General features: G+C 43.8%; 15 protein-coding genes, 7 long non-coding RNA genes, 6 other non-coding genes and 6 pseudogenes across 161 annotated transcripts in view, besides 126 other annotated features; 20 read left to right on the forward strand and 14 right to left on the reverse strand.

Moving 5' to 3' along the window:
* Positions 5470 to 5971: an enhancer, noted in NCBI's record as "NANOG hESC enhancer chr11:8625413-8625914 (GRCh37/hg19 assembly coordinates)". NCBI's record gives its function as "activates a minimal SCP1, AML or CMV promoter by ChIP-STARR-seq in naive H9 embryonic stem cells {active_cell/tissue: H9 hESC(naive)}" and the evidence as "EXISTENCE:reporter gene assay evidence [ECO:0000049][PMID:30033119]".
* TRIM66 (tripartite motif containing 66) lies at positions 13644 to 84835 on the reverse strand. 36 transcript variants are annotated; one of them, NM_001388024.1, is made up of 26 exons: positions 84371 to 84835; positions 81505 to 81667; positions 81224 to 81418; positions 79738 to 79773; positions 76410 to 76487; positions 73852 to 73989; positions 73390 to 73702; positions 53404 to 53507; positions 51344 to 51491; positions 50020 to 50152; positions 49574 to 49690; positions 48051 to 48165; positions 47345 to 47491; positions 44613 to 44730; positions 41831 to 42756; positions 40258 to 40419; positions 26317 to 26832; positions 25963 to 26155; positions 24420 to 24480; positions 23249 to 23423; positions 22636 to 22841; positions 22050 to 22176; positions 21654 to 21728; positions 20987 to 21139; positions 20354 to 20572; positions 13644 to 19607 (listed from the first exon to the last, which is right to left on the reverse strand). In NM_001388024.1, exons 6-26 carry the CDS (start codon positions 73876 to 73878, stop codon positions 19548 to 19550), a joined length of 4095 nt encoding a protein of 1364 aa, NP_001374953.1. In that variant the 5' UTR covers positions 73879 to 73989; positions 76410 to 76487; positions 79738 to 79773; positions 81224 to 81418; positions 81505 to 81667; positions 84371 to 84835; the 3' UTR covers positions 13644 to 19547. The 36 variants fall into 36 exon arrangements, 33 of the variants coding, with proteins under 33 accessions (NP_001374953.1, XP_047283900.1, XP_047283898.1 ...); XM_047427944.1 differs by lacking the exon at positions 84371 to 84835 and adding an exon at positions 84205 to 84269 and having other exon boundaries at positions 73501 to 73702; XM_047427942.1 differs by lacking the exon at positions 84371 to 84835 and adding an exon at positions 84205 to 84269 and having other exon boundaries at positions 22636 to 22925; positions 73501 to 73702.
* Positions 72446 to 73053: an enhancer, noted in NCBI's record as "OCT4-NANOG-H3K27ac hESC enhancer chr11:8692389-8692996 (GRCh37/hg19 assembly coordinates)". NCBI's record gives its function as "activates a minimal SCP1, AML or CMV promoter by ChIP-STARR-seq in naive H9 embryonic stem cells {active_cell/tissue: H9 hESC(naive)}" and the evidence as "EXISTENCE:reporter gene assay evidence [ECO:0000049][PMID:30033119]".
* Positions 83826 to 85025: an enhancer, noted in NCBI's record as "MED14-independent group 3 enhancer chr11:8703769-8704968 (GRCh37/hg19 assembly coordinates)". NCBI's record gives its function as "activates an origin of replication core promoter dependent on BRD2, BRD4, P300/CBP and CDK7 cofactors, and independent of MED14, by STARR-seq in HCT116 cells {active_cell/tissue: HCT116}" and the evidence as "EXISTENCE:reporter gene assay evidence [ECO:0000049][PMID:35650434]".
* Positions 83826 to 85317: a biological region, named in NCBI's record as "MED14-independent group 3 enhancer GRCh37_chr11:8703769-8704968".
* Positions 83889 to 83958: an enhancer, noted in NCBI's record as "active region_4387". NCBI's record gives its function as "activates an Ori minimal core promoter by ATAC-STARR-seq in GM12878 lymphoblastoid cells {active_cell/tissue: GM12878}" and the evidence as "EXISTENCE:reporter gene assay evidence [ECO:0000049][PMID:35858748]".
* Positions 84159 to 84348: an enhancer, noted in NCBI's record as "active region_4388". NCBI's record gives its function as "activates an Ori minimal core promoter by ATAC-STARR-seq in GM12878 lymphoblastoid cells {active_cell/tissue: GM12878}" and the evidence as "EXISTENCE:reporter gene assay evidence [ECO:0000049][PMID:35858748]".
* Positions 84396 to 91476, forward strand: RPL27A (ribosomal protein L27a). The gene is made up of 5 exons (NM_000990.5): positions 84396 to 84420; positions 84806 to 84869; positions 85610 to 85685; positions 86322 to 86496; positions 87282 to 91476. Exons 1-5 carry the CDS (start codon positions 84418 to 84420, stop codon positions 87408 to 87410), a joined length of 447 nt encoding a protein of 148 aa, NP_000981.1. The 5' UTR covers positions 84396 to 84417; the 3' UTR covers positions 87411 to 91476.
* Positions 84469 to 84668: a silencer, noted in NCBI's record as "silent region_3115". NCBI's record gives its function as "represses an Ori minimal core promoter by ATAC-STARR-seq in GM12878 lymphoblastoid cells {active_cell/tissue: GM12878}" and the evidence as "EXISTENCE:reporter gene assay evidence [ECO:0000049][PMID:35858748]".
* Positions 84675 to 85317: an enhancer, noted in NCBI's record as "NANOG-H3K27ac-H3K4me1 hESC enhancer chr11:8704618-8705260 (GRCh37/hg19 assembly coordinates)". NCBI's record gives its function as "activates a minimal SCP1, AML or CMV promoter by ChIP-STARR-seq in primed H9 embryonic stem cells {active_cell/tissue: H9 hESC(primed)}" and the evidence as "EXISTENCE:reporter gene assay evidence [ECO:0000049][PMID:30033119]".
* SNORA3A (small nucleolar RNA, H/ACA box 3A) lies at positions 85831 to 85960 on the forward strand. The gene has a single exon (NR_002580.1). It is a non-coding gene; the product is annotated as a small nucleolar RNA, H/ACA box 3A (small nucleolar RNA).
* Positions 87043 to 87173, forward strand: SNORA3B (small nucleolar RNA, H/ACA box 3B). The gene has a single exon (NR_002977.1). It is a non-coding gene; the product is annotated as a small nucleolar RNA, H/ACA box 3B (small nucleolar RNA).
* Positions 90111 to 90160: an enhancer, noted in NCBI's record as "active region_4389". NCBI's record gives its function as "activates an Ori minimal core promoter by ATAC-STARR-seq in GM12878 lymphoblastoid cells {active_cell/tissue: GM12878}" and the evidence as "EXISTENCE:reporter gene assay evidence [ECO:0000049][PMID:35858748]".
* Positions 90341 to 90460: an enhancer, noted in NCBI's record as "active region_4390". NCBI's record gives its function as "activates an Ori minimal core promoter by ATAC-STARR-seq in GM12878 lymphoblastoid cells {active_cell/tissue: GM12878}" and the evidence as "EXISTENCE:reporter gene assay evidence [ECO:0000049][PMID:35858748]".
* Positions 90466 to 90760: an enhancer, noted in NCBI's record as "tiled region #3983; HepG2 Activating DNase unmatched - State 1:Tss, and K562 Activating DNase matched - State 1:Tss". NCBI's record gives its function as "activates a minimal TATA promoter and a strong SV40 promoter by Sharpr-MPRA in HepG2 and K562 cells {active_cell/tissue: HepG2 | K562}" and the evidence as "EXISTENCE:reporter gene assay evidence [ECO:0000049][PMID:27701403]".
* Positions 90481 to 90670: an enhancer, noted in NCBI's record as "active region_4391". NCBI's record gives its function as "activates an Ori minimal core promoter by ATAC-STARR-seq in GM12878 lymphoblastoid cells {active_cell/tissue: GM12878}" and the evidence as "EXISTENCE:reporter gene assay evidence [ECO:0000049][PMID:35858748]".
* DENND2B (DENN domain containing 2B) lies at positions 94956 to 312555 on the reverse strand. 24 transcript variants are annotated; one of them, NM_001376495.1, is made up of 24 exons: positions 272938 to 272973; positions 272558 to 272692; positions 240914 to 240954; positions 233160 to 233292; positions 212851 to 212939; positions 152225 to 152329; positions 131554 to 132813; positions 127677 to 127813; positions 119345 to 119496; positions 117207 to 117422; positions 116214 to 116310; positions 115602 to 115646; positions 114155 to 114339; positions 112726 to 112835; positions 112449 to 112518; positions 109381 to 109458; positions 108689 to 108829; positions 104176 to 104324; positions 100817 to 100994; positions 100537 to 100578; positions 99129 to 99240; positions 98031 to 98270; positions 97067 to 97153; positions 94956 to 95734 (listed from the first exon to the last, which is right to left on the reverse strand). In NM_001376495.1, the coding sequence occupies exons 6-24, from the start codon at positions 152302 to 152304 to the stop codon at positions 95700 to 95702; spliced, it is 3414 nt and encodes a 1137-aa protein (NP_001363424.1). In that variant the 5' UTR covers positions 152305 to 152329; positions 212851 to 212939; positions 233160 to 233292; positions 240914 to 240954; positions 272558 to 272692; positions 272938 to 272973; the 3' UTR covers positions 94956 to 95699. The 24 variants fall into 24 exon arrangements, 15 of the variants coding, with proteins under 15 accessions (NP_001363424.1, NP_005409.3, NP_001363425.1 ...); NR_164822.1 differs by lacking the exons at positions 233160 to 233292; positions 240914 to 240954 and adding an exon at positions 101203 to 101307; NM_005418.4 differs by lacking the exons at positions 233160 to 233292; positions 272558 to 272692; positions 272938 to 272973 and adding exons at positions 282614 to 282713; positions 312425 to 312555.
* Positions 99786 to 100573: an enhancer, noted in NCBI's record as "NANOG-H3K27ac-H3K4me1 hESC enhancer chr11:8719729-8720516 (GRCh37/hg19 assembly coordinates)". NCBI's record gives its function as "activates a minimal SCP1, AML or CMV promoter by ChIP-STARR-seq in naive H9 embryonic stem cells {active_cell/tissue: H9 hESC(naive)}" and the evidence as "EXISTENCE:reporter gene assay evidence [ECO:0000049][PMID:30033119]".
* Positions 100566 to 100860: a silencer, noted in NCBI's record as "tiled region #704; HepG2 Repressive non-DNase unmatched - State 5:Enh, and K562 Repressive non-DNase unmatched - State 18:Pol2". NCBI's record gives its function as "represses a minimal TATA promoter and a strong SV40 promoter by Sharpr-MPRA in HepG2 and K562 cells {active_cell/tissue: HepG2 | K562}" and the evidence as "EXISTENCE:reporter gene assay evidence [ECO:0000049][PMID:27701403]".
* Positions 100566 to 101359: a biological region, named in NCBI's record as "NANOG-H3K27ac-H3K4me1 hESC enhancer GRCh37_chr11:8720517-8721302".
* Positions 100574 to 101359: an enhancer, noted in NCBI's record as "NANOG-H3K27ac-H3K4me1 hESC enhancer chr11:8720517-8721302 (GRCh37/hg19 assembly coordinates)". NCBI's record gives its function as "activates a minimal SCP1, AML or CMV promoter by ChIP-STARR-seq in naive H9 embryonic stem cells {active_cell/tissue: H9 hESC(naive)}" and the evidence as "EXISTENCE:reporter gene assay evidence [ECO:0000049][PMID:30033119]".
* Positions 103722 to 104507: an enhancer, noted in NCBI's record as "H3K27ac-H3K4me1 hESC enhancer chr11:8723665-8724450 (GRCh37/hg19 assembly coordinates)". NCBI's record gives its function as "activates a minimal SCP1, AML or CMV promoter by ChIP-STARR-seq in naive H9 embryonic stem cells {active_cell/tissue: H9 hESC(naive)}" and the evidence as "EXISTENCE:reporter gene assay evidence [ECO:0000049][PMID:30033119]".
* Positions 111754 to 112255: an enhancer, noted in NCBI's record as "H3K27ac hESC enhancer chr11:8731697-8732198 (GRCh37/hg19 assembly coordinates)". NCBI's record gives its function as "activates a minimal SCP1, AML or CMV promoter by ChIP-STARR-seq in primed H9 embryonic stem cells {active_cell/tissue: H9 hESC(primed)}" and the evidence as "EXISTENCE:reporter gene assay evidence [ECO:0000049][PMID:30033119]".
* On the forward strand, positions 119788 to 121136 carry LOC107984308 (uncharacterized). The gene is made up of 2 exons (XR_001748118.2): positions 119788 to 119892; positions 120685 to 121136. It is a non-coding gene; the product is annotated as an uncharacterized LOC107984308 (long non-coding RNA).
* Positions 160450 to 160950: an enhancer, noted in NCBI's record as "H3K4me1 hESC enhancer chr11:8780393-8780893 (GRCh37/hg19 assembly coordinates)". NCBI's record gives its function as "activates a minimal SCP1, AML or CMV promoter by ChIP-STARR-seq in naive H9 embryonic stem cells {active_cell/tissue: H9 hESC(naive)}" and the evidence as "EXISTENCE:reporter gene assay evidence [ECO:0000049][PMID:30033119]".
* On the forward strand, positions 170382 to 211880 carry DENND2B-AS1 (DENND2B antisense RNA 1). The gene is made up of 5 exons (NR_120590.1): positions 170382 to 170425; positions 185623 to 185812; positions 186760 to 187066; positions 188658 to 188890; positions 211681 to 211880. It is a non-coding gene; the product is annotated as a DENND2B antisense RNA 1 (long non-coding RNA).
* Positions 176036 to 176215: an enhancer, noted in NCBI's record as "active region_4392". NCBI's record gives its function as "activates an Ori minimal core promoter by ATAC-STARR-seq in GM12878 lymphoblastoid cells {active_cell/tissue: GM12878}" and the evidence as "EXISTENCE:reporter gene assay evidence [ECO:0000049][PMID:35858748]".
* Positions 207200 to 207701: an enhancer, noted in NCBI's record as "H3K4me1 hESC enhancer chr11:8827143-8827644 (GRCh37/hg19 assembly coordinates)". NCBI's record gives its function as "activates a minimal SCP1, AML or CMV promoter by ChIP-STARR-seq in naive H9 embryonic stem cells {active_cell/tissue: H9 hESC(naive)}" and the evidence as "EXISTENCE:reporter gene assay evidence [ECO:0000049][PMID:30033119]".
* Positions 207702 to 208201: an enhancer, noted in NCBI's record as "H3K4me1 hESC enhancer chr11:8827645-8828144 (GRCh37/hg19 assembly coordinates)". NCBI's record gives its function as "activates a minimal SCP1, AML or CMV promoter by ChIP-STARR-seq in naive H9 embryonic stem cells {active_cell/tissue: H9 hESC(naive)}" and the evidence as "EXISTENCE:reporter gene assay evidence [ECO:0000049][PMID:30033119]".
* Positions 230164 to 230663: an enhancer, noted in NCBI's record as "H3K27ac hESC enhancer chr11:8850107-8850606 (GRCh37/hg19 assembly coordinates)". NCBI's record gives its function as "activates a minimal SCP1, AML or CMV promoter by ChIP-STARR-seq in primed H9 embryonic stem cells {active_cell/tissue: H9 hESC(primed)}" and the evidence as "EXISTENCE:reporter gene assay evidence [ECO:0000049][PMID:30033119]".
* Positions 233444 to 234245: an enhancer, noted in NCBI's record as "H3K27ac-H3K4me1 hESC enhancer chr11:8853387-8854188 (GRCh37/hg19 assembly coordinates)". NCBI's record gives its function as "activates a minimal SCP1, AML or CMV promoter by ChIP-STARR-seq in primed H9 embryonic stem cells {active_cell/tissue: H9 hESC(primed)}" and the evidence as "EXISTENCE:reporter gene assay evidence [ECO:0000049][PMID:30033119]".
* Positions 234195 to 234514: an enhancer, noted in NCBI's record as "active region_4393". NCBI's record gives its function as "activates an Ori minimal core promoter by ATAC-STARR-seq in GM12878 lymphoblastoid cells {active_cell/tissue: GM12878}" and the evidence as "EXISTENCE:reporter gene assay evidence [ECO:0000049][PMID:35858748]".
* Positions 234195 to 235046: a biological region, named in NCBI's record as "H3K27ac-H3K4me1 hESC enhancer GRCh37_chr11:8854189-8854989".
* Positions 234246 to 235046: an enhancer, noted in NCBI's record as "H3K27ac-H3K4me1 hESC enhancer chr11:8854189-8854989 (GRCh37/hg19 assembly coordinates)". NCBI's record gives its function as "activates a minimal SCP1, AML or CMV promoter by ChIP-STARR-seq in naive and primed H9 embryonic stem cells {active_cell/tissue: H9 hESC(naive and primed)}" and the evidence as "EXISTENCE:reporter gene assay evidence [ECO:0000049][PMID:30033119]".
* Positions 246867 to 246962, forward strand: RNA5SP330 (RNA, 5S ribosomal pseudogene 330; annotated as a pseudogene).
* Positions 264537 to 265037: an enhancer, noted in NCBI's record as "H3K4me1 hESC enhancer chr11:8884480-8884980 (GRCh37/hg19 assembly coordinates)". NCBI's record gives its function as "activates a minimal SCP1, AML or CMV promoter by ChIP-STARR-seq in naive H9 embryonic stem cells {active_cell/tissue: H9 hESC(naive)}" and the evidence as "EXISTENCE:reporter gene assay evidence [ECO:0000049][PMID:30033119]".
* Positions 265038 to 265538: an enhancer, noted in NCBI's record as "H3K4me1 hESC enhancer chr11:8884981-8885481 (GRCh37/hg19 assembly coordinates)". NCBI's record gives its function as "activates a minimal SCP1, AML or CMV promoter by ChIP-STARR-seq in naive H9 embryonic stem cells {active_cell/tissue: H9 hESC(naive)}" and the evidence as "EXISTENCE:reporter gene assay evidence [ECO:0000049][PMID:30033119]".
* Positions 312558 to 312837: a silencer, noted in NCBI's record as "silent region_3116". NCBI's record gives its function as "represses an Ori minimal core promoter by ATAC-STARR-seq in GM12878 lymphoblastoid cells {active_cell/tissue: GM12878}" and the evidence as "EXISTENCE:reporter gene assay evidence [ECO:0000049][PMID:35858748]".
* Positions 312793 to 321683, forward strand: AKIP1 (A-kinase interacting protein 1). Of its 8 annotated transcripts, none has more exons than NM_020642.4 (6): positions 312793 to 312827; positions 313048 to 313275; positions 314057 to 314137; positions 316430 to 316534; positions 318891 to 318971; positions 320941 to 321683. In NM_020642.4, exons 2-6 carry the CDS (start codon positions 313054 to 313056, stop codon positions 321082 to 321084), a joined length of 633 nt encoding a protein of 210 aa, NP_065693.2. In that variant the 5' UTR covers positions 312793 to 312827; positions 313048 to 313053; the 3' UTR covers positions 321085 to 321683. The 8 variants fall into 8 exon arrangements, 6 of the variants coding, with proteins under 6 accessions (NP_065693.2, XP_016873500.1, NP_001193576.1 ...); XM_017018011.2 differs by having other exon boundaries at positions 312793 to 312818; NR_045417.2 differs by having other exon boundaries at positions 312793 to 313275.
* Positions 312928 to 312997: an enhancer, noted in NCBI's record as "active region_4394". NCBI's record gives its function as "activates an Ori minimal core promoter by ATAC-STARR-seq in GM12878 lymphoblastoid cells {active_cell/tissue: GM12878}" and the evidence as "EXISTENCE:reporter gene assay evidence [ECO:0000049][PMID:35858748]".
* Positions 313008 to 313097: an enhancer, noted in NCBI's record as "active region_4395". NCBI's record gives its function as "activates an Ori minimal core promoter by ATAC-STARR-seq in GM12878 lymphoblastoid cells {active_cell/tissue: GM12878}" and the evidence as "EXISTENCE:reporter gene assay evidence [ECO:0000049][PMID:35858748]".
* On the reverse strand, positions 321680 to 334551 carry C11orf16 (chromosome 11 open reading frame 16). Its single transcript, NM_020643.3, has 7 exons — positions 334505 to 334551; positions 333746 to 333930; positions 330981 to 331137; positions 328544 to 328778; positions 327067 to 327711; positions 322898 to 323119; positions 321680 to 322054 (listed from the first exon to the last, which is right to left on the reverse strand). The coding sequence occupies exons 2-6, from the start codon at positions 333910 to 333912 to the stop codon at positions 322920 to 322922; spliced, it is 1404 nt and encodes a 467-aa protein (NP_065694.2). The 5' UTR covers positions 333913 to 333930; positions 334505 to 334551; the 3' UTR covers positions 321680 to 322054; positions 322898 to 322919.
* Positions 326914 to 327698: an enhancer, noted in NCBI's record as "H3K4me1 hESC enhancer chr11:8946857-8947641 (GRCh37/hg19 assembly coordinates)". NCBI's record gives its function as "activates a minimal SCP1, AML or CMV promoter by ChIP-STARR-seq in naive and primed H9 embryonic stem cells {active_cell/tissue: H9 hESC(naive and primed)}" and the evidence as "EXISTENCE:reporter gene assay evidence [ECO:0000049][PMID:30033119]".
* Positions 327699 to 328482: an enhancer, noted in NCBI's record as "H3K4me1 hESC enhancer chr11:8947642-8948425 (GRCh37/hg19 assembly coordinates)". NCBI's record gives its function as "activates a minimal SCP1, AML or CMV promoter by ChIP-STARR-seq in naive H9 embryonic stem cells {active_cell/tissue: H9 hESC(naive)}" and the evidence as "EXISTENCE:reporter gene assay evidence [ECO:0000049][PMID:30033119]".
* Positions 334170 to 335008: an enhancer, noted in NCBI's record as "H3K27ac-H3K4me1 hESC enhancer chr11:8954113-8954951 (GRCh37/hg19 assembly coordinates)". NCBI's record gives its function as "activates a minimal SCP1, AML or CMV promoter by ChIP-STARR-seq in naive H9 embryonic stem cells {active_cell/tissue: H9 hESC(naive)}" and the evidence as "EXISTENCE:reporter gene assay evidence [ECO:0000049][PMID:30033119]".
* Positions 338641 to 338740: an enhancer, noted in NCBI's record as "active region_4396". NCBI's record gives its function as "activates an Ori minimal core promoter by ATAC-STARR-seq in GM12878 lymphoblastoid cells {active_cell/tissue: GM12878}" and the evidence as "EXISTENCE:reporter gene assay evidence [ECO:0000049][PMID:35858748]".
* Positions 338811 to 338950: an enhancer, noted in NCBI's record as "active region_4397". NCBI's record gives its function as "activates an Ori minimal core promoter by ATAC-STARR-seq in GM12878 lymphoblastoid cells {active_cell/tissue: GM12878}" and the evidence as "EXISTENCE:reporter gene assay evidence [ECO:0000049][PMID:35858748]".
* Positions 339182 to 344620, reverse strand: ASCL3 (achaete-scute family bHLH transcription factor 3). The gene is made up of 2 exons (NM_020646.3): positions 344590 to 344620; positions 339182 to 339777 (listed from the first exon to the last, which is right to left on the reverse strand). Exon 2 carries the CDS (start codon positions 339763 to 339765, stop codon positions 339220 to 339222), a length of 546 nt encoding a protein of 181 aa, NP_065697.1. The 5' UTR covers positions 339766 to 339777; positions 344590 to 344620; the 3' UTR covers positions 339182 to 339219.
* Positions 344621 to 348805: 4185 nt separating this feature from the next.
* Positions 348806 to 366551, reverse strand: TMEM9B (TMEM9 domain family member B). Of its 3 annotated transcripts, none has more exons than NM_001286095.2 (5): positions 366494 to 366551; positions 363696 to 363787; positions 357794 to 357902; positions 354807 to 354941; positions 348806 to 350079 (listed from the first exon to the last, which is right to left on the reverse strand). In NM_001286095.2, exons 3-5 carry the CDS (start codon positions 357875 to 357877, stop codon positions 349924 to 349926), a joined length of 375 nt encoding a protein of 124 aa, NP_001273024.1. In that variant the 5' UTR covers positions 357878 to 357902; positions 363696 to 363787; positions 366494 to 366551; the 3' UTR covers positions 348806 to 349923. The 3 variants fall into 3 exon arrangements, with proteins under 3 accessions (NP_001273024.1, NP_065695.1, NP_001273023.1); NM_020644.3 differs by lacking the exon at positions 366494 to 366551 and adding an exon at positions 365813 to 366046; NM_001286094.2 differs by lacking the exons at positions 363696 to 363787; positions 366494 to 366551 and adding an exon at positions 365813 to 366046.
* Positions 365510 to 365699: a silencer, noted in NCBI's record as "silent region_3117". NCBI's record gives its function as "represses an Ori minimal core promoter by ATAC-STARR-seq in GM12878 lymphoblastoid cells {active_cell/tissue: GM12878}" and the evidence as "EXISTENCE:reporter gene assay evidence [ECO:0000049][PMID:35858748]".
* Positions 365740 to 366239: a silencer, noted in NCBI's record as "silent region_3118". NCBI's record gives its function as "represses an Ori minimal core promoter by ATAC-STARR-seq in GM12878 lymphoblastoid cells {active_cell/tissue: GM12878}" and the evidence as "EXISTENCE:reporter gene assay evidence [ECO:0000049][PMID:35858748]".
* On the forward strand, positions 366279 to 377887 carry TMEM9B-AS1 (TMEM9B antisense RNA 1). Its single transcript, NR_073431.1, has 5 exons — positions 366279 to 366752; positions 367508 to 367648; positions 368145 to 368260; positions 369443 to 369645; positions 377769 to 377887. It is a non-coding gene; the product is annotated as a TMEM9B antisense RNA 1 (long non-coding RNA).
* Positions 380314 to 381123: an enhancer, noted in NCBI's record as "OCT4-NANOG-H3K27ac-H3K4me1 hESC enhancer chr11:9000257-9001066 (GRCh37/hg19 assembly coordinates)". NCBI's record gives its function as "activates a minimal SCP1, AML or CMV promoter by ChIP-STARR-seq in primed H9 embryonic stem cells {active_cell/tissue: H9 hESC(primed)}" and the evidence as "EXISTENCE:reporter gene assay evidence [ECO:0000049][PMID:30033119]".
* On the reverse strand, positions 382180 to 406109 carry NRIP3 (nuclear receptor interacting protein 3). 4 transcript variants are annotated; one of them, XM_024448608.2, is made up of 7 exons: positions 405953 to 406109; positions 389722 to 389886; positions 389152 to 389234; positions 387315 to 387454; positions 385676 to 385728; positions 385479 to 385573; positions 382180 to 385164 (listed from the first exon to the last, which is right to left on the reverse strand). In XM_024448608.2, exons 2-7 carry the CDS (start codon positions 389854 to 389856, stop codon positions 385149 to 385151), a joined length of 522 nt encoding a protein of 173 aa, XP_024304376.1. In that variant the 5' UTR covers positions 389857 to 389886; positions 405953 to 406109; the 3' UTR covers positions 382180 to 385148. The 4 variants fall into 4 exon arrangements, with proteins under 4 accessions (XP_024304376.1, NP_065696.1, XP_024304377.1 ...); NM_020645.3 differs by lacking the exon at positions 405953 to 406109 and adding an exon at positions 405366 to 405605; XM_024448609.2 differs by lacking the exon at positions 405953 to 406109 and adding an exon at positions 403519 to 404199.
* Positions 404782 to 405701: an enhancer, noted in NCBI's record as "H3K27ac-H3K4me1 hESC enhancer chr11:9024725-9025644 (GRCh37/hg19 assembly coordinates)". NCBI's record gives its function as "activates a minimal SCP1, AML or CMV promoter by ChIP-STARR-seq in naive H9 embryonic stem cells {active_cell/tissue: H9 hESC(naive)}" and the evidence as "EXISTENCE:reporter gene assay evidence [ECO:0000049][PMID:30033119]".
* On the forward strand, positions 405692 to 469395 carry NRIP3-DT (NRIP3 divergent transcript). The gene is made up of 3 exons (NR_183663.1): positions 405692 to 406147; positions 461212 to 461343; positions 466136 to 469395. It is a non-coding gene; the product is annotated as an NRIP3 divergent transcript (long non-coding RNA).
* Positions 421080 to 493203, reverse strand: SCUBE2 (signal peptide, CUB domain and EGF like domain containing 2). 33 transcript variants are annotated; one of them, NM_001367977.2, is made up of 23 exons: positions 493000 to 493203; positions 491311 to 491433; positions 480988 to 481113; positions 476085 to 476219; positions 470974 to 471099; positions 468301 to 468417; positions 467495 to 467584; positions 462012 to 462128; positions 460907 to 461029; positions 457397 to 457513; positions 455241 to 455363; positions 454703 to 454819; positions 454350 to 454436; positions 452210 to 452314; positions 449547 to 449702; positions 448960 to 449166; positions 435230 to 435400; positions 432362 to 432529; positions 431488 to 431649; positions 428968 to 429165; positions 427306 to 427458; positions 423480 to 423559; positions 421080 to 422801 (listed from the first exon to the last, which is right to left on the reverse strand). In NM_001367977.2, the coding sequence occupies exons 1-23, from the start codon at positions 493130 to 493132 to the stop codon at positions 422649 to 422651; spliced, it is 3087 nt and encodes a 1028-aa protein (NP_001354906.1). In that variant the 5' UTR covers positions 493133 to 493203; the 3' UTR covers positions 421080 to 422648. The 33 variants fall into 33 exon arrangements, with proteins under 33 accessions (NP_001354906.1, XP_005253091.2, NP_001317128.1 ...); XM_005253034.5 differs by lacking the exon at positions 455241 to 455363; NM_001330199.3 differs by lacking the exon at positions 454350 to 454436.
* Positions 440850 to 440899: a silencer, noted in NCBI's record as "silent region_3119". NCBI's record gives its function as "represses an Ori minimal core promoter by ATAC-STARR-seq in GM12878 lymphoblastoid cells {active_cell/tissue: GM12878}" and the evidence as "EXISTENCE:reporter gene assay evidence [ECO:0000049][PMID:35858748]".
* Positions 448642 to 449143: an enhancer, noted in NCBI's record as "H3K4me1 hESC enhancer chr11:9068585-9069086 (GRCh37/hg19 assembly coordinates)". NCBI's record gives its function as "activates a minimal SCP1, AML or CMV promoter by ChIP-STARR-seq in naive H9 embryonic stem cells {active_cell/tissue: H9 hESC(naive)}" and the evidence as "EXISTENCE:reporter gene assay evidence [ECO:0000049][PMID:30033119]".
* Positions 462496 to 462545: a silencer, noted in NCBI's record as "silent region_3120". NCBI's record gives its function as "represses an Ori minimal core promoter by ATAC-STARR-seq in GM12878 lymphoblastoid cells {active_cell/tissue: GM12878}" and the evidence as "EXISTENCE:reporter gene assay evidence [ECO:0000049][PMID:35858748]".
* Positions 462636 to 462685: an enhancer, noted in NCBI's record as "active region_4398". NCBI's record gives its function as "activates an Ori minimal core promoter by ATAC-STARR-seq in GM12878 lymphoblastoid cells {active_cell/tissue: GM12878}" and the evidence as "EXISTENCE:reporter gene assay evidence [ECO:0000049][PMID:35858748]".
* Positions 462706 to 462755: an enhancer, noted in NCBI's record as "active region_4399". NCBI's record gives its function as "activates an Ori minimal core promoter by ATAC-STARR-seq in GM12878 lymphoblastoid cells {active_cell/tissue: GM12878}" and the evidence as "EXISTENCE:reporter gene assay evidence [ECO:0000049][PMID:35858748]".
* Positions 467706 to 468207: an enhancer, noted in NCBI's record as "H3K4me1 hESC enhancer chr11:9087649-9088150 (GRCh37/hg19 assembly coordinates)". NCBI's record gives its function as "activates a minimal SCP1, AML or CMV promoter by ChIP-STARR-seq in naive H9 embryonic stem cells {active_cell/tissue: H9 hESC(naive)}" and the evidence as "EXISTENCE:reporter gene assay evidence [ECO:0000049][PMID:30033119]".
* Positions 468208 to 468707: an enhancer, noted in NCBI's record as "H3K4me1 hESC enhancer chr11:9088151-9088650 (GRCh37/hg19 assembly coordinates)". NCBI's record gives its function as "activates a minimal SCP1, AML or CMV promoter by ChIP-STARR-seq in naive H9 embryonic stem cells {active_cell/tissue: H9 hESC(naive)}" and the evidence as "EXISTENCE:reporter gene assay evidence [ECO:0000049][PMID:30033119]".
* Positions 473024 to 473113: an enhancer, noted in NCBI's record as "active region_4400". NCBI's record gives its function as "activates an Ori minimal core promoter by ATAC-STARR-seq in GM12878 lymphoblastoid cells {active_cell/tissue: GM12878}" and the evidence as "EXISTENCE:reporter gene assay evidence [ECO:0000049][PMID:35858748]".
* MIR5691 (microRNA 5691) lies at positions 491916 to 491983 on the reverse strand. Its single transcript, NR_049874.1, has one exon. It is a non-coding gene; the product is annotated as a microRNA 5691 (primary transcript).
* Positions 493204 to 495966: 2763 nt separating the features above from the next.
* KRT8P41 (keratin 8 pseudogene 41) lies at positions 495967 to 497794 on the forward strand (annotated as a pseudogene). Its single transcript, NR_027713.1, has one exon. The product of NR_027713.1 is annotated as a keratin 8 pseudogene 41 (transcript).
* Positions 496918 to 497419: an enhancer, noted in NCBI's record as "H3K4me1 hESC enhancer chr11:9116861-9117362 (GRCh37/hg19 assembly coordinates)". NCBI's record gives its function as "activates a minimal SCP1, AML or CMV promoter by ChIP-STARR-seq in naive H9 embryonic stem cells {active_cell/tissue: H9 hESC(naive)}" and the evidence as "EXISTENCE:reporter gene assay evidence [ECO:0000049][PMID:30033119]".
* Positions 497011 to 497216: a silencer, noted in NCBI's record as "fragment chr11:9116954-9117159 (GRCh37/hg19 assembly coordinates)". NCBI's record gives its function as "represses an EF-1alpha promoter that drives an FKBP-Casp9 reporter gene in an ReSE screen in phorbol 12-myristate 13-acetate-treated (for megakaryocytic differentiation) K562 erythroleukemia cells {active_cell/tissue: K562(+PMA)}" and the evidence as "EXISTENCE:reporter gene assay evidence [ECO:0000049][PMID:32094911]".
* Positions 497420 to 497919: an enhancer, noted in NCBI's record as "H3K4me1 hESC enhancer chr11:9117363-9117862 (GRCh37/hg19 assembly coordinates)". NCBI's record gives its function as "activates a minimal SCP1, AML or CMV promoter by ChIP-STARR-seq in primed H9 embryonic stem cells {active_cell/tissue: H9 hESC(primed)}" and the evidence as "EXISTENCE:reporter gene assay evidence [ECO:0000049][PMID:30033119]".
* LOC105376542 (uncharacterized) lies at positions 513442 to 524017 on the reverse strand. Its single transcript, XR_007062585.1, has 4 exons — positions 522198 to 524017; positions 517952 to 518135; positions 515003 to 515090; positions 513442 to 513861 (listed from the first exon to the last, which is right to left on the reverse strand). It is a non-coding gene; the product is annotated as an uncharacterized LOC105376542 (long non-coding RNA).
* Positions 522532 to 523195: an enhancer, noted in NCBI's record as "OCT4-NANOG-H3K27ac-H3K4me1 hESC enhancer chr11:9142475-9143138 (GRCh37/hg19 assembly coordinates)". NCBI's record gives its function as "activates a minimal SCP1, AML or CMV promoter by ChIP-STARR-seq in naive H9 embryonic stem cells {active_cell/tissue: H9 hESC(naive)}" and the evidence as "EXISTENCE:reporter gene assay evidence [ECO:0000049][PMID:30033119]".
* Positions 539623 to 539812: an enhancer, noted in NCBI's record as "active region_4401". NCBI's record gives its function as "activates an Ori minimal core promoter by ATAC-STARR-seq in GM12878 lymphoblastoid cells {active_cell/tissue: GM12878}" and the evidence as "EXISTENCE:reporter gene assay evidence [ECO:0000049][PMID:35858748]".
* DENND5A (DENN domain containing 5A) lies at positions 540429 to 666954 on the reverse strand. Of its 5 annotated transcripts, NM_001348750.2 has the most exons (24): positions 666565 to 666954; positions 609165 to 609236; positions 608777 to 608812; positions 608277 to 608386; positions 605264 to 605921; positions 595098 to 595285; positions 582371 to 582688; positions 580462 to 580677; positions 579736 to 579970; positions 572231 to 572381; positions 571460 to 571553; positions 567440 to 567571; positions 562317 to 562469; positions 553962 to 554046; positions 552284 to 552368; positions 551685 to 551813; positions 548634 to 548755; positions 547274 to 547419; positions 546599 to 546717; positions 545701 to 545882; positions 545007 to 545089; positions 544326 to 544449; positions 543544 to 543712; positions 540429 to 541458 (listed from the first exon to the last, which is right to left on the reverse strand). In NM_001348750.2, exons 4-24 carry the CDS (start codon positions 608277 to 608279, stop codon positions 541275 to 541277), a joined length of 3576 nt encoding a protein of 1191 aa, NP_001335679.1. In that variant the 5' UTR covers positions 608280 to 608386; positions 608777 to 608812; positions 609165 to 609236; positions 666565 to 666954; the 3' UTR covers positions 540429 to 541274. The 5 variants fall into 5 exon arrangements, 4 of the variants coding, with proteins under 4 accessions (NP_001335679.1, NP_001230183.1, NP_056028.2 ...); NM_001243254.2 differs by lacking the exon at positions 608777 to 608812 and having other exon boundaries at positions 543578 to 543712; NM_015213.4 differs by lacking the exon at positions 608777 to 608812.
* Positions 540626 to 540920: an enhancer, noted in NCBI's record as "tiled region #9656; HepG2 Activating non-DNase unmatched - State 17:Gen3'". NCBI's record gives its function as "activates a minimal TATA promoter and a strong SV40 promoter by Sharpr-MPRA in HepG2 cells {active_cell/tissue: HepG2}" and the evidence as "EXISTENCE:reporter gene assay evidence [ECO:0000049][PMID:27701403]".
* Positions 570750 to 571949: an enhancer, noted in NCBI's record as "CDK7 strongly-dependent group 2 enhancer chr11:9190693-9191892 (GRCh37/hg19 assembly coordinates)". NCBI's record gives its function as "activates an origin of replication core promoter dependent on BRD2, BRD4, P300/CBP, MED14 and CDK7 cofactors, with strong dependence on CDK7, by STARR-seq in HCT116 cells {active_cell/tissue: HCT116}" and the evidence as "EXISTENCE:reporter gene assay evidence [ECO:0000049][PMID:35650434]".
* Positions 630836 to 631436: an enhancer, noted in NCBI's record as "H3K27ac hESC enhancer chr11:9250779-9251379 (GRCh37/hg19 assembly coordinates)". NCBI's record gives its function as "activates a minimal SCP1, AML or CMV promoter by ChIP-STARR-seq in naive H9 embryonic stem cells {active_cell/tissue: H9 hESC(naive)}" and the evidence as "EXISTENCE:reporter gene assay evidence [ECO:0000049][PMID:30033119]".
* Positions 632039 to 632639: an enhancer, noted in NCBI's record as "NANOG-H3K27ac hESC enhancer chr11:9251982-9252582 (GRCh37/hg19 assembly coordinates)". NCBI's record gives its function as "activates a minimal SCP1, AML or CMV promoter by ChIP-STARR-seq in naive and primed H9 embryonic stem cells {active_cell/tissue: H9 hESC(naive and primed)}" and the evidence as "EXISTENCE:reporter gene assay evidence [ECO:0000049][PMID:30033119]".
* Positions 652065 to 652174: an enhancer, noted in NCBI's record as "active region_4402". NCBI's record gives its function as "activates an Ori minimal core promoter by ATAC-STARR-seq in GM12878 lymphoblastoid cells {active_cell/tissue: GM12878}" and the evidence as "EXISTENCE:reporter gene assay evidence [ECO:0000049][PMID:35858748]".
* Positions 653869 to 654568: an enhancer, noted in NCBI's record as "H3K4me1 hESC enhancer chr11:9273812-9274511 (GRCh37/hg19 assembly coordinates)". NCBI's record gives its function as "activates a minimal SCP1, AML or CMV promoter by ChIP-STARR-seq in primed H9 embryonic stem cells {active_cell/tissue: H9 hESC(primed)}" and the evidence as "EXISTENCE:reporter gene assay evidence [ECO:0000049][PMID:30033119]".
* Positions 662467 to 662526: a silencer, noted in NCBI's record as "silent region_3121". NCBI's record gives its function as "represses an Ori minimal core promoter by ATAC-STARR-seq in GM12878 lymphoblastoid cells {active_cell/tissue: GM12878}" and the evidence as "EXISTENCE:reporter gene assay evidence [ECO:0000049][PMID:35858748]".
* Positions 665486 to 665825: an enhancer, noted in NCBI's record as "active region_4403". NCBI's record gives its function as "activates an Ori minimal core promoter by ATAC-STARR-seq in GM12878 lymphoblastoid cells {active_cell/tissue: GM12878}" and the evidence as "EXISTENCE:reporter gene assay evidence [ECO:0000049][PMID:35858748]".
* Positions 665986 to 666105: an enhancer, noted in NCBI's record as "active region_4404". NCBI's record gives its function as "activates an Ori minimal core promoter by ATAC-STARR-seq in GM12878 lymphoblastoid cells {active_cell/tissue: GM12878}" and the evidence as "EXISTENCE:reporter gene assay evidence [ECO:0000049][PMID:35858748]".
* Positions 666396 to 666755: a silencer, noted in NCBI's record as "silent region_3122". NCBI's record gives its function as "represses an Ori minimal core promoter by ATAC-STARR-seq in GM12878 lymphoblastoid cells {active_cell/tissue: GM12878}" and the evidence as "EXISTENCE:reporter gene assay evidence [ECO:0000049][PMID:35858748]".
* Positions 666806 to 666905: a silencer, noted in NCBI's record as "silent region_3123". NCBI's record gives its function as "represses an Ori minimal core promoter by ATAC-STARR-seq in GM12878 lymphoblastoid cells {active_cell/tissue: GM12878}" and the evidence as "EXISTENCE:reporter gene assay evidence [ECO:0000049][PMID:35858748]".
* Positions 667186 to 667255: an enhancer, noted in NCBI's record as "active region_4405". NCBI's record gives its function as "activates an Ori minimal core promoter by ATAC-STARR-seq in GM12878 lymphoblastoid cells {active_cell/tissue: GM12878}" and the evidence as "EXISTENCE:reporter gene assay evidence [ECO:0000049][PMID:35858748]".
* Positions 675313 to 675513: a silencer, noted in NCBI's record as "peak1192 fragment used in MPRA reporter construct". NCBI's record gives its function as "represses an SCP1 promoter by STARR-seq MPRAs in K562 erythroleukemia cells {active_cell/tissue: K562}" and the evidence as "EXISTENCE:reporter gene assay evidence [ECO:0000049][PMID:32103011]".
* TRL-CAA5-1 (tRNA-Leu (CAA) 5-1) lies at positions 676847 to 676920 on the forward strand. The gene has a single exon. It is a non-coding gene; the product is annotated as a tRNA-Leu (tRNA).
* A 5337-nt stretch (positions 676921 to 682257) lies between these two features.
* TMEM41B (transmembrane protein 41B) lies at positions 682258 to 716197 on the reverse strand. Of its 4 annotated transcripts, NR_028491.3 has the most exons (8): positions 715925 to 716197; positions 701188 to 701305; positions 696863 to 696991; positions 690046 to 690139; positions 689306 to 689410; positions 688059 to 688197; positions 684975 to 685197; positions 682258 to 682645 (listed from the first exon to the last, which is right to left on the reverse strand). NR_028491.3 is itself a non-coding variant. In NM_015012.4 (7 exons), exons 1-7 carry the CDS (start codon positions 716043 to 716045, stop codon positions 685028 to 685030), a joined length of 876 nt encoding a protein of 291 aa, NP_055827.1. In that variant the 5' UTR covers positions 716046 to 716197; the 3' UTR covers positions 682258 to 685027. The 4 variants fall into 4 exon arrangements, 3 of the variants coding, with proteins under 3 accessions (NP_055827.1, XP_047282925.1, NP_001158502.1); NM_015012.4 differs by having other exon boundaries at positions 682258 to 685197; XM_047426969.1 differs by lacking the exons at positions 682258 to 682645; positions 684975 to 685197 and having other exon boundaries at positions 690046 to 690146.
* PRR13P2 (proline rich 13 pseudogene 2) lies at positions 712688 to 713346 on the reverse strand (annotated as a pseudogene).
* Positions 715388 to 715905: an enhancer, noted in NCBI's record as "H3K27ac hESC enhancer chr11:9335331-9335848 (GRCh37/hg19 assembly coordinates)". NCBI's record gives its function as "activates a minimal SCP1, AML or CMV promoter by ChIP-STARR-seq in naive H9 embryonic stem cells {active_cell/tissue: H9 hESC(naive)}" and the evidence as "EXISTENCE:reporter gene assay evidence [ECO:0000049][PMID:30033119]".
* Positions 715906 to 716421: an enhancer, noted in NCBI's record as "NANOG-H3K27ac hESC enhancer chr11:9335849-9336364 (GRCh37/hg19 assembly coordinates)". NCBI's record gives its function as "activates a minimal SCP1, AML or CMV promoter by ChIP-STARR-seq in primed H9 embryonic stem cells {active_cell/tissue: H9 hESC(primed)}" and the evidence as "EXISTENCE:reporter gene assay evidence [ECO:0000049][PMID:30033119]".
* Positions 715906 to 716536: a biological region, named in NCBI's record as "NANOG-H3K27ac hESC enhancer GRCh37_chr11:9335849-9336364".
* Positions 716187 to 716536: a silencer, noted in NCBI's record as "silent region_3124". NCBI's record gives its function as "represses an Ori minimal core promoter by ATAC-STARR-seq in GM12878 lymphoblastoid cells {active_cell/tissue: GM12878}" and the evidence as "EXISTENCE:reporter gene assay evidence [ECO:0000049][PMID:35858748]".
* Positions 720051 to 721027: an enhancer, noted in NCBI's record as "OCT4-NANOG-H3K27ac-H3K4me1 hESC enhancer chr11:9339994-9340970 (GRCh37/hg19 assembly coordinates)". NCBI's record gives its function as "activates a minimal SCP1, AML or CMV promoter by ChIP-STARR-seq in naive and primed H9 embryonic stem cells {active_cell/tissue: H9 hESC(naive and primed)}" and the evidence as "EXISTENCE:reporter gene assay evidence [ECO:0000049][PMID:30033119]".
* Positions 721028 to 722004: an enhancer, noted in NCBI's record as "OCT4-NANOG-H3K27ac hESC enhancer chr11:9340971-9341947 (GRCh37/hg19 assembly coordinates)". NCBI's record gives its function as "activates a minimal SCP1, AML or CMV promoter by ChIP-STARR-seq in primed H9 embryonic stem cells {active_cell/tissue: H9 hESC(primed)}" and the evidence as "EXISTENCE:reporter gene assay evidence [ECO:0000049][PMID:30033119]".
* Positions 752448 to 752949: an enhancer, noted in NCBI's record as "H3K4me1 hESC enhancer chr11:9372391-9372892 (GRCh37/hg19 assembly coordinates)". NCBI's record gives its function as "activates a minimal SCP1, AML or CMV promoter by ChIP-STARR-seq in primed H9 embryonic stem cells {active_cell/tissue: H9 hESC(primed)}" and the evidence as "EXISTENCE:reporter gene assay evidence [ECO:0000049][PMID:30033119]".
* Positions 756550 to 757050: an enhancer, noted in NCBI's record as "H3K4me1 hESC enhancer chr11:9376493-9376993 (GRCh37/hg19 assembly coordinates)". NCBI's record gives its function as "activates a minimal SCP1, AML or CMV promoter by ChIP-STARR-seq in naive H9 embryonic stem cells {active_cell/tissue: H9 hESC(naive)}" and the evidence as "EXISTENCE:reporter gene assay evidence [ECO:0000049][PMID:30033119]".
* Positions 757145 to 757703: an enhancer, noted in NCBI's record as "H3K27ac-H3K4me1 hESC enhancer chr11:9377088-9377646 (GRCh37/hg19 assembly coordinates)". NCBI's record gives its function as "activates a minimal SCP1, AML or CMV promoter by ChIP-STARR-seq in naive H9 embryonic stem cells {active_cell/tissue: H9 hESC(naive)}" and the evidence as "EXISTENCE:reporter gene assay evidence [ECO:0000049][PMID:30033119]".
* Positions 757704 to 758260: an enhancer, noted in NCBI's record as "H3K27ac-H3K4me1 hESC enhancer chr11:9377647-9378203 (GRCh37/hg19 assembly coordinates)". NCBI's record gives its function as "activates a minimal SCP1, AML or CMV promoter by ChIP-STARR-seq in naive H9 embryonic stem cells {active_cell/tissue: H9 hESC(naive)}" and the evidence as "EXISTENCE:reporter gene assay evidence [ECO:0000049][PMID:30033119]".
* Positions 757850 to 758030: a silencer, noted in NCBI's record as "fragment chr11:9377793-9377973 (GRCh37/hg19 assembly coordinates)". NCBI's record gives its function as "represses an EF-1alpha promoter that drives an FKBP-Casp9 reporter gene in an ReSE screen in phorbol 12-myristate 13-acetate-treated (for megakaryocytic differentiation) K562 erythroleukemia cells {active_cell/tissue: K562(+PMA)}" and the evidence as "EXISTENCE:reporter gene assay evidence [ECO:0000049][PMID:32094911]".
* Positions 765315 to 766514: an enhancer, noted in NCBI's record as "P300/CBP strongly-dependent group 1 enhancer chr11:9385258-9386457 (GRCh37/hg19 assembly coordinates)". NCBI's record gives its function as "activates an origin of replication core promoter dependent on BRD2, BRD4, P300/CBP, MED14 and CDK7 cofactors, with strong dependence on P300/CBP, by STARR-seq in HCT116 cells {active_cell/tissue: HCT116}" and the evidence as "EXISTENCE:reporter gene assay evidence [ECO:0000049][PMID:35650434]".
* Positions 765315 to 766851: a biological region, named in NCBI's record as "P300/CBP strongly-dependent group 1 enhancer GRCh37_chr11:9385258-9386457".
* Positions 766145 to 766324: a silencer, noted in NCBI's record as "silent region_3125". NCBI's record gives its function as "represses an Ori minimal core promoter by ATAC-STARR-seq in GM12878 lymphoblastoid cells {active_cell/tissue: GM12878}" and the evidence as "EXISTENCE:reporter gene assay evidence [ECO:0000049][PMID:35858748]".
* Positions 766150 to 766851: an enhancer, noted in NCBI's record as "H3K27ac-H3K4me1 hESC enhancer chr11:9386093-9386794 (GRCh37/hg19 assembly coordinates)". NCBI's record gives its function as "activates a minimal SCP1, AML or CMV promoter by ChIP-STARR-seq in primed H9 embryonic stem cells {active_cell/tissue: H9 hESC(primed)}" and the evidence as "EXISTENCE:reporter gene assay evidence [ECO:0000049][PMID:30033119]".
* Positions 786256 to 849731, forward strand: IPO7 (importin 7). The gene is made up of 25 exons (NM_006391.3): positions 786256 to 786451; positions 804894 to 804975; positions 810090 to 810243; positions 811532 to 811690; positions 815859 to 816015; positions 818663 to 818752; positions 822015 to 822109; positions 822218 to 822302; positions 824610 to 824744; positions 825381 to 825480; positions 826518 to 826594; positions 826750 to 826866; positions 830144 to 830233; positions 830635 to 830800; positions 831278 to 831438; positions 832479 to 832607; positions 835174 to 835240; positions 835325 to 835450; positions 836538 to 836635; positions 837875 to 837970; positions 839358 to 839578; positions 839684 to 839889; positions 842059 to 842265; positions 843685 to 843801; positions 846701 to 849731. The coding sequence occupies exons 1-25, from the start codon at positions 786368 to 786370 to the stop codon at positions 846796 to 846798; spliced, it is 3117 nt and encodes a 1038-aa protein (NP_006382.1). The 5' UTR covers positions 786256 to 786367; the 3' UTR covers positions 846799 to 849731.
* Positions 786258 to 786773: an enhancer, noted in NCBI's record as "NANOG-H3K27ac-H3K4me1 hESC enhancer chr11:9406201-9406716 (GRCh37/hg19 assembly coordinates)". NCBI's record gives its function as "activates a minimal SCP1, AML or CMV promoter by ChIP-STARR-seq in naive H9 embryonic stem cells {active_cell/tissue: H9 hESC(naive)}" and the evidence as "EXISTENCE:reporter gene assay evidence [ECO:0000049][PMID:30033119]".
* Positions 800957 to 801122: a silencer, noted in NCBI's record as "fragment chr11:9420900-9421065 (GRCh37/hg19 assembly coordinates)". NCBI's record gives its function as "represses an EF-1alpha promoter that drives an FKBP-Casp9 reporter gene in an ReSE screen in K562 erythroleukemia cells {active_cell/tissue: K562}" and the evidence as "EXISTENCE:reporter gene assay evidence [ECO:0000049][PMID:32094911]".
* Positions 830326 to 830620: a silencer, noted in NCBI's record as "tiled region #11606; HepG2 Repressive DNase matched - State 15:Elon". NCBI's record gives its function as "represses a minimal TATA promoter and a strong SV40 promoter by Sharpr-MPRA in HepG2 cells {active_cell/tissue: HepG2}" and the evidence as "EXISTENCE:reporter gene assay evidence [ECO:0000049][PMID:27701403]".
* On the forward strand, positions 830370 to 830558 carry SNORA23 (small nucleolar RNA, H/ACA box 23). The gene has a single exon (NR_002962.2). It is a non-coding gene; the product is annotated as a small nucleolar RNA, H/ACA box 23 (small nucleolar RNA).
* Positions 860985 to 861620: an enhancer, noted in NCBI's record as "NANOG-H3K27ac-H3K4me1 hESC enhancer chr11:9480928-9481563 (GRCh37/hg19 assembly coordinates)". NCBI's record gives its function as "activates a minimal SCP1, AML or CMV promoter by ChIP-STARR-seq in naive H9 embryonic stem cells {active_cell/tissue: H9 hESC(naive)}" and the evidence as "EXISTENCE:reporter gene assay evidence [ECO:0000049][PMID:30033119]".
* Positions 861160 to 862302, reverse strand: ZNF143-AS1 (ZNF143 antisense RNA 1). The gene has a single exon (NR_036539.1). It is a non-coding gene; the product is annotated as a ZNF143 antisense RNA 1 (long non-coding RNA).
* Positions 861820 to 861899: an enhancer, noted in NCBI's record as "active region_4406". NCBI's record gives its function as "activates an Ori minimal core promoter by ATAC-STARR-seq in GM12878 lymphoblastoid cells {active_cell/tissue: GM12878}" and the evidence as "EXISTENCE:reporter gene assay evidence [ECO:0000049][PMID:35858748]".
* Positions 861990 to 862089: an enhancer, noted in NCBI's record as "active region_4407". NCBI's record gives its function as "activates an Ori minimal core promoter by ATAC-STARR-seq in GM12878 lymphoblastoid cells {active_cell/tissue: GM12878}" and the evidence as "EXISTENCE:reporter gene assay evidence [ECO:0000049][PMID:35858748]".
* Positions 862150 to 862229: an enhancer, noted in NCBI's record as "active region_4408". NCBI's record gives its function as "activates an Ori minimal core promoter by ATAC-STARR-seq in GM12878 lymphoblastoid cells {active_cell/tissue: GM12878}" and the evidence as "EXISTENCE:reporter gene assay evidence [ECO:0000049][PMID:35858748]".
* On the forward strand, positions 862616 to 930128 carry ZNF143 (zinc finger protein 143). 21 transcript variants are annotated; one of them, XM_047427552.1, is made up of 17 exons: positions 862616 to 863544; positions 872147 to 872242; positions 872906 to 873024; positions 874281 to 874373; positions 875545 to 875628; positions 876154 to 876237; positions 879994 to 880190; positions 881076 to 881150; positions 896250 to 896369; positions 897907 to 897982; positions 899279 to 899404; positions 902695 to 902874; positions 910223 to 910450; positions 914052 to 914200; positions 917805 to 917966; positions 926844 to 926990; positions 929134 to 930128. In XM_047427552.1, exons 3-17 carry the CDS (start codon positions 872913 to 872915, stop codon positions 929215 to 929217), a joined length of 1917 nt encoding a protein of 638 aa, XP_047283508.1. In that variant the 5' UTR covers positions 862616 to 863544; positions 872147 to 872242; positions 872906 to 872912; the 3' UTR covers positions 929218 to 930128. The 21 variants fall into 21 exon arrangements, with proteins under 21 accessions (XP_047283508.1, XP_047283509.1, XP_047283513.1 ...); XM_047427553.1 differs by lacking the exon at positions 872147 to 872242 and having other exon boundaries at positions 862616 to 863644; XM_047427557.1 differs by lacking the exon at positions 872147 to 872242 and having other exon boundaries at positions 862616 to 863644; positions 876157 to 876237.
* Positions 863000 to 863209: a silencer, noted in NCBI's record as "silent region_3126". NCBI's record gives its function as "represses an Ori minimal core promoter by ATAC-STARR-seq in GM12878 lymphoblastoid cells {active_cell/tissue: GM12878}" and the evidence as "EXISTENCE:reporter gene assay evidence [ECO:0000049][PMID:35858748]".
* Positions 908457 to 908576: a silencer, noted in NCBI's record as "silent region_3127". NCBI's record gives its function as "represses an Ori minimal core promoter by ATAC-STARR-seq in GM12878 lymphoblastoid cells {active_cell/tissue: GM12878}" and the evidence as "EXISTENCE:reporter gene assay evidence [ECO:0000049][PMID:35858748]".
* Positions 917316 to 917856: an enhancer, noted in NCBI's record as "H3K27ac-H3K4me1 hESC enhancer chr11:9537259-9537799 (GRCh37/hg19 assembly coordinates)". NCBI's record gives its function as "activates a minimal SCP1, AML or CMV promoter by ChIP-STARR-seq in primed H9 embryonic stem cells {active_cell/tissue: H9 hESC(primed)}" and the evidence as "EXISTENCE:reporter gene assay evidence [ECO:0000049][PMID:30033119]".
* Positions 931260 to 931986: an enhancer, noted in NCBI's record as "H3K27ac-H3K4me1 hESC enhancer chr11:9551203-9551929 (GRCh37/hg19 assembly coordinates)". NCBI's record gives its function as "activates a minimal SCP1, AML or CMV promoter by ChIP-STARR-seq in naive H9 embryonic stem cells {active_cell/tissue: H9 hESC(naive)}" and the evidence as "EXISTENCE:reporter gene assay evidence [ECO:0000049][PMID:30033119]".
* Positions 953402 to 954030: a transcriptional cis regulatory region, noted in NCBI's record as "candidate enhancer chr11.1006 targeted for multiplex CRISPR interference". NCBI's record gives its function as "positively regulates ADM gene expression with high confidence in K562 cells {active_cell/tissue: K562}" and the evidence as "EXISTENCE:mutant phenotype evidence [ECO:0000015][PMID:30612741]".
* Positions 964958 to 965457: an enhancer, noted in NCBI's record as "H3K27ac hESC enhancer chr11:9584901-9585400 (GRCh37/hg19 assembly coordinates)". NCBI's record gives its function as "activates a minimal SCP1, AML or CMV promoter by ChIP-STARR-seq in naive H9 embryonic stem cells {active_cell/tissue: H9 hESC(naive)}" and the evidence as "EXISTENCE:reporter gene assay evidence [ECO:0000049][PMID:30033119]".
* Positions 967607 to 967716: an enhancer, noted in NCBI's record as "active region_4409". NCBI's record gives its function as "activates an Ori minimal core promoter by ATAC-STARR-seq in GM12878 lymphoblastoid cells {active_cell/tissue: GM12878}" and the evidence as "EXISTENCE:reporter gene assay evidence [ECO:0000049][PMID:35858748]".
* Positions 970601 to 970670: a silencer, noted in NCBI's record as "silent region_3128". NCBI's record gives its function as "represses an Ori minimal core promoter by ATAC-STARR-seq in GM12878 lymphoblastoid cells {active_cell/tissue: GM12878}" and the evidence as "EXISTENCE:reporter gene assay evidence [ECO:0000049][PMID:35858748]".
* Positions 974500 to 975352: an enhancer, noted in NCBI's record as "NANOG-H3K27ac-H3K4me1 hESC enhancer chr11:9594443-9595295 (GRCh37/hg19 assembly coordinates)". NCBI's record gives its function as "activates a minimal SCP1, AML or CMV promoter by ChIP-STARR-seq in primed H9 embryonic stem cells {active_cell/tissue: H9 hESC(primed)}" and the evidence as "EXISTENCE:reporter gene assay evidence [ECO:0000049][PMID:30033119]".
* Positions 974500 to 975506: a biological region, named in NCBI's record as "NANOG-H3K27ac-H3K4me1 hESC enhancer GRCh37_chr11:9594443-9595295".
* Positions 974927 to 975276: a silencer, noted in NCBI's record as "silent region_3129". NCBI's record gives its function as "represses an Ori minimal core promoter by ATAC-STARR-seq in GM12878 lymphoblastoid cells {active_cell/tissue: GM12878}" and the evidence as "EXISTENCE:reporter gene assay evidence [ECO:0000049][PMID:35858748]".
* Positions 975274 to 991589, forward strand: WEE1 (WEE1 G2 checkpoint kinase). 3 transcript variants are annotated; one of them, NM_003390.4, is made up of 11 exons: positions 975274 to 976113; positions 977492 to 977697; positions 977834 to 977897; positions 978091 to 978263; positions 978746 to 978867; positions 983136 to 983282; positions 986862 to 986957; positions 987046 to 987131; positions 988053 to 988223; positions 988315 to 988460; positions 990053 to 991589. In NM_003390.4, exons 1-11 carry the CDS (start codon positions 975538 to 975540, stop codon positions 990204 to 990206), a joined length of 1941 nt encoding a protein of 646 aa, NP_003381.1. In that variant the 5' UTR covers positions 975274 to 975537; the 3' UTR covers positions 990207 to 991589. The 3 variants fall into 3 exon arrangements, with proteins under 3 accessions (NP_003381.1, NP_001137448.1, XP_047283495.1); NM_001143976.2 differs by lacking the exon at positions 975274 to 976113 and adding an exon at positions 976291 to 976979; XM_047427539.1 differs by lacking the exon at positions 975274 to 976113 and adding an exon at positions 977097 to 977113.
* Positions 975297 to 975506: a silencer, noted in NCBI's record as "silent region_3130". NCBI's record gives its function as "represses an Ori minimal core promoter by ATAC-STARR-seq in GM12878 lymphoblastoid cells {active_cell/tissue: GM12878}" and the evidence as "EXISTENCE:reporter gene assay evidence [ECO:0000049][PMID:35858748]".
* Positions 975797 to 975896: a silencer, noted in NCBI's record as "silent region_3131". NCBI's record gives its function as "represses an Ori minimal core promoter by ATAC-STARR-seq in GM12878 lymphoblastoid cells {active_cell/tissue: GM12878}" and the evidence as "EXISTENCE:reporter gene assay evidence [ECO:0000049][PMID:35858748]".
* LOC124902827 (small nucleolar RNA U13) lies at positions 979632 to 979735 on the forward strand. Its single transcript, XR_007063012.1, has one exon. It is a non-coding gene; the product is annotated as a small nucleolar RNA U13 (small nucleolar RNA).
* Positions 998065 to 998114: a silencer, noted in NCBI's record as "silent region_3132". NCBI's record gives its function as "represses an Ori minimal core promoter by ATAC-STARR-seq in GM12878 lymphoblastoid cells {active_cell/tissue: GM12878}" and the evidence as "EXISTENCE:reporter gene assay evidence [ECO:0000049][PMID:35858748]".
* Positions 998275 to 998344: a silencer, noted in NCBI's record as "silent region_3133". NCBI's record gives its function as "represses an Ori minimal core promoter by ATAC-STARR-seq in GM12878 lymphoblastoid cells {active_cell/tissue: GM12878}" and the evidence as "EXISTENCE:reporter gene assay evidence [ECO:0000049][PMID:35858748]".
* Positions 998585 to 998664: an enhancer, noted in NCBI's record as "active region_4410". NCBI's record gives its function as "activates an Ori minimal core promoter by ATAC-STARR-seq in GM12878 lymphoblastoid cells {active_cell/tissue: GM12878}" and the evidence as "EXISTENCE:reporter gene assay evidence [ECO:0000049][PMID:35858748]".
* Positions 998775 to 998834: an enhancer, noted in NCBI's record as "active region_4411". NCBI's record gives its function as "activates an Ori minimal core promoter by ATAC-STARR-seq in GM12878 lymphoblastoid cells {active_cell/tissue: GM12878}" and the evidence as "EXISTENCE:reporter gene assay evidence [ECO:0000049][PMID:35858748]".
* Positions 1002219 to 1002298: an enhancer, noted in NCBI's record as "active region_4412". NCBI's record gives its function as "activates an Ori minimal core promoter by ATAC-STARR-seq in GM12878 lymphoblastoid cells {active_cell/tissue: GM12878}" and the evidence as "EXISTENCE:reporter gene assay evidence [ECO:0000049][PMID:35858748]".
* Positions 1002346 to 1002899: an enhancer, noted in NCBI's record as "H3K27ac-H3K4me1 hESC enhancer chr11:9622289-9622842 (GRCh37/hg19 assembly coordinates)". NCBI's record gives its function as "activates a minimal SCP1, AML or CMV promoter by ChIP-STARR-seq in primed H9 embryonic stem cells {active_cell/tissue: H9 hESC(primed)}" and the evidence as "EXISTENCE:reporter gene assay evidence [ECO:0000049][PMID:30033119]".
* Positions 1002346 to 1003018: a biological region, named in NCBI's record as "H3K27ac-H3K4me1 hESC enhancer GRCh37_chr11:9622289-9622842".
* Positions 1002559 to 1002728: an enhancer, noted in NCBI's record as "active region_4413". NCBI's record gives its function as "activates an Ori minimal core promoter by ATAC-STARR-seq in GM12878 lymphoblastoid cells {active_cell/tissue: GM12878}" and the evidence as "EXISTENCE:reporter gene assay evidence [ECO:0000049][PMID:35858748]".
* Positions 1002789 to 1003018: an enhancer, noted in NCBI's record as "active region_4414". NCBI's record gives its function as "activates an Ori minimal core promoter by ATAC-STARR-seq in GM12878 lymphoblastoid cells {active_cell/tissue: GM12878}" and the evidence as "EXISTENCE:reporter gene assay evidence [ECO:0000049][PMID:35858748]".
* Positions 1007727 to 1008266, forward strand: RPL23AP65 (ribosomal protein L23a pseudogene 65; annotated as a pseudogene).
* Positions 1011754 to 1012281: an enhancer, noted in NCBI's record as "H3K27ac hESC enhancer chr11:9631697-9632224 (GRCh37/hg19 assembly coordinates)". NCBI's record gives its function as "activates a minimal SCP1, AML or CMV promoter by ChIP-STARR-seq in naive H9 embryonic stem cells {active_cell/tissue: H9 hESC(naive)}" and the evidence as "EXISTENCE:reporter gene assay evidence [ECO:0000049][PMID:30033119]".
* Positions 1014826 to 1015515: an enhancer, noted in NCBI's record as "active region_4415". NCBI's record gives its function as "activates an Ori minimal core promoter by ATAC-STARR-seq in GM12878 lymphoblastoid cells {active_cell/tissue: GM12878}" and the evidence as "EXISTENCE:reporter gene assay evidence [ECO:0000049][PMID:35858748]".
* Positions 1015616 to 1015995: a silencer, noted in NCBI's record as "silent region_3134". NCBI's record gives its function as "represses an Ori minimal core promoter by ATAC-STARR-seq in GM12878 lymphoblastoid cells {active_cell/tissue: GM12878}" and the evidence as "EXISTENCE:reporter gene assay evidence [ECO:0000049][PMID:35858748]".
* Positions 1016716 to 1016805: an enhancer, noted in NCBI's record as "active region_4416". NCBI's record gives its function as "activates an Ori minimal core promoter by ATAC-STARR-seq in GM12878 lymphoblastoid cells {active_cell/tissue: GM12878}" and the evidence as "EXISTENCE:reporter gene assay evidence [ECO:0000049][PMID:35858748]".
* Positions 1017076 to 1017225: an enhancer, noted in NCBI's record as "active region_4417". NCBI's record gives its function as "activates an Ori minimal core promoter by ATAC-STARR-seq in GM12878 lymphoblastoid cells {active_cell/tissue: GM12878}" and the evidence as "EXISTENCE:reporter gene assay evidence [ECO:0000049][PMID:35858748]".
* Positions 1028667 to 1028716: an enhancer, noted in NCBI's record as "active region_4418". NCBI's record gives its function as "activates an Ori minimal core promoter by ATAC-STARR-seq in GM12878 lymphoblastoid cells {active_cell/tissue: GM12878}" and the evidence as "EXISTENCE:reporter gene assay evidence [ECO:0000049][PMID:35858748]".
* Positions 1054529 to 1061718, reverse strand: LOC124902628 (uncharacterized). Its single transcript, XR_007062586.1, has 2 exons — positions 1060987 to 1061718; positions 1054529 to 1054750 (listed from the first exon to the last, which is right to left on the reverse strand). It is a non-coding gene; the product is annotated as an uncharacterized LOC124902628 (long non-coding RNA).
* RPL21P97 (ribosomal protein L21 pseudogene 97) lies at positions 1061999 to 1062560 on the forward strand (annotated as a pseudogene).
* Positions 1064859 to 1065058: an enhancer, noted in NCBI's record as "active region_4419". NCBI's record gives its function as "activates an Ori minimal core promoter by ATAC-STARR-seq in GM12878 lymphoblastoid cells {active_cell/tissue: GM12878}" and the evidence as "EXISTENCE:reporter gene assay evidence [ECO:0000049][PMID:35858748]".
* Positions 1065529 to 1066028: a silencer, noted in NCBI's record as "silent region_3135". NCBI's record gives its function as "represses an Ori minimal core promoter by ATAC-STARR-seq in GM12878 lymphoblastoid cells {active_cell/tissue: GM12878}" and the evidence as "EXISTENCE:reporter gene assay evidence [ECO:0000049][PMID:35858748]".
* Positions 1065681 to 1134647, forward strand: part of SWAP70 (switching B cell complex subunit SWAP70) — an 88917-nt gene continuing 19950 nt past the window's right edge. Inside the window, exons 1-7 of one of the 2 annotated variants that reach the window (NM_015055.4) lie at positions 1065681 to 1065882; positions 1095750 to 1095890; positions 1115070 to 1115243; positions 1126262 to 1126489; positions 1129657 to 1129803; positions 1130947 to 1131055; positions 1134133 to 1134314. In NM_015055.4, coding sequence (NP_055870.2) covers positions 1065784 to 1065882; positions 1095750 to 1095890; positions 1115070 to 1115243; positions 1126262 to 1126489; positions 1129657 to 1129803; positions 1130947 to 1131055; positions 1134133 to 1134314 — 1080 coding nt within the window. In that variant the 5' untranslated portion in view covers positions 1065681 to 1065783. The remainder of the gene's footprint in view (positions 1065883 to 1095749; positions 1095891 to 1115069; positions 1115244 to 1126261; positions 1126490 to 1129656; positions 1129804 to 1130946; positions 1131056 to 1134132; positions 1134315 to 1134647) is intronic. The other variant, NM_001297714.2, reaches the window with a different exon arrangement.
* Positions 1066169 to 1066288: an enhancer, noted in NCBI's record as "active region_4420". NCBI's record gives its function as "activates an Ori minimal core promoter by ATAC-STARR-seq in GM12878 lymphoblastoid cells {active_cell/tissue: GM12878}" and the evidence as "EXISTENCE:reporter gene assay evidence [ECO:0000049][PMID:35858748]".
* Positions 1077410 to 1077944: an enhancer, noted in NCBI's record as "OCT4-NANOG-H3K27ac hESC enhancer chr11:9697353-9697887 (GRCh37/hg19 assembly coordinates)". NCBI's record gives its function as "activates a minimal SCP1, AML or CMV promoter by ChIP-STARR-seq in naive H9 embryonic stem cells {active_cell/tissue: H9 hESC(naive)}" and the evidence as "EXISTENCE:reporter gene assay evidence [ECO:0000049][PMID:30033119]".
* Positions 1080116 to 1080655: an enhancer, noted in NCBI's record as "NANOG hESC enhancer chr11:9700059-9700598 (GRCh37/hg19 assembly coordinates)". NCBI's record gives its function as "activates a minimal SCP1, AML or CMV promoter by ChIP-STARR-seq in primed H9 embryonic stem cells {active_cell/tissue: H9 hESC(primed)}" and the evidence as "EXISTENCE:reporter gene assay evidence [ECO:0000049][PMID:30033119]".
* RN7SKP50 (RN7SK pseudogene 50) lies at positions 1082528 to 1082842 on the forward strand (annotated as a pseudogene).
* Positions 1103825 to 1103884: an enhancer, noted in NCBI's record as "active region_4421". NCBI's record gives its function as "activates an Ori minimal core promoter by ATAC-STARR-seq in GM12878 lymphoblastoid cells {active_cell/tissue: GM12878}" and the evidence as "EXISTENCE:reporter gene assay evidence [ECO:0000049][PMID:35858748]".
* Positions 1106330 to 1106429: an enhancer, noted in NCBI's record as "active region_4422". NCBI's record gives its function as "activates an Ori minimal core promoter by ATAC-STARR-seq in GM12878 lymphoblastoid cells {active_cell/tissue: GM12878}" and the evidence as "EXISTENCE:reporter gene assay evidence [ECO:0000049][PMID:35858748]".
* Positions 1113288 to 1113788: an enhancer, noted in NCBI's record as "H3K4me1 hESC enhancer chr11:9733231-9733731 (GRCh37/hg19 assembly coordinates)". NCBI's record gives its function as "activates a minimal SCP1, AML or CMV promoter by ChIP-STARR-seq in naive H9 embryonic stem cells {active_cell/tissue: H9 hESC(naive)}" and the evidence as "EXISTENCE:reporter gene assay evidence [ECO:0000049][PMID:30033119]".
* Positions 1120830 to 1121330: an enhancer, noted in NCBI's record as "H3K27ac hESC enhancer chr11:9740773-9741273 (GRCh37/hg19 assembly coordinates)". NCBI's record gives its function as "activates a minimal SCP1, AML or CMV promoter by ChIP-STARR-seq in primed H9 embryonic stem cells {active_cell/tissue: H9 hESC(primed)}" and the evidence as "EXISTENCE:reporter gene assay evidence [ECO:0000049][PMID:30033119]".

The following is a 1134647-nucleotide window of genomic DNA, read 5'->3' on the forward strand; positions in this document are numbered from 1 at the left end:
TCATCAATTTTGGATATCTGGACTAGCTTTCTTGTCAGATAATAATTAGAGTTCAAGTTAGTGCATGCCAAACATTCATGGATTGGAAGACTTATATTGTTAAGACAGCAGTGCTCCCCAAACTGATCCACAAGTTCATTACAATCCTTATCAAAATGTCAGTGGTCTTTTTTGCAGAAATTGACAATCTGATCTTAAAATGTATAAAGAAATGAAAGGGACCCAGAACAGGCAAAACAATCTTAAAAACAGAAACAAAGTTGGAAGATTCACACTTCCTGATTTCAAAACTTACTACAGAGCTAAAGTCATCAAGACTAGATCATTCAGCACTGTAAGACAGGGCAAGAAAAAAAAAAAACTGGGTCATACCAGTATAAGAATAGACATAAAGATCAATGAAGTAGAATTCAGATTCCAGAAATAAACCCACTTACCTATGGTCAATTGGCAAAGATACCAAGACAATTCAATGAGGGAAAGAATAGTCTTCTCAATAAACGGTGCTGGGAAAACTGGATATCCACATGCAAAGAAATAAATTTAGACTGTACCTCACATCAAATATAGAAGTTAACTCAAAGTGAGTCAAAGACCTGAATATAAGAGCTAAAACTATAAAACTGTTAGAAGAAACATAAGTATAAATTTTCATGACCTTGGATTAGGCAACGGTTTCTTAGATACAGAACCTAAAGCAAAAGCAACCAAAAGAAAAAACAGATACATTGAACTTCATCAAAATTAAAATTTTCATGTTTCAAAGAACACTATCAAGAGAGTTAGAAGACGATCCACAGAAAAGGAGAAAATATTTGCAAGTCATATATCTGATAATGGTCTAGTATCTAAATTATATTTTTTTAAAATACTCCTACAGCTTAGCAGTAAAAAAGACAACCCAATGTTAAAATGGGCAAAGGATCTGAATAGACATTTTTCCAAAGAAGATTTACCAATGGATGGCCAATAAGCACATGAAAAGATGCTCAACAACATTAATCATCAGAGAAATGCAAATCAAACCATAATGAGATACCAGCTGGCATACTGATATGTGCTAGCCCAGCTACTTGGGAGGCTGAGACAGAAGGATCGATCAAGCCCAGGAGTTGGAGTCCAGCCTGGACAACATAGCAAGACTCCCATCTCTAAAAATATAAATAAATAAAATTAAAACCATAATGAGATATCACATCGCACCCACTAGGAGGGCTATAATAAAAAATCTGGACAATAACAAGTGTTGGTGAGAATGTGCAGAAATTGGAACCTTCATACATTGCTGATGGGAATGTAAAACAGTACAGCTGCTTTGGAAAACACTCTGGCAGTTCATTAAATGATTAAACATAGAGTTATTATATGACCGCTCCTGGGTATGTGACCAAAAGAATAAAAAACATATGTCCACACAAAAACTTATACATGAATGTTCACAGCAGCATTATTCATAATAATCAAAAAGAGGAAATGACCCAATGTCCAACAAATAATGAATAAAATAAGCAAAGACAGTATATCCATACAATGGAATGTTATTTGGCCATAAAAAAAATGAAGTACTGACACATACTACAATATGGATGCCCCTGATAACATTATGCTAAATGAAAGAAGCCAGATGCAAAGAGCCATATACGGTATGATTCCATTTATATGCAGTGTCCACAACAGGCAAATTTATACATATAAAAAATAAATTAGCAGTTGCCAGGACAGGGAAAATGGGGAAAACTGCTAACAGTTACGTAGTTTCTTTTTGGGGTGATGAAAATATTCTAAAATTAGACCGTGTTGATGGCTGTGCACCTTGTGAATATTCTAGAAGCCACTGAATCGTGCTCTTTAAAAAGGTAAATTCTGGTCAGGTGCAATGGCTCACACCTGTAATCCCAGAGCTTTGGGAGATCAAGGTGGGAGGATTGCTTGAGGCCAGGAGTTTCCGACCAGCCTGGGCAACATAGCAAGACTCCATCTCTACAAAAAAAATTTTACATTAGCTGATGCACATGCAGATCATGGTGTGCATCTGTAGGCCCAGCTACCTGAGAGGCTGAGGTGGGAGGATCATTTGAGCTCAGGAGTTTGAGGCTGCAGTGAGCTATGATGGCGCCACTGCACTCCAGCCTGAGCAACAGAGCAAGATCCTGTCTCTCTAAAAAAAAAAAAAAAAGGTGAAGTGTATATCTCAATTTAAAAAGTAAAAACAACTAAATAATGCTTCATATTTTACAGATTCTAAAACCACTTTTTTTTTCACTTTTTAACTTCTTAGAAATTGGGCTGCCTCTCACTGATTACATATTACTATTGCTGTTAGCCAGGTAGCAGTCCTGATATTGTGGCATAAAAACCTTTTGTTGGCACCTTCCTGAAGAACCAAGAAATTACCTACATTTATGTGCCTTCGTTTTAATAAAATACAGGTACTACTAACCCACCTAATAATATCACCAATTCCATGCCAGGCACTGTCCCAAATGCTTTATGTATTTTAATTTAATTCTCACAATAACTCCGTGAGGTGGGTACTGATGAAGAAACAGAAGTACAGTCTACAGGATTGACTTGTCCAAGACCACATGGCTAGTATGTGTGAGTCCCATCCGGGCTGTCTGGTCCAGGGGCTGCGCTCCTGACCATTGGCATCACTGCCTCCCTTACCTGTAACATGCTGTGAGTGCAAGTCAGCCTTAAACAGCCTTTAAGGTTCCCGGAGCAAAGTGGGCCAAGAGAGTAACTAAAGCTAATAGTCTTGCGACGGTTTCATGATAAAAACACTATTCACTTGGAAGTTTGATTCATATGTCGAAACATTGTTTGGCTATGTCTAAGGAATTTCACGGTGGAGAACTTCGTTTACTGAGCACAGATAAAAGGGAGTAATCTTTTTCTGCTTTGCTTACACATGAGTAAAGGGAGCTGGAGCCTTAGTCTAGACCCTCATCATTTTTCCACCAGTTGACAGCAGAGACTACCTCCCTGTCCTGTGAGAAGAGCTGAGTGAGGGGCAAGCCCAGCCAGGCTCAAGCATGGGAATAGATGGACGAAGTCCCTTTTACTCACATGTGAAGGATATAGACACAGAGGGAAAGCCACCAGAAGTCATCCCAGGAAAGAATGCAGGGCCACATCTGGGGCAAACGTTCTACCGCCCTGTCACTGACATCCAATGTTGATAATTTAATGCAAAGTAGATCACAGGAAGATTGGAAGGACTCCTGAAGTTTCGTGGTGTCTGGCATGCCCAGGCTCATGAGAGAAGATGGATTGTGCCACCTCCAAGAAACTGTAAGCAGAGGGAAAAGATAGTGAAGCCCTTCCTGTCCCCATACCGCCAAGGCTCTTAACACACCCAGTCCTGCTGAGTCCCCTCAGATACCAGGTGCCTGTTCAGAATGGTCGGGGAAACCCAGCTGGAGCCTGACTGCTTCCAGTGGCCTCAGTTCCTTGAGGGCAGAGTGGGGGTGAAGTCTGGACTCAGAGGCCTCCACTGCCTCTGCACATCCTCTTATGAAACCTTCAGTGGCATTTTCCAGCCATAGACAATAGTGGCTCCTCCCCTCCAGCTTAGGCCTCTAAGCCAAACACAATCCTATCAGAAGAGAAATGATGGAAGCAAAGGAGACAGCGGAAGACACACTCTAACGAGGCAGGACGCTGGCTCTGAATTGTGTAACAGAAAGGGGTGGGCAGAGGAGCTACCTGGGATCACTATTGTTTAATTCTTTTATTCTTCTTAAATTTTTGTTTGGAAATAACTTCAAACTTTTATAGAAAAGTTATGAAAATTAAAATAGTTTTTAAAATGCCCATATATCCTTTGTTTTTTGTTTTATTTTGAGATGGAGTCTCACTGTCGCCCAGGCTGGAGTGCAGTGGTGCGATCTCGGCTCACTGCAACCTCCGCCTCCCGGGTTCACGCCATTTTCCTGCCTCAGCCTGGGACTACAGGCGCCCGCCACTATGCCCAGCCAATTTTTTGTATTTTTAGTAGAGACGGGGGATCACCATGATGGCCAGGCTGGTCTCAAACTCCTGACTTCGTGATTCACCCGCCTCGGCCTCCCAAAGTGCTGGGATTACAGGTGTGAGCCACCATGCCCAGCCTGTTTTTTTGTTTTTTTAAATAGAGACAGAATCTTGCTCTGTCTTTCAGGCTGGAGTACAGTGGCATGATCATGGCTCACTGCAGCCTCAACCTCCTGGGTTCAAGCATGGAGTCCTGTTTTGTTGCCCATGCTGGTCTCAAACTCCTGGGCTAGAGTGAGCCTCCTACCTTGGCCTCCCAAAGCTGTGGAATTAAAAGTGTGAGCCACCCAGGTGGGAGCTAAACATGTGTACACATGGACATATACTGAGTGAAATAATAGATATTAGGGAATACAAAAGGTGGGAGGGGGTGAGGGTTGAAAAACCTATTGGGTACAATGTTCACTATTCAGGTGATGGATACACCAAAGCCCAGACTTCAGCACCACACAATAAATGCATGTAAGAAACCTGCACTTGAGTCCCCTCAATATATTTGAATAAATAATTTAACTTTAAAAGAAAAAAATGTGAGCCACCGTGTCTGCCCCCATATGTCCTTCACCCAGATTCACCTATTAAGATTTTACATCAGCCAGGCACGGTGGCTCACGCCTGTAATCCCAGCACTTTGGGAGGCCGAGGTGGGCAGATCACAAGGTGAAGAGATCGAGACCATCCTGGCCAACATGGTGAAACCCCGTCTTTGCTAAAAATTAGCTGGGTGTGGTGGTGCACACCTGTAGTCCCAGCTACTCAGGAGGCTGAGGCAGGAGAATCACTTGAACCTAGGAGGCAGAGGTTGCAGTGAGCCAAGATCGCGCCACTGCACTCCAGCCTGGCCACAGAGCGAGACTCCATCTCAAAAAAAAAAAAAAGATTTTACACCATTTGCTTTATTAATAGCACTCTCTCTATATATGTGTGTGTGTGTGTATGCATGTTTAATTAAAAAAAGATATACATCTACAGCTTTGTTCTGTACCATTTGTGGGTGAGTTACATACACTAAGGACCTTGACTTCTAAATACTCCAGTGCATATTTTCTAAAAACGAGAATATTCAATTATATAACCACAGTTCAGTTATCAACTTTAGTACATTTAACATTGATACAATAATCTCATCTACTCTCCATATCCCCATTTTGTCAGTTGACCCAAGAATGTCCTTTCTATTACATTTTCCTCACTCCACTACAGGACCCAATATAGGGTCAGGAATTGCATTTAGCTGTCATGTCTCTTTAGCCTCCTTGAACCTGGACATTTTCCTAGCTTTTCTTTGTCTTTAACGACAGGGACATTTTTAAAGAATCCAGTCCCCTATCCCCTGCCTTTACTTAATATAACGTCTTTCATTGTGGGTTTGCCTGATGTTTCTCTGTAATGAGATTCAGGTTCTGCATCCTTGGCAGCAATACTGTATCATGGGTGACATCATGTCCTTCTCACAGCATTACATCTGGGTGCACAGTATGTCCACCTGCCCCTTATTGGTGATGTTATTTTGAGCACATGATCAAGATGTTATGTGATTTCTCCACTGTATAATACTCCAATTGCTGTATATTTTTTCCTCCCTCACAACTTTTCCTGCACAACAATGAGCAGTCAGTGGAGAGACAATTTAGGACTATGCAAATATCCTGCTCCTCATCAAAATTTCCCCCTAGGGTTAGCCCTTAACAAGTTTTCTGACGATCCCTGGGGCTAAATGAGTGCCCCGGCGCCACCTATGGGGCTTGCAGCACACTGCAACACCGGGAATGAACCTCGGACCTCTCTCACTCTGCCACTTGTCTGGAGTCCAGGAACTACTTCAGCCCTAGACATTTTGAAAGATCCTATAGAGACCTGAGTTGCAAGCCTGAGTTCTAGTCCAGACACCGCCAATGACTCATGAGGAATCTTGGACAAGTCTTCTTAAGACTTATGTTCCTAGTGAAATGTAGGGTTGGCTGACAGAGATCTGAGTTATACATTCAAGTAATACTTATTGAGCAACTACAGGCACTGTTCCAGGATCCAAGCAAGACTTCTGCTCTCAGGGAAGCTTACACCCTCTGTGACTCAGACAGTGAGCAAGAACACAAGACGAAGAAAAAGATAAACATACCTCATAGTAAGTGCCATGATGACGATGAAACAGGGCTGTGAGAGAGTGCCTGGGTCCACTTCAGATTGTGTGGTTAGGAAAAGCTCTCTGAGGAGGGGTGCGAGCTAAGATCTAAAGGGTGATTGGAGCCAACCCTGACCTTGAGAAGTTTTGGAGGTAGAGCCTTCCAAGCAGAGGGAAGAGTCAAGGATGACTAGGGGTTTGGTACTTCTTCCATATCTATGGCTCTTTGGGGGTGTGGGGGCAGGGTCAGGAGACTCCCAGGTGTCCCTGAAGCAGAGCAAGAGACGGATAAGAGAGAGGTGTGTTCTCCAGAATAACAGGGAGAAATTCTAGAGGTGTTGACAAATGAAGTGGCTTTTAAAAGATGAGTAAAGATTTTGAAAGGTAGATTATAGAACAGAGAAAGACATTCCACGTAGGAAAGGGGAAGAATGGGAGGCACACAGGAGTCATTGGCTATGGCAATTCTGAAATCCAAGTGGGCAAATATTTTGAGGGCCTCCTAGTCTGGTCGGGAATTATTCATTATTTTCTGATTCAGGTCCCTGGAAGTAGCTCCCTTGCCTGTTGTTCTCCTTATCCCTTGCTTCTGCCCTCAAAGAGGTTCTTCACATTTTAGTGTCCCTGCTGATGTGGGGCTTGAGGCATAAACCTCTTTGGGGGCTGAGCAGCCTTCTCAACTCTTAGGTGTGTTAAGAGCCTGAGCATTCTCTACCATAGATTATTGAAAGCCCAAGAGCCATTTAATGTCTTCAACAGTTATTGTTTTCTGTTAGTCTAGGCTCATCATTCCCCTGGCAATAAAACACTCTAAAAACCTCATTATGGGCCGGGCACAGTGGCTCACACCTGTAATCCCAGCACTTTGGGAGGCCAAGGCAGGCGGATCACCTGAGGTCAGGAGTTTGAGACCAGCCTGGCCAACATGGTGAAAACCCATCTCTACTAAAAATAGAAAAATTAGCCGGGCATGGTGGCAGGCGCCTGTAATCTCAGCTACTCAGGAGGATGAGGCAGGAGAATCGCTTGCGCCCAGGAGGCAGAGGCTGCAGTGAACTGACAGCTTGCCACTGCACTCCAGCCTGGGCGACAGATCAAGACTCCGTCTCAAAACAAACAAACACACCTCAAAACAAACAAACACACCTCATTATGTGTCTATCTATTGGAATGCAGGCAGCATCACTGGCTGAAAGCTATACCTGCAATTATTTTTGAGAACTACAGTAGTTCCACCTTATCCACGGGGGATATGTGCCAAGATCTTCAGTGGATGCCTGAAATCATGGATGGTTCTGAACCCAACATACTGTATACTGTTGTTTCCTATACAAACATACCTATGATGAAGTTTAATACACAAATTAGGCACAGCCAGAAATTAACAGTAACTAATAATAAAATAGAAAAAAACATAACTTGTATACTGTAACACAAGTTATGTGAATGTGATCTCTCTCTCAAAAATCTTACTGTACTGTGCTCACCCTTCTTCTTATGATCTGTTGACCTAATAACCAAGAAGGCTACTAGGGACTAAGGGTGGGTAGTATATATAGTGGATACACCAGACAAAAGTGATGATTCATGTCCCTGGCAGGACAGGGTGGGATAGAGTGGGGTGGTAAGAGATCTCATCACACTACTCAGAATAGTGTGCAATTTAAACCTCATGAATTATTTCTGGAATTTTCTATTTAATATTTTCAGATTGCCATTGACCAGAGGCAACTGAAATCACAGAAAGCAAAGCCAAGGATAAGGGGAGTTCACATGCCCATGCCTTGCTCTCTCTCTCTCTCTCTCTCTCTGTCTGTCTCTCTCTCTGTCTCTCTCTATCCCTCTCCTCCTCCTCCCTCCGCACAGGCTTTGGTGGAAAAGCCACATCCTTAGAATTTTTTCACTGAATCTTATCCAGCTAAAAGATTTTACTGGGCACTATATTCTTAATTTGATATTTTCCCTGAAGTACCTTAATCCATTCAAAGGTTTTAACAATGAATATTATGCCCATATTTTTAATATGATCCTTACCTCAAGGCTGAATTTTAATGGGCCTTCAATTCTAAATTTTATCTTAGTCTTCAGCGTCAAGAAGCAATTACCTCTTCAAAACCCTAAGTCCTTGGATTTTTGTATACTATGTATTTTCTTTCACTCCTTAAAAACAGGGCAATTCTTTTCTGAACTCATGTCTTTCTTGAAATAGCTTGATAAACAGAATATCAACCAATGTAGGCTACCAATGTTGTTTTCCAATATCTTCCCCTCTATTGAAATTCATTAAGTACATGATGTGACTCCAAAGTTATCTCAGACTATAGTTTTGCCAAATGTTTTTCCACTGCATAACCTGAATCACTATCCTTCTAGTCACCAATGTCGGTTTCCTTGCTACCTGCTTGCTAGGCCAGTGCCTTGGATCTTAGTGTTTTGTTATTGATTTTTTTTTCTCCAGAGAAACCCAAGCTTCTTTGTACTATAGGCCAGCCTATGCTGCAGTAATAAATAACACACAATTCTCACTGACTTACAACAAAAGTCCTCATTCATGCAAAATTTGCTGCAGATATGGAAAATATTGCAAAGCTTATATTATCCATGTATTAGCACAGCACACCAGACTGGTTCAGACTTAAGCATCTTCATATCAGTGCATGCTCTCAGAATCACCTCAGTAAGGGAAGAGAGAAAATAAACAGAGAATCAAGCACTGGCTCTTATTCAACCTAGCAATGACCTACATCACTGCCACTCTCATTGGCCAATTCAAGTCTCATAAACACACCTGAAATAAGTAAGTGGCGTGCAGTAGTGCAATCTTCCCATGCACTCAGGAGAGGAGCACTAGAATCATTGGAAGGTAACATTTACGTCTTCCCTTCTGCTGTTGGTAGGATCTTCTCTGTCTTGGGTGTTCTGAAGTTTCACTGCAATACGTTTCAAGTTTCTTTTTATTTTTCAAGTGTATTTTGTTCAACATCTTATAGCTATGAATTCATGTCATTCATCACTTCTGGACAGTTCTCAGCCATTATCTCTTCAAATGTTCTCAATGTCTCATGATGTTTTTAGTGTGTTTAAACCAAGACGCAAGTAAGTTCTATATAGTGCAATTGGTTTATATGCTTTTTAAGACTCTTTAAGGTTTCCCCTCCATCTCCCTTTTTTCCCTTTGTAATGTAAACCAAGTTGTTTGTTCCATCGGTCCTTGGAGACTGGATTTTGCTGACTGGATCCTTGTGAAGTCATTTAAGGTGTTCCTCTATTCTCTGCATTTCCTGTCAATTGGGAATTAATCTTTAAATTGGTAGATGTAGAGACTTGTTTAGGTTCAGATTCTATTTGTTTACAAACAAATGCACACAATGTCTGATCGTCTCTTTTTTGGTGATGTGAGCAGCCACAGATGGTCATTGCCTAGATTCATTCATTGAGGGCTAAAAAATGATATTCTAAATCTATCAGTCCTTCTTCAATTACTGTGGAAAACTTTTTAAAAAGAAACTTCCCTCATCAATTATTTGGTTACCAGAGATTCAGTTTATGTAGGAGAAAGAGGACGAATCCTTTATTAAGCTAATTAATAAAATTTACTTTTTATGTTTTCATTGAGACAGGGTCTCTCTCTGTCACCCAGGATGTATAGTACAGTGGCACAATCATGGCTCCCTGCAGCCTCAACCTCTTAGGCTCAAACGATCCTCCCACCTCAGACTCCCAAAGTGCTAAGATTACAGGTGTGAGCCACCATGCCTAGCCCTAATTAATAAATTTCAAAAGTCACAGAGGCACTGCCTTGGCAGAATCTTTACCATAAAGCAACATTGTCAGTGGGCCACACCACAAATGGGAACCACTGGAACAAATGAGGAGTCCTAGATACAAACAACTGCTTCCTCCAGCATCAGGCCTTAGCCCTTAGGCTGGGGCAAGACCGAGGCTGTGGTGTTCCTGTTTACAAGCATGAAGGAGATACTTATTTTCTCCACGAATGTGGAGCTTGGCCTCCGCAGGTCTTACATCTCTGACATAGCTGGAAATCAAGGGTACATCAATTTCCAAAAAAGCTTAGGAATATCGTCCCAGCCCAGTGAGCAAATAAAGCACTGTTTTTGGAATACTGGTTATAATATAGTTAGTTGCTGTAAAAAACAAAACTAAAAGAAACAAAAAACACCCCAGACTGGGTGCCCACACCTATAATCACAGCACTTTGGGAAGCCAAGGCAGGAGGATCGCTTAAGCCCAGGAGTTCATGGCTGCAGTGAGTCATGATCATGCCACTGCACTCCAGCCTGGGTGACAGAGCAAGAGCTTGTCAAAAAAAAAAAGGGAAAACAGATACTGGCTACAACTGCAGAGCTGTCTCTAAGGATTGGTTACACCCTCTCATTTCTCAAAGCATATTCTGTGCAAGGCCTTCAGGAGTGATGTCTATAGGACAAGGGGTCCCCCTCTCCAACCTGGGCATAACTCCAGGGCCCATGGATAAGAGTGCTTCCCAGAGAACAGGCATTCTTATTCTAGGAAGCCCTACATAAAACATGAAGCTGCACCTACAGTCTGTGGTAAATATAGCTTTTATTGCAAATTTTTGAAATTGTTTTTTATAATTTTGCTTTTTAAATTATTTGGCTAGGAGTAATTCATTTAATTTACATTGGGCTCAGGTTTCTTGGCAATTATCTTGTGTATATAGAATTTCTTATGAAGCGTGAAACTCTAACTTACAAATTGTTTTCAGGTATAACAGAATTTTTATGAAACTTTATGAAATTGTTATAAAATTAACAATTATAGGTTTAACATGATATATAGACGTTTAATAAGACATTTATGTATAATTTGCCATTTTTCATTTTATATTGTTTCAGGACTTTTTTTTTCTTCTTGAGATGGAGTTTTGCTCATGTTCCCCAGGCTGGAGTGCAATGGCGCAATCTCAGCTCATGCAACCTCCACCTCCCGGGTTCAAGCGATTCTCCTGCCTCAGCCTTCCGAGTAGCTGGGATTACAGGCATGCACCACCAGGTGCGGCTAATTTTGTATTTTTAGTAGAGACGGGGTTTCTCCATGTTGGCCAGGCTGGTCTTGAACTCCCGACCTCAGGTGTTCTGCCCGCCTCAGCCCCTCAAAGTGCTGGGATTACAGGCGTTAGCCACTGCACATGGCCAGGAGTTTTTTTTTTTTTTTTTTTTTGAGACAGGGTCTCACTCTGTTACCCAGGCTGGAGTACAGTGGCACGATCATGGCTCACTTCAGCCTCAACCCCCAGGCTCAAAGTGATCCTCCCACTTCAGCCTCCTGAATAGCTGGGTCTACAGGTGTGTGCTACCACACCTGGCTAATTTTTTTTTTAAGAGACAGGGTCTTGCTATGTTGCCCAGGCTGGTCTTGAACTCCTAGGCTCAAACAATCTTCCCACCTTGGCCTCCCAAAGTGCCAGGGTTATAGGTGTGAGCCACAGTGCCTGGCCAGGACTTATTTTTATAGGCCTTTGAAAGATCCTAGACCCTGGATACTATGCCTCTACTCTCTAGTGGATAAAATAATCCATAGGCCAGGTGGGGAGGAAGAGGAGGTCAAATACTGCCCTACCTATGAGAGCAAGACTTGCTCCAGGGAGCTGGCCTGACTAGCAGCTTGCCATGGAACCCAAGGAGTCGGGGGAGTAGAAGGGCTGTGTCCCTAGAACCTAGAGAAGGACTAGTACTAATAAAATTAGTAAGGCAAGTCAGTGTGGTGGTACATGCCTGTATCTCAGCTACCCAGGAGGCTGAGGCAGGAAGATCACAGAGTAAGCAGGGAAACGGTTCACGTACTTGGGCCAGTCTGGAGAGGGGTGAGAGGTCAGAGAAAATTTTTCAGGTCTCATCTTAAGCATTAAAACTGATGATTATCCTTCCTTGAAACACAAACTCCCTTGGCTTCTCTGATACCACATCCCTCTAGTTTTCTTCCCACGTCCTGGCTGCTGAGATGGAGAATATGAGAGGAAGAATCTGTTAAGGGGGTGGCTAGTGTGTCAGGTAACACTGAGACTTCCAAGGGGAGGTGTCCAATAGACCACAGGATCGGTGAGTCTGGAGCTCAGAAGAGTGGGTCCATGACTTTTATCACCAAACATCAGTTAGAGTGTTGAGTTGCAAGTACCAGAAACCATTTCTGGCTGATGTAAGCAAAAAAAATGAATTTATTATAAGGTTTTTTACGTGGTTCACAGAATTGTCAGGAAGGCTAGAGAATTATACTCAGAGCTGTGCAGCCAGGAACAATTCCTGAAATCATGTGCAAAACTGGTCTGCTGAAGAAACTGGCAATGACATCGAGCCCCACGTGCTTCACCTTGTACCGCTGCTGCTGCTACTGCTGCCATGGAAACCCCACCTGCCTGCAACCAACACTGTCACCGGAAAGGAGGCTCTGGGCTTTTTTTTTTTTTTTTCCATAAATCACTACCACTAGGCCTGTAACCTGACTTCAACGGATGCCAGGAAATCAAGATTCTAGTATATTTAGCTTCTGTAGGGAGGAATGAGCTGTGTCTCCCAAGACTCCTGAGGTGGGAAATTCACCAAAAATAGGAAAGGGGTTCAGACTTTATGCAGCCTAATTGAACGACAAATATTCGTAACAATGTCCTTGACCCCCCCCAAAAAAAAAAAAAATGGCTAGAAACCACTAGCATGGAGGAAGCAGAGAGGACAGCGAGGGATAGGTAACCATCCTTATAAAGAACTATATAAAGAACATTCTTGAAGTGTTTAGCACTTGGAAGTGTTAGGCATTCATATGATGCCTTTTCCCTAACTCCACCACAGACTTGTTGCCTGTGTTTTGAGAAACAGGCTGTGTTAACACAGTAAGAAGCCGAGACATGCTGGCATGTCCCCGTAGTCTCAGCTACTCAGGAGGCTGAGGTGGGAGTAGCACTGGAGCCCAGGAGTTTGACACCAGCCTGGGCAACGCAGCAAGACCTTGTCTCTGAAGAAAACTAAAAATAATAAAAATAAGAAGCAGGCTGGGCGTGGTGGCTCACGCCTGTAATTCCAGCACTTTGGGAGGCTGAGGCGGGCAGATCACAAGGTCAAGAGATTGAGACCATCCTGGCCAACATGGTGAAACTCCACCTCTACTAAAAATACAAAAAATTAGCTGGGCGTGGTGGTGCGCACCTGTAGTCCCAGCTACTTGGGAGCCTGAGGCAGGAGGATCGCTTGAACCTGGAAGGCGGAGGTTGCAGTGAGCCGAGATCGCGCCACTGCACTCCAGCCTGGCGACAGGGTGAGACTCCCGTCTCAAAAAACAAAACAAAAAATAATAAGAAGAAGAAAAAGCAGAGAGGTGAGTTCTTCCCTAGAGAGAAAGGCTTCCCAGGCTATTCTTCCCCACCTTGAGTTCTTATGATGTAGAGATCTAGGGGCAAGAAGACCATGTGATAGGTTCAACTATCTTCGCTGAAAAACACTCCAGGACGCAATTCTTGGTAAAGAAAAGTGCTGTTTTTTATTTGTTCTTGAATGTATAGGTTCTTTTAAAATCAGCTATACTTCCCTTTAAAATATCCTCCCTCATGCCCCAACCGCTTAGAATCCAATAGCCACTCCTAACAAGGGCCTAGGAGGAACTCATCCTACATAGCCAAGAAAGGGGTACAGCTTGAGGAATGGGCATATGGCTCAGGAAGCAGCACCAGCTGATAAGAACTTTCCCCAAAGCAGCTCTGTTTGGCTTGTGAGTCTCCTTTCCCTGCCCTGGTCTGGACTCCCCCAGCTGTGTCCCACCCCTGGAATTCCCCTGTTCCTTATGTGGCCTGATCTTGAGAGTTAAAATCATAATTAACATCTTTACAGCTGGAGAGCTGAGAGATCACTGTTCTCAGCCATTCTCCCACCACAACTTTATAGATGAGGAAACTGTATCCAAGGTTACACAGCTCATAATGGAAAGAGCCAAAAATTTTGGTGTTCAGACTCTCAAATCAGATATCTTTCTAGTATATACCTCCTTACCTCCAAGAAAGCAACCAATAGCTGCCTCCAACTCCAGAAACAACTGGAGCAAGCAGGTGGTGGTGATCAGCACAGGTGGGAAAGGCCCTGATATAAGGAGTCATGCTGACTCCAGCTGAGCCCCAGCAAGGGAGCAGCCACCGCGCTCCCTAGTCTCCCTCCATCCGAATGTTATCAGCAGCAGGCACCCACCCTGCCAGGTTCTCCTCCTGGTTAGCAGCACTGACATGCACGGAAACACATCTTACCACAATCCCAGGCTCCTTCCCAACTACAGCAGGCTCTAACTGGTGCAGGATCATGGTGAGGAGCTGCCCACCAGCCTGGTAATCCAGTTTAGCCAGACTGCGGCCTGGATGCTGTAAAACCTAATCCACACCCTTGGGCTGACTTAGATGGGGTCTCTTAGCAAACAGGCTAAAACCTCTGTGTTGTCTGGGAGAGACAGAGGGAAGGACTCACAGATGCTGTCCTCCCAGCAGGAGCTCATAAACATGGTTGGCATGAGGAGAACTGAGTTCAGGAAAAGGAAGGGACTCAGGAAATAGAGAGACAGACAGAGGAAGCAGGAGCAGCTGTGATTCTTCCTCCCTACCCAACTCCTGAAAAGAAGAGACCACAGACAGCCACAGACATTTCCCCCATCTAGGTTTCAAGGACAGCTCAGCCTGTGTGGGCTGAGAGGTAAGAGGAGAGAATCCAGAGACTTGTTTTTCTGGATTCTCTGAGAATCCAGAGACTTGTGGTGTCATAAAAGCTAAGGGAGGAGGTTGTTTCACTGAGGGTTGGTGGGTGGTGTGAAATGCTGCGGAGAGGTCAAGACAGCTGAGCACTGAAAGGTATTCATTCTATTTGGCAACTGGGCAGTCACTGGTGACTTTTATGAAAAAGTATAGAGGGCTGAAGAACAGCTGAGGAAGAATCAGTTTAAAAAGGATCTTTTTAAAAGTAACTTGGTTAACAAGGAAAATGTGTAAGGGGTAACAGACTCTGAGAAATGCTGTTTTAATCTTGTGGAGAACTTGTTTGCAGGCTGTGTGGAGGTAACCAGTGGAGACAGAGGCTGGAGACTCCAGGGAGTGGGAGCAGTGGAGTAAGCGAGGGAGCAGTCTTGGAGGACATACAACAGGATTCAAGATATAGAGAATTAAATAGGAGCAAGAATGGAGGGGTTGGGGAGAGTTACAGACACAGATGAATGAGAGGGGAGAGAGGAACAGCAGGCAAGGAAGCTCTTGCTTTAGGGGCTGTCTTCTGTGAAGTAGACAGTGAGCTCAGTCATTTGTGGAGGACAAAGATGGAGGCATGGGTGGGGAAAAAAAAAGGGATCACAACAAGTTAAAGAATTTCCAGTCAACACTGAGAGCTCAACTGAGGCTGCCAACTGTGAATCTGTCATGCATAGCAGCCCAGGAGGTGGAAGCAGCAAATATGATGATGCCGAAAATGGAGAATGGCTGATAGTTTCAGCAAAATTGAAGGGGATACGCCTGGCGCAGTGGCTCACGCCTGTAATCCCAGCACTTTGGGAGGCCAAGGGAAGCAGACTGCTTGAGCCCAGGAGTGTTGATACCAGCTTGAGCAACATGGCGAAACTCCATCTCTACCTAAAGTAGAAAAATTAGCCAGGCATGGTGGCATGCACCTGTAGTCCCAGCTACTCAGGAGGCTGAGATGGGAGGATCACCTGAGCCCAGAAGGCAGAGGTTGCAATGAGCCGACATCATACCACTGCACTCCAGCCTGCATGACAGAGTGAGACTCTCTCTCTCAAAAAATAAAAAATAAATAAATAAATAAATAAATAAAGTTGAAGGGCATGAGAAAGTTCAGGATGCTGACAAAAACATCAGTGTGTGATAGGCTCTGGGTTCATGCTGGGGAGAGGAAGAAGTCCAGGAGAAAGTTAAAAGACAAGGAGAGGAGAGAGAGGGCTGAGGTCATGGAAATGGACTAAAGGAGCAGGGCAATTTTAGCAGTACTGAGGGATGGAGAAGAAGCCCAGGAAGGGGTGATCCAGAAGGAGCAAAGGCTCAATTCTGGCGTTCAGAAAGGAAGACTATAAGTGACTCCATGGAGTGAGAGAGGGAGCAGAACAGAGCCCAGGAACAAACAAGGAGGCGCCTCCGTCTTAGCAGCCAGGCAAGGAGCTGTTGCTAGAAATGGGTACAGGGAGGGAGCCAGAGTCCGCTGGTGGGGGATGGCAGGGACTGCCATGGAACAGAGCATATGGAAGGTATGGTTGCCACTCAGGTAGGGGTCCTAGAGGCAGGCAAGGTGTATAGTTAGCAATTGCTAGAAGTCAGGCAGGGCTAACCTAACCATGTTCTGTGGAAGAGTGCTCTGCAAGTTCATCCTGAACCAATTTTTTTTTTTTTGAGACGGAGTCTCGTTCTGTTGCCCAGGCTGGAATGCAATGGCATGATCTCAGCTCACTGCAACCTCCACCTCCCGGATTCAAGCAATTCTCCTGCCTCAGCCTCCCAAGTAGCTGGGATTACAGGCATGTGCCATCACACCTGGCTGATATTTGTATTTTTAGTAGAGACAGGGTTTCACTATGTTGGCCAGGCTGGTCTCGAACTGCTGTCCTTAGGTGATCCACCCACCTCAGCCTCCCAAAGTGCTGGGATTACAGGCGTGAGCCACCGCGCCCAGCCAAAAAATAAAATAAAATTTAAAAATCCTGAACCAATTTTTAACTAAAATCCCCTTGCATCAACTGAAGCCATTTTACTGTCTTATTTCTCAGCATACCCAAGAAGTCAATTTTTCCTCTAGGGCTGCATGCTGTCCCATAAGAATCTAGAACTCACCGTATTTCCACTGCATGATGTTGTCAAGGACAAAAGGACTTGGCTGACTTCAAAACTGGGCCATTATGGGAATAAGTCAAAAGCAGGATCAGCCCAAATGTTAATGAAGAGCCTCTGCAGGCAGTCACTTGGCTAGTAGGATTTTTTTTTTTTTAATTTCTAAGTCATGTTCTGGTTTTTGCATGCAAAAACAAAACAAAACCATGATTCAAAACACTGGTGGCTAGGTCTAAAGGAAAAGCCAGCGAGAGGCAGGTGTGTAAAGGGAGCCTCTCAGCATGCAGGCTCTCTACGATGAGAAGGGAGCATGTGTCTCTCTAGCACATTACTAAGACCCCCTCTGGCCCAGCAAGCTGATCCGTGAGCCCAGGAGGCCACACCCAAGCTGGGAGCCTCACTCATATAAGGAAAGCCAAGCTTTTAACAGGTATTTCTGCTTTAAATTTGTGGTCTCCAATTGCTCCTGAGGAAGGATCAGGTCTGAGCCTGTCACAACACTCACCAGTTGCCCAACACCAAGTACAACAAAGTTCACAGGATGGTGGGAATGTGGGCTGCACAAAGGAAAGATGACCTAGAGCAGGAATTAGTGACATGAGAACAGAGGGTACTTTGCCAAGCCAACTGAACAGAGAAGGAGATTCAAAAATTGAAAGGGAAATGACCAGACCCCAAACCAGAAAGTCATGTGAGTCTCAAAGGGCAGAAGCCTAAGTCCAAAGATTGCCGGACTAGTAAAGCATTCAAGACTCAGTTACCCCAAACTAGAAAACGGGATCACGGAAGCCCATCTGCTTAGAACGTGGCATGTGCTGCTGAAAGAATGGCAAGCCAAGGGGCATGGTTTGCTTTAAAGTGAAGATGATCTCTCAGGTTGGGTAGAGAAGGAAATGAGCAATACCATCAACTCACAAAGAGAGAAGAAATGTTTTCTAATTAAAAAACTGCTCATTAGCAAAGGCCCTACAAACAAGAACATCCTTGAACTTCATCTGTTAGCAAAAATAAAGCCATGACCTCAGACTCCCCTGAAATTAGCCATGCAATGACAGGACCAGGGAGAGCTGTCTCAGTCCTGGCCACTGACATGTCAGGTTCATAGCTCCCCCAACAATATGAGCAATGGGTTCCTTCTCAACCAAGCCCTTGCTTGGGAGGTAGCCTGACCTCCAGTATCCTCACAAACACCCTGCGAGGGCCATGCAGATGCATTCAGGATGCAGCCTCGAGCTCCTGTTCCCATGGCTTCCAGAATGCTTCTCTCTGCATTCTAGGAGAACTAAGGCTCTGAGGTTGCTTCATGGTCACCAAAGGACACTGGCTTTTTGCCTCTTGATTTTTCCCCCTGTCCACCTTAGACAAACTTCCCCCAGGAATGTCTAGATCTGGCCCCTGTTGGTCCCTGAGGCCTTCTCTAACCTCCAACAAAAAGGGCTGCCAGAAAAGTGTTGGCTTTTTTGGGGCTGTAGACAGCCTGGAGGCGGGCTGGTCAGAAGACTCACTTCTGATCTTTGGCTCATGAACTTGGAGAGGTTGAGAACTAGAATCTTTAAGCAGGAGGAGAGGCCCAGAGGAGTGAGCTGGTTGTGGGTTACTCTCTCCACCCATGGAACTCTGGACCTGAAGCAGACAGCAGCTGTCTCACAGTATTCACAAGCAGAACTCACGATCCATACCTCTGAATGAGGATGATGAAGGGTATGGCCACTGACAAGCACCAACAGTCACTTCTAGGAAGGCAGGTTCTCACCCTAAAGAAGTGTGATTAGCCCAGAGTAAGTAGCACAGAGGGCGGGCTCTGAAGTGGACATCTTACTAAGTCTGTAAGTGAAATCTGAACCAGAAGATTTAAGTGGTCTCTCCACAGCCACCCAGCTCAGTCAAGAATGTCACACCATCCACAGCATTTTCACAGCAGCCACCTATGTCAACATCAGGAAAGTGACTATGCAAAACAAATACCCTGAAAACCGTTAGAACCCAAATAGGCACAAATTGAGACCTATGGCCTCTAGAAGCCTCCACTAGTCTGCACATGGCAGGTGCCTCTATCCAGACAGGACAAGCAAAGGCAAACAGTGACAGTCTTTGGCTGTGCTGGGCCAGGGATCACAGTCCTGCCATATGTCTAAACCTCTCTCCCTTCTTTTACCCACTTCTGAGCCCAGGAGGAGTTCAGATGTATACATGGCTCCTGAGCCCTGGACACTAAAAGGTTAGACGGGTCTGCTTTCCCAGGCAGAAAAAAATTCACCAAGGAAAGTAGGTTTTCCCGAGCCTAACCAGGTGTGGTCTTGTCAAGTGGAGCCTATACATCTGATTACTCTGGTAATAATAAATACCTTCCTCTTTCCTGTTTATTACTGAAATCTTCTCTGTAGTGGATGTACTACGGCTCCCAAATAAATGCTGTAGATGCAAATGGCAAAGAAGAGCACTACACAGTTCAACAAGACTCATCTACCATCCACACTCTGAAGAGGATAAGCTGCAAGATGGGGAGGAATGGTCGACAGTATGGGACAACAGCTGCCAGAGTGCCCAGTCTCCTTTTGGCTCTCACACCTGAGAGATGCTGTTGGCCAGGCGAAATGACATTCTTTTTGCTCTTTCATTCTCCTGAAAGAAAAATATATATTTGGAATTAAAATAGCCAAATGTAGGATTTATTAACATGAAAAGGCTATGTCAAGATTGCAGTTCTGCCAAGTCAACGTATTTTATTCTACCCTAGGAATGCAGCAGTAAAACTTACTGAAGCCACTAAACATTGTATGCTAAGTATGGTAAACAACTGGGGATGGCTGGCCAGACCCTGGCACACAGTAGGCAGGCAAAATATTTCAGTGGAATTAAACAGCCCTGAATGGACATTTCTGGTCTACACAGGTGGGACCAGCCCAAAGATCAGAGGAGCTCTCTCTGCTGCAAGCAATACCTCTCCTTCCTTACCTACACCAAGGGGCTAAGAAAGATCCCTTCCTTTCTCTCTCAAACCCAAATAGAAACCAGGCACTAAGACCAGGTAATTCCCTTCTTAGGGGCATCACAATCACAGTGTGGAGTAACCAGCACCAAACTGGGAATCAGGACAACTGGTTTCTCAGCCCAGGTCTGCTGCTAAATGCTGGGTTACCCTGGGCAGGGACAGGCACCTTTCTGAGTTTCAAGTCTCGTGAGTAACTGGCATTGATGGGCCCTGTACTGCCCTGCCTTCCCTGGGGGCTAAGGGGCTGGAAGTGAGGGTTCGTTGTCACCACCATCTTTTTGCACCACCCGAACAGCTTCACCTTAGGTTCTGCTTGGGTGCCCCTCTGCTTGCCTGATCACCGCCCACCTGCTGCTGGCTGGCAGTAACTCTTTACCATATGTCGTCGCCGCCTCTTGGGTTGGATGCCCTCCTGCATGTAGGGAGGCCACGGGAAGCCCTGGGGAGTGGAACATCCACTCTCACTAGACACCTCCTCGGAGTCTGAGTCCTCCTGCCTTGGCTGGGCAAACCGTTTCTCCGGGTAGATCTCCTTCAACCAGCCCTCAAAGAACACTTCCAGGCAGCGGCCAGCCTCTGCAACCTCGGAGTCAGGCTGATGGGGGAGGAGAGCAGTGATGGTCTAGCCTGTTTCTACCAGTCCATCTCTTTCGGGTCCCTCAAGAGCTACACAGAGCACAAAGCCTAGCGGGGTGTCCTGAGGTGTCTGGAACTTGACATTTTTCTCCTAGGACTCAGGAAAACTAGTTTGGTAGCAGCTCTTATAGCAGAAGTGACCCCAACAGGTATCCACAGATGGCCACTCACTAGTACCTCCCCTTTTTCCTGAGTCCATGCTAAGGCCTGAGTGTGGGAGAGAGCTTTTAAACACTCACCACAGCAGGCCCCCAGAATCTGCTCCCCAGTCCTCATGGCAGCCCAGACCAAACCTAACCTCCCAACCCTACCCACCCATGACAGTCCTGGGGATGCAGGGAAATAGGAGAGAGGGAAAACAGGCAAGACATACATAATTGAACTTAGCACAGTTCCAGAACATGAGGCGCACATCTGATACCACCTCCTCTGGGGTGGTATAGTGAGCTGGGTCCTTCTTTTGCAGCTTCCTCCGGATGATTGACAGGTCCATGGGCCTCTTGATAATCTGGTAATAATGCCGGGCCTTGGGGGAGGAGACATGAGGAGAAGGAGGCAAAGGGAGTGAGAGAAGAAATGGAGGTGTGGATAAGAAGGAAGAAGAAATGGAAAATGAGGTGAAATATAAGTGAAAGAATAGGAAGAGGAATGATGAGGAGCAGCAGGAAGAAAAGGATGGAGAAAGAAGACAAAGAGCAAGGGAAAAGGAGGAATGTGTCACCTGTCAAGTAGGATCTGATACAGTAGCAGTTGTGGTGGGGGAGGCTGGAATGGCCATGGCCCTACGGTCCCCTGGACTATCCATAAGTTAATATTGTCACTACTCCCAGTGGCCATGCTCTGAGCCCAACCTGGGAACCACCACGCTCCTGCCCCATGGCCTGGGCCCTCTGAGCAGAAAAGACAGTAGCAGGCACAAAATTCAATAACTCAGAATTTTGTGACTCTAGAAAAACAGGGGTTAGGGGAGGCTGGGGTAGCAGTATAGGCACAAATCCACATGCAAGGAGAAGGTGAGAGAACAGCGTGGCCTTCCTTACCAGGGGGCTGACAGGTTCATGGAAGGGCAGGCTGAGGTTATTGCAGCACAAGGACAATACCAGCTTCTCACACTTCTGCAAAATCAGAATTGGCAACAGAGTCACTTTGTTCTGGTCTCACCTCAGTATGAACTAAAGATGTTGACCCTGATAACTCCCTGGCTCTGTCCCACAGGATGCCAGCTGCCATACTAAGGCACAATTCAGGTTCCCAAGCCAGAGGAAAACTGCTAGGAGAAGGAAAATTATCCAAACACCCCTGGGCCAAGTTGTCAGGCATAGGACGAAGAAATGTATCCAGAAAAGCCCCTCATCCCCTCTCAAAGGCCTCAGACCCTGTAGGCAGAAGGGGGCTGCCAAAGGCAGGGAACCTTGTTTCCAAAGACTCCTCCCTACCTTCTGGTCATACATGCTTAGGCCAGGAGATGCCCGCATTCCAGGCTGGTTATAGCAGGCATTCTCACAGTCGTACTCCATCTCGGGCTGGGTCAGGCTGCGGCACAAGGTACACACCCACTCTCCCCTGCAGGGGCAGGTGAGGCCATGTTAGGCCTCAGCACATTGCCCAGAGCACCCTTCCCTCTCCCTCTGCCCTATGGCAGGCGTGAGAAACTGAGTCTCCGGCTTTGCCGTGTAAGAAATGGCTTTCTAGCCACAGGCTTGGAAGAAATTCAATAACTCAGAATTTTGTGAATCTAGAAAAACAGGGGTTAGGGGAGGCTGGGGTAGTAGTATAGGCACAAATCCACATGCAAGAAGAAGGTGAGAAAAGAGGTAGAAATGAAGTCAACCAAATGTCAAGCATCCACCTGTCTGTGTGCAGAAGATACCCAGGCCCATTAACTCACAGACCTGCAATTCAAGCAGGTCCAGAAGAGGGGAGTAAGCCCATCCTGGGAGCTCTGTGGGCCTGGCCTGGAATAATCATCCCTGGAAGGTAACCCTACTAGCCAGGTGATGGTCCTGGACTGGCATGACTCACCCTGGGAAGCTGAGCAAGGCTGGCACATGGCAGGAGAGGTGGAACACTTTGGGGCAGCGGTCACAGCACAGTAACTCTCCGCCATTGAGGCAAACAGCACAGAAGTCCTCATTCTCTATTGGGGCTGGGGGGCCCTTCTTGGCTCCTGGGGTTCGAGGAATGAGTCTGTGTTCTTCAGGAGATGTGCCCTCCACTTCTGGTGGCCGCTGCCCAGCCAAAGAAGTGACAGTGACCTTTCTTCCCTCCAGACCTGGGGCCTGGGTGGCCTCAGACAGTCTGTCCTGGCTGACCTTGGGGAAGAAGTAAGTCTGGGCAGCCAGAGCACAGAACCAACAAGCTCTCGAGGGAGGGGAGGGAGAGACTGGCAGGCCCTGCATGCCTACATGAGAGCCACTTATTCCAGGACCCCAAGCCAGCAAGCCCCATGAATGCTGGGACACCTCACTCCTAATATGCATCTCACAGGACCTTGCAGCAGGGGACAACGTCTGGCCAAGCTGCAGCCCCATCAGAGACTCAGGAAAGGTCCCAGAGTCAGAATTCGGGCAGTAGCAGAAAGAATAAGCTCTTAGGCTGGGCCAGGGTTTAAGGCCAAGGCAAAGCAAAGTGGTACCTTAATGGACATGCTGGAGGACTCAGTGCCACACTCGATGATCAGCAGGAAGCTCCCATCCTGATCATTCTTCTGTGGCTTCAGTTTGAACACAGGCATCTCTCCTGAGGAGGCAGCACAGATCTTGAGTCGCTCCAGTCGCACATAGGGAATCTTATGCTCACTATTGAAGGCTCTGCAGCAAGACAGACACCCCGGGGTCTTGGTGGGATCCTCCTCTGGTCCCAACCTCTAAGTCAGAAACATCCATGATCCCTGTGATGATTAATATTGAGTGTCAACTTGATTGGATTGAAGGATACAAAGTATTTATCCTGGGTGTGTCTGTGATGGCACTGCCAAAGGAGATTAACATTTGAGTCAGTGGGCTGCGAAAGGCAGGCCCACCCTTAATTGGGTGGGCACCATCTAATCAGCTGCCAGCAAATATAAAGCAGGCAGGAAAACATGAAAAGGAGAGACTGGCCTAGCCTCCTGGCTATATCTTTCTCCTGTGCTAGACGCGTCCTACCCTTGAACATCGGACTCCAAGTTCTTCAGTTTTGAGACTCAGACTGGGTCTCCTTGCTCCTCAAGCTTGCAGACAACCTATTGTGGGACCCTGTGATCACGTAAATTAATACTTAATAAACTTCCATATATATATGTATATATATATGTGTGTGTGTATATATATGGAAGTACACACACACACAACACACACACACACACACACACACACATATATATATATATATATCTCCTACTTGTTCTGTGCCTCTAGAGAACCCTGACTAATACAATCCCCAGCTGAATTGTTACTCCAGATCCTCTTGGATTTGGACTCTGAATGTGGACTCTACAGGTCCACCACATTCTGTCCTCCTGGCCCACCTCTGCATGGCCAGGCCCTGTCAGCCACTGGGAAGCCCTATGGTGTAGTCCTGGTCAAAGACAGGAGCTCCCTGAAGTGCAAGGGCGGCACCCAGAGCGCATGCCTCGTGGTGCAGGAGCCAGGACATCCTCCCACAACCATCCCAGACATCCACTTGAAGGTTGAGGGGTTGAGGAAGGCAGTTGCAGGCAAATTTCTTCCACTTGTAGTTAATTCATCAAGGATGCTTCATCCCTGTGCCAGCATCTCAGGACGTGAAGTCATGGGTGGGAGGGAGATTAGCCAGAAGGCTGTTACCTGATGCTCTGGTTCTCTTTTGCATCCAGCTCTAGGGCTCCTTGTTCAAAATTCTCACACTCTAAGGCAAAAGACAAACAAATACCTGTGACACACATTTGTGGCAACAAACCCCGTCATGCATATCTTCTACTTATATCTGCTATTCATACCTTTGGCCACACATCTGTCATACAGTAGTTACCTACACTATAGTCATTCATACATAGTGGTGACAAGTCTGCCGTGGATCTCCTTCTTGAGAGGAGGAAGCCCACCTTCTTTTAAAAAGATGAACACAAGTAACACTCAAGAGGCTGCCTATGGGTAAGTGTTGGGTCAGGCACTGATGGGCCAGTTTCTCACCTTCAAGATGAGCTCAGAAATCACTTGTTCTCAGTACACCAGTGTTGCCTCCTCTGAGGAGTCTTTTTGTCCAGCCTCTGCCATGTCAGCCAAGTGCTGGGATTCCAGCAGTGCTTGAGAATCCAGCTCACACTCCATGGAAAAGAGGCTCCCAGGGAGTTCTCCCCTGAGTATGCAGTCTATGGAGATGGGCAGGAGGCAGTGATGGGGCAAAAGGATGAAACTAGCATCCATTCAGCACCAGGCAAGGTCCTAGGCACTGTACATGCGCAAGCAGGGTCTAAAAAGTTTAACTGCATAAAATGCAGAGTTACATTATTGTGTGTAATAAGAACCAACGATTTTTCAGTTGGCCTTTCAGTCAGTGTGAAAAAAAAGGAGAAAAATTATTTCTTTCGTTTTCATTTATTACACATATAGGAAACAGACTAATCATTACAAATTAAACACGCATCATACATTGAACGAAAAAAGTCCCAAATGATCATCAGGAAGTCGCTTCCTGACTTCCCAACTAGCCCTCACCTTCCACAGAAGAACAAACTTAGCCTAGCCTGGTTGGAGAAGGGGCATGGGAAGCTGAGAAGCGAATCAGAACCAATCTCCAATGGTCCAAATTGCCTTCACTATGAGGCACAACACAAATCCACATTAGTGTCAGGTACCAGGAAAATCCTTACTACTCAGAGGAAGTTATCAAATGATTTCACTATAGTTACTGGTCCCAGTAGCCTAAGAAGTAGGTGCGATTGGCCCCATTTAGAGAGAAAGAAATCAGTTGAGGGAGGTTAGGTATCTTACCCGGGATCACAGGGAGAGAGAACTGGTTTACCAAATTCCATCTATCGGACTCCAAAGTCAGACATGCTCTTTTCCCTATAACATTTTGTCAAGGCTAGCCCTCCTGGGCTGAGTTCTGTTTCCCCCTAGGTATAATGCAGACCCCCAGGACTCTTTGCATGGGGAGTGTTACAAAAAGAGTAAGTCCTGGCCATGCCTAGATCAGCCATGGCCACAGTGAGGGAAGCAGAACAGGTGTCACTAAGACAGTTCCGGAGGAGAGAAGTAAATTCAGCCTCAGAGAGATGCACTGCTTCCCCAGCTTAGAGCTTGTCTGCTGGCCTCTCTTACCTAGAAGTGCTGAGTCCATCTGCTCAAGTCTGTGGCCAACATGAAGGGCAGGCTGCTTGAGTCTCACCTTTTGGGTTCTGGTACTGCTGCAGAGCTGTAGACGTGCTGACCACTGGCGCCAGTGGAGGTTTCTTCACAGAGAGGTTAATTGGCTCCTCCAGTTCTGAGGGGATGGCCAAGTCCTTGGGAGCATCCAGACCGGGGACTATGGGACCTTGTCCCAGTAAGTCAGTGAAGCGAGTGGAATCCTCACTTTCCATCTTTCAAAAGTGAAATGTCGACAAGAATCAAAGAACTCAGACATGGTTGTCATTAGTGGTCTCAGAACTGTTAAGCTAAGGTCAGAATAAGGGTCCCAGTGGCCAATCTTTTGCCCAATGATGAACAAAGGAAGTTTGGATAGCATTTCCCCAGGACTTACCTTACACAGAGCATTCTCCAGGGAGGGATCAGCCCCATCTCTGGGACACAGGCTCCCTGAAGTTCGGCCAGAACTGGAGCTGGACCCAGTTTCTGGCTGCATGTCAGAAACTGGAGGGATGCTCTGCAGAGGACAAGTTGCCAGACTCGGCACAGCCTGGGTGTGACCAGACATTAGGCTGGGCCCAGCCTGAGGGTGATCACTTGCCAGGCTTGCCATAGCCTGAGGGGAGTCACTTATCAGGTTGGGCATGGACTGGAATGTGCTATGCACAAGGCTGGGCACAGTCTGTAGGTGACTGGTTGTCAGGCTGGGCATGGCCTGGTTTTGAACACTTGTCAGGCTGGACACCATTTTGGGGGGAGCACTCAGCAGGCTTGGTACTGCCTGGGGGGCACCAGCTGTCAGGTTGCTCACACTCTGGATCTGTGGCTCTAGGGGCCTCTCCAACCTGGTAGATGACAACTCCATCTCCAGAGTGTTGGAAAAGCCCATGATGCTCAGCGAGGTGGAGTGCTGCAGGAACAGAGACAAGGGGTAGAGTCAGGCTGCTAGCTGGGAATGGAGGGAGGGAGAGGAGGGACCCAACCCACAGGAACTCCCATGCTCCAATTCCACTCTGGCTTCAGAGTCTGGTAGCTGCTGGTAGCTGCCAGGAACTCAGGCAATGCATGAAGCCCTGTTCCTCTTCCTGAAACCAAGGAGGCTGCTAGGCTATGACATAGAGAGAGAGGCACAAGCGGAGAACTATTGTGTGTGTGTGTGTGTGTGTGTGTGTGTGTCACAGCAAGAGTGAGAAGGAGAACTTATTGCCTGACCTGAGGCATGTACACACACACACAGACACACACACAGACACACACACACACAGCCATATCCCTCACCCCAGTCTTGTACCTAAGCAAAGGGTCCGGCTGTGGGACTGCCCTCTAACTTCAAATTCCCCTCTGACTATACCACCAGTGGCTTCTCTTCCCGTCAAGGGGTGCTATAGAATAGTTTCTGCTATACAAAAGTAGCAGGGGGTTGAGAAGGCTCAAACTCTTATCTGCCTCAGACCTTCTTTGAGAGAATGCCAAGGCTCAGAAAGTTCCAATCAGTCCTGGGGAACCTGGGTCAACTGCAGGGCCTTCTTATGGGGTTGTTCAGATCAACTCCAAGCACTACTAGCATTTGATGTAGGCTTTAACCAAGATATTTGAAGGTCTTTTCTGGCCCTAGTATACCTGCCAAAGATATTCCAAACCAGAGGCAGAGAACATCAAAGCAGCTAAATCTTAATATCACCCAATCCGTACAATCATTGGATAAGGCAGTAATGTTCTGACTCCAAAATTATTTTCTTACATCTGAGGAGAAGAGATGTAAAAGGTTTATAAAAAGAAGTTGAAGATACAGATTTCTGTACTGAATCCATTCCATTTTTCAGATTGAAGAGACAGATTTAGGGAAAAGGAGGGAGACTGGCTCTAAATATAATCTTCAGGAATGTGTAAGTTTCATATCCCTGCCCTTTAAAAAAAAGACTAAATATATAACAATTTCACATCTTTTGAAAAACAAAGAGAAAATGGGAATTAGGCATATCTATCTAAGTTTCCAAAATCAGTGTCTTGAACCTGTCATTTCTTCCCCATTCACATTTTCACAGGAAAATAAATACTTCAAATACATTCTCAAGTTTCAATATAAAGTTACTAAAGCTATTTTGCCATGAACACTGTCCTCATCTCAGTGAAAGTCACTCCTAGTCATTCAGTTCTGCAAGTCAGATCCTAGGAAGGAGGCATCAGTGAAGCATCCCTCCTGCCACACCCAAGCTAATACCAAGCCCCATCAATTCTACCCCTTAAACATCTCTCAAATATACCCACTAATTCTTCCCTCTGCTAATGGTGCCCTAGCCTAACCTACTTTCACATCTCCCTAGACAACAGTAGTAGCCTCTTCAATGGAGAAGTATTTTCAAAACACGGATCCGATCACATCATTTCTTTTCATAAAACCCCGCAGTGCGCTACATTCTTCTTAGAATAACTGCAAAAATCCTTAACAAGACTCCCGAGGCCCTGATGACCTGTCCTCTGTCCTCCTTTGTAGCCATAGCTCATTCAATAACCCTCTCCTCATTCACTGAACTCTAGTCACTCATTTTTTCCAGTTCCTGAAACATACCAAGCTCTCCCTCCACCCACTATCCTCACCCCCTTCAGATGGACTGCTTTCTCTGCACAGAGAATTCTCCTACCCCTGCCCTGTTCCACTTATCCTTCAGAACTCAGCTCAACTGACATTTTTTGCCAGAAAGCCTTCTTTCATTCTCTAGTCCAGACTAGGTTCCTGCTTTTATGCTCTCATATGCCTTGTACTTGTACTTTCAGCTTCATACCACAATCCGTGATATCATTTGATTAATGTCTGTTTCCCCTACTAAAGTGTAAACTCCATTAGGGTACGGATTTTTATCTATTTTGCTTACCCACCATATTCCTAGACCCAAGAGCAGTGTCTGGATGAATAAATGAATTAATGAGCTGTTTAAAAATTCAAAACAACACTAATACAGGACTGTTTATTCTACAAATCTTTAGCCAAATGAACAGCAGCTTAGGTCTACTGACAACTTAGTCTATGAGTCTCTCTAAAATAATGATTATTTTTATACAGCTAAAGTTTATTGAGAATTTATTATATGCAAGGCAATTTGCTAAATGTTTTACATATATTACTTTATTTAATCCTCACAATAACCATTAAAGGTTAAAAGAAACAATCCATGTGAACATTTAGAACAATATCTGGCATACTGTAGATGCTCAGTAAACCCCAGTTGTTTCTACTGCTGCTTCTATTATTTTTATTGTTATTATTGTTGCTGCAGACCTAGTTTTACACTTGACAAAGATGAGGCTCAGAAGGGCATCTTAAGTTTTTTCATGTTATTATAAAACATAATTTTGTAGATTTCCATTTCTCTTTATTGTTTGTGTACTGTATATAGAAATACAATTGATTTTTGAATACTGACTTTGTATAGACCTTGCTAAAGTCACTCTGGGATTTTCCTTTGGATTTTCTGTGCACACAAATCATGTGCATCCATGAATAGTAAGTTTTTGTTTTGTTTTTCTGAACAGGGTCTTGCTCTGTCACCCTGGCTGGAATGCAGTGGCACAACCACAGCTCACTGCAGCCTTGACCTCCCAGGCTCAAGCAAGCAATCCTCCCACCTCAGCCGCCAGAGTAGCTGGGACTACAGGCGCATAACATCACATTGGCTAACTTTTATTTTTTATTTTTGTAGAGACAAGGTCTTGCTATGTTGCCCAGGCTGGTCTTGAACTCCTAGGCTCAAGCCATCTTTCCACCTTAGATTCCCAAAGTGCTGGGATTACAGGCATGAACCACCACGCCCATCCTGAATGGTAAATCTATTTTTTTTTCTTTACATTTGTTTTTCTTGCCTCACTCCACTAGCTAAGACCTCCAGTACAATATTGAATAGAAGTAGTGATAGTAGCCATCCTAGTCTCATTTCTGAACTCAGAGGATCCTTTCAATATTTCATCACTAAGTAGATTTGATGTAGATTTTTTTATAGATTTAGATCCAGATCTTGGTTGGGCATGGTGGCTCACACCTGTAATCCCAGCACTTTGGGAGACCGAGGCGGGAAGATCGCTTGAGCCCAAGAGTTCAAGACCACCCTAGGCAATATGGTGAAACCCCGTCTCCACAAATGATAGAAAAATTAGCCAGGCATGGTGGCATGGGCCTGTGGTCCCAGATTCTCTGGAGGCTAAGGTGGGAGGATTGCTTGAGCCCGGAAGGTTGAGACTGCAGTGAGCCAAGATCGTGCCACTACACTCCAGCCTAGGCAACAGAGGAAGACCCTGTCTCAAAAAAAAAAAAAAAAAAAAAAAAAGAGAGAGAATCCAGATCTTTGGTACCAAAGCTACAACTTAATTTTGACTTGTCTCCCTCCATACCTCTCTGGGCTTACTCCCCTTCACTATCTCTCATATTCTGTTCTATTTCTTTTCCTTCCCCCTCTTCTCCTCTCTCCCTCCTCTCTCATGAGCTCCTTCTCTCTCTTCCTGTCCTGCTTTCTTTTATCATCTCTTTCTCTTCTTTCCCTACCTCTTTCCCTTATAATTTAACTGCTTTAGTAAGGCTTATATTTTCTATTCTTAATTTTAAACACAGATGAGTTAAATATCTTTTATCTCTCCAAAGAAAAGTATGCTTTTTATATTTTCCTTAGTAGTTTAATAGTGTTCAGTTTTTTAAAAAGCTTCCATTTCCTCCACAGTCTGAGTGCCAAGACAAGAAGGGTTGAAGAGAAGCAAGGTGGAAAGAATATTTAAACCAAATTGGGTAAGCTAGGAATGAAGCCCAGCTTAAGGGACCAAGGCCAAAAATCAATGGCTATCTCAAACATGCCCAGGCCTGCATTCCTTAATGTCTCCTTGTTGTCCTGGTTATGCACTACCATAGCTTTCTAATATTCTATATTTCCTTATCTATGAACAAGAACACCCAGTGACTATTTCATTCCGTTTTGCAATATATGACAGTCTAATCCTTTGCACTGGATTCTTTCTCCTTTCCCCTATTTGACATGTATGTTTAGTGTGGTTTTGGCGCTCATTTAATCTACCCATGCTGGACATTGAGAATTATATAGATGTCTCTTCTTAGTGAGATCCTTGTTGCCAAGCATTAAGAGCACTAAAATCCACGTGAGACCACCCAAATAATAATGGTCAGGTGCCATACGTCACAAGATATGCACAAGATAAAATCCCCAAGGACAAAACTTCCCAGATTAGGGGTAGAGATCATATTCGTGGGAAATTGGCTCTCCTGTCCTAATTACCTATTGCACATGTGAGTTAACATAATGATAGGGGAGAGGAAGACATGCAGACTGAGCTGTGGAAAAATTGCGGAAACTCCATGGCAGTTTATTTTGAGGTGAACCTGATGAACCTGGTCCCGTAATGCCCAGAAGACAATACGAGGTCAGCAATACATCCCAAGATATTGCATACTTGACTGATTTATTTCCTTTTCACAGCCACAGCCAATCTCAAGGAGGCCAATGCTATCAGGAGAGGGGGTGAAGCTCTGGTAGTATTAACAAGAATGTGGAAAATTTCCACGGAGGAAGGGACTCAGAGAAAGTGCTGTGAGAAAGCCAGCCCAACCCCATTTTTACAGGCTATGCAGACACAATGGCATTTCTGAAACCTATATATGCTATGTGTTAGTTATTTTTATACTATATCGGCTCTCTAGAGTGAAGGGTTGTAAAATATTAAAACAAAAGGTACTTATTTCATGTACAAAAAGAAAAAGAAGATTTGAGAACCTTCATCCTAGTCTGTTGCTAGTGCTACAAGATGGGTGGGGGCAAGGGTAGGGCCAACCTTCAGAGCAAGGAAAGCAGGCTGAGTCTCCAGGGCCTGGGAGGAGAGGAAGCACTTCTCAAGAGCATGATGGGATTGGAAAAGGGCTTGAGAGCGTGGCCAGGTTGTCTGACACTTGGTGCCACCCATGCAGAAGGGAGCTCACTTGTCAATGGAGATGATACCACCCACCCTCTAGACCCCAGGATTGTTCAGAGGTCAAATGACAGGAGGTGAATGTGTATTTCTAGCTATAAAGTACGTAGAGGGTTATCACTGAGGTTTCTAGGCTGTCAACTGTGTAACTGACACCTTGACTTCATCTTTACATACAAAACCTCTAGATTTCATGAAGGAAAAGGTATATTTTGAGATTCACTACTGAAAATAAACTATTTTCTAGTTCAGAGAGGAAGAGTCAAAATGCCAAAACACATTCACTCTGATAATCAGCTCAGGTCATCTTTGGGAGATGGAGAGAGACAACCCTGAGCCTACAGAGCCCCCTCTTACCTCCCTTAACTAGCATCTCCTCTCGATCCTCGTTTCCCTTCCCCCAAACTGTGTGTCCCCGTCCCTGTCCCTTTCCTCTTGCCTCTTTTTTGTCTCCTTATCTTTGTCTGCCACCTGTCTGACTTATCTGAAATTACCTCACCTATTAATTTAATGGATTCAGTTAACCTATTTAACCTACCTGTCTTTACCATCTAACTTGACAACTTGCCTGACCTACGACTTCCCTGAATTGTCTGACTTTCAACCTCTGCTACTAGTCACCTATGTGACCCTGCACCCATCTAACCTGAATTCTGCTTGACCTGTGCTCTGTCACCTGCTGCCCTCTCTCTCTCCTCACTCTTACCACCCAGATGTGTTTCTAGAGTTCAGTGTGTTGACATTATTATTCTAATGATTGCCACATGGTATTGTCAAAATTCAGATAAAACATTGCTCTTTCATTTTAACAGGAAGGGAAATTGAGACACAGAGTGATTACCTAGATTTCCCAAGCTCATACAGGTCCAAGACTAGGAATCTGGGACCAGCCTTGAAAACAGGCTGGCTAGTCTTGATTCTGTGCCAGAAGCTAGAAAGCTAGTGCCCTAGTAAGAAATGATTGAGAAATCAATAAACAGACACTTAGTGCACATGCCCTGAGTTTAATATAAATTTCAGGTTCTTACAGCAAGATAATATTGCTGGGGATAAAGTAATGCAGATAGGGTGGTGTTCCACATAAATTAACTTTCCAGTTATCTGAAACATACCTCTTTCAATAACAAAATGCAATTGGCTTAAAAACATTATTTCAAATGGGAGTACTTCTAAAACACTTTACACACTCTTCTGTCTTATTAAGCAGAGCATAAGGAGGCTAAGGAGACCATTTCTTAGTGATATCAAGGAATTTGGATGAACCAATAAGTAATTCAGTGATGCTTTCGGGAACTTCTAAGAATGCAGGGCTTAGCTTGTTCTTTCAGTGAATGACCTCATACCGTGGCACTTTTCCAAGTGATGTTTCTTGTCTTCTCCCTTGTTAGCTGCCCTTATAGAAATCTTGACTCCCTGCCTCTACTCTGCTTACTACTATAATGTAGCTAAACTAAAACTTTCCCAAGAAAACCATATATTTAAGCTTGCTAGATCAAGAACACCGGCTAGATACCCACATATGAGTTTATGATTTCCTACAGAATATAATGCATGAGTTTTGTGATGGCTGTTTTTGCTGCTGTTCCAAAGCTTTGCCTCATCACTTCTAGTTTCAGATTTCTGTTCTAGTGGTTAAAGTAATCAGAAACTGACCACTGTGTAAATATGCAATAGAAAAAGGGACCACAGATTTGGGAGTTGTGTCTAGGAAACACACTGAAGGCCTTCAGTCTAGCTAAGGAAACAAGAGAGAGGAAAACAGATTGGTGAATTAAATCCTCAAAATATGTGAATGCGCCGGGCATATCACCTGAGGTCAGGAGTTCGAGACCAGCCTGACCAACATGGCAAAACCCTGTCTCTACTAAAAATACAAAAATTAGCTGGGTGTGGTGGCATGCGCCTGCAGTCTCAGCTACTCAGGAGGCTGAGGCAGGAGAATTGCTTGAACCCAGGAGGCAGAGGTTGCAGTGAGCTGAGATCATGCCACTGCACTCCAACCTGGGTGGCAGAGTGAGATTTCATCTCAAAAAATAAATAAATAAATAAATAAAGTGAATGCTTCAACAGCTTCAAGATTAAGTAGACTGGTTTAACAGTAGCAGATCTTGAAACAGAATCAGATGGCTGAGGAAGGGACTAACTTTTCTAGTAAGCAGTTTCACATGTTGATTTTTTTTTTTTTTTTTTTTTTGAGATGGATTCTTACTCTGTGGGCCAGGCTGGGGTGCAGTCAGACGATCTCAGCTCACTGTAACCTCTCCACCTCCTAAGTTCAAGTGATTCTCCTGCCTCAGCCTCCCAAGTAGCTGGGATTATAGGTGTCCACCACCATGCCCAGCTAATTTTTGTATTTTTACTAGAGATGGGGTTTCACCATGTTGGCCAGGCTGCTGGTCTTGAAATCCTGACCTCCAGTGACCCACTTGCCTCGGCCTTCCAAAGTGTGGGATTACAGGTGTAAGCCACTGTGCCTGGCCCTCACATGTTGATTTTTAATGGCAAAGTTGTTGCTCTTATTGACAATGAGTGTTCCTCCATCTCAAGAGAAAGCTCTTGTACTTATTAAGGCTGTCACTATGGATGTAACTATGCAGATATATGATAACTTAGTAAAGCCAAATGAGAAAAGGTTCATGGGTGGTGAAGGGAGAAGTGAAAAGTGCCCAGTGCCCTGATAATCCAGGGAGGACAGAAAAAGTAAAGAGGATCTCAGAATCTGAGGTAGAAGAAAGAGGAAAGGAGTAAGTGGATTCTAGTAAGTCTGAAGTGAAAGCCTGATGAGTGGAACCCTCAAACCCCAAGGCTTGGAGACTCAGGAGAATTTGGTCAAAGGTATTTTGCCCAGGCCAGTGTAGGAAACTGACTTAAAAACGTTATTTTGAATACAAAATTAGCCAGGCATGGTGGAACATGCCTGTAATCCCAGCTACTCAGGAGGCTGAGACAGGAGAATCGCTTGAATCTGGGAGGCAGAGGTTGCGGTGAGCCGAGATCGTGCCATTGCACTCCAGCCTGGGCAACAAGAGTGAAACTCCATCTCAAAAAAAAAAAATTATTTTGAATAGGAGTACTTCTAAAACACTTTACACACTATTCTGTCTTATTAAACAGATAGGAGCAAGGACCTGTTTTCTCATGGGCCAGGAGACCTAGACAAAAATCTTAGGTTTGGATGGTGAATGAAATCAGGATAGAACTAAGGAGACAGGCTTCTTAGAGTGTGCTAAGTTCAGGAGCCAGACTTGGGGAGTGTTTGGCCTGACTCTTGAGTAGAAAGAGTGTATAATTCTGCAGATGCTGACCAGGACGCAGGCTGTGCCTTAAGAAAGCTTCAGCAGGCCCCGGGAACATTCTGAGCAAATGCTGCTGTCAGGGCTAGGCTATGAGGAAAAGATTGTCCCTGAGGTTGAGGACCCACAATCTGATCCATAGCAGTAGCTTTGGAGACTATGGAAGCAGGATGCCTAGTATTTACTCACAGTTACCAGGGTTTAATGAGTTTAAGCAAGTCATTGTCCAGCTTTGGGTTTTAATTTCCTCCTACACAGCTTAATGTAAATCTCACTGAGTTTTTATAAGACTCAAATTAAGAGATCGGGCATCAAAATGCTTTGATAATGGTATAAATACTATCTGCCTGGGTCATTATCCTTTACTCCTCTGTATCACTCTTAATAATCTGCATCACAGGAATGCCTACCGCTTCTGTATCATTTACTGGAAATACATCTCAGGCTCCTAAGCCATGAGCCGCATGCTGGTGGCCTCGAAGTCCTCTCTTGAAGATCTGGGGCTATGTTATGAGCAGCAGAAGAAAGGTCCCTCTTGCAGGTGAACTGGGACCCGGATAGGGCTTTCTGTGATGCCTACAGCTTTGACTCCATGAGAGCTTTTCATTTTCTTAAGACAATCTCGCTCTGTTGCCCAAGTTGGAGTGCAGTGGCGCAATCTCGGCTCACTACAACTTCCGCCTCCCAGGCTCAAGCAATTCTCATGCCTTAACCTCCTGAGTAGCTGGGACCACAGGCATGCACCACCACGCCTGGCTAATTTTCTTGTGTTTTTTTGTAGAGACTGGGTTTCACCATGTTGCCCAGGCTGGTCTCGAGCTGTTGAGCTCAAACAATCTGCCTGTCTTAGCCTCCCAAAGTGCTGGGATTATAGGCGTGAGCCACCACACCCGGCCAACTCCTTTGAGGAAAGGATTGTGTGTATTTTTCGGCAGTTGACTGGTTCAGAAGCATGAAATGAATGCATCAAAATGTCTCCCAGTTTCACTTGAGATGTAAGGGTTGCTGTGGTAGGGTTGTAGCCATGGTCTTTCTTTCAGAGTGGCTGAATCAAGATTAGGAAGCTTAGGCAACAGCTGGTGCCAGGCAAATACCAAAATTCATTCAAAAGGGGTTGCAGAGCTCAAGCCACTAGAAAATCCATTCTAGAACTTTCACATCTCATTTTCAGCCGCAACCTGTTTCCACCATCGGCTCACATAGCACCAACTCCAAGGTACTTGTACGCAGATGTTCTGCTTCACCAAAAGTCCTCTTTTGGTGAAATACAGTCAGTGTGGAACTCGCAGAAAGGTGCGTGGTGCCACAGGTTCTTCTGGTCCATGACCTTCAGATAGATTCTTTTGACTTTCCTGGCACTCACAGGCCAGCACAGGCTGGGAGTGGGATGGAGGACAAAACACCTTTACCAGATAAAACAACCAATACCAAACTAGGCTGGGTCCTAAGACCTCTCCCCAGCAAAGCCTCGGGCTACTTCAAGGATTGTAAAGACAGGAAAATCCAGCAGGTAAGAGGCCAAATGGAGTCCTATTTCTCCCATTGCAGTGCAGAAAGAGAAGCAATTTAACCTAGTCATTGAACACAGAGCTGTCAAGGACCCGTGGTCTGGTCCTAACATTGCCCAATGGGTTGGCTGCATAACTCTTAGGTGGGTCACTTAACCTCTCTGTGTCTCAGTTTCCACATCTTTCAAAGGGGAATAAGAAAGTGGCTTCCTCATAGTATTGCTAGGATAAAGAGATAAAATGAAATAATCCATGTAAAAACCTATGAAAAAATTAGAACGATACTATACAAAGTATTATCACTCAATGGTAAAAGGCTCAGAATGTTGTTTGCTATCCTTGAGCTTCACACCCTCCACCCTGCCCAACCCCAGCTCCAAGGCAACAAATTTCCTCAAAAAGAAAGCCCTTTTCCTCATTGCAGTAGTTTTGTGGACAACCAGTGGCTCTCACTGTCAGGGTTGATCTCTCTCTGCCAATCCAAAGCTTCCTCTAAGCCAGGATGACAAACTTGAGGGTCCTTTTTCTGGGAGTTCAAGCCATCAAAAGCCTATGAAACACATGAAGAATGCCAGGCCATCTGCCCCTCCAAACCTCTACAGGAGTCCCTTTTAATAAGGGGCAGAAGCAGCTCAAAATGAGAAGATAGAATTCCTAGGACCTTTGCTAACCCCATTGCCAACTTGCAGCCACACAAAAGGGCAGCACCCCTTGCTGCTCAGGGAACCCTGTTGGCCATTCACACAAGCAGCACTGACTCCATGCATGTATGTCGCTCAGCTCCTTTCCTCTGCTCTGTGTATAGGAACAGAACTGAACCTCATCAAATGAGAAGCAGCATTTTCTGCATGGCTTCCACTACAACTGAGCACTGGCAATGAAACCACCTTTGCAAAAATTATATCAATGAGCAAATTATGACAGTGAAAAAGATCTGATCTAACTTACCCACTCCCACCCCTTGCCTTTCCCGTAATCATTCCTGGGCCTATTGTAGACTGGCCTTTTGAGATATCTTCTCAACTTTTCTGCATGTCTGACATCCATGGCTTCACCCAGATCCATCAATCCCACTCCTGTGGCCCCACCCAGAAGCAACTCAGCTCAAATGGACAGCTTTAACGCATGATTTCATCTCCATCCCAACCAATCAGCAGCAAGCACCTATTTCTAGCCACCCCCACCCCTTCCCCAAACTGCCTTTGAAAAATCCCAGCCTCTCATCAACTAAACTCTTTCTCTACTGCAATGCCATGGTCTTCACTTGTGCAGCAGGCAAGAAGAACCCATCAGGCGGTTACAGCAACTCTCATGCTTGCTTCTGAACTACTGACATCTAGAGCTAGCTGCCTTCAGGTCATCTTCTAATGTGTATTCCACAAAAGAATAGCAATAATTCAAAACTTAACTTCTTCCCCTAAATATGCTCTTTTTCCCATGCTCCCATTCCAGTGGGTCAAGACAGATCCACTGGGATGGGAGCATGGGAAAACACCTGGGTGTTAAGCCAAAGGGCTTTCTCTGCCTTACCTATCATCAATTAGACACTGAGGCCAAAACTCCTGTGATCTGATATCTCTTGAAATCTTTGCTTCCTCTCCATTCCTATTGCTATTGATTTCATTCATCCTCCTGTTTCTCCTCTGTACTATTCTGGTCTCCCTTACCACAGCTAAAGTGGTCTTTCAAACTTAATTCAAACCATATCCCTCCTTTCTGGAAGTCCTTCACTTACTCCTCACATCCCCCAAGACTGAATCCCAGTTCCAAAGCATAATTTAGAAGGCCTTACAGCCCCTCTGGTTTCAATCCATCCCATTCCCCAGTGCATCTCGTGATCCTATCAAGCCAAATTACAAATTATCTGAAGCCCCCCTAACTGCCCCAGGCTTTCTCTCACTTCTGAAGCTCCCTAGTTGCCATTCCTTTTGACTATTTGTTCTACCCCTCTACCCTTCACTAGCCCAACTTCTCCTTTTCAAAATTTCAGCTTAAAATAATGTCCCCTAAGAAGTCTTCTGTCAACAGCCCCCTCTCCCAGAGCTAGGTGCTCCAATGGGGTGTACCCCAATGACTATTATAGCACTTTACCACAATTTATTATTGTTGATTAACTGTCTCTTCCACCAGACTGTACTCTCCAGCATGGGACCGACTATCTTATTCACCAATGTATGCCTGGCACCTAGTAGAATATGGGGCACATACTCAGATATAGATATAGATATAATCATTTAATGCATATATATATATATATATATGCATTATATATATGCATTAAATGATTAAATAAATGGATGAATGGTTAGGTGGCTGGCCCAAATACAAGAAGTTAAACATCTAAGAGCCACAAAGGGCCAATATACAGTACCTCAAGGGCCTCTATGCCAAGTCATTTTCAACAGGGTAGGACAGGCACAGACAAAAAGCCTCAAAAGTCACCAGCAATTTCCAAGCTGACATTTCATTTTTGCCATCCCTTCTTTTTTCTAAACTCTCCTCAAGTGTCACGGAGACTGACTGTTCTAAGACATGCATTGCAATGGTACAGAGCTAGGGAAACTTGGTGAGGGGCAGGTACACTGAGCAACCAGCATAGCTGGGCTGCAGGGCCAGAGGGATGCTACAGGGCCAAGGGTACAGGCTGGGAGAGTTCAGAACACCTGACAGAGCTTCAAGTCCAGGGCTGGGTGGAGGCACTGGAGAGCTGAGGGCACCAGGCCAGAGAAGACAATAGCGTAAGTGAAACAGGGCCAAGGGACACTAGGAGGAATGGGTGGAGGACAGGCACAGCACTGAGGCTCCAGCTAGATGTATGACAGGGGTTGGGGGTGAAGGGGCAGAGGTGAGAATAGATAGTTGAGGATTTGTGGGGTTCTGGGTTATGTCCAGGGTAAGCGAACACTTTCAGTAAGCTAGTAGGTGGGTGGACAGAAAGGCCTCCAAGAGCTCATCTTCAAGAGATCTCTGTGTCTCAGCTGCTCATCTACCTCTGTAGAACATCCCTGCAGATCACTCACCCAACAAATTCCATTGATTCAAATCCTAAGGTATCCAACTCTGGGTTGTGGAGGCCACAAAAAATATTTTCCCCATCTTCACTGTGGACAGAAAAGTTCAAGCTTTGGATTCTAACTGATCTCATTTTAAATAAACCTCAGCTCTCTCGTCTACTAGCTGTAAGGCCCTGGACTTCAGTTTCCTTAGCTGTACAATGGGGATGCTCACTTCCACAAATGTTGGAGGTGAGGTGAGATAATGCTGGTGAAGCAGCACACACGGTTCCAAGCACAGAGTACATGTTCAATAAATTGGCTCTCTTTCCCTTCCTCCTTCCACTCTGCATGAAGCCCAGGAGGTCCCATTTTAAGTGTGCGTGGGGGAGTGGAAATGGGGAGGAGGAAGATCTAGGTTGCTGACTCACTACGGCAGAAGGCATGAATCAGGGCTGTGTAGCGTCCAGGGATGGAACAGGGACGCTCCTCCCCCCACCCTATCCTCCTCCTCCAAGTGCCTGGGGTCTTGGCTGGCAGTGGGTCCCATGTAGTTAGGGAAAACAGGCTCCTTCAGTACCTTTCTCACCACATTTGGAGAGGAGTGCTGGATGGTGCTGTCCACTGGGGGGACACTGAGAGGGGTTTCTTCCCCAGACGCCTGGGGCAAGGCAGCAGCAGTATTCTTGTCAAGAGGGAGAGCCGGCTTTGAGCCCTGAGATGCTGGGGGCTCATCTGTAGCCTGGAGAAGAAAATAAGAACTTGGGTGGGTTTTACTGCAGACAGCGTAGCAGCAGCAGCAGTGGCAGCAAAGGCTAGTGCTCACCCTGCCATGTGCATCATCACCACTTGCACATTGTGGACTGCTTAAACGTTTTCCAAAAAGAAAAATACTCTTATCCCAACTCTTCCAAAGACTACACGCTAATGGGAATGTCTTAGGATGAAACCCAAACCAAGAATTCTGAGCTAATTTTGTGATATTCACTTTAGCAATCATAACCTAGTTTTGACTTACATTTTAGCTTGTGGCCCTCTATGAACCCTAGACCCTTCTCTGCCATCACATGGATTATTCTATATCTCCTCAAAAGAACTGGGCCTCAGGGGAAGACATTGAAGCATGATCTGAAGTTGTCAGTACTGAAGCGTAAATGTGAGGCCTTATATTCTATAATAAAGTAAAAATCTGTAAAGCTGCTTTGAAGATATAACTGTGATTACAGATTTAAAGGGGATACCACTATAGAAAAAGTGAGAGAAGGGTAGAGAAAAGAGGATAGAACAGGAGGTTCTGGGGGGAAGAAAAAGAAAATCAAGAGCTAAGAATGAAGATGTGAAATGTAGCAAAGATCCCAGGGGTACAAACTGCACCTCTTCAACTGTTTCAACTGTCTTTTAGCTGAGAAAAAAGAGGTGCACCATCCAATATCCTCCTGTGGAAAGAAGACTTCTGTGGCATTACAGAAATGTCAGCAGACCTGAATCCAAGTCTTAGCTCTATCTCTCAATGTTGTATGATATGGAGACAAACTGCTAGCCTTCTCTAGCTCCCACTTATATACCTATAAAGCAGAGATGGTAATGCCTACCAAACAACATTGTTGGTAGGATAAATGATATGGTGCATATAAAACATACCCAGCTTAGTAGAAGTAAAAAAGTTTAAGTCTATATCTGTGCAGTATTATAAAAGTGCTGCCTGCCAGCATCTAACATGGACCCTCACTCTGCTCCTTAAGCTCTGCCCTCCCCCTGTCTGGGATTCATAAGGTCCGGCAAGGGAGCTAGGGAGATGACAAGATAAGAGACAGCCTCTCTTCTGCTCTGGCACTGGCAGGAGTTCAGCACAGCTCAGAAGGTACCATCGGTGGGCAGGGTCCCTACTGTCATCCAGGAAGACAGGGCTAAGCCAAGCTACTCCGGAGTATACTGAGCCTAAATCTAATTTGGGACTGGGTACTATGCTCTCTGGAGCTTTTCTGAGGTGGGAGGTTGAGCCCAGCATAGTTTTGAAATGTGAGGGCTGAGCTCAAGGCAGCCCTAAGGTGCAGAAACTGTATTCCTGTGCTGCCTTGTTTTTGGGGAGGCTGTGTTCCCTGAGTGATCCTACGATGGGCAGAATATGCACGCCAAGCCACCCTGACGCTTACCTGCAGGGTCTCCTCCTGGCTCTGGGACTGGACAGGTGCTGGCTGCCTCACGATGTAGTTGATCTGCCCCACAATGGTTTGCTGAAGATGCTGAGGAGATTTGGTCTGACTCAGTTGCAGGCTGGGCTGTTGAGCCTGGAGAAGAAGCTCCAAGTCCTTCTGCATTTCCTCCAGCTCAAACTTGTGATGCATTATGTCCATGTTCTGAGAACAGGCAGGGCCAGGAGGGCTCTCGTGCTGACTAGAAGCCAGATGCTGGGATGGAGGAAGAGGTGGGTGTGGCTGCTGTGGGGGAGGGGGAAGGGGAGGTGGGGGATGGGGGAGGGGTGGTGGTGGAGGTGGTAGCTGCTGCTGTGGCTGCTGCTGAAAGTGACTGAGCTTCAGCTTCTGGTGGTGGCCAAACTGGACTTGGATAGAGGGTGTCTGTAAGGTGGGCTGGGCATGGGCTCCTTGCTGAACATCCTGTGGGGGGACAATGCACACGGGCTGGGAAGTCAGCTGCTGCCCCAGCCGCTGGGATGTGCTCTCCTGCTCCACGGGGGGCTGGGTTTCCAGCCAGGGCTGCAGCAGCTTTGGTGGATGAGGGCTGCAGGCCAGCTCTTTCTCCCTGGGCAGCAGGGCAGAGCACTGCAGAGACCCCAGCTGCTGGGGCACCATCTCAGGGGGCTGCCTGAAGCTGTGGGCTGGGTGTATGCTGGGTGGGGGGACCTGGCCTTTGAGGGAAGGCGAGACTGGGGAGCAGTGGGAGCAGCACACAGATGAGGAGCACACTGCTGGAGACTGGAACTTGTGTGAGGGGTGGCTAAGAGCCTCTTGCTGAGCCACTGGAGACTGGTGGCTTTGATAAAAGGGTGATGACCCCTGTAAGCCTCCATAAGCAGGAGCATCTGCCCTGGACATTTGTCCACCTTCAGTAGTTATGCAGCCTGAAAATGCAGAATAGAGAGTTTTTCAAAAGTTTTTCAAGTTGCTCCCACCTTGCTACTTCCTGCTCCTGGGACAAAAGAACCTCATTCAACAATCCTGTACCAGGAACAGAGATTAAGAAACTCAACCCTTGATCTCCTAGACTCGGTCTAGAATGCTGCCAGTAATAGCACCTGTATGCACCTGCTTTGGGGGCCTAGGATATTTGAGAAATTAGTTCAGCTTTTACCAGATGCTCAGCCCTGACTCTGTTTCTGTCCCACTAGGGAAACCACAAGCTCTCTCAAATAGCACCCACTCATTTTTTTCCAACAGAACAGCCCAATCAGACTCTCACAAAAAGAATCAACTTTGGGGTTGGGAGGGAGTATGCTAGAAAGTAGCAAAGGGTAGAGAGCCATGCCTGGGACCAATGAACAAGTTCCCAGATACAGGTGTGGGGAACTGTGTGTTGAGCAAGTAGGACGGAAGAGAGTGGGGAAGCTCTAATACCAGGTGATACAGTTTGGAGCTGTGTCCCCGCCCAAATCTCATGTTGAATTGTAATCCCCAGTGTTGGAGGTGGGGCCTGGTGGGAGGTGACTGGATCGTGGGGGCGGATCCCTCATGAGTGGTTTAGCACCGTCCCTTTGGTGCTGTTCTTGTGATAGAGGTCTCGTGAGACCTGATTTCTTTAAAGTGTGTAACACCTCCCCCTTGCTCTGTTTCTTGCTGCTCTGTCCATGTGATGTGCGTCTTCACCTTCTGTCATGATTGTAAGTTTCCTGAGGCCTCCCCAGAAGCCGAGCAGGTTCCAGGATCATGCTTCCTGTACATCCTGCAGAATCATGAGCCAATTAAACCTCTTTTCTTTATAAATTACCCAGTCTCAGGTATTTCTTCACAATAATGCGAGAATGGACTAATACACCAGGTCAGTGCCAGGCACCGGCACTGCCCCCTGAGGCCTCTAGGTCCCTTGTGCACAAGTAGATCTATGGCTAACTCAGTCTAATGACTCCTTCCTCTCATTATTTTGGTGAGACTTACTTAGAAGAAGTCTGAGCTCCTTAAGGAAAATGTGTTTTATTCACCATTGGTTCTTTGGTGCTCAGCATGGGGCCTAAACAAGAGTAGGTGGCCATCAAAGGTCTGCTGAGTTAAATCAAAGGAAAGAGGGAAGAAAAGAAATAAACCTACATATCATTTGTCACTTTGCCAAGTTCAACAAATTTTCAATAAGATTAACAGCCTCAAATGAAGGCAGCAGCTGGCCATCAGTTTAACACTCGTTAGGCTGTCAACACAGGCACAACTTCAAGCTGTCTACATTCTGCCTAAAGACTGAATGCCAGCAAATGATTGCAGCAGGGAAGAAAAATGCACAAGGCCATGAATTATCTGCTTACATCTCAACTCGAAAGGATATGTCTGTGTGACACAAACATGCACACGCAGTCTCACTGTTGCTGAGATACCCCTGCTTGTGCCCACACGTGTATACCTTTGTGTGACCACAGAGACACACATTCATCTGTACTGCCATACAGCATTCCGGAGAGCAGGGTGACTGTCTTGTCTCCTCCTCAGCAATAAAACCAATGTAACAGGACATTTACACAGAATGGTAAACTCAGATTTCAACTCATCCTGATACAAAGTCCTATATTGCCACTGTTATTTAATTCCTCATCCTCTCCTCTTCCCCCTCAAAAAAAAAAAAAAAAAAAAAAAAAGGTTTGCTGAATGATTCCATGACCACTGGCAGTCCCAGAGAGTGCTTTCTCTTGGGCATATGCTGACCTACCCAGTAAGGTAAGCAATTAAGTCAAAGCCCACAGGGTGGGTAGGCCTGGGTGGGTGGGTCCAAGCTCACCAAGAGAAGCTAGCTGCTTGGTCCAGAAGTTAGGCTCCCAGGTGAATCTGATACTCCAAGGGGAGCCAGGATCTGTGTTACAACTTGTCTCCAGCAATCGCTGCATCTGAAACACAATCTGACAACAGCACCAAAGGTCATTTATTTGGGCATCTTGCACCTAAATGACAACTCCCCTTCCCTTACTCTTTGGACAAGCTGAAAGGCTCAAAGTCATGGCCCTTTAACCTCTGGTCATCCTCCATATTCTCATTCTCTTGCACCTTAGCACCTGTCCATCCTCCCAGCTGATCCCTTTCCTCTTATCAAGGCTCCTGGAACCTACATTCTTTTTTTTTTTTTTTTAATTGAGACGGGGTCTCACTCTGTTGCCCAGGCTGGAGTGCAGTGGCGCGATCTTAGCTCACTGCAAGCTTTGCCTCCCAGGTTCACGCCATTCTCCTGCCTCAGCCTCCTGAGTAGCTAGGACTACAGGTGCCCGCCACCACGCCCAGCTAATTTTTTGTATTTTGTTTAGTAGAGACGGGGTTTCACTGTGTTAGCCAGGATGGTCTCGATCTCCTGACCTCGTGATCTGCCCACCTCGGCCTCCCAAAGTGCTGGAATTACAGGCGTGAGCCACCGCACCTGGCCTGGAACCCCTACATTCTTATCTTTTCAGGCCTTAAGTGATTTGTCATTCTCCCTCACTACATCGTTGACTGGCAGCTCCATTCATTCTACCATCACCTCAATTTAAAAGCCTAGTGGGGGCAGGCATTGTCTGAGCTCCCCATTGCTGTACTTCCACTTGCAGGTAAAACACCCTTCTGTCCTACTCAATAGCCCTCTTCCTCTCCCAACACTTTCATCTATTTCTCATCACTAACTCTCCTATTTATCCAGGGCTTTGGCAAGTGTCCAACTTACCCTGCTATCCTCTAGTTAACTAATGTCCCAACGAACATCTTAGCCTCTCATTTCATTGATCTCTTGCATGGCAACCACCTTGTTTTCAGTTTAGTCACCATACCTAGACCCTATTCATCATTTACAACCATTCTACCTATGAGACCTTTAAACTCCAACAACCCACCCTGGTCATAACAAGTTCATGCTCTTTCAGAGTATGTTGTTCAACCTCTCCAAGCCCTGCTCCTTCAGTCCACAGGACTTCCCAGCTTCCTTTCATTTACAGTCATGATATCACTAGTGTCCTAATTCCCTCCCCATCGCCAACTCCTACTCTTAGGTAATCCAGCCATACCAAAGCCATGTTATCTGGGGCCACTTCAGTGATTATGAATTTCAGCAGCACCCCTCAGCCCTTTCTCTTGTCACTTCTTTTCTTGTCATCTTTCTCTTCCACTGCACTCAATGACCATTTAAAATCTTTACTTTGGTGCTACTTACCAATGTTTTAACCCTCTTATTATCACCTCCTATTTCACAGAGAAAAAAAAGACACCATAAAGGATAAATTACCCCAACTTGTATCCCTTCTACCCTCAAACTTAACTACAGCATTGTCCCCTTCCTGTCCTCCCATCTCAGACGAAGGGACTGTCCTTGTGTTTAAGGTCAACCAGTTCACTCTATATCCTTCCTCCTGCTTTCTCAGTGTACTTACCCCACCACACACCCCTCCTCTCTATCTTCAACCTCTTCTCCCATATACATGTGTGCAAATGTTTTCCAAGCTTAAAAAAAAGTTTCCCCCAACTCTGCCATCTTCTCAGGCTATGTTTTTATTTTTCTTCTTTTCACTTCTGTCTCTACTTCGTCACCACCCATCCTCAGTCTCCTCATTCTAGCTTTTGACCCTTCTACTTCACTGGAGCTTCTTTCAGAAGATAGCCTGATTCCCAGATCCAGAGGCTGCTCGTCACTATTCATCTTCTTTCACCCATGCAGCATTGTCAAATGGACCACTTAAAATTGGAAACTGTTCATTTCTGTGTACCACACTCTGTTTTGCTTCTAACCTCTGACCATTGCTTCTCACCTCTGACCACTGCTTCTCACTCTCCTCCAGTCATCATCTTCCTCTGTCTATGCTGAAAATGACGGTATTCCCTGGGTTCCTGACTTTCTCTCTTCTTGCTCCACACACTCTTCCAAGGTGATACCACTGATTTCCTGGTGACTCCTACATCTCCTTCTCCAAAACCAACTTTTCTTCTGACTTCCACACCCATATATTAAAACGGCTTTTTAATGGTAGGTAGCTTGGAGTTGGTTTTGGATGCACTACAGGCACCTTAGATTCAAAGTATTCAAATATAAACTCCATCGACTTCTCTCAAAATTCTTGCTCCCTCTCCTGGGTGCTGCCGTCCTCTCAAGCCTAATACTTCAACCTTATCTCCAACTCCTTTTCTCTCAGACCCCCGTGTAAACCCCAGTAACTTTCTATGAGATGCCCAGCACACTGCTCATGTCCAGGGTAATGTCTGAATCAATTACCTATGACAAAGAACTACAGACTTTCCCAACTGAGCTACCTTTGGGAGGGCAGGACCATTTCAGCACCTGTGTCCTCTTTGCACTATGGGATTTGGTAAAAGATGGTGTTTACTTACTAACCCAAAAGCAGTGATTGAATTTGAAGGATGGATGGAGCTGCTATGTTATTCCTCCTTCCATCCTAAAAAGAAAAGGCACTTCCAAGGACTGCCTCATTGCCCCTCTGACAAAGGGGATGCTCTGATAAGCTTCAAGGACAGGCTGAGGAGTTGGGAGATTCCTCTTACCAGCTCTTTGCTGAAAAGAAAAGGGACACTGGTTTTGCTGCAGACAGCCCAGTTGATGAAATTCTGCACATGCTCAAACTGACGGTTGAGAACCATGATGCTCTGTAACTGCTGTTCCAGCTTCCGCTTTCTCTCATTAGTAATCCCCTGGGTACAGAGAGAAGACAGAGTCCTTGATCCTGTTACTGGACTGTAATCCACCTGCTTGGGAAGTCTGGTGGCTTGTGTGTGTCACTGATGGAATCAGATGAGACTACACCCCTGAGAGGACAGCAGGGCAGAGTGTTGCCATGGGATGCTGGCTGATGGAAAAGGGGAGGGGGAGATGGTGGGAGATTTTATAGTGCAAATATGGAATGGGTAATAAATGAAAGAGGAAATGAATAAATGTCTACATCTCTTGGGCATAAATTGGTGAAGAAGGTGGTTTGTTTCATGACTTTCTCTTCCAAGACTATAACCCTGAGCAGTTAAGGATGGAAGCTGCCTAAGAGACATAGCATCAAAAATCAGTTTGAACTGATTTTCTAGCCCTTAATGAGCCACCCTCCCAAAATTAGGCTGACATTTTAAAATACAGGGAGCAGCACAGAGCTATGGAAGCTGCATATCTGAATTACAGCCTAGGCTTCCCTAGGTCCTGGGACTAGCTTGATATATGGATGGTTTCTGAACCCAACCATCTGATCCATCTGTCTATACATACCTCTAATTCCTCTATTAGCCCATTGGCCTGTTTGTTCAGCTCATTCATCAGAACCATCTTGGCCATTTTGATCTGGTTTTCCACCTTCCTATGCTGATGCTTCACTTCAAAAATCCTGTAAACACAATGGGACAAACCATGGTAAGCTTTCCTCATGGACTATATGAAGACGAAGAGACAGCAAACATAAGAACCAACTTGGAGGCTGCCTACTGAGATCAGGGCCTAGCAGACACCAAATACAAAAAAAAGAGAGCCTTCCTCCACCATCCCACCTTTTGTACAAAGCCCCACTTGATCAAAGTTCAGCTTGGTTTTCTCTAGGTAAACCTCAAGTCTACACCAAGGTCAACCCAGTAGCCCACCAGTTGACACAGCACTAGAGGTAGGACCAAAAGAGAAAGTATGGGAATAATTTACTGTAATTTGTTGTGTTTAAAAGGAGGATGCTCCAATAAATGTCGCCATGAGGTAAAAAGAGGCAGAATGCATACTGCCTCAGTAGTTTCTGAGGGCCGGGGGGTGTTGGGGGAATGGAGAGTGACTAATAATGTTTATATTATTGGCATAATAACATATTATATAATAAACATATTATATAATAAACAATAATAAACATATAATTATATAATAAACAATAAACATATAATATAATGTTTATTATAAACATATAATAATGTTTATATTAATGTGGCTTCTTTTTGGGGGGATGAAAATGTTTTAAACGTAGACAGTAATTATGTACAGTTGCACAATTCTGTGAATATACTAAAGGCCACTGAATTATACATTTAAAAAGAATAATTTTATGATACGTAGATTATATCTCAGTAAAGCTATTTTTAAAAATTTAAAAAGCATGGGCATTGAAGTCACCACAGACCTACCATCTAAACCCAGCACAGTCACTGGCTAGTTGTGTGATCTCAGATGAGTTACCAAACCTCTATGAACCTCAGTCTCCTCATCAGTAAAATGGAGAAAATCGCTAACTGAAAGAATGGCAAGAACTGAACAAAATAATGCATATATGATACCCAACCCAGTGCCTGACACATGAGGTGCTCTCAGCACCTACCACTTCCTCTTCCTATGTAAAATACCAATGATTTCATGTGACTTGTAGATTTACAGAGAACACACAGGGAAAGGGGTGATAAAGCACAGATTGCCCCTGGTTTGTTCCACCCTCATAATAAGCAGCACTCTCTTCCCTAGTGTCTGCTTGGTACCCTTGTTCTCAAGCACCGACTTCTGGCTAGTTCATAAGGCATATTCTTTGACCCAGACTCACTCTGATCATCCTGACCTAGCTTGGTCTCAGCCACCAAGGGATGACTTAATGACCCCTCCCTGGCCCTGAGACCTCAAAGGCCAAGACATATGCCTTCTAGGACATATGCCCACATCTGCTTAACCACAGTTCCTCTTCACAGGCACTACATCTGACGGCCTGGTGTTGGAACCCTGGGTGTGCGGGAACAGAGCATTTCCAGCACTGGCAAGGCACTAGCCTGTGCTACCTGTCCTCAATTTGCTTTGCAGATGTCTGTAGACTGGATTTCTTATGTGCCACCTGTGTAGTCACACCTTCCAGAAGCATCCTCTGGTTTTGCAAAACTTCTTCAACATGTCTGCACCTAGGGGATGAGGCAGAGAAAAAGCTGAGAAGGGCTGAGTCCTACTTTGAGCATGCCAACCAAGCGGGAATCTCCACAGGGAACTGTCTCAGCCAGACCCATGGAAGCTGTGATGACTTCTAGGGAAAGTCTAAGGCACCACAGGCTCTTGGCCCATTAGGCCTTTTCCAGGGAAGTCCTACAACAGGAGCAGAGAAAAACTTCAGCCCAGGGGCTGCAGGTTGGCTTGGGCAGGGAGAAGATTCTGATGCACGGGGATTCCCAGAGCTCTCACAAGTAAGAAATCCAGAGCCCTCCCCAGCCCATTTCAGGCAGTCTGTCAGCCCCACCTGTGTTCTTTGTGTTCCACCACTAGGCAGCTATGGCAAGTGAGCATATCACATGTCTCACAGAATAGCTTGAGTACTTCCTGTGTGTGTAGAGGACAATACAAGGTGAAGTCTCCGGGACCACCATTCACTCCTGCCAGAGAAGACAGAGAAAGTGAGCTTCTCTTGCTCAGGTAGACAAACCTCTCAGTTAAGCTTTGCTGCACAGCTCTCAGCCTTCAGAGGACACTGCAGAAATACAGAGCTCGGGGGAAGTGTTATAAACAGGAGATGACTCTCCAGGGGCACAAGGAGGATTTTGGGCTGAGCTTGGCTGGATTTGCCCAGTTGTCCAGAAATAGCACACCATCAAGCCCAAGCATCCCACTACCTGCCAGAGGCTGAGGAAGGCGCTTGCTACTACTCCACATAGATCTCCTGCAAAATAATGAATCCTTCACAATTAACCTTAACCTGTTCATTAATCAGGATTCTGTTTTTAATGGAGCTGAAACCAGCTATCCAGCCTTGCCAGGCTCCAGGCTAGATCACGTGGATCATGAACTCTGGTTCCTGTGGATTTGACAGTTGTAGAACCCCTCCCACAATTCAAGGGCCTTGAGAAAAGACTTTCAAGAAGATTGTCATTTAAAACAGATGGTGGCTGGGCGCAGTGGCTCACGCCTGTAATCGCAGCACTTTGGGAGGCCAAGGTGGGCGGATCACCTGAGGTCAGGGGTTCAAGACCAGCCTGGCCAACATGGCGAAACCCCATCTCTACTAAAACTACAAACATTAGCTGGGCGCGGTGGCGCATGCCTGTAATCCCAGCTACTTGGGAGGCTGAAGCAGGAGAATCGCTTGAACCCAGGAGGTGGAGGTTGTAGTGAGCCGAGATCATGCCACCGCACCCCAGCCTGGGTGACAGAGTGAGACTCCATCTCAAAAAAAAATAAAAATAAAAATAAAAATAAAACAGATGGTGCTGGGTAGACAAACAAACAAGCCCTAATCCAGACTAAGTTAATCAAGTAAATAAATTAGAAGGGTAACATGATTACTCTAGAGGGGAAAGGCAGGGAGCTCAGCCAGCTTCCACAATAATTCAACACTTTCCTCTCTATACCATTTCATCCACACTCATCCACCCCCACCATCAACAGGGAGGGACGAGAGTGAGTCACCCCTTTGACTCTGAAGGAGACTTCCTTTGGGAAAGGCTCTGAGACTGTCCCTACCTTCTCCCCCAGCAAGAAAACAAGATCGGAGAGCTATTCTCCAGGGATCTTAGGGTTCAGCCCTGCTTTAGGGCATGGGAGTGGGCAGGGAGAGGTGGGATTGGTACCTGGAGATCCCTTCTGGGCCCGAGGAAAGAATGGGCCCCCGGGGACAGGGCTGTGTCGGTGTTCCTCTGTGCAAGAGCTGCACAGCCAGCGATTGCAGTAGGTGCAGAGGATATGTGCTGCCCTCTTCTCCTTGCACTCAGAGCAGTTCTGGAAGCAGAGAGTTCTGGAGTTACTGATGTTATCCTCATTTGTGTCTGCCTCCACAAGTGGTAAATGCTCTAAAGACAGGGGTCCTGCAGGCCTATTCCTCCACCAGTTTGGAGTGTAACCTATTCTGCAGAGCTGTCTGGGAGTAACATGCCGGGGCTTGTGGAAGGAAGCATCCTTTGTAACCAAAAGAACAGTGGCTACTTCAGGTATGGTGGCTCACACCTGTAACCCCAGTACTTTGGGAGGCCAAGGCAGGAGGAGTGCTTGAGCCCAGGAGTTTCAGACTAGCCTGGGCAACATAGTGAGACCCCATCTCTACAAAAAATACAAAAATTAGCCGGGAGTGGTGGCACATGCCTGTAGTCCCAGCTACTAGGGAGACTGAGGTGGGAAGATCGCTTGAGCTCAGGAGGTCAAGGCTGCAGTGAGCCAAGATCGTACCACTACACTCCAGCCTGGGCAACAGAGGAAGACCCTGTCTCAAAAAAGGATGAGGAAGAAGGCAAAGGAGAAGGAAGAAGAAGGAGGAGGAGGAAGAGGAGGAGAGGAGGAGGGGAAGGAGCAGAAGGAAAAGGAGGAAGGGAAGGAGGAAGGGAAGGAGGGAGGGAGGGAGGGAGGAGGAGGAGGAGCAGCAGCAGCAGCTGTCTCAGGGGCTGTTCACACAAGTCCTGTGCTGAAGCTAAGGACACCCAGATGCGTAAGCCAAGGATCTGATCTCATGCTATCCACAGCACACAGGATGGTACACATTAACTGAGTAATGCTGTAATTAAAAGGATGCAACACATGCTAAGGAAGCAAAGGAAGCCTTCCTGGAACTCAGTCTAGGAGTGGCTAGGAAAGGTTTTACAAAAAGGAAACACTTGAGCTGGATACTGAATGACAAGTAGGTTCACCAGGCAGATAAGGGAGGAAAATGTTGTAACAGAGGGAAAGCACTGGCAAAAGCAGGAAATTCAATGTGCTTCAGAGAGGAGAAAGCCCACATATGGGAGTACACAGCAAGATGGTCAAATGCAACCAAGGAAGGGCAAGTATAGACCAGCGTTCAGAGTTGTGCTCCCACACCTGGGCTCTGCCTGATCTGAGGGTACCTAGGCCTCTCCTAGTCCAAATGTTCATTCATTTCGTAAGCAAATATCTTGCCCGGGCTATTATAAAACATCAAGAGAAGGGGAGATTTGGAAAAGTTGGCCTATCTGTGTCTGAATCACAGAGGCCACCAAACTGATGTGAATTCTGAAAGTTCTACTAATTAAACTATGAATTCCTTGAATGTAGAGTATATGGGTCGATCTCCCTAATATCCAGCACAGGGTCTGGCACATGTGAGACATTCAACACAAATCAGATACAGGAACAAGTAAGTAAATTAGTAAATTACTAATTTACTAATTTACCCTAGTGGAAAGAGGAACAGAAGGGCTGCCGGCCAATAAGTGATAAAAATTTCCTTAAGAAACTCAGGAAAAAGGTGATAGTTGTTAAATACAGGCAAGGTTAATAAACCCATTTAATCCAGGCTGGTACATGAATTTCAACTCAGGATGATTAAAAAAATAAAACAAAAGCCCAGTACTGGTATTTTTCAGCAAGAGCTGTAAGAGAGAGAAAAATAATTATATAGACAGTAAGCAACTCTTAATATATCTTAACTTACATTCACCTTCTGCTAAAGGGATTGACACAAAAAAAAGTCAATAATTTTCACTTAATAGAAAACCCCCTCATTGTTTCCCCCAACTCATGCATTTTTATTTTCTTCTAGATGGATGGATGGATGATTAGGAAAACTGATGGAGAAGTAACAAATCAGATGATAGAGTGATGGATGGATAGAAGACTTATGGACAGGGGCCTCACAGATTTCTGAAAAAGATCAGCTGCTTCTTTCCTTGTCCTGACTTACCCTGGCCATCTTGGGTTGCTCAGTAGGAACACAATGCAGAAAAAAATGTTCAGTTACATCCCTGGTAAGATATACTCGTTCACACCCAGGACAGGAGATGAGCTCTGTGCAAGAAAGAAAGATAGCAGAGTCAGGGCAACATGGCTGATTATAACTAAGGCCTGGACATAAGGCTTTCTAATACACAACACCAAGATACATGGCAATACCCATGTGTGCCAAAATGAACTACACTTGATGCCATAGCCTGCATTTAGTATGTGGGTACCCTGAACATGACCATCCCATTGGGGCCTTCCCTACAGACCATCTGGTCTCCTCACATTCTTGTCTTTACCTGGTCCTACCTTCCTCCCTGCCCCATAAACCATGCTACTACAGGCCCAACGCTGCTTTGGTTCTGACAATCAGGTGCCTTCTTGCTGCTCCCATTCCTCATTCCACATCCCTGAGAGCACAGCTCCCATCACTAGCCAAGATCCAGAGTCAGTTTAGTCTGGGCACAGTTCCAGGTCATTAAGGTTACCACATAGCAGGATGACTTGGAAGATCTCGAAGCTAAAGCCTCCAGAAGGCTTTAGTCAGAGAAAGGCAAGGCCTCCCTGCCCGCTCATCTAGGAGGTATTTTTCTCTTAGTACAGCATATACCAGTCAGTCTGCCTCTGAGGCTCAGAGGTCTTTTGGAGGGCTCTCTCCCCATAGACCAAGTTAGATGCATCATATATATGTATATTTTACCTATGAACAGCTTGACCTACAATCTCTCCCCAGAGAAATACATCAGTCTCTAACATATTCTTCAGCATAGTGGGCTTCTGGACTATAAAAGCAGCAGAAGACTCCCACCCTGGAGACCACAGTGATTCTGCCGGCCCACCGCAAGGGCAGTCAACCTACTAGGAACAAGAAAATGAGCCTCTGGAGTAGGGCAAGGTACCTGTGTCCAGGGATGAGGGTGATCTGGAAAGGGGTTGGCTATGGCAGTGAATGCAGCAGTACCGCTACAATCTCCTCTGTCTCATCTCTTCAAAATACGAAAGAATGATATGATGGCAGTTGCTCCAGACTTATAGTCAGACAAATGTAAGTCCAAAATACCAGGCCTACCAGCCAATGACCTTGGGCAAAACACTTAATCTCACTTAATTGCCCTGTACCCCAGTTTCTTCATATGTAAAATAGGGAAAATAAGAGTTGCTGTGCACATTAAATTAGATAAGACTTCAGAAATCACATGGTCCTCCATGAATGTCAACTTTGGAGTTCAAAAGATTCCTCATATCCTATTCACAGTAATGCAATAAACTCAATTACCAACTCTCTGGTGACGAAAGTTAGTTTGAGTGGTAGATTCAAAAAATGGCCACAAATTCTTCCCCTCCCTGCATCCATACCCTTGCAATCCTACCATCAAAAGGTAAGACTCTCCACGAGCTTCAGGTCAGTGATGAGTTTTTAATTTTTAAAAGAGGTAGGACCCTTTGCCCTTTGAATCTAAGCTCACCTTGTGACTTTCTTTGGCCAACAGAATGCAGCAAAAGTGACAAGTTTTCCAAGCCTAGACCTCAGTGGCCTTATATAATTCTGCTCTTGTTCTTAGAACTTTAAGAGTGCCATGTGAAAAATCTAACCTGGCATTGAGACTGCTGGAAGATGAGAGATCATGCAGAGAAAGTTCTCAGTTGTCTCAGGCATCCCACCTGAGGCCATCATAGACCAGCCAGCCCCAACTAACCCACTAGCTGAATACAGTGCAAGAGTGAACACAGTTATAATTAGCTAAGCCCAGGCCAAACCAGAAGAATTACCCAGAGAATCCCAGCCCAAACAGCCAAACTGTAGAATCATAAAATAAATAAAGTTTAGTTGTTTTAAGCACAAAGTTTAGAGGTGGCTTGTTATGCAGTAAAAGCTAACTGATACATCCCAGGAAAATAGAAATCCACAAAATCATGAAAAATAATAGTTTAATACTCCCTCACCCCACCAAAAAAAAAAAGAAAAGAAAAGAAAAGAAAAACTTTCTGAGTTTTTGCAGAGCCATGGGTGTTAATGACAGGACTGTATCTGGAATGTCCTGCATATTCTCCTGCCTGTCAAGAACAATGGCCAGAGGTGGAGAAGGATGCTCTCCACAGGTGACATCATCCAGGGGAATAAGGCTACTGTCCCTCTCTTCCACTTGGCTCACCCTGAGGTGACCTCCTCATCTACAGCAGGACAGAAATGCTGCTCTAATTGTTGAAAACGACTTCCACAAGACATCCCGGGTACCAGATGCCCAAACATCAGTCATTGTAACATGGCCTCACGAGCAGAATGAAAAAAGAGAAAGAACTGAATAGGTCAAACAAGGCCTCATCACACATCCTCTGCTCCCTTGGCCTTAAAGCCAAAGTCCTCAGCTTGGCATTCAATGCCCCTTGTAAATTGACCTTATCTCTCTCTAATCTCATCTTTAGCTTTGCCTAACATACAACCTGTGTTTTTGCCATGCCCAACATCTCTGCTATCTCTTGAATACACCAGACTTTTGCATGACTCTGTGTCTGTGAAAAATGCTGTTTCCTCTTCCTGAAATACTCTTTCTTGCCCCTCTCCTTTTCAGATAAACTCCTATTCATCCTTTCATACCTGTTCAAATGTTCCACCTTTGAGCAGCAAGATCAATTTCCCCCGGGATGAGTTAATTAGTCCCTCTTCTGGGTTCCCGCAGCACCCTGAACATCCTTCCAGTACAACGAATATCACATTGCATTTTAAATACCTGTTCATATGTCTGCACACAAAAATAAACCACAGTTGGTATTAAAGGATATTACCTGGTTTTTAGCAGATTGAACAATTATAGAGTAAGTCCTCACTTAACATCAGTGGTAGGTTCTTGGAAACGGCAACTTTAAGTATGATGACATATAATGAAACCAGTTTTCTTCATCAATGTTATAACAAAAGGATGTTTACTTAAGGAACTGCTGTACATTGTTTTGCTTAAAATCACAGTTTTTAAGAATCTAGTTGATGATGGTAAATGAGGACTGCATTTCTGTTTTGTTTTTGTTTGTTTTTGTTTTTTTTTGACGTGGAGTCTTGCTCTGTCACCCAGGGTGGACTGCAGCGGCACAATCTCGGCTCACTGCAACCTCCGCCTCCTGGGTTCAAGCAATTATCCCGCCTCAGCCTCCTGAGTAGCTGGGATTACAGGCACCTGCCACTACGCCTGGCTATTTTTGTATTTTTAGTAGAGACAGGGTTTCACCATGTTGGCCAGGCTGATCTCGAACTCCTGACCTCAAGTGATCCACCCACCTCAGCCTCCTAAAGTGCTGGGATTACAGGCATGAGCCACTGTGCCTGGCAGAGGACTGCATTTTTCGGGAGTTTGTGTGTTCCATGTGTACTCCTTGCACTCACAGCACTGAAAGTAGTAAGAAGCCACCTGGAAGTTTTCTGGAAAAAAAGCCAGTGCAGGTTTATAAGGAAAGCAGAGGTGTGGGGCTTGGGAAAAGCTTTTAATTAAAAAATATGAGTTCTAGGCCCAGGGCTGGCAGTATCTAACTATGTAACCTTGGGTAAGTCACCCCCTTTCACTCAACCTTACTTTCTACACCATTAAAATGAGGGAATAGGAATGCAGGGGAGTACAAATTATCCAACCCATTTACTCTGCCTACAGCAGCCAGACGTTTTTTTTTCCTGGAGGCCAGGCACGGTGGCTCATGCCTGTAATCCCAACATTTTGGAATGCCAAGGCAGGAGGATCACCTGAGGTCAGGAGTTCGAGACCAGCTTGGTCAACATAGAAAAACCCAGTATCTACTAAAAATACAAAAATTAGTCAGGCGTGGTGGTGGGCACCCTGTAATCCCAGCCTCGGGAGGCCAAGGCAGGAGAATTGCTTGAAGCTAGGAGGCGGAACTTGCAGTGAGCTGAGATTATGCCACTGCACTCCAGCCTGGCCAACAGAGTGAGACTCTGTCTCCAAAAAAAATTAAAATAAAAATAAAAAATTAAAAAAAAAATATTCTCTTGGGCAAGATAGGAAGGAACAGACAGCCAAATGGCACCCTGGCTATCAGCCTTGTCAGAAAGTCAGGGAACAAGCTCGTAGTTGAAAGGAATCCTGGATTTAAGAGATTAGCCCTCTAAGAGGGGCTGTGCAGCAAAGAGCAGAGGTGGAGAACCATCACAGTGGTGCAGGCACTGTCCCAGGGAGGCTGCGGGCCCCAGAGTGGATCCAAAGGACATGCACTCCCTTTGTGTCACAACACCTTTGTCCAGAAATTCTTCTCTTCCCTCACAAAGTCCCTAACCCCATCAAGCTGTGTCAACCTTGACTTTTTATTATTTTTAAAGAGATTCTCCATCTTTTAATGAGGATATCAAAACAAAGTTTTACTTTAGACAAGGCATATATCAACTCTTAGAGCTATGTATAATCAAACATCTACTTAACAATATTTAATATTAGTTTAGTTATAAATACATATTTAAATCACACTGCACATAAAATATTATTTAGATATCATGCTTTTTTCTATTTTATTCAGTTAATTATTATTCAAATGACAGCCCTACTCTTGTGTTTCACATATAAGAACACTGATTCTGAGAAATATAGAGACAGGGCCCCAAGTCCACATGATTATCCTCAGGAGATGTGGGGCTTCTGCCTCCAGAATGAGGAAGTCACAGACACCAGAGGTGTTCCTGAGAACTTAGGAGCCTAGCAGAGCAGCTCTGAAAACGGAGGACATTTAGTCCATCTGTCACAAGTGCAAACACTTCTGGTCCTTGAGAGGTGTGGGATAAATTTTCATGTGTACACCACCACTCTCTGAACCAGGCACTTTACATGTGTAAAAAATTCCCCAGGCGAATACAATGTACAACCAAGTTTGAGACCCAGCACCTTAGAGAGAGCATCCCCTTCCCCTGTGGCTGAGCCTGATAGCTGTCTCCTGTATCATGCAGCTGAGAAAGGCAGGCTCACCCCGCTTTAAAAAGAGACTCTAAGAAGTTAGGAAAGACTCTGAATTCAGCTGTGATGTAGCTCCCCTCTGGCAGAGAAAAGGGCAGATTCCCAACAGACAGGTAGTGACCTGATATCCCTGTACCCGGGGATTGGCACTGAGCTGGGAGCCAGACTCCCACAGCTCAACTGCAGGACCCATGAGCAGGCCTAGAGTGCAGCCTGAGGTTTGGCACTACCAAGACCGCTGCTGGGACCTAGAACATGTGCTGAGCCTAAGACTTAGTGAGGCAGCAAGGAAGTGGGGCCCACACATGTCTGTTTCAGACATGAACAGCAGGGCCAAGGCAACACGGACACCAGAGAGGTAGGGGAGGAGAGAAATCCCAAAGAGGTCTCAGAAAGCTGGTATCGGGTCAGCTTAGGCCACCAAGTGAGGACACACTCGTTGCATAAGCCTGAGGCCAATGCTAAGCAATCCTCTGAGGGTTAGGAAGACTTCATTCCACAGCTCTTGTCCAGGGCTCCAGGCAACTTGAAGCTGGGGTCCGAGCTCTGATCCCAACAGAGCAATAGCATCCACTGGAGGAGCCTGATGCTCCTCCGCTAGTTCCAACCCGTAGACCCAAAGCTGGACAGAGCTTCACTGTTCATCCAGCCAATTCCCCACCACACAGATGATGACATGGAGGCCCTGGGACAGGGAGGAGCTTAGCTAAAATCACATGGCCCTTGTATAACATAGGTGATACCGTGAACTACTAAGCAGTCCCTGATTACCTCTGTAGCCACAGGTAAGATGCTCTACCTCCCTATGCCTCTGTCAGACACTAAGCAACGAGAAAAAACACTCTAGTTGTATCCTCTGGCAGGCTGGACATCCTCACCAACAGTCCTGCCCTCCCACCCCCGGGCAGCCCCAGTCTACTGAGCACCAGGAGCACCAGCTAAGGCCCCCACCACACAGCCCCTGAAGGCTTCCTCCAACCCACCACTCAGAGCAGCACCACCTTCAAGAAACATGTTGCACCCAATCCCCAAATACCCAGACCCTGCTAGAAAGACAAATTTTTGTCCAAGTCACCCCTAAAGTGACTGCTGCTTCTGCCCCAGCTGCCAGCAGGCTTATCTGTGGCCCTGCTGCCGTGATTAGGGCAACACTGGGAGAGAAGTCAGAGAAGCGACAGGTGAGACCACCACAGGTCCCAGAGGATGGCGCTTACCAAGCGCCCAGGAACACCCACCCTGCATGCTGCAGCCAGGCGGGCTGCAAGGCCTAAGCCTCGGGGAATGGATACTGGATAGGGTAAGGGGAGCAGCCTGGATCCTCTCCTCCTTTCTCTGATGCATCCTCAGCCAGGGCTGCATTTCTCTAGCTCACCTGAGATACTCCTGCAAGAAAGAGCTTGGTTGACTCCTCCTGTTTCTGTTTATCTCGAAGGCTCTGCAGCAATTTTCCCAAACTGAACAGCAAGAGGGAGACCTCAAAGAGGCGACTCTCTTCCTAGCTGCATCTCCTTCCTAATCCTCTGGGTGCCTTGGAATAGAAGCTCAGAAGGAAGAAAACGACATTTTCAACTTTCAGGAACTAGCTCTGTCGCCCTCTGCACAGCTCGGGAGACAGCACTCTCAGCCTTTTAGGACTCCATCCAAAAATCCTTCAGCCCTCCATGTTCCCCAAAATGACAGTGCTCATGTGTGGCTGGAACCTGCCCCGATCCGGCAGCTCATTTAAATAGAGCTCATCACAACAACAGTGTTGGTGGTGAAGTGAGTAGCTGCAGGACCCTGGGGACCCCCTGTTTATACGTAGGAAGAATGATGCAATCTGGGTATCAAAATAGCAATCCAGAATGGAATAACAGGCTCACGCAGCAGCGGTGCCTGCACAGCCAGAGCTCAAGTTGACACACTCTGTCAGCCCCACACTGCTGCAGCACGCAGATGCCAGGCACACACTCTCACCGCATCATTTTAAAAAACAGCAGGAGCCCAAGATATCCCTCCATGCCCCCGGCACTGAAGGAGGGTGTGGGGGGGCCTTCAACAGACATTGAAATCTGTCTCCTACATACTCACCTGCTCCTGCCACTTCACCTGAAGTCCTTATCCTGTGACGTCACAGTCAGTTGCCATAGTGACCAATTGTCCGTCACAAGCAGAGGATTAGGACTTCGGATGGAGAAGACACACATTTACGATGCACAAAGGTCCTGGGAGGTCTCCCTTGGCAGTTAACTCTACCCACCAGGAAGATCCAGTCACACACAAGCAGGGAGGGAAAAAGGGAAGAATGAACAGGGTTGACTGGAGGAGACATTAGGATGGGGCAAGACTACAAGTACAGCATAATTTCAAAAGCACAGAGCAACCAGATGAGGGGGAGTGGCAGGGATGTGCTTGGAAAGACCGGAAGGAGAGTAAGCTCCTGAAGGGACCTGAATGCTAAGCTCAGGAGCTTGACCTTCATCCTAAAATAAAAGGCAGCCCAAAAAGTTTCTGGAGAGTGACTGAGCTGGGCTTTATGATTATCTTGATGGACTGAACACAGGGAGGTCAGGGTAGTTGAGCATTAATGGGACCCTAAATAAGGGTAAAAATGGAAAAAAGCAAAAGAAGACTCATTTCAAAGAGAACTGACAGGACACAAGCAAATTAGGATGTTGGGGCTAGTGGTGGTGTGTGAAGAACAAGGAATCAAGTGGAGGGGCTGTCATGAACAGAGGTAGGTAACAGGAGGAAGAGAGCAGTGGCCAAATCTCATGTTATCTATACCTTCCTTTCTCTGGCATCCTTGCCCTCTTAATATCAGGCCTCATTCTGCCTTGCCTGGACCAGTGATGCCCCAATCTGGAGAGCTTGTTAGAAATCCTGAATCTACCAAACCCAAATCTCTTGTGTGTGGGTGTGGGACTGGGAATCTGTATTTTTAGCAAGCATCACAAACAATTCTTAGGCATTCAGACCAGCACTGGTTCAAGGCCCAGCAATCAGGAACCAATGGCCTGGACAGCTGCGGTTGTCCAGCAGGTCTTCCTGTATCCAGTCCTGTCTCCTCCAATCATTCTTCTCACTGGGCCAACTGAATTTGTTTTTTTCTTGTTTGTTTGTCTTTGTTTGTTTTGAGACAGTGTTTCATTCTGTCACCCAGGCTGGAGTGTGGTGGCATGATCATGGCTCACTGCAGCCTCAACCTCCTGGGCTCAAGTGATCCTCCTGCCTCGGCCTCCCAAGCAGCTGGGACTACAGGCGTGCAACCAGCTAATTTATTTTTTATTTTCTATTTTTTGTAGAGACAGGGCCTTACTATGTTGCCCAGGCTGGTGTTGAACTCCTGACCTCAGGATATGTGACCATATTCCACTGATCAAAAACCTTCAATGGCTCCCCACTGTCCACAGAATAGCTTAATCAAGATCCTTCACAATTTGGCCCTAAATTTCCTTTCTGAACAGAATCCCCACTTCTCTCCTTCAAGCATCCCATACTCCAGCCAAAATTAACTCCCTCCTGTTTCTAATATTTGCCTTCCCCTCCCCTGCGTGTGCCTCATCCTAACACTATTCCCTACCTGGGAGTCCCTTGCACATTTTTCTGACTCTGCCTGGTTCCTCTACAGCTATTCCTACTTGGTGTCACCTACAGATTCAAACCACCCAATTTCCCCAGACAGAACCTAAAACAGGGGTCAGAAAACCACAGACTGCCTGTTCTTGTAAATAAAGAATACAGTAATGCCCATTCATTTCCATATTGTCTATGGCTGCCTTCTGCTTTTCTGCTACAATGGTAGAGCTAAGTAGTTGTAACAGAGACTGTATGACCCACAAAGCCTAAAATATTTACTATCTAGCCTTGTGCAGAAAGTTTATGACATCTGGCCTAAAGCAACAGCTCCTTAAATTGTGCTAGCCTCACCCTTTGGAGTTTAATTCTGATTACGGGGATTTTGCTTGTTCCAAGCCCACGTCCATCTTTGTGAACTCTAATTCTGATAACTGGGTCACATCTGAGCTGGACCTTCAAGTTTGTGTAGGATGTTTCAAGCAAGAAAAGGCATTTCAGGAGGAAAGAACATCATAAATGGAGAATTATAGATATGAAAGTGTGAGGTCTCTTTGGAAAGTCTTGTAAGGCTACAACATATAGAGAAATGACAGGAGGTGAGGCTACAGCATTAGTTTGGGACCAGATTATGAAAAGACTTGGAGGCCATGCTAAGTGTCTGTTCTAAACTGCAAGCAATTGGAAGCCTTTAGAGAGCTAGAAGTGTAGTCCCGGAGTCAGAGGGAGTGATCAGGGTCAAAGCTAGAGGATTTGGAAGCATAATCACAGTAGCAATAAGTGAAGTGACGTCAGGAAAAATATCACTGTAGGAAAGAATAGGGAATAAACTGAGGTCAGGCAGATATCCAGGGCCTGTGAGGAAGAGCCAGACAGCCGGCCTGAGCCAAGAGTCAGAATCTGGCTATGAAAGCCAGGTGACTGGCTGGGGCTGGAGATGGATGCACGATCCACAGCCTTCAGAGCCCATGCTCCTAGGAACCACCTGGCTGTGAAACAGGCTTTCTGTGCCAAGAAAGTACCCACAGTATAATGCAAAAAGTACAGGTAGGATGAGTCTGGGCTCATTTCATCTGACAGACCCTCACTGACCGAGGTAGCACCTCTGTCTCTTTTCATCCCAAATCTTAAAGTCAATCCAAAAACTGATGCACTGACACACTCCATGCAAAACCACTGATCCCTTTTCCAGCTGGGCCTGGAGACAGAGAGTCATTTGGGGAACCAAGGGCAGCATCCTATTCTGGGTCTGTAGTTTCTACTGGCCCTCAAGCCCAGGAAAGCCCTGGACTGTCAGGCAAAGGAGCTGGATTTTTTTCCTGGCTCTGCAAGTGACCGATTATGTGGTTTTCAGCAGGATCCTAGCCCTTCCTGGACTCCTGATGCTTCATCTATGCAGGAGGGATTGGAGATTAAGGGCCTTCCCTGCCTTTTGGCCTCCACAGCACTCAACCCTAACCACTCCCCCTTAAATCAGAAAGTTCCAGCAGACAAGAGGCCCCTCAAAGATCCCATCCATCAATCACAGCCATCTCGAGCTCCCTCCCTCAGCAAATCTGTTCTAGCTATAGCCTTCCAAGCAGCACTGGCAGCAGCAAGCACCTCCCCCAAAACACAGCCTGCCTCCTTTCCATTACCGGGGGAATTGCTCTCCCAGTAATGGGTCCTGTTCTGGGGTGCCAGTGCTATTCCCAGGGCCCTAGAGAGCCAATTAAGGCGAGGAAACTGTTCGTGAACTAAAAAGCCACTCCACTGACAGGGCTCCAGGCTCCAGCTTCTGCACCTGCTGCACACCCAGCTCACCAGCCTGCCCTTCACCTGGGAGACTTGAGTTACTGCCCACAACAGACCCCACAAGGCTGGACACACTGCAGCACCTGGAATGAGCAAAGAGTAGTCACCCACCTCCCAGGCTCCTACAGCTGAGATCTCACCTCTGGCCTCCCATTCCCACCCAAGACCATTAGAACCCCTGCAGCTGAGCTGCTCATTAAGATAAGTGTCATTTCCCTCTCTGATTCTAAGGTTGTAGCATCTTGCATCAGTTCCCCCTCTTTGGATATTCCTAAAGTCCCAAGGCCTGCCCACCGAGGGACCGTGATTGCTCCTCCTTTCAGCATTAGTAGTGTTCGGGGATGCTGTCACTCTTCACTAGCTTCAAGAAGCATCGGGCTATGGTAGTTATTTGGTGTTCTTAAATCTCATTAAGTCTAGCCCTGAAAGCCAGAAAGGGCTTAGAATTGCCCAGTCAATTAGTGCTAGTGTCCAGGTGAGCTCTAGGGTCTGTGACTTCCAGCTACATCCTCAACTTTGAAAATGGGAAAAATAAGATACTAAACAAGTAGATTCTGAAATCTGTATCTAAGTATCAAAGTCTTCCAGCCATGATTTGTCTTTTAATTGATTTGAAGAGAAACAATAAGTAATGTTCCTTTTCCTCACATGGGGAAGGAAATATCCAATCAATTCCCTCTTCCCTTTCCTAAAATGACAAATAAAACCACAGCAACTCTGAGAACCTTGAAGACAGAGCCAGCATATGGTAAGAGTCAGTTTCAGGGATGTTAGCTCCCTTCAGAGCTTGCTACATTTACTTAAAGTATAATTTTGGTACTCAGTGGCCAACTTTCCAGACAGAATTTGACCTGGGACCATTCTTAATTAGCCAAAAAAGCAAATAGCCCCAAGTAGATATTCTCATTGGCTGAGAAAATCCAATTCCAATAGCTAGCATTTGTGTACCCAGCCATCCCACTGCATGGCTAGGCCACTGTATTCTCACCACACTCCTACCTTTGCTCTGGTCCCCATCATTAGCTTTTGAAGATCTTGCCCAGCTGGTCTCCTCAGTACCTGAGAGGTGACGCAGACCCATCTTCCTAGTTGCTGGGGAGAATCTCAGCTAGGCTGTGGCTGTATTAATTAAAGATTTGCACTTGATCCAGCAATTCAAATACTGAGTATACAATAGTCCCCCCCTTATTCATGGGGGCTACTTTCCAAGATGCCTGAAACAGTGGATAGTACCAAACCCTATATATACTATATTTTTCCTATGCATACATACCTATGATAAAGTTTAATTTGTAAATTAGGCACAGTAGGAGATTAACAATAACTAATAATAAAATAGAACAACTATAAGAATATACTGTAATAAAAGCAACATGAATGCAGCCTCTACTGTCTCGCTCTCTCTCTCTTCCCCCTGCCCCCCCACAAAATCTCTTAATATTTTCAGGCTGTGAGTAACTAAAAACTTGAAAAGCAAAACCTTGGATGCGGGGGGAGGGGACTACTGTATTTCCAAAGAAAATGAAATCAGCATGTCAGAGACATACCTGCACTCCCATGTTCATTGCTGTATTATTCACAATAGCCAGGACAGGGAATCAACCTAAGTGTCTACTGATGAATGGATAAAGAAAATGTGATATATATACACAATACTATTCAACCATTAAAAAAAAGGAAAACCTGTCATTTGTGACAACATGGTTGTACTTACAGCACATTGTAAGTGAAATAAGCCAGGTACGGAAAGACAAATACTGTATAAGCTCACTCACGTAGAATCTAAAAAAACTGATCTCATAAAAGCGGAGAGTAAAAGAGCAGCTACCAGGGGCTAGAGTGGTTGGCAGGGGGCAAGGGTAGTTAGGGAGATGTTGGTGAAAGAATACAAAATCCAAGTTAGATAGCAGGAGTCAGTTCAAGAGATCCATTGTACAGCATGATAAGTATGGTTAATAATATATTGTATTCTTGAAAGATGCCAAGAGAGTAGATGTAAAGTGTTCTCACCACCAAAATGATAACTATGTGAGGTGTTGTATATGTTAACTGGCTAGATTTAGTCATTCTGCAACGTATCTATACTTCAAAACATCATGTTGTACACTGTAAATACATACAGTTTTACATGTCAGTTAAAAATTTTTTTAATTAAAAAATATTTATATTTGCTGGCTCAGGCTGCAGGATTTGTTCTTTCTTCAAAGATTTTCCATGGACTCTCCTCATCAGTTTGGTATTCTAAGTGAGCGTGGACTCTCCCCGTGAGCAAAGTGCCACAATGTCGATCGCAAGCTTTGAAGACAGGTGAACCTGAATTTGACCTTACCGGGCAGTAGTTGTTAACCTTAGTCTATAAATATCCCAATCCTCATATTTTTCATCTATAAAATGGGAATACTAATACCTACTTTATAAGGCTGCTGTGAAGTTTACAAAAGATAATGCCTGTACAGTGTCTGCCAACCAGTAAGTGCTTGATAAATGCATTTTGTAACTCCCACTTGAAGAACAAAAAGGGACAGATCACAAGTGAAAAAAGCCTTCTACCCAGGCTTTATTGATTAAGTCATTTATTCTATAAATATTCACTTAAGACCTCCTCTCCTGTATCATGTTCTGTGTTGGGCTGCGGGGTTACAAACATGAAAGGCACCGTCTGGTTGAATGAGAAGATGCCTACCTCATGACATCCCCTCAGTTCCAAGCCCCAGAGCAGGAGTACAGCCCTGGGGAGGCTCTGTTGAAGAATTAGAGTTGAAAACAAGCTGGACAGACCCTGAGCCCAGGCACAGCCCCTCTTCCATTCAACACAGCAACTGCTCGGCTCTGCCCAGCAAGTAGGAGAAACAGGTTTATAGAAATGAACTCAGCCCCATGTAGCGTGGCTCCATCTGGTTGGAGGCATTGAAGCTAGGAACTTGTTTATTCCTCAGCCTCTATCCGCCTCCCCTGCCATCCCTCTACCGGCTCCCACATTTTACTTTAAAAAAAAAAAAACAGATTTCTGCCCAGATTCACAGAAAGAGGATAAACGTTCCAGAAAGCCTGTGTTCCTACTCTGCTGGACAAACTGACTGCACTAAAAACTCTCTCCAAACATGGCTTCTCAAACTACAGACCAGAAATCTAAGTTCAGGTATTAGGTATTTCACTAGGCTAGCCAGAGACAGGTGACAGCTCTGCCTTTCATCAGACAGCTGATTTGGGAGCCATTCTTTTGACCCTTCAGAAAATATTCAGTGGGCAACTGATATCTGCCAGTCCTAGTACGTGGACAACTTACCTGAGTTATTGATCCTTTGCTTGAACTTTAAACAATCTTCTCTTCACTGTATTATTATCACCTGTTTATTTGGCTGTCATTCATTAGACTATGAGCTCTTTGAAGTCAAGGGCTCTGTCTTTTCATCTCTGTACCCTAAATGCCATACAGCCTGGTACACAGTAGTCAATAAATATCCATGGGGGAGAGACAGACACACAAACCAACAAATACCACACCACATAGGGTCCTAATAGTTCCAAGTAATAAAGAGGAAGTTAAGCCAGGCACGGTGGCTCATGCCTGTAATCCCAGCACTTTGGGAGGCCGAGGCGGGCAGATCAGGAGATCGAGACCATCCTGGCTAACACGGTGAAATCCTGTCTCTACTAAAAATACAAAAAATTAGCCGGGCGTGGTGGTGGGCGCCTGTAGTCCCAGCTACTCAGGAGGCTGAGGCAGGAGAATGGTGTGAACCCGGGAGGTGGAGTTTGCAGTGAGCCGAGATCTCACCACTGCACTCCAGCCTGGGTGACAGAGTGAGACTCCATCTCAAAAAATAAAAAAAGAGGAAGTTTATTCAACTTTTTACCCATAAACGTAAATGTGGAAGGTAACCATGACCCAGCCAGACTGTAAGACCTACTAAAGAATATAAGAAGCTGGGCGCAGTGGCTCACTCCTGTAATTCTGGTACTTTGGGAGGCCGAGGTGGGCAGATCACCAGAGGTCAGGAGTTTGAGACCAGCCTGGCCAATATGGCGAAACCCCATCTCTACTAAAAATACAAAAAAATTAGCTGGGCATGGTGGTGGGCACCTGTAATTCTAGCTACTCGGGAGGCTGAGAGAGGAGAATCGCTTGAACCCGGGAGGCAGAGGTTCCAGTGAGCCAAGATCGCGCCATTGCAATCCAGCCTGGGCAACAAGAGCAAAACTCCGCCTCAGAAAAAAAAAAAAAAAAAAAAAAAAAAAAGAATATAAGATGCCACATATTATACATATTATATGAGAAATTGACTCTCTGGTTCCAAATTAAGCATGTTTCCATCTAACAGGCTTTTTTCCCCTATTTCACATGTTCTCAAGTTCTAAATAACAGCACTTTTTGTTTTTTTACCTTTCTTACCTTCTTTCTATAAACGAGGCATAGTACAGAAGGCTTTATGTATATGTCCTCATTTCATCTTCACAACAGTCCTATGAGTTAGTAACTACCACCATTAACCCCATTTTACAGGCAAAAAAAACCTCTTGGGCAGAGAGATGAAGTAACTTGCCTAAATTACACAGCTAGTAATGGCAGGCAGATCAGGAATGACACTCAGATGGCCAAATATACTGACACCAAAGCTTTTGTTTTTATTCTTCATTGCAATTAGAATAACTTGGCAACAAATACTATGATTCAGGTAATTGTCATACATATAGACAGAGATGGAGTCTCACTTTGTCGCCCAGGCTGGAGTGCAGTGGCGCGATCTCAGCTCACTGCAACCTCCACTTCCTGGGTTCAAGTGGTTCTCCTGCCTGAGCCTCCCGAGTAGCTGGTGTCTGCCACCACTGGTACCTGCCAACACACCCGGCAACTTTTTTTTTGTATTTTTAGTAGAGACAGGGTTTCGCCATGTTAACCAGGCTGGTCTTCTCCTGACCTCAGGTGATCCACCTGCCTTGGCCTCTCAAAGTGCTGGGATTACAGGCATGAGCCACCAAAGCACCCAGACCATTAATATGAATTTAATGTTCTCCTTTTAGAGTCAAACACAGCCTTGACACATGCATAATTCATTCACATTAAAAACCTTAAATGAGATCAAAGACCTGAACTTAAGAGCTAAAACTATAAAACTCCTAGAAGAAAACAGAGGGGAAAATATTTATGACATTGGATTTGGCAATGATTTCTTGAATGTGACACCAAAAGCACAGACAACAACAACAAAAAACATAGATAAGTTGGACTTCATGAAAATTTAAAACTTTGTGCATCCCAGGACACTATCAACAGAATGAAAAAGCAACTCACAGAATGGGAGAAAATATTTGCAAATCATATATCTAATAAGAGATTGGTATCCAGAATGTGTAAGGAACTTCTACAGTTCAACACTAACAATGACAACCCCATTAAAAAATGGGCAAACTGAAACTCTGTACCCATCAAATAACAACTCACCATTCCCCCAGCCCCTAGAAATCACCTTTCTAGTTTCTATCTCTACGAAGCTGACTACTCTGAACATCTCATGTAACCAGAATCATACAGTACTTGCCCTGTTATGACAGGCTTACCTCATTTAGCATAATGTCCTAAAGCTTCATCCATGTTGTAGCATGTGTCAGAACTTCCTTCCTTATTAAGGCTGAATAATATTCCATTATATGTATATACCACATTTTGTTTATCCATTCATCTGTTGATTAACACTTGGGTTACTTCCACCTTTTGGCTACTGCAAATAATGCTGCTAGAAACATGGGTGTACAAATATCTCTTCAAGTCCCTACTTTAAATTCTTTTAAGCATATATCCAGAATGGAATTGCTGGATCATAGGATAATTTGATTTTCAATTTTCTGAGGAACTGCCATATTTTCCACAGCAGCCACACTGTATTATATTCCCTCCAACAGTGCACAAATATTCCAATTTCTCTACATTCTTGTCAACATTTATTATTTTCTGGGATTTTTTTGGTTTGTTTGATAGCCATCCTAATGTACTTGAGGTGGTTTCTCATCATGGTTTTGATTTGCATTTCCCTAGTGATTAGTGATGTTGAGCATTTTTTCTTGGGCTTATTGGTTATTTGTACTTCATCTTTGGAGAAATGTATATTCAAGTCTTTTGCCCATTTTAAAATCAGGTTTTTTTTTTTATTGTTGAGTTGTAGGAGTTCTTTATATATTCTAGATATTAACCCAACAATGCTGGAACTTTTTTTTTCATGGCTTAAAACATCAGAAGTTTATTACTTTCAATGATTCCATGGGTTGACTGAGTAGTTCTTCTGCTTCAGTGATGTCATCTGGGATACTGAGATGGCCCAGTCCAAAACAGCCTCACTCATGGCTGGCAACTGGTACTGGTTGTCAGGCAGAAACCTCAGTTCTACTCTCCATGTGACTGCCTGGGCTTGCTCATAGCATGGAGATTGGATTCCAAGATGGCATATTCCTTTTATTTTTATTTATTTTTTTTTTTTTGAGATGGAGTCTCGCTCTGTCGCCCAGGCTGGAGTGCAGTGGTGCCATCTCGGCTCACTGCAATCTCCGCCTCCCGGGTTCACACCATTGTCCTGCCTCAGCCTCCCGAGTAGCTGGGATTACAGGCGCACGCTGCCACGCCCAGCCAACTTTTTGTATTTTAGTAGAGACGGGGTTTCACCATGTTGCCCAGGCTGGTCTCGAACTCCTGAGCTCAGGTAATCCGCCCACCTCGGCCTCCCAAAGTGCTGGGATTACAGGCATGAGCCACCGCGCCCAGTCCCAAGATGGCATATTCCAAGCAGCAAACTTAGACATTGCAGATCTCCTGAGGTCCAGCCTTTGAAGTTACACAGTAACATTTCTGCCACATTCCAGTGGTTAAAGTAAGTCATAGAACAATACAGATTCAAAGGAAACAAATAGACTTCACCTCTTGGTGGGATGGGTGGCAGAAAAGAATTGTGGCCATCTTTAAATCCCCATAGTGATGAAGGGCACCATCATCAAAGCTGACAAAAGGTGCCACCACTGCTGCAGAGGCCCAATATCATTTGGTCCAAAGCATAGACTGCCTTATGTTGATGCATTGAGACTGCCATCTCCTATTGCTGCTAATACCAACAGTGCTATTTACCATTACTGAAGAATTACGGTAAAGTCACAGGCACCATCCTTCATACTGTCAATACTGCTGAAATCAATGGTAATACCTTGCATCCTCATTGTCCAACATGATTTTAATAAAACTCCTTTAGGGCCAGGTGCAGTGGCTCACGCCTGTAATCCCAGCACTTTGGGAGGCCGAGGCAGGCAGGTCACTTGAGGTCAGGAGTTCAAAACCAGCCTGGCCAACATGGCGAAACCCTGTCTCTACTAAAAATACAAAAATTAGCTGGGTGTGGTGGCACATGCTGTAGTCCCAGGTATTTGGGAGGTTGACGCAGGAGAATCACTTGAACCCAGGAGGCAGAGGCTGCAGTGAGCCGAGATCGCACCACTGCACTCCAGCCTGGGCGACAGAGTGAGACCCTGTCTCAAAAAAAAAAAAAAAAACTCCTTTTGGGATTTTATTCACAACCCCTAGTGGCAGCCACCTATCACTCAGGCCTCAGGTCTGTCCAAGGGCTGTGGGGCCAGGGTCAGAGATTGTTAAGCAACACTGCATTAAGCCTGAGGGACTAACAGTAATCAGCCCTCTCCTCTGCCCTTAGGCACTGGAATTGAACCAAACCTGACCATCTCATTTATTTCTTTTAAGTTTTATTTTAGGTTCAGGGGTACATATTTAGGTTTGTTATATAGGTACATTGTGTGTCATGGGGGTTTGGTGTACAGATTATTTCATCACCCAGGTAATAATCACAGTACCTGATGGGTAGTTTTTTGTTTTGTCTTGTTTTGTTTTTATTTATTTTTTTTTTTTTGAGACAGAGTCTCACTCTGTCACCCAGGCTGGCATGCAGTGGTGCGATCTTGGCTCACTGCAACTTCCACCTCCTGGGTTCAAGTGATTCTCATGCCTCAGCCTCCCGAGTAGCTGGGACTATAGGCACGCAACACCATGCCCGGCTAATTTTTGTATTTTTAGTAGAGATAGGGTTTCACCATGTTGCCCAGGCTGGTCTCGAACTCCTGACCTCAGATGATTCGCTGCCTTGGCCTCCCAAAGTGCTGGGATTATAGGCGTGAGCCACTGCACCAGGCCTGATAGGTAGTTTTTTGACCCTCACTCTCCTTCCACCCTCCACCCTCAAGCAGGTCCCAGTATCTGCTGATGCCATCTTTGTGTCCACATGTACTCAATCTTTAGTTTCCACTTATAAGTGAGAACATTAAGTATTTGGTTTTCTATAATGCTGGAACTTTCAAGATATATTTATGATTCACCATATTTATAAATTTAACTCACTGGATTTTCAAGAGTTCTTTAAGTAATCAGGAATGCCTATTTGCTAGATAATTGGAGTACTTACAAAGAAAATAAATTACATTTTATTTTATAAAAGCCAATATTAACAAAATTTGTAACTAAGTTTGCATATTAATCAAAGGCCCTTTAAATGGCATTGTTAAAATTTATGCCACTTATAAAGACAGTAAGATTTGTTAATTAAAATTAAGATTAAGGAAAAACTAAGTTTATGTTTAAAAATCATATATTAATGTAAAAAAATCAAAATAGATCGTATCTTTCCTGTACTCCAAACTCTCAGCAGACTCTGAGAGGCAAGGTAGCTTGCCCATGGGTTCAGAGGGCTTAAATATGTAGATAATCCAGACTATAGTTTTTAAAACTCTATTATCACAATGAAACACTAATTTTAAAAAATTATTGGACAGGACTCATGAAAATATGTGTGTGGACCTCAGCTTGAGAACATTTCACTAATTAAGAGTGTGGGCCGGGTGCAACGGCTCACGCCTGTAATCCCAGCACTTTGAAGTCCCCATTTTTAACCAGTGCTATAATGCCTCACAGAGAGCCTAGATTTGTGCTTCAAATCACTTGGGAAATACTGCAGAGAACAAAACAAACAGAAAAGATCAACAACGGTATTTCTAAGTGTTGCCAACTTATTTGACTTTCTCACTGCATAATTTCATTCAATGGATATTCACTGTACCTCTGTGACATGTCCTGTGCTAGAATAATAAAATGAAGTGACCCGGTTCCCGTCTCCAGTGACTGCACAGTTCCCAGTGAGACCGTTTCCTAGGAAACCTGACATTCTGGAGGAAGACACAGGCTCCTCCCTGCTGGGCAGCAGCTTAAATACTGAATAGTTCACTAGTCAGTGTGATTCTATTCAAAATCTGTTCCTGACTAACCCTAGGAGGCCAGCCATTCTCTCTCTGCCTTGGAGATTTAGTGAGTCAGAACACATCCTCTCCGTCTGGGGAGGCAGCCAAACTTTGAATCAAAACCTTTCCAGGCTTCTTAGTCTGCCACCAATTTAAGGAAATCCCAAACATGAAAAGTTCCAGCTTACAAAACAGATATATTAGGCATCAAGAGGATTCACTCTGTCTCACAGATTCCCCCAAAGATTGCTTTCAGCAATGAGTGTCCCTTGGGCATTTAAATTCTGATTCTTTCTACACCCAAAATTCAGTTCCTATGAAACAGGAAGAGACCTGTTATGTAGTGGGAGGTGAACTTGTGGTGCCTTTGTACTTACCATCTGCAACAGTCTCATGAGCCTTGGCAATCTGCCCTAGCTCCTGTATCAAGCCCTGGAAGCAGTCCTTACGGAGCAAATGCTGGCAGGATAGGAGATGAGAGCCCATACCTGGCAGGTCCTGATGGCACAATGAGCAGGTCATTACCATGGCCTCCATCTGTCCACTCTTAGGGCAGTGTTTCTGGCCAGCTAGTGGCAGCCCCATAAAGCTCATGCCCATGTCCACAGCCATGCCTGTGCCCAGGACTGGGGCTTTTCCACTGATATCCTCAGGTGAGAAGCAGCGTGTAGAGCGAGCCAGCTCCACTCCCTGTAAGTGAAGCACAAAGCAGAGTGATCTACTTATTTTGAGCAGAAAAAAATCTTAGGCCAGAGGGGCCTTCGAGAACAAGGCCTCAAAAGTCCAGGCCATGTTCCTCTCCAGAGCTGGAGGCTCATGCCTCAGCCTCAGTTCCTCACCTGGGACCAAAAAGAGAGTCTAGCCATCTCTGCCGTGGAAAACAAAGCGTGGAGGTGTCTGCTGTTTGTCTGAAGGCGAACAAACCCTTCAAAAGTGTCCCGTACCTGTGCCTCTCCTTATTGGTAGACAAGCTTGACCTAAGTTTCAATTTTGGAAAAAGGAAGAAAATTGCATTATTGACAAGTTTATGACAGGCACTTTACATACTGTATTTCAAAGGGGTTGAGACACTTTTACAAATTAAATAAAACCAAGAGGGACAGGCTGAGGAAACAGTGTTAGAGAGGCTGGGTCACGCACAAAGACAGATGGCAAATGGCAGAGTCCAAATTCAAATCCAGGTCAGTCTTCTGATTCTGGACTCCAGTCTCTTTTTTTTTTTTTTTTTTTGAGACAGGATCTCACTCTGTGGCCCAGGCTGGAGTGCAGTGGCACAATCACAGCTCACTGCAGCCTTGACCTCCCTAGGCTCAGGTGATCCTCCCACCTCATCCCACCTCAGCCTCACAGGTAACTGGGATGACAGGTGTATGCCACCACATGCGGCTAATTTTTTGTATTTTTAGTAGACAGAGTTTCACCATGTTGCCCAGGCTGGTCTCAAACTCCTGGGCTCAAGTGATCTGCCTGCCTTGGCCTCCCAAAGTGCTGGGATTACAAGCATGAGCCACCACACCTGGCCCATACTCTTTTTTTTTTTTTTTTTTTTAAGATGGAGTCTTGCTCTGTTGCCCAGGCTGGAGTGCAGTGGCGCGATCTCTGCTCACTGCAAGCTCCACCTCCCAGGTTCACGCCATTCTTCTGCCTCAGCCTCCCGAGTAGCTGGGACTACAGGCACCCACCACCGCCCTGGCTAATTTTTTTTGTATTTTTAGTAGAGACGGGGTTTCACCGTGGTCTCGATCTCCTGACCTCATGATCCACCCGCCTCGGCCTCCCAAAGTGCTGGGATTACAGGCATGAGCCACCGAGCCCGGCCCACACTCTTAATTAGTGAAATGTTCTTAAGCTGAGGTCCACACACATATTTTCATGAGTTCTGTCCACTAATTTTTTAAAATTAGTGTTTCATTGTGATAATAAAGTTTTAAAAAGTATAGTCTGGATTATCTACATATCTACCACAATATGATTTTGGGGGTAGTGTTAAGAGTCTAGGATTTAGTACACACTAGGCAGTATTACTTGTCTCAGGTTAATGAGCTGAGAGAGGGGCAGACTTAATACACAAATAATGTATTCTTGCCACTTGAAGTCTAAACAACATTGTGGCACAAAATGATGCATGTTTTACAGTACTTGGAACAGAGAAAGGAAGTGGGAAAACTGAGCCATCATCATTGTGGCATATGTTTGCTGAACTTAGCTACAAGAGTGAGCACCACATTTAAGTCATAATGATAGTTTAGTTTAGAAAAACATCACATACATGTGAAATTAATATTATTAATTTGATGGCTTTGTAGTTTTTTACAATTTGTAAACTATATTCAGTTTTATAGTTGTATAACAGCTAAAAGCCAAAGGAAGTTGTAGCTAGTTTTATATTTGTACTTATTTAAGAAACAAAATACAAATCATTTAATTCAAATCTGGGTCTTGGTAATTATGCAAGTTTGAGAAAAATTTCACTCCAGTCTGAAGTCTTTAGGAGCCAAGCCTTCAGGAAGGAGGAAGGGTGATGGGGCTGGGAGAGGCCAGGCTGCCTGGGGTCCAGAAAGATGCCACTACATAAAGCTATAGATAGACCTGCACTTCTAATTCCTTCTGGGCATTATTTAGCAGAAAACAGCCATAGCAGCAGCATGATTAGAGACGAGGACAGTCTCTATTAGAAGGTTCAAGCATGCCTGAGTTTATTTCACTGGGCCAGTAGTTCTCAAACTTTTTGGTCTTGGGAATCCCTTTACATATGTTTACTCATTGAAGACCCCAAAGAGAGTTCATTTATGTGAACTATTGCTATTTACCACACTAGAAGTTAAAGCTGAGAAAATCTATTGCTATTTACCACATTAGAAGTTAAAGCTGAGAAAATTTTAAAACATTAATTTTCATAAAATAATAAACTTGTTATATGTTAACACGAATAACATACTTTTTGGAAAAAATAACTATTTCCTTTTTTCCATTTATTTATTTATTTATTTTTTGAGACAGGGTCTTGCTCTGTTGCCTAGGCTGGAGGGCAGTCGTGCGAAGTTCACTGCAGCCTCAAACTTCTGAGCTCAACCAAACTTCTTGCTTCAGCCTCCTAGGCAGCTAGCACTATAGGCATGTGCCACCACACCCGACTATTTTATTTTCATTTTTATTTTTGTAGAGACCAGGTCTTGCTATGTAGCCCAAGCTGGTCTCAAATTCCTGGACTCAAGCGATCCTCCATTTTGGCCGCCCGAAGTGCTGGGATTATAGGCGTGAGCCACTGCACCCAGCCTAAAAAAAAAAAATCAACTACTTTCAAAAAAATTAATTTAATGAGAAGAGTCACATTGTTTCTCATATGTGCCAAACCCTTTAACATCTGGCTTAATAAAAGACGGCTGGACTCCCATACCTGTTTCTGCAGTCAATCTGTTATATGTTGTTTTGTTCACAGTATATGAGGAAAATCCAGTCTCACACAGACATACAGCTGGAAAAGATAGGAGTACTTTAATAGCCTTATCAGGTAATTGTGGATATTCTTTGATACCACACCAAAATTCAACAGTGGTAGTAGTTTCTTAAATGTTATTTATAAGGTAGACTCTGAACCAAACTTTTCTTATTCTGTTATATTAAAATCTGCTGATCTTGCTCTTTGAACTAGTCTTTTCCCCAGGCACAGTTTTTTAACACCAAGCATTGGTCATTTGGAAAATACCAGTTCAATGACTTATGCAGATGTTCCAAATATCGACACATTTCATTACACAATAACAAAAAATCACATTCTTTAGAATCACCTCGAATCTCATCAGAAAATTCTTTTAAGCATTGAGAAGCTGCCAAATTCATGGAGGCAGCAAAAACTACCAGAATTCTAACTTTTGCTTGAACGCTTGAATTTTATCATTGGCAACAAATACTGTCAATTCACTTTTGAGAAAATATCGGACAAATTCCCAAGCCTGAATAACCACAGTTTGTCTGCCAGTTATTCTTTTTTTAGATGCAGTTTTGCCCTTGTTAACCAGGCTGGAGTACAATGGCGTGATCTTGGCTCATAGAAACCTCCACCTCCCAGGTTCAAGTGATTCTCCTGCCTCAGCCTCCCGAGCAGCTGGGATTACAAGCATGCACCACCACACCCAGCTAATTTTGTATTTTTAGTAGAGACAGGGTTTCTCCATGTTGGTTAGGGTGATCTCAAACTCCCGACCTCAGATGATCCACCTGCCTTGGCCTCCCAAAGTGCTGGGATTACAGGCATGAGCCATCGCACCCGGCCTGCCAGTTGTCCTTTCGTGTAATACTGATGTTTCACTTTTTATTTTTTTAATTATTATTTATTTATTTATTAATTTTTGAGAGAGTCTCGCTCTGTCGTCAGGCTGGAGTGCAGTGGCGTGATCTTGATTCACTGCAACCTCCGACTCCCTGGTTCAAGCGATTCTCCTGCCTCAGCCTCTCAAGTAGCTGGGATTACAGGCATGCACCACTACGCCCAGCTAATTTTTGTATTTTTAGTAGAGACGGGGTTTCACCATGTTGGCCAGGATGGTCTCAATCTCCAGACCTCGTGATCCACCCGCCTCAGCTTCCCAAAGATTACAGGCGTGAGCCACCACATCGTCCATTATGTTTCATTTTTTAAAAGGCTAGTTTAACTTGCAACTCAATAGCACAAGCACAGTTTCTCACTTTGATATGTAGTAGGAATACTTTTTCTTCACACAGAACATCAAAAAGAAATCTAAAAAAGTACTTAAGAATTTCAGGATTGAGATTTAATAAAAATTGTTACCACTTCATCATGGATGGACATTCTTAAGGTAAACTTCTTTTTTTTTTTTTTAACCGGCAGATGCTTAGTGGTAAAGAATATAAGGTTTTGTTCCAGTTTGGTGCCCAAAACATCAGCAGTTTTACATAACATTGCTTTGGCACCATCAGTGCAAATGTCAACCCAGTGAAAAGATCAAATAACACGTTAGCTTTATTATTAAAATTGTTTGACCTGTGAACTCCCTGAAACGGTCTCAGGGACCCCCCACCCCATAAGGTCTACAGACCACACTTGGAGAACTACTGCATTAGACCTTGCATCACAATCCTGGGAATTCAGGGAGGTAGCATGGCTTTCCACCACCAGCAAGTACTACACAGGGTAAGAATATAAAGAAACAGGCATCTCATTTATGTCTTAGAAGAGCAATTGAAGTAACTCCATGAAAGTAAATGGTTAATTTAAAGGCACAGCCACACAATGAGTTTCTGATTTGAGAAGACGAAGGGTCAAATGACCCCATTTCTGCCCCCTTCTTATGGCTGCTTTCATCATAACTTAGTTCTTCCCTCTCCTTCTTATCTCCCCTGACCTAGAAGAGTGTAGGGGACAGAGTTTGCAAGACTGTACTTAAGCCAAGGTAGTAAATTCAAATGCCTACAGGGGCTGGGCAATCTATATGAACGAAGTGCTTTACTTAAAAGAATGTGGGTCTAATGTCTCCAAATCTTAGTTTTCCAAAACCCAGGAAATTATTTTTATTTACATTTTAAAATGTTAACAAAAAGTTAAATTTTAAAACATTGCCTTGCCACAAACCACCTCCTTTTAACATCTTACCACATCTATATCTAAGAAAAGGAAAATATTTACTGGAGTACCTTAACCTTGCTAAGGAATGATGGAACAAGTCATTCCACATCACATTGGGAATAAGAATTTCAAAGATTGTTTGCATGAAGGGTACAGAACAAATTATCATAAAAATAACACTCATTTTAGGGAGAAAATGTGAGCGAGAAATAGTAGGTAATGAGAGTACCTACTCTTTGCTAGGCTGTGTTATATGTGATATATTATTTGTTTGCTTGTTTAATGTATGTCTTAGACATAGTCTTAGGGAAGGACTTTTGTTCACAATTGTACCTGCCCCTCACTTGCCTGGCACCTAGCATAGGAACATAGTACACACTCAATTAATATTTATAAAACGAATGAATGAATCTCATTATTTTTTCATTATACAGACAAGAAAACAGATTCAAAGAGAACATGCTATTTGTTCAATATAATTCAGTGAGTAAAAACAGAACTAGGAGGCTGGGCGTGATGGTCATGCCTGTAATCCCAGTGCTTTGGGAGGGCGAGGTAGGAGGGCTGCTTGAGGCTAGCAGTTTGAGACCAGCCTGGGCAACATACAAGACCTTATCTTTAAAAACAACAACAAAAAAAACAGAACTAGGAAATGAACCCAACTTTCTGTGTTCTTTCCATTAATTTTATCCTCTGAAATTAAAGTAAAACCCAAATATGTAACTCCTTTTTTCTGCTATTGTATAAGCTGTTCTCAAAGACTCTAGAATTTCTCTTTTCACGTTTTGTTACTCTGAGTTTAATGGCAACAAGGTTTTCCACCCTAGTTTCCAATAAAGCTTTAGGAATGTAATTGCCATGTAGAACACTCTATCCAACACAGGAAAGAAAGACTCCTAAAAATTCCTAATCTTCCAATTAGATTATTTTTACTTTGTGCTGAAGAAAACCTCGCCTGATCCTATGGATTTCCCCTAAATGCCATATATCAAAAACTACCGATAAAGGCAAACAAAAACCCCCAAGGCTAGGGAGGTTAAAATGAAACTGGAAACTGTACATATTGCTGGTGAATAAATTGGTACGATCCTTTTGGAAAAAATACATAGTAACATAAAATGAATCACAAAAATGTTCATACCATATAATCCAGCAGTCTCACTTCTGGGAATTTATCCTAGACAAGTTATTCAACAGGAGAAGAAAAAATTATATACAAATGCTCATTCCATCATTGTCTCTAACAGCAAAGAATACAATAAGAATTTTTTAAAAAAACAAAATACACAAGAAAGTGGCTTAATAAAAGATAGCACATGCTGAAAATAAATTATTCTTCAGCTGTTAAAAATAATCATGAAGACTGGGTAGTGATACGAAAAACTGCCATGGTATTAAATAAAAAGAATACAAAAGGATTTGTATACTATGATCACTAACTTTGCAGACAGCTATGTCTCCATGTATACAAGGGTTGAAAGGTAATACTCAGAAAAGAAAATGGCATCACAGGGTGGAATGATTTGAGTTGCTTATACTTATATTTTTTTCAGAATTTTCTTTACTGTTGTACTGTCTATTACGTATAATTTTTCAAGTCTTTCTGAAGTAAATTGGGATTTCTGAGCTTTTCTCTAATTCTCACTTGGAAAAAAAGCAGAAACACTGCTTCTTCCCATCTTGATTAACAGTGCTCTACTTAAAAAAGAAAACGAACATATTTCCAAATGTCCACATCTAAAGATGGAGAGCAAGAAAACAGAGCTGGATTCATTCAGGATGTTGCTGCTATCTGAAGGACTGATGTCGAATTCAGGAACCCAGTGAGGAGAGAAAGGAAGAGGGATCACCAGGGCCTTCTTCAGGGTGATGATGTGTTCCCAAGGCCACCTGGAGAGAGGCCTGGGGCAGCAAAAAATCAGCACACTTGCCTGCCTCACCAGGCTGCTGTCTGGTATCATCTCTTCCGTTCATTTCTGAGGTATTTTCTGAGGCCCTCACACTCTGAGGAAGCCCAGATGCCTGAGATGTCACAAAGCCATGCTGTACTTCAGAAGAGATGTCACAGAGAAGGACACCCCTCAGGAGTCATGGCCAAAGGTCATGTCCCATGTGCCTAGCTGGGAGGGACAGGTCCCCTAATGCCAAATATCTGGCTGCTACTCCACTTTGCAGACAGAAAACTCAGCTTTGTCTGCTCTCTCAGACCTCTGTCAACCTAGGAAAAGTGACACACACTGAACAAACACCACATGAGCTGTGTGTTTAAGTCATGTGGTTGCCTTTTGAAGGAGAGGGAGCTGGATAGAAAACTGGATTGAGCCAGACAACTACCCAGGGTACTCCCTCTACAACCAGATCAAGCCATTGATGAGAAGAATGTTAGGTGAACACAGAACCCAACGGGTAGTGCTGGGTCCACTCTGGGAGGCCTTCTGTTCAGCCGCGTGACCTGAGGGACAGAACGTAGCTCCTCTATAACCAAGGAACCTGGCAAACTATCCAAGAGGAGTGTCTTAGCACCCAGAACCCTACCTCAACCCCTTGCAGTGGTGGTCCTTATTGTAGGCCCCAGCTCTAATACCACTGATGGTTCCCTTTCATTCCCAAGGCCCTGCCCAGCTTACCTCCATTGACAGATCATCTTCCCAAGGTTAGGTTCCAGGTAACCCAGCTCATTTCTTGTGCACTTACTGGCCAGTTTTGATGTCAAATAGACGACGATGTCTTCTTTGATCTCCCCTCCTATTCTCAAGACCCCTCTTCCTGCTGGTCACATGCAGTATGTGATTAAGGTTGATGGAGGGATGAAGACCATAATGCTGTAAGGTCAGAGAGGGACTGGTCACTGAGGTAAAAGCAGGGGATCTGGAGAGAGAAGACTAAAGGCTAGGCCCAGGCTCTGTACCTGACCACCTATGCAGCGTCTGACAAGTCACCCAATTCTTCTGTGCTTCAGTTTTCACACACGTAAAATGAGGCTGGTAGTGCTGTACCTTCAGGCAGATGTATTTTGTAAATTGCCAAGTGCTCTGAAAATGTTGGTTGTTATCCTTGTGGACTGAAGTGTTCTGGGAAGAAGCAGAATATAAAGTTGGCCTTAAAGGTTGAGGAAGATTCAGGACATGTGGTCAGGAAGAGGATGGGCACTCCGGGATGGGAAACAGCATGAGCAAAGGCAAAAATGCAAATGGGATATACCAGGCACGGCTGCAGTAGAAAGCTTGTGTAAGGGAGAGGCTGGGGTAAGGCTGGAAAGGCAAGTGGGCTATATTCTGTTGGTCATAAGGAGCTACCGAACTTTTTGATCAAGTAAAAGAATGAAAGTCATGTTTTCGGAATACTAACGTGGTGGAGGTGTGAAGGATACAGAAATTGGAGGAGGGTTAGAATGCAGGCAGAGTGAACAAAGGAAGGTGTTGTAAACTCCAGTTAAGAGATATGATGGGGGCCTGAATGAAGGCAGGGCACTAAGGCTTAAACAGAGGAAGCACATTGGGGAGATACAGAAACAAAAGGATAGGGTGACAGTGTAGTAGAAGAAGAGAAGGCTTGGGGACAATTTTCATTATCTAGGTGGACAATGGTGCCACTCACCAAGACAGAGAATAAAGGAGAAGGCACCAGTGAGCAGTGCAGATTGAGTTCTTTGGATATGTTTACTTTGTCTGTAGAATGTCCAAGGAATACTAACCAGTAATTAAGTGACCATATGGGTGTGGAGCTCAGCAATAAGGATGTGAATTGAAGCCACCCAAGAAGACCATGTACTGTGAAAAGATAAGGACAAGGACAGAAGGCTGAGGAACATCAACATTCAAATGGTGGACAACGCTGGATGGAAGAACCTGAAAAGAAGACTGAAAAGTGACCAAAGAGTAGGAGGAAGGCAAGACTTTTTCTAGAAAAAGACGCCAACAGATTAAAGTACAACAGAAAGAACAAGTGATATGAAGAATAGGAAGAGTCCAATTTGGCAATTCGTTCATTAATGACATTAGTAAGAGCAATTTCACTGAAGTCACAGGCTGTGAGCTAGACCGCAGTGAACAATGGATGGGAAGGTGCAAATGGGCAGGATTTGTAGACTACTCTTTTGGGGAGCTTGGCTGTAAGGGCAAGGACATGGGAGAATTTTGGAATTTTTTTTTTTTTTTTTGAGACGGAGTCTCGTTCTGTCGCCCAGGCTGCAGTGCAGTGGCGCGATCTCGGTTCACTACAAGCTCCGCCTCCCGGGTTCACGCCATTCTCCTGCCTCAGCCTCCCGAGTAGCTGGGACTACAGGCGCCCACCACCACGCCCATCTAATTTTTTGTATTTTTAGTAGAGACGGGGTTTCACCGTGTTAGCCAGGATGGTCTCGATCTCCTGACCTCGTGATCCGCCCGCCTCGGCCTTCCAAAGTGCTGGGATTACAGAAGTAAGCCACCACGCCCGGCCAGAATTTTGGATATTTTAGCTAAAATATATTTTAGCTGAAGGGGGCAAGACAAAGAAAAATAAATAAATACACGCTCACACATACACACAGAGAATAACTGAGGGGATGGGATTTTAAAAATTTATTTCATTTTTCCCATGGGATCTATTAATAGACTAGCGAGGGGATGGGATCTTGAACACTGGTTGAAGGAACCGACTTAAGAGCGAAGACATGCTGCTATTAGCGAAGACAGGGAGGTGAGGGTAAGTTCATTTATTCACTCAACAATCACTAGTTGAGTGTGGATTAAAAAAAACAGTCCTTGACCACATAAGGAATTAGGTCTAGTAGGGAAGACAAACGTAGGTCAATAAATTACATAAGGGTTATACTAGATTGTGTGGTGGTACAGGTGGGGAAGCGAGCAACTGTCTGCATTGTGTCCAGGAAAGGGTCACAGGCGTGTTATGTAGATTCTGGAGAAAATTCAAAAATAGCATTTATTTTTACTTATTTACTTTTGTATGTGGAGACGAGGGTCTCACTATGTTGCCCAGGCTGGTGTTGAACTACTCGCCTCAAGAAATCCTCCCGCCTCGACCTCCCAAAGTGTTGGGACTACAGGTGTGAGCCACCGCGCCTGGCCTAAATGTGGCATTTAGAAAAAGTATTTACAACATCTGCATTAAAAGGACCATAAAGCAACCAGGCATCTAAGTCCCTGAAGCAATTTAAGTTGCTCAAACTTGAGAGGACAACCAAATGATAGCAAAAGGGCAAAAGAGAAAGGAAGCTGCAGTGCCCACTCAGAAGTGTGAGAGCGGGAGAAGGCATTTCGGGAGCCGCCCGAGCTTCAGGAAACCGAGCGAGACACCAGGTGGGCACACTGAGGATTAAAGAGGGCCTCGCGGTTCCGCACTGCGGCCGGGAGACAAACCAGTAGCCACTATCACCAGCCCCGGGCAGACCACTAAGAACTGTGGAGGTGCGCGGGGCGGCTCAGGGCTGGCGCATTTGGTGAGGAGCTCAGACAACGAGGCCCTTAGGGTCGGCTTAGGCGGTTCCCTGACCAAGGCGCCAGAAAAGGGCCTGGCTCAAGCAAGCACGGGCGGCGTGCAGTACAGCACACCTAGCCCCGATTCTTCAACAGTTCTCGCCCTCCGAGCCTAGCACAACGAGCCTCACCGAAACCGTACACCGCCACCAGGACACTCCGTGATGGGGGATCACCACCCTCAGAAAGAGGAAGCGACTAGCAGGCGCGCAATCCCGCGAGACCAGGAGGCCCCGCCCGAAGCCCGGCCTCTGTGACCGGAAGTGAGGCGTTTTGCCCCGCCCCCGTGGCCGATACCTCGCGAGACTTGGCGAAGGCCTTCCTTTTTCGTCTGGGCTGCCAACATGGTAGGTGTTTCGTTTCTTGCCTCCTCTTCCTTGCCGGCGGAGACCCCTAAGCTGTATTCCCATTGCCCCTAGTCATCCACTCCCTACCATGGTCGGGGCTTCCAGGCTGCGCATGGCCGCCTGCGGGGCAGGGTGGCCGGCGCGGGCCCGGGGCGGGGCTCCCGGAGCCGTGTGTTAGGCCCGCGGTTCGGATCTCTAGGACACGCGGGCCCCTGCGCTACCGTGGTGAGACCTCACGGCCCTGAGCGGATCGGTACCCTCAGCTTTCCCAAACGCTCCAGAAGTTAGGTCTTTGACCCACAGGCTTACAGGACCATCTCGGCTGGCGGGCATCGCCCCCTGCCCCTAATTCCTTAGGCCTTACCACCAAGCTTTTTCCACACAGCCATCCAGACTGAGGAAGACCCGGAAACTTAGGGGCCACGTGAGCCACGGCCACGGCCGCATAGGTAAGTGCCGGCTTCCCCTCGGGGTGGGCCTTGGGCTCTCTTCGGGTGCTTAGCTAGTCTGGAGATCGGTAGCCTATAAGTGGGTTAGAATAAGACCTTTTTGTGGTCAAGTTGCACAGCTGTTGATTTTTTTCTGACGATCCTCTAGTATTCCAGTTCTAAGGAATTTCACATCAGTGGGGTAATAGGAATTGAGCAGGCACGGTATTGGGTTAGTTGAAGACATGGAGTACTGTGGGAATGCTGTGATGTGGAACCTGAAAAGATGTTTCACCCGGAATCCTAAAGTAATCGCATTGCTGAAAACCGGCATCGGTAGGGTGGGAACAGCGTAAGCGGGACACAGAAGTCTGGGAAACACTCTGCTTTTGTGCGAGGAAGTATTGAGATGCATGAGAAGGCTGTGTGGTGCATGTAGCTTTTTTGTGTGTGTGTGAGACTGATCACTGTCGCCCAGGCTGGAGTGCAGTGGCGAAATCTCGGCTCACTGCAACCCCTGCCTGCCGGGCTCAAGCGATTCTCCTGCCTCAGCCTCCCGAGTAGCTGATATTACAGGTGTGCGCCACGACGCCCGGCTAATTCTTTTTCTATTTTTAGTAGAGTCGGGGGTTTCTCCGTGTTGGCCAGGCTGGTCTCGAACTCCTGACCTCAGGTGATCTACCCCCCCTCGTCCTCCTAAAATGCTGGGATTACAGGCATGAGCCATCACACCGGCCCCACGTAGCTTTGTATTCCTGCAGGCAAGCACCGGAAGCACCCCGGCGGCCGCGGTAATGCTGGTGGTCTGCATCACCACCGGATCAACTTCGACAAATAGTAAGTGTCCTTGGACTGCTTTTATTGACACAGCTTGGGAGGTAGGGGCAGAGAGAGGGCTGGCTTAAACAAAAAGTTTAGAAGCAAGCCTTGCCTATTGCTGTTTTTTACCAAGTTAACACTTGGTGTGAACTGAGAACCTGTCATCGAGGCTAGAGTCACGCTTGGGTATCGGCTATTGCCTGAGTGTGCTAGAGTCCTCGAAGAGTAACTGCTGACCTTATTCACTGGCTGTGGGCCTTATGGCACAGTCAGTCACCAGGTTAGAGACATGCTTCACATTCACCTACCCACAAACTAGTGGATGATAAATTTTGGCTATTCAGAAGACGTTTATTATAGGAGTATGTAGATTTTCCATAGAGTGCTGTTATGTGACTTGAATTTTAGTCTCGGCCCTGCCTCTGACATTGTCGGTGGTTTATCCTGGTTCCAGGAAATAAGACTAGCCTTTTCCTCATGATAGTCTTTGGTGGTTTTTAAAACAGTTGTTTAAGTCAACAGATGTATCATATGCCTGACACTGCTCTACACCAGTGAATAATTTACACTCTAATAGGGGGTGGTAACTATAAAGATGATAAACATAGCATCTTAATTGGAGTGTGTATGAAGGTGGTTGTTACCTCTTCCTAGCCACCCAGGCTACTTTGGGAAAGTTGGTATGAAGCATTACCACTTAAAGAGGAACCAGAGCTTCTGCCCAACTGTCAACCTTGACAAATTGTGGACTTTGGTCAGTGAACAGACACGGGTGAATGCTGCTAAAAACAAGACTGGGGCTGCTCCCATCATTGATGTGGTGCGATCGGTAAGTTAATTGGATGTTTTTCTGTACTTCCATACCTTCCCTTACAAAACTCTGGCTTAATCTAATCCACTTATATAATCTGTACTTCCCAGTTACCTACCAGACATTGATATTCTTCCTGTGGTAGAATTATCATAGGTAGTTCCCTATCCGTAGCAGTGCCTACTGTCACTGCCCAGGTTGTATCAGGTTTGCATTTCGTGCTTGAACTATAGCTGGTTTTCACTGAGCACAGCTCTTGGCCCTTCATGTTCTCCAGATAATAGAATCCTAATATGTTCCATTGATACTCAGTGCCATGCATTATCTGAAGAGATTTTCCCCCAAAACAGATGTATTATGTCTGTCCTTGCGGGGGTTCTGGTCCCTGTGTCAGTCTTAACTCTCATGAATATAGAGGTAGTGTTAAGAGGCCAGAACCCTAGGGACGCTTTAAATTCACTTCCCAGCCTATTTAATGTCCATTGAGTAGTTCTGGTGGTCAGGAAGGTGGTTGTCTTCTTTTGCTTAGCAGGGGGTATTTGAGCAGGAGGAGGCTTATGCTTTGCCGAGACTAGAGTCACATCCTGACACAACTCTTGTCCTGGTGTGCTAGAGTACTCGAAGAGAATCTACTGGTCTTGATTCACTGGTGGGGGCAGTCGGTGCCCCCGTTAGTGCCCAGATCAGAAACATACATACCCTGCCTAGGGATTTAGAAAGTGGGTTGGCAGTCTTTCCTCACGCCCATCACGCAGTTGGTACCTACTACAGTGTATTGTAAACTTTTTTCTCTGTTCTTCTAGGGCTACTACAAAGTTCTGGGAAAGGGAAAGCTCCCAAAGCAGCCTGTCATCGTGAAGGCCAAATTCTTCAGCAGAAGAGCTGAGGAGAAGATTAAGAGTGTTGGGGGGGCCTGTGTCCTGGTGGCTTGAAGCCACATGGAGGGAGTTTCATTAAATGCTAACTACTTTTTCCTTGTGGTGTGAGTGTAGGTTCTTCAGTGGCACCTCTACATCCTGTGTGCATTGGGAGCCCAGGTTCTAGTACTTAGGGTATGAAGACATGGGGTCCTCTCCTGACTTCCCTCAAATATATGGTAAACGTAAGACCAACACAGACGTTGGCCAGTTAAACATTTCTGTTTATAAAGTCAGAATAATACCTGTTGATCACTGAAAGGCCTGCATGTATTGTACTCTGAATTTTACAGTGAATGAGAGAATGTACCCTAATTGTTCAACAGGGCTCAAAAGGAAAGATTCCATTTTGATGGGTCACATTCTAAAGAGGGGCAGTGTGATAGGAATGAGATGGTCCTTTAGGACTTAAGTTCTCAGCCCAAGGTTTTTCCACGTGGCCCCCTCATCTTTTTTTTTTTTTTAAACGGAGTCTCTCTTGCCAGGCTGGAGTGCAGTGGCACGATCTCGGCTCACTGCAGCCTCCGCCTCCCAGGTTAAGCGATTCTCCTGCCTCAGCTTCCTGACTAACTGGGATTACAGGCGCCCACCACCATGCCCAGCTAATTTTTGTATTTTCAGTAGAGATGGGGTTTCACCATGTTGGCCATGCTGGTCTCTAACTCCTAACCTCAAGTGATCTGCCCACATCGGCCTCCAAAAGTTCTGGGATTATAGTGTGAGCCACTGCGCCCGGCCATGGCTCCTTAATCTTGATCCAAATTATTGTTACATCCAGAATGTGATGAATCAAAATCTCGAGATGGGGGTCCAGCAATCTGAAATTTCAGTATGCCAGGGCTTTTCTGTATGTCAAAGTGGGTTTGAAATAGTTAATTTTTCTTCTAGTCTGAAATGTATCGGGAAAATTTGGAAATCCTGAAGGCTGGAAATTGAAATAAGTTTTTCTAGGATTTGTGTCTCTTGCTATTGGAAAACTGATGGTGACCAATTCATGTTTACAAATAAGATCCTCATAGATCTCGGTAAATTATAATTTGCTACAGTTTTATGGTTCTTCCTGTGATTTTGAGCTTTTTTTGACCCAAAATAATACAGTCTAAAACTATAGACAAATAAGATGGCACTTAGACTCCTGGGTTTTAGTTAGTGGAGGTTTCCTTAGTGCACTGTGGGGTCATAATAAGCCGAGAACCATGGCTGTCTATGGGACACATCTGTCAGGACAACCTTTAGAGGATGTTGGGGATCAAATAGAAGGCACAGAGAAGCACTGAATTGGCTTACATAAGAATAGGCTAGAATTACAAGTAGTGAAACCTCGATTCAGCTGGACAATTTTAAACAAATGTATCATTTGGCTTGTATCTTCTGTTGTGCTGGAGAAGTTAGAAATAAGGGCTCTCCAGACCAGCCTGACCAACCTGGAGAAACCTTGTCTCTACTAAATACACAAAATTAGCCAGGCGTGGTGGCACATGCCTGTAATCCCAGCTACTTTGGAGGCTGAGCCAGGAGAATCTCCAGGAGGCGGAGGTTGCTGTGAGCCGAGATCGTGCCATTGCACTCCAGCTTGGGCAACAAGAGTGAAACTCTGTCCACCCCCCCCAAAAAAAGTAAGGGCTCTCCATTAGGGCCCATAGAGGACTTGTAATATGGAACCTGAATCCAAGGATCCCACAATAAGTGGTCAGTAGTTCATGATGAATTAAAAGACTCAATATTTGGTCTTCACCCAATACCTGTGTGACTTTTAGTCCTAATTTCCTCATCTTTAAAATTTCAGTGAAAGTGCCTACCTGAGGATTGTGTAGATTAAAATGGAAACCGTGCACTTAATTTTTTGTTTTGTTTTGAGACGGAGTCTCGCTCTGTCGCCCAGGCTGGAGTGCAGTGGTGCGATCTCAGATCACTGCAAGCTCCGCCTCCTAGGTTCAGACCATTCTCCTGCCTCAGCTTCCCAAGTAGCTGGGACTACAGGCGCCCGCCACTGCGCCCGGCTAATTTTTTGCATTTTTAGTAGAGACAGGGTTTCACCGTGTTAGCCAGGATGGTCTCGATCTCCTGATCTGCCCGCCTCAGCCTCCCAAAGTGCTGGGATTACAGGCATGAGCCACCGCGCCCGGCCCAGGCACTTAATTTTTGTGTTTGACTTAGTAACTTAAGTGCAAACTATTACGGGAGCAGATGGAGTCAATTGGCCTTCATGTGATTGTCAGTGGGAAATTGGTCCAAGCAGAGGGAATACTGGTTCAGGAAACTGGTTTGGGAAGGTTAGGCAAACGGGAAGTGCTATGGTGGAGAGAAAGATTACTCTGGCCGGGCTGTAAAGGACGGCTACAATGGGAGGCTGAAGGCAGAACCAAGAAAATGGGAGTGAGTATGGAAAAGGTACGATTCAGACGGCATAATGGACGGGACTTGGAGACTGAATTGTAGTGGGCCGACCACAAAATGATAAGGCATGGAAGGAAGTAGAGTTTGGGGGGAAGGATCCCTAGTCCCTTAATGGCTACCTTCTTCCCCAGGAGTTGTTAGGCCATCCGATCCCCTGGCCTGGGAAAGAAACACTGATTTCGTTGCTGGCTTGTTCACTCACCAGAAGCTACAGCTACTAACAGTTCTAAAAACTGTTTCATGTGATGAGGAACAGACGAAAATAGTTTTGAGCCCTAAGTCCGCCGATTCCAGTGCTTTCTTGAACCCGCATTTACTAAAATATTTTCATGACTGCCAAGCTTTGAATAGCCTGCTGTGTTCATGGAGGCTCATACTGGCGATCTCTAGTGGCTGGCTAAAGCTTGAATTGCAAAAGATCTAATTTCTGGTCTAATGTATATATGCCTTAAATATAGTTGCGTTCAAACGTGGGAGCTGCAGGTGCAACTTGATTTTATGACAAATGGCTGCCACATAATTTGCACAAGCAGTGCTCGTCAAGGGCAGCTAAATCAGGCGAGCTTTCAATCAAAATAAATGTACTACTAAACCCTACTTAGCGGCTAACTAGCCCAAGAGCAGACAGCCCACGGACGGACTGCAAGTCGGAAGCGCGGGCGGAAGCTGTGCAGCGCCCACCTGGTGGCTCCATCGGCCGCGTTCATCAGTCAGCACGACCCGACCTCAGTGGCGTCCTCACAACACAGACCGGACCTTGGGTCTTACCCCGGCACCTGAGAACCACTTCCGGTGAGTAGCTTCTACTTCCGGAGACGATGACTCCCCCGCGTCCCAGACCGGAAGAAGCCCGGCGGAGACCGGCCTCGCTCGGCCACTTCCGGCAAGGGCGGAGCCGGCCAGTGGTGCGCGAGCGCAGATAACTCCCCTGGAGAGGCGGGATGTTCAACTCCACCCCTGGTCCTTGGGCGGCCGTGGGTCCCCTTCGAAGCGGAGGAATGGCCAACCTCGCCGCACTTCGAGCCCCTTTAGGGTGCGTTTAAGAACAGTGGGCGTGGCCTTTACGTAAATCTTCGAGATGGGAACCTCCAGAATTTGTCTCAATTGTCTAAAAGGTAATGAGCGTCAGCGACATTCAAGGGCACTTTGGGCTAAAAAAGAAAGTGCTTGTACACGGATGGAAATATTCTAGAAGAACATAAAAGGAATTTCCTCTTAGGAGGTTAGGGAAATGAGCACGAAGTATGTTTTGGTGCAGTTTTTTGTTCAACCCAATGCGTATTTTCATATTGAGAGGCAATATAAATGGAGCGAAAGTATCTTGAGAAAAAAAAAAAAACTACCAGAACTTGCCGTTGCTGAAAAGTAATATTTTCTCTTTCGAGAGTTTTCATGGCCTTTTAAATTACACCCCCACCTCCACAGGCAAATAAATTTGTTTTGGAATGCATACCACATCATCTGGCTCTAGAAACGTATTTTGTGTAGCTCCCCTAGCAAGAATATAGGTTAAAGCGTAAATTTAATTCCTGGCTCTATTTTACATCCCAATTTTTATTTTCCTCTCATTCCCACTTTACGTTGTTTCAAATAACCTAGTTTGTGTATCCCTGTAAGTCATTTTGGTATAAAGTAGGTTATAAGTGTACATGCGAAAAGATGTTTTTAACAAAAATGTAACTGAGCTGTGACTAATCCCACTTATTTTCTTGGGTCGTGCTATGGTTTGGATGTGGTTTGAAACTTGGCCCGCAGTATGGCAGTGTTGGAAGGTGGAGCCTATTGGGAGGTGTTTGGATCATGGAGGTAGATCTCTTACAAATAGATTAATGTTCTCCTGTGGGGATGAGTGAGTTCTCACTCTGCTGGGAATGGAGAGCAGGTTGTTTAAAAGGCGTCTGGCTTCCTCAGTTTCTCTCTCTTGCTTCCTCTCTTACTACCCGATCTCTTTGCACACGCCCAGCTCCCCTTCTGCTTTCTGCCGTGAGCTGAAACAGCCTGAGGCCCTCCCCAGGTATTGCTGCCCAATCTTTAACTTTTCAGCCATCAGAACCATAAGCCAAATAAGTCTTTTTTCTTTATCAATTACCCAGTCCCAGGTATTCTGTTATAGCAACACAAAATGGACTAAGATGGGCCCTAATTCCACCGATTCCAATGTCAACCAGAGTTTGACTAATGCTGTTTAAGGGCAATTCTTCAAAATATTGCTTTTTAAAAAGCCCAGAATACTTATTTCAAGACTACAGTTTATCAGAGCATTTAGAACCGTGTAATGAAGTGGCCTGCCCTGCATTAAAAGAACTAACTTAATTACAGAATAGAGGAGAACTGACACTCCTATAGGTGAGGGGACTTCCCTGGTAGAGGAGATAGCACTGTTATCCCTGAGCAACTGCCCCAGTGTTGTCAGAAAGCCACTGTTTAAGGATACTCCCTCTCAATGGCCACAATACCATCTTTTACAGGAGTGTTTTGGAAACAGTGGGGTTTTTTTGTTTGTTTTTTTAATTAATAGAAATGGGGTCTTTACTATGTTGCCCAGGCTGGTCTCAAACTCCTGAGCTCAAATGATCCTCCTGCCTTGGCCTCCCAAAGTGCTGGTATTATAAGCATGAGCCACCACGCCTGGCCATGTTGGGTCATTTTTGTTGTCACAGTCATGGAGGGGAAGGGACCAGGGATGCTAAATATCTTGGAATGGATGAGCTGGTCCTACACAACAAAGAGAAATCTAACTTAAAATCTAACTTCATTTACACATAACCCAAAAGTTGGTTTGTTTTTTGTTTTTGCAGTTTTCATATACTTCTGTTTCCTAGGATTCTAACTACTGTTTAAATCAGGGGAAGCTCATACTTTGTTTTGTTGAGAACGTTACCAAAAATTGTTCATTTCAGAAAACTCACCAATAACTACTCAGTAGGATCTGAGATGCTGATACAACACTTTTCTCCATCTGCATATGTAGCTGTTGCATTCACAGTAATTCTGTGTACAGTATAGGCATCTGATTATCTCTTCTAGTACAGTTGTACACAAGCATTTACATATTTAAATATTATAACAAAATATTTCTGTTTTATTTCTCCCCTTTTATATTACAGTTAAGGTATATTTCGGTAGCTTATATTATCTTTGAATTTCATTTCAGGGTAGTGAAGGAGGGAATTAAAGTATTTGCTATTAAAAAAAAAACTGTTGGATCTGATAGGGATGAAAATCATTGGTTTAGAGGTCCAGAGATCATGTGAAAGAACGTGGAAAGAAGCCCTGAGATCATGTGAAAGAACGTGGAAAGAAGCCCTGAATATTTTTTGTAAACCTCAAGCCAGGCCCACTGTCCACACCCTCCTCTCCCCATAAGGCTGCTGTGCCTTGGCCATGGCAATCACTCTATGGGCCCTTGCAGCCTATTCTAAGCCATTATATGCCAGTACTGATTTTCTGGATTGGGACCAGAGCTGCAGCCACAGTAGCGGGGAGACATACCGCTCTGGTATTCACGGAAGGGCATACTAGATTTTAAAGACACATAAAAGTGGCAAAATTTATGAATAAGGCTGGATGTGGTGGCTCATGCCTGTAATCCCAGCACTTTAGGAGGACTGTTTGAGCCCAGGAGTTCAAGACTAGCCTGGGCAACATAGTGAGACCCCGTTAATGCAAATTTAAAAAAAAAATTTACACATACACATCTTGTGATCGGATCACATGTCTAAAGTGGTTCTTTGGAGCCATGCTGAAAAAGGAGGGGTGGAGAATTGGGGAGGAAGGGAGAGAGAGCGCATGTACCTTTTAGCCTTTTAGGAATTAAATCTGGTTTTTTGGGTTTTTTTTGAGATGGAGTCTCACCCTGCGCCCAGGCTGGAGTGCAATGGCGCGATCTCGGCTCACTGCAACCTCTGCCTTCCGGGTTCAAGCGATTCTCCTGCCTCAGTCTCCCAGTAGCTGGGATTACAGGCACCCCACCACACCTGGCAAATTTTTTGTATCTTTAGTAGAGACGAGGCTTCACCATGTTGGCCATTGCTGGTCTTGAACTCCTGACCTCGTGATCCACCCGCCTCGGCCTCTCAAAGTGCTGGGATTACAGGCATGAACCACCGCGCATGGCCTGTATTTTTCTTATTAAGGAATCTGGTTCTATGACTGTCCTAAGCCCAGGCTGAGTTAAGAGCGACGAGTTCTGGAGGGAACTACTTCCCACTCTGAGTCTTCTGGTTGTAATCCTTGTCTTTTCTCTTGATCTGAACTGAAGACTCATGAGGCTTCAATCTCTGTCCTAGTCCTGGCAAATGGCAGAGCCAGAAAATGACTTTGCCTTCCCAGAAGACAAACCCTCCACTTTATTCTGTGAGGCTGACGGCAGGCCCAAACCATGGACAGGTTGGGGCCTGTGCAGGCCTCAGTGGAGATGGGGAGGAGGAAGAGGGGAAGGAAACTTAGGATGGGATCATCTCTCAACAGGGTGGAAGGACAGGAAAACTTTACTCATGGTTCAAATCCTGTCAGACCCAAACACAATACCAAAGAAAATAGTTGCAGCTTAATGCCTCACTTGGGAGTTTGCAAAGTCTCTGCTCTCCGAAGGCCTTGGTGGGTGAAAAGCCTAAATCGTCCTTATTTCCCACCTTGCTTCTCTCCTTCCTCTTCCATGGAATGTAACCGTACTTTCTGTATGAAAACCTAGGGTTCCAATGGAAAAACGATTCACAGAGTGACATGCAAGAGTCACAGGGAGTAGGTCAGGGCTATGCCCAAGCCTGGGTTGGCATTAGCTGGGCTTTACTCTACCAATGTTAGGACACTCAATGACATCTTAGGGGCTTCAGGCAGAAGAGGAAAATGTTAAGATTTACCTAATAATGGGGCCGAAGGGCAAAGAGCATTCTTTCCATCACTGGAAACACTTAAGCACAGGCTGAACAGTTGAGGGAAGCTGAACTACTGCAATGACTGGGTATCTTCTAACTCTTAAGACCGGTCATGCAACTTAGGCTGGAGAACTCCATTTCAGGGGAGGTCAGTGACTCACACTGAAGCTAACCCCTTAATCTAGTACTCAGTTCCCTGTGTGATGGTGTTTCATCCCTGACTGGCCAGTCCCAGCCCATTCCCAGGAGAGAGAACTAGATAACAAAGCCAAGGAACACATGAGGCTCTGGGCCCAAACAACTGTACATTGTTTATTGAGAACACCCGTAGATGGGAAGGAGGGATGCCCTGTACCGCATCGTGGCCACCACTGACTGGGAGCCAGGCCCAGAGAGCACTGGCAGAGCTGGGGGTGGGCTTCCCATGACACACTGACCATCTCGGAGGGTGGGAGGAATGAGAGGACTAGGCCTAAGACCCTGGTGCCATGCTACAAATGGGGACTGATTGGCCTTTGCCTTTCAAAAACAGAGGGTATGGGTATGCGGACTACCAGCAAAAAATAGAAACTTGATTTTTTTAAAAGGTCCTCCTGTACATAACAAGACAGCATCTGCTCTCCAGGGCCCGGGACTGGCAGCGGGGACCTCAGGCAGGCAGGCAGGCCGAAGGCCTCCAGGGAAGATCAGTGGTTTGGCTGAGACAGTCAGCTGCACAAAACTGGCCAGTCACGAGCACCCAGCGAAACTTCATCCATGCTCTGGCAGGACAGGAAAGCACCCGGCCCCTTGGGAATATACAAATATTTGCCATATTCTCTTTGCTTGTTACAAAAAACAGTTAAGAAAGCTTACAGCAGATTATTTACAAACAGTATCCTGGGATATGATGAAGGCAGAGGTGGGCTGGCTTGGAGGATAGGATCTGTGGGGGCAGAGGAGCCACAGCAGCCCAGAGGGTCCCAGGCTGGGCCTTCTCCCCAGGCTTCAGGCTCTGCAAGGCACTGGACTCTGCTACTGAGAAGGAGGCTTAATTCTTCTTGTGGAGAAACTTCATTTTGTTGCCTGTGGGCCAGAGAGGACAAGAGAGAATGTTCAGTGTTATCCCTTCCAACCTCCACTCCCTCTCCTCCTTGTAGCCCTAACCCTGTCAGTGGGAGAGGAAGGATTAGGAAGACTGGATTATAACTGTGATCTGATCCAGGGTAGTGAAAACACGTGAGAGCTCTAATTAGGGCACCGGTATTAATCACTGTGTGGTTTTACGCAAGCCACTTAACCTCTTTGGTCTCAATTTCTCTTTAAACAGAAACATGCTATGATTCTCTGATCTGGCGGGCTGAGCACCCTGCAGGGAGGGGTGCATTTTGCAGGAAGGGCACTCGCACTGCTGTGTCTGCAGACCTGTTATGGTCTAGAGGAAAGCTCACTGGCTCTAATGGCCTTCATATTCACTCAGGAAGGAGTGCAAACAGAAAGACCTGATGTATGTGGGAACCTGGGATTCCTCTTTGTAATGCAATATGGTAAATACAGCCTGTCCTCCATATCCATGAGTTCTGCGTCCATGGGTTCCATGTTTATAGATTCAACCAACTGGAGATCAAGAATATTTGGGGGAAAAAATGGATGGTGGTGTCTGTACTGAACATATATAGACTTTTTTTTTCTCGTCATTATTCCCTAAACAATACAGTATAATATCTATTTACAGCTGGGCATGGTGGCTAACGCCTATAATCCCAACACTTTGGGAGGTCAATATGGGAGTATTACTTGAGCCCAGGAGTTTGAGACCAGCCTGGGCAACATAGCAAGACATCATCTCTACAAAACAAATTTTAAAAATAGCCAGGTGTAATGGCATATGCCTGTAGTCCCAGCTACTCAGGAGGTGGAGGAGGGAGGATCACGTGAGGCCAGAAGTTTGAGGCTGCGGTGAGCTAGGATTGCACCACTGCACTCCAGCCTGAGTGACAGAGCCAGACCTTGCCTCTAAAATAAAATAAATAAAATATAAAATAAAATAACAAAATTTATATTATATTAGGTATTATAAGTAATCTAAAGATGATCTAAAGTATATGGGAAGATGTGCACAGGTTATATGCAAATACTATGCCATTTTATAGAAGGGACTTGAGCATCTGTGGATTTTGGTATCCTTGGGTATCCAGGAACCAATCCCCCACAGATATTGAAGGACCACTACTGTGCAAAATGCCCTTGGAATTCTGGCTGAGAACCTTCTAGTCACTATGGGATGTCTACATCCTGTTCTGTCTACAGCCCCAGTATAACACCTGTTGACATTGATTTAGAGTATTCGGGAACACAAATCTCCCAGCCCCTTCCTTCTTGCTGAACATCTATCTCATCAGTAACAAGGCCACTTACCCAAACCTCGGAGAAACTTATTCATTCCACTCTGCTCAGTGTCTGGGAGTTCTTCTAAGTACTGCTCCACTCGCTGCTCAAAAAGGCCTGGGTAAAAGAAACAGGCACAGGGAAGAGAACAGTCATTGGAGGAAGGGAAGGAGAGGCCTACATGAAGGGAACCATGGAGCACAGATGCCAAAAAAGGAGAAAGAAAACATCTGGGATGATAATTTGCAGGAGCATCTTACTAGAATTCGGGCTGGCTCATCAAGGCGATCATTAGTGACATCTTGCCGGGGTTTGCTGCTGCCACCCTGCCTCCCCATGCACATTCCCAAGCTGCACTAGGTGAGGAGGCTGCTTCTCAGTTCAGAGCTGCCCCAAGTGGACATCTCTAGCTTCCTTCAGACAACTCTACCATGTTGTTCCAAAAAGGTTGTTATACTAAATGGATAGTATTAGAGGACAGAAGAAGTACTAACCCTGAGGTTAGACAGAAAAATTGTGATGAGATGAAAAAGCCCTCGAATGAGCTGATGAAATAGCAAAAAACAAGATAACCATCTGCCTTAAATGAAGACTGCCACCAACCTACGACAGCTGGCCCAATGCTCTGTAAGGGAATTCCCAACCACTGGGTTCTCAGAACCCCCGAAATTGCTCAGTCTGCTCCTTTTCTCTGGATAGAAGGGCTTTCTCCTATCTTTCTCTTTGAGGAGGGGGTGGGCAACCAATGGCATGCTGCTCCTAGGTGGAGATGAGTCCTACCTCTAGCCATGTGGCTTAGCTTGTGCATAGCCTTGTGAAGGCATTTACTGGGGCCGGAGGAGAAGAATGCTACCTTGAAGTTTCTAACAGAGGTAAAGGGATGTTAAGAGGCCTGGCCCTAGCTGATGTCCAAGAGCTTCCATCATAGTGCCTGGTTCTTCAGCCCTGCTGTGGGTGAAAAAATTAGAGAAGAGAGCTGATAACCAAGACTTACCCTTTGCCCGACACTTTCTTAGCTCCCTGTCTTGGATGAAGCCAGCAAACATCTGAGACTCCATAAAAACCTCAAGAAAGCGGCGGATGCTTTTGGAGGCCACAGATTTGCGGAAGGCCTCTCGCTGAAAGGCCCTCTCTCCCTTCTCACTCTGTGTCAGAAAGAGGGAGTAGTGCCCAACGGTCTCCACAAAGAACCGGATAAACACCTCCGACACCAGCCCATTGAGGGTATTACATTCTGGAAGGGAAAAGACAATCTTTGAGGTTCAGGTCAAGAGCCTGCAAAGCCTTCCTCAATCTTCCTGGTGTAGTCTTCCTCTCCCCAACAAGACTTCCAGCCAGTACCACTCTTCTGTTCTGGAAGCTCTTTTTGAGACCGAGTTTCACTCTTGTTGCCCAAGTTAGAGTGCAATGGCGCCATCTCAGCTCATTGCAACCTCCGCCTCCTGGGTTCAAGCAATTCTCCTGCCTCAGCCTCCCAAGTAGCTGGGATTACAGGTGCACTTTTTGTATTTTTAGTAGAGATGGGGTTTCACCATGTTAGCCAGGCTGGTCTCGAACTCCTGACCTCAGGTGATCCACCCGCCTTGGCCTCCCCAAGTGCTGAGATTACAGGCGTGAGCCACCACACCCGGCCTCTGGAAGCTTGCTTTCTTGTGCTCATAGCCTTGTAACTAGCCTACGAGCTGCAGAAGGCCAGAAACTATGTTCTGAACATGGAAGTTGAAACATAATTGCTGGATGAATTAAAGTAGAAACCAGAGCACCACTTTCATCATATCCCTCACCCTAAGTGATTTTTCTGGCTTCCAAGGAAGAGGAAGTGCCTTTCATCTCCTGCAATGGCTTGAGGCAAGGCCTCAGAAGGAGGAATAATTAGTTTTCTGTCAGCAGAAAGTATCTTTGGGGTTGCCACATGTCTTTGGGTTTTCCTTCCTAAACTACCTGGGGTAGAAAAGACGCTAGAGTGAGACCAAGGTCCTCATCAGCCAGAAAGGGTTTGGTGTGCAGAGGCAGAGTTCTGGCCCTATGGGGCCCTGACCCAGAGCAGAGGGAGCCTGGAGCAGAGCTGACCGTGCCCGGGCACTATTCTCACCATCGTCGGAGTCGCTGTCAGAGTCCTGGGAGATCAGCTCATTCTTCCTCTCCAGAGCCTGCTCCAGAGCTGCCTGTAACTTCCTAGGTAACAACGTGTCTTCGTCGTCCATCTGCAGGAGAAAGAAAGCACAGTGACAATCATAGCTGACACTGAGCACTTACTATGTGCTAAGACCTGTTAGAAGAGCGTGAGTAGATAATCTCATTTATCTCTCCCAGTAACCCTCATAACTATCATCAACCTCATTTTAAGATGAGGAACTGAAGCACAGAAAGGTTAAGAAACTTGCCCAAGATTACAGAGATTAAAAGTGGTAGAGGGTCAGGCGCAGTGGCTCACGCCAGTAATCCCAACACTTTGGAAGGCTGAGCGGGAGGATCGCTTGAGCCCAGGAGGGAGTTCGAGACCAGCCTGGGCAACTTAGCAGGTCCCTCTATCTGCAAAACACACACAAAAAAACAATTAGTCAAGTATGGTGGCATGCACCTGTACTCCCAGCTACTTAGGAGGCTGACATGGGGAGGATCACCTGAGCCCAGGCAGGTCGAGGCTGCAGTGTCATGACTGTACCACTGCACTCCAGCCTGGATGACAGTGAGACCCTGTCTCCAAAAAAAAAAAAAAAAAAAAAAAAAAAAAGGGGGTAGAGCCAGTGTGGCATTCACTGGCCTCTGTGACCAGGACCAGCCAGGGGTTCCTGATTAGGTCTCCCCAATTCCTCCATCTTCAGCTCCAGGCAGGAGGCACAGTTGGCTTGGGGCAGGGGGACTGTGGCCAGCCTGTGTCTCAGGAATGAAGTTAGACTGTTGTTTCGTCTCTATACTCTGTTTCTGTGTCCACATCACTATGCCTGGTACCCAGGGAGTCCTCAGCTCCGTCATTGGTGTGTAACAGACAATAAGTACATTTCCATAGGGGAGAGCACTGGGTTGTGCTCCTTTGTAGAGAGCCAGGAGGATTTCCACGACTAACAAAGGCTTTTTGTAGTTGACAACAATGATTGCAAACCTGTACGTTACATAACAATCTATAGTTATTTGTGTAACCCCCAGCAAACATTTCAAGGCAGGTGTTGTCACCACCTCTCCTTTAGAGCTCAGAAGAATTTAGAGGCCTAAGACCATGTGGCTCAAAGGGGGCAAAGTCCAGTGGCCAAGTCTGTGGACTCCCAGGCCGTGTTCTTCAAATTCCCACACTGCCTTCTAGAAGCTCATGATGTCACTGGAAAGGCGGACCCTGCTAAGGTCAAGGATTCCAAGACCAGCTTCTCCCCACCCTTGACTAGTCTGTGAGTAGTACTGAACCCAGAGAGAGAGCTCAACAAACAGGTTGTGAAGGTTGAGTAGTGTGTGTGATGGTGCAGGGTGCTCAGGAGCCCAACTCTAGCAAGCACCCACCCTCTTACCTGTCGGATGAATCGGTCAGATCCCAGATTCACCATCAGCGCCTGAGAAAAGGAGTCATTAGCAGAGTGGCTCAGGGCATGAGTCCCGCAATGCCCTCTGCCAGGCCTCCAGACCTCCCAGGTTCCCAGGGTCAGCTAACAGGAAGTACTCCAGCCGGGGATAGACCTCCCAGGGAGAAAGGATAAGAGCCTGGTAAAGAGGCCGAGGGGCCACAAGTAAGATCCCAGCACCTGCTTCCCCCTCCACCCTTCCCCCCAGCTGGTTCCCCCGGTGGCCCACCTCCTCCACAGGCAGCTCCTTCAGTTTGGGGAGGGAGCTGGAGAGCAGGCCAACCAGGAAGGGGGTGGGACAGCAGACGATGTCAATCATGGAGGCCGGGAGGACAGGAATGAAGGTGTGCTGCCAGGAGAAGGGGTAGAGCAAGGCCACCACCGCGTGGGAGCAGCTGGAGAGGGTACTGATGGGCAGACAGAGAGACAGAGTACCTGAGCCCAGGCCCAGGAACTTAGAGCTCGCTGGAGGCTCAGGACAGCCTTTGATCGTAAACCTCCCAGTGCAACAAAAATGCTAATGGGGTTCAGGGACCCTGCAGACTGGTAAAGTCCCCGCTTTCCCACTGCGTAGCGCCTCAAGGACAACAATGCTACTCTCTTAGGGAAATGTACCTGCAAACAGCCAGGAAGGTATGCAGCAACCCGCAGGACAGTCATCTGACAAAGATCTGGAAAAGGGCTGTCTCGGGTTTGGGGGGCACATCAGTGGGCCCGTGGCTGAGGAGGCAGTAGGTTTTGTAAACCCCTAGGGCCAGTGAATGCAGATCGTGGGTACCCTCTCCCACCCCACATCAGAACTAGGCAAGAGGGACAAAGAACTTGTGGAAAACCTAAAACATCAGCAACGGATCATGAGCTGGCTGGACCTACCCCTCCCCTCTCCAGCCAGAGGCAGACCCCAGGCAGAACAGGAAGGACATCTTTTCCAAGACCCCAGATTGGCAGAACTTGAATACCCGGCCAGGCCAAGAACAAGACCTTGGGATCGTCCCTCCCAGAATGGTCCTGGAATGTGCTCAGAGGCAGCTGCAACCACAGGAAACAATAGCTGTATTCACAGCCCCACGGGAGCTGGCCTGGGGGGGGGCAGGGTGGCAAAGAGGAAGCTCAGCCCTGAATTAGAGGGTAGAACCTTCAGGAAAAGAAACCTCATGGTCCAGGCTCTCTTAGGGGCCACTAAGGTCAGGCCAGGCCAGGGCACCAAAGCTGGGCAGTCAGGGGCTTTGTTGGCTGACAATGACCATGGCTGGTACACAGGAGGGGCCTCTTGGAACTGCTGTACCCAGCTCATTCCAGCTGTTGGGCTAGATTTCTTCACAAGGGCCTGATGGGCCCACAGAACACCTAGAAGTGTGAGACACAGAAGCATTGAGGCTGTGATGGGAACAAGTGAGGGGCAGTTTTCCTTTCTAAACCCTGGTGCTCTATGGAAAAGTCAGCAGCTCTGGTTTTTCTTCCTCCTTTCTTCTCCTGGGCTGAGGATGGGCCTGCGTTCCTGTCCCTCTGAAGGCAATCGGGAGTTCATTTCTCGGTTTCCTCTCAACTGCTTCCTCATACATACGGAAGGAAATACCCCAGGGATTCAGGACTTATTGGAGGACAAACCAGAACGGGGATTTTCCTTCACTGCCCTCCTGTGAGCACCTGACATTTAAGGTGGCTTAATCAATGTCCAAATGACCACTCTAGAGAAACCACTGCTTGGGATGGATTCTTTGACCAAAACAATATGTAACATGTTGCCAATAACCCATCCTGTTGTTGTAGGACTTACTAAGAAATTATTTTATGGAGAGAGGAAAAGTTTTTGTTTCCTTTTTTTAAAAAAATTTTTAAATTTTTATTTATTTATTTATTTTGAGACAGAGTGTCACTCCCAGGCTGGAGTGCAGTGGCACAATCTCCGCTCACTGCAACCTCCACCTCCTGGATTCAAGCAATTCTCCTGCCTCAGCCTCCTGAGTAGCTGGGACTACAGGCCCAGCTAATACAGGGTTTCACCATGTTGGCCAGGAGAGTCTCGATCTCTTGACCTTGTGATCTGCCCACCTCGGCCTCCCAAAGTGCTGGGATTACAGGCGTGAGCCACTGTACCTCATTTCCTTTAAAGCAGCTCAAAAATGTTTCTTGTCTGGAAAGAAAGCCCCGGCTCTTAGAGCCAGGCAGGCAACCTTTGATATGCAAATGAAGACCATTAGAAATTGGGTCCACCCAACATGGCAATTCCCACCGTTGTCCTCTTGCCCTTGCCCCTACAGGTGCCTAGCAGCATGGCTGCCCCGCATATTCCCACGTGTGTAGAACATCAGGCGCCCTACATTCGCATATTAAAAGGCTAGGATGGGAAGGCCAGCTTCCGGGGGGGGGGGGGGGAGGGGCTACATGAATGACATGCCTGGTCAAACCAATCCCCTAAGCCCTATGCAAATCAAACACCGCCTCCTCCAGCCTTCTTATCAAACTGGCTGGTATCCACAACACTTGGGGTTCCCTCTCTCGGCTTTGGAGCCTCTCTCCCTCTGTCTCTGTACTTTCTTCTTTCTGCCTTTCTCCTTCCCTTCTTGCCTATTAAACTCTCCGCTCCTTAAAACCACTCCACGTGTGTCGGTGTCGTTTTATCTAAACCAGCATAAGAACCAAAAACCCTAGTGTTCCTGCACTCATCGGAGCCGTATCACTTGTGCCTTGCCTGTGTCACCCCCTAACCACCACTGACATAAAACTTTTTTCTTTTTTAAACCTTGGCTGTCTAGAAGAGCTCCGACTTCTTACTTCCTAAACTGCCTCACGTCCAGTGACCATCACTTCTGCCACCCCTCCCATGGCCACCACCAGACCTTCTCGACACCTCTACCTCTAAAATCATAAATGCCAGCATTTCAGACCAAGACCTGTGACCCATCCAGCTCTTTTCTTACTCCTCCTAAACCAGCTCCCCGACTTCCCTGGCACCTCCAGGCCCTGCACATCATCTGTTTCCCGGTGTGGGCTGGCCAGCCTTCCTCACCCACTCTCCTCTCTGCACCTCAGTGCCCCCATCACATCCTTCTCCCCAGCCCTCCCATTGCCCAGCCCTGGGCCACTGCAGTTGCCTTCTCCAGGGGACACCCTCCACAGGACCCTCGCTGGCTGGCTCAGCATTCCTCACACTGTCCCCGGTCAGTGCTCTTGCCCCTTCCTCACAGCAGCTCTTTCCTCAAACTCAGCATCCCATTGAGATGGCTTTGCCTCCCCCTCCAGAAGAAATGCAACCATCCACCAAAAATCTCAATTTCTTAACCTTTCCCCTTTACATATCCCGGCACCTGCACAGTCTTGGCTGTTGCAAAGGAAGAAATATCCCTCCCTCTCCCCTCAGGCCAAGCCCTCCACAGGGTTCTCAATCCTGCCATCTGTGTGCTCCCAAACCCTGCTCCCTCACCCACACAGGGGTGCTACCTTTCCACCTAGTCTTCCATCTCCCTACGCACAGCCCCACTCCAGCACTGGTCTCCGGCGCCTGCTTAGGCTCCTGAACACTTGCTGATTCGCTTGTGGGTGTGCCTTCCCCCCTCCCTTCTGCTTTCTTGCCCGGCTGGGCCCTACCTGAGCTTATCTGCCACAAAAATGACCCGGCGCTCCAGCAGCAGTGAGGCAAAGATTCGGATGAGCTGGCGCACACTGAGGCAGGTAAAAAGGCACTCAAAGTCCACGTGCTCCAGCCTTGAGTCCATGGGCCGCCGCAGCTCTAACACCTGCAGGAGAGCGATGGGAAAGTGGGCCGGGGCCAGCCAAGTGGGTGCTGCCCTCTGGCCCTCCACGAAGCAACTGGAGCTGCTTTCCCCTTCCAACCTGCTCTTTTCCAGGTCTCTCGTCTACCCTGCTATGCAGTAAACCCCTCTTCTCCATCCCTCGGACTACAGCTCTGCTCTCGTAGCACTCGAACACCCAGCCTGTGGGCAAGAGGGCTGCCTGTGAAAGCGGGGAAGGCTCCAGAAGGAAGGAGTTGAGGGGCCATCCATCGGGACCTCAGGAAGAGAGGAGAGCTGACTGCTCTTAGAGATAGGGAGAAGAAGGGAACCACACAGCCACATCTCTAGGGTCCTCCTGCCCACCTCCCCAGACAAAGGTCTAAGCCCCCAGTGCTGACTAGACCCCACTGCTCTCCAGGCATCTCCGCATCCCAGGACTCTAATCCCAGCCATTGCCTCTGGAAGGGCAATGCTGGGGTCCTTGTTGCCCTGTCCCCCTCCCTTTCCTGCAGAAAGAGTTTCCTTCCAGAGGCTGTTTGTCCTGCTATCCTGGCCTTTATCTCCATCACCCTAAGTCCCATGCCAGTCACAAGGAAAACATAAGCAAAGGGCTGGCCATTCTGCAGCCTTGCCAGGAAGCAGGACTGTCTTATCAGGGCCAGGCCTGGCCCTCTTTCCTCCAAAGGCTGCTCCCAAGGTGAGTGCCACAGCTCAGAGAGCCACTTCTCTGGGGGAGTCACAGGGGTGGAAGGTAGTGAGTGACTCCAGCGGTGAGGGCAGGAGGAACTGCTGACGCTCAGGCCGTGCCAAAGCAGCTGTCCCTGGGGTCTGCCTGGCCTCCTCCTTGGTCCCGCAGCATGTGTGTGCAGCATAGATGTGCAGGCCTCCTGAAAACTAGGGTGAGAAACCAGTTCTCTCTCATTGCCCCATGGCATCAAAGGTAATGCTTTACAAGGAGTTTTTATACCCACGTCATCTCATTTGTTCCTCAGAGTCTAAGCAAATGAAGGAGTTCTAACTCCTAACTCAGCATCCATCCTTCTGGGCCCCAGAGAAGCAGCAAAATGGGCACAGGGCATGGTAACGGTCTGTGTCCACTGTCTCTCCCGCCTGATGGTGTACTCCCAGAAGGCCCAGTGATCCGCCAGATGCTGGGTACACCCCAAATGGTCAGTGAACGTGGACTCACAGAAAGAAGTAGCACAATGATGCCAGAGCCCTTTATACCTGCTCCAGGCCCTGTCCCCGCCCCAAAATTCGCAAGCTCCCTGCATGCAGCCCAACAGGCTCTGCTCTCTAGCACCCAGCTCCAGTCCCTACTGTCCCTGGGGCCCAACCCTCCCCCTTCCCCCAGGGATTGAGAATTCACACAGGCTGCTCCCACTCCCGGCCTTGTTCCCTGCATCCCTGCCTTCAAGGAGATCAAGCCCAGGGGGCTGAAGGAGCTGAGTAGTTACAGCCTGGGAGTCCAGTGTCAGGACAGAGGCAGATGTGACCAACATCTGCACAGGGACAGGCAGGACATCTAGAAGGGCAGCCAAGCTCATGTGGGTGGGGAGAGGTCAGGGAAGCCTCTCAGAGCACAAGGTACTTGACTCCCCAAAGAGAAAAGAAGAGAAGTGTCTTCTAGGCAAAAGGAAGTAGGGTTGAGGCAACACTAAGTATCAAGTCAGAAGACGAGAGCCCAGTGAGGTGGCCAGGGCCAGACCATGAAGAGCTCCCAGGCATGATGCTGCGCTATAAGGGAAGGGTCCCCTATCCTGTGCCCCACAGCCACCATGAAGCCTAAAGTTCCTCTAAATGAAGGGGAGAAAAGAGGCGAGGAGAAAGCCCTCAAGCTAGGATTTGCCACTGCTCAGCAAGCCTGGTATGCTTTTTTGGTCAGTCCCTCTCCCACTCTCTACAACTAATTTATTTATTCTTCCCTCTCCTAGAACCCAACATCCACCTCTTACTCTCAAAGGATGACCTTTTCTATTTTGACATATGTATTTTTTTGAGATGGAGTCTCGCTTTGTCGCCCAGGCTGGAGTGCAGTGGCGCAATCTTGACTCACTACAATCTTCACCTCCCGAGTTCAAGAGATTCTCCTGCCTCAGCCTCCCGAGTGGCTGGGATTACAGGCATGCGCCACCACACCTGGCAATTTTTTTTTTGTATTTTTGGAAGAGACAGAGTTTCAACATGTTGGCCAGGCTGGTCTCGAACTCCTGACCTCAAGTGATCCCCCCGCCTCAGCCTCCCAACGTGCTGGGATTACAAGCACATGAGCCACGGTGCCCGGTCTGACCTTTTCTACTTTGAGAAAATCAAAGCCATCAGATGAGAATCCAAAATCTACTAAGCCACTCCCTCCTCTCCTAATAAACACCAAGCCCTCCATGGAGCCTAACACCCACATCTTCTCAGTACTCTCTGCTAGCCCCTCCTGCTCCTGCAGCTCAAACCTCTTCCTCTGGCAGCCATTCCCACCAGCATACAAACTACCATCCCTAACAAGCTTCCCTAGTTCCACATTTCAATTGCTGCCCTCTTCCCTATTTCTCTCCACAGCCATGCAATCTTGAGAAGATGTCTACACAGGCTGTTTCCACTTCCTCACACCCATCACTTCTCAACTCACTCCAGCCCAACTTCTGGGCCCCTGCACTTGTCAAGATCTTGCCACGCCTCATCCTGACCTCTTGGTGGTTCCTGATCCGGATCACGGCTTCCTTTTTGAGGTGCTCCTGAGCCGCAGCCCTCTCCTGAGTGTTCCTCTCCTGCAGGGCCTCTGCACGTTGGGGTTCCCCAGGACTGAGGAGGACCCCATACTGGGCTCTCTTCTCTTCCCTATTTACACTCTTTGCTACTAAATACCTTCTCTTGGGGGTCTCATGGGCATCTCAAACTTGACATGTACACATTTGGACTCTTGCTCTTCCTCCTCATTACCTGCTTCTCCTTCACGAGCTCCCATCTCAGTACATGGCTCCATCATCTACCCTGGGGCTCCAGCCAGAAAACTGGGAGTCAGCCTTACAGTCTCTGTAACAACTACTCCCTATTTCCAATCAAACGCAAAGTGCTATTGGTCCTAATTCTAAAATCCATCTACTTCCCTTCCCCTGTTCTACCACATCTTAATCCAAAGCTGCCATCATCTCTTACCCATAGTGCCACAACAGTATCCCTGCTGGTCTCCCCGTTTTCACTCCGACCATTATCTACATGGCAGCCACAGTGGGCTTTGAATACATGTATCAGCTGGCCACAGGTGGCTCACGCCTGTAGTCCCTACAGTTTGGGAGGGGGAGGTGGGAGGATTGCTTGAGTCCAGGAGTTCAAGACCAGCCTGGGCAACAGGGTGAAACCCTGTCTCTATAGAAAATACAAAAGTCAGCTGGGTTTGGTGGTGCACGCCTGTAGTCCCAGCTACTCAGGAGGCTGAAGCGGGAGGATCGCTTGAGCCCGGGAGGGTGAGGCTGCAGTGAGCCATGATAGCACCACTGCACTCCAGCACCACTGCACAATATGGGTGGCAGAGTGAGACCCTGTCTCAAAAAAATAAAATGAAATGAAAATATACGTCAGATCTTATCATACCCCTGCTTTAGATAAAACCCCAAATCCTTAACTTGGCCTAGCAGGGACATCGTGATTGGGTTCTTGCCTGCCAACCCACCCCTCTACCCCCACCCCATCAACCCTCTGACCAGCATTTGCACTTGCCCAACTTTTGCCTTTGCAGATGCTGGTTCCTCTACTTGGAATAATCTTCTCCCGTTCATATCCTTCTCTTTCCATCTCCCTCCTCCTGCTTCATTTAGTTGCCCCCACTCACCACTTAGGTCTCTGATAAAGTGTTACTTTCTCAGAGGAGACCTTCCCTGGCCCCTTATTTAAAGCAGACTCCCCTGTTTCACACTCTCATAAGGTCCTGTGCTTTCACTTGGCTTGTAACACATTTAGGAATTATCTATTTATATGTAAAAGTGTTTATAATAGCAGTATCTCCCACTAGACTACAAACTTCATGAGGACAGAGCCACGTCCCTCTACCTCTGACTCTGCTCTGAGGTCTGGCGCAATCCCTGATTGTGAGATGGCACACATTCAGTAACTGTTCAATGAATGAACAAAAGGAAGGCAGATGGAATGCAGTTTAGTCCAAATGGGTCAGGGAAGGCCCCTGGGAGGAACAGAGGGCTGGACAACATGTACATTCCTATTGTTTGCTCTTTTGGTCCCTAGTGATGGGGTACACAGACATGGTTGAGCAAGGAGGGACCGTGCTCTGCAACCCCCAAAGACTACGACCTTGGCCAGCATGGTCCTCCTGCCACCCCAGCCCGTAGCCCGAGAGAAGAGGGTGCAGAAATCCCTACCTCATTGCCAGCACCTGGCAGGAATGTCTTCACTTTGATGGTCTTCCCTGGGGCTGGGAAGGGCGACTCCATGAGACTTCTCATGAAAGGATAGACCAATGCAGCGGAGATCCCACGCCGGCGCTCCACCTCATCTAGGACCTGTGCCCACCGCCAGCAGCCCAAAGAGGAAGGGTGTCAGGGCACTGCCCTTCCCCCTCCTGGCAGAGAAGAGGGCAGCCAAGCATCTGACCAGGCTAGCCCAGAAGCTGGGAGACGGGAAGGTGGTCTTGCCATGATCTGCACACTCTACCCTTCCCGTTTTCCTTGGCACTCAGTGACTCCTCTGTTCCCTAACTGGCCTTGCTTCAGTCCCCAAGAGCGGAGTAGCTGGGCAAAGGAAATACCACCCAAGAGTCAGCTCCCTGGGCGCTCCTGCTTCCCCAAGGACTCTGGCTCTGCCTAGGGCCCAGGGTGGGCTGTGACAGGGGCAGACACTGCCAGCACAGGAGCTGGGGAAATGCCAGCCAGCTGGGTAGAGAACCAGGCCGGGGAATGGGAGGGTGTCAGAGAGCTCACTGGTACTTGTTCCTGCATTCTGTCTCCCGCTCGCTCACAGTCACAGGTGGTTTTCTCATCTAAGCTGGCTGCAGATACTCCTGTGGGAGCTGTCAGCTGGGGGACGGGGAGGGAAGCCTGCCAGAGCCTCTTACCTTGGAAAACAAGCCGAAGCAGCCAAGGCGGCTGATGACACAGTACACCTCTGGCAACCGGGGCCCTTTCCCACTTGGCTGGGCCAGGACAAGGAGGAGGAGGAGAGAGACAGACACAGAGAATGCATGATTACCATTTCTGGCTCCTTTTCCTTGGGAACGGAGGAGTAAGGACTGCCCTTCTAGTGGAGGAAGACTTTAAGCCTCCTCTAAACCTCTCTGCAACCAGAGCCCTGAAGGAACAGCCACCACTCTCAGGACAGGCCTCAGCTCTGCAGGGTCTCCCAGCACCAGGTACCAGGCTCCTGCCAGGCTCCACACAGGCTCCACCCTTCCTCCCAGGAGGACGCTGACGGGGGCTGGCAAAGGGCAAAGCAGTTTGGCAGAGGCTACAGGGTGTCTGTGGATTCATAGCCCTGAGGCTGGGACCCCAGCAGATGGGAAGGACTAGGGTACATCCTTAGGACAAGCCATTGTAGCTTTTTAGCCCCATAGGGCACATTCGGCATACCATTCCTTTTTTTGCTTCTTTTCTCCCTTTCTTGATCCACCTCCATTCTAAGAGAGCAAACTGAAAACAAGAGATGGGAGCTACTGTTTATGGAACATTTGCTATACCTGACTCCTGGGCTTGGGACTTTACAAGAGATTTGTGAGAGAGGGATTATTATCCCCTTTATAGATGAGGCAACTGAGTTCAAAAAGATAAAGCCATTGCCTAAGGCCACCTATCTAGAAGCTGTGGAGCCAGGAGTTTGCTTTGGCCCTGTTTGGCTGTCTTACCCCTAAAGCCTGCTGCTTTCTGACAGGAAGGAAAGAAAACAAAGACACTGGGTAGAGGTTTGCTATGGAGTAAAGGAGCAAAAGAAGAATGGGACTTAAAAGGTAGGCATGGCCAGGCGCGGTGGCTCACGCCTGTAATTCCAGCACTTTGGGAGGCCAAGGGAGGTGGATCACCTGAGGTTGGGAGTTCGAGACCAGCCTGACCAACATGGAGAAACCCCATCTCCACTAAAAATACAAAATTAGCCGGTCATAGTGGCATGCGCCTGTAATCCCAGCTACTTAGGAGGCTAAGGCAGGAGAATCGCTTGAACCCGGGAGGTGGAGGTTGCAGTGAGCCGAGATCACACCATTGTACTTCCAGCCTGGGCAACAAGAATGAAACTCTGTCTCAAAAAAAAAAAAAAAAGGTGGGTAGCTAAAGGGGAGACATGCACTGAGAGCTCCCAGGCCCGGAGCCCCCATGCAGGCTGCAGTGCCTTCTCCAGCAGGACTCAGAGGCCTGGAGGGCCTGGCAAGTCCGAGTGGGGAGGGAGCAGAGCAGCAGGTGCTGGCCCCTCGTGCAGGCTGCTAAGCAAATGCAGATGGGGCTATTTCAGTCTCCAAACCTGCTGGCCACACGTCACAGATCTAAAGAGAAGGCAGAATCTGTTTTTGTCCATATTAGGCCTGAAACTCACTCCTGTCTCTTTCCCTCTCCCCCGCCTCCCCTAAAGCCCCAAGTGATTAAATCAAGTATGTGGGATTTGGATCAGAATCATTGTGTCCAATCTGCAGGAATGCCGAGCTAGTGCCAGCCCCCTTGGCAGAGACCCAGCCCAGGCCCTCTCTGAGCACGCCAGGACAAACACGCTCTTCCCTGGGGGCAGCAGCCCCACTACAAAGGAGCAGCTCTGCTCCATCTATGTTCCAGCAAAGGCAGCCTTCGCAACACTCCTTCCAAGCCTGGGAGGCCCAGGCGGCCAGAGGCATGCTGGCCTCTGCCTGGCTCACCACCTGGCATCACTCCTGTGCATACGCCCTTTGCCCCTCCATGGGCATTCTACCTCCCCACGCCCCCTCTCCCCAGTCCATCCTCTGGGGGTGATCCAAGAGTACAAATTGGTGACAAACGACTTCCCTTCTGGTTCTGTATGACCTTGGGCAAGTCATTCTACCTCTGAGTTTTGACTTTCCAATCTATGGATCAGGGATAATAATAACCCATGGGCTATTGTGATCATTTTCTTTTAAAAGACATACTTGAAGCATCTAGCTTGGAATGTGACAGGTTCTAAACAACATTTATTCCCTCTTATTCCCTTGGCCCTTCCCTCCTGTGTTGAAAGTCCAATCTCCTGTAACAGGCCATCTAAAGTTCCTCGAGAGGGAGATCCATGTTAAACTCATCTTTATATGAGCACGTGCCTGACTCTCAATAGCACGTGCCTGACTCTCAATAGGTCAGGGCTTCTGATAAGGGATGATAAGTGTTTCTGAATGAATGAATGGCCGGCCCCAAATCCTTCCTTCAGGGCTCCTGCCCCCTTCATCTACCCCTAGACTGGTATCTGGGGAGGCTTTCTCTTGCTAAGGCCTGGAAACCCCAAAACATTGTCAACAACCCAGTAGCTCCAAGCTGGGAGTGCAGCAGGGGCCAGGCTCTGAGCCTCTACCCAATCTATTTCCCAGGACTAATGGGAAGGGAAATGGTGAGGGACTTCTCTTTACAAAATGGCTAACATTTTCAAAACCTAATCCCTTTCCCCTAGATTCAAGGTATCTCTCTCAGATTCCCAGAGAAGGTATGTCTCTGTCCCTGCCCAATCTCCAGCCCCACCACACCACAGAAAGGCCTCCTCCCCACTACAGGCTGGCCAGGTATGGGGGTGAGGAAGGTTGTCCCTCACCTAATCTGATGCATATACACATACTGCTGGGGGCGATTCGATCCTGCAACCAGAGACCAGCAATCAGAGCCCATGATCCCAAGGGAAATGACGAAAAAGTAGAGAAAAACTAAAAAGACATGAAAACCCACTCCCTCCCCTTACTCCAGATAACCTCCGATCCTAAGGCCCCCTCAGAAGCACCACTCTGAGCCCTGCTCTCCCAGGGTAGCCTCACCTGTGAAAGTGTGTGTGTTGGCAGGGGGTTCGGGGTGGCCTCAGGAAGCATAACATAGGATTTCATACAAGCTAAAATTGCAGAAGGGCACACACACACACACACACACACACACACACACACACACACCCTGGCCTATCCCCTGCCTGCTGGCCTGAGGACCGAATGGCCTCACTCACCAGTAAGCGCCTGCAGTAGCCAAAGCGTCTGCTGCCATCTTCCCCAGTCAGCATGAAAGAAAAGGTCTCACTGGAACAAAGAGAGGTCTGGCATCAGGGAGGTGTGAGAGGACCTAGGAAACAGCCCCCAAGAATAGGGACCGTCATTTTCACGTGGGGTGAAGGGCCAGGTTGCTGTAGGAGAGGATGAGACTAGAGCAGGCCCCACTCAGGTGCCCACGCTATGGGGGTAAAGAAGGCTATGCTCCTTCCTCCCTCAGGCCAGGCCAGGCCTCACCTGCTATACTCTGACACAGGAAGCCAGTCCTTGGCATCAGGGAAGCAAAACTGGGGAATGGCTTTGAGCCTTTCCTCTGCCTCTCGCATCTGCTTGGTGGGTCGGTCCAGCTGCAGGGAAGAAGGAACCAGGAGATGACATGGAACCTGAGGGCGGGTGGTGGTGGCTGAGAAGCCCCTCCTCCCCTGAGGGCCCTAGATGCCACTGACTAGCGGGCATGATCTCAGCAACCCTTGTCCCACTCCGAATTCTTACAGAGCCCAGAGTCATCATTCATTCATTCAATAAATGCCAGCGGAGTGCTTTCTATATGGCATCTGACACGGTGCTATGCGCCAGGGCTCTTGGCTCTCAATGGAAAACAAAGGGGACAAGGTCCCCGACCTTACACATTCTCGTCAGCAGAGTGAGATGGTCAACCACAACATCTCAGAGCGGGGCTTAAAAAAAAAATAAGCAGGGTGGCCGGGCGCGGTGGTTCATGCCTGTTAATCCCAGCGCTTTGGGAGGCCGAGACTGGCGGATCACCTGAGGTTGGGAGTTCGAGACCAGCCTGACCAACATGGAGAAACCCCATCGCTACTAAAAATACAAAATTAGCCAGGAGTGGTGGCGCATGCCTGTAATCCCAGCTACTTGGGAGGCTGAGGCAGGAGAATCGCTTGAACCCAGGAGGCGGAGGTTGCAGTGAGCCGAGATAGCGCCATTGCACTCCAGCCTCTGTAACAAGAGCGAAACTCCGTCTCGAATAAAAAAATAAAATAATAAGCAGGGTTATGTACCAGAGCAAGCTGGGCAGGGGAGGGGCTCCATGCAGGTGTCTGGACAGACCTCCTGAAAGAGGTCCTACTTGAGCAGAGCCTGAGAAATGAGAAGGAGCCAGCAGCCACGTGAAGAGCTGGAGAAAGCACATTCCTGGCAGAGGCAATGGCAGAGAGAGAGGGGTTGAGTGTGAGAGGAAGAAGAGGGAGGCCAGGCTGGCTGGCGACAAGCAGGGAAGGCGGAGTGAGAGACAGGCTGGTGGGAGAAGTGCGGAGTGACAGCTAGTGGGTGCAGAGTTTCTCTTTGGGGTGATAAAAATGTTCTAAAATTGACTGTGGTGATGATTGCACAATTCTGTGAATACACCCAAACACTGAACTGTATACATTAAGTGGGTGAACTGTATGGTATTCAATTGTTCTGGATTTTATTATAAGCACATTGAGAGGTTCTTTCTTAGTCCTCATCCTTTGAACAAGCACTGGCCCAAACCCACCCCCGCTGCAGCCCTGTCTTCCCTCCTGGCTGAGAGGAGGCAGGTTCAGGGCTGTGGCAGCTCGGTGAGGACGTATGACGAACAAGATCTCTCTCCTTCCCCAGATAGGCCTGGCGGATAGAGGATGGAAGAGGGGGAATATGGGCAAGGTGGGGAGAGAGAAGGCCTCACCTTGGGAAACTGGTAGGAGACTTCGGGGAGGTAGGTGTTTCGCGATGGCTTCTTCTTGAGGGACACCACCACAAAGTACTCAAAAAGCTCCCGCTCCTGCCACTCCAGCAGCTCCAGCTCCAGCGTGCGATAGCTGGGGGCGCGCTTCAGCATCGACTGGATGTGGACCAGGCGCTGTGTGTGGGCTGGAGGCAGGTTGCACATCAGGGAATGGACCCTCACAGGCCTCATGTTAACTCCTCTACCCCTGGCTCAGGGCTCCATTGCTGTGGAGCACTTTTAAGTACGTGAGCCTAGTCTGATACCATCCCCAGCTCACAGTGCAGGAGGACCGGCAGGCACAAGGTGCTGACCCCTGCACAAAGACTCTGCCCTGACACAGGAAGCTGCGGGCCTGGTCCTCCTGGAGCCTCTGGAGACTGAGCTGGGGCAGGAGGACTGCCGAGGCCAGGCAAACCCAGGGATGTATCTTGGCACCCACTCTGTCCCTGTACCAAAAGGACTAGAATACACGAACATCCACGAAGGCTTCATCCTTGGGCCCCTAGCAGGACATGCTCCTACATCCAAAGTCCACTTGCCCATTTGCCTGGGGATGAGAGGATAATCATCCAGGAAGGCCTAGGCAGGGTTTCCCAGTAGAGAAAGCACAAAGATTTATCCAAGGACCCTGGAATGTGAAGGTTCCAGAACCTTTTCAAGCTCCTCTCTGGGGACAGGGGAGATGGGGGACTGCAGGGCCTCCAGAGAAACAGTTTCCTCAGTCTACGGCACATTTCTTGCCAGAAGAGGTCCTTGTAATCTTCTGTACCCCTCTCTGACCCTCCAGATCTACAATTTTTTTTTTGAGACAGAGTCTTGCTCTGTCGCCCAGGCTAGAGTGCAGTGGCATGATCTCAGCTCACTACAACCTCCGCCTCCCGGGTTCAAGTGATTCTCCTGCCTCAGCCTCCCAAGTAGCTGGTATTACACGCGCCCGCCACCGTGCCTGGCTAATTTTTGTATTATTTTAGTAGAGATGGGGTTTCACCATCTTAGCCAGGCTGGTCTCGAACTCCTGACCTCGTGATCTGCCCGCCTTGGCCTCCCAAAGTGCTGGGATTACAGGCATGAGCCACCGCGCCCGGCTGAGATCTACAACATTTACCAGGCAAATCTAGCACCCAACTCCCATGGACAATGGCTTGGGACAGTTTGGGCAGGTCACCACCCTTACATTTGGCAAAGGGAGACATCTGGATTTAACCTTGCAGGGCTGAGCTCACATGTCTATAAGGACAGACTTCCCTGTGGCTCCCTGCTCTATTGTTCTGGTATCTGGCCTGTCTGTCACCTCTCCACATCAGGCCGGTTAGGGACACTGGAACCACACATGCATCGGAAGGGAAGGCTGATTCCCTGCAGCCCTGCTGGGAGAGCTTCCGTACTCATGGGAGCTGTGCCTCACCTTTGAACCTGTCATCAGAGTCGCTCTCGCTCTCACTGTTTTCATCTGGAAAAGGAACAGCAGAGTACATACTTGCTGGACCTCACAGCCAATGTTTTTTGCTCCCCCACCACCCCAGCTTTTCTCACAGGGGATGGATCTCTACCTTCTCTGGGCTACTCTGGGCCCATGGTCAGGCATCTGCAGGCAGGGAGCTGAGTGGCCTGGGGCCAGGCTCCTTCAGAGCTCACACTGCGAATCCTATATTCAAACCCATGAGGGAAGCTGAGGGCCTGAGTTGGAGGCTGAGCCAGAAGAGGGGCCTACAGGCCTGGAAAAGATGGACCCTGCCTCCAGGAGGTCAAGATTTGAAATGGGAAACAGACCGCAATGCTCAGTGAGTCTGGCCTTTCCTTTTGCAGAAGCCGATTCCCACACCCACCTCCCTGCTCAGGGCCTCACAGCCCAAAGTCTGAAGGAACCCATCCCAGACCTTTCTTCCCTGTCTGCTCCTCCCTCCTACGTGGCCATTTCCTGGCAGGGCTCTACCCTCCACAGGTAAATTGATGCCTCTCCCGTTCCTAATGCCCAAGGGCCCCAAACAGCTGAACCAGCTCTGGCACCAAAGCCTACCTCTCAGTGATGCTGTTTCAATGCTGGACATAGACAACTTTTTTAATCTCTTCTTTCCTCTCTTGGCATTGTAGATGGAGTTAATTCTTTGGACAAGCTGGGTGAGAAAAGCAGGATGGGTGAGGTAACCTTAACACCAGCTGCCCTACTTCCAAGAAGGCTGAGTAGGAGCCCATCCCTGCCCTTAATGGTACAAGCTTTCTGCATTGCACCCGCTGGGTCCAGGACTGGTCTAACTGCAGAACCGACCTCAAGTGGTGACTCACCAGCCATGCATGGTAGCTCTCCATATACCTAGTCCCCCAGGAGTGGTCTCCTGCCCCAAGACAAGGACACTAAACTTAGCTCCCCAGAGGAAGGAACTGTGATCAAACTAGACAGGATGGTAGCTCCTGGGTCCCAAGAGTCATTGAACCAACTGAGACAAAGAGCCTCTGAGATGCAATAACAGGAACAAGGATTCTAGCCTTTCCCCTCTGGGCCATAACCTGGGGCCCCGACAGGAAGAAGCTAAATTCCCAATATACCCAAGCATTGTTTGCAGGTTAAAAATACCATCTGGCTAAATCCTGCTGCGTTGGGCTGGGGATTTGGGCCTGGCTGCCTATGTGTGAAAATCATTGCTGAAAATTCTTCAATGCTGAGAGTTATAGGAAGAACCCTTGTTTGAGTCCTAGGTCCTTGAAAGCCTGGAAATGCTTATGTGTGCGGATACCCCAAAATTCATACACCACACTTACTAATGGGGAACCTCGGCTAGACTTTCCTTCCTCTAACATCTGAGCACCAAGGTCAGTTAATGCATCTTTATTGATAAGAAAGGGGAATTAATCAGATGAAAAAGAGGCCAGTGCACGGACCCAGAATTTATTCAAAGGGAATCGAGGAAGCAGTCCAGATTAGGGAAGGAAGGAAGCCAGGAAAGAGAGAGAAAGGCTGGCTGCCTGCCCGCCCACCTGCCCGGCTCCAGTGGGCTGCCTCTGGGGAGGGTACCTTGGGAATGCGGCGGGCCCGGCGGCTGGACAGCAGCTCGCTGGTGGTGCTGAGGCTGTCTTCATTGAGGCTGGAGGGTGAGGACGGCAGACTCAGCTGAGCCAGCAGCAGCATGTCGTCATGGCTGTGCCTCTTGGGTAATCGTGGCAGCCGGTGGCTCTTCCTTTCTGACCAGTTCCCACTGCGCAGGGACTGGCTGTTGGGTTTCAGGGAAAGCTGGCGTGGGGGAGAGGACGTGCGAGAGGGGCTTGCCACAGAGGCCTTGGCCAGTGTCTGTCTGCTGGGATGGGGACACAGAGGCCAAGGGCCGGCATCCCTGGATCCCCGCCATCTTGCCCTGGAACTTCCATCCCTCTCTTAAGACTTTAGCTGCTAATCAGCCAGGTCAGGGATAGATTAGATACTTGCCTTCCCTAAAGGAAGCTTCACTACTGCCAGCAAAAAACGAAAGCAGAGGCTAAAAACACCTGTGCTCTCATCTGAGTGGAAAAAGAAGACTAAGTGGGAATTTTGCGGGGGTCCTCCTGAGCTATGGGACAAGAATTACTGGGCCTGGGTGATGGAACCAGTCTTCCGGACCTCTGCTCCCGAGCCAATCCTAAAAGGTTTCTGACAGCAGAGGCCATAACCTACTGGCCAGCCTGCTGGGCTGGGAGATCCTGCAGCCTGGCCCTCCTAACTGCTCCCATGGAGAACACAGGGGCTCTGGGCTCTGACCACCAAAGCTGGGCCAGGCAGGCCTCACACTGAATTGGATCCCATACCCACAAGGCCCTGGCTGCCCTCTCCCCAGCCCTGATCTACTCTCTGCCTCTCTCCATATGCGCTGACCTCTCATCCCAGGGCACCATCCTTGTCGCGGACCCTGTCAGGAGGCAAGTATCCCACAGACACCCAACCACTGTCTGGTTCTGGAATTGCCTCTCCTCACTCCTCAGCAAATCCTCCTTCCTCCACAGCCCCCAATTTCCTGTTCTCACCCAATCAATCTGGCAATGCAAACTCAGGGGAAGCCTGTTTGAAAAGAGTCCTAATTAGAGGGTAAATCTTTTTTTTTTTTTTTGAGACGGAGTCTCGCTGTGTCGCCCAGGTAGGAGTGCAGTGGAGCGATCTTGGCTTACTGCAACCTCCGTCTTCCGAGTTCAAGCAATTATCCTGCCTCAGCCTCCCAAGCAGCTGGGACTACAGGCGTGCGCCATCATGCCCAGCTAATGTTTGTATTTTTAGTAGAGATGAGGTTTCACTGGCCAGGCTGGTCTTGAACTCCTGACCTCAGATGATCTGCCCACCTTGGCCTCCCAAAGTGCTAGGATTACATGCGTGAGCCACCACTCCCAGCTATGGGGTAAATCTTTTATAAAAACAAACACCTTATTCCAAAGGCAGAAGAAATCATTTTTATATTATCATTTTATATTATCTGGCCAATGCTATATAATATCCAGGTCCTTCCATTTGCAAAGAGAATTAGAGTTACCTGGGGAGGTCAGAGAAGCCTCTCCACCTGCCTCCTGACATCCTGGACAAGGACAGAAGGAGCTGAAGTCCAAGAGCTTCCTTTGGCTTTTCACCTTTCCTGTCATTCTGCCTTCTCCCCATCCATTCCTTAAAGATTCATGCTTACTCTCTCCCACAGGACTGGCTCCAGGTGTCACAGACACCTGTCTGGCTCTCCAAATGTGGTTTGGGGACCTACACCTAGCCCCCTAATGCCAGTACTGAGATGACTTCTGGCAGAGTTGCAGAATGCCAAGACTCCCACTAGGGCCCTGTCTTCCTGTTTCCCACAGGGTGATAAATAATCAGAGAGGAGACTGCAAGGGCTCCTGGCTGAGTTTTGCAGCTCAGAGCTTGTGTAGGAAGGGAAAGAAGATAGGACAGGATGCCCCTCAGAGCAGGTGCCAATTGTCCACAGAGGTTTCAACATGGTGGACATCCTTGAGTGCACAGTCCTTTGCTGAGGAGACCTCCTTTATCAGACGAGATCGGGCACGTTCAGGGTGGTATGGCCGTAGACCCTTTATCAAGTACTAGTGAGGGTAAAAGCCTGAGTGGAAGCTGGGCCCAAGTCTTGGAAGAGCAGGCCCCCACTGTGGCCCTCACGCTAACCCTACAGGCCGATGTCAGGGCTGAGTTACCTGTGTGGGCGGGCTGTTGTACTTCCTGTCCTGAGGACTCCACATCCTGTGCAAAGAGTCCAAGGAGTTCTCAGACAGTTGCTGGGATTTTCGTCCTGCTCTTCGGCTCTTTAAGTCCACATCCTCATATGGATTCTCCTTGGGCAGATCTCCTGCAGAGGAGGAAGAGTTAGAGAAGGGGGAGAAGGGAAGAAGGAAACACACGAACTCACACACACACAAATAAACAAGCAGAATTCCTGTGAACCAAAGAGAATGGCTTCTGCCTGGCCCCTCAGCTCATGAGTCATGCAGCTGCCCGTCTGCAGTGGGGAGGCTACAAACAGATCCTGGCTCCAAGTCCAGAAGCAGACCCACCCCCCCACCCCCCCCAACCCCCCACCCCCAGCCCAGCTCAGCCTGGCCTCTGCTTTATAAATTCAGGGATTGCACAAGACTGGCTCAGCCACCCCTGCCTGTGCCCAGCCAGAGGACAAAGCCAGCAACAAGAGTCTTTCCTTGGCTCCCTTCCCTCTGCTGCAAACACCCCAGAGATAACACAGTTCAAGGTAGGAAGGGTTTTCAGGTCACATGGCTGTCCCTTCACCCAACTCTCAGGGGATCTCCCTGGGGACCTACTTTGGAGGGTGGGCATGGAGGAACTCACAGAACCGTAGGGAGCAGGGCTTCGCCAGGCCCCCTTCTCACCTACGATGCCGTTCAACAAGTCTTTTAGGGCAGGGTTTTGTGTTGTTCACTGAGGCAACCTCGGAACGGAACAGTGATTAGCAAGGAGGAAGTGTTCAGTAATGATCTGTTCGATGACTCTCCTACTGTAGTGTCTATTCCCTCTACCGCTGATCTCAGCAAAAAGAGAACCATCAACACTCCCCTTTTGGAACAAACTCTCCTGCTGTGACACAGGGGAGGTGTGAAAGGCTTGGAAGGAGTCTGGGCCAAAGGGTGGGGGTGAGGGGAGTTCTTGCTTCTCAGGACTAGTTCTAAAATCTCTGGCAGCGGGCATTGTATTGGCATTACCAGAAAATCTCAGAAAAGTCCAAAACAGAATCCCTGCCCTTGAAGATGTTGAGTGGCACTCCTTTCCACAAGCTGTATCTCCTGCCCCCACCCCTCCAACACACACATTTTCTAAAATAGAGTAACACCATGGGCCGGGTCAGTCCTAGCTCAATCCTGGTGGCAGAATCCGTGGGGTGAACAGGTCCCTGGGGAACTCAGAACACAGCCCTCTCTGCACCCCTTTCCCTATTTTCCTGCTGCAGAGCAGGACTCACTCCAGCACCTCTGCTCAGCAGCAGGATTGAGCCTGGGTGCCACTGAGTCCCACACTTGTTCTACAGATGTCTGAATGTGCCTTACGCCCCAGAGGAACTCAGACCCCACTCCTCAGGAAGCAGGCAGAAGAAGGAGCTGGAGGACGAGGAACAAAGGCTGCTGAGAGTGAAGCTTTCCTAGAGAGGACACGGGAGAAGAGCCAATCCCTATATGCTTGCAGATTCCTCCATTTCCAAAGTGGAGCTCCCTCCACATTGTGGCATCTACTTATGCAGAACCACAACGAATTTAGGAAATGCTCTAACAGAGTTAGGGTGTGGGTGTGAAGGAGGGATTTCAGTGACAGCTAAATAGACTGCAGTGGGAGCAATATAAATCTCTGTAAACTTATGAGTCAAAGATGGGTCACTGGGATTTGGGACTGGATTAAGTGATTCCCAACTCCAAGCAGAGTCCCCAGCAATGGAACAGACCTTTTCCTGTAACACAGTCATGCTATTAAAATGACTTGTCTCCATTCCAGAGCCCTGACTAAGCGGAGCTGGCCCAGCAGCCCTGTCGCAAGAAGCCAAATAGCAAACCCGGCACCCCCTGCATGTTTTCTCCAGCCTACCCCACTGTGGGGCACTTAGGGAGGTGTTGGGGATGGATTCTCTACTTCTTGATCCTTCCCCAACATATGCCCTGCAGGAGTGAGGAGGTGGGGGAACTAAGAAGGGAGAATGCCAGGACACAGTCTTCTGATCCCCTAAAACAGGACCAGAGCATCACTGTCCACATCACGGCAGGGAGAACATTTATGCCAAGCTCAACAAATCGAAACTGCCTTGGACTGCATGATCAGCCAGGGCCTTTATTGTCATCCCCAACCTATAGGAAGCCTTGTCCCAATCCCAGGGGTTTCTCCAAGCCACTGACATTTGGGGTTGAATAATTCTTGTTGTGGTAGACTGTCCTGTCCATTTTTAGGATGTTTAGTGGCAACCTTGGCTTCTATCCACCAGGAGACATTAGCATCTCCTTAGCTATAACAGCCAAAAATGTCTCCAGACACTGCCAGATGCTCTCTGGGACGGACAGAGGGAAGGAGGGAGAGAGAGGGAGGGAGGCAGGAATGGAGGGAGGGAAGAGTGAAGTTGTCCCCCAACTGAGAACCACTGCTTTAGATAGAGCTTTCTAAACTTCCAATGGCTTCTGAGTGTGACATGAGTCCCAAGACTAGCCCTCTTTTTTTTCCATCCTTCCCTCCTTCACCTCACTCCCTCCTTCCTTCCTTCTTTTCCCTACAGTAAGAGCTTTGAATATTGATACAAAATCCAAAGCTCCAAGAAAAAGACATAGGATACTGAGGCCCAGGGAAGTAATAGATGTACAAGCCTGGTGCACATCACTGACAACCCAGGGGAAAACAGCCAGCAACATCAGGTTCTCAAGATAGGTCCTGTCTCTGGAAACTCAATTTCAGGAAGGCCTGCTCCTCCCCAGCCCCTTGTGCCAGCCTCTCTTCTCCAGCAATGTTTAACATCCTGTCTAATGTAACAAAGCCACTAATCAGTTCTCCAGCAAATAGACGGCTGGCTGCAGCCCACACGCTGCCTCCCCAGCCTCAGCTTGGTCCCTTCACTGCCCTAACTCATCTCTCAGCTTCCTGGACCATTCCTGACTGCCCCGGAGGAGCTGTCTCAAATAGATTCTCCCAGTCATCTCTCCAGGTGGACAGGGGACCAGGGGATGGAGATGTACAGAGACAAGTGGACCCTGAGTCCTGGACCACTAAACTGAACCAGCTGAGAGCAAATAAGTATCAAAGGAATGGCTCAGAGTTGGAGGAGACGGTAGGCTGGGAAATGGTGTGCAGAACATCCTAGGGAGGACAGAGCTAAAGGAGCTAAGGCTGAATGGGAGATTCAGCAGGGGCATGAATGGGAGACAGGGAGCCTGGCAGACTGCAAATTTCTACCTGCATTCCTGCCCACACAGCTTTCTTGGGACAGTCCACATGACCCTTGGAGAGGGACGAAGAGGTGGACCCTCTTCCCTGAAGGCCTGGCCCTCAGCAAGCCCAGCTGGAGAAGCCAGAGGTCTCAACCTTTCCCAGCTTGGATGATGAAATAAGGGACAAAAGGCATCACCGAGAATTTCTGCTTTGCACTCTTCTAAAAGGGGATTATCAGAGCCCAAAGGTGTCACACAAATCCTCTTAAAGGAAGAATCCAGCCCCTCTGGGCCCTGCTCCCACTCCTCCCCACAACCTCCCACTCCTCCCTACAACCTCCCACTCCTCTCCACAACCTTTCACTCCTCCCCATAACTCCTTTGGTCTTAACCACACATACAGCACTCCCCCAGCCCCAACCTAACTGGAAAAACCAGTTAGGAAAGGGGTGTGTGTATACGCACAGGCACTGAGAATTTCTCCAAACACAGTCCTAAGCTTCCTGGACCACACCCATTACTAGGGTCCTGGGTCTGCAGCTTCCCTCCCCAACAACCTCCGTCCGGTTCCAACCAGCTGTTTCTCCTGGTTCTCAGCCTTTTTCCCTCTCTCACACAGGACAGAAAGGGCCAGGATAAGAGCCCAACTCCCTGGCAACAGATCAGACTGGGGCCTCTAAGGGGCTGGCTGTTGCCCACCCTCCAAGCCTTGACACCATTTCTCGACAGCCCCGGCACCTTCCCTGGGCTGCACCTCTTGGCTGTTTTGTTTCCCACTGCAACCTCCATCCCAGTGGGTGCCCTCTGCTCCTTACTGTTTCCCAGCCTGGGGGCAAATAAGGGAAGCAACCAGAGAGAGTGGAGGCTCAAAAGACTTTGCAGTCCAGGCTGACTGGCCCGGTCCCCGGCTTGCATCCCACTGAAGTTCCTGGAAACGCTCCCTCAGCCCAGGCTAGCTGATGGGAGTGGGAATCTGCAGGAATGCAGCTCAGGCGCCGAGGCCACTCCACATAATTCCTTAACAAGCTGCTTCCTTGGGTGCATTTTTAAGTGTCAGGCTCAGAATGCAAACATAAGGCCTGGTAGAATAGCAGCATCTTCCAGGGGCAGATGTGAGATGGGACAGGCGGGAAATAGCAGCCCTGGAAGCAGCAAGGCAGTAACTTTCTTTCCGAACTCCTTTTCTGCAAGTTAGCAAGGTAAACCTCAGTATGTTTGGGAGTACCCCACCCCAGCTCCTCAGGCATCATGCCTAGTGTAGGCAGGAGGCCAGCAAACCCTCCACAACCCCCATTCGAGTCCACTGTTCACAGACAGACATGTTTGTCTTGGGGCCAACTGGCCCTCCACCTATGACAGACAGGACTCCAGTCCAATCACCAGGACCCAAGATGGAGATGAGCACTAGGCTCTCTGCCTCCCAACAGCTCCATTCCTGCATGCCTGCAGGAGCCTGATCCAGCGGGGTCAGAGTCATCCTTCACCCCACAGAGCACAGGCTGGGCCAAGACCAGAGAGACGGCTCCCAGGAAGTCCGAGCCACTGATCAGTCCTAAGCAAGACGGGAAACTGCCATTCTGAGTTCAGCAATAAGACACCCCCTGAAGCCTTGTGGGGAGCTCCAAACTCTCGGGCCTGTCCCCAGGGAAGGAAAAGGAAACCCACCAGAATCTAACAGAAAGAGAGTATTTTCCTCTGTATTTCCCTCTGGCCTCCCTAGTCAGGTCCCAGAAATTCAGATTGGGCTGCTATGGGGACATAAAAAGGGAAAACACGCACAGGGCACTGTCCTAACTGCAGACTCCGGAAACCACCCCCACCACCCCACGAGGCCAAAGCAAAACCTAAACATCCGATGCAGTATATTCCCAAACTGGTGCCTGGGTCGCTCCCCTCCCTTTCTCCTGCATCCTCCCCCTCTCTTCTTTCCCTGTTCTCTAAGTGCTCCAAAGATCCAGAAGCCAGGTGAGCAGCTACCTCTACCTTCTGCCCACACAGCGCTGACCCCTAGCTGTACTCAGCCACCCAAGAGGCAGCCAAGGTGCTCCCATATTTTTTTTAACTCCTCATGCAACACCCAGAGTGGAAGAGAGTCCTCCCTAATGAGTGGGGAGGCAGCTCTGTTGCCCCACCCCCTCCCTACCTCCTGTTGCAGGGTACATTCTAGTTTGGCAGAAACTGCAATGTGTCAGTTTGCTGCCCAGGACCCTGGGAGCACCCAGTGTGGCTGCTGCCGTGGGCAGAGAGGGCTGTGTTTTTCTGATGTCCCTTGACTATGCTGGGTGCTGGCAATCCTGTGGTCCTCCCATTCTCTATTATCTGACAAGGATTTCCTGTGGGGATACGTTCTTGGATCATCTGAACTGAAATAATTTGAGAAAGGGACGGCTTCAACCATTTCTCTCTGTCCAGAGTTCCACCATCCAGGGCTCTGTTCAGGATTTTTTGGGGCAATGTTTGGGGGGCAGAATTTTGGAAGAACTGTTCTGGGCAACACAGCTGTTCCCCAGGCCTTCTTAGGTCAGGTTTGAGAGAAGGGAAAGAGGAGGGCAAGTGTGTCTAGGCCTCTGCCTACTCACTCATTCGGGAGGACTTTCTTCCACTCTGGGATGTTAGTCTTGCATAAGGAGGTGAGAAATACAGGAACAGCACTGGCTGCCTCTTGGGTGGCTGAGTAGAACTGGGGTATGGGCTGCAGTTGGGGCATCTTCCTTAACTGCCCACCTGGCTTCTGGATCTTTTGTTCTGATGCCCCTAGCTCTTGACCTCTGCTCTGGGTGGCCTATAGGTACAAAGCTGTCTTTTCCCCAGTGGTAAGGGAAAGGGCCTCCCTCCCCAAACTCTTTTGCGGTTCTAGGGACCTCATTCCCACAGTCTTCCTGCTGTGACCCAGTTTTGCATGGCTACATACTATACGCTCTGTTCCTGGGAAAGCAGTGTCCCTGCACATCCCAGCATGGCTGCTGTCTCCCCAGAAACAATGGCCCAGCAAGTGGTAAGGAAACGGCTGTGAAACCAATGGCTCAGATCAAATGAGGGAACAGATGGCCCTCTCTTCATAAGATTCCAGGCTTCTGGCTCACGCCTATAATCCCAGAACTTTGGGAGACCGAGGCAGGCGGATCATGAAGCCAGGAGATCGAGACCATCCTGGCTAACACGGTGAAACCCTGTCTCTACTAAAAATACAAAAAAATTAGCCAGGTGTGGTGGCGGGCACCTGTAGTCCCAGCTGCTGGGAAGGCTGAGGCAGAAGAATGGCATGAACCCGGGATGCGGAGCTTGCAGTGAGCCGAGATCGCACCACTGCACTCCAGCCTGGGTGACAGAGCGAGACTCCGTCTCAAAAAAAAAAAAAAGATTCCAGGCTTCTGATAATCTGGAGGTTTCCCTCTACCCTGGGCCACTTCTCTCTCTCATGTATTAACTAACACCACATTCTTCAGATTCAAGGCCCAAGACAGAGGCAAGACAGGGACATAGAGAGGGAGCCAGCAAGCAGGCAGCACACAGCCTCTCTCCTCCTCACTGACCTACACTGACACGCACACTTCACTTGGGCAGAATCAAAGCCCCTTACTGATGAGGATGCTAATAGAATTGAAATGAACGCCAAAAAACAAAACAAATGCAACCCAGGCTAGAGCATTCTATCTTTCATCTGATCTGTGAACACAAGTTTGCCAATACCATGTCTTCCCACCTGTTGGAAGACAAATCCCAATGGAGTCTCGCATTTCTGCCCTTCTTCTGAACAAGAGGAACTGACAGTTCCAGACTGTATTTTAAAGGGTATTTATACAGCAAACAGCCTTGGAAGACAGAGATAGTGTCTCCCTTCAGGGCAGAGGCAGATTTGTTTCCTGACCAGAGTGATAAAGATAATGTCTCCTCCAAGGACAAAGGTTAGGCAGGTTTGCCAGCAGTCTCTGAAAAGACTGGGGTTTCCTACGCTTGGGCTCCCCAGCTGGGACATGGACCTGCAGTGTGTGCAGCTTCCACCTGGGCCTTCTCCACACCGCCCCATGGGACTTAGGCACAAGGGGAAACCCGTGTGAACACGAAGCTCATGCTGCCTACTGTGCCATAAGTAATAAAGTCCTTTGCGACCCAGGGGTCTCGTGTCTTCTGCCAGCACCATGAAACTGGGGCAATGAAATGTGTTAGCTTGTACAATAGACTGAATGTTTCTGTCCCCCAAAATTCCTATGTGGAAACACAGGTGAGGCCTCTGGGAGGTGATTAGGTCATGAGTGCAGGGCCTTCACCAATTAGGGCCCTTTTAAAAGAGACCCCAGAGAACTCCCTCCGCCCCTTCCACCATGTAAGAACACAGAAAGAAGATGGCCATCTCTGACCAGGTAGCAGGCCTGCACCAGACACTCAATCTTATTTAATTCTAACAATAACCTTATGAAATATTACTTTTTTTTTTTTTTTTGAGACGGAGTTTCACTCATGTTGCCCAGGCAGGAGTGCAATGGCACGATCTCAGCTCACTGCAACCTCTGCCTCCCGGGTTCAAGCAATTCTCCTGCCTCAGCCTCCCTAGTAGCTGGGATTACAGGTGCCTGCCACCATGCTCAGCTAATTTTTTGTATTTTTAGTAGAGATGGAGGCTGGTCTCGAACTCCTGACCTTAGGTGATCCACCAGCCTCGGCCTCCCAAAGTGCTGGAATTACAGGCACGAGCCACCATGCCCGGCTCGAAATATTATTACTATTATTGTTGTTGTTAATATAGTCACATCATCATGTTATAAGAGAAAAACAGAGTCTTCACAAAAGTTAAGTGATTTGCCTTAAGGGCACACAGCTAAGGAAGAGGGCCTGTTGGACTTCAAAGCCTTCCAAAAATAAAGGAAAGGAATGATGTTGTTTTCTCCTTCTCGTGTCCCCAAAGGTCCTTTGGATTTCAGTTCATTCAAGAGCCAGGCTTTTAATCACAAAGCCACTCTGTCTAAGCTAAGGTGCTTCCCCTGATGTCCCATTCCAGGAGGAGTTCCAGAAGGTGGGACCATGCCTGCCCACAGTGAAGGAGGTCAATCTAGGTGTCTCCTCCTGTTCCTGTTCTTCTGCAGCCCCCTGAGATGACCCAGGTGCCACCTCTGCCATTGCTTACCCACAATATCTTCATAGGCATTTTCTTCTAAAGTGCTTTTGGATCCAAACTTGGGTTGGTTCTCAGTACCATTCTCAGTGGGAGAAGAGGGGTACAGGGACTGGAGACTGGATGCATCCTCAAACTCAAAGGATTTTCTGTGGATAACAAGAGCAAGAGTCATTCCTGCTGAATCAGATCTCTGCTGCCTTGCTGGGGAATGTCCATGGCAACAGCAAAGACCATAGGCCCTCCTTACAAAGGCAGCTTCTGAAAGAGCATCAAGGTGGGTCCAAACTTACCATCCAAATGAAGAGACAGATGGTCTGAAAGGCCCCAGCCTGGGTGCCTGCAATGTGCCTTATCCTGAATAATACCGCTATTAGATAACAACTACCCCAGCTTAAAAGCATGCTGTTCCAGGTGCTGCGTCAAATCCACCTTTACATGTGTTATCTCATTAATCTTCACAACAGTGCCACCAGTATTGGGACATCTTGTGAAAGAGGAGATGGAAGTGACAGAGGCATGATTCTCCCAGGCGACGTCTCACTCCAGGGCCTGAGCTCTTAACTATAATTTTGGCCTTGAGCCCTAGAGAATATCCTCCTTGAGAAGTGTCTGTGATTCCACTGGAATTGAGTGCCTGGTCTGCCTCTGGAGTCTCACATCCTCATCTGCATCCTAGCTGGGGACTCCTGCCACTGCACTAAGCAGGTAGGAAGGCTCAACACTGGGAGGGTCCCACTCAGGGCTGTCAGGGGGTTGGAAAAGCAGTTGTTGCTGGGTGGTTTGTTGAAGCAGGAAGGGCTGAGCCCTTAAAACAAATAAGACCACTGCCAAGGTGGAGCTGGGAGGACAATTTGCAGCCAGAAGCTGCTTCCAAGACCAGGCTTCCCTTCAGCTAGCTTGCTCCTTTCCATCCTTTGGACAACCTTCCTCTCTACTGTATAATTTCAAGACCACAGCTTGTTGTCTCCTAAGACACCCTGAGCCTACAGCACTCTCTGCCCCTCTCCTTCATGAGAGAGGTACGTCCCTCATCTGAGACCCCAACTGTACCCTCTCCCTCTCCAAGGCAAGTCCCCGCAGGCTCCTGGGGAGGGAAAGAAGGAAAGGCACTGACTGGATCCCTCCTCCCACCCATGAACACCTCCCTCTTCTTTGGGGCACCATCAGACCTTTCAGCCAATAAAGCCCTTTTTCTCTTGTTTACTAACAGCTTCTCCTGAGAGTCCTAGGGTGTAGGTAAAGGGCTAAAAGTGTCCTGAAGGCTACAGCTTGTTCTTAGCTTGCCTGCCCCTGCCCCGCCCCAAGCACTCAACACAACCGAACACTCTTTATATTGACATCTCCTCCGTGTGCCTCTGTGACACATTCCCTCCTGGCTTTCAACTAACTCTCTGGCCACTACTTTTCAGACTCTTGTGAGGGGTTCTCCTTTTCCATTTGCCTTTTAAGTGTCCGGGTCTCTCAGAGTTCTGTCTTAAAAACTCTTTCTCACTCTGCACTTTCTAGGGACCAAATATCCATGGGCCATTGCCATATCTACCATCTCTATCTTGATGACTCCCAGATTTCTGTCTTTGGCCCAGAGATTCTCAACTAGTTAAACATCCAATGGCTGAGCACAGTGGTTCGCAAATGTTGGCCCAGGACCAGAGTTAGTGTGAGAGCAAGTTTTCTTTGGCATATACAGTAGACTCAGCATCGTATGCAGGTAGCCCTCAAGTCAGTAAATAAGACACAAATCATGTTCAGTCAAATTATCCTTGAAAATCCCCCAGGAAGGTGTCACACTGAGGACCAACATGCTGTCTCTCATTAAAACTAATAGTTTCTCCCCAGGTTTTTTTTTTTTTTTTTGGCTGAATGCCAGAAGAAACATTTGGCTTGGCTTGCATTTTACACAAACACACACACACACACACACACACACACACACACACACACACACGCAAATTTTTTTGAGAGACAAGGTCTTGTGCTGTTGCCCAGGCTAGAGTGCAGTGGTGTGATCATACTCGCTGTACCCTCAACCTCCTGGGCTCAAGCTATCCTCCCTCCTCAGCCTCCCAAGTAGCTGAGACTGCAGGCACATGCCAACACTCCAGCTAATTTTTTAAATTTTTTGTAGAGATGAGGTCTCATTATGTTGCCCAGGCTGTCTCGAACTCCTGGTCTTAAATGATCCTCCCACTTTAGCCTCCCAAAGTGCTGGAATTACAGGTGTAAGCCACCTCACCTGGACTGCATTTTTTTTAAAATAAAAAAGTATATTAAATATAAGAATCACACTTGGTATAACAGACACAAACTTACCATCTCTACTCCTCATGGAACATGTTCACTGTGTGAAATGGCATACAGAACAGACTGCACTTCTGGAACTGTTTCTCTTTTTCCAAGAGCACAGATTTAAGTTTGCTAAGTTAATTCTTACATGAAGGGACTCCTCCATATATGGTATACGTGTGTATATATTATATATAAATGCAGTGTGGGGTGGAATATGTGTAAAACCTTCAGGCTGATGAACTCTCCCCCCCACTCCCTTTGGTCACCTAGCCAACTGCTTTTGGCTCTTCTAAATTTAGCTCAGCAACTCCCTCTATGAGGAGCCTCCCTTCTCTCCCCCATCTAACTCAGATGCCCCTTCTCTGGGTCTCTGCGGCCTCCTGCACTGCCATGAGTCATGGCACGTATGACATTATCTATGATTTATCTGTGCACCAGACCACGAAGTCCTTGAATGGAAGAACCATGTCCTATTTGCCTCTGCATCCTCTTGACCAGCACAATCTTGGTGCACAGCAGGCTCTAGAAGAATGTTTATAGAAATGGATGAACAAGGACAAAGCAAACACTCTTGGCAGGCCGTTTAAGAATTAAAGAGCCAGTGAGCATTCTGGGGTGGACTCAAACACGGGATTACCCTTAGCCACGGGCTGTTCCGGCTCGGGGGTCTGAATCTTTGAAATTTCTTCCTTTCTGCACATGGCAGGAAAGTTTATATATGAGATGGGATATGTTAGATGAAGCCTGAAGTGTGGGGACAAACTAAAGAATCCCCAGAAGTGAAACAAACCTGAATACCCATCAGTCGTGGGGTTAGATGAGAATGGCAGTAAGGTGTAGGAGGATAAGTATTCCCAAGGAAGCTCACTCCCAGCCTACCCTGATTCAGAGAACAAGACGCCTGCCAGCTTTCACCAATTCCAATAGCTCCAGCTCCAAGTTACCGGGGAGACAGCCCTTGGTAATCTGGGGTTAGAAATCCTGAGACTGACCAGGAAACCAACGTGAGCCTCGGAACAGGCTCATTCCTGTTTTACTCCTTTTTTCATCAATCTTCCCAATAATCCCCTCTTGATATAGGCCCAGGGTTCGTATATGGCCAGGAGGCCTTCAGGAGAGAAGGAATTGTGTTAAATTTGCCGACACTACCATGTTAATGATAAAATGCAGTATTCAGATAATGCTTCATTCAAAGAAATTAATTTCTAATGCTGGTACTTCAGGTGGTAGGGAGGCTAAGATCCTACTACTCCGCAAAGGACTGCCTGCTTTACCTACTCCCAACAGAAGACTGAGGAAGCTACAACAGGGGCAGGACACAGCCCAGCTCTACCCCAAAGGCCAAACCCAGCCAATACCTTCAGTGACCAGCACTCAGGTCCCAAGTATCCTGTAAGCATTCCCACTCATGTCCAAGTATCTTGTAAGAGCAGAACAATCTCATTTTTCACTACCACAACTACCACCTAACAATTATTCAGCACTTCAGAGCTTACGAAGCACTAATGACTGCGACCCATCCTACAATCTGTGTTTGCACTGTCCATTTAAAAGAAAGCCACGGTATTCAGCTACAACACACCGGAGGGGCATGCATTACCTGCTCTGGGACTTGCGGTGACCACGCATGTCCTTCTTGGGTCTCCGGGTGACTGGCGGGGCTGGGGTGGAGGGCAAGGGAGGTGGAGCAGCAGGTGTGGGTGAAGGAGGTAGACCATTACTGGGCTTACTCTTGGGGTTCTTGTCAGCCTCGTATTCAAAGGTGCGCTTGGGTTTGGGGACAGGGTTCACAGCGGGATCGAGGGAACTCTTCGATGGCAGCCGCTGGGAGCTAGGGCTATTTCCAGGGGTCCCGGGCTTAGTGGAACCACTGCCTTCCCTCTCTGGGGGTGGGCCCGCCTCCCCCGCAACACCAGCCACTCCGACTGCCCGGCTGCCAGCGCTCACACTCGCGCCCCCTGCCGGCTCCTCCAAGGAGCCCAAGGTTCCAGTCTTCCTTTTCCCCCGGTCCACGCTGTAGCAGCTGCTGGGGAGCTGGGGGAGCCCCCGGCCCGGCTGCTCCTTCAGGACCTGTTCAATTTTCTGGATCCGGCTCAGCACTGCTGAGCTCTCCTTCCTGCTGCCATGCCCCCTGAGGAAGGCGCTGGGCTCACTCCGGCCCAGCCGTTTCTCCAGCCGGTAGAAAGAGTCCCGGACAGGGAGCGCCTCTCCCTCCTCCTCAGTCTCTGGGTAGGAACACTCGGAGAAGGTCCTGCTCATCCTCCGGAGGCCCTTGAAATCAAAGGTCTTTTCAGAGCTGCAGGGGGACGGCACCACGCTGGGACAGCCCAGGCTGGGGCAGCCCTCACTGGCCGCCCACTCGCTCCCAGAGCCCTCCCGCTTCTCTCCACACATGCTCATCCTGGGCGACGCCTCTCGGCGACCTTCCCATGCTGATATCTTCTCCCGGATGCCCAGGCTGTGGGCGCGGGTACCGGTACGGGTCAGCAAGACGCCCCGGGGGCCAGCTGCTGGCCCCGGGAATGGCGTGCTCTGGGCAAGGGGGAGGCAGGCAGCGACCCCTGCTACATCCTGGGCTGCGCCTTGGACACTTTCCTTTTGGGCGTCTCTCTTGCACGCCGAAGGGCTTCTGTCCAAATAACCGAAGCTGGCGGTCTTGAAGGGACAGGTGGGTGGGGAAGTATCTGGGGAGGGATCTTGAGGATTCTGGGGTGAAGGAGCTGGGGGGTGCCGGTCCTTGAGGAGCACCCGGGAGCTGGAGTGGCTGGGGTACCTGCAGGCTGAGGTTTCACTATCACTGAGCGGGTAGATGGGACTCCTTGGTGGGGAGAGAACTGGAGGTGGAGAGACTGACTGAGACCTGGGGGCAAAACAAAACAAAGGAAAAGAAAAGAAAATGGCAGTGAGTGGCTGACCAACCAGTGGCATCCTGTTTTATTCTTACAGAACTCAGCATCTTTTTCCTGGAGGACTCTCAAAGAGTATTCTATTCAAGTAATATACCTTGAAGGCTGTCTTCAAGGAGAGCAATAGCTCCTTAATCACAGCAGGCCAAACTCAACAGGCCTCTCTGCCCAAACCATCCCCAGGCACCCTGAGTAATGTCTGAAACAGACACCTGTTCTGTGCCAAGCGAGAGCATCCCAAGAGTCTAACATCTGCCAGTAAGAGGACAGAAAGCCCAGTGGTGTGCTGCCACATGCTTAACAACCAGTTCTCAGAAGGTGTGGTGGCTCATGCCTGTAATCCCAGCACTTAGAGAGGCAGAGGCAAGAGGATCGCTTGAGCCCAGCAGTTCAAGACCAGCCTGGGCAACATAGTGAGACTCTGTGTATGGTAAAAAGAGGGAAAAAGGGACCAAAAACCCCAAAACCAAACAAGTCTGAACAACCGGCTCTCTAGGGGCAACAGCAGATTGGTAGCACTTGCCAACTTTGGTAGTATAAATATTCCAACTATGGCTGAGCTACCAATGTGACGTCACTGGCTGTGGAGTTGAGAAGAGATGCCACTAATCAGCTCTTGTGAACTGGTGCAAGGTGGTTCTTGAACACTACTCCCTGAAGTGGCCCCCAAATACACTCAGACCCTTTGATCTTTCCCTTTAACAAGCCTCTGTCTCCCCTGGGACTTCTGCTACTAGACATAACATCTCACTTCTTCATGTTGGGTTCTGACCAGAATTAGAATCCCTGAGGGCCTCAGACAGGTCAGAAGCGCCCCTCAGGAAAGAGTCTTTTCCACTCTATCATTGAGGAAGCCAATGGGGTGGGGAGGCCAACTCCTTAGGCAGCTCCACCCTCCAGCAGTGGCATCACATCCAATAATTGGCATCTACCATGTCCCAGCTCCAAATCCATATGCAGATCTTGGCAACTACAAGGAACACTTCTGAATAAATGTTTTTACATATGTTAACTCATTTAATCTTCCTGAAAAGTCTATGAGGTTATCATGTTTATTATCTTCATTTTACAAATAAAAAACACTAAGGCACAGAAAGGTTTAATATCTCATCCGAGGTCACTCAGCTGGTAAGTGAAACCAGGACGTGAACTTCCACTACACTGGGCTGACTCTCTGAAGAGGAAGCAGTGCCTCTGCCACTTTCTGAACTGCCAGGGCCCTGAGGCAACTCAAGAGAAATCCCCACAGCACTCAGCACACCCCTGCCACAGCACTTGTAAGTATCAAGGGACTTCTTGGTCTTCCCTACTAGACCATGGTTTCTTCTAGGCCCAGGGACAAACAAATAGTGTCTGGAAGGTGCTCGGTGAATGATGAAGAGCAAAAGGAAGGGAAAGGTGAGCTTATTGAAGAGCACCATGAGCATACTTCCTCTTGGGCACACTTTTCTACTTGTCTACTAGAGTAACCACTGTCAACTTTCAGAATTCTTTCCAAACAGTTTCAGTTCAAAAACAGCAGGATTTGCCAACACTGCACAGCACAAGGCCTACCTGACCCTAAGGCCGTGGCCCTCAGCTCTGGGCTGCCCAGCCTCTCAGGCTCCGGAATGCCATGCTATCCACAGGAAGGCAGCCAGCTGCCCCTGAGCCAGGCTGCTGTCACTGCTCGCTCACACACAGAAAACTGGAGTTTGGGTGAGTCAGGGATTGGCTGACAATTCCCTGCTGGGTCACAGGCCTCTGGCTGCCCCCAATCAACAGGAAACCTCAACATGCTTAAGTTGTTTTTCAAAGGGCAAGTCAAACAAGAGCCATCCCATGTGTATATGGGCACAGATGAGAGAAATTCAGTGCCAAGCCAAGCCAATGACCAAAGAGGCTCTGCTCAGTGAGGAGGTGTGAACAGAGTAAGCCTCCGCACTCCCTGGGGTAGGGAGCGGCAGGGCAAGTCGCCAGGCTTGAGGCGGGGGGAGATCCCAACTTCCTCACAGTTCATGGAGGCCTTAGGTCTCTCTTATTTTATAGAACCATAAATACAAAAGGTCATCAGTCTAGCCCCTAAGTGAATGAGTGTCTGTGCTACACAAAGGACTCTGTTTTAGTTCTCAACTGAAGATGCATTTGACAGAGGACAATTTCATTTGTTTATTCATTCGACAAATACTTAGTGAGCACCTACTCTGTGCTAGGCCTGTTCTAGGTGCTAGATACAAGAATAAACAACACAGACATAAATTCATGTCCTCGTGAAGCTTATATTCTACTGGGAGATGGCAGGCACCTAATGAGACTCACAATCTCTTGGGAAGCCTTTTTAAACTATACATGCCTCACCTGCTCAGGCACTTTGATATGTGGTTCCCTAGGGCTGTGTCTCCCCAGCGGCCCAGGAGAGAATTCACCAGTCCATGGAACCACTGTTACTTATGGTAGTGTGGGGCATGGCTCCTTGGGATAGGAAAATGATTCAGGTCCTCTGGTCCATCTGATCCCAGCATGCTTTCAGAAAGAGTGATTCTATAACTTCCCTTAGTGGCTCCAGCACGAATAAATCCTCACAGGTTAAGAACTTTCTCTCAATGCCTACCCTGCTTCAACTGAGGTTTCATTTCTCCCCTCTCATGCAGCATAAAATAGAGAGTAGACTGGCCCTTTCCTCTGAAGGTCCTGTCTTTGGTGTCACTGCTGACCTGGGACCCACGGCTTCACGTGCTACCCTTGCCCCAGCCTCCCCACACAGGCCAGGCCCAGTGCACTGTACCACAGAGGAACCTGCCTGTGCTGACCTGAAGCCCCATATCACAGAGAAGGCACCAGTCACTCATTCCAAGGTCTGGTAAACAATAAAGATAAGGCCCTGCCCTCCTGGGGTGACATTCTCACTTGAGGGTAGAATTCTCTGTTATCTGTCTGCATGTTTCTGATTCTACCTCTTATTAGCAATGGACTCACACTCTGAACATCCAGTTTCATTTCTTCAAAACTGTTCCATTTTACATCGCAGGGTTGTCATATTGAGCCAATGAGACCATGGATGCAAAATGCTCATTATCATTAGTACTGTTTTTTTTTTTTATCAGGTTATGGCTAGCCAGTCAGTCTCAAGAGAGGGTAAGAACATCACAGCCTTGGGGTTCAAGTTTCAGTGTAGCCACTTATAAGCTTCATGACTTTGAGCAAGTAATCTTCTCTCCCTAAGCCTCAGTTTCCTTAACTCTAAAATGGGTGTTGGAAGATCACGTATCTCGGCCAGGTGCAGTGGCTCACGCCTGTAATCCCGGCACTTTGGGAGGCTGAGACAGATGGATGACCTGAGGTCAGGAGTTCAAGACCAGCCTGGCCAACATGGCGAAACCCAGTCTCTACTAAAAATAACAAAAATTAGCTGGGCGTGGTGGCAGGCAACTGTAATTGCAGTGACTCGGGAGGCTGAGGCAGGAGAATCACTTGAACCCAGGAGGCGGAGGTTGCAGTGAGCCGAGATCACGCCATTGCACTCCGGCCTGGGCAGCAAGAGTGAAAACAAGAGTCTCAAAAAAAAAAAAAAAAAAAAGAAAGATCACATATCTCAGAGAATCCCTGTGAGAAATAGTACCTGTCGCGCATTGAGCTTGGGGCCTAACACACAGTGTTCCATCTTAGCTTGATAATTACTCATATTCACAAGGGGCTGGCTCTTCAGAGTAATCACCTGGGAAATTTGGTCAGTTTGCCACTGTCAATGGATCCTGAACGCTGTCGGGGCAGGGGGGCGGGAGGGCGGGGAGTAAATCAAATATGACCATGAATTCTCAGCAGCTCAGGCTATGGAAAGGTGGAGTCTATTGCTCCGTCACTCGAATCTTGGTTGATCTCGGTGATTTGCTTTGAGTATAATACAATGTGGCAGTGGAAATTGAAATTGTTCAAATTCTAAACTTGAGGCCTCAAGAGGCCTTGTAGTTTCTCCCTTTACCCACCTGGAATGCTGCCCTGACACCGTCACATAAGGAAGCCAGTCTAGTCTTTTAGAGGACGAGAGGTCCCATGGAATGTGACCGAGGCACCTCTGTCAATAGCCAGCCTACAACTGCCTGACTCATGAATGAGGCCACCTTGGACCCAGACCCAGCCGGACACAGCTACATGAGTGCGCCCAGGGGAAACCAGCAGAGAACCACCAGAAAACCCACAGAAATGTGAGAAACAATCAACTGTGTTAAGCCACTAAGTTTTGGGGTGATTTGCTCCACGGCAGCAGTAAAAAGATGCAGGTGGGAAAGGCCACGCCTGCGTATCATTGGCCCATCCCATCCCAATGCAGAGCCACTGCCCTGGCCTTCCTTCCCCACTTCCCCACAGGCCAGCTTAGCTTCCATGATGTCTGGATTGGATCTCTCTCTCACTACTACAGGCTCTGATGCTCTTATGGGGGCACCCCCTGGAAGTGGAGCTAGTTCAGCCACCCTAAGAATCAGCTTCCACCAGTCTTTGCTCCCAGGCTGAAGGAGGGTCAGGAGAGTCTCACCTAGAGAGGGAACACTAGGGAGGCTTCAGGAGGGACACAATGGGAGCCAGGTGTCAGGATGTCTAGATCCTCGTGACAAAGAGTTTGCACAGCAGGTGTCATCCCCTGGCATGGATGGGAGAGAGTGCTCATTCCTGGGCTTCAGTTCCTCTCTGTCTAGTTGTTTCCTAGTTCCTCAAACTGAGACTCGGAGGGAAAGTAAGATCATTCTCCCCTGTTGGACAAGAGGAGACCACGGCCAAGAGAAGGGCAGGGCCTGCCTTCGGATGCCACCATGGGAGCAAAGCCACTGACAGTCTCTAGCTTCACTTCTTCATGGTTCCTAGGCCAGCTCCTTGCTAGCCTTCTCTGCATCTGAACGAAGGAAGCCACCTATCACCAAGACCACAGTGTGCAACCCCACCAGGCCGGAGATACATTTTGGCTCTCCATCCATTCAACCAGATATATTGAGCACCAAGTCTATTCCAGGCACTATTTTAGGCTGAGGTGGGAGGACTGCTAGAGCCTGGGAGGTCAAGGCTGCAGCAAGCCACAATCATACCACTGCACTCCAGCCTGGGCAACAGAGTGAGACCAGAGTGAGACCTTGTCTCAAAAGAAAAAAAAAAGGATCAGCAGAGACTAAAAACAGACAAAGTCTCTTTTTCTATAGGTTACATTCTGGTAGACACACATCAAGTTGCCTTATTTGTTTAGAGTGAGCAGGTAACATATCAACTCTGTGAGACGGTTTGGGGGCCAATAAAGAAGAATAAAGAAGGGGAAAGGGATCAGAGATGAGCAGTAGAGATGAGTTGCTGTTTTACATAGGGAGGTCAGGGAAGCCCCTCTTGCCAGGGGACACATGAACACAACCCAAAGGAAGTGAGCAATGTGTCTATCCAGGGGAGGAATGTTCCAGACAGAAAGTGCAGTAGGGCAAAGATAACCGCATGCCTACTGTATTCCAGGGGCAACAAGGAGGCCAGTGTGGCCAGAGTGGAGGGAAACAATGAAGTGTGGGCTGGAGATGAGCCTGAGAGACACCAGAAGCCACATTATGGAAGGCCCCATGGGCCACTGATAAGACTTGGGCTTACACTCTCAAGAGAAGGAAGCTCTTGAGTGGATGTGAGCAGGACAGTGACAGAATCTGACTTCACATCAGAGGATGACAGGCAGGGGTACAAAGGTGGCAACAAGGAGACTATTTAGAATGCCACTGCAGCAATCCAGACAAACGATTATTATGATGACTCGGATCAGAAGGGTACTGGTAGAGACGGATCTACTTTGAGGGCTGGGCCAATGCAATTTGCTGATGGGTTAGATGAGCAGTGAGACACAAACGGGAAGTCTAGGACAGCATCAGGATATTTGGCCTGAGCACTGGTAGAATAGAGTCTGGGTTATAAATTTCAATATGGGAGTCATTAGTGGTATATAGAAATATTTAAAACCATGTGGCCAAATAAGATCCTCTAGAGCGTAAGTGTAGCTAGAGAAGTCCAAGTGCTGGGACGTTCCAGTGTGTTGGGGTCTGGACAAGGAAGAAGAACTAGCCAAGGAGACCGATTGAGAAGAGGATTTAGTGAGAAAAGAAGAAAACATGAAGAGCAATGTCCTGAGACACTTAAGAAACAGGGAGTGATCAACTGAGTCAAACCTGCCAACAACTAAGTAAGAGAAGGACTGAGAAATGATTTGAAACATGGAGGTCACTGTGACCTGACGAAGAGAGGTTTTGGTAGAGAGGTAGGAAGGGAAGCACGACTGGAAAAATTCAAGAAAAGGGAGGAGAAGCAGTGGAGACAGAGTACAGACAACTCTTTTAGAGTTTTCCTAAAAAAGGAACAAAGAAATGGGATGGTAGCTGGAGAAGAATATGGCATAATGGAAGCATCTTTCTCTCTCTTTTTCTTTCTTTCTCTTTCTCTCTCTCTCCTTCCTTCCTCCCTCCCTCCTTTCTTTTCTTTCTTTCATTCTTTCTTCTCTTCCTCTCCTTCCTCTTCTTCCTCTCCTTCCTCTCTCTCACAGGGTCTTGCTCTGTCGCTCAGGCTGGAGTACATAGCTCACTGTAACCCAAAAATCCTGGGCTCAAGCCATCTTCCCACCTTAGCCTCATGAATAGCTGGGACTACAGGTTCATGCCACCAGGTCCAGCTAATTTTTTTTTTTTTTTCACAGATGGGGGTCTCACTATGTTGCCCAGATAGGTCTTGAAGTCCTGGCCTCCAGTGATCCTCCTGCCTTGGCCTCCCAAAGTGCTGGGATTGCAGGCATGAACCACCATGCCAACCTTGTGACTGTAATTGGAATGATCCAGTAGAGAGGGAAAGGTTGTCAGTGCAGATACAGAGGGCACAAATGCAGGAATAACACGCTTGAGTAGGCAACGAAGAGGTGGGGACCCAACGCCCGTCTAAAAGGGCTGGCCTTATACTAGCACCCACTTTCCCATGTGCCTGCACTGGACGTCTGCTCTCACAGTCTCGTCCCTATGCTGCTTTACGCTTCAGTTGATCACTCCCTGTTTCTTGAGCGTCTCAGGACATCACTCTTCATGGTTTTCTTCTTTTCTCACTAAATGCTCTTCTCAGTCGGTTTCCTTGGCTAGTTCTTCTTCCTCGTCCAGACCTCAAAACACTGGAACGTCCCAGCGCTTGGACTTCTCTAGCTACACTTAACGCTCTAGAGAAACTCATTCCAGAGGGGGGAGAAAAGGTCAGAGTTTGTTCCCCTCCTGCTTCAAGCATCTGGATCCAGCCCTCTCCCCAAACACATTGATCTACTTGATGACTATGTCCTATCAATTCTACTTCCTAACATCTCTCAGATGTGTCCCCCTCCTCCCCATCCCTGCTGCTACTGCTACTTCTTTGGTCTCTTAACTCCTCTTTCTGCCTTCAGTGTTAAAGCAGTTTTGATCCATCCTCTCATCTTCTGACATTTTCCCAAAATGAAAAACTGATCATGCTTGAAACTCCTCATATCTACAGAATAAAATGCAAATTCACTGGCATTGTTGATGAGGACCCCATGAGCTGGTCCCTGCCTACTTTCCCCTTCATTATCCCACATTGTTTTCCCTCCTTATCAATCCTGTATCCCACCCTTAGGCACATCCAACTCTTAGCTCTTTCACACCCTACCCCCTTTCAGGTAGAGATGGCCTATGCAGAGGCCTCCACTGGGGAGACATCTGTGATGGCATGTATAACACTGCATTGCACCAGACTGTTTCCTCTCCCTTACTAGACTATGAGTGAGCCCACCTGAAGGTGGTAACAGTATCTTGTTAATCTTGATAGCCCCCTGCAAAGTGCCTAGAACTTAAAAGGAATTATTATTTGTGTTGAATGACTAAATGAATGAAAATGTAAATAGTTAAAAACCTAGGCCTCTTGTATGCCTGCTCACAACATTGTCTGCAGACTTCCTCGCCTTTCTCTTTGTGGTGTATGAGCTGAAGAACAACAGAGAAAGGTACACGAAGCACTCGGTGCAGCCCAGTATCGCCGTCAGCCCCCGAAGCCCTCTCCCACTAGGCACGAAAGCTACACACTGGCTGGGTCCTGGTCCCATCACTTTCTGGGTGTGCTCATGGGCAAGCCCTCTAAGTTCTCTGTGCCTCAGGTTCTTTAAACACAGACAACACTTACTCTGAGTGTCCTCACACACCAGCTGTGTGGCTAAGATGACGCAAATCTCTAACAGTGTTTGAACACTATAAATCATTCCATAAAGGTAAAATAAATAATTTTTAAAAGTAAATACAAAGCAGCCATCAGACACCCAAGACTGCTCTTATCATCTCTCTGTTATTCTACAATCCCAGAGTATGCCCCTGGGAGGCAGACACTGTAGAACTGGGCACTTGTGCCGTGGCCTTGTCAGCAGGCAGCCAGTTCTGCTGCTCAACACAGGCATGGATGCCAACACTGCAGCATGCAACTGGCCAAAACCAACATTTTAAGGAGAGATGAAGTAAGATGAACAGATAAAAGAAAGCAGGGGAGAATGCAAAGGACATTTAAAAGAAACAGAGCACCATAAATGCACACACACACACAAATATGTAAGACACATAATTAGGATGGAAAGAATATGAGCTAAGGTATGGAAAGAGAAATAAATTTAAAGAAAAAGTATTGTGGGCCAGACATGGTGGCTCATGCCTCTAATTCCAACAATTTGAGAGGCCAAGGTGGGAAGATCACTTGAGCCCAGGAGTTGGAGACCAGCCTAGGCAACATGGTAAAACTCTATCTCTACAAAAAAAAAATTTAAAAATTAGCTGGGTGTGATGGCATGCCCCCGTGGTCCCAGCTACTCAAGAGGCTGAGGCAGGAGGATCCTTGAGCCCAGGAGGTCAAGGCTACAGTGAGCCATGGTTACACCATGGCACTCTAGCCTGGGCAACAAAGTGAGATCCTGTCTCAAAAATTAAAAAAAAAAAAAAAAGAAACAAGAAAAGAAAAAGCATCATGTGTATGTGTGCGCATGCACATAGACAGAAAGTGAGAGTTAAAGTGCATAATAAATATTCCCTCTGGCACTGTCTCACAGGAACACGCCCCAATCCCTGGGCTAGTGACACAGGCCCCTCTTCAGTAACACAGGCCCCTCTTCAGTAACACAAGAAGCATTTGTGCTAAGGAATGCCTCATATATTGTCAGGTGCCCCGAGGAACTTTTCTGGAGGGAAGGCTGTCTTTAGTCCTTGATGAACTTGGCATGCTCCAAGTTGCTCTGCTTTTTCTGGTTATAGGGCTACTACAAGTGTTAGTAACAAGAAGGGACTAAGCTGGAGCTAGTTGGGAAAAAGTCCTAGTAGTCCTGGAAACAGCCTGAGAGGTACCATGAGTGCCATGAGTGTTATGAGTGCCATGAAGTGAGCCTGTCTGCAGGTGAAGGTTATACAGGGCTCAGTGTCCAAAATGCTTCCATCCCTACTAAGCAATGTCTAGCCTGCTTCAAATGAAACTGCCTGGAAGGTGGCCGGCCATTCAGCATTCTCGGGCTTCTCTACTAAGGGCCCTGTTGGCTTGGTGGCATCACCATCCTCCTGCCACTCAGTGACTGCCCCAATTCTGGGGATGGCATTCTCACTGCGCTACCCTAAAGCCATACTCTTGAGCGTGGAGGAGAAAAAGGAGGAAGAGTGCCTCAGTCAGCAAGTCCAAGAGTTTGTTCCCCAGCCTAGAGCAGAAACTTGCCCAGTAACAAGACATAGACATCCCATTCCAGAAAAGTCCTGAGAAAAAGCCAAAGGACAGGGTGATACTCACAACTTGGCTTTCTTGCTCCCAAAGCAAGCATCTCAAACAGTTGTGAGCCCTCAACAGGGTCCAGGGCAGCCTCAGCCCCCAACTGGGGCTATATCTAGGCCACCATCTATAGAGATTTTCCAGGTCCCTACAGCTTGTCAGAGTTACGTGAAAGGTAGTGAGAGTCACAGCATAAATTGAGTTGCCTTTTCAATTCCAGAAAGCACATCTAAGAATCTATGGAAGCCACACCTGTCTGCCCCCAAGCTGATTTCTAAGGAAGCACCAAGTGGACCGCTGAGCTCTTCTCCGGGAGGGAATGATGAACTCTCTAAGGAGCAGTGGCAAGTGAACACAGAGAGAATACTGACACTGCAGAAGCCCCCTCTGAGGTTACTGATCCCTGACAGGAACATCCCCAGTGCCCTAGTCCAGTAAAGACTGGGCTGCTGTATAAAGCAGAGCCAGGCATTAGACAAAGCCAAGAGGGAGGCAAATCCGATTCCAGGAAACCATGCCAATGGCACTTGTGGTAGTTTTAAAACGTGGTCCCCAAATTCTTTGACATGCCTCCAGTCAAAATAACCCCTCCTCTTAAATCTGGGCTCTGTTACTGCTTGATTGATAGCATACAATACAAGTGATGTGGTGCTACTTTTCAGGCCCAGGCCTAAAAAAATCAGCAGCTCCTAATTCCTGTCTACCATGCTAGGAGCAAGCCCAGGCCACGTGGAAAGGGTACATGTAGGTGTTCTGGCTGCCAGTCCCAGGTAAAGCCCCAGCAACAGCTAGAATCCCCCAGACGTGGGGTTAAGACATCTCCAGGTGATACCAGCCCCTAGCTACTGAGCCCCACCACAAGCCTTGAAGTCTTTTACTTTTTTCTTTTTGAGAGACAGTGTCTCACTCTGTTGCCAGGCTGCAGTGCAGTGGCAAGATCTCAGCTCACTGAAGCCTGGAATTCTTGGGCTCAAGCGAGCCTCCCGCCTCAGCCTCGTGAGTAGCTGGGAGCACAGGTGCATTCCAGCACACTGGGCTAATTTTATTATTATTACTAGTTTTTGTAGAGACAGGGTCTTGCTATGTTGCCCAGCCTGGTCTTGAACTCCTGGGCTCAAGTGATCCTTATGCCTCAGCCTCCCAAAGTGCTGGGATTACAAGCGTGAGCCACTGCGCCCAGCCAGCCTTGAAGTCTTTTTAGCCAAGGCAGACATCATGGAGCAGGGGCAAGCCATCCCTGCAGTGCTCTGTCTGAATTCCTAATCCATGGAGTCTGGGAGCATAAGAACATGTTGTTTTATGCCATTAAATTTTTTTTTTGAGGTGGGTGGTTGGCAGTAGATGTCTGGAATATATTTTGGCGCCTGCAAGAGAGGTGCTACTGAAACAAAATCTTAAAACAGTGACTTTTGGGCTGTCAGTAGGGGCATAAAGGAGAGTAAGGAAATGCTATTAGAAGCTAGAAAAGAAGGAACCCTTATAGTGTTGAAAAGCTTGTCAGCTGTGGTAACATAGATAATAGGAAATACAGCTAATAAATCTGATGAACTACCTAAGGAGATTTGCAGGCAAAGTGCTGAAGGTGCCATCTGACTTGCTCTAGCTGCCTACAGTAAAAAAGAGAAAAGAGGTAAACTAAGAAGGAGCTGTTTCGTTGTTAAAATTTAAAGGAATCACAAATGAGAAAGGGCTTGCTGGTTTTCACTTCCAGTACCTCTAGGCAGGAAAACATTCTCAAATTAAGAAATGGCTTCCAGATTGTGGTGGCTGGGCACGGTGGCTCACGCCTGTAATCCCAGCACTTTGGGAGGCTGAGATGGGCGGATCACCTGAGGTCAGGAGTTTGAGACCAGCCTGACCAACATGGAGAAACCCTGTCTCTACTAAAAATACAAAATTAGCCAGGCATGGTGGTGCATGGCTGTAATCCCAGCTACTTGGGAGGCTGAGGCAGGAGAATCACTTGAACCCGGGAGGCGGAGGTTGCAGTGAGATGAGATCGCGCCATTGCGCTCCAGCCTGGGCAACAAGAGCGAAACTCCATCTCAGAAAAAGAAAAGAAGAGAAATGGCTTCCAGATTGTGGTGATGGTTTTATTGAGTATGTGTGTGTGTGTGAGTGTGTGTGTGAAAACTCAAACTGTATACTTTAAATTATATAATTTATTGTACTTTAATTGTCCCTCAATAAATCTGTTTAAAAAAAATCTAAAGTGAGACTGAAAAACCCTTTGTTAAGCCCCCAAAAACTGGCCAGGTACGGTGGCTCATGCCTATAATTCCAGCACTTTGGGAGGCTGAGGCGGGTGGATCACCTGAGGTCAGGAGTTTGAGACCAGCCTGGTCAACATGGCAAAACCCCGTCTCTACTAAAAATGCAAAAATTAGCCAGATGTAGTGGCTTATGCCTGTAATCCCAGCTACTTGGGAGGCTGAGGCAGGAGAATCACTTGAACCTGGTTGGCAGAGGCTGCAGTGAGCCGAGATCACACCACTGCACTCCAGCCTGGGTGACAGAGTGAGACCCTGTCTCAAAAAAAAAAATTTTTTTTTTAAATTACTTAAAGTGTTGCCTCATAGAACAGACAGACAGACAAAAGGCCTCCTAAGAATCTTATGAGTGGGTCCTGTAAATCCTCTCTGAAGACAGTAAGGCTCCTAAGAATCTTAAAAACCTTTGTCCCATAGCAATCTCCCAAGAAATCCAAATCGAAGTGGAGAGGGGCTTATCTCTTCCTTTTTTTTTTTTTCTTTGAAACAAAGTCTGGCCCCCAGGCTGGAGTGTAGTGGCTCCATCATGGCTCACTGCAGCCTTGACCTCCCAGGCTCAAGCGATCCTCCCACCTCAGCCTCCAGAGGAGCTGGGACTACAGGTATGCACTACCATGCCTGATTAATTTTTTTTTTGTAGAGATGGGGGCGGGGTCTCACTATGTCGCCCAGGCTGGTATCGAACTCCTGAGTGCAAGCAATCCTCCCACCTCAGCCTCCCAAAGTGCTTGCATTACAGGTATGAGCTACTGCACCTGGCCAAGGGGCTTATCTTGAAGTGATTTGTATGTGTGCCTTTTGCTATTATAATGGATTATAAAATGATTCATAAGAAACCCATGAAGTTTTTTTTTTTTTTTTGGGGGACAGAGTTTTGCTCTTGTTGCCCAGGCTGGAGTGCAATGGCGTGATCTCGGCTCACCACAACCTCCGCCTCCTGGGTTCAAGGGATTCTCCTGCCTCAGGCTCCCAAGTAGCTGGGATTACAGGTGTGCACCACCATGCCCGGCTAATTTTTGTATTTTTAGTAGAGATGGGGTTTCTCCATGTTGGTCAGGCTGGTCTCGAACTCCTGATCTCAGGTGATCCACCCGCCTCGGCCTCCCAAAGTGCTGGGATTACAGGCATCAGCCACCGCACCCAGCCAACCCATGAAGTTTTTAAAGGAAATGTATCAGCTTGGAGTAAAAAGAGCAGAGATAGTACAAAATGAAGAAAAGACTTTGGGCCCTTAACATATTATGGGCATGAAGCAGATGGAGAAACTACTCACCTGCAATAATGAGCTACTTCTATGGAAAAGAAAAGATGAGTCAGAGAGCAGAACCAAAAGCCCAGAGGGTGCAGCTAGAGACAAGGTAAATGAGTCAACACCTAGTCAAAGAATTAGCAACAGCTGTCCCACTGAATATAAGAAATACATCAAACCAGTGACTGCTGGGTACCTCTTATTTTCCCCTTTTTGAAAAGAAGCCTATTCAGTGGTTACCCTAAGCCTGTCCCACCAGTGTCTTTTGGGTAGCAGATATACATTCTCTTTAAGTTACAGGTCTTCACAGCAAGAGAAACAGTACTTAAGGAGCTGCACACAAGGAATGAACCTGCGCCCCAAAAGTCTCATCTACATCCAGACCTGATTTTTTTTTTTTTTTAAGACAGGGTTTCAGTCTATGCCCAAGCTGAAGTGCAGTACAATCTTGGCTCACTGCTACCTCCATCTCCCAGGCTCAAGAATCCTCCTGCCTTAGCTTCTAGAGGAGCTGGGGCTACAGGCATGCACCACCACACCCAGCCAACTTTTTTATTTTTGGTAGAGAGGGGGTTTCACTATGTTGTTGCCCAGGCTGGTCTTGAATTCCCAGGCTCAAGTGATCCTCCCACCCCAATCTCCAGAGTAGCTGGGACTACAGGTGTGCACCACCACATCCAGCTAATTTTTGTACTTTTTGTAGAGATGGGTTTTTTCCATGTTGCCCAGGCTGGTCTCAAACTCCTGGGCTCAAGCGATCTGCCTGCCTCAGCCTCCCCAAGTGCTGGCATTAGAGGCATGAGCCACCGCACCCGGCCCTATCTGTACCTGATTTTGGTGACAAGATTCCATTGTAATAGACTTCAAGCTGATGCCATGAATAAGAGAAGACCTGAGATTTTAGGGGAGAGAGTGAGTGTATTTTGCATCTGGGAAAGATGTGAATTGTTGCAATCAGAGGGCAGACTGTATTTTCCAAAGACAGGAACCACAACCTATCCCATTCCACATACCTTCTTATAAAGAGATGTTGAGATTCCTCTCAGCAGGTGGTGGAAATTATCTTCCTTTCTCTTGAACTTGGGCAGCCCTTTGTTACTGTCTTAATCAATACAGCACAATAGAAGACAAACTATCTGACTTTTGAGGCTAGCTCATTAAAATGCCACGCATTTTTGCCTTGTTCTCTTGGGATTCTTACTCTTGGAACCCAGATATCATGCTATGAAGGCATGCTGCCAAGTGTGGAGGTGACGTGCAGGTGTTCCCTAGCTTTAGTCCCAACTGACCGCCAGCATCAACTGTCATACATGTAAGCCTTCAGATGATTTCAGCCCCTAGCCATTGAGTCACCCATAACTTTCAAGCTACCCCCAGCTGATGCTGCAAGGAACAGACACAAGCTTTCCTTGCTGAGCCCTACCCAAATTGCAATTGGTGGGCAAAATAAATATTATTCTAAGCCACTAAGTTTGGGGTCATTTGTTATGTAGCAATAAATAACCAGACCAGTACTGACAGCATCATGGTTGGATTCTAGGAAGCATCTCGAGTAACAGGGGCTGAGGCCACAGGGCCTCCTAAGGGGGGCCTGCCACGGCCAGGACAGGCCCTGCAGCACTATCTTTTACCCACAGCTACTCAGGAGATTTTTCTTCTCTTTAGGCTCTTAGCTTCCCCCGATCTAAGGCACAGGGTCCAAATCTGTGCCTACATTGGCCATGGAACCTCAAGACATCTCTGGATTTCACTGTATCACAAACTGAGGCCACCCTCTGCATAAAAACCTGCAAATATGAGTTGAAATTAGGGCTCCACTGCCAATTAGCTGTGTGGGCTTACAGGTTCCTCATTTGTAATGTAAGTTACTGAGCCAGATATATCTCAAGATCCCTTCCAACTCTAACATCCCAACAGAGAATGTATCGGGCCTCCAAAGAGTTCCAGCTGAGTAGGGGAAATAAGACCCACACAAATATCCACTTTATGAGATACTATATGATAAGTGCCATTTGGCCGTTTTGAACCAAAGATTCTGAGTGAATGCAGAGGAGGGAGGGATTTGTCTTAGTTGGGTGGTCAAGAAAAACACTGGGAGAGAAGTGAATAATTGTATCCAGATTGGCAGAAATGTAAGGTTTGCATTAGAGAACAGTGAACTATTAGGGCAGAAAGAAAGACCAGGGCCAGATCATGAAAAGCCCTGCAAACCAGGCTAAGTTTGACTTTATCATGGATAGCAGTACTTTGGGGGCAGGAAGATCCCAGGAGTGCTCATAGGAAGGGAATGTGTTGGGATAATAAAATAACAGAAGGATGAAGAGAGGCAGGCTTGAGTACCTCTTCCTACTAGTTTTGTATCCTTAAGGAGTACCTCCTCTTTTCTGTGCCTCAGTTTCCCAATCTGTAAATCAAATGGGTTGGACTGAATGAGCTACAAAGCCCCCTTTCAGCTCTACCTTTCTAAGAAACTACAGACTAGATGAAAACAGAGTCCAAAGCTAAGATGACCCATTAGGAAGGTACTATAAGGACTCAAGTAGTACAACAGCCTATGCTCTAAGAGGCTGCTCTCCCATCTATCTAGTTGACTAATCAACAAATAGCTAATGGCTTCTACGTGCCAGGCATTGTTCCAGGCTCTAGGCACACAGAAAGACATCAAAGTCCTTGCCCTCAAGAATTATATATTCTCACACACTCAGATTTTCAGCACCCACCACAAGCAAAAGTTCTCAAACTCAAGGCTGATACAGTCTGTTATTTCCAAGTTGCAATGACCCAGGTGCTGGAGTTTCATAGTGAAGAAGCTGTGGAGGAAATCAGCAGGTCTTCAGAGAAGAGCCCCTGCTGCCTGCCAGGTCTTACTGCAAAAGTGAAATCTCCTGAGAGCAGTAAGTGGCAAAGTTCACCCTATCTACACAGCTGAATTAGCTCTAAACATAATACTTCCTTTTTTGCAAGTTACCAACCTGCTTCCAGTCCCACCCCAGGTCATCAACACCAACACAGTAAAGGCTGACCTCTAGAATTCAGAAGAGGTTTGAGAATCCCACCCCAGACCCCCAGAGTGGGATGCAGCCATATCTTGTGAGCTGAAATGGGAACAGCCTGTGGGGAGAGTGTATCTGGCAGGTAAGGATGAACAGTATGCTCATTCGGCCTCATCAACAAAAGCGAAGACAAGGAAACCTGCTCCAGGAGACCAAGATACAGCAAAGAACAAAACTGAGGCAGTCACATGAAAGGCTTAGATTTTCCCCTCCTACACATTCCTGCCAAATCAAGACTAAGCTGCAAAGGAAAAGGAAGGGAATAAATTAGCAACACACCTGTGAAAACCTAGGGACTGGAATCCAGGGTCTTTAACCCAGACAGGCTTGGTGGTAGCACCAGGTGAAGTCTTACACAAATTAAGGGTACAGTCCTTCAAATACACACCTTGACAGTTACACAGGGTCCCATCTGCCCACCCCCGCCAGTTTTCCTTGACCAGACCTCCCTCTTCCACCAAAGCTGGATACAAATGCGTCTTAGAACCACTGGGTTCCTCTGCCTTCATGTGGATGATGTGGAAGTCCCCGACGTAGCCAAAGTGTCAAAGGCCCAGCTTTCCAAGGCCCCAACACCCTCCCCTCCCCAACTAAAGCTCTGGTCACACCGAGGAGTCTCCTCCTTGGATTCATGTGCTGGCAATGATAAAAGGGCCCCAGGTCACTACCAAACACCTATTGAAAGGTCAAACTAAGAAACTCAGGTGCCAAGATCATCAATCCAAGTTGTAAATACCTTGGAGAAAGAGAATGGATCATCCCTCTTTGCCCTCCAGTGCCCAGCACAGAGCCTGGCACCCAGGAGAACCCTCTGAGTTCACCGACAATGCCTTCCTAAATGAACTGGTGATTTACTGCCTTAGCCCAAAGAACACACCCAGATGTGGCCAGGGGTGAAGGCAGCCAAAGAAACCACCAGATCACAATGTCTAAATAATACCTACACCCCAGGGGTAGTCTCTGAGAGAAGGGTGTCACTAGCCACAGAGGCCTGCAACTTCACACCAAAAGCCAGGCTCCCAGGAAAGAAAGGGGGGAGGGAAGGAAGGAGAGAAGCGGAAATGTGGTAGGAAGGAAGAGAAGACTTAGAAGGGAGGCAGGAAAGGTGCTTTTTTTAGGCACATCTGAGGCTCAGATATTTACAAACACCATCTAGCATGTTATGATGGCAAGCATGCTGAGAAGCTAAAGGAAGAGCAATTTCTGAAAACACTTAGAAGTAAGTAGGCATTTACTCCAAATAGAAACTGCAGCACCTGTCAGCAGTCTCGAGTCTGCTTTGAAACTTGATGTAAATACTGCCCCTCCCACCCCTCTACCCCATTCCTGTATGGTGGAAATTAGAAGGAAAAAAAAAGAATATTTAAAGGAGTTGAGGGTTGCTGGGAATGGTAATCTCCATTTCAGGTCCTAAATATACAATTTCTTTAAAATTACAAATAAAATGACACAATCACATATATTTGTTTCACTCCTACAGTAGTGTGATATTCTAAAAAACTGGAACCTTAGTTTTCAGCCCCATCTGCCAGCTCAATCATGGTAAGAATGCCACTAGGCTGACAAGAGCCCAACAACATGGTTCCCAGGAGCAGGCAATGGGAGATAAAGACTCTGAGACCTTGACTTGTTTCTACCTTGGACACCAACATGTTCTGGAGGAGGTCAGTTTCTCCACCTGCTTTGCCCAAGAAGCTGTTCCTTGCCACTCCCAGCCTCACTCAGTACAGGGAAGCTGGTATGCCACCAAGCCCAGTCTAAATGAGAGGGATTGCCTGGGCAAGGGGTGTTCCTATCAGTCTTGCTGCTGCAAGTGGATAGTCAGTTTGCTTGGCTAAGTCCCAGGATCTTACGTACTTAACAAGTCAGAGTCCATCAAACCCTGTTTGGCATAGTCCATCCAGACTGTTTCTATTGGGACAAAGTCCTGTATGTATGGTGTGGGGAACCCCTGCCTCCTTCATGACAGTCACTCCCCAGGGGCTACATCCCGTGCACTATTCTACCAACTATATCTGGACTCCAGTTCTGAATGAACCAAATGTTTACCACCAACTCTGACCAGACCCTATTGGACTCAGCCTAGCACTGCACAGCCAGATATCCAGGAATGAACTAGCCCTATCCAAACCAAAGCTAAGCATCCTTCTCATAGCTATCCATCTTAGAGGCAGAGGCCCCAAAAGCCAAATTTGTCCACCTGACATTCAGCAGAAAGGGCTATGAGAGGTACACAGCTTTAATAAAAAAGACTAAAGGTTCTTTTAAGATATCAGTGTCCAGCCTTGGCCAAGACCAGAGAAGCCCTGGTGAGAGTACTGTGCATCTATCTGTGCATCTGTGAGTTCTGGAAGCTTTGATCTCATCCTCAAAAGGGGGTTAAAATTTATTGAGTAGCTTTATGTCAGCCATAATGCTAAGCACTGACATATATTATCTCATTTAGTCCTCAGAGAAACTCTGTAAGATAACTACTATTATTATTTTATAGATGAAATAATGAAGATTTTATAGGGCACAGGGAAACGTTCTGAGAGCTCGCTATTTGGTAAGTGGTTAGAACCTGGATTTGAACCAAATCCATGATTCCAAAATCCACGGTTTCTCTAAACTCCTATAAAGCCTAGGCTGCTGCTTGGAGTTTGTGCTAATATGCGTAACTGCCTCTCTACCCTTAGCCCAATGTGGTCAGCCTCCCTCACTACAGTGCAGCTTAGCTCAGGCACAGGCCCCAAGCTCTCCCCACCATGGGAAAAGGTTACAAGCCAGAAGAACATCAGCTGCTTCTTGCTGGCCCCATCCTTAGAATGCTAGACACAAAGCAAGGCTTGTTTTAGGGTTACTGTTTGCTATATCACATAGAAACTTACAGAACTAGAAAATATCTTCTGCCTAATGGTCAGCATGAGCTGGCCTAGACCAGTCACCTGGATGACTGTCAGTCAAGATGATGACTATTTACATTTTGGAGGGATCCCACCCAGGACCTAGGTCCCTTGATGCCACCTCCCACAAGTGCTCCCTTACCCACCTGCTCAGAGTCCCCCGAGGGGCTTTAGTGCCACCAGCTCCGTGGGTGATGCTGGAATTCTTGTTGGCAGTCATGGTCATTTCGGCTCTCTGCAAACCCAGAGCCCTGCAAAGACGACAATGCCGGTAAGCCAAGTTTCTATAGGCAGCCAAAAGCACCTTGAACATCTTCCAGATGACCTCCAAAAGTGCCAAGAGGGTGTCTGTGGCAGGTAGTAGAAACTGCTTTCCCACTTAATGTTTAACTCCATGTGTTACAGCTTAAGAGACCCCAAGAAACCCCTGGCCTGGAATACGGAGGAGTGTGAGCTAATTTGATTGTGAGTGCACCAATCAGCACTCTGTGTCTAGCTCAAGGTTTGTGAACACACCAATCAGCACCCTATGTCTAGCTCAGGGTTTGTGGATGCACCAATCGGCACTCTGTATCTAGCTAATCTGCTGGGGACTTGGAGAATCTTTATGTCTAGCTAAGGGATTGTAAATACACCAATCAGCACTCTGCATCTAGCTCAAGGTTTGTAAACGCACCAATCAGCACTCTGTGTCTAGCTCAGGGTTTGTAAATACATCAGTCCACAGGCTGTATCTAGCTAATCTAGTGGGGAGGTGGAGAACTTTTCTGTCTAGCTCAGGGTTTGTAAATGCACCAATCAGCACCCTGTCAAAAAGGACCAATCAGCTCTCTGTAAAACAGACCAATCGACTCTCCGTAAAATGGACCAATCAGCATGATGTGGGTGGGGCCAGATAAGGGAATAAAAGCAGGCTGCCCAAGCCAGCAGTGGCAACCCACTCGGGTCCCCTTCCACACTGTGGAAGCTTTGTCCTTTCGCCCTGCAATAAATCTTGCTACTGCTCACTCTTTGGGTCCACACTGCCTTTATGAGCTGTAACACTCACTGCGAAGGTCTGCAGCTTCACTCCTGAGCCAGCGAGACCACGAACCTACCAGAAGGAAAAAACTCCGAACACATCCGAACATCAGAAGGAACAAACTACAGACATGCGGCCTTTAAGAACTGTAACACTCACTGCGAGGGTCCACGGCTTCATTCTTGAAGTCAGTGAGACCAAGAACCCACCAATTCCGGACACAATTTCACAGAAAACAAAATAAACAAAGAAGCCCAAGAAACTCCATCTCCATCCATCTCTCCTCATTCCTTAAGTTAGAGTTTCCTTAAACTTCTATCATTCTATACAGTCCATGGTTTTTGCCATATTTGCATATCTCCTGACATACTATTTATTCAATATTTTTCTTGAATATACTTGAAACTGACTTCCTTTTCTTAAAAAGAAAAAAGTCACCTCATTCTAAACAATAAACTATTCATTCAACAAATATTTACTGAGCACCCATGTCCACGGCAAATGTGATCCAGTGAAGAGTAATACAAAGTCTCTGACCTCATGCAGCTTACATCCCAGTGGGGAAAAACAGACAATGAGCACACATGAATTATCACGTGTGTGATAATAAGTGTACCTTCGTGTATAATATGTAAGGTGATGGTAAGTGGAATAAAAAAAAATTAAGCAAGGTTGAGCCGGGCGTGGTGGCTCACGCCTGTAATCCCAGCACTTTGGGAGGCCAAGGCAGGCAGTTCACTTGAGGTCAGGAGTTCAGACCAGCCTGGGCAACATGGTGAAACCCCTTCTCTACTAAAAATACAAAAATCAGCCAGGTGTGGTGGCAGGCAGCTGTAATCTCAGCTACTTGGGAGGCTGAGGCAGGAGAATTGCTTGAACCTGGGAGGAGGAGGTTGCAGTGAGCCAAGATTGCACCACTGCACTCCAGCCTGGGTGACAGGGCAAGATTCTGTCTCAAAAAAAAAAGAGAGAAAAAAACTTAAGCAAGGTAGAGGGAAAGAGAGTGGTGAAGAGGGTATCTTATTTTAAATAAGATGTTCAGGGAAAACCATTACGATAAAGTAACATTTGAGTACACATCATGAAATTGAGAGCTAGAAGTGCTCATCATTTTTTCTAATACCCATTAAAATAAAAGTAATATACATTAAGGTATTTAAATATTTAAAAGTAAAAAATGTCTGTTCATGTACCATATATTCTTAGCTAATATATCACCATGGTAAATGCACTACCCTTTCAGGAACACTATTTTATGCCAAGTAATAAAAGGAATATGAAGATTAAAATTTAAGGGTACATTTGGGTTGGAAAGAAGGAAGTAAAATTATTTCCATTTGCAAATGGCATGATTTTGTATGTAGAAAATCCTAAGGATTCCACTAAAAAACCTATTAAACTGCTGAGTGACTTCAAGTAAATGTGCAGGATACAAAATCAATATTAAAGATCAATTTTGGGCCAGGTGTGGTGGCTCACACTTGTAATTCCAGCACTTTGGGAAGCCAAGGCAGGCAGATCCCTTGAGCCCAGGAGTTCAAGACCAGCCTGGCCAACATGGCAAAACCCCATCTCTACTAAAGATACAAAAATTAGCCAAGTGTGGTGGTGCATGCCTGTAATCCCAGTTACTCAGGAGGCTGAGGCATGAAAGTAACTTGAACCTGGGAGGCAGAGGTTGCAGCAAGCCAAGATTGCACCACTGCACTCCAGCCTGGGTAACAGAGCAAGACTCTGCCTCCAAAAAGAAAAAAAAATCAATTTTATTTCTATATACTAACAACGAACAATCTGAAAATGAAATTAAGAAAATAATTCTATTAACAATAGCAGCAAAAATAATAAATCACTTAGAAATAAATAAAAGGAATGCAAGACATGTATACTGTAAATTATAAAACATCATTGAAAGAAATTAGACATAAAAAATGAAAAGACATACCATATTCATGGATCAGAAAATTTAATATTGTTAAGATGGCAATTCTCCCTAAATTGATTTACAGACTCAACAGAATACCCATCAAAATGCCAGCTAGCTTCTTTTCAGAAATTGACAAGCTGATCCTAAAATTTTATGGAAATGCAAGGGATACAGGACAGCCAAAACAATCTTGAAAAAGATGAACAAAGTTAGAAGACTCTGAGTTGCCAATTAAAAAAAAATACTAAAAAGTAACCAAGACAGTGCAGTACTGACATAAGAACAGAAACAGAGATCAACACAACAGAATCCAGAGTCCAGAAATAATCCCTTACATTTATGGTCAACAGATTTTCAATAAGGATGCCAAGACAATTCATGGGGAAAGAAGAGTCTTTTCAACAAACTGTGCTGAGAAAACTGGATATCCATATACAAAAGAATAAAGTAGGGCCCCACCTCATACCATATTTAAAAATAAAGTAAAAAATGTAGTATAGCCCTAAATGTAAGAGCTACAATTACAAAAGCAACGCTGGAAGAAAACAGAAGTAAATCTTTATGACATTGGATTAGGCAATGGTTTCTTAGATATAACACCAAAAGCGCGCACACACACACACACACACACACACACACACACAAAGGACATGAATTGTACTATGTCAAAGAAAAGAACTTTTGTGCTGTAAGCAATACCATCAAGAAAGTGAAAAGACAGCCTAAATAATGGGAGAAATTTTTTGCAAATCATGTATCTCCTAAGAAAATTGTATCCAGAATATATAAAGAATTCTTTCAACTCAATAATAAAAAAGTAACCCAATTAAAAATTAGACAAAGGATTTGGAACAGAAATTCTCCAAAGGTATAAACTTGGCCAATAAGCATACGAAACAATGCTCAATATCATTAGTCATTAGGGAAATACAAATCAAAACCACATGAGATATTACTTCACATCCACTAGGATTTCTATAACAAAAAAAGACAGATAAAAACAAATGCTAGTGAGACTGTAGAGAAATTGGAACTTTCATTCCCTGCTGGTAGAAATGTAAAATGGCACAGCCACTCTGGAAAACAATTTGGTAGTTCCTCAAAAAGTTATACTCAGAGTTACCATATAAACCAGGATGACCCACTCCTAGGTATCTGTTCAGAAGAAATGAAAATATATGTCCACACAATCACTTGTACATAAATGTTCATAACAGAATTACTCATAGTAGCCAAAAAGTGGAACTAACCCAAATGTCCATCAACTGATGATAAACAAAATGTGGTATATATCAACACAATGGAATATTATTCAGACATAAAAAGGAGTAAAGTACTGATACATTCTACAACATGAATAAACCTTGATTCCACTTTTGTGAAATGTCCAGAACAGGCAAACCTACAGAGACAGAAAGTAAACTAGGAGCTGCCTAGCACTGGTTGAGGGTGGCAGAATGGGACATGGCTGATAGGAGTACGGGGTTTCTTTTTGGGGTGACAAAAATGTTCTAGAATTAGATAGTGGTAATGGTTGTACAACTCTTGTGAATATATTAGAAATCATTACATTATATCAATGAATTTTACAGCATGTTAATTACATCTCAATATAGACGTTAAAACTTAAGAGCTAAATAAATCTTTTTAAGTGCCTTGGAGAGTGGGTGTGAGTGACAACACAAACGACACATCAAGCATATTTCCAATGTCAAGGTGCACCACAGCCTAGGCGAACACCACCATCACGGAAGCTGAACAGTTTACAAACAGTAGTTCTCTCCCTCTGATTGGTATCCTCCATCACATTGGCCAAAATGAAGTATATCTGGATGTGAAAGTTAAACATATTTATTTATGGCCACTGATGACCTTAATCCTGGAGACCATCTTACTTATTACTTTGGTGCAAATAAGTGATTGGTTTTGATGATAAAAATAAGTCAAGTCCTAATTCTTGATAGCATTTATACTTCCTTCCTAATCTCAAGATGAAATGTACTAGCTCTAATTTTAACTTCGCATAAGCTCTCAGGGTTGTGGTTTTAGTGATGGTGATAGGGAGTGGTATGTTAACTGGAAAGAGAGGAAGCAGCCAGTAGGCAGGGGATGATTAGCTGATGGTGACAGCAATGAAACATCCCTCCAAGGTGAATACGGCAGATGCTTCTGGAAAAAGGAAACCAACTCTAAGCCTCACTTTTACCCTTCATAAAATGGAGTTGGTCCAGCTAACTTTTTTCTTTTTGGTAGAGATGGGGTTTCTTTATGTTGCCCAGGCTGGTCTCGAACTGCTGGTCTCAAGTGATCCTCCCGCCTCAGCCTCCCAAAGTGCTGGGATTACAGGCATGAGCCACCATGCTTGGCCCTATAAATTTAAGTCTATATTAATAGCATAACATTAGTGATGGTGATGATGATGATGATGATAAAGTCAATCTTGCCCCCAGGGCATCTACGCACACTGGCTCTAGTGAGATACTCTCTACCTGTATCAGCCCAGTGCCAAGTAAAGTGCTTGGCATATCATATTGCTATATGTACAACAGAGAAGGGAGAGAAAAGGCAACCTCTGGACATTTTCTCAGGCCAGTTTTCAGGGTCCTCAGGAAGCACAGTGCTATAGGAATCAACTTGCTAAGCATCAGTTTTCAACTGTAGCAATGATCACAGTAACCATCACCATCCATGAAAACAACATTTGACCTGCTCTATCAGTTCCAGGGCAGGCCCTTGGAGAAAAGGCAAAAGATTTGTGGCATGACCAGAAACTGAAACATGTTAAAAAAACATGATGAAAAACATATTCTTTCTTTCCCTGAATTTCTGCTTTCAGGAGGGTAGACTCACTGCTCTGAAATGCTATCATGCAGTTGTATATGAGAACACAGAGCCAACTTACTAAGAAAGAGAAATGTAGTTGACTCTGACATCTGGGTGGCTAAGAAGAAAAATCCTGTGAAGATGTAACCAAGAAAGAAGCAGAACAAAATTGCTTCCAGGCCCATGACAGGGACCCTTAGTCACATTTCTCCAAGAGTGCAGCTGCCATTCTCAGAAGTGGCCTGGGAATTCAGGCATCTTGAGCTGGCACTGCTGAGAACCTCACAGGGGCGCACTAGGTTAGAAACACAGATGCCTACTCACCAGCCTCCCCACCAACTGCTCTCTCTGGGCCAGGTCTATCAGGATCAGAGAATAATTTGGGACTTGAGGAGCTGAAGGCCAGGTTAACCCTTTACACCTGAAGCTCAGGCTTGAGGACTCTCAGCATTCTGGCTTCCTGGGCTACACCATTTCTCCCCACCTCCTACAAGCAGCCCCAGGCCCTCATCTATGCTTTTAGCCTGATATCCTGGCTAGTCAGACTGCAGGGAGAGAAGACACTCCTAAAGCAGAGGAAATGCCCATGGGAATGGAGCAGAGACTCAAGCATGATGAGAGGCTTCTTTGCTAGTTCCCAGGCCCTCAATGGCAAAGTCTAGGCAGAAACTGCATGTTTAGAAAAGGAAATTGTTCAATTAGCATATACCATCCATCCAAAGTTCCTCAAAAACACAGCTCTGACAAATTATAGACAACTATCTGAAGAGTAACAATCCAGAGAAAGGAATAGAATAAGGTACCTCTGGAACTTTTCTACAAACTGCATCCAGACAAACAGGCACAGTCGCAGGCCCCGAGGGGCAGTGGAAAAACACCTGCCTTGAGTCCAGCCCTGCCTCTGACAACTGCTAGTTATGTGACCTTGCTCCAGTGAGTGTCAAAGACTCACTTTGTCACTATAACAGCCATAATAGCAATATGACCTACCTCCCATGATTGCCCTGTCTGGCAATAGAAGCTTAAAAAATGTTTGTTCTTCCAGATCACACTTCCCTAGGTATTTGGAAGACAACCTCTCCATTCCCAAGTCTGAGTCATCTTTCAGACTCCCTAGTACTATCATTCCATTCACTGACCCTATGTGAGGCACTGTGCAAGGTGCTAGGATATTAACATGGAAGACACAGTCCCTGCCCTGGAGAAGCTAACTGTGAAGGGAGACAAGAAAGTAAAAAGTGGACTCCAGGAAGGCCTCATCAGAAGGTGACATTTGGATTAAGCTTTAATCTGTTACCCACAGTAAGGGGACCTAAGGAAAAGCAAAGGAGCATTTATTATGAGACACGCTGCTAGACTTTTAAACATGTAATTATAACAGCTAAAGTTACAAGCACTTCATGTGTATTAAGTCATTTAACCCTTTAACAACCCTGTGAGGTGGGTACTATTAATATTTCACAGGGTTAGTTACACTTTACCAAGGAAACCAAGATAGAGAGCAGTTAATTAGCTTGCTCCAAGTCACACGGCTAGAAAGGGGCAGGGATTTATGACCAGGTGGCCTGCACCAGCTCTGGGCCAGGACCCTGTACTGCCTCCAACTGTCTTCTAATTTAGTTCTCACCATTCTACAAGGTAGTGATAATACAGTCTCCTTTTTTCTGATTAGGAAATTTAAATTCAGAGAAATTAAATGACTGGACCAAGATCACTCACCTAGTGAAGGAACAGAGCAGGAATGTAGACCCAGCTCTGTCTCACTCCATTGTCCACTTATTTTCTTTAACATTGATGGGGTGCTTTAAAATGCAGAGTCCCAGGCCCCACCTACTGAACGGGAATCTGTGGGGATGGGGCCTAGGAATCTGCATTTTAGTAAGCGCTTTAAATCAAGCTTATATGCCCTTAAGTGCAAAAACTTGTGTCCCACAGCATGTTCTCTAGGGACTTAATGGAGTCACGACTCACCATCTTCCCAAGAATCTGCCTAGCTATGTGCAACTAAAAGATGGCACTCAGCCCCTCTTCCTCCTACCCCCATCCCATTAGCTTCTTCCACCACACAGAGAACCACTGGCCCTCAACCACAAAGGAACGCACACACCACGGGATCCAGTGAAAGCATTACCAATGGCTCATCTAAGCCATTTCGTCAGTCTCCAGGTGTGCTCCGTCTTCCTGTATTTTGAAATTACTCTTCCTGCCACCCACCCTGATCCCTTTGCTTGCTTTCTCCTCATTTCTAAGCTCCTGGGAAAAAGAGTTTATATCAGTCATACACTGGTGGTCTGCAGAAGCAAAAACATGTCTCACTTGGCCTTCCTTTTATTTTTAAATAATTTGAATTAGTTGTCAAGCTTAAGAAAGCAGGTGAATAGAAAGAAAAATTCAGATTCTAGCTTCTTTTGAAAAATGAGAAAATTTACCATCACTGTGTGCACTCCTATATGACAACAGTGGGCCAGAGCTGAGCACAAGTGGCCCAGTTAGATGCCGCGGCTCCCTCCACCGCAGCGCTGTGCCTCCTCATCCATGGCCTCCACCTGGTCCACTCGGCTCTAACCTGACCTCCCAACCAGCAGGTAAGTGTCGCAGCTCTCTAGCCTGCATCCCAGCAGGAAGGGTTAGGAGGCACGGCATTGGCAACAGCCACACAAAACCTCCTGGACGGCTGGGCAGGAGCAGTGCAGGGCACAGCCTCCTGGCTGCTTGAAACCCCCATCAATTCCCCTCACTGCCACAGGAGGACAGACCTCCCGGAAGGCTGACAGCTTTTGCTCAGTCCAGCCTTCACCAGACAACTCTCTACCATCCTGAGTGCCCTTTCTCCCTCTGACCCGATCCCATCACCTGATCCACAGAGGCTCTCTCAAAGGTCCAAGAAGGGACCGATGAGAGGTCAGTCTCTGAAGGGAGCTCTTTCTGAGGGGTGCCCCACCTCTAAGAATGGACCTTCCTATCCTAGAGCAAAAAACCTGTCTGTCCTTGTTTAGGTGACATTTCTAAATGTCTGTCTGATACTTTTCTGCAGGCATAAATGTGGATGTGACAGTATGCCTTGCTCTTGAAGCAGGAGACAGCTGAGCCCTGAGTGAAGAGGAAGAAATGCAAGCATTTGGAGGAAAGCCTCCCATTCTGCTGAGGTTAATGTCACCACTGAGAGGAAACGTAAACATTGCCCAGCACTCTGCTTTATAGCCGAGGTAAGAAGTCAAGATGCCCGAAAATAGGAAACCTCTCAACCACATGAGAGAATTTCTGCTACATCTATGTTCCACTACTCTCCTAAGCAATTCTGCTCACGTGGAAGTCAAAGTTTAGGCAGCAGCCTAAAGGGACAGAGAAGGTGGGAATGGGAACAGAGCTCTTGTGTGTGTTCTGAGAACATGGTGAGAGCCAGGAAAGGGCCAGCAATACAGTGACAGTATAGTGACCCAACAGTGTGCAGCTGTGGCCTGATTGCCCTGGGACCAACCTGCCTACTCATCCTGCCCAGCAAACATCTCCTCAGACCCTCTTTACCTTCTTGCCAACTCCTTCCTGCACCTCTCCTCATCCATGGGCCCTGGCCAAGGACATGAGGAACAGACTGGCAGCTCCCCAGAGGAGGGCTGCCAAGAGTCTCAGCAACCAATACTGGCCCTCAGATTCTAAGGAGCTTAACAAATGCAACTAAATCAGGATGATCCTTCTCCGCATGGGACTTCAACCTCACCCTCAGCACTTGTGTCTTCTGGATCCTCCCATCAGCCCCTGTTCTTCCTGAAGCAGCAAGGCCTCCTGCTAAATTCCTGTGGAAAAGCTCCCCTGCTTCCTAGAAAGAGCTAAGCTCACCAATGCTATAAGCAAAAGGCACAGCCCCTCTCTGCCTAACCTCCCGACAGATCGACGACTTGCCTGGTTCTCTAAGGGATAAAAGGGCTCCTAGAAACATACTAAGAACCTGAGCCCCTTTCCTTCTATCTTCTCAGTGCTGCCTCCATTCTCTCCCTGCCATACCTCCCTTCCCCTGACCTGCCCACACAACCCAGAGCCGCTGCAAGCTTCAGTAACCTTAGATTAAGTTCCTTGTAAGTACCCAAACCAAGATTCTCAAAAATGTGAGCTTTCGCCTGTAATCCCAGCACTTTGGGAGGCAGAGGCAGGAGGATTGTTTGAGCCCAGGAGTTTGAGACCAGCCTAGGCAACAGAGCGAGACCCTGTCTTTACTAAAAATAAAAAATTAGCAGGAGGTTGGTGATGCACACCTGTAGCCCCAGCTACTTGGGAGCCTGAGGTGGGAGGATCACTTGAGCCCAGAAGTCCAAGGCTGCAGTGAGCTATAATCATGACACTGCACTCCAGCCTGGGTGACAGAGTCAGACCCTGTGAGAAGAAAAAAAGAGAAGAGAAGAGAAAAGAAATACCAGGAAGGATTTTCTCAAGACTGTCCCATTCCCTACAAAACAGTAAACCCTTTTCTCCTTCACTACTTCTATACACATTGTAAATCTTAGATCTTCTCCATTCCAGCCCCAGGTCCAGAAAGCCCTTCAAGGAAAAATGTAATGGGGATAGTGAGCCTGGTCAAGTGGAGAGGAACCAACATTTGTTTTGCTGGGAGGTCAGAGGATAGGTGGGTGTTTTTACAGGCCCCCGTGAGGCTGAAATCTCCCTCAATCAGCCACAGGAAAGACAATTTTTTTGTTGTTGCATAATAATCAGAAAAAAAAGTAAGAACTTTTTCCATCTCTTCACTGTCCACTTATCATTCCCACATCCTCCTTCCCAACCCTCCTCCTCAAAGAAAGCCCTTTAAGTCTGCTTTTTCAACCTCAACCATTTTTCAATCCCTTTTCCTGCCAGATGGTCCTTCTCCACTTCAGTGCAGATCCTGCAGAGGTTTAAAGCTGGGTTTACACACTTCCTGAAAGCCTGAATTGGAGTGAGGTCTTGTTAGGCAATTTCAGGCCAAAGGAAATCTAGTTGTTTCTCACATAGTTTTAAAAACCTAGACATGGCTGTTTCTGCCATTCTGGAAACTCAGCCTCTCAGCAAGTGGCTTATCCTAGCTCTGTCAAGACTATGGCACCTACTCTGCCCAATATCTTGTCACCACTTGGAAAAAGGAGGCAGATTGGAAGCCTGATCCATAAAAAACCCTGCTCCTGGGGACCAACCACTGCCCTCTTTCGCTCTGGCAAGGAGAACATGGTGGGTCCTGCAATTTCGATGATCCAGAGGCCATAGTCCTATCTTAGAGCAGCACCTTCACTCTGGCCAGCCACATCTCACTGGATGACATTTCCTGCACATGCCAGGAATGTTCATGCCGCCAAGCTTTTGTTCAACCAATTCCTTTGATTTTCAGTGTCCCTTGCCCCCCATTCTTTCTTAAATATCCAGTTCAAGTGTCAACTTCTTCCTGACTCTAAGTCCTGACCTCCTTCTCACCCTTCCCACGCTCTCTGGTCTAGCTGAGCTCAACCTGACTGATGGCAAGCTGCCTCCTCTGCTCTAGAAGAAACTTATCATCCACAAGCTGCACCTTCTCCGAGTAAGACTAGGAAATAATAAAGGCTAAAGGGACTGGGCAAAATCCTAATACCTCCGTTTTACCACAGATAGCTTACGGAGACTACTCCACCTCTATAATGAGAACACAAAGAACAATGAGAAGCCATCTACAAAGAACAGTGGGTACTCAGAGCCCAGTGCTACTGGAAGTCTCCGGGCTGGGGTTTAGCTTTCCCTCCAGCTCTCAACTTCAACACCTCCTCCCTCATCCTCACTCTTTTAGCTGCCTCTGCTTCCGATTCCACTAAGAACAGATCCTCAATGAGCTACACTCATCACATGTACTCCCCACCAGCATCATGGCTCCTGTCACCCCATCTATTCAAAACTCTCAAAACCATAGCTCCCATTACTCAAAGTAAAAACCAAAATCTTTACAATGACTTATAAGGCCCTCCATTGTCTGGGTCCCTTTTATAACTCTGGCCCCATTTCAACTACTCTTTCTCCTTCACTGTCTCCACTCCAGCCACACTGTCCGATACCATGTGCTCAAACACACCAGGTGTGTTCCTACCCCAGGGCCTTCACACCTGCTGTACCCTGTAAGTAGAACTGCCCTCCCTAGATAGGGTGAACAGCAGTTGGGCTCCACAGTCCAGGCCCATCTCTAGTTACCTCTGGCCTTCCCAGTGAAGGGTCTGACCCACTTACAGCAACCACAACCACTCAGAAAATTCAAAAGGGGGCCTCCCCCTGTGAAAACCCAAACGATTCTGGGCAGGAGTAGCTTCAGCCCAAGAACTCAACTAAAATTGCTCTCTGAAAAGCTTATAAGACCAGGCCCAGTGGCTCATGCCTGTAATCCCAGCACTTTGGGAGGCCGAGGCAGGTGGATCACCTGAGGTCGGGAGTTTGAGACCAGCCTGACCAACATGGAGAAATCTCATCTCTACTAAAAATACAAAATTAGCCAGGCGTGGTGGCGCATGCCTGTAATCCTAACTACTCGGGAGGCTGAGGCAGGAGAATCGCTTGAACCCGGGAGGCAGAGGTTGCGGTGAGCCAAGATCGCGCCATTACACTCCAGCCTGGGCAACAAGAGCGAAACTGCATCTCAAACAAAAAGTGATAACCATAATGAAAAACACTGACAAATTAGACTACATTAAATAAGAACTTTGTTCATTTAACAAATGCCATACAGACAGTGAAAAGCAAACCAACAGAGTATAAGACAATGTACTCAGTAGACCATCCAACCAAGAACTCATATCCAGAATATATGAGGAACTTCTACAAATAAATAAAAAACAACTCAAAAGAAGAATGGCACAAGTAGAACAGATACTTCACCAGAGAGGATACCCAAACAGTGAAGAGATATATGAAAAGGTATCCAACTTTATTAGTCATCAACAAAATGCAAATTATAACTGAGATGTGATACCCATTAACATACCCACTGGAATGGATAAAATGAAAAAGAAAATACCTACTGTTGGCAAGGATGTGAAGCAACTGGAATTCTCAAACACTGACAGAGGAAGTGTAAATCAATACTACCACTTTGGAATAACGTTGGGTATTATATACTAAAGCTAAATATAGGTATAACCCATGACCCAGCAATTCCTTTCTTAGTTTTATACCCATCAGAAATGCATACACATGCATACTAAAAGACAAGTATGAGAATGTGCATAACAACACTATTCATAATGGCTATAAACTAAAAATTCAAATGCTCATAATCAGAAGAAGAGAAGGCAAATTTTGGTATTTTACATAATGATTACTATACAGCAATGAGAATGAACATCTGCAGCTACACACAACATGGATAAATCTCTCCATTATTCTGAATAAAAGAGCCAGAAACCAAGAATACATACTAGATGAGCCTATTTATAGAAAACAATAAAACCCAAAAATAAATCAATGCTATTAGAAGTCAGGAGAGTGGTTACCCATAGGAAGACTAGAGGGAGATTCTGGGATATTGATAATAGACTGTTTCTTGATCTGAGTGTTGGTTACATGGGTTCAGTTGTAAAAATTTGTTGACTTGGATACATATATACATTCATGTTGTATGATATACTTCATTAAAAAGTTTAATATAGCAAGCAGGATACAGAGCTCAGCAGATTTGGGAACACTGGATCCACAGAGCAAAGTTATTAAGAAGCAGTAGAGAGGCCAGGTGTGGTGGCTCAAGCCTGGAATCCCAGCACTTTGGGAGGCCGAGGTGGGTGGATCACTTGAGGTCAGGAGTTTGAGACCAGCCTGGCCAACATGGTGAAACCCCGTCTCTACTAAAAATACAAAAATTAGCTAGGCATGAAGGCAGGTGCCTGTAATCCTACTCAGGAGGCTGGGGCATGAGAATCACTTGAACCCGGGAGGCGGAGGTTGCAGTGAGCCAAGATCGCGCCACTGCACTCCAGCCTGGGCAATAGAGCGAGAATCAATCTCAAAAAAAAAACAAAAGAAAAGAAAAGAAAAAAGAAGCAGTAGAGGGTAGAGGGTAACACTGGAACTACAGATCTTAGATCATTAGGGCTCAATTTCCCTTTGGAGGAAAACCCTTTTTTCCTCAAATTTGGAAGTAGGAGAAGAAAGCACACCTATATAGCCAGGCTCTGCTGGTTCTATGCATGTATTTATATTTAGCTTGTGTAATCTTAGTTACAACTATGTGAAATAGATGCCATTATCTCCATTTTATGGATGAAGAAGCTGAGGCTGAAAGGTTAAGTAATTTGCCTAGCGTTTCATAAGCAGCAGACCCCAGAGTCTGGAGAGGTTGGCATGAGGCTCTAGAAGTGATACCAGAGCACATTAGTCCTTTGGTCTCTGTCATATCTTGTGGCAGGAAGCCACCCTCCATCCCAAGTACACCCCTGCAGCCCCACTCTATCTGGATAAAGAATTAGAAAAGGGGCTGGGCATGGTGGCTCACGCCTGTAATTCCAGCACTTTGGGAGGTCAGGAGTTCAAGACCAGCCTGACCAACATGGTGAAGTCCTGTCTCTACTAAAAATACAAAAATTAGCTGGGCGTTGTGGTGGGTGCCTGTAATCCCAGCTACTCTGGAGGCTGAGGCAGGAGAATCGCTTGAACCCGGGAGGCAGAGGTTGCAGTGAGCTGAGATCGCGCCATTGCACTCCAGCCTGGGTGACAGAGTGAGACTGTCTCAAAAAAAAAAAAAAAAAAAAAAAGAATTAGAAAAGGATATTAGCAGAAGGTCCAACGCCTGGCCCCTAAATTCTGGTTGTCAAAATCCCATTTTTCTTTAAGCCATCTAGTTCAGAAGGCTCTGAGTCAACAACAAATAAGCGTAAGAGATGCCTATCATCATTCTTCCCCATCTAGGGAAAGGGGCTCACACACACAGACCCTGGTCAAACAAAGACCTTCCCCCTAACAATGCAGTCTGCTGGAGCTGAGACTGCAGAGAAAGAGTCTGTCCATCCACCTGCCCAACTCCTTTAAGGGCCATGATGATGACCGAACTTGCCTCTTCTTCCTCCTTTAAACAGAGCAAGTGCTACTTGGCAGTTTCAGGTCTGTGCTTCTCAGACTGTGTGCTGAGGTGCCCCAAAGCCCCATGATGAACTCACAGGGATACTGCTAAATATTTTAAATCTTTGAGGGAAACAGAGCAACACTCAACATTTGTTGAACACCCCATGAGTTCACAGCTTCAACAACAGACTGCATTACATTCTTTTCGATGATGTCATTTCTTTCTGAGGCTGGGTTTTCAGCAGTTGCTGTGATAAAAAGCAAATACCATGTGAAAAGCAATGTGGAACAGGAAATAAGCATGGCACTAATCAATCTGGTTCCAAGGTCTGATATGCTATGCAGTACCTAGTACATCCCATTAGTAAGTGTGGTTAAGAATGGAATATAAATATTTTTCCTTTCAATTTCTTGTATCATTTTTTTTTCAGATGGCTACTCAGTTGTTAGGATATAAATACTCAATTGTTTAAACCTACTTAAGGCCAGGCACAGTGGCTCACCCCTGTAATCCTAGTACTTTGGGAGGCCAAGGCGGGTAGATTACCTGAGGTCAGGAGTTCGAGACCAGCCTGGCCAACATGGTGAAACCCTAATTTTACTAAAAATACAAAAAATTAGCCAGAAGTGGTGGTGCCTGCCTGTAGTCCCAGCTACTAGGGAGGCTGAGGCAGGAGGATCACTTGAACCTGGGAGGCGGAGGATACAGTGACACAACTGCACTCCAGCCTGGGTGACAGAGTGAGACTTCATATAAAAACAAACAAAAAACCTACTTATAAAAGAAAACTTAGGTATTTATTTTGGGCTATGGACACTGTAAAAAAAAAAATTACTGAAACACTAAGGCCCATGAACTAAGAAAGTTTGGGAGTCTCTGCAGCAGGTGTTTTTAAGTCTCTGTTCATGGAGCCAAGAGGAGTTCCCAGGGCAGGCCCAACCCAGCCCCAGAAGTGGGCAGGAGTCAACATTCAGGCCTGTGGCAGCACACTCAGGCTTCCCAGAGTGGCTGGTAGAATAACCCCTCTGCCTGAACAGAAGTGCCTGCACACCAGTTATCCCTCAGCCCAGGCGCCTGCACATCCACATCAGCCTCACCCTAGGCTCCCAGGCACCCCTCTGAACTCCCTCCCTGAAAAGCTCTATTCAGCTCCAACCTCATGAATAAAACCCAAAGACAGCCCAGAAGCCTGCCGGCCAGCAGGGGTCTTCCACACACGCTCAGACTTGGGCAATGTCCACAAGCCAAATCATTAATCCAAAGAGACAGGGAGCAATGGGAACCAAGGAGAGGGCTTCCACTGACAGACCATCCACTGAAAGGCCAACTCAGGCTTTCTGGGTGAAGATCTGCACGAAAATACCTTCTTTGTTCCCACGGGGTTTCTTGCCAGCTATGCGCCCCACCTCCATTCTTCCTTGAAGTCATAATCCTCTGTTGGTGACATCACAGCTGTTGATACAATAGTCAACTGTTGTGATGTCACAGGACTCAACTTTTGTCATTTTAGGTGGGGGTGCTGGGTTGGAGAATGTGACAGAGGACAAGAATAGAATACAGTTATAGAACTGGAATTCGCTTTTTCATGCTAATTTCCCTGGTAATGAAGGGCAGTGACTCAGAAAAGGAAAGGCAAGCCTCTGGCAGCAAGGCTGTGTGTAGATTCGTCTATACCAAGGGAAGGATGGTGGGGAGGCAGGGAGGAGACAAAAGAAAAGAATTTCGAATTCCAGGATTGGCCAAATATGAAGATGATCTCAGTCTGGCCAAGTCCAGGACCTTCTCTTTCCCTCACCTATCGCCTGAGCCCAGAGTAAGGAGAGGCTCCAGGCTGGAACACTCCCTGGAAATTAATGCGTGGGAGGTGGTATTCTGTTGTGGACTCCCAACTGGCAGAGGGACAGACTATCAGTTTGGACTGAGTCCTAAGGACAGTGACCAGGATGGAGAGGGCACTCAGAAGCATGTCACAGGAGAAATGACGGAAGGAACTGAGAATGTTTACCCTGGAGAAGAGAAGGCTGTGGAGCGGGGAGGGTGATCATTGGCTTGGGAATTCGGAAAGGCTCTCGTGTGAAAAAGGGATTAGATGTGTTTTCTAGGGTCCCCCAAGGAGACCTCAGAAAATGAGAGACCCTGAGAGGCCAAAATGAAGAAGAAGTTTTAATTCTTAAATTCCATTTGGAGACTATCAATTCTTTTTAATTCCTTATTTCTCAATTACAGAATACGTTCCAGAGGACAAGGACTGTGTTGTTCATCACAGTATTCCAGAACTTAAAAGGAACTGGCACATAATTGGAGCTTACTAATATTCGTCAAAAAAATGAACAAATGAGGCAATGACAGTGGTCTTGTGAAGCTGCTGCTATTTACAGGGACTCACTCATTCCGCAAGTATTTTTTGCACCTCCTACCACACTCCACTCAGTTACATGCTGGGAATACCACAGTAAAGGTAGATAAGATTAGTCTACCCCCTCGCCTTTGAGATGGGCATGGGTGGCACCTAAGGTCGCTTTCAATACTGAGATTCCTAGATTCTTAGAGTTGACTAAAAAGTTTAAAACTGAGAGGAAAGAGTACCCCAAGGGCCACAGATTAACCCTCCCTTCTACTATCACCACTAGAGATCTGGTAATGAAGGGCAGTGACTCAGAAAAGGAATGGCAAGCCACTGGCAGCAAGGGTGTGTATAGACTCATCTATACCAAGGGGAGTTGGGAGAACAGGGAGGGACAAAAGAAAGAGATCTAGATCGAGCTGTTCCTTCTTTCTGAGCTGGGAGAGGCCTCTCGGTGAGAAAGCACTGCCAGACCGGACGAGAGCAACCAGGCTGGGCACTTATCCAAGTACCCCTCCCCACCCTGAGACAGAGTGGGCTCCCTCAACCCAGCAATAAAATCTGTATGGCCCAGTTAGGTAATATAAGGTATTACATATGACCTCACTTCCCTCAAGGATCTTTAATTTATTTATTTATTTATTATTTAGAGATTAGGTCTTGCTCTGTCTCCCAGGCTGGAGTACAGTGATATAGTAATAGCTCACTGCAGCCTAAAACTTGGGCTCAAGTGATCCTCTTGCCTCAGCCTCCAGAGTGGCTGGGACTACAGGTGCATGTAACCATAGCCAGCTAAGTTTTTAAATTTTTTGTAGAGATACGGGTTTTGCTATTTTGCCCAGGCTGGTCTCAAACTCCTGGCCTTAAGTGATCCTCCTGCCTCCCAAAACACTGGCATTACAGGTATGAGCAACCGTGCCTGGCCAAATGTGCTATTTTCTAATGTGGTTTGTAAACTGGTCAGGAAACAATTCCCAAAGAGGAATCAAATCTACCATCAGGTGAGCAGACCCCTTTAGTAGATGTGACTAGCAGGCTATGGTCACAGCTTATACTTTCTCCCTTTTCCCAAAGTCCTCAATCTCCCTGTAGGAAGCTTGGGGAATGTGCCTCCTGCCCTCTTCTGGACTAGTCAGCATGCTCACCAAGCACACTAAAGCCACCCAAGTCACAGCTGACTCATGCCATTGCTCTTTGTAATGAGGTATGACATGTTTCTAAGCTCTTGTATATTTTCATATTTGTAGCCTACAATTAGGCATTTTTGAGGGATGTAGCTGACTAGGGGTTCTGTTCAGTGACCTATAATTATACACTCAGGCATCATGGTCAATCCAGGCAACTCTCAGGCCTGCAGGAACCTCATGGAAGAAGCCACTTGGCTCTAAGAAGCTCCAGAGAATACTGTAGTAATGTGGCTTAGAAGGGCCACACTGCCCCTCCTTGCTGCTCTTGGAGGCACTCCCCCTATGTCCCCTTCATCTCCCTTATCACTCACTGCCTGACTCAGCAATGCCTGCCAAGCCCAAGTGCTGACACATTTGTGTATCTAGTGCCAGCAGAGAACCACTTTGAGGGACACAGTCTCCACTGCCAAGGTAACAGCAACGTAAAGCAACTTCTTTTTTTTTTTTTTTGAGACAAGAGTCTCACTTTGTCACCTAGGCTGGAGTGCAGTGGTGCGATCTCAGCTCCCCGCAACCTCTGCTTCCCAGGTTCAAGTGATTCTCGTGCCTCAGCCTCCTGAGTAGCTGGGATGACAGGCTCCCATGCCTCAGGTATGGGAGGCATACCACCACTCCCAGACAATTTTTGTATTTTTAGTAGAGACGGAGTTTCACTATGTTGGCCAGGCTGGTATCGAACTCCTGACCTCAACTGATCCACCCGCCTCGGCCTCCCAAAGTGCTGGGATTACAGGTGTGAACCACTGCGCCTGGTCATAAAGCAACTTCTAAAAACTCCCATAAGCGTCTCGTCTTAGAAAAAAGGGGTCACACACCTGCTGCTCATGGGACCCTGCAGTCAGCTGCTGTGCCTCCGCTCTGAGCCAGCCTTTTTGCCACCTGTTGCAGTGGCCACACTGATCCTAATCCTCCCCCATGCAAATGCCTACCACCCAGCTTTACCACTGTTCCCCTGGCTGGGAAAGAAGGACTGGTTTAGCACAAAAAATCTGTCCCTTATGACATTTCACATATACATTTGGCCCCAATAAAACTCATTTCTTGGGCCAAGTGCGGTGGCTCATGACTGTAGTCTCAGCACTGTGGGAGGCCAAGGCAGGCAGATCACCTGAACCCAGGAGTTCAAGACCAGCCTGGGTAACATAGTGAGGCTCCATCTCTACAAAACATAAAAAAGAAAGAAAGGGGCAAAAAAAGATTTCTTGATTTTTTTAACAGCAGCTCAAATCCTGGCATTTAATCAAAGAGACTGCCAGTAGCCCACCTTGTGTAGCTGTGAAGGGCAACTGTGGCCCATGCTCAGAGCAGCATCTGCATTAAGTATGAGCCCAGTATCTAAACTACAATTACTTTGCAAGTTTCCCTTCTTCCCCAATGCAAAGTACTTTAGAGTACTTTATACTTTTCAAAAACACTTTCACGTATTATCTCATTTGAGTCTACCAATAAGCCCAATAGGATTAAATGCAAAAGGTATCTTCTCCATTTCACAAAGGAGGAGGCTGGGGCTCAGGAAGGCTAAGCATCTTGCCCTCGGTTCACTCAATTAGTAAGAGTAGAACCAAGTCCAGAATTGCTCTGCAATCTTCATAAATCAACAATTAGTAGTCACTACTTCATAGAGACATTATAAGGATAAATGAATTAACATATGTAAAGTGCCTGGAATAGTGTCTGGCTCATAGTTAGGACTATGTTATCATTATTAACAGTATAATCACCACCACCCAGAATCCTCAATTCCAAAGCTACAGCTCTTTTCCTTCTATCCTGCTGCATTTTGCTCAGAAAATAGTTTCATCTCACCTTGAGTGAGTCCAGACCTAATCCCTATAGTCAGTCTATGGAACCCAGAACTCACTGGGCTTTTTTTCTTTTTTCTAATTTATTTAAAAAATCTTTTTATGAGCAGGGTCTTGCTCTGTCACCCAGGCTGAAGTGCAGGGGCATCATTATAGCTACTGCAGCCCTGAACTCCTGGCTAAAATGATCCTCCTGCCTCAGCCTTCCCAAGTAGCTGGGATGATAGGTGTGCACCACTGCACAGACTCTATCTTGCCACTCCACGAACGACTCCATACTTGTGTGCACAGGGAAGTACGCACACCCCACCTTTTCTGCCAGTCTGACACTCATCTCCTAGCCTCTCTGATAGCACTTATGCCATGTTAGACACCTTTCTGTGGTTTGCCCTGCCTGCAGTACATGACCTTCACTTAGATCCAATTCTTCATTCATTTAGTTTCTTTCTTCAACAATCATTTCACAAGCACCTACCCTTTACTAAGCCCCATACTAGAGGCTTTTCCTCGAAAACATATCAAATGAAATGTGCAAGAGCAGCGGGATGCACAAGGAGCTGTGGCAGCACAAAGACGCCAGAAAGTAACCGTCAGCAGGCAGCACAAAAGATTTCAGAGGAGGCAAAGCTAAAATGGGTTTTAGAGCAACTAGAGTGCTCTCAGCAGACAAGGGGAGAAAAGGACATTCCACGCTATGGGGAACAGTATATACAAAGGAATACAAAGCAGAATCATATAGAGTATGGGGTATACAATCTCACACTACCAGCATGCAGGGGCTGTGAGTGTGTGTGTGTGTGCGTGTGTGCACATGTGTGTTACTGTGAGATAAATATATCTATGTATTCCATATATAAAATAATGAATATATATAGATATCTCTCTACATATAATAAGGAATATATATATGTGTATATATATACAGAGAGAGAGAGAGAGAGAGAGAGAGAGAGAGAGAGAGCCTTCTTCCCAGTTCTGGGCACAGCTTCAAAAACCCTTGGCATTTCCTGAGGGATGGGGGTGAGAGGAGCCTACTTTGTGATTCATAACAAGTCCCTCTACCATACCTGAATTTATGCTAATGAAGTGAGGATTTATTTCTTACGGTTCCAGAGGCTTGGAAGTCTTAAGATTGATGGCTGAATCTGGTGCGGGCCTTCTTCCTGCATCATCCCATAGCAGAAAGGCAGAAGGGCACAACAGTACACACAAAAGAGAGAGAGGGCAGGAGGGGGCCGGACTTGTTTTTATCAGAAACAAACTCTAGCAATGACAGCATTAATCCATTCATGAGGGTGGAGCCCTCATGGCCCAATCACTCTGAAGGGTCCTACCTCTTAATACCATCACAATGACAATCAGATTTCAACATGAGTCTTGGAGGGGACATTCAAAATATGGCATGCCGACATAGTGAAACTTCCATAAAAACCCAAAACTTCTGAGTTCAGAGAGCTCCCGGGTTGGTGAACACATCAAGGTGCCGGGAGGGTGGTGCACCCTGAGAGGGAATGGAAGCTCTACACACACACACACACACACACACACACACACCAAAATTTTGCCCTATGCATCTCTTCCATTTGGCTGTTCCTGAGTTGTATCCTTAATAAACTAATAGTAATATAATACTAATAGTAGGGTTAATAGTAAGTCAACTGTTTTTCTGAGTTCTGTGAGCCATTCTAGCAAATTACCAAACCTGAGGAGGGGGTTGTGGGAACCGATCCCTCCAACTTTATAGTGAGTTGGTCAAAAGTATGGGTGGCCCTGACTTGTGATTAGCATCTGAAGTGGGGACAGTCTTGTCCCCACTTAATCTATGGAGATTATGCTAGCTCCAGGTAGTGTCAAAATTGAATTAAATTGTAAGAAACCCCAGTTGGTGTCCAGAAAGTTTGGCAAATTGGCAAATGTGAGAGAAAAAACCCCACACATTTGGTGTCAGGAGTGTTGTGAGTAGCAATATATCATACTAATAGTAGAGTGAGTGTGAGAGTGTGGGTGTGTGTGAGAGAGAAGGAAACAGAGACAGGGAAAGAAATTAGATATGGGATGGTGCAAAATGAGGCTAGAAAGGCAGGGATAGGCCTAGAGTGCCATGACCAGGGGACACCTGGGCGGCTCCAGCGTTCCAGCAACCTTACACACTGAAGCCTCAAGGGCATCTCCCTCCAAACTGCCTGGGGGTGGCAGGCAGCTGGGACAACAAACATCAAGCCTGCCTTTCCAGGGGTGAGTGGCAATCCCAACTCCTTGGGTATGCTTACAGCGCACCAATTTTCAATGCAAAATCCTTTAACAACTGTTTTCTCTCTCTTTCTGTCTTTCCTTCCCCTCCTCCTAAAGAAGAGCTGTTTATCCCTCTTCTCATTTCTGCCCCGCTCTGAGCCCTGAGTTTTAGTGCCAGTGCTTTTACACAAATCCAGCTTTACATCTTGAGTGAAATATAATTTCATAGGAATGTAATTCTGGAATGATCTCATTGAAAAAGCACATCCAGCAAAGGCCATGAGCAGACTTCAGGCCAGCCCATTCACACCCAGAGCCAAGAAGACTGCAGACCCCTTTCCCTTAAATGGAGAATGTGCCTGGGACCCAAAGCAAAGCACACCAGCTACCTAGGGATATTCTCCTGCCTACAGCCAGCCAGCCTGCCTGCCTGCAGACCACGGCCAGGGCCCACAGCAGCGACCACCATGAGCCACTCTGGCACCATACAAGGACAGACTCGAGGGCATCCAAGCAAACAGGCCTCACCCCAGAGACGCTGCCTCTGACCCTCGGGAGGGCTCTGGCTCCATGCCATCAAACATGAGCTGAAAATATTAACACTCCCCTGTCATAGCCCCATCAGAGACAGAAGAGTATCCAGAAGCCCAGCTGCTAAAGATCCTCCCCACACCTACCTGCCTTCCTAACTCTCGGAAACCCAATTACCATCTGACCCTATTGAGACAGAGTCAGAAAGTGGGGCATTTGACTCTGAAACTAGATGTCAAAGCCAGGCCCAGCCCAGTCCAGCAGAGCTGAGGCAGAGCAGAACTGGGGAAGAAATAATGTAGTCTGATGGACGCTCAAAAAATCCTACTGAAAAAAATTACCAAGTTGGAATCTCTGGAAAAAATGTCCTCATTCCAAATCTGTTCCCCACCCCCAATGAATTCTCATAAAATGGACCAGAAAAGGAGGAAAAAAAAAATTAATGGCTTGCAGGGTCTATGGGAACTCTCTGTCTCTCTGTACTATCTTTGCAACTGTTCTGTAAATCTGAAACTATTCTAAAATGTAACATTTATAAAAAATAATGGCTTATCACAGTTTCCTCTGTAAGAAACAATGGGAAAAGGGTGATCTTTGGGTATGAAACTCTGCCTCTACCAGCTATGAAGCTTTGGATGTGTTGCCTACCCTCTGTAAGCTTCAGTTTTCTCATCTGTAAAATGGAGAGAACAGTTCCAACCACGAAGTGCTGTTGTACAGATTGAGTAAGATAGTGCATGCAAAGGACTTACCACTGCTAAAAGTGCTTTCTTTCTGGGCAGCAGCAGTTTCTCTGCTCAGTCAGCCTTCACGTTGGGTTCTTGACAACTGCAGCTGGAGACCCTACCTCCACCCTTCAGCCCTACCTGTCTTTATGACTAGCAGTCTCTTCCAGAAACGGCAGGACACTTTAATCCCAAAGCACAGTAATCACCTGAAAGGCTGAAGGCTGCCTTATAGCAAGTTCTGACTAGTGAAAGCACACCTTTGTTGACAGAAACATGTTCTCCTTCCTGCTTTCCCTTCCTCCATTAGAATCTAGTGTCACTGCCATTAGCTGAATGACTTTCCTAAGGGTTACAGGGATCCATCAGAAGGAAAGCCAGAAGCTGACAGAGTTGCGCTTCTGACAGAGAGGAAGTGTGCTCTCAAAATCGCCACAGAAGATTCTTCCCCTTCAGTAGCACCACTACCATCCACCATCTCATCACCACCACCCCAACTCCTGGCTGTGCCCTGCTCCCATCCTGGCCCCACATGAAGCTGGGCTGATAAACTACAAATCCACAAGTCAAGGGGCACAGCAAGTTCCCCAAAACCAAGACATATGTCTCAAGGCTGGGCAGGAAGTTGCCCCCAGGCCCTGAAGCCCAACCCCGGGGCCTCAGACACCTTGCCTCTTGTCTATAGGATGATGTTACTTGCTTCTCCCCTGGGGAGACTGAGATGAGTGGGCAGTCTAGGAACCCTATCTAGGTCTTCTTATTTTTTTCGTTTTTTTTTTTTAATTATTATTTTCACTTTTTTTTGAGACAGAGTCTCTCTCTGTTGCCTAGGCTGCAGTGCAATGGCGTGATCTTGGCTCACTGCAACTTCCACCTCCCAGGTTCATGAGATTCTCCCACCTCAGCCTCCTGAGTAGCCGGGATTACAGGGGCCCACCAACACACCTGGCTAATTTTTGTATTTTCAATAGAGACGGGGTTTCACCATGTTGGCCAGGGTGGTCTCGAACTCCTGACCTCAAGTGACCCGCCCGCCTTGACCTCCCAAAGGGCTGAGATTACAGACGTGGGCCACTGTGCCTGGCCCCCATCTGGGTCTTATAAGTGGATGGACTAGAGACCAAGGAAAGAATCAGGTGAAGAAAGGTATAGCTCTGATGTCGTGTTATCTCCTTGAAAATCACTCACAAGAATGTCAAATACTTAAAAAAACAAAAAACTCTCCCAAGACAAAAGAGAAGTCCAATCTCACCCTGAAAATTTACTGTCCAAATAAGGGAGCAGTCAGTGCTAGAACAGTCAGGCTGTTCCAACTCCAAAAAGCCCTGGGAGAGAGGCAGTTCCCGGGCTTCAGATTCCACTGACAGGTTGTAACCCCTCAAAGCCACTAATGGGCACATTCTAGTGGCTAATTCCTCTGACCTTCCAGATGGCTGGGGTGGGGACACACCCCAGCTGAGACCCAAGGACACTGGTTCCTGGCAGGGAGCATGCAAAATCTCAGCAGCTCCAACCAGGCCAGATTAACAGCCCCATGCTCAAGGACACGCTGCCGGAAGCAGGACCCAGGAGGAAGACGTCCTTGGAGCCATTTCTTCTTTAACCAAATAAGAGCCAAATATAGCCAAATATGAAGAAACAATGTCATCTTCTTTGAAATTTTTCTCCACTTTATCACCTCATACCTAGTTTACTGCAATGGTCTCTGGTTATACAGAGAGCACTTTATCCAGTGCCAGCCCATAGGAGGCACTAAATAAATGTTAAACAGTATTATTGTATGACAAGCTCCCCTTTATTCTTCTACCTCCAGTCCTCTCTGCTCATAAGTGACAGACTAAGCATCCTGGAATGTCAGTATCATCATGTCATTCTTCTGGGCTCCTTAACCGCCAATCACACCAGACTCAGGTTCCCTTAATTGGTTCCAACCAATCTCACTTTCCAATTCTTCCTTCCCTCTTCAGCCAGCCCTGGCCCTACCACCCTCCCCAGACCTGCCCACACAGAGATACACAGACTTGCACATGCACACAGACACGCACGTGCGCGCACGCGCGCGCGCGCACACACACACACACACACACACACACCTACCTCTCTCCAGGCAGGACACCTTCTGCTCCAAACATGTCCACGTGTCCATTTCTGCCCCATGTTTCTGGGCTCAAATCACTGGCAGCCTGGAGTGCTCTCCTTCTTCCTCTCTGCTTATCCAACTCCTAGTATGCTCCAAGGCCCAGGCCAAGGTCCCCTGAAGCTCAGGCTGAGAAGCCATTCAATCCACAAACAATGACCAAGCACCTGCCTTGTGCAAGACACTAGCCCAGTCACTGAGGACACAGGAAGGAAAACAACACAGTCCTACAGGCTCCTGACCGGTGGGAGGGGCTTCAACATGAACTGCTCTGCTCACCTGAACCATGCAGGCAGCAGAGTCAACCACCAGACATCGCAGGCAGCTTGCTGTGCCACTTGTAGGGGTAAGGTGAGGGCAGCACATGAAACCCAGCTAGATGGGGTCTTCTTACCTTTCAAGACTTCAACCTTTCAAAGAAGCCACCACGGCCTAGTGGCTTAGAATATATTCTATTATAAGAACCTTCATTCTCTGTGACCACCTTGGGTAGCACTGCCCCATCTTGCTTTAGAATTTTATCAGCTAGGCTGGGTCCAACCTCATTCAATAATAGCCATGGTCAACTACCTCTCCTTAGTGCCAGGCAAAAGCCTCACATCCCTGCCCTAAGCCAGGGAACAGAGAGAGAATGATCTCCTTAGGGGTTCCTAGGCCTGATGCTACTTGACTACAGAGATGATGGGGGTCACATGGGAGCCAACCCTTAGGCCTCTTTAGGGAAAAAGGGTAATCTGCAATTCTGACCATAGGAGTAACTCCACCCTTCCCTCTCTTATTTAAGAAAGCTTATGAGAGAGTGAATGGGCTTGCTATTATTATAGGTATAATCTTGCATACCTTCTAAATTATAAGAATAGGTAACCCATTTAAGATTACTTTGGTCCTTTAACTCCTGTAGTAACAAATGCCACGTGATACATGCCTCACATCTAGTCCTAAGCTGCTAGTGAGTTACAGTGCCTGGAGAGAAGCAGCTGCTATGAGCTTCCAGTGTGCCACCCCCACCCAGGCACCCCACCTTGGATAGCCAAGAGGGCTACCTCGGTAAAAAAGAGATCCTAAGACAGACTTGTAAGCTCAACCCAGAGGGTAATCCTAATTCATTTCCCCCTGCCCAGGGGAGACAAATGTTGCTATATCAATGACTGGGGAAAAGGCCCACATATTTTTCATGTCTCACCCTCAGACTGGAGTGGCGTCTCACTGCTTCTAGAAGATTGGAACTATTACTGACTTGGTATTCATATGGACCAAAGGTACCTCCTGTTGGACATTCCTTAGGCCTGTCACATATGGTCCAAGAAAGCAGTAAGATGGAAAAGAGAGACCAGCTAAGAGCTACTCCAAATGCCCACACCATCAGATGATCATCCCAAGTGTCAGAGATATCTGTGAATCAAGTGCTCAAAGCTACACACATTGGGAGTGCTCTAAAATTCCTATCAATACAGTTATTCTTTTTCCCAGAACCAGAAGAGGCTCTCTTGATGTAATCTTAGATACCAGGGAATATAATGTTCAACCCAGGGAAAAAAAAGAGAGAACACCTAACCCATCCCTACTTATATTTCCAGCAGTGGAGACTCACAGTCTTCCTCATCATCCATCCTCCCTGTAATCTACCTGAACCTCAAGTCTCTGAATAAGCTTATCTCACATGTGACTTAGCTGTTGCTTTTTATAGCATGAACTATTCAGCCTCCTACTAAGACCATCTTTTCCAGAGAGGCTGAATGGGTCTCAGTCTCTACTAAGGAAGCTCACATCCTTCAGGAGCTTACCCAAAACAACAGTCACATATTTAGGCATGCTGGCTTGTACAGCTCAGGTCAGCCAGAAAGGCCACAGCAGCTGCTGACCATTATACCACATGTGAGCACTAACGGGGATCAATGAGTCAAGCCTTGAAAGGGCAGAACAGAAGGAAAGAAGTTACCATTGGCCCTTGGATCACCAGCAACTAGCTCGAAAGAGTCTGCCTAATGAGGACTGCATCCAGCCATAACGAGCACCTAGTCTTTGAAGCCTGTGGCATCCAGACAGTATCACTTCCTACTTGACTGCTTTCAGGGGGCCTTCCACACAGCCACCCCTTACACTACACCCATCTCCAAGGCTGAAGAGAAGACCTAGTGCACACTATCTTGAGAGGCTTAGCCACACATTTCAGTCCCCGTCCACATCCACCCTCCCCCTGCCCCTGACAGCTCAAATATTCAGTCTCCACATGTGTCTATGTGCCTGTGTGTCTGTGTTTTATTTATACTACCCATGTCTGTTGTTAGCAACAGAAACAAAGTACTTTAAGGCAGAAAAGGCAAGTCTGCCAATTGGCTTGCTGCTCCCCGCCTGCTTCCAGCTCAGGGAAGGGCTGGTAAATGATCCCTCCAGCTCCAATCTACCATGTGTGCCTACAGCTCCCACGTACCCGGGGGCTGGGAGGCATGGTGCCAGTTTGGCCCACATTAGTCACTGCTGCATGGGGTGCCGGCCATCACCTCTCTCTCTTCTTCCCTGGAGGGCACACCCTGAACACCTGATTCTGTCACCTGCCTAAATGCTGATTACTGTCGAAAGGCAGAGCTTCAGAAGCCAGAATTCAAGAAACCCATGGTAAAGATGAAAGGGCAGTTCCTCCCCAGACTCAAGACTCTGGAGAACTAGCCCAGGCTAAGTTCTACTTTCACGTCTTTCCATTCCCACTTCAGTTTTTCTGCTACTGATAATCTTCCAAGTTCCAATAGCAGGCTCCCTAATAACATTGACAGTAATTATTGATCACCACTTTGTTTTAGCTGAGAGAACAAAACATGAGATGTGATTCTTACATGTGGGGAGCTCACAGACGAATGTAGGGCACTGAGACACAACAGCAAACGATGCAAGTGTGGGACACAAACTAGAAAGACAGGACAATGGAGTGGTGGAGGGGACAGAGCAGCTCTGGACGGGGCTTCTGTGGGAGAGGAAATGTGAGCCAGACTGTAAAGGACAAACAGTAGCTGGACAGAATGAGACAGAAGACTGTTTGAGATGAAGAATGAGACTATGACTCAAGGTCCCAAGGCAGAGAGAGTGGCAAATATCACACCCATAGCGTTTTTCTCACATTCAACTGAGGCTCAGCCCTAGCAGGTATGGAGGAAGGAAAGTGGTGTGACTTGGTAAAAACAGAACCCTCCCCTCTGGGTTACCATGCTCTCCAGCCTCTCTGCACCTACCTCTGCCAAAAGCATGCTCGGGGTTTCCTTTTTCTTTCTTTTCTTTCTTTCTTTCTTTCTTTTTTTTTTTTTTTGAGACGAAGTTTCATTCTTGTTGCCCAGGCTGCAGTACAATGGTGGAATCTCGGCTCACCACAACCTCTTACCTCCCGGGTTCAAGTGATTTTCTTGCCTCAGCCTCCTGAGTAGCTGGGATTATAAGCATGCACCACCACACCGGCTAATATTTTGTATTTTCAGTAGAGACAGGGTTTCTCCATGTTGGTCAGGCTGGTCTCGAACTCCTGACCTCAGGTGATCCGCCCCGCCTCAGCCTCCCGAAGTGCTCGGATTACAGGCGTGAGCCACCACGCCCGGCCAAGGTTTCCATTTTCTGTGCTACTCCAAAATCCTCTCCCTTGCATGTCATGGAATGCAGCCAGCCTAACTTCCTAAACTCAAAAACATCCCATTGAAATTCCTGGTACTCAAGGCTCCTGCTCCCACGGTAGGACAAGCTTCAGGCTCCCCCAGGTGCAGTGTGGGCCAGGAGCTTGAACTATTCCTGTGTTGGCCTGGGTCAAGCTGTGAGTCTGATTCTTTTCTCGCTAGAGCAGGAGAAGGGGGGCAGTATGAAATTGTAACTATGGTTCCTGGAAGCCAGGACAACCATCTTTCCTCCTTCCATTCATACTTACAGTCATGCATCCATTCAGCTAATATACACCAAACACCAACCATGCATAAGCCAATATGTTTAGTGCTGTTTGGACACCAAATGCATCAGGTATGGGTCCATCCTCAAGGAGCTTCCACTCTGTAGGGTGAATACAATAGACATATAAATCTCATAAATACCAGGAAGACTATTTTAAGTGCCATTAGAAAGATGAAATTAAGTGCCACTAGAGAGATGCCATTAGAGAGATACAATGTTGAAGCTTAGGTAGAAGGAGATTACTTCCAAATAAAGGATCAAGAACACTTTACAGAGAGGGTGACCCTTGTGCTAGGCCTGGAAGATCAAATGGCAAAAGAATACAGGGGTATTCCTACACAGATAGAACTACATGCACAAGGGCTTGGAAGCAGGAAAGCAGAAGACGTATGAAGGACAACAAAGTGTTTGTCAGTCTGATGGGAGTTTAATTGAAAGTAGACCAGGGAGAAAGAGAGTTGGAAAGACAGAGACATGTCGGCTCTTAGAGGCCTCTGAGAGCCAAATCAGGGATCTTAGTTTTTCTCTGGGGAATCACAGAAGTTTTCTGAGAAAAGAATGATGGGTCAGAGATTATGCTTCTGAAAGATGAAGCAATACTCAGAGGTCTAGGGGCTACGGCAGAAAAATCTGTTCAAGTGGTCCACGAGGGCTAATGATCACAGGAGGGACAAGGGAGAGAGAGAACTGAGGTAAGCAGCAAGTGCAGGATGAGAATTTCTACCTTTGAAGCTCAGGCTGAACAGAAAAATCAGTAGGCAGTGGCCAGGGTGGCTAAGAGGCTACACAGGCAGAGAAGAGCTGGAGAGCCAGCTCTTGGGAGGGGACAGCGAAGGAGTGGGAGGTGGAAACAGACAGGAGACCAGGGAAGGGAAGGGAATCTCCGAGTTCAGCATCCTAAAAGTGAAACTGCTCCAAGTGATAAAGCCAAAGGTACCCGAAGAGGAATAAAGACGAAGTCCTTAGAGTTGGAAGGATGGAGGGACTGTGAGGCCGGAGCATTGATGGATTCTCAGTATGAATCCTCAAATCCTAATTATGCCAAAAAGAGGACATATGAAGAAGGTTGTTAACAGTTAGCCTGAAGTCAATAGGCAGGTAAGGGCACCAAGAGTGAGCAGAGGAGGGACTAACTTCTCATGGGAAAGGTTGCCAGCCCGGGCTTGGAAGCAACGTGGGGAGTTCAGAGCGAGAGTTGGGAGGAGGTGAGGTGGCTTCATTGGAGAGGGTCACAAGGAAAGTAAGATCTTCAGGGAAAAGCCAGCTTTTGGCTATAACAAAGAGGTAGGAATGTTCTAGGAAAAGCCACCAAAGAAGGGGCAATACCACTTTTTGTCTATTACACTGGGCAAGATGATAAAACTATTCCCAGAGTCAGGCAGGGTGTGGCAAGCTGGGCACTCTCATATACTGTTGGATGTTCTGTAAACCAGTATAATTTTTCTGGAAAACAATTTAGGAATACACACACACACACACACACACACACATAACCTCACAAGGATAACCTATACAAAGTTAAAAGATAAGCCACAGACAGGAAGAAAATAATTACAGAGCACATAACTGACAAGTGATTAAAAATCAGAACATATTAAGAACTTCTAAAGGAAAAAGACGAAAACCCAACTGAAAAATAAGTAAAAGATATGAACAGAGAATTCAAAGAAAATAAAATATTGCTCAATCTCTTTGATAAATTGGGAAAATGCAAATTAAAGTGATGAGATATTATATCATACTTAGACTGGAAAATACTGAGAAGCATGGGATCTCCAAGTGTTAGCAAAAATAAGGGGAAATGAACACTTATATACATTGGTGGTAAACACATAACAACTACTATAGAGAACAATCTGGAATTACCTAGTAAAGCTAAAGAATCATACTCCCCACCACATCACTTCCATTCCTAGGTAGCTGGCGTACACAAACTCTTGCACAGTCATTACAATAGTGTCTGTAATACACAAAAATTAGACTTTAACCATTTCTCACTGCCATATAATGGTGCATTATACACCAATTAAACCAAATGATTTTACACATGAAAACTTTTTAGAAATGACTTTGAATGAAAAAAAATCAACCTGCAAAAGGTTTGCCTGCAAGAATAGTATCATGTGTATAACATTTTAAAACACAATACTATACATTATTTATGGACACATGTATGTAAAAGGATAAGATATGCACAGTAATGAGGCTTTTATCAGTATCAGGAGGAGGAAAGGACTGCAGAAAGCTTTAGTCATATTTGTCCAATTTTTTTTCCTGAGCCTCCAAGCATGAGTACATATTTGTCAAACTTAAAAAAAATTTATGTTAACAGATCTGAAGCCAATATGGTACAGTGTTACATTTATGAAATTTGGATGATGGGTACATAGATTTTTATTATATTAACCTTTCACTTTTCCATATACTTTTCCAAGTTTTAAAAGATATTGTTGGCCGGGCGCAGTGGCTCACGCCTGTAATCCCAGCACTTTGGGAGGCCAAGGCAGGCAGATCACGAGGTCAGGAGATCAAGATCATCCTGGCTAACACGGTGAAACCCCATGTCTACTAAAAATACAAAAAAATTAGGCGGGCGTGGGGGTGGGTGCCTGTAGTCCCAGCTACTCGGGAGGCTGAGGCAGGAGAATGGCATGAACCCAGGAAGCAGAGCTTGCAGTGAGCCGAGATCACGCCACTGCACTCCAGCCTGGGCAACAGTGTGAGACTCTGTCTCAAAAAAAAAAAAAAAAAAAAGATATTGTTAAATAATTTAAGTATATTACATAGCTTTCGAACCAGTAATTCCATTTTTAGAAACTTCTAGCAATAACTATCCTGAAGTTATACAAGTAGGCACAGCTATACAGATATGTAGATATTTGCCACCACTTACCTTTTTTTTTTTTTTTTTTTTCCCAAAGAGATGGGGTCTCGCTCTATTGCCCAGATTGGAGTGCAGTGGCACAATCACAGCTCAACATAGCCTCCAACTCCTGGGTTCAAGTGATCCTCCCACCTTAGCCTCTTGAAAAGCTGGGACTACAGGCATGTAGCACCACACCAGCTAATTTTTTACTTTTTTCTAGAAATAGCATCTCACTACGTTGCCCAGGCTGGTCTCAAACTCTTAGCCTCAAGCAATCCTCCTGCTTTGGCCCACATAGCTATTAATAACAGAAACAACCCAAAAGTCCATCGTCAGGTTAACTAAATAACAATTCATCCATACAATGTAATTCTATGCAGCATTAAACATTATAGAGTAGCTCTGTATGTACTGTCTGTGGAATATATCCAAGTAATATTAGTCAGAAAAGTAGGTTACAAAATATAAGTGAAAAATGATGGCACTTTGGGGGAAAAAGCAATATATGTTAACACATATGAAGAAGATCCCAAAGGACAAGATACACCACAAATTAACAATAATTATGCTATAGGGGATTATGTGACTTTTACTTTCTTCCTAATATTTTTTGTTATTGTCCAAATATTCCTCAATGAGCATGTATTTCTTTTATTAGAAAAATCAATAAAGCTAGTTAATTTCACGCAAAAAGAAAATAAGGACAATCTGGTAATAGCAGATGAGTTTTACTTGAAATAACGGAAAAGGTAAGCAGAAAAAGAGGGAGATATCATAGACAGAAGTATAACAAAAGCTCTACCGAAACGAAGAGCCAGGAGGAAGAGCAAGGCTTAGAGGTTTTCATCCAGGTTGGGCATTTTCAGCAACAAGAACAAAGAAGGCAAGAGTGAGGAGGACAGCTGGGAGAGCTGTTTGTGACTGAAGAGCAGAGAGTACAGACAGAACTACACAGTTCTCAAATTCCATACAAAATTTTAATACGTTTTTCACTTCACAGATTCTGAACCTGCCACAGGACCAGCTCCTTTGGTGAGCGAAGTGTGTGAGCGAAGGAAAGATTCTTGGGTAGAACTTCATAAAGTCTGTCATAAGATCAGCCCCAGAGGAGGAGACTTTTCAGATCCCATCCCTCATACACATTCAGAAGGCCAAGGAAACACCCTCAGGATTGAACTATGATAAAGAAGGTAACCAATAGCCTGGACAACACAGGGAGACCCCATCTCTACCGAAAAAAAAAAAAAAAAACATTAGCCAGGCATGGACAGGGAGGTGCATGCCTGTGGTCCCTGCTATTTGGGAGTCTGAGGTAGGAGGATCACTTGAGCCCAAGAGGTCGAGGCTGCAGTGAGTGGTGACTGTGCCACTGTACTCCAGCCTTGGCAATAGAACAAGACCCAGTAACAAAAAAAAAAAAAAAGGGTGTCAAAGGAGACAAAAGCAATGACATCACAGTGGCCTTAGTTTAGCCTACACAACCAGCAACTCTGTTTCTCTAGAATTGGTGAGATAATGAGAAGCTGAAGAAACAGATGGGTAGGTGCAGTGGCTCATGCCTGTAATCCCAGCACTTACGGAGGCCGAGGCGGGTGGGTCACCTGAGGTCAGGAGTTCGAGACCAGCCTGGCCAACATGGTGAAACCCTGTTTCTACTAAAAATACAAAAATTAGCTGGGCGTGGTGGCGCACGCCTGTAATCCCAGCTACTTGGGAGACTGAGGCAGGAGAATGGCTTGAACCTGGGAGGTGGAGGCTGCAGTGAGCCGAGATTGTGCCACTGCACTTCAGCCTGGGTGACAAAGTAAGACTCCTTCTCAAAAAAAAAAAAAGAAAAGAAACAGAGTGAGAAAAAAAGTGGGCTGGTAAGCCAGCGGGTAATCATAAGCCGATCTTGTGTTTAGGCAAATACGAAACATCTACAACTTGAAACTAAACAGGGAAGTAATGGCTCTGTGGCCACCTATGATGCAGCATGGAAGTTCTACTGGCACGTGTCTTCTTTCTGGATGTAGTACCCCCTCTAACACAGCCGCCACATGGTAGAGTAGTTGCTAAGAAGCCACAGGAAGGTACAACATCTAAGATGCCACGGGTGTCCATTGAAATTAAGCCATCCTTTTACTTTTACCCCTAGGCTTTTGGACTTGGACCTCATCCAAGGAGCTGGCTGCCTGCACTTTCACAGACCGTCAGCTTCATCCCCAGGCCCCAAATCCTGAATTTGCCGTGTCAATGAAAAACCATCATCAGCTTTTCTTTACATTAAAAACTGATTGTGATCATAGCAGTTTTTCCTGTTTTCTGGGATCACTGCTGCGAAGAGGAAAAGTCACCAGAGGATAAAATGACACACACGCAAACTCTTCTGTGGCTGAAATTCCCCTCACTCTTCCTGCCTCTAACCGAAAAGGAGGATACAGACCAAGGAGCACTTCATGAAGGTAGTCGCCTCCCTGCCCTGCTGTTTTTCACCTTCAGGAAGAATCACTCCCTCCCAAGTAGGACCTCTCCCTGGTCACTATAATCCCATGATTTGTAATGTGGGCTTCATTCCGCAAAAGCCCAGGGCTGGTGTTATCTAGGAGTGATGGCAGTCATTTCCAGATCATGAGCAGTCGCACAGATAAGGCAAAGGGCAACTCCTGCCTAGCATGTGTGACCCAAGAGATGACAGAGAAGAGAAGGGAGGAATGCACTCCTTCACCTGGTCCCTCAGCACTGAGCCAGCCTCCCATTTGTACATGGAAGGAAAGGCCAATACCTGATACTTAAGAAAGAATTAACTGTTAGGTCAGCCCCCTTCCCTCCCAGGCTAGTATAAGGATTAAACAAAATAATGTTCTAATAGAAGCAAGAATACAAGTTACATGGCTCTAACTTGGCTCCAATTTCTAGCTGGTAGGAAGTCAATCCTTTTACCTGTTTTCCAAAGTCTATGGGTCTGCCTTTAGTTGGAAATACAGAATATAGAAGCTATTACAGAACTCGGGGTCTTGAATTACTGTCCAACTCTTCACAAAATTCCATCTGAAAGAAGTGATATTTAAGGAAGACTGTCTAAGGGGTATGATATAAATCCATGCCCCTGCATATTTTAGGCTCCATTTTCTAGCAGATCACCTGAAAGCTACACAGATGTCATTAGCTCAGCTCCTCACAGAGTGGTTTTCACTAAGTTGCAATTTCATGTAAAACATCTGCATTTTGTCTGCAGTCTCTGTGAGAGCTATAGAAAACCAAGACTGCATAAGCACTGGTTATAAAAATAGCAAGGAAACTGTCGCTGTAGTGGTAAAAACAAGAAAAAAATAAATAAATAAAACATACTTCTTGGTTTAAAAAAAGTAAAAATTACTATTATATCATTCAATATTGCCTTACATATCCATATAAATTTCATTAAAACATGAAACTCATTTAAATAACTTTGTCCTTTGAGAAAGTGGTATGTTGACTGCCAAGGAGAAGGCCATTCACAGCAATCACGTTAATGAACAGGATTAGGAAGGCCAGGCATGGTGGCTCATGCCTGTAATCCCAGCACTTTGGGAGGCCAAGGCGGGAGGTCTCTTGAAACCAGGACTTTGACATCAGGCTGGGCAACATGGCAAGAACCCATCTCTACAAAAAGTTTAAAAATTAGCTGGGCATGGTGGTGCACCTCTGGAGTCCTAGCTACTCAGGAGGCTGAGGCGGAAGGATCACTTGAGCCCAGGAGGTCGAGGCTTCAAGGCTGCAGTGATCTTGACTGCGCCACTGCACTCCAGCCTGGGCGACAGACCAAGACAATGTCTCAAAGAAAACAAACAAACAAACAACAAAAAAAAACAAGATTAGAACAGCTGCATGCTCTCCTTTTCTTCGGTGCTGATGTTATTTCTGTTTCTATGTTATTAACATGACTATGGCCTCTCTTTACCAGTTATCTACTGTGTGCCAAGCATTGTTCCCAGGTGTTAATTATGTTAATTCATTTAATACTGTAACACAATCCTATGAGGTAAATGTTACCAATTCTATTTTACCAAACAGGAAAACCAAGGCCCAAGTCATACAGCTAGTAAAAGGAGGAGCCACAATTCAAACCAGGACTGATTTCAAAATTCGCATTCCTTCCACTATGCCATGGAAAGTACAGTAGGGTGTTTTTATGTCAACTGCAGCCAGACACATCAATTTTCTCCTCTGAGAGGACAGGATATAAATCTGAAGAAACAATGTATATGAAAATATGCTCTATGCTATAAGGCAAGATTTATATGTAAGTAAGTATCATCATCCTCAAGGAGAAGATGCATAAAGCAGAGCTGACAGTTTTCTTTTTCATTTTTTTTTTTAAGAGACAGGGACACGTTTCCCAGCCTAGGCTGGACTTGAACTCCTGGGCCAAGCGATCCTCCCGCCTCAGCCTGCTGAGTAGCTGGGACTACAGGCACATGCCATCATGCCAGGCCAGAACTGGCATTTCTGCTGCACACACACCAGTAAACTCAGCAGGAAGTGAACTCTAAACATAGCCTAAGAGGAGAACTTTTCTCTCAACACTAAAACTCATAAAAACACGTAAGCAAGTGTGTCGGTCAGTCACTCCCTTAAACACAGGTGTCTGGCAAGATAGTGAGAAATCATCCCACGTCTAACGTCCATGGGCACAGACTCCTGTTTGCTTCAGAATCCAGGAGATGCTGGCATTTGGCCAGGTAGGCCTTCTTTTCTCTCAACTCCCTTTTAATCTCATCTCCTTCAGTGATGATCATTCTCAAAGAATTATTTCAAGAGACACTATCTTTGAGAAGAAGAATTATTTCAAGTTTTAATTTCTAGCTCATCTACAAATCCACGACTTTTTGAAATCAAAGCTCTCCAAAACTCTGACACCTACAATGTGCTTCTTTCCTCTAAGTTTGATGGCTATTACCTAGGAGACATGCATGCCTTCCCTGGTAGTTTAGAGACAAAGTTTGGAATATGATGTGCTCAGAAAAGGGGTCACTCTACCTTTAGTCCTGGGCATCAAGGGCTTTCTAGATGTTTAAGAGGGAAGTGGTCGCCAGCAGCAAGAAAATGCTGGGGTGGGTTCTCTGGACCACTGCTTCACTCAGGGACGGCCACCCCTTCTCTACTCAACCCATCCAAACCCTGTAAGTGAAGTGTAAAGAATGCAACACAGATCTTCACAAAGACTACCTACCAAAACAAACCCCAACCAGAAAAGCATTGGGGTTACTATGCAAAGGGATCCCTCAGGGATAAAACAGGAAGAGGGGCTCACTGCATTTCCTCTCAAGGGCTCCTGCTTCAACCCCACCTATGTATCACAATTCTTTTCCTCTTCAGTATTAACCCCCTACCTCATTAATTTCCTCCACTCCAACCAGTGGGCAGCAATGTCCAACAGAGCACAATACATTTAAAACTGTTTAGAATGGTTGTCTTGCACTTTTCTCACCTTGTCTTCTTCCACCACTGGCTAAGCTTTCAACCGATTCCACAGTGCCCCAGCTCTGCAGTAAAGCAACTACCCCACATCTTCAAACTCTTCACAGAATTGTGCACCATCTCCTGCCCTCACACACACCAGGCTCTCCCTGAGGGCGCTCTCTCCACCCTGGCAACTTCAATAGCTATGTGGATGGATCCACTCAAAACTCTTAGCTCACAACTGATTCCCTGACATCAATTCCACTTCCACTTGAGTCACCCACACTTTTGCACAAACCCTGAACCTGGCGTACCCATCTCAAAACCTTGCCCTCTACTGTCTGACCACAATTTCCCTTCCTGTCTATCTTTTGACCATTCACTACCTGACAGCTGCTCTCTGAACTTGGCCAGGCCTCTGTTCCCTTAGGCCTTTTTCCTAGAGTATATCAGCCACCTCTTGGCCTTTCCTTCTGCCAATCCAGGCTGAAATCCATGATTCATCACAAATGGATCCATCTCAAATCCACAGCTCCTTTCTCTTTCCACTGTACCTACCTAAAAAGCTCTAACTATGGTATTCTCCATTCCTTTGTAAGCACACCTAAAAATTGCTAGTCAGATACCACACATCCAATACACTTCTGAAAGGCCTTTTGGAGATACATTCTGAAGCATTTATGGAGGAAATGGTATGATGCCTGGAGTTTGCTTCACAAAATTCAGTGGTAAAAAAGGAAGAGTACTGGACAAGAATAGAAATAAAACAAGCTAGTTCATGTGTTAATAGTCATAGTTATTAGTTAATAGTTACAGATAATGGTTGAAGCTGGATGGTGGACACAGCAGTAGTCATCTATTCTCTCTACTTTGGTTATGCTTGGTATTTTCCATAACAAAAAGTTTAACAATAAAACAACTTACGTGCAAGATTAATGGGGAACAATGCCAAAGGTCACACACAGATTACCTGCTAGTCACAAAATGAAAACTATAATTTCACGATGGAGAAATTTAGCTGATCCTACCTTAACCAGTAATCAAACTTAGCATCAATAATAATGGGCCAGCCAAACATCATGTGCCTCTGATCTGCTGCATCATTCATAAAGGGTTGTTTTCTCCCTAAAATGCTTAACCTAAATCTAATCAGGTCTCTAGATCTAAGTTACAGTTTATAGAATACACAGGGCAGAGAGGAAGAACCTGAACAATACCCCAAAGAAACAATCAGACAAATCCATAATGTGAAAAGTGAATTCATGTTAAGAAATAAGAAGTGTCTAAAACTGAACTCCCAGCCTGGGCAACACAACAAGAGCCCCATCTCTACAAAAAATAAAAAAATAAAAAAATAGCAGATTTAGCAGAGTGTGGTGGCACATGCCTGTAGTCCCAGCTACTCAGGAGGCTGAGGCCCCCACCATCTAACTAAAACTATCCAAGAAGACCCCGAGCAACAACCCCAGAACCAGGCAAGTATTGTGGTTTTAAGCCACTATGTTTTGGGGTGGTCTGGTAGGCAGGACACTGGTAAATCCAGCCTTTCAAGAGCCAGCCCTGAGACCTGTCTCTGGAGTCTTATCTTGACACTCCTCAATCTACCCTGCCAAGGACAACAAACACGACCAACTGGGACTTCCCTGCACACTCTACACTTACAGCTTCACTCCTGTCTTTGTGCATGCAAATCCTTCTACCTGGAATGCCCCTCCCTGCCCTGTCTCCTTATAAAGGAACTATGCCTCCTTCAAAATCTGTACCAGCACCATTTCCTCTGTGAAACCATGCCCTCCTTTTCCCCACTCTCCTCCCACCAGTAACTCAATTAATCCTTTCCTCCCAGTGAAACATCTAGGGTGGCATAAACTGCAATGCAGTATACTGGCTTTTCATATGTCTTGTCCATTAAACTATTAAGTTCCAAGAAGGTAAGTGCTATATGTCTGTGCGCTGGTCCTGCAGGGGCCTAACGAATGTATGCTGATTGGAAGTGGTTTCTCCTGCTTCCTTACTTAGCCTATTTCTACTAAAAACATTTCTGGGCCAGGCACAGTGGCTCACACCTGTAATCCCAGCACTTTGGGAGGCTGAGGTAAGAGGATCACTTGAGCCCAAGAGTTCGAGACCAACCTCGGCAACACGGCAAGGCCCCATCTCTACAAAATTTTTAAAAATTAGCCAAGCATGGTGGTTCGTGCCCATGATCTCAGCTTCTCCAGAGGCTGCAGTGGGAGGATCACTTGAGTCCAGGAGGTAGAGGCTGCAGTGAGGTGTGATAGCATCACTGCACTCCAGCCCGTGCAACAGAGCAAAGAAAGAGAGCAGTCTCAAAGAAAAATTCTGTTTAAGCCCCTGGCTGATGGAGCAGAAATGATGCTCGCTAAATCCTGCTTTTCTCGGTCTCCTAAACTCTAACTTTTCTTTTCTGAGTTCGCAAGTTCACAACCCTTGGAAAAACAACCCCAGGTTGATCCAGCACTAAAAGCTGCCTTTTAAAATACAGTTAGGTGGGACCTGACTAGCTTAGTGTCTGGGACATAAGTAGGTACTAAATAAACATTATTTCTTTTCCTTCTCTCACTTCAAAAACCTTCCTGAATCTGTTCCCAAAGCAGCTCCATTTCCTCACACCTTTCAAGCTGCTCTTCTCCAAAAGCCACACCCTTTCTGGGTCTTAATACCTGCTTAGACTTTGGCCTACTGCCTCTCCTCAGTACCAGCTGCCCACCTGCTGCCACCTCAGCCAGGGTGAGCTCATCAAAGCAGGTAAAATTTTTAAGGGAGAAGCTTCTACGTCACAAGATCTAGGTCCAGCATGTCAATACAATTGCACATAGGAAGCACTGGAAAGTTTTGCAAAGGGGATTCATGCAACTATCCCCAAACATTAACAAAAGAAATCTGGTTGTATCGTATATAGGATAAGAGAAAACAAACAAAAAACAGGATTAGGAATCAGAAGACTTGGGTGAAATTTTTAATCTGCCTCTCTCACTAAAGGCTTTTTTTTTGTAAACTTAATCAGAAATATTCTTTTAAGCCAGGCACAGTGGCTCACACCTTGTAATCCCAGCAATTTGGGAGGCCGAGGCAGGCGGATCGCTCAAGGTCAGGAGTTCAAGACCAGCCTGGGCAACTAGTGAAACCCCATCTCTACTAAAAATACAAAAAATTAGCCGGGTATGGTGGCATGTGCCTGTAGTCCCACCTACTTGGGAGGCTGAGGCATGAGAATCATTTGAACCTGGGAGGAGGAGGTTGCATGAGCTGAGATCATGCCACTGCACTCCAGCCTGGGCTACAGAGCAAGACCCTATCTCAAAAAAAAAAAGGAATATTTCTTTAATGTCACAGAAAATGTTTTTAATTGTTATGGTACATCCTTAAGTGAAAAGAAGTTCACAAATTTTTAGTAAAGAAAAAATTTAATAGAAAAAAAGGTTATCTTAGGTTTTCTTATCAACAAAATGTAATTCCTGCTGGGCATGGTGGCTCATGCCTGTAATCCCAGCACTTTGGGAGGCCAAGGCGCGTGGATCACCTGAGGTCAAGGAGTTCAAGACCAGCCTGGCAAACATGGTGAAACCCCGTCTCTACAAAAATACAAAAATTAGCTGGGCATGATGGTGGGTGCCTGTAATCCCAGCTACTTGGGAGGCTGAGGCAGGAGAATTGCTTGAATCCGGGAGGCAGAGGTTGCAGTAAGCTGAGATCGTACCATTGCACTCCAGCCTGGGCAACAGAGTGAGACGCTATCTCACACACACACACACAAATAAAGAAAATTTAGTTACTACTTCTCTCCTTACAGCAAAATTAATTACAGTTTAAATGTAAAAACTGGAACCAAGAAAACACTAAAAGAAAACATGAATAAATTTTTTTTTGTGATTCTGACAAGTGAAGAAGATTTTTCCAAGTATGACAGAAAATTCAACTCCACAGCCGAGAAGCGAGATGAGGGGAAGCACCTTGAAGGAAAATATTTGCCTAAATAAAAATGTAAAACATGTGAAAGGCAAATAATTAGCATAAACAAAGTCAAAAAAAATTTTTATTGGGGGAAAAATTATCAGCAACACATATGGCAAAGAGTCCTAATGCCGTATGTATGTAAAAGCTCTCACAAGTCTACAAGATAAAATAGTGACCAAAGAGAAAAATTAACAATGTATTTGAGCAGAAAATTTACAAAGGAATAAAATCAACTACCAGAAAGATAAAAAGATGCTAATTTCATTAATAACTGAAGACATCCTAAATAAAGTAACAATAAGAAATCCTTTTTCACCTATCAGATTGGCGAAGAGTAAAAAAATGTATAACACCTGTGTTGGGCCAGGGCGCAGTGGAAAGAGGCACCTCCATACCCTGCTGATGAGAAGTACACTGATGCAACCTCTTTGGAAGGCAGTTTGGCAATTTAACATTTATAATGAGCACACCCTTTGATCAGCAAATCTTTCCTTCTAGGAATTCTGCCTAAGGAAATAAAATACAAGTACTAGGACACATGGGCAAAGACAGCTGGATACTGCTGTTCATTACAGTACTGCATATAACAGGAACAACTGAGAAACAATTCAATTGTCCGTCAAAAGGGGCTTGGTTAAATAAATTATGATACATCCCTCTGAAGAAATGCAATGCTGCTCCTTAAAAGCACATACTGAGGTAGAAAAATATCCTAGGTAAATTACAAGTGATATGTTTTTCAGTACAGTATAATCTTTTCTTTCCATTTTTTAATTGCAGTAAAGTATATAAAATTCCCCATTTAAAAGTGTACAATTCAGTGGCATTAACTATGTTCACAATGTTGTGCAACCATTACCACTATTTCCCAAACTTCTCCAAACAGTAACTCCGCAATGATTAAGCAATAACTCCCCATTCTCCCCTCTCCCCAAGCTCCTGGTTTACCTCTAATCTATTTTCCTGTCTCTATGAATTTGCCTTTTCTAGATATTTTATATAAGCAGAATCACAAAATATTTGTGCTTTTATATACGGCTTATTTCAGTTAGGGCAGCATTTTCAAGGTTTATCTACATTGTAGTATGCATCAGAACTTCCTTCCTTTCACAGCTGAAGAATAGTCCACAGTCTGTATTACTGTGTTTATACATTTTCTTTGCACATTGTTTGTACATTTTGTTTATTCGTCAGTCAGTGAACATTTGGGTTGTTTCCACCTTCTCGCTGCTGTGAATAATGCTGCAATGAACACTGGCATGCAAGAATCTGAGTCCTTGTTTTCAATTATTTTGGGCATATACCTAGGAGTGGAATTGCTGGGTCATATGGCAATTTGGGGCTTTTTGGGGAATAATCAAACTTTCCCACAGCAGCTGCACCGCTAACACTCCCACTAACAATGTATGAGGATTCTAACTTCTCTACATTCTCACCAACACTTCTTACTTTCCATTTTTTTAAATTAAGAGCATAAACTTTTCGTGTAAAACTAAATGTACATAAAAATGCATCATTTAAAGAATCTTTATGGCTCAAGGATGTTAGTTTAAATATATAAATAAAAAATATAAATAAATAAAAAACCCAGTGCTACCCAACTGTTAACAATAACTATTTTTCTGGGGCATGGGTTTATAGAAGATGCTCATATTCTGCCTTACGTATTCCCCATTTTGCAAAAGTTTTTAGAACACCTGGTGTTGCTTTTGTTATTTTAAAAAATGTCTTAAACAAAAGTTAGCCAGATAGACGGTTTGATGCCTGCCTGCTAATGTGAAACACAGTTTCAGTGTTACATACACAGCAAGGCCCTAAATGGGCAGAGGTGAGAAGACCTGAGTCCCAGTCCCCACTCTGCCACCCTGAGCACTCTGTATTCTCACCTCTCAACTCCCAGGCACCTAGGACTGAATCCAAGTTCCCAGTGAGCATCCGCAAAATAGACGACAGCTGTGTGGACCCACCCACGTGGTCCTTCCACCCCGGGGACAGCACTGAGGCTACAGGAGCCCCAGGTGGGTTGTCTCAGGCTATGTATGGGTAGCCGTCTCCCTTCCTACATTGAAACAGAATTCTACAGTTGTACTGAACTAATGAAGGAAGGTAAGAAAAGGAGAGCTCGGGGAAAACCTGCGAGTCATGGACTATGAAGGAAAATGAAGGCCTTCCCCGCAAAGAAAGAAGCAAGCCCAGAAAAGAATTCAAGAAATGATGATGCCAAGGAGGACAGGGCAGCTGACATTGACTAATGCAAGTGTCTCACCTGAAGCCACAGGTGCTGAAGTAGACAGCAAAGGGCAGTGCCTGGAGCCACACTGCTCTGTGGGAACCATCCCAAGGTCACCTGCTCAGGCAGCAACAAGGAGAAAACCCAGCCTCTGTGGGAAGAGGCACTGAGGCCTGGGGAAGTGAAAGTCAAGTGAAATCCTTCCCCTCTTCCAGGTGTTCTCAGCCTTTCGGCTGCCAACTGTGGACTTTGCCCTTGAAATTCAACTCCTGGCCTAAAGAGATAATCTCCCAGGCATGTCCTGTGTAAATTTGGCTAATCAACAGAACACATTCTGTGCAGCCCCTGCTGGCTGTCCCTGAAACAGCCCTGCCAGCCAGTAGTAGTGCTGACTGGCGGGGGGAAGCTTTTCCTGGCAGAAATGCCACCAATCCTAATGAAATCAAGTGCCCAGGATGGGCATTTTCCAAAAATCAGACAAGCATCTGTTTAAAGACGAGCACATACCTGGAAATCTCATCCAGAAGTGATACGGATTTGGTGAGAAGAGTCATTGAGAGCATGGACCTTTACCAGGCTTTGTTGATGTTTTAGAGTAAGCCACCTAAGAACATCTAAAGTAAAGCTTTGTAGACATGAAATTCTGGGTCAGTAAAAGAAAGCAAGCCAATTAACATCTGGCCCTCATACCCTTATTGGCATCTCAGCTGCCAAGCCTCTTAAGCAGTGGTTCTCAAAGTGGGGTTCCCAGCCAACAGTAGCAGCATCACTTCCAAACTTGTTAAAAATGCAAATTTTTACTAAAAAATTTCTACTAAATTGGTTAACAAGCTCTCCAGGTGAGTTTGGTGCACAGTCAAGTCTGAAAACCACTGCTCTACGGGCTCTAGAAAGCTCTGCAATCTGGAGTTCTGATCCCGCCCACCCTGAGACTTCCCTTACTTTCTGCTCTAAATGAATTTTGAGGGACTGGAATATCATCCTCCAGTTACAGCCAATAAAATAGGCAAGTTTCCTCCCACTCCATTTCCATCTTCTACATGGTCTCCTAGGTTTCTTTTCTACAAATCATATTCAAATGTGTTTCCTTCCTGCTTCCTGGGGAAAGTGATTCCCCGCTTTCTGGATGGTTCAATCCCTTAAAGATCTGACCTCAGCCAGTCTTTCCAGCCTCATCTTCCAACCCATCTGTGTGTCCCTGCTCATGGCAGATGACCATTCAATGTCTGCTCATTGTGAATCAGTGATGAAGACCATCTGAACAACACCCTGTAAAGGAACCTTTCCCAACTACATTATCTTTCCTTCAGAAGCAAGTCTGTTACTGAAACAGACTGGGAAGGGGAGACAGGAAAGCAAAATCCAGTGACTTACCAAAGAAATTCCTCTGTTTTCTAGCAATCTATGCTAAATCTGAAATTCAGTCTCACCCTGCTCTGCCCTTCACAAACTATTCCATCTAAGCAGGCTGATTGGGCTGACCACAGATCTCATGAACACCAAGGAATGAGAGTTTATAAACACTGCATACATTTTCATTTCAGAATCCCGGGCCTTCACTACTGATAGAATCCAAACAGGATCAAACCTTTAAAAAAAAAGAAGTATGGACCGGACACAGTGGCTCACGCCTGTAATCCCAGCACTTTGGGAGGCCAAGGTGGGCAGATCACCTGAGGTCAGGAGTTCAAGACCAGCCTGGCCAACATGGTGAAACCCTCTCTACAAAAATACAAAAATTAGCCAAGCATGGTGGCGTGTGCCTGTAATCCCAGCTACATGGGAGGCTGAGGCAGGAGAATGGCTTTAACCAGGCAGGCAACGGTTGCAGTGAGCCAAGACCATGCCACTGCACTCCAGCTTGGGTGACAGAGAATCCATCTCGAAAAAGAAAAAGAAGTATCAACCCATAGAAACTAGTCAATGTTCAATTTCCAAGAAGTGAAATTTGTGGCCTGATACATTTCTTTTCTCAAACATTTCCAACAAACTTGAAGACTCTAGAAGAGATCTGTACGCTAGGAAATCAGGGTTTATTTACAAACACTAGTTTACTGACAAATTACTTACTTTTTCCAAAAGTAAATTCCATCTTCTTATACAATAGGGGGAATTGCAATCTAAGACATCTAACTACTTATGGAGCGTTAAGGAGAAAGGCCATTTTTTTCCTGCCCAGAGGGAGAGATGTAAGTCAGGTTAACTGCTTCCAAGTCTTGCCACAGCCCCACCCTCCCCAGTTGTTTATATGGACTCGCATTCTCAGTATTTAACCAGGTACCCCTTTCAGAGAAAGCTAAAAAAAACTCATTCAATTCTGCAAACATTCAAAATGTGACCATAAATAACACATAGTGATACAAAGGAAAAAACTCATTAGATGTTCTAGATAACCAAAGAAGAGCTGCATTTGATATACCAACCAGAGTGGAAGTGTGGCAAGAACACATGCTTGGAATCAAACAGCCTTAGATTTAGATTTTAAGCAAGTTAGCTACTCCACATCCCTGCAGATGTTACAACATCAACAAATTAACTCACAGATCATTGTAAGGATTTACTAAAACAATGAAATAAAAATGCCTAGTATAACACAATGCTTAGAACAGAGTAAACATTACACTAATGTCTTACCGCTAACCTAAAATCTGCAGAAAATTTAAAAATACATAGTGCTTGATCCCAAGAAGTATGCAGACTATATTAATTCGACTTCCTTAGCTAAGCAGGTATGTCTATGCCCACTTCAGATCCCTTCTGTTTCCTCATATTCTTATCCCCTTCCCCCTTCTTCCCCCTTCTTCCTCCTTCTTCCCCTTTCTTCCCCTTCTTCCCTCTTCTTTCTTCCCCCTTCTTCCCACTTCCCTCTTCCCCCTTCCCCCTTTCCCCCTTTCCTCTTCTCTTCTCTTCTCTGAGACAGAGTCTTGCTCTGTCTCTTCTCTTCTATTCTTTTCTCTGAGAAAGAGTCTTGCTCTGTTGCCCAGGCTGGAGTGCCATGATCATAGCTCACTGAAGCTTCAAACTCTTGGGTTCCAGCGATCCTCCCGCTTCAGCCTCCCAAAGTGTGGGGGTTACAGGCATGAGCCACCATGCCCAGCACCCTACTCTTTTTCCTGATTCTTCTCCATCAGATTCAATGTTCCTCTCTCTCCCTCTCAAATTTCCATACCTTATCCCAAGTTGTGCCACCATCCTCCACCCCGACACCCCCTTGCTCCCTACATTCTAACAATGATGACTTCCTAGGTGTCCTTTCTGCATGTCAAGCTCTTTCCTACCTCAGGAGCTTTGACAGCTGTTCCCTTTTCCAGAAAGGAACTTTCCCCAAATCTGCACATTAACGGCTTCTTCTCATCCTTGAGCTCACAGTTCAAACGTCATTCTCAGAGGCCTTCTCTAACCTCTCAGGTCCCTGTTACTCTCTCTTTTACATCACCATTATATCCTTCCGAGCTCACAGCACTATCTTGATCTCATCTATTGATTTGTTTACTTGTTTACTGAAATGCTTCCCCACTCACTACACGTCAAGCTCCATGACAACAAGGACTTCAATGTCTTAGTTATCTCTACCTCCTCGGCATACAGAACAAAACCTAGAACAGAAGGAATGCTCCATAAATATTTATTGGATGAATAAATACATTCAGTTTCCGAAGCAAGAGAGGCAGAGTTAGATTCCCCCTCACTCCTTCGCTTTCTCTAACTGGTGACAGTAGAAGATGGAATCCCAGGGAAAGATTGTAAATTAAAAAGAGAACAGACTGAGGATTAACTTTTGGGGAACACCAAAAAATAAAAGCCATCCCAACCCCCCCAATGACAAAACATTAAGGGCTATCAGGGACCCAGGAGGATGGCACAGGTGTTGCAGTCTCCACCGCCTTTTTTTGTTTCTACAGCTTTCCAGAAGAAGCTCAGCTTCTTCCTGCAAGGCCATGTAGACATCTGGCCTTCGGTGTTTTTCAGATGAAAAGAAGTCTGGATATCACTGCTTTGAAAACCCATCTGGGCACATAAGCAGAATAGGCACCTACATCTAAATGGAGGGAAAAAAAACCCACCTGGGTTTACCAAACAGTTGTGGGTCCTGCAACTGGAGGGGGTAGGAAAGAAAATAAAAAGGCTTTTCTATTTCCACTTAATGAGATTTAAATAAAACAACAATTTCCGGTTGCTTTTTTTTTTTTTTTTTAGACGGAGTTTCACTCTTGTTGCCCAGGCTGGAGTGAAACAGCACAATCTCAGCTCACTGCAAACTCCGCCTCCCAGGTTCAAGTAATTCTCCTGTCTCAGCCTCCCAAGTAGCTGGGATTACAGGCACCGGCCACCACACCCGGCTAATTTTGTATTTAGAGACAAGGTTTCACCATGTTGGCCAGGCTGGTCTTGAACTCCTGACCTCAAGTAATCCACCCACTTCAGCCTCCTAAAGTGCTGGGATTACAGGCCTGAGCCATTGCACCCTGCCCTGGTTGCTTTCTTTTTAACCTGGATCCCTGCCACTTCCCCCTGGGTACTTATTAGAGTTCAGTTGACAAAACCAATAGCCCTTCTTACCTCCAATATCTTCACAACTGGCTCTCCCAGCACAGCCAAGCCAAGAGCAAACCCTGAGCATCAGTGATGACTCAAATGCAGAGAGGCAGGGACTCGGAAAGGACAGTGCTACCTGTTCCATTTATGTTTCAACCCAAAGGGATAAGTCAATCAGGAGGTTGGAGAGAGGCAGAGAACATAAGAAACTTCAGTATTTTCTTTCCTTTCTAGATTCAAAAGCCTCAATTCTCAGAACATACCAGCCAGAGTCCAAGCCACAGACTGCAAACCAAGGTCACTGCCATTGCCAAGCTTGTCTCACATGTCCTAGCTATTTTCTTCTCACACTCATGTACCATCCTCCTTTTTCTCTTTTTTTTTTTTTTTTTTTTTTAAGAGACAGTGTCTTGCTATGTTGCTCAGGCTGGAGTGCAGTGTGTATTCACAGGTGTGATCATTGCGCAGGACAGCCTCAAACTCATGGGCTCAAGCAGTCCTCCTGCCTCAGCTTCCTAAGCAGATGGGACTACAGGTGCCCAAAACCAGAGCACACTCCTTTATAGTTGCTGGGGTCATTCAAGTTCCTTAATTTCCTTTCCCTACTGGCATTCCTTTTTGCTAAGTGGCAAAGTATATACACACAAGTCAGACCTTTTTGTCCTAAGGTCTTTGCAAATGAGTACAAAGTTCCACGTGTAGTGTCTACAGTCCTCAGTCTTCACCATGTATTTATTATTATTATTATTATTATTATTATTATTATTATTATTATTATTATTTTAGAGACAGGATCTTGCTCTGTCACCCAGGCTAGAGTGCAGTGGCACAATCATAGCTCACTATAACCCTGAACTCCAGGGCTCAAGCAATCATTCCACCTCAGCCTCCCAAGTAGCTGGGACTACAGGCATGTGTTACCATGCTTGGTTAATTTCATTTATTTTGTAGAGATGGGGGTCTCATTATGTTGCCCAGGCTGGTTTCAAACTCCTGGCCTCAAACAATCCTCCTGCCCTGGCCTCCCAAAGTGTTAGGATTATAAGTGTGAGCCATTGCATTGTGTCCGGCCTTTACCATCTTTTAATTACTCCATCAGAACACATATTAGGTCACAAATTGCTAATAAACTAAATGGGAGGGAGATTCCAGCATAACTCTGCAAGGAAACTTACCTCCACTAAGGAGTACGGGGCACAGTTTTGGGAGCTCTATGCACCATCGAGGCTAAGCTTCTCCTGGTTCTACAAGGAGCTACTGTCGAATCTGAGCCCCTGCCTGTGGAAGCCTGCAGAAGTAAAAAAGCTGAAGAACAGGATGTTTGACCATCATCTAGAGTTTGGTCTTCTAAAGCAAAAATAACCTTACATTGTAAACACCCTCACTCAAAGAGAAAATTTGTGAAGCCTCTACTCTTAGGAACTCCCTATTCTGCCCTAGGCCTGTCTGGGCTCAGCAGGCCCATAAATTGGCACTGTTGATATGACCTTTCCAGGCTGTATTTCAACAAGAGATAACAACAAAGCTCAGAGCTTTGGTAGCACTCAAAGAAGATTTGAGGGACTTAAAACACATTGCTAAATTTGGCAGCAAAAGTTCCTGTTCCCTGAAGTTGCAAAAGAAAATCTCTTTATAATTTACACTTGTAGATAAGGAGCTATTCATTCTCTTTAGAAACAGATTAGAACCTCCTCATCCCAATCCACCACTCCTCTGAAAGAGGAGTGAGACTGCTGGGGCAAGTCTCACCTGGGGCTGGGATCAGGCTATCTCTTGGGAAGATGAAGTACCAGGAACTTACCTTGATGCCTCTTACTGCCTTAGCCACAAATGCCCAGAGACATTTGCCACTTCACTATCTAGAGCCGTCTATCTCCCTCACCCTCCCATCAGCCTTCCCAATTCCCATTCTGCTCTTTGACACTGGGTCTGCCATGTCCCTATCCCTGTTGTTCATACAACACATATTACTCCTCAGAGAGGGGCCCGCTCAGCCTAGAGGCTCTTTTGATTCAGCCAGACTCCCCTTCTGGTTTATAATTTCTTTACAAAAGCAAGGTACAGGAGCTCCGATCTATATGCTGACTGGGGGACGCTTATCACTGCTCTGCTGATACCGTCTGCCCAAGACACAGAAGAAGGGGATAGGGCCTTGCATTTCTCAGCAGAACAAACCCAACAGACAAGCCACAAAGAAATAAACACAGCTGCCTGGCGTGGTGGCTCACGCCTATAATCCTAGCACTTTGGGAGGCCGAGGCAGATGGAATGCCTGAGCTCAGGAGTTCGAGACCAGCCTGAGTAACATGGTGAAACCCCGTCTCTACTAAAATACAAAAAATTAGCTGGGCATGGCAGCATGCACCTATAATCTCAGCTACTCGGTAGGCTGAGACAGGAGAATTACTTGAATCCGGAAGGTAGAGGTTGCAGTGAGCCGAGATCGTGCCATTTCACTCCAGCCTAGGTGACAGGGCAAGACTTTGTCTCAAAAAAAAAAAAAAAAGAAAGAAAGAAACAAACAAACACTCCTGAGGCTGGGTGCAGTGGCTCACGTCTGTAATCCCAACACCTTGGAAAGCCGAGGTGGGCGGATCACTTGAGCTCAGTTCGAGACCAGCCTGGGCAACATGAAGAAACCCCATCTCTATAAAAAAAATTATAAAAATCAGCCAGGTGTGGTGCACATTTGTTACTCCAGAGGCTGAGGTGGGAGGATCGCTTGAGCCAGGGAGGCAGAAGTTGCAGTGAGCCAATATCGCACCACTGCACTCTAGCCTGTGTGACACAGTAAGGCCCTCTCTTGGGGAAAAAAAAAAAAAAAAAAAAAAGGGCCGGGTGCAGTGGCTCACACCTATAATCCCAGCACTTTGGGAGGCCTAGGCAGGTGTATCACCTGAGATCAGGAGTTCAAGACCAGCGTGGCTAATATGGCGAAACCCCATCGATACTAAAAATACAAAAATTAGCTGGGTGTGGTGGTACACACCTGTAGTCCCAGCTACTTGGAAGGCTGAGGCAGGAGAATCACTTGAACCCAGGAGATGGAAGTTGCAGTGAGCCGAGATCGTGCCACTGCACTCCAGCCTGGGCGACAGTGAGACTCTGTCTGGAAAAAAAAAAAAGGAACTAAACACTACTTGGTTTACAAGAGAATAATAAACAAAACAATAACTGCAAACATTTTGTTCAGCAAGGAGGCAGGAAGTACTATTCTAGGCACTTTACATTTGGCATTTAGGCTTTGTTACAGCCCCATGAGATAATGCTACCACTGCCTCAATTTTACGGAAGAGGAACCAGGGCACGGACAAGTAACTTGTCCAAGGTTACAGAGCTATTAGGTGGCAGAGGCAGAATTTGAACCCAATCTGACCCCAGAGCCCAGGCTCTAAACATTACTCTCCTATTGGATGGCTCTTCCCCTAAGACACAGATTTGCGTCTGGGCACTAACTGGCTCACCCTAAACTCTAAAGGAGAGGGGATTGCTCAGAAAACACTGGCATTTTTCGCCACTGAGAAAAGGAAACAGTGATGGAAATATTTATTCAAAGACCTGGTCTAAGGCTACAGAGCCAAACAAATAAGTACCCCAAACATCTGTTAACCAAAATTTTCCCAGGGCACCAAGAGAAACCTACCTTCTTACTTACTAAAGGCTGAGGCCTCCTTGTACTGCCCTACGCATTGGAGAACAAGCTTCCAGCCTCCGAGTTCTGAGAACCAAGTCAAAATGCTTCCTAGAATCTGGTTGATGGGGTTAAAGAAAAGTTACTCAAATATTTTTTAAGCACCAACTATATATGTTAGCCATTTGGGGAAATAAAAAGTATAAAATATTATACTTGATTTCATACAACTTCAAGGAATCTAGTTGAAAACACAAGATATACACATTTGAAAAGTCAAGTCAGGGCCAGGTGTGGTGGCTCACATCTGTACTCCCAGCACTTTGGAAGGCCAAGGCAAGCAGATCACTTGAGGGCAGGAGTTGGCCACCAGCCTGGCCAACATGGTGAAACCCCGTCTCTACTAAAAATACAAAAATTAGCCAGGTGTGGTGGCGCACATCTGTAATCCCAGCTACTGGGGAGGCTGAGGCAGGAGAATCGCTAGAACCCGGGAGGTGGAGGCTGCAGTGAGCCAAGATCATGCCACTGCACTCCAGCCTGGGCGACCGAGCGAGACTCTGTCTCAAAAAAAATGTCAAGTCAGGATGTCAATGAGAACACTGAATCCATGCCTTCTACTTTCTGGAAGAGGAGACTGAACCCTAGAGAAGTCAAGTTACTTCCCCAAGATCACCCAGCAAATTAGAGACAGAACCAGAACTAACATCCAGACCTGCTGACTACCTGGCTGGGACTTTCTACCGCTATATGTAGGCAGAGAAATTCACAGGAAGGATGGATTATTAACAACAGCAGCAGCTAACATTTATTGAGAGCATATTTGTGTCTACAACTAAGTCGAGTGCCTTACATAAATTAACACATTGAAACCTTACAATAACCCTTTGAGGTGGGTAATATTATCACTCCCAACTTACAGATGAAAACAGAGGTTTACAGAGATGAACTCACCAGAGGTCCACAGATAGAGGAAAAACCAGACTATGGACCCTCAGAGCTGGCTGCAAAGCCTATTCTATGCTCTAAGCTGCATCTGGAAGGGTACAAGGGCAGTATTTGTGGAAGCAGGGGTAAGGAGGGCTGAGGCAGAGGCCGGGGTCTGGAGCACTGAGAGCAGCTTGTGAAGGGCCTCCAATACCACACTGAGAAAGACCTCAGGGGCTCCACCTAGGCTGGCCAGCAGGAAAGGGGCAGGCGAGAAGCAGTTCTGGATGGACGGGTCTCCCCGTCTGTGAGGAGTGAGCATCCCACAGCAGGAGGAAAGAGCTGAACCTGTGAAGCTGGGTTGACAAGGACTACCTCAGACTCAGGACTTCTGGCCTCTCCAGTGTGGGCGGCTGCCGTGTCCTCAAAATCTCATTGGCCCCTACTCCTTCCTCTTAAAGGACACTCTCAAGTACCTTCCTAACGTGTAGGCCAGGTCTGAAAGGGCAGTCCTCCTTGGCTGCTGGTGACTTTCCAAAGCAATTGTCTTTCTCTCCCTACCTTGTCCATGGCTCCCTGTGCCCTTTCTTTGATCATTCTGCCTGATGCAGCAGCCATAAGACATGGGGAGCTGTCTGTCAAGTGGCAGGAACTGAACACAAGCAGCTTTGAGAGGTGGGGAGGAAATCCTGTGTTATTAGGAAATCTTGTATTATTACACACCCAGGACTGCACAGACCCCAGACCAGACTACCTGGGGTCTTGACAGAAAGATGAACGAGATGCAAAATAGCAGCTACTTCTTTTTTTTTTTTTTTGAGACGAAGTCTTGCTCTGTCGCCCAGGCTGGAGTGCAGTGGTGCGATCTCAGCTCACTGCAACCTCCGCCTCCCAGGTTCAAGCTGTTCTCCTACCTCAGCCTCCCGAGTAGCTGGGATTACTGATACACACCACTATGCCCGGCCAGTTTTTGTATTTTTAGTAGAGACAGGGTTTTACCATATTGGCCAGGCTGGTCTCAAACACCGACCTCAAGTGATCCACCCACCTCGGCCTCCCAAAGCGCTGGGATTACAGACGTGAGCCACTGCGCCCAACCAGCAGCTACTTCTAAAAGAAGAATCTGGTTTGTTCCCAGCGTAGTAACATCAACCTGTTTGAGAGACACCAGCCCACTCTCTTCAAAATGCTGCTGTAAGTTGATAATAATATACTGGAAAGCATTGGACATTTACTATGTACCAGGCACTGGCCTATTTACAGGTATCATTTCATTTAATCCTTACCACAACTCTATCAAGTCAAGTACTATTACATCCATTCTACAGATGCCTCAAAGAAGGCTGATGCACAGAGAGATTAAATAACCTGCCCAAGGTCACACAGCAAGGTCAGGCTCTAAAGCTAGGCCTCTAAGACCCCTGAGCTATAGCTGTTCATCACTGCAGTGCACTGCAATGCATGTCAGATACTCATATTAAATGCAAATGGTTCCATCAGAATTGCTCTAAGGCAGCACCACGCACTCACTGAGTACCTAAGAGTCACTGAGAGTTGAACAAACACACCACAGGCTAGTTCATTTTAAAACCATCTACAATACTCAGTTGTCAGAACTCCATAAGGTAGCCTGTGTTCCAAGTCACAAGCACACCAAAAGTCAGTTCCTCGAACAAAACTAGAGTTTTAAAAATAGCTGACTTGATAGTTTTTTTCCAACTTTCCCATTTCCCCTTTCCTATGACTCCCTCCCACATACACCATCCTTTGACACTGTCAAGAGAAGCTTCAACACAGGCCTAGAATCCTCACCCTCCTACTTCCAGTCCTTCAGTTGGCTCTCTTCCTTCATTCGAATCGTGCTTGAAATCAGTCTGTTGGACCCTCCTCCTTTTTCCCAGCCTAAGAGCATGAGATGGTCATTAACCCTACCATCAAAACTCAGAACTGCAGCAGGTCTATGCTGCTTCTCTCTTAATCACACAGACAGAGTGGGGGAGAGAGGGGAAGAAATAACTACAACACAACGTCTATTATAACATGACATAGATGGGAGTAAGGCCCATACTTGATACTTCTGCGTTCCTCCCCAGCTCTTGGCCCAGACACTCCGTATTCACTGACTAAATGGGTGAACAGACCAATACTGCATAGATGGGCACCAGAGACACCTCTGAGCCAAGAACAAACAAACAGAGGTGTTAACCCTAATGCCAGCCACCCCTACCCCCTCCAGTGCTTCTGAGGGCCTGCACGACACTGTCACCCTGAGCTCCCTGGGGGCAGTCTGGCCTTCTGCTAAATTGTGTAGGCCTCCGAGGTCAGCCCTTCTCTCGATTACCACCTGCTGCTCCTGAGAACTGCCTCCGCCCAGGGCCCCTTGCCCAGTGCCTCACTCCTGCTTCCTTCCAGTAGTCTTCCTCCTGCCTCAGATCTTGTCTCCCGTAACCCTCAGTTTATCTCATTTTTTCCCAGTTCCAAATAATCCTCCATCCACTATGTGATTTCCAACAGTCCATCTCCAGCTCACACACAACCCCTTTGGTGATGACAGGTCACACAGAGGAAGAGTCTGGAGCTTTGAGAAACTGTGGTGGTTTCGTGACAAGCCTGTAGGAATAGGTCTGCTTTGGTTAAGAAGGCTTCATACGCTAACTGCATATAATTCACTCTTTTATAAGGACAGTGAAATCTAACATTCAGGCAGTTTTAGATGAGAAGAGTATAGTGATAGTTTCAACACCCTCCCCAACAACAGTACATTCATGACATCAGAGCCAAAAAAATAAGAGAAGGGGTCTTTGGAGAAATTCTTCAATAAGGTAATCTAGACTCATTTAACACCCTCCTCTCCCTTCAAAACACACACACACACACACACACACACACACACACCCAGGAGAGCTTTCTGGGGCCTATGGCTAGAAATAGAGAGCTCAGGTGTTTCTATCAGCACAATATTACGTGGCATATTCCTCTAAGACAGATGCACCCAGTAGTTCCTCCGACCCACCTACTGAGACAGACACACATAGCACCTCCCCTCCAGGATGAAACAAATGCCTAGCCTCCCCAGCCCCTGCCTCCCCAGGAGAAGGCACACACTAATGCAAGTTTTCCCATAGGCTTTAAAGACAAATCTCTGCAGACTATGCCAGATGGTCTTTTTTTTTTTTCTTTTTCTTTTTTCGCTCTATGCCCTCCTGGCCCCTTCTCCACTTTCCATGGTCCCTCCAACTCAAAGAACTCAATTATCTGCCTGCAGATTTCCCCTTCCCCTCCTCGCAGCCTGCCCTAAACACACCCTCCTCCCAAGCCCATGCAGAGGCACAGAAGGAAGGCCAAGCCAGGGCTCGGAAGGGCTGCTGCCAGGCCTCCTCCAGCCTCAACTATGTGTTCCCCGGGCTTGGCTGCCTCGGCCGACTCTCTTAGGCCCAACGATGGAAATGGGGACGTTTCCAGGGCAATGACAGTTAACAGCTAAGAGGAGTGACAGGAAGGAAGATGTATTCTTCAATCCTTCAGTCCCAACTGCCCCACAGGGAGGTGCTTCAGAAGGCCCAGGCCTCAGAGCCTCCCATCTCCCTGAGGTGCCAGGTGGACCTCCCGTAATGCAGTTCTTAGAATCAGATGCGGTGGGGAGTGGGGCACAGCCTCTCTTAGGTCTAGGCTACCAGTGGGGCCATGATACTTGGATTGCCCTCCTGAATCTGTACACCCCGCCCTTCATTCCAGGGAAAGAGGCTGAACCAGCAGAACCAAGGGTGTCCTTGGCCTGTTCTCCAGTGTATTTCAAAGTTTCATCTTCCCGGGGTGACTGATATCTAATTTGAGAGAGAGAGAGCCCAAGGGGAGAAGGTACAGGAAGCGGAGTAGAAGGAGGAAAGAGGGAGTGAGAACAGGAATGTTACTTTTTAATCCTTAAGGAACATAGACAGATCCAATTTGTGACTCAGCTCTGGGAAGCCGGACTGATGGGAGTCGGGGAACAGCTGCAGCCCCAATCTAAGCTGTGGGCAGCTTCTCCTTCAGGCCTTAGAGGCTGTTGTGACATGACTCAACTAGAAGGGGAGCTGCTTGTTTTGTTTCATTTTTTTAATCTGCCTACTATGGGTCTGCTCAAGGGCTTCTTCCCAGACACCACTCCGGGATATGGCTGGCAGGTCTTCCCCATCCTACAGTAAAGCTGGGGCTGTGGGTGACGCGCTCTAGTATGCCATACGCCCTTTCGACTCAATGAGGACAGACCTGGGACTCTCCTTGCCTGGAGTCTCCCTTCCCCTGCTCTTCCATTCCTTGGCACAGTCCCATGGCATATCAAGAATCTCTGCCCTTGGAATTCCCACTTCCTTGTTTCTTTTTCTTTCCCCATAAGCTGTGGCCTTATGAGTTCCTGAAAGACCTGCCCAGCCCCCAAGAAGCCTTTCGGAGCAATAACACTTTCTCCCAGTTAGAACCCTGCCTTCTAAACCCAGAATGAAGGAGAAAGACCCCTTTGCCCACTGCAGAGTGTGCCCAGCAGGACCCAGCAGGATGAGGGAACCAGGCCTGGCCTCTTTTCCAGCTGCTAAAGTTTATGGTGCCACAACTCTACAGGCAGCTGTGGGACACAGGAAAAGCGACGGGTCTTTTGGAATACCTCTCCTCTATACTATATATAAACACATGAGTCAGGTGACCAAGGAAAGCTTCCTCCCTGCAGGATCGTCTATGAGGCTCCAGTTTTATGGCAAACATCACTCTTATGAAACGACCCAACCCAAGGAAAGCAACATTTGTTTCCTTAAACATCCTGAAGAAGTCTTTTCAGATTTTTCTCATGTTTACTTATAAATGCAGAAAGGAAGAAGGCACTTTATAAAATGAGAGAACCAGAACAGAGAGGCAAAGTGACTTTCCAGAGAGAGTTGGGTCATTCCTCAAGCTTCAATTCACAACACGGTTCGTTAGATAGGACGTGACTTGTTTCAAACTACTTTCATGGAAGTTATCCCACTGGCTCCTCCCAACAGTCCTGTGAAGTTGTTCTTATTACCTCCATCTCACAGGTAAGAATCTGAAGCTCCTATTAGTTAAGATACTTGCCCGTGGCCGCCCTATGGGAACAGAATCTAGCCGTCGACTCAAGTCTAGCAACCCAAATCCATTATTCTTTCTGCTATACCAACAGAAGGAGCAGCAGCTCCTGAAACTGGGTCTCTGCTAGCCCTCTTCACAGATGTGGGGATGGTAAAATTGAAGAGCTCCAACTACACACACAAGTAGAAAAGAAGGCTGAGGTTCTGGATTTACACTGCCAACTGAAGGGGCCACTGGCTCAGTGTTATGCCACATCCCTCCAGCAAAATGTAGGTTTCAACTAAGCAAAGGATCCCTGGAGTGTATGTAGCAAGAGGAATAACTTCAGAAGTGGACCGTCTGAGGTCCAGGGCCATGGAGTTCACCCTTGTGGACCCTCAGGCCACAACCACGATGTATACATGTACTCATTTTAGGGAGCCGGAACTGGGGACATGGCCAGTGCTTGCATTGGCAAGCTGATCCGAAGTTAATCAGAATGCCCCCTCATTGTTTGCCAGAATACAAAAGACATTCTGTTCAGAAAGTTCAAGAAGAAAAACTGAAGAACCAGGACAGCAGCTGTTCCCTCATCCCACAGAGAAACCAAAGGCATTTGCAAAGTTCCCTGAGGCCAAGAAGTGAATTTAAGACATAACATGGCTCAAGTGGAAGCACAACCCCTGATGGGTCTCCGTTGCAGGAAGTGTTTGCTGCATTCATCCTCCTCATAATATTACTGACAACCCCACTACCCTATCACCTATAAAACTGCCTTTCTGGGAGGGTCTCCTTTCCAAGGCCACACAGCTCACCATGTACCACTCCTCTAGGTCAGAACAAGTTTTACCAAAACTTAGGACAATCAGTGTAGGAGTGCACAGCGTGGACACTGCGTGCCCTGAGATTTGGTCAAAATGTAACCAAAGGAATCCACCCGGCACAACTACAGTGCCTCATGTTCCCCAGCTCTTAGCAGCTGCTGCTGAGAGCTCACTCTGGGACATCTGGATGAGAAACCTGTTTGCAGGCCCCCCAACCCCAAGCCAGCCCCCTCCTCCACCTCTTAGGAAAGTCTGTGATCGACCTTTTGATGTGGGAGGACAGCTTGATTCTTACCAAGCTGCCTGGAAGAGAGAGAGTGCAAAACCCCAGCTCAGGCATCCCTGTGACAGTCCCTCTGTCCTAATAAATGCTCTAGAGGGACTTGGAACTCACCACAGGCTCCTGGCTGAGCTTAATTAGCCTTTTTTTTTTTTTTTTTTCCATTACAGGTCAGACATAGCAGCACCAAGAGACAAAACAGACAGTGTTCACTAGGACGAACAAGCGGCTCAAAAGGCACTGGAGTTTCCCTGTAAGAACTACAAACACCACGGGAGTGATGTTAACTCAGATTTTTCCATATAAAAGATTCTTCCTGTAAAAATATCCTGTGCCTTTGTGCTAAATAAAAGTAAAATGATGCTTTTTAGAGTGAAGTCTAAACACCTCAGATTCAGCAAGAGTGAGATCAGCTAGATTTGCAAAGTCAAGAAAATTGGCTGTTTCCCTCCTCCTTAAGCTAATAGAATCCAACTGTTGGAGCATGACATCATTCCTGAGCCCCAAACCCCGAGCAGAGACTACAGACACTCGCCTGACTCCCAGAAAACAGCCGGAGAGAAGGGCCAGGAAAGGAGGCCAAATGATCCCAGCCCGGAGCTGCCCTTACCTGAAAGTCCCGCTGCTTTCCTGCCCACTCCATTCTCACACCGCAGCCGGCTAGGGAGCCCAGGGCCCCCAAATCCACTGGCTTAAGCTCCGATACCTGCTGCGAGCTTCCCACAGCTCCTTCCTCTGACCTTTCGTGGCGCTCCTCGCAGCCAAGTGAGCAGAGCACTGCTAGCCGGCCAGGCCGGTTGTCATGGAGACCCTGTCCTCGCTAGGCGGGCGCGCGCACAGCGGCGCGCTCTTGGCCTAGCGCGTGCACAAGGGCGCTCTCTTTTTCTTTCTTTCTCACTGTCTCTCTCTCTCTCTCTCTCTCTCTCTCTCTCTCAGTTCTGGGAGGCTTCCATGAAACAGCACTGTCTTTTGATCAGCTCGGTTTTTGCATGCATTCCACTCCTCCTACCTCCCTTCCAGTCCAACAGGGGCTCTGAACTGCTCCTGGGAACTTGCTTGAACAGCTCAGAGGGGAGAAGGGAGAAGACAGTGAGTGGACTTGTTTTCTTCCCCTCCAGTGTCTCATTTTTTATAACTTGGAAGAATCCCTGCCAGGGGGGAGGGAGCTAGCTGAAGCGCTTGAAGGGGACCCAGCTTCCTCTGGGTCCTGGAGCTCGGGTAGGAGGGACCCTGATGCGCTGCCTTGACTTGTTTGTGCACTTGGGATTTTTCCGGGCAGCAGTTGGGGCGGAAATGCACTCACATCCCAGGAGCTCGCCTGGACTGGCCTCTCTGCTTACCTTGCTGCCTGTCCAGGTTGTGGCGATGGCTTTAACCAGTGCAGGGACTCATGGTACTAGTGGTGGCGCCTAAGCAGTCTCTCATCTTCCTGAAATGGAGAGCAAAGACAACTCGGTCAGGACCAGGAAGAATCCTGGGCAAGTCGAGAGTCACAACCCAGACGACAAACCTGATACAAATACAGCCTTGTCTCTCTGCCCTGCTAAGGATCTGCAGCTAAGGTGCAGGCTTAGTGGGAGCTGCTGTCACAGTCGGTAATAATATTGCTCCTGTCAGAAAATGAGCACAGTCCCTGGGACACGGCAGACCCCCTAAGTTTAGTCCCATCCCCATCCCCATCCTGTCCCTTCCTCTCCCCCCTACCCAGCATACATTTCTGCTTTGTAACATTCTTTTTACATGTATCATTTTGTTTGATCCTCATAACCTTTTGAAATACACTGCACAGATATTTTTATGACCATTTTTTCAAGTTTATTTATTATTCTTCTTAAATTTCTTTTAGAGACAGGATCTTGCTCCATTGCCCAAGCTGGAATGCATTGGTGCAATCATAGCTCACTACATCATCAAACTCCTGGGCTCAAACAACCCTCCTGCCTCAGCCTCTGAAGTAGCTGGGACTACAGGCATGCACCACCACGCCTGGCTACTTTTTTAATTTTTATTTTTATAGAGACAGGGTCTCACTATGTTGCCCAGGCTGGTTTTGAACTCCTGGCTTCACGCAATCCTCCTGCCTCAGCCTCTCAAAGTGCTGGGATTACAGGCGTGAGCCAGCATACTGGCCTTATGACCATTTTATAGATGGAAAAACTGAGACTCAGAGAGATTAAACATTTGATCTGCACTTATACAGTTAGGCAGTCAAAGAACTAAGAGATCAGCCAAGTTCGCCCTAGTCCAGCACACTTTCAACTAAAGTATATTGCCACCTGATTTCAAAAACTGTCAACTTTTTGATAACTGGTTATGAGATAACGCTGGGCTCCCAAGGGAAGGTGGAGAATCCTTGTAAGTTGTGGCGAGATAGGCTGACTACCATCCTTTCAGCCTAAAGACCTTAAGACAGCATCTCTAAGATGTAAAACGTCCTGATGCACAGCTCGGAGAAAAAGCCCTACCCTACAGCTATATGTGACCTTGCACTTTTCTAAACGACTCTCAAAATCTTGGCTCGTCTGTTCAACATGACAGGTCTGAAAGTTAGGATTGGCATTATTATACTAATTTAACAGATTTTTTTTTTTTAATTCTACAACAGAAGTAAAATTACTTGCCCCAGGTCATGGAACCAGGAAATAAAATCTAGAAACAATCCCCAAGCCTTTCAAGTCTCTTGAGTACATTAAGCACAGTGGTTGCAACAGCACCAGGGGTCAGAAGACCTTGGCAGTGCCTGACTCCACCACTAACGGGCCATGTGCCATTGGGCAAGTCCCATGACTTCCCCCTTTCCACCTACAGAGCCTACTGACAGGGCTGGGACTGAGCATCGGAAGAGATGCTGTCCGTGAAAGCACTCTCAAGTCAGGAACTGAACTAAGAACTTTACTCCTCTTGACAACTCCTCACCAAAAACAAACAAAAAACACTGGGACAGTTAATACCCTCCCCAGGATGAGGACACTGAGGCTTAAGGAGGATATTTTCCAATGCTGCTCCCAAAAACAGTGCTCCCAAAAAAAAGGTCCTGATGTTATTTATTTATTTATTTATTGACACGAGGTCTTATTATGTTGCCCAGGCTGGTCTTGAACTCCTGAGCTCAAGCAATCCTCCCACCTCAGACTCCTGAGTAGCTGGGATTATAGGTGTGTACTACCACACCCAGCCTGATAGAATCTTTAATGCAACATCCTATGCAGAATCTAGTGGGTTTTTTTCATTAATTTCCAGCATATCACAACATTCTCAAAACAAGATTCTGATTGACTTGAGTTTAAAAGGTAAATATATACCAGAAGTTAAGGTAGGAAAGTGTTATAAAATCCAACAGGAAATGACAGAATGGCACAAATCCTAAATGGGGGGCACTACTGCTTTAGTGAAGCAATCAGAGCTTGAAAGGGAGTGAACCTAATCACCCACTATAAATCCCCAACCCCACCCAAGCCCCAGCTGAAGAATCCCAAGTCTACAAAGAAAGACAAAGAAAGACAAGACAGAAGGGCAAATGCAGTATCATCAAATCACTAAATTTCCGCCTCTTCCTTGTCCAAAAGGCATCCCTCTGCTCTCCTCCTGATCCTCAAAATGCACATTCCACTTGCCCAGTCTCCATCCTGAGAAAGAAGGGGTGATCCCACCCCTTTCTATAATAAGATAATATTAATAATACAGTAGTAACATCAGTTAACACTTGTTGAGCACCTACCATATGCCAGGCATTCTTTTAAGCAGTATGAGGGGCCAGGGGTCAGGACTGAGTACTAGAACTGATACAAGTCAGTTCCTGAAGTAATCCAAACTTAAGAAGCCCTCCAAACCAGACCCAGAATGCGGGCCATGCTCCCCCTAGTGGCATGCTGGAGTTATGGAGGTTCCTTAGGGCCTTGTCCTGGGGGAAGGGACAAAGGAAGGGCCCCATTACTGAGAGAACTGGAATCCCTGCTTGGGTAATGCTACTGTGTACACACTCCTTGAACTGGGCAGAGTCAGGGACAGCTGAATCCCACCACTGCCTCTGCAAGGCTGGATTTAGACCAATCCTACCTGACCCTTCTGAAGGATAAGGATTTGACAACCTTATATAAGCTCTCTGCTGTCTACTGAGAGGCCTGCAAGCATACATGTGCCAGAAACCTGGGAGACATCCTCAACTCTCCCTTCTTATTTCTGCCCACATCCAACCCATTTCCCAACTGCAAACAATTCTACTTCCAAAATATATCTTTTATCTGTCCACTTTTCTCCACCTCTGATGCTACCCATCTCTCACCTTAATTATTGCAAAAACCTCCTAATTGCCCCAGCTTCCACTCTCCCCTCACAAAGTCATTAGAGCTGTCTGAATCACCTTTTTTTTTTTTTTTTTTAACACCAGATCAGGTCATTTCCTGCTTAACACACTTCATTGACTTCCCACTACACTTAAGATAAAATCTAACTTCTTACCAGGACCTACAAGGCCCAGCATGATTCTCCTCCTGCCTTCTTTCAGCACACTTCCTGCCCTTCCCTGTCTGTGCATCAGCCACATACAACTGCTTTTAGTTCCCCTGAGGTGTCATATTTTTTCCAGGTTGTTTCCCGTTGCTGGGACACTCCCCTACCAAGCAGTCTTTGCCTGGATAGCTCTTACTCACCTTGCCTCACCTTGACTCTCCTGTCTCTTGACTTTCACAATCCTCCAATCTAAATGAGGCTCCCCACACTTATCCTTCAGAGCACTCACCATGCTGTGTAATTATGCATTTATACAGTTATCTGCTTAATCTCAGTCTTCCCTCAGAAGAGTTCCTTAGGATACGAACCTTGACTATTTTGCTAACCACCAATATTCCCTGCACTTTGTGCAGGGCCCAGCTCACAGCTGGCACTCAATAAATATCTGCTGAATGAAATGCATAAAACCCCATTTCTTCCTGTCCGACAGGAAGAAGAAACTTAGAGCAGCTATTTCATGTCACTCATTGCCTCTTTTCATCGACTTACAAACTATAATTACATTTCTTTTCCTCATGTGCCTTGCCTGTGGGCACAACCAAAAATTCCTGTAAAGCCTCCCTGTGGTTTGTTTCCCAGAACTTTCCTGGTAAGGTCACTCTCCTGGGGCTGCCCTCCAGGGTTTTACAGCTGCTCCCATTACCAGTGCCCACTCACAGGCCTCCACCACCACCGGGTCATTGCCAGACCACTGTGTAGGAATGGCCCAGCTCCCACGATGACAAGGTTCTCTCAGGCCAGCAGCTCCAAGGACAAAACACCTCCTCTCCCCTCCATGGTGCAAGACACTGTGCTTGTAAAAAAATACATTTTTACTAAAAAAAAAAGTCTTATGTTTCATAATTTGGAGATGGTTGTAAAAAGTTCAGAAAAAAAGGGTTCTCTTACTAAAAAGAATTTTGAACACTACAGTCTGGTGGAAAAATGAAGGTCTAAGTAACACCAACAGCAGTGTGACTACATCCAACGTTCCCTCTTCTGGCCTACGCTCCCACCCAAATCTGAAATCCTCTGGCTTCATCTCTTGCCCACACCTCCCCTGCTACCAACCACCCGATTACAGGCACAACCACAGTGCACTGCCTGGTTCTTTGAACACTGCCTGCATTTTCCTCTCCCTCCCTCTATGGCTCATGCTGTTACCTTTATCTGAATGCCTCTCCTTCCCCCACTAACAAAATCTTACTGCCTTCAAGGTCCAACTCATTTATCACCTCCTCTGTAAAATATTTTTCAATCTCCTGATAGAATCTGTTTGTCTCTTCTGCAAATCAACAGCAGTTTAAAGATGCCTTTACTATAGCGTTGATATCACTTTATCACTGTTACTTGCACACCTGTCTCCCCCACAGACCTGAGCTCCTCGAGGTGTATCCACTTTAGTATTTCATTCAATGTATGCAATAAGTGTGTGTGAGATAAACGAATCATTGAAAAGACTCTCCAAACAAACAAACAGAAACAGCTATTTCCTCTCTTAAGGTGAGGGAATTTGAGTGGATGGACCTACATTGTACAAGAAAATACATATATGTAAATCGGATTTTGGATTAGGTCACTAGAGGGGTTTATAGTACTTTCTTGTCTCTTTAAAGACAACTGAAATTCTGAACCTGAAAACACAGGAACAGAGTAAATCTTTTCAAGTCATTCCTTACTTTGGGATCAAAGAAATTCAAGTAAAATGGGCTGTTCTTTCAATATTATTGGTTGGATCTTAGAATGCCTAAGAAATGGCAGTCTAATTTCAAATGCCTCTGGGAAGCCTAGTTTCTAATGCCCCCCAGACTGGGGTCCAGTGGTATTCCCACTGAAAACATCCAGTTCTACCAAATTAATGGGTGATCAGGTCAAGTGCAGTGGCTCACACCTGTAATCCCAGCACTCTGGGAGGCTGGGGTGGGAGAATTGCTTGAGCCCAGGAGTTCAAGACTAGCCTGGGCAACATAAGGAAACCCTATCTTTACAAATAATAATTTTAAAAAATTGGCTGGGCATAGTGGCACACGCTTGTGGTCTCAGTTACTTGGGAGGCTGAAATGGGAGGATCGCTTGAGCCTGGGAGGTTAAGGCTGCAGAGAGACATCATCGCATCACTGCACTACAGCCTGGGTGACAGAGCAAAACTGTGTCTCAAAAAAAAAAAAAAAAGGTGGGGGGAATCAAACATATTCCTCTCCACCAATTCTCCTACACTGGGTTCTAGCTGCCATTTATAGAAGAGCCCTTAAGGGCTTTACAGTTTTCCTCTTCTGCCTGTGAATGGCAATGTGGTCAAGAGGGAAGCTTTTAAAATTCAAGAGTAGACAGCTAGCAGGCTGGAGCCCAGTCCTGGCTTCCAGCTTTCTGGAATGGTAAAATCCTAGGCAAGTCCCTGTCTCCCTTAGGGGCCTTTGCTTTTTCCTCCACATGAGAGGGCTGGACTAGCTGTTCAAGCATCCTTCGGCTTGACTGTCCTACTGCATCATTCTACGCAGTCACCCAGTCCTACTGCTTTCTAAGTCCAAAGCAGCAGAAAGACTCCTTTCAGCAGAGCCCCGGGCTTGGGGCTTTGGGATCAGACAGAGGTCCATCACCAATGAACAGTAGCCTTTTTTAGAAGAAAAAAAATGGAAGACTCAGGCTTCCTGCCTAAGGAGGGCTGGACAGAGAAGAAAGGTGCTAAATTACAGAATGGGGAAATTAGGAAATGGCCTGGAAGAGGACTAAGGCTCCTGCTGAGGTCCTTGCTCAGACTCACCCCTATCCATAAGTCTGAGACAAAGTTGCCTTTACAAAGCAGACATTGAACAGCTGACAATACCTAAGTTCTCTTGGAAGACAATCTGTCTACTGCAAATCAAGCATTCTCTACCTGGGTGCTATGAGGGCCTTCAGATCAACAAAACAAATGTCTTCCTCAAGATGGCAATCCTGGGCCCCCTCCACCTGGAAGCCACATCTGGCAGGACCTGCACAGTGTTGACCACTGCCACACAAACTTTGCTTGCACAGCCTTCCTAGGAAGGCAGAGAAATACCCATTCTGTGGTCAAGTCCTAGTGTTTTATGATAGGAAGTTTTCCCAGGTCCTTACTCCTGACCTAATTCCCCCTGCCTCTCCTACCACCAGCACCCCACCCCTGACCTTAAGGCTCTGAACTAGGGAAGTGTGGAATTCAGTCTATAATTCTTCTAGACCCCACAGCCCTGCAGTGAAGCAGCTACCACACACCTTCATGCTAGGTTGCGCCCCCTCTCCTTCAGTCTGCCAGTCATCCAGCCCTAGTTCACCTCCGCTCAGCTCACAACCCTCCGTATAAAGCTCAATGTCCAGATACTCACAACATAGGTACTCACAGCTTGCTTCAGTTTCTTGGAGTCTCTGTGATAACGTTAATATATAAGCCAATTTTCTGAAATCTCTCAAATCCACAGGCCCCTGACCACTGTCCCTTATTAAGTCGGAGCATGTTAACACTGGGCCACATAAACATAGGCTTCCAGCCAGGAAAGACTGGATCAAGGAAGCAATACCCTAGATCCCCATGAAAGCACCATTTTACCCTTCTAAAATAGGCTTTCTGGCCGGGCGTGGTGGCTCACACCTGTAATCCCAGCACTTTGGGAGGCCAAGGCTGGCAGATCACTTGAGGTCAGGAGTTTGAGACCAGCCTGGCCAACACGGCAAAACTCCGTCTCTACTAAAAATACACAAACTAGCCAGGCATGGTGGCAGGCGCCTGTAATCCCAGCTACTCAGGAGGCTAAGGTGGGAGAATCAGTTGAAACCTGGGAGGTGGGGGTTGCAGTGAGCTGAGATCACACCACCGTACTCCAGCCTGGGCAACACAGTGAGACTCTGTCTCTAATAATAATAATAATAATAATAGGCTTTCCAAGCTTAGCTAGCTCAGAACTCTGAGTTCAACAATGACCTTAACCTACCATGATTAAAATCTTCAGGATTGCGGAGGCAAGGTGCAAAGTGGAGGGAAAGGGAAGAGGTAGGGTATTAAGAGGAATGTGGACTCAAGCTGCTTTTCTATGATCTACCCAAGAAAATACCTTCAGCCTGGGAAAGAAGTACCCCTAAGAGTAAGATCTGGGCAAGGCTGTAGGAAGTGTGAGCCCAGACTGTGCCAACCTCCTCAATCCTAGCTCCCCTCATTCTCCCCGGCTAGACTGATTCTCTAGCCCTACCCCCCAGTACTCCTCAGAACAGGCTGCCACTCCAATGCCAGCCATGCCCCACTGCCTTGTGTGACTGCACCAAAGCTCATTCAGCTTAATTCTCCTGCTAGCTGTAATATTCTTTAGAGAAAGAACTATGTCTTAACTCTGAATTCTAGCTTAGGGCTGTGTACCACGTACAATTAATAAATTTTTAAATGAATGAACTAATAAAACCAACCAACTAATCAATCCAACTAAAAAGGGTATTAATAATGTCACCACAGAACCTAGACCATTTGATGCTTAACACCTCACAGTAGTCCAGAGTGTCCAAGATGGGGTGTGTATACAAGATGATTATAAGTGGTATATGGACAAACTTTTTTTAAGTTTTTAATACTTTTATATTACTTAATGTATAGAAGAACAAAGCCAGCTACTAACCTCATTATTACCAATCTCACTGATTAGATCAATACTAAAGAAGTTACGTTTTTTGTATGCTTTTAGTATTGTTTTATAGCAGGTAGAAGTTTAAGGAGAGGCGGGGCTTGGTGGCTCATGCCTGTAATTCCAACAATCTGAGAGGCCAAGACAGGAAGATCGCTTGAGCTCAGGAGTTTGAGACCAGCCTGGGCAACATGGCAAAACCCCCATCTCTACAAAAAATAAAAAACAGCCAGGCGTGGTGGCACACAGCTGTAGGCCTGGCTACTTTCGACACTGAGGTGGGAAGCTCACTTGAGCCTAGCAGGAGGTCAAGGCTGCAGTGGGCCATGATCATGCCACTGCACGCCACAGCCTGGGTGACAGAGTGAGACCTTGTCTCAAAAAAAAAAAAGTTTAAGATAAAATGGGATATTTGTGTAACCTCAAAGTATCTCTCCCAGAGTATTTATTAATTACAAAGGTAGAAATAACCTCACGGTGGAGAAATGGACACATATCACCTTAATCAAGTGATCAACGTTAACACCACAGGCAATAAAGACATAATGACACCACGTACCCCGATACCATGTGCTGAGAAGGGCATTTCACCTCTGTGGTGCTCTTCCCAAATCCATGACCTTGATCTAATTATGAGAAAACATGAAGTAAACCCAACCTAAGGGATATTCTACAAAATACCTGACCAGTACTCCTGAAAAGGGCCAGGGTCATGAAAGACAAGGACAGACTGAGGAATTGTCACAGATTAGAGGAGACTAAGGAGACGCAGCAACTAAATGCAACATGGGATCCTGGATTTGATCCTGGAATAGAAAAAGGAGTTTCGTAAGAAAAACTGGTGAAATCCCAGTAAGTCTATATCAATATCAATTTTAGTTTTGATCATTGTACTGTAGTTACACAAGATTAGGAGAATTTGTACTGCCATTGCAACTTTTCTCTAAGTCTAAAATTATTTAAAAGTAAAAAGTTTTTAAAAGCCAAATTTAAAGATAAGTAAATAAAAGTATATACAATACATGGTTACAGGAAAAAATCATAAAGGTAGGTAAGACTGACTCAAGTTTGGGAAGCACTAAAGTATTTACCCTACACCCAAGAAAAGTCGCCCCCAGAATGAGAATCACTGCTGTTGAAGAATATTTAGTAAAATAGGGAAATGTTCACTTTATATTACTTGGGGGTAAAATTAATAAATCATCCCTTTCTGTTAAAAAATATATATATCACATATATTACCCATAGAAAACAGTCTGTGTTAAAATAAAAATAACCTATGCTAAACAAAGCACAGATGACATTTATTAAATAGTAAATGGGATATGGCTTTTGGAAAGTAACTTATCAATTAAAATGCTCACAGACTTTGACTCAGTAGCCTCACTCAGGGAGAATATCCTAAGAGAAAATTCCTAAGTATGCAGAATAAATGTCTGTTTCCAGCACTATTTTTAATAATTTTAAGAATTAGAAACAATCTCCATATCAGTCATTCCTAGATTAGTATTTTTTTAAACCGCAACCCAATAAAGAATGTTTTACATTGTAATCTAGCATATGCATGTGTGAGAGGGTGTGTGTGTATGTGCATGTGTGTAAAAAACTGAACCAAAAAGGTTTCTCAAAACAACACTATCTTTACTGTATGTGATGCTCTCTGCTATTTTCAATCCTAATCTATGTTATTAAGAAATTAAGAAAACGAAGTACATAGAGCCCCACTAAACTGATTTCCTGACCCAATAATGGATTATGGCCCTTGGTCTGAAAAACTGCACTAGATGGACTATTGTGCAGCCATTGTAAGAGATGACTATGGCTGGGTGCAGCGGCTCACATCTGTAATCCCAGCACTTTGGGAGGCCAAGGTAGGTGGATCACTTGAGGTCAGGAGTTCGAGACCAGCCTGGCCAACACGGTGAAACCCCATCTATACCAAAAATACAAAAATTAGCCAGGCATGATGGCGCATGCCTTAATTCCAGCTACTTAGGAGGCCGAGGCATGAGAACTGCTTGAACCAGGAGGCAGAGGTTGCAGTGAGCTGAGATCGTGTTACTGCATTCCAGCCTGGGCAACAGAGCGAGACTCTGCCTCAAAAAAAAAAAAAAATTAATTAATTAATTTAATTTAATTTAAATTTAAAAAATTTAAAAGAAACTACTATAAACCACAAACTGGTAGCAGCAATTTGTTCTAAGGAGAAAAGAGGGTGGGAGGAAAACTTGCTTTTCACTGTATATCTTTTTGTACCTTTTGAATTTATAACACGTTTTTTATTTAAAAATTAACTAGCTGGCTCACACCAGTAATCCCAGCACTTTGGAAGGCCAAGGTGGGAGGATCTCTTGAGACCAGGAGTTCAAGACCAGCCTGGGCAACATAGAGACCTTGTCTCTACCAAAAATAAAAAAAAAAAATTAGCACAAGCCTGTAGTCCCCGCTACACAGGAGGTTGAAGTAGGAGGATCACATTAGCCTAGGAGATAGAGGCTGCAGTGAACAGTGATCACGTCACTGCACTCTAGCCCAGGAGACAGAGAGAGATCCTGTCTCAAAAAAAAAAAGAACTAACTTTAAATGGCAATTACGAAGACTTTATTAGCATGGGAGACAACGCTAATTATGCATAATAAAGCTATAACTACATTAAAATGTAAAGACATATGCAAGTGAAAAAAATTTATACCAAGCAATAATCATGTTAGCAATTTTTTTCCTTTTTACTAAATTCTACATATTCTACACTGCTGCTATTGTAGATTTGTTTTGTTTTGTTTTGTTTTTGAAACAAGGTCTGGCTCTATCGCCCAGGCTGGAGTGGAGTGGCAAGATCTTGGCTCACTGCAACCTCTGCCTCCCAGGCTCAAGCAATTCTCCCACCTCAGCTTCCCGAGTAGCTGGGACTACAAGTGTGCACCACCACACCCTGCTAATTTTTTTATTTTTTGTAGACAGGGGGTTTTGCCATGTTGCCCAGGCTGGTCTCAAACTTGTGAACTATTTTCTACCATTCAACATACATTTATTTTCTTAAATTAAATCAATTACTGGTAAGGACACAGGAGATTTTAAAGTTAATAGTAGCATTTTCTTTCTTAAGCTAGGTGGTGGGTCACTTAAACTATACATATAAAAATAGACATTCTACATATTTTAAATAATTTCTCAATTTTTTCCAACTTTACTGAGTTATGATTGACAAAAGTTCTATATACTAAAGATGTACAGCATGATAATTAGATATACTAATACACTGTGAAACAACTATCACAAACAAATTAACACATTCATTACCATACACAGTTACCATTTTGTGTATGTGGTGGGGAGAGGTGAGGACACTTAAGACTTACTCTCTTGGCAAATTTCAAGTAAACAATACAGTATTAACTATAGTCACTATGCTGTACATTAGATTCCCAGGATTTATCTTATAACTGAACGTTTAGCAACATTTTTTTAAAGAAAAGATTTCAAAAGTGGACTCTTTCCTGCAACCTTCCGCTTTGACCTCGGACTCACGGAGCCACTCCAACAAGGTACTGAGATAGGATTTAAAACTGTCAGTCAACTGGATACTTTCCACCTCTGTGAAGAGAATCTAACGTGGACTGTACCATCCCCATGGCTTCTAAAGGTTTCCCTTTCGAACTCTGCAGGTGGGCTAGTTTCGGCATTCCATTCACACTCAGGACTGTTCTTTTGTTTTTCCTCCTTTCCCTACCAAGCTATTGTTCATTCCCTTACATTTTTAATTACATATAATCTCTTCTAGCATATTCATCTTTGAATTTCCAGCAGGCTGTAATGCAGTACTTTCTTTGTACATAGCAAGTGCTCAAAAAATATTTCTTAATCAATATCATAGGCAAAACTCCAGAAAAGAATATATAAAAAGTGGCAAGGACTCAGAGAAGGAAGTATTGATCCCTGGAGATTAAGTACAAATCGCATCAAGAGACATCATTACTTTTAGTTAATGAGGTTACTATATAATTATTGTAGGGAATAAAATAGATAATACATGTAAAACACTCAGCAATAGCTAGTAAGTGATCCATAAATAACAGATTGGGGACTTAAAAAGTAATATCCATACATATTTACACAATATATATTTGTATATAATATATATATCATAAATGAATACACACATATGCACATACATATGGCAAAGAATGTCAGGGACATAATTTATCTGGACTTCAGAAAAATCTCTCTTGATCTTTAAAGAAAAAAAAATCAGAGATGCACCGGCAGCTGGATGGACTGGTAACTCAGGACAGCTGGGTCCAAACAGTGCTATGAAATGAATCTGCATCAACCAGGAAGAGGAGCTCTGGAACTCCTAGAAGTTTAGGCACATCCCATCTGTTTTTATCACATTTATTGATTTGCATATGTTGAGCCATCTGATATGGTTTGGCTGTGTCACCACCCAAATCTCATCTTGAATTGTAGTTCCCATAATCCCCAGGTGTCATGGGAAGGATCCAATGGGAAGTGATTAGGTCATGGGGGCCATTTCCCCCACGCTGTTTTCATGATAGTGAGTGAGGCTCATGAGATCTGATAGTTTTATAAGCTCCTGGCATTTCCCCTGCTTACACTCATTCTCTCTCCTGCCACCCTGTGAAGAGGTGCCTTCCACCATGATTCTAAGTTTCCTGAGGCCTCCCAGACATGTGGAACTGTGAGTCAATTAAACTTCTTTCTCATATAAATTACCCAGTCTTGGGCAGTTCTTTATAGCAGCATGAGAATGGACTAATACACAATCCTTGCATCCCAGGGATAAATCCCACTTGATCATGGTACATGAACCCTTTTTTTCCTTTTTTTGTGACTTGAGGCCACTGCTCATTCTTCTTCTTCTTCTTTTTTTTTTTTTTTTTGAGATGGAGTCTTGCTTTGTCGCCCAGGCTGGAGTGCAGTGGCGTGATCTCAGCTCACTGCAACCTCCGCCTCCCGGGTTCAAGCGATTCTCCTGCTTCAGGCTCCCCAGTAGCTGGGACTACAGGTGCCCACCACCACGCCCGGCTAATTTTTTGTATTTTCAGTAGAGGTGGGGTTTCACCGTGTTAGCCAGGATGGTCTCGATCTCCTGACCTTGTGATCTGCCCAACTAGGCCTCCCAAAGTGCTGGGATTACAGGCGTGAGCCACCATGCCTGGCCTCTTTTTTTTTTTTTAAGTTCAGGGGTGCATATGCAGGTTTGTTATACAGGTAGACTTGTGTCATGGGGGCTTGTTGTACAGATTATTTGATCACCCAGGTATTAAGCCTAGTACTCATTAGTATTTTTCCTGATCCTCTCCCTCCTCCCACCCTTCACCCTCAAGTAGGCCTTGGTGCCTGTTCTTCTCCTCTATGTGTCCATGTGTACTCAATGTTTAGCTCCCATTTATAAGTGAGAACATGCGGTATTTGGTTTTCTGCTCCTGCATTAGTTTGCTAAGGATAGTGGCCTCCAGCTCCATCCATGTTCCTGCAAAGGACATGATTTCATTCTTTTTTTATGGCTGCATAGTATTCCATGCTGTATATGTACATTTTCTTTAACCAGTCTACTGCGATGGGCATTTAGGTTGATTCCATGTCTTTGCTATTGTGAATAGTGTTGCAATGAACATACATGTGCTTGTATCTTTATAATCAAACAAAATTTTTTTTTTTTTTTGGAGACAGAGTCTTACTCTGTCACCCAGTCTGGAATGCAGTGGCACAATCTCGGCTTGCTGCAGCCACCACCTCTCAGATTCAAGCAATTCTCCTGCCTCAGCCTCCGAGTAGCTAGGACTACAGGCGCACACCTCCACACCCAGCTATTTTTTTTTTTTTTTTTGTATTTTTAGTAGAGACACGGTTTCGCCATGTTGGCCAGGCTGGTCTCGAACTCCTGACCTCAAGTGATCTGCCTGCCTCGGCCTCCTGAAGTGCTGGAATTACAGGCATGAGCCACTGCACCCAGCATCTTATAATCAAATCATTTATATTCCTTTGGGTATATACCCAGTAATGGGATTGCTGGGTGGAATGGTATTTCTGTTTTTAGGTCTTTGAGGTATCGCAACACTGTCTTCCACAATGGTTGAACTAATTTACACTCCCACCAACACTACATAAACATTCCTTTTTCTCCACAACCTTACCAGCACCTATACTTTTTTGGCTTTTTAATAACAGCCATTCTGACTGGTGTGAGATGGTATCTCATTGTGGTTTTGATTTGCATTTCTCTAATGATCAGTGATGTTGAGCTTTTTTTCATATGCTTGTTGGCCACATGTATGTCTTCTTTTGAAAAGTGTCTGTTCATGTCCTTTGCCCACTTTTTAAAAATGGGTTTTTTTTTTCTTGTAAATTTGTTTAAGTTACTTATAGATGCTGGATACTGGACCTTTGTCTTATTAGACTCAGTGTGCTGTTGAATTCTATTTGCTAGTATTCTGTTAAGGATTTTTGCATCTATGTTCATCAGGGATGTTGCCCTGTAATATTCCTTTCTCTTCCCATTTATTCTAGATCTCATCATGGTTACCCTTTTTATCAATGACTTGGATAAGACACAATTATCAAATATGTTTATGATAAATTAATTGGGAGGGATAATGAATATACTAGATATAATCAGAGAGAAAAGCCTCCACAAACTGGAACCATAGGTTAAATACGGCAAGATGAAATTTTTAAAGGGTAAAATATGTAATTTTACACTGAAGCTTAGAAAAATACTGCAAGACAACAGGATAAAGATGGTTATTAGTGAAAAAGACCTGAGGAAAGGTTCAATATGAGTCAACTGATGAGCAAATGTGATTTTGAGTTTAGCTGACAAAACACAGGGCCCAGATCAAATGAGATTCATGTCCTACTCTGCTCCATTCTGGTTAGAACAAAAGTGTTTCCAGGGGACATATATTATATTTGCAGTCCCGGGGTAAATGGAGTCTTGAATAACATTTCAGACAAATATATTGAAAGAAAAAAAGGAAATCAAGTCTTTTGGAGCCCCTTAAACTGAGAAGATAACACGTCTGATTCATGAGGTTGTAAGTTCTCCTGCAGAACAAGAAGATAGAAAACTACCGCTTTTATCCCCACGGAGTCATCTCTGGGGAATAAAGAACGCTCACAGAAAGAAGAGACAGCTGGGCCCTGCCTGACCTGCCCTTTGTCCCTCCTGCTAGTCACATCAAAACCTCCCAGCTGGGGCTCTGACCATCCGAGCTTTATCAAGGATATAGAGCAGCTCAGGAATCCAAACAATTCTGACCCATCATCTCCCCAAACCATGGTTCACTACAAGCAGAATCACAGTGATATTTTTAACTATCAGAGTGAATTCTTGTGGATCTTTAACCTCCTATACTAAGCTGTCATCTGATAGCTGTTGTGAGCAAGGACTCAGGCTTAAATGCTGTAACCGAAACATTAGATGGTAGGAATGCAGCATTTCAGCTTCTTCAGGGATTGCTGGGATATAGACATACCAGCTTATCTCCTGTAAAGGAACCCTATGATGCTTCTTCTAAGGATCTGGGGAGAGAGAAGAGCAGTGGCCATTCAACATCCGGTTCTTATCCTAGGAACATGGAAGGCGGCCCTGATCTACAGATGAGTCATACTAAATAAACGTCAACATCCTACAGGAGAAGATGCCATTTTTTAAACTATCTTCTTTTTCCCCAAGGTTAAGAACTTAGAAGTTCCTAATCTATGCAATGATTAGCTCCTTATCTAACAAGACATGCACTGGGCCCATCCTATGTTTCTGCGGAAGAGAGCTAGTTTGCCTTTGTGTAAAAAGAGGTCCTTATGAATGTTCATTCACTTAGAGATCAACATTGAACAACCTGTGTGATAGAGAAATCAATTAGACCCCACGATTCAAGGAAGGGAAGATGAGGGAGATGATGAAAGGAAAAGCAGAGGAATGTGGAGGGAACGGGGAGAGTAGAAAGCAATTTAAGATCTTGAAGGACAGAAACAGGAGGAAGCTTGTTTGGAAGTCTCAGAGTGGCAAATTTGGGGGAATTCCTGAGCATTACTCCCAGGGATGTCAGGGAACATACTTGAGCACCACTTAGCCTTTTGAATTTGCAGGAAAGAAAGAATTCAGAAAGCCTTTATTCCCTCCCTGTCTGGGGCTCCTTACCCTGGGGTGATACATCTGCCTACACCCCACTTAGCTGGTTGGCTGAGCTGTGAACGACTGAGAGGAGGAAGGCAGAGTGAAAAGAACAAAGGGTCAAGGACTACTGTCCCCCGCACAGCTAGTGCCAGCAGAACACTCCCTTCTTACAAGGCCATGGGACTCCAGAGGCTAAAACTGGTAGATGCTAGCTCATCTCAAACCCGAGCAGATAAAGGAAGTCAACGATTTCACAGTTCTCCTGAAGGTGATGAAAGATTATAGCCACTCATCTCCAATGCAGACAGCCTCTGCCATCAGTAATGCATGACACAGCTCTTCTAAGGTAAAGGCCCAGAGGAGATGAAGAAGGGGTGCATACTCTGGGAAAATTTGGCAAGATGAGGCTTGACTCTCTCTGCGTGCTCCCAAGACAGTTACCAAGTTACCACTGCTTTGTCACAGAGGGTCCAAGACCCAGAGAGATGCGAGAGTTGTCAGAGGCTTAGAGACTTATGTGGTTGGGATTTGGGGGCTTGAAGTGTTTTTTGTTTTGTTGTTGTTTTAGTAAATAAGACTGTCTCAGCAAGCTTCTGAAGGGTGAACCCTGTACCTCTGTTTTATCCAAGATGGCTAGGAAGAGAGACAGCTCAACGACATCTGACTTCACCTTATGCTCTGAGGGTTGGGAGAGAATGGGATAGACTTTCCAAATAAAATAACAATTTGCCAGCCACAAACTTCCTTCCTCTACTATCCAGGTAATCCATTTCCTCCTTAAATCCCTATTGCACCAGACTGGAGGTGGGGAGGGGGAACGGGGGTGGACTGTGGCAATGTTGTGTGGAGGAGACAGGGACAAAAATGTGAGACATGGACCCAACTGCTGGCTATGGAACTTGGGATGGACCCCAAGGCCAAGGCCATTCAGACTAAACTAAGAGCACCATGAAGTTTACTACCTTGAGAACCTCTTGAGTTCTCAAGGAAGAGAGCTGTTCCTGCCTACAGTGGCTGGGGCAGAGATCTAAAGCAAGTAAAGGACCAGACAGACGCTGAGAACCTAGAAGGAGCACACAAAGCCTAATTCAGCCTCATGACCTTGACTTCCTCTTCCAGAAGTGCCTGGACACAGAGCAGTGCACCTTCAACAGCACAACTCGGCCGTTAAGGCTGCACCAAAATTCATTCAGGAGCCCAGCCCTGGGCAAAGCAAAGCCTCCTGCCCCCCAGGATGCAGCACTTCTCTGGTTTGTCTTCAGGGGCTCCAATGCAGCTGTATCTGCGGGGAAGCTGGGGGTCAGGACGCAGACCACAAGAACCCACTCTGTGAGGGGTCACTGCTTTCAAGGACACCAAAGGGGACCCTCATCTCTGCGTTCCTTTCTTCCACCATGATCCCTCTCTGCTTCCTCTCCTGCCATGTGGGGTGGTGAGAATGGGGACAAGCAGGGCGGACCGAGCACTCTTTTAATAGGAAACAAGGACTCGGAGGTGACCAGCTGCAGAGGTGAGCAAAGCTCCAGAAGGACTCCAGCTTCTGACCCGGATGGCTGAGTGCCACCACCATTTCAGGGAACACTGACCAAACAGAAGATTCCACGCTGCTTTGCTGCGGTCATGTCTGAGTTTACCCAAGAGGGGAAGCTGCTCCAACAGAGGAAGTTAATTAGACCAGACAAGAGCGGGGAGCAGAGGTGGAAGACAGGGATGAGACAAGAAACTGTGGAGGACAAAAAGTAAGATGAAAGGAAGGAGGGAGGCAGGGAAGGGAGGAGAAAGTGTGTGTGTGTGGGGTGTGTGTGTGGGTGTGTGTGTGGTGTGCATGTGTGTGGTGTGTGTGTAGTATGTGTGGAGTGTGTTGTGCGTGTGTGTGTATGGTGTGTTTGTGTGTGGTGTGTGTGGTGTGGTGTGTATGGTGTGTTTGTGTGTGTGGTGTGGGTATGTGGTGTGCTTTTGTGCATGTGGTGTGTGTGCATATGTGTGGTGTGTGTGTGGTGTGTAGTATGTGTGGTGTGTGTGGTGTTTGTGTGTGTGGTATGTGTGTGCATGTGCATGTGCAGCATATGTTGTAAGAGGAGGTGGGAGAGGAGTGGGTGACACATCAGAGCCGTCACTGCAATGCTGAGCCCCTGGCTGTGGTGATGACTGGCCACAGCGCAATTCAGCAGTGGTGTCTTTGCAGTCAGCTTCCGTGGTCAGCACAAGGCAAAAATCATGTGGAGTCAAGTTATCTTGAAAATTCCCTTAGAAAGGCACCACACTGGAGACCCGCCAGTCTCCGGGGAGCCCCATTCAGTACTATTCATATACATTATTTTTGTGCACTCCTATGAATCTGAGAACTAGAAGGACCCAAGGAGTCCATCTTCCTTCTCTGTGGTTCTCAAAAACAATTCTGAGGAGCTGAACCATTGATATGGTCTGAATGCTTCTGAGTAAGTTTCTCTCAGCTCTCAGAGATTGGTTTATCACCTAATGTTATCCAGCCAGACGGACTTCCTGCGAAGCCCACACTCTCTTCCATGCTGCTGTTGTCTTAAAATTGTCTTAGGAGGGAGAGGCCTATATCACGGGTCCCGCCCCACCACTAAATAGCTGTGTGTGCTGGGAACAGTCGCTTCCCCTTTCGTCCCCAATCTCCCCTTCTATAAAACAGAGCCAGACTAGATGAACTCTAAGAGCCCAGACAATGCTCTGCTGAATGAAAAAGTGCTTTGAAAAGTCCAAGTACTTCACAAACAGAACGTGTCAGTATTGGTTAGCTCTCACAGGTCAGAAACGTTGGTGTCTTCCGTCTTGCCCCTCAAGTTCATCCTTCATGTCAGTCCTGCCTCATCTACTCTGGAATATTCTCTAGGACTCGCCCCCTTCCTCTCTCCTGTTGCTGACCTGCCAGGTCCTTTAGCAGGCCTCCTCACTGCCTTTCTCTGGCCTCTCCAAAATTATCCTATTTTCATCGATCTACAGGAGAGATTTCCACAAAACTCCACCTTCACTGCATCACTTCACATCACCTATGTAATGGCAGGACTTCCAGAGCTCAGGTCCCTGGCTCTGCTCTGCCACACCTACCCCTCCAAGGTAGATCATCGCCGTGACACTGGAGTGAACATCTCTCCTTTCCTTATAAAGTTGACCCAACTTTAAAGACCAGAAAAATCCTGCCTCCTCCAAGGAAAGTTTTCTGTGGTTTTAAGATACAACTTTCTTGTTCTGAACTATAAATGTATCCATGGTTCGTAAACCAACACAGTTAAGATCTTGGATATTCTCTACTTGTTTAACAAACACTGTCTCTCCCAATAGCTTATAAATTCCCTCAGGTCAGAAAATAAGCTTTATTTAATATTTGCATCACAATGTCAGTGGAGCTGAAAATTCAGCGAGGGCTGCATTGCCTTACTGCCTGATGGTGGAAAGAAAGATCTTTGTTATCTCTCCAGCCCTTGACAACTCACAGGGAATGTTGGGGTACAGAGGAAGGAGAGAAGAGGTGGAATTAATACCCTCCCAACTCCTAAAGTATCTTCCCGCCTGTTCCTCCCTGCTTTCACCCACTCTGGTGGGGGAAAGAGCCCCCATCACAGGCTCCAATCCACCTATTCTCTGAGGCTGAGCCTGAGCCCATCAGAACAGCATGCAGACAGCTCTATTTAGCTCCATTCTTCATGTTCTGATCCGCCCGTGTGATAGCAACAGCTGCTCACAGTGCCTGACAGTAGTGGGAAGATAAAAGGAAGAAAGAGACACATAAGAAAGAAAAGCCAAGACCAGTAGTCATCTTCTAATATATATTTCATACCTGGGCCCTGGAGGGAAATCTGCTTCAAATTAAGCCCCATCTGTTCTCAAGCCCCCAAAGAGGCAGAGCACCCATGAGAAGGGCTCTATACCCTGCCAGGGCACAGACACCAGTGAAGATTGGCAGCTGCAAAGAAGGATGGCATCCTTGAGGAAGCCAACAAACTGGGAGGTGGAGCCCCTGGCTGACCAGCCCATTCTTAGACTCAGAGCCTCTGCCCCACAACACATGACCCCAAGACCTCCCTGATAGGTAAGAATCACATAAGTATGTAATGGGTGTAAAATGGGGAGGATTGTCAGGAGATCGGCCCAATTCCCAGAGGAAAGCATTCCTGGCCATCACACCCAAGGTACTCAGCAATGCAAGCATAACCTAGCATGCCTAAACCCACCTTCCCCACTACTCCTGGCTTCTGGCCACTCGGGAGCAAATACACCTCTGCAAAAGTCCCAGCTTTTGTGCTCCCCACAGCCAGCCCCCACCATCGTCTCTCCAGATCTTCTCCTGTTTATAAGATGCATTCACTCCTAATCTCCACTTCCAGACACACACACACACCCTTGGGTAGACACAGGGCAATAAGCCTACCTCTCAGGCTCAACTTCTGGGCTGCACACAGTGGGGTGGCTTGCTCCCGTAATCCCAGCACGTTGGGAGGCTGAGGCAAGAGGACTGTTTGAGCCCAGGAGTTCAAGAGCAGCCCGAGCAACACAGCAAGACCCTGTCTCCATAAAAAAAAGATGGAAAAATTAAATTCTGTAGGATTCACTCCCTAAATAATTAAAAATTTAAACTTAAATTTTAAAAAACCAGGCTTAACTTCTACCCAGTGTGTGTTCATGCTCCCTTGGGCCCTTTCTGCTTGCAGGAGCTGATGATGCTGGGTGCACTCTGAAAGATTTTAAACCTGGTAAGGATGGTAATGCCTTCAGGGGCCAGAGGATGCCTTCACAAACCATTCAGAGTGTCAACAGAGCCAGACTGGGGAGACGTCCAGTTATACCAAGACCAAGAGGCAGATTCTCTCATCTGCCTCTAAGCTCCTTCCTCACAAAAGGTATCTGCCACACCCATCTCCAGTGCCAAAGATGGATCACAGCCGACTGAGCCGACTGTCTCTCCTCCTACCCCTCACCCCCGCCTTCCAGAGTGACAGCGAGACAGGAAAGCAAGTTGGAAAATTTTTAAAAGAACCAACACCTCGGCCAGGCACAGTGGCTCACGCCTGTAATCCCAGCACTATTGGAAGCCGAGGTGGGCGGATCACAAGGTCAAGAGATCAAGACCATCCTGGCCAACACGGTGAAACCCCGTCTCTAGTACAAAATACAAAAATTAGCTGGGCATGGTGGTGCACACTTGTAGTCCCAGCTACTCGGGAGGTTGAGGCAGGAGAATTGCTTGGACCGGGGAGGCGGAGGTTGCTGTGGGCCGAGATTGTGCCATTGCACTCCAGCCTGGCAACAGAGCGAGACTCTGTCTCCAAAAAAAAAAAAAAAAAAAAGAACCAACACCTCATCACAATCCATGAAAAGCTAGCTCCTGGCTCTAGGACTGCAAGAAAAGGGAATTCCACCTTCAAACTCCTGGTTACCTTCCATGGCTGGTCTCAGTGGAACTAGCATTCCTCCTCACAGAGGCATGAGGCAGCCACACCCCACACAGCCCCAGAGCCCAGAGGCAGAGTTGGGCAGAAAGGAATGCAGATAGTTTCCCAGAAGTGTCTGGCCGAGAAGGAAACCAAGAGCTTACCCACAGCTTCCTGGGCCCTGACTGGGAGGCACTGGGTTCTCACAACAAGGATTCTGGCAATTCAGGGATGGTGAGGCCCTTGTATGTGAAAGCCCACAGGAGGCGAGGACACAGTGGTGGGAAGAGGCCCTGACAGAACAAGCCTGGGCTGGCCCCAGACGGCTTCCAGTAAGCAGCGGCTGCACTTGAATGTCAGCAAGGGTCTTAGGGAGACCCGAAGCAATCCAGTCACAGGGGAGCCCAAGGCAGGCACGCAGATGTGAGGTCGGATCCTCTTAGCATAGGCTTTGGCGTCACCTGCTTTCCAGGAAGCAGGCTTCATTTTCTAACACATCTTGAGGGAGGAGGGCAAACCGGAGGGGAAGCCCAACATCTGACAGGCCAGCAAAGCTGGTGAGCAGATGGGCTCTAATGCCTCCCAGCTTGATTCTCTCAGTCATGCTTCAGAGGTCATAAGGCTTTTTTTAGTCCTACTGTTAGTACCACAGCTCCCAGAAGCCTGTGCTTCCTCCAAATTATGACCCTGTAAGGCTCTGTTCTAGGATAAGCACAGGAGAAGGAGCAGAACACAGAAAGAGTTATTAAAGATGCCTTCCTGTTATATACTAAGTGTCCACGTGAAGGATATCAAAATAAAATAATAAAATAATTTTAATTTAAAAGTGGATTACATCATTAACTGTTTCCTTTGCAAGGAAAGGGCAATTCCTAATACAGATTCCATAAAATCCAGATGACACTTCCCCTTCTCATATACGACCTGGACTCTGAAAACCTTAATCAGTTGCTAGCATTAATACAAAATACACACAGAGACACATATAGACACACGTCTGTTCTTCAAAGCTTTGTTCGGGAAGCCAAAGATACAAGAACCCTTCCAACTTCATGTCCCTATGGGGATAACAGGAGGCACAGAGTTAAATATGGTTTTTCCCAAGCAAAGACCTTGGCTGCGAATAGGATTAAGGGTGGCTCTGGACACCCCCACATGCAGGAAGAAGGCTAAGCACCTGGAATCTCCCCTTCCTCCACAGCACCAGTAAATGAACTGATGTCATCTCTCTGGTAGCCAAACATGTCTGTCTCCCAGCCCCTAGGATTTCACCCATCCTTACCTCAAAATTGCATAATAAGGGTCTGCAGCTGGTTAGTTCAGTTACTCACAGCCTGGTGCCAGTGAAGCAAAGGTAAAAAGTTGGCTACTTAGAGCCATTAGTTTCACCTTACCCTGTGGCCACAGATTTTAACTGTTTAAACCTAGATCAAAATGCATGCTGCTTTTTTCAGAGAGACAAGACCAAAGATGAACTCAAAAAGAGCATCCCTGGGCACCACAGAAAGAAGGACAAAGATAAAATCAGCTGTGACTGTACTTCTTTGGAACGGGATGACACATGCTGATCCCCAAGCAAGAACATCTGGATAAGCTTTCCCACCCTCACAGGAAATTTTCAGTCACCTGGAACCTAGTACAGTTTGGAAAGTCATTCTATTTTCCTGAACTGTTCATTCCACAAGGAGATGCTGCAGTTTACACACAGTGCACTGGGACATCTTCAGTTTTCATAGATTAGCAGCATATGCGTCCTACAGGAAAGGTCTGTAGCTTTAAATTAGACGCTTTCCATCCTAAGACCTGATACAGCATTGCAACAAGAATGTATTATTTCCTTGTCAAAAATCAGAGGAGATAACTCCACTAACCCCACTAAACAGTAAGTTTAAAGAATGCGATCCTGTCATAATTACATCATGATTTTCAAAGTGGGAGAATTTCATTGGGTTTTAAGCTCAAGTTTTTCCCAGTGTGACACACAGTGCGAAAAAGAAAAGAGCTTAGGCAAAGTTAGGCATGGCACATTCCAGCTCCTCTAGCCGAGACTGAAGAAAACAGACCTAGCTTTCCTGACCTGCTCCCGGAAGCCCTTGGAAGCACTTTTCTTCCTCTTCATGCAATGGGAACAGAGTCAGTCTCTTCTAGAGCAACTTCACCAGCAGGGGCCAGAGGGTGAACAGACTGTGTTTTCACTAAAAGCTCCTTTTTCAGGCAGTCGCCCTTTATAGGTTGAAGACAGTTTTCCACAGAAACAACACCAGACATGGTAGCCAGATGCGCAGACAAGCTCATTAATGAACAACATGGCTGAAATACTGTTTATACATAATAAAGACACAAAACAATACCTCTGTAAATACTAGCAATAAAACAAAATGTAAGAGGAATAAAATTATATCATTTTTGGCCAGGCACGGTGGCTCACACCTGTAATCTCATCACTTTGGGAGGCCAAGGTGGGCGGATCAATTGAGCCCAGGAATTCAAGACCAGCCTGGGCAACATGGCAAAACCTATCTCTACAAAAATACAAAAATTAGCCGGGCATGGCGGTGTGTGCCTGTGGTCCCAGCTACTCGGGAGGCTGAAGTGGGAGAATTGCTTGAGCCCAGAGGGTGGAGGCTGCAGTGAGCTGAGATCGCGCCACCACACTCTAGCCTGGGCAACACAGCAAGACTCTGTCTCCAAACAAACAAATAAATAATAATTTTTACGTGTTTCAAATTGTGGTCCTGGAAGAAGGGCAGGTTAATTAAAAGATGGATATCTGGGGGGAATCTTTAAAAGCATTCTCAAGAACAATAGTGATGGCACTGATACTTCAAACCGTCTACTTTCATTCCCAAATGTCTGACTGTCCTTTCAGAAGTATTCTTGGTTTCACACTTTACCAGCTATGATCAAAGCTAGCTTTTATCCCACAGGCAAAAAGGAAAGGGGATAAGGAGGGTTTTTTGGGAGGCAATTAAGCAAAATCATAAGGACAGAAAGAGAAGGAAAGATGGGGATTAAAGAGGATGTGAGTAGGATCTGAAGAACACTTACCTGAGGGAGACCTAAATTACCTGTGATTGGTGAGAGATATAGAAGCCAGCTGGTTCATGACTACTGAGAATCGGAGTGCCAGGGAGGACGCACTGGATATTATGTGACAGATACCAGTTGGATCACCTGCCTAGGACAACTTAAGATCAAAGAATGGGGGAAAATACCAAATGCCAGACACAGGCTCACAACTCTTATCCAGCCCCAGATCAAACTATTACTTCAACCAGACATCGTTGGCATTCGCAAGGAACACGTCTACAGAGCCTACGGGGAATGCTCACTGCCTGTTCTCCTGAGCTGGCTGGCTGAGTACCGATCTATCTAAAGAAAATAAACTACCCCAGAGTTCTATGTCACCTAGCTCTAACAGTCTCAGGAAAGTAGGAGGCATCCTCATCGGGGATGTAGGTCACAGTGGAGTTAGGGCTTATGGAATACATAAAAACATGGTGAATATAGGGCCGGGGATGGTGACTCATGCCTGTAATCCCAGCACTTTGGGAGGCCGAGGTTGGTGGATCAGGAGGTCAGAATTTGGAGACCAGCCTGGCTAACACAGTGAAACCCCGTCTCTACTAAAAATACAAAAAAAAAAAAAAAATTGCAAAATAACAGAGAAGTCCTACTTGAAAGTATACAGAATCAATTATGGAGCTCTTCTGCCCAGAAATATTCTACTTAGCTCCACAACTTTCTCTAGCAAGTTTCAGCAGCCTGAGAGCCTCCCAGGGTTGGGCACAGCAACAGTGAGCATGGGTCCTCATCCTCATCACTAACCCTGCAAAGACAAGCATCCTTCTGTACTTCTTTTTTTTTTTTTTTTTTTTTTTTCTGAGACGGAGTCTTGCTCTGTCGCCCAGGCTGGAGTGCAGTGGTGCAATCTCAGCTCACTGCAACCTCCGCCTGCCAGGTTCAAACGATTCTCCTGTCTCAGCCTCCCAAGTAGCTGTGATTACAGGCATTCGCCACCATACCCGGCTAATTTTTGTATTTTTAGTTGAGATGAAGTTTCACCATGTTGGCCAGCCTGGTCTCAAACTCCTGACCTCATGATCCACCCGCCTCAGCCTCCCAAAGTGCTGGATTATAGGTGTGACCCACCGCGCCCGGCTACTTTGTTGTTTTTGAGACAGGGTCTCACTCTGTCACCCAGGCTGGAGTGCAGTGGCACGATCTCAGCTCACTGCAGTCTCGACCTCCCTGGGCTCAGGTGGTCCTCCCACTTCAGCCTCCCGAGTGGATGGGACTACAGGCACACACCACCACACCTGGCTAATTTTCGTATTTCTTATAGAGCTGGGGTTTCACCATGTTGCCCAGACTGGTCTGGAACTCCTGGGATCAAGTGATCTGTCTGTCTTAGCCTCCCGAAGTGCTGGGATTACAGGCGTGGGCCACCATGCCCGGCCCTCAGTACTTCTTTAGGAGAATTTCTGCCCGACAAAGGACCACAGAACAGCAAAATACTTTGGAGATTGTCTTTGTCCAACTCATTCTGTACTGGAAGAAGCCAATGCAAATCTTTAACTGGAACAAAAAAAAAAGTCTAAACTATGCAAGATCTGATTAAATCTCAGTCATTTCAGAAGGGTACAGGGATAAGGAAGAAATGTAGCTCTGTCTGAGTAAGTGTATTTGGGGAGGAGGGATGGGGATTACATAGGCAGAAGTTAAACCATTTTGTTTCTTCTTCAAAGGCCTGCCTCTCAGGAACACCAAGAGGACACCTACTCAGTTGTTTCCCTTTATTTTTCTTTTTGAGATGGAGTCTCGCTCTGTTGTCCAGGCTGGAGTGCAGTGGCACGACCTGGGCTCACCACAACCTCCACCTCCCAGGTTCAAGTGATTCTCCTGCCTCAGCCTCCTGAGTAGCTGGGAATACAGGCGCCCGCCACCATGCCCGGCTAATTTTTGTATTTTTAGTAGAGATGGGGTGTCATTCTGTTGGCCAGGCTGGTCTCGAACTCCTGACCTTGTGATCTGCCCACCTCAGCCTCCGAAAGTGCTGGGATTACAGGCGTGAGTCACCACATCCAGCCGTTTCCCTTTATTTCTTAGTTCTTGATGATAGGGTCCCCCAAATACCCTCCCCTTCCTTGCTGGAACCAAATCATACCACCCTCAGGGTACAAGAATTTGAACATAGCCATGAACAGAACCAACAATCAATAAATGTAGAGCTTGGACATGTTAGCAAACATCGAAGGTCTCTGGAAGCTACAACTTCCAAGGACCAATCTCCGCATGATGGAGAAATCAAAGCCAGGTGAAGATCTGGGCTGAGTTTCAAATATTCCTGAGTTTATGAAGGAGGTGGAAGGTGGGAAGAAGAATTCTGGAACTGAACCCGCAGAAGGCTAAGCCTCCCACATCCCAAGGGTGACAGCAAACACGTGTGGACCCACAGCAAGCCGAGGCATGGACAGGCAGTTATCTCCTTAAGTTATCCTCGTCAGAGAATTTCCATCAGTTTTTCTTACCACGTTTTATACTTTTTCAAAGTGACTACATATATTACTTTTATCTGTTTGGAGTCATCTGAGTTCCCTTCCAGTTCCACTAAGGATGCTCACACTAATGGTTCTCTGCCTCTTGCCTGTCTAGTCTTTCCTGGATCTCCCAGGCTTACTCTTTAGATTCCTATCTCATACCCACAGAGTCCTGTCTTCTTCACCATGAAATAAGTTCCCCTCTAACAAAAGGAAATTCAGACATACAAATGTGCCTTGCGCAAGATCCCACCACAAACTAGTAACACTGCAGGGATTAGAATCCAATTCTCCGAACTCACGTCCACCGCTCCTTCCAACTGACCACAACACCTCCGTTATAGGAGAAACATCTGCCCTACAGCACCACGACCAAGAATCAAAACAGTTTACTGCATGTCTTTTTAAGCAAAACAACACAGCCAGAATGTTTGGCAGGGACTAACTAAATATTTCCTCTGTGACCTATGCCAGAGAGGAAAACTGTGGGAGTTGGGTAGGCACAGCACAGAGGGAAATCGAAGAGACCACTGCAAAGGCCAGCAGATGGGTGACAAAAGAGGAAAAATGCAATCCTAAACTGAGGACAAGCTGGGAACAAAGGAATCCGAGTTTTAAAAGTGGTTGAGATCTAAAGATAGGATTGTAGGTCTAAATGGGAATGTTATCTAAGAGGGAAAGCATTTACGGAAAACTTAGGAGGACTATCTTCATGACCTTGGGGCGGGAAAGGAATTCTTAAAGGACACAAAAAGTGCTCACCAACACAAAGCTTGATCAAAAGGATATGGAGCTAAAATCTCAGAGCAACATAGAAGCAATGACCATTCTTAGGCCTACAACACAGATGTATGCTGAAGCAACATAACACAGGAATCCAAGCCTACTCCCAGCACCAAGGTCTGAACTGAAACCTGGCTTAGAAAAAAAGCCCAAAGGCAAAACATTAACTTTCCAGTGAAGAAAAAAGGAGGAAGAGAGAAAGAGAATGGATACTAATTTGGCCTAACAGAAGCTAGAATAAAGCTTGCAACATGATAAGGTACACAGGAATCTATGAGAATGAGATGGAAGCCCTGGGAAACCAGGAGCATCATCAGTGGAATCAGAAGGAAATTCAAGGGACCCGAACAAGGATCTTTGCCGGGGGAACTGAAGAAGTCACTGTATGGAACTAGATCCACTGATTTAAAAAACAAAAGGTAAAAACCTACCTGAATTATCCAAGAAAGAAACTCTCCAAAGGGTGTGAAATCTGTGAAAAGAGTGGAAAGGTTGTTACCACCAAGTAAAATTCACTTACACTTTCCAATAACCTTTAAGAAAGGGCTTCAAATAGGATCCCTTAATTGTATTAGAGGCTCTGATATTGACACTGTTCAACTGAACAAGAAAGGTGGGCGGGGAGTTCCACAGAAGAGCAAAGGGGTCTGAGGCCAGCTTTCTACCCATGCTCAGGGCAACAGGCTTTCCCTCACTTCTGAGGTGACCACACCAGCAAACTGGGCCACCAGTGGTCCCCCTCCCCAGTGACCCCTCCTGTCCTCTCACAAGCATTACATACAGAGTGGGGAAGAGGGAAGGAAAAAACCTGGAGCTCTTAACCTCAAAGGGTTTCCATTCTACTCAAAGTGCCAGGACACACATTCCTAAGGTCCAGAACCCTTGCATCAACACCTCAGCTCAAGAAGCACCCAGGAGCAGACCAGACTCTGGGTTGGGAACACTGTTTTGTTAGGAAGGAGTGCTGATAACTACAGCAGAGACAGGAGAATGAGAAAAGGACTAAGAGAACCCAGGGGAAGGGAATTTCAGGAGACAGATGAATTGCTTCCTGATTATGAACTGATCCACTTACTGGACAGTCTATGAGACAAGGAGTTAAGCTAAGGGGAGTTTTGGGGTTTTTTTTCAAGGCAGCTCTTCCCCAGGTGGAAAAATTGAGAGCACAGACAAAAGGAAGGAGTGACCTCCCTGGAAGCAGGGAAATCCCCCGCCCAATGCCTCATTTGTAATCAAGGGCAGCGAGAATGAGACTAATGTAAACAGGCCAGGGAAGCCAGCATGCCCTTCTCCAGAGAGGCCAACACACACACTTCCCCCAGCACAGCCCCTGGAAAGGCAGAAGTAGGTATTCTCTTGGACAAAAGAGAGGGGACTTGGGGAGTTCCCAAGGTGCTTTCAGGCTTTTCTGTTCCCAGGCACTCAGCATTCACCAAAATTCCAGGGCACCAAGACCACAAAAAAGGTGAAGCTAAGATTCTGCTGCTTGGAGGAAAATGCAGTTTGCAAAAAGACCCCACAAGAAAGGCTCAGAAGAAAATAATAGGGCTGAACGGCAGGACCACTCCCACATCTGAGCACCTAGGCCTGAGTCGGGCAAGCTTCCCACACCCCTCCCAGCACCAACGCAATGAACAGCTGCCCTGGAGAAAACAATGGGGCCTTTGTCTGTGCCTTCTCCTGTAGATCTCTTTTTGGAGAACCAAACAGGATAATTCCTTTACAAGAGGGGCTCTCCTAAATATCAGTCCCGGCCAAGATGAAAGTTTTTACCATCCACAGCATCCCTCTCAAGTAAGACTCCTACCCGTTCCATATTGGGCAGGAAGGGTGCTGTGCAGTATCCAGCCCCACCCCACATAGGAAGCACTGGCAGACAGGTCCTTGCAGCCCCTTCCTGCAGCCCTCACCAGTCACACACAGGAGCTGCTACTCCTGCTTTCTTCCTGGCCTGGCCACGGAACTGAAAGCCTAAGAACTGTTCTCACTCCCCTTTTGCCATCCACCAGAATATTCCATATTGAGTGAAATTACAATGCTTGTTGATACTGTTTTCATCAAAATCTGTCAAAATGGACTCCCAACAGTAACTGTGATTTTAAAAGAAAAAGGCATGAAACAAGCTGGACAGTCAAACTTCTCTTAATGTTGCACTACTAAATAAAAATTCCCAAACTGACAAATATCAAGAAACTTACGCTGTCATTTTCCATGATTCAAACATCTTAAATCTAACCTAACTATATAATAGACAAGTGGAAGGTTCTTTCTTTGCTGTCTTATTAGCCCATTTTCTTGACTTGTTTTTAATTTATTTATTATTTTGATTTGCAAATGTCTCTTCTTATATGTTGTGAAGATGATAATAGATTTGAGGTTTTTGTTTTTAGTCCCTTTGCCTAAAAAAAAAATTTAAAATTTTTCCTATATTGGTCCAAATTAAGAAACAAACAAACAAACAAACAAAACGTGTGTTTTTGTGAAGCCAGGTGCCTCACGCCTGTAATCCCAGCACTCTGGGAGACCAAGCTTGGAGGATCGCTTGAGCTCAGGAGTTCGAGACCAGCCTGAGCAGCATAGTGGGACCTCATCTCTACAAAAAAAATCTAAATATTTAAAAAACTATCCAGGCATGGTGGCACACACCTGTATTCCCAGCTACTCAGGAGGCTGAGGCAGGAGGATTGCTTGAGCCTGGGCGGTCGAGGCTGCAGTGAGTTATGACTGTACCACTGCACTCCAGCCTAGGTGACAGAGTAAGGCCATGTCTCAAAATAAAAGAAAAACGTGTTTTGTAAAATCCCATATGCCACATTTCTCCCATTTTCCTTCATTGGGTAACTGGTAGCAGATGAATTCAGGACCCACTTCTTCCGAACCACCACCATGGACTACATGACATGGCACAAAATTCCCTTTCCATGAAACGGAAACAGTCTGAGCAACTCCTGATGTCTCTCTCCTCGATTCCTCTATTCTAACCATCATTCTTCCTCTCCCCAAACACCTCCAGATCAAGGGTACTTGGGTTTTCAGGCCAGTTAGCTGGATACCATGAGTTCCCCAGTTCAATCCAGAGTATCCCCCATTCTCCACGATTTCAGCACAAGGCGGCATCACAAAGTAGTAGAAAGAAATCTGCAATCAAATGAACCAAAGTTCAAATCCTGGATCTTCAGTGATTTACATAATTTCTCTGAGTCATGATTTCCTCCTCTCTGAGACAATCCGTTCACGAAAGTATCAAGTTGTGAACGGCACATAGTAGGTCCCCGGTGCTGACTCATTACTTCCTTGACAGGTTTCTCTCCTGTCCTCCCAAAAAAGATAGGCTTTTTAGAGACTTTTTTAAAAACAGGGAGCTGGAAATACTGATATTAAGAAGACATTGTTCCACAAGGAATCAAAGTCGTGCAGTGTCCCTTACCTTGCTGTGCTGGTCACATTCCGATGACTGCCCTCAATTTCTTTCCAGCCTCTCTTAGGAAAGGCCCAGAACATCTATTTAATGGTATAAACCTCCATTTCTCCCTCTCAAGAGTCTGGAGTTATGAATTATTAGGTGGCTCAGGGTTCTCTAAGGGTAAGGCTTTCAGTGTCATCCTGGAAAATATTAAAATGTGGAAAAACCACTCATCCCACCACCTCGTGTTTCTGTGTGGTATCGACTCGACCCTTTATGGTTTCCTTTTGGAGTGCATTCAATCTGCCCTGCGCAAACACCACATCAGGTCTCTATCACTGTGCTAAACAAATGTTCCAAATGGGAAAAAAATTGTCATAAATATTTTTTGGGACTGCTCACAGTCTTATTTCACTGCACTTATTTCAAGTCTTTCACTTATTTAAAGTCTTATTTCACTTATTTCATGATGGAGACATCATGAAAGACAAAGAATTCCCTGTAATTCCCTGTACCAGAAAAGTGTCACACGTGCTACCTTTCCTGAGACCAAAGAGTTTATACAGTTAAATTCTTTACAGTAAGGGTGATTTCGTAAATGCATACATTCAGTTTGATTTAATGTTTAGGACTCTGTAAAGGCTTCTCATGTAAGCAAATTCAAAAATCAGGACAAAAATCCTGTACTGGCCTAAGGATCTCAAATTTTGGCTCCAAAATTAGAGTTGCTCTTCTTTTCTCTCTTTTTTTTTTGAAATGCAGTCTCACTCTGTCACCCAGGCTGGAGTGCAGTGGCGCGATCTCGGCTCACTGCAACATCCGCCTCCCGGGTTCAAGCAATTCTCCTGCCTCAGCCTCCTGAGGGGCTGGGATTACAGGCAAGTGCCACCACGCCTGGCTAATTTTTGTATTTTTTGTAGAGACGGGGTTTCACCATGTTGGTCTCGAACTCCTGACCTCAGGTGATTCGCCCACCTCGGCCTCCCAAAGTGCAGGGATTACAGGCGCGAGCCACCGTGCCCGGCCGGAGTCACTCGTCTTAATAACAAGCTAAAGGCCCTAATTGAGCATGTGGCCAATGTGGAACCTTAGGCTGCAGCACTAAGCCCAATCAGCCCATTGCTACTAAGTACAAAACCTGCAAGAGGAACAGACTCTCAGTGGGCCTCAATTTCTTCCTCTAGCAGAATGTAAATAAGAATCTCTGCATTTGTAAAAATGTCCAGAAGATTACTAAGATGGAAAACAGTCACTGGGAAGGAAGCACCCCTTCAGGGGTCATTCTTGGCCTCACTTGCTCATGCCTGGCCCTTGGCAACAGCTACCTCCACAGATCTCCAGCCCCACCACCGCCTCTCCTTTCCAAGCCCTCCTCTCATACGGAATACACAAATCCTGTCACAAATAATACGCTGTCTGGCTGCCGTAAATCACCATCCTGCTCATGCCACCCCTGTGCTTTCCCCCAAGGTTGATCCTGATATTCTCTACCTCCAGACCCTTTGCACACACCACTCCCTCTTCCCAGAATGGCTTCCCTCCTCTGTTTGCTAAGCCAACTCCAACAGTCCCTCAAGATGCCGCTCCCACGGCACCTCCTTTGGTTGCTTTCTCTGGCCATGGGCTTCCCTTGCATCTTCTCCTCAACATTCTTTGCTTTCCTCTGGTCAAACATCTGTATCATACTCCATTGTAAATGTCTGTTTATCTTATGTGCCCTAAAAGAATGTTATATTACCCTCCTTACATTTAATATTTAAATTTTTGCATCACAACCAGTAGTAAAGACGTACTTTCTGCCATATTCTAAATATTGGCATTTTATAAATATTTACAGGCCTGGCACAGTGGTGCATGCCTGTAATCCCAGCACTTGAGGAGGCTGAGGTGGGAGAATGGCTTGAGCTCAGGAGTTCAAGACCAGCCTAGGCAACATAGTGAAACCTCAGCTCCACAAAAAAATCGAAAAGTTAGCCAAGTGTGGTGGTGCATGCCTACAGTCCCAGCTACTTGGGAGGCTAGGTGGGAGGATGGCTTGAGCCCGGGAGATCGAGGCTGCAGTGAGCCATGATTGCACCACTGTATTCCAGCCTGGGTGACAGAGCAGAACTCTGTCTCGACAAAAATGTTTTATTAAAAATAAATAAATATTTACATTTTTAAATTAAATACAACATTACTCTCTTAAATGAATCTAAATGATCCAATGGACTCTAAATGCCATAGTGGATCATCTATTTAAAAGAACATACATTTTATACTATGCCTTTTTGTTAACTCTTACTTCCTTTTATTTCGTTTTCAGAATTTTATCCTAATATTTATGCTTCAAAATCTTTTACTGATCAACCTATACTTCTCTGCAATATATATATTAGTATTATACATATATACATATAAATGCATAAATTTTTAAATTCTGCTATGATTATAACCTCAATTTTTTATTCTATTTATTTTATTTTTTTTTAGAGACAGGGTCTTGCTGTATCACCCAAGCTGGAGTGCAGTGGCATAATCATAGCTCACTGCAGCCTCAAACTCCTGAGCTCAAGCAATCCTCCTGCTTCAGCCTCCCAAGCAGCTAGAACTACAGATGCCCACCACATTGCTCAGCTAATTCTTTCTATTTTTTATTTTTGTAGGAACAGAGTCTTGCTTTGTTGCCCAGGCTGGTTTCGAATTACTGGCCTCAAGTGATCCTCCTGCCTCGGCTTTCCAAAGTGTTCAGATTACAGGTGTGAGCCACCACATCCAGGCTATAACTTGTAAATGTTAAAAAAAAAATTCTTCTTCTGGATTGGGTTTTCATTATCTTTATTGTTTGAATATGCAAATGATCAAAACATAATTGGTTTAGAAATTGGTACTATTATTAAACATAAAAAGTAAAATTTTATTCAAAATGCATTAATTTTTCATTTTTATAGTGGTAAGCACCAAGAAACCTTGTTCACATAAATAACTAAACAGAAGTGACAGTCTACAGCCATACTACCCTGAATGTGCCATCTCGTCTGATCTCAAAAGCTAAGCAGGGTCAGGCCCCGTTAGTACTTGAATGGGAGAAGTAAAATAAATTTTGCTATAGCAATATCAGTATCTTTAGAATCACAAGTCAAAATCATGTCATGACCTATAATCAAAAATTATTTTTAATTATCTACCAACTGACAATGCCTTCAATTTTGTTGAAAGCAAGAATTGGAAACCATCTGACTTAGAAAAGGATTTGCTACTCACAGTCATTCACTTTCCTAATAATAGTCCTAATTGTTCCTTTGCTTGTTAATCTGGAGGCTTTCACACATCAGGCACACAAACAGCAAGACTCCAGATTAATAATGACTATGTCTTCCTTTTGTAAAGTGGGAGAAGAGTGATTGAGAAAGGAAACACCTTGAGTGCAACTGAATTCTCAGACAGATCAGCCTTTGGAAAGGGGACATAGAAAGTCAAGGATCTAGAAAATATACCCTGTCTGAAGACTACTAGCTTATCTGCCTCTCCCACCAAAACAGTGGCATTATCAAAATTAACATTAAATTATGTTTATTCGTGGATAATTACTGTTATATTTTAACAGAAAGAGACTGAAGACAGCCTAAATGTGCTCAATAAAGGTCTGATTAAATAAATTACAGAGTGTCTAGAAACCAAAAATACACGGTTTCTCTTCAGGACTGAATCAAGTCCCTTCAGAATCAGGGCCCACACTTTATTCCCACAGCCTCAGCTCCTACAAGCCCTTCGAAGGTCCTCATGTGCATCATTCCCCACTGCAAGTAATGGTTTCTAGATGGGAAACCATGGTCCACAGAGCAACACAGACAGGGACGTGCCAGAGGACATAAGGACAGTAAGACCTAAAGTGTACTGCTGAGGCTTGTTATGAACACTCATGGAATTGCAACCTGGAAGCCTATGTCTGGGGAAAGGGAGAGGGGACAGTGTCTATGCTAAGAGAACAAGTAGCAAGGAGCCAGAAGAAGGCTGAGTGTGGTATGAAGGAATAAATACTCAAGAAGCTGGTAAGGCTGGTGACATTGGAAGGAAGATCCCCCAACAGGCTGCTGGCCCTAGAGGTCAGGGCGCTATCTATCCTTGGAAGAAGACAAGTGGAGGACAGTATCATCCGAACCAAAGCAGCGCCCAGGCTGAAGGGCCCACTGGGCAGACACTCCAAGAGAAGGCTCATGGTCATCACAATGGGGAGGAGGGGAGAAGAGGAGTGAGCCAAGACGCGGCTGCTTGCGGACAGGGCAGAACCTACAGATGGGAACAAATGAACCTGGTTTCATAAAACAGCTTCCCTCCTCTGTGCCCCAGAGTAGTCCTCCCAGTTAAAGTCCCCTTTCTCGTTCTCTTCACCAAGTCAAATCCTGCCAACCTGCCAAGGGCCAAGATGATGCCCCTTGTTCTCCATGCAGCCTCCTCAAACACTTCTGCTTATAGTCAGTTCTTCTACCTCTAAACCCTCATCATTCTCTGTTTATACCAGAGGCGGCCTGCAATATTTCTAAACCGCTCCATGATCCATTTGTATTTTGATATTAATCCTTAGCTCTTTGCTGTAGGTGTTTGATGCCTCTCTGAAGATAAGGCTTGTGACTTAGACATGTTCCTGTCCCACAGGGTGACCCCTCAATGCTTTACTGTGCGGGACACCTACTTGCTTACAGTTCCAATGGACACACACTGTCTCCTGCCACTCATCCAAATGTCTATCTCTTTCACAAAATTAAAGGTTCATTATATACATGTGGATTCTGAATTCTTGGGTCTTTCATAGTCTTTGGCTTAGGGCTTCACACTTGCTAACCACTCAGTGAAACTTCTCCAGAGTCAGTCATTCAGCTGCTGCTCTACCTGAGGCTGTAGCACCAATGAGCCAGCTCTCCAGAGACACGCCCACATGGTACAAACCACGTTCTAGTGGAGAGCATTCTCCCATCATGGGAGGCTCTCCCTTCAAGCTAATCTTAACAAGAATGAAATGGGAATTTGGAATTTCGTTTCCCTTATACAAAGTCACTTCCTAAAATGGGGGGATTATAATTAGGTGATCATTAATTACACTCGCCATTACAAAATTCAAAATACCTCAATTCCTTTACCTTTTATAACGAACATAAAGTGGGATCTCAATAGTATATTTAAAAGAATTTCTCACAAATCTCAGTAAATACAATACAAATAAAATAGTTTGAAACTATGAAAGAAAGATCAGTAAACAGAGAAGAATGAATATATAGGAAAAGGGTATAAGCAGTCAAAGAAAACAAAGCTTAACGATAGAAAAGAAAAGAAAAGCTAATCCCTGTAATGGAATGCCTTCCTCACAGCAAGCTCTCAATATTTGTCATCAAATTTACAGAATGGCTGATATTGATTCTCAAGGCAATGAAACAGACTACGCAAGTGCTGGCTGCAAAAGAAACAGAAACGTAAGGTCCATACTAAATGAACTGATGAATGCAATAAAAACAGAAGTGATGCTACAGAAAAAACTAATCAGAAAAAGATATAAAATACAAAAATATATTTTTCAATAAAAGATTCAAAGCATGCACAAGATGACAAGCACAAGAAGGAATGCAGCTCAGAGAACTATCCCGCAAATGATCAAAGTCTTTGAACAAATGGCCTCAAATCTATAAAGTTTAATAGAAAAAAATGCTATCTAAAAACAACAGAAGGATTTGCTCTGAGTACAAAAGATGTACAAAATCATCAACCAGAGACTACCACTATGACATTCTCATATTTTTAAGCATAAGAAAAAGAAAAAACTCAGCAGGCTGAGAAGACCCAAATCCAAATTTCTTCCAATTTTGCAAAGGATACAATTAAAGTCCAGAGATGCATATAAAACTCTCAGAGAAAGTATTTTTACCTCCAGTGTAACAAGGTGAGTAGACTCTTTGAGCAAGTGAAAAAGAAATATCTCTTAGAGCTTTGATCATACCTGAAGAAATTTACCCATCACACACTTCACTTTAAATTATGTCCAAGAACAACTGTAAATGAGACTTAAATGTTTTAAGTTTTACAAATAAGACCAAAGAACCCAAATCAATAATTTCCCATTAAAAATAATAATAAAATGTTAAATAGGGAAAGAGCAATTGTCAAAAACACATTATTAATAAAATAGGACTGCAGGCACGTGCCACCATGCCCAGCATTTAAATACCAGACAACATTGAGACAACTGAGGACATTTAAATATGACCTGAATAACAGATGATATTAAGGAATTATTGTTAGTTTGGTTAAATGTGAGAGAGTGGTTATAGATTTTTAAAGTTCTTATCAAATATGCTTCCCGAAATATTATTGGGTAAATAACATAATGTCCAGGAATGGAGGAGAAAGATAAAATTGGCAAAATGTTAATAATATTTGAAGCAGATTAAGAATATATGGAGTTCATTATACAGATGGGAACAATGGCTATCATTATTCATAATAGCCAAGATACTGAATCAGTTCTCCTGACTTTTGTGCATATTTTGAAATAAGAAGTTTTTTAAATTAATATTTATTGGGTATCTACTGAGTACCAGGTATTGCTTAGGTATTTGACACAAAAATAAAATGGCCTCAAGAAAAAAAAAACAGTAAAGCAGATTCTTAACCCAGGGTTTATCCAGGGAAATATCCATGATTTCTATGGGTGGCTAAATCACAGGTACTGCCATTACTGCTGTTTTATTGCCTATATTCATAATAAAAAAGAAATACTAAATTTCAATCGGGGTGGATGAAAATGATGTAATTTTTTTTTTCCTATCCAAGTTGCAGACCCTTCAAATTCTACCCATGGACCCCCAAGGGTTGCACCATTCTGCAAATATTCACTGAACACTTAAAATAAGACAGTCACTGCTAAGCACTAGGGATACAAAGGTGAAGAGAATACTACAGGCCGGGCGCGGTGGCTCACACCTGTAATCCCAGCACTTTGGGAGGCCAAGGTGGGTGGATAGCCTGAGGTAAGGAGTTCAACACCAGCCTGACCAACGTGGTGAAACCCCGTCTCTACTAAAAACACAAAAATTTGCCAGGTGTGGTGGCAGATGGCTGTAATCCCAGCTACTCAGGAGGCTGAGGCATGAGAATCACCTGAACCTGGGAGGTGGAGGTTGCCATGAGCCGAGATCACACCATTGCATTCCAGCCTGGGCGACAGAGCTAGACTGTCTCAAAAAAAAAAAAAAAAAAAAAAACAGACAGAAAGACTGAAGAGACTGATAAGGCCAGGCATGGTGGCTCATATCTGTAATCCCAGCACTTTGGGAGGCCAAGGTGGGCAGATCACTTGAGGTCAGGAGTTTGAAACCAGTCTGGCCACATGGTGAAACTCCATCACTACTAAAGATACAAAAATTAGCCAGGTGTGGTGGCAGGCACCTGTAATCCCAGCTACTCAGGCGGCTGAGGCAGGAGAATTGCTTGAATCCAAGAGGCAGAGGTTGCAGTGAGCTGAGATCGCCCCACTGTACTCCAGCCTGGGTGACAGAGGGAGTCTCCATCTCAAAAAAAAAAAGAAAAGAAAAGACCAATAAGGCTGGGTGCTGTGGTTCATGCCTGTAATTCCAACACTTTGGGAGGCCAAGGCAGGTGGATCACTTGAGCCCAGGAGTTCAAGACCAGCCTGGGCAACAAGGTGAAACCCCGTCTCTAGAAAAAATACAAAAATTAGCCAGGTGTGGTGGTACATGCCCATAATCCCAGCTACTCAGGAGGCTGAGGTGGGAGGATCACTTGAGCCAAGGAGGTCAAGGCTGCAGTGAGCTGTGATCGTGCCACCTCACTCTGGCTTGGAGGACAGAGGGATACCCAGTCACACACACACACACAAAAACTGATAAATTTCACATTAAATTACTAAAAATTTTTGTATGTGGAAAACAAAGTTAAAAGACAAACTGTGAAAAACATATGTAGTATATATGAGTTGTTCTTAATATTTTAAAAGTTGGTAAAATGCATTAAATAAAATATAAAACTGCTTGATCTGATAAGGGGTTAATACCCAAAATATATAAGGAATCAACACAATAGTAAGAAAACAACTTATTTAAAAATGGGCAAAGGACCTGAACAGACGTTTTTCAGAAGAAGATATACAAATGGCCAACAGGTATATGAAAAAATGTTCAACATCACTAATCATCAGGGAAATGCAAATTAAAACTACACCGAGATAACACCTCACACCTATTAGAATGGCTACCACCAAAACGACAAAAGATAATAAGTGTTGGAGAGGATGTGGAGGTTGACGGGAATATAAAGTGGTACAGCCATTCTGGAAAACAGCATGGAGATTTCTCAACAAATTAAAAATAGAACTATCATATGATCCAGCAATCTCACTACTGAGCATATATCCAAAGGATATGAAATCAGTATGTCAAAGAGCTATCTGCACTTCCATGTTCATTGCAGCATTATTCATAATAGCCAAGATATGGAGTCAACCTGAGTGTCTATCAACAGATAAATAAAAAAAGAAAATGTGGTTTATATACACACAATGGAATACTATTCAGCTATAAAAAAAGAAGGAAATCTTGTCACTTCCTACAACATGGATGAACCTGAGGACACTATGTTAAATGAAACAAGCCAGGCACAGAAAGAGAAACACCACATGATCTCACTTATATGCCGAATCTAGAAAAGTTGAACTCATAGAAACAGAGGGTAAAATAACCATTTTACCAGAGGCTAGGGGATGAAGGGATTGGGGTGATGTTGGTCAAAGAACACAAAATTTCAGAGAGATAGGAGGAATAAATAAGTTCAAGAGATCTACTGCACATCATGGCAACTATAGTTAATAACAATACATCACATACTTGAAAATTACTAATAGTGTAGATTTTAACTGTTCTCACCCTCAAAAAAACATAGGTATGTAAGGTAATGTATGTTAATGAGCATGACTTAGTCATTCTAAATATATATATATATAAATCAAAACAGCACATTGTACATCATAAATATATACAATTATTTGTCAATTTAAAAATAAAATAACAAAAACATGTAAATCATAAAAGAAATAGAAATTAAACGGCCATTAAATATATGAGAAAATATTCAAGCTCCATAGCAATCCAAGAAATGGAAATTAAAACAGAAATGCAATACCATTTTTATCTTATCAGATTTGCAAATACCGATTATCTTCATTCTTTTTAGTTTGGCAAGAATGGCTGGAAACAGGCACTCTCGCTCACGCTAGTAGAAGTGTACAGTGTACACAGGTTAAAGACTTTCTGGAGGGCAATTTGGCTAAGCACATCAAAAGTCCTTAAAAATGTTCATCCCTTTTACTTCTAGGAATCCCCAAAATAATCAAGGAACTGCACTAAAATATGGGTATAAGGATATTCACCATAGCATTTCTGTAATAGTTTAAATACATAGGGGGGGACAAACTAAACAATAACAGGAGATTAAAGTAGATCAAATATTTAGTATTTTGTGAATATTTTTTAATTCGTTTTAAAGTATTCATATATATTTTGGTATATATATAAACACTAATTATCTCTGTGTAGTAGGATTGTGGGTGATCTTTTTCCTATTTTCCAATTTTTCTAGAAAGACCATGAATTACTTGTATGAAATTCAACTAACTAATTAGGGGGGAAATGCCCCATTATCCCTGGGCTCCTGAAAGCCCAAAGCCACCAGTAGAGGAGAAAAACGTTATAGGTATAAAAGCAACTCCCTATAACAGTTGTTGCTTCTGGAGAGCAGAGAAGGCCTTGATTCTGCCTGGAGCTGAGTTTTGAAGGATGAATTTGCCAAAGAATAAAGTGAGGAGGGCAAGAGACTATCAAGTGCAAAAAATGAAAGCGCCTACTATGTTGACAAGCTACATGCAATTTCGGCGTGGCAGAAGGGCAGGGTGCAAGTGGAGGACTGAAGTAAAAGCCAGATCACAAAGACTTCTGAATGTCACATTAAAGGGTGGAATTATCCTGTCAAAGAAGAATCAATAAAGAGCTTTCGTGGTTCATTAATATGGGGATCAAAAAAAGGTAAAACAGGCCAGGTTCAGTGGCCTATAATCCCAACACTTTGGGAGGCCAAGGCACAGGAAGATGGCTTGAGACCAAGAGATTGAGACCAGCCTGGGAAACATAGCAAGACTTTGTCTTTACAAAAATAGTAAATAAACAAGTAAATAAGAGAAAAGAAAAAACAAATGATAACAGAAGAGTAATTGGGATAGGAATGTGGATACTGTCTGGGAAGAGGCATCAGGTGACCTTCTGAGATGCCAGAAATGCTCCACATCTTGATCGGAGTGGTAGTTATAACAATGTATGCAAACGTTGAAATCCATTAAGCTATACATTTAAAATTTGCGTACTTTACTGTGTTACTCCTCAATAAGAAAGCAAAGAGCTTTTAGCAAAGAAGTATCACAATTAAACTATTCTAGAAAGCTCATTTGTTCAGCAGCCTAGAAGACTGAACACCCTGAGGCAGCACTCTGAGAAATGAAAGCTGCATTCTGGCAAAAGAGGGTCAAGACTTTGGCTGGATTGGAGGCAGCAAGACAGTAAGGAGAAGGACGATTCATGACACATTTGGGAGGTGGGCCTGATAAGCTTTTATGAGTGTGACTGCTAATTAAACTTCGTGATTAAAATTCATGTGAAAATCTAACCCCAAGGTGATGGTATTAAGAGGTGGGGCCTTTGGGAGGTGATTAGATCACCAGGGCTCTGTCCTCATAAGCAAGATTGCTGTCTTTATGAAAGAAGCTTCGGCCAGGCGCGGTGGCTCACGCCTGTAATCCCAGCACTTAGGGAGGATGAGGCGGGTGGATCACCTGAGGTCAGAAGTTCGAGACCGGCCTGGCCAACATGGTAAACCCCGTCCCTACTAAAAATACAAAAATTAGCCGGGCGTGGTGGCACACACCTGTAATCCCAGCTACTCGGGAGGCTGAGGCAGGAGAATCTCTTGAACTCGGGAGGTGGAGGTTGCAGTGAGCTGAGATCGCACCATTGCACTACAGCCTGGGCGACAAGAGCACAAAACTCCATCTCAAAAAACAAAAAGAAAAGAAAAGAAAGACGCTTGAGGGAGCCTGTTAGCCTCCGCTGCCAAGTGAGGACACAGCCAGAAGGTCCTACCTATGAAGAGCAGGCCCTCTCCAAACACCAAATCTTGGGCTTTCCAGGTTCCAGAACTGTGAGCAATACATTTTTGTTGTTCACAAATTACCTGGCCTAAAGTATTTTGTTATAGCATCCTGAATGGACTAAGACTATGGGGAAATCTGAATATGGTCTGAGTATTAGTTAAAATAAAAAGTTACTGAATTAGAAAAGTGAACGTAATTGAAAAATAAGATAGAATAAAAAACAGTATATATAGTATAATCTTACTTTGGTAGAAAAAGAATATAAATATGTACATCTGTATGCGTAGAGAAAGACCTAGAAAGGAGAGGACTAAGATTTTTCTCTGGGTGTTGGGAAAGTGAGGTTTTTATTTTTTTAGAATGTACTGCAAAGCAAACACTATATTTTTAATTTTTTTTTTTAGAGACAAGGTCTCACTCTGTCGCTCAGGCTCAAGTGCAATGGCACAATCACAGCTCACTGCAGCCTTGAACTCCTGGGCTCAAGCAATCCTCCCCCCTCAGCCTCCTAAAGTGCTGGGATTACAGGTGAATGCCACCATGCCCCAGTTAATTTTTTTTTTTTTTTTTTTTTTTTTTTTTTTGTAGAGACAGGATCTCACTTTGTTGCCTAGGCTGGTATTGAAGTCCTGGCCTCAAGCAATCCTCCTGCCTTGGCCTCCCAAAGTGCTGGGATTACAGGTGTGAACCACCATGTCTGGCCATATATTACATTTTTAAAAGAACCTATTTATTTATGTATTTATTTATTTATTTGAGACAGGGTCTTGCTCTGTTACCCAGGCTAGAGTGCAACAGCACAATCTCAGCTCACTGCAACCTCCACCTCCTGGGTTCAAGCAATTCTCCTGCCTCAGCCTCCCAAGTAGCTGAGATTACAGGCGTGCACCACCACGACCAGCTAATTTTTGTATTTTCACTAGAGACAGGGTTTCACCATGTTGGCCAGGCTGATCTCAAACTCCTGACCTCAAGTGATCCACCTGCGTCGGCCTCCCAAAGTGTTGAGATTACAGACATGAGCCACAGTGCCTGGCCTAAAAGAACCAATTTAAAGTTGAAAGTTGGAAATAATTTCTATTCTGTAGTTTTCTATTAAAGGAGCTCACAGACACAAAAAAAGCAGCAGCCACTGGGTATGATGGCTCATGCCTGTAATTCCAACACTTTGAGAGGGCAAGGTGGGAGGATCACTTGAGCCCAGGAGTTCAAGACCAGCCTGGGTAACATGACAAGACTCTATCTCTATAAATTATTTTTCTTTTTCCAGACAGAGTCTCACTCTGCCACCCAGGCTGGAGTGCAAAGGCATGATCTCGACTCACTGCAACCTCTTCCACCCAGGTTCAACCGATTCTCATGCCTTAGCCTCCTGGGTAGCTGGGATTACAGGCCTGTGCCACCACGCCCAGCTAATTTTTGTATTTTTAGTAGAGATGGGTTTTGCCATGTTGGTCAGACTAGTCTCAAACTCCTGGCCTCAAGTGATCCGCCTGCCTCGGCTTCTCTACAAAAAAATTTTTTTGAAAAAATTAGCCAGGCATAGTGGCCCACATAGTGGTCCTAGCTACTCAAGAGGCTGAGGTGGAAAAGATCACTTGAGCCCAGAAGGTCAAGGCTACAGTGAGCTGTGTTCACACCACTGCATTCCAGCCTGGGCAACAGAGGGAGACTCTGTCTCAAAAGAAGAAAAAGAAAGAAAAGAAAAAAGAAAAGAAAAGGGAAGGGAGGGGGAGGGAAGAGTAGAGAAGAGAGAAAAGAAAAGAAGAGAACAGCAAACCTCAAACGTGTAGTGTACAAGCTGGCTCCAGATGCCAAGCAAGGAGGGGAAGACTATCTCGCTCAGGCTGGCAATCTAAAGGCTCAATAAAGCACTCCTCTTGGGCGCCCATCTTATGTTCCTCTCTTTTATTCTGAGCAGCAGCCTCTCTAGATGACGGGAAAATTTAGCCTGATGGATCATGATGGATCATGCTAAATTTTCCCATCATCTAGAGAGGCTGCTCATCTGCATCATTCATTCTAAGAAAACAAGACACCAAGCCCCTGCCAGCATCCCCACAGTGAGCCAACGGAGCAGGCAGATGCAAAGAGCCCGAGAAATACCAAGTGCTGTGCACCCTGTATCCACACAGTAGGCAAAAGCAACTTTCATAGGAAGGAGGAAACAGCACGCCGAGAAGGCTCTTCTTTGGGATTACATGGCAACAGAGATTCTCCTGGAAGGGTTTCTAACTTTAGGGCATCATCAGGGAAGTGCTGTCCTGATGGAGCTGCCCAAACTTAATACAAAGGAGCTAATTTTCGTTTGTCTCAAATTTAAAGACAGGGATTAGGGAGAAGGTGTAAAGGGCAAAGGGAAGGGCCCAATCCAAACAGAATAAGGAAAGGGGATACATTGCTGCTGACTATACTCTCCTCTGGGAGGAATCCCAGCAAACTAGACAGCTGCCAGATCTACCTGGTAAATTCCAGTCAACCAGCTAGAGAATTGGAGAACTCTCTCCAATTCTTGTTCATCTTCAAAACTGTCTGAGCACCCAACATATGTTGCCTGTTACACATAAACATTCAACAACTGAACACAAACATAAGTGAACAGGCTGAACCAACTGAAGGTTTATGGACCAAGCTGTATAACGTTTGGGGCTAAAAGAGCTTAACATGAAATAGAATCAAATGTTAATGTTCCATTAATAACATTTGATGCAATATGATCAAAAGACTGAAGCTCTAGTACCCAGCACAGTATCTGGTGTTTAAGAAGTGCTCCTCAATAAATATCCATTGAATGTTAAATGATCCAGGATTTTTTTCTTGCATCCAAAACTTTCAGATCCAGTAGAAGATATTATTTAAAAGTCTGTGTTCTCACTTTTATGCTGACTTTCAAAGTGTTTTGTTAGAGATGGAAAAAGATTTCTGGGTATGGAAAAATTTTTAAAGTATCATACACTGCCAATTCACTGGCCTGGTACAGGCTGTATCAATCTGTTCTCATCAGCTCTGGTTGAAAACATATGTGGACTACCTGAATGGGCCTAGGCTTGAGCACAACTTATCCGTCCAAAGCATTTGTGGGCCCAGGAGACAGGTTTTACTTCCACTGGTCACACGTGTCCAAAAAAAAATGTGCAAGGTTGGTTGGAAGTCCCTGGATGCCTGACTCCCCAACCACTATATTGGGCAGCTCCCCTGATGGAAAGGCAGGCCCAGGCCCTCTCTGGGCAGCTGCTCCCATTCATTTCCGTCTGTTCCTTCAGTCTCTCCTCACTCTATCACTATTTTCTTTTTTTTTTTTTTCTTTCTTCAGACAGGTCTTGACTGTCACCCAGGCTAGAGTGCAGTGGTGCAATAATGGCTCCCTGCAGCCTTGAACTCCTGGTCTCAAGCAATCCTCCCACCTCAGCCTCCCGAGTAGCTAGGACTACAGATGTGTGCCACCATGCCCAGCTAATTTTTTACTTTTTGCAGAGACAGGGTCTCACCATGTCACCCAGGCTGGTCTAGAACTCCTGGGCTCAAGCAATTCTCCTGCCTCAGTCTGCCAAAGCACTGGGATTACAGGTATGAGCCACTGCACTTAGCCCCATCACTATTTTCACATCAGTATAATGTTATCTTGTATCCCTCCTGTCCTAACCTGGCCCAGGTTTCTTAGAAGAATTATCATCTGGATACTAAAATGTCATTTATAGCCGCATACAGAATTAAGGCAAAATACCAGGTCTCCTCCTTCTTATCCCCAAACTCTATTAGAAAGCTGAGTATACACATATTGCCTGATAATTTCATGTCATCTTCTCCAAAAACCACCACAAATCTCTAAAAACAGAAACAGAAATAACTAAAATGATACTAGGCCCTTAGCAATAATACCTGGATTGTTACAAGGGCCTCCTAACTCCTCTTAGCTTCTAGTTTCCTCCTCAATTCCAATCCATTTTCTATACTATCCATTCTGTCACCATCCCTGTAGAGAAAGACAGAACAATAGTCAAAGCATTTTCACATGCCTCCCACTCATTCCAAACTCAAAGTCTTCAAGATGACATTCAAGATCCCAGAGGATCTGATTCAGCCTGGTCTGTCTCCGATGGGCTCCTTTATAAACCTGCTGATTCCAATAGACCACCTATTTCCAGCCCATACAAGCCAACATCTTTTCTGCCTCTGGGCCTTTGCTCATGCTGCCCCTGGTTACTCCCCAACCCCCAGAGTCCTCCTGGATTCTGAAGGCAGCACTGTGTAGAAGAAAGGGAACTAAATTAGGAGTCAAAACACCTGGATGCCAGACGTGGTTCTGACATCAACTGGTTGTGTGCCTTTGGGCAGGTCCTACACCTCTCTGGGCTCAGTTTCCTGTCTATAAACAGAAAGATTGGACTAGTTCACCCTATAGCCCTTCCACCTTTAAAAAAAAGTATTCTTCGATTCCTATATGCTCGACCAAATCCAATCTCTCCTTCAAAGTCTGCAGGTCCTCCAAGAAATTTCTCTGAGCACTTCAGCCCACACTATTCTGTCCCCTCTGTGTGGAATCCAGAACAAATTACACAGTGCATTCATTCAACCAAGATTTCTGAGCATTTTCTTGGCCATGTTATGATAGCAAAGCCTTGGTAATAAACATAAAACCAGTTAGGACCCAGGCTGTAGTTATCACCTGTACCTCCCTTTCCTCTCCACTATTTTTACCCAAGTGAAGTCATGAACAGCAAATGAATGCAAAAGATACCATTTAGTCATTTATTTAACAAATATTTAAAGAAAACCTTCCATGTCCTATTCTAAAAAGTAAAGATATCAGTAAACAAATGGATCAAGTCCCTAACTTCATGGAGTTTATTTATTTGGGAAAGCAGACAGGAAAAACACAGAAATATGTAATATAATTTTAGGAAGAAAAAGAAAGGAGGGGATTAAAGAGTGACTCGGAGCAGTTTTACATAGGATGGGCAGAGAAGGCCTCCCTGAGGTGGCACACTCGAGCCCACACTCAAATGAACTGGGTGACAAACCAGCAATATTCAAGGAGAAGAGCATCCTAGGAGCAGGCAAAGGCCATGAGACAGAAGAGATGGGAGGAAGGCAGGAGCAGATGGGAGAGCTGGGGCTTAGACCACACAAGAACTTGGTAGTAAATGTGCATTGTACTTCTAAGTGTGATAGCATTCCATATGAGGGTAAAAAATATATATATTCTCATTGCTATGTGGAGAAGAGACTGCAAAGACAGGAGCAGAGGAGCCAGGACCAGCTGAGGATGGCTATTCTGAACCAGTCGAGGGCTTGGCTGGTCACCCAAACTAGGTCATTTCCTGGCTCTCCAGCTTATAAGCTGTGTGAGCTCAAGAAAGTCCATCTCTTGTCTCAGTTTCTACACCTTTAAGCAAGGATAATAAAAATACCTATATTATAAGGTTGTCTGGAAGGCTAGATTAGTGCACATAAAACCCTTACAACAGCCTCTGGCAGCCAGTAAACATTCCATAAATGCTAGTACTTCAAAGCCAGGGAATCACCTAAGAAAAGTGAAGACAGAGACAAGAAACAGGCTGAAGACTGAGCCCTTGGGCGCTCCAAAAGCTCCAAAGGCCTCCATTTGGCCCAAGATTTGCCATAAGCCTGCACGTCCTAAACCTTGTCTGGGGCTCCAAACCCCCTGTATGTATCAATAACTCAAAATTTAGAGCTTGATGATGTACTGCTTTATATCATTCTTTAGGTAACAATTATATGTTCTAAGTTCAGGTTATCACTTTCCCTCAGTTGTATTGTATATCTACTACCAGGCTTGGCATAGGGTTAGATAAACACTAACGTGTTTTTTTGTTTGTTTGTTTGTTTGTTTGTTTTTTTGAGACAGAGTCTCCCTCTCTCGCCCAGGCTGGAGTGCAGTGGCGCGATCTCGGCTCACTGCAAGCTCCGCCTCCCGGGTTCACGCCATTCTCCTGCCTCAGCCTCCCGAGTAGCTGGGACTACAGGCGCCCGCCATCGCGCCCGGCTAATTTTTTGTATTTTTTAGTAGAGACGGGGTTTCACCATGTTAGCCAGGATGGTCTCAATCTCCTGACCTCGTGATCCACCCGCCTCGGCCTCCCAAAGTGCTGGGATTACAGGCGTGAGCCACCGCGCCCGGCCACGTGTTTTGCAAATACTCATTCATGGATTATATCATGTATATTTCAAAGAAATCAATGTAAGGCACTATACTTCCTTTTAAAACAAAGAACCATCTTCTCTTCAAGGAATAATGTGAATTATAAGTTATATCCTCAGCACTGCCCCACTACCCCCACTACCCTATCAGTCCCATCTTGGCAGAGACAGGCATGCTGACCAAAGAAGTTACACCATCTGCCATGCCATTTTCCCACCTGACTTCCTGTCCACATGCTTTGTGAACAAAGTTTTCTGTCTCTTCTTTCCTGGAAATTTCTCAAGCTGTAAAAACCTCCCATACCTAGCAACATGTCACACCTGCCCCTGTCCCCAGAATTCCCCATGGCCCTTAAAAAAGCCTAAACAATGAAGCCAAAATATTCCCAGAAAAACAGGAGCATCAAAACTTAGGAAGAAAAGAGGGAAAGAAAATGGGCATAACCCAAATAAACACCTAGAGAATCATCCAGCAGGGTTCTTCCCGCCAAGGTACAGGAATCTCAGTGCCTTCAACTAGTTACTATGAATATTTATAAAATGACCTTAGGAAGTCCTAGCCAGAACAATCAAGCAAGAGAAAGAAATAAAGGGCATCCAAATTGGAAAACAGGAAGTCAAACTATCTCTGTTTGCTAATGATATGATTGTACACTTAGAAAACCCTAAAAGATGCCTAGATCCTCCAAAAGACTCCTAGATTTGATAAATTCAGTAAAGTCTCAGGTTACAAAATCAACGTACACAAATCAGTAGCACTGCTATATACCAACAACCACCAAGATGAGAATCAAATCAATAACTCAATCCTTTTTAATACCTTCAAAAACAAATAAAATACCTAGTAATATACTTAACTAAGAAGGTGAAAGAGCACTACAAGGAGAACTACAAAACGCTGCTGAAAGAAACCACAGGTGACACAAACAAATAGAAATACACCCCATGCTCATGAAATCAAAGAATCAATATCATGAAAATGAGCATACTACCCAAAGCAATCTACAGATTCAATGCAATTCCTATCCAAATACTAACATCATTTTCGAAAATATTAGAAAAAACAATTCTAAAATTCATATGGAACCAAAAAGGAGCCCAAATAGCCAAAGCAATCCTGAGCAAAAAGAAGAAATCTGTAGACATCACGTTACCTGACTTATACTGCAAGGCTATAGTAACAAAACAGCAATGGTACTGGTATAAATGTAGATACACAGACCAGTGAAACAGAATAGAGAACCCAGAAATAAGCCAAATACTTACAACCAACTAACCTTCAACAAAGCAAACAAAAACATAAACTGGGAAAAGATACCCTATTCAATAAATGGTGCTGGGAAAACTGGCTAGCCACACGCAGAAGAATGAAACTGGATCCCTATCACTCACCATATACAAAAATTAACTCGAGATGGATCAAAGATTTAGATCTAAGACATGAAACCATAAAAATTCTAAAAGAAAACTTAGGAAAAACTCTTCTGGACATTGGGTGAGACAAAGAATTTATGACTAAGACCCCAAAAGCGAATGTAACAACAAAAATAAATAAATAAATGGGAACTAATTAAACTAAAAGGCTTCTGCACAGCAAAAGAAATAACCATTAAACAGACAACCCGCAGAATGGGAGAAAATATTTGCAAATTATGCATCTGACAAACAACAAATACCTAGAATCTGCAAGGAACTCAAATAATTCAGCAAGAAAAAAACACTCCCATCAAAAACCGAGCAAATGATATGAATAAACATTTCTGAAAAGAAGATATACAAATAGCCACGAAATATATGAAAAAAATGCTCAACATAACAAATCATCAGGGAGATGCAAATTAAAACCACAATGAAATACTCTACCTTACTCCAGCCAGACTAGCCATTACTAAAAAGTCAAAAAACAATAGATCTTGACATGGATGTGGTGAAAAGCAAATGCTTATACACTGCTGGTGGGAATATAAATTAGTACAACCTCTATGGAAAACAGTATGGAGATTTCTCAAATAACTAAAAATAGATCTACCATTCAATCCAGCAATTGCACTACTGGGTATCTACTCAAAGGATGAGTCATTATATCAAAAAGATACTTGCACAAATATGTTTATCGCAGCACAATTCACAACAGTAAAGATACGGAACCAACCTAAGTGCCCATCAACCAATGAGTGATTAAAAAATGTGGTATGTATACACCATGGAATACTACTCAGCCATAAAAAAAGAATGAAATAATGTCTTTTGCAGCAACTTGGATGGAGCTGGAGGCCATTATTCTAAGTGAAGTAACACAGGAATGCAAAACCAAATACTGTATGTTCTCACTTATAGGTGGGAGCTAAGCTATGGGTATGCAAAGGCATATCGAGTGGTATAATGGATTATGGAGACACAGAAGGGGGAGGAAGGGAGGGAGGGAGGGGAGATGAAGGGTTACAAAGACTACATATTGGGTACCATGTACACTACTCAGGTGACTGGCACACTAAAATTTCAGACACAATTCATCCATATAATCAAAAACCACTTGTACCACAAAAGCTATTGAAATAAAAAATACATATTTTTAAAATATAATAATAATGAAACATTTAAAAATAAATACATAAATAAAATGACCTCAAGTGATAAGGGTTTCCAACAGAACAAAGGTCCAAGTCAGTGAGGGGAAAAAGATTAACTTTTTCACTCTTTTTTTTTTTTTTTTTTTTTTTTTGAGACAGGGTCTCACTCTGTCATCCAGGCTGGAGGTCAGTGCCACAGTCTCGACTCACTGCAATCTCAACCTCGGGTGATCACCTCAGGTGATCCTCCCATCTCAGCCTCCTGAGTAGCTAGGACCACAGGTGTGTGCCACTGTGCCTGGCTAATTTTTCTAATTTTTGTAGAGATAGGGGTTTACCATGTTGCCCAGGCTGGTCTCAAACTCCTGAGCTCAAGAGATCCACCTGCCATGGGCTCCCAGAGTGCTGGGATTACAGGTGAGTGCCACAGTGCCTGGCCAACTTTTTCACTTATTTATTCAGTTTCCACAGAACTATCTGGTCTTCTGTTTTTCTTCCCTGTCCTACCCACCCATGCTCCCACACGCCTAGCCTGGGTGATAAGCCGCAGAAAATAACGCTGACCCACCAGGACCACAGCTCTTGATGTGGCTTCAACCAAGTCTGAGCCTCATATCCTGAGATCTACCCCAGCCCTCCAGGGACCAGAAATAGTGACAAATACATGGGAACTATGTAGGCGACTCAAATGTAGACAGAGCTGGGCACATCATACTGCTCCCAAATTGGTTTTCTTGAACAAACCTAACCTGAAATAGACAAAGGCTGCTAGATGTTATTTTGCCAATACCTTTTGGCAGAGCTATTTCTAGCTAATTCTGATCACTGAGCTACTCATGGAGGTTTTAAAAATGGTCCATCTTTAAACCTACCATTTTGGGAGGCAAAAGTGGGAGGATTGCTTGAGCCTGGGAGTTCGAGACCTGTCTGGGCAACATAGGGGGACCCCGTCTCTAAAAATAAGTAAGTAAATTAATTAATTAAAAAAAATTTTAAATGGCCCTCTGAAACAAGATATAAAGTGGCCTCTACCCACGCCCCATGACTCTTAACGCCACTTTCTTTTTTTTTTTTTTTTTGAGACCGAGTCTTGCTCTGTCACCCAGGCTGGAGTGCAGTGGCACGATCTCGGCTCACTGCAAGCTCCACCTCTCAGCCTCCCCAGCAGCTGGGACTACAGGCACACGCTGCCACGCCTGGCTAATTTTTTTGTATTTTTAGTAGAGAAGGGGTTTCACCATATTAGCCAGGATGGTCTCTATCTCCTGACCTTGAGATCCGCTCGCCTCGGCCTCCTAAAGTGCTGGGATTACAGGCGTCAGCCACTGCGCCCGGCCTGCCTCTTACGCCACTTCCTATGCAAACACTGTGGTCCTGAGTGCTATTCTAATTCAAAAGAGTGACCTGTCAATGTACAAATGGGGGAAAAATAGCAAAACGGAATCCTCACAACTGATATTGCTGATTAACTGGACAAGAAGGATTCAATTAATATACTTTGACCTTAAGTGCCATTTTTCCATGTTAACCCACAGCACCAAATACTCATTTGCAAGTTGGGTTTTCTTTATCTCCAGGTATCTATGTACAGATTCGAGTGACTACTGAAAAGTACAAAGCTTTGATTCCCCTCCCATACAATTATACTATTTTCAAGAGAATTTCCATTCCCCTGGGACTTGGACCCAGTAGAAGAAGCCTTTTGGGTCTAAGTACTTAGAATGCACTCATCCCTGGCTCAAGAGGCAAGACCAGACTTTCAAGAAAAGCTTCTCCAGGCAGTCCTGGAGAAAGACAGCTATTGAGTGGCACTTCCTAATTCAAGGGGATATTATGCTAACTAGAGTTCCCGGCAACAGTAAATGTAATCCAACATGACTAATAGAAAAAATAACTGACTAGGCCCTGTTTACTCACTAGAAAATATATCCCCACATGATGAGCCTTAACAGAGGTCATCTCAGCTTCCAGAGACCAGAGTGTTGTAAAAACAGTTGCTTCCCAACAGCAATATTTGGATCAGGAGGTACCCAACACTCATATCCAAAACTAATTTCCCATCCAATTTCTTTTGTTGTTGTTGTTATTTTCACTCAGGGGCTCACTCTGTTGCTCAGGCTGGAGTGTAGTGACACAATCTCGGCTCCCTACAGCCTTGACCTCCCAGGATCAAGCAATCCTCCCATCTCAGCCCACCGTTTAGCTGGGACCACAGACACGCACCGCCACGCTCGGCTAATTTTTGTATTTTTTTCATAAGGACAGAGTCTCACTGTGTTGCCCAGGCAGGTCTCAAACTCCTGGCTTCAAGCAATCCTCCCAATTTGGCCTCCCAAAGTGCTGGGATTACAGGTGTTAGCCACCAGGCCTGGCCTCCATCTAATTTCTTAACTTCATCCACTCATTGATTCATCAAACCCCTAACATTAAGCATATTCACTGAAGAAAGGTAATAAGAGAATAAACAGATGCCCGTACACACCCCAGTGCTTTTTCCGCAGGAGATATTCAAAAACTATAGGACACAAGAAAGGAAAAGTATATAAATGATAGTGATACAGAGCACTTCCCAGAGACCAGTGTCTGACAGTCTCAGGACACTGACTCTGATTAAAGGCACTTTTTACCCCACTCTAGTTAGCCGCCTCCAAAAGGAAGAATGGAACAAGACGGAAAAAATTTAAAAAATCTAAATTCAAACTTGTCCTTGGCTAAATTTACATCCAAGATCCCAACTTCACATCAAAGAAAGAAAAAAGCCACCCAAAGTGACCCCTGCCTACTCAAAGGAGTTTCCAAAACATTAACAAACAGGGACAAATTCCCAGCATATTCTAATTACTATGACCTTTTATCATTAAGAGTCCCATAAAAAGGGGCTTATTTCTAATGCTACTAACAAAGGGTTAAGCAGATTATTTCTATCATATTTGCATGGAGATCCTAAATTCCAGTTTAAACAAATGATTCCCAGACTTCTAGATAGGCCTTAATTGGGCTAATCTGTTACTTTTAGTGCAATCTCGCAAAGGCTGGATTCTTCTTAAGCCCTTAAAGGACTTGAGTAAAATTCTTTTGATGGTAATTTTTTTAAAAGATCATCTCCAGAGTTTACATATATTCCACAATTACTTATGCTGATAGAAAAAAATATATATATTTTACTCCAAAAGGCTCCTTCCAGTTTGAAAGCTCTAATTGCCAACATATCTGATATGAACTTCCTGCATAAAACAAAACACAAAGCAACAAGTATAATCATAGGTCTAAAAAGAGAGACTTGTTAAGGAAAACAGAGAAAGCTCAGCTTGTTTAGCCAGAGGAAGGGAAGGAAAGGATGGGTACAGATGGGACAGTCTGTACATTTGGTAGCTGCCTTTGGAGTCCAGGAAAGACAATTTGTTCACTCTGTGAACATGTGTGCATTGAAGAGGGACAGGAAAACAGTAAAAGTAGGAAACATTAAAAGAAAAGCTAACTACAAGGAGATAATCTGTGATCATCAATCTGGAAACCTTCCTTAGAAAGTGTTTCCCAGGGAAATTGTGAGATCTCTTTAAGAGAGATTAAATCTCTTCAGAAAGATTTAAGGATATTTGGAGGTGGAGGAGGTCAAAATAGTCAAAGTTCTACCATACTAGGAGATTACATCTGAGTATCAAAGGGATATTCCAGTCCTGGGGAATTGTCCAAATGCCATCCCCACTAAAAAATAATTTAGACTATTTTTAAAGAGGATATTGCAGCCCTATTTTTCTTTTTCTTTTTTTTTCTTTTATTTTGAGACGGAGTCTCGCTCTGTCGCCCAGGCTGGAGTGCAGTGGCGCGATCTCGGCTCACTGCAACCTCCGCCTCCCGGGTTCACGCCATTCTCCTGCCTCAGCCTCCCCAGCAGCTGGGACTACAGGTGCCCGCCACCACGCCCAGCTAATTTTTTGTATTTTTAGTAGAGACGGGGTTTCACCGTGTTAGCCAGGATGGTCTCGACCTCCTGACCTTGTGATCCGCCTGCCTCGGCCTCCCAAAGTGCTGGGATTACAGGCGTGAGCCACCGCACCCGACCTGCAGTCCTATTTTTCTAAGCTCTTAGCTATCTTAGAAAACCTAAATCACCTGTTTAATAAATTATTAAAATGACAAGTACCAAATACAAAAACATTAACTATGTAAGCAATGCATCAAAAATGCAACCAAACATTTCTAACATTTAAATAAGGGCATTGCCAAAGTCTCTTCTTGAGGCCCCAACTCTCAAAACTAGGTTCAAGAGCATTCTCCCGGGAAGACATACCAAATGATCCCCAACCAACAATGAGCTTTGCCATTCTCTGGAGGAATGACCACATAACCTATAACCAGAGGCTACAGAGAAAATAAAATGACTTTCAGGTGACACAAAATACAAACTGGGAGAAGGAACCAAGGTGCTAATCAGGGTGTGACCACCTCTATCTGGCCCTAAGGGATTACCCTGATCTAGAAGAACTAGGAAAACTGAGCTCAGAGATCTCTCAAACATCAAATTCCAGGAACTTCTGAATAAATGGCAAAGCTGGAACTTTAACCCAGGTTTTTGTACTCCAAATCCCCTACACTAAGAGGGGTCACATTCCTCAGAGGTCCAAAACCCAAACTGAGTCATATCCTGACCCATGTAGAGGTCCTGGTGATAATTTCACCTATCAAAACCCCATTCAGTAAGGCAAGCTCTCCAAGGTGTGAGAGGCTCTTAAAGGTAAAAATGGGTGTGGAGAACCGAGATCATATTTTGATTTCGCATTTTTTATTTGACAAAAAACCATGGGTGACTCTAACATTAATTAAAAGAAAACTTCTTTAGTTGACAAACATCACTTTTCTGCCTGTCAAGCTGCCCCTCCTTAGTGAGCCCTCCTGCTAGGGGATATTCCTTGGCCAAACAACCAAGTCTCCAGAGCACTAGCAAGTTCAGAGGAAACGGCGTACAGGTTGCACAAGAAATAGCAAGAAATCCAGATTGTATTCAAAGCGGCAGACTAATTCTAGTAAAATGTCTCCACCCACTGCTGCCCTTCCTGAGCCCATTATCTGCCGAGAATCAAAGGGCCTGGCTATAAATGTGGGTGTCCAATGTCCTTATAAGCTCCATAAGCTGTATACATGAACAATACGATTAACTGGTAAGAAATGTGGAGGGGTAGGAAGACCTTTGCACATCTCTAAATCCTGGCTTTCCTATCCCTTCTAAATCCCCACGCAGGAACTCTACAAAGGCCTCCTGTTTTTCCTCCATAACACAAAGTGAAATAAATGTATATTTTATGTTAATCTTTCTCATAATTAAGAAAGGTAATCTAAATTCACTTTTACCTTACTAGTACCAAGTTTTAAAATTCAGCTTTTTTTTTTTTTTTTTTTTTTTGAGACAGGGTCTCACTCTGTCACTCAGGCTGCAGTGCAGTGGCATGATCATGGCTTACTGCAGCCTCAACCTCCTGGGCTCAAGTGATCGATCCTCCCACCTTAGCCTCCTGAATAGTTGGGACCACAGGCACATGCCAACATGCATGATTAATTTTTGTATTTTTTGTAGAGACAGGGTTTCACCATGTTGCCCAGGCTGGTCTCCAACTCCTGAGCTCAAGCAATCTGCCTGCCTCTGCCTCCCAAAATGCTGGGATTACAGGTGTGAGCCACAGCACCTGGCCAAAATTCAGCATTTTTAAGAAATAAGAGAATATGAGAGGAAAAGGCACATCAACTTACCTAAGATGTTTAGGGCGAGGAAAAGCTTTTAAACAAATTACAACATTGATCTACCTCTCAGGGTAGTCATGAAAGAAAAAACCAAAGCATTGCGAAACATGGGGGAACATAAAGGACAAACCAGCAGTGGCATTGATCCACATACACATTCCATTTCAGCGTATGCCTGGTAAGATTCAGCTCTTTTCTGATCCAGAGCAGCCCCGTGGTCACTCCAACTAGCTCTTTACCCAGTGAACCAAGCTACTCGCTGCAGGGTACAGTAAGTGAGACAGGAATTGAAACACCCAGATATCCTGGCTACATTTCCTTTTTGAACCTCCTCATTAGGAATTATGACTTGCACATGACTTGTGATGAGCATGTCACATTCCTGTACATAGATGTCACCTTAATCTTCTAAAATCACTGCTTTACCCATAGCTCCTTTTCTCAAAAATCTTTAAAACCTAAACAATGTCTACAGGATAAAGTTCCAGCCCTTGAGCCAGAATTCAACCTGACCACAGTTCGGCTTCCACTGGACCTCCCACTGCTCTTTGGAGAAGGCAGCTGTGAAAGCACCCATGTTAGTCTGAGAGCCAGGCATTGGAATTCCAGCTCTGCCACTTTACCACTTGTGTCATCCCAAGCCAGTTACGTATCTTTTTGATCTTGTCTTTTTAAAAACAAGAATTCCCTCATCTTTAAAACAAGAGCAACAATACCTATGTCACAACACTGAAGGATGAAAGAGAGAGCTGGCAGGTGGCATAGAGCAGATGCTATTACTTTTCTCTCTAGGTCCAGTCCAAATGGTCTGCTCTCCATTCTCTTGAAAGCTTTCCCCAGCAACTCTCCACCAGTTTCAGAAGCATACTTTGCTTCAAGGCTCTCCCCTCTTCTATGAAACCGCCCTGCCTCAGAATCATTTTCTCCTTGAGCTTTATAATTCTTAGATTCTAAGCCAAGTTTGTCCAACCTGCGGCCCATGGGCCGCCCAGGACGGCTCTGAGTGTGGCCCAACACAAATTCGTAAACTTTTAAAAATATTATGATTTTTTATGCGATTTATTTTAAGCTCATCAGCTATCCTTAGAGTCAGTGTATTTTACATGCGGCCCCAGGCGATTCTTCTTCCAGTGTGACCCCGGGAAGCCAAAAGATTGGACATTCCTGTTCTAAGCCAATTGATCTGAAATTATCCTTCACTCAAATGTCACTTCTCTTTCCCCAAGGAGTCCACAAACTCAAGACCAAGGATTTCCCTAATTACCAAGCCAATCCAATCTAAGCGTTCAGTAAAAAAATACTTTTAAGGTAAGAGTTGCCTTGGAGTTGTCTACCAAAATGGGTGCCCTTCTGGCCCAATTAGGGGATAACATTTCCCATACATACACTTGAACAATTTTTCTTCCCCCTATCTTGGGGAGTTTTTCCAAAGGTAATATTTGCCAGATAGCCTGGGCCCAGTGGCTCACGCCTGTAATTCCAGCACTTTGGGAGGCCCAGGCGGGTGGATCACCTCAAATCAGGACTTTGAGACCAGCCTGGCCAACATGGGGAACCCCATCTCTACTAAAAATACAAAAATTAGCCAGACGTAGTGGCAGGCGCCTATAATCCCAGCTACTCGGGAGGCTGAGGCAGGAGAATTGCTTGAACCCAGGAGGCGGGGGTTGCAGTGAGCCGAGATTGCGCCACTGCACTCCAGGGACAGAGAGAGACTCCGTCTCGAAAAAAAAAAAGAAAAAAATTTTTTAAATAAAAAATATATGCCAGATAAATAAAAAGGAGGGTTACATCTATGTTAGTCACCTAGGAACTCTCTGCCAGACCAGCAGAATTTAAGAAGCCTTCACTTCATGCATTCAACAGGCTCTTCTTGAGTTCTGGCCTTGTGCGGTCCTTAATTCAGCAAGGGAGATAGGCTGTGAACAATTCAGTCTCTATCTTGGATTAGCTTTCTGGACCCCAGATTACGTCTAACCTTTTAGAAACCCCTAATTCTGGCAAAAAAAAATCAATTAAGGGATTCACCTTCTGAAAAATATTAAAACAAAACAATGCAGCCCTTTGGGTTTTAACCCTGTGGCCCCATCCCAAAATGGCCAGTTGCAGTGTGTGCAGCTAAGAGGTAGCTGAAAACAGTCTTGCAGATGGGATAATGACCTCTTTGCCATTCCCAAGACCCTGCTATCCAAACAGCAGAAACACCTGGTTGGTAATAAAAGCAAGAGCTGGACTAAGGCTGTACTAAGGCAAATTTTCTCACTTAATGAAGAAGTTATTTTATTCATATTAATCATCAACTACTTTCATATAAAGATCCCAGGAAAATGCAATAAGCCCTCTTTAGAAACACTTGAAAACATTGTCTCTTGAACTCTACTCAGTTACTAAATTATTGGATAACGTGCCATAAACGTTGACTAGAGTGTGGACCCTTTAATACTTAGTGCGTGTCTGCACAAGGGCAAAAAGTGAACCATCCACAAATAAACATAGTTTAACTTGTTGCAGTAATAGCATGCAAAGTTAATTTTCCTTTGTTTGAGTTCCGTGTGTCTGTGTGTGTTGTGCGTGTGTATGTGTGTGTGTGTGTGCGCGCGCGCGCGCGCGTTCTTCAAGGAGCCTGCATACAAGCTGCAACAGCTCCAGGTAGGAGCTCGAATGCCGCCACCGAGAGGCAAGGCGGTGCGCAGAGCCAGCTCCCAGGACGTCCCGAGATCGGGTCTCCGCTCGGCACCAGGCAGCTCTTCACCGCCGGACTCTGGCCGCGAGGTTCCCCACCCCCAACCGCGCGGCCCCCGCCGGGCCGGAAAGCAGAGCCGGCGGCTACTGACCGCCCGGGAGGGCGGACCCCACCAGCCCCGCTCCTCTGCGCCTGCGGCGGCCCCCACGCGCGTACTCACGGAGCTGGACACCGCTGCCGGGGCCGGGAGTCGGGAGCAGAGGGAAAAGGGCTGGGAGGGCAGGGGCGGGACCGGGCGCGCACGCGGGAACCGGGGCCACCCGGCCCGGAGGCGCTTACCTCTGCGTTCCCCAGCCGGGCCGGGCGCGGCGCCTGGATGGGGTCTCGCCGGGAGCCGCGCGGCCCGGAGGAGGAGCCGCTCCTGCAGAGAGGGCGGGCGGCGGGCAGGCATCCGCGCCCCGGGCTGCGGCCGGGCTGCAGGGAGAGAGAGGGGAGGGAGCGCAGATTTGAGTGGAGGGGGCGTGGAGGATGTGCGCCTCCACCCAAGACAGAGAGGGTGGGCTGCTGGAGCCCGGCGGAGGGGAGCGCTCGGAGGCGCCGGAGGCAGCGAGAAAGCCGCGCCGAGAGTGTGCGAGGGAGGGTGGGGGACAGGGGTGAGGGAGGCGGGGGCCGGGGGCAGCAGGGAGGAGAAGTTGGCCCCCAAACTGGACGGCCCTCACCTCCTCACCATCCGACCAAGAGTTGTCTGGGTCTGGAGCAAAGCACAACGGGGTCTGAAACTTTATGTCATTTTCTCATACACACGTGACCCCCCTGGAGTCCAGATGGTTTCAATCACTGGAGGAAAAAAGCGGCTCTTCTGGTATGCGTGAAAAGCCGGAGCTGGGAGAGTCTGGGAAAAGCTGCCTGCACCGCCCGCCGGCCTTCAAACAAACCGATGAGCTCTTTCCCTTCTCCCAGTTCTCGGGCCTCGGGGGAGCCCTACAAAACCCAAATGAAATTCAAAGAAGCTACTTTTGGTACTGCAGCAGCAGCAGAACTCCCAAAGCACTAGGGTTCCAAGGAGCCTGGTCTCAACCGAAAGCTCCAAAAGGGATTCTGAAATTTTACTTTAAATACTCCACTGGTTTGCAAAAACAAAAACTAGAAAAGGGTGCCATTTAATAATAAAGCAATGGAATAACAGCACTGAGAATCTGTGATTTATTAGTGGAATTTGAAGGAAATCATTAGCCCAGTATAACAATCAACTTGGAAAAGAAAAATGTAAATTACTTAAGATCCAAACCCATACTTAGTGAGATGTTAGGAAATCGTGTAATCCATTTTTTACTCACGTAAATCACTGTAAATAAAATTTGATAATAGAAATGCACAACAGCAGCAATGAAAATTGACTTTTGAAGTTTCAGTTTTACATTGACTTTACAAATTTACATTTCTAAGGAACCAGTGTGTATGAACATAAGCAGGCTCCAAGGCCAGGACATGTTCCAAAATCCAAGCCAGTTCAATTGTCACATATCCTAAAGAGGTATTTACTCAGCTGCAGGGCAAGCATCAAAAATAATGAGTTTAAGATACATCCTGAGGCCGGGCGCGGTGGCTCAGGCCTGTAATCCCAGCACTTTGGAGGCCAAGGTGGGCGGATCACTTCAGGTCAAGAGTTCAAGACCAGCCTGGCCAACATGGTGAAACCCCATCTCTACTAAAAATACGAAAGTTAGCAGGAGTGGTGGCAGGCGCCTGTAATCTCAGCTACTAGGGAGCCTTGAGGCAGGAGAATCCCTTGAACCCAGGAGGCAGAGATTGCAGTAAGCCAAGATCGCACCACTGCATTCCAGCCTGGGCAACAGAGTGAGACTCCGTCTAAAAAAAAAAAAAAAAAGAAAAAAAAAGATACATCCTGGAAATAATTTAACTTGGTCAAGATCGAACACAAGTAATGGCAAGAACCAAACTGATAAAGTCTACTGTTCCTTTGCCAAAAAAGGATATTACACAGGAATTACTAGTATTAACTCTTTGTCTCCAAAATACTGAGGCCAAAGGACAGTTTGGCCTTTCTAGCAGAAGGCCTTATATGCGGTGTGATGCAGTCTGCGCATGAAAAATAAATCAATTCCTCGTTGAGTTGCTTCTACATTAGGAAAGCCCAAGATTTCAGCTGTTGTTGAGGCACATTGAAAACACAAAGGCCAAAAATCAGCACAGGTTTTACTCCAAAAATCAGAACAGTTTTACTTTAATCAGAACAAGTTTTTCTCCAAACTCACAATCTAAGTGAGTTTCTACTCTAGTTCACTGAAGTGCTTGAACACCTCAGGAGACCTGGGCCATATTTGGATGAACTTAGCCCTCTCCAGTCTTTTCCAATCTCTCCAATCTCAAATTAGGATGGTTCTGCCCCAAACGTGGAACAAGAGAACTCATGAATGTAAAGGCAAGCCACAGAATTTAGCCAGCCTCCAGGTAAATTCTACCTGCAGCTCTCTGAGCTCTGTAAGGAGGTTCTTAAGTCTCCCACTTTCAAAACTATTAGAACCTCTACTACTAAAGTCCCGTTTTTCTTGTAACATCTCTAAGGAAAGACAACTCAACAGACAGCATCAAGATTTTCTCTAATCAGACCCAGGACAATAATTATTTTCATCATTGGCAGCTGCTGCTGCTGCCTCTTATATGTGCTGAAGCAATGTAAGAGGGCAATAATTAGATATAAATACTTGTTCTTTTTGTTGGCCAATTCCATTGTAAGTTATGCATGGAACTGTTTTAATTCTTAGGAAAAAAACTTCATTAGATCTGCTCTCTCAGAAAGAAAAGTTAACATCCCTTAAATTGTCTAAATATAGTCTAAATATAGCCTTGAGTCTAAACTTCATATATGTGACTATTAGTTCATCTTAATACTGGCCAAATATTTATTAGAGACACTGACATCAGAAATGGTGTTAATGCTATATTTTAAATAGTAGTAATTTAGTAATTTGCGTTAACGTAATGTTCACATCACTTGACAAACAAGGTCGACTATGTATAAGAGATGGCAAGCTCTTTGAGGACAGCAACCTAGCCTGTCTTGCTAATAATTACATCCTATCTGCCTAGCACAGTGCCCAGCATGAAATAAGCGCACAGTAAATATATGCTGTCTGAATAAATGAAAGATAAATAAAAACACTCCTCATAAGGTTACAATCCTGTTGTAGAGACATGTGACTTATAAACAACAGAATGAAATCGCCATGGAAGGATACTAGCAACAAAAAAGAGGAAGGGATCATTAGCATTAGCCAGCTTTGGACTTTAATCACAGCATATATTGAGAAATGTGCAGAGACTGCTGAAAATAGGAAGCGCTTGTAGGAGGAATTTGGTAAATTTACTGCCTAATTTAGGGGTCTGAGATATACTTTCCCATGTTCCATTATTCAGTCCCATCAACACAGAGCCAAGACAAGATTTGAGCATAAACATCCTGGCTCTAATTTGGATAGTTATGAATACTGTTCCTTTCATCCTCTCTCATACGTCTCCTCCACCCGCAAGCCATTTCCTCTGTACGGTCTTCTGTCAGTCTAATGAAAGTTTCCTAATCTTTAGAAGCAGTAGCTTTGGTTCTCTTTGTGCAGAGAAGTACAATATGCCCTGATTACATGGTTATATTCCATACAGATGCCTGGCAACACATCTTGTAGCTAAGGGTCTGTTTAATATTTTAACCTTGAGAGCCTTATAATTCAACTACTTTGTTATATACCAAAATAGAACTTGACATCACAAAGATGAGCTTTACTTCCTTTTGCTATTTTAAATCCTGCACTTAAGCATGGTGAGTTGTCTGGGTTTTCTGGTTCATGGATTTTGCTTTGGCATGTTTTGTTTTTTCCTTTGAAGGACAGAAGGGTTAAGATTTTCTAGGAAGATTTTCAGGTTTGCAGGTCTAGCACTCACGAAACAATGATTTCTTCCTAGGTACTCTGCCTGTAATATTATATGTATTCATTAAAGGGGCAGTGAGGGTTGGGTTCAGTGGCTCATTCCTATAATGCCATTATTTTGGGAAGTCAAGGCAGGAGGACCTCTTGAGCTCACGAGTTTGAGACCAGCCTGAGCAACATAGTGAGACCCCAGTCTTTAAAAAAAAAAAAAAATTAGCTGAGCATGGTGGTTTATGTACACCTCTAGTCCCAGCTACTCAAGACATTGAGGTGGGAGGATTGCTTGAGCCCAGGAGGTCCTGGCTCCAGTGAATTATGATTGCACCACTGCACTTCAGCCTGGGCGGCAAAGTGAGACCCTGTCTCAAAGAAAAGGTATTGGGGCTGTGGGGCCTTATTTATGCTTCATGATCCAAACAACCAGTTTTCTCTAAAGCAGACAACTGGGAAAGGTGGTTAGCCTAGATGACTTTAAGTGTTCTAGGCCGGGCGCCGTGGCTCATGCCAGTAATCCCAGCACTTTGGGAGGCCGAGGAGGGCAGATCACAAGGTCAGGAGATGGAGACCATCCTGGCTAAGACGGTGAAACCTCGTCTCTACTAAAGATACAAAAAATTAGCCGGGCGTGGTGGTGGGCACCTGTAGTCCCAGCTACTTGGGAGGCTGAGGCAGGAGAATGGCGTGAATCCAGGAGGCAGAGCTTGCAGTGAGCCCAGATCGCGCCACTGCACTCCAGCCTGGGCTACAGAGTGAGACTCAGTCTCAAAGAAAAAAAAAAAAAACTACTAAATTTTCTAAATTGCACTGAGTAGGAAGCCCAGAAACCAAAATTTGCATGCAAAAATTTTTGACACTGTGATTTTTTTTTTTAATTTTACTATTCTTATTTTTTTTGAGAAAGAGTCTCTGTTGCCCAGGCTGGAGTGCAGTGGCACAATCAGAGCTCACTGCAGCCTCCCACCTTAGCCTCCCCAGTGGCTGGGACTACAAGCACATACCACAACACATGGCTAATCTTTTAAAATAGAGATTTTTAAAAATCTCTATTCTATAGAGATAGGAGTCTCACTGTGTTGCCCAGGCTGGTCTCAAACTCCTGGCTTCAAGTGATCCTCCCACTTCAGCCTCCCAAAGTGCTGGGATTATAGACATAAGCCACCACACCTAGCTGACATTTTGACCTAAAAAAAATTTTTTATATGTAGGTAAGATATACACCAGGTAAAAACTTCAGAAACAGTTTAAAAATATATAAATGATCCCCAATATATGGTGGTTCAACTTACAATCTTTTGACTTTACCATGGTGCAAAACCAATATTCCTTCAGTAGAAAGCATACGTTGAGTCCCCATACAGCATTCTGTTTTTCAGTTTCGGTACAGTATTCAATAAATTACATGAGATATTCAACACTTTATTATTTTATTTAGATCTACACAGAATTAAAGGAGAAAAATAAATGTAGTACTCCTGGTTAATATCATTAACATAAGTTACAGGGTTATTAATCAAGATCTTAAGAGAAGAATTAAGATATACTATAGGCCGGGCATGGTGGCTCATACCTGTAATCCTAGCACTTTGATAGGCTGAGACAGGAGGATCGTTTGAGCCCAAGAGTTCAAGACCAGCCTGGGCAACATAGCAAGACCCCATCTCTATATTATACTAAAGTACATATATATACTTTAATCTTGTCAAGCTGGTAAATCTCATTTGGATTTCAAGTATTACTGAGGTTTTAATATAAAATTAAAAATAAATTATTCATTTTCTTAAAATATATAAGGAATAAGTAAACTGAATTGTGTTACTTATGTCTTTTTTATAGTAGATTATATTTCCTGCCTTGGATACCATGCAGTGCCTTTTGTTCCCTCCCTACTAAGTGTACAGAAGACAGGATACATCCAATCAAAGTTCTCTTTCTATATCAGCTCACAAAAAGGTTCACTCCAATCCATTTATTTGATTTTATCCTGCTATGTTGTTTGGGGTTTTGTTCCAGATAGCAAGCTGTCTAATACTCATTTAGATAAAGTACAGGGGCTCATGCCTGTAATCCCAGCACTTTGGGAGGCCAAGGTGGGCCTATCACCTGAGGTCAGGAGTTCAAGACCAGCCTGGCCAACATGGTGAAACCCCGTCTCTTCTAAAAAATACAAAAATTAGCCAAGCATGGTAGCGAGCACCTGTAATCCCAGCTACTTGGGAAGCTAAGACAGGGAGAATTGCTTGAACTCCGGAGGCAGAGGTTGCAGTGAGCCAAGATTGTGCCACTGCACATCAGCCTGGGCGACAGAGCAAGATTCCGTCTCAAAAAAAAAAAAAAAGAAAGAAAGAAAAGAAAAGAAAGTAATAAGGCAGCTTGACTGCTGATGCTGGGCAGGCTGGATCTGAGAGTAAATGAGAGGAGATGTCAGGTGGCCTTTAGACGGACAGGAGACAAGCTCAGAAAGGCTCATCCAACCTGGATGGTCCCCTCACTCCTCTGTCTTGCTAAGTCATCCTTCTTCCTTCTCTCATGGGCTTGAAGATACTTTTTTTTTTTTTTTTTTTTTGAGACGGACTCTCACTCTGTTGCCCAGGCTGGAGTGCAGTGGTGCGATCTCGGCTCACTGCAAGCTCCACCTCCCGGGTTCATGCCATTCTCCTGCCTTAGCCTCCCGAGTAGCTGGGACTACAGGTGCCCACCACCATGCCCAGCTAATTTTTTTTGTATTTTTAGTAGAAACAGGGTTTCACCATGTTAGCCAGGATGGTCTCAATCTCCTGACCTTGTGATCCACCCGCCTTGGCCTCCCAAAGTGCTGGGATTACAGGCGTGAGCCATCGTGCCCGGCCTTTTTTTTTTTTTAAACACTAGTCAAATGAAGCAGTGGGAGCAGAGAAGGAACAAAGAAATCTGTAACTGGTTGTCATCAATTAGTTGTAAACATCACTGCACTTGAACCAGCCTGAAGATAATTTTTTATTGGAAGAAATTAAAGTCTAAAAATTTACTCATTTGAAACACTAGTTACCAATCTTTGTTCTAATGGTATCAGTCTTAGATTTAATGAATTATCTCCAGATAAAATAATGATCTATATTTGTCACTGAATTCACTGAATTTTACCCAACATGCATCCCTGAAACCAGACTTGTGAAATTTAATATCATTTTGTCATTCTCCATCTTACTGGCAAAACAGAAATCCATAGTTCCCCCCCAAAAAAATCACGATTGTATCTGTAGCTCCTTATTCATTTGTTTATTCATTCAATAAGCATTTATTAAACATCACAAAACTATTTTTGACACTGGGGGGAATAAAAGTAATAAGTTGTGTAAGCAAATTTAAAATCTAGTGATAAAGGCATTAATAAACAACTACTCAAAAATAATAGCATACAAGAGATAAAGAGGAGGAAATATGGGAATTTGCAGAACTAGTAGAGATTCTTACTAGAATTTAGAGAAAGAGGGTTGGAACTGAACCTTCAATGATTGTCAGAATTTCTATTTCAGTCATTAGAAAAGAAGGGGAGAAAATTTTAAGCCAAAGGAATTGCCTAAGCCATGAAAATGAGAAACCAGCTGTAAGAACAGTGACTGGTCCTCATTTGACTGAAGTAGGAAGTTAAAAAGGTAAATTAAGTGGGAATCAGTTTGGTGGTTCCTCAAAAAGTTAAACATAGAATTACCATGTGACCAGCAATTCCACTCCTGGGTATATACCCAAAAGAACTGAAAACAATTGTTCAACTACTTGTACACAAAAGTTCATAGCAGCACTATATACAGGACCAAAAGGTAGAAATAATCATGTCCATCAACAATTGAATGAATTTTTTTTTTTTTTTTGGAGACAGAGTCTCGCTCAGTCGTCCAGGCTGGAGTGCAATGGCGCGATCTCAGCTCACTGCAACCTCCACCTCCTGGGTTCAAGCAGTTCTCCTGTCTCAGCCTCCCAAATAGCTGGGATTATAGGCACCTGCCATCATGACCAACTAATTTTTGTATTTTTGTAGAGATGGGGTTTCACCATGTTGGCCAAGCTGGTCTTGAAATCCTGACCTCAGGTGGCCTCAGCCTCCCAAAGTGCTGGGATTACAGGTGTGAGCCACCGTGCCCAGCCATGAATGGATTTTTTAAATGTGGTGTATCTATACAGTGGAATATTATTTGACCATAAAAAGGAATAACATTCTGATACATGCAATGTGAGTGAGACTTGAAAACATTATGCTAAGTGAAAGAAGCCAGACCCAGAAAGTCACATATTGTATGATTCCATCAATCCACAGAGACAGAAGATAAATGGTTGCCAGGGCTCCGGGGGAGAAAGAAATGGGAGGTAACTGCTTAGTGGGTATGGGAGCTCCTTGAGAGTGGTGAAAATGTTTTGGAACTAGAAGTGATGATTGCACAATATTGTGACTATAATTAATGTCACTGAATTATACACTTTAAAATGGTTTTTATGTTGTGTAAATTTCACCTCAAACATTTTTTAAAAAGGTAGACTCACTAATGCTCACTGTTATACTTCCCAGTCCACAGAAGTCTACCGTTCCAGTCACTGTGCAGTTAGGCAGGGCCATGTGACTGTCCAACCCTTGTCTAGCCAACAGGCTGTGAGCAGAAGTGACACATGTCACTTCCAGGCCAAAGCATTGAAGAAGGGGTAAGAGATGTCCATGCCTCTCTTCTCTGCCACATAAACCCAAAGCCATGTGAGACTGTAGCGGACCGGATCCCTGAATAAACCAATACCTCCCTACTGATCCATGCTGGCCATGCTGGATATGTATGAAATATCCTCATTGTCTTAAGCCACTGAAATGTGAGAAGCTGTTATTGCAGCATAAGCTTAGCTCCTCCTGACTGATACAGGATCAGATCTAGGAAGGATATGAAGGCAATATGAAGGAATTTGAATTTGATTCTGAAGGATGTGGAGAGACAATATTTTTGAGAAGAGTGACATGATGTGCATTTGAGGAAAATAACTCTAGAAACAAAAGTAGCTCTTAACCTTTGGTGCATGTCAAAAATCACCCAAAGAGAACTGTAGTCATCTTCCAATTCCTTTATAAATTCTTTAAAGAATAAAATATTTGTCCTCTGGAGAAAAAAAAATCACCCGAGAAGCTTTTCAAAATGCAATGCTCTGGTCCAAGACATCTCCAGATATCCTGAATCAGAGTCTCTATGCTAGGTACATATGATTGAAAAAAAAATTATGGGAAATTCTAGACTAGAGGTTAGAGGCAAGGAGGAGATACCAACTTCAGTCAGAGATGACCAAATTCACATGCTTAGTGAATTCAAATAAGCATTCTAATAAAATAATGGAACGATAAATGCTTAGGGAGTTTCGATTGAAATAGTAAGTTATGAAAAGGTTAGTCACATTAACATTTGTACAGTCAGAGTTATTACTTTGAACATTTAGGTACCAATAGAATGGTGGTGGTAGTTTTCATGCATCTACTCTATTGCTAACTAAGCAGCAGCCTACCCCAACATTTCCATTATGCTGGGGAACATGGTTGACATACCACAGACAAAGGACAGAGCCATCTTCAGTCTCCTAGAAGGTCAAACTCTTACATCTCCTTTCCTTCTTTGCTTCCTTTTTCCTTTTCTTTTAGGATAATTGGCATTCTATGCTCTTCTTAATTCCTTCCTCCTAGGTACTCATCAGTCAACTTTCAACTAATCAAGACTTGAAGAGCCAAAATATTTAAGAGCTCAAAAAGCCTAGGTTACAGATGCACTGGAAGCTGTCACTTTGAACTGTGTGTGTGTGTGTGTGTGTGTGTGTGTGTGTGTGTGTAGTTTTTACTACCAAATGTGATTTATTATATGTAATTGCTAAGAGCCTCAGCTTTCCAGAATAGAGATTTCAATACTGTGAAGAAATAAATCATTTTCTGACAATAATTCAGTTTGTGTTGCAAAATGCATCTTCAGAGCATCTCAAGATAAAGTGATCTCCAATAAACAGCACTAAAGCTGCCTGACAGAAAAACTATCTTCATTTCTAAAATTGACAAGCCTTGAAGCAGGAGGATAGCTTGAAGCTAGGAGTTCGAGGTCACAGTGGCTATGGTCACGCATGTTATCTCCTAGAGGTAGCAAGACTTCGTCTCTAAAAAATAATAAATAAAACTGACAGGCTTCACTACAAACCTCCTCCTAATACTGAATACTGCTCAACAATCCTTTTATTCCTAGTGATTTCGATCCTCTTCTTGTTCCCCACAGCAACTGTCCCAAGCCTGTCTCTTCCCAAAACTTCCAACTACTCACTCTCAGGAGGTAACCTTGCCTTCACCACTGAGAAAGGAGAAATGTAAATTCCCTCAACTTTCCCTTACCATGTCCAAATGTATCTTCATTCCCCCATCTCCTGTCTCAGAAGCATGCTTACTCTACTTATTTTGAAGAACGACCCTTACCCATGTTGAATCTCCTGTTTCCTTCATCTCATGTCTTCCTGTTTCCTGTTCTTCCCCTTCATTTTTGTGAGTATCTCCTCCAGTGGTTTTCTGTGAAAGGCTGCAGAGGAGGTAAATTTTTTTTTACCAGCTGGGAAATATAATGTATATATTTTTATGTCTTTGGAAGCTTGTAGGATATTTTCCTGAAAATTCATAGTGATGTGCCTTAGTATGGGTACTTTTTCAAACATCGTTCTAAGGCACTTGTGGGCCTTTTTAATCTGGAGGCTCATGTTCTATAGTTCCAGTAAATGTTCCTGTACTGTTCCTTTAATAATTTCATCCCATATATTTTCTCAAATTTCTCTTTCTACAACTCCTGTGACTTCTATGTTGGACCTCTTTGGTTGATCTCCTAATTGTCCATCTTACTGTCTTTTTGTTCTACTGTATGGGAAATTTTGTAAATTTTTTCTTCTGATTCTTCTATCAATTTTTAAAATTTCAACTATGATTTTTTAATTTCCAAATGCTCTGTCTTGTTCTTTTTGTTTGTTTGTTTTTGAGACAGTCTCACTCTGTCACCCAGGCTGGAGTGTAGTGGCATGATCTCGGCCCACTGCAACCTCTGCCTCCTGGGTTCAAGTGATTCTTGTGCCTCAGCCTCCTGAGTAGCTGGGATTAACAAGCGCCTGCCATCACAGTTGGCTGGCTACTTTTTGTATTTTTAGTAGAGACAGGATTTCACCACGTTGGCCAGGCTGGTCTTGCACTTCTGACCTCAAGTGACCGATCCACCCACCTCAGCCTCCCAAAGCGCTGGGATTACAGGCGTGAGCCAGCATGCCCGGCCAGTCTTGTTCTTGTTGTTCCTTTTCTCTAGAGCATCTTGAGCTTCTTACTTAACTTCTCTATTCTCTTAATATCTCTATCAACTCCTGTCTCTATGACCACTCTTTTTCACTGGCCTTCATTTACTATCTCCTTCTCTGTATACTCTTTAATTGGATTTTTTTTTCTTGGCTCTCTTCTACACAGCCCATCCTGGACATCTTATCTACTTGCATGGTTTCAATTCAATTTAGCTGATATTGCCAAACTATTATCTCTAGCTCCGACTTCTCTCTTTTAATTTCTAGACCTGAACTTCCAACTACCTTGTGGATATCTGCACCTAGATGTTCCAGACACCTCAAACTTTACATTACATTGCTGGCTTCTGGCATCCTATGCTCCAATCTCATAAACAACTTGTTATTTCCCAGAAAATATTATGAAAGGTAACATCTCTGATAGGCCCAACTCAAATGTCACCTTTTTAATAAAGCCTTCTCCGACTTCTTCCTACTCCTTGGGAGAATGGATTACTCTCTCCCTTGGCACCCAAGGCTCACTTCATAGCCCATAACCATTGTTCATAAGTATTGCTCACCATGAGCCAATCTGCTGACTGCCAGATTGTGAGCCTCTTGAAAGCATGGGTTATTTATCTATCAGTATAAGTTCCATCTTTAACCTCTAGCAAATGGCTGTTACTCAATAAATAGCTGTTGAATTACAATAATTTCAGGTGAACATACAGTATAAATATTTGACTATGTAATAATTAATTAATCATAGAATGTAACCAGAAACCTAACCCACTAGAAAAATATTATGTAAGTTTCAAAATGCATCTATGGTTATTTTTAATTTTAAAAGATTATCATTTTTTGGTTGGGCACTGTGGTTCATGCCTGTGATCCCAGCACTTTGGGAGGCCAAGGTGAGTGGACTGCTTGAGCCCAGCAGTTGGAGATCAGCCTAGGCAACACAGCAGGGCCCTGTCTCTAGAAAAAATACAAAAATTAGCCAGGAATAGTGGTGCATGCCTGTGATCCCAGCTACTTGGGAGGCTGAGGTGGAAGGATCTCTTGAGCCTAGAAGGTTGAGACTGTAGTAAGCTGTGATTGCACCACTGCACTCCAGCCTGGACGACAGAGTGAGAGTCTGTCTCAATCAATCAAATAATTTTTAAATATTATTTTTAAAATAAACATTCCCAAGCTTATACAAAGGCGCATTCTTCATAGTAACTTGCACAGAGTTACTTGCACAGAATTCAAAAAGCTAATTCAGTTTTAAATCATCTGCTCACCCAGATGGGTACCTGAACAGCTCTTAGAATACAGAACACATTTTGTTGTTGTTTTCATTTGGGATAACTACAAATAAAACCAAAGAAAAGGCAAAAAGAGATCTCTTTAGAATATATGACCCATATAAAAATATTAATAGTGGTTAGCCAACAAGCATTCTGATAAATTTCTTTTCCAAAAATGTCAAGTGATTAAAGAGTGAAGAAAAGAAAGACACTTCTGAACTCTTAACTAGAGCACTGCTACTAAGGGCATTATGAAGCTGAATGAAGAATGTTCATTCCTATGCAGGGATTAAGTGTCATTAGGGGCTTTTTGTTTTCTTTAGTTTGGTTTGATTTTCTTTTTCAAACTAAGCCCTAATGCCAAATCTTACATTTTCTTTTTCTTTTTCTTGTTGAACTGATGCTATGTTAAGATATAAGCACAAACATCTCATAAGTGTTTTAAAACCATCCAATTGTTTGAGAAGGCATACGTGCTGGGCCTATGAAGCCAAAACATTAGAGCTAGGAAATTTGATGAAGATAATAATTGCTTACAGACCAGCTTGTTTTAACTTGCTGAACAAAGAATACAATTTTATACCACATTTTCATCAGAAGCTTTTTCTCTACATAATCACTACTGTAATGAGCACTTTAAAAAGGGAGATTATCTACAGGTTAAGGAGTAAGGAAGTTATCAATTAGATACCATCGTCTTCAAAATTTCACTTACTCAAACTTTAGATTAATAGAAAAACATTTTTGGCTGACTTAAGCGATGTTTTGAATCTTTACAAACCATTTGTTTAGTGTGCACAGCATGAAATCTAGAAATGAAGACACCCCATTCTTTCCAGTACTGCCCTCAATGGTTCTATAGCCTTGGCTAGGTCAGTAATTTCTTTGTATCTTAGTTGACTTCTTAGATTTTCCTCTATAGAGATACAGTTCCATCTCTCTCACATCTTCAAAATGCATTCAGGCTCTATGCCTGTGTCAGAAGTTGCTCTCTCACTCCTTTCATTCAGTTACTTTGATCACTTGAAGACCCTCTAATTCACGATTCAACCAACATTTATTAAGGGCTTTCTCCATGACAGGCAATTCAGTGAAGGTGGGGATGGGGTCAGTCCCTAAAAGGATACTAATACTAGTCTACTAACAGAAAAAAAAAAAAAAATCCTCTTCGGACTTCCTTTGTTTTTTTGTTGTTGTTGTTGTTTTTTGTTTTTTTGAGACAGGATCTGTCATCCAAGCTGGAGTTCAGTGGTGCAAGCATAGCTCACTGCAGCCTCAAACTCCTGGGCTCAAGCAATCTTCCCACCTCTGCCTCCCAAGTAGCTGAGAGTGTAGGCACGAGCCACCACATCTGATTTAGATTTCCTATTCTTTATTTCCTCTAGTATATTCAGCTAGAAATTCTAAGAATTAAGTTGTGGTAGGTTTACAGGATTGGGTTAAGGCAGTCATTCAGTGATCGATGGTTACAGGACCAGGCAGCCTAGGAGTTAATATGGTTTCAAAACAGAGATAAGTCACAGAATGGAGCAAAGTCACCAATTTCACAAGATGAAGATAACTCTTCATGCATGGTACCAATGATGACCCTTGGTTTGCTGAATCCTTTGGCTTTATTACTCCACCCTTTAAGGCAGAACTCTCTAGACCTACTCTGCAAGCTATGTTGACTTCTGATTCTCTTAAACAGGGAGCCATTCATCTCAGCCCATAAGTCTTCAATATCAGTGTGTTAAAGCCAGAGTCATGTCTTCCAACTAAGTCTGAAACCTTGTAAAGAGAGGAAAGGAAGATGGGAAGAGATCTATGTTGTCCAGAAGTACTAAGGGGCCATTTTCTAACGGCAGAACTTAACTTTGAGACTCCCAACTCTGGATATTTGCTCATTCTTCCCCATCTACCAATCCCATTGGTACCTGTGTGACAACCTCCTCCGCTTTGTCTCTGACCTGTTGCTTGCCATGATCCTTGCCATTCAGAGGCCATTTGGCTCTGATCCATGGCCTTGTTGTAATCTTGGGTCACAGATATGCTACCAATCTGAAATGCTTATCTGGTTCCTGACCCCAGGCCTAGGCCTGATCACAAACTAAATTATTCTCTTGCCACCTGTCCCATGCCATGCATATCAGTCTCATCACAGTTTCTTATCCTGCTTCCCCACCCACGGCTGCCTATAGTTCTAGTGCTGGCTAAAATTATAGAATCTTTTTTAATTCATTCTGGAAGGACAAAGTAATTAAGAGATGATTAGTTTATGTGACAACAATATGCAGAAAGGATATAAATTTGCTCACAATTAACTGTAGTATGTGCATTGTTATTATATCTTTCCACACCTCAAGCTTTCAATCTCTAAATTAATACATTTGCCACCACATTCTCTCAAAGATATATTTATGCATACTTAATTAACATGTACTCTGGGAGTGCAATAAAGCTATAATACATTCCTGCATTTCTAACTACATAATGAGTATTTAAAACATTTAGAAACAAATTGGCTCCCAATAAGGAATAAAAATGTTGAGTAACTTATTTTTCAAATATAATGTCTATGCCACTTAACTGAATATTTCTGAAATGTTATATAAAAAGAAAAATATTATAATTGAATCAAGAAAAGCATACCATTCTGAAGAAATTCAGTGGTGGGTTCTTTTTCATAGTAAAGAAGGATTTTGGAAATGGTGACAACTATCCCATAATTAATAAGTTTTGTATGTTCAGCTATAATTACATTGAATTTTCTGAAAGAGAGACTAATGTGAACAATATTCCAGGAAAGGAATATTCTTTTTTTTTCTAACTTTTTTCGGGGGGAGAACAGAGTTTCAGCTCTGTCACCCAGGCTGGAGTGCAGTGGTACAATCATGGTTCATTGCAGCCTCGACCTCCCAGGTTCAAGTGATCCTCCTGCCTCAGCCTCCCATGTAGCTAAGACTACAGGTCCACATCAGGCTAATTTTTAAAATTTTTTTGTAGAGACAAGGTCTCACCATGTTGTCCAGGCTGGTGTCAAACTCCTGGGGTCAAGCAATCCTCCCACCTCAGCCTCCCAAAGTGCTGGGATTACAGGCGTGAGCCACCACGCCCAGCCTAGAAATATTCTTCTGAGTACATCTTATTAGGTTAACTTGCTTTAAGGCTTTGCCTTTTCTACTAGTGAAGCACTAAAACATATCCTTTTTAATTTAAAGACACAAAGATTTTCATTGCTCTTACATGAAGAGCATTCTAAAGTGTTAGAATAAAGTATACTTCTAAAATGTAAAAAAGTTAAAGGAGATTCCTCACCTCAATTCTTAGGAGATGCTGTATCTGGAAAGGGTAAACAGAAGCAAACAGTTTCCTGAAATTGTGCCAAGGCTACATGTCAACTGCCTGGCAGGAAATGCTTTGGAGAACCTAGATAAACAGACTATCATCTTTCTCTGGCTTTTTATAAAGCAAATGTACTGAGTTAAACTAGCATCATAGACACAACAAGCAGAAAAGGGCACCGAGAAATTTTAGATGATAGTACCTGTAGGATTTATGACAATTAAATCAGTGGTCTGTCCGTCACTTTTAACATACATGAACATCACGGCTCAACAAACATGTACTCAATACATGTCTGTTGGATTTTTGCAGTAAATTAAATCTTACCGTTCCATTAATTTTCATCATGATTTTGGTGAAGATTTATCTTTTTTTTTGGCAGGGGTGTAGACAGAGTTTCACTCTTGTTGCCCAGGCTGGAGTGCAATGGTGCAATCTTGGCTCACTGCAACCTCCACCTACCGGGTTCAAGCGATTCTCCTGCCTCAGCCTCCCAAGTAGCTGGGACTACAGGCATGTGCCACCACACCCGGCTAATTTTGTATTTTTAGTAGAGATGGGGTTTCTCCATGTTGGTCAGGCTGGTTTTGAACTCCCAACCTCAGGTGATCCATCTACCTCGGCCTCCCAAAGTGCTGGGATTACAGCACGGTGAGCCACCACGCCCGGCCTGTGAAGATTTATCTTACAATAAATTTTCATTTTGCAGCAGCTCTTAATATTTTGGCATTATAGAATGATAAAGCTTTCTTACATTTATATAGCAAATAATTTTTCAAAATATTTTGCATTATCTTCATTTTTTTCTAACTTCTCATTTCACAAGTGCTAGCAATAATGCTTAGGCAGGTTAAACAATTTGGTTGTAGTCAAAGATTAAGTTAGTCAGAGAACCAGGTTTAGAATCAATTTGCCTGAAACATTTGCTAGTATTTTCCCTCTCTCCCCACTGTATAACAGAAAATGGATTTGAAAATCCCTCTACTATCTTTACTAAAATAATCCTCCTACCTCACCTTATTTTACTTTACTTAACTGCAAAAAGGATGATAATATATGTGTTAACTGATAATATCTACTGTCAACCAAATAAATCTGTCTTGCATAAAGTCTACTCAGCCCTTCCATACCTTTTCTCTCTCCACCAGCCACATGTTCTATTCAGCTCCAATCCTAACCACACATCTTCTCTTTCTTCTTTCTCATACTAGAAGGATCCTCTGCCCCACATACCTTATGCCCAGTCTTGCCTGGTCACAAAGGGGAGCAAAACTTCCCTAATCAAAGGAATAAAGTAATATAAAAGGTGACATACCTCTCTACCTGCTATAATATCCTTTAGCCAAGGCACCTCAGATAACAATTTGAGCCACCTCAACCCTGAGGTCCCTCCCCATGATCCACAACCACCATCTGTGACTTCCAGTATACACCCAATCTGCCCCTCCCTCCCAAATGGAACATCTTAGCCTTCGTTACTACTGGGGATGGGGAGAAAAAAATAAACTTTGTGTGGAGGCCAGTTATGTTCTCTGCACAAAATGTGGAGAAGGAGACAGCATTCTGGTGGAGTAGGAAGCTGCTGGAATGTCTCTCCCCAGCTAGACAACATTTGCACAGCAGCATCTGTCTGATGTAATTATTTTGGAACTCTAGAGTCTATTGAAGGTTTGTGACTTCCAGGAAAAGGCTTGGACCTAAATTGTGGTTAATTTTGGTCAATTTCGGCTCTTAGTGTAGTGGACGCTACCCATGACCACCCCCATGGCAGGCAGCTGTACACATTTCCTGAAACAGCTTGCTGGAGCCAGGATGGGCAAAAAGGATCTTGTCCTTCAAATGTCAGTGATCTGTGCTCTGTCTGCTGATTGCTGCTTCTGATCATAGATGTGCAGAGAAAGAGGCTGGTGGCCATTGTTGCAAGAATGAACTTGGACCCTTACCTAACGCCTATACAAAAATTAACTCAAAATGAATCAAAGACTTAAATGCAAGACCTAAAACAATAAAATTCTTAGAAGAAAACATAAGGCCAAAGCTTCAAAACGTTGAATTGGCAATCATTTCTGGGATATGACACAAAGGCACAGGCAGCAAAAGAAAAAATTGATATATTGCACTGCATTAAAATTAAAAATTTGGGGGCACCAAAGGAAACTGTCAACAGAGTAAAAATGCAACCCACAGAATGAGAGATATTTCCAAATCATATATCTGATAAGGGATTAACATCCAGAATATGTAGAGAACTCCTAAAACTCGACAACAAAAAACAACATAATTCGAAAATGGGCAGAGAACTTGAATAGACATTTCTCAAAATAAGATACAAAAACAGCCAATAACAATATGAAAAGATGCTCAACATCACTAATCATTACGGAAATGCAAATCAAAGCTACAATGAGATGCCACCTCATACCTATTAGGATGGCTACCATTAAGGAAAACAAAGGCAAAATAAAAGTAACAAATGTTGGTGAGGATATGGAGAAACTGGAACACTTGTACACTCTTGGTGGGAATATAAAGTGGTATAGTCATTGTGGAAAACAGTATGGTGATTCTGCAAAAAGTTATAAATAGAATTACCATATGTTCCAGCAATTCAACCATGGGTATATACCCAAAAAATTGAAACCAGGGTCTCAAAGAGATATTTATAAACCCATGTTCATAGCAGCATTATTTGCAATAGCTAAAATGTGGAAGCAACAAAAATGTCCATCAATGGATGAATGGATAAGCAAATGTGGTATGTGCATACAACAGAATATTATTCAGCCTTAAAAAGGATGGACAGGTGGTTCCAAGATGGCCGAATAGGAACAGCTCCAGTCTACAGCTCCCAGCATGAGGGACACAGAAGACGGGTGATTTCTGCATTTCCAACTGAGGTACCGGGTTCATCTCAATGGGGCTTGTCAGACAGTGGGTGCAGTACAGTGGGTGCAGCCCAATGAACATGAGCCAAAGCAGGGCGAGGCATCGCCTCACCCGGGAAACGCAAGGGTCAGGGAATTCCCTTTCCTAGCCAAGGGAAGCTGTGACAGACAGCACCTGGAAAATCAGGTCACTCCCACCCTAATACTGCACTTTTCCAATGGTCTTAGCAAACGGCACAACAGGAGATTATATCCCGCACATGGCTCGGAGGGTCCCATGTCCATGGAGCCTGGCTCATTGCTAGCACAGCAGTCTGAGATCAAACTGCAAGGTGGCAGCGAGGCTCAGGGAGGGGCACCTGCCATTGCTGAGGCTTGAGTAGGTAAACAAAGCGGCCAGGAAGCTCAAACTGGGTGGAGTCCACCGCAGCTCAAGGAGGCCTGCCTGCCTCTGTAGACTCCACCTCTGGGGGCAAGGCATAGCCAAACAAAAGGCAGCAGAAACCTCTGCAGACTTAAATGTCCCTGTCTGGCAGCTTTGAAGAGAGTAGTGGTTCTCCAAGCACGGAATTTGAGATCTGACAATGGACAGACTGCCTCCTCAAGTGGATCCCTGACCCCCGAGTAGCCTAACTGGGAGGCACCCCCCAGTAGGGGCGGACTGACACCTCACACGGCTGGGTACTCCTCTGAGACAAAACTTCCAGGGGAACGATCAGGCAGCAACATTTGCTGTTCAGCAATATTCACTGTTCTGCAGCCTCCACTGCTGATACCCAGGCAAACAGGGTCTGGAGTGGACCTCCAGCAAACTCCAACAGACCTGCAGCTGAGGGTCCTGACTGTTAGAAGGAAAACTAACAAACAGAAAGGACATCCACACCAAAACCCCATATGTACGTCACCATCATCAAAGACCAAAGGTAGATAAAACCACAAAGATGGGGAAAAAACAGAGCAGAAAAGCTGAAAATTCTAAAAATCAGAGCACATCTCCCCCTCCAAAGGAACGAAGCTCCTCGCCAGCAACAGAACAAGCTGGATGGAGAATGACTTTGACAAGTTGAGAGAAGAAGGCTTCAGATGATCAAACTTCTCTGAGCTAAAGGAGGAAGTTTGAACCCATCGAGAAGAAGCTAAAAACCTTGAAAAAAGATTAGACGAATGGCTAACTAGAATAACCAGTGTAGAGAAGTCCTTAAATGACCTGATGGAGCTGAAAACCATGGCATGAGAACTACGTGATGAATGCACAAGCTTCAGTAGCCAATTCAGTCAACTGGAAGAAAGGGTATCAGTGATTGAAGATCAAATTAATGAAATGAAGTGAGAAGAGAAGTTTAGAGAAAAAAGAGTAAAAAGAAATGAACAAAGCCTTCAAGAAATATAAGACTACATGAAAAGACCAAATCTACATCTGAGTGGTGTACCTGAAAGTGACAGGGAGAATGGAACCAAGTTGGAAAACACTCTGCAGGATATTATCCAGGAGAACTTCCCCAACCTAGCAAGGCAGGCCAACATTCAAATTCAGGAAATACAGAGAACACCACAAAGATACTCCTCGAGAAGAGCAACTCCAAGACACATAATTGTCAGATTCACCAAAGTTGAAATGAAGGAAAAAATGTTAAGGGCAGCCAGAAAGAAAGGTCAGGTTACCCTCAAAGTGAAGCCCATCAGACTAACAGTGGATCTCTTGGTAGAAACTATACAAGCCAGAAAAGAGTGGGGGCCAATATTCAACATTCTTAAAGAAAAGAATTTTCAACCCAGAATTTCATATCCAGCCAACTAAGCTTCATAAGTGAAGGAGAAATAAAATTCTTTACAGACAAGCAAATGCTAAGACATTTTGTCACCACCAGGCCTGCCCTACAAGAGCTCCTGAAGGAAGCAATAAACATGGAAAGGAACAACCGGTACCAGCCACTGCAAAAACATGCCAAATTGTAAAGACCATCAATGCTACGAGGAAACTGCATCAACTAACAGGCAAAATAACCAGCTAACATCATAATGGCAGGATCAAATTCACACATAACAATATTAACTTTAAATGTAAATGGGCTAAATGTGCCAATTAAAAGACACAGACTAGTAAATTGGATAAAGAGTCAAGACCCATCAGTGTGCTGTATTCAGGAGACCCATCTCACATGCAGAGACACACATAGGCTCAACATAAAGGGATGGAGGAAGATCTACCAAGCAAATGGAGAACAAAAAAAGGCAGGGGTTGCAATCCTAGTCTCTGATAAAACATACTTTAAACCAACAAAGATCAAAAGAGACAAAGAAGGCCATTACATAATGGTAAAGGGATCAATTCAACAAGAAGAGCTAACTATCCTAAATATATATGCACCCAATACAGAAGCACCCAGATTCATAAAACAAGTCCTTAGAGACCTACAAAGAAATTTAGACTCCCACACAATAATAATGGGAGACTTTAACACCCCACTATCAACATTAGACAGATCAACGGGACAGAAAGTTAACAAGGATATCCAGGAATTGAACTCAGCTCTGCACCAAGCGGACCTAATAGACATCTACAGAACTCTCCACCCCAAATCAACAGAATATACTTTCTTCTCAGCACCACACCGCACTTATTCGAAAATTGACCACATAGTTGGAAGTAAAGCACTCCTCAGCAAATGTAAAAGAACAGAAATTGTAACAAACTGTCTCTCAGACGACAGAGCAATCAAACTACAACTCAGGATTAAGAAACTCACTCAAAACTGTTCAACTACATGGAAACTGAACAACCTGCTCCTGAAGGACTACTGGGTACATAATGAAATGAAGGCAGAAATAAAGATGTTCTTTGAAACCAATGAGAACAAAGACACAACATACCAGAGTCTCTGGGACACATTTAAAGCAGTGTGCAGAGGGAAACTTATAGCACTAAATGCCCACAAGAGAAAGCAGGAAAGATCTAAAATTGATCTAAAACCCTAACATCACAATTAAAAGAACTAGAAAAGCAAGAGCAAACACATTCAAAAGCTAGCAGAAGGCAAGAAATAACTAAGATCAGAGCAGAACTGAAGGCGACAGAGACACAAAAAAACCTTCAAAAAATCAATGAATCCAGGAGCTGGTTTTTTGAAAAGATCAACAAAATTGATAGACCACTAGCAAGACTAATAAAGAAGACAAGAGAGAAGAATCAAATAGACACAATAAAAAATGATAAAGGGGATATCACCACCGATCCCACAGAAATACAAACTACCATCAGAGAATACTATAAACACCTCTACGCAAATAAACTAGAAAATCTAGAAGAAATGGATAAATTTCTGGACACATACACCCTCCCAAGACTAAACTAGGAAGAAGTTGAATCCCTGAATAGACCAATAACAGGCTCTGAAATTGAGGCAATAATTAATAGCTTACCAACCAAAAAAAGTCCAGGACCAAATGGATTCACAGTCGAATTCTACCAGAGGTACAAGGAGGAGCTGGTACCATTCCTTCTGAAACTATTCCAATCAATAGAAAAAGAGGGAATCCTCCCTAACCCATTTTATGAGGCCAGCATCATTCTGATACCAAAGCCTGGCAGAGACACAACAAAAAAAGAGAATTTTAGACCAATATCCCTAGTGAACATCAATGCAAAAATCCTCAGTAAAATACTGGCAAACCGAATCCAGCAGCACATCGAAAAGCTTATCCACCATGATCAAGTGGGCTTCATCCCTGGGATGCAAGGCTGGTTCAACATACGCAAATCAATAAACATAATCCAGCATATAAACAGAACCAAAGACAAAAACCACATGACTATCTCAATAGATGCAGAAAAGGCCTTTGACAAAATTCAACAGCCTTTCATGCTAAAAACTCTCAATAAATTAGGTATTGATGGGACGTATCTCAAAATAATAAGAGCTACTTATGACAAACCCACAGCCAATATCATACTGAATGGGCAAAAACTGGAAGCATTCCCTTTGAAAACCGGCACAAGACAGGGATGCCCTCTCTCACCACTCCTATTCAACATAGTGTTGAAAGTTCTGGCCAGGGCAATCAGGCAGGAGAAAGAAATAAATGGTATTCAATTAGGAAAAGAAGAAGTCAAATTGTCCCTGTTTGCAGATGACATGATTGTATGTTTAGAAAACCCCATCGTCTCAGCCCAAAATCTCCTTAAGCTGATAAGCAACTTCAGCAAAGTCTCAGGATACAAAATCAATGTGCAAAAATCACAGCATTCTTATACACCAATAACAGACAAACAGAGAGCCAAATCATGAGTGAACTCCCATTCACAACTGCTTCAAAGAGAATAAAATACCTAGTAATCCAACTTACAAGGGATGTGAAGGACCTCTTCAAGGAGAACTACAAACCGTTGCTCAACGAAACAAAAGAGGACACAAACAAATGGAAGAACATTCCATGCTCATGGATAGGAAGAATCAATATTGTGAAAATGGCCATACTACCCAAGGTAATTTATAGATTCAATGCCATCCCCATGAAGCTACCAACGACTTTCTTCACAGAATTGGAAAAAACTACTGTAAAGTTCATATGGAACCAAAAAAGAGCCCACATTGCCAAGTCAATCCTAAGCCAAAAGAACAAAGCTGGAGGCATCATGCTACCTGACTTCAAACTATACTACAAGGCTACAGTAACCAAAACAGCATGGTACTGGTACCAAAACAGAGATCTAGACCAATGGAACAGAACAGAGCCCTCAGAAATAATACCAGACATCTACAACCATCTGATCTTTGACGAACCTGACAAAAACAAGAAATGGGGAAAGGATTCCCTATTTAATAAATGGTGCTGGGAAAACTTGCTAGCCATATGTAGAAAGCTGAAACTGGATCCCTTCCTTACACCTTATACAAAAATTAATTCAAGATGGATTAAAGACTTAAATGTTCGACCTAAAACCATAAAAACCCTAGAAGAAAACTTAGGCAATACCATTCAGGACATAGGCATAGGCAAGGACTTCATATCTAAAACACCAAAAGCAATGGCAACAAAAGCGAAAATTGACAAATGGGATCTAATTAAACTAAAGAGCTTCTGCACAGCAAAAGAAACTACCATCAGAGTGAACAGGCAACCTACAAAATGGGAGAAAATTTTTGCAACCTACTCATCTGACAAAGGGCTAATATCCAGAATCTACAATGAACTCCAACAAATTTACAAGAAAAAAACAAACAACCCCATCAAAAAGTGGGCAAAGGATATGAACAGACACTTCTCAAAAGAAGACATTTATGCAGCCAACAGACACATCAAAAAATGCTCACCATCACTGGCCATCAGAGAAATGCAAATCAAAACCACAATGAGATACCATCTCACACCAATTAGAATGGCGGTCATTAAAAAGTCAGGAAACAACAGGTGCTGGAGAGGATGTGGAGAAATAGGAACACTTTTACACTGTTGGTGGGACTGTAAACTAGTTCAAACATTGTGGAAGAGAGTGTGGCAATTCCTCAAGGATCCAGAACTAGAAATACCATTTGACCCAGTGATCCCATTTCTGGGTATATACCCAAAGGATTATAAATCATGCTGCTATAAAGACACATGCACACGTATGTTTATTGCGGCACTATTCACAATAGCAAAGACTTGGAACCAACCCAAATGTCCATCAATGATAGACTGGATTAAGAAAATGTGGCACATATATACCATGGAATACTATGCAGCCATAAAAAAGGATGAGTTCATGTCCTTTGTAGGGACACGGATGAAGCTGGAAACCATCATTCTCAGCAAACTATCACAAAGACAAAAAACCAAACACCGCATGTTCTCACTCATAGGTGGGAAGTGAACAATGAGAACACTTGGACACAGGAAGGGGAACATCACACACCAGGGCCTGTTGTGGGGTAGGGGGGTGGGAGGGATAGCATTAGGAGATATACCTAATGTAAATGACGAGTTAATGGGTGCAGCACACCAACATGGCACATGTATACATATGTAACAAACCTGCACGTTGTGCACATGTACCCTAGAACTTAAAGTATAAAAAAAATTTTAAAAAAAATGGATGGACATTCCGCAATATACTACAACATGGATGAAACTTTACGACATTATACTAAATGAAATAAGCCAGTCACGAGAAGAAAAATACTGTATGAGTCCACTTATATGAGGTACTTACAGTAGTCAAAATAATAGAGACAGAAGACAGATTGGTGGCTTCCAGGGGCTGGGAGTAGGGAAGAATAGACAATTATTGTTTAACGAATACAGAGTTTCAGTTTTACAAGATGAAAAGAAGTATAGAGATGGATGGTGGTGATAGTTGCACATTTTGAATATATTTAATACCACTGAAGTATACACTTAAAAATGCTTAGAAAACTATATTTTATTTTGTGTGTTTTTTTATTTTTTATTTTTATTTTTTGTTAAAGAAAGGTTTATTCTTTTAGAGATGGGGGTTCCGCTATGTTGACCAGGCTGGTCTTGAACTTCTGGCCTCAAGAGATCCTCCCATCTCTGGCTCCCAAGGTGCTCGAATTACAGGTATGAACCACCATGACCGGCCTATTTTATGTGTATTTTACCACAATTTTAGAAATTGGAAAAAAAATGTGGAGGGTATGGTATATGACTGGAAAAAGAAGTCACAAAACTGAGGGATATAAATACTTGAATGCAAACAGTAATATAATCACAGTATAACTTACATTTATTAAATAGAGTATACCCATAATTATAATTAGGTAAACTTAGTATAAGCTAGGAGATATAAAATTTTCTCTAGAACTGGTATAATACTAACCCTGGAGATCTGGCTACCTACTCTACTTGCTAGAGCTTCCTGGAGTGGAAATACATTCCAGTATCAATGCACAGAAGAGGTTTAATAAATGTCCATGGAACAAATAAATAAATATTGATGGAAGGAATAAATATAAGCTTTATCCTAAAAGAATATATAAAAGTAAGCCTTAAGAGAGTCCAGAATTATATCACAAAAAAGGTTAGGAGGAATATAAAATTGGAAGGGAACAGGAATTGGAATATATTAATTTTTGAAAACTGCTGGATCTGTCGGGAAATACTGTGACCTTTTTTAGGTCACTAAAACTCTACACAAGGAACACTTCCAGAATGGCATAGTGAGGAGGCTGGCAAATCGTTTAACATAAAGCCGCAATAAAACTGTACAGGTAGTCTCTGACTTATAAAGATTTGACTTCGGTTTTTTCAACTTTATGATGGTGCAAAAGCAATATACATTCAGTGGAAACCATATGTTGAATACCCACACAACCATTCTGTTTTTCACTTTCAGTACAGCATTCAATAAATTACATGAGATATTCAACACTTTATTATAAAATAGGCTTTGTGTTAGATGATTTTGCCCAACTTTAGGCTAATGTGAGTGTTCTGAACATGTTTAAGGTAGGCTATGCTAAGATACGATGTTTTCAGATAGGTGTATTAAATGCATTTTTGACTTACAATATTTTCAACTTAAAATGAGTTTATCAGGATATAACTCCTTCCTAGGTCAAAGAACATCTGTACAAAACTGTTAAAACAATCATTTCAGGATTTTGAAAACTGAGACTGGGCTCGGTGGCTCATGCCTTGTAATCCCAGCACTTTGGGAGGCCAAGGCGGGTGGATCACCTGAGGTCAGCAGTTCAAGACCAGCCTGGCCAACATGGCGAAGCCCATCTCTACAAAAAATACAAAAAAAATTTTTTTTTTTAAAAACTAGCCAGGTGTGGTGGTGCATGCCTGTAATCCCAGCTACTCTGGAGGCTGAGGCAGGAGAATCACTTGAACCCGGGAGGCAGAGGTTACAGTAAGCAGAGATTGCGCCACTGCACTCCAGCCTGGGCAACAGAGCACGACACCATCTCAAACAAACAAACTAACTAACTAACCAGAGGCACATGACAAATTAAAAAGCATTTATAAAGGAAAAAAATCAAACTATTGAACCTTGGTAAGAAAAATATGAATCTATGGTATTTTGAGTTTTTGCAATCCCTACACTCCCTACCCCCAGCTCCAACATAGTAGTTCTATCAGGACAGTAAAATCCATGAAAATCAGCAGCTCTGCAATGTAATTTGGTGCATAGGACATTGTCAGAAACATGTGATCTTGGTAGTAAATGATCAGGGAAAGTCAATATCATTGCTGGCTGAAACTGTAGTTTTGGTTGGGAAAAGTAACAGACCAGCCAGAAATTTAATAGGCAGATCTAGGGAAAAAGACAGCCATAGTGGAACCTGATACCCTTGGTGGTCTGGAAGGCTGTGTACAAGGGCACGGTTATGCACATGCCCAGGAGAGACCACAGTGGGCTACAGATTTCAATGGCTGAATGTGAAGCCTTGCATACATAGAAATAAAATTGGGGCAGACTTGACTGAACTCTATTTCTTTGTTCTTGTTTTTTTAGAGGTAGGGTCTCACATGGTTGCTCAGGCTGGAGCACAGTGGCACAATTACAGCTCACTATAACCTTGAACTCCTAGGCTCCAGCAATCCTCCCACAGTTAGGACCACAGGCATGCACCACCATGCCCAGCTAATTTTTTAAAAATTTCTTGCGAAGACAGGGCCTTGCTGTGTTACCTGGGCTGGCCTCAAGCTGTTGGTATCATGCAGTCTTCCTGTCATGGCCTCCTAAAGCACTGGGATTATAGGCATAAGCCATAGCCACATGGCCTTGACTGAACTTTAAAGGTGTTCCCCAAACTATACACAGATTAATTAGCAAACAGTAGAGCCTTACTAGGCTCAAGATGTTTAAGTACAATCTCTTCCCAGTTATTAGCTGACCACTAGCTATGTTGACCCAGGGGCAATTCCTAGGAAAGAGATTTAAAAATAAAACCAAATTGGGCACAGCAGCACACATCTGTAGTCCCAGCTACTCAAGAGGCTGAGGAGGGACAACTGCTTCAGCGCAGAAATTCAAGTCCAGCCTGCACAACATAGTGAGACCCCATCTCATAAAAAATAAAATAAAATGAAGTAAAATAAAATAAAAACAAGAATTAGAAAGGAAAAAATTAAGAAAAGATGTCAGTAGCTACACACTACAGGAAAGAAAGACTACAGAATCAACCCCGTTAACTCACTAAACAAATAAACCAACAAACAGCAGCAATATCAAAAATCCTTAGGTAGGGATGGAAATCAGAATCTGGAGTTGCCATCATACATTATTTAAAACAGCGATCAGCAAACTACAACTCATGGCCCAATTATGGCCTACTGCTTGTTTTTTAAATAAAGGTTTATTGGAAGACATCTACTTTCATTCATTTACATATTGTCTATGGCTACTTTCACATTACAATAGAGACCACATTGACTACAAAGCCTAAAATATTTTCTATCCAGTCATTTATAGAAATAAATTGTTGACCTCTGATCTAAAATGTTCAGTTTTCAACAAAAAATTGCAAGACATACAAACAAAAAGTGGGGCCCATATATAGAAAAAGGTGCAGTTAATGGAAACTTTTTCTGTAGGGGCCCAAATGTTAGACTTAGCAGACAGACTTCAAGGCAGCTGTTGTAAATATGTTCAAAGAACTAAAGAAAACAAAATTTTAAAAATTAAAGTATGGCAACAGTGACAATATAGAATATCAATAAAAATAAATTATAAAACAAAACAAATTATGGAGTGAAAAGAAAATAATTGAAATGAAAATTCACTAGAGGGGCTCAAGAGCAAATTTCAGATTACAGAAAAAGAATCAGTAAACTGGAAGATAGATAGATCAATAGAGATTATACAATTTGAAGAAAAGAAAAGAAAAAGAATGAAGAAAAATGAACAAGCCTCAGAGATTTGAGAGATACCACCAAACATACTAACATATGTATAAGGAGAGTCCCAGAAAAAGAAGAGAAAGAGAAAGGGACAGAAAAAAATGGCTGAAAACTTTATAAATTTGAGGAAAAACAAATCTACACATCCAAGAAGATCAAAAGAACTCCAAGTACCATAAACACAAAGAGGTCCATACCTAGAAACACCAAGGTTAAACTGTTGAAAGGCAAACACAAAGAGAAAATCTTGTAAGCAGCAGAGAAAAGTGGATCATCATTTACAAAGAAACCACAATCAAATTAACAGATGACTTTTTATCAGAAACAACAGAGACTAAGAAAGCAGGGATCAAAGTGTTTAAAGGAAAAAAAAAATCTGCCAACTAAAAATTTTATATCCAGCAAAAATAGCCTTATAGCCTTTAAATGTGAAGGTGAAATAAAGACAGTTGATAAACAAAGACTGAAAAAATTTGTTGTTGCCAGCTTGCCTTACAAGAAATACTGAAGGAAGTTTTTCAGGCTGATGGAAAGTGATTTTAGAGTTACTCAAATCTACAGAGAGGAATGTAGAACATCAGAAATAGTAAATATATTGGTTAATATAAAGGACTCTATACATATGTTTCTCACTTTTTCTCATAACTTCTTTAAAAGCCATAAGAGCATATAAAGCAATAATTGTAACACTGTCTTGTTGGATCTGTAACATATATGAATGTAATATAACAGCATGAGAAGGGGGGATATGGAGTTATATTGGACAGAAGTGTCTATATTTCACCTAAATTAAGTTTATATCAATCAGTAGATTGTGGCCAGGCATGGTGGCTCACACCTGTAATCTCAGCACTTTAGGAGGCCGAGATGGGTGGACTGTTTGAGCCCAGGAGTTAGAGGCCAGCCTGGGCAACATGATGAGACACCATCTCTATAAAAAATGTAAAAATTGGCCCAGCACAGTGGCTCACGCCTATAATCCCAACACTTTGGGAGGCCGAGGCGGGTAGATCACAAGGTCAGGAGTTCGAGACTGTCCTGGCTAACACGGTGAAACCCCGTCTCTACTAAAAATACAAAAAAAAAAAAAATTAGCTGGGTGTGGTGGTGGTGCCTGTAGTCCCAGCTACTCAGGAGGCTGAGGCAGGAGAATGACATGAACCCGGGAGGTGGAGCTTGCAGTGCCCAAGGTCGTGCCACTGCACTCCAGCCTGGGCGACAGAGTGAGACTCCATCTCAAAAAAAAAAAAAAAAAAATTAGCCAGGTGTGTTGGCGTGTGCCTGTGGTCCCAGCTACTCAGGAGGTTGAGTTGGGGGGATCACTTGAGCCTAGGAGGTGGAGGCAACAGTGAGCCACACTTGCGCCATTGCAGTCCAGCCTGGGTGGCAGAGCAAGACCCTGTCTCAAAAAAAAAAAAAGAAAGAAGTAGATCGTGACAAATAAAGATGCATATTCTAATTCCTAGAACAATCACTAAAAAATTTTTTTAAAGGCCGGGTGCGGTGGCTCATGCCTGTAATCCCAGCACTTTGGGAGGCCGAGGTGGGTAGATCACCTGAGGTCAGGAGTTCAAGACCAGCATGGCCAATATGGTGAAACCCTCTCTCTACTAAAAATACAAAAAAATTAGCCAGGCATAGTGGTGGGCACCTGTAACCCCAGCTACTTGAGCAGCTGAGGCAGGAGAATCACTTGAATCTGGGAGGCAGAGGTTGCAGTGAGCCGAGATCATGCCATTGCACTCCAGCCTAGGCAACAAGAGTGAAACCTTGGTCTTGAACTCCTGACCTTAACTGATCTGCCCACCTTGGCCTCCCAAAGTGCTGGAATTACAGGCGTGAGCCACCACACCTGGCCCAAATTTTAATATCTTTTCAAAGAACCAACTGTTGGTTTCATTGATTTTTCTCTATTTTTCTACTTTGTATTTTATTGATTTCTACCTAATCATCATTATACCCTTCCTCCTGCTTCCTTTGGGTTTAGTTTGTTCTTCTTTTCCTAGTTTTTCTTTTTCTTTCTTTTCTTTTCTTTTCTTTTTTTTTTTTTTTTTTGAGATGGAGTCTTGCTCTATTGCCCAGGCTGGAGTGCAGTGGTGCAATCTCAGCTCACTGCAACCTCCACCTCCCAGGTTCAAGTGATTCTCCTGCCTCAGCCTCCCGAGTAGCTGGGATTACAGGTGCATGCCACCACATCTGGCTAATTTTTGTATTTTTAGTAGAGACGGGGTTTCACCATGTTGGCCAGGCTGGTCTCGAACTCCTGACCTCAACTGATCTGCCCACCTCAGCCTCCCAAAGTGCTGGGATTACAAGCATGAGCCAGCATGCCCGGCTCCTAGTTTCTTAAGGTAGAAACTTAGGTTATTGATTTGACCTATATTCTTTTCTAATATAGACATCTAAAGCTTGGCACTTCCCTCTAATCACAGTTTTAGCTGCCTCTCATACATTTTGATATATCACATCTTTGTTTCCTTTCAGTTCAAAACATTTCCTAGTTTCCCTTGTGATTTAGTCTATGACCCATGGATTATTTACCTATGCGTTGTTTAATTTGCAAATATTTGTAGATTCCCCAAATTGTCTATTGTTGATTTCTAATTTAATTCTATTGTGGGTAGAGAACATACCTGGTATGATTTCAGTCCTTTTAAATTCATTGAGACTTGTTTTATGACCTAATAATGGTCTGTTTTGGAGAATGTTCTGGGAGTATTTGACAAGAATGTGTATTGTGCTATTGTTGGATGGAGTTTCCTATAGGTGTCAAGGTGGCTGACAGTATCGTTTAGCCTTCTATATCTTTGCTGATTTTCTGTTTGTTCTATCAGTTATTAAGACTGAGGATTGGGCTGGGCACGGTGGCTCATGCCTGTAATCCCAGCATTTTGGGAGGCTGAGGTGGGCGAATCATGAGGTCAGGAGTTCAAGACCAGCCTGACCAACACGGTGAAACCCTGTCTCTATTAAAAATACAAAAAGTAGCCGGGTGTGGTGGCACGCGCCTGTAATCCCAGCTACTCAGGAGGCTGAGGTAGGAGAATCACTTGAACCCAGGAGGCAGAGGCTGCAGTGAGCTGAGATCACACCACTGCACTCCAGTGTAGGTGACAGAGTGAGACTCCATCTCAAAAAAAAAAAAAAAAGAGTGAGGTGTTGAAGTCCCCAACTACCACTGTTGAATTGTCTATTTCTTGCTTGAATTTTGTCAGTTTTTGCTTTGGTATTTTGAGGCTGTGTTGTTAGGGTCATGTACATTTGCAAGTGCTATATCTTCCAGATGTAATGATTTGTCATTTTTGTGATTCTGATATGCCCCACTTTGTCTAGTGATATTTCTTGTCTTCAAGTCTATTTTGTCTGATGTTAATACATTTACTTCAGCAATCTTTTTTTGGCAAGGGGAGTCGCTTAAAGCAACACAAGTTTATTATCTTAAGGTTCTGGAAGTCAGATGTCTGAAATGGTTTTCACTGGACTACAATCAAGGTATCTGCAGGATTCTGTTTCTTTACTCCAGCAATATTATGCTTATAGTTTACATGGTATATCTTTTTCTTTAACTTTCAACTTATTTGTGTGTTTGACTATAAGTTGTGTTTCTTGTAGACAGACAGTTGGATCTAAGCCAGTCTGACAATCTCTGCTTATAGAATGGGCTGTTGAGACCATTCACATTTAACATTATTATCGAGATGGCTGAATTTACATTTGATCACAGTGGTGCAATCTCGGCTCACTGCAACCTCCACCTCCCAGGTTCAAGCAATTCTCCTGCCTCAGCCTCCTGAGTAGCTGAGACTACAGGCATGCGCCACCACACCCAGCTAATTTTTGTATTTTTAGTAGAGATGGGGCTTCACCATGTTGGACAGGATGGTCTCGATCTCTTGACCTCATGATCCACCCACCTTGGCTTCCCAAAGTGCTGGGATTACAGGCATGAGCCACCACACCTGGCCATCTGTATTTTTTAAAGTTTTATTTATTTATTTATTTTTTGAGACAGAGTTTCACTCCAGCATAGGCCAACATGGTGAAACCCTGTCTCTACTAAATATACAAAAATTAGTCGGGTGTGGTGGCATGCACCTGTAATCCCTGTTACTTGGGTGGATTAGGCAGAAGAATCAATCACTTGAACCTGGGAGGCGGAGATTGTAGTGAGCTGAGATTGCACTACTGCATTCCAGCCTGGGTGACAGAGTGAGACTGTCTCAAAAGAAAAAAAAAGGATATTACAAGTTGACAAAACTTTAACTAGACTGACCAAGATGTTAAAAAAAAAAAAAAAAAAGCAAGAGAGAGAAGGCACAGATTACCATAATCAGATCTTAAAGAAATAAAAAAGATTGTGAGGGAATATTACCAATAGCTTTTTGTCAACAAATTAGACAACTTAAGTGACTGGGCAAATTCTTAGACACCAAGTATTGAAACTGACTCAAGATGGAATAGAAGATCACTTGAGTTCAGGAGTTCAAGACCAGCCTGGGCAACATGGCAAAACCACATCTCTACTACAAAAAGTACCAAAAAAATTAGGTGGGCCTAGTGGTGATGCATGCCTGTAGTCCCAGCTACTCGAGTGGCTAAGGTGGGAGAATCACCTGAGCCCAGGGAGTTGAGGCTGTAGTGAGCTGTGATTATGCCACGGCACTCCAGCCTTGGCAACAGGAGTGAGACCTTGTCTCAAAAAAAAAAAAAAAAAAAAAAGAAGGAATAGAAAATATAAGTAGACCTAAAACAAGGAAAAAAGTTGAATTAGTAATTAAAAATCTTCCCACAAAGTAAAGCCCAGGCCCAGATGGTTTTAATCAAATGCTTAAGAATAATACCAATTCTACACACTCTTCCAAGAAATAGAACATTCCTAAATCATTCTATAAGGCCAATATTATCCTAATACCAAAAGACACAAAGACCAGAAACAAGAAAACTAGAGATCAATATCCCTCATGAATATACACAGAAAAATCCTCAGTAAAATACTAGCAAACCAAATTCAACAACGAAAGATTGGCTTAATATCCAAAAATCAATTCATTCAACACATGTTAATAGAATAAAAAATAAAAACCACATGATCACATCAATGGACATACAAAAAACGTCTGAAAAACTTCAAAAATCATTCATGATAAAAACTTTCACTAAACCAGGAATAGAAGGAAACTTCTTCTCAACCTGAAGAAGCTAATTAAAAATAATTTTTAAAGATAGATGAGAACTTCCTTAACCTAATAAAGAGTATCTACAAAAAAACAAATATCATACTTAATGGTAAAAGGCTGAATGTTCTGCCTCTAAAATTGGGAACAAGGCAAAGATGTTCCCCTTGCCACTTCTATTCAACATTGTACTACAGGTTCAAGCCAGTGCGATTAGGCAAGAAAAAGAAGTCCTGATTGAAAAGAAAAAAGTTAGCCTTTCTTTATTCACAGAAGATCTGATCCAGTATACAGAAAATCCTAAAGAATCCACAAAAAAATTCTTAGAACAAGTAAATGAGTTTAACAAGGTTACAGGATACAATATCAATATGAAAAAGTCAACTATATTTCTATACACTAGTAATAATTTCATCTGAAAATGAAATTGAGAAAACAATTTCATTCACAACAGCATAAAAATACTTAATAAATTTGTTAAAAGAAGTGCAATATGTACACTAATCACTACACAATATTAGTAAAAAAAATAAAGAAAACTGAAATAAATGGACAGACATTCCATGTTCATAAATTCAAAAACCCAATATTGTTAAGATTGCAATTCTTCCTCAATTAATCTGTGAATTCAATATAATCTCTATCAAAACATCAACAGTTGTTACACAGAAGTTGACAAACTGAATTTAAATTTTATGGAAATAATGACTGTACTAGAATATAAAAATAATTTTGAAAATGAAGAACATAGTTGATATACTTCCCAATTTCCAAACTTACTACAAAACTACAATAATCAATACAGTATAATATGGCATAAGGACAGACATATAGATCAATAGAACATAATTTAAAGTCTAAAAGCTAACTCTTACATTTATGGTGAATTGATTTTTGACAAAGTTGCCAAGGGAATTTAATGAGAAAAGGATAGTCTTTTATACAAATGATACTGAGAAAATTGAACATCTGCATGAAAAGAAATGAATCTAGACCCTTACCTCATAATGCACATAAAAATTAATGCAAAATGGCATAGAGTTAAATGTAAAAACTAAAATATACAACTATTAGGAGGAAACATAGAAAAAATCTTCAAAAAAAATTTTCATGACCTTAGGTTAGGCAAAGATTTCTTAGATATAACACCAAAAGCACAATTTATAAAGGAAAAAAATTAATAAGTTGGAGTTCATCAAAACTTTAAATGTTAGTACTTCAAATTACACCACTAAGAAAATGAAATACATGACACAGCCTGGGAGAAAATACTTATGAATCATACATCTGGTGTGGGTGCGGCGGCTCAAGTCTGTATTCCCAAGAGAAATGAAAACATGTGTCCACACAAAGTCTTACTATGCATTATCAGTCAAAATAGCCCCAAACCAGAAACATTTCAGATGACCATCAACCAGTAAATGGATAAACAAAATGTAATATATTCATATAACGGGATAGTATTCAGTCATAAAAAAGAATGAAGTATTGATACATGCTACGACATGTGTGAGCCTCAAAAACATTATGCTAATTAAAAGAAGCCAGGCAAAAAAAGGTCACATATTATCAGATTCCATCTATATGAATTGTCCAGAAAAGGCGAATTCATAAGACAGCAAGCAGAAGACTGGTCACCTAGGACCAGAGGCAGGAGCTGAGAACTGACTGCATATGGTATACACTAGGGATTTTTCTCAGGTAATGACAGTGTTCCAAAACTGCACTTTGGTGATGTTGACAACTCTGTAAATTTACAAAAAATACTGAAATATACACTTAAGACAGGTAAATTTTATCATATGTACATTATACCTCAATAAAGAAGTCTTTTTTTTCTTTTTTTTTTTTTTTTTTGAGATGGAGTCTCGCTCTGTCACCCAGGCTGGGGTGCAGTGGCGCGACCTTGGCTCACTGCAAGCTCTGCCTCTCAGGTTCACGCCGTTCTCCTGCCTCAGCCTCCCCTGGGACTACAGGCTCCTGCCACCACGCCCAGCTAATTTTTTGTATTTTTAATAGAGATGGGGTTTCACCGTGTTAGCCAGGATGGTCTCAATCTCCTGGCCTCGTGATCTGCCCATCTCAGCCTCCCAAAGTGCTGGGATTACAGGTGTGAGCCACCGCGCCCAGCCAAGAAGTCTTCAAAAAAAAAAAAAAAAAAACTCTACATAAATTTCAACTGTTTATATTAAATATCTTCCAAATACTATTCCTTTGATCTCTGACTTTTAAAAATGACAAGATTTCAATCATTCCTGCTCTGCAACCAATTTTTTTAACTCCCAGTCAATTTTAAACAGATTGTGAAAGTTAATTCTCAGAAGTTTGATTCATTTTCTTTAATCTACATCATCAAGATGACAATTTTGATAATGAGTTTCTTTCATTCCCCCAATAACCCAGTGAGATGATGTAATCAGGCAAAATGAATGATCTAATGACTCAGTCTGTAATACTACCTTACAAAGCTGTGATGATTCCAAAGCTCTTAAGTCTGCTGGAGAAATAACAATACCATTTGTCAAATAAAATGATTTATACAGTTTCTGGTATGTACAGTATAAATCACTGTCTAACTCTGGCACAGTACCCACTTTTGCATCCTGGGTTTTTAACCCTTTTTGGCCCCCTTCACATAAAGAAAAGGAATTTACATTGCTCTTCACTGGACTTGTTTTTTCTCCTCAAAAAGTCCCAAATACAGCACCAGTCTCTTTCCCCATTTCACAATTAAAGACCTCTTCCAACGCATCTCCTCCAAAACATAGAACCCTGACAACTAACTTTCATCTGTTCTCATTAGTGAATTTACCCTTGTGAAGATAGAAGTCATTAAAAACTCATATCAATAGTTTATTTTTCTGTCAATACTGACAGTCTATTTCCCTGTTGACCAGGCACATTCCTAATTAGTTGCCCTCTCTCCATTTACAATTCCATTTTCAGTTCTCACCAGTGGCTTTCATTTGGCGTGGGCTATATTTGATCCACAAGGGGCCTGATGGTAGGTCATGTTCTATCATTATTCCCAGCCAATCTTAAAAAAGATAAAAAGGAATCTCTCAAGTCTCTCAATCTGTGGTTTACAGGATGAATCTTTAAAATTATAAATATGCACATATAAAAATATATTTACAAATATATTTACAAATAGAAAAATAAAAACAAATGCAAAGATTTAATTTAGAGTCTTTTGGTTTCAGTTTCATTTCAAGCATCTTCTTTCCCATAAATTTCTAAATGTTAAATTCTGAGAAAATGTAGTTACAATTGAATATTCATTACATTCATTAAAGTTCATGTAGGTAGGTGTTTTTTTAATAGAAAAGCCAACTCTTTTTTTTCTTAAGATAGGTTCTTACTCTGTTGCCCCGGCTGGAGGGCAGTGGCACGATCATAGCTCACTGCAGCCTCAACATCCTGGACTCAAGCAATCCTCCCATCTCAACCTCCCGAGTAGCTAGGACTACAGGTATGAGCCACCATGCCAGGCTAGTTTTTTAATTTTTTAAAAAATAGAGACAGGGGTCTCACTATGTTGCCCAGGCTGCTGTCAAACTCCTGGCCTCAAGTAATCCTTCCACCTCAACCTCCTGAACTTCTGGGATTACAGGTGTGAGCCACCACAAAGCCACCTCTTTATGTGGGCTAACAGAAGTCTATTTAACTTAAAAATTAAATCAGAGTAATTTCAACAAATGGCTACTGAACACCCGCTACTTAACAGGTCCTGGAATGTTTAGGGACAAATAAGGAACAGTTTCTGCCTTCAAGGAATTGAAAGGCTATTGGGAGAGAAGAAACCATAACTACACATAATTTAAATTAGATTGGAAAAGTACACACAAAAAATTTTTTTAAGGCTATGGCAACAGAGGTGGCAACTGGGAACCACTGGGAAAAGTTTCAAAGAGCTGACCTGACAAAAAGAAAGTAGTGCCTCAACTGGAATGACTAAAATAGAATGGGGAAGAGAGACAAATGAGATGAGGTGTGGCTATGATACTGGGTAAGTGAGAGCATATTTTGGGAGACCAGGCTGAAGCTTAAGATAATAATACTAGCTAATATTTATTGAGCACCTACTATGTACCAAGTACTATAAATGCACTTTATAGATATTAACTTACTTGATATTCACAATAACCCTATGAGGAATGTGCTAAAACCTTGAAATCCATAAAAAATAAAGAGGACCAAATTCTGTCCCACTCCAACCACACTTATTGTAAAAGCAGTTAACGGGTATCTTATCTACCTCTTCTCTCACTGATTCCTAGGCCATCAGGCCTAGCTTGAAAACTACATTCTCTGCAAAACCTTTCTTGATCCTCCCAGCTGAACATAGTCTCCTAAGCTTGATAGCATTTTATCTGTGTCAATCTTATGGCATGTCCGAATATTTTGTTCTTGGTATTATAGATTTTATGTGCATTCTTTCCTCTTTTTTATTCTCCTTTAGTCTGATCCACATTCTGTTCTCCACAACTCCTAGGGCAGTGCCTGGCACATACTAATGCTAGCTAAGTCTATGGAGCACTTATCTTTGCCGGGCACTGTGCTAAGCATTTTACAGGAATTATCTCACAGAATCCTAATGGCAACCCAATTCACACATTCAAGGGCTATTTTTAGTCCTTACTGTGACAGACAAAATAGTAAATACTAGATGCACCTTAAACTCTAAACACTACAGATACAGTCCCTTCCCTCAAGAAGCTCAGTCTAAAGAAGTTAGTACTATTGGAATCCCCAGATATAGAGATGAGGAAAAGTGAGGCTCAAAGAAGTAATATGTTTGCCCAGAACCACAGAGCAAAAAAGTGGCAGAGAGCCTGGGCAACATAGGGAGACCCTGTCTCTACGAAACATTTAAAAAATTTGCAGGGCGTGGTGGCTGAAGAAGAGGATCGCTTGAGCCCAGGAGGTCGAGGCTGCAGTGAGCCGAGATCGTGCCACTGCACTTCAGCCTGGCTGACAGGGTGATACCCTCGTTTCTTTATTAAACAAAAAAGAAGAAGAAGGAAGAAGGAAGAAGAGGAAGAAGAGGAAGAGGAAGGAGGAGGAGGAGGAAGAAGGAGAAGGAGAAGGAGAAGGAGAAGAAATGGAAAAAAAAAGATGGCAGAGCCAGAATTCAAACCAGCTCTCCCGAGTGGATATACAGGACCCCATGCACGTACAACCACTATGTTCTAAAGGAGGCACTTGATAAACCCTTATTGAAGGAAATGTTTTGGAATACCAATAAAATGAAAAAAAAATCATCTCAAGAATAATGTAGGGTTTCACTCACTGTTATTCTTTTTTATAAGGGGAAAGCAGGAAATTTGCAAAAGTTAAGTAGCATAGAAGGAGGTCGTATTGGTCGGCTACTACTCACCTGGTACCTGATAATTGCTCATCAAGCCATCTGTTGAGACTAGGTGAGGATGGAGTTTCTCTCCTTTTTCATGAACCACAGAGGAGACTTAAAGGAGGATTTATTTGTGTTCCTTAAAGTGACCCCCACTGAGCGTGTCCCTCAAAGTGGACCTTCCTAAGCATCGGCGCTTTGCTTTGCGCTGGGTGGTGCGGCTGAGTCACTAATTAGCAGTGAGAGCCTGGGCTGTATCTCCTACCAAATAACCAGCGGAGTGGAGTGACAGGTCCTTACTTAAACATGGTTTAAGTAAGCATTCACAGTTCCTTACTTAAACATGGTGCAGTCTTCCTAAAAGATGGAGTCAGACCCCAAGAGAACAGGTCTCCAAAAATATGTGAATCCGTACTTCCCACTGGAGGGGAGAGAGAGCTGCGCTGAGGGATTATGAGAGACCCTACAACTTCTCAGGCGCCCCCTGCCCCGGGGGCCAGGAACATCTGCAGACAGCCCCGCCTCCGTCTCGCCTCAATCCCGAGCTGTTCCCTTCTCCAAAGGCCACCTTGGCAGCCACACAGTTTGGCCTAATCACCTCCTCAAACAAGAGTAGCGACACCCCAAAATGTAGACCAAGCAGAAAGAGGCGCGGGAGGCACTTGCCTTATTCCCCATGATGTTTTTGTTTTGAGACGAAGTCTTCCTCTGTCGCCCAGGCTGGAGTGCAGTGGCGCGATCTCGTCTCACTGCAACCTCCGCTTCCCGGGTTCAAGCGATCCTCCCACCTCGACCCTCCCGAGTACCTGGGACTACAGATGCGCGCCACCACTCCTCCTACTGTGTGTGTGTGTGGACACGGGTTGTCGCTATGTTGCCTACCTAGCTGGTACCCCATAACCACTCCTGGCTAGTGTGTGTGTGTGTGTGTGGACACGGGTTGTCGCTATGTTGCCTACCTAGCTGGTACCCCATAACCACTCCTGGCTAGTGTGTGTGTGTGTGTGTGTGTGTGTGTCTACACGGGTTCTCGCTATGTTGCCTACCTAGCTGGTACCCCATAATTTTTTAGCTCAACAGGAGACCTGCCTTTATACCCACCAAGTTAAGCAGCGCAGTAGCCCTCTAAGGGCCAGCCCCACGCCCAGAGGCTCCTCTGACAGCGTGGACAGATGCCCTGGGCTGCTGGCTCGACTCAGTCCTCAGCCCCCAGCCCCCGACCCCCGACCCCCGGCCCCCGACCCCCGACCCCCGGCCCCCAGCGCCCGGCGCCCCGCCTCCAGCGCTCAGCAGTTAACCAGGCAACTCGCGCGCAGACGCCAAGGCTGGGACGCAGAAGGCGTGTTTGGCCGCCCAGCCGCCCCGCCTCCCCCACTTCTCCCGCCTCTCCCGCCTCTCCCGCCTTCCGCCAATGGCCCAGCTGCGCCGGCGCCGCCGGGAGCGCTAGGCCTGGTCCCTCTTCCTAGAATAGCGTTGCGCGCATGCGCCTTGACGAGTGAGCCGGGTGAGGGGGCTCCCTAAGTAGCGGAAGGGGTAGATGAAAATGGAAGGGGCGGGCGCGCTAGGCCTAGTCCTGGCTGGGCTCCCGCTGGAGTGTGCGTTGGGGGCGGACCAGGAGCGGTGGTCTCCAGGGAGGTCGAGGCTGGGGCTCCCACCCGGATTTGGAGCAGGGTCGCCGCGGCCCAGCTGACCCGCCGGCGTTTGTACGTTGTGTGCCCACTCAGGGAGCCATGGACAACTGTTTGGCGGCCGCAGCGCTGAATGGGGTGGACCGACGTTCCCTGCAGCGTTCAGCAAGGCTGGCTCTAGAAGTGCTGGAGAGGGCCAAGAGGAGGGCGGTGGACTGGCATGCCCTGGAGCGTCCCAAAGGCTGCATGGGGGTCCTTGCCCGGGAGGCGCCCCACCTAGAGAAACAGCCGGCAGCCGGCCCGCAGCGCGTTCTCCCGGGAGAGGTGAGGGTCGCTGTGCCGGGGGCCGCCCCAGTCCTTCGCGCCGCGGTAGCCCGCTGGGAGCCAGGGGTGCGCAGCGCAGAAGCAGCTGAGGAAACCTTCCCTTAGCGGAAGCTGGAAAGGATCAGAACAATGAATGGAAAAGTCCTTTCAAAACGCTTTACATTTGACAGATTCTTGTTGGGTAGCTGTAGAATAACGGTAGTGTTCAGCCCTGGTTGGTTACTTAAAAAAAAAAAAAAAAATTAGCCGGGCGCGGTGGCTCATGCCTGCAATCCCAGCACTTTGGGAGGCCGAGGCGGGCGGATCACCTGAGGTCGGGAGTTCGAAAGCAGCCTGACCAACATGGAGAAATCCCGTCTCTACTAAAAATACAAAATTAGCCGGGCGTGGTGGCGCATGTCTGTAATCCCAGGTACTAGGGAGGCTGAGGCAGGAGAATCGCTTGAACCCGGGAGGCGGAGGTCGCGGTGAGCCGAGATCGCGCCATTGCACTCCAGCCTGGGCAACAAGAGCGAAACCTCCGTCTCAAAAAAAAAAAAAAAAAAAAAATCTTACAGCTATCATCTGATAGTAGAGGAAAGCCTGCAAGCCTGTCTCTTAGATCCTGGATAAATTGCATGTCTATCTTTTAGAGTTGGAATTCTTTCTCAATAACATCGTTCTTTCTGACATAAACTTGCAGAGCCTTTCCAAAAGTAAAAAGGAGACTATTTCCAAAATGGCTTCATTCTCCAGTAGGGAATCCTAGAGCTAACCTGTGACGTGCCATTTATTCAAATAGAGAGAAGAGAGACCCCCAACCCTTAGTGCTTCCTTCAGAACAATGGCTGAATTCATGGACTATACTTCAAGTCAGTGTGGGGTAAGTTGGTGTGAACCAAAACTATGCCCCATCACCTGCTGATGGACCACATTTGGATCTTTCTGGAATTTACGGAGAATCTGGACACTACCTGTTTCTCCTGCCCAGCCTTCACGGTCAGATTGTAATCAGTCAAGGACTTAAACCAGGGGGTAAATCCAAGTTAGAATTCACCCAATAAATGTTTATTGAATGCCTAACCCTGTAGCTGACAATATAGCAATGAAAAGTCAGAAAAGGTCTTCTGCCCTCAGTGATCTTTCAGTCTAGTGGGGGGAAAATAGCTTATTTGCCGAATTTCATAGCAAATAAGTTAAATATTAGGGGTTTTTTTTAACTTTTTTTTTTTTTTTTTTTTTGAGACAGAGGCTTGCTCTGTGGCACAGGCTGGAGTGCAGTGGTGTGATCTCGGCTCACTGCAAGCTCTCCCTCCTGGGTTCACACCATTCTCCTGCCTCAGCCTCCCTAGTAGCTGGGACTACAGGCGCCCACCACCACGCCCAGCTAATTTTTTTTTTTGTATTTTTAGTAGAGACGGGGTTTCACTGTGTTACCCAGGATGGTCTCCATCTCCTGACCTCGTGATCCGCCCGCCTCAGCCTCCCAAAGTGCTGGGATTACAGGTGTGAGCCACCGTGCCCGACCTTTTTTTTTTTTTTTTAATTGAGACAGAGTCTCACTCCATCACCCAGGCTGGTGTGCAGTGGCTCAGTCTCGGCTCACTGCAACCCCTACCTCCTGGCCTCCTGGTTCAAGCGATTCTCCTGCCTCAGCCTCCCGAGTAGCTGGGACTACAGGCACATGCCACCATGCCTGGCTAATTTTTGTATTTTTAGTAGAGACAGGGCTTCACCATGTTGGCCAGGCTGCTCTGGAACGCCTGACCTCGAGGGATCCGCGCATCTTGGCCTCCCAAAGTGCTGGGATTACAGGCTTGAGCCACCATACCCAGCCAAGTCATCTTTCGATACTTAGGGAATGTTGAGGGCAGGCCAGAAAACATTCAAGGAAATTACCTGCATGGAAGGCACTGTCTTCTAGGAATTACAGCAGGCTCTGGCCTCATGCAGTCTTAACACTTGGTGAGTCCTACATGGTTTTAAGGAGGCTGATCCACAAAGGAGATGGAAGAGAATACCTTGTTTCTGCCCTGCTTTTCAGTTTCATATGTTAAGATCTCAAAAAACTCTAATCTTTCTACATCTTTTATAAGAATCCCTGACTCCAAGAATAGGATTCCAACCAAAGAGGAATACTTCAGGGAATATTTTTATCTTATTTGTGTTGTTCAGTGGTTTTACAAAAATCAATAGCCTCAACTCTACTGTAAAGTGATTAAACCCTTGGTTCATGGTTCAGCAAAAGGAATAATATTTGTCTTTGGTTTGAGGTTTAGCAAATTGCTGTTCTTCATTTTTGTTTTCAGTTCATGCTTCAGTTCAAGTCTCTGTTATGAAATGGAGCCTCAGAACCTCTTGGCTTTCTAGAGATAGAATTAAGAATTGTGTACTGGGTTTGTCTCCACAGTTTGAAGCAGCCACTAAAACACATCTTTAGGTCTGTGTCCTCAAGTGCTTTCCCCAGCTTCTCGTTCTTCTGGTCACATGTTTTTTAGACAGTGTGCCTACCCTGTTCAAAACAAGCAGGGCTGTGATGTCATTAGTCATTATCAAGGGCAAGTCTAAGGCTAACTTTGAGGGGGAGGAAGGAAGCAGACAAGAGAAATGTAACTGTTTTCCGATCTTTCGGAAGATTCTTCTTAAATTAGAGACTTCTCCCTCCACTCCCCCACGCGCAGGAAGCACAGAGAAAAGGGCTGCAGAGCAGCTCTTGGGTTTGTTTCATTTCCTGCTGTGTTTCTAAATCTCAGGAAAATGTACCCCTCTCTTCCCGTGTCCTGGTCTGAGACTTAGACAATAAACATGGAACCGTTCATCCACATTTTTTAGGGGAGGAAATGAAAGGATATGTGCATTGGACATGGGGGCAAAGATGTGAAATTTGTTTAACCTGGCAGAGAGCATGGTCCTGCCCACCTTTAGTTAGCCAGCGTTCTTGCCCTATGGAGGCAGCAGGTGGCAGCACGGGGATGCCAAATGCATTTCTTTCTCTGCAGCCACTTTGGGTGGGCTAAGGTTTGTTGCATGACTTCAGAGGCCTGTCAAGAGGGCAGGTAATTCACCTTTGCTCTCTTGCCTCCCTCCTTAACTGCACTTTGCCCAAATATCAGGGTTTTTTGAAAATTTGACAAGACAATTTGGTTAGCTAACATCTTTGACATTACGTCTCTAGAAATATTATTCATCTGTGCCAGAGGAAGGAGGGGCAACCCATGTCTATCGTTATCACAGAGGCGAGTCGAAGCTGCACATGTGCTTGGACATAGGGAATGGTCAGGTAAGTGTACTCAACTGTCCTGCACCATGCCTTCAGTCTACCAAGATATGACACCCTATATTCAAGAGCCCCTGCTAGACTTTGTGTCACTGGATGCCCGTGTGACTTGGCATTACAGTGCTTAACAGAAATGTGTAAATTCATAGCCTTAGAGAACTTACAGCAATGAACATGAAATAGGAGGTTGTCAAAAATATAAGATTGATGCCACTGTAGGATCTTTAGTTGAACCTGCAGTCCTGGGCCATGGGATTCTCCAGCAGGTTTAAAGAAAAGAGCTTCCAAGCCTGGAATGTGGTGTATGCAATGATCGCCCCTGTGACTATCCCCTGCATTCTATCCTGGGCAACATAGACCCTTTCTCTAATTTTTTTTTAAAAGAGCTCTAAATATCCTCTTCTACATCTAGGGATAGGATTTTTTTTTTCTTTTTTTTTTTTTTTTTTTTTTTGAGACAGGGTCTTACTCTGTCACCCAGGCTAGAGTGCAGTGGAGCAATCATGGCTTACTGCAGCCTTGACTTCCTGGGCAGGTGATCCTCCCACCTGAACCTCCCAAGTAGCTGGGACTACAGGCACATGCCACCACACCCAGCTAATTTTTAATGTTTTTAATAGAGATGGGGTTTTGCTATGTTGCCCAGGCTGGGGGAAAAGATTTTTAATAATTACATTTTTTACTATAAGGTGATAACTGTCATGTCTTTGGTAATTTTTTTTTTTTTTTGAGAGGGAGTCTCACTCTGTCACCCAAGGTGGAGTGCAGTGGTGCGATCGCGGCTCACTGCAACTTCTGCCTCCCAGGTTCAGACAATTCTGCCTCAGCCTCCCAAGTAGCTGGGACTACGTGCACACACCACCAGCCCAGCTAATTTTTGTATTTTTCTTTCTTTTTTTTTTTTTTTTTTTGTGGAGTCACAGTCTTGCTCTGTTGCCCGGGCTGGAGTGCAGTGGCACAATCTCAGCTCACTGCAAGCTCTGCCTCCCTGGTTCACGCCATTCTTCTGCCTCAGCCCCGAGTAGCTGGGACTACAGGCGTTGCCACCACGCCTGGCTAATTTTTTGTATTTTTAGTGGAGACGGGGTTTCGCTGTGTTAGCCAGGATGGTCTCGATCTCCCGACCTCGTGATCCGCCTGCCTCGGCCTCCCAAAGTGCTGGGATTACAGGTGTAACCCACCGCGCCTGACCCATTTTTGTATTTTTTAATAGAGACAGAGTTTCACCGTGTTGGCCAGGCAGGTCTTGAACTCCTGACCTCAGGTGATCTGCCTGCCTCAGCCTCCCAAAGTGCTGAGATTACAGGCGTGAGCCACCATGCCTGGCCCCTGTCTTTCATAATTTTTAAAAAGAAAGTACAAGGGAAGTGTGGGGACGGGGGTCTCTTTTAACAAAATACTTTTTGTAAAGGTAATAACAGTTACGGGCCTCTCACTACAAACTTACCTTTTACCACATGTCATTCTGGGGAAGCCAAAGATTCTGCTTATTGAACTGATTCAAAGGAGGAGGTGGTGGTGGTGGTTTCTGAGGAGACTAGGTTTTTGCTTTTGTTTTAACCTACCCTACTTGTACTCAAAGATAGCAAACTGAAGTCCAGAGTCTATTCCAGAGTCTAAGTTGGATTCCTGACTTCTTTGGTCTGTCAGCCATTTTGGGGTGTTAGAGGGAGGAAGTTTAGGAAAAGGATGGGAGAGTGGGCACAGGGACATGAGCAAGGGCTGAGTGCACACTCGAAGCACCTCCCACATGCCTCCCCTGGCCTGGGAGGTGAGTAGTGGTGCCAGAGCTTGAGTCCTGAGCCCCCTTTTCTGGCCTAGCCTGAACTCTTACCTAAACGCACCTGACCCTAAAGGGTGCACTTAGGTACATGTGGGGAAGAGTCGTTCCCATCTCTCCCTTTAAAATGTAAGTTCCCTCTAAGGGAAATTGGCTTTATCAGTCAGCCTGTTCCCTTCTAGGACCACCCCCACTCCTAGAAGAAGCACAGAAGAGAATGTATTGAGAGCCTAAGTGCCACTTTTGCACTTTAAATTTTCCCTGCAATCCAAGAGTGCCATGTTACAGACTGGAAAACCAAGGTTCAAGAGAAGTTAATCTGTCTTAGTAAATAGCAGAGATAGGACTTAAACTCAGGCGTGGCTGATTCCAAAGCCCATGTAAGGATGAAAATTATAGTAAATACCTGACTAAAAATACCTCACAGAATTCACTTAAAAATGCCTTAATGACTTAGATGACAACTTAGAAAAAGCTGACAGAACAATTACTAACTCCTAATAAGGTAGAAGAGAACTTCTCTTTACAATCCAAAAGTGAAAGCTTGGGCACAAATCAGTGTTCTACTTGTCTCTTCAGAGAAAAGACAGAAAAAAGACATCCCTTGGTCCTGGAGGCAGCTATCAAATATCAGAGCATGCTCCAGAGGCATCCCAGCCTGTGAGTACGGAACTGCTTACGCACTGGGTTTCACCACCGTTGCAACTCCATGAACCAGTTGACATGGTTCTTAGAGGGCTATTTGAATTGAGTCTATAGTATTTTTAAGTTGAGATGTTCTTACACTTAAGAAGGGCACACAAGATTTTGGTTCAGTGTAAAATTAGGTTTTCTTGGTATTCTTCCTTCACTCTAAGCTTCAGGGATACTCTTTGTGCCTGAACTCATAGTTGTGGTTGGAAAGAATGTGAAGTATTCACCTCTCAGTTCCTACAGCTCAGCTGGGCTGGCACTGGGTCCTGCTGGAATTCCACCATCTGTTCAAGCAGCAGGAGGGGCACGATCCTCCTGCTAACAAAGTGAAAACCATTGCTGAAATTCCGAAACATACACATTTGGTGAGATCAGGTTCCAAAACATTTGAAGGCATTTGTTCTTATTTTCCACAAATGTTTCTCTGTAAAAACATATAATGAGTTTTTCATTTTTAGGATAAAGTACTCATTAGGTCATGAAGCCAGGGGATCCTTTTTGGAACTTGGAAGGGCTAGAATTCTGAGGAAAGGAACTTCATTCAGCATGGTGCCGCAATACATTTACTTTTTGTTTGTATACGGTTTGCTACGAGTCAGGATTTGGAGTATACTAGAGTTAGTGACAATTAAGAATATTCTGCTTCTAGTACAAATATAAGTTGTTAAGGCTTAGACGCCTCTCAACACTTGCTGACTTTTGGTAATGCTGATGTTCCACCGTGTTGGAGTTCTACAGCCACATGCCAACCTTACCTCTATGTTTCCTTGTGTGCAAATGAAGCATCCTTGGCTTTCTGCAATTCTGATATAACCATATTTTCTAAAAGTGACTTTTATTTACATGGTTGACAACCAATAAATAGTTAATGACATTGTCATACACATTTACGTCAGTTAAAGGATGGTAGACTTCCAATTTCGCAGTAACTGGACAGGCATGAAAGAATACAACATAAAACAGCTTTGGAAAAAATTGGCTTCAAATCCATCTGCAAGGTAGGAGGAAGAGGGGAAATTTCATAAAAATGTAAACATGATCATTTATTCCTCTGAGTGCAATTTGCTGGCCAGTAGTTTGGCTTTTCCTGTGTGTGGTAGTGGAATCGACAACTTCTGCCTATGGCCCCTTCTCAGCATTAAGCAAGCTTGTAATGGCATCCCAGGTGTCACTCTGGCCCTTAATTACAGGCTCTCTTCTGGTTTGTGACTTTGTCCTTTTACCATTTGAACTGAGACCCATCCTCTGCCTGCACACCTGATGTAATCTACCAGCCATGAGTGAAGTCTACCCTTGGAAGACTGATTGTGCTCAGTTCGGCTCTAAATAAAATCTTTCCATTAACTCTGGCTTCCAGTGTTTTGTACTCTGGGAGAACCAGTCCTCCAAGGGAGAGTTTTGTCAGCCAGCTGAATTGCTGCTTCAGTGACAAAATGGAATTCACTCAAATTGTTCTGAGCTTTAGGACAAAAGAAATGCCTGTCATCTTCCTGATAGTGAACTTAGCAAAGCACCGTTTAAAAGAATGGCTCTCATCACTCCCGAGTACCTTGTCATTACTGCTCATCTGTGCTAAGTGCCACTGTCTACTTCTGATCCCCAAAACAGTGGCCTCTAGCCTTTCCTTCTGCCTAACTCCAAGTAGAGTGTTCTTTTTATAATCCTTCATGTTCATATAACACTTTAGCATTTACAGAGTGTTTTCACATGCTTATTTGTGAGGTATTATCACAGTGCTAGAAATAAGGAAAGGCTGAGACCTACCAAAATGACAGTGTTGTACGTGAGCAGGCTGAGCCTTGAAAGCAGGACCTCTGTCTCCCACATTAGCGCTTCATTCCATCACACCTCTGCAAGGACAGGTAGCCTGCTGGGGGGCCATGGTGGCACTGGGGTATAAAATCTCTAAACTGCTAATATCCTCTTTTCCTTCTAGGCTGAGAACATCTCTAAGGACCTCTACATAGAAGTATATCCAGGGACCTATTCTGTCACTGTGGGCTCAAATGACTTAACCAAGAAGACTCATGTGGTAGCAGTTGATTCTGGACAAAGCGTGGACCTGGTCTTCCCTGTGTGATGTTGACCATCACTGCCATCACATCACCTTTTTTTAAGTAGTAAGAATAAAGCCACTGTATGATTCTCTTAATAGCTATACATTAATCCTGTTTTTAGTGCTGACTGGGTCAGCCTTCCGGGAACTGGAGTCTGTCTCTTTCAGTGCTTTTTTGTTTGTTTGGTTGGTTTTTTTTTGAGACAGTCTCACTCTGTTGCCCAGGCTGGAGTGCAGTGGCGTGATCTCGGCTCACTGCAAGTTCCGCCTCCCGGGTTCACACCATTCTCCTGCCTCAGCCTCCCGAGTAGCTGGCACTACAGGCACCCGCCACCATGCCCGGCTATTTTTTTTGTATTTTTAGTAGAGACGGGGTTTCACCATGTTGGCCAGGATGGTCTCGATCTCTTGACCTCGTGATCCACCCACCTTGGCCTCCCAAAGTGTTGGGATTACAGGCGTGAGCCACCGCGCCCGGCCTCAGTGCCTTTTTTAACTTGAGGGTGTAGAGGTCCTCCACGCTTGTTTGCCTGAAAGTAATATAATGATGCTGTCTGAACAGGTTTTACTGCTTGCTTTCCAAGTAAAGGTTAATTATGATAATAAAGAGATTTGGAAATGAAGAGAATTCATTTTTATTAAGAGGTGAAACAAAATGTCACTCATGTACAACTAGGCTTTATGGGAAGGTGGCAGAGTGGCTGTGGACACATTTGCCCAAAGCAGGCTGACCCCCTCTTCCACGGAAGAGGCATCTTAAAGCAGTTTCACCAGGGCCCTGGCAGGGAGCCCCAGGGCAGGATCCCACATTCCTATAGCCCTCACAACAGGTGCCTTCCTGCTGCTTATCTGCAGGGAGGTCTTCGTGGGGTGGAGATACTGGTGGTTATTTGACTGTTACCTGTGGCCTGTCCTCTGCCTCCTTCCGTTGAAGAAGGCCTTGTCAGCCACTCTGTATAACTCTCCTCGAATATTTACCATGTTTATTCTTTACCTATAAAAGGGGGAAAAATTCCATACATTGTTATGCTGACTGCAATTTTAAGAATCAAAAGTCACTGATTTTAAAAAGTCATTGATTGTGGCCGAGTGCGGTGGCTCATACCTGTAATCCCAACATTTTGGGAAACCAAGGCAGGAAGATCACTTGAGCCTAGTAATCAAGACCAGCCTGGTCAACACAGTGAGACCCTATCTCTACAAAAAGTAAAAAATTTAGTCAGGTGTGGTGGCATGTGCCTAGCTACTCAGGTCCTAGCTACTCAGGAGGCTCAGGTGGGCGGCTCACTTGAGCCCAGGAGTTCAAGGCTGTAGTGAGCCATGATTATGCCACTGCATTCCAGCCTGAGTGACAGAGTGAGATCCTGTCTCAGAAAAAAAAGTCATTGCTGTGTCCCAAATGTCTTGAAGCTGCCACAGCAGAACTGTGACATCTCCCAGTTTCGTTGCCTGGTGATTCTCTCATTTTGAACACAAACCTTTCCTTGGGAAAGGTGCCAGTATTTTATATAATGGAAATAAAGTTTAAGTAGGGCTATATTATCATTCTTAGTGAGGAATAGACTCCATATTCAGAGGGCCTAATAAAGCAGACCCCTACCCAATACCATAGAACAGAGGGTCATTTAAACGGGGATCCTTGCACCCCCAAGAAGCCTGTGATTAAATTCATGGGTTCCATAAGCCTTCTGAAATTACATGCAAAATTGAGGGTATGTGCATTTTTCTAGGACAAGGGGTCATAGGTTTTACTGTTCTCAAAGGGGATGTGACCCAAAAGGTCTAAGACCCATGTGAGGAGTCCTTAGGAAGCCCCTTTCCAGCCATTCTGCTTTACCTAGATCCTCAGGGCTCTTAGTCTAACGGGAATTCTTGTTCCACTGACATATTGCAAGGCTCTGACTCCGCTTTCTGTGTTCAGCTTCCCCTGGCGGGGTCCGCGGTGGCTTCATGTGGGTTGCTTTCGAGACCAGCTCCTTGGTAGTCCCCACTACTGCAGTTTGTGCTCTCTGCTGTTTGTGATCCTTTTCTTCTTTGCAGATGTTGGAATATCTTGTTCCTAAACCCAAAAGTCAATTACTTAGGTTGAATATGCCACCATTTTGATGGCATAAGTAGAACTAAAACAAGGATCACTGAAGTATCTGTAAGCTCAAGCATTGTTTTCTTTTCATTTATTATGTATTTGAGACAGGGTCTTGCTATTATCACCCAGGCTGGAATGCAGTGGCATGATCATAGCTCACTGCAGCCTCAGCCACCCGGGCTCAAGTCATCCTCCCACCTGCCACCCGCTCTTCACTACAGCCCCCAGTAGCTGGGACCACAGGCGCACACCACCATGCTCAGCTAATTGTTTAGTTTTTTGTAGAAACGGTCTCACTATGTTGCCCAGGCTGGTCTTGAACTCCTGGGCTCAAGAGATCCTCCAGCCTCAGCCTCCCAAAGTGTTGCAGTTACAGGTATAAGCCACTACACCTGGCCTGTTTTCTTTTGCCATCATGCAATGTGTCCATGTAATGTTTTCTATTTTTAGAGAAAAAAATTGTTATCATTTCTGGACCTTATGCTTTTGGGAAACATTACCTGATACCCAAGATTTGGAGTTGTGAAGAAGTTATTGGATGTGTCTTCTAAACTGCCAGTAGGGCAAGCAAAGGTAACTGACTGCCACCAGTTAAAGGAGCTTCGACACCTTCACTGATCACTGATAACACAGACCACAAAGAAGAGATTACAAGCTGATAGAAAACAAATATTAAGAAATTGAACTGGGTGCATTGGTGCACACCTGTAGTCCCGACTATTTGGGAGGCTGAGGTGGGAGGATTGCTTGAGCCCAGGAGTTTGAGGCTGCAGTGAGCTATGATCGTGCCACTGCCCACCAGCCTGGGTGACATAGTGAGACCCTGTCTCTAAAAATAAAAAAAAAATTGGGGCAAAACAAAAATAATGGGAGATGTGACTTCCTGAGGAATAGACCAATCTAAAAGGGAAGGAATGCTTTTTACGTTTCTTTTAAAACTACAGATTGAATCCTGTTTCAGTCAAAGGAGGCAGAAAGTACCTCCCTGCCAGCAGCTCACAATCTGGCCTCCCTAGGACTATTAGGATCTAATTGGAACCTCTCACTGCCTGTAACTGAAAGTAAGGGAAAGTGTGGAGGACAGAGAAACCTATGCAAGAGCTTTTGTGAGAGGCAAAGCTCAAAATTGAGTGTCAAGCATCAGCACTCGACAGAACGGATATCAAGTCCTGATAGCAAGAACTGATTAAACATCAAGCATGTTTAGGAGAAGCAAAACAGCACATTTCCTTTAAAAGATACAAAACCTGGAGGGGAGAAAAGCAAAGCTCTGGTGTTTGCCTTGTTTCAGCCCTGACCCTGGTTTTCTGTGCTTCTCTTCACTAGTGAGCAGGTAGTCCCACACATGTGGTGAGGGCGGGGGATGGCCATGTCTCCACACCCCCTCTCGGGCATGCTCTCCATATATTTGGGAACATACTGATGATGCTCATGGGTCAGCCCCAGGAACTTTCCCTAGAGCATAACACAAGATCCAGTATTTAACAGGAAAGCCCGGCCAAGTACCTGAAGATACTATAGTTATCTTCTTTATAGTCAATTAATAGAATTTATTTCAGGGGAGAAAATAACTTTGGAGTGGATCTCTTTAAATGTGGTGATGGAGAGAGACTGTAGGTGTAAGTGGCTTTGGGCAGTAGCAGTAAGAGCTGTGTAAACTTAGGGCCAGGGGAAATTTGTTTGGACTTAATCAGGTTTGGAACCCTTCTAGAGTTTGCTATGGAGCAAGTCACAGCAATGGGAACACAGACGTGGTATCTAGGGTATGTCTGGCCTCCATGGCCCCTCTGGTTGTCCCTCTCCCCTATGCTGGGCTTGGCACTGTCTCAGTTGCTCCCCACAGACCCCTCTCTGTTGGGTAGGTACAGCTCTTCTTTCTCCAAGCTGTGCTGGAGCAAGAGGCATTGGGAGCTATGGAGAATTTAGCATGAAAACTCTAGAGTTCGGTGCCATCTTCTTTATGCCCTCTCTACAAGTGATAATATAAAGAAAATGGTGCCAAACTCTAGAGTTTTCATGCTAAATTCTCCATAACTTCATTTCTTTCGAATGGAGAAAGAAACCGGCATTTCTTTCTTTTCTTTTTTTTTATTTTTGCAGACAGAGTCTCGCTGTGTCGCCCAGGCTGGAGTGTAGTGGCTTACCCTGCCTCCCAGCTTCAACTGATTCTCATACCTCAGCCTCCCAACTAGCTGGGATTACAGACGTGCATCACAATGCCTGGCTAATTTTTGTATTTTTAGTAGAGACGGGGTTTCACTTTGTTGGTCAGGCTGGTCTCAAACCCCTGACCTCAAGTGATCCACCCCCCACCCCCACCCCCCGGCCTCCCAAAGTGCTGGGTGAGCCACTGTGCCCAGCGAAATCGCCACTTCTGAGTGGCTGCTGCCAAGGCTTGCCATTGCAAGATTGGAGTAACCCATTTCACAGAAGCCCAGGACCCACCTCCCCATTTTATGTTTTCAATACAAAGTTTCCTCCTGGAGAGTGGAGGAAGAGCACAGCTGGGCCTATGAGAGATAGGGGAAAAATCCTCATATAAAATCCAAGTGCAGCAGACACACTCCTCCCCACCCCTCCCAAAGCCCAGGGGTTCAGAGGAGTCACCAGGAAAGCTTCTCATTACAAACAATTTCTCAACTTCCTGGAACTGAACACTAATAAAATCCTTACCCTTGGGGCAAGATTTAAATCTTCATTGGTGCCAGCTTGGTGGTTCACGCCTGTAATCCCAGCACTTTGGGAGGCCGAGGCAGGCAGATCACTTAGGCCAGGGGTTCGAGACCTGCCTGGCCAACATGGCAAAACCCCATCTCCACTAAAAATACAAAAAGTTAGCCAGGCATGGTGGCATGCACCTATAATCCCAGCTACTGGGGAGGCTGAGGCATGAGAATCACTCGAACCTGGGAGGCAGAGGTTGCAGTGAGCCAAAATCATGCCACTGCACTCCAGCCTGGGCAACAGAGTGAGACTCTTTGTCTCAAAACAACAACAACAACAACAACAACAAAAACCCTCATGGGCTGAGCAGTCCTTCTGGCTCAGTGGCTGTCCTAGAAATAGGGCTATGGTTTCAACCAGGGACCCCCAGTGGGTCCCAGTGTGGGCAGTGCCTAGAGATCTAAGCCCTTAGCAGTGGTGTTCCTTCACCTCACAGCCTCCCTGCCCCAGATACGTTCAGTGACCCCAGGACTCCCAGAATCTTGTCAAGGGCCAGACTTTTCCAGGCCACCTCCTTCACACAGCTCTGACAGGCTTCTGCTCTTTCCAGACTCCGTTGGGAATTTAGATAGGATGGGCTCCCCGAACCTAGCAGGGCCCGCCACACAGTTCTCAGCTGGAGGCGATGCAGTGTGGGGCTGGCTGCAGACTGCCAGCAGCAACAGGACACGGCTTCCCTGTTGGCCATGAGGGATAAGAAGCACATCGCAGTGCCCGGGTCCTCCCCGCTCACTTACTGAGGGAACCAGCAGGAGAGTGGGGCCTCACGACCAATGCTCAAGACCAGTTTCTATGCTTCAGTGCATCAACTCTGATCAACACCTGGAGGCATTTGGACTGTTCATCTAGAGAAAAACCAAGGCCTCCAAGAAAAAAGGAGGAGACTAAAAACAGACAATGGCAGTGCTCTATCAGTAGAGACTAGTGAAGAAAGAAAAAGGCAGGTATTAAATAGGGATGCAACCTTAGCACAAAGATCAGTTCATCCTTCTGCTCCTTTGGGCCTCATAGCTGAAATGGAAACCTGCTATTTCCCTCTTGCCACAGCCTCCTCTTCAGCATGACCAGACTCCCAAGGATTACTGCAGTCCCAACAGAGTGGACACGTGCATCAAATTCCTAAGGGACATGTGGGAGGGAAGGGAGGCGGGGCCCCAGCCCCTGCCTTAGAAAGCAAGCCCACTCCCCTGGTATACCTGGCTTCCCAAGGCATGGCTCAGGCCCGTTTCTCTTCCAATACCTCCACTCAGGCTGGCAGAGGCCACTCTGTCTCAGAGGCATCTCAAGAAAGATGGGATCTGTGTTGACTGCACTGTTCACCATCAGTCTCTGGGGAGGGCCCATCTCCAGATCATTCTCCACACCGTCTTGTTCACAGGAGGAGGATGAGGAGGAAGAAACAGCCAGGGGAGCGTGCATTGCTACTTTCTCCTCTTTAGGACCTTCCAGGGGCAAAAGCTGTGCTGTGGGCTCCAACTCTGGAAGTTCTCTGGCCATGACTTCTGAGGTCCTGGTTAGAGGCCACCAAGTCGTGCCACATGGCGGGCAGCCACAGAGGCAGCCCTGGCACAGTAGCTGGCAGCAGGCATGATGGTGGCAGAGAGGGCACAGGAATGGAGCATCCGGAGGAAGCTCATTAGTGATGCGCCCAGTGATTGGCCCTAGCAGAGAGCAGCAAGGGGCCCAGTGAAGGGGCCTGGGGTGCTCCCTGGTGAAAGACTTGTGCAGCCTCTCCACAGCCTTCTTCCAGATGGTCAGGGACACCGACTGGACCCCACCTAGGGGCACTTTAGCAGCTTTGCCATTCCAGAAATGAACAGTGATTTCTTTTTCCTTTGATGCTACATAACAAAAAATGGCAACATTTTGTTATAATTACCAATTATCTCCTTTTTTTTCTTTTTTCTTTTTTTCTTTTCTTTTTTTTTTTTTTTTTTTGAGACAGGGTCTGGCTCAGGCTGGAGTGCAGTGGCACAGTGATAGCTCACTGCAGCCTCAACCTCCCAGGCTCAAGCCATCCTCCTGCCTCAGCCTCCGAAGTAGCTTCCACGTCCTAATCATGGGATAAAGCCTCTCCTACCCACACAGGCAAAGGCAGAGCTTCAGCCTGGCCCCGCTGCTCTGGCTGCGTGGCTCCTCACATGCACCTCTCCGTGGAGAGCCTGCCAGGAACATCCTTCACCTGCACCATAGTTACCTCCACTTCCCAAGGACTTGCCTGAGCCTCCCTGCCTCCTGGACTACAGTGGCCTGCAGGGGCTCACTTTTCTTGTCAAAACCAAAATGCATTCTCAGTAGAAGCCTCATTCTGTCATTCTCTGAATTACAATGGTGCTGACTGACCCTGCAGAAGAGGACTGTCTGGTCCCTGGAGGACCTGGTGAGGGCTGGGTTGTGAGTAGCTAAACCATGGTTTAGCTAACCAACATAGATATGAGAGTTTTAGGCCATTTACCCTGATTACAATTTTTTTTTTAATAATCTGAAAGATACACTGTGCATCTTGAGGCATCTGTTGCTGCCCTCAAGATTAAGCAGCAAGCAAGGGGGAAAAATTCTCTTCTTAATGCCTTAGAAACCCCTAAGCTGTAGACGCAGCCTTGGCTCTCTCCTCTGGCCTGATTACAGCCTGGCTCCTTCTGGGCACTGATGGGTCAGAGCAGCTTCTCTTACCTCTCTGGGGATCTCTCATCTCCAAGCCCAAAAGAACAGTGCCAGGGCCATACTGCTGTTGGCCTGGCTCCCAGAGTGCCAGCACCTTATCCCCTGGTCTCAGTGAGTATCCTACAGATGGTGAGAGAGGAATGACATCCTCTTCTAAGACCACTCTCTGCTGCTGGGCTGGCAGCTTTGGGCCTGCGACAAGAGGAGCCTCGAATTCCACAAGCAGGACCCCCTGTCTCTCCAGCTGTGGGAAAGAAAACACTCAGAATAAGACCTGGCATTACAAAGTACAATAGGGAGCACCCAGGTTCCCTACGATGCCCCCCAAATCAGGCCCAGGGGCTGCCTTCCAAACAGTGACAGGCACCTAAAGAAGGGACAGGGCAGATGCTGCTTCAAGCCAGTCAAAGCCAAGACAGGCAGGCTGTGTGGCACGGTTGTGCTCCCCTGAATCTCTTCCTGCCTCGGGCAACTCTTGTGGATCACTTCCTGCCTCTGCCTTTCCATTCCCTTCCTTTGCCTGGTTTTCTTTCCTCCTACCAAATTTTTGACCTGCAATTGCCAGGAGTTACCTGGGTCCTCCCTGGACCTTTTCTCAATGCAATCTCCTCCTTCCAGCACCCCCAAGAAGCGTCGCTCCTGTGTCCAAGACCAACCAGGGATGTGTCCAAGACCAACAGGATGGTTGTTCACCTATGAGGCTCATGTAGGCAAGGAGCGATTGTGGCCACAGAGCTGCCCTCAGCACTGCCCTTGCAGTCAACGAGGAAAGGGTTAGCTAAGCAAATGAATAGCAAAAGTGAGAGAACAGTGCTGCAGCTACTTAAAAGTACAAGCTGTTTCAAGTACTCTGTGATTTAGAAGAGAAATAAACTCTGGTTATAAATTATTTTTACCAAATCACTGGACAGAACCTATATTTGAGCAAAGCTTTGCTAGAATTTCATTTTAATTCACATATTAGTTACTTGAAAATTGACTTTTTTTTGTTTTTTCCAGACGGAGTTTCGCTCGTCACCCAGGCTAGAGTGCAATGGCGTGATCTTGGTTCACTGCAACCTCTGCCTCCTGGGTTCAAGCGATTCTCCTGTCTCAGGTTCCCGAGCAGCTGGGACTACAGGAGCCCACCACCTGGCTCAGCTAATTTTTGTATATTTAGTAGAGACGGGGTGTCACCACGTTGGCCAGGCTGGTCTCGAATTTCTGATCTCAGGTAACCCACCCTTCTTGGTTTCCCAAAGTGCTGTTATTACAGGTGTGAGCAACCGCACCTGGCCAAAAACTGACTTTTGATTGGAAATTCTGAAATTCATATTTTTAAAGAATTTACACTAGTCTTCCCTTCATGAATCTACATTCACAAAGTAAGTCTGACTCTGAAAAAAAGAAAAAAAAAAGAAGTGAGTAGCCACTGAAGTACAGGCCAGGCCTGGCCCCCAGCATGGCGAGAGTGTGCTTCTCTGTACCAGCACACACCCATGCATGTGAGCAAACATATCTCGTTCCACCTTTCCCTTAGGCTAGTGTTCATTCAACACACTGAATTTTCCGCAACAAAGTACTTTTAAAGTACACTTTCTTCTCTGTTATGCATTGAATTGTGTCCCGTTACCCACCTCCACCCTCCTCCCACAGGCTGGAGTGCAATGATGCCATCAGTTTGGGGCTCAAGTGATCTTCCTGCCTGAGCCTCCCAAGTAGCTGCGACTACAGCCATGTGCCACCATGCCTGGCTCATTTTTAAATTTTTTGTAGAGACAGGGTCTCACTGTGTTGCCCAGGCTGGTCTTGAACTCCTGGCCTCAAGCAATCCTCCCACCACCACCTCTCAAAGTGCTGGGATTACAGGCATGAGCCAACATGCCTTGCCCCCTGCCAAATTCATATGTTGAAGTCCTAGCCCCCAGAATGTGACCTTATTTGTGGATAGGGGCATTGCAAATGTAATTAAGATGAGGACTGAATATGGCAGGTCCCTAATCCAGTGTGATTGATGTCCTTATAAAGGGGGAAATGTGGGCAGACACACACTCAGGGAGAAAGCCCCATAAAGGTAAAGGCAGAGATCAAGGCGATGCCTCTATAAGCTGAGGAACACCAAAGCCTGCCAGCAAGCCATGAGAAGCCAGAAGCAGGGCATGGGAATGATTCTTCTTCATAGCTCTCAGAAGGAACCAACCTTGCCAACCCCTGGACTTCCAGCCTCCAGAAATGGGAGATGACACATTTCTGTGGTTTAAGCCACTCCGTTTGTTGCACTTTGTTAGGGAGCCCTAGCAAACTAATACACTCAATGGTATTACATGTTCACTTCTACAACATGGCCATGGGAGAGCTGTGCTTATGCAAGAAACCAGCCTGCTAGATGTACACAGCTAAGGCATGTCAGGTATGACAAGGCCACCCAGAGGAGCACGCCAGGGAGATACTGGGGTCAGGGACTTGCCTCGGGAGTGGCCTTTATTTGGGCCCGGTAGTAAAAACCATCTGCTTCCCTTCTTGCTAGGACCCATGTGTTGGCAGCATCTCCAGCTCTTCCCAGCCAGCCAGGCCCCTGCCATGCTGGGTCGGCAACGTGGAGACATGGGCAAGAAGAGGCATGCCTGGAAAAAAGCAAATGGAATTAGTGGATAGAGAGCAACAAGCCCTAAACACATCAAGAAACACGTTTCGCAGGTACATCTGAGGTACACCACAGCACATGAGGCATGCGGAACAGAAATCCATATGGAAAGTGGCAATCTATGACTTCCGGAAGGATAAGGTAAACCTCCGGGAGGGGCAGAAGGAGAGGACAGTGAAGGGAACCATCCTTGGTGGATTGGGAGTTGGTTCAAGGCAACCAAAATGTAATTCGCCTTGATACATTCAAGTTAATTGATGCTTGTTCCTACACTAGACAACAGACTGGAAAAGTGTGGCTCAAGCCTGTAATCCCAGCACTTTGGGAGGCCGATGTGGATGGATCACTTGAGCTCAGAAATTCAAGACCAGCCTGGGCAACATGGTGAAATCCCATCTCTACCAAAAATACAAAAAATTAGCTGGGTGTGGTGGTGTGAGCCTGTGATCCCAGCTACTTGGGAGGCTGAGATAGGAGGATTGCTTGAATCTGGGAGGTAGAGGTTGCAGTGGGCTGAAATGACACTACTGCACTCCAGCCTGGGTGACAAGGTGAGACCCCTATCAAAAAAAAGAAAAGAAAAGAGTGCCAGGGGCCGGGAGCAGTGGCTCACACCTGTAATCCCAGCACTTTGGGAGGCCGAGATGGGCGGATCACGAGGTCAAGAGATCGAGACTATCTGGACAACACGGTGAAACCCCACCTCTACTAAAAATACAAAAATTAGGTGGGCGTGGTGGTGGGTGCCTGTAGTCTCAGCTACTCAGGAGGCTGAGGCAGAAGAATCGCTTGAACCCAGGAGGCGGAGGTTGCAGTGAGCCAAGATTGCGCCACTGTACTCCAGCCTGGTGACAGAGCGAGACTCTGTCTCAAAAAAAAAAAAAAAAAAAAAAAAAAGTGCCAGGTAGGTCAATCCTAAGGCGGCGTGTGGGATTCCAGGATGAGGCGTGGAAGCTTGGATAGTAATGCCGAGGGTGTGAAATTGTAATGCCACTTGATGCTGTGGGGTCAGAGGGATGAGGAAGTGTTTGGGCAGGGACAACCCAGAGGAGCTAAGGGGCTGTGGGACAGAAAAAGGAGATGCTAGTTCCAGAAAATGTTGTGGTCAGGGCCAGTTGGCCTAGGGGAGTTGTTGAGTCAGGGTTTGGGTTTTTGAAGAAGCCATTTTACTTTGTGGGCAAGGCTGAATGCAAAGGGGGCCTGTCTGCCTCCTGCTGCCATCAACATGCCGTCACTGCACCCAGGCTGTTCGTGCTGAGGAGCTCCTGCAGACCCATGCTGAGCTGCCCTCAGCCCCCCTCAGCCTCCTTCCTGTGCTTGTTGGCATCTAAAGTCCCATGCTTAACTCTAGCCTTGAACAGGATGGTCCACCGGGTGGATCACGAAAGGGAGCCATTAAGGATCTTTCAAGCTGGCATGTCCCTAATGTGGGCAGAATGGATCAGGCAGCAGGAATGCGAGTCCCTGGAGATGACACGCTCCACATGTGTATATAGGGCTGTGGTGCCTTTGGCCTCTTGTATCCACGCTTTAGAAAGCAGACTGAGGATCCTATTCAGGAAAATCCTGGACAAAGGAGGGGTACCGAGGGAACCTGAAGAGGGACCTGGAGACCCCACATTAGCTGATTTCTCATATGGTGGCTGAGCAAGTCTCTTTTTTTTTTTTTTTGGTTTTGTTTTGTTTTTGAGACAGAGTCTCACTCTGTTCCCTAGGCTCGAGCGCAGTGGCGCTGTCTCGGCTCACTGCAACCTCTGCCTCCCGAGTTCAAGCAATTTTCCTGCCTCAGCCTCCTGAGTAGCTGGGAATACAGGCATGTGCCACCACGCCCAGCTAATTATTGTTTTTTCTTTGAGACAGAGTCTCACTCTGTCACCCAGGCTGGAGTGCAATGGTGCGATCTCGGCTCACTGCAACCTTTCCACCTTCCGAGTTCAAGCAATTCTCTGCCTCATCCTCCTGAGTAGCTGGGATTACAGTCACCCGCCACCATGCCTGGCTAATTTTTATATTTTTAGTAGAGACGGGGTTTCACCATCTTGGCCACGCTGGTCTCGAACTCCTGACCTTGGGTGAACCACCTGCCTTGGCCTCCCAAAGTGCTGGGATTACAGGCATGAGCCACCATGCCCAGCCAATTTTTTGTGTGTTTTTAGTAGATGGGGTTTTGCCATGTTGGTCAGACTGGACTCGAACTCCTGACCTCAAGTGATCTGCTTGCCTCGGCCTTCCAAAGTGCTGGGATTGTATACAGGTGTGAGCCACTGCGCCCAGCCAAGTCTCAGCATTGATGGTAAAATGAGCTATAAACTTGGTAACTGGCTATCCCTAACTGCCTTCTCTTACTCATGCCAACTGCAGCATCTGCAACTCTGCTAAAGCCAGATCAACCCTGGAGGGCTCTGGGAGCACAATGTAGGCTGGAGTGACAGACCCCACACAGATATGCCAATCATAGGCCAAACAATGACGACCCCTTTCCACCTTCTCAGGAAGCAAGTCTGTCCACCAAGGTCTACCACCAACAGCCAAGAACAAAGGAAAAAGAAAAGGGCATCCACTTCCCCCAGAGGGGCAGAGACAGGTACCTTGCAAGGGGCTTGTGCCCGGTGAGCCAGGGTGCTTGGAGGGCAAAGGGGTAGGTGAAGGAGAGGTCCCAAGGTGGAGCAGCACCGTCCCAGCCAGGGGCCTTCAGGCTTGTGGCCACGCTGCAGTATTTGAGCAAAGGCATCCTGGGCCCCGTGGAGGATTCCATGGCCTTCAGAGGATCCACCTGAGAATAGGCACCACCATTACCTGAGCTGCAGCTTGAAGCAAGCAGTGGCCACCGGGGCGAGGCAGGGCTCAGCTCTGCAGTTAGCTGCCTCTGGGGACAGTTGAGTCCATGCACGGCCCTACCTGCTCCCACAAACTCTCACAGTTTCCTCTTTGAGTCACCTGCCTTGGGAACCTCCACTCAGGAAACAGGGAAGGGATTGGAAGAGCAAGTGCTGTGAGTTTAGAGCAGCCCAGCTTTAAATCCTCCCCTACAGCCTGCTGGCTGTGTGCTCACTTAACCTCTGCTCTCCAGTTACACTCAGGATAGAATACATGGAAAGCACCTGGCGTATTCAGCAGCTCAACTTATGTTAGTATTTTTCCTCCTTCCTCCTCCCCGGCCACCTACAAGGCTAGTTCTGGCCTCAGGCAAGCTGAGATCTCAGGGCCGTCCATCCCCTTTCCAGCCCTGTTCAGAGGAGACAGCTGCCACCAGGGCCCAAGATCAAGCCGCACTGCTGCAGCCCACCAGAGCCCCGTGAGGGTCTGCCCCTGCCCAAGTCCACAGGTCTGACCCCACAAGGACTTACCCACAGCCCCAAACTCCCAGCCTCCACCTCAGCCTCAGGCTCCTTCTGACAGTTGGGGCTCAGGGTCTCAGCCCAACCGACTCCTGGTTGCCACGCCGGTTACCATGGGTGCAGCCTGGGGACGCTGTCGTCTGTGGCCAGTGAGTGCACCGAGCATGCGGAGAGGGGGACAGGAGGCCTTGGGAGGTAGGGGTGGGGCAGGAAGTGATGGGGGAGGGGGTGTTCTCCAGGTTTCCCTTTGGAGAGAAGAGGAGGAGGAAGAAGGGAAAAAGGCCAGTGTAGCCTCAGTTCTCCAAAGCTCAGGCTGCTCCACTGCTGGAAGAGTCAGTGGTGGTGGGAAGCCCTCACGGATCCCAGGAGACTCCTGTGAGGGAGGAGCCACCTCCGCAGAAACTGAGGGCGTCCTCCCTGTACACACTAGAGGCAGGAATGGGGGAGCCACTGGCGGCCTGGGGACTCTAGGATAGAATTTGTCCCTAGTCTAAACCAAAATAACCAAAGGTGTGGGCCTGTTTGTCTATAACAGGCAGGACTCTGTTGAGGAGCAGAGGTGTTGTGACCATTTGGAGTGAGAGGTGTGGACACTGGCAACAAAGGAACAGAAGTCCAGATTCTGCTTGTGGGAGGGGCTCGTATTTGGAGGCCTCTGCCAGTCACTGTGCACTGGTTATATGCCTGGTATGCAGGCACGTTTGGATGTGTCTCCCCCACATTCATACCCCGCTTCTACCAGGTCCTGTTTCAGTTGGCAGATCCATGTGGATAGGGAGGCCAAAGTACCCACCTCCAGGGGTAGAGTGGGTGTCAGTCACCCCTTCCATCCCCGTCTGGCCCCAGGGGTTGGTCAGGCAGTGGCGTGTTCCTGAACCTCTCCAATCAGCAGGAATCTGGAGACTTTGGTTGGGAATCCTGGGATATAGGCTTTCTCTTTCTTCCTATGCCTGAATAAGAAAGCTGATAGTTCTGAGAGCCTCTGACAGCCTTTTGGGAACACTGAAGCTATTCCCAGAGAAAGAGAGGATAGACCTCAGGAAATAGAGGGTTGGTTGGTTTGTTTGTTTTGAGACAGGGTTGCCCAGGCTGGCCTCAAACTCCTGGGCTCAAGGGATGCTTTTGCCTCAGTCTTCCAAGGAGCTCGGACTACAGCCATGCACCCCAACGCCCAGCTGAAAATAGGTTCTCGGTGACAGTACTGAGTCCTGCCTGCAGGCAGTGCTGCTACTCTAGGCCTCAGCTCTGTGAGCCAATAATTCCCCTTATTGATTATGCCACTCTGGATTGGGCTGTTTCTTACTTGCAACCAAAAGCCTCTTAACTGATGACTGCCCTCCCGAAGCATCACTTCATAGTCAGGAGAATGACTGCTGCCCAGGACCGTATACCAAGGCGGAGTTATTTGGCACACAGAGAGTCTAAGAAAGACCCATGGCCGGGCGCGGTGGCTCATGCCTGTAATCCCAGCACTTGGGAGGCCAAGGCAGGTGGATCACGAGGTCAGGAGATCGAGACCATCCTGGCTAACACAGTGAAACCCCGTCTCTACTAAAAATACAAAAAATTAGCTGGGCATGGTGGCACACGCCTGTAATCCCAGCTACTCGGGAGGCTGAGGCAGGAGAATCGCTTGAACCAGGGAGTCAGAGGTTGCAGTGAGCCGAGGTCGCGCCACTGCACTCCAGCCTGGGTGACAAAGAAAGACTCTGTCTCAAAAAATAAAAAATAAATTAAAAAATACCCGTGAAGTCTCTGGCAGTGAAAGAATGATTCTTGAATGAGACAGTGGGATTTCAGTGGAGGAGGGGAAAAGGAGAATATTCTAGTTTAGGTAGGAAGTAAGAGAGAAGAGAGAAGGATACATTTGCGAGACTGTGATTTTCTGTTTGGGGGAAATGGGTTCAGCACATGCAAAATCACATTGAACTTGCTTAGGAGTCACATTAAAGCAGACTCACATCAGAGTGTGGGTGTGAGAGTAATCCTGCTTATAGATTACAGAGGCATCATCGCTAATCCCATCAGATGTTATCTTACATATAGGAAAAGGCCAAAACTCGGGTCATTTATCTTTTAAGGAATGTAGTGACTCAGGCAGGAGATGACGGGGTGGAGGAGGGAGAGGGGCGTGTACTCTGTCCTGTCGTGTCTTCAAAGCTTCTTTCTGAAGAGCGAAAGAGCTGCCTGCGGTAAGAGTCAGGGGCTTTGTGAAATGTTGCTGGCAAGGAGAAATGAGAAAACACGGCTTCTTATGTTTGCTGCTTTGTTTTGCAGTAGGGAGCTTTGAAAACTAAGCTGATAAATTTAAACAAGGTGGCGTTCAGAAGGAAGTCATCAGGCAGCTTAAGCGATGAAGTGACATGAAATACCTTCAGAGAGAGTGAGGGTGGAGCCTGTTGAGAACGCATCCCAAGAGGCCAGACAGGAGACTGCTACCAATAACCCAGACACAGGTGACGGGATTGGAATAAGAAAACAGTGACAACAGATATTCACCGACACCTTCCTGATTTGAGGCTCTTTGCTGGGTACTAGGAATAGAAGATGAATAAGGCTGGATGAATTATCTTCAAGGAACTTGCAGTCTACTGAAGAAGACAGAGATAGGTGTGTAAAGTGTCTAAAGATAGCAGGATAGCAACCACAAGAGAAATATTTATACAAAATAAAGGAAGAAGTAACGGCTAGGATAGGAAGTTGGAGAAGACTTCATAGAGGCATAGCAGTGGAGAGGAGTGTGATAGACAGTGTGGGATAGGTCACTGACTGGGCCTTGGGACAGATGGGACCTGGGAGTTAAAGGAGAAGGAAGAGCTGAAGCTGGCCATGGAAGCAGAAATAGACACACTTTGAAGGCAGACCCCAAGATACGGGGCAGGGACTGTCCTTCCCAGGTATGAAGGAAAGGCCTGGCAGCTCCAAGTTTTCTAGCTTAGAGAACCTAGAGAATGGTGATGCTATGGACAAAACAAGATAATGATAATAATAATCAGTAATGATGGCCAGCCACAGTGGCTCACACCTGTAATCCCAACACTTTAGAAGGCAGGGGTGGGAGGATTGGTTGAGGCTAGGAGTTCGAGACCAGCCTGGGCAACATAGGAAGACCCCATCTCTAAAAAAAATGTTTTTGGCTGGGAGTGGTGTCTCATGCCTGTAATCCCACCACTTTGGGAGGCCGAGGCAGGTGGATCATGAGGTCAGGAGTTCAAGACCAGCCTGGCCAACATAGTGAAACCCCATCTCTACTAAAAATACAAAAAAAATTAGCTGGGTGTGGTGGTGGGTGCCTGTAATCCCAGCTACTCGGGAGGCTGAGGCAGAGAATTGTTTGAACACAGGAGGCGGAGGTTGCAGTGAGCTGAGATTGCATTACTACACTCCAGCCTGGGCAGCAGAGTGAGACTCCATCTCAAAAAAAAGTTTTTAATCATTATGAATACTTATTACATGTCAAGGTCTGTTAATCATCATCATAAACACATGGGAATTGCTGTTGTTGTTATTCTCATTTTGTGGAGAAGAACCGAGACATAGAGAAGAGGTAGCAGAGTTATACTGCAGATACAGGTCTGGTCTCGCTCTGTCGCCCAGGCTGGAGTGCAGTGACGCGATCTCAGCTCACTGCAAGCTCCGCCTCCCGGGTTCACGCCATTCTCCTGCCTCAGCTTCCCGAGTAGCTGAGACTACAGGCGCCCTCCACCAGGCCGGCTAATTTTTTGTATTTTTAGTAGAAACGGGGTTTCACCGTGTTAGACAGGATGGTCTCGATCTCCTGACCTCGTGATCCGCCTGTCTCGGCCTCCCAAAGTGCTGGGATTACAGGTATGAGCCACCAAGCCCGACTTTCTTTTTTTTTTGAGATGGAGTCTCGCTCTGTCACCCAGGCTGGAGTGCAGTGGCGCAATCTCGGCTCACTGCAAGCTCCGCCTCCTAGGTTCACGCCGTTCTCCTGCCTCAGCCTCCTGAGTAGCTGGGACTACAGGAGCCCGCCACCATGACCGGCTAATTTTTTGTATTTTTAGTACAGACGGGGTTGACCGCATTAGCTAGGATGGCCTCAATCTCCTGACTTTGTGATCCGCCCGCTTCGGCCTCCCAAAGTGCTGGGATTACAGGTATGAGCCACCAAGCCCGGCCACAGCTCTGCCTTCTTAGACCCTATACTAAGCTGCCTGAAGAAGTCTGCATGCAGGAAAATGATGCATCTGAAATAATTTCAAATAACAACAAGGTTTTGTAAACTACTTTCACTTTAGCCCCAAGACACTTTCCCATGGTGGTGACTTCTTGTCAATCCCCAATAAGTAAAAATCTCCAAATGTTGACAAATAAAGAGAAGTTCATTGTGATTGCTCAGCACGACGCTTCAGCGAAGTGACGACCGGCATCAGGTAGTTAGCAGTCACGCTTCACAAGCTTCCGTGAGAGCTTCTCACATGCTCAGCCTCTGGCCGAGCATGTGAGAAGGGCAGGGTGAGACATGCAGAAACTCTGGGGCCCCCTGCTCCCCTAGAGTTCGTGAAAGAAGCAGAGCAGCTCCTCAACCTACATGAGATCATGTTTAGTACAATTGAAGCCCAAGCGAGTAATACCCAGCATAGGTTAGCATTTGAGCTATTTCCTGCCCACATGGAAATTACATTTAGGAAAAACTATTGAATGATGCCGTAAGAGACCCCATTTTGTGATATTATTCATTTCTATTTGGAAACAGCAACTCAAACAATTCTGAACATAGGGTCAGCATGGTGGCTGGTGGTTGCTATCATGGAGGAAACTTTTCCAGGGTTATTCTTGGTCTCAGCTTTATCAGGGTACAGAAGAGACTGCAGGTAGTTAATGTACTTGATCGCAGCTCTGAGGGTTTCCACTTTGCTGAGTCGCTTCTCCAAATACTCCTCTGGCAGATGATGGCGGAGCTGGGCGTAGCCTTCATTGACACATTTCACCCGCTGCCTTTCCCGCTCATTCCTTTTCCGGGTGAAGGCTGGCCCGTAGGAGTACTCGCACCCTCTGTAATTTGGATAAGGCATCGGGAAAGAGAAGGGGCAGGGTTCACTGTAATTTCCCAGGATAAGAGAGTCGCTGGGAAAAGGCAGCCGTGGCAGCTCCTCAGAGTAAGGGGATGACACCGGGGCCTCTGGGTGCACGTGGAAAGTGACCATGGGCTCCAGATAGAAGGACCTGGTCAGTGGCAAGCGGGCAGAATCAGGGAAGATAGGAAGTTTGTCAGGTAGACTAGAGTTGCCTCTGTTGTCCATCATTTCCTCTTTAACCTGCAAACATAACCAAGTTTAACAATGTGGTCAGATAGAGAGCAGATATGATCTACTTTCTTGGAGATCAATGTTTTATTTTATTTTATTTTTCGAGATGGAGTCTGGCTCTGTTGCCCAGGCTGGAGTGCAGTGGCGTGATCTCGGCTCACTGCAACTTCTGCCTCCTGGGTTCAAGCAATTCTCCTGCCTCAGCCTCCCGAGTAGCTTGGGATTACAGGCGTCTGCCACTGCACCCAGCTAATTTTTGTATTTTTAGTAGAGATGGGATTTCACCATGTTGGCCAGGATGGTCTCGATCTCTTGACCTTGTGATCCGCCCGCCTCAGCCTCCCAAAGTGCTGGGATTACAGGTGTGAGCCACCACGCCCGGCCGGAGATCAATGTTTTAAAGACTTTTCTGCTTTGATGACCAATTTCTGAGCTCATGTGGACAATGAGATGGTGTTATAATATTCTGTGTGTAGTAAGAGGATTTTTGATGGTACACAGAAACAGCACTAAATAACATTGAATCACCTTATGAGAAAGTTATTGTCCTTCCGTTCTTTTTCAATCCTTGTGGTTATAAAGATACAACCTTAGTCTGCTGAGAATGTGTCTTCCACACCACACCACTAGAATTCTTTTTTTTTTTTTTTTTTCCTTTGAGACAGGGTGTGGCTCTGTCACCCAGGCTGGAGTGCAGTGGTGTGATCATGGCTCACTAGAGCCTTAGCCTCCCAGGTTCATCAATCCTCCTGCCTCAGCCACCTGAGTAGCTGGGACCATACGTGGCCATCACCACGCCTGGCTAAGTTTTGTATGTTTTTGTAGAGACAGGGTCTTGCCATGTTGCCCAGGCTGGTCTCAAATTCCTGAGCTCAAGCAACCCGCCTGCCTCAGCCTCTCCAACTGCTGGGATTACACACAGGAAGCCACCGTGCCTGGCCTAGAATGCTTTCTAATCCTCCTAAGATCAAAGCCTTCAACAAGCAATAGCGTCTAGTTAGAATTCAGTGTCTTTACTAACTTCTATTTATTGTGAGTTCTAGTAATTTCACATTTATGGTAGCGACATAAAGTTCCTTTTTTTCTTTTTTTGAGACAGAGTCTCGCGTTGTTGCCTGGGCTGGAGTGCAGTGGCACGATCTCGGCTCACTGCAACCTCTGCCCCCCCGGGTTCAAGTGATTCTCCTGCCTCAGCCTCCCAAGTAGCTGGGATTACAGGTGCCCGCCACCACGCCCAGCTAATTTTTTGTATTTTTAGTAGGGACGGGGTTTCATTACGTTGGCCAGGCTGGTCTCAAACTCCTGACCTCATGATCCACCCGCCTTGGCCTCCCAAAGTGCTGGGATTACAGGTGTGAGCCACTGTGCCCGGCCATAAGGTTTGTCTTAAAACTAAATCTACTTGAGTAAGAAACGTGATTTGATTTAAAGACAAAGAGTGAGTAAATAATAGTACAGGTGGAACAAAGATATAATGGTGATCGTGAAGACATGCAAATAAAAAAAGTGTGGGAAAGGCTGAAACACCAAAATACCCAAATATATGCAAGGGAAATTATGAATTAGTTAATGATCATGCAACCTCAGAGGCATAGCCTTCTTAAAGAATACCTGATGTGCTAGAGGCAAAACCAAAAATACAAATAAAAAAGGAATCATTTGCTCTTAAATGTTCACTATGGGACTCCTTTAGGTGAGAAACTTCCCCTACACATTTAAAACATAGTCAATATACAAGTTTTTACATATGTAGAACTGTAAATATATTGAGTAAAGTGCAGCTATGTTTAGGTTTTTAAATTTTTTTATTTATTTTATATTTTTATTTTTAGAGGTGGTGTTTTGTTCTGTCAGCCAGGCTGGAGTGCAGTAATGTGATCATGGCTTACTGCAATCTCAAACTGCTGGGTTCAAGTGATCCTCCTACCTCAGCCTTCTGAGTAGCTAGGACTGCAGGTGTGCACTACCATGCCTGGCTTTTTTTTTTTTTTGTAGAGATGGGGTCTTGCCTTGATGCCCAGGCTGATTTTAAACCTCCTAGCTTCAAAAGATCTTCCCACAGCACTGGGATTACAGGCATGAGCCACTTCACCCAGCCTATAGTTAAGTTTTGTTGGTTTTTGTGTGTGTGTGTTTTTGTAGAACTCAAGGATGAAGCAGTATAACCCAAGAGGTTCCACACCAACGCATTTCTTCTTTGTGAATAGGTCTATATCCTTCTCCTGTTTTAAACTACTGTTACTTTTTGCCTCTGCCTGTAATCATGTAGCAACAACAGATTTTACAGAGCCACTGCAGTGTAACCGGTTAACTTGGAGGCGGGGGGAGAAAGAGCTTTTTCTCTCAGTCATAACACCCTCAGGTTTCAATATGGCCTTACCCCTTCCTAGCTATGTGTCCTTAGGCAAGTGTCTTAACCTCTCTGAGCTTTCGCTTTCCCCATGTCCAAATGAGCTACTAACTATTCTGCAGGGTGGTTGTGAGGATAAAGTGAAAAAACTACAGTTGACCCTCCATATTGGTGAGCTCCACATCTGTGTATTCAACCAACTATGGGTGGAAAATATTCAGGGGGAAAAAAGGGATGGCAGCATGGGTACTAAATAAGTACTGACATTTTTTCTTGGCATTATCCTCTAAACAATACAGTGTAACAACTATTTGTATAGAATGTGCATTGCATTAGGTATTATAAGTAATACAGAGATGATTGAAAGTGTTTGAGAGGGTGTGTGTAGGTTCCATGCAAGTGCTACGTTATTTTCTGTAAGGGAGTTGGACCTCTGTGGATTTTGTTATCCGAAGGGGAGTCCTAAACCCAACCCCCCAGGTACAGAGGAGTGACCGTGCCTATAATGCACCCAGCATTTGCCTCTTTCCTTTCTTTAGAGATGAATGAATCCTTATGTAGCGTTCCTTTCTAAACTGCACCTTATAGAAAACCTGGTTTATGTTTTCCTTAACACTGTAGAGTCACAGCACTGATCTATCCTAAACACACATGTTGAGAGATGAGGAACATACCTAAAATGGAGAAGGGAAAGCAGCTTGAAGTCTAATTGTGGGCCTCCATCAAAGAAGGAAATATGGTGTTAATTTCTCAGCAGGTTGATTTTTCAGCATCTTTAGGAGTGAGGGGTTATTATCTGTGCTTGGCATACTAAACACACACACACATACACACACACACACACACACACACACCAGTCCTAATGTTTAGGGCAAGATTAGATAATATTGGCACTTGTTTCTCTACCTGAATACAGCAAAAACTCAGCAGGCTGCACTGTGTAGTGGGAGGAGCAGCCCCTAAGACCAGAATTCAAGTATGAAGGTCAGGGGACTAGGGAAACAGCAAGGGCAGCAGGGGCAGGGGTGCCGGGAGGGAGGAGTGGCCAGGGTTAAAGGCTATAGTAAGTCATGGTGAAAGAGGCTGGAAAAGAAGTCAATGCCAGGAAAAGCTCTTCTTAAAAGCGACGGGGTGGTGGGATGAGATAAGTGGGATAGCTCCAATTAAAAATCGAAACAGAGGAACAGGAAATGAAAGATTCCAAATTACTGACCAAATGACCTAAGATAACTAACAAAACAAAAATCTCTGGAAAACTAAAAACTAGCCAGGATTCTGTCAAAAAGAAAAAGTTACTGAGAGAAACAAGTTAGGAAATTCCCAAGCCAGGAATTCTAGAGGGTAAGAGAGAAAGAACGGGTATGGCAGAAGCTGCAAAATGGTGGCAAATGGGTGTGGAGCCCGTATTACTGCACTTCCGACAACAGCAGAGCCATATTGTTGCCTGTAGTTAACAAGCTGGAATTAACAGGCTACCAAAAAGTAAAGCAGATGTCATCAAACCTAACTATACAAAAATCGTTCTTTTGGTGATGGTTTTACCCTAAAAGACCATTTAAACAATATCTTAAATCTTGACCCAGATGAAATCTGAGTAATTTGTATATGCCACAAGTAATTAAAACTTTCTAGGTTTTAACAATATTTTCGTAATTCTTGAAAAAAGAGCATGGTGTCTCTGGAGGCACATTGATGAGAAGTTTTTTTCTGTTGAGCATTTCCAATAAGTTCACCAATCAATGTACTAGCATTTAAATATGATCACCTTTTATTCAAAGAAGAAAATTTAAGGCAACAGAGTGAGAAAATGAAATAAAATGCAGCAACAAGGAGAATCAAGATAGAAAGCCTAGTGGGGTCTGGATGTGTTTGTAGGAATTGAGTATAAGTTTTTAAAAGAAAGCAACACAGATTGGTAGTGCTGGGGCTCCATGGTTCCAGATACAGACACAGCTAACAAACACACCTATGTTGGGAAAATCTCAGATTCTGCCTTAGAGCGATTCTGGGAAATAAATGATGAGGTCTTAATGATAAAATTGTAAGAGATTCTGGATGCTCTGCTGAGCATAAAAGCTTCAAATTTCAGAGATATAAAAGATATGTAGCATGTAAAAAATAAAAAGCTACAACTGCCGATATAATTGAATTATGGAATGTTAGAGCTAGAAGGAAACTTAAAACTTCCTCATAGGTTGTGATATGTTGCTAAGGTTACAAAGCTAGTAGCAGAGCAGGGGCCAGAACCTAGTGTCCCGACTTCCAAATCAAAACTCCTTCTGCTCTTCTAGATGATTTAATTGCCAGCAAAACCTGGATCTTCCATTATATGGGGAATAATTGGTAGTTTGAAATAATGGAATAATCCGATAGCTGACAAAATTCAGTATTTATCAACTGTACCTAGGGATTTTCTTAAAAATCATGTTCTTATTCTTCCCCACGGGCCACTCTGGAGAATAGTCTCTTACCTGAGTTTTGTCGTCAGGATGCTGTATTTTGGGCTGAGTTGGACTTAACCTGATTTATAGGTGATCATTTAATAACAATATGCAAAGTAGCTTACAGTTAAACAGAACTGCTCAGTTCTGGTTTGGCTGTTTTTCCTATCCAATGTGTAGATATGACAACAGATAACCATACTAAATAGAAAGGCGTGCTTACAAAACTGGATACTTGTAACAAATTCTTTTGTTTAAAGAATGTCCCCCATTCTTCTGGGTTATATGATATTATATCAAAATTATTTATGGAGCAATAGACTCATAATGTGCAAATATTGGCCAGTATTCTTTTAGATAGAGGTTAAGGCCAGAACTAGGAAGGTCAATACGAACTTACATCTTTTTTTTACTTTTTATTTTTTTAAAGCCAGTTGGATTTAGCAGTGGGGACTTTAGTGACACGAATGTGGATGTTAAATTCTGATAACCCAGTATCATAGGAACTAGCCAATACCTTTTTCTTAAATAGCCATTTTATTTTTTCTTCTTAAGTATACTTTTATCTTTTTAAAAATATAAATATTAGAAGCATTCCTTCTCTCCTTATTTATTTAGAGACAAGATCTCACTCTGTAGCCCAGGCTGGAATGCAGTGGCATGACCGCAGCTCATTGCAGCCTCCACCTCCCGAGCAGCTGGGACTACAGGTGCGAGCCAACTTGCCTGGCTAATTTTTGTATTTCTTATAGAGATGAGGTCTTACCTTGTTGCCTGGCTGGTCTTGAACTCCTGGTCTCAAGAAATCCCACCCAAAGTGCTGGAATTATAGACTGCTGCACCATGCCGAGTTTAATTTTTTTTGAGACAGTTTTGCTCTTTTGCCCAAGCTGGAGTGCAATGGCGTGATCTTGGCTCACTGCAACCTCTGCCTCCAGGATCAAGTGATTCTCCTGCCTCAGCCACCCAAGTAACTGGAATTACAGGTGTGCACCACCACACCCAGCTAATTTTGTATTTTTAATAGAGATGGGTTTTCATCATGTTGGCCAGGCTGGTCTCGAACTGCTGACCTCAGGTGATCCGCCCACCTTGGCCTCCCAAAATGCTGAGATTATAGGCATGAGCCACCATGCCCGGCCCCAACTTTAATTTTTAAAGCAATTGTAGGTTCACAGAAAAATTGAACACAAAGTAGAGCTAATTCTCATACACTCCCTGCCCCCACGTGTGCATGGCCTCCTCTGCTATGAACATTCCACATCATTATGGTACTGTGTTAGAACTGATGAACCTGCATTGATACATAATCACCCAAAGTCCATAGTCTACATTAGGGCTCACCCTTGGTGTTGTACATTTACATTCTGTGGGTTTTGACAAGTATATAATGACATGTATTCACCATTGTGGTATCACAGAATAGTTTCACTGCCTAAACATCTTGTGCTCTGCCTATTCATCCCTCCTCCTTCTCTAACCCCTTGCAACCGCTGATATTTCTGTCTCCATGGTTTTGCCTTTTCCACAATGTCAGATAGTTGTTAATTATGCATGTAGCATTTTCTTTCTTTCTTTTTTTTTTTTTTTTTTTTGAGACGGAGTCTCACTGTGTCGCCCAGGCTGGAGTGCAGTGGCACAATCTCAGCTCACTGCAAGCTCCGCCTCCCGGGTTCATGCCATTCTCCTGCCTCAGCCTCCCTAGTAGCTGGGACTACAGGTGCCCGCCACCACGCCCAGCTAATTTTTTTTTTTTGTATTTTTAATAGAGACGGGGTTTCACCGCGTTAGCCAGGATGGTCTCGATCTCCTGACCTCATGATCTGCCTGCCTCAGCCTCCCAAAGTGCTGGGATTACAGGTGTGAGCCACCACGCCTGGCCGCATATAGCATTTTCAGATTGGCTTCTTTACTTAGTAGTGTGCATTTAAGGTTCTTCCATGTCTTCTCATGGCTTGAAATCTCATTTCTTTTTAGCGCTGATTATTCCATTGTCTGGTTGTATCACAATTTGTTTATCCGTTCACCTACTAAAGGAAATCTTAGTTGCCTCCAAATTTTGGCACTTATGAGTAAAGCTGCTATAAACATCTGCATGCAGGGTTTTGTGTGGACATGATTTCAACTCATTGGGTAATTATTATGGAGCACAATTGCTGGACCATATAGTAAGGGTATGTTTAGTTTTGTAAGGTTGCTGTACCATTTTGTATTCCCACCAGCAATAAAAGAAAGTTCCTGTTGCTCCACATCCTTGAGAGCATTTGGTGTTATCAGTGTCGTAGATTTTGGTCATTCTAATAGGTGTGTATTGGTATCCCATTGTTGTTTCAGTTTGCATTTCCCTGATGACATATGATGTGGAACATCTTTTCATATGCTTATTTGCCATCTGTATCTCCTCTTTGGTGAGGTGTCCAGGACTTTTGCCCATTTTTAAATCAAATTTTTTGTCCCTTATTAAGTATTTTTTGTATATTTTAGATAGCAGTCCTTTATCAGCTATGTCATCACCACCATCTAGATCTTCTCCTATGTTATCTTCTGAAAGTTTTGTAGTTTTGCATTTTACATGTAGGCCTATGATCTATTTTGAATTAATTTTTGTGAAGGGTACAGGGTATGTAACTAGATTTCTTTGCATGTGGATGTCCAGTTGTTCCAGCACCATTTGTTGAAAAGACTATCTTTTCTCCATTGTATTGCTTTTGCTCCTTTGTCAAAGATCAGTTGACTGTATTTATATGGGCCTATTTCTGGGTTCTCTATCCTGTTCCACTGATCTGTCTTTTTTGCCAGTAGCATACTGTCATGATTACTGTAGTTTTATAGTAAGTCTCAAAGGTAGTGTTAGTTTTCTGACTTTGTTGTTCTCCTTTAATATTGTGTTGGCTATTCTGTCTTTGGCTTTTTTATAACCTTTAGAATAAGTTTAATATCCACAAAATAACTTTCTGGGATATTGATTGGGATTGCATTGAATCAATAGATCAAGTTGGAAAGAACCGCCATCTAAACAATATTGAGCCTTCCTATTAATGAATATGAAATATATCTTCATTTGTTTAGTTCTTTGGTTTATTTAATCATTTTTGCAGTTGTCCTCATATAGATCTTAGATACATTTTACTAGGTTTATACCTAAGTATTTTATTTTGGGGGTGCTACTATGAATAGTATTGTTTTTAATTTCAAATTCCACTGTTTGTGGCTGATATATAGGAAAACGGTTGACATTTTTTAGAGACAGGGTCTTGCTGTGTTGCCCAGACTGGAGTGCAGTAGCTATTCATGCAGCAATCATAGCTCACTGCAGCCTCAAAACTCCTGGCTTCAAGTAATCCTCCTGCTTCAGCCTCCTGAGTAGCTGGGACTACAGATACATGCCACTGCACCTGGTTTGATTGACTTTTGTATACTAACCTTGTATCCTGCAAGCCTTTATAATCACTTATTAGTTCTATTATTGTTGTTGTCAATTCTTCTGGGTTTTCTACATAGACAATCATTGCATCAGTAAACAAAGACAGTTCTATTCCTTCCTTCTCAATATTTATACCTTTTATTTCCTTTTCTTGTCTCACTGCATTGGCTAGGACTTCCAGTACAACTAGGACTTCCAGTGCAATGTTGAAAAGGAATAGTAAGAGAAGACGTCCTCGCCTTATTCCTGATCTTAATGGGAAAGCTTCTAATTTCTCATTATTAAGTATATGATGTTAGCTGTGGTTTTTTTGTTAGCTCATTTCTTTATCTAGTTGAAGTTCTCTATTCCTAGTTTCCTGAGAATTTTTATCATGAATGGGGTTATTTTGTCAAATGCTTTCTCTGCTATTGATAAAATTCATGTAATTTTTCTTCTTTAGAAATGTTATTTTCAAATGTTGAACCAGCTTTTCATACCTGGGATAAATCCCACTTGGTCATGGTTGAAATTAAATTTTTTAATACTAACAATAAAATTGATAATTTATATATTTGTAGGTGCTTAAAATTTTACTAAACCCCAAAATCCCATTAATGGCTCCTAAAACCTCACTTTTATGAATTTAATTCTGATTTTTTTGGGCCAAGAATTTCTCAGAACAAGTACTCCTTCAGGAATTTGAAATCTCCCAATTTATCAAAATATTAGTATACTTTTCAGAGATCCACCCCCAAATTCATATATTCTGTCTATACATGCAAACACATAATTTACACCAATATTTTACGGTTAGATTGGTATAAAACAGTAGTCTCAGAACAGGGTACAAAATGTCTTTATATCTTCAATCTCATTATACAGCAAAAGAGGGAGGAGGAAAAAACTAGGAGACATAGATAGATACACTGATGGATGTTTCAAAAATTATTTTTATTGTTACATTCCAAAGAGGACATAGGAAGAAAAAAGCCAGTTATCCAATAATGGTTAGACCTTTCAGAAGAGGCACCCACAACCCCAGCCCTAGTTCAAAGCTGCACACATTGGAGCTCAAACAGCTGCCTCTCACCACGACCGGAAATGCTGACAAATGTGTATATATTATCAATCCAGGGAGGCTTGGGTTTAAAATAAAATTTCTTTATTGCAAGTGTCCAAGTCCTTAGGATTTGTCCTTAAAGGTACTAGAAGATGAGTAAGACCACACACACCAAGACTATGTTTAGTCTTTAGAGTAAACTAGCAAATGGCCAGTTTGTTCTAGGATGCATTGCATCAGACATCACAGTACATGAAGAAAATCTGCTTTTTGTGAAAAGCCACCAGGCATTTTAGATCCCGTTTACCATGAAGTGCAGACACAGCAGATACCCAGATAATACAGTCAGTGCAAAAGTCAAATGAGTAAGTCAGCTCTTTGATGAGGCTGGCTACACTGCAAAATATAAATGAAACTCGAAAATAGAAGGTAAGGTCTATTTACAAAAGTTTGTTTAGTAAAGTGACTTGAAAAAAGTTGTTAACCACTTCCCAGGCATCCCTCCCCTCTCCCACCAAAACAAACAAACAAAAAACAACAACAACAAAAACCCTGAAAATTATCTTGAAAGTCAAGTTAAAACTATGTGGTGAAAAAGAGAGTGCTTGTTCCAGGTAAAGGACTTCAAGATAATTTACAGGCAGATTTATTTTTATTAGTAAAAGTCACAAATAGGAAAAGACTTATTGGCTGACTTTGAGCTGTGTGCTTTTAAAAATGTCTCTATTATTACGTTAACAAGAAAAAAAAATCAAGCAAGTTTTTGCTTCCAGTTTTGAATCTTCCAGCAACAGTTGGTGAAATCAACAAGGTATTAAAATGAAACCCAGCAAAACCCAGTCAGTTCTTTCCAGTTGTCTGCCTGTTTCTTTCTAGTCACCTTGAATTCAATTCCCAATTAGCTGAGGACAACATGCCGGTCAAAGACAGACTTTCGCTGCTCTTGGACTTGAAGCTTCCAGCGCTGCTGTGCATATTCTACCTTGTTCAGCACGTTGGCTCGACTGCGGGAGCGGGCTAGCACATCGTGTGCATTTGCAAAAGGCTGGTGATCCTAAAAGTCCAGGAATGGAGAACATTAGAGATGGCACAGTCAGTGTAAAACATAGACACACAACAGTGACCAGCCCGCCACAGAAATAGGGGTAGGTGGACTTTTCAAACAACAGAGCATCTATTTAGCTAAGCACTCCTAAGCGCTCAACTACCAGATAGAGTATGAACTCAAGTACAGACCTAGGTGGTTCAAGAAACATAAGCGATGACAGAGTATTTGTGAAACGTTCCCATGGATTGCCATTTCCAAAGATATTTCCCTTAAAGAAGTGGAGACCAAGCAAAAGACAGTGGTCATTTGTGTTAAAGAGAAGCCTTCCTTAACTGATAGGGAAAAGAAAATCTATTTTCATGTTAACATCTCTCCATGTTATAGATATGGAAAGTAGGGTCTTTCCTTGCTTTATTCGATACTATAAAGCTAATCTGTGGCAGAGGAAAGATCTGTCTTTTAATTTCCTGTCTCCATTAGAATTGTTTTCTTGCCAGCTTGGGGCCACATCACTCTGGGAGGGTGAGCGACAGAGTCTTATCTTGGGTTGTTTTTAATCTCTCCCTGTACCCTCAACACACACACTAAATGGATTAGCTTCCAAAAGCTTCCTCATTTCCCCACTTCCCCAATGTGTAATGAAAAGAGACACAGCTCAAGTGCTACAATCACCCTCTCTATTCAACAAAGATTGAATCTTCCATTGTTAAGCACCCAGTGGCTTCCATGTAAGTTGCTGCCTTGGGAAAGAGGCTATTGAAGGGTTGCCCAGGTATCTGTATAGAAAACCAACCTAACCTGGTCAAAGTAAACGAGTACAACTGGATGTTTGTAGTCATTACACAGGAAACCACCATGCTAATCTATCTATGAATGAGATATAAACACAGCTGTCTAAATGACAAAAAGCATTCAATAGTAATTTATTGCTTTTGTTTGCCTTTTCCTTGATCTCTTTTTCTTGAACCCCGTGTTAGCAAAGCTTCTCAATGTTCCAACAGAAGATCCAAGTCACAAGTTGTACCTCTTATACTAAACTTTGCCTCTAGGAGAGAAACAACATTATTTTGCTGTGCATGTTTGAAAAAGCTCTATTATATATCCAGGGCAGGAGTCTGCATGTATATGGAAAGCTATATACATAACCACATAACTATATATACAACTATAATTATAGGAGTTAGAACACCTGGTCTTGTTTTTATAGCAAGGCATTTATACAATGTCTACATTTGAAAGATATCAAAGAGTTTTTATAAAGAATCTTTCCTCCTCTTCTTTGTCAAAATTCCTTCAACTTTTCACTTTATTTAGGTAATGGCTTGTACAAATCCTAAAACTCAAGTTATTTAAAAAGTGGATTTTTTTTTTTTAAAGAGATGGGGTCTCACTATATTGCCCAGACTGGCCATGAACTTAATTTTTTTTTTTTTTTTGAAATAGGGTCTACCCATGTTGCCCAGGCTGGAAGGCAGGGGCTATTCACAGGTGTGATCACAGCTCACTGCAGCCTTGAACTCCTGGCCTCAAGTGATCCTCCTGCCTCAGCGTCCCAAGTAGCTGGGACCTATAGCCTATTTTTAAACTTTTAACCTTACAAATGAAAATAATAAAGGCAATTTCATGAGGCTTAAAATGTTTTAAAAAATGTAAGAAAAAAGCTAAAAAAGAAAAAAAAAAAGGAGGCAGGCTAAAGTTATAGAATTGCTTGATTTTCCATTATGGCAATAAATTGACCCAAGGTCATTTAACAAATTAGCATAAAGACTAAAACTTAGCCTGCCTAACCCTGACTTGGTGTTATATTGTCTCAAAACAGATTTTGGTCAGGTAGATTAAAATGACACTATAAGAATATGGTGCTTCAGTGAATTTGTGTATAAAATATCATCCCCTGAAGTCAAGGACCAGAGGAGGAAAATATTATCACCATTGGTTTGTTTTGACATAAGCAATACTGGGAAGAAGGATGTACTTGATCGGCAGAGGACCTCTCAGTTGCCTAGTGCTGTTATCTATTCTTCAAGGTAGGGGAGAAAAATCTTCTTAAGGAACAAGTTCAAAAGACTAAACAAACCAGCTAATCCTTTGGGTCTGCTCTCTATCCATCAGAACGAGATTGAACTAGCTGCTCATGGTCACAGATGCTGGGGGAATGCAAATAGAGATTTACCCTTTTTATGTTTGTTCTTTTCACACCTGATAAAATTACAATAAATACAAAACATGTTTTACTGTAATGCTTTGGTAATAACGATGATGTGTCATGGATATATGATATAGTAAATATTGTGACTACTTGCAGTGAGCTTAACTATTTGTACTCACTTTTATTTGCTTTAAAATGCTCTACACTGAACAAAAACAGAAAAAATGAAAACTGATAGTTCAACAAAAACATTTTTAAAGTATATAAATAGTGCAGAACTCACATCTTGGATAAGCAACAGTTTTAAAAATTAAAATTCACTTATTTTTGTAGAGTTGTTACCATAAATTCACAGCTCTGGTCAGAAAACCTCTCTGCCTAGAATCAGTTTAAAAGACATCCAAGAGTCAGCCAGGCCTCACAGAGACAGTGTTCTCAAATAGTCAATACACAAGCAGAATCAATCACTGGTGGACAAAACAATTACTGAGCATGTGATCCCACCAATTAAATGCCTGCCCTACATGTTTTCATCTCTACATCCATTTCTCTTATGTTTTGTGTTATTATATTGTCTATTTCTGAAATCAGGAACAGATATTTAACGCTGTAAAGGAAGGATGTCGTTTAAGACTTTCAACGTCTATGCCTATAGATGCACGAGCCATTCCAGGGTAAAAGGACTTTTGACTGGCTGGCAAGGGCTCACTCTGGGTTTGGCTTTTGAATTGAACCTTAAAACTATTCTGAATTTTACCCATTTTAAGGAACATAGTCCAATATAATAATCCACGAGAAAAAGTAATTTCTAAAAAAATAATTATATATAATAATGAAAGAATGGAAAATTCAGCTGGGTGCGGTGGCTCACGCCTGTAATCCCAGCACTTTGGGAGGCCGAGGCAGGGGGATCATGAGGTCAGGAGATTGAGACCATCCTGGCTAACACAGTGAAACCCCGTCTCTACTAGAAAAAAAAAATACGAAAAATTAGCCGGGCGCGATGGCGGGCGCCTGTAGTTCCAGCTACTTGGGAGGCTGAGGCAGGAGAATGGCGTGAACCCGGGAGGCGGAGCTTGCAGTGCGCTGAGATCGCACCACTGCAGTCCAGCCGGGGCAACAGAGCGAGACTGCGTCTCAAAAAAAAAAAAAAAGGAAAATTCAGAAACAATTTCATACAGGGTAATGATGAAACAAAAATATCCAGCCAGGCGCAGTGGCTCACACCTGTAATCCCAGCACTTTGGGAGGCCGAGGCGAGCTGATCACTTGAGGTCAGGAGTTCAAGAGCAGCCTGGCCAAAATGGTGAAACTCCGTCTCTACTAAAAATACAAAAAAAATTAGCCAGGCGTGGTGGCAGGTGCCTGTAGAACCAGCTACCTGGGAGGCTGAGGCAGGAGAATTGCTTGAACTTGGGAGGCTGAGGTTGTAGTGAGCCAAAGTCACGCCACTGCACTCCAGCATGGGCGACAGAGTGAGACTCCGTCTCAAAAAACAAAAAAAACATTCTCTAAGCTACACTGAAAAACAGATTTGTGGACTAAGTCAATTTCTGGACATTTTTGAATAAACGAATATTAAAACAAAAAGGAGACCATGAAGCAATTTATACAGATTATGCCAACTATATACACACACACACACACACACACACACACACGCTATATATATATATATATAAACATATATAATGTACACACGTGTGTGTGTGTGTGTGTGAGAGATTTAAAGACAGGAAGAGAATCTGGAGTGATGGTAGTCATGGTTTTATTTTTCTCTAAAGATCTCAGATTTTTTTTTTCTTTTTTTTTAAACAGGCTTCTTGCTGTGTTGCTTAGGCTGGAGTCCTATGGTGTGATCACAGTTCTGCAGCCTCAAACTCCTGGGGTCAAGTGACACTCCTGTCTCAGCCTCCTGAATAGTTGGGACCACAGGCATGCACCACCACACCCGGCTAATGCTTTTATTTTTTGTAGAGACAGGGTCTCACCATGTTGACCAGGGTGGTCTTGAACTCCTGGGCTCAAGTGATCCTCCCACCTTGGCCTCCCAAAGTGCTGGGATTACAGGTGTATGCCCCCACACCTGGCCCACAGATTTTTTTTTAAGCAGTAGAAAAAAAGGAAATATAAAACATCAGCAGGTTATCAAGTTGTACTTCATTAAGAAAAGAACATCATGATCTTCACACTTCCCTTGATGAAAACCTCTCTGCCTTCTAAAATATTTGGTGATATTGACAGAGAAGGTGTTTCAGGCAGGAGAGCTTGGAGAGAAAACCATCTCTGATACTTTTCTCAATGTAAACAGGGAATGGCAATAAAATTGTGCCTTTGGTACTGAAAGCAAGGCCCTGTATAGCATGCTCACCAAAGATCATCGTTTAAATCATCACATTTATGGCTTCATCAAGCAATTTCTTCATAAAGAGGTATATACTGAAATCAGAGCTGTTTTTAGCTTCTCTAGTTGAGGATCTGCTTCAGCACGTGAACATCTATATATGACTATTTTTCACTTGCACTTCACATCGAATGATGACAGGGACTGGCCATGAGCAGCTAGGGCAGGCTGGGAACTTACCCCAATATCATCATCACTCTGTATCAACTGTGCATGTCCAAAGAGGCGCCTCTTCAGTATGGGCTCAACCAGAGTAAGATATACCATGTACAGAAGTAGAAGGCCCAAAATGGAGAGATAAATTATAATGGTAACCTAAAGGAAATTGAAAATTAAGTTACATCTTTGTTCAAGCCCATAAATCAGAACTTTGTATGATAATAGTAAAACTGACTGACATATCTGCTAAGCCTATAGGATTTCTATACAAACCAGATAGCAATATAAGAAATAAACTCAACTCTTCACCAAAGTATTATTTAAGAAAAAAAGAGGAAAGATCTTTGGGATTTTTTTGCAAGTCTTCAAGACTCCAACTTCACCTACTGCTAATCACCTGTCACCACTGCTAGCACAGCAGTTTGTTTCTTTTCCCAGCTGAACATAATGTCCTAAATTCAGCTACTCTTTAGCTCAATTTAGATATACAAAAGTATTTTCTAGGCCGGTGATTTTTTCTTGTGACCTTAATTCATGTACTGAGAAAAAGTACAGTGTGACACACCCACTAGAAGGACTACAATAAAATAAATAGACAATACCAAGTATTAGCAAGGATATGGAGAAACAGCCCTCATACGCTGTGGTGGGAATGTAAAGTGGTACAACCACTTTGGGAAACAATCTGGCAGTCTCTTAAAAAGTTAAACATAATTTTACCATTCTAAGGAATTAACCCAAGAGAATGGAAAACATATATATCCATACAAAGACATATGTGCAGATATTCACAACAGTATTATTCATAATAGTAAAAACCCAGACATAATCCAAACGTCCATCAACTGATAAATGCATATTCATATAGTGAAATACTATTCAGCAATAAAAAGAAACGAAGTACTGATACATGCTACAACTTGCATAAACATCAAAAACATTGTGCTAAATGAAAGAAGCCAGTCACAGAAGACTATATATTATATGATTCCATATACATGAAATGTCCATGTATGCAGAGACAGAAAGTAGACTAGTGACCGAGTAGGGCTGGAAATGGGAATTAACTGTAAATGGGCATGAGGGATCTTTTTGGGGTAGTGGGAATGTTCTGAAACTGGATTTTATTTTTTTTTTTTTGAGACAGAGTCTCACTGGAGTGCAGTGGCACGATCTCAGCTCACTGCAACCTCTGCCTCCAGGATCAAGTGATTCTCATGCCGTAGCCTCCCAAGTAGCTGGGACTACAGGTGCGTGCCACCACACCTGGCTAATTTTTATATTTTTAGTAGAGATGGGGTTTCACCACGTTGGACAGGCTGGTCTCGAACTCCTGACCTCAAGTGATCCACCCGCCTCGGACTTCCAAAGTGCTGGGATTATAGATGTGAGCCACCATGCCTGGCCTGAAACTGGATTTTAAAATGTTTTAAATCTACTAAAATTTATAGAATTGTATACTTATAGTGAGTGACTTTTAGGGTACATAAGTTGTATATTTTTTACAAATCTGTTAAATAATAGTACAGTGAGGATTTATCTAAAGTTCAGCACCCTGCTGGAGCAAGAGCTCTTCCACAGGGTCAATCACAGCAGAAATGTTTGTGACTATTATAACTAACCACCCCACATTCCCCACAGGGCCTTTTGGGGGGAAAGGAATGGGAAGTGCCATGTAAAAAAAAATTAGGCCAGGCGCGGTGGCTCACACCTGCAATCCCAGCACTTTGGGAGGCCAAGATGGGTGGACCACGAGGTCAGGAGTTCGAGACCAGCCTGACCAACATGGTGAAATCCTGTCTCTACTAAAAATACAAAAATTAGCTGGGCGTGGTGGTGCATGCCTGTAATCCCAGCTACTCAGGAGGCTGAGGCAGGAGAATCGCTTGGACCCAGGAGGCGGAGGTTGCAGTGAGCCAAGATTACACCACTGCACTCCAGCCTGGGCAATAGAGCAAGACTCCATCTCAAAAAAAAAAAAAAATTGGAAGAAAAACCATTAGCCACTATAATAAAGTAACTGAACTCATTAGAAATACAAATGGTGATGAGAGTGATCTACATCCCATTTACTACAGCAATACTCCACAACCTTTTTGGCACCAGGGACGGGACCAGTTTCATGGAAGACAATTTTTTCATGGACCAGGGGTGGTAGGGGATGGTTTGGGTATGATTCTAGCACATTACATTTATTGTGCACTTTATTTCTATTATTATTACATTATAATATATAATGAAATAATTATACAGTTCACCATAACATAGAATCAGTGGGAGCCCTGAGCTTGTTTTCCTGCAACTAGACGGTCCCATATGGGGGTGATGGGAGTCAGTGACAGATCATCAGGCATTAGATTCTCATTCTCATAAGGAGCATGCAGCCTAGATCCCTCACATGTGCAGTCCACAATAGAGTTCATGCTCCTATGAGAATCTAATGCTGCTGCTCATCTGACAGGAGGTGGAGCTCAGGTGGTAATGCGAATGATGGGGAGCAGCTGTAAATAAGATGAAGCTTTGCTCACTTGCCCACTGCTCACCTCCTGCTGAGTGGCCCAGTTCCTAACAGACCACAGACTGGGCTGTGGCCTGGGGGCTGGGGACCACTGTCCTACAGGAAATGAAGAGGGGAAATCTTAAAATCCAGAAGTAATAGTTCTAGAATAATTACTATATATTTAATTTTTTCAAAGGGCTGGAAAGGCAAGGAGAGGAGGGCTTATAAATGCTGCTCTCTCAGCCTCTGGCACACATGGCCTACACAGAAGCTGGGATATCTTTCTGGAATATGCTAATTACACATAGGGCATTTTTGTGCCATTTCACATATCTATCTAACATACCCTAACTAATCCACAAACCATGTCAGTGAGGCAGGCAGAACAGGCCCATTATTCCTTTTGGGGTAGGGGTCCAAATTTTTCTGTCTTGTCTAGAAACCATCCAGAAGCAGAAAAGACGTAGACAGACAGACAGACAGGTAGATAGAGGGATATATATTTTACCTTGATTGTGACAGAGCTTCTTTCTTCATATTTGCATTCACAGCGTAGACAGTATGCTTCTACATCAGGCCCCCGCACAGGCATGGGCTCCACAACATGAAGGCAATCACTGAAAAAACAAAGATAAAATGCTGCTTAAGCCCAGCTAGCTCTTCTGCTTGCTCTGACCAAAAGTTTCCTGAAATCTAGAATAATCACTAAACTTACCCAATGAAAGAGCATAAAAAACAAATAATCAATAAGATAAAGTAAAATAATTTCTGCTCTCAATATTAGCATTTTGGTAAGTTTTAACCATTTAAGAAGCCACAAAGTCACACATATAGTAGTGTCTATTTTCAAAGCTGCTACTGTTAACAGTTACAAAAACGCACACAAAAAATCCCAAATGGGATGAAAAACTACTTAACAAATCAAGTCACCTTTAGACTTGTTCAGTTACTAAGGAAAACTACTTAAAATGGTTTAAAGTGATATGGGGCACTGTTCAAATATAAGATTATCTCTTTTGTGAATTAACATCATTCTTTTTTGTTGTTGTTTTTTAAGAGACAAGGTCTTGCTCTGTCACATGGGCTGTAGTGGAGTGGTGCCATCATAGCTCACTGCAGCCTCAGACTCCTGGGCTCAAGTGATCCTCCTGCCTCAACCTCCAGAGCAGCTATGATTACAGGAGCCTGCCACCATGCCTGGCTAATTTTTAGATTTGTTGTAGAGATCAGGTCTTGGTTTGTTGACCTAACTTGTCTTGAATACCTGGCCTCAAGTGATCCTCCTATCTTGGCCTCCTAAAGTGCCGGGATTACAGGTGTGAGCCACCGTGCCCAGCCAACATCATTCTTAACTGCCAGTGTGGTGTATGAATGACTAACCACGTTTAACAGCGTGGTAAATTCTGAAACTCTGAAAATTGAACCCTCAAAGCCACACACAGGAAGAAACAATCACTTTTCTTAATGAGCAAATCTGAAAAAGCAAGGAGAAATAGAATAACTAAAATATTTTAAAACAAAAACTGGTTATTCCAAAGAACTAAATAAAAACTAACAAAGGGATGAGTGTTTTTGTTGAATGTTACTTATTTCCCCAACCCCATTTTCAAGGCTAATTATTTATGGTTTGTGTAAACACAGTGCTATCAGATTTTTCCTAGAAATCTGTCAATTCTAAGCAATAACTAAATTATTATTCTCCTCAACTATTAAGAGTCTATGACTCTGATCACCTTCAGCAAAATTAGGGAAAGCTTTCCTGTCCTCCTGCCAGCTGTTGGACAATTTTCTTTCCTTTTGGCATCTCTTCGTTAGGCATTCCTGGCTGCCTCAAGCACTCTACTACACCATCCTATCTTATCTTACCCATTCTCTTGGGGACACCCAATACTCTATAGAGTGATTCCTTCTCTTTCCCCACCAAAATGTACTTTTTGGAAACAAAGTTACAGCTTGGTGGGAGGAATAAGTTCTAGTGTTCTATATCCCTGTAGGATGACTATAGTCAACAATAATATATATTATAGTTTCAAATAGCTAGAAGGAGGATTTTGAATATTTTCAACACAAAGAAATGATAAATGTCTGAGATGCTAAATATTCTGATCAAATCACTATATCTTATATGAATTGAAACATCACTATGTATCCCATAAATACGTACAGTTATTGTGTCAATTAAAAATTAATTTCAGCCGGGCGCAGTGGCTCATGCCTGTAATCCCAGCACTTTGGGAGGCCGAGGCGGGAAGATCACCTGAGGTTGGGAGTTCGAGACCAGCCTGACCAACATGGAGAAACCCCGTCTCTACTAAAAATACAAAAAAATTAGCCAGGCATGGTGGTGCATGCCTGTAATCCCAGCTACTCAGGAGGCTGAGACTTGAGAATCGCTTGAACCTGGGAGGTGGAGGTTACGGTCAGCCGAGATCGTGCCATTGCACTCCAGCCTGGGCAATGACAGCGAAACTCCGTCTCAAAAAAAAAAAAAAAAAAAAAGGCCGGGTGTGGTGGCTCACGCCTGTAATCTCAGCACTTTGGGAGGCCGAGGCGGTTGGATCATGAGGTCAGGAGTTCAAGACCTGCCTGACCAACAGGGTGAAACCCCATTTCTACTAAAAATACAAAAAATTATCTGGGCATGGTGGCACATGCCTGTAATCCCAGCTACTCAGGAGGCTGAGGCAGGAGAATCACTTGAACCTGGGAGGCAGAGGTTGTAGTGAGCCGAGATCGCGCCATTGCACTCAGCCTGGGCAACAGAGTGAGACTCTGTCTCAAAAAAAAAAAAGTTAATTTCTAGAAATTCATATTTTCATGTTCTGTTCCCTCTAAACTGTGGCATTAGAAAAAATAACCAAAACGGTATATGATAGAAGTTGTTAGGTTATTCTTTTTTTTTTTTTTTGAGACAGAGTTTCACTCTTGTTGCCCAGGCTGGAGTGCAATGGTGTGATCTTCCTCAACACAACCTCTTCCTCCAGGGTTCAAGTGATTCTCCTGCCTCAGCCTCCCTAGTAGCTGGGATTACAGGCATGCGCTACCATGCCCGACTAATTTTGTATTTTTAGTAGAGATGGGGTTTTTCCATGTTGGTCAGGCTGGTCTCAAACTCCCAACTTCAGGTGATGTGCCTGCCTCGGCCTCCCAAAGTGCTGGCATTACAGGCATGAGTCACCGCACCCGGCCCAGGTTATTCTTAACAGGTAATTTAATTTTAACAAAGGTAGTAATGAAAAATTAAATTTCCACTGATGGTATTTCAAATACGGGTAAGGCCCCACAACTCTCACCATAAAAGTGTGTGATATCTGTTCCAAATATACAGAAGACCAGGCATGTACCCAACTGGATGCAGGCACAAAATGGGCAGAGGGAACTATATCCCATAACAGGTGTTATCTATCTGAGGATCAGAGAGCTCATCTAGCCTCAGGCTTAGAGAAGGTCACAGAGTAAAATCATATTTGAAAAAGGATCAGGCCACGCATGGTGGCTTATCCCTATAATCCCAGAGTTTTAGGAGGCCAACATGTGAGGATCACTTGAAGCCAACTTGAGACCAGCCTGGGCAACATAGTGAGACCCAGTGTCGACAAAAATAAAAATTAGCCAGGTTGATGGTACACACCTGTAGTCCCAGCTACACAGGAGGCTGAGGCTGGAGGACCACTGGAGCCTAGGAGATCAAGGCTGCAATGAGCTATGATCGTGCCACTGCACTCTAGCAATAAAAAAAACAGAAAGGACCAGAATCCAGGACTCCTGCTTCCTACGTCAGTTCTTTACCTCTGAACCTCGGGAAAATGAAACTGATCTATTTAGTTTCCTACTTCAGCTTCAGAAGCTTTGGCAACAATACCTAAGAATGACTTGGGAATTTTAAGTGCTAAGTAAGTATTGAGTATTTCTTTTGAAGGATATATTTTAATAACAAAAAGATACTTGAGTGCTGTGCAAAAGTTGTGCCCAGCTGGAGAGAAAGCAGGAAGGTTGATTTTGGCTGACCAGTCATTACAAACAGAGCTAGACCTAGTCAGAGGTTAACCACTTAAGGAACTAGGCAACACCTCCCCCTAGTGCCAAAAGTAACACATCATTAGCTTTAAATCACCCCAAACACAAACTAGAGCACTCCAACTACTCTTAAGTTTTAAGTCAGCCAGCATAAGTCAATGAAGACTTAAAGATAAAAACTGGACAAAATGAAAGGCCCAGAAAACAAAAGGTAAAACTATATCTAGGCCCTCACAGATACTGGAGGCCTCGTAAAGCCATAATTCTGGTGAATCATAACTTGCCTGCCCCGTAAAGTCAGTTAAAATTTTTCAGTGCCAGCTGGGAACTTATCCCTAGAAAAATGCTAAGCTGCAGAAAAGAAACAAGGGAGAGTGGGAGAGAGGGAAGAAAAACCCCAAGCAAGCCTTATTCTCAACTGTTTATTTTCTTTGTTTCTGTTTTTTTTTTTTTTTTTTTTTTGAGACAGAGTCATGCTCTGTCACCCAGGTTAGAGGGCAGTGGCACAATCTCAGCTCACTGCAACCTCTACCTCTGCGGCTCAAGCGATTCTCTACCTTAGCCTTCCGAGTAGCTGGAATTACAGGCGTGTGCCACCATGCCCAGCTAATTTTTATATTTTTAGTAGAGTCGGGGTTTCACCATGTTGGCCAGGCTGTTCTTGAACTCCTGGCCTCAAGTGATCCACCTGCCTTGGCCTCCCAAAGTGCTGGGATTACAGGTGTGAGCCACCATGTCCTGCCTCAACTGTTTTCAAAGCCAAAGCTATTTTTACTAATAACCAGGGGTTAATGACATATGGTCCTGTCTGAGTCTGAAATAATGAAAAGTTAGTGAAAAGATTAGTGCTAACCACTTGAATAGTGAGTTCATTTGCTACTCAAAAGACAGGCATTGCATTTCATTACTGATAACAGAATAAACTGTAAGCACTGAATAAATTTGGAAAATTTATAGAAGTAACATAAAGATTTATTTGAACATTCTTTTTTTTTTTTTTTGAGCTAGGGTCTCGCTCTGTCACCCAGGCTGGAGTGCAGTGGCGCGATCTCGGCTCACTGCAAGCTCTGCCTCCCGGGTTCAAGCGATTCTCCTGCCTCGGCCTCCCGAGTGGCTGGGATTACAGGCACCCGCCACCAAGCCCGGCTAATTTTTTTTGTATTTTTAGTAGAGACAGGGTTTCACTCTGTTGGCCAGGCTGGTCTCGAACTCCTGACCTCAGGTGATCCGCCTGCCTCAGCCTCCCAGAGTGCTGGGATTACAGGCGTGAGCCACCGTGCCCGGCCTGAACATTCTTGTATCATATAAAGTAACTTCCTGATATAAAACCTTTAAGAATATGGCCAAATCGCTTGGTTAATATGACACCACTTACAGTGGAACATAGAGGTTCACAAGAAGTTCTCAAGAACACACTTAACAAATATGAGACTGAACCTAAATGCGTATCAGGGAAGAACAGACAGTGGCATCAGAGAAACTAAACATACTCAAAGGCTGCCTTTTCTTTTTTAAAGTCAGGTTGGAATACTGTTAACTGAATGAATTTAATCTTGCTTTCTAACTCTTTGATGGCTATTTAGCTATGAAATCAGATACACGTGAAAGCTCCTACCATTTGGAACTATTTTTCCTAAATTCCTATCCCATCCATCTTCCACCGTGGTTACAAACCATAAAACATCACAATTCTATGGGAAGGAACACATTCATCCTGCTGTAATACAACTGCATCCCAACTGCTTCATGGCACACGTAGAAAAAGCTATTTGTCAGGTCTGCTGGGATAAGCAGAGAAGGCTGCTGGTGGCTAGTCAGTCAGGATCCCCCAGTCATCACAGGCCTGCCTGACTGCCCAAGGACTGAACAGGTCAATATCTTGGCACAACTGTAACTTCTTCATTTACACCAAATGGGAAACTCTGACTACATAGCTCATTTCCACTTCTTCTTGAGCCTTCTGACACTTTTAAACATAGCTTCCCATACTTGGCAATACATCATCAAAACCTACAAGTTGTAAAAATTATAACCCAGACAAACGAGGCTTGCTAACCTTCCACTGAAAAGCAAGAGGGAGAAAGGTCCCTCACCAAAACTTGAGGGAGTACAGCAAGATAGCTATGGGTAGTTTAGGTGCCACAAACCCAGTCATATGCTCCCATGAAACTCTGCCTACATGGGTCTTAGTGTTTTGGCTGTATACCTTTAGGCCTGCAGGCATCATGCACGTAGGGCCTCACTCTCACTTTTTCAAATGGAAGTAGAATTTCACATTTTTGCTTCAAATGAAATACTTAAAAAGAAAACTATGCATTTGATGAACATTCTGGGATAACACTGACAACCACAGAAACAAATGTGACAGGTAATTCAGTAATCCAGATACTTACCAATCTTTCTGAGATATGTTCTTATTATAAATATGCCCAGAATTTTCTTTATAGGGAGGGCAGATACATTTACATCTGACATCCTCGAAATTCTGTAACCAAAATGGAAACAGTATAGTGCGTTGACAGTTTATCATCAATATTTTTAAAAACTGTACCATATACATTTTGCCAAGCATCCTCTTTAGAATACCAAGTATTCTAAAATCATTCATTTAAAACTTTAACAGACACAGTTTTTAAAAGCCACAGTCCTTTATGGTAATGCCAATGAATCATTATATATTACATGTAGTTATTTTGAAATAATACCTAATACATGATCTAAGACTTATTAACCATATTTATGGGTCACATGACAATCAAATTATGTTAATGTTATTACCATCTATCTGCCACTAGAAAGACACATGGTAAGCAGATAGTTGTGCCTGTAAATAAGAATATTCATTACTAAAGGATGGGAAAGAAACTAAAAATTATTCACAAAAAAGGTCACAATTCTACCTATCATCCTTTCACCCTCTGGTAGAAGGCACTGACATTGATAAAACGGGTTGGGCCAGAGTCCCGTAGAAGGGATGAAATGTTAGAGGCACCCACCTACAACTAGAAAGGAAGTACACACAGGAAGTAGCCTGACTCTGAGATCAGTTTAGTATACTCTTCCCAGGAAACTTTGCTTCTAATTCCTGGTTGACAGACAGAACAACTACCAACAAAACAAGTTTCAAGAGGTGGAGGAACAGGTGACTAAGTATCTGGATAGAGAAAAGAAGAGATGCTTCCTCAGCAAAGGGGAATCTGTTTGAGAAGGAAGTGGCTTATCATTCCCCAGAGGACCTTGCCCACTCCTCCTATATACAGTGATATGTCTGGCAGAGCTATTGACAATTCACAAACGTATTCAGCAACCACTTAGTGAGCATTTGCTCTGTGTTAGATCTTGTGCTCAATAAGGTGGATTCAGATAAGCATAAGACATGGTTTCTGCCCATAACCAGGACACACCCTAGTAAAGGAGACTGAAAAATAAATACATGATCACAATACATAAAGTTATGAGGCAAGATATGCAGAGGGTGCCAGCAATGTTTTCAAAGTCAGGAGACGTGCTGCTGTCCCTGTTTCTGGTAGGAGGTAGAGATGGTTTCAAAAAGAATCTCTGAATCAAAAACATTTGCCTGCCTGTAACCTTTCCCCACTCCTACATTTAAAGATATTATAAATTAAAGCTCTTATTTTTAAAAACGCAATGTCATTCTGTTTTCCCATCATACTAATGTGAATCCCTTCTGTTCTCCCCCAATGATGAGCTAGCTCATCAAAGAGGAAGCACAGGTATGCATGGAGCTAGGGCAGGTCTGGAGAGCTGGGGCACCAGAGAACAGTATGAGGGAACTAGAAGGTCAAGAAATCGAACCAGGGAGGCCACAACCTCACCTCTCTTGCAGTTTGGTTCTTCCCTTACCCACTAAATTATCAGGAAGAGAGAAAGCAAGAAAGGCACCAAGGGACTCGTGGAGGGAGTTAGGTGAGAATATGAAGCAGGTGAGAGATGCTCCGTAGGCCCTATTGGGAGGGAAGTAGGCCAGGAGGGGCAAGTTCCCACCACAGGAAGGGAAGTGTTCAGGGGTGAGCTGAGCTGAGTCGGCCCTTGACAGGGAAGGCTCTGTCAGATGGGGGCTTCCTATCATTCTGGCTTGGGGCATGCGGGGCCTGTGAGGCTGGCGGAGGGCGCAGGTGGGCTGTCAAGAGCTTAGGGTGGAAAGTTAAAGGCTCTCGGAGGTGAAAAGGTTGTCAAGTGTAAGATGCGTGCAGCCGGGGCTGGGAAGGGAAATGTTAAGGCGGTGGGGGGCTGCTGTCCGGACTGTGGGCACTGTCGGGGCTGGGGACGACCGTGGGGCGCTGCCTGCCAGGCTGTCGGGGCTGAGGGCGAGAGTGCCGCCGGGCAGTCGGGAGGGGCGGGGCTGGTGGCGGCGGGGGTCTGCCGGAGCTGTGAGGCCAGGCGTATGGCTGTCAGGAATGGGCCAAGGAGCAGGTTGGCAGACCCAGTTTCCGCAAGGCCGGTGGTAGGGGAGGAGCTTCCGTCAGGAGCGAGGCTGGGCGGGACTCACCTTGGCGGCGTCTGACAGCTGCGCCAGCAGCAGCACGGAAAGCGCCAGGCACGACAGGCTGAGCAAGGAGCCAAGCCGAAGAAGGCCTCCCCACAGGGTCGCCATCGCTGGGGGCCCAGCGGTCCCACAGCCCGGAGCCCCCGCGACCGGCTCCCGGCTCGGGCTCAGGCTCAGGCTCAGGCTCAGGCACAGGCTTGGGACCCGGCTGGGGATCCTCCGCCCGCACTTCCGTCTGGACGCGAAGGCGTCACCGGGCGCGCCGGGTCAGATGCAAAAAGCATCCGCCCCGGAACCGGTTACCAGTGCGAAGGGCCGGGAGGCTGGGCAGTCCTGGTGCCCGCCTTGGCCTAGCCCCGGCCCCGGGACGGAAGGGGGCCTCTGGGGTGGCAGCCTGGGCCCAGTAGAGCTTTGCATCTCTTGGATATCTTTCCCGGGCGCAGAAGCTGCGGGGCTTAGGGAGTCGCCATTGCGCTGGAAAGTCCTCCCGCCCACGGAGACCCCAGCAAACTCCGAGTGTCACACAGTCGCCTCTGGCGACCCGTGCGGGCCGGAGCCGTTCGCGCACAGGCAGGGCGGGTGCTGAGCGTGGAAACGGGGCTGGAATTGGCCGAGCCATGCCTTTCCGGGATGCCCACCGCCAGTCAAAGGGTTGGGGGTGGTCTCTGCACCTTAAGTACTAACCTGCCGCCCACGCGCCTCCTGACCACAGCACCCCGTCGGCTTTCTAATTCTGTGAGCTGCCCTCGTGGGCGTGGCCTCCCTGTGGAGCTCCCCATGTGCCTCCCCTTGGTCCAGCCTGCAGCTAGGAAGTGGGTCACAGCGACGGGGCTGGGCTGGGCCAGGCCAGGCTCCGGGAGATGTGGAATTGGCGAAACAACTGCCCCAGTAGTATCCTCCGCCTAGGACTCCAAGAGGTGGCGAATTGGGGCACTACGCCCGGGTAAGGCAGTGCCTGTTCAGGGCTGCCGACCTGTCTCCCCAGGGCTGTCATTCTCAGCAAGTACTTTAGGAGTGCCTTAGATCGGCACATTCTCCCATTGAAATATTTTTGTTAGTGGAGACAAGGGAGGTAATGGCAAGGACACGGATCATCACAGCCCCTAGGGATTTGTTGAATGACCTTTGGCAAATCACTTCCCTTCTCTGGGCCTGTAGTTCTTGGCTGAATATGAGGGAATGGATTTCAAATTATGCTCCATGTAATACCCGTGTTTTTACCTCTGTAAACAGATTTTTTTGTTTTTTTTGAGACGGAGTCTCGTTCTGTCCCCCGGGCTGGAGTGCAGTGGCGCGATCTCGGCTCACTGCAACCTCCGCCTCCCGGGTTGACGCCATTCTCCTGCCTCAGCCTCCCTAGTAGGTGGGACTACAGGCGCCCGCCACCACGCCGCCCGGCTAATTTTTTTTTTCTTTTTCTTTTTCTTTTTTTTTTTTTGTATTTTTAGTACAGACAGGGTCTCACTGTGTTAGCCAGGATGGTCTCGATCTCCTGACCTTGTGATCCGCCCGCCTCGGCCTCCCAAATTGCTGGGATTATAGGCGTGAGCCACCGCGCCCGGCCCCAACAGATTTTTAAAGATGGTCTTTTCCCAATTTGTGGAAATGTTTTAACAGAATGCTCTCAATATTTTTCGCCCATGTGATTCTTAGATTCATGTGAATCTAACACAACGTATCTGATACTGTTCCCAACAGGAACCAGGGTGGCAGGGCTAGATGTCCTCTCACCAGACTGCCCAGTGAAGGTGCTGTCACTTTGATGAATTATCAAGGCTTTGTAGTGGGTCTTCTACTGGACAAAGGACAAACTGGAGACTCCCTGGATCAAATGTGTTGGTGAGGCACTGAATCTGATTGCTGAAAGGTGATTCAGCTGCAAGTTAGGCATCAGTTTAGGGTTTTCTAGGCTTGGCATCTAAAGGGAGTGCCTGCTGTAGCTGAAACCTCATAGGCCTTCTCTTCCTTCCGAATTGTTTTCAAGGCCTTGGGGGTACAGAGACTTAGAGAAAATACATAGTTGTGCCTCAGACTGATGGGCCTCATCTGTTTAATGGAGAAACACCAAGCACACTCAGTCTGGGCGGAATTTTAGAGCTCCATAGTATAACCACTATCTAGCTACATGTGGCAATTGAGCATTTGAAATGTGGCTAGACTGAATTGAAATGTGCTGTATAAAATATACACTTAATTTCAAAGACAATATTTTTAAAATGTAAAATATTTCAGTAATTTAAAAATATGGTTTAAATATTTTAGATATGTTGGGTTAAATAAAATATATTAGTAAAATATTTCACTTGTTTTTTGACCTCTTAAATGTGGCTGCTAGAAAATGTTATAGTGCTGTCAGGAAGTGCTGTTCTGGAATACAGAATGTGGCTGCCGTGAGTGGAGTGTGACTATGAGATAGTCGCCTGACTGGAGACAATGAAGCCTCAGGCCAAGGTAAGAGGGCTGACAAGGAAGAACTGGCACAACTAGAGCCGAATGTTTGGGGGAGGTATATGTCTGCCAAAAAATGAATATAATTTCAGGTGACTCAATAGAAGTGGAGGGATCAGTTTCTCTTGTTCTGCCCTGCTCTTATCTAGGTAACTCTTACTTTTCCTTTAGGTCAGGGTTCTTCTAAGCCAGAAAACCTTCACTGACTTAAGTGCACTCCTTTCTATGTTTGCATAGATCTCTTTCTTAACTTTACCCCATTATAGTAAAATTATGTTTTCACATTTGCCTTTATACCCAAACCTCCACCAAAATATTGTGAGCTCTCTGAGGGTAAGGACTTTGTCTTATTATTGTTATACCTGGAGACAGATTAAAACAATATGATGTTTGTGGGGACCAGGGAAAAGGGGAATGGGAGAGGCTCCTCTGGTTAGTCTAAAAGAAAAGTATCAGGCACCTACTTGAATCCTCATTTGATTTCTTTCTGACCATGAGAGGGGATGCTGAGATGCCCAAAGATGTGCAAATGGCGGGATCCGGCGCACCATAGTAGGCAGGGGAGTGAAGATTTCTCACCTCGGGTCTTCCTAGACCTTCAGGTCACACGGGAATTGTTCTGTTTATAGACGGCGCTGGCCTTAGTACTCACTCTCCCTCTATTTTCCTTGCTTCCTTATAACTAGGTTTCCCTACTCACTTCCTCAAAAAGAGTGATGTAGGTCCACGTGTACCCTCCCAACTGGCCTGGGTCCTCTCCCTTCTTTGTAAGGCCTGAAAAATTCCCTGGTGGGGGATGGTTAGAAAAGGAAGAGGAACCTTCTTTGTAAGTGTGCAAGTCAGAAGGGGAGGGAGAAAAGTGACAATTTATATATCTGGGACAAATATATCTTGGACCCAGGTTTTGCCACCTGTCTGCATCCCCCCATGCCCTTTCCCCTCCAGTGATCAAATAGCTCTCTGGATGCCCCTTAATTCTTCCACCCCATCCATTCTGATCTACCCAGCACTTGCCTAGGCAACACCAGTCCAGGAGAACAAATGGAGTTATGCACAACATTGGTGATTTCCTTGTATTGTGGCTCCAGTGGTTATGGCTGGGGACACACACATCCTTCCAGTTATTTCTGAGCATACTCTGGAAACGTCTTATGAGCCCTCTTCTTTATTGTGTGCACCCACTAGGATGCTCCCTCCTACTCAGCCCTGTTTAGTGGGATTTTTCAGCCCACTGTAAAGCCTACTGCTGCCTGTAAAGCCACCTAAGTGCATCACTTGCTGGTGTTCACCATGATAACAACAATTTATGGGGACAGAATATGTTTCTAGAGCTGCTGGTGCCACTGCTGATGTTACTGGGTTCCCTGAAATAAAACACCACAGTGCAGGTGAGTACCAAAGTGGGGAGAATTTTTAGTTCCTTTTAGAGGTGCTAAATCAATATTGTTGATTTCCCAGTACCTTAGAATATTTAATGAAAACAGGTCAGGTGCAGTGGCTCACGCCTGTAATCCCAGCACTTTGGGAGGCCAAGGCAGGTAGATCACTTGAGGTCAGGAGTTCAAGAACAGCCTGGCCAACATGGTGAAACCCCATCTCTACTAAAAATACAAAAATTAGCAGGGCGTGGTGGCAGGCACCTGTAATCCCAGCTACTCCGGAAGCTGAGGCACCAGAATCGCTTGAACTCAGGAGGCGGAGGTTGTAGTGAGTCGAGATCATGCCACTGCACTCCAGCCTGGGCGCATGGTGGCTCATGCCTATAATCCCAGCACTTTGGGAGGCTGAGGCAGTCAGATCACTTGAGGTCAGGAGTTCAAGAACAGCCTGACCAACATGGTGAAACCCCATCTCTACTAAAAATAGAAAAAGTTAGCCAGGCGTGGTGGCAGGCGCCTGTAATCCCAGCTACTCAGGAGGCTGAGGCATAAGAATCCTTGAACCCAGGAGGCGGAGGTTGCAGTGAGCTGAGATTGCACCATTGCACTCCAGCCTGGGCAACAATAGCGAAACTCCGTCTCAAAACAAACAAACAAACAAAACAAAAAAACTTAATGAATACAGTCCCTCCTAAGATTTTCAAATAAATGAAATACCACATTAATCATATTGTTTTATTTTTATCATTACATTAAAAATCAAATAGTATCACTAGGTTTATAATGAAAAACAGCAGACCCTGTCCCAGCCCTCCACACTCTCAGTTTCTACTCCCTAGATATAATCTCTATTCACCCAGCTACCTCTTCTGGTATTTATCTCCGTATTTCTAAATAGCATGCTTATACTACTAATTCTTAATTTTTCAGTTTGGGCCATTATTTTACTTTTTCTATAGGAAATAAGATATGTGTTTATACTCTGAAGACTGGTAATACACACATGTATTTCTCCATCTTCCATCCTTCAGTTTATCTATATCACCCTATATAGGTAGAGTACTATTCATTATACTATTATAAAGGTATGTAATTGATCCAGTTAGCATAATATGATTATATTTCCTTTATTTTGATTGAAGTTAACTATTGCCTCTTTCTCCATGCAACTTTCTTAAGTACCTAGCATTCAAGTGTCTATAATCAATTTATTCCAAACTGTCCTTTCAAAACATTGAAACACATCAAGTAGTCTATCAATCAGTTTATTTTTTAAATTGGAGACAACTCTCTAGGAGCCCATCATCCTCCTTCACTGTGGACTAGTTTTTCTCTAAGCCTACTGCACAGCTTTTGTCCTGAAATAATTTTATCCTTTCTACCCTGTTTTCCACTTCTTTTTGTTTTTCTGAAAGATTTCCACCTTCCAGCTTTTCTTTTGAATTTTAAAATTTCTGTTATGTTTTAAATTTGCCAGAATACTTTCTTGTCAACCTCTCTTTTAATTAAAAATATTTTTTATTTTTGTAATTTAAAGGTTTATTGTAAATTGACAAGTACAAATTGGATATATTTATGGGGTACAAAGTGATGTTATATGTATACAATGTGGAAAGATTAAATCAAGCTAATTAACATATCCATCACTACAAATACTTCTTTGTGGTGAGAATACTTGACATTTACCTTCAGCAATTTTGAAATATACAGTACATTATTATTAACCATGCTATACTCTTTATCTCAAAAAATGTATTCCCTTTATCTAACTGAAACTTCGTACTCTAACCAACATCTCCTTGTTTCCCCTACCACCCCTTCCCCCTACTCTCTGATAACCATCATTCTACTCTGATTCTGTGAGTTTGTTTTAGATTCTACATTAGGAATCATGTGACTTTGTCTGTCTGTGCCTGGCTTATTCCATTCAGCATAACGTCCTCCAGGGAAGCACTTTCTTGTCCACCCCCTTCCCCTTTTTAAATAGCAGTCTGTTCCATTTGGTGGATGCAGTATCTTATTACTCTAAGAATATTGCTAATGTTTTCTTTTGTTTCTTGAATTGTCTGTGTTGAATTTTTAAGGCTTGTTTCTGTTTTGTGTTGGAAGCTTTTCTTAAACGTCTAGAGATCCTTGGCCATCCATTCATATGTAAGAGTGGGGCACTAGAAAGCCAATAGAAAGTTCTGTGTACACTGGCCAGTGAGGTGGCTCACACCTGTAACCCCAGCACTTTGGAAGGCCAAGGCAGGCAGATCACTTGAGGTCAGGAGTTCAAGACCAGCCTTGCCAACATGGTGAAACCCCATCTCTACTAAAAATACAAAAATTAGCCGGGCTGGTGGCGCACGCCTGTAATCCTTGCTACTTGGGAGGCTGAGGCTTGAGAATCTCTTGAACCCGGGAGGCAGAGGTTGCAGTGAGCTCTCCAGCCTAGGCAACAGACCAAAACTCTGTCTCAAAAAAAAAAAAAGTTCTGTGTACATACTTAGGACTTGTAATTGGTAGGACATACTGCAGTATTTTTCAAACTTCTGGTCGCAAACCCATTAGTAGTTTGTGAAATCAATATAATCAGTTTTATTTCCCCCAAATGACAGAACAGAATAGAAAACACCACCTCAGAATACATCTACATAGAAAGAGAATTATTTTATGAAACTTTGGTTTCTTACACATATCATATATACATATTATGTACTGGTTTGATCCCATAAAATGGGAGTTTTTTTTTTTTATTGTGGGTGTTTCTTCAAAGAAATTTGAAAAAGTACAACTTAGGATAATCAAAGAGATCTCCAACTGTCAGGACAGGTAGGTCTTTTCTCTTAGAGAGGTTAAGTTCCGGCCCAGTGCGGTGGCTCATGCCTGTAATCCCAGCACTTTGGGAGGCTGAGGCGGGCAGATCATGAGGTCGGGAGATTGAGACCATCCTGGCTAACATGGTGAAACCTCATCTCTTCTAAGAATACAAAAAATAAGTCAGGCATGGTGGCACGCGCCTGTAATCCCAGCTACTCGGGAGGCTGAGGCAGGAGAATCATTTGAACTCGGGAGGCGGAGATTGCCACTGCACTCCAGCCTGGGCGACAGAGCAAGACTCCGTCTCAAAAAAAAAAAAAAAAAAACGGAGATAAGTTCTCCTGGAGTAAAATTCTCTAAACTTTTGCCTGCATGCTAGTCTGATAGACAGTACTCATTCATTCAGGTATTGGTTGAGGACTTACTATGTGCCAAACACTGTTCCAGGTTCTGGGTATACATCAGACAAAACTGTCTCCTGGGACTAGATTCTAGTGAGGGAGATAAACAGTGGGTTATATAGTATTTAGATCTTGCGCTAGGTAACACAGCAACAGAAGGGAAAGCTGAACATATGCATATAGATGCTGGTAAGAGGGTGGATGTGGTGGATGAATGAAGTAGAAAACAAGGTCATCATCTGAGAGTGAAAATGGGGAGGAAGTGTTGGAAGAAAAGAGAAGGTGTGAAATAATTTAGGACACAGCACAGCAAACTATAGCCTTTGGTCAAATCCTATTTTGGTGCAATCCACAAGCTAAGGATACTTTTTTACTTTTAAACGGTTGGGAAAAAAATTTAAGATGATATTACATCATAGCATGTAACAAATAAATGCAATTCAAATTTCATTTATTTACATATTGCCTCTGGCTACTTTCATGCTACAGTGACAAAGCTGAATAATTGCAAAAGAGACTATGACCTGCTATGCCAAAAATATTTATCTGGCCCTTTACAGAAAAAGTTGGCTGACTCCTGATCTAGGAGGATGGGAAGGTATATAGAGTAGGGAAATATGATTATCAGGCAGCATTAAGGCCTGAAGGTTATGGACATGAATTTAAAGTAAGACTAAACAGCATAGTTGCTGCACAGAAGTAGGTACAAAGGCAAAGAGCTGGCTTTAAAGTTGTGATTTTGCAAACTGAAAATGACAAAAAGGGGTAGACTAAGTTAAAAGTACATGCAAGTTGCATGATTATAATGAGTGATCCTGGGATTTAAGTTGATTATGACAGGAACAGAAGGAACTTGGAGATTAGGGACAATGAAAAGGTGGTAGTGAAAGGAGTGTTGGAGTTAAGTTACTAGATGTCTGGAAGACAGACTGTGGTGGTCAGATAATGAGATAGATTATGGAGGGGTTACAGTTTTTGGTAATAACGAGAGAGATCTAAGGTATGACTGAGAGTGAATGGATGAGAATAGCAGAGAACAAGGTCAGTGGAAAACTACTCTTCAAAGAACCTATAGTCAGGGTGTTGAAAGATTAAAAATTGCTAAGAATTAAATCAGGAGTAGTGCTGCGGGAAATGAAATGAGCAGTGAACTAAACTTACTGAGAAATGAGAGGGGATGACCCAGGGGTTTGTAGATTTTGTAGATGATAGCAATGAAGAGAAGAGATATTATTTGATGGTATGGAACTCAAAGCTGAGAGTTTTAAGGGAAGATAGGAGACGTGTCTAGAAGTAGTAATGAGGAGCAAGAACATCATCTACCCCATCTCCAGGACCAGTAATAGGAGGACTGTGGGAGAAAAAAATCACCTTGAGAGGGCTGTAGTGAAAGCAGTATCCTAAGGTAGCAGCCAAGTTTCAGACTGCTGGGATCCAAGCCAGGGAAAGGTTTCTGACTCTTTAGAATGCTGAGCTTTAGGCTGGGCACAGTGGCTCACGCCTGTAATCCCAGCACTCTGGGAGGCCAAGGTGGGCAGATCACTTGAGTCCAGGAGTTCAAGACCAGCCCAGGCAACATGGTGAAATCCCATCTCTACACAAAATACAAAAATTACCCAGGTTTGGTGGTTCATGCCTGTAGTCCCAGCTACTCAAGAGACTGAGGTGGAGAATCACTTGAGCCCAGGAGGTTGAGGCAGCAGCAAGCCATGATCACACCACTGTACTCCAGCCTGGGCAACAGAGTGAGACCCTGTCTCAAAAAAACAAACAGAATGCTGAGTTTTAAATCCCTATATTCAGTAGGATGTCTCCCCTCAGCTCCCAGTTGTTGTTGGTGGCTTCAACTAGTTCATCTTCCCCAGGAGATAATGAATGAACAAATGAATGAATGAATGAATGAGTTTATAAGGGGCGAGGATCTCAGGACTTCATAGTCTTTCAAGTAATCATCTTGTTTTTAGCCCTCTACCTACTACCTCTTGCTTTTCAGATAACTGATGCCTCCAATTCCTAAGCCTTTTCTGGGGTTCTGTGGTACAAACATGCTTGCTTATTGCTAGTAACACTCCACCAGCCCCTGCCCCAGACTTCTGCTTTCTCTGGTCTACTCAGTTTGTTCCTTGTTTTTTGCTTTCCGGATTCAAAGATTTTGTTGACATTGCCTGGATGCTGCCATCTTTTGTCTCATATTCTTTGTCCTTAATCATTTAACATTCCTTTACTGTCATTTTAATGGCATTTCAGGAGGAAGCCATGTTTCTAGTCCACCGTTCTTTTTTGTTGTTTTTGAGACAGAGTCTTACTCTGTCACCCAGGCTGGAGTGCAGTAGCATGACCTCAGCTCACTGCAACCTCTGCCTCCCGGGTTCAAGCGATCCTCCCACCTCAGCCTCCCGAGTAGCTGGGACCACAGGCATGCGCCACTACAACTGGCTAATTTTTGTATTTGTAAGTAGAGATGAGGTTTCTCCATGTTGGCCAGGCTTGTCTTGAATTCCTGGCCTCAAGTGATCCACCCACCTCAGCCTTCTAAAGTGCTGGGATTACAGGCATGAGCCACCACACCGGGCCAATCCACTGTTTTTTAAAAAGTTGTCAAGAGTTTTGTTAAGGGGTCAGACATGTCTGACTGGTTGACTTTTCCCAGAATGCTGCTTAGTCCCTCAAACACACAAATTCCTGATGGGTCCACCCACTAGGCTTCTGGTATACACAGACAGATCTGAATCCCAGTGGTGGAAACAACCTAGGCTGATTCTGAGTTTCCCACTGCATTTCTTCTTCTAATTGTCCCTCTTTTCCATTCCTGTCCTTTCCCTCATCCCTTACCTGCTGAAAATGAATCTTACCATTTCTAAAATTCCACTCTTCCGGGGGCATCCACAGCTGGATCCTCTTCTTCACTGCCATTCCTCAGGCCTTAGAACAGGTCCCCTTCTTACACCCTTGTGCTCCAACTGGTCTTTATGAAACCTGTTCACTTCAATATACTTTTAGGCCAGGCTCACGCCTGTAATCCCAGCACCTTGAGAAGCTGAGGCCGGTGCATCACTTGAGGTCAGGAGTTCGAGACCAGCCTGGCCAACATGGTGAAACCCTATCTCTACTAAAAATACAAATATATATACATATGCCAGGCATGGTGGCATGTGCCTGTAGTCCCAGCTACTCAGGAGGCAGAGGCACGAGAATCACTTGAATCCAGGAGGCGGAGGTCGCAGTGAGCCGAGATTGTGCCACTGCACTCCAGCTTGGGCAACAGAGCAAGACTCCGTCTCCAAAATATATCTTATCTATATATAGATATAGATAGGTATATATAGATCTATATATAGATATATACTTTCAATTCTCCAATTGTTCCCGTATACCATAGAGAAACTCTTATGAGCTCAGTTTCTGCAGGACTTACAAAACAGGGTAATTGCCTCCTCATTATGGTCAGCTCCAGCACCATTCAAATTCTCTGTCCTTACCCATTTCCAGAACAAGCAGGATGAAAATCACTTATCACTATAGCACCCACCCTTAAGCACAAGGTTATCCAATGTTTTCAAGGAGTCCAGCATTTCATAACAGAACCCCCTGATTAGTTTGCTAACTGATGAAAGCAGAGTTAAATTCCTGTTATGCAGGTTTAGAGTACAGGAGATTCTATGTCCCCATATCCTCTGCCCCCCAATCTATCCCTTGGCAAACACAAGTACCTCTACTAGAATAACCATACTCCCTCTTCCCAACCCACTTCTCTTGTTTAAGGGCACTGGCAGTGTTTGTGTATGTCAACAACATCGGAGTATCTGGGGTCCCTGGAGAGTTAGATTTTCTGTATTAATTACAGACTGGGAGATTACTCTGGCTCCAGTAAAAGCAATACCAGGATTGAAGTCCCCTCTCTGATTATGGTGGCTGGGATTTGCTGGAAGAGGCATAGGTCCAGAAAAGAATGTAAAAAAGGTACTAGAAAGAAAGAATAAGGCCTATAGCCATCAGGCTGCTAGAACCTTTGGACAAGTCACTATCTAAAAGCAGGTAAAGACCCAGCTTTTTGTCCATCTGGTCAGGCACCTGGTGGCGTGAGTCTTTCAGAACATACTGGTCAGGCGGTGGCTCACGCCTGTAATCTCAGCACTTTGGGAGGCTGAGGCAGGAGGATCACTTGAGGTAAGGAGTTGGAGACCAGCCTGGCCAACATGGTGAAACCCTGTCTCTACTAAAAATACAAAAATTAGCCAGGTGTGGTGGCGGGCATATGTAGTCCCAGCTACTTGGGAGGCTGAGGCAAGAGAATCGCTTGAACCCAGGAGTCGGCAGTTGCAGTGAGCCGAGATCACACCACTGCACTCCAGTCTGGATGGTAAAGTGAGAACCCATCTCAAAAAAAAAAAGGAACATACCACAACCCTTCAATAAAAAGGTCTCTGAGAAAACAGTTGTCACAATGTCCATGTACTTGTACTTGACACCATGTGAGAAACAGCCTCCAGTAGGTCACTGGCCAGACAGGTGAGTATGAAATAGGACAACACTGTATTATAGCTCAGGATGCATTGATAATAGAAGTTTGAAGCAGCAGCTGACAGACGAGTCTAAGCAATAACACACAGACTAGTTTGTCTCTGCTCTTGAGAACAGCAGCCTGCAACCCTTCAAACAAGCCATAATGTGTGAGTCAACAAGAAGCTACATTTGATTGACAATGCCATTTTAATAAAGATGTTCTAGAGTCAAAGAATTTGGCGTGAGAAATTGTGCCCAGGCTGGGGTGCAGTGGTGTGATCATAGCTCACTGCAGCCTCTGAGCTCCTGGGCTCAAGGGATCCCCCTGCCTTAGCCTCTGAAGTAGCTGGGACTACAGGCATGCACCACTGTGCCCAGCTAATTTTTAATTTTTTTGTAAAGATAGGGTCTCATTATGTTTCCCAGGCTGGTCTCGAACTCCTGGCTTCAAGTGATCCTCCCACCTTGGACTCCGAAAGTGCTGGGATGTGCTCAATATTAAATGTCATGAAGATACTGTTAAAATAATAATTGTGCTCAATAGTTGTATCTTTATACTATTCTGAGCCTTAGGTTTCTTTTCTGTAAAACTGAACAATACTACCTTCTTTGCAGGGGATAGCATAGTCCCTGGTTTACAGTAAATGCTTTCCTCCAATTGAATCAAGATATACCTCTCTGCTACCTCCCCATCTATTAGAAATGCTTGCCTTCTGGTACCAGAAAAAAAAAAAAAACACCTTCCACATGACAACTCTGAAGACAATAATCACACTACCATTGTGTTTTTCTGGATGTGCCACACATTGTATACATGTCCCTGCCTTACAAATGACATCTCCTATACACAGAGTCCTTAATATTTCTACATGCAATGTATAATCAATTAAAACATCAGTATCATCTTAATGTGAATTTCTGTTAATCCAAGTTCTCCCCCACTATGCAAGTGCAATAAATATTTAAAAATGAAGGTAACAATATATATATATATTTTTTTGAGACAGAGTCTCGCTCTGTTGTCCAGGCTGGAGTGCAGTGGCGTGATCGCGGCTCACTGCAAGCTCCACCTCCCGAGTTCATGCCATTCTCCTGCATCAGCCTCCTGAGTAGCTGGGACTACAGGTGCCCACCACCACTCCCAGCTAATTTTTTGTATTTTTAGTAGAGACAGGGTTTCACTGTGTTAGCCAGGATGGTCTCCATCTCCTGACCTTGTGATACACCCCTCTCGGCCTCCCAAAGTGCTGGGATTACAGGTGTGAGCCACCGTGCTTGGCCAACAATATATATTCTTAACTGTGTAAATTTTAATTTGTTGGTTTTATTCTTTTGAGATTATTATGAATATTGATTCTGTCATTCATCGCTTAAGGACCAGGCAGGTGAACCACTTGACATTTTTTATCATCAGAATAAATTGACAAAAACAAAACAAAATACTTTGAGGTGGAATGGAAGTATCTTGAGTAGTAGTAAAACCATAGTTCTAGATGGTGATAATCATTGTCATAATGAAAGCGTGTTGCTTGTTGACTATTTAACCATGCTGTTTAAGTCATATTAAAAACATCAATACGTCCCTCTCCCTCTCCCCTCTCCCCTCTCCCCTCTCCCCTCTCCCCTCTCCCCTCTCCCCCTTCCCACGGTCTCCTTCCACGGTCTCCCTCTGATGCCGAGCCAAAGCTGGACGGTACTGCTGCCATCTCGGCTCACTGCAACCTCCCTGCCTGATTCTCCTGCCTCAGCCTGCCGAGTGCCTGCGATTGCAGGCGCGCGCCGCCACGCCTGACTGGTTTTCGTTTTTTTTTTTTTTGGTGGAGACGGGGTTTTGCTGTGTTGGCCGGGCTGGTCTCCAGCTCCTAACCGCGAGTGATCCGCCAGCCTCGGCCTCCCGAGGTGCCGGGATTGCAGACGGAGTCTCGTTCACTCAGTGCTCAATGGTGCCCAGGCTGGAGTGCAGTGGCGTGATCTTGGCTCGCTACAACCTCCACCTCCCAGCCGCCTGCCTTGGCCCCCCAAAGTGCCGAGATTGCAGCCTCTGCCCAGCCGCCACCCCGTCTGGGAAGTGAGGAGCGTCTCTGCCTGGCCCCCCATCGTCTGGGATATGAGGAGCCTCTCTGCCTGGCTGCCCAGTCTGGAAAGTGAGGAGCGTCTCTGCCCGGCCGCCATCCCATCTAGGAAGCGAGGAGCGCCTCTTCCCCGCCGCCATCCCATCTAGGAAGTGAGGAGCGTCTCTGCCCGGCCGCCCATCGTCTGAGATGTGGGGAGCACCTCTGCCCCGCCGCCCTGTCTGGGATGTGAGGAGCGCCTCTGCTGGGCCGCAACCCTGTCTGGGAGGTGAGGAGCGTCTCTGCCCGGCCTCCCCGTCTGAGAAGTGAGGAAACCCTCTGCCTGGCAACCGCCCCGTCTGAGAAGTGAGGAGCCCCTCCGTCCGGCAGCCACCCCGTCTGGGAAGTGAGGAGCGTCTCCGCCCGGCAGCCACCCCGACCGGGAGGGAGGTGGGGGGGGGGTCAGCCCCCCGCCCGGCCAGCCGCCCCGTCCGGGAGGTGAGGGGCTCCTCTGCCCGGCCGCCCCTACTGGGAAGTGAGGAGCCCCTCTGCCCGGCCAGCCGCCCCGTCCGGGAGGGAGGTGGGGGGGTCAGCCCCCCGCCCGGCCAGCCGCCCCGTCCGGGAGGTGAGGGGCTCCTCTGCCCGGCCGCCCCTACTGGGAAGTGAGGAGCCCCTCTGCCCGGCCAGCCGCCCCGTCCGGGAGGGAGGTGGGGGGATCAGCCCCCCGCCTGGCCAGCCGCCCCGTCCGGGAGGTGAGGGGCGCCTCTGCCCGGCCGCCCCTACTGGGAAGTGAGGAGCCCCTCTGCCCGGCCAGCCGCCCCATCCGGGAGGGAGGTGGGGGGGTCAGCCCCCCGCCCGGCCAGCCGCCCCATCCGGGAGGGAGGTGGGGGGGTCAGCCCTCCGCCCGGCCAGCCGCCCCATCCGGGAGGGAGGTGGGGGGGGTCAGCCCCCCGCCCGGCCAGCCGCCCCGTCCGGGAGGGAGGTGGGGGGATCAGCCCCCCGCCTGGCCAGCCGCCCCGTCCGGGAGGTGAGGGGCGCCTCTGCCCGGCCGCCCCTACTGGGAAGTGAGGACCCCTCTGCCTGGCCAGCCGCCCCGTCCGGGAGGGTTGGGGGGGGGTCAGCCCCCCGCCCGGCCAGCCGCCCCATCCGGGAGGTGAGGGGCGCTTCTGCCCGGCCGCCCCTACTGGGAAATGAGGAGCCCCTCTGCCCGGCCACGACCCCGTCTGGGAGGTGTGCCCAGCGGCTCATTGGGGATGGGCCATGATGACAATGGCGGTTTTGTGGAATAGAAAGGCGGGAAGAGTGGGGAAAAAATTGAGAAATCGGATGGTTGCCGGGTCTCTGTGGATAGAAGTAGACATGGGAGACTTTTCATTTTGTTCTGTACTAAGAAAAATTCTTCTGCCTTGGGATCCTGTTGATCTGTGACCTTATCCCCAACCCTGTGCTCTCTGAAACATGTGCTGTGTCCACTCAGGGTTAAATGGATTAAGGGCGGTGCAAGATGTGCTTTGTTAAACAGATGCTTGAAGGCAGCATGCTCGTTAAGAGTCATCACCACTCCCTAATCTTAAGTACCCAGGGACACAAACACTGCGGAAGGCCGCAGGGTCCTCTGCCTAGGAAAACCAGAGACCTTTGTTCACTTGTTTATCTACTGACCTTCCCTCCACTATTGTCCTATGACCCTGCCAAATCCCCCTCTGCGAGAAACACCCAAGAATGATCAATAAAATAAATAAATAAATAAATAAATAAATAAATAAATAAATAAATAAAAGAGTGACTCACATCTCTGGCTGGATTGCCAGGGGACCTTGGGCAGATTTCTTAGCCTTTCTGAGCATTCAGTTATAAGGGCAAATATTTTTGGAGGCACAGTGTGGACGCGTAGTATGAACTGAATGAAAGAAATCGGTTTCGTCAAAAATAAACAGAGTTGAATTAGTTGTTAAAAAAAAAAAAAAAACATCAATACTTAAAAGGTAAGTTTCCATCATCTTGAAAATACATTTATTTGAGATGCCATTTGGACAATGACTTTAACTATATATTAAGGTTCATTCAACTCTTTCCCTTCCCAAACCTCTCCTATTTGTTTGAACTAAATATTTCCTTTTTTTTTTTTTTTTTTTGTTTGTTTGTTTGAGACAGGGTCTTGCCCTGTCGCCCAGGCTGGAGTACAGTGGCTCAATCATGGCTCACTGCAGCCTAGACCTCCAGGCTTCAAGTGATCCTCCTGCCTCAGTCTCTCAAGTAGCTGGGACTACAGGTGCATGCCACCACTCCCGGCTAATTAAAAAAAAAAATTGTAGAGAAGGGGGTCTTGCTATGTGGTCCAGGCTGGTCTTGAACTCGTGGGCTCAAGTAATCCTCCAGCCTCAGCCTTCCAGAGTGCTGGGATTACAGGTGTGAGCCACCGCGTCCAGCTATATTTCCTTTTCTAGAAGTGTTCTCTCGGACTGCTGACAGGTCCACCATAAAAGATTGTTCCCGTATATGAAGTTCTGAGTGACTACCATATGCCAACCACTCTATATGGATTTTCTTATTTGACACTGTGAGGTAAGCACTTTTATTACTTCTGTTTTATAGATTACAAAACCAAGCTCAGTGAGGTTTGCTAATGTGCTCGACATACAGTCAGTAAGAGACACCTGAAGGGCCAGTAGCAATGGAGGAACAGGAGACCCTAAGAGAAAAATGCTGATGCAATTAGACTTTACCTAGTCTCCCCCACCTTCCAGACTGGAGCCCTGACACAAAGACTTTGTCAGACAAGCACACAGAGGGGAAGATTTCACTTTATTGTTACATCAGTCTCACAAATGAACCCAACACAGCCAGAAACACTGAAAGGATAAAGTGCCAATGCAGAGAGGCCTGGCAACAGGAGGAGGGAGGAATCCAGTTCGTCTCCTCCACGTCCCCAGCCTGGCAATATATTTCTATTACACAAGAGTGAGGGCAGCTGACATACCAGGCAACCCATTGTATAGACACTTTGAGCTAAGAAATAGAAAATTGTACCAGGTAGGGTCTGTGCAGGGCAAGAAAATAGAAAGAAGTCAGAAAATGTTATTTTCCCGAGTCAGGCATGGAAATATCAAATGATAAAACCAATATTTTTCAAACTCTGTTATTTGAGATAGACATCTAATAAGGAATGAGACAGGTCTGGTGCTTCATGCTACTGCCTATTTTCAGAACTATGACACCCTTTCTCCCACACCCTCAATGTAAGGTACCAGAATTTTTTAGGACTCCTGGGAAAAACTGACCTCACCTTCTTACCTTCTCAGCCCCCAAAAATTAGACCCAGTGCTCCCTCATGCACATCAAGGAGATATGAGCTAGGAGAATAATCAACTTGGAGGCATTTAAAGAAAGTGAATGAAGGCCGGGTGCGGTGGCTCACGCCTGTAATCCCAGCACTTTGGGAGGCTGAGGTGGGCGGACCACAAGGTCAGGAGATCGAGACCATCCTAGCTAACACGGTGAAACCCGTCTCTACTAAAAATACAAAAAATTAGCCAGGCGTGGTGGCAGGTGCCTGTAGTCCCAGCTACTTGGGAGGCTGAGGCAGGAGAATGGCATGAACCCGGGAGGCGGAGCTTGCAGTGAACCGAGATCGTGCCACTGCACTCCAGCCTGGGCAACAGAGTGAGACTCTGTCTAAAAAAAAAAAAAAAAAAAGAATAAACCAGCAGGAACCTTCAACATGCCTCACTGTGGCTAAGAGTCAAGGCTCAGAGTAGAACTTTCAAGTAGGGAAGTAAAGGGTGAGCTTTACTTCAACTTAGTACCAGGATAAGAGGCAGGCCAAAGTATTGCCATGAAAGGTAGGGAAGGAGCATGGAGAGGCCTCAGTGGAAAGGTACAAATCCCCGCTAGGTAAGAGAATGGGGTGTTGCTAGAGGGAGTGCTGAAGGCTGGTAACCCCGGGATCACCCCTCATGAGCTTTAGATATAGCCTCCCAACCATGGCTGTGCTTAGCTTCCTATCTAGCTTCTTTAGGTAGAGGCTGATAGGAAGGGGGCCTAGGGAATGACCCCATGACAACTGACTGCAGTATGGCTGCCTAGTTGTTCAAATGATAGTCACCAAGTTCCTAGGCTTTAGGGAGCTTCTGTGAGGCCCAAATCATTCAGAGTTCCAAAGGGCTGTTCAGTAGGGGCAGTTGCTGAACACCAGACAAGGTAGTTGGTAGTACTTGGCAAAGTTCAAAGTGGGATCCTTTAAACAAACACTCTGAGAACTACTGCTATGACACAGGGTAGACTTGGGAATATCTTAAAGGGATACCCACAGCTAGCTATTTTTCTGACTTGTCCAAGCACTTCTATGACCAAACTGAAGGGGAGATTCCATTATAGACACCTGTGTGCCTAATGTGACACCCCAGTCAAAAAGCTTCAAGAAACCTTGTATTCTCCCCAACCTTTGACAGGGGTCAGGAAATACTGGGCAGTTATAAAAAGTTGTCCTTAACATTGCCGGCTCCTGCTCTGCCTCTTTCCTTGTATCAGGACAGAACTGAACATCTCAATTCCCTGCCTGAAAATGTCATTCCCTGCCTCCCAGAAAGGTTTATCTAGATAGGCCTCTCCACCAACTGATTCTACTCAGTCTACTCCCTTCTATTCTGGCCTTGCTCTTTTTTTCCCCCCATCTTTCTCTACTCCTGGTTTCCAGCTACTTCAGTCCTTGACAGACACATAATAGGATGGGCAGAAATGCTGATCGGATCTTGGGAGTAATCAACGTCTGACAGTGACACTCTGATTTACTTAAGCCTTCAATTCCATATCAGAGAGGGATTAATATTCCTCTGTCTGTGGTTCCTCCTTTCCTCCAAGAGGTTCACAGTGAGAAACCATTTCATTCATCTTTGTACGCTCGTTTTTAGGCACCAAGATGAGGGCCTAAATGTGACAGTTTGGGGCAAGGAACTTTTACTGGGCTTGGCACACAGGAGGGAGAGCTACCCAAATCATCCTAGCATCCATCTCCAGAGAATATTCCTCCCATGCTCTGCCTTTTTTTTTTTTTTTTTAACACATTCTCACCTCTTTGCCCTCCTGTTAAAGGCTTGAATACAAATGAGGCAGCATGGGAGTCTTGGCTTGGAAATCAGGTCTGCGTTCTTGGTCCCTTCAGTCACTGACCTAATATATGAACTTAGACAATTCACTTGCCTCTCTGGACCTTTAAATGAAAGAGTTAAACTGTAATGGATAATGTCCCTGGGCTCTTTCACATAATCCATACTTGAGAAATCAATGAATCAATTTGAAGAAACTCTAATTCTAAGACATAGGTATCCTGGCACCTGTTTGAAACAGCTGAAAGGAGGTAAAGGTCAGGTTCCTGTTTATTATACATTTAGCTATAGGAAAAGAAGCACATATATCTATGGAGACACAGAACCTGGCAGCCCCTATACTTGACTAATAAAAGCAAATTCCTGGAAGAAGCAGAGAAATAGGCCACAAGTGAGACTGGCAGTGTCAAAAAAGGTCTATAAGTTAAGTGATCAAAGTAGTAAAAAACAATGGCCATAACCAGACAAGATCTCTAAGCATAGACTATAGTCTAGAGAGGTCTGAATGGGAAGGAGCCCCTGGAGCTTCTATTAGATGGAAGGACTTGGTCCACAGCAAGTCACTACGGCATTTGGTTCAAACCCAGTTTTCTCTATCTGTCAACCCGGTGTGTATGCATGCACACGTGCAGACATGCTGCAGGCTGTAGTTATGCTTCTGAAGTGCTGAAATGAGAAATAAATATCAGGAGAAATAATGCCAAATTCAAAAAAAGTTAAGCTGAAGGCAAGTAAAATTTTGCTTTCAAAGCTAGTCATTTCCCTACCACTCTGTGTGGCATCACCATTGCTCATTCTGATGTGTGCACTACAGAGTTTTGTGGGGTGATGAACTCTGGGTGTGGGGAAGGGTGGATTTGTAGTATAATTGAAAGCCAAAGACAGGATACAACCCCATGTCCTGTCTGAGAACCACCACCACCCTGCTCGCAGCTGATGACAAATGGATGTGACTTGATCTGACCCATTTGGGCACTCACTTGTCTTCATTCAAAGAGACTGTCTCCACAAAAGGGATTTCTTCCTTGTCTGTCTTCCCCATGATCAGCCGGTGCTTATCCAAGTTTATGATGCACTGAAAACAGGTAACTTGTCAGTGATACCACTATGAGTTCCTGTGTAAGAGGATACCTGCCTCAGAGAGGAAGTATCAAGGGGTAAGTGGAGTCAATCTTACCTTCAGAGATCGGAGAGTCTGTAGACCAAGGGACAAGTTTTTCTCATTGTCATCTAATAAAAACAAAAAAATGATTAAGATTTAGCCATTTCCATGCTTGCTTAGAAGTTGGCCTAATCACTATTAGGTTCCATCCATCCATCCAATAACATCCAATAAACATATATTGAGCATGTGTTATTTTTTTTTTATTTTTTTTTTATTTTTTGAGATGGAGTTTCGCTCTTGTTGCCCAGGCTGGAGTGCAGTGGCGCAATCTCGGCTCACTGCAACCTCTGCCTCTCAGGTTCAAGCAATTCTCCTGCCTCAGCCTCTGGAGTAGCTGGGATTACCAGCACCCACCACCACGCTTGGCTAATTTGTGTATTTTTAGTAGAGACAGGGTTTTGCCATGTTGGCCAGGCTTCTCTCGAACTCCTGACCTCAGGAGATCCACCCGCCTCAGCCTCCCAAAGTGTTGGGATTACAGGCATGAGCCACCGCGCCTGGCCGAGCATGTGTTATATTAAGTAATTTTCCTAGATCATTAAACTTACAAGGCAATAGAGCCAAGATTCAAACCCAGGTCTTTTTTACTCTAAAGGACAAAGGCCTTTACACAAAAACCAAGAACTTGGAGTAGTCAAGAGTAAAATGTAGAGAAGTGTGGAAACTGGTGGGAAATTATCAAGGGATTTATGGCAAAGGAGTAAGTAAGTTGCTCTCTGTCTCTAACTAGTTCATGGAAAGCTCTCAAGGGACATTTTCACCTATACATAAAAATGTGTTTTCTTGCTCCTTTTTTTTTTCTTTCTTTTGAGACGGAGTTTCGCTCTTGTTGCCCAGGCTGGAGTGCAATGGCGCGATCTCTGCTCACTGCAAGCTCTGCCTCTCGGGTCCAAGCGATTCTCCTACCTCAGCCTCCCAAGTAGCTGGGATTAAAGGTATGCGCCACCAGTCCCGGCTAATTTTGTATTTTTAGTACAGACGGGGTTTCTCCATGTTGGTCAGGCTGGTCTCGAACTCCCAACCTCAGGTGATCTGCCCGCCTTGGCCCCCCAAAGTGCTGGGATTACAGGCGTGAGCCACTGCGCCCGGCCTCTTGCTCCTTGAATTTTTTTTTTTTTTTTTTTTTTTGAGACGGAGTCTTGTTCTGTCGCCCAGGCTGGAGTGCAGTGGCACGATCTCAGCTCACTGCAAGCTCCGCCTCCCAGGTTCACGCCATTCTCCTGCCTTAGCCTCCCGAGTAGCTGGGACTACAGGCGCCCACCACCACGCCTGGCTAATTTTTTGTATTTTTAGTAGAGATGGGGTTTCACCGTGTTAGCTAGGATGGTCTCGATCTCCTGACCTTGTGATCCGCCCGCCTCGGCCTCCCAAAGTGCTGGGATTACAGGCATGACCCACCGCACCCGGCCGAATTTTTTTTTTATCTGACCACATTTGTTTTACTGATTGATTCTCAACATGTCTTGAATGTAGCTCAGGGCCCATCTATTACTTTGGAGAGCAAAAATTGGGACAAGGTCTACAGTACAAAAAAATGGGAACCATTTTGAAAAAGTCAATATTTACAGGCATGAGATGACATGAGGTTTTGTTGGGGGTAGGGAGAGGGTTTCCGTTAGGGTCCATAGGTCCAGCCCTCAATTCTGCTTACCAACCACAGCTGCTGGGCAGTCCAGGCGGAGGGAGCCCAGTGTGATCACTAGGTGCTCAATCTGGCCCACTACTTTGAGATGCCGGGGTAGAGAAAGCTTTTCTCCTTCATGCTTGTGGGATTTGACATGCTCCTTGAGTCTGTACCAAAGAGGAAGATACCAAAATCCCCTTGACAGAGATTCCTGGTAGAATCCTGCAATGCCTACCTTCTGACCTACAATTGGAATTCTCCAGGGATCTCCTGGGATTAATCTACCGAAAAGTGCTAGCCATCCTACATATGTTGTTCCAGCACTTTGTCCTAAACATGCCAGGGAGATATAAAAACACTAAAGACTCATCTCCCGTTCTCAAAAACCTTACATCACTTATGTGTATTGGTGAAGAGAGGAGAACTGATATATTCAGAGAATCCTATTCTGTATCCTACTATCCCCACTATTGTGTGAGGCAATTGAGTTGACACATCCTTTTACCCATCTGTGAGTAACAGATACTAGAGAAGTCAGATTAATCCTAATTTTATAAGGTGCTTTGTTCAATGTGTAATTTTCTCATTGTCCTTTCTATTTCACTCTGTCTTCATCAGTCTGTCTTAGACTATAATGTTAATGGAGGCAAGTACTTATTTGGTAAGTGCACTGATATTCATATCAGCAAGGAATATCATGGAGAAAATCCTTGTTAATTTAACTTGTCTGTGCAGGGGAGGAAGGAAAGAAACAGTACCAAGGTTTCACATGTTACATAAGCTGATTGGAATAGCTAGCACCCGAGCTATTATGGGTTGGTGGATAAATACTTAATTATGAACTTTCTGTGCCAATACTTCTGCTTTCCTCTATTTCCTCTCTTTTGGTGTTATAGCCCATCCAAAAGAAAAATAATTGCAGTTTTACAGATGGTTATTAATTCCTCTGGAATCATGGCAGTCTGCTGCCTAATTATGCACCAGGACATTGTTAGTCTTTCTGGAACCATCATGTTGCACTATACTTCATATTTTTACCACACAAAAGCTCAGGGCTGGGTGCAGTGGCTCACGCCTGTAATGCTAGCACTTTGGGAGGCTGAAGCGGGCAGATTGCTTGAGCCCAGGAGTTGAAAACCATCCTGGGCAACATGGCAAAACCCCCTCTCTACAAAAAATACAAAAAATTAGCTAGGCATAGTGGCGCACACGTAGTCCCAGTTACTCGGGAGGCTGAGGCAGGAGGATCACTTGAGCCCAGGAGGCGGAGGTTGCAGTGAGCTGAGATTGCACCACTGCACTCCAGCCTGGGCAACACAGTGAGGCTCCGCCACACAAAACAAACAAAAGAAACTACTGGCTAATTACCCTTATGATGGCCCAGGCCCAGTAGCAGCTGCAGTCCTATTCTCAGTTCTGATGGATGTTTCTTGGGGACCTGCAATGCATCCTCCAGAAAGACTCTGAGTAAGCTAAGCCCCACCACATCCCTACTTTTACTCATCTGGATGGAGTATACCAACAGGACAGCTCCTTTTAATTTGCTATCTAGTGGATCAGGGCAGGGCACACAATGAGCCAGAGGTCTCAGGCTCTCTCATTCAAGTTTAGAGGTCTTTGCTCAAAACTTAATAGGGGGAGTTAACAGAAAGCCAAAGGTTTCCCTGCTCACTGATTTCTCCCACTTGCCGGATAACCCACTACTCCTCCCCTCTACTAAGGATTCTGGTTCCAGCTGAGATCTGAACTCTGCATACTTCTCTTTGAGCTGCTGTAGAGACCCTCACCATCTCTAACCATAAAATAGAGTCAAGCGAAGAGTACAGTCACATCTAAGTTCCACTCAGCACAAGTGCCTACTTACCCCAATCTGTCCACACAGGCCAAAGAGATGAGATTATATAGGCAGCCTGTGTCAACCAAGGCTTTCACATCCTTTCCAGCACACTGTGGGGAGGAAATGTACTGTTCAATAAGAGCCAGAGAAGCGAAAGGGAAAGGAGATGCAGACAGCAAGCAGCAGATGTCATATGAAAGGCAGGGTTGGAGAGCATCCTCCCAATTATGGGTTATAGTGTCCCATCTTTACCCACTGCTAAGTCTGCCTTTGACTGGCTCTTGTTCCTGCTGAATCCAGAGCTGACAGAAGATCCCCCAAAAACTCTAGGTGTTTCATGCTATACACCAAATAGCTCTTAATCTTTTTTAAAAAAATCACATACCCATTTGTAAATCTGATGAAAGCTTTGTTCCTTCTTCCCATAAAGATGCACATGCTTACAAAATGTTGCATACACTTCCAGTGTTGCATGGAGTGCCCCTTTTAAAACTCACTTATGAATTCCATGAGACCCACACTCTATAAAGTCAGGAGGAGAGGGCCCCACATCCTACTTTCCAGAAAACCCTGGAAAAGCTGTTCTCAGAACATTACCTGGCAAGAAACCAAAATCATGTCATCCTCCTCAGACTTCTTTAGCCCCTCAGACTTAGCCTGATTGAGTTTGTTCGTCTTAGAGGCCCAAGGGACACGGGGACCGCTTCGGAGCTTAGACAGGTTGGTTTCCATGAGGCGCCTCTGCAGAATATTATGAGGTTGCTTGAGGGATAGAAAGCAGAGACTTCTTAGTGACAGGCCACATCCCTCTTTCCCATTGTCCCCCAGGTGCCATAAAAATAATGAAGGAGCCTCCCATAACTGAGCTCTATCTTTGCTTCTTATTTATACTTCCTTCAAGTGAGGACTTCACTGGTATTGTCAGAGCAGGTACCATAAACCAATTTGCAGTAGGCCACCCTGAATGAATGAAAATGCAAGATATGACACTGGGAAATGTGGAGAGGGCCGATAAATATTCTAGGGCTTAAGAGAACTGAGAACCCTTGTGATTTGGACTAACCTAGGCCTGCTACCTTTCTTCCCCTTACAAGAGCATTTCAAGGGAAAAGTGGTCTTAGTCTAGAGTAAGTAATCTCTGTATCTTCCTAGGTGACAGCAAATCACTGCCTTATAGAAAGGGCAGCTCATTTTCATAGGCTGAAGAAACTTAGCTAACACAGGTATTCAGAAGCTCTGCCTACTTCTGTGTCAAGTCTCACTCTCTTATCTTTCAGATGCAGCCTGCAGAAGCCTTAGTGGCTGGCTGTCCTGTGGACTGAGTCACCCATGGGTGGATAGGGTGAAAAGACAGGAATTCACACTTGCTGAGCAAGCCTCTCAGCAGACACACTTTGAAACCTGAGCGAACACACAAGAATCATCGATGCTGGCATCCCCTGGTCCTCAAAACACTGGTTTCTCCTGCCCTATCTTGTCATCCATTTCCCTTCCCTTCAATGGCCCAAAAAGTGGAGGTATGAAGGGGAAAGACACTGACCAAGAAGCAGGGGACTTAATTAGACCTTATATGCATGCCAGGATGCCTAATGTTAAGAAGCAGAATGAGAAGTGTGAGTTTAAGTCTACACTTTGATAGAGCTTAGGAGAGTTCCTAGGGCAGATATAATCATGCTCCACTGTTTCTATTCAAAGTGGCCTCCAGAAAGTTTAAGATATCTCTTGAAAAGAAATCCTTTGACTGGAGAAATTTGTATACACAAATATCTTATGTCCCGGCTACAATACCATTTAAAATCCCTCAAAGGAGAGTGTTTAACCTAAAATCCCTCAAAGGAGAGTGTTTCACCCCAAGTTTCTATCTAACATATACCAGATGACACTTTCATTCTATGGGGAAGGAAGTCACTCTTAGAAGCCCAGAGCCTAGAACCTTTCAAGGGGAGGGGCTGGCACTGGAGGTCTTCAGTGTATCTGCCACCTTTCAGATTCCTAAGGAAGAATGCAGTCACAGCCATGACTCATTGTAACCCTAGTGAGATGAAGAAATGGATTCCCAAAATACACTGATTCTTGGCAAAGCACATTCTAAACTGGTATCTTTGGGAAAAGTGGAGGGAGAGGCACTTGTAAAGAAAATGAGAGCTTCTTAGCTTGACTAGGAGCTAGAGGAAGTGCTAACTCTGTCAGATTTTGTGATGCAACACTGGGATAATGCTTTGCTTCTCAAAAGAAATGAAAATGTTTCATTCGAATCTCTCTCACCAATAAGAATGGATTCCTAGCTCAAGCCATACTAAAGCAGGGTGTTTGTTTCTGTTACATCCATGCTTACCAGGACCAACTCAGATAAAACTGGACTTGTAGAAGTGAAGATTGGAAGGAGTTTCAAAGACCACCTAAACAAAGCCCTCTTACCTAAAGTTTGGGGATGTCTTCCTACATTGGTCTTGCTAAACACTTTATCTAGTTCTTAATCTTGCAAAGGAACCTAATCATTAGTGGACAGATGAGACAAACGAGGGAAGTTCTGAAATCATTATGCTTGAATTCATCCCTTTTCTGTATTTTCCTCTTTCTACTGGATTCTTCTTCCAAAAGTTATAAAACATACTAAAAGTTCCTAGATATTGGGGAGCAAACTCCTCCACAAAATGTCAGATCCTGCTGCCTTTACTCTACAGCCTCCTTTAATCACCCTCCTTATCTGGAATGGTCTTTTTAAAAAAAGACTAAACCATGACATCTATTTTCTGATATCCCATATTTTCTTCACTGAGATCACTTCTTATCCCATACCAATAATTACCTCTGATTTCCAAATACAATAGACATTTTCAGCCTTAATTTTACCAGACTTTTCTAGTGCATTTGGCCCTGCTGACTATTCCTTTACTTGTTCTTTAGTAACCAAAAAAGGTTCAAACACATGCTCAATGTAAAATACTTAAGTATCACTGAAATATATAAAATAAAAAGCAAAGGCCAGGCACGGTGGCTCACACCTGTAATCCCAACACTTTGGAAGGCCGAGGCAGGCGGATCTCTTGAGCTCAGGAGTTCGAGACCAGCCTGTCCAACATGGCAAAACCCTGTCTCTACTAAAAGAAAAAATACAAAAATTGGCCAGGCATGGTGGCATGCACCTTTAATCCCAGCTACTAGAGAGGGTGAGACAGGAGAATTGCTTGAACCCAGGAGGCCGAGGTTGCAGTGAGCCTAGATCGCACCACTGCACTCCAGCCTGGGCAACAGAGCAAGACTTTATCTCAAAACAATAAATAAATGAACAAATACATAAATAAATAAAATTAAAAGCAAAAACCTCCCCAATCTCTCAAGCCCTTCTCAGTCCCACTCCCAACAAATAATGACCATTAAATTTAGAAATATATCTTTCAAAAAATATTAATACATTTATAAACATATAAAAGACTAATCATACTATAAAACTGTTCTGAAATTTTCTATTTTCATTTAATATATAAAAGCATTTTCTGTCCAGGTGCGGTGGCTCACACCTGTAATCCCAGCACTTTGGGAGGCCAAGGCGGGTGGATCACGAGGTCAGGAGATGGAGACCATTCTGGCTAACACAGTGAAACCCCGTCTCTACTAAAAATACAAAAAATTAGCCAGGTGTGGTGGTGGGCGCCTGTAGTCCCAGCTACTTGGGAGGCTGAGGCAGGAGAATGGCATGAACCCGGGAGGCAGAGCTTGCATTGAGCCGAGATCGCGCCACTGCACTCCAGCCCAGGCAACAGAGCAAGACTCCGTCTCAAAACAAAAAGGCATTTTCTATGTCAATATACATAATTCTTTTCATTCTCTTTGATAATTAAAAAGTACTCATAATATAGTTCAGGAATAGAAAATTTACAGCCAACAAACCCATATGAACCTCAGAGATGTTTTTCTCTGGTCATTTTATTATACCTACATATACTATATCTTAAGTAACAATATAGCTGCATATTTACCTCTGCTTTCAGCCAAAATTTCACTAAAATGACAGTAAAAGAATAAGTCCTAAACCCACAAAACAAAAAGAACAATAAAGAAGAAAAAAAAGATGTTGACAAAATTCTGGAATCTGAATAGCAGGCAGAAAAGCAGCAATTAATGACCTGGACTAGAGAAAGCTAAGTGCTTTATACCATTTCACTTCACAGAGAGCTGAAGCAGCAGAGGCTGCCAGTTGCTCTTTAAAATCCTCTTTAAAATTCTCCTCTTCCTCATGAGAAGATACCTAGACTGTTTCCTAGCCCTCTTTGTAGTTAGGCATAGCCATATGACTGAGTTCTACAGAATAGAATGTGAGTGGAAGTGACATGCACCATTTCTATGCCTGGCCCATAAAAATCTCCTGTGCATACTTCTCTATATTCTTTTCCTCTTCTGACTGGCTGGAGTGGAGATGACCACTATGGTTACCTTCTCAGAGGCCACATGTTGAAGACAGAAGAGCTACTGTTAGTTTGAGTCTCTAAAGGACTATATGGAAGAGGCTGTCTTGTTGACTTTTCCACTAATACTGTTACTTAAGAAAAAATAAACTATTTTGTTTGAGCTGTTATATATTTGCATCTAGCTGTAAAAGCAGTTGTACTACTCAAACTAAAATTAAAAGGCTGAGGAGTTACAGGTATCAGAACCTCTACAGTTGAAGGATGCAATTAGGGTTGGAAATAGACTAAAGTCTTCATGAGACTCACTTGATCTGGAGAACTGAGGAGAATGCCAAAAGTTTACTCTTCTTGTAAGAGTAAATAAAAAGACTGATTAGTTGATAGCTTGGCTAGGCTTTCAGATTTCGAGAACAGCTGAAGGGTAGTGTGGGTTATCATACTAAGCCAGAACTGAAGGACATGAGTTTAAAGATTGAAAGGGCCCACATGGAGCCTACCATAATGAAGGAAAAAAGATCCACATCAAGATTTCACATCACTGTGAAATTTTGGAATAGCATTGATGACAAAGATTCCACAAGATTCCAAAGAGAAAAAGATGATCAAAATACAAAGGATTAGGAATCAGAATAGTAGAGGACTATTCAACAGTAACAGTCAAAGCTAAAAGACAATAGAATAATGCCTTCAAAAATCTGGGGCCGGGCGCAGTGGCTCACGTCTGTAATCCCAGCACTTTGGGAGGCTGAGGTGGGCGGATCACGAGATCAGGAGTTCGAGACCAGCCTGGCCAAGCCAACATGGTGAAATCCCATCTCTACTAAAAATACAAAAATTAGCCGGGCGTGGTGGTGGGTGCCTGTTATCCCAGCTACTCAGGAGGCTGAGGCAGGAGAATCACTGGAACTCACCGTGGAGGTGGCATTGAGCTGAGATTGTGCCACTGCACTCCAGCCTGGGTGACACAGCGAGACTCCGTCTCAAAAAAAAAAAAAATTTGATAGTACATAATTTGTAAACCTAGTCAAACTATCAATCAAGACTCAAGAAAGTTATTTCCTGTGTCTTCTCAAGAAGCTACTGAAAGATATGCATGCTTCACCAAAGCAAGGGAAACAAACAACAAGGAGAAAAACATGAGATCTAAGAATGAAAGAATCCAATAGAGAGGCAAAGGCAGTTCTAAGAATGGTGTTGAAGGAAAAGTCCAGGATACAGGTTGCCTACAGGCCTTAAAAGCAGCCAGTCCAAAATGAAATGAAAAGATAGGGGGCTCTAGGAAGGATCCTCCAAGAAAACAATGGACTTGCTAGACCATCTATAGTTTTAAGTTACTTGAAGGAGAATTAAATTTTACATGGAAACTTTTTTTAAACACCAAGGAAATTATTAATTTTGAGAAAAATGTTTTTATGAGAAAAGAAATAGTACATTTGACTCAGCTGTAAATAACAAGAACATAGTCATAATAATGTAAGCAATAAATGCTTATTTGACCCAAAATAGTTATTTAACAGAATGTTAGTATAATAGAAGAGTGAATATGATGGGAAGGTGTAAGAGAATTAAGTTTTTATCCATTATAATAGAAAATCAGGGCTGGGTGCGGTGGCTTACACCTGTAATCCCAGCACTTTGGGAGGCCAAGGCGGGCGGATTGCTTGAGCCCAGGAGTTCAAGACCAGACTGGGCAACATGGTGAAATTCTGCCTCTACAAAAAATACAAAAATTAGCCAGGCATGGTAGTGCACGCCTGTAGCCCCAGCTACCTGGGAGGCTGAGGTAGGAGACTAATTTGAGCCTAGAAGGTGGAGGTGGTAGTGAGCCAAGATCACACCACTGCACTCCAGCCTGGGCAACAAAGCGAGACCCTGCCTCAAAAAAAAAAAAAAAAAAAAAGTAAGACTAGATAGATAGTGATGAAAACAGTTAATTAAGAAATAGCAGTATCACCATTTACTTGGAGATATGGAGATCCCTAACACAAGCAACAGCTTTAAATTTTTAAAAGTTTTAAATTATTTACATTTTTAAAAATTTTAAATAAAAATATACCCCATGTAGCAGAAAAGAGTTCAGCCACAAGAAAAGCCAACTTACCGTAGTTTAAATGGAGATTTATTTTTCTCACATAACAAGAAGTCTAGACATAGAAGCTGCTGATACTAACTCAGCAGCTTAACAACTTCAGGGCTATTGACTCTGTTAATTCTCTTGGACATTCCTTCATGGTCACAGATGAATACCCCAGCTCCAGGCATTATATCCACATTCAAGAAATGAGGAAGGAGGAGGGACTACACTAACACCATCAATTGCTTTTATCAGAAAAGGAAAAGCTTTCCCAGAAGTTCCTTCAGCAGTTTTTTGCCCATATCTTCTTGGTCAGAACTCATATGGCCACTCCTAGCTCTAACAGACATTGGGAGAGAATTTAGCTTTTATAATCTCTATAGAGGAGTTCAGCATAAAGAAAAGGGCTAAGGATGGGTGATAATTTAGCCAACTAACAGTGTCTGCCAGATGCAAAAACTAAAGCATGTGCACACACACAATGTAACTTAGGCAGGTATAATGCCAGGTTATCTTATAACCAGCTTAGCATCTATTTTCTTATGTCTGCCCTACTTTCTGCATTTTAAAACAGCACATCCTTGACAGACAAGTTTGTGGTATAAGCATACCTTAACTATTTACTAATGGGCATTTAGATTATTTTCATATGTTTGCCATTAGAAACAATGCTGCAATAAACTCAACATTTCATTTATCCTGAAACGCTCCTCCACTGGCCTCTAAAACCACCTGTTTATTCTGTTCCTGTCTCTCTCACTGGTTCCTTTGCCTATGTTCATTTCTTAAATGTTAGTGTTCCTCATCGCTCTATCTTTGGTCCTTTGTCACTCTACATATACTCCCAGGGCAATTTTATCTGTTTTCATTGCATAAATTACTACCTTTATGATGATGACTCTATCTCATGTCCAGATGTCACCTCAATTCTAGACCCATAGATCCAACTGCCTTTTTCAACTTCTCTACTTAGATATTCCACAGGCACTTCAAATGTAAATTATCCCACTGATATTTTCTATCAAACTTGCGCATTCTCCCTTATTCCCTATCTCGGTGGGTGAAATTCTGCCTCCTCTTATTTTCTTCTTCATTTACGTTACTGCTAAGCCCAATCTCCTAACATTACTTTCATGGTCCTCTTCCCCCACAGTGGTTCTCTTGCTAGTTGTAACAAAGAAAAATCCTCAATTTACCATTCAAGACCTTCCACTACCATTCATCCTCCTTCCCAATCTCATCTTTTTAATTACTACTCCATGAAGGCTTTCTGCTTTCAGCAAATTACCACTTGTCACATATTAGCTTGGGCAAATCACTAACCTCTATGAGCATTACTTTTCTCCAAACCTTACTCTCTTGATCAGTCATAAAGGAGGTTTGAACTCCAAAGACTTGTTCAGTTTTAACATATTGGGTTAATTCCTTTCCAACAACCTTGGTAAGTGGCACCACCATACATCCATTCTTGATTTTTTCATTTCCTGACCTCCCATCAAAAGTGATATTGTACTCTGAAACACACCTGGAATTGATCTGCTTCTCCCCATCTTTACTACCTCCAATCTAATCCAAACCACTATAATTTCTTATCTGTACTGTCACAGCCTCCTAACTTGCATTCTGCCTCTTCTTTTACCCTTCTCCAGTCCATTCTTTGCATGGAAACCAGAGTAAGCTTTTTAAAACATAAGTCAGGTAATACAGTACTTTACTCAAAACCCTTCAATGGCTTCCCATTGTTCTTCAGAAAAAATCCAAACTTTTTACCCTTCTCTATACAGCTCTGTACCAACTGGCCCTTGCCTCTCCTTCCATATACAAACCACTCTCCCTTTATTCATTCAGATTCAACACCATCCACACTCACTTCCTTGCTCAAAATTTCTTTCCCATTCCAATCCCTTTGCACTGGCTGTCCCCTCTGCCTGAAATGTTCTTCCCCTAACATTTCTAATAGTTAGGTCCCTCTTATCTTCCAGGTCTCTGTTCAAATGTCATTTCCTCAGAGATACCTTCCTTGACCATACAACTTAAAGTAGGTAGGTCACCTTTTTAGTTACTAACAAATCTCACTATTTCTTTCATAGTAATTATCAATATGAAATTATTTTGTGTATTTACTTGTTTATATTTCACCCCTGCCCTACCAGCATGTTAACTGCACAAGGGCAGGGACCATGACTGTCTTGATTTCAGCTATATCCTCAGCTCTTGACATAGTACTGAAAGAAATCTCTACCCCTTCTTTCTTCAAAAAGCCTTTTTTTCCTTTTTTTTTTTTTTTTTTTTTTTTGAGATGGAGTCTCACTCTGTCTCCCAGGCTGGAGTGCAGTGGCGCAATCTTGGCTTGCTGAAATCTCCACCTCCTGGGTTCAAGCAATTCTCTCACCTCAGCCTCTCCAGTAGCTGGACTACAGGTGCGTAGCAGCACACCCAGCTAATTTTTGCCTTTTTAGTGGAGATGAGGTTTCACCATGTTGGCCGGGCTGGTCTCAAACTCCTGACCTCAGGTGATCCACTTGCCTTGGCCTCCCAAAGTGCTGGGATTACAGGTGTGGGCCATCACACCCAGCCAAAAAGCCTTTCTTGATTAATATCATTGAATTCTTTCTTTCAGAATCCCTTCAATACTTGTATATTAAAGAATTTCTACTATTTGTATCCCCAGTCTATGACTGTTTTATAAATATGGTTAAGTGGTTCTCATTTGTTTATTGACATATTGGCTTTCCAAGGGCCGTCCTGTCTTTCAAGATACACAGTACTGACCAGGTGCACTGGCTCTTGCCTATAATCCCAGCACTTTGGGAGGCTGAGGCAGGACTGCTTGAGGCCAGGACTTTGAGACCAACCTAGCAACACAGTGAAATTGTGTCTCTACAAAAACAATTTTTTTTAATTAAAAATTTTAAAAATTTAAAAATTAGCTGGGCATGATGGCACACGCCTGTAGTCCCAGCTATTTGGGAGCTGAGGTGGGAGGATCACTTGAAGCCAGGAGTTCAAGGCTGCAGTGAGCTATGATCACGACACTGCACTTTAGCCTGGGTGACAGAGTGAGACTCTGTCTCAAAAAAAGAAAAAAGGAGGCCAGGCACAGTGGCTCATGCCTGTAATCCCAACACTTTGGGAGGCCGAGGCAGGTGGAGCACGAAGTCAGGAGATCAAGACCATCCTGGCCAATGTGGTGAAACCCTGTCTCTACTAAAAATACAAAAATTAGCCAGGTGTGGTGGTGGGTGTCTGTAATCCCAGCTACTGGGGAGGCTGAGGCAGGAGAATCGCTTGAACCCGGGAGGCGGATCGCACCACTGCACTCCAGCCTGGTGAGAGAGCGAGACTCCGTCTCAAAAAAAAAAAAAAAAAAAAAAAGAAAGAAAAAAGGATACACAGTACTAATTTGCTAGATGGATGCTGCAGATACCCTGGTGGCCATTTAGACATAATTTTTAAGTCGTCTTTCTGACGTGGATTCTGCTTTATGCTAAACTTCAACAAGGCAGCTACTAACCTAAGCAGTCCCTGCTTCTCTACTCTTCCTGAAATGTGGCTGCTAGAGGCATCTAAACTCTAACCAGGCAAGTTCAAATATTCTGCCTCCATCGCCATCAAGAGCTTCTAAAGGAAATGAACACTATGGGAAGTGCTGTATTCTGGGTGAAAATAGCTACAGTTCCTCAATCTGGCACCCACACTGCTTAAACATCTCTTCTAACCAAACTATAGAGTTTGAAGAAAAGAGAGGTGAGAGGAATCAGACTATAGTGCAGGATACCATAGAATCATAATTTGAGCAAGAACTTTAAAGCCACTCTCTCAATCCCTTTACCCAAGCTACCCAGACAGAAACTAATGGATTTCTGTGGTCCACAGAATGAACCAAACTAGAAAACAGAGGAAATGGTAGGGGTCTGCTTTCTTTGTAGCATTTATTCCCAAGAGAGAAATCCAAGGTCACTAGCTAGCAACAGAGCCACAACTAGAGCTTAGTTAGAACAAGGGTCATGGATACCATTCACTTTTTCTTTTACCCCAAAAGGGCCTGAAATCATTCTACTCCATTTTAGTCCTCATATACAGTCTATAGATAAACATGGACTCCTGAGTCAAGCCCAGTATACATGTCTCTATCTCTGACCTTGGAAATCCAAAAGGTCACCAATATTTGTGCCTTCTCTTTGCTTACTAGCTGAGTATATAACACGTGACCCATTCTACCCCATGGAAACACAGATTGTTCTTCAGTTTGCAGTTGCTCAAAAACATAAGGCAGGCTGTTACACTGCCCCAGGCCTTCTGTGTTCTATTTCTTTGCCTTTGCTCATGACCCAACAAACAACCTATTCCTCATTATTATCTGTTTTGTGGATTAGTCTGAGATAATGGTTTCTCAGCTGCTCACGGAGGCTGCATTTTGTTAGAAAGGATTCACAAATGGGCAAGGAATTAGACCAGATAACCTGTAAAATTCTTCCTACTCTGAGGTTCTACAAAGCACACTCTAGAGGCAGCCTTCTCTCCATACCATCTCACAGTCAGCTGGCTCAAAGGGAATGGTAAAGGTGTAAATAGATGCCAGTCTCCATCCTTATCATCACATCAGGTTAGAGAAATCACTTCTTCCGCTGGACTCCTCTGGCACATCTGACTATTACATCTTGGCAACTAGCACAGGCTTTCTGGTGGTGTTACTTATCTTCTTCTAGAATTGTCTATTCAGCATCTACATTTAAGTAACTAATTGGGACCCTAAACTTGTTCAAAAATCAAACTCTTCATTTTTTTTTTTTTTTTTTTTTTTTTTTGAGACAGAGTCTCGCTCTGTCGTCCAGGCTGGAGTGCATTGGCACGATCTCGGCTCACTGCAAGCTCCGCCTCCTGGGTTCACACCATTCTCCTGCCTCAGCCTCCCGAGTTTCCCGAGTAGCTGGGACTACAGGTGCCCGCCACCAGGCCTGGCTAATTTTTTGTATTTTTTAGTAGAGATGGGGTTTCACCGTGTTTGCCAGGATGGTCTTGATCTCCTAACCTCGTGACCTGCCCGCCTCGGCCTCCCAAACTGCTGGGATTACAGGCATGAGCCAGCGCGCCCAGCCCGCAAACTCTTCATTCTTATTTGCCATCCTCAACCTGCTCCCCGCTGCAAGTCTTATCCACTTCAGCAAGTGATAATTCTGTTCTTCCAATGGCTAAGTTAAAAACCTCATGGTCTTCCTTGATTACTCTTTCACTCTTAATCCAATGCATCAATTACATTTGTCAGCTCTGCCTTCAACATATATCCAGAACCTGATCCTTCCTCCTCTCCTTCACAGCTTATCACACTGCTCTGAGGTACCATCAACTCTCACTTCAATTACTGTATAATAGCTTCCTAATCAGTCTTCCTGCTTCATCTACTCTTGCCCCTTTACAGTGTAACCCACATAGTAGCCTGAGTAGTCTTTTTGTAAAATAAGTCGTATGTATCATATCACCCCTCTGCTCAAAATATTCCACTCGTTTCCAATCTCAGGTTAAAACCCAAATGCATAGGTATGCGCTGAAAAGAGTGGAAAATAAAAAAAATAATAATTTTAAAAAACCACCCAAATGCCTGCACAATGGCCTCCTACTACATCTCTGATGTTATCTTCTATCACCCTCCCCCTTGCTCATTTTGATCTAGCTACACTGGTCCTCTTACAGTTCTTCAGTTATATCAAGCACAGTGACACCTCAGTCCTTTGCACTTGCTGTTCCTTCTGCCTAGAACACTCTTCCCTGAGAAACTTTGCTCCTTAATTCCCTTCAGTATCTCCTCAAATGTAATCTTATCAGATAGGCCTTGCCGGACAACCCTGTACAAAATAGCCAGACTCCACCCCACCCCAGTCACTGCCTTCCCTATTCCCCTTACCCTGATTTATTTTCTCCATAGAAAATATTTATTATTATTACCTTATATACATTTACTTAATTTTACTTTCTGCCTCCTTCCTCCCACAAGAATGAAAGTTCCGTCAAGGCAGGAACTCAGTTTTGGTTCACTATTATATCTCCAAAGCTTAAATTATTGCATGACATGTGTAGTAGGTACTCAATAAATATTTGTATATTAAATTAACTGATCTGTCCTTCCCTGCCCCCAACCTATAAACCTGTTTATAATGAGAAACTTTTCTGTCTTCCTATTTGTGTCTTAGCCCCTAGACTGTGTCCTGAACACAGCAAGTATTCAAATAATGTTTGCTATTACGAGGATGCAATCACGACTCTGCAAATCTTCAGTTTGTGCCAGATCTTGGTGTTATACTGGTATTTCACGCTTCTCTTCTAAGCCTCTGAAATTCTCCAGCCCATGATTTGTGGTGATATGGATAGCTAATCTATAGGGCACACCACACAGACCTGCTCTAATAGACAGAGATTCTGTTCAGGTATTTTATGGTAAGTTTGCTTTACTGTGTTCAACCATCTTTCCCCCAGCATCATTCCTAATTCTAGTCAGTTTTGAAAAAGCATTTAGCTATGATCAGAAGCAATCATATGTAGGAAAGAAAAACTCTATTGCCAGACAAGTAAGAATATGGCCTAATGCCTACAGGTAAGTATAATATCATTTAGGAAAGACAGCATATTACCACATAACATGACTGTTTTTAAAAATTAAAAAGTCCTTAGCACAATGAGAAAAACTTTTATGAACCTGGTAGCTAAAACAAGATAAATTACAATAGGCAAATTTCCAAGAACGGAGATGTTTTTCTCCAGCTTCACTGAGTTAAAAAAAAAAATCAGGGCTGGGTGTGGTAGCTCATGTTTGTAATCCCAGCACTTTGGGAGGCTAAAGTGGGCAGATCGCTTGAGACCAGGAGTTCAAGACCAGCCTGGGCAATATGGCAAAATCCCATCTCTACAAAAAATACAAAAGTTAGATTGGTGTTGTGGTGTGCACCTGTAATCCTAGCTACTCAGGAGGTTGAGGTGGGAGGATCTCTTGAGCCTGCGAGGTCGAGGCTGCAGTAAGATGTGACTGCAGCTGCATTCCAGCCTGGGCAATAGAGTGAGAACCCGTCTCTTAAAAAAAAAATCAAATATAATATTACTCACTCATATCTCTGGTTTTAGTTCTTAATCTAATACAGAATGAACAATACAAGATAAAAGGATAAAAGCAAAAGGGGCAGACAAAAATATAATTTCCACAGAAGACTTTGTATCAGCCAACTCCAGATACACAGGAATAGGCAAAGGCACTTTCCTGGGGCCAAGAGAACATGACCCCCTTTGATTTCCTATGGTTGCCTTCTGCCAGTCCTAAAAGAGCTGGCAGGCTGGTATCAAGCAGTGAACATTACAGAAACAGCATAGTAAGAGGTAGATAATTCAGAAATCCCAGCGGTATATTCAAATATAGGTTGCTGGTATGAGGAAAAACAACCTACAATCTTCACAAACCCAAAAGTCAATAACAACTAATTTCTCCTCTCTCTTCCTTATCTCCCTCTGATGCTATCCTCTCCCTTTTCTTGGACTCCTTCTATCGAGATTATACTATAAACTACTCCAAGTAAGAACTATTCAATTAATTTTAACATCCTCCAAATTTCCCTTGCAGTGAGAGAAAATTGAGTCAACACTGGTCTATCCCACATGTATTTATAAAGTAAAAGAATAATAATGTACTTCTAAGGTCACTTCTAAGATTGTACTAAGGCTGCAACAACAGTTCCAAGAGAGTTTAAGCATGCTGCCTCACCCCAGCGCTTGCGGCTCTCCTAGCCCTACCTCGGTCTGCCTTGGTTTCTGTAACCTGGCTGTTCTGTGCAATCACTTGTACATTATAGGTGTGAAAACAGTGAGAGAGGGAAATCAACTCCATGACGGTGGGGCACAGAAAGCGTGAACCATGATTCAGAGCCTTACAGTCAACTGTCATGTGTATGTGTCATACTCAAGGCAATATCCTGCTTCTTGAGGCTCCTTCCTCTTTGCAGCCTGCTGCCTGTGCTGTATGCTATCAGCCCTTTGTGACTCAACTGAGACAGACTAGAGTCAGAAAAGCGGATGGAATTCTTACACAGCATGAAGTAGTATAAGAAATCCTAGGCAGAAGGAAGTTCAGGTAGCTCTCAGGGCTAGGAAACTCCTCGACAACGAGGGACAACCAAATCCAGCATTTAAAAACTCTGTATTTTAATTCTTCTCTTAATATAATACTTCCTTCTTTATTGATTGCTGAGCATTCTAGGAACTAGGATAGGATTATTTGGCCTGAAGGAAAGAATACTTCTCGAACCTGATTTGTTAAATGAATCGAGATTGCTTTAAAGTGAAAGAAGGGAAAAGAGAGTTATCTCTTTTGCAGGAGCACATTTCAATCACTTATCACTCTGGGTTAGCATAAATCAGATAAACTATCCTGTGGGTTGTGCAAAAAGCAAAACAAAACAAAAAAACACAACTTGTAAAAAAAACAGAGCAAGATAACTGAAGTAGACAAACTCTGCACAGAAGTAACTAATGGCAGGGAGGAGAAAAATTTTTGTATATTATATTATACTGTGTATAATATAATGTACCTGTGTATCATTAGAGCTGTTAAATTAAAAAAAAAAAAAAAAAAAAAAGGAAATGGATGCAGAAGCTCTGCCCTCCTGGGGCCAGAAATGGCAATTTCAGTGAACTAGGGCCGACAACCACATCCAAAATTAAATATTTCAAAAGCTTAAAATAAAAAATACTAGAAAAATTATGCAGAGCACCTATTTCATTTGTTAAAAGACATTTAATTAGTGTTTCACATATTACCACCCAAATGAATAAAGCGATTGTGAAATTCAAGAAAACAATCAAACTACAAGAAAACTCCAGATAAAACTACAAAGTTAAACATAAACTTGGCCCAGGACCACTACAGTGGCTGAGGGATGACAAATACAGTTCTTTATATTGGTAACCCTTAGCCATCCATCCCATTCTATAGAAAGAGGACAGTACCATCTTTGACCCCAGGCCCCCTGTCCTGAGGTGCTTCTACTTAATGCCAGGAACAACTGTGCTAGAAAAAAAGACTGCACCCACCCCAGCTCCAGATGCACACATTAGCTGGTCGGTGAGATGCAGCAGCCTGGCTTCCTCCCTCTACCCACTCCTTGGGGGCGGGGCTGGAAGAGGAGAATGATGAAGAGATGTTGGGGGTTCAGGAAACCTTCACATTTGGCCCCTTTTCTCTCTCCCCACTCAGGATGGAAGGTCAAAGTTAGGACCAAAACTAGAGAAGTGGGTTTTGCATAGGGGGACAATGGATTCAACAGAAGTCCTCTGGATCTGGCAACTGTCAAAAAACCCTCTTTCCACTTCTTTCCCCCTCACGGAAAGCCATTAGGAATCACCTCTGTCTGGGTCATAGGAACAGCCACACAGCATAGGAGGCACAAGCCCCGTGAACAAAATTCGGTATTAAGAATAAGGAAAAAGAAAGAAGACCCGAGGGCAAGAGGGCAGGGCAGGACCTCTTCTTTCTACTGGAGAAGAGACATCCAGGGAGGAGGCACAGCCGAGGGGAGCGCAAGCTAGAAAAGCTACGACGGAATCCCCACCGAAACCGCAGCAGGGGTACTGGAAGGGGAGGAATCCGCGACGCAGCGACCGCGAGCCAAGGGCAGCGGCGGGCCGGGCCGTGACTCAGTGAAAGCCGCAACGGCCGGGCCTCGGAAAACGGCGGGCGCGAAGCCGCCGGGGCCGGGGCGAGAACGGCGGCGGGGGCTCACCATGTCCTTGGACGAGCCCAGCTTCTTGAGGCCGTCCAGGGGCAGCAGGTCGGCGGAGTCCTTGTGGATGAACTGCACCGCCTGCTTCATCCGGCGCTGCTGTCGCAGTGACGCCGCCTCCCGCATGTCGGTCTCCTTGCGGCCGCCCTCAGTGAGGAGCCCTGAGTAAAACATCGCTGAGGCGCCGGCGGCCCGGTAGCCCACAGCCCCCCGGCAGCCTCAGCCTCGAGCTCCTCCAGCGCCGCAAGGGCCCCGAGCCGCGCCTTTTATAGCCGAGCGTGACGTCGCGGGGAGCAGCCAGTGCGCGCGCGGGGGGCGGGGCCGGCACAGAGTCCACGCCCCGCGCGGCTCCCTCGCGTCCCGCGTCCCGCGTCCCGCGTCCCCTGCTCACCCGGTGGCAAAGCCGGCGAGGAGGCGGCGGCGCTGGTGGGGACTGACCCGGCAGTCCGAGAATCCACCGCGGCCTTTTCACCCAACCGCCCCCTCCTGCGTGGGGGCCCCGCATCCCCTGGACTGGCGTGGGCTCTGGGGCCCGATGCCCTGGCAGCCCCGGCCATCTCTGCCGCTGGCCGCGGGTACCTGCTCACCTGTCCACGCCGTGGCCGACCCGGGGATCACCGACAGCCGGGCCATGCCTCGAGTCCCGCCGCCCGCGCCGCTGCTCGGCTTCTCAGAAACGCACCTCCACGCCGCCAGCCGGGGCTCCAGGGTCCACCGCCCGGGCCCGGAGGACTGGCGACTCCCTCCGAGGTTGGGAGCGCTCCGGATTTCTCCAACTTCAGGTCGGTCCCCACCCACCGGGCCACGTGACTGGGGAGGGGGCAGCCGGTGCAGGCGTGTGGAGGAGGCTTTCGGGACCTCCTCCCCCGGGCACCCTCTGCCTGCAGCCCGGCACCCGGCCCGCGTTTCCGAGCCGGGGGAGCAGGTGCAGTCGGAAGCCCGCGGGTGGGCGTGGGGCGGGGGAGTGGCGAGGGTCCCCCGCCTCCGCGGGAGCGCACGCGGCTGCGAGCCCTACACCTGCTCTCCGACCAAAGAAGCACCTGTTTTTCTCAATAAGTGCTAGGGCTTACCATCTAAAGGATCGTTCACCATCCCTCCAGCGTCCTTAGTAGGAGCGATTGGAACCCGTTTTTCTTCCTGAATAATCCATACTTTTAAGCCATTCTAATCGGGCCTTCAGGCATCCTGGATTCTGGTCTCGACATTGTGATTTGACACAAATCACGTTTTCACTCTGGAAACCACAACTACTCCCTCCACCCCATCACGCAGGAGCAGACCTGGATAAGAAATATGTGCACTCTGCAAAGAACCAATGATAAAAGTAACAATATCGACGCTTACTGAGCCTTTACTATGTGCCAGGTACTAGACTAGACACTTAAAATGCAGTATCTCATTGGATCCTGGCAACAGCTTGTAAGATAGTATTCTCATCACCCCCATTTTACAGGCAAATACCTGATACCTTCTGTCTGGCCTCCTGAATGCTCCTTGGTTCCATTCCAATACGTTGTTCACTGTGCTGCCAGAGTAATCTTCTCAAACGATAAGTGTGATCATCTCACTTCCCTGCTAAGAGCACCTCAAAAGGCTTCCTATTGCTCTTAGGAGAAACCCACATTCTTGCATGGTCTGCCTAGACCCTGCATATTCACTCTGTACTTCAGCCTCATGGGCCTTCTTCCAGTTCCTTCCAGTCACCTGTTGCCAAATGGCCTGCCTTTGACTGTCCTGTTCCCTCTGTGTGCAGTGCCCCCTCCTACCCTCTTCAGGAAACTCCTATGCTTCTTCCAGACCTCAGCTCCATTATCATTTCTTTAGGAAAGCCTTCTCTGACCTTCCAGAGAGAGTGAAGTCTCTCTAATTATATACTATCTATCTCTTGGGCATTTGACACTTTCTGTGGGGGTAGGGGTAGGGGGGTACTGGTTGTTGGATTAATATTTGTCTCCTCCACTGATTGGAACCTCCAGGAAGGTGACTGAACCCATTTTTTGCTTAGCATTGATGCCCTAATATGCAGAGGGTTCTCAAATACTAGTGAAAGGATGGCAAAAAGTTAAGGTCGTACCAAAGAAATCAAGTGGTAAAGCTGGCATTTACTCCCAGAACCTGTGCTGGACTACCTAGACCTGGAGAGACTGGGTTTGGCCTCATGAAGCTGCTTCTTTTACTCTGTTCTGCCTTCAACACTTGCCCCAGTTTCAAAGACTGTTTGTGGGAAAACAAATACAGAAGGCTGCTCACTTGGCTTCAAGGAAGCCCCAGGGCTGGATTCCTCCCTGTGTGCCCATCCCCTACTTTCCCCTACACACGGAGGACAGAGTCTCTAGGAGACAGGTGGGATTGCTGTTCACCTTCCAGTCCCCTGGCACACTTCCAGCAGTGAACAACAGTGGCTGCCCTGGCCCCTTCTGTCCCATCACCTGGATCCCTGCCTGATCACTCCTCCAGGTGCAGATCACCCAGGGAACAGTGAAAGTCAGCTTTGCCTTGTCCGTCTAGGAGAGGTGCCTCTGAGTTTGGCAAAGCATCAGGGCAGGTCCAACAGTGAGGGCCCCTAGGGCTTGGGCTGGGACAGTGACTTTCCTCAGGGAGGAAGCCAGGCAGGTAGACACTCTCGGGGGGAGTTGGAATCCCCACTCTCCAGGCTGCTCAGCTCAGACCTGCAGCCTTTTTTGCTGAGGATGTCCTGACAGAAGAAAGGGGCTCTTTTCAGAGCTAGATCCCCCTGGGAACACCAGGAAGCTGAATCTCTCTAGTTGAACTGGAATTTGCCCATATCAAGTGTTGCTGAAAAATAAATGGTGCCCGACTGGAACTGGGAATCTTTTTGTGAATTCAGAGCCCTTTGGTGTAGTGGGATTTGTGTTCTGCAGTTGGGTCTGTGGCTGCAATACCTGTTGGTCCCCTCACCTGTCTGAGACCTTCCTTGGACAGACTGATACCATCACTGCCCTCAAGGTTCAGTGTGGTGAGGCCAGCTCCTTCCTCCCCCCACACATTATGAGTATTCGCAGACTACAGACTGCCTGCTTAATTTAAGGAGAGTTATCTCTGGGTGGTTTATCCTGTTTGCCCAAATGACTTTGAGTAAATCACTTCCTACCTCTGAGCCTCAGTTTCCATATCTGTAAAATGGATGTAGTGAGACTGCATATACAATTGTGCTTTGTAAACTCTCTAGGGCTGTACCAACAGAAAAGATTATTATTAATTCTCCATATAGCCAATCAACGTCCCCTGCCTCATTGACCCATCTTGGAGGAAGTAACATACAATATGGTTGTTAAAAACACAGGTTTTGGAGTCTAATACACTAGATTTGAATCCCTGCTCTGCTGCTTACTAGCTATGTGACTAGTTAGTTACTGCACCATTGTGAGCTTTCAGTTCTTCATCTAGAAAATTGTGCCAATATCTCTACTTCTCAGGGCTGCTGTGAGAAATAAAACGATAGACAGTGTAATACATTGGTCATGTAGCATAGGCTCAGCAGAAGGTAGCAACCATCATTACCTGGAACAACTTCAGGAAAAACTGTAGGTTGCAGAACCCTCGAATTGGGGCTGGCCTATCCTTTCTCCAGGCTTCCCTACAGAGCTTCAGACATGAAGCCAGACTTGAGTATCTTACCCTATCCCTAGAGCAGAGGCCTGCTGAGGCAGGGGCTGGCCAGCTCTCTTCCTCTCCTCAGTGTCTCCAGATTCTGGACTTTCCATGTGCAATGGCTCTATCCTAAAGTTCTCTGCATCCTCCCTTGGCTGTTATAGAAGACCTGTACTTGAAAATCATACTAGAAAATCCAGTACTGTTTCAGTGTTAGAATGCTATTCACGTTATTCTTCTTATAAGTGACAGATACCCAGTTGAAAATTTCTTATGTGAAAATGCAAATTTTTGGTCCCCTTAATTTAAAAGTGCAGGGCTTCAGGCATGGCTGGATCCAAAGACTCAAATGACATTATCACTGTGTTTCAGCTCTGCTTTCCTCTGAGCTGATGCCCCTGTAGGCAGACCCTTCCTGTCTGATGGCTATTTGTGACTCTAGGCTTACAACCTATTCTCCTAGCAACCCTCTTTTGGGTCTTCAGCTAACAGAGAGGCCTTTAAGAATGAGAAACAGGATGAGTGCTGAGGCTTGGAGGCCTAAAAAGTAGAGGAGAAGAGCAGAGGATAAAGGGGAGACTGCCAAGAAATTTTCCTCCCCATTCCCTCCCTACCCATGCATATTGCCCTTGGCCATACCCTGAAGTCAGAATGGCCACTCCTAGGACCCTCATCATGCACCACCCCATCCTTATAGCTGTAGGATCCCTTTCCTCCTCAGATGTCCTCACCACTACCCCAACCCCCTTTGGCAGGAAGATTCTTCGAACAGCTATCCAGATGTGTGCCAGGATCTCTGGCTACATGGTACCCCTGACTTGGCACCCAGCTCTAAAAACTGTGTCTGCTTTGGCAGTTAAAGCAAAGATAAGAGATATTTCTGTCCTCTTCCTTCAGAGTGATTGCCAACATCACCATGACCTCAAGAAACAGGGCTGATGGCAGCCCTGCTGGTGTTTTCCAAAGTTGCCTGGGTCTTTTGGATCCATTACAGTCACCAGTGATTTGGTTTCATTTCCCGGGATGAGAACAGGCTTTGACCTCAACTCAGACAGCAAAAGAGGAGAAATAATGGAAAGAAAACAAACACCAGTATCTGAAGGACGTGTGTCTGGTGGAAGTGGGGAAGTGAGGAGTCTAGGCTTAGCTTTGAATCTGGTTCCACCCCTTGCTTGCTATGGGACCTTGGCCAAGTTACTGAAGCTCTCTGAGCCTCAGTTTATCCATCTTGCAGGGTTCTGTCTCATTTGAGTGAAATAATATATAAAGGCACAAAGTGGGCTCTCAATAAATATGTCCTGTTCCTCTTTCCTTCCCCTCTCCAACATAGGTAGAGAACCCAGAAAAAGAGTGGCCCTTCTGAGCCTAGTGGGAAACTCTGCAGTATAGAAACAAGAACTCTGAAGATGGCAAGTCTCTCAGAATACAGCAAAGCATAGGCCTAACCCACCTGCTCCTTATCTCTTTATGTCAGCCCCAGCCAAAGGGGACAATGCCTGCAGCGTGGCTCACACTGATGGGTAACTTCTGTCTACCTCAGGAGCACTGAGGGCTCTACCTCCTTCCCCCCAGTTAACTAAGCATGTTGCTCAGATGTGATGGTGTGCATGCTGGGCAAGCCACAGGGGCTGGGGGCCAGTGACAGCAGAGAGGTGAAGTGCTCTGTGGAACATGTGTAGACTCCCAGGTGTGCAAACATGTGCATGCGCTCACACTCATAGTGTTCCGTCTGACCAGTTTTCGCACAGATCTACACTGCCCAAAGAGAAAAGTCATTCAGGATTATTTAAAAACTTTTAATTTGTAAAAAAAATTTGAAACTTACAAAAAGTTGCAAACATAAGAATAGTAGAAAAAACACCTGTATATCCTTTTCACAGATTACCTGTTACTAACATTTTACTCCATGTGTTTTTCAGGTGCTTATTGGCCATTTGTTTATCTTCTTTGGAAACATGTCTATTCAGATCCTTTGCCGATTTTTAACTGAGTTCTTTGTCTTCTTATTATTGAATTGTGAGAGTTCTTTTTTTTTAATACTTTAAGTTCTGGGGTACATGTACAGAACATGCAGGTTTGTTACATAGGTATACACTTGCCATAGTGGTTTGCTGCACCCATCAACCCATCATCTACATTAGGTATTTCTCCCAATGCTATCCCTCCCTCAGCCCCCTACCCTGCAACAGGCCCCAGTGTGTGATGCCCCCACTCCAGTGTCTATGTGTTCTCATTGTTCAACTCCCACTTATGAGTGACAACATGCAGTGTTTGGTTTTCTGTTCTTGTGTTAGTTTGCTGAGAATGATGGTTTCCAGCTTCATCCATGTCCCTGAAAAGGACATGAACTCATCCTTTTTTATGGCTGCATAGTATTCCATAGTGTATATGTGCCCCATTTTCTTTATCCAGTCTATCATTGTGGGCATTTGGGTTGGTTCCAAGTCTTTGCTATTGTGAACAGTGCCACAATAAACATACGTGTGTATGTGTCTTTATAGCAGAATGATTTATAATCCTTTGGGTATACACCCAGTAATGGGATTGCTGGGTCAAATGGTATTTCTAGTTCTTGTTCCTTGAGGAATTGCTACACTGTCTTCCATAATGGTTGAACTAATTTACACTCCCACCAACAGTGTAAAAGCATTCCTATTTCTCCACATCCTCTCCAGCATCTGTTGTTTCCTGACTTTTTAATGATTGCCATTCTAACTGGCATGAAATGGTAGCTCATTGTGGTTTTGATTTGCATTTCTCCAATGACCAGTGATGATGAGCTTTTTTCATATGTTTATTGGCTGCGTAAATGTCTTCTTTTGAGAAGTGTCTGTTCATATTCTTCGCGCACTTTTTGATGGGGTTGTTTTTTTCTTGTAAATTTGTTTAAGTTCTTTGTAGATTCTGAATATTAACCTTTTGTCAGATGGATAGATTGCAAAAATTTTCTCCCATTCTATAGGTTGCCTGTTCACTGTAATGATAGTTTCTTTTGCTGTGCAGAAGCTCTTTAGTTTAATTAGATGTCAATTGTCAATTTGGGCTTGTGTTGCCATTGCTTTTGGTGTTTTAATCATGAAGTCTTTGCCCATGCCTGTGTCTTGAATGGTATTGCCTAGGTTTTCTTCTAGGGTTTTTATGGTTTTAGGTCTTATGTTTAAGTCTTTAATCCATCTTGAGTTAATTTTTGTATAAGGTGTAAGGAAGGGATCCAGTTTCAGACTTCCACTTATGGCTAGCCAGTTTTCCCAACACCGTTTATTAAATAGGGAATCCTTTCCCCATTGCTTGTTTTTGTCAGGTTTGTCAAAGATCAGATGGTTGTGGATGTGTGGTGTTATTTCTGAGGCCTCTGTTCTGTTCCATTGGTCTATATATCTGTTTTGGTATCAGTACCATGCTGTTTTTGTTACTGCAGCCTTGTAGTATAGTTTGAAGTCAGGTAGTGTGATGCCTCCAGCTTCGTTCTTTTTGCTTAGGATTGTCTTGGCTATGTGGGCTCTTTTTTGGTTCTGTATGAAATTTAAAGTAGTTTTTCCAATTCTGTGAAGAAAGTCAATAGTCGCTTGATGGGGAGAGCATTGAATCTATAAATTACTTTGGGCAGTATGGCCATTTTCACAATATTGATTCTTCCTCTTCAAGGACCTCTTCAAGGAGAACTACAAGCCACTGCTCAAGGAAATAAGAGAGGACACAAACAAATGGAGAGTTCTTTATATATTCTAGCTACAAGTCTCTTGTCACACATGACTTGCAAAATTTTTCTCCCATTTTATGAGTTGCCTTTTCACTTTCTTGATGGCTTCCTTTGACTCATAAAAATGTTCAATTTCATTTGCTTCCCTGCAAAACACACACACACACACATGCACACACACACACTTTTTTCTGAACGATTTTAGGATAGATTACTCATACATTATGATCCTGTACCACTAATACTTCATTGTATATTTCCTAAAAATAGAGATTTTTCTCTTATGTAACCACAATACAGATAGAAGCTTGATAAATTTACATTGATACAATACTTTTATCTAAGCTACTATTCATGTTCCAATTTTGTCAGTTGACCATTTATAACACATTCCTCCAGTACAGGATCCAGGCTAGGAGCAGGTATTGTATTTGGTTGTCATGTCTCTTTAGCCTCCTTTAATCTGGAACATTTCCACAGCTTTCTTTGTCCTCCATGACACAGACATTTTTGACATTCAAAATGTTAAAATTCAAAACTGTCAGTGTCATTAAAAAGGGTTAACTGGTTAACACAAAAACCAGTTAACCCTTTTTAGTTACTGGTTTCTGTGTGTGATATAATTCACATACCATAAAATTCACCCAATTCATACAATTGTACTTAATGTGTACAATTCAAGTTTTAAATAAATTCAGAGAGCTGTGCAACCATCACCACAATGACTTCTAGAACATTTCATCGTCCCAAGAGAAACTTGGTACCCATTAATCATTCCCCATTGCCTACCAATTTCTCCAGCCCTAGACAACTAACTTGTAATCCACTTCCTGTCTCTATGAATTTGCCTATTCTGGACATTTCATGTAACTGGAATCATATAATGCATGGTCTTTTGTGACTGGCTTCTTTCACGTAGCACAGTGTTTTCAAAATTCATCCATACTGTAGCATCTATCAGTATTTAACTATGGCCAAATAATATTCCATTGTATGGATCTACCACATTTTGTCTAGCTGTACATTAGTTGATAGATATGTAAGCTGTTTCCACTTTTAAGGTATTACGACTAATGTTGCTAAGAAATCTCATGTGGAAATCTTTTTGTGCCTTTTATTCATCTCCTGGAGTAGAATTGCTGGGTCACATGGTAGCCCGTGTGACTTTTGAGGAATTAACAGACTACTCTCCAAAGCAGCTGCACCATTCTGCATCTCCACCAGCAGTGTATGAGGGTTCCAATTTCTTCACATCCTCTTCAACACTTTTTACCATCTGTCTTTTTTATTATAGCCATGCTAGTGAGGTTGAGATGGTATCTCATTATGGTTCTGATTTGTGTTTCCCTGATGACTAATGATGTTAAGCATCTTTTCAGGTGCTTATTGGTCATTTGTTTGTCTTCTTTGGAAACATGTCTATTAAAATCCTCTGTCCATCTTCTTTTTTTTTTTTTTTTTTTTTGAGACAGAGTCTCGCTCTGTCGCCTAGGCTGGAGTGCAGTGGCGTGACCTCGGCTCACTGCAAGCTCCGCCCCCTGGGTTCACGGCATTCTCCTGCCTCAACCTCCCGAGTAGCTGGGACCACAGGTGCCCACCACCACGCCTGGCTAATTTTTTGTATTTTTAGTAGAGACAGGGTTTCACTGTATTAGCCAGGATGGTCTCAGTCTCCTGATCTCATGATCCACCTGCCTCGGCCTCCCAAAGTGCTGGGATTACAGGTGTGAGCCAACATGCCCAGCCTCCTCTGTCCATTTTTAATTGAGTGATTTGTCTCATTATTATTGACTTGTAAGAACTCTTTACATATTGTAGCTATTAGTCTCTTGTCAGATATATGATTTACAAACATTTTCTACCATTCCATGGGCTACCTTTTCACTTCTTAATAGTGTCTTTTGAAGCACACAAGCTTTAAAATTTCACTGATGTGCAAGTTGTTTTTCAACTTCCCTCCCCTTTTTAAAATAGAGCATTCTTCATTTTGTGTTTGTCTGCATTTTCCTTGTATTGAGATTGAGGTGATGCATTTTTGGCTTGAGTACAGTATAGGTGATGGTACGTTCTTCTCAGGCTATCACATCTGTAGGCACATGATATCCATCTGTCCTTTATTGGACATGCTAATTTTGATCATCTGGTCAAGGTATTGCCTGATTTCTCTGCTGTATAATTACTGGCTTTTTTCCTATCTCATTCATGATGTTTAAAAAAATGAAATTCACTCTTTTCAGTCTGTCTACACTCCGTTAGCACATTGCACTTTGAGTTCTGTACTCTCCCTGGCACATGCTGCACAGTGGTCAGACCCACCTTGGCCAGGCCTGTGTCCTCATGTCTCAAAAAGGGGCTTTGTTTCAATGACCACAGGTTTCATGCAAATTATTCACACCTTGCCACAGTGAGTGTCTTCATTGACCTTGCCTGCCTAGAGACCTGAGTACTGCCTTCTTGGACTCTGAAGTTGGATGTTGCCATGCTGGAAACATCGAATAGAAATAGGCAGTTCTGGAAAACATGTGCTTCTGGGCTCAGCAAGGAGATGTACTGTGATCCTCACATACCAGGGGCTGAGGATTGGAACTCAGAAAAAATGAAGGATTGAGAGGCTGCGCTGTGTATGTGCACTTGTGTCTGTGCCGTCCCTGACCTAAGAGAAGCTCAGGCGATTGGAAGAGCTCATTTTACCTTCCCAGCTCAGGAGGACACGGGTGTTTGGAAGGCCTTGTGTGAGAACCCAAATCAGGCATCATAGCCTTTCATTCCTACTTCAAGCTTTAATTTTTCTGTTGCTAGGACATACCCCACTAGAAAAACTGTGACTAAAGAACTTTCCATCTCAGTGAAATGGGGAAACCCAGCAGAGAGTGAACCCCTTTAAAGAATGTTTCTTGGGTTTAACTTCTAAAGTCTCAAGAAGTGAAATGTAACGATGAGGATGACAGTTAACGTTTATTGGGCCCTTACTACATGCCAGGCAATGTTTCAAGAGTTTTCCAGGTATTAACTCATTTAATTCTCAAAACAGCTCTATCTTGTAGGTACTATCATTATCTTTATTTACCACATGAAGAAACTGAGGCACAGAGAAGTTAAATAACTTCCACAAGGTCACATAGCTAATAAGTGGCAGAACTGGGATACAAATCCAGGTACCGTAAAGGACATAATGGGAGTCTTGGAGAATATGAGCATTATGAATCATAAATCTTAGAGAAGGCACCTATCAGTGTGATAAATGTAGATAATGCATTTTCAGAGAAGTACATTAGGAATACTGGGCCCGGGGGGTACTGGGTGAGTGATGCTGTTTGAGTCATCCCAGTTCCTCATGGGGAGCCTTAGTGATGGTTTATCAAGCCTCTTTTTTTAAATTGTTTTGTTTTTTGTTTTTGAGACAGCATCTCACTCTGTTGCCAAGGCTGGAGTGCAGTGGCACGATCTCGGCTCACCGCAACCTCTGCTTCCCAGGCTCAAGCAATTCTCCTGCCTCAGCCTCTCGAGTAGCTGGGATTACAGGCATGCGCCACTACCGCCCGGCTAATTTTTGTATTTCTAGTAGATACAGGGTTTCACCATGTTGGCCAGCCTGGTCTTGAACTCCTGACCTCAAATGATCCACCCGCCTTGACATCCCAAAGTGCTGGGACTACAGGCATGAGCCACCGTGCCTGGCCCTATCAAACCTCTTATACTTGGCACCTGCATTACTTAAAACTCCAGTTTAGGTACCTGATGTGGCTGCTAAAAGCTGACTTCTTCAAGCCAAGTCACCTGGAAGTAACATTGGGGTTCCAATGTGCTACACTGTCCACAGTTTTATAGCATGATCAGGCATCACACACACACCGCTGCATTGACAGTGTGTGCTGATGACCAATTTGTGGTCACACAGGATAGGTTACCCACAAGGCTGCAGAGGGCCGCACTTAGCAGGCTTGGCCAGGGTTCACCACAAGCTCACACTCTGTACCTCCATGCTGTTCTGCTGTGCATGCTGCTTCAGACATTACTGGGCTCTGTCTTCTCTGGGGCATTGGTTCCAATTCCTGCTTAGCAGCTGTTAATTTTTTTCAACTGCCACACATGTAATAAGGCAAAGCCAGCACCGAAGCTCAAATTTGAGGTAGGCTTGTATTTCTACTTTTTGCGTTTTGTAGGGAAAAGACAGAAAACTTCAACCTGTGGCCCAAAATTATCCTTCAGTCCTAGGATACTGTGTAGGATCAGAGAACAATCCAAGGCAGGGGAGTGTGGTAGGGAGCTCCTGGAACTACAAAGTGGTAAAACATGCAAGATTATAATTGAGGAGTAGATTTTGTCCTCATCATTCCTTCAACTCCTTTTCCCTTCTGACTCAGGACTATATATCCAGCCTACCCTGGTGCCTAGACCGTAACAGTGAATGCATGAATATGCGGTGTTTGTATGTGAGATTCAGAGCGTTGTTGATAGTTTGAAATGACCTAGATCAATGAGTTTGGACTTGGTCACTAGTTTTTCTCTGCCAAGCAGAGAAAAAAGGAAAATATCTAAACAAAATAAACTCCGAGGGCTGTGTCAAACAACATGCGACCAATCAGTTGTCAAATCACAGCCCTAGTCCCCAGGGCCCCTTGGGTAAGATCTTGTCTTGAATTATGGGCATGTAAGGTCTGAGGCAGTGGGACGGGAGACAGAAACACAGGTCGACTCCATATTGCAACCACTAGGTGGCACCTGTTCGAGGAACTGCCAAATGGCTTGTTCACAGCTTGAAGCTTTGGTCAGCTTGGCTTGACATGAAATGCCAAGGTCTTGCTGGGCGGATAAAGGAGCTTGCCAGGGCCAGTGCTGCCAGGCTTGGTTTGAGGAGCCAGTGCTCTAGGAGGGGCCTGGATTCATGACTCTAATGATGAGCTCATCCTAAGACAGCAGCTCCCTCCCACCACCTCCTCATTCTCTGTCCTTTAGCCCTTCCTTATTTATACCACTCATCACTACTTGACTTTACAGTATATGTTCATTTGTTTATTGTCTGTCTCCCCAGACTGGAACCTAAATTCCACAAGAGCAGGGAGCTTCTTTTGCTCCCTGCAGTATCCCTGGCTCCTACAATGTCTAGCACTTAATAGGCTCTCCATAAATATATGTTGCATAAATGAATGAATGACCAAAAACATAATAAGAAATTATTAGTAACTAAGGTCTGTAGTTGCATCCCCTTTATGAGATACTCTGAAAACCAAGCACTACTGAGTTACTGTCATTGCTTGCAGTAGGTAGGTTTAATTTGTATCGCTTTTATTCAACTAAGGCAAACTGCCTATATTAGAGTGGTTTCATTTTCTAAATCTATTTTGATGCCACTGTGTTCTCTGGAAAGTGCTCCCTGCTGAGTAGTGATATCTTCATGGCTATATCACTGACATGGATCACAGGAGCAGCCTTGCTGTGTTAACAGGTCCCTAAGGGTGGTCTCCTGCAGGCTGATCGAGACTGCCTGAAGGGAGAAGGAGGCAGGGCACTACAAATATTAGGACACCTCTGAGCTGGGCTCACAAGCCCCTGGAATGGAAGATGGTCACAGAAATGAAGCCTCACCAAGGCCTCTAAGTTTCTGTGGATGGGCCCCTACTGGCCACTCCCAGGACCTTAAATTGTAGGCAGCTGATGGCTTGCCTAGCTAGAGGGCCGTATGCAACAAGATTCCCTCAACTTGGTGAGGAACTGCTTTACTCCAGCCTCAGCTAGTCCATTTGCCTCCCAAATGCTGGCTAGAAGTAGTGCAGACTTGAGTAAGGCTCCAAGACGTATCCTGCTGTGTGAAAAGAAGCAGAGATGCTGACAGTAAGAGGCATCTCTTCAGGGCTAAGAAGATTACAGCTGGGCCTGGAATGACCCCTGGGTTTTCCAGCACATAGGCCCACCAGCTGTGGTGGTCAGCTGCAGGCAACAGCTCCGGTGCATCTTCCTGCAAAGATCTGCCGGAGGGTAAGCAAGTCCTTGCACTGTGCTGTGCAGCCACTGCCTTTTCCAGGTTGCCACATGACATTTTAATATCACCTGCAAACCTAAATCCAGTGAGTGCCTACAGACGACACACTTAACAGCTCAGGGCATGATTCAGAGGAAGCAATTTTCCAAAGTGAAGATAATTGTCTGTTAGTGTGAAAAGGCAAACACTTTTTTATTAGCATTGGAAATTCAAGGGAGATGTTGTTAAATCCATAGATGCAGCACTTCAGTAAATGGCTAAAGAACAATATCTACAGCTAGAAGGAAGGACTGTACAGATCCATGCCCATTCAGGGTTCACCCATAGAACTAGCTCTCTTGGAGGGAAGATGGAAGCTCAGCTCTGACCTCTTCCTGTTTACTTAATACGCAGCTCCTCAAAGTCCTGGTTCCTGTGCCCACACAGGAAATCCCAGAATTAAGAGTTCCCCGGTCTTCTTTTATTTACATGTTTCCCAGGTGACCTTAACCGGGGTAAAGTCTCATGCCTTTACTCTGTGACATTAAAACTTATATTCCAGCCCTGACCTCTCCTGGGGCTTTGTATAACCATTTGCCTATTTGAACCCTCCAGTTGGACATATGATAGGCACCTAGAACCTAGAATGGCCAAAATGGAACTCTTAACCATCTCCCCTTTTCACTGTTATATTACTGCATAAGAAGTCACCTCAAAACCTATCAATCATTTAAGATAATAATCATTAATTTTGCACACAAATCTCTAATTTTTCTGTGGTTCAATGAGGACTGCTCCATGAAGTGTCAGCTGGAGCAGCTGGAGAATCCCTTTCCAAGATGGCTTACTCACGCAGCTGGCAAGTTTTGCTGGCTGTCGCCTGGAAGCTCAGCCTGGCCGGTGGGTGGAGGGACTGTGGTTCCTCTCCACATGGCCTCTCCACAGGCTGTTATGGCTTGCTTCCTCATGACGTGGTGACTGAGTTTCAAGTGTGAGTGTCCTAAGGAGAGGAAGTGGAAGCTGCTAGTGTCTTAAGCCCTGGGCCTCGTAAAGCATTACTTCTGCCATGTTAATATTGGTCAAGCAGTCACAGAGCCCAGAGTCAAGGGGAGGTGACACAGACCCCAACTGTCCATGGAAGGAACCTCAAAGAATTTGCAAACATGTTTTAAAACTGCTGCATATCCCGAACCTGCTCCTCCTAGTCTCCTCCATCTACCAGTTTCTTAGGCAACTAGGAGTCATCTTTGACTTCCTTCTTTCCCTCAGCACTTCCATACAATCCCCATCAGCAAATTCTGTTGACTGTCCCCCAAAACACATCCAGAATCCTTCTACTTCTCTCATCTCCACTACAACACCCTAATCCAGACAATACCTTCATCTGCCAACTGGATGGCTGCTTGTTCTGTTGCAGTAGTCTGTGAATAACTCTCTCTGCCTCCGTGCTGGCTTCCTATTCACACAGTAGCCACAGCTACCCTTTTAAAACATAAATCAGATTATCTCACTCCTCTGCTTAAATCCATTCAAAAGTTTGCAACATATTTAGAAATAACTCAAACCCCTCATTATAGATTCCAAAGCCCGATGTGATCTGGCCGTGTCTGGTTCTCTAGCCTCATCTTGTACGACCTGCCTTCTCACTAGACTACAATATACACAAATGGTTGCTCCTGCCTGACAGCCTTTGCACTTGGTTTTCCTCTCTCTGGAAAGCTCTTCCCCCTAATTTTCCCAAGACTGGTTTCTTCTTGCCATTTAGTTTTCAATTGAAATGTAATTTCCGCATAGAGGCCATCTATAATCCCCAATCCTAAAGTAGCCACACAATCATCTGTTACAGTAACCTATTTTAATTTTCAACATAGCTCTTACCACTAGCTGCTACTTTTCATGTTGATTTATCTGTTCTTTGTCTGTCTCTTCCCTCTAAAATGTAAGCTTCATGAGGGCAGGGACCTTGTCTGTCTTATCGCCGCATCCCCAGGGCCTAGAGTACCAGGCAGAAGTTTGATAAATATTGATGTAGCAGGTAGAAATAGTATCTCCAGATAGCCAGCCCCCAACAGGATCACAGCATCTCTTAAGGTAGTTGAGGGAATAGAGAGGAAGCTCCTCTTTATACCTCCTGTGCGTCAGTGGTTTGTGCGTGTACCAGCAACACAGCTCTGGTGCATGGGGCTGCCCCGTGGAGGATGCTCCTCCATAGTGACCGGGTTTATGCAGCCTCCTTCCAACCCCCAGAGTATTCCCATCCCTAGCCTTCTTGTGAAATCAGCAAGACAGGATCACACAGTCATGAGCACAAAGTTGCTAACATGCCTGGACAGAATGGTGCAGCTCAGCTCATCTCACCTTCACATCAGTGCGGTCACTAACTCGGGTTTATGTGACATTCGAATTTTCATCTTATGGTTAGACTCAGAAATATAGGCCAAGCTCCAGTATAACAAAGTCCAAGTGCTTGTTTTAATGCTATTTTTTTTTTAATGATGATGTTCAAACTTTTGAAGAGAAATCTGAAAATGAATATTTAGGGCCCATCCAAATAAAGAAGTTTGATTAGGACTTTTTAAGAATCAATGTTATTAACAGGTTAAAAAAAGCAACACTGAGATGAAAAGCAAGTTTAACCATAATGAAGTTCTCTTTGTTTTCTTCAAAAATGCTTGTTAAACATTTTTTTAGTACTTTGGTATGGAGAATTGGCTGTGCATAGAATTGTTATTGAAATAACAAAACACTATAGTTGTAGGTAGTCCATCCATTAGGGAAGTGGTGGCTTGTTTGATTGGATTCCTTTTTATTCACTGTAATGAGATTTTTGCTTGGGGATTTAAATGTTTAAAGATTCAATAACACTGAAAATTCAAGTTCAAGAAATGATCGTGAGGCCCTGCTGGCCTGACCCAAAGTGAGATGATCGTGTGGCATTCAGGGGGTGTTTCTGGCAGTGCTGTTACTGTTAGAGAATGAGACCACCCTTCAAGGGGCTGCTCATGTCCACGGAGCAGAGTCCGTCTCTCACATTTGAGACTGGGGAAGGAAGGCATACATGACAGGCTGGGCCTCACCACACCCACCTGGACCTCAGATCCCTTGTGATGGGAAGCCCACTTGGGGAGTAGAACCCTTGGCAATACCGACTCAGGGTTGGTGAAATCGCCTTTTCATGACAATTGATGATTCTCATCCACTGAGGAAATTACATTTCACCTGAACTCCCCAGTCCCTCAGGCAATGGCCAGCAGAGTGTCAGAGGGCACAGCTGAAGGTGCGAGAGTCAGCATAGTGCATTTGCTGCAGGGTGGAAGCTTGCAACGAGGAAGGCTGGCAATAAATGTACATTATTATGTCTCCAGAAGTGCTTAGTTTTTATTTATTTCTAATTCTTTCTGCTTTTTTTTTTCACGAGCACTGCTTAGAACTCAAGTTCCTGGGATCAAACTTGTATCACACAGGCTGGAGAAGGCTGTGGAGAAACTGAGTCCTCCCAGGTCTCAAGGTGGGTGGAGGGAGCCTGCAGGGGTCTCCTTCCCTCCCCTCTTGCCTGTTCTGCCTGGTCAGAGCCTGCACACGAGTGCAGAGGGCTCCCTTAGAGAGGGCCGGGCTAGAGGAAGCTGAAGTTTCAGAATAAGCAGCTTATTCTGTGGCCTCCTTTCCACTACAGACTCCTTGAGGAGGAGTAAGACCCCAGAAGGACAGGTGAGTCTCACCTAGGCTGACCAAAGTCCAGCTCAGCCAGCCCGTGATCTATCCAAGACATCCGCCCACAGCAGTGAGAAGCTGATGCCACTCAAAGCCATTCTCAGTCTACATCCACGATGCTGGGAAAGAAAAACCAAGTTCAATTTACCAAAATATCTGTATTATCTATAAAAATTGAACTCTAATGAGTCACTGATACGGGAGGCAGCAATACCCGACTGTGCTGACATGCAGAAGGAAGACAGCTCTGTCCCACCAACCCTATAGCAGAACATTTGTATTGAGTGGCACGTGGGCTGAGTCATTTGTAAGGTCTCAAAAACCTGGACACTTTGGAACGTAGCAATCGGATGAACGATCTTGGAAACATCTCTCGGGACTCCTGGGCTGTGTACTTGAAATAGTTCTGGGGATGGGCCAGGACATCAAACAGAGCCTTGATAAGTTTCTTATCCTAAAAAGAACAGAATTTTTGTTACTGGGCCAAAATATTTAAATATGCTGACATTTTGCCCATGGAACTATAATGACCCAGTATTAGGCCGTAGCTTGCTTAGCTGAAAAACACTTGCAAAAATTGTTTCCTCTGATTTTTATCTTCTTTCCAGTTTTTATTTTTCCTAATTAGTTTTAAGAAGTATGAATTACTTTTATAAATAAAACTTTAATATGTAAAATCCTGTTTTCTTTTTCCCAACCAGATGAATGCAACACTGGGATTTGGGAGTATTTGTAGGATTAGTGATACCACAAGTGTTTATTGCTAATTATTTATAAGTATTTAAACTTTGGTGAATTTTAGGCTTGAAGTATACATAAAGAGCCAAGGATCCTCAACTATTTGGAATTAATAGAAAAACATTATTTGCTGTTGGTTTGGATTTATAAGCAAATTTCTCCCTGCCCCTCCACAAGTTTCCAAATTGAAAAATACAACTTCACTTGACAACACTAAAGACAGCAACCTGATTTTTTTAAAAATTAAGTCTGGTGAAGGTATAAAACTGACCTTGGCCCAGGACAGGCTCCGTGTCTGAAAGGTGGCAACAAGGAGCAGGAGGAGAAGCCTTCTCCAACAGTACTCGGGAAGCTCTGTGGATAACTGCCATGTCCACCTGAGCCAGGCACTCACCTTAAGTATTTCCTGATGGTTCTCAGATGCATAGAGCCTGCCATCTCGAACTATGTCTTCAATGAGTTCCTGGTAGTCCTCTGTTGGAATAAAGAACATGTTTTGCATTCTTATGATTTAGTTGCTTCCAAACTCACTCTTTCACTTTTTGATAAGGTTCTGAGAAATGCCCCTTCTGTGGCTGCTATCACTTACCATTCTGCTTACTGAGAAGACAGTCAGAAGAAAACTTCCACAGACTCCCACCACCACCTCTCTTCACCTACCAGCATCTGCACCCATCTTCCCCGTCCCCTCTTCCCTCAGACGAGCCTCTGTGCATCCAGTCCAGGCTCATCCCTCCACTTAGCATGCCAGGTCCATCTTCTCTCCCCAAATCAAAAGCATTGTTCTAGTAATTCTGCTCTTTCTTTCCTACATGATACATTTTTCTCTCTATTCGTCTCTCCCACCAGCATGCAAAAATGCTGTATGTCTCTGACTTTAAAAATCCCTCCCTTGACCTCATTTCTCCCTCCAGCTTCCATCTCACTTACCTGCTCCCTTTTGCAGCAAAAATCCTTAAAAAAATTGTCAGCACCCACTGTCTCTAATTCTTTTCCTTTCTTTCTCTCTTAAACCCAGTCCAATCAGCTTTGGCCCCCATCACTCCTCCAAAACTGCTTGGTGAGACCAGCAATGACCTTCATGTTGTTAAATCCCAACGGCCAGTTCTTGGTCTTCATCCTCCTTGATGCATCAGTAGCTTTTGACCTGGCTGGTCACTCCTCCTCCTTGATCCAGTTCTTCACTGAGCTTCCAGGACACCATGCTCTTTGGTTTTCCTCCTACCTTACCGGTTACTTCTCTGAGGCTTCTTTGCTTTTCTTCTTCTCTCTGACCTATTACCAAAGGAGGGTCCCAGGGCTTAGTCCTTGGTCTTCTCTTCTCTGTCTATACTCACTTCCTGTTGAGCTCATCAGGCTCTCCTTTCCCTCTCACCTCCCCACCTCCCGCTTTTTTCTCTATTCTTGTATTATGTAAAACAATCAAGCTTCTTATCCACCAAGAAAGACTCTTCTCTCCTTTATTTGAATGGGGCTGGAGGGTGGAGAATTTGGCTGGTCGGGGAGGAAGAAAACTGTGTGTGTTCTCTCATTAATATTTTTTGTCCTGATATACACATTAAATGCAGTGCATGCTGTACTTCTCCAAATGCCAATCTTCCCCCTTTGAAGTCTAGCTTACTTCCTATAGGCATCATTCAAATTAAGCATATGCAAAGCACAATCTTTTCCAAATTCCAGACACAGAAAAAATGCCTCTTTGTATGCATATCATGTGCGACAAAGCCAAACACATTATGAGAACATCATTGAAATTGTGTGAGAGGAACTCTTGAAAAGTTTCTCTCAGTTAAGGGATGGCAAATGGAAAGTAATGGTATAATAGTCACAATTACTAATTCGATATGTTTACAATAGCATTGGTACTCCATTAGTGTGGTGTCTTTCTTTTATTTTAGTGAATATAAAATATGAGAATACATTTTCTTTTCATCTTGAATTCCTCTGCGGCAGTATCTCTCCTCTTTTTGTTGATGGGACTTACCATTAAGAATGTCGGTTGCTGTGCTGCGTTCTGGTGTAATAGAAAACTAGACAGCTGTTTGCCACTCCACCAAATGCTTCCCGACTGCTATCGTTTAAAAAAAATATTTCTTCTGCTTTTAAGAACTACTGTGTTTCCTTACTTGCTCCAACTCATTAGAAACGCAGGAAAGTTACAGGTAAGAATCCAGGCTCTGGAGTCCCACAGTCCTGGTTCAAACCTTGCTTTGCAACCTTGCCATGCTGGGACCTTAGGTCAGTTCCTTAAATCTCTAAGCCTGAATGGCCTCATCTATAAAATCAGGAAATAATCAAGTCTACTTTATGGAGTGATTGTGAGGAAAGCACCATGTAAAAGTCACTTCAGCATGTACCTGGCAGTCAGCAATGCTCAATGTGTGTTAGCCCCAGCTACAGTTCTCACCGTTGTCCAGCGCTCAGAGGGCCCGTCTGTAGCAGCCTCATGTGCACCTTCTAAATGTGATTTCTATCCTTCTGGGTTTGAAAAGAAGATATCAAACTTTTTGGAAATATATGTTTGAAAAAAAAAAAACTCTGAGTGAAGGCCTTGGGAGCTTCTCTGTGGGGAAAATAGCAGTTTCCAACTATTCTCTACTGTGACACATGCAAGACTCACTCTCGTGGGCATACACTGCATTATGCGTAATTTTCCCCAGTTGGAGCTACAACTCTTTTTCATTTTAAAAAAAATCAAGACATTTTCATGTGTCACAAAGGCAGAGTTGAGAACAGCCATATTTATTTTGAAGTCTCAGTGTCTTTTTGCTTTCTTCCTGATTCCAGATAGGAGAGGTTGCCAGTTGGTTGCTTTTGGGTAGATGAGGCTCTCTGTCTCTCTCAGCAGAGCCATGTGGGAGGCATTTGGGTCCACCCCAAGAGATACTAAAACTCCTTGTCTTGGGTGTTTGTTTGACATTATTTCAGGCATCTGTAGGACAAAGATGATGATCCGTGCTTTTGTTACTTTTTAGGAAAGCCATAGAATATTGTCTTCCCAAACAATTTTGGCACTTGTCATCCTAAAATCCTTCAGTGGCTTCCTCTAAGATTAAGTCTATCCTCCAGAGCTTGGCCCTGAAGGCTCTTCACAGCTGAACCCCATTCCCTTCTAGTCTCCTCTCTCACTGCCAAGCCCCACACACCCAACCCACTGACCAAATAAGACCATTCGTCAGTCCACACGTACACCGGGGTACTTCATCCTTTGACTTATGTCCTTCCCTCTTTCTGAATGTCCTTCTCCCCCATTTATGCTCAAAATGTATATGTTATTTCAAGACCCACATCTCTCAAGACTTTGCTCTATTCCTTCTAAAAGCTCATGTAAAATTAACTGCTGCTGCTGCTTCCATGCTCACATAGGGCTTTGGGCTGTTATAGCAGCTATAACAATATATATATTTTGTGTTTCTGTCACTAACCATGTTGTTTCCAGCACTTAGGCCAATGCCTGACATAGTAGATGCTCATTAAATATTTGTTGGCTAGGTGAACAAATAAGCTCAGGAAGAAACAAATGACTCCTCTCCTACAGGACTGTGTAGTCCTCCAGGACAAAGATCCAGTTCATTTTATGCTCCTAGTCAATGTTTTCCAACCAAGTCTCAGAGCTAGGTAGAGCCCCAGGGCTCAGATGGGCCACCTCTTCATCTAACATGAAGAAAATTAAAACAGAAGTCATCTGACTTGCCCAAGATCCCACAGTGAGTCAGTGAAAAAGCCAGGACCAGAACTAAGGTCCTTCCCTGCCTCAGGATTCTACCTAATAAAAGCCACAATCATCAGAAGTTAATATTTACTGAACAATTGCTATGTGCCAGGCACTGCCTCACGTCCTTTAGGAACTCTCACTGAACTCTTAAATAAGTCTAATGATTATCCTCATTCGCACATTAAGAACTTGAGGCTTAGAGATGGTGGCATACACAGTCACAGAGAAATCATAGCCAGGCTAATCAGTCTGACTCCAGTGCCCATGTTCTTACTCACCAAGCTATGCTCACTTTTAATATATTTTATAAAACATCTTTTCCTCCTATTGTCAGTGTCCCCAAATGCCTGTTAAAATTTGGCACTTGTGAGTCAGCAATGTCTTTTCCCCTCATCTTGCCTGCCTTTCTGAGCATGTGTGCTTGTCAGCAGTTTGCCAGCTGGCTCCGAAGTTGGCTCTGTTCAAAGCAGAGACGCTCTTTCCATGTGCTGCAGGCTGTGCTTACCATCATATGTCACGTATGGGACCTGGAACCCTCTAGCGCTGTTCCCTTCATTGGACTTGAACTGAATCCACAGCTTCTTTGACCTGGAGGTGAAGGCGATGGGGCGTTCGTAGGTCTGGCAGGTTTCATATGTTGTCACAGAATTGGATGAAGCTGCCAAGGGAAGTTGGAGAAGGGTGGGGTTCAAGACTCATCACTGATCAGGCATAGAGTAGATGCTCATCTTTCTAAACACTCAAACCATACAATAAGTTATGCTCAAAAGCTCTTCAGGCCCAGCTGAGCCATCATAAGTCAAAGGTCCTGGAAACAGAGTAGATTCAGCTGGTAATTGTGGACCCCCAGGGGAGGCTACACCTGAAAGACCTGGGGCTTGGCAAGCAGCAGCAGCCCAGGCTGTACCGTTCACTGTAGGAGCTGGGTGAGGGCCTCCCATTCCAGAACTGACCTGCTGTCATCTAATTGTCATCACCACCATTTGCTGCCTAAGATCAGGCAGCATGCTAGGCAATTTATGGACTTTGTCTCATTTAATCTTCTGAAAACCACAGAAAGTTGGTGCAACCGTTACCTTTTTAATAGAGAGATTAAATACTTGCCCAGGGTCATATAGCCAGTATGTGGTAAAACAAGGATTTAAACCTATACTTGACTTCAGACATTTTAACCACTAATAAGAAGAGCAAACGTTTATATAGTGGCTCCATGTGTCATCATCATTCTTTGTTTGTTTGTTTGTTTGTTTGTTTGTTTGTTTTTTGAGACAAGGTCTGGCTCTGTCTACCAGGCTGGAGTGCAGTGGCATGATCACGGCTCACTGCATCCTCCACCTCCCAGGCTTAAGCGATTCACCCATCTCAGCCTCCCGAGTAGCCGGAACCACAGGCATGCACCATCATGCCCAGCTAATTAAAAAAAAAAAAATGTATAGAGACAGGGTCTCACCGAGCCTGGTCACAAAATCCTGGTTCAGCCTCCTCCCTCAGCCTGGGATTACAGGTGTGAGCCACTGTGCCTGGCCTATTCTAAGTGTTTCACATCTATGAACTCCTTTAGCCCTTATAACCTTATAAGGTAGCAACTGTTACTAGCCCCATTTTAACAGATGAGAAGACAAGTGCAGAAAGATTCAGAATGTGTGCCCGAGATCATAGAACTAGTAAGAGGTGGAACTGGGACAGAGATCCAGGCAGTCTGGCTGCAGAGAGCCCCTCATTACACTGCCCATAAGCTGTGTTGACAGCAGTCTTCCTTTATGGACACTGGACCATGAATCAGGATAGGAGGACAGGTCCCCACCTGGCCAGGCTCGGTCAGTCTCCAAGCCATCAGTTGCAACTCAGTATGAGGCCTTGTCTGGGGCCAACACTGCATGATCCTCACTGGCTCTCTGGGTCCTTGTGGAAGAGGGTCCAAAACGCCCCAGTGAGCACAGAGGGGAAGACTGACCTGCAGGATCACTACCTCTGGGGCCCAGCAAGACGCTTCAGTGTGTGGCTTTCATTTAAATTTTGTTTCTCACCAACTCTATAAACTCATGTTCACCTCTGCTCTAATATGGAGGTGACGTTCTAGGCCTGCCTCCTCACATTGAAAGCCTGAGGAGCAGGTCATCAGGCTTCCCAGCTGGCCTGAGAAAGGGAGGGAGGGAGTGAGACGCACAGGTTTTCCGCATCACCAGATAGTCCCCACAGTCGTCCTCTATGGGCAGGAAGATCTCAGGGACCACGATCAGGATGCGGCGCTTGGGGGGTGGGTTGATGGTCCACGTACACTCGGTGTTGGCTGGGTAATTGCCTGGGTAGTTTGGGGATTCAATGTACCCAGTGAAATCTCCCAGCTCCCCTCCACATCTTCTGTCTGAAAAAGGAGATGCCCCGAGTTATGGCACGACACTGTCATCTCTGTCCTGACCACCGCTAGCTTGCCGAGCCCCGCAGCACCCCTGTTGCCACCCAGGAATGGGGCATGAAAATGACACCATCTGGGAATGAGTCTGTCCTTCCCAGAGGGCCCCCTGTGGGAGCCAAACCATTAGCTCCCCACAAGGAGTCTACCCCTCTGAGTTCCTGAGGCACTGTTTTCTCATTAGCCCGAAAGTGTTCACGGTCAGGGCAGGTAATTGTGAACAAAAGGATAAATTTAGCTTTCAGTATTTTGTTTACCAAGTCCAAGTGCCAGAAGAACCCATGAGACAGAACTTCTAGGTCTCTCAAAATAGGGGGAACAGAGCTCATTGCTCTGCAGAGACTATCTGACCCTTTTTCAGAGAACTTTGATGAAGACAGACATATATTTTTCACTTTTCTCTCTGGTTAAGACCACATTTTATTTTTTATTCATCTTTTAAAAAAATTATTATTATTTTGAGATGAGGTCTCTCTCTGTTGCCCAGGCTGGAGTGCAGTGGTGCGATCATGGCTCACTGCGCCCTTCACCTCCTGGGCTCAAGCCTCCCAAGAAGCTGGGACCATATGCAAGTGCCATCAGGCCTGGCTAATTTTTTTTCCTCATTTTTTTTTGTGGAGACAAGGTCTATGCTGCCCAGGCTGGTCTGGAACTCAGGCTCAAGCTATCCCGGCCTTGTCCTCCCAAAGTGCTAGGACTACAGGCATGAGCCACTGCACCCAACCCACATTTTATTTTTAAGGAAGGAAGAAAATTCTAATTAGCTATCAGTAGGTACAGGGCATGCTGGATACCTACGTCTGGCACCAAAGACAGAGGCTGCACACATGTGCACATGCTTGCACAGACCCCTCCTTCACCCACAGCACCCAGCTGCATCTTCATTCATCCCAGAAGTGTCACCCAAAGCTCTGAGAGCTCAGAAATGAGAAAGACACAGTCTTTGCTCTCAAGGAGCTCATTATTTAATACTGTCAGGTAAATCTGTGCAAGAGAAGATGTTGAAGGGATTACTTTTTCCCTCTCTAGTTACAACTGGGATTTATTATTACTAGAAAAAAAATAAATAGGCTTTTCTTCTTGGAAGAAAAGAGGAGGAAGGGGGAGCCATGGGGCGGAGAATTGCCTTCAGTCCTGAAGGGCTGCCCTAGGAACTGTGCCATAAGGCTCCCATGGGGCCAACCAAGGGCCAGGTGGTGGAATACAAGGGAACATTCATCTTGTTCTAACACTGTGAGCTTTCTAAAGTCCAATCCACCAACAAGCTAGGATATCATGAGGTAGCAAGCTTCCTGTCACAGCAGGTATTCAAGAAGAGACTAGATGGAAGGCTACTTATAAAGATGTTGTTAAAAGGACTTCCTTGCAATAGAGAGAAAACCAGATGATCTTTCAATCATAAAGTTCTAATGATGTACTGCCCCCCTCAGTCCCAAGCTCCTCCAGTTTAGGGGGGGCCTCCTTGCTCCTCTGACTGCTATCTTAAAGATTAGCTGGGATTTACTTTTGGCCTTTACTACAGAGTTTTTGTTGTAATTTTGGTTATAAATAGTGGCTTTAAAAAAAAAGCCTAGACAGCAAGTCCTTAAATGATTTGCTTCCCCCTTCCTATAAAACACAAACCGGTCTCCTCAGCATCCATCCGAGGCTTTGCCTCCTGGTCTGCCTGAGACTCCCTTCGGCACATTCTAGCCTGAGGTCCAGGGGTCTCCTCCCAAAAGGCCTTTGCTTGCCTCGATCTGTGCTTCCCCCAGCTGCTCTCTCAAACATAAGGCTCTTTCTCCTACTCTTTCCCCACCCTCTCCATCAAAACCTTCTCACACCCTCCAGAAGCCTTTCCTCATCTCTCGAGACAGAGTCAATCGCTCCTTCCTCTGCAGCCTCACTGCCTGAGCTCCTTGCAGGTTCAGCGATGCCGACTCATTCTGCCTAATATCAACCAAGTCCCAGCAGAATGCTGGGCACGTAACAGGTCCTCAAGCAATGCATGCTGATCAAGGCTGGACTAAAATTATGCCCCAGGGAGGAAATTAAGGCAAGTACAGCTTGTAAGTGTGCCTGAGGAAGTAGCCAGGATCAATAAAGATGAGTCGCTCTGCACAGTCAGGCCCTGCTCTCTCTCCATGCTGGTCTGCATGGCTGTGAGCTGGGCTCATAACATCTACATGGTTCTGAGTGAACCTGGGACCTCTGCCCCGTGCCCCCTGCTCTGAGGTGGACCCAGACACCTATCTTCTTAGCCAGAACTATGAAAAGCCTTAGAGAGGGACCTACTTTTACACTGGGTTATGTTTGTGGAGCCATCAAAGTCAGTCGTAGTATTTCCTGGGCAAGAAACACAATTATTTTTTCCAAATTCAGGCTGGTATGTTCCCACTGGGCAACGAATACATCGGTGAGTGGTGGTGTTGTAGAAATGTCCAGGTGAACATTGAACTGTGGGTCAAGGGAGGGTGAAAAGAATGAAAAAAAGAAAGATTATTTTTAATCAAATGCAGCACAAAGATTTTAAAGTTTGTGAAAGAAATGTTTATGTGCAAATGAAGTAGGGCTTTCCTACCAATCTGGGGCTAATCAACACTTAATTCCCTAAATAGGCAGTGTGGATGGGGCTCATGAAATAGAGAAATATAGAGGAACAAGATATGTGTGTATCTCCAAAGAGTTTATGGTTCATGCAGAGTCAGGCATCAATGATCACAACTCCAGTCTTCATGCAGAGCACGTCTGTGAGTATAGGGGGCAGGCAGTTGCAGAACTGAGGTTGGGTTTAGAGTTGGGCTCCCTGGGAAAAGGCAGCTGGAGTGGGGTTCTGGAGAAGGGGTATTGGGGGGAAGCTCTAGGTCAGGGCACTGAGATGGAGGAGGGCTAGAGGAAGGAACCAGGGGAACCTGTGTACCAACTGGCTCATCAGTGCCTGATCATCCCTTGTCAGCCTGTCCAAAGGGGCTAAGGTGGCTGGAGGACAGCTTGTCCAGTGAGTTCCAGTGCCCCCTGCACATCCTGCTGGGGCGAGTGGAGCTGGGACCTGAACCCCCAGCCACTGGGGCACTGCATCAGGCTGGGCTTGACTGGAGCCTCACGAGACTCCCATGATACTTAGAAGGGAAATCCAGTCCTAGAAAAAGGCAAGCTGCCAAGTACTCACCTCTGGTTTCACAGTCCTGAAAGGAAGTAGCTCCCTGATGTTTGGTGGCAAGGCCTCCTCCACAGGGGAAGCAGGAAGTTCGACCAGCTTCAGGCTGGAACGTGCCCAGGGCACAGAGCTGGCAAGGTGCAAAGCCATCTGCAGAATATTCACCAGGTTGACACAGACCTGGAAGGACCAATAGCCTTACGTGAGCAAGGCCTCCAGGCAGACCCTTGCTCCCCACTCTCCAAATGAGACCAACTTCAGTCCAACCTGTTACCCAGTGCTGACCGCAGTTCCCACCTCAGTCAGAGAGCACACAGTCAATGCTGTGGTGCTTCTGACCCTGAGTCAATGGCACATGAGTGCCTGCTGTTTACACACAGGGCTACACAGCACAGTGCAAAGATGGAAACCAAGAAGTCAAGTGTCAACTGCTTCCAAAGTATGGGAAGGCCTGGGTAGTTCTCAGGCTTAGGCCTACACACTGCCTAGGCATCCCCTGCAATGCAGGAGAGAGAGTTCTCTGCCCTGGGACCAATTTGGTAATTAGACCCAGAAGTACCCCTTTACCCAGCTGATTACAGCCTATTGATATAAAGAGTGATCCGGGCTGGGCTTGATGGCTCACGCCTGTAATCTCAACACTCTGGGAGGCTGAGGCAGGAGAATCACTTGAGCCTAGGAGCTCAAGACCAGCCTAGGCAACATGGCGAAATCTCTACAAAAAAATTTAAAAATTAGCCAGACATAGTGGCACATGTCTGTAGTCCCAGCTACTCTGGGACTGAGGCAGGAGGATCACTTGAGCCCAGGAATTCCAGGCTGCAGTGAGCCATATTTGCACCACGGCACTCCAGCCTGGGTGATCCAGAAAGACCTTGTCTCTAAAAAAAAAAAAGAGTGACCCAAAGAGTCTCCCCTGTTTTAACAATAATATTTACTAAGTTAGATCTTACACATGTTATACCTGGGACAAGAAACACAGTCATAAACAAACAAAAGGATTTCTAAAAGCACATGTTCCTCAGGAATTAGTCATTGGCAAGATGCTATCAAAATCTGCTATCTATCTCTTATATTCTTAATCATCTCTCCTCTATTAATCATAGTGGTCTCATTTTCCCCCATAAGTTATAGATATGATGGCATTTCAAGAACACACACCATTGGGAGGAGCCTGGAGCCTGTCAGACCTGGGTTCTGATTCCACATCCTCCACTTGGCTGTGTGACCTTAAAAGAGTCACTGTAGCCTCGTGGAGTTGTAATGATTATATGAATTGTGAATAATTCATATAATATACTTAGCATAATGCCTGGCATAGGTAAATATTCAATACATGGTAGCTATAATAACCATTATTACTAATATTCTTATTGCTGTCATTTTTTTTTTTTTGAGACAGGGTCTCTGTTGCCTAGGCTGGAGTGCAGTGGCACAATCACAGCTTACTACAGCTTGACCTCCTGGGCTTAAGCTGTCCCTGCACCTCAGCCACCTAAGTAGCTGAGATTACCATGTGCCACCACGCTCAGCTATTTTTTGTTTTTTTTAATTTTTTTCTACAAACGAGGTCTCACTATGTTGCCCAGGCTGGTCTTAGGGTTAGGGTTAGCCACCTGAGCTCAAGTGATCCTGAACCCAAAGTGCTAGGGTTACAGGTATGAGCCACCATGCCTGGCCTAAATTTTTCTTAATAAGGTCACATAGGCCGGGTGCAGTGGCTCACGCCTGTAATACCAACACTTTGGGAGGCCGAGGCAGGTGGATCACCTGAGGTCAGGAGTTTGAGACCAGCCTGGCCAACATAGCGAAACCCCATCTCTGCTAAAATACAAAATTTAGCAGGGCATGGTGGCACGCACCTGTAATCCCAGCTTCTCTGGAGGCTGAGGCATGAGAATCACTTGAACCCAGGAGGTGGAGGTTGCAGTGAGCCGAGATTGCACCACAGCACTCCAGCCTTGGTGACAGAGTGAGACTCTGTCTCAAGAAAATATAATAATAATGTCACATACAAGGGTAAATTCATGCCAAAATGTCACCCCTCATCAACCTTGCAGTTAGTTTTGGAGTTTTATAACAGACCAAAGAGATGATAGGAGTCACACAGTCAATATGAGGATTTGATTTTTAAGCCAGAAACAGCCTTGCAGTTCAGTTTGGAGTTATTTAGGTGGGAAATAAAGCTGAGGCTGGGAGTCACTCCAAGGACAGCCGTGGGAGCAGCACGAGGGGTCTTCACTCTGCCGTGGCCATCAGATATAAATCACCATTCAGATCACACCTGCCATTGGAGCCCACAGAGTGTCAATACAGCCAGCCCTTCTCCCATTTAATAAAAGGAAGACATTTAATAATAAAATAAATAGGAAAGCCCACAGAGCTTGAGATTGACTTCAAAGTTAACATTTTATAAGAGATAATGAAAAGCTCTTCACAGAGGAGGTCCCAGTTTTAACAAAATAAACGGATATATTTGTTTTAAATAAAAAAGCTAAGAATTTGAGACCAAAGCTGGAGAAAAACCCAGACCTCCTCTCTTCATTTTAACACTTTCAAAACAGTACCTATAGATAGGGAAATCACTCAGGTTTCAGGTGTATATATTTCCAGTGAAGAAAGCACGCAGTTTCAACACTTACGCTCTTCTGCTAGTGTATTCTACCCCATCTTCATTTATTTGCTCAAATGAGTATCTGCCCAGCATGTGTCAGGCACTGACCTAGGCACTGGTGAGCCAAAGATGAATCGAGCCAACGTGGTCCCTGCTTGTAGGAAGCCCCGGGTGAGTGTGCATTGTCTGGAGTCCTTGAGATGCCTTCTGTCTAAACAATGACATCAGAGATGGGAGGAGTAGGAAGGAACAGACAGCATCCTTACCTCCACATTCAGACATATTCCAAGCTTCTGGGGTCTTCAGGGCCCCAGAATTTCCTGGTCTTGGGCATGGTTCACAAGTCATTTGTCCTTCCTCATTTTGGAAGGTTCCATTTGGACATAAAATGCAGCGTTCTCGTGCTCCATCATAATAGGTCCCAGCCCTGCAACTGACTAGCCAAAAGGGAAACAACCTGGTCAGTGTGGACACAAAGGCCAAGGAAGGATGATGTGAGTTCTAGAGATGAAGGCAAATAGATGGCACTGACCACACCACCCACGGCATGCAAACTCCCTGAATACGCAGTGTGCCCTGCCTTGGTTCTCTCTGCACACCTCTGCACAGCTTGATCCTCATTGCCCCGTTAGAGGTGTTTACAGCTCTGTCTCTCCCTAGACCATGAGCTCCTTGAGAATAGGGATCACAGGGGTTCGAATTATTTTTGTAGCACAAGCACTTGATGGTTGAAGAGAGATTTTTAAAAATCCTGGATCTCCCTACTTCACAGGGCTGTTGACACAATTATAGAGGTTAAAATCATTCATTGAACATAGGTCTAGTGCTGGAAGAACAGAGTGTTATTAATTCTGTCTGGTGGCATCCCGAAAGGTGTCCTAGAGGAGGTCACATTTGTGTCAGGCCTTGAAGGATGAATAGGATCTTCGCAGTTGGGAAAGGGGGCAGGTTCTAAAAGTTCATGCATTAAATCAGGAGGAGAGGAAAGAAAAGATTGGGAATAGACTGCAAAAGTTCTTGAGTGCCAGGCATTTGGATTTTATTGTCACAGGTAAAGGAATCATTGAAAGGACAGGAGTCAGGCATGGTGGTGTGCGTCTGTAGTCCTAGCTACTGGGGAGGCTAAGATGGAATCACCTGAGCCTAAGAATTTGAGTCTAGCCTTGGCAACATAGTGAAAATGAGACCCCTTCTCTAAAAAAGAAGAAAGAAAAGAAGAGGAAGATGTCCAGAAGCTGTGTTTTGAAAAGTTCATTCTCTGGTGGCCGGCTGGGATGGGTGGTGATCTCAAGACCCTTACAAAATAGCACACTTCAGGTTCATAATAAACAATACAACAGGCTGTGCGCAGTGGCTCACACCTATGATCCCAGCACTTTAGAAGGCCAAGGTGGGCGGATCACCTGAGGTCAGGAGTTCCAGACCAGCCTGGCCAACATGGAGAAACCCCGTCTCTACTGAAAAAACAAACAAACAAAACAGAAAAATTAGCTGGGTGTGGTGGTGCACACCTGTAATCCCAGCTACTTGGGAGGCAAGGCAGGAGAATTGCTTGAGCTCTGCAAACGCGGAGGTTGCAATGGGCCGAGATGGTGCCACTGCACTCCAGCCTGGGCCACAGAGTGAGGCTCTGTCTCAAAGAAAAAAAAAATCAATACAACAAAGTGTAAATGCTGGTAAATAAGGAAATTCATCAATGTTGCTTCTGGTTCTATTTCTAGTACTGTTAAATGTAGATTTGTACCTTATGTTAGGCTATGAATATGAAGCAAACATACCAAATTTGGCTCCCTACTATTCAAACATCATCAGAGTCATCGCATTTCTAATGACTAACATTTGTTGAGTACTTATACCAGACACCATGTCAAAAGCTCTACATATAGTATTTCATTTATTCCTCAACACAGCCCTAAGGATCTAGGTACTATTATTAGCACCCTTTTACAGAAACAGAGACTTAGAGAGGTTAATAATTTGGCCAAAGTCCCACAGCTAATTTGTGAAATACTCCTATGGTACTGTAAGATCAAGAGCTTTGAGTTTAAAAGGGAAAAAAGTTATTTAACAAACGGGCAGATTTAAGTGCAGTTGAAGACTTTATCAAGGATTCTCTATGGGGCTAGGAGAGTTTGACTGGAACAAACATTCTCTATATGTAAGCTGCCAAGAAATAGAAAAAAATTACATGATAAAGTTAACTATTACAGCTCTCCAGTGTCTGTAACAAGGGAGATCGGTTTTCATCCTATTCTACAAATGCAATTTGCATATATATTCTTAGGGTTAAACATGGGAACGTTCTCTGTTATAAGAAATAAAAATGTCTTTTCATTATTCATTCCAAAATCTTAAAAAAAAAATCAGGCTTTTGGATCATGGTAAGCAAAAAATATGCCACATTTTAAATATTATTTCTACAATTCAATGTAACCAATTAATAAAGTCTATCCAAATATCTAAATCTTAATACTCATATTTCTTGGATTTTCTTTTACAACATTCATGTATCATTTAAATACAATTTTATATATATAGATTTTTTGAGATGGAGTTTTCACTCTTGTTGCCCAAGCTGGAGTGCAATGGCGCGATCTCAGCTCATCGCAACCTCCGCCTCCTGGGTTCAAGCGATTCTCCCACCCCAGCTTCCCAAGTAGCTGGGATTACAGGCAAGCACCACCATGCCGGGCTAATTTTTTGTATTTTTAATAGAAACAGGGTTTCACCATGCCAGCCTGGCTGGTCTCGAACTCCTGACTTCAGGTGATCCACCTGCCTCAGCCTCTCAAACTGCTGGGATTATAGGCATGAGCCACCATGGCCGACTACAATTTTATATTTTTAAAAAATTAAAAGTGAACCAAACTCTTGTTTTATTGGCAAACAATATTATAATGAGACTGATGGCAAATAGAGTATAATTCCAGACTTCTTCTCTAAATGCAGCCCTACTGGATAATGGTTTCCATATCGCTCTGGTTCCAGCCCATCTCTCATGTAAAGCTGGGCTGAATTCTGTATTACGAACTCACGTTTTACCCTGTGTCCCACTTGACTCTTTCAGTGTCTGTAGCAGGCCAGTATATCAGAGAATAACTCCTTCATGGCTCTAAGGAGCTCACCTGTCATGAAGCAGGTAAAACCAAGGCTGTCCAGAGCCCCTCTGCTCAGCCATTTCTATCTGAAGAAGAGCTGTTTTTACAATACTCATCCACGGAAGGGAAAGTGCCGATATGGTGACAATGATTCCAACAGCCCCATTAATCATAACGTAGAGTCACATCACCATGGTCTGTTCCATCATGGTTCCTCTGGCAGAAAACAGATGTCCTCAGCAGGTGGACAACACCAGGCCTGGTTCTCACTGAGCCAGGGACCAGGATGGGCTCCTGCTGCTCTGCTGTCCCTGCTGCTGAGAACTCTTTCAACCTCCACAGCCTTTGCAAGGTGACCTTTAGAGAGACCTCACAATATCCCACCTCTGTGCCATTTCTTAACTGCTCGAAGTGCCAAGAAACCCTTCAGGCTGCCCTGTGGAAAAGAGGGCACCAGTTCTTTTTCCTCACAATGAAAGGCCTGCTTCACATAAACAAACTCATATTGTCAGTCACAGTGTCCATTTTCCTTCCAGAGAGAAAGACCTGCAGAAATAATTCATGCCAAGCACCTCCCAAATATATTTGATTCTTTCACAAGGTAAAAATGAGCTAAACACTAAAAGGCAACTCTGAAATATCATGAAGGGATGCCTGAAAACCGCTCTTTGCAAATGTGCTGAGAATCTGGCCTGCAGAGACCTCAATCACACGTTCCAGTGGCTTCTCTCTTCTCCTTCAGCAGCCAGCTTGTTTTGCTGCCCAGGACAAAGGAGTCAATTGCCCCCAGAACACTTCACTATCACAGCAAAGCTTTTGTGTGCCTTCAGTGACCATTAAAATCTCATTCTCAAATCCCACACAGCTGTTTTTTCTCCTTCTTTAAAAAAGATACGAGAAAGCTTTTCTGATGCAAAAGGGACAGACCAGCAGGATGAGGATTAATGGCGACAAAGAAGCTTGAAGCCTCCGCCTCTTTTCAGCACTGTGGCCTTTGAGTATTTCAGGCTATAGACAAACACTATGGTCTCTCTGTGGCTAAGATGATGAACCTAATAAAAGGGGTCACCCTCTAGTATTTGACTGCTTTCTTAAGAATCACGCCTTGACTTCTGAAGAAGAGCCATAAGCAGCCCACGTGGATTCCCAGGGTGCCCCAGGGCTGCTGCTTTGTCCCAGTCCAGAGGTGCTGATGCCCCAGGCAGAGTTGGCCTCAGGATCCTGGTTTGAGCTCTCTTTAAATGACTGCCCCCATGATAACAGGGGACAGTCCTTCTTGGGCTGAGAGATTGATTTTTCATTGTCCAGGTTTTTGACCTGTGCTCAGGTTTGCTCTTTAAAAACATTCCTGTAGTTGAGGCAGAGAAATGAGCCCAGCTTGATGCCTTCTTCCTTATTGGGTTCCCAAATGCACACTATGTTCTTTTCATGCCTAGTTAACTGGAGCTGAAATTTCACTTCCTTTAGAGTGCCTTTTTTGCCCTCAATTTAAATATTTCTCCAAAGATTTGCCCTTTGCCCTCTTTTCTCTTAATGTTATCTACTATCCTTGGGATTTCATCTGTTGTCCCTGTGAAGATTCATTTACTCATTCATTCAATAAGTACTTATTGAGCACTCATTATGTGCTGAGTACCGTTCTAGGAGCTGGAGACACAGCAGAGAAGAGACATGACCCTGTTCTAATGGGGTTCTCAGGGCAGTAAATAAATGAGCAATAAATCTCAATGAGCAAGCAAATAAGTATGTAATAGAATGCAAGTAGTAGTATGATGAAGAAAAGGAAAACAGGGGAAGATTACAAAGAGGGGGTAGGGATGGAGTTTGTATATATGCTATTTTAGAACTGTGGCCAAGAAAGGCCTTTCTGAACAGAGACCAGAATAAAATGTGGGAAACAGGCTGGGTGCTGTGGCTCACACCTGTAATCCCAGCACACTGGGAGGCTGAGGCAGGAGGACTGCTTGAGCCCAGAGTTCAAGACCAGCTTGGGAAATATAGTGAGACCTCGTCTTTCCAAAATCACCTTAAAAAGTTAGCTGAGCGTGGTAGTGCATGCCAGTGGGAGAATAGCTTGAGCCCAGGAGGCGGAGGTTGCAATGAGCCAAAATCACACCACTACACTCCAGCCTGGGTGACAGAGCAAGACCCTGTCTAAAAAACAAACAAACAAACAAACACAAAACAACAACAAAAAAAAACAGGAAATAGCCTTGCAATGAGATTGCCTAATAGCAAGAAAGGCAGTGTAGTAGGAACACAGCATAAGGGGGTAGGGCAATAAGAGAGGAACTTTAAAAAGCAAGCAAGGGCCAGATCACATGGGTGCTTGAAGGCCATGGTAAGGAAATTAGACCTTACCCAAAGTATGTTGGAGGTTTGAAATGGGGCAGTGACACAATCTGATTTATGTTTTTCTTTTCTTTTCTTTTCTTTTCTTTTCTTTTTTCGTTTAGGAGACAGGGTTGCGCTCTGTTACCCAGGCTGGAGTGATCATGGCTCACTGCAGACTCAACCTCCTGGGCTCAAGTGATCCTCCCACCTTAGACTCCTGAGTAGCTGGAACTACAGGCTTGCACCACCATGCCCAGCTAATGTTTTAACTTTTTGTAGAAATAGGGTCTCCTGGGCTCAAGTGGTCCTCTGTCTCGGCATCCGAAAGTGAGCCACTGTACCCAGCCTGATTTATGTTTTTAAGAGATGTCCTGGCTGCTGTGTGGAGAACAGATGGAGGCCAGGCAAGGCTGAGGAGAACAATTCAGAGCCTGGTACAACAGACTGAGCTAGAGATGACGGTGGCTTGAAACAGAGCAGTAATAATAACGGAGGAGGAGAAAACTGGTCAGATAAAGGAAATTACCTGAAGGCAGAGCTGACAGGATTTGCACACGGACTGGATGAGGAACGCAACAGAAAGGGAGAGGTCAAGATGACTCAGGCTTTCCACTTGAGCAACTGGGTGAGGCGAGGTGCCCCTTACTGAGATGCTGGTTTGATTTGATTTGAAGCTTGAGAGGATAAGAAGCTTTGTTTGGAAACACTGAGTTTGAGATGCCAGTTGGCCATCCAAGTGCGGACACTAGGAAGGCACGGGTTCTACTGTTGGTCTCTGAGGCGGAATACTACACCTCGGGGGTTGACAAGATGATCCACCGGGTGGGAGCACGTTTCTACACCCATGCCTACGAATTTTCACCTAAAATAAGAAACAAACGAAGCTCCTCTGGTTTAGAATATGGTGTAAGAGCAGCCTCCCAGCCAGTCTCCATCTCTGTGAGGCACAAGACACATGTGAGGAGCCAGGGTCGCCAAGAAAAGAGAAGCACTGGCACCCACAACTCGGGCGCAGGGCACTGACTGACTCTCGCCTCTCAATACATAGAGAATAGTTACAGCTTAGCTATGCCTGGGTAATGAGATGTCCTGACCTATATGATCGTGTTTTTAACTAAACTAACCATCACAAAATAGAAAGCAGCTTTGATGGATTCCCGGAAAGAACACCCGACTGAAGGGCGTAAACGTGACGCGAGCCCATGCGCACCACAGGAGTGTCCGTGGGCGCATCTTCTGCTCCTAGCACAGCAGCCACGCGCGTCCGCACCACAGGAGAGGGCCCGTGGGTGCATCTTCTGCTCCTAGCACAGCAGCCACCCGTGTCCACAGTGGAGCGGAGGTTTCCCATCCAAGACCCCCAGTGGGTGCCTGGAACCTCGGAGAGTACCACACCCTATATACACTAGGGGTTTTCCTATGCGTGCTTATTCATGATAAAGTTTCATTTATAAATTAGGCACAGCAAGAGATTAACAATAATAATAAAATAAAACAATTATCACAACATATTATAATAAAAAGTTATGTGAATGTGGTCTCTCTCTCAAAGTATCTTATAGTACCGTACTCACCCTTCTTGTGATCTGTCAATCTGATAACTGAGATGACTACTATGTGACTAACATGGGGGAGGGTATACACCGTGGGTACACAGGAGAAAGGGAGGATTCATATCCCAGGCAGGATGGGGAGGGTACACAGCGTGGGTACGCAGGAGAAAGGGAGGATTCATATCCCAGGCAGGATGGGGAGGGTACACAGCATGGGTACGTAGGAGAAAGGGAGGATTCATATCCCAGGCAGGATGGGGAGGGTATACACCGTGGGTACGCAGGAGAAAGGGAGGATTCATATCCCAGGCAGGATGGGGAGGGTACACAGTGTGGGTACGCAGGAGAAAGGGAGGATTCATATTCCAGGCAGGATGGGGAGGGTATACACCGTGGGTACGCAGCATAAAGGGAGGATTCATATCCCAGGCAGGATGGAGCAGGACAACACGAGATTTCATCACACCACTCTGAAGAGTGGGCAATTTAAAACTTACAAATTGTTTATTTCTGGAATTTTCCATTTGATATTCTTGGACCATGGTTGACCCAGGTAACTGAAACCACAGAAAGCAAAACTGCCTATAAGGAGGCACTAGTGTATTACCTCTTTGTCAAACTACATCATGAGACAGAAACAGTTACGATTTAATCTGGTCTGTCAAGAGTTCACCTAAAGCACTAGCAATAGTCAAAAAGACTATAGGACAAATGGATTTGCAACCACCACTATCAATAATGAACTTCGCCCAATTGTAAAGATTCTACCTTAAGATGCTAGCCAGTTATTTTTAAATTTGTTTAATCTTTATCTTGTTCTGTCTTTTGTGATGAACATAGTGTACTAGCCAATAGTGTAAGTATATAGTTTATAAATAAGTAAACATTCATATATATTTTACTTAGAGGGAGAGAGAATGTGTGTGTGTGCATTCTTAAATGTTCAGCATCTCTGGGACAAAGGAGCTGGAGAGGGCAGTTTCAGAATCGCCAGCATGTGGTGGTATTTAAAGCTATGGCACTGGGTAAGGTCACCAAGGAGAGTGTGAAGACAGAGGAAGGGACGAAGGATTCAACCCTAGGATAATCAGAAAGTAGGGGAGGAACCGGAACCAGCATTGAAAATGAAAAGGGAGCAGCCAGTGAGGTATGGAGAAGCAGAAGTGTGTTGTGTCTGAAACCCACAGGAAGAAAGTGTTTCCAGGAGAGGGAGTGATCAGCAGAGAGGATGCCTCATGAGGAGTGAGGAAAGGCAACTGGATTCGGCATCACAGAGGTGGTTAGGAATCTTGGAAAATGTTTCTGTGGAGAGGTTAGGCATGAAAATCAGACTGAAGAGAAATGGGAGGTAAGGAGGCAAAGACAGTATGACTACGGCTCCTTCAAAGAGCTTCGTTCTACACAGAATGGGGGACACAGAAATGAGGCAGTAGCTATAGAGATGCATGAAGTCAATGGAGGGTTTGTTTGGTTTTTAAGACAGGAGATGGGTTTGTGTGATGTTGGAAATGATCTAGCAGAGGAGAAGAATTCTGAGATGGGAGGGGTTGATGGGGACAGCATGGGCAACATTCTTAAGAAGCTGAGAGAGAACAGGCTCCAGCTTGAGTGCAAGATAGAGGGGGGCCTTAGAGGCATGGGCTGCCCATCCATTTTAACAGGAGGCAGGTCTGAGCCTGTGTGGACAGACTCGGGATTAGGCAAGTTAGGCTGGACATGAAGAGAAGAAGTTGTTTCGCTAGACTCCCAGACACCCATGGACACCTCTGCCTAGAAATCTTGTTGCCCAAGGAGCACTTCTCTCCCTGGCCTCTGGCTTTACTCCTCTTACAGAAGCATCTCTATTTTCCCAGGCACCAAGGCTCCAAATCACAGCTCTCCCTGGCTTCTCTCCTCACTGCCCTGTCACTCAGCGGCAGCATCCTACAGCTGTGTCCCTTCTCTCTATCCCCTATTCTTCGTCCCCATGGCATGAATGTCCCTTAGATCCTCACCGTCTCTTATTTGGATTGCCGCAGTAACCTTCCAAGATTCCCCTGGCTTTCTGTCCCTCCCTGCCTCCACTCTTTCCATTCTACCATCAGATGCACCTTTCTAAACTCTTTTTCTGATTGCTTCACTCCCTGGCTCAAAAACCTCCTTGCCTTGCCTTCCTGCACTCCTCTCAGTTTCTCTGACTCAATATTCAGGCTTTAGCCTCCTTTTATGTATCTTTTTCATCCTTTCTCATGCTCTCTCAAGAGCCTATTTTTTTCCTGCTTCTCCTATAAATCTCTTCTGATTATTTCTTCCCCAGTGATCACATTCATTTCATCATTCAACCAACCCCCTGGCGTTTTCTCAGTGCCTCCTGCATATGAAACAGGGCATGGTGAGATGAGGGATGTATGGGAAGCAAGTGCCAGGATCACAGGCCACATCAGAATCCTCTGAGCTCAGCCCACCTCTTTCCCCTTCTCAGTCCCCAATCCATGTCATCCCCAAATGCTGCTCATTTTCCCTCTTAAATATTTCTCTAACCCATTGCTGTTTCTCTATCTAGGACCTGCATGTTCTCAGTATCTCATAGGCAACACATTCAAAAGCCCCCAGATTGGTCTTTCTGCCTCTAATTCTGCTCCCTCCAGTAAAGTCAGAGAGATCTTTCTAGAATACACATATGACCTGGACACTTCCCGAGTAAATCCTCCAATGGCAGCATGTCACCTAGAGATAAAGTTGAGGCTCCTTAGCAACATATCCAAGGTTGCTGCAGAGGAACAGCAGTAAGCTGTTACAAAAGGAATTAAATGTTCCTAGTCTCTCAAGAACCCAGGCACTAAAATACTTCCCAGTTTGCCAGTTGTCTGGATTGTTTCTTCTAAAAATCTCAGCAAGTTTTCAAAACAACCAAATACAGTATATATAATACATACATACATACATACATATATACACACACATGCATACACACACATATATATTATCCAGTGTATTTCTTAAATAATTTATCTTTTAGCTGGTATTATGAAAGTACAATAGCTAGACATCCATGTCATATAGTTAATTTTCTTTAGACATGAAGAACTTTATGAAGTACTACAGAGCTTAAGAAATTTGTTCCTTGGACCCTATAATCATTTTTTTTTTTTGCCATCTTGTTAAAATTGATCACAGATGGTACAAAGGTCACTTGGAGAGCAGGCTGTCCCCAAAGTCCCCAAATGCCAAATTAATGAAACTTTACTATATAAAATAATGATAAGAAAGAAAATATACAATTGGTCAGAAGTGATTATTTTCTCTGGTGTAAATTGGGACTTTAAAATTTATTTTTTAATGCTATACAAAGGACAAACAGTTCAATGCAAAAATAGGCAAAGAATATAGATGTTTTCAGAAGAAGGAATCCAAATGACCACAGGCATAAGACAGCATGCTTAGTCTTACTAATAAAGAAAACCAAGTTAAAATGACTATTTTTTTTTTTTTTTGCTTACCAGATTTGCAAAAATGAAAAGGATCAATGATAAATAATCCATGTTAGCAAAGATGTAGGATGCTTCCAACGTTGGAAGCGACATGCATAGGCATGATCTTTTGGGAAAGTAATTTGGCAGTATCTATTAAAGTTTTAAATATGCAAGTTCTTTGAGTCGGCCATTGTACTTTTGCAAGTCTATCCTTCAGAAATATTGGCCATGTGTACAAAGAATGATATTCATTGAGCACTATTTGCCATATAAAAATTAGCAATAACTTCTATGTTCACCAGTAGGGGTAGGGCTAATCAATACTGGTGTCTTCAAACAAATACAGCCTGGGAAGCTGTAAAAGAAATGAGGTTGCTCCGCTATCATGTTAGAGAGATGTTCTTGATCTAACTACAGTTAAAAACAACACATAGCACTATTCAAATTGTATTGATATTTGTTTTTTATTTTGTTAAGATAGGCTCTTGGTCTGCCACCCAGGCTGCAGTGCAGTGACACAATCATAGCTCACTGCAGCCTCGAACTCCTGGACTCAGATGATCCTCCCGCCTTAGACTCCCGAGTAGCTGGGACTACAGGTGCTACCAACCAACATAGTGAGACAGAGTGTCACTATGTTGCCCAAACTAGTATTGAACTCCTGGCCTGAAGTGATCCTCCCACCTCGGCCTCCCAAAGTGCTGGGATTACAGATGTGAGCCACTGCACCCAGCCTATTTTTTTAAAAAGATATATCTATTCATACGTAAACCTACAGTCTACTTTCAACACAGTAGCCAAAGTTATCTTTTGAAAACATGTCAGTTACTCCTATGCTCAAAGCCCTCCACTGGCTTCCTTTCTCATCAGATTCGGGATCAGGGTCCTCCCTGGTTTCGAGTTCCCTCTGCTACTGCTCTGCCCTTGCTCTCCCTCCCTGCCTCTCTCAGCTCTCATCCTTCTGGCCTTCCTTCCAGTACCTTGGGGTTTTCCTATTTGTTGTTCTCTTTGCCTGAAACTCTCTTCCCCCAGATATCTCCATAGCTTGCTTCTTGCTGTCCTTTGCGTCTCTGCCCAAATGACACTTTGTAATGAGGCCTTCCCTGACCACAGTCTGCACTTTGGGGGAGTACGCTCCTCATCCCTCACCCCTCACCTTGGCCTGGCACTTTCCATTCCACTTCCCTGCAGCCCTGCTCTCCATATCCCTGTCGCCCTCTGCTACATGATAGTAGTATCTTTCCTCGTTTATTGGTTGGTTGTCTACCTTCTTCCTCTAAAATTGTAAACTCTGTGAGGGCTGAGATGTTTGCGTGTTTCTTTATTGCTGGATTCCTGATATCTAGAATGGTACCTGGCACACAATTGGTGCTCAATAAATATTTATTGAATGACTATATAAAATTTCCTTTTTATATGTGCATAAAAACAGTTGTGGAAAAATCACACAGCAAACTATAACAGTGATTACTGCTGGGGAGTTGGATTAGGGAGCTGTGGAGAGAACTTTCATCTTTACTGTATACATTTCTGTGCCATTTGAAACAGGCACTACTTTCATAATTGAAAACTAAATTTAAAATATTTAAAAAGATAAACATAATGGTTCCATCTCTCCCCCCAGGAGAGATGGAAGTGACTCCATTTTTCTTTTTTTGAGCTCTTTTCTGCAAATACCGAAAATCATTTCTAAAAGGAACTATCCTAAGCTTGTCTCCACTGTACCATCCAGAGCTCAGAAAACATCAGCAAGCCTGGTCTTTATGAAGTCCTAACACCATCAAATAGACCAGGACTAGAAGACAGACAGACAGACACACACACACACACACACACACACACACACACACACACACACAGCCTTGTCTATGCCACATGCTGCCTTCTGGATAAAAAGCCTTTCTAATTAACACACCTGACACTTCTTTACACCCACTTCCTCCCTCAGCAGCAAGAGGGAATGTCACTGGTAACTGCTTGAGCCGTTTTCTCTGCATGGTAAAATCTTCAACATTGCTGTCAGACCTGGACCTGATTTGATGCTGTGAGGGCTACAGAATTCATCCAGTGTTTGGGAGCTCCTGAGACAAGACACATTGGCTCCCCTAGAAACAAATCAAACCTAATTTAGCATGACAAGCATCTCAGGGACACATTCACACACCACCACAGCTACACAAACCCTCTACTGAGTGTCTTTCTTTCTTTTTTTTTTTTTTTTTTTTTTTGAGACGGAGTCTTGCTCTGTCGCCCAGGCTGGAGTGCAGTGGCACGATCTCGGCTCACTGCAGCCTCCAACTCCCTGGTTCAAGGGATTCTCCTGCCTCAGCCTCCCGAATAGCTGGGAGTATAGGCACGCGCCACCACGCCCAGCTAATTTTTTGTATTTTTTTAGTAGAGGCGGGGTTTCACCATGCTGGCCAGGATGGTCTCGATCTCCTGACCTCGTGATCTGCCCGCCTTGGCCTCCCAAAGTGCTGGGATTATAGGTGTGAGCCATCATGCCTGGCCCCGAGTGTCTTTCGTAGGCTGTTGTGGTCATGAAGCCCCTGTTAAGTAACTCCTGCTCCTTATCCTTGGGCCTTTACTCCCCAGGAACATACCCATGGTAGTATTAGTGATACCCTCACTGGGAGCCAGTCCATGGGGCCCTTGACATTAGGTTTTCTTGACTTTTTAACTGGCCACAAAGACTCCCTGGCCCGTCCGTGAGGCCTAACCCCAACAGGATAGCAGACGGGGGAGGGGTGCAGTGTAACCCTGAGAGGCCAGGAGGGCCCTGACAGTTTCTGCAACTCATCCTGGAAAGTAGGGCAGCCACAGCCAACTCTCCCCACTATTTTAGTACGGAAACTGGAACTCTTAGAATTTTAAATGAGAACAGATCAACCAGCTGGGCTGTTTTTACTTTTTTCCACTTTGTTTCTTTTTAAGAGAATCAGCTGGAATGAAAATCAAGACTATCTGGAAACCAGCCTCTTGTAGACAGTTACACTTGATTTTGCACTTGATTTTCACTAAGTTTTGGCAAAGCAACAAATTTGAGCTGTGGGCCTAAGGCTGACAATTCTCTGGAACAAGTGCCCCTGGATTCAGCTTTGCTTACTTAGAAATACAAATGGGATTCTTACTCCTTAGCTAAGCTTGGGCCTCATGATTCTACTGATACTTAGGAAAAGGACATCAGTTTATCCTGGAGAAATCTAATTACTGAAATTCACCCTGCTTGGGACCAGAGCACAGGCTTTGGAATCAGAACATCAGCCACTTCTTTCCTGTTCCTCAAGTCAACCAACATTTTAGTGCCCACCACAAGCCAGATACTATGCCAGGTGCTGAGGACAGGGAGATGAATGAGGTCAGTCTCACTCCGGGGAGCTCTGGGCCTAGCAGGGACGACAGACACAAACGCAACAGTTACTGAAACAGAAGCACTGCCCGGAGTGTTCTCTAAAGTGAGCCCTGAGAAGGGAGGATGGGCCAGACTTGCCTTCGGTTACCCTGAGTGTTTATGGAGCCCAAGGCTGTTCTGTTAGCAAGAATGTCCCAGGCCACTCACCACATTGGTTTTCTGCATGACCCTGGCCCACTCCACAGGACTCTGCCTGGCGTTCAGATGTTCTGGGAGGCTTTTTAGCCACGTCGAGGTTCATGCCTGAGAGCTGGAGGTGAAACTGCTCCCTGTGGACGGCCTTTCTGAGCGTGCGGATGGCTTTACGGAGCCGCTTCTCGGTTCGCTTTACGATGCAGCTCAGGTCACAAGAAGCTACAGAAACAAGAGGGACAGCAGTGCGGGAGGAGATCAGGCTGCAGCGTGTGACAATGGCCAGATCAACTGCAGGCCCTACCAACACCCCGAGCTCCCTGTGGACCGAATGGGGAGAAACCTGGAGGGGGCACCTAGCAGGCTGGGCAGCATTTGATTCAAACAGAAATTTGTGGATCAGAATGGTAGCTTTGGGTTTTTATGAAGCAGAGAAAACCATCAGGTTCCAAACCAATTCAGTTTAGTTTCGGGGTGAAAAAAAACAGGAGATACTTCAGTGTTTGCATTACTTTTCCCCCAAGAATAATAAAAAGTGAAAGGCAAAGAAATAAGGAGCAAGCCGTGAGAAGCCTGGCAATGCAGACTGTTTTCAAACCAACCTGTCACCTCCTTTTGGTTAGTTTCAAGCTCAAACTCAACAGTGATAAACATTTCCTTAGGGGTGCTTGGTCGGCCAGGGGCTCCTGGGACTTGCTTGCCAGAGCTGCATGTAAGGTTTACGTAGCGGAAGCTCTCTTTTACTGAGCTGTGCTTCTCTGTATGAAGAAACAAAATTATCGGAAGCCAAATCCTGGCAAAGCACTCAGCTGAACATTTGCTAGAGCTCAGTAAACATTTCATTAAAACAACTCTCAAGGGACTAAGTGATTATCTCCAGATGCCAAGACACTGCAAGCCCTTAACTTGGAGCACAACGACATTTTAATGTTGAAGAGCTAGCATTGCCTCCTATATAACTTTACAATTTAGCTCTTGAAAATTCTTTTCATGAATAAATGGGAGATGTTTCCGACTGACTAGCCACATATGTGGAAGACAAGAACCAGGGATTGTCTTGCATTCCTTACTGACGGTTTGCTAACGTGTGCTTACACTCTCACAGTTGGTTTGCATAAAGCTGGATGTGCCGAGCAGGGGCTGAGGCTTCAAATAAGGAATGAGCACAAGAGTGGAAAGGAAACCAACTACTGCTTTCAGGCAAACTGACCTTGGAGTCATTCTAACCTGAAAGGAAAGCTGGAACACCCGTCAGCAGTGATGTCTCATTTTTAAATAACCAGGAGCAATAAATGGTACAAAGCATCAACAGAACCTAACAATATCATGAAGGCATCTAGGATGAGAGTGGAAGTGTTGCATGACAGGGCTTTGCACATCCTTCTTCCTGACTTGGCTGTCTCCCCTCTCACCATGGTTTCCAGTGAATCTGTTAACCCTCACCAAAGAGCAGGTCCACATATCATCCACTCCATGAATTTGTCTCTATTTCAAAATCTTTATTGAAATGAAGTATTGCCTGTATCAGATTCTTCTTTAACATTACAAGGACATTCAAGCCATAGGTCAACAGGGGCCACAGGAAGGAGGCAGATTTATTTCTTCTCTACATTTTTCCCCTAAAGATTTATCTTACTTTTTCAAAAGGGTAACTTCAGATCTTAAACTGAACAGATTCTCATTTTAAATCTTTTTCCCTTTCGATGTTTCCATATATATTTTTTTAACTTTTCATTTTGAAATAAGTAGATTTATAGAAAAGTTGCTAAGATAGTATAGAGTTCCCACATAACCTTCACTCAGTCTCCCCTAACGTTAACATCATACATTTATCAAAACTAAGACATTAACACTAGTACAATCCCATTAAGTAAACTATAGGCCAAGTCTATTTTTATCATTGTATTTATTTCATTTTTTTGAGACAGGGTCTCGCTCTGTCGCCCAGGCTGGAGTGCAGTGGTGTCAACACAGCTCACTGCAGCCTCAACCTCCTGGGCTCAAGTGATCCGCCCGCCTTGGCCTCCTGAGTAGCTGGGACTACAGGCACAAACCACTAGGCCCGGCTAATTTTTTTATAGTTTTTGTAGAGATGGGGTTTTGTCATGTTACCCAGGCCGCTCCTGAACTCCTGAACTCAAGCAATCTGCCTGCCTTGGCCTCCCAAAGTGCTGAGATTACAGGTATGAGGCACCACAACTGGTTCAAATCTATTTTTAAGCAATGGCCCCTCCCTTCACCCCTGAGGTTTAAAAGTATAAATGCTCACTATGGTTAATTTGGCAAATGCAGAAAAAAAATTAAAATTACCCATGCCTCCCACCCAGATGTAACCACTACTAATGATAGGGTGAGTTTTCTTTTTGTTTCTTCTACCACAGTTTTTCTTACACAATTTGGATTGTATTAGATATACAAAATGTTTCTCTCCTGCTTTACATCTCAGCATTATAACAAGACCATTTTCCTGTGTCATTAAACATTCTTTGAAAACATAGAATTAATAGCTGCATAATATTCCATCAAATGGAGGTACCAAGTTTCTTAAAAATACTTACCTAAAATAGGCAGTCAAAAGTGACTAGAGTGAGCTTTAGGTTTATTTGTCTGTGTGATTTGAGAGTAGATTGGGAAAAGAAGCCTCCCTAATACATGAATCCTGATCCTTTTTATTTTTAATTTCCAAAAGAATTCTATAAAATAATACTGGAAATGTGTGCTGGGAAAGAAAAAGGAATGTTAGATTCTGCTCTTCTCAATAAGGCCAGTTCTACTTGGATGGTATTTGCTTTGCTGAAGCCAATGGGGTCACCGCTTCCAAAAACTAGACCCAGCAGGAAGGCTGGATATTAGATCTTTGTTCATCAAAGTTATCCTTTCTGAGCCAAACCTTTTTTCATTTCTTTGGCTTATATTTCAAGCAAAATCTGAGATCTAGAAAATTTAACCCAATATGATCACAAATTGCTAATTCATCTGAAGCCCTTATTGACTTCTGTGAACTCGTGGGTTTCCCCAGAGCCTCACCAACTATACCATGCAAAGGAAGCCCCGAAGTGTGACCCCAGAACTATACAAGCATGCTAGGTTATGCTCTTCTTCCTCTTGGGATGAGTCCCTGGAAGTTGGGGATGGTTCAGTTCCATCTGCAGTGTGCTTGGATCGGCTGGACAGCCCCTGGCCCCCATGGACCTCCAGCTCGGCTGGCTGCAGGCCCCTTCCCACATGCAGGCAAGCTCCCTACACCAACCACCTGATTCCATACCTGGTAGTGCTGGTCGCAGACCCTCGGGAAACAGCTCAGCATTTTTCAAACTACACTTGCCTTCATTTAGCTTAAAGGTTACACTTGTCCTGATGGTGGTGACATCTTCAGAAAGAAACAAGTGAGAGATGTTACCTTCAGAGGCAAAGGAATGGAGACACCAGATGGGAAGCAGCAAGCTGTCCATTGGTGGCTTCCACCACACACAGCACACCCTGAGACCCTCTCCTACCCTGAGGCTAAGAGTGGCTTGGATCATGGAGTGCCCATTGCCCTGGACTGGGGCCACCAGGAGCCTCCTAAAATTGCAGTTACCCCCTCATGTGAGAGGCAAATCCAGTGTTCAAATAAAACAGAGGCCAGCCTGGCGAACATGGTGAAACCCCATCTCTACTAAAAATACAAAAATTAGCCGGGCATGGTGGCACATGCCTGTAATCCCAGCTACTCGGGAGGCTGAGGCAGGAGAATTGCTTGAACCCAGGAGGCAGAGGTTGCAGTGAGCTGAGATTGCACCACTGCACTCTAGCCTAGGCAACAGAGTGAATGAGACTCCATTTCAAAAAAAACAAAAAATTATCTATCTATCTATCTATCTATCTATCTATCTATCTATCTATCTACCTACCTACCTATCTATCTATCTATCTATCTACCTATCTATCTATCTAAAACTGAGGGTCAAAAATAGCCTCCACGGTGAAATAGAACATGAAGTCATTTTTGTGCCTTCCTGAGAAAAAAAGGCCAGAATCCCCCAGTTCAAATCTGGATAAGCCCGTTTGGCGAAACGGTGAAGGGCAGATTCTCCTAAACAAGCCCGTCGTGGGAGGACAGGGCTGAGGGAGCTGTTGTTCCAGACACAGATGGCACTCACTAAACATGGCTAGGCTCTGAGGTCTGAGAGGGAGTGAGGGTCCCACTGTGAGAGCCTGATGTGCAAAATTCTGTTCTCCTCCCAGGGTCAGTCAGTCTTAACCATCCGGTAGGATCTGGAGTCAATGCCCTACAGCTCTTTTAAGTTGTGGTGAGAACTTGAGCAAGTTACTTAATCTCCCTAAGCTTCAGTGTCCTCATCTGTAAAACAGGCATAATTATAGTACCTATATTACCAGGCTGTTGTAAGGATAAAATGAGATAATGCATTTAAAAAAAGGAAAATGTTTAGCTCCTTGCCTGGTACGTAGTAATAACTGCATAGCCATTAGCTATTTGCTTGCCCCACCTTGGGGTGGCCCAAATCACCAAGGAACTGTCACTGAGGGATTTGGCGAAACAGACCATGATGTATGCCCTGGCTGAGTCCAAACGTGCATTGAAAGGGGCAGTGAAGGATAGTGCTTGAGACTCTGGACCCAGACTGCCTGGGTTCAAATCCCAGCTCCCCTATTTCTTATCTAAACCACTTTGAGTAAGTTATTTCACCTCTCTGAGCCTCAGTTTCTTCATCTGGTTAATGAGAATAATAGTAAAATTTCCTCAGAGGGTTGTAGTATGGCTTAAGTCAGTTAATTCGTGTACTATGGTAGCTGGCATATTTGAATTGCTCAGTCAACACATACAAGCTGTACTGTCTTGCTTTGAGTCTCTAGCTTTGCTCATATATGTAATATGAACATCAGGATGTAATATGAACCTCATTCAGGTGTTCCAATGACATAATGACAAAGGCGTCTATATCCGGGAGGACACAGCCTCCTAAAAACCTTGGATTTCATTCTTCATCTTTTGACAAACAGGAAAGGGTTTGGGCCCCTTTCTCGGCACAGAATCCCTGCTGCCCCTGCTTTGCCTATTTCTATCCACACCATGTGCTCCAGGCACATTCCCTGGGCCTTTGAGGTGCTCTGGAGTACAGCCTGCTGGTCCTGGGGTTCTGTGGGCCTCTGCCCAGGGTGATGACCCACCAGGGCTGACCACAGCCTCCTGACACACAGTGGCCACACAGTAAGTATCTGTTACATGGGAGAGTCACATTCCGGGCACCAGGACTGCAGGCAACAACACCCTGGAACATGCTCACAGCATCAAGGAAATTAACAGAAAAAAAACAAAGCCAATGTCCAAGAACAGCACCCCGTGAATGAAGCCCCTTGAACACAGTGAGCCCCCAGAGAGAACACGCAGATTTGGTAATTACCCCCAAAAGCAGAGTCATTTGATTTTTGTTGTTTGTTCCTGAGAGGAGAGGAAGAGCCACAGGTGACAGAGTAGGCCCCTTGCAGTCCTGACAGACAGAATGTCAATTGTCAAATGCATAAGCAAGGTCACAGGCTATCCTGGTAGCAGCTAAACTGTCCCCCCACCCCACTCCACATGGGCCACTAGAAAAATGCCCAGCATATGGGGTCTCGAAGCATGGACCTCTCAAAGCACGGTGGTCGGGGCATCTGGCGGAGGACCTGGAAGCCCTTTGAGGGAATCTAACACCTGGAGGCCAGAGAGGCCTGGCCCCAGTGTGAGGACCTGCCCCGGGAACTGGGCCCCACTCACCTGAAGAGAGGTGAATGCCAGAGTGACATCTGAGGAAGCACCCGTCTCCTCCACCACTCTTACCGCAGTGCAGGGACACACGGGGTGACACACTTGTGGGCAGGAGCCCCTTCACTTCTAGACAGGACAAAACAGACACTTACAGAAAGAGAAGGACATTTCCAAGTGTGACAAGGATGGTTGAGTCCCATGCACCAAAGGCCCCAAGAAAAGAAGGTAGAGCTCATGCCCAGCACAGAACATAGATGCTAGGCCTTATTCCCACCAAGGGAAAGGAGCCCCTGATATGCCATTTCTTCATGCAGAAAAGCAACCAGGAAAACAGAAGTGAGTTCCAACCTACACAGAAGCACAGAAGGAAACACCAAAGATCCGGCAAAGTATCTCCTGTTTTTGAACTATTTAAAGAACAGTTGCTGCAGCTGGTGGGGAAGTCAGTGGAGGGACGGTCAGGTGGGATGTGGGAGCACGCAGAGCTGCACTGCCTCTGGGCCAGTGGCCAGCCTGCTGTCTGAGTCTGTGCCTCGGTTCCCCTTACCCACACAGTCTTTTTTATTCCAGTGGAGCTTGTACCCAGGGTGGCACTGGCATTCATAGCTGCCCACTGTGTTCACACAGACCTGCTGACAGCCTCCGTTGTTGATGCTGCACTCATTGGTGTCTGTGGAACAAAATACTCTCCTGTCATAGCAGCCTGTCACTGAATGGGCTGACATGGTCCCTCCCTTGAGGAAGGAGCAGCAGGGGAGTCACAAGGTTGAAACTCACTAACCAAAGGAAGACACTGAATGCCTTTAGCATGAGCGCTCGGCACCAGCTGACTGCACACCCCACTCCCCACCCAGCAAATTTCCTGGCAGGAGGCTCAATAGGGCCTTCTCAAGCTCCACTCTTTTTTTTTTTTTTTTTTTTTTTGAGATGGAATTTTGCTCTTGTCACTCAGGCTGGAGTGCAGTGGCACCATCTCAGCTCACTGCAACCTCCGTCTCCCAGCTTCAAGCAATTCTCCTGCCTCAGCCTCCCAAGTAGCTGGGATTACGGGCATGTGCCAACACGCCTGGCTAATTTTTGCATTTTTAGTAGAGATGGGGTTTCACCATGTTGGCCAGGCTGGTCTGGAACTCCTGGCCTCAGGTGATCCACCTGCCTTGGCCTCCCAAAGTGCTGGGATTACAGGTGTGAGCCACCACACCCAGACTCAAGCTCCATTCTTGACCAATCCATTCCTCCATTAGCAACACTCAGAAGGATCCGCACTCTACTTTCAGATGTCCAAACTCAGACACTGCACAGACTTCTATTTTAAAACTCTACCATCCTTCTGAGCTGCCTAGCAAGGGAGGCAGACAGAACTGGGACTCCCTGCTTAACCATTTACACAGTTGAGGCACAGAGAAAGGGAAGTGACTACACTAATTCCCATCAACCTGAGACTGAGTCCAGATCAAAAGGTAGCTCCACCTAAACCCAGACATACATCCATACTCAGGGTACATTTCCTCGAGGTTTCCTGATGGACTGGGAAGAGTAGTATGTCTTTGGCCATGCCAAGGATGTGTTGAAAGGGAGAAGGGAGATAACTGTCAGTAGCAAAGCACTAGTGTATATATATATATATATATATATATTTTTTTTTTTTTTTTTTTTTTTTTTTCAGGTGGAGTTTCGCTCTTATTGCCCAGGCTGGAGTGCAATGGCACAACCTCGGCTCACTGCAACCTCCACCTCCCGGGTTCAAGCAATTTTCCTGCCTCAGCTCCCAAGTAGCTGGGATTACAGGCATGCGCCACCACGCCCGGCTAATCTTGTATTTTTAGTAGAGACAGGGTTTCTCCATGTTGGTTAGGCTGGTCTCGAACTCCCGACCTCAGGTGATCCGCCCGCCTTGGCCTCCCAAAGTTCTGGGATTAGAGCCGTAAGCCACCACGCCCAGCATATCCAATCTTCTAAAGCACAAGACTCAGGACTGGTCAGGAAGTATTTAAGCCAGTGGTTCCCAAATCCTATAGATCCTCAGGAAGATGACCTTGGAAGTCCTAGACATTCTGAATTGGAATCTGAACCTGTATTCTCAAAGATTGCTGGGTGAATCTGATGGCTGGGGGAGTGGAGTGGGAGTTAGTTGGTAACAAATCCAGTTTATGGCATAGCCTGCTTGACCATGAGGTTATGAGACATGAGAACATTTTGCAAAATGGGCACAGAGTGGAGAGAGAAACTTCATAGTTCTGCTTCCAGCTCAAAGACCTAGTTGTGGGACTCAAACCAAGGCTTTGCAGCCAGTTCCTATGCATAGCAGGGCTGTGGAATTGGTGGGTGCCCCCCAAGCCTCTCTGAGGACTGTGACTTTACTATCTGCTGAGATGTTCCAATAGATAGGTTATCAGCTCCTGAGATACCCTTCCACTCTCTGAATACAGCCGCAAGTCAATCAAGTCGATAGAGAATTCACAGCTGGAAGAGCTCAGTTCTTCTCTCTGCTCCATTTCACACTCGGTGTGTTAAAGGGATACATGTGGGGAGATTTCCTTTAGCAGATCCTGCTCTCAAGTTGATGGACTCACCGCTATTGCTCAGGGACTGCAATGTACCTTTCATACCCCAATGTAGGAAAGCAAACCTCAGGGGTAGGCCCTGCTCCCCTCCAGGCCCAGCCTCATTCCCCTCCCAACTTGACAGGGGCAGTCTGCTCACCTCCACAGTGGGTGAAGCCATACAGGGTGTACCCTCGGTTGCAAGCACAAGCAAATGTGCCAGGGTGGTTGATGCAGCTGTGGTCACAGGTCCTATCCAAAGAGCACTCATCCACATCTGTAATGGTCAAAGGGAGAGGGGAGCTGAAACCCACTCTGAGGGATGAGTGAAGAATAGGTTTATGATAAATACCAGTTGCTGACCAACACCAAAAACAATACACACAGAGTAAAAAACATTATCTATCCATTTTCCTCACTCACTTGTGTTAAAGAAAGTGTGGAGCAGCCCACAAGAAGTATACTGACTGCCACGGCCCTCATTTCCACATTCTGTTGCAAACTGCACTTCCCTCAAAACTCAGTTGGTCTCTTTCACCCATGCGTACTTGCAGGGCTAATTTAAAATGTTTAAATGAAGCCAAATGAGATAACATACCTAAAAAGGGTTTTGTAAGCTACAGGTGCTAGCTATGCATTTTTATTGTCATATAACTATTAGTAAAACAGCAATATTAATTTATTAACTACGGCAAATTGAAAGGAGAAAACACTTGGTTTGGAGGTAAATCTAGTTCCCATCCCTTTCTTATTTTCTCAGAATTAGTCTTCTGGCCCCAAGAGGCCAGTTAATCCTAGGTTTTAATGCCCTCTGCACTGAAAGAATGCATCAATACTAATATCCTCACTAATTTTCTCTTTGCAGGCCCTGAAATGTGGTAGTTCAGCTCCACATTGGATGCTTTTGGCCGATGCCTTGGTTTTGCTCCTCCCCTATGTGCCAGTCCTATGAGTCTGCTAGCCTCCTGGTTCAGTGTGGAAGCCTCCTTGGCTGCAGCGGGGGTCATGCACAGCAGCCTCAGGAGGCTGCATTTGTCCATCTCAGCATCTCTTTCCCTGGGTCTGGCCCTCAACCTCTTTCTTGTAGGCTGGAATTTGAGTGCTTCACTCCCTGAACTCTGGAGGATTTTAACATAGTTACGACTTGTGTCTCCAAATGGATAAACCAGGACCAGTGCCGCACTCAGTCGAAGCCAACTAGACCACTGCTAGACCACTTTTTTCAACACCGAGTGTGCCATGAGAAACTATGTTAATAAAAGGCAAAAATGTGGAAGGAACAGGAAGAATGAAAAAGCAAAATAAAAAAGGGCAAATTCTTGCAAAACCTCTTCATCCCTAGCTTTTCCCAGAAATCCTGGCATTTCTTCAGTAAATTTGTTCTGTGCAAGTATTTGTTCTACCAAGACCGATCAGTGAAAAATGAGAAAAACCTAGTTTCTTCCCTAGGAATTGATGCCATTTTATGAAATCTGTTATTAATATCAGCCAGTTGTCGAGAAAGTGCACTTGTTCAGTAGCTGACTTTGGCTGCTCAGTATGGGCTTTTGCTTTGCCAAAAATAATGAGATCACTTTTCTAATTCCTTTTTAATGTGTTTACACAGCTTCAACAGTATTGCCTGCTCTATACACTAGGAAACATTATGTGGAACAGCAAATTTGCTTTCCAAGTCAAACTGAAGAAAACCACACAATAATTATCTAGAATTAACTTACTGAATTTAAAGAGGAATATACTTGAACTGCCTGACAAATTATGCATTAAGAACAAACCAAGAGAAAAACAAAACAAACATCACACCATAATATTTTTGTAAAAAGGTAATGCTACATCTTTGTTATCTAAGATGAAATCTGATACTCTGATTTTTATTTAATTCTGATTTTTTTTTTTTTTTTTTTGAGATGGAGTCTCGCTCTATCCCCCAGGCTGGAGTGCGTGGGCATGATCTCGACTTACTGCAACCTCTGCTTCCTGGGTTCAAGCGATTCTGGTGTCTCAGCCTCCTGAGTAGCTGGGATTACAGGTGCCCGCCACCGCGCCCTCCACCATGCCCCCACCTAATTTTTGTATTTTTAGTAGAGACGGGGTTTTGCCGTGTTGGCCAGACTAGTCTCAAACTCCTGGCCACAAGTGATCGACCTGCCTCAGCCTCCCAAAGTGCTGAGATTACAGTGTGAGCCACCACACCCAGCCTAATTCTGAGATTTCTAACAAAATAAATTAGTCCTTATTCCCAAAAATGGAGCAAGAATACATTACAGCACATCTTTCCTGAGAACTTCTTCTGCATATCAAAGGGAAGGTGCTCATCTAAAAATAGAAAACAGCTTTCCCCCACCCAAAACAGCTGCTAATACTAACAACAACTGCTACCTAGAGAAGTCTCCTTGCTGCAGCCCTTATATGGGAAGGATGTGTTTGAGAAGGGGTCTGAAATCCTCTCTAAGGATCAACAAGCATCTCCTCCCCACAAGCCCTCCCCCTCCCTCTCTGCCTTCCCTCTCTTCAAAGATCAAAGGCTGATGGTTTAAAGCAAGTGCTGGGCCAGGTGCGGTGGCCCACGCCTGTAATCCCAGCACTTTGGGAGGCCTAGGAGGGCGGATCACCTGAGGTTAGGAATTCGAGACCAGCCTGGCCAACACAGTGAAACCCTGACTCTACTAAAAATTCAGAAATTGGCCAGGCGCAGTGGCTCACACCTGTAATCTCAGCACTTTGGGAGGCCGAGGCAGGCAGATCATGAGGTCAGGAGTTCAAGACCAGCCTGACCAACATAGGGAAACCCCGTCTCTACTAAAAATGCAAAAATTAGCCGGGTGTGATGGTGCGCACCTGTAGTCCCAGATACTCAGGAGGTTGAGGCAGGAGAATCGCTTGAACCTGGGAGGCGGAGGTTGCAGTGAGCCAAGATAGCTCCACTGCACTCCAGCCTGGGTGACAGAGCGAGACTCTGTCTCAAAAAAAAAAAAAAAAAAAAAAAAAAAAAAAAAAATTCAGAAATTAGCTGAGCATGGTGGCAGATGCCTGTAATCCCAGCTACTCGGGAGGCTGAGGCAGGAGAATTGCTAGAACCCAGGAAGGCGGAGGTTGCAGTGAACCAAGATGATGCCACTGCACTCCAGCCTGGGCAACAGAGTGAGACTCTGTCTGTAAATAAATAAATAATTAAAAAATTAAAAAAACAAGTGCTATAAGAAAGAGACCAATTGGTACATAATCTTGATCATGGGTTAACTCCAAGTTTTTGCTAGGGAGGTATGTTAACTAAATCTACAGACTTTGCCACCAACTTTTGTGATAAATTCAATAACATTAAAGGAAATTTTAGAAAAGGAAAATTATTCATAATCTCAACACCCCACTGGAACCCCATTTGCATTCTGTTTTCCATTCCATTTCTAGCAGTGAGCTCTGCTGTCATCACATCGATGGGTTCTTTAAGGTGTTCTCTAACCATTAACAGCTTAATTTCCAAATACACCTGTGAGCTACATCAGTGTTTTTATTTTACCTAATAGATGAAATGAGTGAAGCCTAGGAAGGAGATTGGATTAGTGGCCCTGTCAAGAAGCCTGATAAGCCAGTCTCTGCCAGGAGGGTGCTACGTTCTCTCTGCTCCAACCTGTGGGCCATTGCGCAGCACAGCTATGTTTTCAGCACATACCTTGGCAAGACTTCTCATCTGTTAATAATTTAAATCCTTTCTTGCAGCCGCAGTCAAAACTGCCCACGATGTTTTTGCAGAAATGATCACAACCTCCATTGCGGGTCTGGCACTCATCAATATCTGCAACAGGAAAGCATTGGGCATATCAGAGAGCAATACTTGCCTCATTTCCCACAACTCCCTGAAGGGCCATTGTGTGTGTTCATTAGTCTCTGAAATTAAGAAAAAGACTCACAAAAGCATTTAAGAATGTTTGCTGATGTTTTTAACCTTATACATGTTTTCTTATCTGGCTTAACCAGTTTTGAAAGACAAGTGTTTCATCGTCTTGAGAACGCTGACTTATGATGCCCTTGATTGGCATTAAGGAAACAAACTCTGGGAAAGAATGATGACGTCCTGTTATATTCTCATCTTTGTATTGCTCTCTCAAGGTAAGATGGGTCTCTTTAGTACACTATGTATTCAAGTTTAATGATTAAAGCTATAAAGGACTAGAGCATTTGTTTTGGCAAATTACACAATGATCAAATAGCCTCAATGTTTTAAAATGATTCCTGATACTCAATCTTATCTTTTCCCAGTTTCGTCTGGCAATTGGTTATCTACTTTTTATCATGCTAAAGGGCTAATCCTTTGTACTCTTGCCCATGAAATATGAGCAAGTCATTGGGGTCGCTCTTCATCAGTAAAAGTTAATGGTACAGTTATTCATTAAGTCCTCTGGATAATCATCTTGACTGTTATTTATATAATAATCTCTAGGCTATTATGTATGATATGTTGATATTATCTCCTGCAAATGAATGCTTCCTTTAACTGCCTTTTTCTAATAAGGCCACTGTCTGAAATGAATTATTTGATGCTTGTAGAGGCTGACCTCCTCAACAATTAGTGTAATTAAGTGTTGGTTCTAATTAAGCTTACTCAGTTATAACCTTCCACTAGCCCAGGGGGAAAAAGCTCCCATTGATATGAATCATAAGCAAATCTCGAGTCACGTGGGGTATGGAGGGTATGTTGCCTTTATCCCCATATGTTAGCGGCATGGGCCCTCCCTCCATAACAGGGCACCCAGTCTCCCTGGGGAGGTGAAGGCTACCTTTACATGTCTTCCCATCCAACTGGAGAGTGAATCCAACAGGACAACTGCAGTGGACACCTGTCGAAGTATCCTTACAGGTGCGGTCACAGCCTCCATTGTTGACAGCACACGTTTCTGGCAAGGAGGTAAGAAAAGACAATTAGCTTCCCAAAGAAGTGCTGATACAGCTGACGAAGGTCACAGAAGCCAAGAAGCATGGTGGGGTACTCATGGTCATACCCCAAGTCTCTGCTACCTGCAGATGGGCTAGAGGGAGAGCAGGTGCAGCTCCTCCCACCCCCCTAAATGAGTTCTAGTTTCTGAGGAAGACTGTCAGGGTGACCAGAGGGATAAAGATGTCTCCCAATCTGCAGAGCCACTCCCCCTACTGGCAAATTTAAAGCCACTGAAAGTTCCTGCTGATCTGCAGCCAGCAACCTAAGTAGGACCACATCTGGCAGGCTAGAGGTGAGTGCAGAACAGGGCAAAGGGGATGGTCCTTTCTTAATCTTGAACCTTCTCCTTTCGATATGAGTAATGGGCAAAGCAAGAGTGGGTAAGCATCGCCGCCCCAACCACTGCCTTGTTGTAGACTACTGACTTCATCCTTGCAACTGCCAATTTACTCAAATTTGAAGTTTCACTTTCCCTGAAAGGAGAAAGCCCTGTCATAACCACGTGAAAAATAAGCCACAATTGTTAAATTGCAACAATGGAGATGAGGAACAATAAGCAAACAGCCTTCTAGTTCTGTATCTCATACAGTTAGTCCAAGTAATAGACAAGTGCTATTCAACATTCATTGAATTGTTAGCATCTAGGCACCCAGAAACATGATTTTTCTACCATAGCTACCTCACTTTAAAGGCTGGGGGTGGGGGGTGGTGGCGAGGGTGGTGGCTTACCCCTGTAATCCCAACACTTTGGGAGGCTGAGGCAGGAGGATCACCTGAGCCCAGGGGTTCAAGACCAGCCTGGGCCACGTGGTGAGACCCCCATCTCTACACAAATTTTAAAAAATTAGCGAGGCCTGGTGACGCACACCTGTGGTCCCAGCTACTCGGGAGGCTGAAGCAGGAAGATCACTTGAGCCCAGGAGGTCAAGGGTGCAGTGAGCCATGTTTGTGCCACTGCACTCCAGCCTGAGCAATACAGCGAGACCCTGTCTCAAGAAAAGAAAAGAAAAAAAAAAAAAAAGAAGGAACCCTAAAGGGAACAAGCTTAATCCTAATTAAATATGCAGATAGTACATGTATGTTTATCTCTGTTCCTTTCAAAACCTCACGAATATGAGAATCAATTGATTTTTTAAAGTATAAATCCTTAAGGACAAAGAAAATAGGAGAAAAGACAATAGATAAAAGATGTCAAACATTCTGGAAGTGACATGTTAGCAGGAGAGCAGTATCTGGCGTAGAAGAAAGCTAGATCCTAGCAGTCTGCAGAGGGGGTGCCAACAGCTGGTAAACTCCTGTGAGCCCCAGAGTCCCAGAAAGACTCAGGAATTGGAGGTATCAAGTTATTCTAGAGGCAGAAATGAGGACGGAGTTAAGAACAGGAAGATTATGGAGAGTCTACATATGAAAGAGATAAACCCCAGAGCTCCTCCTTAACTCCACATAGTCATGTGACTACCCTTCTCCTATTCTGGCTATAGCAGAGAAGTCTGGACCAGAGAGGTACCAGGCTCAAGGGCACCAGGAATAGCAGAGGAGGAGAGGGTGTCACCATCAGGTGAAAGTCTATACCCTGAAAAAGAGATCTCTAACCCTCATCCCTCTTCCCCCAACTCCTTCAGCTCCCTACTGGCAGATTTAAAGCCATTGAAAATTCCAAAAGCTATGTTAAAATAACAGCCATTGAAAGTTCCAAAAAGCTATGTTGAAACAACACTGCAACCCAGGATGCTAGCAGCCAAGCCTACAGGCAGGTGGTTGAAGGACTCCTCTCCGGCTAAATTGACCTGCCCAAGCAAAAAGACCTAACGATATTAGCATTCGAGGATCTCCAGATGAAATGGCTATGTCACTGCCTCGTCACCCAAACATGAAGCCCACAAATCAATAGAATATCCAATTGGCTTTTTAGTATTTTACTGTTAAATATGAAAAGTCGGTCAAGAATCACTAGACATTTCTGGAAAGCCTCTAATACGGAATGAATATACCAGATCAAACCAACGGGGAAAAAGAAACCTGGAGGAAACAAAGATAATCTAGAGAACAGAAGAGGAGTTAAAATCTCGTAATTAATTTCCTCAGGGGGACAAGAAAAGCATCCATGAAATAAGAGCAGGTTCCTAAAACCAAAGGCCAAAGTAAAATGCCTGAAAAATTAAAACATGAAAACGAAAACTTTATCCTGTGCAAAGATTAGAAGAAAAAAATGAAAACTCTCCTAGAAAGTAGAACAAAAATACAAAGGAGAGAAAAGAAAAAGAATAAAAATACAAGGGAGAGAAAAGAAAAAAAAAAAAATTAGGGGGTCAATCCAGGAGTTACCACAGCCAGCTAACAGGAGTTCCGGAGGGAAAGAACAGAGAAAATGGAGTGAAGAAATTTATCAAAGAAGACGGGTGCGGTGGCTCATGCCTGTAATCCCAGCACTTTGAGAGGACGAGACAGGTGGGTCACATAGGCCAGGAGGTTGAGACCAGCCTGGCCAACATAGCAAAATCCCTTTTCTACTAAAAATACAAAAAAAAAAATTAGCCAGGCATGGTGGCATGTGCCTGTAGTCTCAGCTACTGGGGAGGCTGAGGCAGGAAAGTCACTTGAACCTGGGAGGTGGAGGTTGTAGTGAACCAAGATTGCACCACTGGACTCCAGCCTGGGCGACAGAACAAGACTCTGTCTCAAAAAAAAGAAAGAAAAAGAAATTTATCAAAGAAAAGAATGTAAGAAAATTTCTCAGAACAAAGGGACTTGAATGTTCATATTGAAAAGTACTAAAAATAGGTGGGCAAAATCCCACAATAAGGAACATTATTGTAAAACTTCAGATCACTGGGAAGGAGGAGAAGATCCTGGAAGCTTTCAGAGAGAAGCTTTCACAGGTTTCACACAAAGGATCAAGAATAAAAATGATTTTAGACTTCTCAAAACAACTCTGCATTCTTGAAAACAATGGAGCACTAACTTCAAAACAGTGATGGAAAATTCTTTCCAACTCTGAATTCTACACTGAGCCAAATTCTCAATAAAGGGTGCAGGTAGAATATAAAGGCATTTTCAGGCATGCAAATTTTTAAATACCTCTATCTCATTCGCCGGATAAACTAATGAGAGACAAGACATAGGATCCACCCAACAGGAGAGCGGCAAAGGGAATTGTAGGCTGATGGTGAATGCCCAGATGAGAGACATGCACTCAGCCAAGACAGCCAGGCCCTGCTAGGGCAGGCTGGAAGCCTCCGAGGAAACTTTTTCACCAAGAAAATTGATTTGATTAGTTACCTACACTATATTTGAACACATTGAAAAGTATTTTACAGCTTTGTCTGAAATTTGCAAAAGAATTGGTAAGAGGTACTTAGAAAACTAAGCAAACAAAGAAAATATAATCATAGCACGTTACATGACTCAGGTGAATCGTATTTAGATATTCAAAGTCAGAATAATGTAAGCACATAATATTGATTTAAATTGTGAGACAACAATATTAAGGGTATAGGGAGAGGTCAGGTGTGTGTGTGTGTGTATTGCGGGGGGAAGCAGTGAGAGCTAAATCCTAGTCTTTCATAATAGGAAGTTAAAAGCTACCATCTAAAACAGACACATCAAGAAGTAACTGTAGGGCCAGGCATGAAGGCTCACACGTGTAATCCAAACACTTTGGGAGGCCAAGGTAGGCAGATCGCTAGAGCCCAGGAGTTCGAGACCAGCCTGGGCAACAGGGCAAAACCCTGTCTCTACAAAAAATACAAATATTAGCCAGGCGCAGTGGCACATGCCTGTAGTCCAGCTACTCAGGAAGCTGAGGTGAGAGAATCGCTTGAGCCTGGGAGGCGGAGGTTGCAGTGAGATATGATCACACCACAGCACCCCAGCCTGGGGGCAACAGAGTGAGACTCTGTCTTAAAAAAAAAAAAAAAAGAAAAGAAAAGAAGAAAAAAATAACTGTATACCCTTCATTTTTTTCAGAAATATGGGGGAGGAGGAGCCAGAAGAAGAAACAGCTCGAAGAATTGACTATTGTTGCCTCTGGCAAATGGGATGAGGAAATGGGAAGTTATGAGACAAGGAAATGATGAGTTTCATTACAAGCCTAGAAGTAATTAAGCGTTTATGTTACTCATTTGTACTATTTTCACTTAAGACAATGAAAATTTATAATTTCTAAAGAGCAGAAAAGAGCTCGGAAAGGTTACCTGCTTGGTAACCAATGGCTGTATGATATGTTGCCTGACTGTTAAATCCAGAAACTGTCAAAAGATGGGTTTTGTTTAGGTTGAGCCAGACTTTCTCCAGAAGGAGTAACGCACCAAAGGATCTGTCTGACTCCCACCCCCATGACCACCTCTATTTCTGCTCATCTCCAGCTTGACCGCTGGACCTTCAGGCAGGTCTTCCCTTGTCCCACAGCCAAGTGTTGCCCCTCTCCATTCATCTCTTCTACTATTATCATCAGCTGAGTCAGAAATAGAAGACTCAGTGGACACAAAAAAAGACTAGCTGCCATTCTGAGCTAGAGGCTGCTTCAGAGGAAGACAGCTGACTTCACTGACCACCCACTCAGTCCCAGGCACTGGACTCTGGGCACCTTTCCATATTATTATCTTAATTGAGCATCCCAACTGATATGGCCAGGCTTTATGTCCCCACTCAAATCTCATCCTGAATTATAATCCCCATAATCCCCTCGTGTCAAGGGAGAGACCAGGTGGAGGTGATTGGATTATGGGGGCGGTTCCCATGCTGTTCTCATGATAGAGTGAGATCATGAGATCTCATGGTTTTACAAGTGTTTGGTAGTTCCTCCTGCATTTATTCTCCTTCCTGCCACCTTGTGAAGAAGGTACCTTGCTTCCCCTTTGCCTTCCACCATGATTATAAGTTTCCTGAGGCCTCCCCAGCCATGTGGAACTGTGAGTCAATTAAGCCTCTTTCTTTATCAATTACCCAGTCTCAGGCAGTTCTTTACAGCAGTATGAAAATGGGCGAATACCCTGGCCCTAAGAGGTAGACTTTATTACATCCATTTCAAAGAAAGACCAAGAGACAGAGCCTCAGGGCAGTTTGCCAAGTCTTACAGCTAGGTGGGGGCTGCATTGGGACGTTAACCTGATTATTCTGATGGACACGAGACCAAGGGTCTTGCTTGGTTGGTGATTAAGCAACAGCACTGGTGAAGAACAGACACACACCCTGGTTCACAGGAGCTGCTCACCCCAGTCCAGCTGGTCTGAGGGCATGTGGCTCCCAAGTTCAGGTCTGATGCAATAAGTTGGGGAGGGAAAAGGACAATTGCAGTGGCCAAGGAAAGGGAGTGAAGGTGCCTACCCATGAGCAGCCGCCGTTTCACCCGTTTATCCCCATCCACCACTGATGTGGTGTTGCTCTCTGTCACCTCCAGGACAGTGTCCTCTCGCTCTACAAGAGAAGCAAAAGAGCACGGTTCTCAGACTGAATGAGTTAGATTGCTCATCCCCATACAACTGTGTTTGCTGAAATCCCAGACATAAGAGGAATGAAAGATATGTGACTCTGTTCACGCAATAAAAATGTGTTGTAATGAGGCTCTGTGGGAGACACAGCCCGTTAAAGGGCCACAGATCCTTAGCAAACATTAAACATGGAAAAGATTTTGGAGGTATATTGCACTGACCAAAGAGACACTAGGGAATGCAAGCTTCAGTCCCCTGAGTCGAGGAGAAAAAGAGCCTTGGGCCTGGAAACCTCTAAAATGGAGCTAGTGAAGGACACACCGTGAAGGGCAAGGCAGGCATCCCGCCAGAAATATACGGCCCTGGCTCCTGCTGGCCAGAAGTGCCGCATCATTATAAACAGCTCTAACTTCGTGCTGCCCTGGCCTCCTGGGAGGTGTTGTGCCAGTCTCTGGAATACCAGCGTTAGGAGCAGCCTAGTCCAGGAGAGGAGGAAGGGCTTCCCAAGGTCACACAGGGAGAGAGGGGCCTTCCCCACAGGCCTAGACCACTCCCACTGTAGCATGCGAAGCAGCACAGGGCCTGCTGGGGGGGCAAATGCACAGGAAACAGCCTGCATCTGTGCTAAACACCATTAAGGGGTAGGGGTAGGGACAGGCAGGCTGGTGCAGACCCTCACTCAGTGTTGGGGTTGCCACTCACCAAGGCAGCTCCTCCCATCTGTGTGCATCTTGTACTGTGGATGGCAGCTGCACTCTGGGCCATCGGCTGTATCGTCACAGGAGTGCTGGCACCCACCGTTCCCATGGTTACAGGTCACTGACAGCAAAATGAATCAATACATAAAGCACTGAGATTTCCACAAACACAGGGCTGTGTTTGCTCCAGAGAAATTCTGATTTTCATTCTGCAAGTATTTGAGCACCTAGTGCATGCCAGGCATGGTGCACGAAAGACATAACTCCAAGTCAGACCCTGTGGTGTCTGTGTATGCAGATAGTTACAATACAAATTGTAGAAATGCTGAAACATGGGTTTAAACAAAGTCATACAGGAAGAGGGAGATGGGAGAGTTGGGGGAGAGACTTTTATTATATAAGGGAGATTATACCAAGAGATTCTAGACTACTGCTTTGTTCTATCTAGAGAAGTTTACCTATTAATACAGCTGTACTGGGGCTTTGGGAAATGCTATAGCACTTTATGCTGGAATAAAACAGACAATATTTAATTTGTACATATATGTCAGAATTTCTCTCATCAGATTCAATCTAGATTAGTTAGAAGGAAGGATAATCACAGGATGATTCTGCACACAATTAACGTGACAGTAACTGGTAATTATCAAGACTATATATGAATGTATTGATGATAGGCCAAAAAGAAAAAAAGCCAACTACAAAACTATCTATTCATCAAACTGCTAACCGTGGTTACCTCTGGCAAGGGAAACGGGAGGCGGGAAACTGCATGTTTTCTTTATATGCTTTGGAGTGTTTGCATTTTACATAGGCCCTTTGTAATTTTTCTAATTCAAAAGAACTAATTACATATTTGTGTTGTCCTGTGATTATAGCTGTGTAAAAATTGTGTATGCATATGAACAACAACTAAATAGGAATATGGAAAAATTGAAACAGCTGGTTATGTGGTGAGATTCTAGGTCTTAGTTTTTTTCTTTGTTAATTCCTCAAACGTTAAATATGTTAATGTTAAAAATGTTATAATGTTAAAAATGTTAATAATGTTAATGTTAAAATATGTTAATGTTAAAATTAAAAAAAGTTAATAACAGAACAATATTATTTGAGCAGTGATATCTTAAAGACATTTAAAATCTTTAAAAACAAGCTTACAGGTGCCCACCCCCCCGCCCCCTTCAGCAACTGTTCCCTGAAAGACTATGAAATGTTGAGGGTCTCGCCCCGCAGGTGAGTCTTGGAGGGTCTGGGTCTTCCTTCCGAAGATCTGGAGGTGGGAAAATGGTCTCCACTCTGCTAGCTCACTGGAAGCCCTCAGGGACAGCCTGACTTCGAGGGGCCCTAAGAGCATGTCAGAACCTGTTGCTTGAGTGTGATGGTGGCACCAGCCTTGGCTTGGACAGCTTTGGGGTGGCAGTCTGCTTTGTGAGGGAGACAATGGAGAGAAGTCCCTCACCAGTGAAACTGTCCCCTCATCTCCTACTCACCATAAACCACCATCCCCACCAAATGGCAGGGGTCTTCTGTCCATGGCTTTGGGAAGGTTCCTAAAGGGAACTCCTCAGTGCTTCCCCTGGCATAAATCGTGGTTTAGGAACACCATGAATTGCCAGTGGTTTCCTGTTCCCAGGTGGAGTTTTGTTACTACAATCGTGGTGCAGGAGCTGCGGCCCGATGGTGTAGGCCACCCATTTACCCACTCATTAAACACAAGTGTACTGAGCATATCCCATAGCAGGTACCAGGGGAGGACTGAGAGGAAAAATGAGGCAAGGTCCCTGACTTGGAGGGGGCTCATACCTGGGGAGACAGACACATCAACACACAAGTCAACCCAGAGCTATACAGCTGAGGAAAGTGCTGTGGGAGCCAAAGTACAAGATGGCTGCCCTGTCTGAAGCACCCAGGAGGCTTCTGATAGCAGAGGATGGTAGCATGGGATTAAGAGCACAGCTTTAGAGCTCAACAGACCAGGGTTTGAACACTCATTTGCCACTCACTCCCTGTGTGACCTTGTTGCTTCACCTTCTGCACAACTTCGACAACTGAAAATGAGTGTAATAATACTGAGCTCACAGTGCAGTGCTTGTAAGAATTAAATGGGATATGGCACATCTTGAGACAAGCCTTTGCACAAAATAAATTCCCCACCAAAAGGTAGCTATTATGCTTATCCTTATTAGAAGTTAAACAGAATATTGAAGGTTGAGTGAGAGTCCACCACGCCAGGAAGGCAGGAGGGCTTGGGAAAGGCCTGGAGGCATCAAAGGATTTGGGCTGTTCTCCAAAGGCAAGGGGAGTAGTGTCTGCGGAAAGGAGGCAGATGAGGTTTATAGGGGAAGCAGGACCTGGTGGCAAAGAGCTGTGATTGCCAGATGAGGACATTTGGTTTTATTCTGTGGGAACAGGGAGAACTGCCCCCCAACATTCACACTCCTTACTCCTGAATTTCATTTCCTCCTGATGAGTTCCTTTTTAAAATATCATTTCCCTTCCCTAAGGGAGACCACCCTTCTGCAGTGAACAAGTACTTGGTAGAGGTCGGTATCCCGTGCTAACTGCCTTCCCTGCTGCTGCAGCCGTGCCATGAGGTGGTGCTTCTGAGCTGGGCCACAGAAGGCAGCCTGTGGAATACGACGGTTCCCATGGCAGGTGTGCACTGGCCCATACTTACAGATGCAGTCTCTCTGGTTCTTGGCCAGCTCAAAACCAGGCCTGCACTCACAGGCGACGCTGCCCCTTGGGGCCTCCTTGCAGATGTGACTACAGCCGTGATCCTTATTCATGCAGCTCAGGCCCTCTGAAAAACAGCAGTGTGCGACAGGTGACTAGGCTGTGGTCAGAATCCTGAGCCCTGGGAGAGCGGCAAAGGGCTAAGGGGTGGCCCACAGATCTGTCTGCTTAGGTCTCCATCAGCCCCACATTTGAAAAGTATATGTCATTAAAGTCAACCTAGGCCAATTAATAGACATGAAAAATTTATTCTGTCACCCAAGAGATATGATGTCTCAACTCTCCTAACGAGTTGGGAGCCTTCCCAATACACTGGAGCTCTCTATTGCATGCAGGATCAGAGCCTGCTGACCCCAGGAACTGGTACTCACGCTCTTATCTCTGCCATGTCTTTACCCAAGAGCTGATCAAGAATGTAAAGAGAAAAGGAGAATCCTCCTAAGAAAATGTTCAGATAGAATGATCAAGATTCTCAATTTTTTCACATACTCTTGAAGATAATTTTCAAAACATTTCAACGCCCCTCTCTGCCCCCACCAATCCCACCCTTCTGAGGTGAGTGTGACTGTGGCATTTTGGCATCCTCGTACGGGCCACATGCCCCGGGATCTGTCTTCTGTGACCACCCTCAGCCACTCCCTTGATCCCTCCCTCAGGGCATAAGCCTCTGACAGCATCACACAGCAACAGCAACAAGAACAGAGGGAGGGAGAGAAGAGACAGAGAGAGAGAGAAGAGAGAGAGAGAGAAGGAGGGAGTGTGCTCGTGTGTGGTAGCTGCTGTACAATTCTTTTGAGGTATACAGTAAATTCTGATTAGGCTTAACCTTGTAGTATGATGGTGGGAAGGGGAACAGCTGCTTCTGTTCTTGCAGGGCTCGGCACACATCTAAATGAGGGGGCACAGCAAGGTAACTGCCCGTGTGGTTTACCAGCATTCTGCCTCATCTCAAAACTAATTCTTTGAGATCCTGCTGCCTACCAGCATCCTGAAGGAATTCTTTTCATACCCTAGAATACTTTCAAGACATCTGCTCAGTTTATACTTTATTATTAATTACCTGTTCCTATGTTGCTTCTTTGCATTCGTGCAATGTAACTCTAAAACATCTCTGAGAGTAGGGACTTGGTTGTCATTGGCTCTCTATCAATGAGACACTCTAATACTAGTAGGGCACTGTTTTCAACACGAGTACAAAAAGGTTGCTTTCACTTCTCTAGAATCCAACACCCTTCTATATTGTGCCCCTAAAACCTTAGCCAACAGGTTCTAGTGAAGTCAAAGTTCTCTCTCCAGCTCCCACTCCAGAGCTGTCAAACTGTGCTTAAACGGAACAATTGTTTTAATACAAACAGATGTCATTCCTATTCCAGAAGACAGTGCAAGGGTTAATATATCCCATACTTTCTGGAGTCTCTCTTAAAACCCTCTTGCTCTTTTGCCTGACAGTTATGAGCTGCCTGCACTCCAGCACTCAGTCTGCTGGTTGCTGGGATTCATTCATCCATGCCAAGGGTGGCTGTCAATTAACACAGAAAGAGACTTGCACTGGATTGGTGGAAAGCTTTCTCTTGCTCTGGCTGGTAATTCCGAAGATGTGATTTGCACCCCAGTACTGAGATGGCGCGGGAGGTGACAGCTGCCTCTAGAAGCAGTGTCCTGTCTGAGAAGGCCCAGAAAGCGTTGTGTTTGTCCTTGGGTCAGCCGAGCATGGGAAGTAACTAGTGCTCGGGGGTAAATATAATACTGCCCAAGAAATGGGGGCAGGAACACCTGGAAAGTACACTCCCAAACAGGCCAGCTGCTGCTGCTTTTTCACTCTGTTTACAAGACTGTTAAGACATTTGCAAAGTGACCTTTACTGCCTCAGAGTAATTCACCTACACAAGAAATATTTCGTAAGAATGCCTGTATGCCAGATGCCATTGTGATACACAGAGAACCTACCACCTAATGTCCTACCACATCAAGCTACACCTGAAGTTACCAAGACATAATAGAGACTTAAATGGCTCTGGAAACGCTGACAGCTTTTCAAGAAGTGACCTCAAAGCCTTTGTAGCACTCTGACTTAATGCAAGACCACTGCTGGGGTGAGCAGATTAATCTGTTCCAAACTAGGCAGCCCAGCAAATGGCCCTAGCTCTTTCCAAAATTGGTCTGGTTGTCACGTCCAGGATGGTTCGTTCACCAGAAGGGAAACAGCTCAGAAACATTGGAAATCCCCCATTCTGGTGCACCCCAAGATCAGGGCTCCACTGAAGATTATTTCTGGAAACCAAACAAAAATATGCCTTGTGAATTGGGAGGAAAACATGACATAAAACGGGTAACAGGTCCTGCTGAAAGCACAGCCTCCACTTTGCCACCCTGACACCTTCCCTGTTGCCCTGAAAAGGCATCAGTACACCATCTAAATATTCTCAGAACACACAAAACAAAAGAGGAGTGCTCATTCTGAGAGCCTGAGCACCCATGAATAGGAACAAAGGCGGGCCGGGGGTGATGTGCTTCTCTCCAGCCTACCCTCATTATATGGGTGAAAACACACAGTCTCTTTATCACAGCTTTGGAGTCTCTAAGGATAAAAAAAAATAAAATAAAAAATCAGTATCTTGAGCTTTCCCTCAGAGTCAATGATTATGATGCCCTATATTAAAGAACATTTGGTAAATAATTATTAAAAACAACAGCAATAGAAAATACTAGCTTCCTGTGTTACCTTCTTTTAATCACTTTGAAGGTATCCACTGTGGGTTTTGTTTTGTTTTGGTTTGTTTTGTTTGTTTTGTTTTATTGAGGTGGAGTCTCACTCTGTCGCCCAGGCTGGAGTGCAGTGGCACGATGTCAGCTCACTGCAAGCTCCACCTCCCAGGTTCACGCCATTCTCCTGCCTCAGCCTCCTGAGTAGCTGGGACTAGAGGCGCCCACCACCACGCCCGGCTAATTTTTTGTATTTTTAGTAGAGATGGGGTTTCACCGCGTTAGCCAGGATGGTCTCGATCTCCTGACCTCGTGATCTGCCTGCCTCGGCCTCCCAAAGTGCTGGGATTACAGGTGTGAGCCACCACGTCTGGCACCACTGTGGGTTTTTAAGCCTACAGTTTCATAGAGTTTAATGTGCATATCAGAGAGGAAATCCTAGAAGAAAACTTTTTACAGGCTGTTCTATTTGAAGAATCAAAACCCTAGGATGCAAAGGTTCTCCGTTACCAATTGCTATAATCTGTTGGCTGACACTCCCATGAATTTGCCAAGCAATCAGGTTGAAACACAACAGAAAATCACAGAGAGCACTTCCAGACCACAACGCAAATTCTTAGATTTTGGTTTTAGTTCCAGACAAAAATGTTCACTTCAAATACTCTTTAGGGGATCCAAGAATGTCTGAATTGTAGAAAATTTAGAAAACACAGTTTGCAGAAAGGAACTGCATTTGTATTTGCTTCTGGTATGAGGAGCCTGTGTCTCTAATCAGTCCGGGGGCTTGCAGGAGGGGAGAGTGGGGCTGAGCCAGGGCTCTGGAAGTACAGGGATAAGAGGTGATCTTAATCGCTACCAGCTGCTTTGTAACTGGGTGGGACCCAGACCGTGAGGGCTCAAGCGATGGCTTTAACCTGCAGTTCCCACATCCCTCCCCAGCCACCTGCAGAGGAAGCCAAAGTGACTTCCCAGGAAGCAGCTTTGAGCAATCAAAAGGAGAGATGCCCTGAGATTCGGATCACTCTGTGCCACTGGCCTCCTAATTCATTCCCATCTCGAATTTGGCCTACATTGGACAAGAGTGCAGGGCACACCAATGACCCCAGAGAACCTGGCAGGAAAATGAAACCCAACTGCTACTTTATCAAGGGCCACACCTGGCACAAGATAGGAAATCTGCCTGATCAAAGCCAGTATGTGTGACTTCCCCGCCCCAAACGCTGAGAATGAGCAGGCTCTGGGTGATGATAGCCATCAAACCCATTGGCCCCTGGGGGTTCCTCTGACAATTTTTCTTGGTACCCAAACAGGTATTCTAGTTAAGTATAAGGTGTGAGCTGCCATCCTTGGAAAATGAGACAAAAATCATCTTCCATGAAGAAACCCTTGAAAAGTTACCAAGACCAGGATTAAAACAATCTATAAATTTGTGATTAAATAGTAGAAGAAATTAAAATGACCTCATTCTTAAGTAATGGGAAAGAATAAGCAGCACATGGCCAAAGGGGTTAATAGGCTAGTATTTAGGGCACTTCCCCTAAAAATAGGCAGATGCAACTCCAAGAGGAACACAGCCACCAAAATGTGACTCTTTAGCTTAAGAAAGAGCAGGGAAGAGTTAAAAGGATGACATTCAGTTAAAAATAACTGATTGGCCACATGTACTTAATGCCCCTTCCTCTCAAGAATCTACTAAGTAACAGAGGAATGAAAAAAGGTATAAACTCAAAGCAAAGAGAATGAAGAGAAGGACATCAGAAGAGAAGAGTTTCCGGCAAATTTACAGAGGAATGATAAATGGTGACGTAGGCGAAGGAAACCACAGCACGGAAAGTCCAGGGAGGGAGCCCTTCTGCCCCTCGGAGCTCAAAAATGCAAAACATGGAAGGGCCGGATCTAGCTTGGGGCTGAAAACAGGGCACTTCATTGAAAGTCTGCATGGGAAGGATCCAGCCTCCTCCCTACCCACCCAGAGCAGGGAGCAGGCTCATACTGGTGCTGTGGTTTTCAGCACCTTTTTGAAAAACTTGGCAGATCATCCACTATATTGCTCCTGAGACATCTAGTCATGTTTGAAATGTATTCTATGTAAAGATTAGAATCAGAAAATGTGAGAGTTTGAAAGGACCTCAGAGCTCACCCAGTCCAGTGCAACTATTTTGCCAGGTGAGGAAGTTGAAGTTCAAATAACTTGCCCACGGTTACCCGGCAGTGGAGTCTGGACTCGTCCTCAGGCCTCCAGACTTTCTATACCCTGTGCTTCCCCTCTAGAGTCAGTGTGTGTGTGCGCGTGCAAGGGAGAGGGTCTCAGATGTGGCTCTGCCCCCATCCACAGCTGGGCAGAGGTACCTTCCGAGCGGTGAATGCAGGTGTGCTGATTGTCACTCAGGAAAAACCCCTCCTTGCAGCAGCACTCATAGCTCCCCATGACGTTGACACAGGTATGCTGGCAGCCGCCATTGTTCTCCAGGCACTCGTCCACATCTGGAAGGAGAGAGGGATTAGCCTTTGCTTTGGTGACTGTTTCAATGCCCCACCTCACCCAGCAGCTCAGGGGCCCTGCTAAGCAAAGATGAGGTTCCTCTTCACGTCCCTGCACCACAGAAGCTTTCAGAATCAAAGCCGGTAAGGTCCACAGACAACTACCCAGTCCTTACGGGTCTGGGGCTCACTTGGCCAGGACCGCCACATGGACACAAGGTCATCAGCTCAGTAAATATTTGTTGAACATCTTCTCTTTCCACAGCATGGTGCTAGAGGAGACAGCAAAATATAGATAAGGAAGATAAAATTCCTTCCCTTGGCCAGGTGTGGCGGCTCAAGCCTGTAATCCCAGCACTTTGGGAGGCTGAGGCAGGCGGATCACCTGAGGTCAGGAATTCAAGACCAGCCTGGCCAACATGGTGAAACCCCGTCTCTATTAAAAACACAAAAATCAGCTAGGCATGGTGGCACATGCCTGTAATCCCAGCTACTGAGGCAGGAAAATCACTTGGATTTGGGAGGTGGAGGTTGCAGCGAGCCGAGATCATGCCACTGCACTCCAGCCTGGGCCTCAGAGCGAGACGCCATCTAAAAAAAAAAAAAAAAAAAAAATCCTTCTCTCTAGGAGCATGCCCTTCAGCAAGAGACAAATATACAAATGATTCTGATATAAGGTATAAAAGGTGGTACCAAGGAAAGAAATCACATCTGGTCATGGGGTATCGGGATGAATTAAGGATAAGCTAATAAAAGATGGGCCCTTAGGATTGTCCAATTATAAATCAGGAAAGAAGGGATTATAGGTGGAAGAGAGCGTAAGCAGTAGCACAAAGGCTGGGAGGCATGAAGAACATTCAGATACCAGTGGGTCAGCCCATGTGGTTGGAGCATAGGGCACATGAGGGAGGTTACAGGAGATACAGCTGGGAGGACAGACTGGGGTCACACTGTGGGATCCTGAATACCAGGCAATGAAGTGCCTACTTAATTTGGGAAGCAGCTGGGAACCACTAGAGTAGGGGAGAGAGTCTGGCCCTTCACTTTGAGAAATACAAGGCAGCAGCTGAGGGCAGGACAGAGGGAGGGGAAGAATGGGCAGTCTGGGAGTCCAGCTTCACACATGCATCTGCAACAGCCACAGCTAGCGCTAGTGGCGACAGCACTGCGGCTGCCAGGGATGCTGGGAACCAAGCCAGAGAAGAAGACTGGGCGGACAAGGTGCCTGCAGGGCTGGGAGCCTTGTGGGCTATGGGGTGGGCATCATTAGAGGATGGAAAGTTGACACCAAGGCCTTCTGGAAGGGACACATGGAAGGCCAGTGCTGGGTACAGAAATGGGAATGGAGATATGGTTGCCCCTGACCCCCAAGGCAGGCAGGTGATCTGTCTGAAATGCTGAAATGTAGGGCTAGGTCCAGTAGGCAGTGGCAAACCTCAGTGGGGAGCTTGGAAGAGAATCTGGTGGTGTAAGCACAGCTTTGGAAATCATTTATTTGTAGTTGCCTGATAAAGTGGTGGAGCTTGATGAGAGAGCCAAAGGCGGGAGTGTGGGAAGGGAGCAGAAAGGAGACAGCCAGAGGTAGAATCCCGGACCCTGCCAGGGGCAGGGAGGAGGCAGAGGAGATGGCAGGAGTCCCAAGAGCCTCCAGGGAAGGAGCCAGCAGAGAGGTAGGGAGGGAGGAAGCCTTCTGCCACACACTGTCAGGGCGGCCTTAGGGGACCTTCCTCCCACTCTGCCTGTGATACCCTGTGCACAGCTGTATTGCTACACTTACTGACTTGCAGCCTCAAAATCCTTTACTCATCTACCTCTACTAGATTGCAAACTCCTTGAGGACAGAGATTTTTGTTTTAATTAGCACAGCCCTGGAATACAGCAGGCGCTCATTAACTATTCAATGCATGAACAAACAAGCAGGAGAGGATAGCATCACCCGAGCCAGAGAAGAGAAACTTCCAGAGAAGTTTCAGACAACAAAGGCTCAAAGAGAAGGCTGATATAAAAAATCAATTTATTTTCTCCAGTCTAATTTCTCATGTGCTAATCACTAGCTCCTGGGCATATCCATAATAATCATAATAATAAAACCTCACATTTAAATATCTGTTATCTGGTTTCAAGCTTCAGATCTTATAGTCCTCTGTCCTCCCACACTACTGAGCAGATGTCTGACTAAACTGATGGGACTCAAGCCATCCCCTGAAGCCTAACAAACTTGCCCTTGTCTATGCCAAAGGGTGAAGGAAGCACATTCCAGAGGATGAGCCGTGCTGGAACACACCTGGCCTAGGTGTTCCACAGCAAGACTCAAGGTGAGCAGGAGAGGTCTGTCTCCCTGAACACCAACTCCTGGATTGGCTGCGAGTAAAGATGTGCTCCCCTCTGAGCTACCACACCCCCACCCCACGTTTAACCCCCAATTTCTTTTCCCCAAGGCAATCAGAAATGTGTCATTCAGCTAGCTGATGCTCTGTGGTTGGATAAATACAAAAGTGTGTGTCCACGTACGCAAATATCTATCACTAAGCTGGTGAGCTTCTCCAGACCATAAAACAGTGGTTCTCAACCCTGGCTATGTGTCAGAACCCTGAGGCCTGGATGCCACCTCCAGAGATACTGACAGAGCCAGTCTTGGATGAAGTCTAGGTGATGGTTTTTTTTAAGCTTCTCAGGTGATTCCAGTGTGCGGCCAGAGTTAAGAACAACTGCTACAAAGCCAAACAGCTATGATGAGCTCCCAGACACTCCAAAAATAGAAACTGAAGGCAGATGGGGTGAGCTGTATAGAAGAGCTGCCTTTCGTTTTTCAGACTTGCAGGCATTCAGGATCTTGAAGTGCTCTGTGTTTAGTGCCAAAGCTTAGTGGTGTTTGTACCTTGTGTCTTCTAGCTAATATATTTGTGGCTAATGTGTGGTTAGGAGGCTGAGGAGATTGAAGGGGTCATCCCAGAGAACTCAGGAGAAGTTAGGGCTCTGAGCTTCTTTTTTGCCACAAACTGGGTCAGCCCTTTCAAATCTGAATGTTGGGGAAGTGTCTATGTGTGCCGGTCCTACTCTTCCAAATGTACTTCATTTTCTTGTGCCTTCCTTTTAAAGAGTCCTTACCCCATTCAGAAATACTCAGTAGATGCTCAAGGTCTCTCTGCAAGGCAGATCCTTGCTACTGAGTCCACAAAGAGATCCCACAGAGGGGAAATGGAGATACTCTGTGCTGATAATATCTGTGTTATCGGCAAAGGCAAGAAAAGACTCTGCCTTCAGGGTTTCCAAGCAGGCCAATACTCAGAGCCGCCCACCAGCCCTGGCCCAGGTTCCTAGCCCCTGGATGGTTCTTGCTCTTAGGAACCTTATACTACCCCCCGCCACCCCGGGCTGTGGATTACAGCACAACAGTAATGATGAAGTCTGCCATCAGATATGCATCCTCCAAATGCCCTCATTGGCAAGTCAAAGGGAAATTTCCCCCTGAAAATGGAAAAAAAAAAGAGCAACCCATGTGGTATGCCTCCCAACAAATCACACACTGAAAGTGATTCCATTTGTCTGAGTTTTTAATTAATACTGATTCCTGCTCTCAGGATTGTCTCTCAAATATGCCTTTTTGTGGTACTGACTGCCTAGAAGATTACTGGTTCCCTCACCTGCAATCAAGTCTTACTGACAGCTGCAGGCTTGGAAAGCCACGTGATGTGTCACCCAAAGCCTGATCTCTCACACAGGGCACCAACAGGAAATAACAGAGTCCATCAGGATGGAGCTCCAGGAGACACTGAAGTGGGATAAAGGTCATATGAGGGTTAAGTCCCAAATGGAAATAACCTCTCCTCCACTCCAGAGCCCCAACACACAACACACAAGTTCTGTCTGGACTTTTTCTAGTTCCTTTTATGCAGATCTCAAAGCATTTAATCAAAGGGCCATTCCTACCACACCATAAGGGGGCGTCTGAATGGCTGTCCCCACAGAGCCAGGGCCTGGCTCCGCTGCTCCTTAGTTGGCCAAGTAGACCTCAGCAGGTTATCCATATGAAGGGTCGTGAGTGTCAAAGGACGCTGATGCCATATTTTCCCATGATGTTCTCCTGTACAACTAATACCAGCCTTAAAAAGCAAACCACAAATACCTATCTGCCAGGAGTGCTGCATCCTCTAAGACTATCCAACACTCAACCCCATGCAGCTGCTAGCTGCTTCTAAGTTCTGTTTTATTCCTGGCATAAGGAATGAATGTAAACAACACTCTTTGTAGTCTCTAACTCAGGGGCTAAAACTCCAACAGATGTTTCTGTTTTGTGGAATACTAGGAAGATGTTCATGGAAGATTTCTGTTTTAGTTTCTCTCTTTTTCAAGAAAAAAAGGGGGGTCTAGCTGGCTGTAACCCCAGCACACATTTGGAGTCTTCAGGACAAGGAGTTTTTCCAAATTCTAAAACAGAAACACTTACAGCATTGAAAAAAAAAATGGTTATAAGTCAGGACTCTCAACACAAGACCAAAGATCTTAAAAGGTGACAAGCCAATGCTAGAAAGTCAATAAATAGTAATGACGATGTCACCCATCTCCTTGGACTAACAGAAGATTTATGTTATGAATGATCACATAAAACTGAAACATTTTACCTCATTTTCTATCACGGAGTCTGACTTCCAAGGGAGCAGAAAACACAAGGCTCTGAGCCCGTTTTTGTCTTCATGAGGAGGTCTTCACCAAGGGAAAGAAAGGGGTGGGAGAGTGAAGGAGAATTGCCATTTCCAAATGCCTTCCTTACCAAGACAATTATGACCGTCATGAGCCAACATGAAGCCATCAAAACAAGTGCAACGATAATTGCCTGGAATATTCAAACAGTCATGGACACAGCCTCCATTGAGCTCATTTCCACATTCATCGATGTCTGAGGAATAAAACAGAAGTAAACCAGACAGGTGCTATTTCTTTGATGTGAAAACATATGCACTTACCTCCAGCCATTCCACTTCTAGGAATCTACCTGAAAATACATCCCTAACAATAGGAAAACAAATACGCACAAGGTTATTCACTGCAGTGTTGTTTCTAATGACAAAATACTGTAAACAACCTAAGTTTCCATAGATAGAAAAATAGTTTAATAAATTATGGTACCTCTACTCCATGGACTACTATGCAGCTATTTTAAAAAAAAGAGAGAATGAGGAAGATCTCTGTGAACTGATTTGGAGTAATTTCTAGGATATACTATTAAATGAAAAAATCAAAATTAAAAGAGTATCTGTAATACGTTATCTTCATGTAAGAAATAAGAAGATATAAAAACACACACAAAATTTCAGGATACGTTTTTGTAGAACTTGACAAGCTTATTGTAAAATTTATATGGAAATGCAAAAGACTCAGAAGAGCAAAAACAATTTTGAAAAAGGAGAACAAATTTGGGGGACTTTAACTCACTATAAACCTACAGTTATCAAGACAGCATGGTACAGGCATAAAGACAGAGGTATAGATCAATGGAACAGAACTGAGAGTCCAGAAATAAATCTTTCTACTTAGGGCCACTTGATTTTAAACAAAAGTGCTAAGGTAATCCATTGGGAGAAATGCTTGTCTTTTCAACAAATGGCACTGGTTTAATTGGATATCCATATTCAAAAAGATGACTTTAGATCCTTATCTCATCCCATACACAAAAATCAACTCAAAATGGATCAGGGATCCAAATGTAAGCATTAACAATATAAAGCTTTTCAGAAAAAATATGTGATAAACATCTTTAAGATATTGGGATGGCTAGGCATGATCTTTGGGTGCACTTTGGGAGCCTGAGCCAGGAGGATCAATTGAGCCCAGGAGTTGCTGACCTGGGCAACATAGTGAGACCCCCATCTCTACAAAAAATAAACAAAATTAGCCAGATGTGGTGGTGCACGCCTATAGTCCCAGCTGCTTGGGAGGCTGAGGCAGGAGGATTGCCTGAGCCCAACATTGAGACCGCAGTGAGCCAAGATGACACCACTGCATTCCAGCCTGGGTGACAGAGCAAGACCCTATCTCAAAAAAAAAAAAAGGAGAAAAAGAGAAAAATCTTTAAGACATTGGATGAGGTTAAAATTTCTTTGATATAATACCAAATACACAATCACAATTTTTAAAATTAATAAACTGGAGTTTATCAAAATTAAGAACTTTTGCTCTTCAAACGGTATCATTAAGAAAATGAAGACAAGCCACAGATTGGTAGAAAATATTTGCAAATCACACACCTTATAAAGAACTGAAAAAAAACTCTTACAACTCAATAAGAAGATAAACAGCCTAATTTTAAAATGGGCGAAATATTCGAATAGACATTTCAGCTACAATGATATGCAAATGACCAACAAGCACATGAAAAAATGCTCAACGCCATTAGTTATTAGGGATATGCAAATTAAAACCACAATGAGATGCCATTTCACATTCACTAGAATGGTAATAATTAAAAAGATAGACAATAACAAATGTTGACAAGGATGTGGATAAATGGGAACACATACATTGTTGACAGGATGTTGATGGGTATGTAAAACGGCATAGCCACTTTGGACAAGAGTTTGGCAGTATCTTTTCTTTTCTTTCTGTAAATGTACAGTTGGATATAATTAAAACAATCATAATGTTGTGAAACCATCACCACTATTCATCTCCCTAACTCTTTTTATCTTGTAAAACTGAAACTCTGTGCCCATTTAACAATAACTCCTCATTTCCTCTTCCCTCTCTTCCCTCAGGCCCTGTTAACCACCATTCTACTTTCTGACTCTATGATTTTGACTACTCTAAGTATCTCATATATTTAGAATCAAACAGTATTTGTCTTTTTGTGACTGGCTTGTTTCACTTAGCATAATGTTCTCAAGATTCCACCATGTTGTAGCATGTGACAGGATTTCCTTTTTTAAGGCTAATATTCTATTATATCATGCCTGTAATCTCAGCCACTTGGGAGGCTGAGGTGAGAGGATCGCTTGAGACCAGGAGTTTGAGACTAGCCTGAGCAAGATAGCAAGATCCCACCTCAAAAAAACAAACAAACAAACAAAAAAAAAAAACCAAAAATATTATTTTGTACATAACACATGTTGCTTATCCACTCATCTGTCGATGGACACTTGGGTTGCTTCCACCTTTTGGCTACTGTGAATAATGCTACGAGCATGGGCATACGAATATCTCCTCCAGACCCTGCTTTCCACTCTTTTGGGTATACACCCAGAAGTGGAATTGCTGGGTCCTATGGTAATTTTTTTTAAAATTTTTTGAGGAACTTCCACACTGTTTTCCATAGTGGCTATACCATTTTAAATTCCCACCAACAGGTGCACAAAGCTTCCAATTTTTCCACATCCTCACAGACATTTATTATTTTCTATTTTTTTGATAGTAGCCATCCTAATGGATATGAATAGTAGCTCCCATTTGTAGTTTTGATTTGCGTTTCCCTAATCATCAGAGATGTCGAACATCTTTTCATGGGCTTATTGTCCATTTGCATATCATCTTAGCTGAAATGTCTATTCAGATATTTTGCCCACTTTTTAATTGCGTTATTTGATTTTTAATGTTGAACATTAACAGTTCTCTACCTATTCTGGATATTAATCCCTTATAAGATACATGATTTGCAAACATTTTCATCTATTCTGTGAGTCGCCTTTATATTCTGTTGATATTGTCTTTTGATGTTCAAAATTTTTAAATTTTCAGGAAGTCCAATTTGTCTATTTTTTCTTTTGTTGTATGTGGCTTTGGTGTGATATCCAAGAAATTATCTCCTCGGCAGTTTCTTAAAAATTTAAACACAAATACAACATATGACCCAGCAATCCCACTCCTAGGTATATACCCAGAAGAAATGAAAATTTATGTCTATACAAAGACTTTCATGCAAGTGTTCACAGCAATATTATTTATAATAGCCCCAAAGTAGAAACAATCAAAATGCCTATTAACTGATAAATGGGCAAAAAAAATGGTATATTCATACAATGGACTACTATTAAACGATAAAAATGAATGAAATGCTGATATAAGCTACCACATGGACAAACCTCAAAAGCATTTTGCTAAGTGAAAGAATCCAACACAAAAGACCGCATATTGTATGATTCCACTTACGTGAAATGTCCAGAAAAGGCAAATATACAGATACAGAAAGTAGATTACTGGTTGCTTGAGGCTGGGACTGGGAATGAGGATTAGCTGTACAAGAACACGGGGAATCTTACTGAGATGAGGAAAATGTTTGTATTGTGATGGTTGCACAATTCAGCTGATTTACTAAAAATCACTGACTTGCACAATTAAAATTGGTGAATATTATAGTATGTTAATTACACCTCAGTAAAGTTGTTAAAAAGTTGCAACTTTTCTGAAATCTAAAATTATACATTTATCTGCTTATTAGTGCAAAATAAATATAGAAAGGTAAAACCAGAAACTACAGAGATTGGTGACCCACAGGGCACGGGGAAAGGGTGGAAAGAATGAATACAATTAATTGTATACATACAATTAATACATGTTTAAGGAATAAGGGAAATGCATGGAAGGAGGGGATGGAAGTGAATAAAAGTGGAATACGAAAAGAAACAAATGAACCTAATGTATTATAAACTAATAGTATAACCATACTGAAGAGGATGGGGAAGGAAAATATTGACCTAAATAACACTATGAAAAACAACACCTTGCTTGGATGCTTTAAGGCTAAAAACAAAATAGCTGTATGCTATACTCTAGTAAATATTGTACTTTAGTTAGTAAATCTGCTTTACTCACAGGGTTATGGACTTATAATTCTGTAAATATCTCTCCCGTGTATTAGGACTGAACAAAGAGGTAAACACATTACAGATAATGAGCGCCAGATTTCTCACTGTTGGAGAAAGTTACGAATAAGCAAAGAGAGAATAGAATGAATTTTTTTTTTTTTTTTTGAGATGGAGTCTCACTCTGTCACCCAGGCTGGAGTGCAGTGGCACGATCTTGGCTCACTGCAACCTCCGCCCCCCAGGTTCAAGCGATTCTCCTGCCTCAGCCTCCCGAGTAGCTGGGATTACAGGCGTGCTGTAATTTTTGTACTTTTAGTAGAGACGGGGTTTCACTATCTTGGCCAGGCTGGTCTTGAACTCCTGACCTTGTGACCCACCCGCCTCGGCCTCCCAAAGTGCTGGGATTACAGACGTGAGCCACTGCATCCGGCCTAGAATGAATCTTGTGGTAATGGTTTGGAATCCAAAGTATCAGTGTTAACTAATTGTTTTTAATATATATACAGATGAATAAATAAAAGGAATAAATATAGATACGTGTGCATGCGTGGATGAGTATGCGTACATGTATTTCCCAGGTAGGAATGATGACACCCTAGTAGCAATGACAACACCAAACATCCAGATCTTGGTTTCTATAGACCACTTCCATTAAAAGGAATCAGAGCTCCTTGGAGAAGCAGTTCATTCCAGGCCTAGGGAGGAGAAGCTATAAGATGATTCTAGAGCATGTTGTGGTACCAGAAAGTTAGGAAGTCCTCAAAAATGTGACGTCAAAATGACACAGGAGACAATGTGTGGGGAGCTTCCAATGGCTAAAGCAAACAATTTGAGCCAAAAATAAATATAGATGTAATAAAGTAAATATGCATCAGTACATAGTGGTATAAATTAATAAATAAGTGGGGACGAGGGAGAGATCTTCCTTACAGAAGAATTTCAATTAACACATGTTTAAGGAATTAAAGAAATGCAAAATTACCAGGAGACACACATCACAGTAATAACTATTGCAGGCAAGATCCACAGTTGGATGCTAACATCAGTGGATGAAGATTTGAGGAGAAACAGGATATTGGCCTCAAAGTATCTCCCCTAAGAAATGTATCTATTGCAAAGGGGAAAAAAAAATATATAGTAATTTTGTAGCAGAGAAAACCCAGTAAACCCCATCTTGCTCAGGCAATCAAGGTTAACATCATCAAGAATGGGACATGTTAACATCATGTGCCCATGATGTGCTACACTGAAAAGGATACAACAGCACCTCTGTAGCAGCCTGGCCAAAAACTCATAACCTCAATTTTATCATGAAAAAAACAAAGACATTCTCTTATATCAATTATTGTTTTTTGAGACAGCGTCTCATTTTGTCACCCAGGCTGGAGTGCAGTGGTGCCATCATAGCTCACTGCAAACTCCTGGGCTCAAGTGATCCTCCTGCCTCAGCCTCCTGAGTAGCAGGGACTACAGGCACACATCACCACACCAGCAATTTTTTGTTTTGTTTTGTTTTGTTTTAGAGACAGGCATCTCACTATGTTGCCCAGGCTTATCTCACACTCCTGGCCTCATGTAAGCCTCCCTCCTTGGCATCTCAAAGTGTTAGGATTACAAGCATGAGCCACTGCACCTGGCCTCATATCAATTCTTATAATGACATTAAGACAAATGAAGTGAGCAGTACTCATCAAAAGTGTCAATGTCAGGAAAGACTGAGGAACTGTCACAGACTGGAGGAGACAAGAGACACAACTGCTAAATCTAATGTGGGACTTTACTTGGATTCTGGAACAAAAAAAGAATGGTAGGGAAAAATGGTGAAATTTGAATAAAGTTTGTAGTTTACTTAATAGCATTGTGCCAGTGTTGATTTCCTGGTTTTGATAATTGTACTATAGTTATGTAAGTTGTTAACATTAGGGTAAAATGAATGAAGGGCATATATATACACAGATGAACTCTGCACTATTTTTGCAACTTTTCTGAAATTTAAAATTATGTCCAAATAAAAAGTTTTTTAAAAAGAAAAATATAGGCTGGGTGCGGTGGCTCATGCATGTAATCCCAGCACTTTGGGAGGCCAAGGCAGGCGGATCATGAGGTCAGGAGATAGAGACCATCCTGGCTAACACGGTGAAACCCCGTCTTTGCTAAAAATACAAAAAATTAGCCAGGCGTGGTGGTGGGCGCCTGTAGTCCCAGCTACTGGGGAGGCTGAGGAAGGAGAATAACTTGAACCTGGGAGGCGGAGGTTGCAATAAGCCAACATCACGCCACTGCACTCCAGCCTGGGTGACAAAGCGAGACTGTGTCTCAAAAATAAAAAAATTAAAAAAGAAAAGAAAAGAAAAATATAGCATCTTGTACAAAGGCCAACTTTAGATTCATCCCTGTTAAACTTTATTCAATCTCTTTAGTTTTTTTTTTTTTTTTTTTTTAAGACAGAGTGTCTTGCTCTGTTGCCCAGGCTGGAGTGCAGTGGCGCAATCACAGCTCACTGCAACCTCCACCTCCTGGGCTCAAGTGATCCTCCCACCTCAGCCTCTGGAGTAGCTAGTACTATAGGCACGCACCACTACACCCAGCTAATTATTTTGACCTTTAGTAGAGAGAAGGTCTCACTATGTTGCCCAGGCTGGTCTCAAACCCTTGAGCTCAAGGTATCCTCCTGCCTCAGCCGCCCAAAGTGCTAGGATTACAGGCGTGAGCCAATTCAATTCCTCAAACTGAGAAGTAAGAACCATACAATAAATAAGCAAATAAGCAAAGATCATTTAGAATAAAAGATTACCTAAAGCAACGTCTGAATCACATTATTTTTAAACCCACTTATTCAGGGCTCACACATTTCTCCAACATTTTGGCAGAAGAAAACTTTATGGAAGATAAAATTCTAGTTACTCTGAGTAAACCTGATCCTCATCCCTGAACTTAAATATGAGTAGTGAAGCTGGCAATAATCACAACCCAAATGATACCATAGGTTGGTCCCAAGAGGCTCAAAAATTAATAGGCCAAGAAATGGATAAAGGAGTTACATCTTTGTATATCTACATCTTTGAATCCTTGCAATCCTCATTTCCTCTCCTTTTCCTTCTTGGGAGAAAATTTCCATTTCTGTACTCCTATACCAAGAAATCCAAACTAAGAGGGACATCCTGGCCGGGCGCAGTGGCTCACGCCTATAATCCCAGCACTTTGGGAGGCCAAGGTGGGTGGATCATCTGAGGTCAGGAGTTCGAGACCAGCCTGGCCAACATGGTGAAACCCCATCTCTACTAAAAATACAAAAATTAGCCGGGTGTGGTGGTGCACGCCTGTAATTCCAGCTACTAGGGAGGTTGAAGCAGGAGAATTGCTTGAACCTGGGAGGCGGAGGTTGCAGTGAGCCAAGACTGCACCACTGCATTCCAGCCTGGGTGACAGAGCAAGACTCTATCTCAAAAAAAAAAAAAAAAAAAAAGAGGGACATCCTTACTTACTAGTATTGTAAATACTACAAATATTCAAAAGATCAAATTCTTCTAGGGTTTGAGTTCCAAACGACAGTACAAAGGATGTATGCTCACTGTTAACCATGACTATCTGTGGATAAATGGATGGGAGGCTCTTTAATTTTTTATTTTACACATTTTGTATTATTTGACTTTTTATAACAATCACATATCATTTTAAAATAAATTTATATATATATATGGCACAATGCCAGTCAATCATTAGTTATTTTAAACTAAATAATAGACTTTTAACAATTCAACTATAAACTGTTAGCAATTCAATTTCATTTGAAATATATCAAACTCAAAAGCCAAGAGTAAGGAAACTCTTGCCAATTGTCATTTAACATCATTTACTAAAAGTGTACTTTATCTAAATAAAGTCAGTGGAATGGTTTTGTGCCACCAGAGAGCACACAGCAACTGGAGGACGTGAGTTATCCACATAGTAAAGAAGTGAACATTTGTTTCCAAAGCAGGGTACCAACATGTGTGAATTCCAGTACAGCAAATAGAATATTTAATACCGAAAGTGTGTGGTATGGAGGAATCAGCAGATAAATGTTCTGGGGAGAGATAGCCTTTTGGCCTCCCATGACATGGCAGGGGGAGGGGGGAAGAGAGAGAGAAAGAGAGAGAGAGCGTGAGCTACTTCATGGATGGATCACCAACCCCACTTGCTATGCACCTGACCAGGACCACACCTTCTCCAATGGGAGCGGTGGGAGCCTCACTCCTCATGCACAAAGGGGAGCTCCCTGAATGATATCCCAAGGGGTGTCACCAGATCCAAACTTGCCCGTCATAATCCCATCTGTTATTCATATTTGCTGTCTATATTTTCTTTTGGTCTTCCCTTCCTTTGTAACAAAGTTCATTGTAAAGATCCCATTTCTTGTCTCAGCTATGCTAAGACAAGGAGATGGGTGGATAGGGAGGATCAGGTCATTGCTACAACACTGCAAAAGCATCTGACAGTCACTTACCTACTTGGTCATCTGTATATTCTGTATCTAGATATTTCATTTGTGGGTTTGTCTGTTTGTTGGAAAAGACTTTGTGTCAAGGTGCTAGTAGACTGAGCCCATCTTACACAATCACTTATTCAAAAATAAGGATGTCTATTCAGTGTCTACCATGTACCAGGCACTGCTGAGCATTATATACTGTTCCAATATTTAGAATCTTTATTACTCAGAGGCCACAGTATGAAACAGATTGGTTTGAAACATCAGGGTCTGGACACTAGGCCATTAAATGGCACCAGAATAGACACTCATTAAAAGTTTTCCTCCTCTGGGTGGGCATAGTGGCTCATGCCTGTAATCCCAACACTTCGGGAGGCCGAGGCCAGTGGATCACCTGAGGTCAGGAGTTTGAGACCAGCCTGGCCAACATGGTGAAACCCCGTCTGTCCTAAAAATACAAAAATTAGCTGGACATGGTGGCAGGCGCCTGTAATCCCAGCTACTTGGGAGGCTGAGGCAGGAGAATTGCTTGGTCTCACACTCCTGGCCGGGGATGAGGAGGCTTCAGTGAGCTGAGATCGCGCCATTGCACTCCAGCCTGGGTAACAAGAGCAAAGCTCTGTCTCAAAAAAGTTTTCCTCCTCATCTAAAGAAGTTAATATGTTTTTCGAAGTGGAAAGAGACTTGGAAGGACTTTCTTACTCATTGTGTAGCTTTAGATCCTGCAAGTATTCAGAAGATCAATTCCCATGGGAGTTAAGCCCAAGTTCTAAAGAGTTTAAAACCTCTCGAAGAGGAAGGGGCCACCAACATACTTGTCAAGGTTGGGTCCAGGAGCAAGGAGGGATACTCAGAGATGAGTTCAGTGCTCCTCATCTAATTTCTTCCTGCAAGGGATGACTATAGACAGTGGGATTTCTCACTCATCCAAAGAAGGACAGCAGCAGGCTGAGTAAATATGAGAAACGTGGGGTTGGGGACAGAGCTAGGGGTGGAGACCTGACTTTCTTTCACTTGCAGGCAACTTGTGTGATCATGGCCACAACTCCTCTGGCCCTCAGTGTCCCCATCTGTGAAATGAGTAATAGCATTGGCCCAGAGCTACCTGAATAGCCCAGTCAGCTCCAATGTGTCATGATTTCCATCTCCAGGAACAGCCTCGAGTGTCCAGTCTCTGGCCAGCTATGAACTTCACAGTTCATGACTCTAGTCCAGATTATAAAATGGCAGAGTCCAAACCACAGGTTCTCAGACCTGCAGCTCTATGGGCTAAAATGCCCCTCTGCACACATCTCTCCAGAGTGAACCTGTAACTCCAAACGAGGAAGGTCCTTGGTGTACTCTGAAGCTTGGCACGTCACAATGCCAAACATTGTGGCCAAAGCCATAAACAGGATGGAGCCTCCTGAGCTGGTAGGGGAGGGCAGGACTCTCTAGCACTCAGACTTCAGGGCAAAGGTACAAACCGCCCCAGGGAGGTGCAGGATCAGCCCTGCTCTGGCAGGCATGGCTCTCCTGATCAGCATGGATGTTTACTTTCTGCCCCAAAACTGAGTGGGACCCAAAGATACTAACACATCTCTTTTCTTTTCCAGAAGCTAGACAAAAGGACATTTCAGAGCCAGATAAAACTGTGTGAGCAGCTCTGGGGAAGACCTAATGTTTCCAGTCCAAGATCTGAAATATATTTCAGAGAGCAGGTGATGTGATTCAGGGGCTGGGGGAAAGGGAGAGGAGGGGCAGTACTTTTACCAACATAAGTGGCCACTGCAAGAGCTAAGGAGGTAGGAGCTTCCCTACAGTCCCCCCACATGGTCCCCAAGGCACTTACCCTCACACTGCCTGCCTTCCCCTTGGTAGCCAGGCTTGCAGGAGCACTTGTAGGAGGTGGGTGTGTTCTGACACAGGGCGTCGGCATGGCAGTCATCTAGCCCTTGGGCACACTCATCTACATCTGCAAAAGAGCACAGCTGACACCTGGTACAGGCTCCCAGGCCATGTGTGATCTGGCCTCGGCCCTGTCTGGCATCATCCTCACCAGCCCACCCCGCTTCACTCCTCACAAGCTACAGCTGCTTGGGATCCCTGGGATAAACCAAACTGTTTCTGGGTCCCTGTTTCCAGGAACAGCCCGGACACTCTACGTGAAATTACCCCCACCATCACCTACTGGCCTTCAGGACTTAGCTCAAATCCACCTCCTCCAGGAAGCCTGCCATGACCCCCATTGTAGCTGCCCTCACCAAGTGCTCGCATATGTATGGCTTTGCATGCACACATCAGGCAGGGTTGTCACTGTTTTCCTTCCTCTCTCTCCACTAGACAATGTCTTGACAACAGACTGCGTCTGTGTCCCTTATGCCAAGCCAGCGCAGTACCTGGCATGTGAGTAGGCAATAGTACCTACATGCCCGCTAAAGGAGGAAAGGACCAAACGGACAGACAAGCTCTGAACACCAAGCAGCTGTCTGTCAGCTTTCTCGGAGCTCAGAGCAAGCTTGTCCAACACAGCCCGTGGGCTACGTGCAGCCCAGGACAGTTTTGAATGCGGCCCAATGCAAATTCATAAACTTTCTTAAAACATTATGAGATTTTTTTTTTATTTATTTATTTATTTTTTTTTTTTGCTCATCAGCTGTCGTTTGTGTTGGTATATTTTATGTGTGGCCCAATTCTTCTTCTTCCACTGTGGCCCAGGTAAGCCAAAAGATTGCACCCCGCTGGTTTAGAGTATTTATGGGAAGTCTGCCCCGGGATCGGAGCAGATGTCATCCAGGGCTCTCAGATGCTGCGAAGCGGGGATGGTGTCCCCATGGCCGGCCCCCTGCACTCCCACCCCTGCCCATCCTCTCAACCTGGAAACCCGCCTTGGCAGAAGTATTTCCTGGGTTGACACTACTCCAGGATATTAATTAAAAACAAAAGCATTTTGAAAGTATTGCAAGTCCAGTAAGCACAGCACGTCCAGAGTCCTCTCTGGAAACCAAAGTTCTCTGCTGAAAACCTAGGCTTGTTGCTGCTTCAGGGTAATTCCCAGATCGGAACAGGCGCTGTTCCGCTGACAGAAAAGTCTCTGGAGCCCACCCCGAAGCCATCAGCAGAACTTGCCGGCCCCCAAAGAAAGAAACGGCAAAGCTGCCACCGCCTCGCGGATGTGCCCGGCCCGGCCCTCAGTTTCCCCGCCTACGCTGAGGCGCGGGACCCCAAGGCCAGGGTCCGCACCCTCCTGCCTGCTCGCCGGCGACGGTCTGACTAGCAGGCGCTCTGGAGGCATCCGGACCGGGGCGGGAACCGTCAGCAGCTCCGGGTCCGAGGCCGGGCCGAAGGACTCAGGGCCCCAGCGGTCGTGGCGCCTTGGCCCGGCCGGCGGGTGAGGTCCCGGGGGGAGCAGAGGCCCCCGCGGAGCTGCAGCCGCCAGCCCCGAGCCCCGCGCGCCCGGCTCTGGACTCCGCCGGGGACCTAAACACTCTTCCTGGCCCTGCCTGCTGTGCCAGGTGCGCCCCCGCGGCCGGACACTCACCCTCCTGCGGCCCCGCGGCACGGCCCCGACCCGGCGGGACGGCCCCCGCCAGCAGCAGCAGTGGCGGCAGCAGCAGCAGCAGCAGCAGCACCGCCCAGGCCGCCCCGGGACGGTTGCGGCCCGCGACCCCCATGGATGGCTCAGCGGTTGCGGGCAGAGGCGGCGGAGTGCGGGCGGTGGCGGCGGCGGCGCGGGGAGGTGTGCGCGGACGCCCTGCCCGCTGCCGCTGCCACCCCCGGCCCGGCCCCGCCCGCCCCCCGAGCCCCGGCCTCATTTTCACACGGTCCCTCCCGGGCCGGGGCGGGAAGCGCAGGCGGGAGCAGTGCCGCCCCGCCCGGCCTCCTCCCGTCCCCTCCCCGGCCTCGGGTGGAGGGGGCGCGGCCGCGGTGGCCCGAGCGCGGCTGTCAGCCTGGCGGGGCGGCAGCACCGTGCCTCGCGCCCCGCGCAGCCCTGGCACCCAGCCCGCTGCCCCCCGCATCCCCGCTCCGCTCCAACGCTCGGAGCCCTCGGTGCCGCGCCTGTTCCAGTGTGTTACAACTCGACCCAGGCCCTCATGTGAGGACAAACAGCCCTTCTAGATTGAAATATTCGGGGTCAGGGCGCCCAGAAAGTGTTCCGTATAGTCCCCAAACCCCAAAGCCATCTTGGGGCTTTCCACGTGGGAGGTGGGAGGTGGGAGTGGAAGGAATTGGGGGTGACTTCCAATTCGGGAAAACAGCTGTTTGAATGGAGAAGGTGACCCTGGCTTCTCTGCCCACCCCAGCACACCCTCTGCACCCTTCTCCACACTGCCCACCCCAGGCCCTCTGGGATCCTCCATCCCACAGCCCTGAGGGCACTGGTCCACTTGTCCCACTGTGGGGCACACTGGGCCTAGAATCCCTGCAAGCTACTTATGTATATCTCAGGGCAGCCTAAGGGGAAGGGGGCTAGAGGTCAAAGGTGAGCCACCAGAGACAACAGACAGCAGCCCCGACTTTGCCGGAGTACAGGTGGCATTTACGATCACCTGAACTCATAAACATCAGGTCTGGCTAGCTTCAAACACAGGCAGGGCCTAGCACCTAGCCTTCCATGAAAGACAGTCCTTGCAAGGGAACAGGTACACAGGGTCTTCCCATATCACACTTGACACGGATGGCTGGAGCCCAATACACCCACCATCACTCCAGGAACAAATATAGTAACAATTTCCGGACGCAACCAAACATCACACTTAGGGATAGTAATGTTCTTCACTGAGCTTCTCCGTATTTATTCAATTTTCTCCTGCGATTATATACATACACATATGTATATATGCAGGCACACGCACGCGCGCACACACACACACACCATTCCTTTGGAGATCAGAAAAAAAATAGATGTCACCAAAAAATCCCCACCTAGCTCATGCACAAAAACTCTTATGTCTTCTTGGGGCCTATCCACAGCCCAGAGCTCCCAGCCTCTGCACCCTCAGTACCCACTGTCTGCCACCCCAGCCCCCGAACATGCCCACGGGGGCCTGCCTCTTTGGGCTGTGGCTAGTGCAGCTGCTTGATGGAGCTATCTGAGAAAATAACTTTTCTGTAGTTGTTTTTCTTTTGACCCTTTCAGTGAAGGCAGGCAGGTTGCGTCCCTCTTTCTGTCTGCGCCTCCCTCCCACTCCCTTTTGTTTGGTGCTGAGAGAGACACTCAGCTATTTCTGGTCATAAGGGTGGTTTTTACACATTTGTAAATCTTCAGTTAGTGAAACGTTCTCTCCACCTTTGTCTTTGTGTCCTTAATGGTAGCCATAAATTACTGCCTTCTTTTCTCTCCACTGCATCAGGCTTCATTGCTTTTGAAATGATCAAAGTTATTTCTTTTAAAATCCAACTAGAAACTGCCCATTGTGTGGCACAGACCTCTTTAGCTCCAGTTAAAGCATATAAATACATAAAGCTGCCCATTAAACTCTAGGGGGAGCCTCCTGCAGCGCCCTTGTGCCTGGCAAAGAAATCACACATGTGCTATTCTTCCCCTTTACCTTTCCCTAACTTGATCTTTCAGTAAGGACATAAATTAATAATGACAAGAATCAGCGCCTTTTTGCCTAAGACTGTCAGCTTTTGTCATGTTTCCCAGAAAAGTCCACCACTGGCACAGATCTCAAAAAATGTTCTGTATCCTATTTTGTTTGCGCTGACATCCTTACAAACGTGCTTTCAGCTGTTGGCTCCCAGACTCCTGGGCAACCTTTTTGACACTTGAGATTAAAGTCAATATGGCTTACAACCGGGAATTTCCACAGGGGGAAGCTCCAGGGGAAAACTGTGTCCAAATGTCAGTGTTTTTGGTGTCAGGAGGAACTTGGTTGGCTCTACTCTGGCTGCAGGCTGCCCTCTATTCTGCAGCTGAGGTCCCCACAAACTTCTCAGAAAGGCCTCAGACACCGTCCCTGGACTGAGGCTAAAGCTCCCTCTTCCTCTCCCTGTCTCCTCTCCACAGGCTGAGAGGCCATGAACCAGGCCTCAGGGGTGCGAAGAGGCAGTCCAGCCAGCCCAGTCACACTGGTGTGGGCCTTTGAGGAGGCTGAAGAAAGCCTGGTAGTGGCCGGCCATGCGTGCCCCTGAACTACACATAAGCAGGTGCCACTCTGCACTCATGGGACACCATTCAGTGCCCACCTTTCTTGACTCCCCCCCCGCCCCCAGCAGCCTCTGACATGTGGACTACTTCTCCCTGGTGGAAACTCTCCTTACCCTTGGTTGTCATCGTGGCAAACTCCTGGTTTTCCTCCTACCTCTCAGGAAATGCCTTCTCCACCATCTTCTAGGAGTCCTCTTTCTATACCCTCTCTCTGGATGGTTCACTCATTCCCTTGATTCCATAATGTCAATCTCCAGCCTGGATTCATCCCCTTGGTTCAATCCCATGTATCCAGTTGCCTACTAGATACCACCTTGATCTTCCCTAGATCCCACCTTGATCTTCCCTAGATCCCTCTGATTGAACATGTTCAAAACGAAGCTCATGACCTAGAAGAAGCTTCTCTGCTTTCTCGAATCTCTGCCTGGTTCAGCCCACCCACCCCTCCACTACTGCCTCCACCATGTCCATCAGGGTGACCCAGAAGTCCTACAGGGTGTCCACCTCTGGCCCCTAGGCCTTAAGCAGCCGCTCCTACACAAGCGGGCCTGGTGCCCATATCAGCTCCTGGAGCTTCTCTCAAGTGGGCGGCAGCAGCAGCTTCCGGGGTGGCCTGGGCACCCGCATGGCTCTGGGTGGAGGCTATGGTGGGGCCAGTGGTATGGGGGGCATCACAGCCATCATGGTCAGCCAGAACCTGCTGAGCCCCCTTAAGCTGGAGGTGAACCCCAACATCCAGGCTGTGTGCGCCCAGGAGAAGGAGCAGATCAAGACCCTCTACAACAAGTTTGCCTCCTTCATCGAGAAGGTGCGGTCCCTGGAGCAGCAGAACAAGATGCTGGAGACCAAGTGGAGCCTCCTGCAGCAGCAGAAGACAGCTCAGAGCGACATGGACAGCATATTCGAGAGCCACATCAACAAACTTCGGCGGTAGCTGGACACTCTGGGCCAGGAGAAGCTGAAGCTTGGCAACATGCAGAGGCTGGTGGAGGACTCCAAGAACAAGTATGAGGATGAGATCAATAAGCGTACAGAGATGGAGAATGAATTTGTCCTCATCAAGAAGGTAACGTGGCTGAAGCTAACATGAACAAGGTAGAGCTGGAGTCTCTTCTGGAAGGGCTGACTGACGAGATCAACTTCCTCAGGCAGCTATATGAAGAGGAAATCTGGGAGCTGCAGTCCCAGATCTCGGACACATCTGTGGTGCTGTCCATGGACAGCAGCCGCTCCCTGGACATGGACAGCATCATCCCTGAGGTCAAGGCGCAGTACAAGGAGATCGCCAATGGCAGCTGGGCTGAGGCTGAGGGCATGCATCAGATCAAGTATGAGGAGCTGCAGACACTGCCTGGGAAGCATAGGAATGACCTGCGTTATGCAAAGATGGAGATCTCTGAGATTAATAGGAACATCAGCCGGCTCCAGGCTCAGACTGAGGGCCTCAAAGGCCAGAGGGTTTCCCTGGAGGCTGCCATCGCAGATGCTGAGCAGTATGGGGAGCTGGCTGTTAAGGATGCCAACACGAAGCTGTCGAGCTGGAGGCCGCCCTGCAGCGGGCCGAGCAAGACATGGTGCAGCAGCTGTGCCATGGAGCACCAGGAGCTGATGAACGTCAAGCTGGCCCTGGACATCAAGATCGCCACCTACAGGAAGCTGCTGGAGGGCGAGGAGAGCTAGCTGGGGTCTGGGATACAGAACATGAGTGTCCATCTGAAGACCACCAGTGGCTACTCAGGTGGGCTGAGCTCGACCCACGGGCACCTCACAAGCCCTCTACAACAGGCCTTAGCTACAGCCTGGGCTCCAGCTTTGGCACTGGTGGAGGCTCCAGCTCCTTCAGCCGCGCCAGCTTCTCCAGGTCCATGGTTGTGAAGAAGGTGGAAACGCGAGATGGCAAGCTAGTGTCCAAGTCCTCTGATGTCCTGCCCAAGTGAATGGCCATGGCAGCCCCTACCAGCCTGCCCCTCCTGCGGCTGCCCCAGGGCCCGTGGAGGAAGCCGCTGTGCAGTGGAGCACAGGAACAGGAGACTCACCTGAGGCTCAGCCCTAGCCCTCAGCCCACCTGCTGGGGGAGTTTACTGCCTGGGGCACCCCCATTGGCCATGCTTCCAGCTACAAAACAATTCAATTGTTGCTTTTTTTTTTTTTTTTTTCAAAATAAAATCTCAGCTAGCTCTGCCAACTGTCCAAAACAAACAAACAAATGGAGCTCATCTTCCTCAAACCTGCTCCTTCTCAAGTGCTCTCTCCTTTAGACAAGGGCACCACCATTCTGTTAACACCAAGTCAGAGGTTTGGCGGTCATCTGGGACTCCATTATCTCCCTCCCCACCACATCCGAACAATCAAGAAAATTCTACCTTCTTATTGTCTCTTAAAACCATTCTCTTCCTCTGTGCCCATTGCCTGAGCTCAGGGGTTCGCCATCCCTCATCACCCCTGGGGGCTGTGTATCTATCCCTTTCCTCCTTCCTAACAGATACTCACTCCTCCTGCAGACAGCCCGTGTCCCTAGGAAGGAAGCTGCCCCATCTCTAACTTCAGGCTCTGGAGTTGACTTAAGACAATTGATATCATTCATTCCATTCCCCCTGCAACAGTCATTGGTTCAGGGATGAGCACGTGACGGATTTCCAATCGGAGCAAATCTCAGGCCCTTTGCTTGAAAGGCTGGAATGGAAAGGCTCTCTTTTTCTCTTTGGGATGTGGCTGTGGTAAATGAGAAACTGTGGCAGCCATCTTAATACCTCCTTCCCTTGCCCAAAAGAGGGTAAGTCCAGAGAAACCCTGAGAAGCCAACCAGGAGACACTCTGGTTGCACCTAGTCTGCGATTTCTTACAGGTCTCTCTGTCTAGAATCTCATCCCAATTCAGTACATTCAACACAGTGGCTGCCAGAGTTAAAAGTAAGTTTCATCATATCACTCCCAGTCTTCCTCAGGCTAACATCCAAGCTCCCTTGGTACAATCACTCTGGAGAACTGCCGGGCAGTATACACTAATATGGATCATGCATGCCCACTTCTCAGAATATACCCAAGAGAAATGAGTGTACATGTTCACCAAATTCATATACGAGAACATTCATAACGGCTGTATTTACACTAGCCCCAAACTGGAAATCACCCACATGTCCATCAACTAGATAATGAACATATTGTGGGATATTTGTTCAATGGAATACTACACCAAGCAACAAAACGAACAAACTCTGATACAGGCAGCCACACAGAGGCACCTTATGAACATTAGGCCTAGTTAAAGAAGCCAGGTTAAAAAGGGTGCAAGTAGTATCATTCTGAGAGACAGGACTAGCTGGATTTCCTAGGCCGACTAAGAATTCCTAAGCCTACCTGGGGAAGGTGACCACACCCACGTTTAAACACAGGGCTGGTAACTCAGCTCGCACCCAACCAATCAGGAAGTAAAGAGTGCTCACTAAAATACAAATTAGGCCAAAAGCAGGAGGTAAATAAATAGTCAAATCATATATCGCCTGAGAGCACAGGGGGAGGGACAATGATCGGGATATAAACCCAGGCATCCCGGCAGGGAGCGGCAACCCCCTTTGGGTCCCTTCCCATTATATGGGAGCTCTGTTTTCACTCCATTAAATCTTGCAACTGCACACTCTTCTGGTCCGTGTTTGTTATGGCTCGAGCTGAGCTTTCGCTCGCAGTCCACCACTGCTGTTTGCCACCGTCGCAGACCCGCCGCTGACTTCCACCCCTCCAGATCCGGCAGGGTGTTCACTGCACTCCTGATCCAGCGAGGCGCCCACTGCCACTCCCTATCAGGCTAAAGGCACGCCATTGTTCCTGCATGACTAAGGGCCCAGGATTTGTCCTAATCGAGCTGAACACTAGTTGCTGGTTCCACGGTTCTCTTCCATGACCCACGGCTTCTAACAGAGCTATAACACTCACCTCATGGCCCAAGGTTCCATTCCTTGGAATCCGTGAGGCCAAGAACCCCAGGTCAGAGAACAAAAGGCTTGCTACCATTTTGGGAGCGGCCCGCCCCATCTTGGGAGCTCTAAGAACAAAGACCCGCCCGTAACAATTCTATTCACTTCTATGATGTTCTGCTGGGTGTGGTGGCTCACACCTGTAATCCCAGTACTTTGGGAGGCCAGGGTGGGTGGATCACTTGAGCTCAGGAATTCAAGACAAGCCTGAGCAACACAGCGAGACCTCATCTCTACCAAAAAGTTTTTAAAAATCAGCCAGGGGCCGGGCAGTGTGGCTCAAACCTGTAATCCCAGCACTTTGGGAGACTGAGGTGGGCTGATCACCTGAGGTAAGGAGTTCGAGACCAGTCTGGTCTACATGGTGAAACCCCGTCTCTACTAAAAATACACAAAAAATTAGCCAGGCATGGTGGCATGAGCATGTAGTCCCAGCTACTTGGGAGGCTGAGGCAGAAGGATAGCTTGAACCCAGGAAGCAGAGGTTGCAGTAGGCTGAGATTGCACCACTGCACTCCTGTCATGGCAACAGAACGAGACCTCGTCTCCAAAAATAAAAAATAAAAAATCAGCCAGGTTTGCTGATGCATGCCTGTAATCTTAGCTACTCCAGAGGCTGAGGTGGGAGGATCACTTGAGCCCAGGAGGCAGAGGTTGCAGTGAGCTGAGATTGCATCACTGCACTCCAGCCTGGACAACAGAGCAAGACCCTGTCTCAAAGAAAGAAAAAAAACCAGAACAGGCAGAACTAATTAATAGTGACAGAAGCCAGAATTACTACTACTGTTCCCTCCAGGGATGTATATTGACATTTTGTTTATCTGGGAAGGAATGTGAAGGAACATTCTGGAGTGCTGGAAATGTTCTAGATCTTGATCTGCATGGTGATTTTATGGGTTTATACATATGTACAAATCTGCGGGAATGTTGGCTTAAGCTTAATGCACTTCATGCTCTTGACTGTATGTATGTTTTACATCAGTAAGTTGAAGCAAGTACTGCCTAGCTCAAGACCTTTATGATCTGATCCCATTCTATCTTTCCAGCCTTCTCTCCTACCACTCCTTTACCCGCAGACTACGCTCCACTGACATCAAACTTCACATACTAGTAGTTTGTCATTTTTCTCCTTATACATATCTTCTTTTGCTGACACTGTTCCCTCTGCCTGAAAGACATGAGGAAGTGGGTCTCAACAAATATTTGAAAAAACAAAATGCAACAACATCTAGATTAATAAATATCACTATACTCCAAGGAAAAACACATTTGCTGAGATGTTCTCCCAAAAAGCAATGAGGCATGCATGAAAAAATTTGAGTTGGCTGGGCACAATGGCTCACGCCTGTAATCCCGGCACTTTGGGAGGCCGAGGCAGGTGAATCACAATGTCAGGAGTTCAAGACCAGCCTGGCCAACATGGTGAAACCCTGTCTCTACTAAAAATACAAAAAAATAATAATAATAATAATAATAATTAGCGGGCTAAGTGGCGGGTGCTTGTAGTCCCAGCTACTTGGGAGGCTGGGGCAGGAGAATTGCTTGAACTCGGGAGGCGGAGGTTGCAGTGAGCCAAGATCGCTCCACTGCACTCCAGCCCAGGCAACAGAGTGAGACTCCATCTCAAACAAACAAACAAAAAAACAAACAAACAAAAAAATTGAGTCTTCAGATTAGCAGGCACTGAGAACTAATAAATAAAGGAAAACTATCTGCTCTTGCACACACATTAATTTCTCCCCATGAATGGCTTCCTTATCTTCTGGAAAAACCTTTTCAATATGTCTGAGCTGGCTATGAGGTAGTAAATCTTTCTGGTTGCTTACCCGTCCCCATCTGTTCTTTCCCTCCTTCCTAACAGACACTCACCCCTCTCGCAGGCAGCCTGTGTCCCTAGGAGGGAAGCTGTCCCATCTCTAACTGCAGGCTCTGGAGTTGGCTTAAGACAATAATGCCTATTATTCCAACAGTCATTGGTTCAAGGATAAGTACGTGACGGCTTTCCAATCAGAGTGAATCTCAGGCCCTTTGCTTCAAAGGCTGGAATAGAGAGACTTTTCCTTTTTGGCATGTGGTTGTGGTGAATGAGAAACTGTGGCAGCCGTCTTGACACCTCCTTCCCCTCCCCAAAAGAGGTTAAGTCCAGAGAAACCCTGAGAAGCCAACCAGGAAACACTCCCTACCTCAGGACCTCCAGTTATATGTGCCAATACGCTTCCTTATTGTTTGTATTGGTGGGTTTATTTTGATTTTTAAAATTGTGGTAAAACATACATAAAATTTACTGTTTTAACCATTTTTAACTGCACAGCTTATTAGCATTAAATACATTCACATTGCTTTGTAACCATCACGGCCATCCATTTCCAGAACTTTTTTTTTTTTTTTTTTTTGAGACTGAGTCTCGCTCTGTCACCCAGGCTGGAGTGCAGTGGCGAGATCTCGGCTCACTGGAAGCTCCGCCTCCTAGGTTCAAGCCATGTTCCTACCTCAGCCTCCGAGTAGCTGGGATTACAGGCGCCTGCCACCATGCCCAGCTAATTTTTTTTTTTCTTTTTTTGGTATTTTCAGTAGAGACAGGGTTTTGCTATTTTGGCCAGGCTGGTTTCGAACTCAGATGATCCTCTCACCTTGGCCTCCCAAAGTGCTGGGATTACAGACGTGAGCCACCGCGCCCAGCCATCCCCAGAACTTCCTTCATCCTGCAAAACTGAATCTCTACCTATTAAACAATAACTCCCCATCCCACTCCACCTGACAACCACCATTCTACTTTCTGTTCCTATGAATTTGACTACTTTAAGTATTTCATATGAGTGGAATAACAAAGTATTCATGATTGGCTTACTTAACTTGGCATAATGGCTTCAAGGTTCTCCTGTGTTGAGCATGTGTCAGAATATCATTCCTTTCTAAGGCTAAATAAGATTTGATTGCATGTATGTATCACATTTTGTTCATCCATTCATCTGTCCACAGACACTTGGGTTGCTTCTCCCTTTGGGCTATTGTAAATAATGCTGCTATGAATATGGGTGTGCAAATATCTGTCCATGTCTCTGCTTTCAATTTTTTTTTCAGTATATACTGAATTGCTGGATCAGATGGTAATTCTTTTTAATTTTGGGGAGAACTACCATAACGTTTACCTTACCAACTACACCATTTCATATTCCCACCAGCAGGGCATAAGGATTCCAATTTCTCCGCATCCTTACCAACACTTGTAATTTCCCAATTTTCCAATAATAGCCATCCTAACAGACATGAAGTGGTATTTCATTGTGAGTTTTTTGAATTGAGTTTCCTATTGTTTTAGCCAAAAAAGTATTCCTATTTAGTTCTATATACGCCTCCATTAGGCAATCCTCTCCATAAGGTGGGAGAAAGGTAATTGTGTAGGGTTGAATCCTCTCAGGGGCTGAAATAATAAATTATTATTTTAGTCACAAAAGTTGATGCAATCTTGGCATGCATGCCAGGACCCTCTATTTCTTCAATGTTTCTAAAACTGCACCCACATTCTTTTTTGCTTACAGAAGTTTAAAAATCCTTCCAATAAATATTTACTTAAAATGATAATAGTTAACATTTGAATGAATACTAAATATCAGATACTATTCTAAATACTTCACATGTATTTATCTAGTCTTCCTAAAAACTCTGCGAAATAGAACCATCACACTCTGTATTTTACAGATATGGACAGTGAAGGGAAGAGAGGTTAGGTAATTTGTTAGTAAGTGGCAGACCAGGACTCAATGCCAAGAAGCCTGGCTTCTGATCCCCCTGCCTAACCAATGCGCTCTACAGCCCATCGTGTGCCAGGCATTGTGCTAAGCCCTATGGGAGACACAAAGATTAGAGGCAAACTCTGCCCTCTCAGAGCTTACAGTCCAGCAAAAAAGGTGAGACATAATGGGTGTTCATCTTCCACACCTCTTCCAAAATATGAATATGACAGTGTCGGTTTAAAACTCCTTAAAGCCCCTTCACCTACATTACCTGTACCGTAGACCAACCTAAGGGGCAGGAGCAGCTGCATAATTTGCAGGGCCCCGTGCAAAATTAAAATGCAAGGTGCCTTAACCAAAATGCAGGGGGAAGATGCTATTAAGAGCACTAAAAATAGTTTTTTCTTTTAAAAACATTACTTGTAAAACATAATAGGGGTAACACGAGTAAAAACATAAATTTACAAACTGCAAAAAGGTAGTATTTTGGTGTCATAATGTTATGCAATACAACAAATAAAAATGCTCCATTAGGCCAAGAGGAGTGGCACACACCTGTAATCCCAGCACTTTGGGAGGCCAAGGCAGGAGGATAGTTGAGCCCTGGAGTTTGAGACCAGCCTGGGCAATACAGTGAGACCTTGTCTCTCCAAAAGATAAAAAAATTAACTGGGTGTGGTGGTACCCACCTGTAGTCCTAGCTACTTGGAAGGCTGAGGCAGGAGGATCGCTTGAGCCAGGGAAATCGAGGTAACAGTGAGCTATGATTGCACCACTGCATTCCAGCCTGGGGGACAGAGCAAGAGCTTGTCTCGAAAAAAAAAATTGCTCCATTCATGTGGTATCTTGATTCATCATAAGATTTTTCTGGCTCATTTTTCCACAAAATCATTTCCACAAATCATTTTCTGCAAAAATCAAAGAGGTCGTCAAAATGTATACTTTTAGGATCTTCATTTTTAGTCAGTATAATTGAAGGTATATCAATTGTTCTTGGCAAATTAAAGGTGACAATTTTTTATAATTTTCAATTTTCAGAAGGATCTTGCTAGGGATGTAATTTCTAGTGGATCTCTTATTGGATCTACCTGTTACTGGATCTGTTTTAGTACATCTAGAACTGATAATTCTTGTGGAATTATTTTTCTAAAAAGATTTAACTTTTCATACAAGTCATTTTTGTGTAAATCTGAATTTAATTTTAATGTACACTTACACAATGTCATTTTAATGTTTTCTTTGACACTTCTTGTAACATGTGGAGGTTAAATAAGAAGCTGAAAGTGGTTTCATGATTTGTATGTAATTCAGAAGTCCTGTTTATGTATAATATTTCTGTATCTTCAATTACAAGGAAAAATTTATTTTAAAATTGTCTTCCTTGTTAATAATTGCTTAATCTGAAACTTCCTACGAAAATAGGGCTCTTTTCAATCTAATGCAATGATTTTTATATTCGGTTTCTGTCCCTAAGCCTGCAGATATTTGCTTTGTTATGTTGCAGCAGTTTTAAAAATCAGAGGCTGGGCATGGTAGCTCGCGCCTGTAATCCCAACACTTTGGGAAGCCAAGGCAAGAGAATCACTTGAGCCCAAGAGTTTGAGACTAACTTGGGTAACATAGCAAGACCTCTGTCTCTACAGAATAAAAACATTAGCTGGGTACGGTAGTGCATGCCTGCAGTCTCAGCTACTTGGGAGACCAAGGCGGGAGGATAGCTTGAGCCACTGCACTCCAGCCTTGGTGACAGAGGGAGACCTTGTCTCTAAAAAAAATAAAATAAATAAAAACCAGAGATTCTAAACTCTTCAAAAAATTCTGAAACATGCTGCTATGCTTTATTGCAATATCCTTGTGTTTGCTTTTATTTTGTAATAATTTACTGACTAAGTTTACTGCGTGAGTACTAGCAATTCCTGTTCCAGTGCTCAGGCCAGAGAGTTAATATTTGTGTAGCTATCAAAGGAACACAGTCTGGGAGTGAACAGGCAAGCAGCTTCCCATGCACTGTCCCCATGCAGAGACCCGCTTTCTTCTGTGGTCACTGTGGCTGTTGCCACAGTCTTAGCTGATGTGATGGGCCCTAGGCCCAGCTCAGCTGGCTCGGAGCCCTACAGTGCCGTGGACTTCTCCTGAAACATACACACATGCAGCCAGCAGCCAGGCCTGTCCCTATGTGTGCTAGTGCTGTCACCTGGTGTGTCTCCACTACTCATGTGCATGTACCATTGTCCCACCAGACTTTAGTTACAAAACACAAGTTGAAAGATGAAATTTAGAAATTTCAAGATGGTAACAGCAAGGCCTAACACCAAACATGGGGCCCTTCTGAGAACAGGGCCCTATCTGTCTGGCTGTACAGGTTGCACACTCTGAAAGCCAGCCACACTCATGGATATGGCATTCGAGAACCCTCCCCCCTCCTTTTTTTTTTTTTTGAGACGGAGTTTCCCTTTTGTTGCCCAGGCTGGAGCACAATGGCGCTATCTTGGCTCACTGCAGCCTCTGCCTCCCAGGTTCAAGCAATTCTCCTGCCTCAGCCTTCTGAGTAGCTGGGACTACACCACGCCTGGCTAATTTTTATATTTTTAGTGGAGACGGGGTTTCACCATGTTGGCCAGGCTGGTCTCGAACTCCCGACCTCAAGTGATCTGCCCGCCTTGGCCTCCCAAAGTATCAGGATTACAGGCATGAGCCACTGTGCCTGGCCATCAAGAGCCCTTATAATCTGCCTCTTGTCTTTCATCCAAGCCTTGTGAGGCCCCATCTCTCAAACAAGTGCACCCAATTTCCAGCCCTCCCAAACTGCTCCACAACTCCAAGCCTTTGTCCAGCCCCTCTACCTCGAACATTCTTCCTGGCCACAGCTCATCCTTTGAGACTTGCTGTAGTATCACCTTCCCAGAGTCTTTCCTAACAAACCCCCTCCTGGCCTGGGGTGGACACTTCTCTTGTGTGTCCCCACAGTCTGCTGCACAAATTCTAATCATAGCATCCAACATACAGTCATAGCCGTCAAAGTCCATGACTGCCTTCACAGGTTATGGACTTCGAGCCTCATAAGGGCATGTGGTCTCTATGATTCACCTCTGCATTTTCCAGGCTCAGCTAGGTCTGGAACACAGCAGACACTCAGAAAAGGTTTGTTGAAAGAGTAGATACAGGTTCTCAAGAATAAAGTATTAGGATCTGAGCTCGTTTTATTATTCTCGTAACCAGGAAGTCATAGACACTACCTAAAGAAACGGCCAGTAGGCCGGGCACGGTGGCTCACGCCTATAATCCCAGCACTTTGGGAGGCAGAGGCAGGCAGATCATGAGGTCAGAAGATCAAGATCATCCTGGCTAACATGGTGAAACCCCGTCTCTACTAAAAATACAAAAAAAATTAGCCAGACGTGGTGGCACACACCTGTAGTCCCAGCTACTCAGGAGGCTGAGGCAGGAGAATCACCTGAACCCAGGAGGCAGAGGTTGTAGTGAGCCAAGATTGTGCCACTGCACTCCAGCCTGGGCGACAGAGCAAGACTCCATCTCAAAAAAAAAAAAAAAAAAAAAAAAGAAAAAGAAATGGAGAGCAAAGGACATCATAGAAGGTTATAATTATAAAGGCAACTACAAGAAGAAAAATCCAAGATTCCTAAATAGCAGAAGAGCCATGTACACAAAACTGACCTCAAGACAAAGAAATGATGGAGGCCAATTTATATGGAAGAGATAGAGAAGACTGTCAAAGAGTTACCCTACCCCTGAAAAAAACAGCAGGCCCAGGCAATTTCACAAGGGAAATTTGAACAAACTTTTAAAATGTAAATATTCCAATGTTTTTTAATTGTTCCAAAGCATTGAAAAAAACTTTCAAATTCTTTATGAAGCAAGTATACCATTGATACCAAAACTTAATACTGTACACAAAAAAGCAAGCTATAGATCAATATCACTTATGACCATAAGTTAAGAACCCTCAATAAGAACTATCAATCAGATTTCAACATCATAACCAAGTGGGATATATTTCAGGGTGCAAGTATGGTTTAATATTATGAAATCTACTTACATAATTAATCACAATAAATTTGAATATTATAGATTTGAGAGGGAAATCATATGATCACCTCCATAGACACTAAAGGCATTTGAAACAATATTCTTGATCAAAACATTCAATAAGGTAGAGAAAGATACCATCTTAACATGAAAAAAAAAATTATCTCGACCCAATACCAACATCAGACTTAATGGGGAAACACTAGAAGCGTCTCCATTAAATTCTGAAACAACAAAACAAAGATGGTCATGTCAACACTATTTAATACTTTACTGGGTGTGTTGGGTGAATCAACTAGATTAAAATAAACTAGTGGTATAAAAATTAGAAGAGAGGAACTATTGCAGGAAATATAATTGTATATCTTGAAAACACCAGGAAATATGCTAAAAATCTACTACAGCAAAAAGAAAATACAACAAAATTAGTCAGGAACAAAATTAATTTACAAACATCAAGTTTTATCAATATAAGTAACATGGTGCAAGAAAAGACCTTATTTCTATTAGAAACAAAAAAAATTCAATACCTGGCAACAAACTTAGCAAGAAATAGTCAAGGCCCATGTGAGGAAAATGTATAACATGCTACTAAACATAACCCCCCTCAAAAAATTTAAACAAATGGAAATATAACACGCTCTTGGATAGAAATCCTCAACACCATAAAGCTGTAAATTCTCCATCGCTTAATTTAAAAATTTTAATGTAATCCAACAAACATACGAATAGGCTTTTTTGGCTAAAAAATTTGAGTCTAAAAGTTCATATAGAAAAAGAAAGAAGCAAAAGTAGCAATAAAAAATGTAAAGAAGAGCAAGGAGCAAGGGGGAGGTGGGTCAGTACTCCTAGATGTAAAAGGATGTTATGAAGCCTCAGTCATCACAACAATGTAGTGCTGGCCTGTAAGTTGGAGACAGATAGAGGCTAATGGAGTAGAATATCACATTCAGAAATAGTCTCAAAATCATATATGGATACACTATCATAAAACTGACATCTCAAGTCATTGGAGAAATTACGGACCACTAAATAAGCAGTACTGGGACAAATAAGCAGCCACTTAGACAAAAATAAAGTTGAATCCACTCTTCATGGCTCTCTAGGTTAACTTCAAATGCGTAAAAAATTTAACTTTTTTAAAAAAACCTCACAAATGCTAAAAGAAAAATGGAAAAATACCTTTCATCTTGTAGTAAGGAAAGCCTTCTATCACCCAAAATCCAGAAGCTATATAAGATCAAGAAGTTCAACTGTACCAAAACGAAAAACTACTCTGCATGTTTAAAAAACACTGAAAGTAAAGTTGAAGAATAAATATTAAACCAGGGAAAAGTTTTCATATCAAATCACAAAGAAGTAATCTCCCTAATATATAACAGGAGTCACTAGCGGTCAATAAGACTTCTAAGTAACCCAACAGAAAATAGGCAAAGAACATGGATAGACAAGAAATATAAATAAATTTTAAACACATGAAAATATTCTTAGCCTCATGCATAATGAATAAAATACAAAATAAAACACTAAGATAGAAATGTTTACTTACTGAGTACACTGACAAAAATCCAAAGTTTGATAACACTCTCACAGTGAGACTGGGAAAACAGGCATTTCAAACATTGGTGGTGAGAGTGTATATTGACATAAGTTCTATAAAGATAAATCTCAAATTATCTATTTAAATTTTAAAAGTATTTATCTTTTCGGCCGGGCACGGTGGCTCACGCCTGTAATCCCAGCACTTTGGGAGGCTGAGACGGGTGGATCACATGAGGTCAGGAGTTCGAGACCAGCCTAACCAATATGGTGAAACCCTGTCTCTACTAAAAATACAAAAATTAGCCGGGTGTGGTGGCAGGCACCTGTAGTCCAGCTACTCGGGAGGCTGAGACAGAAGAATTGCTTGAACCTGGGAGACGGAGGTTGCAGTGAGCCAAGACTGTGCCACTGCACTCCAGCCTGGGCAACAGAGTGAGACTCCATCTCAAAAAAAAAAAAAGTATTTATCTTTTCACCCAACAATTTTACTTTTGGCAATTTATTCTACTGATAGACTCTTATGTGCAAAATGACGTATGTACAATGCTATTCACCACAGCATTGTTTGTAGCAGCAAAATATTAGAAACAATTCAAATGGCCATCAAGTTGACTAGGGAACTAGAAATATAAATTACATGACATTCATAAAATAGAACATTAAGTAGCTATAAAAATGAATGAAGGTGCTCTATATGTTCTAATATGGAAAGATCTCCAAGATACGGTTTTAAATGGGAAAAAAGTACAGAACAGTGCATATATTTTGCTACTTTTTGTGTAAAGAAGGAAGAGAATATGTACTTGTATTTGCTTGTATATACATAAAGAATCTCTAGAAAGATACATAAGAAAAAGAAGATGGTTACCAAAGGCACGGATGGGAATGGATAGATGGGAGTCAAGGATGGGAGGGGGACTTTCTCTTTATACTTTGAGTTGTTGACATTGTGACTATATTATCATGAGAGGAGGAGAAGCAGGAGGAGGAGGAGGAGAACTGGAGTAGAGGTGATTTTTATTGTCATAACTACCAAAGTACTTAAAACTGAATGAAGTCCAGATCACAGTCACTTTTGAGAATCTCATTGCTTATCAGGTGGGATTTTTCAATGTGAGATTTGCTCATAGTTCATTTTCAGCCACAGAGTACAGCACTGACTTTCAACTGCTGCCTTAGAATTGTTGACATGATTATGGTGAATTATACCCCTGACCAATCTGGGCTAAAAAGGCAACAGATAACATCTTTTAAATTTTTGTGGCAACATTGGTAACTATTGCCTACAGGCTGTGAGAAAAGAATAGGCAATCAAAACTCACACACACACACACACACACACACACACACACACACACTTTGGCCAGTGTGATTCTATATATGGTTAAAATCATCATATAAGATTGCTGATATTGGCTGGGTGTGGTGTCTCAGGCCTGTAATCCCAGCACTTTGGGAGACTGAGGTGGGTGGATCATGAGGTCAGGAGTTCGAGACCAGCCTGACCAACATGGTGAAATCCTGTCTCTACTAAAAATACAAAAATTAGCCAGGCACGGGTGCGGGTGCCTGTAGTCCCAGCTACTTGCGAGGCTGAGGCAGGAGAATGGCTTGAACCCGGGAGGCGAAGGTTGCAGTGAGCCCAGATTGTGCCACTGCACTCCAGCCTAGGCGACAGAGCAAGACTCGGTCTCAAAAAAAAAAAGATTACTGATATTAGGAATGCCGTAATCCTTTTAAATTAGCTCGCAGAGCCTATTAATGAGATAATGAGTTAAGATGTGACCTGTGAGTCCTTATAATTATCTACAATTCAGTTATTGCAGGTAATTGTCTACCCTTTCACTTATTAATAGGTCAACAAAAAGTCAGCTTGTTAATTAGCTATTTCTGAAATATTGTTCATACCAGTAATCAAGGGAAAAGAAAAGGAAGAGAAAAAGAAAAAGAAAGAAAATAGAGTTTGATATGGTTTGGCTGTGTTCCCCCTCAATCTCATCTTGAATTGTAATCCCCATAATCCCTTCATGGGAGGCACCCAGTGGGAGGTAATTGAATCATGGGGGCAGTTTCCCCCATGTTGTTCTCGTGATAGTGAGTGAGTTCTCACAAAATCTGATGGTTTTATAAGCGTCTGGCATTTTCCCTGCTGGTACTCATTCTCTCTCCTGCCGCCCTGTGAAGAGCTACCTTTCACCATGATTGTAAGTTTCCTGAGGTCTCCCTAGCCATGTGGAACTGTGAGTCAATTTAACCTCTTTTCTTTATAAGTTACCCAGTCTCGGGTATTTTTTTCATAGTAGCATGAGAATGGAGTAATACAGAGTTCATATATCTTGTATCAAAAACTAGGCATCATATGTGACAAAAGCAGCAGGGACTTTATATAAATATATTTGTAGAAAAAATAGCCCCTGTTTTTATCTTGCTACCATGACTCCAAAGGGGTGAAGCCAAAGTTTCTACAATGAACATGCATTACCTTTATAATTAATAAAAGAGGCCAGGCGTGGTGGCTCATGCCAGGCGTGGCATCCCAAAGATTTGGGAAGCCAAGGCGGGAGGATTGCTTTAGCCCAGGAGTTTGAGACTAGCCTGGGCAACATAATGAGACCCTGTCTCAACTAAGTAACTAACTAACTAAATAAATAAATAAATGAAGCTAGGCACAGTGGTGTGCGCCTATCTATAGTCCTAGCTACTCATGAGGCTAAGGCAGGAGGATTGCTTGAGCCCAGGAGTTCAAGAAACAGTAAGCTATGATCATACCACTGCACTCCAGACTGGGTGACAGAGCAAGACAGGAAAAAAAAGAAAGAAAAGAAAAGGAATTTTAAAATGTAAACAAGTACAGGCTGAGCATGCAGACAGGCCTGATGTTAACTCTGATTCTGTCATTTATTATCTACAGAATCTTGGGCAGGTTGCTTTAACCTCTCTGAGTCTCAGTTTTCCCACATGTAAACTGAAGATAATCATACCTGCTTTCCAGGGCTGAAGTGAGCTGTGGATGGACGATGTGTGTGAAGCACTGAGTGCAGGCTGTGGCACAGAGTAGGCACACAGTAAAAAGGATTCCCACCCCCCACCCACCCAGTGGAGGCAAGACCCATGGAAGTCAAGCCCAACCTGGACCACAGTTCCTGAGTTTCTCCATTCAGGCTATTCTGTGGCTGTGTAAAAGAACAGGTACTTGTCCCTGCTTGTTGGAAGAAACCTGGTTATTAATCCATACCCATCCCATGACTGTAATTAGGACACCTGGAATTTTTGGAAATAAAGTAGCTCTGTCCAGATCCCAGAAGGGTGTTTTCCTTATTATGCTAGTGAAAAGGTTTCAGTGCAGGAAATGGAAATGGCTGTAGATATTGTAAGCAGAAAGGTCTACAATAGAGAGAACTAAGAGCTTACAAAATGATTAGAAGAGCTGGAGGGGTGAGCTCTAGACTGAACTTCAGGAAGGATTTTTAGGAGACAACAGAACTGACCCAGCTGGGAGGCCACTACTTCTCAGCAACCATGGGACAAACTTCAAGAACTCACTAAGTAGTTCAGACACCTGAGCTTGAACTCTGTCGCTTGTTATCCATGTAACCTTGAACACATTGCTTGAATTCTCAAGAATCAAGACAAGGAAGTTGGCATCATAGCCACTGCTTCTCTGTACCTATAATCTGGTTAATAGATTCATCACCACAATCTTTTTTAATCAAAAACAAACAAAGCTAAAACCAATTGGGAAACAGCCTCTGCCTCATCTAAACTTTTCAAATCTCACATAAGTACATTTCACTAGTAGAAAGTCATGTCCAGAACCCTAGCTGCGAGGGAGCTTAGAAATGCCATTTTTTAGCTTGTCAGGCTCTCAGTGCAGAAAGGCATACGAGAAACAAATTTATCACAGAAAGTCATTCTCTTGGAAATTGGGGCAACCTCAGCCAACACCTATTTGTCTGCATAGGCTCCAAGAGTAGTCATGAGTTTATGCTCATTACGCTCACTGGAAGATGTAGTAGGCATTTGGCTGCCTTGTAAGTATACATCACTCCTTCTCTCTAACAATGCCCAGCTTTTAATTTATTAATTTCATTCGGATATCTACCGCTCCTCTAAGCAACACATGCCTTCGGAAAACTGACCCCAATTCCAGCTCCAGGGGTGGAACCTAATTAAATTAGCACATCCCATCTTTCTGGTCACAGACATTGGTCTAAAGGCAGGCATGTTAACAAAGCCAGAAGAATCATGATGAGAAGCAAGAATTCAAGAATTTTGCTTGAATTGCTGACACAAAAGCACTCTCATGTCTGCTTGATGTAATCAAGAAAACAAGTAGTCCTTGCTTCTGTCTTGCTACCATGGATGAAGCCAACCTGAGGAAAAAGCTCATACACAGAAGAGGGAAGAGCCTGGAATCTCAGAGAAATAGAACTGGGCCCTGCTCAAACCTTACCTGAACTCTATATTAGAGTTATGTAGAAAGAGATTGATTAATGGGTTTAGCAGCAGCTAAAGTGAATTGGAAAACAGATTGGAAGAAAATATCCACAATGAATAACCAGATTCATGGAGAGGCAAAGGGATTGAAAATACAGATATGAACATAAAAGACATACAGAATACAGTGCTAAGGTCTAACGTATGTGTAAACAGAATCCTGGAAGGACAGGGGAGAAAATTTGAAAAAGCAGTATCTAAAGAGATAGTGGATGAAGAATTTCTAAAACTGACAAAAGACAAAGCCCCAGATTCAGGACACATTGTGAAACCCACGCTGAATAAATACCACATTCAGGCAAATAATAGTAAATTATTTTTAAAAAATGACAAAGAAACAATATCAAAAACAGTAAAGAATCGAGAGATTACCTTGACTGGAACAACAACAATGAGGCTGCCAGGTAACTTATCAGTGGAAACTGTAGAAGCCAGAGACAATGGAATATCTTCAAAGTTCTGAAAGAAAATAAGCGCTAATCCAGAATTTCATACCCAGCTAACATGTCCTTCTAAAGGATGAGATGATTTAACTCCAGCAAACCCCTGTTAATGGAAAATACTGAAGGGTGTTCTTGAAGCAGAAGAATATAGGCATTCTAGACACAGGCATTAATGAAGAACATCAAAAAAGGGGGAAGGCTAGATAACTATTGTATTTTTAAAATAATAACAATAATGTAATAACATCTAATGGGTTTAAATATATACATTTAATATTCAATATATTTTTATTACATATATTTATTGTTGTACATAATATATATATGTGTATATATATATAGAGAGAGAGAGAGAGAGAGAATTAAAATATATAACAACAGTAACATATAAGTCCAGACAAGAAATGAAGTTATTCTAAAGGTCCTTACATTGTCTGGAAAGAGAAAGAGTAATAATTTAGATTAGACATTGATAAGCCAGTGCATATTATAATTTCATGGGTCACTACTAAAGGAAGAGTAAAGGAATAGAATTACCAAGCTAACAGAAGGGGAAAATAAAATAATTGAAGAATTCAAAGAATTGAAATTATACAGATTGTGTAAGTGTGTCTTGGACACAGCTTAAGCTAAAACTAATAAGAAAAAGAACAGCAAATTAAACCCAAGGAAACAACCCAAGTAATTAATCACACTGCTTTATTAAAAGAGAAAAAAAGTACATAATTATCTCAATAGGGGCACAAAAATCTTCTGATAAAAGTCAACATCCGGCCGGGTGCGGCAGCTCGGGCCTATAATCCCAGCACTCTGGGAGGCCGAGGCAGGCGGATCACGAGGTCAGGAGATCAAGACCAGCCTGACCAACATGGTGAAACCCCGTCTCTACTAAAAATACAACAAATTAGCTGGGTGTGGTGGCAGCCACCTGTAGTCCCAGCTACTCGGGAGGCTGAGGCAGGAGAATGGCATGAACCCGGGAAGCGGAGCTTGCAGTGAGCTGAGATTACGCCAGCCTGGGTGACAGAGCGAGACTCCTTCTCAGAAAAAAAAAAGTCAACATCCATTTATGATAATAATGCTTAGCAATCTAAGAGTAGAAGGGAATTCTCTTAATCTGATAAAGAATATCTACCCCAAACCTAGAGCAAACTCACATTTAATGGTGAAAACTTAAAAGCTTCTCTGCAACAGGGAACACAGTAGAATACCTGCTATCATCACTTCACCATTGTACTAGGAATCCTAGGTAAGTCAATAAGACAAGAAAAAGAAATTAAGTCTAAGGGTTGGAAAGGGATAAAAATGAATTATTCACAAACAGTATCAGTGTGGATTTAGAAACTTTTTAAAAGTACAGGCATACCTCAGAGATATTATGGGTTCAATTCCAGACCACCACAATAAAGCAAATATTACAATAAAGTGAGTCACACAAATTTTTTTGTTTCCCATTGCATATAAAAGTTATGATTGGGCAGGAATGGTGGCTCACATCTGTAATCCCAGCACTTTGGGAGGCCAAGGTAGGTGGATTGCTTGAGCTCAGGAGTTCAAGGCTAGCTTGGGCAACATGGCAAACCCGTCTCTACAAAAATTACAAAAATTAGCTGGGCATGGTGGCACAAGCCTGTGGTCCTAGCTACTTAGGAGGCTGACAGGTGGAAGGATTACTGGAGCCCAATAGGTCAAGGCTGCAGTAAGCTTAGATCATGCCACTGTACGCCAGCCTAGGCAACAGAATGAGACCCTGTCTCAAAAAAAAAAAAAAAAGTTATGTTTACACTACACTATAGTCTATTGTACAATAGCATAATGTCTAAAAATGTACATTCTTTAATTTAAAAATACTTTATTGCTGAAAATGCTAACAGTCATCTGAGTCTTCAGCGAGTTGTAATCCTTTTGCTGGTGGAGGGTCTTGCCTCAATATTGATGGCTGCTGACTGCTCAGGGTGGTGGTTGGTTGCTGAAGGCTAGGGTAACTGTGACAATTTCTGAAAATAAGACAACAATGAAGTTTGCCACATAATTGACTCTTTCTTTCACAAAAGATTTCTCTATAGCATGCAACGCTGTTTGATGGGATTTTTACCCACAGTAAAACTTCTTTCAAAATTGGAGCCAATCCTCTCAAACCCTGCCGCTGCTTAATCAGCTAAGTTTACATAATTTTCTACCTCTTCTGTTGTCATTTCAACAGTGTTCACAGCATCTTCACCAGGAGTAGATTCCATTTCAAGAAACCACTTTCTTTGTTTATCCATAAGAAGCAACTTCAAGTTTAATCATAAGATTACAGCAATTCAGTCACATCTTGAGGCTCCACTTTTAATCCTAGTTCTCTTGCTGTTTCTGCCACATCAGTAATTACTCCCTCCACTGAAATCTTGAACCTGTCAGAGTCATGCATGAGGGCTGGAATCAACTTCTCCCAAATTCCCATTAATGTTGATATTTTGACCTCCTTCCATTAATCATAAATGTTCTTAATAGCATCTAGAATGGTGAATCCTTTATAGAATATTTTCGTTTTGCCCAGGTCCATCAGAGGAATCACTATGTATGGCAGCTATAGCCTTATGAAATGTATTTCTTCAATAAGACATGGAAGTCACACCTACTCCTTGATCTATGGGCTGCAGAATGAATGCTGTGTTAGCAAGCATGAAAACAACATGAATCTCCCGTACATCTCCATCAGAGAGCTCTTGAGTGACTAGGTGCATTGTCAATTAGCAGTAGTATTTTGAAAGGAGTCTTTTTTTTTTTTTTTTTTTGAGCAGTAGGTCTCAACAGTGGGCTTAAGAGATTCAGTAAATCATGCTATAAACAGATGTGCTGTCATCCCAGCTTTGTTGTTCCATTTATAGAGCACAGGCTGAGTAAATGAGCACTGGCTTCAACTTAAAGTCACTAGCTGTATTCGTGCCTAACAAGAGAGTCGGCCTGTCCTTTGAAACTTCAAAGCCAGGCACTGACTTCCCCTCTCTAGCCATGAAAGTCCTAGATGGCATCTCCTTCCAAGAGAAGGCTGTTTCATCTACCTTGAAAGTCTGCTGTTTAGAGTAGCCACCTTCATCAGTGATCTTAGCTAGATCTGGATAACTTGCTGTAGCTTCTCTATCAGCACTTGCTGCTTCACCTTGCCCTTTTACACTATGAAGATGGCTTCTTTCCTTAAACCTCATGAACCAACCTCTCCTAGCTTCTGACATTTCTTCTGCAGCTTCCTCACCTATCTCAGCCTTCGCAGAGCTGAAGAGAGTTAGGGCCTTGCTCTGGATTAGTCTTTGGTTTAAGGGGATGTTGTGGCTGGTTTGATCTTCTATCCAGACCACTAAAACTTTCTCCATATCAGCAATAAGGCTATTTGACTTTCTTATCATTCATATGTTCACTAAAGTAGCACTTTTAATTTCCTTCAAGAACTTTTCCTTTGCTTTCCCAACCTGGCTAACTGTTTGGGGCAACAGGCCTAGTCTTCAGCCTATCTCAGCTTTTGACATGCCTTCCTCACTAAGCTTAATCATTTCTAGCTTTGAATTTAAAGTGAGAGACTTGCAACTCTTCCTTTCACTTGAACACACAGAGGCTACTGTAGGATTATAATTTCAATATTGTTTTGTTTCAGGGAATAGGGAGGCCTGAGGAGAGGGGGAGAGATGGGAGACGGGCCAGTCAGTGGAGTAGTGAGAATATACACAACATTTATTAAATTTGCGAGCTTACATAGGCATGGTTTGTGGTACCCCAAAACAATGACAATAGTAACATCAAAGATAACTGATTACAGATCACCCTAACAGATATAATAATTAACAGGTGTGAAATACTGCAAGAATTACCAAAATGTGACACACAGACATGAAGTGAACACATGCTGTTGGAAAAATGGCGCCAACAGACTTGCTCAATGCAAGATTGCCACAAACCTTCAATTTGTAAAAAAAAAAAAAATGCAGTATCTGTGAAGGACAGCAAGGCAAAGTACAGTAAAACAAGCTATGCTTGTCCAGATAAAGTCATTACAATTAATATGGCTAACTGTACTATTGTTCACAAATATTCTACGTGCCTCCCTGCCTTGTTAAACTTAAACATACCTATGTGATTTACTTTGGCTAAGTGGTGTGTGTATCTTCTGGGAAGAAGCTTTAGGAGCCAGCTCAGGGTTAACCATGTTCTCTGTTTTCTGTACGTATGAGAATCTTGAAGCATGTGCTGAGACAGATCCTCTATCAGTCTGGGTCCATGAGCGACTTCAAAGGGCAGGGCTTCCATGCAGATCTGTAGTGGATTTATAGTGTAAGTGAAAGGCAAATGCTGTTTAAAGAAGTGAAAGTTTTTGTTTTTTACTGTAGCATAACCTAGCTTATCCTGATGGACACACTTGAGGTTTCTGGATGTGAGAAACATCAAATGTATTTCTATAAAGTAACAGCAACAAATAGGAAGTTTAAAAAAAAATTTTTTTTTTGAGGGACAGGATCTTGCTTTTTTACCCAGGCTGGAATGCAGTGGCATGATCACCATTTACTGCAGTCTCAAACTCCTGGGCTCAAGTGATCCTCTTGCCTCAGCCTCTCGAGCAGCTGGGATTACAGATGCATGCCACCATACTCAGCTAATTAAAAAAAAAAAATTTGTAGAGACAGGTTCTTGCTATGTTGCCTAGGCTGGTCTTGAACTCCTGGGCTCAAGTGATCCTCCCACCTTGGCCTCCAAAGTGCTGTAACTACAGGCATGTGCCACTGCACCCAGCTGAAAGTAAAAATTTAAAGGTACTGTTTGTAATAGCATAAAAAATAGTGAGTACCTTTGGGACAAATATAATAAAATATGTGAAAGACCTCTACCCAGGAAACAATAAGACATTAGAGAATTAAAGAAGATCTAAATTAATGAATATAACATATTCATGGATTCAAAGACTCAATATTATGAAGATGCCAACATTTCTCACATTGATCTACAGATTAAATGCAATCTCAATAAAAAATATTAGCAGTGTTGTTCATGGAAATTGACAAGCTGATTCTATAATATATGGAAATGCAAAGAATAAAAAATAGTCAAGACATTCTTAAAAAGAAGAACAAGATGGAAATACTATTAAGTATCAAGACTTATTATAAAGCTACAGCAATTAACTTTGATATTGGCACATAGGTAAACAAATAGACCAATCCCCTTTCTGCGGGTCCAGAAAGGGACCCACATATGTAGAACCTTCTTTTTTGTTTCTTGTTTTTGAGATGAAGTCTTACTCTGTTGCCCAGTCTGGAGTGCAGTAGCACGATCTCGGCTCACTGCAAACTCCATCTCCCAGGATCAAGCGATTCTCCTGCCTCAGCCTCCTGAGTAGCTGGGACTACAGGCACATACCACCACACTCAGCTAGTTTTTGTATTTTTAGTAGAGATGGGGTTTCACCATGTTGGCCAGGCTGGTCTTGAACTCCTGACCCCAGGTCATCTGCCTGCCTCAGCCTCCCAAAATGTTGGGATTACAGGCATGAGCCACCGCGTCCAGCCTGGACCCTTCATTTTTGAAAAAGGTAGTGCTTCAGAGTAGTGGAGAAAGGGCAATCCTTTCAATAAACAGAATTGGGTCCTTTTTTCTTTAAGTTTTTCTTCTCTTTACCTACTGTCTATTTCTTCCATGTTTTAGCCATTGGATATCCATATTTTTTAAAAAAACTTAAAAATAAAACAACAAAACACCGTATACATTTAAAAAAAATCAATCCAGGTGGATCATGGATCAAAATGTGAAGGGTAGAACAATTAATCCTCTAAAGATAATATAGGAAAATATCTTTATAACCTTTTCTATGGTAAGGAAAGATTTCTTAAATAGGATTCAAAAAACACTAAACATAGAAGAAAAGATTGGATTACGTCAAAATTTAAAACTTCTATTCATCAAAATTCACCATTAACAGAGTATAGGCAAAGCACAGAGTGAAAGATACCGTGATATGTATTACCAACTAGTAGTTATATCCAGAATATATAAAAAACTATTATAAGCCAAGAAGAAAAGAGCTGAAAAACTAATAGAAAAATGGGCAAGAAACTTGAACGGGCACTTCATCAGAAAGGATATCCAAGTAGTCAATACACATATGAAAAAACATTCGACATCATTAGTCATCATGGAAATGCAAATTAAAACCACAACAAGATACCACTGGATTCCCACCAGAATGGCTAAAAATAAGAAGATTGATGATATCAAGTGTTGTCCAGGATGCAGCACAAGAAGAACACTCATCTCATGCTGATGGGAGTGAAAATTGATATAACCACTCTGGAAAAGAGTTTGACACATGCTACCTGCCAGCAATTCTTCTCCTATGTATACATGCCCAGCAGAAATGTATGTACACTCACACAAAAAACTCTCAAAGGATGTTCTTAGCACCATTATTCATAATAACCAAAGACTGGTAATAACCCAAATACCCATCAACAGCAGAAAAAAAAAAAAAAAAAAAAAAAGCTTCATATTACATGGTATATTCATACTATTCAGCAATTAAAATTAATGGACTTCAGCCGGGCATGGTGGCACATGCCTGTAATCCCAGCAATTTGGGAGGCTGAGGCAGGAGGATTGCCTGAGCTCAGGAATTTGAGACTAGCCTAGACAACATGGTGAAACCCCATCTCTACAAATACAAAAGTTAGCCAAGCACAGTGGTGCATGCCTGTAGTCCCAGCTACTTGGGAAACTGAGGTGGGAGGATCACTTGAGAGGCTGCGGTGAGCCAAGATCATGCCACTGCACTCCAGCCTGGGCAACAGAGTGAGACCCTGTCTCAAAAATTTTAAAAAATAAAATTAATGAATGTCAGCTACATTTTAATAAATGGACGAATTTTACAAAGTTAATGTTGAGCAAAATAATACACACCATATGATTTCATTTGTAATAAGTTCAAGAATAGGCCATTAGCTCTCAAAGTGTTGTCCCGGGCCAGCAGCATCAGCATCACCTGGTAACTTGTTAGAAATGAACATTCTTAGGCCAGGTATGGTGGCTCACATCTGTAATCCCAGCACTTTGGGAGGCTGAGGCGGGCGGATCATGAGGTCAGGAGTCTGAGACCAGCCTGGCCAACAGTGAAACTCCGTCTCTACTAAAAATACAAAAAATTAGCCAGCCATGGTGGCGGGCGCCTATAATCCTAGCTACTTGGGAGGCTAAGGCAGGAGAATCACTTGAACTTGGGAGGCAGAGGTTGCAGTGAGCCGAGATCACACCACTGCACACCAGCCCAGGTGACAGTGTGAGACTCCATCTCAAAAAAAAAAAAACAAAAAAAAGAAATGAACATTCTTGGGTTCTACCCTAGACCTATTGAACCAGAAACTTTAAGAGTGTGTCCCAGAAATATGTTTTAACAAATCTTCCAGGTGATTCTGTTATACACTTAAATTTGAAAATCACTGGAAACAACAAAATTAATTTATGGTGTTAGAAGTTGGGATAGTGATGGTTTGGGGTTTAGGAAAATGGGGAAGTGGAGCTCGGGGGCATGAGAGGGTTGTAGGGTCCCAGTGCTGTTCTGTTCCTTGGCCTGGTTGGGAAGTATTTCCAGCCTGTGATGATAGTTCACCGACCTACAAGTATACTTGGGATTTGTGCACTTCGTTGTTTACGTCTTATGTTTCATTTTAAAAAACTAAAACGCTTACTAGAAAGTGCTAGATAATAAAACTGAGGAAATCTTCCAAAAACAAAGCAAAAACAAAAAACAGAGATGGAAAAAATGAGTGAACAAAGAGATGCAGAACATATAATTTCTCAATAATAGATGTTCCAGAAAGAGAAACAGAGAAAAAGAAGGGAAGGAAACATCCAAGGGATAACTTGAGAAAAATTCTTAGAACTAAAGCTCATGAATTTCCAAATAAATTGAAAGGGCCTGTTTCTCCATGTTGGTCAGGCTCGTCTCGAACTCCTGACCTCAGGTGATTCACCTGCCTCGGCCTCCCAAAGTGCTTGGATTATAGGCGTGAGCCACTGCACCTGGCCCAGGATTGCTATTTTTTGTAGCAAATTTTATAGAACTGACTCTTTATGAGCATTCCAACTTTCATAACAACACAGCTAAAAGCAAAACATGATACTTTGATTGTGTGATCAGATGGGTCGATTAAGGTATCTCCACCTCCCCAGAAATGATGCCAAAGATAAGCATTTATTAAGAATGACGGGATGCTCACAATATCATGTTAAATGGAAAAAGCAGACTACAAAATGATGTGCATATTAATTCTGCTTTAAAAATTAGATGTAGAAGTGTGTGTGTACATAGAAGAAAGTCTGAAGGATACACACCAAAATGTTTGGAGTTACTCTTTCTTCTTGATGGGTGGAGAGGGGGTATTTTCTTCCATTTGTTTATGTTTGTAGCCCATATTTCTGCCATCTCAGTATCCTCAAATCTTCCAGATTAACGGGATCATGCTTTCTTTTAACATTGAAATAAAAATGGCTGAAATATTCGTCCTATGTCTTGTGCAAAGTCCATGGCCCTCCCCCAACACCGCTGCAAATTTCCTGGTGCTAGTAGCTGTCATGTTCACTCCAGTTTCCTCTTCCTGCTGCTCTCGATTTCCCTGGCATCCTGCTTTCTGCAGCTGTTCCCTTCTGTCTGCCCCTAGTTAACCCAAATATGGAACACTGCCCCTTTTCTTTGACTTCCCCCAAGGAGTATCTTACATGAGGCACTGCTGAGGGGCTACAGCCCTACATGGTACTATAGACAACTTAAAATCTACATGAACATCTCTGTTCTGACGTGTCCTGGCTGACCCTGCTTCTGGGAGATTTTCACTGGACGCTCACCAGGGGAGAGGGATGGCCTCACTTCTGCCCCCTCCAGGCTCCACTCTGTGCCTTCAGGATACTCACCTGCCACCAAGAGGACACAACAAAATCCTCAGGTTCTTTGTTTTCATATGCAGAGTATGAGGCCCTCCCTCACAAAATCCACTTCTTCCAGCAATAAGATCTTGTCTTTTATGTTGGAAATTTCATCAAGAAACCTTTTGAGAGTCATCTCCTCCAACTTGAAAAAGCAGCAGGAGTCGGTTCTGGTTGTCTTCCCACTCCGTGCATAATGATTGCGCATTTTCTATCATGACTGTGCATTGTTTTTGTAATTCAACTATTTTCAGCAAGAGAAGTATCAAAAGAAATCAGGAGTGGTTGTTGAAGCAGCATCCACCTGTGAGCAGGTGTAAACATCAAGTCCCAAGGGTCCAGCAACTACCCAAAACCTCCTGCTTTGTGCCAGGCTGAGGGAATGTTCACTAAGGCAGTGTGGCAGGTGGAGGCCAGGGCAGGCCCAGAGTTCCCTGGGGCTGCTGAGCCCAGTGTGGGCAGGTTGGCAACAGGACTCCAAAGAGACATGTAGCCAGTACAAACCATGCCCCAGCTAAGCGTGATGCCTTCCCCTTTCTTCCATATTGATATCACCTGCTCCAGGCCTGGCACAGGTGCAGCACCTTCCCCAGAAGCCTTCCCTGACGGCCTCCTTCTTCACCAGCTCTAGTATTTATCAGCTGTGTGGCAAGTTAGTTCACCTCCCCCATGCCTTGGTTTCCCCACCTATAAAATGAGGATAAGAATGTTTGTAAGAATCAAATGAGTAATATTTGTAAAGTACTTGTAACGGTGCTTGGCTTAGAGTTAGTACTCTATCATGTTACTCATCATCACCATCACCATTATGATTTCCACCATGCCCATGGAATCTGCCCTTGATCAAGACATCCACTTGGTCTTGTGTGGGAGGCTGCCTAGGGGAAGCAGGGCCTGATATTATTTATTTCTGTTCACATCCCAGCCAGCAAAGGTGCCAGCACTGAATTTATGCTCAGTACCTACCTGGCTGATTAAACTTTGGAAAGAAGCAGCAGGCCAGTTAAGAAACCACATGCAAGCATAACTGTCCTGAAACCCTACTTAGTTCTGTGACGTCCCTTCTTAGAAATTCTGAGTTTTCTTTCCCTAGACATGGTCACTATTTCTACCTAGATTCTTTCATAACCCACTCATCAGAGAAATGTAAGAACCAAAGTAAGACCTTTATCAGGAAAACTATAAAACACTGATGAAAGAAATAGAAGAGGATACAAACAAATGGAAAGCTATCCTATGCTCATGGATTGGAAGAATTAATATTGTTAAAATGACCATACTGCACAAAGCAATCTACAGATTCAATGCAATCCCTATCAAAATATCAATGTCATTTTTCAAAGAAATAGAAAAAAAAATCCAAAAATTCATATGGATCCAAAAAAGAGCCAGAATAGCCAAAATGATCCTAAGCAAAAAGAATGAAGTTGGCAAGCCAGGCACGGTGACTCACGCCTGTAGCCCTGGCACTTTGGAAGGCCAAGGTGGGCGGATTGCTTGAGCTCAGGAGTTCGAGACCAGCCTAGGCAACATGGCAAAACCCCGTCTCTACCAAAAATACAACAATTAGCCGGACATGGTGGTGCATACCTGTAGTCCCAGCTACTCAGGAGGCTGAAGCAGGAGGATCAGTCGAACCTGGGACGCAGAGCAGAGGTTGCAGTGAGCTGTGATCACACCACCACACTCCAGCGTGGGCAGCAAAGCCAGATCCTGTCTCAAAAAAAAGAAAAAGAATAATGTTGGAAGCATCATACTACCTGACTTCAAAATATATTACAAGGCTATAAGTAACCGAAACAGCATAGTATTAGTATAAACATAGACATGGACCAATGGAACAGAATAGAGAGCCCAGAAATAAAGCTACATATTTATAGCCAACTGATTCTCAACAAAGGCACCAAGAACATACACTGGGGAAAGGACACCCTCTTTAATAAGTGGTGCTGGAAAAATTGGATATTTATATGCAAAAGAATGAAACTGGGCCCCTATTTCTCACCATATACAAAATCCATCCTGAGTTCAAGATGGATTAAATACTTAAAAGACCTGAAGCTATAAATTACTAGAACAAAACAGGGAAAACACTTCAGAACATTGTTCTAGGCAAAGATTTTATGGCTAAGACCTCAAAAGCATAGAGAACTAAAACGAAAATAGACAAATAGGACTATATTAAACTAAAAAGCTTCTACGAAGCAAAGGAAACAATCAACAGAGTGAAGGGGCAGCCAGCTGAACAGGAGAAAGTATTTGCAAACTATTTATCTGGATATTAGTCCCAGATAATATCCAGAATATGCGAGGAACTCAACTCAACGGAAAAATAAACACATTAAAAATGGGCAATGGACACAAACACAATTCTCAAGAAAAGACAAACAAAAAAAAGAAAAAAACGAAAACAAATCAAGAAAAGACAAACAAATGGCCAAGTCTGTTAAAAAAAATACTCAACATCATGTAACAAACCTGCATGTTCTGCATATGTACCCCAGAACTTAAAGTATAATAAAAAAAAAAACTCAACATCACTAGTCATCAGGGAAATGCAAATAAAACCACAGTGAGGTATCCTCTTAACATCCGTTAAAATGGTTATTATTAAAAAGACAAAATATACAAATGCAAGTGAGAATGTGGAGAAAAGGGAACTCTTACACACTCTTGGTGGGGAATGTAAATTAGTACAACCACTATGGAAAACAGTATGAAGATTTCTCAAAAAACTAAAAATAGAACTACCATGTGATCCAGCAACCCCACTACTGGTTATCTCTACAAAGCAGACCCTCACCAGATACCAAATTTGCTGGTGCCTTGATCTTGGACTTCCTAGCCTCCAGAACTGTGAAAATAAATGTTTGTAGTTTATGGTATTTTGTTATAGCAGCCTAAGGTGACTAAGACATCTATTTCTAAACATTTAAATCCTCCTTTGTAGGACAAAGTTTTGCCAGCACAAGGAGTGTATTAGGTAATCAGTCTGGAAGTGAAGACCCAACCAGAGATACAAAAGGGCTTTGAGCAACGGCAGAATTATTGGAATAAGTGTGTGCTCCCAAGCCAACTCTCTTGAGAGGAATATTGCATTTGCTACAAAACCAACCTAGTTGTTTCCAGTCAGTCCTCTGCAGAAAAGCTACACAACCATGAAGATTGAGGAGCAGCAGCTGAGCAGTGGGTGGCTTAACTTTGTCTAAAAACAAAAACAAAAGTGAACACAAAGTCTGAGTTACCTAGTAAGTAGGGATTTGAATGAGGTGAAGTGTTAAGTTCCAAATGTGTCCTATGTCAAAGCAGCCTTGGAATCGCATATTTATCTTTATCACCAGGGCTCAGAGTTTGTGTTGGAAATAGAAGAAAACACCCAGATACATGTTTTCCACCTAAGTGCTGTAACTGAGGGAATATAGTGTGGCTCCAGTGGGGTCATAGCTCAGAGGCACCCAGGTCCTTCCCAGGAGAGTCAGTGGCTTCTTGCTGTTCTAGTTGCCCTGGCCTTGAGTACAGCCCTCTGATCACAGCCCTGGGGATTCCCTCCATCTGGTCACCCTGATCCAAAGCTGGAGGAGGTTGGTGAATGGCAGTTCTCAGGTCACATCTCCTGATGCCTGGCAAGAAACACATCAGGTGAGGCCAGAGGACAGAGATGACTGGCCCATGCCAGGTAGTGGCCACGTGGCTCTCTGTACCAGTTAGGGTCTAAGCAGGGTAGCAGAAGCACAGTGAGTGATTCACAAAAGGGGGTTTGTCTAGCCAGGCATGGTGGTGGGCGCCTGTAATCCCAGCTACTCTGGTGGCTGAGGCAGGAGAATTGCTTGAACCCAGGAGGAGGAGGTTGCAGTGAGCTGAGATTGTGCCACTGCACTCCAGCCTGAGTGACAGAGCAAGGCGCCGTCTCAAAAAAAAAAAAATTCTGTAGTTTTGTACAAGATGAGACTTAACCTTGGGTACTTCTTGCTGAAGCTTTAATGCTTTGTAAATAAAATCGGATGTTTATTAGAAAAGGTGGTTTATCATAAGGATTATGGGAGCTGGTGAAGAATTCTAGGGGAGACTGTTGCCTTTTACATAGTGGTGGCCCTGGAGTCTCTGCTGATCAGCAGGGCTGGAGGTTGGGAAGAAAGCTGCGTAGAAGCAGGGAAAAGGGAGGACAAACTGGAACCTGTAAGGACAAACCAGAGCCTGTTCCTGTTTCTGCCTTACCAGAAATAGTCACATGGCCCTGCCCAACTATAAAAGCACTGGGAATATTGTGGGGAAATATATGTATATTCAGTAAGCAGAAATGCCTCTCAATCAAATATTAGTTATGTGATAATGTAACTGAGGAGGAAATGGAATCCATGCTTGAATGATTCTCTGAAAGGTATCCTTTCCAGGTTTTTTTTTTAATCATATGATATGTTTTATTGCCTGAAGATTTAGAGAGAATGTTTCTTTCCAGCACTCTGGACTTCCCCAAGAACAGGGTTGAGAACAGGAAATTCCCTTCAACTTCCTTCTTTAAGGTCAAGCACACCTTATGGCCCATCCCTAAGAAATGTCTCCTGGAGGTAGGGTGTCCAACTCACCCTGATTTGCTCAGGACTTCCCAGGTTTTAGCACTGAATGTCCTGCGTCCTGGAGAATGCATTAGTCTCAGCTGGATACCCTACTGAAAGAGTATGAAATAGATCTAAGGACTTTGGAATAACTGCAATAATTTGAATCTATTAATTGCTGACATTTTTATAACAGCTTTATTGAGATATAATTCACATACCATCAGCTGGGGACGGTGGCTTACGCCTGTCATCTCAGCACTTTGGGAGGCTGAGGTGGGCGGATCACTTGAGGTCAGAAATTCCAGACTAGCCTGGCCAACATGGTGAAACCCTGTCTCTACTAAAAATATGAAAATTAGCTGGGCATGGTGGCGCATGCCTGTAATCCCAGCTACTGGGGAGGCTGAGGCATGAGAATCGCTTGAACTTGGGAGGTGGAGGTTGCAGTGAGCTGAGATCGTGCCACTTCACTCCAGCCTGGGTGATAGGGTGAGACTCTGTCTCAAAATAATAATAATGATAATAATAATTCACATACCATAGAATTAACCAATTTAAAGTATACAATTCAATGGTTTTTATTATATTTACAGAGTTGTGCAAACCATCACCATAGCTGTCTTTGGAACATTTTTATCAGCCCAAAAAGAAATCCCATATTTACTGTAGTTACTCTTCATTTGTTCCCCAGCCCAACACAACCCTATTCTCTTTCTGCCTCTACAGATTTGCCTCTTCTGAATATTTTGCATAAGTGGAATCATACAATATATGGTCTTTTCAAGGGTAATCCACGTTGCAGAATGTATTGGTACTTTAATTCTTTATCTGGCCGAATAACATCTCATTTTGTTAATCCATTCATCAGTTGATAGACATTTGTGTTGTTCCTACCTTTTGACTATTATGAATAATGCTGCTATGAACTTTCATGTACAAGCATTTGTGTAAACATGTGTTTTCATTTCCTGTGGGCTGATTCCTAGAACTGCTGAGTTATAAACTAACTTTTATGTTCAACCTTTTGAGGAACTGCCAGACTATTTTCCAAAGTGGCTGCACTCGTTTACATTTCCACTAGCAATGTATGAGAATTCCTGTTTCTCCACATTCTTACCAACACTTATATCTGTTTTTCTGCTTATAGCCATTCTAGTGGGTATAAAGTGGTATCTCATCGTGGCTTTGATTTACATTTCCCTGGTGGCTAACAATGTTAAGCATCTTTTCACATGCTTATTGGTCATTTGTACATTTTCTTTGAAGAAATGTCTCTTCAGATTCTTTGCCCATTCTTAAATTGCGTTGTCCTCTTATTACTGCGTTCTTTATGTTTTTTGGATACTGGTCCCTTGTCAGATATATGAGTTACACATATTTTGTCTCATTCTATAGGTTGTATTTTCACTTTCTTGAACAGTGTTCCTTGAAACATAAAGTTTTAAAATTTATGGAAGTCTAGTTTTGTTTGTTGCTCATGCTTTTTTTTGTGTGTGTAGAGCCAACTGATCTTAGACAAAGCAAACAAAAACAAAAAGCGGGGGACACCCTTTTCAACTAATGGTGCTGGGATAATTGGCTAGCCACATATAGAAGTATGAAACTGGATCCTCATCTCTCACCTTATATAAAAATAAACTCAAGATGGATTAAGGACTTAAATCTAAGACATGAAACTATAAAAATTCTAGAAGATAACATTGGAAAAACCCTTCTAGACATTGGCTGAGGCAAGGATTTCATGACCAAGAACCCAAAAGCAAATACAATAAAAACAAAGATAAATAGCTCAGACTTAAACTAAAGAGCTTTTGCATGGCAAAAGGAACAGTCAACAGAGTAAACAACCCACAGAGTAGGAGAAAATCTTCACAATCTATTCATCTGACAAAGCACTAATATCCACAAACTACAATGAACTCAAACAAATCACCAAGAAAAAAATAAACAATCCCATCAAAAAGTGGGCTAAGGACATGAATAGACAATTCTTAAAAGAAGATATACAAATAGCCAACAAATATATGAAAAAAACACTCAACATCACTAATTATCAGGGAAATGCAAATCCAAACCACAATGTGATACCACCTTACTTCTCCAAGAATGGCCATAATCAAAAACAGTAGATGTTGGCGTGAATGCAGTGATCAAGGAACACTTCTACACAGCTGCTGGGAATGTAAACTAGTACAACCACTATGGAAAACAGTGTGGAGATTCCTTAAAAAACTTACTACTAGGTTTCTACCCAGAAGAAAAGAAGTCATTGTACGAAAAAGATACTTGCACATGCACGTTTATGGCAGTACAATTCACAATGGCAAAATTGTGGAACCAAGTCAAATGCCCATCAATCAATGAGTGGATAAAGAAACTGTGGTATGTATACATGATGGAACACTACTCAGCCATATAAAGGAATGAATTAATGGCATTTGCAGTGACCTGGATGAGACTGAAGACTATTATTCTAAGTGAAGTAACTCAGGAATGGAAAACCAAACATCATATGTTCTCACTGATATGTTGGGATTAAGCTATGAGGATGCAAAGGCGTCGGAATGATACAATGGACTTTGGAGACTTGTGGGGAAGGAGGGGGCACCAAAATCTCACAAATCACCACTAAAGAACTTACTCATGTAACCAAACACCACCTGTACACCAATAACCTATGGAAAAATAAAACATAAATAAAAATAAAATAAACATAAATTTATAGAAGTCCAATTTTGTTTGTTGCTTTTTTTTTTTTTTTTTTTTTTTCGTAGAGACAGGGTTTCACTATGTTGGCAAGGCTGGTCTCAAACTCCTGGCCTCAAGTGATCCACCCACCTCAGCCTCCCAAAATGCTGGGATTACAGGTGTGAGCCACTGGGCCTGGCCTAATTTGTTATTTTTTTGTAGAGATTGGGGTCTCACCATATTTACCAGGCTGGTCTTGAACTCCTGACCTCAAGCAATCCTCCTGCTTTGGCCTCCCAAAGTACTGGGATTACAGGTATGAGCCACTGTGCCCAGCTTGTTGCTTGTGCTTTGAATGTAATAGCTAAGAAACCATTGCCTAATCTAAGGTCATAAAGATGTATGCCTATATATAGCTTTAGCTCTTACATTTAGATCATCAATCCATTTTGAGTTAATTTTTGTATGTAATGTGAAGTAAGGTCCAACCTTATTCTTTTGCATGTGGATATCCAGTTGTCCTGGCATCATTTGTTGAAAAGACTATTATTTCTCTCATTGAATTGTCTTGGCACCCTTGCCAAAAGTTATTTGACCATAAATGTGAGGATTTATTTATGTGCTCAATTCTATTCCATTGATCTATATGTCTATCCTTATGCCAATACTGTACCATCTTGATTACTGTAGTAAGCTTTGAAATAGGTAAATACAAATCTTCCAACTTTGTTCTTTTTCAAGCTTGCTGTGGCTATTCTGGGTCCCTTGAATTTCCATATGAATTTTAGGATCAGCTTGTCAATTTCTGCAAATAAGTCAGATGGGATTTTGATAGGGATTACACTGAATCTATTGATCAGTCTGAAGAGCATTACCAGCTTACCAATGATCCATGAACAATGATGTCTTTCTATTTATTTAGGTCTTCTTTCATTTCCTTCAATTATGTTTTGTAATTTTCAGAGCATACATTCCGCACTTTTTTTGTTAAACATTCCTAAGTATTCTATTCATTTTGATGCTATGATAAATGGAGTTTTCTTAATTTTCAGTTTATTGCTACTGCAGTAAGTTTTATTTTTGTATATTGATACAAAAATACAACTTATTTTTGTGTATTGATCATGTATCCTGAAATCTTCTAAGTTGTTGTTGTTTTTTTGTTTGTTTGTTTGTTTGAGATGAGGTCTCACTATGTTGCCCAGGCTGGTTGCAAACTCTTGGATTCATATAATCTTCCCATCTCAGCCCCCCAACTAGCTAGGATTACAAGGATGTGCCACTGCACCCAGCTCTTCTGAGCTTTTTTATTAATTCTAATAGTTTTTTAGTAGATTCCTTAGGATTTTCTATATACGAGATCATGTCATCTGCAAATATAGTTTCACTTCTTCCTTTCCAATCTGGATGACTCTTATTTAATTTTCTTGCCTAATTATTACTGACTTATTTTTAAGAATCATTTATTTGCTAGGTCTTTTTGTCTGTAGCACACACCAATAACTTGGTGCTTACTTTATTTATAAGAAAACTGAGGAACAGAAAGGCACACTACCTGGATGTATGGGTCCTACAACATTCTAAGACTAAAACCTAGCTGTCTCAGTGTCCCAGACTAATGACCTCTTTGAAGTTGGACAGCATTATTCTAAATAAAGAACTCCCCCAAGAGAATCAACTACAATTGTAAATTCAGTAAATTGAAATTTGTTGCAAATAAAACCAAGCACCAATTTTAATTCAACCTTCAGATTGATTTTTGCTACAAAGTTGTACAAATCTACATAATCTCAATTATGCTAGAGACTGAGCTTAGTAAATTACACAACCAAGTGAGCCTCAGTGGTAGGCTGAGGTCACACATTTCCAGCTCTCACCAGAGGTACCTCCAAACCCCAAAACTGCATAAAGAGGCACAAGTCCAAGTCCAGAAAGAATAGCTTTTACAAAGATTTGCACACACTTTTGGCTAAAGGTTTATTTATCGGAAGGCCTGTCCCTAATGTGTTCTGTTTTTGGTTCTCAGTTTTAACATCAGTGAGAGCACCAACATTTTGGGGAAGTGGAGCTTAAGCATTCAAAGAGCTGTCAGGCCTGTGACAGCCTGTAGGGGTAGGGAAGCTAATACTTGTCCTTAAGGCCAGAGCTTACCAAGGACAAGAAGATCAGGAACCAAGATGGCAAGTAATGTACAGTTTGGTCCAGTGATGCCCTTGGCCCAGCTCTGGAGCAGCCTAGAGCTCTGGCTGAGAAACTCAAGCAATTGAAACCAGACTCTAGGCAATTAATCCTGCAGTTCTGAGGTTGCTATAACTATCCCACCTGTTTAGCTGGAGTTAAAGGTCAGACCCTATAATAAACCTCCTTTCGGAAGTTGAGATCACCACGACCCCAGCCAAAGGGCCAAGTCAGAAGTGTTCAGGTCCTACCCCTCCCTGGAGCCAATAGCAGGCTTTATGTTCAGGGTCAGAGAAAGGCAGGAAGGAACCTCGAGTTCCAGGGCTTCTTTTAAGTGTGCCAGCCAGCCCCAGCTCCCTCAGAATTAGTATGAGAAAAGGAAGTTCAAAATAGCTCGAGACTGTAAACACAGGTGACTGTAAGCCTGTGAGCATGGACGTACACACCACCTCCCAAATCTTAGTTTGACTAACATCACAAGTCTGTGTTGTGAACTAAAGTGTAGACCAAGTATCCCTAAGGCCTATACAACATCCTTAATACCTCTTCTTCCTTACCCCAGAAGCAATCCATCACCAGATCCTCCCAGTCTTTCCTCTGAAGCAATCTAGAATCCATTCCCTTCCCTCCAGCTCTACCACCACTCCTAAGCCAAGCTGTGCTCATCTCCCCTGTGGCTATTCACTAGGATGCTCACATCTCTTCCTCAAAATGCAAATCTGAACATATCACCCATCTCCAGAAAATCCTTCCATGACTTCTCAGGTCTCTAATGGTAAAGATAAAACTCCCCAGGTTGTCTCCATGGCCCAGCACAGTTGGTCTCCAGCCACAGAGCAGGTCCCTGAGTTTTCACAGGGTTTATCATCTGCCTTCTGGAGCACACTAGCCACCTCTTGCTTATCCTGCCCAGTCGCTATGATGCAGTTGATTTAATGCATCTGTGTGCTATTCTGTGGGATGTCCAGATTGTCCCTCTCTCTCTGCATAATGACTGAAGGCAAGAGAGTTAATATAACTATGGGGGAAAACTGCAGATGAATATCTTTGTCTGTTCCACATGAATGCCAACTGTTCTGATCCTCTTGTTCCATTGGAATAGAAAAGAACACGTGTGAAGTTTTTAGGTATCCAGTGGTCATGGTGTGCCAGGACATCCCCTTCAAAGTAAAACGCAAGTTGATGCCCATTTCATCCTTCCTACCACAAAGAAGGATGCACAGCACGTGGCAGGGCTCTTTGCATTCTGGAGGCCACACATTCCACACCTAGAAATTCTTCTCTGGTGGTACCGAAAGTTGCCAGCTTTACACGGAGCCTGGAACAGAAAAGGGCTCTACAGGAGGTCCAGGCAGCTAGGCAAATAGCTTATCTTTTCGATCATATGATCCAGCAGACCCTATGGCATTGGAAGTGTCAGTGATAGGTAAGATGCAATACAGACCTCTTTGAAAGCCCCAGTGAAATAATCACAAAGCAGGCCCCTGGGTTTCTGGAGCATGACATCTGCATATACCTTTTGAGAAACAGTTCCTGGCATGTGACTAGGCTCCAATTTAGACGCAATGCTTGACTATCAAGTGACAATACATCTAGAACTGGCCATGACGGACTGGCTTCTGTTAAGTCAGCCAAGTCCTAGTTAGGTAGGGCCTGTAGTACTTCATTGCAAGATAGAAACGGTAACCAAGCTTGGTTTACTGGTGGGTCAACTCAGCGTGTGGGTGGAAGCCAAAAATGGACAGTGCCTGCTTGACAGCCACAGTCAGGGGTTTTCTTGAAAGACAGAGGCAAGGGAAAATCTCCCCAATGAGCAGAACTGCAAGTGCGGCAGCTGCTTGTGGAAGGAGAACTCTACACAGGAGACATGTTCCTGGGCAGCAACCAAGGATCTAGCTGCCTAGTCAGAGGCTGGAAGAAAAAGTCTGGAAGATTGAGGACAAGGAAGCATGTGGGTGGACATTTAGAAATAGGCACAAAATGTGAAGATTTTGTATCACACATTAACACCCACCAGAAAGCATCCACCACAAAAGACAACTAACAACTGAGTAGATTAAATGACTCAGCCACTTCATCACTGGCCATCCTGGAACTGGCACAACAGTCTCATGAATGGAATTGGTCACAGTGGCAGAGATGAAGGCTACTATGTATGCGCCTAAAAGCATGGACTCCCACATGCCAAAGCTGATCTAGCTATTGCTGCCTCTGCCAGCAACAGAGATCCATGCTGAGTCCCAGATATAATACTATTCCTCAAGGAGACCAGCCAGCCACCTGGTGGCAAGTCAATTGCATGAGGCCCCTTCCATTCTGGAAAGGCCAGCGGTTTATCCTCACAGGGATAGAGACGTATCCTGGGAATCAGCTTGCCTTTTCTGCCTACAGAACCTTAGCCGGCACCAGTATCCTCAGAAGTTTACAGAGTAACTGATCCACAGGTATGGAATTCCATCCAGCATAGAATCCAACCAGGGACCCACTTCACAATGGAGGTGAGCAAGTGAGCCTATGACAATAGGATCTACTGGTCATATATATATACTGCACCATCCAGAAGCTGCCAGCCTGAAAGAGCACCAGAATGGCTTACTGAAGGCACAGCTAGGGCACTCGCCTGGAGGCAATAATCTGCAAGGACTGGATGCCATCCTTCAGGACCCAGCACATGCATTAAATCAGAGAGCTATAATCACATCTAAATTACAGCTTCCTGCTATGTCCCCTACAGGAAAAATGCATGGGTCCAGGAACCTAGGGGCAGAAGCAAGAGTGGCTACACTTACCATCACTTCCAAGGACCCACTGGGGAATGTTGTGCTTCCTGTCCCTGAACTCTAGGTTCCGTAGGGTTGGAAACACTAATCCCCAAAGGGGGCATATTCTTGCCAGGGACACAACTACACCCGTTAAGTCCCACTGAACTACAGAACTCTGGCTGCCACCAGGGTACTTTGGACTCCTTGTATCTAAGAATGAGTAGACAAGAAAAGAGTCACCATCATGGCAGAGATGACTGAGCTTGAATAGCAGGACGTGGTCGCGCTGTTTTTATACATCAGTAGGGGCTAAAATAATGTGAAGCCCAAATGATCCATTTGGGTATCTCTTGGTACTCCCTTGTCCAGTTGTAACTCTAAGTGGACATTTGCAGCAACCCTGGTCAAGAAGAGTATGATGACCAAGGGCTTGGACCTCTCAGGAATGAAGGTTGGGGTTATACCACTAAGCAAGCCAAGCCCCACTGAAGTGATAGCTGAAGGTGATGGGAACTTAGGATAGCGCAGAAGGGAGAAGGTAAGTACCAACCATGGCCCCAAGACTAACTTCATCAATGGTGATTGTAATTTGTTCCCCAAAGCTCCCTCTTCTAGGTTTCCCGTCGGGAAACCATGGAAAGAAACATGGGTGCATTGTGGAAAAGAGGATCTGTGCAGTATAAGGGGCAGACTGTGCAGGTTGTGGAGCTGCATCACTCAAGTCTCCTTCAAGAAAACCTGACAAAGTGCCCAGAGGAGTCATAATTAATGGCAGCCCCCAGCTGCTTCCCCTGTGAATGCAGAAGCCACACTTCCTCTAGGCTCTGCTTCTAGACAACAACTGAGCACAACAGGATTACTGGTGTGCCCAGTCTTGCCCAAAGTGGACTCCTCTCATGAGCAGCTTTTTGCCAGGGACTCCCCATCAACTTCACTGAGATTCTTCTCAGAGCTGGTCTATGGTCTAAGACTTCCTTCCCAGTCCTTCCTCCCTCTGTCCTCTCCCAGGGGTCAGCCTGGCCCCTGGATCTAAAGCCTCTCCCTGCCTACTCTTGCTCCCTTGCTCTTTAGCCCTCACAGGTGTTTCCTTTGTCTTGGCATCTGCTTCTCAAAAAAACCCAAGTTGACAGAAATAATATATGATCTCTCAAAGATAGAGTACCTCTACTAAAACATAGGGGCTAGCCGGGCAAGGTGGCTCACGCCTGTAATCTCAACACTTTGGGAGGCCAAGGCGGGTGGATCACGAGGTCAGGAGATTGAGACTATCCTGGTAACATGGTGAAACCCTGTCTCTACTAAAAATACAAAAAATTAGCCGGGAGTAGTGGCACGCACCTGTAGTCCCAGCTACTCAAGAGGCTGAGGCAGGAGAATTGTTTGAACCTGGGAGGTGGAGGTTGCAGCGAGCCACAGATAAATACATAAAAATAAAACATAAGGGCTTGGCCGGGTGCAGTGGCTAACGCCTGTAGTCCCAACACTTTGGGAGACTGAGGTGGGCAGATTGCTTGAGCCCAAGAGTTCAAGACCAGCCTGGGCAACATGGCAAAACCCCGTCTCTACAAAAAATACAAAAATTAGCTGTGCATGGTGGTGTGCACCTGTAGTCTCAGCTACTCAGGCTGAGGTGGGAGGATTGCTTGAGCCTGGGAAGTTGAGGCTGCAGTGAGCCAAGATTGTGCCACTGCACTCCAGCCTGGGTGACAGAGTGAGACCCTGTCTCAAAGAAAAGGGTGGGGCAGCGGGGTGGGCCAGGCTTGAGGGGGAAGGATGGGAATAACATACCAAAAAAAGTTTAACTGTTTTCCATGATCATAATTGGTAGTAGAAGCATTAGTATTGTTATTCTGAGATGGCTGTGTTTATAATGTGGGATAAAGCAAATGGTTAATTAGGGGATCTTCTTATTCTACCAATTTCTCTGCCCTTCAAACCTAGGGTTCTCATTATGGAAAAAAGAGATACAGATGTAATATATAAGAAGTTAAGCCAGGCATGGTGGCTCATGCCTGTAATCCCAACACTTTGGGAAGCCAGGCAGGAGGACTGCTTGAGCCCAGGAGTTCAAGACCAGCCTGGGCAATGTAGTGAGACCCTGTCTCCACAAAAAATTTAAAAATTAGTTGGTTGTGGTGGTGCACACCTGTAGTCCCAGCTACTCAGGAGGCTGAGGCAGGATCACTTGAGCCTGGGAAGTCAAGGCTGTGTGAGCCATGATCGTGCCACTGTGCTTCAGCCTGGCCAACAGAGTGAGACCCTATCTCCAAAAAAAAAAAAAAAAAGTAAAAGTATGTTATAGTTTGGTTTGATCCCTCCAAATCTCATAGTCAGTTTCGCCACGCTGACCAGGCTGGTCTTGAAGTCCTGACCTCAAGTGATCCATCCACCTCGTCCTCCCAAAGTGCTGAGAATACAGGTGTGAGCCACTGAGCCCAGCCTCCTTCGTCTCTCTCACCCCTCTCTTGCTATGTGATTCTGCACACCCTTCCTCTTCCACCATGTGTGGAAGCAGCTTGAGACCCTCACTAGATGCAGGTACCAGCATCATGCTTCCTGTAAAGCCTGCAGAACGATGAGCCAACTAAGCCTCTTTTCTTTAAGAATTACCCAGCCTCAGGTATTCCTTTGTAGCCGCATTAAATGGACAAAGGCACCCTATAATCCTGAATTGGAATCAGAAAGAACACTGTAAAATCATGGGGTACCATAGATGCATGTGTGTATACACACTCATGTATACATACATATTTATATATGCATTTAACATATATAATTCCAAGACCTTCACTATCTTTAAAAATACATATTTACTATATATGTTTCTAGATGTCTATATTAAATGTATAAAAATGTTATATTTAAATATAATCAAAGCTCTGTCTACTGAATAGGCCTAGAACCAATGATCTACCAGTAACAATGAGAATTTCTAGTGTCCAATTATGGTCTTGCAATACCATTTCCCACTTAAGGAAACCAGGGCTTTTTGGAGAAATGACTGATTCCAAGTCTAGGACAGAAAATGAATAAAGTGAGCCTAGAACATCTTGCAATACCAGAAAACAAAGCAGATATCAAAGACAACTAGAGTTGTGTCAGAACAACTCAGGAACCAACTTAAAGAGGCTCCCAAAGGCCAAAGGCAGGACAATAAAGATAATAATTGCAATGAGATGAAGCCTATCAAATACATCTAAACTCATGAGTTCATAATATTGTTTAAAAAATAGTCACCTTCTGAGGATAACAAAGAACCAGTTCATATCTTAAAAGTTGGGTAAATAAAAGGAAAGAATTAAGCACTTATCTGCCTTTCCCACACAAACTCTACTGGGAAATCAAACAGTAGATGAGAGACAATGTCTCCTTATAAAATTATTCCATCTAATAAATGAAGAGAAAATGATAGATTAGAATATCCCCATGCTGCAATCCCCAGTGAATTACTTGCTGGATGTAGGCATTGAGCATCAGTGGCTGCTAACATAACAAAAGTGAAAAACAGATGTTACGTGCTTCTTGCTAAATGAGCACACCACTACCTAGAGTCTTATCAAAGGGATCAACCTGAGGCAAATTGTCTAGATCTAGCTGCTGATCTGCAGGAAATGCTGAGGATAAAGGAGTATATTGAACTGCACCACGGGCATGAAATGAGCAAAAACCCAGGCTGTGAAAATCTACAGATCAAATGGCTTAAAATCTTCAACAATTTGTAAGAAAAGGAAAGGGATGGAGGGGACCCTTTAGATTAAAAGAGACTTAAAAGATGTATCAAGTTTTTTTAAAAGGACAGTAAGACTATAGCATGTAGGGATGCACATCTGGGTGACAAAACAATAAAGAAACTCAACGAAATTATTACTTATAAAAGTTAAGATGGAAGAAGGGAGGTGCTGGGACTGTGATGGGGAAGGGGGAACATGGAGGACCCTGGGGGGCTGGCAAAGTTCTATTCTTGACCTGAGTGGTGATTATAAGGGTGCTTGCTTTATAGTAATTCCCTGAGTTCCTTTGCTTGCTTGTTTATTTACCAGTCCCTGAAATCACAGCCTGGGAAGCCCTGAAGTAGAGCAGGTGCAGAAGCTGAGGCAGGCAGGGCTGCTTGCTGAGTGAACCAAACACACCTGATTTACCCAGGACCACTGGAGAGGCCTGGCTGGGCCCTACACGGAAGAACGCAGTTGACTCAAATGTCCTTGAAATCTTGAGCTACTAAACAGGTCTGTTCTCTTATATCACACATCATTCCAAAACAGATTTGCAGAAGATTACAAAACAAAACACAGTAGAAAGTGAGTAGGATCAGCTGTTACAAAGAGCAAGGAAATAGTTGGTCCCAGCACCTGCCTTAAGGTAAGCTCAGGCCTAGGCCCACAATATAAACACATACAGCTGAGTTCCATGCTGCCCTTCTTGCCCAGCCAAGAATCCCACTTCCTGCTCCAGAGGTACTGCCTACCTTCCTTCCCCTTTCCTCGGCCTTCTCCGAGAGAACTAAAGCTCTGTCCGTGGGCTCCAGGCAGACGGCTGCAGTGTGGCCTCTCACCCCCTCTGCAGGCAGGACGCTGCGCTGCAGCTCTCTGGGCCCTCTCCTCATCTCTTCAGAAGCATTTACCACCTGCCAGGCCCAGGGGATGGAGACAGGCAAGAGATCCCCCTTTTCCCTCTGGGAGCTCACGGTGCAAGGGCTGAGCCTGACACGAAAGCAGGCAATGACAATCCAGAGAGGAGATGCCAGCATCTAAGAAAATGAAGGAGCACAAGGATGGAATGATTAACTGCCTAGGGAGATTGGGGACACTTCACAGCAGGTGACTGCTAAAGTAAACCCTGTACAACAAACACAAAGTGGGTGAAGGGGAGGCATTCCAGGCAAAGGGAAAATGCATGCAAACCAGGAAAGCATAAAAGAGGGCACTGATTGGTCTGAGGTGCCTGACTTGATCACGTTACACTTCTTCTGGAGCTTCCTGCCAAAGCAGCCTGAAGAATAAAAATGAACGAAGCTGGACCTCTCATAAAGGTCTCCCACCTGCCATCCCCAGGAAAGCAAACCTTTCTTTCAAGAGCTTCCCCCGACCCCCAGCTTCCCACACCTGGTCTCCCTTACCCTCTCAAGAAAGGGCCCATCCTGTCTCAGTCAAGTGACAACCTCTGCACCCCTGGCCGGGTCTTTTCCCTCCTGTGTCTCAGTCTCCTCCTCTGTGGAGTGGGGAAAGAACCCTGTCTGCATCCATGTGAATCAGCCACATAACAGCTAGGAAGGCTCCTAGCACTGCGGGCAGAAGGACCCAGGAGACCCCAGGCCCTCAGGGGCATCCTGGGCAGGCCACAACCCCGAGCCTGCTGGTAAAGAGAGGTGATGCCACAAGACCATCCTCACAGATGGACCCAACTGCACCCGCAGCCACCCACTGCTCATAAACCTCCATAAAAATCAGTGATCCATGCAGTTTTTGTTTCAGGTGTTTTATTAAGTGGGCCATACTGTAGCTGGTTTCTAAGTTGCAAAACATAAATTTAATAATAATAACATAGCCAGTTAGATTGTGACAAGCTTTTCCTTTCCTTAAAAAAAGAAAATACTTAAAAACACACAATGGCGGGTTAAATAAATAAAACATTTTAAAAAAGAAAAAAGAAAAGAAAAACCTGTTAAAACATGCTTATGTTTACTTCTGTGAAACTGTGCCAACAGGAAATGTGGTATTTGGCACGATGACACATCCCGGCATGTCTCCTTCCCAAACAATACTGACAAAAAAGAAAATACGTGGGACTGACTCATCGGTGCTTGCTTAGAGGCACTACTAAAAATCCCTTTGATTGGAGCATGGGGCTTCCCGCGCAGCACACCTGTGTGTGGCCTATGAAAGCCAAATATCCATAATAATGTTAATATAGAAAAACATTAGTTTAAAAATGATGTGGAAGGGCCTCATTAATGCGACGGGGCAAGGAAACATAACTGTCCCGCACGCAGTGCCACAGGCTCAGTCCAGGGAGGCCTCAGGCTTCCAGCATGTGGCCACGGCGAGGGAGGGCACCAGCTTCAAAATAAGCGGCACCAGCCTCGCTCCCTCTCCCTATCACTCTTTCACATGAAAGTGTGTAAAAAGCAAATCAGCAAATAAACTCTAAAATAGATTATTTATTCCAAAAATCCTCTAGTTTTCTTTTTACAGTGAGTGTACATTTTGTCTCCTACTCCTGCACAATCGCTTAAGTCCCTTTGGGAAAAAAGGTCAGAGCTGCAGGGTGAGTCTTTCTCAGTCCTGCTGCTGGCTGGTGCTGGGAGGTCAGATGTCGATGCCCTTGACAAGGGACGTCTCCAGCGTGATGTTGAACTCCTGCAATGTCTGCAGCACACGAATCAAGGAATTGACAAGTGTATGGTCTTTGATCAGTGCCACATCCTCATACATGTGTGCAGTGATGGGGCAGTCAGCCAGCAGGGCAATCCAGTGGTGTAGGAGGTGATCTCTGGCAGAGCGGGAGCAGTCCAGGCAGGTCAGAGGGGCAAAGGAAAAGGAAGAGAGAGCGTTAGTGCAAGGCCAAGGGGGAAACCATGAACTAAGTCTGAAGCTGGAGAAGCTGACAGCCCCCCACACCCCCCTTTCCCAAACAGGGACTGGCAAAGAGGTCTTTCAGCTCCAGGACACCAAACAAACCTGACCCAAATCAGCCCTGTCATGAGCCTCCAAGCCTCCTCCTCCCCTGCCTCCCTCGCCCTGCCTAGTCAGCCCCACCACTGGTGTCTCCCAGAGCTTCTCTCCTCCCACAGCTACCACCACCAGGAATAATAATAAGCACTAACCTCACATAACACTCAGCATGTGCTGGCACTGACATAAGAGATTTAATCTTCATGATAACCCTGTGATATGAGGTAGGTACTATTATTATCCCCACTTTATAGATGAAGAAAGTAGGGTAGATGGAAGTTAAGTAGCTTGTCCAAGATCACATGGCTAGTAAATGGATAACTTGAGATCTGAACCTAGTGAATGCGGTTCTGGAGTCTGTTTTTAACCACTATGCCAATTCTCTCCCTTTATGCAGCCTGAATAAACTGCCTTAAGTTTATTTGAGCTTCATGCTCTCTCACCTGACCTACAGGAATAGCCCCTAATAATCATGTCCACTCTAATGCATACCACCCATAATATCAGATTAATATTACTTCAGTCCCCTGATGAAACAACTTTGTACTAATATGAAAAGAATCTTTCTCTGTCCCAGCTCAGGGGCCCTACCCTCCTTTCAACTGTGTTTCCTATTACTGCCCTTGCCACGTTCTGTTATTTCCTTCCATTAAAGGCTCACTTAAATACCAACTCCTCCCTGAAGTCTTCTCTGATCTTTCTCCTCTACCTTTTCAGCATATTGTATGAATGTACACTTCATTTTTGGACCCTCAAAACCTTCTTCCATGCTCTGTATTTAATTAGGACAAGTAAGCTTCTAAATGTTGGCCAGGCATGGTGGCTCACGCCTGTAATTTCAGCACTTTGGGAGGCCAAGGAAGGCAGATCACCTGAGGTCAGGAGTTCAAGACCAGCCTGACCAACATGGAGAAACCCCGTCTCTACTAACAATACAAAACTAGCCAGGCGTGATGGCGCATGCCTGTAATCCCAGCTACTCGGGAGGCTGAGGCAGGAGACTCACTTGAACCCAGGAGGCGGAGGTTGTGGTGAGCCGAGATCACACCATTGCACTCCAGCCTGGGCAACAAGAGCGAAACTCCATCTCAAAATAAATAAATAAATAAATAAATAAATGGTAAGGGGCCACGTTTTATTCAGCTGTCTTCCTACCAACTTCCATAAGGCCATTTAAATGTCTAATGAAGGAATAACTAGATATACTCTGCTTCAAACTTCCCCAGTGGTGTGATTTTGATCTTTCCTTTCAAAATGGGGCCCCTCTGCCCCGAGTTACATACACGTTGTCATCCCTACCCCGACAGATCACCACACACATAAGTCACGTGTTGCTTAATGACAGGGATACAGTCTGAGAAATGTGTCATTAGACAGTTTCGTCACCATGCGAACTTTATAGGGTTCTCATACAAACCTAGATGGTAGAGCCTACTATATGTCTAGCCTGTTGCTCCTAAGCTACAAATCGGTACAGCCCTGTCACCAGCCCCCAGGCCTGCTCTTCTACACTTCTCCTGGAGCTTCCTGCCACAGCAGCCTGAAGAATAAAAATGAAGGAATACTGTGCTGAATACCGTAGGCAACTAAAACACAATGGTAAGTATTTGGGTACCTAAACATCTCAACCTATAAAAGGTACAGTAAAAACAGAGTATAATCTTATAGGACCATCATCCCATAAACAGTCCGTCACTGACAAATGTTGTTACGCAGCACATTTTATGCAGTGTGTGACCATACACGATACACAGAGGAAATTCAGGGCTTCTAGGAAACCTTCTAAGGCCTCATCTCCCTAAGGGCACCTGATGAGCCATTCCTCACCCCTGCACTGCACCAGGCCTCCAACACCACCACCAAGGCTAACCGCTGTGCACTCTGGGCCCTGGGTCTGCAGTACCTGGCTCCCAAGCACACCAGCATCTGAAACTTGCCATCCTTGCCGATGTTCCGGGGAGTATTGTTGATTGCAGTGACAAATCGGCAGAAGTTCCGGGCTCTTGTATGCCAGTTTTCCTCAGGGACTACTTCATTCTTCTCTAATGTCTCATAATAGGTTTGTGCTTTTTCTGTGAAGAGTAGAAAAGCTTGCCAGTGAAAAGGCTCTCAACACCAACCCTGACGGTCCTACAGGCCACTTGCCATGGGCCTCTCCAAGTCCACACAGGTAACTTAATGAGAATAGCACAAGTGTTCTGATGTCACTGGTCATGTTTCAAAATGATCCTTAGCTTCCCTATCCTTATTTTTTAAATTTATGTATGTGGCCCTTGATATAAAGATGTTCTTTTCCCTAGTCTGAAGACACAAAAAATTCTGAGGATGGTTTCTTGCATGAAAATTCTCCATATGGGTGCAACACAGGGCTTGGGGCTCCAATACGCTCAACTGGACTTTGGGATCTATAAGGGGAAAGTGTGAGGACTCAGGACTAAGTCCATACTAAATAACAGATGTCTAGAAGAATCTTTTCTGTGCAATTCTCAAGAGGTAAGCATTTACCAAGGACGGGGAGGAGAGCTCTTGTCACTCCCTTCAAGAAAAACCAGAGCAAACAAATGAGATCTGAGAGTCACCTAATTTGGGTTCTGCCTCTCAGAGTGGTCAGCACCCATGCTATGCTGGTGAGTCCCCTTATATCTCTACATGCTTCTCCCACCCTCATACTCCAGCTCAACTCACCCAGGAAATCCCAAATGAAGACATTTTTGAAGAGCCGGGGCGATTTAAATCCATGCTGGAAAGCCTGTTCCAAGGCCGAGACAAGGCCACACTCTCCACAGAGCAACAGCGTCAGACTGCCTCGCTACGTAAGGAAACAGGGGAGGGTGCCAGGCTTGTCTCAGCCGAGCTGCCCTCCCACCATTGCATCCCTAAACCCACAGCCCAGAGTTGGGAGGGCTGCAAAAGACAGGCTAGGACTTTGTCTGTTTCCCTAACACCTGGCACAGTGCCTGGCTCAGAGCAGCTCCCAGTGAAGAGCTGCTGAATAAATGGATGAAAGAAGAGATGATGGATCTGGGTCACACACAAGGAGATTCTCCACTGGAGGACAAAGCCAGTGTGGCCACTATTCAAGGAGACCCAGGCAAATCTAGAAGAGGACAGGAATAGGCACTGTTCACTAGGGGCCCAGGGACTCTATTGGGTCATCAGTATGGAGGGAAAACAGGGTAACCTGAGGCAAAGGCCCCCAGAGGAAGGAGTCTGCTCCATCTCCAACTAGCTGAGGCACACACTCTACAAGACTCTAGGGTGTCCACAGCACATGGGCCTGGAAGAGCATAACAAGATAATCGGAAAAACAAAATTATTCTCTCTTATTCAATGTAAGGCCCTGGATTGGAGGGCAGGAAGGCTCACCTCTTTCTCAGGCTTATGGAAGTGCTTCACAATGCCATTGACTGCCTCCCCGATGGACTCCTGGATCTGCCCAGTGTTCAGCTCTAATAAAAATCAAGCAGACATCCCTAACCAATCTCTGAGGCTAACAGTGCTTAGCTGCCTGAGCAGGAGACTGAGGACACGGGGAGGGCCCATAGGAGAGGCAGGGCAGCTGGACCCTAGGAAGCAGAGGCGCTTGCCCACCCAGCTTTGCTGATTTAGCTCTTCCGCAAATCTTGGGGGAAAAACACAAAAGCTAACACCTTAGAGTTCTATCTCTAAGAAATGCTGGTAAAGTTTAGTTTCCATTTTACCTTGGAATTGTGGGTAACCAAAAGAGAGCCAAGCCTTGGCTGTGAAGCCCAGGAATCAGGCAGGGGGAGTCCAGAAAGTAGGCCCCTCTCCTTTAATGGATCATGCATGAATATATACAGCGCCCAGGTTTGGCAGCATGAGTTCTCTCCTCTCCTGCCAGCCCTCTAAGGAGAGTGCCAAATGCTCTCAGTGATTCATAAGAGAAGGGTGCCATATGTGTGAGGTGGCTTTGTTAGCAGAAGTGTTTCCTGAGGCAGCTGCACAGGCTGGGACCCAGGTTCCCATTATCAGGGCTCACAGAGATCCACCCATTCCCTAGACTGTATGGCATGAGGGCCCAACCCCTCCTCCCACTTACTGGGCTTGTTGTTGGGTGAGATGGTAACAAGCCTCCGGATGACACTGGGGGACTGCTGCAGCGGCGGGGTCCGGCATGGCCTCTCATCCACCTCAGGCTGGGATGTGAGCAGCTCCCCAACTAGGATCCGCTCCAGGCTTCCATCATCCATGCCCTTCCCTAACCACCGGCCACACGGGAACCTGAAGATCAGACAATGGACTGTCAGAGCAGCCAGCTCCTCCCTGCTGCTCACAGGAAGAGCCATCAACAAAGCCAATCCCTGGAGATAGGCTCTGAAACCAGGATAGAGACTCCTTCAATGCTCTGCTGGTTCCACCATGTATCATCAGAGAATCACCCTGAGTGGCATAGGTGGCCTGGGATCTGGGCACAGCAATTCCACACATCTTCACCTAGAAACCCTCCTTCTGGCTGGGCCTGATGGCTCATGCCTGTAATCCCAGCACTTTGGGAGGCCGAGGCGGCCGGATCACCTGCGGTCAGGAGTTCAAGACCAGCCTGGTCAATATGGCGAAACCTGTCTCTACTAAAAACACAAAATTAGCTGGGCGTGGTGGTGCATGCCTATCATCCCAGCTACTCGGGGAGCTGAGGCAGGAGAATCGCCTCAGCCCAGGAGGCACAGGCTGCAGTGAGCCAAGATCACGCCACTGCACTCCAGCCTAGGTGACAGAGCAAGACTCCGTCTCAAAAAAAAAAAAAAGAAAGAAAAAGAAACAACAGAAGAAACCCTCCTTCTACTTACTTTCAAGTGTATGAGGCAGAGCCAAACAGGAAGTTGCCTCAGGTTATCACAACCTAAAGGGTCTCCTTGGGAACTCCACATACCCAAGCATCGAAGAGCTCCTGTAGATACACCTTGCCCCTCTACCTTACAGCCTGAGGGTATACTTACTTGTAGGTATGTCCTGTGATCTCATTCCTGACCATCACATACTCCACCAGCCATTTGGCATACAGCCCAGAGTTATCATGGCCAATCTGGACAGTAGTAAGCTTCCCCAAGTTCTGGCACTATTAGAGAATAGAGAAGATGAGGTAGGTCAGGAAAATCAGAGAAAAGAACAGTAGTTCTCGGAGGCACAGATCTGACTGGCTGCCTGCAACCTGACCCCTCAGCATCTGCAGGCTTAGAGGTCATGGCTCTACATACCGCCAGAACTGCGGTACAGCACTATCTCATGGGGGTGCCCAAGGCTGAGAAAGAAAACACTCTACCTAGAAGAACAGGGTCAGGGAGCAAGAGATTCTGGAAGTGGGTTCTGAGGTCTCTGGGAACAGGTGGGCTGAGTAGCTGAAAGAACTCCTGGGGACTTCTCAACACACTATGCATGGAGAGATGTGCATGTCCAGACAAGTAAGTGCCTTCCAAACATTGTTTAGACAGGGTGGGGTCCCCCTCCTCAGGGTCAGTCTTTGGATCCAGCCTCAGATCATCTCAGGAAGGTCAGCTATGCTGAAGCATTACACTGTACATAGCAAGCCCTCTGAAAAACCCTGCAGAAAACTCCCCAAAGCGGCTGTTGCAAACTCAGATCCCCACAGAGCTGTGGCCCCAAATAACACATACCTCGAAGGTCATCTCTAGCACATTCCTGGGAATCTGCATGATCTGTGTCTCACCCAATTCTCCTGATATACAGATCCATGGGTTGGCAGTGAACATGGAGCCCCCCAGCTTCTTGCTTGGTACGATCAGAATGTGGTACGGGATCACTGTTTAGGGGAAGCCACAAAAGTATTGAGGAGAATTAGGAATCTTTCCCATACCAGATGGGACTCTGACCTGCTCCAGGAAGGCTGGCACAACTGTGGCTCCTGCTATCTCAGCTCAAGCAGAGCCCTGGAACAAGAGGGCCCCAGGACCTAGTCCCTGGCTAATGTAGAATATTAGCCAGCTACCCCATGGCCCCTCCTCAATTTCACTCCTCTCAGGCTTACCACCCAAACATCAAAGATCCAAGCCTATCTGTAGGCTCAGAACTAAATGAACCTGTTCGTTAAACAATATCCCCAACTCCTAACATTGTACTGAACTGCTTTTTAGAGCACTCTTCAATCTATCATCTCATGAACCCTAATAACAATCATAATCTTTGGAGAGGAAGTATTGCAATCCTTTTTCCAAGGCACAGAGAAAGAAAGTTTGCCTCGGGTCTTCTAAATTCCAGTCCAGGGCTACTTCTATTAAGCCCACAGCCCTAGTCTCTAAAAGGGAAGATGCAGCATCAGACAGAAACAAGAGTCCATGCTGCTGAGTAACTGGCCAAAGAACTAGCCATGTGGCAAACTCAGAGACTACCCTCCACCCAGTAGAGAATCCTGGCATCAGGGAAAGAAGAGGCTCAAAGGGAATTAGACCATATTGAACCCTCTTCCCTCTTCTGTAAATAGAGAGACTGGGACTCACAGCAGGATAGACTCTGCTCACAGACACATAATGAGTTAGCCAAAGCTGAGCCCAGAATGAAATCTCCCACTGGTATCTGGAGTTCTTTCTGCTACCTCAGAAAAGAGCTCTTTTTCCCTTCAGCCTGGTTTGAAACATTCTGTGATGCCAAGTGAGCCTCTCAGGCGAAAACAAAAGGGAGATTCTTTGTGGGTATGCAGGGAGGGAGGTAAACTGCATCAGCTCAACTGACTCCACTCCACCTTCATCAGCTTAGGCTCCCAGAGCAGTGCCTAGGACAACACCGACAACACAATGGCAAAAAAGACTGAGCTCTCCAGTTCAGAACAAGAATGAGAAACTTCAGAGAAAACACAGCCTCCAAGGAGGGCAAGTGCACCTCTCTCCCCACAGAGGCAAAAGACAAATAGAAAGTACAAGGGATAATCTTCTTTCTTTAAAAAGGGGACAATGAGTGAGTCTCAGGCAGGTTCATAAAGACTGCCTTGAGAAGGCCAGCTGGGAGCACAGGGCTACTCACGGATAGTTGTGAAGACATTGGTGAAGCAAAAGTAATCGACGGCATTGAAAGACAGGAGGTGATAGAGGAACTGCTCCTTCTCGTCATCACAGCGCAGGAAGGCATAGCGCTTATATAACTTTCTGTTGGAGAGGAGGTAATACATCAGTCTCCGACCAAAAGGAAGGGAAAGAAACTAGAATTTTCAGTTCTGGAAGGAGACAGCTAAGGGAAGCATAAGATGTCAAGCTTCAAGTTCCTTAGGTTCACCCTATAAAGGAACAAAGCTAGCTACTCTAACTAAGGGACAGAGGGACAACGGTTTAAGCTACAGCAGGAACAACAAAAATCAAATACTGCCTGTGTCCAAGGTATGTTGATGTTACTATAATATCAAGTGTCAGAAGTCATGAAATCTCCTTTTCTAAACTGAGGGCTGGAATGAAATTCCATCAAGGATGACACAGGTCTTCTCAGGCTTCTAGCTAGGCTGTCAGCTAGTGTATGGTGTGTGAGTGGCAGTGGATGAAGGTCTGTGGTCACCATTCATCACCAGGCCTAGTTTCGAACCCTGAGTAGATCTGAGAGCCACAAGTCAGAACACTGCTCTGAATGGGGGTATAAGCCTAGGACAGATTCAGAGGCGAGAAAGGGCAGGCTTCTGCTCCCGCCTCTGATCCAGGTCACAGGCAAGGAAGAGCCATGCAGATCATATCCTTCCCCTTTTTTCAAACTTTCTCCCTTCATTTTCACTGCCTATTCATCAGAGGTCAACTCCTTTGCCTGACATTCCAGGCCCTCCGCAGCTTCAAAGCAATGATATCTTCCCCCAAATAGAGGAGACACCCAGAGCCAAATGTACAGGCCTTCAACACAAAGAACAAAAGAAGACAACTGTCCTGGTTGTCCAAGCTGCAATCACCATGGCCAGACGGGTACAGAATTCAGAACTGTGAGGTTCTACCTAGCCAGGTTTACAAGGCACTTTCAACAGATAATTTATCAACCCAGGCCTGTTATGTCCAGGTGCTGGAGAGGAAAGCGCCTATCCTCAAATGCAGTCTAAGTGAATAAATCAGGTAAAGGCCATGGTATAGGACTGCTCACAATGAATAATCAAACAAAAGGCTGTTTCTGGGAATTTAAAGAGCCATACGCTTCAGTGGTCCTGGAAGGCCTTCTAGAACAAGAGGGACCTGAAGGGCAGCAGAAATTTAGACAACTGTTGTACAGACAGGTTTGGAAACCAGTTTGGCTGGAGTTGAGGGTTCAGGGAAGTGATCAGTTAGCAATGAGACTAAGAAGTTAAGCTACTGTACCAAAGGTGTCAAATGAAAAAAAAAAAAGGCTATTCAAATGAAGGAAGGTCCTAAAATTTTAAACTAAGGAGTTTGCAATCTGCCCAGTAAGTAAGGGGTTTCTGCAATTTGCCCTAGAAAAAGAGACAGCCATGACCAACTTCAGGAAATTTAAATTTAGTGCAGGTGAGAAGTGAAAGGGAAATGAGGATTAAACTAAGTCTGTGCAGTAAAAATGGTAAGGAGACAGGTGGGACAGAGGTGAAGAACCTGAAACCTGTATGTGGGAGATAAAGCAAAGCAAGGAGTCAAAACTGACTCCAAATTTTCAGTGTAGGTACGGAGAAGAAGTGGGGGTAAGCTTTTCAGAGAGCACAGTGGTGACATTAACAAAAAATCTGAGAGTAAAGTAGTTATGGTGAAGACTCTGTGAAGCTTGCTTTTGTTCTCTCTGAGCTAAAGATAGAATATCAGAATGGAAATAAATGCAGGAGTGGAGTTTAAAAGACATGTCAGGGCTAGAACTTCAGATGTGGGCATCTCCTGCTTAGAGGTGAGAGAAGTCATGAGAATTGGGTGAGATCACCAAGTAAGAGAGCAAGCGAGAAAGCAACAAAGAAACTGTGTGCATGCAAAGAATTGAAGATGGTGAAAGCCAACACTGTGCAAAGAGTAAGCGGAGAAAGAGAACAAGATGGTATAAGGTCATGGCAGCCACATAAAGTGAGTTTCAAGGTAAAGGGGGCACTACATGGTATTAGTCACTGCAGACAAGTTAAGGAGAAAGAGTTTAGGCTCCCTATATGGGAGCTAACTCATTTCTTCCTTTGGAATTTAGAATTCAGTGGGTCCCATGAATACACAGCCCCCATGAATATACAACCCTGCCTCCACCTTATCCCATCTCCAAGCTACAAACAGTCTTGGGGGCTAGCTGGAAATCCCAGAGACTGAGGGACATTCTATCAAGATATACTCTTCATAGACTGTCCACCTCCTGTCTGTGCAGCTAAGCATACCTTTTATGTGGGCTGGCTGAATCCCTAGTGGATGCCAAGCAACATGCTCAGCCTTGGGAAAGGGACAGGTTTATGCCTTCAATGAAAGCAAACTTCAGTAAGTAGCAAGCAAATAGACAATGATAATACAACACATCATGGTGAAAAGGGGATGAACAAATATTCTAACAAATGTTATGCATGCCTGGAAGAGGGATGAACCACGTTTCTGGGGAGTCCAGGAAAACTCTGGGAAAGAAAACTGAGCCCTGAAGAAGTTTACCAGGTAGAGTGTGGACAGGGACTAGGGTCATGCAGAAGTACAGACAAGAAAAGGCTACAGACATCCCGAGAGGGGTGAGGGGTATGATGTGTTGAACAAGAGAGAGAAGAGGACATCTCAGAAGTTTCCTTTTAATTCTCCAATCCTTTGCTCCCCAGAACAGGAAAGAGACAAAGGAAACGCCTTATGTCCAAGAGGTATACATGTCACCTGAATACAGGAAGGAGAGGAAGACCTCATCCTTCCCACTACCTCTCCAAGAAAGCTAGTTTTGGGCATGCAGGTTGAGAAGACAGGGAGAACCAATATAGCGGAAGTATTCTTCTACTGATAAAAAGGGAGAAGAGGAAATACTGCAAAACCTTCATAAGCAAAGAGGTTAGCTGAATGCAGCAGCAATGTCACACTGAATACTCCCCCTTCCCACACAAGTTTCCAATCTCTTCCCTCCATTCCTGGGAGCCTGCTTCTACTCCTGGCGGAGCAGCCTTACTTGGTGAGCTCATGGTCTGAGAGGAGCTGCTTCAGGTGTCTGGAAAGTAACTTTTTTTCCATGGACAGTCGCACCCATGCTCTGGCCTTTCCCACATCAGTCTTGATTTCCCCGATGTTCTGGATGTGCCTGGAGGAAGAATGTAAAAAGGAAGTGGAGGGTGGGATGGGAGATGAACTCACTGCCAATAACTTACCTGTAAAGCCAAAGGAGACCTGCTGAGACAGACTTATCTCACCCTGGGAGAGCCTATCTCTATATTCTCCAAATACTGGGCTTCCATGTAGCTTTACCAGATAGGCTCACCATATTTTGGGAGGAAAAAAGACAGTACAGCCCTTAAAAAGCCAGGCTAACTCTGAGCCCTTAGGGCCTGAGATACTCTCCTATGCTCCCTCACCTCCAAAAATGCCAGGAAACCCAACGGTTTGTACAGCTTTACAAATGTATTATGAAACACAAGGCTTTGTGATTAGGAGGGCTTCCATGTTAGCTGAGATGCTGTAGCAGCCACTGAGACCTTGTTACTAAAAGTGGACACCTAAGCAGCAACTGAAAACAGGATTTTAGTGGCTTATTACATGTGAGCCCATACTGACCTCATATCCTGAATCAGGGAGATCCTCAGGGGAGGCATGAGTGAGCTGGCATCAGACTTCCTACGTTCTGAATCAAGAAGTATTCCTAGAATAAACAAGTTGGTCATGTCCAAAGAGATCTGAATATCCAAATAGCTGACTGCCCTTCCCTTACCTTAAATCACAAATTGCTATGGGAAACAGGTGGTTACACTGGTAACACTTTAATTGATTGTTTCATAAATATTTATGAAATTCCTACTAGAGACCGAATTTTACATTTTTATGGATATTATCTCATTTAATTCTCTAACAATTTATAAGGTAGCCAAAAAAGATATCACAATTTCCCCCACTTAACAGAGAAGGAAAATGACATTCAGAGAGGTTAGCTGCTTTGCCTATGTCACCAAGCAGCAAAGTCAGTACTGGAACACAGACCTCCTGGCTCCTAGTCTATCATGCTCTCACCATGATCCACAGAAGCAGTGCTTCCACTTGGAGCCACTACTCACATCCTGTTCTGGCTTCACAGCAGCCTACAAAAGCCCAAGAGAATATATAAAGAACAAGAATGTTCTGGTTCTGTTCCAGAATGATAGGACCTCTAGGAGAAGAGAAGATATAATACCTTTATATCCTCATGTCTGGCCTAATGTTTAAAACTTAGTATTTTCATCATCAAGCTGTTGAGAATTTTTGGCTACAGTTTATTCCTCAGCAATGACTTCTATAGCATTCTTAATAAGAACCTGCTTTTACACATCCAGAAAGCGGGCCAAAAAAATTCCTCATAAGCCTACCTGGAGAACTCTTGTCTCTAGTTTTCAGCCAATTATCTCCCCAGGTTCAGTGCTAGTTAAGGTCAACTAGTTCAAGGGCAACGAGTTCATGCCCATCTTTTTACCCCATTTAACTCACCTTTACCATTAAGATAAAAACATCCAAGAAAGGTAAACAAATGTCTGGCAGAGTGGAGAACAAAGGATGATGTGAAGGGGAGATGCACCCAAGAAGTAAAAGAAGCAGGGAGACTAGCCTGGAAAGGACACTGTAGGATGGTCTAAACATCAGAGCAGGAGATAAGATGACTGGCTCTTGTTTGGCCTCTTCCATGAGCTCACTTTGTGATCTTAAGTAAATTCAATTCCTCTCCAGACTCGTTTCCTCCTCTTGTAAAATAAAGGGCCTGGACTAGATGACCTCTGGAGTTGCCACAAACTCTGACATTTTTATTAGGTTAGAAACAGAAAGGAAGTATAAGGGATCATTCACACCAGGACTTGACTTTGAGGAGGTCCAAGGAAGGACACTGACCAACAGCTCTCTTGACTAACGGGATAGATAATCATAATGCCCATGTCAGAGAAATAAAACAAAAGACTCTGAAAACAGCCTGCTCCAAACCCAGGACACCAGTACCACAGTAAAACCCATATTCATTCTGAGACTGGCCTCTTGCCCAAATAAATTTTCTATCTTGCCGATAAAAAGGGTATAGAAATACATAATGAAAGCAAATGCCATGGTTTTGGTATGCTCTGTGGTTCAGAGAGTCTGGTGGCTCCATATTTAAAAGAGAAAACATTCCAGAGCAAAAGCTTCTTCGACCTGGAATAGTTTGCTTCAAAGTGATCACGCCAGTGGGTGATGGAAAAGTGGAGAGAGGGCAGACTCTCCATTGCAGAGACTATCTTACCTGAGGTACTGAGGCTTCCTGATGTGAGTTTTCTCTGCCGGTTGTCCTGATAATGTAACAGGTGGGACCATAAGGCTGATTTCCCCTGGAACCAATGCAAGGGAGAAACACCTATCAGTTTAGATTTCAGGGGTCAAGGCTTTCAACATACAGATAGAAGCTTTTGCTAAAAAAATATATGTACTGTTTCTTGTTTCAATGTACATCCAGGACACAGTGTATGCAAATATATCAATTTACTAAAATCCAGAAGAAATATAAACAATGGAAGGTAACAGAAAAAGGAAAGGGTCCCCTACTGGGAATAGAAAGGAGATGGGAAAGAGAGCCTGGTAAGGGACCAGTGGATAAGAAAGAAAAAAGCAGCTGGGCACGGTGGCTCACACCTGTAATCCCAACACTTCAGGAAGCCGAGGCGGGCAGATCACTTGAGGTCAGGAGTTCGATTCCAGCCTGGCCAACATGGTGAAACCCTGTCTCTACTAAAAATACACAAATTAGCAGGATGTGGTGGTGCATGGCTATAATCCCAGCTACTCAGGAGGCAGGAGAATCACTTGAACCCGGGAGGCAGAGGTTGCAGTGAGCCTAGATCGCACCATTGCACTCCAGCCTGGGCGACAGGGTGAGACGCCGTCTCAAAAAAAAAAAAACAAAAAAGAAAGAAAGAAAAAAGCAGGCCAGGCACAGTGTCTCACACCTGTAATCCCAACCCCAACACTGGGAGGCCAAGGCGGGCGGATCACTTGAGGTCAGAAGTTCGGGACCAGCCTAGCCAACACAGCAAAACCCTTACTAAAAATACAAAAATTAGCCGGGAGTGGTGGCACACGCCTGCTGTCCCAGCTACTCGGGAGGCTGAGGCAAGAGGATCACTCGAACCGAACCTGGGAGGTGGAGGGAGTTGAACCTGGGGGGCAGAGGTTGCAGTGAGCCAGGATCATGCCGCTGCACTCCAGCCTGGGTGACAGAATGAGGCTCCCTCTCAAAAAAAAAAAAAAAAAAAAAAAAAAGAAGCAAATGACCTATCATCCTCTAAATGGTCTGCTGGTTTTATGTCAGCTTGATGGCTTTTGCACAGAGGAGTGGATATCCAGCCTATAAGCTTCCATCTTAGCTCCTGAATTTCCTAAAATATTTAAAGTTATTCCTTTAAATATTGTTCTAGTCCTGATTTTGCTACTTGGTGAACTAGGCAAAGCAGTTTGGTGAACTTCTCTGAATGTCAGTTTCCTTCTCTGTTAAGTGGGGGAAACTGTGGTATCTTTGGCTACCTTATAAGTTGTTAGTGCAGGCCAGGGAGAGTAAGTCATCACTATAACAAGGATTTACTATTGAAGGTATAGTTGAAGAAATGTGCAGAAAGGTAGGCTGGTACTTAACTGCATGGCTGAAATAAACTACAGTCAATATAATAGAACCTTGGCGTTTGGAAAGGTAAGAACTGCACTTTAAACCATTTGAGATATGTAGCAATTTGTCATTTTGCCAAGGCACAAACCTGAATAGTATTTGCAAGCCTGATGTGAGGGAGTAATTCACCTGGGTAATGAGTGAGCCCAGCTGGTCACCCAGCAACTGCTTTGTCTCTTTCTAATCATCGTTCAGTACATCATAACCCTTGTTAAGTGATAACTTTATTTCAGATTCATGGTAAATGTTCCCATGCAGATAATAAAATAATATAAAGGTGGTATGTTTGTTTTAGTAAGATTACAATAATTTTATAAATGACTTTGGTTCTATAATAATGATAGAAGCTACCAGGTCTTGAGGCTTACTATGAACTAAGCACTATGTCAGATGTTCAAAATACAATATTTTAATTAATGCTCCCAACAGTCTAATAAGGTAGATATCTCTATCCCTATTTTCTGTAGAGAAGAAGAAATTGAGGATCGGAAAGGTTAAGTTAACTTGTAAGAGGTCACACCGTTAGTAAGCAGAGTGTTGGGATTCAAGCTTAAGTCTATCTAATGTCAAAACCATTGCTCTTAATAACTATGCTACACGAGATGCTTCTGAAAAGATCATTTAACTTTTTAAGTTATACTTTCTGAGGAAAATTTTGTGCTATGGAATTAATGTGAAGATTTAAGGTCTTAAGATATACCCCATGAGAATACTGAGGGTCTATTTTGTTTCTATTCACAAACTTGATCTACTCTGGGGAAAAAAAAAAACAAACATCTGAATGGTAGGAAACCCTCGCTATAGATCAGCAAGCTGTCAAAATAAGCTTGCTGTATGTTTGTACTTCCTACAAAATTCATAAACTTAAAACCCAACAACTTCAAAGACAATTTTTAAAATATATAAAAACTAAAATTAGAAAATACCAGGTTTTATTCATCCAAATAACAAATATTTGAAAAAAAAAATGTCTAACAACATTAATGAGACTTACAAATCCTATACTAACTGCTTCTAAGAAGGTCTATTGTTTCCTGTTGGGAGCCAAAAAGAAAAAAAAATTTTAATTTAAAAAACTTAAAAAAAAAAAGAAGGTTGACTGGGCGCAGTGGCTCACATCTGTAACCCCAGCACTTTGGGAGGCCGAGGTGGGTGGACCACCTGAAGTCAGGAGTTCGAGACCAACCTGGCCAACAGGAGGAAACCCCATCTCTACTAAAATACAAAAATTAGGCGCGCATGGTGACAGGCACCTGTAATCCCAGCTACTCAGGAGGCTGAGGCAGGAGAACTGCTTGAACCCAGGAGGCAGAGATTGCAGTGAGTCAAGATGGCACTACTGCACTCCAGCCTGGGCAACAGGGTGAGACTCCATTTAAAAAAAAAAAAAGGTCTATTAATGTATCTAACAGATAATATAAGAGCTTAAAATATTTATGGTCTTTGACTTAGTAATTCAACTTCTAGAAATCCATTCATCCTTCCATCTACCACAACCATTAGAAAGTAGGCTCCCCAGCATCTAGGCAGACTAGGAAAGCAGCCTAAGATAAATTAATAGAACTGTCTGAATGTGGCACACATTAAGTACAGCTGGTGACCAGAGAGCCTGACATGCAATAACACTAAAGAGCCAAGGACAAGGGCAAAATCAGGCCACTATACCAGAAGAAGGAAGCCCCTGGCTCACAATGTTTACAGAGGTGAGGAGAAAGAGCAAGGGCAGGAGTGGAAGAGCAGCAGCTGGGCTGCTCTTTGGTCTTTCTAGTTCAAGAGACATGGCCTACTCTTTTTCCTCTTTTGCAAAGGGTCTGATTGGGATTGCAAGGTTCAATACAGCCTGACTATCCATTTATGGACATGGACACACAATAAACTGCATCAGATTCTACAAGAATGTCATAAGCAAGAAAGATAAGTAACAACTCCTTTTCATGTGTCAACCCTAAATGGCAGCAGTTACAAAACCAGTATGAAAAACCAAACCTCTATCTGATAGAAAAACATACTATAGGTGGAAGCCCATCTCCTTGGAAGATGTCACTGAAAGCCAAAGAGAGTGGTGAGGATAACAGAGGTTCTTATGAAGACTTGCTGCAGGCAGCCTTACATCCAAGCAGTCAAGGCTAGTAACAAAATTTAAGAGGCCAGCAGCAAAAATGCTGTTTGGGTTCTCTCTACTTTCTGAGCAGATAATAATGGGCGGTTGCTTAGGAAGGTACCCCCACAAGGGCATAATAAAATCACCCTCTGAGAGCAAATTTAGTCACAATCTGGGTGTATGATAAAGGACAGCAGGTAACCAGGGTGTGACCGCTGGATTGGAAGATAACTGAAGAATGTCTCAGCAGGATAAAGCCAGCAAAATGGAGGCCTAGGGAGAACATGGTGTTAGGAACCCAACATAGATCATCAGGGTCAATCTCCAGCTGAACACGTATCCCTAAGAGCATTAACGCCATGCCAGCAAGAACAGATCCTCACTCTCCTCTGGTGACACTGTCACTGCTTCACTTCCAGAGCTCCAAAAGCCAGGACTCAGAACAAAATGGAACCTCAACTAAAAAGCCCCCATTATTTTGCACTGGTTTCTCACCAAACAAGCAGCCTAACTCTCCAAAATAAGAGGGGGCTCAAATGAACTCTAAAAGAAATTCCAGTCTGGCCAACATGGTGAAACCCCACTTCTGCTAAAAATACAAAAAAATTAGCCGGACGTGGTGGCCTGAGCCTGTAATCCCAGCTACTCGTGAGGCTGAGGCAGGGGAACTGCTTGAACCAGGGAGGTGGAGGTTGCAGTGAGCCAAGATCGCGCCATTGCACTCCAGCCTGGGCAACAGAGCGAGACTCCGTCTCAAAAAAAAAAAAAAAAGATACAAAAATTAGCCAGGCATTGTGGTGCGGAGCTGTAGTCCCAGCTACTTGGCAGGCTGAGGTGGGAGAATCACTTGAACTCAGGATGTGGAGGTTGCAGTGAGCTGAGATCATACCACTGCACTCCAGGCTGTGTGACAGAGCGAGACTCTCGAAGGAAAGAGAGAAGGGGAGGGGAGGGAAAGGGGAAGGAGGGAAGGAGGGACAGAGGGATGGAAGGATGGATGGAAGGAAGGAAGGAAGGAAGGAAGGAAGGAAGGAAGGAAGATATTCTTACTGTGAGAATTCCTGCAGAATAATAAATTCCTCCTATGGTGAGAATTACTGCAGAATACAGTAGAACACAGACTTAGAACATATAATGATACGATACTATTTTTCAAAATACAGGAAGAAGCTTCACTAACTCCCTAGAAATTTTTGCAGTAAATATTTAAAAGTTTTCAGCATATATGTTTTACCTCAAAGCTAAAAGAGCTCAACTATAGTGCCAGGCTTGCTAAATGTTATGGAAAATGATAAAAGGATTATATGTATTCTACTCACTTATTATAGAGAAAAAGAAACAAACCCTTCCATACAGAACCCAGCATAATAATAGCTGTCATATGTTGGATACTTATCACACGCCAGGTATTTCCTTTCATTGCCTCTAATGATCACAGCTGAAAGATATTTATTTAATTCTTTTAACTTTTATTTTAGGTTCAGGGGCACACATGCAAGTTTGTTATATAGGTAAACTGCGTATCACAGGGGTCTGGTGTACAGATTACTTCATTATTCATGTAATAAGCCTCGTACCCCACAGGTAGTTTTTCAGTCCTCTCCCTCCTCCCACTCTCCACTCTCAAGCAGGCCTTGGTGCCTGTTGTTCCCTTCTTTGTGTCCATGGGTATTCAATGTTTAGCTCCCACTTATAAGTGAGAACAAGCAGTATTTGGTTTTCTGTTCCTATATGAGTTCACTTAGGACTATGGTCTCCAGCTGCATCCATGTTGCTACAAAGGCCATGATCTAGTTCTTTTTTATGGCTGTGTAGTGTTGTATGGTGTGTATGTATCACCTTTTCTTTATCTGGTCTACCGTTGATGGCCATTTAGGTTGATCATAACTTTGCCATTGTGAATAGTGCTGCAATGAACATACACGTGCATATGTCTTTATGGTAGAACAATTAATATTCTGAAAGACAGGTTTTTATTAACTATCTATCTTTCATGGATTTGGATTTCAGAAAGTGCAAGTTGCTTATTTAAAGTCATCCAGTGGAGCCAGGATTCAAACCCAAGTCTTTCTGACTCACAGTTCATAGTGTTGCTACTACACCAGTCTCAAAATTTTAGGAATGCAATACACAATTTTTAACATTTAAAAAACTATAAATGCAGTGTTGTTTACAATACTGAAAAATCAGAATTAACCTAAATGACTAATAATAAGAGATTGATTAAAGTATGGCACATCTATACAACAGATGTAGTCATTAAAACTGAGATTTTACAATAACCACAAACATCCAAAGAGCCAGAAACCAGGCTCTGAGCTTAGTGCTTTACATTAATTATCGAATCCACACAAGGACCCAATGGATGTGGGTACTTTTAAAATTCCATCAGGCAGGGAACAGTGGCTTTTGCCTGTGATCCCAGCAGTTTGGGGGGCTGAGGCAGGAGGATCACTTGAGCCCAGGAGTTTGAGACCAGCCAGGACAACATAGGGAGACCTCATCTCTACAAAAAAAAAAAATAGCTGGGCATGGTGCCACACACCTGTAGTCTCAGTCTCCAAGAGTCTCCAAGCTGAGGTGGGAGACTCAGTTGAGCACAGGAGGTCAAGGCTGCAGTGAGCAGAGATCATGCTAGTGCACTCCAGCCTGGGCAACAAAGCAAGATGCTGTCTCAAAAATTAAATTAAATTAAATTAATATAAAATAAAATAAAATTCCATCATACATATAAGGAAACAGGCTTAGAGAAGCTAGGTAACTTGCTTAGTTTCATAAAGTTATTAAGTGGAAATCATACTTCAAACCCAGATCTGTCTGTTTTACAGTCAAGCTCTTAAACACTTACTATACTATCATCTAAAAATTAGTTAAGGACATAGAAAAGATATGAGATAAAAACAAAGCAAGTTGCAAAGCATTACATACAGTATTAACTCATTTGGATTTTTTAAAAAACCACTTCATTGAGATATAATTCATATTACCATAAAATTCACACTTTTAAAGTATGCAATTTTCTGAACAAAAAAATCTGGTTTTTAGTATAGAGTTGTGCAATCATCACCACTATCTAATTCTAGAACATTTTCATCACCCCCAAAAGACACTCCATATGCATTAGTAGTCACTTCCCATTGCTCCCTTCCTCTAGCCTCTGGCAACCCTTAATCTACTTTCTGTCTGTGGATTTGCCTATTTTAGACATTTTGTATAAATGAGATCACACAATCTGTGGCCTTTTGTGTCTGGCTTCTTTCACTTAGTATGTTTTCAGAGTTCATCCATGTTGTACCACATGTAGGTACTTTATTCCCTTTATTGCTCAATAATATTCCAATGTATTATACCAAATTTAGGTCACCCACTCATCAGCTGATAAATATCTGGGTCATAATAGCCACATAAGATGACACTATTATGACTAATGCTGCTATGAACTTTTTTTTCTTTTTTTTTTTTTTTTGAGACAGAGTTTCACTCTTGTTGCCTAGGCTGGAGTGCAATGGTGCAATCTTGGCTCACTGCAACCTCTGCCTCCTGGGTTCAAGCGATCCTCCTGCCTCAGCCTCCCAAGCAGCTGGGATTACAGGCATGCACCACCACCTGGCTAATTTTGTATTTTTGGTAGAGACGGGGTTTCACCATGTTGATCAAGCTGGTCTCAAACTCCTGACCTCAAGTGATCCACCTGTCTTGGCCTCCCAAAGTGCTGGGATTACAGGTGTGAGCCACTGCGCCTGGCCTGCTATGAACATTTGTATACAAGTTTTTGTGTAGACATATGTTTTCACTTATCTTGAGTATGTATCTAGAAGTGGGCTTGCTAGGTCATATAAGAACTGTTTAACATTTTGAGGAACTGCCAGACTGTTTTCCAAAGTGGCTGCACCATTTTACATTCCCATCAGCAATGTATGAAAGTTCCCATTTCTCCACATCCTTAACACTTGTTACTTATTTTAACTACTCCAGTGGATGTGAAATAGTATCTCATTGTGGTTCCACTGGGTTTTTAAATATACAGCTATATACGCATGGGCATATGTACACAGAAGAATGCTCTGAAGAACATGTGTGGAAGATTGTTGCTATACCCATTAGAATGACACAGGAAGGCAAGAGATCTTGGTCTGTTTTGTTCACTGAGGTATTTCTAGTGCCTACAACAGTACCTGACATAGTAGGCCCTTGAGAAATACCAATGGATACTAATATGTATTTTCTAATTTTTCCATGATAAAACTTCTTTTCAAAAAATTTCAAGTTATTTTCAAATTTAAAAATACATAAAAATAAAAGGTATCTATCTTGACTACCAATTGAAAACAGAGTATTTTGAAATAAGGAAATTCTCTGGGTATTAAGTGGAAAAATCAAACTTACTCAACTTCCTGAGGCCTTCTCTCAAATGTTTAGTTAAACCATCTGCATACAAAAGAAATGTTAATGACAGACTTTTTTTCCACTGTGAATATATGATTAGTGAAGAACCTTTAGTGTATGACTGGTACTTCCTGAGCTCCAACTTCTCTCTTTCTGGTCTATCTCTAGACTAGGGCCAGCTGCCAAACAGGACCTATCAGGTTGGCCTTCAGCTCTACCCCCAGGAAGAAAGATGCCTCTTTTTAAAAGTCTGACAAACACACAGATTTATAAAGCCTATCTTTAAGGAAAATAGTTTGGATCACATTTATTTAATTGTTTATTTCAAATCTCACTCCAGGGCACTGTGCACCATTCTTCAAAGCCAGTCAGCTGGACAAAAAGAGTGTGGGAAAGCTAGTAACTGAAAACAGGAAGACAATTTGCTCAGCAATGAGAGGCAAGACATACATTACCTGTTTCACTTGTAGTCCATGACTCCAGATCCTTTCCAGGAGATCACAAAGGCTGGCAATCAGGGTGTTCTCTTCCACCCCTGTGATGTTCACCTCCCCATGCCCTAGCTCCACAGCTTCTCGGCCCATCTTTTCCACCAGCATCCTCTTGGTCTACAAGGAAGCAGTCAACAGGATTAAATAACCACAGTGAGCAGGATTACATACAACCGGAGAGGGTTCTGACAGCCTGCACAGTACATCTGTTGGGCTGGGAAGGACAGGATGAATTAGCCCCAAGGACACAGAATATATTTATACCCATGTAGGTCAGGTTACAAGGGAGTGCATGCTTTAAAAATTTAGTTAAGAAAGGCCAGGTGTGGTAGCTCACACCTGTAATCCCAGCACTCTGGGAGGCCTAGTTGGGCGGATCACAAGGTCAGGAGATCGAGACCATCCTGGCTAACACGGTGAAACCCCGTCTCTATTAAAAATACAAAAAAATTAGCCAGGTGTGGTGGCGGGCGCCTGTGGTCCCAGCTACTCAGGAGGCTGAAGCAGGAGAATGGCGTCAACCAAGGAAGCGTAGCTTGCAGCAAGCTGAGATCGCGCCACTGCACTCCAGCCTGGGCAACAGAGCGAGACTCCGTCTCAAAAAAAAAAAAATATGTAGTTAAGGAAAGGATAAGAACACAGCAATCTTTATGACTCCTGGCCAGTGATTTCATCACTCTGTATTCAGTTTTTGCATTTATGCAAGAAACAAATAAACCCTTCAGTCATGCTTATCTCTGACATTGTCTGATTCCCACTGCTTAAATGACCCTACCAAACAAACCTTTGAGCATACATACAACTTAGAAACATATCTGAAATAACTGTCAAGGGGACAAAAATTGAGGAGGTAATTTATTTTACATAAAAATTTTCAACTGCTTATTGTAAGATCATAACCAAGAAAACACATACTGCATAATGATAATCACAGTTTTTATTAAGTACTATGTCAGGCATTGTACTTAGCATTTCATTATCTCATTTAAGCCTCCTAACAATCTGAGGTAACTATTATTATTGTTCCCAATTTACCAATACGGAAATTGAGAAATACAGTAATCAATATACTAAATTTAAACATAGTATAAAACAATATAGTATATTTATAGTCTAAGTATAGTTTAATTCTCTTAAGTAACTTGCCCAAAATCTATACGTAATATAGCACTCTATTAAATTATATATATATATATATTGTCCAAAATGAAACAGCAAAGTAGCAATAGATCTGGCCTTTGAACCCATATCTGCCTGAACTTTGAGTCCAAGTTCAAAAGTAAGATTTAACTATGCTATAAATTTGTGATATATAAAAATCTAAGAAAAGGAAAACAAATCACCCCAATCCTACTTTTCAGAAGCAACAACTCTTAATATTTTGGCATATTTCTTTCCACTGTTAGTTTTTAACCTTCTTATTGTGAAATATATAATATATATATGCTATTACATCATTATGACCAGCGCCAGGCCAGTTCCTTCTTTTTTTTTTTTTTTTTTTTTTGAGATGGAGTTTCGCTCTTGTTGCCCAGGCTGGAGTGCAATGGCACAATCTCGGCTCACTGCAACCTCCGCCTCCCCGGTTCAAGCAAATTCTCCAGCCTCAGCCTCCCGAGTAGCTGGGATTACAGGCATGCACCACCACGCCTGGCTAATTTTGTATTTTTAGTAGAGATGGGGTTTCTCCATGTTGGTCAGGCTGGTCTCAAACTCCCGACCTCAAGTGATCTGCCCACCTCAGCCTCCCAAAGTGCTGGGATTACAGGCATGAGCCACTGCGCCTGGCCAGTATTTTATTTATAAATACTGTCTGTTTATATCTTTGAAGCACCCTACGTGCCCTCTTCCATTCACCTTCCCACTCTAGAAGTGACCACTTACCCAACGAAACTACAGAAAAGCAAGAAAATTATTACCTATATTTTTAACCCTAAAATATATGGTTTGGTTTGCCTGTATGTATCTTTAAGACAGGGTCTCTCTCTGTTGCCTAGACTGGAGTGCAGTGGCTCGATCATGGTTCACGTAGCCTCAGCTTCCCAGATTCAACTGATCATCCCACCTCAGCCCCCGCAGTAGCTGGGACTATAGGCATGCATGTTTCTTTTGTGATTTTTTTTTTTTTTTTTTCTTTAAGAAACTGGGTCTCAGCATGTTGCCCTGGCTGGAACCGAACTCCCAGGCTCAAGCAATCCCCCCACCTCAGCCTCCCAAGTAGCTGGGATCACAGGTGTGTGCTGATACTCCTGGCTTCTGATTTGCTTTTTCACTCGTTTATATTTGTGAAATTCATCCACACTGATGTGTATAACTGTTATCCATTTCCATTGTTGTATAGCATTCCACCACATGAATACACCACAATATACTTATTAATTCTCTTACTGATTGGCTTTCTCAACTGATTGGTTGTTTCCAGTTTGGGGCTATTAAAAGAATGCTGCTGTAAACTTCTTGTACATATCTCTTGGGACATGCTCCAAAAGTTTCTCTAGGGAATATACCTAGGAGAAGAATTACTAAACAATACTATGCTGTTTTCCAAAATCATCATACCAATTTATACTTTCAACAGCCTGTTGCCTCACGTGCAAGCCAATACTTTGTGATGTTACATTGATTACTATATTTCTTCAATTCTAGATGTATATTTTCCCACATATTAACATGTCTAAAATTGATATGTATTTCACAGTCATCATTGGCTAGGAATAGGAAGTTGTCACAGCCAGGTCATGCATCTCATGACTTAAGAATTTTGACAGTCCAGGCCAGTTGTGCAGTGCCTCAAACCTGTAATCCCAGCACTTTGGAGGCCGAGGCAGACAGATCACTTGAGGTCAGGAGTTCAATACCAGCCTGGTCAATATGATGAAACCCTGTCTCTACTAAAAATACAAAAATTAGCCAAGCATGGTGGTGCACTCCTGTAATCCCAGCCACTCGGGAGGCTAAGGCACGAGAATTGCTTGAACCTGGGAGGCAGAGGTTGCAGTGAGCCGAGATTGTGTCACTGTACTCCAGCCTGGGTGACACAGTGAGACTCCATCTCAAAAAAAAAAAAAAAAAGAATGACAGTCCAGCAGCTTAGAAAAAAAAAATGCAGAAATGCAGCATCACCAATGTTCTTCATAGTAGAAAGGCAGAAGAGACAAAATTGTATGGAAAAAAAAATCACAGATATTAATTACTCAGAGTGAACTGACAGAAGTTTTACACAAACACACACACACACTGGCCACAATGCCTGGCCAGAGTTTTTTTTAACCTAAATTTAAAATATCAGTACTGATATATTAATCAGGTTTTTTTTTTTTTTTTTTTTTTTTTTTTTTTTTGAGAGAGGGTCTCATTCTGCAGCCTTGACCTCCAGGGCTCAAATGATCCTCCTACCTCAGCCCACCAAAGTAGCTGGGACTAAAGGTGTGCACCACCACGCCTAATTTTTTTTTTTTTTTTTTTTTTTTTTTTTTTTTTTTTTAGTAGAGATGAGGTTTTGCCATGTTGCTTAGCCTGGCCTCAAACTTCTGGGCTCGAGTGATTCACCCACCTCAATCTCCCAAAGTGCCAGGATTACAGGCATGAGCCGCTGTGCCCTGCCAATCTAGCTTTAAACAGTAATAATTTATTCTGCAAGAGACAGCATATTTTATTCCCTCCTATAAATGAACATCACTTCAAATGGGCACCACTTAGAACTGAAAGTGCAGGAGACTATTTTTATTCCATTGATAAATAAATAGGATGTAGTAGAGACTGAGTTAGTTGAAATGCCCTAAAATTATGGTATGCTGCCTTGGTTGAAAGATTCTTTTTATTAGAAAAGACATTTAAATTCATAATTAAAACATTAAAAATTAAGAATGAATGTCTTTGTAGAACAGAGAAAAACACCCAAACAATCTAAGCTTAAACGGAATGACACATTTTAGCCTGGCACATAGTAGGTACCCAGTAAATTTCTGTTTCTAGATATAAGATATCATTGCTATCAGATAAAAATAAAGGGGAAAAAATATCTGCAAATACATAAGACTAATCTGTTGAAGTAAGTTAGAGTGAAGACTAGTCTGATTTAAAGTACTGTAAAATGTCAAAAATTTAAAACTATGCCTGTAACCCCAGCTACTCAGGAAGCTGAGGTAGGAGGTTCACTTAAGCCCAGGACTTCAAGGCGAGCCTGGGCAATATAGTGAGATCCTGTCTTTAAAAAAGTTTTTTATTAAATTAAAAACTACATCTCTCTGTTGTTCTTTTTTTTGTTTTGAGATGGAGTCTTGCCCTGTCGCCCAGGCTGGAGTGCAATGGCGCGATCTCGGCTCACTGCAACCTCCGCCTCCCGGGTTCAAGAGATTCTCCTGCCTCAGTCTCCCAAGTAGCTGGGATTACAGGTGCATGCCACCACGCCCGGCTAAATTTTTTGTGTCTTTAGTAGAGACGGGGTTTTACCATGTTGGCCAGGCTGGTCTTGAACTCCTGACCTCGTGATCTGCCTGCCTCAGCCTCCCAAAGTGCTGGGATTACAGGTGTGAGCCACTGCGCCCAGCTTGTTGTTCATTTTTATAGAGTATACATTAAGTTTTTATCAAGCAAAGCATGCATGCTCTCAATTAATGGTATATTTTATTTAAAACAAATATACCTAATTTCAAATTAACAGGATCTTAAAATTAGTACTGTCTCATTATATTAACGATTTTTTTTTTAAGACAGAGTCTCGCTCTGTTGCCCAGGCAGGAGTGCAGTGGTGCCATCATAGCTCACTGTAGCCTTGACTTCCCAGGTTCAAGCAATCCTCCCACTTCAACCTCCCAAGTATCTGGGACTACAGGTGTGTGCCACCATGCCCATCTTAATACTTTTGTAAAGACAGGATCTCACTACGTTCTCCAAGTTGGTCTTGAACTCCTGGGCTCAAGCAATCCTCCTGCCATGGTCTCCCAAAGTGTTGGGATTACAGGCATGAGCCATCACGCCCAGCCAACAGTATTTTTAAAATCCAGAGGGAGTGGTCAGAGCCAATCCTTGGTCTTACCTTGGCTGCTAACAGAAATAGCACACATACAGAGATGTCCACAGCTTACCTTATTGCGGCATTCCTTCAGCAGGCCCTCTACAAACTTCCAATTGGTCTGGGCAATCACTGATGGAGAGAGGTTGGACAGTTTGGGCTGGCGGATAGTGCTGCCCATAGTCCTGGCTTCCTGGATGTACTTCTATATCAAACAGAAAAATAAAGACCCTTTGTGTCCATGTACATAAACCAAAGGTCAGCAGTACTGGTGGGTGCCTGAAGAGGGCATTATTTTCTCACATTTTCTTTTTTTTTCTTTTTCTTTTTTTTTTTGAGACGAATCTTGCTCTGTCGCCAGGCTGGAGTGCAGTGGTGTGATCTCAGCTCGCTGCAACCTCCACCTCCCAGGCTCAGGCAATCCTCCTGCCTCAGCCTCCTGAGTGGCTGGGACTACAGGCATGTGCCACCACGCCCGGCTAATTTTTTGTATTTTAGTAGAGACGGGGTTTCACCATGTTAGCCAGGATGGTCTTTATCTCCTGACCTGGTGATCCATCTGCCTCAGTCTCCCAAAGTACTGAGATTACAGGCATGAGCCACCGTGCCCAGCTTATTTTCTCGCACTTTCTTAGCTGCCTCTTTCTAGGCTCAGATAGTTAGGAATAGAAAATTTTTAATTTAATTCTTGTATTAAAGAGAAAAACTGAGATGATGGTTTCTGTTTTAGCTGATGTAAAGCACTCCCCAAATGGTATAATTACCTTTGATTTAAAGATACAAGAGTCAGGCAAGGCGCAGTGGCTCACGCCTGTAATCCCAGCACTTTGGGAGGCTGAGGTGGGTGGATCACAAGGTCAGGAGTTCAAGACCAGCCTGGCCAACACAGTGAAACTCCATCTTTACTAAAAATATAAAAATTAGCCAAGTGTGGTGGTGCATGCCTGTAATCCCAGCTACTCAGGAGGCTGAGGCAGGAGAATTGCTTGAACCCGGGAGGTGGAGGTTGTGGTGAGCTGAGATCGCGCCACTGCACTCTAGCCTGGGCGACAGAGCGAGACTCCATCACAAAAAATAAATAAATAAATAAAAATTTAAAAAATTAAATTAAAAAAAGATACAAGAGTCAAAAAACACATGACTACAGCAAATCTCAAATCTCTGAGTAACACTGAGAAAATAATTTCCCCCACCAAGCTGAGAAGAATTTAACTCCTCTGCCCGTATCAAAGATATCTACCCTTTCTATCATAAAGTATAAAATTAAGGCCTGGAAAATAAGATTGCACACTCAAAACAACAACTGCAATTATTTTGTATAATGTGCTGGTGATTCTTCTTCATATGTTGTTTAACACAGAACCCACATCAATGCAGTAAAATGCAATCTGATATCCTCTCAGTAGGTTCATAACCAACATTTTTACCCTAAACTTCTCCCTTCCCCCATATTTATTCCAGTGGCATAACTCTGTCCATTCTATCTTATGGCCCCTTAATCTATCTCTACTACCAACCCCCCAAGGTTAGGGTCCAATTACTATTACTTGGACTGCTGTTACCTGTCTCCTAACTTGTTAGCTATCTCCATACCACCCTCCTCCAAAATATTCTGCCCACAGCCTCCTTTACACATTTACACACCAAACTTTAGATCCTGCCATGTCCTCTACTTGAAATGCTCTTCTTATAGCTCCAGGGAGATGAAAGATTAAAAAAAAAAAAAAAAAGAAAAAGAAAAACAGCCAGGAGCAGTGACTCTGGCCTGTAATCCCAGCACTGAGGCGAGTGGATCACTTGAGCTCAGAAGTTTGAGACCATCCTGGGCAACATGAAGAAACCCTGTCTCTACCAAAAATACAAAAAAGACCAAAACAACAACAACAAACAATTAGCCAGGAATGGTGGCGTGTGCCTGTGGTCCCAGCTACTAGAGAGGCTGAGGTGGGAGGATCACCTGAGCCTTGGAGGCAGAGGTTGCAGTGAGCCAAGGTTACACCATTGCACTCCAACCTGGGTGACAGAGTAAGACCCCATTTCAAAATAAAATAAAAGCTCTTCTAACAATCCCATCATTCTCTAAGGCTTAAAGAGATGCTTGCTCCTCTTCCAAATCATCTTGTTTGATGATGACCCCAAGTAGAAGTAACCTCTGCTTTCTCTAATCAGTAATCAAACATTGGTTTGCTCCTCATATGGTCATTTCAAAAGCTTATTCTCTTGAAGTTATCTTTCTATCTGATTTTGCTCCCTTATATCAACTGGTATTCCCTGAGGACAAGACTAACCTCTTTTGTCACCTTTGTATTTCAAAGTGTTAACCTCAGTGATTTTTTTTTTTTTTGTCTTTAGCAAAGAATTCCTTGATACCTCAGTGATATGGTTTGGCTGTGACCCCATCCAAATCTCATCTTGAATTGTAGCTCCTACAATTCCCACATGTTGTGGGAGGGACCCAGTGGGAGGTAACTGAGTCACGGGGGTAGATCTTTCCTGAGCTGTTCTCGTGATAGTGCATAAGTCTCATGAGATCTGATGGTTTTATAAGGGGGAATTTCCCTGCACAAGCTCTCTCTTTGCCCACTGCCATCCACGTTAAGACGTGACTTGCTCCCTCCTTGCTGTCCACCATGATTGTGAAGCCTCCCCAGCCATGTGGAACTGTGAGTCCATTAAATCTTTCTTTTGTAAATTGCCCAGTCTTGTGTATGTCCTTTATCAGCAACATGAAAACAGACTAATACACTCAGTGATTCTGACCAAGAAAATGTGGTCAATAAACACTGCTGAAAATAGTAATGAGGAGGTTAGGTGGAAGACAGACTTTTAAAATAACACAAATAACCAAAATTTCTTATGCTACTCTCACAAAAAAAAAAATCCCAGTGCAACTGTATCCTATAAATCAGCAGTTGAAGATTCATAACCATATCTTACAATTTTAATTTATTCATTAAAAACATAGCAAAGGGAGAATATGTTATTTATTTTCCAATTCACTGAGCTGCCAGACACATGAAAACAGTATGCCTTCTTGGGTTCTCTCTGTGCAAGATGAAAATTACAGGGTCTTTTCTCAAAGATAAGTTACTGAAATAGGCTTCTGAAGTTAACACTCATTTTCACAACTTCTTTGCAACTAAGTAAGGCAGGGTCTACAACCTGAAGTTTATAACTAGAAACTTAAGAAGCAAGTTACAGTAGAGCTGAGAAACTCAGCTTACAAGCAATGAAGATTCAGGAGGTAAATTCAAGAATCTTGGGTTTCCAGGTACCTGATAATAATGTTCCTCTCCTTTAGTCTTTTAAAGAAGAAGAAGAAAAAAAAAGTCAAGATTATCTGTTTCAATTTAAGGTAAGAAACAGTAGGAAAAAAACTCTAACAAAATTAACTTCTTTCTGGGCTGGGCGCAGTAGCTCACACCTATAATCCCAGCACTTTGCGGGGATGAGGCAGGCGGATTACCTGAGGTCAGGTGTTTGAGACCAGCCTGGCCAACGTGGTGAAACCCCGTCTCTACTAAAAATACAGAAATTATCTGCGCGTTGAGGTGGTGCCTGTAATTCCAGCTACTCAAGAGGCTGAGGCAGGGGAATTGCTTGAACCCAGGAGATGGAGGCTGCAGTGAGCCGAGATCGCTCCACTGCACTCCAGCCTGGGCGATAAAAGCGAGACTCTGTCTCAAACAAAAAAAGAATTAAAAAAAATTAACTTTTTTCCTATATACACACGCACACACACACACACACACACACACACACACACAAAACTCACACCAATTTTTAAAGGATTTCTCCCAAGTTTCAGACTCTTAACTTCTGAGGTTCCTATTGAACTCCTCAGGGAGCATCATGCATGAGAAATTACAATCGGTTAGTAGCTAGCTGGAATTTGCAAAACATCCCACATTCTGATTTGTGATAACCCAGGCCCAGCATTAGATATCAGGAACTAGACCTATTATTAACCCTTCTTTATGGGGTGAGGTCATTGCTGAGACGTTTGAATCAGACCAGAGAACAGGAAATGAGAAAGAGAAGGAGTGCACAGCATGATAGCAAGGTCATCCTTATCATTCTTAAGGTATCTTACCTCCCTCTGGTCATTATCTAAACGCAGGTGTTCTGTGTGCTGCTTCTGCCGATCTTTCCGCCTCCACTGGGCAGGGGCATTCCTTTTCGTCCACCTAACACAATCAGAACCAAAGCAGGCAATTAATAATGTCTCACTTAAAAAGCAATGTCAACTAACAGGAGAAAACATGAATGACTACGAGTCAATGCTGGACACAGGAAATGACCTAGATGTCACCAGAGACAGCTCAGAGACCTTGAGGAAGAGCAGATTAAAGATGAGTGACTGGACATGAGAGAGACACCTCCTCATGGAACATGTCTCTCTTGAAACATCTACAAACACTTGACATATAGATCTAAAACTATATTCACTTAACTCTATCTGGGCTTTGATACAGTCATCTTCAAAAGTAACTAATGAGTAATTCTGCTAACTTACCTACTTTTCAGTTCAGGTTCTGATTATTTCAACTGCCATTTATTAAATACAATGCTAGCTTGCTGTTGAATGGGATCCAGGCATGAGATGATTTTAACCCATCTGCAGCTTTTTGCAGGTCCTAGACATATGGAGCTATCCCAATCTGCATAGTGGAGGCAGAACTGAAAGATATTCTGTCACATACTTTCTTGTTCAAATAAGCAAACCACCTAGATAGTCTGGGTCTTCTCCATATCTGCTTTAGAAAAGTACAAGGTCTTCTAGGGGTAACAGCCCTAGCCCAGATACTAGATGACCCTATTACAGCTAGGGAGTTGGATTAGTGAATCCCTGGGGTTGACTCACTTGTTGCTGGCTGGCCCAGTGGAAAGTACATCAGACTGCAGCTTAGGGAAGAAGCCCGGCTCATATTTCCCTTGTCCAATCTTCATGTCAAGTAAATGTGGGTGAATTGCAGTATGGTCAATTTTTGCCAGACGCAGCTCAATTGCTTTCTCTGGATGAGAATACACACACACACACACACACACACACACATAAATACACACACAAATAAATCAAGTCAAACATTCTTTAAGAATCTAGCTACTCTTCCATTTCCAGCCAAGATAGAGTAAAAGGGACTGATTTTCCTGCCTAATAGGAAAAAACCCATGCAAAATAATATAAAATGATAAACTTCAGAATACTGGACATCAGGCAATGAAGGGCAGGACCCTGAGAAACAGGTAACAAATGAGGTAACCCCTAGAACTATCCCAGCTAACTGCTTAGAGAAAGCTTCCAGGCTGTGGCACAGGGAGGGGAGTTCTAGGCAGAGACTGGTGGACTCCCTGAGTTAAGGAGACCAAGGTGGCTAGAGTTCATATGAACAGTACCAGAGAAGAGAGAGAATCCAGGGGATCTGCAGGGCATTCAGCAGGGTAATGGGTCAGTTCACGCAAGTAAAGAAACTACTCAAGGCTGGAGAAAGAATCACCGGAAAGGATTAGGAGAAACAATACAAAATGCTCACACAGGGCTGGGAATAATGCCTGTCCCCACCTGCCAGACTAGAAAACCTAATCACTCATGGGGCACTGAGTAAAGTACTCAGAGGGTCTTGCCTCAGTAGTAGATAATTAATCACAGCCTAAAGGATGCTCTGGTCCTGCCAGAGGAAAGCACAAAGAAATCAAATTATTTCTAAGTAACTTAACTACATCCCAGAACAAAGACTGAGAATATTTATAGGAATATGGAAGTGTCCAGGACTCAAATAGTAAAATTCACAGTGTCTGGCATCTAATCAAAGATTACCAGGGCCTGATAGCTTACGCCTGTAATCCCAGCACTCTGGGAGGCCAAAGTGAGGGTATCATTTAAGGCCAGGACTTCAAGACCAGCCTGGGCAACATAGTGAGACCTCATCTCTTCAAAAAAAAAAAAAAAATGAGCCAGACATGGTGGCATACACCTTTATTCCTAGCTATTCAGGAGGCCAAGGCCAGAAGATCACTTGAGCCCAGGAGTTTAAGGTTATGGTGAGCTATAATTACACTACCGCACTCCAGCCTGGGCAACAAAGCAGAACCTCTTAAAAACAAACAAACAAACAACATCAACAACAAAAAACTAGAAACATGGAACTCAAACTTCTGAAGATGAAAGCTGTAATATCTGAGATGAAAAATACACGGGCTGGGTTAAAAGCACACTCAACAATGCAGGAGAAAAAATAAGTGAGCTTGAAGCCATAGCAAGAGAAATGATCCCAAAGAAGCCACAGAGAGAGAGAAAAAACTGTTGCCATTAAAAGAGTATCAGCGGTTCTGGGATAACTACGCAATCCCAGATATTACATGTATGTGTAACTGCAGTCCCTAAGGTAGGGATGGGGAGAACAGAAAAATTACTAGAAGAAATACTGGCCAGAATTTTTACAAATTTGACGTAAACAAAAAATCCACAGATCTAAAAAGCACAATGAGCTGCAAGCACAAGAATCATGAAGGAAACTACACCAAGCCACATCATAATCAAATTGCTCAAAATCAGTGATAAAAAGAAAATCTTAAAATCTGGTAGAGAAAGTAGACATTTTGTATATAGAGAAGATCAAAATTAAGGATGACAGCAGATTTCTTATCAGAAAACAATGGAAGTGTAATATGGTTTGGCTCCATGTCCGCACCCAAATCTCAACTTGAACTGTAATAATCCCCATGTGTGGTGGGAGGGACCCAGTGGGAGGTAACTGAATCACAGGGGCGGTTTCCCTCATGCTATTCTCGCGATAGTGAGTGAGTTCTCATAGATGTGATGGTTTCATAAGCATCTGGCATTTGCCCTCCTGGTACTCATTCTCTCTCCTGCTGTGCTGTGAAGAGGTGCCTTCCACCATGCTTGTAAGTTTCTTGAGGCATTCCCAGCCATGCGGAACTGAGTCAATTAAACCTCTTTCCTTTACAAATTACCCAGTCTTGGGTATTTCTTCATAGCAGCATGAGAATAAACTAATTATAAAGTGAGAAGACAGAGGAGCGACATCTTTTTTTTATTTTTATTTTTTTGAGACAGGGTCTCATTCTGTCGCCCGGGCTAGAGTGCTGTGGTGTGATCTTGGCTCACTACAACCTCCACCTTCCGGGTTCAAGCAATTCTTGTGCCTCAGCCTCCTGAGTAGCTTGGACTACAAGCACGTACTATCATGCCTGGCTAATTTTTTTTTTTTTTTATATGTTTAGTAGCAACGGGGTTTCACCATGTTGGCCAGGCTGGTCTCAAACTCCTGACCTCAAGTGTTCTGCCCACCTCAGACTCCCAAAGTGCTGGGATTACAGGAGTGAGCCACCGCGCCTGGCCTGGAGCAACATCTTTAGAGTACTGAAAGGAAAAAGCTATTAACCTATACTCAGGGAAAATACCTTTCAAAGACAAAAGAATTACAAAAGCTGAAAGAATTCATCACCAGCAGATCTACACTACAAGAAATGTTAAAGGAAGTCCTTCTGGCAGTAGGAAAATAATGCCAGATGGAAGTATGGATCTACAGAAAAGAAAGAAGAGCACCAGAAATGCTAACTACACAGTTAATGTATTAGATTTTGTACTTATTATTCAAATCCCTTTAAAAGGTAATTGACTGTTTAAACAAAAATGACCATGTAGTGTTAGGTTTATGACATATGTAAAAGTAAAATAGATGACAATAGCACGTCGGCTAGGAAGAGAGAAATGGAAATAGAGTTTTGTGAAGTTCTTTTTGTTGTTGTTTAGAGACAGGGTCTCATCATGTGATCCAAGTTGGACTCAAACTCCTGGGCTCAGGCAACCCTCCCCCTTCAGCTTACCAAACAGCTGGGAGTATGGGTGCACATGACTGTGCCTGGCAGTTCTGTACAGTTCTTATACTATGTGGAAAGTGATATTGTATCACCTAAAAGTAGACTGTGATAAGTTAAATGTGTACTATAAATCCTAAAGCAACTGCTAAAATAACACAAGTTATAGCTAGTAAACCAACAAAGTAGATAAAATGAAATCATAAAAAAAATTGAAAGGCCGGGTGCAGTGGCTCACGCCTGTAATCCCAGCACTTTGGGAGGCCGAGGCGGGCGGATCACGAGGTCAGGAGATCAAGAGATCAAGACCACGGTGAAACCCCGTCTCTACTAAAAATACAAAAAATTAGCTGGGCTGCGCAGTGGCGAGCGCCTGTAGTCCCAGCTACTCGGGAGGCTGAGGCAGGAGAATGGCGTGAACCCGGAAGGCAGAAGTTGCAGTGAGCCTAGATCTCGCCACTGCACTCCAGCCTGGGCGATAGAGCAAGACTCCGTCTCAAAAAAAAAAAAAAAAAAAAAAAAAAAGAAAAAAAAATTGAAAATATTCAATTAGTACACAAGAGGGCAGAAAAAGAAGAAAAGGGAACAAAGAACAGATGGGACAAATAGAAAACAAACAGCAAAATGACAGGCTTAAACCCAGCAATATCAATAATCATATTAAATGTACATGGTCTGAAGACCTCAGTTAAAAACCGGAAACTGTCAAATTGGATAAAAATGCAAAACCCAATTACATGCTGCCTACAATAAATACCCTTTAAATATAAAGACACAAATAGATTAAAAGTAAAATAATGACAAAGATATGCCCTGTTAGCACTAGTCAAAAGAAAGCTGGAGTAGTTATTAATATCAGACAAAACAGATTTCACAGTAAAGAATATTACTCTGAATAAAGAAGGTTATTTCTTTTTTTTTTTTTTTTAGAAAAAAAAATTAAAAATTAGCCAGGCATGGCGGCACACATCTACTGTCCTAGCTACTTGAGAAGCTAAGACGAGAGGATCCCTTCAGCCCACTAGTTCAAAGTTACAGAAAACCACGGCCACACCACTGCACTCTAGCCTGAGCAACAGAGCGAGACCCCATCAACATTAAAACAACAACAAAAAAAATCAATATAATTCACCATATTAACAAACTAAAGCTAAAAACCATATAATTACCTTGATAGATACAGAAAAAGCATTTGACAAAATTCAACATCCACCTCAGATAAAAACGCTGAACAAACTAGTAAGATCCTTAACTGCTAAAGGTTATCTATGAAAAACAAAGGAATAAGATGCCCACTCTCACCACTTCTATTTGACTTCGTACTAGAGGTTCAAGCCAGTGTAATACAGAAAAAAAATAAATAAATAAGAAGAAGAAGAAAAAGAAAAGGAAAAGAAATAAAAGGTATCCAGGGTGGTGGAAAGGAAAAGTAAAACTATCATTATTCACAGGTAATATGACTGTCTATGTAGAAAATCTGATGGATGTACAAAAAAGCTATTAAAAGTTAGTTTAGTATGGTTGCAGGACACAATATAAACATACAAAATGCTATTATAGTTCTATATACTAGCAATGAACAATTAGAAATTAAAATTAAGAAAGCAATAAAATAGCACCAAATTTATATAACACAAAACAATTTAAAATAACACCAAAAAATATGAACTACTTAGGGAAAAATCTGATAAGACATATAAAACCTGTACCCTGAAAAGTACATAATGCTGTTGAGAAAAATTAAAGATGACCTAAATAAATGGAAAGATATGCCATGTTAATGGATCAGAAGACTCGGTACTGTTAGGATGTCAAATATCAATCAAAATCTTGAAAGGTTTCTTTGCAGAAGTTGGCAAGTTGACTCTAAATATGTATGGAAATACAAAGAACCCAGAATAGCCAAAACAACTTTGAAAAGAACAAAGTTACAAGATTAACACTACTTGATTTCAAGATTTAATATAAGCTACAGTAATCATTTAATGTAAGCTACAGTAATCAAGACAGTGTGGTATTGGTATAAATGTAGACCAACAGATCAATGAAACAGAACAGAGAATCCAGAAGTAGACGAACACATATACAGACTAATAACATTTTGACAAAAGCAAAAAGGCAATTCATTAGAGAAAGGATGGTCTTTTCAACAGATGAATATCTATATGAAAAAAAAATGGACGCATAACTTATACTACTTACAAAATTAACTTGAAATGGATCAGAGACTTGAACGTAAAACCTAAAACTATAAAACTTCTACAGGGAAATATAGGGTAAAATCTCTATGTGACCTTGGTAGGGCAAAAGTGTCTTAGATACAATAAAAGTATAATCCAACTGATAAATTGGGCCTCATCAAAATAAAAGATTTTGTTCTCAAAAAGACAATTAGGCACACACAAATCAAAATCACGTCTCCCTTACATTTTCTAGTCTTCTCTCTTTACCTTTCATTCCTGTTCCAGGACCCTCATTAAGATGACCTTTTGGCAAAGTCCTTTTGGCAAAGGCTTGAGGACAAGTTGTCCATGCAATTAGACTACTTTAACTCAGTTAGAACATAGGTTCCTGAACTAGAAAATGTAAGACTTTGAACTAGAAAATGCAAGACTTTGTCTAAACTGTCAGCAGTTATATCTTCAAAGCCTAGAAACAAGCCTGGCAAATTCATTCATCTGGCAAATATTTCTTGAAGACTTGCCATACATTTGGCATCTGGTAGGTAGTTATAAAATGCAGCAAATGAGTGACCAAAATATACAAAAATGCCTTAACAAGGACACTGAACATCCTGCAGGAAGTGAACACACTACTTAATCTAGTACTTCAAGCTGAAACCATTCTCTAGCTAAACTAATGTAGATGAGTCCTCTGAACAAAAGGACATGTTCAATCATTTGTGTAGATTATAACATCCCTACATGCTGGGTACAATGCCAGAAGAATGGGGGTAAGAAAATGAGTAAATACAATCTCTGTCCTTAAGCTGTTCCCCAATAATGATAGCTAGAAAAAGTAGAGATTATTGAGTAAAAGCATGCACAAAGCACCACAGGAACAGAGAAGAAGAATCAACTGACTCAGTCTGGGGGCATCAGAGAAGGTTTCATAGAGAAGGAAATGTATCTGCTAGGTTTGTGTGGCAAATACCATCAACTGCTTACTCATAATTCATTCACCCCTTCTTTCTTGCTCATAGACCTTCATACTGTTCAGGGTAACATTATACCCAGTTCAATGTTCACTTTCACAGCTTCCCATGCACTTGAGGTTGATCATATAATATGATTTTGGCCTATGAGACAATGAAAGTTGTTAGAAATTTCTGGGAAAGCTTTTCCTTTCTGATAAAAGTGGGAAAAATAGGCTGGGCACAGTGGCTAACGCCTATAATCCTAGCACTTTGGAATGCAGAGGTGGGAGAACTGCTTGAGCCCAAGAGTTCGAGGCCAGCCTGGGCAACATGGCGAGACTCTGTCTCTAAAAAATATAAAAAATTAGCCAGGTATGGTGGTATGTGCCTGCAGTCCTAGCTACACGGGAGACTGAGGTGAGAGAATTGCTTGAGCCTAGGAAGTCAAGGCTGTGGCGAGCCATAATCGCACCACTACCCTCCAGCCTAGGCAACTGAGTGAGACCCTGTCTCGAAAAAAAAAAAAAAGAAAGAAAGAAAAAAAAAAAAGGTGGAATGGTGAATATAGCCGGCATCAACCTTCCCCTCTTCTTGCCTCGAATGTGAATATGAAAAGCTTCTGGGGCTGGAGCTGGGTGTGGTGGTTCATGCGCGTAATGCCAACACTTTGGGAGGCCAAGACAGGAGGATCACTTGAACGCAAAAATTGAAGACCAGACGGAGCATAGCAAAACCTTGTCTCCACAAAAAAAAAAAATTTTTTAATTAGCCAGGCATGGGAGCACATGCCTGTAGTCCCAGTTGCTTGGGAGGCTGAGGCAAGAGAATCACTTGAGCCCAAGAGTTCAAAAGCTGCAGTGAGCTATGTTCACACCACTGCATTTTAGCCTGGGTGACAGAGAGAGACCCTGTCACACAGGCAGAAAAAAGGGCAGAAAAGAAAGAGCTTCTGTAACCATGAGGCTTTCATTGACATCATTTAAAAAAAAAAAAAATGAGGCAACAGTATGACCATAAAAGCCAACAACAAGGATTCACTGAATAAAAAGACAGAATCTCAGTTCTTGTTTACATGGTTGAGCAGCTGAGCCAACCCCAGCAACCACCAATTGTGTACTTCTTGCTAATATAAGAAAAAGAACCCCCTATTTGTTTAACCCACTGCTGATTAGGGTCTCTACTACATACAATGAGATCCATTCCTAACTAACAGTGTTAAAGGATGAGAAGAAGATAACCAGGCAAAAAGAAAACAAGGAAGAAGACTGCAGGCAATGGGAACCACATACACAAAGGCAGAAACAGATAAAGAGGCTGGCATATTTAGGAAAAGGGACATGTTAATGCCATAATCCAAGAGGCCTGAATGTACATTTCCAAGGAGGCCTTACCTGCTTCATCCACAGTGGTACACTTCTGGTACATGGATGTACGGAGAGTAGGTGTCCGAACATTCAACAGCCTGATCTTGTCAACTCGGGAATCAAATACCCGGAGTACAGGGTCTTTATCATCATCATCATGACACATTATTTTGTTGTCAATGAAAGATGCAAACATCTGGGTCTCCAGGAATCTTGAGAGGAAGGGCAGGTAGGGCTCAGGCTGATCTGACAGAAAAGATGCCTGGTGGGACCAAAAAGAAGCAGTAATTGACAGGGAAAAGGGTAATGTCAATGTGCCCAAGGGATCCAGTAGGTTAATTATTCTCTGAGGCTGCCTAGGTCTTTAAGAATACCAAGCTGCAAAATCTCTACATTAAAAAAAAAAAAACCCACTCATGTAAGTTCAGGTATCTTGAAACTTTGACACTGGAACAAACTCACTTGGGTAACCTACTGAGTCAACCAATCTTCCCAGAATCCTGATGTTCACTCTACATGTCTATCTTTGCCTTAAGAGATCCCTTTGGCTGAAGGTAAATCGTCTGATAATAATAATCAGCACATCTATTCATAAGCAACAAGACCTATTTTATCAACATCAAATGGACCATAAACTTGTTTCCAGCATATGATAATCTTCCATTACTTCTTCGAGTAATTTTCCATTACTTCTTCAAGACATAACTGGCAAGTTCTCATTCCTCACCACCTCCCAAGCAGGATTACACTCACTTTATCAAAGTTTTGCATTTGCTCCCTGTTGGTAAACCAGGATTCCTTATCCTGGCTGGGTTGGATGACAAACACCTCATAATCTGCAAACATCTGAGTGAAACGATTTGCAAAAACTTCCCGGATCTGAATGTTTAGCTGGTAAATCCTGAGTTCTTCTTCATCACACTGAACTTTGAGATCCTTATTGCTGCTGGGGTCTTCACGCACTTCCAACTACAAAAAAAGAAAAAGCAGTTGAGAACACATACACTTTTTCCTTTTAACCCAAGGAATGCAATTCCTGATTTTTTTATCTGATTTTTTTTTACAGTGCTAATTTACTTAGCAGGAAATGATGAGAACAAAAGAGGAAAAACTGGAAAAAATAAATAAATAAAAGGAAAGGGACTCAGACACAGAGGAGAGAAAAGTCAAAGAGTTTCACTTAAAGATATCCAACAACTCAATGAAAGTGGAGATAAGATCTTTATGGGCAGAGAGAGATTCTGCCATGAAAGAAAAGGTGCTAATTATCTCAAAGGTCAGGGAGAAAGGAAGGAATGTGGGAGGTCAATTTAACAAACCAACAAGGTTAAATTCTGGCTCTCTTGATTTTTTATTTTTTCCCTCATATCACTTTCCTTCTTTCTGCAAAAAAACCTTTTTTTTTTTTTTTTGAGACAGAGTTTCGCTCTTGTTGCCCAGGCTGGAGTGCAATGGCGCCATCTCGGCTCACCGCAACCTCTGCCTCCCAGGTTCAAGTGATTCTCCTACCTCACCCTCCCCAGTAGCTGGGATTACAGGCATGCGCCACCACGCCCGGCTAATTTTGTATTTTCAGTAGAGACGGGGTGTCTCCATGTTGGTCAGACTGGTCTCGAACTCCCAACCTCTGGTGATCCTCCCACCTCAGCCTCCCAAAGTGCTGGGATTACAGGCGTGAGCCACCGCATCCAGCCCAAAACACCTTTTTAATCTCACCAAATATTTCTGTTCCTCTTTAACTGCCCATGATTTTTGAAAAATATCTAGTCTACTAAGCAAAAAAAAAATCTGCTCCACTAAAGCAGAAAAAATGAAATATTTCACTAAAAAACAGCCCAACAAGATTATTACATTGGCCCATTGGTTTATAAGTAACTTACGAAAGTAATTTAACAGTGAGAATTCAAGAGGACTAGATTCTAGGCTCAGCTCAGCTACATATTAGGCATTTAATCTTGGGCAAAACACTTAGGCTCTCTAAGCCTTGGTTTCTTTGGCTATAAAACCTGTTCTATCTGCCTTAGGTTGCTGTGAAACTCAAAGGGCAATGGATCTAAAAGAGATCTGGGCCTGGCACGGTGGCTCACACTTATAATCCCACCACTTTGGGAGGCAAGGCTGGAGGACTGCTTGAGCCCGGAAGTTTGAGACTAGCTGAGCAACATAGTGAGACCCTGCCTCTACAAAAAAAAAATAATAATAATTGGGTGTGGTGGCATGCACCTGTGGTCCCAGCTACTTGAGAGGCTGAGGCAGAAGGATCACCTGAGCCCAGGAGATTGAGGCTGCAGTGAGCCGTGACCGTGCCACCACACTCCAGCCTGAGTGACAGAGTAAGAACCTCTCTCAAAAAATAAAAGAGGTCTGAACACTAAGATTACTATCATGGTCTCTCCAATCACTGTGCTGTAGTGTTCACATAGAATGATGGCAGACTCTCCCTGATGTTCAAAGCGGAAGCTACTCAGATTTAGATTAAAGTAGCATTTACTAGGATAACATCTGCCAGATGGAATTCAGAGTCCCCCATACAGAACATTCTTTCACTGCTCACAAATATGAGTTGTCCAGAACTGGGTGCTTTCTCATCCCATACCTTACTTCACCAGGACAGCACCCTAGCACAGATCACACGTGTCACAGACTCATATACACATCTTACCTTTTCCAGGCTCACCCCAGTTCTCTTGACCAAGGCTTGCAGCCGGGCAATAGTTTCATTCTCCTTAAGAAGCTCGTAGGAATGCAAAGGGGAGCCAGCAATGTTCCCATTCCTCTTGTCCGAGACAAGCTCAGAGGCCCGCAGCCTCTTCAGCTTGGAGGCACTCTCACTGCAATGAAGATTCCCTTCAGGGGGAATTCCAAATGCCATGAGAATCTCAGAGACTTCCTGGACAAACTCCAATTTGTTGGGGAACTGTGGCAAGTCCTCTGGCAACTCAATGAAGTGGTTGTCAATGTCCACAAAGCAGAGGTTAGCCTGGAAGTCAAAACAGGATGAGGAGTATGAATAACTCCAGAGCATTACAGGAAGAAGTTTTAGAAAGGTTAGTGAACAAGAGGGCAAAAACAAAACACCTGAAATGGCTATATTTGAGATATGGTATAAGGAAGATAGGGCTCAGAAATAAGACAGACTTGAGTTCCAATATTACCCTGCCACATTCTCGTTGTGTGACCTTAGGAAAGTTACTTAACCTTTCTGATTCTATTTCCTTAGCTGTAAAATGGAGATAAAGAGATAAACAATGTATGTTAGAGTGGTGAAGATTTTATAATGTCATAGATGTTTAGCATCAAACACAAAAGTCTCACACATGGTAAACACTCATTAAATGTTTGGTAAAGGCCAGGCGCAGTGGCTCACATCTGCAATGCCAACACTCTGGGAGGCTGAGATGGGCGGATCACTTGAACCCAGACTGTTGCCCAGACTGGTCTGGGCAACATGGAGAAACCCAGTCTCTACAAAAAAATGCAAAAATTAGCCAGGGATGGTGGCATGCACCTACAGTCCCAGCTACTTGAGAGGCTGAGGTAGGAGGGATCACCTGAGCCCAAGAAGCTGAGGCTGCAGTGAGCCATGATCACACCACTGCACTCCAGCCTGGGCAACAGAGTGAGACTCTGTCTCAAAAAATAAAAAATAAATTCCTGGTGAATTTGTGAATTCTATACTCAGTGAAAAGAACCCTAGGAGTGAGTTCAAAAAGTCTAGGTTCCAGATTTGACTCTGTTATGATCTCCCTCTATGACCCTGGATATACCATTCTCTCTTTCTGAGCCTCAGTCTTAATTTGTAAGGTTTAGTGGCTGATCTTTGTTCTTTCTGTGCTTCCTTCTGGATTTAAAATTGCTTCTGAGAGAATGTAAAGAGATAGTGCTCACACACTGCTGATGGGGTAGATAATCTGGATTAACAAACAATTTAGGGGCCAGGAGCAGTGGTTCATGCCTGTAATCCCAGCACTTTGGGAGGCTGAGGCAGATCACCTGAGGTCAGAGGTTTGAGACCAGACTGGCCAACATGGTGAAACCCCATCTCTGCTAAAAGTACAAAAAGTAGCCAGGTGTGGTGATGGGCACCTGTAATCCCAGCTACTCGGGAGGCTGAGGCAGAACAATTGCTTGAACCCAGGAGGCAGAGGTTACAGTAAGCTGAGATTGTGCCACTGCACTCCAGCCTGGGCAAGAGAGTGAGACTCCCTCTCAAAAAACAAACTAACAAAAAACCCCCACAGTAATGCAGCAGTATCTAGCTATCCCTATTTTACAGACAAAAACTGACACAGAGAGGTTAAGTAACATGCCAAAAGTCACACAGCTATTAACTAGTACAGCTGGGACTTGAACTCAGCTACCCTGACTTCAGTCATATGCTTAAGCTCTTAACCATCTACTCTTCTCCTCTTTAGCGGTCTTGTACATTTAATTTAAATACTTTGTAGTTTAACAATGGTATACTATTCCACCATAAAAATGAATGAAATCCTGTCATTCATGGCAATATGGATGAGCCTGGAGCATATTATGTTAAGTGAAATAAGCTAGGCACAGAAAGATAAATACCACATGTTCTCACTTGTATGTGGGAGCTAAATATGTTGATCTCACTGAAGTAGAGAATAGAAGAGTGGTTACCAGAGACTGGGAAGGGTGGCAAGGAGGAGGAATAGAAAGAGACTGATTATCCAATACAAAATTATGGCTAGACAGGAGGATTGCAGTCTTCTATAGCACTGTAGGGTGACTACACTCAACAAACATTTGTTGTATTTTTTCAAGTAGCTAGAAAAGAGGATTCTGAATGTTACCAATATAAATAAATAAAAAAGGTTTGAGATGATGGATATGCTAATTACCATTTGATCATTACATACACCCCCATTTGATCATTACATACATGTACTGAAATATACCATACCCTGTAAATATGTATAATTATGTGTCAATAAAAATGTGTGTGTACATATATATTTAAATACTTTGTAGTTCTTGTCCCTGTTGGAATGTTCTTGCAGGTATAAATTACAGAAGCCTTTCATATTTGTATATTTATCTTATACTCATGAATCTGTTCTAGCCAAGACAACATTGCCTTCATTGCAGCACATTATTAAATGCTTAAGGGTGCTTCTGTTCCATTCACGTAACAGAGATAACAATATTACCAATGTCATAGACTTGTTTTGAGGATTATATAACAATAAATGTCAAGGATTTAGCACAGTGCCAGGCACATAGTACATAATAAATGTTAATCAACATTTATTATATATATGTATGTATGCCTTTAAATTTTTACATATTTTTAAATTTCATACAGGTTTTTAACTTTTTTTTTTTTTTTGAGACAGAGTTTTGCTCTATTGCCCAGTCTGGAGTGCAGTGGCACAGTCATGGCTCACTGCAGCCTTGACTTCCTGGGCTGCCAAGTAGCTTGGACTATAGGCACACAACATCACACCTGGCTAATTGTTGTTGTTGAGACAGAGTGTCGCTGTGTTGCCCAGGCTGGTCTTGAACTCCTGGCCTCAAGCAATCCTCCCACCTCAGCCTCCCAAAATACTGGGTGGGATCAGGTGTGAGCCACCACACCCAGCCAGGTTTTTAAATTTTATACAAGGATTATCATTCCATAAGCAGTCTTTTGGTAGTAACTTCAATCAACATTAGGTTGAGATTCAACCATTTTGTTGTGTGTAGCCATACTTCATTCATTTTCACTCTTCTATAATATTCCACCAATATGAATATAACATAATATATTGATCAGTTTTCCTGTTAAAAGACATTTGAGGCCGGGCGCCGTGGCTCACCCCTGTAATCCCAGCTACTAGGGAAGCTGAGGCAGGAGAATCGCTTGAACCTGGGAGGCAGAGGTTGCAGGGAGCCGAGATCATGCCATTGCACTACAGCTTGGGCAACAACAGTGAAACTCCATCTCAAAAAAAAAAAGACATTTGGGCCGGGCACAGTGGCTCACACCTGTAATCCCAGCACTTTGGGAGGCCGAGGCGGGCGCATCACAAGGTCAGGAGATAGAGACCATCCTAGCCAACATGGTGAAACCCTGTCTCTACTAAAAATGCAAAAAAATTAGCCGGGCGTGGTGGCGGGTGCCTATAGTCCCAGCTACTTGGAAGGCTGAGGCAGGAGAATGTCATGAACCTCGGAGGCGGAGCTTGCAGTGAGCCAAGATCGCGCCACTGCACTCCAGCCTGGGCGACAGAGCGAGACTCCGTCTCAAAAGAAAAAAAAAAAAGACATTTCAGTTGTTTTTTGTTTACTGTATTTACACTGATTGTTATTACATGTTTTCTTGGACTCCTGCAAGATTTTATATATGGGTATATCCTAGGAGTAGAACCACAGTGTTGTAAGGTATGCAAATATCCCACTTTAGAAAATGATGCCTAGCTGTATTCCAAAGTGGTTGCAACAATTTACATTTTTAACCAGCAAACTAAAGTGATCCTACTGATCCAAATCCCTCCCAAAACTTGGTATTATCACACTTCTTGAAATTTGCCAACAAAATGAGCATAAAATGGCACTGCATCGTGTATTTGATTTCACTTCCCTGATTAAGAAATTAAGAGAAATTAAGAAATGTGCATTTTTTACGCAATGCCTGTTCATATCTTATGCCATGTTTCTATTGGATTGCTTATCACCTTCTTACCCACTTGCAGTTCTTTATATTCTGTTGATATTAACTCTTTGTAGGTTATAAATGTTATGTATTTCTTCAGTTTTTATCTTTAAGGTGTCTTTTTCTTCATTTAGAAAATCCAATTTATCAGGCTGGGCACAGTGCCTCACGCCTGTAATCCCAGCACTTTGGGAGGCCAGGTGGGTGGATCACCTGAGGTCAGGAGTTCGAGACCAGCCTGACCAACATGGCGAAACCTCATCTCTACTAAAAATACAAAAATTAGCCGGGCATTGTGGCACACACCTGTAATCCCAGCTACTTGGGAGGCTGAGGCAGGAGAATCATATGAACCCAGCAGGCGGAGTCTGCAGTGAGTCGAGATTGCGCCACTGCACTCCAGCCTGGGCGACAGTGTGAGACTCTGGACCAATTAAAAAAAACCCCCAATTATCAATCTTTTATTTTCTTTGATGGATAGTGCTTTTTATAACTTGTTTACAAAACTCCTTCCCTAGCCAGAAGTCAGAAAGGTATTTATTAATTTTTTTTTCCACAAGATTTAAACTTGTGCTTTTGACATTTAACTTCTTAATCCATCTGAAGTTGATTTTGTTATGGTTTACTTTTTTCCCCTACAGATAAGCAATTTTTCCAGCTCCATTATTAAATAGCTCTTCCTTGAGTGTGTATCCCTATTGTATATCTAAATGTTGTTTCATTGATCTGTTTCTCCCTATGCCAACAAGTCATATTCTAAAAGAAAACACTGCAGGGGCTAGGGGAGGGATAGCATTAGGAGAAATACCCTAATGTAGATAACAGGTTGATGGATGCAGCAAACCACCATGGCACATGTATACCTATGTTACAACCCTGCACGTTCTGCACATGTATCCCAGAACTTAAGATGTATATGTGTCTGTGTGTGCTTGTATATTTGTGTATCTGTGTGTCTCTGTACGTGTCTGTGTCTACGTGTGTGTTGTTCCTGTATGTGTGGTCTGCGTCTGTGTGTGTGGCTGTGTATGTTATCTCTGTGTCTTTGTGCCTCTGTGTGAGCTGTCTGTAAATTTGTGTGTGTGTATCTGTGTCTGTGTTGTCTGTGTGTGTGCGTTTTCTGGATGTTTACGTGTCTGTGCATGTGTGTCTATTGTATTTCTGTGTGTTGTCTCTGTGTGTCTGTATTGTCTCTGTGTCTGTGATAATAAAAAATAAAAAAGAAGACACTGAAGGGTAGGCGTAAGTCCAGCTTAATATAACTATTTCATAAACTCTCAATCTATTAAAACTGCATGTTTAACAAGTCCATGTGTGTATCATTCAATAAACATTTGCTGAGTGCATAAATTACTCTGTCTACCAATCTATAACTAAGAGAGCTTTCCCATGTCAAAAATTCAAAGACTGTAAGAATCACTTTAAATTTCACTTTCTAGAGCTCCTCCACTGGATAACAACTTTGAACCCCACCTAGTCAAAAGGCCAATAAATGTTTAACTTAACACCTAAAAACACGCTACATTTTGCTTATTCCTTTAAGATTTTAAAATTATGTCATCAGGCTGCGCCATTAGAAGAGATAAAGACAGAATTAAATCATCTAGTCATGAAGATCACCTGCCTCATAAGCCCTGTCCATACACCTAACAAAACAAGCCACTGTGACCCACGAAAGGCACACAATGCAATCATTTACCTCCTCAGTTACCCTCTCCTCAGAAGAAAAAAGCAGTTTCTCCAATAGGAAACACAGAAACAGCTAGAAATACCTACATCTACTAAACAATGCTTGGTTGGCTTTTCTCCCACTACTGTGAACCAAATATAGAGTCTGTAAAGAATCTTTAAAACTCCAAATGCTGTGTCCACATTTGTAGAAACCTTTGGTCAGAGGTGGGTAGAGAAGAAATATGCCCATGCACATTTCAGAGATGAATTAGATTAAGATAAGATAGGACCCTCTGAGTAGGCACCACTAGCCATTCTTTGCAAAAATTGGTTGAAGTTAATATACCCTAGAGACTGAGTTTTAAAAGAGCCGGGTGCGGTGGCTCACGCCTGTAATCCCAGCACTTTGGGAGGCTGAGGCGGGCAGATCACTTGAAGTCAGGAGTTCAAGACCAGTCTGGCCAACATGGTGAAACCCCGTCTCTACTAAAAACACAAAAAAAATTAGCCAGGCATTGCGGTGTGTGCCTGTAATCCCAGCTACTCGGGAGACTGAGGCAGGAAAATTGCTTGAACCCGTGAAGCAGAGGTTGCAGTGAGCTGAGATGGCACCACTGCACTCCAGCCTAGGTAACAGAGCAAGACTCCATCTCAAACAAAAAAAAGAGAAGAAAGAATTGAGCTAAAGGAGGGAGTGGTAAAAAAGCAAATTACTACACTCATACAATAGTCAATTACTAGACTCATACAATAGCCTCATGCTGTTTCCTCCCATCATACAGAGGGGCTCTAGCACACAGAAGCACTTACAAAATACTAGGAACTCCTCATATATCCTCCTTCCTCAGCTGACGAGGGGTTACTTCTTACCTAACAGCTTTGGGGAGAGTAGCCTGGAAGAGGTACCGAATGCCAAGTGATCAGTTTTCCTCTGTTAACCTCCTGCCTTGTTGAGAGGGATGATGGGTAGACTTAGCTGCTCTGAGGTAGTGATCACATGGATCCCCCAAATCCCAAGAAGTCTCCCAAATATCTTCCGCTCAAGGTCACAATGATCTTTCCCAATGCTCAATTCCTAATACCAAAAAACAGCCAGCCTGTTTCTCCAGTCTATCCTCATGTTATTCATTGAAAAGGAGTTCAACACACAGATGACTGGGAAAAAGCTATTGAAGGAGTGTCCTGAGAAAATGGGGGAAAAGTAGGAAAAAGGGGTCCAAGATAGAAAAAAATGGTACCCCTTTCTTTACTCTAATATCCTTTGCTTAATTCTGTAATATAGCTGTGGATGAAATGCCTCCTTCCTGAACTCAGACAACGAAGCTCCAAAGAGAAGCCTAAGACAAAGGATGCCTCACAAAGGCAGCTCAGTACCTTCACTTGCTCAGGGCCAGCTGAGCTCATGTGTTGGTGCAAAAAGGAACAAAAAGCTTTTTACAGACTTCTGATGCCCAAAGACGGCAGTAACTGATGAATTCTGATTTGGTGGGCTAGGAAATGTACACTCTCTGTCCCTCTGGAGAAAGTCCTTTTTATAAACCAAGCTTGCCCCACCTCACTACCCTGATGATGCCCCCTTATACGGTCCCAGGTAAATTTCCCCAGCCCTGCCGGATATGGTTTGGCTGTGTCCCCACCCAAATCTCATCTTAAATTCTCACGTGTTGTGGGAGGGACCCAGTGGGGGATAGTTGAATCATGGCGGCAGGTCTTTCCCATACTGTTCTTGTGACAGTGAATAAGTCTCAAGAGATCTGATGGTTTTATAAGGGGGAGTTTCCCTGCAGAAGCTCTCTCTTTGCCTGCTGCCATCCATGTAAACATGATTTGCTCCTCCTTGCCTTCCACCATGATTGTGAGGCTTCCCCAGCCACGAGGAACTGTTAAGTCCATTAAACCTCTTTTTCTTCCCACTCTCAGGTATGTCTTTATCAGCAACATGAGAAAAGACTAACACAGTTAATTGGTACCAGTAGAGTGGGGCGCTGCTTAAAAGATACCCAAAAATGTGGAAGCAACATTGAAACTGGGTGTCAGGCAGAGATTGGAACAGTTTGGAGGGATCAGGAGAAGACAGGAAAATGTGGGAAAGTTTGGAACTCCCTAGAGACTTGTTGAATGGCTGTGACCAAAATGCTAATAATGATATGGACAATGAAATCCAGGCTGAGGTGGTTTCAGATGGAGATAAGGAACTTGCTGGGAACTGGAGCAAAGGTGACTCTTGTGTTTTACTGAAGAGACTGGCGGCATTTTGCCCCTACCCTAGAGATTTGTGTGACTTTGAACTTAAGAGAGATGATCTAGGGTATCTGGCAGAAGAAATTTCTAAGCAGCAAAGCATTCAAGAGGTCTCTTGGGTGCTGTTAAAGACATTCAGTTTTAAAAGGGAAACAGAGCATAAAAGTTTGGAAAATTTGCAGCCTGACAATGCAATAGAAAAGAAAATCCCATTTTCTGAGGAGAAAAGTCAAGCTGGCTACAGAAATTTACATAAGTAACAAGAAGCCAAATGTTAATCCCCAAGACAATGGGGGTAAATGTCTCCAGAGCATATCAGAGGTCTTCACGGCAGCCCCTCCCTTTACAGGCCTGGGGGCCTAGGAGGAAAAAGTGGTTTCGTGGGCCTGACACAGGGTCCCCATGCTGTGTGCAGCCTAGGGACTTGGTGCCCTGCATCCCAGCTGCTCCAGCTGTGGCTGAAAGGGGCTATCACAGAGCTCAGGCTGTGGCTTCAGAGGGTGCAAGTCCCAAGCCTTGGCAGCTTCCACGTGGTATTGAGCCTGCAAGTACATGGAAGTCAAGAATTGGGGTTTGGGAACCTCTGCCTAGATTTTTGCAGAGGTACGGAAATACCTGGATGCCCAGAGAGAAGTTTGTTGCAGGGACAGGGCCCTCATGGAGAACTTCTGCTAGAGTAGTGCGGAAGGGAAATGTAGGGTCAGAGCCCCCACACAGAGTCCCTACTGAGACACTGCCTAGTGGAGCTGTGAGAAGAAAGCCATCATCCTTCAGACCCCAGAATGGTAGATCCACTGACAGCTTGCACTGTGTGCCTGGAAAAGCCACAGACACTCAACGCCAGCCCATAAAAGCAGCCAGGAGGGAGGCTGTACCCTGCAAAGCCACAGGGGTGGAGCAGCCCAAGACTATGGGAACCCACCTCTTTTTTTGTTGCTGTTGTTTGGTTTTTTTTTTTTGGTTTTTTTGTTTGTTTGTTTGTTTTTGAGATGGAGTTTCACTATTGTTGCCCAGGCTAGAGTGCAATGGCACAATCTCAGCTCACTGCAACCTCCACCTCCCAGATTCAAGCAATTCTCCTGCCTCAGCCTCTCGAGTAGGTGGGATAACAGGCTTGTGCCACCATGCCCAGCCAATTTTGTGTTTTAAGTAGAGATGGCGTATCTCCACGTTGGTCAGGCTGGTCTTGAACTCCCGACCTCAGGTGATCCACCTGCCTCGGCCTCCCAAAGTGCTGGGATTACAGGCGTGAGCCACTGTGCCCAGCCAGGGAATCCACCTCTTGCATCAGTGTGACCTGGACGTGAGACACGGAGTCAAAGGAGATCATTTTGGAACTTTAAGATTTGACTGCCCCGCTGGATTTCAGACTTGCATGGGGCCTGCAGCTCTTTGTTTTTGGCCAATTTCTCTCATTTGGAATGGCAATATTTATCTAATGCCTGTACCCTCATTGTATCTAGGAAGTAACTAACTTGCTTTTGATTTTACAGGCTTATAAGGAAAGGACTTGTCTTGTCTCAGATGAGACTTTAGACTATGGACTTTTGAGTTAATGCTGAAATAAGATTTTGGGGGACTGTTGGGAGGCATGATTGGTTATAAAATGTGAGGGCATAAGATTTGGAAGGGGCCAGGGCAGAGTGATACGGTTTGGCTGTGTCCCCACCCAAATCTCATCTTAAATTCCCATGTGTTGTGTGAGGTACCCAGTAGGGGGTAGTTGAATCATGGGGGCAGGTCTTTCCCATGCTGTTCTCGTGATAGTGAATAAGTCTCACAAGATCTGATGGTTTCATAAGGGGGAGTTTCCCTGCACAAGCTCTCTCTTTGCCTGCTGCCATCCATGTAAGACGTGACTTGCTCCTCCTTGCCTTCCACCATGATTGTGAGGCTTTCCCAGCCACATGGAACTCTAAGTCCATTAAACCTCTTTCTTTTGTAAACTGCCCGGTCTCAGGTATGTCTTTCTCAGCAGTGTAAAAATGGACTAATACACTGCCCCAAAGCTTCCTTCTAAGACTGTAGTTAAAAGATACCACATACTTTAAAGATGTGCATCAAAATATCAAAAGTAGTTATCTCTGGGTGGTAAAATTTGAGGTAATTTTAATTTTATTGTTTATGCTTTTGTGCACTGTTAGCATTTTTTACTATGAACATGTCATTTCTGAGACACCCCAAAGTCGTCTTTCAAAGCCAGCTCTCTTCCCCTAGTCTAAGGTTTTCCACGGGAAATACATAGGCTCAGATACCCCAGAGCTTATCTGCTAAAAATCAAGGTAGAAAATATCCAGCTATATAACTGCTCCCACAAATGTGTGACCTTCAGAAGACAGGTGTGGATGAACTAGGACTCTGAAACCCAAGAACCACTTATGAAGCACACACAGTTAATTCTACTGTTCCACTGTCACCACTCCTTCCCAAGCAGACTACAGGGGAGCCAGAAGCTCAGATACAAAGTTTATAGCAGGGATGGGGAATACAGCAACATGGAGGCTCCAATAGCCCAGAACAGAGGGAACTTTTGGGTTTCTTTTCTGTTTTTTTTTTGAGGTGGAGTCTCACACTGTCACCCAGGCTGGAGTGCAGTGGCGCGATCCACCCAGGTTGGAGTGCAGTGGCGTGATCTCGGCTCACTGCAACCTCTGGCTCCGGGCTTCAACAATTCTCCTGCCTCAGCCTCCCACGTAGCTGGGACTACAGGCGTGCACCACCATGCCCAGCTAATTTTTTTGTATTTTTAGTAGAGATGGAGTTTCACCATGTTGACCAGACTGGTCTCGAACTCCTGACTTCAGGTGATCTGCCCGCCTCGGCCTCCCAAAGTGATGGGATTATAGGCGTGAGCCACCGCACCCGGCCAACTTTTGGGTTTCTTAAACAACCCATGGTTTCTTAAACAGTCCCATTAAGAAATCTGTTGATCCCTCAGAGGTCCCTTTGTATAGCCGTATACATGAAGCACATAGGGAACAACGTTGAAAAATCCTAGAGAGATCAGAATTTGCCCCAAGTATAAAGAAAGCTGATGCCAAAGAGGAAAATAAAACTGAGAAATCTGGCTTCTTGCTTAGTGGCCTATGTATTAAAGTATGCACATAGCTTGCCTCTTTGGCCTTCCACCTTCAACAATTTTTTGTTATTGTTCTTTTTGTGACTTTACAGAATCATAATTAGGTTGACTAAGTTGTATCAATATTAAATAGACATTTGTTTAAAGCAAACAACAAAAAGCTCTTCTTTCTCCAGTCGACTCTTCAGGTTTATGTATGGTACAGTAAGCAAGTACACAAAAAACCCCAATATTATCTCAACTCAATGATTTTATCCATCATTTAGATTTTTTTTCCTTAATTAATCTTGTTCCACCCCAAAGAGCACAACGCTCTATAAAGTCAAAGAAGAAAAAAGGGCAGAAATGGAAGAAGCTACAAGGAAGACAAGGAAGACATTTTGATTCTAAAACTAAAGAAGAGAGAAAAGAGCAGAGATGCATTTGACTATAATTTAAATATCACAGACATGGTCTAATTATCAGGGTATTCATCAAAGATGCTGCCCAGTCATGACCAGTGACACAGTGCTGCCCAGATCCAGTTCCATGAGAATGCTCTCTTCTTGGGGCCCCTCACTTATATTCCTCACTTATATACAAAAATCTCTACCCCCGGCCGGGCGCGGTGGCTCACGCCTGTAATCCCAGCACTTTGGGAGGCCAAGGCGGGTGGATCATGAGGTCAGGCGTTCGAGACCAGCCTGGCCAACATAGTGAAACCCCGTCTCTACTAAAAATACAAAAATTTAGCCGGGTGTGGTGGTGGGCACCTGTAATCACAGCTACTTGGGAGACTGAAGCAGGAGAATCACTTGAACCTGGAAGGCAGAGGTTGCAGTCAGCCAAGATTGTGCCACTGCACTCCAGCCTGGGTGACAGTGCGAGACTTCGTCTCAAAAAAAAAACAAAAAAAAACAAAAAAAAAACTCTACCCCCAAAAAAATGGTGGTGGAAGGAGGAAACGAAGAGTCATGGTGACACCAGTGTATGTATACTCCAAAGTCTTCTTCCCAGGCCTTTCTAATGACTAAGAAATTCAAAGTAGGAAAGCACTTCCCTGCAGGTAGTTTCACAACAGCCACAAAGTAACATACCAGTTCTGCTGGTAATTCTAAAAAAATTAAAAATAAAAAATCTTATTTCTAATCATGCTTTAAATCTACTTTAGAATGGAATAGGAAATACATTATTTTAAATCAATTCTTTTCTTAGCCAGGCACAGTGGCTCATGCCTATAATCCCAACACTTTGGGAAGCCAAGGCAGGAGGATTACTTGAGCCCAGGAGTTCGAGACCAGCCTGGGCAACATGGTGAGACCCTGCATCTACAAGACATAAAAAAACAATTAGCTGGGCATCGTGGCACACTCCTTTAGTCCCAACTACTCAGGAGGCTGAGTCAGGAGGCTCACTTGAGCCCAGGAGTTCAAGGCTACAGTAAGCTACGATCATGCTACTGCACCCAGCCTGGGTAACACAGCAAGACCTTGTCTCTTAAAAAGCAAAACAAAACAAAAACAATAGCATAAATACAGAAATTACAATGTACATATGTCAGTTGATAAAGATAATAAGTGTCTCTGGGATGACATAAATTGAACTAAATATTCATTGTTTTTACTTTTTTCCTGAGAAGTTATTCATAATCACCAAAATAGAAGAAAATAAACTTGGTAACATCATGCATGCTGGGTTCATCCCAAAGCCCTTCTCTCCCCAATCCTGGATTGGGGCCAGAGGCACCAACACTCAAGATCTCACCTCTTGAGGCAGCTCCAGCTTTGACCGGTCATCCAGGCCATTGGAATGCAAACCCATCAGGTATGGAACAGGAGCATCTAAGAAATGCAGGAGAGAAGCTGGGAGAATAGGGACATAGACATGCTGCCACTGGAAAGGAAACATGAGAGCTGTAATCGTCTCCGCCACAGTCATCAGTCTCTGGTAATCTGGGTCAACAACAACAAAAAAAGCACACACACAAATCAGTCAAAAACAAGGCACTTGCTTTCCAAACAGTAAGTTAAAACTTTCAGTACAATTTCTTATTTAGAAACGATCACGATAAACTTCAGCTAGGGTATGCTCAATGTGATTCCCTTGAGGGTGTCCAAGAGACAACCAAGAGACCCTTGTGGACCACAAATTGAAATAAACCTACACACACAGGTCCTTGCTCATAATAAAATCTAATATGGAAATACAACAAAAATAATTAATGACATCTTGCTCCAAATACTACCACAGAATGTTAAGTAGATCCTCTTAAGAAAGGGGGTAGGAGAACTGAACAAAAAGAAAGACAGTGGTCCTGGGTCTCCATTCAGCATGGAAGCAAAAACATGCTCAGTTCTCACTAAGATACATCTGCAGAACATCCTATAAGGAGCTTATGTGAGCTTTGCCTGCAAAGTCAAGCACAAAGAACCACCAAGCATGCAGAAGCTGGTTTTCCACACTAGCCAAGTCTGCTCTACACCTGGCAACCTTTCCTGAATGAGAACAGCATAAAAATGTTATTATAACGTTTCAATAAAAAGCTTCCCTAGAGGCTGGGCATGGTGGCTCACGCCTGTAATGCCAGCACTTTGGGAGGCCGAGGCAGGTGAATCACTTGAGGTCAGGAGTTCGAGACCAGACTGGCCAACCAACATGGTGAAACCCCATCTCTACTAAAAATACAAAAATTAGCCGGGCGTGGTGGCATGCACCTGTAATCCCAGCTACTTGGGAGGCTGAGACGTAAGAATTGCTTGAACCTGGGAGGCAGAGGTTGCAGTGAGCCGAGACTGCACAGCTGCACACGCCAGCCAGTGACAGAGCTAGACTCCTTCTTAAAAAAAAAAAAAAGGCTTCCCTAGAACTTGAAAGACTCAGAGGATTGACTTTAGCTACTCAAAACTCTTGTTATAGGTCAGAGATCATAGCCTAAAGGGAAGGCTCGTGGGCTTGTGATCATATTTGGCTTATCTTCAGAATGTAATTTCTAGGCCTTTTTTTTTTTTGTGACGGGGTCTTGCTCTGTTGCCCAGGCTAGAGTGCAGTGGCACCATCTCAGCTCACTGCAACCTCCACCTCCTGGGTTCAAGTGATTCTCCTGCCTCAGCCTCCCGAGTAGCTGGGATTACAGGTGCCCACCACCGCACCTGGCTAATTTTGTGTTTTTGGTAGAGACGGGGTTTCACCACCTCGGCCAGGCTGGTCTCGAACTCCTAACCTTGTGATCCACCCGCCTCAGCCTCCCAAAGTGCTGGGATTACAGGTGTGAGCCACCGCGCCCAGCCAGCCTTTTTTTTTTTTTTTTAATGACTAATAAATATATTGGTACAGCCAATAAAATTGACTAGTTAAAACTTTTTTTTTTTTTTTGACGGAGTTTTGCTGTTATTGCCCAGGCTGCAGTGCAATGGCACAATCTCAGCTCCACAACCTCCACCTCCCGGGTTTAAGCGATTCTCCTGCCTCAGCCTCCTGAGTAGCTGGGATTACAGGCATGCGCCACCACCCGAGCTAATTTTGTATTTTTTAGTAGAGACAAGGTTTCTCCATGTCAGGCTGGTCACGAACTCCCAACCTCAGGTGATCCGCCTGCCTCGGCCTCCCAAAGTGCTGGGATTACAGGAATGAGCCACTGCGCTTGGCCTAAAACTTAAATTTTACAAATTACTATTTGTAATGATATGATGATATGATGGTTTCAGGCATTTAAGGACAAAGCAGAAATATGCATTTTTAAATCATATGAGTAAAATCCTTCTGGAATGGCTGGTTTCAAATGAGCTGTCATAGGAATTAAAATGATGTTATGCACTAAAAACCCACTCCACCATTTAAATCACAGCTTGGTTCATAAAGTAGTTGTAAGTAACAAAAAACTTTCTAGGAAATGAGGAAGTCTCAGTACAAAGGGAACAGAAGCTGAAAAGTATTAAGGTAGAAGTTTAGCAAAACATCCTACATTTGCTCACTAATAAAGCTTTGAAAGTTGCCTATCACCTTGCTCCTAGCTAATCAAAGAAGAGCATAACCTGTAGATAACTTTACTAGTGTGATAAATATGTATCTATTTGGTCTTTTCCCCGGTTCCTGAAACACACAGCTCCTAAAACCCTTGGAAGCTACTGGGCAGTAAGAATATCTTTTAAGTGACATTGTCTCAAAAAACAAAAAAAAAAGGATGTCTTTTAAATAGGGTGTAATGGCTCAAACCTGTAATCCCAGCACTTTTTTTGTTTTTTGAGACAAAGTCTCGCTCTGTCACCCAGGTTGGAGTGCAGTGGCGCAATCTCGGCTCACTGCAACCTATGCTTCCCAGGTTCAAGCGATTCTCTTGCCTCAGCCTCCCCAGTAGCTGGGATTATAGGCACGAGCCACCATGCCTGGCTAATTTTTGTATTTTTAGTAGAGAAGGAGTTTCATCATGTTGGCAAGGGTGGTCTCGAACTCCTCACCTCAAATGATCCACCCACCTCGGCCTCCCAAACTGCTGGGATTACAGGTGTGAGCCACCGTGCCCGGCCCATTTTTATGACTTGTATGTGCAGATAAAGACATCAGACTTGGAATCACTCTATAAATAAGCCCCCTCTAAACAAACTACAGGGCAGCTCCTACGTATTTATGAACAATTATAAACTATCCTGGGAGGTTGCAAAACAATGATTAGTATGCTCCCATTTGTGTTCTTTTTGAAAAGTATATATATAGTATATACACGGCTATATCTACAAGTAAGCAGAAAACAGTGGTAACCTCCCTGAAGGAGAACCAGGGTGCAGAGGCAGAAGTTACACACTTCGCTGTACACTCTTCTAATGCTGTGAATTTCTACCCTTCATTTTACACTCCTGAAATGCCTTTTTTCAAATTTTATTTTATTTATTTATTATTTTATTGGAGACAGGGTCTTGCTCTGTCGCCCAGGCTGGAGCGCAGTGGTGGGATCTCTGCTCACTGCAACCTCTGTCTCCTGGGTTCAAGTGATTCTCGTGCCTCAGCCTCTGGAGTAGCTGGGATTACAAGTGTGTACCACCACACCCAGCTAATTTTTGTATTTTTAGTAGAGATGAGGTTTTATCATGTTGGTCAGGTTGGTCTTAAGCTTCTGATCTCAAGTGATCTGTCCTCCTTGGCCTCTCAAAGTGCTGGGATTACAGGCGTGAGCCACCACACCTGGCCTCAAGTTTTATTTTAATATACCATACAGATTTCATAGTGTATATGTATAATTTAAAGAATATTAAAATTAATACACATATATTCAACACCTAACATAAAAAATAGTACATTAGGCCAGGTGTGGTGGCTCATGCCTGTAATCCTAGCACCTTGGCAGGCCAAGGTAGGCGGATCGCTTGAAGTCAGGAGTTTAAGACCAACCTGGCAAGAATAGCAAAACCCCGTCTCTACTAAAAACACAAAAATTAGCTGGGTATGGTGGCACGTGCCTGTAATCCCAGCTACTAGGGAGGCTGAGGCAGAAGAATCGTTTGAACCCGGGAGGCAGAGGTTGCAGCGAGCCAAGATCGCGCCACTGCACTCCAACCTGGGCAACAGAGTGAAACTCCATCTCAAAAAAAATATATATATATAGTGTATTATTAAAAATACTGGAAAAGAGGGAATTTTTAAAAATTAAGAGATTACTTCTCAGGGATAGGATACTAGATCAAAGAAAAAGGGGCTGAGTGCAGTGGCTCACGCCTGTAATCCCAACACTTTGGGAGGCCAAGGTGGCCAGTTCACTTGAGGTCAGGAGTTTGAGACCAGGCTGGCCAACATGGCAAATCCCATCTCTGCTAAAAATACAAAAATTAGCCAGGTGTGGTTGCACGTACCTGTAGTCCCAGCTACTTGGGGGGCTGAGGCACAAGAACTGCTTGAACCCAGGAGGTAGAAGCTATAGGGGGCTGAGATCGCGCCACTGCACTCTAGCCTGGGCAACAGAGCAAGACCCCGTCTTAAAAAAAAGTGAGTTGGGGAGAACCTTCAACTTTCTCTGCATTATTTGTGCACATATTATTTATTTGTTTTTAAAAACTATTATTTTCATTAAGGATACACAAAAAATTGGATATCCAGCTACTATATGAAGAAAAGAGAGGAAAATATTTGATTCCCTTTGGAATTGTTTTAATTATATGCCTTAAGCAATCATTATTTTTACAGTAAAAGACTACTTTAGATAGTAAAATATCATTGGAGATTTCTTACCAACGTCCACTTAGCCAACTCACTTTACCGATTGATTTTCCCCACTCTGAGTAAAGCATACATTGCTCCCACTCATTTGTTCCCAAACCTGTGCTAGCTGAACTTACTACTGGATTATACAACGTAACCAAATATTGTGTAAATAAATGGTAAAATCTGAGGGCAAAAAGAAAGGATGTCTGTTTCTCTGGAAACAAAATTAAATGCTTTTAAAAGACTCAGTAGTACAAAGTCACTAAAAAACACTGTAATTGAATTAGGCATATCATGAAGCAATTAAGAATAAAAAACTAGGGAACACTACAAAAATCTAGAAGTAGTCTCTGCTCATGTTCTTTTGCAAGGTTCTTTATCACTCCACTTTAAAAAAAAAAAAAAAGTAACCAGGGCTGGGCGCAGTGGCTCACACCTGTAATCCCAGCACTTTGAGGCCGAGGCGGGTGGATCACGAGGTCAAGAAATCGAGACCATCCTGGCCAACATGGAGAAACTGCATCTCTACCAAAAATACAAAAATTAGGTGGGCGTGGTGGTGCACACCTGTAGTCCCAGCTACTCAGGAGGCTGAGGCAGAAGAATTGCTTGAACTCAGGAGACAGAGGTTGCAGTGAGCCGAGATTGCGCCACTGCACTCCAGCCTGGCAACAGAGCAAGACTCCACCTCAAAAAAAAAAAGAAAAAAGAAAAGTAAAGTAACTAGGAAATCTAGTCAATGTATTATGGGTGTGGTTTATGCAAGAAGTGCAGATATCTGATTTGTGAAGTCATAATCATGAGAAATGCCTGGACCCTTCGTCAAAGATTAGTGACTATACAGTTATATGTTTTAAGTTAAATTATTTAGGCCAGGTGTGGTGGCTCATGCCTGTAATCCCAGCACTTTGGGAGGCTGAGGCTGGTGGATCACCTGAGATCAGGAGTTCGAGACCAGCCCGGCCAACATGGTGAAACCTCATCTCTACTAAAAATACAAAAATTAGCCAGGTGTGGTGTCCTAGCTACTCGGGAGGCTGAGGCAGGAGACTCACTTGATCCCAGGAGGCGGAGGTTGCAATGAGCCGAGATCATGCCACTGCATTCTAGCTTAGGCAACAAGAGCAAACTCCGTCTCAAAAATAATAATAAATAATAAATAGTTTAACTATAAAATTAATTGTACATATCATTTTTAGGATTCTGTGACTTAACTGACTTTTTTGGTTTCCAATCAACTACTCTATCAGGCCACTTCAGATAAAGAGCTTCTGTTCTGCATATAATTTTTAAATAAGGCCAGGTGCAGTGGCTCATGCCTGTAATCCCAGCACTTTGGGAGGCCAAGGAAGGTGGATTGCTTAAGCCCAGAGTTCAAGATCAGCCTGGGCAACATGGCAAAACCTCATCTCTACAAAAAATACAGAAACTAGCCAGACTCGGCAGTACATGCCTGTAGTCCCAGCTACCCAGGAGGCTGAGGTGGGAGGATCATCTGAGTCTGGGGAGGTCAAGGCTGCAGTGAGTCATGATTGTGCCACTGCACTCTAGCATAGGTGACAGAATGAGACCCTGTCTCAAAAAAAGTAACAATAATTTTTTAACAACCAATTAAAAATTATGCTATTAAAAAAACACTAATTCTATATGGACTAAAGAATAAATATTATCTAAAAGTAAATAAAATGACCTATACCAAAAAGAAAACACTGCTTAAAACTGCCAATTCAGCATTCCAAAGGGTTACACTTTCAGAATCTTACAATTCAGCCTGCATTCCTTTTCCCTATGTAACACCTCTTTTCTATTCAGAGGGCAGGACATGCAGCAGGCAAAATCAACTGCAGTGGTGATAGCTTGTTTTTGGCCAGAGTGATTTTTATCCATACAAGGAAGATGTCCTTGGATCATTAATATAACTACTTCAAGAAAACCAACCTAAATTGTTTAAAGCACTCTATTAACAACAAAAAGCATAATTTACATCCAATGAAAAGTAATCCACTCCACTGTGGCCTCAGCCAGGCTCAGCAATATCCAGGAATTTCTGAAAAAAGCTTTCTCTTGTCCATGCTGAGCCTGACTTTAGGTCCTAAGTTAAATTCAATTCTACATACTAACCATCTCAATTACATTCAAACCTCCTAAAATTCTTATTATGGATACAGTAACCCATATTCTAGGAAATACAAAAGAAACTCAGATGGAAGAATGTTATTTTTCCATTATGTTCATCATATTTGTTTCAATCATCCTTTCCTTGCCTCTAAACACCCCCAATGCCTAAAAGCCTACTGTATCTTCTAACACTCTATATAGTTTGGTTTCCTCCTCTCTGTTCTGTTCTAAACCAGAGAAGTTCCTCCCTATTCAACTAATTCTCCATTTCAAAGTATTTTTATGAAGCTCCAGCCAAGAAATAGCTAGGAAAGCAATATGATTTGTCCAAGTCTATATTTCACCCAGAGAGAGGAGGCTCTAACTTCGTATCTTAAACTAGAAGTTGCAAAGTGAAGCCTCAGGAACTACATTCAGCCAGCAGATGCTTTTTGTTTGGCCTGCAGTGTTTAAAAAGAACATTATTGCCAATATTTAAAAATCAGAGATTTCATGTAAAAAATCTGGGTCCTCATCAATTATTGGAATATTTAGTAACATCAGGCCAGTATACCCACAAGGAATTAACTGGAGCTAATTAGCGGCTATCCACTTTATATGAGGTATGTGCTCTTCAGTTCAACATAGTTTCCATTACTTCACCTTCAAACTATATCCAGAACCCAACCATTCCACACCACTTCACTGTTATCTCCTTAGTTCTAACTGACATCACCTCTCACCTGGATTATTACAAATTACCTCTTAACGGAACTCTTTGCTTTCTTCCATTCTCCCTTTGGGGATATACTCTTAATATAATGGCCAGAGTGATCCTGTTAAAAGCCTAAGTTATTCATTTATTTAACAACATTTATTGAGCACCCTTATATACCAGCCACAGTTTTAGTGCTTGGAATCCATCAATGAGCAAAAAGCAAAAGCCCTGCCATTGTGGAGGTCCATTCCTTTGCCCATGGACCAAATCTGGGAAATTTGAGCATCAAAATAAATAATTATAGTGAATTATAACCTGAGTAAAATAAAAATCTATGAATCCATACAATAATAAACAAAGGAGAAAGAAACACTCTTCATTATGGTATAATGCCAATTAATAAATAAAGATAAAGTTTGAAAACCACTATTCTGCCAGCCTGGGCAATAAAGCAAGAACCTAGCTCTACAAAAAAAAAAAATTTTTTTTTAATTAGCCAGGCATGGTGGTGGGCACCTGTAGTCCCAGCTACTCAGGCGGCTGAGATGGGAAGATCACTTGAGTCCAGGATATCAAGACTGCAGTGAGCCATTATTGTGCCACTACACTCTAGCCTGGGTGATAGAATAAGACTCTATTTCTTTAAAAAAAAAAAAAAATTTTAAGGCTGGGCACAGTGGCGCCTGTAATCCCAGCACTTTGGGAAACCAGGCAGGAGGTTCAGCCCAGGAGTTTGAGACCAGCCTGGGCAATGTAGCAAGACCCCATGTCTACAAAAAATAAAAAATTAGCCAAGCATGGTGGTGCATGCCTGTAGTTCCAGCTACACGGGAAGCTGAGGTGGGAGGATCACTTGAGCATGGGAGGACGAGGCTGCAGTGAGCCATGAAGGCACCACTTAACTCCAACCTGGGCAGCAGAGTGAGACCCTGTCTCAAAAGGAAAAAGAAAAGAAAAAGAAAATCACCTTTTTGCTACTATTCTTGAAATAACTGATTCAGAATAGAATCATCAATAAATGCTAAACTATTAGGCATCCATAAACTGCAAATATAATTCAAAAAATAAAAACTAAAAAAAAAATGGTTAGGCAAAACTTTAAAGAAGAACAGAATAATTAGTTTCAAAGTATCTCCCCATGACTTACATGTTAATTACCAAGGGAAAAATTATAACTTTCCAGTTAAGAAACCACAGACACCATCTTAACCAAGTAAGCAGATTAGTATCACCAAAAATGAGACAAAATGACATCATATGCCTGCCTCCTGTAATCATGAAAACTGACAGTATGTGCCTCCTAATATAATGCACTGAGAGAAGCACATCACTTCTATGGTATTTTAGGCAAAAATTTATAATCTGAATCTAATCATGAAAACATCAGACAAAACCAAATTAAGGGACAGTCTATAAAATAACTTGCTTGTACTCTTCAAAAATGTCTATGTCATGAAAGACAAAAGCTGAGAAACTCACAACTAAAAGCAATGCATGATATGGCACTAGATCCTGAATAAGGAATTTTTTTAAATTATCATAACAGACATTATCGGGTACCAGAGAAACTTTAATATAGTATTGTCTCAATGTTAGGTTTTCCAAATTTGATCAATGATAGTTATTTAAGAGAATGTTTTTATTCTTAGGAAATAAACACATGAGAATTTAGGAGTCACAATAACTCTCAATGGTTCAGTTATGTTCACACACAGAGATCATAATAAAGCAAATGTGGCAAAATGTTAACAATTGGTGAATTTGGGATAGGTTATACAAGAGTCCTTTGAATACCCCTCGCGAATCTTCCGTAGCTAGAAATTATTTTAAAATAAAAAGTAAAAAAAATTGAAAACTCTGATGGCTATCTAAGAGCCATTTAAGAGTAAAAGCCAAAGTCCTTACAATGGCCTACAAGATTCTATACCATCTGGCCTCCAGTTAAGTCTCTAACACCATCTCCTACTATACTCCCGCTCATTCACTCCATTCCATCCACCCAGCTTCTGGTTCTTGAATACACGAAGCACATTCTTGTCTTAGACCGTTTATACTTCCTGTGCCCTTTGCCTGGAATACTTTTCCTACAGATATTAACAGGTCACTCAGGGATGCCTACCTAACCACCCTATTACAAACTGGAACTTCTCTTCCCCAAATACTATCCCTTTCCCTGTTTTATTTTTCTTTATAACCCTTATTAAGTACCTTACAAACTACATATTTTATATATTTATTTAATCACCTCTCTTCTCCCACTAAAATTTAAGTTCCACTATAGCAACAATTTTTCTGTCTTGTCCACCACTACCCTTGAAACAATGCCTGACACATAGTGCACTCTCAGTAAATATGTACTGAATGAATGAATTTCATGTTACTAGCCTGGCTCATTAAGTAAGCATCTGTTTCTTTCTAATCTACTTTACTATTTTGTCCAAATATGCTGCTTACACTCAACCTCCCATTTATGAAAACAATTCAGTTAAGCAAACAACAAAAAGATGCAACACATCCACATTTTCTCAATATATAAAGGATTATCCTTTGTGAATCCTCAATTTTACTAGGCTGAGGAAGAGGCAGAAATAACTCTGCAGAATGACAGAACAGAACTGATGGAAAGTCAGCTTCCTGTGACCATCACCTCCTACCCACCCCTCTTTTCACTTCAATCAGAAGGGACATAGGAAGCAATGTTCCCCTCCAAGACTGGAATGCCCAGCAAAAGGCCATGAAGATAGTTAATCAGAAATACTGGCCCTCTCATGTCTATCAATTTGCCATCCACCACCTACCTGCAAAAGATCTGGGTTTTGCTCAAACTGTAATAGCTCTTAACCTTTACAGTCAGCCTCACTGTATCTGAACATGGAAAGCAAAGAAGCCTGAGGCAGGCAGAAGGCTCTAGTAAGCACTGACTTACGCTGTGAGTAGAGCAGGATTTGAAACTCCAGAAGGGCACAAGTAAAAAGCTGAAACACATTCTCCACCCCGAGCAGTTCAAAAACCTCTTTGACAGGAAAGTCAAATAGGGGAAGCTCATTGGTACTTGGTCTCTGGCAGATTATTGGCCCATAGACCCCAGAAAACTTCAAGGACCGGCCAGGAGGTGGGAGCGGCACCTCGTAGAGTACGTTGTATATGTAGCTCTCAAGGGGCAGTGGAGGGGGCTGAGGTGAAGTGACTGCCTGGTGGAGTTGCTCCAGCACGCTCCGACATGCCTTCATGAAAGACATGGGTGTGATGAGGCAGATGCACTTAGAGACGTAGAGAGTGTCCCGGCTAATGTCATAGGAGTTGAAGCGCTGCAGTTTGGTCACAGGAGTGTCTTCACCATCCTCCATGCTGCTCTGGTCTCTGTCATCAGCAGGGGGAGCATGTAGGACATCATACTCAGCATTGTGCATGTGGTAGAGGGTCTGCATTGCACTGCAGATCTGCTTGCTAGTCACCTCTTCATAAAATGTGAGGGCAAACCCAAATGTCCGAGAGCCATCCTCCCTTGTGATAATAAAGGCATGGAATTGGGGCTCCCTGGGATCAGCCTGGGTCTTGAATGCCAGCCCTTTCGGCATACATAGCTGCAAAAGACAACAAGGCAACAAGCAGTGAGAACACTCACTGGCGATCCTCTTTCAGAACACCATCACTATTTATTTATTTATAGAGCACCTACTAAGCTGAGCGTGTATCTGGCTTAAAGCTCTCTCTTTCTAATGCAAGACATGCAAGTAAATAAAATCATAATGCAGTCATCAGGGATATACAAAAGTATATGCAAAGTACTACAGGAACACAGCACAGACAACTCAGCCTGGGAATATCAGAAAAAGCTACAAAAATGGGCCAGGTGCAGTGGCTCACACCTGTAATCCCAGCATTTTGGGAGGCCAAGGCAGGTGGATCGCTTGAGGCCAGCAGTTCAAGACCAGCCTGGGCAACATGGCGAAACCCTGTCTCTACTAAAAACACAAAAATTAACCAGGTGTGCTGGTGCACGCCTATAATCCCAGCCACTGGGGAGGCCGAGGCATAAGAATCACTTGACTCAGGAGACGGAGGTTGCAGTGAGCCAAGATCATGCACTGCACTCCAGCCTGAGCGACAGAGCAAGACTGTCACCAAAAAAAGGTAATGTTAGAGTTCATCAAGTACACAAGGGATAGAAGGGTATTTTGGGGACAAGAAGAAAATGCACAAAGACATGGAGATAAAAGAAAACTTGGAAAATTTAGGAAATGGTAGGTGGTTAAGCATGACAGCATGACAGAGAGTAAGATATGTATATTAGGAGATGATGCTAGAAATATATCTAAAAACCAGATACATGCAACTTTATACCTAAAAATAAAACAAACTTGTAAATAGTATTGGACTATCACCTCACAAAATTCTGTCATTAGTAAAACTTCTTTTCACATCAAAAAGTATGCTCATTTCATATAAACCAAGGAGATGACATAATCAGGATAAAGATGTACTGTTTTCACTCTAATTCAGAGGGGTTATATAAAGAAACTTGGATAGTTAAACGAACTGACCTGAATCAATCAGTTCCCATTTTCCAGTTTTACATGAACCTGGCTATACAAATAAAATATGATATCCTGGGTTAACAAATACAAGGACCTATATTATATTATATCTATTAGCCTTAAACTTGACTTCCCAAAGGCTAGGTATTTCTAGAACATAGCATGTTAAAATGAAATAAACGCTAGACTAGGAGTCAAAAAACTTGAGGCTCTCAAAGACAGTTTCTTCATCTGTGAAATAATAATATAGTTTCCTCTCCCTACTTCACAGGGTTTTTGTATGCATCAAACAAGACCATCCTCTAAAAACTACAGAATGCTATTAAAAATGTAATAGAAGGCCAGGTGCAGTGGCTCACGCCTATAGTCGCAGCACTTTGGGAGGTCAAGGTAGGCGGACTGTTTGAGCCCAGGAATTTGAGAACAGCCTGGACAACAGAGCAAAACACTGCTTCTATAAAAAAAAAATCCAAAAAGTAGCCAGGCATAGTGTCGTGCACCAGTAGTCCCAGCTACTCGGGTGGCTGAGGTGGGAGGATCACTTGAGCTCAGGAGGATGAGGCTGCAGTGAGGCAAGATCACACCACTGCTCTCCAACAGCCTGGGTGACAGAATGAGACCCTGTCTCAAAATCAAATGTAATAGAGGCAGTACAAAGATAAGGTTAAGAGCAGAGGTCTGGAACCAGACTACAGTGCTCAAACTCCAACTCAACTACTTATTGGCCATGCGAGCTTGAATACATTACCTAACCTCTTTGGATCTTAATTTCTTCATCTGTAAAATATGTACGTGTGTATGTGTTTATTTAATACTACCCATGTAAAGAGTACTGTAAGGATTAAATAAGTTAATTCATATAAAATGCTTATTAGAGTGCCTAGCACAAGGTGAATATTCAATAAAGGTTAGCTTACTCTAGTGGTATATTCTTCCACATGAGATTTTTAAATGCTGTCCTATCTAAAATTATGATGAAACAAAAAAATGAAAATAAAATTATGATGAAACAAAAATACCCACTTCTGTCATATTACTTAGATATATACAGTGCAGAATGAAAGAAAACAATTTTAAACTAGTGAAGTTTAAAATTGACTCATCATATAATCTCAATGCAATAAATAATCAACAGATCAGGACCACAAAATAAGTTCACTGACACAATACTATGTATTTCTCTGACACAACAGAAACACATTATAACTTTTAGCATATTTAATATATTCTGAATATTTGGTATTTTGACCAAAATGCAGAATAATAAACAATATGCATTATAATCCTTTCTTCAAAAGTTATTGGTATTTGGTGGCACCACTGCTACCACAGCCTGAACTCACAATCCTATTATAAATTACTCTGTAAATTATCTCATACTTGTGGCTAACAAATACCAACCATTCCTACTGCATCTTGGTCAAAGGGATTCCATTCTACGTTCTCAGGATATCGTGCAAGGACCTTAGATTTGAATGTTCTTCTCAATGGTGTCTGCTCAAAATTTTCTCCTGTAAGAAAAAGAATGAAGTAAATCATTTCTACAAAATCCCTTTAAGTCACAGGGTTATAAATGTCTGAGCTTGGTAGTCCAGCAAGGTACAGAAATGAAGGCAAGGGGGTTAGTATGCCAACCATCTAAGAATAAAAATAGGAAAGGCATTAAAGTTATTAGGTCAGTAAAGAAGCTGAAAAAGTATAGCATGGTTAATGTCAGACATCACTAGCTGTCAGTTCTTCTTCAAAATGAAATTACTACTCAAACCCAATGGTTAATTTTCATGGGAGAGAGTGAGAAAGCACAAGGAATGACAAGGATTGTATCTATCTTTTTTTTTTCCCTGAAAGCCACATTTAATTTGCTTAAAGTCAACTAAAAACATCACAGAAGCATATTTTACCTAAAATTCAGAATAAACTATGCATTTCAATGATCTCTGGGAAAAATACAAAGAAATGAAAAGATGTAAGAACATTAACGAAGCAGATTTCAGGGTAAATCTAATGAGATATTCTGTCAATTCAGAATTACTTGAAATTTCTGGAATTGTCCTTTGTTTTCCCATTCCCCCTCCTAAAAACACTAAAGTATATTGAAATAACAACATTAAAGTGAAGAGAGAAAGAACCAAAGAACCCACCACCTAGAGGGATACAAATCTGAAAAATCTAGTGGTCAAAAAAGGCACAAGAAAGTTAGAAGGTCAAAGGTTACAAAATGCCACTGGAGAGATATATGTAAGAACCATTAGAAAGCTTTGGGTGTTCTCAATTTTGTTTTGTTTTTACCTTCAGTCGTACTTGAAATGAAAGGGCTGGCACCATCCCTGGCTTTAGAAGCCTGTATGTACTGGCATAATGCTATATGATAAATGAAATAACAGAGTATTACAATAAAGCAGTGTTATTCAAACTTTTTTGACCATTATTCCAGTACAAATTACATTTTACATTATGAAACAATAAACACATACATGTATGTGTATACATAAATTTACCTAAAGCAAAAATTTCACAAAACAATACTTACCTTTACTATATATATAATGTCCTCTCATATTTCCTACTCTATATCATTAAAACAAAAAATGCTGACTGCAGACCTACTAATTATCATAATTCAGTTTGAAAAACATTATAATACGGTATAGTAGAACGAAGAGCTCAACTGATACCAAATTACTATAAAGTCACTAGTGCTTTATCTAAAAGTATACTATCCCAAATATTGCTTTTCCTAAGGAATTAGGGAGTGTGGGACAAATTAAATGCATATAAACAGTTCAAACAAACAAATCTCAGGTGTCGGGGGAACATAATCAAGGACAATTCAAGTGAAATCTATACCTGTTTACTGAGTAATCAAGGGACTTAGATATTGTGAGGAATAGAGATGAACCAGACAAAGCACATACCCTCAATGATCTCAGTGTCAAATATACAGGAAAAAGAACATACACATACAAATAACCATTTCACAGGAAGGCTATTATCTGGGAGGCTCCAGATCTTTCACCTACGTGGCCTAACCATTCAGAGTACACTTGCACAGGGTCCTGTTTGCGTGTGCTAGTTGACAGAATAAATTCTGTTACAAATGTAGTTTTTCTAAGTTGGTCTGGAACCTAAAGGGACTTGTGGTTATTAAGGAAAATGCATTCTTCACTATCACAGGATGAGATGCACCTAAGTCAGAAAATCCTTTACCCTAAATCAATCCCAAAGGCACCTCAAAAGTTTCTAAAAGAGAAAAGTTTATAATAACTCTAAGGCACCTGTTCCAGAAACTAATAATAATTCCAGTCAGAAAGTTACTGCTTTTATAACTACAATCTCTCCTCTATTTTCTCTGAGGTTTTGTCCATCATCAGAAGCAGCAGCTCACTTATTCACAATTTTCAAATTCTGATAGGACCCAACCTTCTTTCTGTTATTAAAAGCAAGTGCCACAATTTCATTCCTCTTATTTCCTGATCCTTCTTCCAAACAAATTCTTCTGAAACTTTCTTTTTGAGTAAATTTCGTCCCTCAAAATACATTTGGTAATCTTCACTAAAGACTGGCAAAAATCAGCAGGCAGCTGGTAATAGCTGCAGCAACAAGGCCTACAGCTTATGTAGAGCTAGGCTCAGAGCTTTCTGTAACACCTGCAGAGCCCACCCATGGTAAGCCTGCACTTACTGTACAAAGTAATTAAGCAGCAAGCCGCTGACATAATGATCTCGTCTACAGTCTGAAATTCTTGGGATGTATTTTTAAACTGCATTCATGTCTGAAAGAAGATAACTGTTTCTTCCTCCTAAGCTTCTTCACTTTCAGTTATCAGTTTGTTCATTTCTTCCTAACTAGCCAGAAAATCCCCTCAGTAAAAACCACGAAATATCACAACAGAGAGAGGAATCAGGACAACTATCACCGTTCTCTGTAAAGGAAAGACGCCTTCCTAAAATGGCTCTAGGCGTCTATGGCCATAACCACCCTAAATGCGCCTGATCTCATCTAAAATGGCTGTAAGGAGCTCCCTAAGACATGACATGCATGTGTGAGAAGATAGGAAAGCTGAGTGATTAAGGGGAGAACTTTTTAAAAGTGAGATGAAGAATGGAGCCAAAGGTGAGCATGACCAGCTGATCTGAAGTGTGGTCAAAAGGGAGAGAAAGGCTATGAATCACTGGAGAAGTGATTGTTAGAGCCTCTGTCCCCACCACCACCTCTCCACATCTGCCCCTTCTTTAAATTAGCTAAGGGAAGAAGTCTTGTTAAAGAGTCTGGTTCTAAATAAAGGACTATACGGGGTGCCAAAGTTAGACAAATGTCCTTCTGTGAATTAGACTGGACCAGTAGCAAGAGCAAAGTATTTTCTCCATAAGGGGAAAGGAGATGTATAAAGAAGTATGAGGGCCCTGAAAACAAATCATATTCTCATTTCAGCCGCTCTACAAAGAGTGCCAGAAAAGGTAAGAGAAGGGGATTCACAAACCTAAGATTTTTTTTAGTGAAATGATTCACTCATCATTTACTTAGGGCTGAGTTTTAAGAATAAACAGTAAGGGGCTGGGCACGGTGGCTCATACCTGTAATCCCAGCACTTTGGGAGGCTAAGGTGGGTGGATCACTTGAGGTCAGGAGTTACAAACCAGCCTGGCCAACATGGTGAAACCCCATCTCTACTAAAAAATACAAAAATTAGCCAGGCGTAGTGGCGGACACCTGTAATCCCAGCTAACTGGGAGGCTGAGGCAGGAGAATCACTTGAACCCGGGGGATGGAGGTTGCAGTGAGCTGAGATCACACCATTATACTCCAGCTTGGGTGACACAGCAAGACTCCATCTCAAAAAAAAAAGAGAAGAAACAGTAGGAAAACTTAATCCTCAGAAACACCTACATAGGCCCACCTCCTGAAACCTGTGTATCACAGGTACCTTAAATTCTCAATTATTTAGACCCTTGGAAATTCAAACAATATTAGGAATATGACATCACCAACATGACTGTCCTATTGTCCTAGAAACAACGACTAATTATTTGTTCAACACATATAGATTATACAAACATCAGCAGATCCAGATATAAGATCTAAAGCCCATTTCCAAGAACAATTTCAAAATTAGTCAACTATGTGTGAGTCTATCTTTGTGAATCTGCTTCCAAGGAAGTACAGTTCAAATCAATCATAACAGACTTTTTTTTAAAGCATACATGCCTTACAAGAACTTCTAATAGGTTTTTTATCTGTTCTGTTTTGACCAAGCCAGAAATAAATCGACATTTGTTGTTGTTGTTGTTTTGAGATAAGGTCACACTCTGTTGCCCAGGCTGGGGTGCAGTGGCACAATCACGGCTCACTGCAGCCTCAACCTCCTGAGCTCAGGCTATCCTCCCACCTCAGCCTCCAGAGTAGCTAGGACCACCACGCCCAGCTAATTGTTTAAATTTTTTTGTAGAGTCAGGGTCTAGCTAGGTTGCCCAGGTTGCTCTCAAATTCCTGGGCTTACGCAATCCTCTGACTTCAGCCTCCCTTACAGGCATGCTCCACCACACCCAGTTTAAAGACATTTTTATATCTGGCCTCTTGAAGGTGATAGGGAGGATAATATAAAGATCTGTGAAACTACAATGGGAAAAAATTGATTTTATCAACAGAATATTTTATGTCTAGTTCATACAGATTCTGCTTCCAGTCATGGCAGAGTAGCTCCCTTCAGACCAACTTTCCTGCAGACAAGTATGAGCTTGTCTGGAGAATTAAAAAGCAAGAAGATTCTCAAGTAGGGAAGAAGGTCAGCACTTCAAAGAAGGTAATGATACTGGGTGAGTTTCCCTTTTTTATGGCTTCCAGTCAGGCAAGTACCTGTCTGTCATAAGAGGTGGGTAAAACTCAAAAACTCATAATCTTACTAGCTTAAGAAACCAGAGGGCAAATTTTAAGGCAAACCACAGCAGCTGGGAAGTGAAAGAGGGAGATTCCAGAGAGAACCACAGAAGGGAAGACCCAAAAATCTGTGTACAAACTCTGCCTACAAACCTGGCTGATCCCTGAAACACGCATGCATGGAGAAGACCCCAAGCAGCCAAGTTAAGGGTAAAAGAACTGAACTGAAATTTAAGTTGCCACCCACTACAGGGAAACAGTTAACTTAAAAATAATAACAATAATAATAATAAAATAAAAAAAGAATGCTCTCTGGAGGGAGGTAACAGAATCTAGTTCTTTACAATCCAGAACTGCTCAGCATATAAAGAAACAGGAAAATATGACCCATTCTCAAGAGAAGAGTCAATCAACAGAAACCAACCCTGAGTTTACTCAAATACTGGAATTAGCAAACAAGAATTTTAAAGCAGCTATGATCATAATGAATGAAAAAATAGATCTCAGGCCAGACATGGTGGCTCACTCCTGTAATCCCAGGACTTTGGGAGGCCGAGGCGGGAAGATCACGAGGTCAGGAGTTCGAGACAAGCCTGGCCAATATGGTGAAACCCCGTCTCTACTAAAAATATAAAAATCAGGCGGGTGTGGTGGCGTGTGCCTGTAGTCCCAGTTACTGGGGAGGCTGAGGCAGAAGAATCTCTTGAGGTTGAGGTGGAGATTTCAGTAAGCCAAGATCGTGCCACTGCACTCCACCCTGGGCAACAGAGCAAGACTCCGTCTCAAAAAAAAAAAAAAAAAAAACAGATCTCAACAGAGAACAGACATTACAATGCAGTGGGCTGGCTTAAAAGCAGATTGGAAATGACAGGAGAGATACTGACCTTGAAAAATGAACAACAAAAATTATCCAATCAGAAATACAGACAGAAAAAAGGATTAGGAAAAGAAAGAGCTGGCTGGGCGTGGTAGCTCACACTTATAACCTCAGCACTTTGGGAGGCCAAGGTTGAGAGGACTGCTTGAGGCCAGGAGTTCAAGACCAGCCTAGGTAACACAGCAAGACCCCATCTCTACACAATAAAATGTATAAATTAAAAAAGAAAAGGGCAGCAGGAGAGAGGACCTCAGAGATGTGTGGGGCAACAAGTCTAACATAATATAATTGGAGTTCCAGAAGGAAAATAGAAAGAATGAGGCAGAAAACAATATTTGAAGAATTAATAATCAAAATTTTCCCAAATTTGGTAAAAGACAAAAATTTACAGATTCAAAAAGCTCAATGGACTCCAAGCAGTATAAATGCCAATAAAATAATACACAAGTACACCACAGACAAACTTCTAGAAACCAATGATAAGAGAGAACCTTGAAAAGAGCTAGAAAGAAAGGATACACATTATATTCAAGGGGAAGAAACTGAAATTACTACTGCCTTCTCATCAGAAACAATGAAGGCTAGAAAACATGGAACAACACAAGTACTGAAAAAAAAACACAAATAAATAAAAATCTGTCAAACCCAGAATTTTATGAACAGAAAAAATATCCTTCAAAAATGAGGGCAAATTAAAAACATTTTCAGGCAAAACAGAGAGAATTCATCACCAGTAGACCTGTACAGGAATGAGAAAAGCCAATCACAACAGGTTACGTATTGTGTGATTCCATTTATATAATATTCTTGAAACAATAAAATTAGGGAAACAAAGAATGGTGGGGAAGGGGGAGAGTTGGGTGGTTGTGGGGAGAGGAAGGTAGATGGGTGTGGCTATAAAAGGGCAACCCCAAGAATTCTTATGGTGATGGAACTCTTTGATACCTTGACTATATCAATGTCAAGTTCCTGGTTCTGATTTTTTTTTTTTTTTTTTTGAGACAGAGTTTTACTCTTGTTGCCCAGGCTGGAATGCAATGGTACAATCTTGACTCACTGCAACATCCACCTCCCAGGTTCAAGTGATTCTCCTTCCTCGGCCTCCCGAGTAGCTGGGATTACAGGTGCCTGCCACCACATCCAGCTAATTTTTTTGTATTTTAAATAGTGACGGGGTTTCACCATGTTGGCCAGGCTGGTCTCGAACTCTTGACCGCAGGCAATCCACCCGCCTCAGCCTCCCAAAGTGCTGGGATTACAGGCGTGAGTTTCTGATAATATCTATATAGTTCTGCAAGATGTCACCAATAAGGGAAGCTGGGTAGAGTGCACAGGGGATCTCTCTATTATTTCTTACAATTGCAAATAAATCTATAATTACCTCAAATTTAAAGTTTAACTTAAAAAAAAAACACCTTTTTTTTAATGGTTCTAACAACCTCTCAGGGTTTTTAAAACAGAGGCTGCAGGCAATATATTTCAAGCATTCAAAACTATACTGTGGGCAGGGTACGGTGGCTCACACCTGTAATCCCAGCATTTTGGGAGGCCGAGGCGGGTGCATCAACTGAGGTCAGGAGTTCAAGACCAGCTGGGCCAACATGGTGAAAACCCATCTCTACTAAAACACAAAAATTAGCCAGGCATGGTGGCAGGTGCTTGTAATCACAGCTACCTGGGAGGCTGAGATGGCACGATCGCTTGAACCCTGGAGATGGTGGCTGCAGTGAGCCGAGATTGCACCACTGCACTCCAGCCTGGGTGGCTGAGCGAGACTCCGTCTCCCAAAAAAAAAAGAAGAAGAAGAAGCAGTGAGCCAGGGAGGGGACAAGGGAACCTCTCCTGTTTCAGTATCACATAGACTGCCTCAACTTACCATATCAACAACAATCCTATAAGGTCTATTTCATATTATCTGTAGATCATCTGCAGCAAGAGTGATGAAATTCTTTCCTCTGCGAATGCATACGTCTAAGTTAATATGCTATCCTTTGCATATTGGCATTCTGGGATATACTAAAATTGATACTACTGGTGACCAACCACGGTCATCAACTGAGTGTCGTCCATGCTATAATCAGTTTATTTCCCACACTAAAAGATGGCACTGTATCTTTCCTGTTATAAACACTTGTGAAATAGACTGCCCAATAGCATAGTACTGCTACCAACTCACACTTCTATTTTTTGTGCATGTTGAGAGCCAGGTTGTTTTGTCTTCAACTCTCTGGCTGCTCCAGCATTTCAATTCTCCCTATCTTCCACATAATTTCTGAACCCCTATACAAATCAGAGGGCATCACCTGTCTGATGGCAGGGCACAATGTAGGAAGGGAAGAGATTACACATTTCTAATTAAATGAGAATTAACCTTATCATTACTTTTATTAATAGATGACTTTCATTACTATCAGCACTTTTTAAATAGAGACACCTTAAATACAGGCACACATACACAATAAGGACTGCAGAGCTTTGGAAGCTATCACTCTTCCTTATCTCTTCTTCACATGAAATTGATTTTACAACTCCTACACCGTAAAGAAAAGAAGGTAACTGTTCCTTGAAGAGACAGGCTGTAACTTGGCCCACATCACCAGCTGACTGTGATGCTCAGGAGTCAGACATTCACAAGTAAGTACCCAGAATACAAGCAGTGAACTGTCCACTGCCCCCCAACCCCCACCCACAAGACTTTTTTGTTTTGTTTTGTTTTTTTGAGACGGAGTCTCGCTCTGTCACCCAGGCTGGAGTGCAGTGGCACAATCTTGGCTCACTGCAACCTGTGCCTCCCAGGTTCAACTGATTCTCCTGCCTCGGCCTCCCAACTAGCTGGGATTACAGGCGCCTGCCATCACCCTCAGCTAATCTTTCTATTTTTAGTAGGGATGGGGTTTTACCACATTAGCCAGACTGGTCTCGAACTCCTGACCTTAAGTGGTCCATTGTCCACCTTGGCCTCCCAAAGTGCTGGGATTACAGGCATGAGTCACCGCACCAGCCCCGCAGGCCACTTCTAAGTCCTCTTCCAAGGCACTAACCCAGGAAAGCTGCTTACCAGGCTTTTCAATGTAAATTTAAGAGAAACCCTGTTACTCCTATTTTCTCAAGGCAGATTTGTTCACTCTCTTTCTCAATACATTTACTTTGTCAGATAGTTTTAGGTTTGTATACACAGCCATTATTTTTATTGATGTTTTGCCTCCTGCTTAACATCTTCCAGGCACCACACATGATCCAACTCATGTACCTAGTATTTCTAAAATGGCTGAACTTCTTATGTGACCAGTTTTAGAGAGACTAGGTTTGAGAGCCTATCCAGTCAGGACTGTTCCAAACTGCATCTAGGACAAACTGAAAGCACTTTTGTTCACATTGCCTTCCTTTTAGCCCAGCCGAATGCCCTGCAGAGCACACATCTGTCAGGTAACACCTGGAACTCACATTATTTCCTGTTTAGTGGGTGATGCAACCAGCTGTCCAATTCATGGTCTTTTAGACCAGTCTAAGAAACCCAATCCTGTGTTCTTTTTTTTTTTTTTTGAGATGGAGTCTCGCTCTGTCGCCCAGGCTATAGTGCAGTGGCACGAACTCAGCTCACTGCAACCTCCACCTCCCAGGTTCAGGCAATTCTCCTGTCTCAGCCTCCCTAGTAGCTGGGATTACAGGCACACACCACCATGCCCAGCTAATTGTTTTTGTGTTTTAGTAAAGATAGGGTTTCGCCGTGTTGGCCAGGCTGATCTCAAACCCCTGACCTCAGAAGATCCGCCCGCCTCAGCCTCCCAAAGTGCTGGGATTACAAGCGTGAGCCACCGCGCCTGGCCGTTCTTTTATATAATTAATAAGTTAGTTAGATGTATACGCACACTCTTCCAAATATAGTGAGCTCCCAGAGGCTACACAGGTAGGTACACATGCACCTTTCTCTAAAAGCTAGCCCCTCCAGAAAATTGGGCTTAAGCAAACCCATTTCTGTAACTAAAAAGTGGCAAAGGCCAAATGTGAACAAGGGTCCCCATGCTCTCCTCAATACCAAATTTTAATGTAATCAGCCTAAATTAAGTCTGAGCAACTAGTCAAGAAGGCAGGAGACAGGATTAAGGACCTAACTTGGCTACTTACTAATTGTATGACATTAAACAATTTACTGAGTCTTGTGAGTCTCATTTTCTTCACCTGAAAGATGAAGTATATGACTAGCTGCTCATCTCTAAAGGTTTTTCCAGCTTGGTCATTCCATGACTATTGGGCCTAGAGCCTGATACAGCATGGGAATCCCACCTTTTAAACTTTCAGTGAAAGACTGAGGGCTGAAGGTATGCATTAGCTCTTCCTCAGCTACCTCTCTCTTTCCAAAACCTTGCTAAAACAATGGAGGATGGGGAGTGGCATAAACCCACAAAATCAGAGTGAAGGTAATAGTAACAACATTTTAGAAGCTGAAAAGCTGATGGATGAATGGTTACCAACAGTAGGCTTGAGAAAGGCTGAGATACAACGTAACCTCCAAAAAGCTCAGGAACTTATAGCATTAGGCACCTTTCAAAGTGGGGATAAAGATGGAGCTAAAAACAGGAGGACTAACCGAAAGCCTGTTTAAGAACCAGCAGGGCAGGGGACTGTGGCTCATGCCTGTAATCCCAGATAATCAGGAGGATGGCTTGAGGCCAGGAGCTCGGAACCAACCTGGACAATGTAACGAGATCCTGTCTCTACAAAAAATTTAATAATTACTAGTCTGGAGGCTGAGGTGGAGGGATTGCTTGAGCCTGGGAGATTGAGCTGCAGTGAGCTGTGATGGTGCTACTGCATTCCAGCCTGGGTGACAGAACAAGAGCCTATCTCAAAATAATAATAATAATAAGCCAGGCATGGTGGTATGCATCTGTAGTACCAGCTATTCAGGAGGCTGTGGTGGGAGGATCACTTAAGCCCAGGAGTTTGAGGCTGCAGTGAGCTATGATCACACTACTGCACTATAGTCTGGGCAACAGAGCAAGATCCCATCTCAAAAAAATAAATACGAAAGAATCAGCAGGCATCAGCTGATGAACAGATGAATGAAATGTATAATAATACAATGGAACATTATTCAGCCATAAAAAAGAATGGTGTACTGTTACATGCTACAACACAGATGAATCTTGAAAACATGCCAAGTGGCTTAAGATCACATACTGTATCATTCCATTTATATAAAATGTCCTGGCCAGGCGCGATGGCTCATGCCTGTAATCCCAGCACTTTGAGAGGCTGAGGCGGGTGATCACCTGAGGTCAGGAGTTTGAGACCAGCCTGGCCAACATGGTGAAACCCCATCTCTACTAAAAATGCAAAAATTAGCCAGGCGTGGTGGGGCACACCTGTAGTTCCAGCTACTCGAGAAGCTGAGGCAGGAGAATAGCTAGAACCCAGGAGGCAGAGGGTGCAGTGAGCCGAGATCTCACCACTGCACTCCAGCCTGGGCAATAAGAGCAAAAATTCCGTCTCAAATTAATTAATTAATTAATTGCCCAGAAAAGGCCTACGTATGGAGACAGAAAGTAGATTAGTGTTTACCTGGGATGAGGGGATACAGAGTGACTGCTAATTAGTACAAAGTTTCTTTTTAAAGTGATTAAAATATTCTAAAATTAAATTATGGTAACGATTGCACAACTCTGCAAATACATTAAAAAACAGAAATTGTATACTGTAAGCAGGTAAACTAGGCTATGTAAAGTATATCTTCATAAAGTGATTTAAAAAATAAAAGGACAAACAACAAAAGAAATTTGGCATGCTAGTAAAATACAGTCTCCTACTGTCAAAGCATGTGTCATTTCCAACAAAGTATCTTTTCCCACACACAAAAATTATTATCACAGATAAAAGATATGCAGAGATAAAAGATGACATTGTATACATAAAACAAGAATAGACTGTTGTTTTAAAAGAATATTCAGAAAATAAAACAAGGCTGGGCAGTGGCTCATGCCTGTAATCTCAGCACCAAGGTGGGTAGAGATTGTTTGAGTCCAGGAGTTCAAGACCAACCTGGGCAACATGGCAAGACCCCATCTGTACAAAATAATAATTAAAAGATTAGCCAGGCATGGTGGTGCCCACCAGTAGTCTCAGCTACTCAGGAGGCTGAGGCAGGAGGACTGCATGAGCTCAGGAGGCAGAGGCTGCAGTGAGCTGAGATAGCACCACTGCACTCCAGGCTGGGTGACAGAGCAAGACCCCGTCTCAAAAAAATAAACAAAAAAAAAACAAGCTTGTGGAAATTAAAATGGTGTCAGAAAAATTTAAAACTCAACAGAAGAGTTAGCAAATAGATTTGAGGAAATATCCTCAGAAGTAGGACAAAATAAATAAAATTAGAGAAAAAATAGTAATAAAATTAGTCTGGGTACAGTGGCTCATGCTTAGGCTCAGCTCATGCTTAGGCGGGATGCAGTGGCTCCCAGCTCTTTGGGAGGCCGAGGGGAGTGGATCACTTAAGCCCAGGAGTTTGAGACCAGTCTGTGCAACATGGCGAAATCCTGTCTACTAAAAATACAAAAATTAGCTGGGTGTGGTGGAGTGTGCCTGTAGTAGGCTGAGGTGGGAAGATCGCTAGAGCCCGGGAGATGAAGGTTAGAGTGAGCTGTGATCGTGTCACTGCACTCCAGCTGGGTGACAGAGTGAAACTTTGTCTCAAAAATAAATGTATTGGGCCGGCGTGGTGGCTCACGCCTGTAATCCCAGCACTTCAGGAGGCTGAGACAGGTGGATCACCTGAGGTCAGGAGTGCAAGACCAAGCTAGCCAACATGGTGAAACCCCACCTCTACTAAAAAAATAAAAATTAGCCAGGCGTAGTGGCACATGCCTGTAATCCCAGCTACTTGGGAGGCTGAGGCAGGAGAATCGCTTGAACCCGGGAGGTGGAGGTTGCAGTAAGCCAAGATCGCGCCACTGCACTCCAGCCTGGGCAACAAGAATGAAACTCCATCTCAAAAAAATAAATAAACAAATAAATGAAATAAATTTATTTATTTATTTAAGAAATAATAAAATTAGAGTCCATCCAAGAGGTCTAAAACCCAAATAAAAGTATACCATAAAAAGCGAAGAGAAAAAATAAAGGGGAGGAAATTATCAACAAAATAATAAAGTTTCCCAGAAATGACAGGCATGAACTTCCAAACTGAAAGTGCTCTTCAAGGATCTAGCACAATGGATGAAAACAGACCCACACCAAGACACGTCATGATGTAATTTCAGAATGCCAGGGACAATGAGAAAATTCTAGATGTTTCCAGGAAGAAACAAATTTACCAAGGAAAGATATCTGAATAGCACTGGATTTCTCAATAGCAACACTGGAATCTAGCAGACAATGAGGCAATGTCCTCAAAATTCTGTGGGAAAATTATTTCCAGTTAGAATTATATACTCAGCCAAATAATAAGAGAGTAAAAGAAAGAAATTTCAAACATGTAATCTCAAAAAAAGAATGTATTTTCTATGAATCCTTTCTCAGGAAGCATATGCTCTGCCAAAACGAGAATTAACAAAAAAAAACGACTTACATATGGGATGGAGGAAACTGGAGCCATCACGAGAAAGTGACAGAGGATAACTCCAAGATAAGGTGAGGGGACATCCCAAGATTTTAGTGCAATAGGCCTGGCAGGCCAACACCTCAAATAATCCAGATTGATGGGGCTCAGGCAAGAATCCACAGCTTGCATCATATTTTCCAAGGGATCTGTGAGCCAAAAAATACTTTAAGCCACTGCTTTAAGGTGTCCATTACAGGTCTTGCACAAGGGACAAACCACAACAGACTTCTATAACAAAAAGAAATTTTTCAGATGTTGCAAATCTCAGAGACAAAGAATGTGGAGTAATGCAGTAGATTAACACATTTTTTCTGATTGGATATCATCATTTAGAAAGAAAGGAAAGGGGCTCAGTTAAAGCACTCTAGAAGCCCAGGGAATTTGATTCAAATGAAGCTTAATACCTTACTCCTCAAAACATTCTGAAGAGAGATTGGTTTTGTTTTGTTTTTTCAATTTGTGATTTATGTCCCACCTATGTCAAAAAACAAGGTGGTATATAAGAAAAATCATACTAAAAAATTAAAGCAGGACAAAGAACACTAAAAGCAAAAAAAATAGATGTGCTTAAACGCCTGTGGCATAACTTTCTTATAAATTGCAAAAAATGATAGTTTGCTTGCAATGTATGATATTTAAAAATAATTCGGGCCAGGCACAGTGGCTCATGCCTGTAATCCCAACACTTTGGGAGGCCGACGCGGGCAGATCACCTGAGGTCAGGAGTTCAAGACCAGTCTGACCAACATGGAGAAACCCTGTCTCTACTAAAAATACAAAATTAGCCGGGCGTGGTGGCACATGCCCGTAATCCCAGCTACTTGGGAAGCTGAGGCAGGAGAATCACTTGAACCCAGGAGGTGGAAGTTGCAGTGAGCCAAGATCATGCCATTGCACTCCAGTATAGGCAACAAGAGCGAAACTCTGTCTCAAAAATAATAATAATAATAATAATAATAATTCAACATGGAAAAAAATATGAATGAAAATACCGGCCGGGCACAGGTGGCTCACACCTATAATCCCAGCACTTTGGGAGGCTGAGGGGGTTAGATTACCTGAGGTCAGGAGTTCCAGACCAGCCTGGCTAACATGGCAAAACCCAGTCTCTTCTAAAAATAAAAAAATTAGCCAGGCATGGTGGTGGGTACCTGTAATCCCAGCTACTGGGGAGGCTGAGGTACGAGAATTGCTTGAACCTGGGAGGCAGAGGTTGCAGTAAGCTGAGATCGCACCACTGCACTCCAGCTTGGGCGACAAAGCGAGACTCTGTCTCAAAAAAAAAAAGTGTGTGTGTGTACACACACACACATAAATTAGCCAGGCATAGTGGCGGGTGCCTGTAGACTCAGCTACTTGGGAGGCTGAGGTGGGAGGACTGCTTGAGCCCAGGAGGCAGAGGTTGCCGTGAGCCGAGATGGCGCCATTGAGCTCCAACCTGGATGAGAGAGCAAGACACTGTCTAAAAAAAGAATACAAACCCAAAAAACAAAAAACTTTGGTATCAGAATCAGAGATTAAAACATTCAATCGGCTGGACACGGTGGCTCACGCCTGTAATCCTAGCACTTTGGGAGGCCAAGGCAGGTGGATCACCTGAAGTCAGGAGTTCAAGACCAGCCTGGCCAACATGGTGAAACCCTGTCTCTACTAAAAATACAAAAATTAGCCGGGCATGGTGGCGAGTGCCTGTAGTCTCAGCTACTCAGGAGGCTGAGGCAGAAGAATCTCTTGAACCTGGGAGGCAGAGGTTGTAGTGAGCCGAGATAGCGCCACCTCACTCCAGCCTGGATGACAGAGCAAGACTCCATCTCAAACAAACAAACAAACAACAGCAACAAAAAAAACACTGAATAGGTCCCAACCCATTCAGTGCTGGCATTACAGGCATGAGCAACTGCGCCTGGCCTGGCTAATTTTTGTATTTTTAGTAGAGATGGGGTTTCACCATGTTAGCCAGGCTGGTCTTGAACTCCTGACCTCAGGCAATCGGTCTGCCTCGGCCTCCCAAACTGCTGGGATTACAGGCGTGAGCCACCGCGCCCAGCCAACCCCATGTATATTTCTAGTTATTACAAGGAAATCAGAAGTTATAATTGCCAATAATGTCTTCAACTAATTGAGAATTTTGTTGTTGTTGTTGTTGTTTTCTTTTTTTTAAGATGGAGTCTTGCTCTGTCACCCAGGCCGGAGTACAGTGGTGCGATCTTGGCTCACTGCAACCTCTGCCTCCCAGGTTCAAGTAATTCTCCTGACTCAGCCTCCCAAATAGCTGGAACTACAGGTGCATGCCACCACGCCCGGCTAATTTTTTATATTTTTAGTAGAGATGAGGTTTCACAGTGTTGGCCAGGATGGTCTTGATCTCCTGACCTCATGATCCGCCCACCTTGGCCTCCCAAAGTGCTGGGATTACAGGCGTGAGCCACTGCGCTTGGCAAGAATTTTTAATATCCAATTATAATTTTACAAATGCAGGGGTCTTTTAAGAGGACATGAGCTTTTTCTAACATTTTATCATAAAAAGTACAATGAACTGCCATGTATCTATCACCTAGCTTTAGCAATTATCAATGCATGGCTAATCTTGCTTTACTTGTATATCCTCATGCCAGATTATTTTAAAGCAAATCCAAACATATCATTTTATTTATAATATTTCAGCATGTCTCTCTAAAAGACAGTATCTTTTTTAACATAACCTCAATACTATTATTATACCTAGAAAAATTTGACCAAAAAAATCCTAATGCCAAAAATCTAGTCAGTGTTCAAATTTCTTTAGTTTATTCATAAATGTTTGAAACCTTTTAGATCACTAAGTAGACTTAAAATACTGTATAATGGCCTGTAATAGTAAAAGAAAAATTTAATGTTTCCAGGAACTTTTTTATATGAAGTTGCTTAAGAGCATTAGAAGAAAAAAAGGCAATTTTTCCCTATAAATACACCACAGAAAAATTAGAGGAACTTCAGGTCTGACATAAGATCAGAGAATAGGGATAAATAGAGCCAGACATAAGATCAGAGAATGCAGATGAATAGAACCAGATACGATTTTCAAAATATTTAACAATCTGGGCAGTGTGAGCACCAACCAATCAGAACAAACACTAGCCATACACATATGGCATATAGGCTAGATATCAACCCTGGATACAGCCTTGACTGAGGAAAAGCAAAGAGGCCTCAAGAACGTGCTTTCCATGCTGAAATTCAACGCTGCCTGCAGTGGAGCAATAAGCTGCAACTACATCAGTTAGAAGCAAAGTTGCCACAAGCTCTTGCTATAGCCTACCTTCTACCAGACATAGCTATTAACTGCTAAATCACTATAGCTGTAACTGATCATCCCTGCATCTATCATTTGAACTAGTCAAAGAAAGAATCCTTTTTGAAGCAATTAGCATGGTAAAGTAGAAAGAGTTCTTGATTGTAGAATGATCTAGAATACAAGCTGCTTGTCTCTGAAAGTTAAAACTGTAATAGCCGGCTGGGCGCGGTGGCTCATGCCTGTAATCCCAGCACTTTGGGAGCTGAGACAAGAAGATCACTTGAGCTGAGGAGTTCAAGACCAGCCGAAGCAACATAGCAAGACATCATCTTTACCAAAAGAAAAAAAAAATTAAGGCTGGGTGCGGGGTCTCACGCCTGTAATCCCAGCACTTTGGGAGGCTGAGGTGGGCAGAATAGGCCAAGGCAGGCGGAGGTCAGGAGTTTAAGACCAGCCTGGCCAACATGGTGAAAACCCCATCTCTACTAAAAATACAAAAATTAGCCAGGCATGATGGCAGGTACCTGTAATCGCAGCTACTTGGGAGGCTGAGGCAAGAGAAACACTTGAACCTGGGAAGTGGAGGTTGCAGTGAGCCAAGATCTCACCATTGCACTCCAGCCTGGGCAACAGAGCGAGACTCCATCTCAAAAAAATTAATTAATTAAAAAAATTAAATTAGCAGGGTGTGATGGCACCACACCTGAGGTCCCAGCTACTTGGGAGGCTGAGGTGGGAGGATTGCTCGAGCCAGGGAGACTGAGGCTACGGTGAGCTATGATCACACCACTGCACTCCAGTCTGGGCAACAGAGCAAGCAAGAGAGAAAAAAAGCGTAACATCTGACAGTGGTACCTGGGAATGTTAATATCCTTCAACCTATTGCCTGTAGGTTACAGCTTTTCCAATAAATTATTTAGCTTGCTAAAGAATATAAAAGATAGTCCTCTGTGATTGTTATTTAGAATCCTTTCATAAACAGAGGGCATGCCCTGACCATTTAAAAATAAACCTAGAACGGTCAGGTGTGGTGGCTCATGCCTGTAATCCCAGCACTTTGGGAGGCCGCAGTGGGCGGATCACCTGAGGTCAGGAGTTCAAGACCAGCCTGGCCAACATGGCAAAACCCTGTCTCTACTAAAAAAATACAAAAATTAGCCAGGTGTGGTGGCGCATGCCTGTAATCCCAACTACTAGGGAGGCTGAGGCAGGAGAATCGCTTGAACCTGGGAGGCAGAGGTTGCAGTGAGCCGAGATCACGCCATTCACTCCAGCCTGGGCGACAGAGCAAGACTCCATCTCAAAAAATAAAGTAAAATAAAACATAAGCCTAAAACAACATGCCTAAAGGAAGGGAAGAAGGAGAGAACTCTTGAAGGGAAGTGAGAAAGCTTGGGGGTCTAGCATGATTCAACATATCTCAAGCCTTACGCAAATCACTTTATCTTCCTGGGCTCCAGTTTCTCCATCTGCATATAAGGCACCTGCCAACATTCCTAGTCTCACCTCCCAACACCTGCTTTCTCCCTCTAATACATTGATTCACTTGAGTTCCCCAAACAGGGCATGCTTTTTCGTGCTTTCATTCTTTGTTAGATGTTATTCTCTGCTTAGAATAACCTTTATACCCTTCTTCACCTGATTAGCCAATCTACTTTTATTCAAGTGAGTGCTATGAAAATCCATGGTGCCCAGTGCGGTGGCTCACACCTATAATCCCAGCACTTTGGGAGGCTGAGGCAGGCAGATCACGAGGTCAGGAGTTCGAGACCAGCCTGACTGACATGGTGAAAACCCGTCTTTACTAAAAATACAAAAACAGCCGGGCGTGGTGGCGCGCGCCTGTAATCCCAGCCACTCAGGAGGCTGAGGCAAGAGAATCGCTTGAACCTGGGAGGCAGAGGTTGCAGTGAGCCAAGATCGCGCCACTGCACTCCAGCCTGGGCAACAGAGCAAGACTCCATCCAAAAAAAAAAAAAAAAAAAATCCACAGTATCCCAACGTTTTCATTTTCCCATCCCCAAGTTCTTCTGGAAATTTTCTGTGAGTGCTAGGGTCAGAGCCATTTACTGGTTATAAAACAAATCTGCTCCTTTGAATGTAGTTCATATGACATGGTTTTCAGTTCCCTCACAATCCTAGTCCCTAGAACCGACGTCTAACTCTATGTGTAATCTAACTACTTAATAACACAATTTAAAACAGGACTATCCACTCCCTCTTTTTTGACAATGTATCTCTAGAATTGCAACTAAAAATCACAATTTTTGGCAACTAAATCACGCTTTTGCCATAAATCAAACTCGCAGCCAACTAAAAGTGTTACATTTTTTAAAAAGTGTTGATATTAGCTCACATCTTCTTCCTATAACCTCTACTTCTGCATCATTTATTTCATCATATAGCTTAAATTTCTCTCTTATTCCCAACTATATCCTAGTCATTCCTGTGAAACATTCTTGAATCCAAAAATGGTAGCTCACAGTATTCCCCGTTCTATCCATGTACTCACCTGAATGAACACATGGTTAGTGTAACCTAACATATTCTTAGTGGGCAGATGTTGGCTCTTAATAATAATAGTTTTGGGGCGGGCACGGTGGCTCACGCCTGTAATCCCAATGCTTGGGAGGCTGAAGCCAGCCGATCACTTGTGGTCAGGATTTCGAGAACAGCCTAGCCAACGTGGTAAAACCCTGTCTCTACTAAAAATACAAAAAAAATCAGCCGGGCATGGTAGCACATACCTATAATCTGGCTACTCGGGTGGCTGAGGCAGGGGAATCACTTGAACCTGGGAGGTGGAAGTTACAGTGAACCAAGATCACGCCACTCTACTCCAGCCTGGGCAACAGAGCAAGACTCTGTCTCAAAAAATATATATAAGTAATAATAATAACAATAATAGTTTTGGCCAGGTGCCGTGGTTCATGCCTGTAATCCCAGCACTTTGGGAGGCCAAGTTGAGTGGATTGCTTGAGCCCAGGAGGTCAAGACCAGCCTGGACAACATAGCAAGACCCTATCTCTACAACAAATAAATTAGCTGAGTATGTTGGCATGTGCCTAGGCCCCAGCTACCTGGAAGGCTGAGGTGGGAGGACTGATTGAGCCAGGGAGGTCAAGGCTGCAATGAGCTGTGCTCATGCCACTGCACTCCAGCCTGGGCAACAGAGTGAGACCCTGTCTCAAAAATCATCATCATCATCATTATCATCATCATCATCACCATTATCATCAATCAGGTCTTTTTCTAAACCCTCAGATTATATCATTAATAAGCTATTCTAGATTTTGACTGGAACATGTCATGCTGTTACCTTCTTCCCAGTTTTGAGATTATGTCTTCTTGTGGTAATTCTATGATTCCTCAAAGGTTATTGACATCTACTGAATGATCTCATCCCAAAATTATCTAGAACCCTACGGTATAATTTGTCTGGGTCAGGAGACTCTCATTCAGAGCAATTAAATGATCCTGTATAAATGAGTAATGATCTCAATTTCAGTCTCCTCTTAATCGATTTGTTCTATCCTTTCCAATCTATATATAATTTACCTTGACAATGGGAAAAAAAAGTTTCTGGGGCTATTTCAATCTTCAAGGTTTTTTGTTTTTGTTTTTGTTTTTCAAATGTGGTTATTTGGGATTTCACATTTAGAGTATCACCCAACATAAAATACTCTTCTTGAAGAATTATTTAACACAATAAAGTTTTCCTTTTTTTTAAATTCATAAAACTGTAAGAGGAAGCAGAGATGCTAATTATAACAGAGCTCTTCTTACCACAGTGGCAAAAACCAAACTGACCGATCTAAAGTAAGCTAAACAAGAGTTGTGAAAATTAACATACTTCCTTAAGGTGAAAATTTCCCCATAATTCATCACCATGTCCTACAAATATTACTGAATGTGCAAGACTCAAAACAATTCACCCAAAACCTCACATCATACTCACACCCTGTCAATAAATCCAAGCTATGAAAATAAGCACAAGGACGAGAGTGGTGACTCACACCTGTAATCCCAGCACTTTGGGAGGCCAAGGCGGGCAGATCACCTGAGGTCAGGAGTTCGAGACCAGGGTGACCAACATGGAGAAACCCTGTCTCTACTAAAAATACAAAATTAGCCGGGCATGGTAGCACATGCCTGTAATCCCAGATACTCCAGAGGCTGAAGCAGGAGAATCGCTTGAACCCGGGAGGCAGAGGTTACAGTAAGGTGAGATCACGCCATTGTACTCCAGCCTGGGCAACAAGAGTGAAACTCCATCTCAAAATAAATAAATAAATAAATAAATAAATAAATAAATAAATAAGCAAGCAAGCACAGAGTGATATTTTCTCCACTCAATCACCATGGGACTTATAAAGACCTTATCTACCCCACATTGAGCCGTTTTGCTACATTATTACATTACGATCACTCAAACAACTAATCCATCACTTTTCTATTGAGTTCCAACTATCTATACAACTCCATGTTAAGTGCTATGGAAACATACAAATTTATAATTAAAAACCAGTAACTCCTGGAACGCATGAGCACATTTTAGTAAATGTGTACCTCCTTCTCTAGGCAAAGGAGTCCCCTCAAATCTGAAAGGGCATCTCATCCAGATGAAGCTGGGAAGGTAGTGCAGTATATTCTGTGTTACATACACTATAGTGGAAGGCACAGGACTTTAAAGACAGGAAAATTTAGAACTCAAATATTAGTTCCATGTTTTGTTTAATTTCTTCTAGGTAACTTGTCCAAGGTCTCTGTGAAAAATGCATATTTGGGCCAGGTGCAGTGGCTCATGCCTGTAATCTAACACTATGGGAGGCCAAGATGGGAGGATCACCTGACGCCAGTTCAAGACCAGCCTGGGCAACATAGCAAGATACCATCTCTACAAAAATAAAAAATTTAAATTAAAAAAAAAATGAGGCCAGGCACTGTGGCTCACGCTTGTAAATCCCAGCACTTTGGGAGGCCGTGGGGGCGGGTGGCGAATCACGAGGTCAGGGGTTCGAGACCAACCTGGCCAACATGGTGAAACCCTGTCTCTACTAAAAATACAAAAAATTAGCCGGGCATGGTGGTGCATGCCTGTAATCCCAGCTACTTGGGAGCCTGAAGCAGGAGAATCATTTGAACCCAGGAGGCGGAGGTTGCAGTGAGGGGAGATTATACCATTGCACTCCAGCCTGGGCGATAGCAAGACTCCATCTCAAAAAAAAAAAAAAAAAAAAAACTTACATTTGGTCTTAGTCCCTGGTTACTGGCATGCAGCTCCTAAAACCTTTGGAATCTCCCAGATGAGCACAGCGTTTGTATGCTAATGACATGACTGGTGACCAGGGCCACTAATTTAGTGGCTTAATACCTACTAAATAGCTTAAGCTAATAGCTTAAGGATGGTGGCTGGTCACCAGAAAGACCAAGGATGATTACAGGATTGAAACTTTCAGCTCCCCACCACCACCTGCAGAGAGGAGAGAGACGCTGAAGTGAGTTAATCACCAGTGAGCAATTATTTCAAAATCGTGCCAACACAGTAATGAAAACTCCACTTTGAAAACCCATAAGGCCAGGTGCGGTGGCTCATGCTTGCAATCCTGGCACTTTGGGAGGCCAACGCAGGTAGATCACCTGAGGTCAGGAGTTCGAGACCAGCCTGAACAACATAGTGAAACCCCATTTCTATTAAAAATACAAAAATTAGCCGGGTGTGGTGGCATGCGGCAGAAGAATCACTTGAACCCGGGAGGCAGAGGTTGCAGTGAGCCGAGATCGCACCACTGCACTCCAGCCTGGGCAGCAGAGTGAGACACCGTCTCAAAAAAAAAAAAAACATAAACAACAGGGTTCAGGGACCTTCTGGGTTGATGAACACACTTAAGTATTGCAGAATGGTGCACTCAGCGTGAGCACGAAGGCTCCACACACACATCTTGCCGCAAACTTGCCCCATCCATCTCTTCCACTTGGCTGTTCCTGAGTTATATCCTTTATAATAAATGGGTAATAGTAAGTAAAGTACTTTCCAGAGTTCTATGAGCCATTCTGGCAAATTATGCAAACTTAGGAAGGGGTCATGGGAACCCCTGACTTATAGCAGGTTGGTCAAAGTACAGACGGGCGGCAATCTGGGACTTTACTGGCATCTGAAGTGGGGACAGTCTTGTGAGACTAAGCACTTAACCTGTGGAGTGTGCACTAAGCCTAGGCAGTTAGTGTCAGAATTGAACTGAATTGGAAAAAAATAATAATAACAATTGAATTGAATTGCAGGACACCCAGCTGGTAACCAGAGAGTTACAGAATTGGTTAGCATAGTGTTAGATTACAGGCATGAGCCACTGCGCCTGGCCCAAATATGCATTTATCACAGAGACCTTGGCCAAGTTACAAATGTGGGGAAAAAACCACACATTTGGTGTCAGAGGTGTAATGCATGGTATTGAGGCTCAAAAAATGATACCCCTAAGTAAGACACCTTGACATGCTGAGTATTATGAACTAAAGGAGACCGGAAGACCTCAGAAATAGCCTCAGAAGCAAAGTCTCTCCTTGCCCTCCTGTCTCACTCCTCTTACTCCCCCAAAGCAAGTCATAGAAACCAGAATCCCCCTTTCCCCAAGGCGGGTCACAGATAATAGAAAAGCAAGCCATAATACCTAAAAAGTATTACCTCCTACTCAAACATATACCTCTCCCCCAAAGTAAGCCATAATACCTAAAAATGTCACTCTCTCCCCTTTTCCTTGAAGACCCTCAGCTCCAGCGGGGTCCTGCCCTATACCCAGGAAGAAGGAATGCTGCACAGAGTCCAAGAAGAATCTGAACAGACAGGCCTTGCTGGGTCCCCCTGCCCCACCCAGTCTATTACCATTAGATAACACCCTTTGTCTACTAACATTTCTACAGGCCTCTCCCTTTCTTCATTCTTCATTGAGCCTAAGCATAAAAACAGTTTTCCCTAGGTCTTTGGGTCTTCATTTCTGAAAGCTCCCATTTCTTTTTTTTTTTTTTTTTTTTTTTTTGAGACAGTCTTGCTCTGTCACCCAGGCTAGAGTGCAGTGGTGTGATCTCAGCTCCTTGCAAGCTCCACCTCCCGGGTTCACGCCATTCTCCTGCCTCAGCCTCCCGAGTAGCTGGGTGGGACTACAGGCGCCTGCCACCACGTCCAGCTAATTTTTTTGTATTTTTAGTAGAGACGGGGTTTCACCGTGTTAGCCAGGATGGTCTCGATCTCCTGACCTCGTGATCCACCCGTGTCAGCCTCCCAAAGTGCTGGGATTACAGGCATGAGCCACCGCGCCCGGCCCCATTTCATGTAAAACTAATGCTTTTTTTTTTTTTTTTTTTTTTTTTTTTTGAGACAAGTCTCACTTTTTCACCCAGGCCAAAGTGCAGTGGTGCAAACAGAGCTCACTACAATCTCAACCTTCTGAGCTCAAGCGATCCACCCACCTTAGCCTCCCAAGTAGCTGGGACTATAGGTATGCTCCACCACGCCAGGCTAATTTTTAAAAATTTTTTGCAGACAGGTTCTCACCGTTTTTCCCAGGCTGGTCTCAAACTCCTGGGCTTAAGCAATCCTCCCAGCACAGCCTCCCAAAGAGCTGGGATTACAAGTGTGAGCCACACCCAGCCTCTTATGCTTTCTTCTTGTTAATTTGTCTTTTGTTGCAGAAGTGTCAGCCATTGAACCTTAAGATGGGTGAGGAAAGGTATCACATCTTTCTGCCCTTACTGTAGAAACACTAAGGGCATCTTTTCCATAAATCTCAATTTCTTCATCTATAACATGAGGAGAACAATACCTAAGCCAGGCACAGTGGCTCACATCTGTAATCCCAGAATTTTGGGAGGCCAAGGCGGGTAGATCACCTGAGCCTAGGAGTTCAAGACTAGCCCAGACAACATAGGGAGACCGGTCTCTACAAAGAAATAGAAAAATTAGGCATGGTGGCACACATTTGTAGTCCCAGCTGCTAGGGAGGCTGAGATGGGAAGATCACTTAAGCCTGGAGGTCTAGACTGCAGTGAGCAGTTAGCGTGCACTCTAGCCTGGGTGACAGAGCAAGACCCTCTGTCAAAAACAAAACAAACAAACAAAAAAAACCCAAAAAACTACCTACCTCATCAGCCTATTGAGAGGAATGAATGAGTTAACATATGTAAAGCATATGGGACACATTTGTATTGAGCATAAGAGGTACTCAACAAATATTAGCTCCTTTCTTTCCAAAAGGTCTGTCATACATGCAAGAGTTATCTCAAAATCTTTAGCCATGAAAACAGGACACATAAATGTGCTAGAAGTTACCAAATGTTTCCTAACATGCAAACCTCTACTGCACTAAAGTGGCAACACATATCTGTTTCACAGAATGTATACCACGGCAGAGCCCACAGCAGCAAACGTGGCTATACTAAGAACACTGACAAGTCCGCAAATTCAGATTTCAAACCACAACTTATAAGGGACCACCCAGCAGCCTCTTCTTCCCCATAGCACATAAGCAGATTTAAGACTCTGGGAGCCAGGCTGGGCGCGGTGGCTCACGCCTGTAATCCCAGCACTTTGGGAGGCAGAGGCAGGCAGATCACCTGAGGTCGGGAGTTGGAGACCAGCCTGACCAACATAGAGAAACTCCATCTCTACTAAAAATACAAAAGTTGCAGGGAGTGGTGGCGCATGCCTGTAATCCTAGCTACTCAGGAGACTGAGGCAAGAGAATCACTTGAACCCAGGAGGCAGAGGTTGCAGTGAGCCGAGATCGCGCCATTGCATTCCAGCCTGGGCAACAAGAGCGAAACTCCGTCTCAAAAAAAAAAAAAAAAAGACTCTGGGAGCTTCCTGTTAGTTTACCCTCAGTAACATAAGAGAAAGTTTCCTTTACTTTTAAGAACTTTTATAGTAATAAATTCTCTCTCTTTTTTTTTAACAGACTTTCCTAACCACTAAAATTTTACCAACTGGTACTATATCAAAGCACAAAGACTAGCATTTGTTTTATCAAATCTGCATTAAAAGCACTGTATTGGTCATATCAAAGCCTTTTTGTACTTCAGGCCCAGCTGTGACAGCAATGGTAATGTTTCTCTTTCACTTGCAGAATGCTGAAAAACGGCCAAGAAAAAAAAATGGGGAAGCTTTTTTTCAGGCAGTACAGAGTAGTGTTAACAGCAGACTGTTTAAGAAAATTAATTAGCCCTAGGACTGTAGATCTAAATATGAAAGGTAAAAAAATAAAGCCTTTAGAAGAAAACACAGAACATCTTCATGATCCTGCAATAACAAAGATATAAAATGCACTAAACATTAAGAGAGAAAAACGTATAAATTGTACATTACAATTTAAAACTTTTGTTCCTTGAAAGTCGCCATTAAAAGAATGAAAACGCACAGATTACAAGAATATATTTGCACTATATATATATGAAATGAACAAAAAAGACATATCTAGAACATATAAAGAACTGCATTAAATCAATAAAGAAAAAAAGATCACTCAAAGAAAAACAGCAAAAGCCCTGAATAGATACTTCAAAAAAGACATATAAATGCCTAATAAACTTTTGAGAGGTGCTCAACTTCATTAGTCATCCAGAAAATTCAAATTTAAATAATACAATACTATTATATAACCACCAGAATAGCTAAAATGAAAAGAAAATGCCAAGAGTTGGTAAGGATAGGGAGTAACCTACACTGTCGTGCACTGCAAGTGGGAATGTAAACTGGTACAATCACTATGGAAAACTGTCTGGCAGCACCTACTAAAGCTGAACATGCGTATACCTATGACCCAGCAATTCCACTCCTGAGCATATACCCAACAGACCAAAAGCCATGTTCACGAAAAGGCACATACAGGAATGTTCATAACATGTCACTATTGTAATACTCAAAAACTACAAACTACCCATGAGCCTATCAACTGCAGAATTAACAGATAAGGTGTGGTAAAGTCACACAATGGCAAACTCTACAGCAGTGAGAACGACCAACCTAAAACTATACACAATATGAATGAACCTCTCAAATATATTGTACAAAAGAATCCAAACACAAGAGTTCACCATATATAATTACATTTATATAAAGTACAAAGACATGAAAAACTATGCTGTTAGAAGTCAAAATACTGGTTACCTGTGGTGAGTGGGAAGGCAAATAGTGACTGAAGTAGACTACTTCTTGCTCACATCCTAAGAAATTCAAGACAGCCAGTCGCAGGGGCTCACGCCTATAATCCCAACACTTTGGGAAGCCGAGGCAGGCGGATCACGAGGTCAGGAGTTCGAGACCAGCCTGGCCAGCATCGTGAAACCTCGCCTCTACTAAAAATACAAAAATTAACTGGACATGGTGGTGGGTGCCTGTAATCCCAGCTACTCAGGAGGCTGAGGCAGGAGAATTGTTTGAACCCAGGAGGCAGAGGTTGGAGTGAGCTGAGATCGCGCCATTGCACTCTAGCCTGGGCGACAGAGCGAGACTCTGTCTCAAAAAAAAAAAAAAAAAAAGAAATTCAAGACCCACCCTTTAGACCCTCTGGAGTGGGTTGAATGGTGGCCCCAAAAAAGGTATGTCCACATCCTAATCTCCAGAAGCTATGAATGTTATCTTACTTGGAAAAAGGATCTTACAGATGTAGTCAAAAATATTGAGATGAGATCATCCTGGAGTAGTTGAGTGTACCCAAAATACCATGATAGGTATCCCTAAAATAATAGACACAGAGGAAAAGATACACATGAAGGTGAAGGCAATGAGAAGACAGAAGCAGCGATTAGGGTGGTGTAGTCAGAAACCAAAGCATAATGCCAACAGTCACCAGAAGCTCAAGGAATTATTCTCCCCAAGAGCCTCTGAGGGGGTGTGCCCTGCTGACACCCTGATTTTGGATTTCTGTCCTCCAAAACTGTGAGAAAATAAATTATTGTTGTTTTAAGCCACCCAGTTTGTGGTAATTTGTTGCCACAGCCACAGTAAACTAATATAGGCTGGGTGCAGTGGCTCAGGCCTGTAATCCCAGCACTTTGGGAGGCCGAGGTGGGTGGATCACTTGAGGTCAGGAGTTCGAGACCAGCCTGGCCAACATGGTGAAACCCCGTCTCTACTAAAAATACAAAAATTAGCCGGGCATGGTAGCACATGCCTGTAGTCCCAGCTACTCGGGAGGCTGAGGCAGGAGAATGGCTTGAATCCAGGAGGCGGAGGCTGCACTGAGCCATGATCGTGCCACTGCACCCCCAGCCTGGGCAACAGAGCAAAACTCCGTCTCAAAAAAAAAAAAAAAGGCAACTAATATACCCTCCAAACCACATTCCTTTACTCACCCCAATTCTGTAGCAAACTCACCAGCTTTCCTAAGAAAGAGAGATTCAAAAGTGCCCAAACCTCAATCTTTCCCACCGATCCCCCCCCCAAAAAAATGAGCAAAAAGAGAAATTATAACCAGTATACAGACAATTCACAATACCAATATAAAGAATGAGTAATTTTTTTTCAATCTACTTGAGTAGTAGTCAACGAAATACAGATTAAAACACGACGACAGCAAAAAATGAAAAACAAGTATTAATGAGGATATGGAGAAAGTGGAAACCTTGTTGGGAACAGGCCCCCCAAAATCTGGCCATAAACTGGCCCCAAAACTGGCCATAAACAAAATCTCTGCAGCACTGTGACATGTTCGCGATGGCCCTGACGCCCACGCTAAAGGTTACGGGTTTACCAGAATGAGGGCAAGGAACACCTGGCCCACCCAGGGCAGAAAACCGCTTAAAGGCATTCTTAAACCACAAACAATAGCATGAGCGATCTGTGCCTTAAGGACGTGCTCCTGCTGTAGATAACTAGCCGAACCCATCCCTTTATTTCGGCCCATCCCTTTATTTCCCATAAGGAATACTGCTAGTTAATCTATAACCTACAGAAACAATGCTTATCACTGGCTTGCTGTTAATAAAGGCGCGGGTAAATCTCTGTTCAAGGCTCTCAGCTCTGAAAGCTGTGAGACTCCCGATTTCCCACTCCATACCTCTATATTTCTGTGTGTGTGTCTTTTACTCCTCTAGCGCCGCTGGGTTAGGGTCTCCCTGACCCAGCTGGCATCCGCAAACCTGAAACATTGCTAGTGAGAATGTAAAATGATGCACTGCTGTGAAGACATTTTGGCAGTTTCTTAAAGTTACTATAAAGTTCAGAGTTACTATATGACCCATCAATTCCATTCTTGGATATATACATAAACAGGTGTTCAGACAGAAACTTGTACATGAATGTTCATAGCAGCACTATTCACAACAGGCAAAAAGTGGAAACAACCCCAGTGTCCATCAACAGATGAAGGAACAAAATATGGTACGTATTATTCATACCATATAAATATCCCAATAATACAATATTATTCAGCCATAACAAGGAATAAGGTGCTGACACATGCTACAACATGGATGAACCTTAAAAACATCCTGCTAGGCTGGGCGGGGTGGCTCACGCCTGTAATCCCAGCACTTTGGGAGGCCAAGATGGGCAGATCACTGGAGGTCAGAAGTTCGGGACCAGCTGGCCAATGTGGTAAAACCCTGTCTCTACTAAAAATACAAAAATTAGCTGGGCACGATGGCGGGCACCTGTAATCCCAGCTACTCAGGAGGCTAAGATAGGAGAATTGTTTGAACCCAGGAGATGGAGGTTGCAGTGAGCTGAGATCGCGCCACTGCACTCCAGCCTGGGCGACAGAGCAAGACTCTGTCTCAAAAAAAAAAAAAAGAAAAAAAATCACGCTACCTGAAAGGAGCCAGACACAAAAGCCAAACACAAAAGGCCACATGTTGCATGATTCCACTTACATGAAACATCCAGAATAGGTAAATCCAGAGAGAGAAAGCAGACTACTAGTTGCCACAGGCTTGGGAGACAAGGAAATGAGAAGTAACTGTTTAATGAGTGCAGCATTTTCTTTTGAGGAGATGAAAATGTTCTGAAACTACATGATGCTGATGGCTACACAAAACCATAAATATACTAAACACCACTGAATTACACATTTTTAAACGGGCTAGGTGCAGTGGCTCATACCTGTAATCTCAGCACTTTGGGAGGACAAGACAAGAGGACTGCTTGAGACCAGGAGGTCAAGACCAGCCTAAGCAACAAGGTGAGAATCCATCTCTACAAAAAATTTAAAAATTAGCCCAGTAGTCCCAGCTACTCAGGAGGCTGAGGCAAGAGGATCACATGAGCCCAGGAGGTCGAGGCTGCAGTGAGCCATGTTTGCACCACTGCACTCCAGCCTGGGCAACAGAGGGAGACCCTGTCTCAAAAAAAAAAAAAAAACAAATAAAGTTCGCTGGGCGCAGTGGCTCGTGCCTATAATCCCAGCACTTTGGGAGGCCGAGGCAGGCGTATCACCTGAGGTCAGGAGTTCGAGATCAGCCTGGCCAATATGGCGAAACCCTGTCTCTACTAAAAATGCAACAATTAACTGGGCATGGTGACGGGCACCTGTAATCCCAGCTACTCAGGAAGCTGAGGCAGGAGAATTGCTCAAACCCAGGAGGCAGAGGTTGTGGTGAGCCAAAATTGCACCACTGCACTCCAGCCTGGGCGACAAGAGCAAAACACCACCTCAAAAAAAGAAAGAAAAAAAAAAGAAATATTTAGCATTTTTAAATAGTAAATTAAAAATGGAAGACACAAGCTAGGCATTGGGCACAACCCTGTAATCTCAGCTACTCGGGAGGCTAAGGCAAGAAGACTGCTTGAGCCCAGGAGTTTGAGACCAGCCTGGGCAACAAAGCAAGACCTCTGCCTCGAAAGAAAGAAAAAGAAAAAGATGAAAAGGAAGAGAGAGTGAGAGCAAAAAGGAAGGAAGGAAGGAAGACAGGCAGGCAGGCAAAGGATACAAAATTGTATTTCTCTGATGATCCCAATTTTATAAATATATATTATGTGTATGTATATATTATTTCATTGTGACTATGTTTGAAGTTTTGATATATTTCCTGACAACCTGTTTTTAATGCACAGAAATATATTTAGAACACATACAACAAAATATTCGTAACAGAAAAAGAGTTTCCACAAATCAATCAGAAAAAAAGATAAACACCACAACAGAAATATGGACAAAAGGCCTGAACAGACAATTCATAGAATAAACAAATGTATATGAACTATATGAAAAGATGTTCAGCCTAATAATTAAATTCAGATTAAAACAAGATATGTTTGGGCCGGCACGGTGGCTCACGCCTGTAATCCCAACACTTTGGGAGGAAGAGATGGGCAGATCACCTGAGGTCAGGAGTACAAGACCAGCCTGACCAACATGGTAAAACCCCGTCTCTACTAAAAATACAAAAAATTAGCCAGGGGTGTGGTGGCACACGCCTGTAATCCCAGCTACTTGGGAGGCTGAGGCAGGAGAATAGCTCTTGAACCCAGGAGGCAGAGGTTGCAGTGAGGCAAGATTGTACCACTGCACTCCAGCCTGGGCAGTAAGAGTGAAACTCCGTCTCCAGAAAAAAAGATATGTTCTTCCTAGCAGATTGGAAACGTTTCAGAAAAGCGGTAACACTTTATTACAGGTATAAAGAAACTGGAATGTTAAACATTACTAGCAGAGGTCTAAATTGGCACAATTTTTAAGGAAAGTAATTTAGCAATATCTATTAAAATTTAAAATGCACATTTCTTGGGCCAGGTGCAGTGTGGCACATGCCTGTAATCCCAGCACTTTGGGAGGCCGAGGCAGACAGATCACCTGAGATCAGGAGTTCGAGACCAGCCTGACCAACTTGAAACCCCGTCTCTACTCAAAATACAAAAATTAGCCGGGCGTGGTGGCAAGCACCTGTAGCCCCAGCTACTAGGGAGGCTTAGGCAGTAGAATCGCTTGAACCCAGGAAGCAGAGGTTGCAGTGAGCCGAGATTACACCACTGCATTTCAGCCTGGGCGACAGAGCGAGGCTCCATTTCAAAAAAAAAGTACATTTCTTGGATTCACCAAAGTCCAGTTTTAGCAATTAATGCTCCAGAAAAACCCCTACAAGTGTGTAAAAATAAGTGTACATGGATATTTGAAAAAAGAAAAATCTTAAATACTCCACGGGTCCACCAGAAAGATCTTTGTTTTGATGTGGGATCATCTTTTAAGATGTTGTCTGTTATCTCATATACAACATGTTAATTTGATATGAATTCAACTTGAGTGGGTTTTTTGAGTGGGTCTCTGCTCCTTATAATTAACTCTTAACTAAGATCGATGGAATTTCAGGAGCATACTCACGATACAGTATCAAGAAATATTCATGATAGAACATCAAGTGAAAAAAGTCAAAACAAAATTTTACATTACACATTATCACTCTGTTAAAATATATACACATACACCTACACATAGTAAAATCTGGAAAGAACTGATCTGGGTGATGATTAAATGCATGTGTGTGTGTGTATATATATATATTAAGCTATATACTTATATACTTAGAATTTGTGCACTTTACTGTCTTTAAATTACTTTTTTTTTTTTTGAGATGCAGTCGCGCTCTGTCACCTAGGCTGCAGTGGCGCCATCTCGGCTCACTGCAACCTCTGCTTCCCGGGTTCACGCCATTCTCCTGCATCAGCTTCCCGAGTAGCTGGGACCACAGGCGCCCGCCACCAAGCCTGGCTAATTTTTTATATTTTTAGTAGATGGGGTTTCACCATGTTAGCCAGGATGGTCTCGATCTCCTGACCTTGTGATCCGCCCGCCTCGGCCTCCCAAAGTGCTGAGATTACAGGTGTGAGCCACTGTGCCCGGCCCAAAAATATTTTTTAACTGAAAGGAACTATATAAAGGCATCAACATGCTTATAAAGCCTAATTCCAGATAAAGGGATAATGAGTGAATTATTTCCACATCCTTCTATAATTTCTTTTTTCTTTTTTTTTTTTTTGACACCTAATTTTCACTCTTGTTGCCCAGGATGGAGTGCAGTGGCTTGATCTCGGCTCATTGCAATTTCCGCCTCCTGGGTTCAGACGATCCTCCTGCCTCAGCTTCCTGAGTAGCTAGGATTACAGGTGCACGCCACCACACCCGGCTAATTTTTGTATTTTTAGTAGAGACCAGGTTTCACCATGTTGGCCAGGCTGGTCTTGCACTCCTGACCTCAGGTGATCTGCCCACCTCAGCCTTCCAAAATGCTGGGATTACAGGTGTGAGCCACTGCGCCCGGCCTACATCCTTCTACAATTTCTAAGTTTTCTATTAGAAACTGTATTTTAAAACTCAACATTTTATTTATTTATTTATTTATTTAAGAGACAGGAGCCTCACAACGTTGCCCACGCTGGACTCAAATTCACGGGCTCAAGCAATCTTCCTGCCTCAGCCTCCCAAGTAGCTGGGACTACAAGTGCACACCACCACACCTGGCTAAACTTTTTTTTTTTTTTTTTTTGAGACAGGGTCTTGTTCAGTTGCCCAGGCTGGAGTACAGTGGTGTCATCATGACTCACGGCAGCCTCAACCCCTCAGACTCAAGCAATCCTCCTGCCTCAGCCTCCCAAGTAGCTGAGACTACAGGCATGCACCACTACACTCAGCTTTTTATTTTTTGTAGAGACAAGGTCTTGCTATGTTGCCCAGGCTGGTCTCGAAATCCTGGGCTCAAGCCATCCTCCTGCCTCCGCCTCCCAAGTAGCTGAGACTACAGGCATGCACCACTACACTCAGCTTTTCATTTTTTGTAGAGACGAGGTCTTGCTATGTTGCCCAGGCTGGTCTCGAAATCCTGGGCTCAAGCCATCCTCCTGCCTCTGCCTCCCAAAGTGCTGGGATTACAGGCATGTGCTACCATGCCTGGCCAACGTTTTATTTTTAAAGAGAGAAAAATGCCATTCCTTATATGGATGACCTTCATGTTTCTTTCCTATCCCAAGAGTTCAAATCATGGTTCCCTCACTTTCTAGTTGTGTCCCTCTCTTTCAACCCTCAGATTCTATAATTTATGTATAGTCCCTCGGGTATTTTTCCACATATTAAGTGATTATTAAATTAATCAATGAATAAATCATAGAGATTATGTTTTTGTTCAGGGTCACACCCAGAGCTACGCCCTCTATAGTAAATTTTCCAAGACATAAACTGCAAAGCTAGATAATAGTACTCTTTCCCTCTCTTGAACCCCAACAACACACCATCATCTGTTCCTTTTAAAGAACTGATCCTAGGCTGGGCGTGGTGGCTCACGTCTGTAATCCCAGCATTTTGGGAGGCCAAGGCTGGTCAGGAGTTTGAGACCAGCCTGGCCAACATGGTGAAACCCCATCTCTACTAAAAATACAAAAATTAACCAGGCGTTGTGGTGAGCACCTGTAATCCCAGCTACTCGTTGAGGCTGAGGCTGGAGAATCGCTTGAACCCGGGAGGTGGAGGTTGCAGTGAGCCAAGGTTGCACCATTGCACTCCACCCTGGGCGACAAGAGTGAAAACTCCGTCTCAAAAACAAACAAACAAACAAAAACTGATCCTGACTGGGCGCAGGGGCACTCGCCTGTAATCCCAACACTTTGGGAGGCCAAAGCAGGCAAATTACTTGAGTCCAGGAGTTAGAGACCAGCCTGGGCAACGTGGTGAAAACCCATCGCTAGAAAAAAGACAAAAAATATACAGGATTGGTGGCACCTGCCTGTAGTCGCAGCTACTCAGGACGATGAGGTGGGAGGATCACTTGAGCCCTGGAGGCAGAGTTTGCAGTGAGCTGAGATGGTGCCACCGTACTCCAGCCTGGGCAACAGAGTGAGACCCTGTCTCAAAACAAAAAAAAAGAACTGAAGAACTGATCCTTTCCTGCCTTGTTTCAGTGTGCCTGCCCTTCTCTTCTCTAGCACTCAACATAGACCCTGATAGGGGTTATAGGTGTTGATTTTATTCCTGACAGGCAACTACCCATGACAGGATCACAAAACCTCAAGTAGAAACAAAAAATGTGGCTGATAGATGTGGTATGAGGTATGTTAACAACCAGCTAATAATTCAACTTCTAAACTTAAGCAGTCCAAAATTTGGAAGTTCTTTCATGTGAATAGTTGTCTTGACAGAGACTCATCTTCCCTAGTAACTCTGTCTGTGTATGTGCATGTCTGTGTGTGATGTTTGTGTATTCTTCCCCTCATGTAATCCTCACAAGCTGATCCAAGTCCCCATAACTAGAAAGTGAGGAAGCCATAATTTGAAACCAGAACTGAAAGACTCTAAAGCCAAAGCTCTACAGTTATTCGGGTACTGAACTTAAAGCTACATCAGTCCTAAGAATTTGCAGTCATGTAGGTGCGTAACATTAAAACTCTTACAGTAGCCAAAACTGTGGTTCTCAAACCTTAGTATGCATCAGGACAGTGGCTTGTTAACATACAGGTTTCTAGGCCCCATCCCCAGAGTTTATGATTCAGCGGGTAAAGGGTGGGGTTAAAATGTACATTTCTAAGAAGTTCTCAGGTGATGCTGATACTACTGGTCCAGAGACCAGACAACGAGAACCACTGGCCTATAAAGCCCTACATCTTTCCCCCACACTCCCTCTCCCTTCCTCTCTAATCTCATCTTCCCACCACTTGTCCCCTCACTTACTACCTCCAACCTCAGTAACATTGTAAACAATTCTAATACATCAAGTATACTCCTAGCTTATGGCCCTCGCACAGGCTCTTCTCTCTGCCTGAAATACGTTTCTCCACATATACATATGGCTCACTCCTTTGACTCCTTAGAATTCTCCTGAAATTGTCATCCTCTCAGTGAGGTATACCCTGACCATCCTATTAAAAGTACAACATCAGCTGGGCGCGGTGGCTCACGCCTGTAATCCCAGCACTTTGGGAGGCCAAGGCGGGCGGATCACCTGAGGTCGGAAGTTCAATACCAGCCTGATAAATGTGGAGAAACCCCATCTCTACTAAAATTACAAAATTAGCCGGGCATGGTGGCGCATGCCTGTAATCCTAGCTATTCGGGAGGCTGAGGCAGGAGAATCGCTTGAATCTGGGAGGTGGAGGTTGTGGTGAGCAGAGATTGCACCATTGCGCTCCAGCCTGGGCAACATGAGCGAAACTCCGTCTCAAAAAAAAAAAAAAAAAAAAAAGTACAACATCTGTCTCCACCCTGCCCTAACATTCCTGATCCCATTAACCCTGTTTACTGTTTCCACAGCACTTTTCACTTCCTAACATACTATGTAAATTACTGGTTCATTATGTTTATTTTTCAATGTCTCCCTCCACTAAAACCAAAGCTTCACAAAGGCAGTTTCACTCATTGATGTGTCTTAAGAACCTAAAATAGTGACTAGTAAATAACGGGAACTCAGTAAATAAGAGCTGAAGGAGGGAATAAAAAACAGAGAAAACTAACTTTGAGATCTTCTAGACAATCACTGATTGCAAGACACTCACTCTCAATTATAAACATACCTTCGTTATATCATTTATCACAGTGCATTGTCATTATTGGCTTACACGCCTAACCCCTCAGAAGACTATGAGCCCCTTAAGGACAGTGACTGTCTCACTTACACATCTTTGCAAACAAGTGCCCCATCACTAAGTTGGTCTTTCAATAACACAAAAGTAGAAGACTTTAGAGACAGGGAGAACAGGCTTCCAATTCTTGCTTTATAGTCTCGGGCATGTTATTCAAACTCTCTGCACTTTAGTTTCCTAATCTCCAACATGGGGATAATACCATCTAATACCTGGCATTGAAATGTATTCAATAAAAAAACAACCATTAACTTAAATATCATCTATGAATAACAGGGATGGAATGTTACCAGCCTCATGTTTTTGGCCCCCTATGACCCACAGTGTACTAGTGAGCAGGATGGTCAGCTGAGGCTAGCATAAAAGGGGGTCGAGGCCAGGCGTGGTGGCTCACACCTGTAATCCCAGCACTTTCGGAGGCCGAGGCGGGTGGATAACGAGGTCAGGAGTTCGAGACCAGCCTGGCCAACATAGTGAAACTCTGTCTCTACTAAAAATACAAAAATTAGCCAGGCGTGGTGGCACTCACCTGTAATCCCAGCTACTCGGGAGGTTGAGGCAGGAAGATCACTTGAGCCCAGGAGGCAGAAGTTGCAGTGAGCTGAGATTGCACCACTGCACTCCAGCCTGGGCGACACAGCGAGACTCTGTCTCAAAAAAAAAAAAAAAAACAAAAAAAAAAACTGAGGCGAGTAAGGCTAATTGGAATAACTGCTCTTCTGGAGACTAACTCAATGACTTTGGCCTCATTAAATGCACCACACTCATAACTAACTGAGCTAAGTAGTTAACAGAGCTAGATGGGCAGACTGACAATCCTCCACAAAACACTAAACATTCTTCTAGTAGATAAAATTCAAAATGTACTACTTTTAATACGCAGGGGAAAGAATGTACTTCACACAGATGTTGTGAGAAAATGGGGTGGGGTATATTAGATTAAATATTTAACAAAGAAAGGGATTACACACTACGGTTGACCCTTGAACAACATGGGTTTCAACTGTGTGGGTACACTTATACATAGATTTTCTTCCACCTCTGCCACTCCAAGACAGTAAGACCAACTCCTCCTCTTCCTCTTCAGCCTACTCAGTGTGAAGATGATGAGCATAAAGACCTTTTAAATGATCCACTTCCACTTCCTGAAGGATAAATATATTTTATTTCCCAGCCAGGCACGGTGGCTCACACCTGCAATCCCAGCACGTTGGGAGGCCAAGGTAGGCGGATTACAAGGTCAGGAGTTTGACACCAGCCTGGCCAATATGGTGAAACCCTGTCTCTACTAAAAATACAAAAATTAGCCGGGCGTGGTGGTGGGTGCCTGTGGTCCCAGCTACTTGGGAGGCTGAGGCAGGAGAATCACTTGAACCTGGGAGGCAGAGGTTGCAGTGAGCCAAGATCACACCACTGCACTCCAGCCTGGGCGACAGAACGAGACTCCATCTCACACACACAAAAAATAATATTTTATTTCCCTTATGATTATGTTTTCTCTAGCTTACTTTATTGTGAGACTACAGTATATAATACATTTAACATACAAAATATGTGTTAATTAACTATTTGTGTTATTGGTAAGGTTTCCAGTCAGCAGTAGGCTGTTAGTAAAGTTTTCAGGGAGTCAAAAGTTACTTGTGGATTTTCTGCTACACAGAGAATTAGTGCCCCTAACCCCCAACTTGGTTCAAGAGTCAAGTGTATTTGGACATACAGAACCTCAGAGTTCAGCAAAACTGGATGTTGGTTTAGCAGATGATACTCCTAAATTTCTATTGTATTTCTGCTGTGGTTTAAATGTGTCCTTTCCAAAATTCAGGTGTTGCCAATGTGATAGTATGAAGAGGTGAGGCCTTTAACAGGTGATTAGGCCATGAGAGCTGCTCCCTTGTTAATGGGATTAAGGCCTTTTTTAATTTATTTATTTTATTTATTTTTATTTATTTTTTTGAGACGGAGTTTCGCTCTTGTTGCCCAAGCTGGAGTGCAATGGTGTGATCTCAGCTCACCGCAACCTCCGCCTCCCAGGTTCAAGTGATTCTCCTGCCTCAGTCTCCCAAGTAGCTGGGATTACAGGCATGTGCCACCACGCCCAGCTAATTTTGTATTTTTAGTAGAGACCGGGTTTCTCCCTGTCAGTCAGGCTGGTCTTGAACTCCTGACCTCGGGTGATCCGCCCGCTTCGGCCTCCCAAAGTGCTGGGATTACAGGCATTAGCCACCACGCTCAGCCTATTTTATTTATTTATTTATTTTTGGAGATAAGGTCTGGCTCTGTCACTCAGGCTAGAGTGCAGTGTCACTATCTCAGCTCACTGCAACCCCACTTCCTGGGCTCAAGCAATCCTCCCACCTCAGTCTCCTGAGGATCTGGGACTACAGGCACACGCAACCCAGAAAGCTAATGTTTGTATCTTTATTCATAGAGACAGGGTTTCGCCGTGTTGCCGGGGCTGGTCTCGAACTCCTGGGCTCAAGCGATCCACCCTCCTTGGCCTCCGAAAGTGCTGGGATTACAGGCGTGAGCCACCGTGCTTGGCTCCAAGGCCCTTTTAAAAGAGGCTTCAGGCCGGGTGCGGTGGCTCATGCCTGTAATCCCAGCACTTTGGGAGGCCAAGGCGGGTGAATCACGAGGTCAGGAGACCAATACCATCTTGGCCAACATGCTGAAACCCCGTTTCTACTAAAAATACAAAAAAATTAGCTGGGCATGGTGGCACGCGCCTATAGTCCCAGCTACTCAGGAGGCTGAGGCAGGAGAATCGCTTGAACCCAGGAGGTGGAGGCTGCAGTGAGTTGAGATAGTGCCACTGCACCTGAGCCTGGCGACAGAGCAAGACTGTCACCAAAAAAAAAAAAAAACACAAAAAAAACAAAAAATGCAGTGGCTCATACCTGTAATCCCAGCACTTTGGGAGGTCAAGGCAGGAGGATTACCTGAGGTCAGCAGTCCGAGACCAGCCTGGCCAACATGGTGAAACCCCATCTCTACTAAAAATACAAAAATTAGCTGGGCATGGTGGTGCATACCAGTAATCCCAGCTACTCGAGAGGCTGAGGCAGGAGAATTGCTTGAATCCGGAAGGCGGAGGTTGCAGTGAGCTGAGATCGCAACACTGCACTCCACCCTGGGCTACAGAGCAAGACTCCGTCTCGGGGGAAAAAAGTCCGAATAGGCAGCCTCTATTTTTAATTTAATTTTATTTATTTATTGTTGAGAGGGAGTCTCACTCTGTCCCCTAGGCTGGAGTGCAGTGGCACGATCTTGGCTCACTGCAACCTCCGCCTCCCAAATTCAAGTGATTCTCCTGCCTCAGCCTCCCAAGTAGCTGGGACTACAGGCGTGGACCACCACGCTCAGCTAATTTTTGTATTCTTAGTAGAGACGGGGTTTTACCATGTTGGCCAGGCAGGTCTCAAACTCCTGACCTCAGGTGATCCGCCTGCCTCAGCCTCACAAAGTGCTGGGATTATAGGCGTGAGCCACCATGCCCAACCTATCTCTTCATAATTAATACAACAAATATTCATTAAGCACCTACTACATAAAGTACGTTTTTCTACCAAAGTTAAGAAATTTGCCTACCTGACTCTGAGATGGAGCCGGGACCCCTTTTTTAGGGCCTGCAGACCCCAAGCATGGAAATAAAGGAAAATATGAGTTCCTTCAAGGAAAATTCCAGCGCCCTAGCTAGCCCTAGAAGTGACTGAGCAACCTGTTAAACAAGACAGTAGCCTAAAACAATAGCCAAAGAAGTCAGTGACAGAGATGTTTGCTTTCCCCACACAAACTAAGGAGAACATCTTAAAATGTGTCCCTGAGCTGTCTTTCAGAAATTCAGACACCCACTGAGGTTCCACACCGGACACATAGACCTTAGATAAAAGGATGTAGGGCCAGGTGGGGTGGCTCATGCCTGTAATCCCAGCACTTTGGGAGGCCCAGGCGGGAGGATCATGAGGTCAGGAGATTGAGACCATCCTGGCTAACATGGTGAAATCCCATCTCTACTAAAAATACAAAAAATCAGCCAGGTGTGGTGGCACGCTCCTGTAGTCCCAGCTACTCAGGAGGCTGAGGCAGGAGAATCACTTGAACCCAGGGGGTGGAGGTTACAGTAAGCAGAGATTGCACCACTGTACTCCAGCCTAGGCCACAGAGTGAAACTAAGTCTCAAAAAAAAAAAAAAAAAAAAGGAAGTAAACACTGAAAGTTAACCATCATAACTTTCTAAGGTTCTAAGGTTTGTTCCTGAAGGGCTTAAAGAAAGTCACTCCCCCTAACTAGTTATCATTTTGCTACTGACCCCAAATTTTTATACAAAGCTTTTCTTCCTTAACCAACTGCAAATCAGAAAATCTTTGCATCTACCTACAACCCATAAACCCCACTTCAAGACAGCGCTTCCTTTTAGGCTTAAATCAATGTGTAACCTCCAAGTATTGATTCACAATTTTGCCTGCAGCTCCTGCTTTCCTGAAATTTACCCATACCTTTAAAAACCCTTGCCTTGGCCGGGCGCGGTGGCTCACGCCTGTAATCCCAGCACTCTGGGAGGCCGAGGTGGGCAGATCACGAGGTCAGGAGATCGAGACCATCTGGCTAACACGGTGAAACCCCGTCTCTACTAAAAAATAGAAAAAATTAGCTGGGCATGGTGGCAGGCGCCTGTAGTCCCAGCTACTTGGGAGGCTGAAGCAGGAGAACGGCGTGAACCCGGGAGGCGGAGCTTGCAGTGAGCCGAGATCGTGCCACTGCACTCCAGCCTGGGCGACAGAGCGAGACTCCGTCTTAAAAAAAAAAAAAAAAAACCCTTGCCTGCAAGCCACTGGGGAGGCCAGGATTTGAACATTCAGCTGCCTCGTCCTCCTTGCTTGGCACCCTGCAGTAAAAGCCTTTCTTTCAATGACTGCAAATATCAGTGTAGATAACTGGTTCTACTGCACTGGGCAAGCAGACTCCAATTTAGTTCTACAACAACTCTGAGACAAAGGAGTTTATAATACAGCTCTATAATGTTTCCATTTTCATACTGACCTATGGCTTTTAAAATCAAGAAAAAAATAAAAAATGTTTTTATCAAATAAAAACTCTAAGAAAAACAAGGAGAGAGACACCTAGTGAAGAAAAAAAAAAACAAGCTCTAAAATATTTAAAGAGATTTATTTTGAATCAATATGAACGACCATGGCCCAGGGAACAGTCTCAACACGTTCTTGTGCCTGAGATGCTCATGTTACAGGTTGGTTTTGGTTTACAAATTTTGGATGAAGCCTCCAGGTAACCAAGAGTATAGATGGTAAATATCTCTTTTCAGACCTTAAAAGGTATCCAACTCTTAGATAATCTGCTAGATCTGGGAAAGCCCTGTCTGTACTAATGGAGATTCTCTACAGACTCAAATTTCCCCCACAAAAGACAGCTTTGCAGGGCCATTTTAAAACATCTCAAAGAAATACATTTTGGGGTAAAATACTTTTATTTCCTTCAGGGTCTGCTATGTGTCATATGATGCTAGATAGAGTCAGGTTGGAATTTGGTTATCTTTGGGTTGTTTTGTTTTGTTTTTGAGACAGGATCTTGCTCTGTTGCCCAGGCTAGAGTGCAGTGGCTTGATCTCACTGCAACCTCTGCCTCCCAGGCTCAAGCAATCCTCCACATCAGGCCTCTCGAGTACCTGGTTCTACAGGTGGGTGACACCTCGCTTGGCTAATTTTTGTCTTTTTTGTAAAGACGGGGTTTCACCATGTTGCCTAGGCTGCTCTGGAACTCCTGGATTCAAGTGATCCACCTTCCTCAGTCTCCCAAAATGCTGGGATTTCAGGCATGAGCCACAGCGCCCAGCTGGAATTTCGTATCTTATTGTCAGAGTTTCTTTTGTCAGTCTTATGATCTCCATTTTAACATTAATGGTGGTCATGACTTAAAGGGAGGTTGGCCATGCCTCATTATACCCCTCTCCAAAAGAGAGAGAGAAGCTGAGGTAGGAGGATCCCTTGAGCCCAGGAGTTCAAGACCAGCCTGGGCAACATAGTGACACACTCACTATCTCTACAAAAAATTTAAAAATGAGACAGGTGTGGTGGCATGTGTCTGTGGTCGCAGCTACTCCAGAGGCTGAGTAGGAGGATGGCTTGAACCTGGGAGGTCTAGGCTGAACTGCGCTGTGATTGAGCCCCTGCATTCCAGCCTGGGCAAAAGAGAGGGGTATAATGAGGGATGGCCAACCTCCCTTTGAGTCATGACCTGGAATTTAGTTTTTCAGGTTTCTCTAGGGTCCCCTTGGGTGGGCATTCAATTGGCTGAGGGGCTTAGGATTTTACTTTTGGTTTACACATCTAACTTACCCAAAATAAAATATTTAGTTTTCTTCAACAATATTAACAATATATCCCAAAATTAGTAGCTATCTTCATAACTAGGCTAAAACATTGTTAGAGGGCCATTGTTCTAAAACTACAAAAAGAAAGAATGAAAAAGGCATCAGAGATGATACACCTGAAAAAATAACCAAGTCCTGGCTGGGCGCGGTGGCTCACACCTGTAATCCCAGCACTTAGGTGGGCGGATCACGAGGTCAGGAGATCGAGACCATCCTGGCTAACGTGGTGAAACCCTGTCTCTACTACAAATACAAAAAAATTAGCCGGGCGTGGTGGTGGGCGCCTGTAGTCCCAGTTACTCAGGAGGCTGAGGCAGGAGAATGGCGTGAACCCGGGAGGTGGAGCTTGCAGTGAGCTGAGATAGTGCCACCGCACTCCAGCCTGGGAGACAGAGCGAGACTCCGACTCAAAAAAAAAAAGAAAAAGAACCAAGTCCTCTGACACTCCTGGAAAGTAATTCTAACGTGTTGTAACGAAAAAGCATGTAATTTGTTATAAATCAGGTTTATTCATTTACTGTCTTATAATTGTGGCCTGTGATTATTTCTTTTTTTGTTTCTTTTTGAGACAGGGTCTAGCTATGCTGCCCAGGCTGGAATGCAGTGGCTCAATCACAGCTCATTGCAGCCTGGACCTCCCAGGCTCAAACGATCCTCCCAGCTCGTCCTCTGGAGCTGAGGCACATGCCATCACACTGGGCTCATTTTTATATTTTTTTATTTTATTGTATTTTATTGTATTTTTTTGAGACAGAGTTTCGCTCTTGTTGCCCAAACTGGAGTGCAATGGCGCAATCTCAGCTCACTGCAACCTCTGCCTCCAGGTTCGAGCAATTCTCCTGCCTCAGCCTCCCAAGTAGCTGGGATTACAGGCGCCCACCACCATGCCTGGCTAATTTTTGTGTATTTTTAGTAGAAATGGGGTTTCACCATGTTAGCCAGGCTGTTCTCGAACTCCTGACCTCAGGTGATCCACCCACCTCGGCTTCCCAAAGTGCTGGGATTACAGGCATGAGCCACCGTGCCCGGCCTCATTTTTAAATTTTTTTGTAGAGACAGTGTTGCACTACGTTGCCCGGGCTAGCCTCAAACTCCTGAGTTCCAGGGATCCTCCTACCTCAGCTTCCCAAAGTGGTGAGATTACAGGATCGAGCCATCGCACCTGGCCCAATTATTCTTTCTAAACCATTTCCTCTTCTGTGTTCATGCCTTTAAAAATAAAATTTAAAAAAAAAAAAAAAATCCTTAAAATTTCTCAGGTGTTTTCCATATCATTTTATTATCAAGAATATGGCTAATCAGAAGTCACAGCCAGCCCCCGAACTACAACTACAAAACATGCATATTATAGGCTACACTGAGGGATTTCTGAGGTTAGCAGATGCAAATCTTTTTTTTCCTTCAAAGAAGACAGACCCAGGCAAAAAGCATAAAACATCCTGAAACTGTCACCAAAAAAAAAAAAGTTTCTTAGAAGCAAACCCCTAGTAACTACCTAGTCTAAGAAAAACATTTCCAGAACTGATAAAGAGTGGGGAAAGAGGAAAGAACAATGGTTGTTGTTAACCACAATTCTGAAAACAAGCAACCTGTCTCCTCTCCTGACACAGCTCCTCTACTGCAATGTGGGCTGGAGACTGAACCACAAAGAGGTCGCACTACAGCTCTGCATTTCAACGATTATGCCACTGCTTCAGTTTTCCCACATCTATAATTTTAAAAAAACAAACAAACCTCAGTAATAGTAAGACAGCAAACAGAAGACCTGGATTCTAACAGATCTTTCTAACTTGGTGGGTAACAATGGACAAACAATTTTATTTCAAGCGGGGCTAAAAAAATTAAAAATCATTTAAAAGTACAGTGTAAAACTACAAAGTCATTTATAAATATTAATCATTACCATCTGTCAAAAGTGATAGCTGAACTATCTCTGATTTCTAGCTCTGACATTTTTTGATTCTGTGACCAATATAAACCAATGCACATACATTGTTTGGCCAACTGGAATAGTTTAGAAATCAAGGACTTCCGGCCGGGTGCGGTGGCTCACGCCTGTAATCCCAGCACTTTGGCAGGCTGAGGCGGGTGGGTCACCTAAGGTCAGGAGTTCGAGGCCAGCCCCGACCAACATGGTGAAACCCCCTCTCTACTAAAAATACAAAAATTAGCTGGGCATGGTGGCAGGCACCTGTAATTCCAGCTACTTGGGAGGCTGAGGCAGGAGAATCGCTTGAACCCAGGAGGCAGAGGTTACAGTGCGCTGAGATCAAGCCACTGCACTCCAGCCTGGGCAAGAGAGTGACACTCCATCTCAAACAAAAAAAAAAAAAAAAAAAGAAAGAAAGATATCAAGGAATCCCACATTCACAGAGGAATGAAACTCAATGTGAGAAACCTCTACAGACTTTTCACTGCTCAGACCTCTCAGCATTCCAGGAAAGCATTTTAGGCTAACCCAGCTAGTTCAGTACATAAAGTAGACCACAGATGGCCAAGCAAAATTTTAACCTGACTTACCCATCACATAATGAACAATAAAAAATAAAAAATTACTAACCTGGTTCTCTTTAACAGGAAGCTCTACAAGAGATTCCATGTACGACAACAAGCAAATATCAAAGACAGTACAATATTTGAGAAACACAACGGTCTAAACTATACCTATTGCCATCTTACTTCCTGAGTCATATCTGATCCCCTGAAGGCATACTGAAAACAACTTGACATCTGGCACACACTCTCATTTTCTGCCATGCCAGGATTCTACCACTCATAAGACTCAGCCCAGGGTTCTACATACGCCAAATGAAAATCAGCAACCACAGAAGATTTGGAATATGGCATTTGACTAACTGCTTCACTTAGTAACTTTTAAGAACTAAATCCAGCTGGGTGCGGTGGCTCACACCTGTAATCCCAGCACTTTGGGAGGCCGAGGCGGGCGGATTCCGAGGTCAGGAGATCGAGACCATCCTGGCTAACACAGTGAAACCCCGTCTCTACTAAAAATACAAAAAATTAGACTGGCGTGGTGGCAGGCCCCTGCAGTCTCAGCTACTCGGGAGGCTGAGGCAGGAGAATGGCGTGAACCTAGGAGGCGGAGCTTGCAGTGAGCCGAGATGGCACCACCGTACTCCAGCCTGGGCGACAGAGCGAGACTCTGTCTCGCGAAAAAAAAGAAAAAAGAACTAAATCTGGCCAGGTGCAGTGGCTCATGCCTGTAATCTCAGCACTTTGGGAGGCCGAGGCGGGCGGATCACGAGGTCCAGAGATGGAGACCATTCTGGCTAACATGGTGAAACCGCATGTCTACTAAAAACACAAAAATTAGCTGGGCATGGTAGCACGCGCCTGTAGTCCCAGCTACTCGGGAGGCCAAGGCAGGAGAATCGCTTGAACCCGGGAGGCAGAGGTTGCAGTGCCGCAGTCACACCACTGCACTCCAGCCTGGGCGACAGAGCAAGACTCCGTCTCAAAAAAAAAAAAAAAAAAAGAACTAAATATAAAAATCTGGCCGTAATAGCCTGTGTTTAATTACTGAATTCGGCCAGGTGCAGTGGCTCATGCCTGTAATCCCAGCACTTTAGGAGGCAGAGGTGGGTGGATCACCTGAGGTCAGGAATTCAACACCAGCCTGGCCAACATGACGAAAGCGTCTTTACCAAAAATACAAAAATTAGCCAGGTGTGGTGGCGCTTGCATGTAGTCCCAGCTACTCAGGAGGCTGAGGCAGAAGAATTGCTTGAACCTTGGAGGCGGAGGCTGCAGTAGCCAAGATCGCACCATTATATTCCAGCCTGGGTGACAGAGTGAGACTCCGTCTCAAAAAAAAAAACCAAAAAACTGAATTCCACAAGGAAGTCACCAGCTTCTGAAAGGCAAGCCTCTTTCTCACTGGACATTAGGCCATCTCTAGCAGGAACCTAAAACATATCAACATATGAAGTATAGGTTCCTTCATGTGTACCCAGGTTCCTAAGAGACCTCTAAGACTATCTGACAGTAATTCAAAGCCAGGGACAGCAACAGGATTTTTTTTTTTTTTTGAGTCAGGGTCTCACCCTATTGCCCAGGCTGGAGTGCAGTGGCACAATCATGGCTCACCACAGTCTGGACCTCCCTGGACTCAGCTGATCTGCCAACCTCAGCATCCCAAGGAACTGGAACCACAGACATACACCACTACACCAGGCTAATTTTTCTATTTTCTGTAGAGACCCGAGTCTCGCCATGTTGCCCAGGATTGTCTCAAACTCCTGGCCTAAAGCCATCCTCCCCCACTCGGCCCCTCAAAGTGCTGGGATTACAGGCATGAGCTACCATACCTGGCCACAACAGGAATTTACAAGCTGAGCGAAGCCCAAGTACACCTTCCAACAAAGCCAAAAAACAAGCTTATAAAAGGATGTAGGACTGGAAAGGGGTGTTACCAAAGGAGGCTTTAGGCAAAGAAAACTTTATTTTTAACCTAGGAAGGAAGGAAGGGCTGAGCAGACTCTAAGAGAATTTGGTTTAAGCACCAAACACTGTGACTCAGGATTTCCTTCTATGAAGAAAATTGCAGGGCCCCAATATCATTAAAGTAAAATCCACTAATTTCAGTATGATCCTCCCTGCCTGATGGAGTCAAATAGCGTTCTCTTTAGAATATACAGTCTCAGCCAGGCATGGTGGTTCATGTCTATAATCCCAGCACTTTGGGAGGCTGAGTCGGGAGTATCACTGTTCAAGCTGTTTAAGGCCAGCCTGGGCAAGATGGTGAGAACCCATCCCTACAAAAAAATAATAATTAGTTGGGCAGCCAGGTGCGGTGGCTTATACCAATAATCCCAGCATTTTGGGAGGCCGAGGTGGGCAGATCACTTGAGCCCAGAGGTTCAAGACCAGCCTGGGCCCATTAGCAGGTATAGTGATGCACACCTGTAGTTCCAGCTACCTAGAGGCTGAGGTGGGAGGATCACTTGAGCCCAGGAGGTCAAGGTTGTAGTAAACCATGATCACACCACTGCACTTTGGCCTGGGCAACAGGGTGAGACCCTGTCTCAAAAAAACAACAATGGGCGCAGTGGCTCACACCTGTAATCCCAGCACTTTGGGAGGCCGAGACGGGCGGATCATCTGAGGTCTGGAGTTCAAGACCAGCCTGACCAACATGGAGAAACCCCATCTCTACTAAGAATACAAATTAGCCAGGCATGGTGGCGCATGCCTATAATCCCAGCTACTCAGGAGGCCGAGGCAGGAGAATCGCTTGAACCCGGGAGGCAGAGGTTGCAGTGAGCCAAGATCGCACCATTGCATTCCAGCCTGGGCAACAAGAGCGAAACTCTGTCTCAGAAAAAAAAAAAAAAAAAAAAAGCCAGGTGTGGTGGCACTTGCCTGTAGTCCCAAGTACTCAAGAGGCTAAGGTAGGAGGATCCCTTGAGCTCAGAAATTCGAGGCTCAGAAACGCCGAGGAAGTGAGGTATGATTGTCCACTGTACCCTAGCCTGGGTCTGGCTTTTTTAAGCCAGACCACATCTCAAAATATGTATATATACAGAAATTTAGCTTGTATTTTAACTGCCTTGGGCTACTCTGTAATTGTTTTCTGTGTGTGGGTCTCATCTCTCCTGACTTCTTACTTGTTCTACCTAAAAAAAGAAAACACATAACCTAACTTAAGAACTCTTTCCGTACTTCAGTAGGCTTGACTTCTGGAAGCATCCACAGATGTCTGAGATAAGCCATAAGATTTTGAGTTTTGCTGCAGCTAGTAATCTGGGCTTCAGAGCAAAGATGCCTTTTTAAATGACCACAAGAATCTGCCCAGAATCAACCAGCCCAGTAGAGGAAGATGAAAATTAAGTGTAGTCCACATCGACTCCCAGTTTGAAACTGGCTCATAAAACTTTTTATAGCTACTTCATCTCTGGGGAGGGATATCCTTTTCTCTTTTAAATAAGAAGTCTTATTTAAAAGTCTCAGTCGGCAAGGTGTGGTGGTTCACACCTGTAATCCCAGCCCTTTAAGAGGCCAAGGAGGGTGGATCATGAGGTCAAGAGTTCGAGACCAGCCTGGGCAACATGGTGAAACCCCATCTCTACTAAAAATACAAAAATTAGCTGGGCGTGATGGCAGATGCATGTAATCCCAGCTACTCGGGAGGCTGAGGCATGAGAATCGCTTGAACCCAGGAGGCAGAGGTTGCAGTGAGCCAAGATCGTGCTACTGCACTCCAGCCTGGGCCACAAAACAAGACTCTGTCTCAAAAAATAATAAATAAAATAAAATAAAATAATAAAAATAAAAATCTTTGTCTTCTAGGATATGCAAATTAAAACCATGAGATACCACTTACAGCCACTAAGATGGCTATAAACCAATAGATAAGTATTGGTAAGGATATGAATAAAGTGGAATTCTCATACACTGCTATTGGAAATGTACACTAGTGCAGCTGTTTTGGAAAACAGACTGGCAGGCAGTCTCTCAAAAGGTTAAACACGGCCGGGCGCGGTGGCTCACGCCTGTAATCCCAGCACTTTGGGAGGCCAAGTCGGGAGTATCATTTTTCAGGTTGTTTAAGACCTGCCTGGGCAAGATGGTGAGACCTCGTCTCTACAAAAAAATTAAAAATTAGTCGGGCAGCCAGGTGCGGTGGCTCTTACCTGTAATCTCAGCACTTTGGGAGGTCGAGGCAGGTGAATGACCTGAGGTCAGGAGTTCGAGACCAGCCTGGCCAACATGGTAAAACCCCGTTTCTACTAAAAATACAAAAATTGACTGGCGCAGTGGCTCTCGCCTGTAATCCCAGCACTTTGGAAGGCAGAGGCAGGTGGATCATGAAGTCAGGAGTTCGAGACCAGCCTGTCTAATATGGTGAAACTCTGTCTCTAGTACAAAATACAAAAATTAGCTGGGCATAGTGGTGCACACCTGTAGTCCCAGCTACTTGGGAGGCCAAGGCAGGATAATTGCTTGAACCCGGGAGGCAGAGGTTGCAGTGAGCCAAGATTGTGCCACTGCACTCCAGCCTGGGCGACAGAGTGAGACTCCGTCTAAAAAAAAAAAAAAAATCCAGGCTTGGTAACGGGTACCTGTAATCCCAGCTACTCAAGAGGCTGAGGAAGGAGAATGGCCTGAACCCGGGAGGCAGTGGTTGCAGTAAGCCAAGATCGCGCCATTGCACCCCAGCGTGAGCAACACGGCGAAACTCCATCTCAAAAAAAAAAAAAAAGGTTAAACACAGTTACTATATGACCCAGTAATTTCATTCCTAAGTATTCAGCAAAGAGAAATGAAAACATAGGCCTACACACAAAAAAAGAAGTGTACACAAATGTTCATAGCATTATTCAAAACAATCAAAAACTGAAGGCCGGGCACGGTGGCTTGTGCCTGTAATCCCAGCACTTTAGGAGGCCAAGGTGGGTGGATCATGAAGTCAGGAGTTCAAGACCAGCCTGGCCAACGTGGTGAAACCCCGTCTCTACTAAAAATACAAAAATTAGCTAGGCGTGGTGGTACATGCCTGTAATCCCAGCTACTCAGGAGGCTGAGGCAGGAGAATCACTTGAACCTGGGAGGCGGAGGTTGCAGTGAGCCGAGATTGCGCCATTGCACTCCAGCCTGAGCAACAAGAATGAAACTCTGTCTCAGAAAAAAAAAAGAAGAAAACAATCCAATGTCCTTCCACTAATGGATAAACAAATAAAATGTTGTATATTCATACCATGGCATATTTTTCTGGCATAAACAGGAATGACAAACTGATACATGCTACAACATGAGTGAACCTTGAAAACATTATGCTAAGTGAAAGAAGCCAGTAACAAGAGACCACACATATTACTCCATTTATATGAAATGTCAAAAACAGGCAAATCTATAGAGATAGAAAGTAGATGAGTGGTTGCCTAGGGTTCAGGGTTAGAGGGTTGGGAGAAAATGATGAGTAACTGCTAATGGGTACAGGTTTTCAGGGGAGAGTGATTAATACATTTCAAAATGGATTGTAGTGTGATTGTAAAACTAATTGTAAAAATAAATTAAAAATCACTGAAATAAGTGAACTGTATGGTATACGAATTATATCTCAATAAAATTGTTTATATATGGACACACACATAAATGATAAAGCAAATGGGGCAAAATGTTAACAATCGGTGAATCTGGTTAAGAGATATACTGGAGTTCTTTGTTCTATTCATGTCAATGCTTCTTTTTCTTTTTTCTGAGACCAAGTCACTCAGGCTGGAGTGCAGTGGCGCCATCTCGGCTCACTGCAACCTCTGCCTCCCATTTCAAGCGATTCTCCTGTGTCAGCCTCCTGAGTAGCTGGGATTATAGGCACCCACCACCACGCCCGGCTAATTTTTGTATTTTTAGTAGAGACGGGGTTTCATCGTGTTGGCCAGGCTGGTCTCAAGTGATCCACCTGCCTCAGCCTCCCAAAGTGCTGGGATTATAGGCGTGAGCAACCATGTCTAGCCCTCAATGCTTCTTTAAATATGAAATTATAAAAAAAGATAAAGCAATAAAGCTACGGGCCTGGGAGGTCGAGGCTGCAGTGAGTCATGATTGTGCCACTGCACTCCAGCCTGGGCAACAGAGACAGACTCTGTCTCTTAAAAAAAAAAAAAAAAAAGATATCCTTAATGATAATCACACACAGTATTCTTTTTTTTTTTTTTTTTGAGAAGGAGTCTCACACTGTTGCCCAGGCTGGAGTGCACTGGCTCGATCTCGGCTCACTGCAAGCTCCGCCTCCCAGGTTCACGCCATTCTCCTGCCTCAGCCTCCTGAGTAGCTGGGACTACAGGTGCCCGCCATCGCACCCGGCTAATTTTTTTGAATTTTTAGTAGAGACAGGGTTTCACCGTGTTAGCCAGGATAGTCTCGATCTCCTGACCTTGTGATCCGCCCACCCCGGCCTCCCAAAGTGCTGGGATTACAGGCGTGAGCCACCGCGCCCAGCCAACACACACAGTATTCTTTTTTTTTTTTTGAGACAAGGTCTCACTTTGTTGCCCAGGCCAGAGTGCAGTGACGCCATCTTGGCTCACTGCAGCCTCCGCCTCCCAGATTCAAGCGATTCTCTCGCCTCAGCCTCCCGAGTAGCTGGGATTATAGGTGTGTGCCACCAGGCCCGGCTAATTTTTGTATCTTTAGTAGAGACAGGGTTTCACCATGTTGGCCAGGCTGGTCTCAAACTCCTGACCTCAAGTGATCCACCCACCTCAACCTCCCAAAGTGCTGGGATTACAAGCATGAGCCACCGTACCCGGTCTACACACAGTACACACAGTATTCTTTCTTTTTCCTTTTTAAATTATACTTTAAGTTCTGGGGTACATGTGCAGAACATACAGTTTTGTTACATAGGTATACACATGGCATGGCATGGTGGTTTGCTGCACCTGTCAACCAGTCACCTACATTAGGTATTTCTCCTAATGTTATCCCTCCCCTAGTCCCCCACCCCCCCAACAGGCCCCAGTGTGTGATGTTCCCCTCCCTACATCCATGTGTTCTCATTGTTCAACTCCCACTTATGAGTGAGAACATGTGGTGTTCCGTTTTCTGTTCTTGTGATAGTTTGCTGAGAATGACGGTTTCCAGCTTCATCCATGTCCCTGCAAAGGACATGAACTCATCCTTTTTTATGGCTGCATAGTATTCCATGATGTGTATGTGCCATCTTCTTTATCCAGTCTCTTACTGATGGACATTTGAGTTGGTTCCAAGTCTTGCTATTGCACACACAGTATTCTTTCTTACCATGAAACAGAAACCTGGACTAGAAAAAAACTACCATAACGTCTGTTCCTGCCCTGCCAGACAAATTTTTTGCTTGTTCCCCCCGCATCCACCACTCATCAAAGGTCTGCAAAGCATGCAAAATATCACTCAAGTAGCAGAAAAGAATGAAATGTGGCAAGGGAGACAAATATTCTCCCACTTTCTCAGGGCCTCAGTTTCCTCATCTGTAAAATCAGAAGGTTATATAATTGCAAAGGGTGCTTTCATGTTAACATTCGATAATTTTGAAGTTCGAATTTCACTGCTCAATACAGTCAAGGAGGAGTATGATTTGACTAGTCCTCTAGCTTTCCTAGACAGTCACCTTTTTCTCTTTCTTAATTATTTTTATTTTTTATAAAAACAGGGTATTAGGCTGGGCGCAGTGGCTCACACCTGTAATCCCAGGACTTTGGGAGGCCGAGGCGGGCAGATCAACTGAGGTCAGGAGTTCAAGACCAGCCTGACCAACATGGTGAAACCCCATCTCTACTAAAAATACAAAATTAGCCGGGCATGGTGGCACATGCCTGTAATCCCAGCTACTTGAGAGGCTGAGGCAGGAGAATCGCTTGAGCCCAGGAGGCAGAGGTTGCAGTGAGCTGAGGTCGTGCCATTGCACTCCAGCCTGGGCAACAACAGCAAAACTCCATCTCAAAAAAATAAACAACAGGCCAGGCGTGGTGACTCAAGCCTGTAATCTCAGCACTTTGGAAGGCCAACGCAGGCGGATCACAAGGTCAGGAGATCAAGACCATCCTGGCTAACACGGTGACACCCCATCTCTACTAAAAAAAAAAAGTACAAAAAAATTAGCCGGGCGTGGTGGTGGGCGCCTGTAGTCCCAGCTACTCCGGAGGCTGAGGCAGGAGAATGGCGTGAACCCGGGAGGCGGAGTTTGCAGTGAGCCGAGATCGTGCCACTGCACGCCAGCCTGGGCGACAGAGTGAGACTCCCATCTCAAAACAAACAAACAAACAAACAACAAAAAAACAGGGTCTTGCTACAGTGGCCAAGGTGATCTCAAACTCCTGGACCCAAGCATCATCCTGCCTCAGCCTCCCAGACTGCTGGAATTACAGATGTGAGCCACTGTACCAGGACCCTCTCTCTTCTAAAGGTGACATTAAGAGACTATTTCAGGCCAGGCGAAGCGGCTCACACCTGTAATCCCAATACTTTGGGAGGCCAATGCGGGTGGGTCACCTGAGGTAAGGAGTTCAAGACCAGCCTGACCAACATGGCGAAATCCTGTCTCTACTAAAAATACAAGAATTAGCCAGGTGTGCTAGTGCACACCTGTGGTCCCAGCTACTTGGGAGGCTGAGGCTCAGAATCACTTGAACCAGACAGGCAGAGGTTGCAGTGAGCTGAGATCACGCCATTGCACTCCAGCCTGGGCAAAAGAGCAGGACTCCATCTCAAAAAAAAAAAAAAAAAAAAAAAGAGAGAGACTATTTCAGTGTAGTCTCAATTTTCTAGTAAGTTCATACAGCACACTGGCCAGTTTCCCATCTATCCTTATCCCTAGCCACTTCTCTTCAATTCCTGGCAAGAGCTTCTGCACAGAGCCTGGGAAAATTGGAGTACAAGATGAAAGAACCTAGGATACTTATATCTCAATGCTAGGTGCAGATCAGTTCAGAGGAACTTACAGATTCCAAGGTAAGAAATACGTCACAAGTATTTGGGAACCTTAATTCTCAAGCAGAGACAAGGAAAATAAACTCATGAACCCCATTTCACAGTAAAACCTTCTCCTGGGGTCACCTAGTGGTGACCATCAGAAACAAAGAAAAAGAAGATTCACCAGGACATTCGCCCATCAGAGGTAGAAAAAGAAACTGAACTCCACTATCATCTGCCTCCCCACTTACGATGTGCCAAAAATAATGGAAAACATAAATCAGAAGCAATTCTTCCAGATTTGCTTACCTAACTGACAAGTTCAAAAAGCCAACAAGCAGACACCATATCCTCAAGGTGGCTAAATCTGTGCTTTGCTCACATATTACCTTCTTCTCCTTCTAGCCCAAAGAGCTTCCTCAACCAGAAAACAAAATTAATTTTCACACATTCCTCAATTCCTTGCACAAAAAACAACTACATTACTTGCCTAAATGCTGAGTCTGCAAGAAAGGGAAAGAAGTGACAGGAAGAGATTCCTACAAAATCCAATTACCTCAGTCTATATTAAACACAGCAAGCTCTATGCTTATTTGGGTTTTTTTATTTTTTATTTTTAGTTGTATTTGTTTATTTGAGACAGGGTCTCACTCTGTTGCTCAGGCTGGAGTGCAGTGTCACAATCTCAGTTCACTGCAACCTCTGCCTCTGAGACTCAAGTGACCTTCTCACCTCAGCTTCCTGAGCAGCTGGGACCACAGGTGCATGCCACCACACCCAGCTAATTTTTTGTACTTTCTGTAGAGATAAGAGTCTTGCCGTGCTGCCCAGGCTGGTCTCAAACTCCTGGGCTCAAGCAATTCACCCACCTCAGCCTCCCAAAGTACTGGGATTACAGGTGTGAGCTACTGCGCCCAGCCTCCATGTTTATTTGTTGCAGACAGAGAGGAATGAATCTTAACCTTTCTCCACAAAACAAGAAGGAACACCGAGCATCTTTGATTTGCTTATTCTGGGTTCACTTTTTAAGAATGTAGATGCTACCTGAGCTATGTAAGTTAACTGTGTGGAGTGCACCTTCTTAGAGACTCCTTAATACCTTCTTGGAGAACCTGGCTACAAATTACAATTTCCTGTAGTTAGTTACTGAGTATGATATCATCAGTTTGGGAGCTACAAGGCAGGCTGAGGAGAGAAAATGCACCCTGGAGACTCTCAGGAAGAACCTGCTATTTGTACTCTGCTTTGTTTTATTCAAAGATTCCCTCTGGGAGTGGTGGCTCACGCCTGTAATCCTAGCATTTTGGGAGGCCGAGGTGGGCAGATCACTTGAGGTCAAGAATTCAAGACCAGCCTGGCCAACATGGTGAAACCCCATCTCTACTAAAGATACAAAAATTAGCCTGATGTGGTGGCACGCGCGGCTCATAATCCCAGCTACTCGGGAGGCTGAGGCAGAATTGCTTGAACCTGGGAGACGGAGGTTTCAGTGAGCCACTATTGCAGCACTGCATTCCAGCTGGGGCAACAGAGTGAGACTGTGTCTCAAAAAAAAAAAAAAAAAAAGATTCCCTCTGGATAGTTCAGATTCCCCTACCAACCCACCAGAAATGAAATGAAGAGGGAAAAAAAATCCTTCCAACACTGCATACTCTAACAAAGGCCACCTATCGGAAATGTGGTCTCGGCATTCCACTACTGCAACCACATTTTTAAAAAAACAGAAAATACCCCTCTTTACACATTTTATACAACTCATCCCCCTTTCTTTATTATCCCAATAAACTTTCACAAGGATATAATTTTAGCTTGCCAAAAAGCCAGATAATTAACACATATCCATTAAGACAGTAACATTTCTTTTTTAATGAAATGTTGAAAGACAGTTTTTAAACATTTTTGAAGGTCTACTTGATGAGATTATTTTTATTTACATTCTTTTTTTATAGATGAGGACCCTGACAGGGTTATCTCTAACTTGCTCCCAATCACAAAGATAGTCAATAGGAGAGCAGGAATATTACCCTAAACTCATGCTCTCGCTAACAGTTAACTTCCCAGCTTCATTCTTATGCTCTATCATTCGCAAAACATTCTATCTTCTCAAACCAAGTGTTCATACAATTTGACACTCAAAAACACGCATAAAAAAAAGTTTATTCCACCACCTTAGTTTCTTTTACTGAGAAGAATTATGTTGTTTTTAATATTTCTCAACATGTTAGTGTTTTCTAAAGACCTCCAGCCAGGCCAATGAGATGCAGTTTAATGTCATGAGAAGAGCACTGGACCAAGCAATTAACTAGTGTATACAGGCCCCACTGTCCTTCCTGGGCCTCATTTTCCCCTCTGAGGTCCCTTCCAACACCAATACCCTGAACCGAATTCCAAAAATTACATCAAAGTCACAAACTTACTACATATGAAAAAGATGAAAAACATCTGTACTATAAGAATTTGAAGACCTTAAAAGATAAACTTGAACAATTATTAGGTACTCATCAAAATAATTTTTTTTTTTTGGACGGAGTCTCGCTCTGTCGCCCAGGCTAGAGTGCTGGAGTGCAGTGGCGCGATCTGGGCTCACTGCGAGCTCCGCCTCCCGGGTTCACGCCATTCTCCTGCCTCAGCCTCCTGAGTAGCTGGGACTACAGGCGCCCGCCACCACGCCCGGCTAATTTTTTGTATTTTTAGTAGAGACGGGGTTTCACCCTGTAAGCCCGGATGGTCTCGATCTCCTGACTTCGTGATCCGCCCGCCTCAGCCTCCCAAAGTGCTGGGATTACAGGCGTGAGCCACCGCGCCCGGCCTAAAACTAAAATTTTTTTAAAGTAAATTAGAAACCATAAAACTACCCCGACAAAAAGCCTAATATTAATTATATTACTGCTTCATATTTTCTCCACCTGCTATTGAGGAAATAGCTCATTTTTTTCTAACCTTGTTAAAGCATGAATTTATCATGCTTTTTTCTTCTTTTTCTTTTTTCCCAGACAGAGTCTCGCTTTATCACCCAGACTGGAGTGTAGTGGCGCAATCACCCAGACTGGCGCAATCTCAGCTCACTGCAACCTCCCCCTCCTGGGTTAAAGCGATCCTCCTACCTCAGCCTCCTGAGTAGCTGGGATTACAGGCACGCGCCACGACGCCCGGCTAATTTTTGTATTTTTAGTAGAGACGGGGGTTTCACCATGTTGGCCAAATTGGTCTCGAACTCCTGACCTCAGGTGACCCGCCCGCCTCGGCCTCCCAAAGTGCTGGGATTACCCCTGAGCCGCCGGGTGGTGGGCCACCGCGCCCCGCCTAATTTTTTTTTCATAAGAAACACTGGGCCGGGCGCGGTGGCTCACGCCTGTAATCCCAGCACTTTGGGAGGCCGAGGCGGGTGGATCATGAGGTCAGGAGATCGAGACCATCCTGGCTAACAAGGTGAAACCCCGTCTCTACTAAAAATACAAAAAATTAGCCGGGCGCGGTGGCGGGCGCCTGTAGTCCCAGCTACTCGGGAGGCTGAGGCAGGAGAATGGCGTGAACCCGGGAAGCGGAGCTTGCAGTGAGCCGAGATTGCGCCACTGCAGTCCGCAGTCCGGCCTGGGCGACAGAGCGAGACTCCGTCTCAAAAAAAAAAAAAAAAAAAAAAAGAAACACTGGACTTTTTCTGGTGCCCAAAAACAAAACTGTCTTGTCATCGTTGAAGCCGAGTAAGATTAGTCAACAGGATAATCACTTTCGAAAGAGAAACTTTACAGTGACAGAAAAGTGAAAAGGAGTCCCCCTCATCAGGATGACACAACCTTAAAGTACAACCCGACAAACCTCCACCCACTTGAAACCCACTAACTGGAAACTCCAGACAAAAACTTATTTTCAAAACTGTTACAATTCAAAGACTCCAATGACAGTGCAGTGGAAAATTCACGGGGACTGTATAATTTTCACGGCCTTCTGCAGTGAGTGCCAAATCTGGTCAGGGCCCCATCTTTGACTCCCCTCATCACTTTCCCTTTCAAATATGACTTGAAACGCATCAGAACACACCAAGCCTCTCCAACTACAATGCTGCTACCCTTTTATTCACAAACGCCTCTGTCCTCATAAAGGACATAAATTACTTTTCAAAAAAGGCATGGCCCCGGGATACAAGCCCTTTCCAAGGCTAAGGGAGTTCCTACTCTTCTTGGTGCCGCCCAAGTTCACTTTATTACTTCATATCCCATCCAGACGCGCAGAGCTGCAATCTGACTCAGGGGGCCCAGCCCAGGGCTGGGGTATAACGGTTTTGAGGAACTAGTATCACAAGCTTCTTGGGAAGTGGCCAGATAAACTCACCAAGTTTTTGTTTTCCTTTTTTTTAAGTCTGGGTGGAACTTACTTTCACTAGGACGTGGGACGCCTTCCCTCCCTAATGGGTGCCAGAGGACAAGCTTTCCTTTATTTTAAACGAAGTCACTCAACCTACACCAAACTGAGAACACACAACCCTCCCTCTTTCTGGTCGCCGAAGACGTGGCCACTGCGCAGCGGGCCGTAGGTTTGGACCCCTCATGGCTCAGAGCCCCTCATCCGTTTCCCCCCTCCAGTCCAAAGCCCCCTTCGCCCGCGCCCGCCCTGGTCCTCCCGGCCGACACTCGCCCGGCTCCCGGGACAAAGCGGGGCTGAAGGAAGGTTTCTTCTGGGGTCCCCGACGACAGCGGGCGCGGGAAAGCGCCCCGGGCTCGGCGCGCACTCACCCGACAGCTCGTCCGGCTCCAGCCCGGTCTCCGTGTCCAGTCCGCAGATGACAAAGTAGTCGGCGAAGCGACTGGGCGCCGAGCCCCCTCCGCCGCCGCCGCCACTCATGGCGCCGGGGCCGAGACCGGCCGGGCAGTGCGGAGCGGCACCGAGCCCCCGCAACCCGGGCGCCCGCCCGTCCGCCCTCAGGCCGCCCCTCCCGCCGCCGCCGCTACCGCGGCTCGGGCCGCCGCCCCCGGCCCTGGCCCGGTCCCCTCGGCCGCCGCGGCTGCCGTGACGGGGCGGGGGGGCACCGGGCCGCCCCGCACCGCATCCTGGATGCCTTCCCCTCCGCGCCGCCGCCGCTGCAGCTAGCCGAGAGCGCCGCGGCCCGAGCGAGCCTGGAGAAGGGCGGAGAGCGCGTGGACAGCCCCCACCGTGACCCTCCTCCTACCGCGCCTGCGCAGGCGCCGTCTGGGAGGGGGCGGGCTCCTGGGGGAAAGGATGACGTGATGCTCTTCGGACCCCGCCGGCCGCAGCTTCCCGGGAGGTCGCCGCAGCGCAGCCGGTGACTGCTTGGTCGCCCGCAACTGCCACTCCCCCGGGATTGAGACTCCTTTAGGGAGGGCTGAGGAGGTGCGAGAAGAGTGGGCGCAGCCTGCAGAGCCGGGCATTTGGCCCATGCTCTGCCCCCAACCACCCACCCAGCAAGCAGAGGTCCAGAGATCTTAGCGCGGCCTTGCCATGAGGATGGGGTCTCACGACTGAGCTCGGAAGCTCACCTAATCCTAGCTGCAGCGTGTCAGCCTAGACCCCAGACAGGGCCTTCTCCCTGTCCTCTCTTTTGGCAGGGGCGGATGAGCCGGTTTTATATTTACCCTTATTTTACAGACGGGGAAACTGAGTCTCAGAAAGAAGCAAGGACTTATCCAAGGTTACGCTGAGTCTAAGAGACATAAGCCTGGTCTGGAATCCTGGGCTTGTGGTCAGCTCCCCGTTCCTCGCCGCTCCCACCTCCCAGCCTGCCCTTTTCCCACGCTCTCTCCTTTTTTCTCTGGAAGCCTCCAGAGGCGCCTGCCATTTGGGAGCTCCTCTTCCTCTTCACTCTGTGAAAACTCTCAGATCCACCCCTAAACCTGTTTTCCTGTAAGAGGATAGGGAGGAGGCGAAGGGAAACTTACCTATTGGTCCTTGTCCTAGGACCCTCCGATTTCCTTTCCCATAGAAGCTAGGCAGATGTGTCTTTGTTGGAAACTGGAGATCAGAGGCCAGAAAGGCAACACAGGTATAGTGGTCACTAGCATGGGCTCTAGAAAAAAATGCTCGGATTTCAATCCTGACGATCATTTACTTTTGACCTTGAGCAAGTTAATCTCTAAGTGCCTGGCGTCATGGTTTTTGAGACAATTACATAAGGTAAATGCAAGTACAGGTAAAACAATGAGAATACTGCCTGGAACATGGAAATCACTCAGTAAATATTACAGATTTTTTTTTTCAAGACGGAGTTCTGTCTTGTTGCCCAGGCTGGAGTGCAATGGCGTAATCTCGGCTCACTGCACCTCTGCCTCCCAGGTTCAAGTGATTCTCCTGCCTCAGCCACCCAAGTAGCTAGGATTACAGGCGCGCACCACCACACTCGGCTAATTTTTTGTATTCAGTAGAGACAGGGATTCACCGTGTTGGTCAGGCTGGTCTCGAACTCCTGACCTCAGGTGATCCGCCCTCCTCTGCCTCCTAAAGTGCTGGGATTACAGGCATGAGCCAATGAGCCCCCAGCCTGGATTATTATTATTGTTCCAGAAGGAAGTACTCTTACGGTTTGTTCTGGGAGGCTGCCACTAAGAGCTGTAGAAGGCAGCTGGCTTCCCCAAAGGCTGAGCCTAGGCTCTCTCCTAGGTTCTCCTGGGTACTTCTCTCAAATATTGTTTCCCTTGGGGAGGTTTACCTAGAGGTTATAGCCATTGTCTCTCGGAGCCATAGCACCTGTTCCTCCCTGTATCTAACCTGCCTGAACTAGGGGGAGAAAAGTGGGGAGGAGAAGGTTGCTTCAAAACGCCCATTCATGGTGATGCTCCACCCGTATCCTGCATGCTGGGGACACAGAGACAGTAGAGGGGGATTAGTGAGTTAAACAGTCACAGAGGCTGGGCGTGGTGGCTCACACCTGTAATCCCAGAACTTGGGGAGGCCAAGGCTGGCGGATCGCTTAAGGTCAGAAGTTCAAGACCAGCCTGACCAATATGGTGAAATCCCATCTCTACCAAAAATATAAAATTAGCAGGGTGTGGTGGCAGGCAACTTTAGTCCCAGCTCCTCAGGAGGCTGAGGCAGGAGAATCGCTTCAACTCAAGAGGCAGAGGTTGCAGTAAGCCGAGATCGTGCCACTGCACTCTAGCCTGGGCAACAGAATGAGGCTCTACCTCTAAATAAATAAATAAATAAATAAATAAATATGCCAGGCGTGGTGGCTGACACCTGTAATCCCAGCACTTTAGGTGGCCAAGGCAGGCAGATCACGAGGTCAGGAGATCAAGACCATCCTGGCCAACATGGTGAAACCCCATCTGTACTAAAATTATAAAAATTAGCTGGGTATGGTGGTGCCTGTAATCCCAGCTACTCAGGAGGATAAGGCAGGAGAATTGCTTAAACTCGGGAGGTGGAGGTTGCAGTGAGCCAAGATGGCGCCACTGCACTCCAGCCTGGCAACAGAGACACCCTGAAAAAAAAAAAAGAAAAAAAGAAAGTTACAGAGCACAGAAGGAGGACATCTTTCCAGATTGGGGAATGGTCAGGGAAGGTTTCCAGAAGGAGGTATATACTCTGACCTGAGTTCCAGAGGATCAACAGGAAGTTTCTCAGGTAAAAAGGGGCAGGGAAAGATGTTTAACTCAGTATGTGTAACAACAGGGAGCAACAGATAAAAGGGTATGTTCAGGCATCAACAAGTAATTCATTAACATTAAGATGGGAGATGGAGAGTTTAAAGGGAATGAAACCAGGGCAGGGGAGGAAGAAGGAGAACAGAGGAAGGAGGCATGGATTCAAATACCAGGCTAAAGAATTTATCCTCGGCCAGGCGTCGTGGTTCACACTCACGCTGGTAATCCCAACACTTTGGGCAGCTGAGGCAGGAGGACTGCTTGAACCCAGGAGTTTGAGACCAGAGTGGAGAACATAATGTGACCCCTGTCATAAATAAATAAATAAATAGTATTTTTTAGAAATAATTTATCCTATAAGATATATGAGTTGAGGATGAGTGAGGTAAAGTAAAGGAATTCAAGCCAAGGAGTGATATCTGACCCAAATCTGAGAATGATCACTCTAGGGGTGATGTGGAAAAAGAAATTTGAGAAAGGAATAAACGTCCTCAACTGAAAAGTCCAGAAACTTTTTATCCAAGGTGTCCAGGGTGATCTGGTGCTAGACGACCTCTCATATTAACTCAACTCGTAAAACACAAGTTAAAAACGAATGCATAACTGTATTAATTTGCCCTGGGAAATGTAACTGCTCAGAAGCCCAGAATACTCAACTGTGAAGTGATCTCCTTCCCGGTAGGAAATAAGTTTGGCAGAGTGATTGCTTCTTAGAGAGTCAGAAAATATAGAAAGGGATGCTCTTAAGATTTTTTCTTTTTTTTTTTTTTTTTTTTTCTGAGAGAGTCTCGCTCTGTCACCCAGGCTAGAGTGCAGTGGCGCCATCTCGGCTCACTGCAACCTCCGCCTCCCAGGTTCAAACGATTCTCCTGCCTCAGCCTCCCAAGTAGCTGGGACTACAGGCGCGCGCACCATGCCTGGCTAATTTTTTTTTTTTTTTGTATTTTTGTTTGTTTGTTTTTTGAGATGAATTCTCGCTCTGTCGCCCAGGCTGGAGTGCAGTGGTGATCTCTGCTCACTGCAAGGTCCGCCTCCCAGGTTCACACCATTCTCAGCCTCAGCCTCCCGAGTATCAGGGACTACAGGTGCCCGCCACCTGTAGTGGCTAATTTTGTTGTATTTTTAATAGAGACGGGGTTTCGCCCTGTTAGCCAGGATGGTCTCAACCTCTTGACCTCGTGATCTGCCCGCCTCGGCCTCCCAAAGTGCTGAGATTACAGGCGTGAGCCACTGCGCCAAGCCAAGATTTAATGTTTTTTTGTTTGTTTGAGACAGAGCCTCGCTCTGTCACCCAGGCTGGAGAGCAGTGGCACAACCTCAGCTCACTGCAACCTCTGCCTCCCGAGTTCAAGCTATTTTCCTGCCTCAGCCTCCTGAGTAGCTGGAACTACAGGCCTGCGCCACCATGCCGGGCTAATTTTTTTTTTAGTAGAGACGGGGTTTCGCCATGTTGCCCAGGCTGGTCTCGAACTCCTGACCTCAGGTGATCTGCCCACCTTGACTTCCCAAAGTGCTGTGATTACAGGCGTGAAGATTTAATGTTTAAATCCACTCCCACTCTTACTAGCTGTGTAAGCTGGGGTACATCAGTTAAACACTCTGAAATGAGAAGAGTCATTCTGACCCCTCACAGAATTGCACTGAAGATTCATAAATTAATGGAAAAAGGAATTTTTAAAATCTGGGACATAATATACTTTTAATAAGTGGCAATCTGGGACACCCATTTTAGCATGAGGAACATGAGAGAGCAAGTGGACATCTGAGGGAACATAACTCCAGGAGAGGGTGTGCGGCAGAGTGTGCCTGGAGTGTTCATGGAGCAATAAGGAAGCCAGGGTGGCTGGAGAGGGTTAGGGTGGGGAGGATTGGTGGAAGATGGTAGAAGGTGTGGTGGAGTTGGCTTGCAATTCAAAAACATCAATTTTCCCTTCCATAGTGTGTGGACCCGCCTCCTCAGGGACACTGCCCAGCCCTACTTGCATCCAGATGTGGCCATGTGACTAGTTCTCAACAATGGAATGTGTGTAGGACTTTATGTATGTCACTGCTAGGTCAGGGCACTTAAGAAGCAGATTAGACTTCTCCCTTCTTTCTATTTTTGCCTTCTACCAGCTAGAATTAGAAGATTCTGAGGCTCTAAGTAATGGTAAAGCACATGGAGGAAAGGCTCCAGCTGACCAAGAATACCCACACCGGACTGTCCTGTGAACAAAAAATAAACTTCAGTTGTGTGAAGCCACTGGTACTGTGGGGTTTATTTGTTACAACAGCTAGTATTAACCATCACCAAAGTAGATGTTGGGTAAGAGGATAAATCATGGAGAGCCTTGTAGGCACACTGGAAAGATTTTGCCATTGTCTGAATAAAATGAGAAATCACCGGAGAGTTTTGAGCAAAGGAGTGACACAATCTGACAGCTTAAAAAGAAACACGTAGCACTGTTTTAAGAACTTTACATATATTAACTCTAACTGGAATTTACCCCCGGACTCTAGCTTTATATACCCAACTGACTTGTCATCTTTTTTTAATTATAATTTTTTTTTTTTGAGATGCAGTCTCACTCTGTCGCCCAGGCTGGAGTCCAGTGGCACAATCTTGGCTCACTGCAAGTTCAGCCTCCCGGGTTCACGCCAGTCTCCTGCCACAGCCTCCCGAGTAGCTAGGACTACAGGCGCCCGCCACCACGCCCGGCTAATTTTGTTTTGTATTTTTAGTAGAGACGGGGTTTCACTTCGTTAGCCAGGATGGTCTCGATCTCCTGACTTCCTGATCCGCCTGCCTCGGCCTCCCAAAATGCTGGGATTACAGACGTGAGCCACCGCACCCGGCCATTTAATTATAATTTTTTTTTAATTAAGATGGGTTTTCACCATGTTGCCCAGGCTGGTCTGGAACCCCTAGGCTCAAGGGATCCTCCCACCTCAGCCTCCTAAAGTGCTGGGATTACAGGTGTGAGCCACTGAACCCTGCCTCAACAAGTGTTTTGAAACCATCAATTTGAAGAGACAGGAGATTACTTGCCTTTTTATTACTCCCTCCAGTCTTGCTTCTTGCCTTGAAGGAATGCACGAACAGCAGGGCTATATCTTGCAAGTCTATACCTTGCAAAAGCAACACCAAACTAGAGAGAAGGGAGAATATGATCACAACAGATCAGTCTAAGTAAGAGTGGAGGGAATGAATCCTTAGGAAAGGTCCACACAGATCCACTCACAGAGCCAAACCCCGTTTTGAAAACCTGAATGAGGTATTGACATATATCTTGGATCAAGTATATATAATTGCAAATATACATAATTTGCTGTTTGTAACAGCAAAAACTGTTATAATTACTGTTTGTAACAGCAAAAACTGAAAACAGAGCTGGGCGTGGTGGCTCACACCTGTAATCCCAGCACTTTGGGAGGCCGAGGCGGGCAGATCACCATGTCAGGAGTTTGAGACCAGCCTGGCCAACATGGTGAAACCCCGTCTCTACTAAAAATACAAAAATTAGCTGGGCCTGGTGGCTCGCGCCTGTAATACCAGCTTCTCAGGAGGCTGAGGCAGGAAAATCGCTTAAAACTGGGTGGCAGAGGTTGCAGTGATCGTGCCACTGCACTCCAGCCTGGGAGACAGAGCAAGACTCCGTCTTGCAGGAAAAACAAAACAAAACAAAACAAAAAAACTGAAAACAATCCAAATGCCTAGCTATAGAAGACAGATTAAAGAAACTATAGTTTCTGCCAACGCTGGAATACTATGCAGCTATAAAACAAAACAAGAGCAAGAAAAAAATAAGGAAAAACTGTGTAATATGTTATCAAATGTATAAAAAAGAGAAAATAAAAGAATTTTTTTTTGTATATGCATAGTCTATTTTTGGAAGCATAAACAAAACATTGTTAAAATTGATTGCTTCAGGTGTGGTGGCTCACGCCTGTAATCCCAGCATTTTGGGAGGCCAAGGAGGGCAGATCACTTGAGACCAGCCTGGCCGACATGGTGAAACCACGTCTCTACTAAAAATACAAAAAGTAGCCAGGCATGGTGGCGGGCACCTGTAATTCCAGCTACTCAGGAAGCTGAGGCAGGAGAATCGCTTGAACCCAGGAGGCGGAGGTTGCAGTGAGCCGAGATTGCACCATTGCACTCCAGCCTGGGTGACAGCAAGACTCTGTCTCAAAATAAAAAATAAAATAAAATAAAAATCTGAAAAAAAAATTGATTGCTTCTAGGGAAGGAAACTGAATGGCTGGGATCAGGAATAGAATGGAAATGTTTCACTGTACATTGTTTCATACTTTTTGAGGTTTGAACCACAAGAATGTATTACCTATTTGCATTAATCAGGGTTCTCCAGAGAAACAGAACCAACAGGATATATATAGATATAGAGAAAGAGATTTATTTTGAGAAACTGGCTCATATGATTACGAAGACTGAGAAAGAAGTTCCACGATCTGCTATCTGTAAGCTGGAGGTTCAGGAAAGCCAGTGGTGTAATTCAATCTGAGTCTGGAGGCCCAAGAATCAGATATCCAAGGGCAGGAGATGAAGAATGTCCCAGCTCAAGAGAGAGCAGGCCAGGCATGGTGGCTCATGCCTGTAATCCCAGCACTTTGGGAGGCTGAGGGGGGTGGATCACTTGAAGTCAGGATTTCCAGACCAGCATGGCCAACATGGTGAAACCCCATCTCTACTAAAAATACAAAAATTAGCCAGGAGTGGTGGCATGCACCCGTAATTCCAGCTACTTGGGAGGTTGAGGCATGAGAATTGCTTGAACCTGGGAGGTGGAGGTTGCAGTGAGCCCAGATCGCACCACTGCACTCCAGCCTGGATGACTGAGACTCTGTCTCAAAAAAAAAAAAAAAAAAAAAAAAAAAAAAAAAAAAGAAGAGAGAGAGAACAAATTCTCCCTTCCTCTGCCTTTTTGATGAATTCAGGACCTCAGTGGACTAGATGATGCCCACCCACATTGGTGAGGGTGATCTCGGTCTACCAATTCAGATGCTAACCTCTTCTGGAAATGCTTTACAGACACACCCAGAAATAATGTTTTACTAGCTACCTGGGCATCCATTAGCCCAGTCATGTTGACACATAAAATTAACCATCACACTATTAAAAAATATGTAATAGTCCAGGTGCGGTGGCTCATGCCTGTAATTCCAGCACTTTGGGTGGCTGAGGTGGGCGGATCACCTGAGGTCAGGAGTTCGAGACCAGCCTGACCAACAAGGTGAAACTCCGTCTCTACTAAAAATACAAAAATTAGCAGGGTATGGTGGCGTGTGCCTGTAGTCCCAGCTACTCGGGAGGCTGAGGCACGAGAATTGCTTGAACCCAGGAGGCTGAGGTTGCAGTGAGCTGAGATTGAGCCATTGCACTCCAGCCTGGGCGACAGAGCAAGACTCCACCTGAAAACAAAAAACAAAAACAACTAAGAAATACCTTTTACTGTGAATGTAAGCAATGCCTTGTGAATTCTTCTAGAGATAGCCTATACCTATGCTAGCATGGGTCAGCTCAACTCCACCCAGGCATAACCTATCTACTTTCCAGCTCAGTATAGCATTCAAGAACACATCAGCTGATGAACTCGTGGGTGCTCAAACGCTTTCTCTCCAACACTCAATGGGAGTTCACCATGTACAATCGAAAAAATTCCACGTATAGTGTAGAAAAACGTAAGCTTCACAAATATGGGCTTTCTTAAGACTAGAAACACCAATACATCTAGGGAAGTAGTGATGCACTCAGCTACCTCTGACACATCTTTACAAAAGAAGTCACATATGCCTCACTTCCCCATACCCTGTGTCCCACTAGCCTCCAACACCTTGCCCGGAACCAGCATCAGGATCCTCATGTCTCTCAAACACAAGCTTACTAAATCAGTTGAAAATTAGACATTACCCTTCATCTATCATAACCCACAGCAACAAAGAAGCCACAAAGAATAGTCAGCCTCAGGATAACTCTGATACCCCATGGTGAGGAAGTATGAAGTTGAAGCAACAGGAGGAGCAAATGACTGATGACTTCCCCAAGTGATGCAAGATGCAACTTTCCCAGATGTGTGAGCTTGTGTATTTCTGTTTGAGCTTTTTTTTTTTTTTTGAGATGTAGTCTCTCTTTGTCGCCCAGGCTGAATTGCAGTGGCGCTATCTCGGCTCACTGCAACCTTCGCCTCCTGGGTTCAAGCGGTTCTCTTACCTCAGCCTCCAGAGTAGCTAGGATTACAGGCGTGTGCCACCACACCCGGGTAATTTTTGTATTTTATTAGAGACAAGGGTCTCACTCTGTTGCCCAAGCTGGTCTGGAACTCCTTCGCTCAGGCAATCCACCTACTCGGCCTCCCAAACTGCTGGGATTACAGGCATGAGCCACCACACCCAGCCTGTTTGAGCTTATTTCTATGTGAGTAAGCATTTGTGCATAGTGGTAATCATGTATGTATATTATGTGCTTACATATATTAGATGTATGTGTGTTTGCATGTGTAAATAATTGTATGTGTGTACTTTATATGAGTGTGTGGGCCATGCGTGGTGGCTCATGCCTGTAATTCCAGCACTTGGGGAGGCCGAGGCAGGTGGATCGCCAGAGGTTAGGAGTTCGAGACCAGTCTGGGCAACATGGTGAAACCCCGTCTCTACTAAAAATACCAAAATTAGCCGGGTGTGGTGGCATGTGCCTGTAGTTCCAGCTACTCGGGAGGCTGAGGCAGGAGAATCGCTCAAACCCGGGATGCGGAGGTTGCAGTGAGCCAAGATCATGCCACTACGCTCCAGCCTGGGAGACAAGAGCAAAAGTCCGTCAAAAAAAAAAAAAGAAAGAAAGAAAGGAAGGAAAGAGAGGAAGGAAGGAAGGAGAAAGAAAGGAAAGAGAGAGAGAAAGAAAGGGAGAAAGAGAGAAAGAAAGTGAGAGAGAAAGAAAGAGAGAGAAGAGTGTGTGTGTGGAGGCTGAGACAGGGTAGGGTAGCTGGACCAAGGAAGCAAAAGAGTCCCTTTGGCTCTCCTACAAGCCCAGGAGTGACTCCAGTGCTCCCTTCAGCCTCTTCCCCCTTCTCCCTGGGTCCCCCTAGGTTGAGAGTATTTTGAGAGTATGGGTGGATGACTTTATCTGTGCTGCACCCACCCTTCTCCCTTACACTGTGAACACAGTGGCCTCCTTATTCCCATCAGTTTGAGAGCCAAGAGCTTCCTAGGAAAGGCTGGATGATATAATGAAGGGAAGTGAACGGCACTTGGACCAGATCCCAAAAGGAAGATATATTTAGCCATCTAAATAGCTGAGCTGAGCTCTTAAAAGCTTTGGGGAATAAAATAATTGTTCTATATTTTGATTGCATGGTGATTACACGATTATGTTTTCCAAAACCTATAGAACTGTATATTATAGGAAGCAAAGCATCTTTTAGCTGCCTCCTTAGTGCAGTAGGTAGCGCATCAGTCTCAAAATCTGAATGGTCCTGAGTTCAAGCCTCAGAGGGGGCAAGGTCACCTTATTAAGCTGGCGAAGGAACGCAAGCTTGCCTGTGTTATATTTTTGAGACAGAGTCATTTATTTATTTAATTAATTAATTTATTTATTTACTTATTTAGACAGTTTCTCTCTTGTCGCCCAGTCTGGAGTGCAATGGTATGATCTCGGCTCACTGTAACCTCCGCCTCCCAGCTTCAAGTAACTCTTGTGCCTCAGCCTACTGGGTAGCTGGGATTACAGGCGCCCGCCACCACGCCCAGCTAATTTTTTTTTTTTTGAGATGGAGTCTCGCTCTGTCACCCAGGCTGGAGTGCAGTGGCATGATCTTGGTTCACTGTAACCTCCGTCTCCTGGGTTCAAGCGATTACCCTGCCTCAGCCTCCTGAATAACTGGGATTACAGGTGCTCGCCACCACGACCAGCTAATTTTTGTATTTTTAGTAGAGACGGGGGTTTCACCATGTTGGTCAGGCTGGTCTCGAACTCCTGACCTTGTTATCCACCCACCTAGGCCTCCCAAAGTGCTGGGATTACAGGAGTGAGCCACCATGCCCGGCCTTTTTTTTTTTTTTTTTTTTTTTTTTTTGAGAGGGAATCTTGCTCTGTCGCCCAGGCTGGAGTGCAGTGGCGGGATCTTCGCTCACTACAACCTTTGCTTCCGGGGTTTGAGCAATTCTCCTGTCTCGGCCTCCCGAGTAGCTGGGATTACATGTGCATGCCACCACACCCAGCTAATTTTTGTATTTTTAGTAGACACAGGGTTTTGCCATGTTGGCCAGGCTGGTCTCAAACTCCTGACCTCAGGTGATCCACCCACCTTGGCCTCCCAAGGTGCTGGGATTACACACATGAGCCACCACGCCTGGCCTAATTTTTAAATTTTTAGTGGAGACGGGGTTTTGCTATGTTGGTCAGGCTGGTCTGTAACTTTGGGCCTCTAGCAATCTGCTTGCCTTGACCTCCCAAAGCGCTGGAATTACAGGTGTGAGCCACTGCTCCTGGTCCCAGATCTTGTAATTAATACAGATATGTGGACCATAAAAGGTAATATAATTCCCGTGAAATGTAAAATACATAGATTTTTTTTTTGGTAAGCCTATACAAACTTCACCTAGAAAAAACACCACTCCCATGTAGTAGGTTTTGACAAACGTTGGAACTGCCAAAAGCCCCCACCAAAACAACCTACCTGGGCTGCCATGGGCAAGACAATAAAGTGAGAAGCAACTCAACTGACCACCTTTGAGGCTGGGACCCTGGGGTGATATAGCTGGGCCACTCCTTGGCCTGCTGGCTCAACTCCTGCCTGCCACCCTCAAGGTTTGCTAAACTCAAGTTGTGAGTTATCAGCATATGTAACCTGGCCCCAGGGGCCCTGCAGCTGACAGGCAGAGCTGCTGCTCATATTTGTGTACATGGTACCATGAGACACCATCATTGTACTCATTATTAATTTATATGGTTGACGACAGTTTTCCAACAGATGGCAGTAAAATATCTTAAGAAAGAGGCACCTGGCCAGGCGCAGTGGTGCGTGCCTGTAGTCCCAGCACTTTGGAAGGCCTAGCTGTGAGGATTGCTTCAGCCCAGAATTTCAAGACCAGCCTTGGCAATGCAGTGAGACCCAGCACCCCCACTGCCATCTCTACAAAGAAAAAAGAAAGGGGCATCTTCTTTTTCTTTTCTTGAGATGGAGTCTCGTTCTGTCTCCCAGGCCAGAGTACAGTGGTGCGATCTTGGCTCACTGCAACCTCGGCCTGTCGGGCTCAAGCGATTCTCTCACCTCAGCCTCCCAAGTAGCTGGGATTACAGGAGCGCTCCACCATACCCTGGTATTATTATTATTATTATTTGTATTTTTAGTAGAAATGGAGTTTCACCATGTTGCCCAGGGTGGTTTTGAACTCCTGAGCTCAGGCAATCCGCCTTGGCCTCCCAAAGTGCTGAGATTGCAGGCATGAGCCACCGTGCCCAGCGACATCCTTTTCTACTTCATCCAAAACCACCATATGAGCTAACAGTAGGGCTATGTTGCCCAGCGTGCTGCTAACAAATAGCAGAACACAAGACTCTCAGAACCAGAAAGTCAACATTCATTGTGCTGTCTCACCACATGGCTTCCTCCTGTGCCTCTACTTCATTCTTTTCTTGTCTTCCATCCTCATTTATCAAATCCAACATTTCTCTACTAAACAGAAAAGCTACTGGGCGCCGTGGCTCATGCCTGTAATGCCAGAACTTTGGGAGGCCGAGGCGGGTGGATCACCTGAGGTCAGGAGTTCCAGACCAGCCTGACCGACATAGTGAAACTCTGTCTCTACTAAAAACACAAAATTAGCTGGGCGCGGTGGCTCATGCCTGTAATCCCAGCACTTTGGGAGGCCGAGTTGGGGTGGATCACGAGGTCAGGAGTTCAAGACCAGTCTGGCCAACATGGGGAAACCCTGTCTCTACCAAAAATACAAAATTAGCTGGGCGCAATGGCGGGCACCTGTAATCCCAGCTACTCAGGAGGCTGAGGCAGGAGAATTGGTTGAACCCAGGAGGCAGAGGTTGCAGTGAGCCGAGATCACGCCACTGCACTCCAGACTAGATGACAAAGCAAGACTCTGTCTCAAAAAAATAAAAAAGTTAATTTACTTAAATGTGTGTGAAAGTATATTGTAAGATGTAAAACAAGCTATACAAAGCAAGGTATGCTTAATTTAATATTCTGAATTGGGGGCAGCTTATTAAACTTTCATTAATTTCAGAGAATCTTATCATGTCTGAGCTGTAAGGATCCTGGACCTTAGACCTCTTTATTCTAGATGAGAAAAATGAGGATGAGAGCTTAAGCAATATCCTGCCTCAAGTCACCCAGACTAAGTTTGTCCCAGATAAAGAAAAATAATAATGAGAATACTGAAAACTGCAATGAGATGTATCTTCTAAACATCTTAACTATGACCACCGAATGATTATCAGGAAAGCTTCAGCCCTTTTGATTATACACATTTTCAAAAAGCCAGAGAACTTTAAAAAGATTCCTTCATAAACAACTCATTGTATGTACTAGAAATATTTACTTGGCCAGGCGCGGTGGCTCACGCCTGTAATCCCAGCACTTTGGGAGGCTGAGGCGGGCGGATCACCTGAGGTCCGGAGTTCGTGACCAGCCTCAACATGGAGAAACCCCGTCTCTACTATAAAAATACAAAATTAGCCAGGCGTGGTGGTGCATGCCTGTAATCCCAGCTACTCGGGAGGCTGAGGCAGGAGAATTGCTTGAACCTGGGAGGCGGAGGTTGCGGTGAGCCGAGATCACGCCATTGCACTCCAGCCTGGGCAATGAGAGCGAAACTCCGTCTCAAAAAAAAAAAAAAAAGGAAATATTTACTTACCTCAACTATTTATTTAGCGACAAGGTCTCACACTGTTGCCCAGGCTGGAGTGCAGTGGTGCTCACTGCAAACTCCGCCTCCTGGTTTCAAGCAATTCTCCTGCCTCAGCCTCCTGAGTAGTTGGGACTACAGGCGTGAGCCACCACGTCCAGCTAATTTTTGTTATTTTTAGTAGAGACAGGGTTTCACCATGTTGGCCAGGCTGGTCTCAAACTCCTGACCTCAGGTAATCTGCCCATCTTGGCCTCCAAAAGTGCTGGGATTACAGTCCTGAGCCACTGTGCCCGGCCTTACCTAAACAATTTAAATTGCTTTAGAATCTTCAAAAGCCGGCTGGGCTTGGTGGCTCACGCCTGTAATCCCAACACTTTGGGAGGCCTAGGAGGGTGAATCACCTGAGGTCGGGAGTTCAGTCTGACCAACGTGGAGAAACCCCATTTCTATTAAAAATACAAAATTAGCTGAGTGTGGTGGGTGGCACGTGCCTGTAATCCCAACTACTCCGGAGGCTGAGGCAGGAGAATCGCTTGAACCTGGGAGGCAGAGGTTGCAGTGAGCCAAGATCGCACCGTTGCACTCCAGCCTGGGCAACGAAAGCGAAACTCTGTCTCCAAAAAAAAAAAAAAAAACCTCAAAAGCCAACAATTACAAGTTTTAAATATTTTAGCCAGGCACCGTGGCTCACGCCTGTAATCCCAGGACTTTGAGAGGCCGAGGCGGGCGGATCACGAAATCAGGAGATCGAGACGATCCTGGCTAACACGATGAAACCCCGTCTCTACTAAAAGTGCGAAAAACCAGCCGGGCAAGGTGGCAGGCGCGAGTCCCAGCTCCTCGGGAGGCTGAGGCAGGAGAATGGCGTGAACCCGGGAGGCGGAGTCTGCAATAAGCCGAGATGGCGCCACTGCACTCCAGCCTGGGCGACAGAGAGACACTCCACCTCAAAAAAACAATTTTTAAATATTTTGTTGTTTTTTTTTTTTTGATACAGTCTCGTACTCTCGCCCAGGCTGGAGTGCAGTGGCGCCATCTCGGCTCACTACAAGCTCCGCCTCCCGGGTTCATGCCATTCTCCTGCCTCAGCCTCCCTAGTAGCTGGGACTACAGGCGGCCGCCACCACACCGGGCTAATTTTTTGTATTTTTAGTAGAGACGGGGTTTCACCATGTTAGCCAGGATGGTCTCAATCTCCTGACCTTGTCTCCACCCGCCTCGGCCTCCCAAAGTGCTGGGATTACAGCCGTGAGCCACCGCGCCTGGCCTGTTTTGAGATGGAGTCTCACTTTGTCACCCAGGCTGTAGTACACTGGTGTGATGTTGGCTCACTACAACCTCTGCCTCCCGCGTTCAAGCGACTCTCCTGCCTCAGCCTCCCAAGTAGCTGGGATTACAGGTGCACACCACCACACCCAACTAATTTTTTATTTTTAGTAGAGACGGGGTTTCTCCATGTTGGCCAGGCTGGTCTCGAACTCCTGACCTCAGGTGATCCACCCACCTTGGCCTCTGGAAGTGCTAGGATTACAGGTGTGAGCTACCGTGCCCGGCCATTTCATTGTTCTTAGTGGTGAAAATGTACATCGAAATTTAAGAATATACTTTTATTCAACGAAGAGTTTGTTTTTAGTTTTTTGAGACAGAGTCTGGCTCTGTTGCCCAGGCTGGAATGCAGTGGCACAATTTCATCTCATGGCAACCTCCACCTTCTGGGTTCAAGCAATTCTTCTGCCTCAGCCTCCCAAGTAGCTAGGACTATAGGCGTGTGCCACCACACCTGGCTAATTTTTCATATGTTTAGTAGAGACGGGGTTTCACTGTGATGGCCAGGCTGGTCTTGAACTCCTGACTGCAGGTGATCCACCTGCTTCGACCTTCCAAAGTGCTGGGATTACAGGCGTGAGCCACCTTGCTCGGCCAGAGTTTTTTAATGTAAGTACTTCCATGAAATAAATCCCAAATGTGACATTTAGGTTTCTCCAATACAATTTATTATTATTACATTTTAGCTTGCATTTACTAAGTGTCATGGAAATATTATACTCAAAATAACAGAGCTCCAGAGAAAGACAGTTAACTAAGAAAGAACAGTTTCACTTTCTTAGCTTGTCAACTCCTAGTTAGCCTGCTTGCCTCCGCACCACAGATGCTTGTCTTCTTGTGGTTGTTACCACAAGCCAAAGCTTGAATTTACATGGGCATCAGGCCAAGTCTGTAAATCCGTGAAGACAGGCCATCAACTGCATTGAGGGTACAGCCTTGCTGAAGGGTCCTTTCTTGACAGTCAATGATGATGAATCTGGAAAAACTGTCTATTCTCTTAGGAGAAGAAAATATACCCCACCTAAAGTCGCAGCTACCATTAACAAAAAAAAAAATTAGCAAAGGGAAAGAATCAATGGTAAGGACAGTAAATATACTCTGAGAATAGAGTAAGTACAATTTACACACGCTGGAGTAAATAGTGAAGCTTCTACTGAGTTCTACTGAGTCTAAGCTCTTTTATTTTTAAAATTCTGATAAAAATTTACTCAATTACATTTTATACATTAATATTTAGTGAATTTGTCCAAAAAGGCTATGTTTAATTTATGTGTAAAAATAACAAAAGATGTATCAGTCAGTCTCTGGGCAATAAGAAAGGAAGAAAGCCTTGCTAGAAATAATAAATAATCTCACGCAAAAGGCCAGGTGACATAAGAATACTACAATAATCAATATGTTTTCTTTGTATTTACAATAAAATCCATCTGTTAACACTGTGATAGAAAAAATAATCAGTCCACATCATGTAATAAAAACAGGCTTTGAGGATGATTATACCTCTTATAATAAAAACATACAAGGATTTCTCACAGCTAAAGTACTTTTCAACTTTGACAACTAATAACAGTCATGGGTGAAGGTAAAACTGACAGAGTACTTTAGATCAGCTATGTCCTACAGTCAAGGAATCAAGGGCATTACCCATTTACCAAGCAGCAAAAAGCACTTTCATTTTTCCAGAACTATTTAAATACAGTAGTTGCCATGTGATCAGTTAATTTTACTTTGTGAGTTAGATAAAGTAAAGACTAAATTGGGAAACTGCAATAAGTAATCAAAAGTAGCTCCAAACAACAAAGCCATCAATAGAAACAAAAGGCATTTTTCTAGGTGTATCATGCATAAAAAGAATAATTACATAATATTATTAAATATATTCCTTAATGACCAGATTAATAAATGAGGTAAAATTTAGTCATTGGAACAAATAAACTATATTTAATCACTTGTGTTTTGCTGTCACTGTTTAAAATAATTAACTTAATGTCTAAAAACTACATACTCTTGAATGTTTGCTTTTTAGAGCCCCTTGTGGGATATTAAAGAGCCATAACAAATTATCTGAATATAAATTATCAATACCAGGCTGGGCACAGTGGCTCATGCCTGTAATCCCAGCACTTTGGGAGGTGGAAGTGGGCATATAGCCTGAGGTCAGGAGTTCAAGACCAGCCCGGCCAACATGGTGAAACCCCGTCTCTACTAAAAACACAAAAATTAGCTGGGCACGGTGGCACACACCTGTAATCCCAGCTACTCAGGAGGCTGGGCCAGGAGAATCGCTTGAACCCAGGAGGCGGAGTTTGCAGTGAGCCGAGATCACACCACGCACTCCACTCCAGCCTGGGCAACAGCAAGACTCCGTCTCAAAAAAAAAAAAAATTATCAATACCAAATATGATACAGTTATGTAATACCCATTTTGCATATGCACAGTGGAAATACTGTAAAAACTACAAGATGAAAGAAAACCGACTGGCCAGAACTTTAAATTTCAGACTAATCCATGATAAAAATCTAGATGATAAAAAACAAAAATAAAATTAACAAAATAGATAACTTGATATCCTTTCCATATTCAGTCGTCTACTAACATGCCATCTCCAAACAAATCCATTACCTCAAAAGAGGAAGAAAATGGGCCAGGCGCGGTGGCTCACGCCTGTAATCCCAGCACTTTGGGAGGCCAAGGCGGGCAGATCACGAGGTCAGGAGATCGAGACCATCCTGGCTAACACGGTGAAACCCCGTCTCTACTAAAAATACAAAAAAATTAGCTGGGCATGGTGGCGGGCGCCTGTAGTCCCAGCTACTCAGGAGGCTGAGACAGGAGAATGGCGTGAACCCAGGAGGTGGAGCTTGCAGTGAGTGGAGATCGCGCCACTGCACTCCAGCCTGGGCGGCAGAGCTAGACTCCGTCTCAAAACAGAAAAAAAAAAAAAAAAAAAAAGAGGAAGAAAATGTAAATCTCTTTTTAAGTTTTCCAGTTTATGCTCTGAAAAAAGCCTAACATTAACAAAACCTGCAACACTACTTTAAAAAATCTAGAATTTAAAAATATCTATTTTAGTTATTAAAGATAAAAAATATTCAATTAAATTGAATGAATTAGCTGGATCAACAATTTCCTACCACACTACTATTATCTACAGCTACCCTTGGTATAATAATTTATAAGATGTCTAAGATGTCTACCTTAACTATTGATAGCACTTTTCACAGTATACCAATTTCCATTTTTACTTTCTTCTCCCCTTGTCACTTAAATGTATTACTTTAACTATCTGATAGGAAATTTTATTTTACAAATTCCTTGTTTAATTACTGAAGAGGTGATTTTAAAACATAAATGGATGCACCTGTTAATCCTGAGATGGTGATGACAGCAAAACTAAAAATCAGATGATTATTTTTACTCAAATTTCTGCTTTAGTTTTTTTTGGAAGATGGCTGGCAGAATAGAAAGAACAGCCAAGATCATCAGAATAAATATTGAGTTCCAGGAAACAGCTTCTCCTGCTGTTGTAAGTTGATACAGTGTTGTTCCTGCCTTAATGGCTACAAAAGAAGGAGGTGCGACACCTGAAATAAAATATAAAAAGATACAGTAAAAACCACCGCAATTGTTTTTAAAAAATTAAAATGTTCTGTGTGCATAAAGTTTCTTAAAACAACACAGCTATTTCCATTTTGGAAAAAAAATTAAGAATTTAAAGCTCAAGTTTATTTCCATATAAAGAATTCAATCTTTCCTAATCACCTCTTAAGGATAATGATTTTTTTTTTTTTTGAGACGGAGTTTCGCTCTTGTTGCCCCCGCTGGAACACGATGGCGCGATCTTGGCTCACTGCAACCTCCGCCTCCCGGGTTCAAACAATTCTCCTGCCTCAGCCTCCCGAGTAGCTGGGATTACAGGCATGTGCCACCACACCCGGCTAATTTTGTATTTTCAGTAGAGATGGGGTTTCTCCATGTTGGTCAGAATGGTCTCAAACTCCCGACCTCAGATGATCCGCCCACCTCAGCCTCCCAAAGTGCTGGGATTACAGGCATGAGCCCCTGCACCTGGCCAGAATAATGAATTTTAAAAACGCAAGAAAAGGGCCCAGAAAATAGTTTTACATTTATCAAAAATGCTTTTGTTTTCTCCCCCCGAGAGTTTGACTCTATCGCACAGGCTTGAGTGCAGTGGTGCAATCATCACTCATTGCAGCCTCAGTCTCTCGAGGCTCAGGTGATTGTCCCACCTCAGCTTTCTGAGCAGCTGGGACTACAGGCGTGTACCACCACACCCAGGCAAAATTTTTGAATTTTTTGTCAAGAGAGGGGGTTTTGCCATATTGCCCAGGCTGGTCTCTGTAACTCCCAGGCTCAGGCAATTCACACGCCTCAGCCTCCCAAAGTGCTGGGATTACAAGTGTGAGCCACCACACCCAGACTATCAAAAACCTTAAAAGAAAAAAAAACAGGCCCGGCACAGTGGCTCATACGTGTAATCCCAGCACCCTGGGAGGCCAAGGCAGGCAGATCACCTGAGGTCAGGAGTTTGAGACCAGCCTGGCCAACATGATGAAGCTCCATCTCTACTAAAAATACAAAAATTAGCTGGGTGTGTTGGCGCACACCTGTAATCCCAGCTACTTGGGAGGCTGAGGCAAAAGAATCACTTGAACCCAGGAGGCGGAGGTTGCAATGAGCTGAGATCACGCCACTGCACTCCAGCCTGGGCGACAGAGAGAGAATCTGTCTCAAAAAGAGAAAAAAAAAGAAAGAAACGTGCTCTGTTCTAGCAATTTCAAGGTCAAGATACTCAAAGTGTGAGTAAAGAGAGCAGTGTATACAAAAGTACATAGAGAATGATGACATTTCACTAAAAATCAAAACAAAGGGAAATAAATTACTTTGGCCAAAGCTGAAATTAACTAAATCTCTGGCTTTCACCTATAAAATGGAGATAGAAACAAAAATTCTCTCTTTAGATTCCATGGATATGACATTTAACAAAATTAAAAATTCCCCATGCTGATGTAAGTTTGTCCATTTTTTTTTCTTTTCTTTTCATTCTTTCCTTCTTTCTTTTTTTTTTTTTTTTGAGACAGTGTCTTGCTGTCGCCCAGGCCGGAGTGCAGTGGCACAATCTCGGTTCACTGCAACCTCTGCCTCCTGGGTTCAAGTGATTCTCCTGCCTCAGCCTCCTGAGTAGCTGAGACTACAGGCACCTGCCACCACATTCAGCTAATTTTTGAATTTTTAGTAGAGACAGGGTTTTACCATATTGGCCAGGCTGGTCTCGAACTCTTGACCTTGTGATCCACCCGCCTTGGCCTACCAAAGTGCTGGGATTATAGGCGTGAACCACCGCGCCCGGCTAATTTTTTTTTAAAGTAGCAATAAATAATTGATTTTGGTTATTCTTTTCAAAAAGACATATTCTCACAAGTATTAACTTAAGCTTTAATAGGTATTCAATATGTAAGAAATCTGCTCGTATTTTTGACTTCTAAACAATTCAACTCGAACTGGAAAGAAGAGCAAAACATTCCTACAAAGAATCATGAGAATTCACAAAATATGTAAGTAATTTTCATGTCCACTGATTAATTTCAAAATCAAGTATTATTTCCTTAAAAGCAAGAAAGTTTGTTGATCCTTGCTTTTTCCATACTTTTGATAACATCCGCGATAAAAGCTGGTTTCAGTAAAAGGAAAAATAGGATCAATTCTCTACTGAAAATTCAAGTTCAACATTTTAATACTTGATTAGAAAACAAAGGAGCTATTTTGCCAAAGCAACATTTACAAAAAAAAAAAAAAAAAGAAAGGGCTGGGTGCGGTGGCTCACGCCTATAATCCCAGCACTTTGGGAGGCTGAGGTAGGTGGACCATGAGGACAGGAATTCGAGACCAGCCTGGCCAACATGGTGAAACCCCATTTCTACTAATAATACAAAAATTAGCCAGACGTGGTGGCGTGTGCCTGCAGTACCAGCTCCTTGGGAGGCTGAGGCAGGAGAATCGCTTGAACCCGGGAGGCGGAGATTGCAGTGAGCCGAGATCATGCCACTGTACTCCAGCCTGGGCGACAGATCGAGACTCAGGGAAGAGGAAGGGGAAGGGACATAGGAGAAAATTGCTCAAAAAAGGCAATTTGATTTTTTTTCCTCTCCACTTAGAGGGACTGGAAGTCCTGCTTAACCCTATATCATTAAAACGATATACAGTAGAAAGTGTTCTTCTTTAAAGAGGCGACACAAAAATAACCTAAATCAACACAATTCAACAAACACTTCTGAGCATCTATTTATACAGCCAGGCTTTGTGCCCAAGAATTCTAGATGGTGCTGGCATAATCTGCAGAGAGCATGCATGTAATCTAGCCCAGCTGGACACTGTTAGATATGTACACAGTGAGCTCATACACAGCAAGAACCAGAGGGCTTACCTAGAAAAGTACCAATAAAAAAAACTTTCAATGGCACGTTTATCACAGGAGATGTGATATTAATAAACCAATTAGGCAGAAATGGTGTTATTCTCAAAAATATAATGTAGTTAATGAGATGTTCTCTATGACGTTCAACCTGTCATAAGAAAGAAAAGAATTAGCATCAGATGAGGACAACTTCAAAATAAGTTGCTTAATATAAACACCTTATTTCAAATTCTCATTCCTGATACTTCAGAGTATACCCAATAGAAATGATCAGGCTGGCGAGGTGGTTCATGCCTGTAATCCCAGCACTTTGGGAGGCTGAGGCAGGCGGATCACCTGAGGTCAGGAGTTCGAGAACAGCCTGGCTAACATGGTGAAACCCGTTTCTACTAAAAATACAAAAAATTAGCCGGGCATGGTGGCATGTGCCTGAAATCCTAGCTACTTGGGAGGCTGAGGCAGGAGAATCGCTTGAACCCGGGAGGCAGAGGTTGCAATGAGCCAAGATCACGCCACTGCACTTCAGCTTGGGCAACAAGAGCGAAACTCTGACTCAAAAAAGAAAAGAAATCATCAAAAAAGGCCAGTGGTGACTCATGCCTATAATCCCAGCACTTTGGGAGGTTGAGGCAGGTGGGTCACCTGAGGTCTGGAGTTCGAGACCAGCCTGGCCAACATGGTAAAACCCTGTCTCTACTAAAAATACAAAAAATTAGCCAGGCGTGGTGGCATGTACCTATAATCCCAGCTACTTGGGAGGCTGAGGCAGGCAGGAGAAATGCTTGAACCGAGGAGGCAGAGGTTGCAGTGAGCCGAGGTCATGCCACTGCACTCCAGCCTGGGTGACAGAGTAAGACTCCGTCTCAAAAAAAGAAAAGAAAAAAATGCACTGGGAGTTGGCTGATACAAGTGTTTCCATAACAGATGCACACAATACTGCATTAACATAAAACAGATAGGTATCTAATTATGTGGATGCCTTTATATTCACACTGACTTCTCTGCTGATTAAATTTACTAAGATAAAGAATTAAAATTACCATCACAGGTCTGAAACATTTGTATTTGAAATTATTAACATTCATATTTGCCTACCACCCATTTTTATTTGGTCAGAAGATAATTCTTATTACTTGAGTTAACTTAGGAATTAATTTATGTTGGGTTAATACATGTAGTTAATTCATGTAGGGACTAAACACAGACCTTCCAATTAACAAAGAGTTACATCAAATAATTTAAAAATACATGTTTACCTGCTGTGACCATTTTACTGCTTTCTCTGTTAGGTATTTGTATACAACTGGTCTCCCAACTAAATAGGAAAGCATATAACAGAAAGAGGCACCAAGTCCAGAACACTGGAAAACAAAAGAAGCCATAAGCGTTTTGTATTTTTCCGTCTTACTCACATTGATTTATTCACCTGAGTAAAAAGCTCAATTAATTTACTTCTTTCAGAGGTGGGGAGGGTACTCTGCATGACATCTCTTGTGCAGAGATGATCTAGTACTTTCTCAGACCAAAATGTACCTCAAATGAGATCAGCTAAAACAAACTGGCACTTGTGATTACACCTAGTGACTATATCCAAATAATTAATGCTAGGCTTTAGCCTAAGAATAAAATTTCAGGAGCCAATTTCCACCTCCCCCCGACCCTACCCCCGACCCCCCCAGTTCCTAAGCTTGAAAACACCACCTCTGGCTCTGGGACTTAACTCATTGTGCTCACCAACACTCCTTGGACTGTCGCAGTTACAAAATCCAATAGGAAAGAAAAGCTAAAACATAGCTTATAAATGCAACTAAGTCTATAATTGGTCTGTTCTGGGGGAAAAACAAATTATAACACCTCCTTGTGGAGGGACTTTAACATTAACTCCTCTTCAATTAATGAGTTTATGCTTACATAGACTAGTAGGGTTAAAGTATCATCATCATCCTCATCATTCTATTGTTTTTTCAGTCTCCCAATTTTATTTTTTCATACTTACCAAACAAACAAGAAATAAGGCTAGTGGAAAGGGATAAAGAAACCCTGAGAGTATACTGAGAAATATAGAGCCTGGAATAGCAAATGTTTGCAAGCTGGTAACTTTTAAGTTAAGGATTAGAATATAATTAAGTAGAATTTTAAAAGACAAATGTAACATTTCAGGAAAAAAGTATAAATACAAAAATTATCATACAATGAGATTATATCCAAAGGTCTAGCCTCTAAGTTGACCATTTACTAAACAGTATCATAAATACTAGTAAGTGTGTGCTACTAAAAGGTTTCCAAGACAAAAAACCGTATGTTCTAGATAGAGAGGAACCGGGCACTTTGGGGGAGGAACAAAAGAAAAAAGAAAAGGTCTTCCGTAATCTTTTAGTGCTTCTCTAATACATTTTATTTTACTCCCAAATGTTTTCAGGGAAATCATGTACATACAATTATTTCTAATTTAACTATGAAGGTTTACCTAAATTCACTACTCATTTTAAAGGAATAGGAACTACAAGAGAATAAAAGAAAATAAGAAAAATAAGAATAGAAATTACAAAATATAGTAAAAGTCACAAATCTTATTTGAGAAGGGGTCTTGCTTTGTCACCCAGGCTGGAACGCAGTGGCGCACTCATGGCTCACTGCAGCCTCAAATGCCCAAGCTCAAGCAATTCTCCCACTTCAGCCTTGCAAGTAGTTGGGATCACGGACGTGTGTCACCACACCAATTTTTATTATTTGTAGAGATGAGGTCTGGCTGAGTTGCCCAGGCTAGTCTTGAACTCCTGGGCTCAAACGATCCTCCCACAATGGACTCCCAAAGTGTTGAGGTTACAGATATGAGCGACTACACCCGGGCCACAAATCTTGTTTTTAAAATAGATTTTTTTTTTTTTTTACTTTCCTGTCGTTCCCAGTTTGGATCTGAACCTTTTTCCCCTCTAATATGATTTACTCACAAGTCAAAGTGAATTCCCTCAACATCTCTCCATCTATCCTCACTCATTAACTATTCCTTTTTCTCTAGTTCCCATTTTACTCATGTTCTCATTTCAATCTCCTCCTCCTTCCTCCTGGGTTTTTTCACCTTCAACTCTGTTCTCTTTCACAGGATGCCTCCTCTACAAAACTACTCAGTTGTCTATAACTTAAAAAACAACCTCAACCAGGGTATCCTATCCAGCTACCGCTCATCTTCACTTCCTCAGAGGAGATTCTCTCCTCGTTCCCTGTGACCTGCTTTACTATTCCACTATGCTATTGAAACTTCCTCACAGCCAATAATAACTTTTTCTCAATAGTCACCTTTCAGTGATCCCTGCATAGGATTAGACTTCATCCTGCATGAAACATGGCTTCAGTGAACTGTACTTTTTCTTCTACATTACAGGTAATTTCTTCTCTAGATTTTTCTCTTTGCCCTCAACTCTTGAAATTTCTCTAACATTCTGTTGGCCACACAATCCCTTTTCTTTGATAAATTTGGCAATTTCCATGGCTTCAAGTATCAACCACATATAGTACTAAAAACTCGAAATTCTCTTTGGTTCATCAGCCTCAAATTTTCCACCTGTCTCCTACATGTCTCTGTCAAAAACAAAACACACACACACACACACACACAAACACACACACTTTTTGGGTTAAGATTGTACTATATGGACCGGGTGGGGTGGCTCATGCCTGTAATCCCAGCACTTAGGGAGTCTGAGGCAGGCGGATCACAAAGTCAGGAGATCGAGACCATCCTGGCCAACATGGTGAAACCGTCTCTACTAAAATACAAAAAACTAGCCGGGCGTGGTGGTGGGCACCTGTAGTCCCAGCTACTCGGGAAGCCAAGGCAGGGGAATCGCTTGAACCCAGGAAGCAGGAGATTGCAGTGAGCCGAGATCTCGCCACTGCAAGCCAGCCTGGCAACAGAGCAAGACTCCATCTCAAAAACAAAACAAAACAAAACATCATATTATGGATAGTTTCACACATATGTAAATGTAGAAATACTCAATGTAAATGACAAGTTGATGGGTACAGCAAACCAACGTGGCACACATATACGTATGTAACAAACCTGCACGCTGTGCACATGTACCCCAGAACTTAAAGTATAATAATAAAAAAAAAAAAGAAAGAAAAGAAAGCAAGACTCCAAAGGATGAAAGGAGATAAATGGAAATTTTCCCTTGAGGAAATTGAGAGAAGCAGAAATAAATGAGGACAAGTTCCCAGGAAGTGTTTTGTTGTTTTTGTTGTTTAACGCAACTGTATTTTTTCCTTTCCCAAAATTTGGTGCAATTCCTACTTCTCTGAAAAGGAAACCTAAAATTACAGCTGAAATTGGGGAAAAAAAAACAAAGTAGAGAAACTAGTGTTATGATGCCCTATATTAACATATTTCAGGCTGGGCACCGTGGCTCCCGCCTGTAATCCCAATACTTTAGGCAGCTGAGGGTGGATCACTTGAGACTAGGAGTTGAAGAACAGCCTGGCCAACACGATGAAACCCTGTCTTTAATAAAAATACAAAAATTGGCCAGTCACAGTGGCTCATGCCTGTAATGCCAGGTACTCAGGAGGCTGGGAAACGAGAATCTCTTGAACCCAGAGGGCAGACGTTGTAGTGAGCCGAGATCATGCCACTGACCTCTGGCCTGGGAAATAGAGTGAGACTCTGTCTCAAAAAAAATAAAAATAAAAATAAGGCTGGGCGCGGTGGCTCATACCTGTAAATCCCAACACTTTGGGAGGCCAAGGCAGGTGGATCATGAGGTCAGGAGTTCAAAGAATACAAAAAATTAGCCGGGCGCAGTGGCAGGTGCCTGTAATCTCAGCTACTTGGCAAGCTGAAGCAGGAGAATTGCTTGAACTCGGGCAGCGGAGGTTGCAGTGGGCCGAGATCGCGTCGCTACACTCCAGCCTGGGAAACAGAGTGAGACTCCCATCTCAAAAAAATTATAATAATAATAAAAATAAATTTTTTTTTGAGACTGAGTCTCGCTCTGTCGCCAGGCTGGAGTGCAGTGGCATGATCTTGGCTCACTGCAACCCCTGCCTCCCAGGTTCAAGCGATTCTCCTGCCTCAGCCTCCCGAGTAGCTTGGATTACAAGCGTGTGCCATCGCGCCCAGCTAATTTTTTTTATTTTTAGTACAGACAGGTTTCACCATGTTGGCCAGGATAGTCTCCATCTCCCGATCTCGTGATCCACCCCGCTTGGCCTCCCAAAGTGCTGGGATTACAGGTGTGGCCACCACGCCCGGCCAATTCCTTTTTTTTTCCTTTCGTTTTTGTGGTAGGAGTCTCGCTCTGTCGTCCAGGCTGGAGGGCAGTGGCGTGATCTCAGCTCACTGCATTCTCCGCATCCCAGGTTCAAGCAATTCTCTGCCTCAGCCTCCCAAGTAGTTGGAATCACAGACGCCTGCCACCATAACTGGCTAATTTTTGTATTTTTAGTAGAGACAGGGTTTCACCATCTTGGTCAGGTTGGTCTTGAACTCCAGACCTCGTGATCCACCTGCCTCGGCCTCCCAAAGTACTGGAATTATAGGTGTTAGCCACCGTGCCTGGCCTCCTTTTCTTTTTAACATAAATATGATACCATTGTCAGACTTCAAGAAATTAACTATAATTCCTTATTGTCCTAAAGACTAGTCTGATCAGAATCTAGAAGTCCACACAAAGTATTTGCTCAAAGGATCACTTAAGCATAGGGTCTTTATTTTTTCTTTCTTTCAATTTACTGAAGAAACCAGATCATTTGTAGAATTTACCATTTATTGAATTTTGCCTATTGGATACTTAGGGTAGTTTATGTTCTATCCTTTATCTTATACTAGTAGTCAAAACTATGCTTCCTTTTAAATGGGAATGTGACTTGAGCTTAACTTTGTTTAGATTTCTCTTCTCTTACACTGAAAAATCTTGGTTCTTGATAACACCAACATAGTTGCCTATTTGTGCTTTATATACTATGAAACATAAAGTAAATGTATAAAATATATACTATGCATTAGTATTAATAATCTAAAACGTTTCCACATATTTAAATATTTTACAACATTATTACTACTAACAATATGATGACTAAAAACAGTTTTAAGATTTTTGGCTAGGCCTGGTGACTCACACCTGTAATCCCAGCACCTTGGGAGGCTGAGGTGGGAGGATCACTTGAGCCCAAGAGTTCCAGTTCGAGACCAGCCTGGGCAACATGATGAAATCCCATCGCTACAAAAAAATACATGAAGAGACGGGATTTCTTCATGTTGGTCAGGCTGGTCTTGAACTCCCAAACTCAGGTGATCAGCCTGCCTCGGTCTCCCAAAGTGCTGGGATTATAGGTGTGAGCCACCACACCCGGCCCTGATAATACTATTCTTAATTTTTGAGGAACTGCCATACTATTTTCCATAGTAGCTGCATCATTTTGCATTCCCACCAACAGTGCTCAAGAGTTCCAATTTCTCCACATCCTTGCCAACACTTGTTATTTTCATGATAGCCATCCTAATGAGTGTGAGGTTGCTTTTGATTCTTAAGATTCCTGCTATTCTCTTTTTTCATTTTGATTTTGTAATTATGTAAAACATTTACTTGGTTCTCAAGTCAAACCTACGCTAAGAAAAGTTTCAGTCCTACCATTTTATCTCTCTCCCTACAGGTAAACATTTTTACTGGTTTATTTATTTGAGATACAGTCTCACTGTCACCTAGGCTGGAGTGCAGAGGCTAAATGCTTCGCTGTAGCCTCAACTTCCCTGGGCTCAGGTGATCTTCCCACCTCAGCCTCCCAAGTAGCTAGGACTACAGGCATGTACCAAGACATCCAGCTAATTTTTGTATTTCTCGTAGAAACTGGGTCTAGCTACATTGCCCAAGCCAGTCTCGAACCACTGGCCTCACGCAATCCTCCTGCTGAAGCCTCCCAAAGTGCTGGGATTACAGGAATGAGCCACTACACCCGGCCAATTAGTTTTTTAAGAAAAATATAACAAGATACTTATGTATATGAGTGTACTCATATTATCCCCTTCTTAGATAAAACACAGCATATTTGTGTACTATTTTGCCCTTTGTTCTTTCACTTATCTGTATATTGTGAGTTAATACCTCAACAACATATGGATACTTCTGATTCTTTTTATTTTTGTTATTTTTATTTTTTGGGGATGGAATCTTGCTGTCACCAAGGCTGGAGTGCAGTGGCACGATCTCAGCTCACTGCAACCTCCACCTCCTGGGTTCAGGTGATCCTCCTGCCTCAGCCTCCTGAGTAGTTGGGATTACAGGCATGCAATCACCACGCCCAGCTAATTTTTGTATTTTTAGTAAAGATGGCGTTTCACTATGTTGGCCAGGCTGGTCTGAACCCCTGACCTCACGTGATTCACCCGCCTCGGGCTCCCAAAGTGCTGGTGTTGCAGGCATGAGCCACCATACCTGGCTACTTCTGATTCTTTTTAAATAGCTATATAATATCCCAGTGTTGTCAGGCGTGGCGGCTCATGACTGAAATCCCAGCACTTTGGGAGGCTGAGGAGCTCAGGAGTTCAACACCAGCCCAGACAACATAGCAAAACCTGGCATCTACAAATAAATCCCAAATTTAACTGGGTGTGCCTGTGGTTCCAGCTACTCGGGAGGCTGAGGTGGGAGGATCACTTGAGCCCAGGAGGCTGAGGCTGCAGTGAGCCATGATCATGCCACTGCACTCCAGCCTGGGTGACAGGGGGAGAACCTGTCTCAAAAAAAAAAAAAAAAAAAAAAAAAAAAAAAAAGCCGGGCACAGTGGCTCTCACCTGTAATCCCAGCACTTTGGGAGGCTGAGATGGGCAGATCACCTGAGGTCAGGGGTTCCAGACGACCCTGGCCAACATGGTGAAACTCCGTCTCTACTGAAAATACAAAAATTAACCAAGTATGGCGGCAGGCGCCTGCAATCCCAGCTACTTGGGAGGCTGAGACTGGAGAATCGCTTGAACCTAGGAGGTGGAGGTTGCAGTGACCAGAGATTGTGCCTCCAGCCTGTGTAACAAGAGCAAAACTCCATCTCAAAAAAAAAAAAAAAAAGTTGGTTTAAAAAGGATGATTACTTTTACAACATCAAGAAGTAAATTACGTCTTTCATTAACTGAGAAGATCTGGAAAACAGTTTGGATAAGAATAAAAGATATTAACAAATCAGAAATGAAAATTAAACTCCACAATATGCAAAATTAAGCACCCACAGCTAAGCAGTTTGAAATAAAGCTATTTTCCTGACTAGTTAAAATGTAATATATTTCTATAAAATATATATCAAAAATTGTAAAAAACATTCATTCCTTTGAATAAGTATCTTAAGAATTTTTACAAAAGAAACAATGCAAGAAAAAAACATGAACAAAGGAGATTCATAATACATATCTATAAAAATTAACAACAAATTATACCTCCAAACCTAACAGAACAATTATAAAAATACTATGGTGACTACTAATTCAAAATAATTATATAAACTAGTATCATCAGTTAATGAATACAATTATAAATCAAACCCATAAAATAAACATCTTAATAATATGCAATAAAGGAAAATGTTTGGTAAGTGAAAAAAGCAGAATACAAAAGAACTTCTAATAAATATTCAGACATAAAAACAATTAGTTCAGCAAATAGGATTAAAGTGATAATTTTTTTCCATTTTAATTTTTCAATTATTTAATATTGTCACACTGCAATAACAAATTTTAAAAGGAAAATAGTTATGTATAAATGAAGAGCAGACCTTTTACACTTTTTCTTGAACAAAATTAGAAAACATTTTTTCAGTTAAAAGGATACAAAATATATGTAGCAAAATAAGCTACAAGTACTTGAACATAAAAGGTGTCCTTGTATTTGGATAAAACTTTTCCTAGAGCCTTGGCATCATCCATATCTCTGGGAACCTTCATATTCACTCTTTCTTCTCTGAAGAAATAAAGTGAAAAATTTTAGAACAGAATTTTGCCAAGATAATATCAAAGTCAAGTTCACAACATGAAGTTTTATCCAAAATGATTTCATGCCTTGATCTATTAAGTCTAAATTAGCAATGTTTAAGTTTAAAAGTTTATAATTTTTCTTTTGTTTTGAGACATAGAGTCTTGCTCTGTTGCCCAGGCTGCAGTGCAGTGGTGGAATCTCAGCTCACGGCAATCTCTGCCTCCCAGGTACAAACGATTCTCCTGCCTCAGCCTTCTGAGAAGCTGGGATCACAGGCGTGCACCACCATGCCCAGCTAACTTTTGTATTTTTAGTAGAGAGGGAGTTTCACCATGTTGCCAGGCTGGTCTCAAACTCCTGTGCTCAAATGATCCTCCTGCCTCGGCCTCCCAAAGTGCTGGGATTACAGGAGTGAGCAACCGCACCTGGCCTATAAATTATTATTAATTTCATTTTATTTTTATTATTTTTTTTGACACAGTCTCACTCTGTTGCCCAGGCTGGAGTGCATTGGCGCGATCTCGGCTCAGTGCAACCTCCACCTCCTGGATTCAGGTGAGTTTCCTGCCTCAGTCTCCCAAGTAGCTGGGATTACAGGCACGTCCCACCATGCCTGACTAATTTTTGTATTTTTAGTAGAGACGGGGTTTCACCATGTTGGCCAGGCTGGTCTCAAATTCCTGACCTTAGGTGATCCACCCGCCTTGGCCTCCCAACGTGCTGGGATTACAGGAGTAAGCCACCATGCCCGGCTATAAATTATTTTTTAATGCTTTAATATAATTTCATGAGACAGGCAATTTTTTCTTTTTAATGTCTCAGCAGAATCAGAGACAGGTAATTTATATATGAAGGCTCTGGATGACGCAAACCAAGGGTTAAAGGCATTTGTTCCAACATCGAAACAAATTTTAACTTGAATATAAGAAATGAACCACTGGCCAGGCACATGGTGGCTCACGCCTGTAACCCCAGCACTTTGGGAAGCCGAGGCGGGTGGATCGCCTGACATGAGGAGTTCGAGACCAGCCTGGCAAACGTGTTGAAACCCCGTCTCTACTAAAAATACAAAAATTAGCTGGGCATGGTGGTGCATGCCTGTAATCCCAGCTACTCAGGAGGCTGGGGCAGGACAATCACTTGAACCCGGGAGGCAGAGGCTGCAGTGAGCCTCCAGCCTGGGCAACAGAGACTCCGTCTCAAAAAAAAAAAAAAAAAAAAGAAAGAAAGAAAAAAAGAACCACTGATGTTAGTAAATTAAAAACATTTAACATCATTTTGGGTAATCCTGATGATAAACTAAATAATAATTTACAATGAAAATTAAGTAAAAATGTAACAAATTCACAGTTCAAACATTTTCTTGAATACCACAGATCAAAGTCCACAAAAAACTGCAAGTTTTCCAGTACTTTTACTCTATATTTGGCACTTTGTTTGGAACTGAATGATTTCTTGCTTAGGAAAGCCTCGAATAATCACCTTTGTGTTTCATGCATATTATGATCATTTCTTTTTTTTTGTTTGTTCTATAGGCAGGCTCCCATGCTCTGTCACCCAGGCTGGATGGAGTGCAATGGCACGATCATAGCTCAATATTACCTCCATCTCCTAGGTTCAAGTGATCCTCCCACCTCAGACTACTGAGTAGCTGGGACTGCAGGCACGTGCCACTATGCTCTGCTAGTTGTTGTTTTTTTTAGATAGAGTCCTGCTCTGTCGCCCAGGTTGGAGTGCAGTGGCGTGATCTCGGCCCACTGCAAGCTCCGCCTCCCAGGTTCACGCCATTCTCCTGCCTCGGCCTCCCAAGTAGCTGGGACTACGGGCGCCCGCCACCACGCCCAGCTAATTTTTTTATTTTTAGTAGAGATGGGGTTTCTCCACGTTAGCCAGTCTGGTCTCAAACTCCTGACCTCACGTGATCCGCCCACCTTGGCCTCCCAAAGTACTGGGGTTACAGGCATGAGCCACCGCGCCAGGCCGCTCTGCTAATTTCAAAATTTTTTATAGGCTGGGCGCAGTGGCCTAGGCCTGTAATCCCAGCACTTTGGCAGGCCGAGATGGGTGGATCACGAGGTCAGGAGTTCAAGATCAGCCTGGGCAGCACAGTGAAACCCCATCTCTACTAAAAATACAAAAATTAGCTGGGCATGGTGGCATACATCTACAGTCCCAACTACTTGGGAGCCTGAGGCAGGAGAATCGCTTGAACTGGGAGGTGGGGGCTGCAGTAAGCCAAGATTGCACCACGGCACTCCAGCCTGGGCGACAGAGTGAGACTCTGTCTCAAAAAAATAAATAAATAAAGTTTTTTATACAGATGGGGTCTCGCTATGTGACCCAGGCTGTTCTCAAACTCCTGGATTCAAGTGATCCTCCCAAAGTGCTAGGACTAAAGGCCTGAGTCCTCATTTGTTTACATGACAAAAAAAATTTAACTGACCTATGGCTGGGAACAGTGGCTCACACCTGTAATCCCAGCACCCACCCTGTCTCTACAAAAAATTAAAGAACTAGCAGAGCATAGTGGTGCATGCCTGTACTCCTACCTACTCGGGAAACTGAGGTAGGGGATCATTTCAGCCCAGGAGGTTGAGGCTGCAGTGAGCCATAACTGTGCCACTACACTTCAGCCTGGGTAACAGAGCAAGACCCTGCCTCAAAAAAAAAAAAAAAAAAAAAAGAGGTGTGAGCCCCTCTTTCTCAAGTCCAGTAAGATACCCAGTAAACTAAAGGTTCCTACTTATGAAATTTATAAAACTAAAAAGACTCTAGGCTGGGCACAGTGGCTCATGCCTGTAATCCCAGCACTTTGGGAGGTCAAGGTGGGCAGATCACATGAGGCCAGGAGTTCAAGACCAGCTTGGCCAACATGGCAAAACCGCATCTCTACTAAAAATACAAAAATTAGCCGGGTGTGGTGGTGCACACCTGTAATTCCAGCTACTCGTGAGACTGAGGCAGGAGAATCGCTTGAACCCAGGAGGTGGAGGTTGCAGTGGGCTGAGATGGCACCATTGCACTCCAGCCTGGGCAACTATCTCAAAACTCAGTCTCAAAAAAAAAAAAAAAAAATTGTGGGCTGGGCACAGTGGCTCACGCCTGTAATCCTAGTACTTTGGGAGGACAAGGTGGGCAGATCACTTGAGGCCAGGAGTTTGGGACCAGCCTGGCCAACAGGTTTAAAACCCCATCTCTACTAAAAATACAAAAATTAGCCAGCCGTGGTGGCACACATCTATAATCCCAACTACTCAGGGGACTGAGGCACAAAAATCCTTCAACTCAGGAGAGGAGGCAGAGATCACAGTAAGCCAAAATCAACACCACTTACTCCAGCCTGGGCGATAGAGTGAAACTATCTCAAATGAAGAAAAAAAAAAAAAAATTGTGAAGGAAGGCAATTTGGAGAAAACATGACCTTCCTGATACTTTGATATCACATTTCACAGTTCTCCATTACCACATCAGGCTGGCCCTGGTTGAAAGTCTAACTACATCTTAGTAGTCCTTCATATAATCTATGATTATACCAGGGTGGTATTACTAGGGTTTAATAGCTCTGGGATATTTTGCCCTTCTAAAATATATTTCCAGGCTGGGCACAGTGGCTCAAGCCTATAATCCCAGCACTTTGGGAGGCCGAGGCAGGTGGATCACCTGAGGTCAGGAGTTCAAGACCAGCCTGGCCAACATGGTGAAACCCCGTCTCTACTAAAAATACAAAAATTAGCTGGGTGTGGTGGCCCACCCCTATAATCCCAGCTACTCGAGAGGCTGAGGCAGGAGAACTGCTTGAACCTGGGAAGCAGGGCTTATACAGTGAGCTGAGATCACGCCACTGCATTCCAGCCTGGGTGACAGGGCAAGACTCTGTCTCAAAAAAAAAAAAAAAAAAAAAAAGAAAGTATATATACATACATACACACACACACACACACACGTGTGTGTATATAAATATATTAAATATACATATACACACACACATATAGATGTATGTATTTCCACATGGGTTTTGCCGTGTTGCCCAGGCTGGTCTCGCACTCCTGGACTCAACCAATCCACCCACCTCGGCCTCCCAAAGTGTTGAGATTACAGGCATCAGCTACTGCACTTGGCCTTAATCCACTTTCATCTTATAAATATCTATACATTTTCAGTTTATCTCTCAGTATACTTACTCACTAAGCTGAGGAAAATTTTTATATACCAAAAACATAACAAAAGCTGCAGATAAGAAAATGGACACCAATATAAGGAGTGACATTCTTGCTGATCCAGCTTCTACCCAGGATTTTTCTGGAAGAAAAAAGAAAGTATAATTAAGATAAATATAAAGGAAGACATGCTAGCAAATAATTTCTGTACATGCTTTCCTTCCAGAAAATGGCGTGTGCTTTTGCCTAAAATGATGTGACATTAAATTTAAGCACTGGGCCGGGCACAGTGACTCACGCCTGTAATCCCAGCACTTTGGGAAGCCGAGGCAGGTAGATCACTTGAGGTTGGGAGTTCGAGACCAACCTCACCAACATGGAGAAACTCCGTCTCTACTAAAAATACAAAATTAGCTGGGCATGGTGGTGCATGCCTGTAATCCCAGCTATTCGGGAGGCTGAGGCAGGAGAATCACTTAAATTTGGGAGGTAGAGGTTGCGGTGAGTGGAGATAGAGCCATTGCACTCCAGCCTGGGCAACAAGAGCAAAACTTCGTCTAAAAAAATAAAAACAATAATTAATTATATTTAAGCACTGTACAGTACTTGAAGTTTAATAACTGGATATATTACTTTGGGGGGATATATCCATTTTAGAAGTATGAAAAAGCAGAACACCAGACTCTGTAGCATTGGTTTATTGATAAGCCAAAGGGGAAAAAAAGAACATTGTTCTAAATGCTCTAAATTTTATCATACTGTCAATTTCATATTTCTATACTGGGAGCCAACAGCATAGACAAAATGGCCCCTTTGGAAAAATGAGGTAATTTGGCAATTACTTCACCTGTTTTAAGAACATAAATATTCACAAATGCAACTGGTGAAATGTTATACTTTCTCTTTATACCAAATGCATCGGAATATAAACTTGAATCTCAAATGTTTTGGGTACCTCTGCAACTCCAACAATGGGAGAATATTTATAGTCCCTCAAAAGGTAATCTCAGTATTAGCTTAAAAAATTATATGAACGAGGCCAGGCGCGGTGGCTCACGCCTGTAATCCCAGCACTTTGGGAGGCCGAAGCGGGCAGATCATGAGGTCAGGAGATCGAGACCATCCTGGCTAACATGGTGAAACCCCGTCTCTACTAAAAATACAAAAAATTAGCTGGGCATGGTGGCAGGCGCCTGTAGTCCCAGCTACTCGGGAGGCTGAGGCAGGAGAATGGTGTGAACCCGGGAGGCAGAGCTTGCAGTGTGCTGAGATCGCACCACTGCACTACAGCCTGGGCGACAAAGCAAGATTCCGTCTCAAAAAAAAAAAAATTATATTAACAATAAAAGTATGGAATGAGATTCCAGAAGCAGTAAGCAGAAGAAAGTACGGGACTGTTTTCCCAGGAACTGGTCAATAGCGCGAAGGCCAGGACAACTTTACATTGCACTCACTGGGGAAGAGGTAGGAGTGGGTGACTCAATTTTTATTTTACCATTATCCCTTGTATACACTGATAATACTCAAGAGTATTTAAAAATATGTATACTATATGGCCCGGCATGATGGCCCACGCCTGTAATCCCAGCACTTTGGGAGGCCGAGGTGGGCGGATCACAAGGTCAGGAGATTGAGACCATCCTGGCTAACACGGTGAACCCCCATCTCTACTAAAAATACAAAAAATTAGCTGGGCATGGTGGTGGGCGCCTGTAGTCCCAGCTACTTGGGAGGCTGGGGCAGGAGAATGGCATGAACCTGGGAGGCGGAGCTTGCAGTGAGCCAAGATCGCACCACTGCACCCCAGCCTAAAAAAAATGTATACTATAATTCAGATTTATTATTTTTAGTTCCCTTAGAATGGATTCAACTATTGCACAGGTGGCTTTCAAACACGCGTTTATGAAGTATCCTAAAAGTACTGAACTGCCTATACTCTCTTTAGCAAATCCTTCTTCATAAAAGTTTACAAATGTGTATTAGACAGCTGTCATTGCTGCTCTGCCCCATCTCCCTTCTCTTGAATTAACACCCTTCCCCTGTCCCATAAGGGGGCCAATCTCAGTAGCCCCTATTCTAACATTCTACCCTCCCAAACCCAGAAAACTGTCTGGCCCAGGGTTGGACACCTCACCCAAGTAGTAACAAATCATTACTGGCTGACCAGATTTTCTCTTGATAATTTGAACTAAAAGAGATACTGGTTGTCAAGCGATAGTGGGACTTGGAGCTAAAAGGTTAAATGGTGGAGGACACAGTAAGCCAAAGTGGTACGCCGAAGACATGTATCAGAAAACAAGAAAGGTTGGAACAGAAACCCAGAGAAGCAGAATTGGGAAATATAGCTAAGCTACTTGCTGATTTCTAACGTTCCACTTCCCCAATGCCTAGCTCTATTTCTTGCTCATAAATGCCAGTTGAGATTCTCTCTTATATTATTTTTCTCGGTTTTTTTTTTTTTTTTTGAGACGGAGTCCTGCTCAGTCGCCCAGGCTGGAGTGCAGTGGCACAATCTCAGCTCACTGCAACCTCCGCCTCCCGGGTTCACGCCATTCTCCTGCCTCAGCCTCCCGAGTAGCTAGAACTACAGACACCTGCCACGATGCCCGGCTAATTTTTTTTTGTATTTTTAGTAGGGATGGGGTTTCACCATGTTAGCCAGGATGGTCTTATCTCCTGATCTTGTGATCCACCCGCCTCGGCCTCCCAAAGTGCTGGGATTACAGGCGTGAGCCATAGCGCCCGGCATTATTTTTCTCTTGTTTTAACAATCTTCCTTTTTTCCTAGTTTAAACTGATGTCTATTCCTTTCAACCAAAAAGTCTTGACTAAATAAAAGATGAGCTTCATTTTTATCCCTTGTCTCACTACAACAATTGGCATTAGTAAGATTTTGCTGATTTTTTTACCCCCGCAAGAGACAGGGTCTCCCTATGTTGCCGAGGCTGGACTTGAACTCCTGGGCTCCAGCAATCCTCCTACTTCAGCCCCTCAAGTAGCTGGCACTACAGGCATGTAACACTGAGCCCTGACTAGATATTACTAAATTCTATGTTGAACACATAGAGAAATAGAAACCAACTAGCTCCTTGCTATTCAAAGAATGTTTGGTAGACTATATGAATCAGCATTATCAGGAAGCTTGCTGGAAATTCAGATTCCCACTGAAGCAAAAATCTGCATTTTAATGATACTCGTGATCTTCATGCACATTAAAGTTTGAAAAGCTAAAATCTGGCCCACTTTTACAAGTAAGAGGCCCAAAGAAGAAGGGTATACTATTTTTTAAAAAAAAATCCTGAGCCAGAGTGGTGGTGGTGTACACCTATAGTCCCAACTACTCAAGAAACTCAGTCAGGAGGATCACTTAAGCACAGAACTTTGATTCCGGCCTGGGCAACACAGTGAGACCCTATCTCTAAAAGGAACCAAATAATGTGAAGTGTATTTCCAAAGCATTTTGTTGTTGTTGTCTGAGAAGGAGTCTCGCTCTGTTGCCCAGGCTGGACTGCAGTGGCACGATCTCGGCTCACTGCAACCTCCACCTCCCAGGTTCAAGCAATTCTCCTGCCTCAGCCTCCCAAGTAGCTGGGATTACAGGCATGTGCCACCACACTGGCTAATTTTTTTTGTATTTTTAGTAGAGACGGGGTTTCACCATATTGGCCAGGCTGGTCCAAGTGATTCCCTTGCCTCAGCCTCCCAAGTAGCCGGGATTACAGACGTGTGCTACCACACCCAGCTAATTTTTATATTTTTAGTAGAGATGGGGGTTTCACCATGTTAGCCAGGCTGGTCTTGAACTCCTGACCTCAGGTGATCTGCCCACCTCGGCCTACCAAAGTGCAGGGATTATAGGCGTGAATGAGTGTGCCCAGTCTGCAAAGCATTTTAATATCTGTTTATAATTTACCTGTAATTTCTGTTGAAATAAGAATTGCTTAGGTTAGTGCTTTGATAATACTAAATATAAATTATTCTTACCTATTCATTAAATTTAGCAAGTTTTCTATAAAAAACTAAATTATCTTTTCCTACTTTCAGTAATCTAAACAATCTAACTTCCCAACTAGTCCCTATTATTCTTTTTCTTTTTTTTTTTTTTTTTTTTTGAGACAGAGTCTTGCTCTGTGGCCCAGCCTCTGTCGCCCAGTCTGGAGTGCAGTGACAGGATCTCAGCTCACTGCAACCTCTGCCTCCCAGGTTCAAGCCATTCTCCCATCTCAGCCTCTGGAGTAGCTGGGATTACAGGCACACGCCACGAGGATCAACTAATTTTTGTATTTTTAGTAGAAACGGAGTTTCACATTGTTGGCCAGGCTGGTCTCGAACTCCTGACGTCAGGTGATCCGCCCACTTTGGCCTCCCAAAGTGTTAGGATTACAGGCGTGAGCCACCACGCCCGGCCTCCAATCAGTCCCTGTTATTCTAACTTTGTTATATTTCATCTTAATCTCAAAAAGGAGATTTGCTCAACTCTTACTTATGAAATTTACTGCAGGAAGGAAGAGGATAATAATATAGTACAAAGGTACCTTCTGATGGAACAATAAACCAAGAATGCCTGTCTCTTAATACTCTAGTTCATTAACCCACAGACGTATTGATATGTATGCTTTTTTGGAACACAGAGAATTAAAAACACACTTTAAACATCTCAGGTAGGTCAAACATGAAAAGGTCTCTGCAGAATCTTGTAATAACAAATACCTAACTGTCATTACATTTATGCTCTGGCTATTACCTAATTCAATACGTATCTTGAGGCCTCCTAATAAGTTATATTCACTCAGAAGTTATATTCTCTAAAAAAAGAAAGCATAATCAGCAAAAAGCAAAAACATCAGGGTGTACTAAATCCAATTGAATAAAAAACGTTGTTTTGGTTTATAAATATAAACCCCATTTATTTATTATTTATTTACTTTTATGAGACGGTGTCTCACTCTGTTGCCCAGGCTGGAGTGCAGTGGTGAAATCATAGCTCACTGCAGCCTTCAACTCCTGGGAGTTGAATGCCTTCAGCTTCAATCCTCCTGCCTCAGCCTCCTGACTAGCTGGGACCACAGGTGTTTGTGACCATGTCTGCTTAATTAATTAATTAATTTTTTTTTTTTGAGATGGAGTCTCACTCTGTCACCAGCCTGGAGTGCAGTGGCGTGATCCTGGCTCACTACAACCTCCGCCTCCTGGGTTCAAGCAATTTTCCTGCCTCAATCTCCCAAGTAGCTGGGACTACAGGCACACGCCACCATGCCCAGATAATTTTTGTATTTTTAGTAGAGATGGGGTTTCACCATGTTGGCCAGGATGGTCTTGATCTCTTAACCTCGTGATCTGCCCCCCTTGGCCTACCAAAGTGCTGGAATTACAGGCGTGAGCCACCACGCCCAGCAATTTTTTGGTTTTGTATTTAGAGACCAGGTCTCACTATTTTGCCCAGGCTGGTCTTGAACTCCTGGCTTCAAGCAGTCCTCCTGCCTCAGCCTCCCAAAGTGCTGGGATTACTGGTATGAGCCATAGAACCGGGCTAGAAAACCTATTTAAACACAAACCGTTTTCACAAGGCTAAAATAGTTATTTTTCTATATATTTTTATTCAATAAAAAGCTATTCAATAAAGTAGGTAAGGAATGAGGGTAATATATATATATAAGTATTGAGTTTTCTGTAGGCTGACATCAAAGCAAAGACACATTATACATGCAAGTAGTGTATATTTTTTCAGGATGTCCATTATGATAATTTATAATTATAGGCCAGGTGTCGTGGCTCACTCCTGTAATCGCAGCACTTTGGAAGGCCACGGTGGGCAGATTGCCTGAGGTCAAGGGTTCGAGACCAGCCTAGCCAACATAGTGAAACCCTGTCTCTACTAAAAATATAAAAAATTAGTCAGGCGTGGTGGCACACCCCTGTAGTCCCAGCCACTGGGGAGGCTAAGGCACAAGAATTGCTGGAACCTGGGAGGTGGAGGTTGTGGTGAGCCAAAGTTGCGCCATTGCACTCCAGCCTGGGCAACAGATATTAATTATAGATGAATTATAGATATTAAACTGTTTTGGAGGCACACTTCACATCATACACTTCTTAAAGGTATGCTACTTTTAAATCCATCTAAAAGTATGCTACTTTTAAATCCAATTAACTTGCCCCAGCCCAGTTTTAACTTACTTTCCTGCTAGAATCAGGTCCAGAGTATAAGAAAAACTAACAAAAATAATTTCATATTATGAGCATCTTTTAAAACCTTCAAAACCATTACTAATTTTTTTTTCTTTTTGGTAGACAGAGTCTACCAAATCTTGTTTTTATAGGTCTACATCTAAATTTATAGTATACACATTTATAATGTGCCTTATGGCCACATTACACACATGTGCCTTTTAGCATTTACAGCTACTTACACCAGCACTTTTCTTTTTTTTTTTTTTTTTGAGACAGAGTCCTGCTCTATCACCCAGGCTGGAGTGCAGTGGTGTGATCTCGGCTCACTGCAACCTCCACCTCCTGGGTTCAAGCCATTCTCCTGCCTCAGCCTCCCAAGCAACTGGGATTACAGGCATGGGCCACCACCCCCAGCTAATTTTTGTATTTTTAGTAGAGACGGGGTTTCACCATGTTGGCCAGGCTGGTCTCGAACCCCTGACCTCAGGTAATCCGCCCACCTCAACCTCCCAAAGTGCTAGGATTACAGGCGGGAGCCACCACGCCCAGCCAGTACTCTGTATTTAGTAACCTCCAAAGCTTCCATCATACTAATTCCCAGTCTGAATTACCCTATTATGTGCTTTTCCAACCTCCTCCCAGGCCAAAGGTACTGTTATAGAAAGCCAGAATTCGCCGGGCATGGCGGCTCACGCCTGTAATCCCAGCACTTTGGGAGGTCGAGGCGGTCGGATCATGAGGTCAGGAGATCGAGACCATCCTGGCTAACACGGTGAAACCCCGTCTCTACTAAAAAAATACAAAAAAAATTAGCCGGGCACAGTGGCGGGCGCCTGTAGTCCCAGCTACTCAGGATGCTGAGGCAGGAAATCGGCATTAACCCGGGAGGCGGAGCTTGCAGTGAGCTGAGATGGCGCCACCGCACTCTAGCCTGGGCGATAGAGCGAGACTCCGTCTCAAAAAAAAAAAGAAAGCCAGAATCACGCTCTTGGCCTACAAGACGTTCAACATGTTTTTCTAACTTCAGTTAGGGATATCACTGGCAAACAGTAATTCTTTTATAGCAGTCCCCAAAAGAGCTATTTCAAGTCACTTTAAGCCTTTGATTTTACCTTCCTTTAACTGCAACCAATGATGCTGCCTCCTACTTTAATGAGCACCCCAATCTCTCCCTCAAGATTTGTTCACAAAATTATCTTCCCTTGCTCCTTTCCCTTCATCTTATCATTAAATGTCAACACACTTCCTTCTATATCTTGCTCTCTGAATTCTTTCTCCATATACTCAACATCTTCAATTTTTCCCTCTTACAAGTACCTTTCCTTTAACTTCCAATATGCATAAATCCATCCTGAAAAATAATTTAACCTTAATGTCCCTCCAGTAGCTCCATAATTCTCCTACTACTTTTACAAAGCAAAATATTCCAATGTCTACGAGATCTTAGGAATGACTCACACTGGTCATCTAGTCCATTAGTTTTCAATATTCAGTGTTTTCTAGATATACTTGATCCCACCACGAACGAAGGAAAAAAAATCCATTTATCCTAAGGACATAAGCTTACAGGCCAACAAGTCTCTTAAGGTCACAAGAATCCACTGTAATATTGTCAGAAATAAACTTTATTTCAACGGTCTTAAACTATTAAAAAAATTAATTGAAAATGGTATTAACATCAAGTATAAATTTAAACAGCTGAAGTATCATAAAATAAAATCTTTTTTTTTTTTTGAGATCGAGTTTCTCTTGTTGCCCAAGCTGGAGTGCAATGGCTTGATCTTGGCTTACCACAACCTCCGTCTCCCAGGTTCAAGCAATTCTCCTGCCTTAGCCTCCCAAGTAGCTGGGATTACAGGCGTGGGCCACCACGTCCGGCTAATTTTGTATTTTTAGTAAAGATGGGGTTTCTCCATGTTGGTCAGGCTGGTCTCAGACTCCCGACCTCAGGTGATCTGCCTGCCTCAGCCTCCCAAAGTGCTAGGATTACAGGCATGAGCCACTGTGCCCAGCCAATAAAATCATTTTTTTAATTTTATTTCGAGTCTTGCTCTGTCACCCAGGCTGGAGTGCAGTGGCGCAATCTCGGCTCGCTGCAAGCTCCGCCTCCCAGGTTCACGCCATTCTCCTGCCTCAGCCTCCCAAGTAGCTGGGACTACAGGCACCACCCGCCACCTCTCCCGGCTAATTTTTTGTATTTTTAGTAGAGACGGGGTTTCACCGTGGTCTGGATCTCCTGACCTCGTGATCCGCCCACCTCGGCCTCCCAAAGTGCTGGGATTACAGGCGTGAGCCACCGCGCCCAGCCTTAAAATCATTTTTTAAAAACACAACAGAGGCGAGACACAGTGGCTCACACATGTAATCCCAGCACTTTGGGAGGCTGAGGTGGACACATCACTTGAAGTCAGGAGTTCCAGACCACACTGGCCAACATGGTAAAACCCTCTACTAAAAATACAAAAATTAGTTGGGCGTGGTGGTATGCGCCTGTAATCCCAGCTACTGGGGAGGCTGAGGCATGAGAATCACTTGAACCTGGGAGATGGGGGTTGCAGTGAGCTGAGATCACGCCACTGCACTCCAGCCTGGGCAACAGAGCAAGACACCGCACCTGGCCAACCTTGGACATTTTAAATCAATAAATCATTAAGATGGAGAACTTGCTAAATAAAATATTCCATTCCTTGCCTTTTTCTTCCATGAGCTTACTTCTTCCATTTTCTCCCTTCTGTTGGACTCTTCATTCTCTTCCTTCCATGCCAGCCTGGACTCCAAGAAGTATCATCTGAACTAGCACCTTTGACTGAAATCCTTATTCTTTCCTTATAGCCACCTAACCAAAAATCAGCACTACAAATTCACTTTCTTCCTTCCTACATCACAATGGTTTAGCACAAATACAGAAAAATCACTGAGTGATCCATCACAGAAATCCATGTCATTGGGAAAACTGATTTAGCTCTATTCCTACTCTTTCTTCTACATGTAGAATATGAATCAGGCTGAGCCAATCAGGTTACTCTGATGACCTACTGACAATAATGATAGGTTCAGGAAAAAGCATCTGATCTGAGGCAATCTAATCAGTGAATAGCAAGACTTCATCCGTAATACTAGGACAAAGATTCTCAAAATTAACATGGAAGCATTTAGCTTACCTGAAGCTTCAAGGGGAACCAAACTTAAGGTTAAGCTGACATCAAATAAGCAAATCAAGATATGAAAAATCTGATCCTGGCCGGGCGTGGGGCTAACACCTATAATCCCAGCACTTTGGGAGGCCAAGGCGGGTGAATTACTGGAGGTCAGGAGTTCAAGACCAGCCTGGCCAACACAGAGATAACCCGTCTCTACTAAAAATACAAAATTAGCTGGGCGTGGTGACGTGTGCCTGTAATCCCGGCTACTGGGGAGGCTGAGGCGGAGAATCGCTTGAATCTGGGAGGTGGAGGTTGTGGTGAGCCAAGATCGCACCATTGCACTCCAGCCTGGGCAAAAAGAGTGAAACTCCATTTCAAAAAAAAAGAAAGAAAGAAAAATCTGATCCTGAAGATGCTGAGCAACTGGCTCCAGCCTGATGCCACCAAATCCTACTCATTACTTGATTTACTTACATGGACCAATAAGCTCCCTTTCAGCAAGGGTTCCAGTGGGTTTTCTGTCGTAGACCAAAAAAATTCTGATACATAATACCTGGGTTGAGACTGACATCAGCAAACCATACTAATGCTTTGGTTGATATTCAGCTGCCAAGTCTAGTCTTAGATTTCATCTACAGTAATCAGAGCTTCCTTCTTTCTGTAAGCCAGTACTTTGCTCATAGTAGACACCTGAGGAGTATTTGTTAAACAAATAGCAAGGCAGGATCTAGACCAGGGATCTGGATTATCCAAGTCAGAACAATATTGTCAGCCAGGCGCAGTGGCTTACACCTGTAATCCCAGCACTTTGGGAGGCTGAGGCAGGCAGATCACAAGGTCAGGAGATCGAGACCATCCTGGCTAACATGGTGAAACCCCATCTCTACTAAAAATACAAAAAATTAGCCAGGCGTGGTGGTGGGTGCCTGTAGTCCCAGCTACTTGGGAGGCTGAGGCAGGAGAATGGCGTGAACCCGGGAAGGGGAGGTTGCAAGTGAGCCAAGATCGCACCACTGCACTCCAGCCTGGGTGACAGAGCAAGACTCCATCTCAAAAAAAAAAACAAAAGAACAAAAAAAAATATTGTTTTCTAGAAGCAATAAAATCAACTTTGAGACAGTGTTTTTCAATCTTTTTTGATTGTGTTCCAAGTAATGTATTATTATTATTATTATTTTTTTTTGAGATGGAGTCTCACTCTATCACCCAGACTGGAGTGCAGTGGCGCTATCTTGGCTCACTGCAAACTCCACCTCCTGGGTTCAAGTGATTCTCCTGCCTCAGCCTCCCAAGTAGCTGGGATTACAGGTGTGCACCACCATGCCCAGCTAATTTTTGTATTTTTAGTAGAGACAGGGCTTCTTCATGTTAGTCAGGCTGGTCTTGAACTCCTGACCTCATGTTCCGCCCGCCTCGGCCTCCCAAAGTGCTGGGATTACAGGCATGAGCCACCATGTCAGCCTAAGTAATGTACATGACCCGGTATACACAAAATCTATATAACTCAAGGAAAGATTAAACAAAAAAAAACCAGCATTTAATCCCAAAGCACTGATATTTTCTCTTCTATTCCATTTTTTTTAAAAAAATGCTTATTATTGATTATCCATCAAATTGATTTCACACCCCTCACAAGGGTCATGACTTATATATTGAAAAACATAGTCCAGCTCTCTTAAGTTAAAATGGAGAACTTGCTAGTAAATACATAGGTCGGGGCAAACACCACCAAAAAAGTTATGTACTCTAGTCCAGTCACCTTCAAACCGATTAGGTTAAGAGCCCTTTTTTTTTTTTTTTTTTTTTTTTAACCAGGAGAAATAACTTTATTTGGACTGAGAGCTGGAGAACAAGAATAGGACCTGAGATAGCATACTGGGCTAAGGAGGAGAGGTAAGGTTCCAAAATGGCAGTCAAAGCTCATCGACCAAACAGACTCTACTTCCCAGCAACCTTGCAGTTAGTGCAACCAACAAAAGGCCTGCTGGGGAATGTATTTTCCACTAAATTCCCCAAGTATGCCAACATTACAAAAAAGATAGAGGTTTTTCATCATAATTAAATTTCCACAATCCTCCCCAATCATGAGTATTATAAGCAGAAGTAAAAAATCACATTTTACAGATCTCAAACTTGTCTTCAACATTTAGTTCATCATCTTCAAAAAACAGCTCCCCTGCTAAACTCATTAGCTATATGATCTATCCAAGCAACAACAAGATGGCCAGGCCATGCCAATTCTCTTCCCATTTTCCCTAGCCACTCAGGGCTCAACAGCAGGGTGAAGCTCAGGCGGGGGTAGGGTGTGGGGAGCACAAGGGCTACTTTCCCCCAATACAACATGGCATCTGAAGCTTGATAGGAGAGCAGAACTGGTGAGACTTGAGGGAAGGACCCAGGGCCTGTATTCAGTCAGAATCACTGCTGGAAGAGGAGGAGGAATGCTTGCTATGCTTGTGCATCTTTTTATGAGCTTTCTTCATTTTCTTCTGTATCTTCTTGCCCACTATCACTGCTGGTCCAACCATGCCAGGAGCCAAGGGACTCACAGGAGGCATTCCAGGAGCAGACGGTGGGTATGGAGGAGGGTAGGGACCCGAGGATTGGCATCCTGGATACCCTGGCTGTGGCACAGGATGAGGGGGCCAACCTGGGGGGAAAGCTGAATTGCCTTGCGGAGCTCCTGGGGGAGGAGGACAGGGGCCTGGGGGAAAGGGTGGGTTGATAGGTGGTGAGTGGGCAGGATTGGAACCTCCAGGGCACCCAATGTTGGGTGGATATGGATTTGGCCCTGGCTGCCTGGCACTGGGATTCCACATGTTTAGGTGTGTCCTCCAGCCTTTCCACTGCTGCCTGGGCTTGATGCATTCTCAAGAGCTTCTTAACTAGTTTCACCTCCTGTCTGCTCTCTCATCTTCATCATGCAAAAATTAGACTTTCCGTGTTACCTCTGCCTTACTCAAGTAGTCAAAGTGGTCCACAGTCTACTAGGCTTAGCTCTGAGACTAGAGGCCAGAGTAATGGCAAGGAATCCACTAAATGTACCAAACATTGCAGATAGCATGTAAAACAGTTCAAACATACATATGATGATAACTACTTATTTGTCAAAGTTATATATGTGTCACTTAATAGAATACAAATTCATTTCCAAGTATCATGGAATTTACAGGAACATTCTGACACATCCTGAACAGGCCAACCTCATCGCCTACTACCACCCAACAGAAACCCTCTGCTCCTGACAAATTAATCTCCCTACCCACACACATAAAAGTTTCACACTAACCTTCAACCCTACTACTCTCTTTCTCCTAGCCTGGAATACCCTTCCCTTCTCTTTACTTATCCAAACCTTACTTATCTGGCAAAGCACAATGGCTCATGCCTGTAATTCCAGCATTTGGGGAGGCCAAGGCAGGAAGACGCTTGAGCCCAGGACTTCAAGACACCCTGGCCCCTTCTCTACAAAAAACAAATAATTAGCTGAGCATGGTGGCACACACCTGTAGTCAGCTATTTGAGGGGGCTGAGGTGGGAAGATCGCATGAGCCCAGGTAGCTGAGGCTGCAGCAAGCTATGATCATGCCACTGCACTCCAGCATAGGTGACACAGCGAGGCCTTGTCTCAAGTCACTAAAAACAGGCCTTACTTCATCATGAAGTGAAGGCACGCCTTCACATCTCTTCCCTGTCTTCCTATAGATTTGTGATCTATAGATGTCATGGGACAGCATCATAAGAATAATTGTAGGCCAGGCGTGGTGGCTCACGCCTGTAATCCCAGCACTTTGGGAGGCCGAGGCGGGCGGATCAACAGGTCAGGAGATCGAGACCATCCTGGCTAACAAGGTGAAACCCCATCTCTACTAAAAATACAAAAATTAGCCCGGCGTGGTGGTGGGCGCCTGTAGTCCCAGCTACTCGGGAGGCTGAGGCAGGAGAATGGCGTGAACCCAGGAGGCGGAGCTTGCAGTGAGCCAAGATTGCGCCACTGCACTCCAGCCTGGGTGACAGACCGAGACTCCGTCTCAAAAAAAAAAAAAAAAAAAAGAATAATTGTGTTGAATGTTTTGTTGTAATGATAAAATAAGATTAAAAAGTAAGAGCACTTTGGAAGTTTCAAGGTTTTATTTTTTGAATAGCTTTAGGTAAAAATCATGAATACAACTGGCTGCTACCTCAAATGAGATGTCAATTTTTAGGGATGCCCTATCTGGAACACTTTTTCAGGAAACCCAGACCTTGGAATATTGTCACCCTCAGTAGTAGAGTCTTCAAAACAATCTTTCTTTTATTCAGAGCTGATTTATACATTAACAACGATTCATTTCTCAGTTTTTGAAATTATATGAAGTCACCTGGATCCAGTGTATATAAGCTGGAAAAATACCCAAAAACATAAGGCTGACAGAGCCAAATTAGACTGTTGGAGACATTTTAAATTATTTGAAAATACATTAACATTTTCTACTACATACTCTTAGAAGTTCTCCTAGCCATCACTGGTGGTGGAACACACCTATGTGAGCTACAGACAAACTTGTTAGGATCACTTTAAGTTTATGAGCTTTAAAATCATTTAAAGAACGATTCCAGGCCAACACGGAATCAAAGTATTTAGTTTCTACGTACAGTTTTTTCCTTAAAACAATATTTAAAGCCGTGAGATTCTGCAATTATAGAGGCAGTAGGAATAAAGAGAAAACAAAAACCAAAAATAAAGCCGTGAGAAATGTCAGGATGATGTAGTGGGGAAATAAACTTTAGAATGAGTGACCTTAGCTGTAACTAAGTAATTGCTAATATTTATTTAGCCCCCACTTCATATCCAAGCATTGCTCTAAATCTTTTACGTGAATTATTTCGTTTAACCCACGCACCACCTATTAAGTAGATATTATTATTATCCCCATTTCACAGTTCAGACACTGAGCTTTTTTTGAAAGTTACCAAGTCCAAGGTTCCAAGTAAACAGTAGGGCAGGGACTCAAGCCCAGGTGTACTGCCACCTGGAAGTATTAAGTCCTCGCTCCTAACTACTACTTCACTGATCTGGCTTTATGACTTTATAAGTCATATACCCACACTGGGCCTCAGTTTCTTCATCTGTAAAAACAACGCAGCGAATGCCACAGTACAGCTCCTTCCAGCTCTGCCTAGCGTCGTTATCATCAACCTTACAATCTACCTGAGCGTCAACAAGCCAGTGTCATCCCTTCTTTTAAATGAATTCTACTCAAACAGCATTTACAACGCACCTACTCGGCGTCCGGCCTTGTGCTGCGCGAGCGCCCAAGCCCAACTCCCCCACGGTCTCTGCTCCCGCCGCGGCGCCAGCAGGCCCCCCTCTTTCCCCGCGACTCTCCGAGAATAGCGGGGGTCCTTTTCCCCACCCGACACACAGAAGCCTCGGGCCACCCCCAGCTCTGCTCCCCGGGCCCACTCACCCTTCTGGTGGTCTCTGCTGCCAGGCGCCGCGAGACCCCGCGTCCCCGCTGCCCCGTCCCCCACGGGGGTCGTGTGGTGAGCGCCCAACTGCGATCGTTCGGCGACTCTGCCTTTCGCCATGGCTGCTGCAAGGTGAAGGGAGCGGTGCGGTGCCGCGCCCCCTAAACAACAAAACTCTGTTGCAGGCTCCTTACTACGCCGAAGCGCCACGGCTAGAGCCACTTCCGGCGCGACCTCCTCACCCGAGACGACCTCAGCCCAGCGAGTACTGCAACCTCCTGCAAACACCCGCAGCGCCCACCACAGGCTAAACCCCGCCCCGTGCCGCCCCCGAGCCTCGCGTGCTCGCGCCGGCCCAGTAACCGCGAGACAAGTCAGGGTCCTGGACCGCCCCCTTCAGTGCCCCGCCCCGGCCCGCCCGCGGGAAAGAGGTGGCCGCCGGGCGCTGGGGCGAGAGCATGCGCAGTCGCGGCACTCGAGTCACCCGGCTGCGACTCGCTGGCCCTGGCGTCTAAAGCGTAGCCTTAATTACCCGGAAGTGCGGTCCCAGGGACTTCAAACCTTTTGTCCAGGCCGCCGGAGGTGCCTGTGATTAGTCGGCATTTCGCGGCTGAGGCTGATTCAGCCCATTACATCAATTCCGCAGCTGCTGTCTTCAATTTGGAGGCGCCAGAGAGTGCTTGATCTAAAAGATGGTGGGAAATACAAAGGTTGAGCAAAACCTACCTGAATTTCAGGAAACTAAGGCTCAGAGAGGGCTACGTACAACCTGTGAAGATCACAGGATGGCAAAAATGGGCTTAGAATCCAGGTTGTCCTGTTCCCAAAGCTAACGGTTTTGCATTAGCTGCTGCCCCTTACTACTAAACCCAAGTCAGCTCTACATTTAGCTTATCCCTAAGCTAAGCGGAAACATGCCTTTTCCACAGGTAACTTTTTCTGCTTCTACCCCTCAGAGCACATTCAGCTTACTCACCGTGGTTACCTCTTGAAAGCAACTTAGAGGCCGGTCGCGGTGGCTCAAGCCTGTAATCCCAACACTTTGGGAGGCCAAGGCGGGCGGATCATTTGAGACCAGGAGTGTGAGGCCAGACTGGCCAAAATGGTGAGATGAGACCCCGTCTCTGCTAAAAATACAAAAATGAGCTGGACATGATGGCTTGTAATCCCAGCTACTCGAGAGTGTGAGTCAGGAGAATCGCTTGAACCCCGGAGGCTGAGGTTGCGGTGAGAAATTGCACCGCTGCACTCCAGCATAGACCACAAAGCAAGACTCCGTCCCAAAAAAAAAAAAAAAAAATCCTGATTGTTTCTATTCAGTAATTACATTTGTAGGAAATTATTCCATGAAAATAAACATAAATAATTCCTCTGTATTAGTATAACAGTGAAAAACTAAAAGCAATATAAAAATCCAACACTAAATAAAAATGGTTAAGTAAATTATGGGAAACCCATTCAATTGAACTGTTTTATGTACACATCCTTTGCCTACTTCTGGCTCCCATTTTATTTCCTTCATAGTCATTAAAAGCAATTAATTCTGTGAACTATTTGTTTACTTGTTTATTGTCTGCCTCCACCTTTAGAATATAAGCTTTAAGGCAGGGGCTTTGTCTTTTTGTTTTTTGTTTTTTTAAGTGATGGGAATCTCACTATATTGTCCAGGCTGGATCTGAACTTCTGGACTCAAGGGATCCTCAAGCATCAGCCCTCTGAGTAGCTGGGACTACAGGCTCCATGCTATGGCTCCCAGCTGGGCTTTGTCTTTTTGATCACCATTGTATCCCCGGTAGCTGACAGAGTGCCAATACCTAAGTGGCCATTCAATGAATTTGTTGAATAATTTTTTTTTTTGAGATGGTGCCCAGCCGAATAAATTTTCAATCTTAGGAAATTATATTTATGGGCCAGGTGCCATGGCTTACACCTGTAATTTCAGCACTTTGGGAGACCAAGGTGGGCGGATCACCTTGAGGTCGGGAGTTCAAGTCAAAAAAAAAAAAAAGAAAACATTTTATATATTTTACTATGCAAACATTAAAAATTGAAGTACAACAAAAACTAAAAACAAACACTGAGAAGTATTTGACACATAAGAATTACTACAAATCAGTAAGGAAAGCACAACTCAACAGAAAAATGGGCAAAGAATATGAATTATCAACACACAGAAGAAAAAATTAAATGTGCTTAAGACATCTGAGTGCGCAGTGGGAAAGCCAACTCCAAAACTTAGGAAATTCCAAAAAATTAGGAAAAGATGAACAACCTCAGTGCAGTGTGATAAGAGTGACTGAGGGGTGCGCAGATTGCAATAGCAGAAGAGAGGAATATCTAAATTACAGTGGGGCTGTAAAGTCTCCCAGGAAGCAGGATTAAAACTGATTTTTAGAGGATGAATAGGAATTAACAAAGTTGAAAGCAGAGAAAATAGCTTTTGCAAAGGCTAGAAGCTACTGCTTATATTAGAAAAAAAGCTTCAAGCAAAGGGTGGGAGAATGGAAAGAAATGCTACGAAAGATATGAGACCAGGACCTTATCACAAACTGCTAAAAGTTTGAACTTAATCCTCAAAGATATTTAACCAGAGAGGGACTTAGTAAGATTTGTATTTTTGGCCGGGCACATTGGCTCACCCCTGTAATCCCAGCACTTTGGGAGGCTGAGATGGTTGGATCACCTGAGGTCAGGAGTTCAAGACCAGTTTGAAAACCCGTCTCTACTAAAAGTACAAAAAATTAGCTGGGTGTGGCCGGGTGTGGTGGCTCACGCCTGTAATCCCAGCACTTTGGGAGGCCGAGGTGGGCGGATCACGAGGTGGGGAGATCAAGACCATCCTGGCTAATATGGTGAAACCCCGTCTCTACTAAAAATACAAAGAATTATCCGGGCGTGGTGGCAGGCGCCTGTAATCCCAGCTACTCAGGAGGCTGAGGCAGGAGAATGGTGTGAACCCAGGAGGCAGAGCTTGCACTGAGCCGAGATCGCGACACTGCACTCCAGCCTGGGTGACAGAGCAGGACTCCATCTCAAAAAAAAAAAAAAAAAAAAAAAAAAAAAAAAAAAAGCTGGGCGTGGCAGCGGGCGCCTGTAATCCCAGCTACCCGGGAGGCTGAGGTAGGAGAATCGCTTGAACCAGGGAGGTAGAGGTTCCAGTGAGCTGGGATCGTGCCATTGCACTCCAGCCAGGGCAACAAGTGTGAAACTCCGTCTCAAAAAAAAGATTTGAATTTTCAAAGCTTATTCTGACCGCCTTATGGAAGTGTGCCAAATCAACAGCAGAAAGAGAAGTTAGGAGATTACTGCAATAATCCTGGCCTGACCTAGCATAGTGTACTGGAGACAAAAAGAAGATACCAGATATAAGATTATGTATGAGAAGAACTATCTCTAAACTTTTATTACTTTAATTACATGAATATATACATAGTCATTCCAGACAAAATTTTTTTTTTTTTTGAGATGGAGTTTCACTCTTATTGCCACGCTGGAGTGCAATGGCATGATCTTGGCTCGCGGAAACCTCCGCCTCCCAGTTCAAGCGATTTTCCTGCCTCAGCCTCCCAAGTAGCTGGGATTACAGACATGTGCTACCACGCCCGGCTAATTTTGTATTTTTAGTAGAGGGGGGTTTCTCCATGTTGATCAGGCTGGTCTCGAACTCCCGACCTCAGGTGATCTGCCCACCTCGGCCTCCCAGTGCTGGGATTACAGCCGTGAGCCACCACGCCCCAGCCTCCAGACAAATATTGAAAAAGCAAATTATCAGACAGAAAAACATTAAGTCCAGGCAGGGTGGGTCATGCCTGTGATCCCAGCACTTTCGGAGGCTGAGGAGGGCGGATTGATTGGGCTCAGGGGTTTGAGACCAGCCTAAGCAACATGGTGAAACCCTGTCTCTACAAACAATACAAAAAAGCCGGGCATGGTGGCAGGTGCCTGCAATCCCACCTACTCAGGAGGCTGAGGTGGGAGAATGGCTTGAGCCCAGGAGGTGGAGGTTGCAGTGGGCCAAGATCATGCCATCGCACTGTAGCCTGGGTGACAGAGCCAGACCCTGCCTCGAAAAAACAAAAACATTAAAATCATGTCTAATATGTTAGCAGCAGCAAATCCGTACGGGTCTGTAGCAACCTCAATTCTTGCTTCCTCAGAAGAATTCGACCGAAGGGCATAAGGCAGAGTGAGAAACCAAGGCAAGTCTTAGAGGAGTGAAAGTTTATTAAAAAGCTTTAGAGAAGGAATAAAAAGAAGCAAAGTACACTTGGAAGAGGACCAACAGGTGACTTAAGAGATCAAGTGCACGGTTTGACCTTTACTTGGGGTCTTATACATTGGCCCAGGGTTATTTCTCCCCTGATTCTTCCCTTGGGATGGGCTGTCCACATGTGCAGTGGCCTGCCAGCACTTGGGAGGGGTTACATGCACAATGTCTTTACTGAAGTTGCACATGAAGGGGTGGGTTGCCCCTCCACACCTGTGGGCATTTCTCATTAGGTGGAACGAGAGACTTGGAAAAGAAAGAGACACAGAGACCAAGTATAGAGAAAGAAAAAGGGGCCCAGGGGACTGGCGTTCAGCATGTGGAGGATCCACGCCGGCACCAGCCTCTGAGTTCCCTTAGTATTTATTGATCATTATCGGGTGTGGCAGGATAATAGGATAATAGTGGAGAGAAGGTCAGAAGGTAAACACGTGAACAAATGTCTCTGCATCATAAACAAGCTAAAGAAAAAAGTGCTGTGCTTTTGATGTGCATATACATAAACATTTCAATGCCTTAAGGAGCAGTATTGCTGCCAGCATGTCCCGACTCCAGCCCTAAGGTGGTTTTCCCCTATCTCAGTAGATGGAATATACAATCGGCTTTACACCGAGACATTCCATTGCCCAGGGACCAGCAGGAGACAGAAGCCTTCCTCTTATCTCAACTGCAAAGAGGCGTTCCTTCCTCTTTTACTAATCCTCCTCAGCACAGACCCTTTACGGGTGTCGGGCTGGGGGACGATCAGGTCTTTCCCTTCCCATGAGGCCGTATTTCAGACTATCACATGGGGAGAAACCTTGGACAATATCTGGTTTTCCTAGGCAGAGGTATTGTGTCTCTGGGTACTTGAGATTAGGGAGTGGTGATGACTCTTAACAAGCATGCTGCCTTCAAGCATTTGTTTAACAAAGCACACCCTGCACAGCCCTTGATCCACTAAACCCTGAGTTGACACAGCACATGTCTTAGGGAGCACAGGGTTGGGGGTAGGGTTACAGATTAACAGCATCTCAAGGCAGAAGAATTTTTCTTAGTACAGAACAAAATGGAGTCTCTTATGTCTACTTCTTTCTACGCAGACACAGTAACAATCTGATCTCTCTTTTCCCCATAGCACACATGCTCACATGAGGCAGTTTTTCCTTTACCAGTCCAGTGTTCCTAGAGGAAGGTCATACACAACTTAAATTCTGCCATTTTGCTTCTTAGTGTGCATACTTGAGCCGGAGATGTTACCGAGAAGCTGCCAATCATCAGTTTCAGGGTTTTTTCTATTTGTTGGGAGACTGCCTTTCCCTGGTGCCAGCTGCGACCAATTATTGTTTTAGGAAGGCAGTTTAATGGCCACCTGACCAACAACTGATGGTCACCTGACATTCCTGGTGAAGTGGAGAGGCCCTCTCCTGCCCTCTCATGTCTGATTAGCTACCTTCTGTAACAATACCACCATCCATAGATAATTGTAATATTGGGATTTATCCTCCTGGGATATTAAAAAATGTTAAAGAAGTAGAATCTAGAGGATTTAGTGTCACTTAATATCCTTAGACAAAGATGTTAGTCAGAGGGGAGGCACTAGGTGTTTGGAGAGTTTCTGGTTTAGGAGGTTGAATGTGATACCAGTGGGACCACAACCCCAGCCAGTGTGTAGGCTCTAGATATTGCAGGAAGGAATTCAAGGATGAGTCAGAAAATAGTGAAAGTACGGAGACTTATTGCAAGGTGAAAAGTACACACTGAAGAAAGGGGAGCGCAGGTGTACTCAAAGAGTAGTCGCCCAATAGAGTTTGGGATTTCTACCTTTCTGGGTTTCTTTAACCAAAGGGTGGGATATTCATGAAGATTCCTGGAAAAATTCCTGGATTTTTCAGAAATGTGGTGCCACCCATTTTTATACCAAATTTGTTCCTGGAACCGTCAGGGGGTTGGTGGGTGTGTGATTATGTTTTATTGTTTTTGTTGTGGGTTTTTTTTTTTCTTGACAGAGTCTTGCTTTGTTGCCCAGGCTGGAGTACAGTGGTGCGATCTCAGCTCACTGCACCCTCTGCCTCCCGGGCTCAAGCGATTCTCCTGCCTCAACCTCCCAAGTAGCTGGGACAATAGGTGAATGCCACCACACCTGGCTAATTTTTGTGTTTTTAGTAGAGATGAGGTTTCACCATGTTGGCCAGGTTGGTCTCGAACTCCTGACCTCAAGTGATCTGCCCGCCTCGGCCTCCCAAAATTCTGGGATTACAGGCGTGAGCCACCACGCCCAGCCCAGCCAACATTTTCTATTCTTCTGCCACCAGCCTGTATTATTCCTGTCTCACTAGGAATAACGGCGGTAAGAGACCACAGGAAGAGGAGTTGGATTAAAGGAAAAGTTGTTAAATTTTGTTGTGATGGTCTTGAACTCCTGGACTCAGCAATTTTTCCGCCTCAGCCTCCCAAGTAGCTGGGATTACAGGGATGAGCCAATACCACACCTGGCCTCTCGGATACTTTCTATTCTTACTTCCTGACTCCTGCCACCTTTTCTCAGCTAAAACTTCTCTTATTATGGTAACCAATGAGCTTATTTTTGTTGCCTTCAGTTAGTTTCTAGTTATTTCTCCTCTGCATTGCTTAATCCATTAACTGTTCCATCCTTCATGGTTTCCATGATAGTTCTCTAAACACTTGAAGGAAACTCTTCTTTTCCCTACTGCTTAAAGGCCAATATTTCCCCCAGGGTATCCACTCTGCCATGCGATAAGAGTCAATGACTCTCATTGCAAGGCTTAGTGGCTCACGCCTGTAATCCCAGCACTTTGGGAGGCCGAGGCGGGTGGATTGCTTGAGGTCAGGAGTTCAAGACCAGCCTGGCCAACATGGTGAAGCCCTGTCTCTACTAAAAATAAAAAATTAGCTGGGTGTAGTGGTGCACGACTGTAATCCCAGCTACTCGGGAGGCTGAAGCAGGAGAATCGCTTGAACCTGGGAGGCAGAGATTGTGGTGAGCCCAGATCGCACCATTGCACTCCAGCCTGGGAAATAAGAGCTAAACTCCATCCAAAAAAAAAAAGAAAAAAGAAAAAGAAAAGAAAAAAAAGAGCCTATGACTCTTTCTTTCTTTTTTTTTTTTTTTTTTTGAGACAGAGTCTCACTCTGTCGCCGAGGCTGGAGTGCAGTGGGGCGATCTCAGCTCACTTGAACTTCCGGGTTCAAGCGATTCTCCCACCTCAGCCTCCCAGAGTAGCTGGGACTACAGGCGTGCGCCACCATGTCCACTGCTTTTGGTTATTTTATTATTATTATTTTTGAGGCAGAGTCTCGTTCTGTGGCCCAGGCTGGAGTATGTTGGCACCATCTTGGCTCACTGCAACCACTGCTTCCCGGTTTCAAGCAGTTCTCCCGTCTCAGCCTCCCAAGTAGCTGGGACTACAGACCCGTGCCACCACGCCTGGCTAATTTCTGTATTTTTAGTAGCGATGGGGTTTCACTATGTTGGCCAGGCTGGTCTCGAACTCCTGACCTCATGATCCGCCCGCCTCAGCCTCCCAAAGCGCTGGGATTACAGGCGTGAGCCACCACGCCCGGCCTCACCTATGACTCTTTCTAGGCAACATCTAGGTCATGACTTCAACAACCGCGTATTATACACAGATGACAAATGTTTATCTTAAATGCCAGAATGATATACATAGAACTTAATACACATTTACGCCAGGGTGTACCACGAACATCTCAAATTCAGCATATCCAAATCTGAAATGAATATATTACCTCTCAAACTTTATCCACTCCCTGTATTCACAGACGTTGCAGATGACACCACGAGCTCCCCTTTTGCTCAGGCAAATCTAAGAATTCTCATTTAACATTTGTTAAATTCAACTTGTGAAATGAATGAATGAATTCCTTCTTGTCCTTTGAGAAAAGAAAAACTTTTATCTGAGAAATGCAAGTCCTTTAAACTGTCAGGCCCAGAAAGACATTCAAATGAGACCCCAATCATGTCCTACTCCTCCCTTACAAGCTATGTATTCTTCTCCTGAAACTGCCTGCAATTGCCACAAGTAGCTATAAAGTAACCTAAAAATGATGCACTGGACACAAATAATCCGCACACTGTAGTTTAACAATGTATAGCCAATCACTAATCAATGTTATGTGTGTAAACCAATGAGAATTCCTGACAAACAATTTTGCATCAGACTGCTCCCTGTCCCCCTCTTTTACCTTAAACAAAACCCTACTTGTAACAAAGCCTGGATGGAGCTCATCTCCAAGGTTACTTGTGTCTGAGTCTTCTGGGCAGCTGTCCTCACTTGGGCTCAAGTAAACTCTTTATATTTTGTGCCTCAGCCTCTTCCTTTTAGGTCGACATATTCACACCCCCATCCATTCAAATGCCAGGTCCAGGCAGGTCTCCAACTCCTTACTCTTTATTTGTTTGTTTGTTTGTTTATTTACAGAGTCTCACTCTGTCCCCCAGGCTGGAGTGCAGTGGCATGATCTCGGCTCACTGCAACCTCTACCTCCCGGGTTCAAGCAATTCTCCTGCCTGCCTCAGCCTCCCAAGTAGCTGGGATTACAGGCGCCCGCCACCACGCCCGGCTAATTTTTTGTATTTTTAGTAGAGACGGGGTTTCACCAGTTGGCCAGGCTGATCTCAAACTCCTGACCTCAGGTGATCCACCCGCCTCAGCCTCCCAAAGTGCTGGAATTACAGGTGTGAGCCACAGTGCCCAGCCTCCTTACTCTTTCTTTATTTAGATATCATGATTTCTCTTCTTATTCACCTCTAATCAGTTTTCCATATTGTTGCTAGAGCGGTCTCCAAGAAATAATCTTGGGCCGGGTGCAGTGGCTCACACCTGTAATCCCAGCACTTTGGGAGGCCAAGGCGGGTGGATTGCCTGAAGTCAGGACTTCAAGACCAGACTGGCCAACAGGGTGAAACGCCATCTCTACAAAAATACAAAAATTAGCTGGTTGTGATGGCACATACCTGTAATCCCAGCTACTCAGGAGGCTGAGGCGGGAGAATTGCTTGAGCCCAGGAGGAGAAGGTTGCAGTGAGCCGAGATCATGCCACTGCACTCCAGCCTAGGCAACAGCAAGACTCTGTCTCAAAAAAGAAAATAATAATAATAATAATAATAATAATAATAATAATAATAATCTTGAAGCCCTTCATGATCTGACATAACCTCAAATGATCCAGCTGACTTTGAATCCAACATGAATGAACAAATGAATGAATGAGTGAAACAATTTTGAACCACATGTAGTAAGTACCCTGAACATGTCATACTCATTTGTGTTTCTGTGTCCTTGCAGGAGTTAACTCTTTGCCTTTAATGTCTTTTTTTTTTTTTGAGACAGAGTCTTGCACTGTCGCCCAGGCTGGAGTGCAGTGGTGCGATCTCAGCGCACTGCAAGCTCTGCCTCCCAGGTTCACACCATTCTCCTCCCTCAGCCTCCTGAGTAGCTGGGACTACAGGTGCCTGCCACCACGCCCAGCTAATTTTTTGTACTTTTAGTAGAGACGGGGTTTCACCGTGTTAGCCAGGATGGTCTCGATCTTCTAACCTCGTGATCTGCCCACCTCAGCCTCCGAAAGTGCTGGGATTACAGGTGTGAGCCACCGCACCCAGCCTGCCTTTAATGTTTTCTGCTTAGTGTTTCCTAAGATCAACTACTGCTTATCTTTGAAGAGTTGACTTAAGGTCAACTCTTGTCCTGATAGGTACATTCTCTCCTGGATTGCCACAACTCTTGTCCTGATAGGTACATTCTCTCCTGGATTGCCACTATTTTTGTAATTATCTAATTATATTTTAATGACTTCTTATCTGCCACCAAACTATAAGCGCCCTTTGGTGATTCAGGACAGTGCCTTTCTCAACATGTTTTTGTACAATGAAGGCCTTTGAAATACATGAAAGCTTTCCAAATGCCTATAAACACTACAGCATTAAATATGAGTCTGTTGCTCAGCAGAGATTAAAACAAAGTCTGATGTTGAAAACACTTACATGGCCAGGCCTGGTGGCTCATGCCTGTAATCCCAGCACTTTGGAAGGCCAAGGCGGGTGGATCATCTGTGGTCAGGAGTTCGAGACCAGCCTGGCCAACATGGTGAAACCCTGTCTCTACTAATAACACAAAAATTAGGCCGGGCACGGTGGCTCACGCCTGTAATCCCAGCATTTTAGGAGGCCGAGGCGGGCAGATCAGGAAGTCAAGAGATCGAGACCATCCTGGCCAACATGGTGAAACCATGTCTCTACTAAAAACACAAAAATTGGCCGGGCATGGTGGCTCATGCCTGTAATCCCAGCCCTTTGGGAGCCTGAGGCGGGCAGATCACCTGAGGTCAGGAGTTCGAGACCAGCTTGGTCAACATGGTGAAACCACGTCTCTACTAAAAATACAAAAATTGGCTGGGTGCAGTGGCTCACGCCTGTAATCCCAGCATTTGGGAGGCTGAGGCGGGCGGATCACCTGAGGTACAGAGTTCAGGACTAGCCTGGCCAACGTGGAGAAACCCTGTCTCTACTGAAAATACAAAAAAATTAGCCAGGTGTGGTAGTGGGTGCCTGTAGTCCCAGCTACTCGGGAGGCTGAGTTAGGAGAATCGCTTGAACCCGGGAGGTGGAGGTTGCAGTGAGCCGAGATCGCGTCACTGCACTCCAGCCTGGGCAACAGAGCGAGACTCTGTCTCAAAAAAAAAAATACAAAAATTAGCCGGGCATGGTGGTGCACACTACTCTGGAGGCTGAGGCAGAAGAATTGCTTAAACTCAGGAGGTGGAGGTTGCAGTGAGCTAAGATCTTGACACTGCACTCCAGCCTGGTGACAGAGCGAGACTCCCATCTCAAAAAAAAAAAAAGAATAAAATACCTAGGAATACAGCTAACCGGGGAGGGAGGTGAAAGATCTCTACAATGAGAATTACAAAACACTGCTGAAAGAAATTAGAAACAATACAAACAAATTGAAAAATCTTCCATGCTCATGATCATGGATAGGAAGAATCAATATTGTTAAAATGGCCAAACTGTCCAAGCAATTTACAGATTCAATACAGATTCAATGCTATCTCTATCAAACTACTATTGACATTTTTCTTTTTCTTTCTTTCTTTTTTTTTTTTTCGGTGGCGAGGGACATAATCTCACTCTGTCGTCCAGGCTGGAGTGCAGTGGCCCAACCTTAGCTCACTGCAACCTCTGCCTCTCAGGCTCAAGAGTTTCTCCTGCCTCAGCCTCCCGAGTAGCTAGGATTACAGGCACCTGCCACCGTGCCCGGCTAATTTTTGTATTTGTAGTAGAGACAAGGTTTCGCCAGGTTGGCCAGACTGGTCTTGAACTCCTGACCTTAAGTGATCCACCTGCCTCCCAAAGGAGGCTGAAGCCAACCGATCACTTAAGGTCAAGAGTTCAAAAATTCTAATTTTCACAGAATTAGAAATATACAGCCAGGCACGGTGGCTCATGCCTGTAATCCCAGCAATTTGGGAGGCCGAAGTGGGCAGATCGCTTGAGGTCAACAGTTCGAAACCAGCCTGGCCAACATGGTGAAACCCCATATCTACTAAAAATACAAAACAATTAGCCAGGCGTGGTAGTGGGTGCCTATAATCCCAGCTACTGGAGAGGCTGAGGCAGGAGAACTGCTTGAACCCAGGAGGTGGAGGTTGCAGTGAGCCGAGATTATGCCACTACACTCCAGCCTGGGGCAACACAGCGAGACTCCATCTCAAAAAAAAAAAAAAAAGACATTCTAAAATTCATTTGTAACCAAAAAAGAGCCCAAATAGCCAAAACAATCCAAAGCCAAAACAACTTCAAACCAAACTACAAGGTTACAGTAACCAAAACAGCATGGTACTGGTACCATAGACCAATGGAATAGATTAGACACGTAGACCAATGGAATAGATTAGAAAACCCAAAAATAAAGCCACACACATACAACCATCTGATCTTCAACAAAGCCAACAGTAACAAGCAATGGGGAAAGGACTCCCTATTCCATAAATGGCACTGATATAACTAGCTAGACACAGACAGAAGTTGAAAGTATACCCCCTCCTTACACCATATACAAAAATAAACTCAAGATAGATTAAAGACTGAAATGTAAAACCCCAAAACTATAAAAACTCAGAAGAAAACCTAGGAAATACCATTCTGGTTGTGGGCCCAGGCAAAGACTCCATGATGTCGACTCCAAAAGCAATTGCAACAAAAACAAAAATTGACAAGTAGGACCTAATTAAACTAAAGAGCTGCACAGAAAAATCAATTATCAACAGAGTAAACAGAGAAGCTACAAAATGGGAGAAACTATTTGCAAACTATGCTTCTGACAAAAGTGTAATATTCAGAATCAATAAGAAACTTAAATCAACAAGCAAAACCCAAGGAAACCCATTAAATAATGGACCAAGGTTAATTTGTGCAGTAGCAATAGAAAAAAAAGGAAAAAGATGGGCAAAGGAATTGAATAGACACTTCTCAGAAGAAGACATACATGTATGGCTAGGCACCGTGGCTCATGCCTGTAATCCCAGCACGGTGGGAGACAGAGGCAGGCAGATCTCACCTGAGGTCAGGAGTTCCAGACCAGCCTGGTCAACATGGCTAATCCCCAACTCTACTAAAAATACAAATATTAGCCAGATGTGGTGGCACACACCTGTAATCCCAGCTACTCAGGAGTCTGAGGCAAGAGAATCACTTGAACCTGGCAGTCAGAGGTTGCAGTGAGCCAAGATCGTGCCACTGCACTCCAGACTGGGTGACAAAGGAAGACTTCGTCTCAAAACAAAAACAAAAACAAAACAAATTCCAGGCCAGGTGCAGTGACTCACGCCTGTAATCTCAGCAATTTGGGAGGCCGAGGTGGGTGGATCATCCGAGGTCGGGAGTTTAAGACCAGGCTGGCCAATATGTTGAAACCCCGTTTCTACTAAAAATACAAAAAAAAGGCCAGGCACTGTGGCTCACACCTGTAATCCCAGCACTTTGGGAGGCAGAGGCAGGCGGATCATGAGGTCAGGAGATCGAGACCATCCTGGCTAACACAGTGAAACCCCATCTTACTAAAAATACAAAACAAAATTAGTTGGGCATGGTGGCGGGCGCCTGTAGTCCCGGCTACTCAGGAGGCTGAGGTAGGAGAATGGCATGAACCCAGGAGGCGGAGCTTGCAGTGAGCTGAGATTGTGCCACTGCACTCCAGCCTGGGCAACACTGCAAGACTCCGTCTCAAAAAAAAAAAAAAAAAAAAAAGCTGGGCATCATGGTGCATGCCTATAATCCCAGCTACTTGGTAGGCTAAGGCGGGCGAATCACTTGAACCCAGGAAGCAGAGATTGTGGTGAGACAAGATCGGTCCACTGCACTCCAGCCTGGGCAACAGGGTGAGACTCCGTCTCGAAAAAAAAAAAAAAAAAAAAATCCTAGCTAGATTGTTTGCAGAATTTGACAAGCTGATCCTAAAATTCATATGAAATCCAGGGGACCCCCAATAGCCAAAGCAATCTTTTTTTTTTTTTTTTTTGAGATGGAGGTTCGCTCTTGTCGCCCAGGCTGGAGTGCAATGGCGTGATCTCGGTTCACTGTAACCTCCGCCTCCTGGGTTCATACAATTCTCCTGCCTCAGCCTCCTGAGTAGCTGGGATTACAGGTGCCTGCCATCGCGCCCAACTAATTTTTGCATTTTTAGTAAAGATGGGGCTCACCAGGTTGTAAAGGCTGGTCTCGAACCCCTGACCTCAGGTGATCCACCCACCATGGCCTCCTAAAGTGCTGGGATTACAGGCGTGAGCTGCCACGCCCCGCCTATATTGTATTTTCTGAAGTTTTTGCAATTGGTTTGTGTTACCTTAATAATTAGAATAAAGCAATTAAAGCAAAAAGATTTTAAATGCTTGTAATGTTAGTGGGCATACAATTTTTGCTATGCTTCTTTAATTTAATATCATGTGGGCACAGTGGCTCACGCCTGTAATCCCAGCACTTTGGGAGGCCAAGGTGGGTGGATCAGGAGGTCAGGAGTTTGAGACTAGCCTGACAGATATGGTGAAACCCCATCTCTACTAAAAATACAAAAAAATTAGTCGGATGTGGTGACGTGCACCTGTAATCCCAGCAACTCAGGAGGCTGAGACAGGAGAATTGCTTGAAACTGGGAGGCGGAGGTTGCAGTGAGCCGAGATCGTGCCACTGCACTCCAGCCTGGGCGACAGAGCAGACTCCATCTCAAAAAATATATATATGTATATGTATATATATAATAATAATTTAATATAATGTGAAGTCTTCTTACCTCTTCCTTGACTAGAGGAATTTAGTGAAAACAGCATCTTCTCCCTGGGCTGTGGGCAGGAAATGGAACCCCTAAGCTTTGCTTTGTCAGATGAGGAGACCTCAGGCTAAGGTGGGAATGGAAATAGTTTAGAAACAGAAAAAGAAGAGCAGTTTCTCAGAGAGCCAGAGAAGGAGGATGTTGTCCTAAAAATAGATTAGAATGTGGTGGCTGGAGTCAGGCATTCTGAACTAATCTTCAAGTCTTACTATTCAGGAAGCTGTCAGACAAGGCAGACCAAAAGCCAATAGGATCAGGTCCCTGGAAACCAGCTGGTGAAGCTGGAAAGAAGAAGCCGACTATGGTTGCAGGGTAGCCAGGGTCTGCACCTTCCAATACTGGGGCAGCAGTGAGTTCTGTCCCCAAACTGTTTGGGGAAAGGCCTAGGCTCCTGTCAAGGGCAATCATCCAGGCCAACCTCCCTGGATTGACATCACTCAAGTTTCAAAAGAATGGAGGATGCTCAGCTGGACTTTCATTTACTTATTTTGAGACAAGGTCTCACTCACTCAGGCTGGAGTGCAGTGGCACGATCTCGGCTCACTGCAATCTCCGCCTCCTGGGCTCTAACGATCCTCCCACCTCAGCCTCCCAAGTGGCTGGGACTACAGGCGTGCAACACCACGCCCAGCTAAACTTTTTTGTATTTTTTTTTGTAGAGACAGGATTTTGCCATGTTGCCTAGGCTGGTCTCAAACTCTTAAGCTCAAGTGATCCTCCCATCTAGGCCTCCCAAAATGCTGGGATTACAGGTGTGAACCACTGCACTTGGCCTCAGCTGGCCTTTCATTTGTACTGGGTGGAGAGAGTGCTGGACAGGAGTCCAGGTGGTTCAGGCTTTGAGGCTTGGCCCTCTGCCCCATTTCACTTGATGCTATCTGCCCAGGCCAGTAAATAATTCTAGTATCTAAATAGTCTAAATTATCTGAACAAAACGGAATATTATTACCTTTTAAAAAGAACAGCTTTATTTTCTATTTATTTTTTTCATAGAACATATCATCAATCATCATTATATTACATGGCATATTTGCTTGGATTTATTTGTTTTATGGTCCCTCCCTAGCTGGAATCTAAGCTCCATGAGGTCAGGGGACTTTTTCTGCTTCCTTCACTGCTGTCTTTTCAAAGCTTAGGAGAATCCCTGGCACATTATTGTTCAGAAGATCTTTGATGAGTTTGTTGCCAAAAAAAAAAAATTGTTAACAAAAGGTCAAATAGTAAAGTTCAAAAAGTAAAAGTTGGCTGGGCACAGTGCCTCACACCTGCAATCCCAGCACTTTGGGAGGCCAAGGCGGGAGGATCATGAGGTCAGGAGTTCGAGACCAGCCTGGCCAACATGGTGAAACCCCGTCTCTCCTAAAAATACAAAAATTAGCCGGGCATGGTGGCAGGTGCCTATAATCCTAGCTATTTGGGAGGCTGAGGCAGGAGAATCACTTGAACCCAGGAATCGGAGGTTGCAGTGAGCCAAGATTGCACCACCGTACTCCAGCCTGAATGACAGAGCAAGACTGTCTCAAAAAAAAAAAAAAAGGAAAAATTAAGAGTCCCTATCCATATCTTTATCTAATTCCACTTCCCTAAAATAGCCACTATAACATTTCTGTGTGCAACATTAATCCTAGAACAATCTGTCTTGTTTACTTCTGTATATCCTAAGCAGAGAACAGTGCCTGGCATACATCAAAGTACTTAATAAAAACGATTTGAAAATTCACTGAATGAGTTGTAAGCAGTTTTGAGGTTGGGGTGGCATGGTTAGCAAGAAGGGTTGGCAGCTGTAGGCTATCTCCCCAAACAAGTTACGGTGAGCTCCTTGAGTTAGCCATTCATTTATGCACCCCAAGTACCCAGAAGTATGCCGGAACACTCTACCATTTATTTATTGAGCACTTACACAATTACCCAATCATATACTGTCAAGAGGAATTTGATACTGCAACCTGCTACACTACTTCTGACTTCCTTGAATAAGGCTCCCTGCCCTATTAAACTGGCCCAATGCCTTCCTACCAAAGCATGTGGCCTCAGGGCAGAACTCCTACCCCAAGGGGATCTCTCTGCCTCTTGGCTACTGACCAGGCCGGAAGACACGGACACTCATACTCATGTCCAGCATGTCTGGATGGGACATTGCCCAGTTAGAACCTCTAAGAGACAGTGATTTGTCAACATCTCTTTGTGAGGGTGTTGATTCGCTCCTTTTGGGGGGCTTCGTCTGAGAGCTAGCTTCTCTGTGGAAAAGGCAGTCAAAGCCGGATGTGAGCAACTCAGTCACACTGAAAATACAATGTTGAAGCACCAACCTGGAATGTAGCAATTTACAGCTGTCACACCACAATCACTAAGTGAAATCACATTTTGCACCAGACTTCCAAAGACATAATCATATGAAAACTATTTTTATTGCTTTGAAAGATTGGCAAAAGCTGTTTGCCTCAAATGTAAGAAAGTCTACTATAGGATTTCTGTTGAGAAGCACAAATATACAAGGCAAAGTGGTTCTTTTCTTTCTTTCTTTCTTTCTTTCTTTTGAGATGGATTTTCGCTCTTGTTGCCCAGGCTGGAGTGCAATGGCACGATCTCAGCTCACCTCAACCTCTGCCTCCCAGGTTCAAGGGATTCTCCTGCGTCAGCTTCCCAAGTAGCTGGGATTACAAGCATGTGCCACCACGTCCAGCTAATTTTGTATTTTTAGTAGAGACGGGGTTTCTCCATGTTGGTTGGGCTGATCTCAAACTCCTGACCTCAGGTGATCTGCCCGCCTCGGCCTCCAAAAGTGCAGGGATTATAGGTGTGAGCCACTGTGCCCAGCCCAAAGTGGTTATTTTCTATTTTACATCAGAATACATTTAATTATCAATAAAGTGATATACTAAGCATAGAAGAGTGACTTAGGTGGAATCCTTGATAGTTAATAACTTTATTAAAGCAACAAAACAAAATCAAATTTCCTAGAATTTACCTTCATGAGAGTAAAACTTATTAGCAGGACTGGCATACTTTTTTTTTTTTTTTTTTTGAGACGGAGTCTCGCTCTGTCACCCAGGCTGAGGTGCAGTGGCGCAATCTCAGCTCACTGCAACCTCCACCTCCCGGGTTCAAGCAATTCTCCTGCCTCAGCTTCCTGAGTAGCTGGGACTACAGGCGCCTGCCACTACGCCCGGCTAATATTTTGTATTTTTAGTAGAGACGGGGTTTCACCACGTTAGCCAGGATGGTCTTGATCTCCTGACCTCGTGATCCACCCGCCTCGGCCTCCCAAAGTGCTAGGATTACAGGCGTGAGCCACCGCACCGGGCCAGGACTGGTACACTTTTAGGCTCCGATTCAGCTTTGTTTTCTTCTTCAAGAAGACAAGAGAAATGTGACAACCATTTGCCATACAGTATTCAATCCTGTATTAGAAATAAACAAAGACCGGGTGTGGTGGCTTACACCAGTAACCCCAGCATTTTGGGAGGCTGAGGCTGGTGGATCACCTGAGGTCGGGAGTTTGAGACCAGCCTGACCAACATGGAGAAACAACCCCTCTACTAAAAATACAAAATTAGCTGGGTGTGGTGGTGTGTGCCTGTGGTCACAGCTACTTGGGAGGCTGAGGTGGGAGGATTGCTTGAGCCAGGGAGATCGAGGCTGCAATGAGTTGTGACCGTGCCCCTGGACAACAGAGCAAGACTGTCTCAAAAAAAAAAAAAAGCATTGATTCAATATTAAGTTTCTTTAGTATGATAATTATTCTGTAGTTATATATGAGAACATCTTTGTTCTGAAGAGCTACATCTTGACGAGTTTGGGGGTAAAATGTTAATGATGACTGCAACTTACTCTCAACTGGTTCGGCCAAGAAAAGTGAGAGTGTGAGTGAGTGTGTGTGTGTGTGTGTGTGTGTGTGTGTGTATGTGTGTGCAGGGAGAGAGAGAGAGGGAAAGCAAATATGGGAAAAATGTTAGCAGTTAGGCAATCTAGACGAAGAGCATACGGGTGGTCATTATACCATTCTTGCAACTTTTCTTCACGTTTGAAAATTTTTTAAATAAAAAGTTGGGAAATTATATATATACACATACATATATATATATTTGCATATTATGCTTAAGGCCTACAGTTTTTATATACTTAGTATCCTTTTCCTCCTTCCTATGATTACAGACCTATCACATTGCCTCCTCCCAATCAAGGGACCTCTTTACCTGGCCACAGTAAGTGATCCAAGGCAATGGTGATAACTCAAAGCATTTAATAGTCGGCAGGTCAAAGGTTGTTACCAATCAGAGTAGACACTAGATAGACGGTGGTACCTGGGCACACTGGTTGAATATAAGTGCTGGTCCAAATGTTGGCATGTGACACGGGATGAGCCAATCCAAGTCCTTCCCGTGGATTTTTGAAATTAGTCTGAAAAAATAGTGAGAGATTCCACAGGCTGTGAAGTCCTAGGGTAAGCTTCACTTCTCCCTTTCTCAGGGTTTGTTTATATGAACCAACAAATTACCCCTCTGGCCAGGTGCAGTGCTCACACCTGTAATCCCAGCACTTTGGGAGGCGGAGGCGGGCGGATCACCTGAGTGAGTTCGAGACCAGCCTGGCCAACACGGTGAAACCTCGTCTCTACTAAAAATACAAAAACTAGCCAGGCATGGTGGCGGGCGCCTATAATCCCAGCTACTCGGGAGGCTGAGCAAGGAGAATCGCTTGAACTAGGGAGGCGGAGATTGCAGTCAGCTGGGATAGCGCCATTGCACTCCAGCCTGGGGTAAGAAGAGCGAAACTGTGTCTCAAAACAAAAACAAAAACAAAAAACAAACAAACAAACAAAAAAACAAATTACCCCTCTGGAGCTTACACTAGTTTGATCTGGGCTTCTGTCACTTATAACCAAAGACTTTTTACTTTATTTTCCCAGAATTTTTTTTCTTTTTTTTTTTTTTGAGATGGAGTTTCCCTCTTGTCCCCTAGGCTAGAGTGCAATGGTGCGACCTTGGCTCACTGCAACCTCCACCTCCCGGGTTCAAGGAATTCTCTTGCCTCAGCCTCCTGAGTAGCTGGGATTACAGGCACATACCACCATGCCCAGCTAATTTTTGTATTTTTAATAGAGACGGTGTTTCACCATGTTAGCCAACCTGGTCTGGTACTCCTGACCTCAAGTGATCCGCCCACCTTGGCCTCCTAAAGTGCTAGAATTACAGGGGCAAGCCACCACATCTGGCTATTTTTCCAGAATTTAATTAACGATATAAAACATTATTATTATTATTATCATTATTACTACTATAGAATTAGATTTCTGGCCGGGCATGGTGGCTCAGGCCTGTAATCCCAGCACATCGGGGGGCTGAGGCAGGCAGATCATGAGGTCAGGAGTTCGAGACCAGCCTGGCTAATATGGTGAAACCCCGTCTCTACTAAAAATTCAAAAATTAGCCAGGTGTGGTGGCGCCCACCTGTAATCCCAGCTACTCGGGAGGCTGAGGCAGAAGATTCACTTGAACCCAGGAGGTGGAGGTTGCAGTGAGCCAACATCATGCCACTGCACTCCAGCCTGGGCAACAGAGTGAGGCCTATCAAAAACAAAACAAAACAGGCCGGGCGCGGTGGCTCACGCCTGTAATCCTAGCACTTTGGGAGGCCGAGGAGGGCGGATCACGAGGTCAGGAGTTAGAGACCATGCTGGCTAACACGGTGAAACCCCGTCTCTACTAAAAATACAAAAAATTAGCTGGGCGTGGTGGCGGGCGCCTGCAGTCCCAGCTACTCGGGAGGCTGAGGCAGGAGAATGGCGTGAACCCAGGAGGCGGAGCTTGTAGTGAGCCGAGATCGCGCTACTGCACTCCAGCCTGGGCAACAGAGCGAGACTCCCTCTCAAAAAAAAAAAAAAAACTACTAGACTTGTGGTTTTGCTAATTTAGTCTTCTCTCCAAAACAAACAATTAAAAATTAATAATAGGCCGGGAGCAGTGGCTCACGCCTGTAATCCCAGCACTTGGGAGGCTGACGGGGGCAGATCACGAGGTCAGGAATTTGAGAACAGCCTGGCCAAGATGGTGAAACTCCATCTCTACTAAAAATACAAAAACTAGCCGGGCATGGTGGCGGGTGTCTGTAATCCCAGCTACTCAGGAGGCTGAGATGGAAGAATCGCTTGAACCTGGGAGGCAGAGGTTGCAGTGAGCTGAGATCTCACCATTGCACTCCAGCCTGGGGGACAAGAGCAAAACTCCGTCTCCAAATAAATAAACAAAATTGAAATAAAAATTAAAAAAAAAATTTTTTTTTAGACAGTCTCACTCTGTCGCCCAGGCTGTAGTGCAGTGGCACGATCTCGGCTCACTGTAAGCTCCGCCTCCCGGGTTCAAGCCATTCTCCTGCCTCAGCCTCCAAGTAACTGGGACTACAGGCACCCACCACCACGCCCGGCTAATTTTTTTTTTTTTTTTTTTTTTTTTTGTATTTTTAGTAGAGACGGGATTTCACTGTGTTAGCCAGGATGGTCTTGATCTCCTGACCTTGTGACGCCCACCTCGGCCTCCCAAAGTGCAGGGATTACAGGCGTGAGACATCGCGCCCGGCTAAAAATAAAAATTAATAGAAAAGTTGGCCAGATGTGGTGGCTCATGCCTGTAATCCCCGCGCTTTGGGAGGCTGAGATGGGTGGATCACTTGAGGCCAGGAGTTCGAGACTAGCCTGGCCAACAGAGTGAAACCTATCTCTACTAAAAATAGAAAAAATTAGCCAGGTGTGGTGGTGCACATCTGTAATCCCAGCTAGTCAGGAGGCTGAGGCATGAGAATCCCTTGAACCCGGGAGGCGGAGGTTGCAATGAGATGAGATCGCACCACTGCACTCCAGCCTGGGTGACAGAGTGAGACTGTCTCAAAAATAAAAATATATTAATAGAAAACTTGATTTCCCAGCTCATGCCTGTAACCCCAGCACTTTGAGAGGCCGAGGTGAAACTCTGTCTCTACTAAAAATACAAAATGAGCTGGGCGTGGTGGCACATGTCTGTAATCCCAGCTACTCGGGAGGCTGAGGCAGGAGAATTGCTTGAACCCAGGAGATGGTGGTTGCGGTGAGCCGAAATGGCGCCACTGCACTCCACCCTGGCGACAGAGGCGAGAACAAAACTGAACCAGAGTGGTAGACACCAGGCATGCCTCCCAAACAATAGGTGACTAGCTATGGGGGAAGAACCCTGACTGTCTCATCTCTCTCCCTGACCTCTTGCCCAGAACAGGGAAGGGGACAAGGTATGCCAGGGCATGGCCTGGCCTCCACCTGCCTTCCAGGGCACCAGAGTGGGAGAAGGATTGAAAATGTCAACTTGGCCGGGCACGGTGGCTCACGCCTGTAATCCTAGCACTTTGGGTCGCCGAGGCGGGTGGATCACGAGGTCAGGAGATCAAGACCACCCTGGCTAACACGGTGAAACCCCGTCTCTACTAAAAATACAAAAAATTAGCCCGGCGTAGTGGCGGGCGCCTGTAGTCCCAGCTACTCCGGAGGCTGAGGCAGGAGAATGGCGTGAACTCGGGAGGCGGAGCTTGCAGTGAGCTGAGATTGCGCCACTGCACTCCAGCCTGGGCGACAGAGCCAGACTCCGTCTCAAAAAAAAAAAAGAAAATGTCAACCAATCTCCTCTTGCCATAAGTGTAGCTTGGGTTAGAGAGGCAGAGAGCTTTAAACCAATAATGAGATTGATGTTTTAAACAGACAAAGCTGAAATTTAGTAATCAAGTCATAGGATGTGCCCCAGGTTTCATAAGGTACAAGAGAGGCGGATTTACCACAACATTGTTGAAAGCGTTAATTAAAAATGATAACATTTAGTAATTACTGACCAGGCACAGTGGCTCACGCATGTAATCCCAGCACTTTGGGAGGCCGAGGCAGGCGGATCACTTGAGGCCAGGAGTTTGAGACCAACCTGACTATGCCTGTCCTGAGATTTCTTAGTAAGCCAGTTACCCATATGTTTGGGGCCCACCACATGTCAAGACCATATAATGTGTCAGTTGAGAGCTCTCTCTTCTGCTTGCTTAAAGAATAAAATCTCGGCCAGATGTGGTGGGTCACACCTGTAATCCCAGTACTTTGGGAGGCCCAGGTGGGCAGATCACTTGAGGCTGTGAGTTTGAGACCAGTATGGCCAAAATGGAGAAATCTCGTCTCTACTAAAAATACAAAAATTAGACAGGTGTTGTGGCTTATATCTGTAATCCTAGCTACTCAGGAGGTTAAGGCAGAAGAATCACTTGAACCTGGGAGGTAGAGGTTGCAGTAAGCAGAGATTGTGCCACTCCCAAATACTTTGGGAGACTGCTTTCTGATGTAAATTATTTGCTGTTAAAAAATGGGGTTAGAGAGACAGCAATAGTAAGCAGACCGAGCTGATGCCCTCTTAACTCTTCTTGGTAGGTGAGTGAATTTGGCCTTTATTCTACAACACAAGCGGTCCTTACCTTTAAAATGTCTGCTTTGAATAAGCTAAGATTTATCGGAATTCATATCCTGAGAGATTTTATTTTATTTCATTTCATTTTTTCTGAGACAGGGTCAAGTGGCTCTCTTGCCCAGGCTGGAGTGCAGTGGCAATATCTTGGCTCACTGCAACCTCCAACTCCCTGGTTCAACTGATTCTCTGTTTCAGCCTCCTGGCTAGCTGGGATTACAGGTGAGTACCACCAGGCCCAGCTAATTTTTTGTATTTTTAGTACACACAGGGTTTCACCATGTTGGCCAGGCTGGTCTCAAACTCCTAACCTCAAGTGATCTGCCCACCTCAGCCTCCCAAAGTGCTGGGATTACAGGCGTGAGCCACCGTGCCTGGCCCTAAAGGTGTTATTCTTAAACTACATTGTCTCTTGCCAGAGATTTCTGCAGTTTTTTCAGTTCCTTTTATGATTCAGTTCGACAAATATTATTGATTACCTGAATTGTTGCAATGAACTGTGTTGAAAGGTCCTTCCCTCAAGAAAAATCACACTCTACCAGGACAGAAAGAAAAATACATAACTAGCAGTAACTAAAGTCAGATTGTAATACTTGTCCTAGTGGTGCTATGGGAGCCCAAAGAAATGAATGTGCGGGCTGGGCCCGGTGGCTCACGCCTGTAATCCCAGCACTTTGGAAGGCTGAAGTGGGAAGGTCACTTGAGGGCAGGAGTTTAAGACTAGCCTGGACAACATATCTAGACCCCGTCTTTGCAAAACTTTTTAAAAATTAGCCAGGTGTGATGTCTTACACCTGTAGTTCCAGCTACTGAGGAGGCTGAGGCAGGAGGATCTCTTGAGCCAAGGAGTTCCAGGCTGCAGGGCGCTAAGATTGCACCACTGCACTCCAGCCTGAACAGCAGGGCAAGACCCTGTCTCTTAAAATATGAATAATAATAATACTGAATTTCCTCGTAAAGAAAATATCTATAATGTTGAATTTTAGAATTCTATGTCAAAATGCATGTTCATGTGTTAGTTTCATGTATGTTCTGTTTAATCATGAGATTTATTAATCTGAGACTTCGTGGGCCACATATGTTTCTTTCTTTTTTTTTTTTTTTCTTTTTTTGAGACAGAAGAGTCTTTCTCTGTCACCCAGGCTGGAGTGCAGTGGCATGATCTTGGCTCAATGCAACCTACACCTCCTGGGTTCAAGCAATTCTTCTGCCTCAGCCTCCTTAGTAGCTGGGACTACAGACATGTGCCACCATGTCCGGCTAATTCTTGTATTTTTAGTAGAGACAGGGTTTCACCATATTGGCCAGGCTGGTCTCAAACTCCTGATTTTGTGATCCACCTGCCTCGGCCTCCCAACGTGCTGGGATTACAGACATGAGCCACAGAGCCCAGCTAGGCCACGTATGTTTCTATGCTTCAACATGTAGTATAACACAATGCTTTTGGCCTTTTTTTTTTTTTTTTTTTTTTTTTTCAAAAGGAGTGTCGCTCTGTTGTCCAGGCTGGAGTGCAGTGGCTCAGTCTCGGCTCACTGCAAACTCCACCTCCCGGGTTCAAGCTGCCCAAGTAGCTGGGATTACAGGCGCATGCCACCACTCCCAGCTAATTTTTGTACTTTTAGTAGAGATAGGATTTCACAATGTTGGCCAGTCTGGTCTCAAACTCCTGACCTTGTGATCTGCCTGCCTCAGCCTCCCAAGGTGCTGGGATTACAGGCGTGAGCCACTGCGCCTGGCAACTCTTATCCTTCTTTTGGATTTAATTTTATTAATTCTGGCAGACAGAGCAAATATAATTAAAGATATTAAAACAGGTAGCTCATTTATGGTTTCTGCTAAATAAATTAAAAACAAACAGCAGCCGGGCACAGTTGATCATGCCTGTAATCCCAGCACTAAAACACAAAAAATTAGCCGGGCGTAGTGGCAGATGCCTGTAATCCCATCTACTCGGGAGGCTGAGGCAGGAGAATTGCTTCAACCTGGGAGGCGGAGGTTGTACTGAGCCAAGATTGCGCCACTACACTGTAGCCTGGTTGACAGAGCGAGACTCTGTCTCAGAAAAATAAATAAATAAATAAAAAATAAACAGCAGGCCAGGTGCGGTGGCTCATGCCTGTAATCACAACAGTTTGGGAGGCCAAGGTGTGAGGATGGCTTGAGCCCAGGAGTTTGAGACTAGCCTGGCTAACATAGTAAGAACTTGTCTCTACAGATAATAATAATTTTTAGGGCCAGACTTGGTGGCTCACATCTGTAATCCCAGCACTTTGGGAGGCCAGGGCGGGCAAATCACCTGAGGTTGAGAGTTTAAGACTAGCCTGACCAACATGGAGAAACCCCATCTCTAATAAAAATACAAAATTAGCCGGGTGCAGTGGCGCATGCCTGTAATCCCAGCTACTTGGGAGGCTGAGACAGGAGAATTGCTTGAATCCTGCAGGCGGAGGTTGGAGTGAGCCCAGATTGAGACAGGAGAATTGCTTGAATCCTGCAGGCGGAGGTTGCAGTGAGCCCAGATTACGCCATTGCACTCCAGCCTGGGCAACAAGAACGAAACTCTGTCTCAAAAAATATATATTAATAATAATTTTTTTTTTAATTAGCTAGGCGTGATGGCACGAGCCTGTAGTCCCAGTTACTTGGGAGACTGAGGCTTGAGCCCGGGAGGTTAAGGCTGCAGTGAGCTGTAATTGAGCCACAGCACTCCAGCCAGGGTGGAATCTCATGAGACCCAATCTCATTTTAAAAATTAATAAAAAACTGGCCGGGTGCAGTGGTTTATACCTGTAATCCCAGCAATCTGGGAGGCCAAGGCAGGCAGATCACTTGAGGTTAGGAGTTCAAGACCAGCCTAGCTAACACAGTGAAATCTGGTCTCCACTAAAAAGTGCAAAAATTAGACAGGCGCGGTGACAGGCACTACTCCCAGCTACTTGGGAGGCTGAGGCAGGAGAATTGCTTGAACCTGGGAGGCAGAGGTTGCGGTGAGCCAAAATCACACCATTGCACTCCAGCCTGGGCAACAGAGTAAGACTTCATCTAAAAAAAAAAAAACAGAAAACAAAAATCAAACCAAAAAACCTAATAAAAAATAATAAAATAATAAAACCGTAAATAAAAATAAACAGCCAAAAAAAATAAAATCTTTCTGAAGTAAAACGGATTGAACATCATTATGATGGATGATCCCAAAATGAAACGTCTGTTTTTTTTTGAGTATATCCCTTTACTTTTGGCAACAGACTTAAACCACTGACCAATCTTCACCATGTTGGCCAAGCTGGTCTCAAACTCCTGAACTCAAGTGATCCACCCACCTCGGCTTCCCAAAATCCTGGGATTACAGGCATGAGCCACTGTGCCTGGCCGAAATTTTTTCTATGTTTTCAAAGCAAATGACCAAGAAGAACTCTTTCAATTAACTTAGCACCACCCTGGGAAGGCAGACGGGTATTATTATCCCAATCTGATATGTACAAATGGGCATACAGATACTGAATTATTTTCTGTCATTCTCCATTGTGTTCAGAGGTCTGCTAGGAATAAAAAACCCTTTCCAGTCTCCCAACAACACTCTTCCTTTATTATTATTATTATTATTATTATTATTATTTTTTAAGATGGAGTCTTCCTCTGTCACCCAAGCTGGAGTGCAGTAGTGCGATCTCGGCTCACTGCAAACTTTGCCTCCCAGGTGCAAGCAATTCTCCTGCCTCAGCCTCCCAAGTAGCTGGAACTATAGGTGTGCACCACCATGCCCAGCTAATTTTTGTAATTTTAGTAGAGACAGGGTTTCACCATGTTGGCCAGGCTGGTCTCAAACTCCTGACCTCACGTGATCCTCCCACCTCAGCCTCCCAAAGTGCTGGGATTACAGGCATGAGACACCATGCCCGGCCCTATTATTAGTATTTTTTTTTGAGATGGAGTCTCACTCTGTCACCCAGGCTGGAGTGCAGTGGCTCAATCTCAGCTCACTGCAACCTCCGCCTCCTGGGTTCAAGCGATTCTCCTGCCTCAGCCTCCCAAGTAGCTGGGATTACAGGCGCCTGCCACCTCGCCCGGCTAATTTTTGTTGTTGTTGTTGAGATGGAGTCTTGCACTGTCACCTTGGTTGGAGTGCAGTGGCACGATCTCAGCTCACTGCAACCTCCACCTCCTGGTTCAAGCGATTCTCCTGCCTTAGCCTCCTGAATAGCTGGGATTACAGGCACCCACCACCACACCCAGCTAATTTTTTGTATTTTTAGTAGAGACGGGTTTTCACTATGTTGGCCAGACTGGTCCTGAACTCCTGACCTCATGATTTGCCCGCCTCGGCCTCCCAAAGTGCTGGGATTATAGGCGTGAGCCACTGTGCCCTGCCACACCCGGCTAATTTTTGTATCAACACTCTTCTTTTCAAAAGAAAACTGGAACATATGAACAGTTCACCAATAATAAACTTCTAGAGCTTATTTATTCTGCAGAACTAACCACTAGACACCCACTTAGTCAAGCACCCTAGATAGCTTCTGGCAAATAAACACCTCAGCAGAAAATATAATTGAGAATTAGTCAGCTCTTTTAGCTTTTGACCTTTTTCATCCAGTTATTCTTGCCTTTTTCCTCCTCTGAATAATCTTTCATCATTTACTCATTAGGGAACCTAAACATTGCATTACTTTTTGAGAATGAGGCATTTCAAGTCCTTTGTCTGGTAAGGCAGAATTTCCCACTGTGAGAAAGTTATTCTGCTTCTTGTAGGCAGGATTGTGCAGGACTTTTACTTCCTAAGTTAAAGAATTCTGAATTGTTTGAAGTTTTTATGAGTATAAATGCTTTTGTAATCAGAAAAATAGATATAAACATTTGTATCTTTAAAACGATCAACGCCAAAAAAAAAAAAAAAAAAAAAAAGGCAACACCACAAAAGTTATTTTATCTATGAAGCTCTCCAAGGGGTAAGATTTCCTCTTCTAGTGCATTTTGTCCTTTTTCCTCTTCTAATGGTGAAATTCCATGCTTTCCTAGAAATTTTAATGTCTTAAACTGAACTACAGCTGGGTATGGTGGCTCATGCCTGTAATGCCAGCACTTTGGGAGGCTGAGGAGGAAGGACTGCTTGAGGCCACGAGTTCAAGGCCAGCCTGATCAATATAACAAGACCCTGTCTCTACAAAACATACAAAATAGGGCTGAGTTCGGTGGCTCATTCCTGTAATCCCAGTATTTTGGGAGGCTGCGGCAGGCAGATCACCTGAGGTCAGCAGCCTGGTCAACATGGTGACACCCTGTCTCCACCAAAAATACAAAAATTAGCCGGGCGTGGTGGTGCATGCCTGTAGTCCCAGCTACTTGGGAGGCTGAGGAGAAGGATTGCTTGAACCTGGGAGGCAGAGGTTGCAGTGAGCTGAGATTGCACCACTTCACTCCAGCCTGGGTGTCAGAGTTAGACTCCATATCAATAAAATAAATAAATAAATAAATATAAATTAGCCAGGTGTGGTGGCGCATGCCTGTGGTCTCAGCTACTCGGGAGGCTGAGGCAGCAGGGTGGCTTGAGCCTATGAGTTCAAGGCTGCAGTGAGCTATGATCATTCCACTGATTCCACTGCACTCCAGCTTGGGCAACAGAGCAAGAGCAAGACCCTGTCTCAAAACAAAACAACAACAAAAAAAAACAGGCTGGGCACGGTGGCTCACGCCTGTAATCCCAGCACTTTGGGAGGCTGAGGTGGGTAGATCACGAGGTCAGGAGTTCAAGACCAGCCTGGCCAAAATGCTGAAACCCCGTCTCTACTAAACATACAAAAATTAGCCAGGCATGGTGGCGGGTGCCTGTAATCCCAGCTACTCGGGAGGCTGAGGCAGGAGAATCACTTGAACCCGGGAGATGGAGGTTTTGGTGAGCCAAGATCGTGCCACTGAACTCCAGCCTGGGTGACAGAGTGAGACTCCGTCTCAAAAAAAAAACAAAACAAGAAGAAACCCTAACTTTTTTTTTTTTTGAAATAGAGTTTCCCTTGTTACCCAGGCTGGAGTGCAATGGTGCAATCTCGGCTCCCTGCAACCTCCGCCTCCTGGGTTCAAGCAATTCTCTTGCCTCAGCCTCCCAAGTAGCTGGGATTACAGGCGCCTGCCACCCTGCCCGGGTAATTTTTTGTATTTTTAGTAGAGACGGGGTTTCACCATGTTGGTCAGGGTGGTTGGGAACTCCTGACCTCAGGTGATCCACCTGCCTCCACCTCCCAAAGTGCCAGGATTACAGGCGTGAGCCATCGTGCCCAGCCAACCCTATTATAATAACCTCTGGTCTCTGCCTCCAGTCTTGCCCTATTCAAATCATTCCTCACACTGTTACCAGAGTGATCTTTCTAAAACATAGATCTGAGTGTGTCACATCCTTATTGCAAATTATCTGAGGCTTTTTATCCCCTGTAATCTTCAAGGACTCCATGTTCCAATCCCTACCTACCTGCTTCTCTAACCCATTGCTCTCTACCTCTCACCTGCTCTTTAAACTTCCATAATATTAGACTAAGCTTTAAGGCATTGCCCCTCAAAGCCCAGTCTAAACCATTTCTGTCTATGTCTAGATGAGGATGTACAAAGACTTCCGAAAAGCTTGACTTTGCTGGGGCTGGATTCACGTGTGTTCCTGTCGGTAGGATTGAGGTCATAAGAATTGAGACACATGAGTTGGAAGTAAGTGGGTGAGTGTCATCACCTTGCTGATTGTCTGTCAACATCTCTTGAAACCTGCCTTAACAATAGCAGAATCAGCAGCGCATATCCACATCCCTTTGATATCTATTTTCTCTGTGTGCTGCAATGTCTGCTAAATGGATTACCTGGCATTTCTAAACCAGAAGCCGCCTCAGAGTGAGTGTCATGTAGGTCAGAGGCTGCTGCGGCTTAGATTTACTGGGCCTCTTAAGTTGCTGCTGTTGCTGAAGGGATCAGGAAGTAAGGGTGGGGAGGAGGAAGGGGCTTAAGGAGTAAGAGAGGCCACAGCAGAGTAGTTCTGTGCCCCTAAAGACTGTTTTATTAAAGGCCAAGTTATTCCTTGCCTGCATTTATTGTGCAATGATTGGAAGCACCTTAAACTTCACTCCCATTGGTTATGCACAGTTTACTGAACTAGTGTGCTGTAAGACCACAAAAAGTGTGTGCTACTGATTGCAACTGCAGCAACTACAAGGAGAGATGGTCAAGGTCTAGAAAAGCACCCACTGAAATATAATTAGTAATGTGTCAGGTAGTGGTATTATGGATAACTCTATTTTTGGAAATTTTAAAATTAATTCATCTTTTAAATAATGTTAAGAGAAGAGCGGTTAGGGAGGGGAGAATACTGTCCCCTTGAGACCTGAATTTCTAGGGCCTAATATTATGGAATGTATTTATAGATGCTCCGCAACTTATGATGGGGTTATGTACTGATAAACCCATTGTAAATTGAAAATCTAGTAAGTCAAAAGTGCATTTAGGCCGAGGCAGGTGGATCACCTAAGGTCAGGAGTTCAAGACCAGCCTGGCCAACATGGTGAAACCCTGTCTTTACTAAAAAAAAAAAAAAAAAAAAATAGAAAAATTAGCCAGGCATGGTGGCAGGCACGAGTAATCCCAGCTACTCAGGAGGCTGAGGCAGGAGAATTGCTTGAACCCGGGAGGTAGAGGTTGCAGTGAGCCAAGACTGTGCCACTGCACTCCAGCCTGGGCGACAAAAGCAAAACTCCGTCTCAAAAAAAGAAAAAAAGTGCATTTAGGCTGGGCATGGTGGCTCGCGCCTGTAATCCCAGCACTTTGGGAGGCCAAGGCAGGCGGATCACGAGGTCAGGAGATCGAGACCATCCTGGCTAACACGGTGACACCCCGACTCTACTAAAAATACAAAAAAATAAGCCAGGAGTGGTGGCGGGTGCCTGTACTCCCAGCTACTCAGGAGGCTGAGGCAGGAGAATGGTATGAACCTGAGAGGCGGAGCTTGCAGTGAACCGAGATCGTGCCGCTGCACTCCAGCCTGGGCAACAGAGTGAGACTCCTCTGTCTCAAAAAAAAAAAAAAAAAGTGCATTTAGTACACCTAACCTAAACCAAACTTCGGAGCTTAGCCTAGTCTACCTTAAATGTGCTCAGAACACTTACATTAGCCTATAGTTGGGCAAAGTCATCTAACACAAAGCCTACTTTATAATGAAGTCTTAAGTATCTCATGTACTTGATTGAACACTGTTCTGAAAGTGAAAACAGAATGATTGTATGGGTACCTCCTGAAGTCAAAAATCCTAAGTTGAACCATCATAAGTCAGAGACCATCTGTATACCATAATAATTCATCCCAGTCCATGAGTCACCATGGAGCTCATCAGAATACACCTGTAGAACTAGAGAGTCATAAAAGGTCCCTACCTTAAAGACAGTCTAGTCCAATTTTTCCTTTCTATTTTTTTTAAGAAGGAGTCTTGCTCTGTCACCAGGCTGGAGTGCAGTGGCGTGATCTTGGCTCACTGCAACCTCTGCCTCCGGGTTCAAGCGATTCCCCTGCTTCAGCCTCCCGAGTAGCTGGGACTACAGGCAGGTGCCGCCACACTCAGCTAATTTTTTGTATTTTAGTAGAGATGGGGTTTCACCATGTTGGCCAGGATGGTCTCAATCTCCTGACCTCATGATCTCCCCTCTCGGCCTCCCAAAGTGCTGGGATTACAGGCATGAGCCACTGCACCTGGCCATCTCTTTTTTTTTTTTTTTGAGACAGAGTTTCGCTCTTATTGCCCAGGCTGGAGTGCAATAGCACGATCTCAGCTCACCGCAACCTCCGCCTCCCAGGTTCAAGCAAGTCTCTTGCCTCAGCCTCCCGAGTAGCTGGGATTACAGGCATGTGCCACCACGTCCTGCTAATTTTGTATTTTTAGTAGAGACGATGTTTCTCTATGTTGGTCAGGCTGGTCTCGAACTCCCGACCTCAGGTGATCCGCCCACCTCGGCCTCCCAAATTGCTGGAATTACAAGAGTGAGCCACCGTGCCCGGCCCTGTTTTTTTTTTTTTTTTTTTTGAGAGACAGGGTCTTGCTCTGATGTCCAGGCTGGAGTACAGTGGCACACTCAAAGCTCATTGTCACTGGGCATGGTGGCTCATGCTTGTAATCCCAGCACTTTGGGAGGCCCAGTCAGGCGGATCGCCTGAGGTCAGGTGTTCGAGACCAGCCTGGCCAACATGGCAAAACCCAGTCTCTTCTAAAAATATAAAGATTAGCTGGGTGTGGTGGCATGAGCCTGAGGCACGAGAATCGCTTGAACCCGGGAGGCAGAGGTTGCAGTGAGCTGAGATCGTGCCACTACACTCCAGCATGGATGGGAACAACAACAAAAAAAAGCTCACCATAACTTCCAACTCCTGGGCACAAGTGATCCTCCCACTTCAGCCTCCTGAGTAGCTGAGACTACAGGGACATACTACCATATCTGGCTAATTAAAATAATTTTTTTTTTTTTGTAGAGATGGATTCTCACTATGTTGCCCAGGCTGGTCTCTAACTCCTGGCCTCAAGTAATCCTCCCCTGGCCTCCCAAAGTGCTGAAATTACAGGCATGAGCCACTGTGTCCAGCCTCAATTCTTCCTTTTATAGAAGAGAAAACAAACCTAGAGGGTTCTAGTAGTTTTTCCATACTAGCACAACTCATTTGTAATAGAGCTAAAAAAAGAATTCAGGCTTCTTATCTTTTGTCCAAAGGAAGGAATGATTTTAGTCTTTCTTACTACTACCTTTCAAACTCACTGCAACCCCCGCTTCCCTAGCCCTTTACCCTATTGTCTTTTCTGTCTTCCAATAAGCCTCTCACCTAGCTCTCAGGTGAGATAACAGATGAGTCTCTCTACCTCACAACTCAAGGCACTCATGTCACACTGTCCCAAGAAATCTTCTCACCACATTCTGCTCTAGTTGCCAGTAGCCACAGAGCGTTTCTTCCACTCAGCACATGTCACCATGAGATGCTAATCTTTCCCACTCACTCCTTGCTTGCCCTTGACTTGAGAGCAAGAAAACCACAGCACTCTTGACAGTTCTCTTCAAAGAAATCTTCACTTTTCAAACTTCCTCTCCTTGATTTTCTTTTCTCAGGCCAAAAGTGGGTAATGGGCTACAGGTTTCAGAACCAATTTGGAGGCTACCCCTTGAGCAAGTCCTGCATAAATGATCTGACATATCTCTTTATATAGGGGTACTTGCCACCTATTGTTCTAAGCTCCAAAACTAAGAAAATAGGAAAATGTAATTTAACATCCCAACTCAACTGCATTTATTCTTTCCCAGTTCTCTTTGTTTCTTAATGCATTCCAGCTGAGGTTTTTAAATTTAATTTTTATTAGGTTATGCGTTCCAGTGAGAGAACACACACCTCCTTTTTTTTTTTTTTTTTTCAGGTGCAAGATTTAATAGAGTGAAAACAGAGCTCCCATGCAAAGGGAGGGAACCCAAAGAGGTTAGCTGTTGCCAGCTCCAATGCCTGGGTTTATATCCCGATCATTGTCCCTCCCGCTGTGCTCTCAGGCAATAGATGATTGGGTATTTCTTTACCTCCCGTTTTTTGCCTAATTAGCATTTTAGTGAACTCTCTTTACTACCTGATTGGTCGGGTGTGAGCTAAGTTGCAAGCCCTGTGTTTAAAGGTGGATGTGGTCACTTTCCCAGCTAGGCTTAAGTATTCTTAGTCAGCCTAGGTAATCCAGCTAGTCCTGTCTTTTAGATCCCCCTCTCAACAGGAAAACCCAAGTGCTGTTGGGGAGGTTGGCCGACAACCGCTGTAACTGCTTCCTGCTGAACTGGGGCGTAGTAGGGGTTGTGAAGTTGAGATTTCCTTGGGAGGGGTGCCTTCAATGTCATTAACATTGGAGCATGGGCTAGCACGCCGGTCCAGGGGTCCACGGTAGATCTTAGTCATGGACTGCATCTGGGGCTCCATTTGAAGAATCATTGGTAGCTTTACAGCTTTGATTCTGGAAAAGACAAACTTAACAAGGAGGTTAAAGATACAGGGTCCAAAGAGGAGTAACAATATTATAGCTGCTAGAGGTCCTATGAAGGGGAGAATCCAGGGCATCCATTGGCTGAGGGGGCCCCAGCATCCGGTGTTTTGAAGCTCCTCTGCTCTACGTTGTATTTGATCTCAACTTTCTTTAACTTTCTCAGTGACGATTCTGGATTGATTAACATAATAACAGCATTCTTCCCCTAAAAATAAACAGGTTCCCCCTCTTTTGGCGGTTAGCAAGTCTAAAGCTCTCCGATTTTGAAGGATTACTGCTGCTAGGGAGTTAAGTTGATCTTGCAAGATGACCAGGGAGTTGGCGACCCGTTCCATGTCACCATTTGGTTCTTTAAATAGTTTGTAGTAGAACTGAGTAGAGGTTGTGATACCGCCAATGCCAGTACCTAGTTCGCCTAGCACTCCTGCTCCAATAACAAAAGGAAGAATGGGTACTCTTTTGTTGCAGGGCTTAGGTACAACATGATTGTATAAATTTTGTTCAGTGTAGATGGTCATGGGGGCACTAAGAATGAGAGGAAGCACATAGATTCTGAAGAGCCATTCAAACAACGATAGGCTGAGATACCACAGTCAAAAAATATTCCTGAGGGTAGGCAGACTATTCGTGTGGGAGGAGTTACCCACCTGATGCACTGGGAGTTGGTTGTGTCTATAGTATTGCTAAATTTTATGCAGGTGAGGTTTGAGGTATGGGTTATTTCCAGATTGGAAACAAGAGGTCCTACTAAAATGGAAGTGGTGTTTATTTCTGTGCTGAAGTTGTTCCATCATTCAGGTACAGGGATTGAAATGTATGGCCTGAAGTGCAGGGGGAGGCACATCCAACAGTTAGTAGGGTTTTGGGCCAAGACCTCATGGAGCCCAGTGAGAGTGGTATTAAATAGGCTTACCAGGTGAGTATGGGTACGGAGGGTTTCATGTAGTTTTGAGATCTAGTCCTTTGTAGGGGCTAGGGGTGCTATGACTCAGGTCAGTTGGGAGACTACTTCCTTTACGTGTTTTTCTCTTGCCTGATCTTGAACTCCACCCCCAACAGACATACCGGTATGGGTGAAGTAAGTCCAACAGACAGTGGCTCCAAGTCCTCCAAGACAACTAGGATTAATCATTTTCCCTGTCCAATAATGAGTATTTGCATGCATGCAAAGAGTGGCAGAGTTACAGCAGTTGCAGGGCATATGGGCACACATCTCCTTTTTATTATTATTATTATTATTTTTTGGAGACAGAGTCTCGCTCTGTCGCCTAAGCTGGAGTGCAGTGGCACGATCTCGGCTCACTGCAACCTCCGCCTCCCGAGTTCAAGCCATTCTCCTGCCTCAACCTCCCGAATAGCTGGGACTACAGGCACATGCCACCACTCCCAGCTAATTTTTTGTATTTTTTTTTTTTTAGTAGAGACCGGGTTTCACCGTGTTGCCCAGGCTGGTCTCGAACTCCTGAGCTCAGGCAATCTGCCCGCCTCGACCTCCCAAAATGCTATGATTACAGGTGTGAGCCACCATGCCTGGTGCACACACCTCCTTTAGAGTTTGTTAGACCTTCTTTTGGGAGCAGCCTCTGTCTCCTTCCTTCCCCTTAGCTGGAGGCACTCAATACCACCTGCAGGCTCAGTCTTGATCTAGTCACTACAAAATCTGCCCAGAGGCAGGAGGAATTTGTAGCACTTCAGTTCCCCACTCCGAGATTTTCTTTTCTTTTCTTTTTTTTTTTTTTAGATGGAGTCTTGCTCTGTTGCCCAGGCTGGAGTGCAGTGGCTTGATCTCAGCTCACTGCAACCTCTGCCTTCTGCGTTCAAGCAATACTTCTACCTCAACCTCCCTAGTAGCTGGGACTACAGGTGCGGGCCACCACACCTGGCTAATATTTGTATTTTTAGTAGAGATGGGATTTCACCATATTGGCCAGGCTGGTCTCGAACTCCTGACCTCGTGATCTGCCTGCCTTGGCCTCCCAAAGTATTGGGATTACAGGCGTGAGCCAGCACATCCGGCCACTCTGAGGTTTTCTATGAAGGCTGTTGCTAGGCTGAACTCAAGTGCCAGTTTTTGTTTTTGTTTTTGTTTTTGTTTTTAAGACAGAGTCTCGCTCTGTCGCCCAGGCTGGAGTGCAGTGGCATGATTTTGGCTCACTGCAACCACTGCCTCCCAGGACCAAGCGATTCTCCTGCCTCAGCCTCCTGCGTAGCTGGGATTACAGGCGTGTGCCACCATGCCTGACTAATTTTTTTTCTTTTTGCCGAGATGCAGTCTTGCTCTGTCACCCAGGCTGGAATGCAGTGATGCGATCTCAGCTCACTGCAACCTCCACCTCCTGGGTTCAAGCAATTCTCCCGCCTCAGCCTCTTGAGTAGCTGGGATTACAGGCGTGTGCCACCATGCCCAGCTAATTTTTGTATTTTTAGTAGACACCGGGTTTCACCATGTTGGCAAGGCTGGTCTTGAACTCCTGACCGCATGATTCACTCACCTCGGCCTCCCAAAGTGCTGGGATTACAGGCGTGAGCCACCTCGCCCGGCCTCAAGTCCCAGTTTTATTCAAAAACTGACCTCCAGTCTCATTCTTGAGATCTAGCTTCACCTTGGACTCCAGACCCAATGCATGGATTTCAGGCTAATGCCTTAGATCCAATCCTGTTACCCTTTCCAGTGTCCTGATTTCCCTACCACTGAGGACTTCCTGCTCCTTTCTTTCTTTCTTTTTTTTTTTTTTTTTTTGAGACAGAGTCTCACTCGCTCTGTTGCCCAGGTTGGAGTGTGGTGGCGAGATCTTGGCTCACTGCAACCTCTGTCTCCCGGGTTCAAGGAATTCTCCTGCCTCAGCCTCCCGAGTAGCTGATATTACAGGCGTGTGCCACCACACCCGGCTAATTTGTGTATTTTTAGTAGAGACAAGGTTTCGCCATGTGGGCCAGGCTGGTCTCGAATTCCTGACCTCTGGTGATCTGCCCACCTCAGCCTCCCAAAAAGCTAGGATTACAGATAAGAGCCACTGCGCCCGGCCAAATGAACGTCTTTCCTGCTCCTTTCAATTCCCCATTCCCTGGGACTGGAATGCCTTTGAACTTTAGCCAAGTGGCTAGAGTTCTACTACTTGATTATCAGACTTATCTGTCTGAAATCCTGATGAGCATCTCCTGTCTCAGAATTCTCTGTCTCCCATTAAGACAACATGTCATTCTCTGCTTGGCCCCAGATGCCAACTGCTTATCTACACGACTGCTTGCCATTTGTCACTGTGCCCTCCTAGTGGCAGATTTGGCCTGTCTGGTACTACTGCAGCTGACCCTGTGTCCCCTTGTGGAACCACATTCTAGTGTCTTCCTCTCAGTTGACCACCACAGGACTCAAGCCAGGGATGGACCATTTCCCATGAGTGGAATGTTTTATTATATAACTACTCTAAGGAACAGTATCACTCTTGAGACCAAACCAAGAAAAGCATACCCTATGTGATAGGGCCTTTGAGAATGGTATTCAAGAGCAACAGATCATGGAGTTAATTGTAGTATCCACCCAGAAAGTGTCAACCTGGATCAGAGACTATTGAGTACTGGATTCTCATTCAGTGAAAGTGTATGTAATGAATATCCATTTTGCCCATCCAGCATCACTTCTTCTGGTCAGATACCATAATTTGCCTTCCTCATTTCAATCCGTAGAGTTCATAGCCTTAATTCTGACTAATCAGAGCAACACAGCACCCCTTGAACATAGTGACTGTTTCAGGCATGTGTATATGACTCAAGCTGGGCCAATGACAGTCTTACCTGGGAATTTTATTGGCACTCTTGGAAAAGAGGTGGTTTCTGCTGGGGTTACTAGGTTGGTAGAATGTAAGCTGGAGCTGCTGGTGACCATCTTTGTTACCACATAAACAGAGCCTGCCTGGGAATAAAGTCAACTTAGAGGAAAGCAAAACTGAAAGATGGAGGCAATGTTGCAACCCTGATCTAGTCCTCTAGTCCTAAAGCTTGGCAATCTACTAGTGGACTCCTTGGCTCATTAATCAACATATTTACGGCTGGGCGCGGTGGCTCAGGCCTGTAATCCCAGCACTTTGGGAGGCCGAGGCGGGAGGATCACGAGGTCAGGAGATCAAGACCATCCTGGCTAACACGGTGAAACCCCTTCTCTACCAAAAATACAAAAAATTAGCCGGGAGTGGTGGCGGGCACCTGTAGTCCCAGCTACTCAGGAGGCTGAGGCAGGAGAATGGCGTGAACCCGGGAGGCGGGGCTTGCAGTGAGCCGAGATCGGCCCACTGTACTCCAGCCTGGGCGACAGAGTGAGACTTTGTCTCAAAAAAAAAAAAAAAAAACATATTTACTTTTATTGTGTAATTCAGAATGAGTTGGAGTACCATTACTTGCAACTAATACAGCTGGCAAGTATTCCCTTCTGCTTTACCAGCTGGGTAAGCCTCTGGGGAGGAAATACAGCAAAGAAAAGCAAGTTAAAAAAAAAAGTGCAGCTGGGCACAGTGGCTCATGCCTGTAATCCCAGCACTTTGGGAGGCCAAGGCGGGTAGATCATGAGGTCAGGAGTTCAAGACCACCCTAGCCAAGATGGTGAAACCCCTTCTCTACTAAAAACACAAAAATTAGCTGGGTGTGGTGGCAGGTGCCTGTAATCCCAGCTACTCGAGGGGCTGAGGCAAGAGAATTGCTTGACCCAGGAGGCGGAGGTAGTAGGGAGCCGAGATTGTGCCACTGCGCTCCAGCGTGGGAGAGCTAGACTTCTTCTCAAAAAAAAAAAAAGGCCGGAGTGGTGGCTCACGCCTGTAATCCCAGCACTTTGGGAGGCTGAAACAGGCTGATCACCTGAGGTCGGGAGTTTGAGACCAGGCTGACTAACATGGAAAAACCCCGTCTCTACTAAAAATACAAAAATTAGCTGGGCGTGGTGGCGCATGCCTGTAATCCCGGCTACTCCGGAGGCTGAAGCAGGAGAATCACTTGAACCTGGGAGGCAGAGGTTGTGGTGAGCCGAGATTGGGCCATTGCACTCCAGCCTGGGCAACAAGAGCAAAACTCTGTCTCAAAAAAAAAAAAAAAAATTTGCTCAGCCTGGCGCGGTGGCTCACACCTGTTATCCCAGAACTTTTGGAGGCTGAGTTGGGTGGATCACCCAAGGACAGGAGTTCGAGATCAGCCTGTTCAACATGGTGAAACCCCATCTCTACTGAAAATACAAAAATTAGCGGGGCATGGTGGCACATGCCTATAATCCCAGCTACTCAGGAGGCTGAGGCAGGAGAATCACTTGAACCCAGGAGGTGGAGGTTGTAGTGAGCCAAGATCTCACCATGGCACTCCAGCCTGGGCAACAAGAGCAAAACTCTGTCTCACAAAAAAAAAAAAAAAAAAAAAAAGTGCTTAAAAATGAAAAAAAAAATTTTTTCATTCAACCATCACTTAAGAATTGCAACACAGGGCCGGATGTGGTGGCTCACGCCTGTAATCTCAGCACTTTCGGAGGCTGAGGAGGGCAGATCACGAGGTCAAGAGTTTGAGACCAGCCTGGCCAACATGGTCAAACCCCATCTCTACTAAGAATACAAAAATTAGGCCGGGCACAGTGGCTCATGCCTCTAATCCCAGCAATTTGGGAGGCTGAGGCAGGCAGATCATGAGGTCAGGCAACTGAGACCATCCTGGCTAACATAGTAAAACCTCATCTCTACTAAAAATACAAAAAATTAGCTGGACATGGTGGCACATGCCTGTAGTCCCAGCTACTCGGGAGGCTGAGGCAGAAGAATCGCTTGAACCCGGGAGGCGGAGGTTGCAGTGAGCCAAGATTGCGCCATTGCACTCCAGCCTGGTGACAGAGGGAGATTCCATCTCAAAAAAAAAAAAAAAAAATTAGCCAGGCGTGGTGGTGCATGCCTGTAATCCCAGCTACTCGGGAGGCTGAGGCAGGAGAATTGCTTAAACCTTGAACCCAGAAGGTGGAGGTTGCAGTGAGCCGAGATCACACCACTACACTCTAGCCTAGGCGACAAAGCAAGACTCTGTCTCGGAAAAAAAAAAAAGAGCAACACAGTGCAGTGAAAGCAACACAAGATTTGGAGCCTACCAGAGCCCTACTCAAATCTTAAATCCCCTATTTTCTGGCTATGTACACTGAATATGTTAATTAATATTTGGAACCTCTGTTTCCTCTTTTGTACAAGGAGGATAACTACCTACCTCTTAGGGGTATTAGGAGGAGTAGATATAATGTATATGGTGCCTGTAACTAAAAGCCTTTCAATAAATCGTAGTTAGCCTCAGCAACATGGCAAAAACCCCTCTCTACAAAAAAAATACAAAAAGTATCCGGGCATGCTGGCTTATGCCTGTAGTCCCCCACTACTTGGGAGGCTGAGGTGTGAGGGTCATTTGAGCCTGGGGAGGTTGAGGCTGCAGTGAGCCATGATCACACCACTGCACTCCAGCCTGGGTGAGAGAGCAAGACCCTGCCAAAAAAAAAAAACAAAGTCAATGAATGGTAATTATTTTAATTCTCAAATACTTTGATCTGCAAGGACTTTGGGCTAGTGTATTCAAGAGGAATTTAAAAAACACAACAAAGCGGCCGGGCACAGTGGCTCACGCCTGTAATCCCAGCACTTTGGGAGGCCGAGGCGGGAGGATCACGAGGTCAGGAGATGTAGACCATCTTGGCTAACACGGTGAAACCCTGTCTTTACTAAAAACGCAAAAAATAAGCCGGGCGTGGTGGTGGGCGCCTGTAGTCCCAGCTAGTCAGGAGGCTGAGGCAGGAGAATGGCGTGAACCCGGGAGGCGGAGCTTGCAGTGAGCCGAGATCGTGCCACTTCACTCCAGCCTGGGCGACAGAGTGAGACTCCGCCTTAAAAAAAAAAAAAAAAAAAAAAAAAACTTGAGTCCTATCTCTGGCAGTTAAAATACTAGATTAAAAGAGAAGACACAGATGTTAAACTGGGAGAGAAAAGCAGTGCAAGCAGTGATATGACTGGCACAGGCCTTGGCAGCTGAGAAGAAGAAAATAATTCCCTTTCAGCTATTCATAAAAGGTTTCATGGAAGAAGTGAAATCTGGGCCCTAGAAGATGAACAGATTTTTTGTTTGTTTGTTTGAGATAGAGTCTAGCTCTGTTACCTAGGCTCTGGAGTGCAGTGGTGCGATCACAGCTCACTGCAGGCTTGACCTCCCAGGCTCAAGCCCACCTCAGCCTCCTGAGTAGCTGGGACTACAGGCATCTACCACCATGCCTGGCTAATTTTTTTTTTTTTTTTTTTAAGATACAGGGTTTCTCTATGTTGCCCAGGCTGGTCACAAACTCCTGGTCTCAAGCAATCTCCCCAGAATTTTTTTTTTTTTTTTTGAGATACAGTCTCACTCTGTCACCCAGGCAGGAGTGCAGTGATGTGATTTCAGCTCACTGCAACCTCCACTTCCCGAGTTCAAGTGATTCTCATGCCTCAGCCTCCTGAGTAGCTGGGATTATAGGCACACTCCACCACAACCAGCAAGGCCCAGGATTTTTGATAAGCAGAAAGTGGGAGAAACAGCATCCCAGAAAAACAATTGTTTTAAAAAAAGAAAATGCACAGCTGTGTCTACAGGCATTACTGGGTATATCAATATGGCCAGAGTAGAAAGAAAGGGAGAAAGAGAGAAGGAAGGAAGGAAGGAAGCAAGGAAGGAAGGAAGGAAGGAGGGAAGGGGAAGGGAAAGAAAGAAAATCACCTGGGTCTTCGTTCAGACTGCACACTTTCATCAGCTGTCCCTAAAATCCTGCCTCAGTGAACCATTGTAACTGATGAGAATGTGTTAGAACCCTCATCTGTGTGTTGGAACATGAAAAATGGTTGGGAAACATCAGCCCAGAGGCAGGAAGACTGTTTTAGAGACTATTGTGTGTGGTCAAAAGGACACCTGGGGCCTGGAGCAGTGGCTTACGCCTGTAATCCCAGCACTTTGGGAGACTGAGGTGGGTGGATCACCTGAGGTCGGGAGTTCGAGACCAGCCTGACCAACATGGAGAAACCCCGTCTCTACTAAAAATACAAAATTAGCTGGGCCTGGTGGTGCACGCCTATAATCCCAGCTACTCGGGAGGCTGAGGCAGGAGAATCACTTGAACCCAGGAGGCGGAGGTTGTGGTGAGCCGAGATCGTGCCATTGTACTCCAGCCTGGGCATCAAGAGGGAAACTCTGTCTCAAAACAAAAACAAAAACAAAAACAAAAAGGACACCTGGATCAGTAAAGCTGTTTTTAAAAAAGGAGGGAGGGGGCACTTGTATTCATCGCTCACTTGGTCCCCTATAATCATTTTTTCCTCGCTGTATTCCCTGTCTCCAGTCCCTCTCCGTTTCAAATAATTTTATTTTATTTGAGACAGAGTCCACCTCCGTCACCCAGACTGGAGTGCAATGGCGCGATCTCGGCTCACCGCAACCTCTGCTTCTCGGGTTCAAGCAATTCTCTTGCCTCAGCCTCCCAAGTAGCTGGGATTAGTGGTGTGAGCCACCATGCCCGGCTAATTTTTGTATTTTTAGTAGAGATGGGGTTTCACCATGGTGGCCAGGCTGGTCTCGAACTCCTGACCTCAGGTGATCCATCTGCCTCAGCCTCCTAAAAGTGCTGGGATTACAGGCGTGAGCCACTGCTCCCGGCCATCATTTTCTATTTCATGTCTAGATTAATCTTCCTGTTCTGATCCTGTTATCCCAACCCCAAAACCCTTAATGACAAACCACTATCTACAGAACAGACTAAAATTCTTTGGCTTTCCAGATGACGTAGCAATCACCTTTCGGATCTCATTTCCTGCTTATTTGTCATCAGGTATCTTCAGGTCCAGCCAAGCTGAACTACTCAAGAGTCCCTTGCTTTTCTGTCTTCATGGATCTTTCATGTTGCTCATTCTGCCTAGAATACCACTTCACAGTACTCTTCTCAGCTGTCTTAATCTTCTGGGTCCCTGAAGGCTCAATTCAGACACCTTTCCTTATCCCACCTTTCTCTCCCACACTGCCTTTGATAATGTCTCTCCATTCTGAACTCCTATAGAACTTTACCTGTACCTTTTGTAAAAAGTAGAGGTTCCTCTTCAAAAACTCTCCTACCCATCTAATTAGGAATAGTTACTTCTCTTAGAAGCAAAATTTATTCAAAGACCTGTGCTTACATTCTTAAATATCTGCTAGCCATAATAAAGAAATCAATGTATTGGCCGGGCGCGGTGGATCAAGCCTGTAATCCTAGCACTTTGGGAGGCCACGGTGGGCGGATCATGAGGTCAGGAGATCTAGACCATCCTGGCCAACATGGTGAAACCCTGTCTCTACTAAAAATACAAAAAAATTAGCAGGGCATGGTGGCGGGCGCCTGTAGTCCCAGCTACTCAGGAGGCTGAGGCAGGAGAATGGCGTGAGGCAGGAGAATGGCATGAACCCTGGAGGTGGAGCTTGCAGTGAGCCGAGATGGTGCCACTGCACTCCAGACTGGGGGACAGAGCCAGACTCTGTCTCAAAAAAAAAAAAAGAAAAGAAATCAATGTATTTTATGTTCTTAGCTCCCATAATTTAGCCTAAATATTTGCCCTGGCATGCTTATACTGGTCCAAGCAAGCATTAAGTCATAGCCTTCCTTATTTAAAGGAGTTTTTACCTTTCTCAGCATTCCACAAGTTACTTCCTCCTTCCTTTGTTCTCCTCTGCCTTTGTCTCTTTTAAAAAAGTTCTAAGTCCCTAGCCAATCAGGACAAAGACATAATGTGAGGTCCCGTTTCAGCCAATGGAAACTGGACACAGCAGTAAGGTGGATGTGTCAGGTTATAAATGACCCTGTCTCCTTTGTTCGGTGTACTCTCATGGCAAAACTGCTGACAAGTGTACCCTTTCTGCAGAAAGTAAAAATGGCCTTGTTGAGGAAATTAAATTTATGTTCAATTGCTATTCCTTTATGACACCGAGGAATAAACATTTCAAACAATTTATTCACGCATGGATCATTGGCTTTTTTTTTTTAAGTCTGTCATTGTTTATTTTTTTATCAAAATTTAAAACAATGTAATGAATAAAATACCAACCACCCATATTCCCACCACCCAGAATCACCAACTTTTAACACTGTTTCATATTTACTTCCATATATATATGAAATATACATGTATATACACATATATATAGAATATATACACACATATATAGAATATATATACACACACATAGAATATATATACACACACATAGAATATATATACACACACATATATATAGAATATATATACACACATATATATAGAATATACATATACACACACATATATAGAATATATATATACACACACACACACACACACAGTTTGTTTTTTCTTGAGACCGAGTTTCGCTCTTGTTGCCCCAGTTGGAGTGCAATGGCACAATCTCAGCTCACTGCAACCTCCGCTTCCTGGGTTCAAGCGATTCTCCTGCCTCAGCCTCCCAAGTAGCTGTGATTACAGGTGCCCGCCATCACGCCCAGCTAATTTTTGTTTTCTTTTTTTTTATTTTTTGAGACGGAGTCTTGCTCTGTCACCCAGGCTGGAGTGCAGTGGCACGATCTCGGCTCACTGCAAGCTCCGCCTCCCAGGTTCACGCCATTCTCCTGCCTCAGCCTCCCGAGTAGCTGGACTACAGGCGCCCACCACCACGCCCGGCTAATTTTTTGTATTTTTAGTAGAGTCGGGGTTTCACCGTGTTAGCCAGGATAGTCTCGATCTCCTGACCTGGTGAGCCGCCCGCCTCAGCCTCCCAAAGTGCTGGGATTACAGGCTTGAGCCACCGCACCCAGCCTTTTTTTTTTTTTTTTAAGTACAGACGGTGTTTCACCATGTTGGTCAGACTGGTCTCAAACTCCTGACCTTGTGATCCACTCACCTCGGCCTCTCAAAGTGCTGGGATTACAGGCGTGAGCCACTGCGCCGGCCAATTTTTGTATTTTTAGTAGAGACGGGGTTTCACCATGTTGGCCATGCTGGTCTTGAACACCTGACCTCAGGTGATCCACCTGCCTTGGCCTCCCAAAGTGCTGAGATTACAGGTGTGAGCCACTGCACCCGGCCTACTTCCATATTTTTAAAAGAAGTGAAATGTTATAGATAAAATTAAAGTCCCCTTTAACCACACAACCTCCCACTCAGTCCCATCTCCCCTCTCAAGTTACAGGCGCAACTACCATGAGTCTGGTGTGTAACCTTCCATTCCACTCCCTGTACTTTTACATGGATGAATACATATATATATATACACACACACACACACACATATGTACATATATACGTATTCATCACCAATGGATTGTGACACTGTATTTTAAAACTTACATTAATGATACCATCATGTACGTATAATTTTGCATCTTGCTTTTATCACCCAAAGTTGTTTTTGAGACCAATTCAGGCTGATGTATGAATATATTACACTTTTATCCATTTCCTTTTGATGAAAATTTAGGCTGCTTTTACTTTTTGTGATTACAAACAATGCTACGGAGGACATCCTCACACTTGTTTCTTTGTACACATGGGTGAGAGTTTATTTGGGGTACATACCCAGAAGTATAATCATTAGGTCATAGGGCACATACATTTAAACAAAAATTTTAGGCCAGCCACGGTGGCTCACACTGGTAATCCAAGCACTTTAAGAGGCCGAGGCAGGTGGATCACTTGTAGTTAGGAGTTCGAGACCAGACTGGCCAACATGGAGAAACCCCATCTCTACTAAAAATACAAAAATTAGCCGGGCTTGGTGGCGGGCACCTGTAATCCCATCTATTAGGGAGGCTGAGGCAGGAGAATTGCTTGAATCCGGGACGCAGAGGTTGCAGTGATCTGAGATTGTGCCACTGCACTCCAGCCTGGGCAACAGAGACTTCATCCCAAAACAACAACAACAACAACAACAACAACAACATTTTTACTGTGGTTAAATACACATAACACAAAATTTGCCATGTTGACCATTTTAAAGTATACAGCTCAGTAGTGTTATGTGCATTGACAATGTTGTAAAACCAGTCTCCAGAACTCTTTCCATCTTGCAAAACTGAAACTTTAAGGTAACATGGTTTATTTTATTTTATTATTAGTATTTTTTAATTTTTTAATTTTTTATTTTTTTTGAGACTGAGTTTGGCTCTTGTTGCCCAGGCTGGAGTGCAATGATGCCATCTTGGCTCACCGCAACCTCCGCCTCCTGAGTTCAAGCGATTCTCCTGCCTCAGCCTCCTGAGTAGCTGGAATTACAGTTGCCCGCCACCACGCCTGGCTAATTTTTGTATTTTTAGTAGAGACGGGGTTTCTCCGTATTGGTCAGGCTGGTCTCGAATTCCTGACCTCAAGTATTTTGACTACTTTTAAAATTAGCATTTCAACAAGGAAATTAAATAATGCTCAAAAACGTGATTTTAAAAATCATTATATAAATGTACCATAATTTAAAAAATTTATTACATTGTTCCCAGTTTTTAATTTCTAACTAAACAATCTTTTTTTTTTTTTTTTTTTTTTGTGAGGGAGTCTTGCTCTGTTGCCCAGGCTGGAGGGCAATGGCGCAATCTCGGCTCACTGCAACCTCTGCCTCCCAGGTTCAAGCAATTCTCCTCCCTCAGCCTCCTGAGTAGCTCAGAGTACAGGCACGTGCCACCACGCCCACCTAATTTTTGTATTTTTAGTACAGACAGGGTTTCACCATGTTGGTCAGGCTGGTCTCGAACTCCTGACCTCGTGATCCGCCCACCTTGGCCTCCCAAAGCGCTGGGATTACGGCTGTGAGCCACCGCGCCTGGCCTAATTAAACAGTATTATATAACCCACCATGTACCCACATAAATTGAAAATAAATGAATTAAAAATAAATAAAAATGGGATATTTAGAATTAAAAAAATACTGCAGTGACTAGCATACATATATCTTTACCCACATCTGCTGTTATTGCCTTAGGATACCAATATAGAAATGAAATTACTGGAACAACAGGTTTGTACGCTTTTACTTTTATCTGTCTTTAAAAATGCAAGAAGTTAAAAAATATTTTGATAGCACCAAGAAATGTGTAGTGAAAAAAAGTAGCCTTCGCCTCATTCCTCTTCATAGCCCAAAGGCAACCAATTTCCACTTTTTTCACTGTTATTTTGGGTATTTACCTCCATATATCAAAATAATGTGCTTATGCTATTTCTTGATGTATCTGTTTTAAACACAATCTATTGCTTTCCTGTTGTGGTAGATGAGGTTGTAGCACTCTTACAAATACACCACATACCCACCACCATTTCTCCTTCCCCAGCCTCCCAAAGCAGTTAAATCATAATTTTGGTTCACATCAATAATAAGCATTTACATCATGATTAATATGTGTAATTTTCACAGATGAGTCAGGAAGTGTACTGTGATTCATTTCTTGTAAAACTCTATTGAATAGGAAGGCCAATTTTACTTCATCTGCACTAACACTGGGTAATAAAAAATTTTTTTTCTGACATTAAAAACATGTTGCCAGGCATGGTGGCTCACTCACGCCTGTAATCCCAGCACTTTGGGAGGCCGAGGTGGGTGGATCACCTGAGATCAGGAGTTCGAGACCAGCCTGACTAACATGGTGAAACCCCATCTCTACTAAAAATACAAAAATTAGCCAGGCATGGTGGCAGCGCACACCTGTAATCCCAACTACTCGGGAGGCTGAGGCAGGAGAATTGCTTGAACCCGGGAGGCGGAGGTTGCAGTGAGCCAACGTCGGGCCATTGTACTCCAGCCTGGGCAATAAGAGTGAAACTCCATCCCTCCCCCCCGCCCACCAGAAAAAAAAACCATGTTCACCATGGACAAATTTAATTCAGAAAAATAAAAAGAAATTAAAATCTACTGTAATCGCAGACACTATTTGAACTGCAGCTCTCACCACCTCTGTGATCCCTGTCCTCTCTGCCTGTAAGTACCCATATCAATGCTACTTAGGCCATCTGCTCTGTCCCTGAGTTGTCCTTGACCTGGAGGCCCCCTTGGAGCCTCAGCTCTCCCTGCTACTGCCACCTAGAATCTGTCACTGACAACTTGCAGAGCTCCACTGCCCATCTCTCTCTGGCCAGTAGGTAAATGCCTTTCTTACATTCAGCTCTTTAAAAACCGAGAATCCCACAGAGTGTGTGCTGGGTTCTCAATAATTCAATTCTTTCAGCATGCCACACAGAAGAGGACCTGGGCCCCTGGTGATTCGGTTGTTTCCATTTTAGTACACAGCCTTCTCCTTCCCAGGACTGATAAGCATGCCCCAGAGGGTTGAGCTGGGGCAGGTTCAAGTACAGCCTTATAGAATCTTCACAAACACTGTCTTCTCTAGCACTTAGGCCCTGTGGCCAATTCTACTCCTTATAAGGGTATCCTTGGTACAGAATTTTTCCTGTAAGGAATCCATTATTTCTTTCTGCAAGCTGTATTTCATCAGGTGATAATCATTTTTAAATCAAATTTTATTTCCCACAATACTTCTGGATCCAAGATTAAAGGATGGGGCTAGATGTTTCAAGCCTTCTGTAACAGCAACAGAGCAGAGCACAATGATGCCTTCGAAAACCTGCAGCAACAAGGACACTCTGCTATATACAATATCTATCAGAGTGCTGGTAAATGCCTCACAACCATCAAGCCATCTCCCTCCCCCATATATTTATTCCTCTGTGAAGCCTTTCTTCTTCCCCCTCTATTACACTGAGTTGCTCTCTGTCCTGTTCACACTTCGATCAGAGCACTTATTACACAGTATAATGACGACGTGATTATGTATTTATCTCCCCTCACCAGAGCTCTGGAGGGCAGGAATCCGAGTACCACAATACAGGATGCAGAGCAGGCCTAAAATATTTATGGGAAGGATGGGAGCCGGACTATGATGGATCGCTTTAAATACCAGGGAAAGGACTTTCCACTCAAACCAAAATTCAACAGAGTATTAAATTTTCTTGCACAGAGGAATGACTTGCAGAATACAGTGTGCCATAAAAATGCACCCGGTCATTGTGTGAAGTTGGATGGGAATGTGGCAAAACCAGTTAGGAAGTTGCTGAGGTGACTCTGTCCATGGAGAGGAAGAACTACATCTAAAAGGCATTTCAAAGAAAATACAGGCCAGGCACGGTGGCTGTCGCCTGTAATCCCAGCACTTTGGGAGGCCAAGGCAGGCGGATCACGAGGTCAAGAGATCGAGACCATCCTAGCCAATATTGTGAAATCCTGTCTCTACTAAAAATACAAAAATCAGCTGGGCGTGGTGTCGTGCGTCTGTAGTCCCAGCTACTCAGGAGGCTGAGGCAGGAGAATCGCTTGAACCCAGGAGGAACCCAGGAGGGGGAGGTTGCGGTGAGCCGAGATCGCGCCAGCCTCGTGACAGAGGGAGACTCCGTCTCAAAAAAAAAAAAAAAAAAAAAAAGGAAAGAAAGAGAAAATACAAACAAAAGCTGAGATTTGCTGAGTTCCTACCATGTGCTACGCAATGCCAACAACAAGGTGGCATGGAATAATCCTCATGTCTGTTAAGTGGGTGGGGGTAGGAGTGGGGGTAGGAGTAGGGGAGTGTCACACATCTGCAAACGGTAACGTTGAACTTCCAAAGTAGGTCCATCGGGCTCTCAGGACCCGCGGCTGTCCGAGGCCTCAGTTGCCTCAATTAGTCTTAGGCTAACTTCCTCCTTGCGCTGGGGGGTGGGGAATACTTTCCCGTGCGGAGGCCTCAGCTCCTCAATGTACAGAGAAGAGCCTTGCAGGGCCTAAACACTGGAGTTCAGGGATCCTTTATCAAGCTGCCAAACCTTTTCAGGGGCTTGGAAGGACACCTAAGGGCGGAAGCGGGCGCGTTGTGGCCCCCGTGGGGCAGTGGGAAGGCAGCAGGGCCTCGCGGGCGGAGGCCGGAGCGCCGCTGACGCCGGAGCGGAAGCCGCTGAGTCATGGTGGGGGCAGGAATGCAGCGCATTTGGAGAAGGCCCGGGACGCCGGCGGCTCCAGCATTACTGAGCAGTGACTTGGCGTCCGCACCTTCACTGCAGTCGGGAACCACCAGTGACGGCGGTGACCGGAAGAGCTGAGTCACCGCAGGCGACGGCGAGCGACGCCGGCGGGGAGGGGCTGACGCGCCTGGGGCCGCGCGCCTGGGCTCCAGGGCCCCGCGCGTCGCCACGATCCCGACGTTGCAATCCCCGCCAGCTCGGCGGGGGCCGCACGGGGCTGGGTCTCCCGGATCCCGCCCGGGGATTGGAGTCTGAGGCTGAAATTTGAAATCTTGAAGTGGCCCCAAGCCACAAATACTACAGACTGGTTTCAGTGGGAATTAGGACCTTGTGAAAGGAGACAGCAGTGCCCCAAAGACTGGGTAGATTTTGAAGATCAAAGGCACTTGCCTAGGAACAAAAATGATTTGCCTGACTCAGTTCCAAAATGCAGCAAATAATAATTAAAGCGAAACACACACGCACTGTTTTTTTTAAATGCAAGAGCAAAACTTTTAAAATTCCAAAAGAAAATAAATCTTGGTTTCCGAGATGAATTCGTCAAAGGAAAATATCTTGGGGCCCCCATATCACTAAGCTAAAGGGAAAAGTCAAGCTGGGAACTGCGTAGGGAAAACCTGTCTCCCATTCTATTCAAAGTTACCCCTCTGCTCACTAACATAAATGCGTTATCTGATTGCCTCTTTTGGAGGCTGGGTGCGGTGGCTCACACCTGTAATCCCAGCACTTTGGGAAGGAGAGGCGGGCGGATCACTTGAGGTTAGGAGTTCCAGACCAGCCTGGCCAACATAACGAAATCCCGTCTCTACTAAAAATACAAAAATTAGCCGGGCATGCTGGTGGGCGCCTGTAATTCCAGCTACTCGGGAGGCTGAGGCAGGAGAATCGCTTGAACTCGGGAGGCGGAGGTTGCAGTGAGCCGAGCTCAGCCACTACGCTCCAGCCTGAGCAACAGAGCCAGACTCCCTCTCAAAAAATAAGATTAAAAAAAAAAAAGAATCCAGGCTGGGCACGGTGGCTCACGCCTGTAATCCTAACACTTTGGGAGGCCAAGGCGGGTGGATCACCTGAAGTCAGGAGTTCGAGATCAGCCTGGTGAACATGGAGAAACCCCTATCTCTACTAAAAATATATAAATTAGCTGGGCGTGGTGGCGGGCGCCTGTAATCCCAGCTGCTTGGGAGGCTGAGGCAGGAGAATCGCTTGAACCCGGGAGCAGAGGTTGCAGTGAGCCGAAATTGGGCCACTTCTCCCCAGCCTGGGCGAAAGAGGGAAACTCCATATGAAGAAAGAAAGAGAGAGAGAGAGGGAGGGAAGCTCAAAAGAATGCAACCATTTGTCTCCTATCTACCTATGACCTGGAAAGCCCCCATTTCCAGACCAAACCCGTGTTGATCTTATATATGTCGATTGATGTCTCATGTCTCCCTAAAATGTAGAAAACCAAACTGTGCTCTGACCACCTTGGGCACATGTCCTCAAGGAGGTCCTCAGGGCACGTATCCTCAACCTTGGCAAAATAAACTTTTTAAATTAACTGAGACCTATCTCAGATTTTCGGGGTTCACAAGTTCTAACAGGATGGGAGTTTTGCAGAGGGAACTTTCCAAAGGTCCCTGAAACTTGCTTGGTGGTACCAGGACTCAGTAGTTTATCTCTTTCTCTAGTTTCTTCCCACTTCCACACTACTGAAGCCAGAACTCATTTTTGTATAATAGTGCTTAATTAGGCTGGACACAGTGGCTCACGCCTGTAATCCCAGCTACTTGGGAGGCTGAGGCAGGAGAATCGCTTGAACTCGGGAGGCAGAGGTTGCAGTGAGCCGAGATCGCGCCATTACACTCCAGCCTGGGCAACAAGAGCGAAACTTCATCTCAAAAATAATAATAATAATAATGCTTAATCAATTTTGTTCAGGTTTCTTTTTTAGACAAAAAACAAGTATATTATAGAATTTTCTCGGGATGGTGGGGGGAACACACTCAATTACAGTCGCTAAACCAGAAACCACAATTACTTTTGCTTCTTTTCCTACATTTTGTTCACAAGAAGAAGTTTTTGTTTTTGTTTTGTTTTGTTTTGAGATAGTGTCTCACTCTGTCGCCCAGGCTGAAGTGCAGTGGTGCGGTGTGGGCTCACTGCAAGCTCTGCCTCCTGGGTTCAAGTGATGCTCTCACCTCAGCCTCCCAAATAGCTGGGATTACAGGTGCCTGCCACCACACCCAATTAATTTTTGTATTTTTAGTAGAGATGGGGTTTTGCCATGTTGGCCAGGCTGGTCTCGAACCCCTGACCTCAAGTGATCCGCCCACTTCAGCCTACCAAAGTGCTGAGATTACAGGCGTGAGCCACTGTGCCTGGCCTCAATGTGTAAGTCTTTTTTAATCAGATCAGTGATTAAATGGAGAAAACAAAACAAAAGAAAACAAAATAATGGATAATGGTGGAAATGAATGTAATGTCACAGATTTTTTTTGTTTTTTATTTTTTGTTTTGAGATGGAGTCTAGCTGTGTTGCCCAGGCTGGAGTGCAGTGGCACGATCTTGGCTCACTACAACCTCCGCCTGCCAGGTTCAAGCGATTCCCCTGCCTCAGCCTCCCGAGTAGCTGGGATTACAGGCGTCTGCCACCACGCCCAGCTAATTTTTGTATTTTTAGTAGAGACGGGGTTTCACTGTGTTGGTCAGGCCGGTCTCGAACTCCTGACCTTGTAATCCGCCCACCTCTGCCTCCCAAAATGCTGGGATTACAAATGTAAGCCACCACGCCTGGCCTGTCGTAGATTTTTTGTCTTGGGCAATGGGACTGAGGATAAGAGGGAGAAGAAAAAGGTCAAGAAGCTATTCCTTTTCATCTGAAAGTTCTTATGCACTTCTTTGTAACCATGTGCATATATTACTTCTTACTTTTTTGTTGTTTTATTTTGGATGTGTGGTCTGAGTGCTTGCTTTTGAGTCAGTGGGCTTGACAGTTCTTCAAACTGAAAACTAATCTAAGAGTCCCAGATCTGGTTCTGGTATAACACACAGCAGAATTTTGCTATTTCATTGTTTTCGCTTAGGCACCATTTTCAACTGCTGCTGTTCATTCTTCCATTCAACACATATTTGTTAAGGGGCTTTTACGTGCCAGGCACTATAGTAAGGTCCTGAAGATGTCCTTCAAACAGCCAGCCAAAATTTGGAACATGTTTTGTGCCAGCTACATAGAGTGTGTTTTTGTTAAAGACTTCTATTATTGTGGGCCTTTGTTCTTGTTGCTAGTCAATCTTGGGATGATCTAATAGAATGTAGATTTCTTTGCAACAGAGCTGGACCCAGAACATTCCATTCTAGACTCTAGGGTCCTGCACGTGTGAAATAGAGATAGGACTGACTTTGGGCACTGTGACAAGTAATTCTCTTCCATTAATGCTGCTTTTCTGGAGCTATGCCCTAAGATAATGTTATACCAAAGGGTCCTGTGAACACTTTGCTGCAGAAATTATTTGATTCAAATCAATTCAATTTAAAATCATGTATTGAGTGCCTACTACTTATAAGCATGGGGTAGGAATGGGAGATGAGCCAAAGATGAAAATAACCCAGATCCTGAAGCTCATCATTTTTTGAGAGTCTTAAATCTTCCTAAAGACTGATCCAGATACTTCTCTTTTTAAAACCTTTAATGGGTCTCATTGGCTTTCAGATTTTTTTTATTTCAAAAAAAACCCGCTGCATTTTAACTGAGTACCAGACACCGTGCTAGGGGTTGGTTATACCATTTCAGAAAATTACATTATTGATGGCAATGGTGTTGGTGGTATTTGAGTCACCTGCACAACATGCATGTATCAATCAGAATTTGCAGCTGTAACATGCATGATTTTGCTACGTATAGTTGCTAGCAACTGACTACTACTTTATTTATTTATTTATTTATTCATTTATTTATTTATTTATTTATTGAGACAGAGTCTCGCTCTGTAGCCTAGGCTGGAGTGCAGTGGCGCAATCTCGGCTCACTGCAACCTCTGCCTCCTGGGCTCAAGCCATCCTCCCATCTCAGCTTCCTGAGTTGCTGGGACTACAGGTGCATGCCGCCACACCTGGCGAATTTTTGTATTTTTTGCAGAGATAGTGTTTCGCCATGTTGCCCAGGCTGGTCTTGAACTCCTGAGCTCAAGTGATCTGCTTGCCTTGGCCTTCCAAAGTGCTGGGATTATAGGCATGAGCCACCATGCAATTATATATTGAAATATGTTACCATAAATAACCTTCTTTTTATTTCTTCTTTATATTACAGTTAGCGCACAATATTGATTTTCTTAAATAGAAGTGTGTAGTTAGTTTGACTGTATTATCTATGGATATCATTTAATAATAGTACAGAGGAGATTACAGAAAGAACTACTAGCCTACTCAAATAAATCTGAATGACTGATCCTGGCAATTATTGCCATCAGTGTCAAACCCCAGGCTTATTCTTATTTGGTATACCTAAGATCAGGCCAAGTTGCTTTACTTCGTATTCCCAGTATTGGAGCATTGGAGCAAGCATCTTCCACTCCCACAGACCCATCTTAGGTCATCTTGTTCTATAACTATAGGACTCTGTCACCTTTGACACATCTGATTGACCTAAGGGAGTCTATTCATTGTCTGTCCAATTGCCCAAGAGAGTTGTTCCGGACAGGCTCAGTGGCTCACACCTGTAATCCCAGTACTTTGGGAGGCCGAAGCAGGTGGATCACCTGAAGTCAGAAGTTCAAGACCAGCCTGGCCAACCTGATGAAACCCCGTCTCTACTAAAAATACAAAAAATTTAGCTGGGCAGGGGGGTGGGTGCCTGTAATCCCAGCCACTCAGGAGGCTAAAGCAGGCAGGAGAATCACTTGAACCCGGGAAGCGGAGGTTACAGTGAGCCAAGATAGTGCCATTGCACTCCAGCCTGGGTAACAGAGTGAGACTCTGTCTCAAAACAAAAACAAGCAAACAAAAAATTGGCCTAGACATACAAAGAATGAGGAAAATAAAATCCATAGTCAAGGTGGGGGAAAAAGCAGTCTATACAAATTAAACCCAAGATGGCCCAGATGTGAAACTTACCAAAAAAGAGTTTAGGCCGGGAGCAGTGGCTCACGCCTGTAATCCTAGCACTTTGGGAGGCCGAGGTGGGTGGATCACCTGAGGTCAGGAATTAGGAGAATCAGGAGCTCGAGACCAGCCTGGCCAACATTGTGAGACCCTGTCTCTACTAAAAATACAAAAATTAGCCAGGTGTGATGGCACACACCTGTAGTCCCAGCTACTCGGGAGGCTGAGGCAGGAGAATCGCTTGAACCTAGGAGGCAGAAGTTGCAGTGAGCCGAGACAGTGCCATTGCCATTGGGTGACAGAGCAAGACTGTCTCACATACACACACAAAAAAGCCGGGCACGGTGCCTCATATCTGTAATTCCAGCAATTTGGGAGGCCCAGGAGGGCGGATCATGAGGTCAGGAGTTCGAGACCAGCCTGACCAACATGGTGAAACCCTGTCTCTATTAAAGATACAAAAAAAAAAAAAACATTAGCCGGGCATGGTGTTGCGTGCCTGTATTCCCAGCTACTCAGGAGGCCAAGGCAGGAGAATTGCTTGAACCTGCAAGGCAGAGGTTGCCGTGAGCCAAGATCGCACCATTGCACTCCAGTCTGGGCAACAGGACGAGACTCTGTCTCAAAAAAAAAAAAAAAAAAATAGAAAAAGAATTTAAAGGAGCTATCAAAAATAAGTTCAAAAATTAAAGGAAAATATATTTATGGAAAGAAAGAAAAGTGTAATCTTAATGAGTTAACAGAAATAGAAACCATAAAAAAGAACCAAATGGAAGTTCTAGAACTGAAAATTACAATGGCCGGAATAAAAAATTAACTGGATGGGATTTACAGCAGATTATATTTGGCTTAATAGGTCAATAGAAAGTTTTCATTCTGAAGAACAGAATGTTAAGAAATTATAGAAAAATGAACAGACACCCCTAAAATTTATACAAATTTAAAAACAAAAGTGGCCTCGGACTTTTAGAGCAATATCAAATGACCTAATACATATGTAATTGGAGTCCCAGAAAGAAAAGAGGGTGCAATTGGATCAGAAAAAACTATTTGAAGAAATAATGCAGCCGGGCGCAGTGGCTCACACTTGTAACCCCAGCACTTTGGGAGGCTGAGGCAGGTGGATCACCTGAGGTCAGGAGTTTGAGACCAGCCTGGACAAAATGGTGAAACCCCATTTCTACCAAAAATACAAAAATTAGCCAGGTGTGGTGGCAGTTGCTTGTAATCCCAGCTATTCAGGAGGCAGAGGTCGCAGTGAACCGAGATCATGCCATTGCACTCCAGCCTGGGCCACAGAGTGAGACTCCATCCATCTCCAAAAAAAAAGAAAAAAAGATCAAAAGTTCTCCATATTTGATAAAAACAGATGACATTACAAGGACACAGGAGCCAGCTTGCAGAGCCTCTGACAGGCCAAATCTGAGGAAATCAAGGCAACAAAATATATTCTGATAAAAGAATAGCTGTAAGAAGTTCAACAAATTTCATAAATGGTAAAAAATCTAAAAAGGCAAAAATAAAGACAGCCATACCTAGCCACATGATAGTCCAACAGTTGAAAACCAAAGATAAAGAAAATAAATCTTTTTTTTTTTTTTTTTTTGAGACGGAGTCTTGCTTTGTCACCCAGGCTGGAGTGCAGTGGCGCGATCTCGGCTCACTGCAAGCTCCGCCTCCCGGGTTCACGCCATTCTCCTGCCTCAGCCTCTCGAGTAGCTCGGACTACAGGTGCCCACCACCACGCCCGGCTAATTTTTTCATATTTTTAGTAGAGATAGGGTTTCACTGTGTTAACCAGGATGGTCTCAATCTCCTGACCTTGTGATCTGCCCACCTTGGCCTCCCAAAGTGCTGGGATTACAGGCGTGAGCCACCGTGCCTGGCCAAAGAAAATAAATCTTGAAAGCTGGCTGGGCACAGTGGCTCATGCCTGTAATCCCAGCACTTTGGGAGGCCAAGACGGGCGGACCACCTGAGGTGAGGAGTTCGAGACCAGCCTGACCAACATGGTGAAACTCCGTCTCTACTAAAAATACAAAAAATTAGCCAGGCATGGTGGCGTGTGCCTGTAGTTCCAGCTGCTTGGCAGGCTGAGGCACGAGAATTGCTTGAACCCGGAGGCGGAAGTTGCAGTGAGCCGAGATCGTGCCACTGCACTCCAGCCTGGGTGACAGAGTGAGACTCTGTCTCCCCCAATAAATAAATATATAAACACTTTTTGCTTTGCATCTTTGTTTTTTGGGGGTTTTTTTGAGACAGAGTCTCACTTTGTAGAAACAAGGTCTCATTTTGTTACCCAGGCTGATCTTGAACTCCTGGCTCCAGTGATCCTCTCACCTCAGCCTCCCAAAGTGCTGAGATTAAAGGTGTGAGCCACTGTACCAGCCCTCCATGATGTGAATATACTACTTTTGTCTTTTCCATTGACCTAGTGATAGGTATCTGGGTTGCTGCCTACTTCTCCCTGCAACACCACCACCAAAAAGTGATAAAGAATATACTCTGAAATATAAACCTAGAACTGGGAACACAGCTGATACATTTGGATATTTGTCCCCTCCAAATCTCATGTTGAAATGTAATCTCCAGTGTTGGAGGTTGGACTTGGTGGGAGGTGTATTTCTTCATGGGGACTGATCCCTCATGAATGGCTTTATGCCATTCTCACTGTAATGATTGACATCTCGCTGTATTGGTTCACAGGAGATCTGCTTGTTTAAGAAAGCCTGGAACTTCCTCTCCTCTCTTTTTTTCCCTATCTCACCATGTGATATGCCAGCTCCCCCTTCGCCTTCCGTCATGATTGTAAGTTTCCTGAGGCCTCACCAGGAGCAGATGCTGGCACTATGCTTCTTGTTCAGCCTGCAGAACTATGATCCAAGGTCTTGCTAAGTTGCCCAGGCTGTGTTTGAATTCTTGGCCTCAAACAATCCTCCTTCCTTGGCCTCCCAAAGCACTGAGATTATAGTTGTGAGCCACTGTGCCTGGCCACCTCAAATATTTCTTTACATCCTATTCAGGAATTCAAGCTTCCTCTTCCATGAATTGCCTATTAATATTTTCCCACTTTTTTCAGTCTTATTTGTATTGGCTTATAGGAATTCCACGTGTCTACCTAATAATGATGCTCTGTGGCTTTTAGATGTGGTAAATATCTTTACAGAGTCTGCTATTTGTCTATTAACTTCATCTAGAGTATTTCTTGTTAGACCATCATGTTAAATCTAGGAAACCGTAGAGTCCAGATTCAACCCAAGTCTGTCTGTCTTTGAGACTAATGCTCCTTTTACTAAAGGAAAATGGTAGTGAAGCTCTATGACTGACTAGAGTAATTTTTGCCACCTAAAAGCTAGAGTTTCTGGGTCATCTCTCAGATTGTTTTCCTAGAAAATGAAGGCTACCAAATACCCAACCATAGACTTCTTGCCTGGGAGACAGGGTACTCTGACCTGAGGTCAGAGTTTTCTGGGTATTGGAGCCAAAGCTACTTCACAAACATTCTGACTTTATTTTTCCTTGAGTCTACCTGTTGTGCTGGCTCTGCATATTAAAAGACTATGCAAAGTAAGTGGCATATCTATCCCACATTAGGAGCGAGCAGATAAAAGAAAACTTTTCCATTGTAAGTTAGAAGAATAAATCTGATGGGTGATTTCTCCTTTGATCCTCATAATTACCCTGAATATTTAAGATGACGAAGAGCATATCCACTTCTCTGTAATAGCTAAAGAGTCTTCTGCTTCGAACCACGGTGAAGTAACAAGGGACACCACCTGTTGTAACAACTAGGAACTGGAAAACATATATGAAACAAGTGTTTTCAGACATCAGACAAGAAGCAGATCAGAATTGTGATCCTGAGAGAAGGAAGACAAAAGAGGTAAGCCCTCCAATTTCTCCAGTTTTCTATTTAAAGGCTCATTCTGGACCATAGCATAGGAAAGGGGTTCCCATAAACATCACTGTGGTCTCACTGGGTCAAGGAGAAAGAGTTTGAAGTTTAGGAGGCTGAGGTGGATGGAGATAGCAGTATGGTTTTTGAAAAGAGGGGTTACACAGAAAAAGAGCTCCAGAAATCCACATGGGGTCCCCCTCCACGTTTTCTGAATATTAAGATGGTTATAAGCAGGGTGAAACCTCACAGCTTGGACAAATAATAACCAAGGAAGGGGTTAGCTAAAGAGTTCCCAGAGGCCGGGCGCGGTGGCTCACGCCTGTAATCCCAGCACTTTGGGAGGCCGAGGCGGGTGGATCATGAGGTCAGGAGATCGAGACCATCCTGGCTAAGACGGTGAAACCTTGTCTCTACTAAAAATACAAAAAATTAGACGGGCATGGTGGCCGGCACCTGTAGTCCCAGCTGCACGGGAGAATGAGGCAGGAGAATGGCGTGAACCTGGGAGGCAGAGCTTGCAGTGAGCTGAGATCGCGCCACTGCACTCCAGCCTGGACGACAGAGCTAGACTCCGTCTCAAAAAAAAAAAAAAAAAAAAAAAAAAGAGTTCCTAGAGATCTCACAGGACTAGGACACTAGACTAGAGAAAGCTTGTTGATTCCTTGGGGGGCATTAGTAGAAACCCCCAAAAGGCCACACATTAGTTGTATAGTAAAATAGCCCTATAGTAAATACTAACAGATTTTATCTTTTCTTTTATTTATTTATTTTTTTATGGTTGTATAGCTTTTTTTTTTTTTTTTTTTTTTTTTTTTTTTTTTTGAGACGGAGTTCCGTTCTTGTTGCCGAGGCTGGAGTGCAATGGCGCGATCTCGGCTCACCGCAACTTCCACCTCCTGGGTTCAAGCAATTCTCCTGCCTCAGACTCCCATGTAGCTGGGATTACAGGAGTACGTCATCATGCCCAGCTAATTTTGTGTTTTTAGTAAAGACAGGGTTTCTCCATGTTGGTCAAGCTGGTCTCGAACTCCTGACCTCAGGTGACCCGCCCTCCTCGGTCTCCCAAAGTGCTGGGACTACAGGCATGAGCCACCGTGCCCGCTCCCTTTTTTTCTGACTTTAAGTTCTGGGATACAGGTGCAGAATGTATTACATAGATATACATGTGCCATGGTGGTTTGCTGCACATATCAACTTGTCATTAGGTTTTAAGCCCCGCATTCATTAGGTATTTGTCCTAATGCTCTCCCTCCCTTTGCCCCCCCACCCCCTGCAGACTTGATCTTAAAAACCTTTAACTGGCCAGGCGTGGTGGCTCACGCCTGTAATCCCAGCACTTTGGGAGGCCGAGGCAGGTGGATCACGAAGTCAAGAGATCAAGACCATCCCGGCCAACATGGTGAAACCCCGTCTCTACTAAAAATACAAAAAAAAAAAAAAAAAAAAAAAAAAAAAAAAAAAAGCTGGGCGTGGTGGCACACACCTGTAGTCCCAGCTACTCAGGAGGCTGAAGCAGGAGAATCACTTGAACCCAGGAGGCGGAAGTTGCAGTAAGCTAAGATCACGCCACTGCACTCCAGCCTGGCGACAGAGCAAGACAAAGACTCCGTCTCAAAAAAAAAAAAAAACAAAAAAAACTTTAAACACGATTTGTAAGTATCAAACTGAACTCTATAATTTAATTGCTAACCAGGTCAAATCCCAACATTTGTTAAAGAAAAACAAGAAAACTCACTCAACAACATGGCCAACATGGTGAATCCCCCATCTCTACTAAAAATACAAAAATTAGCCGGGTGTGGTGGCGGGCGCCTGTAATCCCAGCTGTTCCAGAGGCTGAGGCAGGAGAATCGCTTGAACCTGGGAGGTAGAGGTTGCAGAGAGCCGAGATCGCGCCATTGCACTCCACCCTGGGCAACAAGAGCGAAACGCCATTTCAAAAAAAAAAAAATAGCAAATTGGCTAGGCTCCGTGGCTCACACCTGTAATCCCAGAGTTTCAAAAGGCCAAGGTGGGAGGATTGCTTGATGCCAGGAGTTTTGGACCAGCTTTGGCAACATGGTAAAATCCTGTCTTTACAAAAAATTTTTTTAAAAATTAGCTAGGCATGGCGTCATGCGCCTATAGTCCTAGCTACTTGGGAGGCTGAGGCAGAAGGAGCACTTGAACCCAGGAGTTTGAGGCTGCAGTGGGCTATGATCATACCATTGTACTCCAGCATGGGTGGCAGAGTGAGACTCTGTTAAAAAAATAAAAAAAAATTAGCAAATTGAATCCAGTAATATGTAAAAATGACAATACACCATGACCAAATGAGGTTTATCCTAGCAAAGCAACATGTAAAAATCTATTACTGTTATGCAACATGTAATGAGGGTTTAGTCGAGAATGGGAGAATGGATTGCATATAGGACAGTGAACATGAGATTATAATAGCATATTACTGTATGTTTTCTATGTTTAGATACATGAATACTACCATTGTGTTACAATTGCTTACAGTATTCAGTACTGTGGAGATTTGTAGCCTTGGCCATGCATGGTGGCTCATGCCTGTAATCCCAGCACTTAAGAGGCTGAGGCAGGCAGATCACTTGATGTCAGGAGTTCAAGACCAGCCTGGACAACATGGTGAAACCCCCTCTCTACTAAAAATACAAAAATTAGCCAGGTGCAGTGGCACGTGCCTGTAATCCCAGCGAGCTGCTCAGGAGGCTGAGGCAGGAGAGTCACTTGAACCTGGAAGGCAGAGGTTGTGGTCAGCTGAGATTGCGCCACTGCACTCCAGCCTAGGTGGCAGAACGAGACTGTCTAAAAAAAAAAAAAGGAAAAAGAAAATGGAAAGACATGACACAGAATGAAAGAAAATATACACAATGATGAAATCTGACAAAATGAATTCATAGAGTTTCCTACAACTCAGTAACAGGAAGGCAACAATCTAGTTTTGTTTTGTTTTGTTTTGTTTTGTTTTTGAGATGGAGTCTTGCTCTGTTGCCCAGGCTGGAGTGCAGTGTCACGATCTCTGCTCACTGCAAGCTCCGCCCCCTGGGTTCATGCCATTCTCCTGCCTCAGCCTCCCAAGTAGATGGGACTACAGGCGCCTGCCACCATGCCCGGCTAATTTTTTGTAATTTTTTTTAGTACAGAGGGGGTTCCACCGTGTTCGCCAGGATGGTCTCGATCTCCTGACCTTGTGATCCGCCCGCCTCGGCCTCCCAAAGTGCTGGGATTACAGGTGTGAGCCACCGCGCCCAGCCAACAATCTAGTTTTTAAATGGGCAAAAGATTGAAACAGACACTTTACAAAAGATGATACAAATGGCAAAAAGCACATGAAAACATGCTCAACATCATTAGTCATCAGAGAACTACATACTGTGAATAATGTTGTAACACTACATATCCTCTCCACTGGATACACTTAAAAACACCGAGAATTCCAACTTTTGGTGAAGATGTGGAACAACAGAATGCCCATAAATTGCTGGTGGGAATATAAAATTGTACAACCCATTTGTGAAACAGTTTGACAGTTTCTTACAAATTTACATATACATTTACAATGCAAACCAGCCATTCCACTCCTAGCTATTTACCAGAGAAATGAAAGCATATATTCACACAAAGACTTGTATATAGAAATATACATATCAATTTTATTTACATTAGCTAAAAACTGGAAACCACCCAAACATCCTTCAGCAGATGAATAGATAATTGTATATCAACTGAATGGACTACCATTTACCAACAAGAAGGAGGGAATTCCTGATTCACTCAACATCATGAAAATAATCTCAGAAACATGCTGAGTGAAAAAAAAAAAGACAAAAAGAAAGTACTTACTGGTAGTAAGTACTGAGGCAGTGGCTCACGCCTGTAACACCTATAATTCCAGCACTTTGAGGGGCTGAGATAGGAGGATTGCTGGAGGCCAGAAGGTTGAGACCAGCCTGGGCAAATATGACTCTATTGCCACAAAAAATTTTTAAAATTATCTGGGCATGGTGATGTGCACCTGTAGTCCCCGCTACTTGGGAGGCTGAGGCCAGAGCATCTCATGAGTGCAGGAGTTTGAGGCTAGTGTCAGAAACATAGGAAGACTCTGTCCCTCAAAAAAAAAAAAAAAAAAAAAGGAAAATGGTCTTCAGTGACTACGTTCAATAGAAGATTGACTAGATTTCCTATGAATATACTGTTTTATTCACAAACGGTATCAAACTGCTGAATGTGAGGACTCGCAGCTACCGGGAACAATGCTCTGCAGAAAGTCTCTGTTTCTTCACTTCAACTCTTCCTTGCCCTCTTACCTTCCTTCTCCCTAGCCCTTTCCTGACAACCAACAACAATTTACATTACTGAACTTTATGCTTGCAAAAGATTTTCAAACTTTATTTGATCTTCAGAATAATTTTCGTAGCCTGTGATAGGACTATTTACTCATTTTACAGAATGGAAAATAAAATTAGGGACAGTGAGATGAAATGTTTTACTTGAGGCAACACAGTGTGTACATGCCTCAGAACAGAATCGATGTCTGTCCTTTTCCCCCTGCGTTTTGAATTGTTTAGAGTACAAATCTTGCCAAGGCGTAAAAATGAATAAGAGGACTAGTTTATTTAAAAATATAATGAAAAATTGGCTGGGTACTGTGGCTCACAACCTGTAATCCTGGCACTGTGGGAGGCCAAGGCGGGTGGATTACTTGAGGTCAGGAGTTCAAGACTAGCCTGGCCAACATGGTGAAACCCCGTCTCTACTAACAATACACAAATTAGCCAGATGTGGTAGTGTGTGCCTGTAATCCCAGTTACTCAGAAGGCTGAGGCAGAAGAATCGCTTGAACCCAGGAGGGGGAGGTTGCAATGAGCGGAGATCATGCCACTGCACTCTAGCCTGGGTGATGGAGTGAGACTTTGCCTCAAAAAAAAAAAAAAAAAAAAGGAAAAGAAAGAAAAAGAAAATTTGAAAAAAAAAAAAAAAAAAACAAACCCCAAAACTTTATGAAAAATTTGGTCTAAAATGTTTTGACTATTTGAAATAGGCATAACATAGGAAGTATAGAATGCGGGGTTTCAATATCTGTGAATATCTTGACAAAATCAGCCTGGGCTCTAAGATGACTTTGGGTGCTTGGTACTATTGATATGGGAATGCTGGGAAGGGAAGAGTGTGATCCCTTTAAATGATATGGAAGCGGAGAAGGTAAATGCTGAGTAGAAAAAGGCATGATCCATGGCCAGGAGTGGTGGCTCATTCCTGTAATCCCAGCACTTTGGGAGGCCGACGTGGGCGGATCACCTGAGGTCGGGAGTTCGAGACCAGCCTGACCAACATGGAGAAACCCCGTGTCTACTAAAAATACAAAATTAGCCGGGCGTGGTGGCACATGCCTGTAATCCCAGCTACTAGGGAGGCTGAGGCAGCAGAATCGCTTGAACCTGGGAGGTGGAGGTTGAGGTGAGCCCAAATCGTGCCATTGCACTCCAGCCTGAGCAACAAGAGAGAAACTCCATCTCAAAAAAAAGAAAAGAAAAGAAAAAGGCATGATCCCTGACTAGGGCTCCACCCCTATGGACCTGCGTGAGGACAGGCATTTCCTGCCCAAATTTTGCATTTCCCAAGACCACCCTGACCTGCCACGCCCCCATCCTGTGCCTATAGAAACCCCTGAGACTGTAGCAGGCAGACACACAAGCGGCTGTACATCAAGAGGAACACATCAGCAGATGAATACACAGGCAGCTGGACGTCAAGAGGAGCACATCGGTGAAGGAACACACAGGTGGCTGGACATCAAGAGGGTCGCGCTAACAGGCACTGGCATGCCGGTAGGCCACCGACCGGCAGAAGCAGAAGGAGGCGGAGTTTGGCTGGGGCAGTTGGAGGAAAACCCAGGCCGCTAACGGCCTGACTCCAGGGGAAAACCTTCCCACTCCATCCCCTTCTCATTTCCCCCATTTGCTGAGAGCTACCTCCACTTAATAAAATCTTGCACTCATTCTCCAAACCCAGGTGTGATCCAATTGTTCCGGTACACGGGGATACAGAAAGTCCTCTGTCCTTGCAACAAGGTAGGGGATCTAATTGAGCTGGTTAACACAAGCCACCTATAGACAGCAAAACTAAAAGAGCATCCTATAACACACACCCACTGGGGCTTTAGGAACTGTAAACATTCACCAGTAGACACTGCTGTGGGTTCAGAGCCCCACAGCCTTACCCGTCTGTATGTTCCCTGAGAGGTTTGAGCAGTGAGGCACTGAAGAAGGGAGCCACACCGCCATCTCAGACTCTGAGAGGGGGACGAGGGAACTTTTTCCGTGTCAATTATCATCAAGGGTCTCGTCATTGGCATTTACCCACAAAAGCCCCAATGGGGGCCTGTAAAGGGAACACTAATTCTTTCCATTCCCTTATGGTATAACTATCTTTTTTTTTCTTTTTTGAGATGGAGTCTCAATGTGTCTCCCAGGCTGGCGTGCAGTGGTGCGATCTCAGGTCACTGCAACCTCCGCCTACCAGGTTCAAAAGATTCTCCCACCTCAGCCTCCCAAGTAGCTGGGATTACAGGCACGCACCACCACACTGTGGTAATTTTTTTATTTTTACTAGAAATGGAGTTTCACCATGTTGGCCAGGCTGGTCTTGAACTCCTGACCTCAGGTGATCCACCTGCCTTGGCCTCCCAAAGTGCTGGGATTAAAGGTGTGAGCCACTGAGTCAGGCCCAGCTCTTCTTCTTCTTCTTCTTCTTTTTTTTTTTTTTTTTTTTTTTTGAGACGGATCTCACTCTGTCGCCAGGATGGAGTGCAGTGGTGTGATCTCGGCTCACTGCAACCAACCTCCACCTCCTGGGTTCAAGCAATTCTTCTGCTTCATCCTCTTGAGTAGCTGGGACTACAGGTGCACGCCACCATGTCTAGCTGAGTTTTGTATTTTTAGTAGAGATGGGGTTTCACCATGTTGGCAAGGGTGGTCTCTAACTCTCCAACCTCGTGATCTGCCAGCCTCGGCCTCCCAAAGTGCTGAGATTACAGGCATGAGGAGCCACTGTGCCCGGCCGCATCTCTTCTTAATTTTTGTCTAATTTCATCCTACCTCAAAATCAACTCTGAGACTATGGTTTATGCTTTTCTGAATTCTCAGCCTTCACCTTGCCTAAGGAGGCTTAGATACCTGTGTTGGCTGCTGTGCTGGGGATTGGGATTGTGGGACACCATAAGGTTATGTAATTGTGTTTACAGTGGCTTAACAAACCACTTTTTTCATTAGTCTTCTCATACTTATTTATTGAGCACTCATTCATTTCTGTGTCTACCACAAAAAAGATGGATGTGGTCTCTGCCCTAGAGGAGTTCACACTGAAATTTCCAGTCACGTAAGTCACATTCTCTGTGTCACTAGCTTGACAAAATAAAACTAAAATCTACAAATAGGTTGAGTGTGCTAATCACTCTACCAACTAGCTCCTGAATGCTCCCTGGGGCCAAGCTCCTTTTTTGGATACAGGAATGCTGGCTCCCCAGACAGGATCTTGTACCCAGTGTGCTCTGTTCTCTATGAAGGATGAGACACAGGCCCCATGCCAGCTGTAGATCTGCAAGCCTCGTTGGCTCCCTGTTCCCAGCACTACAGCTTAAAACCATATTTTTCACTACCACTTCTTTTCCCTTTCAGTTTTAGGGAGAGGAAACTAACATTTTTGGACTACCTTCTATGTGCCAGGTTCTTTCATATACATTGTGCTCTGCTAAAATCTTCACAATTCCGTGATAAACAAGTCAATTCTGGAATCTAAAATAGGCATATAATATCAGAAAGAGGACTAGCTTTTGAATCATGAAGAATGAAGCTTCAATTCTGGCTCAGCCACCTATAAGTCATTACTAGTTTATTAATTCCTTTCTTCATTTATTCACTTAAAGAATTTTTTAAACTCCTCCTTTACATTCTAACTCTGTGGTAGGAGGTGAGGATACAAAGGTCAATAGAACATAAGCCTGTTTTCAAGGCCTTCACTTTGAGCAGTGGAGCAGGGAGAGGAAAATTCTTTTTATTTCTGAGACGGCGTTTCACTCTTGTTGCCCAGGCTGGAGTGCAATGGCACGATCTCAGCTCACTGCAACCTCCGCCTTCCGGGTTCAAACAATTCAGGGAGAGGAAAATTCTTAAACAGATTGTATTTGTAACACTATTACACTTTTTACAGGTTATTATTATGAAAACTTTCTGACTCCTCACAATTTAAGTAGCCTGAGCCTCGGGTTCTTCATTTGTAAATTTTTTTTTTTTGAGACGGAGTCTTGCTCTGTTGCCCAGGCTGGAGTGCACTGGTGCGATCTCAGCTCACTGCAACCTCTGCCTCCCTGGTCCAGGTGATTCTCCTGCCTCAGCCTCCTGAGTATCTGGGATTACAGGTGAGCACCACCATGCCTGGCTAATTTTTTTTTTTTTTTTGAGACAGAGTCTTGCTCAGTCGCCCAGGCTGGAATGCAGTGGCCCGATCTCGACTCACTGCAAGCTCCACTCCCCGGGTTACGCCATTCTCCTGCCTCAGCCTCCCGAGTAGCTGGGACTACAGGCACCGGCCACCACGCCCGGCTAATTTTTTTGTATTTTTATTTTTATTTATTTATTTATTTTATTTTTTATTTTTTATTTTTTTTGAGACGGAGTCTGGCTCTGTCCGCCAGGCTGGAGTGCAGTGGCGCGATCTTGGCTCACTGCAAGCTCCGCCTCTCGGGTTCGCGCCATTCTCCTGCCTCAGCCTCCCGAGCAGCTGGGACTACAGGCGCCCGCTACCGCGCTCGGCTAATTTTTTGTATTTTCAGTAGAGACAAGGTTTCACCATGTTAGTCAGGATGGTTTCGATCTCCTGACCTTGTGATCCGCCCGCCTCGGCCTCCCAAAGTGCTGGGATTACAGGCGTGAGCCACCGCGCCCGGTCTTTTTTGTATTTTTAGTAGAGAGAGGGTTTCACTGTGTTAGCCAGGATGATCTCGATCTCCTGACCTCGTAATCCGCCCGCCTTGGCCTCCCAAAGTGCTGGGATTACAGGCGTGAGCCACCGGGCCAGGCAATTTTTGTATTTTTAGTAGAGATGGGGTTTTGCCATGTTGGCCAGGCTGGTCTCGAACTCTTGACCTCAGGTGATCCCGCCCACCTCAGCCTCTCAAATTGCTGTGGTTACGGTTGTGAGCCACCATGCCCGGCCTAAATTAGGAATAATTCTGTCTTACTTCCAGTACTTCCAGGCACAGTGGCTGGCATATACAAGGTAGTAACATTGCAAAACCCACCGCTTCAGGGAAAGGCTTTCGTGAGCCTTTCCTTCTCTTTTTTTTGTAAATTAAAAACAATAAGTGATCATTTAACACATTGTATTTGAAGGCTTATAATTAATTTTAAGTATATCTGTTTATATAACTTTGTTACAATAATAACAGATATGAAAGGAAATTACTCCAAATCTCACCATCCTGTTAATAGAAAATAAATTATTTTCATTTGCTAACCTTGCTTTTCAGTCTTTGTCCATGTTACAAAGCTATATCCTTCCATAAATACTTTTTTGTTATATTTTTTAATGGCTGTGAAATATTTAATTTACTGGATTCTTGCTATTTGCTTAACCAGTCCTATATTGTTCAACATTTCTCTTCAGAGGCAGAGTGATTTAGTGGAAACAATGGAAAGTTTGAAAACAAAGATCTTAGGTTTGAAATCTTAGTTGAACCTCTTACTACGTGACCTTGGGTAAGTTATTTAACCTTTCTAAAACAAACTTTTTCTTGGCTGTTATAAAAGAGGACTTTTTCTTTCTTTCTTTCTCCCCCACCTCCCTCTTTTTTTAGAGATGGGGTCTCGCTATGTAGCCCAGGCTGTAGCGTAGTGGCTACTCATAGGCACGATCTTAACAGGCTGTCACCTTGAACTTCTGGTCTCAAGCAATCCTCCTGCCTCAACAGGAGGATTACGCCTGGCTAGGAAGGTGTCTTTTATTTTTATTTATTTATTTATTTATTTTTGAGATAGAGTCTCGCTCTGTCACCCAGGCTGGAGTGCAGTGGCATGATCTCGGCTCACTGCAAGCTCCACCTCCTGGATTCACGCCATTCTCCTGCCTCAGTGTAGCTGGGACTACAGGCGCCCACCACCACACCCGGCTAATTTTTTGTATTTTTAGTAGAGACGGGGCTTCACCGTGTTAGCTAGGATGGTCTCAATCTCCTGACCTTGTGATCCGCCCACCTTGGCCTCCCAAAGTGCTGGGATTACAGGTGTGAGCCACCGCGCCTGGCAGGAAGGTGTATTTTAATAGGGATTATGCTTTTACTCTGCATTAAGAGGTGATTTATATGAAGTCCCAACTAAAATTTGGATACTCAATAAAAAGCCATGATTTCAGTATTTGGTAATTACTAATACGTAATGTGATAAAAACCTTTCACACATAAAGTTCATTTAATCTTCCGTGTTATTGCCTTAGGATAAAGTCTCATAAGTGGAATTACTGGGTCAGAGTTTAAACATTTCGTTTCGTTTTGTTTTTTTGAGACGGAGTTTCGCTCTTGTTGCCCAAGCTGGAGTGCAATGGCACGATCTCGGCTCACTGCAACCTCCGCTTCCCGGGTTCAAGCGATTCTCCTGCCTCAGCCTCCCTAGTAGCTGAGACTACAGGCGCGTGCCACCACGCCCGGCTAATTTTTTGTATTTTTAGTAGAAACGGGGTTTCGCCGTGTTAGCCAGGATGCTCTCGATCTCCTGATCTCGTGATCCGCCCGCCTTGGCCTCCCAAAGTGCTGGGATTACAGGCGTGAACCACCGCGCCCGGCAGTTTAAATATTTTAGTGGCTATCAGAAACACATCTCAAATTGCTTTTCAGAAAGTTTCCTTCAATCACGCAGCCATTAGCAATCGATTGCACCACACACTGTATCTGACTCCCTTTATGAACATTGTGGATATAGTATGTGAAACCTTTTGTAACTGATTGTTTTGCTTTTCTTTTTGTGGAACTTGAACATTTTTCGTTTTTGAACAGAAAGACTTGTCTGTAGGAACGACAGCTCAGGCAGCCACGTGGGCTGCGGACTGTGTTTGTGGACTACATCTCCCAAAGTGCTCCGCAGGCGCGCCCACAGGAAGTCGCCGGAGCATCTCCCGCCTCCACGCCGAGGCGAAGAGGTTCTATCCGGGGCCTTGGCGCTTCTCTTTCCTTTCGCGCCGGTTGCCGCTGCGGAGCGCGGCGGGTCCATGTGCGCAGTGAGTGGCGCTATTCCTGGCCCAGTAGCACCCGAGCCCCGGGTTTGACCGAGTCCGCGCTGCGATGGACCCCAACACCATTATCGAGGCCCTGCGGGGCACTATGGACCCAGCCCTGCGTGAGGCCGCGGAGCGCCAGCTCAATGAAGTAAGGACGCCCGGCTAGCGGTGGCGGCGGGCAGGCGGGTGGGCAGAAGTGGCAGGCCGAGCCCCCGGGGCCTGGCCGGAGGCGCGGACGACGTCGTTGAGGGTCCCAGCAGGAGGGTGGGGCGGACATCTGACGGCGACTTCCACGCCGGGGCGCCTCGGTGTGGTGTGGTGGTGGTGGCTGCAGCCAAGGCTGCCTTTGCTTCGGATCCTGAGCTGGGCCTCTGGCTGCGGTCTAGGCATGAGGAGCCGGCTGAGGCGGGGCGGGCGTGACGGGTTGGACACATGGCTGGCTCGGGTGGCTGGCCGACCTCTGGCTCATTCCCAGCTGGTTCCTCACGTCCAGGAGGGGGCGAAACTTACTGGGAGGTTTTTCAGATGTTTCTGAGACCAGTCTCGCCGTCGCAGGGTTTGGAAGGGCTCCTGGGAATGCCGGCTGGTCCTTTGGGGGCTGCGCCTGTCATCCTTGTCACTTTGCTGGGCTGATCAGTGGCCTGCCTCGGGCACAACTTCCTCCTCTCTGGCTGAGTTGCTAGGGAAGGCTTTCAAAGGCAAGCCCGCGCCTCCTTGGCAGGATAGGAGTAGTGCGGGACACTCACAGAGTCTGATCCCTGCTTTTCCGCTGTCCTAATGCTTCAGTCGGGGAGCTGGCTTATGTAGTGGGAAGGATCAGGTGAAGTGCACCCTTCTAGGTATAGCTGCACCATTGATTCCTTGAGTGACCTTGGGCCAGTCGCTTAACCTCTTGATCCTGAGTTTTTCCCATTCATAAAATTACGCCACAGAGTTGCTGTGACAGACAGGTGAGATAATGTTAAGTCTGAGTGCCTTGGAACATGCTGAGCTCCTTATCAGTTCAGATATTGCATTCTCTGAAGGTTTTTTTTTTCCCCCATATTTTGTGGGGACCGCTCCTTGGAAAACAGCTTAATTGCATGAATATTTATTGTACTATCTCCAGTGTCATTCTTTGTTTCTAAACTTTTGCATTTTTACGTATTAATGATCAGTATTTTAAATCCTTCTTAAAAGGGCTGCTGTAACTTTTCTGCCAGTTAGTAACTGTCCTTCAGCATGCTGCTGAATCTGCCAGCTTTACTGAACTTTAGTGTACATTTTTTAACTGAAAAAGAAATCACACTTTAAAATAGAAATTCAACTATTTTATGCGTCTTTTAGCTGGTAAGTAAATAATTTAAAAACATTGTTTATATTGACTTACCAGAAACAGCAGAAATATTACTAACTGGACTTTCAGTGTAAAGGGCTGCACTAGAGATCCCTGCCCTCACGGAACTTACAGTTCAAGAAGACTACCTACAGAGTTTACACAAATTAAATGTAAAATTATTTCAGAATGTTAAATCTATTTTATATGTAAATGAGATCATTATTATACCACACAAAGTGATGATTACATGTTCAAATTTTTAGACTCAGAGTCACCTTGGGAGGAGCTTAGATTTTTTTGGATATAAAATAGTGAGTTGAACCGTATTACCATTTTGAACCATTACCAAACTATGGAAGGAGCAATGGATCACTTTTTGTTTTGATTTGCTTAGTGATAGACATGGGTTAAGTTGAAAATTATTTTGCTTATTAAATAGTAATGCAGTTACAAGCCTAGAAAAGCTAAAAGTTTAGTCATGGTCATTTCTACCATGACTTTGCTCTAATCGCGTATTATTTTGACTAATTATACTTGCATGTAATTATTAATTTTAAAAGTGAGTACTTGAAGAGTTGGTTTGCTTCTACAAAAATGGGGGAAATAATACTTCCTGAAAATCTGAAATTCATTTATTCCTCAAATAGACATTACATGTCTAGTATATGCACTAACATCTTGTAGTAGAAACCTGGGGTATTTCACAAGCTAGTTTTTGGAAGATAAACAAATGATCAAAATAGTATTCAATGCCTTTTTTACTTAACCATTAAACTACTGTTTTGGAATACTGTCAAACAGTGAACACCGCTAATCTGTCAAAGAAAATTTGTTACATGGCCTTTATTTTTGTAATCCTTAACTATTTACATTTCATACATTTCTTTCAATTATAACACCTAGATTTTTAAATATTCTTCCTAAGGTAAATTTTCTATTAGTATATTTACTTTCATTCCATTTTAATACACTACTTCTCCCTCTCCCTTCTTCCATTTAAATATTTTTTGCTTTGACTTTCTTGTGGCAGAACATTGATTTGGGAGACAGATCTCAGACAAGTCTTGAATATTGTTAAGAATGAGGAAGTAACATTTCTGAAAGGCTCTTGCTTTGGAGAAGATAGAAGAACGAATTATTCTATGATGTCTCTCATTCCAGTGAAGCTGTGTTTTGGTTCATTTAGAACCAAAGAATAAGATCATTGACATTTGAATGAATCTCTTCACAAAGTGAAATAATCACTGACTCAATGTAAAATTTGTAAATGTTATTAAAGTGTTTATAGTATAGACAGTTTCGAAACAAAATAGCCCTTCTGCCTCAGAGTCTTTGCACTTAACTCCTTGGAACTCCTTTCACATAGTTATCCCCCTAACTTGTTCTCTCATTTCCTTCCATCCCTGTTCAAATGTCTCCTTATCACTGAGGAGTTCCTTGACCATCATACTCCCTATCTCCTTTCACTTGTTTTTCTCTATAGCACTGATTTGTCATACATATTTGGCTTACTTTTAAAATTAATTTTATTTGGCCAGGCACGGTGGCTCACGCCTGTAATCCCAGCATTTTGTGAGGCTGAGGCGGACTGATCACTTGAGGTTGGGAGTTTGAGACCAGCCTGACCAACATGGAGAAACCCCATCTCTACTAAGAATACAAAATTAGCTGGGCGCGGTGGCGCATGCTTGTAATCCCAGCTACTCAGGAGGCTGAGGCAGAAGAATCGCTTGAACCTGGGAGGCGGAGGTTGCGGTGAGCTGAGATCGTGCCACTGCACTCCAGCCTGGGCAACAGAGTGAGACTCCATCTCAAAAAAATTAATTAATTAATTAAATTTAAAACATTGGCTGGGCATGGTGGCTCATGCCTGGAATTCCAGCACTTTGGGAGTCCGAGGCGGGCGGATCACCTGAGGTTGGGAGTTCGAGACCAGCCTGACCAACATGGAGAAACCCCGTCTCTACTAAAAATACAAAATTAGCTGGGCGTGGTGGCGCATGCCTGTAATCCCAGCTACTAGGGAGGCTGAGGCAGGAGAATCGCTTGAACCCGGGAGGTGGAGGTTGCGGTGAGCCGAGATCGTACCATTGCACTCCAGCCTGAGCAACAAGAGCGAAACTGCGTCTCAAAAAATAAAAATAAAAATAAATAAATAAATAAATTTTTTTTTTTTTGAGACGGAGTCTTGCTCTTGTTGCCCAGGCTGGAGTGCAGTGGCGCAATATGAGCCCACCGCAACTTCTGCCTCCTGGGTTCAAGCAATTCTCCTGCCTCAGCCTCCCAAGTAGCTGGGATTACAGGCGTTTGCCACCACACCTGGCTAATTCTGTATTTTTAGCAGAGATGGGGTTTTACCATGTTGGCCAGGCTGGTCTCCAACTCCTGACCTTGTGATCCGCCCACCTCGGCCTCCCAAAGTGCTGGGATTACAGGAATGAGCCACCATGCCCAGCCTATTTATTTATATTTATTTTTTGAGACAGGGTCTTGCTCCATCACCCAGGCTGGAGTGCAGTGGCACCATCATGGCTCACTGCAGCCTCTCCCTCTCGGGCTCAAGCAACACTCCCACTTCAGCCTCCCAGGTAGCTGAGACTACGGGGATGTGCCACTATGCCCAATTAATTTTTGTATTTTTTGTAGAGACAAGGTTTCACCGTGTTGCCCAGGCTTATTTTTAATTTTTTCAGAGCTAAGGCCTTGCTATGTTACCCAGGCTGGAGTGCAGTGGGCTCCACTGCACTACATAGTACACTACAGCCTAGAACTCTTGGCCTCAAGCAGCGTCCTCCCATCTGAGCCTCCCAGGTGGCTGGGACTGCAGACACGTGCTACCACGCCTGGCCTAATTTTACTTAACTTTTCTTCTCCCCACTATAATTTTAAGTTTCTTGAGGTCATGAATTGTTATTTTTTGTTATTGTTATTCCTTGATTTCCCAGTAATAGGCTTTATGACTGACTTCCTGTTATAATATTAATAAATAACAGTATAGGCTTTAGCTCTTTTATTTATTTTTTAAAATTTATTATTATTATTATTAGTATTTTTGTGGCAGGTTCTCACTCGGTTGCCCAGGCTAGAGTGCGGTGGCATGATCTTGGCTCACTGTAGCCTCCAATCCCAGGTTCAAGCGATTCTCAGTCCTCAGCCTCTTGAGTAACTGAGACTACAGGTGCCACCACATCTGGCCAATTTTTGTATTTTTAGTAGAGACGGGGTTTCGCCACATTGCCCAGGCTGGTCTCGAACTCCTGACCTTAAGTGATCCACTCACCTTGGCCTCCCAAAGTGCTGAGATTACAGGCATGAGCCACCACACCAGCCGGTGTTTTTAAATATAATGCCAGGAAGATTTTTATTAAATACTCATTCCGAAGGATAATTCCCAGTCTGGTTCATGTAACAGCAAATGTCTGTGTGCTAGGCACTGAGCTAAGTAGTTAGATGCAGAGAAATTTATGATCACTGCCTTTCTAGAGCTCCATAATCACCACGTCACTGGCCCATACAATACATGTGGTCAGTACTATAATAAAGCTACATGTAAGTTTTGGATGACGAAACTATTAGATCTGATTTTGGCTAAGGTGGATATGATCTCCGCATCAATAGTCTTTCCCCTGTTATATTCGCAGTCAAGAAAAATGCTGTAAGTGGAATTAGAGGGTTTACCCAGGAGACATTTAAACTCTTAGTTCCTAAGCTCAATATGGTATATAATGGTTATATATGTATATACACCTTTTTTTTTTTTTGAGTGGAGTTTCGCTCTTTTTGCCCAGGCTAGAGTGCATTGGTGCCATCCGGCTCACTGCAACCTCCATCTCCCGGGTTCAGGCAATTCTGCCTCAGCCTCCCGAGTAGCTGGGATTAAAGGAATGCACCACCACACACGGCTAATTTTTGTGTTTTTAGTAGAGACGGGGTTTCACCATGTTGGCCAGCCTGGTCTTGAACTCCTCACTGCAGGTGATTGCCCACCTCAGCCTCCCAAAGTCTTGGGATTACAGGCGTGAGCCACTGCGCCTGGCCTAATTTTATATTTTTAGTAGAGACGGGGTTTCGCCATGTTGGCCAGGCTGGTCTCGAACTCCTGACCTCAGGTGATCCGTCCGTCTTGGCCTCCCAAAGTGCTGGGATTACAGGCCTGAGCCACCGTGCCCGGCCTAATGGTTTTATATGTACAGGCAGCAGTGCTACTTTCTCACTTGCTTTATATGAAAAAGTGATCTTGCTTTTGGTAAGTTTCTTGATATTTTGTGTGTGTGTGTGTTTTTTTTTTTTTAACTCACACTACCCTGGATCACTTTTGGGATTGTCACAAAAGGTTAACTATTACTGCTGTATGTGATATACCTTACTTATAAATGGTTCATTTGATTCCATTTTATTAAAAGTATTTAATGAAAATCTTAGGTCTGGAAAAGTGTAAAATAATGGCATATTTGTAAGATAATTTGGAATGTTTAGAAATTAAGCAAAATATTTTAGGAAGACCAGAGTAGCCTGTAGTTTAGATAACATTCCTTCACCAGGAATATTTTGAAGTACTGTTCTGAATTTGGGAGAAGGAAAGTCCCTGGATACTTCGGCTGTTAGATAGCAAGTTATTCAATGATATAGCTTGTTAAAGATCTGAAAGAGTTTGGGCGCAGTGGCTCACGCCTGTAATCCCAGCACTTTGGGAGGTAAAAGCAGGAAGAGGATCGCTCGTCCAGGAGTTTGAGACCAGCCTGGGCAACATACAAAAAAAATTTTTTTTTTTAGCCAGAGCCTCGCTCTGTCACCCAGGCTGGAATGCAGTGGCGCAGTCTTGGTTCACTGCAACCTCTGCCTTCTGGGTTCAAGCAATTCTCCTGCCTCAGCCTCCCGAGTAGCTGGGACTGCAGGCGCCCGCCACCACTCCTGGCTAATTTTTGTATTTTTGGTAGAGATGGGGTTTCACCTTGTTGGCCAGGCTGGTCTTGAACTCCTGACCTCAGGTGATCCACCCGCCTCTGCCTCCCAAAGTGTTGGGATTACAGGCATGAATCACAGCGCCCGGCTGCTAAATGATTTCTAATAAAAAAGTTTTTTTTTAAAGTTCCTAGTTGGAGGTCAGATGCGGTGGCTCACGCCTGTAATCCAGCACTTTGGGAGGCCGAGGTGGGCGGATCACAAGGTCGGGAGTTCGAGACAAGCCTGATCAACATAGTGAAACCCCGTCTCTACTGAAAATATGAAAAATTAGCCGGGTGTGGTGGTGGGTGCCTGTAATCCCAGCTACTTGGGAGACTGAGGCAGGAGAATCACTTGAACCCGGGAGGCGGAGGTGCAGTGAGCCAAGATCACGTCATTGCATTCCAGCCCGGGCAACAGTGCAAGACTCTGCCTCAAAAAAAGAAAAATAAAATAAAAGTTCTGGCCGGGCATGGTGGCTCACGCCTGTAATCCCAGCACTTTGGGAGGCTGAGGTGGGTGGATCATGAGGTCAGGAGATCGAGACCATCCTGGCTAACATGGTGAAACCCCATTTCTACTAAAAATACAGAAAATTAGCTGGGCATGGTGGTGGGTGCCTGTAGTTCCACCTACTCAGGAGGCTGAGGCAGAATGGCATGAACCTGGGAGGCAGAGCTTGCGGTGAGCAGAGATCACACCACTGCACTCCAGCCTGGGCGACAGCAAGACTCCATCTTAAAAAATAAAATAACATAAAACTTCCTAGTTGGAAAGCATAAAAATAATATTTTAAAATTATTTTTATTGTTATTATTTTTTGAGACAGGGTTTCACACTGTTACCCAGGCTGGAGTGCAGTAGTATGAACATGGCTCACGGCAGCCTTGACTCTCCTGGGATTAAGCTATCCTCCTGCCTTAGCCTCCCAACTAGCTGGGACTACAGGCGTGCACCACCACACCTGCCTAAGTTTTTTATTTTTTGTAGAGACGAGGTCTGTCTTTGTTGCCCAGCCTTGACTCCCAAGTGCTAGAATTACAGGTGCGAGTCACTGCACTTGGCTTATTACTGTTTTTTTAACAAAGGCAGAGGGACGCAGTGAAGAGCCTTAGCCTTGTCCTGAGTCTACGACTATAATGACTTAACCTCACTATGCCTTATATTTCATGTAGCCAAGGTAGATGTCATATTTGCCTTTGTCAAATTCTTTTTTTTTTTTTTTTTTTTTTTGAGACGGAGTTTCGCTCTTGTTGCCCAGACTGGAGTGCAATGGCACAATCTCGGCTCGCCACAACCTCCGCCTCCCGGATTCGGGCAATTCTCCTGCCTCAGCCTCTTGAGTAGCTGGGATTACAGGTATGCATTACCACGTCCGGCTAATTTTGTATTTTTAGTAGAGACGGGGTTTCTCCATGTTGGTAGGCTGGTCTCGAACTCCCGAGATCCGCCCACCTTGGTCTCCCTAAGTGCTGGGATTACAGGTGTGAGCCACTGTGCCCGGCTTGTCAAATGCTTTAGTAACAAGAAAGGTTAGAAGTTCCTTGGCTCTTGAAATTACCTGGTTGTATTTAATGTAAAAATCTGATAGCACGGGATTCTTCTACCTCCTGTGTTCCTTAAAAATGGTCTGAAGTATAGTAGCTAATTGAAAGTCTCTTTGGTTATATTTCAATGGAGAGAAATAATACAAAGTTACAGTTTTGGCCGGGTGCGGTGGCTCAGGCCTGTTATCCCAGCACTTTGGGAGGCCAAGGTGGGTGGATCATCTGAGGTCAGGCGTTTAAGACCAGCCTGGTCAACATGGCAAAACCCTGTCTCTACTAAAAATACAAAAATTAGCCGGGCATGGTGTTGCGTGCCTGTAATCCCAGCTACTCAGGAGGCTGAGGTATGAGAACCGCTTGAACCTGGGAGGCAGTGGCTGAAGTGAGCCAAGATTGCTCCACTGCACTCTAGCCTGGGCGACAGCAAGACTCTGTCTCAAAAAAAAAAAAAAAAAAAGTTACGGGTTTGAAGAGTATGTTTTAAAAGATACTGACATTAGTGATTACATTGGAAAATGTGGGTCCAGAGGGAAAACTGATTTTGAAGACATGAGTTACATACAGAGTGTCTAGTTTGAGGAGCTGGTAAACATCAAGTAGAAAAAGTCTAGCAGGCAATTGGAATGTGGAGCTGAAGTTTAGGAGAGAAAGCAGCAATGGAAAAGTGATATTCTTCTGCAGGCAGGTGATTACAGTAGTATGATCCAAAGGTATGGGATGGACTAGAGGGCTAAACTTTCAACCATGCCTATTTTGGGTACTTTGATAAACATCTGAAAAAGCAGACTGGAGATTTTGGGCATAAAAGTAAGAGAGAAGCCAAGAAAGATAATTTTAAGAAGGTTGCTTGTGGTTAGTGGTTAGTTTCCTTTTTCTTTTTCTTTTTTTCTTGAGACGGAGTCTCACTGTTGCCCAGGCTGGAGTGCAGTGGCACAGTGACAGCTCACTGCAACCTCCGTCTCCTGGGTTCAAGCAGTTCTCCTGCCTCAGCCTCCCTAGTAGCTGGGATAACAAGGCAACCACCACCACGTCCGGCTAATTTTTTTATATTTTTAGTAGAGAAGGAGTTTCATCACGTTGGCCAGGCTGGTCTCGAAGTCCTGACCTCAGGTGATCCACCCTCCTCGGCCTCCCAAAGTGTTGGGATTACAGGCGTGAGCCACCACACCAGGCCTAATTTCCTTTTTCTTACATAGATTTAATAAATTCTCTACCAAAGAGCATGAATTACTTTTGAAAATGAGTAAAAAATTTTTAGAAAAAAGAAAGGGGTGTTGATACTCCTAAATGAGAGAGGTTAAACAAACTGAAGACTTTCTGGGAAAATGCATTAAAGTATCAGTAACCTTGGAAAAGTAATTTCTAATTTTTTTCTTTTAATTTTTTTATTTTTTTGAGACAGTCTCTCTCTGTCTCCCAGCTGTAGTGCAGTGGTGCTATCTCGGCTCACTGCAACTTCTGCCTCCCAGGTTCAAGTGATTATCCTGCCTCAGCCTCCCAAGTAGCTGGGACTACAAGCGTGCGCCACCACGCCCAGCTAATTTTTGTATTTTTAGAGATGGGTTCCACCATGTTGGCCAGGATGGTCTCCATCTCTTGACTTCGTGATCCGCCCTCCTCGGCCTCCCAAAGTGCTGGGATTGCAGGCGTGAACCATCGCCCCCAGCCTTTTAATTTTTAAAATTATTATTAATTTTCCACGCAGTCAGAGGGGAAAGCAATTTCTGATTACAGTGTTAGTGAGTGGAATGCTAGTAAGGGGGCAGGGATAAGATTGTAAGTTAAAAGGGTGGCCATATTGGGAAATTCGTTGATGTGAGAGTGTGCGTTTTTCTTTTTCTATTTTTTAAAGTTGAGCTTATTTTGGGTGGCAGAGAAAGCAGCAGGGAAGCTTGGCTGTATAGTAGAATAGGGGCCTAGGTTTTTGAGGCCTGTTGCTACTACCTGTTGTACTAATAGTTTTTCATTCATGTTTTATAGTCATCATTCCTTGAATTACATTCTTCATTACATTCTTCACAGTGCTTCAAGAACTCATTTTCCTATAGCATAAATCTGATCATGTATAACCCTTCACAAAAAATTCATACTCTTTAAATTTTTTGGCCACAACCTACCAATTCATTTTTATCTTTCACTGTTCAAAGTCTTCTCTGATTTCTGAGTTTACGTCCCTTAGGTTCTAACTTGAAATTTTACTTATTAGCCCAATTGGAATTAAACTCCCAACATAACTTCATACTGATCTTTTTTTCTCCATAGTGTCTGGCGCATTGTCAGTACTAGTAAGTAGAATGGAGTTGGGTTTGTTGAAGAATTTTGATGAGATGAATTAAGTGTGACTATTGAAATTATCTGGGTTGATGACAGATAATGAGAAGGTTCAAAGATGTCTAGGAAGGTGATTTTGTGTTATGGTTAAGAGCTTTTAAAACTAGAGTATTAGGAGTTTTAGCCCTAATTAATGATGTATAATGACTCATTTGGTGCTTCAGTTCTATGCTAGAATCCAGGAGCTTGAGAAGGGGACTACTGGGCATATAATTAGGGGCAGCATCCAGAAGTTATATTTATATTTTGACTCATATAAAAAATCTATTGTAGCATCTTCTGAGGCCTGTATTGATGTTTGCCAAATTGTTGACAATAATACCATAATTGCCCAAATTTTAAAGGGTTTTTGTGATAAAGATTGAAACTAGTGATATTTTTAATTAAGCTTATTTTATTTTTATTTTTATTTTTATTTTTTGAGATGGAGTTTCACTCTTTTCGCCCAGGCTAGAGTGCAGTGGTACGATCTCGGCTCACTGCAGCCTCCACCTCCCAGGTTCAAGCCATTCTCCAGCCTCAGCCTCCTGAGTAGCTGGGATTACAGGCGCCCCCCACTGTGCCCGGTTAATTGTATGTTTACCAGAGATGGGGTTTCACCATGTTGGCCAGGCTGGTCTTGAACTCCTGACTTTGTGATCTGCCTGCCTTGGCCTCCCAAAGTGCAGGGATTACAGGTGTGAGCCACCGCCCCCGGCCCTCACTTGTTACCTTCTTTGGGAGAATACAAGTCTTCATGTCTTAAGGATTTCAGGTGGGTAGAAATGTGTATGGGGCAGCTAGATGGATGTCCCTGGTTGAGATTGCCTGTGCTATATCCCCGCTAACAGAAATATACTTTCTTATTTTTACTTCAGCTTAGTTGTCTGAAAGTTATAAAGTTATGCTTTTTTTTGAGACGGAGGCTCACTCCGTTCCCCAGGCTGAAGTGCAATGGCGCAATCTCGGCTCACTGCAACCTCTGCCTCCCAAGTTCTAGTGATTTTCCTGCCTCAGCCTCCCAAGTAGCTGGGATTACAGGCAGCCGCCACCACGTCTGGCTAATTTTTGTATTTTTTTTTTAAATAAAGATGGGGTTTTACCATGTTGGTCAGGCTGGTCTCGAACTCCTGACCTCAGGTGATCCACCCGTCTCAGCCTCCCAGAGTGCTGGGATTACAGGCGTGAGCCACCATGCCTTGCTGAAAGTTATGCTTTTTTTCATCCATTGCACTTTTAAAATTTATACTTATATGTTTTTGAAGGTAATAAGGTTAATAAAGTGTTGAGTGTTGGGCCGGGCGTGGTGGCTCACCCCTATAATCCCAGCACTTTGGGAGGCCCAGGTGGGTGGACCACTTGAGGTCAGGAGTTGGAGACCAGCCTGGCCAGCATGGTGAAAACGCCTCTACTAAAAATACAAAAATTAGCTGGGCGTAGCAGCACATGCCCCTGTAATCCCAACTACTCAGGAAGCTGAGGCAGGAGAGTCATTTCAACCTGGGAGGCGGAGGTTGCAGTGAGCCGAGATTGCGCCACTGCACTCCGGCCAGGGAGACAAAGCGAGACTCCATCTCAAAAACAAAGTCGTAAGTGCTTATTTTCATAGTTCAGTGTTGTCGATTTAACTATTCACACATTTAAAGTATGCAATACAGTGGCTTTTAGTATGTTCACAGTTGTACAGCCATCACCCAATCTTTAAAACATTTCCATCACCCCACAAAGAAAATTCATATCTTACCAGTCACTCCGCATTCCGCCCCGACCCCATTCCTAGCCCTAGGCAACAATCCTATTTTCTGTCTATGTAGATTTGTGTATTCCAGACATTTCATGTAATTGGAATCATACAATATGTAGTCTTTTGTGACTGGCTTCTTTCATACAGTATTGTTTTCAAAGTTCATACATTGTTGTAACATGTATCAGTATTTCATTTTTTAAATTGCCGAATAGCATTCTATTGTATGTATCGATAAGACACATTTTACTTTCATTAGTTGATGGGCATACAGGTTGTTTCCACTTTTACAGTATTATGAGTAATGCTGCTGTGAAAGTTGGGGTAAAAATAGTCTCAGTTTTGTTTTTTTAAGTTAAATCTGGGTAACCAGCACCCAGACCAAGAGACATGTAACATTTTCATTGGCCTAGAAAGTTTCCGTGATACTCTTCCTATTCAGTACTGTTTCTCCTCCAAGTTACTATTTTTCTGACTTCTATTACTATAGGTTAGATTTGCTTGCCTTAACACACCTAATGTTGCTATACATCTGTCCAGCCAACAAAAACAGTGGTGGTTTTTGTTGTTGTTTAGGGTTGAGGTCTTGCTTTGCTGCCCAGGCTGGAGTGGAGTGGTGTGATCATAGCTCACTGCAGCCTCGAACTGCAAACGCATGCTTCCACTTCCAGCTATTATAATTTTTAGGCTGGGCGCAGTGGATCACGAGGTCAGGAGTTCAAGACCAGCCTGGCCAAGATGTTGAAACCCCGTCTTTACTAAAAATAATTTAAAAAAAAATATATATATATATATATATATATTAGTCGGGCACGGTGGCAGGTGCCTGTAAATTTTTTTAAATTTTCTGTAGAGGTAGCATCTTGCTATGTTGCTCAGGCTGGTCTTGATCTCGTGACCTCAGGTGATCCTCCTGCATCAGCCTCCCAAAGCACTGGGATTACGGGTGTGAGCCACTGTGCTGGGCAGTTTTTGTTGTTCCAACATGGCTTCCAAACATAAACCAACAGTTTAATCTGGGGTTCTAATCATATAAAGTAGTCTGTTTCAAGTTAAGGAAAAACTTCAGTGTTGGGATCTCAAGAGAGATTGTATACGCAAAACCATGTATGTGTGCTTTGTGGGCGATTTAAGGAACTAAAGGGTAACTTGGCTATACATCGTTTACACCTTACTGATGTTAGAGCATACTCTGAGAAAGGTGAGAGTCTACTGAATATGGATATACAAAGGATATAAAATTTGTTATGTCTTGATATTTGCTAAGATATTTTCTGTGTTGTTTTATATACTCCTTGTAGCCATCCTGTGAAGTAGATTTTATTATTCCTATTTTGTAATTGAGACTTAGATTTACTGAATCAACTTGTTGAAGGCTTAGCATTCTAGGAAGTGGCATCACCTAGATTTACAACCAAGACTATCTGATTGCAGCAGTTCTTTCCAGGAATTCATGATTTGATGCAGGAGAGAAGATACATACTGTAATGTAAATGGTCTGAAAACTGCCCTAGTAGTGTGGATAGTAGTGTCCTTTGGGCTCATCTGTCTGTCCCTTAAATATAAAAACCTTTCTCACTCTACACTGCCCCTAGGCAATCACATCTTCCAAGGCATTTATTTCTTGGCTCTTCCAATTCATTCAGTGAATTTTTTTAATAGCTTAAATGCCACGTGTCATATGAAGAACTGGGGATATAAACAGTATAGTTCCTACTCAGTGGGGCTTAGAGTCTAATTAATAGGAGAAACAGGCATAAGACCCATCTACAAATATAGTAAACAAATATGTAATAAGCATTATGAAGAAAAATAATGGTTATGAGAGCAATAGGGAGCCCTACTTTAGCTTGAGTGATCAGGCAGAAAAGGCTTCTGTAAGGAAATAATGTTTAAGCCGAAACCCAAAGAATGCGAAGCTGTGAACCAGTTAACTGGTGGAGCATGCAAGAGAAGGATGTTGTAGGTAGAAAGACACAGCATGTACAAAGACTCTGAAATGAAGTCATGTGTTTCTTTTTGCTTTTATTATTTTTTAATTGATACATGATAATTGTATAATACATATCTATGGGATACAGTGGTGTTTCAGTACATGTATACAACAACGTAATGATCAAATCAGGGTAATTAGCATATTCATCTCAAATGTATATCATTTCTTTGGGCTAGGAACATTGAAAATCTGCTTCTAGCTATTTGAAAATATACAATAAGTTGTTGTTAATTATGGTTACCCTACAGTGCTATAGAACACTAGAACTCACTAGTTCTATCTAGCTGTGATTTTGTATCTGTTAAATATGTTTCTTTCTTGTTGAAAGAACCTAAAGGCTGGTAGGTGGGGCAGTGAGTGGAGCGTGTTGAGAAAGTTTTTAAAAATGAGGCTGAAGAAAATGGCAGGGACAAGATGTCTTCATGTAGGACCTTGGAAGGTGCAGTAGAAAGCTTGTTAAAAGGTTTGCTTAAAGGGGATTGATTTATAATTTTAAAAGATCTTTGGCTGCTAAATGGAGAATGATTGGGGGCACAAATAGTTAAATTAAGAGGGATGATAGTCACTTGGACTAGGTTGGTGTTCATGGGAATGGAGAAAATGGATGCTTTTTTTTTTTTTTTTGACAGAGTTTCACTCTTGTTGCCCAGGCTGGAGTACAATGGCACAATCTCGGCTCACCACAACCTCTGTCTCCGGGTTCAAGCGATTCTCCTGCCTCAGACTCCCGAGTAGCTGGGATTACAGGCATGCACCACCACCCCGGCTAATTTTGTATTTTTAGTAGAGACGGGGTTTCTCCATGTTGGTCAGGCTGGTCTTGAACTCCTGACCTCAGGTGATCCACCCGCCTCGGCCTCCCAAAGTGCTGGGATTACAGGCGTGAGCCACCGCGCCCGGCAGCATTTTAAAGAAGGATTTTGGGTATAGAATTGACAGGACTTGATATATTAAATTGGGTTGATGAAGAGGAAGGTGGTGAGGATTACTGTGAGGATAGTGATGAGAGGTTGGGAGAAATGGTGCAGGGAAGTAGAGTAATAATTTTCAGTGGAAAATTATGCTTTGTAAAGATAGTGATTGGATGAGATCATCTGGGGAGAAGAAAGATGGCCTATGACCAAGTCCTGGTGAATTCTAGCATTTATAGATTAAACAGGATGAGAAATCAGTAAAGGAGCCTGAGAAGGAGAGAGACCAGAATAAATGGTATGCTGAGTGGCATAGGTGGAAGGGTGTTTAAGTAAAGTGACAATGGTTGGCAATGTTCACATCTAGGGTAGTGGAAAGGGTCAATACCTCCCTTTCATCCACCTAACTCCTTCTGTTCAGGTCTTCTGTATTAGGGGATCCTCCTTTTGATTCTTCAATACTGTTACTTCTTCCATTACACACTTTTCCCTTGGTAACTGAGGGACTGGTTCCAGGACCCCCACGGATATCAAAATTCATGGATGCTGAAGTCCCTTAATATAAAATGGTGTAGTATTTGCTTATAACCTGTACACATCCCCTGAACACTTTAAATCTTTTTAGATTGCTTTTAATACCTAATACAATGTAAATGCTACGTAAATAGTTGCTGTACTTATATTAAGTACTGTTTGTATTATTTTTATTGTTGTATTGTTATTTAAAATTTTTTTCCCCCAAACATTTTCCATCTGTGGTTGGTTGAATTCATGGATTTGAAACCCACAGATATGGGGGCACCGACTGTATTTTATTGCAGTTATCTATTTGGTTATCTTGTTTTTCTTGACAACACTGTAAGTTGCCATGAGGTCATAGAGCCCGGTTGTCATATTCAACCCTGTAGCCTCAGCTGCTGGCATAATGTCTTATAGCACAAACACCTAAATAAGTAATTTTTTTTTTTTTCTGAGACCTAATCTCGCTGTCGCCCAGGCTGGAGTGCGGTGGCGCGATCTCGGCTCACTGCAGGCTCCGCCCCCGGGGTTCACACCATTCTCCTGCCTCAGCCTCCAGAGTAGCTGGGGACTACAGGCGCCTGCCACCTCACCTGGCTAATTTTTTGTATTTTTAGTACAGACGGGATTTCACTGTGTTAGCCAGGATGGTCTCGATCTCCTGACCTCGTGGTCCGCCCGCCTCGGCCTCCTAAAGTGCTGGGATTACAGGCGTGAGCCACTGTGCCCGGCCTACTAAATAAGTAATTTTTGGAGTGATTGAAAGAATAAAGTCTAGATTCTAATGTGAAATAATTTTTTACATTCAATGGAAAATTATATTCAAAGGAAAATTCTGCACCCAGCTGGAAAATTCTCTATAAGAATGTGTTTGCAGAGTGGGGTAAAGTCTGTAAGAAGATACTAAAATAGCTGGGCGCAGGTGGCTCCCCCCTGTAATCCCAGCACTTCAGGAAGCCGAGGCGGGTGGATCACCTGCAGTCAGAAGTTCGAGACCAGCCTGGCCAACATGGCAAAACCCGTCTCTACTAAAAATACAAAAATTAGCTGGGCGTGGTGGCATGTGCCTGTAATCCCAGCTACTCTGGAGGCTGAGGCAGGAGAATTGCTTGAACCTGGGAGGTGGAGGTTGCCGTGAGCCAAGATTGCACCATTGCACTCCAGCTTGGGCGAGAAGAGTGAAATTCTGTCTCAAAAAAAAAAAAAGAAGATACTAAAATAAAAATCAAAATATTGTTCATGTGAACATGTGTAGAAAAATACTTGAGCTAAAAGATGACAGTATAAGTGGTGGTTATATTGGGACAAAGGAGAATGAAACAGAAAATATAGAAGAAGGGATTTGACTTGAATGTTAATTTTTAAAAGATTGTTTTGCCCTGCACTTCAAGATAAAATGTTCAGTTCTTTAAATGAGAAGCAGGCTAAGTGTGGTGGCTCATGCCTGTGATCCCAGCACTTTAGGAGACTAAGGCAGGAGCTCCTGAGCCTAGCTCAGCAGTTTAGGACCAGCCTGGGCAACATAGCGAGACCTGATACCTAACAACAATGGCAACAAAGCAAACAAAAAATTAAAAAAAAAAAAAAAAATCAGAAGCAAATATGACAAATTTAGGAATATGTAACCTTTTTGTACCATTAATTAAAGTGATCCAGGTCTATAATGTAAAATGTGGAAAATTTAAAAATTTTAAAATGTGGGAAATTCTATTGCATATTCATATAAATGTATTAAATTATGATTATATAGTCTATTGTTTTATTGTATGTTCAAAGCTATTGATTTTTAACTTTTCTTTTGAAATGTAACATGTATACACAAAGGTGGTCATAAAGGTACAGTCAGTTTTCACAGACTGAGCACTCTTGTATAAAACAGCAGTCATATCAAGAAATAACATTATTACCACCTTGGACACTACCCCCAAACTATTCATTGCAATCCGCCTGCCTTGGCCTCCCAGAGCCACCATGCCTGGACTAAACTGTTCATTTTTATTGATTTCGTATGTGTCTGGCCATTTAATGAAATGTTTCTATGGAGAAATTACTTAAAAGAGGAAACAGGTGTCACAGAGGGTATTGTTTTTGAGCTGCTGTCACCAGTGTAGGTTAAGAATGCTAGTTGGAGGGCCTGGCATGGTGCCTCGTGCCTGTAATCCCAACACTTTGGGAGGCCAAGGCGGGCAGATCACAAGGTCAGGAGTTCGAGACCAGCCTGGCCAATATAGTGAAACCCCGTCTCTATTAAAAATACAAAAATTAGCCGGGCATGGTGGCACGTGCCTGTAGTCTCAGCTACTCAGGAGGCTGAGGCAGAAGAATCGCTTGAACCCAGGAGGCAGAGGTTGCAGTGAGCCGAGATCATGCCACTGCACTCCAGCCCAGGCGACAGAGCGAGACTGTGTCTCAAAAAAAAAAAAAAAAAAAAAAAAAAAAGAATGCTAGTTGGGGGTCAGACGCAATGGCTCACGCCTGTAACCCCAGTACTTTCAGAGGTCGAGGCGGGTGGATCACGAGGTCAGGAGTTCGAGACCAGCTTGGCCAATATGGTGAAACCCCGACTCTAGTAAAAATATAAAAAATTAGGGCTGGGCACAGTGGCTCACACGTGTAATCCCTGCAGTTTGGGAGACAGACGCAGGCAGATCACGAGGTCAGGAGTTCGAGACCAGCCTGGCCAATACAGTGAAACCCCGTCTCTACTAAAAAAATACAAAAATTAGCTGAGCATGGTAGCGCTAGTCCCAGCTACTCAGGAGGCTGAGGAAGGAGAATCGCTTGAACCCAGGAGGTGGAGGTTGCAGTGAGCCGAGATCACGCCACTGCACTCTCGCCTTGGGGGCGACAGTAAGACTGTCTCAAAAAAAAAAAAAAAATTAGCGGGGTGTGGTCATGTGCACCTGTATGTAGTCTCAGCTACCCGGGAGGCTGAGGCAGGAGAATCGCTTGAACCTGGGGAGGCGGAGGTTGCAGTGAGCCAAGATTGCGTCACTGCACTCCAGCCTGGGCGACAGAGTGAGACTCTGTCTCAAAAATTAAAGAAAAAAGAATGCTAGTTGGGATAAATGGGAAGTGCAGTGCTATACAGGCTAATGAAAACATCCAAAAAGTTTTAGAATTTAAGTCATCAAATTCCTTAAAGTTCAATATAAGGGAGTGATGAGAAATAAGACTGGAACCAGTTATGAAGAGCCTTTTGTGCAAGCCAAGCAATGGAAATGTATTGGAGCCTCTTTGATCTGTAATTTTAAAGTATATTTATTTGCAGAAGTTTAAAATGGACTTTTTTTCTTTGTAGGCACACAAGTCTCTGAATTTTGTCTCAACACTGCTCCAGATTACTATGTCGGAACAGCTGGATTTACCTGTGAGACAGGCAGGCAAGTTTCCTAAATTATATTGAGTGTATGTAATCTATTGTTTAAAAGGTTCATAATCGAATAGCAGAAGTGTCTTGGGATGGCCCTTTGGCAATTTTTTCCCCCCAGGTAATTTGTTTACCTTCAGTGTTTACAGCTAACATCAGGTACCTTGATATCTGGTGGCAGAGTTTAAAGGAATAATTTGACATTTAGTTGAATTAAAATAGAAGCTTCAAATAGAAATTGATGGGGTTTATTAAAAGGTTCTATGTATTTTTAGAGTCCTTCCCTGATGGGTGATTATAAGACTCAAACATGTTTGTTTATATAGTCATCTCTTACCACCTTTTTGCTTTTATCGTTTTAACAGTTTAAAAAGTATTATACTATTTTTAGTTCCTGTTCAACATATTGAGCCACTTCCCTCAGTATCAAATAGTCTGAAAATGTGGCATACTACTTTTCTGAATATTATGTTAGTCTGTAAAAAATAATGTAGTGTACATTTTTAATTTTTTTTATTTTTTGTAGGCAGTCTCACTCTGTCCTCCATGCTGGAGTGCAGTGGTGCGAACTCGGCTCTCTGCAACCTCTGCCTCCCAGGTTCAAGCGATTCTTCTGCCTTAGCCTCCTGAGTAGCTGGGATTATAGGCGTGAGCCACCACTCCCAGCCTTTTCATTTCTTTTTAATTTATTTGCAGATGTAATAATTTTGTTATGGGAAATACAAAGTACCAATAATTTCATCATTCTAGAAAAACAGATTACATTTTTGTGTTATTTCTTGCTGTTCTTTCCCCCTGCACCTATTTTGTTAAAAATTTTGTTGGGGCTGGGTGCAGTGGCTCACGCCTGTAATCCCAGCACTTTGGGAGGCCAAGGCGGGGTTATCACAAGATCAGGAAATCGAGACCATCCTGGCTAACACGGTGAAACCCCGTCTCTACTAAAAATACAAAGAATTAGCCGGGCGTGGTGGCGGGCGCCTGTAGTCCCAGCTACTCGGGAGGCTGAGGCAGGAGAATGGCGTGAACCTGGGAGGCGGAGCTTGCAGTGAGCCGAGTTGGCGTCACTGCACACCAGCCTGAGCAACAGAGTGAGAGACCATCTCAAAAAAATAAATAAAAAATAAAAAAAAATTGTTTTCTCACTTCACTTAATGTTGTATACTGAGCATTTCCCTTTTCTTTACATAGTTCCGGTCTTCGGATTTTTTTTTTTTTTTTTTTTGAGACGGAGTCTCGCTCTGTTGCCCAGGCTGTAGTGCGGTGGCGCGATTTCCGCTCACTGCAAGCTCCGCCTCCCGTGTTCACGCCGTTCTTCTGCCTCAGCCTCCTGAGTAGCTGGGACCACAGGCGCCCGCCACCACACCCGGCTAATTTTTTGTATTTTTTAGTAGAGACGGGGTTTCACCGTATTTGCCAGGATGGTCTCGATTTGCTGACCTCGTGATCTGCCTGCCTTGGCCTCCCAAAGTGCTGGGATTACAGGCGTGAGCCACCGCGCCCGGCCTTCAGATTCATATTTTAATGGCTAAATAATTAGCCATAATATGCCATATGCAGTAAACTGTTAAAATTTTTAGAAATAGAATTTAGTCTGAAGTCTGTTTTGTTAACAGTATATTTTCATTTTCAGTGACTAAAATGTTGCCTAGTACAGTGTAGGTACTCAGGAAATAAATGAATTTAAATTATCACTTTAAATTAATTAATTAAATAACCTGGACTCTGCTAGGCAGATAGGAATTATTATTATTATTATTATTTTTAGACAAACTGGCTGTATTGCCCAGGCTAGAATTCAGTAGCTCCATCTTTTTTTTGTTTTTGTTTTTTTGAGACGGAGTCTTGCTCTGTCGCCCAGACTGGAGTGCAGTGGCGCGATCTCGGCTCACTGCAAGCTCCGCCTCCCAGGTTCACGCCATTCTCCTGCCTCAGCCTCCCGAGTAGCTGGGACTATAGGCGCCCGCCACCACGCCCGGCTAATTCTTTGTATTTTTAGTAGAGATGGGGTTTCACCGTGTTAGCCAGGATGGTCTCCATCTCCTGACCTCGTGATCTGCCCTGCCTCTGCCTCCCAAAGTGCTGGGATTACAGGCGTGAGCCACCGCCCCCGGCCCTCAGTAGCCTCATCTTGACTCACTGTAAACTCTGCCTCCCAGGCTCAAGCCATCCTCCCACCTCAGCCTCCTGAGTAGCTGGGACTGTAGGCACGTACCATCATGCCCTGATAATTGTTGTATTTTTTGTAGAGATGGCGTCCTGCCATATTGTCCAGGCTGGTCTCAAGCTTGTGAGCTCAAGTGATCTGCCTTCCTGGGCCTTCCAAAGTGCTAGGATTATGGGCGTGAGCCACCATGCCTGGCCATGACTTCTTTAAAAGCAAACAATTTTATGTAAATGACTGAACTCCCTGGTCAGCAGTAAATCTTTTTGTAAATATTTCTAATTTAATAGAAAAGGGTAATTTTTATTGTCTCCTTTCCCTCCCTTCCCTTCCTTTCTTCCTTCCCTTCCTCCTTTCCCTCCTTCTCTTCCTTCCTTTCCTGTCTTCCACAGGGTCTTGATCCTTGCCCAGGCCGGGGTGCAGTGACTCAGTTATAGCTCATTGAATCTTCAAACTTCTGGGCTCAAATAATCTTTCTACTTTAGCCTGCCAAACATCTGGGGCTGCAGGCATGTGTCACTACACCCATCTAATTATTTTATTTTGTAGAGATGGAATCTCACTATGTTGCTGAGGCTGGTCTTTTTTTTTTTTTTTTTTTTTTTTTTTTAGTAGAGACGGGGTCTCACTGTGTTTCCCCGGCTGGTTTCGGCTTCCAAAGTATTGAGCTTTACAGGCGTTAGCCACTATGGCTGGTCTTGAATTGCTGACCTCAAGTGATCCTCTCGCCTCAGCCTTCCAAAGTGCTGGGATCAAAGACGTGAGCCACTGTGCCTGGTCTTGTTTCTTTTTTATATATATTCAAGTCTCATTTATCTTTTACTAGTGAAGCTCACATTTTCCCGTTTTTAGATAAGAGTCTGCCTTTAAATCCAAATTTTTACTAAGAAGTTAAGTGTTTGACCTTTAGGAGTGATATTAATAAATTCTAGAGACTTGGTTATGTGTATTAGAAAAACAAATTACACTGGGAAATTGTTTTAGTGTGTACACAATTGGAAGGAGTTAAACTATGGAATTGGTCAAAAAATTTAAAATATCATTAATTTAAAAGTTATATACTTGGGGCTGGCCACGGTGGCTCACACCTGTAATCCCAGCACTTTGGAAGGCCGTAGATGGGGGATCATTTGAAGTCAGGAGTTCAAGACCAGCCTGGTCAACATGGTGAAACCCTGTCTCTACTAAAAATACAAAAAAATTAGCCGGGTGGTAGTGGCATGCACCTGTAATCCCAGCTACTCAGGAGGCTGAGGCAGGAGAATCGCTTGAGCCTGGGAGATGGAGGTTGTGGTGAGCTGAGATTGTGCCATTGTACTCCAGTCTGGGAAACAGAGTGAGACCCTTTCTCAAAAAAGAAAAAAAAATTATGTTCTTGGAATAATTGAATGAGATTTCTGTAGTGCATGGCATATGGTGGTTTCATCTGCTGGATTTCGAATGATTAGTTCATTCTGTCTTTGCTCAAGCATTCTGGCTAGAGTAGACTGAATCATGAGATCCTTACAGTGCAATTCCAAATTCTGTATTGTTGGGGCAAAAAATGTTTAAAATTCCGAATCACATAAGCATATATTCCATTCTTTACTTAGAATGGAAGTATTCAGAGGTTGCATCCAGAGACATTGGGACTGTTGTGTGGTCTTAGTATTGGTCTCTATTCTGTTTTGGAGAAAAAGAACCAAAATTCTGTAGTAGTAATAACCTGGACTTTGTTGGTCCTATTTGATTCTTTATTGTAGGTGTAGTTTATTTTAAAACCTTGGCTCACGCCTATAATCCCAGAACTTTGGGAGGCCGAAGTGGGTGGATCACGAGGTCAGGAGAGCGACACCATCCTGGCCAACATGGTGAAACCTTGTCTCTACTAAAAATACAAAAATTACCTGGGCATGGTGGTGCATGCCTGTAAACCCAGCTACTCGGGAGGCTGAGGCAAGGAGAATCGCTTGAACTAGGGAGTCAGAGGTTGCAGTGAGCCGAGATCGCACCACTGCACTCCAGCCTGGTGACAGAGCAAGACTCCATCTCATAAAAATACCTTGTTGAGGGGTATTTTAATATATAATCTTAATCTATTTGAATTACTATAATATGGAATATTTAATTCCTAAATTAAAGCAAACTAGAATATAAAAATCCTATTTCTGTCGGTTATCCTTGTTCAAATAAGTACAGGACTTGAGATAAGAATTGCTAATTAGAGAAGATCGAGTGTTTTGCAGAATTTAAGAATTAATTTTGGACAGTTTCCCTTTACAGTACATCTTACAGATTTGTGACTCTGTTCTCCCCCACTCTCTGAAAGTGCTGGGTAAAAAGCTTTGCTAGCAGCCTGGATTTTACCACTTCATCAGTTTGTTAACTTTTGTCAAATAGCAATGTGCAAAGGTAGCAGTATGATAACTGACAGAAAAATAGCAATCTGTAATTTCTGAACACAGTAAATTCTCCCATAACATAATTTGAATTTGAAGTGGTATGGGATTGAAATACTTAAATTTATAGATTAAGAACCTTTATATGCTATTATTTTTCTGTGATAAGAACTGGTTTTTTTATTACCTTTGTGTGATTAGTTGTAGAAGCTATGTTGGGATATGTATGATGGTTTTGTCTTTAGAGGCTTCATTTAGAAAACTGATTTGATTTAATTTAACTCTCCTGTAGAAAACAGGGTTAAAAGTGTTGTGACGTTAAAAAAAAACAGTTTTCTCTGGGGTTGTTTATTTGCAGAGTTTTCTTATGCTGTGTGATTCGTAATAACTTTGTGCTTGATTGCTGTAACAGTGTTCAATTTGTGCATTATCAACTTTAAAAATAATTGAATGTAGTATTTTGTTAATGAAAGCATAGCTTTACAAACGGTAGTGTGAAAGAAATACTTGAGGTATGGACACTTGTGGGATTTTCACAGTACTTTCACAGTAAACATTCTTTTGTCAAACTGATCTGTATTTTAGGTGTTATCTATCTGAAAAATATGATAACACAGTATTGGCCTGATCGAGAAACAGCACCAGGGGATATATCCCCTTATACTATTCCAGAAGAAGATCGCCATTGTATTCGAGAAAATATTGTAGAAGCCATTATCCATTCTCCTGAGCTCATCAGGTATGTATTTTTAAAATTTACCCATTTCTGCAGGTGTGTAACTTTCAGGGTTTTTTGTTTTTTGGTTTTTTTTTTTTTTTTTTTTTTTTTTGAGATGGACTTTCCCTCTGTGGCCAGGCTGGAGTGCAGTGGCACGATCCTTGCTCACTGCAGCCTCCGCCTCCCAGGTTCAAGCAATTCTCCTGCCTCTCAGCTCCACGAGTAGCTGGGATTACAGGCACATGGCACCACGCCCAGCTAATTTTTGTATTTTTAGTAGAGACAGGGTTTCACCATGTTGGCGAGGATGGTCTCGATTTCCTGACCTCGTGATCCAACTGCCTCGGCTTCCCAAAGTGCTGGGATTACAGGCGTGAACCACTGCACCCGGCTTTTCTGGGGGGCTTTTGGGGGCTTTTCAGAACATATAGGCCTGTTTTTTTTGTAGCAGAAAACTTACCCAACAGATGCTGTTGTAGGAGAATGCCTTAGTCATTTTTTTTTTTTTAAGATTGAGTCTTGTTCTGTCACCCAGGCTGGAGTGAGGTGGCGCAATCTCGGCTCGCTACAGCCTCTGACTCCTGGGATCAAGCAATCCTCCTGCCTCAGTCTCCCGAGTAGCTGGGATTACAGGCGTGCACCAGCATCCCTGGCTAATTTTTGTATTTTTAGTAGAGACGAGGTTTTACCATGTTGGCCACGCTGGTCTGGAACACCTGACCTCAAGTGATCCACCTGCCTAGGCCTCACAAAGTACTGTGATTACAGGTGTGAGCCACCATGCCTGGCCTGTAATTTGTTTTCTTACTACAGTTTGATTTCACATTGACGAAACCAAAAACTTCATATAAAACTTGTGGGCCGGGCACAGTGGCCTCAGCCCCCGGAGTAGCTGGGATTACAGGTGTGCACGACCAGGCCCAGCTAATTTTTGTGTTTTTAGTAGAGATGGGGTTTCACCATGTTGGCCAGGATGGTCTTGATCCCTTGACCTTGTGATCTTCCCGCCTGGGCCTCCCAAAGTGTTGGGATTACAGGTGTGAGCCACCGCACCCAGCCTAATTGATGTTCTCAAATGAAACTTGTTTATTGATGATAGGAATGAAAAATAAAACACCTGTATTTGTAACATTTGCTGGTTTTCGTTTGCTCAGTGACTTATTCTGAATCATATATATTCTGTGTACATCTAAAATCACTGGGTTATTTTGAAATTAGATTTTGTCTAAACAGCTATTTTCCTTTCTATGGGTTAGCAAAATCTTACCTAGTTAGGATTTTTTCCTTACTGTTTTTTTTTGGCTTCCAGGGTACAGCTTACTACATGCATTCATCACATCATCAAACATGATTATCCAAGCCGCTGGACTGCCATTGTGGACAAAATTGGCTTTTATCTTCAGTCCGATAACAGTGCTTGTTGGCTAGGAATTCTTCTTTGCCTTTATCAGCTTGTGAAAAATTATGAGTAAGTGTTTCTTTCAACTCCTATAGAGCTTTGAGAAGTAGGAAAAGTTGGGAAAATTTAAGCCAATTTGAACATGTAAAATTATATTTAGCATAGATAATAAAATTAGTGAATTATATGGTAATTTCAATTTATTATTTTCTTTTTGACATAGCATTCTAACTCCGCAGTTGCTTTTCTTTATTCTACTAAGAAACTCCTTGCACCCTTTTTTCTTAATCACCGTCTCTTTACCTATTCAAAAACTAAGTTGTCTCTAAAGACGGCCTCCTCAATGTGTGCTGATAAAAGTCCTTCAGGTAAGTTTTTCTAAAATGTGAAGGTGATCAGAATACATTGAGGATTAAAGCTCTTTATTACTTGTGGCTTTTTTTTCTGTGAATTTTTATCTTAATTTAGGCTCTTGATTAACTTCCTCTGATTCTTTAAGAAGAATTCATTGGAATTTCATGTGATCTTCTTTAATCAGTGTGTTTTGGGGGATTCACACTCACCTATTTCATTGTTGCATATTTAAGCAGATTATAGTTCATATAGGTCATTAGTATTAGAAAAAAAGATTTTAGGCCAAGTGATTATTTTAGATCTTGTTTTAGGGATCAGGAAAAAAAGATCTAACCTAGAAAGTTGAGGTATAGCACTGAGAGTGGTAAGCCACATGTTGAAGGAGTTTTTTAAGTCTATAGTTGATAGGCACTTGAAAAGGTTTGATGGGATATTACGAGGAAGGCATAAGGAAGACTTTTATACCATGATCGTGACTTTATTGCCAGTCTTAACAGCTACACAGATGCCATTGTGACCCCTCTAATTCTGGGACTTGCAGTTAGCCTCCAATACCCTCTTTGGGTCCCATCTCAAAGTGGCTGATGAACTGCTGCTTTTATTCTCTGAGCAGGAGAGAAATATACCATTTACAGCATTGGTACTGGTGTTTTCTTGTGTTCCCACCAGCTACCCATCTTCCTGCTAAGGAATGTTCCAGCTGTTACAGTTCTGGTAAGTGAGTGACTAAAATTGGAGAGAATAAAAACAATAAGCTGTCAATATCATTGAGGAGGTTCAAGGCCCTCCTGTCCCATAATCTTAGCAGGAGGGAATATGACAGGGATTTTTAAGTGGGAGATACAGGAGGCTGCTACATCATTGGAATTCAGTTCATTTTCAGCCAGTGTTTTCGTTGTGAAGCACAAGGTGTTCACAAGGGATCTGTGTGGACTGAAGCAGTTCTAAGAAAATTTACAGAGAAATTGGAATTTTTGGTGGTCCTCAGGAGCATAGATCCTCAGGAAATGCTTGTCAGTTGAAGGAACACAAAGAACATATGAAGAGGAAGGCGTGTCACACCATATGGAGTGGTATGAACAAAGAAAGAGATGGAAATGTGAGATGCTGTCTTTAGTGGGTAGTGAGGAGACTGCTTAATGGTGCTGATAATTTCCAGTGAGAGGTTGGGAATAGTTTTGGACTGGTAAATTGGGACCATGTTAAAGAGGGTTTTGAGTGCCAGAATGGGAAATTTGGATGTGATCTTTTAGATACTGAGAACCACTGAAATTTTTTTTTAACAGAATAGTGATAAGACTAGTATTTAAGGATTTTCTATGAGTATGGTTCTGCAGTTTGACACATCACAGCCTTGTGGTAGTAGAATTTTATTAGTGTCATATTTTCATCCTTTCAGGAATGTTCAGGTCTTACAGGGTAGTAATAAGTTTGGTACCATAATTTTTTACTCATTAGCTTAGATTAACAACTAGTACCACTCAACTCCCAGTCCACTATTCAGGGTATTGAGGGAGGTAGGAGAGAATATCTGATGTAGAACAAGTATTTAAACTCTCTTAGGGTGGGTGATGGACCTGTGATGCATAAATAGAGCTGCATAATATTAGTTCTCACTTTTAGTGTTTAAAGGGAATTTTGTGTATAATTGTAGTTTGTATAATCAGATTGGAGAGTGCAAATGGCTTTCTTTTGTGAATTGTTATTTTGTCAACTCAAAGGTATAGATAACCTTTTAAAATGTATGCTAGGTATAATTTGTTAGCACTTTAAAGTAATATTTGAAATAATTTGTCAGTAGATAGTGTTAATAGCTTTAGCAGTCATTGTTAATGTGAACATTCCTTTTTGTATTTTTTATTCCTGGTGATTTACTTTGTTACTCATTTCACCTGGTAGGAAAAAAAATAGCTTTTAAAAAGAGTCTCCCAGTATCATTTTAAAATGTACTCAGATACTCAATTCTTTATATTTTCTCTCTTAAGGAAGAGGGATACCAATAAATACAACTGGGATGTGCTATGGAAAACCAATTTAAAGCTGTTTTGATAATATCTGTTCCAAAAAGATAAGCTGTGGCTCTTAGAATAATGATTTCTATAATCAGTAATCTGTATTTTAAAAATTTAGTCTGCCTATTGACTCCTTAATAATGGAAGCTGGGGCTGGGAGCAGTGGCTCAGCCTGTAATCCCAACACTTTGGGAAGCTGAGGCAGGCGAATCACTTGAGCCCAGGAGTTTGAGACCAGCTTGGGCAACATAGTGGAACCCCGTCTCTCCCCTACTCTCTACAGACAAAAAAGAAAGTAATCAGCCAGATGTGGTGGCACATGCCTGTAGTCCCAGCTACTCAAGAGGCTGAGGTGTGAGGATAGCTTGAGCCTGGAAGGTTGAGGCTTCAGTGAGCCATGATCACCACTGCACTCCAGCCTGGGTGACAGAGTGAGGCACTTTCTCCAAAAAAAAAAGGATACTGGAATTGCTTTTGTGTAGTTACAAATTTGTTTGATTGATTGATTTTTTTTTTTTTTTTTTTGAGACGGAGTCTCTCTCTGTTGCCTAGGCTGGAGTGCAGTGGCTCACTGCAAGCTCTGCCTTTCAGGTTCATGCCATTCTCCTGCCTCAGCCTCCCGAGTAGCTGGGACTATAGGCGCCCGCCACCACGCCCAGCTAATTTTTTGCATTTTAGTAGAGACGGGGTTTCACCGTGTTAGCCAGGATGGTCTTGATCTCCTGACCTCGTGATCCTCCCGCCTCGGCCTCCCAAAGTGCTAGGATTAGAGGCGTGAGCCACCGCGCCCGGCCCCCAACAGACTTTTTAACGATACTTTTTTATTTTTTTTGAGATTGAGTCTCTCTGTCACCCAGGCTGTAGTGCAGTGGCACAATCTTGGCTCATAATTGATAGCCTGTTGGTCACATTTTGTTGCCCTATGGGTTAATAGAAGAACTTACGGTTTATGATGCTTTTAGAAATAAAATATTTTCTGCTTTATACATACCATTTCTGCTTTAATGCTGTTGGTATGTAAATTACTTAAGGATGGTAATAATAATCAGTTTTATTTATCAGCTGCTACTGTTTACGCAAATATAATCAAATACTTCCTAATTTATTATTTATAATTTATACAAATATTTATAATTTATTATTACTTTCCTCATTTATTATGAGGTCAATAACCTATTCCAGTTGCCTAGGTTCATGTCTAACTATGTAATACTGAGAAAGATAGTTAATTTCTGTGCCTCAGTTTCCTGAACTATCAAAGTGAGGATACTCATGTGGGCCTTGAAGATTTTTGACCTCATAATACATGTTCAGAAAATACTGGATAATCTTTACCCAAGGTTTTATTCAAGATGCTTTCTTTTTATGGTTTTGCTCTAGATATTTTTCTTTTTCTAAATTGGTTAGGAAGTATTTGATTATATTTGTGTGAATAGTAGCAGCTGATAAATAAAAAATTTCATTATGCCTCCTCATCTATATCAATTGATTCACAGTTAGAGACTGCATAGTCAAGTGGTTAAGAGGGCAGACCTTGGATTCCAGTTGCCTAGGTTCATGCCTAACTATGTAATACTGAGAAAGATAGTTAACGTCTGTGCCTCAGTTTCCTCAACTACAAAAGTGAGGATACTCATGTGTGCCTTGAAGATTATTGACCTCATAATACATGTTCAGAAAATACTGGATAATCTTTACTCAAGGTTTTATTCAAGATGCTTCCTTTTTATGGTTTTGTTCTAGATATTTTTCTTTTTCTAAATTGGTTAAGAAGTATTTGATTATATTTGTGTAAATAAATGCATAGTTTAAATATATATACAATTGTGGAAATAAATTCTTACAGAATTAGTTTGTATTCCTACTCAAAGGTATAAAAAACCAGAGGAGCGGAGTCCATTGGTAGCAGCAATGCAGCATTTTCTGCCAGTTCTAAAGGATCGTTTTATCCAGCTTCTTTCTGACCAGTCTGATCAGTCTGTCCTCATCCAGAAACAGATATTCAAGATCTTCTATGCTCTTGTTCAGGTAATATCTGTGAAGCAGTTTTTATGCATAAAAAGTTAGTCTGTCATTTACCGTGTTAAAAATTAACAAAGAATTTCAGCATTTGAATAATAGTTAACTTGAAAATCTACATTAAGTGGATGATTTTCTAGCAAAATAGAAATTGCAAAAATTATAAGTCTAAACAAGCATACTTCCTCCCCAAATACATAAACAACCCTAATGAATCTTTTTTTTTTTTTTTTTTTTTTTTTTTGAGACTGTCTCGTTCTGTCGCCCAGCTGGAGTGCAGTGGCGTGATCTCGGCTCACTGCAACCTCTGCCTCCCGGTTTCAAGCGATTCTCCTGCCTCAGCCTCCTGAGTAGCTGGGATTACAGGCACGTGCCACCACACCTGGCTAATTTTTGTATTTTTAATGGAGACAGGGTTTCACCATGTTGGTCATGCTGGTCTCGAACTCCTGACCTCGTGATCCACCTGCCTTGGGCTCCCAAAGTGCTGGGATTACAGGTACGAGCCACCGTGCTTGGCCCCTAATAAATATTAAATTGCAAATGGGCAATGTCAAATTATCTTAAACCATCCACTGCAACCAAATTAGTCAATTTAGAAAGTATCTTTCACCTTAGGAATTAATGAATCTGGGCCGGGCACTGTGACTCACACCTGTAATCCCAGCACTTTGGGAGGCTGTGGTGGGCGCATCACCTGAGGAGGGGAGTTCGAGACCAGCCTGACCCAACATGGAGAAACCCCGTCTCTATTAAAAATACAAAAAAAATTAGTCAGGCTTGGTGGTACATACCTGTAAACTCTGCTACTTGGGAGGCTGAGGCAGGAGAAAAGCTTGAACCTGCGAGGCGGAGGTTGTGGTGAGCCAAGATCACACCATTGCACTCCAGCCTGGGCAACAAGAGCAAAACTCTGTCTCAAAAAAAAAAAAGAATTAGTGAATCTGAAAACCAGTTACTTGATTACAGTTGAAGTCTAACACATACTTGATATGCAAAATATACATAGATTGTCTCAGTACAAAACGTATTCCTAAACTTGTCGCAAAAATACTAAATCAGTGGGCTTTACTGGTACACAGTAATGGCTTTTATTATTTCTGTATGTTCTAAATTTTTCTAGGATAAAAGATACCCACTACAGAAATGGTTGGGGCCGGGCGTGATGGCTCACGCCTGTAATCCCAGCACTTTGGGAGGCCGAGGCGGGCGGATCACGAGGTCAGGAGGTCGAGACCATCCTGGCTAACATGGTGAAACCCTGTCTCTACTAAAAATACAAAAAATTAGCTGGGCGTGGTGGCGGGCACCTGTAGTCCCCGCTACTCAGGAGGCTGAGGCAGGAGAATGGTGTGAACCCAGGAGGCAGAGGTTGCAGTGAGCCGAGATCGCACCACTGCACTCCAGCCTGGGCGACTGAGCAAGACTCCGTCCCAAAAAAAAAGAAAAAAAGAAAAAAAAGAAATGGTTGGGTCAGTATTCGCAGTGAAATGTAATTACTTGTAAAACAGATTTTTAAAAACCAGGAAAATTCTGGTTCTTTTTGTTGTATCATGTACCATAGAAGGATTTATCTCATCTGCTAAGATCATTGGTTCAAGTCATACCATTACATTTAAAAATCTCATTTAAATAAATCAGAGCCAGGCACAGTGGCTCGCACCTGTAAGCCTGTAATCCCAGTTATTCTGGAGGTTGAGGTTGGAGGATTGCTTGAAACCAGGAGTTCAAGGCTGCACTCCATCCTGACAGAGCGAGACCTGGTCTCTTAAAAAGAAGGAAGAAAGATCTATGACTTCACCTCCATTAAGACTGTACTTGCCTAACTCTATTCCTTGGTTGGATTTTGCATGTCTTTGCTAGATCTTTAAAGACATTCAGGTATCTCCCACTCTGAATCTAAGGGCACCTTAATGCCATTCTATTGGACTCTTAGGTTATTCTTTTGTTAAGTAATTTGAATAAACACTAGTCTTTTCAATATTTTTTCTAACTAGGAGGATCATAACTTTTGGATTAAATAATAGGTCTTTTTGAAAACTATCATAGGGCATAGGGAATAGGACAAAATACTTTCTCAACTCATTCTTTGAGACTAGCATACCTGTTGTAAAAATATAGCCCCGTCTCACTTGTGAAAATAGATGTCCTAAAATCCCAAATTGGATAACTTTTTTATTGGCCTACTGAGAAATAGGATTTATCCCAGGAATACAAGAATGGATCAACAGTAAGAAATTAGTTTTTGTAATTAACCCTTACATCACGTTAAAATAGAGACCTGTAAACATCTTTATGGATGTCAGATAAAGCATTTGATAAAATTAAATAACCATGTCTGCTTTGAAAAAAATAAACAACTGTTAGAATCCTAGAACAGAATCTTTCTTAACTTGATGAAAGGTGTTCATTAGAAATCTACAATAAATATCACACCTTATGGTGAAAATAAAATATCCCAGTAAAATGGGAATATGGCAAGGATGCCCACTCACTGTTTACCATTATAGATAACAAGCAAAGAAGTTTGCCTATGTACTAAAAGCAGGAAATGTGGATTGAATGAAATACTTTTGGTAGGTATTGTGAAGAGTAAAAAGAAGTAGGATTTTCTTTAGCAAGGATTTCGAAATATTAATTCTTGACTTTTATTTAGTATACACTACCACTGGAACTGATAAACCAACAGAACCTGACAGAATGGATAGAAATTTTAAAGACTGTTGTGAACAGGGATGTACCTAATGTAAGTTTCTGTATGTTCTCTTATATTACTAAATGTAAATATTTAATGATCTTTTGAAGACTTTAACTGGTGTTTCCTGTAACATTCTTTATGAATTTTTATAATATGGTGATGTATTTTTTTCTAGATTAGAGGTACCTTTTCATTTGTTTATATATGCATTACATCTGTACATTTACTTAGTGTAAAAAGTTGTAAAGGGTGTTTTTTTAAATATATTATTGGTTTAATTTCTTCTGTTGTCCTTTTGTTTCATCCTAAATCTTCTGTTCCCTCTCAGTTCATAAATTAAGAGCTCATAGCTGGCTCTTAGCCTAGTTAATTTGTCAGATGCCCACGTACAGAGGAAGAGGAAGAACTTGATTTACAGATTGGCCAACTTTTGTAGTTATGTTATTTTTTCTTAATAACTCTATTGAGAAATAACTCACATACAGTAAAATTTATTCTTTTAAAGTACAACTTGGTAGTTTTTAGTACATTCAGAGTTGTCCAATTGTGTTATTTGTATAATCAAACTTTTTAAAATTATTATAATTTTTCTTTATAGTCTAGTTTTCTTTTTTCTTTTTTTTTTTTTTAAGCTGAAGTTTCGCTCTTGTTGCCTAGGCTGGAGTGCAGTGGCGCAATCTCGGCTCACTGCAACCTCCGCCTCCCAGGTTCACGCGATTCTCATGCCTCAGCCTCTCAAGTAGCTGGGACTACAGACGTGTGCTACCAAGCCCGTCTAATTTTTGTATTTTTAGTAGAGATGGAGTTTCACCATGTTGGCCAGGCTGGTCTCAAACTTCTGAGCTCAGGTGATCCGCCCACCTTGGCCTCCCAAAGTGCTGGGATTACAGGCGTGAGCCACTGTGCCCGGCCTATAGTCTAGTTTTCTAGAGATATAGGGGAATTTACAGATTACTGAATACGCTGTTTTGTTTTGTTTTGTTTTTTTGAGACAGAGTCTCACTCTGTCGCCCAGGCTGGAGTGCAGTGGTGCGATCTCAGCTCACTGCAACCTCTGCCTCCCAGGTTCAAGCAATTCCCTGCCTCAGCCTCCCAAGTAGCTGGGATTACAGGTGCCTGTCACCATGCCTGGCTAACTTTTTTTATTTTTCATAGAGACAGGGTTTCACCATCTTGGCCAGGGTGGTCTTAAACTCCTGACCTTGTGATCCACCCGCCTCAGCCTCCCAAAGTGCTGGGATTACAGGTGTGAGCCACCGTGCCTAGCCTATTTTACAGTGTGTTTTATGTACTGTTATTAATATATACTTATTTAACCCTCAAAATCCTTCTGACTTTTATTTTAAACTTACACATGGGAGGGTTATGTAATTTATCCAATATAATATTGTTAATCGCATAAGTGAGACCAAAGTCCTATTTTGTAGTTTAATTTTTTTAAAGATTTGTTTCAAAAAGGTTTATGAACAATGCAGAAGAAACAACATTTCTACACCCTCCATAGGAAACTAGTTTGGTGTATATTTTTCTTTGCACATTTAATAGATATAAAATATAACTTTTAAAGTTCTCATATACATATTGTGCACCTTTTTGTTGTACAATTTATAATCCGTGCACCGATTATAAATAAACAGTTCAGTGAGTTAGCACAATTATTATGTACCCATGTAGCCATCACCTCAGAATGTTTGCTCATGGCTGGTTCTAGTCATCTCTGGCATCATCTCATTCCCGGCACAATAGATTTAATCTGTTTTAGAACTTAGTAAGTAATCTTTTGTTCCTGGCTTCTTTCACTTAATATATTTATAAGATTCTTTCATGTTGTATAGTGGTAGTTTATTATTTTTTATTGCTGAGCGGTATCCCATTGTATAGATATATCACAATTTATGTATGTTGATGGACATCTGGGTAGTTTTACTTTTTCAGTATTATAGATAAAGCTATGAACATTCTTACGTGTCTTTTTGTGGTCACATGTTTTTCACACTCTTGCATAAATATCAAAGAAAGGAATTGGGTCATAAGGTAGGTGTATGTTTTACTTTACAAGTAACTTCCAAAGTGGCTGTAGCATTGCTTTCACTAGCGATGTATGAGAGTGTTCACTTGCTCTGTATATTCACTTCCTTATCCTACTTAAAAAAATATGTCATGGATAGGCTGGGCGTGGTGGCTTACGCCTGTAATCACAGCACTTTGGGAGGCTGAGGCGGGCGGATCACGAGGTTAGGAGATCAAGACCATCCTGGCCAACATGGTGAAACCCTGTCTCTACTAAAAATACAAACATTAGCTGGGCGTGGTGGTGCAAGCCTGTAGTCCCAGCTACTCGGGAGGCTGAGGCAGGAGAATCACTTGAACCAGGGAGGCAGAGGTTGCAGTGAGCCGAGATTGTGCCACTGCACTCCAGCCTGGCAACAGAGTGAGACTCTGTCTAAAAAAAAAAAAAAATATATATATATATATATATATATATATGTTATGGATGTCTTAGGTTATTAATGTATAATGATCCAATTCCTTCTTTCAGTGATTGTATAGGAGTCTTTTATGGATCTTCCATAATTGAACATTATTAATGAATCTTCAGGTTCTTGGAAATTTTTTACCATTACAAATAATATGATAATTAATATTCTCATACACAAATCGTTGCGCATTTATACTTATATATCTGAAACTAGATTTCTGAAATGGAGTTTCTCATGCCCTTTCCATTATGAAATATACTGATTTTGATTAAGCTACAATTGTCGTGGCCTTGACTATACTATTTAGATCTTGGCTAAAATGTTTGGCTTTAAGCTTGTAGAATTATTTTAAAAAGCATGTCTTTTATAACCAACTAGTGAAGCAGTGAGGATGCCTCTTTGATTTAAATAGGGTTAATACTTTTCCAAGTCTAACCTTCTACTATGAAAGGCCAACATCAGGCCAGGTGCAGTGGCGCACGCCTGTAATCCCAGCACTTTGGGAGGCGGAGGCGGGTGGATCACGAGGTCAGGAGATGGAGACCATCCTGGCTAACCCCGTCTCTACTAAAAATACAAAAATAAAATTAGCTGGGCGTTGTGGCGGCCACCTGTAGTCCCAGCTACTTGGGAGGCTGAGGCGGGAGAATTGTGTGAACTCGGGAGGCGGAGCTTGCAGTGAGCTGAGATGGCAATAGAGCAAGACTCCATCTCAAAAAAAAAAAGGCCAGCATTAGTGAAGCATTCACATTTTTGTCAATCTATTCTCATCTCATGCTGTTCCTCCTATATTGTATTATCTCTATCATTAAATAAGTGTCTTTTTAAAGGAAACACTTCAAGTTGAAGAAGATGATCGACCTGAGTTACCATGGTGGAAATGCAAGAAGTGGGCCTTACATATTTTAGCAAGACTTTTTGAAAGGTAATCTCATCCATATATGGTGATTTAAATTAATTTATTAAGGTTTTGCTTTAAAGTGCTAGCATAAAGCATTATAAAGAAACAATGGGCATTTTGATGTTCTTTTAGATATGGAAGCCCTGGCAATGTTTCCAAGGAGTATAATGAATTTGCTGAAGTATTTCTGAAGGCATTTGCTGTTGGTGTCCAGCAAGTAAGTCTGTTTTTAGTTTTTCTCAGTGGAAACATGGCATCTTTAAGTTAATTTATATATTGCTTATTCCCAGTTTCTTTGACATCTAAAGAGTGCCTGTTTGGACCCTGTACCAGGTCTCAAACATTTTTGGTCTCAGGATCTCTTTATGTTCAAATTACTTAGGATACCATTGGGTTCTCATTTATGTGAGTTATACCTAGTAATATTTATCATATTAGAAATTAGAGTAAACAGTTCATTAAAATATAATAACAGGCCTATTATATGTTAAGACAATAATTTTTTTTTCTCTTGTTGCCCAGGTTGGAGTGCAGTGGCGTAATCTCGGCTCACTGCAACTTCTGCCTCCCAGGTTCAAGCGATTCTCCTGCCTCATCAGCCTCCCGAGTAGCTGGGATTATAGGCATGTGCCACCACACCCAGCTAATTTTGAATTTTTAGTAGAGACGGGTTTTCTCCATGTTGGTCAGGCTGGTCTTGAACTCCTGACCTCAGGTGATCCGCCTGCCTTGGCCTCCCAAAGTGCTGGGATTACAGGCATGAACCCCCACCCCCGGCCCAGAATTCTAATTTTTGCTTGAAACCTCAAGTTTTAACACCAGTAACATATTGTCAGCAATTTTCCTTGAAATGAGGGACTCGTTTTATTCATTTTTGAGAATATAATCCTATAATCCCAGCACTTTGGGAGGCCAGGGCGGGCAGATCACGAGGTCAGGAGTTCGAGACCAGCCTGGCCAACATGGTGAAACCCCGTCTCTACTAAAAATACAAAAATTAGCTGGGCGTGGTGGTGCGTGCCTGTAATCCCAGCTATTGGGGAGGCTGAGGCAGGAGAATGGCTTGAACCCAGGAGGCAGAGGTTGCAGTGGGCTGAGATCACGCCACTGCACTCCAGCCTGGGTTACAGAGCAAGACTCCATCTCAAAAAAAAAAAATTCTTAAGAAAAACTTGTTCTAAGGCTGGGCGCAGTTGCTCACGCCTGTAATCCCAGCACTTTGGGAGGCCAAGGCGGGCGGATCACGAGGTCAGGAGATCAAGACCATCCTGGCTAACACAGTGAAACCCCATTTCTACTAAAAATTCAAAAATGTAGCCGGGCGTGGTGGCGGGCGCCTGTATTCCCAGCTGCTTGGGAGGCTGAGGCAAGAGAATGGCGTGAACCTGGGGGGTGCAGCTTGCGGTGCGCAGAGATCCTGCCACTGCATTCCAGCCTGGGCGACAGAGCAAGACTCCGTCTCAAAAAAAAGAAAACTTGTTCTATAAGAATATGGCTGTAAAGAATACAGTGACTTGGCCGGGCGCGGTGGCTCACGCCTATAATCCCAGCACTTTGGAAGGCCATGGCAGGCAGATCACCTGAGGCCAGGAGTTCGAGACCAGCCTGACCAACATGGAGAAATCCTGTCTGTACTAAAAATACAAAATCAGCCAGGTGTGGTGGTGCATGTCTGTAATCCCAGCTACTCGGGAGGCTGAGGCAGGAGAATCACTTGAACCCAGGAGGCGGAGTTTGCGGTGGGCCGAGATTGCACCATTGAGCAAAACTCCATCTCAAATAAATAAATAAATAAACAAATAAATAAATAAATAAAAATACTGTGAATTTAATATCATACTCTTGATTCAAATAAGGCATCAGAACATTTAACACCATGGTTTTGTACCATTGGTGCAAATACTCATTTACTCAAAACACAGTTTTGTTTTTTTTTTTAAAAAAAGACAATATCATTATGAAAGTAGCTTTAAACTAGTAGATCCTCTGAAATAGTCTTGGGGACCACTAGAGGTTTGTGGACCACATTTTGTGTGTCAGTGTTCTGAAACATGAAGTAGAGTTAGAACTATTGACAGATGCTAAATAGGCAGTTGACTGCTTTGGGTAAGGTTTTCCCAGAAGATGGCTTTAACAAGATAGGGTTTTCTCCCAATACTGTGGTTTTTCAATAGGTAGCAAATGGGTTAGGTGTGGTGACTTACACCTGTAATCCCAGCACTTTGGGAGGCTGAGATGGGAGAATCGCTTGAGGCCAGGAGTTAGAGACCAGCCGGGGCAACGTAGTGAGACACTGTCTCTAACAACAACAACAAAAAAAACCCCAGAAAAACGAAGATAGTATATAGTTTTCTCTTCTTTTCATTCTTAATCAGAAATGAGTTAAATTATTTTTCAAAGTATACGGTTGTTTTTCTTGATGATGAGCTTGTCATTAAAATATGTGTTAACTGTTTTTACTGGCTTGTAAGTGGTTGAAATTTCTATTTGAACATTGATTTGTGATCGAAAATTTTTTTCCAAGGTTTTATTGAAGGTGTTATATCAGTACAAGGAGAAGCAATATATGGCTCCTCGAGTTTTACAACAGACATTAAATTATATTAATCAAGGAGTTTCTCATGCTCTCACCTGGAAGAATCTGAAGCCCCATATACAAGTAATAATTTTTATCTGAAATGTTTTTATAGTAAATATAATAGAAATGACATCAATTGCCATAAAGGTTGAAAAATTGCATGTTTGTTGAGTTGTGTTACTTAGACTACTTCTGGTGATTGTTTTGAGAGTATAGCAGAAAAAGGAGATAAGACAGTGACATAAAGTTATGAGAGGTATCTTGTGAATATTCAACTTATCTTTTAATCCAAAACTGTTGTCTTCAAACTTGCAATTTAAGTTCTTAATATTGGACTATGATTATATTTTATCATGTAATTTGGAGTAGCCAAGGGACTTTATCTCACCAGATTCATTTCTAGTATAAATGACTTACCTGCTATTTCTATGAATAATTTATGTGCTTTATTTAGAGCTGTAGAATTTTATAGACTATATATATTTAGAATACTTAATTGCGACCTTTGTACACATATATCTTAAAGTTACTTGTTACAGAAAGGGGAAGTACATGTAGTTTGATAGTTGATCTTAGAACACATTAAATGCATTACTAACGTTTGATATTAAGCTTTAAAATACATATAGTGTTACTTTGGTTTTAATACTTAAAGGAAATTTGAAGGTTTAAATTTGAAAACTGATGGTTATTGTTTTCTTAACTTTTAAATTGCAGGGCATTATCCAAGATGTTATTTTTCCATTGATGTGCTATACAGATGCTGATGAGGAACTTTGGCAAGAAGACCCTTACGAATATATACGCATGAAGTTTGGTAAGGAATTTTCACGTTTTTAGAAACAAAAAATGTCAGTAATTAAGATTACAGTGATTGCATGTAGCCAACCTAGGGGGTATTATGTATCTTCTTTGTTGTTTTAATGTAATTGATCCCTTGTGTAGTCCTTTTTGGGGCTATTTATTAATTATGACATTTGATAATGATAATCTTATTTTTGGCAGACACAAATTCAATACTGTTAAGTTTTTATTACTGAATACCAAAACTGTTAGATATTCAAGATTACACCTCAACACTAAATGTCTTAACTATACTTTTGGATCTTATGTTAGCCATCATATGAGTGGGAAATGAGAAAACACATCTAGGAAGCTGGTGTCACATGAAGTCCTTGCACAGAACTAAAGAATTGTAATTTGGCTAATAATGTTGAATATTGGTCCTTATTCTTACCAAGTCATTTGTGCTTTTTGCAGCTTGTACTTTTGTGACCCTGTTGTGAAAATTCTCACATCAGTAGTGTTTCATACATACGATTTAAACTGCTGAGTTCTGAGTTAATAAATAAAAATGAAAGCTATTAGGAGGAATTCATGGATTAACATTTAATTTTCACAGGCCAGGTGCGGTGGCTAAGGCCTGTAAATCCCAACGTGTTGGGAGGCCGAGGCAGGCAGATCGTTTGAGGTCAGGAGTTTGAGACCAGCCTGACCAATATAGTGAAACCCCATCTCTACTAAAAATACAAAAATTAGCCGGGCGTGGTGGCAGGCACCTGTAAACCAGCTACTTGGGAGGCTGAGGCAGGAGAATTGCTTGAACCTGGGAGATGGAGGTTACAATGAGCCGAGATCGCCCACTGCACTCCAGCCTGAGTGACAGAGCGAGACTCCATCTCAAAACAAACAAAAGCATTCAATTTGTACAGAAAAGACATTGAATTCTGCTTTTGCAAAATTATAAAGGGATCTGGGATCATTTTCATACCTTATGTAAAGATTAAGCATGTTTTTTAATGCTTTGTTGAAGAAATTAATGTTTATTGTCTTAATTTTAAACTTGTTCTCTAGATGTGTTTGAAGATTTCATTTCTCCTACCACTGCTGCCCAGACACTTTTGTTTACAGCCTGTAGTAAGAGGAAAGAGGTAGGCTTATTTAATGTTTAGATAACTTTTCTGTATTATTTAAAATTTATTCAACTATACACTTTTTAAATGTTAGTCATGTGAGTCATTTTGTTAGTATGTTTTTTAAGGACTGTTGGCCTATTCAGTAACAATACTTTTCTCTTTTAATCTAGGTACTGCAAAAGACTATGGGATTTTGTTACCAGATTCTTACAGAACCAAATGCTGACCCTCGAAAAAAAGATGGAGCCCTGCATATGATTGGCTCTTTAGCTGAAATACTTCTGAAGGTATTCTTTAGTGTGTTTGTATGTGCATGACTATGCAAGTAGTTTTAAAAAATAAATAGCCAGCCAGGCACAGTGGCTCACTTCTATAATCCCAGCACTTTCGGGATGCTGAGGCAGGCAGATTGCCTGAGCCCAGGAGTTTGAGAACAGCCTGGGCAACATAGTGATACCCCCATCTCTATAAGGATAAAAAATAGGCCGGGTGTGGTGGCTTATGCCTGTAATCCCAGCTATTTGGGAGGCCAGGGCGGGGGGATCACCTGAGGTCAGCAGTTGAAGACCAGCCTGGCCAACATGGTGAAACCCCGTCTCTACTAAAAATACAAAAATCCGCCGGGCGTGATGGCTCACGCCTGTAATCCCAGCATTTTGGGAGACCGAGGTGGGTGGATCATGAGGTCAGGAGATCGAGACCATCCTGGCTAACACAGTGAAACCCCGTCTCTACTAAAAATAAAAATAAAAAATTAGCCGGGCATGGTGGCTGGCGCCTGTAGTCCCAGCTACTCAGGAGGCTGAGGCAGGAGAATGGCTTGAACCCGGGACGTGGAGTTTGCAGTGAGCCGAGATCACGCCACTGCAATCCAGCCTGGGCGACAGAGTGAGACTCTGTCTCCAAAAAAAAAAAAAAAAATCAGCTGGGCATGGTGGTGGGCACCTGTAATCCCAGCTACTTAGGAGGCTGAGGCAGGAGAATCACTTGAACTTGGGAGGCGGAGGCTGCAGTGAGCCGAGGTCATGCCACTGCACTCCATGCTCCAGTCCAGGCGACAGAGACTCCGTCTCAAAAAAAAATAAAAAAATAAAAAATAACAACCTTATGGAGTGTACAACTCAGTGGTTTTTAGTTTATTCACAGTTGTATAACTATCACCCCCAGAAGGAACTCTGTATACATTAGCAGTCACTCCACATATCACCCCAAATCTCCCAACCCTAGGCTACCTATAGTCCACATTTTTTCTATGGATTTGTTTATTGTGGACATTTTATATAAATGGAATCATATAATACGTAGCTCTTTGTGGGTGACTTCTTTCATTTAGTGTAATGTTTTCAAGGATTATCTGTGTTATAGCAGGTTTCAGTACTTTTTCCTTTTTGTTGCCAAATTATATTTCATTATATTAATATACCACATTTTATTTACTCATTCATTAGTTGTTTCTACTTTCTGGCTGCTTACAAATGTTGCTGTGAACATTCATGTTTAAATTTTTATGTGGACATACGTTTTCATTTTTCATGGGTATATACCTAGGAGTATGAATTGCTTGTCATAATTTGAGACACCGCAGAACCCATTTTCCAACGTAGCTATACCATTTTATATTTCTGCCAGCAGTATATTTTGATTATAGCCATCCTAGTGAACGTGAAGCATTATGTCTTTGTGGCTTTGAAATTTTTCATGTGCTTACTATCCGTTTGTATATTTTCTTTAGAGAATATCTATTCAAATTCCTTGCCCCAAAAAAATTGCTTGCCTTTGTTTTTTTTCTTTTTATTTTTTGAGATGGAGTCTTGCTCTGTCACCCAGGCTGGAGTGCAGTGGTGAGATCTTGGCTCGCTGCAGCCACCAGTCTCCCACATTAAAGTGATTCTCCTGCCTCAGCCTCCCAAGTAGCTGAGATTTCCGCCTCCCCGCCCCCCCGCCATATGCTGGAGTGCAGTGGCGCAATCTCGACTCACTGCAACCTCTACCTTCCGGGTTCAAGTGATTCTCATGCCTCAGGTGCCTGCCCCCAGCCTAATTTTTGTATTTTTAGTAGAGATGGGGTTTTGCCATGTTGGCCAGGCTGGTCTCAAACTCCTGGCTTCAGGTGATCCGCCTGCCTCAGCCTCCCAAAGTGCCAGGATTACAGGCGTGAGCCACTGTGCCTGGCCCTTGCCCATTTTTAATTGGGTTATTTGTCTTTTTATAATTGAGTTGTTAGAAATCTTTACATTCTAAAGCCAGGCACTAAGTACTCACAGAATATTTAGTCATTGTGTCTTTTATCTTTTCGTTTTTTGGAAATGGAGCCTCGTTCTGTTATACAGGTTGGAGTGCAGTGGCGTGATCTCTGCTTACTACAACCTCCACCTCCTGAGTTCAAGCGATTCTCCTGCCTCAGCCTCCCGAGTAGCTGGGACTGCAGACACCTGCCACCACACCAGCTAATTTTTGTATTTTCAGTAGAGATGGGGTTTCACCATGTTGGCCTGGCTGGTCTCGAACTCCTGACCTCAGGTGATCCACCCGCCTCGGCTTCCCAAAATGCTGGGATTACAGGCGTGAATCACTGCACCCGGCCGTCTTTCATCTTTTCTATACCTGTTCACCCATCCTTCTCTTTGTTTATAAAGTATGTATTAAAGACATTCTAATCATTTGTGGCATAGAAGGCTGAGAATTAGTGAGTTCTCTTGGCAAATTCAAGTTTATCTATTCTTACCTTTCACTCAGCTTCACTTAGTGGTAATACCTTACATAGGTAGGCAAAGTTATCAAAAACATGAAGTTGATTTTGGTATGCTACTATCAACTAATCCATGGACCTTTTTAAAGTTTCACAAGATTTCCCACTATGTCCTTTTTTCTGTTCCATGACCCAGTCTAGGGTCTCACATTGCATTAAGTTGTCATGTCTGATTATGTAAGTGTTGATATATAAGTGTCTTATGTTTTTAATGTTGATTTAATGTGCAGTTTAAGGAACTCTTCTAAAAAGCTTCTTTCCACTTAGAAAATACTCACTTTGAATACTGAGAGTGCCTTTTTAGAGAATCACTTGAATCTGGGAGGTGGACATTGCAGTGAGCCGAAATTGTGCCACTGCACTCCAGCCTGGGCAACACAGCAAGACTCCGTCTCAAAAAAAAAGAAAAAAAAAAGAGTGTGCCTTTTTAGATAGCCAGTTTATTCGTTTGAAAGCAGGATTTTTCTCAGGTTATGTTATTTTCAGCCAGAAACTTTATCAGACAAGTTTTTTCCTTATAAAAGTTTCATAGTAACAGATAAAATTAACCAAACTTACATCATTCGAACACTATTGCTGGTAAGATTTGGCATAATGGCTTTCTAATCAAGGAATATAAAAACGTGAAAATGTGTTTAGTGGTTTTTGGTGGTGAAGTTCTGGAATACGAAAATTGGTTGTGGATTCTGGGGTTCAAAGAATGAGAATAAATATATGTAACATTAATAGTCATTTTTAATAGTGTTATATCTGTTTGGAAATTGAGATGATTATATTTGGAACTGTATCAAAATAACTGTTGTTTATATTTACAGAAAAAGATCTATAAAGATCAGATGGAATACATGTTGCAGAATCATGTATTCCCTCTCTTCAGCAGTGAACTAGGCTACATGAGAGCAAGGGTATGTTTTAAAGCTGCATTATTTATATACTTTTGTCTTGTAATGAATGACTCTGTGGACTTTTATATTGAAACTTTTAAATGTTCACTTTGAAGCCTGTGTCTTATTTTAGGTTTCTGTTTAATGTAAATCTTTACATGGCTGCTGTAATGTGTGCATAGGTTTCATCTGTGTCTGGTAGCAGTGTCTGTCTGTGTTTTTCATTCAGATCTTGCTATCCACACAAACATCATGCGGCCAAAGAGTAACTTGGGATCATAGTACTGGTCTAGTGTTGTCTCTGGACACATCTACCACTGGCCAGCCTCCAAATTCCCACACACAGAACTCAGGGAATAGAGATTAGCTTGGGGGAATTTAAGGTAAGGTATCTACAGTAACTCACTGTGTTTTTACAAAAGGCTTGCTGGGTACTTCACTATTTTTGTGAAGTGAAGTTCAAAAGTGATCAGAACCTTCAAACAGCCTTAGAGCTAACAAGAAGATGTCTGATTGATGATAGAGAAATGCCTGTGAAAGTGGAAGCTGCCATTGCCCTTCAAGTATTGATCAGCAATCAAGAAAAAGGTAAAGGATTTTTGTATGTCAAGAAAAGTGAATGTTGGCCAGGTGCGGTAGGTCACACCTGTAATCTTAGCACTTCGGTAGGCTTAGGTGGGAAGAGCGCTTGAAGCCAGGTGTTCAAGACCAGCCTGGGCAACATCTCTACAAAAAAAATTTTTAAAAATTAACTGGACATAGTGGCATGTACCTGTAGTGCCAGCTACTTGGGAGTCTGAGGCAGCAGGATCACTAGAGCCCGACGGTTCGAGGCTGCAGTGTGCTACGATTGCCACTACCCTCCAGCCTGGGCAACAGATCAAAACCCTGCCTCTTATAAAATATATATATATATATTAATTGTAAAAAGCCATAATCCTAGAAACTTGGCATACTTCCTTTTTATGTGAAAGTACTTTTTTAAAAAACTCATCGATATTTGTTATATCAGGTTTTAAGAAGTTTTAGGGGTTTTACGCAAGTTTTTTACTCTTTCTCTTACAGCTAAAGAATATATCACACCATTCATCAGACCTGTAATGCAGGCTCTTCTTCACATTATAAGAGAAACAGAAAATGATGACCTTACCAATGTAATTCAGAAAATGATCTGTGAATATAGTGAAGAAGTTACTCCTATTGCAGTAGAAATGACACAACATTTGGTATGTTGTTTGAACCTACCATATTTGCAAGCATTTTAATGTAGCTCTCAGTATGTTCCAGGTTGTGTCACCAGTGGCTTGCCTTACCTTATAGCAGTCAACCTTTTTGGCACCTGGGATCGGTTTCATGGAAGATAATTTTTCCACAGATGGTCCGGGGGAGATGGCTTTGGGATGAAACTGTTCCACCTCTTATCAGACAGGCAATGGTTTCTCATAAGGGGTGTGCAACCTAGATCCTTGAATGCACATTTCACAGTAGGGTTCACGCTCCTGTGAGAATTTCCGGCAGTAATGCTCACTCACCTACCACTTATCTACTGCTCCTAACAGGCCATGGACCGGTACCAGTCCACTGCCTGGAGACTGGGGACCCCTGCCTTATAGTAGATATTTCACAGACATTACTGTGTAGCACGTAAAGCCCTTGACAGATACTTAACTTACTTAATTCTAACACAATCATGTGTCAGAATTATTCCTGTTTTACGGAGAAAATATGAGGTATAAAATGGTTTATTGCCTAAGCTAGGCAGGGTGCGGTTGGGATTTATATATGGGCCTTCATGGTACTTGTTCTTAACTACTACCTCGGGCTGCAGCATGACTATCTGCATAGTGCCCTGGAATGCTCAAAATAATCGATTGAATTTTACAAAAGATAAATCAGTGACCCCCTTGATGATTAAATATACTTTTATTTGGACATTGTCAAGTGTTAACCAGTAATATTAATGAAAACTATTCATAATATTAAGTACTTTTTATACCTTGCCTCATTTAGTCCTCGTACGGTGTCTATGAAATCCCCGAAGTGGCATGCAGAAAAGGTCAAGAGAAGTCAAGTAGCTTGTTTAAGGTCACCCAATGAGCAGACTATTTGATTATAGAGCTTAAGCTCTTTATTATCATTAATCAATTTGGAGACATTGATTTGTTGTGGTATCCCAATGAGAACGTTCTAAGAATTAAAAGTCTTAGACCAAAACATATTTATAATGCTTCAGTGACAAACTTGAGTTATATTCTCTTGAATCTAGGCAATGACATTTAACCAAGTAATCCAGACGGGGCCAGATGAAGAAGGTAGTGATGACAAAGCAGTTACTGCTATGGGAATTCTGAATACAATTGATACACTTCTTAGTGTAGTTGAAGATCATAAAGAGGTAAGAAGATGATCTAGTGTTGCAGTTTTTCAAGCCATTTTATGCTTTTTAGAGGGCTCTAATATCTCTCTGGCATCTCATGTACCATGTTTTTGCCATTTTCCCTTTTATAAAGATAAGATTGGTACATTATATTTTAAGTTCTAAAGTATTAGTAGAAGGAATAGGAAGCAGGTATTTGTTTTACCATCTTAGGGCTCAGGATTTTGGCTCCTCGTTATGTTTTCTCAGATCCAGAAATATGGTGGTTCCCAGAAAAACAAAAATATTTTTCTTAGTTTTCTTTTTCTTTGAAAAATTTTGGTTATACACATAGCATAAAATTTACAATCCTAACCATTTTTAAGTATATAGTTCACTAATATTAAGTATATTCACATTGTTATGCAACCATCACTACCATCTTCCTAGTTTTCTTCTTTTCTAGTTGTCTTTTGGAAAAGTAAGAATTGTAATAATGGATTTTTTTTTTTTTGAGATGGAGTCTCACTCTGTCACCCAAGCTGGATTGCAATGGTCACTGCACCTGACCCTGAAATTGTTTTTCTTAACATAATGGAAATATTCTAAGTGTTAAGAATGTAATAAAGTTTAGGTGATTAAGAAGTTTTGGTTATAGTTTTCTTATTATTTACTCTTTTCTGTATGTTTTAAATAACTCCATTTTTTAAAAAATCCATTATTGGGCGGCCAGGCATAGTGGCTCATGCCTGTAATCCCAGCACTTTGAGAGGCCGAGGTGGGCAGATCACCTGAGGTCAGGAGTTCGAGACCAGCCTAGCCAACGTGGTGAAACCCCTGTCTCTACTAAAAATACAAAAATTAGCTGGGCATGGTGGCGGGCGCCTGTAATCCCAGCTACTTGGGAGGCTGAGGCAGGAGAATCACTTGAACCCGAGAGGCAGACGCTGCAGTGAGCATAGATCGCGCCACTGCACTCCAGCCTGGGCGACAGAGTGAGACACTGTGTCAGAAAAGAAAGAAAGAAAGAAAAAACAATTTGAGATAGATGCAGTTGAAAGCCCTCAGGGGACCACTTCCTAACCCCTTTTCCCTACTTCCTTTCTTCCCATAGAAGTAACACTGTCATGAATTTGGTGTTTATAATTCCAATGCAGATGCTTGTAATGTATCTCTTATCCGTAAATTACATGTTTTCTGCAAGTTGCCTTTTGCAGCATGAGGTTTTTCACTAAACTTTTTTTTTTTTTTTTTTGAGACAGAGTCTCCCTTTGTTGCCTAGGCAGGAGTGCAGTGGCGCCATCTTGGCTCACCGCAACCTCTGCCTCCCAGGTTCAAGTGATTCTCCTGCCTCAGCCTCCTGAGTAACTGGGAGTGCAGGCGCGCACCACCATGCCCAGCTAATTTTTCTATTTTTAGTAGAGACAGGGTTTCACCATGTTGGCCGGCAGGTCTGGAACTCCTGACCTCAAGTGATCCGCCTCCCTTGACCTCCCAAAGTGCAGAAATTACAGGCGTGAGCCACCACGCCAGCCACGTAAACTGTTTTTGTATTCTGCCTTATAATTGAATATAAGCAGAAGCCATGACCAATCCTATAGGTGCTTTATGTTTTAACAGATTAATTGTTTATTCTATTTTAGGAATTGTAAATGTATTAAGTTCTGTATATTTGAAATGGATGTCTTGCTTTTATATCTGATTAGTGGATATTATTTTACCCTTCCTCCCCTTAACATTCTTATGGCCCTCAGGGATTTGGGATCTAATTTAGGACTATCTAGACAATTATAGAGGAATTTGTATTTCTTGTCAGTCTTGAGTTGGGGGCTGAGTTCACATTCCATGGTTCACTATATCTAATAAAATTTGAAAAACTAAGGTGACTTAAGGATTATTGAGATTCGTAGCAATAATGCCTTCCTTCGGATAATTTCTCTGTGAGTCATTGACGGTGACTTTTCAATTACATTGAGCTGAATTAATCTCTATTTGCACATAACAGATGGGCTATCTTCCAAATGGTTTTTTTTTTTTTTTTGAGATGGAGTTTTGGTCTTGTTGCCCAGGCTGGACTGCAATGGCGCTCGGCTCACTGCAACCTCCACCTCCTGGGTTCAAGCAATTCTCCTGCCTCAGCTTCCCAAGTAGCTGGGATTACAGGCACCCGCCACCATGCCTGGCTAATTTTTTGTATTTTTAGTAGAGACGGGGTTTCACCATGCTGGCCAGGCTGGTTGCAAACTCCTGACCTCAGGTGATCCACCCACCTTGGCTTCCCAAAGTGCTGGGATTACAGGCGTGAGCCACCGCGCCCGGCCAACTCCTTTATTTTCATAGTTGTTTGCATTTTTCGAGAATGTTGTTTTTTCCTTTTTAGGTAAATTAAGCTAGCCATTCCTTGTGTTTTTCTCATTGTAATGGTATTTCATTCTATTTTTATCTGAGATCACAATTTCATAATGTGTAAGTCATTTTAAAACAAAGACTTATTTTTTTCACAATATTGACTTTATATTTAAGTGTACTGAATTATAATATGCGTTGTCTTACTAAGTCATTTAGTAGGCTGTAACTGCATATGATTTTTTTTCTTCTCTTTTAGATAACCCAACAGCTTGAGGGAATCTGCTTACAGGTCATTGGTACTGTTTTACAACAGCATGTCTTAGGTATTATACCTCTGATTGTGCTAAGAATTTAGTGCTATTTCACATGAGCAAGCATTTTCCTAATGACTTAGTATTCTCTTTTAGAATTCTATGAGGAGATCTTCTCTTTAGCGCACAGTTTGACATGTCAACAAGTGTCTCCACAGATGTGGCAGCTACTACCCCTTGTATTTGAAGTCTTTCAGCAAGATGGCTTTGATTACTTTACAGGTGAGTCAAAGCAGCATGGAAATACTGAGGGTTTTCCCTGCTTTGATTTATTTGTAGCTTATCATTTGAACATACACTTTTTTTTTTTTTTTTTGAGTCGGAATTTTGCTCTTGTTGCCCAGGCTGGAGTGCAATGGTGCGATCTCAGCTCATCGCAACCTATGCCTCCTGGGTTCAAGTGATTCTCCTGCCTCAGCCTCCCAAGTAGCTGGGATTACAGGCATGCGCCACCATGCCCGGCTAATTTTGTATTTTTAGTAGAGACAGAGTTTCTCCATGTTGGTCAGACTGGTCTCGAACTCCCGACCTGAGGTGATCCGCCCACCTCAGCCTCCCAAAGTGCTGGGATTACAGGCATGAGCCACTGCGCCTGGCCTGAACGTACACTTTTGAATGTTCAGACTGCTTCACTGTTCGGAACAATTATCAGTAGAAGTTAATGCTCTCAGTGGTGATGCATGATATTGATTTCTGCTATATAATTTAGTTATTTTAGGCTTATTCTTTGTTAACACAGATACATACCCACACACCCCCTTGTAATCTTCTCCATATAAATGTAAAAATGTGTCTATAATTTTTATGTTTAAGTACAAAGAAAATCACTTTAATAATAGGTTCATTTCTGCATTTAATTATAAATGAATATGTTTTAATTAAAACTAAATGTTAAGGCCAGGCTTAGTGGATCACACCTGTAATCCTAGCACTTTGGGAAGGTGGGAAAGCACTTCAGTCCGGGAGTTCTCAACCAGCCTGGGCTATTAGACCCTGTCTCTAAAAAAAACTTTTAAAAATTAATCAGGCGAGGTGGCGTGTGCCTATAGTCCCAGCTACCTGGGTGGCTGAGGTGGGAGGATCACCTGAGTCCAGGATTTTGGTGTTACAGTGAGTTTTAATCACACCACTGTATTGGGCACTCCATCCTGAGCAACAGAGTGAGAGTGTCCCCCCTCCCCCCAAAAAAAGGTGAATGTTAGAGACAAAATGATCTCATAGATTTGCCTTTTTCTAAGGAAATTTTTCAAAAGCAAAGAAAGCATTTGTGTTACTAAAGATGTGTAACCGATGTTTTTTATTAATACAGATATGATGCCCCTCCTTCATAATTATGTAACAGTTGATACAGACACACTTCTGTCTGACACCAAGTATCTTGAAATGATATACAGTATGTGCAAAAAGGTAGGTCATTTTTATATATCAGATTTCATGAGGCTTCTGCTATAAAATGTATGAAATTGTGAAAACTCATGTGATACCACATTGTAGTAATAAACATGTAAACATGGATCTGACAGAATTAAGGGCTTTAAAAGTTAAAAGTCATTGGTCCCTAGATGCCACAGTTTTGATAAATATATGTCTTTTGTGTGCCCTCTGACACTTGGAATTTGTTTTTGAATTTTAGAGTGCCCGGAGTTTAACTAACATAGTCTTATGGAATCAAAAGAAGGAAAGAGTCAAGAACTTGAGAGATTTTTGAAAGGATTAGGAATGGATAGAGATGTTTTATAAAGGAAAAGGTTAGCAGCTATAGGTTTACAACAAGCAATAGGAAATGAATGTCCCCCTTTTGTTTGGTTGGGGAAACAAATAAACTGGAGTCCATCAATATCAAAGTCAGTGTAATTGGAAGCATTTTAATTTCTAGCAATGTCTGTTGTAGGTCGTTAGAAAATGATTTGCTCCATGAAGTTTTTAGATTTCTTTCACTCATCTCTTTCCTTTCTGAACACGAAGTCACACATAATCATCTAGTTATGTTAGTCATTTTTTACTGCCAATTATATTATTTATATTAATATTCTGGGAGCAGAGATATACCTATACTATCTACATTTCTATTCCTGAACACTTATTCATATGTTTATACTCATCTAGTTTTCACTAGCCTTCAAGTCCATGTTCATTTCTTGTCTGGAGTTTATAGGGCAACATTTGCCCTCAACAGGCTGCCTCTTCCTCCCTCCGTTCCTCTCTCCCCTACTGGTTTTTTGTGTTATTGTTGTTTTCTTTTTTAAAGAGAAAAGGGTTTCCTAGAAATGTCAACATCTTAGCTTTTTGTAGTTCTTTACGTGAGAAAGGTTAGGTGTTTTAGCTACCACCTGTGTATGAGAAGTTAGTGGTTGTCAACTTGCTGTAATCCAGAATGGCACTACAGGATAGGTGCTTTGATCACAAAGACCAAGATGCCAGAGGGCTAGACTATGAAAGATAGGAGGCAGACAGCTCCAGATCCTCACAGCTATCCAGATCCTTTAGTCTTTCATCTGTGCAATGAACATTGCAGTTATTCATATTAATTAGGGTACCTCAAGTAATACTCAGAGCCTGTACACAGGGTAGGAAATTGTTTCCTTGATTTAGATACCTGATTTAAAGGATAAAGCCTTACTGCAATTTATATTCTGTTTTGATCAGGTTCTTACAGGAGTTGCAGGAGAAGATGCAGAGTGTCATGCAGCAAAATTGTTAGAGGTCATCATTCTGCAGTGCAAAGGGCGTGGCATTGACCAGGTCAGTGAAGCTAATAATGATTTGTAGTTCAGAGGGGTAATCTTTTCCTTCCACTTTCTTTCTTCATTTTTTGGCATTTGTTGCATATTCTGTATGTTTTTGTTTATTGAGACATCTAGACAACTAATATTTTTAGTTCAAAATGTAACTAATATATAATAATGATCATATGTTTAATGTACAGGAATTGGACTAAGTTTTATGGCTACTTTGTTATCATGAAAGGTAAACTTTTGCTTAAGATTTTTTGGATAGCTTTAGTAATTAAATATCCATGGTCAGTTTTTTTGTTTGTTTGTTTTGTTTTGTTTGTTTTTTGTTTTTTGTTTTTTTTGAGTGAGAGTCTTGCTCTGTTGCCCAGACTGGAGTGCAGTGGCACATTCTCTGCTGACTGCAACCAGATTCAAGCAGTTCTCCTGCCTCAGCCTCCCAAGTAGCTGGGATTACAGGTATACACCACCACAACCGCCTGATTTTATATATATATATATATATATATATATTTTTTTTTTTTTTTTTTTTTTTTTTTTTTTTTTTGAGACGCTGTCTCGCCCTGTCGCCTAGGCTGGAGTGCAGTCGCGCAATCTCAGCTCACTGCAACCTCTGCCTCCCAGGTGCAAGCAGTTCTCTGCCTCTGCCTCCTGAGTAGATGGGATTATAGGTGCCTGCCACCACACCTGGCTAATTTTTTATATTTTTAGTAGAGAAGGAGTTTCGCCATTTTGGCCAGGCTGGTCTCAAACTCCTGACCTCAAGTGTTCTGCCCACCTCAGACTCCCAAAAGTGCTGGGATCGCAGGCATGAGCCACGTCACCCGGCCCACGGTCAATTTTAATAGGAACTTGTGAAGCCATGATTGATATCATCGTGAGCTTTTATTTATTTTTTATTTATTTCATATATTTTTTTGAGACAGAGTCTCGCTCTGTCGCTCAGGCTGGAGTGCAGTGGCGCGATCTCAGCTCACTGCCTCTGCCTCCCAGGTTCACGCCATTCTCCTTCCTCAGCCTCCCAAGTAGCTGGGACTACAGGCACCCGCCACCACGCCTGGCTAATTTTTTGTATTTTTAGTAGAGACGGGGTTTCACTGTGTTAGCCAGGATGGTCTTGATCTCCTGACCTCGTGATCCGCCTGCCTCAGCCTCCCAAAGTGCTGGGATTACAGGCGTGAGCCACCACTCCCGGCCCGTCGTGAGCTTTTAATAGCTCCATGAAGACTACTAGACTTTCTCTAAAATTAGATTTCCCAGTGCAGTGCCTCAGCAGTAAATATTGGTCATCTAATGCTACAATAGGGTTAATTGAGGCAACAAAGAAGTTAATATTTTTAGAATGTTTGCATGCTATTAATTATAGTCTTAGAATATCTTGCTATCTTTTTTTGTAGTGCATTCCCTTATTCGTGGAAGCAGCCTTAGAAAGACTGACAAGAGAGGTTAAGACAAGTGAACTTCGAACTATGTGTCTGCAAGTTGCAATTGCAGCTTTGTATTATAATCCACACCTACTACTCAATACCTTAGAAAATCTTCGCTTCCCTAATAATGTTGAACCAGTTACAAATCATTTTATTACACAGTGGCTTAATGATGTTGACTGTTTCTTGGGGTAAGTGATGTATTGCAATTTTACTACATTTGCTTTGGGAGGAACTCTGCTTATTTAAGAAAAGAAAACAGTTTTTTTTTTTTTTTTTTTTTTTTTTTTTTTTAGGCTTCATGACAGAAAGATGTGTGTTCTCGGACTCTGTGCTCTTATTGATATGGAACAGATACCCCAAGTTTTAAATCAGGTTTCTGGACAGATTTTGCCGGCTTTTATCCTTTTATTTAACGGATTGAAAAGAGCATATGCCTGCCATGCAGAACATGAGAATGACAGTGATGATGATGATGAAGCTGAAGATGATGATGAAACCGGTAAGGGATTTTCAATGGAAGAAGACAAAACTTATCTACTTAGAAATATTACCGCACTGGGCCGGGCGCAGTGGCTCAGGCCTGTAATCCCAGCACTTTGGGAGGCTGAGGCAGGTGGATCACACGGTCAGGAGTTCGAGACCAGCCTGGCCAGTATGGTGAAACCCCACCTCTACTAAAAATACAAAAATTAGCTGGGTGTAGTGGTGGGCACTTGTAGTCCCAGCTACTTGGGAGGCTGAGGCAGGAGAATCGCTTGAACCCATGAGGCGGAGGTTGCAGTGAGCCAAGATTGCATCACTGCACTCCAGCCTGGGTAACAGAACGAGACTCCATCTCAGATTAAAAAAAAATATATATATATATCACTAGCCCTTCTCCCAAATAAATGTGGGATCATACCCAAATGCTTTCATTCACAGAAAAGACTTCCTTTCTTCTCACTAGAGTGATGTAATCAGGAACTTCAGCTGTATTACCAACATGTAGAACAGTTCAAACCATTATAGTATGCAACCAACAAAGATTTGTTTATTTTACACATTCTCAGCACTGTAGATACAAAGATGAATGAGATGTCATGCAGTTCTTCAAAAGTTTTCTATCCGACTGTGGGAAAGTATTACAAAGCCAAATAATTATGTATATAATAATAGAGTTGACACGAAGTGCTGAGTCCACTTAAGAGCGAGAGATTATAGTTCCCTTTTTTATATGGTGGCATGAGCCTATAGTCCCAGCTACTTGGAAGTCTGAGGTATCAGATTCGCTTGAGCCCAGGAGTTTGATTCCAGCCTGGGTAACATAGTGAAACCCCAGTTTTTTGTTTTTTGGCTTTTTTTCCTTTGAGACGGAGTTTTGCTCCTGTTGCCCAGGCTGGAGTGCAACAGCGCGATCTTGGCTCACTGCAACATCTGCCTCCCGGGTTCAAGCAATTCTCCTGCCTCAGCCCCCCAGATAGCTGGGATTATAGGCACGTGCCACCATGCCCAGCTTATTTTTGTATTTTTAGTAGAGACAGGATTTCACCATGTTGGCCAGGCTGGTCTGGAACTCCTGACCTCAGATGATCCACCCTCCTGGGCCTCCCAAAGTGCTGGGATTACAGGCGTGAGCCACTGCACTGAGCCGTGAAACCCCATTTCTTTAAAAAAAGTTGTGGGGATTACATGAGGGAATCCTTGACGCTTAAATAGTGCTTGGCAGATGGCACTGAATTAACAGTATTAACAAAGGTACACATATCATTATAGTTACTATTACAAGATTTATGGGGGTTTTTTTTGTTTGTTTTTTTTTGTTGTTGTTGTTGAGACGGAATCTCGTTCTGTCGCCAAGCTGGAGTGCAATGGCAATCTTGGCTCACTGCAACCTCCGACTCCCGGGTTCAAGCGATTCTCCTGCCTCAGCCTCCCAAGTAGCTGGGATTACAGGCGTGTGCCACCACACCGGCTAATTTTTGTATTTTTAGTAGAGATGGGGTTTCACCGTGTTGGCCAGGGTGGTCTCAATCTCCTGACCTCATGATCTGCCTGCCTTGGCCTCCTAAAGTGTTGGGATTACAGGCGTGAGCCACCGCGCCCGGCGAATTATGGGGTTTTCATTTTATTTTTAAGCTTCTAAAGATTTATGGTCTTAATGTTGACTAAATTTATTGGAGACATCCATCCTATCATCTATTAATTCTAAAACCTAAGCATACTTGCACTATAACATTATGTTAATTAAATGTTGATAAATACATTTTATCTATAAGACTGTACACTATCAGTGTATAAATTGATAAAATATTAAGAGAAATTATTATAAGGGTTTCAACATAAGATAGCTATTGCTATTTTTGTCTTTTATCATTTACTAACTTAGCCAGCCTTTTAAAAAAAATCTTACAAAAGGTTTGGTGGGTGTAACGGTAGTGTGTTCATACTGCGCAGTTCTTTTTCAGATGTCTAGTATTAAGAACACATTAAATCAAGGTTGGTTTTCTTGGACTCCTATGGAAATTTTCATTTCTATTCATTATTGAACATGTATTTAAACACCAATTCCTGGAGCTCTCTCTTGTCACTTGTGACTTGTAATTTACTGACAGTGATTGAGATGATTGTCAATTTGTTGAGTAACAAAATATGTCATTGTTATAAAAGTACTTATATTATGACTTGGCAGAGGAACTGGGGAGTGATGAAGATGATATTGATGAAGATGGGCAAGAATATTTGGAGATTCTGGCTAAGCAGGCTGGTGAAGATGGAGATGATGAAGATTGGGAAGAAGATGATGCTGAAGAGACTGCTCTGGAAGGCTATTCCACAATCATTGATGATGAAGATAACCCTGTTGATGAGTATCAGATATTTAAAGCTATCTTTCAAAGTAAGTCAACTTGTTACATGTGGATCCATTTCATTGAACAAATCTGTTGTAGTTTCTGCCTGCCCTTTAAAGGAAGAGTTTGGAGGATATCAAACCCAGACTAGAAAAGGCTGGTTAGGCAAAGTAACCAAAATTATTTCTAAGGTTGCCATAGTTTCTGAGTATTCTTTATTCATCCTGTTATTTTACATTTAGATTGTAATTTTGGAAGATTATAGGAAAATAATGTAGTTCAAAAAAGTATACAGTGACAGTGCCTCTTTGCTACTTCTGATTCCCAATCTCCCAGCTTTCCTCAGAAGTAACCACTCTTACGTGTATACCTGTTTGTTGTATGTTATTATTTGTGTGTATCCTTTTTTCCTGCCCAAACCTATACTTAACGTGTTAAGAGTATATTAGCATTTATGGCATATGATCTTATAATTCTTTTTTTCCTATATTCTGTGATGTGTTAACTAATTTAATCTATTATTACTAAATTAGCACTTTCGGCATAATCAAATTTTTAGCTTTAAACAACTAATTTAACCTTGAGATTTTTGAATTATATATGCCTAGGATTCTGGAGCCACGTACACTGTTAAATATTCCAAGAAAAGTCCACTGTTCCTATAATGTGTCATTGTATGTGGCTCCAGAATACTAGGTTCTGGTTGGTTTTTACCATCATTTACTTGGATTTCAACAAGGTATAGCATTTGTGTTTTACCATCCACGTTAAGAAATTAAATTTCCCCTGTATTTGAAACATCTTTTCCTCTCAGAGTTAATTGCTGTTATATATCATTTCCTATGCACTGGGAACTGATGAATATATTTTTTGATAGAATACATTATCTGATAACCAAGGATTTGAGTCTTCTAAGCCCATGACAAGGCAGTTTTGATGCAAGGTTACAGAAGCACAAAGTGCTGGTTTCTGAGCTACATGGCAGCAAGAACTGATTGAGGTGCCAAACTTGTTGTTTCTGTGCCTTGTACTTTGTAGACAGACACCACATGTCAGTCCCTAAAGAATGGTTCCTAACACGGGGCCCATGTACCACAGTAGCCTTGATGATTTTCAAGTTGCTTTAGCTCTGAATCTTTTAAGATGGTTGGGTTAGCTTTATTCCTGAAGTCTCCCTGGTTTGTTACTTACTATATAAGAACTAGTTAGGCTGAGTCCTTATTTGCTGGAGAGATGGATCGTAAGAATGATTAGAGTTTTTGGAGCCATAAAGATAAGCTGTAGTTAATTTTTATTCCTATATCTGTTGTTTCACAAATATGGTAATTTTAAAAATTATTGGGAGAATATAAAATAGATCAGAATTTCAGTATTGCCTCGGGATGGAGTAGGAGGAATAGTGTAGAACGGAGCTACCAAGCCTCTCTTATTCATGTTGTTTTTCCCTTGTTTTTATTTTTTGATAGCTATTCAAAATCGTAATCCTGTGTGGTATCAGGCACTGACTCACGGTCTTAATGAAGAACAAAGAAAACAGTTACAGGACATAGCAACTCTGGCTGATCAAAGAAGAGCAGCCCATGGTATGTTAATTAACTGTAACTCCTCTTTAATTAGTGACTTTTATAGGTTTAAAATTTTATATCGTTTAATTTTATATCATTAAATTTTATCATTTAAGATGATATAAAAGGTATAGTTGTTGCAGGTGATAGGAATTAACTCTAATCTGAGGGATTTAATTCAAGATAACTTAATTTTGGCTTTGGCTACAGTTGGCTTTTTTCGTTTTTTTTTGTTTGTTTGTTTGTTTGTTTGAGATGGCGTCTTGCTCTGTCGCCCAGGCTGTAGTGCAGTGATGCGATGTCAGCTCACTGCAAGCTCTACCTCCCGGGTTCATGCCATTCTCCTGCCTCAGCCTCCCAAGTAGCTGGGACTACAGGCACCTGCCACTACACCTGGCTAATTTTTTGTATTTTTAGTAGAGACAGGGTTTCACTGTGTTAGCCAGGATGGTATCAATCTCCTGACCTCATGACCCGCCCGCCTCGGCCTCCCAAACTGCTGAGATTACAGGCGTGAGCCACCACACCCAGCCCCAGTTTGTTTATTTTTAAGTATAATTGGGCCAGGTGTGGTGGCTCATGCCTGTAATTCCAGCACTTTGGGAGGCCACGGTGGGTGGATTGCCTGAGCTCGGGAGTTTGAGACCAGCCTGGGCAACATGACCAAACTCTGTCTCTACTAAAATACAAAAAACTAGCCAGGCATGGTGGCACATGCCTATATTCCCAGCTACTCAGGAGGCTGAGGCAGGAAAATTGCTTGAACCTAGGAGGCGGAGGTTGCAGTGAGTTGAGATTGCACTACTGTTCTCCATCCTGGGCAACAGAACGAGACTCCATCTCCAAAAAAACAGAAACAAAAAAAACTAGAGAACACAGCCAGACATGGTGGCGCATGCTTGTAATCCCAGCTACTTGGGAGGCTGGGGCAGGCAAGTCCTTGAACCCAGGAGGCAGAGGTTGCAGTGAGCCGACATCACGCCATTGCACTGCAGCCTGGGTGACAAGAGCAAAAGTCTGTCTCAAAAAAACAAAAAAAAGTACAGTTGAAGACTACTTTCAGTTTGCAATAACTTTAGCTCATGGTGATGGTTAGATAGTAGAAAGTTCTGTTAAAAATGTAAACACCTAAGCCGGGCGCAGTGGCTCACACCTGTAATCCCAGCACTTTGGGAGGCTGAGGCGGGTGGATCACCTGAGGTTTAGAGTTCGAGACCAGCCTGACCAACGTGGAGAAACCCCATCTCTACTGCAAATACAAAATTAGCCAGGCGTGGTAGGCATGCCTGTAATCCCAGCTACTCGGGAGGCTGAGGCAGGAGAATTGCTTGAACCCGGGAGGTGGAGGTTGCGGTGAGCCGAGGTCGCGCCATTGCACTCCAGCCTGGGCAACAAGAGCGAAACTCCGTCTCAAAAAAAAAAAAAAAAAATTTAAACACTTGGCCAGGCGTGGTGGCTCATGCCTGTAATCCCAGCACTTTGGGAGGCCAAGACAGGAGGGTTGCTTGAGTTTGGAAGTTGAAGTCCAGCCTGGGCAACATAGTGAGACATCATCTCTACAAAAAATAAAATTAGCCAGGCATGGTGGTGCATGCCTGTAGTCCCAGCTACTTGGGAGGCTGAGGCTGGAGGATCACTTGAATGTGGGAGGTGTAGGTTATAGTGAGCCATTATTGTGCCACTGTACTCTAGCCTGGGTGCCAGAGTGAGACCCCGTCTCCAAAAATGTAAAAACTTACGAAGTTAAATAGCTCCCAGACATATCTTTTCATCTTTAAATGTTTCAGTGTGCAATTTTTAAAAGTACATTTTAAGCCAGGCGCGGTGGCTCACGCCTATAATCCCAGCACTTTGGGAGGCTGAGGCTGGCGGATTACTTGAGGTCAGGAGTTTGAGAGCAGCCTGGCCAACATACAGTGAAACCCTGTCTTTACTAAAAAACACAAAAATTAGCTGGACATGGTGGTGCACACCTGTAGTCCCAGCTACTTGGGAAGCAGAGGCAGGAGAATCGCTCGAACCTGGGAGGCAGAGGTTGCAGTGAGCCAACATTGCGCCACTGCACTCCAGCCTGGGTGACAGAGTGAAACTCTGTCTCTAAAAAAAAAAATAAACAAAAGTACATTTTAGGTTATACACCATTGTTAATGCAAACAATTATCTATAGACTTTTTTTTATAAATTAAAAAAATTATTTTATTTATTTGTTTGAGTGACACTGTCACCCAGGCTGGAGTGCAGTGGTGCAATCTCGGCTCACTGCCACCTCCATCTCCCGATTTCAAGTGATTCTCGTGCCTCAGCTTCCGAGTAGCTGAGATTGCAGGCACGCACCACCACACCCAACTAATTTTTGTATTTTTAGTAGAGACGAGGTTTCACTATGTTGGCCAGGCTGGTCTCAAAAACTCCTGACTCCTGAGGCGGATGGATCACTTGAGGTCGGGAGTTCTAGACCAACCTGGCCAACATGGTGAAACCCTGCCTCTACTAAAAATACAAAAAATTACCCGGGCGTGGTGGCACGCACTTGTAGTCCCAGCTACTTGGGAGGCTAAGGCAGGAGAGAATCGCTTGCACCTGGGAGGCAGAGATTGCAGTGAGCCAAGATCGTGCCGCTGCACTCCAGCCTGGGTGACAGAGCCAGACTCTGTCTCAAAAAAAAAAAAAAAAAAAGATTTTTTTCTTAACAGTGGGAAGTGAAAATTGGCTAAGAAGTCTACAGCATACAGTAAAAGAGATTATATTCTCTACATAATGCATGCTCCCTTGCCCTTATACATTGGAGAAATCATGGATTTTGGAACTTCCTGGCCACTAATGATGGTTAAGCTACTGGCTTGTTTAATGTTTTGTCAGTTTCTCACCAAGTTAGTAGATGATTGAATGCCCTACTAAAATTTTATTTGTTTTCTAGAATCCAAAATGATTGAGAAGCATGGAGGATACAAATTCAGTGCTCCAGTTGTGCCAAGTTCTTTCAATTTTGGAGGCCCAGCACCAGGGATGAATTGAGTTATCTCTTTCTTTCCTGCTGTGTGCTTGTAGTGAAGAGCTTGTGTTCCTCCTAGTAGTGGTTCCAGAACTGGTTCATGTTATCTATTCTAAACTAATAATCAATAGATGGACAAAAGAAACAACAACCCCAGGAGATGGGACCTGATCATGCAACCTGGCACTGGAAAAGAAATCAGCGGGATTTTGGGGGTGGGGGGGGATGGGAGGTACCTTAGAGGGAGTATTTTCTTTATTTTTTGAAGAAAGTAAGATCCTGACTCTGAAGCTTCAAAGTGACACTGTGGAAATCTGAAACGAGGGGATGTCATGAAGGCAGCTTTTCTTTTTCTGAGGAAAAAATAGGCATGGGCTACAGGACTATTTAAAATGTCTCATTTACAGTATAAAACTCAAAGGTAGATGTAATTTTTACACCTATGAGTATTTGTCCAATTTCTGTCTCTTCCTCACCATTGGGTATCTATTCTTTATATGTAAATAAGATAAGGTCATCTGATAGCCTTATTCAGTCTTCATCATTTTCATCATTGTTCCTATGTAGATTATTGGACATTTATTGTAGCACTACATAACTGATTATAAAAATCTGTAAATGAATTAGCACTTTCATATTGAAACAAGCCTGCTAGCCTATGTATAAAATAGCAAAATGTTTGCTGTTTATAAAAAGATGTAATGGGGTGGGGGGCAGGGGTAATTTCAAGTTATTAATTTAAAAATGAACTAGCAATTTTGTACCTGGTGACTTTGTGGTGCACTCACCTCTGATAGTGACTTGAATTCGGTATGTAAAAAGGGGTTAGTGGTATTTCATTGCTGCTAAAAATGACAACTCCCTCTGTGTCCTGTTTTTCTTAAAGCTGTCAGTGTACAAGTGGGTATTTGAATACCAGACCTTACTGTAAAAAATAAAAAAGGTGGTATCTAGAGCATGTAAATTGGATATAAAGTTCTGCTCTTAAAGAGTTGATCTAAGAGTATGGCTAAACATCTATATATGCAATCTATTAAAAGAACTTAATTCGGCTATTATGTCTTGATTTGATTGCAGTTTTTTCCTAATTATAACAAATTTTTCCTCATTGGCCTGTTTTTAATCCTGTGCCTAGAAGGAGTACAAAATGCACACTTTACAAAATTGATATTTAACACTTACCCACTCCCCTTTCCCCATCTCTTCTACCGCTCTTGTTGATCGTGGTATCTGATCTTGACTAGATAGGCTGAAGGCACATGGTTCCCTCCAAAAACCACTATTGATACCACTACAAAAACAAGCCAGCAAAAAGATACTGTAGAGAGGTTGGCTTGCTTCCCTCTCTTCCTAACTGCATGTTGAAAAATAAGCCGTTATTGATCTTAAACATCGGTCAGATGAGTCATACATTGGGTTATTTTTTATATACATGTATACACAAAATATTTCAAATTGAAAGCAACATCTTAATGGATTCAAAACTATTACAAGCTGTTGTCTAAAACAGGTGAGAAAAAAATTTATAACTGTAAAAACAAATGCACATATTGATATTTAAAATGCGTAATTAAGAAAACCCATTGTTGTTGTGTTTTTCTTGTATACCAATAATTAAGCCACTACTGTTGGCACTGTTTGGTTTTCTATTTTAACACTGAAGGAGTGAAAGTATTTCCTATATTTATGAATTTACTACTAAAATCTTGGCAAAAAAAGAAAAAAATTGTCTAACGTGTGTGGGTGAAAACTGTTAATCAAGTGTTTCTACTCCCCCCCGAAAATCCCCTGAAAGTTGGACACCAACTGTATACCCTAGGTTGCTTAAAGGGATTTCACTATTATATAAAGTCAATAAAAATGAAGTAGTTGTATATATGCAACATTGTGTACAGAGGGGAAATAATGAATAGTATTAAAGAAACATTCTCGTCTTCCTTTACCTTTAATCCCCTAATACCTAGTCTACTTTTTAAATTTTCAGACTTCACTGCTTTTTGAATTCATAATTCTAATTTTCACATTATTGTTAATGGAAAATCATATCTAATAAAGGTTTTAGTTATTCCCATGCACAGTATGAAAATTCTCATTTGCTGAGGTTTTGTTTCAAGAAAATGTATTGGCATGTCTTTGAGAACATGTTTTATTGTCTCCTGTGTCATATAATCCAAACTAATCTCCGTTTACAGACTTTAACTTGAAATTAGACCTTATAATTAAACTATTTAAATAGTGTTCAAATGATAGTTTCTAATGCATCAAATATATACCTCAGTTTTCATGATTTCCTTTAACATTATAATTTGGTATAGATCAAGAATCTTAACATGTATCAGTTTCTAGATGAGGCTGCAGGATTTTTGGAAAACTTTTTGAATGTATTTACAATATTCTCTTGTAATTAGCTACATAGGGACTTGTCTTTTTTTCTTTTTACATACAGCTTTTCCTACAGTTTTATTACCCTGTAATTTTTTTTTAGTTGTAGAAGTTAATTCTGATTTTGTGTGGATTTCAGTATTTGTCTTTGTTAATGGCACATATTAGCATAAATCACTTTTGTAAATGTAAGCTTTCTTTTTTTTTCTTGAAAAAGCCTTTCTATTTATCAGTATTAAATAAAGGAAGTTAATCTGTTTCTCTGCAGGTAATAAAATAGTGACACACTGTATTAAGATAGTGACTGCTATACTCAACTCTGGAAGAGACTAGAGTATAGAGCATGAGTGGCAAAACCACAGCCCTTGGGCCATATGCTGCTATTCAGTCCCAGATGTAGCCCCTGAAGCAAGCATAAAGAAAAATGAATTAAAAATTAAATTAATATGGAAAGTTAAAAAATGGATTACATTAGTATGACTAAACCATGTCTTTGGCAAAGATCTAACACAATGTCTTAAGTATAATAGGTAGTCTCTGTTTGTAAAATAAATGACTTAAATTTAAAACATCAGTTATAAAACTGTCAGTTCTGTTCTTTGTAATTTAAATTTTGGTAAAGATTTTCTGTGACCATTTATCAGTGCCTACTGAATTCTAGCTTTTATCCTTGGTGAGTTGGCCATTCTTGCAATAGCCACTTCACACTTTGGCTCATGGTAAACAAAGGTTACCTGGAAAGTGCTCTTGGAGATAGTACTGGCATCTCTCAATTGGGGGAGTTACCTAAATCAGACCTGCAAATTAGAGAAGGCTAGGATAATAGATTCTTTAACATAAACAGTTAACATTTTAAGTTGACCTGGCAATCCAAAAACTAGCATTAGCAGAAGCAGTATGCTTCTCCAAAGGTCTTCTAGACCCAGGCTGTAACTCAGCTAACTGAAGTGATCCAATACTGTTCTAGGCCCTTCATCCTTTGTATGTAGTATTACCACTGAATAGATTTGTATGTAGTATTATGACTGCATAAAACAAACAATGGGGACAGATATATCCCTTTCCTTTAAGGACCAATACAGTAGGCTGTACTCATTGTTGCCCCTTATATAAAGGGTCAAAACATATTCTTATGACCATGCATATCAAAAGAAGCTGGACAATGTGGTTCTTAAGCTAGGCAAAATCTTTGGTTTTAGCACTATAGGAGAAATATATAAGTTCTTGTGTGTGTGTGTGTCTGTGTGAGGTAGTCATCCCCACTCCAGGTGTTTTTTTGGTGGTGGTGGTGGTTTTTTTTTTTTTTTTCCCTGAGATGGAGTCTTACTCTGTCACCCAGGGTGGAGTGCAGTGGCACGATCTTCGCTCACTGCAACCTCTGCCATCCAAGTTCAAGTGATTCTCCTGCCTCAGCCTCCTGAGTAGCTGGGATTACAGGTGCCTGCCACTGCACCTGGCTAATTTTTCTATTTTTAGTAGAGAAGGGGTTTCATCATCTCAGCCAGGCTGGTCTGGAACTCCTGACCTCGTGATCCACCCACCTCGGCCTCCCAAGTGCTGGGATTATAGGCGTGAGCCACTGCGCCCGGCCCCCTCCAGGTGTTAAGGCACAGGTGAGAATTCTCCTTTATATATTTATAGATGCTGGGCCAGGCACGGTGGCTTATGCCTGTAATCCAAGCACTTTGGAAGGCTAAGGCCGGAGGATCACTTGAGCCCAGGAGTGCAGGACTAGCCTAGGCAATACAGCAAGACCCTGTCTTAAAAAATAATAATAGGCTGGGCATGGTGGCTGATTCCTGTAATCCCAGCACTTTGGGAGGCTGAGGCTGGCAGATTACCTGAGGCCAGGAGTTCAAGACCAGCCTGGCCAACGTGGTGAAACCCCATCTCTACTAAAAATACAAAAATTAGCTGGGCGTGGTGGCGCATGCCTGTAATCCCAGCTACTCAGAAGGCTGAGGCAGGAGAATTGCTTCACCCTGGGAGACGGGGGTTGCAGTGAGCCAAGATTGCACCACTGCACTCCAACCTGGGCGACAGAGTAAGACCTGTCTCAGAAAAAAAAAAAATAATAGATTCTACTTTCATATATAAATTGGGATTTGTCAATTACATACAATATTTGAGCTCTATAACTACCAGAGCCTTTTTTTTTTTTTTTTGGAGACGGAATCTCGCTCTTGTTGCCCAGGCAGGGGTGCAATGGCATGATCTCGGCTCACCTCAACCTCTGCCTCCCGGGTTCAAGAGACTCTCCTGCCTCAGCCTCCCCATTAACTGGGATTACAGGCATGTGCCACCACATCCAGCTAAGTTTTGTAATTTTAGTAGAGACGGGGTTTCTCCATGTTGGTCAGGCTGGTCTCAAACTCCCAACCTCAGGTGATCTGACCACCTCGGTTTCCCAAAGTGTTGGGATTACAGGTGTGTGCCACCGCACCCAGTCTACCGGAGCATTTTAAGGTTTCTTTCTGAATCTTTTTTTTAAACAAATCCAAGAAACTAGAAAAAGGAACTTCCTTAATGTGATAAAACGCATCTAACAAAACTATAAAGCTAATAGACTTGATAGTGAAAGAAAAATGTTCTACCAAAGACGAAGACAAGGATGCTCCCTTCTGCCACTTCTATTCAACATTGTACAGGAAGTCCTAGTCAGGGAAAATAGGAAAGAAGAAATAGAAGACATGCAGATTGGAAAGGAAATTAAAACTGTATTCACAGATGACATGATCTTATATCTAGAAAGCCATAAAGGATATACACACACAGGCCAGGCGCAGTGGCTCAGGCCTGTAATCCCAACACTTTGGGAGGCTGAGATGGGTGGATCATCTGAGGTCAGGAGTTCCATACCAGCCTGGCCAACATAGTGAAACCCTGTCTCTACTAAAAACACAAAAATTAGCTCGGCGTAGTGGTGGGCGCCAGTAATCCCAGGTACTTGGGAGGCAGAGGCAGAGGTTGCAGTGAGCCAAGATCCCCCCACTACACTCCAGCCTGGGCGACAGAGCGAGATGCTGTCTCAAAAAAAAAAAAAAAAAAACAAAACACAACTTGAAGGTTGCAGGACACAAGATCAATATATAAAAATTGGTGGTATTGGCCAGGTGTGGTGGCTCACGCCTGTAATCCCAACACTTTTGGAGGCCAAGGCAGGTGGATTACCTGAGGTTAGGAGTTCGAGACCAGCCTGGCCAACATGGCGAAACCGCATCTCTACTAAAAATACAAAAAATTAGCCAGGCATGGTGGGCACTATAATCCCAGCTACTTAGGAGGCTGAGGCAGGAGAATTGCTTGAACCCGGGGGGCAGGAGTTAACAGTGAGCCAAGATCATGCCAGTGCCCTCCAGCCTGGGCAAAAGAGCGAAACTCCATCTCAAAAAAAAAAAAAAATTGGTGGTATTTCTATACAAGAGTAATAAATGAACTGAAAATGAAATTAAGAAAATTCCAGCCAGGCGCAGTGGTTCATGCCTGTAATCCCAGCACTTTGGGAGGCTGAGGTGGGCAGATCACGAGGTCAGGAGATGGAGACCATCCTGGCTAAATGGTGAAACCCTGTCTCTACTAAAAAATACAAAAAAAACTAGCCAGGCTTGGTGGCACACGCCTGTAGTCCCAGCTACTCGGGAGGCTGAAGAATCACTTGAACCCAGAAGGCGGAGGTTGCAATGAGCCAAGATCACGCCACTGCACTCCAGCCTGGGCAACAGAGCGAGATGTCATCTCTTTAAAAAAAAAAGGAAAAGAAAATTCCATTTACAACAGCATTAAAAAACAGGAGCAAGTAAGTACAAAACTTGGACACAAAAAACTACAGAATGCTGTTGAAAGAAAAGATGAAAGACACCCCACATTCATGAACTGGAAGACAATATTGTGAGGATGGCAAAATTCCCCAAATGTATCTATAGATTAGGTGTAGTTCCTATGTAATCCCAGTTATCTTTGCAGGAACTGACATACTTATCTTAAAATTTATATGAAAATACATGGGACCTAGCATAGCCAAAACAATCTTCAAAAAGAACATGATTTAGTAGCACAATAGCATTGTACTGGTGTAAGAATAGACCAATGGGGCTGGGCACGGTGGCTCACACCTGTAATCCCAGCACTCTGGGAGGCTGAGGCAGGTGGCTCAACTGAGATCAGGAGTTTGAGACCAGCCTGGATTATTGGGGGAACCAGTCCCCAATATTTCAACGTACATTCTTTCTATTTTCCCTAAGTGTCAACCGGTCTGAGAAATAGAAAGAGTATAAAGAGAGGAATTTTACAGCTGGGCCTCCAGGAGTGACATCAAATATCAGTAGGCCCATGATGTCCCCTGAGCTGCAAAACCAGCAAGTTTTTATTAGGGACTTGAAAAGGGGAGTGGGTGTACGAACAGGGAGTAGGTCACAAAGGTCACATGTTTCAAAGGGCAATAAAGATCACAAGGTAAAGGCAAAATTAGAATTACTGATGAGGGTCTATGTCCCGCTGTGCACATACTGTCTTGATAAACATCTTAACAGAAAACAGGGATCGAGAGCAGAGAACTGGTCTGACCAAAATTTACCAGGCTGGAATTTCCCAATCCTAGTAAGCCTGAGGGTACTGCAGGAGACCAGGGCGTATTTCAGTCCTTATCTCAACCACATAAGACAGACACTCCCAAAGCGACCTTTTATAGACCTCCCCCCAGGAATGCGCTCGTTTCCCAGGGTATTCCTTGCTGGGAAAAGAATTCAGCAATCTCTCTCTTACTTGCATGTCCATTTATAGGCTCTCTGCAAGAAGAAAAATATGGCTCTATTCTGCCCAATCCCGCAGGCAGTCAGACCTTATGGTTATATTCCCTTGTTCCCTGAAAATCGCTGTTATTCTGTTCTTTTTCAAGGTGCACTGATTTCATATTGTTCAAACACACGTTTTACAATCAGTTTGTACAATAGTGGTCCTGAGGTGATGTACATTCTCAGCTTATGAAGATAACAGGATTAAGAGATTAAAGTAAAGACAGGCATAAGAAATTATAAGAGTATTATTAGGGAAGTGATAAATGTCCATGAAATCTTCACAATTTATGTTCAGAGACTGCAGTAAAGACAGGCGTAAGAAATTATAAAAGTATTCATTTTGGGAACTGATAAGTGTCCATGAAATCTTCACAATTTATGTTTTTCTGCCATGGATCCAGCCGGTCTCTCCATTCAGGGTCCCTGACTTCCCGCAACACTGGCTAACATGATGAAACCCCGTCTCTACTAAAAATACAAAAATTAGCTGGGCGCAGTGGTGCACACCTGTAATCCCAGCTACTCAGGAGGCTGAGGGAGGAGAATTGCTCATACCCAGGGGGCCGAGATTGCAGTGAGCCAAGATCATGCCATTGCACTCCAGCCTGGGCGACAAAGCGAGACGCTGTCTCAAAAAATAAATAAATAAATAAAAAATAAAAAGGCATAGATAGACCAATGGAATAAAATCGATAGTCCAAAAATAAACCCTTACATTTATGGTCAACTGATTTCCAACAAGGGTGCCAAGATCACTCAATATGAGAAAGAATCTTCAACAAATGGCTCTGAGACAGCCAGATATCTACATCCAAAACATGAAGGTGGTCTCTTACTTCACATCATACATAAAAATTAACTAAAGTAGATTAAAGGTCTAAATGTAAGACCTCGAACTATAAAATTAGGAAAAAAACAGGAGTAGGGCTGGGCATGGTGGCTCATGCCTAGCACTTTCAAAGGTGGGTGGATCCCTTAAGCCAAGGAGTATGTGGCCAGCCTGGGAAACAAGGCAAAACCCTGTCTCTACAAAACAACACAAAAATTAGCAAGGCATGGTGGCACACAACTGTAATCCCAGCTACTCAGGAGGCTGAGATGTGAGGATCACCTGAGCCCAGGGAAATTGAGGCTGCAGTGAGCTGTGATCATGCTACTGCACTCCAGCCTGGGTGACAGAGAGAGACGCTTGTCTCAAAACAAAAAAACATAGGCATAAATCTTCACGACTTTGGATGAGGGACTGGTTTCTTAATACAACATCAAAACACAAGCAAAGAAAGAAAAAATCAAATTGGACTTCATCACAAATTTTGTGCTTCAAGGACACTTTCTTTTTTTTTTAGACAGAGTCTCGTCTCGCTCTGTCACCAGCCTGGAGTGCAGTGGTGCGATCGTGGCTCACTGCAACCTCTACCTCCTGAGTTCAAGCAATTCTCCTGCCTCAGCCTCCAGAGTAGCTGGAACTACAGGCGCCCACCACTATGCCCGGCCAATTTTTTTTTTTTTTTTTTTTTTGAGACAGAGTTTTACTCTTGTTGCCCAGGCTGGAATGCAATGGCGCGATCTCAGCTCACTGCAACCTCCACGTCCCGGGTTCAAACGATTCTCCCACCTTAGCCTCCCGAGTAGCTGGGATTACAGGCATGTGCCACCACACCTGGCTAATTTTGTAATTTTAGTAGAGACAGGGTTTCTCCATGTTGGTCAGGGTGGTCTTGAACTCCCGACCTCAGGTGATCCTCCCACCTCGGCCTCCCAAAGTGCTGGGATTAAAGGTGTGAGCCACTGTGCCCAGCCTTAATTTTTGTATTTTTAGTAGCGACGGGGTTTCACCACGTTGGCCAGGATGGTCTCAATCTCCTGACCTCATGATCCACCCACCTGGGCCTCCCACAGTGCTGGGATTACAAGTGTGAGCCACTGCGCCTGGCTTTTTTTTTTTTTTTTTCTGAGACAGAGTTTCACTCTGCTGCCCAGGCTAAAATGCAGTGGCGCAATCTCGGCTCACTGCAGCCTTCGCCTCCTGGGTTCAAGCAATTCTGTTGCCTCAGCCTCCCAAGTAGCTGGAACTACAGGCACATACAACCATGCCCAGTTAACTTTTTGTATTTTTTTTTTAGACGGTGTTTCACTCTGTCGCCCAGGCTGGAACGCAATGGCGCAGTCTCGGCTCACTGCAACCTCCGCCTCCCAGGTTCAAGTGATTCTCCTGCTGCAGCCTCCCAAGTAGCTGGGATTACAGGCGCCCACCATTATGCCCGGCTAATTTTTACATTTTTAGTAGAGACAGGGTTTTTCCATGTTGACCAGGCTGGTCTCCAACTCCTGACTTCAGATGATCTCCCCACCTCGGCCTCCCAAAGTGCTGGGATTACAGGTGTGAGCCACTAGCCCGGCCAATTTTTTGTATTTTTAATAAAGACGGGGTTTCACCATGTTGACCTGGCTGGTCTCAATCTCCTGACCTCAGGTGATCCACCTGCCTCAGCCTCCCAAAGTGCTGGGATTACAGGCATGAGCCACTGTGCCCAAAAGGCACTTTCAAGAAAGTGAAGACAAGCCAGAGAAAGGGAGAAAATATTCGCAAAGTATATAACAGGCTAATATCCAGAATATGTGACCAACTTTTGCAATGCAACAGAGACAACTCAGTTAAAAAATGGGCAAGGAATCAGTAGACATTTATCTGATGAATATATACAAATGGCCAGTATCACAGAAAAAGATGATCGACATCATCAGTCATTAGGGAACTGCAAATCAGAAACAATGAGATGCCACTTCACACCTACTAGTATGACTATAATAAAGAAAAGATGGGCTGGGCATAGTGGCTCACGCCTGTTATCCCAGCACTTTCCCAGGCCCAGGCAGGTGGATCACTTGAGGTCAACAGTTTGAGACCACCCTGGCCAACGTAGTGAAACCTGTCTCTACTAAAAATACAAAAAAATTAGCTGAGCATGGTGGTACAAGCCTGTAATCCCAGCTACTCGGGAGGCTGAGGCAGGTGAATCACTTCAAGTGCGGAAGTGGAGGAGCCGAGATCACGCCACCCCACTTCAGCCTGGGTGACAGCGTGAGACTCCATCTCAAAAAAGATGGACAACTGGAAGTATTGGTAAGAATATGGAGAAATTCGCCTGTAATCCCAGCACTTTGGGAGGCCGAGGTGGGCAGATCACGAGGTCAGGAGATCAAGACCATCCTGGCTAACACAGTGAAACCGTCTCTACTAAAAATACAAAAAATTAGCCGGGTGTGGTGGTGGGCGCCTGTAGTCCCAGGTACTCGGGAGGCTGAGGCAGGAAAATGGTGTGAACCCGGGAGGCGGAGCTTGCAGTGAGCCGAGATCGTGCCACTGCACTCAGCCTGGGCAACAGAGCAAGACTCCGTCTAAAAAAAAAAAAAAAAAAATTGAAACCCTCATACATTGCTGATGGGATGTAAAATGCTTATTTGTTGTGGAAGTTTGGCAGTTTCTCAAAAGGTTGAAAATATTGTTTTACGTAGACATGACCCAGCAATTCCACTCCTAGGTATATATACCAAAAGAAATGAAACACAAGGTCGGCAAAAAATACTTACACACAAATGTTCATAGTAGTATTATTGATAATAGCCAAAAGGTGGAAACAACCCAAATATCTATAAATCGATAAACAAATCGGGTATATACACAACCAAATATTTGGCAATAAAAGGGAATTAAGTACTGTTAACACCCTACAACCTGGATGAGGCTTGAAAACATTGTGCTATAATGAAGTCAGACAAAAAAGATTCCATTAAAATGTAATGTCCAGAATAGATAAGTCCAAAAGGGCAGAAAGTTAGTCATGGTTGCCAGAAGCTGGGGGAAAGAAGGAATGGAAGTGACTGCTAATGAGTATGGGGTTTCTTACAGGGGTGATAAAATATTTTGGATTAGATAGTGGTGATGTCTGCACAACCTGAGTATATATATATAGATATATACTCAAGTGTATAAAATGGTGAATTTTATGATAAACAAATTATATCTCAAAAAATTATTTTCACAGGTTTCTTTTTTATTTTATTTATTTATTTATTTATTTATTTATTTATTTATTTATTTATTTATTTTTGAGACAGAGTCTCCCTCTGTCGCCCAGGCTGGAGTGCAGTGGCGCGATCTTGGCTCACTGCAAGCTCCTCCCGGGTTCACGTCATTCTCCTGCCTCAGCCTCCCGGGTAGCTGGGAGTATAGGCGCCCGCCACCACGCCCGGCTAACTTTTTTTTTTAATTTTTAGTAAAGACGGGGTTTCACCGCGTTAGCCAGGATGGTCTGGATCTCTTGACCTCGTGATCCGCCCGCCTCTGCCTCCCAAAGTGCTGGGATTACAGGCGTGGGCCACGGCGCCCGGCATGAAACTTTTTTTTTTTTTTTGAGACAGAGTCTCGCTCTTGCGCCCAACCTGGAGTGAAGTGGCACGATTTTGGCTCATGGCAACCTCCGCCCCGCAGGATCAAGCTATTATCCTGACTCAGCCTCCCGAGCAGTTGGGATTACAGGCACCCACCACTATGGCCGGCTAATTTTTGTTTTTTGCTTTTTTGAGATGGAGGCTCGCTCTGTCACCCAGGCGGGAGTGCAGTGGTGCGATCTCGGCTCACTGCAACCTCTGCCTTCCAGGTTCAAGGGATTCTCCTGCCTCAGCCTCCTGAGTAGCTGGGACTGTAGGCGCATGCCACCACGCCCAGATAATTTTTTGTATTTTTATTATTTATTTATCTTTTTGTTTGCTTTTTTGGGACAAAGTCTTGCTCTGTTGCCCAGGCTGGAGTGCAACGGCACGATCTCGGCTCACTGCAACCTCCGCCTCCCGGGTTCAAGCGATTCTCCTGCCTCAGCTTCCCAAGTAGCTGGGATTACAGGCACCTGCCACCATGCCCGGCTAATTTTTGCATTTTTAGTAGAGACGGCGTTTCACCATGCTGGCTAGGCTGGTCTCAAACTCCCGACCTCAGGCGATCTGCCCACTTCCGCCTCCCAAAGTGCTGGGATTACAGGCGTGAGCCACTGTGCCCGGCCAATTTTTTGTATTTTTAGTAGAGACGGGTTTTCACCGTGTTAGCCAGGATAGTCTTGATCTCCTGACCTTGTGATCCGCCCGCCTCGTCCTCCCAAAGTGGTGGGATTACAAGTGTGAGCCACCGTGCCCAGCCTAATTTTTGTACTTTTAGTAGAGATGCGATTTCGCCATGTTGGCCTGGTTGGTCTCGAACTCCTGACTTCAGGTGGTCCACCCTCCTCGGCCTCCCAAAGTGCTGGGATTACAGGTGTGAACCACCGCACCCGGCCTTTTTTTTTTTTTAGATGGATTCTCACTCTGTCACCCAGGCTGGAGTGGAGTGGTGTGACCCTGGCTCACTGCAACCTCCGCCTCCGGGGTTCAAGCCATTCTCCTGCCTCAGCCTGCTGAGTAGCTGGGATTACAGGCGCCCACCACCACGCCGGGCTAATTTTTGTATTTTTAGTAGAGACGGGGTTTCACCATGGCTCGAACTCCTGACCTCGTGATCCGCCTGCCTCGGCTTCCCAAAGTGCTAGGATTGCAGGTGTGAGCCACCGCGCCCGGCCTGAAATAATTGCTTTTAAGCTTAACTCATCGTTTATCTTTTTTCTATATATATCATATATAATTTCTATATATATAGTATACATATATATCATATATAATTTCTATATATATATAGTATACATATATACTACTTTAATGCTTATAGCATGGTATAAATATGCCAAAACCAACCAATTCTCCAGTAAGTTTTAAGTTACTGAAAGAAGTGTTTTAGAAAATATTATCTTAACAGTTTTTGAAGGGGGCTACAAATAAGTTACCTCTTGTTTAGGAAGTTGGGGAAATTATTTAATTTCTGCATTTAAGAGCCTGGACTAGTACTGATTGACAGGGAAACATTTTCAAGCCATTAATTTGACCGGATATAACACGATATAAGGGAAGGGAGATGAATGGGATAACATTTTAAGCTTATGAATGGCTCTGAATATATGTACATTTGAACTCTGTTCTATAGTCACTGGTAAATACTGTTAACACAACGTTCCATTACCTGTGACAAATCAGAATTAGGTTTCTCTCTGAATCCAGTTACAATTATAGCATCCTATCCACCGCCACCATCATCGCCATTCAATTTTTAGAACAACTCAGTAGCTTCTGGGGATACAAAGATGTCCTGTAATTGTTATCTACAATAAGAGGGCGATTTAAAAATTCTTGAGATTCTGTATTATAGTGTTTTAATGAGTAGCCTACAGGCATGGGACTTAGTGGAACTGCATAAAAATATTCTGATGGGTTAAAAAACACCTCCAATTACAAAACACAGATACATGTGGAGGGAACAGAAATTATAAATTAAAACCATTTGTTTTTCAGCTGGGCTACTTCTTTGTAACAGAGAATGTATCCATTGGGTAGGAGACTGATTTTAACTGAGCAAAATCCTCCAGTTAAAAGTAACCTAATCCTTTTTTTTTTTTTTTTTTTTTTTTTTTTGAGACGGAATCTTGCTCTGTTGCCCAGCCTGGAGTGCAGTGGCGCAATCTCAGCTCACTGCAAGCTCCGCCTCCCGGGTTCACGCCATTTTCCTGCCTCATTCTCCCGAGTAGCTGGGACTACAGGCGCCCGCCACCACGCCTGCTAAATTTTTTGTATTTTTAGTAGAGACGGGGTTTCACCGCGTTAGCCAGGATGGTCTCGATCTCCTGACCTCATGATCTGCCCGCCTTGGCCTCCCAAAGTGCTGGGATTACAGGCGTGAGCCTCCGCGCCCGGCCACCTAATCCATTTTTTATATGTGACACTTTTATTTTAAGGGCTTAAAAAGTAATCCGGGCCGGGCGCGGTGGCTCACGCCTGTAATCCCAGTACTTTGGTAGGCTGAGGTGGGCGGATTACGCGGTCAGGAGTTTCAGACCAGCCTGGCCAACATGGTGAAACCCCGTCTCTACTAAAAACAGAAAAATTAGCCGGGCGTGATGGTGGGCGCCTGTAGTCCCAGCTACTCAGGAGGTTGAGGCAGGAGAAATCGCTTGAACCTGGGAGGCGGAGGTTGCAGTGAGCTGAGATCGTGCCACTGCATTGCAGTCTGGGCTACAGGGCGAGACTCCGTCTCAAAAAACAAACAAACAAACAAAAAACAGTAATCCGAACTGATTTAAACTTCTTTATTAACAGAATATATGTTCAAACAAAGCTTAAAGTCCCATTTTCTTTCCATTGGCGTCTAGGCCCCTATTACTCAACTATCCGTTGGTTAGGGCCTGCACCTCAAGGTAGGCTTAATTGTAAATCAAAATATTTACTATCCACACTTAGAGGGCTATCTGTAACATCGTTTTTATTTATCCCCGTCCATTCGATAATCGTCTGAAATGCAAGACATTAAGTTGAACATCATCCAGCTTTCTCCCTGTTTTTCTAAGCGCGATCCAAATCTGTTACAACAGGGTAGTCTCTCATTCTCTTGGTAGCTCAATTCTACCCCCTGGCCGACTTAAGAAATTTTGAGTCTAATACACCCACCTCATCTTTAGTCGGCCTGGTGCGCCAACGCAAATTTGTACTGAGTACCTTCGGAACTGACTAGTAAGTATATCCAAAGGTTTAGAAAGGGCTGGGTTAAGAGCTACAAGAAGCATTAACCGCAACGGCCACAACTAATTTGTATCCATTCTTAGTAACTTTAGGGAACCAGACTGAATGCTTCTCCCACCCTTTTGACTTTCCTTTATTAGTTCGCAACACAAGAACATACAAAAGACCGTAGCGACAACCATTTCTGACGCCTTCAACTTTTAAATCCAAATTACGTGAAACCACAAAGCATCAGTGGTGTCTCCCCGAGGAATCCAAGACCCCCCGGCCGGTTGCCAAGCCGCCGGAATTTCAGCAGGAGAGGAAGGCTCACCCTCCCACCGCATGGCGATGCCCGGGAGACTGGAGAAGCTCAGGCAGGCTTGGAAGCCAATCCCCGGCATACAGCAGCTCTCGGGAATGCAGAGCCCTAGAGCAAGACCAAGGGCCTCGGCCGACACTGAGAGCCTCCAGGGAGAGGTCAGGTCTCTCTTTCTGTCCTATTTCTCCCTTCGACTTCCCTCCCAGCAGGCTGCTATTGAGCATTCAGCAATCGCCAGACAAAGCCCTTCTGGTCTGCAGAACGCACTCCGGCAAGCCCACCGGGAGAACCAAAGCCGCCTCCTCGCCCCTGTGGGGAAAATGGCGCTCGTCACCCCGGCTCCCTCCCGGGTAATCACAAGGACCAGCCTCCCTCCCTCGCTACAAAATGGCGCCTCCCGCTGGGGCCCCAGAATCGGTATGACTCGCTAGTCAGTGAGGCGGGGTCCGTCTGGGATAAGCGGTTATGTCAACCAGTCAGACACAGGAGCTTTGATTCTGCACTTTGCGCGAGCCACTCAGGGGCGGGCTGTAAAGTCAGGCTTGGCTGACGTCAGTTGAGTGGGCGCGGCTAGGGCGGTTTTCTTTCGCGTCGACCAAACGTGGGCCAATGGAAAACCGGAAGCGTCCTGTGAGTGATGTAATGACAGCCCAATGGAAGCTGGGGGCGGGCCTCAGACACACTATGCGGGTTGCGGGGCCTGGGGGCCGGACGGCTGTTTCCTGTCCTGGTGCATGGTGGTCGGACGAAGGAATTGTTGGAAAATTTTCTCGGAGGTTCGTATATAAATGTGTTTTTACCCAGTGTGCATTATTCTCCGCCTGGCCGCCGCCCTCAGCGCGGCGGCGCGGGCCCGCTTGGGCCCGGGCTCCGGCTCCCGCTGCTCAGCCTCCGCCGCAGGCCTTGCCGATTTTATGGGCCGGCCGCGGTAGCGGCGTCTGGGCAGAAGCGGAGTTTATTAATAACCCGCGGCCGCCACTCTAGGCGGCGGAGCTTTTTTCGTTGAGGACTCAACTCCCCCCAGCTTGTCTCTGAGCGATGCGCCCCGCCTGTTTCCCTCAGGGGACCGCCAAGGGGAGGGAGTGAAAGAGGGGAGGGTGGAGCCCTCGGGAGCCTTGGCCGCGTTTCTCGGCCTGACCTCCGCGCAGAGCGAGTCCCCAGGCGCCGCCGAGGCAGAGTTCCGCCGCCTGGGACGCCGGGCCCACGGGCCACACCAGGCCGCAGCGGGGGCGCCGGGGACAGGGCTGGCCCAGGCCCTCCCAGGACCTGCCGGTCTCACCTAGCGCTTGCTTCCCATGCGTATCGTGGGCAGATTGTTTCCCCCTCACCCTTTCTTCTATTAAAAAAAAAAAAAGGTTACTGAGGTCTAACATCGGATATTAGAAATTTACAATTTTATCCTCCCTTTTCTCCAGTTTTGGCCAAAAGAGTGAACAAATTCTTATAAGTCTCTTTGAAACGTATTATTGTGGAACGCGAACTAGTTTTTATTCCTTCCCCTTTTGCTTTGGACATTTGTTTTTTCCACATAATAACGAAGTTAAAAAGAGGAAAGAAGAATACCATTGCCAGCCCATTATTTGTTTAAAATCAGCGTCAGCCTTTGCTTTGGAAGTGTCTAAATCAGCTGATATAATCAAGTGAGAATGTGGGGAGAAATTGTAGGTTCGAGATTGTGGTCGGCTTTGTCCTGAATCTTACCAGAAGATACTTGTGTTTTCCTGTAGTTGACAAAAAACGGTGCAGTATTTAATGTTTTTTCTTGCTGAGTATGTAGATCAAGTTTACGTTTAGTAAGAAAATAACGTGATAAGGAGATCACTCAAAAACACCCATAAGATGCATAGCTAATTTTGTCCTGGCGTATTTTGACTGTTTGGAAATTTTTTTTTTTTAATTGTCAGTGTCCACTATTTGGAAATTCTATGAGCAGTCAGCTGTCTACAGATACTTGAGTGCCTTTTTTTTTTTTGCTTTACAGATGCCCGCCTTTATTTTTTAAAATAGCTTTAGTGATGTAATTCACATACCTTACAGTTCACCCATTTAAAATGTGTAATTAGGCCTGGGCAGCATAGGGAGACGGCCCTCCCATGTTTCTACAAAAAAAATTTTTTTTAAGTGAAATCAGCGTGTGCCTGTAGTCCCAGGTACTTGGAGGCAGAGGTGAGAGGATCACTTGAGCCCAGGAGTTCCAGGCTGCAGTGAGCCGTGATTGTGCCACTGTACTCCCGTCTGGGTGACAGAGACCGGTCTCGAAAAAAAAAAAAGTGATAATTAGTTGAATTTTAGCCTGGGTGTGGTGGCTCACACCTGTAATCTCAGCACTTTGGGAGGCCGAGGCCAGCGGATCACCTGAGGTCAGGAGTTCGAGACCAGTCTGGTCAACGTGGTGAAACCCCCGTCTCTGCGAAAAATACAAAAATTAGCCGGGTGTGGTGGCAGGCGCCTGTAATCCCAGTTACTCTGGAAGCTGAGGCAGGAGAATCGCTTGAACCCAGGAGGCGGAGGTTGCAGTGAGCCGAGATTGCACCATTGCACTCCAGTCTGGGCAACAAGAGCGAAACTCCGTCTCAAAAAAAAAGTTGAATTTTAATATATTCAGAGTTGCGCAGCCATCACTACAATCAATTTAGCAACATATCACCCCCAAAAGAAACTATACCCGTTAGCAATTACTCCCCATTTCCTCTCAGTTGTCCCCTCCACCCCACTACTAGTTTGCATGTTTGCTATTCTAGATATTTCACATAAATGGAATCACAAAGTATGTAGCCTTGTCCAGGGTCATTTATGTTATAACATGTGTCAATACTTTATTTTTATTGCCAAATGATATTTCATTGTATGAACATAGTACATTTTACTTATCCATTCATCTGTTGATGGACATTTGGGTTGTTTCCACCCTTTGGCTATTACACATAATGCTATGAACATTTGTACGAAAGTTTTTGTGTGGACATAGGTTTTCATTTCTCTTGGGAGTAGAATACCTAGGAATAGAATTGCTGAGTCATATAGTAACTATGTTCAACCTTTTGAGGTACTCTAAAACTTTTTCAGTGTGGCTGCACCACGTTTACATTCCTACCAGCAATGTGTAAAGGTTCCAGTTTCTCCATATCCTTACCAACACTTGTTATCATCAGTCTTTTTGATTATAGTTTTTCTAGTGTGGATGAAATGGTGTCTCTTGTAGGTTTGGTTTGCCTGTCTCTGATGGTTAATAATGTTGAGCATTTTTTCTGTGCCTAACGATCATTTATAATCATTGGAGAAATGTCTGTTTGAATTCTTTACCCATTTTAAAGTTGGATTATTCGTCTTATTATGATTTGGTTGTGAGAGTACTTTATATGTTCTAGATAGAAGTCCCTTATCAGATACATGGTTTGCAAAATGTCCATAGTCCTTTGCTGTGTGTTGGAATGTTGCTGTGAAGTAAGGACTGGTTGTGTTCTTCACAGAAACGTGGCATGGCTGCATTGAACTGTGCCTCTACTACATGGTTTTATTTTTAAAATAAAAAACCACTCCACCCTCATAGCATAGTTCCATTTCTGGAAGGTAAGCACTGAATTTTTAAATGTTCATACAAGCATATACAGATAACTATATACATTTTTAAATAAATGAATGCAATCATATGGTATCTACTTTTCTGCAACTTGCTTTTTCCCACTTACCATATATCTTGGACATGTTTCTCACTGTTTCAGATAGATAGATCTCATTCTTTTAAATGCCTACATGTTTCATTTAGGGATGTCGTGTGTGTGTGTTTGTGTGTGTGTGTGTGTGTGTGTGTGTGTATTTGTGTATAGATATTAAAAATCCATTTTTTTTAAGAGACAGGGTCTCACTCTCACCCAGACTGGAGTGCAGTGGCATGATCTCAGCTCACTGCAGCCTCAACCTCCCTGGCACAAGTGATCCTCCCACCTCAGACTCCAGAGTAGCTAGGACTACAGGTGCACGCCACAATGCCCAGCTAATTTTTAGAAAAACGTTTGTAGGCCAGGCGTGGTGGCTCACGCCTATAATCCCAGTACTTTGGGAGGCTGAGGCAGGTGGATCTCCTGAGGTCAGGAATTTGAGACCAGCCTGGCCAACATGGTGAAACCCTGTCTCTACTAAAAATACAAAAATTAGCCAGGTGGGGTGGCCCATGCCTTTAATCCCAGCTACTCGGGAGGCTGAGGCAGGAGAATCTCTTGAACCTGGGAGGTGGAGGTTGCAGTGAGCTGAGATTGCACCACTGCACTCCAGCCTGGGGGACAGAACAAGACCCTGTCTCAATCAATCAATCAATCAATCAATGGTGTGTGTTAATTACATAATAAGAATAATGCTCACGCCTGTAATCCCAGCACTTTGGGAGGCCGAGGTGGGTGGATCACGAGGTCAGGAGTTCAAGATGAGCCCGACCAACATGGTGAAATCCCGTCTCTACTAAAAAAATACAAAAAATTAGCTGGGCATGGTGGCGGGCACCTGTAATCCCAGCTACTCAGGAGGCTGAGGCAGGGGAATTGCTTGAACCCAGGAGGCAGAGGTTGCAGTGAGACGAGATCGCGTCACTGTATTCCAGCCTGGGCGACAGAGGGAGACTCTGTCTCAAAAAAAAAATAATAATAATGCTAAATGGCCTATAAGGGTAATTAATTTGTTAAATGTGAATTAAAAGTGATCATTGTGAAGAATTTTTGACAACTTAGGAAAATTTATAGGAATAAAAAAAGCTGAATACAAAATGTTATGTATATGATAATTACAATGCTGTAAAAATTTTGTATGTATGTGGATAGCAAGGGCTAGAGAATAAAACCAGGAAAACTGAAAATGTTTGATTTGTTAAGCTATTGGGACTTACTATTTTTTTTATTTATTTTATTTGTTTTGAGACGGAGTCTTACTCTGTCACCCAGGCTGGAGTGCAGTGGTGCGATCTCAGCTCACTGCAACCTCCGCCTCCCGGGTTCAAGTGATTCCCCTGCCTCAGCCTCCCAAGTAGCTGGGATTACAGAAGCACGCCACCATGCCCAGCTAATTTTTTTATTTTTAGTAGAGACGGGGTTTCACCATGTTGGCCAGGCTGGTCTTGAACTCCTGACCTTGTGATCCGCCTGCCTTGGCTCCCAGAGTGCTGGGATTACAGGTGCAAGCCACCGTGCCTGGCTGGTACTTTTATTTATTTATTTATTTATTTTTTCTGAAATGGAGTCTCACTCTGTCGCCCAGGCTGGAGTGCAGTGGCGTGATCTCGGCTCTCTGCAAGCTCTGCCTCCCAGGTTCACACCATTCTCCTGCCTCAGCCTCCCTAGTAGCTGGGACTATAGGCGCCCGCCACCACGCCTGGCTAATTTTTTTTTTTTTTTTTGTATTTTTGGTAGAGACGGGGTTTCACCTGACCTCATAATCTGCCCGTCTTGGCCTCCCAAAGGACTTATTATTATAAGTTTTAAATTTATATTACAATATTGTATGCAAGGAAAAGTTTTTTGTTTTTTGTTTGTTTGTTTGTTTTCTTTTTTTGCTTTTGGGAGGATTTCTCTCTGTTTCCCAGGCAGGAGTACAGTGGCACAATCACAGCTCACTGCAGCCTCTACCTCCCAGGCCCAAGTGATCCTCCCTTCTCCTCAGCCTCCCAAGTGGCTTGGTATTACAGGTCCAAGCTACCATGTCTGGCTAATTTTTTTTTTTTTTGAGAGGGAGTTCACCCAGGCTGGAGTGCAGTGGCTAGATCTCGGCTCACTGCAACCTCCAGCTCCCAGGCTCAAGTGATTCTCCTTCCTCAGCATCCTGAGTATCTGGGATTACAGGCACCTGCCACCACATCTGGCTAATTTTTGTATTTTTAGTAGAGACAGGGTTTCACCATGTTGGCCAGGCTGGTCTTGAACTCCTGACCTTAGGTGATCCACCCATCTCAGCCTCCCAGAGTGCTGGGATTACAGACGTGAGCCACCATGCGCAGCCTAATTTTTTTCTTTTCTTTTCTTTTTTTTTGAGATGGAGTCTTGCTCTTGTTGCCCAGGCTGGAGTGCAATGATGTGATCTCGGCTCACTGCAACCTACGTCTCCCGGATTCAAGCGATTCTCCTGCTTCAGCCTCCCTAGTAGCTGGGATTACAGGCGTCTGCCACCACGCCTGGCTAATTTTTGTATTTTTAGTAGTGACTGGGTTTCACCATGTTGGCCAGGGTGGTCTCGAACTCCTGACCTCAGGTGATCCACCCACCTCAGCCTCCCAAAGTGCTGGGATTACAGATGTGAGCCACCACTCCCGGCATAATTTTTTCCTTTTTTTTATTTTCCGTAGAGACAGGGTTTCACTGTGTTGCCCAGGCTGGTCTTGAACTCCTGGCCTCAAGCCGTCTTCCCTCCTTGGCCTCCCCAAGTGCTGCAGTTACAGGTGTGAGCCATCATGCCCAGCCTGCAAGGAAAATTTTAATGGTCTACAAAACACAATAAAATAGCTGACTGTTTTTAGACTGAAACGATGAGAATATGGTGCAGAGAGCAGTAAAGATATTATTGTAATACTTTTAAATATTACAATAGAGTAATACTCTGGTTTTTTTTTGTGTGTGTGTGTGTGTTTTTTTGACACAGAGTCTCTCTGTGTCACCCAGGCTGGAGTGCAGTGGCGCGATCTCGGCTCACTGCAAGCTCTGCCTCCCGGGTTCACGCCATTCTCCTGCCTCAGCCTCCGGAGTAGCTGGGACTACAGGTGCATGCCACCGCCTGGTTAATTTTTTGTATTTTTTAGTAGAGACGGGGTTTCACCGTGTTAGCCAGGATGCTCTCAATCTCCTGACCTCGTGATCCACCCGCCTTGGCCTCCCAAAGTGCTGGGATTACAGGAGTGAGCCACTGCGCCCTGGCCAACTATGTGTAATACTCTTAAGTGAGGGGATGAAAAAGGAAAGTGTTTTTTTTTTTTTTTTGAGATAGAGTTTTACTCTGTAGCTCAGGCTGGAGTGCAGTGGCACCATCTTGGCTCACTGCTGCCTCCACCCTCCGGGTTCAAGTGATTCTCCTGCCTCAGCTGGGAGTAGCTGGGATTATAGGCACCCGCCACCATACCCGGCTGATTTTCTTATATTTTTAGTAGAGACAGGGTTTTGTCATGTTGTCCGGGCTGTTCTCAAACTCCTGACTTCAGGTGATCCACCCGCCTCAGCCTTTCAAAGTGCTGGGATTATAGGTGTGAGCCACCATGCCCAACAAGAAAAATTTTAAAGGGTGAAAATCATGGCTGGCTGGCGCAATGGCTCGTGCCTTTAATCCCAGCACTTTGGGAAGCTGAGGCGGGTGGATCATGAGGTCAGGAGTTCAAGACCCGCCTGGCCAGCATGGTGAAAACCCTTCTCTACTAAAAATACAAAAAATTACCTGGGCATGGTGGTGTGCGCCTGTAATCCCAGTTACTCAGGAGGCTGAGACAGAACTGCTTGAACTTGGGAGGTGGAAGTTACAGTGAGCTGAGATGGCGCCACTGCACTCTGGCCTGGGCGACAAGAGTGAGACTCCATCTCCAAAAAAAAAAAAAAAAAAAAAGTTGTCTGTCAGGAATTCCTTCTATAATTTTCACAATTATCTAATGATGCTTTGCTTTCCTTACCTATGTCACGATGAGCAATTTGGGTGATAAAATAGTAGCATATACAGTGTTCCTCTTGGGGGTAATAACGTACAGTCTGGCATTGTAATTTTGAAATAACATGCTTTTTAACAGAGCAGCATCAGAAATGGTGTTTGGAATATGTCAGAATCTCTTTCTTTTCTCTGCTGCATCTGTTCCTCATATTCCCTAGTTTTGCTGAAAGCAATCCAGGGCATGCTTACCAAACTGCTCTGTGCATGGAGTGCCCTTATTAAACCATGTCCATTAGTGCTACTTTATTGAAGTTTAAGAGAGGTGTTTTTTGTTCTTTTTCACATCAATAGTTCAGTTGAGATCAAACCATCACCAAAATGGGGATACCTAATGACTAGACCTAGATGTTCATTTCTAAATTCTTGTCTCTGCTCTCAGCTCTTTCCTGACAGGTATTTTTAGCTTTAAGCCTAGTAGGTCCTATCTCTGTTGTCACTTCAAAGGTATCAGGCTCTACCTACCTGCCAGTCAGTTTCATATATTCAGTTTTTGAATAGTCCTGGAACTGCACAAAGCCTTCAAGTTTCAACATTTCACCTATCCAATAGGATATTCTGCCCCAATTAGAATTGGCAGTATGAACTCTTTGCCCATACTTTAACCCTTAGCATCATATGGAGTCTGCGAGAACTCTATCTCATTTGCTAGCACGTTCTAATTACTTTTTACTTCACTGAATTATATTTAATTAATGGAACATGCTTACACTCTGGCTATATTTAAATATAACTCAAGGCTGGGTGTGGCTTATGCCTATAATCCCAGCTACTCAGGAGGCTGAGGCAGGAGGATCACATGAGCCCAAGAATTTGAGGTTGCAGGGTCCTGCCACTGCAGTCCAGCCTGGGTGACAGAGTGAGACTCGACTTTCATATATCATATATTTTCTGGGCACGGTGGCTCACACCTGTAATCCCAGTACTTTGGGAGGCTGAGGCATGCAGATCACTTGAGGTCAGAAGTTCGAGACCAGCCTGGCCAACATGGTGAAACCCCACCTCTACTAAAAATACAAAAATGAGCCAGGTGTGGTGGCACGTACCTGTAATCCCAGTTACTCGGGAGGCTGAGGCATGAGAATCACTTGAACCTGGGAGGTGGAGGTTGCAGTGATCTGAGATCACGCCATTGCACTCTAGCCTCGGCTACAGTGAGATGCCATCTCAAAAAAAAAAAAGTAGAGTAATGCAGTATTTGTCTTTTTGTAACTGAAAATTAGCCTATGCTAATTTTATTCTCAGCAGGGGTCTTTTTTTTTTTTTTTTTTTTTTTACCACCCCCCCATACGGAGTTTCGCTCTTGTTGCCCAGCTTGGAGTGCAATGTTGTGATCTCGGCTCACTGCAACCTCCACCTCCCGGGTTCAGGCAGTTTTCCTGCCTCAGCCTCCCAAGTAGCTGGGATTACAGGCGTGCACCACCACTCCCAGCTAATTTTTGTATTTTTAGTAGTGACGGGGTTTCACCTTGTTGGTCAGGCTGATATGGAACTCCTGACCTCAGGTGATCCACCCACCCTGGCCTCCCAAAGTGCTGGGATTACAGGCATGAGCCACCGCGTGCAGCCCACAGGTCTTAACAGTAGGGTACTGGTGTTACTTTGAGTCTTCTCTGCCAGCTTTTGGAGGTGCCAAGGAAATGACGTTTCAGCTTGTTCTATGAACAGTTATAGATTATGGATCCTTTTGTACCTAAAAGGTCACCCCTTGACTTTTTCTTTAAATGTGCGTGCCACCACATCCAGCTAATTTGTTAATATTTTTAGTAGAGACAGGGTTTCACCATGTTGACCAGGCTGGTCTCGAACTCCTGACCTCAGGTGATCCACCTGCTTTGGCCTTTCAGAGTGCTGTGAATCCAGGTGTGAGCCACTGCACCCAGCCTTGACTGACAGTTATCATGGCACTGATACCTTTTTGTGTATCTGAACAGTAGTTCCCACTTTTGGTCTAATGAAGGTACAGTTTATAGTATTTCCAAGACAAAATTCTTCAAGCAATCCTAAACGTAAAAAGAATTACAAATTATTACTACTATCTGTGTATTGCTCTTTTAAATATTGATGCTAAGTCAGATCTTTGGACCTGGAAAGGTCCTCAAGACATCTTCTGGTTCAGTTCCCTGTCCCAAGGCAGCTACATTATCCCAGCTACTGTTTGAGATAAGCCATGGTCCACAGAGGTAAGGAGACCTGGAGGTAGAAGGGAAGAAGGAGGTTGTGTTGGTGATTGGTAGAAGAGTTGCCCATTCATCCATTTATTCTGTACCTATTGTACTTCTACTATGGGCCAAGCACTTTCTAGGCACTAGAGTCAGCAGTGAGCAAACAAACAGAAGTCTCTGTCCATTCTCATGGAAGGGGAAATAGATAAACTAAATACATAAATACATGTAATTTGTTAAATAATAAGTACTGTGCAGAAACATGGAGGGGAAAAGAAGGATGGGGTTTACCATGATTGAGCAGTTGGGAGGTGCAGTTTGAAATGGGATGGACAGGGAAGCTCTCATTCCATTTGAGCAAAGACTTGAAGAGGGTAGGGAATGAATAATGAAGATACTGGGGACAATGTTTCAGGCAGAAGGAAACTCAAATGAACACGTTCTAAGGCAGCAGAACATCCAATATGCTTGAGGAAAATGCCAATGTGGCTGAAGTGGAGTGAATGAGATGGTGAGTAGTAGGAAATGAGGGGCAAGATCATTGGCCTCATTGATCAGTGTAAGGATTTGGGGATTTTACTCTGAGAAAGTCCTCAGAAGGTTTTGAGCAGAAGCGGGACATGAGCTAACTTTTCCCTTCAAAGGACACTGACCGCTGTGTCAAAAGAAGAGTGTAGGAGGCTAATGGAGAAGCAGGGAAATAAGTTAGGATGCTGTTATAGTAATGCAGGTGAGAGACTGGTTGTGGCTTAGATCAGGGAAGTACTGGTGAAGGTTGTGAGAGGTAGCCAGATTCGGGGTAGATTTCTGAAGATTAAGTCAACAAAATATGCTGACACATTGTAAGTGGGAATCCTCAGCAATGCTAAACCCAAAGGACTCTAATTATGGGAATTCTAGAGATCATATGAAACTGATGGGCACAATTCGTCAGTGTACTTCTAAGTTGCTAAGCGCACTGACAAATTGTGCCCATCAGTTTGAATTGTTGAATTATAAGAAGCATGCCTTGGACTTTGGGCTAATACTCTTACCCTACATATTGAGTGAAATTTCATCTTATTTCCAACACCATTACATCCTCAGCAGCTTTTTGTGGTTCATAAATATTCTTTGTAACTTTCATTTCACATGTATCATTCTTTGTTCCCAAGTGTCTTTATTTTTCTTCAAGGTAGAAGATGTTGTTAGCCCAAATAAATCGAGATTCTCAGGGAATGACAGAGTTTCCTGGAGGAGGGATGGAGGCGCAACATGTTACGCTGTGCTTGACAGAGGCAGTCACCGTGGCAGGTGAGCAGTTGTGTTTGAAGGGATGCGTTTGAAAATATCATTTATCTTAAAAGAAAAAAAATTTACAACTTCCTAGTTCCTGATTTAGCAGAAAACAATATAAACCTAGGTCTTTTTATGAGGTGTTTTGGTGTTTTTTTTTTTGAAACGGGACGGAGTTTTACTCTTGTCGCCCAGGCTGGAGTGCGATGGTCTGCTCTCGGCTCACTGCAACCTCTGCCTCCCAAGTCCAAGTGATTCTCCTGCCTCAGCCTCCCGAGTAGCTGGGATTACAGGCATGTGCCACCACGTCCGGCTAATTTTGTATTTTTAGTAGAGACGGGGTTTCACCACGTTGGCCAGGCTGGTCTCAAACTCCTGACCTCAGGTAATCAACCTGCTTCGGCCTCCCAAAGTGCTGGGATTACAGGCATGAGCCATTGCGCCCAGCCTCTATGTGTATTTTTTATCTTGGTGTGGGTACAGGAGGGCAGGGAATTTTTTTTTTCTTTTTCTTTTTCTTTTCTTTTCTTTTGTTTTTTTTTTTTGAGACAAGGTCTTGCTTTATCGCCCAGGCTGGAGTGCAGTGGTATGATCACGGCTCACTGTAGCCTCAGCCTTCTGGCTTAAGACATCCTGTCACCTCAGCCTCCCAAGTAGCTGAGACTACAGGCACCCACCAGCGTGCCCAGCTAATTATTTTATTTTTAGTAGAGACAGGGTTTCACCATGTTGCCCAGGCTGGTCTCAAACTCCTGGGCTCAAGCCATCCACCCACCTCAGCCTCCAAAAGTGCTGGGATTACAGGCATGAGCCATTGTTCCCAGCCTGTTTTTGGTAAGTGCTAAATCTCACTTTTTTTCTTTTTTTTGAGACGGAGTCTGGCTCTGTCGCCCAGGCTGGAGGGCAGTGGCACAATCTCGGCTCACTGCAACCTCTGCCTCCTGGGTTCAAGCGATTCTTCTGCCTCAGCCTCCCAAGTAGCTGGGACTACAAGGTGCATGCCACCGCGCCCGACTAATTTTTATATTTTTAGTAGAGACGGGGTTTCACCTCATTGGCCAGGCTGGTGTCGAACTTCTGACCTCATGATCCACTTGCCTTGGCCTCCCAAAGTGCCGTGATTACAGGCGTGAGCCACTGCACCCGGCCGCTAAATCTCATTTTGAGTCTGAGTTAAGCAGTTTACCTTTTTTCTGATCTTTATTTGAAAAAAAAATTAATCAGCATGTCCATATGCTAGCTGTCTAAAGAAAATATTGATTTTTTTGTAATAGATGGTGACAACTTAGAAAATATGGAAGGCGTAAGCTTGCAAGCAGTAACACTTGCAGATGGTTCTACTGCTTACATACAACACAATTCTAAAGGTATGTGCCTCACATATGGCTGATTGGTTAATACCAGTGATTTATAACCTGTGAGTTGGAGCACCTAGAAGCTATACCACCTTTCCTATGTCTCCTAAAGATGCTGTATTGCATATGATGATTTTAAGTCATTTCAGTTTAATTCTTTTTTTTTTTTTTTTTATAATTTGGAATAGTCCTTTGAGATATTTGGAAGATACCCTGGGATATCAAAATTAGTGGGAGAGAGGAGAGCAGGGAGTATGTCTTACTATTTTCTAGTAAGACCTTTCTTGCTTCTTTACCTTGGGTCATTATTTCGTATTTTTACCAAATACCTGTAAGAGTAAAGACATTTGGGGCCGGGCATGGTGGTTCACGCCTGTAATCCCAACGCTTTGGAAGGCCGAGGCGGGCAGATCACCTGAGGTCGGGAGTTCGAGACCAGCCTGACCAACATGGAGAAACCGTTTTCTGTAATAAAAATACAAAATTAGCTGGGCATGGTGGCGCATGCCTGTAATCCCAGCTACTCAGGAGGCTGAGGCAGGAGAGTCGCTTGAACCCGGGAGGCAGAGGTTGCAGTGAGCCGAGATCACGCCATTGCACTCCGGCCTGGGCAACTAGAGCAAAACTCTGTCTCAAAAAAAAAAAAAAAAGACATTTGGTTTTGCTTATCTGACATTGTCTCTGAATTAGTGTTTGCTTTGCTCCAGGAAACAGCCAAGTCCTCAAAAACTCTTTGTTTCTATGGAAACCTACTGAGCACATGCATACATAAACAGGGGTCTTATAGCCCTCAGGGATGAGAATGACAGATGATCTCACATACACTGACATAATCTGTCTGTCTTCCCAGCTTCAACTCCCCACTGGTCATGGTCACTGATTCTAAGTGACTCTGAAAGGTATAAAGCAGTCCAACTCATGTAGCCTGCTGTGATGAGCCACTCTTCCTCTTGACCTCATCTAATTGAAAATTGCAGGGGAGGAAGGATGGCTGAGGGAGGATTTTCTGCTTTCTGTAGGATCACTGGATGTGTTATTGAATTGCCTCAGAACATTGAGGGAAGAATCAAGATGAACACGAGCTTAAGTTGTGTATGTTTTTATAGTTGATATCATTTTGAAATTGTATAAAGTTTAAAATTTTTGTTTGTGCCAATTTATTGTCTTGAATCTTTTGTTATAGATGCAAAACTCATAGATGGCCAGGTCATTCAGTTGGAAGATGGTTCTGCGGCCTATGTTCAACATGTACCCATACCTAAAAGTAGTAAGTATTTAAGATAACAGCACGGGAAACCATTTTAATTCTCAGCTTTTAGTATTTGCTACCTGCAGCTCCCTCTTACTACCTAAACTTGGTCTTGTTCTCAAGTCCTCCTTCTGTAAAGGGAGATTATAGATGCCACAGAGTGGATCTTAACCAAGACTTTCTCGTAAAGATAATGGAAAAGAAGTTACTGGACTGCACTGTGGAGATAAATGAGTAACAGTCCTGAGTGAATGTTTCTGTTTTTTGAGCTGAATCTTACATGTCTCTCATTTTCTTCATTTTTCCCCTTCTTTCAACTCTCTTTAATACTGGTGTATATTTCTAAAACCAATATTCTAATGTCTTTTTACCTTTAAACACTGACGCAGGGAAGCTTTACTGAACTTACTTAAATGTTCAAAGACTCATGAAGCAAGTATAGATTGTTATAATGTGTTAATGGTTTATTGACTCTTGTTGCTAAGTGAGTTAATTGGAATGTGCTAGAAAACATGAGATCTAAATGTAAGCATTGTTCTTGAGCAGGGGACAGTTTGCGTCTAGAGGATGGTCAAGCAGTACAGTTAGAAGATGGTACCACAGCATTTATTCACCACACCTCCAAAGGTAAAATAACTTTGAAAGTATGAATAAAATAAGGGAGAAGTGGGAGTGGTGGGGGAAAGAAGACCTGTGTTTAGCTTCTGAATTGTTGTCATGGGAAAGAATTGTATTTATTCATTAAAGTACAAGGTGGCAGATTTAAGCATGATTTAAGGAAAAATTTTCCTACAATTTGAGCTGTCCAGTGACAAGCTGGAACAGCAAACCAAATGACTGGTCCCTGGAAGACTTAAAGTAGAGGCCACATTTTGTTTTTTTGGTTGGCTTTTGTTCTAAGAGACAGGGTCTCACTCTGTTGCCAGGCTGGATTGTGGTGGCACAAGCACAGCTCACTGCAGCCTCAAACTCCTGGGCTCAGGGATCCTCCTGCCTCAGCCTCCTGAATAGCTGGGACTACAGGTGCATGCTGCCTCTCCCAGCTAGTTTTTTCATTTTTTGTAGAGACAGGGTCTTACTCTGTTGCCAGGCTAATCTCAAACTCCTGGCCTCAAGCCAGCCTCCCAAAGTGCTGGGATTATAGGCGTTAGCTACTGCACCCAGCCTTAATTTCATATTTTAAAAGCAGCCTTGGCTCCTTTTTTAAATGATTCAGAAATAAAATCACAATGTAACATTGAAATGGTTAACTTCATATTTTATTCATTTCTGTATTTTAGAGATAAGATCTTTGTTAGGCTAGAGTGCAGTGGTACAATCATAGCTCACTATAGCCCTGAATTCCTGGGCTCAAGGGGCTTTCCTGCCTCAGCCTCCTGAGCAGCTAGGACTACACGTGTGTGTCACCACAGCCAGCTGATTTTTAAATTTTTATTTTCTGATTAATTTTTTTTGTTAAATATAGGGTCTTGCTATGTTGCTCAGGCTGGTCCTGAACTCCTGGCCTCAAGCAGTCCTCCTGCTCCGACCTCCCAAAGCAGTGGGGTCACAGACATGAACCACTTTGCCTAACCTATTTCTTCCTCTTAAATGCAATTTTTTGCCTGGGCATGTTGGCTCATGCCTGTAATCCTAGCACTTTGGGAGGCCGATGCAGGCGGATCACCTGAGGTCAGGGGTTTGAGACCAGCCTGGCCATGCAAAACCCTGTCTCTACTAAAAATACAAAAAAATACAAAAATTAGCCAGTTGTGGTAGTGCATGCCTTCAATCCTGGCTACTAGGGAGGCTGAGGCAGGAGAATCGCTTGAACCCAGGAGGTAGAGGTTGCAGTGTAGTTGAGATCGTGCCACTGCACTCCAGCCTGGGCAACAGAGTGAGACCCTGTCTCAAAAAAATATATATGTGTGTGTGTGTGTGTGTGTGTGTGTGTGTGTGTGTGTGTGTGTATAAAATTTTTAAAGCAAGGTCCTTTGCCTACTATGTTTAATTGAAACTAAGTATACAATGTCAAAAATATTTGAAGCAAATACAGCAAAATGTTAATGCTTATTACATTTGTTTAAGGGAAGTTCAGGGGTTTGAGGTGGAATGTCTAGGAATGATGAGTACAGCTCTGCAACCAGACTATGTATATTCAAAGCTACTTTTTTTTTGCTGTGTGACATTAAGCAGATTACTTTTCTGTGCTTTAGTTTCATCATCTGTAAAATGAGGATTATAGTAGGTGTCCATATCATACGTAGGGTTGTTGTGAGGACAGAATGCACAAACATGTAAAGCACTTAGAACCGTGCTTGTCTCATACTAAATGCTCAATAAATGTTACCTATTGTTACTACTTTAGAGAATATTTTATTTTAATTAATTAATTAATTTATTATTTTGAGACAGTCTCGCTCTGTTGCCAGGCTGGAGTGCAGGGACACGATCTTGGCTCACTGCAACCTCCGCCTCCTGGTTTCAAGCGATTCTCCTGCCTCAGCCTCCCAAGTAGCTGAGATTACAGGTGCCCGCCACTACACCCGGCTAATTTTTGTGTTTTAGTAAAGATGGGGTTTCACCATGTTGGTCAGGCTGGTCTCAAACTCCTGACCTCAGGTGATCCGCCCACTTCAGCCTCCCAAAGTGCTGGGATTACAGGCATGAGCCACTGCACCCAGCTAGAGAGCATTTTATTATAGAATGACATAACACGTTTTAGAAAGGCTGTTTTGTTGTGAAGCCAAAGGGAGGAATCTTTTTTTTTTTTTTTTTTTTTTTTTTTTTTTGAGACAGACTCTCGCTCTCTCTCCCAGTCTGGAGTGCAGTGGTGCGATCTCGGCTCACTGCAAGCTCCGCCTCCTGGGTTCACACCATTCTCCTGCCTCAGCCTTCGGAGTAGCTGGGACTACAGGCACCCACCACCATGCCCGGCTAATTTTTTGTATTTTTTTTAGTAGAGGCGGGGTTTCACCGTGTTAGCCAGGATGGTCTCGGTCTCCTGACCTTGTGATCTGCCCTCCTCAGCCTCCCAAACAAAGGGAGGAATCTTTAAAAAATTTAAAATACTTAAATTTATAAATAAATTTCTTTAATTACAGTTGGAAAAAAGTAAAGTCTGCACCCCTTCCTTCCTTCCTTCCTTCCTTCCTTCCTTCCTTCCTTCCTTCCTTCCTTCCTTCCTCCTCTCCCTTCCCTCCTTTCCCTCCTTTCCCTCCCTTCCCTTCCTTCCCTTCCTTCCCTTCCTTCCCTTCCTTCCCTTCCTTCCTTTTCTTTCTTTTCTTTTCAGCAGAGTCTTGCTCTGTCACCAGGCTGGAGTGCAGTGGTGCAATCTCGGCTCACTGCAACCTCCACATCCTGGGTTCAAGCGATTCTCCTGCTTCAGCCTCCCAAGTAGCTGGGACTACAGGTGCGCGCCACCATGCCCAGCTATTTTTTTTGTATTTTTAGTAGAGATGGGATTTCACCATGTTGGCTAGGATGGTCTCAATCTCTTGACCTTGTGATCCGCCTGGCTTGGCCTCCCAAAGTGTTGGGATTACAGGCGTGAGCCACCACAAAAGGCCGCACTTTTTTCTTTATCAATAAGAGTTAGTCACAGGTTCATTGTAACTGGCTAGATTTATTATTTCACTATCTCTATATATATATCGATATAAAATCACTATTTTATATCAATACCAGTATAGATATAGATATATCTTAGTGTGGACATTTAGAGGGGAAAAAACCACCATGGAGGGACTGTGGAGTCATACTGACATGAGTTCAAATCCTGATTTCTCTACATATTGATTTTGACTGTTAATTGTTAGTGTTTTTTCTTTGTTTGTTTTTGTTTTTGGTTTGTTTTTTGAGAGGGACTCTGGCTCTGTCGCCCAGGCTGGAGTGCAGTGGCACGATCTTGGCTCACTGCAACCTCTGCCTCCCAGGTTCAAGTGAGTCTCCTGCCTCAGCCTCCCCAGTAGCTGGGAATACAGGCGCGTGCCACCGTGCCCTGCTAAGTTTTTTGTATTTTTAGTAGAGAGGGTGTTTCACCGTGTTAGCCAGGATGGTCTCAATCTCCTGACCTCGTGATCCGCCCGCCTCGGCCTCCCAGAGTCCTGGGATTATAGGCTTGAGCCACTGCACCCGGCCTGTTAATGTTTTTTAAATTTTCTGATTGCTAAGGAAAGTGATGTTACTTCTCCAAACCTGAGTTCCCATTTATACAATGAAGGCAGTAAATGTACCTGCCTTGCAGAATTATTGTGAGGATTAAATGAAATAACACATATCAAGTGCGTGGTCCAGTACTCAGAGTAACTACTCAATAAAAGCTCATTTCTCTCTTCCTTTAAATATGTAAATATTTGTCAGATTTTACCTTTAATTTAATGGCATTCTCTTCCACTCTCTCAGATAGTTATGACCAGAGTGCATTACAGGCGGTTCAGCTGGAAGATGGTACCACAGCTTATATCCACCATGCAGTGCAAGTCCCGCAGTCTGACACCATCTTGGCAATTCAGGCTGATGGGACAGTGGCAGGTCTGCACACTGGGGATGCTACAATTGACCCTGACACCATCAGTGCTTTGGAACAGTATGCAGCAAAGGTATAGCATTTCACAATGTCAAGAATGTTGCAGATATAGCTTCTTTATTTTTCATGAAAAGAAAAGAAAACAAAAAAGTACACCTCATCAAAAAAAACCTGGCCAATTTTGGCTGGGCATGGCGTGATGGCTCACGCCTATAACTTCCCAGCACTTTGGGAGGCCAAAGTGGGAGGATTGTTTGAGCATAGATCCCTGTCTCAAATTCAGAAATTAAAAAAAAAGACACTAGCAACTCAAAGTCAAAATCAGTTAGTATCAAAGAGATCAGCATTTATCTTAAGTGAAGTGTGGAAAGATTGGAAAAAAAAAGGGAATGGAGTAAAGACTTATAGAAGAGAAATGAGTGGCAGGTAATTCACCGAAAGATATACGAGGATGAAGGGCTATAAAAGAAATAATAAAGTGTAAATGGAACTGCTTATGAATTAAGAAGTAGGAACTATAGATTAGGAAAAGTAAAGTCTCAAGTTTTATATCAAAAGAGCTGATTTTTTTTTTCCCCTGCATTGAACATGTATCTCTCATATAACTTAAAAGGTTTTATTTCACTTTTGTTAGGGACATTTTCTTTTTTTTTTTCTTTACAAACAAAATAAATAGAGACAGGGTCTTGCTCTTTTGTCCAGGCTGGTCTTGAACTCCTGGGCTCAGATGATCCTCCTGCCTCAGCCTCCCAAAGTGCTAGGATTACTGGCATGAGCCACCATGCCCAGCCTATTATGGAAATTTTCAAATATACACAAAAATAAATGATAATGAAGCCCCATGTACTTTTTTTTCTTTTTCTTTTTTTTTGCAAGCTTCTCCCTGAACCATGTACTTAACCAGCCTAAACCATTATCAAAATGTAAAACATTTTAAAGCTTTATTTTATTCCTATAGGTGTCCATTGATGGAAGTGAAAGTGTAGCAGGTACTGGAATGATTGGAGAAAATGAGCAAGAGAAAAAAATGCAGGTATGTAAAGCTACTTTTTAATATAAAAATCTAGCTTAGCATTTCTGTGCCCTTCTGTGGATGAAAGCAAGAATAGGTAACTCACTACCTCTCTAGGAAAATCTCACCAGTTCAGAAAAACAATGTATGTATTGGGCAGCAGCTTTCTCAAACTGCCTGAGGTCCCAGTGTTCATTGGTGGATGCAAAATGATGCTAAAGAAATGGAAGTATCACAGAAATCCAGGTGAAGCTTGTGTGCTGGATTCCAAGGCAGTTTTCTGGACAAGGCAGTTGTGGAGACCAGGTGACTTCCTGACTGCCCCCACCCATGGCATGGCAATTTGTGGATACTTTTTCTGGGACTTCATCATGACTCTTTCTAAATAATCCTCACTGCTTTGCTTTTTGTATTTTTAAATTTCTTCTTCTTCCAGCTGATTCCCTCCATATTTTCCTTTTCAACTTCTGAAGGGAGAGTCCAGCCTAGTTAATCTTGGACAAAGCTGTTTATACTTTTTCTACCAGACTGCTTCCTGGTCTGCAGGTGGCCTGTGGGCTGGCTTCCCGTGGTTCAAATGTTCACCCTGGGTCCAGTCATTGGCTGCCCCTTACCTAAGTAACAGCCCAGAGCACCAGTGCTTCTAAAAGTTTTGTAGTAAGTACAAAGTAGTCCCAGGTGCATTCTTGCATATCTCCTACAATCAAAAATTCAAAACTTATGTTATTCAAGAATTGTTTTTGTGTTGGGATGTTCGTGTGGAGGGTATGCTTGGAGCTTGTATAATCATTGTAGTACATTCCTGCTTTAATGCTGCTCTTTATTTTCTCAGCAATTTTCTCTAATATTTTGTTGACTGTTCCTTTATAGTAGTTTTTTTTTCATTCTTCAGAGTTTTATTATATTTAACTCCTAAAGTTACTACTCAGGGTCACATTTATAACCTTGAGCATTAACATGACCACTTAGTGACATTGAGTGATACTGTTAGGGGTTATCAAGAAGATTTTACATTTATATTAATAGTAAGTGATAAAATAACAGGAATCACTGAAATCACTTGTAGAAATATGGTTCTGGCCGGGCGTGGTGGCTCATGCCTGTAATCCCAGCACTTTGGGAGGCTGAGGCGGATGGATGACTTGAGGTCAGGAGTTTGAGACCAACTTGGCCAACATGGTGAAACCCTGCCTCTACTAAAAATACAAAAAATTAGCCAGGTGTGGTGGCTAGTGCCTATAATCCTAGCTACTCAGGAGGCTGAGGCAGGAGAATCGCTTGAACCCAGGAGGCAGAGGTTGCAGTGAGCCAAGATCGCGCTGTTGCACTCCAGCCTGGGCAACAAGAACGAAACTGTCTCAAAAAAAAAAAAAAGAAAAAAGAAAAAGAAATATTATGCTTCTACGCGTTGCTGAATAGCCAATATTTCTGTTTACCAGCTGAAGTGATGCTACAAAGTGGCAATAGAATAAACACAGTTTTCAGTTCACTAAGCCCATCAGCTTTGATGCTGTGTGATTCGTAGCAAAATTTTCAGGTCTCAATTCATATTCATATTTTGTGAATGAAATGAGACTTTAAGGCAGGTGTGGTGGCTCACACCTGTAATCACAATACTTTGAGAGGCTGAGGTGGGAAGATTGCTTGAACCCAGAAGTTTGAGACCAGCCCGGGCAACAAAGTGAGACTCCATCTCTACAAAAAATTACAAAATTAGCAAGGCATGGTGGCACACATTTGTAGTCACAGCTGTTTGGGAGGCGAGGGCAGGAGGATCCCTTGAGCCCGTGGTTTGAAGTTATAGTGAGCTGATTGTGCCACTGCACTCCAGCCTAAGCAACAGAGCAAGACCCTGTTCTCCCCCACCTCCCAAAAAATGAGACTTCAGTATTTTTTATACAGTTCTATGTCAAATCCACCTAAGTCAACCTCTACTAAGATGCAAACACAGGGTAAATATGTGCGGGAGTTATAGGTCAGTGGCTTGGAGTGTTGGAGTGGCCCAATAAGTTCTCTGTCTTATTGGTAACTGACAAGTACATTTTAAAATAATAGAATATTTTAAAGAAAAGCAGTTGTAGGCTGGGTCCAGTGACTCACGCCTGTAATCCTAGCACTTTGGGAGGCCGAGGCAGGTGGATCACCTGAGGTCAGGAGTCTGAGACCAACCTGGCCAACATGGCAAAACCCCATCTCTACTAAAAATACAAGAATTAGTTGGGTGTGGTGGTGTGCGCCTATAATCCCAGCTACTTGGGAAGCTGAGGCAGGAGAATCGCTTGAACCTGGGAGGTGGGGGTTGCAATGAGCCAAGATTGTGCCACTGCACCCCAGCCTGGGCAACAGAGTGAGACTGTCTCAAAAAAAAAAAAAAAAATTTCAGAACTCAAAACGTAACTAGGAATTCAGAACTGCTGAGGCAAAATGTCATTAAAAAAACCCATTACTCTTTTTTTTTTTTTTGAGGTGGAGTCTCACTCTGTCGCCCAGGCTGGAGTGCAGTGGCTCGATCTTGGCTCACTGCAAGCTCTGCCTCCCGGGTTCACGCCATTCTCCTGCCTCAGCCTCCCGAGTAGCTGGGACTACAGGCGCCCGCCACCACGCCCGGCTAATTTTTTGTATTTTTAGTAGAGGCAGGGTTTCACCATGTTAGCCAGGATGGTCTCGATCTCCTGACCTCATGATCTGCCTGCCTTGGCTTCCCAAAGTGCTGGGATTACAGGCGTGAGCTACTGTACCCGGCCCCAACTCTTTTTTTTTTTTAAGACGGTGTCTCGCTCTGTCGCCCAGGCTGGAGTGCAGTGGCTCGATCTCGGCTCACTGTAAGCTCCGTCTCCCGGGTTCACGCCATTCTCCTGCCTCAGCGTCTGGAGTAGCTGGGACTACAGGTGCCCGCCACCATGCCTGGCTAATTTTTTGTATTTTTAGTACAGATGGGGTTTCACTGTGTTAGCCAGGATGGTCTCGATCTCCTGACCTCATGATCCGCCCACCTCGGCCTCCCATAGTGCTGGGATTATAGGCGTGAGCCAGCGCACCCGGCCAAAAAATCCCATTACTCTTTATCTGTAGACATATTACCATTTGGTATTGGTACCAGTAGACAAATAGAAGACTACTGAATGGGATTCTTTTTTTTTTTTTTTTACTGTAGCTTTTTTCTCCTTTGCCTTTTGTACCTCTTCCTTACAGACTAGATCTGCAATGTCCAATACGGTTGCCACTAGCCATATGTGGCTGTTAAGCACTTGAAATATGACTAGTCCAAATTGAGATGTGCTGTAAGTGGATTTTGAAGACATAGTACGATAAAAATAATGTAAAATATCAATAATTTCTTATATTGATAACGTTGAAATGATATTTTGGACATATTGTGTTAAACAAAATAATTACTATTAATTTCACCTGTTTCTTTTAATTTTTTTCAATTGGTTACTAGAGATTTTTTGTTTTATTTTATTATTATATTTATTTATGTATTTTGAGATGGAGTCTTACTCTCTTGCCCAGGGTGGAGTGCAGTGATGTGATTTTGGCTGACTGCAACCTCCACCTGCTGGGTTCAAATGATTCTCTTGCCTCAGCCTCCCGAATAGCTGGGATTACAGGCATGCACCACCACACCCAGCTAATTTTTGTATTTTTAGTAGAGATGAGGTTTCGTCATGTTGACCAGGTTGGTCTCGAACTCCTGACCTCCAGTGATCAACCCACCTCAGCCTCTGAAAATGCTGGGATTACAGGTGTGAGCCAACATGCCTTTTTTTTTTTTTTTTTTTTTTTTTTGGAGACGGCATCTCGCTCTGTCACCCAGACTGGAGTGCAGTGGCGCGATCTCAGCTCACTACAACCTCCACCTGCTCAGTTCAAGCAGTTCTCCTGCTCAGCCTCCCGAGTAGCTGAGACTGCAGGCACATGCCACCGTGCCTGTCTAATTTTTTGTATTTTTAGTAGAGACAGGGTTTTACCATGCTGGCCAGGCTGGTCTCGAACTCCTGACATTGTGATCCGCCCACTTGGCCTCCCAAAGTGCTGGGACCACAGGTGTGAGCCACCATGCCTGACCCCTATTTTATTTATTTATTTATTTTTTGAGACTGAGTCTTGCTCTGTCGCTTAGGCTGGAGTGCAATGGTGCAGTGTTGGTTCAAGTTATCCTCCTGCCTTGACATTCCAAAGTCCTGGGATTATAGGTGTGAACCAATTTGCCCGGCCGGAATTCTTTTTTTTTTTTTTTTTTGAGATGGAGTCTCACTCTGTCACCAGGCTGGAGTGCAGTGGCATGATCTCAGCTCACTGTGACCTCCGTCTCCTGGGTTCAGCGGATTCTCCTGCTTCAGCCTCACGAGTAGCTGGGACTACAGGCACATGCTACCATGCACAGCTGACGTTTGTATTTTCAGTAGAGAGGGGGTTTCACCATGTTGGCTAGGATGGTCTGAATCTCTTGACCTCGTGATCCGCCCGCCTCAGCCTCCCAAAGTGCTGGGATTACAGGCGTGAGCCACCACACCCAGCTCAGTAAATTTTTAATCACATATGTGGCTTGCACTTGTGACTTATTATATTTCTCTTCATTAGTGCTGGATCAGAAGTTCATGACTTCACCATTCTCTAAAATGATTAATTACCGTATTTAAGGTTGAGAACCTAGTACTTGGTTTTTTGTGGTTTTTGTTTTTTGAGACAGGGTCTTGCTTTGTTGCCCAGGCTGGAGTGCAGTGGCCTGATCTCAGCTCACTGCAGCCACTGCCTCCTGGGTTTAACTGATTCACCTGCCTCAGCCTCCTGAGTAGCTGGTATCACAGGAGCGTGCCACCATGCCCGGCTAATTTTTTATATTTTTGTTAAAGAAATATTTAAAAAAATGTTTTTTATATTTCACCTTGTTGGCCAGGCTGATCACAAACTCCTGACCTCAAGTGATCCACCTGCCTCGGCCTCCCAAAGTGCTGGGATTTCAGGCGTGAGTCACCGTGCCCAGCCTGAACCTTGCTTTTCTAAGTCTCTTTTTTTCTACCTCTAAAAGAAAGGTATTAATTAGATCCATGGTTATCTTAGGGGCAAAAGTTTGGTGTTTTTTTTTTTTTGTTTATTTTTTGTTTTTTGAGATGGAGTCTCACTCTGTCGCCCAAGCTGAAGTGCAATGGCCTGATCTTGGCTCACTGTAACCTCCACCTCCCAGTTGAACTCCTGACCTCCAGTGATCCACCCACCTCAGCCTCCCAAAGCACTAGGATTACAGGCGTGAGCCACCGCACCTGGCCAAAGATTTTTTTTTTTTTTTGAGACGGAGTCTAGCTCTGTCGCCCAGGCTGGAGTGCAGTGGCGCGATCTTGGCTCACTGCAAGCTCCACCTCCCGGGTTCACGCCATTCTCCTGCTTCAGCCTCCTGCATAGCTGGGACTACAGGCGCCCGCCACCACGCCCGGCTAATTTTTTGTATTTTTAGTAGAGACAGGGTTTCACTGTGTTAGCCAGGATGGTCTCCATCTCCTGACCTCGTGATCTGCCTGCCTCGGCCTTCCAAAGTGCTAGGATTACAGGCGTGACCCACCGCGCCCGGCCGCCAAAGATTTTTTAAGATAATATTTTTAGTGTTTTTTTTAATTCAGGTAAAGTACAAAGAAGAAAACCCAAAATGACCCGTAATCTTACTCTACGTATCTATTTTACATATTTTTAAATATAAAAGTAATCATGTTTATGTTTAGAAAATCCAAATAGTATAGATTAGTAAAAATAAAAAGTGAGGGATCTACTGCCTGATAGTAATTATTGTTAGAAATCTGCTTTGTTGTTGTTTTTTTCTCTCTCTCTTTTTTTTTTTTTTTTTTTTTGAGAAGTCTCGCTATGTCACCCAGGCTGGAGTACAGTGGCACAATCTTGGCTCATTGCAACCTCTGCCTCCCAGATTCAAGTGATTCTCATGCCTCAGCCTCCCAAGTAGCTGGAATTACAGGCTTATACCACCATGCCCAGCTAGTTTTTGTATTTTTAGTAGAGACAAGGTTTTGCCATGTTGGCCAGGCTGGTCTGAACTCCTGCCCTCAAGTGATCCACCTGGCTTGGCCTCCCAAAGATTATAGGCAGGAGCCACCGTGCCTGGCCTTGTTTTTGTTTCTTAATCTTCCTGGCAGTGCTGATGTGTCTCATGGTTCTTTAAAAATTCCTCTGGTGCCACACTTCTAGGATTGTTTCCTTTCTTCAAAGAGAATACATTTTTAAAAATTCAAGTTGTTTTTATTTTATCCTCCCCCAAGAATATAGATTATTTACATCATACAAGTTAACAAACACCAGATTGTAAGTTATAGCTGCCATGTGCATTAGGCCGTTACAGTAAATGGGATTATAAGTACTAAACCAGACAATACAATGCAATGTTTATCCTCAACCCTACTGAGTCTCTCACTCTATAATTACAGAAGCTCTGCCAGTTAGGTTCCACTGGACTACAGCATCCTGAAACCTGGTTGGTTAATAGCTTGAGCTCTAGAGCCAAACTCCTTCAAATCTCACTTCCCAGCTTTTGACCATGGGCAAGTTACATTACTAAGCCCCTCTGAGTCTCATTTTTTCTATTTGTAAATCATAGTTGATATTGAATTCATTGGATAGCCATGGGGGCCAATTAGACAGTGTACGTAAAGCAGCCACCACAGTGCATCACATAAATGCAACTGCTCAATAAATGTCAGTTAGCCTCTTTATTATGAGGTCACCTTGGAATTTAATCTTAGCTCCAGTCTTGTATCTACCTCTGGAATTTGCACCTCCTTAGAATATAATGGTCCTAGGCGCTAATTATATTATATATATATTATATATATATTATATATAATATATTATATATATAATATATATAATATATTATATATATAATATATATTATATATATTATATATATAATATATTATATATATTATATATATATAAAAGCCCTGTTTTTTGAGGTATCAGGAATCCTGTCAGGGACTAGCAGATCTCTGATCCACCCTCATCTGCCAAGGCCAGCAGCTCCAGTTCCTTTTTCTGTGTGTTTTACACAGTAGAATGCCATGTAAGATTTTATCTGCGAAAGACGTTTGACTCCTTCAGAAAAGAAAAAACATTATTGACTTAGAACAATGTGTTTTGTTTTGTTTTTTTTTCCCTGAGACAGAGTCTCACTCTGTCACCCAGGCTGGAGTGCAGTGGTGTAATCTCGGCTCACTGCAGCCTTTGCCACCCGGGTTCAAGCGATTCTCCTTCCTCAGCCTCCCGAGTAGCTGGGACTACAGGCACCCGCCACCACGCCTGGCTAATTTTTTGTATTTTTAATAGAGATAGGGTTTCACTGTGTTAGCCAGGATGGTCTTGATCTCCTGACCTCGTGATCCACCTGCCTCAGCCTCCCAAAGTGCTGGGATTACAGGCGTGAGCCACTGCACCTGGCCCTTTTTTTTTTTTTTTGAGACGGAGTTTCACTCTTGTCACCCAGGCTGGAGTGCAATGGCGTGATCTTGGCTCACTGCTACCTCCACCTCCCAGGTTCAAGCAATTCTCCTGCCTCAGCCTCCCGAGTAGCTGGGAATACAGGTGCCTGCTACCACGCCTGGCTAATTTTTGTATTTTTAATAGAGATGGGGTGTCACCATGTTGGCCAGGCTGGTCTCGAACTCCTGACCTCAAGTGATCTGCCTGCCTTGGCCTCCCAAAGTGCTGAGATTACAGGCGTGAGCCACAGCACCTGGCCACAGTATGTCCTTTATAGACAGGCAGATAGGCCCTATGTATCTTGCACAACGTTACATGGTGAGTTTATGGCAGAGCTAAGGTTATGTCTTTTTGTTTGTTTGTTTGTTTTGAGACGGAGTCTCGCTCTATTGCCCAGGCTGGAGTGCAGGGGCATGATCTCAGCTCACTGCAAGCTCCGCCTCCCGGGTTCATGCTTCTCCTGCCTCAGCATCCTGAGTAGCTGGGACTACAGGCGCCCACCACCACACCTGGCTAATTTTTTGTATTTTTAGTAGAGATGGGGTTTCACCGTGTTAGCCAGGATGGTCTCGATCTCCTGACCTCATGATCCGCCTGCCTCGGCCTCCCAGAGTGCTGGGAGCCACTGTGTGAGCCACCACGCCCGGCCAAGGTTATGTCTTAATTCTCAGAACATACATTAAGTTTAAATACCAGTGAAGTCATTTTCTATACATGGTTTTTAGAAGCTGATTAGTATTTCACTGGTGTTAGCTTCAAAATTGCCCTTGAGAGTTTTCACTTGTGATGACATATCAGATTGCTGTTTCTTTGACAGAGACTGCACATATCTCATGCTGCATAACCCTGAAATACCTGTTATAGTTTTGGTCTTTTAATTTAGCTTTTGAGTTTTGGATTCTGTCCATTTTTTCCCCTAAAACATCTGTAGAATCAGCTATTGCTTTCTATTCCACAGTCATTATCCTAGGTTTGTTTTTATGACTTCTTTCCTGCATATTTATGATTATACAAACTTCTTTTGGGCTCCCTACCTCATTTGTCTTTTCAGTCTGTTCCCCGCTATTACTGTAGTTCTCTTTCTAAAACGCAGATAGCCAGGCATGGTGGCACATACCTGTAGTCCCAGCCGTTGGGGAGGCTGAGACACAAGAATTGCTTCAACTTGTGAGGCGGAGGTTACAGTGACCTGAGATTGCACCACTGCACTCCATTGTGGGCAACAGAACGAGACCCTGTCTTGAAAAAAATTAATTAATTAACTAATTAGAATAAAACACAGAGGTGATCTTGGCTTGTCCCTTACTTAAAATATTTTAATACCTTCCTTTGGCTTTCATTGTCTAGGCTTGCTGTTCAGGGTAGTATTTATTGCTTTTCACAAACTTGGTCCTACACTTTCATTTTCATGAAACTCATTCTATTATGTAAACATAATACTCTCATGTTGTTTCCACTTCTTCTAGATAACACTCCAAACCTTTGACCATACTATTCCTTCTGCCTAGACAGCACTCCCCAGTCCTCTTCTTCAGTCTTCAAATTTCACCCCTAGACAGCTTGCCCTAACCTACATCTCCCTACTTTTGCATTTTGCCCTGTTAGATCTTTTCATAGACTCCTGTGATAACAATTATTATATTCTATTATAATCCTTCATTAATAGCACAGTTTTACTAGCTAGACTGAGAGCCCTACAAAGGCAGGAACAGTATTTTATTTATCATTTTAGAAAGTAGGTATTTTGCCAATCATTTATTAAATATTTATTATTTTAGAATGTTGTGATAGGAAGTGGTAGGGAGTTATGATGGAGGGATAGGTATAAAGGGTAGTTAATTGGAAATAGAATAAGAAGGTAGTAGTGCAAAGCAGGTTCCAAATAGAAAAAAAAAAGATTTATTTGGGAATTGAGAAGGTAAATGTTAGCCTAGATTGGAGATAAAGATCTTTGCAAGGAAACATTTCCAATACAAGGGGAGGGAATCCTATCACACCCAAATACTCTATGCATTGAGGTAAAAGCCAGAATGGCTTTTTGACTGTGTCTCCCTGGCCTTTTATTTTTCCAACTACTGTATACTGTAGGTCATTGCTATTTTTGTAGTTTTCTTTCCAGAGGTTCCTTTTGTTAGTTGGGTGTTTGTACAGGTATTCATCCTACTGTACTTTGTGAGAATGCCTTTAAGAGAGGTCTGTTTTGAGTAATTAGATACTAGTGGAAATAATTCTGTTGGACACTGCCCTTACTTATAATTCTCTTAGCATGCCAAATGCTAGTGACTTCAGCTGGCTTAGAAATAAGAAACCTTGCTGTTGTCACCCATGTCCCCACCCCACAGGCACACATTCAGAGACCTCAGTAGTTCTCCCTAAACTGAATTTTCTGACCCTTATTTTACTACCCTAAGTTCTTAAAGTCTCCACTATAGACATTAAGAATGGGAGCAAAAACAAGTACATTTTTGGAAAAAATGTCCAATACTCATCATTGGTTAGGAATTCAACATTGTTTCGTTGGCTTAACTAAATTAGATGCCAAATTCCTGGTATATGTTTCATACCAGAATCGAAGCTCCTAATAAATTGGCCTAGGAGGAAGCAATAGAATAACAGAAAAGATTCAGATATGAGTCTCTCTGGAGTTATTTGCTGCCGCTACCTAGTCTGAAGGTGTGAGCAGCTGGGCTTAGTTTGGCAGATGTGGAAAGCTGGTAAGCACTTTCATTTCATAGTGCTGTTAGAAAGGAGGGGAAGAGAATAGGAAGAAGAGTCCTTTTCTCTTAATTTGGAGTCTTCAATTGAAATCTGCCTTTACAAATCATATAAAGCTTGATGCCAATTCTACTAAAATAAAACTCTACACTTGTATATGTATTTAAAAAACACTGGGCTGGGCATGGTGGCTCACACCTGTAATCCAAACACTTTGGGAGGCTGAGGCAGGAGGATTGCTTGAGGCCAGGAATTCAAGACCAGCCTAGACAACATGACAAGACTCCATTTCTACAATTTTTTTTTTAAAAACAAGCTGAGTGTGGTGGTACTCACCTGTTGTCCTAACTACGTGGGAGGCTGAGGCAAGAGGATCACTTGAGCCCAGGAGTTGGAGGGTGCAGTGAGCTGTGATTGTGCGACTGTACTATAGCCTGAGTGACAGAGTGAGACCCTGTCTCTAAATTAAATAAAAATAAAAAATACTGAATGGAAGTAGACCAAGAAGTTAACAGTGATTTTCCCTGGATGGTGGAATTATAACACACTTAAGCTTTTTTTTTTTTTTTTGCTTTTTTTTTTTTTTGAGACAGGGTCTCATTTGTTACCCAGGCTGGGTGGCAGTGGCACAATCTTGGCTCACTGCAGCCTCAACCTCCTGGGTTCAAGCAGTCCTCCTGCTTGATGACAGCCTGGGATGACAGGCACGTACCACCATGCCCAGCTAATTTTTATATTTTTTTTGTAGAGATGGGGTTTTGCCATGTTGCCCAGGCTGGTTTCCAACTCCTGGGCTCAAGTGATCCACCTGCTTCAATCTCTCAAAAGTGCTGGGATTACAGACGTGAGCTGCCGTGCCTGGTAGAACTTTTTGTTCTTCACTATGGTATCCAGACTCCTCCAGAGTACATGTGTTGCTGTTATAATACATGAAAAAAAAATGAAGTTATTAAAATAATAGTTGATTTTTAAAGGGTTCATAGAGGCTCTTCTGTTTTCATGAGCAATAAACAGAAACTGATCTTTTTGAGACAGGATCTCATTCTGATGCCCAAGCTGGAGTGCAGTGGGGCGATCATAGCTTACTGCAGCCTTGACCTCCCAGGCTCAGGTGATCCTCCCACCTCAGCCTCCCAAGTAGCTGGGACCACAAGTACATACCACCACACTCAGCTATTTTTTTATCTTTTGCAGAGATGGGGTTCCCCCCATGTTTCCCATGCTGGTCTCAAACTCCTGGGCTCACGCGATCCTCCCACCTTGGCCTCCTAAAGTGTTGGAATTGTAGGCATGAACCACTGCACTTGGCCTAAGAAAATTTTGTTCTAATAATATTTGATTCCCATTTCTTATAGTTTTATTAAGATATATTTCACATACTAGCTGGGCACAGTGGTACATGCCTGTAGTCCCAGCTATTCAGGAAGCTGAGACGGAGGATTCCTTGAACCCAAGAACTTGAGTCTAGTGTGGACAACATAGCAAGACTCCAGTCTCTTAAAATGAAACAAGAAAAAGATACATTTTACATACTTTTTTTTTTTTAAGTTTTTGAGACAGGGTCTTGCTTTGTCACTGTAATTTTTTCTATTTTATTTCTGTATTACTTTTTTGTTTATTAAGACAGGTGTCGGCTGGGCGCGGTGGCTCACACCTGTAATCCCTGCACTTTGGGAGGCCGAGGCAGGCGGATCACGAGGTCAGGAGTTCAAGACCATCCTGGCTAACACGGTGAAACCCCGTCTCTACTAAAAACACACAAAAAAATTAGCCCGGCATGGTGGCGGGCGCCTCTAGTCCCAGCTACTCAGGAGGCTGAGGCAGGAGAATGGCATGAACTTGGGAGGCGGAGCTACAGTGAGCGGAGATCGCACCACCTCACTCCAGCCTGGGGAACAGAGTGAGACTCCGTCTCAAAAAAAAAAAAGACAGGTGTCTCACTCTGTCACCCAGGATGCGTTGCAGTGGCACAAATACAGCTCGCTGCAGCCTAACCTCCTGGACTCGCGCGATCCTCTCACCTCAGTCCTCTGAGTAGCTGGAACTACAGGCAGGTGCCACCATGCACAGCTGATGTTTTTGCATTTTTGTAGAAATGGGGTTTCACCATTTGCCCAGGCTAGTCTCGAACTCCTGATCTCAAACGATCTGCCTTCCTTGGCCTCCAAAAGTGCTGGGATTATAGGCTTGAGCCACTGTGCCCAGCCTACATACTATTTATTTATTTATTTGTTTGTTTAAAATGGAGTTTTGCTCTTATTGCCCAGGCTGGAGTGCAATGGCACAATCTTGGCTCACTGCAACCTCTGCCTCCTGTGTTCAAGTGATTCTCCTGCCTCCCAAGTAGCTGGGATTACAGGCATTCGCCACCACACCTGGCTAATTTTTTTTTTTTTTTTTTTTTTTGAGACGGAGTCTTGCTCTGTTTCCCAGGCTGGAGTGCAGTGGCGTGATCTTGGCTCACTGCTTCTTCTGCCTCCCGGGTTCAAGCAATTCTCCTGCCGCAGCCTCCCTAGTAGCTGGAATCACAAGCACATGCCACAGCGCCTGGCTAATTTTTATAATTTTTAGTAGAGACAGGGTTTCGCTGTGTTGGCAAGACGGGTCTCGAACTTCCGTCCTCAGGTGGATCCACCCACCTTGGCCTCCCAGAGTGCTGGGATTACAGTCATGAGCCACTGCACCCAGCCCTAATTTTGTATTTTTAGTAGAGACAGGGTTTCACTGTGTTTGTCAGGCTGGTCTTGAACTTGACCTCAGGTGATCCACCCACCTTGGCCTCCCAAAGTGCTGAGATTACAGGTCTGAGCCACCACGCCTGGCACAGCCTACACACTTTAAATTTACCCATTTAGAGTGTACAGCTGAGTGGTTTTTAGTAAATTGAAAAAATTGAACAATTATCACAATCTTAATTTTAGAACTTTAAAAATACCCCTGAAAAGAAAAATTTCTTGTAATTCTGTTCATATATTTTAGTGGTATGAATCCTTTTATAAATCTTGTGACATTTTCAGGGTGAACCTAGCACTGTGAGTTATGAAGGCATATAAGACACAGTTCTTGACTTCAAGTAGCTGATAGACTAATAGGGAAGAAAAGGAAACATAAATGTCTTTACAACAAGACAGTTGATTAAAGTTTCACACCAGTGATATAAGCTATATATCACAGGTTTGCTGAGGAATTGAAGAATCATCTGTGTTTGGAATGATGACAACAGGCCTCATGGAAGTAGGGAGATGGAATTTTCTAGCCAGAAAAAATGTGGAATTATATTATTCTTTGTATAGGCACTTTTCAGTCTATAATAAACATTTTCTTTTTGCCCATTGGGAATTATGCCTACTTTTTTTTTTTTTTTTTGAGACGGATTCTCACTCTGTCTCCAGGCTGGAGTGCCGTGGCATGATCTCGGCTCTCTGTAACCTCCGCCTCCCAGGTTCAAGCGATTCTCCTGCCTCAGCCTCCCGAGTAACTGAGACTATAGGCACGCGCACCACCATGCCCAGCTAATTTTTGTATTTTTAGTAGAGATGAGGTTTCACCATGTTAGCCAGGATGGTCTCGATCTCTTGACCTTGTGACCCGCCCGCCTCGGCCTCACAAAGTTCTGGGATTACAGGTGTGAGCCACTGCGCCTGGCCTATGCATACTTTTATACAAATATTTTATCAACAGATCTACCTTTATTCAGAAAATTATGGTCTGCAACATTTAATGAACATACAGTATGGGGATGACAAAATAAATAGCTTGTAATTTAACAATTACACTGAGATCTCTACTGCTTGTTTTTTAGTTGATTTATATTACAAGGAAAAGTCAAAGTCTTTCTATATTCTTGTCATCTAATGCAGGGTACTTCTCAACTCCCCCACCATTATTCTAGCCTCTGTAACTCCTCCTTTCTCTGCCTTTACCGTTCTGGGATGTGTGTAATTGTAGTAGGTCATTACCCAGAATTATATGCCATGTGTGACAGTCTGCAGAGATAGGATGTTGCAACACTGTCACCACATGGCTCACAGAGTAGAAAGTCATTCTTCCATTTTTATGATACCTTAATTTCTATTTTAAAAAGCCTTTAAAAATCAGCATTTGGATTTTTATGTTATTACATCCCAGAAAAATGATCTTCTAGTGAATATAAGTACAGAGTAGTAGTATCATATGGATTGTAATGTTTCCTTTAGGTGACTGAAATGACCTACCCCTTTCTCATTGCTTTTGAAATTGAAAACACTTTTGACATTGTTTTTGGGACACAGGTTCTAAAAAAAGGCAGGTAGATGGATCACTTGAGTATATTAAGGAATACCTGCATCCAGTGAAGATGCTACTTAGGTTGTTTTTCTAGAGTAGGAATAGATCTGTGAGCTCCAGCTGTGTATTTCTGTGACTGTCCTTTTGACTACTGTACTTTCAGAGTCACTGACTTCAACCATGCAATGGAATTAACCTGACCGACTCAGGCTGAAAGAGTCCTAATAAAGTGATGACCTGAGATTGGAAACCCACATAACAGTTTTGTCTTTTTAATTCTGAAAATCATAATTTATCTGTTTTATTTCTGTATTATTGATTGATTGATTGATTGAGACAGGTCTCACTCTGCCACCACCCAGGCTGGAGTGCAATGGTACAATCACAGCTCACTGCAGCCTTGACCTCCCCGGGCTCAGGTGATCCTCCCATCTCAGCTTCCCAAGTACCTGGGAACCACAGATGCACCACTACACCTGGCTAACTTTGTAATATTTTGTTGTATAGAGACAGGGTTTTGTCATGTTGCCCAGGCTGCTCTTGAACTCCTGGGCTCAAATGATCCGCCTACCTCTGCCTCCCCATGTGCTAAGATTACTGGCATGAGCCACTGTGCCTGGCTTAAGTAATTTAAGTAATACTATTTGTTTTATTTAGATTGTTTTACAAGGACATGCTACAAGAGTAACTGCTAAATCTCAACAGAGTGGAGAGAAGGCATTTCGATGTGAATATGATGGATGTGGAAAATTATATACAACAGCTCATCATCTCAAGGTATATATAAAAGAAATGTTCTATCTAGTTATGAGAATACCTAGGATATTAAATACTAAGATCATATTTTTGTGTAATTCAAATGCCACTGTTTTCTCCCAGTTATCAAGATACTGGCACTTGGTCACACTCATACACAGACATGTAAAAACCTATGCGGACTTTAGAGACTGTTAATTTTTTGAGGGCTTGGACTGTGTTTTTTTCATCTCTGTATTCCTAATGTCCAGGATACTACCTGGCACATGGTAGGTACTCTACATATTTGAATATATGTTGTCAAGTATGAAATCCATTTAATTATATGAGAGATATGTGTGTAATCACACATCTCTGTTAATTCACTGAAATCTAGCAAAAGTTGGTGTTAATTTGGCTTTTAAATATTTGGGCTAAGGCTGGGCGTGGTGGCTCATGCCTGTAATCCCAGTGCTTTGGGAGGCCGAGGCGGGTGGATCACCTGAGGTCAGGAGTTCAAGAACAGCCTGACCAACATGGTGAAACCCTTTCTACTAAAAATACAAAATTAGCCGGGCGCAGTGGCAGGTGCCTGTAATCCCAGCTACTCGGGAGGCTGAGACAGGAGAATTGCTTGAACCCGGGAGGCAGAGGTTGCAGTAAACCAAGATTGCACCACTGCACTCCAGCCTGGGCAACAGAGCGAAACTCCATCTCAATAAATAAATAAATAAATATTTGGGCTAAGTATTTTTATTTCACTTGCTGCTATACATAACAGAACATACCATGACTCAATAATAGCTAAGATTTGTTAAAGAACTTTCAATGTGTCACGAAGTATGCACTTAGCATATCTGGAGTAGTGGCCCTGGGGCCCATCTTCACTATTTATCAGTAACCTTGGGATGTTAGTTGACCTCTTAGTACCTCATTTTCCTCATCTATAAAATTGGATCCTAAGAGTTATCTCCCTCTCAGAGTGGTTGTAAAAATTAAATAAGTTAATACCTTACACGTAAAGTACTAAAAAGAGTGTCCTGATGTGGTAAATGTTCAGTAAATGTTAGCCATTGTCATTGTTACTCATTTGTCATGGCAACCCTCTATGGTAGATACTATTGTGTCCCCACTTTTCAGAGAGGCCTTTGAGGCTCAGAGAAGGCAAGTGCCCATGGCCACACCACTAGGCAGTGGTGGATCCTTGCCTCAGATCCAGGCCCCTCTAGCAGCAGCCTCCACACTCTTAACCTTACATTGTGTAGTCTCTCCCAGCCCCCTGCTTCTAGTTTCTCATCACGTGTATGTTTCATGCAGACACCTTTGACCACTCGAGAAAGCTCAGACCTCAAACGTTCCTGTTCCCTACTTAAAACATTAGTAACTATCTCTTAATATTTAACATTTAGGTCTATATTGAGAACTATTGGGCTATCGTTTTTGTGAAGTTATCTTTTTTATAAGAAAAAAGCATACAACAAAATCATTTAGCAGTGTGGGAAAAAGTAGTTCTGTGTTGCAACCATCTTCCTGAGGAATACGTAAAGGAAATAGAATCATGCCTGCATTTTAATCACAGGTCCATGAGAGGTCACACACAGGAGATCGGCCTTATCAGTGTGAGCATGCAGGCTGTGGGAAGGCATTTGCAACAGGTAAAAGTATGAATTTTGTTTTTTTCTTGGTTCCAATTAGGGGTCAAGTAGAGACAGGCTAGTGGAAGGAACTGACCCCTTGGCTGTGTCTGAATCTGCAGAAGCACATGATCAGTTTTTCAGTCTCTCTCATAACTGCCTTTCGTCCTGCTTGCTCCAGACCCCTCTCTGTTCTTTTCTCCACTGACCTGTCTCTGCCTGCTGTGTTTTCTTTTTCTTTTTCTTTTTCTTTTTTTTTGAGACAGTTTCACTCTGTCACTCAGGTTTGGGTGCAGTGGCAGGATCTTGGCTCACTGCAACCTCCGCCTCCCAGGTTCAAGCAATTCTAGTGCCTCAGCCTCCCGAGTAGCTGGGATTACAGGCGCTCGTCATCATGCCCGGCTCATATTTTGTATTTTTAGTAGAGATGAGGTTTCACTATGTTGGCCAGGCTGGTCTCAAACTCCTGGTCTCAAGTAATCCGTCCGCCTCGGCCTCCCAAAATGCTGGGATTACAGGCGTGAGCCACTGCACCTGGCCTGCCTGCTGTGTTTGATACTTTTCACTCCTCCACATTCTGTTTATTTTAGCGGGAAAATAAAAGCCAAGCTTTAAAGGCTGTCATAGACTCTAACATCAGGACAGGCCTTAGCAATGGGATGAGGCCTTTGCATCCAGCAGGGCTGGGACTGGCACCAGGCCTGCTGACTTCCATTCTTCATTCCATGTCTTGATTCCACTTTGAGCTCTTGGGGTATGAGAACAACTGATAAAACTGAGGCACTTTAGAAAAGAAACACACAACCTCTTTTAGACAGAAATGAAACTATTGAATTTTCAGCATGGCAGTCCCGAGCTATGATACTTTTGTACATTTTTTTGTTTGTTTTTGAGACAGAATCTCACTCTGTCGCCCAGCCTGGAGTGCAGTGACGTGATCTCGGCTCCCTGCAACCTCTGCTTCAGGGTTCAAGCGATTCTCCTGTCTCAGCCTCCTGAGTAGCTGGGACTACAGGCATGCATCACCACACCCAGAAAATTTTTTGCATTTTTAGTAGAGATGGGATTTTACCATGTTGGCCAGGCTGAGCTCGAACTCCTGACTTCAGGTGATCCGCCCGCCTTGGCATTCCAAAGTGCTGGGGGTACAGGCGTGAGCCACCGTGCCCGGCCCTTTTGTACATTTTAAATAGTTATTCTGTGTATTTGCCTGATATTTTATACTTGGTATTGACTATATTTTTCAGTAGCTTATTCTCAGTGTGCATGTTTAGAGCAGTATTGTGTAATTAAATTTCTTTTAATTTTTTCTTAAAGGTTATGGATTAAAAAGTCACGTCAGAACTCATACAGGAGAAAAGCCATATCGGTGTTCGGAAGATAATTGTACTAAATCTTTCAAAACTTCAGGAGATCTACAGAAACACATCAGAACTCATACAGGTACTAGTGGAAACAGAGTGTCAAAATCTTTTTTTTTTTTTTTTTTTTGAGACGGAGTCTCGCTCTGTCGCCTAGGCTGGAGTGCAGTGGTGCAATCTTGGCTCACTGCAAGCTCCGCCTCCCGGGTTCACGCCATTCTCCTGCCTCAGCTTCCCAAGTAGCTGGGACTACAGGCACCCACCACCATGCCTGGCTAATTTTTTGTATTTTTAGTAGAGACGGGGTTTCACTGTGTTAGCCAGGATGGTCTCAATCTTCTGACCTCGTGATCCGCCCGCCTCTGCCTCCCAAAGTGCTGCGATTACAGGCGTGAGCCACCGCGCCCGGCCTAGGCCAAGTTAATCTGCAGGGACGGTACTTGAGGAATGAGTTTCTGGAAGAGTTTCAGGAAGTCAATATCAAGGGCTTCTCTTGAAACCCTGAAATTCCATATGACTTGCTGTATATGCATGTCTGCTGCTTTTCAGGGTGAGGGCTCATAGCTCTGTTAGATTCTCAGAAGGGTCCACGTCCCAGAAAAGATTAACAGTGGCCCTAGACCACGAGCTCTCTCAGGTTTTAGTTGTCTGGGCAACAAGTTTATTTACCTAGGATTACACATCTAATTAGTAGCCGAGCTGAGACAGAACCTAAGGCACCCAGTTGTTTCTCCTGCATTAAGTAGCTGCTAAAGAAAGTGTCTGAACCCCAACAGGCCCACAGCAAGAAAGATTCATTACTTTTTGTGATCATTTCTCCTTCTCTTTAAATTTTATCTTCTTTTCCTAAATAGTACGTTATTCTTACCTCCCCGACCATCTCCTCTCCTCCTTATATTTGATTACTTGTGGAGTTGGTATTAATAAGATAAATATTTGCTTTGGATTGGAGCTAAAAAAAAGTTCAGCAGCTGTTGATAAGAGATGCTATTATAAGCTGTTGACTAAATAATACAGCATTAAGATAATTTAGTTTGGGATTTTAGTATAGATGTTTTAAACGTGGTGTGATAACTGTGTCCCCATGTATGGAAATATCTGAAATAGTTTAGCTAATTTCCATGTAGGATTCTTGCAGCTATTAATGTTTAACCTGCAGCTTAACTATGACCCCAGATTGGCTTTACTTTACAACATTGAGGAACAGAGCTGTAGGTCTCTACTTCCATCTCATTCATGCACTTTTTATTTATTGTATCAGAGGCGAGTATTTCCAAGCTCCCATAAATTCTACTTGAATTTGGAAATAAAACCAACTTGTTATATAAAAGCTATATCAAACCAATAATCTAGTTTTATAAATATTGATTAAAAAACATCAGAATTGTGATTTATTTCATAGTATTCATTTGTCAAACCACATGTTCATATAACAGCTTTAAAATCATGATATTTTCATTGGTATAGTGTGGGATTGAGTAAGGGACATAGGGACTTCTGTAACAAATACAGAAGATTACAGTGCAAAAACAAAGCAGGATGTTACAGAATCAGAGTAGTAATACAGTGAAAATTATCCTAGAACAGTTGATTCCCTATCATAGCATGTCAGAGCTGGGAAGACTTTAGAGGTCATCTAGATCCAAGAGAAAAGACTTGCCCAGGATAAACTCTTTGTTCTCCTTAGGCTGACATAATGAATAAAACTTACTAGAGATAGGATCAAAGATTCCTGCTCCTTTTAAAATGATTTCATACTTAAGGGGAGAAATCTTTTGGAATGGTTTCCACCAATAGAGAAATCATAATTTCATTTGACCAAAAGAAAAACAACAAACTAGCCAGTCGTGGTAGCATGTGCCTGTGGTCGCAGCTACCCGGGAGGCTGAGGTGTGAGGATTGCTTGAGGGCAGGAGTTCGAGGCTGCAGTGTGCAACCATCGTGCCTGTGAAGAGCCACTGCATTCCAGCCTGAGCAACATAGTGAGACTCATCTCTTAAAAAATTTAACAAACTTACTATATATAGATAAATATCTGTATCTGTCTATATAAAGAGAGATTTTTTCCCCTTCCCCAGAAGTTGTTTGCCTAATTTGAGCTCATCCTAGAAAAGGGTACATGAGAATCAAAAGCAAAGGCTACTTCTTGCTTGACAGTTTAAAGGCCTTTCGTATTCCAAGATTGTATAAAGCAAATATGAAGGAAAGAAACATAATTGGTAAAGCAGATTTTTTTGTTTTTGAGACAGTGTCTCACTTCAGTGCCCAGGCTGGTGTGCAGTGGCACAGTCACAGCTCACTACAGCCTTGACTTCTTGTGCTCATGTGATCCCCCCATCTCACCCTCCCGAGTAGCTGGGACTTACCACTGTGCACCACTACACCCAGCTAATTTTTTGAATTTTTTTTGTAGAGACGGGGTTTCGCCATGTTGCCCAGGCTGGTCTTGAACTCCTGAGCTCAAGTGATCCGCCTGCCTTAGCCTCTCAAAGTGCTGGGATTACAGGCATGTGCTGCTGTGCCTGGCCAGACTTTTTATAAGCTTAGATTATGAGGGTAGTAGTAGTATGTCCAGCAGGTATTTTTGACATATGTGCTAGGCACTAGATTTTCTTTTTTTTTTTTTTGGTTCAGTAACACAAGTATGTATTGAACACCTACTATTTCCTGACACAGTTAATATTAGGCATTATCTTGTTGAACATTAGTTAAAACACCATTTTTTTTTCTCTTGAGATGGAGTCTCGCTCTGTCGCCGAGGCTGGAGTGCAACGGTGTAATCTCGGCTCACTGCAACCTCCGCCTCTTGAGTTCAAGCGATTCTCCCGCCTCAGCCTCTCGAGTAGCTGGGATTACAGGCGCCCGGCACCATGCCCAGCTAATTTTTTGTATTTTTAATAGAGAAAGGGTTTCACCATGTTGGCCAGGCTGGTCAAAACACCATATTTTTAAAGAGCAAAAATTATTTTCCTGCAAGATATTGTAGAATAAATCAAGTAGGATACAAGCTTTTAGGGAATTCTGGGTTTGTTCTAATTTAATTCATATTCCTGACTGTACTTTTCTTTTATATTTCTTATGTTTTTCTCTCTGCTTTTCTCAGCTCATTTTTTGCCTACCTGGATGATTCCATCTTGGAGAGCTATGTAATCAGTGATTAGTTTTGAATACCATTCCCAGTTTCTTATGTAGATTTAAGTTTGGAGTGGAAGATGCTGTTTCCCCAACCCCCCCAAAAAAATGCCTGAAAGGGAAGCTCAGCACAAGAAGGCTAGAGTCTTGAGCATAATCCTAGGCAGGATTGAAGGATAAGACATTTTAATCCTCTATATATTTTTGCACCATTTAATGTATTACCCTTTATATTTGCAGGAGAAAGGCCCTTTAAGTGTCCCTTCGAAGGCTGCGGTCGGTCCTTTACAACATCAAATATCAGAAAAGTGCACGTTAGGACACACACAGGAGAAAGACCTTATTACTGCACAGAGCCAGGATGTGGGAGGGCATTTGCCAGTGCAACAAATTATAAAAACCATGTGAGGATACACACAGGTAACAATCTCTGATCTTTTGGTCTTTTATCTTTCAAGGCTCAGTTTAACTCCTGCCTTTTCCAGAAACCATTTCCAACTAATCTCTTCCCTCCTTTCTATCACTTGGCATGGTGGAAAGAGATTAAGCAACTTGAAAAAGTTTCACCTTAACAGTCATACATTCATTTATTCAACAAACAGTTATTGAGTATCTCCTGCCAGGCATCAAACATAGAGAGATAAGACATTGTCAAGGGCAGGCTACTTGGGAAGAGATAGTAGACATACAGTTGCTGCAGTGTCTCCCATTATATGGACAAGATGCTGTGGGAGCAGAGAGGGGAGCAGTCACTTCTGCAGGAATGGGAGAAGCATTTTGGGAGGGGTTTCTGGGAGATATTTGGCATACAGACTCAATCCTGAAGTTTGCCACATAAGAGAGAAGGGTATTCCTGGCAGGGGAAATGTCATGGGGAAAGGCACAAAGGTATGAAAAAGCATGATACTCAGTGGTTCCATATGACAGGAGCATTAAGTACATGTAGAAGATTTGTACAAGGTGAGTTCTGAGAGGTAGCCAGAGGCCTTGTGTGTTGTGCTGTCAAAGTTAAGGTACTTCTTAAACTGGACTTTGTGAAGCTTGTGAGGGGGCGGGGTGGTCTATGGATATATTCTTTTTTTTTTTTTTTTTTTTTTTTTTTTGGGATGGAGTTTCGCTGTTGTTGCCCAGGCTGGAGTGCAATGGCGCGATCTCGGCTCACTGCAACCTCCGCCTCCCAGGTTTAAGCGATTCTCCCACCTCAGCCTCCCTAGTAACTGGGATTACAGGCATGTGCCACCATGCCCGGGTAATTTTGTATTTTTAGTAGAGACGGGGTTTCTCCATGTTGGTCAGGCTAGTCTGAAACTCCCAACCTCAGGTGATCTGCCCGCCTCGGCCTCTCAAAGTGCTGGGAATCCAGGTGTGAGCCACCGCGCCTGGCCATATTCTTTTTTTTTTTTTTTTTTTTTTTTGGGAAACTGCTTTATTGAAATATAATTCACATACTATACAATTCATCTATTTAAAGTGTATGGGCCGGGCGCGGTGGCTCACGCCTGTAATCCCAGCACTTTGGGAGGCCGAAGTGAGCGGATCACGAGGTCAGGATATCGAGACCATCCTTGGCTAACATGGTGAAACCCCATGTCTACTAAAAACACAAAAAATTAGCCGGGCATGGTGGCGGGTGCCTATAGTCCCAGCTACTCCGGAGGCTGAGGCAGGAGAACAGCATGAACCCGGGAGGCAGAGCTTGCAGTGAGTTGAGATCGCACCACTGCACTCCAGCCTGAGCAAGAGCGAGACTCCATCTCAAAAAAAAAAAAAAAGTATGTGTTTCAGTGTTTTTTAGTATATTCACAAGGTTGTGCAACCATCACCACAATTCAATTTTAGAATATTTTCATTTCCCCTAAAAGAAATTCCATACTCAGAAGCAGTCCTTTCCCCACCCCGCCCCCCAGGTGTAAGCAATCACGAATCTACTTTCTCTTCTATGGGTTTGCCCATTCTGGATATTTTCATATAAATGAAATCATGCAGTATGTGGGGGGTTTTTGTCTGACTTCGTTCTCTTTGCATAATGGAGTGCAGTGGCGCAATCTCGGCTCACTGCAAGCTCCGCCTCCTGGGTTCACACCATTCTCCTGCCTCAGCCTCCCAAGTAGCTGGGACTATAGGCGCCTGCCACCATGCCTGGCTAATTTTTTGTATGTTTTAGTAGAGACGGGGTTTCACTGTGTTAGCCAGGACGGTCTCGATCTCCTGACCTCGTGATCCACCTGCCTCGACCTCCCAAAGTGCTGGGATTACAGACATGAGCCACCGCTCCTAGCCTGCATAATGTTTTTGAAGTTCAACCATGTTGTAGCAACTTTTAAATTCTTTCTTTTTTCAGTAACTGAATAGTATTTCATTATATGGATGTACTACATTTTGTTTATTCACCAGTTGTTTTCACTTCTGGCTATTAAGAATAATAATAGATTACATATGTCATATGTATTCCTTATATGCAATGAGCATTCATGTACAAGTTTTTATGTGGACATGTTTTCATTTCTCTTGGATGTGTACTTAGGAGTGGACTTGCTGGGTCATATGGTAACTCCATGCTTAACATTTTAGGAACTTCCAAACTGTTCTCCCAAGTGGCTGCACCATTTTACAGTCTCATCAGCAATGGATGAGGGTTCCAGTTTCTCCACATCCCAGCTAACAGTTGTTATTATCCCAGCTAACAGTTGTTATTATCTGTCTTTTTTTATTATAGCCATCTTAGTAGGTGTGAATTGGTATCTCATTCCGACTTTTGATTTGCATTTTTCTGATGGCTAATGATGTGAAGCTTTTTTTTTTTTTTTTGAGACGGAGTCACGCTCTGTCTCGCCCAGGCTGGAGTGTAGTGGTGTGATCTCAGCTCACTGCAGCCTCCGCCTGCCGGGTTCAAGCGATTGATTGATTGATCCTGTTTCAGCCTCCTGAGTAGCTGGGACTACAGGTGTGTGCCACCACACCCAGCTAATTTTTGTATTTTTAGTAGAGACAGGGTTTCACCATGTTGGCCAGGCCGGTCTCAAACTTCTGACCTCAGGTGATTCACCTGCCTTGGCCTCCCAAAGTGGTGGGATCACAGGCATGAGCCACCACGCCTTGCCTTTTTTTTTTTTTTTTTTTTTTTTTTGAGACAGAGTCTTGCTGTGTCACTCAGGCTGGAGTGCAGTGGCGCAATCTTGGCCTGCTGCACCCTCCACCTCCCACGTTCAAGCAATTCTTCTGCCTCAGCCCCCACAAGTAGCTGGGATTACAGACACCTGCCACCACACCCAGCTAATTTTTGTATTTTTAATAGAGATAGGTTTTCACCATGTTGGCCAGGCTAGTCTCAAACTCCTGACCTTGTGATCCTCCCACCTCAGCCTCCCAAACTGCTGGGATTACAGGTTTGAGCCACCACACCTGGCCAAAGCATCTTTTTATGTATTTATTAGCCATGTGTATATCTTCTTTGGAGAAATGTCTATTCAAATCCTTTGCCCGTTTTTAAAATTGGGTTGTGTCTTTATTACTGAGTTGTATAACTTTAATTCGAGAGACTTGAATCCAAGTCTCTTATTAGATATATTAGTTACAGATATTTTCTTCCATTCTGTGGCTGGTTTTTTAATTCTCTTAATGATATTTGCAGTATAGAAGCTTTTAATTTTAATGCTCCATTTTGTGGATGTATTTTTGGTGGGTGAGAATGGAAAGGCAAATGTGAGCGTAAGGCAGGATATGCATTAGTTTTATAAGAAAAATTTTAATATATTGTTTTATTACTGGTATTAAGAGTAAACTTGTGTTAATTCAAAATTAAAAGACATTTTTTTCTTTTTTCTTTTTTTTTTTTTTTTTTTGAGACAGCGTCTCGCTCTGTTGCCCAGGCTGGAGTGCAATGGCGTGATCTCAGCTCACTGCAACCTCCGCCTCCTGGGTTCAAGCGATTCTCCTGCCTCAGCCTCCTGAGTAGCTGGGACTACAGGCACCTGCCACCACGCCCAGCTAATTTTTATACTTTTAATAGAGACGGGATTTCACCATGTTGGCCATGACAGTCTCAATCTCTTGACCTTGTGATCCACCCGCCTCGGCCTCCCAAAGTGCTGGGATTACAGGTGTGAGCCACCACGCCCAGCCTCTTTTTTTTTTTTTTTTTAAGATGGAGTCACGCCCTGTCACCCAGGCTGGAGTGCAATGGCACGATCTAGGCTCACTGCAACCTCCGCCTCCTGGGTTCAAGTGATTCTCCTGCCTCAGCCTCCTGAGTAGCTGGGACTACAGGCGCATACCACCATGCCCAGCTAATTTTTGTATTTTTAGTAGAGACAGGGTTTCACCATGTTGGCCAGGATGGTCTCCATCTCCTGACGTTGTGATCCACCCACCTTGGCCTCCCAAAGTGCTAGGATTACAGGCGTGAGCCACCATGCCTGGCCAAAAGACTTTTTTTTTGAGATGGAGTCTCGCTCTGTCGCTCAGGCTGGAGTGCAGTGTCGTGACCTCAGCTCACTGCGACCTCTGCCTCCTGGGTTCAAGTGATTCTCCTGCCTCAGCCTCCCGAGTAGCTGGGATTACAGGCGCATGTCATCACGCTGAGCTAAGTTTTGTATTTTTAGTAGAGACAGGGTTTCACCATGTTGGCCCAGCTGATCTTGAACTCCTGACCTCAGGTGAGCCACCACGCCCAGCCCTGATATGCAATTTTTGTGTGCTATACATAAACATGTACCTACGAATGAGTTCACTTACTGTTAAATAATTATGGCCAGGCATGGTGGCTCACACCTGTAATCCCAGCACTTGGGGAAGGTCAAGGTGAGCAGATCACTTGAGGTCAGAGTTTCGTGACCAGCCTGGCCAACATGGTGAAACCCTGTCTCTACCAAAAAATACAAAAATTAGGCCTGGTGGTGGGCACCTGCAATCCCAGCTACTTGGGAGACTGAGGCAGGAGAGTTGCTTGAACCTGGGAGGTGGAGGTTGTAGTGAGTCAAGATCATGCCACTGCACTCCAGCCTGGGCGACTGAGTGAGACTCCATATCAAAAAAAAAAAAAAAAAAAGGAAAAGACAATTCATCTTTTAAGTGCTTCTTATTAAAATATATGTGCTTAAGTGCCTTTTTGTAATATTTGGAGAAAATGGCTGGGGCTTTTTGGATGGGCTGGGAAAACATTATTTTTCCCATTTAAATTAATGGAATATAGATAGAGCTTGGCGCAGTAGTAGCTCATGCCTGTAATCCCAGCACTTTGGGAGGCCAAGGTGGGTGGATCACTTGAGGTCAGGAGTTCAAAACCAGCCTGGCCAACATGGCGAAACCAATTCTCTACCAAAAAATACAAAAGTTAGCTGGGTGTGGTGGCAGCTGCCTGTAATCCCAGCTACTCAGGAGGCTGAGGCAGGATAATCACTTGAATCCAGGAGGTGGAGGTTGCAGTGAGTCGAGATCACACCATTGCACTTCCAGCATGGGTGACAGAGCGAGACTCCGTCTCAAAAAGAAAAGAAAAAAGCAATGGAATACAGACTAATTATCTGAAAGCTAGCCATTCAACACATTTTATGGGCAAATTAGCATTCAATAAGAGAGATGCCTACATTAAGTTTGGCCATACTGATGTCTTTGGAACATTTAGGTAGAGCAGTGCTCTCAAATGAGTCTGCATATTGGATGTATCTCTTTAAAATAGACTGATTGCCCAGATCCTGTCTGCAAAGATTCTGACATAATTGTACTGGGGTGAGGCCCAGGCATCAGGGTGTATTTAAAGCTCCCCAGGTCTTTTAGTAGACTGTTTTGAGAATAATTGAAGTAGAGAGAGTATGCAGTTATAAATGTTGGTCTGACCTAAGAGGTGGGTCTGGGCTGGAAGAAAAGATTGGCTAATGATCAGGTAATTGCTACAATAACTGGTCACAATATCCAGTAGAGTAAAGATTCAGACCTGTGAAATGCAGTCCTTTTTTCTTTTCTTTTTCTTTTTTTTTCTTTGCAAGGCTCGTCAGATGACCCAGGTGAAGCTATGTAACTAGCCAGTAAGGGAGCTCAAAAGCTCAATCCAAATCCATTCGCCTCTTGGCTGTGGTTTGGTGCCACCTAGTGGCAGTTTCTGCTCTAGCCTAAATATCAATTGGGCTGATTTTTCCAAGTTGAAATTGGCTGCCCTTTCTCTTGCCCTCACCACATCTCAGCAACTATCCACCAAAATAAGAACATTAACCTGCCTGCTTTGGGAATGGGAACTGGGCAGAGGACAGGAAGAAATCGCCAATTACTTTATGTGTAAGACTTATGTTACGGTACATTAGTGTGGTATCTTATTTTTGGGGGGGTTTACTGTGTTTAGAACCACTGCGAAAGGTGCAGTTACCCAAGGAATGTGTCGAATGAGAATAAACCAGGACATGCATATGTATACACACTTTCATATGTACATTTTAAAAATCTGAGTTCACACCAATACCTCCAATTCCATTTCACCACAGGGTTCTTTTTGTTTTTCTTCCCCCATTCCATATTTGTATTCTCCTTTTTCCACAGCTGGAGCCCTTCCAGCAGCATTTGAAATATTTACTCATTTGCTCAGTCTTTTATTCCATCTAAAATAGTTTCAGAATCCCTTCACCCATACCACTACAGTAAACAAGCCTACTACAAATGAGCTGAATATTTGTTTGCAATTCTTCCCCTCACTCTCGCCACTGAGCCCAAGACTGAGGGCATAAGTCAAATACTGTGTAAATGAGCTACTTTAATTAATTTATTTGTTCCCCCACCCCAGCCCCTTCAGTGTAGTTAAAAGTATTCATTTAAACAATTAGGTTAATTTGTTCCAGTTTGCTTTCAGTTTTAGGTCCCTACACCACCACATGTTAGCACTGTCTAGATATTTTGTGATATTAAGTAATTATTATTAATTTTGTTTACATATTTTTTAAACTGGGACCCATCTTTTTGGTATACAGCCTGAAAGAAAAAGAATGTTACCTGCAACTGTTTCGGAATAATCCTGGTCGGGAAGAAGGGGGAAATGGGTAGTAAATATAAGAAACAATATTGGTCATGAACTGATAGTTGAAGCTGGATGATTGGTACATGGGGAACTGTTTCTCTATACTTTTGTGTATATTTGAAATTTTCTGTAGTAAAAAGTTCTAAAAATATGTGTACTGCCTATAATGTTCTCAAGCTGTTTCATGGGACAAAAATTAAAGTATTTACTTCCCTATGTATTGCCTGCTTGCTATTAGTGAATACTCAGTAGCTTTTGATTGGATGTAAGAAGTCAGGTTAAGTTAAATGAAACATGTTTGTCCTTTTAGTTGTATTGACATATCTAACTAGGTTTAATAGACTTTTAAAGACAATCCTTTTTTATTATCTTTATGAAATTCTTAGGAAGCTGCATAAGTTACGATAATAGCATTTATTATTATTAATAGACTATAACAGTATCTAGATTATCTAATTATGGGAAACAAATTACAGTTTCATTAAAGTTAGAGTTAAACTGGGCAACATCTCCATCCTTTTCTCATTCCTTGAGATTAAGGAGAACCTGGTGTTGATGCATGGAGACAGCACTAAGGATCATACTACCTTTTGAGTCAAGTCAAAACCATAGTTAGGGAATCTTTTCTTGTGTGCTGCCTCATGGTGGGATGAGGAGGGGTTTGGCAATTCTTTATTTTTAGAGGTATTTTACCCCCTGGGGGGGAAGTATGGAATGATTTTGCCTACATATGTAAAAGTTGAACTTTTTTTTGGTGTTGCTCTTTAGGAGAAAAGCCATATGTTTGTACAGTTCCTGGGTGTGACAAAAGGTTTACAGAATATTCCAGTTTGTACAAACATCATGTTGTCCACACTCATTCCAAACCTTACAACTGTAACCACTGTGGGAAGACATACAAGCAGATCTCCACGCTGGCCATGCACAAACGGACAGCCCACAACGACACTGAGCCCATCGAGGAGGAGCAGGAAGCCTTCTTTGAGCCGCCCCCAGGTGAGAGTTTTGTCTACTATATTTTGTTTCTGAGTTTGAGAATCAACAGTTATGAACATAATTTATGATTCATAGCATTTTCTGAAATCCTAATGTGTCATTCGTATAATCACATAAACATAATTTACAGCTGCAGTAAGTGCTATTGAAGAAAAGTATGTGGTACTCTGGGATGTATAGAAGGGAATGTTAGTTTGGGAGGTCAAGGAAGGGATTTTTGGAGAGATCTTGAGGTTGAATAGGGGTTAACTGGGTGAAGAAGCAGAGGTTGCTGGGAAGGGAAGCAGGAAGCAAAGGCAAGAGAATGTTCCAAATAGAGAGAATGGCACATGCAGAAAGCCAGGAGGTTGGAGAGACCAAAGTAAATTGGAGATACTGAATGAAGCCTGGCCAGTTAGGGCAGTTCTGCCTGGGAAGGTGATATGAAACAAGGCTGGAGAGCGAGGCAGGGGCAGCCAGCCTGTTTGGGTCCATTAAGCATGTTGGTCTTAATCGTAACACTAGAGAAGTACTCCCAAATAACTCTTCATTGATTCAGGTGCTATTAAGTATGTTATTGTAAGAGACAAAATTATTTGTTTCAGTAAACCCTTGGAAAAATATTTTAGAGAATTACATTGAATTATTTCAGATAAATAAGCATAGGTAAGTAGGTAAAAGGAAGTCGGTTTTTCTAAAACACAAAACAAAGCAAGTTGTCTTACAGTTTCATTGAGTACCTCCTAAATGAAGTAAATTTGAAAATTAAGAGAAGACATCTTTTTTCATTTTTAACAACATATATTGAAGCATTGAAAAACATTTAGGTGGAAAAGGTTTGTTGGAGAGTAAGGGAAAGAACAGATCATCTGCTCAGATGATTCCTTGTAGTCCTGATTTGTCTTTTCAGGTATTTGTTAGGTGGTGGTAGGTTAATAGCAATTCCATCAGTCTTCATGGTGATTATTTTCTAGCCAGAACACTGTAAGTGTGCATGGTTAAATATTACATCAATTGGGGAGATACTGGTCAAAGAGTACAGTTTCAGTTAGGAGGAATAAGTTCTGGAGATCTGCACAGCATGTGACTACAGTTAATAATAATGTACTGTATATTTGACAATTGCTAAGAGAAAGGAAGTAAATAAGAAGATCCTACAACAACTGCTGAGTCTTTTTAGTTAGAAAGCAGGCTTTAATGATATCAGACTTAAGTTTGCAAGACTCTTTTTCTAAGCTTCCTCAAGTCTCTTCCTTAAATGTTGATATTTCAGGTTATCAGAAGTTCCTATATTCTTTTTTTTTTTTTTTTATTTTTGAGATGGAGTCTCGCTCTGTTGCCCAGGCTGGAGTGCAGTGGTGCGATCTCGGCTCACTGCAAGCTTCGCCTCCCGGGTTCATTCCATTCTCCTGCCTCAGCTTCCTGAGTAGCTGGGACTACAGGCGCCCGCCACCATGCCTGGCTAATTTTTTGTGTTTTTAATAGAGACGGGGTTTCACCGTGTTAGCCAGGATGGTCTCGATCTCCTGACCTCGTGATCCGCCCACCTCGGCCTCCCAAAGTGCTGGGATTACAGGCGTGAGCCACCGTACCCAGCCCAGAAGTTCCTATATTCTAGAAAATAGTCTATAATATAATAATATACATTTTATTTAAAAACAAAACTAAACTAAGATTGTTTTTCCAAGAATAGGGATGGATTTCTGTTTTCTCTCACATGATCCACTGGGTTTTGTAACCTGTTGGAATAATGGTATATAAATAGCTGTGGAACAGAACAAAAAGGAATGAAGTAATGTCTGTCATGGAAATTACACGTTGATGACTGTAGCCATATGAGTGCATGGATTAACCACTGAATTGAGAAGTACTCTTAGATTAGCATATTATGTCCTTTGAGGGGGAAACATTTTTTTTTTGCTCTCTTTCTGACTTCATGGGAGGTAGAAAGTGATGAAAGACGAGAGGGACCAGGAATCTTCCTGGTTGACAATTATAGTAGTAATGGATTGTTGAAATTGCTGTTTACTTACTGGTTCTTTATGAAATAAAGAAGTGATGGAGGTTCCTTTTATGTCACTAAATTATTAACCATACCTCAGATAATATGCCATACATTGTCTTTACACAGTGAGGTCATTGTGTACTGATGGTTTGCAATCAATCAGTTGTGCTAAAGACCAAGTTTAGTATCAGTGGGTGTGTTTGCAAACCATTCTGGCTTTGTGGTTAATGTTTATGAAAATGAAAATAGTCTTAACCACTTTTAACAGCTTCTTTTTTTTTTTTTTTTTTTTTTTTTGAGACGGAGTTTCGCCCTTGTTGCCCAGGCTGGAGTGCAATGGTGCCATCTCGGCTCACCACAAGCCCTGCCTCCCGGGTTCAAGTGATTTCTCCTGCCTCAGCCTCCTGAGTAGCTGGTATTACAGGCATGCTCCACCAGGCCCGCCTAATTTTGTGTTTTTGTTTGTTTGTTTGTTTTTGTTATTGAGACAGAGTCTTGCTCTGTCGCCCAGGCTGGAGTGCAGTGGTGCAATCTCGGCTCACTGCAAGCTCCGCCTCCTAGGTTCACACCATTCTCCTGCCTCAGCCCCCTGAGTAGCTGGGACTACAGGCGCCTGCCACCATGCCCGGCTATTTTTTTTTTTTTTGTATTTTTAGTAGAAATGGGTTTCACCGTGTTAGCCAGGATGGTCTCGATCTCCTGACCTCATGATCCGCCCGCCTTGGCCTCCCAAAGTGCTGGGATTACAGGTGTGAGCCACCATACCCGGCCTTGGTTTTGTATTTTTAATAGAGACGTGGTTTCTCCATGTTGGTCAGACTGGTCGCGAACTCCCAACCTCAGGTGATCTGCCCACCTTGGCTTCCCAAAGTACTGACTGGGATTACAGGTGTGAGCCACTGTGCCTGGCCTTTAACAGCTTTTTTTTTTTTTTTTTTTGAGACGGAGTCTTGCTCTGTCGCCCAGGCTGGACTGCAGTGGCGTGATCTCGGCTCACTGCAACCTCTGCCTCCCGGGTTCATGCCATTCTCCTGCCTCAGCCTCCCGAGCAGCTGGGACTACAGGCGCCCGCCACCATGACCAGCTAATTTTTTGTATTTTTAGTAGAGACGGGGTTTCACTGTGTTAGCCAGGATGGTCTCGATCTCCTGACCTCGTGATCCACCCACCTCAGCCTCCCAAAGTCCTGGGATTACAGGCATGAGCCACCGTGCCTGGCCTAACAGCCTCTTAAGTGAATGCGAGAATTTAGTGCATACTTGCTGTATTTGAAGGGTTATTTGCTAGTTTTCCTGTACAGTTCCTCCCCTCTCCGCCCCTAATACACATATAGTATCAAGTAATTACTCCAACTAAGAGAATAAAACAGGTCCCTGAAAATCAGAACACTTAAATTTGATGCAGAAAGATTTTTTGTTTGGTCTGCTTTGATGTAGTTTGCCTTTGCAAAAGTGGAGGTGGAGGAATTGGAAGGAGGTCCTGGAAGCCATTTTCGTGACTTAGAATATAATACATGTACATTTTAATTATGTAATTTTCTCTTTAATATTTAAAATGTCCTATTTTCTAAACAAATTGGTTGGTTGGTCAAATAAATGATTCATTTGTTTTAAACAGGTCAAGGTGAAGATGTTCTTAAAGGGTCCCAGATTACGTATGTTACAGGTGTAGAAGGGGACGACGTTGTTTCTACACAAGTAGCCACAGTAACCCAATCTGGACTGAGTCAACAAGTTACACTCATATCCCAGGATGGGACTCAGCATGTAAGTATCCACCAAAAGCCAAACAAATTAAATCTTTCTGTGAACCTGGGCTTGAAAGGCAGGCTGGGTCCCCATTGAGGAAAGCTTTGAAATATCAGGGCACAAAGTTTGGAAACCCTGAGGTTTTTCAGTAGTCTGCTTACAGAGACTACGTGCAGAGAGATTAGGAGAGAGAGAAGGTTTGTGACTGTAGAATCCGAATGGTATTCTTGGTGTAGTTCAAAGGTGAGATGATAAAGGTCAGCCACAGAGAGGCTCAGGGCTTCAAAAGTACTGGATCCATGTGAAACACAGATCAGAAAAGGGATAGGATTTGGTGGCTGATTAGATGCAGGAGGTGAGATTGAGAAAACAGAGATTTGGCTGAGGTGATCAGCATATGATGGCACCATTAAGAGATCAGGAATCATGAGAGTTCACTCAACTAGCCTCACAGAGTCGGTAGAATAGGTATCTTGATTTCCCCCCAGGAAAAGCACAGTGTAATGGTTGTTCTCTGTTAGCCAAACTTGTTATTATTTTCTAGATGTCACTAGCCTAAAATTATTCCACCTTGATTCCATTTTTAAGCTCTAGCAAAGACTGTCTTAATACCTGGTGGAAATATGCACAATGTGCTTCTTTACCCTTCTGTGTCTTCCTCTTTCATGGAGAACGCTCTCCTTACCCATCTCTCAGAGTTTAATGATTAATATGCTCTGTTTTGATACTCAGGATTAGAAAATACAAAGCTCTTACACCTTCTCATTTATCTCCTTCCTCACTTTGACGTCACTAATTTCACACTATACTCTCTGTCCTCTGACTGGTATGCAAGATTATTAACCAAGTTTTAATTCTGCATCAGCCTTAACACTTTTTCTTGAATTAGATCATCACATACAGAGGTCCTCTGGAGGTTGTTTTATATAACCTCCCTGTTCCCTATACAGGAAAAATTCCCACTATAGCAGGTCTGAAATAGCCACTACTGAGAAACCCCCAGTGATTAGGCAATTTCTGTCTTAGGCAATCTGGGTCCAGGCGCGGAGGCTTACGCCTATAATCACAGCACTTTGAGAGGCCAGAGCGGGTGGATCACTTGAGATCAGGAGTTTGAGACCAGCCTGGCCAATGTGGTGAAACCCCATCTCTACTAAAAATACAAAAATTAGCTGGTGTGGTGGCGCTCTCGTGTAGTTCCACCTACTAGGTAGGCTGAGGCGGGAGGATCACTTGCACCCAGGAGGCGGGGTAAGACAACATTGTGCCACTACACTCCGGCCTGGACATTGGAGTGAGACTCTGTCTCAAAATAAATAAATAAATACATTTTAAAAAGAGGCAATCTGTTCCATTGTTGGATAATTCTAGTGTTTGTTTGTGTGGTTTTAGAGATGGTCCCACTCTGTTGCCCAGGGCAAAGTGCAGTGGCAGAATCATAGCTCAAAGGACTACAGGTGTGTACCACCACACCTGGCTAATTAAAAAAACATGTTTTTTTCAGAGGTGAGGTCTCACTGTGTTATCCAGGCTGGTCTTGAACTCCTGGCCTCAGGTGATCCTCCTGCGTCAGCCTCCCAGAGCGCTGGGATTTCAGGCATAAGCCACCATAATTCTACTATTTATCAGACCAGAACCCACCCCTGTATCATCCTCTCATGGCTCCTCTCCGACCATACAGAATAAGTCTTATCCTTCTTCATATATTCCAAAACAACTATCTTTCCCATCCCAATGTTGTACTTTCTCTACACTTAACCTTCTCATTTCCTTCAGGAATTAGATTTCCATTCCATTCCTTTCATCAGTCAAATGATAGACATTTATAGAGCACCTACCCCATGCCAGACATTTTGGTCAGTGGACTTAGTGTTGGAATCACAGGAAGGGCAGTATCACAGTCTAGTAGGAGAGAGACCCTTTTAGAATGAATAATTTTTCATAATGACGTGTATATAATTGAGAGATACAGAAAGTGCTGTGGCACCCTGGAGGAGAGAGTAAATTTTTCTTCCTAAAGTAATCTTGCAGATCCTAATAAGAGAATGGGTGTTCAGTTGGGTCTTGAAGGATTTTCATGAACTCACCAGAGAGTGAAGGGAAGAGCAAAGTCATAAAAATACAAGAGAATATGACACTTTCTGGGACTGCAAATGACTAGTTGTGGCTGGAGTGTCAGTTGCTAGTTTAAAAGCAGTGGAAGATGAGCCTGGGGAAGTTGGTAAAGGCCAGGTCATGAAAGGTCAGGAATGCTATGTAAGAAGTCTGGGCTGGGCACAGTGGCCCATGCCTGTAATCCCAGCACTTTGAGAGGCCAAGGCAGGCGGATCACCTGAGGTCAGGAGTTTGAGACCAGCCTGACCAACATGGAGAAACCCCATCTCTACTAAAAATACAAAATTAGCCGGGTGTGGTGGTGCATGCCTGTAATCCCAGCTACTCGGGAGGCTGAGGCAGGAGAATTGCTTGAATCCAGGAAGCAGAGGTTGCGGTGAGCCGAGATCATGCCATTGCACTCCAGCCTGGGCAACAAGAGTGAAACTCCTCAAAAAAAAAGTCTGAACTATAGGTGATGGGCAGTCACAGGGGATTTCAGCAGCAGAGAGCATAATAAGATTTTGTTTTGTTTTGTTTTAGAAAGATGTCAACATAGAGGATGGTTAGGGAAGGGTTAGACTGGATACCTGGAGAGAAGTTGGATTCTCGTAGAAATTCAGATGGGAGAAAAATAAGGATCTAAATTAGCAACAGGAATGGAGAGGAGGAAATGCAATTAAGAAATACTGTATTGCCGGGTGTGGTGGCTCATGCCTGTAATCCCAGCACTTTGGGAGGCCGAGGTGGGCGGATCACAAGGTCAGGAGATCGAGACCGGCTTGTCTAACACGGTGAAACCTCGTCTCTACTAAAAACACACAAAAAAAAATTAGCTGGGCGTGGTGGTGGGCTCCTGTAGTCTCAGCTACTTGGGAGGCTGAGGCAGGACAGTGGCATGAACCCGGGAGGCGGAGCTTCCAGTAAGCAGAGATTGCGCCACTGCACTCCAGCCTGGGCAACAGAGCGAGACTCTGTCTCAAAAAAAAAAAAAAAGAAAAAGAAAAAGAAAAGAAATACTGTATTGCCGGGCACAGTGGCTCACACCTGTAATCCCAGCACTTTTGGGAGGCTGAAGTGGTAGGATCACTTGAGGCCAGGAGTCTGAGACCAGCCTGGGCAACATGTTGAGACCCCATGTCTACAAAAAAAATGACAAGTAATTAGTCGGGAGCAATGGGTCATGCCTATAGTCAGAGCTACTTAAGAGGATGAGGCTAGAGGATCACTTGAACCCAGGAGTTTTAGACTTCAGTGATTTATGATTGCATCACTGCCCTCCAGCCTGGGCAACAGAGTGAGGCCTTGTCTCCAAAAATAATAATAATAAAAAAATAATAAAAATATAAGAATTGTTAAAAGAAATATTGTATTGATTTTTCTGATGACTGAATGAGTTTATTTCATTCTAAAAGGCTTATTTACATCCACAGGGCAAACTTATACAAGGATTAGTCCTGGTCCTTATGGAAGATTGTCAGCTATAACAAGAAACATTGACTGCTTTGTAAAATTCACTGTATTGCAGGTCAACATATCTCAAGCTGACATGCAGGCCATTGGCAACACCATCACAATGGTAACGCAGGATGGCACGCCCATCACAGTCCCCGCCCATGATGCAGTCATCTCCTCAGCAGGAACGCACTCTGTTGCTATGGTTACTGCTGAGGGTACAGAAGGGGAACAGGTAATTACTTTTTTCTGTTATGTCAATCAATACATATATCAGTACCAAAACAGTTACATAGGTATGCAATGTGGTACAACAGTTAAGCACACAAACTTGGGAGTGACTAATATTTTGTAACTTCTTAGCTACTTAACCCTCAGAGCCTGTTTTTCCTCATATGTAAAGTAGGGTGCTAGTTGCATGTACCCCATAAGGTTGATATAAGGATTGAATGAGATAATGTATATAAGGTACTCAGCCCACATATATATTAAGTGTTCAGTAGTGGTAGCTATTCCTATTATCATCATTATCAGATACTTAGGAAATACTTGCAAAACTTACTATTTAATTTTTTGAATATGTCATATATTCATATGGTTTAAAACTCAAAAAATATATACAGGTATGTAATGAAAAGTCTTCATCCCACCCCTGCCTTCATCAACTTGTTCTTGCCTCCACAGATAATCAACTTTTATCAGTTTTTTGTGTATTCTTCCAGTCATTAAGCATATACAAACAAATACAAATAAGTAAATAGTCATCTCCCCCTACCTTTTTTGTTAACTAGCCCACAGCTAACATAATAGCTCTCTTCTGGTTTTTGAGACAGGCTGGAGTGCAGCGGCACGTCATGGCTCACTGCAGCCTCAACCTCCCAGGCTCAAACAATCCTCCCACCTCAGCCTCCCGAGTAGCTGAGACTACAGGTGTGCACCACCATGCCTGGCTAATTTTTATTTTTTATTTTTATTTTTTGTAGAGAAAGGGTCTCACTATGTTGCCCAGGCCTTGGCCTCCCAAAGTGCTGGGATTACAGGCATGAGCCACCATGCCCAGCCTCCATTTTTTTTTTAATGATAGTAAACTAGTCTGTTCTGCATCTTGTTGTTGTCTTTTAAACTTAACATCTTCAAAATCTTTCTATTTCATTATATAGAGAACTTCCTCATTCTGTTTTTTTTTTAAGCTGCATTGTATTCCACTGTATGGATGTGCCGCAATTAAAGTCTTTTGCTATTTCAAACAACACATAACCTTGTGCACATGTGATTTTGCATATATATGTGTGAGTAGATATGCTAGATAAATTCCTAGAGCAGGATTGCTGGTGCAAAGATACATGTATTCGTAATTGTGATCAGTGTTGCCAAACTTCCCTTCTAGGGTTGTGCCAGTCTCCATTCTTACCTGCAGGGTTTGATAGTGCCTCTTCTCCTTCAGCATAGTCACCATGATAGTATCAAACTTTTGAATTTTTGCCAATCTGATGTATTTTTCGTAGTTTTAATTTTCATTTCCCTTAAAATAAATAATGTAATATATTTAAAAACTGTTCTTGTACTGTGCTAAAGGCCAATGTTGAGTCTCACTCTTGAAAAAAGAATGAAGTTGGTGGTCTCATACACCCTGAAATGCAAAACTCAGAATCATAAAGCCTCTAGAAGACAAGAGAGGCAAATACTTCTGCAACCTTAAAGATTACTTGGACTGTATTCAAAATGTACTAACAATGAAAGAAAAAACTGATAAATTGGACTTAATCAAAATTAATTCTGCTCACCAAAAGACACTGTTAAGAAAAAGATCAGACAACCCCCAGACTGAGGAAAAGATATTCACACTATATACACACACTATATTGAATATAAGTCTAAAAACGGACTGTATTGAGAATGTGCAACAAACTTCTACAAATCAACAATGAAAAGATGAACAACCGTTAAAAATGAGCCAAAAAAGTGTTTTAAAATGTACAAATCATTCCGTTGCTCATTGAACAGACCTCCCACAAAAGATTCATAACTCAAAAAGTGCACATCTTTTATCATCAAAGAAATGCAAATTAACATCACAATGAGAGAGCATTTCAAACCCAAGAAGATGGCTAAAATCAAAGACTAACAAAACCAAATGTTGATTTCTCCTAAGAAACTGGTGAGGAAACAACCACCACCACCACCTCCAAATGTTGGCAAAGATGTGGAGCAACTAGAATATTCATATACTGCTAGTGGGAATGTAAAATGATCAATAAGCACATGAAAAGATGTTCAACATCATTAGTCATTAAGAAAATGCAGGCTGGGTGCGGTGGCTCACGCCTGTAATCCCAGCACTTTGGGAGGCCGAGGTGGGTGGATCACCTGAGGTCAGGAATTCAAGACCAGCGTGGCCAAACATGGTGAAACCCCGTCTCTAATAAAAATACAAAAACATTAGCCAGGCGTGGTGGCAGGGTGCCTGTAATCACAGCTACTCAGGAGGCTGAGGCAGGAGAATCGCTTGAACCCAGGAGGCAGAGGTTGCAGTCAGCCGAGATTGCACCACTGCACTCCAGCCTAGGCAAAAAGAGTGAGACTCCGTCTTAAAGAAAAAAAAAAAAAAGCTTCTGGTTATTTTCATAGGAAACAAATTTTTGTATTAACGGTTTAAGCTATTTTAAGCTGCTTGTTACATATTGCCAAATTATTTTTCAGAAAGGTTTAGTAATCGTGTTATGGATCTAAAAGCTTTCTTTTTCACTGTACTCTTGCATTGAGGATTTTTTAAAATATTTACAGAATTAACAAGCAAAAGTTAAATTCTGTTTATTTTCATTTGACCACTGGTGAAGTTAAGCCTGTTTTTCATATTTGCCTGCAATCTGGTTTTTTCTTAATTGAGGTAAAATTTACATAACAATGAAATGCACAGATCTTAAATTTACAATTCAATGAGTTATGTTAAATATGCACCCATATAACTAACATCCTAAACAAAATGTAGAACATTTCTATCACGCTAGAAAGTTACCTTGTGATTCCTTTATAGTCAGTACTCACTCTCCTTAGGCAAAAACTGTTGTGATTGAATTAGTTTTGCCTATTTTTTTTTTTTTTGAGACAGAGCCTCACTCTGTCACCCTGGCTGGAGTGCAGTGGCACGTTCTCAGCTCACTGCAACCTCCCGCGCCTGGCTAATTTTTTTGTATTTTTAGTAGAGATGGGGTTTTAGCATGTTGGCCATGCTGGTCTCGAACTCCGGACCTCAAGTGATCTGCCCGCCTCGGCCTCCCAAAGTGCTAGGATTACAGGCGTGAGCCACCGCACCCAGCTTGGTTTTGCCTATTCTTGAACATTACATAAATGGAACCACAGTATGAACTCTTTTGTGTCTGGGTTTTTCTACTTAACGTTTTGGATATTTATTCACATTGTTGGCATGTAATAACAGTTCATTCTTTTTTATTGCTGAGCAGTGTTCTATTGTAAGAATATACCACAACTTGTTGATATATTCTCCCCTTGGTGAACATTTGAAATGCTTCCAGTTTTTGACTATTATGAATAAGATGGCAGTAAAAATATGTTTGTAGACATATACTCTCATTTGTCTTGGATAAATACCTATTTGTGGAATTGCTGGGTCATAGAATAGAGGCATATTTACCTTTCTATGATAGTACCAAACAATTCTCCAAAGTGGCTGGGCTGTCATACACTCCCACTAGCAATGTCTAAGAGTTCCATTTGTTCAGTGCTGCTTCTTGTGGTTAAAACGTTTTTAAAAAATAGGCTGGGCGCAGTGGCTCACACCTGTAATCCCAGCACTTTGGGAGGCCAAGGTCGGAGGATTGCTTGAGCCCAGGATTTTAAAACCAACCTGGGCAATGTAGCAAGACACTGTTTCCACCAATTTTTTTTTTTTTTTTTTTTTTTTTTTTTGAGACGGAATCTCCCTCTGTCGCCCAGACTGCAGTGCAGTGGCCCAATCTCGGCTCACTGCAACTTCCGCCTTCCGGGTTCAAGTGATTCTCCTGCCTCGGCCTCCTTAGTAGCAGGATTACAGGCACCCACCAGCATGCCCAGCTAATTTTTGTATTTTTAGTAGAGAGGGGGTTTCACCATGTTGGTCAGGCTGGTCTCCAACTCCTGACCTCAGGTGATCCACCCGCCTCGGCTTCCCAAAGTGCTGAGCCACTGTGCCTGTCCAATTTTTTTTTTTTTTTTTTTTTTTAATTAGCAAAGCATGGCAGCATATGCCTGTAGTCCCAGCTACTCTTGAAGCTGAAGTGGGAGGATCACTTAGCCCAGGAGGTTGAGGCTTTGGTGAGCCATGTTCATTGTACTACAGCCTGGATGACAGAGCAAAACCCTGTCTTCTAAAAAAAATAAAAAAGAGGCCAGGCACAGTGGCTCATGCCTGTAATCCCAGGAATTTGGGAGGCTGAGGCAGGTGGATCACAAGGTCAGGAGTTCGAGACCAGCCTGGCCAGCATGGTGAAACCCTGGCTCTACTAAAAATACAAAAAATTAGCATGGTGTGGTGTGCACCTTTAGTCCCAGCTACTCAGGAGGCTGAGGCAGGAGAATTGCTTGAACCCGGTAGGTGGAGGTTGCAGTGAGCTGAGATTGCACCATTGCACTCCAGCCTGAGTGACAGCGAGACTCCGTCTCAAAAAAATAAAAAATAAAAAAGAATTCTGTTTGTTTCATATTATCACCAACATTTGGAGTTGTTTTAAAGTTTTAGCCATTCTACTGGATGTTAAGTGGTCTATCATTGTGGTTTTAATTTACATATAAAAAAGCTAATATATCACTTGGTTATGATGTATTTTTGTATTTTGCTGGATTCAATTAGCTAATATTTTTTAAAGATGATTTTTTAGAGCTGTTATAGGTCACCACAAAATTGAGAGGTAGGTACAGAGACTTCCCTTACACTCCCTGCCCCCACACATACATAGCCTCCTGCATAATGAACACCCCCACCAGAGGAACACGTTTGTTACTGTTGAAACCTACACGTACACATCACAATCACCCAGAGTCCATCATTTACATCAGGATTCACTGTTAGTGTTGTACATTCTATGGGTTTGGACAAACGTATGATGACATACATCTATCAATAGAGGATCATACTCTATTAGAGTATTTTTACTGCCCTTAAAATCCTCTGTGACAATTTGCTAATATCTTGTTAAGGATTTTGGTGTCAATGTTTATGAACCATATTGATCTATAATTTATTATGAAATTATAAGAAAAAGTTTCATCTCCTGTTTCAATATCAGGGTTAGGCTTGCCTCATAAAACAAGTTGGGAAGTGTTCTCTTCTGTACTATTTTCTGATAGTTGTGTAAGATTGGTATTATTTCTCCATAAAAGCTTGATAGAGTTAATTAGGACACCACCATCTATGCCCAGAGTTTTCTTTTTGCGGAGGTTTTTTTTTGTTTTTTTTTTGTTGTTGTTGTTGTTGTTTTTTACTATGGATTCAAGTTTTTAAGTGGATCTATACTATTCAAGTTATCTATGTTTTTTTGTATCCATTTTGCTAAGTTTTGTTTTTGTAAGTTTGTCTGTTTCATCTAAGTTTTCATATTTATTGATATAAAGATGTTCATACTATTTCCTTATTATCTCTTTAATATACATAGGATCTGGGGGCCGGGTGCGGTGGCTCATGCCTGTAATCCCAGCACTTTGGGAGGCTGAGGCAGGTGGATCACCTGAGGTCAGGAGTTCAAGACCAACCCAGGGCAACATGGTGAAACCCCATCTCTACTAAAAATACAAAATTAGCCAGGTGTGGTGGCGCATGCCAGTAGTCCCAGCTACTCAGGAGGCTGAGGTGGGAGGATCATTTGAGCCCAGGAGGCAGAGGTTGCAGTGAACTGAGGTAGCACAGCTACACTACAGCCTGGGCGACAGAGGGAGACCCTGTCTCAAAAAAAAAAAAAAAAAAAGTCAGTGGAAGGTAAAGCAATTCTTAGAGGAAAATTTCTTTTAAATGCTTGTATTGGAAAAAAAAGGTTTAAATTGAATGATCTTAGTTTCTACCTTAAGAAAAATTAAACAAAAAAAGTAAATGGAAGGAAATAAGGACTGGGCGCAGTGGCTCACACCTGTAATCTCAGCACTTTGGGAGGCTGAGGCAAGTGTTCCCGAGTAGCTGGGACCCAGGCTGGCCTCAAACTCCTGGGCTTCAGGGATCCCTCAGCCTCAGCCTCCCAAGAAGCTAGGACTGCAGGTACAAGCCACTGCTTCTGGGGAAAAAAAAAAAAATTTAAATTGTCTACTGCCCTTCTGGAACTCTAGTTACATGTATATTAACTAGGTGTTGTCTTACAAGTTGCTGGGAATCTATTTGGCTTTTTTGTTTTTTGTTTTTTTGAGACAGTTTTCGCTTTTGTTGCCCAGGCCGGAGTGCAATGGCACGCTCTCGGCTCACTGCAACCTCCGCCTCCCGGGTTCAAGCGATTCTCCTGCCTCAGCCTCCCAAGTAGCTGGGATTACAAGCACCGGCCACCACACCTGGCTAATTTTTGTAATTTTAGTAGAGACGGGGTCTCACCATGTTGGTCAGGCTGGTCTCGAACTGCTGACCTCAGGTGATCCACCCGCCTTGGCCTCCCAGAGTGTTGGGATTACAGGTGTGAGCCACCACACCTGGCCTATTTGGGGTTTTTAACAATCTTTCTCAAGGTTCTTCAGATGGAGAATGTATATTAATTTGTCTTTGACCTGGTTCTCCTCCCTCAGCCTCCCGAGTAGCTGGGACTACAGGCACCCGCCACCATGCCCAGCTAATTTTTTGTATTTTTTTTTTTAGTAGAGGTGGGGTTTCACCATGTTGGCCAGGCTGATCTCGAACTCCTGACCTCAGGTGATCCACCCACCTCGGCCTCCCAAAGTGCTAGGATTACAAGCGTGAGCCATCATGCCTGGCTAAGCAATTGTAATTTTTAAATTGCATTCTGGACCTTGTGGATGACACATTATAGAGATTCTGAATTTTGTTATCTTTCTCTGGAGAATATTGATTTTTTTTTTCTATTAGCTAGTTAAATTACGTGTTGTGGCTGGGTTTTGTACTTTGTTAAGGCAGGTCTGTTTCAGTGTTGCTATAAGGTCTTAGGGTGAATATTTAGTCCTGGGACGTAATCTTACCTCCTAACTTGGTAAGATTGAAACTTCAAATTCCGTCTCTCTTTGGTGAGTTGCACTGAAAGCTCTCCTTAGTTTCTCAGCCTTCTAGATGCTGCTTTGCCAGTCTTGTTGGAATGTTGTTGGAAACCGGAAATATTTGTGTTGAGGGGTCTTAAGGATTTGAGGCCGGGCGCGGTGGCTCACGCCTGTAATCCCAGCACTTTGGGAGGCTGAGGCGGGCGGATCACGAGGTCAGGAGATCGAGACCATCCTGGCTAACACGGTGAAACCCCGTGTCTACTAAAAAATACAAAAAATTAGCTGGGCGTGATGGCGGGCGCCTGTAGTCCCAGCTACTCGGGAGGCTGAGGCAGGAGAATGGCGTGAACCCGGGAGGCGGAGCTTGCAGTGAGCCAAGACGGCGCCACTGCACTCCAGCCTGGGCGACAAAGTGAGACTCCGTCTCAAAAAATATATAATAATAATAATTATTATTCTGGCTGGGCGCGGGGGCTCACGTCTGTAATCCCAGCGCTTTGGGAGGCCGAGGCGGGTGGATCGCCTGAGGTCAGGAGTTCGAGACCAGCCTGACCAACTTGGAGAAACCCTGTTTCTACTAAAAATACAAAAATTAGCCGAGTGAGGTGCCGCATGCCTGTAATCCCAGCTACTCGGGAGGCTGAGGCAGAAGAATCGCTTGAACCTGGGAGGCAGAGTTTGCAGTGAGCTGAGATCAAGCCATTGCATTCCAGCTTGGGCGACAGAGCGAGACTACCTCAAAAAAAAAAAAAAAAAAAAGGATTTGAGGACAGTTTATACAAAGATTTGGGGGCTTCCCACTCAAATTCTTTGCTTTCTGGGCTATTCTTCTCTGTACTGCTATTCTGGCAGCCCTGGACTCCATTATCTTTAACCTTAAGTTGCCCCAGGCTGCTCAAACTGGGTAGTGCCCTCAGTGTGAAATCTATTTAAACACAGATATAACACAGTGTGACTCCCTTCTTTTGAGAATCCCCTCTAGTTTCTTCCTGCTTGTCATTGCTCCTCAAAGCCTTCATATAGTTGCTTTTTCATATTTTTGTCAAGGGTTTATAATTGTTATCTGCAGGAAGGTTAGCCCAATATAAGCTACTTAGACATTGCTGGAATGAAATCTGTTTTTCTTATAGAATTAGGGAACATTATTGGGATTGATCCAAGCTAAATATCTATTAGCTTAAAATGTAGCATTTTTAGTGGATGAATAGCCAAGTAAAACAGCAGTTTTCATTTTTAATCTATTCTTTCTCTGAATTTGGCTGAGTAAAATTTTAGAATATCATCTAACAGAAATAGTTAATTGCCATTTTCCATGTTATCTGCATTTTTTTAAAAAGTTGTACTTGTGGTATAAGAGCCACAAAAGCCCTTTTAATCCTCCTGGCTAGATGCTGCAAGAGGAGTATGGGAAGATTCCATGGAGTCTAAAATGGGAAATGAGTATGAGATGAGATGCTGTTTGTCAGTAGTACCACTGGTCCTTTCAGTTTTCCTAGTTAAATGGAAATCTAATTTTAAATACGACAAGTAAAGAGGAAAAAAATCATTTATTTTCTCCTATGAGCCAATCTCAGGAAAAAAAAATGGACATTTGAGGTGCAAATTAGTCCACATACATAACTTCCCAAGCAGTCACTTAGGGGTAATAGAATCTAGGTACAGCCACATCTCCCTGGCTAATGGGGCCTGGCATAGCAGATCCATTTCTCCAGTGTTCTCTACCCTATTTTGCCGTTGGCTCACTTCATAACCTTAGATAATGAGCCTCAACTTCCTCAAATAAACCTCCTTTCAATATAGGCTTTGACAAGTCTATGGTCAGAGGAGTTTTTCCTTTTCAATTTGAAGAAATCCATTGTATTAAGTGGACTTTAACCTATTTAAATCGCAGGTTTAATTCTTTATGTGTATGGTTTGTTTTGTTTTGCTTAAGGTTGCAATTGTAGCTCAAGACTTGGCAGCATTCCATACTGCCTCATCAGAAATGGGGCACCAGCAGCATAGCCATCACTTAGTAACCACAGAAACCAGACCTCTGACCTTAGTAGCAACATCCAATGGCACCCAGATTGCAGTTCAGGTGAGTACCAAGGCATACTGTCCTCAGTCGACAGCAGTGCTGCTCATAGCTTTCAACTTTGTACACTGTGCTTCGTGTATAACCTTTACAGGAGGCAAGGTGTAGAATAATCTCTATCACCTAGCCTACTTTAAGGAAATCGGTGTATTTGAGGTGGACTCAAAAAGACCAGCACTTTGTTCTCTACCCATCTTTGCATATTCTAGGGGAATTTATAGCAAGAAAAAAAACCTTCAGGTATATATCCCTGTGTGCACCCACCCAGGCATCTTTACTCTCAAAATAAAAGTCTAATTAGGCAGGGGTCTGTAAAGCACTTAAGAGCTACTCCTTAGAGAAAAACCTAGTGGAAACACAAATCCTAAATAAGTCCTCTGAGAATCCTTGCACAGCCCCCATTTTAAAGTGGGGAATGTCAGAAGACTTAGAAGGAATCATTCTCTGGGAAGCAGAGAATTTAGAATCTTAGGTGCAGCCGGGCATGGTGGCTCATCCCTATAATCCTAGCACTTTGGGAGGCTGAGACAGGTAGGTAGCTTGAGCTTAGGAATTAGAGACCAGCCTGGGCAACATGGTGAAAACCATCACTACAAAAAACACAAAAATTAGCTGGGTGTGGTGACGGCTGCCTGTAGTGCCCAGCTACTTGGGGGGTGCTGAGGCAGGAGGATTACTTGTACCCAGGAGATTTGAGGCTGCAGTGAGCCAAGATTGTGCCACTGCACTCCCGCCTGGGTAACAAATGAGACCCCATCTCAAAAAATAAGAGACCAGCCCAGGCAACATGACGAAACCCCATCTCTACAAAAATACAAAAATTAGCCAGGTGTGGTGGTGTGCACCTGTAGTCCCAGCTACTCAGGTGGCTGAGGTGGAAGGATCACTTGAGCAAGGGAGGTTGAGGCTGCAGTGAGCCAAGATCGCACCACTGTACTCCAGCCTGGGCAACAGAGCGAGACCCTGTCTCAAAAAAAAAATTAGAATGTAAAGTAAAATAGAATCCTAGGGGCTAGGTGCAGATTACCTGTCCTTAGGGAGATTTTTTTTCCGCCCACGTGTTTACTTGATAAAGAGTTAGAACACACTCCAGGAAATGTCAGCTGTTGGCTTTATGTAGTTTATGGGTATAGAAGCTAAAGGCTCAAGAAGCTCTCTTTTGTTGGCTGAGGTAAGCATCTTTTGTCTCTTGCATGTATGAATTTTTTTTTTTTTTAGTTTTTATTTATGTAAAAATAAATAGAGATGGGGTCTCACTATGTTGCTCAGGCTGGTCTTGAACTCCTGGGCTCAAGTGATCCTCCTGCCTCAGCCTCCCAAAGTGCTACGATTATAGTCATGAGCCACCATGGCCAGACTGTATGAAGATTTTATCAAAATCCCAAGTAAATTGCAGGCCAGGCACGGCAGGCTGGGAGTACAGGTGCACGCTGCCATGCGCAGCTAATTTTTGTTTTTTGAGACGGAGTCTCGCTCTGTCACCCAGGCTGGAGTGCAGTGGCACCATCTTGGCTCACTGCAAGCTCCGCCTCCTGGGTTCATGCCATTCTCCTCCCTCAGCCTCCCCAGTAGCTGGGACTACAGGCACCCATCACCACGCCCAGCAATTTTTTTTTTGTATTTTTTAGTAGAAATGAAATGGGGTTTCACTGTGTTAGCCAGGATGGTCTCAATCTCCTGACCTCGTGATCTGCCCGCCTCGGCCTCCCGAAGTGCTGAGATTACAGGCGTGAGCCACCGCGCCCAGCCAATTTTTGTATTTTTTTAGTAGAGATGGGGCGTTTTGCCATGTTGCTCAGGCTGGTCTCGAACTCCTGGGCTCAAGCAATCTGCCTGCCTCCACCTCCCAAAGTGTTGGGATTACAGGCATGGGCCACCATGCCCCGCTGAGACCTCATCATATCACCAGGCCTGGCTGCACATAGGATTTGAAATTCAAAAAAGAAAAAGAAATTGCATTGCATTATTCTCCCCTGCAGGAAATTGTTTTGTTCTCTTAATGTTTGAGTTAGCAGTAGTATTTTAACAATCCCAAGTGTCAGAATTACAGAGAGAAGTTTCACTTCTGGCATATAACATTTCTTTGGCATTTTCTTGACTGTGGCTTTTGAATTGTTAGCGTTTGATGTGTGTGTTCCTGTTTCAGCTTGGAGAACAGCCATCTCTGGAAGAAGCCATCAGAATAGCGTCTAGAATCCAACAAGGAGAAACGCCAGGGTTGGATGATTAATCCTCAGAACAATGGAGCAATAAAGCAGAAGGAGTCTTTCATCTTCTGGCAGCAGAAATCCATGAAGCCCGGGCCCAGGAAAATTAGAAGTTTTCCATTCCTGATACACTGTACACATTTTTATGCGAGAGTGGAGAACATTTTATTCTTGACACTTTTGTGTATATAACCCTTGGAATAGATTCTCAGAGTGATTCATTGTGTACAAGGAAGTATGAAATTAGGGCAATACAGTAAATTTTCATGTTACTCTTTTATCAGATCACAAACTCCTAGAGTCTACATGCAAGACTAGTAAAGTCTTATGGAGTCTTATGATGGATTTTTAACTTCCCGTGGAAAAAAAAATAAAGGCTGTATCTAAAATATCAAAGGTTCTATATGTCACACAATCGTAATTCCAAAAGCCATTATGGATAATAAAGGGTGTAAAGCCTTCAGATATTTCCCCAGTTAGTAGAGTGTCTGCGGTTTTTGTTCTACTATATGCTTGTCCATTTTTATTTGTATCTCATGGTTTGCAGACTGTTTGAATAATTTATAGTTTCCCATCCCTGTTAAAAACCAGCTCTTCAAGCTGAAATGCTAATTATATTGGCATTACATTGAATTATGTACAAAATTATAAAATTTGGTTATTTAAAATTAAAAAGTTAAATCCAGTGGTTTTGTTAAAGATTTTGCTTAGTATTCAATTTTTATTACTGTTTTTTAAAAATAATGAATCATCAAAGTTTAACCACAGGCTGGTGCCCGGGATAACAGTACTGTAATTGGAAATGGCTTTACTCTGAAAATTAGGTTAGTGGGTTGGTGTAAATTATTTATTTTTGCTTATGTACTTTTGTTTTAAAGCTTATTTACCCCAAAGTTTATTATTAATTTTGAATACAGCAATTTTTAAAATGTTACTTTTATATTTATTTATTTATCATATTGGTGGGGGGTTGGGGGGAAATGGTGCAGAAAATATCGCAAATGTAATGGAATGTAACCTAATACACATATTGAAAGGATGTTGTTTATCAAGTACAGAGTAAGTGCTTTTCCATATATTTTTATATATTCACAACAATTTTGTGAGACATATGGGATTTACTACCTCCGTTTTTTACATGAGGAAACCAAGAGTCCAGGAGGGAGGCTGACTGTCGTACCAGCCCTCACAGCTATGGAGAGGCAGGACCAAGACGAGAACCCAGACTTTCTGGCTCCAAGTCTAGTGTGTTTTCACTGCACCACAGTTACCTCCTCAAATGCTCATTTGTGGCAGAGATTATCAAGATGAACTTTGGTGATTTCTGATTGCCTAATGAATTGAGCAGTATAAAAACCATTTTCTAATGCTGGAAAATCAGCGTTCACCAAGGTCAAAAAAAAAAAAAAAAAGATGGTGTGTTCCGCAGCAGCCCCTCCTGCACTGTAGTTCAGCGAGCTTTATTTGCAGAGAGCTGAAATGTGGCTTTTTCATTTCAAGCTTTACAGTAGAAAGGGGAAAACGTTGTGCTGTTTGATTTTACATAAATGTTATCTTTGATCAGGTTCTATGATCTTGCTAAAAAGGATGGTGACTTACTTGAAATCGGAAGCCCTTCAGGGTTGGGCAGAACTTTTCCTGCAGAACCCTTTACAGATGCATAACATTAGCAAAAGCCCTAGTCAACCACCGATCGAGTCTTCATTCTTGACAGAGACACAGACCCACACAGAACTCCCCCCGGAAGCCCACTGAGGCTCAGAAAGGGGCTGTTGGGCGGGGTAGAAGACCAGAATCTGCAAAATCGCAGGCAGGGTGGCGCCCAGCCTCCCAGTGCTGGTCCTGGCTGCTGGCCAGGAGCTCCTCCCCACTGGGCCCAGCCAGGCTGCTGTACTTCCCAGGACCAAAAACCAAGCTGTCAGCCTCCCATGGCCCCTTAGATCTGACTTTGCTCAAATTCCAGGGTGTTTCTCTTTACTCCCAGCACCTTTGCCAGTTGGATTGGGCAGGGCTTAACCTGGACTGTTTTGGTTAGCCTGATTATCCCTCAGCTCAAAAGAAAATGACCTCTGGCACCCAGAGAAAAGGGCCTAGGGTCGCTGCTAGTTTAACCTGACCTGCCTTCTTGGGAATGGGGCCTCAGGAGCCTGGCAAGGTGGCCTGTTTCCTCCAGGGGAAGGGTGCAGTTGGTGTGCTGACAATTGCTAGGAAAGCTGCTATAGGGTCTCTTCACAGTGCAGGACATGGAAACGTCCAAGGTTGAAAAATCCCAAAAAGACACTTGAAATAAGAGTAAACGCTAGCAAACAGAACCAGGTGGGGCATAACCCTCTGGAATTTGATCCAGACAGTGCTCAAGGAAAACCTCTCCGTCCAAAAAAACCACCCTGCTTTGCCCCAGACAAAGCTTGAGGCCACTACAAAGAAAATGTGCCCTAGTCTGAACTCAAAAGAACTTAGAGTTAAGGGAGGGACGAGGCTTTCTTAATTCTCTAGAGGTGACAGCTGCCCAGAGAGCCAGATCTCTCCTTCCCCTCCTACCCACCCCCAGGCCTTCAGGGCAAACTAACTTTGTACAGTGTCTCTTGCTTGCTGCTTGCCTTCCCGTGTGACAGCCCTGGGGCTAGGTAAGCAACTTGGGAAACTGTGGTCTCAGTGCTGAAACTGACTGGACTCCATTTATCAACCCAAGGAGTTTACCGTCCAGTATTTCCTGGCTCAGATAAGATTATAGACTAGTCAACTATTGGTAGACCTCAGCAGCGAGCGAGGAGTGGGATGTGAAAAAGAAGGGGGCAGAGCTGAAGTCTAGTGTCGAAGAGGAAAAGGGAGCGTGTTGGAAGGGGAGAAAAGCTGCCTCAGCCTCCTGCATGATAAGCACTTTCTGTACCTAGGTTTCCTTCAGGGATGACGCTTTCAAGGAATACTCCAGCCAAATACTCCCCTTCTGCCTGAGGGACAGGACACGCCTGCATGGGCATGTGATCAGTACAGTTTGAACAAGAAAGTGCACTCAGAAGGGCCCTGGATTTGGGGTTTAATGGACTGTGGTTGCAGTCTTGAAATTCTTTTTGTTTATTTATTTTTGAGACAGGGTCTCGCTCTGTCACCTAGGCTTGAGTGCAGTGGCGTGGTCAGGGCTCACTGCAACCTCCTCCTGGGCCCCAGCTATCCTCTCACTTCAGCCTCCCAAGTAGCTGGGACCACAGGTGCTCACCACCATGCCCAGCTAATTTTTGTATTTTTGGTAGAGATAGGGTTTCACCATGTTGACCAAGCTGTTCTCAAACTCTTGAGCTCAAGTGATCCACCTCCCAAAGTACCGGAATTACAGGCATGAACCACTGCGCCCGCCCGGCTGCGGTCTTGATGTCTATCTTTGTGTGTGTTTTGTAAATGAAGTCTCATGCATCAACAAAGCATGTGCTGGGGGCTTAGCGCCTGAGCTTACACACAGCTCCACCGGCTGCTGCCTCCCTGGAAGTGCTCTCACCACCACTGCCCCACCTGGCCTCTCCCTCCTTGCCCTCACCCTGCAACTGCTGCCACCCTCTAACCTTGGCAGGAGTCTGATCCCAGTTCAGGGAGGGTTGGGGCGTGGTGGTGGCCATCCCCACTCCAGGCTGGCAGCACCACAGTGCTCCTGGTGGACAATCAGCCTTAGTTGAGCCTTGAAAGGGGCAAGACTTTTGCCCAGCCCTTTACTGACAGTGTCCCAGTTCTGAGTTTTAAAGACACTGGTAGCCCATTTGCTGTAGGCTGAGGTGGCAGGCCTGTGGGAAGGGGAGACACCTGGAGGAAAGGGAACCTGGAACCTGTCAGACCCAACAGAGCACCTGCCCACAGGCATCTGTGAGGTCCCCTGCCCTGGAGGCTTTCTCAGCAGGCTCTGTGCCTGGAGGAATCCTCTCTTCCTCCTTCCAACTTTCCTGAGCCTGGCTTGTGTTTGTTGTGCCTTTGAACCAGCAGGAGATAACCCTTCTGGGATGAACCACAAAATTCAAATTGTATAATTTCAGTGATTCCAAATATGAGATAAATATTCTGATATTCACATTTAAAATTGGCATTGTATGATATAAAAGTGGAGGGTAAAATGCATGCCAAAATTTTTAATTTGTCGTTTTTCTTTTCTTTTTTTGAGACAGAGTCTTGCTCTGTTGCTCAGGCTGGAGTGCAATGGCGCGATCTCGGCTCACTGTAACCTCCGCCTCCTGGATTCAAGTGATTCTCCCGCTTCAGCCTCCCGAGTAAGTGGGATTACAGGTACCCGCCATCATGCCCGGCTAATTTTTGGTATTTTTGTAGAGACAGGGTTTCACTATTTGACCAGGCTGGTCTCGAACTCCTGACCTCAGGTGATCCACCTGCCTCGGCCTCCCAAAGTGCTGGGATTACATGTGTGAGCCACTGAGCCCGTCCTGTAGTTTTTCTTAGAATGACATTAAGTAGCAAATAAGCACCATGACAAGTCAAGAGAAAGACTATAAAAGAAGGAAAAAGCTTATGTCTACCATTTTGTGTATGTAATAAAATATACATAAAATATACCATTTTAACTATTTTTGAGTGTGCAGTGGTACTTAGTCAACCCTCTGTATCCATCAGTTCCACATCCCTGGGTTCCACATCCATGGAGTCAACCAACCATGGATCGAAAATATTCAGGAAAAAGGCTGGTGTGGTGGCTGACACCTGTAATCCCAGCACTTTGGGAGACCTAGGCAGGAGGATCACTTGAGGCCAGAAGTTCAAGGCCAGCCTGGGCAACATAGTGAGACCCTGTCTCTACAAAAAAAAGAAAAAATATATTCAGGGAAAAAAAGACTAAGTTCCAAAAAGCAAGCCTTGAATTTGCAAGGTACCAAGTACTATGTTGAATTCATAAGAATGATGTGTAGGCATTGTATTGGGTATTATAAGTAATCTAGAGATGAATTAAAGTATGCAGGAGGATGTGTGTAGGTTATATGCAAATACTATACCATTTATTATCAGGGACTTGAGAATCCATGGATTTTGGTGTCCTTGATGAATCCTAGAACGAATCCCCCTCCAATACTGCAGGACAACTGTACATTCACATTGTTGTGCAACCATCACCACCATCCATCTCCAGAACTTTTTCATCTCCCCAAACTGAAATTGTACCCATTAAACAATAATTCCACATCCTTCCTCATTCCAGTTCCTGACAACCACCATTTTATTTTATTTTATTTTATTTTTATTTTTTTCAGACAGGGTCTTGCTCTGTCACCCAGGCTAGAGTACAGTGGCATGATCTCGGCTAGAGTACAGTGGCATGATCTCGGCTCACTGCAACCTCCCCCTCCTGGGTTCATGCGATTCTCCTGTCTCAGCCTCCCAAGTAGCTGGGACTACAGGCACGTGCCACCATGCCCGGCTAACTTTTGTATTTTTAATAGAGACGGGGTTTTGCCATGTTGGCCAGGCTAGTCTTGAACTCCTGACCTCAAGTGATCTGCTTGCCTTGGCCTCACAAAGTGCTAGGATTACAGGCGTGAGCCACCGTGCCCAGCCACCATTCTATTTTCTGTCTCTATAAATTTGACTGTTGTAGGCGCCTCATATTATATTTGTCTTTTTGTGTCTGGCTTTATGTGTACCTTTAAAAGCAAGTTTTTCCTGTCTTTTGACCAAGAGGTTGCGTATTTTCATTTTTGCACGGAGCCGCACAGATTATGTAGCCTGTCCTGCTGAGGCGTGCGCTTCTATTAGCCCTTCTGTTTTTGCTGCAGATGTGTGACCTGTGTTTTGGGAATATATTATCTCTTGTTAGATTATGGGCTCCTTTAAGACAGCTGGGGATTTAAATTTCCCGGTAACTCCTGGAGGTCTTGCAGAGTAGCAGGGCACCTCTAGCTGTTCCCTCCAGTTCCAAACTCACGTGGCTTGAGATGTACAGAGAGATTCCTCAATTCTCCATGCAGGAGTTTCGTTTTGCTTCTAGAGCACGGCTAAACTGCAAGGACAGAAAATCTTGCTGAGAATGAAGAATGCTCAAAATTCAGGATAATTGCATGAATAGTTAAAATTGCCTGGCAAAAGCTTTTTCTGCTCACTTTTCTGCATTCAGACTGTGAAACAAAAATAGAATCTTGGGACCTCAAATTCACTAGGCCAAAGCTTGGGAACTGAGTCATGCAAACAAAAAAGCAAAAATAAAACAAAAATACGGCCTTTCTTTTGTTCCCAAAGAGCTGTAATTTCACATGCTCACCTTATCTTATAAAAAATGTAGATTGACTGAGCATGAGACTAATGCATAATTGACTTTTCCTCTACCCCTTTCTTTTTACATGTAAAACATAGACTCACTGAACTCTAACCGGAGCCTCACAAGAATGTAACCACTTGCCTCATTGCCTACCCACCCTCCTTTTTTTTTTTTCCCTTCCCCTCCTGCTTGCCCTTTCCTCTGTGAAAGGAAAATAAAAACTTGGGACCCTAATTTCACTATGCCAAAAGAAAAATATTAAGCTGAAAGCTGAATTATCCAAGAAGTTACTTTTCCTTTTGTTCCTAAGCAAGTAGCTACAGATAAAAAGTTAAGTATCTCCACAGAGCTACTCTATGTTCACCTTAGCTGCTACAAAGATGAATATATAATTGACTATTCCCCTACCTGCTCCTTTTCTCTTGCAACATGTGGATTCAGTCATGTGACCATACCCTCCGTCTTTCCCCTCCAGCCTGCTTTTCCCACTTTTAAATATTGAAGCCCTCAAAACCATATTTGGAGAAAGGCACAGACCTGTCTCCCAAGTGCACGTCCTTAACGCTGGCAACATAAATTTCTAAATTAATTGTTACCTATCTCAGATACTTTTTGGTTTACACCTCTTGAAATATTGAAGTTCCCCAAATCCTCTTTGGAAAAACACGGGTCACAGATCGTATTGTGACTTGGGTTTCTTTTTCCCAGGCACGTCCTCAGCCTTGGCAAAATAAACTTTGAATCAGTTGAGATCTGCCATGGTCATGTTTTGGTTTACAAGATGAAAGAAAATGAGATTCCAGCTCTAATGTCAATTCCAGATTTCTTCCCACTTTGCCTCACTGCTGCAGGGGTTCCCTGGCACGCACAGGTCACAGCACACAGAAGCCCCCCACAAGCCTAATCACTAATCTGCCCCAAAGCCCCCCAGCCTAGGAAAGGGATGTGGAAAACAGCTCTAATCTGGGTGCAGACTCAGTGCCAGTGCCCTTCACACAAATTCTGCAAATTCTAAAGAAAACCCAAAGTGGTAAAAAAAAAAAAAAAAAAAATCTCTGCTGCCCCAAGGGGTTTGGCTTATCTTTTTAAATAGGAAATCTTTACTCCAAGCCAGTGACAGGGCTTTTGTGCTGATGAGGGCCCTAGGAGCACAGTAGGTCCCGCTTGAGGGCAGCTCCCACACTCACCTGATGTTTTATTCAGCTAAAACTCATTAGGCATGTTTCCCCACTGCCTTAGGGCTTTTCTAATATCCTGAAATTGCTTCATGTTCTTTTAACCGAAAAAGCAGGGGCAACAGAAAAATGGGAGCGCTTCTTTTTTTTTTTACAAAGGTGGGCTTCACTGTTGGAAAGCTGGTGGAACCTTTGGGTATTTCAAAGCCAAAAAGAAAAGCAGCTGGTTAATGAATTAAAGGCAGGATGGTGGGCCTTGGGGTCCACCACCAGCAGGAGGCGCTGTGGAGGTCCAGGGAGCAATCCATCTGCTTGCTTCACCATTTCCTTCTGGGACAAATGAGCCAGCTGTGCCTTGATGGGGGCAGTCAAAACAAGGCAAGTGATGAGAAGAACCCTGACAGCCTCAGGCCATTGGGACATCACTAAAGAGGAAATGCCCTCACCAGACTAGTTTTGTCTCCTTGCACAATCTGGCAGCCTCTTTTGGTTTTATAGCCAGTGTTGACCAAGATGATACTTCCAGGAGTAGCTCAGATTTGGCTTCCTGAGACGCCAGTTGCAATCCTGTGACAAGAAGGTGCTGAGAACTAATCATTCTCACACAGGCACTTCCAGGGCAAATCTCTGCCAGGCCTAAGGAGTCTCCGGCCCCAGCCACTCATTCCTAGCAACATTCCACACTCTTTGTTTTGTTTTTGAGATGGAGTCTCGCTGTGTTGCCCAGGCTGGAAGTGCAGTGGCACGATCTCGGCTCACTGTAACCTCTGCCTCCCAGGTTCCAGCAATTCTCCTGCCTCAGCCTCCTGAGTAGCTGGGAATACAGGCATGTGCCACCACGCCCAGCTAATTTTTGTATTATTCGTAGAGATGGGGCTTCACCGTGTTGGCCAGGCTGGTCTTGAACTCCTGACCTCAGGTGATCCACCTGCCTCAGCCTCCCAAAGTGCTGGGATTACAGGCATGAGCCACCAGTCCCGGTCTTTTTTTTTTTTTCTGTTTGTTTTTGAGATGGAGTTTCGCTCCTGTTGCCCAGGCTGGAGTACAGTGGCACGATCTCGGCTCACTGCAACCTCCGCCTCCTGGGTTCAAGCGATTCTCCTGCCTCAGCCTCCTGAGTAGCTAGGACTATAGGCGCCTGCCACCATGACCCCCTAATTTTTTGTATTTTTAGTAGAGACAGGGTTTCACCATGTTGGCTAGGCTGTCTCGAACTCCTGACCTCAGGTGATCCACCTGCCTCGGCCTCCCAAAGTGCTGGGATTACAGGCATGAGCCACTGCACCCGGCCCATTCCACACTCTTAAACCCAGTCTTAAGGTGAGGCCAGGCTGCTGCCGTATTTGCCGTTCTGCATGCCTTCTACAGTCTTAGGAGAAGGTCTACATGGTCACCTTCCTTCATCCCCACAGGGAAAGTCACTTGCTCATCCACAGGCAGAGCCCTGTCCAGGGCTCCAGTGTCAACCATGACTGGAGACAATAGGCTGTCAATAGATTCTATCCCAAGTTCTTGGACAAGAAATTTTGGAATAAATGCCAAACTTATAGGATAAATGCCAAATTCTTGTCCAAGAACTTGGGATAGAAGCCCCATTGCTGCCCTGCCCTTGGACCCAAGTCTAATAAGTGGGCTCTGACATTGTTCTTGAGGATTGACTCTGCCTTGATCACCTCTCCTGGCCCCCAGACTTGCTAAACTGTGGCTATGTTTATCCCAGCAAAACTCCACAGGACTCAGAGTTACTGAAATCCAGCCTGGTAGCAAGGGGTCTTATTCAAGGGGTCTTATTCCTACCATGACTCCTCTCTCCTCCTGCCCCTGAATTCTCTACCCTTCAGAGGAGCTTTTTTTTGTTTGTTTTATTTTATTTTATTTTAATCCTATGACACTACTTTTTTGCCTGATTGCCACTGTTAATTTTTATTTTTATTTGAGACAGGCTGGGGTGCAGTGGTGCAATCTCTGCTCACTGCAACCTTTGCCTCCTGGGTTCAAGTGATTCTTATGCCTCAACCTCCCGAGTAGCTGGAACTACAGGCGTGCGCCACCATGCCCGGCTAATTTTTGTATTTTTAGTAGAGACGAGGTTTTGCCGTGTTGGCCAGACTGGTCTCAAACTCCTGGCCTCAAGTGATCTTCCCACCTTGGCCTCTCAAAGTGTTGGGATTACAGGCGTGAGCCACCGTGCCTGGCCTGCCGCTGTTGACTATGTCTTCAGATACACAGTGTTGCATGAGGGACCAATAAATCACAGGAAAGATATAGAAATGGCAGTTTAAACATATCAAAAAATGCATAACCTCACTTATAATAAGATAAATTAATATTAAAACTATACCAAAATTATTTCAAAAAGTTTTTTAAAGTTTAAAAAACCTATACTGGGCTGGCTGCAGTGGCTCACGCCTGTAATCCCAGCACTTTGGGAGGCCAAGGTGGGCAGATCACGAGGTCAGGAGATCGAGACCATCCTGGCTAACACGGTGAAACCCTGTCTCTACTAAAAATACAAAAAAATTAGTCGGGCGTGGTGGCAGGTGCCTGTAGTCCCAGCTACTCGGGAGGCTGAGGCAGGAGAATGGCATGAACCTGGGAGGTGGAGCTTGCAGTGAGCCGAGATGGTGCCACTGCACTCCAGCCTGGGTGACAAAGCGAGACTCCATCTCAAAAAAAAAAAAAAAAGAAAAAAGAAAAAACTTATATGAAATCCCATTTTTCACCCATAGAATCGGTAAATATCAAAAAAGTTGATAATGTTGTTGGCAAAGATGCAGGAAAATAGGTTTTTGTTTTGTTTTGTTTTTTTGAGACAGTTTATTGCCCAGGTTGGAGTGCAGTGGTGCGATCACGGCTCCCTGCAGCCTCAACCTCCCAAGTTCAAGTGATTTCCCCACCTCATCCTCCTGAGTGGCTGGGACTATAGGTACAAACAACCACACCCAACTGATTTTTAAATTTTCTTTTTTTTTTTTTTTTTTTAGACGGAATCTCGCTCTGTTGCCCAGGCTGGAGTGCAGTGGTGCAATCTCCACTCACTGCAACCTCCACTTCCCAGGTTCAAGTGATTCTCCTGCCTCAGCCTCCCAAGTAGATGGGATTACAGGCATTTGCCATCACACCGAGCTAATTTTTGTATTTGGTCTCGAAATCCTGGGCTCAAGCCATCCTCCTGCCTCAGCTTCCCAAAATGCTGGGATCACAGGTTTGAGCCACCATGCCTGACCAGGAAAATGATTGTTTTGTCTGAGACAGGGTCAGGCTCTGTCTCCCAGGCTGCAGCATAATGGCGTGATCTGGGCTCACTGCAACCTCTGCCTCCTGCGCTCAAACCATCCTACCATCTCAGCCTCCTGAGTAGCTGGGACTACTGGTACGTGCCACCAAGCTCTGCTAAATTTTTTTTGTTGTTGTTGTATATTTGGTAGAGATGGCGTTTCACCATGTTGGCAAGCTGGTCTCAAAACCTGCTGGGCTCAATTGATCCTCCCAGCTCGGTCTCCCAAAGTGCTGGGATTATAGATGTGAGCCACTGCACCCGGCCAAAAATAGATTTAAATTGCATATATCCTTTAATTTGGCAATTCTTCTTCTAATACTGTATTCTAAGGATATATGAGCAGCATTGCTCATAATAGCAAAAGTTTGAAAACAGCCTAATGGAGAGCTGTTTAGATAAATCATGGGAAAAGTCGTGCTGCCCCAGGCTCTTCTGGAGCTCAGCACTGTGTGGGAAGCTGCTGGGTAAGTTGCTCTTGGGTGCAAGGTGTAGTAGGCTGAATAATGCCCCCACCAAATATGTCCATATTCTAATCCCCAGAAGCTGTGAATCTTATTTTATTTTTATTTTTGATTAGAGACAGTGTCTTCTTGCTCTATAACCCAGGCTGGAGTGCAGTGGCTTGATCATAGATCACTGCAGCCTTGACCTCCCGGGCTCAAGCAATCCTCTGGCTCAGCCACCTAAGTAGCTGGGACTATAGGTGCACACTAACATGCCCAGCTTATTTTTTGTTTGTTTGTTTGTTTTTGAGACAGAGTCTTTCTCTGTTGCCCAGGCTGTAGTGCAGTGGCGTGATCTCAGCTCACTGCAACCTCCACCTCCCAGGTTCAAGCGGTTCTCCTGCCTCAGCCTCTGGAGTAGCTGGGACTACAGGCACATGCCACCACATCTGACTAATTTTTGTATTTTTCATAGAGATGGGTTTTTTGACACAGGATCTCACTCCGTCACCCAGGCTGAAGTGCAGTGGCACAAACCCGGCTCACTGCAGCCTCCACCTCCTGGGCTCAAGTGATCTTCCCCCAGCCTCCTGAATAGCTGGGACCACAGGTTCATGCCACCATGCCAGGCTAATTTTTAAAATTTTTTTAGAGACAAGGTCTCACCATCTTGCTCAGGCTGGTCTCAAACTCCTGGGCCCAAATGATCCTCCCACCTTAGCCTTCCAAAGTGTTAGGATTACAGGCGTAAGCCACTGCGCCCGGCCTGATCTGTTTTTGAGTAAATAAAATTATTATTTGTTTTAAAGAAATAAAATGACAAGCCCTCCACCTCAAGCAAATAACAGTTTGAAAAAGATTTTCTATCTTTGGTCATCAAATTTGAACTACAGTTCTTAAATATAAGGCTCATATAAGTTGATTATAATAAAGTAGTTTGAATTTAGGCTCCAATGTTAGGTTTGAAGTGGAAAAGTAGGATTGGTTTTCAGCAACTTTTTTTTTTTTTTTTTTTTTGAGACGGAGTCTCACTCTGTAGCAATGTTTTCTTTCAGGATGGGTGGACTTCTTGTTTGGGTTACTTATCTTTATCCTCTGAATATCCAACTATTCTCATTGTCAGGACTCCACTCAGAGGTACCCATAAACAGAAAGGACCCACTGGCCACTTCTCCAGGACAGCAAGGTAGTGGACATGCACAAGGACCTTGCCCCTGTTCAGATCCATGAAAGAAGTGCTGTGCCTCCCTTGACTTGATAAAGAAGGAGCCAATTTCTTCCCAGTTTCCTCGAGAACTCACAGGTGACAAAACAACTTCAGCCCCTATGTCCACAGTGTGTGCTATTATACTTTGCCTGGAGAGGAAAAACCTGTTATCCTTAACTACCCTCACTGGCTCTTCTCTTCCTCACTGAGTATCAGAAGACCAAGAGGAGAAAATAAAGCTTGCTAGTTTCTTACCCATACTGTTATTCTATGAGTAAAGACCCACTCATTCAAAGAAAACCAATCTGTTTCTAGCTCCACTCCTGAAACTAGGAAGTTGGTCCTTAGCCTGATGAAGTCAACCTCTTGGAGAAATTTTTAAGTTCTTTTTTATTTATTTATTTTTTATTATTATACTTTAAGTTTTAGGGTACATGTGCACAATGTGCAGGTTAGTTACATATGTATACATGTGCCATGCTGATGCGCTGCACCCACTAACTCATCATCTAGCATTAGGTATATCTCCCAATGCTATCCCTCCCGCCTCCCCCCACCCCACAACAGTCCCCAGAGTGTGATGTTCCCCTTCCTGTGTCCAGGTGTTCTCATTGTTCAATTCCCACCTATGAGTGAGAATATGTGGTGTTTGGTTTTTTGTTCTTGCGATAGTTTACTGAGAATGATGATTTCCAATTTCATCCATGTCCCTACAAAGGACGTGAACTCATCATTTTTTATGGCTGCATAGTATTCCATGGTGTATATGTGCCACATTTTCTTAATCCAGTCTATCATTGTTGGACATTTGGGTTGGTTCCAAGTCTTTGCTATTGTGAATAATGCCGCAATAAACCTACGTGTGCATGTGTCTTTATAGCAGCATGATTTATAGTCCTTTGGTTATATACCCAGTAATGGAATGGCTGGGTCAAATGGTATTTCTAGTTCTAGATCCCTGAGGAATCGCCACACTGACTTCCACAATGGTTGAACTAGTTTACAGTCCCACCAACAGTGTAAAAGTGTTCCTATTTCTCCACATCCTCTCCAGCACCTGTTGTTTCCTGACTTTTTAATGATCGCCATTCTAACTGGTGTGAGATGGTATCTCATTGTGGTTTTGATTTGCATTTCTCTGATGGCCAGTGATGGTGAGCATTTTTTCATGTGTTTTTTGGCTGCATAAATGTCTTCTTTTGAGAAGTGTCTGTTCATGTCCTTTGCCCACTTTTTGATGGGGTTGTTGGTTTTTTTCTTGTAAATTTGTTGGAGTTCATTGTAGATTCTGGATATTAGCCCTTTGTCAGATGAGTAGGTTGCAAAAATTTTCTCCCATTTTGTAGGTTGCCTGTTCACTCTGATGGTAGTTTCTTTTGCTGTGCAGAAGCTCTTTAGTTTAATTAGATCCCATTTGTCAATTTTCGCTTTTGTTGCCATTGCTTTTGGTGTTTTAGACATGAAGTCCTTGCCCATGCCTATGTCTTGAATGGTAATGCCTAGGTTTTCTTCTAGGGTTTTTATGGTTTTAGGTCTAACATTTAAGTCTTTAATCCATCTTGAATTGATTTTTGTATAAGATGTAAGGAAGGGATCCAGTTTCAGCTTTCTACATATGGCTAGCTAGTTTTCCCAGCACCATTTATTAAATAGGGAATCCTTTCCCCATTTCTTGTTTTTCTCAGGTTTGTCAAAGATCAGATAGTTGTAGATATGCGGCATTATTTCTGAGGGCTCTGTTCTGTTCCATTGATCTATATCTCTGTTTTGGTACCAGTACCATGCTGTTTTGGTTACTGTAGCCTTGTAGTATAGTTTGAAGTCAGGTAGTGTGATGCCTCCAGCTTTGTTCTTTTGGCTCAGGATTGACTTGGCGATGCGGGATCTTTTTTGGTTCCATATGAACTTTAAAGTAGTTTTTTCCAATTCTATGAAGAAAGTCATTGGTAGCTTAATGGGGATGGCATTGAATCTGTAAATTACCTTGGGCAGTATGGCCATTTTCACGATATTGATTCTTCCTACCCATGAGCATGGAATGTTCTTCCATTTGTTTGTATCCTCTTTTATTTCATTGAGCAGTGGTTTGTAGTTCTCCTTGAAGAGGTCCTTCACATCCCTTGTAAGTTGGATTCCTAGGTATTTTATTCTCTTTGAAGCAATTGTGAATGGGAGTTCACTCATGATTTGGCTCTCTGTTTGTCTGTTGTTGGTGTATAAGAATGCTTGTGATTTTTGTACATTGATTTTGTATCCTGAGACTTTGCTGAAGTTGCTTATCAGCTTAAGGAGATTTTGGGCTGAGACAATGGGGTTTTCTAGATATACAATCATGTCGTCTGCAAACAGGGACAATTTGACTTCCTCTTTTCCTAATTGAATACCCTTTATTTCCTTCTCCTGCCTAATTGCCCTGGCCAGAACTTCCAACACTATGTTGAATAGGAGTGGTGAGAGAGGGCATCCCTGTCTTGTTCCAGTTTTCAAAGGGAATGCTTCCAGTTTTTGCCTATTCAGTATGATATTGGCTGTGGGTTTGTCATAGATAGCTCTTATTATTTTGAGATACATCCCATCAATACCTAATTTATTGAGAGTTTTTAGCATGAAGTGTTGTTAAATTTTGTCAAAGGCCTTTTCTGCATCTATTGAGATAATCATGTGGTTTTTGTCTTTGGTTCTGTTTATATGCTGGATTACATTTATTGATTTGCGTATATTGAACCAGCCTTGCATCCCAGGGATGAAGCCCACTTGATCATGGTGGATAAGCTTTTTCATGTGCTGCTGGATTCGGTTTGCCAGTATTTTATTGAGGATTTTTGCATCAATGTTCATCAAGGATATTGGTCTAAAATTCTCTTTTTTGGTTGTGTCTCTGCCCAGCTTTGGTATCAGGATGATGCTGGCCTCATAAAATGAGTTAGGGAGGATTCCCTCTTTTTCTATTGATTGGAATAGTTCCAGAAGGAATGGTACCAGTTCCTCCTTGTACCTCTGGTAGAATTCGGCTGTGAATCCATCTGGTCCTGGACTCTTTTTGGTTGGTAAGCTATTGATTATTGCCACAATTTCAGCTCCTGTTATTGGTCTATTCAGAGATTCAACTTCTTCCTGGTTTAGTCTTGGGAGGGTGTATGTGTCGAGGAATTTATCCATTTCTTCTAGATTTTCTAGTTTATTTGCGTAGACATGTTTGTAGCATTCTCTGATGGTAGTTTGTATTTCTGTGGGATCGGTGGTGATATCCCCTTTATCATTTTTTATTGCGTCTATTTGATTCTTCTCTCTTTTTTTCTTTATTAGTCTTGCTAGTGGTCTATCAATTTTGTTGATCCTTTCAAAAAACCAGCTCTTGGATTCGTTAATTTTTTGAAGGGTTTTTTGTGTCTCTATTTCCTTCAGTTCTGCTCTGATTTTAGTTATTTCTTGCCTTCTGCTAGCTTTTGAATGTGTTTGCTCTTGCTTTTCTAGTTCTTTTAATTGTGATGTTAGGGTGTCAGTTTTGGATCTTTCCTGCTTTCTCTTGTGGGCATTTAGTGCTATAAATTTCCCTCTACACACTGCTTTGAATGTGTCCCAGAGATTCTGGTATGTTGTGTCTTTGTTCTCATTGGTTTCAAAGAACATCTTTATTTCTGCCTTCATTTCGTTATGTACCCAGTAGTCATTCAGGAGCAGGTTGTTTAGTTTCCATGTAGTTGAGCGGTTTTGAGTGAGATTCTTAATCCTGAGTTCTAGTTTGATTGCACTGTGGTCTGAGAGATAGTTTGTTATAATTTCTGTTCTTTTACGTTTGCTGAGGGGAGCTTTACTTCCAACTATGTGGTCAATTTTGGAATAGGTGTGGTGTGGTGCTGAAAAAAATGTATATTCTGTTGATTTGGGGTGGAGAGTTCTGTAGAAGTCTATTAGGTCTGCTTGGTGCAGAGCTGAGTTCAATTCCTGGGTATCCTTGTTGACTTTCTGTCTGGTTGATCTGTCTAATGTTGACAGTGGGGTGTTAAAGTCTCCCATTATTAATGTGTGGGAGTCTAAGTCTCTTTGTAGGTCACTCAGGACTTGCTTTATGAATCTGGGTGCTCCTGTATTGGGTGCATATATATTGAGGATAGTTAGCTCTTCTTGTTGAATTGATCCCTTTACCATTAAGTAATGGCCTTCTTTGTCTCTTTTGATCTTTGTTGGTTTAAAGTCTGTTTTATCAGAGACTAGGATTGCAACCCCTGCCTTTTTTTGTTTTCCATTTGCTTGGTAGATCTTCCTCCATCCTTTATTTTGAGCCTATGTGTGTCTCTGCACGTGAGATGGGTTTCCTGAATACAGCACACTGATGGGTCTTGACTGTTTATCCAATTTGCCAGTCTGTGTCTTTTAATTGGAGCATTTAGTCCATTTACATTTAAAGTTAATATTGTTATGTGTGAATTTGATCCTGTCATTATGATGTTAGCTGGTGATTTTGCTCGTTAGTTGATGCAGTTTCTTCCTAGTCTCGATGGTCTTTACATTTTGGCATGATTTTGCAGTGGCTGGTACCGGTTGTTCCTTTCCATGTTTAGCGCTTCCTTCAGGAGCTCTTTTAGGGCAGGCCTGGTGGTGACAAAATCTCTCAGCATTTGCTTGTCTGTAAAGTATTTTATTTCTCCTTCACTTATGAAGCTTAGTTTGGCTGGATATGAAATTCTGGGTTGAAAATTCTTTTCTTTAAGAATGTTGAATATTGGCCCTCACTCTCTTCTGGCTTGTAGAGTTTCTGCTGAGAGATCAGCTGTTAGTCTGATGGGCTTCGTTTTGTGGGTAACCCGACCTTTCTCTCTGGCTGCCCTTAACATTTTTTCCTTCATTTCAACTTTGGTGAATCTGACAATTACGTGTCTTGGTGTTGCTCTTCTCAAGGAGTATCTTTGTGGCATTCTCTGTATTTCCTGAATCTGAATGGTGGCCTGCCTTGCTAGACTGGGGAAGTTCTCCTGGATAATATCCTACAGAGTGTTTTCCAACTTGGTTCCATTCTCCCCATCACTTTCAGGTACACCAATCAGACATAGATTTGGTCTTTTCACATAGTCCCATATTTCTTGGAGGCTTTGCTCGTTTCTTTTTATTCTTTTTTCTCTAAACTTCCCTTCTCACTTCATTTCATACATTTCATCTTCCATCGCTGATACCCTTTCTTCCAGTTGATCACATCGGCTCCTGAGTCTTCTGCATTCTTCACTTAGTTCTCAAGCCTTGGTTTTCAGCTCCATCAGCTCCTTTAAGCACTTCTCTGTATTGATTATTCTAGTTATACATTCTCCTAAATTTTTTTCAAAGTTTTCAACTTCTTTGCCTTTGGTTTGAATGTCCTCCCGTAGCTCAGAGTAATTTGATCGTCTGAAGCCTTCTTCTCTCAGCTCGTCAAAGTCATTCTCCGTCCAGCTTTGTTCCATTGCTGGTGAGGAACTGCATTCCTTTGGAGGAGGAGAGGCGCTCTGCTTTTTAGAGCTTCCAGTTTTTCTGTTCTGTTTTTTCCCCATCTTTGTGGTTTTATCTACTTTTGGTCTTTGATGATGGTGATGTACAGATGGGTTGTTGGTGTGGATGTCCTTTCTGTTTGTTAGTTTTCCTTCTAACAGACAGGACCCTCAGCTGCAGGTCTGTTGGAGTGCCCGGCCGTGTGAGGTGTCAGTCTGCCCCTGCTAGGGGGTGCCTCCCAGTTAGGCTGCTGGGGGGTCAGGGGTCAGGGACCCACTTGAGGAGGCAGTCTGCCCGTTCTCAGATCTCCAGCTGCATGCTGGGAGAACCACTGCTCTCTTCAAAGCTGTCAGACAGAGACATTTAAGTCTGCAGAGGTTACTGCTGTCTTTTTGTTTGTCTGTGCCCTGCCCCCAGAGGTGGAGCCTACAGAGGCAGGCAGGCCTCCTTGAGCTGTGGTGGGCTCCACCCAATTCGAGCTTCCCGGCTGCTTTGTTTACCTAAGCAAGCCTGGGCAATGGCGGGTGCCCCTCCCCCAGCCTCGCTGCCACCTTGCAGTTTGATCTCAGAGTGCTGTGCTAGCAATCAGCGAGACTCCGTGGGCCTAGGACCCTCCGAGCCAGGTGCGGGATATAATCTCCTGGTGTGCCGTTTTTTAAGCCCGTCGGAAAAGCGCAGTATTCGGGTGGGAGTGACCCGATTTTCCAGGTGCCATCTGTCACCACTTTGTTTGACTAGGAAAGGGAACTCCCTGACCCCTTGCGCTTCCCGAGTGAGGCAATGCCTCGCCCTGCTTCGGCTCGCACACGGTGCGCGCACTCACTGACCTGCACCCACTGTCTGGCACTCTCTAGTGAGATGAACCCGGTACCTCAGATGGAAATGCAGAAATCACCCGTCTTCTGCGTGGCTCACACTGGGAGCTGTAGACTGGAGCTGTTCCTATTCGGCCATCTTGGCTCCTCCCGCCGAAATTTTTAAGTTCTAAACAACTCTTTAATCAGTGACAAACCAAAACTGAATTACAGACTTTTATTTTTTTTTTGAGATGGAGTCTTGCCCTGTCGCCCAGGGTGGCATGCAATGGTGTGATCTCAGCTCACTGCACTGTCCGCCTCCCGGGCTCAAGCAATTCTTGTGTCTCAGCCTCCCAACTAGCTGAGACTATATGTGTGTGCCACCATGCCAGGCTAAGTTTTGTATTTTTAGTAGAGATGGGGTTTCATCATGTTGGCCAGGCTGCTCTCAAACTCCTGACCTTAAGCAGTCTGCCTGCCTCAGCCTCCCAAAGTGCTGGGATTACAGGGGTGAGCCACTGTAACTGGCCGGACTATTTTAAACTATACAACGATGAGAATGTATGCTCTTCAATTACACATAGAAGTATGAATGATCCTCACAAACATAATGCTAAGCAAAAGAAACTAGACACAAGGGTACAGACTAACAATTCTCTGCCATCTGAAGTCAGGTAGTGGTTACACTTGGTAGGGAGGCCAAGTTAGGGAGTAGAAGGAAGTCCAAGGATGAGTTGCCAGGGCCAACCAGCTTCATGAGCATGCGCACAAGGCCCTGCACTTAGGCTCAGCGTTTGGCTAACACTCTGCTGTCACCATTTCAAAATTATTATTATTATTATTATTTGAGATGGAGTCTCACTCTATTGCCCAGGCTGGAGTGCAATGGCGCGATCTTGGCTCACTGCAACCTCCACCTCCCGGGTTCAAGCGATTCTCTTGCCTCAGCCTCCCGAGTAGCTGGGATTACAGGCATGTGCCACCATGCCTGGCTAATTTTTGTATTTTTAGTAGAGATGGGGTTTCACCATGTTGGCCAGGCTGGTCTTGAACTCCTGACCTCAGGTGATCCACCCGCCTCGGCCTCCCAAAGTTCTGGGATTACAGGCGTGAGCCACTGCACCCAGCCAAAGTCGTTAATGATATTTGACCAAAGGGCTGAGCATTTTCATTTTGCACTAGGTCCTGCAAATTATGTCATTGGTACTGGCAATGTTCTGTTTCTCAGTCTGGGTGTTGAATTTGTGAATATTCACCAAACTGAACATATTTTGATATGTTTGCTTTTCTGTATGTGTATCATACTTCAATACAAAGCTTAAAAACAGAACTATAGGCTATTTTAAAAATAACTCATGAAACACTACTTATGAAATGCAGCCAAAGTAGTATTCACAAGAAAATGCATGGCTGTAAACACTGTTATTGCTTAGTGAGAATAAAAGTTCATTAACAAAGTAGACAATGCAGGAAATTAAAAGGGGAAAATGTCACAGTAAGGTAAAATCTAAAGAAAGCAAAAGGAAAAAATTAAGGATAAAAGCAAACTGAATTATTTCAAAACCAGAAAAACAATATAATTGGCCCGGTGTGGTGGCTCATGCCTGTAATCCCAGTGCTTTGGGAGGCCAAGGGAGGAGGATCATTTGAGGCCAGGAGTTCAAGACTGGCCCAGGTAACACAGCAAGACCTTGTCTCTACAACAACAACAAAATTAGCCCGGCATGGTGGTGCATGCCTGTAGTTCTAGCTGCTCAGAGGCTGAGGCAGGAGGGTTACTTGAGCCCAGGAACTGGAGATTATAGTCAGCTATGATCACACCACTGCGCTCCAGCCTGGATGACAGGGAAAGACTCTGTCTCTAAAAAAAAATTTTGGGGGCCGGGCACGGTGGCTCACGCCTGTAATCCCAGCACTTTGGGAGGCCGAGGTGGGCGGATCACGAGGTCAGGAGTTTGAGACCAGTCTGGCCAACATGGTAAAACCCTGTCTCTACTAAAAATACAAAAATTAGCCAGGCATGGTGGCAGGCACCTGTAATCCCAGCTACTTGGGAGGCTGAGGCAGGAGAATCACTTGAACCCGGGAGGCGGAGGTTGCAGTGAGCCGAGATTGCGCCACTGCACTCCAGCCTAGGTGACGAGGGAAATTCCGTCTCAAAAAAAAAAAAAAAAATTAAGACAATATAGTTGATGAATAACTCTAAGATCTGGTTATTTGGCAAGAAGCAAGCAACAAATTTGATAAACCACTAGCTAACAAAACAAACTAAAAAAGAAATGACATAAATATACACATCAGGAATGAAAAAGGGTTTATAGCCATCAGTACAGAGGAAATGAGAATTACAAGGGAATACCTTGCCCAACCCAATACTAATACAATATAAAATCTGAATGAAATAGATAATATTTGAGGAAATATAAAATTACCAATTGGGACTCAAAAATCTAAACAGATAAATAATGATGGATAAAAGCTGTCAAAAGATATACTTAAGGACCTAAGCTAAAACTAGATAGGTTAATGAGCAACTTCTTTCAAATATTCAGGTAATCAATCATACTCATATTCCAAAGGATAGATAAACATCTCAGTGTTCCATAAAGCCAAAATTTTACATCATACAGCAGGAAAACTATGGACCAGTCTCATTTATAAATGTAGATTTAGAACACCTTAAAAAACACAGGCACATCTTGGGACTAGATTATGAAATAGAAAAGTATAATTAAAAATTAAGGCTGGGCACAGTGGCTCATGCCTGTAATCCTAGCACTTTGGGAGGCTGAGGCAGGCGGATCACCTGAGGTCAGGAGCTTGAGATCAGCCTGGCCAACATGGTGAAACCCCGTCTCTACTAAAAATACAAAAATTAGCCAGGTCTGGTGGCGCATGCCTGTAATCCCAGCTACTGGGGAGACTGAGGCAGGAGAATCGCTTGAGCCTGGGAGGTGAAGGTTGCAGTGAGCTAAGATGGTGCCCTGCACTCCAACCTGGGCAACAGAGCAAGACTGTGTCTCAAAAAACATTTTTTTAAATTAAAACAATCAAAAAATTAAAATTAAAAACATTAAAAAGGAAAAACAAAATGTAAAACTCAGGCACATCTCATTTTATTGCTCTGCTTCATTAGGCTTTGCAGATACTTCGTTTAAAAAAATATTTTATTTTTCAGACCGCAGGTAACTGAAACTGCAGAAACTGAAACCACAGATAAGCAGGGACTGATTTTGTTATAAAATGGGGCGCCCTGTGCTTGGACGTCTTCTTTATTTTATTTTTTTATTTTTTGAGACAGAGTCTCGCTCTGTTGCTCAGGCTGGAGTGCAGTGGAGTGATCTTGGCTCACTGCAGCCTCCACTTCCCAGGTTCAAGTGATTCTTCTGCCTCAGCCTCCTGAGTAGCTGAGATTACAGGTGTGTACCACCACATCCCACTCATTTTTTGTATTTTTAGTAGATACGGTTTTTTGCCATGTTGCCCAGGCTGATCTCGAACTCTTGGCCTCAAGTGATCCACCTGCCTCAGCTTCCCAAAATGCTGGGATTACAGGCATGAGCCATTGTGCCTAGCCAAATACTGCATTTTTACAAATTGAAGGTTTGTGGCAACCCTATATTTAGCAAGTCTGTCAGGCCATTTTCCCAACAGCATATGCTCATTTCGTGTTTCTTTGTCATATTTTAGTAATTTTTGCAATATTTCAAACTTTTTTATTATTATTATGTCTATTATGTTGATCTCTGATCTTTGATGTTACAACTGTAACTGTTTCAGGGTGCCACAAACCGTGCCCATACAAGATGGTGAATTTAATCTATAAATGTTGTGTGTGTTCTGACTACTGCATGGACTGGGTGTTCCTCTGTCTCTCTCCCTCTACTGCAACCTCCTCATTTCCTGAGACACAAAAATACTAAAATTAGGCCAGCTGGAACCCTACAGTGGCTTCTAAGTGTTCAAATGAAAGAAAGAGTCACACATCTCTCATTCTCAAAAGCTAGAAATAATTAAGCTTAGTTAGGAAGTCATGTCGAAAGCTGGGACAGGCTGAAAGTTAGTTAGCTAAGTTGTAAATGCAAGGGAAAAGCTTTTGAAGGAGATTAAAAGTGCTACTCCAGTGAATACACAAATGAGATAAGAAAGCAGAACAGCCTTATTGCTGATATGGAGGATGTTTGAATGGTCTGGATAGATCAAACCGGCCACAACATTCCCTTAGGCCAACGCAAGGCCCTAATTCCCTCCCTTTTTTTTTTTGAGAGGAAGTCTCTGTCGCCCAGGCTGGAGTACAATGGTGTGATGTCAGCTCACTGCAACCTCCGCCTCCCGGGTTCAAGTGATTCTCCCCACTCAGCCTCCCCAGTAGCTGGAATTACAGGTGCCCGCCACCACGCCTGGCTAATTTTTGTATTTTTATAGAGATGGGGGTTTCACCATGTTGGCCAGGTTGTTCTCGAACTTCTGACCTCAGGTGATCCACCCGCCTCAGCCTCCCAAAGTGCTGGGATTACAGGTGTGAGCCACTGCGCCCGGCCCAATCAATATTATTATTAATATCCCCATTAAAGTCAGGAGCTAGACAAGGATTCTCACCACCTCTGTTATTTAATGTTGTTCTGGAAGTGCTAGTTAATGCAATTAGACAATGGAATAAAAGTCAAAATACTAAAGTGGATGAGAGCATTATTATCAATTACCTGATTGTCGGCCTAGAAATCCAAAATGATCAAATGAATAGTTGTTAGAACTAATACAAGAGAGGCCGAGCGTGGTGGCTCACGCCTGTAATCCCAGCACTTTGGGAGGCCGAGGCGGGCGGATCACGAGGTCAGGAGATCGAGACCATCCTGGCTAACACGGTGAAACCCTGTCTCTACTAAAAAATATAAAAAATTAGCCGGGCATGGTGGCGGGTGCCTGTAGTCCCTGCCACTCGGGAGGCTGAGGCAGGAGAATGGCGTGAACCCGGGAGGCAGAGGTTGCAGTGAGCCGAGATCACGCCACTGCACTCCAGCCTGGGCGACAGAGGGAGACTCTGTCTCAAAATAAATAAATAAATAAATAAATAAATAAATAAATACAAGAGCACAGAATATTCTTTCTATATTTCTTTTATTTGCACTTATTTTATAATGGTTATTTTTCTGTGCTGTGTTGTTTCTAACAATTGGCTGACAAGCATACTGACAGAGCCAATTGTTTCTAACAATTGGTTTCAAGCACACAGGACCCTGAAAGTCAGCAGAGCTTGGTAGTGGAGGCTGAGAGTGGGGATGGGATGGGCAGAAACAGTTACAGCTTGGATCCCTCAAAAACCTTAAATGGGGCTGGGTGCAGTGGCTCACGCCTGTAATCCCAGCACTTTGGGAGGCCGAGGTGGGCAGATCACTTGAGGCCAGGAGTTCGAGGCCAGCCTGGCCAACATGGTGAAACCCCATCTCTACTAAAAATACAAAAATTAGCTGGGCGTGGTGGCTGTGCCTGTAATCCCAGCTACGTGGGAGGCCGAGGCATGAGAATCACTTGAACCTGGGAGGTGGAGGCTGCAGTGAGCCAAGATCGTGCCACTGCACTCCAGCCTAGGGGACAGAGCAAAACCTTGTCTCAGAAAAACAAAACAAAACAAAAACCTTAAATGGAAGGCAGGCGATGGCAGTCAACATCAGCCAGAGTGTGTGTGAGCAATCCTAATGTTCTGAGGCTAGAATGGGGTTGGTGGAGGAGACACAACAGAGCCTTTAACGCTGCTCTTGACATTGCACTGCACCACATTGAAGTGAGGCTACAATGAACCAGAGGGATCCAGGAAGCCCTCTTCCTTATCAGCACCTCTCCACGGACTGCAGGCAGAGCAGAAAGCTGTTTGTCTGACGGTGGCGGGAAGGTCATTCCAGATGAAGAAACCAGATTAAAAAACAGAAGCACAGGCTCCTTTCCCAAGAGCAAAGCTAGAGGAGGGACAAAGCCACGTGAGGAAATGAGGAAGGGTCAGGCATATGTGGCTTGAAAGAGAGGAGAGCTCTAAGTATATCAGAAAAGGCAAGGGGATGGCTCTTCAGGACTCATGTCGTAATTCTGTCTGCCCTATCCTGTTTCAGAGATGACAAGGCCTTCCTCCTGGCTCTCTCTTTAGTAGGCACCTAAGCACTTTGACTTATTGTTCTCTCATTCAATCCATGCAACAACTCTTAGAAGTCAGATTTTTTGACAGTTTTTAAAATTTACTTATAAAAATTTATTTTTAATTTTCGAGGGTATGTAGTAGGTATATATGTTTATGGGGCATATGGGATATTTTGATACAGCCATACAATGTGTAATAATCACATCAGGGGAAATGAGGCATCCATCCCCTCAAGCATTTATCCTTTGTGTTATAAATAATCCAATTATACTCTTTTAGTTTTTTTTTTTTTAGAGATGGAGTCTTGCTCTGTCACTCAGGCTGGAGTGCAGTGGCACGATCTTGGCTCACTGCAAACTCTGCCTCTCAGGTTCAAGCAATTCTTCTACCTCAGCCTCCCAAGTAGCTGGGATTACAGGCATGCACCACCATGCCTAGTTAATTTTTGTATTTTCAATAAAGACGGGGTTTCACCATGTTGGTCAGGCTGGTCTCAAACTCCTGACATCAGGTGATCCTCCCCCCTCGGCCTCCCAAAGTCCTGGGATTACAGGCATGAGCCACTGCGCCTGACCTGTATGTCTCCTTTTGATAAATGTCTATTCAGATATTTGGTGAGCCACTGTGCCCGGCCAATCCAGTTTTAAAATGGGCAAAAGATCTGAATAGACATTTATCAAAAGGAGACATACAGATCAGGCACAGTGGCTCATGCCTGTAATCTCAGGACTTTGGGAGGCCGAGGCGGGTGGATCACCTGAGGTCAGGAGTTCGAGACCAGCCTGACCAACATGGTGAAACCCTGTCTCTACACAAAAAGTTAGCTGGGCATGGTGGTGCATGCTTGTAATCCCAGGTACTTGGGAAGCTGAGGCAGGAGAATTGATTGAACCCAGGAGGGGGAGGTTGCAGTGAGCCGAGATTGCACCACTGCACTTCAGCCTGGGCTACAGAGCAAGACTTCATCTCAAAATAAATAATAATAAATAAATGAGGCCGGGCACGGTGGCTCACACCTGTAATCCCAGCACTTTGGGAGGCCGAGGCAGGCAGATCACGAGGTCAGGAGATCAAGACCATTCTGGCTAACACGGTGAAACCCTGTCTCTACTAAAAATACAAAAAAATTAGCCGGGCATGGTGGCGGGCGCCTGTAGTCCCAGCTACTCAAGAGGCTGAGGCAGGAGAATGGCATGAACCCGGGAGGCAGAGCTTGCAGTGAGCTGAGATGGCACCACTGCACTCCAGCCTGGGCGACATCGAGACTCCATCTCAATAAATAAATAAATAAATAAATAAAATTAGATTATTAGATTTTTTCCTATAGAGTTGTTTGAGCTCCTTATATATTCTGGTTATTAATTCCTTGTCAGAAGGATAGTTTGCAAATATTTTCTCCTATGCTGTGGGTTGTCTCTTCACTTTGCTGTTTCCTTTGCTGTGCAGAAGCTTTTAAACTTGATGTGATCTCATTTGTCCATTTTTGCTTTGGTTGCCTGTGCTTGTGGGGCATTATTCAAGAAACCTTTGCCCAGTCTAATGTCCTGGAGCGTTTCCTCAATATATTCTTTAGTAGTTTCATAGTTTGAGGTCTGAGATTTAAGTCGTTAATCCATTTTGATTTGAGTTTTGTATATAGTGAAAGACAGGGGTCTAGTTTCATTCTTCTGCATATGGATATCCAGTTTTCTCAGCACCATTTGTTGAAGACGCTGTCTTTTCTCCATTGTATGCTCTTGGCCCCTTTGTTGAGAAATGAGTTCACCTTAGATGTATGGATTTGTTTCTGGGTTCTCTATTCTGTTCCATTAGTCCATGTGTCTGCTTTTATGCCTGTACTATGCTGTTTTGGTTACCACAGTTCTGTAGTATAATTTGAAGTCAGGTAATGTGATTCCTCCAGTTTTTTTGTTTTTGTTTTTGTTTTTTTTCTCAGGATAGCTTTGGCTATTTTGGATCTTTTGCAGTTCCATATAAATTTTAGGATTGTGTTTTCTCTTTCTGTGGAGAATGTCTTTAGTATTTTGATAGGTATTGTATTGAATACATAGATTACTTTGGATAGTATGGACATTTTAACAATATGGATTCTTCCAATCCATGAACATGGACTATTTTTCCTTTTTTAATGTCCTCTTCAATTTCTTTCAATAATGTTTTATAGTTTTCATTGTAGAAATCTTCCACTTCTTTGGTTAAATTAATTCCTAGGTATGTTATTTTATTTGTAGCTATTGTAAATGGGATTACTTTTATGATTTTTCACATTGTTTACTGTTGGCATATAGAAACATTTTTTATTATTTTTTAATTTTTAATTTTAATTTTTAGTTAGTTATTTTTTGAGACGGAGTCTAGCTCTGTCACCAGGCTGGAGTGCAGTGGCGTGATCTCAGCTCACTGTAACCTCCGCCTCCCGGGTTCAAGCAATTTTCCTGCCTCAGCCTCCCAAGTAGCTGGGATTACAGGCACACACCGCCATCCCCAGCTAATTTTTGTACTTTTAGTAGAGATGGGGGTTTCACCACATTGGCCAGGATGGTCTTGATCTCCTGACCTCGTGATCTGCCCACCTCAGCCTCTGAAAGTGCTGGGATTACAGGCCGATTTTAAAATTTATTTTAATTTATTTTTTATTTTTTATTTTTTTGGGGGAGGATGAAGTCTTACTCTGTTGCCTAGGCTGGAGTGCAGTGGTGCGATCTCAGCTGACCGCAATCTCTGCCTCCCAGGTTCAAGTGATTCTCTTGCCTCGGCCTCCTGAGTAGCTGGGACTATAGGTGCGCACCACCATGCTTGGACAATTTTTGTATATTTAGTAGACACAGGGTTTCACCATGTTGGCCAGGCTGGTCTTGAACGCCTGACCTTGTGATCCACCCGCCTCTGCCTCCCAAAGTGCTGGGATTACAGGCTTGAGCCACCATGCCTGGCCTAGAAATGATTTTTATATGTTATGTTCTCTTTTTTTTTAACCCAATAATAGCTGTGTGTACTGATATATGTTGATTTTGCATGTTGACTTTTGTATATTGTTTTATTTCCTGCAAGTTTACTGAATTTGTATATCTGTTCTAATAATTTTTTAGTGGTGTCTTTAGGTTTTTCTAAATATAAGATCATATCATCTGCAAACAAGGATAATTTGATTTCTTCCTTTCCAATTTGGATGCCCTTTCTTTCTCTTTCTTGTCTGATTGCTCTAGCTGGGACTTCCAGTACCATGTTGCATAACAGTGATGAAAGTGGGCATCCTTGTCATGCTCTAGATCTTAGAAGAAAGACTTTCAGTTTTTCACCATTGAGTATGACACTAGCTGTGGGTCTGTCATGTAGGGCTATGTTGAAGTATGTTCTTATTTTTTTTTTTTTCCAGACAGAGTTTCACTCTTGTCACCGAGGCTGGAGTGCAATGGTGCAATCTCGGCTCACTGCAACCTCCGCCTCCTGGGTTCAAGTGATTCTCCTGCCTCAGCCTCCTGAGTAGCTGGGATCACAGGTGTGCGCCACCATGCTTGGCTAATTTTTTTGTATTTTTAGTAGAGATGGGGTTTCACCATGTTGGTCAGGCCGGTCTCGAATTCCTGACCTCAAGTGATCCACCTACCTTGGCCTCCCAAAGTGCTGGGATTTCAGGTGTGAGCCACCGCGCCCGGCCAAAACATGTTCCTTCTACACCCAGGTTTTTTTAGGGTTTTTATAATGAAGGGATGTTGAATTTTATCAAATGCTTTTTCAGTGTGAATTGAAATGATAGTATAGTTTTGTCCCTCATTCTGTAGATATGATGTATTGCATTGATTGATTTGCATATGACATCCTTGCATCCTTGCGTCCTTGCATCCCTGGGATAAATCTCACTTGGTCATGATGAATCATCTTTTTAATGTGTTGTTGAATTCAGTTTGCTATTAAGGTGAGTGCAAAACTATTGCAGTTTTTGCATTGTTGGAATTTGCCGTTTGATGTTGGAATACATTCTTCAATAAATGTGGTTAGGTCATACATCATTTTAATGGACATTTCTCGCTTTATGTTTTCTTGCTAATGACTTATTATTTGTTGTTTATTTTATGTTTATTTTAGACTACGGAAATTATGTTAGACAAAAAGCAAATTAGAGCAATTTTCTTATTTGGGTTCAAAATGGGTCATAAAGCAGCAAGAAAACTCATAACATCAATAAGGCATTTGGCCCAGGAACTGCTAATGAATGTACAGTACAGTGGTGGTTCAAGAAGTTTTGCAAAGGAGACAAGAGCCTTGAAGATGAGGAGTGTATGGCCAGCCATCAGAAGTTGACAATGACCAATTGACAGCAATCATCAAAGCTGATCCTCTTACAACTACATGAGAAATTGCCAAAGAACTCCACCTCGACCATTCTATGGTCATGTGGCATTTGAAGCAAATTGAAAAGGTGAAAAAGGTGGGAAAAAAAGGTGAAAAAAAGGTGTCTTGATAAGTGGGTGCTTCATGAGCTGAGCAAAAATTTTAAAAAATGTTGTCTTGAAGTGTTGTTTTCTCTTATTCTATGCAATAACAGTGAACCATTTCTTGATCGGATTGTGACATGTGACAAAAAGTGGATTTTATACAACAACTGGTGACGACCAGCTTAGTGGTTGGACTGAGAAGAAGCTCCGAAGCACTTCCCAAAGCCAAACTTGCACCAAAAAAGGTCATGGCCACTGTTTGGTGGTCTGCTGCTGGTCTGATCCAGTATAGCTTTCTGAATCCTGGCAAAACCATTACATCTGAGAACTATGCTCAGCAAACGGACGAGATGCACCAAAAACTGCAACAACTGCAGCCAGCATTGGTCAACAGAAAGGGCCCAATTCTTCTCCAGGACAACACCCAAACACACGTCACACAACCAACGCTTCAAAAGTTGAGCAAATTGGGCTATGAAGTTTTGCCTCATCTGCCATACTCACCTGACCTCTCACCAACTGACTACCACTTCTACAAGCATCTCAACAACTTTTTGTACGGAAAACGCTTCCACAACCAGCAGGATGCAGAAAATGATTTCCAAGAGTTTGTTGAATCCTGAAGCATGGATTTTTACACCATAGGAATAAAGATTTCTCACTGGCAAAAATGTGTTGATTGTAATGTTTCCTGTTTTGATTAATAAAGATGTGTTTGAGCCTAGTTATAATGATTTAAAATTTACAGTCTGAAACCGCAATTACTTTTGCAGCAACCTAATAGTATTTGGTTGAGGATTTTTGCATCAATGTTCATCAGGGATATTGGCCTGTTGTTTTCTTTCTTTTTTCTTTTCTTTCTTTCTTTTTTTTTTTTTTTTTTGATGTGTCTTTGTCTGGTTTTGCTATCAGGGTAATAATGGCCTCATGGAATGAGTTTGAAAGTATTCCCTCCTCCTCAATTTTTTTGAATAGTTTGAGTAGGATTGGTATTAGTTATTTAAATGTTTGGTAAAATTCATCAGTGAAACTATTGAGCCCCAGGCTATTCTTTGCCAGCAGACTTTTTATTTTGGCTTTGAAATTGTTACTTACTATTGGTCTGTTAAAGTTTTGAATTTCTTCATGGTTCAACTCAGTAGGTTTCATGTATCTAGAAATTTATCTATTTTTTTCTAGGTTTTCCAATTTGTTGGCATATACTTACTCATAGTAGTACCTAAGATCCTTTGAATTTCTTGGTATCAGTTGTAACGTCTCCCTTTTCAAAACCTCTCATTTTATTTATTTCGGTCTTCTCTCTTTTTTTCTTAGTCTGGCTAAAGGTTTGTCATTTTGTTTATCTTTTCTTTCTTTCTTTTTTTTTTTGAGACGGAGTCTCGCTCTGTCACCCAGGCTGGAGTGCAGTGGCACGATCTTGGCTCACTGCAAGCCCCGCCTCCCAGGTTCACGCCATTCTCCTGCCTCAGCCTCCCGAGTAGCTGGGACTACAGGCGCCCACCACCAGGCCCAGCTAATTTTTTGTATTTTTTAGTAGAGACGGGGTTTCACCGTGGTTTCGATCTCCTGACCTTGTGATCCCCCCCACCTCAGCCTCCCAAAGTGCTGGGATTACAGGTGTGAGCCATCACGCCCGGCCTTATTTGTCTTTTCAAAAAATGATTTTTTTGTTTTCATCCTTTGTATTATTTGTTTCAATTTCATTTATTTCTGCTCTGGTCTTTATTATTTCTTTTCTTCTACTGACTTTGGGTTTGGTTTGTGCTTGCTTTTCTAGTTCTTTAAGAGACACCATTAGGTTGTTTACCTGAAGTTTGTATGTTTGTTCATTTGTTTGTTTGAGACAGAGTCTCACTCAGTCACCCAGGCCGGAGCGCAGTGGCCAATCTTGGCTCACTGCAACCTCCGCCTCCCAGGTCCAAGCAATTCGCATGCCTCAGCCGCCCAAGTAGCTGGGACTATAGACATGTGCCACCGTGCCTGGCTAATTTTTTTGGTATTTTTAGTAGAGATGGGGTTTTGCCATGTTGCCCAGGCTGGTCTCAAACTCCTGAGCTCAAACAATCTGCTCAGCTTGGCCTCCCAAAGTGCTGGAGTTACAGGCATGAGCGACTACACCCAGACTTTTTATCTTTTTTGATGTAGGCACTTATAGCCATAAACTTCCCTCTTAGTACTGCTTTCACTGTATCCCACAGGTTTTGATATGTTGTGTTTCCATTATTGTTTCAAGAAATTTTTAAATTTTCTTATTAATTTCTTAGTTCACCCACTGGTTATTCAGGAGCATATTGTTTAATTTTCATGTGTTTGTATAGTTTCTAAAATTCCTCGTTATTGATTTCTAGTTTTATTTCATTGTGGTCAGAGAAGATCCTTGATATTATTTTTTTTTTTTATGCTTTAAGACTTGTTTTGTGGCCTCACATATGATCTGTCCTTGGGAATGATCCATGTGCTGAGGAGAAGAATGTCTATTCTGTGACCATTGTGTGAAATGTCCTATAAATATCTATTAGGTCCATTTGATCCATAGTGCAGATTAAGTCTGATGTTTCTTTGTTGATTTTCTGTCTGGATGATCTGTCCAATGCTGAAAGTGGGGTGTTGAAATCTTGTGCTATTATTGTAGTGGAGTCTGTCTCTCTCTTTATCTCTAATAATATTTGCTTTATATATCTGGGTGCTTCAGTGTTGGGTGCATATATATTTACAATTGTTATATTCTCTTGCTGAATTGACCCCTTTATCATTATGTAATGACCTTCTTTGTCTCTTTTTATAGTTTTTGTCTTTTTTTCTTGAGACGGAGTCTCACTCTGTCACCCAGGTTGGAGTGCAGTGGTGCAATCTCAGCTCACTGCAACCTCCACCTCCTGGGTTCAAGCAGTTTTCCTGCCTCAGCCTCCTGAGTAGCTGGGATTACAGGTGTGTGCCACCATGCCAGGCTAATTTTTGTATTTTTAGTAGAGATGGGGTTTCACTATGTTGGCCAGGCTGGTCTCGAACTCCTGACCTCAGGTGATCTGCCCGCCTCGGCCTCCCAAAGTGCTGGGATTACAGGTGTGAGCCACCACACCCAGCCTTGATTTTGTCTTGAAATCTGTTTTGTCTGTTATAAGCACAGCTACTTCTGCTCTTTTTTTAGTTTCCATCTGCATAAAGCATCTTTTTCCATCCCTTTATTTTCAGTTTATGTGTGTCTTTATAGGTGAAGTGTGTTTCTTGTAGGCAACAGATCATTGAGTCTTTTTTAAAAAAAATCCATTCAGCCACTCTGCATCTTTTGATTAGAGAGCTTAGTCCATTTACATTCAATGTTATTATTGATAAGTAAGGACTTACTCCTGCCATTTTGTTATTTGTCTTCTGGTTGTTTTTGGTCTTCTCTTCCTTCTTTCCTTCCTTCCTGTCTTCCTTTTAGTGAAGGTGATTTTCTCTGGTGGTATGTTTTAATTTCTTGTTTTTTATTTTTTGTGTATCCATTGTATATTTTTAGATTTGAGGTTACCATGAGGCTTGCAAATAATATCTTATAACCCATTATTTTAAACTGATGACAATGTAACACTAATTGTGTAAACTAACTAATAAACAAAAAGGAAACTAATAAAAACTAATACAAACTTTAACTTTGTCTCCCCACATTTTAATTTTTTGTTGTTTCTATCTTATTGTACTATGTCTTGAAAAGTTGTTGTAATTATTATTATTATTATTATTATTATTATTATTATTATTTTGAGATGGAGTCTTGCTCTGTTGCCCAGGCTGAAGTGCAGTGGCACGATCTCAGCTCGCTGCAAACTCTGCCTCCTGGGTTCAAGTGATTCTCCTGCCTCAGGCTCCCGAGTAGCTGGGATTATAGGCATGTGCCACCATGCCCAGCTAATTTTTGTATTTTTAGTAGAGATGGGGTTTCACCGTGTTAACCAGGTTAGTCTCCATCTCCTGACCTCGTGATCCGCCCACCTCGGACTCCCAAAGTGCTAGGATTACAAGTGTGAGCCACTGCACCCAGCCTGTAATTATTATTTTTGATTGGTTCGTCTTTTTGTTTTTCTACTTAAAATATGAGTAGTTTACATACCACAATGACAGTGTTAGAATAGTCTGTGTTTTTCTGTGTAGTACTTATTATTACCAGTAAGTTTTGTACCTTCAGATGATTTTTTTTTTTTTAATTTTTTTTGACAAGGTCTCACTTTGTCACCCAGGCTACAGTCCAGTTGCTTGATTATAGCTCACTGTAGCCTCCCAGGCTCAAGCGATCCTCCTGCCTCAGCCTCCCAAAGTGCTGGGATCACAGGCATGAGCCTCTATGCCCAGCCAATTAAAACAATTTTTTTTTTTGTAGAGGTGGAGTCTCACTGCATTGCCCAGGCTGACCTCAAACTCTTGGGTTCAAGCAATTCTCCCACCTTGGCCCAGATGATTTCTTGTTGCTCATTAACATCATTTTCTTTCAGATTGAAGAACTCTTTTTAGCATTTCTTGTAGGATAGATCTTGTGTTGATGAAATCCTTCAGCTTTTGCTTGTCCAGGAAAGTCTTTACTTCTCCTTCACGTTTGAAGGATATTTTCATCAGATATAGTAATACTATTCTAGGGTAAAAGTTTTTTTTTCCTTCAGCATTTTAAATATTGTCATGCCACTCTCTCCTGACCTGTAAGGTTTCCATCGAGAAGTCTGCTGCCAGACCTATTGGAGCTCCATTGTATGTTATTTGTTTCTTTTCTCTTGCTGGTTTTAGAATCCTTTCTTTATCCTTGACCTTTGGGAGTCTGAATATTAAATGCCTTGAAGTAGTCTTCTTTGGGTTAAACCTGCTTGGTGTTCCATAACCTTCTTATCCTTGAATATTGATATCTTTCTCTAGGTTTGGAAAGTTATCTATTATTATTCCTTTGAATGAACCCCACCTCTCTCTCTACCTCCTCTTTAAAGCCAATAACTCTTAGAATTTGCCCTTTTGAGGCTGTTTTCTAGATCTTGTAGGCATGCTTCATTCTTTTTTTTCTTTTTTCTTTTGTCTCCTCTGACTTTGTATTTTCAAACAGCCCAAGTTCACTAACTCTTCTGCTTGACCAATTCTGCTATTAAAAGACTCTGATGAGTTCTTCAGTATGTCAATTGCATTTTTCAACTCTAGGATTTCTGCTTAATTCTTTTTAATTATTTCTATTTCTTTGTTAAATTTATCTAATGGATTCTGAATTCCTTCTCTGTGTTATCTTGAATTTCTTTGAGTTTCTTCAAGACAGCTATTTTGAATTCTGTGTCTGAAAGGTCAAATTTCTCTCTCTCTCTCTGGGATTAATCCCTGGTGTCTATTTCCCTGGATGGTCTTGATGCTTGCGGATGTTTATCAGTGTCTGGGCATTGAAGAGCTAGGTATTTATTGCATCCTTCACAATCTGGGCTTGTTTGTACCTGTCCTTTTTGGAAGGCTTTCCAGGTATTTGAAGAGACTTCAGTGTTGTGATTTAAGCTTTTGGTCATTAGTGGGCCATTGGTGGGTAACCCACAATGTAACCCAGTAACGCCATGGTTCTTGCAGGCTCATAGAGGTACCACCTTGGTTACCTTGGATAAGGCCTGGAAGAAGTCTCTGGAGTATCAGGCAGAGACTCTTATTCTTTTCTCATACAATATATTCCTTCTTTTCTTTTCTTTTTTTTCTTCCTTCCTTCCTTCTTTCCTTCCTTCCTTCTCTCTCTCTCTCTCTTTCTTTCTATCTTTCTTTCTTTCTCAGGGTCTCATTCTGTCACCCAGGGTGGAGTGCAGTGGTGCAATCTTGGCTCACTGCCACCTCCACCTCCTGGGGTCAAGCAATTCTCATGCCTCAGGCACCTGAGTAGCTGGAATTATAGGCATGTGCCACCATGCCTAGCTAATTTTTGTATTTTTAGTAGAGACAGGTTTTTGCTATGTTGCCCAGGCTGGTCTTGAACTCCTGGCCTTAAGTGATCCACCTGCCTCAGCCTCCCAAAATGCTGAGATTACAGGAATGAGCCACTGCACCTGGCCCCATACTTTCTCCCAAACAAAGAGCATCTCTCTCTCTCTCTGTGCTGAGCTGCCTGGAGATGGGGGAGAGGTTAAACAAGCACCCCTGTGGCCACCACCCCTGCTCCTGTGCTGAGTCAGATCTGAAGCCAGCACAGCACTGGCTGTGAATGTGATGGGTCACACCTGAAGCTGGCACATCTCAGTCTCACTGAAGGCTCACAGCATGTACTACTTGGTTACCACTGCTGCTTATATAGGGTTCTTTAATTAGCAGGTGATAAATCTTGCCAGGACTGGGTCCTTCCCTTCAAGGCAGCAGGTTCCCTTCTGGCCCAGGTTGTGTCTAGAAATGTCATCTAGGACTAGGTTCTAGAATGGGGGCCTCACAACTCTACCCGGCGCCCTTTCCTAATGTGGCTGAGCTGGTATCCAAGTTGCAAGACAAAGTTTTCTTTACTCTTCTCTCTCCTCAAGTGGAAGGAAGGGGTCTCTTTTGGATTTGCAAACTGCACTGCCTGAACTTGAAGGAGGGGTGGCACAAGTACTCCCTTGACTGCCCCAGCTAGTGTCTCACTAGGCTGTGTGGCTCCCAAGTCCACTGGCTCTGGGCCCAACACAGGACTAAGCCTTGCCTAGGAGTTGCAGTCCTTGTGGCCTAGATAGCCTTCCAAGTTTATTTAGGACCCTAGAGGACATTAGCCTGTGGTGGCAAGGCTTGCCAAAACTCAAGTCCTGACCACTGGGATGAGTGATTCCCCTCTGGGTAAGGCTGGTCCAATGCTGCCCTTATGGGCACCGGTTGAGTTCTGCCCAGTGTTGGCAGCACTGTGTTCCAATGCAAAATCCCACAATAGCTGCACTTGCCCTCCCTGAAGCACACAGATTCTCTCTCTGTGCCATGCAGCAGCTGCTGGGGAGTGGGGGAAGGGTCTGTCAAGGCTGTACAATTCAAGACTGTATTTCCTACCCTCTTCAGTGGCTCTTTCAGTGATAGGAAGTTAAAACCAGGCACTATGATCGCTCACCTGATTTTTGGTTCTTATGATGGTGCTTTTTTGTGTAGAAAATCATTCAGTTTGGTGTTCCTGCAGGGATGACGATTGATGGAGGCTTCCATTCAGCCATCTTGCTTCCAACCATCCAATTTTCAATTTTTGTTTTGTTTTTAGACAGTCTAGCTCTTTCGCCCAGGCTGGAGTGCAGTGGCATGATCTTGGCTCACTTCAACCTCTACCTCCCGGATTCAAGCGATTCTTGTGCCTCAGCCTCTCGACTAGCTAGCTGGAATTACAGGCGTGCACCACCACACCCAGCTAATTTTTGTATTTTTGTTACAGACAGGGTTTCACCATGTTAGCCAGGCTGGTCTGGAACTCCTGACCTCAAGTGATCCACCTGCCTTGGCCTCCCAAAGTGCTGGCATTACAGATGTGAGCCACCGTGCCCAGCCCAATTTTCAATTTTTTGTATTTCTTCAGATGTTTTCCCTGTGATAAATATGTTTGCTTTAGGTTAATTTTCTCGTTTGTTTGTTTTTAATTGAATCATTATACAGTTCTCCATTATATGTTTTTGTTTGTTTTTTGAGACACAGTCTTGCTCTGTCACCCAAGCTGGAGTGCAGTGGTAAAATCTCAGCTCATTGCAACCTCCGCCTCCAGGGTTCAGGTGATTCTCTCACCTCAGCCCCCCAAGTAGCTGGGATTACAGGCATGCACCACCACACCTGGCTAATTTTTGTATTTTTAGTACGGTCTGGGTTTCACCGTGTTGATCAGGCTGGTCTAGAACTCCTGACCTAAAGTGATCCACCTGCCTTGGCCTCCCAAAGTGCTGGGATTACAGGTGTGAGCCACTGTACCTGGCCCTTTTCTCCATTATCTTATAGACATCTTTTCATTTTGTACATATAGTTCCAGCTCATTATTTTGCAAGCTATAGTTTTTTAGCATTTAACGGAAATTTGGGTGGTTTCCAATATGGAGTATAATAAACAATGCCAATATTTGGTTTTGTAAACTTTCCCCCAGATCTCTCTGTGGCTGATTTTCTCACTCCATTCAGGTTCCTGCTCAAATGCCACTTCCTCAGAAAAGCATTCCTTGATTTCACTATTTTAAACTAGCACTTTCCTCCAACCCTCTACCACTTCTTCATCCCTTACTTTACTTTCTGATATCAATCTTTGTAATTTTTCCTCTTGATTTTAGAGTTTAAAATACATTTGGATTTTATGATGAAACAAAAAAATAAGGTACAAGTCTGACTCCCCCTGGATCCCATTGTCCACATTCACACCATCAAGTTGTGTGCCGGCATACCTGGAAGGATGACTCTAGACATCACACTGCTCAACTAGCCTGGCCTCCCAGCTGGGTCCAGTGTGACCCTGCCTTCATCAAATCTCCCTGTTTCACCCTTCACCTTATGCCCTTCTTACTGGGGTAGGAAGAACCAGGCTTTAAGTCAGCAGCAATAAAGTCTCAGAAGGCTGGGCATGGTGGCTTACACCTGTAATCCCCACATTTTGAGAGGCTGAGGTGGGAGGATCCCTTGGAGTTTGAGACTGGTCTGGGCAACATAGTGAGGCCACGTCTCTACAAAAAAAAATTGTTTTTAAATTAGCCAGGTATGGTGGCATGTGCCTGTAGTCCCAGCTACTCAGGAGGCTGAGGTGGGAAGATTGCTTGGTCCCAGGAGGTTGAGGCTGCAGTGAGCCATGATTGTGCCACTGCACTCCAGCCTGGGTGATGAAGACCCTGTCTCAAAAAAATAATACTAAAATAAAAAATATTGATAGGTCATTGGATGGGTAAATGTAAAATTTTTTTTAAATTTTAAAATTAAAAATAAAGTTTCAGAAATATAGTCTCAGTAATACTAGTTCTATGATTGTATGATGAAGGCATTTTTTAACCTGTGTTTCATTTTCATCTGTGAAATGTGAATAAAAATAACTCTCTTACAGAGTTCCCGTAAAGATTAAATAAGTATGTAAAGCATCTGGGTCAGTGCCTATCATATAGTTGGCACCAAAATATTCTCCCCTCTCCCAGCTCCTGCAAAGGCACCCCAGCTCTTTGCAGCACTTAGGGCCTTTCTCATATTCTGACCTGTATTAAGCAAATGTGCAGCTGGTAGGATAAGATGCTTGAACGTAGTAGACACTCAATAGAGGACTGCCAAGCAGAGTTGATTTCTGTAGTTAGAAACTAGTTCATCCTTACCAGTAATTTTTTTTTTCTTGTATACACTCCCAATCGGCTTATCGGCTTATCATGTCACACACAACTGGTTACTCTCTACCCAACTAGATACTGGATGAGGTCATCTCTCAATCCTGTCTGAGCTGAACAAGGCCTTTTATGGAACTTTAAAGTTGACTCACCACTGAGTCATCAAAACACAGCAATACCTAAACACGCTCCTGTTGCTAACAAAAGACCAGCATGGGATGTCTGTCTTACCTCCTTTCCCTCCCCTAATGAGACACGGCCCCTTGACTCACTGGAGAAGAGTCATCACGTCTTTTGTGCTGCAGTAATCTGAACGAAGCCAGTTTAAATAATCACAATGTGGCCAGCAAACAACTGGCAGTCCCTGTGGTCATTCAGGTCATTTCCTGTGTATGTCACTAACCCAAAAGGAGAGGCAATTAATCAATCACCTGAATATTTAATAAGTGCCTGCATTCTGTTGGGCACTCACAGTTCCCTCTGTTTATGACATTTCTGTGAAGTGAACTTTTCAGTTATTGAAACTCATTAAAAATATAGAGAACAGTGTTGCGGGAAGTCAGGGACCCCAAACGGAGGGACCACATTAGAACAGCAACCTTTGTGCCTCTGTAAAGGAAATAAAAAAAGGAATATTGGAGAAAATGGGACTATTCAGTTCCATTCCAATAGAAAAGAATTATAAAATAGCAAATAGGAAGGGGTTATTTGCTAATGTTTTGGCTAAATGCTTCAGAGAGCTATAATTTTAAAATATCTTGGTTGAGAACTACTCTCTTATCTAGGAATGAAATGGTCAGTGGTATTTTCTCTTGGGAAAAGTCTTGCGTTAGTACCACTGCCTGACCTATTGCAGTGGACTATGAAGTGTTTCAAGATTAGGGGGCCTGTGTAAGGCTGAGAACTGCTGAGATAACTAGGAGTAGGCCTAAGGGCTCCTTTCATAAATAAGGCTGGTTACAGCTGTTTCATACATGAACAGATACAACCTTTAAGTACCCTAGCATGGTCTTTCCTAGCTGGAGACCCCAAGGAAAACCTGAATGAAAATCTTAGATCTTCAGACATTTTATATAGAATCCATACAATTGATATACCCATATCCAAAGGATATAATGATCTACCCTTGATCTATCTTAAATAAATATCAGAACGATGCATGGAAATTGCATGTTAGTAGTCCTTAAAGATTAATTTGGCACGACAAGAAATGTTTATTTTATTAAAATAAATACAAGCTCTTAACTGGTTGTTTTTCCTGGGTTATGCTTCTCAAGTTCTTATTACATAGATACTGTGTTCTGATTTGATCTTCCTAGCTGGTTGTGCATAAACTTGAGCCCATCCATATTAAGTAAATTAATTTTGGGGACATCAGGAGTCACATATTGCAATTACTGACTATAAAGCCATTAACAACTATGAATTTTTCTCAAACAACATTGCTATAATTGAAAGCATACTTATAACTTTTTTTTTTTTCCCCAGACAGGGTGTTGCTCTGTTGCCTAGGCTGGAATGCAGTGATGTGCTCACGGCTCACTGCAGCCTCTACCTCCCAGGCCCAAGCAATCCTCCCACCTCAGCCTCCAGAGCAGCTGGGACCACAGGCGCACCATGCCCGGCTAATTTTTTAAATTTTTTGTAGAGAGGGAGTCTCCCTATGTTGCCCAGGCTGGTCTCAAACTCCTGCGCCCAAGGAATCCTCCTACCTCGGCCTCCCAAAGTGCTGAGATTACAGGCATGAGCCACCATGCCAAGCCAGAAAGCACACTTATATTTATTGAACACTATTCACAAGAGATAATGCTAGTCTCACATTTAATAAACTGAACAATTGGCCAGGCGCGGAGGCTCACGCCTGTAATCCCAGCACTTTGGGAGGCCGAGGCGGGCGGATCACGAGGTCAGGAGATTGAGACCATCCTGGCTAACACGGTGAAACCCTGTCTCTACTAAAAATACAAAAAATTAGCCAGGGATGGTGGCGGGCCCCTGTAGTCCCAGCTACTCGGGAGGCTGAGGCAGGAGAATGGCGTGAACCTGGGAGGCGGAGCTTGCAGTGAGCTGAGCTCGTGCCACTGCACTCCAGCCTGGGCGACAGAGCGAGACTCCGTCTCAAAACAAAAACAAAAACAAAAACACTGAACAATTAGAGAAGAATTGAGTTTGACGGTACTGTACTCTCAGGGTATGCTGATGAACATGCGGTGAAATGGTCAAATAATCACATCCATCAGAGGTTATTAAGGCACGTGATGAAGTAGAGAAATCTAATTTATAGCTGGGAAGTCAAACAGGAGCAATCTAGGAGCTACCACGTTCTAGCCTGAGATTTGTATTCCTGAGGCCAATAGGCAGCTGGTAACAGAGCTGGGTTGAAATAAATTGAGACTTGCTGTGAGAACAAGCATAAGGAGAAAGGTAAAGATAACAAGGAAGGTGAAGAAAGTTGAACTCTTTAAGCGTATTATTTGTCTTTTAAGTGAAAAACTGACATTTGACTAATGTGTCTTTTTTTTAAAGTTAGAAATCTATCAGAGTAGGGTCCTTAGAGAAACTGATTATTTCTCCAGAATAAAGAGCATATTAATAGAAAAGATTCAGCTTTCGCTAACGGCTGACTAGTCTTAACGAAACATTCCTAAAGGCTTTGCATCACTGAGAAAAGTTAGTTCCTAGTTCTGAAGGATTTCATTCAAAGTGCAAGGCTCATGTTAATAGGAATATGCATGCATATTCATGTGCTATATGTATTAAAAATACTTGAGAAGGTGATTTAGAAATCTCAGTTTTAAATCTTCATGGGAAGAATCTTGCTTGTTTTGTTGCCAAGGAAGGTGAATGGGTTGAAAATAGTTTTAAAGCCCTTTACGTGCGAAGTCATGAATCTAAAGAGGATAAACAGGTTAGGTTTGTTATCCCAGAAGCTAGAGGCAAGATTTTTACTCAGTTCTTTCAACATTACCACAAGCATGTGGATTCTGCAAAAGTTGCCTAGCAACATTAGTTAGAAACAACATTGGGTGGAGAAAGGAACTGGAAATTTGAATTAGATACGGCCTGGGGCAGGCGGGTGTAACCCATCTCTCCAGTACAGTGTGTGCTTTACTCAGAGGAGCGTGAAATTTTAAAAATCAGAACAGTCACTTAAAATTTCAGTTAGGATGTTGCTACAGTTAAACCATAATATTGTGCCATGTTCTCAGCTTGAAGAGGCAGGGCCTGGGTTTCTCACTTTTGTTTTGTTTTGTTATTTTGGCACTTTTGTTTTAAAGATCACTGGATTTTCATTAAATTATTCTAGAAACATTTATTAAGCACTTTCTCAGGGGCCAAGGCACAGTGCTGGTTGCTGGAGCTCTGAAGACAAACACAGTTTGGACCCTGCCCTGGGCAGTGTGAAAACCAGACAAGTAAACAAAGTAAGAGTGTTACATAGTCCGTGCTGGGTGCGGTGGAAAGTCTGGAGTAGGGAATGGAGAGTCAGGAAAGGCTTCACAGAGGAAATGGCTCTAGCACTGAGTCTTGGTTTCAACTTAAAAAAAAAATTCCTTCAGCCAGGTGCAGTGGCTCACACCTGTAATCCCAACCCTGTGAGAGGCTGAGGTAGGCAGATCACTTGAGCTCAGGAGTTCAAGACCAGCCTGGGCAACATGGTGAGACCCGGTCTCTACAAAAAATACAAAAATTCACCAGGTGTAGTGGCACTTGCCTGTAGTCCTGGCTACTCAAGAGGCTGAGGTGGGAGAATTGCTTGAGCCCAGAAGGGGAGGTTGCAGTGAGCCGTGAACGCACCACTGCACTCCAGCCTGGGCAATAGAGCAAACCCTTGTCTCAAGGAAAAAAAAAAAAAAAATTATTTCCCCCAATCATTCTACACATTTATTGTGAACTTACCTCTTCGATTCTGTGTGAGGACTTCAAAGTCCTGGGTCTGTGGACCAAGAACTCTTCCCTTCCCATCCACAACCCAAGCCCTTCTGCCTGCCTTAGCCTACTTCAAAGACCTCCCATTTAGGGACGCAGACAGGTGGCAAAGTAGGAGTTGACAAAACAAAACAAAACATTGTTAAGAGTGTTTACCTTCAGGAAGGGGAACTGGGCTGGGATTTGAAGGGATAGGTGGGAGAATTTTGTACCATTTAAGTTTTTGTTACTGGAGTGGGGAAAAACCATGGGGAAAAATAGGAAGTGTGATGGCTGCTACCTCTACAATCTTGCATTAAATAGAGTACTAGAGTGGTGATCTCTGTTCAATTTTTTTTTTTTTTTCCTGAGATAGTTCTCGGTCTGCTGCCTAGGCTGGAGTGCAGTGGCACAATCACAGCTCACTGCAGCCTTCATCTCTCAGGCTCAAGGGATCCTCCCACTTCAGCCTCCTGAGTAGCTGGGACCACAGGCATGTGACACCATGCCCAGCTAATTTTTAAATTTTTAGTAGAGGTGAGGTCTCACTATGTTGTCCAGGCTGGTCTTGAACTCCTGGCCTCAAGTGATCCTCCTGTCTTGACCTCCCAAAGTGTTGGGATTGCAGGTGTGAACAACTACCACACCCGATTCAAAATCTTAAATAGGCAAACTTATCTGCAAATGTGCCAATTTAGGAAGCGAATAAACCAACAATTATTTAAATAAGGGCTCTTTTATCACTCACAAGGGAGTGAACGCCTAATCCACGTTAGAATACTGCAATAAACAAGGGTCCCCTACCCTCGGGGACCTTATTTTTCTAGAAGGAGATAGTAATAAACTAACAACGTACTTTGAGATAGAAATAAGCCTGCTAAGGAAATAAAGCCAGGTGTTGTGAAAGAGCAAAGAGTGAGGGAGGGGACGTGAGAACAGAGATACGGAATTCTTACATAGGAGGAGTTTAGGAGCATCAGTCTAGTTGTGGAGAGGCAACTAAAGGGCTTTAAAGTCCCATTTACTTAGAAAGCACACTATTTTCACATGCAGTTTATGTTACAGATCGATAAAAGTAGGGTTCTCTATTTTTATTTATGCTTCATAATAAATTGAGAAAATGTCAATTATATCAAATAATTATATTTGTCATCAGGAGTGGCAGGAGGGGGCCCACAGCCTGGGCAATATGGTGGCTCATGCCTGTAATTCCAGCACTTTGGGAGACGGAGACGGGCAGATTGCTTGAGCCCAGGAGTTCTAGACCAGCCTGGGCAACATGGTGAAACAGAGTCTCTACTAAAAATGCAAATATTAGCTGGGCGTGGTAGCACACATCATTAGTCCCAGCTATTTGGGAGGGTGAGGTGGGAGGATCTCTTGAGCCTGGGGAGATCGAGGCTACAGAGCCGTGATTGCACCACTGTACTCCACTTTGAGACAGGGTGGACAGAGTGAGACCCTGTCTCGAAAAATAAAAATTTAAAAAAAAGGAGTGGCAGGAGGGGAAGTGTTGGAGCAAGGGTTCTGAAAATCACTCCTTGGCTTTGGCCACTGTGGATCATTGACTAACTCTCCTTATACAAGTCTAGAATTCTTGTCCTCCAAGAGCTTAAAATTAAGTTTGCATGACCATATAAAAAACACATTTATACACCAGTTAGCAAATGTTAGGAGAAAAGACAGCTGTTGATCCTTCACTGTGTCTTCAGTTGTGTGATCTCAGGAAATTCCCGATTTGATGTGTTAAGTACTACCGTGTGTTTCAAGAAAAATTCAGCTTGAGTTTATTTAGCCTTTGAAAAGCATTAGAACAACATATATGACAAAGTGTTAATATGCATAAAGTGCTAACAATAAGAAAAATAGGCAATAGAGATAAATGTAAATTATCATTAAACCCATGACAACTGTTCAACAATATGAATCAAAACAACAAAACCACATCAACGAACATCCACTGATGTCCTGAATTCACAGAGTGTGCTCTAATCCACTGCTAGTGAGAATGTATTGTGTTTCTGGAGGGGGAGTTTGCCAGTTTATATCCTTTGACTGAGGAATTCTAACTCCAGGGAGGTATCCAAAAGAGTATTTTAAAAAGGCCAGGCGCGGTGGCTCACGCCTGTAATCCTAGCACTTTGGGAGGCCGAGGCGGGCAGATCACCTGAGGTCAGGAGTTTGAGACCAGCCTGCCAACATGGTGAAACTCCGTATTTTGCATTTTGTAAAAATACAAAAATTGGCCAGGCCTGGTATGTGCTTGTAATACCAGCTACCCGGGAGACAGGAGAATCGCTGGAACCCGAGAACCCGGGAGGTGGGGGCTGCAGTGAGCCGAGATCGCGCCACTGCACTCCAGCCTGGGGCGACAGAGCGAGACTCCGTGTCGAAAAAAACCAAACCAAACAAAAAACATGGAGAAGGAAGCATATACACCACGGGGTTGTTTACAACAGAAAACTGGAAGAGGCCGGGAGCGGTGGTTCACGTCTGTAATTCCAGCACTTTGAGAGGCCGAGGCGGGCGGATCACTTGAGATCAGGAGTTGGAGACCAGCCTGGCCAACATTGGGAAGTTCGTCTCTACTAAAAATACAAAAATTAGCCAGGTGTGGTGGCAGCCGCCTGTAATCCCAGCTACTCGGGTGGCTGAGGCATGAGAATCGCTTGAACTCTAAAGGCGGAGGTTGCAGGTTGTAGTGAGCCGAGATCGTGCCACTGCACTCCAGCCTGGGTGACAGAGCAAGACCCCGTCTCAGAAAAAAAAAAAAAAATAAATAAACAAAGAAAGAAAAAAGAAAACTGGAAGAAACGTGTAAGTGCATTAAGGGACAGATTAAATCAGTTTAACGAAGCACTAGGGAAATTTTTTAAAATTGCGTTTGAGTTTGCCGCGAGCCGGGCCAATCGGTTTTGCCAACGCATGCCCACGTGCTGGCGAACAAATGTAAACACGGAGATCGTGTGCCGGGCACTTGGTTTCGTGGTGGGCAACTGTGCTGCTGTTTCTTTTGGCCGCGGACAAGGTCGGCAGAGGTGGACCCCTGCTTGGGAGAGCTCTTCTCGCTGTGCTGACACCCGCCCCTAACAGTCACCCACCCCGGGGAAATAATGGGGCTCGGAGGCCTCCTCCCAGCCAGTGTCCAGCCTAAGCACATCGGCTCCCGCAGTTCAGAAAGGTCCCGAGGCCCGAGTCACCATTTCCGGCTCAGACCTCGACCCTGAACGTGGCTGCCCACTGCCACGCCCACTACGCCCCAGTGGCTCGCCCCAGGGGACGAGGGGCAAGAAGCGGCCTCCGAGGGCAGCGGCCGAAGGCCATTCGGTCCCTGGCTCTTCCCAGCTCGCAGAGACCCGGAGGCGCTGCCCGGCCGCCTGCCCCTCTTCAGATCCCCCAGCACCGGAGGAGCAGCGAGGGGGGTGCGTCCAGGCCGGCTTTCGGGTCGGCTTAGGCGAATCCAGCTCTCTTTTGCCCCTCCCAGAAGGCCCAGCCCCGTCCGGGCGGTGTTCGGGCGGCGCCGGGCCGGGCCCCCCGCCGCCCCAGGCTCGCTCATAGGCCCGGAACACCACAGCCCGCCCAGACTTGGCTGGCGCCGAGCCGGGGGTGGAGCCAGCGGGTTCCCGCCAAAATCGCGTAGCTGGTCCTTCCCCCGCGGGCTACGTCGCGCCCTCCTTTTTTTTTCAAACCCGGAGCTGCACTGGGATTGGTGGACTGGGCACTCACGTGGTTAACGGTCGCGGGAAGCCGCGGAGCCCGAACCTGAGACTGGACCTGAGGAGACCTCAGCCTCGGTGCTCGGGCCGCCCCGCCTCTGCCGGAAAGTCCGCGCCGCCGCTGCCGCCACCGTCCGCAGCCCGAGCGCCCCGGAGCCGCAGGCCGCCGCCGCGCAGAGACGCCGCGGCTGCGACTAGGCGCGCCCAGCCGCACGTGGCGGACCCGCCCCCAGGCCCGCAGTGTCCTGGACCCCGCAGGCCTCCGCTCTCCTGTCCTCGGCCCCGTCCCCAGGGCCGCGATGAGCTTCCTGAGCCGACAGCAGCCGCCGCCACCCCGCCGCGCCGGGGCGGCCTGCACCTTGCGGCAGAAGCTGATCTTCTCGCCCTGCAGCGACTGTGAGGAGGAGGAAGAAGAGGAGGAGGAGGAGGGCAGCGGCCACAGCACCGGGGAGGACTCGGCCTTTCAAGAGCCCGACTCGCCGCTGCCGCCCGCGCGGAGCCCCACGGAGCCCGGGCCCGAGCGCCGCCGCTCGCCCGGGCCGGCCCCCGGCAGCCCCGGCGAGCTGGAGGAGGACCTGTTGCTGCCCGGCGCCTGCCCGGGCGCGGACGAGGCGGGCGGTGGGGCGGAGGGCGACTCGTGGGAGGAGGAGGGCTTCGGCTCCTCGTCGCCGGTCAAGTCGCCGGCGGCCCCCTACTTCCTGGGTAGCTCTTTCTCGCCGGTGCGCTGCGGCGGCCCAGGAGATGCGTCGCCGCGGGGTTGCGGGGCGCGCCGGGCGGGCGAAGGCCGCCGCTCGCCGCGGCCGGACCACCCGGGCACCCCGCCACACAAGACCTTCCGCAAGCTGCGACTCTTCGACACCCCGCACACGCCCAAGGTGAGAGCGGCGGGCGCGGGCACCCGGCGGCCGGGGCCGCGGCGCCGGAGGGGCCAGCGCCGCTGCCTGGGTTCGGTTACAGAAGCGGCCGGCCGCTCCCCCCTCGCTTTCCTGCGCCGCCCCCCAAAGTTGGCAGCCCTTGTGTTTGGCCCTGCCCCGAGGTTGTCCGTTGAGATTATGTAACTGAACAATGGGCCTCGTCTGGAACTTCATCTTACAAAGGGGCCGATCGGCCCGTCCGGGTGGCCAAGGATTTGCCGCCCGTTGAGTCCGGGCCGCCCCGAGCGTGTCAGCCCCGAGTGCGGCACCGATAACGCGGTTCGCGAGGATGCTGGAGGGTGCCGGCCCGGCCACCTGACACTCCCGAGCCATAGGATGCCTTTTAAACGCGGCGATCGGGCCTGTAATTTGGGCGGCGCGGGCAGAAGGAGTTTAAAGAAAAATAATTGTCCCGCCCTGATCGTGTCGTGTCGTGTGGCGTGGATGGGGGAAAGGTCTGGGGCATGCAGGGAGACTACGCTTGGACTTGGGAGTAAAGGCTGGCCTTCCAAGCATTTACAGTCCTACAGACTCATCCTAAGTCCAGGCAGTACTGAGGCCTGTTTCTGGACAAGGTCTTGGCCCAGCATTTGTTTTTATCGTGGGTTTGCGGTGCCCAGAGTTTGGCCGGCCTCCGTGTGATTAGGAACATCCTACCGTAGATAAGGTATCTTAAAGAAGGAGGTGTTCAGCACCTGTGTTTTGAAAGGCCTTCGAGTACTGCGCAGATGACCACTTTTAAAACTGCAGATTTTAAAGCTGATACTTCCAGAGATTAAGACAAGCCTCGCATTTGTAAGGTTAACAGGGAAGATGCACCTTTTAAAGTGAGTTTGTTTTGTTTTCAATGTACTGTTTGTCATCAGCCTAGGCAATCTGTGTGCTTTCGAGCTGTACTGTTTATTGGCCGACTTGCTCAAGGCAAAATCCCTCTGGAAGTGAGGGGAGGAGTCCAGCGGAGGTGGCTATGGAAGCCCTATCTAGATGGGGGAGGGGAGATTTTATGGGGCTCTCGGACTGCTTTCTATTTTTGGATGGGTTGAAAGAATTTGTTAACTTTTAGCCACTAGAATGAACTTAGTTTTAGGCAGCATTTATATTCTTTTTAGGGTTAGAGGCAGATTTTACTTGGCTATTTTTTTCAAGAAAAGATAGTTAATATCCAGCTTCAGTCTTCCTAAATTAGCCACAATTTATTTTGCTTGAACTCTAACAAAGGCTTGTGTGTTGCTTTCACCTACGCATTCAGCCCTATGAAAGGCTCGTTGAAGGTTAGGTTGAGAAGGCTGACTATAGGACTTGGATCCTAAAAATTGTATTTGTATTTTTCTTTCCCTAGAGTTTGCTCTCCAAAGCTCGGGGAATTGATTCCAGCTCTGTTAAACTCCGGGGTAGTTCTCTCTTCATGGATACAGAAAAATCAGGAAAAAGGGAATTTGATGTGCGACAGACTCCTCAAGTGAATATTAATCCTTTTACTCCGGATTCTTTGTTGCTTCATTCCTCAGGACAGTGTCGTCGTAGAAAGAGAACGTATTGGAATGAGTAAGTCGTTTATTTAACAGTTTGGTTCTCCAAATAACCTAAGATTGGTTTGGTATACTTATCAAAATTTAGTTCCTATTTAATGGCATGGATGTATCTGTCAGATATATTGATAGAAAAATAACATTTTTTTTAGTTCCTGTGGTGAAGACATGGAAGCCAGTGATTATGAGCTTGAAGATGAAACAAGACCTGCTAAGGTAAATAGCTTTTTATTTTTATTTTTTTGAAATTTACTTTTCTGCCACTTAAAGCATGCTATGAATATGTTAATAAGCATTAACACATAAGGTAGAATGGTTTTTAAATTTCACACATAGCCCTATCACCATAGCAAGAAATAACTGTTTTCGTATATTTGTATTACATATATGGAAACACTTTTTATTACAGAGAATTACAATTACTGAAAGCAATATGAAGTCCCGGTATACAACAGAATTTCATGAGCTAGAGAAAATCGGCTCTGGAGAATTTGGTTCTGTATTTAAGTGTGTGAAGAGGCTGGATGGATGCATTTATGCCATTAAGCGATCAAAAAAGCCATTGGCGGGCTCTGTTGATGAGTATGTATTAAACATTTTGTCTTTTGCTCTTTTGTCCCCTATGGTGTTACTAACATTAAGGTTTCAGCTGGTCAAACACTGAATTCCATCTCTAACTTTTGAGAAGCTGTAATGATTTAATCAGGTCCTTTTCACTTAATACCATCAGTTCTTATTGGACTTGTTGAATAATATGAGTCTGATTTTGGAACCTAACTTAAATTTCTTATTTCTAGTCAGCATCCATGAATTCACAGTAAAATGGAGTTTATTCTTACCTGAGTCCTAGGGCAAGCAACATTTCTTCTTTCTGATAAATCTTTAATGGAATCTGCCTTTGGAAAAATCTCTTACAAGTCTAAACCCCTTCTCTCTTAAGCAAGTTGCTTTTTAGCATAACAATAGATACCAAAAATTTATTGTATGAAGTTTCAGATAAATTAATTCAGTTTAAGCTTGAGTGAAAATTATTTACCATTCTATTAATCTCAAATTTCTTCTAGGCAGAACGCTTTGAGAGAAGTATATGCTCATGCAGTGCTTGGACAGCATTCTCATGTAGTTCGATATTTCTCTGCGTGGGCAGAAGATGATCATATGCTTATACAGAATGAATATTGTAATGGTGAGTGATGTAATGGTTTTCTTGTGAGCTTGAGAAAATGAACATCGAGGAAATATTTATGGTTATCTAAAATCTTGCTCTATTTCTGTCACTTTTATCTTTTATAAATTTAAAGATCAGAGACCTAACATAAATTTCAAGTACAAGGTTAAAAACCTTGTCCTTTCTGAAGCACCTTGTACATATCTCAGTAGTAGAACTTCGCATACTATTTATGTGCTTGTCGCTCCAACTGAGCTTTTTGACAAGACTATGGCCTCGACACATATATTTTGGTGTCCGTAGTACCTAGCGTAGTGTGTGAAGCATATAGTATTATGAAGTGTTAAGTTGAATAGATTCTTCCTGTGTCTGGTCTTTGATTTCCATTTCATGTGAGGTGCTGCTAAAACTGATGTTTGTTAGTCACTGAGTCTCTGTTGATCTAAATTCAGCTGTTTCTTTAAGCATTCTGTAGTCCGGCCCTACTCCCACGTATCCAACCTAGTCTACCCTAGAATCCACTAACGCTTTATTATGTTACATTCTTTTAGTTCTCTAGCTTGTCGTCTCTCCCTCCTCTCCCCTAAGGATGAAACAAAACAGGCATGTATAGATTCAAGTTTGGATGTCTTGTATAGCTTTCAGTTTCGGTAAGTCCTTCAAGGGCCGACTTATGTCTCTCCTTTTCTATTAAAAACCTTTACCAAAGTCTTGGTCAGAATTCTGGTTCTTATGGACGTCTGTCATTATTATATACCAAATCTTTTATGGATTATTTCTCAACACTTTTGTAGTTTATAAGTGTGATGATTGGGTTTTCATACTCAAGTGTGAAATGTGCCTCCCTCAAACCTTGTTACGACATCAGCACATTACCAGTCTGAAATGAAAAATATCTGTAGTTTGTTTCTATTTCTGTATATCTTCTGTGAATATAGACAATTTAGAGTTTAGTGAACACTTGAGAGGAGATAACAAAATTTATTTTTGTTGATTCTTATTATTCCTTAAATAAACAAGACCAGTTATCTCATAACTTGTAAATAAATAAGTGGTGTAGGTATGGATTCAGGTTCCCCATATTTAAAAACAGTGAACAAAACAGAAGTAAAAGATCCATTTTTCAAACCTGATTCCTCATTATTTAATAAAGTTCTCCACACTTGAAAGAACTTGAGTGTCTAGTATACAGCCTTGCTGCTAGTTTTTTTCACACAGCTCTTGAAATGTTTCTATTCATACCATCAAAATATTTATGTAACTATCACAACCTTATGGATTATTCTATTTCTTAACCTTCATTTTTCAGGTATTGCATTTAACCTAGAACAACTTGACCACAATGTCGTCTCCATTTGATATTTGTTAGACACCATCTCTTTTCAGTTTCCTTCTTTCTCTTTCTCACCTTCTTGATGTGAATAATTCTCTTAACAGAATAGTTCATTAGTAGTCCAGGAATGTCAAATATGTAGCAACCTACCAATACATGGTTGTGTAAATCAGATGATTCTGAGAAAACTCACGTGGGCCTGGGAGATAGGGAACTGAGTGAGTAGTCTTGCTACCCTCTCAGATTACAAAAACCTTGTCCTGTAATGTTAGATTATAAAATAATCTATTGAAAATAAGTTTTTATTTATTTATTTATTTATTTATTTATTTATTTATTTATTTTTGAGACAGAGCCTTGCTCTGTCGCCCAGGCTGGAGTGCAGTGGCGCAATCTCTGCTCACTGCAACCTTTGCCTCCAGGGTTCAAGCGATTCTCCTGCCTCAGCCTTTTGAGTAGCTGGGATTACAGATGCGCGCCACCACTCCCAGCTAATTTTTGTATTTTTAGTAGAGATGGGGTTTCACCATGTTGGCCAGGCTGGTCTTGAACCCTGACCTCGTGATCCACCTGCCTCGGCCTCTTAAAGCAATATAAAACTCTTGAAGAAAATAAATAGTCCTGCATGAAACAGGACTGCCTCTTTGTGTGGCTATTTGTCCTACTTAGATAAAAGAAAATACGACTATCTGGATGCATTTGTGATCTCTTTTGTTTCCTGTGTCCACCGTTCCTCTCTCCACATAAAGCTTTGAATATACCAATAGGGCTCATCTTCACATCTTTTCCACAGTTTCACTGGAAAAGGATTCTGATATTTATTTGTACATGAGTAACTGATTCCCTTTATTGTGATTTAATTTCCTTATTATCTTATTCATTTGCATTATAAGCCTTTTATCTTGGTTTGGTGATAGATTGGAATTAACCTGTATAAACAAGTGTAGAAAAATATTGATGGATAGGGAAAGAGAACCTGAAATGTCAGAACCTGTTTTGCTCTCATCACCTTTCTTGCCCTTCTAGCAATAAGAGAAGAAATGGGCACAGCTATGGTTGCTGGACCTGCTAAAAAAGAGAATTAGCCATATTCTTTCTTAGCACATTTGATCTAGGACTTAGCCTATCTTGTCTGACAGCGTTATTGGTTTGCTCCCTTCTAGAGCACTCTTTCCCCTCCCTCAGTTCAAGATTTGTACAAGTAAGGAGAACATACTTAAGACTAAGATACCGAGATGTATAATTTATTTTAAAAACACATTTGACGTTATGTTATTTTCTTATTTAAATTATAGGACCTCCTTTTCTGACTAATACATCATTGACCTTCCTAATTTTAGTACCCAGCTCTGATTTTTTTATTCCTAAGCCTTAAACAGGAGATATTTAAAACAATTCCTCATTGCCTTTGAGATGAAATACAAACTTTAAAAGTTTGAAAAAATATAAACAAATTAACTGATTGATTTAACTAATTCTATAAAAGCAGGTTATGGTCTCATTCATAGTAAGAGTAGTATAAATTATAACTATACTAAAATACTGTCTTTTTACCTATAACATTTATAGACTTGTCAAGGGTATGGGGAAACAGGTATGCTCATGCATTGACAATGGGCATATATATTGGTACAGCCTTCTCTGTGGAGAAGAGTGTGTGTGTGTGTGTGTGTGTGTGTGTAAAACACACCATCTCCATATATTACAAATGTGCATACCCTTTAACCCAGCAATTTGGCTTCTAGGTGATATACTAAATGTACGTGAAATTACCAATGTACAAGGTTATTTATTAGGCCATAGTATGTAATAGCAAAGGCTTGGAAATAATTTTAAAATGTCCATCAAATGAGGGACTGATAAATGCATTTCTTTCTTTCTTTCTTTTTTTTTTTTTTTTTCGGGGGACTGAGTCTCACTCTGCCACCAGGCTGGAGTGCAATGGCCCGATATCGGCTCACTGCAACCTCCGCCTCCCAGGTTCAAGCAATTCTCCTGCCTTCTGAGTAGCTGGGATTACAGGTGCACGCCACCACACCCAGCTAATTTTTGTATTTTTAGTAGAAACGGGGTTTCGCCATGTTGGCCTGCATGGTCTCGAACTCCTGACCTCGTGATCTACCTGCCTCGGCCTCCCATAGTGCTGGGATTACAGGCGTGAGCCACTGTGCCCAGCCAATAAATGCATTTCTACTCAATTATACAATGGAATTCTATAAAGACAAGAAGAAATGGGTTGTCTTTGTATATTGGTATAGAGTGATCTTTAAGATAATGAACATATGCTGTTATTTATGCAAAAAGTTGAAAAGAATACATAGACCTGAGCTGGGCGTGGTGGCAGTGCCTGTAGTCCCAGCTGCTTGGGAGTCTGAAGCAGGGAATTTGAATTTGGGTTTGGGAATTCTAGGCTGTAGTGCCGATCTATGTTGAGCATCTATGCCGATCTATGCCGATCTAAGTTGAGCATCAGTATGGTGACCTCTGTGGAGTGGGGCACCACCAGGTTGCCTAAAGAGGGGTAAACTGGCCTAAGTTGGAAACAGCACAAGTCAAAACTCCTATGCTGATAAGTAGTGGGATCAAGCCTGTGAATAGCCACTGGATTCCAGCTGGGCAACATAGATAGACCCTGTCTCTTATAAATTAAAAACAAAAACAAACAAAAAAAAAGCCAACCTGATAATACTGGTTTACTCTGAGAAAGAAACAGGTGGATTGCTGAGGTGTATGATTGAGAGAGAGACTTTACATTTTATTTTGTACCCATGCAAATGTATTACCTATTGAAAAAACAATAAAATTTTGATTTCACAAGCAGGTTGAAGGGAGAAGGTCCTATAAAATAACACTTTCTTGGTTGAGATTGGTTGGTTGAGACTCATTTGGTAAAGATGGAAGAAAGAAAATATTTCAGAAAGAAGAAAATGCTAATATTTTCTATCTTTGTTAGGTGGAAGTTTAGCTGATGCTATAAGTGAAAACTACAGAATCATGAGTTACTTTAAAGAAGCAGAGTTGAAGGATCTCCTTTTGCAAGTTGGCCGAGGCTTGAGGTATATTCATTCAATGTCTTTGGTTCACATGGATATAAAACCTAGTAAGTATTGCAGATCTTCTGACCTGTGTTCTTTGGGGTTATAGAGAATAAATTACTTCATTATGACAACATTGAAAAAATATATATCTTCTGTTTTCTCATTGTTAGTTTTAAAAGGCCTTAGATCCACTTACCAATATTGTTTTATGATTTCTATTCATCTCTTCCCTTGTTAATCCCCAAAATTTGAGATAAACTTTTTTGAGACAGTGTCTCATTCTGTGGCCCAGGCCGGAATGCAGTGGCACCATCTCCGCTCACTGCAACTTCCCCATCCCGTGCTCAAGCAGTCATCCCACCTCAGTCTTCCGAGTAGCCGGGACTATAGGCATGTGCCACCATGCCCAGATAAATTCATTTTTATTAAAAGCCAGAAATTTTTGCTGCATCTTACAGGAACTACAGGTGGGATACTAATGAGGGCACTAAAAATCTGTGTTTAAAGCCCCACTCTTCCACTAGGCCAGACCATATTAAAATTTCCCCAGTTGACTCAAGTCCTTAATAGTTGATTTGTTCAAATTAGTATCTACTTAAGGATCATGCATTGCATCTGGTTATATCAGTTTTTCTTTTTCAGAACCCATCCTCTGCTTTGTAAAAATAATATACACTTATCTTGCAAGCTATCCCTTTTTCTGGATTTGACTAGTTGCTTCTTGTATCATTTAGCTTGTTCCTTTTTCTCCTATATTTCCTATAAATTGGAAGTTATAACTAAGGATTATGGATTCAAGTTAAGCATCTTAGGCTAGATGAATTTAGTGAGGTTTTATTAATCTTTGGAAACCTGTTGATTTGTGAGAATTTCAGTCATTTTGTACAACTTTATGAGTTATATGCTAGAATTTCATATGCGTATGTTAACAAGTCACTAAAGTTTCTTCTTTCTTTTTTTCTTTTTTTGAGATGGAGTCTCGCTCTGTTGCCCAGGCTGGAGTGCAGTGGCACAGTCTCAGCTCTCTGTAACCTCTGCCTCCCACGTTCAAGCGATTCTCCTGCCTCCGCCTCCCGAGTAGCTGGGATTACAGGCATACACCACCATGCCCGGCTAATTTTTTGTATTTTTAGTAGAGACGGGTTTCACCATGTTGGCTAAGCTGGTCTTGAACTATTGACCTTGTGATCTGCCCACCATGGCCTCCCAAAGTGCTGAGATTACAGGCGTAAGCCACCGTGCCCAGCATGTTTTTTATTTTCAAAAGACAAAAATATATTTGGATTTAAGGCAGTAAATGTGAATTCTTAAGGAATAGCTGTACTCATATAAAGTGTTAGACAAATATAATAGACCCTTATAAGGTATAAAAGTTGAAAATATTAAGGGATGTGAAGTTTAAAAATCTTCAAATTTAGACCAGGTGCAGTGGCTGACGCCTGTAATCCCAGCACTCTGGCAGGCCAAGGCAGGCAGATCACGAGGCAGGAGTTCGAGACCAGCCTGGCCAATATGATGAAACCCCGTCTCTACTAAAATTACAAAAATTAGCCAGGTGTAGTGGTGCGCACCTATAGTCCTAGTTACTCGGGAGGCTGAGGCAGAAGAATTGCTTGAACCCGGGAGGCGGAGGTTGCAGTGAGCCGAGATTGCACCATTGCACTCCATCCTAGGCAACAAAGTGAGACTCCGTCTCAAAAAAAGAAAAAAAAAATTCGCCGGGCGTGGTGCCTCACGCCTGTAATCCCAGCACTTTGGGAGGCTGAGGCGGGTGGATTGCCTAAGCTTGGGAGTTCACCACCAGCCTGGACAACACGGTGAAACCTCGTCTCTACTAAAATACAAAAAATTAGCTGGGTGTGGTGGCAGGCACCTGTAGTCCCAGCTACTCTGGAGGCTGAGGCAGGAGAATTGCTTGAACCCGGGAGGAGGAAGTTGAAGTGAGCTGAGATCGCACCACTGCACTCCAGCCTGGGCGACAGAGCGAGACTGTCTCAAAAAAAAAAAAAAAAAACCTTCCAATTTACAAATACCATCACAAAATAAGTTGTCCTATAAAGAAAGTAAAACGTATAGATGACTCCAGTAAATGTAACATAAATTTAATACTAAATATTTGTGCGTGTGTGTGCGTGCACGCGCGCGCACACACACACACACACACACACACACACACACACACACACATATATATATATATATATATATATATATATATATATATATATATACTTTTTTTTTTCTTTTGAGACAGGGTCTTGCTCTGTTGCCCAGGCTGGAGTGCAGTAGTGCGATCTCGGCTCACTGCAACCTCTGCCTCCTGGGTTCAAGCGATTCTCCTGCCTCAGCCTCCCTAGTGGCTGGTATTACAGGCGTGCACCACCATGCCTAGTTAATTTTTGTATTTTTAGTAGAGATGGGGTTTTGTCATGCTGGCCATGCTGGTCTTGAACTTCTGACCTCAAGTGATCCGCCCACCTTGGCCTCCCAAAGTGCTGGGATTACAGGTGTGAGCCACCACTCCCGGCCTTATTTTTTAGAGATAGTCTCACTCTGTTGCCCAGGCTAGAATGCAGTGGTGCAATTATAGCTCACTGCAGCTTTGAATTCCTGGGCTCAAATGAACCTCCTGCCTCAGACTCACAAGTAGCTGGGACTACAGGCATGCACCACCATTCCCAGCTATTTTAATTTTTTTCTTTTTCTTTTTGTAGAGACAGGGTCTCACTATCTTGCCCAGGCTGGTCTCGAATTCCAAGTCTTAGGTAATCCTCCTACCTCAGCCTTTCAAAGCACTGGGATTACAGGCTTGAGCCACCATACCTGGCCAATACTATACTGATAAAACTATTAAAATAGAATCTGCCACTAAAAGCTCATGTTAATTATGATCTTACCTGAATTTGAAGAAAAAAGGTAATGTGTATACAATAGGAAATAGTGAATCACAAAGCCATATTGCAAGGTAGATGCTATATGGTCAGCCAGACTCACTGGCTAAATGACTCATTCTGCTCACACCAGCCTTATAGCGCTACATTAAAACTTGTGCTTTCACAGAATTTCACAAATTACTGATACTACCTTTTTTGCTGAAGGGTAATGTGCTAGAAGACAAGGGCCTCATCCAGTTTAAAGTGTTTAGGATCAGTGCTAGGCTGGAAAATATATTCCCAGAGGCCCAGAGTGGTGGCTCATGCCTGTAATCCCAGCACTTTGGGAGGCTGAAGCTGGAGGATCACTTGAGGCCAGGAGTTTGATCAGCCTGGCCAACATAGTGAAACCCCGTCTCTACTAAAAATATAAAAGTTAGCTAGATGTGGCATGTGCCTGTAGTCCCAGCTACTCAGGAGGTTGAATGAAGCATGAGAATTGCTTGAACCTTGTTGCAGTGAGCCAAGATCATGCCACTGCACTCCAGCTTGGGTGACAGAGCACACTGTCTCAAAAAAAAACAAAAAAAATTCCCAGCAACTATAACCCTGGTTTCTGTCCCCTGAGATGCTTATTCCATGGGTTTGGGCTAGAACTTGAGAATCGGCATTTTAAAAAGCATTATGGATGATTCTGGTATATGATCTTGTTTATGAACTCTGGTTTTATTATTATTAGTTTGGCTTACATAATTAACTGTTTGACAGGTAATATTTTCATATCTCGAACCTCAATCCCAAATGCTGCCTCTGAAGAAGGAGACGAAGATGATTGGGCATCCAACAAAGTTATGTTTAAAATAGGTAAGAAAGGTAATCAGATTATTACCTTCAGATAAAGAGAAGGCTGTTTTGTTTTTGCTCTTCACTGTAAGTTTTTCAATACTTCTAGGTGATCTTGGGCATGTAACAAGGATCTCCAGTCCACAAGTTGAAGAGGGCGATAGTCGTTTTCTTGCAAATGAAGTTTTACAGGAGGTAATTTTTCTTCTCCCTTAATCATAGTTTGCTTTGTAACACTTAGCAGTTGATAGAAGAATATAAATTCAGATATATTAAACTTTGAAGTTAACTAATAGAATGGAAATAAAATCTAAACCGTCATCTGAGGGCATTTAATAAGCAAAAAGTCATGAAGGCAAAGATTTATAATGGAGTTGTCGTAAAAAATATGTTCTCATACACCACTGGTGGAACTTTATAATGGCATATCCTTTTTGGAGATCAGAGTATTAGTATTGCATTAATATTTAAAAATCATGTACCCATTGACTCATAATTTTCACTTCTAGGAGTTTTTCCTATAGAACTATTCATATACAAATACAAGTTGAGAACAGTGTAAATAAGTGTTTACTAATAAGAGAATGATTAAGTAAATTATGGCACATAGTTATTAGTATGGCCTATAGTTTCAAAAGAGTGTGACAGTATTTCTTGATAAAAATTTTGAATGAAAATAGAATAAGTAGAAAAATATAAAGTGTAATTGTCTGATCCCATTGCTCTTTGTAAATATGTGTATATATATGTTTGCTTTATCACGTATATGTGTATTTGTAACTTGTCAGTGTGTTTCTACGTGTTTTGTGTTTGCATATGAATGCCTAGAGGTAGAGGGATTTCTTTTGAGAGTTGAATTGGGCTGTTGATAAAGAAGAGGCATTTACTCTTATCTATGTGTTTGCATTTTTCCCCCAAGAGTGTGTATTACTTTGTAATTTAAAAAATAAACATCCTCAAATTTAGCAGTTTATTCTCTGAATAGGTCCCAAACTTAAATGTGGTATTAGACACTTTGATTAAGTCCTATTTTTCACCTAAGTCATCTTTGAGGTGTAATCTTGTTTTATTTTGACCATGTTTACATTCCTTTAAAAAATTGTTTTAATTTTACAGAATTATACCCATCTACCAAAAGCAGATATTTTTGCGCTTGCCCTCACAGTGGTATGTGCTGCTGGTGCTGAACCTCTTCCGAGAAATGGAGATCAATGGCATGAAATCAGACAGGGTAGATTACCTCGGATACCACAAGTGCTTTCCCAAGAATTTACAGAGTTGCTAAAAGTGAGCATTTTATATATGAAGCCCTTTATTGACATGGTTCTATATTTTATTAAATGCATGTCTTTACCTTCATTTTACTTTTCTTTTTAAGGTTATGATTCATCCAGATCCAGAGAGAAGACCTTCAGCAATGGCACTGGTAAAGCATTCAGTATTGCTGTCCGCTTCTAGAAAGAGTGCAGAACAATTACGAATAGAATTGAATGCCGAAAAGTTCAAAAATTCACTTTTACAAAAGTAAGTGAGGGTTTTATGTTTTCTTTTTGCTTTTTCATTCACTTTAATTCTCAAATTTTAATGAGAGATGATTTAAGCTTTCTGTCAACAAAGGATGTAGTGGTTTTTTGTGTTTTTTGTTTTTTGAGACAGGGTCTCACTGTCATCAGGCTGGAGTGCACTGGTGCTATCATGACTCATTGCAACCTCCACCTCCTGGGCTCAAGCTATCCTCCCGTGTCAGCCTCCTGAGTAGCTGAGCCACAGATGCATGCCACAACACCCAGCTAATTTTTATATTTTTTGTAGAGATGGGGTTTTTGCCATGTTGCCCAGGCTGGTCTTGAACTCCTGGGCTCAAACCATCCACCTGTCTTGGCCTCCCAAAGTGCTGGGATTATAGGAGTGAGCCACCTCACCCGGCTCCAGTAGTTCGATATGTTGTTATACGGTGAAAGCTTGGGGACTTCTGCCATGAATTAGTATTTGGCCTATTAAATTTGTGTTGTTTCTAAACTTTCAAATTACGAACTTTAAAAATGTTGAGACTAACATATATTTGCAAGTGGTGATAGTCCCCAAGCCATAAATGGTAGTAAAAGCTAAGCGAGCCTATACCAATCTTTTCTTCCCAGACTCTCACCAAAAGTTAACGTTGTCCTTGAAACATTCTGTTCTTATTTTATGAAAGGATGAAATTAATGTCAATTTGGTTAGGAGATGATTCTCATATATATGTTTTTAATTTCTGGCTAAATCTTTATATACTGAATGAAGATTCTCATATTGGACTTAATGACTTGATATTTTCAAAAAGCTGGTTGCAATGGTAAAGGTTATTAAAAAGAGAATATTGGAGAATATTAAGTTACCACAGATCACATTTCTAATTCTTTTGATTTATTGCAGCCATTTTGCTTTTAACCTAATAAAACTGACTTGAAAAGGTTATGTTAACAATTAATATTAACATTTAATATTTAAATTATAAGAATTGTATATTAAGAGGTTTACTTGCCACTAGTTTGATATCCATCATAGTTCATACAAATAGGAAATAAAGTGTTCCTTTCATCTCTCTTATGTAAGGATAGATTCGCAATATAAATTGGAGTTTTTGAAATTATTATTTATTTTTAATTTTTTTTTTATTGGGGATAGGTTTGTCTGGAAATTGTTTATTATTATTTATTTAAAAAGATGGGGTCTTGCTCTGTCACCCAGGCTGGAGTGCAGTGGCACTATCATAGCTCACTGCAGCCTCAAACTCCTGGGCCCAAGCGATCCTCCAGCCTCAGCTTCCCGAGTAGCTGAGACTACAGGTGTGAGTCACCACATCCAGCTCAAATTATTTTATAAGAACCAAAGTCATTACTAGCATCTTTACTACTTGTTTTCAAGTATGTGTGATACTGTAATTCAAAAAGCATAAAATAAAATAATTTCATAAATTTAAGTTGTTTTAATAGAAGCTTCAGTTTCCTGTTTTATTTTTCAATTACATCTTAGAATAATGATGGCATGCAAATATCTCCCAATCGACAATATAGTTTGTGTTAGTTTCTTAGAATCTCTTCCTAGGAATAATACCTTGTTTTCTATTTTTATGTCAGAGAACTCAAGAAAGCACAGATGGCAAAAGCTGCAGCTGAGGAAAGAGCACTCTTCACTGACCGGATGGCCACTAGGTCCACCACCCAGAGTAATAGAACATCTCGACTTATTGGAAAGAAAATGAACCGCTCTGTCAGCCTTACTATATACTGAGCTACTCCTTTCCCACCTCCCCCTGAACACTGTGACAAGAGGAAGCTAGGTTGAAATCACTGATAGAATCCAGTTTGCAATTACTTTCTCGATTGGTGTCAGTAGTTTTACTGATTAGGACTTTTATTGTGAATTACAGTTGAAAGCTGTATTTTGATGATTGCTATGTCAGGCTTTCATCTAATCTTACCAGTCTGTCTTCTGTAGGATGTGTCACTGTTGGATGTTACACCAGCCTTTCCAGGGTTAACCACTGTGGTGGTGTGCTGCTTATAGTTTGCTGTTGCATTGTAATAAAAGGTGTCTTTCCCTGTAGTGACCTGTAAAAAGTACTCAAGGGCTTTATTACAGACATACCCTCCCTTTGAAAAGGGACATGCTAAAAGACTCATTACTACTCAGCCTTCAATGTACCTGTGTGTCCATCTTATATTTCTTTTTTTTTTAATTGTGAATTAGACTTGTATATCCCACTGGGAGCACTTTGTAGGCATTGCATGAACCATGGGATGATGATTCTGTGGAGGTATTGCCTTGTGAATTTGCTGCTATTTTAGTTTTGTCTTTGCTGTAAACTTGTAGCATTAAACAATCATTGTTGTTAATAGGTCTTCTTTTTGAAACAATTATGTGAAATGTATAGCTGCTTTTGATGAAAAGCAGCTATTTGCCTTTTTTTTTTTTTCCTTTGAACTTTGAAGCTAGTGCATTGGAAAAATGCACCCTTTCCCTCCTTTGGAATGCTGTATTAATGTAGTATAATAATTACTGGTTTTGTAACTTGTTCTGGTAATGTCCTTCCCGGACTCTTTTTAAATGTCTCCCCCTAAGTTTTATACTTGATTGTATTATTAGTCTGTTTTTAAATGTTTTGCCCGGTTTTTCTCTTCAATATTTGTGTATATAAACCGATCTTCGTGATACTGTACATAGCTGTTTGAAATGCCAGAATGACTTCTGACATTCCAAGTTTTTCACAAAATATATTTTATCTGTGATTAGCCATTTGACTAATAATACTGGCTAACAGATGTTGAAAAAAATTGTCTGTTTGTTTTCTCATTAATTTTGGTCTAAAACATGTTTGCACTTGTCTTTGACTTGTGTTTTATTAACATTGATTGGCATATTAAAAGTCACTCTGAGCTTACCTTAATTGTCTAAATCCTTGTGATGCCTGTTTTCTAATATTTTATCTCTATTATTGCTATACTATAAAATGTATAGTGTGTATAATGTACTATTATAAAAGCAGAGGGCACATTTTGATTGAATATGAATATCACATTGCATGTTATGCATGTGACTTGCTAGAAATGTAGCATGATGTAATTTAAAATATCTTCAAATTATTAAGTGAATATAATATGATTCATAACTTTCTGATTTGTACTGAGTCACAGAAAACTTTAAAGTGGGGAGGTTTTGTTTTTGTTTTTAAGATGGAGTCTTGCTCTGTTACCCAGGCTGGAGTACAGTGGCGCGATCTCGGCTCAATGCAACCTCCGCCCCCTGGGATCAAGCGATTCTCCTGCCTCAGCCTCCTGTGTAGCTGGGACTGCAGGCATGCACCACCACACCCAGCTAATTTTTTGTATTTTTAGTAGAGACGGGGTTTCACTAAGTTGGCCAGGCTGGTCTCGAACTCCTGACCTCAGGTGATCTGCCTGCCTTGGCCTCCCAAAGTGCTGGGATTACAGGCGCCTGGCCCTTAAAGTGGGGAGGATTTTAATTCTCACTAAACTAGGCTGGGTTTTAAGATTTGAGGCCAGGCGTCTTGGCTCACGCCTGTAATCCCCACCACTTTGGGAGGCCAAGGCAGGAGGATTGCTTGGGGCCAGGAGTTTGAGACCAACCTGGGCAACACAGTGAGACCCTATCTCTACAAAAAACAAAAAAGAATTGAGTGCAAATTGAAGTGATAATGTTATTTCTATGGCATCGTTTTCTGATGTTGATTAGAACCAGAGATGGAGTCTCATTGTTGCTTAGGCTGGTCTTGAGCCCCTGAGCCCAAGAGATCCTCTTGCCTCTGGAGTAACTGGGACTATGAGTGTGTGTAATCATGTCCAACCTCTGCCATAAATATTTCTAACAAACTTGATTATATTAGCTTTCTAGTCTATGGTATCTTAAAATTTAGAGGTGTGAGATGAATTGGTGCAGACAGGAGAATTAGATATAAAAGCCGGTGAGTATGGGTGATAAAACCTAAAAAGCCATAGGAACTGGAGCATGCAACTCACACCTTTTAGTAGCTACTGATGACAAAGCTATAAAAAGATCACAATAATTGGGCTGGGTGCTGTGGCTTGCACCGATAATCCCAGTAACCTACGATGCCGCCATTGCATTCCAGCCTGGGTTACAGAGTAAGAGCCTGTCTCTTAAAAAAAAAAAAAAAGTATGTATGTATATATATATATATATAATGGTGTTAATTTATGATCATTTTAAGTCACTAAGGTGCATTTTTCCAGTGCACTAGCTTCAAAGACACACTCAGGTGTTTTTCATCAATATTTGCAGTAAAATTTTCACATAAGAATATTGGATTAAGAAGGAAAACTGATATCTGGTGTTTGAAGAGGGAATTCTTAGGCCATCTAAAAGCTGATAGGAGAGTTAGACTCATTTAACTAAAGGTACTTTTGTTGAGTGCTATGTGCTGACTATGTAGTAGACCAAAGACCAGTAAGAATTTGGTTTTGCCCACTAGGAAATCAGGATAAAATAGAGGAGACTTTTGTAAATATATAATGACAATAAAATGTAATAAATGCTAATGCTGGAGGGATTGTGCAAGGTAGAATGAAGGTTCAAAAGACTATATGTACCTTATGAAGATACTGGTGGTAGATTGGAGAATAGATCCAGGGAATTATGTTCAGACTAGTTTCAAGATTATTGTATAATAATCACCGTACAAGAAAGGAGGGCCTGAACTAGGACCTTGCTGTGGATAGAAAATAAGAGGATAGGGATTTTCTTTGAACAGTTTGAAACTTTGAACAGTTTCTGTTTGTTGGTAAGATTGAAGCATTGAAGATTTTTCCAGAAAACTTAACTAAAATGCAGGGGTATGTTACTATTTGAGACAGGTATTCGCCATCGATAAAAGTTTTCTTTTTTGGAAAGCTGACTTTGGTAAGGTAGAAAAATTTTAAATGTTGACTATGCGGTTGGGTAGGAGGTATTACATATTGTGATTGACTGCAAATTGAAACTTTTGCCTTAACTTTATCCTGCCAAGAATACAAGAGCAGTAGGCTTTAATTAATGAACTAATGTATTTTGAAGAGTCCATTATCAAGCTTTGATTTTCACTCCGCTTTGTTCCGGAAGTCAAGAAACTATGGCATTTTTTTGAGGCCAGGCGCGGTGGCTCGAGCCTGTAATCCCAGCACTTTGGGAGGCTAAGGTGGGCGGATCACGAGGTCAGGAGTTCAAGACTAGCCTGGCCAAGATGGCAAAACCCCATCTCTACTAAAACTATGAAAATTAGCCAGGCGTGGTGGTGCATACCTGTAATTCCAGCTACTTGGGAGGCTGAGGCAGAGAATTGCTTGAACTCGGGAGGTGGATGTTGCAGTGAGCTGAGAACACACCACCGCACTCCAGCCTGGGCAACAGAGCGAGACTCCTTCTCAAAAAAAAAAAAAAAAAAAAAATCCGGGCACGGTGGCTCACACCTGTAATCCCAGCACTTTGGGAGGCCGAGGCGGGCGGATCACCTGAGTTCAGGAGTTTGAGACCAGCCTGACCAACATGGAGAAACCCCGTCTCTACTAAAAATACAAAACTAGCTGGGCATGGTGGCCCATGCCTGTAATCCCAGCTACTCGGGAGGCTGAGGCAGGAGAATTGCTTGAACCCGTGAGGGGGAGGTTGCAGTGAGCCGAGATCGTGCCATTGTACTCCAGCCTGGGCAACTCGAGTGAAACTCTGTCTCAATAAAAAACAAAAAACAAACAAACAAAAAAACTATGGCATTTTTTTAAAAGTTCATAAGAGCTAGGTTTAATGCCAACTGTCCTGGGATGCTCCAGGCTGTCTCCCAGTTCTTAAGCAGCAGCATCCTGACAATAGAGTAATTTTCCTTCTTCCCCAATTCATCTTTACAAAGCATCTCACTGACTTTTGACCAACAGAGCAAATAAATTGTTGCATTTTTTTTTCTGAGTCGGCTTGCTACAGAATTTGTTGCTTTCTTAAGGTATCTTTATTTGTGAAATTTGCAAAGGCCAATTAAAGCAATCAACAAGGAGGATAGATCAAAAAAGAATTTTGGAAGTGTTTTGGATATTATGTAAATCTTAAGTGAAGCCTGGAACTAGGAATCTGGAGGCAACTGCCTCATTCAGTATTTTTGAAGGTATTTGTATAACTGTAAAAAGCATCACTGAAACTGAGAGACACTGCAGAGTAAGTGAATCTAGAAATTTCTCTTGCAAACTGATAATATTGCTAGACATTTCTCGGAAGCTCAGCAAAGTAGATTTTTATAAAAATGGAAGAATAAGACGTCATTGCAACTGTCCCTCTCCCAACATTTAGCATTCAAAAACTTTTGAGAGGCATTCATCTGAACATTACTGAACTTTTTTTTTCCTTTGTGGCAGATGACCCTAATTTTCAGTGCAAATTCAAAGGTCTCTGGAGTAAGGAAAAATATCTATGTATGCCCTAGGAAGATTCACCAGGAAAAGATGGCATGTTGTGTCCAAACTTCATTAAACTAAGAGTCAAAGAAACTTCGGCCAGTCCAGCCCATGAAGAAAAATACCTCAAAGGAACATTTACATCACAGTTCACATTGTTTAGTTTTATATGGTTAATAAACATTTTGAAGAGCATATACTTGTTCTGATTTTTGACATAGTTGTGGCATGAAATAGGTTTCCAGGCCTGGAATTCCAATTTATGCTTACTAATTCATTATGCCAATGGGAAATACAGGGTTTTTTTGCTTGATTTTGTTTTTTTGTTTTTGAGACGGGGTCTTGATCTGTTGCCCAGGCTCCAGTGCAGTGGCGCAATCTTGGCTCACCACAACCTCCACCTGCTGGGTTCAAGCAATTCTCCTGCCTCAGCCTCCCAAGTAGCTGGGACTACAGGCACCCGCCACCATGCCCGGCTGATTTTTGTATTTTTAGTAGAGACAAGGTTTCACTATGTTGGCCAGGCTTGTCTGGAACTCCTGACCTTGTGATCTGCCCACCTCAGCCTCCCAAAGTGCTGGGATTACAGGTGTGAGCCACCGCACCCAGCTTGGAAATATAGGTTTGGTATACAATTCAATTTAGGATGATTATCCAGGAGAGGAGGAACTTTTTTGCAGGTGAGAGTATGAAGGCTCAAGGGAGTAAAATAATTTAGGAAATCAATTTAGTAGGTAGCAGAGTCAGAATTCCAACTCAGATCTCATAGCAAAGAATCATGCTTTTTCTAGACATATGAAGGTTGAAGACAAATACTAATTAAAGAGGCGATCTCCAATCTTTTGGGCACCAGGGACCGGTTTTGTGGAAGGTAATTTTTTCACTGGGGTTGGGGTGTTGCAGGGGAATGGTTTCAAGGTGATTCAAGCACATTACATTTATTGTGCACTTTATTTCTATTATTATTACATTATAATATGTAATGAAATAATTATACAACTCACCATAATGTAAGTCAGTGGGAGCCCTGACCTTGTTTTCCTGCAACTAGATGGTCCTGTCTTGGGGTGATGAGAGACAGTGACACATCATCACGGATTAGGTTTTTACAAGAAGCATGCAACCTAGAGCCCTCGCTTGTGCAGTTCACAGTAGAGTTCGTGCTCCTAGGAGAATCTAATGCCACGGCTGATCTGATGGGAGGTGGAGCTCAGGTGATAATGCAAGCAATCGGGAGCAGCTGTAAATACAGATGAAGCTTCTCTGGCTTGCCCGCTGCTCACCTCCCGCTGTGCGGCCCGGTTCCTAACAGGGCACGAACTGGTACCATGGGGGTTTTGCCATTAATTCAGGGGTTGAGAACCCCTGAGTTAAAAGACAGTGTTCAGGCAGCAAAGGAGAGTAAGAAGGTGCAGGCTGAGAATTAGGAAAACTGGATGGAATCTGACAGAGAATAAGAGAATTTTGAAGGAGAAATTGATTAACTGTGACTAATACAGAAAAGATTGAACAATGACTCAAAGCTCTGTGAAGGTATCTAGAGTTCATTAGAAGATATTTGGTGAGCGGTGTCAGTACAGGGGAAACAGCCAGATTACAATGGGTTGAGATGTAAATGGGAGATGAGGAAATAGAGATAGCAAGCACAGATCATTTGCAAGAAGCATGGCTGAAAGAGAAGGGGAAGGGAGGAGAGAGCTATAATTAGAGGGGAATCTTCTTTGGGTTTTGCTGGGGTGTTTTGTTTTGTTTTGTTTTGCTGAGATAGGGTCTCACTTTGTAGCCCAGACTGGAGTACAGTGGCCCAATTTTGGCTCACCACAGGCTCGACCTCCCAGGCTCAAATGATCTTCCTGCCTCAGTCTTTCAAGTAGCTGGCGACACAAGTGTGCACTACCACTCCTGGCTAATTTGTGTATTTTTGGTAGAGCCAGGGTTTTGCCATGTTGCCCAGGCTGGTCTCAAACTCCTGGGCTCAAGTGATCTGCCCGACTAGGCCTCCCAAAGTGCTAGGATTACAGGTGCGAGCCACTGCACCTGGCCTGGGTTTTGCTGATTTTGGTATTATTTATCATCTACGTGCTAAGTGTTTTACATACATAATGACATTTAATCCTCATAAGAACTCTGTGACAAAATCCCCATTTTTCAAATGGTTTTTAAGAGAGGTAAAATGTTTCCCCAATTACAAAGCTACAGCATCAGGATACGAAGCTACAGCATCAGGATTCAAACCTAAAGTGTTTGGCTGAACCACTAGCCAAATTTGTAGCAAGTTCTCTGAGTTTGGAGCGGAGGAAGAATAAGTGTGAATGAGACAAGTTTTGGGAAGTGCAGGAAATGGGGAGGGGAATTCCAGTTTAATGCTCTCTCCTCTGAAGTTGGAATTGTGTCCCAGGAACTGAAAGTGCCTCAGGGGACTGAGGACAGAGGCACATGTATAGAAGGAATGCCTCCTCACTCTGCTGCTGCTGCCTTCTTTCCTTCTGGATGAAGTGGCTAAAAGTCTTCAGAGGGCCAGGAGCGGTGGCTCACGCCTGTAATCCCAGCACTTTGGGAGGCCGAGATGGGTGGATCATTTGAGGTCAGGAGTTCAAGGCCAGCCTGGCCAACATGGTGAAATCCCGCCTCTACTAAAAATACAAAAATTAGCCAGGTGTGGTGGCAGGTGCTGTAATTCCAGCTACTTGGGAGGCTGAGACAGAAGAATCACCTGAACCTGGGAGCTGTAGGTTTCGGTGAGCTGAGAATATGCCACTGCACTCCAGCCTGGGTGAGTCTTTAGAGTATACTATATAGATATTTAAAGCAGCGTTTCAAGAAGTTTTTATGATTAGAGAAATTTATGTGTTATAATAAAGTAAGAAAAAAAACAGCAAACAAAATTGTACACATGGGATTGTTGTTAAAGCATTAAAAGAATGAAGGCCAACAACAGCTGTCATTTACGTGACTGGTGGGATTACTGAAGCTTTCCCACTCTTTTTTCCTTTTAAAAAATATTTGAGGCCGGGGCCGGGCGCCGTGGCTTACGCCTGTAATCCCAGCACTCTGGGAGGCCAAGGTGAGCGGATCACCTGAGGTCGGGAGTTTGAGACCAGCCTGACCAACATGGAGAAACCCCCGTCTCTACTCAAAATACAAAATTAGCTGGGCATGGTGGTGCATGCCTGTAATCCCAGCTACTGTGGAGACTGAGGCAGGAGAATCGCTTGAACCCTGGAGGTGGAGGTTGCAGTGAGCTGAGATGATGCCATTGCACTCCAGCCTGGACAATAAGAGCGAAACTCCATCTCAAAAAAAAACTCGAGCTCAAGAGTTCAAGACTAGCTTGGGCAACATAGTGAAACCCCCATCTCTACTAAAAATACAAAAATTAGCCAGGCGTGATGGCATGCACCTGTAGTCTCAGCTACTTGGGAGGCTGAGGTTGGGAGGATCACCTGAGCCCAGGAGGCGGCAGTTGCAGTGAGCCAAGATCTGCACTCCAGCCTGGATGTCAGAGCAATACCCTGTCTCTCACACACACAGACACAAACAAACAAACAAACAAAAAGTTATTAACATATGCAGTCAATAGAAATTGAGCAAGTCACCTGGCTTGCAAAGATTTGTCCAATAATCATCCTCTACTGCCCCCACAAATTTCTAATAATGGGCACCACTCCCTTGAATACAGGGGCACCTATATGATCTGGGCTGGACCAAATGGAGTTTCTCCTGGAACCTTGCAGATGCTCCCGTTGCTGGCAAAGATAAGGAGGCCAAGCTGCATAGCAAAAGCTGATTTGCAGGTGAAGTGAATGAACCAACACAGAAGCAGAATTGAGAAATGAGGAGGGCAAGATCTGAGAACATCGGAGTCCCTGAAGCCAATCTTGGTTGGGTTCTATGAGCCTATACATATTCCTCTTTTGGCTTAAGCTATTTTAAGGTGAGTCAGTTGCTTGAAATGAAAAGAGCTTGCCTAATGCAACATATTTTTCTAAACTTGTAGCCATGAGTTAAATCATCTAGATACTGTATTGTTGCCAGAAAAATGGGTCTTGATCCAGACCCCAAGAGAGGGTTCTTAGATCTTGTGTAGGAAGGAATTCAAAGTGAGTTCACAGAGTGCAGTGAGAAGAGATAGTTTATTGAAAGCTACTGTCGGCTGGGAGCGGTGGCTCATGCCTGTGATCCCAGCACTTTGGGAGGCTGAGGCAGGTGGATCATCTGAGGTCAGAAGTTCGAGACCAGCCTGACCAATATGGTGAAACCCTGTTTCTACTAAAAAATACAAAAATTAGCCGGGCGTGGTGGCATGCGCCTATAGTCCCAGCTACTTGGGAGGCTGAGACAGGAGAATTGGTTGAACCCAGGAGGCAGAGGTTGAAGTGAGCTGAGATTGTGCCACTGTACTCCAGCCTGGTGACAGAGCGAGCCTCCATCTCAAAAGAAAAAGAAAGCTACTGTTACAGACTAGAACATCCTCAGAAGGCAAGAGGAGGAACACCTCATCTTTAAGTTTTTCTTATATAGAGGTCTTGTCTACATAAAAGCTAGGCTAAGATGTGTCTACATGAGAGTAGGTTGCAGCATCACAAAATTTATTATTCTGTTGATTTAAAGAAAGCTGTCCTTGACATTCTAGTGTGTAAGTACCTCAAAGTATAACTATAATTATATTTTGGGTTTTTTTTTTTTTTTTTTTTTTTGGGGGACAGGGTCTCATTCTCTCACCCAGCCTGGGAATGCAGTGGCACAATCTCAGCTCGCTGCAACCTTCACCTCCTGGGCTCAAGTGATCCTCCCACCTCAGCCTCCTGAGTAGCTGGGACCACAGGTGCACACCACCATGCCTGGCTAATTTTTGTTTACTTTCGTAGATGGGGTCTCGCTATGTTGCCCAGGCTAGTCTCAAACTCTTGGGCTCAAGGAATGCTCCCGCCTTGGCCTCCCAAAATGCTGGGATTACAGGCATGAGCCACTGCATCTGGCCATTATAATTATCTTGAAAGCATATATTGTTATGGGTATTGAGACATCTGGACTTCTAGTTGTTGTAGGAGTATGTCGTTGCAGGTATCTTTAAGCTGTTTCCTCAACTGTAAACAGCTTGTGATCATGGGTCGTGAGTGGCAAGGAATGTGCCTTGGCTAGTTTTAAGATGGAGTTTAGGCCAGGCACGGTGGCTCACGCCTGTAATCCCAGCATTTTGGAAGGCCAAGGTGGGTGGATCACCTGAGGTCAGGGGTTCAAGACCAGACTGGCCAACATGGTGAAACCTCATTGCTACTAAAACTACAAAAATTAGCCAGGCATGGTGGCATATGCCTGTAATCCCAGCTACTCAGGAGGCAGGAGAATCGCTTGAACCCGGGAGGCAGAGGTTACAGTGAGCTGAGATCGTGCCACTGCACTCCAGATTGTGCCACTGTACTCTGGGTGACAGAGTGAGACTCTGTCTCAATTAAAAAAAAAAAAAAAGATGGAATTGATTTTAAAATGATGTCACTCTGATTCTCCTTCCCTAACAGCATGACTGAGGATTGCAAAGATCTGAGGGTCTCCAGGTTCATTCCTTGGTTGAGGTTTCTGCTGTGTCAAGAATGGCATGTGATAGCAGCAGACCCCGCAGCGTCTCTTCCTGGCCTGCCTCACTTTCCTCGTTATATGTACTTATAGCATTAATTTTCTAGTGGCTTACTTGGTGCAAAGCACCAGGCACAGCAGTTCCAGAAAGAATTTTACTGCTAGACCTTGACTTCCATTGAACAGGATTAGACATCCCATAGTTCCACTAACAATTAAAGAGACCTATGCAGCCAGGTGATTTGGACAATAAAATGTGCAGTTTTTTTTCCTGTTTGTCACACACTATTGCTACGAGTATCGAACAACCCATTCTTGGGGAGTGAAAATGGAGATAAAAGCTCATGAGGCAGGCCAGGCACGGTGGCTCATGCCTGTAATCCCAGCACTTCGGGAGGCCAAGGTGGGCGGATCACGAGGTCAGGAGTTCGAGACCAGCCTGACCAATGTGGTGAAACCCCATCTCTACTAAAAATGCAAAAATTAGCTGGGCATGATGGTGCATGCCTGTAATCCCAGCTACTCAGGAGGCAAAGGCAGGAGAATCACTTGAACCGAGGAGGTGGAGGTTGCAGTGAGCCGAGATCACACCACTGCACTCCAGCCTGGGTGACAAAGTGAGACTCCATCTAAAAAAAAAACCCATAAGGAGTCTTAAATTTGTATTTGAAATTGGGAAAAAGTTGTATTTCAAGGCTCCTCAGTCTTTATTATTATTATTATTATTTGGAGATAGGGCCTCACTCTGTCACTCAGACTGGAGTGCAGTGGCACAATCACGGCTCACTGTAGCCTCGAACTCCTAGGCTCAAGCTATCCTCCTGCCTCAGCCTCCAGAGTAGCTAGGACTACAGGCATGCACCACTATGTCTAGCTAATTTTAAAATTTTTTGTAGAGATGGGGTCTTGCTGTGTTGCCCCGGCTGGCCTCACACTCCTAGGCTCAAACAATCCTCCTGCCTCGGCCTCCCAAAGTGCTGGGATTACAGGCATGAGCCACCACACGCAGCCTTAAGCTTCCTCGTTAAAAGATGGAGCAAAATACTGAAGCTGGGGAAGACAGAGGACCTGGCTCCACCACATGCTTCCCAATTAGATTCCTGGCTTCGACACTGAAGGGACCAGAGCATACAGGGAAATGGCACTTACGTTTACTTTGCTGATTCAATTTTTTGGTTCATTTTTTTCAATCAACATTTTTTTAAAATTTTTATTTTTATTTTTTGAGACAGAGTCTCACTCTGTTGCCCAGGCTAGAGTGCAGTGGCACGATCTCGGCTCACTGCAACCTCCACCTCCCGGGTTCAAGCCATCTTCACACCTCATCCTCCCAACTAGCTGGGACTACAGGCTTCTGTCACCATGCTTAGCTAATTTTTGTTTGTTTGTAGAAACGGGATTGTTGTCTAGGCTGGTCTCAAAGTCCTGAGCTCAAGCCATCTGCCCACCTTGGCCTCCCAAAGTGCTGGGATTGCAGGTGTGAGCCACCATGTGCAGCAACATTTACTTTAAGGACTTGCACTGTGCTAGTCCTTGCACCCTCATGTCTCCTGCGCCATCCTCCTGCTCCCAGTGTTCTGGTGCTGTCTCCTCTGTGCCCAGGCCTCTGTGCCTGAGACTTGGGCAATGTCAACCCCAGGTCCCCTTCTTTCTCCTGGTACCTGAATGCTGAGCAGTTACTAGCTAGTGCTAGACACAGATACAAATACAAACAAGATAATCCTTCTTCCTTCTCCATTGTACACAGTGTAGTGGAGGTATTAGGCAGAAACAACTAACCATATACAATAAAATAATGTCCTTTTGTGGCAAGCATAGGTCACTATGGGGACCAAATGGTAAGCAATGAATCCACGGGATAAAGAGCTGGGTATTGCTGTTCGCAGGAGAGGCGACACCTCATCTAGGGCTTGAAAGATGGATAAGAGTTTGCTAAGTGGATGAGGCAGAAGGGTTTCCTAGGTAGCGGGATCCATCATCATGAACAAGGCCCAGAGGAATGCAGCTGTGCAGGTTATTAGGGTGGCAAGAGCATAGTGTGTTTCACTGCCAGTGAAGCCAGTTTCACTGCCAGATTCATGTTTTCCATTGCTGGGTTTCAATTCTGCAATAAGCAAACTTCTGAAAAATATGAATTTCTGTTTATTCTTGTTCAGACCAAAGCTGAAAATATTGATGAATGAGCAAATGAAAGGAATGTATATAAGAGAGCTTAGGCTTTTTCCATCAAGGAATGAGTCACAACAACCCTGGGAAGAAAAGAAGAGAAGGACTTGTGTCACCATTGCAATGCTGTCCTCTTCGGAGCCCCATCTTCTTCTGGCAAGGGCCCAGAGCAGCTGCTCTTGCTGCAACACCAGCTCTGCCGTCTGCTCCTTCAGCAGGCTTGATCTAGGCACTGTCCCTCATGTCCCCTGCACCATCCCCCTGTCTCCAGTGTTCCTGGTGCTGCCTCCTCTGTGCCCAGGCCCTTGTGCCTGAGTCTTGAGCATTACCACCCACAGGTCCCCTTGGGTCCCTTCCTATCTCTTGGTTCCCGAATGCTGAGTGGCCCCAGCAGAGACAGAGCTGGAGGCTGGTGGTGGAGGGCAGAGCTGTACTTCGGAGCTGAGCATTTCTTCCCCTTTGGCAGAGCAGCTGCTTCTCTATCTTTCTTACTCTTTGGTGTCCAGACAGCACCAGGAAGAATCTAGCTCCCTCCCCGACAGGAAGTAGTATGCATATTTCCTGCTGAGCCCCAAGAGTGTTGCTGGTGTGAGGTTGACTGGAGGACTTTCCCACAGGCTGGGTTTGCGGTTTAATGTGAAAGCTGAAACTAGAGGAGGAGATGCTAACCAAAGTGGCCAGAAGGTGAATAAGAGCTCAAACCTTAGGGAGCAGCAAGGGCCAGTGCAGATGTCAAATTCAATTGCAAGCCAGAGGCAGAAGGCTTGGATCCCGGCTTGCACCTGGAGTGAGTGGGAAGGGCCTGGGACAATCACTGCCCACTCTCAGCTGCCCACTTGTCAGTTGCATGCAGTTGGTCTGTCACACAGGCTCATGCATGACCACATACACACACGCACACACACACACACACACACACACATTGGCTCACACATCTAGGGGGGCAGAAAATACCCTCACCCGGGGAGGGACCCAGACCCACGTGGGGAGTCTGCAACACAAATGCCCCTTCCCCTCACCTATTCTTCTGCACTAGGTTTTTTTGTTTGTTTGCTTGTTTTTTGGTTTTTGGTTTTTTTTTTTTTTTTTTGAGACAGGGTTCTACTCTGGTCACCCAGGCTGGAGTGCAGTGGTGCGGTCCTGACTCACTGCAACCTCTGCCTCCTGGGTTCAAGCGATTCTCCTGCCTCAGCCTCCTGAATAGCTGGGATTACCGGAGTTACTGTGCCCGGCTAATTTTAGTATTTTTGTAGAGATGAGGTTTTGCCATAGTGGCCAGGCTGATCTTGAACTCCTGGGCTCAAGAGATCCGCCTGCCTTGGCCTCCCAAAGTGCTGGGATTACAGGCGTGAGCCACCACTCCCGGCTGCACCAGATCTTAGAAGGAAACCCTTCCTCAACCTCCAGTCTTCTTACGGAGCACGTGCAGATTTACATCTGTAGATGTTTCCCTTCCAGAAGACTTCAAGGCTCTCCCTTTGGGCATAATAAGAAAAGAGATCAACTCAGAGGGAGCAAACACAGAGGGAGGGTTTGGGTAGACACTTTTGCAAGCAGCCTGGGAGAGGGGCTGAGGCCTTGGAAGCCAGGAGACAGAGGACAGCCCAGGGGCCTGAGGGACTGACAGAGCAAGGAGAGAGGTCTCAGCCATGTTCTTACGTGTTTTGGCACATGACCTCATTATCATGGGCAACGTACTAAGGCTATTTGACTGTGTTGTGGGAAAGAATTGAAAAACACTTAGCGGCTGGGCATGATGGCTCACCCCTGTAATCCCAGCACTTTGGGAGGCCAAGGCAGGGAGATGGCTTGAGTGTAGGAGTTTGAGACCAGCCTGGGAAACATGGCGAAACCCCATTTCTACTAAAAATACAGAAATTAGCTGGATGTGGTGGCGTATTCCTGCAATCCCAGCTACTCGGAAGGCTGAGGCAGGAGTATCGCTTGAATCCAGGAGGTGAAGGTTGCAGTGAGCCAACATCGTGCCACTGCACTCCAGCCTGGGTGATAGAGTGAGATTCTGTCTCAAGAAAAAAAGAAAAAAAAAATTACTTAGCAATGATGTAGTAATCCCCACTAGGGTGGCTGCCCATATTCTAATTCTAATATTCTAATTGCAGTCCAAATTCTAATATTCTTTTTCTTTTCTTTTCTTTTCTTTTTTTTTTTATTTTGAGACAGAGTTTCGCTCTTGTTGCCCTGGAGGGCAGTGGCGCGATCTTAGCTCACTGCAACCTCCGTCTCCCGGGTTCAAGCGAATCTCCTGCCTCAGCTTCCTGAGTAGCTGGGATTATAGGCGCCTGCCACCACGACCAGCTAATTTTTTGTATTTTTTAGTAGAGACGGGTTTTCACTATGTTGGCCAGGCTGGTCTTGAACTCCTGACCTCAGACGATCCACCCGCCTCGGCCTCCTAAAGTGCTGAGATTACAGGCGTGAGCCACCGTGCCCGGCCCCAAATTCTAATATTCTTACACATCCTTCTACCCTGGAAATTGTCCTTGTTACATAGGGTGAGTGCCCAATGACCAGGTCTGTACTATATGACCCTGTCCCCATGGCATATAGCTAATTGGTCCAGTGGCAGACTTGAATCAAGAGGTCTCATCAGATCTCTTCACAGCCCAACCACCAATAGTTTGGGGGTCTCCCTCTGAGCCAAGCCAGGCCAAAGTCCCTTCGCAGAGCAGAGTGAGAATAGACCAGTCCCTCTCTGCCAGTGGCAGGTGGGATGTGAATGAGGCCAGGGAGCTAATGGCACCCAGTCACACTGAGGAGTTCAGGCAATGGTGGGGAAAGCTGAAGGCAGCATGCAGAGGAAACCAGAGAACTGAATCCTTGGTTCCATTCGTATCTGACCAAGGCCCCAAATCAGAGTTTCCCTTGTATTCTTCTGGTTTAGTTGCTACTTGAAACACTCAATTATCCTTCCAACCAGCTTCAACCCCCGCTTTTCCTTCTTGAAGTAGTTGGTTAGGTTTTTGTTTCTTGCACCACACACCAAGAAAACAGATGACAAACTGAGTAGGTTAAATTAATGTTATCCAAAACTTTGTTCATCCTGAGACCTCAGATTACCTTGCATCCCTCAATCACAGTGGCACCCAGGAGGCACTGTGTCAATAGGGACTGCTTTTCCCCTAGCCAGTTTTGGAAGCTCCATTACCAGAGCTGGTGTCTCACTTTCTAGAAAATTCTCAGTCCATTTACATAAGACCTGGAACTGCCTGGTAAGAGCCCACAGTTCAAAAGGTGATATAAGACCCTCCTGGAGTGTCTTCAGAGGACACGCTGGGTCTCATATCTGTTTTCAGCTTTACACATGACTCAGCCTCTCTTTTTTTTTTCTTTTTTTTTTTTTTTGTGGTTCAGATGGAGTCTGGCTCTGTCACCCAGGCTGGAGTTTAGTGGCGCGATCTTAGCTCACTGCAACCTCCGCCTCCCAGGTTCAAGTGATTCTCGTGCCTCAGCCTGCGGAGTAGCTGGGATTACAGGCACCTGCCACCACACCTGGCTAATTCTTTAATTTTATTTATTTATTTATTTATTTATTTTTGAGACAGAGTCTCGCTCTGTCACCCAGGCTGGAGTGCAGTGGTACGATCTCAGCTCACTGCAACTTCTGCCTGCCAGGTTCAAGCGATTCTCCTGCCTTAGCCTCCTGAGTAGCTGGGATTACAGGCGCCCACCACCACGCCCAGCTAGTTTTTGTATTTTTAGTAGAGACGGGGTTTCACCATGTTGTCCAGGCTGGTCTGGAACTCCTGACCTCATGTGATTTACCTGCCTTGGCCTCCCAAAGTGCTGGGATTACAGGTGTGAGCCACTGCACCTGGCCAGCCTCTTCTTATAGTATGCTTAATATCTGCATGAAAGCAAAATACATTTCTAAACATGCAAACAAATACACTGCACCCACTTACAAGACAATTGCTGTCTACTCCATGATTCGTGTCTATGGCCAATACAAGGTGGGCCAATGGCCAAGGCACAGCATGTCCTCCTGAAATCATCTGTGGGAGGAGAATTCACAGTTGAGCCACTCAGGACTTGAAGGAGAAAATAAGATTATAAATATTTTTATATTCATCAACTTGCTGAATAAAAGAGATATTTGGGACATTTTAATACATCTTAAATTAGTAATGATGAGTACTATTCAAATTTCCTTTTCTGTCTGGAGGGAGGTGACATCTGTTGGTCTTTTTTTGTCTTTTTTTTTTTTTTTTTTTTTTTTTTTGAGATTGAGTCTTGCTCTCACCCAGGCTGGAGTGCAGTGGCACAATCTCAGCTCACTGCAACCTCCACCTCCCGGGTTCAAGCGATTCTCCTGCCTCAGCCTCCCGAGTAGCTGGGATTATGGGTGCATGTCGCCCAGCTAATTTTTGTATTTTTAGTAGAGACGGGGTTTCAACCTTGTTGGCTAGGCTGGTCTTGAACTCCTGACCTCAAGTGATCCACCCGCCTCAGCCTCCCAAAGTGCTGGCGTTATAGGCATGAGCCACTGTGCCCGGCCATACAGTCTGTCATGTCCCACAGAGTTTAGGGTAGAGAATAGAAAGTTCAATTTGGGAAATGCTGAAATTAAGGCCCCTGCAGGGCATGCTAGTGGCAATACCCAATGAGCAATCAAGGCCCCAAATTTAGGTTTGGACATCATTGGTATTTGCGTGGTTGTTGAAACCCTGGGTATGAGTGAGATAATCCAAGAATTTGTAAAATGAAAGGAGAAGTAAACCAAGACAGAGCTCTGGGAAAAGCAACATTTATGGGGCTAATGGGAAGAAAAGGAATTAGTGAAGAAAAAGGAGAAAGCGCATTTGAGGAGTTAGAAGAAAATGATGGGTGACCGGCAATTTAATGGCCGCAGGAGAAGAGGATTTCAAGAATGAAGAAGTGGTCAACATAGAGAAGAGGACTAAAAAGATAAGGACTTAGAGGACTAAGAAGATAAGGGGTCCCTGGAGTTTAGCAACAAGGAAGTCCCTGGCAACATTAGTGGCTTCAGTGGTGTAATAGAGAGAGAACCCAGATGTCAAGGGGTTGAAGACCCTGGCGCCAGTCTACAGGGGAATGGAGCTTTCCCTACACTGCTCAGCACTACGTGATGTCAAGAAGATGGAAGGCCTTTTCACAAGATGGCACCGAAAGCGAAGAAGGAAGCTCCTGCCCCTCCTAAAGCTGAAGCCAAAGCGAAGGCTTTAAAGGCCAAGAAGGCAGTGTTGAACGGTGTCCACAGCCACAAAAAAAAGATCCACACGTCACCCACCTTCCGGCGGCCCAAGACACTGCGACTCCGGAGACAGCCCGAATATCCTCGGAAGAGCACTCCCAGGAAAAACAAGCTTGACCACTATGCTATCATCAAGTTTCCGCTGACCACTGAGTCTGCCATGAAGAAGATAGAAGACAACAACACACTTGTGTTCATTGTGGTTGTTAAAGCCAACAAGCACCAGATTAAACAGGCTGTGAAGTAGCTCTATGACATTGATGTGGCCAAGGTCAACACCCTGATTCGGCCTGATGGAGAGAAGAAGGCATATGTTCGACTGGCTCCTGATTACGATGCTTTGGATGTTGTCAACAAAATTGGGATCATCTAAACTGAGTCCAGATGCCTAATTCTAAATATACATATATATATCTTTTCACCATAAAAAAAAAAAAGAAGATGGAAGTTTAAGGGGACACAGATGTAATGAGATAAGGAAGGGGGAGCTGTAAGAACAGGTGCCTATGTTTGGATAATCGGATTTTGTCAGAGTATTACTTTTAGGTGATGACAAGGCTCAGAGTGTGACCAAGGGGATGCGTGGCCTGAGCAGTAAGAAGGGCTAAGGTCATTGGAGACAAGGGGGTTAGAGACTTTAAGATTAAGATATAGAAGGTGTTATCCGCAGGGACACTAAATCACCCAGGATGATGGCAGTATTTCTCCTGGGAAGTCTGTGAGTCAGGGGCCAAAGTCCTCAGTGAATGTAGGGGAAGTGCCGAGGAAAGGAGCCCAAAAACAGTGGTGATGTGAAAGAGGCAGTGAGGACGGGGCATGTGGACCACCTTCCTCCTTGTCACATGGTAGGGAGGCTATCTTGATGAAGTTAGCAAGGACTCATGCCATGTCCTCAGCCAGGTTTCAGTTAAAGCAGAAAGTGGAGGGAGCTCCCATCTGTAAATGAACCAAGGTTCCAGGTGATACAGGCTCAGGACGCTGTAGTAATAGCCGGAAACACAGAGGGCAGCATCATCCCGAGAGTGTAGGAGAGGCCCACTGTCGGATTCACTTGCATTTTGGGAGTCAGCCTAGGATGACAGGAAGAGTTGGGGGCATCATGGGGCTGATTGAAGAGGCACTAAAAGAGACCAGGATTGACTTGGCTTCCACGCTGTGCAGACCAAGGCCCTAGGCTATGCCTATAGCTTGGTATGCACCAAGTTCCCAACAGAAATTTGGTGAGCCTCTGCAGGGCCTGGCCCTGGTGAGGAGAGGGATAACTAGACCTAAGTCAGAATAGAAGTAGACAGTGGTCTCCTGGACCCCCTGGGTGGATATGTCTTTGTCATGGACTCTGTAGTCGGTCTCCCATCCATTCACACACTGTTCTCTATGGAGGAGCTCTTTAGGTAGGACTGGCTTCACTTCCAGCCTCAGGGGCGTGTCCTAAATCAGTTAGAAAAATCCCATCCCCGGGCCCAGTGTTTGGGTCAGGGAATGGCCCAAGCCAGCTCTACCCTCCTCTGTGTGTTGACTTTTCTCTGGTCACAGGGGTTGCTTTGGAGTGAATCTATGACAAACATTGACCCAAACAGATTGAAGCCCAGTAATTTGAAGTGAGATTGAAGTCTAGTGCAAAGATGTAAAATCTTTAAAAACTGCAGCCATTTCTACCCCTATAAGGAGAAACAACTTGTCTGAGTCCATTCTTTTTTTTTTTTTTTTTTTGAGGCGGAGTTTTGCTCTTGTTGCCCAGGCTGGAGTGCAGTGCTGCAATCTAGGCTCATCGCAACATTTGCCTCCCAGGTTGAAGCGATTCTCCTGCCTCAGCCTCCAGAGTAGCTGGGATTACATGCATGCACCACCACGCCCGGCTTATTTTGTATTTTTAGTAGAGATGGGTTTTCTCCATGTTGGTCAGGCTGTTCCCGAACTCCTGACCTCAGGTGATCTGCCCGCCTTGGCCTCCCAAAGTGCTGGGATTACAGGCGTGAGCCACTGTGCCCGGCCGCCTGGCTAATTTTTTTTATTATTATTAATTTGTAGTTTTTGTAAGCAAGATACAGGGTCTTGCTTGGTTTCTCAGGCTGATCTCGATCTCCTAGGATTAAGTGATCCTCCCACCTCAGACTCCCAAATGTTCTTTATTATCGACACCAGTTTGAACTGGATTTTCTGTTACCATGCCTTACCTGAGAGCATCCCAGCTGAGAGAAACAAACCTTAGACATCCCTTTGCCCCATTAGCTCCCACCCATCTTCCGGGACCAAGGTATGTATGGGGGCTGGGCATGTGTAGATTCTGGAGTTCTCAGCCCTCAGTGGACTGTGATTCTGAAGGCAGCTGGATGTAAACTGTGAGTCGGGGAGGGGGTCAGCTTTCTCTGTCAGAGACTATTTGACCCCCAGCCCCTATCTTGGTGACTCAGACATTTAGTTGTATTTTGTAGAATCTTTTGCATGACCACACCTGACTTTCTTAGTAATCTCCCTAAATTAGTTTTCTGTTAATAAGAATGTTTCTTGTCTCTGATCCATACCACGTGGTTATTATGTGCTTTTCCTTCCCACTCTTATTCATTCAGTGAATATTTATCAAGCGTCTACCAGGTGGCAGGCACCATTCTGGGCACTGGGGATACATCAGTGAACAAAATAGACAACAATCCATGCCCTTGGGGCTTATAGGATTACATTCTAATAGGGAGATATAGACAATAAACAAAATAAACAAGTAAAAAATATATAACTTTAAACAGTGATAAAATGGGCCAGGCATGGTGGCTCACTCCTGTAATCTTAGTGCTTTAGGAGGCTGAGGTGTAGGATTGCTTGAGGATCAGAGTTTGAGACCATCTTGGGGAACATAGTGAGAGCCCTGTCTCTACAAAAAATAAAAATAAAAAATTAGCCAGGCATGGTGGCACATGCCTGTGGCCCTGGGAGGATGGGGCAGGAGGACTGCATGAGCCCAAGAGTTCAAGGCTGTGGTGAGCTATGATCACGCCACAGTACTCCAGCCTGGGTGGTAGAGCAAGACCCTGTCTTGAAAAAGGCAATAAAATGCTAAAGTGGAAAATTCAAATCAGGGAGTTTTTGTGTGTGTTTATTTTAGATAGGTTGTATAGGGAAGGCCTCACTCAGAAAGTTGCTTTGGCTTTTGTGTAAAGACCTCAACAAACTGAGACGTGGACCACGGATGACTATGGAGGGGAAGATCACTCTCAGTAGAGGGAACAAGTCCAAGGGCCTTGAGGTGGGCACATGTCTGGTGTGTTTGAGGAACGGCAAGGAGGCCAATTCGACCCAGAGGGGTGATGGAAGGGTAGAGTAGGAGGTCACAGAGGTGATGAAGCTGGTCACATGGGGCCTTGTGACTTGCTGTTAGTTGGCTGGGTGTGGTGGCTCACACCTGTAAACCCAGCACTTTGGGAGGCTGAAGCCGGTGGATCACTTGAGGCCAGGAGTTCGAGACCAGCATTGGCAACATGGTGAAATCCTGTCTCTACTGAAAATACAAAAATTAGCCAGGTGTGGTGGCGCATGCCTGTAATCCCAGCTACTTGGGAGGCTGAGGCAGGAAAATTGCTTGAACCCTGGAGGCAGATGTTGCAGTGGGCCGAGACGGTACCACTGTACCCCAGCCTGAGTGACAGAGTGGGACTCTCTCTCAAAGAAAAAAAAAAAAAAAAAAGAATTGCCTTGCAATTAGTTGTTAGAGAAACTACATTGTGTGTGTGGGGGAGGGGATGGCAGATGGAAAATAAATGGTCAGTTTTGGGCATTTAATTTTTTTTTGAGACAGGGTCTTGCTCTGTTGCCCCGGCTGGCATGCAGGGGTGTAATCATGGCTCACTGCAGCCTCAACCTCCCTGGCTGAAGTGATCCTCCTGCCTTATCCTCCTTAGTAGCTAGAACTTACAGGCATGTCCCAACACGCCTGGCTAATTAAAAATTTTTTTTTGTAGAGACAGGGTGTTGCTGTGTTGCCCAGACTGGTCTTTAACTCCTAAACTCAAGGGATCTGCTCGCCTCTGCCTCCCACAGTGATGAGATTACAGGTGTGGGCCATGGTGCCCAGCTGGGACATTTAAATTTGCAGTGCCTATCAGACATCTAAGTGGAGAGGTCAAGAAGACAGGTGCATATCTGAGTCTGGAGTTCAGGGTTGAGGTTCAGGTTAGGGATTTATTTGAGGCTCACTAGAAAAGTGATGGTAATTAAAACTACAAAACTGGCTGGGTGCAGTGGCTCACGCTTGTAATCCCAGCACCTTGGGAGGCTGAGGCGGGTGGATCACTTGAGGTCAGGAGTTTGAGACCAGCCTGGCCAACATGGTGAAACCCTGCCTCTACTAAAAATACAAAAATTAGCCGGGCATGGTGGCAGGTGCCAGTAATCCTAGCTACTTGGGAGGCTGAATCGCTTGAACCCGGGAGGTGGAGGTTGCAGTGAGCTGAGATCGCGCCATTGCATTCCAGGCTGGGCGACAGAGCAAGACTCTGTCTCAGAAAAAAAAAAAAACAAAAAACAAAAAACAAAAAAACTACAAAACTGGATAATCCCACTCAAGACTTTTTGCCTTTATTGTGATGACCGTTTTTCTGAGCTGTGACAGTACTTTAATTCACATGTTTAGATATTATTTAGAAAAGGACTGAGCATGCTGCAAATGAAGACATAACATTTCATGTCTGGCAGACTCTAGCTTTGAGAAGAGGATGGGGTGAAGCAAACTTTTGGCAATGTCACCTTCCACTGAGGTTAAGTTTTTGTTTAGTTAAGATAAGAAACAGGTATTTGACTATATTGCTTCTGCTTAATACATTTCTTGTGGGTCTTAATATGTATATAAAGTAAGTTAATTTAAACATTTCTTCCGTGTTACTGTGTGCATGGTTAAAAGGCAATCAGTTGATGTTCTACTACAGTATGATCTTGCCTCAAGGTCACTATATTTTCTGTTCCCTTTGCCTGGATCACTCTTCCCACAGGTGTGAATGAGGTTTGCTCCCTCACTTCATTCGTGTTGCTCTGTTCAAATGTCATCTTATCAGGGAGGCTTACCCTGACTAACCAAGCTGATGCAATTAGCACGTCCCATTGCTCATGGTTCTATTTTTCTTCCTACCGCTACCACCACCTTGCATCATGTATATTTGTTTCTTTGTTGTCTCTTCCCTCCATTATAGTGAGATCTTACAGTAGTATTTAATCTGCAATAGGAACTCCCTAATAGCTGTTTGTTGAATAAATGAAGATCACTATATTGCTATTCAAAAGAGTTGTATGGGCCGGGCGCGGTGGCTCACACCTGTAATCCCAGCACTTTGGGAGGCCAAGGTGGGTGGATCACATGGCGAAACCCTGTCTCTACTGAAAACATAAAAATTAGCTGGGTGTGATGTCACGCGCCTGTAGTCCCAGCTACTTGGGAGGCTAAGGCAGGAGAATTGCTTGAACCTGGGAGGCGGAGGTTGCAGTGAGCCGAGATTGCGCCACTGCATTCCAGCCTGGGCAACAGAGCAGTGGAGTTTGAGACCAGCCTGATAAATATGGTAAAACCCCATCTCTACTAAAAATACAAAAATTAGCAAGGTGTGGTGACATGTGCCTATAGTCCCAGCTACTCAGGAGGCTGAGACAGGAGAATCACTTGAACCTGGGAGGCAGAGGTTGCAGTGAGGCAACACTGCACTCTAGCCTGTGCAACAGAGCAAGACTCCGTCTCAAAAAAACCAGATAGAGTTGTATGAAGCAATGGTGACTATTATTTTACCATGCTGCTAACATTATGCATTATTTTTTTTCTGTTTTTCTATTATATTTTTTTCTATTTATTTTTACAGAAACAGCGTCTCACTATTGCCCAGGTTGGAGTGCACTGGTGTGATCATAGCTCACTGTAACTCTCAGGCTTAAAGGGATCCTCCCACCTCAGCCTCCCAAGTAGCTAAGACTACTAGAGCACAGCACCATGCTGGACTAATTTTTAAATTTTTTGTAGTGACAGGGTCTCACTCTGTTGCCCAGGCTGGTCTCCAACTCCTGGCCTCAAGGGAACCTCCTGCCTTGGCCCCCAGTGAACTGATATTACAGGCATGAGCCACTGCATCCAGCCTGCATTATAATTTTAAAACATTTTTGCTACTTTAGTAGATGTAAGGTGTTATGTCATAACTGTTTTAAGTTTAAAGTTTCTGATTATCAATGAACGTTTTCCCCATGCACTTGGGTATGACTTTTATTTCTTATTGTGAATTACAGTGCATGTTTACCTTCTTTGTCTATTTAGCAATTGGTACCTTGATTGTTTTTATATATATAAACAAGCTTTTTTTGGGTGGGGGGGATGGAATCTTGCTCTGTCACCCAGGCTGGAGTTCAGTGGTGCGATCTCGGCTCACTGCAACCTCCGCCTCCCGGGTTCAAGCGATTCTCCTGCCTCAGCCACCCAAGTAACTGGGACTACAGGCGTGTGCCACCACACCCAACTAATTTTTGTATTTTTAGTAGAGACGGGGCTTTCACCATGTTGGCCAGGCTGGTCTCGAACTCCTGACCTCAGTTGATCCACCCGCCTTGGCCTCCTAAAGTGCTGGGATTACAGGCGTGAGCCACTGCACCTGGCCTATAAACAAGCTTTTATACATTTCAGGTAGTATTTGCTTGTCACTTGGTGCAGACATTTTTCTCAATCTGTTGTCTTTTTAAAATTCTGTCCAGTTTTTGTATTTTTGAACGTTAGTCTTCCTTTGTTGTTTCTTCTGTTGTTTCAAAGTTTTGAGAACGCTGACGTTTATCCATAAATATAACTGCCTTATCCTATTAAATATATAGTTTCTATGGCTGTTCTTTAAAATATTTAGCACTTTAATCCACTTGGTGTTTATTTTGAAATACGATGTGAAACACATTTTTGTCCTCCAAATTTTCATTCATTTATCTGCGCATTCTTTACATAGTTCATCTTTTCTTACTGCCGTGTTTGGGAATGTTATTTTACTATGTATCCCATCAGGATTAATGCGTGTGTTTGTTCAGTCTCATTCCTTTCCGTTGATCTCAGCTTCTATTTTTGTTTCTGCTCTTAGTCACTGCCCAGCAGCGCCAAAGGAACATCCCGCCCCCTGCAGGCAGCTGGTGTCCCCACAACCTGGGAAGCCTGGGGCAGGGCCTCAGGGGACTCCTGGTGTTAGTCCTCCGAGCCCGGGTGGACGTGTCGCTCTGTCCCTGCGGGAGGATTCGGGGCCCCTTTGACAGGCCTCCTTCTATGCCGGTTTCCTGGGGCCTCGAGCTTCCTGGGTTCCACGTCTCTAGTAACCAGTAGAGACGGGCCTTTACCCTGCCGTTGGGTGGGGACTGTCCCCTTCTGGGCTCTTCCTTTCGGGCCTTTCCACCTCTCCGACCCCAGGGCATTCGCCCCACCACGTTGCCGGCACAGTGCTGGCTCCGCGGCCCGCGGTTCTGGCAGTCAGCGCGGAATGCCATGGCACCGAGCCTCTGTGTCTAGATGAGTTCTGGGCGCTGATTTTCCAGGTCACTCGGAAGCTGCTCTCTGGGCCCGCCTGTTTCCCTTCCCTTTGCCTCCTTGTCCCGCTTCCCTCGCAGTATACCACTCACTGTACCCCTCCTAAAAAGGACCACTGCAGGAAGCGTTATTGAAGCAGACACGGTTCAAACACGAAAAACAAACTCTTCTTTATTCAACAGATGTGCACGAATCTATTGTGTGTTAGATACGGGTAAGTTTCTGATAAGTCGTGCACTGAGCCAGTCCGGGCTCCTAGAACCGCGTTTACGTGCCGAAGTCTCAATCAGATTAAGAGCGTCTGGGGAGAGCGGGGCGGGGATAGAAGGAGGTGTTGGGGCTAGGGGTAGGACTGTTCTGGAGGCGTGGGTAAGGGGGAGTGGGCTGTGCTGTGCGCCCCTCCCCTCGCTATCTCCCCATTCATCCGCAGACCCGGGGCCCCACGCGCCGCTCCTGGGCAGGGCCGTGCACCCGGAAGGCGCCGAGGCGCGCCCAGCAGAGGGAGCATGCGGGCAGGGCATTCCGCGGGTACCCGCGGAGCAGGACGGCCACCCACGCCGGGGCCCCTGGGGCTCCACCCAGGACGCACACCCGGAGAGACCCAATGACTGCGTTTCGCACCTGGGCGCAAGCTGGTTACTGGGCACGCGCTGACAACCCACATCTGGAAAACCCGGTCCTAACTGGAGAATAAAACTTAAATGCACGTGAACTCACCGGCAGCTGAACATTTCCGTGAGAAAACCCCTAAAAGCCGGCACCGGCTCCGGTGGGGCCACAGAGTCTCTGGAGCGAGGCTCTCTCCAATGCCTGGGCCCTGGGACCGAGCAACTGTCCCAGTAGAATCCCTTTCGGGCTTTGTTGCAGGGATAGGGGATTCTTTTTAACGTGTTCCTTGGCTTGCACAGGCATTTACTGGTCCTCTGGAGATCACATATAACAGGAAGTCTCTAAATTCAGTATTTCTTTTAAATGAAGTTGTATTTATTCATCACATTTCTATCAGTAGACTTGAAAAACAGCGTACACGTTTTATACATTGTATGTAGGACATTGTATTTATTCAGGTCCATCAGAGAGTCTTAATCTGGGGTATGGGGACAACTAGGAGTGGATAGGATTCAGGGAGCCCATGAAACTCCTGAGATTGTTTCATATTTTAGGGCAAATGTGCAATTTTTCTGGGAAGAAGTTCTGTCGTTTTTATGATTACCAGGGTTCATAACCTTAGTTTGGTTAAGAAATGCTGGTCTAAGGTCAATGCTCAGCAGGTTTATGGATTCAGAACTCATTGCACTAGCACTGAAGCCCCCTTGAGGGCCCGAAGCCCCCATTCTGGACCCCTGCAGGAGAATTTGGTTCTCCAGTGAAGGTCACTAGAGCCTGGACTTGATTTTCTCTCCCTACAGGAAGGCCCCCCAAAACTCCAAGGGGCACAGTTGTTTTCGTTTTAAGGCCATATTAGGTTCAAGTAGATTTACTTCTGCATTTCTCTGTCTTAAATAGAAATAACTCTCTGGTGGGTATTTTCCCCTGGGTTAGTCATGCAAATACTCTATGCTTCACTTACTACCCATTTCAACCTCTGGGACAGCCCTTCTGCACAGACCTGGCCCAGGACCCTTCTGCCAACCACACATGGGAGTCTCTGGGGAACTTGGGTGCTGACTTCACTGGGCTGGGATTTTCCTCAACCAGTGTGCCCAGGGAGTTAAAACGTGTTCCTTTTATGGAAAAAAAGAGTATAAGTTTTTTGTTTGTTTGTTTGTTTGTTTTTACTTGTGAGGAATAAAAGATTACAAAACTACCCATAATCCCCTTAATAGGCCTAACACAATAACCAATTTTGTTTTAAATCTCAGCTTTCCTATGTGTATGTATTTTGCATTGTTGTGATTATAGCAGTACTGTATGTAATTATATATTGAGTTGCTCTGTTTTGCAATTGATGGTACTACTTTTCCGTAACATACTATAAGCATTTTACTGTCTTTGTAATTAGTGTTTTTAATTACTGTATACTTTTCTTTTCTTTTCTTTTCTTTTTTTTTTTTTTGAGACGGTGTCTCACTCTGTTGCTCAGGCTGGAGTGCAGTGGCATGATCTCGGCTCACTGCAACTTCTGCCTCCCAGGTTCAAGCGATTCTCCTGCCTCAGCCCCCCAAGTTGCTGGGACTACAGGCATGTGCCACCACATCTGGCTAATTTTTGTATTTTAGTAGAGACGGGGTTTCACCATGTTGGCCAGGCTGGTCTCGAACTCCTGACCTCAGGTGATCTGCCCGCCTTGGCCTCCCAAAGTGCTGGGATTACAGGCATGAGCCACTGCACCCAGCCAATTACTGTACACTTTTCTACCCCACAAGCACACTTTATCATTTCCCTTTGTTGTACAATTGCATCGGTTCCAGGTTATTTAATGTGTGTGTGTGTGTGTGTGTGTGTTTGTGTGTATGTGTGGTAGTGGTGGTGGTGTGTCATGAACGTTGTGCTCATGCTGAGGTCTCTTCTTTTCCCTAGCCAGTTTCTGATGTCATGAACTCTCAAGTTCCAGAGAAGTCATGCTTTCAACATTAATTTAAATATACATATATAGTCAGGTACTGGTAAGTGTAACAGAGAGAGATGAAGCAAGGTAAGGGAGATGGGATGTACTTTGGAGTAGAGCCAGGACTTGACTTTCCCTACTTATAGACTGTCCCTCCCTCAGACCCCAGAAAAATTCCAAGGGCATAGTTGGTTTCATTTTACAGCCAAGTTAAGTTCAAGTAGATTTACTTGATAAGTAGACCTTTTTGATAAGTTGACATTTGAGCAGAGACATGAAGGAAATGAAGAAGTAACCTTTTTGCAAATCTGGGAAAAGGGCTTTCTCTCTCTCTCTTTTTTTTTTGAGAGAGGGTCTTGCTCTGTTTCCCAGGCTACAGTGCAGTGGTGCTATCATGTCTCATTGCAGCCTCAACCTCTCAGGCTCAAGCAATCCTCCGGTCCCAGCCTTTCAAGTGGCTGGGACTACAGGTATACTCCACCACATTTAGCTAATTTTTTTTTCTTTTTTTGTAGCGATGGGGGGTCTCATTATGTTGCCCAGGCTGGTCTCAAACTCCTGAACTCAAGAGATCCTCCTGCCTTCGCCTCCCAAAGTGTTCGAATTACAGGTGTGAGCCATTGTGCCTGGCTGGGGAAACTGCTATCTAGGCAAAGGAAACATGATTGCAAAGGCCTTGAGGTAGAAGTGTGCTTGGTGTGTTGAAGGAGGCCAGTGTGACAGGAGTGGAGTGGGCCAGGAGGAGTGAAAGCTGTTTTGAGTAGGAAGGTGAGTCGTAAGTGGTGGGCCCACACCCTGTGAGGCCTATAGGCTTTCACTCTGAGAAGAAGAGCTGTTAAAGGGTTTTGTGCAGAGGAATGAGATACTCTGATTTTAAAAGAATGAATGTGTCGATGGAGAACAGACAGCCAGAGTTTGGAGATTGTTACAATAATCCAGGCAAGAGATGAAGCCCTTCTTTGGAGTGGGACATGGTGGTGTGAGTGATAGGGATAGCCTGGGGATGGGGTTTTTTTTGTTTGTTTTTGAGATGGAGATTCACTCTTGTTGCCCAGGCTGGAGTGCAATGGGACGATCTTGGCTCACTGCAACCTCCGCCTCCCTGGTTCAAGCGATTCTCCTGTCTCAGCCTCCTGAGTAGCTGGGATTACAGGCATGTGCCACCACGCCTGGCTAATTTTGTATTTTTAGTAGAGATGGGGTTTCTCTTGGTTGGTCAGGCTGGTCTCTAACTCCTGACCTCAGGTGATCTGCCAATCTTGGCCTCCCCAAGTGCTGGGATTACAGGTGTGAGCCACCATGCGTGGCCCTAATTTTTGTCTTTTTAGTAGACGGGGTTTCACCATGTTGGCCAGGTTGGTCTCGAACTCCTGACCGCTGGTGATCCACCCACCTCAGCCTCCTAAAGTGCTGGGATTACAGACGTGAGCCACAGCGCCCTGGGGACGGTTTTAATAGGATTTGTTGATGGTTTAGAAGTCAGAAAGGGAAGAGTCAAAGATGACATCAAGCTTTAGGAAGAATGGAACTGCTATTGTGTTTTCTGAGTTTTGTTGTTGTTTGTTCATTTGCTTGTGTTCTGTGTAGGGAGATGGGGAATTAGGAATTTAGTTTTGAACATATTAAATTTGAGATGCCTGTTAGAAAGCTAAGCGAATAAGTCAAGTAGGCAGTGAAATATAAGAACTTGAAGTTTACGGGAGAAGTCAGAGCTGATTTTGGAGACATGAGTGAGGATATATTTAAAGCATGAAATGGCATGAGATCCAGCCCAGACTTCTCTCCCAATCATTTATCCGGCTGTCTACTTGACATCACTACTTGGATGTCTAAAAGACAACTCAAGCTCAAAACATCCAAAACAACATCTGATCTTAACTCCCCTAAACAATTCCACCCGTAGCCTCGCCCATCTCAGTTAATGATGTCACCATTCTTTCATTGCTCAGACAAAATCCTGGAGTGACTTTACTTTTTCTCTTATCTCCCACATTTAATTGGTTAGGAGGTTCTCTTGGCTCTGCCTTGAAAATATATTCAGAATCCAAACGCTTCTTACCACCTTCATTGCTACCATCCAGATCAGAGCTGCCATTGGTTGTTTCTTGCCTGGCTTACTCCTAACAATTTCTCTGCTTCTGCAACTGGCCTTCCCCATCCCCGACCACTCTGTTCTCAACAGAGGGATTTTAAAAAAACCTGTCAGATCACGTCCCTCCTCTGCTCAAAACCCTCCAAACAGCTTGCCGTTTCAGAGTAAAAGACAAAGTCCTGGCTGGGCACAGTGGCTCATGCCTGTAATCCCAGCACTTTGGGAGGCCAAGTGGGTGGATCATGAGGTCAGGAGATCGAGAACATCCTGGCCAACATGGTGAAACTCTGTCTCTACTAAAATACAAAAAATTAGCCAGGTGTGGTGGTGCGCACCTGTAGTCCCAGCTACTTGGGAGGCTGAGGCAGGGGAATTGCTTGAACCTGGGAGGTGGAGGTTGCAGTGAGCCGAGATTGCACCACTGCACTCCAGCCTGGTGAAAGAGTGAGACTCTGTCTCAAAAAAAAAAAAAAAAAAAAAAAAGACAAAGATCTTATAATGGCCTTCCCAATCTGACCCAGAGCCTCTACCTATGACCCTACATCCTACTGTTCTCTCCATCACTCAATTGGCCCCAGCAACATAGCTTTCCTTGTTGTTCCTCAACCATGCCAGACACACTCCTGCCTCTTTCCTCTGCTTACAATGCTCTTCTCTCCGCTAGCCCCTTGTCTCATTCATTACCTTCCTAAGATTTTGCTGAGACTTCTTCTGGACTGGGTGAAGGGCACAGGCAAAAAATTGCAAGGGCCTGGACCAAGGCAGGGAATGAAAGCATATTTTAAAACACACTGCAGTGACAGTCTTAAAAAACAGGAAGTTAGAGAAACCATGTAGTCATTTGTTCATTCATTCATTCAGTTAATCATTCATCAAATGCCTTCTCTGCACTTTCAGCATGGAAGACACTGGGAATATCAGTACTATGTCCAGACAGACCTTTAACTCAAAAGATGAAGCACCCAGCCAGGTGCAGTGGCTCACACCTGTAATCTCAGCACTTTGGGAGGCTGACACAGGTGGATCACCTGAGGTTAGGAGTTTGAGACCAGCCTGGCCAACATGATGAAACCCCATATCTACTAAAATACAAAAATTAGCCAGGCATGGTGGCGTGCAACTGTAATCCCAGCTACTCAGAAGGCTGAGGCAGAAGAATTGCTTGAACTCAGGAGGTGGAGGCTGCAGTGAGCTGAGATCACGCTACTGCACTCCAGCCTGGGCGACAGAGCGAGACAAAAAAAAAAAAAAAAAGGCGAAGCACACAAGTGTTATAATCTTTGAGCAGGACATTTGTCTCACTCTCACGGAGCTACCAATATGTTGCAGGAGCAGCCAAATATCTCAAGGTGGGATGAATGAAGTGAACTGGCTGGTGCTCCTCCAGTAAATACTGTCCTTTTATTGCCCAGGGGCTCTGGACCTGCCTCGGGTCAAGAAGGGCACAAAAGCGGGATCAGAAGACCAAAGCTTTCCAAGCAGCTGTGTGGGGCAGCTGTGCAACTGAGACCATGCTCAACCTTCCCTTCCTCATCCCCTGTGAACTCTCTGAGGCCAGTCAATTCCTGGGGTGGGACATGCTGGTGGGTGGAAGGAATGTGGGGAAGAGCTACCAGTTACACCAAATAGAGATTCATCCAGGTTAACCAGCAGGTTTTTCAAACATGCAAGTCCCTGAAAGGACTGAAATATATGGGTACCAGAGTTAGTAGAGCCCCAGAAGGGGAATCTGCCTGCAGGGTCTATGCACAGAAGTTCTCTGGGCCCTGGGTCTCAGAGGCATCTGGAAACACAAAGAGTGGGGCAGTGTTATTCCTTACTACCCTCAGGGTGTGAGTGTACCTGCAGCTGAGCACATTGAGTTAGGCCTTCAGGGCAGGCACAGATCCAGATTTAGACCCAGGGTGACCCAGGAGTTAGGCTTCCTCACCTTTTGACTCCTCTCCTCTCTAGCTAGTCTATGTTTTTTCCCACCTGAGGTGTGGTATTATAGAAATCATTCCATTTTGTAACTGCAATAGCTTTAAGAAAATGAAATGGGTGGGACAAAGGGGTTAATTTTTCACTTTTTACATTTTGGTGTTATATGAGTTCTTAAAACGAGCCAGGGTTATTTTTGTTATTTTATTTTATTATTTGAGATGGGGTCTCACCCTGTCGCCCAGGCTAGAGTGCAGTGGTGCAATCATGGCTCGATGCAACCTCAACTTCCCCTGGCTCAGGTGATTCTCCCACCTCAGCCTCCCAATAAGCTGGGACTATAGTTGCATGCCACCATGCCTGGCTAATTTTTGCATTTTTTGTAAAGATGGGGTTTTGCCATGTTGCCCCTCAAATTCCTCAGCACAAGCAATCCTCATGCTTTGGCCTCCCAAAGTGCTGGGATTACAGGCATGAGCCACCACCGCGCCCGGCTCCAAGAAAATTCTTACCAAAACGTAACAAATTAATATTACTTGGCCGGGCGCGGTGGCTCACACCTGTAATCCCAGCACTTTGGGAGGCTGAGGCGGGTGGATCACGAGGTCAGGAGATCGAGACCATCCTGGCTAACACGGTGAAACTCCGTCTCTACTAAAAATACAAAAAATTAGCTGGGCGTAGTGGGGGGCTCCTGTAGTCCCAGCTACTTGGGAGGCTGAGGCAGGAGAATCACTTGAACCCTGGAGGCGGAGCTTGCAGTGAGCCGAGATCACGCCATTGCACTCCAGCCTGGGTGACAGAGTGAGACTCCATCTCAAAAAAAAAAAAAAAATTACTTATATGTTTCATTATTTCATATAGAGGAAACTTATGTAGCCCAATATACTGAGAAAGAATTGGAGACATAAAAATATTAACTTTAGTATGCCTTGCCAATATAATTTTTTGTTTGTTTGTTTGTTTTAGAGACCAGGTTTCGCCATGTTGTCCAGGCTGATCTTGAACTCCTGGACTTAAGCAATCCATTCGTCTAGGCCTCCCAAAGTGCTAGGATTACAGGTGTGAGCCACCATGCCTGGACCAAATATAATTATTTAAAAATAAAATGTTTTATCTTACTATGGGCTTTATAGTTTGTCGGAACCTTAGAGCTACAGAAGCAACTCATTCAACTTAGGAAAATATGTGTCATATAACCAAATTGACAAAACCAGTCTTATTATCAAATTAATAGCCAATTAGGCTTCAGTTTTCAATTTCAATAAAATGTGTGTTTCCTTATCTCTTGTCTGAATTCTAGTTCTAAATTGAATAACTATCCAAGGCAGAGAGCAAGGCCCTGAGTTTGTGCTGGGATGACAGAAGGTGCTGCCGTGTTTGGTATTTCCTACTGAACTTCTATTTCTTTTGCCCTCATTTGCCCTCATAGGATTCTGTTTTGGAAGCAAAGCATTCTTTCACAGCAGTCTAGAGATGGGAGAAGGAATAAAGCTTGTTATTCCTTGGTCAATATCTCTAACATCTCAACATGTGCTAAGTTACACTGTTTCCACTGTGGTGCTTCAAACTTAACAGAAATATGTATAAGACAGGGAAAGACTTGAAGCCTCCTATAGGTGTCCTGTTTAAAGAGATGAATTTTTAATATCCTGGACCAATTTGCAATATAAGATTCAGGATGGGTAAGAGATGTACCTTTCTTTTGCAAAGAGAAAGGGAGATTGTGAAAGGGGAGATGGTGGGTCCGGAATTGGTGGGTTCTTGGTCTCACTGACTTCAAGAATGAAGCCGTGGACCCTCGCGGTGAGTGTTACAGCTCTTAAGGTGGCGTGTCTGGAGTCTGTCCCTTCTGATGTTCAGATGTGTTCGGAGTTTCTTCCTTCTGGTGGGTTCGTGGTCTCGCTGGCTCAGGAGTGAAGCTGCAGACCTTCGCCGTGAGTGTTACAGCTCTTAAGGCAGCGCGTCTGGAGTTGTTCGTTCATCCCGGTGGGCTCCTGGTCTCCCTGGGCTCAGGAGTGAAGCTGCAGATCTTCACGGTGAGTGTTACAGCTCATAAAAGCAGTGTGGACCCAAAGAGTGAGCAGTAGCAAGATTTATTGCAAAGAGCGAAAGAACAAAGCTTCCACAGCGTGGAAGCAGACCCCAGCAGGTTGCCAATGCTGGCTCGGGCAGCCTGTTTTTATTCTCTTATCTGGCCCCACCCACATCCTGCTGATTGGTAGAGCCAAGTGGCCTGTTTTGTCAGGGTGCTGATTGGTGCGTTTAAAATCCCGGAGCTAGATACAAAGGTTCTCCACGTCCCCATCAGATTAGTTAGATACAGAGTTTCCACACGCAGGTTCTCCAAGGCCCCACCAGAGCAGCTAGATACAGAGTGTCAATTGGTGCATTCACAAACCTTGAGCTAAACACAGGGTGCTGATTGGTGTGTTTACAAACCTTGAGCTAGATACAGAGTACCGATTGGTGTATTTACAATCCTTGAGCTAGACATAAAGGTTCTCCACGTCCTCACCAGAGTGGCTAGATACAGACTGTCGATTGGTGCACTCACAAACCTTGAGCTAAACACAGGGTGCTGATTGGTGTATTTACAATTCCTGAGCTAGATATAAAGACTCTCCACGTCCCCACCAGACTCAGGAGCCCAGCTGGCTTCACCTAGTGGATCCCGCACCGGGGCTGCAGGTGGAGCTGCCTGCCAGTCCTGCGCCGTGTGCTCGCATTCCTCAGCCCTTGGGTGGTCGATGGGACTGGGCGCCGTGGAGCAGAGGGTGGCGCTCGTCGGGGAGGCTCCGGCCACACAGGAGCCCATGGAGTGGGTGGGAGGCTTAGGCATGGTGGGCTGCAGGTCCCGAGCCCTGCCCCGTGGGAAGGCAGCCAAGGCCCGGCGAGAAATCGAGTGCAGCGCCGGTGGGCCAGCACTGCTGGGGGACTCAGTACACCCTCTGCAGCCATTGGCCCGGGTGCTAAGTCTCCCATTTTGCCCAGAGCCAGCAGGGCTGCCTGGCTGCTCCGAGTGCGGGGCCCACCAAGCCCACGCACACCCGGAACTCCAGCTGGCCCGCAAGTGCCGCACACAGCCCCGGTTCCCGCTCATGCCTCTCCCTCCACACCTCCCTGCAAGCTGAGGGAGTGGGCTCCGGCCTTGGCCAGGCCAGAAAGGGGCTCCCACAGTGCAGTGGGGGACTGAAGGGCTCCTCAAATGCCACCAAAGTGGGAGCCCAGGCAGGGGAGGTGCCGAGAGCAAGCGAGGGCTCTGAGGACTGCCAGCACGCTGTCACCTCTCAATGGGAAAGGACAACAGGCATGATGGTAGACACTGAAGGTGCATCCTTAGGTCAATTTTATGCAAAAGTACCTATGGGCTGGCATGGTGGCTCATGCCTGTAATCCTAACACTTTGGGAGGCTGAGGCAGGAGGATTTCTTGAGCCCAGGAGTTCAAGACCAGCCTGGGTAATACAGCAAGACCTGGTTTCTACTAAATATAATTTTTATTAAAAATTGAAAACAATTTTTTAAAATTAAGAAAAATGTCTATGGAAGTCAAAGTTCCCCTCAAACTGTTCATTCTTGCATAAACCTTGATATCCCAGAGACCAATATCTCAAAGCATAGTTATAATCACTGACTTCCCAACCAAAGGCTTCTGCAGCTTCTGCTTGCCTGCAGTTGTAGCTCCTAATCTCATTATCATCAGAAGCGTGATGCTTCAGACTAATCATAATCATGATTATGATTCAGGATTGCAGGAGTGGGGCTCCAACACATGCATGTTTATGAAGCTCCCACGTAATTCCGATGGTCAGTGAGACTAAAGCCTTTTGATGAGAACTTGAGCTCCTCCTGCTTCATAGCCTTTCCCTCCATCCCTGCTGCGTAATTATCATCGATGACTCCACCATCCAGGTGGGTGACCTCCCAACACCCAGGCCTCTCAATTCTTTGGCCTTCTAGCCACCAATGACATTCCCTCTACTCCTCTCACTCCTGTGGATACACCCTGAACCTTACCACCAGAATCTTCCCCACCTCTAAATTCTGCACCTTCCGCTTCTTTATCTCATTTGTTCTAGTCACTTCATGTTGTGGGAGGCAGAATAAAGGTCTCCCAAGATGTTCACATCCTAATCTCAGGAACCTGTGAACATATAACCTTGTGTGGCAAAATGAACTTTGTAGATATAATTAAGGTTATAGACCTTAAAATAGGTAGATTAGCCTAGCTTATCCAAGTGTGTCCAATCTAATCACCAAAGTTCTTAAAAGCAGAGAACTTTCTCTGGCTGGAGTCAGACAGATGCAACAAAAGAGAAAAGCAGAAGAGATGTGGCTGGAAGGGAAGTCAGAAGAGACCTGAGGTGAAAGAAGGACTCCAGGCTGGGTGCAATGGTTCATGCCTGCCTGGAATCCCAGCACTTTGGGAGGCTGAGGTGGGAGGATGGCTTGGGGCCAGGAGTTTGAGACCAGCCTGGGCAATATAGCAAGGCCCCATCTCTACAAAAAAATAAAAATAAAAATAATTAGAAGGACTCCAGTGCTGTTGCTGGTTGAAAGATGGAGGAGGCAAGTTGACAAGGGATGCAGGTGGTTTTAAGAAGCTGATAGAAGCTCCTGGCTGACAGCCAGAAACAAAATGGGAACCTCATTTCTTCAACTGCAAGAAACTGAATGCAGCCAATAACCAGAATGAGCTTGGAAGCAGATTTATCCCTAGAATCTCCAGAAGAATGCAGTCCCACCAACACATTAATTTGAGCCTTTATGAGACTCTAAACAGGAGCCAGCTGAGACATGCTGTACCTGGACTTCTTACCTCCAGAACTATGGCATAATAAATGGCTATTGTTTTAAGGCACTAAGTCTGGTATTTTATTCCGGCTGCAATAGAAAATGAATACACCATGCTACAATTATTTGACCTTATTACATTCCAAGACATTGACCCACGACTTTATCACTATTGAACAGCCCCCTCATGTCTTTCCTGTCTTCCTTTTCCAATTTAGATTCTGTAGCCTGCCATTTTAATCACCTCACATAAGCATCCTCAGCTCTCTTGTTCTTCTCTCCCTTTATTACTGTGCTGCTCAGACTTGGCACGCCATCAGAATCGCCTGGAGAGCTTGTTGAAGCACATTCTACTGGGCCTCGCCTCCGCAGTTACTGATGCAGGAGTTTTGGGTGGGGTCTGAGAATGTGCATTTTTCACCAGTTTTCAATGATTCTGATACTGCTGGTCCAGGGACCACACATTGAGAACCACTGCTTTGCTACAATCACCCTGATCGCACCTGACAGTCTTCTTCGCACCGGTAACCAAGGAGTCTGGTGTTGCTCAAGAAAAAAAATCACCAAATCGAGCCTACTGCTTTCATTTAAATTCATGTTAGAGCCCCTAAATAACCCTTAATAACTGCCAAGCTGCCTGTCCTTTTCCATTTCCCTAATAAAGTTCCTTTGTGTTTCTTATACATTGTCTGTCCTCTCTTCTGAAACCTCCCATGTACTTCCACTCCTCAGTTTCAGCAGATAATATTACCTCCCACACTTCAGTGAGGAACCAGAGGCCAGAAGATGGGAACTCCCTCATCTTCCCTCCCACGAGGCTGCAACCCTGCCTGAGACTGTTCCTTCTTCCCTCTTGTTACAGTGGAAGGACAGATCTCTGCCCACTATCGGCCACTCTCTCCTCCTGTCCCTGCACCCTATTGCTCTCACCTCTCCAAGAACCCTGCTTCTTTAATTACCTCCTCTTTCCTATGATATTAGCATATGTGTCCATCGGAATTACTTGCTGGATCCCCATCTTCAGCACCTTCTTGGCCCCATGTCCTCTTCCAGCCACCATCCAATTTCTTTGCCCCCATTCACAGCAAACATTATTGAAAAAGTTGTTGGCTCACTGTGTGTCTATCTCCTCCCTTCCCATTCACTCTTTTGAAAGATGTATGGAATGTGTAGTCATTGAATCAATATTACACTGGATACTTGATATATGTTGACTGTCATCCTGTGATCCCCCCTTTCATGAAGTTTGTGGACAAAATCCCTAAATACGGCATTTACAGCTAGTGACAAGTGCCGTATAGAAAACAGAGGGATGTGATGGCTTTCATGACCCATACGGGCATTCAAGAAATACATATTGAGCAGCCACTATGCACCAGGAACAGTTTATATTCTAGTAGGAAATATATAGAAAAAAAAACAACAGCAATAAAAATTAAAACATGTATGTTAGTGATATGTGCTATGAAACAAAGAAAGCAGAGTGAGTTAGGAGTGTAGGCAGAGGGATAATGATCCTTAATTAGCATGGTGAGGTAAGGCTTCATTGAGAAGGTGCTTTTAAGTGAGGACCCAAGGGAGAAGGAATTAGCTGTGCAGCTATCTGCGGGGAGAACATTCATTCCCAGCAGAGAAAATGGCAGAAAATGGCAGGGCAGAAGCGTGCCTGCTCTTTGGAATAACTGCGAGAAACTGGCAGCAATAGAAAATGAATCACCGTGCTACAATTATTTGACCTTATTACATTTCAAGACATTGACCCACGACTTTATCACTATTGAACAGCCCCCTCATGCCTTTCCTGTCCTCCTTTTCCTCATGCTTTTCCTGTCCTCCATGATTTCCGGGCGGAAGCGTGCCTGGCTGGTTGGAAAAACTGCAAGAAACTGCAAGGAATGAGAAGGAGGCCAGTCTGCCTGGAGCTCTGTGAGCAGAAAGAAGGAGTCAGGCTAGGGGATGAACCCTGCATCACAAAGGGGCCGAGTTGTTGGGGGCAGAGGTCAGCAAGCTTTTCTGTAAAGTGCTAGATAGTAAGTATTTTTAGCTTTGCAAGCCACATGTGGTCTGTATCGCATATTCTTTCTCTTTTTGAAAAAAGTGTGAAAGCCCTCTCTTCCCTCTTGCCATACAAGGATTTTGCTGGCCGGCCTTAGTTTGCCACCCCCTGGGACCTTGTAGGCTGTTGTAAAGATTTTAGCATTTACTCGGAGTCACATGAGAAGCACTAGAGGATTCTGAGCAAAGGAGTAATAGGTCCTCTCTTACATTTTGAGAGTATCTTTCAGTTTTGTTTGTTTGTTTTTTTAACCACAGGCATATACCACCATGCCCGGCTGATTTTGATATTTTTTGTAGAGATTGGGGGGGGGGGGGGCGGATCTCATTATGTTGCCCAGGCTGATCTCGAACTCTTGGGTTCAAACGATCCTCCTGCTTCAGCCACCCAAAGTGCTGGGATTACAGACATGAGCCACTGCGCCCAGACTTTAAATATATGTTGGGAAACCTGGCCAACATGGTGAAACCTATCTCTACTAAAAACACAAAAATTAGCCGGCGGCAGTGGCACCCGCCTATAATCCCAGCTACTTGGGAGGCTGAAGCATGAGAATCGCTTGAGCCCAAGAGGCGGAGGTCGCAGTGAGTTGAGATCACACCATTGCACTCCAGCCTGGGAGGCAGAGAAAGACCCTGTCTCAAAAAACGTGTGTGTGTGTGTGTGTGTGTGTGTGTGTGTGCGCGCATGTGTGTGAGTGATATATATATGTCGTTTATTTCATAAGGTGCCTGTAAGTGTTAAGAATCTTTTAGTTTTTATATGCGGAATCTTTTTTTTCCTACCCCCAACACTCTTGAATGGTAATTTGGCTGGGTGTAAATTTCTTCCATTTATAGGGCATTTTCTTCAATTCTGGGGGAAAAAACTCAGTAGTTTTCTCATCAAATATTGCTTTTTCCATCTAATTATCTTTCTCTGGAACACTTATTATTTTATAAATATTTGAATCTTGTAATCTGTTCTCCATGTTTTTAGTTGCTGTTTTTTGTTTATCTTGTGCTATATTCTGAATGAGTCCTCAGTTTTGTCTTCCAATTCCCTAATTTACTGTTTGAGTGTGTTCAATCTAGAGTTTCTCCCACTTATGACCTTTAAAATTTCAATTAGTGTATTTTTTTTATTTCAAGGATTTCCAGTTGGTTCTCTCTCATACTGTTTCATTTCTGCCTATTTTTGCTGAATAATTTCATTTTGAAATGAAAGTTATGCATTCATCTCTGAACATTTTTAAAATCCAAAGGAAATTTGAGAAAATTTCTGGTCTGATTGTTAATTTCAAAGGCTATCTTTCTGTTTTGTAATTATGGTTGAAAGGTCTTTTAGCGTGAGAAAGTATTCATTTTTGTTTGATTTCTCTCTCTCTTACTCTCCCCTCATTCCTTTCCAGGAGGGCTCCAGCTGGCCCTCTGGGCCTCAAACTAGAGTCAAAGCTTAGGATTATGATTTTTCTATCCCTAGATATTAGGGATGTGGCATATTAGGGATAACTAATATCCCTAGATATTAGTTATGGGTCCAGCAGACAGCTTGACAATTTCTGGTAATGAGGTGTTCTCTTTGCTCCTCATCTCTCTAGTCTCTAATAAAGTCTCAGTCCATAGGTTAACTGCTATTATCTTCATCTTCTTTTCACAAGCGATGGAGCTCACTTCAGCCTCTGGTATCAAGCTGGAAGCCTCCGTCTCCCACCTTGTGGGGAGTGCTTTAGCCCCCTACTCCCCTGCTAAACCCCCATCCAGCTGCTAGTGTCCAACTTCCAGACTTAGAGCCCCACAAGCTTGAGACTTCAGCCTAAGGAAATACTTAGCTTAACGTGTTTCCATTCTATTTCTGGTTCATGGAGATACATAAGATATATATATATCTTGGATTACATATCATGGAGATATATAAGAGTGCAACTGTGTCTTTTTGGAAAAAATCATTTTTATATTTTAAATATCATGCCTGGGTGTTTGAAGCAAAGGGGGTTTTGGAGACAAGCTCACTTCCTTGTGTTGACTTCAACCACCTCATACTTGGTTTCTGTCCCCTACCCCCCTACAGAAACCACCACGGTTAAGGTCACTGGTGATCTTTAGGATGCCAGATCCAATGGACGTTTCTTTGTCTTAATCTTACTTGGTGTATTGTCAGCTTTTGATATAACTGACCACACTGTTCTTAAAACGTCACTCTCTGCTTGACCGCACACTCTCCTGAAACTCATTCTCGTTGTCCTTTACAGCTCCTCCTCCTCTCCTTGAATTCCACATGTAGAAGTTCTGGCCAGCGCAGTGGCTCACACTTCTAATCCCAGCACCTCTAGAGGCCAAGGCGGGAGGATCACTTGAGGCCAGGAGTTCAAGAGCAGAATAGGCAACATAGTGAGGCCCTGTCTCTCCAAAAAGCTTTTAAAAATAAAAAATTAAAAAACTGAAAAACTAATATGGAAATTCTACACCTCTATCTATACCCTTCCCTTGACGAGATCCTCAATCCCATAGTTTTAAATACTGTTTATATTCTGATAACTCCCAAATTTTTATCTCCAGATTAAATATCCTATCTGAGTTCCAGACTCAGTCTACATACAAACTTCACAATTCCAGTTGCATGTTTAATAAATATCTTAAACTTAACATGTTCAAAATAAAACTCTTGATTTCTTCCTCCAAACTTCCTCCTCTTTCAGTCTTTCCCAACACATGGTAATATCATTTATAAATTGGGAGCCATTATTATTTTTTTTTGTGTTCAAGTCTTTTACTCTCCAAGTGTAATACAATTGTTCAGCTACAACAGGAATAATGACACAAAATGGTTCTGAAAAGTACAATAGGAATATATTGTTCACTGGTTTATTTTTCCAAATGAGCAACAGGCTATTTACAAATAAGCAGATCTCCAATGATGTATATTCAAATGCAAGTCTATCACTGTTTGAAATCTAAATGAAAAAAAAATTTATTCAGGCACATTTGATCTGAGACAACAAGCAAACTTTCTGGTATAATGACAGATTCACTTCACTTTTGTTTCCAAAAGACGTGAGCACCAAAATTGTCAAAGAACACTTAATATTTAGTAAAACGGAAGCAATGTAAAAGTTAAGGAGGGGAAAAAGCATTTTCAAAGGAAATCGTTGGAGATCGATTTACTGCAAATAAAACATACTAAACATACTCCTGATAGACATGAATAATAATAAGTAACAGGTACTCAAGAAATGGCAGACCTTGCTGAGTGCGGTGGCTCACGCCTCTAATCCCAGCACTTTGGGAGGCCGAGGTGGGTAGATCACCTGAGGTCAGGAGTTCAAGACCAGCCTGGCCAACATGGCAAAACCCTGTTTCTACTAAAAATACAAAAAATTAGCCAGACATGCTGGCGGGCACCTGTAATCCCAGCTACTTGGGAGGCTGAGGCAGGAGAATTGCTTGAACCCGGGAGGCAGAGGTTGCAGTAAGCCGAGATCGCACCATTGCACTCCAGCCTGGGAGACAGAGTGAAACTCCATCTCAAAAAAAAAAAAAAAACAATTGTTTTTGGCTTGGCATGGTGGCTCACACCTGTAGTCCCAGCATTTTGGGAGGCTGAGGAAGGCAGATCACGAAGTCAGGAGTTCGAGACCAGCCTGGCCAAGATGGTGAAACCCTGTCTCTACTAAAAATACAAAAATTAGCTGGGTGTGGTGGTGCACACCTGTAATCCCAGCTACTCTGGAGGCTGAGGCAGGAGAATCGCTTAAACCCGGCAGATGGAGGTTGCAGCGAGCTGAGATCACGCCACTACACTCCAGCCTGGGCGACAAAAGTGAGACTCTGTCTTGGAAAAAAAAAAGTTGTTTTGTTTTTGTTTTTGGAACTTTCCCATTATAAACAATCTTTGGGTCACACTAGCTGAAGATGATTGGAAAAGGTATTTGTTGGTGCAGAACTGTATTTGCTTGACATCACTAAAGGAATTCTGTAGTAAACACGAGGACATCACCGGAGAAGAGCAAAGATTCATTATTAAACTGGGAAGATCCTACTTCCAGGGCTGGAGCTCTTGAAAACTCTTCAGACGCAGGCAAAATCTGCATGTCAGCTTTAGGATACTTAATGCAATAGTCTCTCATCAGTTCAACTTGTTTGGCCTTGTCAGGGTTGGAGTCAGAATTGAAAAGCAGAACCATGAGCTTGATGTTCTGACTGGGGATAAGACATGTCTTAGGGTAACTATATTTTTTGTTTTTAGGATCCAGTTGTATTTCCTTTTTTTTTTTTTCTTTGAGACAGAATCTCACTTTGTTGCCCAAGCTGGGGTGCAGTGGCATGATCTCAGCTTACTGCAACCTTTGCCTCCTGGGTTTAAGCAATTCCCCTTCCTCAGCCTCCCGAGTAGCTGGGATTACAGGCACGTGCCACCACACCCGACTAATTTTTGTATTTTTAGTAGAGACGAGGTTTCGCCATGTTGGCCAGGCTGGTCTTGAACTCCTGATCTCAGGTGATTCACCCGCCTCAGCCTCCCAAAGTGCTGGGATTACAGGCATGAGCCACTGCACCCGGCCTGTATTTCCTTTTTATGATCTGTCTACAGCTTTGTCTTTTTTTTCTTTTTAACTGTTGGTATTTTTCTTTTCTTTTTCTGTTTGTTGTTGCTTTCTGTTGTTGTTTGTTTGTTTTGTTTTTTCTTTTTGAGACTGAGTCTTGCTCTGTCACCCAGGCTGGAGTGCAGTGGCGCAATCTTGGCTCACTGCAACCTCTGCCTCCTGGGTTCAAGCGATTCTCCTGCCTCAGACACCTGAGTAGCTGGGACTACAGGTGCCTGCCACCACAACAGCTAATTTTTGTATTTTTAGTAGAGACGGGTTTTCACCATGTTGGCCAGGCTGGTCACAAAATTCTGACCTCAAATGGTCTGCTTGCCTTGGCCTCCAAAAGTGCTGGGATTACAGGCGTGAGCCACTGTCCCTGGGCCGGTATTTTTCTACTGATTTGCAAGAGCACTTTGCATATCAAAAAAAAATGAGCTCTTTATCTATTACATGATTTGCAAATCATTTCCCCAATTATTAAACTTTGTCTTATAGGTTTAAAGCATTTTACTTTTATTTAAATTTTTAAATAAAAAAAAAATAGAGATGGGGTCTTGCTATGTTGCCCTGGTTGGTCTCCAACTCCTGGGCTCAAGCAATCCTCTTATTTTGGTCTCCCAAAGTGCTGGGATTACAGGCATGAGCCACCGTGCCCAGCCTATAGTTTTTTTAATTGCCATGTAGAAATGCTTTTATTTTCATGTAATTGAATGTATCAAATTTTAAAAATATCTTCTGAGTTTTGTGTTGTGCTTAGAAGAAACTACTCTGAAACTCTAAAATTATTTAAAAAATTTTTTTCCATGTTTTCTTTTAGCATTTTTATGGGCCATTTTTTTCACTAAATTTTTTGCTAAATTATAGAAGTAACTTAATATAAGATATGGATTAGAATAAGTTGGATTGAAATCCAACTTTATTATGTTTCAGATCACTACTCAGTTATCCAAAATTACTTATTGAATAATCAATCATATCCTGTTTTGAAATGCCACCATTAGCACATATTAAATTCCTGTATATACTTGAGTTTTTTCTAGACTTTTTATTCTGTTCACTGATACATTTATTAATGCACAAATACTCTCTTTTTAAAATAATTATAGCTCTATATTTTGCTATTTGGTAGGGCTTGTTTCTCCTTTTTTTTTTTTTTTTCTTCTTCATCGGAAATTTTCTGGCTATTTCTGCTTGTTTATTTCTTTCATATGAACTTTAAAATCAGCTTATCTGCCTCAAAAAATTTATTGGTGTTTTTAATAGGATGATGTTTAATTGATGGACTAAATTGGCCAGATTGATCAGTCTTTATGAAGTGTGTATTCCTATCAAGAACATGGTGTGCCTTTCTAATTATTCAGTTACTCTTTCGTGTCCTCCAGTAGAGATGGAAAGTTTTCTTTTTTGCACATTTTTGCTATGTTTATTCTCAGGTATTTTATTGTCTTTGTTGCTATTGTAAACGGTGTTTGCTTCCATTTTATCTTTCAGCTGCTTATTTTTGATATATTTGGAGACTAATAATTTCCCTGTAGTTATTTTTATTAAAGTTTCTCATCTATTTTTCTTATTATTTATAATAACTATTTATTTGATTATTTTGGGTTTTCCAGATCTATCTTATTTTTAACCAGCCACTTTGAGTTGGTCTTCTTTTTTTAAGAAGCCAATACTTACTTAGACTTATCCGTATGAATACCTATTTGTGCTATTACTTCAGGTATTTGGGGTTCAATTTTCTTTGTGCTGACAAATATTTTTAATCATTATTTCAGGAAGAAACTGGGTGGTTTGTATGTTGGAAATTATCTGTATTTGCCTCTCCTTCTTTAATGCTAGTTTAGCTGGGTAGAATTTCAGTTTGACAATTATTTTCCATCAGTAATTTAAAAGCTATTTCTTTGTCTTTGGGCATCTATTGTTGAAGAGTAGCTTGCAGTGGTTTGTTATTCTTCTGTAAGTAGTCTGTCTTTTTCTACTGGTTATTTTTATGATATTAGGTTCTTATATTTGATGTTTTCCAAAGCTATCACACTGGCTGGACATGACTTTATTCGTATTTTGCTCAGTATCTATGGCCTGCACCTGCTAGATTATGTGGGTTCATGTCCCATTGGTGTAGAAACAGACTTGAGGTTCCTGTTTTTCATAGCTGATTCTTTTCCTCCCTGTGGTCTAGGCCAATGGCAAGCTTTCTTGTTCCTTCCCCAAATTGGTAAGTAGAGTTTTTCTTTTCTCCTGTGGGGAGCAAATAAAATCTTTATTCCAACTTCAGATCTCGTCAGGGCTCAAGGCCTCATTTCCTGCTGCCATGCCAAGACCTATTCTGTCTTAGCTTCAGATTCTCTTTACTGTGGTAGCTTTGGGTTCCCTTTTGATTTGTGGCACCTGGGAATGTCTCTTTCTTACTTTCAATCTCAGATATATCTTTAGGGATTTTATCGTGAAGGGATGTTGAATTTTATCAAATGTTTTTTCAGTATTGCTTGAAATGATCATATGGTTCTAATCCTTCATTCTGTTGATATGATGTATCACATTGATTGATTTGCACATGTTGAACCATCTTTGCATCCCATGGATAAATCCCACTTGGTCATGATGAATGATCTTTCTAATCTATTGCTGAATTCAGTTTGCTATGATTTTGTTGAGGATTTTTGCATTAATATTCATCAGAGATATTGGCCTGTAATTTTCTTTTTTTAATGTGCCTTTGTCTGGCTTTGGTATCAGGGTGATACTGGCATTGTAGAATGAGTTTGACAGTATTCTCTTCTCCTCTATTTTTTCGGAATAGTTTGAGTAGGATTGGTATTATTTCTTTAAATGTTTGGTAGAATTCAGCAGTGATGCCATTGGGTCCCAGGCTGTCTTTTACTGGAAGATTTTTCATTACTGCTTTGATCTTGTTACTCGTTATTGTTCTGTTCAGGGTTTGGATTTCTTCCTGGTTTAATCTTGGTAGGTTGTATGTGTCTAGGAATTTTTCCATTTCTTCTAGATTTTCCAATTTACTGGCATATAGTTGTTCATAGTAGCCACCAATGATCCTCCGAATTTCTGCAGTATCAATTGTAATGTCTCCTTTTTCATTGCTGATTCTATTTATTTGGATCTTCTCTCTCTCCCTTTCTCTGTTTTATTTTGAGATAGTGTCTCGCTTGGTTGCCCAGCTGGAGTGCAGTGGTGCAATCTCGGCTCACTGCAGCCTCAGTCTCCTGGGCCCAATCAATTCTCCTACATCAGCCTCTGGTTAGCTGGGATTACAGGTATGTGCCACGACTCCCAGCTAATTTTTTATTTTTTTGTAGAGACGAGGTTTCACCATTTTGCCCAGGCTGGTCTCGAACTCCTGGCTCAAGTAATCCGCGCACCTTAGCTTCCCAAAGTGTTGGGCTTACAGGCACGAGCCACTGCACCTGGGCCTTCTCTCTTTTTTTCTTAGTTTGGCTATCATATATGTCTCTAAAAATTACTCAGCATTTCTATTTGTGTGAGAGATGATTCCTGCCTCAGTTCAGTCAGCTTGTCTGATTTTGAGACACTATTTTGGGCTGGGAGTGGTAGCTCATGTCTGTAATCCCAGCACTTTGGGAGGCCAAGGCGGGTAGATTGCTTGAGCCCAGGAGTTCAAGGCTAGCCTGGGCAACATGGCAAAACCCTGTCTCTACCAATAAAATACAAAAGTTGGATGTGGTGGCATATACCTGCAGTCCCAGCTACTCAGGAGGCTGAGGTGGGAAGATCGCTTGAGCCCTGGAGGTAGACGCTGTAGTGAGCTGTAATCATGTCACTGTACTCTAGCCTGGGTGACAGAGCAAGACCCTGTGTTAAAAAAAGAAAAGAAAAAGAAAAGAAGACACTATTTTGGAACTAAAAGCCAAGAATTTGACTTTTTTTCCTGAGTGGGTTCTTTCGAATTCTCTTTACTGGGTCAATAGCCTCATCCCCAAGATATAGGGCAACTAAGCTAGCCAAAATTGAGTATCAGTCACTTGCAGCCAATCTTTAATACAGTGGGGTCTGAGAATTTCTGGCCTTCAGGATAAAGTTCAAGTCCTCCAAACTTTCTGCCCCAAGTATGTTTCTAACTCAGTTTCCTACTTTCCTCTCTTATCTACCCAATGCTTTAGAGAAACCAAAGGTGCTTGTTATTTTCTGTGTACCTCTGAGCTTTCTCATATCCATGTCCTTGCATATAATGTGCTCTTTTCTGTTTGTTTGTTTTGAGATGGAGTCTCGCTGTTGCCCAGGCTGGAGTGCAGTGGGGCGATCTCGGCTCACTGCAACCTCCGCCTCCAGAGTTCAAGTGATTCTTCTGCCTCAGCCTCCCAAGTAGCTGGGACTGTAGGCGCGTGCCACCACGCCTGGCTAATTTTTTGTATTTTTTTTAGTAGAGACGGGGTTTCACCACGTTTGCCAGGCTGGTCTCGGACTCCTGACCTCGTGTTTCGCCTGCCTCGGCCTCCCAAAGTGCTGGGATTACAGGCGTGAGCCACCACACCTGGCCCTATGTCTTTGCGTATGATGCGCTCTTTACCCAGGTACTTTTTTTTCCCCAGGTGACTGGGTCTCGTTCTGTCACCCAGTCAGGAGTGCAGTGGCATGATCCTAACTCACTGCAGCCTCAAACTCCTGGGCTCACACAATCCTCCTGCCACAGCCTCCCAAGTAACTAACCATACACTTTTGGCATTACTGCAGGCCAAATCCAACACGTCTTTCAAAGTCCAGCTCAATGGGTGCTGCTATGAAGCCTGACTAATCTTCTCAGCTTAAAGTTTTGTGTGCTTCCTCTGTATTTCTGCGATTGAAGAAGTCCACTGCAGTGTAAAGGACTCAAGCTGTGAATTGATATCAGGACTTAGGGGCTCAGGACCTGGCTCTGTTACTCCTTAGCTGCCTCTTTTTACCTATCTCAGCTTCAGTTATTATCTAAAACAGATGGAAATATTTCCCTCACAGAATTAAAGTCACTTTTATGACCATTTTGGTTTTGAGTGAAGGAAAATCCATCCTGAAGAGGGCATAGATTGGTTTATATAGGTGAAAAGTCCAGGGGTAGAGATGGCTTCAGGCATGGGGTGGACTCAAAGCTCAAATGCTATCAGCAGGAGTCTGACTATCTTCTCTAAGAGCTGCCTTTTGCTCTGTCACCTTTATGCCCAGGTTCAAAGAGTAGCCTGATGGCTGGCAGCACTCTTAGAACCCAATCTTTCTGCTTCAAGTCCAGCTGACTAGCTTGAGAACATCTTTCTCAAGTCACAACAAAGTTATCACGGACTCTCATTGGGTCATGTGCCCATCCCTGAGGTGGTCACTATGGCCAGGAGAATTTGATGCTTGGATTGCCTAGGGCCCAGGGGACTTGTTCTACCTCAGACCCTGGGGTGCATCCCTGGCAGCAACACATGGGATGAGTGTGGGTGGGTGGAGTTTCTGCAATGAGAAGTTAGGGTGCATTTCCAGCATGGTGAAAGGATGCTAGATGAGAATAACTGCAGAGCTCCACCATAGTTGTGCTGGGGATCAAGTGAGACAATATGAGGAAACTGACTTCGAAAGTCCTGATCAGGCTAGGCGTGGTTATACCAGCACTTTGGGAGGTCAAGGCAGGGAGATTGCTTGAGGCCAGGAGTTCGAGACCAGCCTGGGCAACGTGTCAAGACCCTGTCTCTACCAAAAAACAAAACAAAACAAAAACCAAATTAGCCAGGTGTGGTGACATGTGCCTATAGTCCTAGCTACTCAGGAGGCTGAGGTGGGAGGATTGCTTGAGCCCAGGAGTTCGAGGTTGTAGTGAGCTATGGTGGTGCCATTGCACTCCAGCATGGTGACAGAGAGAGACCCTATCTCAAAAAAACAAAAAAGAAGTCCTGTTCAAACATAAATGATTATTATTATTTGGTTATGTTTCTCTGTGGCACTTAGCACTTTTTTCCTTCTAGCCAGAGTTACCCACTTCATAGTTTAATCTTCCCTACTCCACCCTGAGCAGCTGGAGAGCACGGTCTGTGTTCTAGTAATCTCTAGAGGATTCCACCATTTCAACTCAGCACCCAGAAAATATAAGGTACCCAATAGATGATTGTGGAATAACTTGATTAGTCTGAAATCCAAAGCATTGCGCCCAGAGTTCTGTTAATCCCTAGGCCAAAATCTCAAAAGGCTTTCAAGAACTTGAACCTTTCCCTGGAATCATAGCTAAATAAGCTCTGGCCTTTTTCATAGTGGGTGGGGTGAGATAAATAATTTCAGGAAGATGTGTCCTTGCATTGATTTGTTCACCTGGCCAACCTAAGGCCATCCAGAGAAAGAAAAGTCTTGGTTTGTTTATTTTCTGTTTATTTATTAAATTTCTGGTTTATTTTGCTCTTACTGCCCTCGTTAAATGGTGTGGGCTTCAGGAAAGTGCAGACTGAATGAAGTAACTTCCCGAAGGCGCTGACCTGCAGGGCAGGTTTGGGGCTCCCTCCTGGTCCAGGAGGCCTAAGCGTCCAGGAAGTTTTGAGTTTAATGAAAGGAATTGGTGATCAGTTCTAGTCAAACATCTGGGAGCCCAGCCCAGGTGTTCTCCCTCATGTCTGTGTTGTGTTCATGTCCTTCGATTTCCTATCTGAACACGGAGTCTGGAGCTCCTGAGGATCACAGGAGTTTGGAAAACCAAAAAAACCTTTTTTCTTTCTTTCTTTTTTTTTTTTTTGAGATGGAGTCTCACTCTGTCGCCCAGGCTAGAGTGCAATGGCGGGATCTCAGCTCACTGCAACCTCCATCTCCTAGGTTCATGTGATTCTCCTGCCTCAGCCTCCCAAGTAGTTGGGATTACACGTGCTCACCACCACACCCAGCTAATTTTTGTATTTTTAGTAGATACGGGGTTTCACCATGTTGGTCTGGCTGGTCTCGAACTCCTGACCTCAGGTAATCTACCCACCTCAGCCTCCCAAAGTGCTGGGATTACAGGCATGAGCCACCATGCCTGGCCAGAAAGGCAAAGAGGGAATGAAGGACCCAGATCACCTATTGAAATAGTCTACATGTGGCCCCAGTCCCAGAATTAGCTGGAGCTACTTTTTGGCTGATTTTGCAATGGAGACATTAATTCTTTTCAGCCACAAGCATTAAGTAGAAAAGGTAATGTGGCTTAACTTATAATATACTGACCCACTAGTTTTCAACCTGCCTCATCTTATGTTGCAGCAATGATGCTATTCTAGGAACTTGGGCCTTACCAGGGCAGAAACAACAGGGCCATGCTTTACAGAAGGAAAGTTCCATGATTGCAGGTATCTGAGGAAGTTCATACGCACATAATTAAATTATAGTCTTTGTTAGAAACAGGGTTTCAGCTCTCGTAGACCAAAGACAATTGCTGATGGGTAGGAAGTGGGAATGAGAACAGTCCAAGGACATTGTTGGCAGGCCAAGGGTCACCAAAGGAAACTCTGAGCTGGGCGGGTCAGCAGCACTCGGCCAGCGCTTGGCAGGCTCTGCAGCATGAGCTGGGTGTTGCTTAAAAGGAACTCCCTGTACCACATCTTCCCTTCCTGGATGGTCCAAGTCACTCCCAACTCACTTCTGGAAAGATGTCCCTTGACTTCCAGGTTCTGACCTTGCTTCCCCTTGGTGCCTCTGTCTCTTCCCCAGCTGGCATCTTATCTCGCTTCCTGACCCTAGCTTCCTGTCTGGGCCTCAACAGTGCTCTGAGAACTTCTTCTTTGGGTAATGCTCCCCCTGCCTAACTGCCTTTTTGTCTCTCTTCCCGACATGCAATCACAGGTGCTCTTCCCAGGGACCTTAGGCAGTATGGCCTGATGGAAGGAGCCTGGATTTTGAAGCCAAACAGCTGTGTGTGTTTTTGTTTTGTTTTTTGAGACAGAGTCTTGCTCTGTCACCCAGGCTGGAGTGCAGTGGCACCATCTCAGCTCACTGCAACCTCCGCCTCCCAGGTTCAAGCAATTCTTATGCCTCAGCCTCTGGAGTAGCTGGGATTACAGGCACGTCTCACCATGCCCTGATGATTTTTGTATTTTTAGTAGAGATGGGGTTTTGTCATGTTGGCCAGGCTGGTCTCAAACTCCTAGCCTCAAGTGATCACCACGTTGGCCTTCCAAAGTGCTAGTATTATAGGCATGAACCACCACGCCCATCCTGAAGCCAAACAGATGTGTGTCCTAATTCTGGCTCTTCCATTTGTTAACAGGGTGAACTTGAGCAAATTATTCCATTTCTTCAACTGTAAAATGGGGATAATTTCTCTTACTGGGTTTCTGTGGGGGCTTGATGAGATAAGGGATGTAAGACACTGAGCAGGTTGATCCTTTGTAAATGGTGGCTCTTACTAAAAGTGAAGACAGGCAGGAGCACACACATTGCATAAATACCACCTTCCCGCCTTACCAGTGATAACATCTGACCAAGATACCAGGCATTTACCCTATGCAGAAAAGTCCTGCGTAGATGGAGCTGCCACTTCCTCATTTGTAGTCTGCTCTAATATTTCACAATCTGTGTAGTTAGGAAATAGTTCTTAATATCTAACCTACGTTCCTCCTGCTACAGTATGTCATAGCACACTTATTTTTAAAATAACACCCAGGCCAGGCGTGGTGGCTCACACCTGTAATCCCATCACTTTGGGAGGCTGAGGTGGGGAGATCACTTGAGGTCAGGAGTTCAAGACCAGCCTGGCCAACATGGTGAAACCCCATCTCTACTAAAAGTACAAAAAAAAAAAAAATTAGCTGGGCGTGGTGGTGTGCACCTGTAATCCCAGCTACTTGGGAGGCTGAGGCAGGAGAATCGCTTGAACCCAGGAGGCGGAGGTTGCAGTGAGCCAAGATCGTGCCATTACACTCCAGCCTGGGCGACAGAGCAAGACTCTGTCTCAAAATAAACAAACAAACAAACAGCAAACAAAACACATACACACAAACAGGCCCATGAAAATGAGCAGATTTTTCTATGAGTTAGGCATTCACTTGCCTTGGGTTTACTCTTATTTTCAAGAAACCAGTAAATATTTGTTGTGTGGCCACTGCAGGCAGGGACTGTGCTACGCTGTGCTGGGGAGCTCCAAAGAGGTGTGACAAGACTCCAGCTCTAGGAATCTCGATCCTTCTCTCTTTAGTTTTCAATTGCAGGTGAATGACTGTGTCTATAAACACAGCAAAGGAGTTTAGTGGGACTGATCACCTTGGCAGCAAATCATTGATTGGATGTACAGCTTGGCTCTGGCAAGGATTGAAATGAAAATTGTGGGTCAATCGTCAACATTTAAGCAGATGCCACTAAGTGGCCCCAGGCAACAGGTTATTTCATTCAGCTACTCAGGTGCATTTTGCAACTAATCCTTCTTAGTGGGCTGTTAGAATGAACCACATCTTTTCAGCTATGTGGCCCAGAATCCAAGTGTCTAAGAAGCTTCTGTTGAGGGAAATGTTTGCCCTGCCTGAAAGCAAGGGCAGACCTCTCAACTTCACACATGTCCACTCTGACCCTGTTGTAAGTCTATGGGCTGAGAGGGTACCCTGTGGACCACAGACAGCCTATAGATGTCTTTTGTTTAGTCCAATGGTGTTTTACTTTTGCTTTTTAAGTTGAATTGTTTGCCAAAATCTAAAAACTGATAGATTCACATGATCCAGGTTTCTGGCTTTTCTTGAAAAATGGAAGCTCTGGAGATACTGAAGCTCCATTTCCTCATAGTAACATCACCTGGATCGGAGTGAAGATGCTGTCTTTAGGTGGGGCCACCATTTCCTACTGCCTCACTCTGGTCAGTTTCATCCATCTATGGAACTTGCCTGGGCTCTGAAGCCATTTGAATTTTGGACTCTTGGCCTATGAAGTCCCCTTTGGTCATTGATAGAGAGCACAGCTGCCAGTGATCTGTTTCATTGTGTTCTCTGCTCTCACCTCCTCTATGAGAAATGATACTAGCAGATCAGTGTTTGCAATTCCTGCAGACGTGTCTTCCCCAAGTTTACATTTAATGCCCGACATGAAAGATATTTCACTACAGTTGAAAACATTTCTCATGTTACCTCTTGGTCCTCATATGAGGAGTGAGGGGATGAATCCCCACCCCCCCTTTTTTTTGAGCTGGAGTCTCACTCTGTTGCCCGGGCTGGAGTGCAATGGCACAATCTTGGCTCACTGCAACCTCCCCGTCCTGGGTTCCAGCGATTCTCCCGTCTCAGCCTCCCAAGTAGCTGGGATTACAGGCGTGTGCCACCATGCCCGGTTAATTTTTGTATTTTCAGTAGAGACGGGGTTTCACCATGTTGGCCAGGCTGGTCTTGAACTCCTGACCTCAAGTGATTCACCCTCCTCGGCCTCCCAAAGTGCTGGGATTACAGGTGTGAGCCGCCGTGCCTGGCCTGATGAATCTCTTTTTGAAATTTGTCTCTTTTTAGTGTTTCTAGGTTCTTTATAGTCCAAGGGGCTTCTGTGTGGGCAAAGGAATACCCTCTACAACTTCTAGTATAATTGATGTTCACTTTATCAAATTTATATGCCTAGTAAACAAAATTAGGACATAAGAATTTCTTTCTTTCTTTTTTCTTTTGAGACAGAGTCTAGCTCTGTCACCCAGGATGGAGTACAGTGGCATAATCTCGGCTCACTGCAACCTTCACCTCCTGGGTTCAAGTGATTCTCCTGCCCCAGCCTCCTGAGATTACAGACACACGCTACCACACCAGGCTAATTTTTATGTTTTTAGTAGAGACGGGGTTTCACCAAGTTGGCCAGGCTGGTTTTGAACTCCTGACCTCGGGTGATCTGCCTGCCTTGGCCTCCCAAAGTGCTGGGATCACAGGTGTGAGCCACTGAGCCTGGCCGGAAGTAAAAAATTCTAAGCTACGTTTTTACATTTAAATCCTAATTACAAACTATATTTCTTTTGGGTGAAAATAATAGAAAAGCTTGACTCAAAATGGCTTAAGCAATAAGGATTTTTTTTTTTTTTTTTTTTTGAGATAGGGTCTCACTGTATCACTCAGGTTGGAGTGCGGTGGTACAATCAAGGCTCAGTGCAGCCTCAGCCTCCTGGGCTCAAGTGTTCCTCCTGCCTCAGCTTTTCATGTAGCTGGGACCACAGGTGCATGTCACCATGCCTGGCTAATTTTTTGATTTTTTTTTTGATTTTTTTTTTTTTTAGAGATGGGGTCTCAATTTGTTGCCTAGGTTGAAAGGAAATTTATTATCTCCCATAACATGAAATCAGGAGGTAGGGTGGACTCGAGCACAATATGTCTGGGCTTGGGCTCCATTTCCTGTGATTCTCTCATTGCTGCCCTTCTCAGTGTATTTGTATCATCCTCAGCTAGCAATGTGGCTGGTGCAGTGCCAATGTCATATCCAGACACAGTTCAGAGGAGGAAGTGGGATTCTTACTATTTCCTTTTTTGGGGGACTGTGGAAACCTCTCCTAGAAGCCTCACAGTGGACTTTTCCTGAAACCTCATTGGCCAGAACTGTGTAACACACCTGTTCCTAAATGAACCACTGGCGAGAATGGGATTGCCAGTTGGCTTTCACTAATCATCTCAGAGTGGAATGAATGTTGGGAGTCTATCATAAGGATCACTACATAAACTTAATTTAAATTCCCTTAAAGAATCTAAATTACAATAATAGATTCAATAAGACTGATCTCTTAAACCCTGCAAACATCCTAACACATCAAACCACAGAGAGAAACATGAAAATAAAATGATCACAAAGGCTAAAACTACACTTAACTCTAATTTTAAAACATTAAAATCATGGATTTAATTTATTTTTATTGCCTCTACACTTATTCTTATAAGTAATATTTATTTTGGTATTTTTCTAGGGTTACAGTAATATTACTAGACCCCAAATTCAAATAAGAGTATTTCATACCGGCCAAGGTTGTAGGTTATTTATCTTATTTGTTTGAGATTGATTCTTGGCTGGAGCAGGGGACTTGGTGGCACCTTCTAAACCTTAGTCAGCACGCATTAGGGTGCCTCTTACATCCTTTTAACAACAGAATTGTATAAATTAATTTACATACCATACAATTCACCTGTTTAAAGTTTAAAATTCAATGGTTTTTAGTATACTCAGAGTTATGCAACCATCACCACAATCAGTTTTACAACATTTCCATCACACCAGTAAGAAACCCCTTAAACAGTCACGCTGCAATTCCCCCCTCCTCCTGGCCGTGGGCAACCACCAGTCTACTTTCTGTCCCTTTGAATTTGCCTTTTCTGGACAGTTCACGTGAATAGAATCATACACTATGTGGAGGCTGGGCACCTTTTAATCATTAAACTTTACTTGTTGTCAATGGCACTTGCCATGTCTATACTCTTCATAGGGGATTTCCTGAAATTATGTATTTAAACATTTTTTTTAGAGACAAGATTTTGCTCTGTTGGCCAGGCTGGAGTGCAGTGGTGTGATCATAGCCCACTGTAGCCTGGAACTCCTGGGCTCAAGAACTCCTCCCACCTCAGCCTCCCCAATAGCTGGGACTAAAAGCAAGCACCACCATGCCTGGCTAATATGTTTATTTTAATCTTTGGTAGAGACAGGGTCTCTCTATGTTGTCCAAGCTGGTCTCTAACTCCTAGCCTCAAGTGATCCTCCTGCCTAGGCCTCCCAAAGTGCTGGGCTTACAGGTATGAGCCCCAGCACCCAGTCTCTGTATTTTTAAAATTTTGCTTGGTTAGTATTATATAATTGATTATAGTGTCTTTGTTATACATTAACCTAGATGTTTGGAATGATTGGAAATATTTACATGCCTTATATATTAGACATTCACTCCCTTCCTTACTTCATTCATGCCTGTCTTCCATTCCACTTTCTTTTCTTCCTTCCACAAATATGTATTGAGCAACTTCTGTGTATCAGATATTGGAGTGCCAGGCCCTGGAGATCCAACAGTGGACATGCATGCACGGCCCTTTCCCTCGTGGACTCATGGCTTGGTGTAGTCCTGTCCCTTCTGCTGATGACTTGAGGAGGCCATGCCATGTGGGTGCTGCTGAGTTACCACTCAGAATGATACAGCAAGCCTTCAGAGCAGCTTCCTTCTCCTTCCCGTGTTTCCAATCTTTCCTCATCTCTTCAGCCATCTAACCCTTGACATACTATCTTCAGGTGTGTAATTACATAATGTATGCAGACTTTTCTGTAGATACATAACAGAAAAACAACTCATAAATATATATCAGGTTTGCTTTGTTATCAGGTTTTATTTGATTAAAATACTAAACTGTTTGTTTATCTCATACTTCGATTCTTCCATAAAAGGATTAAATTTGAAGCATAGTACAGGTTATTTATAAATAGCCAAAGTATACATGTGCAGAGCTAACTGGAAAATCTTACAGTTGAGCACTAAATTTAGTTTAGACTACAAATGAATGCAAACAAATTTGCATCAATGAAGAGAGTTCTGAATGGTAATATATTATTCAAATGAAGATTATAAAAAAGAAGAGGTTACAATAATAAATTTGGTGACAGGTTAAAAATTAAGGAAGTATGTGGTAGAGAACATTACTGAAGTTTCTATTTTAGAATAAGATAGAGTTGGATAAAAATCAAACATTTTAATAAAAACCTATGGTCTTAAAAAGAAAAATATTCTTCAGTTGTATCCCCTGGAAACAATGTCCCTCTAACTCATTATCGAATTGTTTTATTTCTTGTATTTTTTTGTTGTTGTTGTTGTTGTTGTTTGTTTTTTTGAGACAGAGTCTTGCTCTGTCTCCCAAGCTGGAGTGCAGTGGTGCGAACTTGGCTCACTGCCACCTCTGCCTCCTGGGTTCAAGTGATTCTCGTGCCTCAGCCTCCTGAATAGCAGGGATTACAGGTGCGCACCACCACCCCCGGCTAATTTTTTTTTAAATTTTTGGTAGAGACGTGGTTTTGCCATGTTGGCCAGGCTGGTCTCAAACTCCTGGCCTCAAGTGATCTGCTTGCCTCAGCCTCCCAAAGTGCTAGGATTACAGGCTTGAATCACTGCGCCTGGCCTATTGTATTTCTTCTGTTAAGTTTATTTTGCATATAAAATATATTTTTCTCTGCTAATGAGGGAAGAGTGTATTCAGGGAACTTGTGAGTAAGCCAAAGAGTTATGTAAAAAAGCAGGAATTATACCAAGAACAGGAAAAACTGAACAACCTTCATGGTCACTTAATAACCAGGTAAAAAGAGAGTCTGATAATGTGTTACAAAATGGTGTGTAAATCAGATGCCATTAAAAAAAAAAAAAAAAAGCTGACCCTGCAGACTCAATCCTTCCTTTCCTGGCTGGTAAAACCTTTGAATGACACTATTAATAAAGATTAGATAAGGGGGGACTGGAAACATGGGAAGGAGGAGGAAGCTGCTCTGAAGGCCTGCTGTATGGTTCTGAGTGGTAACTCAGCAGCACCTACATGGCATGGCCTCCTCAAGTCATCAGAAGGGACAGGACTGCACCAAACCATGAGTCCACGAGGGAAAGGGCTGTGCATGCATGTCCACTATTGGATCTCCAGTGCCTGGCATAATACCTGATACAGAGAAGATGCTGAATACATATTTGTGGAAGGAAGAAAGGAAAGAGGAAAGGAAGGCATGGAGAAAAAAGGAAGGGAGTGAAGAATGGAGGAAAAGATGTTCTATGCTTTCCCAGAGGGAGAGGATGAATGGCGAGTGATGACCTCTTCTCTACTACTCTCTCCTATTAGTTTCTTGTGTGGAGTCAGAGGCCTGAGTTGTTCTGTCCTTATTGAGTCAATAATTGGGCACAGGACAGGTGGATATTCAGCCTGAGGCTGAACTGGACCTTGGAAACCAGTATTTGCCCTGTCCTACTTGGATGCCAATATTTGCCCAGAAACTCTATGGATACGTAGCTGTCAGTTAGAGGTTTGCATCAGATTCAAACCGTAGATGTTCTCATTAGAAGAAGATGTTAGGAAAGAGGAAACACGTGAGTATCCCAGAATTAGGACTTCAGAGGAGCTTCAGAGCTGCTTCCAACTGTCTCCTCTGCTTCTAACTGTCTCCTCTGCTTCTCTCCCACAAGCTGAAGTCAATGGCTACAGTAGCCATAATTGAAGGGTTCTTTGCCACTCCCAGTTCAAGTAGGCTAAAATTTCATCCAGTGGAGATTAATTTACACTTGTAGGTTAATACCCATGATGGCTGGAGCATTGGTCATTCACTCCTGAATATAAATTGCTTTAATTTAGATTGGTTTCCCACACTTAGGAGAAGATTTTGATGGAGAGAGTGGAGGGGAGATTTTGGACCCCTCTGGTGGTGCTCCTTCCTTCCGTCCTCCGTCCCTCCCTCCCTCCCTCCCTGCCTCCCTCCCTTCCTCCCTCCCTCCCTCCCTCCTTCCCTCCCCTTTTCTCTTTCTCTCTGTGTTTCTTTTTTTTTTTTTGATACAGGGTCTTGCTCTGTCACCTAGGCTGGAGTGTGGTAGTACAATCACAGCTCACTACAACCTCGAACTCTTGGGCTCAAAAGACCCTTCCACCTTGACCTCCTGAGTAGCTAGGACTACAGGCAAGTGCTACCACACCTGGCTAATTTTTAAAGTAATTTTTTAGAGACGGAGTCTCACCATGTTGCACAGGCTGGTCTCAAACTCCTGGCCTCAAGTGATCCTCCTGCCTTGGCCTCCACAAGTGTTGGCATTACAAGCATGAGTCACTGCTCACTGCTGTAGCTGCATTTTCTTAGTCTTTTTTTCATGGGCTCCTCTTTAAGCCACTCCTTAATTTTAGCTGACCCGTATCCCCACCCCACGTAGTTGAAAATTCTCTTATAACTTTTGACTTCCCCAAAACTTGACTACTAATAGCCTCCTATTGACCAGAAAAGGAAGAAAAAAGCTGGAGGCCTCACACTTCCTGGTTTCAAAAGCACTACAATGCTATAGTAATCAAAACAGTATGGCACTGGCGTAAAGACAGACATATAGACTAATGGAATAGAATAACAGTTAATAAACATAAACAGTTGATTAACACATATTTTGTATGTTATATTTATTATATACTGTATTCTTACAATAAAGCTATAGAAATAAAATATTAAGAAAATCATAAGGAAGAGAAAACATATTAATATTTATTAAGTGGAAGTGGATCATCATAAACTTCTTCATGATGAGTAGGCTGAGGAGGGGGAAGATGAGGGATTAATCCTACTGTCTCTGAGTGGCAGAGGCAGAAGAAAATCTGCATTTAAGTGGACCCACACAGTTTAAACCTGTGTTGTTCAAGCATCAACTGTACATGTATGTTACACCTGAGCTGGGCATTACCCACAAGTCCTTGGGCTGCACTCTTGCCTTTGACCATAGGAACCATGAGAAAATCTCAGGCATTTCTTCAGGCTCTGCCTCTTGCCCTTGGGTTTGGATCCATGACTTGGCCTGTTCTCCCTGATTTCTCCACCTCTAGGTTTATGCCAGATTCCCCTCCTCTCTGTCTTGTCCTGAGATTTCACTACTCGACTTGGCCTTTTTTTCTAATTTTTTTATTGTGGTAAAATACACGTAACATAAAATTTACCGTCTTAACTATTTTTAAGTATACAATTGGTAATATTAAATACATTCATAACATTGTGCAACCATCATCACCATTCGTAACTCTTTTCGTCTTGTAAAACTAAATCTATACCCACTAAACAACAGCTCCCCATTCTCCTCTCCCCACATTCCCCGGCAACCACCATTGTACTTCTGTGTCTATGATTTAGACTACTCTGTTAAGTACCTCATATAAGTGGAATCATATAACGTTGGTCTTTTTGCGACTGGCTTATTTCATTTAGCATAATGTCCTCAGCCTTCATCCATGCAGCATGTATCACTATTTCCTTCCTTTTTAAAGCTGAAGAATATTTCATTGTATGTATATGCCACATTTTGCTTATTCATTCATTCATCCTTGGACATAGGTTGCTTTTCCTTTTTAGCTATTTTGAATAATGCTGTTATGAAATGGATACACAACTATCTCTGAGACCCTATTTTCAATTCTTTTGGGTAAGATCCAGAAGTGGAATGGCAGGATCATGTGGTAATCCTATTTTTAACATTTTGAGGAACCATCATATTGTTTTCCACAATGACTATATCATTTTACATTCCTACTGTCAGTGCACAAGGTTTCCAATTTCTCCACATCCTTGCCAACACTCGCTCTTTCCTTTTTTTTGATAGTAGGTATCTTAATGGGTGTGAAGTGACAGCTCATTGTAGTTTGACTTTCATTTCCCTAATAATAAGGTTGAGCATCTAATCAACATTAGCAATGTTAAGCATTAGTTTTTTTGCATACCTTCTTTGAATATTCAAATCCTTTGCCTACTTAAAATTTGAGTTTTTTGTTGTTGTTGTTGAGATTGAGAAGTTCTTTATATATTCTAAATATTAAACTCTTAGGCAATACATGCCTTGCAAATATTTTTGCCCATTCTGTGGGTTGTCTTTTTGCCCTGTTGAGATTGTCTTTTGATGCACAAAATTTAAAAACTTTCATGAAGTCCAATTTGTTTATTTTTTCTTTTGTTGCCTGTGTCTTTGGTGTCAAAGCCAAGAACCCATTGCCAAATTTAATGTGAAAATTTGTCCTATGTTTTCTGCTAAGAGTTTTAGGTCTTACCTTTGGGTCTTTGATCTATTTTAAGTTAAGTTTTTTATATTATGTTAGGCAAGAATCCAGCTTCATTATTTTGCCTGTGGATATCCAGTTTTTTCAGTATTATTTGTTGAAAAGATTGTCCTTTCCCCTTTGAAGGGGCTTGGCACCCTTGTCAAACACCACTTGATGATATACGCTAAGGTTTCTTTCTTGGCTCTTTATTCTATGCCGTTGGTCTATATGCCTGTCTTTATGCCAGTACCAAACTGTTTTGGTTACTGTAGTTTTGTAGTAGTTTTGAAATCAGGAAATGTGAGGCCTCCAGCTTTATTCTTCTTTTTCAAGATTGTTTTGGCTATTTGGTGTCCCTTGAGATTCCATATGAATTTTAGGATTTTTTTCCTCTCAAAAAGAGGGAGTTTTGCTCTTGTCACCCAGGCTGGAGTGCAAGGGTGCGATCTCGGCTTGAACACCTCCCAGGTTCAAGCAATTCTCCCACCTCAGCCTCCTGAGTAGCTGGGATTACAGGCACATGTCACCACACCCAGCTAATTTTTGTATTTTTAGTGGAGATGGGGTTTCACCACGTTGGCCAAGCTGGTCTTGAACTCCTGACCTCAGGTGATCCTCCCACCTCAGCCTCCCAAAGTGCTGGGATTACAGGCTTGAGTCACCGTGCCTGGCATAGGATTTTTTTTTTTCTATTTCTGCAAAAAATGTCACTGGGATTTTGATAGAGATTGCATTGAATCTGTAGATTGCTTTGGGTAGTATTGACATCGTAACAAAATTAAGTCTTCTAATCAATGAACGTGGGATAACTTTCCATTTATTTGCGTTTTCTTTTTTCTTTTCTTTTTTTTTTTTGAGACAGAGTTTTGCTCTTGTTGCCCAGGCTGGAGTGCAATGGCACAATCTTGGCTCACCACAACCTCTGCCTCCTGGGTTCAAGCAATTCTCCTGTCTCAGCCTCTTGAGTAGCTGGGATTACAGGCATGCACCACCGCACCCGGCTAATTTTGTATTTTTAGTAGAGACGGGGTTTCTCCATGTTGGTCAGGCTGGTTTCGAACTCCCGACCTCAGGTGATCTGCCCGCTTCTGCCTCCCGAAGTGCTGGGATTACAGGTGTGAGCCACTGTGCCTGGCCTATTTGTGTTTTCTTTAATTTCCTTCAGCAATGTTTTGTAGTTTTCATTGTACAAGTCTTTTACCTTCCTGGTTAAGTTACTTATTAAGTATTTTACTCTTTTTAAAATATATATCTTAAAAATTTCTACTTTTTTTTGAAATGGGGGTCTCACTATGTTGCTCAGGCTAGTCTTGAACTCCTGGCCTAAAGTGATCCTTCTGCCTCAGTTGCCCAAAGTGTTGAGATTACTGTGCTTGGCCATTTTATTCTTTTTGATGCTCCTGTAAATGAAATTGTTTTTGTAATTTTCTTTTTGGATCGTTCATTGTTAGTGTATAAGAAATACAGCTGATTTTTGAGTGTTGATTTTGTATCCTGCAACTTTGCTGAATTCATTCACTAGTTCTAAACATTTTGAGCGGTGGAATCTTGGGGTTTTCTACATATAAGATCATATCATCTGTGAACAGAGATAATTTCATTTCTTCCTTTCCAATTAGAATGTTTTTTTTTTTCTTTGCCTAATTGCTCTGGCTAGGACTTCCAGTACTGTGTTGAATAGAAGTGGTGGGAGTGGGCATCCTTACCTTGTTTCTGACCTTAGAAGAAAAACTTACAGTTTTAGACTATTGAGTATGATGTTGGCTGTGGGTTTGCCTGGCTTTTTGATTCAGTTTCTCCTTAAAAAATCCTGTCTTTTACCACCTTTGTGACTGCAAAGACCAAAGAATATTGGCCAAAATACCATTCTACAACATTCCGCAGTCCTTTTTCTCCTTCATCTCTCACATACTTTTTTGTTGTTGTTTTGTTTTTTGAGACGGAGTCTCGCTCTGTTGCCCAGGCTGGAGTGCAGTGGCATGATCTCAGCTCACTGCAACCTCCGCCTCCTGGGTTCAAGCGATTCTCCTGCCTCAGCCTCTTGAGTAGCTGGGATTACAGGCATACGCCACCACGCCTGGCTAATTTTTTATTTTTATTAGAGACGGGGTTTCACTATGTTGGTCAGGCTGGTCTCAAACTTCTGACCTCGTGATCCCCCTGCCTCGGCCTCCCAAAATGCTGGGATTACAGGCATGAGCCACCGCACCCGGCCTGTTTTGTTTTGTTTTTGCTCCCATACGTCTGCACATGCAGCTACCTGTTTCTGGAATGTCATTCCTTCCCCTCTATAGCTATCTGTGAACTTTAATTCTCAAGTCTCAAATGCCACATGTAGTAAGCTTCTCCTGACTGTACTCTTACCTCTGTCCTCGGTGGGTCAGGCTGATATGGATTTTCATGCCTTCAATGCAGCAGTAGATCTGGCCTTGGTCCCAGTGGAATTATCACTAAATTGGGATTTTTCATAGAATGCTGGGCTCAGCTGAAACTCCAGTTTGTAATGTCTGAGAAGTCTTTCAAAGTTAGTCCTGTCACCCAGTTCTTATCATTAAAAGATCATATTTTGCTGCTTTTGTACCTTGAGCAAACCACCCAACCCCAAGGCATCAGAGGCCTTTGTCCTCTTTGGCATCAGAACTCTATTATTATTATTCTCCTTTTTCCTGTTTGTCACTCTCACCCCTCCCATTTGGATAGGCTATCATGATTATGCCATGCTTTCACAGCTGTTATTATTTTATTCATTCTTCATAATAACCCTGTGAGGCAGAGAGGGGTGTTGTTTTTGCCAGTTGAGGAGCCTGCAATCTCACCTGACTCTGAAGACATGAGACAGGCCTAACTTCCTCAGGCTCTGGTTAAATCCTGGGGCTAGCTTATGAGACTTACTGTGGAACCAGAAATGACCTTTCCTCCTCAAGAAATGGCAGTAATGAAGATGCTATCAGCTACTGCTGAACCCAGTGACCAGGGGGACCCAGTGGCCAGGGGCTGGATACCACTATCACATCTGCCAACTTTAGTCACAGACATTCAACATTTCTGCTTCCTGTTGCCAGATAGTGTCCACTGATTACAGGGTATTTCAGGGTATTTGTGGGGAAGATAAGAGCTCTACTGAACTAACTGACAGGCCTGTTGCTCCTGGCTTAATAGACTCAGATACCAACCAATTCCCTTCTCTCATCTCAGCACTCTTCCCAGTGTTCACCACACTCTAGACCTGCTGGCCTTCACTTGGGTTTCTTGACTAAACCATTCTCCTTTCAGGCTGATCCTTCTGTCTGGAAGGCTCTTCCCCCATTTTTTTTGCCCAGTTAACTGCAACTCATCCATCAGGATCCAGACTCATTGACATTTTCTCATTTGAAGCCTTCCCTGATCCCAACAGACCAGCAAGTTCACCAGTGTATCCTCTCATATCAACCCCTACTTTTCCTGTGTAGCACTTAGCAGGATAACTCTTAGAAAGCAATGACTAAGTGTCAGCCATGACTGAGCTAGCCCTAAATAAAAGAACACAGTCCATGCAGCCAGAACAAATTTAAAAATATTCCGCATACTTTATTTGTACATTTTGAACACTATAGAAACATTTAGTTTCCCATGAGACTTCTTAGAATTCCCCCTTCATCCCTTTCCCATCCAATGTTTTCACATACTGTAGCAGCGCTTTTTTTTTTTTTCAACGACTGTCCCTTCCCTGCAAAAAACTCTGCAATGTGGTCCTCTTTCCTTCTTCCTTTCTTCTTAATTCTCCACTGAAACAAAACAAAACAAAACAAAACAAAACAAAACAAAAAGCTGGTCTGGCAAGGCAGGACCCTCCTTGGAAAGCAGGGGAGGGGAAGAATCTGAATAGGCCAAGACAGAATCTTCTCTGGTGGACAGGAGAAGGAAACATTTTCTTGGGGACATTATCGTGTTACTGCTGCTTGGTTATCTAATGTTACATAACCATCCTTTCCAAAACTTAGTGCCATAAAACAACTACTGTTTTTTTGTTTTTGTTTTTGAGATGGAATCTCGCTCTGTCTCCCAGGCTGGAGTGCAGTGACGTAATCTCGGGTCGCTGCAATCACCGCCTCCCAGGTTCAAGGAATTCTCTGCCTCAGCCTCCCAAGTAGCTGGGATTACAGGTGCCTGCCACCACTCCCAGCTAATTTTTGTATTTTTAGTAAAGACAGGGTTTCACCATCTTGGCCAGGCTGGTCTTGAACTCCTGACCTTGTGATCCACCTGCCTCGGCCTCCCAAAGTGTTGGGATTACAGGCGTGAGCCACGGCGCCCGGCCCTACTATTTTATTGTACTCATGATCCAGAGGGTTGGAGTTTGGGCAGGGCAGAGCAGGAATGGCTTGTCTTTGCTTCCCAGTGTTGGAGGTCTCAGCTGGGTTGGCTCAAATGGCTGGAGATGGCAAGAACATATGACATTGTCATATGTCTGGGGCTTCGGTTTTGCTCCATGTAGCGTCTACTGGGTCTAGAATGTCCCAGGTAGCTCCTTTCCTCCTTTCCTAACATATCTTATTTGTGGGCTTGTGTGGCTGAAACAGCTGGGGGTTGGCCAGCATTATTCTCTCTCTCCATGCAGCCTTTCCATGTGGCTTTAGCTTCTTACAGTATGGAAGGAAGTTTCCAAGAGGGAGCAACCCAAGAGTGAAAATTCCAAGAAATCCAGGTGAAAAGTTATACGGTTTTTTACAACCTAGCTTTAGAAGTCCCTGTTCTGCCACATTCTATTGCTCAAACAAGTCAGGAAGTTTACCCATATTCCAGAGGAGGGGAATTAGACTTCCTTGACGTGTGTCTATAGGAAGGAATAGAATGAACAGCACAGGCTACCACAATTCATGTCCCTTTCATGGTATTGGCTTGAAGTCCAGGATCTCATATAAATTAGGGTCAGGTGTGAATGAGGCTCCTTGTTTGCAATCTTCTCTTGATCAGAAGAGCCACAAACTAGAGACAAGTTATTTGTGTCTCTTGCCTGTGTTAGGGGTCCCCCACCCAAGGTTGAATGATTCGCTACAAAGACTCACAGGACTCAGCAAATAGTCATATTCATGGCTAAGATTTACTGCAACAAGAAGACACAGAGCAAAGTGGCCAGGCATGGTGGCTCTCACCTGTAATCGCAGCACTTTGGGAGGTCGACGTGGGTGGATCACTTGAGCTCAGGAGTTCAAGACCAGCCCAGGCAACATGGCAAAACCCTGTCTCTACAAAAAATGTAAACATTAACTGGGCGTGGTGGTATGCACCTGTAGTCCCAGCTAATCGGGAGGCTGAAGTGGGAGAATCACTTGAACCCGGGAGGCAGAGCTTGCAGTGAGCTGAGATCGCATCACTGCACTCCAGCCTGGGTGACAGAGCACTCCAGCCTGGGCAACAGAGCGAGATTCATCTCAAAAAACAAAACAAAACAAAACAAAACAAAACAAAAGAAAACAAAAGGCTAACCTTGGAAGCAGACCTTTCTGTCTTTTTTCTTTTTTAGAGACTGGTTCTTGCTCTATTGCTCAGGCTGGAGTGCAGTGGTGCAATCATGGCTCACTGTAGCCTCAAACTTCTGGGCTCAAGTGATACCCCTGCCTCAGCCTCTTAAGTAGCTGGGGCTACAGGCATGCACCACCATGCCTGGCTAGTTTTTTACTTTTACTTTTTTTGAGGTAGGATCTCATTTCACCCAGGCTGGAGTGCAGCGGTGCAATCACAGCTCACTGGAGCCTTGACCTCCTGGGCTCATGAGATCCTCCCATCTCAGCCTCCTGAGTAGCTGGGACCATAGTTATGCACCACCATGCTCAGCTAATTTTTTTTTATTTGTAGAGATGAGGTCTCATTATGTTGCCCAGGTGGTCTCAAACTCTTGGGCTCAAGTGATCTTCTGTCCTGGCCTTCAAAGTGCTGCGGTTACAGTCATGAAACACCATGCCTGGCCTAAGCAGGCCCTTCTAAGGATAAGTAGTCAGGCTTGCTATGGTTAACTCTATTTTGCACACTGAACAACATGTAATGGTGATATAAAGACAGCAAAATTATAGCAAATACTCCCATTGAAAAAGGTGAAGGAAGGGCCGGGTTCAGTGGCTCACACCTGTAATCCTAGCACTTTGGGAGGCTGAGGCAGGCGGATTGCCTGAGGTCAGGAGTTCAAGACCAGCCTGGGCAACACGGTGAAATCCCGTATCTACTAAAATACAAAAAATTAGCCAGGCGTGATGGCGTGTGCCTGTAATCCCAGCTATTCGGGAGGCTGAGACAGGAGAATCTCTTGAACCTGGGAGGTGGAGGTTGCAGTGAGCCGAGATCGTGCCATTGCACTCCAGCATAGGTGACAGAGTGAGACTCCCTATCAAAAAAAAAAAAAAAAGAAAAAGAAAAAAGAAAAAGGTGGAAGGGCCAGGCATGATAGCTCACGCCTATAATCCTTGCACTTTGGGAGGCTGAGGTGGGTGGATTGCCTGATCTCAGGAGTTCAAGACCAGCCTGGCAACACGGTGAAACCCTGTCTCTACTAAAAATACAAAAAATTAGCTGGGCATGGTGGCGTGGGCCTGTAGTCCCAGCTATTTGGGTGGCTGAGGGAGGAGAATCGCTTGAACCTAGGGGGCGGAGGTTGCAGTGAGCCAAGATCATGCCACTGCACTCCAGCCTAGGGGCACAAAGTGAGACTCTGTCTCAAAAAAAAAAAAAAAAAAAGAAAAAGAAAAAGAAAAAGGAAAAGGTGGAGGGAGGAAGAATGAGAGGCACATAAGCAGTTACTGGCTCATAGCAATTCTGAAATCCATCCAGGCACATATTTCTAGTTCCTTGACTAAGGCCTAGTCCTGCTCCAAGGGAGTTTTTCTCTGTGATTCTTGGCTCTTCCCTTTGGACTCTTGGTTCTGCATTTAGCTTTGCTTCCTTTTCCATAAAAAATAACCTGTGTTTGCAAATAAGTTGCCTTTTCAGCCTGCTTCCTCTCTATATAAAGTTGGGTGCCATAAGGTCTCTTTTCATTTTGAACTATCTGTTCTTTTCAGTTCAAGTTCATGGTGCTTCTACCAATATAATTCTCTGAAAAACATTGTGAGTTTTCTATTAATAGCATTGAGGTTCACTCTATTAGACAAAAGCCACACTCTAAAGTCTTTTAAGAGACAGGGTCTTGCTCTGTCACCCAGGCTGGAGTGCAGTGGCATGATGTAGCTAACTGCAGCCTTGACCTCCTAGGCTCAAGCAATCTTCTCACCTCAGCCTCCAGAATAGCTGGGACTACAGGTGCATGCCACCATGCCCAGCTAGTAAGAAAAAATTTCTTTTGTAGAACTGGGGTTCTCGCTATGTTGGCCAGGCTGGTCTTAAACTCCTGGACTCAAGTGATCCATCCACCTCAGCCTTCGAAAGTGTTGGGATTATAGGCCTGAGCCACCACGTCTGGCCCCCTAAAGTCTTTAAAGGCTGTTTTCTCTCTTCCTTGGACTTACAATCAAGGTACTCTGAGATAATGCTCTTAAAATTCCTGAAGCCTTTTTATCTAATTGGGAATGTCTATGAAGCATGCCCTTCAATCTTACAGCTGTTTCCTGAGCTGAAAAAAGCCCTTGAGATTATTATTGTTTACTTTTATTTTTATAGCAACCAGGTCTCACTGTGTTGCCCAGGCTGGTCTTGAACTCCTGACCTCAAGTGGTTCTCCTGGCTTGGCTTCCCAAAGTGCTAGGATTACAGATGTGAGCCACCATGCCCAGCCCCTCAAGGTTATTTTTACCCAGAGGCCACACTTTACTTGAAGTGTATTGAATTTAATCTTTGCTATTAGGTCATCTCTTACTGTGAAAGTCTTTTTCTTGGGAGATAATAGAGGTTAGAAACAGGTTTATTTTTGACCTAGCAAGTCTTGACTTTTTAATATTCTAAGTGCTGCTTTAAAATTAAACAATTCCTTAGTTCAACTTTCTTGTATTTTGTCTTAAACAAATAGAAGACTCCACTTGGCAATTTCAACACTCTGACTGCAAACTTCCCTAGCCAAATCCATGAGATACAAGATCATTAACTGCGCTTTCTAATTTTCATGAGATACCCTTTCTTTCCTTTTTTTTTTGTTGAGATGTGTCTCACTATGTGGCGCAGGCTGGCCTTGAACTCCTGTGCTCATATGATCCTCCTGCCTCAGCCTCCTGAGTAGCTGGGTCTATAGGTGCACACCACATACTCACTACTCTTTCTGTTTTTTACATTACCTCAGTCAACGGTGCTGCCAAACTTTCTGCCACTATATGACAGGAGTCACGTTTTATCCAACTGTATTAGTTTGCTAAGGGTGCCATAACAAGGTACCACAAACAGGGTGATTTAAACAACAGAACCGGTGACTTAGACTACAGAAATTTATCATGTCACAGTTCCGTTTTTTTGTGTGTGTTTGTTTGTTTGACACAGAGTCTCACTCTGTTACCCAGGCTGGGGTGCAGTGGCTCAATCTCAGCTCACTGCAACCTCTGCCTGCCAGGTTCAAGCGATTCTCGTGGCTTAGCCTCCCAAGTAGCTGGGATTACAGGCACGTGACACCATACCCAGCTAATTTTTTGTATTTTAGTAGAGACAGGGTTTTGCCATGTTGGCCAGGCTGGTCTTGAACTCCTGGCCTCAAGTGACCCACCTGCCTTGGCCTCCCAAAGTGCTGGGATTACAGGCATGAACCACTGCCCCTGGCAATCTCACAGTTCTGGACTAGATGTCCAAGATCAAGGTGTTGGTTGGGTTGATCCTGCCTAAGAGCTGTGAGCAATAATCTGTCCCATGTTTCTCTCCTAGATTCTCGTGGTTTGCTTGCTGGCAGCAATGTCTGGCATTCTTTGGCTTGTAGATCCATCACTCTGATCTCTGTCTTCAGGCTGGCATGGTGTTCTTTCTGTGTGCATGTTTGTGTCCAAAATTTGGACGCCAGTCATAATGGATTAGGACCCAACCTAATGACATCATTTTAAGTGAACTACCTCTATAAAGACCCTATCTTCAAATATGATTACATTCTGGCTGGGTGCAGTGGCTCATGCCTGTAATCCCAGTGCTTGGGAAGGCTGAAGTGGGAGGATCCTTTGAGGCCAGGAGTTTGAGACCAGTGTGGACAACATAGCCAAGACCCTGTCTCTACAAAAAAAGTAAAAAAATTAGCTGGGCATGGTGGTATGTGCCTATAATCCTATGTACTTGGGAGGCGGAGGCAGGAGGATCACTTGAGCACAGGAGTTCAAGGTTACAGCGAGCTATGATTGTACCACTCTACCCCCGCCTGGGTGACTGAGATCCTGTCGCTAAAAAAACCCAAAAACAAGAGCAAATAAGATCACATTCTGAGGTACTGGGAGTTAGAATTTCAATATGAATTTTGGTGGGGACACAAGTCAACTCAAAGCACCGACCTTCAATAGCAATTCCCTCACTGTCCTTCAAGACTTCTCTTGAGGTCCTTTTGGCTTCCGCCCACCCCTGTCCAAAGCCGATGACACATGTTTTTCTTTCTTTTTTTTTTTTGAGACAGAGTCTCGCTCTGTCACCCAGGCTGGAGTGCAGTGGTGCGATCTCCGCTCACGGCAAGCTCCGCCTCTCAGGTTCACGCCATTCTCCTGCCTCAGCCTCCCGAGTAGCTGGGACTACAGGCGCCCGCCACCACACCCGGCTAATTTTTTGTATATTTAGTAGAGACAGTGTTTCACCATGTTAGCCAGGATGGTCTTGATCTCCTGACCTCGTGATCCACCTGCCTCAGCCTCCCAAAGTGCTGGGATTACAGGCGTGAGCCACCGCGCCCGGCCAACACATGCTTTTCATTGTTGCAGTGTCTAACTTCACCAGTTTTATTATCAGTTATGGGCTGATCAGGGAAGTGGCCACCACTATGGAATACAGGCTTTATTCTGAGAATTGGATACAATACAGTTGCAGGAGAAGCTAGGGAAGAAAAGGTCTGAAAGGAGATGGCTGGACAATCAGAAAAGTCACTAACCAGAGATCACAAAGGAAAGCTGACGAATGAGTACATGGAAGGCTGTTCCCTCTGCATCCAGCAATGGGCCTGAAGTTTATGATAGGTCATCAGGGCTAGCAATCAGGAAGAAAAGTTGGATTGCATTGAGGGAGAGTGAGGACAAACTAGAATCCACAGGACAAACTGGAACCCACGAAGACAAAATGGAACTCACAGCTATCTTTCACATTGACGAGCATGCGATATGTAGCATAAGCTAATGCCTTTACCATGGAACTACACGTGCCTTGCGCCAAGGCTTGGAGACACTGAAATAGAAAATTTGGTGGGAGTTGAAGGAGCTGTGGGCCAGTTAATGCTCTGTACCAACAAAGTATGTTAGCAGATCAGTAACCACTCTATGATCTGCAGCGGCATGTGATATTTACATCAACCTTCAGAACACAAGGGCTGCTGCTTCCAAATCTTACATAAATCTTACCTGCTCCTTCCAAACTTACACGAAATTCTTCTGTAGTGAATCCTATCCTGGATCCACATTGGGAACGGACATTTGAGGAACTAGATTTCAACTTACCTAATTGACACAGTACAAACATCAGTGACTGTCAGATACCATGATGCTGATGCTGTGTCTTATACATACTACCCTCTCATTTAAACTTCATACCAGTCTTGCAAAATAGATCTCATCTGGAAAGACCTCATCAAAAAAATAAAAATTAAAAAAAGAGGCCGGGTGCGGTGGCTGACGCCTGTAATCCCAGCACTTTGAGAGGCCGAGGCAGGGTGGATCACGAGGTCAGGAGTTCAAGACCAGCCTGGCCAAGATGCTGAAACCCCATCTCTACTAAATATACAAAAATTAGCTGGGCATGGTGGCACGCGCTTGTAATCCCAGCTATTTCAGAGGCTGAGGCAGGAGAATTGCTTAAACCCAGGTGCCAGAGATTGCAGTGAGCCAAGATCAAGCCACTGCGCTCCAGCCTGGGTGACAGCAAGACTTCGTCTCAAAAAAAAAAAAAAAAAGTTTCCTTTCGGCCGGAACCGCCATCTTCCAGTAATTCGCCAAAATGACGAACACAAAGGGAAAGAGGAGAGGCACCCGATATATGTTCTCTAGGCCTTTTAGAAAACATGGAGTTGTTCCTTTGGCCACATATATGCGAATCTATAAGAAAGCTGATATTGTAGACATCAAGGGAATGGGTACTGCTCAAAAAGGAATGCCCCACAAGTGTTACCATGGCAAAACTGGAAGAGTCTACAATGTTACCCAGCATGCTGTTGGCATTGTTGTAAACAAACAAGTTAAGGGCAAGATTCTTGCCAAGAGAATTAAGGTGCGTATTGAGCACATTAAGCACTCTAAGAGCCGAGATAGCTTCCTGAAACACGTGAAGGAAAATGATCAGAAAAAGAAAGACGCCAAAGAGAAAGGTACCTGGGTTCAACTAAAGCGCCAGCCTGCTCCACCCAGAGAAGCACACTTTGTGAGAACCAACGGGAAGCAGCCTGAGCTGCTGGAACCTATTTCCTATGAATTCATGGCATAATAGGTGTTAAAAAAAAAAATAAAGGACCTCTGGGCTGTAAAAAAAAAAAAAAAAATTAAAAAAAGAAAAAAGAAGTGTTGCAAAATAAATATTAGCATTCTCATTTTACATATGAGGAAATGAAGCCTTATATTTACTCATAGATGAGTCAATGGGGAAGCCCGGATTCTTCCCGACATCTGTGTGGTAGCCATCTTCCAAGATGACCCCCATGATTCTTGCCCATTGGTACTCATATCCTTTTGTAGTTTCCCTCCCAAATCAAATAGATTTGACCTGAGCAATCAGTAGAGCATTGCAGAAATGATGGTGAATGACTTTTGATGGTGGATCGTAAGAGACATTGCAACTTCCATCTTTCTCTTTCTTGAATCAATTGAAAGCCAGCTGACGTGTTGTAAGGATACTCAAGCAGCCTGAGGACAGGCCCATATACAGAGGAACTGAGGCCTTCTGTAAACGACCCATCCATGTGAGTGAACCACCTTGGAAATAGATTTTCCAGCATCAGCCTAGCCTTCAAATGACTACAGCCCTATATTTTACTGCAACCTCCTGAGACACTTCAAGCCAGAACTATAGAGCTAAGTGGCTTCTAAATTCCTGACTTACAGAAAATATGAAATAATGTTTACTATAGTTTTAAGCTGCTAAATTTTGGGTTAATTGGTTACACAGCATTAGATTAATATAATCTGTTAGATTCTGAAGCACAACTCTTTACTTTTCTTTCTTTCTTATTTTCAATTTTTTTGTGGAGACGGGGTTTTGCTACATTGCCCAGGCTGGTCTTGAACTCCTGGCCTCAAGCAATCCTCCCACCCCAGTCTCTCAAAGTGTTGGGATTACAGGCAGGAGCCACTGCACCCAGGAAAAGCACAGCGCTTTCTATGACATCATGCTACTTTAAAATTTGTTTGGATAGGAAGGGCATGGTGGCTCACGCCTGTAATCCCAGCACTTTGGGAGGCCAAGGAGGGCAGCTCACTTGAGGCTGGGAGTTTGAGACCAACCTGGCCAACATGGCGAAACCCCATCTCTACTAAAAATAAAAAAATTAGCCGGGCGTGGTGGCTGGCGCCTGTAATCCCAGCTACTTGGGAGGTTGAGGCAGGAGAATCGCTTGAACCCGGGAGGCGGAGGTTGCAGTGAGCTGAGATCATACCGTTGCACTCCAGCCTGGGCAACAGAGTGAGACTCTGTCTCAAAAAAAAAAGAAAAGAAAAAAAAAGAAAAAAAATGCGTTTGGATTGTATGAATGAGGATGATGGGAGAAGTAGGAATTTGGAAGTCCACAATGTCCTGGTCTTGTCATAAAAAAAAGGCTTTGAAATATGTTTGGTACTTCCAGATACTGAGAGAGAAGAAGGGTCATATAGTGGTTAAACTGAACCTTGAGAATTAGGAGGTTTTCTTCGTTTCTTTTTTCTTCTTCTTCTTTTTTTTTTTTTTTTGCTACTCAGGGTAAGCTGACTTCGCATGAATAAATCAGAGGTTAAACCATGTGGTTTTGCTGACTGGCAGACTTGGGCTGGAAATGGGGAAGATAAATGATAGAAATTGGATTCTGGTAGGGCAAGAAAAGTCCTGACAAATGGTGATGAAATGGGGTAGAACCTTCAGGACAGTCACAGTGAGGGGCTGGCCACCCTTTTGCTCCTGCCCCTTCTTTCGTCAGTGGGGCCATCCTCTCCTCTTCCCCACCAGTTCCTTTTTGATCTCAAACTCACTGAAGAGGCTCCTTCTTGTTCTTCTCTTTCCAAATATCCCTTTCTTATGAAGATCTTTTCCTTTCTTAATAAGGCAAACATGTGCATTAAGGAACTTAAAAAAGCAAAACAAAACCAAACTTCATCTGAGAACCACCTCATTTTAAAAACTCTTGGTGTTTATTGTTCTCTCCAATTAGTCCAGGATTGGAGAGGAGAGGTACTGAGCCTGGCGATTTAATCAGACCTTAGTTAACCGGCAATAGTTATTATCCTAGGATGCTAGTACTGCAAGAACCCTTCCAGAACATCTGGTGCAACCCTGCTCTTTTTATACGGGATAATTTGAAGCCCAAAGAGATCAAGTGACCATTGTGACCACCGCGAACAGATATTAATTCAACAGCTGCAATCGAATACTTTTTTTTTTTTTTTTGAGACGGAGTTTCACTCTTGTTGCCCAGGCTGGAGTGCAATGGCGCGATCTTGGTTCACTGCAACCTCCGCCTACCGGGTTCAAGCGATTCTCCTGCCTCAGCCTCCCGAGTAGCTGAGATTACAGGCATGTGCCACCACGCCCGGCTAATTTTGTATTTTTAGTAGAGACGGGGTTTCTTCATGTTGGTCAGGCTGGTCTCGAACCCCCGACCTCAGGTGATCCGCCCGCCTTGGCCTCCCAAAGGGCTGGGATTACAGGCGTGAGCCACCACGCCTGGCCGAATACGTTCTTTTAAATGGTCCATCTCTTTGGATTAGTAAAATGGGTGGAGTGATTTGGAATTGGCCCAGATCTCCTATTCTGCAAGCAGAGAAACACTACAGAGAGGTATTACCCAGGTCAAACCCCTCCTAAGATGTGAATTGAACAACAGCTAGGCGTTAGGAAGAAAATGCTGCCTGACCCTGACTTCTAAACTCCCCTTAAACGTCGTCGCTGTGTCCCTAGAACCCAAGATAGAGTATGCATGAATAAACTTTTGCGAAATGAACCAACAAACTTCCCTCGAGGTCCTTCCTGCCTCCCCGCCGCCCTGCATCTCCCCGACTTGGGACTGCGCTATCATTTCAGTCCTGGTCTGGGGACTTTTCGGGGTCTTCTCTGGCCTTCTCAGACAGTGACTCCGTTCCCAGGACAGGACCAGGGATCCCTTTTTCACTGCGGGGCGCTGGGAGGAGGCGGGTAGGCTGCTCACCTAATCTCTCGGGTTTTTCCTCAAGACGCGGTCATTTGTGTGAGGTGTTGTACTCGAGCACCCAAAATGGCCCGAACTGGTCTGGGAAACATTAGGGAGATGTGTTTACCGTCCTGGCTGACACTGAAGGCCAAGCATTCTTGCCACCAGGCGTGGCTTGACTCGCAGAACCCACACTCTGGCGGCTGTGGGCGCGGCACTGGACCGGCGCCGGCAGCAGGGCGGGGCCTGGCGGGGGCGGGGCCTGGCGGGTCAGGTGACTGCGCGGCGGGCTGTGGCTGCGGAGGTTGAGGGGCGTCCGAGGCGCGGAGGGGCTGGCTGGGCAGGAGGGGTTGGCGGGGCAGCAGGGCCGCGGCCATGGGGAGCTTGAAGGAGGAGCTGCTCAAAGCCATCTGGCACGCCTTCACCGCACTCGACCAGGACCACAGCGGCAAGGTCTCCAAGTCCCAGCTCAAGGTGGGCGCCTCCTGACCCGGCCCCCCACCCGACCCTCCCCGGCGCGCTCTGTACTTCCCTTGGGTGGAAGCGGGACCTGGCGGGCCGTGACCGCAGGGCGGGGCGGGTCGGAATGCGCCCGGTAGGCCCGCTTGGGGCGGAGTGGGTCTGAGACCGGGATTTGGTGTTTACTGCCTCCCCCTTGCCTTCGGGCCATGCCCTCGGTTGGATGTGTTAGTTCCCGCGGGTCTCCCAGGGACTGGGAAGGGTGGCGGGCATAAGGCTGGGGTGAAGTCTGGAGGGCCAAGTGTGATTCCTTCTTGGCGTTGGAGAGCGGGGGGCAGAAAGTGGATTCTGAGGCGGCAATGGGAAGCTCCCTTACACAGCCTTCCCAGAATTTTCCTCTTACTCCAGGAGAGGAAGGGACTTGCCCAAGGTCGCTGGGCAGAACCTTCTGCAGCCCACAGCCCCACACCAGGACAGTCCTCAAAACGGCTAGCTGCCCCGGAGGCGACAGGGCAGTCCGGAGACGCAGAAATGCCCCGAAGCCCGGCCTCCAGGGTCCTTCTCCTTTGGGAGGCTTTTTGACTTGGGAAGACCTTCCGCCCAGCGTCTTTTAAGTTTGGAACTAGTGGACGGGGTGTACTGTGTCCCACAGGGACCTTAGTTCCGGGTGAGGAGCGCTGATCTTTCTGGCACCCTGCAAAAGCGACTGCTTTTTCAGAGTCGTTATTGTGACTGCCGGAGACCCTAGAGTATAGGGTATAAATAAAGGGATGCTTGTAAATTGAGTAACCCCAAGCAGCGAAATTGGCATTAAGCCAGCAGAAATTGGCAGCTTCTTCAAAGTAAAAAAATATAGAAACAGACAAGAAAAGCTATTCATAGGCATTTAAAAATATACATATTTTAGATCCGAATGTCCGGTTTTCTTAGCCCCTTCTGGGAATAAATTCTGAAGATTGGGTTTGTTTTGTATATTTTTGTACAGTAATCCCGTTCTTCTGAGTAGTGGCTTTTATGCCAGTAGGACTTAACATTCTCCTTGTCTTCCTTTTGCCTCTCCTTTCTTTTTCTCACTGATAGAATCATAGTCTGGAAGGGTCCATGGAGATCATCCACGTAATTTTTATTTTACTTCATTTTTAAATATTAACATACAGTAAAATTGACTTTTGGTGTACAGTTCTATAAATTTCAACATATGTATAGATTTATATAACTATCACCACAACCATGGCTTCCTCAGTTCCATCATCCTAAAAAACTCCCTGATGTTGCCCTGCCTCCACCCCAACTGTCGGCAACCATTGATCTTTCCTAATTGCTATAGTTTTACCTTTTCCGAAGTGCCATGTAAATGGAGTCATATAGTTTGTAACTGTTGAAACTGATTTCTTTTACCCAGCATAATGCCTTAGAGATTAATCCATTTTGTTGTGTGTACCAATAATTTTTTAAATTGCTAAGTAATATTCTATTGCATGGATGTATGGTAGTTTTTAGCCATGCATCTGTGAGAATTTGTGTTATTTCCAGTTCGGGGGAGTTATGAGTAGGTCTACATTTTACTTTTATTTTTACTTTTAACTTACCTATGCCATTTTATTTAAAGTAAGTTTTTAATAAATAGATGTAGCTGGGTCTTTTTTTTTATTCATTCTGACAATCTCTGTCTTTTAATTGGTATATTTAGGCCATTTACATTTAATGTAATTATTGATATGGTTTGATTTAGGGCTACCATTTTATTATAATTTGGTTTCTGCTTTTTTTTTTTCCTCTCTTTTTCTTCCATCTTTGGGATTATTTGAATATGCTTTAGTTTTTTGTTTTTTTTTTTTCTGAGACACAGTCTTGCCCTGTTGCCCAGGCTGGAGTGCGGTGGTGTGATCTCGGCTCACTGCAACGTCTGTCTCCTAGGTTCTAGAGATTCTCGTGCCTCAGCCTCCCAAGTAGCTGGGATTGCAGGTGTGCGTCACCACACCTAGCTAATTTTTGTATTTTTAGTAGAAACGGGGTTTCACCATGTTGGCCAGGCTGGTCTTGAACTCCTGAGCTCAGGTGATCTGCCCTCCTTGGTTTCATGAAGTGCTAGGATTACAAGTGTGACCCACTGTGCCTGGCCAATATTTCATTTTAATAGAGTTTTTTACTATATTTCTTCATGTAGGTTTTTTTAGTACTTGCTCTAGGAGTTAGAATATCCATCCCTAACTTTTCATAGTGTACTTAGAGTTAATATTTTACCACTTTAAGGAGAATGTAGAAAACTTATCACCATATAGGTCCCTTTACTCTCACTGCTTTATGTTGTAATTGTCATATTTATTAATCTACATACATTGAAATCCCCATCAGACAATATTAAATTTTTTGCTTTCAACCATCATTTCTCTTTTAAAGATCTTAAGAGGAGAAGAAAATTTTATTCTTTTTTTCCAGATATTCCCAGATGACCTCTTAATTTTTTTTTTTTTTTTTTGAGCCGGAGTTGCGCTCTGTCACCCAGGCTAGAGTGCAGTGGTGTGATCTCGGCTCACTGCAACCTCTGCCTCCCGGGTTCAAGCGATTCTCCTGCCTCAGCCTTCTGAGTAGCTGGGACTACAGACACGTGCCACCAAGCCTGGCTAATTTTTGTATTTTTAGTAGAGATGGGGTTTCACCATATTGGCCAGGGTGGTCTCAAACTCCTGACCTCGTGATCTGCCCGCCTTGGCCCTGCAAAGTGCTGGGACTACAGGTGCCCGCTGCCATGCCTGACTAATTTTTTTGTGTGTATGTTTTAGTAGAGACGGGGTTTCATTGTATTGCCCAGGCTGGTCTCGAACTCCTGAGCTCAGGCAATTTAACCAACTTGGCCTCCAGAAGTGCTAGGATTACAGGTGTGAGCAACTGCAATGATATGTTTAGTGATTTGTCCAAAGTCACAGTTGTAAGTAGTAGCTAATCTAGAACCAAGATTTTCACACTTCTGTGTGTGTGTGTGTGTGAGAGAGAGAGAGAGAGAGAGAGACAGGGTCTTGCTGTGTCACCCAGGCTGGAGTGCAGTTGCACTATCTTGGCTCACTGCAACCTCCACTTCCTGGCTCAAGCGATCCTCCAGCCTCCACCTCCCAAGTAGCTAGGCTCACAGGCATGAGCCACCATGCTCAGTTCATTTTTGTATTTTTTTGTAGACATAGGGTTTTGTCATGTTGTCCAGGCTGGTGTTGAACTCCTGAGCTCAAAGACATCCGCCCGCCTTGGCCTTCTAAAGTGCTGGTATTCAGATATGAGCCACCTTGTCCAGACAACTCTTTATAATTCTTTTTCTCTTTTTTTGGAGACAAGGTCTTTTTGTCGCCCAGGCTGGAATGCGGTGGCGCGATCATGGCTCAATGCAGCCTCAACCTCCTGGGCTCAAGCAGTCCTCCCACTTCAGACTCCCACGTAGATGGGACTACAGGCACAGGCCACTATGCCCAGCTAATGTTTGTACTTATGTAGAGATGGAGTTTTGCCATTTGCCCAGGCTGGTCTTGAATTCCTGAGCTCAGACTATATGCCTGCCTCAGCCTCTCAAAATGCTGGGATTACAGGCACGAGCCACTGCACCCATCCTATTTTCACACTTTATTACTATTACTGTTGTATTTTTTATTTTTTTGAGACGGAGTGTCGCTTTATCACCCAGGCTGGAGTGCAGTGGTGCGATCTTGGCTCACTGCAACCTCTGCTTCCTGGGTTCAAGCGATTCTCCTGCCTCAGCCTCCCAAATAGCTGGGATTACAGGTGCCCACTACCACACCTGGCTAATTTTTGTATTTTTAGTAGAGATGGGGTTTCACCATGTTGGCTGGGCTCATCTCAAACTCCTGACCTCAGGTGATCCACCCGCCTTGGCCTCCCAAAGCATTGGGATTATAGGCGTGAGCCACCATGCCTGGCCTATTTTCACACTTTAAAGCCAATGGTTTCTTCATTTTCTTCTCTTCCAATTGACGGCATAAATGAGATTTTTTGGATTACTTTGATGATACTTTATTCAAAATTGTCTTTATGGCTGCTTATAGGAAAAGCGTCTTGGCAGGAAATGTTAAATCCCAGTTCATAGATTTCACCCACAGTATGTTGATAATGCAACTGTGCAATTGTATTTTGTCTCTCTCTTGTCTGTATGAGACTTTGGGATTGGTTCAGTTCTGTTCATCTTGCCAGTGTTCGTAGAATTGAAAATATTTAAACATTTTTATTTAGGTCTCCTTTTGTGTTTGACCCTAGTTCTGTGTTCTGTTGGCTGGGAGTAGAGTTTTTGCCTTAATTTGTTGATTGATTCATTCACTCATACAGTAACCTTCTGTAAGTCTACTATGTGTAAGGTACCATGCTAATTTAGTCAGAAGATTAGTATTTTTAGGCTCTTAAGAGTTAATATCTCCTTGGAGGAAATGTCAAATAATTGATTTGTTAAACAGCAGACTAATAATTATGTATCCAAAATGATGGTTAAAATGTATTGCTTTGGAAAGCTATATGGGTATTCTAAAATATTTTTGATACTTGCCTTTTTGAGTTATCTTCACAACTTTTGACACAGAGAATGGATATATTCACTAGATAAGGGATATGGTGGTGAAAGGCAGAGAAAAAAGAAACAAATATGAATCTTTGCCTTCAAAGAGTTTAAACTTTGGTAGGCAAATTAAAAGGCTAAATGACCATTAAAGAAGGCACACTCTCTCTCTCCAGATAGAGATTATATTACTCAGACAATTACTGATCCTTAAAAAACATAAAGTCTGGTGGTGAAGGTAACAAACAGAAATATTGGGTTAAAGATACTGAGTGTGACAGAAGATATGGAGCCATGAGATTTTAAAGGAAGAAGCGATTTCTTCTCACTGGTGTGATTGCTTTATGAAAAAAGCTTCTTTGAAATGAACTCCGAAGGAAGTTAGGATGTGATTATGTAGGAATGGGGGAAGATTAAGCCCATTCTATTAATTAATTAATTACTTAGTTTTTTGAGACGGAGTCTTGCTCTGTTGCCCAGGGTTGAGTACAGTGGCAACCTCCACCTCCCTGGTTCAAGAGATTCTTCTGCTTCAGCTTCCCAAGTAGCTGGGACTACAGATGTGCACCACCATGTCTCGCTAATTTTTGTATTTTTAGTGGAGACAGGGTTTCACCATGTTGGCCAGGCTGGTCTCAAACTCCTGACCTCAAGTGATCCACCTGCCTCGGTCACCCAAAGTGCTGGGATTATGGGCATGAGCGACCACGCCCAGCCTAATTTATTTATTTAATGGATAGTTATTGATTGCTGTTATCCCTAGGGAACACTGATCTACTGCAAGAGATGGGAATGAATCAGGTATTTATGGGGACTTCTGTGTAACTTACTTTGATTGGAGTGTAGAACATACACATATGTGTTCCTGTGTGTGTATGAGAGAGAGTTATTGCTGGTGATAAAGCTACAGAAATAGATTGGGGTTAATGCATAGAAAGCTTTGATTGCCACACAAATTAGGTGTATGCCAGGGGCCCCCCAGGTTTTCAGAGAATGATGAGTTGTGATCAGAATTGCACTTTAGAAAGTTACTTGCCAGGTGCGGTGCCTCACACCTGTAATCCCAGCACTTTGGGAGGCTGAAGTGAGTGGATCATCTGAGGTCAGGAGTTCAAGACTAGTGTGGCCAACGTGGCAAAACCCTGTCTCTACTAAAAATATAAAAATTAGCTGGGTGTGGTGGCACGCACCTGTAGTCCCAGCTACTTGGGAGCTGAGGCAGGAGAATCACTTGAACCTGGGAGGCGGAGGTTGCAGTGAGCCGATATCTCACCCTGTACTCCAGCTGGGGCGACATAGCAGATGTGCTGGCTAGAGTGGATTGGGAAGATAACAGAAACCATTGCAATAGCCCCGATAAGAGGTAATAGGGACTAGAGACAGTGAAGATGGACAAGAGGGAAATGGTGGGTCAAGGTATGAGCCTTGACCCATGATTGGGTGGGAGGAGGACGGGAAAGGACAGATTCAGAAATGTCTCAGATGTCAACTACAGTTGACCAGATGTGTAGTAGTGGTTTTGATTTTTTTAAATAATGGTTTTTAATAGAAGTGGGTTTTAAAAGAAATGGAAAAGCCACAAGAAGGAGCTGTTTATGCAGTGATGCAGTTTTGAACACGAAAAGTTTTTTTTTGTTTTATTTATTTATTTTTTTGAGGTCCTTGATGGGTGTATGTTCAGCTGGAGATGATATTCCTGGGAAAATTTGGGGTTGTCAGTAAGGAATTTGGTAGTTGAAGCTTGGAAAAAGAGGAGAAAAGAGCCATTGACAGTCTTGGGGAATGGCTATGGTAGATGATGAGAGGAACAAGAAAAGCAGAGGACCAGAAATCAGAGATAAGAACCCCTTTGGGGCAACGCTGGAGCTGAGGGAGAAAACTTTTAAGGAAAACATGGTCTCATACCTTTGAGAGTTAATTTTTTATTATTATTTTTATTTTCATTTATTTATTTTTTCTGAGGCGGAGTCTTGCTCTATCACCCAGGCTGGAGCACAGTGGGGCCATCTCGGCTCACTGCAACCTTCACCTCCTGGGTTCACGCCATTCTCCTGCCTCAGCCTCCCGAGTAGCTGGGATTACAGGTGCCTGCCACCACACCTGGCTAATTTTTTATATTTTTAGTAGAGACGGGGTTTCACCATGTTAGCCAGGCTGGTCTCGAACTCCTGACCTTGTGATCCACCCACCTCGGCCTCCCAAAGTGCTGGGAGTACAGGCGTGAGCCACCATGCCCGGCCTATTATTGTTTTTTATATATACAAATATAAATATAAATATATATAAATATATAAATATAAAAATATATATAAATATATTTATAAATATAAATATAAAAATATATAAAATATATTTATAAATATAAATATAAAAATATATAAAATATATTTATAAATATAAATATAAAAATATATAAAATATATTTATAAATATAAATATAAAAATATATAAAATATATTTATAAATATAAATATAAAAATATATAAAATATATTTATAAATATAAATATAAAAATATATAAATATATTTAAAAATATAAATATATAAATAAAATAAAATAAAAATAAAAATATATAAATATATATAAATATATAAAAATATATTTATAAATATATATATAAATATATAAAAATATATTTATAAATATATATATAAATATATAAAAGTATATTTATAAATATATATATAAATATATATAAATATATATATAAATATATAAATATATAGAAATATATAGAAATATATATAAATATATTTATATAGAAATATATTTCTATATATAAATATATTTATATAGAAATATATTTCTATATAAATATATAAATATTTCTATATAAATATATTTCTATATAAATATATATAAATAGAAATATATAAATATATTTCTATGTATACATAGAAATATATAAATATATTTCTATGTATACATAGAAATATAAATATATAAATATATAATATAAATATAATATATTATTATTTATAAATATATATAAATATAAATATATAAATATATAATATAATAATATATAATATATAAAATAAATAAATTATATTTATAATTTAAATATAATTTTAATTTAATTTAATTATTAAATATAATAATTATAATATAATTATATTTTATAATATATTTTATAATATATAATATATTTTATATGTTATATATTTTTCTATATTTTATATAATATATAAAATATATATTTTAATAATATATATTTTAATAATATATTTTATATAATATATTTTATAGTATAAAATATATAATTAAATAATAATTTAAATATAATTATAATATAATATAATTTAAATGTAATTTAAATATAATTTAAAATAATATTTATAAATAATATATTTAAATATATATATACATATATGTGTGTGTCTATATATATATATATATATATATATATATATATGATTGTAAAGTAATCAGGTTGGTTCTTCCTTTCCATGTCCCATAAACTTCATATTTCTTCTCTAAAGATAAATTATGAAAAGCTTGGAATATTGACATCATCTTTGGAATAAATGTATTTTTTACTTATTTTAAAAAATTTATTTATTTATTTTGAGACAGGGTCTCACTCTGTCACTCAGGCTGGAGTGCAGTGGCACGATCATAGCTCACCATACCCATGACCTCCATGCTGAAGTGATCCTCCCACCTCAGCCTCCTGAGTAGCTGGGACTACGGGTGTATGCCACCACACCTGGCTAATTTTTTTTTTTTTTTTTTTTTTTTGTAGAGACAGGGTCTCACTTTGCTGCTTAGGCTGGTCTCAAACTCCTGGGCTCAAGCAGTCCATCCACCTACAAGTGTTAGGATTACAGGTATGAGCCACCACATCCAGCCTGTATCTTTCATTTTTAAGAAGATTACTTTGTAGAATGGTATTCGTTTAGATAAATGTGCTTGAGTCATTGCTATAATTAGTAAATATTGGCCTTGAGGGCCCCCAGTGTAGTACAGACAAAGCTTATTTATATACCTAATTTTTAACAAATAGCATATTATTAAGTAAAAGAAAAATGATCCAAGTAAATTTTGAAGCAAAATCTGAAGAAAAATTAACAACATAATTAGATATCATTTTAATAGTATGTCAGTGGAAACAACACACAAACTGTTTTTTTCTCTGCTCTCACACCACAATAACAATCAACACAGAAGATTTCTGGTGACCAAATGTGTGGAGGTTTCTCCCCACACACCAAGTAAGCAATCAGTTCTGCAGTGGACACCAGCTGGGTATCCTCCAGTTCAATTCCAACACTATCTACCTGGAGACAGTGTCAGATCCCACAGAGTGTCAGATCGCACAGTTTGAGGGCTCAGTCCCACAAGACGGTCCTCCTCCTTCCTACCAGTTGCAAATCTGGGCCTCTGGAACTTCTGATGGACCAGCTTCAAGTTGGGTTCTCCGTGACCCCGTCTTTGGGTTCAATTACTTTGCTAGAGTGGCTCACAGAACTTAGGGTGACATGTTTACTGATTTATTACAGAATATATTTTAAAGGATACAAATAGACAGATGAAGAGAGACACAGGGCGAGGAACTTCTATCCTCATGGAGTTGGGGTGCACTGCCCTCCTGGTACATGAATGAGTTCTCATTAACCTTCCTTTAAGCCTCTACATGTTCAGCTCTCTGGGAGCTCCTCAAACCCTGTCCTCTTCCGTCTCTTATGGAGACTTTATTGGATAGTCATGATTAAAGTACAGACAACCATGTAGAAATGTGATTAGACAAAAAAGGGTATGATCTAATATTAATAGACTGAGTGGGAAAATCCAGCAAGGATTGTCTGTTCAGATTCTTCTTGGTCTCTCTGTGTAGCTTTCCTTCCTCCAGGGTATGGGGGAGGACCCCTTCTGAAATGAAGGTCTTGTGGCCTTCAATTAGACAAGGAAGGTCAGAGAATTTCTTTATGGCCAGCTCCAAGATAGAAAGGTTGGGGGAGATGAGATTATATTTTTAGTTTCTACGGCCTGCCTTGGGGAGAAAAAGGAGCAGGCGAAAAAAGGGCAGAAGGTCAGAGAGAGAGAGAGAGATTTGTTTTCTTTTTTCATTGATTTATTTGTTTGTTTGTTTGTTTGTTTGTTTGAGATGGAATCCCGCTCTGTCGCCCAGGCTGGAGTGCAATGGCATGATCTTGGCTCACTGCAACCTCTGCCTCCTGGGTTCAAGCGATTCTCCTACCTCAGCCTCCCAAGTAGCTGGGGTTACAGGTGTATGCCACCATACCCGGCTAATTTTTGTATTTTTTAGTAGAGACCGAGTTTCGCCGTGTTGGCCAGGCTGGTCTCAAACTCCTGACCTCAAGTGATCTGCCCACCTCGGCCTCCCAAAGTGCTGGGATTACAGGTGTGAGCCACTGCACCTGGCTGAGATTCTGTTTTCTGAGACCTGCTTCTGAGGCCTAAAGCACCCCAACATTATAACAAGGGCTATGGCGTTATGAGCCAGGGACCATGGATGAAAACCTATATATATTTATCTATGTATATCTCTGTCTCATAATATCACATGTTGCAGACAGACTTTTGTCAAACTTATCAATAAAATCGAACTATAGAACACAGATTTAAAAAAAACCCTTGGGAAGCTGGGTGCAGTGGCTCATGACTATAATCCCAGAACTTTGGAAAGCTGAGGCAGGAGGATTGCTTGAAGCCAGGAGTTTGAAAACAGCCTGGAAAATATAGTGAGACTTTATCTCTACAAAAAATTTAAAAATTAGCTGGACATGGTGGTGGGCACCTGTGGTCCCAGCTACTCAGGAGGAGGAGGTTTCAGTGAGCTGAGATAGTGCCACTGTATTGCAGCCTGGGTGACAGAGCAAGACTTTGTCTCAAAAATAAATAAATAGGCTGGGTGCGGTGGCTCATGCCTGTAATCCCAGCACTTTGGGAGGCCGAGGTGGGCGGATCACGAGGTCAGGAGATGGAGACCATCCTGGCTAACACGGTGAAACCCCTTCTCTACCAAAAATACAAAAAAAGAAATTAGCTGGGCGTGGTGGCGGGCGGCTGTAGTCCCAGCTACTCGGGAGGCTGAGGCAGGAGAATGGTGTGAACCCGGGAGGCAGAGCTTGCAGTGAGCGGAGATTATGCCACTGCCCTCCAGCCTGGGCGACAGAGCGAGACTCCGTCTCAAAAAAAAAAAAAAAATTTTAAATTTAAAAAATAGAAGCCACTCCTAGGCCAGGTGCAGTGGCTCATGCCTGTAATACTAGCACTTTTGGAGATTGAGGCAAATGGATCACTTGAACCCAGGAGTTTGAGACCAGCCTTTGCAACATAGTAAGACAAGAAATTTAAAAAGTTAGAGAGGTATGGTGGCACACGCCTGTAGTCCAAGTTCCTTCTGTAGCTGAGACAGGAGATGGCCTGAACTCAGGAGATGGAGGCTGGAGTGAGCTATGATTGTGCCACTGCACTCCAGCCTGGGAAACAGAGTGAGACCCTGTATCCAAAGAAAAAGAAAGAAAGAAACAGAGAGGGAGCGAGAGAGAGAGAGAGAGAGAGGGAGCGAGAGAGAGAGAGAGAGAGAGAGAGAGAGAGAGAGAGAGAGAGAGAGAGAGAGAGAGAGAGAGAGAGAGAGAGAGGAGGGAGGAGGGAGGGACAGAGGGAGGGAAAGGGAGAAAGGGAGAAAGACCTCTTATGGCTTACATAAACTACAATAGAAACAGATGTTTGCTGGTTGTCTAGTCACAGTAATGTTTTCTTGTTAAAACAACTGTTTTATATTTTATATATATTATATATATTTATAGCCATAAATAAGGTCATTGCAGGTCAGTAGGTTTTCTCGAATCTTTAAGCCCTCCTCCGCACACCACCCCTCTCCCCAAAAAGGGAACCACTTCTGTCTGCTTCCCTTTCCTTACCTTGATTTTTTTTCTCCTTCCTTCTCCTGCATTCCCTGTAATCTCACTGGGCATCTTCCTGGCAATCTGTGCACCTTCTACCGGGGAGCTCTGTCTCTCTGGCTCCAGTTGTAACTTGACTGGCTCCCCACCTGAGTTGAGAGTACGTAGGCCTTTATCTCTGCACCCATCCTGTGCACGTTCATAGAAGTCATCAGCTCTGTTAACTTGATTTGCAATTGGATTGTTAAATACAACTGATTGTCATGTTGATTTGGTGTTACTTGGTTTTTCAGGCTGAACTAACCAGGAACACTAAGTGATTGTTTTGAGCTTTTTCTTAAGCAAAGATTTACTTGCTTTTCAGCAGCTGAAGTAGATAGCAATAGGCTAATAGTGGGGAAACAGACTTCCAGAAACACATTTTCTACTTGCTTTTAAACTTGTATTCATGAATAGTCCTTTCTTAGAACAAACCGTATAGTTTAAGACTGTATTATCTGTTTTGATTGCAATTTTAGTATATTCTGTGTTAACTGATGGTAGACTGAAAACTGTATTGAGAGAGATGGAAAGGGGTTTTCTTTATAGGAAGGTGCTAGGTGCACATAGGTAGCTGAGTAAATGTAGTTGAATTCAACGTTAGACATTTTTTCCACCATTTTTCCCCCTTGGTTTGGTTTTGGTGCTCTTCTTTTGTTTGTACAGTTTGTCCCTTGGTATCCTTGGGGGATTGGTTCCAGGACTCCCTGCAGATACCAAAATCGTAGGATGCTCAAGACTCTTATATAAAATGGCATAATATTTGCATATAACCTATGTATATCTTTCTTTATACTTTAAATTATCTCTAGATTACTTATAATACCTAATGCAATATAAATGCTGTGTAAATAGTTGTTAAGTTACATTGTTTAAGGAATAATGACAGGAAGAAAAGTTTGCCCATGTTAAGTATAGATGCAGTTTTTTTTTTTTTTTTTTTGAGACGGAGTCTTGCTCTGTTGCCCAGGCTGGAGTGCAGTGGCGCAATCTCGGCTTACTGCAAGCTCCGCCTCCTGGGTTTATGCCATTCTCCTGCCTCAGCCTCCTCAGTAGCTGGGATTACAGGCGCCCGCCACCACGCCCGGCTAATTTTTTTTGTATTTTTTTAGCAGAGACGGGGTGTCACCATGTTAGGCAGGATGGTCTTGGTCTCCTGACCTCGTGATCCGCCTGCCTCGGCCTCCCAAAGTGCTGGGATTACAGGCGTGAGCCACTGTGCCTGGCCCAGATGCAGTTTTTAAGGGGAATGTTTTCAGTCCACACTTGCTTGAACACACAGATGCAGAACCGAGGGATACGGAGGGCCAACTGTATTTCTCTCTTTTTTTTTTTTAATGAGAGCTATTCGTATGTGGATTCTATACTCTCTAATAATAATAAACCTTATTAATGTGGCACCTGAAACAGACATTGTTACTTTTAAATTATGGTATAAATTTGCAGAAGTCATAATGGAAATAGGAATAGGGCATCTTATTTGAAGTAGAAGCAATAATTATTTCTCTTCTACTGGTGCTAACAATTTTTTTAAAAAATTATTTAGAATTTCAGTGGTTTTGCTGAAAGATGCTAAATCTCCAGTGTTACTTAGAAATACAGTACATACAATTCTAAGAAAAAAGGTTATTATTTAAACATGTATATTAAAAAGAAGCTTTTTTAATATCTCATATAGACACATATAAATTTTATAAAATTCTAAAGGGTATTTACAAAAATGAAAAGTAAGTTTCCCTTAACCCTTGGCCCATATTAGTCCCCTGTCCTGGAGGTAACCATTATTTCTAGCTTCTTCTGTTCCTTTGAGAGATCAAAATGAAGCTTAAAATTAATACCCTTATTGTTTAGTAAATGTTTTCCTCTTAAATATAGCAAAATCTAGTGATATTTTTTGCAACCTCTGTTATAGCTTTACTTTGCAGTTATGGTTGCAGGGTGAATTACATGTCAGCACTGGAAATGTCTTGAAATGAACTCATTGTCTGTGCATTTTTATCCTGTTGTTTTTAGAAATACAGCTTTAAAAAAATTTATTGTACCTTTTTGAAATAAAAGAATTTACAACTCTGGTGTAGATCTAAATGAAAAAAATTTTGATGAACAACATGGATAGTTTAAATCTTTAGTATTTTCTCAATGATAGATTTTCAACTAAAATCTTTTTTTAGTTTTTTTATCTTTTGCCTCACAATTGGTTTGGATATCTTACGAATCATACCATGTTTTCTGTTCCCATACAGACATTTAGCCTAAAAAAATTTTACTTGCTAGTTACAAAGGTAATTCAGCCAGGCCATTGGTAAGTTGAAAATATAAAGGAAGCAAATTATGAGACAGGGTTTTTATTTGTGGAACACAATATACAAATGTAGTTAATTCTTTTGTGAACTTGGCATGTATAGTATTCCCTTCCTAATCTTTTGTGTTGTGTTTCTGCTAACCTCTATGGTAAAAGGTTCTATTGAGGAACAAAAACAATCAATTTTTAAAATGGGGTTGGGGATCAGAGTCTTGAGTGAGCCTATTAAAGTGCTGGGATTACAGGCATGAGCCACTGCACCCAGCCTAAAGTCTTTGTAAATATTTTTTATGTAGATATCACCAAAATAAAATAGTAAGGGCAGCTCTCTAAATAAAGAGAAAATTACACATTTAGATATCTTAAAATAGGATAATGAATGTTGGATTATTTCTAGTTTCTATTCCTTACTTGCTAGAAACTTTTCAGTGAGATAACTTGGACATTTTTATGTTTTTTTTTTTTTTTGGGAAATACATGTACTTTTATCGAAAATAACACGTAAACTCTGAGGTGCTTTTTTTTTTTTTTTTTTTTTGGTATTTGACCTTCCATCTTAATAGTACATTTCTGATCTTAGGACTCAGAGTTCTTAACCTCTCTGATCTCCATTTTGTATTTCCTTTGGGGTCTCATCACAGTCCCAGAGGTACATAGTAACAAAGCTAGAGACAGAAGAGGCTTTAGGCGACCTTCTCCCAGGTACTCAGCATGCCATCACTCAATAGGTATTTCTCATTCCTTCCCACCGTGAGGGTTATAGAACCTTAGTCCCATCAGTGGTGATTATTAGCACATTAGCACTCTCACTCGCTTCCTTAGTCCCTCTTAGGCATGTCCTTGTTCCCCTCCCACAACACAAGCCTAAGGTAGATCCTTGCCTCAGCTTCCTTTTTCTTCCCCAAGACTGCGTTTCATGAAACTATTTTTCCTGCTCTACTTTCTGCTTCATTTCCTTCTTCTCATCCTACCTTCGTGTTCCTTTTCTTTAAACTCAAAATCTGTGTCTACTGGAAACTGCAGTTTTCAGCAGTTGAGGGAGAGATATTTAAATGGAAATCTGTGTGTATACTTGAATTTCATATAAGGAGATCTTGCGGTTAAGGAGAGATTTCTGCAATATTAGAAACACTAATTTTTTTGATCTTAAGACTCTTCTGTTTTCTGTACCTTTTGCTTCTTTAGGAATAATTAGCTTTACAACATTTGATTTGAAGGAGGAGAATGGTGTTATGTGGGCATGGTGTATCAGCCAGAAGTGACGCTAGTTAGGATGAAAGTTGTTCTGGTCATATGGACAGTGTTGGAAGGTATTACATTCCACTCTACAGACAGCTCTGGAAGGATGGGGCATGTCAGCCTTGGCAGGCAGCACATCTCCATCAATTCTTTCAGTTCCTAGGGTGATGGATACTCAGCTAGCTGGCTGTTTTCCTGAAATTTAGCCTTCTAACTGAACCTTGTAGCTTGATGAGCAACTGACTCCAGTCTCAGTGATCGTCTTCAGTGATGATTTGAGAAACACTGTTAGGTAATAGGACAGCAGACAATTAGTAGATCAGACTACATTGGAATTCTGAGGTCCTTTACCTGGGTGACTTTGGGAAGCTTCCTTTGCTTTTTATTTTTTATATTTTTATTTATGTATTTATTTATTTTTGAGACAGAGTCTTGCTCTGTTGCCCAGGCTGGAGTGTGGTGGTGCGATCTCAGCTCACTGCAAGCTCCACCTCCCAAGTTCACACCATTCTCCTGCCTTAGCCTCCTGAGTAGCTGGGACTACAGGTGCCCGCCACCACGCCTGGCAAATTTTTTTGTATTTTCAGTAGAGACAGGGTTTCACCATGTTAGCCAGGATGGTCTTGATCTCCTGACCTTGTGATCTGCCTGCCTCAGCCTTCCAGAGTGCTGGGATTACAGGCATGAGCCACTGCACGCGGCCTGCTTTTTATATTTTAAGATTATAATAGAGCTCACAACCTTTATATGTGACAGCAGAAATTCTTTCTTATTTTCTACCAAACAATGATGTTGAAGAAAACTAATGTATAAAACATTATATGAATTTGAAGGTTTCAGGCTACTGAACACTTTTTGTTAGGCACCCTGGGAAGAAAAAAACATGCAGCCTTGTCCCTTAAGTTGAGGATTGTGTGATGTAGTCAAGAAGATAATACATGAAATGACCACAATGACGCAATATATAAACAAGTTCTAGAGTGTGTAGAAGATGACCACTCTAAGCCGTGCCATCCAGTGTTAGCCAGTAGCCACGTTTGGCTGTTGACTGCTTGAAAATTCATGAGCCTGAGTTGATATGTACTTTAAGTATAAAATATGCATTGGATTTCAAAGACTTAGTACCAAAACAAGAGTAACATATCTCGTTATTTATTTATTTATTTTGAGATGGAGTTTCGCTCTTGTCACCCAGGCTGGAATGTAATGGCATGATCTTGGCTCACTGCAACCTCCGCCTCCTGGGTTCAAGTGATTCTCCTGCCTCATCCTCCTGAATAGCTGGTATTACAGGTGCCCGCTACCACGCCTGGATAATTTTTGTGTTTTTAGTAGAGAAAGGGTTTCACCATGTTGGCCAGGCTGGTGTCGAACTCCTGACCTCAGGTGATCCACCCGCCACAGCCTCCTGAAGTGCTGGGATTGCAGGCATTTTTAAAAATACCGATTACATGTTTAAATTACAATATTTTGGATATAGTATTTAAGTTAATATTACCTATTCCCTTTTACTTTTTTTAAAATGAGGCTTTAAAAATTCTAAATTTCATATGTGGTTTGTGGTATATTTCCATGGCAAATAGAGAAAAGGATATAGACAGTTGCAGACAAAGTTTCATGAAGGAGATAGTACTTCAGCTGTTTCTTGAGAGAATGGCGAATGTGAGGGTGATCTGGCTGTGATATCTGTCACCCCATTGATCACCAGGGTTGATTTCGCTGATCTGGCTGGCTAGGTGGTTGTCCCCTTCCTCCCTCACCACTCCATGTGCGTCCCTCCCAATGCTGTGTGCTCAGTCAAAGAGAACGACCATCCTCGATAGAGGAGGACCAGTCTTCGGTCAAGGGTATATGAGTAGCTGTGCTTACCTGCTAGAACCTCCAGACAAGCTCTCAAGGTCTTGAGAGAATGGGGCAGATCTTGTCCAGTATAATTGCAGAAAGGTGACAAATATGGTGGTAGCACTGTAAATTAAGAGCAAGAGCCTCAACTTGGAGTATTTGAGCAGAAAGGAAATACTGTGAGTGGAGTAGAAGGTTTGTTTTAAAGCATAGTGGAGAATTAGGATTTAAAGAGAGATGGGGCTACATTTTAGATGTCATTGAATGTTTTTGCACAGAATATATGGCTAATATATGTTTATTGACTGACAGTCTGTCTTAGAATTAGTTCAGAATTGACCCTGTAAAGAGGGTAAGTCATTTAAAGTTTTTAGGTAGATATATGGCAGAGATACGGTTTTAAAATTATTCTGATGATGTAGGTTTAATGACTAAAGGTGAGAGGCTGGAGATTGGGGGACTTGTTAGTGGGGTGCTATGAAGTCTGGGTAAGTTGGTGAGTGTGGGTCAGTAGTGGTAGCTATGGAAATTAAAACAGATATGTACCCTCCCCTTGTAGAGCTTAAAATCTTGTGAGTGATACAGATGAGCAAACTGGCAATTCAAATACAGTGAGATACAGAAGGCAGAATGCAGAGGAAGGGAACCTATTTAGCTTGGGGTGAGGACATGAGGAGTTAGCTCAGAGAATGCTTCCTAGAGGAGGAGACATTTGTCACTAACTTGAAAAGGATGTATGAAATTCCCCTGTGAGAATACTATGATGAAAGATTCAGAAAGTAAAACCTTTAGAGGAACATGAAAAGTGTTGAGAGAGAGAGGAGTTGGGGAGTAAGGAGAGTTACCTGTACTCCATTACTTGTGTGGTAATGGGAAATCACTTCTCTTTGCTGGGCTTCAGTTTCCTCATTTGTAAAATGTAGGGTGGCAGACATGCTCTTTGAGGTTTAGCCTTCTAACTGAACCTTGTAGCTTGATGTGTTTACCATGGTTATATCCTGAGGAGTAGTTGTTCTGCAGCAACTCTTTGACAGGACCTGAGAGGGGAGAATGGGACCTTGTACTGGGAGGTGAGGGGAGGAGCCCTTGTTTCCCCAGCCTCACACTCTCTGCTTGGTTAGCCTGAAGGTGACAGAGCGGCTCACGCAGTAGAGACAGGAGTTGGCATTGGCTGGGGCTGAATTAGATCCAGAAGGTGGACAAACTGTATGAAAAAGAGATAGAAGAAGAGACCATAGTTTTGTTAAGGCAATGGTGATACCAAAGTCAGAATCAGGGTGGCAAACCTATTTTGGGGAGAAAAGTGATGAGATCTCATTTGGATCTTTTGGACGTGAGGCAGATTTAGAATAGAAATCTCTAGTATTGTTTAGTGATATAAACCAGAGCTTACTGGAGAGGTTAAGACCAGAAAGAGATCTATGAATCATTTGAATAGAGATGACTTAAGGTTGTCAGAATAAAATCACTTTCTTTTTTCTTTTTATAAATGTTTAGATTTATAAAATATAAAATTTGAAAAAATTTAAGTCTTTTGATTCATAAACACAGAATGTCTTGTCTTTATTTTTATTTTTATTTTTTTTTGAGACAGGGTCTTCGTCTGTTGCCCACGCAGGAGTGCAGTGACACAATCTGTGCGCACTGCAACCTCCGCCTCCCGGGTTCAAGTGATTCTCATGCCTCAGCCTCCCAAGTAGCTGGGATTACAGGCATGTGCCACCACGCCCAGCTAATTTTTATGTTTTTAGTAGATACAGGGTTTTTGCCATGTTGGCAGGCTGGTCTCAAACTCCTGGCCTGAAGTGATCACCTGCCTTGGCCTCCTAAAGTGCTGGGATTATAGGTGTGAGCCACTGTGCCTGGTCAAAAGCACTTTCTAAGAAGAAATTAAAGTAGAACTGAGGGTTGAAAATTGATCTTTGGGAAATGACCAGATTGGGAGAATGAGGGATGATGGATGTGACTGCATAAATTTACCTTTGAAGAACTTAGAAACTATTCTGTCTGGGCTGGGTACGCTGGCGCATGCCTGTAATTCCAGCACTTGTGAGGCTGAGGCAGGTGGATGGCTTGAGCTCAGGAGTTTGAGACCAGCCTGGACAACATGGTGAAACCTGTTTCTACAAAAAATAGAAAAATTAGCTGGGTGTGATGGCAGGTGCCTGTAGTCCCAGCTGCTGGGGGTGAGGGGTGGGGGATGGTGGCTGAGGTGGGAGAATTGCTTGAGCCCAGGAGGTCGAGCCTGTGGTGAGCCCAGATCGAGCTACTGCACTCCAGCCTGAGTAACAGAGCAAGACCCTGTCTCAAAAAAAAAGAAGAAAAAGAAAAGAAAAGAAAAGAAAATGGTATGTCAGGGACCAAAAACGTCTAAGAGGAGGGGGTGATTCAGACTGCCAACTGCCAGACCTTTGGGAGAGTGACTTGGCCAGAAGGTATCTGTCCCAGCATGGGTTCTCCAGGAAGCCAATGTTAAGACACTGTTAGGAATACAAAAGTGTTACCTGTGGGGTGGGAGAGAGGAAATGAAATTGGGAAAAGGAACTGTCAAACCATCATATGGATTTGGCAAAACCAGGAGCTCTGAAGCAAAGATTGCCCCTTATGGGACTCCCACATTGAGGAAAAGTGATCCTACCACCCCGCTCTGTCACTGGGACCCTGAAAGTAGCTGGAGGCTATCAGCTTAACACAGTCCTTGTAGCTGGGTAGCAGTTACCTACTTGAGGGGGCATCTGAGTGGTGCATCTCTGTGTCTACCTCAGAATCCATTTAGAAAAGCAATTTCAAGAGATTGATAGGGATAGAAGTCATATTTTAGGGACCATGCGGGGTCAGGTTGGTGAGAAGGTGGGGCAGCCGAGGGAAACCTCACATTTGTGATTTTTTTTCATTCTTTTATTTTTAATTTTATTTTATATATTTTTGATTTCTGTATATTTTAATGACTTCAGATTTGTGATCTTTCTTAAATTAAAAAATTTTTCTTTTTGAGACAGGGTCTTACACTGTCACCCAGGCTGGAGTGCAGTGGTGCTGTTATGGCTCACTGCAACCTTGAACTCCTAGGCTCAAGTGGTCCTCCCACCTCAGCCTGCTGAGCAGTTGGGATTGCAGGTGTGCGCCACCATGCCTTGCTAATTTTTATATTTTTCATAGAGACAGGGTCTTGTTATGTTGCCCGGGCTGGTCCCAAACTCCTGACCTCAAGTGATCCTCCTGCCTCAGCCTCCCAGTGTTGAGATTATGGGCATGAGCCACTGCGTCCAGCCAGATTTGTGGTCTTTGTCACCACTTTGAATGCACACTGTGACTTCACATTTTCTCTTGGAGATGAGTGTACTAAATTAAACTTCTAAGGAGGTGATAGTCAAGGAGCTCAGAGCCCCCTCTTCTGTTATAGAGCCTTCTCTCACACCTGCTTGTTAATTCTTATTGTGTCCTTTTCTCAGAAGTCTGTACTTGAATTTTAAGAAACTGGACTTCTCTACTAGATCTCAGGCCAGACGAGTTGTGCTTGGCTAGTTCTGGTGGTGTTAAGAACTAATGGAGGCATTGTTTTTCACTCTGAAAGTGATCTGAACTAGAGATTCCAATTAAAAATTCTTCTAGAAACATGGTAGTATAGTAAAATAAATGCAAAGACCCAGATCTAGATGAAGATGGTAAAGTAGCAAAATGAAATTTAAAAAAAGAAAAAAATTCTTGGAAATTCTTAAATGGGACTAATTTAGCAAACATTTGTTGAACAGCTCTCTCATTAGGTACTTCATTAGGTTTTGGTATTCACAGATGGCTAAAATACGTATTGCACAGATGGCTAAAATACAGACTCTCTCTTTAAGGAACTTACAGAGTAGTGAGAAAGATAAAGAAGCTTGCTGGAGTTAAATCTCCTCACAAATCATTTACCTTCTTAAAAGACATTTGTGCAATATTTCACTGGGGGGCTGGACTCTCAGGAGGCTGTCCCAAATTGGGGGACTTTGTTGTCCATTAGGGTGACTTTCTTTTTTTTTTTTTTTGAGATGGAGTCTCGCTCTGTGCCGAGGCTGGAGTGCAGTAGCACCATCTCGGCCTGCCACAACCTCCATAGGGTGGCTTTTTAAAGAGGTATGGGAAAGCATGCTTTGTGGGTGGCTCAGAGGAGTTAATTTTATCAACTTTATAGTTCTACAATGATCTTTTCATTTTCTAATTTTACTGGTGCTTTCTAGCAGGAGCCTTGTTTCACCTAGTCCTGATACTGCAGCAAAATACCACAGACTAGGTAATTTATAAATAATATAAATTTATTTATCACAGTTCTGGATACTGGAAAGTCCAAGATCAAGATGCTAGCAGATTGAGTGTCTGGTGATGGCTTGCTGTCTGCTCCCAAGATGGTTCCTTGTTGCTGTATCCTCACATGGCAGAAGGGCAAAAGAGACTAGGGAACTCTCTCCCTTCAACCTCTTTTATAAGGTCATTGATCCCATTTGCGAGAGTTCCGCTCTCTTGACTTAATCACCACCTAAAGGCCTCACCTCTTTTTTTTTTGAGACGGAGTCTTGTCTTGCTCTGTCACCCAGGCTGGAGTACAGTGGTGTGATTTCTGCTCACTGCAATCTCTGACTCCCTGGTTCAAGCAATTCTCCTGCCTCAGCTTCCCGAGTAGCTGGGACTACAGGCACACACCACCACGCCCGGCTAATTTTTGTATTTTTAGTAGAGATGGGGTTTCACCATGTTGGCCAGGATGGCCTCGATCTCCTGATCTCGTGATCTACCTTCCTTGGCCTCCTCCCAAAGTGCTGGGATTACAGGCGTGAGCCATTGCTCCCGGCGAGGCCTCACCTCTTAATACTGACACATTGGAGATTAAGTTTCAACATATGAATTTTGGGGGACACATTCAGACCATAGCAAGCCCTCCACCCTACTTAATTTTTTAATTTTCTATTTAAAATATATAAAATATTAAAAGATAAAAGCTTCATTTTCTGATTGAAAGGTAATACATAGAATACTCAAACAATGTATTAAAGTACAGAGTCCAAAGTAAAACATTCAAATTCTACCACCAAAGGCAGGTTGTAATTAACTTTTCAGTGAATATCTTTCTTATATATCTCTCTTTCTCCCTTCCCCCATCATGTACACACATGCATATACACATATGTAAATACACAGACATATATGTCCTTTTGTATAAATAGGGTCATATTCTGTATCCTTTCGTATCCTCTTTTATTTTCTTATTTATTTATTTATTTATTTATTTATTTTTGTGAGACAGGTTCTCGCTCAGTTGCCAGAGCTGGAGTACAGCGGCACCATCACGACTCACTGCAGCCTCAACCTCCTGGGCTCATTTGATTCTCCTACCTTAGCCTCCCTAGTAGCTGGGACCACAGGCTCACAGCTAATTTTTGTATTTTTTGTAGAGATAGGGTCTTACTTTGTTGCCCAGGCTGGTCTTGAACTCCTGGGCTCAAGTGATCCTCCTCCCTTGGCCTCCCTCAGTGCTGGGATTACAGGTGAGAGCCACTGTGCCTGGCCTGTAGTCTCTTCTTAAGCATTGTGTTAGGGTCATCTTTCTGTATAAATGCATATAGATACAGACACCATCCTTTATAATGACTGTGAACTCTTTCATTGTGTTGATGCATCATGCTTTATTTAACCATTTCCTATTCACAGGTATTTGAGATGTTTTAAATGTTTTTAACCCAGGATACTGCTATACATTGTACAATGCGTAGGTTACCTGCCCTGTCCCCCAAACAAATAATTATTCAGCCAAAAATGTCAGTAGTACTGAAGTTGAGAAAAACCTGCTCTGTACCTTCTGCAGTGTTGGATATTGGTAGTCTTTACTCCCTTATATCTCCTCAAACACCAGGTATTACTTAGGCAAAAAGTAGTAGCTCTTTTAATGTGCATTCTTTTGATTACTAGCAAGATTAAGCATCTTTTCCTATATTTTATTTGCCTATTTTTGAAGTAAAAGGTGAGGTTTAATCTTTAGTTACATGATACTGCAAGCTACGCAATTCCGTGTAGAAATAAGGAACCCATTCAGAGGACAAGGTTCATACAGTATGTACAATTTGGAACTGCTCAAATATAGTTTCCTTGTAAAAAAGTATCACAATAACCATATTTAAAGGCATTCTTAGTAGAGAAACAGTAAGAAAAGTTATACCAAATATAATACACAACAAACAACATTATGCCTTAGCCATACAATCCAAAAGTTAAAGGTCCCAGGAGTTCCACCTGAACTTGAAAGGTATCCTCTATTTATTAGTGATTAGTTTCTTTTGTGAATTTTCTATTCGTGTCCACAAGAATGATTTGAATATTGGAGCTATTTGCCTTTTTTGTTTTTTTATGGTTTCTTTCTTTTTAAAAGAAAATATAAGCATTTTTCTGTGGTCAAATTTACCAGTATTTTCTGTTTAGTTTCTGAAGAGGGGTAAGTTGGTAAGTTATCCAAAATAACTTTAAAAAGGTGGTTCAGTTAGAGTGTAATCCAGTGCCATCCATGCTGTATGACATCAGTGGCATATATTCTGTGGACAGCATTCCAACAGATGACTTTGAGTTACTTTTCCTTAATCTGTCTGTAAGTGTTCTGCTCTTACTGAATCTTCGCTTAGCCCTATGCTAGTCACTGAAGGATGCAGAAGGAAAATATTTATTTCCTCCCTTCAATAAGGGAGGATATTTGATAAGTTAGATATTTGAGATACCATTAGTATCTGAAACAGAACATAGTTAAATGCTGAATAGGAGTTCATGGGGCAGGGTGGTAATCCATAAAGATTTCCTAGAGTTTATGAATGACCCAATCTTGAAGGATGTGACTAGGCAGAAGAGAAATGTTTCCAGCACAGGGCATCACTGTGGGACAGAGAGCTAAGAGATTTGAGTTCTAGTCCCTACTTTGTTGCTAATTATTGTGTGACTTAGGCCAAGTCTCAGGCCACAGTCTTTTTATCTGTGAAGTGAGGAGATAGAAATAGTATATTTTCTAAGATTATTGTTAATATTAAAGTATCACGGCTTTAGTGTTAAGAGAATTTTTAGAAAGAATTCACTTAGCAGTTATTGAAAGTCTTCTGGATTCTGGGCAGCATGCCAGGTGCCATGGGCATGCAATGTTGTATAAGATATGGGCCTTTCAGAAATGTACAGTCTTACAGGAGAGAGAAATCATGTGTGGTAGTTAGCACAAGAGGTACTGCTTGGGAAACAGAGTGAAGAAAGATCATCTTGGTTTGGGTGGTGAAGGCTTCAGAAAGAGATGCCATTTTTGTTAGGCAGGAAAGGAGGTAGGGGTAAATTGAGCAAGGGCCCAGGGGAGAAAGGGATGTGGTACAAGTTGCCTGGGATGCAGTTAGTAAGCTTATTTGGCTGGATTTATATGGTTGGTGCAGAGGGTGGGAAGAAATAAGGAAGGTGAAGTGGGCTGGCCTGTGGAGTGACTTAAATATACAACTCACATATTTCCTTAGCTTTTACTTCTGTAGTCTTCTGATGATTTTTAGGCAGGGGGATAACGTGATGTTAGTGGTACTTGAAGATTTGGTGTAAGTGTCTAGGATGGTAACTGATTGTACTTAGGGATTGAGAGCAATGTGAACAATGACTTTGAGATTTTTGAGGCTGGTTAGATTAAAGGTAAGAGGAAACAAGCAAGACTTAAGCAGTGACAAGCAGGATGAAAAGATGTTTGGAAGGGGAAAATGAGTCCATGCGGGAATGGGCAGGACTTAGAGTAGACAATGCTTTTAAGGCAGGGCATAGCTGTGGTAGGAAATTGGTCATGCTGGTCCATTGTTAGGAAGAATTTTCTGGTAATTTGCCATTGGCTTGAAATTTTATAAATCAGACAGGAATTTTAATGTTTTAAAAAAAGATTGCCCATTATGAGTTATAAGTCTATAATTGTGTCAGTTCAGATAAGTCTTTTGGAATAGAAATCTGCCCCCACTCCGCTTTTTTTTCAGTGTTGAATCTTGCCCATTACGCACATCCTGTAAAGGGAAACAGTGTGTTACTGGGTGGCACGTTTTAAATAACTTTTTAGAATCTCTACGTCTTTGGAGAAAGGAGGGTGAACACTACTTACTCGTGTTAAAACACTGTTCACCATCCTTGATTTCATTTTCATGATGGCTGGAGTAAAATGCTCAAAAGGGGTAAATGGCAAGCAAACCACTGAACAGGAACAGACCACACGAGCAGGGCTCATGCAGTTAATTAGTCATCTTGTCAGCAGAGGCCCTGCAGAGGCAACTGCAGACAGCTATGAGGGAACTGGAGAGATGAGTTTCTGGCATGGATATGGATCTGTTATTGTGGTAACAATAGTTTATTCTTCAGATCAGCAGAATGAGAGCAAAGCTGCTTAGCAATTATGTGGGTGCTGAAAGAATGGCCTTTGGAGGAACAGGCATTTGAAGCGGGATAAATTCAGCTTTTTCAAGAAACTTGCAAACACCCTGATTAGAATGATTTGGGGCAGTCCTTTTACAAATCAAGAACTTGTAGTCCTCTTTCTGATTCTTTTGTCTTAATCTGCTTTTCAGCTTCCTCATCTGGAGAAGGGGTTAGTGCCTCTTAGTGCAGATTCCCCCAGAGGGATAGGGTGCTGGGAGATGAGGGCTCCCAGAGAGAGAACGGTCCCAGACTTCTAGGTATGTGGACTTCCTTGCCACTGGCACTAACTTGGCTCTGCTGAATAGTGCCTGTCATCTCTGTTGGGCCCTGTGGAGCTGATGGGGTGGGGCTGGGGTAGCACCAGCACATCACTAAAATTTAGAAACAACTCACGGGCGTGTCCATCTTTGTATTGGCAGGGCTATCTGTTTTTCCAGAAACAGAGGGAAGGTAGCAAAGCATGGAAAGGACACCAGAGTGGGAGGCTTGGGTCTAATCCCAGTTTTGCTACACGTAAAACTCTGTGATTTGGGACACATCTCCTAATCTCTGACTCAGCCTCTTCGTCTGTAAAATAGCAATAATATCTATTCTCCCTGTGGAGAGGCTAAAACAAATTAATAGATGGTATGAGTCTACTTGAAAAAGCATAAATTGCTGTATAAGTTTATGGAGGAGCTTTTACTTCTTTTTACTAGTTTATATTCCGGCCATCAAAAATTTTATTTCTTGTATATTTTATTTTTATAAAAAGAAAACCTTGGTAAGGTGTAGTCGTTCACGCCTCTAATCCCAGCACGCAGGCCAAGGTGGGTGGATCACTTGAGGTCAGGAGTTTGAGACCAGTCTGGCCAACATGGTGAAACTCTGTCTCTACTAAAAATATAAAAATTAGCTGGGTGTGGTGGCAGGTGCCTGTAATTCCGCTACTTGGGAGGCTGAGGTGGAAAGATTGCTTGAACTTAGGAGGCAGACGTTGCTGAGATCATGCCATTGCACTCCAGCCTGGGTGACAGAGTGAGACTCTGCCTCAAAACAAAAAACAAACAAACAAAAAACCTTGTTGAGACTGGGCATGGTGGCTCATGTGTATAATCCTGGCACTTTGGGAGGCTGAGGTGGGAGGATCACTTGAGCCCAGGAGTTTGAGACCCGCCTGGGCACACATAGTGAGACCCCATCTCTATTTTTAAAAAATACAAATAAATCTTAAAAAAGAAAAAAATACTTGAGATACTGTCTAAGCTTTAAAGAAAGGTTGCTGATAAAAAGTTTTAAAGATAGTACACAATTTTTTCCTCTTTTAGAAATACTGTTTCATTGTTGCTTTATTCAGTTGGTTGTTTTATATATACATATATATTATAATTAATTAATTAATTTTTGAGATGGGACCCCCTCTGTCACCAAGGTTGGAGTGCAGTGGCATGATCATGGCTCAATGCAGCCTCGACCTCCCTAGGCTTAGGTGATCCTCCCACCTCAGCCTCCCATCTCAGCCTCCCAGGTAGCTGGGACTACAGGCATGTGCCACCACATCCAGCTAGCTTTTGTACTTTCTATAGAGATGGGGTTTTGCCATGTTGTCCAGGTTGGTATTGAACTTCTGGGCTCTAGCTATCCTCTTGTTTCAGCCCCCCAGAGTGCTAGGATTATTGGCATAAGCCACCATGCCCAGCCTGTTGTTATATTTTTTGAAGAAGACTTCCCTTTTATAGACCTTACTAACAGTGAAAAAGCTGTCACAAAGCTGGACTTCTTATCTAAATTATGAAATGAGTTTGGGTTGATAGTTAAGGGTTTTACAAACAAGTCCAACTCTCATTTGACAGTGAGGATGCAGAGACATTGGAGCGCAGGTCTCTTCCAGGTGCCTTGTATACTGTGCTGCCTTCCTCACAGTTTGCCTAAGTAAAGATGGTTAAGAAAATTATCACTGAATTTAGCCATCCCTGTGTTTAACAAGAGTGCTGTTTAATTGTCGAAGGCTGAAATCTTGAGTTCAAATCTATATCTTCTGCAGTGGGATCACTTAATCAAACTAAGCATCTATATGTACAAAGAGCATTGTTGACTTTAGACAACTGAAGACATAATGTTTCTTATTACTGGAGAGTGCTGGACCAGAGATTACAAAACCCGAGTTCTAGTCTCAGTTCTTCTCAGTAACTTTAGTCAAGAAAAACAAATTTAATATCTGTGAGTCTGTAGTCACCATTTATAAGATGAGGATGACAATATGACATCCAAGGCCCCTGCCAGGGCTTTAGTTAGAGGATCTGTGAAACCCTAAGGTAGAGAACAGGGTGGGTATGGGAGAGATGGTGTTTTTTGTTTCCTGAAGGCTTTGGATTAATCAGCTACTTTTATCATGTTATTCCCCTATCTGGAAATTTTTGTATTTGCCTCTATTCCTATCCTAAAGCTATCCTTACCTATCCTGTAAGCCATAAGTTACATTTTACTTCCTCTGTGAAGTCACTGTAACACATACTATTTCTCCTTTTCTGAACTCATTTATTGCCCTTACAGCTCACTCATCCATTAGTCATGGTACATTGCTGTGGAATATGTCTTCCTTTTACACCTCATTTCTAGTCAGCAGGTTAATGTAGAAGAAAAAGTATAGGCTATGAAGATAAATAGATTGATCTATGTGATCTTAGGCTGGCCACTTAAAATATATATATATATATATATATTTAATTTTAAAAATATGTACTACATTTTTGAGTAGGTTAATTTTTTTTAAAAAAACTTAATACAAAGAAGAGCTACAGTGAAGTCTTTTTCTAACCTTGGTCTCATCAAACTTGTCTTCCTTTCACAGTTACTAGTTTCTTATATATCCCTCCAGAATTTCTTTTCTTCCTCCCTTTTCTTTTTTATACAAAAGATGGCATACATATTCTTAGGTACCTTGTTTTTTTCACTTAATTTATGTTGGAGATCTTTTCATATCCGTACATAGCAAGCTTTCTCATGGTTTTTATGTTTTATGGATATACCTTAATTTAACCAGTAGTTGGGAATTGTTAACTTGGGTAAAGTTCCAAATGATTTTAAAATTTGAATGACATTTGAACCTGATCTGAGAAGTGTGCATTTCTTTAATACTTGTATTTCCATAGCATTTTACAGTTATTAAGCTCTTTATATTCTTGAAATTGATCTTTAGTATATAGGATTTACTAGGCTAATATAAATTAAATATCTTTTTAAAATTTTGCTGATTGTGGTGCAGGATTCTCCAATAAAAGCTCCACCGTACTCTTTTCATGTGCTTTACTGGCAAACACAGGGTTTGCTTGAGAAACACAGCCTGCTTTGTAGTCTTCATTACTGCATTTATAACCATTTGTGAATTTACTTCCTTAACTTACTTCCTTAAAACCAGTAGAGCATGTAGAAAAGGATCTCCACATAAATGAAGCTTTGAGAAACAAAACAAATTTAGAAAGAAGATATGCAAATTATTTTATAGATTAAAAATGTTTAATCTTAAAAAAACTCCTAACTGAAATATGTGTATGCAGAAAAAGGGACTCGCTTAATGCAAATGAAAGTATTTATTGAGATGAATGTGGCTCCTTAAGGTTAAATGTTTAGGGCTGAGAAAAATAAGGAACGTTTTTACCTGGGGTTCAACTAGGAAGATTCTCTGTTGAAGAAAATACAGCCTTAGCTATGTAATTTGACCTGTTCAGAAAGCACAAATGAAATGGAAGGGATTTAAGTTCTATCTTGAAATTTTCATTTAATGTAAAACAAGATTAATACTAAGGTAGCCCACACTGCTCATTTAACTACTGTACCTGGACTTTGAAGTGTGAACTTAGGTTATTGCAAGACCAGTAGCCCTTTATATGTATTTATGCTATGGAATGCAGGTTTTCTGTAAAATATTTTTAACCATGTTGGCGACTCCTATTTTTGCTATTTAATTTTTTCCTGAATCTAATCCAGGCCCTTGATTTCTTTCTCTTTTTATATTTATATTCTTTTATACTCATGCTGAAATTTAGCCTAGTCATAGAATTTTAGAAATGTTTAGATACTTAGAGATTCCTAATTAATATTTGGTATATTAATTTGGCCCTTTCTATTGAATAAATGAGAAAACTAAAGCCTGGAGAGGTTGTGACTTGCCCAGGTCAGCCTCCTTGTCCAGAACCCCTGGCTGCAGCCTCCCAATAATACCAGGTTCTTTCTCTGAACAGCTCTAATTGGCTGACTCTGCTCTACTTGGTGAAAAGTTTAATTTTGAACACATTCTCTTAGACTTCCCCCCCCACCCCACTTTTCTTTCTGATGTGGACAAATTAGTAAAAGACCACAGGAGTATTATATTCACAGATCTTGCATGGAGCCTGGCTCATAGTAGGCATGTAATAGAGACTAGTTCTAAGTGAACCAAACCTGGGAAGGAATGAGAAAGAATAACAGGTTACAAGTAGGGGCTTGCAGCTGAGCAGTCCTCACCCTGTTTTTGCTAGTTTATTTTCCATCTTTCTCTACCCAGGAGAGGGAGCAGCATGTTGTACTCATGGTGAAGGTGTCATGTGCTGGTTAGTGGGAGTCTTTAAACGATTTTCTTTTCCCTTGCAGGTCCTTTCCCATAACCTGTGCACGGTGCTGAAGGTTCCTCATGACCCAGTTGCCCTTGAAGAGCACTTCAGGGATGATGATGAGGGTCCAGTGTCCAACCAGGGCTACATGCCTTATTTAAACAGGTTCATTTTGGAAAAGGTATGATTCTAACCTTTTTTTGGGTGTAGCATTGTTTGGTTTGCATGTTTCAAGTGGGCCCAAAAGCCCCCTGTTGGTGAGTTCACTAAGGAGTTGAGGTACAAAGAATCACTAGATAAACCAGAAAGGAAGAAAGAATGAGAGACTGACAGTGCTTCCTATTCTTCCCTCTCCTCCACTGTCTTCTAAACTTGGTTTGATGTTTTTCCAACTTGGTTCATTCTTTGAAATTAAGAACTGTGTTTTGTGTTAATCTGTACCTATTCTCTCTCAGGGTGCTTTAAAAAAATCAAGTCTAATATCCAGAATTTACAAGGAACTTAAACAAATTTACAAGAAAAAACCCCATCAAAAAGTGGGCAAAGGATATGAACAGACACTTCTCAAAAGAAGACATTTACACGGCCAACAAACATGAAAAAGCTCAACATCACTGATCATCAGAGAAATACAAATCAAAACCACAATGAGATACCATCTCACGCCAGTCAGAATGGTGATTATTAGAAAGCCAGGAAACAATAGATGCTGGCGAGGCTGTGGAGAAACAGGAACGCTTTTACACTGTTGGTGGAAATGTAGATTAGTTCAACCATTGTGGAAGGCAGTGTGGCGATTCCTCAAGGATCTACAACCAGAAATACCATTTGACCCAGCAATTGCATTACTGGGTATATACCCAAAGGAATAGAAATCATTCTACTATAAAGATACATTCATGCCCAGGCAGGGTGGCTCACATCTGTAATCCCAGCACTTTGGGAGGCCGAGGCGGGCAGATCACCTGAGGTCAGGAGTTTGAGACCAACCTGACCAATATGATGAAACCCCATCTCTATTAAAAATACAAAAATTATTTTTAGTACGTGTGGTGGCATGCTCCTGTAATCCCAGCTACTCAGGAGGCTGAGACAGGAGAATTGCTTGAACCCGGGAGGTAGAGCTTGCAGTGAGTCGAGATCACGCCATTGCATTCCAGCCTGGGCATCAAGAGCGAAAATCCGTGTCAGAAAAAAAAAAAAATACGTGCACACGTATGTTTATTGCAGCACTATTTACAATAGCAAAGACATGGAACCAACCCAAATGCCCATCAATGATAGCCTGGATAAAGAAAATGTGGTACATATACGCCATGGAATACTATGCTGCCCTAAAAAAGAGTGAGATCATGTCCTTTGCAGGGACATGGATGAAGCTGGAAGCCATCATCCTCAGCAAACTAACACAGTAACAGAAAACCAGACACCACGTGTTCTCACTCCTAAGTGGGAGTTGAACAATGAGAACACATGAACACAGAGGGGGGAACAACAGACACCAGGATCTGTTGGGGGTTGGGGGATGAGGGGAGGGAACTTAGAGGATAGGTCAATAGGTGCAGCAAACCACCACAGCACACGTACACTTATGTAACAAACCTGCACGTGCTGCACAGGTATCCGTTTTTTTTTGTTGTTGTTGTTGTTTTTGTTTTTAGAAGAAAAAAAAATCTGGTTTCATATATACTGGCAATAGTTGTTTTTTTTGAGGGGTCTCATCCTGTCACCCAGGCTGGAGTTCAGTGGCACGATCTCAGCTCACTGTAGCCTCTGACCTCCTCGGGCTCAGGTGACCCTCCTACCTCAGATTCCCATTATTGGGACTGCAGACGTACACCACCACACCTGGCTCACTTTTGTATTTTTTTGTAGAGACGGGGCTTTGCCATGTTGCCCAGGCTGGGGCAATGGTTGTTAAAGTGTGGAAGTGGTGGAGTAATGTGTGAATATTAAAAGTGATGATTATCTTTACTGTATAGATATTATACAGCCAACTCTTATCCCAGACTTTTCAGGGTACCACTTAGATATTTCCTCTGGGATATGTTCTGAGTAAAGATGCTTTAAAAAACCTGTGAGGTGCTTGGAAGTCAAATATCACCTATTAGTGTTTGGGGCCATGTTCGGTTTTTCCCTTGGGTTGGATCATTACAAATTGACACACTAAAATTTTGAATTTGATGCAAGAAAAGATGGTACATTTAAATAATTTTTAAAATTGGTGATGAAAAAGTTACAAAAGGTAGTACATAAGCAGTTAATACAGAAATATGTGAAATAAAAAGTGAACGTTGCTTTAATTTTTTGTAGTCTGATTTTCCTGGAGTAACCAGTGTTAATAATTTAGAGAATATCTTTGTAGACTTTCAAAAATTACCTGAAAACATACACACACATGCACCCACACACACATACACATGTACACACACCCTCAAATCAATATATGCTATTTTGTTTCAACATGAATAGGATCATATTATACATACAGCTCTGCAACTTTTTAAAAAAAGGTTTTTTTATGTGACCAGTAGGATATAAGCAACTTATTTTTTTAATTGAACAATATATTAGTGTCATCTTTCCATATCATGTACATTTAGTTTAGATATGAAAGTAATCATTTATATCAAAAGTTTGTGAATTCCTCCTTTTGCCTATTTATAACACCGAGCATGAAATTTCTTTGTATACTTCTAAGTTTTAAATTCTTACTATTTTTATCATTTTTTGCTTAGACCGTTCTCCATAACAAGTATATTTCAATAATGCCTTTCAAAAAATGATAATGATAATACTTTCGAATTAAAAGTAAAATACTTGCAGCTGGGCATGGTGGCTTATATCTGTAATACCAGCATTTTGGGATGCTGAGGTGAGAGGATTGTTTGAGGTCAGGAGTTCAAGACTAGCCTGAACAACATAGTGAGACCTTGTCTCAAAAAATATATAAATAAAACATTAAAAAAATTTTAAAAACTCAATTTTTGCATCAAACCTAAATACACAACTATATGCATGTTTTTCTATGGCTTCAGATTTTTATTATTATTTATATGTATAATTTTTAAAATAGTTTAATGTCTTTTTACAATAGTAAAGTATAGTAATTAGCATTTATAATAATAATTTAATAGTTTGGAAAATGCCAAAATGTTAGTCAGGATTCTTTTTTTTTTTTGAGATTCTTTTTTTTTTCTTTTTTTTGCTCTTGTTTCCCCAGCAGGAGTGCAGTGCCGCAATCTCGGCTCACAGCAACCTCTGTCTCCCAGGCTCAAGCAATTCTCCTGGCTTAGCCTCCTGAGTAGCTGGGATTACAGGCACATACCACCACACCCAGCTATTTTTTGTATTTTTAGTAGAGACAGGGTTTCACCATGTTGACCAGATTGGTCTTGAACTCTTGACCTCAGGTGATCCTCCCACCTCGGCCTCCCAAAGTGCTGGGATTACAGGCATGAGCCACTGTGCCCAGCCAGGATTCTTTTTAGAAACCACGAGAAATATTTTTCAAGAATTTTGCAGCAAAGATTCTAAAAATTACAATGTTCATCTGTGTGATAATCTTTGTATCTATATCTTTTATTCCATATCAGCCTCACAATACAAGTTCCTGATCTTTCTTTGTGTGTATGCACGCCTATGTATATGTGTGTGTGTATTTCATGTGTTATACATGTTTTTTGGTTTTTTGAGACAATGTCTTGCTCTGTCGCATAGGCTGAAGTGCAGTAATGCTGTCACAGCTCCCTGCAACCTTGAACTCCTATGCTAAATAAAGTAGTCCTCTTGCCTCAGCCTCTTGAGTAGTAAGGACTACAGCTGCGTGCCACCACACCTGGCTAAGTTTTAACATTTTTTATAGAGACGGGATCTCACTATGTTGCCCAGACTGGTCTTGAACTCCTGCCCTCATGCAATCCTCCCACCTGGGCTTACCACAGTCCTGGGATTACAGATGTGAGCCACCATGCCTGGCCAATACATGTTTTTTGTTTTTTTTTTTTTTTTTTGAGACCAGGTCTCGCTCTGTCACCCAGGCTGGAGTACAGTGGCATGATCTCAGCTCACTGCATCCTCCGCCTCCTGGGTTCAAGCAATTTTCTTGCCCCAGCCTCCCCAGTAAATGGGATTATAGTTGTGTGCCACCACGCCTGGCTGATTTTTGCATTTTTTGTTGAGATGGGGTTTTACCATGTTGGCCAGGCTGGTCTTAAACTCCTGACCTCAGGTGATCTGCCCCCATTGGCCTCCCAAAGTTCTGGGATTACGGGCGTGAGCCACTGTGCCTGACCTGGGTTCTTTTTTTTGAGACGGAGTCTCTCTTTGTCCCCCAGGCTGCAGTGTGGAGTGCAGTGGCATGATCTCGGCTCACTGTGTCCTCTGCCTCCCGGGCTCAAGCCATTCTCCTTCCTCAGCCTCTTGAGTAGCTGTGACAACAGGCATGTGCCACGACACCTGGATAATTTTTGTATTTTTAGTAGAGATGGAGTTTTACCATGTTGGCCAGGCTAGTCTCCAACTCCTGACTTCAGGTGATCTGCCTGCCTCAGCATCCTAAAGTGTTGGGATTATAGGTGTGAGCCATTGTGCCCAACCTCAATGCATGTTTTTAAAGAATTTCCTTTTCAGAGATGATAACATTACCCTGATCGTGCTTTTTTCTTTTCTTCATATTTATTTTTTTAATTGACCAAAAAAATATATTTATGGGATACAACATGATGCTTTGCAATGTGTATACATTGTGGAATGGTAAAGTGAAACTAGGTAGTGTGCATTACTTCACATCCTTATTTGTGGTTAGAATACTTAAAGTCTACTCTCTTAGCAATTTTTAGGTATTTAATACATTGTTATTAACTATAGTTATCATGTGGTACATGATCATGCTTTAATTCGGAAAAAAAGGAAGAAAAACCACATGATAATGAAAGGTAAGATTTAATTAAATTCTCAAAAGCAACATATGGTATGATTCTATTTATATGAAATGTCCAAAATAGGCAAGTAAATAGAGATACAAAGTAGATTAGAGGTTTCTTGGGGTGAGGGGGAGGTAGGAATGGTGAGTGATTACTAATGATCTTGGGTTTCTTTTAGGGATGATGAAAATATTCTAGAATTAACCAGTGATAAAGCCTTATGAATATATTGAAAACCACTGAATTGTATACTTTAAAAGGGTGAATTTTATGGTATGTGAATTATATCTCAATAAAAAATAATTAAATTGTACCAAAATTGATGTGTAAAGCCTCAGCACTTTACAGTATAATGCTTTTTTTTTGTTGCTGTTCTGTTTATTGCTCAGGTAGCTTATTTGTGTTCTATAGTTTTATTATATGTAAATATGTCTAATATGTCAAATATTTGCTGAATATATTTCATATATACTTACAATAAAACTATAGAACACAAATACTTGATGGCCTGCTGTGTGTATGTGTGTTTAATGATAGACACTGGTTGGGCACAGTGGCTCATGCCTGTAATCCCAGTGCTTTGGGAGGCTGAGGTAGGAGCATCATTTGAGCCCAGGAGTTCAAGACCATCCTGGGTGACATAGTGAGATCCTATCTCTATAAAAAAACTTAAAAATTAGCCAGGCTTGGTGGCACATGCCTGTAGTCCTAACTACTTGAGAGACTGAGGTGGGAGGATTGCTTGAGCCTAGGAGTTTGAGGTTACAGTGAGCTATGATTGTGCCACTGCACTGTGGCACAATGGTCTCACTGTGTCACCCAGGCTGTATAGTGTGTATATATATATATATATATATATAGTCTCTAGATACAGACAGTAAATAGAATTGTGTCTGTTATTAAAATATTATAGAACATACTGGGAAATTCTCAGAAATTCGAATTTGTTTTTCTTATTTCAGTGCTAGAATTTGTGTGTGCTGGGCCAGTGGATAGAGAAACATGGTTTAATATCTTGAAGTGCTGCACCCTACTACTGCATTTTGTTCTCCTTGGTGTGACATTCTTTAAACTTACTGAATTTTATTTAGTTTTAAAATGTTCTTTGTTTTAGTATTTCAAGTTTTTAAAGTTTTATAACTGGGGGAGGAAATATAGTAGTGTTTTAAAAGTCAAAAATGAGCCACTAAATTTGGAGAGAAACTTATTCACGGAGGGAATGAGGATGTGATGGAACAGTGAGCCCTTGTTTATTATTGCTTAGCCACCTGGAGTGGAATTTTGCCAGTCCTGCAATCCAAGTAAAGCAGCCAAGGTTTCCATGGTTTGAGTTTAAATTGAGCAAAGATTAGTGCCTTATTTGAAACTTGGTTGAAAAAAGAAATGCCAACAGTGACTGAAGAATGTTAACATAAAACTTAGAGATTATAATCAGCTATGTAGAGAAAATATGAAATAGTTATTAAACAGTTGCAAGGTATGCTGTCATGTATACATACTGTCTCATTTGATCTTCATGTTAATTCTGTGAGGCAGAATTGGAATTATCCCCCATTAACTAAAGAGGAAACAGCTTAAGGTGGCCTAGCTAATAAGTGATAGGTAGATTTTTGAACCTAAGCCATTTAATTTCACCACCAGTGTTTCTTTAACTGTACTATTGAAGGATTATTTGCTCCCTTTAGGAATTAAGTTTTTTTCCAATGTCTCATATTTGGATACATGGGGGAAATATTGGTCGAAGGCAGGGAGGGGTAGAGTTGTTTAAAAGCCATTTTGATTACCTCACACTTGCTCAGTTTTCATCCAGTTTTCTTCTGTTCTGTCTCAAGTTGTTTTAAGGTGATTCTCTTGTCTTAATTAGTGTATGGTGTTCCTTAGTGTTCATTTTGGTCAGTTTTTTTCAGTTTTTTTCCCAGGTTGTTTTAGGGGTTTTCTGCCTTTGCCTGGGAGAATTATTCTGAGGAGGTTCATACCAAGAGTTAAATTATATTGAAACTTTCCAAAAAGTAATTTTTACGGTTGGTTTTTGTATTTACTTTGTTATTTTACATTGATAGAATTAATTTTCAGCTTTCCTGAGACTTCAAATGATTAACCTGTCTGTTGTTCCTTTACCAAGTATTTTTTCCTTCCAAATGTTAACTTTTTTTTTTTTTGAGACAAGTCTTACTCTTGTTCCCCAGGCTGGAGTGTGATGGTGGAATCTTGGCTCACTGCAACCTCCGCCTTCTGAGTTCAAGCGACTCTTCTGCCTCAGCCTCCCGAGTAGCTGGGATTACAGGTGCCTGCCACCACGCCCAGCTACTTTTTGTGTTTTTAGTAGAGACGGGGTTTCACCATGTTGGCCAGGCTGGTCTTGAACTCCTGACCTCAGGTGATCCACCTGCCTCGGCCTCCCAAAATGCTGGGATTATAGGCGTGAGCCACTGTGCCCGGCCCCAAATGTTAAATTTTTAAATTCCTTCTTGGCTGGGCGTGTTAGGTTATGCCTGTAATCTCAGCACTTTGGGAGGCTGAGGCAGGAGGATCACCTGAGCCCAGGAGTTCTAGAGCAGCCTGGACAACAAAGTAAGACCTTGTCTGTTAAAAAAAAAAAAATCCTTGTTTAGTAAAGGAATGGAATTCTTTAAACGTCTAGGAAGAAACTTTTGTGGGCTCTTTTTTTTTTTTTTTTTTTTTTTTGGCAGAGACACTATTGCTGGATTATCTGACAGTGAATAATTGAAGAAAGTGGTATATTACTACCTTCTAGTTAGTACCAATAAAGTATATAAAAAACTAGTTTTGCTTCAGCGTATTTTTAAGGCAGTCTAATTCTTCCATGAGATTTAATGGCTGATTAGGCTTGCTAGTCCAAATCTTGTCATTTCTTTTCTCTGATTCTCATATTAAGTCTTGGTTTGGGCTATATGATTAAAATCATTAATCCATTGGCAGTATGCCAAGTTCCAATTGGGGAATCTGGTGCTTTCTAACAGAAGCCTTTTTGTATTTGGTTTTTTGGAAACATACACAAAAGAAAAACACAGAGAAACTTTTCAGTTCAGTATGTCTCTCCTCCAGAGCCTAGCAGCCTCTGCATTCTGTTTTTCTAGTCTAATATTTATGCTTTTTCCCCTTGGTGTACTTTCTTGTTCATATGTCACTTATAATTCTTTTATAAAGTGTAGTCTCAAGTTTCTTCTGTTAATGAAATGACTCCCTTCAGTGCTCAAAGCACTTCAAATGTGTGCCTAACAACATCATTTAGTAGGAAGTGGTACTGTTCTTAAACACCCAAACCCGTGCTTTCATGTGGTTCTTTTTTATTGCTCTTTAGCCTGTGTTATTTTTTCGTTCATTGTTTTTTGAAAGTTACATAGTGTGGGTTTTGTTTTGTTTTTTTTTTTGTTTTCTGAGATAAGGTCTTGCTCTGTTGCCCACGCTGGAGTGCAGTGACATGATCATGGCTCACTGCAACCTTGCCCTGCTGGTCTCAAGAGATCCTCCCACCTTAGCCTTCCAAGTAGCTTGGGGAGTAGCTGGAATTACATGTGTGCACCACCATGCCTGGCTAATTTTTAACTTTTTTTTGCAGAGGTCTCACTATGTTGTCCAGGCTGGTCTTGAACTCCTGAGCTCAAGTGATCCTCTTGCCTTGTCCTCCCAAAGTGCTGAGATTATAGGTGTGAGCCACTGCACCTGACTGAAAGTTACATAGTTTTAATTTGGTGCAATGACTAAGTTGGACTCTACATTTTCATTATATTTGTGAAACTATAGAGGACTATAAACTTTTGAGTAAATAAAGGGGTTTCATGCTGAGAAACATGAATGACTTTATACTGATGAATACTTTGGCCAGCAATGTGAGTCATGTACTGTAAAGATATATTGTTTTTTAAAGTAACAGTTTTATTGAGATATAAATTACATACCATACAATTAGTCTATTTAACATGTACCATTTAGTGGTTTTTTTGTTCATTCACTACAACCATTACCACAATTGATTTTAGAATATTTTCATCTCACTGCTGCCCCCAAAATCTCATACCCATTTAGCAATCACTCCCTCTCCCCTATAGCTCTAGGCAAGTGCAAATCTACTTTCTGTCTATATATATTTGCCTATTCTGGACATATAATATTAATGGAATGATACAATAGCCAGCCTTTTGTATCTGGCTTCTTTCACTTAGCATAATGTTTTCAGGGTTCATCCACGTTGTATCCTATAACAATACTTCATTCCTTTTTATGGCTGAATAACATTCCGTTACGGATATACCATGTTTTATTTACATATTCAGTTCATCAGTTGTTGGACATGTGGGTTGTTCACTTTAGTGCAATCACGTTGGCCTTCTCTCTGTTCCCCAGATTACCAAGACCCTTCCTGCCTCAGAGCCTTCAGACATGCTGCTTCCTGTGCTGTAAGGCCAACTCCGCCCATCAAATGCAGCGAATTTTTGTTGATCCTTTAGCTCTGGACTTGATTGTCACTTCCTCAGGGAGGTTTCTCCTGGTAGAACCCACCCTTCCCAGAGCTAACCAGCTCTCCTATAATGTGTTTCCCGCAGCAGCCTGTGCTTTTCCTCTATAGCACTTACTAGTTGTTGGGTTGTTGCTGTATTGTTTGGTGTCTGATTCCCTCTCCAGACTCTGAGTTCTGTGACGGCAAGAACTGGTTCACTGTTATCCAGCTCTTAGCATAGTAACTGGTACCTGGTAAACACTCACAATGATTTGAATGAATGAATGCGCAAATTAATACTGCAAACCAGGCAGAGGGGTACAAAACTGAATAAGATATGGCCTTTGATTTCAAAGAATTCATGATTTCATGTGAGTTGTAATAAAATATAGAACTGGGACTCAGGAAAGAGTTTGAGGTTAGAAATGTATATGTAGTTATATGAGAAGAGCCTACCATTTTACTTTCTCCTTCTTGGCTCTTGCTCTGGTTTAAATGGTTTTATGAAACTATAAAACCATTGAGATATAATTCACATAACATAAAACCTACCATTTTAAAGTGTACAGTAAAATAGTTGTGAATGTATTTACTATGTTGTGTGGCCATCATCCCTATCCAAATTCTGGATTTCTGAGAATTTCCCAGTATGTTCTATAATATTTTAATAACAGACACAATTCTGTTTACTGTCTATATAGAGAGAGACCATATATATATTTATGGCCTTACTGTGTATATATATGACCTCACTGTGCAAACACACTGGTCAATTTATCCAGCATTCAATGCTTTGGAGTTGCTACCTGCTTTAGATGCTTCTTGGGACCACGAGCCATGGCTGCATTAGGCAAGGAAAGAGGACCTGCATCTTCCCTCTTTTTTTTTTTTTAATTTTTATTATTTTATTTTATTTTACTTTTTTGAGACACTCTTTCTGTGTTGCCCAGGCTGGAGTGCAATGGTATAATCTCAGCTCACTGCAACCTCCACCTCCCGGGTTCAAGTGATTCTCATGCCTCAGCCTCCTGAGTAGCTGAGATTACAGGTGCGAGCCACCACGCCTGGGTAATTTGTATTTTTAGTAGAGATTGGGTTTCACCATGTTGGTCAGGCTGGTCTCGGACTCCTGGCCTCAAGTCATCTGCCTGCCTTGGACTCCCAAAGCGCTGAGATTGCAGGCATGAACCACTGTGCCCTGCTAGAGTTCCCTGTATTCCCCTTTATTGGAGCATTTGCACATAACTGTTAGTCTGTCTTCCTCCTCGCACTAGAAGCTCCTTAGAGACTACGTATGTCTTATTTTATGTGGGACTCCTCCCATACCAGATGTTGACTGACCTGTAGTAGACAGGTAACAAATATTTGCATATCCACAGATACACGGTGAAAGACAGGATCTAGAATAAGAGTCTTGAGCTGCAGTTCAGCTCAAAGACATATTGATGCAGACATTGCTACACTTCATACAAACAGCAAAGATGATCTGTTCTCTCCCCTTTGTACACAAATGGTTGATCTGTATACACTGGTGATCTGTATACACTTGGTGATCTGTATACACTGGTGATCTGTATACACTGGTGATCTGTATGCACTGGTGATATGTATATACTTGGTGATCTGTATACACTTGGTGATCTGTATACACTGGTGATCTGTATGCACTGGTGATATGTATATACTTGGTGATCTGTATACACTGGTGATCTGTATACACTGGTGATCTGTATGCACTGGTGATATGTATATACTTGGTGATCTGTATACACTGGTGATATGTATACACTGGTGATATGTATACACTGGTGATCTGTGTATACTTGGTGATCTGTATACACTTGGTGATCTGTATACACTGGTGATCTGTGTATACTTGGTGATCTGTATACACTGGTGATCTGTATACACTGGTGATCTGTGTACACTTGGTGATCTGTATACACTGGTGATCTGTATACACTGGTGATCTGTGTACACTTGGTGATCTGTATACACTGGTGATCTGTATACACTGGTGATCTGTGTATACTTGGTGATCTGTATACACTGGTGATCTGTGTACACTTTGTGATCTGTATGCACTGGTGATCTGTGTACACTTGGTGATCTGTATGCACTGGTGATCTGTATACACTGGTGATCTGTATACACTTGGTGATCTGTATACACTGGTGATCTGTGTACACTTGGTGATCTGTATGCACTGGTGATCTGTATACACTGGTGATCTGTGTACACTTGGTGATCTGTATGCACTGGTGATCTGTATACACTGGTGATCTGTGTATACTTGGTGATCTGTATGCACTGGTGATCTGTATACACTGGTGATCTGTGTATACTTGGTGATCTGTATACACTGGTGATCTGTGTATACTTGGTGATCTGTATACACTGGTGATCTGTATACACTGGTGATCTGTGTATACTTGGTGATCTGTATACACTGGTGATCTGTATACACTGGTGATCTGTGTATACTTGGTGATCTGTATGCACTGGTGATCTGTATACACTGGTGATCTGTGTATACTTGGTGATCTGTATACACTGGTGATCTGTGTATACTTGGTGATCTGTATACACTGGTGATCTGTATACACTGGTGATCTGTGTATACTTGGTGATCTGTATACACTGGTGATCTGTATACACTGGTGATCTGTGTATACTTGGTGATCTGTATACACTGGTGATCTGTGTATACTTGGTGATCTGTATACACTGGTGATCTGTATACACTGGTGATCTGTGTATACTTGGTGATCTGTATACACTGGTGATCTGTGTATACTTGGTGATCTGTATACACTGGTGATCTGTATACACTGGTGATCTGTGTATACTTGGTGATCTGTATACACTGGTGATCTGTATACATTGATCAGCACTTGTTTTTTTTCCCCCCATTTTGTCTTTTTGTTTATTTTATAATATGATATATACAAAATAATATTTGTAGGATATATGAAAATTATAAAGCATAATAAAATGAACATCTGTGAACCTACCACTCATCTTGGGAAACACATCAGTAATGTTGCCTCAACCTCTTTGCTCTTCTCTTTTGTCATTTCCCTGCCTCCTCCCGAGAGGAAGCCACCATCCTGAATTTTATGTGCATTTTCCTCTCACATTAGAAAAAAGTTTTGTCATATATGTATATCTTAATGTATGATTAATTTTTACTCTGGAGACATAAAAATAGGATCATGCTGTATATGGTCTTTTCTGACTTGCATTTTTCACTGGACATTATATAATTCTTCGTGTTGTGTACCTTCATGTCATATCTTGGTGATTAGTTCAGATTAGCACATAAAGAACTCTTTTTTTTTCTTGTTACAGCTGTGTATATGGTCAGTACATCATATAATTTAATAATAAATACTTTGCAGCATTTTTTTCCTTTTTTTTCTTTATTTTTAGCTATCTCCTACAGGAAGGAAGCATTTTTTTTCTTTAGCAAGATTCTTTCACATATATTTCTTTATTCTTATTCTTAGAACCTTGAAAACCATTCGGTATAGTGTATGGTATATGAAATTCCGGAAACCCAAGATTGAATTTCTTTATTTTGTTTGACATTATACCTTGTGTGAAAACACTTGAATACTAATGCTTTATGCACTATTTTCTATGAAAACTATAGATTTTATACTTAAAAAAACTGGTAAAAATATATAATGTAAATTTATCCTCAACAGTTTTAAGGCTATAGTACAGTATTTTTAACTGTATGCACATTATTGTACAACAGAACTTTAGAACCTGTTTATCTTGCATAACTGAAACTCTACACCTTTTGAACAACACCTCTTTTCCTTTTCCCCCTGGCCCTGGCAATCACCATTCTACTATTTTTTTAAAGTGTGTTTGATTACTTTAGATACCTTCTATTATAAGTAGAATCATGCTGTATTTGTCTTTTTTGATTAGCTTATTTCACTTAACATAGTGTCCTCAGGGTTCTTCCCTATTGTCACCTATGAGAGCATTTCCTTCTTTTTTTAAGGCTGAATAATACTTCATTGTATGTATATAACACATTTTCTTTTTCTTTTCTTTTTTTTTTTTTTTTGAGACAGAGTCTCACCCTGTCGCTCAGGCTGGAGTGTAGTGGTGCGATCTTGGCTCACTGTAGCCTCCACCTCTGGGGTTCAAGTGACTCTCCTGCCTCAGCCTCCTTAGTAGCTGGGATTACAGGTGCCTGCCACCATGCCTGGCTAATTTTTGTATTTTTTGTAGAGACGCGGTATCACCATCTTGGCCAGGCTGGTCTTGAACTCCTGACTTCAAGTGATCCACCTGCGTTGGCCTCCCAAAGTGTTGGGATTACAGGCGTGAGCCACTGTGCCTGGCCCTTATTTTCTTTTAAAAAATTTAAAAAAAAATTTTTTTAAACTTTAATAGTTTTGGGGGAACAGGTGGTTTTTTTGTTATATAGATAAGCTATTTAGTGGTAACTTCTGAGATTTTGGTGCACCTGTCACCCAAGAAGTGTACCCTGCACCCAATGTATATCACATTTTCTTTATCCATTTATCCCTGGATGGACATTTAGGTTGCTTCCACATCTTGGCTATTGTGAATTATGCTGTAGTGGGTATAGGTGTGCAAATGTCTCATTAAGGTCCTGTTTGCAGGTCTTTTGGATATATATCCAGACGTGGGATTGCTAGATCATATGGTAGTTCTATTTTTAACTTTTTGAGGAACTTCCACACTGTTTTCCATAGCAGCTGCACCATTTTACAATCCCACCAACAGTGTGCAAGGGTTCGAATTTCTCCACATCCTAACAATAACACTTGTTATTTTCTGGTTTTTTTGATAGTGACCATTCTAACAGGTGTGAGGTGATATCACACTGTGTTTTGATTTGCATTTCCCCAATCATAAGTGATGTTGAGCATCTTCTCATATGCTTGTTGGCTGTTCGTATATATTATTTGGAGACATGTCGAATAATTCCTTTGCCCATTTTAAAATTCGCTTATTTGTTTTTCTGTTATTGAATTGTAGGAGTTCTTCATGTATTCTGTTCTAAACTCCTTGAACTGTTTTCCTACAGGCTATTTCTTAAAATTATGAAGCCCTTTGTGATTTGGTCTTATATTTGCTTTTCCAGCTGTATATCTAGCCATTTCCCCTCAGGAACCCTATGATTCACCACAGAATCCACTTAGAATCACTTCTTGTTCTCAGAGCAAGGCTATCTGCTTTTGTGCACATGTCATTTCCCCTGTGTGGCATATCTTCCACTTAGTGTTTTGTGGGGTGTGGATAGAGTTGGTGGTGGTGGCCTTGGAAATGTTCTGCATAGATGGCATTCATCCCATAGATGGCATTCATCCCATAGATGGCCTCCACCTACTGAGTTCTACAAGCAGTTTGGTATGGTGGGAAGAGCTAGCATTTGAGACAGAGTTGCGCTCTGTCACCCAGACTAGAGTGTGAATTTGTACAGCAGCATGATCACAGCTCACTACAGCCGTGAATTTCTGGGCTCAAATGAGACTCCCACCTCAGCCTCCTGACAAGCTAGGACTATAGGCACAAACCACCATACCCTACTAATTAAAAAATGTTTTTCTTTAAAGACAGGGGTCTCACTATGTTGCCCAGGTTGGATTTTTTTTTCCCCCTCAGACAGAGTCTCACTTTGTCGCCCAGGCTGGAGTGCAGCAGCACAGTCTTGCCTTCATTGCAGCCTCCACCTCCCAGGCTCAAGTGATCCTCCTGCCTCAGTCTCCCGAGTAGCTGGGGCTAAAGGCACATGCCAACATGCTCAGCTAATTAAAAAAAATGTTTTTGGTAGAAATAAGATGTCGCTATATTGCCTATATTGGTCTCGAGCTCCTGGTCTCAAGCAATCCTTCCACCTCAGCCTCCCAAAGCATTGGAATTATAGGCCTGAGCCACCACACCTTGCTGAGCTTGAGTTTAAACTTTGGTTTTGATATTTACTAGCCATGTGAACTTTGTAAATGTACAGTTGACACTTGAACCCACATAGTTGAAAATCCAAGTATAACTTTTTTTTTTGAGACAGAATCTCTCACTTTGTCACCTAGGCTGGCATGTAGTAGTGCGATCTCCCACCAACTTCAGCCTCCCGGGCAGCTAGGACCACAGATGCATGCCACCATGCCTGGCTAATTTTTAGTATTTTTGGTAGAGACAGGGTTTCACCATGTTGCTCAGGCTGATCTCAAACTCCTGAACTCAAGCGATCCACCTGCCTTGGCCTCCTAAAGTGCTGGAATTACAGGCATGAGCCACTGTGCCTGGCTTCCAAGGTTAGCTTTTGACTCCCCCAAAACTTAACTCCTAATAGCCTACTGTTGACTGGAAGGCTTACCAATAATATAAACAGTTGATTAGCACATATTTTAATGTAAAATGTATTATGTGCAGTTATTCTTATGATAAAGTAATCTAGAGAAAAGAAAATGTTATTAAGAAGATCATAAGGAAGAGAAAATGTATTTACTATTCATTCAGTGGAAGTGGATCATTGTAAAGGTCTTTATCCTCATTGTCTTCTTGTTGAGTAGGCTGAGGAAGAGGCGGAAGTTGTTGGTCTTGCTGTCTCAGTGGTGGCAAAGGCAGAAGAAAATCCAGTCCACATTTAAGTGGACCCTCGAAGTTCAAACCTATGTTGTTCAAGGATGCTCAGTTTTTTGGAACCTGTATTTTCTGATCTCTAAAATAGGGGCAATAATTAACCTTATAGGACTAATACAAAATTTAAGTGAGAAATAACATATAAAATGCCTAGCATATAGTAAGTCTTCAAGGTGATAGTGATAAGGCAAAAAAGAAAAGCAGCAGCAATTGCTGCTTCTGCTGCTGCTGCTGCTTTCCCTCCATGGGATCACTTGTATTTGATGGGGCCGTGGGAAATGGTGTTAGACTGAGGCAAGGTACTAAAGGCAGAACACAAAGGAGCTCTTTCTACTCCTGGAGGACTGGTTTGCCAACTACAAATTAAAGTTAGAGATCAGGTGAAACTTCGGCCTGCGGACAGCTGGTGACTTTTTTCATATAGTGAAAAAATGGTTTGTTCATATCTTTCTAAAAAGAAATGCTTCGCTGATGTTATTCTGCTGCCCATGCCTGCCTCCTCCAGTACATCTTCCATGTTATTCCAGGATATGGCTTTTTTTTTTTTAATTTTCAAAAAAAATTTTTTTTTTTTTTATTAAGTGTCTTGCCCTGTCTCCAAGGCTGGAGTGCAGTGGCATGATCATGGCTCACTGCAGCCTTGACCACCTGGGTACAAGCAATCCTTCTGCCTGACCTTCCTGAGTAGCTGGGACCACAGGCATGCACTGTTGTGCTCAGCTAATTTTTAAAATTATTATTTGTACAGACCGGGTCTGTCTCTGTTGCCCAGGCTGGTCTCAAACTCCTGGGCTCAAGGAATCTTTATGCTTTGGCCTCCCAAAGTGCTGAGATTACATAGGCATGAGCCACTGTGCCTGGCCTGTTTTTTATTTTTATTTATTTATTTATTTATTTATTTTTGTATTGTTATACATATTTATTTATGTATTTTTTATTTTTATTTTTTTAAACATTGTTTATATTAATTTAAAAAATAAATAGAAATGAGGTCTTGCTATATTGCCCAGGCTGGTCTCAAACTTCTAGCCTTAAGCAGTTCTCTTGCATCAGCCTCCCATAGTGCTGGGACTACAGGAGTGAGGCACTGCACTGGTGCAGAATGTGGCTTTTAAAATGAAGAGTGTGTCTGTTACTACCTTCAACTCTTTCAGTCCAGATAAAGTCCTAACTCCTTAACATGAATGATAAATCTCCTAATGATCAGTCTTCACCTACCTCACTGGCTTGTCTTTCACTGTGTCCCAAGTAATGGAAATTTGCCTTTTATGTGTGTGTGTGTGTGTCTGTCTGTCTGTCTGTCTAGCATCTGAACTTTTTTCTTACATTTGGGAAATTCTACAGAGTCTTGGTGGGGAACAGGACCTGTCTCACACCTCAAAATCTGGAAAGTTCAGGTACTCATTTTTCCCTGTTCCTTGGCAGCTAGAGCACAGGAATGTGACCCAGGCTCAGCCAGTAGAACTTTGAATCTGCAGTGAGTGACGCAGAAGATCATGGACAGGGGCAGTGGTAGCAGTGGTAATAGTGAGGGTGCTCTCATGTTATACAGGCAGTGGTGTCTTCACCAGACTGTTCCCGTGAGTGGTTCAGCCGCAGTTCTGGCTGCCTGCTCTACCTTGATACCAGCCTAATTTCAGAGCCTAGATTTTTCTAGCCTTTGCGTTAGATCTGTGAGGTTACCCATTGTTTTTCCAATAAATTCCTTTTGTTTTTAAAGGAACCCAAGGTGGTTCCTGTTACTTGCACTTACACGAAGAGCCTTAGTTATACCACCCTCCAGCACCAGGTGCCCCATTCACATTAAATACTCACAGTTCTTCCAAACTAACCATGCTTGCCTCCACTTCGGGGCTTTCTCACATTCTGTTCTACCTGGAATACCCTTTATCCCATTCTTGATCTGTTTGACTCTTGATGCTGCTTGAGAACTCAGCTCTGTTGTCCTGTCACTCTTTCTGCGAATCTTTCCCCAGATGTCAAGATTGTGTTAGCTCCTCAGTGCTCCCACAAAATCCTCTGCTTATCTCTATTACAGTACTTGTCACACTCTGCTGTAATTGTCTTTACATTCCTTGGGAACATAGGCCAGTATTATGTTGAGTATCTTTGTACTGTCTTTGGCAAATAATAATTATGATCTAAATTTTATTTGTCAAATGAGTGAACAATTCTATTGAATTATACACTGTTAAATTATACAGTTATATTAAAATTTATTTGCATATCTGTTTTCCCTAATAAACTGTGAACATTTTAAGAGCACAGACCTAGTTCTTCATCTTTATATCCTTAGTTTATAGGATATAAAAGTGCCTCCCAGCACTGTGGGAGGCTGATGCAAGAGAACTGCTTAAGGCTAGGAGTTTGAGACCAGCCTGGGCAATATAGCAAGACCTCATCTCTATTTATTTTTTAAATTAATTAAACAATGTTAAAAAATAAAAACAAAAAATAGGCCAGGCACAGTGGCTCATGCCTATCTAATCTCAGTACTTGGCTCGTAGTAGATGCTGAGGAAACACTGGATACGTGAACAAATGAATGAATGGCAGGATTGTTGTTTTAGAATTTCAGTTAAATAGTTTTCCCCAAAAGAAGGTATCTTCTTCCTTTTTTTTTTTTTTTTTTTTGAGATAGAGTTTCGCTCTTGTTGCCCAGGCTGGAGTGCAATGGCGTGATCTCAGCTCACTGCAACCTCCGCCTCCCGGGTTCAGGCATGCGCCACCACGCCCGGCTAATTTTTGTATTTTTACTAGAGATGGGGTTTCTCCATGTTTGTCAGGTTGGTCTCAAACTCCTGACCTCAGGTGATCCGCCTGCCTCGGCCTCCCAGAGTGCTGGGATTACAGGCATGGGCCACCATGCCCAGCCTCTTCTTTGACCGTGTATGTAAAGATAATGTACCTGTACTTGGCTCATACTGAGTAATTGACATTCTCAGTTTCTTCCATGTGCTAGGATTGGTAGCCTGTTTATTAATAGGAAGATAGTGTATGCACATGAAACTGTAACTATTTGAGAGGTCAGTGCTAGGATTGGTAGTCTGTTTATTAATAGGAAGATAGTGTGTACACATGAAACGGTAACTATTTGAGAGGTCAGTATTTTATGTGCCAAGGGAGTGATATGGACAGATGTTGGTTCAGTGTCATGCTAAATGTAACATCTTAATTGAGCCACTGAAAGTGTAATACCTAAAGCAAATATGTAGGATATGGCTGTTGGTTAATTGGATTGATTAAAATGGGAGCCAAAGGAGGCTTTGTCTTTCTATTTTACTTGCCTTAGATACTGCTTATATCGGACTGATTTGTTGGAGTTTTTCCTTATTCCTTTTTAGGTCCAAGACAACTTTGACAAGATTGAATTCAATAGGATGTGTTGGACCCTCTGTGTCAAAAAAAACCTCACAAAGAATCCCCTGCTCATTACAGAAGAAGATGCATTTAAAATATGGGTTATTTTCAACTTTTTATCTGAGGACAAGTATCCATTAATTATTGTGTCAGAAGAGGTAAGGTGTGGCTTGGGGAGTTTTTACTTGGTCATTTTAGCATTTAATAGACCTGGCTTGGTATTTTTTCTGTTAATTCAGCATAGATATGGAAGGAGATCCTTGGCTAGTGTTTTTGGATCAGAGGCAAAGCAGCCTGAGTATAGAAAAGCTCCAAATATAGTAATTTGGGGCATGTAATACCCCTGGAGATTTACAGGGAAAGTGGGTTTCTTCTTCTCTAAATGGCTATGATGATAAGTGAATCTATCCTCACGTCCAAAGAGTATTCTGTACAAGTCACAACATAATTTTCATACTACTTGCATATTGACAAAACGTAACTGGCTGAGTGCTGGTATACATGGGAAACACATGAGATCCAGAATGTTGTTTTCAGGGCTGTTTTGTGTGAGTAAATACTATTCTTGTTTCAAAGTCCAGGGTGATGACTTTCCATACCTTTCAAAGTAAAAGAAAGAGAATGCTTGCTTTGTTATTTTCCCTAAACTTCCAAAGGAAAAAAATAATAGGAGTAAGGCTTCTGTGCTATCTAACTGTCCTAAAAAGTGACACATGTTAATACATGGTTATTACAGTAGAAAATTCAGAAAAGATTAATATACACAATTAAAATCAGCTGTAGTCCCCACACTTTAAAAAAAAGTCATCTATAATCCCTTAACCTTGGACAAATTATTTAACCTGCAAGTCTTCATTTTCTCATCTGTGAAATAAAGCCAATTACAATGTTTAGTCTAAGGGTTGTGAAATTCTGCATTTAAAGGGTTTAGTTTAATGCCTGGCACATAGTATGTACTCAGTAACTCTTAAGACTACTCTTATTACATGCATTTTTGCATACTAGTCTGATTATTTTCTTTGAATAAACTTCCAGCAGTGGAATTCTGAGTCTTAAGAAATGCACACTTTCAGGGTATTAGATGAACAAGGCAAAGTTGCCCTTCAGAAAGGCTGTACCAAGGCATTAAAGGGTGGGAAGGATTTTGGCCAATAGTGAAGGCAGAGGAGAATTCTGGATGGAAGCAACAGTAGGCAGTGTTTTATGAGTCAGGAAAGCAAAGGGCATGTTCTAAAAGGAGTGAGGGAGGTATCCAGCTTGACTGAGTTGCCAGTCAGGATGCTTACTTAGAAACAGCCACACTGGCTGATTCAAGCCAAAAGGGGATTTTTTTTTTTTTTTTTTTTTTGAGACAGAGTTTCGCTCTTATTGCCCAGGCTGTAGTGCAATGGCGCAATCTCGGCTTATTGCAGCCTCCACCTCCCAGGTTCAAATGATTCTGCACCCCGCGGAGTAGCTGTGATTACAGGTGCCTGCCACCACACCTGCCTTTTTTTTTTTTTTTTTTTTAAGAAACGGGGTCTTACTCTGTTGCCCTGGCTGGAGTGCAGTGGTGCAATCATGGCTCACTGCAGCCTCAACCTCCTGGGCTCAGGGGATCCTCCTGTCTCAGCCTACTGAGTAGCTGGGACTACAGGTGTACATCACCACACTCAGCTAATTAAAAAAAATTTTTTTTGCAGTGATGGGGTCTTGCCATGTTGCCCAGCCTGGTATCAAACTCCTGGCCTCAAGTGATCCCTTTACCTCAGCCTCCCACAGTGCTGGGATTACAGGCATGAGCTACTGTGCAGGGCCTAAAAGGGAATTTTTTAAAAGTATGCTGGATAGCTTACAGAATCATCATGATGGCTTAAAAAACAGGTGTGGAGGCTATGCAATTTGGTCTGTCCTATTTACTGTACTGGCCACTCCATGAGGAACAACAAGGAAAATGCTGCTCCCACCAGAGGATGGGTGTTGCACTTATACCATGGAACACATCTGGTCCTGGACACTGATTGCTGCCTGTATTAGTCCATTTTCATGCTGCTGATAAAGACATACCCAAGACTGGGCAATTTATATAAGAAAGAGGTTTAATGAACTTACAGTTCCACATGGCTGGGGAGGGCTTACAATCATGGCAGAAGGTGAAAGCATGTCTCACATGGTGGCAGACAAGAGAAGAGAGCTTGTGCAGGGAAACTCTCCTTTATAAAGCCATCAGATCTCATGAGACTTATTCGCTATTACGAGAACAGCACGGGAAAGACCTGCCCCCATGATTCAGTTACCTCCCACCAGGTCCCTCTCACAACACCTGGGAATTCAAGGTGAGATTTGGGTAGGGACACAGCCAAACCATATCACTGCCCCAGAACTCAACTTTTCCTGGAACTGTTCTTCCTATGAGGGAGAGTTCTCCATAGTGCCCACTTCCCAATTATCATCAGGGCATGATGTATCTAATTGGCATGGCCTAGGTCAGGCACTGTGCACTAGCTGCAACGGAGTCTTGGAAAGGATACATTTGCATTTTCAGCTTCTACATTGGCAGGTAGGGATTTCCCCAGACATAAGAAAAGGGTTAAATGCTGGGCAGTCAAAAAAGAATGATACATGTCCTTTCTTACTGGAACATGATGGCTGTGAAGAAGATAGGCGGTAGATGAAGCTGGAGAGTTTTGACTTTATCCTGTAGGCAGTGTGGAAAGATGAGCCACTGATGATTTTTGAGGAAGAGAGTGATAGGTGAATAGATGAAATATGGAGACATGGGAGGTGAGAAGTTGAGAGAAGCTAAGTGGCATTGAGGACTAAAATACAGCGAGAATGGAAAAGAAGGCCAGATGGGAAGAACCTAGAGGTCACAGGACCAAGCATATAGTGCCTGGCTGTGGGGAAGCAGAGACAAGTTTCAGGCCTGGGCAACTGGGGAATAATATAGTATATTTGTTTAAAGCATAGTCTCTGAAATCAGACTGACTGGTTTGAAACCCACCTCTACCACTTATTAGCTTTGTGACAAATTACTCACTCTCTCTGTTTGGGGTTCCCCATCTGTAAAATGGGGATAACTACTTTCTTCATTGGACTCTGTGAGGATTGAAAAAGTTGATGTATGTGAAACATTTATTAAAGTGCCTGGACCCATGGTAGCTGCTCACTAAAAGGGGTGTGTGTGAATGAATGGTAGGATGATGAACAAATCTGGGACATATTGCATGGTGGTGGGTTTGGTACATTTGGGATTTTAGGTGGAACATCCTTGTGGAGCTGTGCACTAGAAGTGTTTATCTACAGCTTGTGAGAGGCCAGGGCTGGAGACAGAGGTGGGGAAACCACAAGAGTAGGTTAGATCAGGGAGGAAGACTGTAGTTGGAGACATGAGTGCCAAGGACGGAACCTTGGGACCATTTCTGTAGCAGAAAGAGGAAGTCGATTTGGCAAAGGAAGCTGAATTGAACACGCTATGAGGTAGGAGAACTGAGAGAGTGCTGAGTCATAGATGTCTAAGAAACACAAAGTTTTAAGAAGCACAGAAGTAGTTACTGGCATTAGATGCTATGGAAAAATTAGACAATGGTAAGTGAGAAGTTGCCCTTGGATTTAACAATTAGGTGCTCGCTGGTGATCAAGGAGAAGGCAGTTTCGCTGTAGTGGTGGGAACAGTTTCTTAGTGCTTAATAACAATGATGTAATCGTGTATGTATGTTAAAAAGGAAATGAAAAATAAAACATGCTATGAAATTTTTGTCCAAGGAAATTGTCTAGCTTAATACAGAGGTGTATAGAAGGGAATGTCTGTAGAAAAGAATATCCCAGTGGTGGTTTTAAAACCTAGCTGCTGCTTGAAAGAATTGTGCAAATAAAATTTACAGTATTTTAGGCTAAGTGTGCTGGCTCAAGCCTATAATCCCAGCACTTTGGGAGGCTGAGGCGGGCAGATCGCTTGAGCTCATGAGTTCAAGACTAGCCTGGGCAACATGGTGAAACCCTGTGTCTACAAAAAAATACAAAAATTAGCTGGGCATGGTGGTGTGCACCTGTTGTCCCAGCCACTTGGGAGGCTTAGGTGGGAGGATGGCTTGAGTCTGAAAGGGTGGTTTGAGCCTGGGAGGTGGAGCTTGCAGTGAGCAGAGAGTGGCATCATGCCACTGCATTGTAGCCTGGGAGATAGAGCCAGACCTTGTCTCAAAAAAAAAAAAAAAAAATTACAGTATTTTAAAACATTTTGTAGTTATACTGTGTTCCACAATTAATTGTGTTTTCTTTGAAAAACTGGATGTGGGGTGGGTCTCTTACCCTTGATGTTTTGTTTTTTTCCATCACTAAAATATTTGGTGGACTTGAAAGTGACCTTGTCCTGATTTCAGAATTAGAAATTAGTGAGTGTTTTTATTGCCTTAGGCAGCACTTGCTTAATGTGGATGACATGTCAATGGCATTAAATCACCATTGAGCCACAGGCTGTGAAGGGAGCCAGTCAGCATCAGTTTTCTGACTATTGTGCCTAAGAAACTCAAAAGATTTGTGCTGCAGGCATCCCGAAGGATTGGGACCCACATGGGCCTTGATGTGCGTTTCTGTAGGCCAGAGCCCAGCCAAGGCTCCTGGCATGTTTTTCTTCACCTTTGCAGGCTAACAGAAATGTCTTGATTCTCTTTCAAATCAAGTTAATCTCATTTGAGAAGTGAACAGCCTTTCTTTGATTTGTTAGAATAGCCAGGCAGCATACCTTGTCATGTTACTGTTTGGACTCACTCTGTGCTTTGACAGCTTTTACTCTCTCATCATTTCTTCTGGTTAGAAGTAGAATTTGAGTTAGTTTTATAGATTTTCCTCTGGGGCCAGGAGTGCTTGTGTGGGGAAAGAAGGGATCATTGGAGTAGATTTATGTGAGATTGCTTTGTCTAGCTGCTGAATTACCCTCCTGAGGTTAATCACATGGATTTGTATTTATGAAGCTCTTAGCCTATCACCTGGCCTTTGACCAAGCACTGCAAACTCAAGGTTATGCTATATTATGAAAAATACATTCTCTGTTAGCTTTTGCTTCCTTTCTGAATAATAACACTTCAAAAACTATATTTGGACTGATTGTAGACTTACAGATTTTAATAAAATTTAATGTGAAAACAGATATATTTAAAAAATAAATTTTGAAGTATAATGTCATAATTTTTCATGAACATATAGGTGGGTTTAACTTGTTATCAGTAGTTTTTAGGATTTATAAATTTGAAGTAATACTTCTTTCCAATAATCCACTTACCGTAATGATCATTTGCATTTTGTTTAGAGTGTTTTTTAAGAAAGATTTTTTTTTAAGCCTTAATTAATACAATGTAAAATATAACCAGCCTGGCTTGGTGGTTCATGCCTGCAATCTTTGGGAGGCTGAGGTGGGAGGATTGCTTGAGCTGGGGAGTTTGAGACCAGCCTGGGCAACATGGTGAAACCTCGTCTCTACAAAAAATACAAAAATTAGCTGGGCACAGTGGCACATGCCTGAAGTCTCAGCTACTCGGGAGGCTGAAGTGGGAGGATCACCCAGGAGGCAGACATTGTAGTGAGCTGTGATCATGCCACTGCACTCCAGCCTGGGGGACAGAGCGAGACACTGAATCAAAAAAAAAAAAAAAAAGATATAATTGTCAGCTGGGTGCAGTGGCACACACCTGTAATCCCAGAACTTTGGGAGGCTGAGGCAGGCTGATCACTTGAGCTCAGGAATTCGAGACCAGCCTGGGCAACATGGTGAAACCCCATCTCTGCAAAAAATATAAAAAATTAGCCAGGCAGGGGTGCTGAAGTGGGAGAATCGCTTTAGCCTGGGAGGTCAAGGCTGCTGTGAGCCAAGATCACTCCACTGCCTCCAGCCTGGGTGACAGAATGAGATCCTGTCTCAAAAAAAAAGATATAACCATGGCAGTTAGCCAGGTGTGGTGGTGCATGCCTGTAATCCCAGCTATATGGGAGGTTGAGGCAAGAGAATCGCTTGAACCCAGGAGGTGGAGGTTGCAGTGAGCCGAGATCGTGCCACTGGGCAACAAAGCGAGACTCCATCTAAAAAAAAAAAAAGTTAATGTTTGCTTCTGATTCAGTTTTCTGTTACCCAGAAAGTAGTGTCAAGTATGTTAAATAAATATTTAAGTGACTTACATAGTGAAGTTAAGATGTTTCTGTCACATAGTTGTAAGAAATAGTGTGTCCCCATTTGAGTTCGTTCCATAATTTTTGTTAGAATATATTCCTGGAAATATGTGCCTGCCAAGTACAGTTTTTATTTAGTATTTGTTTCTCACAGAACCAGGAACAAAACAGGATGTGTCTCTTGTGTACCTATTTGGAAGAATTGCCTTGATGCAGTTAAAAATTGAACCTGAAATAGTTTTAAGAGACCCTAAATAAATAAAACCTATTAAGCCAATAAAATGCCCCTTATTAATGATGATAGAGAAAGCATTTTTAATAAAATAAATTTTGGAACTGAAGGCCTCGAAAATCACATGCATCTTGAAAGTTTTTTCTTTGTTATTTTTGGTGAAACTTGCTTGGAAGGAGGAAGTAAGCTGCTTCCTGAAACTGAATGAGCTCTTAGAATTGATGCAGGCCACTAGAGACTAAAACGGCAACACATGATTTATTATTTAGTATAATTGAATAGTGGAGAATGGTAATGTTTGTCTCTCCTTGGCCCAATATAATGAATCAAAAGGCCCTTAAGTTATTTGGTTATGATACGTATATGATTGTGTTGAAAGTCAGCAGGAAATGAATCTAGATTAGTTGTCTGGCACAGTCACTGGGAATGCTGAGCAGATCGAAGCTGGGTGCTAATGACAACTTCATAAGGCTTGGGAGGGCACCTTCAGAAAGGTTCAGGATGAACCTGGCAAGCTACTTCTAGAGCTGAGTTTGCTACTAATAGGCGCTTTCTGAGTTACAAACATAACAAGTCATCTGATTTTGAAGAAACTGAAGCTTGGAGTGTGAATGACGTGGGTTCAGTAAGAGGTAGGTGAGGAAGAGCTAAGGCTGATTCTTGACTTGTGCCAGGACATGGTCATTCGGCTCTACCATCTTGTCTCACCCACGTGTAGTCATACTGCACACACATGTGGCTATACACATGTGCTTCCTTTGCCTTGCTACTAAAACTTCGACTTGTGCCTGTATTCCCTGTACCCCAAGTTGTAATCTGCCAGCCTGGGCCCTTCTTTTTGCTGCCTTAGGGAGATTGAATTTCTGTACCTGTTAATGCTACTGCTTATTGTACCTTGAGCAATTGTTTATCTTAATGTCCTTTTTGACTCTCTTTTTCTTGCTTTTATCTCTTCAATCTCTTCTTATTTTTTATTTTTTTAAAGATGGAGTCTAGCTCTGTCTCCCAGGCTGGAGCACAGTGGCGCGATCTTGGCTCACTGCAATCTCTGCCTCCTGGCTTCAAACGGTTCTCCTACCTCAGCCTCCCGAGTAGCTAGGATTACAGGTGCGCACCACCACACCCAGCTAATTTTTGTATTTTTAGTAGAGATGGAGTTTTGCCATGTTGGCCAGGCTGGTCTGGAACTCCTGGCTTCAGGTGATCTGCCCGCCTTGGCCTCCCAAATTGCTGGGATGACAGGCGTGAGCCACCACGCCTGGCGTTCAATCTCTTAATCTTTTTATATCTTTCTCTTTTCTGTCCCATTTTCTCCTTCCCTCTTCCCTTTTCCCTTTTTCTTAACATTTTCTTTTTTTCTCTTCCTCTGCCTATCCCTGTTACTTCTCTTTAAAGAGCCAAGGAAATACCTGATAATATCTGATAAGTTTAACAGTAGATGACATATCTCCAACAAGAGAAAGAAAAGATCTAAGCGTGTTTTTCTCCAACAAGTAAATTTTGGTAAACACTTACCATGTGCTGTTTTTAGGGTATAAGATAAATCTTTGTCCTAAAAGAGCTTATAGCATCTCATCAAATTAAATCAATAGACCTTTTAATATATTTTTTCTTTCTTTCTTTTTTTTTTTTTTTAATGAGATAGGGCCTTGTTCTGTTGCCCAAGCTCAAGTGCAGTGTTGTGGTCATAGCTCACTGTAACCTCAAACTCCTTGGCTCAAGCAGTCTTCCCTGTTTAGCCTCCTGAGTAGCTGGGACTACAGGCATGTACCACCACACCTGGCTAACTTTTTAATTTTTCTGTAAAGATGAGATCTTGCCATGTTGCCTAGGCTGATCTTGAATTCCTGGCCCCAAGTGATGCTCCTGTCTCAGCTTCCCAAAGGGATTACAGGCTTGAGCCATCACACCTGGCTTCTCTTGATATTTTTTGAACTTGTGATATTTTGTGAATATATATGCCTTTGCAAACATGCATGTCTATTTTTCTGTTAAAATATGTTATTTTACAAAAAACATTATAACCAAATTATTGGAAATGCAAAGAAGAAAAAGGAAAAAAATTAACTCATGATCCTATTGTAACAAATTAAACCTACTGTTTCTGACAAATAGTTGTCAAAATAATTACATAATCTTCGTGCAGTAGAAATAATAGGTAAATTTAGTTTTGTATTCTTCACTTTCTTTTGTTTCATAAATGCTTTCTTTAAATGTAATTTTGAATGGTTGAATAGTATTTCACTCAGTGCAGAAGGGAAGCAACATTAGTGGAGTACCTACTATGTGATGGGCATTGTGCAAATTGCTCTGTATTTGTCTCATTTCACCCCACAGCATTTCTGTAAGTATTATTATGCCCATTTCATAGATGAGAAAATTAAGGCTTACTTAGTTAATTTCAGTTTAGCAAACATTAGTTGAGCTCTGAGGTACCACGCTGAGCTTTGGGGATTAAAGATGAGTGGGACATGGTTCCTCCTACAAGGAATGCAGAAAATGGTAGAAAAGCGAATGAGTGAAAATACGTTAAGTGCAGTGACCTAGAAAAGGAACACGTGACCTGGGTTAGGGTTGGTCAGAGCAGGTTTGCTAAAGCAGCAGTGCTTCTCAAAACTTTAGTGTGCAAATGGAAGTACTAGGGGTTTTAATTAAAATACAGATTCTGATTTTTGGTCCTTTGGTTGGTCTGACAGTCTTCATTTCTAACAAGCTTCCAGGTGGTGCCGACGTCACTGGTCCGCATGCTTCGTTTTGAGTAGGAATATTCTAGAGGATGTAGGACTTGAATAAATACCAATTAACTGGGTCGAGAGGTGGGAAAAGGTATTCTAGACAGAGAAGACAGAGTGGGGAATGACATAAAGCATAAGGAAAATATGGTAAGAGGGTAAACTACTTATAATCTATGGCAAGTGGTGGCAAACTACAGCTTGCTGGCTAAATCCAGCCCACAGCCTATATTTGCGTGGCACATGTGCTAAGGAATAGTTTTTATATTTCTAAAGGGTTGTAAAAAAACAAAATCAAGGAAGAACACATGATAGGGAGGCACAAAGCTTAAATATTTACTGTTCAACCCTTTACAGTAAAAGTTTGCATCCCCTGATCTATGGTATTGGTGGTATTGGTGGAGTGTAAAGTCTGAGGTGGGACATGTTTGAGAAAGTAGGCTGGGGGATGATCACCAAGGGATGCAGAGGAGCTTGGCCTCTGTCTTTGAGGTGATAGGGAGCCAGGGCAGGGCTTAAAGAGGGGAGGGTCAGGCTCTGGCTTTTGTTTTAGAAAAATCCCTCTGGCAGAATATGTATAAAAGGTGGCGACCTGGAGGTACAGATACCAACCAGGAGGCCCGACCAAAAGCAGATCAAATAGGAGTGACAGAGTTCAGAGCTGCCTGGGACAAAGTTTTAAATTTTATTTTCACTGCAACCCATAGGAAGATAAACATTTTATATCATGACCCAGCACACACACACACTCAAAGCAAAACTTATCACAAAACACTATTTCTTTATTGTGGATGAACTCACATGTTTTTCATTCCATTAAAAAAAAATGCTGGTTGCTGCCCACTAAGTTGACTTCATAGTGGGCCATAACCCACAGTTTTCAAACTTATTAGGGAGCTCATTTAGGGAAATAAAACAGCAGGATTATATCCTTGGTTTGATGTGGGGGTTGGGGAGCAAGAATCCTGACATGGATGTGTGAATGGTGTTATTCCTAATGGAAATCAATAATACAGCGGGGAAGCCATTTGGAAAGTAGAGAGGATTCATTCATTTTTGGACATATGTTGAGTTTGAGAGCACTGTATAGGATATTTGGGCTTTCCAGAAAATAAGAGGTATCAATTCTCATTCAGTTTTACTGCCTTATTGTTTTGTTTAACTGCTGTTATTTCTTTCCTTCTTTACTTTTTTTTTTTTTTTTTTTTGAAACAAGAGTCTTGCTCTTGCCCAGGCTGGAGTGCAGTGGCACAATCGCCGCTCACTGCAACCTCTGTCTTCAAGGTTCAAACGATTCTCATGCCTCAGCCACCTGAGTAGCTGGGATTACAGGTGTGCGCCACATGCCTGGCTAACTTTTTTGTATTTTTAGTAGAGACAGGGTTTCGCCATGTTGGCCAGGCTGGTCTTGAACTCCATGCCTCAAGTGATCCTCCTGCCTTGGCCTCCCAAAGTGTTGGGATTATAGGCATGAGCCACTGCTCCTGGCCTAACTGCTATTATTTCAATAGCAGTATTTTCTACACAAAGTATGATGTTTTAGGATTTAGTAAGCTTTTCCTGCTCATGCTAGGTATTCCACCATTATTTACAACATTGTAGTGTTCCAGTGGGAGGAAGCAGCATGAATTTTAAATAATTGGCTTATGTGGAAAGTTTGTAAATTGATCAATAACTTGTACATATTACTTTGAGATGTTTAATTTAGCGCTTGTTTGTTGAGTAAGACTAATGTTCTGATATATTGAAATATTTAACAGCGAGTAATCAGATCACATTAATTAGTTTGTATGCTGTCATATATCTGCAGTTTGTTTTAGTTCTGCAGACAAATATACTACACTATTAGAGGGTTATCAGTTTTTGATTCCTTTACTTATTCTGCACTAATACAGACCAGTGGCATTTTATTTATACTTCTCTCCCTGTATTTTAGGAGACTCTAAAGGTAGGCATTTTTGGAACTGTAAAGAGTATTTCCTAAGTTGAACTTATCAGTGTTTATAACATAAATACATAACTATGTTAAAGTTTTTTTTAACTAGGAAATAATTATTTCACATTCTTTATGTAGATTGAATACCTGCTTAAGAAGCTTACAGAAGCTATGGGAGGAGGTTGGCAGCAAGAACAATTTGAACATTATAAAATCAACTTTGATGACAGTAAAAATGGCCTTTCTGCATGGGAACTTATTGAGCTTATTGGAAATGGACAGTTTAGCAAAGGCATGGACCGGCAGACTGTGTCTATGGCAATTAATGAAGTCTTTAATGAACTTATATTAGATGTGTTAAAGCAGGTAAGAATTCTGTTACTGTTTTTTTTTCTCATCTTTAGAATTTGACATTTTAAAATTAATATTTTTGTCACAAAGATGAGTATAAGTCACTTATTTTCTTACACTGATTTCGTTTTTTTATTTTTTGTTTTTTTGAGACAGTCTTGCTCTGTCGCCCAGTCTGGAGTGCAGTGACGTGATCTTGGCTTACTGCAACCTCCATCTCCTGGGTTCAAGGGATTCTCTTGCCTTGAAGGCATGCACCCCCATGCCCAGCTAATTTTTGTATATTTAGTAGAGATGGGGTTTTACCATGTTGGCCAGGCTGGTCTCGAATGCCTGACCTCAAGTGATCCACCCACGTCGGCCTCCCAAAGTGCTGGGATTACAGGTGTGACCCACTGGGCCTGGCCTGATTTTGAATAGGAATAAAATTTCTTATTTTTCCAGTCTTGTATTAGGCTTTCATTAAAAAAAATTATTTGTGCGATTTTAAAGTACAGTTAAGAATACAGTTAAAATATATATATATATTTTGGCTGGACGTGGTGGCTCATGCCTGTAATCCCAGCACTTTGGGAGGCTGAGGCGGGTGGATCACCAGGTCAGGAGCTCAAGACCATCCTGGCCAGCATGTTGAAACCCTGTCTGTATTAAAAATACAAAATATATATATATATATATATATATATATATATATATATATTTTTTTTTTTTTTTTTTTCCAAGACGGAATTTCACGCTGTCACCAGGCTGGAGTGCAGTGGCATGATCTTGGCTCACTGCAACCTCCGCCTCCCGGGTTCAAACAATTCTCCCGCCTCAGCCTTTTGAGTAGCTGGGACTACAGGTGTGCGCCACCACGTCCAGCTAGCTTTTGTATTTTTAGTAGAGATGGGATTTCACCAGGTTGGCCAGGACGGTCTCGATCTTTTGACCTTGTGATCCACCAGCCTTGGCCTCCCAAAGTGTTGGCATTACAGGCGTGAACCGCCGCGCCCAGGCCATTTCCAAAATATTTTATTTTGGAAATTCATAACCACTGATCCAGAAAGATCTCCATGGCATAACGTTGAGTGAAAAAAAACCACATTGCTGAACAGGAGATATCTTGTAATCCCCTTCAGGTAATGTTATGCATGTGTGTAGAGCTGTCAGGAAGGTGCTTGCTAAAATGTTTACAGTGATCACCTCTAGATTGTGGGATTTTGGTGAATTTTTTTCTTCTTTATTCCTTTCTGTATTATTGGACTTTCTATATGATTTTATATTATTTTTATAAAATCAGAAAAATACCTCTACTTGTGGAAAAAAAAATACCTTTATGTAGCAAAGTTGCTTTTGTCTTATTTAGACTGTCCTCTTTTTCTCAGCACCCAGCATAGCAGATGAAGCTCGATGCTTGTTAAATACAATTTATATTTTTTTGGTGATTCTTTGAAACTTCTTACATTATTATATTGAATAATAACTGATTTGGGATTTCCTTACTTTGATCCTTTCTTTCTTCCATAGGTAATAGTGTTGTCTTTGTTCTTTTTTTTCCTAATGGAGCACATCATAAATGTTGAGGCTGAATTTGTATAGGTTTTTGGTGCTACAAAGAGGTATGAGACGTGGTCTCCATCTGAAGTGGAATTCTCAGCCTCTTAGGATGGCAGGATATGACTGTAGTAGAATTGCCGTATGAGATAGCTTTTGCTTAAATGTCCAAAGATTAGGAAACTGAATATGTAATATGATTAGAACTTAATATAATAACCAACTGAAACTTACAATCAATATCATATATATTTAATGATATGTATATTCTATCATGCGCTATCAGCACCTGTAGATTTAATACTAAAAATAGCAGCTATTCTTAAACAAGCCTGAAGGGCTTTGGCCTATAATAATGTATAATTTTGCTTAAGTAAACATTTGAGTCACACACCTTTGAGGCCAGTCTGTGGGAAGGAAATACAGAACTAGTGAGTGTGAGCTTAGAAGCCACATTTAGAAGCCAGTATTTGAACTCCTGGTGCAGTATTTTCCTGTTGGTCTGGGGCAGAGTTCCTCCTTCAGAATATTGAGAGGTCAGGCAGAAAGGTAGGTTGGTACCAGAGGTGGAAGTCCTTGAATATTTGGTTTAGAAGATATATGTGGCCAAGCTTTAGCATTTTCATTGATTGAGGTTTTACTTACCTCAGTCATTTAACATTTTCAGTGACTGAGGTTTTACTTATTTTATTTAAAAATTTTGGCTGGACGTGGTGGCTCACGCCTATAATCCCAGCACTTTGGGAGGCTGAGGTGGGCGGATCACGAGGTCAGGAGCTTGAGACCATCTGGCCAACATGTTGAAACCCCATCTCTATTAAAAATTCAAAAATTAGCCAGGCATGGTGGCATGCGCTTGTAGTCCCAGCTACTCAGGAGGCTGAGGCAGGAGAATCATTTGAACCTAGGAGGCAGAGAGGTTGCAGTGAGCCGAGATTGCACCCACTGCACTCCAGCCTGGGCGACAGAGCGACACTCCTAAAAAAAAATTTTTTTTTTGTAGAAATGAAGTCTCACTATGTTGCCCACACTGATCTTGAACTCCTGGCCTCAAGCGATCCTCCTGCCTTGGCCTCCCAAAGTGCTGGGATTACAGGCATGAGCCACTGCATCAGGCCTGATCGAGGTTTTAATTTACAGAGAATCATTGTTAGGGGTTCATTCTTTCTTTTTAAGTGGAATAGACCAGTATAATGAACTCCCACATATGCATCAACCAGCTCCAGTAACCACCACCATGTGGCTAATCCTACCCCACCTACTTTTACCTCTCCTGTATTATTTTGAAGCAAATCTCAGGTATTTTATTTTGTTTATAAATATTTCAATAGGTATCTCTAAAAGATAATGATTTTTTAGAAATCTCAAATGCTACTTAATGTCAAGGGGATTCTATTGTCTGCATATCACTTTGGGGAGGGGTTGTCTCTGAAGTGTCTGAAATTATATGCAAATTTTTGTCTGGTTATGCTTGCATGACTAGGTGTAATGCCCCTCCATAGATTCTCAGAGGATCCAAGAACAATTGGTGTTCATGTTTTCAGGATCATATATCAAATAATGGAGTAGGCAAGTATATCAAGGAAGAGATGTCAGCTCTTACAAATAAAAAGACAATAATTTATATCACATTTAATCTTTCACAGGGTTACATGATGAAAAAGGGCCACAGACGGAAAAACTGGACTGAAAGATGGTTTGTACTAAAACCCAACATAATTTCTTACTATGTGAGTGAGGATCTGAAGGATAAGAAAGGAGACATTCTCTTGGATGAAAATTGCTGTGTAGAGGTGAGTCTACTCTTACTTCTTTGCATGATTACCCCGTGCTGCCCCCTGATGCTGAAGTAGCTTCTCACCTTCTTCCACCTAGACTCTAGAACCTTAAAATAATCCCCAAATTTACATTTCCAAAATAATATAGGCATGCAGTTGCCATGGTTTCTGAACCAAAAATTAAACATAGCTGACAAAATTTTTTTCTAATGTGAATTTATTTTCAACCTTCTACTCGTGAATAAAGTATAAGGATTAAATCATTTATTGGAACATTTAAGGAATCATTTATTGAATAAAATGGAGTCATAAAAGAGATAATAAAGTAAAAAAAAGTTCAGTAAGACAATATTTGGAATAAAGAATATGCCAGAAAATCTGGGACATTTTGAGTGCAAGAAATAAAAGAAGATGTAAGCATTGTCTTTGAATACTTTGGGTGACTTTCAGGACACTTTATTCATAGGTACTAATTCTTTAAAGAAGTGAAATTCTCAAGAACATAAATTTTTGAGTTTTTAATTTTTATATGAACTGTCCCCGTGTCTGTATGTGTTGAAGAACATTTAAATACCTGAAATCTCACACATAAACTATAATGTATTTTAGTGAATAATAATGTCTTGAGATGTGTGATGCCCATGAAGGAGTCTGCTTAGATTTAACTAAACATGGAGATCTACAAGGTTACCAAAGGCCAGTTTACTCATAAACATATAGGACAGAAACCACGGGTTGCCAGCCACAACATTCCAAGTGCAAGAAGAGAAAGCCACATTAAGCAGATGTAGGAATCACCCTGGCTTAGGTGCTTCATATCCCATAGGAGTTAATACCTCTTGTAACATCATCACAGATGTACCTTCCAGGATTCCTGCAAGGGAGGTGCTCAGGATAAGAGCTGCTATACTCAGGAAATCCCAATGCATGGCATCCTATCAGGTGTTTATAGTTTTACCAGTCTAGATGTAGTATACCAACTGGGGTCATTTTTACCATAAGTAATGTGCTTAGGAAACAGCATTAGTAAATCAGTAATATGAATTTATAGGTATTTTTCATTGACATTAAGTTTCAGCTCATTTTTATAAATAATTCAAATTGAATTTCATTTAAATACTTAAAATTTTGAGGAACTAATTTTGCTTTCTGTTTTAGTCCTTGCCTGACAAAGATGGAAAGAAATGCCTTTTTCTCGTAAAATGTTTTGATAAGACTTTTGAAATCAGTGCTTCAGATAAGAAGAAGAAACAGGAGTGGATTCAAGGTAAGGTGATTTTTTATTATTTGCCATGATATAACTTGAAAGCTCTGACTTTCTTTTTTTTTTCTGAGACGGAGTCTTGCTCTGTTGCCCGGGCTGTAGTGCAGTGGTGCTATCTTGGCTTACTGCAACCTCCACCTCCTGGGTTCAAGCAATTATCCTGTCTCAGCCTCCAGAGTAGCTGGGACTATAGCCACCACGCCCAGCTAATGTTTTTGTAATTTTAGTAGAGACGGGGTTTCACCATGTTGGTCACGCTGGTCTCAATCTCCTGACCTTGTGATCCACCTGCCTTGGCCTCCCAAAGTGCTGGGATTACAGGCGTGAGCCACTACGCCTGGCCGAGAGCTCTGACTTTCTAGTTTTGAATCTCATGAAGGATGCTAAGGCGTTACTTCCTCATTGTAGTTATTTTCTGCATGTGATACAGTAGCTGAGAGAAAAACAAATTAAGATGCGCTCTCAAAGTTTTCATTAGTTTTATTTGCATAATGAACTTTGGGTAAATTATAAATGGGAGATTTACTTTTTAAATAGATTTTGGGGTTGCAAGTATAGTTCTGCTACAGTGATATATTGTGTAGTGATGAAATCTGGGCTTTTAGTGTAATCATCACTCGCATAGTTGCTGTTAGGTAATTTCTCATCCCTTGCCGGCCTCCTGCCTTCCCACATTTCTGAGTCTCCAATGTCTATTATTCCTTGCTGTATGTCCATGTGTACACATATTTTAGTTCCCACTTATAAATAAGAACATGTAGGCCGAGTGCGGTGGCTCATGCCTATAATCCCAGCACTTTGGGAGGCAGAGGCGGGTGGATCATGAAGTTGGGAGATCGAGACCATCCTGGCTAACACGGTGAAACCCCGTCTCTACTTAAAAAAAAAAAAAAAAAAAGAACATGTATTTTATGTTCTGTTTATGGGTTATTTCAAGAAATACTTCAAGATAATAGCCTCCAGTTCTATCCATATTGCTGCAAAAGACATTATTTCATTCTTTTTTTATGACTGAATAGTATTCCAAGGTATATGTGTGTATGCACACACTACAACTGTTGGTGGACACCTGGGTTGATTCCATATCTTAGAGATTTTAGGTTTTACTTATTCTTATTATTTGAAGAATATAGAATTTTCCCTTTTAAGGACTGTGAAGAATTTTAAAGTGGCCATCTTGAGCTTGAGGTAATATGTAAAAGAAAAGAGGAATTATGCAATAGTTTTTTAATACTTCAAGTGATTTTCAAGATCCATTACTTCCACAAGAAATCACTAGTTTTGGGTAACTCAGGAACACAAACTTTTGAATTAATAACCTTTAAAAAAAATTTCAACTTTTATTTTAGATTCAGGGGTACATGTGCAGGTCTGTTACATGGGTATATGTGTAATGCCGAAGTTTGGGGTATGATTGAATCTATCACCCAGGAAGTGAGCATTGTACCCAACAGCTAGAGTTTTCCAACCTCTTCCCCCGTCTCTACCTCCCGTCCCAGTAGTCCCTAGTGTCTGCTGTTGCCACTTTTATGTCCATGAGTACCCAGTTTTTAGCTCCCACTTATTAGTGAGAACATTCATTATTTGGTTTTCTGTTCTGCGTTAATTTGCTTAGCATAGTGGCCTCTAGCTGCATCCATGTTGCTGCAGAAGACATGATTTTGTTCTTTTTTATGGCTCCGTAGTGAATGAATAACTTTAAAGTGTTCCATTATTCCAAAATTGGTAAAGAATAAAATGCAATACAAGAGGGCTTTTTAAAAAAAATCCTGAAAGGAGATTCTGAATATTATATTCTTAGACGTAGATAAAATTATGTTATATTGGAGAATGTAGTCATTTTTGATGTGGTTTAAGAGTTCGAGGCAAATGCACCTGGTTTGAATGCTCTTTCCTGGGTCTCTTGGGTTGAGTTATAAATTCTGTAACTGCTTTTCTCTTCTGTGGAGTGGGGATAATAATAGTGCATTCTTCCCAGGGTTGTGGTGAGGATTAGAAAATAGATAATGACAGATATACTCACACATTTTTCAAAATGACATAGATTGCAAACAATCTAGCTATCTATTAATAGGGAAATGGTTGAATAAGTTATGGTTTAGCTGCACAGTGGTGTACCATGCAGTACTTCATGTATAGTACTTTTGGTGTGCCATGCAGTACTTTATGTATAGTACTTTATGTATTGCTACTGGGAACTGTGAGATAGATTAAATAAAAAAAACTGAGGGTCAGAAGAGTGTGTTGTGCCACTGTTTGTGTGAAAAGAAGGTGGAAGACATATATACATACTTATTTGTATAGGCTTATACTATCTCAGGAAAGATGCATAAAAACTGTTAGCATTAGTTGCTAGTGGGGAGGGGAATCTAGTACTTGAGGGACAGGAGTAGGAGGGAGACTTTCCTGTGTGTCTTTTGAATTTGAATAATGTGAAAGTGTTAGCTATTCAAGAAATTACATTTAAGTAATTTAAAATATCAAAAGAAAAATCAGATGTTGTATAACAGTTAGATAATGCATGTAAAGGATGTATTTATTTTATTTTTAAAATAAATGACAGCTGCTGTTACCTGTTATCTCAGGAAGGGGTTGCATAAGGCATGGATGATAGGCCAACTAAACACAGTAGGTTGCAAATTAGATATCAGAAATTTGAATCTCTGTCCTTACTGTGTCTTAATCTTGTTTGGCTTTTTGAAAAGTATAGAGAAAGGAGTCGAAAGTATTGTCATTAGTTCTTAAAAATGTGTGCAATATTCCCAGATCGAGTGTTTCTGAGCACAGATACAGTTAACAGAATTTTGGAGCGAGAAAGGACTTTATAGATCATCTCTCTCATTTTAAAGATGTGGAAACTGATGCTGCAAGAGGTTATTTCTTGAGGGGAGCTCTGAAAAAAAACCAAGAGGTTATGTGACTGCTCAGGGTCACACCACTATGGAGTGACAAAATCAGAATCTACACTGGGCCTTCTGGCTCCCTGTCTCATTTTCTTCCCACTGTGCCATTTGCATAGTAGGCTTACAAAGAATAAATAATATCTCCCCATTTTTTTTTTCCTCCTACACCTTTTACAGCCATTCATTCTACTATTCATCTGTTGAAGCTGGGCAGCCCTCCACCACACAAAGAAGCCCGCCAGCGTCGGAAAGAACTCCGGAAGAAGCAGCTGGCTGAACAAGAGGAACTGGAGCGACAAATGAAGGAACTCCAGGCCGCCAACGAAAGCAAGCAGCAGGAGCTGGAGGCCGTGCGGAAGGTGGGAATGGGCGCTGGGCTGGGAGAGGGCCCTTCATTCCCCTGCAGAAGCCATCGTGCCTTGCTTAGGGGTGTTGGTTCTACCAAGATGAATGTAGTGCAGTTTTAGGGAGATACTTGTGGTGAACTGTTCTCAGAAGTGTTTCCAGACCATCAAGTGAGACATACTGGTTTTCCTAGCCCTGAAACTATGTTGATCTCGGCAGCAAAAACATTTCATTGGCTAGGAAGGAATATTTTAAATAATAATGAGCACAGTTGAATTTCGTCAGAAGAAGATGGGAAATTTCATTCCCTTGAGGGTGTCAAGGCTGTTCTTACTGGCCTGGACAAG

The sequence above is a fragment of the Homo sapiens genome, chromosome 11, assembly GCF_000001405.40.
Source record: "Homo sapiens chromosome 11, GRCh38.p14 Primary Assembly".
NCBI classification, from domain to species: Eukaryota; Metazoa; Chordata; class Mammalia; order Primates; family Hominidae; genus Homo; species Homo sapiens.

Bases quoted from the DNA above. Each gene is read 5' to 3' on its own strand.
- TRIM66 (XM_017018629.2), bottom strand. From the start codon at position 73,878: ATGGCTAGACTCTCTTTTTGGTCCCAG. The intron at 47,492-48,050 runs GTATGTATAGAC...CTCTGTACCCAG, and splicing joins GGCTAATAGAGGAATTAGAG to GGGATTACTAATGAGAGAAA. The intron at 20,573-20,986 runs GTATGTCTTGCC...CTCCCCCATCAG, and splicing joins ACTGTGCTAAGTTCAATTAT to CCTGACTCCGAGGTTGCAGA.
- RPL27A (NM_000990.5), top strand. The intron at 85,686-86,321 runs GTAAGTGTCCTT...ACCTCTTCCTAG, and splicing joins CGGATCAACTTCGACAAATA to CCACCCAGGCTACTTTGGGA. The intron at 86,497-87,281 runs GTAAGTTAATTG...CTGTTCTTCTAG, and splicing joins TCATTGATGTGGTGCGATCG to GGCTACTACAAAGTTCTGGG.
- DENND2B (NM_005418.4), bottom strand. From the start codon at position 152,304: ATGACCATGACTGCCAACAAGAATTCCAGCATCACCCACGGAGCTGGT. The intron at 112,519-112,725 runs GTGAGGCCTGGC...TCTTTGTTCCAG, and splicing joins CCTGTGTCAGAGTATAGCAG to TGAGACCTTTTCTTTCATGC. The intron at 97,154-98,030 runs GTAAGTCTTGGT...TCTTTTACCCAG, and splicing joins AAGAAAGTGTCGGGCAAAGG to GCCTTTTTGAGCAGCGAGTG.
- AKIP1 (NM_020642.4), top strand. From the start codon at position 313,054: ATGGACAACTGTTTGGCGGCCGCAGCGCTGAATGGGGTGGACCGACGT. The intron at 313,276-314,056 runs GTGAGGGTCGCT...TTATTCAAATAG, and splicing joins AGCGCGTTCTCCCGGGAGAG to AGAGAAGAGAGACCCCCAAC. The intron at 316,535-318,890 runs GTAAGTGTACTC...TTGTCTCTTCAG, and splicing joins TGGACATAGGGAATGGTCAG to AGAAAAGACAGAAAAAAGAC.
- C11orf16 (NM_020643.3), bottom strand. From the start codon at position 333,912: ATGGAATCCTCCACGGGGCCCAGGATGCCTTTGCTCAAATACTGCAGC. The intron at 327,712-328,543 runs GTAAGAGAAGCT...TTTGTTATGTAG, and splicing joins GATGAGAGATCCCCAGAGAG to CATCAAAGGAAAAAGAAATC. The intron at 323,120-327,066 runs GTATACCAGGGG...TTTTGGGTTTAG, and splicing joins GCCATGCCTTGGGAAGCCAG to GAACAAGATATTCCAACATC.
- ASCL3 (NM_020646.3), bottom strand. From the start codon at position 339,765: ATGATGGACAACAGAGGCAACTCTAGTCTACCTGACAAACTTCCTATC.
- TMEM9B (NM_020644.3), bottom strand. From the start codon at position 365,917: ATGGCGACCCTGTGGGGAGGCCTTCTTCGGCTTGGCTCCTTGCTCAGC. The intron at 357,903-363,695 runs GTAAGTATCTGG...TTGTTTTTTCAG, and splicing joins AACATATCTCAGAAAGATTG to TGATTGCCTTCATGTTGTGG. The intron at 354,942-357,793 runs GTAAAATATATA...AATTTCCTTTAG, and splicing joins GAAGCTCTGTCACAATCAAG to GTTACCATTATAATTTATCT.
- NRIP3 (NM_020645.3), bottom strand. From the start codon at position 405,539: ATGTTTTACTCAGGGCTCCTCACTGAGGGCGGCCGCAAGGAGACCGAC. The intron at 387,455-389,151 runs GTAAGTAGGCAC...TCTTTGGTACAG, and splicing joins GCCTGTGTGGACAGATTGGG to ACTCAAGGAGCATGTCAAAT. The intron at 385,729-387,314 runs GTAAGCAGAATT...TGTTTTTATTAG, and splicing joins CTGCCCAGCAGCTGTGGTTG to ATGACAATGAGAAAAACTTG.
- SCUBE2 (NM_001367977.2), bottom strand. From the start codon at position 493,132: ATGGGGGTCGCGGGCCGCAACCGTCCCGGGGCGGCCTGGGCGGTGCTG. The intron at 476,220-480,987 runs GTAAGGAAGGCA...CTCTCCTTCCAG, and splicing joins TGACGGTCATAATTGTCTTG to ATGTGGACGAGTGCCTGGAG. The intron at 435,401-448,959 runs GTGAGTGGCCTG...CCTTTTGGCTAG, and splicing joins TCATGCAGAAAACCAATGTG to TCAGTTGCAGGGCTGGGACC.
- DENND5A (NM_015213.4), bottom strand. From the start codon at position 666,673: ATGAGTGGCGGCGGCGGCGGAGGGGGCTCGGCGCCCAGTCGCTTCGCC. The intron at 580,678-582,370 runs GTAAGATGTGTA...CTTTTTTTGTAG, and splicing joins CTGGGGTGAGCCTGGAAAAG to TTGGAAGTGCGTGAAGACCC. The intron at 545,090-545,700 runs GTAAGTGGGAGG...GATTTTTATTAG, and splicing joins CTCACCCAACAACAAGCCCA to AGCTGAACACTGGGCAGATC.
- TMEM41B (NM_015012.4), bottom strand. From the start codon at position 716,045: ATGGCGAAAGGCAGAGTCGCCGAACGATCGCAGTTGGGCGCTCACCAC. The intron at 690,140-696,862 runs GTATCCTTTTAA...AAAAGTTACCAG, and splicing joins TATTTTGCTACATATATTTT to CTTGCAAACATTTGCTATTC. The intron at 688,198-689,305 runs GTAAACATGTAT...TTCTTATGACAG, and splicing joins CAGTAAAATGGTCACAGCAG to GTTGAACGTCATAGAGAACA.
- IPO7 (NM_006391.3), top strand. From the start codon at position 786,368: ATGGACCCCAACACCATTATCGAGGCCCTGCGGGGCACTATGGACCCA. The intron at 832,608-835,173 runs GTAAGAAGATGA...CTTCTCTTTTAG, and splicing joins TAGTTGAAGATCATAAAGAG to ATAACCCAACAGCTTGAGGG. The intron at 835,241-835,324 runs GTATTATACCTC...ATTCTCTTTTAG, and splicing joins TTTACAACAGCATGTCTTAG to AATTCTATGAGGAGATCTTC.
- ZNF143 (XM_005253121.2), top strand. From the start codon at position 862,639: ATGGTGGTCGGACGAAGGAATTGTTGGAAAATTTTCTCGGAG. The intron at 875,629-876,153 runs GTAAGTATTTAA...ATTGTTCTTGAG, and splicing joins TGTACCCATACCTAAAAGTA to CAGGGGACAGTTTGCGTCTA. The intron at 902,875-910,222 runs GTAACAATCTCT...GTTGCTCTTTAG, and splicing joins CCATGTGAGGATACACACAG to GAGAAAAGCCATATGTTTGT.
- WEE1 (NM_003390.4), top strand. From the start codon at position 975,538: ATGAGCTTCCTGAGCCGACAGCAGCCGCCGCCACCCCGCCGCGCCGGG. The intron at 986,958-987,045 runs GTAAGAAAGGTA...CAATACTTCTAG, and splicing joins CAAAGTTATGTTTAAAATAG to GTGATCTTGGGCATGTAACA. The intron at 988,461-990,052 runs GTAAGTGAGGGT...TTTTTATGTCAG, and splicing joins AAAAATTCACTTTTACAAAA to AGAACTCAAGAAAGCACAGA.